The 1,153,433-nt window shown below is 38.0% G+C and overlaps 24 protein-coding genes, 1 long non-coding RNA gene and 2 pseudogenes across 48 annotated transcripts; 13 read left to right on the forward strand and 14 right to left on the reverse strand.

Annotated features, from left to right (window-relative positions):
• Positions 1 to 1,903: 1,903 nt before the first annotated feature.
• Positions 1,904 to 72,270, forward strand: LOC306864519 (trinucleotide repeat-containing gene 18 protein-like). 3 transcript variants are annotated; one of them, XM_079408577.1, is made up of 30 exons: positions 1,904 to 2,090; positions 3,354 to 3,674; positions 17,548 to 17,694; positions 28,008 to 28,112; positions 29,454 to 31,205; positions 34,869 to 34,971; positions 39,511 to 39,716; positions 40,299 to 40,445; positions 40,618 to 40,802; positions 42,696 to 43,122; positions 43,816 to 44,787; positions 45,216 to 45,367; positions 46,030 to 46,163; positions 46,283 to 46,447; positions 46,532 to 46,709; positions 46,832 to 47,201; positions 48,145 to 48,396; positions 51,938 to 52,183; positions 52,910 to 53,310; positions 53,708 to 53,836; positions 55,486 to 55,630; positions 56,448 to 56,565; positions 63,557 to 63,632; positions 64,090 to 64,198; positions 64,724 to 64,840; positions 65,285 to 65,443; positions 65,747 to 67,050; positions 67,713 to 67,949; positions 68,088 to 68,162; positions 68,248 to 72,270. In XM_079408577.1, exons 2-30 carry the CDS (start codon positions 3,479 to 3,481, stop codon positions 68,452 to 68,454), a joined length of 8,814 nt encoding a protein of 2,937 aa, XP_079264703.1. In that variant the 5' UTR covers positions 1,904 to 2,090; positions 3,354 to 3,478; the 3' UTR covers positions 68,455 to 72,270. The 3 variants fall into 3 exon arrangements, with proteins under 3 accessions (XP_079264703.1, XP_079264704.1, XP_079264705.1); XM_079408578.1 differs by having other exon boundaries at positions 55,489 to 55,630; XM_079408579.1 differs by having other exon boundaries at positions 53,711 to 53,836.
• A 16,474-nt stretch (positions 72,271 to 88,744) lies between these two features.
• Positions 88,745 to 92,453, reverse strand: LOC306868807 (actin, cytoplasmic 1). The gene is made up of 6 exons (XM_079415186.1): positions 92,325 to 92,453; positions 90,910 to 91,039; positions 90,572 to 90,811; positions 89,814 to 90,252; positions 89,529 to 89,710; positions 88,745 to 89,435 (listed from the first exon to the last, which is right to left on the reverse strand). The coding sequence occupies exons 2-6, from the start codon at positions 91,030 to 91,032 to the stop codon at positions 89,292 to 89,294; spliced, it is 1,128 nt and encodes a 375-aa protein (XP_079271312.1). The 5' UTR covers positions 91,033 to 91,039; positions 92,325 to 92,453; the 3' UTR covers positions 88,745 to 89,291.
• Positions 92,454 to 123,934: 31,481 nt separating this feature from the next.
• LOC306862620 (fascin-like) lies at positions 123,935 to 131,307 on the forward strand. 3 transcript variants are annotated; one of them, XR_013783588.1, is made up of 6 exons: positions 123,935 to 124,877; positions 127,634 to 127,790; positions 128,652 to 128,773; positions 128,946 to 129,113; positions 129,202 to 129,608; positions 131,061 to 131,307. XR_013783588.1 is itself a non-coding variant. In XM_079405518.1 (5 exons), the coding sequence occupies exons 1-5, from the start codon at positions 124,055 to 124,057 to the stop codon at positions 129,405 to 129,407; spliced, it is 1,476 nt and encodes a 491-aa protein (XP_079261644.1). In that variant the 5' UTR covers positions 123,935 to 124,054; the 3' UTR covers positions 129,408 to 131,307. The 3 variants fall into 3 exon arrangements, 1 of the variants encoding a protein (XP_079261644.1); XR_013783589.1 differs by having other exon boundaries at positions 129,202 to 129,579; XM_079405518.1 differs by having other exon boundaries at positions 129,202 to 131,307.
• A 4,043-nt stretch (positions 131,308 to 135,350) lies between these two features.
• LOC306868714 (E3 ubiquitin-protein ligase RNF216-like) lies at positions 135,351 to 169,632 on the reverse strand. Its single transcript, XM_079415012.1, has 17 exons — positions 169,525 to 169,632; positions 168,627 to 168,767; positions 168,384 to 168,523; positions 162,973 to 163,563; positions 162,050 to 162,126; positions 161,847 to 161,949; positions 161,566 to 161,727; positions 155,787 to 155,901; positions 155,551 to 155,687; positions 155,361 to 155,411; positions 154,988 to 155,125; positions 153,890 to 154,038; positions 153,506 to 153,584; positions 141,055 to 141,152; positions 139,390 to 139,612; positions 136,384 to 136,459; positions 135,351 to 136,300 (listed from the first exon to the last, which is right to left on the reverse strand). The coding sequence occupies exons 2-17, from the start codon at positions 168,691 to 168,693 to the stop codon at positions 136,011 to 136,013; spliced, it is 2,496 nt and encodes an 831-aa protein (XP_079271138.1). The 5' UTR covers positions 168,694 to 168,767; positions 169,525 to 169,632; the 3' UTR covers positions 135,351 to 136,010.
• A 5,960-nt stretch (positions 169,633 to 175,592) lies between these two features.
• Positions 175,593 to 176,808, reverse strand: LOC306868195 (urotensin-2 receptor-like; annotated as a pseudogene). Its single transcript has one exon. The product of its transcript is annotated as a urotensin-2 receptor-like (transcript).
• A 6,397-nt stretch (positions 176,809 to 183,205) lies between these two features.
• Positions 183,206 to 233,156, reverse strand: LOC306868964 (E3 ubiquitin-protein ligase SMURF1). 3 transcript variants are annotated; one of them, XM_079415461.1, is made up of 18 exons: positions 232,819 to 233,156; positions 202,225 to 202,263; positions 199,124 to 199,232; positions 198,824 to 198,957; positions 198,596 to 198,661; positions 198,127 to 198,202; positions 197,677 to 197,915; positions 196,881 to 196,965; positions 195,613 to 195,759; positions 195,088 to 195,289; positions 193,011 to 193,114; positions 192,633 to 192,747; positions 192,260 to 192,438; positions 190,284 to 190,421; positions 188,243 to 188,363; positions 187,583 to 187,784; positions 187,023 to 187,107; positions 183,206 to 185,482 (listed from the first exon to the last, which is right to left on the reverse strand). In XM_079415461.1, exons 1-18 carry the CDS (start codon positions 232,871 to 232,873, stop codon positions 185,383 to 185,385), a joined length of 2,196 nt encoding a protein of 731 aa, XP_079271587.1. In that variant the 5' UTR covers positions 232,874 to 233,156; the 3' UTR covers positions 183,206 to 185,382. The 3 variants fall into 3 exon arrangements, with proteins under 3 accessions (XP_079271587.1, XP_079271589.1, XP_079271588.1); XM_079415462.1 differs by having other exon boundaries at positions 183,211 to 185,482; positions 187,023 to 187,098; XM_079415463.1 differs by lacking the exon at positions 195,613 to 195,759 and having other exon boundaries at positions 232,819 to 233,088.
• Positions 233,157 to 242,220: 9,064 nt separating this feature from the next.
• On the forward strand, positions 242,221 to 246,148 carry LOC306868719 (actin-related protein 2/3 complex subunit 1A-like). The gene is made up of 10 exons (XM_079415019.1): positions 242,221 to 242,445; positions 243,360 to 243,449; positions 243,550 to 243,654; positions 243,763 to 243,985; positions 244,077 to 244,184; positions 244,283 to 244,495; positions 244,610 to 244,685; positions 244,796 to 244,989; positions 245,503 to 245,593; positions 245,742 to 246,148. The coding sequence occupies exons 2-10, from the start codon at positions 243,386 to 243,388 to the stop codon at positions 245,778 to 245,780; spliced, it is 1,113 nt and encodes a 370-aa protein (XP_079271145.1). The 5' UTR covers positions 242,221 to 242,445; positions 243,360 to 243,385; the 3' UTR covers positions 245,781 to 246,148.
• Positions 246,149 to 246,289: 141 nt separating this feature from the next.
• On the forward strand, positions 246,290 to 252,760 carry LOC306868720 (actin-related protein 2/3 complex subunit 1B-B-like). The gene is made up of 10 exons (XM_079415020.1): positions 246,290 to 246,623; positions 247,183 to 247,257; positions 249,035 to 249,139; positions 249,218 to 249,440; positions 251,075 to 251,182; positions 251,270 to 251,476; positions 251,572 to 251,647; positions 251,732 to 251,928; positions 252,242 to 252,332; positions 252,426 to 252,760. The coding sequence occupies exons 2-10, from the start codon at positions 247,194 to 247,196 to the stop codon at positions 252,462 to 252,464; spliced, it is 1,110 nt and encodes a 369-aa protein (XP_079271146.1). The 5' UTR covers positions 246,290 to 246,623; positions 247,183 to 247,193; the 3' UTR covers positions 252,465 to 252,760.
• A 149-nt stretch (positions 252,761 to 252,909) lies between these two features.
• Positions 252,910 to 260,360, reverse strand: LOC306868717 (WD repeat domain phosphoinositide-interacting protein 2-like). 2 transcript variants are annotated; one of them, XM_079415017.1, is made up of 12 exons: positions 260,143 to 260,360; positions 259,000 to 259,082; positions 257,969 to 258,138; positions 257,765 to 257,861; positions 257,430 to 257,527; positions 257,235 to 257,327; positions 256,406 to 256,476; positions 256,200 to 256,307; positions 255,854 to 256,018; positions 255,661 to 255,768; positions 254,754 to 254,851; positions 252,910 to 254,674 (listed from the first exon to the last, which is right to left on the reverse strand). In XM_079415017.1, the coding sequence occupies exons 1-12, from the start codon at positions 260,214 to 260,216 to the stop codon at positions 254,562 to 254,564; spliced, it is 1,278 nt and encodes a 425-aa protein (XP_079271143.1). In that variant the 5' UTR covers positions 260,217 to 260,360; the 3' UTR covers positions 252,910 to 254,561. The 2 variants fall into 2 exon arrangements, with proteins under 2 accessions (XP_079271143.1, XP_079271142.1); XM_079415016.1 differs by having other exon boundaries at positions 256,194 to 256,307.
• An 8,566-nt stretch (positions 260,361 to 268,926) lies between these two features.
• On the forward strand, positions 268,927 to 286,545 carry LOC306868721 (monocyte to macrophage differentiation factor 2-like). The gene is made up of 7 exons (XM_079415021.1): positions 268,927 to 269,193; positions 273,451 to 273,532; positions 282,542 to 282,702; positions 284,008 to 284,082; positions 284,194 to 284,295; positions 284,496 to 284,565; positions 285,725 to 286,545. The coding sequence occupies exons 1-7, from the start codon at positions 269,000 to 269,002 to the stop codon at positions 285,926 to 285,928; spliced, it is 888 nt and encodes a 295-aa protein (XP_079271147.1). The 5' UTR covers positions 268,927 to 268,999; the 3' UTR covers positions 285,929 to 286,545.
• Positions 280,058 to 282,305, forward strand: LOC306868722. Of its 3 annotated transcripts, none has more exons than XR_013784122.1 (4): positions 280,058 to 280,125; positions 280,543 to 280,651; positions 280,742 to 281,374; positions 281,649 to 282,305. It is a non-coding gene; the product is annotated as an uncharacterized lncRNA (long non-coding RNA). The 3 variants fall into 3 exon arrangements; XR_013784123.1 differs by having other exon boundaries at positions 280,061 to 280,125; positions 280,854 to 281,374; XR_013784124.1 differs by having other exon boundaries at positions 280,085 to 280,125; positions 280,577 to 280,651.
• Positions 286,546 to 287,172: 627 nt separating the features above from the next.
• LOC306868716 (AP-5 complex subunit zeta-1-like) lies at positions 287,173 to 299,005 on the reverse strand. 2 transcript variants are annotated; one of them, XM_079415014.1, is made up of 18 exons: positions 298,874 to 299,005; positions 298,601 to 298,738; positions 298,289 to 298,475; positions 298,070 to 298,214; positions 296,795 to 296,907; positions 296,514 to 296,682; positions 296,166 to 296,207; positions 295,418 to 295,558; positions 295,289 to 295,326; positions 294,168 to 294,330; positions 293,888 to 294,066; positions 292,901 to 293,043; positions 292,667 to 292,819; positions 291,891 to 292,002; positions 291,658 to 291,755; positions 291,307 to 291,439; positions 291,005 to 291,219; positions 287,173 to 287,837 (listed from the first exon to the last, which is right to left on the reverse strand). In XM_079415014.1, the coding sequence occupies exons 1-18, from the start codon at positions 298,912 to 298,914 to the stop codon at positions 287,567 to 287,569; spliced, it is 2,481 nt and encodes an 826-aa protein (XP_079271140.1). In that variant the 5' UTR covers positions 298,915 to 299,005; the 3' UTR covers positions 287,173 to 287,566. The 2 variants fall into 2 exon arrangements, with proteins under 2 accessions (XP_079271140.1, XP_079271141.1); XM_079415015.1 differs by lacking the exon at positions 296,166 to 296,207.
• Positions 299,006 to 299,543: 538 nt separating this feature from the next.
• On the reverse strand, positions 299,544 to 320,694 carry LOC306868879 (forkhead box protein K1-like). Of its 2 annotated transcripts, none has more exons than XM_079415327.1 (9): positions 319,579 to 320,694; positions 315,799 to 315,996; positions 311,701 to 311,857; positions 311,470 to 311,616; positions 311,190 to 311,383; positions 307,620 to 307,786; positions 305,853 to 306,110; positions 305,538 to 305,732; positions 299,544 to 303,186 (listed from the first exon to the last, which is right to left on the reverse strand). In XM_079415327.1, the coding sequence occupies exons 1-9, from the start codon at positions 319,983 to 319,985 to the stop codon at positions 302,987 to 302,989; spliced, it is 1,923 nt and encodes a 640-aa protein (XP_079271453.1). In that variant the 5' UTR covers positions 319,986 to 320,694; the 3' UTR covers positions 299,544 to 302,986. The 2 variants fall into 2 exon arrangements, with proteins under 2 accessions (XP_079271453.1, XP_079271452.1); XM_079415326.1 differs by having other exon boundaries at positions 299,550 to 303,186; positions 305,538 to 305,756.
• Positions 320,695 to 323,971: 3,277 nt separating this feature from the next.
• On the reverse strand, positions 323,972 to 328,364 carry LOC306862596 (cytochrome P450 3A40-like; annotated as a pseudogene). Its single transcript, XR_013785806.1, has 13 exons — positions 328,255 to 328,364; positions 327,929 to 328,119; positions 327,607 to 327,700; positions 327,435 to 327,487; positions 326,692 to 326,791; positions 326,472 to 326,591; positions 325,911 to 325,998; positions 325,509 to 325,655; positions 325,254 to 325,379; positions 325,067 to 325,151; positions 324,815 to 324,975; positions 324,310 to 324,639; positions 323,972 to 324,192 (listed from the first exon to the last, which is right to left on the reverse strand). The product of XR_013785806.1 is annotated as a cytochrome P450 3A40-like (transcript).
• A 1,776-nt stretch (positions 328,365 to 330,140) lies between these two features.
• LOC306868710 (protein sidekick-1-like) lies at positions 330,141 to 707,804 on the reverse strand. 2 transcript variants are annotated; one of them, XM_079415005.1, is made up of 45 exons: positions 707,359 to 707,804; positions 546,150 to 546,309; positions 542,465 to 542,571; positions 539,099 to 539,246; positions 496,116 to 496,249; positions 460,386 to 460,497; positions 457,910 to 458,100; positions 452,243 to 452,326; positions 444,686 to 444,880; positions 442,166 to 442,282; positions 440,363 to 440,530; positions 438,767 to 438,869; positions 438,299 to 438,472; positions 429,673 to 429,809; positions 426,482 to 426,629; positions 422,442 to 422,582; positions 419,178 to 419,359; positions 413,742 to 413,857; positions 413,459 to 413,654; positions 412,142 to 412,240; positions 406,511 to 406,702; positions 405,710 to 405,831; positions 400,282 to 400,391; positions 393,955 to 394,105; positions 391,818 to 392,055; positions 389,992 to 390,107; positions 387,315 to 387,504; positions 381,313 to 381,411; positions 374,722 to 374,916; positions 370,256 to 370,457; positions 368,391 to 368,494; positions 366,808 to 366,878; positions 365,985 to 366,117; positions 362,039 to 362,095; positions 361,463 to 361,564; positions 349,003 to 349,118; positions 344,713 to 344,899; positions 343,134 to 343,271; positions 342,627 to 342,788; positions 342,264 to 342,389; positions 339,708 to 339,872; positions 334,263 to 334,400; positions 333,936 to 334,050; positions 333,340 to 333,469; positions 330,141 to 331,905 (listed from the first exon to the last, which is right to left on the reverse strand). In XM_079415005.1, the coding sequence occupies exons 1-45, from the start codon at positions 707,681 to 707,683 to the stop codon at positions 331,633 to 331,635; spliced, it is 6,669 nt and encodes a 2,222-aa protein (XP_079271131.1). In that variant the 5' UTR covers positions 707,684 to 707,804; the 3' UTR covers positions 330,141 to 331,632. The 2 variants fall into 2 exon arrangements, with proteins under 2 accessions (XP_079271131.1, XP_079271130.1); XM_079415004.1 differs by having other exon boundaries at positions 333,936 to 334,056.
• An 18,120-nt stretch (positions 707,805 to 725,924) lies between these two features.
• On the forward strand, positions 725,925 to 761,601 carry LOC306868712 (caspase recruitment domain-containing protein 11-like). Of its 2 annotated transcripts, none has more exons than XM_079415007.1 (24): positions 725,925 to 726,068; positions 743,243 to 743,458; positions 745,514 to 745,651; positions 745,978 to 746,303; positions 746,447 to 746,626; positions 746,736 to 746,882; positions 749,797 to 749,922; positions 750,019 to 750,213; positions 750,351 to 750,500; positions 750,599 to 750,698; positions 750,785 to 750,891; positions 750,983 to 751,086; positions 751,762 to 751,814; positions 751,912 to 752,047; positions 752,220 to 752,418; positions 752,523 to 752,649; positions 752,963 to 753,203; positions 753,383 to 753,464; positions 755,679 to 755,774; positions 755,882 to 756,002; positions 756,368 to 756,550; positions 757,692 to 757,816; positions 759,214 to 759,329; positions 759,466 to 761,601. In XM_079415007.1, exons 2-24 carry the CDS (start codon positions 743,257 to 743,259, stop codon positions 759,668 to 759,670), a joined length of 3,459 nt encoding a protein of 1,152 aa, XP_079271133.1. In that variant the 5' UTR covers positions 725,925 to 726,068; positions 743,243 to 743,256; the 3' UTR covers positions 759,671 to 761,601. The 2 variants fall into 2 exon arrangements, with proteins under 2 accessions (XP_079271133.1, XP_079271134.1); XM_079415008.1 differs by having other exon boundaries at positions 750,599 to 750,650.
• Positions 761,602 to 771,627: 10,026 nt separating this feature from the next.
• Positions 771,628 to 804,289, forward strand: LOC306868718 (guanine nucleotide-binding protein subunit alpha-12). The gene is made up of 4 exons (XM_079415018.1): positions 771,628 to 772,384; positions 782,293 to 782,508; positions 800,877 to 800,927; positions 801,656 to 804,289. The coding sequence occupies exons 1-4, from the start codon at positions 772,082 to 772,084 to the stop codon at positions 802,223 to 802,225; spliced, it is 1,140 nt and encodes a 379-aa protein (XP_079271144.1). The 5' UTR covers positions 771,628 to 772,081; the 3' UTR covers positions 802,226 to 804,289.
• A 5,871-nt stretch (positions 804,290 to 810,160) lies between these two features.
• Positions 810,161 to 819,002, forward strand: LOC306867694 (eukaryotic translation initiation factor 3 subunit B). 2 transcript variants are annotated; one of them, XM_079413522.1, is made up of 19 exons: positions 810,161 to 810,393; positions 810,771 to 810,963; positions 811,458 to 811,577; positions 811,788 to 811,845; positions 811,962 to 812,090; positions 812,179 to 812,336; positions 813,603 to 813,734; positions 813,841 to 813,907; positions 813,992 to 814,038; positions 814,596 to 814,806; positions 814,893 to 814,965; positions 815,055 to 815,177; positions 815,276 to 815,354; positions 815,438 to 815,576; positions 817,149 to 817,274; positions 817,362 to 817,439; positions 817,547 to 817,655; positions 818,002 to 818,114; positions 818,200 to 819,002. In XM_079413522.1, exons 1-18 carry the CDS (start codon positions 810,291 to 810,293, stop codon positions 818,100 to 818,102), a joined length of 2,046 nt encoding a protein of 681 aa, XP_079269648.1. In that variant the 5' UTR covers positions 810,161 to 810,290; the 3' UTR covers positions 818,103 to 818,114; positions 818,200 to 819,002. The 2 variants fall into 2 exon arrangements, with proteins under 2 accessions (XP_079269648.1, XP_079269647.1); XM_079413521.1 differs by having other exon boundaries at positions 818,214 to 818,665.
• Positions 819,003 to 820,474: 1,472 nt separating this feature from the next.
• LOC306862899 (carbohydrate sulfotransferase 12-like) lies at positions 820,475 to 828,853 on the forward strand. The gene is made up of 2 exons (XM_079405975.1): positions 820,475 to 820,576; positions 824,458 to 828,853. The coding sequence occupies exon 2, from the start codon at positions 824,511 to 824,513 to the stop codon at positions 825,819 to 825,821; it is 1,311 nt and encodes a 436-aa protein (XP_079262101.1). The 5' UTR covers positions 820,475 to 820,576; positions 824,458 to 824,510; the 3' UTR covers positions 825,822 to 828,853.
• Positions 828,854 to 841,595: 12,742 nt separating this feature from the next.
• On the reverse strand, positions 841,596 to 842,885 carry LOC306868824 (QRFP-like peptide receptor; the record flags this gene model as incomplete). Its single annotated transcript, XM_079415206.1, has 1 exon — positions 841,596 to 842,885. One exon carries the CDS (start codon positions 842,883 to 842,885, stop codon positions 841,596 to 841,598), a length of 1,290 nt encoding a protein of 429 aa, XP_079271332.1.
• Positions 842,886 to 850,382: 7,497 nt separating this feature from the next.
• grifin (galectin-related inter-fiber protein) lies at positions 850,383 to 853,558 on the reverse strand (the record flags this gene model as incomplete). Its single annotated transcript, XM_079414282.1, has 4 exons — positions 850,383 to 850,547; positions 850,662 to 850,824; positions 851,782 to 851,861; positions 853,547 to 853,558. The coding sequence occupies 4 exons, from the start codon at positions 853,556 to 853,558 to the stop codon at positions 850,383 to 850,385; spliced, it is 420 nt and encodes a 139-aa protein (XP_079270408.1).
• Positions 853,559 to 919,784: 66,226 nt separating this feature from the next.
• lfng (LFNG O-fucosylpeptide 3-beta-N-acetylglucosaminyltransferase) lies at positions 919,785 to 927,734 on the forward strand. Of its 2 annotated transcripts, XM_079415208.1 has the most exons (8): positions 919,785 to 920,329; positions 924,681 to 924,729; positions 924,972 to 925,074; positions 925,171 to 925,324; positions 925,480 to 925,565; positions 925,653 to 925,818; positions 925,904 to 925,989; positions 926,093 to 927,734. In XM_079415208.1, the coding sequence occupies exons 1-8, from the start codon at positions 919,910 to 919,912 to the stop codon at positions 926,157 to 926,159; spliced, it is 1,131 nt and encodes a 376-aa protein (XP_079271334.1). In that variant the 5' UTR covers positions 919,785 to 919,909; the 3' UTR covers positions 926,160 to 927,734. The 2 variants fall into 2 exon arrangements, with proteins under 2 accessions (XP_079271334.1, XP_079271333.1); XM_079415207.1 differs by having other exon boundaries at positions 919,841 to 920,329; positions 925,480 to 925,818; positions 926,093 to 926,272.
• Positions 927,735 to 936,469: 8,735 nt separating this feature from the next.
• Positions 936,470 to 1,001,875, reverse strand: ttyh3a (tweety family member 3a). 2 transcript variants are annotated; one of them, XM_079415202.1, is made up of 14 exons: positions 1,001,107 to 1,001,875; positions 983,529 to 983,698; positions 970,904 to 971,015; positions 970,525 to 970,745; positions 968,513 to 968,608; positions 961,628 to 961,700; positions 960,399 to 960,474; positions 955,043 to 955,098; positions 952,445 to 952,537; positions 950,943 to 951,035; positions 948,185 to 948,321; positions 944,842 to 945,015; positions 944,023 to 944,098; positions 936,470 to 939,870 (listed from the first exon to the last, which is right to left on the reverse strand). In XM_079415202.1, the coding sequence occupies exons 1-14, from the start codon at positions 1,001,230 to 1,001,232 to the stop codon at positions 939,796 to 939,798; spliced, it is 1,578 nt and encodes a 525-aa protein (XP_079271328.1). In that variant the 5' UTR covers positions 1,001,233 to 1,001,875; the 3' UTR covers positions 936,470 to 939,795. The 2 variants fall into 2 exon arrangements, with proteins under 2 accessions (XP_079271328.1, XP_079271329.1); XM_079415203.1 differs by lacking the exons at positions 983,529 to 983,698; positions 1,001,107 to 1,001,875 and adding an exon at positions 972,036 to 972,097.
• A 5,692-nt stretch (positions 1,001,876 to 1,007,567) lies between these two features.
• Positions 1,007,568 to 1,021,173, forward strand: LOC306868822 (sorting nexin-8-like). 3 transcript variants are annotated; one of them, XR_013784130.1, is made up of 14 exons: positions 1,007,568 to 1,007,699; positions 1,008,316 to 1,008,443; positions 1,008,622 to 1,008,751; positions 1,012,584 to 1,012,774; positions 1,014,044 to 1,014,164; positions 1,014,492 to 1,014,628; positions 1,014,837 to 1,014,917; positions 1,015,048 to 1,015,208; positions 1,016,002 to 1,016,131; positions 1,016,210 to 1,016,278; positions 1,016,991 to 1,017,140; positions 1,018,921 to 1,019,070; positions 1,019,197 to 1,019,982; positions 1,020,320 to 1,021,173. XR_013784130.1 is itself a non-coding variant. In XM_079415204.1 (13 exons), exons 1-13 carry the CDS (start codon positions 1,007,678 to 1,007,680, stop codon positions 1,019,284 to 1,019,286), a joined length of 1,560 nt encoding a protein of 519 aa, XP_079271330.1. In that variant the 5' UTR covers positions 1,007,614 to 1,007,677; the 3' UTR covers positions 1,019,287 to 1,020,206. The 3 variants fall into 3 exon arrangements, 1 of the variants encoding a protein (XP_079271330.1); XR_013784131.1 differs by having other exon boundaries at positions 1,007,614 to 1,007,699; positions 1,019,197 to 1,019,862; positions 1,020,465 to 1,021,170; XM_079415204.1 differs by lacking the exon at positions 1,020,320 to 1,021,173 and having other exon boundaries at positions 1,007,614 to 1,007,699; positions 1,019,197 to 1,020,206.
• nudt1 (nudix (nucleoside diphosphate linked moiety X)-type motif 1) lies at positions 1,020,884 to 1,025,022 on the reverse strand. 4 transcript variants are annotated; one of them, XM_079415212.1, is made up of 4 exons: positions 1,024,100 to 1,024,353; positions 1,023,408 to 1,023,563; positions 1,021,925 to 1,022,070; positions 1,020,884 to 1,021,822 (listed from the first exon to the last, which is right to left on the reverse strand). In XM_079415212.1, exons 2-4 carry the CDS (start codon positions 1,023,557 to 1,023,559, stop codon positions 1,021,650 to 1,021,652), a joined length of 471 nt encoding a protein of 156 aa, XP_079271338.1. In that variant the 5' UTR covers positions 1,023,560 to 1,023,563; positions 1,024,100 to 1,024,353; the 3' UTR covers positions 1,020,884 to 1,021,649. The 4 variants fall into 4 exon arrangements, with proteins under 4 accessions (XP_079271338.1, XP_079271336.1, XP_079271337.1 ...); XM_079415210.1 differs by having other exon boundaries at positions 1,023,858 to 1,024,353; XM_079415211.1 differs by lacking the exon at positions 1,024,100 to 1,024,353 and adding an exon at positions 1,024,884 to 1,025,022 and having other exon boundaries at positions 1,020,885 to 1,021,822.
• On the forward strand, positions 1,024,670 to 1,026,642 carry mrm2 (mitochondrial rRNA methyltransferase 2; the record flags this gene model as incomplete). Its single annotated transcript, XM_079415209.1, has 2 exons — positions 1,024,670 to 1,024,967; positions 1,026,218 to 1,026,642. 2 exons carry the CDS (start codon positions 1,024,670 to 1,024,672, stop codon positions 1,026,640 to 1,026,642), a joined length of 723 nt encoding a protein of 240 aa, XP_079271335.1.
• A 25,620-nt stretch (positions 1,026,643 to 1,052,262) lies between these two features.
• On the reverse strand, positions 1,052,263 to 1,061,969 carry LOC306866279 (uncharacterized protein). The gene is made up of 2 exons (XM_079411372.1): positions 1,061,648 to 1,061,969; positions 1,052,263 to 1,053,215 (listed from the first exon to the last, which is right to left on the reverse strand). The coding sequence occupies exons 1-2, from the start codon at positions 1,061,679 to 1,061,681 to the stop codon at positions 1,052,731 to 1,052,733; spliced, it is 519 nt and encodes a 172-aa protein (XP_079267498.1). The 5' UTR covers positions 1,061,682 to 1,061,969; the 3' UTR covers positions 1,052,263 to 1,052,730.
• Between the last annotated feature and the right edge of the window lie 91,464 nt (positions 1,061,970 to 1,153,433).

The following is a 1,153,433-nucleotide window of genomic DNA, read 5'->3' on the forward strand; positions in this document are numbered from 1 at the left end:
TTATATTTCCATAAAAACCATTTTATATTGTTTGTGTAAAAACATAGTAATGCTGTTATAAGACAACGTTCTGTTTCATAAATATAATAATTTACTTTTATATTTTCACTGAACAAAAGCCAATTAAAGCAAAGTAATAAAATATTATCTGCAAAATATATAGTTTGACCGGTATTTTTTTAAATATAGGCTAAAAATATTGTCTTGCACCCTGGGTGTGCCATCTGAAGACAACAGTAGCAAGGAGAAACTATAGAAAGATAGGCCTACAATACAAGTCAAGTCAAGTCTGCTTTATTGTCAATTCTTCCACATGTATGGCACATACATACAGAGAATTGAAATTGCGTTACTCTCAGACCCTTGGTGCATACAGTTAACATTTAACACACTGACAGTATACGTTCAAATACAGATAAATACAGTTTAAACATATGTACATACAACTATACAGCTATACAAATGAGGAGATTTGTAGAAAAATAAAGAAAGAGATAGATAAAGTGGCATAAGGCACATGGCAGATAGAGTGCAAACCAGTTAAATAAAACAAAACTGTGCAGATATATATGTGTATGTATAGAGTGTATATATATAGTGCAAGAGGAGCTTATCAGTCTGAGGACATTGTAGAAAAATTAAAAAGGAGATAAATAAAGTGGCCTTATTTAAGTGATAAATAAACTTCTTATTTAAGTGAGATAAATAAGACCTTGTTTATTTAAGTGATAAATAAAATTCTATTTAAGTGAGATAAATAAGACCTTGTTCCACTGCCCTACGTTACAATCTATTCTTGAATATATGCGTCGCTAAATAGTCTTAACTTTGTTTTATTCCATTAAAAGCTACGACTGTCAGTAAAATACAATTTTTGCTTATCTCAATATTTACGAAAACAGAATGAGAGTGTAATAATATCAGATAATAAAAGAGCAAGCATTACACATACTGGGGGAACAGGATTTAAGACTAGTCCTAGATTAAAATAAATTGTTAGAGCGGTCTAAACTGAAAAAAGCTTGCGCTGACATATCTTAAAATACATCAGTGCCATCATTAGGTCTTAAATGGGGAAGTCGTGGCCTAATGGTTAGAGAGTCGGACTCGTAATCCAAAGGTTGTGGGTTCGAGTCTCAGGCCGGCAGGGATTGTGGGTGGGGGGAGTGAATGTCCAGCGCTCTCTCCACTCTCAATACCACGACTGAGGTGCCCTTGAGCAAGGCCCCCAACTGGTCCCCGGGCGCCGCAGCATAAATGGCTGCCCACTGCTCCGGGGGTGTGTGTATTCACTGCTGTGTGTGTGCACTATGGATGGGTTAAATGCAGAGCACGAATTCACTTCACTTCACTAAAATGCACACAAGTAATGCTTTTTTGTAAGGCATGTTTGTAAAAACTACTTAAATATCCTAATTTAACAAAAGGCCTAGTCCTGGTTTAATCTAATCCCTATCCGTTAAACCGTCCCAATAAATCGTAACTTTAATGGCCCCCAAATTTTTCGCCGACCGCCCCCTTGCGGTCCCCGGACTCAACTTCGAAATTCCCTGGTCTGATCTACAAAGCAGGCCTACAACTCATACCATGGATGCTTTCGAGAGTGGACTTGTGTAGTGTGTGTTCATTGAGTTATAACCAGGTCCGCATCCGTCTTTTTAATGAGTCGAGTTTGAGCGGCCTTGAAACTGCCCTCCAAAAATTCTTCGCTTGTTTTGATCATTCAAGTCTAGAAGGAAGGGGAGCTTGAAACAGTTCAACCTCCTTGTTCCATAATTGGCTTTATAGAGCTGGCGAGGAGCCGACGTGTTTACATGGAGTTGATGGACACTTCTGTAGACCAATCAAATGCTTCGTTGTAGACCGTGTCGGGTGAGATTGACGGAGGAGGAGCTTGTTAAACAATGCGTGTTTCATTGCAGAAGAGTTTAGCGAGAGCTACAGTGGTGTGAGCACAGGGCCTCCCCCCGTATGTGCTTTGCTCTGCGTAACTACGGATGGTTTGTAAATGGAGTCTAAGACATTTTCCACCACACGTCTCACGGATTTTGCGAAGAAACTGGATTTTGTAAACTGAGTCGCCATTTCAAGTAAGACGTCGCCAGCTATTATTCCGCACATGATCCGGTACACAGTAACATGATGATTACGAAGCAAAATCTGAGACACTTTAAACAAAAACAAGACGAATGTTCTGTTTACGCGGAGAAAAGGCGGGGGATAGTCACGCTACTTCTTTATCTGCAACTCACCGAGCACTGTTTTCGAAAGATTAACGTTTGGGCGGAAAAGTTTTGTTGCTGGAAATAGAAACGGGAAAGTTTGAAACGTGGCTGTCGATCGGCTTGGTGTTGCCATCATGAAGCATGGCCGTATAACAAGCGCGCATCTAAACTTTGACTCGTCGTTATTTGCAGTCGTGTTTTGATGCGTATATTACTGAATCTTGACATCTGCAGCAACATTCAAGCTACTAAAAGTTGCCATGTCAAAAGGTCAGGCGTTTGGATACGGCATTGTGTATTTTTTTGTAATAAAATAATAACTAAAGCAAACGTATAATCATATTTGGAAAGGAAAAGTGGAACCACCTCATCAAATCATAATCCTGTTAACATTAACCATTTATTTTAAGTTAATATCGCCTAATATAAGGATAAGGCTGCAGTGACAAACTGTTCAGCAAGGTATTAGCCTAACTTACATGATTGAAACTGCTTCTGTATGCATGTAAATCTAGTTATTAGTTTAACGGGATAATGTACTTCTCTGGATATTAAAACAGACTTATATGCTGTATAGCCCATTTGGAGGAGATAAACCTGGTTTATTTGCACTAAATCGTCTCGGCAGAGGTCAATAACACACTCCGTTAAATGGTAGCCTACAAGAAGCAAAGAAAATAACATTATTTTTACCATCATTAAGAGGTTTGAATCACCAAAATCAGCCTGACTCGTTCTCCAGTGGTGGTTCTTACATTCATCCGTTTAATAGTTATTTTGATTTAAACACACTGCACTTGACCGTTTACGTAGAATATTATATATATATATATATATATTTATGTATACGAACAATAATAAATATGTTTGTAATCCGTTTGAATGAACCTATAGGTCGCTTTGCGTGAATGATCAGTCAAGTCTCCACCAAAAGGCTGGACGTTTTGATGTCGGCTTGCATCCTCGCTCGCATTGAGAAGATTACTCTCTTTTTCATGTGATCTAGTTGAGATTAAAACTGCGTCATTATATGCCAGCACTGCTCGTGTTCATCTCCATATAATTTTGGATTAATTTCAGTAGTGATCCGCATCTATCGAGACTATTTCTTCTGTTTTGTTTTTGTAGGTCGGCAGAATGCCGGATAAAGACACTGATTTGCCTGGGAATCTAGGGACATTATAGCCATTAAGACTGGCTTATTCGGATTTACCCGATCGGACTGTTTCTTTGGTCAAGTTGGGTCATTGTGGATGATGGATGGCCGAGACTTCGGACCCCCCAGATCTGTTCATCTCTCGGGGCTGCCCATGGAGTCACACCGGCTCGGCGCGGCGGCTGCGGCCGGCAGAATGCCACCGTCTCCCGGTCATCTGGGCGCGGGGCACCCGGCGGCTCTACACACTGGAAAATTTCTTTCATCGGCCATGAACCTACATTCTCACCACAGTAAGTGCAGTTTAGTTTTATTTTTCCTCATTTCAGCAAAAGCATTTTTTAAAATATGAAAACATAAACACTTTTTAACTTTTTGGCATTTTTGTAAACGATCTGCAGTGCTGTTCAGATCTTCACGTGTTATGTCGCATGGTACGACTTTACGGAAACATGGAGAGGAATGAATGATGTTTAATAGTGTTAATAATGATTTAATACTTCTGTTTAAGTATGTGCTCGAATACTCCTATTAAACAAGTGTTATGATTCGTCTTAATATAGGATATAAACTATTTACAAAACAGGACTCGCGTCCGGTTACAGATAAACACAAACATATTCACATTGGCTTTCAGATGTAGGCGACTCGTAAACATTTATGGGAACAGTTGTTTTTAAAAGCAGTGCAGTATCAGAGCTCAAATCACGCGTCTCCTCGCTCGCAAACAACACTAAAGAAAAATGCTAAAAACGTGGAAAGTAATGCGTGTTTGTTGGCGCAAGTTGAATTATTCATCTGTTTGAGTTAAACACGAGGTGTCTTTTGGGCAGAAGACCTAATGTTTTAACTAGCATTCAATGAAAATCTACAATATAGATTCATGACTGAAATTGCCCCATTTGTTTTGCATCACTCCCCCTCTCAGGCTGGGGCAAACACTATTATTGCTCTTCTCGAGTGAACTATTGCCTTCCCTGTCATTCAGTTAAGTCACAGTGTCTGACCCTTGTGTTTAGAAATACTCTTTAACAGTCTACACTGCATATTAAAGGAAAATGATGTTTGCTGAGATACTACATTTCATCCTGTAAATGTTATGATGTTATTTAGATGCATATAGCTGGATTCATTAGTAACATGCTGTATGGTCGTGTGATTTAGTTATAATATATTTTTTTTAGTAGGCCTAGTTGTTGTTTTTATTAAGAAACATAGATCTGTATGTTGTGGTTATTGAGATGACTGTTGCACAAAATATTTTTAAGTTGAAAATATAATGAAAATGTCACACTTAATGACCCTTCTCGGGAAAAATCCTAATTTGTGTTTCTTATAGGCATTGGGTCATTTTTCTTTACTGTGTTTAATTGGATGCTGATAAGAACATTGTTTTGTGATGTCTTAAAGACTGCAAAAAAAAGCGTTATTGTGAGTATATTGAGTTCAGAGAAAGAATTGTTGCTGATTTGAGGCTCTGTCACTGTCTCAGTCAATTATTGTGAATGGTGGTTTCTGTCATGTGCAGTAATTGAAATGAATGTTGGAGCTTATGTTGCTAAAATAATGCAGTAGTTGTTGTTTATTGTAATAGTTGTTGGAAATTCTAAAACGTAAGTCTTCATTAAACAAATGACTGCCAAACGGTGTTAATGATGCTGTATAGCATAGCTGTCTTGTGTCCTGGGGCTGGACCCAATGCAAATTATTTGTAACAAATGTAGAACAAACCACCATCTACATCAAAGTTTATCATGGATGACAACATCCAATGCTTGGATTGTTTGTGGGGGGAAAAACAGTGATTTGTCCAGTGTAGCAACCTATATTAAAAAGTGATTCTGCGTTATATCACTGGTATATTGTTAATGTTTTTATATAGTTAATAATGAAGTTCTTGACTTCCCTTTTCAGATAGATGTCACATTATGCAGATGTCAAAGAGAGCCTTTAGATCTCAAAAGAAAGGATATTTTACTTTGTTTAGGTGTGTGTAGATCTCAGCAGTTTACTATGCATACTTCCAATCTACCTGAGAGAGCATTGCATTAGTTCTAGTCACCCTCACCCTGACCTTCAACTACCATGGCATTTTTACACTGTTATTTGATGATTTATATTGATAAGATTGGGGTAGTGTAATAAATTGTCACTGCATTTCATAGCACCTTACACATGTTGGATAATTACCTTTCAGTGATGGATTTTTTATTATTATTATTGCTTAGAGCTTTGAGTCATCCAGTTCTTTAAAGAATTAAAAAATGCATTTTGTGTTGCGTGTGTGTGTGCGCGCACATACGTCTATCTTTATCTAGCAATTTCTTGGGTACAGGAATCAATAGAAACAAGACCTTCAAAGGGCATGTGGTGCTCTTTGCTCATGAGTCCATGTGCTTTTATTATTTTGATCTGCCAATATGTTTGCTAAAACATTTTTGTATAACTAACCTACCACACAGTGTCCATGTAATTCTGTAAGAAATGTTATTTTGACAACATTACATAAATGCATTTATTTTCAAATGTGACGTCTCATTGAAGTTTTCATTTGTATTTAATGACTTTTTTCATATATGGTCTTCATGCTTAGTTGTAATGAGTGGCGGATAGATCATATGTTTGTGGAATGACTCAGTTTCCTGGGAACTGCCTGAACATTCCATTCTTTCCAATAATAACTGTTCAATAGCCAAATTTCCTCTCTTTGAAAGAGAAAACAGATTTCTGTCTCTTGTTTTGCCGGTTCACCAGATTCTATGGAATATGTTGTTTTTGTGACTGGATACATTAGTTACTGAATGGGATGGATGTAGTTTTTTTGGAAGAGTTAAGAGCAGCATGTAAGTGCACTGTAACTTGAATTTGATCACCGTTTAGTATGGGGCACAATGTTGGGAAGTGAGCTTTTTAAAGTATATTTTCAAGTACTTTGTACACGGACATGTTGAAGTTTTAAAGGAAGGCTGCTTTTGAACCCCTGTCTCAGCACCAGATAACAAGGGAGGGTGGCTTCTGGTTTGTTGGATTTAAACCAAGTCACATGGTGGGAGACTTGAGGGGCATGTGAGCAAAACTTCATGCCTGGAATTTCATGTGGAGTATATGAAAATATGTAATTTGAGTCTTGAATGTACATGGCCTTTTACATGTGGGGTGGAAAGAAAGCAATCTCAGTTTGTGCCGTATGTGTACTTCTCAACAGATTCAGAACTGTTCTGGTTTTCCCCCAGCTGTTCGTTATGCTACATTACTTACCTCTGTTTGATACTGTAAGGCTTTGTAGAATTGTCCAGAAAAAAGAATAACAGCAGTAGTTGTGGAGAGGATACAACCGTGAATAAATGAGTGATTTAGTTTGTAATATTGTTTGCCTCTTAAACTGAAGGAGAGTAGATGTTTGAGCAAGCTAAATGAAGTGTGGCTCTGTTTTGGGAAAGGGGTGGGTGTGCCTTTTGGAGTTTTTGCACCAGCTTGTGAAGCAAACATGTACAACATTGAACACTCGTTCCAAAAATTTCACGCATGAATCCAACTCACCAGATGGCTGTTATTCTTGGATTTCAAAGTGACAACATTCTGTCCCTTAACTTTAATGCTTTGTTGTTATGGAAAGCCTTTTACTGAAATGTGGTTGCAGAGCATTTCTATAGGAAGTGCTTTTTTTTCCACAGGACTTATCTATAATTCGCCTTAATAGCAACCATTTTTTCTGAAATCTGACAAGGGCCCTATATTGCACACATTGTTTATGAACTGTAAATCGTCATTATGTTAGTAGAACCACAGTGGTTTGGAGTTTTGTTTTAACTTCCAAGATATGGTTAAGGTTTCTTTCTGTCTGGTGTTAGTTTTTGTATTTACCGAAATGCAGAATGTTGTATTTAATGCTCATTTTTGTTTTTAAGCAGATGCATGTTTTCCATTGGGTAATGGCTTTCTCATTTGAACTGTTTAGATTCTTAGAACTTCTTACATTTACCTCCTCATTTGATTCGCTTCTAAAGATCAACTGTTTCGAACACCTCTTGATATTTACAGCGCAACACTTTAAAACAGACCTGTAAACATGGCAGATATTATATGAATCATCACCCAAAGGGCTGAGTTTTTGAGCATCTGGTAGGAAATGGCAGCGGATGTTGAGAGCTTAAAGAGATGGTTTGAGAAACATGAATCCAGGAGAGTTTTATAGGGATATAGCCTGCCCATATGCTGGTCTTCACATTTAACACTGAACATCCCACTGAAAGGGAATATGCTGTTATGCATAATATAGTCTCTACAACTTTATTTTATATAATACAATTTATATGTCAGTGTAATTAAAGCGATGAATCTAGATGGATATACTCACCTTCCGTGATACTGTAGTTTAGGGGCAGTAGAATTAACATGGTTTTTCTGTTGCTGGGAAGGAGGATGAAGGAGAACAAGCTTAAATTGTGTAATGCTCACTGTCTGTGTAATGGCTGACATGTTTGGAGATTTTTAAAGGATATTAATCTGAAGATTATATTGCTTTCTGAACCTCAGAGAATGATTCACCAAATTCATTTTGACCTGCATTTACTGGTTGATGGCTTTCCTTTCTCATTGTCTATTGTTCAGACTGAACAAGCATCCATTATTTTTTTTACTTCCTTGTCTTGTATCAGTCATGTTAGCCTTAGTAATTGTAAAAGCCTTACTAATAGGGGGACGTTAATGTTTGTGGAACATGCTAAAATTTAATGCACGAAACGTGCCTTTCTACTCCATAGCCAACTCGTTTAAAAAGGTTCCCGTGCATCATGGGAAAATGCAAATATTAGCTTGATATGCCTTTGAAGTGCGCTGCCTTTTGGAATGTACGATTGATCAATTTTCATATGGTGCATCAGAGGATCCTGGGGTTGCAGCCCTGCTGGTGGTTTATGGGCTGTTTTTAATATATGACCCTGGTGTTTGGCCTCAAGATAGGATGACTGCCTCCACATGGTTCACTCCCCTCTCGATTTTGGGGTTTGTTTTATTGATTCCATTTGAGCACCCTCTTTTTGCCAAAACCCCAAATGGCAGCTCGGTTTTATGTGAATTCTTCTATTTTTGAAGAACTGTCATTCCTGTTGTTACAGCAGCTTGCGGGTATACAAAGCCGTTTTTGTTGTGTTGCGTTTGTTATTTCAGCCTTTTCCATTTAATAAGCTGTGCATTATACTATGGTTTTGATGGCTTCTCCAGAAATGGCCTCGCGGCCTTAATCAGGAAGGGAACAAGCCCTCATTTATAACCTGAAGGGTGTTTTTAGGGGGGAAAACCACTTGTAAAAATGGCCTTTACCATCCAGGTGTTATCCTTTCCCCCTCTATACGCTGAGGTTTCAAGGTTTCAGGAACCTTCCTGTAAAGTGCAGAGAGAGGAGGAAAGAGCTAAGCCAGTAATTGCTGCCATTTATTTAGCAAGGGGATGCAACTAGAGCCAAATTAATGTGTGACAGTCCTCAGTGCTGTCTGGTTGTATCACGGCAGTGGAACTTACTCTGTGGTCCGCCTGCAGCGTAGGCCAGGAGCGGCCCGTAGTAGACAGTATGAGACCTGTCCCTCATTGTGATCTATTGTGACAGGCGCGGTGCTCAGCTGAAAGGGTGAATGGTAAAATGCGTGAGTCCAACCCCCTCTCATCCTGAGTGGTATGGCAGGAGCGCAGGGACTGATGGAAAGAGAGCAGGAGGGGGGAGGATGTGTGTAAACGTCCTGCAGCCTTGACTTTCCTCTGAATTAAACATAAAGTGTTTAGTGTCCTGGCGCGTAGACCCCATTTGCTTCATCCTACATGGGTTATGCGCTGCACACATTTGAAATAAACTGTCCCGGCTGTTAGACATGCACATGTGAATGTATTTTACGAGGAGTGCTGGGGTCTCACTGGAGGGTGTTTGCAGTTTATTTTTTCCTGTTTTAAGTGTCCCGATGATTGAGTTTTTTTTTTTTTTTGGATTATTTGAAGCCTTTCTTTCTGAACCTTTTATCCTTAGTCTTCCTTCATAATGCTGCTCAAAAAAACAAGAACCTGGGAATGCCAGGAACTAATACAAAATTCCCTTTAGAATGATCCCATTGTACAGCAAGAGTGGGAAATGGAGCATCCTCCATTTAACATCTGCAATAATTTTTTTTATTAAAATGTAATTTGACCGTAAGTGATTGGAAGGCTGATAAGATCAAGTTTCTGTTGCTGAACCTCATGGCCTAGAAAAACTACAGTGTGTCTGTGCGGTTTAATTTGGCTCACTTTTCCTTATTTATTTTTATTTTTTTTGCATCACTATACTAAGTGTCTATATTATATTATTGTATATTATGTTATTTTATATTATGGTTCAGATGTGTTCACCTATGTTGTGTTGGCTCATATATTCTTATTATTCTTATTATTATTTTAGTTTAGTTTTTCTTCAGGTTTGATTTTCAAACCTTTGCCCCAGTGATTGCTTTGCTGATGTCTTTTTATAATTTGGTATCTAAAAATGATTTTATAAGCTGATAATGGCATTTTACAGTACATTGAGTCACTAGCAGTAATAATTAGTGCTCTCAACTGAAGTTGCTGAGACTGCATGTGCACACGGGTCTGAAGGATGGGCCAAAGGGCAGTGAGGGTGGTGTCGAGGCTGGCCTGCATGAGGATGGGGTAGTTTGTGTTGGGGGAAGGGCCACACAAGATAGCAGTGACCTGACCTGGGATTAGGCCGTGCCTCTGAAAAGCTAACAAAGGATGTGAAATGAAAGCCAGCACTGCAGCCCTGCTCTCTCATATCACTGACTCCAGTTACAGTGCCTGCAACAAAGTGCTGAAGAAGCTTTTACTATTTTAGCTTGCCCAGCCGTGGCAAACATTTACCAAATGCACACAGTTGTATTCATTTAGTTCCTAAATGAATACATGGATTATTAGAGGTAATTTTTGGTTCTTTAAATGTGCAGTTTTAGGTTAAGTAACTACTTTGAGTAATCTTGGCTTGAATTGGATTTTATTACACTAGAATTTATAGTGCAGCTGCAGTTTAAAGAAATTTCCAGTGGTCTACATTTGTTTTCCATTTACTTACATGGTAAATTCTACTAGTTATATTGTTAATATTTAGATATTTATTATAGAAATTCGATCAGCTGATGGAAATGTGGTCTTTTCGCGTTTGTATTTATTTTATTACATATTTCATTGGGGGTGGTGATGGCGCAGTGGGTAAGACACATGCCGTTGGTGTGAGAGACCCGGGTTCGAATCCACTGTGAGACACCAATGTGTCCCTGAGCAAGACACTTAACCCCTAGTTGCTCCAGAGGCGTGCGACCTCTGACATATATAGCAATTGTAAGTCGCTTTGGATAAAAGCATCAGATAAATGTAAATGTCATGTTTATTTCATAATAATTCACAGGAACCTTTTATTTATTTTTTCTCCTGAGGCGTTTGTCATCATGTGCTAATTAGTCTGAGGAAAGATGACAGGATCAGGTGAAATCACAGCTCCCTGTGTAATATCTGAAATGGTGGGATCTTGAATTTGGACAAAGCCTTATTTTCCATGTCACTGATGTACAGTGTTCTTGTGTAATGAAAAGGTGATGAGCAGCTTTTCTTCAGTGCAGATATTAATGTTATTAGGGCAGTACGTCACATCACACAGCTGTTTGAAGTAGATATAATGAAAAAAGCTGCTGCATAATACAGAGCTGCTTTGTGTTTTTACTCCATACAGCACTTTTTTTTTCATGTTTCATTGTGGGCAAGAAATTGCAAAATTTCATCACACGCTCACGTCATTCCTTCGCCGCAAGGTCACGACTCTGGCTGCAGGCAGCACCTTAAAGAGACACGATGTGAACAACTGCTACTTTTGTACGTTTAACAGCGTTCTGTCTTGAAAGGAAGGATTGAATGTTGATGGTCACAAATGTGCTTGACCTTTCTATTGCTGGCTCATGTTTCTGCCTCTCCTGGTAACCAATCAGGCATTGGGTGGAGCGCGAAGGAAAATCCTCTGACAGCAATAGAACACATACTTTATTTAGATTATAGATTTAGTTGAGTCTGAGTATATCAAGTCTGTTTAAATAAGGAAAACTACCTTTTGTCCTGAATCATATTTACTTCCCATGTGCTTTGAGTACATATTATTCTGCTCAAACTCTGTATGCAAAACTAAACATTCACTATTGTATACAACAAAGGACCATGTATAATCCTTGCCATTTTCTCGGATGAATTGCTGCCCAGACACATTGTTTAACACAGTTGTAGGCTCGGTAGTTGAATTGGCAGTGACGCCTAAACTTGACGCTTAGAAGCATGTTTATTAGACAATGATTACCTCAGTACGTTGAATTTACCACTATTGGCTGCAATTATTTTGTCACTTTTTTTTCTTGTCAAAACATCTGAACAAAAGTTTCAGTTTGAGCTCTGCAGTGCGAGTGAGGTGCAGGAATTCAGTGCATTGTATAAGATCCAGGTTGACTTGTTAGAACTGGTACGTTTTGACATGTTTTTGTTTCTTTGCAAGGTGACGCATTAAGTTGAGAGAGAATCCCAAATTACTCGTTTTCCATCCATTAAAATGTGCCAAGCTTAATGGATAGGAATGCTTGCAAAAATAACTACAAAAATTAAAAGATAAACAAAATAAATTCATGCTTTCTCCACGTGAGTGTTGCTTTTCTCAACGAGGATGGTGTTTAAATCTTATTGGTAGGCTAGTAGTAAAAGTTGAACAGCTGTTTTCCACCATAATCATTGGGCTACCAGTAGGGTAAGTTAAAAAGTAATTGGCATGTAAACTTTTTTTTTTTTTTTTTTTTTTCTCAAAACTAGCAAGGACTTAGATCTCCGTTTTGGTTTTGTGCAAAGATTTTGCCCTTCTGTTATGTATTTGGGTATCCAAACAATAAGACTAAAATAAGTAATTCCCAGTGTAGGTTTTAAAAAGCTGCATCCTTAACTGGAAGATGTCATTATGAGATATTAGTGTTTAGTGTGGATATGATAAAAATATAATTTACTGTCTGCTATTGGTCGACAAACTGATGTTTCCATTGAAACAATATTGCTAGGTTAGACTGTTGCCTGTTGCTCTACTTAGTTTTAGTATTGTTTTTAAATATAGTAGTGTCTGCACATTAAAAGTCAACATGACAGCGACCAACTTCCATATTTTAACAGATTTCCAAGTGGAACTGCTTATGCTAGAAAAAAATGTATGAGGGGGCCTTATATAATTGTGATTTTAGGTTGGAAAGAAAGTACTTGAACTTTTGTGCATTTCACCATTAAATAGTTTTTTTGGATCTTCACCACAGTGTTTTGCATTCTTGTGTAATTCTGTCATGGTCTTTGCTTTAAGTGACATTAAATCTGGTTTCCCCTTGATGTGTGAATTGGTCTGCTGAGCATGCTTTATGTCTACAGCATTGTAATGTCTATCATAATGTCTTCTATTGTCGTGTAGGAGAGCTCTTTGTTTTTCAGAGCAGGTGGTGGGCTTTGAAGGACCAGTTAAGAGTGGCTCTGAGTATTTTAATGGTCCCGTTTTCTTTGCCTCAGTTTAAGACCTTATTCTAATTAGTGTCTCTCTTTTCTCTAATTTACAACAGTTCTATCTGAATTGTTTTTAAGGGTCTGGCTTTAATTATAAGGGGTGTTGGTAGGGGAATTGCGAAAGCTCACCGCAAGGCCTGTTGGGTTGCAGACGAGTTGAGCAACATAAGCAATTAGGAAATTCCTGTGTTCTATTCAGCTGGTCTCTGACAGTGGCCATTTCTTTTGGAGGAGGAAAATAGTCGAATCCTTGTGAAAAACGCACGTTAAGGATTGAACTATTTCTGACCTACTGAACTTCTTGTTTTTCTTCATGCATCTGAGATGACTGTGAGCGCTATATAGCTGAATGATTGGAAACAATTAACATGCCCTGCAAACTCTGGGTTCAGAGGGATTATATGGCACTGGGAAATGTTTGCCGATGGGATATGAATATTTCAGAGATAATGTGAAACAACTGACTCTGTAAATTCCCACCGAGACCTTCTTGGACATACTTCTAGGCGAATGATCAGGGCAACAGTTTTTAGTTGTGTTGTGGTTCTCACACTGCACTCGGAAACTGCACACAGACACGATGCTGGCTTTGAGGTTTAGGTTTATTTATTTGACAGGAGCTGCTGCTTATGTTACAGGCCGTGGCGCTGACATCACTGTGATTCCTTTTCGAGTGGAGTGTTCACCCTACAGAAACGCCAAAAGAAACCTTCTCAGCCAAAACCCGATAATATTCAAGGATGTTTACTGTGCGTGGCCAAATGTCTGGACAAACTTGTGATTCAGTCATTCCGGTCGCACCCAAAAGTGGAGTACACCGCTATAGACAAACAATGAGAGTAAAACTGACCATATTCAGAAGCTTTAGGATGTGATGTGGAGCCATCACAGGATGACACCCCTTTAAAGTCTTCACATTTCAGTTTTGTCCTCACGCTCTCGAATATGGAAAGGAAACACAAAGATGTTTCAGACTTTTTGAAAGAGTTTAGGCATGGCCCTTTCCTGTTTTTAATACATCTATACACACATGCACAAAAATGGCCAGTGCAGAAATGAGATGGGAATTGTATAACTTGATTGACCTGCACAGAGCATTTACAGTGGGGCAAATAAGTATTTGATGCACTTCCGATTTTTCAGGTTTTCCCACTTACAAAGAATGGAGAGATCTGTAATTTTCATCGTAGGTACACCTCAACTGTGAGAGACAGAATATTTTTTAAAAATCCAGAAAATCACATTGTATGATTTTTTTTATTTTTTATAACTAATTTCCATTTTATTGCATGAAATAAGTATTTGATACAATAGAAAAATAGAACTTAATATTTGGTACAGAAACCTTTGTTTACAATTACAGAGGTCAGATGTTTCCTGTAGTTCTTGAGCAGGGGGACCTTGCACGCGCTGCAGGATGTTAATCCATGACGGTGTAGTGTGTTACTAATGGTAACCATTGAGACTGTGGTCCGAGCTCTCTTCAGGTCATTGACCAGGTCCTCCTGTGTAGTTCTAGTCTGATCCCTCACCTTTCTCAGGATCATTGATACTCCACGGGGCGAGATCTTGCATGGAGCCCCAGTCCGAGGGAGATTGACAATCATCTTGAATTTCTACCATTTTCTAATAATTGTGCCAATAGTTGTTGCCTTCTCACCAAGCTGTTTGCCTATTGTCCTGTAACCCATCCCAGCCTTGTGCAGGTCTACAGTTTTGTCCCTAGTGTCCTTAGACAGCTCTTTGGTCTTGCCCATAGTGGAGAGGTTGGAGTCTGGTTGATTGAGTGTGTGAACCGGTGTCTTTTATACAGGTAACGACTTCAAACAGGTGCAGTTAATACAGGTAATGAGTGGAGGATAGGAGGGCTTCTTAAAGACAAACTAACAGGTCTGTGAGAGCCAGAATTCTTGCTGATTGGTAGGTGATCAAATGCTTATTTCATGCAATAAAATGGAAATTAATTATTCAAAAATCATACAATGTGATTTTTCTGGATTTTTTTTATTTTTTATATTCTCTCTCACAGTTGAGGAAAATACTTATTTGCCCCACTGTAAATCAACCTGAAGTATCACCTTTGGGATTAAGCTGAATGCCAGCTAGTCTGACTGCCTGATATCAATGCCTGACATTAATGTTCTTGGGCTGAATGGAGCCAAATCCCATTGCATCAAATAGGGACTAGGCATGCAAAAATGCATTCCTATGCATCGATCTGATAATTAAAGAGTTTTTTAGTTTTTTTTCCCAAATGCGTATTGTGGTGAATAAACTTAGAAGCGTTCCCTAATGCATGTCTTGATGATTATTTGTTCATCATATGTTCCATTCCATTAAAGGGTAGTTGTTATTCTTTTAGCCTCCTTGATTTAAAAGATGGACATTTTTGGTTTAATAAATTTCACATGGTATACAAATGTTATGCATATTTAATAGACAGTCTATCAAACATCTGTTTGTTTGTGTTACTTTGCATAGTTCATATTAGCCATTTTCTATTGGATCCATGATAAATGAAGACCTCCAAGTACATCTGAGATTTTTCTTTTACTTAAGTATTTTTATCAGGCTCATATGAAAATAACATTGGACATTTTTTTTTTTCAAAACAAGGCATTCAGTAACTCACTTATAACCATTTTTGCTGTTAAAGTGAAATTACTGAACCTAAATATAGGAGCCTAAAAAAATTCTCATTTAAAGACTTTTTTTCCAGTAGAAAATTGAATTTCTTCAACACTTTCACTTCTTGAGACTTCTCAAGAAACTCTCCAGTTGCAGTCTTCAGCATATTTTGGGAAATAATTATGAATAATTTCAAAATCATTTCTGACTGAATTGTGACCCAGTTTCATATTTGCCAGCTCAATATAAACACTTGTTATTTTGAAACAAGAAACTTGATGAACAAGTATACTTTCCACAAAGTTGTGTTGGCGTAGTGGTTAAAGAGTAAACCCTAAAGGTTCTACATTCAAACCGCATGTGAGTGAACCGTAAACTGGAGAGTTGATGAGTTACCCAGTAACCATTGCACTCTTGAGGAGAGATGACCCTGTAGTATAAATGTACAATTCTTTGCTTTGGATTAGATGTCTCCTAAATGTCTCATTCTTTGCGTTATAGGACTGGACTCAAATGGCAAAAGAAAAAAAACAAAACATCATCTTGTCATGTGACCCTTACAATTGTCCAGATCTTGTGTTCAAATGAATGAGCCAGTGCCCGTGCTGTGTGTTTGAAGAAAAGGCTTACAAGTGTGAAATATACCCCTGGCCATGTCAATAGATCTAGAATTACGAGCACGGTGATTTTGCAATCCTTAATTTAGAAGAATCTTTTGTAATAATATATTCATTCTTCTCAAGGAAATAAATGTCTGTTATTGCAAAAACTATAGATTCTGGTGTTTGTCTCGCATATTGCAGAATAACCTTTCAAGTTTCCCAAGTATGGATCACCTCATGCTCTATCTCCTCTCCTTCGTTTGCACCCCATCCAGAGGTCTAATCTGTCCTGTGGTTAATGTTTAGATGTAGTCCAAAGGGTTCACATCTGCCGTTAGCGATGTGCAATACAATGGCCCAACGGTTCATCAGTAGAGCAAGACTGCTTCCCTCCTAGGTTAATCGCATGCTAACCTCTACTACAAAAGGCTCATGTTGCCGTTGATGCCTTGTTGTTCCTCCTCCTCTTGTCATGCTAATGCACTATTTACACATGCAAAAGATGGACTCATTGTGCCAAGGTGTCTGCGGCACAGTAGGAAGTGCTGTGTGTGTGTGTATCTGTGAAAGTGTGTCCGAAGCATCTCTGGTTTGAGTAATAAGTGCAAAGTGTTCCTTCCACGCTGGATTGAGGAAAGGCATGTGGGAAGGAAGGGCAGTCGTATTGGGGGAAGGGCTCATTAATTTGCACAGTTGTCCCTGTTTATACGTCATGCTTGAATAGGTAATGTGGCGTATGGATGGACCTTTTGTTGATTTCAATGCAAGCAATATCCTGCACTACGTATCCGTTCCCATGGATTTTCAGTGACCCGTCCACAATCGTTACAGACCCGGCCAACGTCTGTAAACGTTTCTGCAGATCCTAGCTGTTGTTTTATCAGTTTGAGTTTAAAAGCTCTGAGGAGGCAGCGGACCGAATACCATATGTGTCTCTCACTCCGATGTCAAAGCTGGCAAAATGAAAACATGCTTTTATTTAGACATTCCCCCTTTTGAAGCTGCACATCTGGTGGCTATTGTAATGACAGTTAACATAACATTTAGGATGAGTAATAATTACTCATGACATTTGTTTACAAGCTAAAGCAATTCGTGTTTGTGGTCTTTCTGTGCCTCTCGGTAAACATTCTTCTTTTGAAGCGAATTAAAAGTGCGTCCGGCAATAGAAACAGGTTTGTGGTTCCTGCATTTCAAAAGAAAACCGCAGAGCTTCACAGACTAATCATTCCACTTTTGCCAAGACTATTCTCCTGAGTGGAATGTCATCATATCAAATGACAGCGCTTATGGACTTTTTACAGCCTCATTTTATTCTGTCACTTCATAAGCAAACGTTTGATCCTCTCTTTCGCAGGTGATGCCTTCCCAGGTGCCTCTAGCCCATTCCTCAGCGGATACGTCAGCGCCTCCAGTGCTCACGGGTCGTCGGATCCGGCCTTCCGAGCCCCAAACCCAGCCAGCCTGCAAATGGCCCAGCTCTGGGCCTCTCACCCTCATGAAGGTAAGAATCGCAACCTTTCTATGTGTCCTTCGAGAAATGGGGAGAAATGTTGCAGCATGTCAGAGCTTAAAACTAAGCGAGACCTGCATTTGCACGAGGCAGCCTGAACGTATTGGGTTTAACGATTAGGTTTGTTGGCAGATCAGTGAACTCAGACAAAGGCTGTAGTCAGAGGTCTGGGTGACAGGCAGGACCGGGTGGAGGGGCTAATGGAAAAAACACACCCTCTACTATACGACCCACAGGGACTTTTAGGCGGCTTTATATTTGAAGTTAATGGAAATCGACTTGGTATTGGAAGTACGAGCATGTGCTGTGGACTGTGCTTGAGCAGATAAAGGTGCTGTATTGTTTTTGATAAGCGAGTGTGTGGCTGGTTAAGGCTGTCGGCCGGTGATGTGTAATATGCAGTCATGTCTGATGTCTACGATGGATTACCCTCTCTCTCTCTTTCTCTCTCTCTCTCTCTCTTTTGAAGTCAATAAACTAGATTTGTGTGAATGGTGTGCAAAGACTGTAGAAAAGACAATAAAAAATCAATTTCGTCCCTGCAATCCTAATGTAGAATAGGCCACATCTGACAGCTGCTCTGCTGCAACGTAATTGTAACCAATTCGATACCTAAGAGATTTGACAGAGCTTAAGACAGATATTAGTACTGCAGTTCTTTGTATAACAGTGCTATGTATATTATATTGTATTGCTGTGTTTAGATACAGAGCCTTAGCTTGAAGTAGCTTATAAGGGCTCAAATTTTTTTTTTTTTTGTCTGTACTAGTTAGTACCGTAGGACAAGTAGTTCAAATCACACAAGATTTTGAGATGAGTCTTTTATTCTCACCAAGGCTGCATTTATTTGATCAAAATACGGTAGAAATAGTATACTACCTTTTTAAAATAACTTTTTTTTTTTTTTATTTGAATATATTTTGGCATGTAATTTATTCCTGTAATATTTTCAGCATCATTTCTTCAGTGTCACATGGTCCTTTAGAAATTAATCTAATATGCTGATTTGCCGCTCAAAAACATTTCTTACTTTCAATGTTAATAAGAACTAGAGAGACAATAGAGAAACTGATTAGGCTAATATTTTTGTGGAAACTGTGATACATTTTCTTCAGGATTCTTTGATAAATAGAAAGTTCAAAAGAACAGCATTTATTTGAAATAGAAATCTTTTGTAACATAATAAATATCTTTACTGTCCTTTTTGAACAATTTATTGTGTTCCTGATAAGAATTAATTTCTTTAAAAAAATCTTTATTTCAAAAATGTTATTAAATCTTTATTAAAAAATTCTGAACTTTTGAACAGTAGTGTACCTGTTGTAAACCATTCAATTTAAGTGTATTAATGGCAATAAAATCTGGATCTGGAATTATACAAGTATAATGTAACAATGTGGCAGGAATGGTATATGATGAGTAATGATTAATTTTTTTTAATCCATTTTAACCAGTGCTTCCAAGGCAACTATCACAAACCATTCTTGCAGGTTTTTTTTTTAATCTATTTATGTATTCATTTTTAAAGCTCATCTATATCTGTAGTTTCCACTCAGATTAAAAAATCTGAATGTCATAAAAACATAAATAATAAAGCACCATAGTTTATGTGCATGCCATCTTATAGAGTGAATAAATAAATAAATTTATATTACATTTTACAAGCAAAGCTTTATGCACATGAGAGAATTTATTTGTATCTTGGTGTTTCCGTCCAGCATTTTCTGAAACTCTCATAAAATGAAATGCAGAAAAAACTTTGCTTATATTAGCTGAATAACATTACCTTATAGATAATGTTATGAGCAGTTATTTCAGTTTGCGCAATACGTGTATATGATCAACCAATGTAAGCTTTAGTGTCAGTGCGGTGCTACATCAGCTGGCCCAAAACTCAGCGCTCCACCTAACCACTCTTCTTGTTAAGCCCTGTAGAGTTTTGAGATCTTTATTTTGCCCTGCAGTTGCATCACACATTTCCTTCATATTTTCTTCTCCTCACCTCATCCAGTGAGTAAAGTCAAGCCCTTATCTGTGCTCTAACTTCAAACTTGCACGCTCAAGCAAGATGATTCATTCGGCACTAAAGCCGTTCCAGCCCCTGCCATTTTGAGAAGACAGAGATTTCAGCTCTCAAAATGGTTCACATGTATACCAAACAATCAAAAGAAAAGCAATGCTAGCTCTGTAAAAGGGCGTGGGCGGATTATTAACAAGGTTTGGTGAAGGGCCTTGTACCCATAGGCCTTTGTTTCAAGTCCCCACAGAGAAAGTACAGATGAATTGTCTAAAACCTTGGCACAGATCATAGCAAGCCTGCCTCGCTCTGCCTGCGTAAAAATGCGATGAATAGCTGACATTATAGTGTACTCTGTCTCCGCAGCCTGTGAAAATATTTGAACATGCCTGTTTATTCTGAAGGGTGCACCTGGCTCTTATTAACTGAAGGAAGTCGAAGTAGTAGCTGTGGAATTTGGCTATTTTTACACGAAACATGCGAAACAATCAGGCACGCCGCACTCCCTCCATTGCAAATAATAAGGGAAAACCGCTGCCGTGCTGTCAGATTTTTCTTTGAAGTTCAATTAATAAACATGAATTGCAGCGAACTGTGAAATGTACAGTTTGTTTGGACGCGGGGCTCGTGTATGTAGCAAGTATTTGCTCCTCACGTGGCGGTTAACTTTAAAATACGCAATTTATGCGAATGAGATTTTTGCGAGGACAAGGTGTTCCATAACATTGGAGCCTTGTGTGACAGTTTGAACCTGGTCTCTGTTTGTTTTAGACCAGAATCAGAGCATCCCTGGAATGTGTCCTCCCTGGTTTTAATTCACGGGCCGATGTGGCTTCGCAGCTGCACCGCTCCTTTTTGTCCGAGCATGTGTCTGTGGCCGTTATCTGCAGCGGCCTGTGGTTTGTAATCAGATGCGTGGCCGTTGAGATCCGCTCACCTTTGGACTGTACAGGAGATGCTGGTGGCTGCAGGGCGCGCTGTGTGATTGATCAAGCGTCCATGCCGGTTGCTTGCGTCGCACGCTGGACTCTGCTCAGAAAGGAATGCCCCTCTTTGACTATGATGATGGATTTGCTGGCGCAGGTAGAGCTTTGATGTTCTGCTGCGCTTCCTGTGGCGTCCCTGGGGTCCAGATGACGGCTTTGAATACTGATGTGTTTGTGAAATTGGAGATGTATAATAAAGATAATGAAAATAGAGAGTGTAGAGGCGTATGCACGTTGGCAGAAATTCTGGAAGGTGCCTCTTTCTGGTGCACACGAATGGGTTTGTTGAAATACGTGCAGCTTCTTCTGACCTTTGCAGCCCCTCTGCGCCTAAATACAGGTCTTGAACCACCTCCTCTCCTTCAAAGCCTTTTTCTATGACTTTTATATAGTCCGAACCTCAGGGAACAGTTTTTCTCTTTTATGTCAGCAAGGGTATGTCGTAGCATCTTTGCTTTTGAATGTTAATGGCCTCCTTTTTTGACTGTTCCTTTTTGAGCTAAATTCCCCTCTCCACATGTAGCCCATTTACACGTAACCTTCCGTTGTCCTTAGTAATAGATCCCTAAAGAATGAGCTAGGTTAAATGGTTCTGTGCTCCAGAAAACACGCATATCTTTCCTCTTTACAGTCACTCTGACTAAACCAGTTATGGTAAAACACCTCTTTTTCTTTTTAAATATTATTATTATTTCAGGAGGTATTCTTATCTACACTGTTCTCACAGCCAATAAAATCCTGGGAATATCAGGTAATTTTAAAAATGATTGGAAACATCATAAACATTAATAACCTTAATTTCCTCCATGGAAAAAATCTAGGCTTTATGAATAACAAATTTTAAATTCCCTCATATTTCCTATTGTTATTATTTTTTTATGTTTTTCATGCTTGAATACATTTTATTTTACTTTTATTTACAGGCAATGAGAATAATCGTAGTGTTTTTAAACATGTTTGTAGATTTATTTATAGTTTTCATAACTTTTCTAGTATTTTTAAAAATTCCCTCATTTCCAGGTATTATCATCATCATCATCATCATCATCATCATCATCATTGGTTTTCATGCTTGAATAAATTAGTAGTAGTAAATAATAAACAAGAGTATGATAGAATGTAAAAATGAAATGATAATAATAATGTTGTTATTTTAATTATAAACTCCAAAAATAAATGTCCTCTCACATTCAACAACTTTTGTTTCCAGCAAATGTCTTAAGGTGTAAATATTTGTATTAAAATAAAAAAAAATTAACAACTGAGATGTAAACTGAACAAGTTTCTCAGACATTTGAACGAAAATTTAATAATGTCTTCCTAAATGTATTATATTAGTTTAAAATCTTATTAGAAACATTTGTAGACTGAAAGTTTAAATGGTTCATATCCGTTAATTAAAATGTAGACTAATGGATAATCTGCCCAGCAATATAAAAAATAGATTTCTTTCCAGTAATCATGAGGGCACTGAGAAGTCATGTACATTCATTGGTCAAAATGTGTGCGAAACCTGTATCTAGCTTCCTGGCTTGTCAGGAAGTTTTTCTGCCTTAGGCACATTGTGGTGCAGAACTGTAGGAAATGGCAGTGGCAATCAAAACTAATTAGTCTGCAGATATTGTGTAGGCTGAGACTTTCTCTCTATTTCACTTTAGAGAAAGCGAGATTAACTGATATTAGATGAGCCGTACATTGAGAGCACACCTGCCTCCACCACACCCCTCACGAGGCATGCAGAAGGACACAGAAATAAATGCGGCGGGCTGCAGTTCTAGCCCTGTTGCTAAGAGTAGAACTCCTTCAATCATCTCTCAGTATGGTGTGGGAATGCAATCAGCGGCGTAGCAGTACCCGGTACCCAGTCACCTGAGATGTACTAAATAAAGTCACAGCCTTTGAACCACCGCTCTTCTTACATGTAGTGCCATAAAGACACTCACTGTGCAATGTGCACTTTAAAACAAGGTTGTATTTTTAGACCGTCAATAACACTTAATGTTCTCACGTTACTTTTATCACTAATTACGAAGACTTTGCTTTGACTGCGAGGCTGTGATTGTAGATTAGTGTTGAGTAACCCTGGTGTTTTATTTGCAATGATTCGTCTCCGACTCTCAATTAAAATGAAAAAACAAACGCAGTCTTTCCATGTAAATGTAGCTTATTTAGACAGATCGACCGATGAATGTCTCTGCCACCCGTACAATGCATAAATAAACAGCTCAACCACTGGCATTTTGGCAATGGCGTGACTAAATAATATTACCACACTAGCTTTGTGGGCTGACTCAGTCCTTTATTTAGCCTGTTGTTGACATTGTGTTTTAAGCAGCCCTGCCTGCTCTGTCCGAGGAATTTAATCTATGGCATATGTAGGGTTGGGTATTGTTTACATTTTATTGATTCCGATTATGCTTATCGATTACGATTCCCAGTTTCGATTCCAATGTGATTAAAGGGGTGGTTTACTGCCTTTTTTCTTTGCTTGATTGTGTTTATGGGGTGCAACATAACATGTCTTCGTGTTTCGTTTGTTAAACGCCTTTTCATAAATTTCACCTTTATTGTAAGCCGCTTTCTCCTGTCATTTGAGCGACCGGTTGACTTCCTGATTCTATGAAACCACTCCCTCAGAAACAGGCAATGGGCTCAGATTGGTTAGTTGGGGTGGTGTGTTGTGATTGGCTAAACTGCGTACTGCACATTGTCCGGAAACTTCACGCCCATTACCTTTACGGGCGACAGTTGCATGTGCTCCGGTCAAATGTAAATAATGGTGTCAATATTGCCATATCAGTTTGAGCCAGAATCAGACCCAGAAAGCGGTAATGAAGAGAGTCAAGCAGAACCTCCGCAAACACGGCTCTTACAAAACGTTTCTGAATGGTCTTTTTTTTTTTTTTTTTTTCTCAAAGAATTTCGATACGCTGTTACTTGAAAATCCTACTGCTGTTTGTTAGCTTTTGAGATACAGTTTTCTCCTGATTAAACATTTAATATAACTGAATACATGACTGAGTAATTACATGAAAAATTACGTCATAAAGTATACATGGAAAATACATTTACAAAATTAGTACATAATTACAAATTCGGGTCCAAAATGTTTGTACGCGTTTGTCATAGACACACGAAATAGCATAACTAAGCTACTAAAGCCAGTGTTGGCATTTGTTTACGTCCTTGATAAAACTAAAACATTACGTCTGAAATTATACATGCAAATACATTTAAAATGATTAAATCTTACTTACAGGTTGTGGCCCAACAACTGCTGCCTCTGGTTTTAAAGTTGGAACTGCTCCATGTTTTAGTAATAGTTTCTGGTTGAATCCGGCATTGAACTCGTGTAGATTCTGGAAGCTGTCTTCCGTAAAATGCGCAGCACAGAGAGCTAAGTTACGATTGTAATTTTCAGGAACATAATCAAACATACATTTTAACCATTGCTGACGAACTACAGCGTCCGTAGGAAGCCCGAACACAGAAGACCTGACAGCTGGGTGAAAATAACACTCTTTCGACGGCATGGCTACAGCTCTCCACTATAACTCTTCCTCTAAGACAAAGCTGCAGAACATGGCCTTGCCCCTTTTTTTGCATGTTCCGGAGGGAGGGTTGATGTAAATTTATGGGTTTGTTACGTATAAAAACTTTCAGCGCAGCAACTTTGCAGATACTGTTCATGCACCAACAGCAACATTACACACTATTTAAAATGAAAAAAGGGAAATCGCAATCAACCACCCCTTTAAATAATGATATCAAACATTTATCCTGTGTCTCTTTTGCAAACCATTTATTGGAGCTGAATACCGTGAACAAAAATCAACAGGCTACATAACTTAACTCTTTAAGAGCTGTTTGTGTGCAAAATAGAACTGCATGATTCTGGATAAATTTAGTTTTTTTTTTTCTCTTTTTTCCCAATGGAAGTTGTGGTTTTCTCATGATTCGGAAGAAAAAAATATTAGACAACTAAACAAAATCACATGTAATTTATGTATGACTCAGGATGTACTTGCTTCATTACTGGATGAATCCGCGTCCTTGAAAGAATCTCTTGTATGTTTCAAAGACACATATATTTTAACAGACCCTTTTCGCCACCTACTGGCGTAACAGTGTAATCGATAAATCTTCATTTGAAGTGTCAAATTACTTTCAAAAGGAGATTTACTCCATTTTAATCGCTACCGTACATATCAGAGTTTATATCTGAACTATAAACTTTTATAACAGTGCTTCTGTGATTTGAATGTTTGTAACACAGAAATAATGATACTGTGTTTGGTTGAAAAGACTGTGAAGCGGTTTCATTCATATACATGACCGCTGCTCTCTTTAGGTCAGCAGCAGCGCGAATGCAGATTTAAATGTTATAATCACACTGGGGTAATCGTACGCTGCACGGACGAACCAAGTGATCACAACGTTGTGATCGCACACGACAAAGGTTGAGGAATGAAACTGATGAATTCTTTAACGATCTTTAACGATCTATTAAATTAATGTCATGTTGGTGGTGATGACACCTCTCTTACAACATGTTTAGCTATTACAGATATTATATTTAGCTTTTTTGGCTTTTGTTCGCAAATGCAGCGCAACTTTGGAGAGCTTAGATTAGCGAGCAAGGTCCTGGCAGATCGCTAGGTCACACCGGTCCTCACAGATGAAGAAGAAAAAAAAACTCGTAGGAATCGATAAGCGGAATCGAAATTTTAATTTGACAACAAGTATCCGATTCCTGACCTTAAGTATAAGATTCTGCAATCGATTTTTGATTCCCAACCCTAGGCATATGAGATTCACAGAGGGAGATTGAAGACACTGTTTTGGTTTCTGAGGCTTTAAGGCCATTTCCATGTGCCCCCAATAAAACTTGCTTCAGAGCTCTGGTAACGCTCATTGAAATGTGCCGACCTTTGACCCTGCCCCTCCAGGACCCTATATATATCTATCGCTCTCTCTAAACACTACGTCGAAGAACTGACCGCTCCGGGCGCACACAAGTCAATCCATAATGGTTGATGTGACCTGATTTGAATTGCATTGATGGCAAGAACTAATCCATTACACCGAAGACACTCCTGCTGTTGTTCATAAACTGAACTTGTCAATATCTGCGCACAGAGGAGACTGGTCTGTTCACACTGCAAATTTGATTGCCAAGAATGAAGAGTTTTCTATACACTTCTTGTAATCTTAGTTTATTTGGAAATTAGTTCTAACCCTCTGCTTTGTTCGTCTTCAGTTGCAGTAATTTGTTGTGAAATCTTAAAAGGTGCTTCAGCAGCCATGTGCCCCCGTTGCTTGGCCGAAAATCCAATATAATGGCTGCTTGACCTTTCTCCAGCAAAGCTTCTGTGAACATGTTATTTAGCCAGAGGGATGGGAAAAGCGCACATTCCAGCCTCATTTCACTCCATTAATTTGCAGCAGAAGCCGCTCTCGCTTCTCGTTTCAGCAGTTAGCATTTAGCGCGAACACATCGTTTACGCCGCGCTCTTTGATTTAGTGGTTACTCATCTCTTCAGGGTGTTCTTATGAGTCATTCCAGCACCACCTGACCTCTCACCAAAGTGCCAAGCCTGCATGACGCAGCTTCTGGTGTTCTGAGTAATTGCATGCTTTAAGATGCGGCTGTCCGAAAACAAACCGGGGGCCAGGGCGGTACGGGCCTGCCAGTTCACTACATAAAAGCAGCAACAGGCCTCTTATGCGCCTCGGGTCATGCTGGTTTTAAATGCGAGCGTGCTCCACCCACAATGCATTGCAAGTCTCACAATGGAGGTTCTGAGTGAAGGATGTGATCCAACCCATTTGAATGCATCTTCTACAAGCAGGAATGATGAATGCACTTACATGACCCTATATATCTTCCAGAGGATTATGCTCTAAACATTTCATCCTCCCCTTTGAATGTCGAGCATTTCTATCTTTAGAGGGCCGTTTGTTCTTAGCCCTGACAACCCTTTTGTCTTTCATTAAAGCTTATTTTTTTAAAGGAGGGATAATGTTATGTGTCAGCACTATTTGTTCATGCCTTTGTGCTTTTGTGTATGGCTGTTTGTAGTGTTTGAGGTTATGAATGTGCATTTGTGCGTCTTTGCCCTTGGTGGAATCTTAGATGAAATTCATGACTTTGCATGTGTGAATGGCCACTCCCCGGTTACCAGATGTCAGGTTTGAGAAATATTTCTCTCCCTTTGCTTTGGGTGGTAATAAGTCAATTTTATGATTTGGCTGAGGTGAGCTGCTGCTCCGGCTATGAAGCAGATTCATGAACTGATAAAGATAATAAATAGTAAAATCGGTGTATTTGTAAGTGTGCATAATTTGGCATTGAATAATGACACCGAAAGATTTTTGCTCGGCTGGAAAAAGGTTTTGTGGACCGATGAACAGTCAATGACTCAAGTGTTGCTGTCATAAACAATTTTCAAAGGTTATTGTACTAATGTCCCTTCTGCCTGATGATAGCCAGATACAGATGCTGCATTAAATACTGGAGGTAGTACTGACAGTTTGGGCCACTCCCTTAGGGTGCTTTCACATCTGTAGTTCGGTTCATTTGGTGCGGACCAAAGGCAAAAAATTATACATTGTAGCTATTTTTAGCCGTTTTGGTTCCTTTTTCACACCACACAGTTTGCTCTGGTCCGAACCAGCTGAAACGAACCAAAATGCAGTCACGTGACAACATCCGCTTCACTTGTTGGCTAGATGTGTCTTTGAAGGCATTCCCTAAACTGCTTTTCGATTGGTCAGAAAGAGTGTGCGGGAAAATTCCAACGGTGCTCCCGGAAGTAAACAAAGACAGAGTAAAATGCAGCAGACAGCACACTGCTATTTTGAGGCTCCGCACCTCCTCACAACCCCAAGTTTGTCTGCGACCTGCCATGCTAAACTGCAAACTGTCAACAAACACTTCCTCATCCTATAAGCTGCTGACTACGGCAGCTGGTTTAGTCCAAAAATGTGCAGTTCTTTTTGCGGTTGGGTCTGTTTAAGGTCGGATCGCTTTCTCACCACAAACGAACCGCTCCAGTGTTCGTTTGAAAGCGTACCGTCCGAGACCACCTCTTCAAGGAGGTCTCGGTACGCTTGTTTGGTCTGCTTTTGGTGCGCACCCGAGTGCGATTTGCTGCTTTCTCACCTGCCCAAACGAACCGCACCAAGAGGGAAAACGAACTCTAGTGCGATTCAACCGAACTAAATGAGGCAGGTGAGAAAGCACCCTTAGTCTCTCGAATAACAGGACTTAACATGTCTGTACTCTCTCTCTTTTCCAGGTTTTCCTCATTTGCCAAGCAGTTTGTACCCCAGCCCTTACATTCCCTTGGGCCACATTGAGCATCCACAGCTCAGCCAACATGCACTCTTTGACTCACAAAAAGGTCTGTATATGTCTATGAAATAACATGTTTAACCATGATCACTGTGATTTATGCGTGTATATGACTATCATAACATTTAGGCTTGTATGTGTATATAAAGTTATCTATCAAGGTGAATCTCTCTAAACTGAAGAATTATCCAGGTCATGGTTCACCCTAAATTCAAAAGGTAAAAAAAAGAAAATGAAGCCTGTTTTAGGGCTATAAATTATCTACAGTAATGCAAAATAATAAAAGGAGTAATACTTGTTTAATATCAAAATTGCTTAGTGTTAAATATTTTTGGTAGTTTTTCTTGTACTAAATTTATGTAGGAATTTAATGTTCTTATTTTATCATTTATCTTTTTTTGTTTTTGTCAACACTTTTTTTTTTTTTTTTTTAAATTTATTTTCATATTTTGATTTGGAGATGAAAAAGAAAAGTGCCCTGGCATTTCTTTATGAAAGTACCAGTTATGTGTATGTATATATATATATATATATATGTATATATGTATATATGTATATGTGTATATATATATATATGTATATGTATGTTCTCTTTCATACTATTATTATTTTGTGTAAAATGTTGTCAGATGGAAATTAGGCTTTAGAACTAAAGTGTGCATGGATGAGTGGTTTGATAGATTGCTAGCTATTATGAAGTGAAGTGACATACTGCCAAGTGTGGTGACCCATACTCTGAATTCGTGCTCTGCATTTAACCCATCCAACGTGCACACACACAGCAGTGAACACACACCGTGAACACACACCCGGAGCAGTGGGCAGCCATTTATGCTGCGGCGCCTGGGGAGCAGTTAGAGATTCGGTGCCTTGCTCAAGGGCACCTCAGTCGTTGTATTGAGGGTGGAGAGAGCGCTGGACATTCACCTACAATCCCTGCCGGCCCGAGACTCGGACCCGCAACCTTTGGATTACAAGTCTGACTCTCTAACCATTAGGCCACGACTTCCCCACGATTATTATGCTAGATGGACTACTTTAGAGCTATGAACCATGCCATTTTTGCAATGGCTTTATGTTCGTAACCCTGTGTACTTTACCTGTGCCACAGTAAAATGTTACCCTGCAAAACTTTAGACTTAATTCTGTCTCAACAGATAGCACTTTTTTTGTTAGCATTCACTAACTATCGCTTGAACTTTTACATGTCCTTTGCTTTCTACTCTGCTGTACTTGCAGATGGTGTCTCATTTTTAACAATTTAATAGTATATGGTCTATCTTTTTATATACTTTCTGCACTTTAGGGCCTTTGAGCAGTCTTATCTTTTACACCAGATGTCTTAAGGTTTGTCAAGCTCACTCTTTCTATTTTGTTCTCATTTTCTCAGAGGGGTTTTACCTGCCAGGTTCAGTGCACTCCCAGTCCGCACTGGCCAGGAGCCCGGTGGCTCACATGCCCGGCTCATTCTCCAGGGAAAAGGAGGCCCTGCCTCCTCACAAAAGCTCTAAAGACTCAAGTAGGGATCTGGGAAAAGAGAAGCCCTGTAAGAGTGACCTTGGCCACTCCCTCCCAAGGAAGGAACGAGAGAGGCCAAAAGAGGAGTCACGGCCCCACAGTGTGGTGGACCTTACCTTGGATGTCAAGGCTGAAGACGAGCGTAGAGTGAGCAACTCTGAGAGATCTGCAAAAACTGCGGCGCATGCTCGGCCTTTCTCTCACCAGCACTCGCCTGCTCTGAGCCTCACAGACACTAAACCCAAACAGTCTCACCAGAGTTTACTTGGCAATTGCGGGACAAGCAGCAGTACGCCAACCCGACACCCGAGTATGGAACAGGACAGGAGGGACAGGGACCGGGATGACGAAAACAGCCGATCGGAGGGCCACCTTTCCTCCGACAAGCAGAAAAGAAGCGATTCGGTTGCTACGTCAGCTGGCACTCTGCATGTGTCATATGCCAGTCCCTCTTCCCTGCAGCCCAACCCATCCCATCTCCCGCCCAGGCTGGTGTCCTCTGGCACCTTCCCTCCCCCTCACCACATGCCACCCAGCATGTACCCGCTCTACTCTACAGCAAAAGAGCCAGGCAAAGAACACAGAGTGATAGCTCCTACTTATGTGCCTTCTGTCGAGGTTTACGACGAGCGAAAAGGGCCAATTCAAATTGCCTCCCAAGCTCGAGATAATAAAAATGACAAGAGCAGGGAGAGGGACTCGCACAGATCAGCCCTGCAGGTGGGGAATGAGAGAACGCATATGGACCACAGTCGGTCCTCCGTTAGGAGCGAGTCTCCCCCTCATGGAGACGGTAAGAAAGACATTTTACGAGAGGAAGGCTCGATAATTAGGTCAAATGGTTTGGCCATGAAAAAGCCCTTGCATTTGGAAATGTGCACAAATAAATCTGGACACAGCCCAGATGCCAGGGACTTACCCAACACTACATCAAAACTCACGATCAAAACGGGACTTGAGACTGAATTCCGCAGCCAAGAGCGGGATAGGGTTCAAAGGTCAGCCCGTCCGTTTTCTGGAATGGATCCAGCTACACTCCATTCAGAACAGCATCCATTGAAGGCCTTGGGTTCCGCCGAACCCAAATGGAAACCTTTCGAGATGGGCAATTATGCTACCAGTCACATCGCTGCATTGGCGGCCCAACACACCCATGGCACTCGAGGTGAAGAAGAGGGCAAGCGACTATACTTGGACACTACTGGCTTACATAGACCGGTAGGCAGTGGCGGAAGTCCCAAGGGTCACGGGGAGGTTTCGGCCATGCAGAGCCTCATCAAGTACAGTGGCAACTTCTCCAGCGAGTCTGGCTCCAGGCACGGATCTGATAGCCGTAGTTCGTTTGGAGGACTGGGCAGCATGAAACTGGAGGCTGGTTATCCCGGAGTGTCCAGAGCTCAGCATCTTCCGCCTCAGCAGTCTGGAAAGCAGTTGAAGAAGGAACCCGAGAGACCTGAGAGCGCTAAATCCTTTGGCAGAGAAGGAAGCTCTTCTCAGGGGGAAGCAGAGGTTCGTCATCCACCGGTAGGCATTGCGGTGGCTGTTGCCCGCCAGAGGAACCACAGCAGCAAGCCCAGCTCGGTATCGGACAGGAACAGGTCAATTCTTGGAGGAGCCATCAAAGGTGTGTTGCTTCTTATCTTTAAATGCATCATTCTTAAAAGAGAGAGTTCACCCAAAAATGAACATTCTGTAACCTGTTACTCATCCTCATCTTGTTCCAAAGCTATTTTCTTCTGTGGAACACAAAAGGATATATGTGACCCGTGCTGGCTAAATAAGTCGGAATGGGCTAAATTTGAGCTAAAGCCCGTGCTGGCAAAAGTCGGAATGGGCTAAATTTGAGCTAAAGGCAAAAAAAAAAGTAAAAAATGTTGATTTTCATCTAATTTGAGGTGTTCAACAAAATGAGTTCATTAAGCCCTCATCTAGTAATCCCAATGCTCCAAATAATAATTAAACATCTAAAAGTTGTATTTTCTGAGAGAAGTACCTCTTCTCCACTCGCTTCTTGCACTGACTGTCATCCAAAGAGCACAATCCCGATAAATACACACAATTACAGTATTCACAAAAACATAAATTTATGTCTTAAGTGATCTGGGGAACTTTCGGGGAAAAACATCTGATGTGTAACATTATATTAGATCTGTACTGTACAGTAGGTCTTAATATATAGGCCGTCTGTCTCATTAATGTTAATCTAACAATAAAAGAAAAAGGGGAATCTCTGGCTGCTTTTGATTGAACTGCTTTTGTAGTTTTATAGTTTTAATCAATTTAATTGTTATGAATACACTAAAGGGATTTTTACAGTTGATTTATTTGTTTTTCTTCCTTCAATGCTTTTGCTTAAATGAAAAAGGTAATGCATTTATAATAATGCTTTTTATTTATAATAAAGTAAAAAAAAAATTGCTATTGTGATTTATTAATACAGCAATTATTAATAAGAAAAGAACTGGAGGAAAAGATGCAATGTTGCTAGGTGAATTTGCTTTGGACCCCGTTGACTTTTATTGTATGTAGTGTTTTTTTTTGTGGTCCGCCGAAAAAAGCAGCACAACCTAACCCTTTGAGGTGGCAAAAAGTGTACATTTCTGGTCTCTGTTGTTACATGCTTTCACGCCTTTAACAAAACTGAAGAACAACACACTGACCCAGTCTTATTTTCTGTGGTTACAGCCCATTTACGTGGGCATGCTCGAGAGCAAGGTCACTCCCTCTTTCGTTTAATTTCTTAAACCGCATGAGCTTTACTATTCCTTTGGCCCACAGCGTTTCCTTTTAGCATAGGGAGTGTGTTCAAGTCAAGTCAAGTCACCTTTATTTATATAGCGCTTTTAACAATGTAAATTGTGTCAAAGCAACTGCACAATATCAAAATCAAAATCCTCTGGCCAACAAACCAGCAGTTCAATTTAACTGCAGCAAAGTCAGATTGTAAGGTCTCAACTAGTTCCAGTGGTCATTTGGTAATTCTGTATGTTGTCTGAGCGTTGGCATCCTCTTAGGTCCTCTGAGGGGTTGGCATTATCTTTTCTCAGGTGTTCGGTCATCTCAGATCATTTAGGGGTTGGATCCAGACTGAAGCTTCTGTCATTCCTAATTACCACGGGATGTTAATCCCGTGGCAGAAACAGAGACAAATAGAAACATAATTAGCGTAGCTGCTGTTTTGGCTAAAGAGATGTGTCTTTAATCTAGATTTAAACATAGAGAGTGTGTCTGAACCCTGAACGTTATCAGGAAGGCTATTCCAAAGTTTAGGAGCCAAATGTGAAAAAGCTCTACCTCCTTTAGTGGACTTTGCTATCCTAGGCACTACCAAAAGTCCAGAGTTTTGCGACCTTAAGGAGCGGGTTGGATTGTAGCGTGGTAGAAGACAAGTTAGGTACGCAGGAGCTAAACCATTTAGGGCCTTATAGGCAAGTAATAATATTTTGTAAATGATACGGAACTGAATAGGTAGCCAGTGCAGAGACTGTAAAATTGGGGTAATATGATCATATTTTCTTGATCTGGTAAGAACTCTAGCCGCTGCATTTTGGACTATCTGTAGCTTGTTTATTGAAGATGCAGGACAACCAGCTAGCAGTGCATTACAATAGTCCAGTCTAGAGGTCATGAATGCATGGACTAGCTTTTCTGCATCAGAAACAGGTAGCATGTTTCGAAGCTTGGCAATGTTTCTAAGATGGAAGAATGCTGTTTTTGTAACATGGGAAATATGATTTTTAAAGGACAAGTTGCTGTCTAATATAACACCCAGATTTTTGACTTTAGAGGATGTGACAGTGCATCCGTCTAGTTGTAAATTGTAATCCAAGAGATTCTGTTAATTCTGATTCTGAGTGTTAAACCATTCACTAAGACACTGCATGCCCGCTTGCTTATAAACATAATTTACCGAGCTCTACTAAAGGTGGCAAACAAGCAGTGCATTCTAATATGACTTTAGGTTTGTTGCTTGGCAATCGAATCTGCTTCGGAAAGGGACCGAAAAGGGTGGGGAGAAAGGCATTAATTTATGTCCTCTTGTGTGCAAGGAAATTGCAGTAATAACATTAGTCCCCACACACTGAGAGAAGGTTTGAATTTACATTTAAAACAAGTGTTGGGGACAGAGCTTTGCTTGACTAATTTGCCCTCTTTTTGATGCAAACTGATAGCATGTCGGACAGGCTTTGGGTAACCTTGGAAACAGACTGAAACCTTTTCCCTGGAGCATGACAGAGATCTGTGTGCACTTTCGTCCCCCTCCTCGGTTTAGAAGAACACAATCTCTTCTCAGCTGCTGTCTGTCAGTACTGAAAGGTTCAATACACTCCTAACTAAATCCTGCTCAGATACTTTCTGCGCATTTATCTTTTCCTATACAGGGCTGTGGTATTTTGAACAGACTTCAAAGGCTCTTTTAGTTTAGTTTGAATTCTGAAACACTGCTTGTTTTGTCTAGTGATTCTCCAAATGGCTGTCTCTATGAAGAGCAATTTGAACCGTGTATGACACCACAGTGGTGTTGAAACATTGATAAGTGATTGATGGGCTTCAATGGGTTCTTGTAAATGTGATATGCTACTCTGCATAGGTTCTCCATGGGTTTTTTCCTCTGCGCGGTCTGTATGTAATCTCATAGATGTGTAAGACACTACTTATGACTGGTGCTGAGTGTCAGGACTGATAAACACCCTTGGGCTATTTCTGGAGTGGTGTATTTATAAAGAGAAAATGTAATATTTATGTCTTGCCAGACTGGCAGACACTAGTTTCAATGTTTGTAAGATAAGAATCGTAAGAGATGTGTGTATTGGTATCAAACATATCTTAAATGATGAAAAATGAAATATCATTAGCAAACACTACGAAGTTAGAGGTCCCACTTTATATTAAGGGGCCTTAACTACGATGTACTTGCATCAAAAAATAAGTACAATACTGTGTTCATATTGTATTGCAAAACACTCTTGCTGCTATTTAGGTGGGAGAGGGGTAAGGTTAGGGACAGGTTTGGTGGTATGGGTAGGTTTAAGGGTGGGTTAAAGTGTAAGGGATGGGTCAATATTGTAATTATAAGTGTAATTAAAGATGTAATTACATGCTGGTAATTTAAGTATTTTAAGAAATGTAAAAACGTGTGTACACAAGTGCATTGTCTCAAATGATTAATTTAAATGTAAGTACATAGTAGTTAAGGCCACTTAATATAAATTGGGATTAAGTTAGCAAATTTGGTTAATTTTTTGGATCGGATGTCAGTGTCTTCAACTGGTGTAATGTCTTGTAGGTCCAATCCACACAGAGGAAGAGCGAGGAGACGAGAGGACACGTCATGGGGACGAGCGCCTGCTGTCGAGACGTGTGGATCGTGAGCAGGAGAAAGCGTTAAGGTAAGATGAGAGTTTATAAGCACTGGCGAAAAGCGTCTTGAGCACTTTGAGTGCATGTTGAAGCAAGCTCTCAGAAATGTACTGGGCATTTGTCTAGCTGCTAATTCAATCCTGTGTTTGGAGTTTTAGTTGCATTAGTTCAGCAGATCTGGGAAGACGCTGGAACCTTAGTTCACAAGTCATTTCTTAGAATAACTTTTCAAACTCTTACATTTGAGATTTATAAAGGTTTATGTTTCACTGGCTGTAAATTTTAACTGTGTGGTGACAGCTGTTGATGTTGCTTTAAACAAGACTGATGGCTCAAATCACATTGACGTTGGTCATTTTTGTGGTAAGCCATACGGAATAATGTCTGTGTGTGTGTTTTGTATTCAAAATAGTTTTATAAAGAAATGAATAGTAGACCTACCGTGAAAATCCGATATGTACTCTGTAGCCTAATAAAAGCGTTTTTATTTTACATAGTGCATCACTTAAAGCTTATCACATGATTGGCCATTTCCTAAGTAAATGCATCATGGCAAATGCAGTTCTTTAGAGGCATTGGTGGTGTCCACATTGTTAACTGTCAAGACCACTGCCATATTGTCCAGCACAAGATAAACAAAAATGAGTGAGGGCACCTTTTAGAGTCCCGGCATTAAAACATGAGTATTTTCTACAACTTTCACTTTCTAATGCCAAATGGTATATTACCCTGTCTTATTTTTTTTTGTCATACAAAGTCAAACGTGTCAACTGTTTTGGTTCAGAGGTTTGATTGAAAATGGAACAGGACATTTTTACGGTTTTCTCCAAAAAGCAAAGAGAGTTAGTGATTGATTATTATTATTTTTTTTTATAGCCCTGATGTTGTGTGGAAGCTGGTGATATGGGCAGCTAATGCATAGATGCCCTGTGAAGGTGTCTCAAAGTCATTTCAGTTCAAATCATTACAGTGACAGCTTGAATGTGTGAAAGATACTCTCTCTGCTGCCTTGGTCGAAGCTAGTTTATAATCTCAGCAGACATTTAGCAGCAGTGCTGATATGTGCCAAATAGATGTTAAAAAAAAAAAAAAAGGTTTTAGAAGCCTGGATGAAAGTCTGTTAATTAAAAGCACACTTTTATTAAAATAATTCACCTTGTAGTAAGCATTATCCAGCCAGTGTGAATGGATTCTTGTTTCTTTGATTCCACACACTGGCTAAACGGTGCAACATTTTACTTTCATTGGTCACACTCTGTGTGGTGTTCTTTAGAGTGGATGGATTTATGGCAACAGTTCTCAGCAAATATGAGCCTATTTTCAAAGTGTGGCTCTCATTTCGAGGAGCAGGAAAAAAGTCAGTCTTCCCCACTGGGGAAATTGGTGCTTATAAAAGCAACTGGCTCTCTCAGCAGGATTCCACCCTCAGTGTCTGTCTTTTAAGTTTAAGACAGAATAGAAGTCATGGACTGGGGAATTTGTGTCTCAGTCAGGGCTAAATGGCCACCAGTCTTCCTGTTGGGCTTGAATAAGCATAAATTTTGCAATGTAAAAGCATCCATGACATTTTACTGGTTGTCAAATGTGGATGCCTGGATATTGGGCACTTAAAGGAATAGTTCAGCCAAAAATAGTAATGATTTACTTGCCCTCATATTGTTCCAATCCTGTGCGATGTATTTCTTCCATCAAACGCACATGGTGAATTTTTGAGGAGTTTTCTTGGCCCGCTATAGTGAAAGTGGCTGTTGAGATTCAAATGATAAGAAAAACACCTTAAAAGCACCTTTTTAGTTTTGTTTCACTTTCAGTCAAAGAAAAAGTCATGAAGATTTTGAAAGAATACGAAAATAATTACATAATTATTGAAGTGGTAATGAACTGTGCTTTAAGGAATTAAGTTTTTTTTATTTTATTTTATTTTTTTATAGAAGAATTCAGCAAATATAGCTTTAAAATTAGTTGAAAATATGTAGTGAAGCACCAAACGGAACATTCTTGACCAAAAACAGAAAATTTGGACACTTGGCCAAAAGCTTAGTTATTTTATTATACTATTTGTAGTCTTGGTTGGGAATAATAAACAAATTCTTTAAAAAAAAAAAAAAAAAAAATTTAAAACTAACTAAAAGTGATTTTAAATTAAATTTGTTGGGAATAATACATTCTAAAATAAAATTAAAAATCATTAATTGATTACTCTTTTCTTTATTCAGATAGCATTACTACCATGACATCAGGGCTCTAACATCTTTTTGATTTAATATCAGTCAATATGCTCTTTATTAACCTAATTATTAATATCAGTCAATATGTGCTCTTTATTCATAAGTATGTGGGTCATTTGTGATTTTTAAAAAAAAAAATTTATTCATATTATTTGATGTCAATGCTTAAGGGTTATTAAAGTTTCTAATGCTTAGTATTGACAAAGCAATAAGATTTATCATTTAACTATCTCTGCTTTGTTCAGGTGTGGTTTAGTAATTTACAGTTAATATGTATTCAGTATTAAAAAAGGAAAGTTCAGTAATCATTTGGTTATGTTAAAGATTGAAGTTCAAAAAAGTTGGTATCGGGTTGACCTCTGTGAGATCATGCGAGAAGAGAGAGGCGGGAAAGGAAGGAGAAAGGAGAAGATGGCTTAGAGCGGAGAAAGAAAACACGATTGCCAGACGATACAGACTAGAGTGGTTATTGTGTGCTTAACGTTTGTTAGATTTTAATTTGTTTATGAGACCACACGCTCTCCATGTAGGAGTATGGGTCCATGGGACTGCGAACTGCTGACGGAGGTGTGTGGTTTTGTACGGTAAAGCGAGCTCAGCCAAGTTAGCTTGCTCTGGCTAAGTTAGCTCAGCACATCGTTAAGGGGACTTGAGACGCATCCTTTGCTTGCCGAACAAAAGGAGACTGCGTCGGGAGGAGATCGTCACCTGCCACAGGTGGTTTCCCATCGCTGTGGACTGTTTGCCGTCGGAGGAGGGCGCACGAAGCGGCTCATGCCTGCAAAGGGGTTATATGCAGACGCGGTAGGAGTTGTGTGTTCCCACTCTACACAAGGAGGTACTGATGTTTTCTCTCTGAACTCCAACATTAAGTTCGTCAACAAACTTAAATGCAAGCTTGCTAAAAAAAACAGTAACGGTGCCCTCAGGTTAACACACACAAGGCTATACCCGAGCTTTTTCTGTTTGTTTACCTTTTTTTCCATATTGTTTAATGCATTGTGATATTTTTTTTTCCCCATAATACAAAGTCGAAGTTGAGCTGCTGTGTTGTTGTTTATTTCATTTCATACTCCATAAGTGTATAAGTCAGTAGTCCAGTGGTAACACATTGTTTAAAGGGGTCATATGATGCCCATTTTCCACAAGTTGATATTATTCTTTAGGGTCTTAATAGTCTGTAACATAGTTTGGTTAAAATTTCTCATTGGTAGTTTAAAAAACAAATTTTTTACCCTGTCAAAAACAGCTCTTTTCAGAGCAAGCCGTATTGTCATTCTCCTTTAAATGTTAATGAGCTCTGCTGACTCCGCCCCTCTCTTCCGAGCCGCTCTGAGGGATTGTTTAATTTAGCCTCATTCATCGTGAAACTTGCCAATTAGCACATTATTAGGAAAGGTGATTTGCAAAAATTTATTTAAAAAACCTTGTACTCCCTTCTTCTGGAGGTGAAGCTGGATCACGAATGATCCACCCGAACATAGACGCATTTAGGTAGATCGAGGGCGCATTCCCTTCAAAAACAAACGTAATCCTCTTCAGCTGCTCAGATGACGGGAGTAACGTTAATTGCTCAGGCAGTGAAACAACTGATGACAGCTCACTCAGGGCGGATCTGAGGTAAGACACCAGTGCAGTCTGTGCTAAAACTACTGTCAATCAAACCATCACAGACAGGCATCTGAGATCGGCTCGATTTGAGAAAGGGGTAAATATTGTAGTAGATAAAAAAATAAAATAAAAAAAAAACACTGGGTGGGTTTTTATCATTATAGGGTGGTTGTGTACACACACTGCTAACACGCGTTTCAGTTCAAACTATTGGTAAAAGTGCATGTAGCATTATATGACCCCTTTAAAACCAGATATTCCCCTTACCCTTCATTAAGGTGATAAAGTGAGAATCATATTACTACCCTAGACTGGTTATTCCACAATGAGATGTCTCTTTCACCATTTTACCAATCAATAGAGTCTAAATGGGTTTAATACTTCACCCAATACTGTATGAAGTATTTGCCTTATCATGAGCCTGTGGTGAAAAGGGTTCCATAAGTAAATTAGAAAACTGCCTTTTGGCTAATATAAGCATATTTTGTTTACCCTAAAAGTAGGATATATTTGAATATATTAAAGGATATTTTTGCACACCATGTGCATGTTTTTGCTGCCATGTTTCTTTTAAAGGAAATGTGGCAGTTTTTTTTTTTGTTTTTTTTTAACTACAGCAGCTTTTATTGGAATGTAGACTTTACAAACACAAATGTGCAAACGCTAATGCTAACTGACTTTGCTATAGATTGGTCAACCGCTAATAAGTAAATCTCTTGTCATTCACAGAGAGAATAAAGAGTTTTCAGACTACACCCAGTTGCATCCTCCTATGGTGCCTACTAGCGGACTAAACCCCAACCTGATGGTGACTGGTGGACCGACTCTGGCTGGTGCGGGCCGCTGGCCTGCTGACCCTGCCTCCCACCTGGCCTCCCACACGTGGCTGCCCCGGCCAGGAGCCCCCTCCATGTGGCTGTCTGGTTCTCCATATGGTACCCACCTTTTCTTCACTTATGCCTGTTGTATAAGAATTGTCATGTTACAACAAGCAATTGCCTTGCATTTATTCCAGTTTTAATGAGTAATAAATGATTATGGGTCTATGGAATTATGGACTTTGGAATGCTGCAGAACTGTGTTGTGAATGGGATTTGGACGCTGAATTATTTCCTCAAGGCAGTTTGTTGCCTTGCCAGACGGCCCGAGCGTTTTGTCTAGGCTGAGTGTTTTAGACATTCTTAGAAACAATCAGTCTCACTCCACAACTTCCATCCAAGAATAACAGCGAACAGCACGGTCAGTTCACAGTTGTCTGACGTTCGAGTTTCTGTCTAGACTTTACTTTAAAAACAAAAATATCCCCTAAGTAAATTGCTGTAGTTAAAGTGCTGTGCCTCTTGGCAGGATTTCAAGGAGGTCTGTGCTCCACACACAAGGTTGAGATTATGGTGGGACTGGTGTTTCTCTTGGGAATTAACTCTTGAGTGTTCACGAAGCTGCCAGAAAGCAAGTGCAAATGGACCATCAACTACAAGTACGGTGAACCCAACCATTTTCCCCTTTGTTGTGTACAGGTCTGGGTCCTCCTTCCCTTCATCAGGCGCTGCCTCCAGGATATCCTCCTGCCTTGACGGGCTCCATCCCCCCACCTTACCAGTTTGCCCGAGATCCACAAACCGGTCAGGTGATTGTTATTCCGACAGAGCATCTGCCACACTATGGTAGGTCCCATGTATTCGCCGCAGTTTCTGTGTTCATATTTTCCCGTGTTTCCATTCTCACACACACACAAAATATGCATTTCTAAAAGTGAGTGGGAGTGATATCCCTGTCATAGCAGAATAAATCTACTTGATGCAGGATGCTCAAGTATTCCTCCTGTTCTTTTAAAAGCTGAGATGTTAGAGCGAGGTCCCCCGCTGTGGTCAGCCATGTACCCGCCGGCAGGAAGCACTCTGCAGCATGCCCATCAGCTCCAGCTCCTCTCCCACCAGCAGCTCCTGCGCCAACAGGAACTCTACATGATCCAGCACCAGACCGCACAGGTCATGGAGCTGCAGAGGAACGCACAGTTAGTGGTATGAGGCTCTTTGTCCGTCAATGTCATTATAATCGTTGGGAGGCATTCCTGTATTTCCCATTTTGTAGTCCTTAAAGGATGAGTCCACTTCCAGAGTAAAAAATTCCTTATAATTTACTCACCCCCATGTCATCCAGGATGTTCATGTCTTTCTTTCTTCAGTCACAAAGAAATTCAGTTTGAGGAAAACATTCCAGGATTTTTTTTCCATGTAGTGGACTTCAATGGTGGCCAAAGATTTCAAGGTCAAAAATGCAGTTTCAATGCAGCTTCAGAGGACTCTACACAAACCCAGCCAAGGAGTAAGGGTCTTGTCTAGTGAAACAATCGATCATTTTCTGAGAGAGAGAGAAAAAAGAAGTATATTTATACACTTGAATACAAATGATCGGCTTTCTCTAGCTCCCCGATGCGCATGCGTGTTTTCACACGTTACGTAATCATGTTGGAAAGGTTGCACGCAGTTAATTCTTCGTCTTTGGACTTCGTTTAAAAACTCCATCTCATTTTCTCCTCCAACTTTTATAATCATCCAACATTGACCTTTCCAATATCACCTAATAAAGACGCGCATCGCAGAGCTAATGCCAGCCGAGCATTTGTGGTTAAAATGTGTATAGATATAATTTTTTTTTTCGAATGACAGATCGTTTCACTAGATAAGGCCCTTATTCCTCGGCTGGGATCGTGTAGAGCCCTTTGAAGCTGCATTAAAACTGCATTTTTGACCTTGAAATCTTCGGCCACCATTGAAGTCCACTACCTGGAAAAAAAAATCCTGAATTGTTTTCCTCAAAAACTTAATTTCTTTGCAACTGAAGAAAGAAAAGACATGAACGTCTTGGATGACATGGGGGTGAGTAAATTATCAGGAAATTTTTATTCTGGAAGTGGACTTCTCCTTTAAGGCAGTGGTCGGCAACAGGCTGCCCGTGGGCCAAAACTGGCCCGCCAGCAATTATAACTGACCTGCGCCCAAAGCCAGATTATTTTGATAGCGGCTGGTTCTGAAATAAATCTGTCATGACAGCAACAGTTACTCACAATCAGAGTATGTGAACATTTTGAATGGACCGAGGAGCGGATTTTTTAAAAGTCAGAACGTCGTGGTTTTCACTCGCTCCAAGAGCTCCACCACCATCACAAGTACAATTCATGCCAACGACCCATAATATAACTGCATATTTAGCAAGAATTCACATGTTAATATTTAGCTAGCTTGATAGAGAAGGATCACTCAAATCAGAAAGAATGTGACTATATGATGACAGCAGTGGACATGAGCGGTAAGTTATAGTTCTCAAGGAATTAGTTTGTTCCTTCTAGTCTAGATACTGAATATTTTAAGAAATACTTTAGACGCGGAGCGGTGTTTCTGATATCAGTGAGTGGGAAATGCTGAACCCGGAGCAGAGTGATTATTAAATGCTCGGAGTGCGTAGGGGAAATTGTTGACGGTCCACTCCGCTCATATACTCTGCCGGACACCGCCACACAAATGTGGCTTTTTGTTAATGACTGTCCTCCTACAGGATTTAACACCGAGTAACAGCTCACTACCACTTACAAAAGACACTGTAACAGTCTCTCACAGGAAATTCTAGTTGCATTTTTCATTAATTAATTTCTTAAATTATCCTTTGACTGGCCTGATGCCAAACTTACTTGCTAACCCCTGCTTTAAGGTCTTTTTGAATCAACTCAGGATGTTCAACATGAAAAACAGGCATAAAAACCAAATGCATATATCAACTTTTTGTATCAAGTCCAAAATATTGTAAATTTGCATGTATTTTATACTTTTTGAATATATATTTTATAAAAATATATTTTAGGCATATTTTTGAATAGGCTTGTAATTAAGTATTGATTTGTTTTTACGGTGGTGCAGGAGAGATTAAATGCAAGTCAAACGAGGACCGATTTGGAGGAAAAGCCAGACAAGAGAGGAGCCGAAGGGGCCAAATCCAGTCTCTCGAGCATCCCCACTACAGCCCTGCACTCACGCAAGCCTCCCCCACGCTCCCCGACCCCCTCCACTTCGTACAGCAAAGCCCTGACGCCGCTGCCTGTCCCACTGCTGCCTTCACCTGTCACTGTACTGAAGTCTGAGGACAGACCCAAAGTGGAGAAGTCCCTCCCTCAACAGCCCTACTCCCATCCGTCGTCTCCTGTCCCTCACTCAGTCAGCCCCGCTTCAGCATCGCTCTCTCCTACCTCCCCCATCCAGACCAAAGAGGAGTCTGTGGAAGTGCCTGAGAAAGAACCACTCAGTCTACAGAAGCAACCCTCTGCTCCCTTCCCATCCATGTACCATGGTAAGTGGGAAGATCATCTTTCCCAAAATTAAATGTCCAGGATTGAGTCTGCTTAATTTGTCACAGTCGCCTCAACTGTAGATTTGCATGGTTTTATGAAAGAATTGTTTATTTGCATATTGCACAGTAAATGAGTGGGACACTAATCAAAAACCGAAAGGAAAGCCGTTTAATAATGCACGGTCATTAATCACCATAGTGCTGTTTTTAAGGAAATCTGTTTGGGAGGGGACCGAGAATCCACACAGGACTGCAATCAAACGCAGTGTGTTATTCTTCATGTCAGAATGTGCAGGGTAGTGCAGTCTTAATGAGTAGCCTGCAAATATCCCCACATATGGGATTACCAGCTGCCACTTCACTGGAATAGACTTCTTATGACAGCAGCCCTTTTTACCCATATCCCCTGGCGGTTTCCCTTTAAAAATGTTCAATGCTCAGAATAAATTGATTTTCTGCTCACGGTGCATTCTGAATGTATGAGTATGCACGAATGTGTTGGCCTATGTGTATATAAGGGCTTTTGGAATGCTTGTGCTGAAGCCATTTGGTTCATGAAAGTTTCATAAAGCCCTAGTGCCGAAGAACATGTGGGGTTATTAATCACTTTGTCACTCTGTCGCAGGAAACTAAAGCCCCTCTACTCTTTGCATAAGCACCTCAAAAAACCTGTCTCTTCTGTTTCTTTGGCAGAAATTCCTCCCGGCTACCCGTACCAATCGATAACGGCACCTTTTGGCAGCCATTACCCCTACCTCCTCCAGCCGGCTGCTGCCGCAGATGCTGACGGCCTGGCGCCAGATGTGCCGTTGCCGGCTGAGACCTCCGAGCACTTGGCGACCGTCGCAGATGTCAAACCCCAGCACTTGTGTTCTCCAGTGGTTGTGGAGCCACTTCATGCATCCAGAGAGCCAGAGTCCATGGAAGAGGGCGGCACGGTGTTCAAAAAAGAGCCAAACCTGGAAGACAACAAAGACATCCTGAGCCAGGACAGCTTGAGGCTTGCACCCATCACCACTCAAGACTCTAGCACCCCCACAGAGGCTGAAGCCCACCCTAGAGGCAAAGCCACACCATCGCCAGAGGAGGAATCAGATGAGGAAGATGGGGAGGCTGTCAAAATCGAAGTTGCCTCCTCAAGCCATCCAGGGCTATACAAAACATCTAGGCTGGACCCTGAGAGAACCACCAGAGTAGAAACTGCAGAGGCCTCGATTGATCTGGTAGACCAAGTCTACAAATCCTCATCTAGTTACATGGATGCACACCATGTGGTTTGTGACATCCAACCAGCAAAAGCACCCTTAGATCTTTCTGATAGCCTGAACCCAGTAGACCTCAGAGATCCTGTCCCGGACGCTCCACACCTGGAGTCCAAACTTGACAATCCTTTCCTGCCTAACAGCAGCCCTTCTCACCTTCAGCCCTCTTCCGCACCGGTGGCCATCCTGCCTGAAGACCCCATGGCAGGCATGTTTGCTCTGGTCACAGCCAGTGAGCTTCCGCAGGCCGGAGCGGTGTCCATCCTGGCAGATGGATATAGCTCTAGATCTGAGCTCTGTGCGGGTGTCAGTCCCCTAGAGTCCACTGCTCTGGAAGGCATGGCCCTGCTCAGCCAGCTGGCAGAGCTGGAGATGCAGAGGCAACCCAGAGATGACACGCAGGGTGAGTCTTGTTTCAGAGAGAGGAAGGGAAATCTGAAGGATGTGGGACTTGATCTAGCATGCTCCAACAGTTCTCAGGGAAGCGGGGTGATTGGGGAGAGAGAGAGATTTGCTCGCTGTAGTGTGCTGTAAAGCAAAATGTGCTGAAACAAGCTCAGGAATTGTTTCAGCTCTAGTGAATATATTCAGAATGTTGAATGGTGTGCCAATGCTGCTTGTTCTTCAAGCAGCTTTTAGAGTAAAAATGTTCATTTAAAGAATAAGTAAATGCAACTGTCTGGTCTTTTGGACGTATCTGGATGGCAATTCCATTAATGCAGTCTGACACAAGAAACACCCATATATACTAATGTATTGGAGAATGCAGGGCTGCCCCACGCTCCCTAGAGGTAATTAATGTTGCGATCGATCGCGTGTTTGTGTGTGCAGCTGTAATGCTCTGTGGACTGGAGAGTCTGCTGGAAGCTGGCAGGCAGGTCCTCCTGGAGGCCATCGAGTGTCAACATCAGGTTATCATCCGCCTCCCCCGAGAGCTCAACCCTAATAAGAAATACAGCTGGAGACAGAAGAAAGATGAACCCGTATGCTTGCCTATTTATTACCCTTTTTATTTTCTTCTCCCTCTTATAAACCTGTGCTTGAGTTTTTTTTTTTTTTTTTTCCCCTGCTCTCAGAACGGTGACTCTATCATTTTTGTAAATTTAAATACAATGTTAATATTTTTAAATTTGTCATGTTTACAAATTCCAGTAGCATTTGAATTGCTCACATTTTTAACTATTTACAAATAGTGACATTTGAATTTTTGTACATTTTGAGCAGTGTTTACAAATTCCAGTGGGATTTAAATTTTTACGTTTTAACTGTTTACAGCTAGTGACATTTGATGTTTTAACATTTAAGCAGTGTTTATAAATTGCAGTGGGATTTAAATATTTTTCACTGTTTACAGCTAGTGACATTTGATGTTTTAACATTTAAGCAGTGTTTATAAATTGCAGTGGCATTTGATTTGTTTTTTTTTATTTTAACTGCGTTTTCAGTTAGAGACCTTTGAAGTTTTCACATTTAAATGCAGTTAAAGGCATTTACATTTTTTACATTTAGCAGTGTTTACTTCCGACATTTTGCATAGGGACATAACCCCATAGCTCGCTTTTAGCTAATAATACTTTTGTTGCTGCTTGGAGTACTGGTTATAGGAAGTCCAACCACAGATGGTAATCTTGTTTTCCTCTCTTAGATGTTCTCCAAATCTTCTTTGGAGAGAATGGACACTGTAGAAGTGGACTACCGTGTGAGACTCGCTGAGCTTCAGCAACGTTACAAAGAAAAGCAACGAGAGCTGGTCAAGCTGCAGAGGCGGAGAGACAAAGAGTGAGTCTCCCAATTAACATTACCTCCCTTAACGCCACTTCATTAAGACCAGTAATGCAAATCTATCTAATTTAATCCCTCTAAAAACAAATTTGCTATTTGTGATCTCTGATTCACAGAGATAAACTTCAGCAGCAACAACAGCAGCAGCAACAACAACAGATCCAGCAGCAGGAGAGGAACATAAGTTTAGCCCGGAGGGGCCCGGGACGTCCCCGAAAGAGGAAACATGGCCTATGCGCACTGTCTCCACCTTCCAGCAAGCTGGATTCAAAGTCTGCAAAGTAAGTGTGTTGCTCAGGCACCGATAAGGCCCAGCTGTGCTCCACACGGCCTGCCCTCCAGCTGAACACTCTGTTGTTTTGCAGGTTGGGCAGAAGCGTGCTTTACTCCGAGGACTCTGAGAGCGGGGAGATGCTGAGGAAGCGCTTTCGGGCTTCTAACCGAGATGAGGAGGAGGAGGAGGAAGAGAGTGCGTTGAGATTGAAGAAGAAGAAAAAAAAGAGCTGGAGCGAGCAGGAGGCATCTTCAAGCTTCTCTCATGAGGTTGGTCTCTGTTATACTGGAGTGGATTTCTAGCTCCTAAATATCTGAACATTTTTGCTTTTGTTGAACAAACATGTTGTATCAAATAAAAATCCATTCATTGCTTTTATCTCTTTTAACAGGCGCCTAAAATGGCTGTGAAGAAGAGCCAACTGAGCGAGCAGGAGCAGTTGGCATCCAAACTTGACAAGGCCTTGTCCCTCACTAAGCTCAGTAAACTAAGCAAGCCCTCTTGTAAATTCATAGCCGGTTCCTCGGGGAAGTCCAGGGTTAGTTCTGGAAGCAGAGTCCCCATGCTGACCGATATAGACATAGTCAATATGGGAAAATCCAGCCTGTCAAAAGATCTCAGCATCTTTTACAAGTCTTCCAAAGGAGGTAAAAGCAAAATGCCATTCAAAACGAAGCCTTCAGATCTATGCCTTGAGGGAAAAGGCCAGCGGAAAACACCTTATTCTCCAATGAGGTCAGAAATCAGCAGCTATTCTAACAGTAAGTCAGACTTTTTGTAAGTGTAATTTTTTTGTTGTTGTTGTTGCCAGTGTTTTGTTTCCAATGTAAACGGGTTACAAAAACCCCAGGGGCTTTTTCCTGCTATATATGTATTTTTCGTCTTAGATAATGGAGAGGTTTTTTTTGATAACTATCTACCATTATGTGTTTATGGTAATATCTGTAATCAATTACTGTGGGCTGCATTTAGACGTTACTATTTCGGAGTGAGGCAGTACGAGTAATTTTAAATCACAGTAATGGTATTAATCAAGAATTTTAAAATAAAATTAACAAAATGCTGTCCTAATATAGAAATATATTCATAACCATTCAAAAGTTTGGGATTAAGATTTTTACTAATGTTTTGAAAAGTCTCTTATACTCACCAAGGCTGCATTTTGTATCATAAATACAGTAAAAACAGTACTATTGGGAAATATTTTAGTTTAAAAGGACGGTTTTCTATTTTAATATATTTTCAATTTATTTCAAAGCTGAATTTTCAGCTGCCATTGCTCCAGTCTTCACTGTCACACGATCCTTCAGAAATCATTCTAATATGCTGATTAGCTGCTCGAGAAACATTTCTTATGTTGAAAAATTTAGTGTACTGTACTTAATACTTTTGTGGAAACTGTGATACATTTTTCCAGGATTCTTTGATCAATAGAAAGTTCAAAAGAATGGCATTTACTTGAAATAGACATTTATAGAATAATATATAACATTATAAATAACTGTACTGTCACTTTTGATCATTTTAAGCATCCTTGATTAATACAAGTATTATGCATTAGTCAAAAAATATCTTACTGACCCCAATTTTTTGGATGGCAGTGTGTGTATAATAATGGTGTCGTATAATTGTTTTGAAACAGTTTTTAGTTTATCGTGCTTTTGGACCTCCATCCTGAGTGAAATCTGTTATGATTTGTATCAGACACAGATTCAGAAGAGGATTCCCTGAAGGATCTCTGGCCACCCAGCTCCATGTTGGGAAGAACAGGGTCACGTCCACAGCTCCCCGGCCTGTGCAGCACTCCATCCAAGAAAAAGCGCTCATCGTCCAAGAGAGCCTCTTCGTCTTCATCACTGAAGTCCAAGCAGGCGGCCAAAGAGAGAAAACATAAGCACTTTGCTTTATTGCTACAGGAGGCGGGAGTCAGCTCCTCTGAGGACTCATTTGACCAAGGTTAATAAAGCATACCTCACTATGCACAGAATCGAGAAGGCAGCCTCTCGGTTTTAGCTTTTTTTTATTTTTGGTCTGTCTTGTATTTTTAACCATGACCATTGGTCATGATGACATTTTTCCTGAGAAGCCATTTTAAGATGCTTGCGTCAGAATTTGCTACCTCACATCGGCTCTTGTTAGAGTCACTTCTTAATGGTTTTACTTTTTATATGGGAATGTCTTGCCATTTTGCATTAAAATGTATGTGGCTGTGGAAAGTGTTCTTTATTGTATTGCAGTTTGGTACCCAAGCTTTATTAAACGTGCTGATTTCATTTTTACTGAAAGTAAAGAAATGCAGTGTTCTCTGTCTCTTTCGCTACATCTCCTGCTGTAGAGTGTTAGGTTGCAACGCTCCACACTCCTGGTTTCCTGTTGTTCAAATATCCCTTTCATCAGTGAAGAGCTGTCACAAGGAGATCTTCGCATAAGTTCAGCGCTCATGAGCAGTGCTGATGAGATTCATTAGCCCAAATTACTTTGAGAAGCATAACTAACTTCTTGTTAGGTTCTTCAAAGTGATCAGATATTTAACAAAAAGAGAAACTGTTGAATTCACACAAGATGAATGTTGGCTAATGTTTTTTACATTTACAATAGTGTATACATTTATCATTTAATGAGTCCTATAAACTAATGTGAAAGCACTGGTAGTAGAGCATACTACCATTATAACTACACTTAAGTCACTAAATCAACATGCACACAACCAGAATTTGTCGAACTTTTCAAGCTTGACCTGTAATCATAAATCTCGAACTCTTCCAAGAAGTGTTTTCCACTATGGTAAATGTGTGAACAGGCAAAGCATTGTGGGATATTTGGAAAATAGGGCGCTCCCTGATTTACTAAAAAAATGAATAACCTAGCATCTCTAGACTGCTCGCTCTCTCCCTGCAGCTGCTTGGCCACCCCTCCACCTCTGACCCCTTCTCCTACCCATGATGCTTTTGAATGTCTATCGGTCTGTGCGTTTGCTTGTCCTGCTGCAACAAAATAAGAAGCAAAGCGCTTGGCTGGGAGTAGGACAGCCAGCTGTTCAGCGTGAGGTCACTATCCATGTCACCTGAGCCTTGAGCATTGTTCTGTAAGTAGGCCACCACCCTCTTTTGCTGTGACTTCTCAATTTCTACTAATTTGTGCTTATACTGTTACAGAACCAAAACACAAACAAACAAAAAAAAGACTGGATAACAGATGAGGTGTTAAATACCTTTGTAACATGCTCACCTCCTATTACATGCCCTCAAGCCATGGTTATGTTTGTTTTTGTTTTTTTTAGTCTTTTGCAATTTAGGAGATCTCCATCTTCATCATCATCATCATCTTTTCCTCCTCCATCTCCTCCTTCACAACCTTGTTCTTCATCTTGACCACCTTCTCCTCCTCCTTCACATTCTTCTTTACCTTCACCTTTTTCTTCTTCACTGCCTTATTTTTGGTCATTAATAATTTAATGTTTCAGAAGTTTTCTACATCTGCGAGATTTTATTTAATATATTTTGACATTGTTCCACGGTATATAACTAAATAGTGTTGGTTAGAATTTAATGCATGATTAAGATTGCTATGTATAAGATTTAATTATTATTTTCCCTTAAATTTTTGTTTTATAATTTACCGCAAAGGAAGCAAGAGGTTTAAATTGAAAAGAACATAACCATGGTTGAAGTGGTTAATGGTCTGAGTTGAGTCTCAGGAGCCATGGAGGACTGTCCTCACAGAGCCTGCTTTGTGTTCCTCAGCTTTCCTCTTCCTGTACACATCCTCTGCTTGCTGTCAGTTCATGTAATACATGCTTCAGGTTTTAACGCTTTGGCATCTATAAAATTGTTCACAACATAACCAATCGAAGTCCTTGTTTGCTACAAAGTCTCTGTCTTTAACAAACTCACCTCTGGCTTCAGCTACTCACAACCGTGCTGAAACATCCTGTGTGTCTGTTTCCATCACCAAGTGTGTTCCTCACCCTCCAAAGAATGAGAGAAAAGGGGGTGTTGCTTAAAGTGGGTACCTACTGTCTTACAGTTAGTCCTTGAGTCTTTTTTTGTCCTTTATCAGTTTAGACCAGCTCCGAGCTGAAGAGACTGTTAATAATTGATGACTTTCTTAGTCAGGGATTCTGCCAGCAACCGTAGCTTTCTGCAGCGCTTGTGGCTTATTTCTATTCCCATTTTTCCCTCAGTGATTCAGCTCATTCAGCACATTGGGCAAGGCCACTTTACTGGCTTCTCTTATTTGGTTTGGGCTTTTGCATTCCCAGCCCCTCGCGATTTGGAACGAGCCAGCAGCCATGCTGATTTTAAATCCTGCCCTAAAGCTCTGAAGGTTTGAAAGCTGTGCTTGCTAGATCCTGCCTACCCAGCTTAGTATATGCTGCCCACATTCAACCAGACTTTGTCCCCCACCAATAATCTTGTGTAGTGGTGGGTGGGCTGCAGTGTTTGAGCAAGAACACATTAATCTAGAGAAAGTCGGCTTCTGCGGTGCTAGATTACATTGGATACGTGAAAGTGAGAAGAACAGTACTGCTGGCAGAATGATGCATTAGTGATAGTAATCTAGTATTCATAGCTATGCAGATTGAATTCGATGGTTTTATTGTTCTACAAAGAGAACTAGCAGGGGAAATGGTCTTTATATGTTGGATATTTCTTATTTATTTGCATGGGATTGAGGTTTTGATTTAACAGAGGATGATTGAACTGGATCCTTCACACAAAAATTTAAATTTTGTCATTTACTCCATGTTATTCCAAACCTGTTATTTTTTTTTTATCTTTTCCTAATTCAGAACACAAAGATATTTTAAAGAATTTTTATCCATTCAATGAAACCCAATAGGGTCTGAAACGACATTGATTAAACCCAATTAACTTCCATTGTATGGGCAAAAATAACATTCTTAAAAATTATCTTTGTTCAGTGAAAGAAAGAAACTCATACAGGTTTGGAACGACATGGTGCGCAAATAATGACAGAATTTTCATATTTGGGTAAACTATCACTTTAAACCTGGGCACTTCAACTCCAAAGCTGGAGGGCCAGTGCCCTGCAAACTTTAATCTCTAACCCACTTGTCTGCACACTCTTAAAAATAAAGGTTCTTTATTGGCACCTACAATTCCATGAAGAATTTTTCCACTGCACAAAAGATTCTAGTGAAAAAGTGATTATTAAAATGTTCTTTACACCAAGAAAAAAGTGGTTCTTTTAAGAACTGTTTGCTTAAAGGTTCTTTGAGCACCCCAAAATGGTTCTTAAAAAAAAACTTACGGAACCTTTGTGTTTAAAAGTGTCATTTACAAATAATTCTTAACGCCATTTTTATTAGCTTGTTTGGTTGGGGTTATATAGTTAAACTCAGCAAGACACTGGTCCTCCAGGTCTAGAGTTGAAAGCTCTGCACTATATGATGGGATGTCACAGGCTTCATCAATTTCTGAACCTTTCATGTTTTGTTAAAAATCCTAAATGATTTTCTTCCCACTTTTAACAGAGTATTTTACCAAACGGGATGATTATGAGGATGATGATGACGATGAGGATGAAGATCGGTATGATTACGAGCTTGATGAAAGCGATGGCCTGTGTTCGTCATCCATAGAAGAAAGCGGGCTGGGTCTTCTGGCCCGCTTCGCCGCCAGCGCTATCCCGAGTCCCGTTGTCACCAATCCGCTCTCCATTGTCCAACTGGAGGCTAAAAAGAAAGCCAAGAAAAAAGAGGAACGGCAGAGTCTTCTGGGTAAGGAAGTTTATTTTTTATTTTTTTTCCTCCCTACGCTCTTAGGTTCATCTGTAATCTCTAAAATGTGACATCAGCTGCTTTTCCAAGCCCATGGGACTTGAATTCCCAGGTGAAAAGGTGATGCATTGTTATTGGCTGTCTTTTGTTGCGCTGTCGTGCATGTGCGCCGGCGAATGAGAGAATTGAAAGGTGCTGGCAGATGAAAACACATTGTGCTAGGAACAGTCACTCAGTAGGGGTGTTATTCAATATAGACACCCATCAGTTGGGCCCAACTTGAGAATGGAGTGTCATTATCCCCCCGCCGCATTGGTGTGTGTGTGTTTGCTGCACCGCTTGCGCATGCTGAGAATGTGATGCTGACAGGCCTTCCTTTGATGAGGTTGTGCTGTGATCCTGAGCGGGTACCCAGCAGTGCACACGACAGGCCTGCCAGCGGAGACCAACAGCCCCCTTCATTAACTATTCCAAGACCCTGCAACAACGCTCGGACTTAATTCTGCTCCCACATCTGGCCCTGTTTATATCTCACATGTGCACATTATATTGTCGTTCTTCGTTTGCAAATGAGTTGACCACATGTAGATGGTTTAAATTATAGCAGATGGCCTAGTATTTACATTACTGGTGTGTTTTTCATAAAAGGCACTTTGCGTTTATGTGCGAGTGCATTTAGTTTGCATGCTTTAGTAATAACCGAAGGTTATGTCTTCTGGATTGTAGGTACAGAGTTCGAGTTTACAGATTCTGAGAGCGATGTTAAGACGAGAGAGAAGTTTCCGTCGCTGTTGCACGGCAAACGGTCAGCTCCTGAGCTCCCGCTCTTGCCACCCGCGTGCGTCATGCGTGACGACTCCAGCCCCAGCAAGCGTGGACGCAAACCCAAGAAACCCAAGTCTCCCCAGGAGTTCAGTTTCGACCTTACCGCTGATGGAAGCGAAGACGAACAATGGACGCGGCGGAGGAGCGAACGCATCTTCCTCCACGATGCAGCCCAAGCCAACCCCATCTCCCCGTCCAGCAAAACTCCTCTTCCACTTACTCCCAAACCCTCCCGTGGCCCCAAAGCATCCCCGCAGAGCCCTAAGGAGCTGGCCAAAGGCAAGGAAGCGAAAGACCCTAAGGTAAGCCCTTGTTTTATCGATGTAGATCAAGTCCTATGTGCCAGACCCAACGAAACAGTGAGCGCGCTTGATACCAGCAGGTGTCCTGCTACATTTGTCGGACAAGAAAGCCTCCCGCTGTGAGTGTCATGTTGTTGGACACAAAAGGATGACTACTTCTTGCCAGGCTACAATTACCAGCCATCACCGTTCCACCCTCGAATCCTCCCTGGTTTTTTAATTAATTCATTTATTTTTTATAGTGTTCAGCGCATGACTGCCTATTAATGTTTGCTTGTCTATCCAGTGTTGTTGAATGGCTGTAATGTGTGGGAGAACTGAGCCCAATTGTGTCATGCATTTGTATGAGGCTTTTCATGCTGATGGTTTGGCTTTGTATCCGGTGTGAATGTTCCAGAAGAAGAGGGTTAAGGAGACCCCCCTGTGTCTGCCCCCACCCCAGCTCTCCAGCACTCCCTCGGACGGCACCGGAGCTCTCCCTGTCGGCCCAGGGCGCAAGAGCAAGCTGAAGCCCAAATCCAGAGAGGTAACTTGGCTAACACTGCAATGCTAATAAGTCATAAACTGGCTGATATTTTGCAATATTTTGACTGATGAACCGAAATGGTTGTTTCCTCTCGAGTCAATTTCAAGATCTACCAGAAACCATCAACTGGAAAATAAATATTGTTTTATTGTTTATTAAATACAGTAGTCAACATTTGAAGTGGGTCAAAAAATTCATCAAAGTTTTCCGGTTTTGTTTTTTTTTTTTTTTAGGCTTTAGGACAACTTTGATAAAGTTTTGATCCACTTCGAATGTTGACTAGTGTATTATAAAGGTATTACAAGCTAGCCTTATCTATACATTTTATTTAGGCTCATGCAATTGTATTAAATATTATTTTACATTTATATTTCCATTCAGAAGTTTGGGGTCAGTAAGATTTCTTTTTTATCTTAAATTAAGAGTTTTATTCTCCAAGGGGGCATTAAATAATCAAAAGTGGCAGTAAAGACATTTATAATGTTACAAATGATTTCAAATAAATGCAGTTTTTTTTGTTTTTTTTTACTTTCTATTCATTAAAAAATCCTGAAAAAAATGTATCATGGGTTCCACAAACATATTAAGCAATACGACTGTTTTCTACTTTAATAATAAGAAATGTTTTTAAACAAATCAGCATGTTAGAATGATTTCTGAAGTATCATGAGACACGGAAAACCAGAGCAATAACTGCTGAAAATTCAGCTTTACCATCATTAGAATAAATTAGATTTTAAAATATAATGAAATAGAAAGTAGTTCTTTTCATTTTTAATAATACTTAACATGCAGCCTTGGGGAGCATTACAGACGACTAACCCAAAAAAATCTTACCAAACTTTTGAACTTTAATGATTATATTATATTTTGACCACTCTTACGATTGATGACAAAAATACCATACTTTTACATTTGTTTGGCCTGCCTTAACACTCTTAGCACATAAAATACATGATGCACTGTGTATTACCTCACATTTTTACATGCCACATAATATTCGAAACGGACTTAGTGTTGAGCAGCCATTTTGTGTGACGCCGAGGGGAAACAGCGAAAGGGATTAGAATAATTTTACCTGGCAGGCTCAAGGCCTATTGGGAGAAGCCTTGCATTTAAATGAGACGCCCTTTCCTGCTCCCCTGTCCCAGTCTGCATGGGCCTGCTCTCAGTACCCACCCAGGGAGGAGAGATGGAGAAGGAGAGAGAAAGGGGGGAAGTGCAATAGAGCAGCAAGCCTAATTAGACTGCACACTCAGCGGGAAAGCAGTGAAATTAACCAAATGATATCTCGCTCCATCCATTTCTCCGCCCCTTCCGCAAAATTTACTTATTTCTTCTCGAGATAAATGTCCACTGCATTTTAAAACTCTCCACTGCTGCTGTTTTTTTATCTTATGTATAAATCACGTGTTATAATGCACAGTGCAGAAGCTCGGGAACTCCTCTGGGTATTTGCCGCATTCGAAATCAAGAAATCCTACATCTCGTGAGCCGAGCTTGTCACTCATCTAAATGGGTTTTACTGAATCAATTCTCCTCTAGTAAGCACATGGGTTTCATCTTTTGAACTGAACCAACAATGGCTCAGTGTTCAATATTTCATATTGTCACAGGAATTGGGGCAAAATGTGCTTGAATTCCCCCAGCAGGTTCGAGGGAAGGGCGGTGCTGTCAGCAAACTGATGGAAAGTATGGCTGCTGATGAGGACTTTGAGCCCAACCAGGACAGCAGCTTCTCCGAGGATGAGAATCCCCCTGTGAGCGCTCAGCCCGAAAGACCCTGCACCCCCGGTGAGACGCTTTCGCATTCCCTCTAGTCAGCAAGGCCGCAGAGCTATTTCCCTTCATTGCTCCCCCATTTTTAATTGCGGTTTTATGACTAAATCAGACTTAATTTTCTTGTCCGTGCATGCAATTAAAAGTGAATGTCTTTTGAATGACGTGAGGAAGAGATAATTTCACAGCCTATCTTATCTTAATCCAGCATTAAAAATCTGAAAATTGATTCAGCCTGATTGCATTCATACGTTAATGGGGCGAGCTGAGTTTTAATGCATGCATTAGCTTGTGAGCTGCTTGCTACCTACGTTGACAGGATCATAACTGCCATGAAACCACACAAGTGACCGATTTGGAACATTGTGCATACACCGCAAACAGCCCTTCTCATCAGAGAGAGGCACAATTGTTCACAATTGATTTCAGTAGACTTTGATGTGAGGATGTTGCACAACAATTTTGGGAATATCGTTACCTTTTTTATTATTTTAACATTAAACAATTTTATTTATTGATTTGATATTTTAATTGAATTCATTTCAATTCATAATTTTTTTGTCACAATGCACTCTGCGATTAATACATGTGATGCTGTTTTAGAATTTGGCTAAAATTAGGTATCTTGGAGAGCTGCATAATTAAGTTGCCTTTGGGAACAGTTTTCACATTAAGATGCTGCATCCATAAGCAGCTTCATGGGTTTTAGAAGATAGCTGTTTTCTCTAACATTTGCAGTTTTAAGGTGGTGATGAGATGTCTCAGGTTTTATTTAGTAGCACGAGTTTCGGCATGTCTCTCTTCTCATCTCCCTCTGTTCCGTTTCCCCCAGCCCCTCGGAACTGTGTCATTAACAAAGATGAACTGCAGGATGGATTACGGGTCCTCATCCCTATGGATGACAAACTCCTGTATGCCGGCCACGTCAGCACGGTTCACTCTCCTGACATGTAAGAGACCCCCCGCCCGAGCTGTTTTCATTCTCTTTATACCCTCTGCTGTGTCTTGCTTCTTGTCTATGTATGAATCTCTTGTAGGCTGCAATAACTGTCATTAGAAAAATGTGTAATATTGTGTAAAATGCTTGCTAGACCCACTCCTATCTGCTTGAATGGGGAAACACCGAAATCTGAAAAACTGCTTGCCATACATTTAAAGTAGCATTTCAAATCAGCAACAAAATCGTGCACAAAAATGTCGCATGAATGGTCAAATACTGTTAAAAAAGCATACATTTTAGGACATAGATTTTTTTTTTCTATGGTAACCTGCGTTTTTTAATTGTAAGATTTATTTTTGGCAGTTTTGCCTTTTATTATGATAGGACAGATCAGAACTGACAGGAAGCGAAGTGTGAGGGGTGGGGGTTGGGATTGGGAAAGAAACCCGAGTCTAGATTCAAACTCGGGACGCCTGTTGCGCAATCCCGCGCTTTTAACAGAAAACCTGCACTTTTAACAGAAGCTGCAGTAACACAATAATGTTGCCAACTGGCAATTAGCCGTTTTTAGTAGAAGGTGGGATTTATTATGCCATATAATATTGTGTGTTGTAGATTCTTACATTCTTAGTAATGTGTGAACTTGTCTTGATATATAAACATATACAGTGGGGGAAATAAGTATTCAACACTTCAACAAATTTTTTATTAAACACATTTCCAGTGCAGCAATTCACATGAAATTTTGACCAGATGTTGGTATTAACTCAAGAAATCTACACAGATAAAGAAATCATAAAATTACAATCCATAAAAAAGTTATATTTAATGAAGTGAAATAGAAGAAAAAAGTATTGAACGCACAAAGAAAAAGCAGTACACCAAGGCAAGACACAGCAAGACAACAGCTGACTTCACTAATTAGTTCAACCTCCTATTTGTGCAAATTAGAATCAGCCAGGTTATTGCAGGTTAATCGGTTGGAAAACGCCTTACCCACCTCTGAATGTAACTATACAAACATCTCGTGATGGGTAGAGGCAAAGAGCTGTCCCAAGACCTTCGCAACAAGATTGTTGTGCTGCATAAAGATGGTAGTGGTTACAGACGGATTTCACAACTCCTAAATGTTCCTGTAAGCACCATTGGGTCCATTATACGCAAGTGGAAAGAAAAAAACTCCACCATCAACCTGCCACGCAAAGGAGCTCCTCGAAAGATTTCTGATCAGGGAGTCAGAAGGTTAATCAGAAGAGTAATTCAAGAGCCAAGGACCACTCGGAAAGAGTTACAGAGAGACTTGGAAGCAGCAGGTACAGTTGTCACAGAGAAAACTATAGGCAATGCACTCCACCGCCGCGGCCTCCATGCACGCTCACCTTTATATTTTTGAAGAAAAGGCATGTTGAAGCTCGTTTGATGTTTGCTACAAAACATTTGAACAACCATGTGAATTACTGGGAGAATGTAGTCTGGTCAGACAAGACAAAAATTGAACTTTTTGGCAATAATACCACACGCCATGTTTGGAGGAGAAATGGCTCTGCGTATGACCCTAAAAATAAACAGTGAAGTTTGGAGGTGGAAGCATCATGGTATGGGGCTGTTTTTCTTCTCATGGTACTGGCAGAATCCATGTTATTGAAGGGAAGATGAATGGAGACATGTACCGGGAAATTCTTGAGGTGAATCTGTTACCGTCCGCCAGGATGATGAGGATGAGACATGGATGGACATTCCAGCAGGACAATGATCCAAAACATACTGCAAAGGAGACTCGGAATTGGTTCCAGAAGAAGAAAATAAAGTTGTTGGAAGGAAGCGTCTTGAAGCTGTTACTGCAAACAAAGGCTTTTCCACCAAGGATTAAGTATAATCTCAGTTAGTGTGTTCAATACTTTTTTCATTTCACTTTATTACACAACTTTTTTTATGGATTGTAATATTCAATATTTTTTCTGTGTAGATTTCTTGAGTTAATACCAACATCTGGTCAAAATTTCATGTGAATTGCTGCACTGGAAATGTGTTTAATAAAAAAATTGTTCAAGTGTTGAATACTTATTTCCCCCCACTGTATGCCTTAGTCTTTGGCAAGGGTACATTCTTCTGTAGAGCCAGTAAGTTAGTGTTTGTTATTATTTTTAAATCATGTTTAATTGACAAAGTAATCATGTACATTATTGTCAATCCTGAAGCGAGATCCAGTGATTAGAGAAGTATATTTGTAACAGAAATCACAGCAAAGATGGCTAGGTAAAATGACCTAACTGAAACTTGTGGTGTTTGATACATTTACAAATCAAAAGAGATGTTTTATTGTAAGCAAATGCATTGCAGTGATGATGAATTCACTTATTTGATTACATAATTCTCAGTACTTTACTCAAGGAGAATGTTTTGTCTAGTTTTCCTCTGAATGAAGTGTTGGATTGTTTAGATTGATCTCACAGGCAGTTGGTTTAGTTCAAGGCTTCGAACCAAGGCCACTTAAAGTTGGCATTCATTGCTTTACACTTTTTAGCTGTAGCTCCCTGGCCATTTACAGATTCTTTTTACCGAACCGCTTACTTGAGCCACTTAGTGTTACAGGCAGTGAAATATTGCCAAGTTTTTCCTATTGTAAGGTCCAGTTCGGGGATCTCCATGGAAAAAATTTGGAAGTACAACGTTTTGTTTGGTCAGGAAACAGAAGGGGTGTGAAGTGTCTTGTGGGAGGCTATGACAGAATGGGCAGTTTTGTTTTGTTTGGACTTTGTATGCTTTCTGTAGTCTCCCATGGCCTATTATGAATGTTTTCAACTCACTTGAATGAACAAGTTTTAGTCCATTGAGGGGTGAGAGAGTTCTTCTAAAAGTCATCTCTATAAAAGATAATCTCATTTGGTGAAAATGTCAAACTGGTGCAGCATCTGGTCCGGGGATCGCTTCTGCCCTCTGTGAAATGCGTTGTCCTCCATTTTAGTTTCATTAGAGCGGTGGCCCACGGTTGCTCAATGACTGTGTTTAGCATGCAGCACAGAAACACGTCTTCCTCTTATCAGTCTGAAAGCGAGGAGCAGCCATCACGATCACTTCTCCCAAACTCCGGTGGTCTGCGAGCCAGAGGTCAGGCGACGTGTTGAAAATCTGGATGCTAGTTCACAAAAGTGAATCCCTAAATTAAGGGAGCAGAAAGGTGGTGCTTTATCTGTTCATTTGCAGCACATTTGTGTGGCATAATGAGATGTTTGTCATTTTGGCAGTGAAATATCTCTTCCCTCTATCGCTCGCTCTGCATGTGTCTCTTGTACTAAAAATAGCAGTTCCAGCCAAGCAAGGGAAAGGTGCCTTTGTGCAGGACTGTGTTACCGCGGCTCTTCAAAGCGGGTAGTTCAGTGTGACGGTGAGAACTGCTTGCGACAGGATTTAATATGACGAGACCGACTGCAACATCGCTTGTTGTTCACCCTGCCCTTTGGAAATTTAGTTCTGTGACGGCTTGTGCTACACAACACCTTAAACGCATCCAGAGATTGAAAATCCGTGCGGTGTCCACTCGGATGTTTATATGCCTCGCATGTCTTCATTAACAGAGCCTGGAGAGCCTGGGATTCTGTAGGCATGAACATACTTGCAGTACATGAGAGCAGACTGGTTAATTGTGCAGTCAGTAACTCACACAGCCGGTGTCGAATTGGAACTGAAATCTTGGGTAAGGAAAAGTGTCTGTTCTCAGCCTGAGCCTCAGCTTTCTCAGAACAAAGTCCTTTGGCAAAGCCATTGTCACACTTTCCAACGTGAAGACCATGCTAATGGCACAGGCCCATTATTTATGGGTAATGGCAAACTAATTGAAGCTTTCACTCCGTCCTTCACTGGCTCACCATTTTTTCACTCTGTTGAATCTTTAATTATGTTTTAGAGATGTGGCTCTATATAAAGAGAGAGAAAAATTAGATTTTTCACAGCTAAAATTCCCCATCTCTCACTGTTCCGACAATAATCAAAGATTTCTGAATGTCATCATGTCATCTCAGAGAGAAATATAAGGCAAATTGTATTTTATGCCTCTACACATAACTACTTTCTTTTGAGCCGTTTTCTCCATTGACATGTAAATAGTCATTTTTTTTAAACCTGCTTTTTATGCTGAAATGCTGAAGGATTTATTTATGTTAAGTGATGTAGTGTGTGTGTGTGTGTGTGTGTGTGTGTGAATCAAGTACATTTTCAAGATATTCAACACTAAAATTAAACCCACACAGAGCAACCAGTATAAGGCTACTTTCCAAATATATAAAACAATGGGTATGAAAAATTGATCCGAGCTGAAATTGTTTATTATTTGAGAACAAAGCGACTCTGGAATAACAGTAGTCACTTGCTATTTAGGAAAACCAGTTTCTTGGGAATATTATACATTTTTGCGGTCATTATACAAAAGTGTTTGACTGCAGAATGCCGCGAGTGACCAATCAGAATAAGTTATTTCCCAAAGGAAAATTTATTACAAAGTCTTCTGTAAAGACTTTTAGTACCAATGCCCTCCTTTTAAGAAACACAAATTTACAATGACCCATTCCATGTCCCAAGCCCACATTAGGTGAGCCATCCACAGACACGACAGATATTTAACCCCGCTTGTCCGGTCAGTCTTCCTCCCCCCTGATGCAGCTGGTGTGAATTTATCCCCGGCTTTGCAGACAGAACCAATCAGGTTTGGCCAGGAGAGTCCTCCCCCTCAGGCCAGATCCAGGAGGAAGTGATCTGGGGACGCTGTCCCCCATCACCTCCCAGGTCCATGTCACAATAATAAGACTGCCACTCGGTGATGGACACCTCTAAAGCCTGGCTCTGGGTCCATGCTTGAACTGCAGGCACCCTCATGAATCCAAATGAAAAAAGGCCAAACATCCAACTGTCACTGTCTTATTTTTTTTATATTTTTTTTTAAATCCACAAGCACCATCTTGGACGTCACACTTGCAGCTGCATGTATGCGCCCATTCAGATTTATAAGGCTCATGTGCTTGCATCCAATAATAGAGTGACCTGCACTTTAAAGGACCGGTCATTGTCGTTTCTCTTTTCCTCAGACAACCAATAAAAGTCCAAAAGTTTCCTTTTTATTTAACAGTATTGATGCTTTTGCGTGTTGGTTCGCCTTGGCAGTGGAAACTAGTTTAGCTGGAAGTGAATGTTACAGATTTTTCAAAGGTAAAATCTGCCAACTTCCAGAAATAATATTCCAATAATATTCCACATCTAGTGAGAACCCTATGTTTGGATTGTGGTCCACCTACACACTGACTTAGCCTGATCTGCCGTTTTTTTTTTTTTATTCCTTTTTTCCATTTTCGTCAGAGCCCATTTTGGATCTCACATGTGATGTCAAGAAACTGACTTATCTTACATATCCCCACTGCTCTGACTCCTTGACAGTAAAGACAATAAAAACGCCACAAAAGGATCAATTTATCGGGCAAGGAATACAAAAAAGGGGGCAAGCCCCTCCAAATTGTATCCCTAGGTTGAGCTTGAATAAGGAAGGGAGGGTGGTTAGAGAGAAAGCCAAGCTCCTTTGGGCATTGTGAATAAAGGCCGGTTCAAAGCTCAGTGTGTTTCTCAAAAGAGCCCTGTCTTCAAGCTCTTGGGCTGCTGAGTCTTTTGGTTTAGCCCCTCTACATCTCTCCTCAACAGCCTACTACATTATATTTTTAGACAAAACCATTATGAACTGGGTATAGACAGCTTCCTTCGACAGTTTCATGTGTGTTCTCACCTATCTGACATGGAAAAAAGTGACCCCCTACACATCTGTGCATGTTACTCCCAAAGAATTAAAAACAACGTCGTCTTAATCTTTCATCACATTGTAATAACTTGCTCAACTTTCACTTCTTGCTGACATCAGCTAGGATATGCAGGCTATTAGTTACTGTTAACCAATAGCCATATAGCTCTACAGCCATAGTTTTTGTTAATTGTTGTGGTTATTGCAGCCTTTGTATTTAAAGTCTGCATTAATTGAATATTCACCCATCACCTTTATCTATTTTAAAATCTTTATTAAAGTAATGTAACATTACATTTGATTGATTTTTGATTAAATTTCTAATGAAGGTTTTCAACTCTGTATCATTTTAAAACATTTAAACCCGGCAGGGTTAACCGTAGTATTCAACACTGATTACTGTCAGACTTTCAAAATCCTTCATCACGTATCAATTAAGGTTATAATCATTTAATTTTAAAACAGCCACCACAAAATCAGACTTTAGCACCTCTTTTTACTTTGATATCATTCTGAGGTTAAATAGAGATTTAAAATAATAAGAAATATTATATATTAATACAAGTATTCAAATGTAACCCCTTTTGTAATCGTTAACATTTTCATAAGTAACTTTAATTACACATATTTTTTTCTAACTGTAACCGATTACAGTTGCATTTATTTTGTAATTAAATTATGTAACGCCGTTTCATGTAACTCGTTACTCCCCAACACTGCATACTTCTCTCTGTTGACGTATGCAGGACTCCTAACATTCAGTCTGTTAAAACCTGACCTGACTTTCTTACAATTTACTGCAAACTCGCATTCAGATCAAACAATGCATAGAATCCAATAGAATAGAAGTCCCTACCCTACGCTTTATTTATTTAGAGGATTTGTTGGACTCAGATATACTTCACAATACAAAAGAAAAGCTCTGTCACGGTTTGTTGTAACTTGCAGTAATTTCATGCCAAATAATATTTTATTTAAAAATGATAGCACCTGTATTTCAGAAAGGGAGTAGTTCTTTTCCAATCACTTTTCACTATCAAATCAGTTCCTGATGATAAAATAAAGTCCTGGCCTACATTTTTTTTTTTTTTTTTTTTGTTGTTCCCATTGAATATCCTGATGCATTCTGAAATAGGTCACAAGGAAATAATTTAACGTTAATATTTTCATGACAACAGGATGTGCTAGATTTTTGTTTTGGGCTCATGACTGTCCTGTCTTACAGATACAGCGTGGTGGTGGAGGGCGAGAGGGGGAACAGGCCACACATCTACTGCCTGGAGCAGCTGCTACAGGAGGCGGTCAGTACGCCACACTGCCCTACACCATTCGCTGATCCACATACACGTTACAGCTCACCACAACAGGCCTGTGTGTTTTACTCCAGGCACACTCCTGTTTCCTCTCTCTGCTAACAGGCCCGAGGCACTGTGTAATATAGAAGCTGTTTAGCACCTTCCCCTGCTATTAAGCTAAGGGCATGTTTTGCTCCAGTACCTCTGTGTTGGTTTAGGCACACTCGCTTTCGCGGCTACCGCCTTTACTTCCTAATGTACTGTTGGAAGCGGACCACTGCCAAGAGCAACCTTAGCCTTTACCGCCTCTCTAAGATGGATTATATACACAAAATGTACATTTCCTCGCCAGAAATGATTCATCAGTTATTCGGCTTAGAAGATAGACGACCGCAAAGTGTCTGAATGCACACAGGTGTTGATTTAATAATCCTCTCTGATCCACACTGCCTTTGTCCTACAGATTATTGATGTGAAACCCCCCTCCGTTAGATACCTTCCCCAGGGGACCCGGATTGCAGCCTACTGGAGCCAGCAGTACCGTTGCCTCTACCCTGGCATGGTCGTCAGAGGTACAGCTTTCCTTTTCCGCTTAATTGAGCACCTTTCACTGGCTATTACAGACTATTAACCAATGTGTTTTACTGCATCTACGTTTCTCAAATGGAAAAATATGCACAAATGTCCACTGTCCTCCGCATAGAGGCGTAGTAAGAGAACCTTTCAGGGTTGTTTCATTTCCTTTAATCTAAATCTTTTAGCCAAGCCCATGAGCGCTGCCAGATAAACCGAACCGGGGAATGAAGGATGGTGTGGTTAGCTACATGCAGAGCTCTGCTGTATTATTATTTATTTTCCCTCCCACTGAGAAAGGAGGGAGCTGGAGACTTGTCAAGAAACTCTTAAAGGGAGGTCGCTGCTACTGCCGCTGTCAGCCAATGAGAATAAAAAGGCCCTGTATGAATCCCAGCAGCCGCTGAGAAATATGCGGTTGCTCTTTTCGTGCAGCAGTGTTTGCTGTTTCACTCAGTGGAAACGTAAATTGAGGTGATGCGTGTTCTTTTGCGTCAATCGTCAACCCTGTTACTTGTCCACAGGGAGCCCGGACATGGAAGACGTGGATGATTTGATTACAGTGGAGTTTGACGATGGAGACACTGGCCGGATCCCGCTCTCTCATATTAGGCTGCTGCCGGCGGACTACAAGATTCAGTGTGAGTATTCAGCGAAGCAGGGAGTAAAAGGAGAAGTGCATGAAACATTACCTTAATGTCGAAGTTAGGTAAACAGCCCATATGCAGTCCATATGTTTGATTTGGAGTCCATGCAGCCACTGATTTGTGTTTGCTTTTGCTCTTGAATTTGATGATGGATTCAGTAAAAGATGTTTTTCCACTAGTTGCCAGGGAGCTGCATATGATTGAGAGTGAGACTGAGAGATTTGAAGGCTTGTGTGTAATATTTAAGAGCACTGGGTAAATATTAATGCGTTTATGTGTTTGACTGTGAAAATATCTGTGGATGATCATTTTCAAAATTTATCAAATGGAGAAGCACGTGGAAATGTGCCAGTATTTTTGTGTGTCAATTTTGTCAATCACAAATGTCCTTATTGGGTCTATTAATAATGTTTTCTAAACTGAATTTATCTAAAACAGGTGCAGAACCATCCCCTGCGCTCCTCGTGGCTAGCACCAAAAGGCGAGGAAGGAAGTGCAGTAAGGATGTACCTGATGGCAAAGAGACACCACCCAAAAACACAGAGGAGCCTGCTCCGAAAAGCAGGGGCCGAGGAAGAAAACCCAAAACCAAGCCAGGTAATTTCCACTCAAACATTTACCCTCATTGACAGTTTGGCTGTTATTTTTGTAAAAGTGGTTATTGCTTTGGTTCAAATTAAACATTAAGACGTCAGAACTGGTGTTACTGAAATGAGAAATGCAGTGATCTTACAAAAGTGGATTGGATTGGTGGTTTCATAGGTAGTAAATCACTTACTTTTGCTTGGAAAGAGCTTACTGTCAGAACAGGAACTGCTTTTAGCCTCCCAGCATTTTTATGGAGGTAAGTGTGTTTTTGGTCTGGCATATTAAAACCTTCCCCCCTGTGCTGCTTTCCAGAGCCTGAAGTCACTCCAAAGGAGCATGAAAAGCCTGACACACCAACCCCAACACAGGTCCCCGAGAGGCCCCTGTCCAGCCAGAAAAGCGGCCCACGGCCAGGTAGAAAAATGAAGCAAGTCGGCACAGCCAGCCCCTACATCCCCGTATCTAATGAAAGCCAGAAGAAAACCACAGGAATCAAGCCCCCAGCCAAAGTGCGTTCCCAGCCCCAGTCTGTCTATTCGCCGCAGCTCTATGGAAAAGTTCTGTCTGTGGATCTCTATAATGAGCCCTCCACTTCTCTGGCCTCCTTTATATCCAACAATGAGACTGCGAGTCCCGTGGGGAAAGGAAAGCCGGTCAAACGCTTGCGAAAGCCTGAGGAGGCGGCATCTGGGTTTGGTGTGAAAACGCAACGCAAGCAACCACAGACTGAGATCCTTATCAAGCTGGACCATGAGGGAGTCATGTCACCCAAAACCAAGAAGACCAAAGCCCTCATGATGATGGAGGGCCAAAACCTCTCCAAAAGAGAGAACAAGTCTGTCATGGGTGTCAGCTACACTACAATATCCACTGCCGACAAAACACTGAAAGATAAAAACAAGCCGAGTGAGGCAGACCCGCCTACTACAGAGAGCGTGTCCACCTACAGTGTTCGTAAGCTTGGCAGTGAAAGCGAGGGTCTGATGAAGGTGAGCAAATCAGGGGAGAAGGACAAGAAGGAACTGGAGTGTCCCAACTGCAGTAGCAGCAGCAGCAGCTCGGAGTCTGAGGGAGAAGAGGAGCGAGGGGCCTCGCAGGAAAAGAAACCCAAACAAGACTCGACCAGCTCCAACAGCTCGCGGGCATCAAGTCCCACCACTTCCAGCTCATCCACAAGCAGTTCCTCATCCTCAGCTGGTTCTCACTCCTCCTCCTCCTCCTCCTCCTCCTCATCCTCCACCACCAGTGATGAAGAATCCTCCTGTAGCTCAGATGAAGAAGCGGTTGCTGTTTCTCAACCATCTCCAGCTGCAGAGCATGTACCACCTCAAGAGGAGGAAGATGAGAAGGCCAAGTTAAAAACGGGGCCTGCTGCAAACATCCATAAATTCCAGAAGCAGGCACAGCAGCAACAGCGGCACCAGCAGCAGAAGCCCCAGAAAGAGCAGAACGTGAAGCAGGGAGTCGGTCGCCCCAAAAGACGAGAGGGAATCCACCTCCCAACTACTAAGGAGCTGGCAAAAAGACAGAGGCTACCCTCCGTCGAGAACAGGCCCAAGATCTCCGCTTTCCTTCCTGCTAGACAGCTGTGGAAGTGGTTTGGAAAGCCTACTCAGGTAAGCCCATGGATTTTAGGATTGCATCTTTATTGAAGCCCCACCTATGCTATATCTACAACATCTCAAATTATGTATTGCATTGTGTAAAGTCCAAAGCCCCTTAGTCTTGCTAAGACCAAGCTTTCAAAAGTAGCATTTTATGTATACTAAATACATGTTATTGAATAATATTTTACACAATTGGACGAAATTACAGCTTGATTGGAAATGATACACAATGAAAATATTCTTTTTTTTTTCACATCACATGTCATTTTATCTCAAACATGCTCCTCATTGACATCTTTGTCTTACTGGTAAACAAGTAGACAATTTTTTGACATTTTTAGTGGCATAAATGTTTAGTGTTATGCAAAATTGTCATAACTGTGAGAAAATAAAAACACTAAACGATTTTTTTTCCAAAATATTAAAATGGTTAATGTTTCACTCGTTTTCACTTTTTTTTTTTTTTTTTTTAAGTGCCATAGTTAAAAATTCTAATTTTTTATTTTATTTTGAAAAGTTGCAAATACAAATTAAGGCCTTGTAAAAAGTTTCCAAGACAGTTTTAATGTGACCTTCATATAACAAATTGAAAGAAATATGTTAGTTTTTAATAAACGGACATAAAAGTGCCCGAAGAAATATTCTTTTGCTTTTCCTTCAACTTCTGACAGAGGCGGGGAATGAAAGGGAAGGCGAAGAAGCTTTTCTACAAAGCCATAATGCGTGGGAAGGAAATGATTGGTATTGGAGATTGTGCTGTGTTCCTGTCTGCTGGACGACCAAACCTCCCCTTCATTGGACACATCCAGAGCATGTGGGAGTCCTGGGGAAACAACATGGTGGTCCGTGTCAAATGGTTCTATCATCCAGAAGAAACCAACCCTGGAAAGAAACTTCATGACAAAAAGGTTACTTTCATCTCCCTTTGCTAAACAAGAATAATGGTTTGCGGGCACAGCATTATGATGTTAGTACTGGAATGGTACTTCATCTGTCCCAGTCTTGCCTTTATCTGGGTTTGTAACTAATCAAATTTTGTTTGGCAGAACTGGGATCAAATGTCTGGCCAAAGTCTTCCTGCTGTTCTGCAGGCTTCCAACCAGAGAAAAGACTTCATGGAGGTAAGAGAACCAATCCAGTAAATGGTTTGATCCTCTTCGTCCGGGTGAAAACAGACCAATAGCTCTCTCTGCTTTCTCTTTTCAGCGGGCCCTCTACCAGTCCTCTCACATTGATGAGAATGACGTCCAGACCATTTCTCATAAATGTCTGGTGGTCAGCCTTGAGCAATATGAACAGATGATTAAAACTAAGAAGTACCAAGACAGCGAAGACCTCTACTACCTGGCTGGCACTTATGAACCCACCACTGGAATGATATTCAACACGGATGGGGTTCCTGTAATCTGCTGAGGATCAACAAATGAGACTTGTGGAACCTAACGAATGAGATACAAGGGCTTGACAGATATGTTGGCTTCATCCAAAGCCCGACTAATCAGAGGAGTACAGAAAACGTCCTGACAAAGACACAAGCATCCGTTGAGATCAGAGACCACTTCATCAGATGTCCTTCATTACAAACACGATGGTGACGGTATTATCAAATTGCGCTAAATTCGCAGTTCAATGCAAGTGTTCGGTCTGTTAATGGAGTACTCTGCTTCATGATTGTGGTGGACAAATTATGTTATCGGGAATCTCCAGTTGAAGAGTAAAACGTGGCAAAGAAAGTGAAAGCGCGTCAAAAATGTCTCGAAGGTCAACTGCATCTGCCTCAGCCATCACCGGTGCAGCTGGAATGGAGGTGACACCACTTTTGCAGGACTCATTCTCCGGGTGAGAAGGCCTGCTTGGAACCAGCTTCTTTGGCCGTGGGACCAACAACGGAAAGAGTAATTAAAGCTGACAGGCCTTGTCACACTTCTGCCCAGAGAGTCGTCTCCACCACATGCTCCGCTGTCCAGTTACTACTGGTAGATCCCTGGCAGAGCTTCAAGGGCTGGCTAATGAACTCAGACGGGTAAAATGATAGCAGACGTAAAGCTGCGGCCCATGTGAGAAGCACTTAAAAGAAAGGACTGAACTGTGGTCTGCGAGCCTGCAAGGACTGTTTATTAATAGGAAAGTGTGAGTCACTTTTCCACCGAGCGGCCCAGAAGATCTATCCAGAATATTTATATACGATCCTCGGCCCTCAGCAGTGGCTGCAGAAAGGTTTCTTTTTACGAGTCAAGGGCTCTACTGGGACGGAAACAGATGCAGATGACGCCCGTTTGTAAATGCATGCATACAAGCTATATACGATATGAACAAATATATTTTATTTTCTGTACAATAGATTTATGTGACAGTAATTTTTTTTAAAGCAGCAAAAGATAAAAAAAAGCTTTAATAAACTGTGAATAATGTTTAAAATGATAACAAATATCAGGAACTAGTTTTAGAGTACAGATCTTGTAAGTCGTTACTGGAATCTCAGATGCCCACTACATTGACGACGCAATGTAATGTAATCTTGATAACAAAACTGCTATTACAGGACAAATGGTTCGTGGGATTTTACAGTGTCCAAAGCCAGTTGTCCCATAATGCAGTTTTGCAACAGAAAGCACTTAAATTCTGCCCTTGGTCTTACACAGGACAGACTTCCCTTGACAATCCCCTGTTCAGGTGGACGTGAAGCGCTTTGCGGGAAAACCATTTTAGTTCTCTCATTGCTTCTCAGGGTCAGTGAGAGATGGAGAATGAGTTTAAAAGCACCATATTAATCAGGCCATTGCTTATCATGTCTGTTTTACTCGGCTTTCTCTTTTTTTCTGGAATTATCCCCACAGAAAGCAATTACATCTCATGCATGAAAGCACTTTCTTCGAATAAACAAATAGCAGCAGTGTAGGTGACGTTATCTGTTAGCGCTGAAAGTCAAAAGCGGAGTTGTTTTTTGTCATTCTCACGTTTTTCTCATCTCGACTTTTATTCCAAGCCGTTTTCTGGTTCGTTCTTAATAGCCTTAACCTTGGTCCCTAAAAGCTGCCGTGTACCAGCAGAATCAAAGTCTGAATGTTGTGTTTGAAAATAGGTCCTTCTGATTGATATTGTGCTCCAGAGAAAGTGCCATCAGTCATCAGAGGCAGTTAGGACCGTGCTATGTATTCGCTGCTTCTCTAATCAAGACCAGTCAAATGTATTTGATTCATGGCATCCTTACATGGATGAAGAGACTAGCAAACACATTATTTGCTTAATTGCAATTATGGTTCTTATTTGTGCCTCATTTTTATGGTTCAGAGGAGGTATGAATGTCTTTTTCATTTTAAAGGTTGGGCACGTGTTGGTCAAGTACACGTGTTCTTTGATGCTGGAAGGAAAGTGTTCTTAAAAGTTTGTCATTTCTGTGTTTTTTTTAAATAATGAAACAAAAACCATTAGATGATCTGTAATCTTGTTTAAACAATTATGGTTACCAAGATGAATAGAAAAGATGAGTTTAGAGGCTACTTTTGTTGTTGATGTCTGCAGTTGCCCAGCCAAATTTTTTTAAACTCTGTAATTATTTCTACCTCCCACCTTGGTTCAACGTTTCATGTTTTTGTTTGATATTTTCTCTTGGTGGTATTTTTACACTTGTGAAAGAAATGTCACTGCATGCGGGCTTTTAAACCATTGCCTGTTTTTAATTCTTTCGCCATGAAGAATACCCTGGTGTCTCTGTGAATGATGTTCATTGTATACATATTGGTTCTTTCTGTTTGGTTTTATTTTTTCCCCCGTTTTTAGAGGGAGAATAGTGAGATCAAGAAGGGTATGGACACTAGAGACTTCCAGTCTTTGCGATTGGAAAATATTTGACCTACTCAGTATTTTGGAAATGTCTTTATATTATAGAAATGTTGACACTATTACGTATAGTAGAACCGTCTGAAATGTCTGAAATATATATTTTTTTCATGTACGTTTCATATTACATTGCCCAGTCTCTCTTAAAGAGATCTTATCTTGTTGATATTCAATAGGTTGTATTTCTTAACATGTTTTATCATTGTATGTGTGGTCTCGAGGCTTAAAACGATATTCAGCCTATTCCGGTTCGGACTGTTTTTCTAAGTCATCTAATTTGGTTGAGGATTTTACACACACCCAAAGCTAATTCAAATGCCAAATGATCTTCGAATGCACAGTGAATCTGAAGCAACATTAAGCAAGCTCTTTTTGATTTGACACGATCTTTTAAATACAGATCTGTGTTGAACATTTTTGCCTGTTTAGCGAGTTGTACAATTTAAGTGCCCCTCAAAACAAACGTTTACTCGGAGCTTGAGTCCAGCTGAAAGCACTTTTTAAAGTATTTTTGTCTGCATGTTTTAGAAATTGCATATATGCTTCTAGGAATAATATTAGAGCAATCAACAAAAAGTATATTTTGCTTATTGTGACGTAGTGTAACGTGAATGGAGGCCGGAGTCCATCCCTTCCGCTTGGGTCACTGAACGAGACAGTGGCCTCTGCTGGTAGCAGTCGAGTGGGATGAATCGCTAAAGTCCTCTGCTATTCATCCAATGTCCGTTTGAGTGTCTCTTATGATGTATAAGGTTTAACTGGCTTATTAGAAAACAGTGTATAGCCGAGTAGACGCATTATAGAGTTCACTGTTTGCATGATTCTGTTCAACCTTTTTCTTTTGGTTTCTTTATGACATTCCCCCTCTCGGAACAATCGTCCTCCATGATTAATGTGCAATACTGCTGAATTTGGATTCTGTGAGGTAGCTGCTAGTGAGGGAAGGAACGTGTTCATGAATGTGGGAGATGAGAGAGAGAGTTAGTGTGGACTGGAGGCTGGTCCTTCACTGGTCTTCATCTGCTGTTCCTTCAGCATTGATATGGTCCTGTTACAAAATAAAATAATAAAAATTAAAAAAAGCTATAGTTTTGAAATTATTTGAAATTTTAAAGCATCAAGGTTTTGTAAATGATCCTTTATGAGAGGGGGAGATGAGTATGGATATACTTTGTACACACATTTAATCTTGTAAAAAGCAAAATTACAAAATAAATTTTTTAAACATTGAAATTGATATTAAAGATTGCTGTTGACTTGTGTGTGAACTTATGGAATTGGAACTTATGGATTTTTTTTTTTTTACAGACGCAACCAGCATTATCAGTGTTTTCAATTCTTTTAGTATCTCAGTATTTTTTAGTTCATCAATAAACGTCATGAAATGGTATTGAGTTGGTCTATTTTTTGGTGCATTTGTCGCTGCTTTCTTTTTTTCCACAATAATCGAGTGTGTAAAACCCTCTGGCTCTGAATTGCCTCAATCCACATTGTATTTGGATCCAAAACCTTTTGGGAGAAGTGTTATTACGACCTGATGAGCTTTTTAGAGCTCCTGTCATTTGCTGTATAAGTGCATCTTTAAAGATGCCTGTGAGAGCCGAGCAATAAGACTTGTAGTGTAACACTCAGTCTTCCTTATGACCACCATCATACTGAAATTTTGGCCATGTGACCACAGGAATGCTGTAAAAAGGTTTCATCTTACAACATGCTGAATTTCATATTGATGTCCACATTGAGGAAAATTAATGTTGTCCTCTGAAAATATTGTGGTGCTCTATTGAATGGATGTTATTTGTGTTATGGTAGTCCTTGAGCCTTGGCCCTCCTTTAAAAATCCCATTTCTGAAAGTGTTTTTCAGCATCCGCGCTATGGTGCAATAGATTCAAAAGGTCACCAGGGTGTTTTGTTAGGCAAGAGGTGGTTTCTGAGTCTCCCTTGTGAGCAATCACATCCATCAGGATGCCATTTTAGAGCTTCCTGGAACAATTTACAATTTATCGCAGCTGTTGTTGCATTTTGCTAATGCTAGTGCAACCTCTTTAGTGAGTTCAACAGAACGAAGCTTGCTTTGAGGGGAAAAAAAATAAGTTTCCTGAGCAATTAATGTTACCAAGGGAGTCATGTTTGCTGTGTTGACCATTCATAAATTATTTCTTCAAGTGGACACCTCCCTGCCAAAATGGCAAAACATCTCAAGTCTACTATGATGACATGGAACTAAAGTGCTCTCTTTGGATGGGCCTCCTATTATTAGTGGGCTGGCATGACTGTTTGAAACCGTTCACTCTTCCAGAAGTCTAAATAAGGAAGAGATTGCATTTTAAGTGCTTGTGAAATCGGAAAGAATGCTTGCTTTGTGCTGCCACAAATCATGTTGAATTTAAAGCCCTTGGCTTATTTTTCCTCCATCAAAAGCACAACTTCTCAATTTCCATTAGCACTGTAAATGAGATTTGAAAATGCATGTCTTTGATTTTGCTTGTAGTGGCATAAAATTAGCATAATGCAATCTAACAGAAGTGCGCCTTAAGTTTTATTACTGACCAAATGCATCTTGCATATAGAGGCACGCATCATGCACGCTTTCTTAATCTAAATCAGGAAAAAGAGTGTTTATGATTAAAACAAATGTGAAGTAGGTTTAGCTGAAATATTTTACTCTTAAAGGGACAGATAAGACAAAAATGACAGATTTGCAAAGACAAAATGAGTAAATGATGAATTTTTGTTTTGCACTGAACTATTCCTTTAACTGCTACATTTGGGTTCGCTGTATTTCCACAGGGTTTCACGATCCTTGGATCACGTTCATAAAACAAAGGAGGAACAAATCCCTCCACATCTCCAGTGTAAAAACATTCACAACCGCAGCGTTTGAGGTGCTGCGATCATTCAAGCTAAAGACATGTTTGAAGCTGCTGCTTTGATGTCAAGTCAACACATCAGAACGCAGGCAGTTTTCATGTCAATCACTTAAGCAGTGGCATCGACAAAAAACGGCACTTTTACTTCGTTACTGTGGGCGACGCTCCTCTCGTTACCTTATCTTAATAGGCCTACAATACAAGTTAAAAATGCTTCAATTTATTCCAAACGCGCCGTATACTTTTCTCTGGGCAATGAGCGATACCCATTCGCGAATGATTCATTCTTTTGAGTTAATTCTGTTCAAAGGCTTGATCAAACCAGTGAATCGGTTCTCGAATCAGTTTGAATGATTCGTTCAGTTCCCTGCCGCACGCGCAGAGTCATCTGAAGCGGTTCTCACTTCAGAGTTGTATCAAGAGCGGCGCGCGACCCGGGGCCTGTACCATGAAGCCGGATTAGCTGGCTAGCCAGGTAAGTTTCAGTTTAGTTTGCACCAATCCTGGGTTTTAGATACCATGAAAGTGGCTTGGCTTTTAGCTGAGTTCATTGCCATAGTAACTTACACTCCACAGCAGGTTATGTTCTGAGTTAGAGATTGCAAACTGAAATTGGACCAATCAGATGTGAGCAAAGTGACACATGTATGACACAAAAAAAGTCACTCCCCCAGTTTCTCTTTCTACAAATTAAAGGTCACTATGAAGTACCGTAAAAAAGATACAACAAAATTGTCTGGCTTCACTGATAATTACAATTTACGTATGATTTATATAATTATTATAAGATTTATATTATTATTACTCCATTACACACAAGCACCTTTAGTTTAACAATTATTATAAAGCATTCATTTTAAATAAATATTAATATATACAGATCATATGTAATAAAAATAAGTGGTAGAATCAATAGATAATGCTTTAAAATGTGACCTTACATGTTTGAGTCTCTATCATATATTATGAACTATATAAACTAACTTCACAAGTTTAACTTGTGACTGCACTTATAGAGCAAGATAATTTCCTTTATTTGTCCTCTTTCATGGACAAGTACTTCAGTGGAAATGCGTTTAAATTCCTCATATTCTTTAATCTCTTAACCTTTAACAAAATAGTTCTGAATCTCGCTGGCTCTCGCGAGAAGTAAATTACACTTGCGCTGTGGTGTGATTGGCTGTTCGCCGCTGATGTCACACATTCATGTGCACGCGCTCCATTAACTCAGGATTAAGCCTGAGTTGACAGAGAAAGTTGATGATCAGCTTCATGGTACCGACAAAGCCAGATTGGAGTGGTTTGGATTTGTCAACTCAAAACTTATCCTATAACTCTGAATTTGTTCATCTACCATCATGGTACAGGCCCCCGTTCCAGGAGGAATGGACACAATTAATGTTGATATTTTCACAATATTTACGCTTGCAGAAATATAGGCTACATTTGTTTACGTTTTGCAGAACAGACGGAAGAAGATCCGGCATCGTTTCGTTACGTTCAGATGTTCGGTAGCGGTCGTGTGAGGAGTTTTTACTCTTTTCCGTGTCAGCTTTTATATATATATATATATATATATATATATATATATATATATATATATATATATATATATATATATATATACTTTGAAATAGCCTATAATTTAAGTGTGATGCAAATCAGAATTTTCATCAGCTGTTACTCCAGTTTTCAGAGTCATGTGATCCTTCAGAAATCATTCTAATATATTGATTTATTACCAGCTTTGGAAACAGTTTTGCTGCTTGATATTTTTTGGAACCTGTGACATTTTGTTCAGGATTCTTTGATGAATAGAAAGCTCAAAAGAACAGCATTGATAATAAATCAACACATAGGAATGATTTCTGAAGGATTATGTGACACTGAAGACTGGCGTAAAGGCTGATGAAAATTCTGATTTGCATCACTGAAATAAGTTACATTAAAAATCTCATGAACGGCACACACATACATTACCTAAATTTTATATCTAAATAAATATAGACTATAGATATACAGTATATGATCCAAAGTAGGCCTAACTAATAACTAACTACTTGTAGTTTTTTTTATCCGATACTTTTTTAATCGTACTCAAGTAAATATTCAGACCATTACTTTTACTTGAGTAAATATTTCTATAAGTTCTTTTACTTTTACTTGAGTACAGTTTTTGGGTACTCTACCCACCTCTGAGCACATACACCCTGTGCTGTGTAGTAACAGTGTAGTAAGTATGAGAAATTACAGGCCAATGACTCTCCCAATGCTCTTCTGCTTGTGCATTCATCACGAGAGAATTCACATGTGACTTAAAAATATTCAAAGGTGTACCACCTCAGAATTATCATGGAATTTCATTTAAATAAATGAGAGAACAGGTGCTCTGGGGCAAAGGCAGATACGGCTCAATAATGTGCCCTGAGTAATCGGCGACTCCTGCTGTGTGTGAAAATGACAACAGTCAAAGAGATGCGGTTGCTCAAAGGGAGCATATATACTCCATGGCTACATGCATTATGACGCCCCCCCCCCCCCCAAAAAAAGTGAGTATTTTTAAGAGCAGAGCTGCAGCCTTGCGGGAGTCAACCGCTGCTGTCAAAGCTCATAGAAGCAATTAAACCCACCAAAGGCCACCTTCTCTGTCGACTAGCTATGATCCTCTGTCAGAAGGGGCCACAGCACAACGCAAAGAATCATTATGCTAATAAGACCCAAAAAAGCAGAAAGAAGGCATGCAATATTCATACCATCCATCATGATAAACTATTCAGGAGTCATTTAGCTGGAATGCTCATTTAACGAACTGAGGCGTGGAACAATTAACACGCGCCGAGCGATGAAAGCGTACTGTGATGGAGGGGACGTCGGCAGCTCAATCTCTCACCAGGGATGCCATTTGAATTTCTACACACTAATGGTTGACTTTTCCTCTACACTTCCACTCAATATCCAGAGTCCATTTTGTGTCTTCCATCACCAAGGCCAGCATAAAATGGCCTCCGAAAGCGTGGCTGATTTTCACTGTTACCGATCACAAGCTGCGTTTGAATGGAGATATGATTGAGTGTTTGTTTTAGGACTGCATTAAACATTAAGGTCCTCGGAGCAAGGGTCGTCCATATTGCGGTAGCATTTTACCATTTATGACCCATTAAAATGATTGCAGTATAAAAACAAACATTTACTGGCAATCTCAGTCCATCAGTATAAAAGGGAAAGTGGAATAATTCAGAAGTGATTGCTAGGTAGAAAATGTAGGTTCTTTGACCCTCTGGGATCTGTGGTTTGGAAGGAGTCTCAGTCCAGAGCCTCTGCCTTCCTTCATTACTGCATGTGCTGACAGCAAACAAGCCGACTGGCATTGCTCGGGGCCACGAGGCCTATGTCGTGGCTCCGAGGCCCAAGACCCGGTCCTGTCATGGCCCATATCACTCTGTCCACCGAATTGTTTCCCCCTCAACAGGAACAGGATTTATGGCAGTATGAAGTGCAGAGATGCATGTCTGACCACGCTCTCGGCTGTACAAACCGCTTCAGGGAGGGCCCCGTTCATATTATGATTTCCGGGGCATAGCAATCACCGCCTCAGAATTGAGACAAAATGAGAGAACACCTCACAGCGCCGAAGCGTGTATGCGTGCGCACCTGTTAGGAAAAAACCAAGAAAATGTGTGCAATGGACCTCGGCTCCTCACAGGAGAGCCATTTGCCTTGTTGTTCCAATATCCTGCTGTGTGGATACATTAGTGGCCGACTCCCCCATTCCGACTGTCACCGAATCTCCAGGCTCCCATTGTGGCAAGAGAGAGACGCCCAGAGCCTTGGTAATATCACACTGTCATTTTGCCTGAAATGGTAATCTTTTACAAGAAAAAAGATGAGATTTTTTGTAACGGAAAGCAATAAATGACCAGTTGCATTGTGTTTTTGTACATTATAAGCTGTCTTGGAAGGGGCCGGCTGAGATTGCACATGGTTTTTATAGTAAAATTACACAGGGAAATTGCATGATGGAAGTGAATCATAGTATCTGTGGGTTATTCAGTCCTCGGAGTACTGAACTTATTACCAGACTTCATAATGAAATCTGCAGTCAAGCGCTTCCAATTTGTTTCGCAGTGCTTCATCGGAGAGGGGCGTTTGTTTAGCTGCGCTGACGTGTCGTGATGTATTTACTCTGACAGTGCCTTTTGAGCACTCGTTGGCTATCTAGTGGTGACATATGCTCCTTGGCAATTTAAGGCCGAATGTAAAATGCTGGTCACAAGCATTCCCACTTGGCTTTCTATTGGCCAATCTGTTGCCGAGTCGCATATTGTATGATGAAAGTTGCATGCGACTCACGTCAATGATTTCCCAGCATTCAACCTAGTTGCACATGCTTTGCTATTGATTGCAACAACATCGTCATCAACAACAACATCAGCCTTGCTGGTAATAAACTGTGTGCCAAAGTTGACTTATAGAGGTGAAAAGCCAAGCTCCAGCTCAGCGTTCTCTTTCAGGCAGAGTGTGTGCGAGTGAGAACCAGACAACCGGAAATCAAACTGAGCAAAAGGCAGTTTAGAGGAGGGGAGGGGGTGATTGCAGTGGTTGGATCAAGAGCCATTATGTTCGACAAAATGGGACCTTCAAACCCTGCAGAGCCCTTTTCCCAAAGTATGCCGTCTGAGGGGAGGCTGGGTGGGAAAAAACCTAGATCTATCACTGGGAGGATTGCTTTTCCTGCTGCCTTCCTATCAAGTCACCGTTAACGAATTACCGTCGATCTATACGGGAATTAGCAGTTGGGTCCCTAGAAGTGAAGGGCTGATAGATGGAGGTGTTAATAAAGGTTGCTCACCTCCTCTAGCTGTGACGATTGTCAAAGAGGGAGGTGGGCAATAATCAGCAATAGGCCATTTACACCGTTCTTCTGCCAGCAGAGCGAATTCAGCGGCCACAAGATTCGCAAACACGCCACACACACCTGGGACGCCTGTCTTTTGAGGAGAGCCATTTAACAGTAATTCTGGCTCTGTGTTGCAGAGAATGATTTGACATTGTTGGGGGTGAATCCTGCAACGCCCCTTCAGTTTGCCGTTGAGGAGGAGGAAATCGACTGAAGGAGAATTGTCACCCTCAATAGAGTCCACAAACCATGCAGTCAAGGGCTGGTTTCATCCGTCAAAGCTTGGCCCGGAATTAAGTGTTTTTAGACAGGGAATCACTTCAAATGAAGTTATATCCAATCAGCCCGATGAACTTTTTGGAGTTTTGACTGTCACAGTTTTAAATGGTGGGACATAATGAAGCTCAGCTCAACTGCCAGTATAAATTGGCTGTTGTCCTGAAGAACATCTCACAAAAGCTAGGCTAGGGTGTTATTACTTTCTGTCTTAATGCAGTGCCAGGTTTCATTTAGCATCTAAAAAATGGTCAGTTCAATATGGTGATGATTAGTTGATAAACCTTGTTCTACACAAATATCATTCAAATTAAATTCATATTTAGATCGACTGCAAACAAGATTAGGATTAATATGTGACCCACTCCATCATTGGAAATCGTCTTGATCCAGAAAGTCATTTGGTGTTTTATGCATTGAATAAAAGTAATTTAAATAGTGATAAAAATCTTCACAGATTTTTTTTTTTTTACATGTATGCTCAATTTATTCAAGCATACATTTCTGCAATTAAGAAATTAATAAATGATGACAACAATAATCAATGCATTTATAGTGCGCATATTCATAGTTATATTTACAGTTTTAGCTGTAAATATAACTATGCAGGGGGGTGGTGATGGCGCAGTGGATAAGACACATGCCTTTGGTGTGAGAGACCCGGGTTCGAATCCACTGTGAGACACCAATTTGTCCCTGAGCAAGACACTTAACCCCTAGTTGCTCCAGAGGCGTGCGACCTCTGACATATATATAGCAATTGTAAGTCGCTTTGGATAAAAGCGTCAGATAAATGTAAATGTAGCTATATGCTCTTGTAAATTTTATTTCTTGAATTTCATAATGAAACTGATACAATTTGAAAGCTGAGACTTTGTTTCATCAAAAAGAACATAAGATGCAAAAGAATCAAAATTCAATGTTTTTGCTGAACTTTTTTCCAGAAATGTCCCACTGTGACTTCCGACTCATTTCGATGGAGCATGACATACAGTATGTCCGCCAAGTGTCTGGCTAATTTTCCGTCTGCTAAACACCTCTTGTCGCAGTAGCTTCATGTAAGGATATTTGTTTTGCTTGTAGCTTTATTGTGCTTGTTTAGGATCAAAAAATTAGCATATTGTTATAGCACCATTAGCCCCTGCTGGTCGATGCTTGAACTACACACTCTCTGGGCAAGTATCTTTTCTTCAATGACAGCCATTAAAAAATAGCTGGGTATTCTGACTAAATACATTTTTATATTTTATATTTTATATTATAGTTAGTATATGTTTCACTTTTTTGTTTTGTTCCGAGGGCTCTTAAAACCATTAAATAGACTTTGTGAAATAGAATATTACAATAATTACATATTTTGCAGTGTCGTCACAATGTTTTTTTTCACGATGGATTGATGGATTTTTCTTTGTTTAGCTTTACCATATGCATGTATGTTTAGTTCATGACAAAATTAAATTCTTTTCACTCCACAGCTTAACAGACTGAATGAGAAATGATGAAAATTGTTTCCACCCTTTTCCATCTAAAGTCTTTTCTTCTTTTCCTCATTTCCATTATGTGCCTTTTCAAATGTTTTGATTGTGTGAGACATTTTCTTTTTACTACTTCATAATAAAGAAGCGGATAGAAAATTGCTGTGTTCTCAAATGGCTCGCTATCTGGTTATTAATCTGACAAAAGCATCTCCACCAAGATCATCTGAAAGTACTCGCAGTGCAGCTCCTTTGCCAGTAATAACAAAGCGTGCTTTTTTAATATGCAGACCGAGAGTGCGAGTGCATAAGCAGTTCGCACTCAGAAAAGTGCCAAGGCGGTTTTGAATTTTAATCAAATCTCAACTAATGCTTCTTTACGTAAAAGAGTGCATGTGAAGTGAATGCTCTCACACTGAGATTCTGAGCGCTCTCGCTGCATGCCAACATACGATGCATTCATCTGCTCAAAAAGAGGCAGAGGAGACCATTGATCCGTGTTGCCTGGAGGGGTAAAGGTCTCCTTTCCTGCGGGATCCGGTAGGTCTGCCTCAAATATTCTGACAGGAGTCCCAGATGGAGGCCCCACCACTGAGCTCTCCCATCCCACCGCCGCCGGCCCCTCTGAAAGGAACAAACAGTGAAGAAGGAGCTGTCAACACCCAAACTGCCTGGAGGTTCTTCACCTTCTTGCAATAGATGGTCCGGTCCACTGTAAACACACCTGAAGCGCTGAGCTTTATCCTGTAAACTGTGTGTTGAAAGGAGAGTTCACTCAGCGACGACTGACGCCAGGATGTGAAAAAGTAAACCTCGATCCTTTTTTCCTTTCAGCTGCCCTGCCAGGCCTGCCAAGAGAGTTGGGCGGAAACTGTCTTTCTGCTCCCTGAAGGCAGGTAGACGGCCACTGTGATGTTCAATCAAGCCTTGCACAGCTTTGCACTTTCCAACTTGAAAAGAATCTAATCCATCATAGTCACCATAGCGTTTTTTGTTTCGCACAGCATTCGCAGGCAATGCACTGAATGTATAACACATCTACCTGTGGTACTAGCAAAGTGCTTTTTCCATACATGCGGTGAACTCCACAATACACAATAACTTCGTCCCTGATTCAACCCTGAGTGAACAGAGACTGGCAGAGAGGCCACGAGGTTCAGTGTTCCCTCTGAGCTCATTAGTTTCATTCTACACCCGATGTCCTTACAGATTGATTGATGACCTTCATCTGTAGATCACAGCATCTGGAGAGCAGCAGGGTAGCTGAGATTGTGCTGCAGCAGAGGGTCCATTAAGTGTGGAGACCAGCTGCTCTCTGTCCCAGGGTTTAGAGTGTGTGACCATGGGCGATTGGCGATTTCACCTAGTGCCTGGAACATTTCTGACAGCTTTCAACAGTTTGATGGGATGAGTCACATAAACAGTGGCACTTGATGTCGAAGCGTCCATTAGCTCAAAAACCTGTTTAAAAGCTTTAAGAGCTTGTCCAAAAATGAAAGTTCTGTCATCATTTACTCACCCTCAAGTCGCTCTAAAACCGCATGACTCTCTTTCTTATTTCTGTGCAGACATTTTGAAGTCTGCATCAACCTAAAGCTACTGAATCTTTAGAGCCACGGTAAAATGTTATACAATTTTACCTCAGTTTTACTAAGAGTACGTGGTCTACATTGAAAGTAACTTAGTTTAATAAATGGCAAAAAAAAAAAAAAAGTCTTTGTATTGAGGACTTTGTTATGGACTATAGGCAAATTTCTTTAGCATACACTTTAGAATAGGGAACACTTATTAACTATGACTTTTCCCTCAATAAACTAATTTGCTGCTTATTAATATTTAGTAAGGTAGTTGTTAAATTTAGTTATTGGGTAGGATTAGAAGGTGTAGAATAAGGTCTTAATATGTGCTTAATTACTACTAATAAACGGCTAATATTCTAGTAATATGCATGCTAATAAGCAACTAGTTAAGAGACCCTAAAATAAAGTGTTACCGAAATAAGTTTTAGTTTTTCATCTTAACATTTTATTTTTTATTTTTGCTTTATTTTAATTAATAAAAAATATGTTTTACATTTACGTTTATTCATTTAACAGATGCTTTTCCAAATTGACTTACAAATTAGTAATACAAGCAATTCATGATAAAGAGGAGAAGTGTTTGTAAGACAACATTTCAGATGTAGTTTAGAATAGTACAAGCTAGAACAGGGAAGGATTAAGAAAAAGGGAAAGCATAGAGGAATTTATTTATTCATTTATTTCTTTTTCAGAAGGATGCAGTTCAGTGCTCACAGAAGAGATGAGATGAATGTCCCTTGAATGTTGTCAGGGATTCTGTGTTCTGGATGATGTTGGTAAGATCATTCCACTGGCAAGAAACAGTTAATGAAATTGTTATGGGCAGTGATTTTGTGCCCTTGCTGTGTGACATTTATGGAGTTATGGAGCTGTGTGACATTTTAGTTAACAATAATAACCCTGTTTCTCTATTTATCATATATGGCTTCATCATAATATAAAATATGGTGCACAAGCCATATATGTCGCTCTTCACATGCATTTACATTACTGCTCTTGTGCCTTTATAGAAGCTTGAAAGCTTTAGTCCTCATTCATTATAACTGTATGGAGAAGAGTGAAGGAGTTAGAGCATTGCAGTTCTACAGGTGCCACCGTTCGAATGCTACGTTGTGATGCATGTGCCGAGGTCCATCTTGTGTCCCAGCTTTGATGCTGCCCGCCTCAAAACAAGACACCATTATTTGTCTGATAGCTTCTGTTCTGTCACTTTGTCTGTAAATGTCACGCAGCAAGGGAGTGATGAAAAGGCTGACCGCTAAGCAAAAAAATAATTCTGATTTCAGCCTTCCCATCTCGTGACTGCACTGTAAATGTCTTGGATGCTGCAGGGATGTCTCCTCCAGCTGTGTAGGCTAAAGCACTGGGGGAGATGTATAGATTCAAGGATGAAGTGAGTTTTTTGACAGGTACCTTCTAACCATGTGCCCAGAGCGGGACTCTGCACCTGCTGTGCCATCTGGGCACAATCTCATGAACCCTTATAACAGTGATGCTCCCGTGGCTGTTCTCTATGACTGACATATTCATACACCATGAATATATATGTAAATGTCCAAGGCACATGGCACTTTTTGGTAAAGCTGAGCACTGTGTTTATTTGGACGTATATCCATTCAGAGCTGGAGCATGACGTAAAGCTCCCCTGACAACATGCAAACAGAGCACAGGAGAGCTGCTGGTACTCACTTGTGTGCACATTACAACTAATGCAATGCTGTGTTTAAATGAAGACAGCAGGGTCAATGGGCTGTGAAGAGATGAGTCAGAGGATTACGGCCTGCAGAGATTCTTCCCACAAGAATATTCAGGTGTCATAATACCACAAATGTTATAATAAGATAGTTATTAGTGGAAAATAACTACTCATTTTATCTCAGGACATAATGATTAGATGCCTTTGTGCACCAGATAAGAAGTGTCTCAGTAATGCATTAAAGGGATAGTTGCCCCAAAAATGACAATTTCGTCATCACAACTCACCCATATGTCATTCCAAACCTGTTTGACATTCTATCTTGTGGAAAAAAGAAGAAGAAAGCTGATGCTCTCCATACAATGAAAGTGAGTGGTGATCAAGCACTGTCAAGCTTCAAAAACATCACATTTCAGAGTATGACTCCGGTGCTATATCCCATGTCTTTAAATGCCATATTATAGCTTAGTGTGATATTTGGAACGACATGAGGGTAAGGAATTACAAAAATTGTTATTGTTAGGTTAATTATCCCTTTACAGCCGTGCATTATGGGGATTTAGGTTATGATGTTTACATTCATGATGGTATTCAGCCGAAAAAAAACAACAACCCTGATTTCTTTATTTTTTGAATATTCAATTTAATTGAATTCCCTTATTTTTTTGTATAGGCACATAGTTGCAAAGCAGCTTTACAAATGCATGTTTCTACATTACAATGAAGAGTAATCTGTTATCAGAGGTGAGTGTGTCAAAGTAATGATAGAAATATACTAGGTTCTAAATGTACTAGTTCTAGGATAATACAAATCATGTAGTTAGATAATGACAGTATTTAAGCAGAAATGATGAACACAAATTAAAGCAATGATTACATGCTGTGATCATGATGATTATAATATAGCAGTTTCAGCTGTTGATTGAGAGTTTGTGCTATCTGAAATGCTCACAGGGGTTGGCGTCATCTAAAAGCTTTTTAAAAATCTATAACATTAACAATAATCAAAATAAACAGTTGTTCCATTATAGTTTTAATGATTTGCAGCAATTCAGTTGTTGTGTTTTTAGTAATATAATTGTAAAAAGCATTTAAAATGAACAAAATACAAAGTTTACCAGGACATGTAATGCTACTGTAAATAGTTGTAAACAGTTTTGGTTATGTTACATTGTGTGTTGTTCAGTCAGTGTTTACAGCTGTGTGTTACAATGATGGCATTTTGTCTTTGTAAGGGTAACATTGCAACAAAGCATTAGCAATTGTTTATGGAAAGGGAAATTATGATGATCTTTAATTCATTGTGTGGCTTTCTGTTTTACTCCATGTCATTATGGTGGTTATTAGTATTTATGGTACAAAGCAGATTTTAGTAGTTTAAGTAGACTGGTATATGAATATTATTGGTTAATGAAAAACAGGCCTACAGTTATGAAATGCAGAACAGGCACCAAAATGCTTCCTGTAATGCTTGAAGCGCTGGTACTGTATTTTTTACGGTGAATATTTGTTATTCTTTAATGCAGGTATACATAAAGAATCCTTGGTTTGATTCTTATTAAAATGGAATGACAGTGTTTGTTGTTCAAGATCACAACACCTTGACTTTGTGCAATGACAGCGTAAAGCAACTTCCTGCACATCATTCAGTGGTATACCGAGCCTGTGCAGAGCTGTAATGAAAGCCATGATGAATGTGACATCCAGTGAATAGAGACATTGTATAGAATCCCTCTGACGGCTCAGAAAGCCTCTAATCCACAAGCAAATTGAACTTGGAATTAAGCATCTATTTATTTGCATGATTTGATTTATTATTCTAAGACTAGAAGATGAAAGATGAGATATTATTTATTAGAATAGCTGAAGATTTGACATCCAGATGGCTTGTCTCACTTTGTCAATATTTTTCATTTGAGGCCGGAGTTAAACTGCTCAAAGGACAGACTGGCTTGCGTTTGGTTCCCCTGTGGATTATCCATTACCTCAGACAACATCTTTCTCCATTTCCTTGAGTGTGGCACATTCCCCATGCTTTTAATAAAATGGTTTAATTTATATTGGAGTTAGGTGACGTATCAGATTTGATTTGTAAAATTACATATAATTCTAGAAAGAGTATAGAAAAAGAGCAGTTCATTGTGCATTCACAATACAAATTCTTTTTGTGTAAAACAGTCATTTAAAAGCTGTATTTCATTTGAACTGAAATAAAAATATGAAGAGCAAAAGGAAGCATCTAAGCAGCTTCTCATAAGTATTGTAACGTATTGCAGAACTGTCTCCTAATGATGAGTTACCTGCCATTATAACTGTCCCTTGGGCTCTGCAGGAAATGGGACTCTGTACTAAAAGTGGAAGATGCTCTTTTCGAATGAAATTTTACAAGGACACTGTAACCAATCAATTATACTTCCCCATATGATGAAAAAATGTCATCACCTAGATCATCACTGATACTGAACATCTGGCAGCACAGATATTTATGTAGTCGAAAATCAGATCATTTTTCCTCTCCCAAGGTTTCAGCTGCAGAATCAAGGTTCTTATAGTTAACTAAAACTAAAGCCATAAAAAAACCTGTCACTTGAAAATAATAATAATAATAATAATAATCTGACTGACTTTTAATGAAATAGTTTAGTTTATATTGGAATTGGGTGACAGCAGGTTTCATTTGTTAAAAACAAATCCATAAATGAAAATAGTATTTCATTGAAAAAAACAAAAAAAACATACAATTGACATTTTTTGTCCTGAAATAAAACAGCATTTTAACTGAAATAAACTAAAAACAAAAAAAACTTTATCTTAATTTATTTCAATTAGTTGTCAAGACAATTTCTCATTTTAATTTATTTTAAGTTGTTGAACTAAAAAGAAAAAGAAAAACTAAAATTATAATGAATAAAACCTGTATAGGACATATATTTTAATGAAATATTTCCGTTTATTTTGGGGTTAGGTGCCAACAGATTTGATTCATTTAAAAAAAAAAAATAATTCTAATAATAAAATAAGTTCATTGGTGGTTCATAAAAACAAAAAAATTTGTAATATTATTTTATCTTATATTGTTTTAGCTAATTGCAAAGGCAATTTTAAGTTGATGTACTAAAATAACAAACTTAGACAATAATAAAATAATATAAAAATAATAATTAAAATATATATATAGATAATTAAAAATAAGAATGATACAAAAACTTTAAACTTAAAAGTTAAAATAAAAACAGAAAATACAAAAAATAAAACATTCAAAATATTAATAACTATAAAAATCTATAACAGTATCTCAATGAGACTAAAATAACACTGGTTAGCAGAAAACCTCCTGCAGGCTCAGTCGGACACTGTGAGGCACCACAAAATTGTTCTGAGACCTCGAGTGCTCATTTGACCACAGCTCTGCAGGGGTCCCGAGAACAGTGGATCTAATGACACTGAGGGGCACAACACCTCCGCAGCACCCCTCGCTTCTGTTGGTTTTTCGTTATAAAAACACAACAAAATTAAAACATCCTTCAGTCTAGTTTGCATTAAGCAATCAATCACAAATGCTCATGTCTGTGGGACAGGACTGAATGAGTCTCTCGAATAATTGCGCAATCAATGAGAAATAGCGCGGTGAATGCTGATGCCCCTGTAGCCTAAACACTCGCTTATTAGCGGCTTGCTCCTGTGTAATTGTTTCATCATGAATGAGGGGGGCATTCGCGCGTGGCCTGTGTCCCTGCGTGGGCAGTTGAAGGGAAGAATGACATTGTGTGCTTGTGTTGGGGGTAGAGAGAGAATTCAGATGAACTCAGCTGATTATGAGATTCACAAGATTCATCTGTAGCCTAAATCATTTGTTTACTGTGAATAAAAGATTTAAGGACAGCTTTACAAAAATAATTCAATGGTAAGTGGTAATAAAAGATACAGATAAAATAAATCTAAATAGTGAACATGGTGGGTAGATAAATAATGAATATTGTTTTTGTTATTCAATACACCGAAAGTTATCTTAGCTATTAATAAAGCACAGTCTGTATTATGCTGTACACTCGCACAGATGTACACAGCAGGAAAATCTCTTGATCATTTTTCATCAAGAGCTGTCAAGACGAGGAGCAGCTTGCAGTAAAATATATGCAACTAGGCCACTCATATTTATAAGTATATACTACATCAATAACCAAAGTTCAAGCACACCAGGATCTACCTAAAAACAGCAGCCGCTTATTAGAGTATATTGTTTGCGCAAATTGGATATGTGCCACGTTTTGTTTTTCTATTTCATATCACTTCTATTTTTTTTTTATTCTTCCCAGGAGAAAAGTTTCTTGCACCTTGATTGAGTCACCATTGGTATGTTTAGTGGCTGTTTTCTTAAAGCAAAGCAACAAGAACTTATGAGCTGTGAGTGTAGCGCCATCTACTGTATACTTACGTGAAGCACAAATTAATATGCAGCACCATCTGACCATAAAGTGGCATAATGCTCTCTCAAAGATGTAGACTTCAGTCACAACTGCTCCCTAGTAGCGTAAGAAGCGGATTAATCTTAAATTCTCACTTTCAACTAGTTGAGATCAGAATGAAGTTACAAGTAATTTGTTAGCACCTTGGATCAGCTACTTAACTTAAAACCTCGATTATTCTTCCATACTTTCATAGCGTTTGTGCATGAGCAGTTATGTCAGCCATGGTGGCAGATATTTTTGACCTCTAGGACTTAAAAAAAAAGGTCCACCCAAAGGCTTAGTATAACTTTATCTCATGGAAACTTGAGCTAAATTAAAAGGCAGTTTCAAACTAAATTGAAGAACGTCAGTTTTAAAAACTCATTTAGATATAAAATAAAGTATCAGTGGGATTGTAAAAAAAAAAAAAAAAACAGCTAAATCTACATTTAAGAGGCCAAGATAAGCTATATTTCCACTTTACTGAAGTGCTCTAATCGAAGAAATTTAACTGAGAAATGTGAAAGCTCACAACACAAGGAAAGACTACTTTTATTAAAGAGGAAATCAACTGAAAGACATAAGTTCACTTGGCACAAACACAGGAAGTCACACAGGAGTAGGATTCTTACACATGTGCACTTTTATTGGAATTGAATTAGTCAGTGTACAGGTTGGCCCCACCAAGTGTCTGGCACCGCCACGTTCCACACAGCTTTTACAATATGCCCAGGGGGAATGGAAACCTTTACATCTTGAATGGTAAAGCTTCGTTTTTGGAAAAAAAAAAAAAAAAAAAAAAACCCAAGATTAAGGCTGAAAGTACAAAAACCCAGACATTGTTTTGTTACATAATTTACATACAATACTACAATGTTAAGTATGCTCCCAATTACTGGGCAGCCTTCATAGAGGCAAATAAGTTTCGGAACAATGCATTTAACAAACATTTGGAATGACTAAAGAAAAAAAAAAAAAAAATTGAGTCCTCAGATGCATTGTAGAACTTCGGGGATGCTTATTTGCCAAAAACATTGCCGTCACCTTCACCGTTCCAGTTTTTAGATCCTGAGTCAAGCGCCAAAAAATAACAAAAGCCATGCCAATGTTGTCGTTTGAAGTTTTTCTCTGCGCAGTTCGAGTCGGCGTGAAGTGGTAACAGTCCGTTTAGAAGCATTTGCGGTGGACGATGGATGGTCCAGACTCATCGTACTCCTGCTTGCTAATCCACATCTGCTGGAAGGTGGACAGGGAGGCCAGGATGGAACCTCCGATCCAGACAGAGTATTTACGCTCAGGTGGGGCAATGATCTGCGGAGAGATGAACAATTAGCAAGATGCAGAGGTGCCACACGTGCAGACAGAGACTGATGAGGTAACAGCAAAGTTCAGAGCACAGCTCACCTTGATTTTCATTGTGCTGGGGGCCAGAGATGTGATCTCCTTCTGCATCCTATCAGCAATGCCAGGGTACATGGTGGTACCACCAGACAACACAGTGTTGGCATACAGGTCCTTACGGATGTCAACGTCACACTTCATGATGGAGTTGAAGGTGGTCTCATGGATACCGCAAGACTCCATACCTGCAAAAGGAAGATGAATGGTTAACCCAAGTTCTTCAGATCTCCTGCAACTCAAATCTAGAAGTACTCAAACATAGCAGGTAATGTTTGTTAGGACACCTACCCAAGAAGGATGGCTGGAACAGGGCCTCTGGGCACCTGAACCTCTCATTGCCAATGGTGATGACCTGTCCGTCAGGCAGCTCATAGCTCTTCTCCAGGGAGGAGGAGGAAGCAGCGGTGCCCATCTCCTGCTCGAAGTCAAGAGCCACATAGCAGAGCTTCTCCTTGATGTCACGGACAATTTCCCTCTCGGCTGTGGTGGTGAAGCTGTAGCCTCTCTCGGTCAGGATCTTCATGAGGTAGTCAGTCAGGTCACGGCCAGCCAAGTCCAGACGGAGGATGGCATGGGGCAGGGCGTAACCCTCGTAGATGGGCACAGTGTGGGTGACACCATCACCAGAGTCCATCACGATACCAGTGGTACGACCAGAGGCATACAGGGACAGCACAGCCTGGATGGCAACGTACATGGCGGGGGTGTTGAAGGTCTCAAACATGATCTGGAAAGAGAGGGTTTGAGAGGTTAACTTCACGATCAAAACAGTTACAGCACACCATCCACACAACCATGCAGAGGTTAGTTGAAAATTCAAAGTAAAGAAACAAAAAGTGCAGAAAGAATAAGAGTGGCAGAAAACAGCAAAACAGGCAGGCAAAGTATAGATAACCTGCTGCTTCCAGCAAAAGAGGAGAAACTCAGGAGCTCAGAGGACACAAAGCCTGGAGGAAGTGAACGAATTAAATGAATCGGAGAACCTAAAATGAGGTACCAGGACAGACAAGAGACTTCAAAGCACTGCTTGATAGCCAAAAACCAACCTGTGTCATCTTTTCCCTGTTGGCCTTGGGGTTCAGGGGGGCCTCTGTGAGCAGGACGGGGTGCTCCTCTGGGGCAACACGCAACTCGTTGTAGAAGGTGTGATGCCAGATCTTCTCCATATCATCCCAGTTGGTGACAATACCGTGCTCGATGGGGTACTTCAGGGTCAGGATACCTCTCTTGCTCTGAGCCTCATCACCAACGTAGCTGTCCTTCTGTCCCATACCAACCATGACACCCTATAAGACAAAAGCATATTAGAATTAGATAAACATTAAGGAACTGGAGTAAAAATAATTCTCATTAAGCATCCTGAAACTAATCCTCAATTTCTCACCTGATGTCTGGGGCGACCCACGATGGATGGGAAGACAGCACGGGGAGCATCATCTCCAGCGAATCCAGCTTTGCACATACCAGATCCGTTGTCAACAACCAGTGCGGCAATTTCATCATCCATGGCTGAACTGCAAAAGAATGAGAAGCCCGGTTTAGAAGAGCACATGCCATGCAAGAGACTTTCAGTGAGCATGTGACCACGTGGAGTCAACTTCCTGTTTCGTGCTGCATTCTACAGTCTGACCGCCAGTAGGTGCTAGAGCGACAGTGCGCGCCTCAGATATGCCAGACAAAGGAAGTCCCTCTGCATTCTCTCATTATTACCATAAAAGGCAATGGTTTGAGCCGCTTTGCGGCGGCGTGGCACTCAGCCAGAGTCGTAGGATTCAGTAAAAAGGAACAGATTTCGACATTCATCACGCCAGGGCCACTCCCTAAATTCTACACAAATGAAGTTTTACATCCTCTTCAATCCTCGCCTGGTGTCAGTTGCACAACCGAATTTCGACGGGTGTCTGCCCAAAATTACTGCGTCACAGACACGCAGTCACTTCAGTGACTCCTCAGGAGCAGACTTCACACTGAAGCACGATCTTCCTCAGCCCATTCAGTTTATATTATAAAGCCTCCATCAATGAGAGAAATTGCTTCCTCCGACACGATAACCACCATTTAAAACTTGACCAGAACACTTCACTTATTAAAACTGACTAAGTTAGCTTACCTTACACTTAAAGCTTAAATAGCGAGTATACTTGAATCTTACTAAAAGGCTGCACACTACACTGTAAAACATCATTTTCACTAAACGTGTCAGACGCGCTGAAAGTGAGCTAGCAGACGTGTCTGTGATCACTGAACGGTAGATGTAAAAGAGGTTATATTTTTTCTTCAGGTTAAGGGCGTCAGATGAGTGCTCGTTAGCCGGCTAACAGCTAAAGTAACGTTAGGTCACACCCTGCTGCAGCACCGCCTGCATGAAGAGCTATCCATCAAGTGTACAACATGCCTCTCTAACAGCTTTAAAACTCTACAATCATATTCACAGCCGTTAAATCATCGTTGATCAGGGCACAACTTAAGGTTAAAAGGGTTGAAGACTTGTTTCACACCGGCCCATTCAACGTCGTGCCTACAACGGGCGCAGTCACTTCCACCTGACATACCCACTAACTTACAGAGTTAAGATAACACAGCACACATTTATAACACTTACCGCATGTTAATACAGAATAACTAGCGTTTAAGCAAAGCTTGTGCTTAACATTAACTGCAAAGAGACCGGTACGTTAAGTCAACCGAGCCTAATAACTCAATCTAGCTTCATTTGCGCATTATAGCTAAACATTTGAATTAATATCAACGAACTAATAGCGTAATAAAACGCTTCAAAAGCTTATAAAACCAACTCACCTTAGGTTTGAGGGGGTTGTCGATTTAAGAGAATGTGTTACAAGCAGATGATATTCCGCACTAGCTGCGTGTGGAGGAGCTCAGAGTGAGGCGGAGGAGCTGGGCGCGCTCTTTTATATGACGGCATGTGCCCGGCTCGAGCCATAAAAGGTAAACTTTCGCAGCTCTGCGCTCTGATTGGTCTAGCGTCACACACCCGGCTGTCGCGTGCACATTGCTACACTTGCTTCTTGCAACTTGAGAGTGAAAGAAGGAGAAGCTAGATTATATGAGGAGTCAGGCCTAGGCGATTTTGATCAAAATGGCCCTTTTTGTTTGCGAATTTTAATACGTTGCTTTCCGTATTCTCGTATTTTGTTGTGATCACGCCAGTTAGGCGTCTTTCAAAAAGTCTGTGCAAAGGTTACAAGTGCTAGTATTGGTCAACATAGTGATGGACACCTCCTTGATCCTGTGTTGTGTTTACAATCTAACACAGCAGCTGCTCTGTAGGTGTTTTATTATATTCACAATAATACCATAATACTTCTGTGTGGTTATCTGCCAAGTACTTCTCTATGCTAAATAGGGGTATTTTTCATTGAAATGAGGATGGCTAAGTGACATGACTGTAGAGAAGCAACTAACTTAGCTGGTCTTGAGTTCATTAGGTAATGTTTTCAGTGAAACCTGGAATGAATCAGGCTTGCATTCCTGTAATTGGGAGTTGCCTACGCAAAATTCACAAGAGTAATATTTTTACGTGCTTCGGTGTGTGCATGTTATGTGATAAAGGGAGAGATAGTGGTTGTTGATGGCTGTAAGTGGGCCTAACCCAGGTTTATATGAGACATGACATTAACTGTTAATATTCACGTCTTGGTCTTGACCATCGAAATTATGTAGCTGTTTCAAGGCAAGGCTGGTTTCTCATTCAAAAATATATTACACATTATTGATATCTGTACAGACAAATTAACTTAGACTTATTTGCTGGAGAGATTTATAATAATAAAAAAACTTTGTTTACTTTGGATAAGAAAACGGCGTCGGCGTTTATGGGCAAATTCATTAAATAAAATATTTCTTGCATATTTCGAATGTTGCCACAGTCTGAATAATAGATAAGGCTGTGCTTGAACAGCAATGATGTTGGGAAGCTACATGAGACTTATTAATGTGTAACTTGGGAATAATGCACATGGCCTTCAATGGCAGTTATAAACAAAAACAGCTGATTATGTCAAAATCTCTTGCTGATATCAAGGGTAGTGTGGTTTTGTGGCTTATATCAATGTTTTTTTCGTCTTCTGTACATTTACAACATATTTAACAGGACCCTTTTAAAGTTTTGAGCACTTTTCCTGTAAAATACATGAAATGAGTTTCTCTGAATTGAATCCTTAGATATCAAAAGTTGAGTATAAGTTATGGCTCAAACAATGCACAACAAACATAACTTATTTGTATTAAGCATCAGCAATTAAACCATGCATTACATTGAAATATTTATTGAGATAGTCAGTATAGTTACTGTATATAAGCCCAAAAGTAAGAAGGTCTAAAAGTATTTTATCTACAAGCAGGACATATACTCATCAATATGGTCTATTCCTCCCATTCCCCAGCATTTTTTTTTCTTTTCAAAGAATGCCAAACGTCCACCCCCCTCATAAACACACAAGTTGCTGTAAGATAAGCAAATAGTAACTAGGCACCAAACTGTGATTAATGTGATGTGACATGCATCTTCCAATGCTGTCTGTATTTTTACTTTGAACAGCCATGCTTCTCTTTTGTAGATTGGACTGGGGTCTTGCTACAGCAGATGTGCTTTTTTGAGTCCATAGTTCTCCTGAGGACCACCACCCTTCCCTGATAGCAGCCTGCCTTCCCCCACTTCAGCGTTCCCATTCATCTCTAAATAAGGTACTATCTTAATGATGTTCAGCTTTGCCCCATGACATAAGGCATCCAGAGCAATAAAAATTATGTTGTGGGCTATCACCATGAAAATGTCATTGTACTTGCAAGTGCTAAAGTTACATTTACATTTATTCATTTATCTGACGCTTTTATCCAAAGCGACTTACAATTGCTATATATGTCAGAGGTCGCACGCCTCTGGAGCAACTAGGGGTTAAGTGTCTTGCTCAGGGACACATTGGTGTCTCACAGTGGATTCGAACCCGGGTCTCTCACACCAAAGGCATGTGTCTTATCCACTGCGCCATCTCCACCCCCAGTGAAGTTCTTATCTTGTTTCTGATACCAAAGCAACACTTGCAACAAGATAAGAAACATAATTATGAAGTTCTTCTCAAAGGACCACTTTCTGGGTGTGTTGTTTTTGTGAAATCTGTTGCATTTCCTCACTCCCTCCAGAGTGAGGAAAAGGGCTAAGAAAGTCACTCTGGACCCCTCACACCCAGCTCACTCTCTCTTTGTACTGTTGCCCTCTGGCCGGCGCTACAGATCACTGAGCACCAGAACAGCCAGAAACAAGAACAGTTTTTTCCCCCAGGCCGTATCCCACCCGAACAACACATAACACACCCCGGTACTGTGCATCTGTAAATAACCCATCAAACCTTCATCTGTACATAGGACACATGCACGTTCACAGTTCTGTCTATGGTCATGTCTCTTTTCTGTATATTTTTATTTTTATTACTATTTTTATTCTTAATTATTGTATATTCTCTTCATTAGTGTTCTTTATCACCTTAATTATATGTTGTCTGCACTATGTTTGTACTTTCTGTACTGGAAGCTCATAACACCAAGACAAATTCCTTGTGTGTGCAAACACACTTGGCAATAAAGCTCTTTCTGATTCTGATTCTGATTCTGATTTAGAAGTTTGTTGACTGACTGATCATTTCCCTCAGCAGTATACTATCCCAATCACTAAACTAACCTTTTATTTTGTTCTTCCACCCTTTTAAGTGTTGAACAGAAACACTCTTCATCTTGAAACAGCAGAAGGCCAAAATGTGCCCCCCGCAAATAGCAGAAGGACCACCGATTGATTTTAGATTCACTTCTACTTTGTTGCTTGGTGTGTAAAGCCAGCTACTCAAGCTAAAAAGGAAGTCACATGCTGCCAGCTGGCCTCTTAGTCTAGAGATTGGATTATCCCCCCTCTTTATGACCCAAATGGATCCATATGTACTCGTCCATCGCCTTATATGCATGAAACAAATTAGACACTTTTCTGACTCAAGTATTATGCGGTAATGGTTGGGTTGAGATGCAATCATGGGGGTTTTACATTCAACCAAATAATCTTCCGAAGTGATTCTGAGCTGAACTTTTGCAGACAGAGAAATCTTTTGTATCTTCATTTATGCTGTCAAACCATATGCAACAGGATTTGATACTGACAGAGAAAAAACACACCGTTCCTCATTTGTGTTCCTCAGTATAACAGTTGTGACTGTGTCCTGTCTTACCATACTAAAGCTTCACTTCCTCTTTGCTGTAATAATGGGTAGAGGACCACAGGTCCCATTTATGGCTGTCTGCATGTATACGGTTGACAAACATATAGCTCTGCATACCTGTTGAGGCTGGGTTTGTTGCCATTCATCATTTAGAGCAGGGATAGGTCATGCAAAAATGAAATTTCTGGTACTTTTAATTCTCATGTCGACCCAACCCTGTATAACTTTATTTCTTTTCTGGAGGATATTTTGAAGAACTGTTTTTGTCCATAAAATGAAAGTCATTAGGGTTCAAAACAGTTATTCTGTGGTCAAAAACAGTTCTTCAAAACTGTCAGACAAGTTGTTTTTTTTCCACAGAACAAATGAAGTCATACGGGATTTTAAATTATTGGGTGAACTATCCATTTGATGGTGCATATGATTTGTCACCTTCTTGTAATGTTTACACTGTAAAAAAAATTCCATAGTTTTTATTAAATAATTTTGGCTGCTGTATGTGCCGGAATAATTTTGTAAAAAAATACATCTAAACACATTTAGGGAAGGGGAGGAAAGTGGTGTGTGGCCAAGTATGGTGACCCATACTCAGAATTTGTGCTCTGCATTTAACCCATCCAAGTGTACACACAGTAGTGAACACACACCCGGAGCAGTGGGCAGCTAATGCTGCGGTGCCCGGGGAGCAGTTTGGGGTTCGGTGCCTTGCTCAAGGGTCTCACCACAGTTGTGGTATTGAGGGTGGAGAGAGTGTTGGTTATTCACTCCCCCCACCTACAATCCCTGCCGGACCTGAGACTCGAACCCACGACCTTCAGGTTACAAGTCCAACTCTCTATCCATTAGGCCACGACTGCCAGTCCCATTTTACAGAAATGGGACCGGTATAAAACTGTAATTTACAAACAAGAAATGTTGAAAGTAAATTCAACAACGTTTCTCCTGCTACTAGAATCTGTTTTGTACCCTTAACATATACTGACAACCACCATAATAATGCAGGTGGTAAAAGAGAAAGCCATGTGAAAAATCAAAGTTCATCACAAGTAGCTTTTCCACAAACTGAAGTATATATAATGTAAAGAAGGTAGACCAAGTTATTCACACAAATACAAAACACTGTCATGGTAACACACATGACACTTAAATAATACAATAAACATTAAGCAAACAACAGAAGATATAACTTAAAACCCAAATGTACATACAGTCATGGCCAAAAATATCGGCACCCTTGGTAAATATGATCAAAGAAGGCTATGAAAATGAATCTGCATTGTTAATCCTTTTCATCTTTTATTAAAACAATTCACAAAAATCTAACCTTTCATCGGAGAATAAGAATTTAAAATGGGAGAAAATATCTTTATGAAATTAATGTTTTTCTCTAATACACATTGGCCACAATTAACGGCACCCTTTTATTCAATACTTTTTGAAACCTCAATTTGCCAGTTTAACAGCTCTAAATTTTTTCCTATAATGCCCGATGATGTTCGAGAACACCTGACAAGATCAGAGACCATTCCTTCATCCAGAATCACTCCAGACCCTTTAGATTCCCAGCTCGGTGCTTCTTCTCTTCAGTTCACTTCACTCATTGTCTACAGGGTTCAGGTCAGAGGACAGGAATGGCCATAGCAGAAGCTTGGTTTTATGCTCAGTGACCCATTTCTGTGTTGTTTTTGAGGTTTGTGTTTGGATTATTGTACGGTTGGAAGATCCAAATATGGCCATTATAAGATTTCTAACAGAGTCGGTCACTTATTGATTTTTTTATCTGTTGGTATTTGATAGAATCCATGATGCCATGTGTCTAAACAAGATGTTCAGGACCTCCAGCAGAAATATAGGCACACAACATCAAAAATACAGCAGTATATTTCATTGTACACATGGGGTACTTTTTTTTATCCCTGTGATCACCAAAAAAGTGTTTGCTGCTAAAAAGCTCATTTTTTAGTTTCATCTGACCATAGAAGCCAGTCCCATTTGAAGTTTCAGTCGTGTCTGATAACTGAATATGCTGGAGTTTGTTTTTGGATGAGCTAGGAGAATTTTTCTTGAAACCCTCCCAAACAACATGTGGTGATGTAGGTGCTGTTTGACAATTTATTTATTTTTTTTATGTGTTCTGGCCCCGAAAATCAACCTTTCTCTACAATTCTCCAGCTGTGGTCCTTGGAGAGTCTTTAGCCACTCAAACTCTCCTCCTCACCGTGCATTAGGACGATATAGACACACGTCCTCTTCCAGGCAGTTTCGTAACATTTTATGTTCATTGGAAATTCTTAATTATTGCCCTGATGGTGGAAATGGGAATTTTCACTGCTCTAGCTCTTTTCTTAAAGCCACTTCACTAATTTGTGAAGCTCAATTATCTTTTGCTGCACATCAGAAATATATTCTTTGGTTTTTCTCATTGTGATGGATGATTAAGGGAATTTGGGCTTTGTTTTCCCTCCTATTTATATTTCTGTGAAACATGAAGCCATGACTGGATATATTCATGTTCATAATCCCCCTGGAGTGCTCAAAATTGTGAATATGAATGGGAATATACTTCAGAGATATTTTACTCATAAGTATTTCTAGGGGTACCAATAATTGTGTCCAACGTGTATTTGAGAAAAACAATTGTTTTAGTTCAATGAAAGGTTAGATTTGTTTGGTGATTTTTTTAAATAAAAGATCAAAAGGATTAATAATGCAGGTTTATTTTCAGAGCCTTCTTTGATCATATCTACCAAGAGTGCCAATAATTCTGACCATGACTGTAACTGATAACAATAACTATTGAGAAACATGATTATTTAAACAAAATACTCTCAAAGTCACGCAGGGAATTCTGGGAATATCAGTTTACAGTTTTTGACTGTAAATTATAAATTGATTTTTTTCTTTTTTTTTTTCTTTTTTTTTTTTTACTTCTAAAAATGGTATAATTAACAGTATTGCACTGTAAAATTACACTCATTTTTTACAGTGTACATGATGCACTCTCTTTTTAAAAAAAGTTCTACTCACTGTAGTGATTTAAACATCTGATCATTTTAATGTATTGGATCTTTGAATCTCATTCAGGAAAATAAGCAAAACTTTATTCAAGTCATTTTGTTTATTTGAGCTATTTGATTTATTATTTTTCCAATATCCAAATTACCTGATGTCTATGTCAATATGTCTATTTGTGCAAACTTTCATCATATTCCGGGTTAGAAAATCATGATAATGAAGCCAAAGACAAATCATGAGAAATGACTGATGACTACTTGACCCACTCAACTGGGTCTTCGTTCTTTTATCTCTTGACAGCCACAATCACTGTGTGCAGTAAACAGAATTAATTAGTTCACCTGAGGCATTTTGTTCATGAACGAAAGGATGTTAAGCATGGTGATCACAAAAAAATGAACAAATCACTCTTGAGTCATATAAAAATCCATGATTGACACACCGCCCCACTTTGACTACTGCTAACAGGGGCTATTAATGAGATTAAAAGTGTTACTGATTCCCTGTTATTGAGATATACATAACTTATATTGATAGAATTTCTTCAGAGATTGCATAAAATGCCTATTTACCATTGTATGCCCATGCATTATCAATGCATGCTTATGATTAGTTGACATACTGGAATGTAGGATTAATGCAGTTGGTTCGTTCCACTACTGTGTGGCCTGCAATTTTCCTCTCCAAATGCATTGGGATTTACCCAGAGCCGAAGGGGCATGTGAGATGGTACTACCATTTCGGTCAGTTTCTAGCAATATCTGCTTTTCGACCAGGACCCTAGGCCTGCTAATCTACCCTCCACAATCTGTCTGCTCGTGAGAGGAGGGCTGAGCAGGGATTGGCCCTGGAATGAGTCAGACATGCACGTCCACACACCAGACTCAGTCAGCCTTTAAACCAGCATGGGAGAGATTACTGTGCCAAGCAGCATTGCCAAGTCTGCTTCAGGAAGTTGAGTAATGCTAGCAGGAAAGAGATCCTGCACCATAGTAGAATTTTACATATCAGAGAGTGGTTTCAACATTCATGAAACTTGGTCAAGCATACACTTAATGCAAGATTGAAATGATCCCTGAAGAATATTTCAGCAAGAAAGCTCTGGTTTTCTTTGAAGAAATTGCCATAGTGTCTGCAAATCATGCCAGTCATGTTGACTACACTGGAACCTTTATCTAAATATTGTAATGAAAGCTTGTTGTCATTACCCTATTCACCAGACCTTTTATTCTCAAGAGTTTCGTATTATTGTCTCTTGTGCATAAAATATCTGTCATTCCTGAGTGATGTCTGTGACAGGAAGTGGCTCTCTGTGTTGTTCAGCCATTCAGCAGATGACTGACAGATGATGTTTTGCGTCAGCTGAGACACGTCCTTATCGGCTATAGTCACGAACTCCTCCAGAGATGTGGTACTGCACAGGTCTCTGAGATGAACGCCAAAGCCTTTAATAAGCACCTCTGGATCACAAATAGCAGTTGAAACCAACTAAACAAACTCTCTGCAATCATATTTTCAAATACGCAACCTGGAAGCTGCAATCTTTGTTTCATGGGCACTTTTTAAGCCAATCATCTGAGCTATAAATGTCAAGTGACTAATACATACAAGTCAATCACATTTATGAGACTCTCAATGGCGATCATATGTGAAACTGATTAGGTGTGGCACTCTCAACATCTTTGGCTAGACTGAGTGAGTTGTACCAAGCCCCAGCTCCAACATTAATATTGACAGAGACCTATGTTTGGGTCATCAGTGCACAAAACATACATTTAACCTTCCAGTCTAAACAATAGCTGAGCACTGACCTAATTAACTACTAAACAATTGTCATTTACACAGATTTGATTAACGTTTGAGTTTCAACAGATTCAGATCTGACCCAGTCAAGTCATTGAAATGTAGCTCCTTCCTTAAAAGATTCAAATTCCACAGCATGAAAACCAAAGGCCATTGTTAGTTGCCAAATAAGGGAATGACCTACGCATGTCTTACAGGAAGTGAATTTTTAAGGGATGTCATTTCTTCTGCAAGTTTGCACAGGAAATCACATTCAAATATTCTGGTTTGGGGAGAGCGTAGCCAACTCAGGAATGTACAGCTGAGTAGTACTTACTGTTCAGTGTGCAATGCACGCCTCACTCTCACCAATGTGTAAAAGACAACATTAGAGCGCACAAACAGGTTTTTTAAAATTACTTTGTAAACAGCTGCCCACCTTATATGGGTGCTTTTATTACTTTTAGTAGAATTAGTCAAGAACTTATGAAGACCATGTTTATTGTCTTGTATTGTCTGATTTTTTAAATTAACATAATTCCCTCTACCAGAAGGCATTTGTTTAGTTGTTTTGTATGTGCATCTCATTTCATCACTCATTAATGTAATGCTGAAAAAAGAAAGACAATTATTTTGGGACTTAGCATAACATTGTGTTTAAAATATGAGCAATCGAAAGGAAACTCATACTAAGGTTTTCTGATGACTGCTCTGTTTGTAACCTTTTGCCACAATCCTTGCAAGTCTTTTGCTTATTTTCAGTGACTTGAAATGCACTGACTGTGCAACGTGAAAGAAATAGACAAGTCCATTCTTGCAGAGCAATTTGGGAGATCTTTTGGCTCAGGTGTGGCACAAAGCTCAGAATAATAGCCAACGGAAAGAGTGACTTTTGTAAATGTACAATATTCTACAATTAATGTACATTTAACACAGTGTATTATAATATAATTTACAATTACATTTTGGTAAAAGTAAAGTGGTTTCATACACAGGCCTGTAAAACTATGTTTGACATTTGAGTATGATAAGAACCCTTGACATCTCCAGATATGTGAAGAATTTTCATGCAGAGACATAAGATACAATATAACAAGAAATTCAGCTTGGCTTGTGCTGCATTTTTCCTCTAACTTTGTCCGCAAAAGGATTCTTCGTATTTATTTCCTCAAGGGATTTTACTGTAGATGGTTTGTGCACTTTGGCTGTGTTAGGCCTCGCCCTCTGGTCGATGTAACAGCAACCGCCATAAAAGGAAATCTTTAAGTGTGTCACATGGTAACAATGTCAAGAATTCAAGGCCCTTGTCACATGGGACTTTCTCATGGAAATCAGATTGAAACTTCTAGGCCTAATGAATGAAGCAGCACTTGGTCAGAGATGCTGGGGAAGTTTTAATTAAGCAAAGAAGTTTTTACTTTTGGTTTGCTGCAGTTTCAGACTGCACAATGTGAGTCTCTTTCCTTCACACATGCTTGCATATTTGAGTATTTTATGTAAATTCAACCTTCACAATATAAATAATTTTTTTTCTGACATTTGTTTGTAGTATTTCCTTTAGGTTACAGTTGGATTTCTGTTTTGTTTATTTGAGTTACAGCAACAGTGTTCCTCATTCATTTCTTTAGTGAAAAGCTGAAGGTTTGCCTCTAAATCTATCTCACTATGAGTAAGAAGGAAGTGGTTTTAAATAATGACAGCGAGGTCATATCCATATATAGTCAGCCTTTGCAGGGCAACGATGACTGATGATGTCTCAACTTTAGATAGCTGATTTCATCTCTCTGTGTTTTGCCATGTTCTCTCAACATCATTCGCTCACATTGCACTTTCACACACTAACGCTTGACACAATCCATTAAGCCAGATATACTATCAACAGTCTTTTTTCAAAATCTCTCTCACTTTTACTCTTAATCTACCACTCACAAACACGCACACGTTCTCATGCTCGGCCCCTCCTAACACTGTTTAGACAGCAAACAATTACGAGTAGAGAGCTGGTGGGCAGGGCTTAGCTCTATCTTCAACTTCTCAGCCTCCATATTTGGAGAGGACTAGCAGGTAGTGATTGCCAAAATTAGTCATCAAAGCATGCGTCTCATTCATTGCACACTCAGCTTGTGTTTTGCTTGGGCTCTGAAGACGCTAGACTCTTGCCTTGTAAGCTCTGACTTCTTTCTGATTTCCCTTTTCTCCACAAAATTCCATGACATAATATGCTAATTGATTTTCAGTGGCTGAGATCTTTAAAGGAGTTCGGGGTCACTTCCTCCAGCTGGATTTGCGAGAGAAAATGGCATTGTGCTGTAGCAGAACCATATATCTTCAGAAATTACTTGTGGATGTGGCCACAGCAGCTTTTCCTTTGGTTTACTTGGTGGTAAATTCCTCTCAGCAGATTGTTATTTGTTGATTATTGACTGAACCAGTGTCATGTTTAAGACTGAGGGACTCAAAAGATTTCCCCTCGCCCTTTGGCTGAGAAAACAAAAGCGAGTGACAACATTTGTCAATAAAGATCCACAACTGTTCTTTAGAGAGGAAAATTATAGACTGTGCCCATGACTCTTGACTCAAAAGTTTTGTGGGTATGGTTGAGCCCATAGGCATGGTAATTATCAACTTGACATTGTGGGATGAAACAGTGGTTTTTGGGTGAATGCTTGCCCATGTCAAAGTCTACTTTCATGGAGGCACAGCAAGACGTTCCCTGAGCGCCACTAGAATTACCTGCAGCTCTTATGTAACTAAATCTTATTGGCTCATGGAAAGCTGACCCTGATGACCCTGTAATTAAGAGTTAAGCCCTTGTATCAGTCAACAGCCACTCAAATATGCATTAACCATTCAACGTATGTGAGCAAAGTGTATATTATAATATGTATATCTTAACTAGTGCTGTCAAATGATTAATAGCGATTAATCACATCCAAAATAAAAGTTTTTATTTACATAATATATCTGTGTACTGTGTATATTTATTATGTAAATACAAATACACATACATACAGTATGTATTTTGAAACTATTTGCATGCATTTACATGTATAAATTATATTCATATCATTTATGTTATGTATAAATATATTTAATATTTAAACTTAACATATTTTTCTTAAATGTGTACATGCACGGGTGTGTATTATACATAATAAATATACACAGTACACACACATATATTATGTAAACAAAAACTTTTATTTTGGATGCGATTAATCGCGATTAATCATTTGACAGCACTAATTTTAACCTTATTAGTGTTTTTATTAAAAATGTAGAACATAAGAAAAATACCTTCATGGATCCAAAAATAAGATCGCTCAGTGCAGGTGTTCCCAACATACTGAATGTAGGTCAGGAATAACATCCCCCTTTCCTCATGTTACATAATACATGTTTTGCACAGCTGGAAGACTTGGGCCTGTTAACCATGTAATGAGGCAGCAAAGTGAGCATAAAGGCTGCTGATATTTAGAAAGCTGTAAAAATCACTGACTTGCAATTTAGGAATCACACATTGAAGTGGGGAATTAGCATTTTAAGCCAAACAATTTGATTTACGCCATTCTGGATTTAATGCCGTTAATTATTCACTTTCAGACTTTATTAAAGCTGAATCTTCAATATTGTGATCTACTTTTTGACTGTAATGCAACCAGCTTTTCACACGCCTTCTCTGGGAAGCATAGGATCTTTCCTCTTTCCAGTGCATGAACAATTCAAAAAGAGGGAGGCATGCCTGTTTTTCGGGGCTCTGCTTTTTTATGGGGTATTGAAATTGAGATGCTTAGTATTCTGGCTGGCCCTATGCCTGGCCTCTCTCTCTTTTAGCTCCACCTCTGAACTGGGAAGCCTCTCCACCCTGATCCCCTTTCTTTCAGCAGCATTTAATTCTCTCCCACCCTCCCTAAAAACACAGCCAAGCCAAATGCCGCAGGCAACAGATGGTCAGTCAGAGGCCTTTAAGGGTACCGTGACTGCAGCAATAATCTTGCTAAGCCATGGAAAAAGCATTTTTTCCCCTACAGGCCGAGTCTGGGAGGGCAGAGTCTGTGTTCATACAGTGTGCCCATCCTATCGCTACTCTTTATGTGTGACTGACTGGCTGATGCTCTGTTTACTGGATGAGAGCTGACGTCACTTCACCTGCTTTTGAGCCTGAATATTGCTGCATGTTAGAAAGGAAAAAGAGCACTCTGGAAAACCATTGTCATGTAAAGTCTGGACGGAGGTGATGAATGTTTAAATAGAATATTCATTTGCAAGGTAAAGTACAGTCAAAGATTTTAATCACTTAAAAAATCATAATCAAATCATGTTTTCTCTGAATGTCTGTGATATTTTCAGAATCATCAAAATAATTACATGTTAGATTAAATGACTTCTAAATCTTTTGTTATTGCACACACTGGCCTCGTGAATCAGGACTATTGGTGTATTCAAGTCCTCCTGGGAAGTTTGTATTTTATAAGTTGGGAAATTATATGCAATTATAATGTCAGGTGCAAATCACTTTGGTCAGAGGCTCAGAGCAAGATGGCAATGTACATTTTCTACAAAAATGCAGCAAGGTCTTTAAACTCTACTTTTACAAAATTATGAATAAATTTATGCATCAGGTGTGTTTTTGCTTTCTATGTTTTTATTAAATTTTCTAAAGATGTAAGCTGTAAACTGAATTTTTATATATGATATTGCAATTGTATGTTATTCAATAAATTTTGTACATGCAACTAGTTTTATTGTAAAAAAAAAAGAAAAAAAGTGATTTCATACATTTTAACAAATTAACTACAGATGCGGCATCCTTTGTGTCCACCATCAATGACACACTCTCATCTCGGAAACTCGTAATTGTGACATTGTGGTGGCGTTCATGTGTGTTCCACTCATAAATACAATCTTTTCTGACATGATTGAACACACCATTATTTTGCAGTTCATAGGTGTTTTTTCATATCTGGGGTTTTTTTTGTTGTTGCTGTTTATTGTTTTGGAAGAAAAAATGGTCTTCTGATGATTAAAGCAGTTTACTATGCCAGTGTAGCTTCTTGAATTGAAAGTAAATGAGAGAAGTCTTTCAGTCTAAATAAAATTCTAAAAATGGCATCAAATATCATGAATTGTTACTGTGTTATATAATGTGTTTGGTAGCATGCTTGTTGATAAACAAAACAAATTCTGAATTCAAAACACATTCTGACAGAAAGGGAGGGATGAAGAAGGAAACAGAGTGAACTGAATAAGAAAGGAAGCAAGGGGAATCCAGAGCCTGCTCCAGGTCTGTGACAGCTATGTCCTAAAAAGGAAATCCAGTCTGTAGGCATGATGGGAGGGGCACCCAAGTAAAGAGAGAGGCAGAAGCACAGGCCAGGTAACGACAGACAGGTCTCCCTCTTGGAGCTGGCAGTCCCAACTAATTAGCTGCCGCCTTGTTTTACTTTATAACTGTGTGAATGAAGCTGGGGGAAGCCACAAGAAGAATCCCCTGATCTAATTAGCTGTCCCATTGTTGACCATTGTGTTTACAACAGGTAAGCACTACCCTTGCCCCACCTAGGCCTTTAATGCATGCTGGAATGCCTAAAAAGGCAATTGAAGGTTGGGAGCGTGGATTTGCAAAACACGTCTGGAAATTTTGATCCTGTCTTTCCCTCTGTCTCTCTCTCTATTTTCTCTTTTCACTTCTCTGTCTCTGCTCCTCATTTCTTCTCTCTCAATCTTTGTTCCAGGAGGCCAGAATGAGGAATCATTCTACAGATATGATGAAAAATTAGTTTGACCAGCTATAGCCACAGAACCAGTACTGTGAACATTAAGGCTTCCAAAAAGAGATGATATTTCCATAACGGATGGAATATTTGGGTCAGGTGTTCTGCTCAAGGGAAGAGCGTGTTGAAATAACACATTTACCATATTCAAATATCTGTTTGTGTTTCCAGTGATTAATATCTGTGAGGAACATGGAAGCTATCTTCAGCAAAATCGTTAAAAGGGGAGCATTTCTTGTCAAGATAACAAGCAGATTTGCAACAGCAAATCACAAATGGAGTCAAGTGTAATCTCAGAAAACATTGAACTAATTTATCAACTCCGTGTTGAAGTTTCATTTTAGTAGCAACAGATCTTTTCTTTCATATTGTGTCATATGTGGTGGTTTGTTGAAAAAGAAAAAATGTAAGCCAAGACTTGGTTCTGTCCATTGGTTCTGTTGATTTGAAGGAGGCAGATCTGAATGTGAGTTCAGAGTCAATTGTTAGAACGGGTTTAAGCTGACTAAATTATTGATCAAGTTTGGAATACGTCACCAGAGAGAAGTCTCATGTTTAACTGGATGGTTATGAAATTATGATTAAATATTATAAGCTTTAAAAAATTAAATGTGCATGAAGAAATTGTTCACAGCAAGGTCAATTACAGCAAGGTTAATTTAGAAAACAGGGTGAAATTCATAGCATCTTTAATTACTTTACCAATTAGTTCAATTCATTTTAGAGTAGTAACTATTAGTCACAAATATTAGTCTTTCACCTAAGCAAATAATTTTACTTTTAACCATGTCTGAGGATGAGCAAACCTAAGACAACAGTCGCATTTAAAAATGTCTGCTGCTGAATTTATACTTTTTGTAGGCATGTTTCAGATTAACTTAATTTGGCGTTTTAGAGCCTTAAAGGACACTGAGAAAATAGTTATATTTTTGTGCAGCTTGAGAAAATCATCTTTCTTTCATCAGTCTAATCTGAAACTAAGAAAAAGGTTTACTTCTTAAATTTGAATGCTCGTAAATTGCACTGTTAAAAGTATGAAAAGGTTTTACTTTCAAGTATGTTTTAGCAAAATACTTTGATTTGACACAGTTTATTCAATTGAGTATCTCAGCACTTTGTATTCCTGACAAGATATTATAACAGGTGAAATCCAAGTAATAATTGTCCATGTCCCTAGTAAAGCACCTCTCTGTGGTGCTTTACCACCACGACTTCCCACCTTCTGTGGTGGGAAGTCGTGGCCTAATGGTTAGAGAGTCGGACTTGTAATCCGAAGGTTGCGGGTTCGAGTCTCGGGCCGGCAGGGATTGTAGGTGGGGGGAGTGAATGTCCAGCGCTCTCTCCACCCTCAATACCACGACTGAGGTGCCCTTGAGCAAGGCACCGAACCCCCAACTGCTCCGGGTGTATGTTCACGGTGTGTGTGTTCACTGCTGTGTGTGTGCACGTTGGATGGGTTAAATGCAGAGCACGAATTCCGAGTATGGGTCACCATACTTGGCTGAATGTCACTTCACTTCACTTCTTCTGTGGCTGTGCTACTCTCTAAACCTGCACTCTGGCACCAGCACTTCTCCACAGATAGGTGGCAGACTTTTTTACTTCAAAGCATTTACTCCATGATTCATCCTAAAATGCCTGTTGCTCCAATCACACACACTCACATTTGACCTATATTTAGTAAACCATCAGATTGTATAGAAGGAGACTGGCTGTGCTCATGTTTTTTTAGTGCTCAGGTCTTCCCTTCAACCAAATATTGTTTCTCTGATGGGATGTGATGAGAACACAAATGGGCTGGAGCCAGGTAGATGTGTGCCATGGCAAACAGATTGCTGTTTGTCTAATGAATGAGAGAATGTGTGTTGTTGGGAGCAGGACAGGTGGGCAGTGGTGAGGCAGGGTCTCAGATCACAAAGACTTGGCTCAGCATGAGATGAATGGGTGGTGCCTGTAGGCCCCTTTCCTCCACCAGCTTCAACCTACAGGCCTACAGCTGGTCTCTGGCCACCCCCACTGCTTTCTGATACATGTGGAAAGCAGGAGTGTGCTGCACAAAGACATTATGGGCTGGTTAATAGTTTTGGGACATCGTATAGGCTAAAATCATAAATATTTTGACATTTTATTCATATTTTCATACACATTTTACCTTAGAATTTAACAAAAAAAGTCATTTTTGGATACTTTAAAAAAATGCCATGCCATAGAAGATACATTTTGGCAATGGAAATGTAAAGGTTAAGTTAAAGGCTCTTTATGGAGCCATCAATGCCAATAAAGAACCTTTATTTTGAAGAGTGTCTTTTTGCAGTGTGAATTTTGGAACAGTTTCACAGTAAACAATTAGCTTTCCGTAGAGTGTTTGCTAAAATGAGACAATGGACATGAACCTTGCAGACTGTACTCTGATATCAGTAGTGTATGTGTGTGTTGGGCCATCTGTGCCAGATGTTAATGAAACATCACTCTGAACAGATGGTATTATATGTCCCCACATATAAAGAGTATGACACTTGGTAAGAGTCTCTGACTGGCATCAGTGTCATTGATAATATAATTTAATTCATGACAGTGATAAAACAACACAATGTTGAAAAGACACCTTCAATAAATGAGACATGGTTTTTTAAATACCATCTCCATGGAATCTCCTCTAGAGGTGCTATAATCTGGATCTTTAGTTTAATTTAATTTCTCACAACTGGGCAAATATGTGTCGAGAAAGAGAGCAAACAGCTGGTTGTGAATGGTCAAAAGGGTCAGCCCCACATGAGAGCAGAAGCTCTTTGTTGGACCAGAGCATATCATTAGCATATAAAATACCTTATTTACCCTGTGGAGACAGAGAGCTGAGTGAAGACGGAGGGGGAGGGAAGCCAGCGGAAAGCTTACAGTTACACCTCAAATAGTAGTTGTTTTCACACTCCTAATTCACAGCATGAATTACAGACGATGCTATAGAGGGCTTGATATTACAGAATTAACATGCAGTAACAACTTACTGTATATATATATATATATATGTATATATATGTATATGTATGTATATATAAATTACAGTATGCAAAACAATATTTTAGTATGATTATCCAACAGTAGTTTTATATATGTAGTTACAGCTTTTCCAGGAAGTGTCGAATGACTTTACACTAGATTACATAGATCACATCAAATGGCATCTGAAATTAATTATTCTAGACCTTTACTCAGAACTGAATTCATTTTTTGTTTCACAAAATGACTTTTTGTTATTAGATATGATGCAGATGCACTAAAGGGTCAGTAGATGGCGCAGCAGAGCCCCAAACAGCCACAAAATCCACGTAATGCTGCACCCAAAAAGAAATCATGTCAGTAAGACAACTAGTTTAGTCAGACATTGTGATTGCTCTGTAATTTATTGTCAGTTATGGAGCTTAGCCTAATGTTTTTTTACTTTGTTCTTCTTAGTGATGACATCATGCATAAACTAACAGTTAAAGGTTTTTGTTTGTGTTTCACTGATGGCCTGACCTTGGGCTCTATCATATCAGCAGCTCCAAGGACATGCATTCCAGCTCCTCAGATCCTGTTCCCTATCCATCTGACACACTTTGCACATGAAGATCAATGGAGCCAAGGGCAGTGTGTAAGGGGATCCAGGGCCAAGGAGGAGAGCAGATTTGTGTTTTATTTGTTCTGTGGTGCAGACCCGTTTGATGTGACCCGCTCCCGTTTTATTCATCCAGAAAATCTGCTGTGTGTGAGTGAAAACTGTGGGAGTGGGTCTCACTTGATACTCAGACGTAATTAGGAACTGCCAATCATGTAAAAGGGTTCACCCAAAAAAATGTAAATTCTCTCATCATTTACTCACCCTAATGTTATTCCATACTTTCTTTCTTCTGTGGAACATAAAAAAAAGATATTTGGAGAAATGTCTGCATGTTATTTTTTTGTCCATGACAACCAAAATGTTTTTATTTTTTGGGGTGAACAATGCCTTAGCAGTAGGGTATAACATTGAATGTATAAAAATAGGAAAAGATATGGAAATGTTGGTATAAGAGCGCTGTTTCCTGTCAGGGTCATATTACAGTACCAAATTTTGAATATTTCTATCTTGGTGATGATGTGTGTAATTTTCCTGAGCTTAATTTCATATGCATAGACTTTATTAGTAATTTTCTCCTACTAAACACCGCACTTTAATTTAGTTTTAGTGTTTTTTTATCAGCCCCCGATACAGCAACATTGACTCAATGCAAAGTGTGACTCTGTTTTGCAGACCAATGGCTAACGAACATTTCCACATTGTGATGTTTCGCATAAATCGCGCCCTTTTTTTAGCATAGACATCTCACACTTTCACAGTTCTCACATTAAGTTTCTATAGAAATAGCAAAACACAAAACTGAGGATGCATCAAGAAAATTTGTTTGGGGTCTCCAAAAGCATCGTAGTGCATTGCTTGTTTAGACATGACAGAGATATGACTGTAATCTAGTCTTTTGTAATTAACCTCCGGGCTTTCCTGTGTGCTCCTAATTACTCCGCATAAACAATGTGGGATCAGTGCTAATCTGAAAGAGCCCATTCAGAGGCTTTCATGTGGGGCTTCTAATGAACTCTGCAAGCAGGGGAGTGCAGGCTGATCCGGAGGAGGTGGTGGGGGGAGTTCACAGGAGGGAACTGTTGACATATCACCCACACCACTGGATTCAGAAACCAGGGTTGAAGGCATAAACTCAGCATCAGAATAAACAGCCTGGTTCCACTCAGAAGCCATAACCACAAAGCCCACACCATAAACACTGCAAGTCTTAGTGCACATATGGTGATGCAGACAATGCTCTCAGACTTTGCCATCTTTATTAGATTATATTAGATTACAAGTACAGACAATTAAATGCACGTCACATCCAACTAGAAGTGCAAATAGTAGCATATTAAAGATGCTGGACAAATGTCATTATAGTGCAAGTGGTCAGTGCAGAAGGTATGGTAGTACAGAATGTGTAACTGAATGCCTCTGCATTTTGAAAGCTTATGGGTTAGGTTGGAAACAAAGAAACATCATGATGTAAATGTAAACTCTTTCAGATTCTAGCAAGTAAATTAGTGACATAGATCACGTGACTGTAAGGAAGGTCAGATGTTCTTCCATTGAAGCTCAAGATGCTCTTTGGATCTCAAATCATGCAGCGCATGGTCATCGGGTTTCAGACAATCTTGCTTGGGCTCTGCTATCGTGAAAACAAAAAGGAACAAATTAGTGCAAAATAGAAGTATTTTCACCAGAGGGCCCAGATGTTTGGATCTCACAATATCTTGAAAAGAAATATGTGGTGAAAAGAAATACTGTAGACATGCCATTGTTTTCCTCTTCTCCTTTCTATGGTAATGTTTTCACTGCCAACAGTTGTCTCAGTATGTTTATTTGCACACAGGATGATCACCTTATCTCTCACACCATGAGATCTATTTGATCTATTCTATTAGGAGTACGCAATCAGCAGCAAGCCTGAAAGACAGCTGATAGGTGATAGGACGATCATTCATTAAATTGTAAATGGATATATTTGTTTACTTTTTCACATAGTCACAACACCCTTGACTACTAATATAATGTCAAACGATATAATTCCAGATTGAATAAATTAAACATTTCCCAACCTTCAAGCCATTTAAGATTTAGATGAGTTTGTTTTTTTAGATTTGGAGAAATTTAGCAAACAAATTTAAATTTTTCATACAAGAGCACAGAAAGAAAAAAAAAGCATTTCAGTGCATGTCCCATCTGCTGCATCACGCACCACGCTATGATGTCAGCGCTGTAATCCAGCGCCCCTTGTGTCATGAAATTTAATTTACTGAATTGAAGCAGGGTCAGTAAAGGCGATTATGATGCTCGGCATCATAATGAAATATCTGCATGCTGAGTCTTGACATTTAGGAAGATTTGCGTCTGCAGGTATATAGATGGCACCTTCTGACTGACTCTGGTTCATGCAGTCACTGGCGCACACTGCAGTCACCCCTCCCCAAATGTCTCTGCAGCACGACTGCCCCCTCCTGCCTCGCCGCCCTGTCTCAGGGTCTGACTGACCTATATCTGCCTGCTCTGAGCGTAATCTCTAGCACTCTCATGGTGCTCTCTGCTGCCTGCTGTCTCAGTGCTGACGGGCTTAGACTCACTCTGCCATGCTCTGAGCCCAGGAGCCCCTGCTGGAGATGTAGGGCAGCCCCGTCAGTTATTCAGCACTTCGACTGCTGCTGCAGTCCGGGTGGAGGGGCTAACCCACCACTGCCAGAGTGATGAATTTAATAGGACACTCATTCCCCGCCTCTCTCTTTGAAGAAGCTGAGTTTTTTCTGCTGACTTTGGTGCTTTTGGCTCAGGCTGAGCAACTGTTTTCCTGTCGGCATGATAATGGCTGGAGGGAAAGAGGAGGCAAGCGCTCTAGCAGACTTGGGCCTCCTGTGACCTTTCACCCCAGCTGGTGGAGGGGTGGAGAGCTCCCCAGTGGTCTTTTGTTGAGCAGAGGAGGTTGTGATGAAAGAGCTGCAGTTGGAAAGCAGTACATCCAGTGGTGCTACTCCTCAGAAATAAACAAGCCATTCTTCACTTTTGAATTCTATTCAGATTAGGTGGCAGTGTTTTTGACTGGTATCATATTGTGGATTGTTTAAAACTGGGTGCATGTAATTAAATAAAGCTAATACATATAATCTGGGATGCAGGTGTTTTGTGAGGAATCCAGTTTAATCTGATTTTGGCAAGACAGGCAAGGCAAAATAGGGCATGATCAAAGCAATCATGAGTGTAAGATGTGTTCATTTAGTCATACTGCTGTCATTCAGCACAGAGATCCCAACCCAAATATGTACACTGCTGTTCAAACGTTTCTCACAAAATAAGTCTCTTATGCTCACCATGCTGAGTTTATTTAAAAATGTAATTTATTCTTGTGATGACATGAATTTTCAGCATAATTTCTCCAGTCTTCAGTGTCACATGATCCTTCAGAAATCATTCAGATATGTTGATTTGCTGCTCAAGAAACATTCCTCATTGTTAATGTTGAAAACAGTTGTGCTGCCTCATATGTTTGTGGAACATTTTATTATTTAATGAATAGAAATTTTAAAAGAGCAGCATTTATGTAAAATAGAAACCTTTTGTAACTTTATATGTCTTTACTGTGACTTTTGATCAGTATCCTTGCAGAATACAAGTATTAATGTCATGAAAAAAAATAGTCACTCCAAACTGTTGAATGGTATTGTAATTAAAAAAAAAATACACAAAACAAAGTTGCATCTGAACTTGACTGCCTGTGATCACAGTGCATTTTCATTGTTTTACAAAGAGCAACTTGGTCATTTTAAAAACTTGTTTTGTGTTGCAAGATGAAAAAAATGCATATAATGAAATAAAGTAGATTTGGGAGGGGGCAGTGAAGGTTACCCTTGTTCTCTCTCTGTTCCCCTCACCCCATTCCTGGACTCCCTCTGCTTTTTCCTGTGCCCAAAATAATGACATTCCACAGTCTCCAGCATGTGGAATAGTCATCAGAAAATGATACTGCAGATGAGATTTACTGCTGAATTTAAAACTGCCACTTTTTCATAAATTAAATGAATATTAAACATTTAAGCTTAATTAGCATAGAAACATGTTACTGCACACATGTGTACTCTGTTCATTTTATAGACTTTTTGTATAAAGGCCCCTAACTGCTGTTCAAAGCTAATGATTTCCTACATAGCTGTACTAGTTTCATATATCATATCGCTTTGCTGTCTCTGTTTTCTCACATAAAAAAAAAATATGTCCAACTCAAATTAATATTTCATGTCCATTTATTTATTTATTTGGGAATGGCTATAAAACAAGCAGGATAATATATGGCCCCGGTTGATATGTCAGGTCTCTTAAGAATGAAGGAACAATATTAATTTAATTTCCTGTTTCAGTTCTGTAAGAACATAATTTCCTTTGGGGTGAAGTCTGCCTCATTATTAATTTGTGCATAGCACAAATCTGGCCCTCTAATAAACCCCTTTGCTCTTAATGGGGAATAGAAATGTAAAAACATCTAAGCATCTAAGTTTTGTACAAATTATAAAACCACGATTAGCACTAGCTTAAAATGTTAAATCATCTAAACCAACAACCTGTATTTTAGACCCTGTTCCATCTATGCTCCTAAAATAGGTACTTCCAGAATTAATACATCCTCTTCTGAGTATTATTAACTCATCATTGTCATTAGGATATGTCCCATAAACCTTCACACTGGCTGTTATTAAGCCTCTCATTAAAAAAACACAACTTGACCCCAAAGAATTAATTAATTACAGACCGATCTCAAATCTCAAGATTCAAGAGTTTTATTTGTCACATACTCAATTATACAGAGTATAACCAGCAGTGAAATGTAGGTCAGGTCCGCTCCAAGGACAGTGCAATTATAAAGTATACAAATATTAAGAAGAAGAAAAGTAGAAAAAATAAAATAAAAGAATAAATAAAATAAAAGATAAGATAAGATAAAAAATATAAATATAAATGTGCAGGTCAGTATGTTGTTGACTTAAATAGTAATAAGAGGAATGTGCAAAAATAATGTGCAAAAAAGTTGTACAGGGTATTTAAATAGCAGCAATATGAGGTAGAGAAAAATTATGAATAGCTTATTGATATATGATATTTACATGGAGAAAAATTATGAATAGCTTATTGATATGGTGATATTTACATGAGTCAAGTGATGTTATGACACAGAGTTAGAGTTTAGGAGCCTGATGGCCTGGGGGAAGAAGCTCCTCCTAAGTCTCTCAGTTTTTGCCATCAGGCTACGGAAGCGCTTACCAGATGGAAGCAAAGTGAATAGACGGTTAGCAGGGTGATTTGAGTCCTTGATGATTTTAACAGCTCTATTTTTGCAGTGTTTGAGGTAGATGTCCTGCAGAGAGGGGAGAGCAGACCCTGAGATGCGCTCAGCTAAGCGCACAACTCTCTGTAGTGCTTTGCAGTCCTGATTGGAGCTGTTTCCATACCACACTGAGATGCACTGAGTCAATACACTTTCTATGGTCCCTGAATAGAAAGTTTTCAGGATTGCTGGTGAGACCCTGAATTTCCTCAGCTGACGCAGATGGTACAGTCTTTGCCTGGCTTTCTTAACCTGTGTTTGGATGTGTGTAGTCCAAGTCAGGTTCTCGGAGATGTTTACACCGAGGTACTTGAAGCTACTCACCCTCTCCACAGGGGTCCCACTGATCATAAGAGGAGTGTAGGGCTGCTGCTGTCTCTTCCTAAAGTCCATGATCAGCTCTTTAGTTTTGCTCACATTCAGAGAGAGACAGTTGTCCTGGCACCATGATGTGAGTCTCTCTACCTCATCCAAGTATGCGGTCTCCCTTTTCTGTCAAGGATATTAGAAAAGGTAGTATCATCACAACTATGTTCCTTAGAGAAAAATTATATATGTGAGGATTTCCAGTCAGGTTTTAGACCATATCATAGTACTGAGACTGCTCTCATTAGAGTTACAAACGACCTGCTTTTATCATCTGATCGTGGTTGTATCTCTCTATTAGTGCTACTGGATCTTAGCGCTGCGTTTGACTCTAACGACCACAACATTCTTTTAAATAGACTAGAAAATTATGTTGGCATTAGAGAAAGTGGACTGGCATGGTTCAAATCGTACTTATCTGACCGCCATCAATTTGTGGCAGTAAATGAAGAGGTATCATACCAATCACAAGTGCAGTATGGAGTACCTCAAGGCTCAGTACTTGGCCCCTTACTTTTCATGCTTTACATGTTACCCTTGGGAGGTATCATTAGGAAACATGGTGTTAGTTTTCACTGTTATGCTGATGATACCCAGCTCTATATTTCTTCGTGACCTGATGAAACTTAACCAATTTGAAAAACTAACGAAATGTATAGTTGATATCAAAAACTGGATGACTAGCAATTTCTTACTGCTAAATTCTGAAAAAACAGAGGTTTTAATTATTGGACCAAAAACTTTTGCAAGTAATAACCTAGATCACTGTCTAATACTTGATGGCTGCTCTGTAAATTCTTCGTCATCAGTTAGGAACCTAGGCATACTTTTTGATAGCAATCTTTCCTTCGAAAAACATGTTTCTAGCATTTGTAAAACTGCATTTTTCCATCTTAAAAATATTTCTAAATTACGACCTATGCTTTCAATGTCAAATGCATTAAATGCGTTAAAAAACATTAATTCATGCATTCATGACCTCGAGGCTAGATTATTGTTATGCTTTATTGGGTGGTTGCTCTGCACATTTAATAAACAAACTCCAGCTGGTTCAAAATGCAGCAGCTAGAGTTCTTACTAGAACCAGGAAGTATGACCACATTAGCCCGGTTCTGTCAACCTCAGTATTTGAGTGAGCTCTTATCGCATTATAGTCCTTCACGTCCGCTGTGATCTCAAAACTCTGGCCATTGATAATACCTAGAATATCAAAATCAACTGCGGGCGGGAGATCGTTTTCCTATTTAGCGCCCAAACTCTGGAACAATCTACCTAACACTGTTCGAGAAGCAGACACACTCTGTCAGTTTAAATCTAGATTAAAGACCCATCTCTTTAACCTGGCCTACACATAATACACTATCGTATTTCTATAATTCAAATCCGTTAAAGGATTGTTAGGCTGCATTAATTAGGTCCACCGGAACCGGGAACACTATAAAGCTGATATAAAGCCACCAAGCTTTATATCAAGCCAATGTAAAGCTGCTTTGACACAATTTGCATTGTTAAAAGCGCTATACAAATAATATTGACTTGACTAGCTTGATGTATCCAATGTGTCTGTGCCAGATCATCATGTTGTATAGATGTGAGCCAATTGCATTCAATGCCTAACCCACTATGAGCATCTCACTGTACTGTATGTAGATCAGTGAGTCAGTGCAAACTTTCCACAGAGAAGTGACTGCTATCAGTTCAGATCTGTGGGAAACAGGACAGTCATTGCTCAGTCAGCTGAGAGGAGGAGACCAAGAGGTGTGAGAGCTGAGAGGAAAAAGTGCTCTTACGCACCACATTTGGGTCAGTGACCTTCTGATGTGTTTCTGTCTGATTTGCCTTGCTATATCACCTCAACAGAGTTAAGAGGAAGTGTGGCAGAAACAAACGCCCATACAGGAAATATCCCTTAACATCCTCTTGGATTCTTCCACTGCGGTTAGGTGTCCAAAAATAAGAGCTATTGAGCCAGAGGCTGACGTGTAACAAAGATCCACAGTACACGTCATGTTTCAGGACAATGTCGCTTTTAACCCATGTGGTTGTCGTAAAGAGATATCACAGACATATTTGGGCATTTTTAGGCACAAATAAAAAATGTATGAAAGGATTCCAAAATATCAAACCAAGTGCCATTTATTTTAAGTAAACCCATGTTTAAACACAGTTTAAGAAAACAGTTACGGAAATAATATACCTTAAAGGAATATACCCAAATTAAATGTAATGTTTTCGGACACTTAATTGTGTGTTACGTGCAATTAAATGTAAATGTTGTCAGGGAACTGTCATGTGTGTCATGTGTTCCTGCCTCTTGTGCCCATATTTGGTTTGTTTCCTGTCATGTCATTTAGTAGTTCATTCTGTTCAGCTGTGTTTGTCTCGTTAGCTATGTTTTACCTGTGTATATTAGTCCTGTCTGTAGATTTCGTCTGGTCTACTCGTTATCCCCGGTGTTGGATGTCTGTGTCTTACCCTACCCTGCCCTGCCCTGCCCTGCCCTGCCCTGCCCTGCCCTGCCCTGCCCTGCCTTGCCTTGCATTGCCTTGTCTTGCCCTGCTTTGATGTTTGAAGTAAAGACTTATTTGAGTTTACATCCTCGTCTGCGTGTTCCTGGTTCCTCCCTCGTGTGTGCACCGTGACAAATGTATTATAGTTTAAATTTATATTCCATATAAATAGCTTAAGTTCAGGGTGCTTTTTGTCTGAATTAAGTAGGACTTGTGTACATTATATGTCATTTCATAATTACTTCTATTGTCTTTGAAGTATGGTTAAAGTGTACTGCTGAATATACAAGCATTTTTGGTAAACTAAAAGATACTTTAATGTAATTTCTATTCAAACTTGTATGTCATATTTAACCCTAAAACAGGCAACGTGCACCACGAGATACATACTCTTTAGTTGGCGTTCCCCATTGGTGGTTATAGGGGATGGGAGGGGTGTAGAAAATACACAGAAAATACATAGAAGTCACAGAAAATACAAGGGAGAGCCCCTTGATAAAAAAATATCTCAGAGAAGTGGGGTGGGGGGTGGATGGGGGATATAAATCGCATCAAGGAGAGCATATCTCGTTCATTAGAAATCGCATTCCAGGGCCAGGGGCCCTTAGGGAAAAGCCTTATAGGCCTCGCTAAAAGAATTTAAAATACCATTTTCATGGTAACACAATTTATTTTCAAAATTGTTTTCACAGGCTGAATCTTGAGTTCGTAAGCTTTTGAATGATATATAGTTTGTCAACATTAGATCAGGATAAGTATGGGATATAATTGTTTCAAACATGCAGTGGCAAGTACAGGTTTATGACTTGGTCTTTTTTTTATACCCAAAGAAGGTAACGTGTACTGGGAGATACAACTCATAAAATCCAAAATATATAAGATATTTAAAAAATTATTTTGGATATGTTTTACTAAAGTCCAGATGATGTAAAAAATTACATGAAATGATTTTTTGCTTATTTTCCACTCTTGCCTATTTAAGAGTTAAATATATTTGTAATATTTGTACTTAATTGTGTTAAGAAACATTTAAGTACACTTAAGTTGCCTTTTGTTTCATTAATATTATATTATCTGCAAAATATACTTTTAAGAGTTGAAGTACACTACAAGTGCACATTCAGTGCAATTAAGTCCGCATCTTTTTCATAATGGAAGAGAGCACAAACACACTTTTCAAGCAAAACAAGTCTTTTAGTTTTCAAATGATAAAATATTTGATATATTTTAGATGCATGTATTTTAGCTGTTCAAAATTAGGACAAACTTTCTGGTTAATGTTGAACTAGACCTTAATGTTCAGATGTGTGAACAGCAGGTTTGACTAATGTTTCATGTTGTCCAACATAGAAGTCCTTCAAAGCCCTTGTATGGTGTGTTTATTGTAACATAATCACCATTGTTATGGATGTCTAGGACCACATGCAAAGTACAAAACTGGCAGCAGCATTTGCACAGTAACAACTGTTTTGCTTATTTTGTCGACTAGTGCAGTCTCTAGTGCCCAGGAGGTAAATGTGCTGCTGAAATTAGAAATTACTCATCATGGTGAACACAAAGAAGCTCTGTAATGCAGACTCTGATGGTTTCACTTCGAGGGAGGGGCTACACGAGGCTGTGTCTGTCAGCAGCTCTGTCCGATTGGCTGGGCTCCAGAGGGGTGTGCGTGTCAAGGATGTGGGCGCTGGAGGAGTCTGCATCTGCCCAGAGTGCTGCCTTCTCGCATACTGACGCAGTACTGCAGCATGGCATTAAAACACTGGGCACTGCACCTTTTCCTCATATTCTTCAAATGAAAGAGAGGCGATACAAAATGTTTCTAAAGTTTTCCATGTGCACATCTGCTGTTTGGAGAGAGAGAGTGACCGAGCGTTCAGCCACACAAGGGTTTGTGTGCTGTTGCCATGCTGCGTGGCTTCAGGCATCTGTAAAGTCAGCCTCACATCACCAGCCGCCGCCAGCTCATGCCCACCCCACTATCCTCTCTCAGCAACACAATCTCAGCACACAAAAGGCTCTGTTTGGATCAGACAGAACATTACACACAGCAGGGCCACAGTCATTGCTTTGAGTTGTGGTGCTTAATATATTTGTCTTTCTGAGTGTGCTTATTGAGGCTTTTATCAAAAATGAAAATTTGCTGAAAATTTCCAAGGTGTAGTGGGGTTTGTTTCTTCATCAGAACAGATTTGGAGAAATGTTAGCATTATATCACTTGCTCTTCAATGGATTATCTGCAGTGAATGGGTGCCGTCAGAATGAGAGTCCAAACAGCTGATAAAAACATCATAATAATACAAACAACTCCAGTCAATCAGTTAATTTCTTGTGAAGCAAAAAGCTGCATTTGTGTTAGAATTAAATTCTAACTTAAAACTGCCATTTCTGGCCAAAATATAAATCCATTATCCATAAAAACCGGCATACTTATTTAGAACTGTTTTTCACTTGTAAATAGTGCTTGATTTATGCATATTTCTCTCCTGATTTGGCACCCATTCACTGCAGAGGATCCATTGATGAGCAAGTGATGTAATGCTAAATTTCTCCAAATCTGTTCTGATGAAGAAACAAACTCATCTACATCTGGGATAGCCAGAGGGTGAGTAAATTTTAAGCAAATTTTAGTTTTGGGTGAATTGTCCATTTAATAAAAGCTTTAATAAGCACACTGAGAAAAACATTTTATTTTCTCAGTGTGCTTATTGAGGTTTTATTAAGATTTCTAATTTCCTCCTTGTCTTCTAGAACATGGTGATGTGAACCCCCATTTAAAACACATGTTGGTGCAAGAACCATTTCTGATAAGATGTTTTGACCAATATCCATTTGGCATTGCTTTCTACAGATTCTGTGTCTGAAAGTCCTCTTGTGTATGTTTTGCTGTCATCAGCTTTCATTGTGCTAACGCTGCAGATATTGGTTTATTTTAGCACAGCAGATTGGAGTATCGTCTCCATGGCAACTGCTCTGGCTTCACACTATTAACAAAGATAGCTTTCACTTAGAAATGCAGATAGATTCCCACCCATTCAGAATCCAGCATTATGGGTGTAGCTATAACCTCAGTATTTTTGAAAGATTAAGGTGAAATTTTGTGTGTGGTAGACATTCAGTGATTTGCACTTAATCTCTTTAGGCAAACATCAGCCTAGACAAATGCCACAACTGTCTGCCATTATGCATGAGGATCATAAAGGGAGATGGCTTTGCTAAATGGCTGTTTCCTTTTACATTTGTGTAAAGTACATGGCAATTCTCAGCTCGTTAATCATCCCAGATAAGTAATGGGGCTAAGTTGTAGTTGACTGGAACTGGAAGCGAAGGATTTCATCTCTCTTTCTTTCTTTCCCTCTCTCTAGTTGTATCCCAAATGACGTACTAGGCCTATATAATGTGCACTTTTGCTATGCACTGTGTTCTAATCTCTCTAGTGTATATGTTTCATAAGATTATTTAGTCATCCAGCATGGAAACCTGATACCCTTCTGATACTCAATAAAGCTGCTGCAGTTGAATGCATGAGTTCAACATTACGCAATTTTATTTAGTTAGTTAGTTAATTAGTTAGTTAGTCAGTTAAGCGGATTATCCAGGCATTTGAAGTGCATTTTTTCTTTTTGGAATTTTCAGTGTGAACATAATATTTTTTTATAGGAATATTTGTTTTCACCCATAATATACCAAACCACTAATATGTTTAAGTAATATTAATACAAATAACAAAAAGCATTATGCAGTAAAACATAAATATTCAACATGACATTAATGATCTTTAATATTTTATTGTATGTACATATGTTTACAACAGGGTGTGCAATTCATTACGTAATAAAGCTGTACTGTACATACTCTCCAACAATTTTATTTTTCAGCTAAAATATGTTTATTTTTCTCACTGACACATTCACTCTTTTTCTGCAAAACGTTCTCATAATTATACACAAGAATCCACTACTTTACTTTTTAGACATGTACTGACATTATTTTTTTACCTGTTTATACTTTGAACTGCTCCAAAGATGAATCAGCATAACTTTATATATTGTATGTTGTTTTGGAAATTTCCCTTCAAACAACCTTATATTCACCTCCTAACAGTATGCCTGATAAATATCTAATCTGACATGCAAATAAAACTGGTTGCTCATAGTCTGATCCAGTAACTCTACACAAAATGCATTTGTTTCATTAAATAATCTAATATTAGCATTTGCCCTTTTATGAAATTTGTTTTTATTGAAATACCTATAGATGATTTTTCCAAAAAGCTCTAAAGTGCTTGTGTATTTACACAAAGGCGTTTATACGCCAATGAAGACATTTCAAGCATTTTTAAGAAATATGTGATTGATAAGTCATATGAAAGAATAGTAACTACAAAGACAGACACACTGTGGTATGTTTGTGCTGCATAATTTTCTCATGCCTTTGTGCTGCTGTTGAAACAGTGCCAGCGGTATTTGGATGAAGCTGCTGTTTATTTGACTAGACCTTCCTGAACCCACTGACCAACATGTGCAGCCTGTGAATATATCTTTGTGCAGAATAAACACTGCATTGTGTTTCCTCATCCTCTCTCTGGCCGGCCAAGTGGCATTTGTCCTGAAGTAAAACAACTGCTGAGAGACTCATTATACAGCATAAACATGATATGTAAATTTATGTAACCCATATACCAAGTTCTGTTATGATATTTGCCATCTATTTTTTTTTTACTTAAAATTTAGCAATTTTAAAATAGGTCCACTTTTCTTTACACCATACTTACTGCTCTGTCATCATTTACTCACCCTTTTTTCCTTCTTCTGTCTGTGGAACACAAAAGATGATATGTGACCCTGGAGCACAAAACCAGTCATGAGTAGCACGGGTATATTTGTAGCAGTAGCCAACATTGCATGGGTCAAAATTATCTATTTTTTTATGCCAAAAATCATTAGAGTATTAAGTAAAGATCACGTTCCATTAAGATATTTTGTAATTTTCCTACCGTAAATATATAAAAACTTCATTTCTGATCAGCAATATGCAGTGGCGGCGCCAATGAGGAGTAAGCTATAGCCTATTTTATTATCCTCACAGCGCATCATGCGGTGATGACCCAAATTTTTGATGCTTATCTCTGGCTATCATCGACACATGATATCATGATATTATCGATATTGCATGATATCGCAATATGTGCCCGTGTGGAAATAGTTTTATGAACTGTAAAAAAGTAAAATAAAATATTTTTTATTGAATTGAAAAAAAGAATCAACTTTCTCTCTTTTCTATATTAGTTCATAAATTATATTACTTTGTAAGTGTCATATTTGGCAGTTGGCATTAGTATATTACTCATAACAGTGGCAAATGAGAAGTTTAATACCACAGGAAAAAAGTTAAATATGCCTTTTTAGAAGCTGCTGTAGCTATATAAAAAACTGATAGCTAAAGTTTAGGCGTTCACTACCTTCGTAAAAAAAATGTCCCTCTTTTTTGTCCATACAGTTTAAATACAATCCAATGTGGTTTGGACAGGTTTGCAACGTAACGGGTGCAACGCAATTTTTTTAGGATGTTCATTTTTGAATGAACTATTATTTCAAGTGCACGCGAGAGTTCGACACGCGCGTCTATTTTACGCAATAGTTTCCGCGCATTTGGAAATGTAGTTTGTTAAACTCTTTCACTAGTGAGAATGTTATCCAATTCTGTGTTTCCCAAGTCCCAACTCATTTTGGGCTGTGAGAGAGTGATGAAGGAAGGCGGGACGGCGCGCGTGACATCACTCATCTGTATAAATGCCACAGCTGTGTCTGTGCGCTCGCGCTGTGAGGCTGCAGAGAGAGAGAGGCGCGCGCACGCTCGCTCCTTCAAACAAAGAGACCCGTCAATATCATCCACGGTGCACCAGCAGAACCCAATCCAGCAAGGCCGAGAAGAAACATGACTGCAAACGGAACCAGCGACATGCTCAAAATCCAATTCGGACTGATCAACTGTGGGAACAAGTACCTCACGGCTGAAACGTTCGGCTTCAAGATCAATGCATCAGCCACCAGCATGAAGAAGAAACAGATCTGGACCTTGGAGCAGAACGGTGACGACTCGAGCACGTTCTACCTGAAGAGCCATCTGGGGAGATACATCGCAGCTGACAAAGACGGCAACGTGACGGCTGACAGCGAGACCCCGAGCGAGGATTGTCGGTTCGTGATCACTGCACATGATGATGGGCGCTGGTCACTGCAGTCTGAGCCTCACAAGCGGTACCTGGGCGGCACCGAAGACAGAATCACCTGCTTCGCCCAGACCATCTCCATCGCAGAGAAATGGAGCGTGCACATTGCCATGCACCCCCAGGTCAACATCTTCAGCGTCACCAGGAAAAGATACGCGCACCTGAGCACCGAGCAGAGCGAGATCGCCATTGACCGAGACGTTCCCTGGGGCGTCGATTCCCTCATCACCTTGGTCTTCCAGGACCAGAGATACCACTTACAGACATCCGACAACCGGTTCCTGAAGAACGACGGAAGCCTGTCCCCAAACCCTGACAAAAACACGGGGTACACGCTGGAGTTCAGGTCCGGGAAGATTGCCTTCGGAGACTGCACTGGGAAGTACCTGGCTCCCTCTGGTCCCAGTGGAACCATGAAGTCCGGCAAGAGCACGAAGGTTGGCAAAGACGAGCTTTTTGTTCTGGAGCAGAGCCACCCTCAAGTGGTCCTCACCGCTGGCAACGACAGGAATGTGTCCACCAGGCAAGGTAAACGATGCTGCTTTATTGTCAGTTACTTATGTGTTTCTTTATGCAAGGGTACATCAGTCAGGGTTGGGTTTCTGTAAATCCTCCGTAATTATCTACCGCTCGTTCTTAATTATAGGTATTCCACCATTTTCTTTTTCTTGTGGTTGTGTGGAAATGGGCTGAGCCCAGGGGTGGATCAGTGCAAATGCGGGAAAAGGGGGAAAAAGTCCATATGCTTTACTTTGAAGATTCTGAAATTTGGTCTTCTCTTAAATGTTTCCTGGAGATATCTTTTTTTTATTATTTTTTTTATTAATCTGGTTATGAATCCAAGTGAGGCTCCATTTTGCTTCCATTTTTCTGTTTTATGACTCTGTGGATTACAGTACTCTGGTTATTGTCACAATATAAATTTGTTAGCTGAGAATGAACTCAATAGTCAAGCCCTTGTCTGCAGCTTTGCACATTCATTCTTCAGTTAATTCCATAATGGCTGTAGTTTGGAGAGGCCAGTGTGCTGTAATTAAGTTGAGAGTGAAGGCAATCATTACTGTAAACACCCAGAAGAATTGACCTGAGACTGCCAGACTGAAATAATTGATCAAATTATACAGTGCTATATGCTGCACTGGTGAGAATCACGTTTTTCAGAGTTGTCATTACAGCTTTGCTACCCTATTACTGTTGAAAATGAAATGAGATGATCTGCTATGTTTTAATAACTGCTAAACTGAAAAAAATTAAATTGAAAGACATAAATGGCATCATTACGTGAGGATGTCTGGGATTTGCTTGGCAATCCCAGCTCTGGTTTACCAGTTTTGCTAGATAAGGCAGGACAGTGCCAGTGTGTTGGGCCTATGCCAAGAGGCACATGGTCTCTGCAGGTCATGATTGGCTCTTCTATATGGCCTTTGTTTCTTAGACTTTGCTTCTTTTATGGATATTTTTTTATTTAGCCTTGTGGTAGTGCAAGATTTCATCTATCCTTAAAAAGCAGTTCATTACATTTGCTTACAGCAATCTGGACTTAATTGTGATGCACAACATCTTACTACATCGAGACCCCACCAATGCTCATGCTTGCCTAGATCAAATATTTGCCTTCAGTGATACAATCCTTAGAGGAATAAGGCGCAATGTTTATGTCATGTTCCTTTGATAGAATTTGTGAGGGGGCTGAGATTTCAGGCGTGTGCTGAGGGTAGAAGGAGAACAAAGACAACATGCTCTGGGCCCCAGCTCACCATGCAGCCCAGCTGCTGAGAGTCTTTAGGCAGCCTAGCACGCAGAACAATGGAGCCTCGCTATGCACAAGTTTAGCCATTTAAGCACGCACAAAAAACACTGATGTACTCTCGCTTAAATGCATCTGTCTTAAAAGATTAGGAGTCTCCCTGCTCGCTTGCCTGCTCTTCCTTCCTTTGTGGCAAGGACATCGGATCTGTCATTCCATAAATGCTTAAATGGTTTCCCAACAGTGTCTTGCGTTATATTTTGTATTCATTTGAAAATTGTGTGTCTATGCTGCTAGCAGCTGCTTGGCCCAGTTGACCGACAAGCTGTGTTGAGTGTTTGGCAATTCACTATAATTGTGAAATTGACTTAAAATATCCAAAGTGTATGTCCCTACAATATTTTACTGCCAAGATTAAAGGCTTTTCACTGGGGAGTAGAAGCCCTGCAGTTGTTGTGTGGATGGATCGACCATTTGCAGTCAGGCGTCGCGCAATGGGGGTTGGGTTGGGTGGGGGTGGGCGCTTCTGCTGGTGGTTTAAAAGATCCTCCCAAACCATTTAAATGCCGGGTGAGGATGCATACCTCCTTAGAATGATTGAGGGGATTTTTTTCCCCCTCTTGTCCTGCCTGAGACTGATTTAGAGCAAATCTCCGGGCGTCTTAGTCATTCTCCTTTGCAGATCTTCCATTTGCAGCCATGTGTTTCTCATCTTGGCCATTTATTTTCCTTGCTCATTCAGGCACGCATTTTTTTGGGGGGGAAACTCAATCTGCCTTCCAGAGGCCAGGCCGCGGCAGTGCTAATACGCAATTTTGTGTAGCTGTATTACGAGCTTGGTGGAACTGGAACATGAAAGCAATCATGGTGAATCCCAGATTAAAAATATAGATGACGTGCTTGACCATGCATGTTTGAAAAACAAACCATGGCAATCCAAAAGATTTTTGATTTCTTCAACCAAACTTTGTAGGATTCATTCTCAGAGTAAATGTTAATAAAATTCTAGCAGTAACTTCATCTTGTAGATGTTTGTCTTTATGTAGCTTTAATATTTCTGTTCAGAAACCTGTCTTCTGTTTTCCTCTCCAAAGAGGTTTTTGACCATAAATGCTAAATTTATCTGATGACTGTGTCTAAATGCACACAATGGAGTTTAATTAGATTTCCTGCAGTACAGGACTGGTGGTCTGGTCTTTCACTGAGCTCCATGAATCTAAACTACCAACCGGATGCATCAACTATTGTTGTCCTGAAGCCTCCCACTAAGCATCCTGGCATATATGACAGTCCAAAATTCTTAAGGGGATTAACTCAGTGTGTGTGTGTGTGTGGAGGCCAAAGCAATTGCCAGAGTGATAGTCCATGGCATTCAACACTCTTTAGTCAAGTAATCTCAAAGATCCCTAACTGTCAAGCTCACTCAGCATGGCTGATCCAGATCTAAGATGTGCTGTGAGCTCACACTGCTGAAAGCCAGGGGTTTGGTGGTTGTTATAATGTGGTTTACAGTATGCTGTGTTTTTGTGTTTGACAGGTATGGACCTCTCAGCCAACCAGGATGAAGAAGGTGACCAGGAGACTTTCCAGATGGAAATCAGTGAGGACACGAAGAAGTGTGCCTTCAGGACCTGCACTGGCAAATACTGGACCCTCACAGCTAATGGTGGCCTTCAATGCACTGCTTCTACTAAGTGAGTGTGAATCACAGGAACATGCCATAATGAAGAGAGTATTGCCAGTATTTTCATACTAATATTCTTTAGATGAAAGAATGTATGCTTGTTCGTGGGCCTATTTTTTTTAATATCTTAACTATACAACATTAATTTAGTTAGATTGTAAAGGGCATCTTGCAAACTGCTTATAGATTTGAGATTTATTTTAACTGAATTTTAATCAGAATGAATACATTTCAATTTATAACTAATTAAAATGAAAGACCCTTTTGAAAAAATTAAAGTCAGACCACATTCAGTTTTAAACTTTTTAATCAAAACGTATACACTGGTGTCAATTTTTTTTATGCATTTGAAAAACAAAATCTCTTCTTCTCCAGTCTTCAGTGTCACACGATCCCGCAGAAATCATTCTAATATGCTGATTTGTTGCTCAAGAAACCTTTCTTATGATCAATGTTTAAAACAGTTGTGCAGATTTTTGTGGAAACTGCCTTTTTTCAGAATTTATTTATTTAGCATTTATTTAAAATTTATAATCGAAATCTTTTGGAAAATTATGAATGTCTTTTGTTACTTTTGAAATCTAACTGACCCTAAACTTTTGAACCGTAGTGTAGGTTTTAATTATTGTATTATTTTTACACTGATTCCCATGTTTCTTTAAACACAAAGAAAGAATTAATAAATTATACAAATCTGTAAATGTAACAAAATACAAGCATGCTAGAATATTATTCCTTCACAAACAGATTCTATGGTGTGGTAAGACTTCATGCAGCATTTTCAAGTTTTTGATAATCATTTTGCTGATTGGAGCATCTTTTTGGAGTATCTTTTATATTTCATAGTTTAATGTATAATCTCTTCAACCAGGTCTGCTAACTGCTACTTTGACATTGAGTGGCGTGGGAAGAAGATAACCCTGCGTGCCAACAATGGAAAATATGTGGCTGCCAAAAAGAACGGACAGCTGGCTGCCACTATTGACACAGCAGGTGGGGTGTGGTGTTGTACACTATTTCCACTGTTTCAGTCTTTTGTTTGGAAACACTACAGTGATTTTAGTAAACTTGTTGATAGATAGATGTTAAGTGGAGCACTTAAATAGCGCAATCATATTCCCGCTTGGCTATTGTGAGTCTTAATTTTGAAAAATTGTTTTTTCAGGTGAGACTGAGGAGTTCCTGATGAAGCTCATCAATAGGCCCCTCATCGTGCTGAGAGGCGAGCATGGCTTCATTGGCTGCAGGAAGGTGACCGGCACCCTTGACTCCAACCGCTCATCATATGATGTCTTTGGGTTGGAGTTCAGAGATGGAGCCTATAGCTTGCGAGGTTTGTTTGCACTTTAATGTTTTTAATCTTTTTGAAAAGGAAAAGCCAGGTTTTAAGACATTTCATGATGCCTTGAATCTCCTCTCAGACTCCACAGGGAAATACTGGATGGTGGGCAGTGAGTCGAACGTGCTCAGTAGTAGCGACACCCCGGTGGACTTCTTCCTCGAGTTTTGTGACTACAACAAAGTGGCCATAAAGTCAACCGAGGGGAAATATCTCAAGGGCGATCACGCAGGTGTTCTGAAGGCCAATGCCGACGATCTGGACACCTCCACTATGTGGGAATACTAAAAGCACTTAAGTAACCACTGTGGCTTTTTCTTTCCAGTTTTTCCCTTTCTGTTATGCATTTTGAATATGGTTTTTGAATACGAGTGAGCACACAGGCCAATAGCAGAGAGAAACCCAAAGGTGAAGGGTCTTACTTCTAGTCACGTATACTCGATTCAGTCTAAATACTTCAGTGTTTGTGTGCCACAGCATTACCGCAGTGTGGTGCGTTTTTCATTGACGATGAGTGGCCTAAACTGGGACTTCTGGGACTTAACTGGCATCCAAATTTGTGTTGTGTGGTTAAGCACATCTAGTGTCATCTCTTAATCTGTCATACTAATCGACAAGTCGGTTTGCTCTCTGGAAGATCGACTATGCGGGCGGCACATGTTGAGCCACAGGATTTTGATGTACCAGATTGTAGCGTGATCCCTCTTCCTAGTCTTTGCACAGTCCTATATGAGCCTCGCACTCTTAATATTAACACATAGCGAGATATGTTAAAGAAAACCTTGTGACTGTGCGCTATTGATGATGTAATGCCTCCCACTGTATTGCCAGTCATAAGTACCTACCCTCATGACCCGAGGACAAAGGCAATATTTACAGGTAAATGTATGAATGTTTAGTTTTTTTTCTTTCTATGCTCTCAGGCCACTGAAAAGGCGATGAGCTAAATGGGTTTTGTGTTTGAAGTACGGCAGTGCTTTGTCCGCTGCCTCATCATCTGTGCCATTAGAATTCATTTTAATGTTTAAAAAAAGGAAAAACCAAGAGAACTGGATTGGTACCGTACAGTCCCTCATCTCAAAATTAGGGTTACGCGTGGAATTGCAAATGGGTGGGAAAAGAGAAGTATAGATATTAAAGTGGAAATTGTTTTCTGCAACTTGAAAGGGATGTCATCGTTACATTGTGTGTGAAGATACTGACGTGAGGCATGTTGTTGCAGGTTCAACATAGTATTTATGCTAAATTAAACCACTTTTCCCCTCTTAAACCTGACAAATCTTAAAGGAATGGCGGGTCTGGGTTCACTGGACTCGTGCAGTTGGCTATTCTGGAAATGTCACCTAACACTTTTTTTTTTTTCTTTTTTTTTTTTTTTGAGTAGGCACAGACATTATCATAAACCTTATTCCTTTATACACATTACACCTCAGAGAAAAAGCCAAAATGAAGACTTTAGCGCTTCACACAAGATTGCTTAAAGATTTAAACCTTAGTTTAAACTGGTGCTTGATTAGTTTTCAGGTTTGCATCAAACTAACTGAGCCACTCTGAGCTTAAAGGAACACTCCACTTTTTTTTGGGGGGGGGGGGGCTCATTTTACAACTCCCCAAGAGTTAAACAGTTGAGTTTTTACCGTTCAGCCGCTCTCCGAGTCTGGCGGTAGCACTTTTAGCGTAGCTTAGCATAGATCATCGAATCGGATTAGACCATTAGCATTTGGTCATCAAAAATGACCAAATAGTTTCGAGAATTTTCCTATTTAAAATGGGAAAATTATCTAAACTCTCTGGTCATTTTTGAGCGAGATGCTAATGGCTAAAAGCTGAAAGTGCTACCGCCAGACCCGGAGATCGGCTGAATGGATTCAAAAATGGTAAAACTCAACTGTTTAACTCCTGGGGAGTTGTCAAATGAGCCCATTTCCAAAAAAAGTGGAGTGTTCCTTTAACTGCTCATTATTTAAGAATAGAGCTATCGTTTCACATAATGATCTCCCATTGCTAAGGGAATGATAATGACTGTGCCTTAAAAGGCCATTATGGGGGGGGGGGGGGGAAGACATTCCACGTTATACTTTGTAAAGACTTTACAAATGTCCTTTTATATTGTTTTGATATTATGGTTATGTTTCCTCGTGTGCCATGGGTACAAATGAAATCCGGAAATAAATACGGTTTGAATATGAAACTCTTGTGAGTGAATTATTTTTAATTCTAGAAAATAAACATTCTCTTTAAGTGGCAAAGCAATGATTAACTTTTCTTCTTAAGTGATGTGACTTTATCTAGGAAATTGACATTAAGCTTGAGCAGGATTTGAAGTATGACTGCAGCTCCCAGAGTTTTTGAAAGCTAACCCCGCTGCAGCAGAATGAGAGAAGTTAATTTTCTCCCGAGACCTCAACCTCAACTTTTTTTTATTTATTTTTTTTAGTTGGTGGCTGCTCCATCAATGAGGCTTTTGTTCGGTGTTATTGCTGGAGCAGCAGTTTGCAAAATGTTGATCCCATCTGCTGAGTTATTGAAACAAGTCATTTATTGAAGCTCAAGGAGCCTAAAATTGTAACTGAAAGGACACCACACTGTACAATGAAGGAGCTTCAGTATCTAAAATGCAGATAGAAATACAAATTGAAAGCATGTGATCTTTGCTGCAAGCTATAAAAAGATTTAAAATCCACAATATTTCAGTAAGACCCTCTGAGAAGCCACTCAATAAGAAAAAGAACGGAGACATATTTAAATGGAAATACCCAGATCACATACTTATTGCAACTGGGAAATTAGGTTTATTGAACAGGAAGCCGCTCAGACATTTGTGAGTTCCATAAATATGCATGCACCAGATTGATTGGTAGACTAATTGGTACCTCATGAGTGTTATATATATTAGTTTACAAATACAGCCTAAATGTTACCATGGAAGATGACACCATGAGCATTTCCATTCAGGAATTAAGACAAGAGGCTGAAAGGGTTAAATGATCTAGTCTGGTTGACACAGAGACTAATGTTTCCATGGTTACTCAGAGCATGTCATTTGAAGGGGCTCTATTGTGGGGGTTGATGGTGGGGCTGGAAATGCAGCTTTTCAGGTGGGCAGGCAGGGATTTCTTCATTTAGTCTTCACTTTCATGCGACACGTGGGTCGAGATCACAGAGGCTGAATTCAGATTCACATGATGGACTGGTGTACAGCATTTGAACAAACACAGAGCGGAGCAACAGCTTTGCACAGATGTGACTGTAACGCTCAGTGGGAAAAGAACAATGTTTGCACTGTGACAAATGTCAGAACATTTCTATAATTATGAATGTGGTTTCTAAGTTTTCCATGCATTTGCATTTTTGTGATATGTGTGGAATGGAGCACGACATACAAGGTACGCTGCCTAATATTTTTTCAAAATAGTAACAAACAGTAGACTTCTATCCATGACTGACATTTCAAACAGTAGTAGGCCCTTGACCTTGTCTTACAACAGTTTACCTTGAAAGATGCTTATTTTGCCTGTTCAATTTTCACTTATTTTCACAGAAAACTCTTCTTTCTTTTCACAGAAAATAAGTAAAACAGTAAAACTATGATATATTACATTTTTTAAATAACTGGTTCCCAATTTTAATTTAAAAGCATAATTTATTCCTGTGATTGTAAAGCTGAATTTTCTGCATCATTACTCCAGCCTTCAGCGTCACATATTTCAGAAATCATTCTAATATTCTGATTTGCTGCTCAAGAAACATTTTCTTATTAGCAATGTTGAAAACTCTTTTGCTGCTTAATATTTTTGTGAAAACCAGTATTAGTTTTTTTCAGCATTCTTTGATAAATAGATTAAAAATAAACTTATTTGAAATATAAATATTTTGTATCATTATAAATATCTTTGTCACTTCTAAGCAATTTAATGTGTCCTTGCTGAATAAAAGTATTAAATTCTTTAAAAAAAAAAAAAAAAAGGTACTGACTCCAACCTTGTATAAGAGTGTATATACTGCAGAGGTTTGTATGCCAAAATGATGTTTCCATTACAGAAGGAAAAGACTGACATATGCAAATTATAGCCAAAATAAGTCATAGATGTACTACTGATCAGGTAAAACTGTCCAGTTAAATGCAAATGAAACACACACACACACTCAACAGATGAAAAACACACACAGAAAACGATCATGGACACGCTCCAGAACTGGTTTAATACTGAATTCCATTGATGATTCAGTGTGAAGAACAGCTGAAAAAAACACCAGAGAAACACTAGTTTCCCAAATGTCAGACGTGTTATACCTTAGTTATTCTATATGATTATGAGAGCAACAAAAGCCATTCAAAACATCTGGAACTGAGTTTTATTCAGAGCTCAGAAGAAAGAAAACAAAACAATGTACTTGTATACCTATGCAGATACTATGCAGTTTTCAATTAAGCCTGAAGGACTTGATTAGTTGGATCAGGTGTGTTTAATTAGGGTTGCACCCTTGCCATAGAAGAACCATTTTGGGTTCCTCAAAGAACCTTAAAAGAACCACTTTTTCTTAATGTGAAGAACATTTTAATGATCTAAAGAACCTATATAAAGAATGCTTTTCTGAATGAAAAGGTTCCATGGTTGTTAAACGTTCTTCATGGAACCATCAATGCAAAAAAGCAGCTTTATTTTTAAGAATGAGAGACTTGAGGAAACATGAGGCAGAAGATTCAGGGGCACAGATCCAGTTTCAGGAAGCTCTTAAGCTGTGAGCGCAAGCTGCCAGGGTCGACCCTTCACACCTGCAGTTCCTAAAGACTACCCATCTGCTGACCCATTAGGAGGTTACAATGTCAAACTAAGACACTTCATTTGCCTGCAACGCGTCAGGTGTGGTATACACCGGTGCTCAGATACACCACCAACAACAGATGGAAGAAAATGACCAGATTATCCTGATCTTCTCAGGATTGTGTTACACCTCAGCACTGATTTAAGGAGCTGCTGGTTTGATTGACACGCAATGGTCTGCACACCACCATCCCTTTGATTTCACCAAAGAAAGGGCTTCTGTAAGAGCCTCGTGCTCTGTGAGGATGAGTAATGTGCTTTAAGAGGCGTGAGGGGTCTGAATAAAGCCAGAGGCAAAGGGGATGCTGCCAACAGTGAGGAGAGCTGGAGGTGAGGATCCTGTGGGCTCCATTAGTGCACAAGATGGACAAGTCATGCAATACAACACAATAATCAACCTATTTCACAGGCATTATGGGCCGACGTGAGGAATAACAGCTTAATGTTTGACAATGCATTGATCTTTGGTACTGACAGCCTACATTACAAATCAAAAGCAAGAGTTTCTGAATCATTTTGTCAGATGTTGTTGTGTGTCAGATTAGCAGGTCCACATGTATTACGAACCTGAAGAACTCAAGAGAAAACTCTGCAGAAGTGGAACGGTTGTCATCCACAAATTTTGCAGTCACCTTTGCATGTTCATTTATTAAAAATATTGATTCATTTGATAACACTTTTAGCTACAAGTAAGACTGTAACACTCTCTGCGTAAGGGTGTGAACACATTTACCTTTGCTAGGCAAAATTCTGCCGGCGCATTAGGAATCTAATGGGTTTGGCCATTTTTAGTGACGGACATGTTCCCCACTCATTTGGTTAACTTCGGACACAAATTGACAAAAAAATACTTACTTTGGAAATGACCTCCGAGTAAGCAGTGCTTCATGCATCACTACGCTGACAATTGACCATCTTTGCCCATGATAGTTTGCCAAAGTTTTGCTAATTGCTCACAGTTCCTCCTCCATTTCCCTTTGTGATGCAAACCAGACAAGCTCTCATGTTACATCCCAGCTAGGGCTGGGCACCAAATTGAATATTCAAAATTTACGCCAATATAAAATTGTGAATATTGTAATGATTTTAAGGTTCAAGACTCACGAGTATGAGGTGGTTAAAACTAATCATGTCTGATCTACACTGACAGTCAAAGGATTGGAGTCAGTAAAAACAGTAAATACGGTGAAACATTTATAACTGCTTTCCATTGTAATATTTTCAATGCAATTCATTCCTCTTATGGCAAAGCTGAATTTTCAGCATCATTTCTCCAGTGTCACATGATCCTTCAGAAATCATTCTAATATGCTGATTTGCAGCTCAAATTCTTATCAATATTGAAAACAGTCGTAGTGTTTAATACGTTTGTAAAAATTGTGATACACTTTTCCAGGATTTGTTTGATGAATATAAAGTTCAAAAGACCAGCATTTATTTGAAATAAAAATCTTTTGTAACATTGTCTTTACTGTGACTTTCAATCAATTTAACGCATCCTTGCTGAATAAAAGTATTAATTTCTTAATACACAATGTCGTTCAGATTCCAAAGTTTTGAACAGTGTAAACATCAGTAGCAAAAACTGGTCCTACAATTTGATTTACAAATCTGATATGGCATCAATATCCATCTAAACTAATAATCTAGGCATTTGCATGAGGAGGAAGATGTATAAGAAAAACCCTGGATAAAAAAACCCAAGTGGTTTGTTGACTGCAGTGGACTCTTTTGATGACCTCATGGGGAACATCATTGGAAATCCAAACCAAAGCAACATATATTTTGACTGAGTTCACAAACAATGTTTAATTTTCCATCAAGTTCTTTGTTTTATTGAACTGAAAACTAACAGGTGTTCATATTATTCAATCTGTATCCTGCTCAAAAAAATGCCTTTCAACAAAGAAGCAAATCCAACAGGCATCCTGAAAACTCGGCAGAAAATCAGATTAGGTCCGGTTACAAAATACGTAGAAAAAAACAGCGAGGGCTAACAGTTAAGACACAGAAGCCTGGATTATTTTTTAGTAGTTCGAATGTGGCGCTTTGTACCATGGTGTCCTCAAAGAGGCCTGAAGAAGCGATGCGGTGGTCCATAGTGCATAGGCATATTGAAGTCAAAGTTCAGGTTATGTGGGTTGTAGTTTACTGGGGGGAGGTTGGGCAATGGGGGCACGTAGGGGGCTGGAATGGGCTGAAGGAAAACACGCTGCGGCCCAGGCAGCATGACCTGGGGGATGAGCAGTGGGGCACGCACGGCCTGAGGTGCTGCGTTAGGGGCCTGCGATGTAACCCGAGGACGCTTCGCTGGGATGGGCTCAGGGGGAGGTCCCACTCTCTTCCCTGTGCTTTCTGAGGGAGACATTACAAAATATCATTAGGAACCACTGGGGTTTAGATGGCAAACTCAAATTATCCAGCTGAGGATCACTGACCTGACTGATTGGTCTTCTTATTTAACTCCGCTTCACCTTCTTTTTGAATCTCCTGAATGATTCGCTCATCGTCTTGCTGTGGATTGAAAAAGACACAGAAAGTGAAAGGGGGAGAAGTAGAGAAACCAAAAAAGCCTTTCAAAAAGGCACGGCAATTAGGCTCTCCGGTTGCTGTTCAATCATGTGAAAAGCCCAGTGAACCCCGCCAGAAATAATCTGATGCCAATGTCCGCGTCAGACCACAGGACGAAAATGGGACATAAGATGAATTTGGGAGGAGTCCACTTCATCGGTCAAACACAAAACAGCTCAAGTTCACCAGTCAGCTTGGTGCACGGTGCCAGGTGATTAGGCACGGCTCTGTATGGAGGGGTAATTGCAGCCCCCGGGCTGCCAGCGGGACGGCACCCTGACTGCGCTCTTCACACAGAAACACCATTCAAATGCCTTAATCGGATAATTAGTGGAACTCCTGGATCAACCGGAAAGGGATTTCTCACTCATGCTCACTGCTTAGGGATAGTTTCCCCCAAAATGACAATTCCATCATCATGTACTCATCCTCAAGCTGTACAAAACCCAAAATGTATAGTTGCCACAGAAGAACAAAAGGAAGAGAGCGAGCAGAATGTCCATTCTTTTTGATGGTGAAAATCAGGGACAAACACTAGCTCTTCAGTCGCATTCATGTTACTCATCGTTCATGGTACATGTGACGTTTGAACCGACGACGTTTCATTTCTCATTCTTCTTATATGGTGTGAACTGGAGTAGAGCTGGGAAATTATTTTTTCAATTATGACTTTGGTCTCTAACAAGTGTGAAAACAAGATAATTGAGATTGATATTGGGCCGCATTCCATTTCACAATGATGCTTGTGTGTTATAAATCCAGTATAGCCCTTTCCTTTACAGTGGGCTGCTTTCACGTCTCCCTAAAAGCCCAAATATATTATTTATATAATAATAGAATACAAAAAAAAAAATCATATATACACACCAAGAAGGTATCTATAACAACCTTTTATGATTAATAAATGAAAAAAATTAACAGCATGTTGTGAATAATGAATGAGCACTTTGTGCTTTAGTCATAGACTGCTGAGTGATACAACTTTAGCACTCAGTTTGCTATTATATAATGTGTGGCTAATGCATGACGGCGGACTGTGGTAGCTGCAGTAGAGACCTCTCAGCCTTCCTAATCCATCAACACGCATGAGACGCAGCATGCTCCACTCAAGTACCTCTCGTATGTTATATTCTCAAAGAGTCCTGTATACAAAACCAACACAAAGCCATTCCATCATATATCACCTGGGGGCTGTTCCATACACCAAGATTAGAGTATAAGCCAGGCTTATTTCGGTTAGTCAGGCTTATTTTTGGTAGATTCGGTTTCATAAATCAAACTTAAAGTTCAAACTCAGTTACCCCGGCAACTTATGCTGGCAAACTAACCTGGTCCGGAGCAGGATAACTGTCAGGCTAAGCTGAGCTCCTCTAACTCTGACCAATAGGAACGCATCCATATTACCACTGACTCTCTCACATACAGTCAGTTTCATTTATTATCGGTCCAAAAATAAAAGTATACAGAAAATACACCTTAAATAATCAAATACAAAATAGGCTACAACCAACTGTATTTAATGTATTGTGCCCAAAATGTAGGCGAATGACATTTTAACATAGATGCTACTTGAGCATGCAGTTGATCAGAAGTTTCTAGCCATGCAGCCTTTCTCTCTGAATATGACAGCTGTACCTTTTATGGTTATTAGAACATTAAAACACTGCAATCTAAAATGGCTCTTTAAAGCATAAAAACACAATCAAAAGTTAAAATCACTGAATTAAAAATATAAATTTATAATAGAAATCAGAGTATATTTTAACTGATAAGAGGAACACACATTTAACTCATTTGAGCTAGTGATTAACAGTTGCTGCTATCATAAAAATACTCTTATATGTAGTAAAATTCTGTGTCACATTTAATGTCCAACAACAAATATTTTAGCAGAATGTATATTTTATTCAGAATTCTTGCGCTAGTATTCTATTCTGCTCCGTCTGTGTAGCGCGCATGCGCGCCGCAGCGCTCGTTCTCTCGCATAAGCCCCGCCCACTCCTGACAGCTAAATGGATATATTTGCATGGCTTTCTGACATTTACAGATGTAAAAAATATACCTGTGACGTATCAGTTATGCACTGAGGAAAACACAATGTTTCAAATGCGTTAAACAGCACAAATATTCGCTGTTTGCTATGGAGGATCGATTTGATCCATGATCGACATTAAGGGCTGCTTCAGAATAAGCGCGTACGTCACATTATCCTGACTCACTGAACCTGGATAGCATTAGTCAGATTGCGTGAACTTGAATTGTCGTTTATGGAACCGCTTTAGTCCCGATTGATTTGTTAGGTTATTTCAAGTCAGGTTTTGGACTTTAATCCCCGCTTTTCTTAGCGTCTTTTATGGAACAGGCCCCTGGTGTTTATCCTAAGACTGAATCACTCTCATTACAAATAATCGATCAATGCAACAGGTTGGGGCTGTCCATTTAACTGGTTAATGTATTGCGATTTATTCTCAAAAAATAATGCAATTAAAATGTAAATGTAATGTTTTTAATGCTTTTGTCTGTTAATTATTAAAACAAATGAAGTAAAACAAATAAAAAAAGGAAAAAATTCATATTTAAAATAAAAGCGAGAATGCAAATGCAAATCATGTCATTTAAATTAATTAACAGCTCCAAACATATTCCAAAATGAGGGTCAAAAAGTAGCAGAAGCAAGTACGTCATGTAACAGGAGTGTTCAACTGAGCACAAATACCCTCAGGTTAGTGAACAAAAGGCTTGAGCATGCTTTACACCAAACCTGGAGGACTAAACCTGCTGTAAGCCTGCTTTTCAAGGATGATCGCACGCTAACGTTGAGCATGAAAGCAGCCTCTCTCAAAACAAAAGAAGTGTTGTGTGGCATCATTTACCGTGGGGTCTGTCCACAGCGAGCACCTCTTGCAGTGTCGGCAGGGGGCACCGGGCGAGCGAGCGTGCTGGCAGAAGTGGTTGTAGCCGTTAATAGGCTCCCGGCAGAGGTAGCACATGAAGGCGCCGCAGCGACACGACATCCGGTTGCAGCCCTCCGACTTCACCAGACCTGTGGCACACTTGTGGCACTTCCTGACACGGGCAGCGGTCATCTTTTCCTCACTGGCCATGAAACAAATGACAGTTGAGTTGAGTTTACAGACATTTGTGCATTTTTATAAAAGGATACAATGCAAACCTCACTGTTGCACTGTTTGTGGAATTAAGTCTTTTACATAAACGACAAATATTTTCTGAATGCTGACAGTACATTAAAAACCGCATTATAGCCCTTCTAGTAATAGATATTTGCCTTAATAGACAGAACTGCTAAACAAGAACGTAAACTAATGAAGATGGAGAGAGCTTTAAAAATGAAAGCCTTGCTTACAACAATTAATGCCCAAACAGAAGTACTTACAATTAAAAAATAGTCTTCAAAATTAGCAGAAAAAAAAGCAATGAAATTTTAAATCTGCCAAAAAAGTTATATCCAATACAGTAGTTAGTTTTGAGTGGCAATGAGCAATACAGTTACAGTATAACATCAGTTTGATAAAGTTAGTTAATAAAAACTGCTCAGTTAATTCATGTTAGCTCAGTTCCATTAAATAATATTAACAGAACTTTTGATTTAATGATGTATTAGCAAATTCTGAAATAAACAAACCAAGATTGAAAAATGCTTTAGAATTTTTCATTTTTAGCTCATGTTCATGTAGTTACTGAGAAATGTGCCAAACACAGTTGCATTTCATTCTAAATATAAAAAACACAGAAAATGGACTATTATACAAAATATAAAAAATGGACTATTTTACCTAATATTTGTGCGATGTATTTTTTATGTTTTTAAAGAGTACCACATCATTAGCTTAGCAACATGCTAACATCAAACCAAATGAGTTTTAATGGGTTTCATTTCAATTAGGATGCTATCTTAGTAGGTAGCTGCAGTTCACTGGCTTTTGGAACAAAGCCAATGTGTTCACTTTAGCATCAGTTATTTTGGGCTATTTAACATATAGAAAGCACACTAGTATTGAGACATATTATCTTGCTGTATCACATCAATGTGAAAACACAATCTGTATTTGTGACACCATATTTAACTCAATCTTCTAGTCAGGGTTACTTTCCTGTATAAATGTAGGCAACAGGAAAGGTTTGGGGTAAACAGGATACACAGTCTTTCATACATGTGTATGACAGGAAGGAAGTCCGGCGATCACATCCTGTCCAGTCCAGAGACTGAGCAGCAGTGATAGGCTGCTTTCACACCGCATCAGTTTACACAGACACCCACGCTCCAGTAACACTTCCTCATGAACGCCTGCTGCACACAGGGGTAGCTCTGGATGATGTGTATTTGCAAACATAACACTCAAGGGAATCCATCAAATACAGTGAGTGTTTTAGCGTGCCATGAGAAAGGCCTGGGGAAACAGCTGACTCAGCATCAGGGATGCTAATGATCTCCCAGGTGATTCGCTACACTATCGAGTACCCTCAATAGTGCACGGATGAATTATTAACAAGCTAAGAGTTTTCAGTCGGGCACTTACAAGGCCACCCGTAGCCGGATCTCGTCCCTCTCAAGCACCTGCTCGCAGGTCTTTCCTGCGTGCTCCTTCCACACCACATGGCACTTCCTGCAACTCTCCTGAGAAAGGGGACACAAATAAGCATCTGTGTTATTGATCACAATTGAAGTGCACAGGGGAGAGAGAAACGCCTAGACTACATTTCATTCATCCAGTGGGAAAAAAGGTCAAGTTTCTGTTGCTCAGTCACCTCTGTTTATTCAGTCAGTGTTCCCAGCATTGTTTCAGAGGGGCATATTGTTAATATGACCCTTCTGGAATTAATCACAATGTAAAATACCCCATATTGGCAACCAGTATTATTGTACAAAACATAACCGCACATACATCAACCAGAAAATATAAATATGCAAATGCAGCATTGCTAGCATGTCAGCTGGTAGAATGATGTGAATGCGATTTTCTCTGTTGTATGATGCTATATTGTATGTGTTAGAGAGTACTAGGTGGTTTGCAGCATTGCTACGTGGTTGCTAAGGTGTTTTTAGTGTTGCTATTCTTAATTCTTAAATGCACCAAAAGCTACTTGTTTGAAGCGTGCTGCACGGACCGTTATTAGCTCGGCACAAAAGACAGCTCTGCATGAGCTCAGAACAAATGTGTTTACTCGCTGATTGGTCTCGATCACTTGACAACTAAACATTGCTGCAAGATCCAGTAACACACACACACCACAAATGTTGCCCTGATTTTAACTAGTTTAAAGCCAGACGAAACAGCGCTGACATTCTCTACAACATTGACACTGAAATAACTAAATGCCATAGTGCCATTTTAGACCGCATAGAAACCATATTTGTTATTTTTTTTAAATGGTAGTGCCTTGTATAGTTTTACCTGTAGTTATAATGATCTAAATATGACATTACGGAATACCAAAGGTGAATTTTAATAAGATTAAAGCTCTACCTCAATAAGAATATTCAAATTTTACCCTTTAAAAACGACGTAATTTTTTTTTTACAGATGTTACTGTTTGTGTTAATGAAAATAAATGTGCATTTGCATCCCAGCTCAAGCTACTGCTGGTGCCACTGGTCTCAAATATTAGTGTGTGTGTGTTATATCATAACACCGGTAGAGAAGAGAAGATGTGTGCAAACTGCAAAAATTTTAAATTGATTTAAATAAATGAATAATTATAGTACAGTACTACAGTGATTTGAATTTTTTTTTATAGTGTAACGATAAAAACTATTTTTAAAATAAAATCTACATATTTATAATAATTTTCAACTGTATAAAGTTGGTGTTTATAAATGAAACTATATAGCGGTTTTTTAATTTTTGGATAGAGTTCTTCACAATAGGATGACAATATCTGGTGCATCTAGAAGTTAAACAAGGCCACTTCCCATTTGATATTTGGTTCTCTTGATATGAGGCCCTTACCTCTTTTAATTCAATTCTATGCAATTTTTTTTTGTGCTCATTTTACTGTCCAAGAAGTAAAAGTAGTAAGTCTGTTTCCTTTACAAACAGCACGATTCGAGCCTAAAAATAAACAAGTGTTACATGCCTGTTAGTCTAATAGAGTATAATAAGTTAGAGGTTTAATAAGTAATATGCTAGAGATTTATTCGCATCCCTAAATGCAAGTATGACCAATAGCTTGCCTTTGTAAACAACACTAATAAAGGAACGACCAGGGCCCAAAATATGACTGTCTACAGCAAAAGGCTATAGAATTGTTCATTGGAATTATAAATATTGATAATAAACTAACCTATGCTGTCTGACATAGCGTTTTTTTTATAAAATACCAGAAAGCAGCTAACGCAGACTGAGTGTGAACTGCTCCCTGCCCTCCACTCTGGATGTGATTCGTCATCTGTCTGGTTGCCTAGGAACAACATTTTCATCTGTTCCATTTCAGCCATGCCTGCCCACAATGCTTTGCCTTTCAGCTGACTGGAAAGGACATCTGAGTGCAACATGCAGCTAAACCACTACATTCGACGCATGGAGACTATGTAAACGCCTACGTATTTCACAGCCACACAACTGGCTATTAAATTAGGATGTACTTAACACTTCTACATTTGTTATGGTGCTTCATCACATTTGACAGTCCATTAAAGACTGCAGCCAAGTAGAATATTTCCAAAATAGCCAAGCTGCATGTAGTTTTAAAATAAGTATTAGCCGTTTCTTGCAGTGATGGAGAAGCAGCAGATGTGGCTACTATCCACAGAGAGCTCTCTAATCCCGTAACCCATTGTTGCCTGCTGAAAGTCCCCTTGGTAAATACCATTAGCATAAATAATTAAAGATAAAGCTGAATATTAATGACAGTGACGGATGATAAGTGACAGCTTAGTGTGATGCAGAAGCCCTCAGAACAATTGCTCCTGCCCCCGGGTGTGATCTTAAGTGGGAAACGTACCTACATGATGAACTACAAAAGCAAAGTTGCTTCCTCAGAAATATAATTATGAAATCCAGCCTCAGGCTGCATGTTGTAAAAACATAAATCATCATTCATCAGTATTTTAGTGAAAAAGCTGTACCAGGAACTATAGTGGAAATGGTGAATGATGCAAAGATCAGGCCAGACAATAGCCATGAGGTGTGAAGCATGGAGACACGAGGAGCTGTGACTTATAGTACCGAAGTAATGTACTGCCCCCTAGTGGAGCACAATAGCATAGCATGGGAGGGCAAACACCACTTAACTGAGAAATATTTCATTATAGAGATTTCATTCTCCTATTTGAAATAGATCATGGTCAGACTAGACCACAACAAAACCAATTTCTTATGTTTGGTCATAAAAATATTTCGTTAAGTTATTTTCTAGAACCAAAACTAGAGTTTATTTAATTATCAATTATTTAAATCACATTTAATAATCATTAAAATTATTTACAGAAAACACATTTAAGCCATAATACATAGAAATGTACCAAAAAACCTAAAATTTTTAATTTTATTTAGCTGAAAAAAAGTTTGATCAATTAGTTAAATCTTGTTTTATTTAATAATTAACACTCAAAAACAAGTTGCATATAAACATATAAACTGAACAATGTAGGTTATATCAACTTTTTAATAATAAATGTTTCTACTCTAATTCATTGTTAAAATATAAACGTGGCTGTAATAAAAAATTAATTTCATGTCAAATTTATTCAAATATTTATTTTAAAAAAATTAGAAATCTAAGGATAAAAATAAAAACATGTAATATAGTGCCTATATTTAAAGTGCTTATATCTAGTTATAGAGTAATATATGCATACACATACATACATACATACACACACACATTACTTATATATTTAAGGTATATTTTACACATCAAAAAGTAGCAATTTGCAGATTATGAATTACTAACTGCTTATATCATTATTTCATAAAAAAAAATGTAAAAGTGATTCTGAAAGTTTAAAACAAATTAAAGAAGCTAAATGATCATTTCTTGATATCTATTCAAGAGTTTATTTCACTGAATGGCGTGTCTGTATGTGCAAGTGACTGCGGCTCTCAGTTTAGGTGACTCTCACAGTCAGGAGTGTGAACACACACTGGTGCCTCTGTTTATATACACGACTAAAAATACAGCGGTGACATCACACTGACATCATCACTTTAAACATCACTTCCTGGTACAAAGTATACCCTGCAAGGCCAGGCTGACACTTCCTGATCAGCAGGGTGCACACTCTGGAAACGGGGCGGAGTCAGTGTCAGGTCGCCCCTGTTATGCAACAGTTCTTATCTGTATCGGCAAACACTACAGATTCCTTCAAAGCAAGTGTATGATTTATAGAGCTTATGAGCAACCAAAAAAATTTACAGCCCCGTTAACATTACTCTTTCATGATCTCCAAGCTGTCATCTCACCCTTTTAGCAAAAAGTACTACAGAACTGACAAAAAAAAATAGTTCTCTTGTCGAGAAAGACATCAGACAGGCTTACAGTGCCATGAATCACAGTACTAAGCGTACAGTATGGGGTGAAGAAAAGTGACTTTGCAGATGTCATTTATCACTAAAATACTGTTTCACATGAGCCACAGGAACCTTCTAACCACACAGGATGCATGTAGCGTTCGTCTGCACCTGCATAAGGGTCTGTTTTGTGTAATAAAGATAGAAAATGGTTGACGTCTAGCATAGCGATCAAAGTACTACAACAAACTGGAAAAACAGCTTATGTGACAAGAGGAAAACGGCTTTAACGGCAAGTCTTTATCTCAACAAAACAAGCCCAAGGTGACAACTGTGGTCACGCCACATTCTTGTAACATAAATCTGATTCACCAAAACTAAAAACCCTTTCTTTTCCTGTTAATCGCTGTGTGCATACTTCTCATTTAAGCTGAAACCTTATAACCTGAAACCACAACTCTAGGTAGTCACGCTAGTTTTATCTTGACTGAACATATTTTTGTCTAAATTTAGTCCATTCATCTGTTGAACTCAGCTTTCATATCTCCGTCAGATGGAAAAGCAACCAGCATTCATTGTTTTTTTGTTTGTTTTACAGTGGTTGAGAATTGTATGCCATCATAAACATGCCATGCATGTGAATATAATGACAAATCAGAACCATCTAAAATAGTCAATAGGCCTGTTCTAATGAGCGAGTGAGAGATGTCACAAAACTAAAATGCTTCCATTATAATCAATAAGACATAAACATGGATTTATTCTCCGGTCTAGACAGTTTCATTGATTACACGAGAGCATACGCAAACAAATCCCTCACTTGCTCTCATCTGTGAAACAAAAAAAGATATTTTGAAGAATTTTGGTAACCAAACACTTTTGGTGACTATTGACTTTTAAAGACTGAACTCTTAAAACATTTTCTTTTATGTTCCACAGACGAAAGAAATTCATACAGGTTTAGAATGACATGAGGGTGAGTAAATGACGACAATATCCTTTTAAATGGCTTGACTAAACTTGGTCAGGACAATCTGTTAGTTTGCATTAAAATCTGGTACTCAAATTGTCACATGAACCTGTGTGCTCAATGATTATAATAAAAAAGGAGCATGAAAATAAGCATTTTATTGTAAATTCTAATAAATTGCAAAAGGTAATAATCTATGGAAATAAACAATATTATGATTTCTGTTATAATCATACAGCTACTATGACACATTCCACTGCATATGTGGCTAGTTCTCCAAAAATAAAGCAGCATACACTAGCACAAAGTGTGAACTGTTGCAACATCTGTTGAGGCACTCTGTGAATAAGCTCACTGCTTCTCTCCTGAACAGCCGTGCGGCAGCAGCAGGCCTTATAAGGCAGAAGAGGAGATTTGCTGAGCATCTGATTGGGGGGCTGCTTGTTCTGGAGAAGCACAGGCCTGAATGAGCCTCAGGGAGAGAGTGACACACCCACAGCGTGTGCTAGCACACACAAACATCCCTAAGTCAAGGCTACATATCATAAAGCTAGAACACAAAAGCGGTTTTGATGAAACACTCAAGATTTTAGGGTTTGGCTCATGATAAGTGCTGTGAGGCAGGGCTGAACAAACACAGCTCCCTAGAAAACTCATCGACAGTTGAATATGCAGCATGTCTGAACCAGATCAGTTCGACCGAATGCGTTCCAATGTAATATATACTACTGTAAAAGAAAGGAATAGCAGCAAGCAATGATGCATTGAATCAAAACTGACATTTATAATGTTGCAATGTTTAAAATGAATCACAGTTACTAGGGATGTGCATCTCCATAACTGAGGCCGATACGATACGCTTCTAGATACATAGCCAACGATACGATACACTGAAGATACATATGAAGCAGCTAGCGATGCGATACAATTCAACCCTATTACGATGCGGTGCAATTCGATTTCTATTCGATTAGATACAATGCGATTCGATGCAATGGAAAAAAATATGATCGCTTTTATTTCTTTTGTTCAGACAGACAGCAAATCATAAATTAACTTGCGTGTCTTCTGACTTCTAACGCCTCGAGGCCTGTTTCATAAAACAAGTTTACCAAATAGGCCAGGCTTATTTCAGTTAGTCTGACTCACTGTCAAATGATTTGGTTCCATAAAGCAAATTTAACAAAGATCAACCTCAGTCACTGTGGCTACTTATGCTGGAAAGCTAACCTGGTCCGGAGCAGGCTAACTGTCAGGCTTAGCTGAGCTCCTCTAACACTGACCAATAGGAATGCAATATTACCACTGACTCTCTCACATACTCTCATAGCCATGCAGCCTTTCTTTCTGGTTTTATAACAGCTGTACCTTTTATAGTTAGAACAGATAGTATTAGAACATTACAATCTAACATTGCTCTTTAAAGTATTAATCACTAAACAAAGCTAAAATCACTAAATTAAAACTACATTTTAATTGCTATAAGAAACACACATCAACTCATCTGAGCTCAGTAATTAGGACTGTATTAGCTTGCATTTTATTTACCCATTACAATAGTCCCTTTACAGTTACTGCTATCATAAAATTCATATTTGACTCAGAATTATTGTGCTCCGTCTGTTTAGCGCCCACTCCTGACAGCAAAATGGATATATTTGCATGACTTTCTAACATTTACAGATGAAAAATATACTCGTGACATGTCAGTTATGCACTGAGGAAAACACAACGTCTCAAATGCATTAAACAGCACAGATATATTCGCTGCTTGCCATGGTGGACCGATTTCATCCATGATCGACATTAAGGGCTGCTTAAGAATAAGCGTGCACAAATTAGTGAGCCAACTGCTTTCAATTGAAAGTAGCTAAAACTGGTAGCTTAATGTCACTAAATGACATCATAATGGCAAATTCACTGATCTATATAAACATGAACAAAGATCAGTGGGCAAGATGAGAACTTAGATAAGGTTTGTCCAAGAAGTTGCTAAATTTGTCCCTAAACTTTTGAAAAAAAAGTCTCAAAAAGGGTGGGGAAGTCGCTAAAAATCAATCTACATATAAAATATTGGTCACAGATTACTGGCCACTTTCTAAACAATAAAAGTGTAGCGCATACACTAGTAATTATATTTAAATAAATAGTTTTTTTACAGATGCAAATATGTTAGAAACAATGCATTGCGATACAAATGCCAACTTGTATCCGATGCACACTTTTTCAACCGATGCATCGCAGAATCTTCCCATCCTTAACAGTTACCATAAACATACTAGGCAGCATAACTGTTTTCAACTCTGATAATGATAAAGAAATGTTTCTTGAGCAGCAAGTCAGCATATTAGAATGATTTCTGAATGATCATGTGACACTAAAGCCTGGAGTAATATATAATTTGAAAATATTAAAATGGAAAAGTTATTTAAAATTATAATTCAATTTTTTTTTTACATTAACGTTTTACTGTATTTTCGATAAAATACAAAATTTCGATTAGTTACTTTTTCTTATTTGTAAGTCGCTTTGGACAAAAGCGTCTGCTAAATGACAAAAGTAAAAAGTAAAGAGTGTAAAGACCATCGACTCCACCGGGCAGGGACACCGGCAAGGGATAGTAGTATCGCTTTTTATTTAATTTTTTCATTTATATGTTTATTATTGAAATGTTGTTATATGCATGTGTCAATTTTATTTAATTTCTTTATTTTCTTAAATATGTGGGTAGATAGTATTTATAGAGTTGTAACTTTTTAGTTTTAGTTACTTTTTCTTATTTGTAAGTCGCTTTGGACAAAAGCGTCTGCTAAATGACAAAAGTAAGTAAGTAAAATAAATGCAGCCTTGGTGAGCAGAAGAAACTTCGCAACAAATTTTTACCAAGCCCCAACTTTTGAATGGTAGAGGATGTTGGACTAAATGAAAGTTACAATATACATATATTTAAATACTTGGACTTGCAGCTGCTGCTGTTTATCAAGGCGAATCTCAGAAACATCATGGATACATGGAAAATAAACAGTGCAAACCCAATTGAGCCAAAGAGTAGGGAATGCTGGCAGATCTTCATGTGAAAACCACAGCTAACACATCCGATCTCTGTGAGAACAACAGCATTTTTTGAAATGTACAAACCTAAGAAAAAATCTGGGTCAAATATGAACTGTACCACATTTCAAATTTGAAGGATCTGGGTCCAGCCAATGAAAGTCCTTGATCCACAACAAGGGGTGGGGACACAAGAGGCAGTGGAGAGGGGAAAGTGTGTCAGTTATACAACTTTATCCTCACCGAGGGAAAAGAGTAAAGAGAAGGGCACAAGAGAGGACGTCTCACCACTAAAAGACAGGAACTTGAGGGCACACATCACTACAGACAAATGGGACGTCAGACAAGAAAAAGAAAAACTTTTTCTGAAACATGAGCACTGAGGTCATTAATGGGGCACTGGGATTCCAGAGTTTTCCACAGACGAATGTTCTTACCATGGACAAATGTGGGCTACACAGCTGCAAAAATCTCCATACACAATAATCAGAAATGGGAAGCCTCAATATTTAGAATAGAGGTCCATCAATATGTTTGTTTGTTTTTTCTTTTTGAAATGGTAGCATTTGGGGCCAGTAACATTATATGGAACTGTAACATAAGTCGTCCAGTCATTTTAATAAGTATGCATGTAATTGGGATATTTGCACAAAGGTTTTTGGAAATATTTCCCCATGAAGATTTCACAAGGTTTTTATCTTTATTACGACAGGATAGTCTGGAGCTCACAGGAAGTGAAGTGGAAGGGGGGGGGGATCCTCGAACTTGGGACACCTTTAGCACAACAGCTCTGTACGTTGGCACGCTTCCCACACGTGCTTTTATCGGCACCGAATTTCACAATGGGTTTAAGTCCATCACACAAATGTGCTACCTTTTCAAAAAGTACTAATATATTCCCCTTAGTTATTAATATGTACACTTTAGTTATAATACCTAATAATATGTACCTTTAGGGGTAAGACAGACACAAAGGTGTACTTTTTAAAAAGGTACTGCCCCAGTGACAGCTTTTGTACCTTTTTTTCTGAGTGAACCAACAAAAAGCTGCTTGGTTTGAAAGTGACTTCTGCCTCAGCTGTGTTTCATGTGTGCCACTATTGACAAATTTGGCCCAAATTTTCGCTGTAATTTTGCTAATGTTAGCAAACCTTAACGATAACATGACTCTCAATGATGAAAGTGATATGAAACCGTCTACTAAGAACAACAACAATGACTTTTACTTAAGTGTCTATTTCTACAGAACCGTAATGTACCGCCAAATGGACTTGCAAAACAAACAAAAGTAAAATGTAAAACAAGAGATACTTAAAATCATTCATCAAGATCACAAATTTTGGACACCGATCATGCCTAAAACTTTGCACATTTATAAATATTTTACCTAGTGGTCAAGGACATTAAAGTTTTTGTGACCGGTGTTTTATTGACATATCACAGCTTTGGAAAAGTCCTCATAATGCCGGCCAAGTCAAGCACTGCTGTGCACGAGAACCCAGTTCTCCATCTCGATAGGAATGCCATGCTGAGAGCCAGAAAGAGGAAATGAAAGTGGGTCACATTATGAAATCAAACCACACAACCGTTCTCAATTTCCCCCCGTCCAGTCTTGTGACTCCACCAGGAGGAAGATGGATAGGTGGACAAAATGGAGGTCCTGCCTAATGGCACACTTAATCTATCGGCTGTGCCGAGAGGAAGGCCAAAGACCGGGCCGTTTGAGCGGTTTCCTGCCCTGCTGTGAGCTGCTGCAGAAGTGTGAGGCGGGGTTTAGCCATGTAATCAGCGGCAGATGTGTGGCTGAATAAAACTTCTCTAGCATCATAGAACAAGAGCGCCACCCAGCGGACAACAGGTATATGACCGAAAACACCAAAAAGTACTGTTACATTCCTGATGGTAGGATATTAAAAGGGAAACGCCTACCATCATCTGCCCCTTCACATCAGTAAGACTAGCCCAGACAATAATCAACAAAGATATATAGAGAATAATTGTCAATAGACCACTGAACGATTAATAATAAATGAACTAATGTACCATGACATCTCTGGTATGCACTAATTTTCAAAAATTCAATGGTCTATGTTCCATTATTCCACTTACATACACACAAAAAATGACAAACACAAACACAAAGTTCGACCACACACAACCAGGGAGCCAGAGACCACTATCTTAATTGAAATGCTAGAAATACACAAAAGCAACTGTTTCCCTAAGTAATAAGAAAATACAGAATATTGTGGAAAAAATATAAATTTATCAACACTCAAGTTTCTGCTAATAAAAAAAGTCTGAAAACAAGCAGTATTCTCATAATTACAGCAGAAATATTTTAGCCATTATGGGGGTCTTTGAATATTGTATATGACAGTAAGGGGCCTTTAGGTCAACTCCTAACCACTAAACAAAAAAAACATACTAAATACTCCACTGTTTGCCAATATCTAGCAAATTTACAAGAAACCTTTTCTCCTGACACTATAAGACTCAGTGATGTGGGATATGGTCTGCTTCAAAATGACAGGAACTCTTTTCATACTTTACATTAAATTACAATCTAGGTGTACGTACTCTCTCAGCTTTAATGATGTTTGAAAGGCACTCACGATCACAGCCCTCCCACATGCGTTTATTACTTTAAAAGTGACAGAGGGACAAACAGAGATAGAGAAAGAGAAATGGAGGTTGACAGATGAATGGAAAGATAGTCCTGACAAACTGCAGGCGACTCTAGCATTCCTCTCAGGCCTGTTGAGAAAGTAGCTGTGAGTTCAGAGTCCTTGACATGTTCCGCCTGCCAGCTGAAATCCACTAACACACAGACGGACTGACAGTTCTCTGTGTCCTGGCACGGCCTGATACATTCCTCACAGCCCAACACCGATAAGACTCAAGACAAAACATCAAATGTACTTGTAACCAGTGTTGGAAAAGCTAACATGAAACTTGTCAAGCTACAAACTACTCTTTGAAATACTATAAGCTACTAACAAAATGTAAGTGACAATATTAAACCTACCTAAGGGGACATCCCCGTCTCAAATATGCATTTTTTTTTTTTATTAATGGCAACTTTTGACCAATATTTTTCATGACTTCTAATAATCATCTTATATCAACAAAATGTTATTTTTCCTGTGATGGCAAAGCTTATTTTGTATGTTCAGCATAATTACCCCAGTCTTCAGTATCACACGATCCTTCAGAAATCATTCTAATATGCTAGTTTGCTGCTCAAAAAACATGATCAATGCTGAAAACTACTTAATATTTTTGTGGAATCCATGATACAATTTTTTTCTCGCCATTCTTTGATTAAAAAGTTCAAAAGAAAAGCATTTACTTTTTTTGTTTTTGTTTTAAATCTTTTGTAATATTACTGATGTCTTTTCTGCTACTTTTGTAAAATTTTATGCATAAGTATTATATCTTTGCTAGTTTTAAAGCATCACTTTGGTCGTTATACATACACAAATGCGAAAGCCTCACGCTATAGCAGTGGTTTTCAACAAGGGATCTGGGGTCCATTTACATGACTTTACTATGATTTTTAGTAAGTTTAATGACTTTTCCAGAACACTAACAAATCCCTAATATTCCCAGGTTTTCGATGACAAAGGAAACCCTGGAACAATGCTGACCATTCTTCTTTTTATGTTCCACGAAACTTGAATATAAATACAACTAGAAAAACTAGAACACACCCTAATTTATTTTACAAGTCAAAAACTTAGTGATAAACAGCAACATTTAGCATATTAATTTACTATTACACACTATTTACTAAACACAGACCAGTGAGTCATTTTTCAGTTGTTGGAAAAAGAAGGTTATTACTGGAAAAGTTTATCATTTTAAAAACAGCTAAGCTACTATGACTACTGAAAAATATAGTTAAGTTGGTATCTCCTTTCAGCAGCCGCTTGCAACAAACAATTGATACAATTCAGTCTGTTTTCCGAAAACGTACTTCTCAAAAGCACAACAGGTTGTGATTTGTGATTCATATCCCAAAGGTATAAGCCACATTTTCCCTCTTATCATTTCCAAAACATCATGAGGCAGTGATATCCCGGAATACTGATTCATCTGGTTCTGCTGAACTTCCCTGACCCTGGTTAAGCTCTGTTTAGGGTTCGGAGAGCTGAATATTTATAGCTGACAAGATGAATGGCTGTCTGTGTTTTTGCCCTGACCTGACTGATTGCAGCAGAGTAAACCCTACAAATAAAAAAATGCCATTAGTTTCACATACTCTAGCATGATTCATTATGGGGCCTCAGACTGCAAACCACAGACTCTGCTGACCTTTTCCACGGGCCTATGGCGCCACCAAGTGACCACTGTGGGGCTCAGAGATAGAAATGGACAGAGGAAGAGAGAACTGATCCAGAACATGATAGAACTTTCATAAAGAGATCACTGCAACGAGAGAGGCAACAATTGAATTACACATGCACACTAGTGTATCCAGGCACACGGACTAACCTTTCTGCAGCGTGGGTTTGGGCAACTGAACAGAGAAATGTCTTTATCCAACAGTGCTGGGAAGTTACAAAATGGACACCTTGAAAAGAAAGTGAGGAAAAATAGTGTTGTTACGTTTGTAATGACGAATCATTTCAATCTCAAGTTTGTACAATTTAAAAAAAATTGAATTCTGTTTCTCTATTGCATGGCTTTCAAAAAGTTGAAATATGAAGCACTTTATGTACTACTTGATGTGAATGACTTTTTTGCCTTTTAGAGCTTGACAGCTCTAGCAACAATTAACTTTCCTTGTATGGAAATGAACAGTCTGGAAAGGAGTCAAAACTTTGTTCCACAGATAAAGAAAAGTCATATAGCTGCCTATCAACACGTTTAACTCACCTGACCAGTTCATCAGCACAGGTGGCTGCTACTGCCTCCTCTGCCTGTCTCTCGTAATATTTGCACAGAATGTTTTCAGGTAAAACCTTCTCCAGCTCACTGGTAGGGAATGAACAGGTGCAGCTCCCATCCATACAACTCAACTCCGACTGCAAGCAAACACAAAGAACCATTTTTAATTCATCTGAAACAAAAATACCAAAATACACCGTAACGGTAAAATTCAATGAGTGCTTGCGTAGAGAACCTACACTACTGTTAAAAGGTTTGGGGTCAGTAAGATTCCTTTTTTTTTATTATTATTCAAAAGTGACACTAAAGACATTTAGAATTCTACAAAAAATTATATTTTAAATAAATGCTGTACTTTTCTATTCATTAAAAAATCCGAAAAAAAAAAGTATCATTGTTTCCCTCAAAATATTTAGTGCTTTCAACATTGATAATTAACAAGAAATGTTTCTTGAGCAGCACATCATCATATTAGAATGATTTCTGAAGGATCGTGTGACACTGGAGGCTGGAGTAATGATGCTGAACATTCAGCTTTGCTAAATTAAATAAATACAATTTTAAATAACATTACAATAGAAAACTTATTTTCAAATGTAATAGTTCTTACAGTAAAACTTTTTCACAGTTTTTACTGTATTAATGATCAAATAAATGCAATCTTGGTGAGCATTTCTTTCGAAAACACTTACTGACCACACACTTTTGAATGGTAGAGGATGTGTTTCAACACACTGTATGAACTTCAATCCATTAGACATAAAATATTAAACACCTGCAAACCAATGATGCCAGAGCTTTTCTGAGAACTTGTCATAACCCATTGTTTTGTGCAATAATCAAAGTGACTATAAACTGTATATCTTTTGTTTACGATTATTAGAATGAAAATTAAACTCAGATGGGAGATAAATTGGGAAGCACCTAAAAAGCACAGGGCAAAACTAAACCAAGATAAACAGGAATTTTAAAAACATGAGAATGCCTGAAAACATTGCGACATCATAATGGTCATGACTGTACACAGTTTCCAGTAATAGAACTCAAAAGATAAAGGTAACCTCAGAGACTGAACAGATGACTTACCCGCCCTGAGCCGAACACTGCCTCCTGGGCATATTTCACCAGACACTCCTTGCAGAACAAATGGCCATCTGTACACTGGGTCATCTCCTCAAAGGCAAACTCCCCACAGCAGCAGCCACACTCAATCAACTGCCCGTCCTGAGAGCACAGGTCAAAAATGTCACATGCTTTCAACACAAAGTTCAGTATTATAATCTATCACACATCACAAGGCTGAGCGAGCTCCCTCTAATCTGATTTTAGAGCTGGAACTGTCTGTTTTATACAATAATTTACAACTGTCAAAAGGGACAAAACTTTCACACTCATGATGTGGATTGACGTGTCATTTACAAGAGCATTTAAAGTACATAAACTGACTCTTCACACCCACCTTTTGATACTGCTCCTCATTCACTTGCAAAGCCAACAGGAAATCTTCATGCTGAAAGTGGGAGAAAAACCCTCATAATTATTTCAACAATTAACACCCCGTCAGCTCATTTCACCACAACCCTATTTCTTTGGGTTAATTCAGGAGGAACCATTATATATAAATTGAAGAAGTGAGCTATGTAAAGTACCTCAGCCATTTCCTTGGCTTTTTGCTCGTAGAACTGCAGCTCTTTCACGAGCGACGGCTCCAGTGTAGTCTCGTTACCGCGGCTCCATCTGCGATTCTTCTCCAGAAAGTACATTTTTCTCTCCAGTTTAAAAGAACCTGAGATGAACGAGATGCAATGAGCATTTCACCATTTACCTGGTTTTATTTTGCGTTCAAAAAGCATACAAAAAAACCCCCCAAAAAACGTGTACTCACCCTGCTCAAACTTGAAGTCTATGAATGCGCGCTCATTTGGCTCTCTCCTTCTCTTCTTCTTCCCTGAGGGGTCAGTGGAGTTCTCTTGCCACTTTTTGAGGGCTTCGAATAAGGCCTTGAAAGGTTACCAGAAAGATTAATGCCACACAAATGACTAGTGGTCATACAATATGAGATTGTCAATAGCTGATTCCAATATCTGGAGAGGGACTTTTGAAGTTTCTCTGGGAAATTTATCAGGTAAAAAAAAAGTCGGACTGAATGCGACAAAATATTAATGATACTAAAGTAATGACAATGAAATACATGTCCAAAGCTATTCTGCTAACTAGCAAACTAACCAACCCTAAAGAACTGCTTTTCAAACAGCCTCTATTATGGTGACACGTACACGCACAGTAGCTTGGCATTTTCCAAGTAGCAGCAATCCATAGTTTTTTTATTTATTATGTCTACTCATGTTGTCGTATGTGGAACCCTATTGTCATTTTTTCATTGAAAATTTGTTGTTTTAATGTTTGTTGGAATTGCTGTTTTTATATGCTGCACACTGGACTGTTTCATAGAGAATTTCACTGCACATTCGCTCACAAAATTTTGCAGAGCAACAGTAAACGTGGCTGCAACTTTACACTAAATAGTTGAAAAACAGCCAGTTTATTGTGAATTTATTGTTTCTGTTATTTACAAAATGTAATACATTACTTCAATATTAAGTGTATTCATCTTTCACTGCAGAAGACAACCAAAGGATTTAGTTAATCAGTCATTTGTAACATTTAAATGTAGCACACAAAAATGTATGACAATTATTCATCATAATCGTCAAAGCCCTAAAACAGACAATTAATCGTCATAACTGCAATTACTTCTTAAACACACCAGCCAAAATTTCTATAACATCTATTAATATGTTGTTTACTGAGTGGAGACGTGCTGATATCGCGTTTGGTCTCGTTCTGTCTCGCGTATCTTGTCAGTGTCTGCACTTGCTTGGTCATTTGTTGTGAATAAATAAGGAAAGTGTGTTCAAGAGCCAGCAGAAAACAGTGTAAAGAAATACTCTTTGAGAGAACCAGTCTTTATCAGCAGAAGTTAAAAGCAGTAATGAACTTACTGATAAACTATACTGTCGTGATTTGTATTTGTTATCTACTTTAATATTAGTTAAAAGTCTGAATTTATTATGTCTGTATAGGTTTTAGTTGTATTTAATTTGAGTTATTTTAATACTTCAACAAACTAAATGGAAATTATATATATATATATATAAAATTTCCATTTAGTTTGTTGAAGTATTAAAATAACTCAAATTAAATACAACTAAAACCTATACAGACATAATAAATTCAGACTTTTAACTAATATTAAAGTAGATAAATACAAATCACGACAGTATAGTTTATCAGTAAGTTCATTACTGCTTTTATATATATTATATATATACAGTGGTGTGAAAAAGTGTTGGCCCCCTTCCTGATTTTTTTTTTTTTTTTTTGCATGTTTGTCACACTTTAATGTTTCAGATCATCAAACAAATTTAAATATTAAATCAAAGATAACACAAGTAAACACAACATGCAGTTTTTAAATGTGGGGTTTTTTTTATGAAGGGAAAACAAAATCAAAACCCACATGGCCCTGTGTGAAAAAGTGCTCCAGCGAACCACAGTGAGAGCCATTATCCACAAAGGGCGAAAACATGGAACAGTGGTGAACCTTCCCAGGAGTGGCTGGCCAACCAAAATTACCCCAAGAGCGCAGCGACGACTCATCCAAGAGGTCACAAAAGACCCCACAACAACATCTAAAGAACTGCAGGCCTCACTTGTCTCAGTTAAGGTCAGTGTTCATGACTCCACCATAAGAAAGAGACTGGGCAAAAATGGCCAGAAAAGAGTTCCAAGACGAAAACCGCTGCTGAGCAAAAAGAACATAAAGGCTTGTCTCAGTTTTGCCAGAAAACATCTTGATGATCCCCAAGACTTTTGGGAAAATACTCTGTGGACTGACGAGACAAAAGTTGAACTTTTTGGAAGGTGTGTGCCCCATTACATCTGGCGTAAAAGTAACACAGCATTTCAGAAAAAGAACATCATACCAACAGTAAAATATGGTGGTGGTAGTGTGATGGTCTGGGGCTGTTTTGCTGCTTCAGGACCTGGAAGACTTGCTGTGATAAATGGAACCATGAATTCAGCTGTCTACCAAAAAATCCTGAAGGACAATGTCCGGCCATCTGTTCGTGACCTCAAGCTGAAGCGAACTTGGGTTCTGCAGCAGGACAATGATCCAAAACACACCAGCAAATCCACCTCTGAATGGCTGAAGAAAAACAAAATGAAGACTTTGGAGTGGCCTAGTCAAAGTCCTGACCTGAATCCTATTGAGATGCTGTGGCATGACCTTAAAAAGACGATTCATGCTCGAAAACCCTCCAATGTGGCTGAATTACAACAATTCTGCCAAGACGAGTGGGACAAAATTCCTCCACAGCGCTGTAACAGACTAATTGCAAGTTATCACAAACGCTTGATTGCAGTTGTTGTTGCTAAGGGTGGCCCAACCAGTTATTAGGTTTAGGGGGCAAGCACTTTTTCACACAGGGCCATGTAGGTTTGGATTTAGTTTTCTCTTCATAATAAAAAACTTCATTCAAAAACTGCATGCTGTGTTTACTTGTGTTATATTTGATTAATATTTAAATTTGTTTGATGATCTGAAACAAAGTGTGACAAACATGCAAAAAAAAAAAAAAAAAAAAAAATCAGGAAGGGGGCCTACACTATTTCACACCACTGTGTGTGTGTGTATATATGTATGTATGTATGTATGTGTGTATGCATGTATGTATGTGTGTATGCATGTATGTATGTATGTATGTATGTATGTATGTATATATATATATATATATATATATATATATAGATATACACATATACAGTGCCCTCCAAAAGCATTGGAACAGTAAGGCCAATTCCTTTATTTTTGCTGTAGACTGTAAGCATTTGGGTTTGACATCAAACGATGAATATGAGATGAGAGATTAACATTTCAGCTTTTATTTACAGGTATTTTCATCTGGATCTGATACAAAACTTAGAAGATAGCACCTTTTGTTTGAACCCATCCATTTTTCATGTTACCAAAAGTACTGGAACATGTGACTGCCAGGTGTGTTTTGTTGCCCTGGTGTATCCTATTAATTGATTATTCAAACAATAAATGGCACTGAATGTCTGCGCTCAGTTTCAGATCCGTGCAGACTGCATTTATAGTTAGTTAGACGTGTAACCAACATGAAAACCAGAGAGGTGTCTATGGGTGAAAAACGAGCAATTGTGAAGCTGAGAGAAGATGAAAAATCAATCAAACCATTGCACAAACACTGGCAATAGCAAGTACAACCATTTGGAATCACCTGAGGAAGAAAGAAACCACTGGTGTACTAAGTAACACACCTCAAACGGGTAGATCAAGGAAAACATCTGCAGTTGATGACAGAAACATTGTGACAGCTGTAAAGAAAGACCCTAAAACAACTGTTAGTGACATCAGCAACAACCTCCAGAGGGCAGGAGTGAAGGTATCACAATCTACTGTTCGCAGAAGACTTCTTGAACAAAAGTACAGAGGCTACACCAGAAGATGCAAACCACTCATTAGCAAGAAGAATAGGAGACGAGCCTCAAAAATTCTGAAAAAAAGGTTTTATGGACTGATTTTATGGACCAAAGTGATGGAAAGGCTAAAGTTTGGAGAACGAAAGGGTCTGCTCATGATCCCAAACATACAAGCTCATCTGAAACACAGGTGTACATTATAGTGCACATTACACAAGTAATGTAATGGCTTGGGCTTTCATCGCTTCTTCTACGACAGGCTCATTAATCTTCATTAATGATGTAACATGATGGCAGCAGCAAAATTAACTCAGAAGTCTACAGAAATATTTTGTCTGACAATTTACAGAAAGATGCAACCAAACTGATTGGGAGATCCTTCATCATGCAGCAAGATAATGACCCAAAACATAGTGCCAAAACAACAAAGGAGTTCATTAGGGGCAAGAAGTGGAAGGTTTTAGACTGGCCAAGTCAATCTCCAGACTTAAACCCTGTAGAGTATGCATTTTACCTGCTAAAGAAGAGATTGAAGGGAGTAACCCCCCAAAACGGAAAGAGGCTGCGGTGAAAGCCTGGAAAAGCATCACAAAAGAAGAATGCAAAAGTTTGGTGATGTCAATGGGTCACAGGCTTGATGCAGTTATTGAAAGCAAAGGTTTTGCAACTAAATATTAAGTCTTTTTCACTTTAATCTGTTAATTCTATCTGTTCCAATACTTTTGGTAACATGAAAAATGGGTGGGTTCAAACAAAAGGTGCTATCTTCTAAGTTGTGTATCAGATCCAGATGAAAATATCTGTAAATAAAAGCTGAAATGTTAATTTCTCATCTCATATTCATCTTTTGATGTCAAACCCAAATGTTTTCAGTCTACAGCAAAAAAAAAAGGAATTGGCCTTACTGTTCCAATAGTTTTGGAGGGCACTGTGTATATATACAGTATATATTGAATTTATAAACGTGTATGTAAGTAAGTATGTGTGTGTGGTTGTACACACACACATCTTGTTCATGCCTTTATCACCAGCAGGGTGGATTACTGTAATGGTCTCCTCACCGGCCTTCCCAAGAAGACCATTAGACAGCTGCAGCTCATCCAGAACGCTGCTGCCAGGATTCTGACTAGAACCAGAAAATCTGAGCATATCACACCAGTCCTCAGGTCCTTACACTGGCTTCCAGTTACATTTAGGATTGATTTTAAAGTACTTTTACTCGTTTATAAGTCACTCAATGGCCTAGGACCTAAATATATTTCTGATATGCTCACTGAATATAAACCGAACAGACCACTCAGATCATTAGGATCGAGTCAGTTAGAAATACCAAGGGTTCACACTAAACAAGGGGAGTCTGCGTTTAGCTATTATGCGGCCCGCAGTTGGAACCAGCTTCCAGAAGAGATCAGATGTGCTAAAACATTAGCCACATTTAAATCAAGACTCAAATCTCATCTGTTTAACTGTGCATTTGTTGAATGAGCACTGTGCTATATGTCCGAACTGACTGCAATACATTTTAGGTATAATAATTTTCTTTAAATTTATTTTAAATCATTTTCTATATCATTTTAAAATTCCTTGTTTTTATAATTTTTATTTCCATGTTTTTATTGATTTTAATGTCTATTTCACTTTCTTTTATGTAAAAGCACTTTGAATTACCACTGTGTATGAAATGTGCTATATAAATAAACTTGCCTTGCACATATACATATATATAGTTTTTTTTTTTTTGGTGTTTGGCTTAGTGTTATGTTATAATCATTATTATACTCATACCTTTTGTTCTGTAATATTTTGAATTGTTTTTAGTTTTATTTTATGTTTTTCATTTAAATGTTAAGTTTTGAAATTTTGTTGTACACATTTGTCATTTTTATTTAATTTCTTTATTTTTAAAATGTGTATAGGTAGTATTTATAAAGTTTTAGCTTTTAGTTTTGGATCTGTTTTTAGTTGTTTTAAAACTACAATTGATTGCTTCTGTTGTCCTCATTTGTAAGTCGCTTTGGATAAAAGCGTCTGCTAAATGACTAAATAATAAATAATAATAACAACAAGTATTGCAGCCCTAGTTAAAATTAAATCAATATTTAGATCATTCACAATTTTCCTTAAAATACACAATGAAATCAGAAAATATTTTTCACCTTTCGGGTGATTGCATAGTGTCCTTTGAAGCAATTCAGGGACCATTTAATATCCTGACAGCTCAACATTCTGAAGTCACCCATCAGCATATCTGCAGCTTGAATGACAACCTCTGGGCCAACAGGCTTTAATTTGAAATAATCAAAATAATTTTCACTTTCCTGCGTAAAAGAGAAAAAGCAAGTAAATTATACCACATTAGATAGATGTTTATATTTAATACATTCATAGTAGCAACACCACATATAAACTACGGATCTGATGAAAATGTTGTGCAAACCTGCGTCTCAGAATCATTCGTCTCAAGGAGAACACTGCTTTGTGTCAAAACTGAGTTTGCTTTTTTCGGATAATCAGGGTTTTCCAACAATATATTGCATATTCTGTGATAAAGAACCCAAACAATGTTTCACAAAAAAAAATAATCACATGTAAACAAAATACATCTGATCAAGAAATGAGCATAATAAGGTTTGTGCTTACACATTTAAATCTTTCAGGTCACCTCTCTCTATCAATTCTGCTACATATGCGTCCTGCACATCGGGGAAAAGGTCCATCTGAAATTTTCAAAACAAATCAAAATAAATCCCACCATTAAAATACAAAATGCACACTCGGATCCTTTAAAGGGTTAGTTCACCTGAAAATGAAAATTCTGTCAATATTTACTCACCCTCATGTCGTTCCAAACCCGTAAGACCTTCGTTCATCTTCAGAACACAAATTAAGATATTTTTGATGAAATCCGAGAGCTTTCTGACCCTCTGTAGACAGAAAACCAATTGTAATGTTCCTAGGTCCAGAAACGTAGCAAGGACATCAATAAAACAGTCCATGTGACATCAGGGGTTCAACTACAATATATATACTTTCTGTGCACAAAGAAAAAAAAAAATATATATTTAACAATTCTTCTCCCCCGAGTTACCATCTTCTGCCATTTTGGAGATTAACCCAGAACGTAATCAACTTAATCAGCACTGTTTACGTTCGGGGGTAAAGAGCGCGCATAGGGGAAAGCATGCGTGTGCATTGTGATACTCTCTAAAAATGGCGGAAGATGGCAACTCAGGGGAGAAGAATTGCTGAAGAAAGTTGTTATTTTTGTTTTCTTTGCGCACAAAAAAAGTGAAGCTTCGCAAAAGTGAAGTTGAGCCACTGATGTCACATGGACTGCTTCATCTATGTCCTTACTACATTTCTGGGTCTGGGAACAGTTGCGTTGCTGTCGATAGGAGGGTCAAAGAGCTCTCAGATTTGATCAAAAATATCTTAATTTGTGTTCCGAAGATGAACGAAGGTCTTACGGGTTCGGGACAACATGAGGGCGAGTAAATAATAACAGAATTTTCATTTTGGGGTGAACTAACCTTTTAACATGAGGAACTAATCAGAAGACTCACCACTCCCTTCACCAGCATATCAAGCGACGTCCGGTCAGGGGTCTGCTGCATGACGGGTTCTCTGGGCGCTGACGGTCCAGGCCTCTCATTGTCAGCCGGTGCAGGGAAACGTGCAGGAGAGAGAGGGGCCGCCGGCTGCTCGTCTTGTCTGACCTCTACTAGCACAGTCTCCTGTGGCGTCTGAGGCATTTTTGTGGTCCTTTCAGTTCTCGGCCAGACTACCACTTTAATTTTGTTGCCCGAGTCTGACTGACCTGATTCAGTGGTGGGTGGAGCAGAGAAAACAGAATAGGCCTGATTCACTGAGTGTGCACTGGCTGAAGGGTCCTTAGGAAGGGGCAGTGAGTCCTTAACAGGTATTGGAGGTCTGTGCAAGGCATTTTCTCTAGATGTAGAGGGTACAGCATTCTGGTCCGTGGTTAAGACACCTATGGCTTGGTTTCCTAATGTAGGATGTGCAGTGACTACAGAAGGATGATGAGCGTGTGCGCTGGTAGGATGTCTGTTGGATCCGGAAGCCTGGCTTGGGAAGGTGCTCACACCCCACTTGGCAGCAGGTCGGATCAGCTCACGATGAGGTGAGGGCTGTGGCTGCCAGATGGAAAGAGAGTATATGATTAATATTTGAACAGGAACTGCTCATCACATTTTAGTGCAGTAATTACACATCAATTTTCCAGAAATTTAAGCACTGAGAAAATGATAATTTCTCTCAACTCAATTTCTCTGTAGTTCTCACTTTTCTTGAGAAAAAAACAATTATGGCCAAAACAAAAACAGCGCTGCTAAAAAGTATTTAGACATTTAAGGAACAATTAAAAATGATTAGACAGACTTCACGAGATAATAAATGGTTACATGTGCAATTGCCTACCACACCAGTGTTATTTAAGTATCATTGAGTTTTTATTAGTAACAGTAAAAAACTGTTTATTAATATATACCTTTACGTTTTTAACACATTAAATGTAACTAAATTAAAAAGAAAAATGTTGACTTGGCAACTACTTGAAATTAAAAGTTTTTTACATTTAATTTATATTTTTAATCAAGTAATTTAGCTTTAGTTAACTATAATAACCCTGTTGCCTAGAAAATAAGGCAGTTTGATGCTAAATTGAAACTCTCGTGAACGTGTGCCAATGACTGACACGGAAGAGAAGAAATTGTAGAATAAAGTTGTTATTTTTGCTTTCTTTGCACACAAAGTATTCTCGTAGCTTCATAAAATTACGGTCAAACAACTGATGTCATATGGACTATTTTAATGATGTCCTTATTACCTTTCTGGGCCTTGAACGTGGTAGTTTCGTTGCTGTCTGCATGGTCAGAAAGCTCTCGGATTTCATCAAAATTATATCAATTTGTGTTCTGAAGTTGAACAAAGGTCTTACAGGTTTGGAACAACATGAGGGTGAGTAATTAATGACAGAATTTTCATTTTTGGGTGAACTATCCATTTAAGACGAGTAGCGGGGCACCAGAGTGCCTGTGTGGAAAGATCATAGAACTGCGAAAGTGTCCTCAACTTAGGTCCTTCACAGAAATGAGAGGGAATATGCATGATCTTAAGCATGTAGAAAAATATAATATGCACTGTTGTTGTTTTATTTTCATTACTATAGTATTTAGTGATATCTTCAGGACATTTTCTCTGACAAGCAGGCATCATATTGTTTGTTACCACAGCAACTGCTTGCATGCCCACATTGAACAATTCTTTTGTGTAAAACATACAAAAAAGCTCAAAATATACCATGTAAGATTCTCTTTAGGCAACTACATATTATTTAAGCCCATGCCATTTATTGACATTCATTATTAAGCAAGATTCATTTAAAGCTGCAGTCCATAAGTTTTGCCTCTTTGTCGCCATCTCTGTTTGAAAACCTAGAATTGCAGTTACTTAAATCTTAATTGTGTGGGTTCTACTCTGGCAAGGCTCCAGCTTGGATGAATCTAATGTTTTGAGGAGTATGTGTAGCTGTCAGTCACCACACCGGTGTGAGTCCTGTACTTAGTAATCACAGATTCTAGCCTTCATCTTGGAATATATGACCCAAATCAGAATTTTCACCGTATATTGTCATCTGAACAAGTAACAAGTCTGCCATGTTTGTTCTGACCAACTGAGGAAAAAAGCATTACAATAAATTGCGCTACCAATAGTGATTAAGTGTAATGATCGGTTAGCTCATATCACATCTAACCGTGCAAATTATTATTATACTTTATTCTCAAATTATTAACTTTAACAACATCAGCATTGTGTGACAATGAGCAGGGGCGGCGTTAGGGGTGGGCTAAGGGGGCTGGAGCCCCGAATGTTTTCAGTAAAGCCCCGAATGTTTTTATTACTATGCCATCAATGAGTTTCCATGCGCAATAAAGTAATTTATATTAGAATTTAAATAAATAAATAAACAAATAAATAAATATCTCTCGACTCTCACGTCTACAGTGTCTGTCAATTTACGCGTTGTCATTCACACCCGACAAAACCCGCCCACTGAGTCTAGTGCTTCTGACTGACATGTAAACTGGCCAACCATCGATGAGCGTCTGTACGATCCAGCCAATCAAATTAGATCTTTTGGAGCCAGGCGGTTTGTTGGCGTGTAGTATTTTACTAGATCAATTTATTTGAAAAATAAAATGGATATTTCAAAATTCTTCAAAAAAAAGGAAGTAAAACACCCCCAGCCAACACTTGAACGCCAAGATACAACAGCTTCAGGTATCTGTAACTTTTAATCATAGTATTATATTTCTTATTCGGTTTTAAATTGTGTCTGATTTAACGTTGCATTTTGAACATCAAACAGTTAACGGTTGAGCAGCACAGTCTTTAGGACACACACACACACACACACACACACACACACAGACAGAGCGGTTATAATGTTGGGTTAGCATGGTCTGTGGCAGACTTTTCGTGTCAGGGCAACAATTCAATAAACAAGATAATAAAAAAATACATATTTCGCTAAGGAAATGGTTCCAAACAACGCATGTTGTTGTGCTCTGCAGCAACACACAGCGGTGTTTACTGAATAAATTTGCTTGAGTAAATGATTCACTGACCCATTCATAAAAACAGTTGCTTACTTTTTTTCTGAATGAATCATCTGTTTCGAACAAATCGATTGATTAAATGACTGACTGACTCACTCATTAAGGCAGTGTCTTGCCGCCACCTAGTGGCAAAGTACCATTCTAATTTTTTTCATCATTTCATATTTCTGTATTCCAAATTTTATATTTGATACATTAGCCTCATAAGATTATTTATGCAATTTGTAAGTGCTGTGTAAGTGCTCCTTCAAAAATATAAGTGTATAGAGCCCTGCGTTTATAATTATAATTGGATGAAAATGAGTCATCCTTAACATTTTTGGTGTTTTGGATTCACTACAGCTGGAGAACAATTAAATACAAAATAGGTTATAGGCTCTACTGGGTGATTTTTTTTTATTTTACTGAGTAACATTCATAATTTTCCCATATAGTGTATAGATTTTTAGGCATTCTATTATCTCAAACAGCCTGAAAAATAGTGCATTTAGCTGACGTAAATGGGAAAAAAATCTCCCCGGGGGAGCATGCCCCCGGACCCCGCTAGGTTTGGGCTAAGCTCCGAATGTTTACATCGTCTGGCTCCGCCCCTGACAATGAGTATAGTGTGTATTGATTTAAATTTCTGTACAGTCTAATCTCTTATTGTCAAACCATTCGAATTTCATATTAATCAATTATTAATCAAACTATGCTCCCTTCAAACTGGTTTTCTTTAAAATACAAATCTTGTGTAATCCCAGGCTATCTGTAATCAGAAGCACATTTAAAACTAGATTATAATTTAGTTTCATAAACACATAATCCTTTCTGGATTACAATCCGCCATCAAAATGATACATTTAATTATTCTAGCTGCTGTGAGAAAAGGCTATAAACGATCCACCACCTGCAGGATCCTCACATGCGATAGCCTACTAGCCGGGACAGCTTCTTTGTTTACAGACGTGACAGATGCAGTGTCATGCTTGAATCTCCCGCGAAAACCTACCCGTACCACTCAAATTAGAAAACATTATTATAAACTAACCGTTGTGAATCGGGCTAAAGTAAGGCGATAGTTTTGAACACTGGCTGGTTATGTACTTGCTCAAATATAGGGGTCATGAACTGAGAAATCAAAATTCCCTTGATCTTCTGACAAATAAGAGGTCATTGTGCTATAAAAACATTCTGTAAGTTTCAGAACTAAAAACTTTCTTGTTAGTCCAACACCTTATATTGAAGCTAATCCGCCAAAACGCCAGCTTGTGGAATGTTCTACTATGATGTAATAGTGTGGATAAACAACGCCTACGCAGAAGAAGATCGATGCCTGCTTCTACATCACTGCCTGTTTAGCCCCGCTCACCGATTTGCACATATGGTAGGTAAATTCCAAGAGGGGCAACTGCAAGTTTACACAGAAACCAAACAATAAACTTTATTTGATTAACTTTTTATTTAAGTGCCAGACAGCGTCAGTACAAACTTGGTCCTTTGTTCACTTCATTTTACTGCGGATTTGTTTACAAAGCAAAAACGTGGGATTTTCAGAAAGATTTAAAGTAAAAGACGATGCCAAGTGTGAGTAACTGGTTTTATTATGGAGATCACTGTTGCTTTGATTGTTATTACAGATTGTTTGATATGTACTCAGTATTTATGTGTTTTTAATCTAAATCACCTCAGGGTCCATCTATGAAGGATGTAGCCTGTCAAACATACACAACTATTAACCAATCATAGCAGTAGGCGTTTACTCTCTATTATAGATCAGTGCGTTTACTTAAGTAATAAAAAAGGCAGTTCATGACCCCTTTAATATTTTGTGTCACGATATCATATAGCTTTTTCTCCTCTTATTTTGTAATTGAATTGTAATATGTCAAATAGCCAGCAATATACAATGCCAGGTTTATTGGCCTCTTAAATTAGAGAGCGAGCCAGAGAAGAGGTGAAATACAGAGGGTGTGTGTGTGTCTAAGTGCACTGGTTTATGGGTGTGGGGAGGTTAAGGTCTTGCAGAAGAGGTGTGCCTTCAGTTGTTTTCTTAAAGATGTGTTCTCTCACAAAATTCAAACCAAATAGGAAAAACAACTTTGCAAAGCCAAATGCAGATACATGTTTTTGAACAACTATCATGCAATATTATTATACTTTTACTTATATATGGTTATAAAACCATATCACCAGGACCTTGCTGACTCCCCCCCCCCCCCCCCCCCCCCACCCACCCACCCACTAGGAGGCTATATTATCATATTCATGAATTATACAGATATGCATTGCTAAGCATGTAGAGAGCAGTGAATACTACACAGGGACCCTGTGAATTGAAACGCAGCTCCAGTTACCTCTAAGATGCGCACGTCCTCCTCTTCTTCATCGTCCTTGACCACAACAGGGACATTTGGTACGAATCTGACAGGTTCGTCATCAGATTCCGACGATGAAGATATGGTTATGTAGGACGTCCTCGCCCTAACTCTTTTAGCTAACAAAATAGCACAACAAAAGTGTCATGACACCCAGAATACTACTATAACTTCTAATAAAGATGATAGTAGCGCCAAAATAAAGCCTAAAGGTGTTAGTACTTCGACTGCGATGGGTGTTGAAACTAGCCAGGTGAATGACATCATCGTCACTGGACCCGTCAGCCATGATAAGACACACAGACTCCCTGAGCCGTCCTCCTTCTCTCTCTCACACAAACACCCATGCACACACACAGGAACCTGAAATGAGACAAGCACAACCGCACATTCATGACATAGTCATAGTTTCTCAATGATGCACTTAGATTGGATACATCTGTGTGTGTGCTCGTAAGATTTCATTTCCCATTTCCCACGAAATGATGTAGTTTCCAAACATGACTGAAATTTTTAAAGCAGGCAAGTGTGACAGAATCAAAACCTTATATTCATGGCCATTATTCAGCTTGAGTTCATATATAACACACACAAAAAAAGAGTTAAGAAAGTTAATGCATTGAGTGCATTTATATTTAAATGAGTGTTGTCAATTTGTATCTCTGTGTGCAGAGACTTAAGAGTGTTTTGTTTATCTATGATGATTCAAATCAACGCGCCTATGACACCCAAACATGCTGTCTAAAGAGTCTGCTCACTAGGTTTTGAAACACAGCCTGTTAATTCCAGCAGATTGGCAGAACAGACTAGCTGACCTCGCATAGCAGTGCTGAGAAACCCTGTTGATGTTATGATCCTTCGTTTTCCTTTGTCTCTTATAACATGTGGACAGTGTCAGAGAAGTAAAATATACAGTAGGGTAAAAGAAACAAACAAATCTGTACTCGCTAAAGTCCCTAGCCAGGTTTAGCTAGCTGTTTGGCGTTAACCCTCCGCGCCACCTGATTTCACTTAAACGAGACAGATTTTAATTCTCAGCCGGGTTTTTCATCCCAACTTAATGGCGAGGAAAAACGAACTCTAATAAGACTACGAAGACTGCTTAATAAACTGCACGTACCTCTCAGTCACAATATCCAGCACATCGAAAGCGTTTAATCGCCGGATATCGAAACAAACGGCCAAAACAAGTCAGAGTGTGACGTCAGACGCACATGCGTCTTGTTGTAGGCGGAGCCGCGGAGGATCACGGGAGTTGCAGTTCTTCTCGGTTGTTAGTTTCCGGATGTCCTCTAGGTGTCACTGTTTTCCTTCTTACAGTTTTACAATCACTTTGATATTTTTTTTACTTTTATTTTTATTTATTTTTATATACAAGATTAACAATGCACATAAAACAAAGTAGTATTAACAACAACAACAACAAAAAAGGGGGGGGGGGATATTAAACATATACATATCAGATGTATGCTATACAGCATATACAGCTAATAGTCCTATACATACATGCATCACAGTGCATTGAATAAAAAAAAATAAAAAACATATATATTTATATACATACATATGTATATGAACCAACTCCCCAACTGAGGAGAGAAAGGGAGAGAAAACAAAAAACATAACAACAAAGCCAAACAGATGAGGTTACCATTTCTATTCTGAAAGCACTTTTTTTCATCTTAAGCGTATACATAAGTTCTTCCATCACCAGGATTTCTTCAATGATCTCAAACCACTATTTATACAATTCAAAGCGCTGTCTTTAAGCCAATTCCTAGTTATAGTCTTTTTACATGCCACAAGAAGAATCGTACATGAATATTGGTCGCTTTTAGGTACTATGCCTGTAATATTTCCCATAAGCAAAAATAAATGGGTTCTGGGTATTATATATCCAAGCACTTCAGACATAACTACTTGCACATCATCCCAGAAAGATTGGATTTTCTCCCAACTCCAAAAGATATGTGCGTGATCTGCTTCTAACCGTCCACACTGGAGACTTGTTTGCTTTTGATCTTAGGTGCTATAAAGAATCGAATAAGGCACTTCCAGGAAAACTCCCTCCATATTAGTGAGCTAGTGGTACTTTGGTGTATTATCCACATATCGTACCAATCCGTTTCTGGTATTTCAGTCTTTAATTCTTTATCCCATTTCAATTTTATATATAGTGTGGAGGAAGGGCTGCAACACATTAACACCTCATATATGGAAGAAATTATTCTTGGTAGTATGATTATAGGCATCCATCATCATTTTAGTAAGGGAATCGATATCATTTGCTCTAATTTTCCTTCTTTTTTTTTTACTGTAGTAATCCCTTAATTGGAAATATCTAAATAAGTCCTGATTTCTAAGTCCAAAATCATCCTTTAAGTCTTGGAAACTTTTAATTTCACCCTTTGTAAGTACACTACACAATGTTGTTATTCCCCTCTCCTTCCATTGTTGAAATATTGGATCTTCCCTTCCTGTCTTAAATTCCTCATCATTTAATATATTCCAATCTCTTTCTCCAATTTGAAGTGTTTGACAATAGAATGCCAGATCTTTAATGAAAATGTCACAATTGGGCCCAGTACTTTGATGTTATTTTTTAAAAACTTTAGATTTGAATCTCTTAACCGATTGTCATGCCAGACTTTTTTCCCAATTGCTTGGATACGGATAAACCTAAAATCAGTTCATTGAAAGTTATTAGCTACAACTTAACAAAGTATTTCCGTTTCAAAATGCATGACTGTCTGTTCATTTCATTACAATGAAATAACTATTAGATGAAGTAGGCTAACTGTAGACTTTTAAATTATTCTTAATTCATTATTTTATGGAAACTGACGGACAATAGGCTGTTCCATGTTTAGATAAGCCTAATGATTTCCAGGATAATATGATCCATTGACATCAGTTACTGTGCACAATTTTGACTACATTATCTATGGATGTAATATTTCATCATCATTATTTCCATACACCGTTTCTATGGTCCCATGTCCCAATTTTCCATGTTTTCTGTTTTGACACGGTTGCATGTAGGCCTTTGTAAACCTGTATCCAAATCCACAAGACAGGGTTGGTGAAAATATAGAAATACAGTTATCAGCCTTTCATTTGTTTTGTTTTTGTTTGTTTTTTAAGGAAAGGCAAGAAACACCACATTTCAAGTTTTACTTACTGTACTGTGCTCTACAGTACTGTATGTATTTATTTATTTTTATATATTTGTCAGAGAGTCACCACAGTCTCCACCAACGACACTCACCAGATCCCAATCCCCTGATTTCTGATCACCGCCACCAGTCAGCACTAATCAGCAGCACTATATCCCTGCAGACCTCCCGTTCACTCACTGTCTGGTCTCAAACTTTCCATGTTGATTAAACTGACCCACTTACCTTTTGTCTACTTACCAGTTGCTCCAGTGTTCCTATCCCTGTTCTCCACCGCTCCAGTTCTCCACCGTCTCCACGCTCCACTGTTACCTCCAGATCCCCTGGAAAAGGAAAAAGGACATTCACACTCAGATAAGCCCCTAGAGACATTCCTATTCCCCGTCTGCTTACCTGGACATTCTGCTCATCTAATTCCCCTCTTCTATTACTCAATAAACTTGTTGTTTGTATTGCACTTACCTCTGTGTCCTGTGTCTATCTGCTGACAATATTTTACTTTGAATATTGGGGGACATGTCTTCCCTGTAATGTTTATGGTGATTTGCAGACAAATCCTTATCACTATCTTTGTCTCTAAATATATAGATAGACAGACAGACAAATAGAAAGATAGATAAATCACCCTTTTCAAGACAATCAAATATGAGTGAAAGCTTAAAAAAAACACGAAGGCGCATCACTAACATTTTTAAAGCATGGAATAAAATTTAAAAATATCTTAACTTAAGGACAATGGAACTGGAAAATGCTAACTTGTTTCATTGCCTATAAAAATATCATCCCTGCAGCATGTTCCTAAAAAAATATATACATATAAATAATAGAAAAAAAGAATAATTGCCAATTTTAAATTGATGGTGACTTTAAAGAGGCACAGTTATGCACTTGGTCTCATATCTTAAACTGACCAAAAATTTAGGATAAACTGTGTCTAATGACTAAGAAAGAAATGACCTATCAGCCTCTCCAACAAAGTAGTCTTTATTCTGAATGGTACAGATCCGTCCTCAGCTTCATTTCATGGAAAAGGTAAATACGCTAGCCCTGGGAGAGATGAACAGTGGGCAATTATGCTCAGACTCCCTTAGGATGCAACAGGCTCTCCTGCAAAAGGTGATGACTAAAATCATGAAGACATTTCAAAGTAGGTCAGTGTAAGTTGAAAACCATGCATCGGATGGTCATGACTGGCGCCATATGGAAGAATGAACTTGAAATCTAATCTTACCAATGTAAACTGCAACCACAGCCATTACTTCTCTAACTCAAAGCAAGGAATGTAGCACATGTGGGCTTCAGCTCATTAGCCATATGCTAAAAGCTGTTGTATCCTCATTAAAAAAACATTTTCTGTTCCAGGATGAATGCTTCATGTGCAAATGACGATACAAACATATCAGGTATTCATAAAAATTCTCACAAATGCTGGTTTCACCCTGTCAGTCGTCAGTCAAGTTCAGACATTACCAGCATCATAGCAAAAGAATCTATTGAAATGTCAGTCATTAAAATCATTCACCTGCAATTATGACTGCCAAGCCAATAAAATGGTAGCCAACAGATGTATTAGCTAACAGATGGGATCTCCTAAATCAGTCTTTCATCAAAATAAGAAATAATATAGATTTTCTTTAGTGCACTAGAGTTGTTCTGTCCATTAGATAGGAATAGCTTTAATCATCATATAATGTTTAAAAGAGTTTGTGAATGTTCACTTGAAATACTAAGTCATAATAAATCAAATTGTTACAGAAAATTGCTGTTGTGCAATGATTCAAAAGTGTTAACAGAGAACCTTTTTAGGTCTGGCTCACTGTAGTGATATATTGGATTGCAAAACCTTATTTGAAATCCCCCCAAAAATAACAGAATATACCATTTTCTGTATCTGTCATGTATTTATTATTTTTAAATTATTAAAACAAATAAAAACTAATAAATGTAAAAAGACCTCTTCATGAAATATTGTAGGATTTATTTTTTTATTATTACATGTACAGATGTCTCTCTTTCATAAATGGGTCATCTTTTCATGAAAATGTTTCATTCAATGCATAAAAAACTTTGACATTTCTGCTGTCAGTTACTCTTTTTCCTTCTGCTCCAAATGTAACCAAAAGTATATTTCTGTGGGAAATATATTGCTTGGTATGACATATAAATTGTTTACAAGAAAGCACAGCCTCCCTGAACAGTAGCCATGACATTTATTACTCCATTGCACAACTGAAGGCGAGTCAAGAAGAAGTACAAAAAGCATTGACCAGGCTAACAGTAGCCAGACAGATGGTTTCAATCCTTCAAAATAAAATAGAACAGCCAGTACAGCATGTGCATGTGAACAATATCTAGACAGAGTAAGTGTTTGGCTTTAGTACCACTGGACCATTTAAAATTAAAAAAGGATTTGGAAGAACAGCTTAGTAAAGTCCAATGAGTGTCCAAGACACTACTGGATGCTTAACAATGTACTGACGTGTTTATGGAAAACTTAAGTGACACTGCATTTGTTTGGTGGTGTTGTGAACGTGCATTAGCTGCTGAAAGTGATTTCACGGCTCACTGCTCAGCACTTAAGCAAAGTTAACTCTGCAGTCAGGCCATGAATACAATACCACATTCACTGCTATGGAAATTCTGGACCATGTCGCCAAGTTTATTTTCACAAACAAGGAGAAGAATAAGCAATATATTTTAAAATAAAATCAAGCTAAAACAAATGCCTTTTTTGCTTTATTTTTGACAGTTTATTAAAACAAAACACTACGTATATACGGATGTGATGCATTGACAATACTCCAGGCATCAGTGCTAGGAAATTGAGACATCTTCACTATGGGAACATTTTACCAGGTTTGGTTGCATACATGATGTCAACCACATCTGCTTTCTGTTATCTGAATAGTATGCAAATGAAAAATCAAAACTGACAATAGCTTTTTGAATAGCTTTTAAGCAATACAAAGTACTTGAGTACAACATATTTAATGTGTAAACTAGACCTTATATATATATATATATATATATATATATATATATATATATATATATATACGTATATATATATATATATATATATATATATATATATATATATGACAAAGCATATTGTTAAATAACTTATATAACAAAGCACATATAAATATAATACCAAAAATATTGAAGGTCATGTGTGATTTAAAAAAAAAACAGAAATTCAAAATCAATCCTAACACATTATTTTCTTAGATATTGCACATCCATCTCTTTATTTATGATTGTGCAATGAAACAACCTGCATGTATTTAATATAGTCCTTAGATTCAGAACCACGTTAGCATTGTAACTTTGAAATTGAGATTTATACACTCTGAAAGCTGGATCAACATGCTTTCCATTGATGTATGTTATGTTAAAAAAGGACAATATTTTTTGCCGAGATACAACTATTTGAAAATCTGGAATCTGAGGGTGCAAAAAAATCTAAATATTGAGAAAATCACCTTTAAAGTTGTCCAAAATAAGTTCTTAGCAATGCATATTACTAATCAAAAATTACGTTTTGAATTACAGTAGGACATTTACAAAAAAATGCTCATGGAAAATGATTTTTACTTAATATCCTAATGATTTTTGGAATAAAAGAAAAATGGATTATGTTGACCCATACAATGTATTGCTGGCTATTGCTACAAATATACCCGTGCTACTTATGACTGCTTTTGTGCTCCAGGGTCACATATTTGGCCAGTGATGTAGAACATCTCTCTAAATGCACAACATGAACAAAAAAGTGCAAAATTTGATCATTCATATTTGTTTATGACAAAAATGATCATATAATCGGTCTAGCAAATCTCTAATGCAGATTTTATGAACCACCCCAACCAACACAAAACATTAAAGTTAGTATTTGTTCTCATTTAGTTCTTTTTTTGGTTTTATTTTTTACAACCATAAAATAATTTTCCAAGAAAGTTGCAGTTTTTTTTTCTTGTGATAACCATTTCTGCTAAGACAGCTTTCCTGGTTAACCAAAATATAAAAATGTATGTTTCGGAATGTTCTGAGAACGATTAGGAACTATCTTTCCTATACAACACTGAGGAAATAAGTTCCACGAAACAGCCTGTTGAAGCAACAATATCAAAGTTTGCTGTAAGCATCCAGAGTCCGTGTTAGTCAAAGTATTACATCCCAGAAGACACAGACCTTTGAGACGACAGTCTGAACCTCTTCTTAAACTCTGTGCTGGATTTTTGCCTGTCCCTCACATATTCCTGATAATTCCTCGTTAATAAAGTGTACAAAAAAGGGTTGATACAACTGTTACTATATGCCAAACAAGTTACAACGAAGTTAATGTAGACCACCGTACTGCTCGAGAGCCCTCCGTGCGCGTAATAATAGATACTGAGCAACTGCCACAACCAGAAAGGTAAGAAACACGCCCAATAAGTCAGAACTATACTGAAGATCATATATAACACCTTCTGTTTAGGACACTTCTTCATTTCTCTGGATGGGAATATAGAAGTTTGCGATAGCCAGTAGGTCCGGGCTAATTTCAGGTAGAGATATAGAATGATTAATCCAGGAGCCAAGATGCAGGTGTTGAACAGGATGGTCAGATACACTCTGTACGCGGTCATCTGCCAGGTCGGATGGCACAAGCGCTTCTCTACTCCATTGTGCACGTCTTTCTTGAGGTCAATCATGATCATGGTCGGCAGAGCCAGTATGAAGGAGAAGAGCCACACGAGGCAGGAGACAGCGCGCCTGTAGCGCCGGGACCGGCCGAAGGTGTCCAGCGGGTTCACCACAGCCAGATAGCGCTCCGTGCTCATGATGGTCAGGATGAAGATGCTGGCGTGCATGGTGACCAAATCCAGGCTGAACAAAACGCGGCATCCGATGTCGCCAAAGTACCAGTCCTTCGCAAAGTACGTCCAAACCACGAAAGGGATGGTGGAGAGGTACAGCAGATCCGCCAGAGCCAAGTTCACAATGTATACATACATCGATCCAGTTACGCGCACGGAGGTGTTCATGATGATCAGGGTGTAAACGTTTCCAATTACTCCTACCAAACACATGATGGTCAAAATTGTGCCGAGTATGGATGTTATTAGTATATCGTATGAAGGCGCGTGCTCTTCAGGTCCTGGTATTGTCGGTGAGATGTTAGTAAAAACAGCCGAGAGATTCACCTGATTTCTCACTACAAGTGGATCATCTGATTCCATTTTTAAAAAGCTTCACTTAATCCCTTGGTGAATTTAGTTCATTTTAACATCTGTTAGCAAAAATATAGCTCTTAACTCACCAATATATACATTGGCCTACTTCTAATGTATTTCCAGATGACGCTATAAACATGTACATGCATTGTAAATCGGTGTAAATAAATAAAAACAAATGTGCGCAAAATGTGCCGCGTTCTCACCATCGGCGCGTAAAACTTCCCAGACTGCAGGTCCAGTTATTGTCGTGGGTGGGATTTATGAGAATCACTCGGATGTAGTACGTACTGCATCACAAGTATAGAACAATAAAGGATTTTAGACTCTGTGCACTGCGCGCGTTTCATCGAATTCTTTCATTCCTTCTGTGTCTGTTGGGAAGTTTCAGCAAGGAATTGGCAAAGGAACCTTGCACGTATGAATTAAAGAAACAAATAAACCTATGACAGCGTTTGTAAAATTAAAACTAAATATTTAAATTTATTAAAATTACTACACTTAATTTATAAAAGTAAAAATTTATCAAAATATTTTATGGAATTTAAAACTATACTTTTACGCTATAGAAAACGCTATAAGGGTCAATTTTTCGAAATTGAGATTTATACAATCTGAAAGCAGAATAAATAAGCTTTCCATTGACGTATGGTTTGATATGATCGGACAATATTTGGCTGAGAGACAACTATTTGAACATCTGGAATCTGAGGTTGCAAATAAGTCAAAATACTGAGAAAATTGCCTTTAAAGTTGTCCAAATGAAGTTCTTAGCAATGCATATTACTATCAAAAATTAAGTTTTAATATATTTACGGTAGGAAATGTACAAAATATCTTCATGGAACAAGATCTTTACTTAATGATTTTTGGCATAAAAGAAAAATTGATCATTTTGACCCATACAATGTATTTTTGGCTATTGCTACAAATATACTCAATACCACGACTGAGGTAGCCTTGAGCAAGGCACCGAACCCCCAACTGCTCCCCGGGCACCGCAGCATAAATAGTAGTATGGGTTCAGAGTATGGGTTACCATACTTGGCCACATGTCACTTCACTAAATACCCCAGCGATTTAAGACTGGTTTTGTGGTCCAGGGTCCCATTTGTTTCCATCTACTTATATACAGCTTACAATACAATAATTTCTGTTGTTCGTACTCAGAGTTTTTCATTTTCAGTAATTTATTTTCAAATAAACTTTGAGTACCACTTTGATTTTATGACAGCAGTGAAACTTAAGTTTTCAATCATAATTGTCATATTTGTCTGAAATATGTGAGTGCAAGAGACCATCATAAGGATTCTAAAAGTAAAGCATTAAATATCGAGGTTGAATGTACATTATTAATTTCAGTAACATTGCACAGACTGCCTTTATGAGTTTTTGCAATATAATATAATATAATACAATAAAATATAATATAATATAATTTAATATAAGCAAAAGTTTGCCTTGTTACTCTCAATTTCAATCATTTGACAAGCAATTTTAATTAAATATCATACAAAATAATATAAAGTATGAGATAAAAACATTTCCAAGGGTACAAACCAAGTACATAAATAAATAATTTTTGTAGTCAAGTTATGCAGAAAGAGAGGGAGTTCAGATTTGATAACAAGAGCCAGGAGAATTTCTTCTGTCTATTGTGGCAGCTTTTGATCTGTTTGTGCAAAAAGGAATCTGAGACTGCACAACCACTCTGTGATGCCCTCAGCCAAAACACTGGGGCAAATTTACTGCAACCTTTTCACTGAGAGTAAAGAGCAACCGTAACAGATCATGAAGCCCTGGTCTTTGACATTATCCAGACCTGTAGCAGCGGCTCATAGTTTATCTACTATAAGACAGCAGCTAAAGCGACTGACTCCAGGTGCACAAAGCAGACAAATATCCAGACGTACATCAGTGACAGTTCAGTGTCTGAGCAGGAACGCATCCCTGCCAGGTTACACACTGTCTCATTCACTTCCCTTACAGTCTGAGGACTTCATCAGGGTCAATCTTTCATTTTAGCTTAAAATTATTAATATAGGCCTATGATATAATATAATATAATATAATATACAATATAATATAATATTAGAAGATTGCCTTGTTACTTATTATTTCAATCTTTGCATAAGCAATTTTATTTAAACAGCATGAGAAAAAAAAATAATTACAAGGGTATAAATCAAAGGGAAAATAAATCATTTATGTAGAAAGTTCTTCATATGGTTGATTGCAGTAACAGCATAACTGTAAAATATTATTTACAACCTGGGGCCGGTGGCGCTTACACTAGTCTTAAAAAGTTAGTCATCATTTTTTTTCCCTTCAAGGTCAACGTCTTAAAGTCAGTTTCAAAAAGGTAGCTTGGTCTAATTTGAATCTGAAAAGTAAGACTGATTACCCCTTGGATAACTGGCTAGTTGGTCAAAATATAATTCTTAAGACAAAGTCTGAACATGGTGGCTATGTTTGTGCAACTGGCCACTGGTTAAGTGAACAGAAGCACATTTTGAAACAGATATGTGAAATGAAACCAAATGAATAAGTCACAAGGACACAAAATCTGTGGAAAATGGACAGCATTTTATTATAAAGAGCTCCTGATCATGATTAATTTTTCCATTTAACACTCTATTAAAAGTTCACACCACCGACTCCTAACTGAACTATCAGCATAAAAAAAAAAAGATGTGGAAAAAGACATTATTAGATTTGTAGATCATCAGGTTTCAAAAAACATTTCTAGCTTAAAAAAAAGAAAATTTGCTGTTAGAATCCACGTTTTTCATTAAGCATTCAGAAATGAAAGATGCTGAACTTAAGAAATGAATATAATACTCTTCTGCACTGTGTATTTATAGAAAAAAATGCATTTGTTCAAACAACACATTTAAGGGTTGAGTTAATAATGAATGAGGTATTTTATATTTATTTATATTAGCTGTTCTCATGACTTCTGCATTTTCCAGTATTCTTGGTTCATTAACAGGTATTTTCTCCATAAACCGAGTGAAGCTGAGAAGCAGGTGTAGTGCACAGTAAAATATACAGTGTATTTTTTTTTCTAATGAAGCATGTTTAGTGATTATTTTTTGCTGTTAGTCTGAGGAGGGTGTTCTTAATATTTCCAAATAAAAAAGCAGCCAAGGTATCTTTATTGTCCTGTAACAAACCTTTCTCAATAGGAACATCTGGCTTTCTTTAATTTACGTTTTTTTTTTATTGCAGATGCATGTTGTGGGTGCCAACTTGGAAAAAAAACTTGGCTGATAGTTTGTTGTAATTTTAGATTACAGAACACACGTTTATTGAGCAGCAGATATGATCCTGTAGATCGTTCTACCGCGCTCTCTCTCTCTCTCTCTCTGGGAGTGTATATATCACATTCCACAAAAGGCAAATAAATGCACTTCTATGGGTCTGTGATGTACGAACGAATATGAAAATAAGTCTCCATTTTCAGATGTTGGCGGTTGTCAGAGTCCCACTCCTGCTGTGAACACATCCTACATGAGCAGTAAAAACAAAGAGTGATAAATGTCTCTTAACAAAATCAGCCCTAAATGGAAACAAGGCTACATTTCATCTTTTTATGTTTGACGTTTTTAAAAACAAACAGGACGGATGAATTAGAAGCTCTAAGCTCTTTACAAAATACTTTACAGAATGTTTCCCTTGAAATTTACCCAGAGGAAATCTCATTAAATAGCACACCATTATAGCACACACATTCTTGTTTTTTTTTTTAAATCCAGCCTGTGTAGGCAGTAAACGTGTCCACATAGTTCTCATTTGGCCAGCACATCTCAACTTGAATAATAAAATATTGGAGATTCAAATTAAGACATGTAACAGGATATTGCAATTATCAGACTAGTCTTGAAAAAACAAAAAGTTACAAAAAGTCACAACAAAACAAAAAAACTGAATACAGTCTTTTTGGTGGTTTAAGATCTTGTGTAAATTATTATTTAAATATTTAAGGACCAAATAAATAAAAATGTGTGGCTTAGTGGCTCTCAAGCTCCAAAAAAGACACACCCGCACACACACACACACACACAAAATAAAAGAATACAAATAAATGAATGAATAAAAAAACATAAAAAAAGTTCACTTGTATCCAAACCATACAAAATATTTGTGCTAAAAGCCAGTTCACTAATAATCTTGAGTTGAAAACTCAGGTCACCTTTCAGTTCATTGTATGGAGAAGAGCTGCTTGGTTAAATATGTTATTTTTGTCACGGAACACTGAGAGAGCGTCATGGAAAGACGAAGTCTGGGTCCAAGTGCAGGTAAGACGGCTTTAATAAGAAACAAAAAGGCCAACAAGGCAAAACAAAACAGATTAGAAACAGAATACATTAACGGCAACACAGTGCATGTATCCCCAGAGTTTCCACAGAGACAAAGACTAGTACAATAGTTACAATTAATTGAACCAGACAGTGTAGCGGGAGTGTGGTGCATAAATAGTCCATGCCAACGGGGAACAGCTGGGAGTGTGATATATTGCCAGGTGTGTGTAATGTGACAGGTGTGTGGAGTTTAGGGGGATGGAGTCCAGGAGGAAGGGAGATGTTGACCTCTGGTGGAGAAAGGAAGAACTGCAGCCCGGACTCGTGACACTTTTGTGTTCCAGAAAAGAAAAGAAAGAAAGTTATTCTGGGTTGGAACGACATGATGGTGAGTAAACGATAATAGGATTTTCAAAAATTCCTCAAGACGTCTGCTACTAGCATTCAGAATGCTTTTGTGACCCACAACCCTGCTAAAAAAAAACCAATAGAAGCCCAATTGAAACCATCACAGAAATTCCAATGGTTTCCATTAAAATACCATTAGCTTTTTCCAGTAAAACATTACAAAATTCCTTTTTGTAGTGTGTTTTGGGCATTTTTCCAATCGGATTTAACATCCCACCAACAGAATCCATCACATACCAGTAGACACCATTATAGTTTCCATTAAAACCAATACAATTCCCATTATAACCATTAAATCCATTACATTTTCTATTGCATTTTGGGAAGGGTTCTATTGTTTTTTTCAGCAGGGAAGGAATGGTTTACAGGAAAGTATGACTCACAGCACTGTATTTGATCTTATCTTACCTATCAAAACTCATTTGAGTTCTTAAAAAATGAAAAGGTGAGACTGTATTGACGATTTCTCGTCTTCTTATGTTGTCTGAACCTCTGAGGACAGACTACAGTTCCTCCGCCAAACCAAAGATCTGGTCTTCATCATCCTGACAGCTCCAGCACCGATCTTCATTGATCTCATTATAGATAGAGAAGCAATTCATTTTCCTAAAACTGCAGGAAATAATTGGCATGAACTACTTCTAGGAGTATCACAGTTTTCTGGCTTGAGATTTAACTCCCAGGTTAAGGCCACTGGACTTTATAATGTCTCTTCATAGTCTTATTACTGTTGCAGGATTGTGGCACCACTGTCAGCTTGGCACCGCTCTCCCGTCTGGTAACTTTTCTCCATGGATATCATTTTCAAAATGCTTTCAGGAAACCAGGCAGGGAAGACCTCCAAGGACATTGCAGGTGTTTTTTGTTTAGTTTTTTTTGGTTGGATTCACAGCTTAAGTCATCAACTCTCTCCAATTTTCCAGACACTTTTACTACGTGTTGTTGGACAATTAAGAAAACATATCTGAAAGTAATTATTATGATTATTACAAGGCAATTATATCTTCCTTGACGTAATGACAACAGTTTTCCAATATATATTTAGTTTTCCTTCCTGAAAAAATATTGCTCCATTTTTTTCATGTAATGTCTACACATTTAGTATTTTGACACTGCTGGACACAGTAAAACTATATACAAGGCCGTAAACTGAAAATGCCCACATCGGGCCAATTGCTTCTATTCTGTTTGTAAAGACAACAATCTGAATGCAATTATAAGCCAGTCCCGCAAACGGCTTCGACACAGCTCCTTCATTCTTTTTGTAGGCATATAAAACAAAACCGTGCATAATTATGAGGGGCAGCTGGCTTATTTTACTTAAAGGTGCAATAGGTGATTGCCTTCAGAAACATTTTTTGTTATGCTGGTTGAAAGTCTCTTCACATCCCGATAGCAATCATTAAATGTATGTATACATATGCATTGTGTAAATGTATGCATCTGTATTTATATATTCTGTGGATGGTGTAGGGCCAAGAAATGTTCGTCCAATCAAAACGTCGTCCCCATATTTTGCATGTCTCGCTTAGTTAACACACCTGATTCAGATAACCAGCTCGTTAGAAGAGAGCTACGTGCATGAACAGTGTTCAGGAAGTACATTTTCATTTTTGGGTGATCTATTCCTTTAACATTCATTACCAAATGAAAATGGACAATATATAGGCAAACAAAGACCAAGGAGAAATAAATTGCAATTTAGTTTCTTTAATATAATCTTATTTACACTGAATTTTTTCAGAAATTTTTAGTACATAGTAAGTTACATTACTCTTGCATCGAATAAACAATGACACTCAGGACCCAATAATTGTACAATGTGATGATACTGGTCACATTACTTGGAAAAAGGTTTTTCTTTAGAGAACTCATCTTCAAGCTCACTAGCCATTCCCACAATTACACAACATTAAACGTCATCTCTTTTGTCTTTTATGCAAGTTTAAAAATTATTCACCACTCTATAGGCATTCACGGTCTTTTGGAAAAACAGAAAACTTCATTTTTGCACACTTGTCAAAGACACAAATTCTGATCAATCCGATACACGTTAAGTGAGGAAAGAGACATTTTAAGACAGAACCAAGAATATAAAGGTGATGGTTTTTATTGCATATATCACAAATATGAACATGACCGCCGGGGCCCAGCCTACATCACTTGCTAACTCCATCCAGGTCAAAGGTCGGGGGAACCCATCCTCTTAACGTCCTGTAGAATCAGCAGCAGGTTTAAATACTTTGATTCATACATAAAATAAGAGATTAGTGTATAGCTTTCAAAAGAACTCAGCTTCTCTGAAAAGTATGGAATAATGGTAATAGCAGCAATACTTAAAAGGACATTACATGGTAATAAATAATTGGTTTAAAAAAAAAAAAGAAAGAAAGAAAGAGAAATAGACAAAAGTGGTTGATGAAACACTGAGGTTGGCTCATCCTTTACATTTACAAAGAATAATCTGGTTCCATGCACGTCAAGCACTACATAATGAAATCCAAGACACTCCCCTGCTCTTTCACCACACCAAAACCTGGACCAAACCCCACTCCATCAGAGTCTGCAGATGTACCGCCACAGCCAAACGCTCATCTACAGGGGAATGAACACTCCATGACGGGTGATTGTACACGTGCCAGCGAAAGTGCTGAATGTTACTTGAAGCAGTGGTTTGAATGAAGGAGACACGTGAATAACAGTCTAGAGCTGAATTTCATGGTACATTACGTTAAAACAGTTAATGCTAAGTTACCATATGATAATGGCTGGATTCATTAAGTAGATTAATGGGGTCCATCAAAATTAAGGACAAAAAGAGCTTCTTCAAAATACTCAACATCCGTTTTCTTTGCAAAATTACGTTTAAGAGTCCAGTTTAGGCGTGTCAACGGACACAATGGATCAGAATGTTTTTTTAAGAAGGTGATTTGCTTCAAAATCTGCATATTAAAACACCATTCATTAAACATTAACTTTAAAAATAGGTCTTTTGTTGACAACGGAGGAATGCTCACTGGATAAAAATGCCATAAAAAAAAGATTTTGTGTGACAAAAATACTGACTCGCTCATGAAACCGCTGACTTTGCAAGGGCTTTGGGTCCTTCTCTAGACTGCACGTGATCGTTGTGCTTCAGTTGAGGAACATTAACACATGGGTGCTGTGAGATTCACAGTTCCCACGAGAGGACTAAGACTCGCCGTTAAGCACGTTCTTGATCTTAGACAAAAAAAAGATTTCAATAATACATTTCAAACAATTAAGTTAATTTCTACAATGAGAACGCTGATGTGTACAGGAAATGGATACCACTGAAATGCCATCCTATGGTACTGAACAGGACACAAGGAAATAAAAGTCAAATAAGAGACGATATCGAGCTTGACAACGCAGACCACCCTTGTCCTTCAAGATGCATTTGCTGTAGGTAAACTGGTTTAATGGTCACAGGCTCTGTGTATGTTAAAATACTCCACCTAGACTAAAACGTCAGCTCTATTCATGTAGACCACAGGCTCAGCGAGGTTCTACTGCAGCACAAACATACTCAACCCACCGCTTCAGTGACAAAGACAATACGAACTGGACTTTTGAGGAACAAAAGAAACGTTGATCAGATTTCTCTGTAACGTATTGTGGTAATGTGAAACAATTCCCGAATCATGTTGTGAGGAATCATTAGTCTGAGAGTTTTGCCCTTGGGTGGTCACTCCCCTCCGCTGCAGTTTCCGGCTGGCGGGTGATGCTGAAGTCTGTCAGGAGACACCAGTCTGTCTGTCCTGGAGAAGTGGAGGGGGTGAAAAGGATGGCTGGGGCTGTTTAGTGGGTTTGCTGCCATTGCTGGCTGGCTGGACAGGGCAATTGTTCACTCCACTGCAAAGCCACATGTCTCCTCCACGGCTGTCAGGAGCTTCTCATAGAGCTTCTCGTATGACTCGTAAGGCGGGATGTCGATCCGGTTGAAGCTGAAGGAATATGAGAGAATATTTTTTTTTTTTTACAACTGTGCTTTTAAGAAACACTCGTTTCCATGTGAAAAGATAGTAATGGATGTGAGATTTCCGTAGGGTGAGTGCAATATAATTAGCACTTTCTTGATCCTTCAATAACAGTGTCGTTGCATATTTTCATCTGTGTGAAGTTCAGAATTTCTTTGCAGCTTAGTTTCAATAAATGCTTGTTCTAGACTAGAAAGGAACGTTTTGCGTGATGAAGGTTACATTATGGAAGTACATACATTAGAGGGTCACAGTTAGGGGTCTGTTTTTTAAATCTCTTAAGTTCACCAAGGCTGCATGTATTTGATCAAAGATACTGTAAAGTAGTAATACTGTGAAATATTATTACAATTTATAACAACTTAACTTCCATTTTAGTAAATCTAAAAATGTGATTTATTCCTGTGGTGGTAAAGCTGAATTTTCAGCATCATTACTCCAGTCTTCAGTGTCACATGATACTTCAAAAATCATTCTAATATGCTGACTTGCTCCTCAAGAAACATTTCTTATCATCAATGTTGAAAACAGTCTTTTATTTCAAAAGATCAAGGAAAGTTTGATTCCTCAAAACAAGACAACAGTAGAGAGTAGGGATGTGACGAGATCTCGTGGCATTCACTGATATGAGTGGCGACAAAACACGTGCTGCTTACGATGTGAAACAGGTGTTAAAGACAAGATTCAAATCTGCATTCATGCTGCTGCTGATCCAGAAAGAGCAACACAAACAGTCTTTTCAACCACACATCATTATTTCTGTGTTCCAGACATCTAAATAACAGAAGTACTGGGATAAAAGTTAATAGTTTGGGTATAAACACTTATTGTCTACAGTAGTGATCGAAACGAAAGTATCTTAACACTTGTATGTATTGTAACGCTAATCCTCTTCCGCCAGGAGGTGGCGACAACCAGTTTAAAAAAGTATCCGTCATTGAATCATTCATTCAAAGAAGTTCCAATAGTGAAACAAGTCTTTATGAAGTGAGACACTGACTCCTTCATTGATTTAAAAAATTGTTTTTTTGTTCAAATGAATATATATATATTTTTCAAAGACTTCAGCAGTGAACATTTTGTCAGACCCACTAGTAAATTACGTTATTTTTAGTTTTCTAATCTTTTTTTTGTTTTCAGAATCGTGATCGCCAATTTATATAAAAAAAAGTGATTCTCAATTTATCCAGAATCGTGCAGTAATGTTTATTACTGCATATAATTAATTAAAATAGAAGTTTAATTTCATAAAGTACAAGTTGATTTCAAAATGCACCTACATTTTTTGCATTTTGTGTTTTTCAATTGAATAAAAAACTATTTCCCCCTATCTATTTCATCATTGAGGATTTATTTATTTTATTTTTAAGTCTAAAAATCTCATCTCATCTCGTGAACCCAGTCTCGTCCTGTCTTGTGGGATAAGTGTCTCGTCACACCCCTAGTAGAGTGTATTACATTACTTGAAAAACATAGTAGGCTTTCAGTATCTAAGACTAAATCTTACCATGTGTGGGCTTTGGGCAGGTTGTCTGTGTTGGCATCAATTAAATGAATAGTGAAGAGTCTTGGTCCTGCAGAACCTGTAGAACCTTACAAAGATACATTCTAGTTATCACTGTTCACCAGATCATCACACTCAATAGAAGTGAGCATGAACACAAACTACTTTAAAAAGACAACATGAAATCACATTCACAACTCATTATGCTTTCATACGGTTAATAGTAAATCAGAATATTCAGCAAGATATAATAATGCAGGGTTGAACTTGATATCTTTGTTCGTACAGGGAACATGTTAAACATGTTAGGCTACTGCTTTATCAATTAAAACGGTTAAAGAAAAATTCAGATAATGAAAACAATTTCATAATGCACATTGTGCATGACTTTAGGGGCAATTGATACATTCTGGTTATATGTTGCTGTTAGTCAGGAATTAAGGCCACTAGGATTAAGGCCAATACAAACTAAAAAGTGTCAGACTAGGAAGCTTAACATTGACAGGCGCAATCTGTCATCTATCAGGTGTATTGAAAGTGCACATGGCTTATCCATTAGCCACCTTGCAGTGCTTTGAAGCCTTGTAGAGGGACGCGTGTGGAGCCTGTGACGAACTGTAGCAATCTGCCTCTCCTCTCCTCGTCAAACGATTCAACCGCCTGCCAGAACCACTTCACTATGTTACTGTCAGCCACACAATGCTTCAGCCGTGTGTTGGCCTTCCAGTCGTTCAGATCAATCTTGCCCAAACCTCCGATGATCAGCTACAATACAGAGAGAAACAAAAAAATTTTTGACCTCTTCACCACATTTATCAGTAGTAAGGTGAATAAAAAATGATGAAGAGGGGGCAGGTAACTGTCTTTAATTGATTAAGTTTGATAGAGATACACTCCGCCTCCGGTTTAGGGGTCAGTAAAAAAATGACTGCTTTAATTTAATTCTTTTTTAATCAAATAAATTAAAGTACAGTAAAAAGACATTTATAATGTTCATGAAATAATTTCACCATAATAGCTTCTACAAGAGCAATAAGAGTATAATGTATCTGATTTCAGCTGAAAAAACAAAAAACAAATATTTGGTTTTAATGTCATATTTAGTGTTATGACTCTCCTATTCATCATATAACACAAATGTTCCATCTCCACACTTTTGACATCAGTCAGATCAGTCTCTTCATCAGCCTATCCATTCAGCATGCCTGAAATATCTGAATTACCTCAAGTTCCTTGTTGTCAAAAGGCTTGAGCAGATGCTGTGGTATGAGTTCGTTGAAGCCCTTCTGCAGGGCGAGGAATTGGGCTTCAATGCCTCGCATGAATCTCCAGTTGACATACAGCCTAACAGAGACACAATCAGTCATTAGAGAGCTGCAGTGGAACACGGAGAACACTAAGAGGCATCTGCACCACACAGTCCTCCATTAACAACCTCTGATTCATTTCTATTTGGCAATGACTCGAACACAATAAAGACTCACATAAAAATTTACATTCCTCTAACATTCTTGAGCGGCAGCTTATATATCCAGGGTTCACTCAATCAAATTGACAGTGGAAAAAGCAGTGAGGCTCCTAAAAACATGTGACTGCTGCCCTCTGCTGGATGACTTTCCCTGAGAGCGTGATCATGAATTGAGAAGGGTCTGGCTGCAGACTTGCACTCTCAGTACTTGCACGCTCAGACTTGCACTCTCAGACACTTGCGCTTCTGCGAGTGACGTCACTTGCAGTCTTTTTTATTTTGTTCTATTTTTGTTTGAATCGCTCAACATTTTACAACAGTAACCAGGTGGTGAAGACAAGAAAAAAGAAACAAAATTACAATGTCACTTGCAATCGCTGCTTGAACTTTCCGCTACTTGCGACGTCACTTGCATTCGACACAAATCATGTGCGTTGCCAATGGAGACAAGACGCTGTGGTGGTTAAACGATTAAAACTTATTTAGTACAATAACGAACAGGGTCCTGCAAGTCATCTGTAGGAAAAAAGACAAGACCTGCAAATCCGTGGCAGAACAGCAGAATATGAACGCAATGCGTAAAGATTCTCGTTAAGCGTTTTCCTCCTGCAGAAAACCATAAACACTTAATATGGCTTAATTATAATTTACATTTAATGTGAAATTATAGTTTCACGTTAAATATTTTTCCAGATAAAATAAACGGTCTACAGCTCTTTTATATCATTGTCTTTGTCCATTAAGCTATATTACGTGTTTTATTTAAAATGATTTTCTATGGGAGGAAAACGTTTAATGTGCAATTTAACGTATTGAGTCCTTTTAATATCATAATGCACGTTCATATCTGCTGGGGCCTATTTCATAAAACTAGTTTACCAAACAAACCAGGCTTATTTCAGTAATTCTGACTTATTTTAACTTGATTTGGTTTCCGAAAGCAAACTTACTTATGCTGAGAAACTAACCTGGTCCAGAGCAGGATAACTGTCAGGCTAAGCTGAGCTCCTCTAACTCTGACCAATAGGAACGCATCCATATTACCACTGACTCTCTCACATACAATCAGTTGATTTTATTATCAGTCCAAAAATAAAAGTATACAGAAAATACACCTTAAATAATCAAATAAATAAAAAACAGGCTACAACCAACTGTATTTAATGTATTGTGCCCAAAATGTAGGTAATGACCTTTAGGACCTTGTTTATGAAACCGCTTTAGTCCTGATTGATTTGCTAGGTTATTTCAAGTCAGGTTTTGGACTTTAATTCCCGCTTTTCTTAGCGTCTTTTATGAAACAGCCCCCGGGTCTGTATCTTTGTGTCAACAAGACTTATAGGTTAATGAACTGTCTTATTATATTATTATTAAATTTAGTCCATTATGCCACAATAAGCGTTTTGCTGTATGGGAGGTCAAGTGAAAGTTTGCGTATTGTGTTCGTGTCTATCTGCTTGCCTTGTAGTACATTTAATAATAACTATACATCAAATTTAATCTTTTAATGGCACTTAATGTATCTTAATACATTAGAGTGCAAGTGACATTGTAATTTAGTTTCTTTTTTCTTGTCTTCACCACCTGGTTACTGTTGTAAAATGTTGAGCGATTCAAACAAAAAATAATCAATAAATAGAACAAAATAAATAAAAAAAGACTGCAAGTGACGTCACTCGCGGAAGCGCAAGTGTCTGAGAGTGCAAGTCTGAGCGTGCAAGTGCAATTCTGCAGCCAGACCCTATTGGATGGATTTGCTGTGTCTGGTCAGCCCACGTGTGTGCATCGCTTCATACCTCACATATTCTTTCTTGTTCTCCTCTGTGACCGGGATGTTCTTGCCGTTTGGTTTCAGCTCATGTTGGAGGAATTTGCCAAAAGCATTATGCTCTACGCAGAAGGTGTGGTCCAAAACAGATGTGATGTCATTCTCTCTAAAAAGACAAAAGACAAATATAGCAAAGTTATTTATCCTGTTGCTTACATTCAAAAGGCTACCCATTACCAACAAATAAATATGAAGCTGTTTGCTTACCAATACTGAACCCAAAATACACCTGGGGTGTATTCCAGAAAGCAGGTTATGTGATATACCCGGGTATGTTTGAGGATAAGCAAGCGGATAACCTCAGCTTTCGGTTCCAAAATCGGAGGTTACTTTCAGGGTATGTAAGTAACCTGCTCTCTGAAGATAACCTGCTCCGGAGCAGGTTATGTTCCAGGGTTAGTTCACTTCAGAGCATCAGCGCACGCGTGAAATACTGACCAGCCTTCAGTGGGCGTGACAGATAGTGCAAAACATTATATATTATTACAATATAGTTATGTAATATAGCCTTATATATATATATATATATATATATATATATAGTTGTATGATATGTTAATTATAAACTAATATAAGTAATAAATAAGGTAATATTATTCTAATATGGTTATATTTATTTTATTGGCATATATAAGTTATCTGTATAAATTATAAAACACTATTATGACAATGTTTAATTTATTATACTATATGAAGAGTTTATTTGCAAAAACATAACTAATTTTCAAAAATCATATTTTTATTATGTTATCATGTTTTTATTGTGTTTTATTGTGTTCGTTAGCGGTTTTGTTTAAAGTTATTTTTTAACCTAGTCAATATAACCCAACTGCAGTTTGATTGACATTCATTGGAATGCACAATGAAAAAACATGATTTCTGAGAATTGTTAAAAACTAAGTTATCTGTTTTTGCAAATTAACTCTTCATATATATTTATTACATTTTATATTATCATCTCACACATGGATCGGCATTTTCTATAATGTATTTCTATAATAAAAATACATATCTGATATGACTTAATATATAATTATCAAACAAACAAACAATATAATTCATATTCTCAAGGATTAAAGAGTAAACGATTAAAAATGATTGCACAACCATCTATTAGGTGGCGATATGCACTAAGGATGTAAACGACCATTGAACAAGAGGAGGAGGAAACAGCATGGCGCACTTTTTCTTAGCGTCCGTTTCCATAGTGACTCGTCGATTCATCGCTCTGATGAGAATGTCTTGAGTCTTAACCAGGAACATACTCTGAGTTGAATGAACTTACTCCCGGACGCGTTTTTGGAACCACATACCTCGAGTAAGCAACGTTTGGGGTTAATCAACCCGACGTTCAGGGTTTAGCTGAAGGCAAGTTAACCGTGCTTTCTGGAATACACCCCTGGACATTTCACTTAGTTTTTTTTGTTTTGTGTGTGTGTGAATTTTTGGTTGTAATTCCCAATATTTGCAATGGTGATTTTAATTAAAAAATAAAAATAAATACAAAAATTGTACTCAAGTATGAATTTCCATAAAAAAAACATTAATAAAATAAATCCTATATATTTTAAACTTGTGTCATTACATAATTTGGATGGGTTTATAATTCTATTTTATTATTATTGTAAAATCAGAAAAATCATAATAAACTGGTGTAATCTTTAACTGGTGCTGTAATTTTAATTGTTGTTGTTTTTTTTGTTTTGTTTTTAAATTGGGAAGGGGTTACTTATTTTTGAAATCCAATTTTAGCTAGATGATAGATGTCACATTCAGGCTTGTGTAATTCCAAAGTCTTTACTTTAAATGTGGGACAAGCACAACAGTGGTATAAAAAAGTCTATGAGAAATATAAGTGCTCTCTCTTGATTCTGATTTTCTATAAGCAAAAGAAATTCAATTCAATAGAAATTGATCTGGAGATTTCTTATAAAATTCACTCACAGTATCCAGACGAGGCTCTTGTGCAGCTCTGGGTCCACAGTCTCAAGGTCACAAAGCTGGATGGGCTTCCCAAGGAGCTGCTTGTAGAAGGGCAAGGTGAAGCCTCCATTGATGTAGTGCCCGTGGAAAACAGCTAGACCCATAATCCGCCCAACAAAGTGGAAGTAAGACAAGTGGTCCTGAAAAAAACAGCAGAGGGCTTGAGAGGAAGTTTAATGAGACACTGTAGCAACAGAGAACCGCTTGGTGACCCTTTTAAAGCACACATGACAACCATATGTTGTGAGGTCCAAGAAGCACAGCCTATGCTAAATTTCTTTACTGTGTCTTGTTTAGAAGAGAAATCCCAAGCACAGGTCGCCGCATGACTTACAGGGTTGATGGATGAGTCTGGGTTGATCTGTAGTGTGTAGATGTTATCAGTCGAGTACTGAAACAGGCCGTAGTATGGATTCAGCATCTCATGGCAGAGGAGATACAACCATTCCCTGGAACAGGACAGGAATTCAGATAGAACTCATATCTGAGTCTTGCTGGCTGTAGTTCAGTCTAAACTCTGTGCTCAACAGGGGAACTCCTGCAATATCATGAATATCATACCCTGCATGCTGATAAGCCTGGCTGAGATTCAGTCTAAACTGTACAAATTATAAAAGTCAAGTCTGGCGTATGAAAAGAGATGGGGGAATAATGAGGCACAGGGGAAATTAATTAATGAGAACCTTTCGCATGGAACAGATTCATATGCTACCTAGCAACTCCACCGTAATCCAGCCCCTCCTCTCCTCTGAACTTCACCATCAGCCGCTTCTTCAGGTCTTTGGGTCTCATCTTCATGATCTGTCTGTAAGACTCCTATTGCACAGATAGAACAGAAATGAGACATATTTCTGAGTGATACATTAATTTACATAAATTATACATTAAAGTTATAAAAAACATTTTTTTAACTAGCTTAAATGTATTTATGTTTTAATGCCATTTCAGTAACAATGGCTATATTCATGACAATATTAACATGTCTCATTTCAATAATTTAACATTTCCTTAAGCAATCACTATACAAAAACAAGTAACAACAGTGCTCAAAAATCATAGAATCTTTCAATTTAATCTATGATAAAAATGATAAAGAAAATTTTAAAAAGAGACCTTTTTAAAAATGTCTTTTAATGTATATTTTCAGAGTAAAAACGTCTTAAACTAGCTTAAAATATGTAAATTTAGGCTATAACTGATCCTGATCAATGATCCTGTTTAGATATCTGCAAATACATTGCAGATATGCTCACTGAATATAAACCTAACAGACCACTCAGATCATTAGGATCATGTCATTTAGAACAAAACAAGGGGAGTCCGCTTTTAGCTATTACGCTGCCCGCAGTTGGAATCAGCTACCAGAAGAGATCAGATGTGCTCAAACATTAGCCGCATTTAAATGCAGACTCAAAACTCATCTGTTTAGCTGTGCATTTATTGAATGAGCACTGTGCTACGTCCGAACTGATTTTACTGTATTTTATGTATAATCATTTTCTATTTTTAACTGTTTTAAATTCATTTTAAATCAATTTCTAAATAATTTTAAAAGCTTTAAATTCACTATTTTACTGTTGTGATTCCTTTTTTATGATTATTTTACTTCCTTTTATGTAAAGCACTTTGAATTACCGTTGTGTATGAAATGTGCTATATAAATAAACTTGCCTTGCCTTGCCTATAATGGTTATTATCATTAAAAAAAAAATGTAAATAGCAAGTTATTGCACTACCATTCAAAAGTTTGGGGTCAATACGATATTATAAAGAAATTCATATTTTTTTCAAAAAAATTGATCAAAAGTGGCAGTAAAGACATTTATAATGTTATAAAAAATTTATATATTTCAAATGAATGTTGTTCTTTTGATCTTTCTATTAATTAAAAAGGATAAAATTGTACCAGTTTCTACAAGAACTTTAGGAAGCAGAAGAGTTTTCAACATTAATGAGAAATGTATTAATAAAACAGCAAATCAGAATAATATAAATAAGAATCATGTGACACTACAGACAGAAAATTCAGCTTTGCCATCACAGGAATAAACTGCATTTTTAAACACTCAAATAGAAAAGAGGGTAACACTTTAGTATTTAGAGACTAATTCTCACTAAATAGCTGCATATTAGCATGCCTATTAATAACATATTGGCAGTTTATTAGTAATTATAAAGCACATATTCTGCATGAGCATATTTTACATCCCTAATCCTACCCAATATCAAAACTTAACAACTAACTTACTAACTATTAATAAGCAGCAAATTAGAGGTTTGAGACAAAAGTTGTAGTTAATGGTTTATTAATGGTGAGAATTGGACCTTGAAGTGTGACCAAAAGTGTGAAGTGTGTTTTATTGCTCATAATATTTCACAATTTTACTATATTTTTGATCAAATACATGTAGCCTGGGTGAAAACAAGAGACTAGAATCTGGGATAAAAGATTACAAACCATTTTCTTTTCTTTGGAACAATGTGCACTGATGAGTCATCCACAGGAATACCAGTGACGTGTATTAAAGTATGAAATAAAAAATAATAGACTTGCTCTCCTAAAAATGATCTGTCTCATATTGCTATATACTGTGACCAAAAACTGCAGCATTATTTAAGATACTGATAATGGCATGCTACTGTTGGAAACCAAAAAGCAAGCATCCAGTGTGCACAACTAATCGTGATGCATCCCTAGTCACTTCCAATGACAAAAACAGTTCCACAGTGCTGTTAGAACTAAATTATGCATGCACTACAGGACTGGCATTATTCAGCTGTGCGACTACCTCAAAGATCTCCTCGCGGGACACTTCTATGCGGCAGTGGCCGGCTTGAGGCTGCTGCAGGGAGAGCTCATGGCGGAGAACTTTGAGTTTCTGGACCAAATCTCTCTCGTAGCGCACCGGTAACTCGCCATCACCTTCCTCCATACCAACTTCCATCTGTACAGGCAGAGCCTGGCTCGACTCCTTCACCTGAGAGTGTTGGCTGCTCATCACATGCAAAACAAACACAAATGTCACGTGTACCAATACATCCAAACACTGATAGCAGTTTATCAAGCCACTGGACCATGAAATTTTCATGCATCATTTGGGTTACACTCCCACTAGGGACGATTAGGAATTAAATAAATGTTGAGAATTAATTTAATAAACCCTTAATACGAGCAAGCAAGCAATTATCATTACTAGCAACTTTAATTACACAAGGATGATTTATTCATTGAGGTGAATAATTAACAGGATAATTTAAGAGCTGGGATGAGTAATCAGATGTTATGAGCAGAGCCGATGTGAAAGATGTTTTACCTCATGATGTGGTGTAACCTGGGGTCGGTGAATTGCGTGGTTCTATTATTGTGGTCGACAAAATAAATTCGTCCTGACACAGTGCTCCTGATCTCCCAGCCGGGTGGCAGAGGGCCCAGCTCCTCACAACTCACGCTGTTCAAATCCCTGAAGGAGCAAGTGCACCCATCACACCTGGCGCTCAACACATATAATGGTGCCCCAAAACTCTTTCTATCCTCTTGCAGGGTGGGAAATTAACTTTTTTTTTTAAAGCCAGCCACAATGGCAGGTGAATCCCCTATTTGAATAGACATTCAGATTTTACCATTTAAATTTTTGTTAATTTCAAAAGAGTGGGTAAGATTTTTTAATGTGCGAAACGAAATCTCTAATACTTAATATTATGAAATATTACTACAATTTAAAATTAATGTTTCTATATTAATATATTTTCAAATATAATTTATTCATGTGGTGGCAAAGCTGAATTTTCAGCAGCCATTACTCCAGTCTACAGTGCCACATAATCCTTCAGAAACATCTCTTACTATTTAAATATTTAAAAGTTGTGCTGATTAATATTTTTGTGGAAACCATGATACTTTTTTCCAGGATTCTTTGAAAGGTCTAAAGAACAGCATTTATTTGAAATCTTTTGTAGCATAAATGACTTTACTGTCACTTTTGATCAAATTAATTCTGAATAAAAGTATTAATAATTTTTTTTTAAAAAGTCAATTTTCTCCATGTAAGTAGAGCTAGCATTTATTACCCAATTAAAAAAAGCTGCCCAGGAGCATTACAAAGTCAGCCACCAAGTAGATGACTTTCCTTAAAGAGATGTTGGCAAAACTGAAGATGAAAACAAATAGTGAACTTCAAAACATACTCAAATGAGTGTGTGTTGAATATACAAGCATGTTATTTGACCAATTTAAGAGGTCACATGCAATAGTGACTGTTAAGGCAAAACAACCTGCCACTGCACAAAAAGTGTCTACATTTAGCTGGTGGCATGTGCTGATTTCCCACCCTGCTCTCCTCACTAACAGGCTTCTTCTCGCATTCCTTTCCTCATGCTTTTGAGGTCATTACTATGAAGATGAGGAAATTATTAAGCTTCACAATGTCAACAGTAGCAGCTATTAAGTGAGATTGCTGATTATCAAGTTAGCTGATTGTGGACATTAAAGAGCTACGATTAGAGTGATATCAAAAAAGCAGCGAGGAGCAATCAAACTGGGGCAATCGTTATTTCAGCAAAGGCGGGTGGTGATTAAACCTACCGGGGTATTCTGGGATCATGCCAGGTGCTCACGCCAGTCTGTGTGTGCAGAAAATAGACTTGGCCCTGCACGGTGGTCCTTTGCTCTGCATTAGAAAAGAGAACAGGCACATCAAGAGTGAATGAGCCACAGCTAACTCAGACGCCAGTTTACACGTAACCTGAACGAGCGGCAGGGCTACTGAGCTTCCAGTTCTCGCACGGCACACAGCTAGTGTGGCATGTCTAGTCGGAGATTTAATTACACTGGCGCCGTCCACTGGTCACGGCAGAGGACTCGACCACAACACCAACAGGGTCAACCATGGTTACACTCCAATGAGGGGCTTTACCACAGCCGATCCACCTGTGTAATGCGGGCCGCAGAGCCAGAGTGAATAGACTCCTTTCAGAGCTCAGTCTCTCCAGTTCAATGCACTTCAGTAGCCTCTACCCTGATCGCTAAGCTGTATTAGTCTCTATGGACTCCAGCATTACTGTGGGTAAGAGATCAGGTATACGCACTAGGGATGTGAAAAATGACAGTTTTATAGTTAAATATTTATATAAACCTGTTATTGCACAAAACTGACAAGCCCTTAAAAAAAAACAGTGACCTGCAGATTATACATAATGATAGGAAAATTGCTCGCACCAGGCAATTTGAAGTGTACTGAAAAATGTGAACGTGTTATAAAAGCAGTGCTCTGATGGCAGGCACCAGTGGTGTTTTTAAAGCACCGATTGCTAAAACAATCAGATTGGGTAAATTTCGCTAATCGACCATCCTGACCCATTTCTAACATGCTCAATCTTACCGTAGCCCTCAGGGAGGTCGGGGGACTGGTGTCCGTGTGGTCTGTTTTGGGGGGTGTGTGCATGCCCTCGGGAATCTTGGTTTCTGATGCGTTGTGCTTGGAGCCGTTGCTCCTGATTAGGCGACTCAAGTGCACGGCAGTTGCCCCCGCCAGCGGCTCCTGTTGGATCTGTGTATGGCATGGGCTCCTCCATGAAGCAGCTGAGAGGCCGCCCGGGCCCCGAGTCTTCAAAGACAGGCCTGAAACATACACATATATACAGAGCAGGTGTTAAAACACATACAGCCATACCAGCATTTCACTGCGTCTTGGTATTGATGATCAAAACAGTGATGAACTGTGAAACTAACAGATCTTTAGGAAGCTCCAATAAAGTGCTTTATCTGGGCAGGTAGCCAGTCCGTGCTAAAAAACAAAAAGTGCATCCTCTAAGACAAAAAGTTGACTCACCCTTCATTCTCTACCAGTCCTCTACAGTCGACCACAGGCCCTCCACTGCCAATTCTGTCTCTGGTCTGCAGACTCACTACAAAAATAAAGAAAATGGTTAAAGAAAAGTAATTTAGTTCAAAGACTCTTAATTTAGTCAAATACTGATTCAGCAATTTAAATTTTCACTAGTTTGATAGTAGACATTTGAATTTAGACACTTCAATGACAAGAAAATTACAAAATAAAACAAACGAATAATGCTTTTCTCAGAGCTAACTTTACTTTAATGAGCCAAATTTCATCTTAAATGTTCTGAATGAAAAAACTCCACTTGTGTTATCTTTTTTTTTAATAGTCACTAAATTTTTGTTATCTAGTGCAAATACATAGTTATTTCAAAAGTGTCGCTGAAGTAGCTATATATATATTGGGCCTACCGTATCTGACAAATTCTGTACAAGATCTACCTGCAGTGTTTAATACTTACCAACGATTTGTCCACGGACAGCATCACTGTCAGATGGGTTCAACTTGCATAAGTCTAAACGCTGGTCTGATGGTGAGATAGATAAATGACAAGATGTAATCAAACTTGGCCATCAAACTTTTATAGACTACAGAGACACAGCTTAACACAAATTTAGTGAAGACATGTAACGACTGTGATACAGCACAATGAAGAGATTACGGCAGGCTATAAAAGTACCACACTCACAGCCTGTGTCTTTTAGTCTGCTGATGGCATTGGACAGGAGCCGCACACAGCCTAAGAAACCCGCACCCTGCTTCTTATGGATCTTCTTGTGGTTCCATACGCTAATGGTGATGGAATCGGTCTTCCCAATATACCTGTGGAAAGACTCTCTTTAGCAATTTCCTCCTTTTAAAATCACTAGCTAATAATCTTTCCATTATTTTAAAAATTAACTACATGGCCGAAACTGCACAACATCATGAACACCACTGAGTACATAACAACAATTAGCCGTGAGTAACTTTAGAGGAATTTGCTCACAGGTCGTAATGCTGATTCCACTTGGGGTCCAATGTGCTTTTGACCGTGTCTGTAGAGTGGCATTGACCCGAGCCATCAACCACCACTTTGGCGAAAGGATCAGGCAGCCCTGCAGCAGAACGACAGTGTGGCAGGAAGATAAAATAAACAACAGAAGACAAACTCGGCCGTCACACACTGTCCTCACACTGCCCTTTGAAAAAAAAAATGGTTACAATCTGGACAGCTAAGCAGCTTCCACAATGACAGCTGCTAAAATTTTGATAGACTGCAAATGTTTGGATGGCTTTACAGATCCCCAGACCAAAAATAATGACCATGGAGCTACTGACTTTCAATTGCCAAATTACAGAATCGCTTACACAAAGTCATTTTACATGCACTTTTATTTTTAGTTATATACATTAGGATGTGTTACTAGTTTTTTAGTATAAATTTGTGTTCCACCTTGATCCTGTCAATCTATTGATCCTGACTGTATTTGTATACACTGGAATACACTATATGACTCCTGAACAGATTTTAAAACACTAGACATCATACAAAACATACTTGCATAGAAACATGCCTCATGACAAACAAAAATAATGCATTCTAAAATATTAAGCATATTGACATCATCTGACTGGATGAAAAAAAAGTGCCCCTTATAAATAACGTGATTTATCTGTAAAATCTGTCAGCTACAAATGGCCAATATCTGTAGTCTGGCTCTGACTTTTGGCAACTTGTATCAAATCCTCAAGACAGCAAATCTGGGCAAAAGTGTGTAGCATATTCCAATTTTACAAGTTTCAACATGTCACTGACCTTACACATTCACACCCAGGCAAAGTTCACTCTTAAAAATGATTCCACCTTACAATTGGTTGGCATAGTGTACTGTTAATGTATATGCTTAAAAATAACCAACAGTATCTTTAAAACATTTGTTTCTGAATATTTAACTCATAAAAATGAGATTGATTTGTTAAGATGTTTGATTCATTACAAAAACCAGCAATTTGCTCGAGAATCAGACAATATGGGTTAGATGAAATCAAATAAAAGCGCATATCAAAGTTTTCCAGTCTGTCACCAACAGTAATGAGATTTTAAATTACTGTCATAAATGTTTATTTTTGTGTCAAATTTGCAATCATTTTAGGTGCAGTCTGGAGTCCTGTATTATGTTGTATAGTCAGACTTGGCAATGCTTTTTGCTCACTGAAAGGACAGTCTCATGCTCTGTGGACCATTCATTCAGAGGCACGAAGCTATGAAGAGCAATTCCACTGAAAGCATTTCAGTGAGTGGGAAAAAATTACTACTTAAAAATTCATGCTGCATCTGTTGTGGAGCATTAATGCTAATAATTTAATGTATAATTATCAGGGACAACTGGTCTTGTTTTGCCTGTCTTCGTCATACATTCTCGTGTGGCCTTTTGTTATACGAGAAGCATAATGGACATGGCACAGAAACAAGATCTATGCACGCACACCAGGCATTTGAATAATATGTGGGACACACACTGATGAGGCCAGTGGGGCAAACAAGCCTGTCAGTCAGAGCAGCTGGGATGGAGAGCCTAGACTGCAGAACAGTGAAGTGTGCTCAATGCTATAGTGGGTGGAATCTGATGAGGAGCCACTGAATGAGGATGTGAATTCCCCCAGTGATAAAAGCAGCCAGTGGGCGGCTCTGAACAACTCAGAGGAGAGAGGCACTAATGTGCCAGAATCACAAATGGTTCATACAGCCATTTCTGAGGGGTATTCAAAGTCGATTAATAGTTTACCCAAAAGTGATATTTCAAAGTCTTTTAACTTTTTTGTGAAACACGAAAGGTGAACTTGAAGAATATCCTTGAAACTCTTTTCAACATAAATGTGAATTTACATTCAAACTGACAGTTAATGAGTGTTGTCAAACTCCAAAATAAAAGAAACCGTATCACTTAAATGTTTCATACAACACATGCTCTAAAAATTCATGGTTTCCGAAATCATTTGATAGCTTTGTGTCATCCTTCCACCCAAACTCGCCTTGGCGCATTAATGAAAGTTCAAGAGAGAAGTAATGACATCCAATTTGTGAACTGAATTGTTCTTTTCAATTTAATGGTTGATCTAATTCACAAAATTGGTCTGAATGATTTTAAAGCAGTTTAAAGCAGTGCACTGCTGTATCAAGAATTAATGACTTCAATTTTAGTCTTTTACTTTGAAAAAGTTATCAGAATGACTTCAGAAGACTTTGAAAATAGTCCACAATTAACATGGACTATTGCTATAATGCATTTATGGCATTTTTTTGTCTGTTTTTGAAGCTTTATTGCCCAATTTATTGTAATTACATGGAAAAGAGCAACAAGCACATTATTAAAATATTATTGTTTGGAGTGACATGAAGGCCAGTAAATTGCAAAATGTCAAGGAACACTCTTTTTTTTACAACTCCCCTAGGAGTTAAACAGTTGAGTTTTACCATTTTCGAATCCATTCAGCCGATCTCCGGGTCTGGCGGTAGCACTTTTGGCTTAGCTTAGCATAGATCATTGAATCGGATTAGACCATTAGCATCTCGCTCAAAAATGACCAAAGAGTTTTGATATTTTTCCTATTTAAAATTTGATTCTTCTGTAGTTACATTGTTTACTAAGACCGACGAAAAATGAAAAGTTGCGATTTTCTAGGCCAATATCGCTAGGAACTATTCTCTCATTCCGGCGTAAAAATCAAGGAAGGAACAGTTCCTAGCGATATTGGCCTAGAAAATCGCAACTTTTCATTTTTCGTCGGTCTACACGATGTAACTACAGAAGAGTCAAGCTTTAAATAGGAAAATTATCGAAACTTATTGGTCATTTTTGAGCGAGATGCTAATGGTCTAATCCGATTCAATGATCTATGCTAAGCTAAGCCAAAAGTGCTACCGCCAGACCCGGAGATCGGCTGAATGGATTCGAAAATGGTAAAACTCAACTGTTTAACTCTTGGGGAGTTGTAAAATGACACTATTTTTTTTTTTTTAAAGTGGAGTGTTCCTTTAAATTTTTGGGGTGAACTTCAATGTACACAAAGGATTGTGAAAAAGGAGGTGAAATGAGGTATACTTACGAAAGAAGTCTTTCTTTGCCAGATTCTTGGCACATAATACTGAAAGAGAAAAAAAAAAATTCATTATCAGCCCAAATCATTCAATAAATCAACAGATGCGCCACTTACAAACATGGAAAAAAAAAATTAAAGTCTGATGCATTTAGAAGCTTTGCTGCTGATGTGAGCATGACTGAAAACAGTATTTATCTGCAGAGATGGCTTTAAAGACAGAGCTGGGCCTCATTCCATTAACTAACTGACATGATCAGGATCCCTTTCCTCTAGTCCCCCAAAAGGGGCCACTGGGGCCGTCCAAGCACAACCTGCACAGAATAAATCAGACAGACTTCCTCTCAACGCTGTTAGTCAGCACCCCAAATCCACAGCTTTCCCTTGGATATGTAAAGCTTAAGCCATCTGTCTGAGAGGTTTTTTTTATTTTGTCTTGGCTAGCCTTCTCTTAGTGTGAAAATATCAAAGGTCATTCTGTGTTAGGATGCAATGTGATTTCATGCTTTTCAATGGGATTTGGCGCACTTAAGAGAAGCAGCATTTGTGAATAAGGTTGGTGTCAGCTCATGTTTGACATGCTGTGGTGTGAAACGGAGCAGGTGTGGTCAGCAATATTCATCTTCTCAAAAATGCACTGTGTACATAGGGGACAAGGCAATAGCAAACCAATGACCTGCATCATTTTGGACAAGAAAAATGTACACAACAGTGCAAAAGCCTAAACTGCACTGCAGTCACAGCACAACAGGAAGCAGTGGAGCATCATATGCAGTGCAGCTTGACAATGGTTGATTTGTAATTGTCTGGTTTGAGTGAGTGTTGCTGGACAAACAGAGGAAGGCTGTGTCCTACCTCTAAAGAGAGTTTTTCATTTCTCCCATGAGGTCACAGGACTAATTCATGCATGCTGCTGTCAGAACAGGCACAGTACAAATGAAAGCCGCATAACACATGACATGGTAAACACAACTTTGCCTGGCAACCATCCAATTTATGAACATACTAATAAACATTAAAATGGTTGCAATCTGTCCCTTTCACCACTTTACATGGTTACCCAAAAACATTCATCTGACAGCTGAGTAATGTTGCAGAAATATCTTTTAGGTCCAATCGCTCAGATCACCTTGTTCAGTGGGGTTGTGGTAATTACATTGGGGAACTGTTAAAGGGTCAGTGTGGCCAAAAATGAAAATTCTGTTATCCTTTCATGATTCTAAATATGTAGAAAATTTTTATGCGCAAAACAAAAAACACATTTTGAAAAATGCAACACAATGAAAGTCAGTGGAGTTCAATATTGTTTTGGACCCCAATGACTTTTATTATATGGACAATGCAGCTAAAAATATTCTTAATAACATCTCCTTTTGAGTTCTGGAGGAATGTTATACTAGGGTTGGACGTTATGACCTAAAATCAAAATCTCAAACTGAACATTTTACCTTAAAAACAATTATTCCATGGTCTGTCTGAATACTGGATTCTGATTGGCTGGCAGGTTTGCAGTAAAGCAGTTTAATGCACAGGTAGTTCCAAGTCAGTTTAATCACCGTTCCATATTAATGCCTTGCTTTAATTGATGCACACTAACCAGCACGCATCACTTGCGCGCACACACACACAGAGAGAGAGAGAGAGAGAGAGAGAGAGGTCGGAGATCACTGATTGCGCTGCACACAACCACAAACTTGTCGTCAACGCTTCCCCGTAGGGATGGGTACTGAGAACCGGTATTTTTTTGGACCGTACGTAATTGGGTCAATACCGGACTACCGGTAAGCTTCAGGACAAACAATACTGTTATCGATACTTGCGTTGTTTTATCTCCGCTCCGTATACTTCAATGTTAATGATGAATTAGAAGCTGCTGCTTGACATTTTTCTTCACTGAATTATGTGGCCGTCGTTTGCTCGATGTACCTGTGATATCCGTGTGCATGTGCGGTGTGTGTTTGCGATCAATCAGTGGCGACAAGAGTGAAACGTTCGAAAGTGTGGACTCACGTTACAAAACTAAGCGACACCAGTGTCAGATGCAATATATGCAGTAGTGTAATAGTGAACAAAGGAGGCAACACCATTAATATAATGAAACATTTACTAACAAAACACAACATCCACCTCAAGCAATGCACTGTAGCCTATTTACTATGTCTCCCGGATCCAGCTCCAACTGCAACTCGCGAGACACATTCACATCAAACGTTGATTCAGCGGTAGAGTTACACTCACGAGAAGAGACACTGCACTTATTCGCAATCACATAAGTACATTATTTGCATGTGCTTTAGTTTAAAGCCTTGCCAGTTAAACATTTCATTCATGTGCTGCTCTGACGTGCGCTTACTCAGAGTGTGTACACTGAAGCCCGGTCAAACAGCACATGATTACTTCGTTATCTTAGTTAGCGACTGATTGTGCTAATACTCTCAAAAACACACAAGGTTTACATATCAACGCAGTTAGTTATGTCTAAAGTGAAAGTAAACCGAGAGAAACAGATGCGTGCAGCGCTTAAAGGGACAGATGCTGGCGATTTTCATTAGTTCACCCAAAAATTAAAATTCTGTCATTATTTACTCACTGTCATGACTCATGTTGTACCAAACCTGTATTAATTTTTATTCTTGTCCTGAACACAAAAGAAGATATTTCGAAGAATGTTGGTAACCAAACAGTTGCTGGTCCCCACTGACTTTGATAGAAAAAAAATATATAAGTCACAGGGGACCAGCAACTGTTTGATTACCAACATTCTTCGAAATATCTTCTTTTGTGTTCAGGACAACAATAAAAATGAATACATTCTTCAAAATAATTTTTATGTTTAACAAAAGAAAGAAACACATTAAGGTTTAAAACAACTTGAGAGTGAGTAAATGATGACACCATTTTAATTTACGGGTGAACTATTCCTTTAAATGTAAATAAAATAAAACACAAAGAGAAAAATAACTCCCTGCCCCTGACTGAAGAACTTTAATACAGTGGCTAATATTTAGCAGTAATAAAATAGCTTGAAATTTTCAACAACTTTTTATTCATAACATCTTTTTGCACCAAATAGTATAGATAACAGTATCGATAAGTACCGGTATCGATAAGCAGTATCGGTATCGATAAAATGTAAACGATATCCATCCCTACTTCCCTGTGATTTTTATTAATAAAATAGCCTAGACACTAGATCACTACATTATATTCCTCAGCAACGAGGTGGTAAAATCGCTGTTTTTGAAGTTTGTACTGTAAATATGCTCAACTATTAAAGGTGGGGTATTGTTTTCTAATGAAAGAGTGCATTTCTTTATTTTGTGAGTTTAGAATAATTGAAGGATTTCTAAGTAATTATTTATGATTATTTATTGAATATTTCGGACAACTGCAATCAAAGCACACATTTCTTGAAATGAAAGCGTTTTATGAAAAAAGTGACATTTCAGTTTTAATGTAAAATGGATATTTTCATTTAGTAGTAAATCTCCATCACCTGCTTTCAGATGGAGCAGCATTTACTACACAGAGCCGTAGTTCTCTGACAAACTATGCAAAAAAAAAACATATATATATAATCATTATAAAATCAAAGAAATTGTTTCGCGATAATGACAGTTGTTTGCATAGCTTCTAAGTAAACTATGGCTCTGTGTAGTAAATTAGGGCTGCACGATAAATCGAAGTGAAATGGAAATTGCGATTAGACAGAAGCTGCAATTGTCATAAGTATCCTTTCAGTGAAGCAAGGTTCTGTGATCGGTAGTAAATCTCCATCCGAAGGCCAGAGGGTGCTCTCGCGCAGAAACTCGAAATACGCCCCACAGAAGAAACCCAGGAAATGCCTATAGCGGTTGCTGAATACTACAACTACTATGGCCTCGAGTACCTTATTGCTTTTATAAAACAGTTACCACACAATAAAAAAATATTTGTATTGAAATGTTACTTTTTTTGAAGCAAGTTAGTTAGGGTAAATGTACCTATTAAGCTCACGTACCCATTAAAGGTGCCATAGAATGAAAAACTGTCTTTACCCTGGCATATTTAAATAATAACAGTTCTGTACATGGAAATGACATACAGTGAGCCTCAAACACCATAGTTTTCTCCTTCATATGTAAATCTCGTGATTAAAAAAGACCACTGAAAAACAGGCGAATCAGAACATAACACCGACTGTGACGCAACAGTCGGGATCACTACGCCCCCAACATTTGCATAAACCCGCCCTTGTTCTAAGCCGGCCGAACCATCAGAAGCTCTGCAGGTATTGTAAATAAACAAGCGCGGACAACAGCGAAAATAACAAAATAAATGTTATGTTCCAGGCCGTGCAGGGGGTGTGAAGTGCAGGGATGGGTTGGTGTCTGTATTCAGAAAGGCACAGAAAGCAAATAACGCGAGCCACTAAAGGGACATGGTTAGCTCCTTGCTAGCGGTAGCCTGTTACAGTACATACGATTTCACTCTCAGTAAGGAGAGATGAGGATGATGGCGAATGACTTACAGATCCTGAGCACCACTGACAAGCATCTGATCTTGTGAAATGTGTGGTAAGTACTGTTGCTCCATAATGTAAACATAGTTTGTGTGATCGCGTCTCTTGAAAGTGAAACTATAACGCGATCGATGGATCTTTCAAAGGAGTTTCAATGCCTCGCATATTAATAACGGCTCCCTGATGCCCGCGTTTTATATACAGTATAATTACCCGACGATATAACTGCCAGAGAAAGTATTTAAATATATATTTTCCTCCCTGTGCTTCCTTCTTGCTGATGAGCCGTACTGTGAAACAGCCAATCACAGCAGAGCTCATTATTATTCATGACCCTGCCAAATAAGCCAATAACAGACCGTTTCATTCTAGGGGGAAATCCTAGGGTTGTAAATGGACATGTAAAATTGTTTCTGGAGATTTTATGCCCTTACCTAAGCCACATACCTTCTGTGTAGATATCAGAGAACAATTTAAAATACTGTATTAATGCATTCTATGGCACCTTTAAGCACACTTCCATTTTTGAAATCAGCATATAAAAAGAAAAAATAATTTATTATCCTACTTAACCAATTGATATGTTTGTTATATATACCTCCTGTAATTTGAAGTCAATCAGATCATTGCACACTGAGATATGAGTCTCCATATGTTCACACTGCCTGGCGGCCATCTAGAAAGCGGTCTAAAAACTTTCACCAAAAGAGGAGCCCCGTAAATGTGCTTTTTTTTTTTTTTTTTTTTTAGATGTTTAAGCCTTTATTTTGGGCAATTTTCACTATTTATTGTAAAATTAAGAAATTACTGTTCAGACTTTTGTATATTATATCCTGGAACTTGGATGTGGGAAATAATTACATTAGATCCAAAAGATAGTTTTAGCAACACCGCACAGATGCTACAGAACACAGTTAGCTGACTAGCTGTATAAGATTGTGTGCTACGCTAACATTACTTCACAGGCTTGTACTTTTACATTCATAATATTATAAATTGACAGTTTATTGCTGGTCTGTCGTTTTACAGTGCTGTAATTTTTAAAGATTTCATATTATTTTAAGGTGAGCTTAAAGGGTGCACTATGAAAATCACACAGCTTCAGTGTGACATCAATAAGAAAAAGTGTAATTTTATAGATATTGTTAATAATAGTTGTTCATATTAAAATATGTATGAACTTAATACATGACCTAGAATATTTATTTAGCAAAAATCCTGTCATTTTCATAAATATTACATGAAATTTATGAAAAATTGTTGCTGCTCCCGTTAAGCTCAGTGTGCTCTCTATAAGTTCTTCCACATTGAACATTATGTAAATACTTCAGAAACAGATTTACATATAAACTGATGGTTGTCACTTTAAGTTGAGTTAATCGATTTTCTATGGATTCTGTCGACTCAAATCTGCAGACTGGCTCTGATCTTTGGCGACTAGCATCAAATTCTCCAGACTGTAAATCTGTGGAAAATCAGGGCAGAAATCACGTGTATTCCAGCCACGAGAGACTATAGATAAGTTTACATCCATTTAATAAGAGGCTTCATAATGAGGCTAGTTTCGGTGTTCATCCCCATGAATTAAATGTTTTATTTGATTTTTGAATGTGTTACTTAGCTGAACGTGGACTAGTCTAGATGCTGCAATGTGCTTAGATGACACTTCACTATGAATATATAACTGATCAACTTGAATGCCTTGTTGCTTGATTTTATTGTTCTGCTTTTTTTGTGATTGATTTGTACCTTCAAAAATATATATATTTAAAATCTTTCTTTAAAAATTTTCCTTAAAATTAACAAGAATTTTTAATAAAACGATGTGAGCTTAGAGGTGTGCTTAAAGGGTACAAAAATTTACCCATTAAACACATTCAAAACATTTTAATGTTTATCTTAATTGAAATGCTTTTGTCATTTAAAATAAAATTAAATATTTTTGTGTGAGAGATTCATATTTTATTTTAACTAGGGATGCTCCGATCAGGATTTTTGCAGCCGATACCGAGTACCGATTTCTTGTCATGGTGATCGGCCGATACCGATGCCGATTCTAATGCTTCAAGCTTTATATAACATATGTAATAATATTATATAAATAATCATAAAAATGATTCCTTATACAGTGAACATTTTAATATTCCTTTAAAATGGTGTTTATGCATAACATTATATATATCAGGGATACTTAATATAAGACAAAAATAAATGCAAACAAAATGTCTGATGCAAAAAAAAAAAAAAAGAGATGGGCTAGGTCTCCAGTCGCATTTTTATAGCCTTCAGACTTGACTTGACCTGAAATGACTCCAGACTTTATTTGATTCGAGGAAAAGGACTTGTGAATATTTTAAAAGCAACTCGAGTCTTTTATCCTTAAATACTTCTATAAGTGCATCCGCACCCCGGCATCCATCCGGACTCCGAGCCATAACAGCAGCACCATTTTAAGTGAGCGGCGCATCAAAACAGCGGAGCGGATCACATTACAAGCGCTCCGGGTTGTTTATGGTAAATATTTTTCAGTGCTATATCCTCGTATATTTATCTAAAGCTAAACACGCTTTATTCAAGCCCTTTCAGCTCTGTGCGCTTTCTCTCTCTGGATGCGCGCCGGTGCCAAGTTCAAGAGCTGCCGTGGTTATTTTAACAACAACAGAAACACGGTGAGAGGCAAAATTATAGATTACTTTCACTAAAATACAGCAGAAAAAACAATGCTGCAAATAGTTATTTTTCTTACTATTTATCTATCTATAACTTATGACTCAAACCAGATGTAACAAGACGTATATGACGTATAGCAAGACGTATATATATATATAATTGTTAGATGGCTAGGTTGGAATTTAAACTTTGAAACTGTTATTCTTTTCTGCTCAAGATGAGAACGTTTTGATTATCCAATGTTAGAGAGAGGACAAAACAAATAGAAACATTTAAACTTCAATATGGCGAAGTCTGATGTAACTCATAAGGTTTAATGCTGTCCAATATAAGACTGAAGAGGAAAAATTTAAACATTTAAACTACTGAAAGAACAAAACGGAGTAGTTTCACGGTTATCCATGGGTGCTGCGGATAATCCGCGGGTCGGGTAATAAAAAAATGCATTCTGATTATTTGCGGGTGGGTCGCCGGTGGATAAAATAAATCATAAATTATGCAATATTAACTACATTAAAATTTCATTTGTGTGTGTGTGTTCGCCTGATCGGGACGTTGCATTGACAGAAACGGTGACATTCCAGATAAAGTTTAAAAGGAGTAAAGCCTCTGTTAATGCTGTTGAGTAGGCTAATATTGCCAAAGAAAATATTTTGTTTTATTAATAAAGGTTCATAGAGCGGCCGCGATCAGCTCCGGTGCCAAAGCCTGCGCTCCGCAGACGTGTGCAGTGATCTCTAACATCACTGAATCTGCTGTTAAAAATTAACCATACATTCATAGTATCATAATGCAAAACATACAGGACATATAGCAAATTTTTCATTGTTTCTTGAAATGTCATAGGATTTTCACACTGGTGATGACTGCATCATATACGCCGCCACGCGTTGACGTCATCAAATTGTGATCGGTACATGAGATCGGCCAAATGTATGAGTACCGATCGAGTCATAAAATGTGAATATCGGCCGATACCGATCTCTGGCCGATCGATCGGAGCATCTCTAATTTTAACATAACTTTTTGTACTGAAACCAATATCCTGTGCACTAAAAATGTCTCACTGTAGATTTTGGAGAGCTTAATAGGTACGTTCACCCTAAATGCTGTCCTTCCGCTAAAAAATAGTTCCTGACAGCAACTGTAAACGGCAAGAGAATGTTCCAAACATGCCTCATCTAATGGAGCTTAAATAAAAACAGAATAGGAACTCTTCTTATCCACGGTGTCATTTATTTTTTTTAAACCATATATGATATTTTCTCACACACATACATCTGCTTATCTCTCAGCATGAGAAAACGTCTGTTTTCCGTCTTTAATTTTAAAATGGACCGATTCACGGCACAGCGCAAGTTTGCAAGCGTCATTACAGTGTAAACTGATGGACATACAGAATCATACCTGAAACAGAAAACTAATAAATTCAATAATATTCCCTCCTCACTTCGGAAACTGTAGACTTCCACACAGACGCTCACACACACCAACACATGTCTGCATGAGAAGCGTTTATTAGATGGGGAAGGGCGGGGTCTCAAAATTAAATATGAAGGATGCAACATAACGCAAGCAGGGGTCACTCATACTTCATTAAATAAATAACAAACAGTTAATTCTGCAGAAATACATAATACATGAAACTGTTTTGATGCTATATTATTGATTGTTTATGTTGCTAAGGGTGCTGCTCAGTGATTCACAGAACCGTTGGGTGAAGCGGTCATAGCCATGCTATATTGTGAATAAAGCACAGCTGCTAACCAATCAGAATCGTGGACTGGAACTAACCGTATAATATATTTAATATATAAACATTACATTTTTCTTATATACATACACATGCATGTATTTGTATTTTTTATACATAATAAATATACACAGTATACACATATAATGTAAACATTTTTTTTTAATTTTGGATGCGATTAATCGTTTGACAGCACTATTAAATAGGCCTACTACTGAAAAGAACATTAAAAGACCTTTTTGACTGGTTCCTGTTGATGATAACAGAGGCATCTTTCCTTGATCCCAGCGTGCACATCAAAGAAAAACATGCTAGTGTTTCTGCTGTTAAAATCAGGATCCTAGACAAAAGCAGCAAAGACTGCAAAAAGCACTTGTATACTTTTCTTTTATGTATTCTCAGTGTCCCTGCAGAAAGCTTTTTATTTATTAAAATCCACCTGACAATACAGTGAAGGGAAACTGGCTGAAGTTGAGAAAAGGTAGCCAGGAATCATGCAAGCTCAGCCACTAATTGGTCTATGCTGAGGTTTTGTGCTGCCCTAATGCGTGGTATAGTTTATGCCCTAATAACGAGCCGAGAAGACAGGATCTTCAAAAGAGAGCTGGAAATTCATGGCTGTGGACAGAAGAGCCAAACGGCATACCTCTGTTAGCACCCACACACAGCTCCATGACTTGGGGACGGCACTGCCTCATTAACTGCGAAATTCATCTCAGCATTCACAGGGAGAGATGAGAGTGGGGGGGGGGGGGGTGCCTCCATCATGTGTTTTAGCCTCCATCACCTCCCAATAACTGGTTATACTGTAGCAACCCATAACCCAAGTGGAGGTGACGCGATGCATAAGAGGCTCAGATCAAAGTCGGCAGGTATGACGGAGCTGAGGCAGATCCCTCAGGAGCGACAGAGGTGTACATACAGCAGTCACATAGTAATCAAATATACATGTGGCAGATATTTCAAAGCTTTACCACCCTAGCTTCCCTTTAGGAGCTTTCCACAGCTGTAGTCATGGAAACAAAGGAGGAAGGGAGACAGAAACTTTGCTGGCAGACACAACTTTCATCATAGGCAGTCAGGGCTGTAACATCCCCTCCATTTAAACCAATTAGTTCACATGAGAGGATCTTTTTGGCTCAGAACAGTTGATTTTTTTTGTTCTGTTAATTAATGTACAAAAATGTCAAAATGTAACCAATGGAGTTTTGCCAGTTTTTCTAGCAAAAAAAAATTAGACAAGAAAGTCCAAATCAACAGGTCTCTTATTTACACGACTGTTTTACACGAAAATCTTTAATGCTCACCAAAGCTGCATTATTTGATCAAAAATACAGCTTAATTTTCAGCATCATTACTCCAGTTTTCAGTGTCACATGATCCTTCAGAATATGCTGATTTACTGCTCAAGAAACATTTTTATTATCAATGTTGAAAACAGTTGTGCTGCCTAAACTTTGTGTGGAAATCATGATAAAGTTTAAAAGAACAGCTTTTATTTGAAAGAGAAATCTTTTGTAAGCCTTTACGGTCACTTTTGAACAATTTAATGCATCCTTGCTGAACAAAACTATTACTTTTTTCATATTAAAAAACTTATCTTGCAGATCCCAAACTTTTGAACCGGTGAAACCAGCTGGTTGCTGTAAAAATACATAGTTTTATACATTTCTCGCTGATCCAGGTTGATAAGATATTCCTGTACATGATGGATCTAGAAGTTTAGTCAGCACAGCAATGATTTTAAAAAATAAAAAATAAAAAAATAAAACAGAAGAAAACCAGACAATACTTGGTGCCAAAACCCTTGAAATTAAGCTGTATGACAGATCACATGACAATAACTAACACAGGAAAACACATGAGTGCCATTCTCAAAGCTGGCCGAGCTCCTCTAAATGAAGTTCAAGCACGGTACACACTGGTGTAGGGCTTTTAAAGAGGGCTTTTCCTGTTGCTTTAACCATTGCCTAATCATAGTGGGTGATGGGCAGAACAAACATGCACAACACTTCAGAGTTCCTGCCGCACAGCTGCACAAACTGACAAACAACCCCGCCGCACACATAAAAAAGCAGCAAGTTTGGCGGGTGTTTTTTGCCCGGTGCTATGTGTGGAGATCTGCCTGGGGCTGTACAAACAGCATTGCCCGTGCACTTTCATTAAGCCCTTTGATAGAAGGCCAAACAGTCTGGTATGGTGTTATCAGACGTGGGAGATCATCCATCATCTTAACCATTTCATTACAGAGGATTAGCAGCTCAAAAATATTAACTCTACAAGCTGGGAATCAGAACTGTTTGTGGTGGCTGTAAACTCCTGCAAGCCAATACGATATTCATAAACGCAACTGATTTTTCTCTAGTTTTATTCGGTTTTGCATCTGCAGAAGGTATTATCTGATACATTGTGATAAATCACAACGCATCATAATATCATAATTGGATAGTGACTGACACTGTGCCAACACTATGACATAGACCCAGCATGCCTGTGAAAGAGAGTGAATCAGCAGCTTTCAGTCTCACGTTTGCTTTACTTTTACCCAATTCAACGCAAGAAGCCAATTTGACTGCAAACTTATTTAGTTGACCAGCCCTCATCAGATATTGGAAAAATGTTTGAAATCCTATAAATGCACAGAAATAAATATTAATAGGCCCTGAATTTCAGTGCAGGATTGCACACAATTTTATTGATTTCTGCATGTTATGCAATTTTAACATGGGAGATTCCTGCAAACACTTGTTCACTATAGCATCCTAAACTGGTTTTTTTTTTTAATGAGACTGTGACCAAACTCCAAAATTGACAAAACTCTGTAAGATGGTAGAAAAACTAGGCATTCAAATTAGGCTGTGTCATGCATCCTCAAAAAAACTAACAAAAAAAAGTACACAAGGAAAAAGAAAATATGAGCCAGACTACAATAAAAACAGTTGCTTGCAACAAGAACATGGTTTCAGCCGACCGGCAAGTTTATGAAATGAATTATTGCCTAGCAAGAGCATGAAACCATCGAAATTCAATTGTGCATGATAAACAAATCTGGTACTCAGTTGCCAATTTAAAACCCTCAAGCAACACCATTTGAGAATCACGACTCCAAACCAGACAGTAGATCATCTCTGCTAGTCAGCAGAGTGTGTTCAATATCTTGCATTAGGACAGCTGGTGTAGTGACTGATGAGGGTGGGTGCAAGGGAGACAGAAGAGGCTCTATTCTTAGTTTCCCACCCACTTATTCCCTAACTTTAATAAAAAGCACTGCTTTACCTGACGTAACGGCAGAGAGCTGGTTCACAAGCCACAAGACCGTTCACATAGTTAATTAGCAAAAGAACACGTGTGTAACCTCAGTAAGGAACATTACTCAGTAGATGGGAATGAGTCTCTGGCGGGTTCTGCAGCTGTTTGCAAGGCAAGTAGTTTGCTGATATATGAGGTTAAAGTATGGAGGGGGCACTGTAAAGCTGACATGCAATGGTGTAAGTCACCAGAATATGAGCCAATGGTCATTTATCTCTACACTTCTTCAGTATGAGTAGAGCATCCAATGAGCAGGGGTGGAGAATCTAAGGAAGGGGCACAGTGAGAAGAGCGGGAGTGTGATCTCGGTCTATTTAATGTGGGTTTCTGTGCAGAAGCTCACTCGCTATTGATGCATTCAAATCTGATGACGGATTTTCAGCATTCTCTGAAATTGGTTTGGATAAATGAAGATTCAGCTCAGTCTCTGAACAAAATAATAAAATTTCAAACTAGACTGTAAATAAAACAAATGACAGATTATTGAAGCACGATCCTATATGGACTTAGAAGTAATGAGACAAAAAAGATGGTATTGTTTAATTTGTAAGTTTAAGAGCTGAAAAACTGAGAAAAAATATGATTGCAATGTAAAATGTGTGTTTTTTTAATTCTTCAGGTTTGCTGTGCTAGTTTGTAGGCCTACACAAATGAGTAGTTTTATAATCAATATTACTAAATTAATAATCGCCATCATTAATTTTGTAAATAAAGTAATGGAAATATTACCAATATACTATATTACTATTACTAATTTCACAGTAAAAAAAACGAATTGAGTATTTAATGAAACCGCAATCATAATTTTGTTTTAGTAACTGTAGCTGGGCGATATGGCCAAAAAAATTATCACAATTTGTTCATATCAGTTGATATTGATAATTATCACAAATTTCCTTCAAGTTTAAAGACAGATTTTTGCTCCAAAGTAAAAGTTGTAGAAACCAGACCATTAATTTTTTTCAACAAAATAAATATCTTAATTTCTGCATGTTCTAATGAGTGATATTGTTTCAAATCAAGAAACAGGTTTGTGTTGCCTGATAATAATAATAATATTACTTTTTTGTCTCTAAGGAATGCAAATTTGATAGTAGTAGTAGTATTGATTTAGGATGCAGATGTAAATTTGTTTATCATCAAAATCAAAGCGGATAAATGGTCCGTGTGTCGTGGTTCAAATGCGTAGTGCTCTTTCATTCCGCTGTTGGCGCAAACATTATCGAAAATTTATCAAACTCTTATCGTTTTAATCGAGAAATTATGTCATGATAATTATAATTTTTGAATTATCGCCCAGCCCTAAACTGTACTAATGTAACACTAATATTTAAGCCTCAATTTCTTCATTTTCAAACATTAAACCATCTAACTTTCATTTTGGTGGGAAACCAAAGGAAAACAGGTTGGAAACGGGTTACAACTTTGTTGGGTTTCTAAACTTTTTTTTGATTACAAATGCTTCATTACAAATTACATTATATTCCCAAATGCATATTTAATAAAAGAGAAAAAACATAATTTAAAGTGAACTGAGCCACTTTGAGAAACCAAAAACATTGTTATGCGCAGCACGTCTGTAAATGAAGACAGTGCCAGGCTTCACTTTGCAATGCACACTGGATGTATTTAATTAAATAATATGAACACCTTGCGATTTGTTTACCGATCTAAGCCATGTTGCGATTATGATTTTATTAAGTTTAATTTCTCAGCCCTTGTACAGTCAATTCAGACTTTGCATACACAAGCCATCACTCTAATTGAGTTATGAACTAGACTGATTAGGGGCTGAAGAATGTGGCCTACTCTACTCATTTCCTGCCAGATTCAGAGATGACACACAGCACTCCTCCCATTCACAGCTTAGGTTTGAGTCACAGCGATGTGAGGACTGGAGGGATATGAGAAAGGCCTTATTGCACACACTCATGTAAAGCCCCGCCATATGCAATGCTGAAACACAAGATGTCGGGCCCCCAGTGCGAATTAAATATCCATGAGCTTTTCCGGAGTTATCCTCCACCCTCTTTCCTGGCTCTTTGTTTCTCTTTCTCCCACTTTCCACGGCCAAATCCTTGCTCTGTGCTGAAGATTAAACTGCGGGAACCGCCATTTGGTAAGGTCGATGGGAACGCCAGAGGCCTTTAAAAATATATCCCCATCCAAACTCGAACAAATGAGTTGTCAGCCAAGAGGGTAAACTGGAATGCTAAACCTCCTCATGTGCATGAATAGACAAGACATTTCCTCAGGCAAAGATACAGTAGGTCAGCCGCTCCGACTTCCATGGTGGATCCGCCAAACTCCCCTAGGAAGAAGCACGATGATGGGGACAGGCGGGCAGACTTCCCCATCACTGAGTCACCAGGTGTGAAAAGGAAGGGAAACCTAGGGGTGGGCGATATGGGAAAAATATCATATCACGATTTTTTATAGAAATATCACGATTCACGATTTTTATCCCGATTCTTTGTTAGTTTTACTATTTTGGTTTTACAAGTTGTCTGAGCATTACAGCCAAACTAGAAAGACAAAGATGCATGGCAGATATTTAGGCCAAAGTGGGTGAAGATAAAAAATCTTTGTCATTATTTTATTTTTCTTATTAAAAAATAAGAACAAAGATACACATTACAAATACACATAATATACAAATAAAACAAACAGTGCTTTATTTCCAGGTACAATAGGTGTATTTAGCAGAGCATTCAATGAAATTGAATGAACAAATATAAAAATAAAACACTAGATAGACTGATTCCTAAAGCAACTGTATTAAAGTTTTTCAGTCAAGAATAGTGAGGGATTTTTCTCTGTGTTTTGTTGTTTTGTTAACGTTAAATGAATAGTTCCCCCACAAATTAATATTCTGTCATCTGTCTGTCAATTCTGTCATAATGTTGTATTTTTATATCATCATTTACTCAAAAGTTGTTTTAAACAGAAATGAGTTTCTTTCTTGTGCTGAACATTTATAAATGATATTTTGAAGAAGGTGGAAAACCAAACAGTTGCTGGTCCTCAGTGACTTCCATAGGATTTTTCTTTCCTACTATCAAAGTCAATGTAGACCAGCAACTGTTTGGTTTTCCACTGAGTAAATAATGACAGAAATTAAATTTTAGGGTGAACTATCCCTTTAATGACAGTCGACAGCATGTTTAGTGTCCTGTCCCTTTAAGAGCTGCACGCATCTAATATACAGTACAGGCACGCATCCGTTTCTCTCTTAACTATTTACTTTCATTTTAGAGATAACCAACTCAGTCTGTATGTAAACCTTGTGTGTTTTGACAGTATTAGCGCAAAATATAACTTAGTTGAGTAATCAGGCGCTGTTAGACAGGCGTTTTAGTGCGCGTGCTTCAGGTGTATGCGCTAAGAACAAGCGCACGTCAGACCAGCGCGCGAATTAAACATTTAACCAGCAAGGCTTGTATGCAAATAATGTACTTTTGCGATCGCGAATAAGTGCAGTGTCCTGTCTGAGTAACTCTACTGCTGTATGTCGTGTTGTACAGTACATAGAGACGGCGGCGCCAGAACTGTATTTGACAATGTGCGCGGTAGCGCGATACTACGATATTTCTTCAAAAGCAGATCGTGGAGACATTTTTATCGTCCACGATCAAAAATCGTCATATCGCACACCCCTAGGGAAACCTGAGCCATACCTTGGGGGAACGAGTGGTTAAAAGCACAATACATAGGAATGAGAGAAATGCATTCAGTCGGCAGTGACTGGAGGAGAAGGACATCCTAAATCTGATGTGTGGCGCATTAATCACAGCTCTGAGCAAACACCATAGAGACTGCAACCTTATGGCGACAATGCCGACAGATGTCTGCCTGTCTGTGCTTTTCACAGCTTGTCTGACACCATCAGACGTACTCAGATACAACACGCAATGATGATTATTGTGCTATCAAACAAACTTAAAACAGGGTCTGGTCTGCACTTCGAGAAAGCTAATTGGTTCCAGAGTGCACTCAATGAACACAGAGAGGAAAGGCAGGAAAACAAGCTTGTAAAGAAACAGGCTATTTATGTTGTTCAGTTTAGAGAATTGCCTACGGTCAATTGTCATCCCTGTAGAGATAGGAGCGATGCTTATAGCGACCCCGATGAGCATCTGCCCCACACAGAGACAAGAGCTGAGAGGATTGCTCCCACTGAAGAAAAAAAAAAAGCCTAAAATCGCAATGGCCTACTTATGCGCTGTGTCAGGAGCGAGAAACATTATCCTGAAAAGTACCGTCTTCAAGTCTGACGGGCTGAAAAAAAATCCCTGCATTTAGCGTTTCTTGTTTACAATAGCAGAAAGAATGCATCCTGGAGCATTGTGCGTGTCCGGTAGTGACCTAGGGGAGGTGGCTGTGTGACCCCTGGGTGCTGTTCAGTAACCTAAATCCAGACGAGGCGCGTGGGAGCCGGCAAGGCTGCTGAGAGAGGCGAAAATCACCATATGAGCTCTTCATCCTGTCTGGAGGCCCCACAGACTTACGGCACTGTACAACACCACAGTGCAGTCTCACACACATGGACACTAGGGTTGTAACGATATACCGGTATATATTGAACGTACACTGATATCATATTGTAAACATTTGCATATCTACGGTTAAAAAAAATAAAAATAAAATAAATAAATTATATATATATATATATATATATATATATAAAATGTCACCCGCGCATATGCAATTTATTTCGGCTGCTTCACTCTGCTGAAATGACAGAGACTGTATCTAATTTCCATCCCCCGCCGAAAAAAAGTTTAAATTTGCAGTATGGGAATACTTTGGATATTTAAAAAAAAACACGAACGTGGGGTTGTCCTTGAGGATGAGTCCAGTTTGCAAAAAATGTGGATGCAAAGTGGCTGCAAAAGCAGGCAATACATCCAACATGTTCGCTCATATTTGCGGACATCATCCCTCCGTGCAGATAAAGGTATGTCGTATTTATTTCAAGTTATAAGGCCGTATAATTTCCGTGATGCAGAGAGAATCCCGGTGCAGTCGTGAACATGGGATTTACAGTATAACGTTAACGAGGTTGTCACTTAAAACGCACCTGATGGATGGATCAATCAAAAGCAGATATGAGTGGCGTCGTTTTATCTACTACATACTGAAGTATGCGTGCATGACACTAATGGTGTTTTCAGCATCTACATAAACATGAACATCAGCAGAGCTGCTCTGAGAGAAAACCAGTTTTATTTGAGAAAATCCATTGTCAAATACACTAAACTCAAAGGTCTGCTACAACCCGTCAAAATAAAAGTTCAATTTAACTTGAAGTCCTGACAGAAATAAATTAGCTTTGTACAATGTACTTAAAAGTCATGACAACAATAATAATATTCTTTATAATAATTAATTAATTTAAACATTATTTTTAAGGAATATCATGTTTGTCCATGTTTTAACTTAGAATACCTCTGTTGTGCATTTTAAAACATTATAGATATACATAAGGCTTATGGCTTTATTTTGTAATTTTTTTTGTTTTTGTTTTTTTTTCCTCAGAAGGGAGGCTTACTTTCATTAAAATGATTTCAAGTTTTTTGCAATAAAGGATTTGTTCACTCAAATAATTTGTTTTTATTCTTTTAAGAGTCATTGTTACTTATAAGAATTATTGTTTAATATATACCGTGAAACCGTGATATTTTCTGAGACGATTATCATACCGTGAAAATCTCATACCGTTACAACCCTAACGGACACAAAGGCCTACCACGTCACACACTTTTATCAGGGCAACAGGCTGCATAAAAAAGCATTTTCCAAATATTTGTAGGGATAAAATAAGAAAATTAAATAAAAGAATCTGTAAGCTCCTGTGTTTGCATCTGTCACAAAACTTCTTTCAATTAAAAAATGCATTATTAAAATAATTGGGGATTGGTAAGACTTTTTTGTTTTTATTAACTAAGGCTGCATTTATTTGATCAAAACCAGTCAAAACCGTAATACTGAGAACATTTCTATTTTAATGTAATTTATTCCTGTGGACAAACTGAATTTACCCCCATTATTACCTCAGTCTTCAGTGTCACATGATCGTTCAGAAATCATTCATATGCTGATTTGCTGATTTTGATGAATTAAAAATTCATCAAAAAGAGAACAGCTTTATTAGAATCAGTGTTCTTTTCTATTTCTTTGCTGTCACATTTGATCAATTTAATGCATCCTAGCAAGAATGCACTGGAGACTTATTTTAAAATAGTAATAATAATAAAATAAAATCTTACTGACCCCAAACTTTTGAGTTAAAACATGTCTAGGAATGGGACAGGATAAGTTTGTGAGGATGAATGAGTTTATTTTTAGAGGCAGGGATTTAAATGGGATGAATTTAGAATTAAAGGTCTCTCAGAAACATCTTATCAGGGGTCTCGTAGATATCACCATAAACCAATTAGTCATTTTGGCAACCCACTGACTAGTCCATGATAAAAATGTGGCATTGCTTATCTTATATTGCTTATCTGAACTCTCACTTGTTTTGAAAGTGGTGAGACACATATAAACTTAATGTCCTGCGTTCTGAAATACTGAAGTGACTGCTTTAGTTAATGAACCCAGCAATAAAAAAAACACAAACAATAAAATCACATAATAGAGGTCAAACGATTTGGTTGCCACTGACACTGAGTGACCACAATACAAAGCCTCATACAAATCATTCTCACCTATGACTCTTCAGTTCAAGGTGTAGAGTCTTATATAAGGGATGAGTCTACCGTAACACACAAGGTTAAATGGTGTGGCTTCAAGTGCATGAACATCATAATTACATAACAAAAACCTTGAGTTCAAAAAAAATGATTCAAAATAAGACTAAGGTTTAATACAAAACAACAGATATGCTATAGTGGTCTGAGTCATATGTGGTGAGGACAGAATGTCTATGAAACAGCACTTTAACACTGCAACATGGCTTAAACTTAAACATTTTTTGTTTTTCACCCTTTTTGAAACACCTTTTTGCTTTATTGTAGCTAATAATTTAAACAGTTTAAATTGTGTAATTACACGAGAACTAGAAAATTTTTTAAAATTATATCATTATTATGTTTCTTAAAGGGGTCATCGGATGCCCATTTTACACAAGTTGATATGATTCTTTAGGGTCTTAATGAAAAATGGTAGTGTAAAAAACACCTTTACCCTGTAAAAATCAGCTCTGTTTTCAGCACACTGTTAAGGCCCCGATATACTTCAAACGAAGTTCGTTTTCATTCTTCGTTTTTGGGGGCAAAAATAACTTTGAAAAGACTGAGCGACGGTATAATGTTTTCGAACATTCCAACAACACCCCCACGCTGCTGGAGGCGAGGTGTAGATTAATGTAAACACGCGACGCTCGCGCGCATGCCCTAAACACAACAACGATGGTGTATCTAGGTCTTTTATTAAACTGGATAAATTATTACACGTTTTTATATTTTATGTGTTGTCATAATTTGAAAAAAACAAAGGTTTATTTGCATTACATTTATTTTATACCTTTTAAATTCGCTTATTGAAAGAACAACAGCAGCAGTATGGTGTAACATTTATTAAGTTCGGTTTAACTTAGCTTATTAAAGACCGTGTGCCAGAAATAGGCTATATTACTATTATTTAGTAGAATGTACCTAATACTACTACTTACTACTACTGTTAATTTTTTTAAAAGAAATAATCACAAAATATTTTAATTTTAATAGTAAATCCCCTTCATTTGCCAAAAATGTAAATGTTTAATTTTCATTCATTCAAATATAAATTAATTAAAATTGTTTCATGCCTTCATCTGATATCCAGTAAAATTTAAATACACAACACAGAATTTCTGAGGGGGAAAACACATTTCATAAGGCTACTGTAAGAATAAATAAAAATTGTTTGTATGCATTCAAATAATAGACATGCTAAAACACAGAATTTGGTAACAATAAAACATAAGGTGAGAAAAAAATAAAACATTTCATACGGCCCTAAACGTGTCATTTTTGTTACACTTTTAATAAATTAAAATGTTAAATTGTATAATTTTCATGATTTTAATGAATTAGACATGCTTTTAGATTAATAGCATTTAATTTGACCATTAAAAAAAAAAAAAAAGAGTCCAGAAAAATTCAAACGAAAAAAAAAAAACAGAATCCAGAAAAATTAAAATGGAAAAAATTGAATGTAGAAAAAAATTTAACGGAATTTGGGGAAAAGTAAAACGGATTTCATAGGGCCCTATATATGGAAATATTTTGGTTATGAAGCAAATGAGAATATCAACAAATAGACCTTTGGATTTTAATTAGTGCATGTATTAGTAAACGTTAGTTTCAATTAACATTTAACTAAGATGAATAAATAAATCAACAAATGCAGTACCTCAAGACATTTTTTTGTTCATGTAAAATATACCGCATGTCCTCGACTTGTTACATTTATCTTTAAATTAAAAAAATTACCCCCTTAATATTGTGGCAGTTTTTTTCTCCATGGTATCAAAAATGGTATCGAATATCGATATTTTTCAAGGTATCGTATCGAAGTTAGAAACTCCAGTATCGTGACAACACTATTACATGGAGCGAAGATGAAAACAAAATGCCATCGAATCGTTTCTGAAGACATTCAGAACCTTCAGAGGTACATTCATATAATTAATTCATTCATAAATTCATTTGCATAATTCCCTCAGCAGTCTTTTAAAACCTCCCAGCTTTTCCGCTGTATTTTCACTCAAAACGAAACTACTCTGCTGCTGTGCGCAAGTGAGACTGTTACTGAAAACTGTTCTTTATGCTGGACAGTATTTATTTATCGTGAGTTGTTCAAATCGCGGTAATCAAATACAGTTTTAATGATAATTAAAATATGAAACTGTAATACTAACCGTGGGGAATTTTATCATGATTTATCGTCAAACCGGTAATCGTTACATCCCTAGTGGGTCTAAGGCAGTGGTAAGCAACAGACGGCCAGCGGGCCAATAGCAGCTGGTTCTGAAATAGATCTGTCATGACAGCAACAGTTACTCACAATCAGAGCATGTGAGTGGAGAGGTGTTTTTTTTGAATGGAGCGAGGAGCGGATTTTTTTTAAAGTCAGAACATCATGGTTTTCACTCGCTCCAAGAGTGCTCCATCACCGCTCCACTCACGGATGTGAGGACGGATGTGTACACACACTTCCAACACACATTTATGTTCAAACAACTTGAAAAGTGAATTTTGCAACCCCTTTAAGCACCAGTTATCTCTCACAGGTGAGGAATACTAGCATCGAAGCTCCAAAAGCAAGCAAACACACAAACTCAGTCACATTTCCTCTGTATAACAACTATCTGTTGCTTTCATTCCCAGAGCTTTCCATCAAGGCATTTATTTCCAAAGGACGGGTGACGGCCTAGCTCTGATGCTGGCTCAGTGCTGCAGATTGTCCGAACAAACAGTATCCGCTACAGGGCTCCAGACTGCGACTAAAACGGTCGCATTTGTGACCAAAAATATTCATTTGCGAGTTAAGTTTTTGCTGAGGTCGCCACTGGCGACTATATATATTTTTATGTTATGTTTTGACTTAAAAATTGCATGCAATGCCTTTTTTCCTGATAGTTTTGCAATCACATCTTTTGTTAGTGGGAAAAAAAAAAGAGCTTCAAACAGTCCTCTTCTCTGCCGCACAGCAAAACACAGCTTCGTTGTGCAGAGTGAGAGAGATCAAAATGACGGAGACATGCAAGTAAAGGTGCACAAAAGCAGTGTCTATTTCGTGCACAACTTGAACAAACTACAACAGGTAAAGCTGTCAGATGTGGAAAATTGGCAATATAGTTAACAATTCTCGTTTATAATCATTACTAATATGGCTTCTTCTTATCAAGATCTTAGTCCAGTGGTTCCCAACCTGGGGGTAGCGACCCCCACTAGTGGTCGATAAAGATTTACAAGGGGTTGCCAAGCTCACTCTTGTTTGACCACAAGATGAAATTCCCGACAGCTTTGTGTTACAAAAACTATTGTTATTAATATGCTTCCATAGGATGTGACTGGAAGCTAGACCGATAGAATTTACAAATGGCCGCGCCCATTTTTACGGCAAGAGAAAGGTGGATAAAGAGGAGCATTTTGCTATATTTATGCGCTATTGCATATTAATATTTTTACTTAACCGTTGTCTACATGATTCAACTCCTTCTATAAAATTGCAATTTACTAATGAAAAGAAAAGAAAAAAACAGACTGAATGTGTGAAAGACATACAGTATGACAACATTTATAAGATGCATTGAAGAGGAGCCCAAACTACTCCAAGTGATGTTGACATAGTTATGGCCCATGATATGGTATAGATTCTGTGTAATGAACAGTTCTTTGTGACGCATTTCAAGTTGGAAAATACATTTTGTTCCCACTTTTAGTGGACCTTAGTTCCCAGGTCATCTACAAGATGGATTAAAATGATGATAAATTCAAGAAAAGATGAGACAAAACAGTATGATTGAAATGAAAAAGTAAAAATAAAATAACACACGTTTATTCTGTGGCACCTAAAAAAAATTGTTTTCCTTATAGGAGCCTATGGCTCCTTACTCTATTTTTTTGTCTGGAGCCCTGTCCTACAAACCCGCAGCTGGACTTCACATCAATATCAGGCCCAGGAATGTCTGAGAGGCCACATGCTCTACATACCTACACAACCATGAACATGAAATGATCACGTGCAAGAGGACAAGGAAGAGAGAAAAAAAAAAGATAAGGAACGGGGGAGAGGAAAGAGAGGAAACAGACAAGTAGGCAGCACGTGACAGAAATGATAACAGCAGAGTGCTGCTAGTGCTCCTTAATGAATAAGCAGGATTCCCCAGAGTCCAGCTCTCTGCTTCTAGCACAGGCTCACATACACAGGGGGCAGTAAGCCTCTTTTCATGCAGCTTCTTGCACCTGATGCCTGCCACAATAGCTGGCCATGCCATGCAACAGCCTAGTACACAGAGCATAATCCAGGCTTCAGATGCTGTACATTACAAAAAAATACGCTACTGGGCAAACGATTATGGAGAGGTTGAGTTTGCAAGGGGACATGGGATGTTCAATAAATCATTTATAGCGTCTACTCTAAAGTCAGCACATCAAGTCAATATAACAGGCAAACATGGCTGCATTTGCATTACAGGGCTTAATGCACAGATGCCATTTTTACGCCAACTGTTTACATGCACTTAAAACTGAGTTTACATGAGTGACCGCCAAGAGGCATTGTTAGAACAACATGTCCTTGCTAGAAATATGTTAGGGAATTGACAAAAACATCACAATAATGCAATTAGACAATGATCATATGGCTATTCCCAATAAACTAAGATAGACTTGTTCTTTTCTTGCTATTCACACTGGAGATGCTCACTCATACCAGTTATTATGATAGAAATGCAATTTGGTCATTTTGCATACTCCAAAAAAGAAATAAAAACTCTTATTCATGTCAAATTCGTGCACACAAACTTAGACGACAAGAGTGTATGTACTTGGTGTTTCCGTTTGTATTTATGCTCTTTTTCTTTTAAAGTTACCTTAATGCAAAAACCATTTCTGACATGTCGTAAAGTGCTTGACATCTTGTCCAAACAAAGTTCTGCAGCTACATGTACAGATATGAAAAGAAAGCTGTTATAGTGGATAATTAATGTTAAAAACTTGTGAAATAATCTCATGAACTTAAATGTTCAGATGGGTATCAGATTTAGAACCACATAAAAGTAGCCCAATTTACACACACACACAAAAATCAGATCTGTTCGCAAACATTGGTGGTTTCAGTAAAGCACATGGTTTGGCACCCACTGTTTAATGCACATTTGCACTGCGGTGCATAACAGCATTTCTAAAAAAAAAAAAACATTCTTCTTGCAAATGTTTAATAATTATTAAGAGTTTCATTATGTAGCCTAAACAAAATGTAGAAGAGTGTAAACAAGTATTTGAGAACATCTCAAATTTCCTTATTGCTGCAATGCTAATTGTGAAGTGCTAAGTAATTAGAAAACAAAAACAGTGAGCATCAAACTAGCATGTAAAACAAGTCATTGGAATTCTGAACTGTTAGACCACTAATATTTTGAAAACAAAGCAAATATGCTACCAAAACATGATACTAGTGCAAGTAGACATCCTGGGCTAGCGTTATACAGCTAATAATATCAGAAAATGCTATCTATATCTACAAAACATCAAGCACAATGACAATTCCTGAGCTAGATACAAACCTTCGTCCTGATCAAGTTAAATGCATAGTATAATCCGTTTAAAACAGGACTCACAAAGATCTAGCATTTGATAATGAGTAATTATTCAACACTATGTATTTTGATTGGATTGAATAGCACACCTGGAGTCTAGTTAAAGAAATGCTAATTGTGAAAGCATCAACACATCATTTAGTCTATAGAGGCTTTAAGAAACAGCTTTGCCAAAACACCTTGTAGCTTTACAGGTTTTGGAGGTATACAACAGAGTCTCACTAACACCACAAGTTAAACACAGCTGTTTCACAGAAACAAGCAAACATCTTGAAACCTGAAAGCTCATGGCCTTAAAGTTTATCATCCCCATGTGTGTGAGCATGTTTAAATGTAACAGCAACAGTGAAAAAGAGAACTTAGAAGTAGAATACAAATGAAGGACTCGGTAATGTTTTGCATTCTTATACGGTTGCATCCAGACTGCCTTATTCATTAACACAACAATAAAGCCCAAACAGCCCAACTAATCCACAAAATATACCTTCAGGGTGAAACCCAGTTGAAAACATGTGAAGTCAAGTGCTTTCTCGGGGGCATTATCAGCACAGACCTTTCCAAGTAATGAGGAAACAAAAATAAGAAACTTGCATTTCTCCCTGATTACTCTGTAACCATGATGAGGGCAATAACTTCTGAGCAAGCTTTTAAAAAAATAAATAAATTAAAAAAAAACGCCAGGAGGTGCATGCTCCAATGACGACAAATATTTACAGAATTCTTCCCCTATAATGAAATTACAAAAGGGTATAATCAGGTCATAAATGTCATTCATCTCAATAATCTAACATCAGGGGCCCGTTTCAATAAGGAGGTTCAACCAACTCGGAGTTTAAACTTGAACTCTGAGTTGACTTACTCTGAGATGGGAAACTTTTTGGTTACAGAACAGCTGAACTGAGTTAGTTTACTCAACTGTAGGTTGACTCGGAGTTAAGTGCGTGCACCACGACTATGAAAAGTCATGATCAGCGGAGTGCCGAAATTACGATTCACCATGGCAACAGCTCCCGCCAAAAAGACGTCAACTTCCGTCAATGCGTAACATTAATTCTTAATAATTGTCTATAACTTAATAACTGTTATAATATCAGAGGTGAAAACAGTAAATTATTGGAACTAATATTCATTTTAATGGTATCTCATGGCCACAAAAAATAATAATAATAAAAAAAGGGAAAAAGACAGAAAAAAACCCAAGAACGTGTCAGCAGCTAAAAATTAAGTATAAAAACCCAATTCAATCAAGGTAAAGTTTTAAACATGAAAGGTTCATGGGTGTGGGCTAAATGACTTTACAGACATTTGACATTAAATATCATTCAATGTCTATTTCAATGCACTGTAGCTTGTACCCACATAGTCTAACACTCTTTTCACGCAATTAAATATTCTATAATCCAACCGGTTACATTTCTTAATTAGAGTAATAAAACTAACTACTGACTTGTCGACGGCAAGAAGGCAGAGAAAGAACCTGCACCAGAACCACTGACAGATGAAGAGGAGATGGTCAAGTATGGAAAGATTTCTAAAATCCAAAAGTAAAAAGAATAACTTTTGCTTTTGCATTAGGAAATAAAGATGACCAAACAATTGTGAATAATTTGTTTATTTAACAGCTGTGGTGGTGGTTACGGCTCGTACTACCCCACCATCTGGCATCCTTTCATTTCATACAGTAATCAGTTTCATAAGGTGCGATGGTGGGGATATGCTTGTCATCAGTGCATTCAACCACACTGGAAATCCTGAAGGAAATTCTGATTATTTCGGGTTACTTCCACAGGTCACAGAAAGATGTTATCAAGTGAACATCATTTCTCAGATTAGCCTCATTTAAACCCATTGCTACACCACTGACCTACAGTCCTGTGAAAACTCCTCTTTGTTTGTGAATTTGTGCCCAGGAAAAAATTATCAGAAAGAGCGTGAGAGCGATGCACACGTTCCTTAAAATCTGCATACAGGACTTATAATGTGCTCTGCATCTCAGATGTTTTAAAGAAAACTACCATTTAAAATGGTACCGCTCAAATAATTATGCACATGAATACGGTAAATAATAAAATAAAAAAATAAAATAAATTATAATAACATAAATAATAGGCTATAAGGTATTTAGTCTTGTTTCCATGAAGGGAAAAAATATTTAAAATATTATTTTATTTTCCAAATTATCTGGCAATGGGGTAAGAAATTAAAAATAGACTATTCTTGTTTCTGTTTGCATTAAGATTATTTTTCTTACCCTATGGAGAACAATTTTATATTTTAACAAGACTAAATATCTAGATAATCTTTCATCTATAGAAAATGCATCTTGACTTAAGAATTTTTAAACGTTTGTACTTGAAATAAGACAAAAATACTCAATAAGAAAAGCAATTTTGCAGCGTGAATGAATGAGGTATTAAAACATCGCTAACACTTTAAAAATGGGGAGGAGACGGAAAGAAACTCTGGGTTTACCAAAGAAAACCTGCTCCCGACCAGGTTAGGTTCACAGAGTAAGTTACCACGGTAACTGACTCTGAGTATAAATTACCTCTCTTTCAGAAACGGGCTTGACTTACCCTGCTTTCCCGGGTTTGACAAACCTCCCATTTTGAAACGGAAAACCCAGAGTTTCCCTGATTTCAGGTTTAACATACTCAGAGTTTTCACTTAACCTCCTTTCTGAAACGGGCCCCAGGTTCTACAATTCAGTTGGATGTGATCAATTTAGAAATATTCAAACAGTTCAAAATCTTATAGGTGAAAACACACATCTTAATAGGCATGTTTTTATTGTTGCAGTCTACTAATCATTGTGTCAAAAGAGGAAATTGATAATTAAATTTGGTTCTATCAACTACTGAACACAACACCACAACATAAACTATTACTACTGTGCACAAAACCCACAATATCGCTCAATCATGAAAAGAAATGATTGCAGAAGCCACATCCTACTTCCTGTTGTGTGAAACAAGAACCCAAATTAAAACGGACAAGCAGCAGCAACAAAGCAGGGAAAAGCATTGCAAGTGACACCATTAACAGATACAAACACACAATTAAAAACAATTAAAAACTTCAACATCATGTCAAATGAATTTGGGAAAATATTCCAGGCCATCAAACATAACACTGTACTCCCAAATTATTTAATGTACTTGTTTCAGTGAGGAGAAATTTAGAAAGAAATTATAATTCAACATTCAATCTTGCCTTTATCTGGTAACTCTATTGTTATCCTCAAGCAAAATAACATCAGAAAAAGCATACTGCCGTCAAAGCCTCCTAGACACTGTAGTGTGAAGGTGTTGATTATCAACACTTTAAATCTTCTAGGAATCTGTGTGCAAAAAAAGGTGATGCAAGTTGACTACAAACAATTTTTGATCATTATTGTCAAAAGATCACGTTTTTAGGCTAACACGTGGGGTTAGGTACAAGAACCGGTTCTTTTGCCGATACTTAAATTATCTGACTCGTGTACCGTGTTGAACTGAGTGTACTGAACCTCTTGAACCAAAAACAGTTATTGTTATGTTGCACTAAAGGCTCGTGAGACTTGACTAGTTATTGACTGGATGTGCATATGCCGTTATGAAGTTAAACATACATGAATTTGTGTTAATATATGTTACCACATTATAGTTTTGGGGTTTTTTAGCATTCCAAAATAGTATAAAGCCTATTTTGAATGACTGTACCTATGCCAGTAAAGTCATAAAAATGTGTGTAAATATCCTTGGTGAGAACAGCATGTATTCATCAGTGTATATCTGTTCTGAAATCATCTCTTTCAGCAACACTACTGAAGGCAGCAAGTACAATAAGAACTGCATTTTATTTTTCCAAAAATGTATTTCTTAAACAAAATTCTAAAACGATCATTAAAAGGATCGCCTGCCCAAAAATTAGGGTGAGTAAATGATGACAATTAATGTTGTTTCACACCTGTATGTCTACAGAAATACACACATAAAGATATTTTAAAGAACTTTGGGAACCAAACAACATTGGAGGCCACTGGCATTGAGTTCTCAAAATATCTTCTTTTATGTTCCACAGAAGAAATAAAGGGTTTAAACAACATGAGGGTGAGTAAATGAACTATCCGAAGGAATTGTTGAAGTACCTGAATCATTAAGAGGAATCAGAAGCAAAAATCATTCAATTCCTTATGATTCCCACACCCGCTAATATGTTTAGGTAGCTGTCCATCACACTCAATGCAGTGGTTTCCAAACACTGCCGTTCTCTCTAATTTACACCATGTAAATTATATCAATTGGAAAACCATTAAGTGAAAAAATTCTAAACATACTGGCAAACAAGAAGCTGAGAATAACACTGAAAAATAATATCCTCTCACCCAAACCCCTAAATGCAGCACTGCTGCATCTACTGATGACTGTCATACAGATAAAAATCTTGCAAGCTTTGGTAACCCAAACCTCTGTACTTAAATGCCCTGTGAGACTAAACAGTGAAGCAGCCACTGAAGAGATTCAACACTCATTGTTTCATGAGACAGACGTTCCTTGTCCAATTAGAATTCTTTTCATGGGCCCGGGGGGGAGCAGCACAGCTGGAGGCGCTGGGTTTGTCTGCGGCCCGACAGCTCTCCACCTCTGCTGTGGACATCTCTTCCACAAACAAACTCAAGTGGCCACAGAGGAGATGTTGTAAGACAAACACATCTGTGTAAAATAAAGACCGCCTCATTCAAAGCTCTCGTTTGTGTGGGAACACAATGTCTTTATATGGTGTCGTCACTGCATTCATCAAAGCAGTGCATAGTACAGTGTTGAGTTTGACATCAAAATAGTTCTGCCAGACAAAAATGGACATTCTCAAACATTCTCACATTAAAATGACAAAATGTCCATGTAGTCCACTTGTTCTAGTGGCATACATCAACTGGAAACGGAGGAAAAGCAGTAACACTACAATATGGTTAACATGAACCAGAGTTACCATTAACTAAGCAAGTAAAATACTTTTAATGCATCTATTAATCTTAGTTCACAATAATTTCAACATTTACCAATTCCTTATTAAAATCAAAACTATCTGTTAATATTATTTAACGGACCTGAGCTAACACTGAACATCGTTTTTACTGACAAACGTTAACAAAGATGAATAAATACTATAACAAATGTATCACTCCATGTTAGGCAATGTCAATTAATGCATTAACTAATGGGACCTTGTTTTAACAAAAACAGAAAAATGCTTTTAACCTTGTCCCCATTGAATCTATAATGCCATAAAATGCATATAACTTTGTAATTTTGCATTTATTAATCTTTCTATTCCATAAACACAGATATGTCAACAGCAGATTTGGTTTAAAGAGAGCAATGCTCCAGGGCACTGTCACTATCTCTGTGATGATATCAATGAGATCAGTACGCATCAATCATATCCTGTGCATTTCCAAGAAGCGATTTCAAAAGAGAAGGGAAAAATATCCTCCCTGTGAAACCCCCAACAGCGGATTGTGAAAGAGTAGCCTGTGTTAGCATGTAAAGACCAAGCATTGTAACCCTTTCTTAACTTGCTTAAGTGAGCAAATATAATAAGTAACACACAACACAAATATTAATGAATAGTTTTCCACACGTGGCAGTCTTAATATCTTAATATCTCGGAGACACATCCATCCAGATGAGAGGAACCGAGAAAACAGCTGCCTCTCCTCTTCATCCGGTTAATACTCAGCTGATTTATGACTAATCCAACCTAACAAACCGTGCAGGGGGAGCTGCTTTCGGCCGATAACCTTCACATAAGTGAAAATAAAGCAAGATCACGGACTATTGCGCTGTTTATAGAGATATGAAGAAATGAAAGACTGCTTGTCGCGTTAGCATGCGTTTAGCATGAAGAGGCAGGCTGCTGCAACTCACCCCAGCAGCAGAAGCAGAAGCTAGCAGGAGTCGCTTAGCCTTCCATACACACATTAGCGACAACAGCGGCGATAACGTAACCAGAAGTATAAAATGATCATTAACCCAGCAACGACACAATTAAGACGATAGAGAAGCTCTTATGTTTTACCTGTCAGTCGGATTTTTATGCTTGACCCGTTCCTTCGAGTCCCAGGATTCGACATCACTCCCACAAAATAACCGACCAACTTTCTCTCAGGATAAACCCAAGACGCTCGCTGCAAGCGGATAGAAAAACGTATAAAAACGCGCTACGCTAATATGTGGGCTGTACATGTGTTTCTAGGCGGTAAAACGGTTTTATTTCCGTCTGGCAAATCCCCTGTAGCTTTCAGACTTAACAACACAGGCTAACATTTTTTGAGCTCAACAGCGTTCTGACATCACGTTAGTACAGCTGTACGTGCACGTACTCGCGGCTGGGCGTGCGCGCGCTCTCTTCCGCCTGCCGCTGCCCTCCAGTGCATCTGTGACCCTGGAGCACAAAACACAAAAAATAAGGGGGCAGTTTTTTTTATTGATATTTATACATCATCTGAAAGCTGAATAAATAAGCTTTCCATTGATTGTTTTGTTAGGATAGGACAATATTTGGCCGAGATACAACTATTTGTAATCTAGAATCTTGTAAAGATTTTTGAGAAAATCGCCTTTAAAATTGTTCAAATTAAGTTCTTAGCAGTGCATTTTACTAATCAAAAATTAAGATTTGATATATTTACGGTAAGAATTTACAAAATATCTTCATGGAACACTTTGGATCTTTACTTAATTATTTTTAGCATTAAAGAAAAATTTATAATTTTGACCCATACAATGTATTGTTGGCTATTTCTACAAATATCTCCATGCTACTTATGACTGGTTTTGTGCTCCAGGGTCACATTTGTGGTACCTAATGAAGAAGGAGTTGAGATGTTGTCCAAAGCTAAATTACTTTATGAAAAATTGTACTATGTTGGCTGTTTTGCAGCGATGTCATCTAGAGTATTTTAATTAACAGTTTAATTGCAAATAATTTTAATAAATATTTTCTAAAAGACAGACAGATTGAAATTGAATAGAATATTAAAATTAAGGACATTATGCATACATTTGAACTGATTTAAAGTGATGTCTAGGAATTCTGGTAAAGTCATGTTGTTATTTTGCAGCTTCCTGTAACATTTTAGTTTTGGTAGAGGTTGTTGTTTTGGGTTGTAATAAATTACCAGATGATGAATGTAGATGATTTACGTTAAATTTGCATTATTCTGATTGCATTAATTGTGGCTCGATAATTGTTGTGTGGTAGAAAGCGAACAAGGTTAGTCTGAGCAATAGGAGAAGGGATTGGATTTGAGGAGTTTAGCAACTGGAAACAATAGAGCCATTTAATAGTGTTGTGCAGAAGAAAAGCCAATCCACATAAACAGCAGGCTAATGAGGGAGGCAGGCCACACACTGGCCTTTTTCAGTCCATCACCACTTTAATGAGCAGAGAGGCATTGCGCTTTTGGCATTATAATGAAATGTATTTGATCTGAAGACTCATTAAAAATGAAACAAATACATATTAATGCATTTAATTTAATCAGTTCATTGTGTGGGATGCAATGTGGTTTAATGATGTACAACCCAAAAATGAAAATGATAAATGGTTGAATAAATGGTAACACTCTAATGATTGTTATCGAGGACATCATGTAATTATGTCATGTCTTAAGACCACAGATGACAAACACATTTATTAATCATAAGATAATGTTAATTTTACTGCTGGCAAATTAAAACTAATATATTGAAACAAAGGGTTAATAATACATTGCATCAATGGGGTTCAGTTATAATGTTATGAAGTAACAAAAAAATATATATTTTAGTTAAATTATGAGCTTTAGCTGTGGTAGTGGTTTTGTGCTTTGGATTTTAGAAAGTGATTGCAACACTAGAGCTTAATTGAATACCAGACATGAGTTGAGTACAGAGACAGTCATTGAGGATATCTAACTACATTCAATGATATATGTTTTAGAATGTGATACATATTATGTAAACTACTCCAATTATGAAAGAGTGCAAACAGATTATGGACAGAAACCTTATTGACACAATTTACTCATTCAGTTGAGATGATGTAGTTCACTTCTGCCACCTCTTGGTCATAATATGTTTATGATAAGTGCAGGATTTGATTGTTTGCCAACTCAAAGTCTCCAAAAAATCTCTTAACTGAATTGATAAAGTAGGAAAGGACTTGAAAGAAACTGTGTGTGAATGAATGAATGAATTTAATTAGATTTAAATCATTTAAAATACATTAGTAATTTTCTAAAATAAAATAAAAACATAAAGGATTAAAATTCAATTTTAAACATTCTATAAAAGAGACAAAGAATGCCTTAAAGTGCTATTAATATATGCTGATAAAAATCCATATTTTGAGGTAGGCCTGTTAATATACATAAACACGAGTCAAGAATAAATGTGACGGAGTGGAACATTATAAAAGCAAATTGGCTGCTTCTTTCCCTGTTCTCTTGGTTGCCATCAATAAATTGATAGTAAATAGTAGAAAACATTAAATAAACAGTGTCTGTTTTATATGTCAGTGATAACTCAGACTTTTATCCAAATTATAGTTAATGTGACTCTACAGATGGGAAAACCACTTCTATAATCGAAAAGTTTTGGTATTAATATTTGTATTTATTTTTAAATAATTTAAATGGAATGTGTATGACTGGCTAATAGTTATATGGACATGTTAAAATGTACCATTGTTAGATGAAGATTGGTAGATTGGTACTGCTTTTTGCCTTTATAGCTACATTTTATAATGGTGAATTTTACGTATCTCAATATTAAGAAGGTAAATTTAGCCATCTAATTAATGTACGCAGTTGTCAGGAATATCCTCTGAGTATCCAGGGAGCAGCATGTGTGTTCACAGCTTTGAATTAGCAGCCTTAATGATCCCCTAATGCTTGAAGTGGAATATTGCTCCACCACTCTCACTGTGTGTGAGATAATAACACAACATGGCCACATTACAATCAGTAGACAAATCACAGACAGACGTTTTTCACTTGTTCATTCTTCCAGAAGCTGCTAAAGTGTCACTAGCTGATGACGAGAACAAATAAGGATTTCTGGTTCACAAAGATGATTTTACGTTTTACTTTTCACACACACACACACACACACACACACACACACACACACACACGTAAAGGATAAGAAACAATAAATGCAATCTTATGCGATTTATTTATTAAGTCAATTGAATGTGCCATATAAATAAACAAAAAATAATAATAATTAAAAAAAGAAAGAAATAATAATATATTCCAATTATGAAACCAGCTCTAAAACATCCATTCATCCATTGTGTGTTATAAATAATACCACTGCTCTGTGTTGAGAACAGAGATGAGCTTTAAAATATCACATATTCCTAGTGGAGAAACTGGTGCCAGCAAGACCATCCGGTATTTTGCCAATGTGGGAGCCACTGGAGGGAAGCAGCTTCAGATTTCAAGGTAAGCAAATGGTTTGGATACCCTCTCTGTGGAACATCATGCCCTGTTCTACAAGCCAAGGGTTTACACCGAATCATTTACTCTATTTTCCCCTGTCCTAAAGCCAGGCCATGGCAATGCTGAAACCACCAAGAACAACAAGTCTATCTCATCTTGTATATTCTCCTACCACAAAGGAAACAATGTACAAAACTTACATTAGAGCAGCATACTCAATTCTTCTGAATCACCTTGTCCTTTTTATTCTAGGGGAAATTTATCTGACTTCACTTCTAAGATGGTTGATGAAGATATTTGAGAGTCGACTGACTATTAATGCACTACTTTATCACCTTTAAAGCAGCTCTGTATGACACTCATCTGAACTTTGATGATTTACTCTGATGATATAGTAACTTCCTAAACAAAAAAGCATGGTAAAAAAGATCCAGAGGCCCATTTTGAGCTAATGCATTATGCTGGAACTATAAGTCTACATTTGAGAAAGAAAGATTTCCATGTTGCTATAGATTCTCAGCCAAAGAACATCCCATGTTGATTACATCAACACATCCCAGGTGGTATACAACAAGCAGGATGGCTATGCACAAACAAAGATCCACTGAGCGAAACAGTGGTGGGCCTGTTGCAGCCCTCCATGGCTTTCTTGGCTCAGCTCTTCAAAGCAGAGGACGCTCCACTAGGCGCAAAAAAAAAAAAGAAAGGGGCTCTTCCAGACCATCTCAGCTTTCTATAGGGTACTAGTCACCTATAAATATAACAAAATGCCTGAACTTCCTCACAAAATATACTCTTTTTTTTTTTTAAGTTGATATTTCCTTTGGACCCAACAGGAACAGCTATAAACTGATGACCACTCTGTCCACTGTATACTGTGCCAAATGAGTTTAAACGATCAGGTCATTTATATCGGTTTTGTATTTCGTTCTTTTTATTAAAGGAGCAGTTCACCCAAAAATGAAAATGTGCTTAAAATTTACTCAACTTCAGGTCAAGATGTAGATTAGTTTTGGAACAGATTTTGAGATATTTATTATTTATCATTACATCACTTGCTCACCAATGGATCCTCTGCAGTGAATGGGTGCCGTCAGAATAAGAGTCCAAATAGGATAGGATAGAGGACTTAATGGTTTAGAAGCGATGGTTTGTAGCTCCTAATGATTAATTAAAGGACAGGAGCAGTGTGGATTATTTTTGAATTATTGTGATGTTTTTATCAACTGATTGGACTCTCTTTCTGACGGCACCCAGTCACTGCAGATGATCCTTTGGTGAGCAAATTATGTAACGCTAAATTTCTCCAAATCTGTTCAGGTGAACAAACTCATGTGCATCTTGGATGGCCTGAGGCCAGGGTAAGTACATTTTCAGCAAATTTTAATTTTGGGGTAAATTATTCTTTTAAAATCCGTCATTATTGCATTTCCTTTTTTATTCTACATTTCTAGTGTTCCCTTATTTTATATTTAATTTTTGTATGTCCTATGTAAAGCGTTTTTGTAAAGAAACCATTTTAAAATGTGCTATATAAATCAGGTTTTAATTATTTACATATAAGTTATAGTCCTTAAATTCCCTGAATATAACACATACATACTAATATGTTAACCAATGCACTTCCATCAAGCAGCATTGTTATTATTTCAATATACACTCTTATGTTTATCAGGTGTTTGTGACTCATTCCTAATCCTGCACCTAGCAACTGGTATGTAAGAACATCCTAGAGGGAACCTGCATTTGCCGGAAGGCTTTTCTAGTTTAAGCATAAGCTGTTCCTGTAAAGCATAGCTCTTTTTCAAAAGACATGCAAAAATGACAGGACAGAAAAAGCACATAAAATCCATACAGTTAAAAGGTTTGATCTAAACCCTTGTCTCTCACTATTTTAGAAATGGCTTCACTGCCATTCAGCTAAATGTGAGAAGATTCCTGAAGCTCAAATAATGTGGAAAAACATACTTCTGAAGTCATTCATTTTTATCCTTTTTTATACATTTTTATCTTTTCTAGTCCTTTCTATCTTGCAGTGTTTTATTTTCAGGTTAACATTTTGCTCCACATGGCTCACCAACAGAGCAAGATGAAGGCCAAAAAAGAGGTAAGCTGTTCTGAAGAAATCAAGAAAAATGTTAGAGAAGATTAAAGAACTTGAAGAACTGATTACTGTTTCAAAAGAAAAGGGTGATTCAGTCCTGGCCTCAGCCACTGTGTCTGGATGTGGTTTTCATTTTTAATGAAAATGAACTGCATTTTTACACTAAATACGGTTGCAGATGCTGAGACTGTAACCAGTTGATCAAGTAGAAAAACAGCATGAAAGAACAGATATCCAGGATATGAAAGAGATGTTAAAGAAGGACAAGAATGTTGCAAATGATTGAAGTGCTCAAAACTAATGGACCTGAGCAGAGACTTGGAAGGATGGGAGTCGATTTTGGCAAAGTCAGAAAAGGAAAAACAGGTGAAAGCAATCACATATTTTACTAAAATATGGTTGTAAATTCCCCACACATCTGCTATCATGTGTGAAATCATGCAAGCACATGCTATTGATTGACAAATTAAAAAAAAGTAACATAATGATCTGAAATTATTCAGTTTATTGGCTCTAAAATAGCTGCTGTGAGTCTTTAGGGCCTGGATGACAAAGTACAGAGCAGACCTTTGCCAATGGGATGAAAGTATTGCTAAGACCCAGAAAGAAAAGAAAGATCTAGAGAAGCTTCAGCGGGTAAAGAAGCCATCACTGGTTTAGAATTAAAGCTGTTATTTCAAGAAAAGATAATACAGATACATGCAGCCACTCTGGAGAAGGTCATGCAGCACAGATTAGGAAGATCTCTCCATTAAATTGAAGAAGATAGCTGCTCATTTTGGGGGGTACCAGTAGAATATATTCTTTATGAATGTGATTAAAATACTTAGATTTCAGTTCCACGCAGAGCGACTATTAAAAATAGAGTCTGAAATGTGAGGAGCTGCTGACAGACCTTGAAAGCTGTCAGAAGGAATACCATTTCTAGATATACAAGCTTAGGATTGCTTATGAGGAGTAACTTGATCATCTGGAATCTGTTAGAAAAGATAAAAAGTAATTTCTGATATTGCAGGCTTTCAGAGAATTTTTGAAAAATCCCTTATACAAACATCAAATAGTCTCAGTGACAACTGAACTAAATGTTCAATCTAATGCTGTCAAACGATTAATTGCATCCAAAATCAAAGTTTTTGTGTACATAATATATGTGTGTGTGCTGTGTATATTTATTATGTATATACAGATACACACACATACAGTATATATTTGGAAAATACTGACATGTATTTACATGTATATATTTATATTCAATTTATTTTATATATAAATATATTTAAATTATAAAAATAGCATATTTTACTGAAACATATACATGCATGTGTGTGTATTTATATATAGATAATAAATATACACATATGCAAACAAAAGCTTTAATTTTGGATGCGATTAATCGTTTGACAGCACCAGTTAAAACACATGGATAATTCAAATCTGTTAAAGGATTGTTAGGCTGCATTAATTAGGTCAACCGGAACCAGAAACACTTCCTAAAACACCCGATGTACTTGTTACATTGTTAGAAGAATGGCATCTACGCTAATATTAGTCTGTTTTTTTCTTATTCTGAGGTCACCGTAGCCACCCAGATCCAGACTGTATCCAGATCAGATGGTGGATCAGCACCTAGAGATGACCTCTACAGCCAGGACACCTAGATGAGCCCCAGAGACTGATCCCCAGTGAAGACCCTGTCTCCAAGACGGCCATCGGGACAAGACCACAGGAACCAGATGAGTCCTTTGCACAATCTGATTCTGCTTTAGTCTAGATTTAAACGGCTGATTTTGTCTGGCCAGAGGAGAATGACACTATTTCGACAAACTGTTTTAAATACTGTAAAGCTGATATAAAGCCACTCAGCTTTATATCAAGCCGATGTAAAGCTGCTTTGACACAATTTGTATTGTTAAAAGCGCTATACAAATAATAGTGACTTTGACATGGAAATGAGTTTCTTATCACATTTTTATCTTCTTTTTCAACATCAGTGAAACCTTTTTTCCCCCAAAGCTGAAGGAAGAAACATCAGAGTACAATAGAGTTCCTCTAAGCTACCCTACAGGAAGAGGTCAGAGGTCATGCTGAAGCTCTGAGGAAGAAAATGGAGTCAGACTTGAATAAAATGGAGATGCAGCAGGACAATGGCACCAAAAACAATTGTGACTTTCAAGAGACAAGCAGATCTAAGCTCATCAGAATTATTATTATTTTTAATCAACTTTGGCCCCACTTGAGTATGAAATTGAGTTTTGTATGAACAGGGAGCTATTTAACCTCGAACCAGATGGTGACTGAAATCAAGGATGTGTGCAGTGGGTTGGAAGCCTCTAAACCTGTTAGGAAACTTGTTGAGCAAGAGCTGGTGGACAATACTGAGTGTCATAATAAACTCAGTGTGTAGGTATATGCCAGCCTCAGTTGTGGATAAATGTTTAATAAAGTGAAAAGTACATCCTCTGTTTTTCTTGTTTTTGACCTGTGGGAAAGAGGAAATGGGAAATGGACAGCTCATTGAGGTAGCAAACAGGATCCAGAATCTTAATTTAACATTTGAATTTAACAAAGTAGTATTAAATGGAAATGGAATGCAATTTAATTTTATGTTTTAAATGCCAGCTGTAGAAATCCGTATTGTAGAGGTTTTGAAGTTTTGGGTTCGGTAAGGTTTTTTAAAAATGCATTTGAAGTCTCTGATGCTCATCAAAACTGCATTTATTTGATAAAGAATGTGATATCAAAGCTGAATTTTCAGCATCATTACTCCTATCTTCATTGTCGCATGATCCTTCAGAAACCATTCTAACATGGTGATTTGCTGCTCAAGAAATGTTTCTTATTATTAGTTATGCTGCCTCATATTTTTGCGGAAATGTCAAGTTCAAAAGAACAACATTTATTTGAAATATAAATCGTTTGTAACAATGTAAATGTCTTTACTTTCCCTTTTTATCAATTTGATGCAGAATAAAAGTAATTTATTTTTAAAAATTACTGACCACAAGCTTTTGAATGGTAGTGTAGCCTATATGCATATATGTAATGTTTAAAATGTTGCCCAGCATCCGCTGACAACTAATTTAGCCTTGGTTATACTGTAGAATTATCAAAGTGGCAGAATTCATCCCACATGAATCAAAGTCAAGGAGAGCAATGTACAAAAAAAAGGACTATTAAGAGGGAGAAGTGATCTTTCAAACAAAAAATGTCAAGAAAACCACACTATGATATTTCTGTCATTAATTACTCACCCTCATGTTGATCCAAACCCATAAGACCTTCGCTCATCTTCAGACACAAATTAAGATATTTTTTATGAAATCCGAGAGCTTTCTGGCTCTCCATAGACAGCAACACAACTGAAATCTTCCCAGACCCAGAAACATAGCAAGGACATTGGTAAAATAGTCCACGTGTCATCAGTGGTTCAACCGTAACTTTATGAAACTACGAGAATATTTTTTGTGCGCAAAGAAAACAAAAATGACTTTATTCAACAATTCTTCTCCTCATCCCATCTGCAGTGGCGAGCCGCCATTGTGGAGAGAGTATCACGCATGCGCTTGCTTCCGCTTCATGTCATCAATGCAGTTGTGTCTATGGAGGGTCTGAAAGCTCTCGGATTTCATCAAAAATATTTAAATTTGTGTTCCAAAGATGAATGACGGTCTTACGGGTTTGGATCATAGACTGTAGGTTTGGATCAACAGAAGGGTGAGTAATTAATGACAGGATTGTCTTGTGAACTATCCCTTTAAGGGCTATAATATAATAAAATTATCAATCTTATCCTGCCTAAGATCAAAAGCTGCACACTAGTCCTTTGAACCGTGGCTTGCTCAAACAGTGCCAGCCCTCACTTTTGTCTCCTGAATGACTTGCGCTGAGTGCACACGGACACGCCCACCGCTTGCCGTGCGTACGCATGCGCGCTGAACTGCGTGCCATTTCCTGGATTCCTTGACAGGCCCAAATCAGGGAGCGAGAAGAGAGCAATCGGAGTGAATTCGTGTTGACTGTCCAGAGTCCGCGAATTCAAGTCCGTCCACCAGCTGAACACCCGAGAGCCAACATCCTCGCTAACATTTCCTCAAGAAGCGGAGCATCGGTTCAGGTAAACGAGGCCCGTGTCATGCCTTTTCCCGACAGCAGGGAGCGGACTGAGCCGGCATCTTGAGCAAGGCCTTCCTTATCCTCAAATCTAACACACCACGAACATTTCTGTAACTTCACTCGCGTTATAACAGTGTTCACGGTTTACATAAGGTACTACAGACCTTTATCTTTAAACCCGGACTCTCTTTTCCGGCTTTCCGCGTAATTTTACTGGCATATAATCAGTTTTTCGCGTTAGCTGTCGGCTAATGTAGCAGGCAGGCAGCTCGCGAACAGAAGCCTATGGCATCAGATATTGATGATCTGCCTCACCCACGCCCTAAAACCGGGAACTGACAGCCGTCATCTGGTTTTGCGGGTTGAACTGGGAATTTTTGCTTTAGTATATGTTTATGGACGAAAACAGTGCCGATTTAGTTGGGCATATAACACTGAGGGCTGTGATTTGGACCCGGCTTGCCAGTTTGTCTTATCTCGCTAATTAAGATATTTATCAACTAAATCCAGAGTGCATTATTATCCACAATTGCGAGTTTGATTTTTTTTTTTTTTTTAAATTAAGCTCAAAATAAGCATGTAACTAATGTAAATTAACATGCATTTCAGACTAAATTTGTTCAGTTAGTTCGTATATGAGATCAGCCTGTACTAGTGGATCGGTCCTCCTAGTGTTTGAAATCACTCCTGCACAGTCACACTAGTGAGAGAAACCCTGCTTATATTTGTCTTGGCAACTGGGGAAATTCTAGTGTTGTTGTACTAAATTCTTCATTTTTAAGTTGCTTTGGATAAACCATCTGCTAATAAATAAATGTACATATCAAAACTGTTGAACACCGCTCGACCAATCGGTATAATCAAGGTTCTGACATTACTGGCATATCAATCAAACGTAATTGTGTTTCTTTTCAGGCAGAGGTGCACATTATTTGAAGACAATGTCACTCCACCAGTTTTTGTTGGAACCCATCACATGCCATGCGTGGAACCGGGACAGGACTCGTAAGAAAGATTTTCATTGCCATTTATTCATCGATGTTATCTGTGTCCATGCTTTTATCATTTCTGACTTAACCTCATTTGCATTGTTTTTCAATTACAGAAGTTGCTATCAGTCCAAACAACCACGAAGTCCATATATACAAGAAAAGTGGAAATCAGTGGGTGAAAGCTCACGAATTAAAAGAACACAATGGGCACATCACAGGTAAAAAGTCCCTGTAAACTGAATTTCTAAGATGAATATTACATTTTTAAATTCCTCACAAACATTGTTGAAATGTCCTGTTGACAATTGTTTGTTGTTGTTTTCTAGGCATTGATTGGGCTCCTAAAAGTGATCGTATTGTGACCTGTGGAGCTGACCGTAATGCTTATGTATGGAGTCAAAAGGACGGCATGTGGAAACCCACCCTTGTTATTCTCAGGATCAACCGCGCTGCCACGTTTGTCAAATGGTCTCCGCTGGAGAACAAGTTTGCAGTGGGGAGTGGAGCGCGACTCATATCCGTTTGCTACTTTGAGTCTGAAAATGATTGGTAGGTCACAGCTGATATGTTGGGCTACACTGATTGATTTATTTTTCAGGTCTTGTGACTGTATATATAATTATTATTACTTTTTTTTTAGGTGGGTTAGTAAACACATCAAGAAGCCTATCCGTTCAACTGTCCTCAGTTTAGACTGGCATCCAAATAATGTGCTTCTGGCAGCTGGGTCATGTGACTTCAAATGCAGGTGAGACTGCATATTGAAGCTTGTTAACTCTCAATGTAAATGTCAAAAATAAGCTTTTTGTTAGCGCTCTGAATCATATTTGCATGTTTATTTCTTAGGGTATTCTCTGCGTACATCAAGGAGGTGGATGAGAAACCAGCTCCAACCCCATGGGGGTCCAAAATGCCCTTTGGGCAGGTGATGGCAGAGTTTGGCGGGGCAGGAAGTGGAGGATGGGTTCACAGCGTCTGTTTCTCAGCCAGTGGGAACAGACTGGCTTGGGTCAGCCATGACAGCACTGTCACTATAGTGGACCCCACAATAAGCTCAACGTGAGTATTGGAAATGGTTGGTGTGTTTAGAAAAAAACTGCTTATGATTTGCCGATAGACTTTTTGTAATACATCATGCTTGTTAATGACTTGTAGCACACTTTGGTTTTGCAGGCCAAGCCAGTTGAAGACAGAATTCCTTGCCCTTCTGAGTGTGACTTTTGTTTCTGAGAACAACATTGTGGCAGCAGTAAGAGCCTTTACTTTTTTTATTGGTTGAAACGTATTTGTTGTGCTGTACTTTAGAGGCGATTTGCCTTTTTTTTCAGGACCTAATGCAGAGGGTTTTTTTTCCATCAGGGTCACGATTGCTGCCCTATGCTGTTCAGTTTTGATGATGGTGGAAACTTGACCTTCATATCCAAGTTGGACATTCCAAAGCAGAGCATCCAGCGCAACATTTCTGCCATGGAGCGCTTTCGCAACATGGACAAGAGGGCCACCACCGAGGACCGCAATAGCACCCTAGAAACCCTGCATCAGAACAGCATCACGTAGGGCAAAAATTATTTGGAAATTATATATACACTACCAAATTGTACATTTTGTGGTCAGTAAGACATTTTTTTTCCAAAGGAAATTAATCAAATATGACAGTAAAGACATTTACAATGTTGCGAAAGATTTCTACTTCAAATAAATGCTGTTCTTTTGAACTTTCTATTCATCAAAAAATCCTGGTTTCCACAAATATATTAAGCAGCACAAAATAAGAAATGTTAATTACATATTAGAATGATTTCTGAAGGATCATGTGGCACTGAAGACTGGAGTAATGATCCTGAAAATTCAGCTTTGCCATCAGAAGAATAAATTATTTTAAAAGATTAGTAGTTTCACAGTATTACTGTGTTTTTACTGTATTGATCAAATAAACGCAGCCTCTGTGAGCATAAGAGACTTTCAAAAATATTTAAAGACTTACTGACCCCTAACTTTGCATACAAACTATCATCATTATTATTAAAATTGTACGCAACATTTATAATTTCTTATTAACTTTGTAGCCAAGTGTCTATATATGAAGGAGACAAAAGAGATTGTCGCAAATTCTGCACTACAGGAATTGACGGAGCAATGACCATATGGGATTTCAAGGTTTGTATTTAATATTTTCGAAATTATGCCAAACTTTTCATGCCAGTAACTTGCTTCTGTTTTATCCCACGGTTAACTAGAATTGACCATTTATTATTTGTATTATTTATTACCATTATGACCAATTATTACTTAATTCTTTCCACAGACCTTAGAGTCTTCAATCCAAGGCCTGCGGATCATGTAAAACTTACACGAACTAGTATGACACAGCACAAGCAATGCAGCTTGAAGACTAACAAGGAGATTTCCGATAACACTTCTGAAAGTTTTTAAATAAAAAAAAAAAAAAAGCACTGAGCAGTGGTGTGAACTGATGTATGACACTCTTAAAAACGGAAAAACACTAATGGAAAAAGGGGTTAGGATCTTTGTTTTCTTTGTTTGTTTTTTAAGGAAAAAAAAAAAAATCTATGCCAAAGCTGGCACCCCAGCAGTGTGTGATGGTTGATCAAAATGTTCTGGGTCTCCAGGGGAACCGGAAAGGAGTTAAATTAAAAGGAGAATTTTATGTAAATGGTCTGCTAGAAATAAATGACGTATACTACACAACATTTGCAAATGTCATCTTTTTCTGTTTGACTCAATGCCTGTCACTGAGAATGACTGCTTTTCATGCTAACAGGAAACATCTAGGCTTTCAAATGCTACTAGATATACACAGCTCTCAGATTGCAACCCAAGTTTGGGTTATACAGGTACATAAAGCACATAAAGATTCCAAGTGACTATAAATCATCTTTGAAGACGGAGGGTTTAAAAAACATGCAAGCGAAGAGAATGTGAAGGGGAGTTGAACTGCAAACCCTCCTCACCAGCAGACAGCCGCCCACACAAGGAAGTGGTTATATGTTTCTAACAGGGAAGGGGAAGTAGTGCATATTTGGAGAGAAAAACGACTAAGGAAATACTTTAGTTCATTCAGAGCAAAGCCAGCGTTTGTGTTGACTGCTCAGAGTCCACGAACTCGGGCTTCTGTTGCAGACTTTGTCAATCCCCCCACATCTCTCAGTTTTTTACGGTTTCCTGGGTAAGTAGAAAAACATATGGTTTTGTTTATCTGAATTTGGGAGAGGTTTTTTTTCTTCAGATGTGAAGCAGTCTGTAGTTTCAGAATGCTGGTGTTTGTGCCTCACTAACATGCAGAATGCCAACTAGAAAGCATGTTTCAGTATTTCAATGACTTTTTAGCTGCAGTGAGAGATTTTACATGGTCTGCCTCACATTTGCAAACTCCCTCAGCAGAGAGAACCGTTATGTTTTAAACGGAAACGATGATAGATGGTAGAGGTGTTTTGTGTTTTTCTTGTAAACTGAGCATCTGGCTTTGTCACATTCCTTTCTGGTCTGGTTTTAATTTACTACAAACATTGTGGAAAAAATACTTCTGGTTACAAATGCAAAACCATTTTTGTTTAATGTATAACTGAAATAAGTCAAAAACCCGGAAAGAATTTTAATAGGAAGTTAGAAACTTCTCCATTTTAGTAGCATGTCTACGGAAGTGAACAAGCAGTCATGTTGCAGTAGTTTGATAAAACATAATTTTTACCATTTCATCTCAAAATGACTTCAAATTTAATTTTCAGGAAAAGCAGCCATGTCTTATCACAGTTTTCTTCTTGAACCTATCAGCTGCCATGCCTGGAACAAGGACCGAACTCGTAAGTTCTCACACTTGCAGAATCTCTTACGTCTTTGGAGCAGTTCCCAGTGTCTAGGGCTAAAGATATTCTTCAGAATCTGAACTGTGTAATCATGTGGGAGCATCACTCCTGAATACACAAATGATTCTGTCTTTAAAGCTCATCTGATCATAAATCAAATATGTCTTTTGAGGATTCTTCTGAAGAGAGTCTGATGAGACTTAAACTGTGCACTGATTTTCATGAACTAATGTTTAACATTTCCTTACAGAGATGGTCTTGTTACCCATATTATGCGACTTTTAACATTTATTAGAGTTTTAAATTGTCCTGTGGACCCCCATTTGGCCTTGGAGAGCCCATCAGGCTCCTTACTGAATATTGTTTTGCTGAAACCTCATGAAAAGCTGCATATCCTTATGGAAATGTACAAATACATACACGAACATGCATGCCACATGCGCACTTGTTTTTATGTGGTTTATGATGGCCGTTAGGATCTTTCAGCATCAAAGTGAAGTGCTTTCAAAAATGCAAATCATTCAGGACTATGTTTTAAGAGTTTAAAAAATATAAAGTTGTGTCTTTTCACTGCTGCCGCCCTGCTTTTCTTTCCATGCTGATGAGAGAAGCAGTAATGATTAATTCCCCCCAGACTTCCTGTTTTACTATGAATGGTGCTTTGTTGCTGATGCCGTACGTCTTCAGCAGACTGCAGAAAATGCAGGGAAACTAGACGGCTGAGAATGACTAGGTTTAACTGCTGCTGTTAAAAACATGAAAGTTTTCTTGCTCACCTATGAAAAATGTGGGAGCACATCTGCTGTAGCGGGAAATAGAGGCTCTGTCAGAATCCAGAATTGGCCTGTTCCCAATACCCACACTTGTGGCCTTTAAACTTGACCACTTGCTGCTGATGTGACATGCTTGCAACATAGGCCCAAGTGTTCATGTTAGTGTGTAGACTGCAAGTTTATATGTAGAACTTTTGATTACCTAATGGGATACACTTATGACACAGTGTTGTAAAATGCAAGTAAACTTTTTACAGATCTTAAATGATACTTTTAGATTTTTGGATAGATTGCACTTTAAAATACATTTATTAATGTGTGTTCAGTAGTGCCTACTACTGCACAGTTTAATTCTGGAGCTTCTAATTTAGTTGCAAAATGCAGTTGAAAACATCTAACAAATTACACATCTCCGCACCAATAAAATAAACACTTTACATTCTCTACCAAATTATATGCATTCTCTAATTAATTTAATTTACACTGGAACATTTTTCTCTACATCTCGCAAATTATGTGATACACATTTGATAGCCTCAAATACTGCCCCAAAGCAGTGCGGGTATTGGGAAAGGCCCATTTTCTTTAACACTATTCTGCAGAAACACTATGTTTGCAGGCTTAAACTCACTTTCTTAGCATGTCATAATATTAGGGTGTTGCAGCTGGTTTTCAGGGTGTTTTGGGTAATTCTTCATTGCTCCAAAAAGAGCAAAGTGGGGTCCATTTCAATGATAGTCTATGGGAATTTTTCACCTACGTTTTTGTACGCTAGACTAAATATATCCCACCATCATGAATCCAACCTCTCCTCAGCAATACACACAGTTATAGGGATATTATTTATCATTTGAGATATGTTAGCCATAGATAGTGGCAGTAATAAACCTTGAATAAACAAGTACTTACTAATAAAATATTTAGGCTGTTATCCAATCCGTCAAGCCAAAGTATTTTTGTCATATAGAATATTTTATATACTGAATTCCTCTTTTCTTTAGAAATTGCACTGTGTCCTAATAACCATGAAGTCCATATCTACAAGAAGGATGGAAGCAACTGGAACAAAATCCATGTGCTGAAGGAGCACAATGGCCAGGTTACTGGTAAGTCTAGAAGGCTCATCTGACAGAGCATTAATGTGACCAACGCCATATCATCCAGGCCGTTTCCTTGTTACCCAGGCATTGACTGGGCCCCAGAGAGCAATCGCATTGTGACCTGCGGCACTGACCGTAATGCATACGTCTGGACCCTAAAGGGAGATGCATGGAAGCCCACCCTGGTCATTCTCAGGATCAACCGTGCCGCCCGCTGTGTGAAATGGTCACCTAAAGAAAACAAGTTTGCAGTTGGCAGTGGCTCACGTCTGATCTCAGTCTGCTATTTTGAGCAGGATAATGACTGGTGAGTATCATCAGACAGGAGAAATGGATGGATAGAGAGCCTTTTCTGGCAGAAATGTTAATCTGCTTATGTTATGAGGCAGATGGACTCTCTCTTATTTTGAAATGACCCGGTTTAAAGCAATGCTTGGGATGATAGGACTAGAAATGCACAGCAGAGGATGCTGGTACTCACCAACCGCGTTGAATCTTTAGTCGTCAGTCACCTGACTGGTCACATTCAGTCATTTCCAAGTAGGTTACACGCTACATTAACTCATGTGATGTTATAGGCTCTCACTGAGCTGCAGCTGACCATTTAACTCGAGATATTTAAGTTGGTGTGAATTCCAGTCGTAGGCATTCATAATCTTGCTGATAGACTAACAGAGCGAATGTGATATTGCTTTAATACAGTAAAGTTGATTAATAAACACTAAGTTAATAATGAATAGCTTGTTAGACACAAGTCACAAGAACTAGGCTATTTCATTGGCGGAGGGAGACAAAGGCAGAGGTATAGATAAATTCTTTGGTGGCGTTGCTGAATGAAGCTTTGAATGAATCGGTTTAATGAATGATTCTATGACTCATTTGTTTCACTCCTGAATCAGTCAGTGCTTTTGAATGATTCAGTTGAATTAAGGATTTAATGACTTACTCATACACACAGCAACTTGTTTAGTTCCTAAATTATTATTATTACTAATAATATTACTTTTATTATTATTATTTATTTTGAAATATAATCAAGTTAATGGTTAATATGACTCAATATGTGCTCTATTCAGAACCCTATACTAGCATACTACTATTGTTTCTACCATGCAGAGATATGGTAAAAGAATTAAGATGGTTGTATGCTGTTCAGAATTCAGCAGCCATCACTTGTTTAGTTACAGGAATAATCTTTTTATTTTTTTTTATAATCAGTTGAGTGAATTATTTAATGAATCACTCATAAGTGCTGAATTCGGAACAAAGGCTACAGAAATGTAAATATACTCCTTGAAAGGGACTTTGATTCAGCACACTACTCTTATTATTTCTGCTGTGGAAAGATATGATAAAAGTAGTAAATATGATAGTAAGCTGTTCTGAACTCAGCAAAAGTTACTTATTTAGTTCCTGAATGAATCAGCCCTCAAAGATGCAACCTTCTTATTGAGAAGCATCCAGTCATTTTGAGCAAATGATATGAACGAATGATTCAGTTACTCACTTATAAAGATACTTGTCACTTGTCACCACCTACTGGTGAAACTATGTAACCTGCAGAAATTACAGAGAAATACTAGTGAAAAATCCGAGGTAGGTATAAACGGAATGGGTGGGACTTGTTAATATGCCCTACATCAACCCCAACCCTAAACCTACCCTCCCTCTTGGAGGTCTCCCAACTTACTTGCAGCGTAAGTCCCTCCCACTTGGAGGTCTCCAGGCTGCAGCAATACATACTTGAAATATCCCAGTGCTGCTGACTGTTATACCAACACTCTTGCTCAATTTGAGGACCAGAACTAGGCCTACCAAACTGTATTATGAACTACATTTTATCATTTCAGCAGGCATTATTTACTGTCAAATAACACAGACTAATCAATTGTTTTTATTGGGTGTATCTAAGATGCTTAAAGTTATGTCTTATTATGCTAGGTGGGTGTGCAAGCACATTAAGAAGCCCATCCGCTCCACCATCCTTTGTTTGGACTGGCACCCCAATAACGTCCTTTTGGCAGCTGGATCATGTGACTTTAAATGCAGGTGGGGTTAAATCTTATCTGCATTATTATGTCTCTTTTATGAATATGGCTGCTATATGAGCTTCCCATTTGTTAATTCCCCATCCAGGATCTTTTCTGCTTACATAAAGGAAGTAGAAGAGAAGCCTGCTCCAACAGCGTGGGGCTCTAAAATGCCCTTCGGAGAGGTCATGTTCGAATCTACTGGATCTTCAGGTTGGGTACACGGTGTTTGTTTCTCGGACAGTGGGAATCGTATGGCCTGGGCCAGCCATGACAGCACCGTGGCAGTGGCTGAGGGAGGAAAGACTGCTGTGTGAGTATTGCCTTTCAAATCTGGCCCTGCACAAACTTGCCTTTAAAAACCATTAAAAATTATATTTACCAAATCATTTCCTTTCATCTCGCCAGCTGCGCCAGTCTGACTTCAGACACCTTGCCTCTTCTGTGTGTGACTTTTATTACTGAGAACAGCCTAGTGGCAGCTGTAAGTAGGCCTATCTTCAGATATCAGGCCTTGATGCCAAAGTGATCTGTTTAGACTGTCCCCTCATTTTCATATCTTTTTCAGGGCCATGACTGCTACCCTGTGTTGTTTGTCTATGATTCGAACAAAGCAGCCTTGTCTTTTGGAGGGAAACTCGACGTGCCCAAACAGAGTGCTCAGAAGGGCATGACAGCCAGAGAACGCTTCCAGAACCTGGATAAGAAAGCCACCACTGACAGCAAAGAAGCCGTCCTGGAGTCTGTGCACAAGAACAGCATCAGGTACGGCCTATCCTATAAGTCTTTCAGCTTCGTTCCTTTAAGTGGAAAGTTAGTCATTTCTGATCCACTGTGACATTAAAAACAAGTTTCAAACACTCTCTGCCTTTTATTGTTAAAAGAAATAGCTCCACCCCCAAAATCACATTATGGACTGTTAAATATTAAAATGATACAATAACAGATAAAATTCTGTTTGCTACTAGTTGCTGAAAATACTTTTTCAGCTACTGCTGAAAATACTTAAATTCGAAACATTAATGTACAACAATAGATATTGTGATCTGTTAATGCAATTTTTCTGATCACTTCTTAGCCAAATCTCAATTCTTAATGGAGGAAAAGCACATTGTGCCAAATTCTGCACCACTGGCATGGATGGAGGCATGGCTATTTGGGATGTAAAGGTACATGTTGAACTTTTGTGCATTTCATAATTATTAAGCAGTAGTCAAAAATGCAAAAAGATGATTATAATTATGTTGTTAATTCTGTTTCAGACCCTTGAATCCGCAATGAAGGACCTAAAGATTGTCTAGACAGCAGACATCAGAACAAAATGTCTGCCATTCATATTGCTTGCCTTTTCATAATCTTTTTTTAATGCAGTTGTCTATACTTTTTTCCAAGATTATGTTTTGATTAACAGTTTTAGTGGTTTAAGGATTTTATACTGATGAAATTTAGCAAACTGGTTCTGGATGAACCAAAAACTGAATTTTGTCTGAATTTATATGCTGGTCATAGATTGCTTTTCTTTAATTAGTGCAGGTACCTTGAATTGCTTTTTTAATGAACTGCAGTTGAAACTAATAAAATAAAGACATTTACCATGCTGAATGCTTCCTGTGTTAACTCAATTTCAATGCAATTCTATGTAATATATTTATGAGATATATAATGAACATAAAAGATCAATGCACCACTCTCTAAACTGAATTTAAAAAGGAATGGAATGGGGAAAACAATCTAAAAAGACGCTAAAACATTTTCAACAGAGGATTTATTTAATCTTTATATGGAACAATTTACATTTTATACAAAAATCATTAGAAAACAGATTAAAGTGGCCGTGGGGGATTAGGTCTCATTGGCTGATGAGAACATAAATCAATTTATTACTGACGTTGACATTTGTTGATATGCAACATCAAAACATGCACAAGAGACAATCATGCATAATGATCTCAGGATCCTTTAGAGCTCCAACAATTCAGGCAGTATCTCTGAATGCCTACATTGTTTGTTTGCCCTGTGTGCTTGTTTGGACACACTAGCTAACATTGTGTTTTGCGAATATTTGGTTATCACATTCATAAACCCCGGTCCTCTTTGGTCAAAAGAACCCTGGATATCACGTTAAACATTTTGACCTGTTCTGGTTAAACTGCCAGACCATGTGACCTGTTTGTTCAGACAGCAGTCTACAGGGACGTCTGAGAGAACATACCCCATTTGTAAGCTAAATGCTGCAACCTTTTACCAAAGATTGATGTTTTAGTGAAATATATTCTGCTTTTCCTCTTCGCAAAGGACAAGGCCTCCAAAATAGGGACCTACCTAAAATGAGGCTCATGAGCAATCATCAGCTGCTGGTATTAAGAATAAATCAAAGAGACAGGGCATTACTTCAACTTACTTCATTCATTCATTCTTTCATTACAAATAAAACAAAATGTCCAAGAAACAAGTTGATGACTAACTGCCTCTTGAAACCACGTTCAAAGGCTAGTTCCCTCTCAAATCAACACATGAAATGCCTTCATCAGTTCTACTACTGGGGTTACTTAAGTGTTTGTAACTTAAAATAATAAAAATTCTTCAAAGAAATCAGGCCATATGAAGACACTAGGGGTAATTCAAAGCCAAAACTAAAGTTTTGATCTCCACATTGCCCATAATGTGGCATGGGATTAATTAGAAGAGAGTATTGTAAAGCATGTGTGCGTACAGATTTTAAAAACAACCCTCTCAGCCTGTTGAAAATACTGTTCAAACAGTAATTGCAAACAGGCCGTCATGTTATCATGTTATTACAGGACAATATTCACATCTTGGTGTCATTGCACAGCCACAGATGTTGATGATTGGTAAGGGACTTCAACAACGCGGACACTGCACAGTTGTGTGGTGACGTAGCAGGCGGCACAAGCCAGTTCGCTTTCAATCACAATTAAAAAAGACACAAATGCACAAACACACAAGTGTTTGTCAAAGTTCAAGAGAAGAAATGGCCAGCTAACACATCAGAACCATCCACATGAAAGCAAAGGTTTTCTAGAATTTCTAATCTTGGCACATGTACATGCAAAGCTAAGAAATGTGACACCTGCAGCTTGGATTTCATATTTTGGTCTGATTAAGGACATAACTGGGCATTAAAAAAAAAAGAGTGGAAAAAAGCAAAGAAAAATTCACCAGGTTTTATAAAGCCACAGGGGTGGGGGATGGGAAACATCTATACGCAACAACAGACAGAATAAGGCTACAGCTAGGCTTGCTTTAAAACGATCTCTCTTTTAATCCCTTTCTCTATCAGGTCACACATGTCCATAGCAGCACCAGAGGAGGAAACCCCCCTCTACAACGTCACTCAGTCGGTTCCATCTTCCGCCCAGAGCACGACTGGCAGCAGCTCAGTCTGTTTCCAGGATTAACGGAGGCTGCTCGTTCTCTTCGTCCAGGTGCAGGGTGTTCATGTCATCCTCCACTCCAGCACCCCCTACCGCCCCCTGATCCTCAGTGTAACCTGAGCCAATGAAAACCATACAAGGCCATTTTAACATTTTAATTCGTTCATTCTTTGAGTGAAAATGAAAGCTTCATACCTTTGGCAACAGCAGCACTGTAGGTCTGTGCCACAAGTGGCCGCTCGTGAGCTGTTTGCTCTAGAATTTCATTCGCTGGCTCTGCACTTCCATCTAACCTAAGGTACGAAAAACATTTAAATGAGGAATTAAATCAGTGTCAATCTAAAACAATTTTTTTAGATAGAAACAATATGATACAATACAAACGGTTTAATGAAATCCTTAAATTAAAAATGTAGGTTTTAAGACATTGTTTAAATGAGACTACCAGTAAATTAGGAAATGTATCTTTATGAATTCATTCGTCTCAACCTGTTTTAGGTTCACAGTAAATTGTACGGTATACTCAATAACCAACAAAAATATTTTATGAATATACACATTAATGTTTAGAATTTTGGGGCACTAATATTTTTTCTGAAAGAAATGAATGCTTTTATTCAGCAAGGATGCATTAAATTGATCAGAAGTGACAGTCAAGAGTCGAGACATTTATGTTACAAAAGATTTCTATTCCAAATTAATGCTATTTATCAAAGAATCCTGACAAAATGTATCACCGTTTCCACAAAATGAAGTTGCACAACTGTTCTCAACATTGATGAGAAATGTTTCGAACCAAATCAGCATATTAGACCAACTTCTGAAGCATCACACTTTGATATTTCACAGGAATAAATTACTTCGCCATCTAAGGAATGAATTATGTTTTAAAATATATTCAAATATAAAACAGTTATTTTAAGTTGTAATTATATTTCACAATAATACTGTTTTTATGTATATCTGATCAAATAAACAGCCTATATGAGCATAAGAGATATTTAACAAACCTATTAAAATCTTAACAACCCCAAACTTTTACGACAAGTGTATAGACTAGTAGTCTGATAGATTGTTTCAGCTTGGAAACATTGGATCTCACTTATGCTGTTTCATTAGTGTGCACTCTCCCCCCTCCTGTGGGTCCAGATTGTATAGGTAAAGATAGCCATCTGCTGCAGCCACCAGCAGGCGTGGGATCTTCTGGATTCTAAAAAACAAATCACAAGCAAGATAATCAGGGACACGTCTATCCTGATAGCAGCTACAGTCTCTAGATTGAATGGTTTTCTCACATGGCCAGAGCGCAGATGTTCTTATGACCTGAAAAGGGCAGTCTGACTGTGGCAAATGCCCTTCCTTGAGTGAACATCTCTGTTACGTGTGCAGGCAGATATGTTGTGGAGGCCATCAGTACTTTCCCAAAGTATCCAGTCCAAGTAGTGGGCTCCTCTTGAGGCCTAAGATGGAAAAACACGACTTGATCGCAAAATCAAAAATGAAAAAGAAAGCTATGCCTTTGTTCTGTTTTTAGTGCAGCTTGCAGATCTGTTATCAGAAGAAGGCTTTATCTTGTTCAAACTAAATTTTAAGGATTTTATATTTGAGATGTGAGAAGAAGGTGGGCATCATTACACTGACTTCTCTCTCTGGGTCTCCAGCTTAAAAATATGAACCGTCTCCGTGTTGCTTGAGGCAGACAGATAGAGCCCCTCCATACTGAAGGCGAGGGAACAGATGCTCACACATCTGTCGAGGGATAATTAAAGAAAATGCATTGTTTTCACTCGGTGCACTTATTATAATTTCTTGGTGTTTTGTATCAATACAGCAATATAGTTTACTACCTCTTTACTCCCCTCCGGAACTCAAAGAGCTTTTGGCCCTCTGGAATGGAGAACACTCGGATTACAGTGCCCTAAATAATACCAAGAAAAGAGGGTTTAAACATTTTACTTTTTAGGAAGGATACAAGAAACTAAAACTCTTGATTCAGCACTTTAAATCTTGAAGGACAATATGCAAACACTACCAATCAAAACAATATAATACTTTTATCAATCAAGGATACATTAAATTGCTCAAAAGTGACAGTCAAGATATTTATAATGTTGCAGATTATTTCAAAATAACTGCTATTCTTTTGAACTTTCTATTCATCAAAGAAACAAAAAACCCTTAAAAAATGTATCAGTTTCCAAACAAATATTCAGCAGCACAACTGTTTTTAACATTGACCACAACAAGAAATGTTTCTTGAGTAGCAAATCAGTATATTAGAATGATTTCTGAAGGTCATGTGACACTAAAAACTGGAGTAATGATGCTGAAAATTCAGGTTTGCGTCACAGGAATAAATTACATTTTAAAATGAAAAAAGGTAAAACACAGTATTTTAAATTCTAATAATTTTGCACAATGTTACTGCTTTTACTTTATTTTTAAATTAAATAAATGCAGCCTTGGTGAGCATAAGAAACTCCTTTCATAGACATAAAAATAATAATAATAAAAAAAAAAACATTTGAATGGTAGTGCAATATAGTTAGGAAATGTCAAAAAAAAAAAAAAAGAGAAAGCTACAATTAATTTTCATTTTCAACCAAACAACTGTAGCCACTGTATTATAGTCTGAATGAGTGTCACACATACACACACACACACACAGCGCTCTACCTTCTCAGATGCTGTGGCCAATTTAGTGCCGCTTGCATCAAACGCCAGTGCTGCTAGCGGACTATCATGGGCAGGTATCATGTTAGCTGCCCTCTGAGGAGGAATATCACACATACAGACATATTGACCAACCCTGTTTAACACAATCCCTTAAAACCCTAATTATGGCAAACATCGAAACTGAACAGTACTTACCAGATTGACCGTGTCAAAAACTTGTACCTCTCCAATTGTTGCACTTCCCGGATAGGCCAAGTAACAGTTGTCATTACTGATTGACAGGGCACATAGTCCTATAAATGTTTAGTGACATATTAATATTCACAAATAAAAGATCTGTCTGGCTAATACTAATAACAGCAAGGCCATTAGTAACGAGTCGCCACATCATTTGCAAAGCTATGCTTTCCATTCCTCAAACATAAATAGAGCACTAGATCTTTCTGAAAGAAGAAGCTGCTACATGCACTTCCTCAAAGTCAGTGCATCACACAGACAATGATGCACTGATGGCAAGCAGTGGTACCTACCGGAAGGATTTGGAGGGGTCTCTCGAATGGTATGTAGTACTTTCATATCCCTAATGTTGTGGATATAGAGTGACTCCTCTAAACACACTATCAATCTCTGTGGAAATAAAGAAGGATTGCAGCATTCTCATACGGTCTCATCACTTGTAATAAAACACAATATTGTAAACATGCGTCACAGGAAATGGATGCTTGCTGAATCACCTGTCTGTTTAGTTTTACAGCCAGTATAGTGTTTGAGTAGCTGTAGTTGCATATCTCAGTCCCTTTCTTGAAGTGACAGACTTTCAGCTTCCTAGGTGCCTTAAGGCTGACAATAGCAACAAGGCTGCTGGAGAACAATCTCTCCACGATGCACACATCTTCTGTGTCAACTGAGCACAAACACATAATATAAAACATGTCTTAAGCACTACACTCATGCAAACATTTATAATGGATTACAGCAGTGGTTCTCAACCTTTTTTAGAATTTTAACTTATATTAGAGTTAGATTATTTTAAAATATATTTAATAATTTATTAATTTAGGTACTTGTAAGGTATCCTACATGCTCCTTGGAGGTTTTCTGAGGCTCTCATTTGAGAACCAGTGGACTAAAGGGACATAGCAAAAATAACAAATCCCTGGACATTTTGAAATGTCTACATCTGGCCTCCTTAATATTTGAAGATTAAACAATAACAGACAGGAAAACAGGCTTTATTCTGAACTTAGTCACAGATAGGACCGTTGAGAGGCACAAAGTGTGCATGCAAGCCCTTCAGCTGTGACTTACAGCATGTACTTGAATGCTGACTCCATTTATAAAACCATTATTACGATAATGGAAATATAATAAGGATACTTTTTTATTTAAAATGTTATTTTATTAAGTAAATTGTAGAGCCATCCTTACACTATAAGATATAATTGTTTACTGACATCTAAATTGAGGTTACTAGCTGGCCTCAAAAGATACTATTGTAGTGCAGCTGGAATGTTCCATTGGAATGTTGCCAATCAGCATCCAGGACCATAACTATTTATTTGAATCATTTTCAAGGTCTCTCACATTTTTCAAACTGTTTGTGCACCCTGATTATCTCTGACCTCCAGAGAGAGCATAAAGACATTATCAGCCCCTTCAATCAACTCATATCATGCCAGAGGTATAAGCAGACACACTAGATATGATTTGCATAACTACACAAGCTTATGAGAGGCTGAAATTAATTACTACAAAATGTACTTACTACATTCATAGATTTGTTCCAATTTGTCCACTGATGACAAGGAGAAAAACTTGTACCCGGACTTGGTACCAACAGCTAGGGATCTGGAGAGCAAAGAGGTAACAATAATGAAACGCTCCAGTAAGTGATTAAAACACAAATCCACTTCTTTATGGTCTACTGGTTTGCTTAATGACTAAAACCGGTTGTTGACCTGAAATATGTTAAAGGGCTATTTTCCAATCCTCGAGGTATAATGTGACATGCTTTAACTTCCAAGATTCAAAAGACAGCCACGAGCCAGTAAACTATTTTAAAGTAGTTTACTTTCTATAGTGGTGAAATGTAGCAGCTGTTATTACTTGTAAAAACACTGGGGTGAACCAGCGGTTACAGTGGCACAAACACCAGTGGAGTCTAAATAACAAGCTTTGGATAACAGCTGGTCCGTTGCTTACTGGATTCGTTAAGACAAACAAACGGCTTTTTTATTTATTTTTTATATAAAAAAAGTACAGAAACTATCTTTCAGGCAGCTAACTTTAAATCAGACAGCCAAAAAACACAAAATCAGAGCTCAATTTTAAGTCACAGGTTACTCTGGTGTTGCTAACATTTCAGCTACTATTGTAGTTACTTCGTTAAACACACAGATAACAACCTTATTCAACACTTGCTAAATTATATATACACAATCAGATGTTAATTTACATCCCGTATTTAGGATTTCACACAATTAGGCTGACATAAAGCTTCGCAGAAGAGCAAATTTGTCATTTTCTCGTTAGCATGGGTGCTAGTGCTACACGTCTCGTGAGTGAATTTGTCTGACGATACTTTACAGGACAAAATTGGGTGATGCTGATTTATTAAAACAAAACTGCATTGACACATCGTGGGTAACTGTCTTAAGAAAGACCAAATTAGAAGCCAGAAAGCATAACAACAGTGCCAGTTTTAGCTGGTTAGCACGCTTTATCATCATATCACCTTATTTGCACAGCACTCGAGAAATGAGACACGACACAACGAAAGCGCTCCCTTTATAACCACCGAAGCTTCGCACGACTTCAGTGCAAATTATTCGCTGATTATACTGACAGCATTGCGCTGTTGTCGTGTAGATGGGCTGCTAGGCCAGCAGTAGCGTGGTTCTTTTCTTACGTGTTATCCTGATTAAAGTTGGCGAAGAGCAGCTGGCTGCAGCCGGCCTCTCCGCTCTGACTGGCCAGGTTCATGGGCTCGACACCATTTACAGATTAAGCCGAAGTGAAAAGGGCTCAGATGTGGGTTAGTTCAGTGAAATCTGGTGTGGTCTTGCACTGCCATAAATTCCACCCTTGTTCCAATGAATGTTGTTGTTTTTCTCCAGCCACTGTTGTACCTTTTCGTGCGCATGCGCACTGGCTGCCGCACGCATTCTAATTAAAGGGAAAGGTGCTCTATTTCTCACTGGAGTCCGAGTGGAAATGCTTTTAAATTATTTGCTAAACGTTTACACAATTAATAACAATTAATTTTAGAGGCTTCCCAGAGAGGCTCCTGCCTTAATTGAGAATATATTCGAGATTAGCCTTCATAGTGGTTCTCTGGCTGTACACATGATTAAAACATTGCTGGAAAAACCTGTTGCGCACAATTTTCTTCGTATATTCTGTCCTCTGATTGATAGATCACTTTTTGTTTAAAAAAATAAATAAAATGAAAATAAAAGGCCTATTAGTATAATTCTAAAAATGCCAACTTTAAGGTTGTGTTATGCGACGCTGTGATGAAATCTTTAAGTAGCCTAAATCAAAGAATAATTCTATAAATTGTCATTAATATTATTTATTAATCCATTACTGGGTAACACTTTACAATAAGGTTCACTAGTTAACATTAGTTAGCAACATTAGCCAACATGAACTAAGACTGAACAACTGTATTTTCATTAACTAACATTAACAAAGACTGTGTAACTAGATAAAAAAGTTTGTCAAGACAAACTTTAGGTTGGCTTGAGAAAGCCTAGCCTGAAAGATAAAAGCAGTTGTAAAAGCCTGAAGTTTGAACATTAAGATTAGATAGATGTTGATAACATGGTTCTAACATGACTAGCAAGTGACTAGCATGTCGCTAGCATGTTACTAGCATGATTATCAAGTGACTAGCATGTTGCCAGCATGACTAGCAAGTGACTAGCATGTCACTAACATGTTACTAGCATGATTAGCATGTTACTAACATGTTGTCAGCATAACTAGCAAATGACTAACATGTCGCTAGCATGTTACTAGCATGATTAGCATGCTAGTAACATGCTAGCGACATGCTAGTAACATGTCGCTAGCATGTTACTAGCATGATTAGCATGTTACTAGCATGTTGTCGGCATGACTAGCAAATGACTAGCATGTCGCTAGCATGATTATCAAGTGACTAGCATGTTGCCAGCATGTTACTAGCATTATTAGCATGTTACTAACATGGCTAACAAATGACTAGCATGTCGCTAGCATGTTTCTAGAATGACTAGCAAGTAACTAGCATGTTGCCAGCATGTCTAGCAAGTGACTAGCATGTCGCTAGCATGTTACTAGCATGATTCGCATGTTACTAGCATGTTGCCAGCATGTCGAGCAAGTGACTAGCATGTCACTAGCATGTTTCTAGCATGACTAGCAAGTAACTAGCATGTTGCCAGCATGTCTAGCATGTTACTAGCATGATTAGCATGTTACTAGCATGTTGCCAGCATAATTAGCAAGTGACTAGCATGTCACTAGGATGTTACTAGCATGATTAGCATGTTACTAACATGACTAACAAATGACTAGCATGTCGCTAACATGTTTCTAGCATGATTAGTAAATGAATAGCATGTTGCTAGCATGATTAACATGTTACTAGCATGATTTGCAAGTTATTAGCATGACTAACAAATGACTAGCATGTCGCTAGCATGTTTCTAGCATGATTAGTAAATGAATAGCATGTTGCTAGCATGATTAGCATGCAGTGTTGGGTGTAACGCGTTACTAAGTAACGCGTTACTGTAATTAAATTACTTATCCACTGAAAAAGTAAAGTAAGGGATTACTGTTCATTTTTAGGTAATTTAATTACAGTTACTTATAAAGTACTTGCGTTACATACAGTAAATAATTTCAACAGTTCTAAAAGCAATATTGAATTTGAAATCTAAATTTACCGTCTAAAGATATTGAATGCAGCGGCTTTAACCCTCCGCGTGCGGGTGCGTTCACTTTCAGATTTTCCTGATTCACAGAGAAACCTTAAATACTCAAATCAGGGCCGGCACCAAGAGGGGGCATTCGCGGGCAGAGTTACGGTGCCCCCCACTTTCCATCCTCTCCCCTTCTTGCTGAACGTGATCGTTTCGAAAGCGAAAGTGAAACCGGTAAAACAGCGCACATAAGAAAGCGATTGCACGCTTTAGCGAGCGTCAGAAACTGCACGCAATCACAGATTGCACGCTTCCCATCCCACCCCGACCCCCCCACCACACACACACACCACCACCCACCACACAAACACACACAAAACGTGATTTGTGCTCCCCCCCCAGAAATTCAAATGCCCCTCTGATGGAGGTGCCCTGGCGCCGGCTCTGACTCAGATACATATAAGACTAAAATCTAAATCTTGAAGTGTCTACTTGACACTTGAACGAATTCAAATTAAAAACTAATGTTTCTGATTATGCAATCCGTATGAAACTAAAGCAAGGTACAGTCTTTCCCGTGTCTGAGCTCATTATATGCAGTCACCTGCGCGCATATGCCCTCACCTAGATACAAAAAAAAAAAAAGTAAAATATTAAGAAAAAAAAAAATCATCTAATATTCATCATTTTTGAAAGAAGACCTGCTATGAGAAATTTACCTCATAAGAACAGCGCGATCTGACATTATTCAGCAGAGAAGATCATTTCTGTAATTTATTCTTTCCTACATTAGTTAACGTGTTATTTTGACATAAACCTGTACAGATTTTACTAGTTGGGCTTTTCCTGAACATCTTGCCAAACTGAAATGTATTGTTTAACTTTTAAGCCTTTTTGTTATTCAGATATTTTGCAGAGTATTTCTATTTGTTAACCAAAGGTGGTTACATTTTTTTCATAAAAATGTTTAAGTATTACAGTTGTTTTAAAGCTAAAAGGCTAAACTATTCTATGTTTGACTCGAATTGAAAGAATATAGAGTTTAATTTCTATTAAGGTTTATAGGGATTTTAAGATGTAGCCTAATTAGCGATTTGAATAATTAAGTTACTTGAGTAACTAAGTTACTTTTCAGATAGAGTAATTAGTAAAGTAATTTAAATACAATATTGATGAAGTAATTAGTAACTGTAATTAATTACTTTTTGAAAGTAACTTACCCAACACTGTTAGCATGTTACTAGCATGATTTGCAAGTTATTAGCATGACTAACAAATGACTAGCATGTCGCTAGCATGTTTCTAACATGATTAGTAAATGAATAGCATGTTGCTAGCATGATTAGCATGTTACTAGCATGATTTGCAAGTTATTAGCATGACTAACAAATGACTAGCATGTCGCTAGCATGTTTCTAGCATGATTAGTAAATTAATAGCATGTTGGTAGCATGATTAGCATGTTACTAGCATGATTTGCAAGTTATTAGCATAACTAACAAATGACTAGCATGTCGCTAGCATGTTTCTAACATGATTAACATGTGACTAGCAGGATATCTTGTATGTATTTCTCCTTTCAAACGCGGAGGGCAGCTGCCACGATTGCGACGTGCATGTCAGTAAAACATTAAAAAACAGCTCACATGCACTCAATTTAGCTTTGCACTATGTTCTTCTACATGTTTTATGATCAGTCGCTGGTGTGCTTTAACTTAAAAGGCTGAAACAAGTGCAAATAGACCAGTTTAAGAGGACACTGCAGTGAGCTCGTTATATCCGCGCTCCGGGAGCGATCGACACAGACTGACTTCAGTTTCACACAAATCAGCTCACAAACACCTGGATTTAGCTCGTTTTGTTCTAATTAGCCTATTTCATGCAATCGCTGGAATATTGTATTTTAAAAGGCTCTAAAACACGTATAAATGCTGTTGTTGTGAGCAGGTTCGGACTGCACTCGTTGATCGGTGCGGTGAGAGTTCAGTTCTCTTGTGTTTCTCACTGTTCTCTGGCCAGAGGGTCATTATTAATGAGCCCTGACCCGGCTATAATCAGATATGTTGGTTTAACTTGTCAGTGTGAATGAAACGCTCTCGGTTACTTACGTAATCTCAGTTCTGATTACAAATGAAATCAGTGCTCCTAATGACGAAATGGATATTGAGAGCAGCAGCCGAACTAACAATGAAAATGAATACAATGATTCAAGCGATGACCCTGAGAGTACTGAAGAACAGCCCCCTGGTCTTGCCTTGGATACATGTCTTTAGCCCCCCGATCTTGGCCAGCACTTGTTGTCCTATGAAGATGGAATATTTTGTATTGCTCCAGCAGAGAGAAATACACCTATAAGTATGTTTAAGGTTCCTAAATTAGAATCGATGGCTTTGCCAATGCAGTTTTCCGATGGTATGAACACCATTGATGAGCCTGCCAAAGCAAAACGTGTCTCCCCTAGCAGATACTTTAACACAAGACTGTTCTCTGTTTACAATCGTTGTGCAAGAGATACAAACTATATCTTCTTTGCCCAGTTTGTCACTGAAATGCCCATGGCCACATCTAGTATGTCTGTTCAGCTGAGAAAAGCAAAACCCATGACCTGTGATGGACGCAGAATAAACTGTTCACTGCTGTAAGACAAACAGGAGTTAGAAAAGCATGTGAATAATGAGGCAACACGTTTCATGCAACCATTAGGAGGGACTCCAGCATACTGGGAGAAAACTCTGCGTGACTTGTTTGCTATGTTGAGACAACTGGGCACTCCTACATTTTTCTGTACGTTTAGTGCTGCTGAAATGAGATGGCCTGAACTGAAGTCATAACTGCTATTAAAGCACAACAAGGTTGAACTTCTCTGAATTAGACTGGTCTGAAAAATGTGAAATCATGAGAAGCAACCCTGTAGTAATGCGAATGTTTGAGAAACGAGTTGAAGCCTTAATGAGAGATCTAATCATGTCACCTGCTCAACCTATTGGTGAGGTTATTGACTTTTTTATATAGTGGAATTCCAACAACGTGGCTCTTCGCACATTCACTGCTTATTTTGGGTGAAAGAAGCTCCAGAATTTGAAAAAGATCAGGATGTGTGTGATTTCATTGACAAATACATCTCATGTAAATTACCAGACCCAAACAAAGACCCCGAGCTGCATAGAATTGTATGCGAAGTACAGGTGCACAGTCGTAACCACTCCAAGTCCTGTAGAAAATACAAGAAACACTGCAGGTTTGGATTTCCTAAACCACCCATTAACAGAACCATGACACTGTAACCCGCTCCAGACCTTCTCCTGTAGATGAATCTGAAGATCTAGATGAATCAATAGAAGACAGAGATCATGGTAATGTCAAAAAAGCCACAACTTCAAAAAGTGTGGGATCTACTGAATGACTCCACTCAAAATTTTGAAACCACTGCACAACTGCTTCATAAAGTCAACATGGCTTATGAAGAGTATGAAATTATATTGAAGTTCTGTCTAGATCAAATGTAACAGTTATGGAGAGATGACCACAGGACTGCTGGGTTAACGGCTATAATCCTTTGCTGTTAAGAGCTTGGAATGCAAATATGGACATACAATTTATTCTGAATCCGTACAGCTGTATCATGTACATTCTTTCATACATTTCAAAAGCTGAACATAGGATGAGCAATTACCTAAACCGAGTGATAAAAGACTCAAGCCATGATAACTTGTCTGATCGTGAGTACATGAAGCAAGTCAAAGAACAGAGAAGTCAGCGCTCAAGAGGCTGTTGCTCGCACATGCAGTCTGAAATTGAAATCATCATCACGCACTGTCATTTTCATACCTACCGATGACAATGCTGTGAAGATGAGTTTACCCATGAAATTGTTGCAGACCATGGACCCTGATTTGGAAAATGTGTGGATGACAGGATTACCAGACAATACAAGGCCAGACCAGACAGACCTGAATTTGAGAACATGTGCATGGCTGAATTTGCAAGTGAATACCGCATAGTTTATGCAGGACAAACAAGAGGTAAAAATGTTTTGCCACTTCAAAAAATATGGGTCACATACAGAAAAGAACAAGGGGAAAACCTGCTGTTTTCAGATTTGCTCGTTTTTCACAGCAGAAAAACCCAGAAAAGTTATATGGATCACTTCTAAAACTTTATTTACCATATCGCACAGATAACCGATTGATCCTAATGAAGTAAACGAGCAGGAAGAAATTCCTGAATACACATCATCAACCTCTCTAAGTAACACAGCTATGGCCACTTGAGCTAACCACTCAAAAGAAAGGGTACAGTTCGAAGACATTTCCCCATGAAGCTTGCTTTTGCATGTACTGTTCATAAAGTGCAGGGCACGACAACTGATTCTGCAGTTGTATGTCTGAAACGTATATTCGAACCAGGCATGGCATGCGTTGCACTCAGCAGAACAACATCACTCAGCGGACTGCACATTACTGACTTTGATGAAAATAAAATTTTCTGTGATCCTGAAATAAGTTCATCCTTGAAAAACATGCCAAAAGCTGACTTTCGTAATGTCCAGCCCATCCTACACATACCGCAAGACTCAAGTCTTAATTCATCTTTCAAAATCATTCATCATAACACAGAAGGACTGCAGTGTCATGGATGATTTAAAATGCCACCATGAGCTACTATTGCTGATGATTTGTTTCACTGAAACACATTTGTCTGGCTCAGCTGTTCCTGAGGATCTCCAGCTGGATGGTTACACTGTACAAACGAAACAGAAATGTATCTTACACAAACTATTCATATTTGGCAAACAGAAAAGGTGGTGGTGTCGCAATGTATGTAAAAAACAACTAAGTTCGTCCTCTGATGTATATACAGAATGTTACAGACTTGGAATGCTTGGTTTTAAAGGTAGAAGGTCCTGGACAAGCACTTATTGTAGTAATCTACAGACCACCAAATTACAACCTAACAGAGTTTTTAATCAATCTGAATGCCCTTTTGTCATCTCTGGAGATTTTTGATTTCAAGTCTATTATAGTATGTGGAGACTTGAATGAAGATCAGCTGTCACGTGGCAACAAACCTATTCTAAGTTTATTTAAAGAAAAAGGTTATACCCAACTTATTAACTCTGGGACAACAGAAAACAACACTCTTCTGGATCCTGTGTTCATAAGCGGTGCACACTCGCATGTCAGGGCAGGTGTACTACAAACATATTACAGCTATCATGATCCTGTGTATTGTATTTTAGCAACACTAGGGGGCCCCCGAGACAATTCTCTTTTGCGTCAGGGTTGCCAACCGTTCGGTATAATATGGAATCGTCCCGTATTTAAGGCATCAGAGAAGTATTCCGCATGAAAGATATACGGAACGCAGTTTATCACGTATTTGCAGGCATACGCCGTATGACCACTTAGACCAGGGTTCCTCAAATCTTACCCTGGAGGTTCAATCTGCTGCAGAGTTTAGCTCCAACCCTGATCAAACTCGCCTACCTGTGATTTTCTAATGATCTTGAAGACTCTGATTAGCATGCTCAGGTGTGTTTGATTAGGGTTAGAGCTAAACTCTGCAGGAATGGTCCAGATTTGAGGACCCCTGACCAAGACCATACAAATTAATTATTATTTTTACAAATCATTGTTTGAATTGCGCTCGTAGCCGCTCCATGAAGCCACGCGGGTCTTAAAAGCCTCTGCCACCAGTCGCTCCCGTTTCACAGCGACTGTGATTTCTCCAAATCAGTTTGAGCGAATGAAGAGATGTGTGATTATTGATCTTGAGCACAACAACATCCAACTGCAAAACACACAAACTACCTGGGGGAAGACGTCTTTCACTATTGTAAGTGAATGTTGTTTAATAGAGAAACAAAATTATAAATTTTTAACTTCTAGTGAATTAGCTCTGTTAAACTTGGACCTCATTATTGAAAAACAAATTCAAGAACCAAAAGCAGCCCACACTCTATATGTTCTCGTTCATTACAGTTTTTTCCATTTTCATGCATTCATACGCTACGTTGCAATAAATTTTTCGTTCACATTTTTAAGTGCCATTGTTTAAAATTTGCTTTATCGATTGACGTTTCATAGACGTTCAGTTGTGCTTTCAAATGTTATGCCATATTGTATTTATGTAATTTCACAGTATATCCACCTCCTAAATCATTACACCTATACAGTCACAATTCCACGCAGCACTGGCTATACCAGATAAAGTATGCAAGCCATCTCTGCAATCGCGCTGGATGAGACGCAGATTGAAATGTGAACTTATTTATTAACCAGCAGAGGGCTTCGTGCACTTTGTCTCTGAGGAGTCACAATTCTAGTGTTCACTGTCAGTACAAACCCCCTTCGGGTCACATAGAAAATGTGCTATGAGTCATGACTATGTCAGAAATGTTGAGATACCTGACCAGTTTAACGATCAGTTTTATAACAGAGCAAAAAAAAAAAAAAAATATATATATATATATATATATATATATATATATATATATTATTATTATTATTTTTTAAATTATCTAATTTAACATCCTCAGATGTGTCTTCTATAGGGCTACATATTGGGGTTTTTGTGTAGGAAGAATATGAGGGCTTCACAAAATAGCGTGCATGCAACAGATCTCAGAGGTTAGTTTGTTTACGTCTTTCTAAACAAACAATTCTAAAGCAAATATCCGCTCCATCACGCGCAATGGATTCGCCGCGAGTCTTTTCCAAGTTCACTTGGAAGGAAGCAAAGGGGCGGAGAGGGGATTGAGCGCAGCTGCATTCCTGACAGAGAGAGGGGTCGCGAGTCGCTTTATGATTATTACAGAAATCCGCTGTCACTCTCTCGTGCGCAGCTCTGCTCATGTGCGCAGCGCAAGTCTTCACGTGCTTGTTGAGGCAGTGCTGCTTCCTTCCATGTCTTGGACTCACTGAAACATCCGGAGTTTGCTCGTCTCTTTTGCTGGGAGTAGTCAATCTGTTTACCCAGGAGCAAGTTCCGCAGCGAACATGTACAAATATGTACAGTATGGATTTTAGGGGGACGAAACTCGGCAGGTAAATTATCCAAATACAACGTTTATAGCATTGTTTGCTTCGTATTATAAAAGTGGTTGACTTTTACACTTTTTTTTTTTTTTTTTTAAACAAAAAAGTTTTTTTTTCACAAAAACATAATCGAAAGGAGAATGAGGGTTGTTAATAAGAATACAACACTATTAAACCAAATAAAACAGCGCGAGCCGGAGGTACACAAGCATTAGTTCAAACATGTTTGAAAAAGCCATTGTGATTGTGAAAAATCTTGAGGTTCTGTCAACTTCTACTTTCATTTTATTTCTGCACTGCTTCAACTTGCTTTTGGTGAGGATTTCCTGCAGACACACATGCACAATGAATAGAAATGGATGGCAATATTTGTTTTAAACAACAAGTCTGACATTAAACATATTACTTGTGTTTGTGCTAAAACATTTCTTTAATTTTAGATAGTGTATAGGCTACATGTATTATAATGCCTATAGCTGTATATTTCAATGATGTAAACTGGTCATATACATTTATTCCCAAAAGAAAATGATTATTCACTTAACTCATATTGTCTTGGTGAAATTACTTAACTTCTTAGAATTAAACTCTCATCATTCCCATAAATTGTCATACAGCGTGGTTTCCCAAGAATAGTGTTTTAGATAACATGAACTTTATTAATATTAAAAACACATACTTTTTTTCTATAGGACATACATATATTGTAAATGTGTTGATAGTTTTGTGCAATGAAAAATTTAGTCAATGTCAGGTCACCTACCTGGCAAACATATGAGCAGGCTTTGTGTTTGCCTTTTGAGATCTTTGCCCCAGAGGATGTTGACTAGGTGGGATCACGTGCAAATGCTGTTTTTGTGAGCATTTTATAGAGCATCTCAATGCTTAATATATACATAAAACACTCAATGACTAACCATTTTATTTTATTTGTGCTCCCACAACTTAAACACTTGCTTTGCAGAATAAAACAGTTAAATTTGCAGGGAAATAACTCACATTAGGCCATCCAAGATGTAAGTGAGCTTGTTTCTTCATTTGGAGAAATTTACATTGACATTACATAATTTACTCACCAATGGATCCTCTGCAGTGAATGGGTGCCACAGCTGATAAAAAACACAACAATAATCCACAAGTAATCCACACGACTCCAGTCCACCACTTCACATCTTTGTGAAAATCTGCATGTTTGTAAAAAACAAATCCACAAAGAAGTTTTAACTTTATACTGTAGCTTGCTACTAAAATACTCCTCTGAAAAGGTGAAAAAAAAGTTTCATCTATATCAGGAGAGAAATATGCTCAGCTCAAGAACAGTTTACAAATGAAAACAGTCCAAAACTGTTCTAAACAAATATGTTGATGGATTTTGATGTGAGGACAACATGATGTAGACTTTTTCACTGGAGGAAGATTTCCAGAATCTTCCCAGAAAGGTCAGACACAGGGTGCCCCTCAGTCTCCTCTCATAAAGGATAGTACAATGAGCCGGACTATGTGTATTTTTGTCCCTATTGACTCTTTGGTTTGGATCCTCTTTGAGACTTGCATTGTGGCCATCTGAGTGCATATTTGGGTTTTGGACAGGATATTATGGCCTCTGTCATATGCAATTAGCACACTCACCAATAAATCACTCAGTTTGTGCTCTTCTGTACTCAGAAGAACTGGCCTTCATGAAGGTTTTACCAAAAGATGGCATAGCCTAATCAACTTTATCATGACTTCCATTTGATTACTTGCATGTAAATGTTGTAAACATCTATTTTTTAACATTGGTTTTCAGCTATTTGATATTGCGATATGAAAGGTCATTATGCAACAAAATGCACTTGCTGTGTGGTTTGGAAAAAGAAGAACCTGAGTTGGGCCTTAAAATGTTGGAATGCAATGTTTGAAGTCATGACCAGTATGTAGGGCCGCATTATGCATGAGTAGACATCTTAGCCGAATCATTTTTTGGCTGAAACCCAAGACCAGCACTGTGTATCATGTTGGCTCTGTGAAGTGTAAACATCCAAATCTCTGAATGTTTTCTCTAGCGAATGGCCACTGAGGAGTCTCACAGTCCCTTATCCTCACGAGTGTGGCATTATCATATTCTCACAGACACATCCGCACAGATGTGTTGGATCACAAAAGTCTGAGAATTTGAAATGCTGCTTATTAATTTCACACCCAGTTTTTTTCACATTTCTTTTTATTTTCAGTTATGAACCTTTCAAAAGTATTCTTTTTACATTTAGAAGTGTTGCTAAAACATTTCCCTATATCTTAAAGTGTCAAACTGACATTGATTTTCCCAGTTTAACCCCAGATGGCATCATATAAAAGCAATTCCTTTTATACAGGCCAAGCAGAGACACACCGTACACCACTGTAGCAATGCCACACCGCTGTAGCAATGCCAAACATTAATAACGAGCAGGGTGCCCTGTAGTGCTCAGAGTAAATATTTCCCTGAATATAGTAAAAAATATTGTGATATGACAAGTGACACAAAATATACCCAATAACTATGTTGCTTAAAGGCACATTCTGCATGAACTAGCAGCTCTGGTGCATTCGGGCATTATAATTGAATGTGTGACTGTGAATGCAGTTCCTATCACACCTGGATCACACTTCTTCTTCTTTTTTTTTTTTTTTTTTTAAGAATATGAATTGCTTAGTAAAGAAACACCTATATTTAAATATATAACACACACACACACACACACACACACACACACACACACATATATATATATATATATATATTTACATTAAAATATGAGGAAAAAATAAAAAATGTTATATGAAAGCATGTTTCATAACAAAAAGGACATGTCAGCCTGTATGTTTCAGTGGCAGAATTATCTTTGACAAGACTGCAAATGAAGACAATTAATCTGTTTACTGTTAGAAATATGCTATAATCAAGATATATAATGGAGAAGCAAAGTAAGATGGTTTCCAGAGCTCGCTTGTTTATTCTGGTTAGCAGTCTAGCCCACTTCCCTGTGTCCTCATGCACATTAATTAAATCACACAGATAAAGAGTGTTTGGGGGGGAATAAAAAAGAAAATCCCAAGCCTCAGGTTGGCATGCTATGACATCATCGCTCAATCCATCAGCGGCTCAATGTAAGTGGCATAAAAGACCTCATTCCGAACAGGATTAGCTTCGTCGTTAGGTAGTTACAGATGCTAGGCAACCGTGCAATACAAGAAAATTCTAAAAATGTGATCCGAATGCATATTAAATCCTTGAGGAGCCACAAAGAGGGTTACCTAATGCTCTTGAACCTGAACATTATGTGCTCTTGATTCTTAATGTGTTTCAGTCTGAATTAACCTCTGAAATGAAATGGACTTTAACCCGTAACACTGTCCCTATTGTTTCTGTGCCGTCAAATGAGATGTGTGAAAAATGAAGTTTGGGGTCAATAAGGTTTTTTAGTATTTTTGAAGGTAAATGATACCTCTGCTCACCAAAGACGCATTAAATTGGCGCGTTAAAGTGACAGCAAAGACATTTATAATGTTATAAAAGATTTCTATGTAAGATAAATGCTGTTCTTTTGAACTTTCTATTTATCAAAGAATCTTGAAAATATTTATCACTGTTTTCACAAAAAATACTACGCAGCACAACTGTTTTTAATGTTGATAATTATAAGAAATGTTTCTTGAGCAGCAAATCATCATATGAAGTGTTATGTGACACTGAAGACTGGAGTAATGATGCTGAAAATAAATTTAACTTTGCATCACAGGAATAAATTACATTTTAAAATATATTCAAATAGAAAAGTTATTTAATACTTATTACTGATTTTTCTGTATTTTTAAATAAATGCAGTGTGCATAAGAGACTTCTTTCAAAAACATTAAAAAATATTACCAACCCCAAGCTTTTGAATGCTAATGTACATGAGCATAGATTTTTTTTTTCTCCATACACTCTAAAATATGCTGGGCTAAATATAACCCAGCGCTGGGTAAAATATGGATGAACCCAGCGGTTGGGTTACTGCCCAGAACGTTGGGTTAAACATTTAACCCAGCTGTTGGTTCAAAACAACCCAGCATGTTTTCTGTCTGGATGTATAAATCCAGTCTATATAACTTTAAAAAGTTCATATCATTTTAATAGGATGACAGCCCATATACACTGCTTCAAATTAATGTATATTAAATGAAGGGAAAAATTTGACTGAGGCTCTACCTTCAGTCAAAATTCAAGCATTTCAAATTCACCAAAATATATATATTTTTTAGGTTTATGAACATCCGAGTCCCATCTAGCAAGAGATACCAGCCAACTGAGTATGAGCATGCAGCCAACTGTGCCACTCATGGAGTAAGTAGAAAAATCTACTTCTAATCTCACACTGAGCTCAGAGCAGGTCAAAACAATATGTTGGAGAAACCTCACTGAAAATAAAGTGCTTCATAACAGTGCATGAGATCACAAACTGGACGGGTTGATCAACATTTAGCAAACAGACCTCTAGTTTTGTGAAGGAGTGGGTGTTGTCAATAGGCGAGGCTTTGATGCCATTGTCCTGACACAGAAGGATCACCAAAATCACAAAAAGACTACAGAGATTGTGTGATGTAATACTGCTCAAGAAACAAAAATATTTCATGGATATTACAGGGACAAATCATTCAATAATACCATTAGGTCACAGTCATCAAGTTTTTTTCATACTGTCATTTGCTTGACTCAGTTCTCTTTTCACCCTTGCTTCTGATCTTGGTTTATGTTCATGTGTTTTTTCTGAGCATGTTGGATATGGCCTTGCTCTGTGATGTTGTTTGGATAACATCCTGCTCTCTAATCCCCGCCTCTCAGAGCCGCACATCTGGCATGGCCAGTTCACGAGCTTCAGCATGAGACATTGACCAAACACACCAAATCCTCTTTGCACCAGTGCAATGTCGTTTGGCTGTGGAGTAAATGCTCAAGAATATTGTGCATCTACTTTTCTGATATCTACAAATTAAAGTCTTGAAAATAGTTTTTTTATAATATTTTATTGTGTTCTTGATAATAATTGCTGGTTTTGGTTACTACCTTCTTTAAAAAAATAAAAATAGGCTTCTGCAGAAAATCAGTAGGGCTTGTGGGATATGTTAAGTCAAGTCAAGTCAAGTCACCTTTATTTATATAGAGCTTTTAACAATTTAAATTGTATCAAAGCAACTGCACAATATCAAAAAAGGAAAATAGTGTGTCAATAATGTAAAATTAAAAGATTCAAAAAAGATTTTCAGTTAAAGGCATTTCATTATTGAATTCAGTGATGTCATCATCTAGCTCAGATTAGTTAAAATAGTGTATTTGCAATCAGGTCAACGATATCGCTGGAAATGAAGTGTCACCAACTAAGCAAGCCAGAGGCGACAGCGGCAAGGAACCAAAACTCCATTGGTGACAGAATGGAGAAAAAAACCTTGGGAGAAACCAGGCTCAGTCGGGGGGCCAGTTCTCCTTTGGCCAAACAAACCAGCAGTTCAATTCCAACTGCAGCAAAGTCAGATTGTAAGGGCTCAACTGGTTCCAGTGGTCTTTCCCCGATGGCTGTCTAAATGGCGGGGTCCTCACTGGTGTCCTGGTCTCCGCTGACGTTCAGAGCTGTAGAGGTCGTCTCTGGGTGCTGATCCACCATCTGATCTGGATACGGACTGAATCTGGTGACTGCAGTGACCATCTGGGTTGGATACGGACCGGATCGGGTGGCTACGGTGACTGGGGATATGTCCCCGGGGCTCATCCAGGTGTCCGGCCTCCGCCGACGATCAGGGCCACATACATCATCTCCCGGCGCCGATTCACCATCTGATCCGGACAGAAACAGAATAGAAACAGACAAATATTAGCGTAGACGCCATTCTTCTTATGATGTAATGAGTACATCATGTGTTATGGGTAGTGTTCCCAGTTCCGGTTGATCTAATTAATGCAGCCTAACGATCCTTTAACGGATTTGAATAATAGAAGTGTATTAGTGTGTTATGTGTAAGCCAGGTTAAAGAAATGTGTCTTTAATCTAGATTTAAACTGACAGAGTGTGTCTGCTTCCCGAACAGTATTAGGTAGATTGTTCCAGAGTTTGGGTGCTAAATAGGAAAAGGATCTGCCGCCCGTAGTCGATTTTGATATTCTAGGTATTATCATATGGCCAGAGTTTTGAGAACTCGGCAGACGTGGAGGACTATAATGTGATAAGAGCTTGCTTAAGTACTGAGGAGCTAAGCCATTCAGGGCTTTATAAGTAATTAACAAGATTTTAAAATCTATACGATGTTTGATGGGGAGCCAATGCAGTGTTGACAGAACCGGGCTAATATGGTCGTACTTCCTGGTTCTAGTAAGGACTCTAGCTGCTGCATTTTGGACCAACTGTAATTTGTTGATCAAGTGTGCAGAACAACCACCCAATAAAGCATTACAATAGTCTAACCTTGACATTGAGAGCATAGGTCGCAATTTAGATATGTTTTTGAGATGGAAAAACGCAGTTTTACAGATGCTAGAAACATGCTTTCAAATGAAAAATTGCTATCAAACAACACACCTAGGTTCCTAACTGATGAAGAAGAATGGACAGAGCAGCCCTCAAGTGTTAGTGTTCTAGGTTATTACATGTGGGGTTTTTAGGTCTGATAATTAACACCTCTGTTTTATCAGAATTTAGCAGTAAGAAGTTACTCGTAATCCAGTTTTTTTATATCGATTATGCATTCCGTTAGTTTCTCAATTTGGTGTGTTTCACTGGGCCGCAAAGAAATATAGAGCTGAGTATCATCAGCATAACAGTGAAAGCTAACACCATGTCTCCTGATAATATCTCCCAAGGGTAACATGTAAAGCATGAAAAGTAACGGCCCTATTACTGAGCCTTGAGGTACTCCGTACTGCAATTGTGATCGATATGATACCTCTTCATTCAGTGCTACGAACTGATGGCGTTCAGATAAGTACGATTTGAACCATGCTAATGCACTTCCACTAATGCCAACAAAGTGTTCTAGTCTATTTAAAAGAATTTTGTGGTCGATAGTGTCGAACGCAGCGCTAAGATCCAGTAGAACTAATAAAGAGATACAACCACGATCAGATGATAGATGCAGGTCATTTGTAACTCTAATGAGAGCAGTCTCAGTACTATGATACGGTCTAAATCCTGACTGGAATTCCTTAGATCTTTGGGGTCAAGTTGTGTTTTTTAATGAGAGGCTTAATAACAGCCAATTTGAAGGTTTTGGGGACATATCCTAATGACAGTGATGAATTAATAATAGCCAAAAGATGATCTATGACTTCTGGAAGCAGCTCTTTTAGTAGTTTAGATGGAATAGGGTCTAACATGTTGTTGGTTTAGATGATTTAACAAATTTATACAATTCTTCCTCTCCTATAGTAGAGAATGAATGGAATTGTTCCTCAGGGGATCTATAGTGCATTATCTGATGCGATATTGTAGCTGACGGCTGCATGGTTACAATTTTATCTCGATCTTGGAAGTAAAGTAGTTCATAAAGTCATTACTGCTGTGCTTTTGGGAAATGCCAACACCTGTTGATGCTATATTTTTCGTAAATTTAGTGACTGTATTGAATAAATACCGGGGGTTGTGTTTGTTTTCTTCTAGAAGAGACAAAAAGTAATCAGATCTAGCAGTTTTTAATGCTTTTCTGTAGGATAGGGTATTTTCCCGCCAGGCTATACGAAATACCTCTAGTTTTGCTTTCTCCATTTTCCAGGCTGCTCTCTTTAAGGTGCGAGTGTGCTCATTATACCGTGGAGTCAGACTGTTTTCTTTGATCTTCCTTAAGCGTAAAGGAGCAACTGTAAGTTTTTCTGCGCTGTTGGATATGCTGAGGAATTGAGATAAATCAGGAAGATTACTTGCAGTTAAGAAGATTTGATCAGACACAAATAGTGACAGATGGAAGGTCAGTCAGGCTACAAATATTACAATTTTGTACAATACAGTTTGTTCTAAACGTGACAAACTTTATATGAAGGGCTTTAAAAAACTTACGATATAGAAGCCTATAGTTTAGTTTCAGTTTAATGCGGCTCGCGCTCGCCCGGTCAGATGCTCTGACAGAGACTCGCGGCATGAAATCAAAATGGAAAATTCTTATTTTTAATGGAATACTGTAGTGTTTATTATAAATAATTTATCCGTGCTCTTCATTATTATTATTTTTTTTTTAATTCATGCAATAAATAAAAAAATTCTTCATGCTAGGTGTTGGTGGTGAATCCAGTGGAAAGAAATTAGATCTGCCTCCATTTAGTTAGCAACGCCCTAACTTCCAATGATCCAATCAATTGTCGAAGTCCCGCCTCTCATTTCAGATGCCGTTTCACTCGGATAGGATTCACATTAGAGAAAAAAGACAATCGCTACTTCCGTTTCATGTCGACTTTAATGTGCATGAGCTTTTGCTTTGCGATTCTCGTTAAACTTCAGACTTCATTCAGAACGAGCGCCGCCAAACAGACAGAGCGCAATGAAATAGCTCAATAACTCTGATTAAAATATACATTCTGCTGAAATATTTGTAGTTAATAAACATTAAATGTGACATATGTATAATTTTAAACCTACAAGTAAGTGTATTTGTATGATAGCACTAACTGTAAAGTGACTGTAATGGGGTAATTAAAACAGCCTTTTTTACTCAGTCTGTGTTTTTTTTTTTTTTATATTTTCATTTATTTTTATAGTTTAGTAAATTTAACTTCAGCTTTAAAAGCTTTATTTTTGTTTTTAGATTGCAATGTTACAATGCAATGTAATGTGATTTTTTTTTTAACATAATATATGCCAATGGTTGCATTCACTTTATTTGTTTAATCCAAATACAAAAGCGTATAAATACAGAGATATATACCATATACCGCAAATAAGAAGCAGGTGGACTTGTTTTTGATTTGAACCCAACCGTCTTCTGGTGTCATTGTTGACTCAAACACTCTCACACACACACACACACACACACACACTCTCACACACACACGTTGGTTTTTGTGGTTTATGGGGACTCTCCATAGGCGTAATGGTTTTACGCAGCGGCGTAATTTTGCTTTGAAAAGTGGTGGGGACACCGCACAACTCGTTTAGCTATTTGTTTATTTAATAACCGAATTTACTTGGGGACTGAGTTCAGAGTTGGAAATGCACTTAATTTTCACTTTGTTGTACACATGCATCACATTCACAAATATGTCTATAAACGTCCGAATAAGCAAAACGTAACATTCACGTGAATGTTACGTTTCGCTTATCACAACACATCCAGGGTAGCTAATATCAATCAAAATACGCAAGATAAATATGGTGAACTTACCATTTCATGGTCAGCTCAGCTGCAGCATATTCATTAATTGCACAATTGTGTGTGTGTGTGTGTGTGTGTGTGTGTGTGTGTATTACGATTCATTCTACTTTGAATTACTTGCATATTTTCTAATCAACATTACGTCAAGAGTCAAGACAAGCCCACAAAATGTTTCCTCATCCAATCAAATAATTTAACCAATCCTGAACTACGCAAAACCTTGTGTAAAACATGAATGAGAGTTAATTTGTGTTTAAAATGGTTAAACTACCTTTATTAATTAAATAATTATATAAATGAAATTGTTTTAACGAATCTTTTTTTATGACGTTTTTATAAAAGCTCAATTTTTTCCTCCCCCACCCCACATGTAAAGGCTAGTTAACGGTAAATGTTGCTACCTATAGCATAAATGTTAAAACATCAACAAAATGTCCAAAAGAAAGTGTGGAAGTGATATAAGAAGCTTTTTAGTGAAGCAGCCACGCACAGTAAGTTACTTTGCTTAACACGAAAACATATTATATTTAACTTACGTGAATATAGACATACTGTCGCTAATCATGTTTTCTGGCGGCCACTGGAGCGCGCTGTGATTTAATACAAAACTGAATTAAAGGACTATGAACTAAAGACTTGTATACTTTTTGTTTTAATTGTGAAAATCCCAGTCATAACATAGAATCTTCTCAAAACTCTCAAATAAAATATTTAAACCTTGAAACAGTATCCAAACAATACGAACATCGTAAAAAGAAAGGTACAGGATCTGCAGACTAATTATAGGGAAAGGAAACTACATATCCCATGACGCATATCGCGTATCTCGCGATAGTTTCACAACGAGACTTAATATTCATCTTTGAGGACGTTGAAAAGCTTCTGATCGGTGGAAAAATGTGTTAAATGAATGAATTAGATTATGAAGAGTGTCGATTTGTAGATGGTGCTTTTCCTTTAATATATACCTTACGCAATCTATTTTTCAGTTACTTTTTAAAAGTGGTGGGGACAATATCGAGCCTGGTAAAAAGTGGTGGGGACATGTCCCACCCGTCCCACCCGTAAATTACGCCTATGGTTTTACGGTGTGTGCTATTGCCCTACACCAACCCTACACCTAAACTTAGCCCTCACAGGAGACTTTGTGCATTTTTAGATTTTCAAAAAAACACCATTTAGTATGCTTTTTAAGCCTTTTGAATTACGGGGACATAGGCAGTGTCCTCATAAACCACCTTCATATTGTAATACCTCTGTCATACCCATGTCATTATACAAATTTGTGTCCCTGTAAACACACACACACAGTAATTAATAACTTGAGAAGATACAAAAAGATACACTCTAAAAAACGCTGGGTTGTTTTTTCAACCCAAACGCTGGGTTGAGGCCGCTGGGTAGGACGTTGGGTTGTTTTAACCCAGTTTTGGGTTGAAAATTGGTCTTGATCATAACCCAGCGGCGCTGGGTTGGGAACGCGGACGTGAAAGAGAGCACGCACGTCACGTTAACGTCGGACGACACCAGCGCGAGAAGCCGCCATTTTCTCCGCCTGAAAGAAGCGAGAAGCGAGTGAAAGACGTTATGGTAAGTAAAGATTAAAACTGTAAAGTCATAATTCATAGTTTGTGTCCGGGAGTATTTTGAGGTTTCATGGAAGGCGGAAATAGTCCGAAAAGAGCTTATATTGAAAAGTACGCGGACGCGGTTTTCGCCTCAGAAACGGTCTTAACGGCCTTTTTTTTTACTGAACGGAAGAGATACTTTTAATTTAACGTCCGTGATGTCATATTTACATACGATTTTACATTATCTGCACCTTTTGAGGTGTTAATAGACTGTTATTAACACATTTACATGTTAATTCGTTATCTTATTTTTCGCGGTTAAACTGAATGTAGTTTCCTAAAGGAAACGCCGTTATGTAATAAAGACTATCTTAATTATTTTGAGGCTGATGAAGTGATAATTGTTATAAGTAATGTTTTTCATGTAATATTTCAGACTTGTTGAGCTTGTGTCTTAATGCCCGCTCCAGGAGTTAAGGACACCGAGGCCTGCTGGTGTGAGGACGCGATATTCTCAACTTCTTCAGAAGAGAGGGGAAGATAAGGCAAGTAAACTTCATAATCCTATGTTATCAACATTTTTCTTGTTTGTTTTTTTAAACTAAGTAAAATAATGTTTGTTTGTTTTTTTGTAGATGTTGAAAGCCAGAGGCATCATTCTTTTGAGATTGATGCAAGTTATTTTTTAGAAAATAAATGTTTTTGTTGTCTCCTGCCTGTTTATTTCACATTTGGATGCAACAACAGTGTGTTGGATGCAACAACATCACCAACTTTGGAGATGTCTGATTTGGAGAGTCATCATTCTTGGTCTTCCTTTCTTAAAGGAATAGTTCACACAAAAAAATAATTTACTTGCCCTCATGTCATTCCAAACCTATAAGACTTTTGTCTGTCTTCGCAACACAAATGAATATATTTTTAATTTTCTCATAATTTTTTGTTAATCCATTGAGAGTCTAGATAATCTGTATTTTCAAGATTCATAAATAGTTATTGTTGAAATAATCCATTCCAATATTTATATATAAATAAACCTTAAATTATATGATAGCGAATGTCTGTTCAGAAGAAAATATTGGTCTCCCAGACTTGCAATGGAGGACAAAATTTAAGAGAATATTAAATATATTTATTTGTGTTCCAAAACTTAGCAGAGTTTGTATGGGTCTGGAACAACATGGGGGAGAGGAAATTATGACCATTTTCATTTTTTGGTGAACTAACCCTTTAAATAGCAGCCCTCCACGTACATGGAAGATTGTGAGGTATGTGAATGTCATGTCTGTTTTAATGTTTCAGTAAAGAAGTAGCTTTCTGAAAGCAATATATTTATTTAAACAATATTACATGCCCTCACACTAGTGCTGCCACTATAGCATTCTAGAGCGCTGCGGGAGACAGACATTAAACAGCCACACAAAGCAGATGAAATGATAAAACAGACTATTTACCTGTCCTTACTGATGTGGATGCACTTCTATCTGAAAATGGATAGTTTAATTAAGTGTTTTATTTTTTCAAATGTTTTTCTCTTTTTAGGCCACTGTTGGAGAACTGGCGGTGACTGGGATGAATGCTGGTCAGAGAGGAGAATGACATTTCCCCCAAACTGATGCAACAGTGGTATTAAAGGAGGACGCTGCCCTGGATGTTGTAAAAGATGTCACATGCTGTGCTGATGGGGCTTCTTCATGACTACATCAATTATGCTAAAGAGATCATGAAAATTGACAGTGATGCATGATCTGTATTCATGGACTATGAAACAAACTGTAAGTGTATAATTTGTAAAAACAAAATGTTAAATGTGTTGTTTAGTAGAAGTGGAGTTTACACGCTGTCATTCATACACATGCTCACATTCTTTCACACACACATGCATCTGTTGAATGTTATAATATCAGTGTTAATGTTGTGGTTTATTTGTGTAATGTTGTACCAGAATAGTTTGTAAAGGACTTAACTATTAACTAATTGTACAATTATTGTATAATAGTGTTTTTGTATATTTTTATGTAATATATAAAATTTACCAAAAAAGTCCAATTTGATCAGAAGTTATATTCAATAAATGTTAAATGCTTAATTTATAATCTCTGTAGCTGTTAATGCCATACTTTTCTGCATTTCTTCTTGCATGCATGTTACTTTTTGACTTTTCTCTTGTTTTTAATAAATATTTACCTTTTGAAAGTCATTCTTTGTGTGATTTTAAAATGAACAAAATTTGTAGGTTTAATTTGGGATCATTTTAGCCTAGCAATGTAGTAATTTTAAGCCATAAAAAAGCAACCCAGCATGCTGGGTTAAACATAATAACCCAACTTGCTGGGTTAAAATAACCCAGCGCTGGGTTGCCAAATAACCCAAATTGGGTTGTTTTTAACCCAGCAGTTTTTAGAGTGTACATATTGATATTGTCTTCTGTTCAGTTCTGGATCATTCCCAGTATCCTGGGCAGCTCAGTGTTGTACTTCCTCTCTGATGACCAGTGGGAGACCATCTCTGCATGGATGTATGGGACAGGTCTGTCTGGGCTGTTCATCATGTCCACCATGTTCCATACGGTGTCCTGGAAGAAAAGTCATCTCAGGTGAGAATTAAAAAAAAAGTTTAGTTTTCTTTAAATAAAGTTCTATTCTTATTTTAAAACAAAAAGGAAAGATCCTCAGCAGCGCCTAAGATATTCACCTTACCATACATTCATATACATTTTAACCTAAAAAAAAAAAAAGCATGCTTTCTGTCGACTAAAGAGGTTTCTGTTTAAAAAGAGCATATTATGTAGTATGTTTAACACGTTTCTGCCTTAGGGGATTCAAGAATGACTAAGCACACACTCATTATGAAGTGCTTTAAGATGTGAAACAAACAGATTTCCTCACTTAATTGGGTATGTTTCCTGTCTTCCATAATATTTAAAAATAATTTAGCTGCAAAAAGAATATTGCATTTATGCAATTGCTTTGCATTTCTTCTCATCTTAAAACCAATGCATGACAACAGACGCCATCTGAAATTAAATAGTTTCACCCAACATGTTGACTGTCAAGCCCTGAATTTACAGAAAACAGAGTAGTTTTATTTCATCTGCAGGCATAGAGATGTCTGATTATTTAATGTCATAGCTTTTGATGACTCTTCCCAGATAAAGAGCGGTTTCATGCTACATTAGCAGCACCATTGCAGATTTACTGGAATATTGTATAAACGTCTCATATGTCTATGGCGCAATATAATGTAAAATGTTGTTTTAGGCTTTAGTATTTGCATATTCTGTGAAAGGAGGAAGTGTCAGCTGCAAATGCAGATTTAGTGGAAACATTATAAATGAACTTTAGATCTTCATCAGAGCAGGACATCTAAGCAGTTACACATGAATTCATATTTACAGATGGTATCACATGGGCCTGTCAGTTCATGTTCACAGATGTCAGTTTCATCAGTCTATGATTCAGTCATGACCCTGCCCATTCCAAATCACGCATATGGGAACAGAACAAAAAGAGTTTCATTAAGCAAAAACACCTCAAATCTGTAAAAAAGGGCTGCAACATGCTTGTCACCTGAATATATTTTACCTTATTCATTTATAAGATCAAATCAGCATATTAGAATGATTTCTGAAGGATCATCTCAGGAATAACATCACTGGAATAAATTACATTTTAATGATATTAAAAAAATAAGTTATTTTAAACTAAAGTATACTCCGTATTACCGTTTATACTGTATTTTTGATTAAATAAATTCTGCCCGATTCTTTCAAAAACAAAGCTCAAACTTGTAAACAGTAGTGTAGCTCAAAAAGATACCAGTGCAAAGATTTGAGCACAAACAGTAGAAAATAAGAAAAAGAGACTGATTTTTATTTTGAAACATTCTCTTGCTGTAACAGGAAGGTGGAGCAGCGATTCCACATGTGCGACAGGATGGTGATATATTTCTTTATAGCTGCATCTTATGCACCCTGGTGAGCATGTGATGTGTGTGTCCTCTACTAACATCACCATCAGCGTTTTACAGCTTCACAGGGCTGAGTGTGTTACTGACACAGGTGTCTTTGTGTTTGTGTTGTGTGCAGGCTGAACCTGAGGGAACTAGGACCCTGGGCTGTGCACATGCGCTGGTTGGTGTGGATCATGGCTTGTGCTGGCTCTGCCTATGTCTTCTTCTTTCATGAGAAGTAGGTGCCCACTTTGTTGAGTATGTAGAGGATAATTATCACTCTCAGATGCTGATGTGGTTCTTAATGTCCAAAATTGTGTAAAAATATTTGTGTTTGTTCTTTTGCCACGCAATTGCATTATGAATGCTTCAAATAATGCAAGTGAATATTACCAAGCAGCATCAGAATATGTTTAAAACGGCTGTGTTATGTTTCAGGAACAAGATACTAGACTTACTGTGCTACACTGCCATGGGAGCTGTTCCTGCAGTTGTTCTTCTGTCAATGGTATGTGTGACTGACACCTATACATGTGTTCATAAATACAGTAATGAAGGCTTTTGAGATGGCTTAAGCAGCTTATTTATATTTTACAACATTTCCGTTAGTGCTGTCAACATGAAGTATACTTTGCAATTAAAGTAGGTCTTTATTTCATTAATGTCTTTGTGAGACCAAGTCATTGAGTAATCGAGTCGTTCCATCTATCAGGTGCCTTTCCCAATGAATTTTAGGGAGATTTAAAACATCCTATCATACAAATGATGTGCTAAAACATTAATGAATTACATGACGGTGTCATCTTATGCTAAATTAATGCATTTTAATAAATAGGTTGGGATATATTTATGCTGTCAGAAAAGAAACAGTTGACATTGTTATTTTTGAACAAGTCTTGTGCTTCTACAGCGTGCTTCTTAGACAATTTAACACTTTTTAGTTACGAAATCATGGTAACAGTGTTGACATTTTGAATATCATCCCCTACTGACAAACATAAAACATGATGAAGTGATAAAAAGATGAGACATTTGCTAGACCATGAAGAGTTTACTACTTGAAAGCATAATTAAATAATTTTTACAGTTTTGTGGTTAATGGAATAGTTACTTTAAAATGGAAAAATGGTTATTATATACATGTATTGGAATATATAACAGTAGGAATAATGGGGGATATTAAAATGTCAACCCCGTTACCATGGTTATATATACAATATTAAACAAATGTAGAAGCACAAGGCTTGTGACAAATAATGTACCGTCAACCCTGATATATACCCGTTTATGTTTATATATATATATATATATGACAGGTATATAACAGGGTTGACGGTACATTATTTGTAAAAATATATTTATATATTTTATTTACAAGCAAATATATACTATCGATCTATATCATAAACTTGGATCAGAATATGTGCATTTTATTAAAATGAAATGAAGTTGGTAATGGATGGAGACATCCCCATGATTAAAGGAAAAAAATTAATGTAACTGGATTTTAATCTTTAAAAGAATGTCTGTATTAGCATAGCAAAAGTTGGCATTAGCCATTCATTGTTCAAGTTATTTTTTACACATGCATACAAGAGAAACAAATGGCACGCTGTGTATTTCATCTGTGGGAGAGCGGCCTGTTTAAACTGAACGTATTATTTCAGCCTAACAGAGAGGGCATATTAGAGCTGTCAGTGGGTGGAGTCTTCTACTGCCTGGGAATTGTCTTCTTCAAGAGTGATGGCCTCATCCCATTCGCTCATGCCATCTGGCACGTGTTTGTGGCAGTGGGGGCAGGCATACACTATTACGCCATCTGGAGGTACTTGTATGCAACGGGGACCAGCCAAATCAAAATATCCAGGTGACAGATGAAGAAGATCTCAAGTTTGTTCACACATACAGGGTTTGTTGAGCTATAAAAGACAATGTATTTGATCACGAGCTGCCTTTGCATCCCTCTATATTAATCATAGATGGGCATGTTTTAGTACTGTTGGTCTAAAATGTATTTTTATATATAAGGATTTCTGTCCTGATAACTCAGCACCTTCTGGCCAGTCTATTTTTGCAGATGTAGTCTTAACCTGTTTACATAATGTACTGTTTCAACTGTCAGTGTTTACAGGCAAAATGTATATAATACAGAAGCCTTAATAACATTCCACATCTTTTAACTGAGATATTTACTGGCTTGATATGAACTCACTTATGAAAGCAATTTATTGGCATTGAGCAGAATAATTATTTCCAGGTACAGTATTTCTACTACTGTGATCTCGTAGTAATGTATATGTATAAAAATGTTAGAAATGACTTTTTAATTGTTGCACAATGGATCATGAGGGATCATTTCTATGGCATTGTGATACTGTTTGTGTAAAGCTAGAGGGGATGAGATGATTTACACTACCGGTCAAACATTCGGAATATTTACTTTGTTTTCAAAAGAAGTCTCTTATGCAGTAAAAATTATATTATCGTGAAGTATTATTACAGTTTTATTCCTGTGATGGCACATTTAAATTTTCAGCATCATTACTTCATATGATCCTTCAGAAATCATTCTAATATGCTGATTTGCTGCTCAATTAAAATTGGTGCTTTAATAATATTGGTTATTATTATCAATGCAATTTATTTTCTTTCTTTCCCTTTTTTTGATTTTTATTTATTTATATAATATATATATATATTTGTTATCTTACCCCAAACGTTCGATGGACAGTATCAGTTTTCACAAAAATATTAAACAGAACTGTCATATTGATCATAATGTTTCTTGAGCACCAATTCAAGTCAGCTGAGCTCCCACAGAGCCATTTTATTTGTTACTGGGAACGAGCCATGCACATGGAAGCTAGCCTTGCTGAATTATGTGCATCTTTGTAGAAAAACCCAATGAGACTTATCTCAAGGCCTAATGAAAATATAAACCTTGATGAAATTCTTGCAACTTAAACGTCTGTGTTACCTATTGACACATTTAGCCAGGAAGCTCAGCTATGAAAGAGTATGTTTTTAAGCACTGTGACTTTGAATGTATAACAGCTTTTTACTAATTTTGTCATAATGTTGCATTTATATGACAGTAAGCACCTGAGACATTTGTATTGTGTCAAATTTCATTTTAATTTTGTACCATTAGTTTCATAGACTTTTAATCAGAAGAACAAAAACTCAAGCTAAACTGTGTTTTGACTAATCATAAGTGGCAGTAATAAATGCAACTTGACAATAAACACATAGAATGTTTAATAAACAGAAATGTGTCTCTAACAAACATTTCAATAAATCAAGGAATAAATCATAATCCCCTTGTGCCTTTTTTTTTATATAATATGTGACTGACAAGCAGAAGTGAAAACCATGATGAAGTGCAGTGCTTGCCTGTTTTGCTCCAGTGCCTCTCACTTTCCCTTTCACTCCCTCTCCCTTTGTGTCCTTCAGAAACTCTCTCTTGGTATTCTGCACAGATATTTCGAAAACAGTTTCCTAGAACTGGCTTACGTGGGCAGAAAGCTGGAATGTCTATGGAGGAGCCCGCTGACTGCTCTCATGCCCTGAGGAAGTGAGGCGTTGGTGTCTCGGTGCCAGCGGGGGCCGTCGCCTCCGGCTGAAGGGGCCAGAACAAATTGAGCCACATTTGGTAACTTGAGCAAGTTAATAAGTTCATGAGCTCGTGTGATGATCTCCTCAGTGTCCTCCTCGCTGTAGCACGCCATTACAGGAGCACTATGGGCAAACGTCCGCATCTTAGACAGGCAAAGCGACACTCTGAGAGAAATAGAACGAACTATTAGTTGATACAGGATCTACTCTTATGTTATGGCGGATAATCATTTATTAGTTAAAAAAAAAAGTTTGAATTGGGAAAAATAAATCCTGAGTCCACATTGACCATGTACATAGACTTTAATTGAAATGGCAAAAATTAAACAATAATAACAGTGTTGTGAAGGTTACTTTGGAAATGTAATAGGTTACAGATTACATGTTACCTTATTTAAAATGTAATACGTAGTGTATTTATTTCAATCACTTCATTGAAGTAATATAACTGATTACATTTTTGATTACTTTTCTAAATTTCTAATGAATATTTTCAACTGTTAATCATTTTAAAACATTTAAACCCGGCAGGATAATCCTTACAGTAGTACTCAACACTGATTACTGTCAGACTTTCAGAATCCTTCATCACTTGAATTAAAATCATAACAAGATATAGTTTAATAGCTATGATACTGTTTTTGAAATCAAATCTCTTCATAGCTATGACAGGAAACACTGTCATCTAACAATGCCTCGAAAATAGGAAAATATTACCTAAATAGGAAATAAAACAGTTATTAAATAAGCATGTCTACAGGTCCTTCTCAAAAAATTAGCATATTGTGATAAAGTTCATTATTTTCTGTAATGTACTGATAAACATTAGACTTTCATATATTTTAGATTCATTACACACAACTGAAGTAGCTCAAGCCTTTTATTGTTTAATATTGACGATTTTGGCATACAGCTCATGAAAACCCTCTCAAAAAATTAGCATATCATGAAAAGGTTCTCTAAACGAGCTATTAACCTAATCATCTGAATCAACTAAACACCTGCAAAAGATTCCTGAGGCTTTTAAAAACTCCCAGCCTGGTTCATTACTCAAAACCGCAATCATGGGTAAGACTGCCGACCTGACTGCTGTCCAGAAGGCCATCATTGACACCCTCACGCAAGAGGGTAAGACACAGAAAGACATTTCTGAACGAATAGGCTGATCCCAGAGTGCTGTATCAAGGCACCTCAGTGGGAAGTCTGTGGGAAGGAAAAAGTGTGGCAGAAAACGCAGCACAACGAGAAGAGGTGACCGGACCCTGAGGAAGATTGTGGAGAAGGACCGATTCCAGACCTTGGGGGACCTGCGGAAGCAGTGGACTGAGTCTGGAGTAGAAACATCCAGAGCCACCGTGTACAGGCGTGTGTAGGAAATGGGCTACAGGTGCCGCATTCCCCAGGTCAAGCCACTTTTGAACCAGAAACAGCGGCAGAAGCGCCTGACCTGGGCTACAGAGAAGCAGCACTGGACTGTTGCTCAGTGGTCCAAAGTACTTTTTTCGGATGAAAGCAAATTTTGCATGTCATTCGGAAATCAAGGTGCCAGAGTCTGGAGGAAGACTGGGGAGAGGGAAATGCCAAAATGCCTGAAGTCCAGTGTCAAGTACCCACAGTCAGTGATGCTGGTGTTGGTCCACTGTGTTTTATCAAGGGCAGGGTCAATGCAGCTAGCTATCAGGAGATTTTGGAGCACTTCATGCTTCCATCTGCTGAAAAGCTTTATGGAGATGAAGATTTCATTTTTCAGCACGATCTGGCACCTGCTCACAGTGCCAAAACCACTGGTAAATGTTTTTTTTTTTTTTTTTTTCGTGACATATTGTCAAGTATGGTGACCCATACTCGAAATTGGTGCTCTGCGTTTAACCCATCCAAGTGCACACACACAGCAGTGAGTAGTGAACAAATGCACACACACACACACACACACACACACACACCGTGAACACACAGCGGCCATGCTGCCCGGGGAGCAGATGGGGGTTCGGTGCCTTGCTCAAGGGCACCTCAGTCGTGGTATTGAGGGTGGAGAGAGCGCTGGACATTCACTCCCCCCACCTACAATTCCTGCCGGCCGGGGACTCGAACTCGCAACCTTTCGATTACGAGTCCGATTCTCTAACCATTAGGCCACGACTTCCCACCAGTAATACCATGGTTTACTGACCATGGTATTACTGTGCTCAATTGGCCTGCCAACTCTCCTGACCTGAACCCCATAGAGAATCTGTGGGATATTGTGAAGAGAAAGTTGAGAGACGCAAGACCCAACACTCTGGATGAGCTTAAGGCCGCTATCGAAGCATCCTGGGCCTCCATAACACCTCCGCAGTGCCACAGGCTGATTGCCTCCATGCCACGCCGCATTGAAGCAGTCATTTCTGCAAAAGGATTCCCGACCAAGTATTGAGTGCATAACTGAACATAATTATTTGAAGGTTGACTTTTTTTGTATTAAAAACACTTTTTTATTGGTCGGATGAAATATGCTAATTTTTTGAGATAGGAATTTTGGGTTTTCATGAGCTGTATGCCAAAATCATCAATATTAAAACAATAAAAGGCTTGAACTACTTCAGTTGTGTTGTAATGAATCTAAAATATATGAAAGTCTAATGTTTATCAGTACATTACAGAAAATAATGAACTTTATCACAATATGCTAATTTTTTGAGAAGGACCTGTATTCTGTGTACTACACTCCTGAAACATCAGGGTCTCATATTTTAGAGCAGTCAATGCAATTTGGGAAAGAAATAAATCAAATCTAGGCTATATGTTCGTGAAAATATTCAAATGTAACCCCCTTTATCATTTTCAACATTTTCATAAGTATCTGTAATTTAATTTTTGTTTCTCAGTAACTGTAACAGATTACGGTTACAGTTATTTAGTAATTAAATGATATAATTCTGTTACATGTACAGTAATTAGTTACTCCCCTACACTGAATAATAATAAAACCTCTGTAAGTACAATGTATGTTTTCAACCATAATTGAGTGTTGACTATTATATCTAAAAATGAATGGAAGTGCGTGGTAATGTGAAAGTAATAGAGCTCCCTTTATAATTGAAGTTATTTAAAGACAGAGCCACAATTAGCCACAAACTGTCCAATCACTGTGTAATTAAAAAAAGCAGCAAGTTTCTCTCCCCTGCTGTAATGAACAGTGATATCTGTGATGAGAAACTTCTTATTCAAGACAGTGCTAAAGAAATAATTAAACATTACATTTTAACATCATGCATATTCTGCAAGGGTTATGTAAAGAATATATAATATCATTTGTTATGAAGGAACTATAGAGTTGGAAGAGGCTGGTCTACCTGGGAATTAGATCCTGACTGCGTGTGGCCAGTTTGGCCAGGGTGGTCATGAGCACAGTGATGAGGCGGGGGGAGAAGCTCGGAGGACCGGCTGACTGTCGCACCTGCGTGATCTCAAACAGCACCGCCTCCAAACTCTCGAAAAAAGATGTGATCAGTTCCACCGTGCAGCGAGGGTCATACGACACTGAAAGATACTCGCCAATGACCCACACCTGCATGTAAACGTTCAATACAGTCACCCTACACAATACAGTACAACATGATGATGCTTACAATCACAGTTCACTTCCGCTGCTCACCACATGTGTGTAGAAGTCTTCTTTACTGTAAATGTTGGCAGGGGAGCTTGCAAATTCCAGGATCTCCCTGGACTGATCCACAATCAGTGGTGGGTGGAGTTTGCACAGGGCCTGCAGGTAGGTGCTGAACACCCTACAATCATAAATAATCACAGTAAAAATCATTTACACATGCAGAATTTAAAAGATGTCTGAAATGTACATCTAATTCATGAAATTAGGGAATAATAACCCCATGAATTACAATAAGAATTCAATTAAAAAAGTAAATTGCATATTTCTGTAGCAAATCTTTTGCACAAATGAGCGAGTTTTTGTCAATAAAGAGTATTTAAATGAAGAGTGCCTCACTTTTGGACTTCAACATTAAATGTCTTGATGTTGTAGAGCAGACTACTTCTCTCCAGCAGCACTAGCAACAGCTGGTTCAACATTTTCTCATCAGCTTTCTATAAAACACAATAAAAACACTGGAAGAGATGACAATTCAGACCTTGTGAAATGTGGCAAATGTGAGTCTACACTAATTATTTTGTATTGGTGTGAGCTATTAAATGGCCTGACCTTTCATTTGTGACTCTCACCTGAGTGACTGTGTTGAAGTACACATGCAGAAGCACAGGAACAACCTGCGCACACCGAACAACTCGTGGACTTTCCGCCATGTCAGCAAAAATCTCATGAAGCATTTTTAGCCTATGAGGCAATCACACTCAGAGGTTTAGGGTAAGCAGGCATTTAACACTCACACACACACTTCATTTTTATAAAACATTTAGGTGGTTTGAATAGTGGCAAGCCAGTTTTGTGCTGTAGGGGTGGTAATTACACGGTTGCAGGTCCATAAGTTACTGTATAACTATCACAGCACACTTCATTAAATATACACTACCGTTTAAAGGTTTGGGGTCAGAATTGTCTCAGCAATGACTAATTAAATTGATCAAAAGTGACAAATGACATTTACATAGAAATTTTTATGAACAATCTCTAATAACTGCTATTCTTTTTAGCTTTCTATTCATCAAAGAATCTTTAAAAAATAGCACGATTTTTTTCAACACTGATAAAAATAAAATGTTTCTTGAGCAGCAAATCAGCATATTAGAATAATTCCCGAAGGATCATGTGACACTGAAGACTGGAGTAATGATGCTGAAAACATCGTAGGAATTAAGTACATTTTTACATATTAAAATAGAAAAAGGTCTACTGACTCCAAACTTGTAATTATGTATATGTGATTTTAATTATACCTCCTAAAAGTCTGCATCTTGCTACCTAATTTTAAATTTAGGAACTGAATTCCTAAATTCTTCCTAGATTATATTCTAGAAGTAATATGCCAGCCAGGTATTACCTGTCTATTGTGTCTCCAGTCCCCGCCTCAGGTCTGAGGATGTAGAGGAAGAGTCCCCTATAGGACGGCTGGCGGAAGGCATCCAGACAAGCGGCCACTTTCGCCCCCTGCTGGTCCCATGCTGTACGGTCTGAAGCCTGATAGCATGCTGATCTGCAACAGCATTGCATCTCTAATTCACATCACATTCAACTCCAGTTGAAGCGCTGATCTGTAGTTGGTGAAGTCACATACCTCTGCTGGAGGTCCAGGGCTGCTGCTAAGCAGGGCAGATCAAGGATAGTATGCAGTAACTCAATGGCTGTATCTGGAGCTATCAGTGATGGGAGCAGCTCCACAAACTCTGCAATCAATCCTGAACTGTTCCATGCCAAGAACTGGTGGGAAAATCGCACAAAAACATCACTTATTTGTATTCAATTTAAGGAACAGTTCAGCCAAAATTAAAATTAGCTGAGAATTTTACCCTTAAGCCATCCAAGCTGTAGATGAATTTGTTTCTTCATGGGAACAGATTGGAAAAAATGTAGCATTACATGACTTGCTCACCAATAGATACTCTGCAGTGAATGGGTGCCATCAGGAAGAGTCCAAACAGCTGATAAAAACATCACAGTAATCCACACGACACCAGTCCATCAATTACCATCTTGTGAAGTGGAAAGGTGCATGTTTATAAGAAACTAACCCATAATTAAGACATTTTCCTCTATGGAGTCCTCTATCCATAAAATTGCTTTCTCCAGTGAAAAACTCATCTTGTCTGAATTAGGAGAGAAATATGCACATATCAGGCACTATTTACAAGTGAAAACAGTCCTAGAGTCCTGTGTATTTTGATGCGTATTTGAGAGGACAACAGAGGATGGACTTTTTCACTGGAGGAAGCGTTATTATGGATTATTGTACTTGTATTTTGGCCAGAAGCAAAGAAAAAAATCAATGATTTCTTTTCTGTTTGTTTCTTACAAACACACAGCTTTTCACTTCACAAGATGTCATCTGATGGGCTGAAGTCATGTGGATTACTTGTGGATTATTGTGATGTTTTAATCAGATGTTTGGACTCTTATTCTAATGGCACCCATTCACTGCAGAGGATCCATTGCTGAGCAAGTGATGTAATACTGAATTTCTCCAAATCTGTTTTGATAAAGAAACAAAAACTCATAAATCTTGAATTTTGCTAAATTTCTTTAGAAATATGATTAGCCAACCCACCTTCAGGAGGTTTGGGAAGCTCTGCCTGTAGTTGGCCACTCTGTCCTGCAGCACGCTAGTGTTGAGAAGACAGAACTGGACAAACTCGAATGCGAGCATGGGCTCGTTGAACTGCTCGGCGGGACAGTGACTGAAGAGTTGGCAGAACACAGCCTCAGAGTCCACCGCGGCAATCTCACCTGATATTAGAGCATGTGGACACTGAGATGCATTCATACGTCACACTATATCAGAGCCATACACTCCTATAAGCGATAGGGACATGGGCCATGTCACTCACTGTGGTTGAGGTAGAACTGGGCGATAGGCAGCAGGGCTCGAGCATAGGCGAGATCTCCATTCAGTCTGCCATACAGGGCTTTGATGCAGGGGAAGGCACGGTACACGTAGGAGGGGTCCTCACCGCAGATGATGTCCATTATTGACACTGACTCAACAATACACTGTACAACAGATATACAGTCATCATCCATATACCGTTTAACTTACTGCAAGTCTTAATCATGACATGATTCATCAATAATACGGTGTAAAATCCTATTCTATTTTGCATTAGTTTCTGATTTAATACTGAATTTATCATTACAAATTATATTATCAGCTTAATTTAAGTGAAGGGCTGAAAAATAAACATTTTTATTATTTGTTTACATGACTTGAAACATTTTTAAAAAGTTCTAATAATTTTTTGGGAATAAAACCTTTTTGATAAGACACAAAATACTGTGTGTTCCTTTAAATTTAATTACATCCCTATTTTATTTTATTTTTTACATTTCTTTTCATTTTTAAATCATGTCAAGGTGAAAATGAAAAATGAAAAATATATATAGAGTATGTTGGAATTATGCTTGAATTATCACACTACCATTCAAACGTTTGGGGTCAGTACTTTTTCTTTCTTTTTTTTTTTTAAAGAATACTTTTCTTCATTGAGGTTGCACTGAATGGATCAAAACCGACAGTAAAGACATTTATAATGTTATAAAAGATTTCTATTTCAAATAAATGCTATTTCTTTTGAATTTTCTATTCATCAAGGAATCCTGAAAAAAAGTTTCCACAAAAACATTACGATGCACTGTTGAACAATGATAATAAGAAATTTTCTTTGAGCAGCAAATCAGCATATTAGAATGATTTCTGAAGGATCATGTGACACTAAAGACTGGAGTAATGATGCTGAAAATTCAGCTTTACTATCACAGAAATGAACTACATTTTAAAATATATTTCAATAGCTACTCAATTAACTTGTAAAAATATTTCACATTGTTACTGTTTTTACTGTATTTTTGATCAAATAATTAGAACCTTAGTGAGCAGAAGAGACTTCTTTCAAAAACACTATACAATTATACAGACCTGAAACTTCTGAAAAATAATGTATGTGGTACTTACTGCTTTCTGTAGATCTGTATCTGTCTTCTTCAGGGCTTCTACATAATGAAAAAAAGGAGAAATAAATCAATACATTCTCCAGCAGAGTGTAATAAACATTCTCTAATAGTTGACCAATGATCTACTCACTCCTGTCACTCTGTTCAATGAGACGCTGGCAGTACTCAAAAGCCTTCTCTCGGAGTCTCTCTTTGGGAGGAAGCAGTCTGCTTGAAGAGGATGTGGCCGACACCATGGATGTCACTGAACTGTCCACCTCTGAGCGATCATCTGCAGCAACAGCACAGCACATTACACTAGAGCACAACTCCTTTTCCAGCAGGATTTAAACAAGCACATTTTCTGTCAGGATCTAATGCCATTGCAAAGCTGAGCAAATGATGGGACATAAAGGCTATGTGTGGAACGGCATACTACAATCGCACAATTGTTACAGTATGCAGTATGTATAATGTGCACACTATGCACATTTTGTGAATACCCACATGACTTACTACATTTGCCAAAATGTGCAGTATACAAACAAATGCACACAGCATGAAATGCAATTTCAAAGCAGTCTTTTTATTCTTCAGAGATTAACTGGATGTCACACAAAAGTAAACATGGTAAGGCCATGTGACAACAGTGCTGTGTCTCATGCACTATTCTAAAAATAGTAGGCTGTATAGAGTTTATTTTCCACAGTATAGAGTAAGTAGCATGCTAGTAATTCATTCCAAACATAGCCATAGACTCAAAATCAATTTGATACACACAGCAGTTAATTATAAATCACGGATCAATGTCATTGAGTAAAGAGAGTTTCTGATTGCGCAGAAAGGAAAAGCACACTGGCCGTAGATTGATCATATCAGACTTTTCACTTGCATCTTACCTTGGTGTTGTGAATGAATGCCCTGTGACTTTATTAGTAGAGCTAGCAAAGATGAAAATCCCATGTTATTGGTTTTAACTAAATTAAGTATATATATCTTACATGGGACATTTTGTACACAGTGTTGTTATTGTTACAAATGTTTTCTAGTAATTGAAAAAGCTGAAATAAAACAGAAATTATTTAAGTTAAATGGAAATACTAAAAAAAAATTATAATGATGATAAAAGCACCTAACAAAATTACTGAAATTAAAATGAAAACTGAAAATAAATAATCCAAAATATTAGCAAATAATGTAAGTAATACTAAAATAACCCTGATTATAAAGCAAACCAACTGGACTACCTGATTCTGTGTTTGTAGTCCCGTCTGTGTCATAAGTGAGCAGCCAACTCTTGATCATAGAGAAAGTGTACATATTCATCCACTGGTCCTCAGTGTAGCTCTGACCCAAACACAGCACAGTGAAGAAGTCACCTGTTACCACCCCATCCACCTCCGTCAGTGGAGCTGGCTGATGAAGAGATGTTGACAAGTGATGAGCAGTTCACTAAGATAAGAAACTTGCGCCCGAGCTTGATTGATGGTGAAGGTACTGATGAATAAAGAAAAGCAACATGCCCCACCTGACGTGTTCTTGGTCCACTGAAAAATCCCCCAGAGGACATGGAGGCTCCCTGCTGCATACTGGCATAACGCAACCAATCTACCAGTTTACGACTGACCAGATTCACCTGTTCTGGGTTTAGAGAGCACATGATTCATGTTAACGTCTTCGCATTTTACAGATTATAGTATTTCAATTATGCCTTTTCAATGTGTATGAAGTTAACTAGAGAGTGGGGTTGAAAAGTCCATTTTGAAAATATGTGATTGAAATGATTTTGTTTTTTTGTGAGAACAGATTTAGAGAAATTTAGCATTACATCACTTGCCTAACAATGGATCCTCTGCAGTGAATGGGTGCCGTCAGAATGAGAGTCCAAACATCTGATAAACACATAATAATCCACAAGTAATCCACACCACTCCAGGGGCCAGGTTCAGAAATCCCATGTTTTGCTATCCAGAATCAGGTAACCCATCTTACTTTTGTGCCGGTTTTTCAAAGCAAAACTGGATTGGATCACCCTGATCCAGATACAGACTTTTTCAGATTTCCAAATCTGGATTACTAGTGCTCTACGGAGCCCCTAAAGGGGACATGGTGATGGAAAAAAGTGTTTTGCGTTCTAGTTTTTCATTGTATTCACATAACTACTTCTGACTGGTCCATCGCTGATGAATGTGCCAATGTAGTTTACAATCAGCAATTTAACAAAAATAAATAAATATTAATATATATTAAAAAAAAAAGTCAAAAGTATCCCAATATGTTTTGAACAACACAAACTGAGGATTTAATCTAGATCAAAACCAAGTGATATAATCAGAGTTCAGAATGCAGAGTTCAACTCCTCGATCCATAATATTACTTTCTCCAGTAAAAATGTTGTCTTGTCTGAATCAGGAGAGAGATATGCACAGATAAAGCACAGTTTAAAAGTGAAAACAGTCCTACAAAGTTCTAAACAAATATCTTGGTGGATTTTGATGTGAGAGGACAAAAGGGTAGGTACTTTTTTAACTGGCGGTAGCGTTATTATGGATTTGTATATTGCCCAGATGCAATGATTTAAAGTTAAAAAACCTTAATGATGGATTTGTTTCTTACACAAACACAGCTTTTCACTTCACAAGATTAACATCTTGATCACCATTGATGGACAGGAGTCGTGTGGATTACTGTGATGTTTGGACTCTCATTCCGATTTTCATTACTTCTGACATTTGGACCCCACTGTAATTCCCAGCGACACTTCCAATATAGTATTGTGCTCCTCAAATGTGATCAACTTTACCATCTGTGAGAATCTCTGGATAAACAGTACTCATTTTAGAGAGAATGGGAAGCGCATGTCTGGATATCTGCCCGTCAGACAGCCGAGACTCAAGACTTTTCAGCAAATGGTGGCAAAGAGGCATCACATCTTCTTTATTTCCAGCCTGAGAATAATTTGATGATTAGTTAAGTGTTTATGAGCAGAACAGAAGCTGAACATTAACAGCATGTGACTCACCTGAGCCAGAACAACACTGGCCACATAGCTGAAGGTTCTGGTGTCGTGACCGAGATCGGAGCAGAGGCTGTGTACGCTGGGGGGAAAGCTCTCCCGGATGATGGAGGAGGACAGAACCTGAAGCTGCTCTGGACACGATGAAGACCGAAGAACCGCCTGCAGCTTCATCACCAGATCTGATGGAAGCCTGAAGGTAGTGGAGGTGTTCAATTTTAGACTTAAAATGCTCCTTAATACACTTTTCTGAAGGGTCAGACAAAGGGTTTCATGCCTATGTGCTGTTCAGATGTATTTCACATGAATATTACTCACTCTCTTGCATATTTAGTGGCAGAAACTATCAGATTGAGCCTCTGGAGGGAGTCCACTGTGTCTCCACTAACATCTTTAGTGTGGAGCAGTTTAAATATGCGCCCACAAAACCTCTGCAGCTCATCCTCCTTTATTTCTCTGAAAGGCAAATTCAAATTAGTTAAAAGATTTGTCATTGGGAAGAGCTTGTCTAACTAATAGGCTATAACAGAACAGTCATGTGACCAATGCAGCTTTTGACAGTAAACCTTTTAGGTAAAGCTATAGACTTACCTTGCCTGCTTTATTAAACTCTCCGTCGCGGCAGCATACATTTGGAAAATAATGCAATAAACACAAAACAAGCATCAAAACATTTGCGCCGTCGGCTATGATGTCCTGACAACAAATCACATGACAATAATTGGTTCCGCTTTTCCGCGTCAGTCGGGCACAAAATAGTGTAACAAAACACGAGGGTAGATTTTGCATATAGTATTCATACCATGGTCGAATATCATATTTATAACCAAGCAGAATATTCTGTGTACAAAATCATATGGGTAGAGTATTCCTATCTTTCGGTAGATTTATGATTTATTAATGGTTCCCGTTTTGCCAGTCGGCGACAACATATTGGAAAAATCTTCAAGCAACAAACAGGCATATGAAAAATGCATATAACTTAGTAAAATATTACGAGTAGAATGCTAGTTATTCCGAACTGAGCCACAGAATATGAGCAAAAGAATGTTCATTCATTTATGGACATACATCTATAGCTAAACTAAGACTAAAAGGGGTTTGGTCCCCTTCAAAACAAAAAATGTCATTAGCTTGTAACATCCAAATTCACCTTACATACTAAATAATATCCACATATCACATGACGAGCAATAATCAACCAGTAAATCACTTCAAAATAAACTTTAAAGCAAAAACATGTGTATTTTAATGTTTTTTTAATAGAATCAACGTAAATGTACTTTAATTCCCCAATAATTGTACAGTGTAATAATATAAGAAATAACATTTAAAAACAAACCTAGTTTTATATTTGACTTTCTCTACAACAATATATGGAACTACACTAAACATAAAACTTCTAACATCTATCAAAATTACTGAAGGACTAACTACAATAAAAATAAACTTAGAGAAAGCATTTCAGTTTTAATGCATACTACTTTCTTAACAGTAAAACATATATCAGAATTAAATTTCAATAAATTGTTTTATGTGCCATTAATTTAATTATTAATTTTATAAAGACGTCATGGATGCAGTAAAATTCAAAGCTGTATTCGTCTAATAGCAGACTATAAATTCATACCAACTGTTCTTAAATAAACCAGTGTCAGATATCTTCATTACATGTTCAAGCAGACTGCAGTTGAAACTTTATAGTTCAAACTTTTTAATAGTTTGCTGTTAACATTTCAGCATATTCAAGAGTTCTGCTCAGGCAAAGACAGGCCAGACTTGCACAGTTTTGGTGCACAGGGTTATAATACAACTTGGAAGCAAATTGTGACAAATTGTGAAACAGAATCAAGCTAGGTACCCTGCATACAATAAAGACAGTATAATGTTTGAAAATAAATTACATGAACGATAAAAGAAAGAATGTGATGGTGGAGGGGCAGACAGACAAAGCAATGCTTAAACCTACATCCACGTGGAATCAAAAACAGAAGATGCCATTATCTCGATTCATTTAAAAGATTAAAGACAATGAAGTATTTTTATTCGTTACAGATACACCATTGCATAAAATGCATGGACAGAAGAAAAGCCCTCATACACTTTGTTTAGTTGAATACACATTAAAAACAGGCAAACCTGCAGACATTTACAGGCACATGGCATGATCTCACAAAGCAGACTGATTTGGGAGGGGGGGGGGGGGGGTGTTTTGTGTACAATGCAAACAGATTATATCTTTCAACTAGAGTCAAATGAGAAAGAAACACCTACAATCTGTTTAAATTAGAATGTTTAGTGTGTATATATATATATAAATCTTTGAATCTGTGATAAAATACTCCATGGTTATATATGCGTACAGACACTGTGACAGATTGTGAAAAAAAAAAAAAGATGAACATTTAGGCAGTGACAGCTAATTCTAATTCTGATAAGTGTGTTAACAATGATAATGTTTGTTTCACCATTCTACCGGTTATTCCAAAATTATCTAAAAGAAGAGAAAAAAACATGTACATATGGATTTCTTTCAATTGTCAGGCAAATATTTTTTCTTTTTAAATAAAATCATACTTCAAATGGAACAGTGGTTCTCTCATTTATGGTGTTTGTTGAAGCCAGTGTGAATACATGAAACAAAGACCCAAATCAATCAGACCAATTAGGATCAAACTATGTTTTTGCATTTATATCTGCATCGTTTGAATCCAATTGTTCCTTCAAAGCTTTTAAAGGAACAGTTGAATCAAAAATTAAAATTGCCTGAAAATGCTGTTTAGATGAAGAAACAAACTCATCTACATCTTGGATAACCTGAGTGTCAGTAAATTTACGTTTTTGGGTGAACTATTCCTTTAAATCCACCAAAAGGCTTTTCTGTTTACTGACAGATTCCTCTTGATTTATACATTAGTCCACTTCGAAGTTTCAAAGAATAAAGAACCAGCAAGATTTCATTTCCTGTCTTCTTTTATCATATTACTCAGTCATTTCCAGTCACAACTTGATTCATCATCTCTAGACATTGTTACACAAGCAGAATGCTGTTGTTAATTCCTTCTTACAAGAGGTGTCCATTCAAACCCGCAAATTAACTTCTTGGTAGGTGAGTTTGATGTTGTTGTCTTTAAAGTAGTACATCACAATTATTATTATTTTTTTATTTAGTCCTGAAAGAAGTGGAGCACTAAGGCACTAATGTTGAGGATATGCATTTGGTCTGTTAAAGTTTCCACGTCTAACACAAAATCAACACTGTACGGCTGTCACTGTACGACTACACTAGCATACAAAGAAGCTATCGGTAGCTCACGTAAAGCTACTTTACTCCACATCTGTGGTGTGTATAATTTGCAACATACAAAGCGGTTACTGAATCCTGTTAGTGATTGTCTTGAAAACACATTTGAATAATTCTAACAATATATATTTACTCTTCTCTTAGTAAAAACTAGAAAGTCTCATTAAAGGCTGACTTTTTGTATATTACTAAAAAATAAGTTTCTTGAACTCTCAGAAAAAATACTGAACATTCATTTAGTGGCTTCTGTGATTATTAAATGATCACAGAAAGTCAGTGAAGAAACAGCCCCTGGAACAATCAATATGAACAGTTACATTCCTAGGTCTGGAAAAGCATTTGGTTGACATCAGATACATCAGCAACGCATCGTGTGCTTGCATACATCCACTGATGAAATCGGGATTATGCTGCTTAAGGTATTTAGGGAGCAGAATTTTGGCCAAGTGCTTTTTAAGGGTGATGGACAGACACTTGGACTGAGCTACTTTAAATACAGTGAATTTACAGTTATTCCATTTTTAAAAGCACAAAAAATAAAAAATTTATCTACAAACACATTCTAATGGTTTGATATATTGTTTAGATCAAAAGTGGGTGCCATGAGTCATAACAAATAAACAAACGGTAATTACATTCATCGAGTTCTTTTTCATTTTTGCGCTAAACATAGACCAATTAAGAAATTAGCATATTTCTAGACATTTCTCTTTGTAGTAAGCAAGCAAGGTAAGAATCCTCCACAGAAAAATATATTGTACACTATAATAATGTAGGTTAAAGGACTCCAGCTAGAAAAGGCCTCTATTATATCTATTCATTTCTGCTTTGAGTTGTAACAATCTTGTTTCATTAAAGATAGCCTTTTTTCTTTTAAACAGAAAGATAAATAAATCCTCACAAAGGCCGCACAGGTAACCGCAGTGACGCACAGCTTCCTGTGACCCTTTTTATATACTGCTTCAATTCAGAGACACTCTTGGTCTCAGACTGTAATAGCTGCATAGGTATTGGTCCCACCCCATCCCGAAAAGAAGAACTCTCTCAGCTGTACCTTGTGAGGAACTACCTGGGCGCACATGCCTAGCTGGTTTCTTTAAGCACATGTACCTCTCTTCATACTTCTTTCAAACATTCTTACGAGATTAAAAACCCCTACAAAATTAAAACTGTGTGAGCATTGAATTTTAATGCTGCCAGATGTAGCTCAATGAATTTACCCCCAAGAAACAACAACCTCTTCTTACAAAGACATTCCATCAGTCACCCATGTCGGGCGTTTACAAAACGTTTAAGTTCTTGTTTTAAAGAAAACCAAACACGTTTCCCTCAATATGTTTAACGATATTGAAAGATGTGCTTTAAAGATCGGTCGTCGGCTCACTTGCTCACTCACTCGTTCATTCGCTGGCCTCTTGATTCATTGCAACAATTACAGGCTGAGGGACTGGAGCAACACTGTCCTCCTCCATTTTGGACCGTTTGGGTTCGGGCTCGTCGATGCTAGACTGGTCAGTTTGCATGCTGGAGGGCCTGTTGACCAGCACAGGTGGGGATGTTGAAGCCTGCGCAGCCAAGATCTGCAGAGGATTGGTAAAAGCTGGGGGAAAAGAGATGACAAAATTCGTTACAGGTCAATGACCAGCAATAGAAAAATTGATAGAAAAGTCTAGTTTAAAACTACTCTGTACTCTTTGTATTCATGCTGGTTTTGCATTCAAAATTTTGAAAAAATAATTTGCAAAAAAAAAAAAAAAAGTTTTACAACCAAGAAGTTAAAAGTAGTAATCACTCATCAATTGTTTTTACATTAAATCTAAATTTTATATTTAAAATTTAATCTTTATTATTGTTTTTACATTAAAAAACATACAGTCCACATGAATATGTTAAAGTCAGATGAGTTTCATAAATATCTGTAAGTTACATGATCTGATATTTTAAAAGACTTAATGCCATTGACACAGTCATGAAGGTCCCTATAAATTTTTTCCCCCTGCATGTTGGTCACATCACATGACTTGTTATTTTAGTATCACTGATAAACTGTTAGTTTTTTTTTTCTTCATATTTTGAACTTAATTATTTAAAAAAATGTTTTCATTTATATTTTATTTACTTTTATAGTAATTTAGTTGTGTGGTTTAGTTTTAGTTTATTTAGTTTTAATTATTTCAGTACACAAACTAAAATTAAATGAAAAATGCTGCCTTGGAAAATAACTAAAATAAAATAAGTTCAACTTTTTATTTGATTTCAGTTAATGTTTATTTTATTTGAAAGAAACTATGGTTTTAAGTTTAGTTTTAGTGGAAGATTTAATATAAACCATTTTGTTTTATTTGATTTCAGTTAATGTTTATTTTATTTGAAAGAAACTATGGTTTTAAGTTTAGTTTTAGTGGAAGATTTAATATAAACCATTTTGTTCGCAACTACTTTAATAAAAAAATGTAAACAAAAATTCTGAAATATTTTTTCACAAAATGAATCACAAACAAGCCCATGATAAATAATAATTGAATGTATGAATTGCACTACTATGTATTTTTAAAATAATTCATAGATATGGACAAAAGCGTGTCACAATCCTTGCATTTTAAAGTAAGAAAATTAGGTTAACACTTTAGAATATGGACCAATTCTCACTATTAACTAGTTGCTTATTAGCATGCCTATTATTAATTAATATTGGCTGTTTATTACTAATTATAAAGCACATATTCTTTCACGACCATATTATACATCCCTAATCCGACGCAATACCTAAACTTAACTACCTTACTAACTATTACTAAGCAGCAAATTAGGGGTTTATTGAGGCAAAAATCATAGTTAAAGCTGCAGTTCGTAACTTTTTTGTTTTGGTTAAAAATGACCCGAAATCAATATTTGAGCAAGTACATAACCAGCCAGTGTTCAAAACTATCGCCTTACTTTAGCCCGATTCACAACGGTTTGCTTATAATAATGTTTTCTAACTTGAGTGGTACGGGTAGGTTTCCATGGGAAATTCGAGCGTCATTACGTCACATCTGTAAACAAAGAAGCTGTCCCGGCTAGTAGGCTATCGCATGTGAGGATCCTGCAGGTGGTGGATCGTTTATAGCCTTTTCTCACAGCAGCTAGAATAATTAAATGTATCATTTTGATGGCGGATTGTAATCCAGAAAGGATTATGTGTTTATGAAACACGTGAATGAAATTAAATTATATTCCAGTTTTAAATGTGCTTCTGATTACAGATAGCCTGGGATCACACAAGATTTGTATTTTAAAGAAAACCAGTTCGAAGGGAGCATAGCTTGCTTTTTGGGTTAAAAGAATTTATTAATATGAAATTCGAATGATATGACAATTAGATTAGACTGTACGGAAACTGAAATCTACATGTTAATACACACTATACTCATTGTCACACAATGCTTATGTTGTTAACATTAATAATTTGAGAATAAAGTATAACAATAATAATACTTTGCACAGTTTGATGTGATATGAGCTCACCGATCGTTAGATTTAATCACCATTGGTAGCGCGATTTATGGCAATGCTTTTTTCCTCAGTTGGGCAGAACAAACGTGGCAGGCTGACTTACTTGTTCAGATGACAATATACAGTGAAAATTCTTATTTGGGTCATATATTCCAAGACAGTCTAGAATCTGTGATTCTGAAATACAGTGAATATTCACACCGGAGTGGTGACTGACAGCCACACATTCACCTCAAACCATTAGATTCATCCGCGCAGGAGCCGTGCCAACTCACAACCGAACAAGATAATTCCGCAAGTAACTGCAATTCCAGGTTTTCAAACAGAGATGGCGACAAAGAGGCAAAACTTACGGTTTAAAAAAGCTTTAAGGTTTTGTTGATGGTGAGAATTGGACTTTAAAATAAAGTGTGACCGAAAATTTCCATGCACTGTAAATTTACCAAGCACACATACCGTAAGTACTGGATGGTACACTGGTAACAGGAAGAGCATGTTTGCCATTCTGAGCAATGGTCTGCACAGGAAGCTGGTGTATGGCACTCTGCTGGACAATAGTGTAGCTCTGCTGCCCCCTATTGGCCGAGCTAATGTGACTCCCTACAGCCTGAATAACTCTACTGCCAACCACAGGCATCTCCTCCACTGCACCTACACAGACCATAGACGGAAAGACTGTTCACAGAGAGTGCAAATTTTAAAGATTGGATATCCATGTAGATTTTTAAAAAATATTTCTGTAATAAAACAAGAGGAAATGGGCTGTTGTACCTCTTTGATCTCCAGGTCCCTCTCCAGAGCTTGATGAGGTGGTGCTAGCCAGGATATAGCCATTGGGGGAGCTGGTCGAGGTGGTCAGTACACGAACCATGGTGACAGCTGGCGCCTGCTGCACCACATGGATGGCCTGACCAGAGGCCTGGGAGGAGCTAATGATGGAGGCCGGCATGTAAGCCACAGGCTTGGGTATCGCGGCTGAGGACTGAGGTGGCACGGCCATGATTACAGGCTGAGCGCTCACTGGAGAGCCTGAGAGACAAGAGGAATCATATAGAATCTGAGAAAATATATTTAGGGCTTGAGAAGTGAATTTGAATTAGTAGCTTGCCAAGATTGCATAGATAGAAAAAGTAGCTAGCTACACAATACGTTATATAACACACACACACACACACACACACACAAAAGAACAAACAAAAAAAAACTAATAAAAATAAAATAAAATAAAACCAAAACAAAATGCATAAAATTACAGTGATAACATGAATTATGAATATTATATAACATGAATATTATTCAAATTCAACAAACAAGCAAACAAACAAAAATCACCCGTGTATGACAGTAAAAACATTAACTCAAAACAGTTCATAATTAATAGAAGATTATACAACTACTATAAGTATATCCAATCTTAAACGGATTCTAACAGTACATACACGTTAAGCGCTATATACTATACATCTCATCTGCTTAAATGTCAACTGCTAAATTATTGCCCAGTGATACATTAATATTGGATTTTATTACCTGCATACAGTATACTCATGTAAAGCAATACATAGTGTACAACAAATCTTAGCCCTGGAACTGTAGCTATTTAAAATTCAATTCAATTCAAGTTTATTTGTATAGTGCTTTTCACGATACAAATCGTTGCAATGCAGCTTTACAGAAAATTTTAACTTTCTACATTATATTTAGGTTATTAGTGGTGACTATGGCAGAAATGTACAGTAAAAATCATGCAGTTGGTTACAAATTACATGTAATCAAACAGATGGTGAACACTAACTGCAATGATCATATGTGGATATATATTCAACTTTCTCAACATACAGTACACTCACGTAAAGCGATATACAGTAGTCAACATTTGAAGTGGATCAAAAAAGTTCAAAGTTGTCCTGAAACAAGAACACATTTTGGTTTTAGGATGACTTTGATGAAAGGTTTTGATCCACTTCTAATGTTGACTAGTGTATACTATGTCACAAATCCTAACTGCCTGTTTTTTATTTTTTGTTTCATTGCAAAATGCAACTATATTATGACCCAGCTCTTTATATAAAGTTGGATATATAAGTATGTCCAACTTTATGCCCATACATTTAGTATATTCGTGTAGGGCGAAATATACTAATACTACTATACAAATCAGAAATGCTTGATTGTTTATAAAATCACCACAAAATGTCAAATCTGTTCTAATTTGCTAAATGTGCATGAAACCATTAAGACAATCATATAAACACGTACAAACATTAACATCATGATTTTGTGTAAAGCGTTTTTTAAACAAATTTGATTTAATTGTCAAAAAAACAAAAACCAACAACTACAAAAACACTTAAAACACTTTTAAATAGGAAAAGCGTCACTATTTTGACAACAGCTGGGCTACTATCACACTACTGGAAAAATGTAGGCAAGTTAGTATTGTTTCTATTTGGAGACTTTACATCCAAACACTGCTAGTCATGCACACTGCCGTGCAGTAAGTCAGTACTGCAGTGCTATGAAAAGAAACACGCTCACCTGGTGCACTCTGGGAGTATCGGTACTCGGGCACAGAAGCAAGCTTAGAACCAAAGTCATGCTCATGAGACACTGGTGATCCTTCCCGTGACAGACACTCAGGGGTCTGGAGGCCGCTCGAGTGTGGAGAGAGGAGGCCGGAGTGGGTGGGAGATGCTGGAGCACTCCTGAAACCAACACAATGATGTGTCAGTCATACAGAAACTCTCATACACACTGTGAATGCTACACATACATGTTCAGATGTTACTCGCCAAGCAGGGTCCAAAAATAACTTATTGCTTCACCTGCCTAAGTTGAACAATTTGATCGGGAACATTTTCCAACATAAAAATTGTTTATTAAATGTGCAGTGACAACTTTCATAAATGAGTGTAAAGTTTTTAAGGATGAAGCTTTCAAAACACTGCTCTTTTCGTTTGAGCCTAACAAATAATGGTTTGGGAATCCTGTTTGGAGACAACCATTTTTGACACAACTTTGTGTGGTGCATAAATTGGACACTTTTTTTAATGTAAACTTACAGCCTCTAAATAGGAGGCAGCTCACCAGCCAACTCGATTTTGGATGGAGGTGTCTTATATCATGTATGTTAAACTTAGTTATGTTAATGTATAATGTTAATATATATGCAACATCACACTTATAGCAGTGCGATATGACTGTTTATTGGCACAGCTGTGATTCAGCCGTAGGTAATCACAGTGTGCCGATATACAGCCATATCACACTGCTACTCGTGTGATATTGAATTTATACAACAGTTCAACAGCAAGAGTGTGTAAATACATAGTGTCTTTAAAAAGCCTCTTTTGTGCAGAACTACTTCCTTCCTACTGGATTCAAATCTCAAGTTGACAGTTTAACAGCTGAGCCCAAGCCTCCGTTACTAGAAAATGTCACTTTAGAACTAGTAACCAAAGACTGCCCTTTAGATTTACCCAAAACAAATCATCTCATATTTAATCACTATAGAGACATCAGAGCCAGCAGCAAATTACAGAAGATCTGGCCGAGGTAAGGCTGCTCTCGGTGGGTTTATGAGCGCTGAACACCCGCTGACGACCAAGAGCTCATGTCTCTGAAAACGTAGAAGCAAATTTTCAAACAGACATTATCTACTAAAGTTCATTCTCGCATAAAAACCCTTAAAACTACATTCCATGACACAAAACAGTATTATTTATAAAATTATATTGGATTTGTGGGCATCCGCCATGACTCTCACTGTGAGAAACACCGTAAACGGAATGATACAAACGGTGAAACGGTTCTGTTATCACTAAAATATCACACTCCTATCAGCCAATCAGACTCGAGGACCAGAAAGAACTGCTGTATAAATATATATACACGTGTACTGTATATATAAACACACACCGCTGTCCTGTTTAATATTTTTGTATTATTTTACATTATTATGAAGATTGTTGGGAACAGAAATCTTTTCTAACATTAATAATGTCTTAACTGTTACTTTTGACCAATTTAATGTGTCTTTGTTGAACAAAAGTATCAATCGCTTGCCACTAATATACAGGTGCTGGTCATAAAATTAGAATATCATGAAAAAGTTGATTTATTTCAGTAATACCATTCAAAAAGTGAAACTTGTATATTAGATTCATTCACTACACACAGACTGATATATTTCAAATGTTTATTTCCTTTAATTTTGATTATTATAACTGACAACTAATGAAAGTCCCAAATTCAGTATCTCAGAAAATTAGAATATTGTGAAAATGTTCAATATTGAAGATGCCTGGTGCCACACTCCAATCAGCTAATTAACTCAAAACACCTGCAAAAGCCTTTAAATGGTCTCTCAGTCTAGTTCTGTAGGCTACACAATCATGGGGAAGACTGCTGACTTGACAGTTGTCCAAAAGACGACCATTGACACCTTGCACAAGGAGGGCAAGACACAAAAGGTCATTGCTAAAGAGGCTGGCTGTTCACAGAGCTCTGTGTCCAAGCGCATTAATAGAGAGGCGAAGGGAAGGACAAGATGTGGTAGAAAAAAAGTGTACAAGCAATAGGGATAACTGCACCCTGGAGAGGATTGTGAAACAAAACCCATTAAAAAATGTGGGGGAGATTCACAAAGAGTGGACTGCAGCTGGAGTCAGTGCTTCAAGAACCACCACGCACAGACGTATGCAAGACATGGGTTTCAGCTGTCGCATTCCTTGTGTCAAGCCACTCTTGAACAAGAGACAGCGTCAGAAGCGTCTTGCCTGGACTGCTGCTGAGTGGTCCAAAGTTATGTTCTCTGATGAAAGTAAATTTTGCATTTCCTTTGGAAATCAAGGTCCCAGAGTCTGGAGGAAGACAGGAGAGGCACAAAATCCACGTTGCTTGAGGTCCAGTGTAAAGTTTCCACAGTCATTGATGGTTTGGGGTGACGTCATCTGCTGGTGTTGGTCCATTGTGTTTTCTGAGGTCCAAGGTCAATGCAGCCGTCTACCAGGAAGTTTTAGAGCACTTCATGCTTCCTGCTGCTGACCAACTTTATGGAGATGCAGATTTAATTTTCCAACAGGACTTGGCACCTGCACACACTGCCAAAGCTACCAGTACCTGGTTTAAGGACCATGGTATCCCTGTTCTTGATTGGCCAGCAAACTCGCCTGACCTTAATCCCATAGAAAACCTATGGGGCACTGTGAAGAGGAAGATGCAATACGCCAGACCCAACAATTCAGAAGAGCTGAAGACCACTATCAGAGCAACATGGGCTCTCATAACACCTGAGCAGTGCCACAGACTGATCGTCTCCATGCCATGCCGCATTGCTGCAGTAATCCAGATCAAAGGAGCCCCAACTAAATATTGAGTGCTGTACATGCTCATACTTTTCATGTTCATACTTTTCAGTTGGCCAACATTTATAAAAATAATTTTTTTGCATTGGTCTTAATTGATATTCTAATTTTCTGAGATACTGAATTTGGGACTTTCATTAGTTGTCAGTTATAATCATCAAAATTAAAGGAAATAAACATTTGAAATATACCAGTCTGTGTGTAATGAATGAATCTAATATACAAGTTTTACTTTTTGAATGGTATTACTGAAATAAATCAACTTTTTCATGATATTCTAATTTTATGACCAGCACCTGTAGTTTTCTTGACAATGATAGAGTTAGTTGATCCTAAGATAAGTTAATTATTAATCTGTGAATCTCTTGGAGGATCCCATCAGCCAGTCTCTTGGTAAAGTGGTGGCTCTTACTAAAATATTGCAATTTTCAATGTTTAAATTATGCATTACAGACAGTTAATTTTGGACACAAATTTATTGCAAGATTATACATGGTGTTAAAAGCAGAGAGCATAAGGATGGGTGTGACTGATGCTGCTTTACCAAATGACTCCTTAACAAACAAATGAAACGGATCAAATACAAAGACTTACTTTGTTCTGCCCAGTGAAGAAACAGACAGAAGGGGAATAAAAAGGGAAACAGAATAGGCTAAGCAGGCTTCCATTACATCAGAAAGTGTGAGTGTTACAAGGGGACAGCGGGTGCGTGCAGTATTAGCAGGGGTCTGAGACATCTCACCTTGAGGACAGCGGGCCGAACGGTGTGCGGAAACAGGACACTCCTCTCTGTCGGCGCTTTCTGAAGGCCTGCTCCACCAACTTGGACTCTGATGAGGGGTCCACACGCCAGAACGAACCTTTGCCTGGCTCTTCTTGTGAACGTGGCACCTTAATAAAGTAGCGGTTCAGAGATAGGTTGTGTCTAATGGAGTTCTGGGGCGAAATGAGATTAAGAGAATGCAAATTAGGACACAAACATGACAGACCAACTAACAACAATTTTAAGCAAATAAACTGACCTGCCAGCCCTTGTCGGCCGTCCTGTAGTAGGGATAATGCTTGGTGATGTGAGCGTAGATGCCACTTAGTGTTAGCTGTCTGTCCGGTGCAGACGAGATGGCCTGGACTATCAGCTGAGCGTACGAGTATGGAGGTTTGGACTCATCCTGAAGGAATAGCGGACAGTGAATCTTGGGAACAAACGCACTGATATTGATACTGACATGCATTAGGATGCTGGAGGCTCTTACCTTAGGACTATCGCCTCCTGTGGCTTCAGTGCGCTGTTCTGACACAGCTTTGGCTGCGTACTCTGCTGCCAGCTGGAGATCTGAGGTGATGTTGCGCCCGTAGCGGTATCCCGAGGAACCTGCACCCCGAGGGCTCACTGGGCAGGAATTGGGAACACTGGGTGGAGAAAATATGGACATAAAGGTGTGAAAACATCATCTATAACAATCCAAGAAGACTGCATCAGAGGATTAATGAATATGCCGGTTTATTATTAAATGACAATTAAATGACAATTAAAGTCTTAAAAGCAATCTTTAGTGCTCACCAAGGTAGCATTTATTTGATAAAAAAAACAGCAAAAACTGTAATATTATTGCAATTTAAATAACTATCTTCTATTTTAATATATTTTTAAAGTGTAATTTATTCCTATGATGCAAAGTTGAAATTTCAGCATCACTACTCCAGTGTGACACGTTCCTTCAGTTATCATTCTCATATGCTGATTTGCTGCTAAAGAAACATTTCTTATAATTATTCATTTTGAAAACAGTTGTGTTGCTTAATATTTTTGCGAAAACCGTGATCCTTTTTTCCCCCCGGATCCTTTGATGAATAGAAAGTTCAAAATAAATAGCATTTATTTGACTTAGAAGTCTTTTGTAACATTATAAATGCCTTCAATGTCACTTTTGGTCAATTTAATGCATTCTTGCTACATGAAGCTATTAATTTATTTCAAAAGATAAACAAAAACCTTTGAACGATAGTGTACAACCAAGATAAAAAATTAAAAAGTACTCATGTGAACATGTCAGAACCAGCGGAGAAAGTAAACCTAGTTACTTTCACCACATCAAATTTTCATGTTGTGGCCGTTATTGCAAGTCTTTACAATTTTTTTTTTTTTTGAGTAAGAAAAAAAGACAACTAAACATCCAATATCAACCAATAAATAGTCAATAAATATCAACCAGAAAAATCTTACCGGTCCCAGTATACTGCAAATCTCTAGATATGATCATCCATAAAGCACTGTTTGCATAAAATATTAACACAACACCAGAACAACCTTGCATGAATGTGCAAAAATCCAAGCTTCAAGTTTCTGCTTTTTAACCCTCCGACTTTTGCTTGCCATCTAGCCCCTATTTTAAGTGTATCAGTTTAAACATGTTTCCTGTTTGTTTTTACAAACTAAGGGATATGTTGAATTGACTGCCTATGGTAACTGACAGCAGATTACACACACACATTGAAATTAACCCACAACATCATAACCCATTTTATAACCCTTGTTATGCACCGGTAGGTGGCCCTGTGCCCTATAAACCCAACCATTCAGATAAACAAACAAAATAATTACTGAGCCATTAGCTGCAGGGTTTCTGAAATGTAATAATAATAACTATTATTTAGACTGATAGTGACAGAAAGACATCCTGAGCAATGCTATTTTAAGGCTGTCGTTCATTGTCAACAGCTCGTTAAGTCTCCCATAACACAGACACACCCCACCATTCCTTCACTCGCTGTGTTATTTTTTAACGCTGGCTTTCTGACAGCAGGGCACAACAGAGCGCTCAGATAAGGCTGTTGTGCTGCAGGCTCCATTGTGTTTCGCGGCCAGAGACAAACAGCCCTCTCTGAGCAGCCGGCCAGGGGAAGGCAATTGTGTGCATGAGGGCACAGTGGGCAGGGTGCTTTGGGTTGAAGTCCAGTCCTGAGGCAGCATTTTCACAACAGCTGGACCGTATTAAAAAAACAACTTAAGTACAAGCAAACAATACAGCCTGAAGCTGCTGTACTAAACCTGAAACTTCTATACAAAAAAAGTGTCAATTAAATGTAATAATAAATAAATGAATAAAATTATTCAAACGCAAAATACATGTCCTAGTTAAAAATAAAAGCCTAAGGAATTTCTATTGGAATTTATGTAATTTATATCATAATATGGATCCCAAATTATATAAAAAATAATACAATAAAATAATAATATGACTCTACCAATAATTCATTATCGGTATTAAGTCAAGAAATATTTCATGCATTTTGGGTTATATTTATATTTACTGTATTTACTGCCTTTCAGAACTGACCCAGTTTACTAGGTTTGATGTGATGAACTCAGAAACATGTTTTGGTTCAACAAATATGCATTATGTAATGCATTTCTATTAAAAGCAATATGAAGCCACCACTTCTAGTGCTGCTCAAGTTCAAAACATACTGTAGTATAAACAGTGAAGGTTGTTGAAGCACAGCCATGTGATTCCAAAGGGTCATGTACAGTAATGATTTACAGAAGACAACTATTTAACCAATTGATCATTAACCCCACTTAACTAACAGAAATCTTTTCTGAATAAAAAAAATAACTCAACCCAGCATTTAGTTTTATTTGACATTATCCAATCATACATTATGTAAATACGAACTGAGAATGAATGAAAAATACTTTTTCAACATTAATGCAAATTTTTATAGTATAAACTACCATTTAAAAGTTTGAGATTGGCAAGATGTTTTACATTATTAACACTTTTATTCAACAAGTTTGCAATTAATTGGGTGACAGTAAGGATATTTACATGGTTACAAAATATTTAAATATTTAAAATAAATGTTGTTCTAATGAACTTCACATTCATGTAAGATGCCTGAAAACATGGATAATAATCAGAAATGTTTCTTGAGCAGCAAATCAGCATATTAGCATGATTTCTGAAGGATCAGTGACACTGAAGACTGGAGTAATGATGCTGAAAATTCAGTTTTGCCATCAGAAGAATTAAAATATACTAACAAATACAAACACAAAAATTAACAAGTATTTTTGATAAAATAAATGCAGCCTTAATGAGCATAAGATAAGTCTTTACTAAACTTTTTTTTTTTTTAATGGACCCCAAACCTTTGGAAGATAGTGAATAATATAAATACATTTATAAAAATGTACAATACTTAATGTATTATAAACAAACTCCAATTAACAATGAACAGCAATATTTTTATAACATTAATCCAGACTAATAAAAGCTGTGTAAAAAATGTGGTTCAAATGTTAGTTTATGAAACTTGTGCATAATAAACTAAGCTCATTGCAAAGTGTTATCACTTTATCAAAATTATTCTGACTTCTACATTAAAAAAATGAAAGCAGCAGGAAAATAGTGAAGTCAAATATGTTCAAAGGAGAAGCTGATATTGCTGGTTTTACTGTACATGGCAGTTGTTCAAGTAGCTCCATGTGTGTGGAATTCAAAGTTTTACACACATCTGCTGTTTGTGCAGCAGGCTGACAATCTGGGAAATGTCCCTAATCTATCACTTCACACAGATTGAATCCTACGAGAGAAAACTACAGTAGAAACTGCAGCTCAGTCGTGGATAACCAGTTCCAATGCTTGTAGAGCTGAATAGAAGGAAATATTCTCCCAGTAAGGAACAGGAATCAGGAAGGACAGAAAGCATGTGTCTGTTTGTGTTAGGTGTAAGAGCAGTCCAAGAAGTGGGATGAGGGGGGTGTTTGGAGGCCTCGGAAAAAGGAAACTATCTGTGGCTCAAAACGCCAAACCACAACACTTTTTGACCGACCAATCAGAGCGCTCCAAGTTCAGCACATGCCATATATGGTATGTGCACACAGCATGCTAGCTTTGAGGGCCACACGTGGTGCAGAAGAGCAGAGAGGCCGCCAGGGGCAGGCTTTTCCCAACACTATTGCATCTGACTACACATACAATAAAGCCTGACAGCTTCAAACACCCATCAAAATCAAGCGTCTCCTACTGCATGCAAATTCTGATGCTTCAGTATAAATGCAGGATTGTACTTTAGAAACGTATTCAAATTTAACTTTTGCTTAAATAGGCATAATAATACGAATAGGTCCAATTATTGACAAACCTTTCAATACTGCATGTGTTTCGGAAGTTTTGCACAGAAAATACATTGCTGTGTTGCAAGTTTCATTGCTTTTGTTTATTTTTAATTTGTTTGCGTTTCAGCAACAATATGAGAACAAACTCTACTTTCAAAAAGATCTGGAAAAGAACTGGTTCTCTAATGAAACAGTTTTTCTGTGCGTGGTCGTTCGGATGAAGTCGTACCTAATAGTTCCTGTCGGTGAAGGCAGGGGACTCATCATACTTCTGAAGTCATTTTCAGGAATGCTGATTTTCAGGGGAGAGAATTGAGGGTAAAGGGGTCTCACAGGGGATACAGGAGCCTCCTCCTTCTGTGTCTCCTTGTGGTACAGCGCTGTAAACTCAATCTTTATCACCGTACTGGGAAAACGAAATGTGCACCTGCAAAGAAGAATACAGACACATTAAGGCATAAAAGTTGATTTTATGAGATCAGTGCTAATATGTGGAAAGCGCTTTTTGTCTCTTAAACCTTGCAAACCAATAAACACTAACTTTTGATATACCGTTTAAAAGTTGGTCAAATTTTTTAAATGGTTTTGAAAGAAGTCTCTTATGCTCATATACATCGATTAACAATACCGTACAGCAATATTTCTTTATATTTCAAAATGTAATTCCAGTGATGGTAAAGCTGAATTTTCAGCATCATTACTCCCATCTTCTGTGTCAAATAATCCTTCAGAAATCATTCTGATATGCTGATTTGCTGCTTAGAAACATTTCTTATTTTCAGTGTTGAAAACAGTTGTGCTGCTTAATATTTTGCTTATGTGATTTTTTTTTCCAAGATTCTTTGATGAACTGAAAGTTAAAAAAAACTGCATTTATTTGAAAGAGAAATCTTTTGTATCATTATAAATGTTTTGTCAAATCTGTCACTGCATCCTTACAGAATGAAAGTATTAATTTCTTAGAAAACAAACAAACAAAAGACTTGAATGGTAGTCTATACTTGATTTCTGACCATAGAACAATGACAATGATTTGAGTTTCGTGGAAAACTGCAGAGATTTTTCCTTGGATTTCCCTCACAGACTTCATTTAACATTAACAACAGCCACACCGCTCAGAGATGATCTCTATACTGCTACACTGAATCCATGTCCTTGAGCCTGTAGAAGGGTTTGTATGGCATTTTAGATGGATACTCAAATCTTTACTTTGCCATTAAAGATGATACATGGACAGTGAACACAAGACAAATAATCTGTGTGAAAACTCTAATTACGTAACTGTTCTATGCTATGCTATGGTTCTGTTTGGGACCAACAAAATGTGAACTTTCGAGTAAAAATGAACCCTCCCCTTCACCCCTTTTCTCAGTTTTTGAACTGTCGGCAGTGGAGCCAGAGAGAATGATGAATTGGTGCACCGCCTCCCCGGGATGTATTTACACAAGTGCTGCACCAGGAAGCCACATTTAATGCTACAGCATACACACTGCAGTTGTTGTGAATGGATGGCTTGGCATGCACCCATTATGGGTTCAGTCTGTCCATGTTTTCACAGCAGTCTGCAGGAATAGGCGCTCTGACCTCCATGACAACAAGCTCCACAGATCTACCCTGCATTGATAAGACATATGGCACACACCTAGTCACAGTACCAGCAATTCTGATAAGAACGAGGAAGCCAAATAGTGATTTTAATCAAATCTAAGAGTCCCAAAGTGCTGAACTCTAGTCACAACTATACTGTTCAGCACAACTACGCAGAGACCTTCAGTCTGATCTAGTTAACTAGTTTATCCACTTCTCAATCATTAGTGTTTACATTTGAGGCTAAAACTGTCAATGGCATGAGAACTGCTTTCATACTGATTATTAACTCTAGATATTACTGATAATGAAACGGCTTTACTTGTGCTATACTTTATCAAAAACATCTAATTCGGTAAGATCATCAAATACTCACGGATTGGTTTTCTAAAGGTGATTGTTACTAAGATAATCATAACTATTTATACTGCTAAACTTATAACTTAGTGTAAGCAGAACATCAACTAAACATGGGAAGAGTAATGTTAAAAAAAGAACATTGTCTTTAAATATAAATTTTTATTTTAAAGGCAAGATTTCAAAACTTCACTACTTTTTTTTTACTATTTGTATCAATAAATTCAAATTTGAAATCAATTCTAAATATGTTTTAAATACAACTTCAAATCATTTCAAAGGAAAATAAGATACTTTGAAAACTCAAATAATTTGAAAATAAATTGTTAAAAACCAGTTTCAAATTCCAAAAACAGAAATGAACTGAAATGAACAAAATGACACTTTATACTGACAACTGTAATGATTGTTTACAGTTCAGAACAAACTAAACAAAAATAAGACTGCATGAAGACTGTGTAAATTTTTTTTTAAAAAGCCATATTACTACTCATAGTTGTTCGAAGTGCTTCATTACTAGGTTTCCCCTCTGTTCTTTGTCTGCAGAAGATCATAAAGTGGTTACTACGGATATGTGTCATAAATGCGGCCTGTATCTTACATCTGCCCACAAAATCATGTGGTGGATCCAGTCTCTGTTGTGCACACAGTTCCTGTGGTCGTAATGTGAAACGTTTAACTTTTCATGTTTGTATTTTAACCCATCTTGAGTGCCAACCTCACCAAAACAAACACTCAGAGGTCAGTAAATTTATAATACATAGAAAATCCAGATCCATTGACTGATCCAGATACGGGGCCTAAAGGGATACTTGAGCCAAAAATTAAAAATGTGTTATTGTTTACACCGCCTCATGTTATTCCAAACTTGCATTTCTTCAATGGAACACAACAGGATTTAAATAACATGTACGGTACTATTATTATTATATATTATAGAAAATAAATATTTTGTAAAATATGTTTTAATCCAAATGTTCCATAAAATTAAAGCCATGTGTCTAAATAAGTTGTGTTCCAAATTTGAAGTTGATAAAAAAAAAATTGAGGTTACTAAGCAATTTTGTTTAGGCGTCATACCACAAACAGCCACCGGGTGCCATTCAAACCCCATTTAATTTTTTTATGCACTTTTCTGTCACAAATGTATCAATTTCTCTCTCATTATTACTCCTATCACAAAATATGGAATCTTGAGACTCAGACCTTTCCGATGATATGTATTTTGTCAAGATTATAAAAAGTTTTGATTCTAAAAGACCGTAATATATTTGGAATATGACACCTCCCACTAAGGGGGAGGAGCCCACTAAAAGATTTTAAAGTACCATTTCTATGGTGACGCAATATCCGATTTCAAAACGGTTTTCACAGGATTTTAAGAGATTTTAAGCTTTCAAATGATATATAATATGATGATGATTACTAAAACGTGATAGGAAAAAAGGAAACAAATAGAATTTGTGTGTCAAAGGTCAGAGCTCCTGTTATGGTGTATATCTTTTGAGGTGCTCTCTTGTCATAAATTAATCTATTACTGCTCTTACATAATTTTTAACAACAAACAGTGGTAAAATATCTATTTAGGAGTCTTGGACCTTTCCAACGATATATAGTGTGTCATGATTAGATTAGGATTTAATGATAATATATTGAAGTAAATTGTTCTAGATTTGAAAGGTTCCATGGATATTTAATGTTCTTCACTTCCATTGATGGCCATTTAAAACCTTTATTTTTAAGAGCATACTGCACTCACACTAGCAGATTAATGCACATACTGTCAGATTATCCTGAGCCAAAACAAGTTTTTTTTTATAGCAGTTGCATCTTTTCTCTAAATAAATGCATAAAATAATTAGTACGTTACATCATAAACTGTAAATTACCCTGACAGTTATCGTGTTCTCCAGCATGTAGTTTAGTCGGATTATGCAGGCGCTGCATTAAGCAGGTTAATTTAATCTCTTGTATGTGTAGTGCATTTGCTCTCCAAGTGAATAGATGCTTGCCATCTGGCCACAGAAGCTAATGTAAGGAAACAGATCTCATTTTAGTAACTTACTCCCTCGGCAGGAGAAGTGGAGGTGCGCCTCTCCTCTGGAAAACGCCATCGACAAACACACCGTTCTTGCCGAGACAGCGCAGGTAGAAATGCGGCTCCTCGAAGGTGATCTGCAGATGTCTCCTGGATATGAAGCTCGAGTGGCCCATGTTGACATCCACGGAGCCGTGCGACGAATTCCGCCCCACGGTGACCGTCCTCTGGCGCATGGCGAACTCGAAGTCCCTGCCTTCCAGGCGAGCGAGGGCCTGCGACGGAGAGGAGAGGGACATGGATGATGTGATTCCGGGCGAAGTCGAGGAGGAAAGCGTGTACATCGGCGGGACAGAAACAGCCACCGGGCTACAAGGCGCAGATTTGAGCGCCAGTAGGGCTCGCGCTCCGGTATCGTCCCCTAAATCAGCCATTTTGTTGAAAAACACAGAGGGGATTGCAAGCGCAACGGCTATGTGTTGGCAGGGTTCACCGTGTTGCTGTTGGTGGTGGTAGTCAAAACATGGAGATGGCGCGTGGAAAACACGTCATGGATTAACGGACCGGAGCGGGGCGTGATTTGAATCCTTGTTTACTTTTCATCAGTTCTGAAACAGTTAGCGGGGAATAGTGCGATATCGCTTAGATAGAGTTCGTCAGAGATGTTTGTTTCATCCCCGACTATTTTCGTTTGGCATCCTCTAAACTCTCCGGCAAATTAACGGTTAATATTGTTTCAGTTCCTGGAACCGGACGACACGTGCGTTGCATGTGGCAATAAAAAAAGAAGTGTATTTGATGTGGACTGCGCGCTTGCTTGCTCTGATTGTAACTAAATACAGGTGAACTTTGATGGGTTGTGTTTCTCGGTCGGTATCGAACACATTTTGGAAGTAAAAATAAAGCGACGTGGTTGTAGGGGTGACGTCACAGCGCAGCGACCATTCTGCGCTCTTTCTGTTTATAAACAGAGTCACTACTCCATCAGTACGCCACCCGTACTCTACAAACTTGAATGCCATAAGAACATTGACTTTGTGGAAGGACTTGACACTTCCTTTGGACTGAAGGACTGGGTGTCCCCGAACAGTTGTTGTTTTGGCGATGACAATTGTTGTTGTTTTTTTTTGTTTTGTTTTTTTCAGGCTTAATAATAATAAAAAAAAAACAAAAAAAAAAAACGACTCGATCTTGCTCAAGGGCACCTCAGTCACTTAGGAGAGAGTGCTGGACATTCACTCCCCCCACCTACAATCCCTGCCGGCCCGAGACTCAAACCCGCAACCTTTGGATTACGAGTCCGACTCTCTAACCATTAGGCCACGACTTCCCTCTTTTTATTAACCATGCTGCCATACTTAATGTATTTTATAGGAAATTAACAGTGACATAAGTGCTGTAACAGACCCAAATCATCACTGCTGCATAGTTGCATTTTTCCAGTTGCCAAATATGTTAATGTAGTGATTACATCCATTTCCGACGCTATGACATTTCTGCGCTGTGTCTGAGATGTTAGCGTGTCTTTAATAAGATCGGTCATAAACATGATCCCTGCACGATCTAATGTGTAGCGTCTTATTAACGCACTGTCATGCATTGTGTGCAACACATTTCTTCTCCCTCTTCATGTTTTGTCCATTTTCTCCATGCTAAAGAAACTCTTAACACCCTTAAAAGTCCTCGTCCGTACTTCTAAATATTTTGGACCTTAAGACCTCTTTTAAGGGTTAAGATGCTTTCTGAATTACTTTTCTTTAATCTTAAGAGGAAACACCCACATTTCTAAGAATTTTCTTATAATTTTGTTACTAGGTGCAACTCTTAGCACTAAGATTTTTCATGAATACGGGCCCTGGTCTTTAGCGACCTGGGACATCATTCACTACCCTCTCCCTCCTTCATTTTTTAGAGTTAGACATCAAACTCCTCAATCTATTCATTTTAAACAATATAACAAGAAAAAAAATGTATATACAAGAATGCCTGTTTTTTGATTAATTTTTTGTAAAAAGCGTATAAGGTCGCTAGAGACCCGAGGTATGTAAATGTGTAAGTATATATTTCCTGCCCAGCTATATTTACATATCCGATGACTCAATATGTGCAATGCATGTTTATTCCTCGAGGTGGCACTGTTTGATACACAATGAGGACGTGATGTTTCACTCATAATTACGGCAAGCATAAAACAAAAGAATATCATTAGCAAAAAATGAACTGGTTTTTAATGGCTTTACTGCAGAGAAATTACTGTACACAATGAAATATGTCACTGTCATTTGATGGTGGATGTGGTGAATAAGCTGCCAGTGATCAAAATATTGATTTTTAAATCATTGAAAACGATAGTTTTGAGAATATGGCTGAGATCGTGAATATGAGTCAGATGCTGAATATACTGTGAAGTGCGCTCTGACGATGACAGCGATGGTAAAATCATCTGCTCAAATCGAACCGTTCTACATTTCAAAAGGTAACGAAATATGCTTTATTTTATTCTTCTGTAATTGTTCTTAAAATATCAAGAGAGTCAGAGATCCATCCGTGCTAGATATATAGGTCCGGGTCACTAAAGACCCCGAATATGTAATAACGGTTGGCAAAACATTCATGCATTTAAGGGTTAAACTATTTATCCAGCTTGCATGCAACTCCTTGATATATGACCACTAAAATCATTTACCTTATCAGTGTCCTCTTCAACCACAGCTCTTCTGCTGGGTGACTGTTTGGTGGTGGTGGATTTTGACACCCTAAAGACAGGCTCAAGGGTTCCCTGAAGGAGTTGGGATGCTTCTTCTGTCGAGTGTGCAAATCTCTGTCCATGCCTTTGCAAAATATGTAAATGTATATGCACTCTATATGTATAACACCTTTCCAGTATCATTTTGCCAACAGTGACTTAATACAGCCAGGATACTGAAATTTTAACTGTAGAGTCTGTCATACCCTTCAAAACAAAACCTCTCCATCAACTGAATGCACCACCACTGGCGAATCAACGGCACCTCCTCCTAAAAGAGTGCAAAACACACAAAAATAAAAACAAACAAACAAAAGCACCACATAAAAGTAGTTTAAAAGTAGAATGGGATAAAATTCCAACACCAAAACTTCAGAAACTCATAACCTCGATGCCCAGACGTCTTCAAACAGTTTTGAAAAGAAGAGGACATGCTACTCCATGGTAAACATGCCCCCGCCCCAACTATTTTGAGACCTGTAGCAGGCATCAAATTTGAAATGAGCTCATTTTGCAGTAGCCCCTCACTGCAGAACAAAGATCCAGGGGGCGGGGTTGGATCTACATCTAGGGGGTGGAGATGGGTAGGTTTAGGGATCAGGGGGTGGAGACGGGTAAGTTTAGGTATATGTAAGGTGGGAGGAGTTGGATCTAGGTCCAACCACACCCCCTGGATCTTGTGTTCTGCAGTGAGGACCATCTCTCATTTTGTGCATAAAATTGTAAAATTTCTCAGTTTCAACATTTATGTTATCTATGTTCTATTGTGAATAAAATATTGTCTCATGTGATTTGAAATTCGTTTAGTTTTCATTTTATACAAATTTAAAAAACATCCCAACATTTCCAGAATTCGGGTTGTATACATATACTTAACTCTTCTAACTACTCATTTAATAATATAGTAATTCATTCATTTGATAAAGTGAGTATACAAACAATACCCCTTGAGGAGAATCTCAGGTCTAATCAAATCAATTTCATTATAACACAATACATTTAAATAGTGAGTTAGTCTTCATGTAAATCTTAAAAGGACCTAGAAAAAAAACATTATACAATACCTCACATAATATGAATCAATTATACATGGGTTTATGATTAGTGTGATTAAATGTATGCCCCATTTTGGCAAATTAACTGGCAATGCTGAAAAAGCCTTTCCTTTTCTAACATCTGTTTTATACTGGTGGTTTTCCAGCATGGCAGTGCAATTAAGGCTGTAAGTGGCATGAAAACAAACAATCTCTTCCTGTTTAGTCTTCAGTGCCAACTGAAATGCTGGACACTGGATTCAGTTTTATGGGCTTTCTGGGTGCAATGAATAACAAAATGACAGCTTGTTCCCACAGAAAGTATTTCTCACATGGGCACATTTTATGTGGTAAAATAATTCTGATGATATGATAGAAAAGAACTTCACATCTGCTTTACTGCTACATGAATATACATTGCTTTGATTATATACACTGTACAATGTTCATATTCAGTAAATTATTTAATTGTGTTTATTTTATAAAACATAAGTATAATTAAACTTGCACAATGCTGTGTCTTTTAAAACATATTTATTACATTTCAATGTGCATTAAATAAATGACACAAAATTAATGAACCAGGAAGAGCTCAAGGTCCATCAATCTTGAGCTCCATAAATCACAAAGTGAGCTTCAATGAAATATAAAAGGTGAACATAAAATGACGGACAATATAATGAAATAATAAAAAAAATATAACGTGTTTCAGTCTTCATGATTAAAAAATTCTTATTCATAATTATATAATGTATATAATTGTTATGCTTAACATTATTGTTTTGTCTTGTGAGATCTTGGTATAAACTTCAGTGTAATGGGAACCTTCGGCTGAAAAGCGGCATTCATCTCTAGAGGGATCTGAAGAAAACAAAGAGAGAAAATAAACAATAATTAATTAATTCAAGACGCAATGCACAGTCTGTCTCACATAACTCATGTATATCAATTCTAATTAATGACAGTCAATGTACCAACCTGTGTCTCTTTACATGTCTCCATACTGAAGTTCTGAAGCAGCTTCACAACAAGAAGTTTCATGATCATGAGTTTCAAAAAAAGATAGATGTAATGATAGACATCACCTCTCTGGTCTGAACTCATCAGGAGACTCCCAGAGCTGTGGATCACAATGCAAAACATATACAGGAATTCCAACCAGAGTGTCCTTTGGTATGGCCACCCCATTGAGCTCCAGTTTTTTTAGAGGACCTTTCTAAGCGTGGTGCAGTGGGAAGGAGACAGATTGATTCGTTGATGGCCATTTCCAAGTAATCCATTTTCATCAATGCATCATATTCATCGAGTCTAAATAAAAAACAAAAACAAAAAAAAACAAGACATACCCAATGCATATTTCATCTTTGTTCTAAACCTAATTCTTGTTTCTTAAATAAAACAACTGAACCCTAAAATCTAAAACTGCCTTAAGCTTGATTCTCTAGACAAAAACTATAAACAAAGCAGAAGCCAGTGTGCTCACATCAGGAGGGAAGTTTGTGTCAATCTCCTCAACCAGCTTTTCCAGGCAGTCTGGATTAGTAGCAAGATTATAGAGGAGGTAAGTGAGAGTGGTGCTTGTTGTCTCATAACCTCCGAGAATGAAGACAAAGGATTGGGAGAGAATCTCGTGGTCTGTTAGTCCTATCAAATTCACAAAACAGCATATTCAAAAACAAGTCACATTTGAAATGAAAGAGTCTAAAATGTGTAAATTCTGTACTGTCTCTGAAACCTTTGGCTGGTTGTTCATCTGTGTCCTCAAAATGATCACCAGGTATTTGATTCTGGAGCATGAGCTGGAGAAAGTCTACCCGACCCTGATGAAAAACACAAAGTCATTTCTGGTTCTTTGAAAGAGTGGCCCTAACAAATTTTTGGACAATTAAGCCACGAATAAGCTTAAGAGTGAAATAACATACATTTGATTCCTTGTTGTGCTCGTCCTTAATCTTTTTCAGGGCAGTATAGAAAAATTCCATAGACGACCTTGAAAAAAGACTTATGCCCATTTTTTCCCAAAAGATTTGCAACGGAGGGAAACAAGGCTGAAAAAAAAGAAAGAAATCAGATCTCAAAACAGTATTCATACATTCATGTAAATTAAGAGCTGTAAAACTAATTTATAATACAAATCAAAAAACAAATCCATTTTTTAAATGATAAAAATGACATACCTAAAATCAGAATGAGAGGGTTGAACAGACTGAACTTTAAAAACTTCTTGATGTTGGTAACGAAAGGATCATCTGCGTTGTTTATGGAGTCGATGTCAACGCTAAAGGAGGAGCTGGTGACCACATCCAAACTGTACGGACCCGCAACTCTGGAATAAAAATAGTGTTTGTTTCTTATTAGATGTATTATTTAGTGATAATTTTCACATCATTAAACATTTATGTGAAATTAGCTTTCTAACAAAGCTAATGTCGTCTAATATAATCATAATTAATATTATTAGCTTTATATAATAAATTAATTTTATGTGGTTTTATACATAGGAATTAACTGCAGTAAATACTTAAAGTTCATGATTGACTATGAATGCTTTTTATGTTTTGTTTAAAGACAGGTGTCACATACTTTTACTTTAACTGGCTGCTCGTGATCTTTCTTTTGCATGTTTTTAATAAAACGATCTGCATGTGTCACAGCTATGGGAAATATCTGAAACATATTTAGAAATAAGTGTTAGTTACATATGTGTCAGAGAGAACAACAAGTAGAGCATTAAATAATATAAATGTAAATATTATATAAAAGTTTATAATAAAAAAGTTTTTGGCGACAAAAACTTCTAAATAGAAGTGGAGAATACTGAGATTCTCAGTTTCTTCAGTCTGAGAGACTAGATGCCAATGTCTGAAACTAATGTCAAAGGAACAGTTCACTCTAAATTTGTTTCATATCTTATTTTGTCATACAAAGAATAAGTGAAGTGAAGTGAAGACCCATACTCGGAATTCGTGCTCTGCATTTAACCCATCCATCGTGCACACACACAGCAGTGAACACACACACACCGTGAACACACACCCGGAGCAGTGGGCAGCCTAAAGAAAATCATTCATATTTTAAACATGAGAGATGACAGATTTTTATGTTTGGGTGAACTATGGCTTTAAGGGCCTGCACTGTACCTCTTTCAGTCGACCACTTGTGAAATATGGAGAGAGTGAACTGCGGATTCTCTTCCATCTCTCATCTTTAACTACGGTTATTCCATCAGCAAAAGGGCCAGCAAGGTCTGCATTTGTTTCCTGTACAAATTCCAAAATTATGATGTTTACTGGGGCGTAAAGAAATCCTCAGCTTCCTGCCATTATCACACTTTCTGTACAACTTTGAAGGTGAGCTTACCCTTCTGTTAGTGAAGGTAGAATAACATTCTTTCACCATAATCGCTTTGATCATTTCCAGGTCAGTGACCATTAATATTGGGAGCCTTCCATCATAGATCCTGAGCAATGAAAGGAATATTGATCAGTTTACAGTCACAGAGATTCAGGCAAATACCTACACTACCATTCAGAAGTTTGGGGACAGTATATATATTTTTTAAATGGATACTTCTATTTAACAAGTATGCATTAAACAGATCAAAATTAACATTAAATACAAGTATAATGTTACAAAAGATTTCGGTTTCAAATAAATGCTATCATTTCGAGCTTTCTATTCAAAGAATCCTGACAAAAAGTATAACAAATATTCAGCAGAACAACTGTTTTCAAAATTGTCACATGATATGCTGATTTGCTGCTCAAGAAACATTAGCACATCAGCATATTAGGATGATTTCTGAAGTATCATGTGACACTGAAGACTTGAGTAATGATGCTGAAAATTCAGCTTTACATCACGGCAATTAATTACATTATACATGTATAGATGTATATTACATTATAATATTTCACAATCTTACTGTTTTTGTTGTAAAATAAATGCATTCTCGGTGAGCATAAAAGACTTAATTTAAACAAATCAATAAACCTCAGACTTTTGAATGATCTGTTGTGATCCATTAATAAAGCACCCAATTAGGAAATACATTTGAACTGACAATAAACCGGACTTAATGTAAATGTATGACTCCGACTCACCCCCAAACTTTTCCATACTTCTTAGCACACTCCATATCGAAATTGAAAAAACCCTAAAATACATTTGCATACAGACATAGAAGAAAGAGAGAAAAAGAGTCTTATTGCTCCAACATCATTGGAATGCTCTGTCCTATATTTTTCTACAGGAGTTACATAATTAATTACTCACTTTAGTGTATGAGAGAAATGTGCCAAAGAAAGGCCAAGGCCTTGGTCCCGGGATTCCCAGTTTCTTAAAAAATCCATGTGGCCAAACACCATAACTTCAGTGGGATCAATAACACAGATATCAGATAGCAAATAACCAACATGAGAATCCATTAGAAGTTATGAACTGTACAGTGTGATGAAGAACACAAATACAAGAAGACATAACACTGCTTAAATATAGATACTGAACTAAAAGCTGTAACACTATAACTCTATAACGACAGAATACTGTAGAGCCTAATAATAGTTTCTTCGACCTTTTATTGTTGTTTAATACTCACATATACAGGAGTGTTAGGACCAGAAGCACCAGGGTCCAGGTGACAGACAGAGATGGGAGATCAATCATTGTAAGACAGCTATCTGCCGAGCTCTGTATTCTTCAGTTGAAGTCCTACTGCACACCGATGCTGTTGGATTGTATTTATTTTCATCAGACTGGGAGTGATCCGGAAATGGGCGTGGCTTAAAGCTGAACATGACAACCAAATAAGGCAATACACGACAGGTTATTATAGTTAACACTTGACATTTTCACGTGTCGAGTTTCAACCGAAACCAAGTTTGTCTTAAGTGTCAAATAAAGAAGCACACCGATTTTACTCACCTTAGAAGACAGTAAAGCCCTACGACTTTTTAAAACACACTTCCTCTGTGTTCTGTTGCACAATAACAAAAGGTACGCCCTTTCATTGCATTTTAACAGTTCATAGTGACACCCATTGGACAAAAAGTGTAACTGAGTTCAGTCTTATATATTTTCTTTAAATAGCTTTTTGGGTGAACACAAAACCACATTAGTTTACATTCAGACCATAGAAAATTATGTAACCCTCTGGTGCTCTTCGGTCACTTTTGACCAAAAATTTTTTCTGTTTTAAATTTTTAAAAATCACAGCTTCACTGGAATGGTACGAAACTTGGTGACTTTTATGTCATTTGGAATGTGAACACACACACACACACACACACACACACACACACACACACACCTTTACAAAAAGTTGTCTTTGAGAATGTCTAAATATATATCCAAACCCACAACTTAATAAAAATAAGTATTTATGTCTAAAAACAATTAGAGACTTTATAGGCCTTTTATATAGAGCTATATATAGGAATCTATGGGCTAAACCATGGAATTGCAGATGCTTTTCTTATTTTACTCCCACCAGATGGCACTAATCTGGTTTCAAAACATGACAACATGAACTGTTGTGTCTGAAATCGTACCTTTATATTGTGCATCTTTAAGGCGATATTTGTAGTGGTGTCTGAAACCATAGTGGATATTATCGAGTGCACTCATTCAATCCCATAATGCACCTCAATAACAAGCGATGTACACTTACCTGCTAGGCTATATAAGTGACATGCTAAATGAACATCTGTGCTTTCTGTCTGTATGTATCAGCACTTTTGAAGGAACAAAAGTAACGGTTGTAGGATATTTTTTAAATAATTTTCAATGGGCACAAATTGATCAATTATTGCATAAATATTAATTAGTGCCATGAAATTATCGCAAAATAAAAAATATTATTGAACAAAAATATATTACATTGATTTTACTAGGGCGAAAAAAAGTCAAATTTTAGGTGTCCGATCACTTTTGACCGTGAAGAGCACACGTGTGTCTCCCAAATAAGGAGCACCAGAGGGTTAAAGAATGCAGATTTAAACTGAAAGGATGAACAGTGATTTTAGTATAATGATGTTGCTCATATACACTGATGCTCAAAAGTTTGGGATCAGTAAGATTTTTAATGTTTTTTAAGGGAGTCTCTTCTGCTCATCAAGGTTGTATTTATTCAATCAAAAATACAGAAACAAATGTAATATTGTGAAATCTTACTGGAAGTTCTAATGTTGGTTTCCTATTTTAAAATAGAATTTATTTCTGTGAGGCAGTGCTGAATTTTCAGCATCATTACGCCAGTCTTCAGTGTCACATGATCCTTCAGAAATCATTCTGATATGCTGCTTTATTATGAGTGTTGAAACTGTTGTGCTGCTTAATATTGTTTTTTGGAACATGTGATACTTTTTTCTTTGATTCTTTGATGAATACAAAGTTAAAAAGAGCAGCATTTGTTCAAAATAGAAATCTTTTCTAACAATATGTCTTTACTATGACTTTTTATTCATATAACACATCTCTCCTGAATTAAAGTATTAATTTCTTTCAAAAAAAAGAAAGAAAAAAATGTACTTATTTTAAACTGCAATAATATTTCACAAAATAACAGTTTTTTTTCTGTATTTTTGATCAAATAGATACAGCCTTGATAAGCAGAAGATATTTCTTTAAAAAACTTAAAAAATCTTACTGATCCCAAACCTTTGAGCATTTACATTTTTTACACTGATGATTATTATTATTTTGCACAACATTTATTGTTGTTAAGCTTTGTTACTTTTATATTTATCTGTTTCATGAATTGTTACAGTTTATTTTAAATTGTGCTGAAAAAAGGAAATTTTATGTATATTATACTTCACACCTTTCTCCTTCATTCAAATTATTGCAACAAAAAACTGTCTATAGATTCCTCAACATTCAGCCAACAGGCAGGACAGAGATACAAAATACAGCTAGTCTATTCTGTGATAAAAGTGATGAATTGATTAAATTCCCAAATCTGTGTAAAACTTTTTTTCTGTTATGATTTAATGTGCATGTTGACTTATTATCAATATGACATTGTATTTGGAGGCATTTAAGCGAACAACAAACATTTAATTTATCATAAAAAAATCTTTACTTCATGAACGTCCATGACATACACTTGTGCTAAAACAGTTGGTGGGATTGAAACAAACATTTCCATAACAGTACACTCTTGTTTGATTACTGTACTTCTTGTGTTGGCATTTTCAAGAACTGCAAAAATTCATACTTGTGAAAGAACAACGGAACTACTGTACGTCACTTCTGAAGAACACTACAGTGAACAACAAAATTCATACAAATTAATTCTAAAATCGCACTGTAAAATTACACTTTTTACAAGCCTGTAAAAAAGCAAATATTCAATCAAAAGAAGGAAATTGAAATATTTATGGCTCAAAAGTGCAGAACATATGTGCAAAGCAACCGCATACTGATTTCCTCACATACAATTCATACAATCGTTCATTAAATAATTTCAAGTGAGTGTTTGCAGTTCCTAAGCGAGGCCAAACAGACAGGAACAAAATAAGAAGAGTAAAAGCCAAAAAAAAAAAAAAAAGCTATGAACTTGTCGATATGTGTGAGAATGAGCACAAATCACAACACATCTGGCACAGTCTCACCGTCTGATTACACAGAGGCAGGGAACCAGAGCTGTCTGGCTTCTTCTAACAGCCTCTGTAGGTTTTCTTGCTGGTGAGTCTATAGAGAATATACTGAAAACAACCGTGCTTCATTATCCAGGCCGCGTGAACGCGAATCAAATCCATTAGAGAAGATTTACATTTCATGACCTTTACGATCTCGAGTGCAACATGTATATATAGCGATACTGACAGTGAGATGAGATTATTCAGACAAGAGTATACAGTAATTACAGTGTGTTTTTCACTTAGCTTTTTCCTTAAGTTGTTCAATGTGGTAAGGGCAGGATTGTTAAGTGTGAATATATGCCACTCTTTAGAGGAATGTCTCGTCACATGTACAGGCGTTTTCTGCTGCGTCCTGCTCATTAAAACCACAGACATTTATGCATCTCTCACAACCAAGGCTGTAAACAGGAGGGACACGTACATTAACAGTAACTCTGATTAGTCTTCGGTATTGGCGTAAAAAAATCATTTTTTCTCCCCTTCTCTTAATAATGATCTCGATCACTAATCGAGTACATTCAGGATCCAGCAACTCGATGAGCGGTCACATGTGATGTCTCTTGTAGTGCTTGTGGTGATAGTACTGTGCGAAACCAGAGAATTTCTTCTGCAACTATGTTGTCCAAGTCGCAAAGAGGGGTCCAGGTCCTCTTGTATGTCACACGAACGAGGAGAAGCCTGTGACGGGAGTCCGTGAGCCTGGTGCGGGCTGGCCGGCGGGGGTGTAGACCCCGCCAACGCTGTGCTGTGTGACCACTGTCTGATAGTAGGACTCGGTGTCCCCGCTGGCACATTCATCATAGGAACAGGCCAGCGTCTGCTTCAGCCCCTTCTGCTGCCGCTTCCACGAGTTGAAGTATGACGGGTCGCTCATGTAGTGATTCACGAATGAGTGTTTGATCGGCTCCTCTTCGCACTCGCTATCTGTGGCCTGATCATGGAAATATGAGAGGGGAAATCACACGCTTGGAAGATTTATGTTGTGGTAAGAGATAATGTACAGTCAGCTGGTCAAAGTAAACCCCAATTGACCCTTCACAAATACCCGCCCTCAGTCATTACTGTTGCTATGTCTGACAAGCCATGCTGCTCTCACGCCACACATCACATTCTCACGCAGTGAAAAATACATCACAGAGCAAACAGGAAACTGACAACATGCAGAGAGACAAGACAGAGCAGTAGGGATGGGCGATATGGTCTTAAAAATATATCACGATAATTTCTGGTATTTATTGCAATAACAATATCAATGATGATAATTCAGGGAAGCTTATGCATCCAGTAAGAGACAAAGGCTCCCTTGCGCAGAAACTCCACATATCTACACTACAGGAAATACCTAATATGGACAAAGGTATCCAGTTATCCTGTAGCTGAATAAAAGGCAGATAGAGAAATTTTAACTGAGGAAACTTGAATACAATAAACATACAATTGCGACAATATATGGTTTATCTGTGCTCTTCAAGCAATCTTGTTTTTTATTTTTTATAAGGATAAAGTATATTTATATCGCAATGCTAATTGATATAATGCTATAAAATAGTGTGATTTCTGCCTCATTCTGTGATATGAAACCACGTCTGATCACAAAGTTATTTCAAAGACTCGACTGATGTTATGAAGTTAATTTGGAGAAAAAGCATGTCAAGAAATTATGTCTTTGTTGGACAACAGGTTCGTAAACAGGCTCATACACATGTAAAACTGTACTGCACACGTGCTACAGTGGAACATTTATTCAAGGCTCAGACTGATTTTTTGTTGCATGTACTGCCCTGACCAAACCAGTTTCAGATTGTAGAAGGAGCTCCTCGTTTAGCGATATACTCCTCAATTTCACGTTCGCCTTCCGCAATGTAGCTCCGCACAGTCGCACACAGAAATATATCAACTATTGAAGACTAATTCTTATCGTGGGGAGAATATTTACCTGTATATCGCAAATGATAAGATATCGCCCATCCCTACAGAGCAGGTTACTTCTGGTCTGAAACAAAGTCTAAGCTTTCAAATTTTATTTTTAAGAAATTCAAACAATAAATACAGTTTTGTGGTTCTTTAATGAGCCGTGTCATATCACTGTAGCAGCTCAGTTCAAGCAGCACATGAACCGATCATCTCTTCCTCTTTACTAGCTATAGCGTGAAATAAACATGAATGAACATCAGAAGGTATCTTGTTTCAACCGCGAAAAGACGTCAATTCACACCACTTTTCAAGTTCAAATCCACCAATGTCAATCTACTCTTCGGTCTGGTTTGTTAGACAAAAATTGCAAATTCGGCGATATGATTGGTCAGATCGCCTGTCAATCAAACTCCTTGCGAAGGGTTAATAGGGTAAATATGCATCACTCCACCTCAGACTCGGATATCTCTGCAGGCCTCTCTGTCAGCGCGGTGCTCTCTGTGGAAACCACGCCATTGTAGTTGCTACAGATGTCTTCGTCGGAATAGCGCAGTCCGGCTGGATTGGGTCGGGGAGGGGACCTGCTTGAAGAAAAAAAGAAGTGGTAAGGGCGTATATGATATCAGTGAATTAAAAACTTGCTGTTTGTGCGTCTTGAGGAACATAATCTCTTTGTTTGCCTATCTCCCTCTATCCTAACCCTAAGTGATACTATAGCAACTTAAAGTGCATAGGTTTGGTAAAATTTTGTGGACAAAAATGATTGTCAATAGTGTTTCAATAGATAAAGCACAGCTCACTCTTAAGTCACTTTCAAACCAAGCAGCTTTCTGTTGGCCAGTCTGGCAAATTCGTTGAACCTGTTGCGAAATCTGTGTGGGGAACATGAAATTCCCAATCATGTGGATTCCTATCGAAATTACTACTTCAACACATTTACTGACTGGTTAAACTGGTAAGATAGCTTTTATGAAATATCACAAAAATGTCAAAACCGTATTGTGAATTCATCAGATGACTCATGCATAATCTGCGTTGTTACAGTACCTGGTGCCATTCTTCCTCAAGAAGACACTCTTGACATGAACAGGCCTGCTGTTGAGCTCTAAAGCCGTGAAGCCTCCATTGTCCAGCGTGACCGTCTCCTCCACCGTGGACACAGCTTTACCTACAGCAGTCAGCATATCATCATCACAGCAAAAACATCACCTGGGTCAAACTTTAATCGCTGTTTGCTGGACGGTGTGGGAGTCTGAGTGGGCGGACATGTTTATTTGGATGAACATGTATGCGAATTTACAGCACATAATGATTATGTGAGGGAGGATGGATGGATGTGTCACGAGAAGGCTGAAGAGGTTTAGTGCAAGTCACCTGTTCCACAGCTCTTGAACTTCCTGTTCTGTCCGTGCAAAACGAGACCAAAAACCACCAGCAACAGCAGAATCAGACTGCACAATGCCAACACGATGAGAAACCACCATTCCTCATAAAACGGGGTGTCCTGTTGGGCTGTTTATGACAAAAGAGAAATGGAATATAAAGAAATACAGAATTGTACATTGTTTACAATTTTTGCAGATTTTGGGCAGTCAGACTTGAAAGATTCCAATGAAATCATGTAGTGTATGGTGGGCACAGAAGCTTGATGATTCCATCCAATCTGAGGATATCAAATCTGATATTTTGAGCAAATTATGGAACACGTTGTTTTCATTTAAATGAACAGCCTTAAATAAGGGTCTAAAAGGTTTTAAGCTTATCCACTTTTGACCATTTCCTGAAGTAGATCAAAACGCTGTATTATTCGGCTGTATTGCTTTTGTTGTGCAGACATTCATGTGGTTGAATGAGTTTTTACAGCCACAAAAGACTGCCTACTCACTGTACACTGACCTAACCTGTGGCTGTAATGGGACATGTTTTGCAGGCACACATCAAAACCAAGATATCAACTTTGCTATTTTGGGCCAAAAGCACACCGACTGAAATTGTGGTTACCATTTGTATCCTTTCCATTCCCTTCCTTTCCCACTCGCTTGTAAGCAGCGTAATGGCTTAATTTATTCAATTGTACTTGTGTGCCACACTTGGTGCTCCAGTGAAAGTGATGTAGAGCTTGATGAAATAAGAGGGGACAAAATCCAAACACAAGTCACAGGGGATGCTTTTAAAACAGTGGTTTTCAAGCTTTTTTCTTTTTAAATTGAAGCGACCCATATATATATATATATATATATATATATATATATATATATATATATATATATATTAGTGCTGTCAAACAATTAATCGCATGCAAAATAAAAGTTTTTGTGGTGTGTGCTCTGTATATATATATATATATATATATATATACTCACCTAAAGGATATATATAAATACACACACATGCATGTATATTTTTAAGAAAAATATGTTGTTTATATATTAAATATATTTATACATAATATAAATATGAATATAAATGTATACATGTAAATATGTTCAAAATATATACTGTATGTGTGTGTATTTATATATACATAATAAATATACACAGTAAACACACATATATTATGTTAACAAAAACTTTTATTTTGGATGCAGCAAAAAAAAAGGTTTGACAGTACTAATAATACATACGTACAGTATATATACATATATATATATATATATCGTGAAAAGGTTCATTATTTTTTGTAACATTTCAAAAAGTGAAACTTTCATATATTGTAGATTCATTACATGTAAATAGGGCTGCAACAAACGATTATTTTGATAATCGATTAATCTAACGATTATTAGAACGATTAATCGACTAATCATCAATTATTTCACTGATTAAGCAGTAAACTTTGATTATTCAGCTTTTGCAATTAGTTAAAATATTAAGTTATACATATTCTAACATAAATAAAGGTTACTTCAGCTTTAGAAAAGCATATTATGTAATTAGAATTATTATACAATTCATTGGTAACACTTTACAATAAGGTTCATTAATTAACATGAACTAAGAATGAACAATACTTCTACAGCATTTATTAATCTTAGATAATGTTAATTTCAGCATTTACTAATGCATTTATAAAAATCACAAGTTGTGTTTTTTAGCATTGTTAAATGCACTGTGAACTAACACGAACAAACAATGAACAACTGTATTTTATTAACCAACATTAACAAATTAATACATAAATATAATAAATGCATTGTTCATTATTCATTCATGTTAATTAATACATTAACTAATGTTAACAAATGATACCTTATTGTAAAGTGTTACCAATTCATTATACAAATAGATGTATTTGGCACACAAAATGAGATGACAGACAGAGACATTCACCATTTAATTAGCTACATGAAAAAGTAACTAAATGACATCATTCTACCTAACATCTCCTTTTGTAAGTCACATAGATAAGAAACTAAATAAAGGTAAGTGATAAGATGCTTTGGATAAACTATCTTATTCACAACATAATGTCTTCAGATACCTTATAGGGTTATGATAACCAAAACAGTCCTTTGTAAGTCAAACTGTTACTTTAATGAAAATATTTTTTTCCCACTAATAAAAATATTTTATCATTAACTAGCTCCACACTGGAGAGCTGCTTTATAACAGAAAATCAAGTTGTAATTCTAACTGAAAGCAACACTGACTCTGGTGTTTCATATTTAATACCGTAAAGCTGCTTGAATTAAGGCTATTGCATAAAGTACTATAAAAATAAACATGATGTGACCGGACTTTCCTGGAGTAACGTTACTGAACTGCAGAGCTCATGCAAACATCCGCATCGCTGTAATCAGAAGCATCTTTTACTGCTGCTTTCACACTGCTGTCAGTTTTTGTTGTGCTTATTTCGTTACTGAGAGGAAAGCGCACAATATATATTTACATATTCATCCAAACGCGCTCAGGTTCGGATATATTTGCTCTGAAGCGCTGCGTGTGTCTTCTCTTGAATTGCATCCAGGAGGGCTGAATTACACTTGCACTACAGCGCCACACTGGACAAACCACAGTATTGCAGGCTCTAACATTAGGTCATATGAGATCAAACGACTACTCGACAACAAAAATATTTGTTGACAATTTTTATTTTCGACGTTATCGATAATGTTGACTAATCGTTGCAGCCCTACATGTAAAGTAAAACATTTAAAAAGTTTTTTTTGTGTTAGTTTTGATGATTAGAGCTTACAGCTCATGAAAATAAAAAATCCAGTATCTCAAAATATTAGAATATTTCCTAAGGTCAATCAAAAAAAAAAAGGATTTGCAAAACAGAAAAGTTCAAGTTCTTTCAAATATGTTCATTTATGCGCTCAATACTTGGTCGGGGCTCCTTTAGAACAAACTCCAGCATCAGTGAGGTGTGGCATGGAAGCGATCAGCCTGTGGCACTGCTGAGGCACTATTGAGCCTTCAGCTCGTCTGGATTGTTGGATTGACTGTTTCTCATCTTTCTCTTGAAAATATCCCATAGATGGACCAACACCAGCAGACGTCACGGCACCTCAAATCATCACTGACTGTGGAAACTTCACACTGGACTTCAAGCATCTTGGATTCTGTTCCTCTCCACTCTGCCTCCAGACTCCAGAACTTGATTTCCAAATGAAATGCAAAATTTACTTTCATCTGAAAAGAGGACTTTGGACCACTGAGCAACAGTCCAGTTCTTTTTCTCCACAGCCCAGGTAAGACGCTTCTGACGTTGTCTCTGGTTCAGAAGTGGCTTGGTAGCCCTTTTTCTGAAGACGTCTGAGCGTGGTGACTCTTGATGCACTGACTCCAGCTTCAGTCCACTCCTTGAGAAGCTCTCCCAAGTGTTTGAATCAGCTTTGCTTGACAGTATTCTCAAGCTTGCGGTCATCCCTGTTGCTTGTGCATCTTTTCCTATCCAAATTCTTCCTTCCAGTCAACTTTGCATTTAATATGCTTTGATACAGCACTCTGTAAACAGCCACACCTTTCAGTAATGACCCTCTGTGACTTACCCTCTTTGTGGAGGGTGTCAATGTTCGTCTTCTGGATCATTGCCAAGTCAGCAGTCTTCCCCATTATTGTGATTTCAAAGAACAAGAGATACCCGGAATTTATACTGTAGGGATGGTCATTAATTGAAACTCAAATGTAAATATTCAAATATTTTGAGAAACTGATTTTTGATTTTCATGAGCTGTAAGCTCTAATCATCAAAATTAAAACAAAAAAAACTTTTGAAATATTTTACTTTACATGTAATGAATCTAAAATATATGGAAGTTTCACTTTTTGAAATACGTTACAAGAAAAAAAATGAACTTTTTCACAATATTCTAATTTTTTGAGATGTACCTGTAGAGAAATTTAGTGTTGAGCAAATTTAGCAGCTAAATTTCCCTAAATTTGTTCTGCTGAACATTTTGGATGACCTGAGGGTGAATACATTTTCTGCAAATTTTCATTTTTGGGTGAACTATTCCTTTAACGTTCATTTAACTTATCCAATTGGTAGATTTCTTTTCTTGTTTTAAGCATAAACTTACCGTATTGACCAGAATATAAGACAATGTTTTTTTCTTCGAAATACATCTGAAAAAACGCGGTCGCGGTTATATTCAGGGTCTAGACCTGGTCTAGACTTTGACATGTCAATAATACACTCACAACAATAGATGGCGCCAAACGCATAAAACGAGTGTGCCATGAAATATGTAATTTAATTTGTGTTTTAAAGATCGCGAGTGAAAAAAAGAAAAAGAAAAGCTTACAGCGGCATGAGTCGTGACTGTCATGTTAGCCTGATGGGAACAAACTGCCTCTGTAAGTGATTTTAAAACATAAGACAGTACCCAGATTTGAAGACTTCAATAAGATTTCACTTAATAAAATTTTGGTAGGCTACTATGAGATTGATTGCCTAAATGTTATATAATTCAGATGGGCCACCTGTTATTTTTATGGTAGCTACATCAAAAAGTGTATATTTTTAAATGTCATTGTTGGTACAAGTATTTATCATACTTTCAAAACAAAAAATAAAATAGGAAAAATACGCAATATGAAAATAATTTAAGAAAAAAAAGTGTTTTACAGAAAAAAACAAACAAGATTTGGTTTTCAAAAAGCCTTTTTCCAAAAAAAGGGGGGGTCATCTTATAATCAGGGTCATCTTATATTTGGGTCAATATGGTACTTTTAGATTTTTTTTCTTTCAGAAAACAAGACTTAATATCATATGTCATTTTGCTTATCAAATAAATGTATCTTGATTTAAGATTGATTTAATAGTTAAACACAATGAAAAACAAGACTTTTGTTCACAGTGTGATAGCTTTCTCAACAGATTCTCATAGGCAGCAATGAGCTTAAATGGAGAACACTGGGAGAAGTCACATTATTCTCCTGTAATCTCATGTCTTCTTTCAAAAAGATTAAGATTTCCAAGATTTATCAAACTGTGCCAAGATTAAGTGTGAAATCAAATCAGAGAACTCAATATGAACTCAATCACTCCTCATCTGAGCAATACATTCATTTTATATTCATATACTCTTAACTAAATGTCTACAATTAGTTAACTTGTGTATTTTTATTTATCCTACCGAATTTTAGTAGAAACATGTGAGTTGAAGTTTACGAAACATGTCTGAAAGCTTCATTAAGACTTGCCAGCCAAGAAAGTGGAGCTTTTCCAGAAGGACATGGTACAAACAGTTCATGTGGGTGTAAAAGTCACATTAGAGCTAAATAATACCAACAGTAATTGATGCAACACCCTGTCAAAATCTCTTTGATGACTCATCTCAGTACAGAAGGCCTTGAGGAGAGTGTAATTACCTGACATGGCAGCAGAGGGTGCACTCGGCTCACCGTAGCCGAACTCATTGACCGCCAGAACTCTGAACTGGTAGCTGATACCCTGCCGTAGGCGGTCTAGACTCACCGAGTGAGAGGCACTGGTGGGAGGCAAGTGGCGCACAAACGTATCCCACATCCCTTCATCTGCAGAGAGCAAGGTCACTTCCAGTGAAAATGTCATTGTGCACTTGGTAGCACTAAGTTCATTACTGTGTCCCATTTCACTTAGCAGATGCTGACATCAAGAGAGCAGCTAGCAGCTGTTTCATTGCCAGACAAGCAATGATGTTCAATGTGAATGAAACCATATTGACATGGAAAGGGCAGTTATACCAATGTATCCAAGTAGCAATGGCAAGTAAATGTTCAGTAGATTATTTCAGACCAACATTCAGACTCCTAAATTAACACTCGTCAAGTGCCAAATGTGAGTAGAAATTAGTTTTGGCTGATAACTTTTCTAGGAGCAGCAACATTACATGGTTTGAACGGAAAAAACAAACAAAAAAAAACTTAGTGATCTTCTAGCAATTTTTAGCTCAGTGAAAAAAAATCTGAGGCTCATCTAAGATTCCTAAATTTTTTTCTCTATAACATGTGGCGACACATAAACCACCAAAATAGAAATACATGGAACTGTAAATGATGCACTGAATGATACAATGACCTTCATTGTACAAATAAGCAAAAAAAAAAAAAAGAGAGAAAATAAATAAATAAATACATAATGAAATACAGTTGGCTGGTAAATAATTAGATTAGCAGATTTGTGGCAAAAAGAAATTGACTGCAATAAAGCAGCATTTTGATTCTTGGTGAAACCAAAGATTTAATGATGCTACATGAAAATAATCACTATATACAGTATATTATAAAACTATTAAAAGCAATATTAAAAAAACACACACACACAATATTTTAGAAGTACTTAACCAATGTAATAGTTTTTTTATTTTTTATTTTGAATTACCTTTCCATATTTTCAGTTTTTAGTTTAAATATATATATGTATTTCCATAAATTTTATCCCTATTTGCACGGGATTAGTATTACCTGGTGACCTCCAGTCATTTGTAATAATTGCGGAGGTCGTCTGTGATCTTAATCCCGTGCGAATCGGCCATGTCTGTAATTTGTAAAGTAAAAATTCCCCCGCAAATGACCTACCATATTTCGCCGAACACGAGGTCCTGTGATAATTTTAGTCCCGTGCGAATCGGTATCTCTGTGATTTGGCCAGAATTTGGCGGGTCGTATATAATTTTTCAAGGTTTTTGTTTCCTGTGCGCCTTTTTATCCATCTTTCGCAAACAATGGAGCTGCGATGGAGTGTTTGATAGTATTTTGGGTGCTGTCATATCGCTACACTACACAATTTGCAGAAAGAGAAAGCTGTAAAGGTTTTGAGGTTAATGTGTTACAAATAAATCTAGCATAAAGCTTGAGATATTATTTTAACCTGGTGAAATGTAAATAACATGACACAGGGCACGAAACTATATTACCGTATTGACCCGAATATAAGACGACCCCCCCTTTTTCCAGATGTACCTTTTGGAAAAAGGCTTTTTGAAAACCAAATCCTGTTTGTTTGTTTCTCTCTCTCTCTGTAAAACACATTTTTTTCTTAAATTGTTTTCATATTGCATATTTTTCTTATTGTAATTTTTGTTTTGAAAGTATGGTAAACACATTTTAAAATATACACTTTTTGATTTAATATAAAAATAACAGGCAGCCCATTTGAATTATTTAGGCTATCCATCTCATAGTAGCCTACCTAATAGTTTCTTTTATAAAATCCATCTAATTGGACCATAGAACGGGACTCTCAAAGCCTTGACATCCGGGTATCCGGGAGAAAAATCTGTAAATTCGAGTAAAATCACAGGCTTCGCTTATCCCATGCGAATGTACCACATGAAATTCAGATGTGTGTATGTGTGTGTGTGTGGGGGGGGCGGCTCAGTCCAACAGACATGGTTCCCAGATAATACCAATCCCGTGCGAATATGGCTTTTGACTTATTTTTATTCACCATAACCTTACTTATTTCAGTTAGTTGCAATGGCGACTTTTTTTTTAAGTTTAAATTTCTCATTTAACATTTATATTTTATTTTGGTAACACTTTAAGGTGTCCTTGTTACACATGTCACATATACTTACTGTTATAATAGCAATTATAAATGCATAATTATATGCAAGTAACCGTAAACCAAACCCTAATCCTATCCCTAACATATAGTAAGTACATGTAGTTCATTCATATTACTCAGTACTTAAATGTATAATTACACTGTAACAAGAACACCTTAAAATAAAGTAACCTTTATTTTATTTCAGATTACTGAGATTTCAGAGGTTTTCAGAGGTTTCAACTTGGTTGGTGGTTGAAAAAGTGCAAAAAACTTTGGCACTACTTTGATTTTCCTTAAATGTTTAATTGCTGCTCTAAATTGACGTTTTTGAAATATTTATAGTGAATATTCAATAAAAAAGTGAATATATTAATAGCATGTTTTGATTGATGTACCTGATGGGCGTGCTTCAATCACATAGCCAGTCACATGTCCTGCTCCTGTATCTCCTGGTGTCCAATGGATGTTGAGCATGGATCCTGTCTTTGTGATTGACATTTCTACAGGAGATCCAGGAGACCCTAAACAGAGAGGAGAGTGTGCAGTGAACTGAGAAGAACAGGCGAGCGATCCGACCCTTGTGAGTGAAGGTCTAAAGCTAAACCAAACGCCTACACCACTGTGAGATATTGATCCAAGCAGGTGTTTTTTCACAGCCTGGATTTTTGACACCTCTCGCTGAGGAGTGGGGAATGTAAGCTGTGCTCAGCGACCCTGAGAGGTTTGCTGATCTGTTTTTGTTTGGTTGTGTAGCTCACCTTTGACAGGACCTGCTGTGATGTTGGCCTCTGCCTCAGGCCCGTAAGCAATAGTCCTGGCCTGCACGCGGAAGCAATAGGTCACACCCTTGGTCAGGTCACGCACCTTCAGCCAGCGCTGCCAGCTGCCACGGATATCCACCGTTACCACTTTAGTCACACCTAATGTGCACATACACACACAAGACAGCACAATTACACACTACCGCATGAACAAACATTACAATGCAACAGCATCTTCTTACCTTGGAACAGCGAGTCAAAATCAATTATGTACGATAAACTATGTTGACATTAAGAAATATTATTAAAGTCAGCCATTTTCTGCTTCTGGCTTTGAGAAAATTCAACACAGAGCCATGGAAGCAATAAGAAGAAAATGAGTTTTATATAAACAACTCATCACATCATCATCAAACATCAAAACACTACTAGCGATGTTAAAAAAAAGCCACAGTTCGAACCAGAACATTATGAGAGAGTCTGATGCAGTAGAAACATGCAAACCTTGAATAGGAGCGCTGGGCTCATATACCACTCTGTAGCCTTCCACCACACCGTTGGGGGACAGCGGGAAACCCCAAGACACATTCAGAGTGCTGCTGGTCACCTCGGAGAAACTGATGAAGCTGGGAGCGCTGGGGGCTGTGAGACCCGTGTAGTTTGATCAATGCAACAAATACAAATTACGTTAAAGCAATAAGCCATTAACCAGGGTTTTTACCATGATTATACAGTGTTCTTATGCATAACGTAACCACAAGAAGATCTTGACCACATTACAGTTTCGTATTATAAATCAAATTATTTAATTTGTTTCAAAGAGCCATATTGTATGCACAAGATCCGGAAAAAACCAAGCAATTGGCTAAGCAAATACATATGAAAAAACAATACGATAAAATAAACAAACTAAAATGACTTTTAATATCTATGGAAAGCACACTTTCTCTCTTGATGGATCACTGAAATATTAAAAATATTTAAAGGAAAGAGGCTTATTGCTTGTACAAAACAGCAATATGACAAATGACTCCAATAATATTGTTGTTTTGTTCATAACTTAAAACATGCTTCCTTTCATTTAACTTATCACAATAATTGCTGCTCAATTTCAGATCATTTCATGAATATTCAGAGTTTAAATAATGAGAGCTTTATTAATTTGTCAAATAATGAGAGCTTTATTAATTTGTCAAATAAGTGTACTTTTTGTTAACATTTTGCAGAAAATAATCTTTAAAAATTCACTAGTTTTTATTTTTATAAGTTAGAATTTTTTCTGTGAATGTTTAATAAATAATATTAATTTTAGTATTAATACATTTTTAGTATTAAGGTTTTATTTAATTATTTTTTTTTTTACAGTTGCTAAGCATCACAGCAACTTACTAAAAGCATATTAATATAAAATTTAATTGGTATGTGTCACAGGTGTGAGTACATTGCCTATTTCGCAACTGCTTTAAATGTGGCACATCCAATCCAATTTTAGAGTCTGATGTAATATGTTAAATAAAAACAAACCTATAAAAGTGACTATATCCCACTCTCTCAGTTATTTTACAGTGCTAGCTATGCAAATCTGTTCTCTTACACAAATGCAGCTCGTTGCTTTAGGAAATGTCAAAGAGAGGTAGAGTTGGTGAGTTTCCACTATTTGAACAAATGAGGTCACATCAAGACCATTTGAATAATTTTCAAATAGTTTTTTTAGGTGACTTGTGGGTAACAAGCCCCTCCCTGTCATTTCAGGTCAAATCATTCCCTGCTTGTGCGTAATTCATTCCGACAACATTTATAGAGTGAATGATTTAATGCAGAACACATGAATTGCTAATGTGAATGATGCAACGGTGATATAACGCAGTATGCTCCAAAATATGATCAGGTGTCGACCTGGTTTTCATGCATGGAGAAGAACAATATGGAAGTGGACGTGTTGCCCTTGGCGCACTGTCTGCGTTCAGATTGATAGTTTAGCCTTAAAAGGTGTAACGGTTTGTGCTCAGGTCAGAGGGGGCCTCTGTGATTAGTTGTGAATGGAAGTTTAATGGCCGTTAAGATGATTTGTGCAGATGCTCACCTGCCTGAAGAGTGCGCCCCCTCCTGGGCTCACTGAAGGGACCGTCTCCAGCAGCATTGAAGGCGGACAGCTTGACCATATGGTATGTGTAGCTGGTCAGGTTCTTCAGTCTCATGCTGGTTTCAGGCCGGAAGAGAATCTTAACTCTCTCGGTTTCATTCTGATTGTCCATCTCCCAGTAAAGAATCTACAGGCAACAAAATGAATGAATAAGACAAAAAGACTTGCTTCTGCTAAATGCTTGGATCATAAAATTAAAAGGAAACACCCTGTTGCTGCTAGAGAGAGAAAGATTTCCTGGAGCAGATCTAGAGAGGTGGTGCTGGGGAGTTGGTGGGATAAGATGAGAACACGTATAGCACACAGATGCATTCACTGAATACATGATGCTTTATTAACAAAGTTCGGGAGGAGTGCGTCAGATACTTAGCCTAATTAACACAGGAGGTTCGCACTCAAGTTAATCAATGCACGGATATAAATACAACTGACATACCTCTATTCACTTGACGGATAATCAGCATTCGGTTTGCACCTTTTACCATTACATCTCAGACTCAACGCGTCGCGTCCAAACAACGAGACCTATACTGAGGATTTTTCGGATCCTCCGGCCAATCTGCTGGCCCCATGATCGGTCTTTCTCCTCCAGACATGGCCGCCGAGGTCCAGTGCTTTGTCGCGGCCGTTACTCTTTGCTCGACGCTGAGGCTACCACTGGCATCGCTTCCATCATCTTATCATTCGGAAGCAAATATCCGTGCCAACAATCCCTCCGATCGGAAAGTGGTTCGTATTTAAGCCTGAGGCAAACACTGATTAATTCCGACGCAACGTCCTCGCGGAGAGTAAACAAAGCAGATTTACATGATCTATTCTTCACTGCGCAAACCACCTTCCCTCCTAAATCCACTCCAGCCGCCAAGGCGGCCAATAGATCGAGAAAGGCACCGAACTCGCCTCGCTCGACACCACCATCGTCTCTACGAGCGTCGGGTCGCAGCAGCAGGCCTTCAACGAGCCTGGGCCGCGCCCCAGTTCTCACCACAGCAAAGCCTCACTCGCTTCCCGCTTCGGCTCAGCCTTCACCGTGGCTCTCCCAGCTGCAGCGCCGTATGCAGCCGGGCCTCTAGCTTCTGTTTCCAGATGCTAGCGCGAGGCGGCCTCCGCTAGCGGCGCAACCACAAGTCTTTCCAAATAATTCTCAGGTAAAATCGCTAAAGGCAGGTAATTTGTTGATCAAAGTTGTTAAAGGACGTCACGACATCATTGGACGTTAATGTCACTATGTAACCATGACACAAGTGCTTAGGATACACACTGGAATTACTCAAACTTTCCTTATTTTTCACCAGCATTTTTACCTATAATTAATTTACACATTGCATTTCAATAAATGGACATAAGATGGATAAGATTAATTTAATTTTATGGTTAAAACCAACAGTGGAATAGGAAAATTTCACAGTTGATCACAGTGGACCAACAGTAAATGATTAACAATCATAGGTACAAACAAAACAACAACAAAAAAAGCATTTTATTACTTTACCATTTTTTAAAGGTTGCCAAATAATTTTTTAAATCACCACATTTGTTGCTAGTTGCTTGAAAAACAAGTTACTAGGTTAGTGCAACAGCCTCTCAGTCAAGCAACCTTGGCCCTTTAGTCTGTCTGCCGGCGAGGCTCAACCATCCGACGCAGTGAGTATTGATCTCCCGTCGGATGCCGCAAGAACCTCCCGGCCAGACAACCCCTTCCTTTTCCATCCCACGGTCGGCGAGGCTTACCCGCCCGACGCCGTGTGTATTGACCTCCAGTCGGACATCGGCGAGAGCCTCCCCGATTTCAGTTTTCCCTTTCCCTTCAGTTTTGTCTTCAGCAAGTGAAATGCATGCTCAATCGGATTCAGGTCAGGTGATTGACTTGGCCATTGCATAACAGTCCACTTCTTTCCCTTCAAAAACTCTTTGGTTGCTTTTGCAGTATGCTTTGGGTCATTGTCCATCTGCACTGTGAAGCGCTGTCCAGTGAGTTCTGAAGCATTTGGCTGAATATGAGCAGATAATATTGCCCGAAACACTTCAGAATTCATCCTGCTGCTTTTGTCAGCAGTCACATCATCAATAAATACAAGAGAACCAGTTCCACTGGCAGCCATACATGCCCACGCCATGACACTACCACCACCATGCTTCACTGATGAGGTGGTATGCTTAGGATCATGAGCAGTTCCTTTCCTTCTCCATACTCTTCTCTTCCCATCACTCTGGTACAAGTTGATCTTGGTCTCATCTGTCCATAGGATGTTGTTCCAGAACTGTGAAGGCTTTTTTAGATGTCGTTTGGCAAACTCTAATCTAGCCTTCCTGTTTTTGAGGCTCACCAATGGTTTACATCTTGTGGTGAACCCTCTGTATTCACTCTGGTGAAGTCTTCTCTTGATTGTTGACTCACATACACCTACCTCCTGGAGAGTGTTCTTGATCTGGCCAACTGTTGTGAAACTGGTGTTTTCTTCACCAGGGAAAGAATTCTTCGGTCATCCACCACAGTTGTTTTCCGTGGTCTTCCGGGTCTTTTGGTGTTGCTGAGCTCACCGGTGCGTTCCTTCTTTTTAAGAATGTTCCAAACAGTTGTTTTGGCCACGCCTAATGTTTTTGCTATCTCTCTGATGGGTTTGTTTTGTTTTTTCAGCCTAATGATGGCTTGCTTCACTGATAGTGACAGCTCTTTGGATCTCATCTTGACAGTTGACAGCAACAGATTCCAAATGCAAATAGCACACTTGAAATGAACTCTGGACCTTTTATCTGCTCATTGTAATTGGGATAATTAGGGAATAACACACACCTGGCCATGGAACAGCTGAGAAGCCAATTGTCCCATTACTTTTGGTCCCTTAACAAGTGGGAGGCACATATGCAAACTGTTGTAATTCCTACACCGTTCACCTGATTTGGATGTAAATACCCTCAAATTAAAGCTGACAGTCTGCAGTTAAAGCACATCTTGTTCGTTTCATTTGAAATCCATTGTGGTGGTGTATAGAGCCAAAAATGTTAGAATTGTGTCGATGTCCCAATATTTATGGACCTGACTGTATATATATATATATATATAACAGTTACTGCTGATCCTCTAATCTGACTGGACAAGAGACTTTTTCTGTTGATATTTCACCTGCGTGTTCTAGACGGGCTGTCATTCAGTGCAGTTTCATTGTTACGCCACAAGGTGGCGGCAAGGGACTGTCTTTGAGTGAGTCTTTAAACCGTTCATTCAACTACACGTTCAAAAATGCTGATTCATTCAAAGAGAGATGTAATGAAACACTTTTGAAATCATTTTAACTTTGAGTGCCACTTTTAAAGGTTCTGCTGACCAGCAGATCGTCGATGCTCAGACAGAGATTTCACTTTCCTTGGACGTGACTCGGCCTGAAGGACAGACGCAGGTAATCGCATGCGCTCAGTCAATCTCTCTCTCATTCTACTGAGCCTCTGTACAAATCAGCATGGTACACATTATATTATCATTACTAACTTATTTAATATTCAGTACACATGCATGAAGTGTAAAATTAGAAGGGCATAACCTTACGAAAAAAGAAAACGCACAAATATTGCGGTTATTGCATTTCTCTGCGGTTATGCTCGTCAATATGCGGTTATCACGACAGCCCTACGTGAGCTGCAAACTAATACAGAGAAGTTTTTTTTGTCATAGCTGTTACTATGGATGGGTGGATTCATGTTACTATATTGCATATCTTGGCACATCTGGAATGCTGTATTGGCCAATCAGCATTGAGCACAATAATCTAACTTGTTCAATCCACTTTAGTTATATTACACAAATGGTCATACAAACTCTTTAAAGAACAACTTAAATGTACAGAGGGCTTATAGTCTCTTTTACTGAACATGCAGAATGGAAGCATTCAATGAAACAAGGATCTCTGCATTAACATGAATCTGCCATATTAGTGCCAGGACATTTTTATATCAATTTCATGCATATTTCAGCAGATTTTCACTTAACCCTCACCCATGATCATTATTTCATGACCCAAATGGGCAGTTCTTTAAAACATACTGTCTGGCACCATTATCTAACGCAGTAAAATCTGTGGAGAATATAAGAAAAAAAAAGACGAAACAGATTGTAGATATTCTTCCACCCTAGAGAGCTTGAAATGACAGTAGAGTTAGAGGGGAGGAGAAAAAGAGGACGGATAATAAGAGTATGAGAGAGACTGGACGAGGTGGGTGGTTTGGGGGTGTCACCTTATATCCCTGAATAATGCCATTTTGGGTCTCGGCAGGGGGTGGCTCCCACTGCACCTCCAGCTGTGTGGATGACAAAGTGTTGATCTGGATGTTCTGAGGAGCCACGGAGGGAGCTACGAAAGAGCAGAGGAGATACTGTAAATACATCACACTCAATCCCTCCAGCTAACCACTACAAACTGTGCCCTGAAAAATGAGATGCACTCATTCTGCTTTGGTGCCGGTGCCCAATCTGGAACCATTCCACGTTTCCACTTGTTCTAAACCTGTATGACATTCTTACTTCTGATGAACACAAAAGAAGATATTTTGAATAATTTGGCAAACCAAACAGTTGACTGTTTGGTTACCAACATTATTCAAAATATCTTCAGAGTTTCACTTTTGGAAGAACTATCCAGAAAAAGTGGAAACATCAGTTTCTGAACAAGAGCTGGTACTAGTGGAAAAGTAATATCAGATGAACACTGACTCCAGTGTGCCTGCCGCCCTCTGTTTTGTCTCTGTTAAATGTCATTCATTAAAGGGGCAAGGAATACATAATCCCCATCCGTCATAAATCAGCAACAGATGCAGCTACCCCAGACAGCAATCATCAAAAAAAAAGAACGAATTTAATAAGACCAAACCTGAAGGCAGAGCTAACTCCGGGAGCATGACAGCTCATCTATTTTAGGGGCTTGAAAGTTGAGTTTACGTGTAGTAAAGCGGGCTGACTCATTTATGAGCGAGAATAAATTACAGCTTTGGACAGTGGGGTTCAAGAGAGGCTGGCACGAGAGGCTCGACTGAATGAGCTGTTAAAATAAAGCACAGACAAGCTCAGTTCCAACATCTTAGGGAGCTGTCTTGCTCTCTACACAGGATGCATCCAAACCGAAACCTTTTCAAGTGAGATCTACATATAGATGACAACTCCATATGCCACACAACACTTCTCACATCAGGTGCACTGGAGACACAACAGTTGTGTCCCAAATGATGTACTATACACTATGCTCCTATTCACTGTTTTCTCAAACATCTAGTGAATGAGGTCTAAAAGGTTATTTTCATCCAGCATTGAAGCCTGATAGCCCTCCCTCTTTGGCTATGCAAAAAAAGCCGCTACAGTGGAGTGCTCAACATTCCACATCATATTTTCAGCTAAATAACTACTTTTTCTTGCTGGATTTTTCCAGTGTGAACTCACTACTCTAAAATTTTGGGTAAATCCTGCCTCTTGTGTTCGTGCGTGTTCTGCATTCGTGAATCAGTCTGAACGAACAATATGATGGCATTAATGGGAAGACCAATTTACTATACTTATATATCACCACTTTGTCAAGTCAAAATCTTTGATGACTGATGATCTGAAAACAAGTTTATAATGAAAAAGAACAACTGAACACCAGTTCATAAATAAAATATACAATTGTTAAAATATAATATATTTTTAAATTATTATTAAATTGTTATTTTTGAATAAATGTAAAAAGCTTATACTTGGTTTTAATAAATGGAATATCCTATTAATTACATTGTTAGTGTAAAAATACAATATAGATTTTTATTCTGGTAGTGTAAGTTACAAGAAAATGTGACTGGGACAGTATAAATAGAAATAAAAAAAATAATAAAAAATTCAGAACACCACTGCATATATATCAGCTACAAAAGCTTTGACACCAGTGTAAACCATCTAAGACCTTTAAAGAGGAAATATGTCAAAATAAGCAATTTATGCAACATATCAAAGTTTTAACCAGCAGTACAAAAAAAAAAAAAACAAACAAAAAAAACAAACTGTGGCAACAGTTTAAAAGTAACCCAGTTCTGTGGAAAAAACACAGACTTGGCAACCCTGAGTAAGGCCGTTGGGATGGCAGAAGCTTTAAGGGCAAAACACCCTTCACGCTTGCTCTCCGCCTCTTTCCCAGCCTACATCTCTCTGATCCCTCTCAGAGTATTCTTCAGATGTAGCCAACCTGACGTTAATCAGAGGGAAATTCATTTGTTTGTTGGGCTGTCCCCCCTCCTGCTGCTGGGAGTAATCTCCACGCCTGGCCCCTTCTAATGATGCTGTTAATAACCTGATGTTGATAACCCTGCCTGCTCCACCAGCTGCTTGAGTTCTTTATGACAGATTCATATTTACTGCTTCATTAAACCCCTTATGAGAGGAGGCCAAAAATGCTGCAAAGAGGTGAAGGAGGTAAAAAAAAACATGCACGCACACACACCCTATCCTGCCAAAACTCTCACCACGACTGCTTTTATTAATACTGTGAAGCTACTACAGAAATGCTACTTAGAATTCCATAAATAATCTTGGCAAACATTGGGCGAAATACAAAACTGTGCGGCGAGTAAGAGGCTTGACAACATCCTGTCTGCAGTGTCAGCCTGTTAGCACTGCTGGAGTGGAATTAAACAGCAAAAACGACAGTTTGCATTTGTAGCAATTTGCCTGCGTTCGATACTTTTAAGCATATGTTGGAAATGCGGACGTAATGCATCTATTTGCTAGCAGTGGGAGGATTGTTTTTCCACTAAAGGTCCTTTCATTGATCATATGAGATGCCCCGCGTGAATATAGATTTGTTTCGGGCTGTGTAGGTCATAAAAATCCTTTCTTTTGTGGTGTACCCAATAAAACAGCACAACAATTATCAGTTTTCCGTGGAATAGCTGGAATGTCATATCCGGGCTTCCTCTTTTGGCAGCTCATTAGACGAAGCGCTCAGCTCTTCAGCCAGGCAGCTGGATATTATTCAAATATACCAAAACAATACGACTGTTTTTAGTAACAAAACAACTTGAACTCAAATTGAAAAGCACTTTACAATTCAGCAGTACAAGCTAGCTGGCAGAAGCCTGATTGTAATGTAGGGAAGAACAGAGAGTTAAACCAGCCTTCAGTACAGCTTGAAACAGCAAACTCATCTATGAGCACACGCTTTATTCAGCCATCTTTTCATATCTCCAAGCACTCCAGATCCATGTGGTCCTCTTAGCACATCATCCTCAAGTCCTCTTTAAAAGAACCAAACTCACATCGGACTGAAAAGTGAAGAGACTGAAAAATATATATTTTTAATGCATTCACAGCAAGTAGTCCCAAATCTCTTTTTAGTCTACTAGAGTTTAATTTCACTTTCCATTCACACTGCTTTTTTAAATTTTTTAAAATTTGTACTGTATCATAACTGTATAATAATCATATCACACATCTATATATTTGTAGTTGTTGCAAAGACTGTAGAATACCCAAGACATGTCACTCGTATAGTTTTGAATGGGGAAAAATGCAACGCTCAATATGGCCGCTCAATCGCAGGAAGCCCCGCCTTCTGAATGAAAGAGCCAATTGCTAATCAGTAAAGTCAGCGCATCACTGCAGCTGCAGTTAGAAGTCCAGGTTGCTATAGAAACAGTCAACGCTCTGAGACGCGCACTCAGGACTGCGCATGATCTAGCCTGAGAAATAAGCTTTTTATAATGCTATTTGAGCAAAAGAAACAACATTTATGATACAGTTGTTGTCCGATTTCATTGGTGATTTCAAATATGAAATTTAATCGTAAGCTCAGTGAACAGTTTTGGAGAATTTGATGTTTCCTCATACAAAGTGATAGGAGCTGCACTTGAGCCCGAGAGGCGTTTCAAAGATGGCCGCCGAGTGACAGACTTTGGTTGTAGTTATTAATAACAACAACAATAATGAATTAGAAAAATACTTAATATTATTATACATTTCATATTATGGGGTGAATAATAATAATAATTATGAAAATAATAACAATAATAAACTTTTTAATTATTGAAAATTATTAATAATTTGTATGCATGTTTTTTCAAACTGATGTGTTCTACAGTATATGTAATATCTCATTCTGTCATTTGCAAAAACAAAAAACAGAATAAGCAGCACTTTGTAAGGTAATCTGTAATAGCCATATTTTTAGTTCATATTTAGATTCACACAAAAGTGAAAACAAGTTAAATGAAGCACTTTGTGTCCCCAATTCACTTTCAATTTTAGTTTGGTTTATTTTAAAGTGGTTGTTTTGAAGCCAATTTTTTTTACAAACCACTCTCAGATACCTGAAACTACATTTCAGTACTAATCAAGATTGCATCAGACAGTTATAACAAAGCTAATTGATCCAAAAATAGATCCAAGTCTAAAAATGGATTCAAACCCAGTCCTTTAGGTGGGTTTGTGTTTCTGTCACATTAGGCAGAAGCCCACCATAGCTCTGGCCGCTGTCCTTATGTACCATCTTCATGCCACTCCACTAAGGGAACACAATTCATATCTGTCAACTCATGTCATGCCTTATTCCCTGAAGGACTGGAGACAGAGCACATGCTGTCCTGTTCCTGGAGAGCATTACGGCACAGGCATCCATATCAAAAGAAACATCCATCGACAGTGGTCATCACCACATCTGTCAGGGTGGACCTGCAGAGATGTTTTACTGCAAATTTGCTCTCATTAAACTGGTTCTCCGGTGGGATGATGCCAGAAAAGCACGCTGGTCTGGGTTTGCCTCTATATTAGAGAAACAAACACAGTCCTCGACATAACCAATGGCCTGGATGAAGTGTGGGACCTGTTGGAACTGGATATTACCATTTTTCATCAAAAGTGTCTTTGCCACGTACACACTGCAAGTTTCAGGAGTGACAACCGCATTTAAATGCGGGAGTGAGTCCCGTAAATTATCGTTCCATGTGTGTACGGAACAGCAGTCACTTTCGCATTTGTAACTATAGCTACATTTTGGCATCTTGCGGGAGTGAATAAGAATTTAGCAATTTGGTATCTGCCATTTCTTTTGGCTAAAGACTCTTTTTGTCCGTCGATTTTAACTAAACTACCGCTGATAGACGGGCTGGGCTTTGTTTATGCTCTGGAGGCTGCTTTAGAGAGTACTGTCTTGCAGTGTTGCCATGTCCTCATATTTACAAGCGCTTTTAGGCATATTGTTTGGTCTTGGCTCATAAAGATAGGCACTTTATGGAGTTAATAAAGTGGTCTGGTGCGGACATAAGATATATAATGTTTTTGTGTGTGTTGTAAAACAAAGCATTTGGGTGTTTTAGTGTTTTTTGTGCTTGTCCTTGTTTGTTGTTTTTTTTCTATGAAGATTTGGCACCACTGACACTAACGGATGGCTCGTGAGCGCAACTAGTTCCGTGTCAAAATGTGCTAAGGTTAAGACTTCTTTCACTGTCACTATCTGTATTTTTCGGGAGTTAATGTGGTTGTCGAATGCGGTTGTCACTCCCGTATTTTAGTGAATTATGTGTGTACAGAATGCGATTAAGGAGTAAAAGGTGAACTGCAGTGTGTAAGTGGCCTTTATGAATTTATAGCAGTTATCACATAGCCTTATAGTTTATAGATAATATAAACTATAAGGTAGAGAGACTAATAGGTAGAGAGACTCACATCATGGTGCCAGGACAACTGTCTCTCTCTGAATGTGAGCAAAACTAAAGAGCTGATCATGGACTTCAGGAAGAGACAGCAGCAGCCCTACACTCCTCTTATGATCAGTGGGACCCCTGTGGAGAGGGTGAGTAGCTTCAAGTACCTCGGTGTAAACATCTCCGAGAACCTGACTTGGACTACACACATCCAAACACAGGTTAAGAAAGCCAGGCAAAGACTGTACCATCTGCGACAGCTGAGGAAATTCAGGGTCTCACCAGCAATCCTGAAAACTTTCTATTCAGGGACCATAGAAAGTGTATTGACTCAGTGCATCTCAGTGTGGTATGGAAACAGCTCCAATCAGGACTGCAAAGCACTACAGAGAGTTGTGCGCTTAGCTGAGCGCATCTCAGGGTCTGCTCTCCCCTCTCTGCAGGACATCTACCTCAAACGCTGCAAAAATAGAGCTGTCAAAAAAACTCAAATCACCCTGCTAACCGTCTATTCACTTTGCTTCCATCTGGTAAGCGCTTCCGTAGCCTGATGGCAAAGACTGAGAGACTTAGGAGGAGCTTCTTCCCCCAGGTCATCAGGCTCCTAAACTCTAACTCTGTGTCATAACATCACTTGACTCATGTAAATATCACCATATCAATAAGCTATTCATAATTTTTCTCTACCTCATATTGCTGCTATTATATACCCTGTACAACTTTTTTGCACATTATTTTGCACATTCCTCTTAGTACTATTTAAGTCAACAACATACTGACCTGCACATTTATATTTATATTTTTATCTATCTTTTTATTTTATTCTTTTTATTTTATTTTATTTTTTTTATTTTTGTTTTTCTACTTTTCTTCTCTTAATATTTGTATACTTTATAATTGCACTGTCCTTGGAGCGGACCTGACCTACATTTCACTGCTGGTTATACTCTGTATAATTGTGTATGTGACGAATAAAACTCTTGAATTACTTGAATTACTTGAATTATATTAACTGAAATAACTAAAATAAAACAAAATAGCAACTGTTGGATTATATACAGTACACCGTATAGTTTCAAGGTAATATTGCAAAACAAAACAAAACAACCCCCCCCCCCCCAAATAAATAAATAAATAAAATAGCAACAGCTTGTGATAAAATGGATATTATTATGATTACCAATATTATTCAAACATGTTTTGCTTCAAATATTTTGATAAAGAAACAGCTGGGTATTTCTTAACAACAAATAGCCACTTTTTCATGCCAGAAGTGCATAGCAATCGCAACATCAAATATACATTGATATTTTTCAAGTGTCTTTATGAATTCATAGTAGTGCTGTCAAACGATTAAGCACATCCAAATACACACACAAACGTATATATTTCAGAAAAATATGTTGTTTATATATTAAATATATTTATTAATAATATAAATTATATGAATATAAATATATACAGTGCCCTCCATAAGTATTGGAACAGTAAAGACAAAATTGCTCTGTTGGCTGTGGAGTCAAGACATTTGCAAATATGATTAAAAGATGAATATGAGACAAAACTACAGAATGTCACATTTTATTATTAGCCGTTTCAACACATACATGTTTTACCAAATAAAAAGAACAGCACTTTTAGAGTTCATCCCTCTATCTGATGGGAGCATAAGTATTGGGACAGTTGAACATAAGGCAGATATAAAACATTAAAAGCTATAATTTAGTTGCAGATCCCTTGCGCACAATCACAGCAGTGAGTCTGTGACCCATAGACATCACCAGACTCTTGGTCTCATCCTTTGAAATGCTTTTCCCAGCCTTTAATGCAGCCAATTCCAGTTGTTGCTTGTTTTGGGGAGTTTCTGTCTTTCCTCTCCTCTCCAGCTGGTGAAATTCATGTTCAATCAGATTTAAATCTGGAGATTGACTTGGGCAATCTAACACTTTCCATTTCTTTTTCCTTATAAATTCCTTGACTGAACTGGCAGGGTGTTTTGGGTCATTTTCCTGATGCAATATGAAGCACTTCCCAATGAATCTGGTGGCATTTTCTTGAATATTGGTAGGCAAGATGGTTTTGTACCCTTCCAAATTCATTCTGCTACTGTCATCATACATTAAGTCATCAGTAAAGTTGAGAGGGCCTGTTCCAGAGACAGCCATGCATGCCCATGCCACGACAACACCTCCACCATGCTTTACAGATGAGGCTGTATGCTTGGGATCATTTGCAGTTCCCCTTTTTCTCCACATTTTTGCTTTTTAATCATTTAGATAAAGGTTCATCTTCGTCTCATCGGTCCATAAACACAGTTCCAAAACTCTTCTGGCTCACCTTTGTGCTTTTTTGCAAACTCTACTCTTGCCTTTCTATTTTTGGTGCTGGTCAGAGGTTTGCATCTTGCTGTGTAGCATCTGTAATTCTGTGTCAAAGTCTCCTGAGGACAGTAGATTGTCAGAGCATCACCCCAGCTTTCTGGAAGTTGTTGGTGATTTTACAGACACGTCTTTTAGGATTCATTTTCACAACTTTTATGATTTGTCTGTCATCAACTACTGTAGTTTTCTCAGCCGATCAGGTCATTGTTGGTTGCTGGTGGTTTCCAAACTCTTGATTTCTCCATGCCCTTTGTTTTTGCTAGAGCTCTAACTGACTTCCTCTTTTCTTTTAGCATCTAAATTGCTTGCTTTTCTCTCAAAGTAAGCTCCCTTGTCTTCATCCTGGTTTGTGTGTGTCATCATCGAATGCAAGATTCAGAATGCAGAAGTAATGGATTTAACTGATACAACACATTCCCTGCTTTTAATATCTGAAGAATTAATGCAACAGGACACAGCCAGTCGCTTAGAAAGACCTGTGAGGCAACTGTTCCAATACTTATGCTCCCATCAGATAGAGGGATGAAACTCTACAAGTGCTGAACTTCTTAGCTGGTAAAACATCTATGTGTTGAATCCCCCAATAATAAAACGTGACATTCTGTAGATTTGTCTCATATTCATCTTTTATTCATATTTGTATATGTCTTGACTCCACAGCCAACAGAGCAATTTTGTCTTTACTGTTCCAATATTTTGGAGGGCACTGTACATGTAAATACATGTAAATATTTTCAAAATATACACTGTATGTGTGTGAATTTATCAGGGCTTGAAAACGAAAAAAAAATGTCAATCGGTTCACTCCGAGCAGAATCGATATTTTAACGTTTCCGTTCCTGCGTTCCTCTGTATTATTACCGTTCCGAAACCGGTTTGAGTAGAACAAAATAACGGTTAATACCGTTATTTTTTAAATGGTCTTTGCCTATAATAATAATAATAATAATAATAAAGTACTGTGTTTTCTTTACACAAAAAGAAAAATAAATAAATAAAAAAAATACAGAAAGAGATGGTATCTTAACCCGCTGCGCTAATAGGCTATACAGCATCATCTTTTCTAGATTTTTACATTTATAAATGTAGGCTACTAAACAAAATAAAAAAATCTATTAATGCTTTAAAGACATTAAAGAATTTTTTAAAGATGTTTGCTGCAAATTGTAAAAAAAAAAAAAAAAAAACGTTACTTGTATAAAATGTTTTGAGGGGAAAAAAAACAAAGGCTAAGCCTGCATTTTATTAGCCTATTATTCAGAAATGATGTAGGCTAAAATGCCGGTAAATCAAAAATGTTTACAAACATTATAAACACTAGGGATGTGCGCTACGACTAATTTGACTGTCGTTTAAACGGAAGTTTTGTATCCGACTAGTCGACTAGTCTAAAAGCTAGAAAGCCCCCAAAAAATGGCAAAAAAAGTGCGTGTGTCTATATAACAGCCTACACTTGAAATACTTAAATCTTTGACTCACACTGTCAAATCCCTCAATTAATTCTGCTAAAAATAGGTCATGATTATGCTTGCCTCGCGTTATCATCATTTAATATTAGGCGGTCGTTAAACAGAAAAAAATAAAGAGCATACACTCAACAGAGCCCTGCACGGCCCTCAAATTTAGGCCCTGGCCCGAGACGCTCAGGCTAGGCCCGGCCCACGTCGACAGCTTATCAGAATTTCCGACCCGAGCCCTTTTTTCCCCCCTTCTCCTAAAACAGTTTAAACTACTGTTTCGGCTATTAAAATAGTTCCGTTTTGTGTGTAATGGCAAAATTATTATATTTAGTTTAGTTTTTTTATTAAGTTAATTTAGAAAAACGTTGGGAGCATTTTTGTTCATTAAATAGCCTATACGTTTTTTTTTTTTTAAAGTAACGACCAAGCGGCCAGCGGCATGAGCTGATCATAGCCTATGTTTGATAAATTTAGCCTTCTCATATCATCACGACTTGCCTAAAATAAAATCTATAGATATACTAGAACAGTTCAAGTATATAACAATGTTTAAACATTAAACCTGCTATAATAATAATGTGCGCTAGCCTATATGTAAGTTTGTGCGGAGAGTGGAAGCTAAAGCGCGCTCTGCAGGACATGGAGACACCAGCAAACACTTGCATTGCTTTCAGTGGAAACAAATTAAAATAGCCTACGCCGTCATTTTTTGTTTGTTTGTTTGTTTGTTTGATAAAGGTAGGAATAATACATCATTCCGACCTGTAAAGGGTCTACTTGTATTTGTGCGCACTCACAATACCAACAAAAGGTAGTTCTTTTATAAAACAAAGAAAACAAACATGATGTGCTTTCTGCCGTCTTGAACAGGAGCGCTTCACAAAAATGAACCGAAGCTGAGCGAATACATGCCTCACAGACATGATAAATATATCTATAGAAAGCTTTAAATTATCACTTAACGAAATAAAAAATAGAAAACAAAAACTCTTTTATTATAATCTTAATCATAATCAATAAAGATGCATTTCTCTCTAAAGGCGCGTCTAATGAGGAGACGGTGAGTCAGGATCAGCAACGTCATCCTTGCGACACAGACTCAGAAAACATTAGTTTATTAGTAAATAATTCAAATATCTCCTTACTATTTCCCGCAGACACATTCATGGTTATGTTTGCTGGGGTTTTGCAGCAAGCTTTAGCCTATTGCGTGCATTTGAACGTAGAACTATTCAGCTGCGCTGAAGTCACCTGCTGCTGCTGCGGGACACTAAACACCATCGAGCTGCTCTCAGTCGTGTGGTCTCCTGTTGTTTCCACCAGCGCGGTGATTTTTTTTTTCATCACTAATCGATAGATGTCTACAATATAAAAATAATTTTGCAGGACACTCAACATAAACCGGTGCATAGCTTATTTATTCAGATCGGCTGGAGCAATGCAGAAATGGAAAATCAATCAATAGACTGACAGAATTCTTCATTTTCATATAAAGTTAGCCTACATATAAAAACAAAAGTAAAAAAAAATAGGAACGTTTATCAAGGAATAGCATTAAAATGGCTTTAAAAATTTACTTCATGTTGGCTATATTGTCTAAAAACAAAAGAATGCTAGTTTTACTTACTCCATGCACATTTGTTAACGTGGTCTGGCGAAAGACTGGACTAGATGATTCTGCACTTGAAAAAAAAAACAAAACAAAAAACTCGCTCGGCAGGAACTGAAGTCACAGGCACGCAGAGAGTTTCGAAAAGAGCCTGGAAATCCCGCAGCACCACCGAAGTGGGTCTTTGTTCAGAAGAATAGATCGCGTGCATGGGATCACGGACCGCAGCGACGTATGAAAGATTGACATTGCTGGCTTTGGCTAGCCTCCAAGCTAACGCATAGGTCTTTCTGTGGTCATTCTAAGCTCGCCGCAACTGACGTGAAGACAAGGCATGAGAGGTCTGAGGTAAAAATGTAGTTTCTGCCCAGATATGCTTTTAAAAATATTTAAATATTTTGATATGTATTCTTTTTCAAAAGTTTTATTTTAACTTATTTAAAATGTTTTAAAATGTAACGTTAAAATGATGGTAATTTGAATGATAAAATGTTTTTTGGGTTTTTTTTTTTTTTTCTCTCGTGTAATCGACTATTGTTTTCAGTGTCGACTAGTAGGAGATGTACCGTTTAGTCGACTAGTCGTCTAGACCCGCACATCCCTAATAAACACAGTAATTAGTTTCTCTCCACAACAAATCCTCTAAACTTAAGGATAGCCTATAGTCTATAAAAACGTCATTCCAAAAACAAATTAAAGGTGAAACTGATGCCTACCTCTCTCACTCGGCACGAATCCAAATGTTTCCATATTCTCGACGTATAGCCTACTAAAATATTATTTATTGGCTTTTACTTTCATCGAAGCACCGCTGGTGTGTAAGATCTGTTGAATCCATCTTACACTGACATCGGATAAACGCTAACGCCGGTGTTCTGACGATTTGTGCTACCCTGTCAGATTTTCCATTAAAACAGATGGTAGCAGAATTCATTGCCATTGCGACTAGGGTTCACAGCTGAGCACGGGCGGGCATTTCACTCGCTGGATGCGTCACCATCACATTTGTATAGTCTGTACTACTTGAATTCGTGATTGGTTGACAGCAAATTTAAAATATTAAATGGAACGATAAAATAACGTTATTAACCGGTTAATGGCCATTTCAAATTTTCGATTCTGTTCGGAACTATAAAATTTGATTTAGTTTCCGTTTCCGGTTCTGTTCCAGTCAAAATTTCGTTCGTTTCCGGTTTTCGTTTTCGTTCCTTGAACCGGTTCAGAGCCCTGGTATTTATATATACATAATGCATGTGTGTGTACTGTTTATATTTATTATGTAAACAAAAACTTTTATTTTGGATGCGATTAATCGCTAATAAACACCAATTTATAGCAATTATGGAATCACATGGCCTTATAGTTTACAGATAATTTTAACTAAAAAAACTTTAACTTTGATAAAATAAAATAGCAACTATTGGACTATATACACTATATAGTTTCAAGGTAATCTTGCAAAAAAACAACAGCATAGCAACAGCTATTGTGGGACTATATATTTGCAAACAAAATATTTATTTTGATAAATTAAGAATTAAAACAATTAATTTTAATAAATTAATATTTATTTTGACACAATCGCTTACCTGCTTCCCCAACAAACACCTCTACCGGAGCGCTTGGAGGGCTTTCGCCAATGACGTTGTAGGCAGTCATCACAATTTCATAGCGTCTGTATTTCTGCAACTCTAATGAGAATTCAAAATTACAAACAGAAGATCCATAAGGGTGCTTGAAAGGCGCATCTTGGCTTTGAGACAGCAGATAAGAAGAATGGGAATACATCTGGGTAGAAACAAAAGCATCTCTGAGATAACCACCTACTGTTCCATATCAGTGTGGATACAGAACAGTTTGGGTGTGATCTTGGAAAGGAATGGCATTACTCTTTCCAAACTCTTTGAAAAATATTGAAGAGATGGTAAGATGGGAGACTGAGAGCACATGCAAGTCTCAGGTCTGAGGCGGTGCGCAATGGGATTCACTTTGAGAATATCTCGGGGCCAAAATGTTCCTGGTCAGAGTAGATGGATTAGAGGAAGAACCTTGTTCTCTGAACAGGAAGAGTATTAGGGATTACACACTTTGCCAAAGGGAGTTTGAATATTTTGGACTTCAAAGCAGACTGACGTAAATGAGAAAGATGGCTATATGAAACTTACGCGTTAGCTCGAATTCGGTTAATGAAGGATTGCTGACAGTCTTCACAGTGCTTTTGGCTGAGGGAGAAAGAGAAAACGATGAGGAATACATTACTGGAGAAGCAACAGAGATGAAAAGCACAAATCAAAGGGATATTTCATCATGGCAGTAAATCTTTGCTTTTCAAAGTTGCTCATCACACACTTCTCCAAGAGATTGATGAAATTCCACAATGCTCATCTAGCGCTCCAATCAAAACCCGCAAGAAACCAAAGCCAGTCAGTGATTAATGATTCAACAGTCAATATACAGTACTAAATCACAAGATGGGGTGCATTAGGGACCTAATAAGATTTTTTGAACATATACTGATCCAACATCACTTGGGTAAAATTAAAGAAAAATCTGAACGTACGCATGACTGGTCATTCCTTTTATACAGTTTCTTTTGAGTGCTGTAACTTAAACAAATATGCCTTTGTAGCTTTACAAAAGAGCTTCTGTTTGAGGTTATCTTCTGGTCAAACTCAGACACTTTATTTTTATTATTTAAAACATTATTTACAATAAATAAATAAAAGAAAAACAGGTTCCTAAATGGATAAAAATAAAGAGCTCACTTACAGACTGAGAATTAGCTTACATGCAGTAAACTTTAAATACAATTTTATAATTTTTTTTTTTTGCATTTCATGTCGTTTAAACACGGAATATTGTAAAGTAAACAAGTAATATCACACAATATTACATCAATCATCAAATACTTGCTCATGCTTATGCTATTGTTTTTCCCACCAAATATGTTATTATCAATCTAGCTTTTCATAGATAAAAGGGATATTATTATGATTACCAATCAAGTTTTGCTTCAAATATTTTGAAGCAAAGAAACAACTGGGGTGTCCCATACTTGGAATTTGTGCTCTGCATTTAACCCATCCAAGTGCACACACACAGGGTCTCACCTCAGTCGTGGTATTGAAGGTGGAGAGAGCTGGTTATTCACTCCCCCCACCGACAATTCCCACCGGACCTGAGACTCAAACCTGCGAACTTTGGGTTACAAGTCTGACTCTCCATCCATTTGGCCCTATAAATTAACATAAGCCGACTGGGCTTTAGCAGAATGCTCCAGAAAGTGACAGAGACCTTGTTAGCTTTTGGAGTACCTGCTAACTTTTCAATGTAAGCTGTTAAGCCTGAACAAATAGAGCATAGCTCCGGTAATTTCCTCTTGGCATTTAGGGTGATTTCAGCAGGGAGGCACATTCGGCACTTAACAGACCTCAGATTTTAACATGTAAGACGAGTGGAGAGCACAGAGCAGAGGAGAGATATTGCACTCCTGCCCTGATCGGTGCAGAACATAGGGAAAGGAATTAAATATGCCTCCATGCATGGCTGCTCCGGGCTTGTGCATTTAAATGCTGACAACACTGCTGAGTCCAATTTGTCAAAGGAGATTTAGCAGCCGGATCTGGGCTGCAGAAAAAGAGCCCATTGGTGCGCTCAGTGCCGAACACTTGAGCTCAAACTCATGATTCCGCACCTCACACAGCCTGAGAGCGTAATGAGTTCACCTACACTCAGCCATAGGGATGGGTAGCGAGAACCGTTTTTTTTTGGACCGGTACGTAATTTGGTCAATACCGGACTACCGGTAAGCTTCAGGACAAACGATACTGTTATCGATACTTGCGTTGTTTTATCTCCGTATACTTCGATGTTAATGATGAATTAGAAGCTGCTGCTTGACATTTTTCTTCACTGAACTATGTGGCCGTCGTTTGCTCGATGTACCTGTGATATCCGTGTGCATGTGCGGTGTGTGTTTGCGATCAATCAGTGGCGCCAAGAGTGAAATTTTCGAAAGTGTGGACTCACGTTACAAAACTAAGTGACACCAGTGTCAGATGCAATATATGCAAAACATTTACTAACAAAACACAACATCCACCTCAAGCAATGCACTGTAGCCTATTTACTATGTCTCCCGGATCCAGCTCCAACTGCAACTCGCAAGACACATTCACATCAAATGTTGATTCAGCGGTAGAGTTACACTCACGAGAAGAGACACTGCACTTATTCGCAATCACAAAAGTACATTATTTGCGTGTGCTTTAGTTTAAAGCCTTGCCGGTTAAACATTTAATTCATGTGCTGCTCTGACGAGCGCTTCCTCAGAGTGTGTACACTGAAGCGTGCGTACACTAAAGCCCGGTCAAACAGCACATGATTACTTAGTTATCTTAGTTATCGTCTGATTGCGCAAATACTGTCAAATACACACAAGATTTATATATAAACGCAGTTAGTTATGTCTAAAGTTAAAGTAAACCGAGAGAAACAGATGCGTGCAGCTCTTTAAATGGACACAATGCTGCCGATTTTCATTAAAGGGATAGTTCACCCAAAAATGTAAATTCTGTCATTATTTACTCACTGTCATGTTTTAACAAACCTGTATTATTTTTTTATTCTTGTCCTGAACACAAAAGAAGATATTTTGAAGAATGTGGGTAACCAAACAGTTCCTGGTCCCCACTGACTTTGATAGAAAAAAAGGAAGTCAGTGGGGACCAGCAACTGTTTGGTTACCCACATTCTTCAAAATATCTTCTTTTGTGTTCAGCACAAGAATAAAAATGTATACATTCTTCAAAATAATTTTTATGTTTAACAGAAGAAAAGTATTCAGGTTTAAAAACTTGAGTGTGAGTAAATGACGACAAGTTAAATTTATAGGTGAACTATTCCTTTAAATGTAAATAAAATAAAACACAAAGAGAAAAATAACTCCCTGCCCCTGACTGAAGAACTTTAATACAGTTGCTAAAGTTCAGTAGTAATAAAATAGCTTAAAATTTTCAACAACTTTTCACATCATATTTTTTTGCACCAAATAGTATCTATAACAGTATCGATAAGTACCGGTATCGATAAGCAGTATCGATAAAATGTTAACGATACCCATCCCTACTCAGCCATCCGTCTGAAAATTATTTGATAGCGCTCAAATTCGACTGATTTGCGCAATGTTCAGCATATTAATGTAAATTAAATAAAAGTTGGGTAACACTTTTTAATAACCGCACGCTACGAATCATTAGGTAAGCATTAGTAAATTGTCAGTTCATCCTTTATAAAGCATTATTCCAACATTAATAGTCATTAGTAAGCAGTTTATAAATACAGCTATAAATGCGTTGTTCTTGATTTATAAGCATAAATTTAAACTATTACAAAGGAGATGTAAAGGCTCAGTTATTTTCCTAACAGAAAAGTTAAACAAACACAACACAGAGGGATACAGAACTTGTGTTTGTTTAACTTTTCTATTTGGAAGATAAATGAGCCTTTAAATCTCCTTTGTAAATGTTTTATTAGGTATAAATAGTAGGGATACACGATATTATCGGACTGATATCGGAATCGGCCGATAATGGCTTTAAATGTAAATATCGGCATCGGCCTGATATGAAAAATTATGCCGACATGTCTTGCCAATAAGAGGAATGGGTTAACTCACATGTTGAGCATGTGTGCTAGTGATTAGATCACGTCAGCAATGTGGCTCGTTCTTGAAGCAAATTTTTTGTCTGAATGATGATTAGATTCACTGATTTAAATCCGCTGCACTTAATCTGTAAAAGCACGTACCGAATGACGCACTTTGTGTATAAACAGGAATAGCACGTGCAGTGGCAGAAGCGTAATTTGCTATCACTGATTGTGTCCCAGTTTAATTTCCAAACTCGACTTATTTTCTGAGAGTGTAGCAGCGAAATACAATATTCATCTTTGCACAAAAGCATACGTCAAAAACGCTGAGGTAAAAATTAAGGAATTCCTTTTTTTCAATAACTGGATGGGCTAAAGTGTTCAAAGAAGCACTCAAGCTATAAATCAAGTCTGCTTGCAGACGTTTCTGGTTCAAGAGGAGAGCCTCCTCCCACTAGTTACCTGTCAGTTCGGTGCGCTGCAAGGAGCTGTTGACGGACCTCTTTGACTCCTGCAGTGCGCTGTCATACTGCAGCTCACGGTAGTAGAGCCGATATCCCACCAGAACCCCATTCACACTCTCCTCCTTAGGCGTCTGCAAAGGCACAGATTAAATTAAAGGTCACATTCCGCTAGCTGTTCTCACGGTCCTTATTAAAGCACACCCTGATAAAAAGCCGTCCCGGCCATAACTGACAGACAGCGCTGACTGATCTCCCATCGCGCGTCCGTGCGCGACGCTCACCGCCAAACGGATAAGATAAATAAAAGATGAGGATTTAATTTCTGAGCCATTCAGTCAGTGGGTAATTAACAAAGCTCAGAGCAGAGCGTAATCAACTCGGCCTACGGTTCTGCTGATAAAACAGACAGTAGTGAGCAGATCTGGGACTCATAGGTCATTGAATAAAGGTTTCAGCTACTAATTAATATCCCTTCAGATTGCAGGATCGCTGTCGTGCGTGGGTATTAATTATCCCGGGCTTGGCGGAGCCCTTTGCGAGCTCTGTAAATGTGCGGGTATCAATACCGCATGCCATTAATTTATGAAAACCTGCACGAAGAATACTAAGCGATGCACGCCAGGCTGCTCAAAGTGAGGCGAGGCTACCTATTGACAAAAGTCAGATCATTAAACAGAACAGGGCTGTAATTTCACTGGTGATAGCCTGTAACATGCCGCTACTCTTCTCACAGGCTGGAGCCGGTTTGTTTTCTGGCTATCAGATAAATGTAATGGGGGTCAGGAGTTCACTCGACCCGGGGTGGGCAGGCATTAGCGTACCTGCCACTGCACCAGCACAGATGTTGTCGTGGAAGGTTTCACGGCTTGAATTGTGGGCGCTTCATCAGGAACTGCAGATGCACAGAAAACAACATTTGATATTAAGTTCACATATCCAATGAGAAATCCCATTAGGCAAGCTCTTAGTTCAGTATATACAGTCATTTTTTACTTGCTATTGTGTTGTTCTAAACCTGTATGACTGTATTTCTTCTATGGAACACAAAAGAAGGATTTTTGAAGGCCGGCCTTTACAATTTATATATGAAGAGTTCAGATGCAAAAGCCTCTAAGTGCCGTCTGAAATTTTCATCTGAAATGAGCATTTTTTTCAGGCTCCTATGTTTAGGTAATTAAATTTTACTTTAATGGCAATGTACAGGCCCTTTTATATGCAATTAAAGTTAAATATCTGAACATAAATATAGGAGTCTGATAAAAATGCTCAATTTAGAAGAAAATAAAGTACCTTAAAAATACTTGGACCATATTTCTTTCTGTGAGAAACAAACAAACATAAAAGCTTTTCACACATCACTTAACCCCCGGTTATCGCTGTACTTAACTTAACTCTGGCTAAAGATGCGTTTTACAGCGTTAGCATCACTTTTGCTCTGGTTACCCTGCATTGCGGTGCCAAACTTTTACAGTCTGAAAAGAGGCAGTGTTTGAATGTTACGGCTAGATGCTTAGCAAAAGACACCCAATCGCGTGCCTCACATTCATGTGCTTTGGACAGTCACAGAAACACTGCATGTTGCATAAACAATCATTTCAGCATTTGAGGGGACATATGTCAAATGGTGGTAGAAAATGTTTCAACTGGAGTGAAGAAGATACTGATTCATTTTCAATATTATAGTCCAAAAAGTCAACTCAGGAAAAAGGCAGTCGGCAATATATATGTGACACCGCAAATAATAGTTTTAATCCAGGGTCTAGAAGCATGTCAGCATATGAATACCCAGGTTTTACTGTTAACCCCGGGTAAATATTGAGCAGTGTGAAACGTGATGCAAGATAATCCACGATTCTGTTTAGAATCGGATTAAAATGATTTAGGGTTAACTTTTGCAAGTGTGAAAATCCCTATTGTTGTTATTTACAAATATCTTCTCTTCTAGCGAGTTTTGAGTCATTTGACCAGGGGTTTACAAACTTGCCTTTGATCCCCATTTATGATGGTCCCCTTTCAAGAGACCAAAGGCATTTATATATTCCTTATTTGATGACTATCATTTTCTAAGGTACTTTTAGATATAACTGAAGAGAAACAAAATGTTGACTGCCTAAAATAATTCTTAGGATTTCTGACCATTAGAAAGAATAAACTGAAATAATGGTTTCCCACAGACCTAGCACTCCCTTGTGGCCCACTAGAGGTCCACTGAACCCAAGAAAGAAAGTCACACAAGTTTAGAATAGCATAAGGATGAGTAAATAATGACAGAATTAAATCAGTTCCAAGACTTCAGCTTGCAAGTAAATGGTGCAGATCAGTCTGTAGCTCCTCTATGACTTTTATTTGAATCAATAGCGCATCAAACAAAGCCAGTAGATACAACACGCTCATTATTACTCACCATCTTGTAAAGTGGTAATTGCATCCGTCTCTTGGCTGTACTTGCTGTCTCCGACGTCATTAGTCGCCATCATTCTGAGCTTGTATGAAGTGAAGGGTTTCAGCCTAAGGGATTGCACAGCTCATGAGCGTTCTCATATTGGACAAAGACCTTTCCCATCACAAATGATGTGGCTCAGCAGTGCATGTATGAGCTAGTATCTATAAATGTCAGGGACACAATCCATTGAAGCCCAAGGGCACGCGTTGGCAATTACAGAGTTTTATCTTAAAGCACTTGAGGCAGAGAGATGAGGACGGAAATAAGATACGAAACACTTCATACCGGAGAGCTCATATAAAGACATGAGAGCAGCATATGCCACTTCATAAAAACAGAAATATGTTATGAACAACTGAAGTGGTGGTAAATTATGTCAGGGAATGCAGTCTAATCGGGCTGCACAGTTAATTGGAAAAATAAGTATTTTTAATAAGATTTAATTATATTATTTAAATGATAAAATATATTAATATTATTATTTAAATTTTTAATGATAATCAACAATTACTATTTTTTGTCATAATTGCACAGCCATTCTTCCTAGACTTCTTCAGCTAATTTGAATTAAAATTTACATTTACATTTATTTATTTAGCAGACACTTATCCAAAGCAACTTACAGTTTGGGAATAGATAAAGCAATTAATTATACCAAGTTTCATAATACCAAGTTTCAAGCATCGTTCAAATAAGTAAAAGCAGACACTGAAGAACAGAGAACATTTTTTTTTATATTTTTAAAAAAATACAATTAATTAAATAAAATATAATTAAAATATATCAACATTATTATTATTTGTTATATAATATATAAAATATGAATTATACATTTACAATAGAATTTTAAAAGATTAACAATAATCAACAATTACTATTGTCATAATAACTGTCTAACTGCTAACTGTCTAGCATTCTTCAAATAACGCTAAGTATAATTAAATATAATAAAAATTTAAAAAATAACATTAATAATTAATATTATTATAATAACACTTCATAAATAATCACATCAGCCCTATTGCTTAGTCTTCAACCACTGTTGAAAATCACAGGCACAAAACTTCTTGATTTTGACAGTAAAGGGAATATGTAGAAAAAATTTCAGTTCAATTTCTAATTTGTTCATTTCCTATTTACCCAAGACACACTGCACAAGCCAATTGGGCTCATTAACGAAATAAACATGTCGTTTAGGTTTCATAACCGATCTCTGTCGATTGAGATGAGTTGCACGGCACTTTCCAAAACGAGGGGGCTTTCCACTATTCGTATTTGCTTGGTTAAAGGGAATATTTTTCCCATGATGCCCCACTCCTAAAAGCCTCCAGCTGGTAAAGACACAAATCAGTCCTGAATAATCCATTTAGCAACAATCTGGCTGTTTAAAAAAGCACTCAAAAGCTGATGGCTGAGAGAGTTTTCAACTGAGAAAGGGGACTCATCATAATCAAGATGAGATGGCCCTCTGAATGCATATAAAATACTATTCGACTGCCCATATAATCATAGCTGCGGATCCGACATAACTCATATGCAAAAAGCTGGAGCGCCCGTAGCCCCAACGTACTGATTGTTTCTCACTCTCTCAAATTGGATTGAGTATCATAAATTTCTGCAGAGGAAAAAAAGGCTCCTACGCATTTAATAACACTCCCTCCATACTGCCGTTTTTGTACGGCCCTCATGAGCCTGCAGGGAACACATGTGACTTCAAAGCAGTGGAGAGTGAAATCAACTCTGTGAGGGTTATTGGAGGCCAGTCTCTGGGTAAAGCCCCTGATACTGTGGTATTGTGGGGATTGAGAAATGGCAAAGGAGCTCACCTGTTCACTTCCCAGGAGGTATAATTGTGGCTTATAGCAGAAGAATGGGTGAGCCAGTCTCCGTTGGGTAGCTCCCGTGTCTGTAGGGTGAAGTAACGGACAGGAGAGGAGCCGTCCCCTCCGGGGAGCCAGTTGAGCTGTAGTTTACGGGACTGCACGTTGTCCTGAGGCACTCGCAGCTGCCGTGGAGGCTGCGGTCGCTCTGATGGAGCAGAGATAGATGTGAAGTGTAAGTTTAGGGGTCAGGCTGGTCTTGCTGACTGTTCTTAATCACAGGACAGGACTCTTCTACTCATGTGTGCATCAGTCAGCGGGTCTCGCCCTGGCCTCTCCACCCCTCCCCACCTGTGTGACATGCAACTGCATAACCTCATCGATTTTAATGGGAGAAATCAATGCGGAGAGGCATAATTGTTTATTTAAAAGGCGCGCGGTATCGACCACCATTAAAGATGCAGATCATGCGCGACGAAAGCCATGATTGCAATGGCCTTGCCCATGCAGCTTTTAAAAGCACCAATCGAGCAGATTCAGGAGGTCAAAGGATGATATGTAATCACACTCCATCCTTAACCCAAACTATCTGTCTTGAAATTGATTTGTTTATTACCAGTGTAGCAGTTGGGCTGCATATCATGACTCTTTAATAGTCTAAAATATAGCAACGGATGATTTGGATCATGCATGCATTTTTAAACTTATATAAATGCCTAAAATCAACAGAAAACAATAGCAATCCATTTTACTTCTGTCATGTGACTTGGTTTCTGAGGAAAATAGGATCTGTTTTTATCTAAGGTGAACAGTTTGGACCATGAAAAGTAGCTGTTTCAAAATGCCACCAGACTTGAATGTGAGTTTTCACTACTTTCCTTCTGAAACACCACCGGCATCCATATGTGAAGTCGATTTCACCCTTCAGAGCAATTCGGTGTATCCCAATAGTAATGCTTCTGTTACAGATCTATTTTTGCTATAATGATGTTAACATTAATCAGCACTAACTTACTGTGTAAACCATTGAGAAAATCTAACATTATTTTCTGTTCTAGATGATGTGTTGAAAAGTAATTTCAAATGAAGACAATATAAATTTTTTTAAATATAATATTAATATTAAAATATATGCATGATTTTTTAAAAGCAGGACTTGCTTCACTGCCTATAATTTTATAGTTGTGGTTAGGATTTGGACTATGATTGTATGATATGAATACTGATCCAGGATCATGTCTCACAAATTCAAATCAAATGGTGTTTAAAGTCACGATGTTAGCAACAGATCTTATCTTCTGAACTGTGACATAAAAACAAAAATAAATGTTGGACTTGGTTCAATCCATTAGTTGTTGATGAAGGCAGATCTGAATGTGAACTTACAGTAAATTGTTAAAAAGGGACCAGATTAAAGCAGACAAAATTGGCTTTCCTGTAGCTCAAATAGTAGAGCATGGCACTAGCAACGCCAAGGTCATGGGTTTGATTCCCAGGGAAAGCAAGAGCTGATAAAATGTAAAAACTGTAACTTGAATTCAATGTAAGTCGCTTTGGATAAAAGCATCTGCTAAATGCATAAATGTAAATGTAAAATGATTGGAGAAGTCCAGCAAGTATCACCAGAGAAATGTCTGGTGTTTTAAAGGGATAGTTCACCCAAAAATTTTAATTCTGTCATTAATTACTCACCCTCATGTCGTTCCAAACCCGCAAGAACTCCGTTCATCTTCGGAACACAAATTAAGATATTTTTTTAAATCTGAGAGCTCTCAGACCCTGCATAGACATCAAATGTCCTTACATGATCAAGGTCCAGAACCGTAGCAAGGAGATCAGTAAAATAGTCCATGTGACATCAGGGGATAACCGTAATTTTACGAAGCTACGAGAATACATTTTGTATGCAAAGAAAACTAAAATAATGACTTTATTCAACAGTTCGTCATCAAAATGGCGCTACGCTGACATAGAGGAGACAAACTGTTGAAAAAATGTGTTCTTTTTGTTTTCTTTGCATTCAAAAAGTATTCTTGTAGCTTCGTAAAATTACGGTTGAACCCCTGATATCACATGGTCTAATTTACCGAAAAGGACCCTTGCTGTCTATGCAGGGTCTGAGAGCTCTCAGACTGCATCAAAAATATCTTAATTTGTGTTCGGAAGATGAACGGAAGTCTGAAACGACGGGGTTGAAACGACAAGAGGGTAAGTAATTAATGACAGAATTTTCATTTTTGGGTGAACTAATCCTTTAACAGAAGATCTAGTTATGAAATTTTAATTACATCATGCAAGGATGAATCTTTCATAATGAAGTCAATAATATACATTCAGAAAATAAACAAGGTGAATTTTCATTTCATTCTGACTTTAAAGGCAGGGTAGGCAATTTCAGAGTGGCTAGTAATAGCAAGCTAGCTTTGAAAGCACAAGATACCACCCTCCTTGCAAAATCACTCTCCAAAGCCACGCCTCCAAAACACATGAACGCGTTCAGGCAGACAGGAGGCTAACCAGCGACACAACGATAGATGGTGTCAATGCTGTCAGATTACCTCGTGTCTCATTCACCGGTGAGAAAACATTACAGGACAAAGCGAATAATTTTACAATAATAACACTTTTCATTCTCGCTCATTTTCATTCTTTTAATTTAGCTTCATTTAAGGCATCTTTACACAGGAAAGGCGGCACAGAAACCAAATCTGAAGTGGAATAAAACCACGAAAATGTGCATTTACACAGACCGTTTAATGCTGTTCTGAAGCGGCATAAATGCATTTACACAGGAATTCAAATTGTGGGAAACATACCTTTTAAAATAACAGCAATTTTAAAATTAGTTTTAACAAAAACAAATGCTATAAAATTAAATAACAAATATAAAAAAGAACAAATAATGTAAAACATGAAATAAATAAAAACACAACATTTTAAAATGTAACAACGTTTTATATTTATAACGTTTTAATTAAATTTATATTTCCTGCATGTGCTACAGTGTATCATGCGCTGGATGGTTTGTCACAATGTTAGCTTCTGTGGTAGCTATTGACAGTATTTTCTTTTTCTTAACAAAATTGTTCCAATAGGAAAAAACACTTAAAATAAATTATGAATTACTGCATCAGGAACATTGCCGCACGATTAAAAGAGACCGAAATTTGTTTCAAAGAGCCAGGAAGTCACTCAGGCCACCACAAACGAAAATTGATACTAGCGTTAGCTTTCCAGGGGAGACAGCAGATGTCGCCAGACCGTCGTGAAATGTCGTCCGCAAGGAGATGTTTTTTGGAATGTAATGGTACAAAATTACAGTGATACTAACTGGGTTAAACATTTTAGGATGAGTCGAGATACTTTTATGTCCTTGGATAATGAACTTATACCACCTCTACAAAAGGAGGTTACAAACTGGCGAAAGCCAATTGATTACAGACGACGACTTGCCGCTGTGATTTGTGCTCTTTCTTCTGTCTGTGTCAAGCATCTAACAGCCTTTACCGGCAAAGCATAGTAAGGGACGATGTCCCCAGATATTAGCATTCATATCATAAAAAGAATGACTTGGCAAAATGTTAAACGAATTTAGTAGCCTATTTTGACGAGACAAATAAAATAGCTAATAGGCTATTTTTGTACAACCTACATTTTTTTTTTCCTCTGCGACACAATCGAATTGTATGTATCCTGACAAGACGAATAAAAATAAGAAATGTAATTTTTGTACAACATTTTTATTTTCTCTGACACTTTTTTTCCTACCGTGTTGGCAGCAAGACACAAAATTCGTTTGACATTTTTCTGTCAATAAATACAAGATTCTTGACAAGACGAATAAAATAACAAATAGCCTACATTGTTTTTGCAGACCACACTTTTATTTGTTAGCCTTGCTCTCTTTCTTTTAGTAACGGAAATTCGATTCTGGAAATGAAATCTAAATTTGGCGGGAACGGTTGGGTCAGGAAGAAAATTATTCTAAGCGGACAGTGGGTGAACAAAGAGTGAATATATCGTGGGAGCAGAATATAACCTCGCGGGAGCGGGACTGAAAAAAAACCCAGTCTTGCACAGACCTCTAGCTCGAACTGACAGGCGTCCTTTGGGTTGTCATGACAACGACGCTGCTTAGAGCGGCACTGTTTCGCATTTCATTTACACTGAATCAAAACAGCAGTGCGTCGCCTTCGATCCTACGGACTGAGGTGGGTCAGATCCGGCGTATTTTAGGCCTGCTTTTAAGCGGCATTGCGTCTTTACACTGAATTCTGAGCAGACACAGACCCGCTTTAGAGCAGCCTTAAATCGGCTGTGTAAAGATGCCTTTAGACCACTATTTTGCTATCGGGATGTGAAGAGACTTTCAACCAGCATAACAAAAAATGTTTTTGAACCAAATCACCTATACCCTGCCTTTAAAGCTACAGTATATGGGTGTTGTGTATTTATGTATGTGTTTGCGTCACCTCTAATCTCAGTAGTTATGACCACAGCATGTGCAGGTGCTCCCCAGCCCTGCTCCGTCTTGGCAGAGATGCGAAAGATGTAGGCAGACTGCGGGGTCAAGTTGGAGGCGGTGAACTGACGAGTATCAGGGCCCACCTCTACTGTGATGAACTGGTTGGGATCCCCAGAATCCAGACGGTAAGCTACCTGGTATCCTACAAAACAGTCATTAGATCATCTGAGGTGAGATCCTCCGTCCTTCTCATGTCTACGGTGAGACAGCTTAAGCTGACATCAAAAGTCTGAATAACATTTCCACAAACTCTGAGAGTCGTTTTCAGTCAGGCATGCTTTTGAGAACTCAAAGTACAAAAGGACAGGAGGAAAATATCTCCTCAAAAAGCCATTTGTAGTTGGGAAACCATCTTTAGAAAAACAACAGCAGGTTTATAAGACGAACGGCTTTCAAAAAGGCTTCAGTGCACTGGAAAATTTGGTCTATCAGCGTCTACTTTAAATTCAGCTCTGGTTAACGTCTGCAGTCATTGCTTTCCTTTACTGCAGAAAGACTTTATTCAAATACGTCTTTCATCGGGGAAGTCCTCTGCCTTGCCTTCACTCCTTATATCAAATTTAACCCAAATGTCAAATTCAATACAAAGGGAAAAGAACCACAAACAAAATGCTGATGTGCAACAAACCTGCATAAAATTAAATTTGCTTGTCTTTTACCACAGCACAATAGGTACAGCTCAGGTAGCCCTTTATCGACACCAAACAAGAATTATGTTCTTTTTAACTCATTTTATCCACCTTATTTTTCACGCAAGAGTGGGTGTGGCCATTTGTAAATTTTATTTCCAAGGTCCAATGCATGTTGAGTTATTTACACTGTTAAAGAGTTGGATTCTCATGCTAAACATGGCCAAAGTTTCAAAAAATCGATTTGGACATATAACTGAGTATTTCTATGCCAAATACACACTTCCGGGTTTCTTACAAGTTTCTGAAAGTTTTTTTCAATCATGGCACTTCATGACGTCATGAAGGGTGGAACTCCTTGTATAGGCACTTATCCCGGAAGATAGGCGATCGGTGCTCAAGTGCTCCTGAATCTTTAGGCTCCACCCATGACGCGCCTCCAGGAGCTTGGCTGTTTTCGAAGAGAATCGTAAAGCTCGGATCGGAATTTTCGAATCTTGCCGATAGTCGACTGATAGTCGAATCATATGTTTGGAGGCGGGGCAAATTACCAAGAGTCAAATCAGACATTGGACAGTTAGAATTACTGACGTTAACACAAATGGAAAATGTGTAACGGACGCCTCACAGATACAAAAATAATGTTTAATGTTTTGATTAAAAGATAGTTAACATTAAACGTCAGCAACACCATAAGAATGAACTTTTTTTCCCAACAGTGCTCTCATTATAACGTTATGTATATGACAGTGTTCTGCATTTGAGCTGCGTGCGTTGAAGATGACCAGTAGAGTGAAGCATTTGATAGCAGGTTTTTAATCAATGGGATTTAAATAATAATTTAATAAATAATCTCATATAGAATTCGCTTCGTTATTTATACAACATAACGTTAATATTACGACTTTCTAGGCTATCTGCACAAAATGCCCCGAATGCATGAACGTGTCTGCGCGGCTCTGAATGAACTCCTTTTGTGGATGCGTTCTTCATGCAACGTACAGAAACACGGCAACACACAGCGTTTTATTACAATAGGGTTCTCTTTATAATGTTATGTACTGTCTATGACAGTCCCAGTCATAGTTATTAATATTCTGCATTGTTGCTTGTCCTGCTCGTGCTGCGCGCTGAAGATAATTACCATATAGTACTACAATGAAGCGCTTTACTGCAGCGTAACTCAACCAAATGCATCTTATATTACGAGGTAAATAATATATACACGATATATAAACCGGCTGAAATATTTTGCGATCACTTATACCCTCCCTACCTGATCGAAAAATCCAGTCTTTCACTCTGCCTTGTTAAAGATTTAAATCCTTGCTCCCAAGATGCTCCTCTGTCGGTCATGGATTATGGAAAGTGAAACTTAAATCTATAGAGGTGGTTGGATTTATTCACGCACGTTAAAAATATTAATTAAAAGCTTCTTTCTTTTCAGATTCTTATTTACAATATTATCTTAATAGGATGTATATTAACTTATTTGGAGAAAACAGGTAGTTCTATGTGAAATCAGACATTTGAGCACCCCCGCATAGCCAAATTGGCATGATCATAACACCCCGCGAATATTTGATTATGAGATTGGGAGTCGAATCAGCCTCCTCCTATCGAAGCACTGAATCTTTGACTATTCAGGGTCACCCCTACTATAGGTACTCAAGATTAACATGACATTGGGTGAAACTGTGTGTGTTCTGCTCCCTTTAATTGCCATTATTAGAATTATTCAGTTTTAAACTAAAGACCAATTCTGTAGGTGAAAAACACAGAAGTGCTGTGGTCTGCTGAGTGTCCATCTGCATCGTGTCCGAGGGAATGACACGTGTTGCAAACCGCCAGCAAAACAAATGATAACATTATCGGGAAACATGTTGAAAATGGAATGTGTGGGCAGAGCTTGGCCGTGGGAGAGACGGAACATTATTCAACCGTCTATTTATCTTTCGGGATGCTTGCACTGCATGCTGGCCCCCTTGGGCTGTGCAAAACGAAATTAGGCCATCCCACATTGTGAATCTGCAGCACTTGGGGGCTGCCATTTCATCCTAATGTCCACTTCAGCCATGAGGGGCAGTGGAAAATCACATACATTCATCCCCAAACACACACACACACACCCACACACCCTCTCTTCCCAGTTACTTCCATGTCAGTGTCTATATTTCTAGAGATACAGAGAGTACTGTGGGCAAAAGCAGCCCGTTTGTGTGGCTCCGACGAGCTTTGACCCGTGCATTGTTTATTAGGGCTTTGCTTTTGGGAAAGGGTTTCCACTGTGAGGGCATCGGCCCATGTGATTGGTTAGGTCACAACCCCACAAACTCCTGCAGCTCTATTTTCCTCATTTCCTCATCCAGTGATTACTGGTCCTGCAGTGGCTAGCAAAAACACTCACAAGGGCAGTGCCTCGGCAGAAAGGGCAGGAAAGCCCAGCGCTCCGCCACTGAATCTCAGCAAGCGGCGTTCTCATCAACACTGACTTTTAACGCATCTCCTTTCTTTGAGATGCCTCTTTTTATTTTGGATATTATAAAAGCCATTTGTCCAGTTAAAATGTTCTGTATTTATTTCCATTTTTTCAGTATTAAAAAAAACTTAATGACAAGATAATGTGTGCAATTTTTGTGTCATTAACATCACAAAAAAAAAGAAGAAAAAAAAACATTGAATCTTGGCTTTCTCACTAAAAGTGGCATTCAATGCATTTCCTTTTTTCAAGATGTTTATTTTTATTTTGGACATTATGAAAGCCATTTGTTTAATTAAAATGTTCTGTATTTTTGCAAAATAGACGAAGTAGACAGAAAATAATGTATATTGATAATAAAATAAATATTAAAAATATTTTTCAAAAAAGTTTAACATAACTACAGTTTTTTTTTGATAATGACACAAAAATTACACACACACACGAATTTAAACAACAACAAAAACAGTCACTGAATCTCAGTAAGCGGCATTCTCATCAACATCTGCTTTCAATGCATTTCCTTTCTTCAAGATGCAACAAATTAGAGGCATGTCGAGAAATCTCGTTTCTCTCTTTGAAAGAGCTCTCTCTGTGACTTCAATCTAAATAACCAGCATCTCTTGATCTGTCAAAGTATGACATGGAAACAGAGTGCGAAATAGCACAATGTATGCGGCATGTTCGTCTGAGAGCGCTGCGGTGTTGAAGTAATTAACCAGGTTACACACATCTGAGCTCCGGTTTGATTTGCATGTCATTTTCCGCACAGTTCCTCTGTCAGACCCTTCTGTTTTTTGTGTTTGAGTGAGGCGGTTGGAGTCAGATTAAGCGCAACTATTCGATCTGCTGCAAAATCCAAAGCAAACTCCCATTCCCAGCCACGGACTTTAACGGTCAGGTTTGCTGACGCTTCTGGGAACACACAACACAGTTTTCAGCGGCTTTGAAAACGGGATTACATTTAGGCTTTGCTGTAAACAAAAGTCTCTGCTGAAAATCCAGCATAAGCTGGTAGCTGTTTTTTTTTGGAACATGGTAGCTGGTTTCTAAATGGTCTAAACTTGCATTAGCTGGTGCAAGATGGAAGACGAAAGGTTCTCAAAGTGAGTGGCACATTGTGGAGAGAGACTTCCATAATTAACTTAAACTGCACGCCTCCACACACACAGAAAAAGGTTGTCTGCTTTACCATTTCTTGGCTGATATGAGGTCAATGCATCCTCTTAAGAGCACATTCAAGGACTGTTTCCGTATATTTAAAGTTAATTAGTAACCCCAGCGGCGTATATAAAGTAGACTCTGGAGCATAGCTCAAACAGTATTCATTATACATACAAATAACAGATTGGTCATTTGATTTATTTTTCCAATGGTGCATTAAGACATGAGATATTTACTCTAAAGCTCACTCAATATGAAAGAAATAAAGGAATAGTTCACCCAGACTCAGGCCATCCATGTAGATGACTATACAGTATAATAAATATACTGCGCTGACAAGAGATGTGAGAACATGCGAGATGCATTATTTTGATTGAATATGACTCAAATTCTGGACTTATTTGCAGACAAAGCAAGCATATAAATTTAGAAGACTTTGTAGAAAACTACACACAAAAACTACACACAGTTCTTGCAATCACCATGTTGTGTTCCATTTTCTTTCTTTTTTTCCAGCAAAATACACAAACTATGTAAGACTATTTTTTCCCCAAAAGCTTTCAAGATAACTGATATTTTAACTTAACTATGACGAACTAAAGTTTTGCCATTAACATCACCAAATAATGATCTTTTGTTGGCCAGATATGATGGACGATATTTTCCAACAAACAAAGCAATGTTTTGATAGCACCACAGAGACACAGTTAACACTTTTTGGGGGGACAACAGCTAATGACCAGCTAATCACTGGCTTAGAGCAGCTACAAACCAGCTCCCATGTTCCAGAAAACACAGCTAGCATCTTAAACTGCATTTTCCAACAGGGATTTACAAGACTTCTGGGTAAACCGTCATGCTGTGCCACATTCCAGACTAAAATGAAGCGTGCATATGCTTTCAATCTCATTTTTTTACAATATACATACAGTAACAAAGTCCCAATTTTCATCATCAAAATGGTTAAACTGGCCTCGTTTTATTCAAAATTAATGCTTTGTGAATAGGATTCTATCAACAAATGTGTTTGGATCTAATCTTTGCATCGCTGAGATTGTGTGTATTTTTCTCCGGTGTGATTTGCAAAGGCAGCATGATTTGGCAGGCGGCTATTCTGAGCTTCATTCACTTGAGGTGATAGTCAGACTAATCTCATTAAAACGCAGGGATTTTCTCCTCTTCGGCTCCTTCTTCCCGTATGAGGAATTAGTCTCAGGTACACGGTGACATGGTTTCTTTCACAGAGCGGAGGAAAGAAACAGGCTCTGATCTGAGCCAGATACTGGCAGTCCAATGCATTTCACGCTCTCATGTAGGCCAGATCAAGTACTGAGGATGTGAGGTGAAGTAAATAAAAGCAGCTTTGCACTTGCATCCAGGCTACATGGGTCAGCCGAGACCATTCTCATGAGAAGAATGGCATTATATTTTAAAAAATGCACAAAAACAGCACAAGAATTATTCAACTGAATCAGTCAAACGGACTTAGCAAATCAGACTGAATACATACATAGGATTAGTCTGAATCATGGACTAAATTAGTCTGACAAATCACTTCCTAGGTGAATGTTCTTGGATTATTTGCTCACAGAATCGTCGAAAAAAGGGGTTTAAAATTGTATCTTTTGTCGCTGAAGAAGTACCCTTAAAAAGACATTTGTACCTTTTTTACCCCTTTTAGGTACATATTAGTAACTTATGGGTATTACTACTCTAAGGTACTAATATGTACCTATTAGAGGTAACAAAGGTACAAATATGTCCTTTTAAGGGTACTGCTCCAGCGACAAGCTGTCGTACCCCAAAAGGTACAATTTTAAACCCCTTTTTTTCTGTTTTTGGAATTATTTGATTAACAGAATTTTCAAGAAAACAACATCAATTCTTACTGACACCAGAACAGTAGTGGGTAACACTTTAGAATATGGAACACATATTCACTATTCTTGAACAAACTCCTAATTTGCTGCTTATTAATAGTAAGTTAAATTTCGGTATGGGGTGGATTAAGGGATCTAAAATATGGTCATGCAGAACAAGGCATTAATATGTGCTTTATTAGTACTAATAAACAGCTAATATGCTAGGCATATACATGCTAATAAGCAACTAGTTAATAGTGAGAATTGGTTCTTAAAATAAAGTGTTACTCAGTAGTGTAATAACACGATAACAATATGTTGTGAAAAAAGGCAAAATCTCAGTTTGTTCTACATTTAATTTCTTCAGTGTATCATGGAAGGAATTGACCTATTATTTCTCTTACCCATAATTATGCCATTGGGGTCCACAGGGGGCTGCCAGACCACCCTCACTTCTGTCAGACGCACCTCTGGGAACACAAGTCTCATAGGTGGTCCGGGAACTATTGAAGGGGAAAAGGAGAGGTGAAAGATGAGATTTTATCATTACATGACTCCTGCAGCAATTACAACACCTATATACCTTATAGAACTCTAAAGCTTTCTCTTGAATTACAGCCGAATCACAAGACCAAATCAGAGAGCATTACTAGAGGTTATTTAGCTTTCAAAGCAGCAGCAGCCCTCCAAGACAGCCTCTGAAATGGTATTTACGTCAGGATAAGGTCATTATAAAAAAAATCTGGTTTGAAAAGGACAACAACAACAAAAAATGTAACATTCATAAGAAGACAAAAACATAAGGGATGAGGAGAAAAAGAGACCGTTATGACAGCACTCAAACTGTGGCAGTTTTAATGAACATATTACAGATTACATCTCGTCAGATAAAGTCAGCTGTTTTTAGCGGTTGACTTTTTTTCAGGTGTAAGAGTGAATGCTCACGTTCCATCCATCTGTGCACAGAAATACTGTTCTTTGATCCACTTTACTATAAGAATCAGAATCAGGGTCTTTTGACAATATACAAAAAGTACAACGAAATTATGTGCAATCCTATTTCAGTGCAATGATTATATATATTGTGACGAGTCGGCTGCCTCCCCCCTGTTCATCATCACCACCCCGTGACGTATTCGCCGCCCTTCACCAGGCTCCCGACGGGAGTGGGCGTGTGAGAGAGGAGGGGCGCTGAACACGCAGGGCTGGCGGCGTGTGATGAGGCGCACATGACGTGAATAGAGCCTCATCACCGCCGCTGTTTAAACGCCGAGCGCGCCTCTCCTCGAGAGACCAGTCTCTTCCCCCGTGCATGCACGCTGGTGTCCTCGTGGGTCCAGGAAGGGAGCGTTGAGGGATTTCCTGCCGCCGCCAGAGACGCGAGCCGCCGGACCCGCAGTCCAGATGACGCCGCACTCGTGAGTCCCCCAGAAGTGCCGCGGCCAGCAGAGGACGAAGCCGCGAGCTGAAGCCGCCGCCCCTCGCGCCCCGGACCAGGAGGGGAGCGCGTGCGGCCACCGGACTCCGCCCCTTACCTGGACCCTTCCCTCCTGAACACTGCCCTCCTTCACAAGCCCCGCAGCACAACGAGGACACCAGATCCCTGTTTATTTTGGACACTTTTCCCCCTTTGGACACTTTATTTTTAATATTTTGTTTAATAAAAACCTCTCCGAGGCCTGACGCCACACCCACTGTGTCTGTCGTTTGCTCCTCCCGCCACAGTGGTGGAGAATGCGGGCAGGCGGCGCTAGACAGCGCAGTTGGGCAACATCTGATGACGTCATCCCCTCTCGCTCGCAAAAAGCCGTGGAACCCGCACGGGGACAGAGGAACGACGGGGACAGCCTCCCAGCCACCAAAGGGGTAAGTGACGTTCTTTCTATTGGTTATTTACCCTGTGGCTGGTTGAGGCTGACAACTAATACCCGGTTTCTCTGTCCCGGTTCTGGCGCGGTGCGAGAGGGAGAGTTGCCCGGAGAGGAATCCCTGCCCCGCCCACTCCGACCGCTGGAGCCTGGTTGAGGAAGGTAGCACTCCCGCGTGGGCGGCGACCCTAGGACGGGGATGTCGCTTGGGGGGGGGGATGTGACGAGTCCGCTGCCTCCCCCCTGTCCATCATCACCACCCCGTCCCGTATTCGCCGCCCTTCACCAGGCTCCCGACGGGAGTGGGTGTGTGAGAGAGGAGGGGCGCTGAACACCCAGGGCTGGCGGCGTGTGATGAGGCGCACCTGATGTGAATAGAGCCTCATCACCGCCGCTGTTTAAACGCCGAGCGCGCCTCTCCTCGAGAGAGACCGGTCTCTTCCCCCGTGCATGCACGCTGGTGTCCTCGTGGGTCCAGGAAGGGAGCGTTGAGGGATCTCCTGCCGCCGCCAGAGACGCGAGCCGCCGGACCCGCAGTCCAGATGACGCCGCACTCTTGATACGGCCGACGGGCCAGGATGCCGGGCCGTAGAGTCCCCCAGAAGTGCCGCGGCCAGCAGAGGACGAAGCCGCGAGCTGAAGCCGCCGCCCCTCGCGCCCCGGACCAGGAGGGGAGCGCGTGCGGCCACCGGACTCCGCCCCTTACCTGGACCCTTCCCTCCTGAACACTGCCCTCCTTCACAAGCCCCGCAGCACAACGAGGACACCAGATCCCTGTTTATTTTGGACACTTTTCCCCCTTTGGACACTTTATTTTAATATTTTGTCTCCGAGGCTTGACGCCACACCCACTGTGTCTGTCGTTTGCTCCTCCCGCCACAATATATATATATATATATATATAAAAGAGTAAATGCAGAGTTTCAGAATAATAATTAATACCAAAAATAATGTGAAGTCTGAATGAATAATTAGAGTGTTGCGTTAGTGGTTAGTTGCATGTTGCCACTGTATTCTGAGAGGTTACCAGGGTGTTTTAGGTGCTTGTCACGGTGTTGCTATGTGGCTGCAAAGAAGTTCTGAGTAGTTGTCAGCATATTACTACAGTGTGTAGTTGCTAGGATATTGCGGGTGTTTGCCAGGGATTTGTTAGAACGTTGTAAGTGGTTGTCAAGGTGTTGCTATGCTATTGCAAAAGTGTTCTGAGAGGTTAACACAATGTTACAGTGTTATGCGTGGTTGCCAGATTTTTGCTATTGTATGTCATTTCTTAAGATGTTCTAAGTGGTTGTTAGCACATTACTGCAGAATGCAATTGCTAGAGTTTTGTGGGTGGTTTCCAGGGTGTTGTCATGTGGTTGCTAAGGTGCTCTGAGTAGTTCTGGAAATTACTCTACAAGCCATGCAATTTGAAGTTACATGCCAAAGTCTACTTAGTGTGTGTGGTTTGTTAATTCAAATCTGCTCTAGCAAACAGTATTAATGATTAGCTGTCTACCAGCGAGCTGCAAAATCTGGTCGTTCTCCCCTTAGACTTTGTCTTCTTGTCCTTGACCAGAGTATTTAGAGCCATGCTGGTCCATGAGTGCTGCCACATGGCACACTTTCTCACTCTACCCCTCCTAATGCGGGCCATCACTGAGTCACATGCTCCTCTAGATGAGCAGAGCTCTATCATTGTACGTTAAGACTGAAGGGAAACATTGCCAAGGGGCGATCTGCTGCCTACAGAAGGAGACCAATGATGACTGGAGGATGTAATGACTGTTGCGCCCTACTCTGAAGGACATAGTGTGCCACCGGTGCTAAAAGAGGGCTCTGCTAAAGGCCTTGATTAAGGGGGATGTTTCCTTTCCCTGCTGGTGCGTCTCACCGCTAAACATACACACTTTCCCCTCTCTCCAAGGCATCTGTGACAGGCCTATACATCCACTAACAGGACACCTGTGGAGCGACAGATAACATGGAGGGAATCCAATAACGGTGGTGAGCCAGTGCTGTGCCTGAGATAAACACACACACATAAGCAGGAAACGATACTGCTGCTGTGATGTACGTGAATCGCTGTGCTGTACAAATGCGGAACAAACACAATCAACGTTGTGCCGTCTCTCGACCGCGTTCTTATTTCTCTCTGGATTCCCCCAGTCGATGCGGTCGGTTAGGCGGATTCTATGTTTCATTTCCTGGACATTAAGGAACTTATAAATCGAACACATCTGACAGCGATTTGATTTGTATTGCTTTTTGCAGTTATAGTGTGTGGGACTGTAGGGACACATGTCCACAAAAAGAAGCTCTTACAGTAGAGCGTGCTTTTCCCAAGATGCCTCTTTCTCTTACCAATGTATTGCTAACATTCATCATCCTGCTAGCAGCCCTCCAGCCAGGCTTATATGGAGATTACATGCACATGAGGAGTCTTTTAACTACTTATGATGCGCGGCTCATGACTCGAGTGCATTTACTCGGCATGAACCTACAATTAGAAAATCCGTTTATTAATTACTTCTTTAAGCGAGTCACTAATAAACGCACTTTCCTGCCAATCTTTTCAGAGACGTGCAAACGCTAACGACTTTAAAGCATGCTAATCTAATCGCAGTGGAAAAAAGAAACGTCCAATTTGCTGCTTGCTTTGCTGATATGGCTCTGATTAAATCCAATTACAGGATGTTTAGGTTTGCAGACAAAAGCCAGAATGATCACTCGCGTCCGAGGGAAACAGGATGGACGGCCCGTAGCATCTCCAACCCCCTGCGTACGGCGTCCGGGGCCTGGATAAAATGCTGCTGTACCATCAGTCCTTAATGAGGTCTGTTCTGGAGGGGAATTTAAAAGGCAAACACACAGATAATTGCTGCCAAGGTCGAGTGAGCACAGACGGGGGGGGGGGGGGGGGGGGGGACATGCTGCCTGGGCTCTGCACTTCCATCATAAAAGTGCGGCGGTGAAATGGCCCGAGCTCTCCGCGTCTGTCAAGGGGGAGCTTCATTCACAGCCACGTTTAAAAGAGTCCTGTTATCTCTTATTCAGAGAGCAGCACAGAGCTGACCGCGGGCGTGCAGACTCCATTAATGTGACTCTGTAACCGACTGGATTAAGGGCTGACCCCTGTATTTCACATAGTGGGCTTCTTTAAATGGCTCTCATAAGCCGGGGGAAAAGGCTTCTATCGCTATCCCCCATGATGTCCTCTCTTGTGATAAGATTGAGTTTGTGTAACAATATAAACTGCACAATGTGACATATATTCAGTAATAGTGTTGTTTTAGCTTATGACTTAATATTTACATTAACAGTACCATATAAACAAATGACATAATCCAGACATGCGAACATATCCAGACTAATATATTTACAGCATTTGCACCTTGAGATGATAGATTGATAGAACTAAACCAAACTTAACCAAAGAATAAAATAAAAACTAAACTAAAATAATAGTAGAAATGGTAAAGGCCGCTGGGACAGTGTTCTAAAGATTCAAAGTCTTAAAAAAGACAGTGAGCAAATCAACTAATAGAACACAAAGGCACAGAATGTACACTAAAAACAAATGAAGCATCAAAGGCTATAGAGGACTTTCAAAAAAGTGTCTGAAAGAGCTTAAGACTAAATGCCATTTCATCGTTTTTATTCTATAAAATCCAAGGCCACATCAATCTGTGCACTCTTCGTGCGCAGAGAAAATGCCCATTACTCATGACAGCCCATAAACTTACACTGCTTGGTCAAGGAGTGTGCACATAAAACAGTTACAGCATTAAAGGGATACTTCATCCAAAAATGAAAATTTGGTAATTATTCATCCTTATGGGTTTCAAACCCGTAACACAAATTAAATACTGTATTTGGAATATTCTTAAGGTGGGCTTTTTTAAAACAATGAGAGTTCAGTGATGTTTTAGCTACATGAATTATACACAGACAAAAAACACCTTAAGTACTACCACCATAAAAGTCTTCTGAGGCCACGCAATTTTTATGAGGAACAAACCAACATTAAGTCATTAATAAACTTCCCCAGCTATTTCCTGAGAACTCTTGACAGTTGAACCTATATTTGTGAAAGAATCAGTCCAATTTGTGAACCAACTGGTTTATTGAAAAGAACAGGGTCAAAAATGAATTCATTGATTTTGATTCTCAAGTTCAACTCACTGACTCAAGTATTTTTGCTGAGGAAAGATTATCAGACATTAATGATTTATATTTCAATCTGTTCCTCACACAAAGCTTTTGTGTGGCATCAGAAGACTTTAAATACTGCGCAAAAATTGATTACTTTTAAGATGCTCTTTGGTGTTTTTTTGTTGTTGTTTTTGCAGCCTGATGAACAGACGAGGTGACTATGAACTGTTGTTGATGAGCTGCATAAAAATTATTTTGTTCCAAAAAAAAAAAAAAAAAAGCGTACAGTTTTGGAATGACATGAAAGTGTGTAAATAATGACAGAATTTTTGGAGAACTATTCCTTTAAACTCTGTGTGGTCATTAAATGAAATCTTAGTGGTGAAACATGAAAGTTTGCTCACCATCATCCTTGGTCCTCTCCAAGACTAGGGGGCTGCTGAGCTGCCCATCTCCAATTCGTGTGAAAGCCAAAACTTGGATTTCATACTGAACGTATTTACGCAGGTTCCTTAGTAAGACAGATTGTGTCAGGTTACCTTTAACCATGTTCACCTGTCCCTCCGAATCGGAGTCTTTCTCTTTGTACATAACCTGAAAGAAAAAGTATATTAAGCACAATTACAGTTCACATCACTGTTGTGTGATTTTGCTGATTGTGACTGACTTTAATTCAAGATCAAATTAAATACAAACACACACACACACACACACACACACACACACAGGGATAGCTGTTAGTAAGGCTGAATGGCATGAGGTTTGTTCCTCTGGGTCCATTGTTCAGCAGGCTGCTGTTTATTTTTCTTTCTTGTCATAAAGCCTCCTGCCTAAATTACTGCTGACTTTAAACCAGAGAGGCTTTTCTGAACATATGGGTGCACATCTGGATCTAACTGCAAATATTTGTCTTTCCGCATGGGTCAGACTTTCAATTAATTCATTAATAAACCTTTTCATTACTTAAAATAAAAATGAAACGTTTCTGGAACAAACATGAACTGCTTTATAGGGCTTCTAAGAGAAAAAGAAAAGTGCATAAAATGTTCAAAGGATAATATCAAACTTAAATAAAAATCCTTGATTTTCCGCTTGATTTTTCATCATATGGCCCCATATTTCAACACTGAAAAATATTTTTCACATCTTTTCACATTAAGTGAAAAACTTAACTGAGAAACTAATATGTAACTATTACAAAATGTTCAAACACTCACTGATGTTCCAGAAGGAAACATGATGCATTAAGAGCCACGGGTTTAAACTTTTGAACAGAATGAAGATAAGTATTTTTATTTTTATTTTGCCTTAATATCATATTTGTTCATTTAGTACTGCCCTTCAGAAGCTACAGAAGACACATGTTTCCCAGAAGACAAAACAAGTTCAATTTACCCTCATCTACAAATTCAAAAAGTTTTCACCTTAATGCATTGTTTTTCCTTCTGGAGCATCAGTGAAAGTTGAAACTTTTTGTAATAGTTGTAAGTCTTTCAGCTGTCCTCAGTGTGAAAATATGGATCTCAAAATCATAGTCATTTTTGGAAAGGATTCAAATTAGGGATGTACATTTTTGATCATTCCCATAATCTATCGTTGTTCAAATTAAAGATCAATTTATCGATTAATTGTTAACCTTAATGCTGCAAAATGCATCTATTGCAGTGGCATATAGTCACTGGCATGACAGGATGTGCAAATCAGAGATGTTCTCAAGTCTTTAACTTGGGAGTCTGAGTCAAGTCTGAAATCTTTTACCTGGAGTCCGAGTCAAATTTGACATCTTTATCGCTGTGAGTCAAGTCTCGAGTCTTTGGTCACGAGACCGAGTCGTGTCTCAAGTCATTAAATAATGGCTCGCTAAAAAAAATCCCATTCAGAATCCTCATTGAAATCCTCCTTTTTACAAAGCTGTTTTATATTGTATAGACAAAATATATGATCTATGATCTGCTTTGTAAAAAAAGAGGTATTAAAATGTAAGGTTATTTTACATCCAGCCTGTTACTTATGTTTTAATCCATTACCATGTTCAAAGCAGTTTTTTCTGTAATCAAATTCTATAATAAGAGTCTGATCTATGACACATAAGGAAAGATGTGACGCATATATTACAAAACCATACAAATAAAGTATTTCTTTATGATATAAGTCAGGGGTATTCAATTAAAGTTCCAAGAGGTGTGGCCTCTATATTTTCTTCCAGGCAGAGGTCCGGACAAAAAAACAAAACAAAACACATTTTTACATGTAGCCTATAGTATTTTTACATTTAGATAAATGCGAGGCCATGTGACAGAAAAATAACTATATTGTTTTCTGATGAGTTTTTGTAAAAGTAACCTATAAGTAGTTAAAATAACCATGTCATCCACGCTGGCACGCGTCCTGAGAGAGAGAGATAGAGCTGATAGGGCTTAAATAAAGCACATTTGGCTTCAGATAAAAATACTAGACGATATAGCGCTGAAAAATATTTACAGTAAACGTCTCTGAGCACTTGTTATATGATCCGCTCCGCTTTTTGGACACGCTGCTCACTTAAAATGGTGCTGCTGTTATGGCTTGCGGTCCGGATGGATGCCGGGGTGTGGATGCACTTATCCAGGTTAATACTAAATAAAATATAACATGCATTTTGTATGATCCCTCTTATTTTGGTAAAATAATTTAATAAATTAATAAATAATGTATGTGTGTGTGTGTGTATATATATATATATATATATTGCATTGATTCATTTTAAGAAAAGTATAGTACAGCTGCAAAGTGTAGTTATTATAGGAAATGTTTGGTTTCAATGAAGAATAAAAACAATGTCTCCCCTCCTCAAGAGAAAAAAACATCAAATCTTTCATGTCATTTCATCATACAGAACTGTGTAAGGGGTTGATCTTACATGAGAAAACCCTTTATTCACTTCTGAGACACTTTTTATATTGAGCCAAGGGCTCCTTCAGCAAACATTGTTTCAGAGTACCTCAGGACATCAGTCTGAGGTCATTTTCATTTGTGTGAAATCACAACGAATAAAAAAAAAGACAAATCAACAATGCAGAAGCTATTCTCACGAGTAACCACCTTGTATCCGAGGATGTTGCCGTTCTGCTCGTGCTCAGGAACCGGGCCCCAGGTTACTAGGATGCGACTGGAGCTCATGGCCTCCGCCGTCACATTTTCCGGAGCCTCTGATGGCACTACGCAAACAGAGAAAGACAAATCACACTCCCTTATCGCACTGTGCCTTAACACACGGCCCCGAGTACTGAGCAAACTCACAAGGATTAGTCACCTCTCCAATGTCATAAAGGAAAAAAGAAAGCAAACAGCATAACCGTGTGAGCAGCAAACTAGAGTATGAGCATGAGGAGACAGTGAACAGACCACTAAAAGACATCAAACCTTTAACACCAGGCCTCATATCACACAGCACAGCCAGCCCAGAACGTCTCTACGTGTGGGCTATTAGTCACACAATTATATAATGACTACCTCCACAGACAATCTTCATTTTCTGATTACGGTCATCCAAGTGCAGCCTTCCAAAGAAATTTTTATATTGATGTGTGCAATTTCTGATCCACTAGTCTAGTGGCACCAAATGGAATTGCAATCTGTTTGAGTGGGACAACTAGGTTAGGCATAACAACATTGACTCATTTATTAACTGGATAGGTTTGTGGTGAGATAACCTGATCATCCAAACCCTGGAAGATAGTGTTTAAAACTTGTTTTTACTTGTCATACTAAGGGTTATGAATTTAAGCTCCTCAAATATTGTGGCTTGTTTAGAGGAGGCTGACTATTACTTTAAGTAAGTAAGTAAGTTAAGTAAGCCTTAAGTGGCCTTAAGTAAGTTTCCTAGTGGAAATATAATTAAATTGGGGAAGAAAAAAACTGATTTAGTAGTTTCACTAATTTTCAAAAGTTGGGGGTTGTTGAGATTTTTTATGTTTTTAACAGGTCTCTTATGCTCACCAAGATGCTCACTAATCAAAAATGCAGTAAAACAATAAAAATATGACATTTTTAAATGGACTTTATTCCTGTGATGCTGAATTGTCAGCATCATTACTCCAGTCTTAAGTATCACATGATGCTTTAAAAAATCATTCTAATATGCTGATTTGCTCCATTTCTTATCATCAATGTTGAAAACTGTTGTGTTGTTTAATATTTGTGTGGAAACTGTGATATATTTATTTTCAGGATTCTCTGATGAATAGAAAGTTCGAAAGAACAGCATTTATTTGAAATAGTAATCTTTTGTAACATTATAAATGTCTTTACTGTCACTTTTGATCAATTGAATGTTGCCTCATTTAATAAAATTATTAATTTCTTTGGGCTCTTTAGACCTGGGCTAGCAACCGCCCAAGAGCTACTGCATAGCACTGCCCTACAAAGAAACCACAAAACCCAAGCAGTGTGGTGCTGTCTTTTGCATGCGTAAACATCATTCTCATTGTTTACAAAAATGTAAAAATTACAATTACAATTCAGTCTGATATCACCAGTGACACAGAAATAACACACTTCACCTTTAAATAGCATAATTTTGAAGTTTACGCTGTAGCCATTTGGGGCCATAAATCTTTCTTTCTTGAGTGTATCTTGCAGGGAGCAACGGTAAAGATAAGTAGCAACACCAGGCAGCCAATCACCTGGCTTCTTATCTGCAGTGTAGGCATGCATTCAGAGCAGCTCTCGAGTCAGACAAAGTAAGTGTGCTGTGAGGGGCTGTTATGGTGATCACATAAAGGAAATAAAATTTCAATCTGTGAACTACCCATTTACATTTGAGAACATGATTATCCTGAGAATGGAAATTTCAAGATGCTCCCTCTGCATCACTACGTTCCATGGGGCTCATCAACCCATATTAGTATCCGACTGGGTGTCCTCACCTGACTCGCGTGTGCGTCCCTTCACAGGCTCACTCCAGGGTCCGGGGCCTATGAAATTAAAGGCCTGGATCTGCAGCTGATATTCGGTCCATTCCTCCAGACCCTCCAGGGTGATCTCTCTCTCCAGCCTGTCGTTCACCAATCGTGTGCTGGCCTCACCCCGCAGGTCTGCTCGCAACACTCTGACCCTGTAGCCCACGCTCTCCGGGTTTCCATTGTACTCGGTCTCTGGCAGTGGCTGCGGGGAAACATCACTCTTGTTATGAGTCAACAGAATTACTGACAGAGATGTTCCTTCAAATAGAGTGTTTTCATTTCATCAGCGGTAATGAAGATGAGGAAAAAAATATACATTTTAATGAACACATGCAGTAGGCAGTAAATGACAAAAAAAGAAAAAAACAGACTGCAAGACATTAATAATGAACTAACAATGTCTTTTGCAGTGGAAAAATCTGGAAAAATTGAAATAATTCAATACTGAACCACTTATATAAGATTATCTGTATTCATGAAGGTAATGATACACCTTCTGACACATGGTGGCGCGAATGAAGAGTTTTCACAAGATTTTTGGTTTTAGCAACAAATCTTTTATATATTCATACATATTTCAATTAATGAATGTTTATGTTGTTATGGTAATTTTATATTACACTGCCAGTCAAAAGTTTGGGGTCTGAAATTTTTGTTTAATTAATCATTTTATTCAATGAGAACACATTAATTTGTAAAGAGACAGTGAAGACATTTATTAAGATTTCTATTTCAAACAAATGCTGTTTCTTGAACATTTTAGTCATTAAAGAATCCTGAAAAAAAAAAAAAAATTAAAATAAAAAAACAGCACACCTTTTTTCAACATTGATAATAATCATAAATGTTTCAAATCAGCATATTAGAATGATTTCTGAACGATCATGTGACACTGAAGACTGGAGTAATGCTGCTGAATAGAAAACTGTTATTTTAATTAAAAATAATAAGAAACCCTTCACAAAATTACTGTTTTACTGTATTTTTGATAAACTATATGCAGCCTCCAATACAGACCCCAAACTTGTTGTATGTTGTATACTGTTGTACAGTATGTTTTATAACATACAACAGTAGTGTATGCTATACAATTTTGAACACTGACACTTTATCATTATGAGCAGAATCGTCAACCTTTAAAATATTATTTTCCTTGACTAAAATTATATGCCCTTCAGGGTAAAATGGACTAAAGATAAAGAACATGACGAAACACAGACTAAATTTATAAAACTTTCATTAGACAAAACCAAAGAAAAGTGTAAAAAGAAACAGTGCGGCCTCTATAACACGTCTCAGCAGAGTCCTGAACATTGCTAAAGCAAGCATGCTGAGCTCAGACAAATCTAATTAAATATACATGCTACTATAAATCTCATATTTATAGTTAATACGCATATTTAATAATGCTACATCATTGACACGCCCCCCCCCCAAAAAATCAACTGACTGATTTTGATTGGGTGCCAAAAGGTAAGTGAGATGTCACAAACTGGCAAAACATCAGCTCTCATGTGCTTTTAATTTGACAGGTAAAGAGCTTCAATTTGAGAAACTCAATTTAGGTAGTAGCTCTTACATGTCAGCAGTCTTTATATCAGGTGAAAATCAATAGATATCTAAAAACACCCTGCTTTCAACATCCTAGCTTGTATTCATGTGTGATACAAGATAATGACAGCCTGTCAGTCAGAACGCTAGGACTGAAAGTTACAATGCAATAGCTTCCTTGAATCATTTTTTTATTATAACCTCTGTGAAAGAAACAAAAAATGAATTATTGAATGAACTCAACTGAATCTAATACACTTGGCTTACTTCATATTTCTCACAGATAATACGAATCTGCTGAATTATATCAATTAATCTTTGAAATGTCTTATATAATAGCAACAATTTGATTGATAAAAATCACAGACATGTTAATGAAACACTTCACTTGATGAGTATAGTTTTACTCTACAGCCCTCTGGAGCAAACAGAGGTTAAATTGATTACTGAGGGACACGATGATACTGCAACAATGAATAGTGATAAATTCCCTTATGGAGGTTTGAACTTACAATCTACACCATAGATTTTTAATAACAATGGCACTTACCACCCAGCGTAGCCAGAGGCTGGTCTCACTGGCTGTGCGCACTGTCACACTGCTGGGTGCCTTGTCTGGAGGAGCCTGCAGGGTTTGAATCATACGGGACGGCACGCTCACCGGACTCGGGCCCACGATATTCACCTGACGCATTCGGAACCTGTAACCACCAAGTTAATCAGTCACTTCGTTAAAACTTAACACTGGTCAGACTTCCCAGTGGGAAAGTATATGGCAGTAGAGTTTGTGAGGAACCCTGTGTGGGGCATGTTCTTGCTGCAGTTCACTTTATAATTGCACCAATTACCATGAAATCAAAGTTTATCAGCGAGTAGAACAAATGGAGAGGCTGCGACAACATCCATAAGATCTGACATAAATTGCAGGGTAGAGAAAAACACGGAGGCAAGCAGTTCATCATGAAGCTCATAGATGATTCGAGCTGTCTGAAACTAACGGATGAAGTCAGACATTAAACCTGTTTAGATAACAGCAATATCTTCATATTCACCAAATGAAATTGACGATTATTGACGTGCCATAAATAAGACAATATTAAAATTAAGCAGTTTAAATGTGACAAATGTATTGTACGGTACATAGGTACAACTTTACAAAATATAACTTTTATATGGTGAATAGTATATATCAGGGGTGGCGAATGTCGGTCCTGGAGAGCCGCAGCCCTGCAGAGTGTTGTTTCAACCCTAATCAAACACACCTGAACAAGCTAACCAAGGTCTGAACGGTTACTAGGAAGCTACAGGCAGGTGAGTTTTAATTAGGGTTGGAGTTGAACTCTGCAGGGCTGCGGTTCTCCAGGACTGGAGTTCATTATTTTTCTAATAATTCAATGGACCGGAGTCAATTATTCCGCTTATACTACGGTTACCACACCTCAAGACATTGATCAGATGATATATTTCAAGGCATTCGTCCGGTTTATCTACTTAAATCGCTATTGTGAGTAGGATTATTTCTTCTGCATCTCATCTCAAAGCGTTATTTTAAACTTAGTAAGAGAGGTTTGAAACATTGATAGCAGACTAATGCAGTTAATACAGTTAATAACTAAGTTATGAGAGAGAGAGAGATTAACGTTACTTCTGTGAGTCTGTGCGTCTCTCAGTAACTTTAGTGTTCGGCAGCAATGTCTCTATAGTGAAACTTTAAGTTCATTTTCTTCACGAACAGCGCCGTTGTTGTTACATCGCTTGTGAGAAGTCATGTAGTTTTTAAGTTGTTAAATTGTGTTACTGATAAAATTGTCAAGAGTAGCGCTAACAACATTAGCACTTACGTTAACGTGTGTGCAAACTGTCTGTGAGGGAGAGAGAGCGGGAGACATAAGAGTAATTTTTTATCCTTTTGTTTACTATATTTATTTGTTTGGCCAGTGTAGTTGTGGGTTTTAGGTTCTTTTGCTGTAAGGACCTCAAAAAAACTCAAATAATTTGGCGAAGTGATATGGTCATGTAACACGGTCAAGACCTGCCTGGAACTACGTTCGTCATGCGTTTCCCTGAAAATAACTGCACACCTTAGAACGTTCTTCAGCCAATCAGATTCAAGCATTCAACGGCCCCGTAGTATAACCAAAGACTATTTGGTATAGCTAAATAAATATATATAGACTGTTTCAACGGCAACAACACAGGGCTGGGCGATAAATCGATTTTATCGATTAACTCGAATGTGTAGTTTATGTCGACTTGTTTGAATGAAAATCGTTTTTTCTAAAAAAGAAAAGAAAAAAAAAAGACGTGTACTACAAAACTCCAATAAATACGAGATAGGAGATAAATATCAATACTTTCTCTGCAGTTATATCATTAGGTACTCATAATTGCAGGCATCAGGGAGCCGCTATTATGCATGGCATTGAAAGTGCTTTTGAATGCAAGATGGCTTTTTAGTTTCACTTTCAAGATTGGCGATCGCACGTACTCTGTTTTTACTATGGAGCGGCAGCGGCCTACTTGCCACACATTTTACAAGATCAGATGTTCGTCATGGTGCTCAGGATCTGCAAATCATTCGTCATCGTCCTCGGTCATCTCTCCTTACTCTATGTCAGGGGTTCTCAAAGTCTACATTCAAAGGTCCAAATCTGAATTTTCATCAGTGTCAAAGGTCCGGAACAATTGGTTATTACAAAACGTGTTTTTAATAAACATACATAACATATAACAAATAAACACTCATTTAAAAAAAAAGGTTCCCTTTGCATTCAAAATACTTTAATAACAAGTGCAAAAGTGGCAAAACAATTAATTTAAGTGTCAGCAGTAGAAGTCGACCTATAATGTTTTTTTCTCTGGCCAATGCCAATATTTAGAAATCAGGGCAGCCTATGGGCGATACATGATGCTGATTTTTTGGGCCGATTTTCTCTTTTTTTCCCTTTATATCAAAAGAGAGTTTGCGTAAATGGTTATTGCAGGGCACAAGATAGTAATAGTAGTAGTAGTAGCCTAATTCGTAGTAATAATACATGGCTCAAAACTTAAGCACCTTCTCAAAACAGTTCTGAAGCATGCTTTTTTGTTTATGTTTGCTGACAGACACCAGTGTTTCCCGCAGACTAACAAATGCAAGTTGATTCTCTGCCAGCAGGAGGCGCTGTTGGAGCGTGATGTATAGCTGTTTCCCCGGTAACGACTGTAATCAAATAAGCGCTACTTTATCAGCCATTACAGGAAAGACCAAATGAAAATTGGCATCAAAGCTTTTCTGAAGAAAACGGACGGTTCTTTTAAAAGATACATTCATATAAAAACACCCGCGCAGCATTTTATTTTTGAAACGCGCAGTGCTCAGTTTATTCAACGAAGTATAAGCCTTTTGTAAAATCTATTTGTAGCGGTCAGTTTTGATATTGTGACAAGCCGCCACAAATAAATGTATACACTGGACACTGCTATAAGACAAATTGCCATAATATAAGTGATAGCAAAACAAAACAAAAAAAATATAAATATTAGCGGTGAAATGTCGCCCGATTACGTCAAACGTCATACGCTCACTGGATGTCATGATGACAACAAATGTCATGAAGAAAAAGTTTCAATATCTCGCCTGCAATTTCGGACCTTCTCCAAAAAGACATAAAAAAATAAGAATAAATAAACAAAAGATTTACATAACGTGCGTTTATCAAAGTAGGAAATATAATTAGTGTTCTTGAAATATGAAATAGAAGCGGGTCCGGATTGAATTCCCTCCGGGTCCGGATCCGGACCGGAGTCCGAACTTTGAGAAGCACTGCTCTATGTCGTAGGCGAAGTGAAATGTTATGTTCTGTAATGCAGTGTTTCCCATACATTGATTTATTTGTGGCGGCCTGCCACAATATCAAAACTGACCGCCACAAATAGATTTTATTTTATTTTTTTCAAAAAGCTTTGACTTCGTTGAATAAGCAAGCGCTGCACGTTTCAGAATCGAATCACAGTGCGGGTGTCTTTATATCACTGCATTTCACTGAAGGAAACAGACTGTCTTCAGAAAATTACTAACGGATTACTATTACAGGCGGGCTATTTGCACTTAATGTAAATAGACACTCCGTAAAGTTAGAACTTGTTTTGAACAATTTCTCTGTCATCTGCAGATTGATTTTAAGTAGGGGGGAAAAAAAACGATTTAAATCGTAAATCGGATTTTTTTTTTTTCAGGCAATATCGCCCAGCCCTACAACAACATAAACAAATGTTGGACGGGGAAGTCGTGGCCTAATGGTTAGAGAGTCGGACTCGTAATCCAAAGGTTGCGGGTTCGAGTCTCGGGCCGGCAGGGATTGTAGGTGGGGGAGTGAATGTACAGCGCTCTCTCCACCCTCAATACCACGACTGAGGTGCCCTTGAGCACCCCCAACTGCTCCCCGGGCGTCGCAGCATAAATGGCTGCCCACTGCTCCGGGTGTATGTTCACGGTGTGTGTGTGTTCACTGCTGTGTGTGTGCACGTTGGATGGGTTAAATGCAGAGCACGAATTCCGAGTATGGGTCACCATACTTGGCAGTATGTATGTCACTTCACTTCAAATGTTACTGCGCATGCTTTTGTGGCCCTAACTTAACTTCCGGTAGAAATCCAAATAGAATCAGTAACAACAGCTAAGTCCCTCTAGAGGTGATTATTTTTTGATAACAAGCAAAATATGTTTGCTGCATAAATCAGACGGACTTATTAAAAATGCAAATTCATTCTCTGCCAGCAGGAGGCGCTTTAAAGGTCCCTTGAAATGCTTTGAAACACGCAGCGTTATTCTGTGTTGATGTCATTTTAACTGAAACAGGAAGACAGGGCGGGACATATCAAGCAGCCCCGTCCCCTTTTATAATAGCCAATAGCGTTCGTTTATATCACAGCTTGGGCTAAAACCGTTCAGAGCCATTGAGCTCCGTAAAGCCGCATTTGACAGGGTATAACAGCCACAATCTCATCCATATTGCTATAAAATATAGCATTCTGTGTAGAATTCAAATAGGTCCGATTCGTTTTGTGGTCTGCGCCGACTCGCGCATGTGATCCGCTCTGTACTATCGTGTCTCTGGACCGGAGCAGAGTGTGTGTGCAGTGCGGTGGTTAGTGTGACAATTCGAAACCAGACTTTAGTTTTTCCTCAATAGAAAGCATATTTTCGCTGTCTGAATTGTTCCCTGTCCCCTATAGTGCACTACATGCCATTCTCCGTACAGAAAATACTAATTCTGTGAACAAGTGACCTATTTCAGCCAGGCCTTCAGCGTCTATTTATAGTGTAGCGGATGGGTGCTTCGAATTCTAGAGAGCATTTGATTGGACAGAAAGTTTGATGAGAAGTTGATGTACGATGTGACGTCAAAAAAATCGTTGAGCCGTTTTGGTGGAAGTGACGAACTGCAAGCTTTGAATGCTTTTATCTTCTAAATGCGAATTTTGTCACTGTTTTGGCGCACACTGGCATACAGATCAACTGAAGACTAACATATTATACTTAACAGCCAAAAAACTAAAATTTTGATTTCATGAAACCTTTAAAGCTGGAGAACTAGAGGTTTCCTCGGTAACGGCTGTTGGGCTGTACACAAAGCAGCGCTGAGCTTACAAACACTGCTTTATCAGGCATATAACATGCAAGATGAAATGAAAATGACATCGAACATTTTCTAAAGACAATAAACACCCACGCCCCGTTTTGATTTTTTAAACGTGCATTACATGCTCATGTTTATTCAGCGAAGCCTTTAGGAAAATCAGTCAGTTTTGATATCGTGGCGGGTCGCCACAAATAAATAAATACATAAATGTATGGGAAACACATCCCACAGCACAACATCCTGAGCCCAACCTCATTACTCATCACTTTAACTGCATTTGTAGCCGGCGCCACGAGTGAGACCGATAAACAAACACAGACCGGAAGTTAACTTCGGGCCAGGTGCGTGCGCCCGATGAGACCATCTATATATTCATTGAGAAATGTGCAAAAAATTTTGGGTATTTATGAATTGTGCTTTGCATTTGTGAATCTTGTGCATACGTAGTTTGCATATTTTTGTGAATATGGATTAGTTTACAGTGAACTGATGTTTTCAAATATATAAAGTTTTTTAGTGAAAGTGAATTGGCATATTTGTAAATTACATTTTGCAAATATATACATTTTGATACTATTTTAGCTCTAGTTTCTATTATTTCTTTTGGCAGAAACAACACCAAACAGGTTGGCATCTATGTTTACATCCACAAGATGCCATATATGGTTATCACTATGTCAACCATCGCAAGTTCTAGAGTGATTTTTCACTGTGTTGTATTCTGTACACACACAGAGCGATCATTCAGATGCGACCGTCACTCGCAGAACTTGCAGGGTAGTGAATTCTGAAGTCCATGCATAAAATAAAGTGTTTTCTGTGTGTAAATAGATTTCATGCACACACTATATCTCAGCAATTCTGTAGCAAATCTAGGTTCAGTTGTCTTTTTTTTTTAGCATAAGACAAAGATGTCAAGATCAGAAAGAACAAGAAAGAAGAAAGGAATGAATTAACGGCATCCTCAGGGAAAGAAGCAGAAAATAACAAGATCAGAGGCATAAAAAAAGAAGCGAAAACATTGCCATAGTGTGCTGACTTGAACTGTGAACCGTTCGATTTGTTTATGCAGGCACACAATCATAATCTGATTAAGGTTTATACGCGTATTCAGTAATGCAACTGTAATTGGAGTAATCTACATGTCTTAATTGAACTAGGATCACTTAAAATGTGTATTTATTCAGATTAAAGTAAATGAAAATTTCTGTGTTAATGCAGTTGATGTGTGTTTGTAGTGAAACAGCGCTGACCTGTAGTGTGTGAACGGTGTGAGATTGGGCACCTCCAGCACCTGAGCTTCAGGGTCATTCTCTTTCTCGTACAACACCTTCCACTCTTCCTCTTCACCGATACTTCCCACCTAAAGACAGAGAGCCCTGCTGTTACAGTCTGTGTACAATACAAACAACCCCTACATATGATGATCCCCTCGTGAGCAATGTGTTAAAGGGGTCATGAACTGCCTTTTTTATTATTTTGTACTGTTCTCTGATGTCCACTTATAATGTTATGAAGATTTTTACATCAAAAAACATAATTCAGAAGTAACTAATTTCTGTCCTGTTTTTAACCCCCCTCATCAGAACGCTCTGTTTGAATAAGCATGGCGGATTGTATATTCTGAAGTAAACAGCCACTGCTGTGATTGGCTAATAGTTGTGTATGTTTGACAGTAGGGGTGGAATGGTTTGTGGAAAAAAATCGAACCGTACGGTTCTCCACACACGGTTCAGCACACGCTAGGGCCGCGGTTCAACTTAAATCTGACAACGCATCTACAATATGGTTTGTTATACATAACAAGTAAAAAAAAAACAGGGTTCGGCTAATGTATGCTTCTGTTGATGGATGCGCACTCTGGCTTCCCAGTACATTACAACAACAGTGATGAAAAATAAAAAAAAGTGGACAAACCATTCACTCTTTCACTCTCCACCGCAACCTGGTAGAGAAGCAGGCCCAGCTGAGAGAGCAGAGAGCCGCGCTGGAAACATCCTGGGCTGACGCTCACAAGTCCGGGGTAAGTATATAGCACACTGCTAACACTCCCACTACCTCTACTCCGTGTGTTTCTCTGCACAGACCCTGTGTACCCAGCATGCGATCTTCCCAGATGACCTTCACTCCGGCGACCCTGTGTGCACTAGCAGCGGAAGACGCGAGCCAGAACCAGGGCAATGACCTCTCCCCCTCCACCGACTCCGGTCTTTGAGATCTCCACCCGGAACCGCTTCGCTCCCCTCCGCGAGGCGGAACGCGACGCTGTGATCGTCGGAGACTCCATCGTCCAGGCACATCCGTGCTACGTTAGCTGAAGGTAAAGCACACTCACTGTTTTCCTGGTGCTCGTGTTCTCAATGTTTCTGCGCAGATACCCGCGATCCTGAAGGGCGATGAGAGCATCGGCGCTGTCGTGCTGCACGCGGGGGTTAATGACACCAAGCTGCGGCAGACGGAAACCCTGAAGAGGGACTTCAGGAGCCTGATCGAGACGGTACGCAGCACATCACCCACGACGACGATCATCGTGTCAGGACCGCATCCTAACCGTATCGACGAAGACACGAAAGGTTCAGTAGACTTTTTGCTTTAAACGAATGGTTACTGTCATGGTGTAAAGAACAGAAACTGCTCTTTGTTAATAATTGGAATCTTTTCTGGGAGCGTCCTAGGCTTTTCTGTGCTGATGGCCTGCACCCCAGCAGAGTCGGAGCGGAACTCCTGTCAGATAACATCTCCAGGACACTACGCTCCATATGACTAGTAAGCCAATTCTCAAATAACTGCTATGATGGCTTTTGTTCTACCCACTTAAAAGATAGAAGTACTTGCGTTGTCCAATCTATACAGACTGTGTTTGTTCCCCGAATAGCGAGATCAAAATATAAATTTAATGCAGGATCTAGAAAAAATCTGATCGTGATTAAACCAGAAAAACGCTAAATAAATGAACAAAAACTATTTTTAAAGCTTGGGCTCCTAAACATTAGGTCACTGTCAGATATGCAAAAGAAATCTCTCCTGTCTCTTGCTCTGGCTACTGTGTATAGACCGCCAGGGCCATATACAGATTTCCTAAAAGAATTTGCAGATTTCCTCTCAGATCTATTGGTCAAGGTTGATAAAGTGGTAATTGTCGGAGATTTTAACATTCACGTTGATAATACAAATGATGCGTTAGGACTTGCTTTTACTGACCTAATAAACTCTTTTGGAGTCAAGCAAAACATCACTGGGCCCACTCATCGTTTTAATCATGCGCTAGATTTAATTATATCGCATGGAATTGATCTTACTGATATAGATATCGTATCTCAAAGTGATGATGTTACTGATCATTTCCTTGTATCGTGCATGCTGCGTATTACTGATATTAATTATATGGCTCCGCGTTATCGTCCGGGCAGAACTATTGTTCCAGCCACCAAAGACAGATTCACAAATAACCTGCCTGATTTATCTCAACTGCTCTGTGTACCCATAAATACACATGAACTAGACGAAATGAATAGCAACATGGGCACTATCTTCTCTAATACATTAGAAGCTGTTGCCCCCCTCAAATTGAAAAAGGTTAGAGAAAAACGTACTGCGCCACGGTACAACAGTTATACCCATTCTCTCAAGAAAGAAACTCATAATCTTGAGCACAAATGGAGAAAAACTAACTTGGAAGTTTTTAGAATTGCATGGAAAAACAGTATGTCCAGCTATAGACAGGCTCTAAAAGCTGCCAGGGCAGAGCATATCCGCAAACTCATAGATAATAACCAAAACAATCCAAGGTTCTTATTTAGCACAGTGGCTAGATTAACAAATAAACAGACGCCACCCGATCTAAATATTCCCTCTCAGTTTAATAGTAATGACTTTATGAATTTCTTTACTGATAAAATAGATAACATCAGAAATACAATAAATATAGATTCTACTGCGTCTAGTATTTCAGCTTCATTCATCGCACCCAAAGAAAAACTGCAGTGCTTTACAACTATAGGACAGGAAGAGCTAAATAAACGTATCAGTGCATCTAAACCAACAACAGGTTTATTAGATCCTGTACCCACTAAACTACTGAAAGAGTTGTTACCTGTAGCAGAAGAACCGCTTCTCAATATTATTAACCCATCATTATATTTAGGTCACGTCCCAAAACCATTCAAGCTGGCGGTTATTAAGCCTCTTATTAAGAAACCAGAACTAGATCCTAGTGAACTGGCAAATTACAGAAATCTTCCGTTTATGTCTAAAATTTTAGAAAAAGTTGTGTCTGCTCAATTGTGCTCCTTGTGACCATGACATACTCAATGAAGGCATATATATTATTTTCTCTAAAACAGACCCATTCACATAAATGTTAAGGCTGAAAGTTAATGTACTAAATTAAAATACGTATTAAATATGTTTAATGCAGTAATTTTTTTAAACTAAATTTATTGTGAAAAGCAAACACATCTGAAATAAATTAAAAAATATTACTCATCACATTTATTGCCATTACAGTCATACGGTTAAAAAAACAACAACAATATAAAAGCCAATTATTTTGGTATTATTTAGATATTATTATAAAGATAACATGTTTTGTTTGCAAAATTAAATAATTGGCTGTCACTGTACTAAACCCAAAAAAATTATTAAAACATTATCTGGAAGACATTCACTTTGTATAATTTTTTTTCTACCCACTAATAGAGTAATAACAAGGAAATAAATCTGAAGAGAAAGATTTTCAATTTATTTCAAATGTTTACTTTTCACAATCAATATCAGTGAAGCATGTAAAAAAATACTTGATTAAACATATTTAATAAATATTTTAATTTTATACATTAACTTTGACCGTCCTATAAATAGATTTTGAGAAATCCTACAGACTATCTGATGAAAACTGCAAATCAATATTCACTCATTTATCACCAGAACGCAAAATCATGTTTATACGTTCAAGGGCTGCTACAAAAACACTACAAAATCTATAAGACTTAGTCTGTAAATGGGATGTACACCCTAAAAATGTCACAAAGTCAAAGCGGTTTGTCATTTTATGTATCAGTCAGATGAGTGATTCTTCACCAGAATAAGCAGTGGACTTTATGGCAGTAGTCTGGCTACATGAGACTACCAGGACAATAAACTGCCACAGCATTTCCAAACATCTTAAAAGAGCCAGTTCTCAGACCCTTTTGAGAACGGTATCTCTCAGTATTTGTCGAGTGCAGAGTCCAAGCAGCAAAGTAAATGAAAGAAGGAGAAGAAAAATCCCCACACTGCACTTCATTATACCCGGTATGTCACAGGCCAAAGGCTCTTAGAGTGTTTTGTAGGGAATGGGCCTTCAGCGGGAATGCAGAGCGGAGCAGGTTAAAGCTTTTTCAATTGAGTCCAGGACAGTGCCAGCCACTGCCCCATTTCAAACACATTGTGCAAGCCAAGTCTAAACCAATCAAAGCTCATAGCACTCAGGAAGATTTACTATGACCAGTGGAGTGTACAGTATGCGGTAAGCATTTATGCCAACGTGATAGATGTTGGACGTGTGGCACCTTATGCTGGAGCTGCCGTTGTATTTCATAGCTGGTGCGTATGCAGGGGCTCTCTGTTGCTTGGTGACAGATTTCTGCAGCGGCAGATAGCCCGGCCTCAATCAACTCTGGAATTCAAGTGCCGCCATATGAAAAGCAGAAGCTTCCTTTTGCAACCTCCGGCCTGGCGCCGTCAGGTTCGGAAAGTTGACGTCGACTTTTGCAAGAGTCGCAGGCGATGTGGAAAGGGCGAGGATGTGCTCTCAATACATCTCTGAGCCGTGGAGAGCAATCACAACTGGAACTTGCTGTTATTCAGGTTGAAATAGAAGTGTAGGTTTGAGTGCTTAAACACTACTAAATGAGCACGGTGTAACCTAAAGTATACAAAACTGATGAGCAGACTGGCTGAATCAAACTGAGATTGAGTTAACATTTTCCATTTTCATTCATTCATTCATTTCTTATTTATTATAAGACACAAACTAACAACCAAAAATGTCAATATACATTGACTGACAAATAAAAATTGCAAAAAGATTAAAAAGATTTTCTTGCACCACAGTCCCACCTTAAATCCTCAAGAGCTTGATTATTTAAAATTTTTTTAGTGAGACATGATACAACAGTCAAAAATTTAGTTCAGTGACCTACTGTAAAAATAAAAAATTGCACATATTTTTTGCTCCACTGTCAGCTGTATTTGATTCAATTTGATTTGATTTTAGATGCGTTATAACAGCCAAAAATCTTGTTAATTGACAAATCAAGATTGAAGAATTCTAGTTTGTTTTATGTTTAATTCTTTCATTCATTTAATTTTTTTGTGAGATACAATCCTACAGCCATTTTTGAAAATATATCAGCCATTTTTTGCTGCACTGTTCCACCTTAAATCCTCCAGAACTCAACTGATTTATCCATCAAGCTGTCAAAATAACTGGAATGCACATTCCTAGGATTAGGAGACAAAGCCTACACAAATCATCATAAGTACTTCGCTCAACACTGCAGGGACATTTCATTATCATGTAAAATGTTTTTATTTGCTTGTGAATACTCATCAGGGAGCACTGTGAGGATGTACAGCTTCAGGCCAGCGTGTTGGTAGGCGGATAATGATCGGATAAAGAAGAACTGAAATATGACTCACCTGCCCCTCAACGATCCACTTGGAGATGGTTGTCTTCCCATCATCCCCTGCACGGAACTTCAGCGTAGCAGATCGTGAACTGATCTTGGAAATAACCAAATTTGATGGCGGCCCGGGAAGTTCTGTGTGAAACCGAAACGAAGCAAAAGTTAAAAGTCACCTCTAAACAACATCCACACATCACAACAATCAATAACCACAAAACATCCACAAGCATGCCTTCTAAAGTCAATAACACTCAACATTTCGAAATCATGACCGGAATATTTTTAATAACACTGTGCAGATCCACGTTGCACTGAGTCAAAAAAAATAAAATAAAATAAAAAGATATTTGCGAATCTTTTGAAGTGCAGAGATAAAAAGTCTCATTTGGTTCGAGAAACCTTTGATGAAATTACACTGGAATTAAATCAAATAACAGACGATAGTCTTGCATCTGCCTGAAATCCCCACTGAGATGTGTAGATGTCTGTTTCCCTAATGTCTCACAATATGCAATTTATCAGCAGGCATTATGGTTCTGGCTTGGAGTCCAGCCAGTTCAGCATTTGCCTTCTTTCAGCGAGCGAAAGCCTGCTTTAAAGCTGGTGCAAATGAATATTTCTCCTTCAGTGCCACATTTGATTTATGGCAGCGCACGGGCACCAACTTCGCAATTTCTGAGCAAAAAAGACCAGCATAAAAGATCATCACTCATTCATATTGCTTGTATACAATATTCATGCAGAAATAAGGAAGGGTAGCTCCTGTAATGCAGGTTTTATTTTTAATTGTGTATGTTTAAAAGCTACGACAGACCTGGTGGCACTCCAGATGAAATGGTGGAGGAAGTTACAGTTCCTACACCCGCCTCCGTCATAGCTCCCACTTCTAGTGTGTACGTAGTGAGGGTCGTCAGACCGGTGACTTTGTAGTCCAATGTGGAGTTGGTCAAAGTACGTGCCACTCGTGATTGGTTCTTCTCCTGAACTTCCCAGGACACCAGGTAACCTGCAAAACACCATCACATTCATTAAAACTTGAAAAGTCATTTTTTTACACACTTTGCAGCTCAAAAACCATGGGAATGGGTCAATTTGGGGCGTCTCGTCCAAGTTCAACCTGGGATGACAACTCGCCAGAGCACGAGGAATTTTTCTGAGGTCTTGAACTTGAAATAAACAATCTCTCTTTAACAAACAAGGTGGGTGAAATGGGGAACTGCTGTAGTGAGTTGTCTAGACCCAGGGCTCTGCCCCCTAACCCAAATCTAACTGAGACTAATAGCCAGCAGAGATCCTATGTAATTTGCTGTTTATTGGGAGTATTTTCTCCCAGAGTCAGCACTGTTTCCAATCGCTGAATGTCCTTTTCCATTGAGGCGCTCATAAATCAAGCTTTGCGCTGGGAGAGCTCGCTGGAGAACAGGCATAGGCAACATTCAAAGAGCAACAATGCTGTGTACATTGATATAGACAGGAGCTATTTAGTCTAATGTATGTCTGATCTCATTCGTCTCCAAACTCTCAATCTACATTCAGCGCCGTTCCGCAACTCACTCGGCTTAATCTATGTCCAGTATCAATCTACTGCTGCCTCGTTAGTCCACATCTAATTCTTTCTCTGCATTATTCAGACGTCACGAGTGACTCTCATGAAAATGGGTTGTTCTGGCCATATTTCAAGCCAAAACAAAGAAATAAAAAAAAATTATTATATTTTGCATACATAAAATAAACCCATGTATTTTTAAGACTTAGTTTTGACATTATTTATATGACAATTAATGGTTCAGCCATTTTTGGACATTGAAGAAATATTCTACTCACTGTTTATTTACAGTAATGTCTTCTCATTGCCATCCTTTTTTATCTAATTTTCATAATTCTCAAAGATCAATTTTACTAGATCAACTAGATTCTAATTTTTACAGTATCAAAAAAACACACAAAAAAAACAAGTTTCACATTGATACAGGTTTTTTTTATGTTTTTGAAACAGTTGCAAAATATTATAAATACATTTATTTATGCTATTTATTCCTGTGATGGCAAAGCTGTATTTTCAGCAGTCATTACTCCAATCTTCAGTGTCACATCATCCTTGTGCTGCTTAATATTTTTGTGGAAACAGTGATTCCACTGAACATTTTTTTTCAGAATCAGAATCAGCTTTATTCACCAAGTGTGCACAAACACACAAGGAATTTGTTGTGGTTTTTAATAAGCTCTGGTACATACATGCATACATACATACATACATACATATCTGACATGAGAACAGAAACATTTAAGTAAGACTTAATAATTGTCACGAATCCTGGCCATGCTCTTCCGTTAACTCGCCACCAGATGTCACTCACTCACCACATGGACTCGTACACCACACAGCACACTGGACTACAGTTCCCACAATACATTGCACTGACGATACACACAGCTGTCACTGATTACACAGCTGATTTCACTGATCACCCTATCACACACACTATTTAAGCCATGGACTTCCTCAGCATCAGGACCGAGTATTGATCTGTGTTTAGTGCTCACCTAGCGCTAGCTGCTTTACCATGCCATTCCGTGTTTGTTTTGTTCCTGTAATTGTTAGCATTTATCACTCACCAAGCGATAGCTACTTTACAGAGCCATAGTCCTAGTCCTAGTCTTAGTCTTGCCTTGTTTTCCTGCCGTGTCTGACCCTGCCCGTGTTTACTGGATTTACCCCTTTGCCTTGCCGTTTGGACTGTGTTCGCTCCCCGTTTGGATTATTGCTTTCGTTTCTGGATTATCTCTCTGCCTTGCCCCTTTGGATACTGTTCGCCGTTCGTCGACCCACGCTTGCTCCACGGATTGCTCTGTCTTGCCCTTGCCATACCTGTTTGCCGATCTCTGACCCTGCCTGTTTTCTGACCATGTTTCAAAATAAAGCTTTGCATATGGATCCGCACGTCTCACGTCTCGTCAGCCCCGTAACAGAATACTCGGCCATAAAAGGATCCAGCGGCTTTTCTAGTGGACATTGGCCAGGTATGGACACTGCATGACTGTTGTTAACCCCCGAGCAGGGTTTGAGACCGCTCGAGGAATACATACAGGAGTTTTTAGATCTTGTTTACTTTTCTGACCTGCCGGACTATGCTCTAATAGATTTGTTTTGCGAGGGCATTAATCAGCCGCTCCGGTCAAAGTTAATCCGCGAGGGTCCCCGTTCATCTCTCAGTCAATTTATGGACTATGCTTTGCTGTGTGTGGGCTCTTTTACTGTGGGTGTCGCGGAGGAACGCGGCACCGCACTCACTCACAAAATGGCGGCAACAACAACAACACCCCCTCACGTCGTCGCTGTCAAGCCAGAGTCTGCTCACGTCGTCGCGTTCAAGCCAGAGTCTGCTCACGTCGTCGCTGTCAAGCCAGAGTCTGCCCACGTCTCAGCGCTCCAGCCAGAGTCACTTCACGCCTCAGCTCCTCAGCCAGAGTCTCTTCACGCCTCTGCCGAACTGCCAGAGGCTGTTACCACAGATTCAAGGTCAGTCCTTCGAGTTCTGATATCCAGTATGATGGACCCACCACTGATGTCGGTGCGAGTAGCTGGCATTCCCAGGGCCTCAACCCTGGCTGTTACAGAGACTGTTCCCCTGACCTCAGTGCTTCCCGTTATGGCGGTCGCCATTTTGAGTGTGTGGGCTGCACACTGTGCTCCTGAGGCCTCTCCTGTCCACGAGTCTGTTTCTGAGGTCTCTCCTGTTCACGAGTCTGCTCCAATGCCTCCAGAGGTGGCGGCTTCCGCTGCAGAACATCCCGAAGTGGTGGCACCTACTCCCGAATCCAGTTCTCAAGTCACGGCCAGGAGTGCCGATCCCAAATCCCGAGAATCCAGTTCTCAAGTCAGGAGTGCCGTTCCTGATCCTCAAGTGTCTGCGCGCCCTCAAGCGGCCGCTCCTCCAGAGCGTCCCCTAGAGCCCGCTCCTCCTGAGCGCCCCACAGAGGCCACTCCAGAACTTCCTGTAGCTCAAATCACTAAAGTGGCTAAAGAGGCCATCTGTGAACTCACTGTCTGCCCTGTCACGGCCATGGAGGCCGTTCCTGAGCTCTCGCCCTGTCCTGTCACGGCTAAAAACGCCGTCTATGAATCCTCGTCCTGCCCTGCCACGCCCTCTGTGATCATGAATGCTCTCCCTGTATTGTCTGTCTCTGCTCTCCCTGTATTGTCTGTCTCTGTTTCCCCCAGATCTCAGACTCTGCCATGGTTTCCTGCCCAGTCTGCTTCCTGGCTAGGGTTTTCTGCTCAGGTCTGGTGGTCCTCTGCCCCGCCGTGGTGGTCTTCTGCCTGAGTCTGTTGGTCGTCTGCCTCGCCGTGGTGGTCTTCTACTCGGGTCTGGTGGTCGTCTGCTCCGCCATGGGGGTCTTCTGCCCGGGTCTGGTGGTCGTCTACTCCGCCGTGGTGGTCTGGTGGTCGTCTGCTCTGCCGTGGTGGTCTTCTGCTCGGGCCTGGTGGTCATCTGCTCCGCCCTGGTGGGTTCCAACTCCGTCTGCTCCGCCCTGGTGGGCTCTTGCTCTGTCCTGGTCTCCGGTTCCGGCTGGATGTCCTGCTCTGCCCCGATCCCCGGTCCTCCCACTTCCTCAAGGACCTGGCCCTCCGTCCCGCCCTCTGGTCCGCCTCCGCTCCACCGCCCTCCTGGATTATTTAGGGGCGTCTGGAAGCCGCTCCTTGGGCCGGGGGGGGTGGCTATGTCACGAATCCTGGCCATGCTCTTCCGTTAACTCGCCACCAGATGTCACTCACTCACCACATGGACTCGTACACCACACAGCACACTGGACTACAGTTCCCACAATACATTGCACTGACGATACACACAGCTGTCACTGATTACACAGCTGATTTCACTGATCACCCTATCACACACCCTATTTAAGCCATGGACTTCCTCAGCATCAGGGCCGAGTATTGATCTGCGTTTAGTGCTCACCTAGCGCTAGCTGCTTTACCATGCCATTCCGTGTTTGTTTTGTTCCTGTAATTGTTAGCATTTATCACTCACCAAGCGATAGCTACTTTACAGAGCCATAGTCCTAGTCTTAGTCTTGCCTTGTTTTCCTGCCGTGTCTGACCCTGCCCGTGTTTACTGGATTTACCCCTTTGCCTTGCCGTTTGGACTGTGTTCGCTCCCCGTTTGGATTATTGCTTTCGTTTCTGGATTATCTCTCTGCCTTGCCCCTTTGGATACTGTTCGCCGTTCGTCGACCCACGCTTGCTCCACGGATTGCTCTGTCTTGCCCTTGCCATACCTGTTTGCCGATCTCTGACCCTGCCTGTTTTCTGACCATGTTTCAAAAAAGCTTTGCATATGGATCCTCACGTCTCGTCAGCCCCGTAACAATAATAATAATAATAATGTGTAAAGAATCTGGAACATAAGATTTATGTACAGATTTGTGCCTCATTTACTCTATAAGGATTATTTGATAAAGTTCAAAAGAACAACATTTATTTAAAATAAAAATCGTTTGTAACAAATATCTTTACTGTCACTTTTGATCAATTTAATGCATGCTTGCTGAATAAAAGTATTACTCTCATAAATAGTAGTAAATAATATACAATTAAAGTAATGTTTTTGGATTAATGAGTGATTTATTTGCTTATTTATTACAGTAATAACTTGAAAATGTGCTTAATTCTCTTTAAAATAGTTTCACAGTGCAAAAATACTCATGGTTCTATAAAGTCTTTCTCTTCTTGATTTTGGGGAGAAATATGACCTGGAAGTGTTCTTAACAGGTTTCGTGAGATTCACGCTCATGTTCTTGCCTTATGCTGGAATGTCAACTCATGCTCACAGATCTTTTGATCACGGTTAACATTTTTATTTTGATCTGTTTGATTTTCCATTTGTGGTCGTAATGATTCCAGCACAATATGGGTAAATAGCACTCCTGGAATACTAAAACACATGCATATGTGCCCACACACAGAGTCACACGGAAAGACTCACAATCACAAAAGCATCCTTTACAGCTGTGCAACAGGGAGTGAAAATTGTTTCTGCCAACTGAAAGCAAACAACGCTGCCATAATTGCCTTTGTGCAAAAACTCAATGAAGTGTTAAATAGAAGTGTATCCATTAATAAAGCTATACGAACACCCAAGAGTTGCCAAATGAAAATGGAGCTCCTTTCCGGGCTCACCTGCTCAGCCTAATGCAATGTTCAGCTACATTTAAACAGAGGGGGGCAGATTAGATTTCATTTAACAGCAAAGACAAATCTAATGAACAATTCATCATTCCAAAAAGAGTTTTGCAAATGCTGGTGCAAATAAACTCATTCAGATTTATTGCTGCAAAATATAAGTGTTTTCCTTTATTATTGTGACACGTCTGCTTATAATTTCTAGTTTTTCTACAGAATCATATCAATGAAAGCAGCATAAAGGTAAAAAACACTCACCAGTAATGATGCCGTTCTTGTCCACGGGTTCCTCCCAGCTCACTCTTAGAGACGTGTCCAAAATCTCTGTAAAGCTCAAGCGACCAACAGGGCCTGGAACTGAACACAAAGTCATTTCCTGGTTGCATACTTCCTTGTGTTTCTAAACAAGCTCTTTCTATTGTACCTAATTGGGCTGATTACAGACTAATCCAAACTCTAATTATGAAACATATGAAATAAAGCATTATTTAGTCCCTTTATAATGAACCGCAACAAAGATCCCAACGATATCAAAACCTGACACACACACAAACATTGTTGCTTTTTCTGTTCATTTTTTTCTCACTAACATTCCTCCTAAAGTACACCCAACTAATTTCTCACTTGTAGTATCACAGATGCCTAAAGACACTGATATAATTACATCGGCTTGACCCACAGAGCAGTATTTGTACTTAAGTCTGAACAGTACTTTAATTAATGTGACTTTTACAAGACATTTTGTAATTTGGTATTTTATCACCCCTAAACTACCCCACAGAGCAAGAACACTGTGTCATTATGCTGATGTAAAGGCCAAAAGTTGGCAGTAAGCTACATATATTAAAATATTTCCTGCCAACTTTTTTTTTTTTGGTTTGGCATTCTCAGTAATTAAAATAAACATTTTGTTTTGAACTATTCTGTTTAACTTCATTATCTCTGAAGCCTCAATTAAAACGGGGATTAAAAAGTTCATGCAACAGGTGTTTCATTGGTTTTGCAATAACAGTAAATATTCATGACTGTGGTAAATTCAATTTTCATAGGCTGGTGTGTTGTTTAAAATCACACACACACACACACACACACACACACACTTGCTTAGAAGTAATGTTTTTGTTTTTACAGTGCAAAAATGTATTTTCTATCCCCTTACCCTAACCCTACGCCTAAACCTACCCCTTACATCAAACAACCAAAAAAAAAAAAAAACACAGTTTAGTATGTTTTTAACACACTGGGTTTACAGGGACACAGGAAGTGTCCTTATAAACCATGTTTACGTTGTAGTTCCCATAGCATTATAAAAATTTGTGTCCTATATATACTATATATATTATAGCAATGTTTTTGCTATAATACATTTATAACAAATAAATGAATGGTTATTTGGTCATTTCTCTGTAAAACAGCATCTGCCATAAAGGCACAACCGGAATTACTCATGAAGAACAAGAATAATTTTGGGTAAATAATTTGATTTGCACATTTGTTCTGCGTTTTTTTCATAAATAAAGATCATTGTGATTTTTGTGGCCATCGGGACAGACAGACTAACAGTCTATTACTTACTGTCCTCGTGAGTCTGCACCAGTTTGGGGACACTGCGGGGTCCATTCCCTGGTGTGGTGAAACACAGCACTGATGTCAAGTACCAGGTGAACTTTTTTAGACCGCTGATGTAACCAAGGTGGCGTGTCCCATGATAATCAGGGGTGATGGTCACGACGATAACATCCTCTGGAGATCGTTCAGGCCACGCCATCAGCTGAGGCACAGACCAACAAAAAACATATCATATTTTCTTGATAGGACAGGGACTCAATAGTAACCAGTAGACGAAAATTGAGTTTACCTTGTAACCTTGATTAATACCATTGATGAACTGTTGAGGTGGTGGATTCCAGGTAAATTCAATTGTGGTTGAGTTCACTGCCTTGACCTCCACACCCTGAGGGGGAGCTGTAGGAACTAGAGGCAAGCACATACTGTATGTTAGACTCCTATAACAACCTAATGCAGGGGTGCCCAAACCTGATTCTGGAGGGCTACTATCCTGCAGAGTTTAGCTCCAACCCTGATCAAACACATTTGAAACCAGCTAATAAGGTCTTCAGGATCGCTAGAAGCCTCCAGGCAGGTGTGTTAGGGCTAAACTTTTCAAGAAAGTGGCCTTTCAGGAGCAGGACTGACAGAGAAGAAATTGTTGAATAAAGTTTTTTTCTTTGCGTACAAGAAGTATTCCCGTAGCTTCCTAACATTATGGTTGAAGCACTGATGTCACAAAAACTATTTTAACGATGTCCTTACTACGTGGTAGTTGTGTTGCTGTCTATGCAGGGTCAGAAAGCTCTCAGATTTCATCAAAAATATCTTAAATTGTGTTTTGCGAAGGTGAACGAAGGTCTTACTGGTTTGGAGTGATATGAGGATAAGTAACTAATGACAGATTTTTCTTTTTTGGGTAAACTATCCCTTTAATTTGCTATTGATTAGTAAGAATAAATAAATCAACATGTTAATGAACCAGAATGGCTTAATCCATTTTCTTGTTCTTGGTCTTGGTGAAAGTCTTCAAATGAAGCTTCTGAAAAAGGGCTGAGGAAAGAAAAAAATCCAGTTTTCTGTAAGTCCAGCTCTGCCTTCAACAAATGATAAAGCTGGCAATGTCTCAGTTCAAGTGACTCATTTCTACTGACTACACTGTAAAAAATCCAATTAACCAAATGTTGGAAGGGCAAAAATATTTAAGTTGAACTAATTTTATTGCTTGGGCTTAGTTGAGAAGACATATTATATTAAGTCTGCACAAATATAATTTAAAAACATTAAATGAATGGTTATTTTCAATCGAATGCTAAATGTTGACTAAACTAATAAAAATAAATCCAGCCAACACTGGGATCATTCTGCACATGCACGCGCCTGAGTGAGTCTTCGCGTGAGAAACAGCGCCGCCATCTTGTCAAGCTCATGCCTCAGGTGAGTTGCACTAAATAAATGTAATTTTTTTAGACTAAATTTAACGAGAAAATCATGCAACATATTAGATTTTTTTTGAGTGGACATTTAGAAAGTGTTTTATGAGTTGTATATCCGAAGAAAAGTGCATATAAGACAGTGTATGTCAAATTCAGGCGTCAAGTCAAGTGGAACTGAATAAATATTTATAACTTTACTTAAAGTTAGACTGAATTTTCAAAACGTATATTTAACACACTTTTTTGTGTGTATTGTATCATCACAAATTTAATTAACTGATATTGATACATTGTAAATGATTTAAAAGGCATAATTTCATTTTTTTTTTTTTACTTAAAATGTACTTTTCTTTCTCCATCAGAGTGTGGCCAAAGGTTTAATTGGTGCTTTGTCAACGTTGCAAGATTTCAGATGCAACCCAGTCAGTTCTTCCAAGGCACCAAACACTAGCACGTGACCAGACCGCTCCACTGCAAATACACACTGTGCGTACTTTCAAGACTAGGAGTTTATTGTTTTCATTCCAGGTAATATGTGTAAATGTTTAGAGTTTTCACTACAAGTATAATGTGCTTTACTGTTCTCAATGGCATCTACGCTAATATTAGTCTGTTTCATTCTTATTCTGAGGTCACCATAACCACCCAGATCCAGTCCGTATCCAGATCAGATGGTGGATCAGCACCTAGAGATGACTTCTACAGTCCTGAATGTCAGCTAGATGAGCTCACGAGACATATCCCCTCCGAAGACCTCGTTGGCCATCGGGACAAGACCACGAGAACCAGACGAGTCCTCTGCTCAATCTGACCTGTGTTGCAGCCTAGAATTAAACAATGCCATGCTGGTTTCGTCTGGCCAGAGGAGAACTGCCCCCCGACTGTCTCCAGTTGCTTCCAAGGTTTTCTACTCCATTTCTGTCACCAATGGAGTTTTGGGTCCTTGCCGCTGTCGCATTTGGCTTGCTTATTTGGGGAAGCTTGGCTCATTGCAAAGACATTACTGGAAGAGAGCTGAACTGGATGATGTCAACACTGAATCACCATTGAACTGACTTTAACTGGAAAAATGACTTGTTATTGTCCTCTTACATTATTGACAAACTATTTTCCTGTTTGACTCTGTAAAGCTGCTTTGACACAATCAGTATTGTATAAAGCGCTATATAAATAAAGGTGACTTGATTTGATTTTATATACTGTAACACCTGGTTCATTTTTTTTTCTTCTGCCTCATTCTAAAGATGTAATTGTGAACAGTAGTAATTTTCGTAAATATTTGTTTGCTAACATTTTGTTTAGTTTTTTCTTAGTTCATTAAACAAAGTTTAAACTTAATTTTGCAGTTGCATTACAGATGTAATGTTTGTCAACTGGAGCTTTAAAGGGATAGTTCACCCACAAATGAAAATTTGCTGTTAATTTACTTACCCTCTGGCCATCCAAGATGTAGGTGAATGTTTTCTTCATTCCTGTATACCACTTAATATTTTTTTATAATTTTGTTAAACTATAAAAATATGTTTATGTAGTTCCCCAGCATTTTCTTATGATGCCCAAATAATAAATCTTAGTTGAGGTAACATATAAAACAGTAACAGAGTAAATGGTTAAATTTTAATTGACATAACTTGCTGTAGTCTTCTAAATGTTTGATCAATTAAAACATTTTAGTTGCATGGACTATAAAACTAGTCCACTAAAGGTTGAGCCAACTAAAAAATAACAATTCAGATAACACTTTGAAGCCAGAAATTGACTGAATGTAAAATTTCTGTGGAACTAGGTACTAAATAATAATTAGCTGAAACCGCTTGAAATTTTTTACAGTGCAATGGAAAGCTTTCAGCAAACAAAGCCGTAAAATTGACAGGCTGTGGGACACAGCTGATCGCCATGCTGGACTGAATGTACGTGGCTTCCACCTACATACTGAGCGATCATCTCTGAGTTAAACAGCACTCACGAAAATTGAGCACTGCTGAATGCACAAGACATACAGGCACGGCCACCACCTGAGCGCATCTGACAAGCTACATTCACACTGCAGCTGAATGCATCCCAAATCTGATTCTCCCTCCAAATCTATTTTCGGATGACAGTGTGAACTGCAAAAATCACAATGAAGCTGACATTTTCAAATCTACACTTTCAAAGGGACACTTTATCTGTTAAGATCTTATTAATTGCAGAAAACACAAGTTGTCAATAATTTTTTCGCCAAAAACATAAAATATGCATTGATGAACATGAGATGATAGTGAAAAATGACAACAGATGTTAAAAAGTTAATTGCTAATGCATAAACATAAGCCTGAAGTCCAAAAAAAAAAATCTGTTGATGGAATGATTAGATTAGAAAACTGAAAATGGCCACTTTGGACTGAGCTGTGGTCATAGTCCCATTGTCAACTTTAATAAAATAGTCCAAGGTTACAGAGTTTGCTCTTGTTTTTTATAATGCAAAGGACAGCAACTATATCCACAGCCACTAAAATGACTGACGTTAGAATTGCAACAGTATTAAAATTCATCAGGTAAATTAAGTGGCCCAGTGTTACAATGTTCACAGTGCACCTGAGATGTGCCTGAGACATTTCTGACCTTTTCTGAAAGTAGCACGCTGTAGCATGGACACAGTAAATTAAAGGAAAAAGATATTCACATTCTATTTTACACCCAGTACCCTTCTAAAAGGCAGAAGAGAGAGAGGAGGCAGTCGAATGAAAGGACAGGTCTTATATAAGCCAAAACACAATAAAACAATATCAGAGTCCTGATTGTTGAATTGAAATTGAATTGAAAAGCACGCATTTGTATGACACACACAAAACAAAATTTCTGACTTTCTGAGGAACTGGTTGTGTACATTCATAAAACCCCTGGTAGAAAAATTCATACAAAAAGCATATTCATGAAAGCCTGGTGAGAGAGTTGTGCATTTATTTAAAAATTTTTCTGTGGCTGATCTCTTCAGGTTGCCTGTCAAGCTTTGACTTATTTTGAATCAAAAGACTATCTTTCAAAAGTCTGCCAATTATAGCCCTCTCTTAAAGCGGTGTAAACACATTCATTATGCAGTGGCATCTCTGCTCTTCAGAGGCACTATTCCCTACCTCAAGTTCCTCACTGGATAAAACATATGTAGCCGAGCTGTTGTTTATAAATCTGTCAATCAATTTTAGTAATTAATTAAGTTTTTTTAAACAAATGAAGGTAATTTAGTAGTAAATAACTTTATTGTTGCAGACATAATTTATTATACACTACCATTCAAACGTTTAGTGTTGGTAAACTATTTGAATGTTTTTGAAAGAAGTCTTAATGCTCCCCATAGCTGCTTATTTAATCAAAATACAGCAATATTTTGAAATATTACAGAATATATTAGAATATATTGTAAAATGTAATTTATTCCTGTGCTGGTAAAGCTGAATTTTCAGCATCATTACTCCAGTCTTCAGTGTCACATGATCCTTCAGAAATCATTCTGATTTGCTGCTTAAGAAACATTTCTTATTATCATCAATGTTGAATCAAGTTTGGTTTTGTTCAAATCATTTTTGATTAATAGAAAGTCCAAAAGAACTGCACAAAGAACCACTTTTGATCAATTTAATGTGTCCTTGCTGAATAAAAGTATTAATTTCTTTAAAAAAATTTAAATAAAATAAAATCTTACCGACTTTAAATGCTGTGGTAGCATACGAGTGAGGAGACATGAATAAATATGATACATTTATAAATGACTATGTTTAAACTGACAGCCCCAATTTGCATTCATTCAAACAACTGCAAGAAGTTAAAATAACATTGTCTCTCTCTCTTAGGATCTGTGATGCTAATTGCGAGTGTGTTCAGCGGAGATGCATCAATACCATTCAACTGCTTGACAGACTCTGTTTATATTATGTCTATTTAAAATAATTAGAAAGATGAAGCCTCTCAAAGCAGAGTCGATACGTTTGCCGCTCCCCAGATAATCATCCAAAATGTCCAAATGAGAAGACTCTGAATTTCCCGAGAAAAGTGGCCTCGTACATAATTGACATAATTGTTTTGAAGAGGATTAGCATGGAAGTTAGCTGTCTGAGAAGAGGGCTCTAAAACAAATGTGGCGTCTACGTGGAGGCTCAGTGTTGACCTCAGCGTGGCATGTAAACAAGTACTGCATCAACCGGTTCAAACCAGCATGCTTCCTGCCTCCGCTGATGAAAAGGAATAGATGAAAACACAGAGGCCGATAGAAGTGGCAACTGTTAGGTAAAAAAAAAAAACCCTGAGAGTGTGACAAAGAAACAAGGTCTCACCTCCCTGCAGCGTGTACTCAGTGACAGGCTGACTGAAGATGCCCAGGCCTGCCCCGGTGTACGCGGCCACCTGAATCTCATATTGGGTCCAGATGATGAGCTCTGTGATCAGGCAGTAGTTGATCTCAGGGCTGGTGATGTTCTTCTGCTGATACTCTCCAGGGAGCCCGGCGAGCCGGTACCTGCATCAGGGCAATCGATGGCCAAACAGTGAGCGACAACGATTTTCTTCCAGGTCACCTTACCGTTAGAAGTCATCCCACTGGCTGTATAATTATTAGGCACACGCTGGCTCTCTTCCAGGGAAGAAATTGTGTTAAATACACCACTGATGGGGAATGCTATAAAAAACAGCATAAATATTCACTACGCATCCGCTGAGGAGGATAAGAGTGGTCAAACACTGCTAATGAAATGCATCCAAGTTCTTGCTATGTAAGAGAAATGGGTGTCATTTTAATTGGTTGATTTTCTCTGTTGGGAGTAAAATAACTATAATAAATCAAAATAAGATCTTGAATGGATACCCTGAATGATCCTTCAGAAATCATTCTAATATTCTGATTTGAATACTTTTATTCAGCAAGGACACAGAAGTTGTAAAATGTTACAAAGGATTTATATTTCAAATAAAAATTCTGTTCTTTTGGACTTTCTATTCATCATAGAATATAAAAAATATTAAACTTATTTCAACATTGATAATAATATGAGAAATGTTTCTTGAGCAGCAAATCAACATATTAAAATGATTTCTGAAGGACCATGTGACTCTGAAGACTTAAATCAGTATCTTTTGATAATAATTTTGATAAGTTGTTCATATAAAGGCCCAGACAAACAGAATCGACAAAACTAGCGAGGATGAAAGCCGACTGTGGTGTCACCTCACGTCGCCTTTGTCTGGACCAAAGAGTTGCGCTTGAGCACAGCTCAATGACTACAGTCAATGCTAAATGCACCTGTGTGAGAAGAAATATCTAGCAGCAACAACCAGCAGGTAACGGTAATCTATATTTGTCATTCAGAAAGGCAAACTGAAAGAGTTAGGACTGCAGAAATACTGCTAACAGCCTCTTAAGCTTCGTCATGTACTTGCTGATGGGCGATTTAACATGCTCAATCAGACAAAACATCTGTGGAATAAACTGCAAAAACTAGGCTGACATTAACCAGTGGTCAGCTTGATGTGTCATGGCTCATGGCAGAATTGCTTTTTTAATAAGTAAATTATATTTAAATAAATGTTATTATGTATGATTTTTTAAATTTTACCAAAACAGCATTGTTCTGACCACTAGTGTGGAGCATGTCATGTTGGCCAAAACCTTTAATACAGTCTGACTAGATTCACTATTACACAGACATGTCAAACACTCCTTTTAAATCAGTTTGCTTATAAATGTGCTTGGCTACAACTGTATTAAAACAGCAGTGAAAGTGACAGCACTAAGGTCAACTCCATTATCTAGATGGGATGACAAACGCAATCAAAACTGACACTGCTGGCCCCAAAATAAGCTTCACTTTTTAATCAAAAGTGACTGCCAAATGAATAAACACGTATTTAAAATGCATATTTTTGTGCCATTAGTGGTACAAAATGGAATTTAAAAAATTATGGTAACACTTTACACTAAGGCTCCATTTGTTATCTACAATAATTAAAATGAACTAACAATTAAAAATGATTCTAAAGCATTTATTAATCTTGGTTAATGTTTATCGCAACACTAACAAATACATTATTAAAATAAAAAGTTTTATCTGTAAATATTATTTAATGCACCTGAGCTAACAAGAACCAACAATGAACATTTGTATATTTTATTAACTAACATTAACGAAGATTAATAAATAATGTATTGCTCCTTGATAGTTAATGTATTAAAGTAATAGTTCACCCAAAAATGAAAATTTTGTCATCATTTACTCACCCTCATGTCGTTCCAAACCGGTTCGGGTTTCTATCTTGTGTTGAACATAAAAGAAGTTTTTTGAAGAATGCTTGTAATCAAACAGTTGATGGTCCGCATTGAATTCCATAGTATTTCTTTCCCTATGGGGACTAACAACTGTTTGGTTCTTCAAAATATCTTCTTTTGTGTTCAACATAAGAAAGAATCTTATACAGGTTTGGAACGACATGAGGGTGAGTAAATGATAGGGCCTTTCGCACCGCTGGAACCTTTTCATAGTACCCAAACTAATTGTGGAACTACCCACTTTTTGGCGTGTTCGCACCGTGGGAACTAGGAATGGTTTTAGTTCCAGGAACTCCGTTTGGAGGAACTAAATTAGCTCCTACTTCAGAGTAGGGTCTAAAACAGTTCTAGAGAACTATCTGTGACATAAGTGTACGCTGATTGGCTAAACGCATACGAAAATGCCCTCACCCGCCATGATTTAAAACACTGTGTAAACATATACTGTGTAAACATTGTATCATACTGAAAGCATTTATAAACGGCATTTACCTGAAGACTTTGTCTACGGCGTTTTGTGCATCTATCAGCCTCAATGAAATGTAACAAAATTGTCATTGGAAATTCTTAGTCCTCCATTCCGTTCTTTCAATCGCTTGACGTATACGTCGAAATTCCATGTCCATTATTGTGAAACACAACAAAAACACAGCTTCGATCACAGCATCCTCAATCCTCCTGTTGTTAACGTTGTTCTTCTTTGTTTACATTGTTGAACGCCACGTACAAATGATGTCGCTGTCGACCTGCTTACGTCACTTCTTAGTACCCACTGTCGGTGCGAATGCAACCTTTTAAATGGTACTGGGAAATAGTTAGCGCAAAGTCGTCCCAGTACTTTAGTACTGTACTTTTAGTTCTGGAACTAAAGCGGTGCGAAAGGCCCTATTGACAACATTTCCATTTTTGGGTGAAGTATTCCCTGAATTAACTTTAAGCAACCTTACTGTAAAGTATAACCAAATAATATTTTCATCCAATTCCTAAATACTTTAATTGGTCACAGAAACAGATGGTCCCACCTCAAACGCATGTTATTGGTTGAGCCAGTGCTGCTTTATTGGATAGCTCAAACAATTTACATTTTTCAGGGAAATAAACATACTACCTGTAAAAATAGCAGAAAAACATAAAAACAGTCTACAATGACCATTCAGTGGAAAAAAATGACTCGATAGAGAATCTTGGACTGAATCCACAGTATTGTGGAAGTACCAGGAGTCATATTTCGGCACATTTCATCAAGTTCTGTCTGTGAAATGGTTCATGCACACCTCACCTGAGGACGTAGCCTCTCAAGACTCCATTGAGCTGAGGCTCCGGAGGTGGCTGCCACTGCACCATAATGGACTGGTTGGTTCTGCCGCTGGCTACGATGTTCTTGGGCGGAGCGCTGGGCGGTTCCTCTCGCAGCATCAATCTGAGGAGAAAGTGTAAGAGCATTACAAGCACAGGTCAACGGAGCTTCAAAGTGTTCTTACATAACTGAGTCATTGCTCCATTTTCTCTCGTGTGAAACGGGTTAGACGTCTCGCTCTAGGGCGCAACAGTGTGAGCCACATAAGTGTAGCCCTCTGATCACAAGTCCATTTCCCAAGCTGATGCACTGTGTCATATCCGCCTACTCCATCAAAAGCTCTCATGCGCTTTCTTGGAAAAGTCTCTCTGTGCTTTAAGCACCGCGATGCTTTGATTTTGGAGGTCGCTGCTTACGTGGCAACTGTACAACATTGCGTTCGTTGGCTCAGCGCTTTCAAGCTAAGCGCTTCACTGAAATTTCAAGCTTTCGAATTACAAATAGACCAAGCATTTAAAAGATAAGAGCATCTCATGGTTTGTTGTACGGTAGGCCACAGTAATGCTGTGCATGTCTGCTGAAGGATTTGTCCCCAATGTCAGTGCTTTTTAACTTGGTGGTAAATACCTGTACCCTTTTCAAAGAAGGAACACACTAAACAGCGCTATTTCTGTTCAATCCTCTTTTTTTTTTCCATTTTTTGGAGCTTATATTTTAGTTTATTAAAGGGTCTCAATTCTCATTTGTTGACTGATACTTCGTGAGATTTTAAAAATGCAGACGCTCTGGGCAAACATCAAAGTGCAAACAGACCTCAATGCATTTCTCTTCGAAAAACTCTGAGACAGGAAGAAAGACATTGCAATCCTTCTTGTTGTCAATCAAACACATGCATTCATATCGACACTATGCATTACTTTATTTAGGCGAGTCCTTTATTTTGGCTGGGACTGCCATTTGCAAAATGGGGAAATGTTTTACAACATTTGTTTACAAAAGAACCTGTTGGTCCCTACTTTTTGAGGGAAATGCTAATGATTTTGTGGGCTCTGTGAACATTGGTAATGTCCAATATGTCATAATGGCCAGTCTCTAAAGGCTAGTTTGCTAGCATACATAAATGATAATCTGTGAGCAATGCTCGGTTCATTCCACCTACAGAAAGTGCATGTTCTTAATTAACAAAGTTTAAAAATGAATCAGTGTTGAATGCTTAATAATGCCCATAGATTCATCCTGCCCTTTGCGTTTCATGCTAATGGACAGTTAAATCTGCTTTAAAGTTTAATAGGATCATTGGGTCCTTTTAGATTTATTGTCAGAGTCTTCTTAAACCTCTGACCACACTTTGTTATTTCTTCCCAGAAGTCTATTTCATAATTAATGCCCTCTATAACCAATATCATGGAGCTTTTCTCAGACAGTGCTCTGTAAATCTGCCTAATGATGGCCGTAAGGAAAGTCTGCTCGCTACTAGCTGAAACAGAGCTTTTTTTTTGCCATAGCCATGCGGTATTTACACATTTGTTTTACACACTTGCACTGTGCCACCAGCTATTAAACATCTGCTTCTGAACATAAACAACACAAGGAAAGTGCCTAATTTCACAAATGCAGTACACTTTGGTGTCCTATGACCTTTTTTTTAAGCATTAGAGGCATTATTTAGTTTTTCTGAGAACTAGTAGATAAAACATTTTCTAACATAAAATTAACCCAGCATGAAATAAGAATTCTTCATTGGCATTGATGGTTCCATGAAGAACCTTTAATATGCATGAAAAATTTTCATTGCACAAAAGGTTTTTTATACTGGAAAAAGATTCTTTAAATGCATTGCGTTTTGCCAAGCCAAAAAATTTTTATAAATAAAAGGCAGATAAATAGGATTTGGTGTGGGAAGGTGATGGCTCATTATGAGAGAGCTGCACTTCTCTGTTTCTATGGGCTTGTCAGCTCTAGTCCTTCTGCTTAATAAGCCCAAAATGGACAGATGTCTGTCACAGCAAGGAGACATGCGTGCTAGAGAAGATTGATGGGGCCCTTCAAGCACCACTTTCTGTTTGAACTCTTTACCTCAGGAAGTAGCTTTGCATCTTTGAACTGTCAATATACATTTATATAAGGCTCATGATTTTGTGACTTTGCTTCCTGTTTTCTTAACGCATACTGTTTCTGAAAGTGTTTTTTTGGTTTATGAGTTAATCAGCAAGAGACTTCATGGAACTTCTCCGTTCTGCCTGACATCAACATGCAAACGACATGGATGTGAAGCACAAACAACCAAAGCTCAGTTAATACAGGTACTTAACTGAAACATCTGTGAGCAATGAGCATTCTCTTCGAAACATCACGTTTGCAGTGAGTTTCAATTTGAAAGTATAATTGGAAGCAACAGTATGCAGACTTTTTTTTGTTCGTTTTTACATAGTGAGTAATGTATGCAGTTATGAAATCACATTCTCTCCTTCAAAAAATAGAGATTCTAAAATATTTACAATAAAATGATAAAGACTGTAAAACTGCCAAATGAACTTCCTATTTACAGTGAAAACATACATTAAAAATAATTTTCTGTAATAATAAACATGCAAAATATGACTAAGTAAACATTTAGAAATACCAACTATATAATATATACAGTATATAAACACAGTATGTGTAATTTTCACCAATTTAAACAAGTTAAATATTATTTAAAAAAAAAATTGTTATTGAAAGTGGATTTTTTTGCATCTGGCTGCAATTTTTTTCTAAAAAATCAAACAGGACTTTTTTTTTTTTAATTAACCAGGCATTCATGCAAAATCTAAAAAAAAGAGCAGCAACAACGAGCAGTCGTGATCACTACTCATGATGATATGATAACAAAATGGCAGGTTATGAATTGCTTTTAGCTTCCTGCACTTGAATATAATTTACCAAATAAAGCCCTTAAATGTGTAATGTGAACACGTCTGAAACAGTTAAGCATTAATTGAGGTTAAACAAGAGTTAAGAACCTACAGCAGGTCTTTAAAGTTTAATGTGTTTTCTCATCAGATTGTGCTCCACATTAACCTTGATGACATGAATATTTTTCAAAGACAAACTAACAAATATTACATTTATAGAGTGGGCTCAAAAGTCAAAAAGTTCAATTTCAATATTCACTTTGCCTGGAGAGGCATACAACACGATAGCACTATTTTGGAAGAGCAGGTGCTGAAAAGCCAGATATCAGCGGTGGGAAAGAATAGATGTGAAGTCTGCAGAGAGATGATATTACCGCTCTACGTACCCGACTGACTCACACTGATTGCACAGTTTCCTTTAAATCGGTTGCTCATTAACAGCTCTTTACATTTACTAGAACACTTTCATTATTCACACAAGCATAAAAGGAACGTCTTTTTCCGCTGCAAAATTACCTTCATCGTTGCATTGAAACTGAAAAGTCTTTTCAACTTTTTGTTGCTCTCATCCACCTGTTTACTGTAGCTTTCAGCTAATTCAGCATTGAGGAAGAGGTCTAAGCAGCTGTATATCTCTGAAAAACCATCCTCAACACTCAGCTAAATAAAAGTGATTAATTTTAAAGTGAGACATTGCTGTTGCGGGTGAGAGACGACACCACCTTCTTTTCACCTGGAACAGAAATGGCATGTTTTGCCACATCAGGAGCAGAAAAACCTCTGAGGAGCTGCTGGGAAAGAGGCGTCTGCCGCCCACAGCTGCAAGCCTGCGAAAGCGAGCTGCTTGGGGGTCTGATTAGAGAGGTGAGAGAAGAGGCCTGCCATTCATGACCTGAGAAAGAAAACCTACGGTGTTGTGATTGCAGCCGCAGCAGGACATACTGAGAACTGTGGGTGGAGGATCAGTGACAGAACACACACTTAATCAATGATGGGCGGCAGCAGACCGTAGTGTGATGGGACATAATAAGCCTGTTGCTGACCAAGCTTGAGTGTAAAAAACTGAATCTTGCAATGATGGGCAAACAATATGAGAATAAGCAGCTGCTGACAACCATGGCCTCCTACCTGCTGGTTTCGGTGCTGTACTGTCCCTTGCCCACCTGATTGACCGCGCAGACCCTGAACTGGTACGAGCGGGCCGGAGTCAGGCTCTTCACCATGGCTCCAGTCACGGTGGGGTCCACATCAGGCAAATACACTCTCCAGGGAGAATCTGGTATACAAAGAGGAGCAGAACATTTCCAATTATTTAAAAATTACAAGGGACATAATTTATTTATGTATTTATTATAATGTTATAATATTAATATACACTACTGTTCAAATGTTTGGGTTCGGTAGGATTTTCAAATGTTTCTGAAGTCTCCCATGCTGAATAAAGCTGCATTTATTTGATCAAAAATACAGTACAAACAATATTGTGAAATATTATTAAAATTGAAAATAAATGTTTTTGAATGTATTTTAAAATGTAATGCGTTTCTGTGATGGCAAAGCTGAATTTTCAGCGTCATTACTCTGGTCTTCAGTGTCACATGATCCTTCAGACATTATAAATGTCTTTACGAGAACTTTTCATCAGTTTAATGTATCCTTGCTGATAAAAAATAAAAAATAAAAATTTACTGACCTCGATTATGAGTGGTAATGTATCTCGTATTATATATTTTTATTTATACAAAAGTTCTTTCTAGTTCTCGAATCTGATTGGCTGAGAGGAGTATGATATTCAAGTGATAAGAGTATCACTCTGCTTGCAGCAATTCTGATCGCAAGTGTCATGGCAGACACCCAAATCCACTATAATTTTAAAATTAATAATGTTTTGTGTCATGGAATGTAGTTTTAAGGGTTTTTTTTAGATGAGAATGTACTTGTTTAGACTTCAAATATGCTTCAAATTGTTAATAAAGATAACGTCTATTTGAGCTAAAGAATGAATTCTGTATCAGATGCAGGTAATCACACTCACTCAGGCCATCTCTCTCTCATAATACTCTACATAATACAGTAATATAAGCTTTCAATGAAGCAACTCAATGTTCCTTAATTGAGGCCTGTGGCGTTGTGCCTATGGCCGAATCACAGTCATGCCGATATATAGCCATATCGCTGCTATTAGTACTGTCAAACGATTAATCGCGATTAATCACATCCAAAATAAAAGTTCTTATTTACATAATATATATGTGTGTAAACAAAAACTTTTATTTTGGATGCGATTAATCGCGATTAATCGTTTGACGGTACTACAATATTTATAAACCCCAAAAAACAGTCCCTTCACTGACCCTTAGAATTAAACAGGCCTTTACTGCTATTGTACCAAAGACTTCTATATGTAAATGAGTCTTTTCCATGATAAAGGCCCCTTTAACTAAAGATCTGTTGAGTGTAATCATTTCTGGAAATGTTATTAATGAAAGTAATTATACAGTGTTCTCAAACCTTGTATTCTGTCTAATAAAGACACATGGTGGCATATATACAATTACACAATTTGCATAATCAAGCATAATCACATGATACTTGTCAAGATATTTTTTTACACAAATTATTCATCCACTCATAATTACATAACATGCTTGAGTCTGGACTCCTCACAGCATTCAGGCTGGCCATTAATACTTAATGGCACTTAATGACCAGCCCATGTAGCTTCAGAAATTATACAACTGACTCAAAACAACATTTGCAATGAGAAGAAGTTTAGATCAAAAGAAATTAAAACGATCCTTTCATGAATAAACATCTCCTGATTCAAAACATAAGTACTACTCATTGCTTTATGTGTCAGATCTTCTTAATGAGGAAGAGCATCACAGATTGCACCTGAAATCTGTGTTTTTGAGGGCAAAAAAATTTTAGTCAGTGAGAGCAGGTTTTTCTCACTTTCTCTGATAGGTGTTTCTAATGGGACTTCCCGGCCATATTACACCCTGCACCAGTAATCTTCACCTCCACTCCAACACATTCCTCTCTGTCCTCTTCCAGCCCTGCAAGATCAATCTACTTGGGTGGGTTTTTTTCTTGGTTCTGTAATACCACAGGCTTTTACACCACTGGGCAACACTAGCTGAGATCAACTCACATATGTAGCATGCATTGTAGATACAGAGAGCAGCTGTACGCTTGCTCTGGACTGCCTGAACATTCAGATGCATTATGGGTAGATGTGAATGAGGCACGGAGATCAGTATATTCTTTAGCACTGCCAGTTCGGCTCAACTTAAAAATTGTGTCACTGAGCAAATGGCTATACAGTGATCCCAAGAAGTATTTGGGCATCTTATTCACTCTTAAAATAATTTCATTTCAGAGCTATATCACTTTTTCTGAGTCACTTTTGACTCAAAATGTCTTTTAATCAAGTGGTGTCAAGGTGATTTTTATTGGATGTAAGGAGCTGAATTCAGAATAGCACATTTGCATACTCCTCATACTATTTCTGCCACGTAAGAGTGCATAAGTGGGGCTCTGGAAATAAAAATCCTATTAATTTTCTCCATAGGAGAACTTATTTTCAACAACAATTTAAAATAAACCTATTGCGAGCAATGAGGCTGTTAATTGATGGTAAATGCTTTTTAGATTTTTTAAACAATAGTGTTTAACAACAGAATTCTGGTTGAAAAAAATTACCCATGATTTTGCAGAGAAATTGCCACCAAACAGAGAATCGAGAGAAGCAAATCATGGCAAGAGAACTCTTTAGGGTCCACCCACTTCTATGAAGCACTGTGAATGACGTAATCGAGTTAGTCTCCCTATGCTCGCAAAAAATTTAAATATTTGTGTGTAATATATGCAGATTTTGTGGTAAATGGGTACAAATTGACACTTGTATTCATATATACAGTATATATACATAGATAGATAGATAGATAGATAGATAGATAGATAGATAGATAGATAGATAGATTATACAGTATCTTTGTATTTTGGTCCAAAGTTTGTATATGATTCACATCACAGCTGGTTGGTTTGGTTCATGGCTTATAACTCTTTAAACTTTTGATTTTTTCCCTAAATTACTAGAAAAAAATACCTCTGGAACCAGGGCTGCTGAAAATGTGGGTGGGCACTACTAAGGTTCTGTTCCCAATTCAACCTTAGTTCCTCTCAAATTCACACCGGTGTCCTAGCAAAGTGTAGATCATCACCTTAACCACTGTTTGACAACCAGGATGTGTTCAAAAATGTAAAACCTAACAAACCTCATTCCTTTACAATAAATACTGCTTGGTTTATCTTACTGTTCTCTGAAAGCTCCACCACATAATGCAGCAGGGGGCTGTTTCCATCGAAGGGTCTCATCCAGGACAGATCCACGCTGCGGCTGTCGTTGGCGTTCAGGCTGGCCTGTAGGTTTCGAGGTGAGTGTGGCAGCTCTCTGAGGACAGAAAACAGCAAATACTCAAAATAAGGGCTGTTTCACACTTCTCACATAAGCACTGCATAGACAAAGCTAGCATATAGGCTCTTTACAGAAAATGATGTGATTTTGTGGTTACTAAACGTACTAGTTACTAGATTTCTTGCCAGATGGAAATCAGACACAGAGTATTACAGAAGCGCTACAAGGCATTCATTGTGGTTTGGGTCTATTGATGATCATCTGTGGGACTGTCTCTCCCAGTAGGCCACCATGGCCCATTTTCAGATCTTCTCACATATTCACTACTACTGCCGGCTCCTCCATGTTCAAAATGACTCCAAATTCAGCCGGAATCTCACAGCCAGTCGAAGGCAGGCATCCGTTTACGTTTTTCTTGATTTTCTTCTTCACACTCGCTTTTTTATTTTATTGATTACTTTATTAATCATTTCTGGGGAGGATAGGCTTCCTGCTGAGACCAGGCACCGAGGACCAACAGTTGCACTTGGACAGTTTGTTTTCTCCTCTAAATTAAACCCATGGAGAGAACCGGCAACGCTTAAGATTTCTTTGTGTTCTTTCTGCCTAAGAATGAAGATTATGCCGTTTCTAAAGGTGTAAAAAATGTATACTTTAAAAGCAGTGATTTCACTATAATGAATAAAACATCTCTAGGAAATAGCTCTAATAAAAAATAATAATAAAGTTAAGAATCAAAACAAGCCTTTTTTGGTGAAGTATTCTAATTCTTGCTTTTCATGTAAATGTATATTGTAATAAGGATGTTTGTCCATCAAGATATTGTCCTTCACAGGTATTATTAAAAAACAAGAAAAATATAATAAGATAAAATTTTTGCATTTTTAACATAGAAATAAGATTACACTCGCAAAAAAATAAAAAAAGACCTCAGAACTAATAATTTGTTCAGATCATCAGTGTTTAGTTAAAATGGCGTGGGCTGTGATCGCTGAAGGTGGAAAAAGACAACTTCACATGGGTGACTTCAGCCACTGGGGAAAGTCCTCCTGACAACATGCCCGATTCCACACAACCATCTGATACCACAACGGCATCTTCTCCAGTTTAATGAGGAGCCAGAAAACCCACAAACAGATAATGAGTCTTAGTTCCACACAACATTAGCCTCATGAAATCTGCATAAAGTACACACACCCGCTGGTTACTGCCGTCTTCCAGTGGTTTATTTCAGGAGAGCTTCTGAGGGGATTTTATTCCCTCATCATATTGTGATACAGAGTCATAAGCAAAGGCTTTAGGTGTTAAAATGTTTACGCTGCCAAGATTTGACTTTTATTTCGGGTTTAAGGATTCGACTGGCAGACACGGATCAGAAATAGTTTCAAATAGCCGGGATGAAGAAATCTACCCACTCAGAGACAAGTCGAAAGGTCAAAAGATTTTTAGGAGACGGTCATTTTTTCTGTATGGAGAGTTAAAAAAGCACTCATAAATACTTTAAAAACTAGGATTTGAAAGACAGGGTTTAAAGGCAAAGAACAGAGAAAAAACTTATTTTGATGATTAAATAAATGCTTTTAAAAGTTACAATTAGTGGGCCATTGATGAATATGAAAATTGCGTATAAGCAGTTGGAATCCAGATGGAAAGGTTACACTGAAAAAGGTTACTGAGGAAAGGTCAATCTACACGCTCCTGCTGAGAGCAGCAATCCACACAGATAGTGTATGCAGATGCTGCAGTGGGTGAGCAAACATAACGAAGAAGAAAGCTAAAGAAAGAAAGCATACAGTGTGATGAAAGTACAATGTAAAAGGGAGCTTTTTGTACTGACAAATCATATAGCAGGACACTAAACTACATGTACACAAAATGCAAAGCTCCATTCAGTGTGTTCTGTGCACACAGCGTGCACATAGAGCCATGTCTCAGGCAACGCGCAAGCACTGAATTGAGTTTCTTTACGCTTCTCTTCGCGATTGAATGGACAAATACATCCAAAAGTACACACGTGGTCAGAATTGTTGGTACCCTTGGTAAATATGATCAAAGAAGGCTATGAAAATAAATGTGCATTGTTAATCCTTTTGATCTTTTATTTCAAAACAAATCACAAAAATCTAACCTTTCATTGGAGAATAAGAATTTTAAATGGGGGAAAATATTATTATGAAATAAATGTTTTTCTCAAATACACTTTGGACACAATTATTGGCCACACTAGAAATTCTTATGAGTAATATATCTCTGAAGTATATTCCAATTCATATTCACAATTTTGAGCACTCCAGGGTGATTATGAACATGAATATATCCAGCCATGGCTTCCTGTTTCACAGAAATATAAATAGGAGGGAAAACAAAGCCCAAATTCCCTTAATCATCCATCACAATGATAAAAACCAAAGAATATATTTCTGATGTGCAGCGAAAGATAATTGAGCTTCACAAATTAGTGAAGTGGCTTTAAGTAAAGAGCTAGAGCATTGAAAATTCCCATTTCCACCATCAGGGTAATAATTAAGAATTTCCAATCAACAGAAAATATTACAAAACTCTCTGGAAGAGGACATGTGTCTATATTGTCCTAATGCACGGTGAGGAGGAGAGTTTGAGTGGTTAAAGACTCTTCAAGGACCACAGCTGGAGAATTACAGAAAAAGTTTGAGTTTCGGTACAGAAACCTTAAAAAAAATTATCAAACAGCACCTACATCACCACATGTTGTTTGGGAGGGTTTCAAGAAAAAAAGAAAAAAAAGAAAATGCTTTCAGCAAAAAAAACTATCTCCAGCATATTCATTTATCAGACACGACTGGCTTCTATGGTCAGATGTAACTAAAAATGGTGACACTTTACAATAAGGTTCATTAGTTAATGAACTAAGATTGAACAATACTTCTACAGCATTTATTAAGCTTAGTTAATGTTAATTTCAGCATTTACTAATGCACTATTACAATCACAAGTTGTGCTTGTGCTTGTTAACATTAATTAATGCACTGTGAAATAACATGAACTAACAATGAATGACTGTATTAGCATAGTAACTAACATTAACAAAGATGAATAAATACTGTAATAATGTGGTGATCATTGTTCGTTCATGATAGTTAATCATTTGTCATTTGTTAACTAATGTTAAAAAATGACACCTTATTGTAAAGTGTTACCCCAAAAATTTAGCTTTTTAGCAGCAAACACTCAAGATGGGTTTGGTGAACACAGGGATAAAAAGTACCCCATGTGTACAATGAAATATACTGCTGTATTTTTGATGTTGTGGGCCTATATTTCTGCTGGAGGTCCTGGACATCTTGTTTAGACACATGGCATCATGGATTCTATCAAATACCAACAGATAAAAAAATCGATAAGTGACTGACTCTGTTAGAAATCTTATAATGGGCCATGTTTGGATCTTCCAACCATACAATAATCCAAACACAAACCTCAACACAAAAATGGGTCACTGAGCCCAAAACCAAGCTTCTGCTATAGCCATTCCAGACCTCTGACCTGAACCCTGTAGAAAATGAGTGAGGTGAATCTGAAGGATCTGGTGTGATTCTGGATGAAGGAATGGTCTCTGATCTCTTGTCAGGTGTTCTCTAACCTCATCAGGCATTATAGGAGAAAACTCCTATACTATTTTGGCAAATGGAGGTTTCAAAAAGTATTTAATAAAAGGGTACCGTTAATTGTGTCCAATGTGTATTAGAGAAAAACATTTATTTCATAATGATATTTCCACCCATTTCAAATTCTAATTCTCCAATGAAAGGTTAGATTTTTGTGATTTTTAAAAAATAATAGATCAAAAGGATTAACAATGCAGATTTATTTCCACAGCCTTCTTTGATCATATTTACCAAGGGTATCAACAATTCTGTGTGTATGTGTAAATATCATCTTGTTGGTGAGAATCTTCAAAAAAAGTTTGTTATGCCTTAAGTAAATGTAAAAAGTTCAGAAAGTAACCGTATGTGCATCAGTACATTGGATCCCTGCATGTGTCTTAAAGTGACTGCACCTAATATACCTAACTGCTGTCTTAATGTTAATTTAAAAAAGAGAAAAAAAGAAAATCACTCACCGCTCTTGACTGTACAAACAACTTTTGTAGCTTTAACAATGATTAATCTATATTTAATTTATACAGTGAAGAAAATGCAAATGTTATTTTACTTTTGATTATTTAATTTCTGTACTTGAACACCTAGATGTCACGACACACTCAGGAACAGGGAAACGCGGAGGCGAGGAACTTCGTTCAAACATAAACTTTTAATGAACAAACTCAGGAATCGCTGGAGACATAGAATGCACACTGAATGACGATACCACATAAAGACGATCAGACCTGACACAGACACAGGGAAACGCAGGGCTTATAAAGGGAAGACTAAACTAGATAATTAATAACAAGGGGCTGGGGACTAATAAACGAATTGATGACAAACGTGGACAGGAACAGGAAAACCAAATAAGGGCATAAGGAAACACAGGGAGCACGTGGAAACACAAGACACAGGGAAACAAAGTCTGACATCACTCCCCCCTCCGGAAGGCGCGTCCTCGCGCCATATACCATCTAACGTGGAGGGGGGGTGGGCACTCTGAAGGCCTCCAGGGATCAGGGGGTAGGGCTACCGGCCTCCAGAGCGGCGCCCGTTCCGGGAGTCATGCTGGGACCGTGGTCTCGGAGGCGGATCTGGGAGCTTGGGCGGCCATGGCGGGTCCGCCTCCGAGACCACGGTCCCAGCCCCTGCCTCGGCCTCTTCGGCAGGAGCCCTACTACCCCCCCCCCCCCCCCCAAAAAAAAAAATCCTTGGGGGAAGTAGGGGCTCGGGCAATGCGGGGCTCTTAGGGGCGCTCGGGAAGCGCGGGCTATAGGGGGTGCTCGAGAAGCGCAAACTCTTGGGTGGCACTCGGGTAGCGCGAACTCTTGGGTGGCGCTCGGGTAGCACGAACTCTTGGGGGTGCTCGGGTAGCACGAACTCTTGGGGGTGCTCGGGTAGCGCAAACTCTTGGGGATGCTCGGAAAGCGCGAACTCTTGGGGACGCTCGGAAAGCGCAAACTCTTGGGGACGCTCGGGAAGCGCAAACTCTTGGGGGCACTCGGGAAGCGTGGATCTGGACGGGACCAGCGGAGACGTAGCAGAGTTGGCGGGACCAGCGGAGACATAGGAGGGTGCTTGCGAGGAGTGGGTACTGGAGGATACTTGTGAGGAGCAGGTACTGGGCTTGGGAAAGCAACGACCATATTGCCATGGCTTGCCATATTATCTGCAGGCGTGCTTGCCCTTCTTTCTGGAGGCGGGCTTGCCATACTTTGTGCCGGCGGGCTTACCACACTCTCTGTCGGAGTTAACTTCTCCATGGACGGCGGGCTTGGGAAAGCCGCGGACGGCGGCTTGAGTTTCCCTGCGGACAGTGGCTCGGGAGAGCGGCGGACGGCGGCATGAATTTCCCCGCGGATGGCGGGTTTGCGTGGGACGGGAACGGCAGCTGGTGAGGGAGAGCCGTGGACGGCGGCGTGATTTTCCCCGCAAATGGCAGGCTTGCGTTGGCTGCGAATGGCGGCTAGCACGGGAAAGCCGCGGATGGCGGCGTGCTTGGGAGAGCCACGGAAGACGGTGGGCTGGTTCTGGCTCGGGCCCGGACGCCTCCCAGACACCGGTAGATCCCTTCTTTCCAACTCAGTCCGGTTGTGTCTGGGAGGTCCACGGGACGGTGGTAGTTGGCCCCGAGCCAGAACAGCTTTATAAGCATGGCATTATCCCACGCCGTCGCCACTGCGATCTTGCAGAACTCCTCTGCATACACATAAAAGGGGCGATCCTGACGGACTAGGGCGGTGAAGCGGAAGGCGGCGTCCATGCCGCAGGAAAAAACAGCCGCTTACTTTGTCTGGTCCGGTCTTCTGTCACGACACACTCAGGAACAGAGAAACGCGGAGTCGAGGAACTTCGTTCAAACATAAACTTTTAATGCACAAACTCAGAATTCACTGGAGACATAGAACGCACACTGAATGACGATACCACATAAAAACGATCAGACCGGACACAGACACAGGGAAATGCAGGGCTTATAAAGGGCAGACTAAACTAAATAATTAATAACACGGGGCTGAGGACTAATAAACTAATTGATGACAAACAAGGACAAGAACAGGAAAACCAAATAAGGGCATAAGGAAACACAGGGAGCACGTGGAAACACAAGACACAGGGAAACAAAGTCTGACACTAGAACACCTACAAACCTCAAGCATTGTTTAATTAGTATCTTTGTTCATTTGTTCTTATTTAATGACTTTTTACTTGTCTTTAACCTGTTAGCCTGCACCAGAGCGACCTCGCACTGAACGCTCTTTGTTTGCATGTGTCATTGTTTTCTAATAGAATAAATGAAACGGGACAAAGTTAATCTTGTCAAACTCTATATCATTCTGAGGGTCTAAGCCTCAAGCATCGACGACAGATCGCTGTTTTTCGATGGAAAGCTTATAAGGAATGAGTGGCACAAATTTGCTACATTTGTGTAAGCAGTACACATCCAAACACGCAGAGTAAAAAAGCCGTACGTACCTTTATCATTGTAATAACGAGCCACAAACGCGTCCACTGCTGAAATCCCAGTTTAGTTAGAGAGGTAAGGGTCCACAGAAAAACATCCCAGCGAGCACTTTTAGTCCAGCGAAACAATAACGTTGTAATAAGGATGAATATTCCTTTGTTTACGTTTCATTTCTTCAGAGAGTTATTGTTCGCGTCCGTTATGGAATAAATTACGCTCAAAAACAGCGTCTTGGTGGTAAAAAAACAAAACGATTTTGTAGAATACGGTCTTACAAACATAATGAGACCGTCTACGGAAAAAAAAGTCTCAGAAAAGCGGAATATAGATTATTTGAATTTGGCGCTCCCTCCTGCCGGCAGTGACGCTTCTGTGACGCACGCTGTCATCTGAGCGGGGCGTAACTTAGCGATCTGCTTTATCCATAAAAAACTGTTTTTTTTTTCTTCTACATTTTTTATATGTGTGTGTGTGTATTGTGTGGGGAATGTGGCCGTGTCTGCATGATTATAATCTGTATGGACGCACATCAGCGTGTTTATTAGCGACTCTATGACGGCTATCATTGTGATTCATTGATCAGCTATTATTGATTATATGGCCCATCTGTTTGATTATAATCTGAATGGAAGCACATCAGCGTGTGTTTACTGACTCTATGACCATGTCTGGCAATATCACTTCACGTCTGGCAGTGATATTTATCATTGTAATAACGAATAACGAAGAATACTTCAGTATACATACTATATACAAAGCATTTTTTTCTATTTTTTTTCCTTTTTTATTACTCAAATAATTATTTTTGTATTTTTTAGTGCTCAAATAAATCTGTCTATTATTTTATAATTGAAAAACTATGCAGGAACATGTATAATGACTAAAATAGCTTGTATAATTCTGCAATCCATTTGGTGGTTATTTTTCCTCAAACAGGGGGGTGGGGGGACTATAAATAGTTTCAGAAAAAATATTGCAGGAATCTCATTTTTCATGGTATCTTCTTCAAATTTGAAATATGAACTGATGAGACACATGGCTTTCGATCCATTACTTTTCTGGATTGCTCCAGGACTTATTTCATGTATTTGTATATGAAATAAAAAAACATTCAGTGTGGAAAAATATTTTTCAAGGCACGTCAGTGTCTATAACTTTTTATCTTTTTGAGCATTATCAACTCTGGATGATAGATAGTAAAGCCCAGAGTCTCTTCTTTCCAAAGATACCTAATTTGTTTGTGTAAGCACACTTTGTCACAAACTGTTACCATTTTAATTCAGGTAGGTTATTTTCACCTGCGAGGCCCTAAATGGGGTTGAAGGTTAACAGGTTAATACTATTTGAGCTTTATATTTGTAAGTAGTTTTTGCTGTGGTATCAAAATAGGAATCATGAATTGTAAATATTAACAGGTATCTTAAATGCTGGTGTCATATAAGCTTATTTATTAGAACACAAGAAAACATGGGTCAAAAACATAGCAACAGCTATTTAATTTTTTGTGGCAGGGCCAGGGAAAATGTCGGCAGGGCAAGTAAAAAATTTTGCAATCTCAAAAGATCCTTGGAAAAGATTGAGAATTTTCATATTTGGGTGGAGTATCCACCCGAGTATGTAGGTTTTTTTGTCTGTTCTATTGTCCATCAGGTGGAAATCATATTACACCTCTCCTCAACAAGCCTCACGATTTGAGGTATCATTCATGTCTACGTATAGCAGAAACGGTGTGGGATGAGCTACATGACAAAGTTGAATACTTAGGATTAGAGGTTTTTGAGAGACAGCATATTTTTCGCTCTTCAATTCCGTCCTCACACTTCAAAGCCGGCTTGTGAAAAATGACGCGCAATATGCATCCGGAAGGTGACACATCCATCAGCACAGCGCATTAGTCAGCCTAATGCTCAGAGATGAAGGGAAGCTAAGTCACTCACATGACCTCCAGACGGGCCGCCTTGGAGTCGTTGCCGGCCTGAGAGATGATGTCACATGTATAGTCCCCGATGTCCCCGGACCAGGTTTGACTGATGTGCAAGGAGCCCTCCTGCAGGCTGATACGCCCTCCTCTGGTCTGGCTCACTAACTCCTCATCCTTTTTCCACACGTACCTGCCAAGTGAAGGAGACGAGGAGCAGAAGAGAACTCTATCACAGTCGAGCTGACACAGGGGGAGCGCAGGAAACAGCGCTGGCTCATTACGCTGATATCCAGCATATTAGCGCCGAATTAACTGTACAGCACTACGGATCGCGCTTTGAATCAACTTCAAGGCCTGTGGGCTGACATTCTGAATTAACATTACAATCAAACCGAGTGTGGAGCCCTGGGCTCTGATGTTGAGAAGAGAGAAGGAAGCGGCGCGGCGCGGCGCGGCGCGGCACGGCTCGTTAGTCATCACCCACCTCACTGCCACTCGTGGGTCGTGGGTGGCACCGCACTCCAAAATGGCCGTGGTCCCCTTAATGACACGTCTGTCCATGGGAGGGCTGGATATGGACGTGCGACCTTGGAGCAAACACAAACACAGTTAATTCTGCACTAGTTTTCCACACATTTCCAGAACCAAACGGCTACGCTTCACTGTTTAACAGCCTCTTCGCACGTCAACAGCCGAGTGCGTTTCCCTCTCGCTGAGACAATGCCAGGACTTTACATGCTCTGATCAGTGTGTAATAACAAGTCTGGATGCTGTAGATATCACCTTGCAAAGCTGTGCTAAGAAGCTGCTTTTCATGGAACAGCTTATCAGGTTCTGCTCTGACCTTATTTATTTATTTAGGAAAATACTTTTTTTGTGAGTTTTACCTTTGTCCAGTCCAGAACCACACATTTCCACTGAATTAATGGTGGTCAGTTAGTCAAATAATTTTTCCTGTTCATTTTAAATAAAATTATTGATTTTTGATAAACTTTATTTATCAAACTGATTGTCAGATGTTTTAAAGACAATCAGTATCTTTAAATGCGTAGTTAAGGCCTGTTCTCACAAACACAAACAATAAAGATTTTAATATGAACCAATGATTGTTAATGCATCTATTCAAACCAACACAAGCATTTGTTAGCCATCAATGTGAAAGATTTTGTTTTGGAGAGATGTTCTATTCTCTTTTTCATCAAAACAAAAACAGCATTTCATTAGGCTTGTTTGTGGACTTATGGAAGTTACATAGCTACATATGGAGTCTTGTTTGTGCCACGAAAAAAATTAAATAAAAATACAAAATGTAATTGCAACTTTTTATCTCACTATTCTGACTGTATTTATTTATTTTTTATTATTATTGCAATTCCAAGTTTATGTCTTGCAATTGTGAGTTAAAATTTTGCAATCTTGACTTTTTCTCAAAACTGTGACTTTATATATTTTTTTAAAAAGATCTGTCTGTATCACAAAATGCATATTTCGTTCAAAAATATTTTGGGACATTACATTTTGTATTCAAATTAATGCATGGAATCAAATATGTGACCCTGGACCAATAAACCAGCCATAAGGGTCAATTTTTGGAAATTGAGATTTATACATCAACTGAAAGCTGAATAAATAAGCTTTTCATTTATTAGTTTCCATTTATTATTTGTTAGGATAGGACAATATTTGGCAGAGATACAACTATTTGAAAAACTGGAATCTGAGGGTGCAAAAAATCTAAATATTGAAAAAAATCGCCTTTAAATTTGTCCAAATGAAGTCCTTAAACATTCATTTTCATTCAGTCATTCCTTCCTTCATTTATAACTAAATTCCAAATTACAAGATACAAACTCGTAATTGTGAGAAATAAAGTCAGAACTGTGAGATAAAAAGAATATGTAGGGACAGAAAGCTCTCAGATTTCATTTGTGTTCCGAAGGTGAACGAAGGTCTTACAAGTTTGGACCAACATGAGGGTGAGCGATTAATGACAGAATTTAAATTTTTGGGTGAACTATCCCTTTGATTTCTTTTATTCTGTGGCGGAAAGATGGGTTTAGATTAAGTATGTTTCTCTTACTCCATACGGTGAGGGAGGCACTGGCGTTGATCGCTCCCTCTGAGTTAGCCACATAGCAGGTATACATCCCCGTATCTTGCTGAACCACTGGTTGAATCTGCAGACCGCCGGACTCCAGCAGGGTGAAACGCGGAATTTGCACCGAACCGCTGGCGAGGATCTGAGTATCTGATGTGCATACATAAGCAAACAAACACACACACACACACACCAGTTAGCTCAACATCTCGCATCTGCTTCCATATAGGGAATTAATAGAACATCACTATGCATGGTGTCGGAGTCCGGGATGATTTTATTGCAAGCTTAAAGTTTTCCCAGAGGAAAATCCTCCTGAAACTGCCTGCAGAGCTCTCTACCTTGTTAGGGGCCGCTATTAAATATGCTGCTTCATAATTGGGAATGCTATGGAAACGACTTCTTGAATTTCGCCAAAACAGTTGTAGAATATAATGGAAGTTTTTTTTTGTTACTCTTGCATGAAATTATCTTTTGTGTTGCCAATCGGCTGCAACAAAGATATCTTAATGGCTTAAATGCACAAAATACACAACCTCATACATTAATTTATGCCTCTGCTGCATTAACAAAGCGGCGAGGATGCCTGCGATCTGGCTGTAATCAGTAAAATATAGCACTAGAACACATAACAAAACAGCAGGTCCGAGATGGACTCATGTTAATACGGACATTACTTCTGCACATTGATGCTCCGTTCCAAAACCTAGCTAACTGCCTGCATAGACAACATTTTAGTGAAGCATAGATGCAAAAATTTAAAGACTGTTCCAAAAAGTAGTCACCTTAATTATGCTGCCTCCTAATAAATCTTATTTTAACCAAATTCTAAAATAGGATTGAAAGTATCCTTAATGCACAATGCATTGTGACAACAGGGGGGAAAAAGTCCAAAACATCATACAAGGTGAATGAAATTATTGTTACAGATAAACTTAAAATTCATCATGTATTGTAAAGACTTTTACATCGCTAAAAAGATTTCTATTTCAAACAAATGCTGTTCTATTTATTAAAAAATCCTGAAAATTGTATCAAAGTTTCCACAAAAATATTAATCAGAACTGTTTTCAACTGATTTTTAAGAAATGTTTCTTGAGCAGCAAATCAGCATATTAGAATGATTTCTGAAGGATCATGTGACTCTGAAGACTGAATAGAAAAGTTATTTTAAACTGTACTAATATTTCACAATATTAGTGTTTTTGCTGTATTTAGATATTATGATTGCTGAGCATAAGAGACTTCTTTCAAAAACATTTTAAAAAACCATTTAATTTTTTTTTACTGAACGCAAACCTTTAAACATTAGTGTATTTTATGCAAAGAAGGCAAAGATTCTGATGAACTCAGTATAAAATGAATTAATTCAAGATTATAAATAATGAAAATGTTAATGATAAATTAACATATTTTATTTAGTGCAGAAAAACATTGACACAAACCGTTCAGTGGAATTGAATATTTATGATTTAGCTAATATTCAGGTATGCAGTGTACTTTCATGCAATTCACTTGCCAAAATTAAACTCAAGTGAACTCAATTGTGAGTCAAGTGTCCCCTACATAGGCAGTGTGTGAAGTTTCTGCCTATGTAGATGGCTGCAAATGGTTTAGACCCAAGATATAGTAGATAATGGACAAGACGCTCCAATGTAGGCAGCAGGCAAGAAGGCAACTCTATAGGTTTTGGAACAAAGCTCAGATGTGATTTATGCCTTGTTCATTAGTGAATTACAAATGCTAAAACTGCTCAAATCAAACATCACTTTGCACTAGCTTTACCTCTCTTCCAGATGACGGCAGGTTTAGGGGCCCCAGATACCTGACAGGTGAACGTGGCCACCGCTCCATGTGTGACAGTGATGTCGACCGGCGCCACGGTGAAGGCCGGAGTCATACCTGCAAAACACACAGTCACAGTTTTTGATCAGGAAGAGAAAACGCCACATTCGTTCAGTGGCCCCTCATTCAATCCCCTCATCCCTCATTTTTAATGCAGTCCACCCACACACCCCCACAGGAACATGCAAATTATTACAAGAGTCCAAACACCAGCCAGTAAATTGTATTAAAACAATGTTATGTCCATCAAAACATTACTGATGCTTTTATTGCAATGCGGGACATGTCTGCAAATTTGTGTTTCAAATCGGAGACGGTAAACAACTAGCATGAATCTAATTATACTGTTCTGATTGGGTGCCCAATGTGGCATTGTGGAGTTGCTAGGTCATTTTTAATAGGCAGAGATGTGTAAATGAACAGGTATTTCCATTTGGAAAAGTAAAACATACTGCTGTTTGAGAGCAAAAGATCTCTGTTTGGATGCATTGTTGAATATGTGCCAATTCATTTGGAACAGTAGAGACAGAAATATAAAACCCATTACAGCTTGCTTTCCAATTGCTTTACTTCATTTTTATCACATGAGTACTGATGCCACGGTAAGGCTGGGCAGTATAACCAAAATTTTATATTATGCTATGAGTAATTTTTTATTATAGTCACAGTCTAGTAATTTTTTTCCAGACTGACCAATATTTCTATGACTAATACAGATACAGATTATTGCAACCAAGGCTCATTGGTTCTACCTACCAAAACTTGCTTCTACCTACAGTGCAAAATGTCTGCAAAACTTCAAAAACCTATCTACAATTTACAGCAGTTTCCAGCTAAAATGAAAACTACAGATCATTGATTAATAAAGACTTAATTTTGTAGTTCCTAGCACAATATTAAGTCATAACCTGACAAAGCATAGTGCATTAATAGTAAACTAATAAATTATCGCCTTTGCATCACATAACCAGCTCCATATGTGTGGCTTTTCTGACTTGTTCAGTTGGTCTCTTGGTACATAATTGCACTTGAAATGCAGAGTGCTATAAAAGACATGAGTCACGACAAAAAGAGCTCAAAGACTTGTAGAAGCAATCTAAAATGATCTGGTTGCTTCAGCAACTGCATTTTTACCTCATGTTTGCATTTTTTAAAAACTTTTTTTTAAACTTTTTATTTTTTAGACTGCCAGATTCACATATATCTGTTTTGGATAAAACTGAGCATGCTTTTATTATCGGACATTTAATTTGAAATATTCTGCAAAATGTGCAAGAAGCAACTCAATTCCATTTCGCCAAAAAATAGTTAAATGAACCTCTATATCTCTTACTTGATTGTATTATGACGGTATATCAGCGCTATCTTTGTTAGAGCACCTGAACTGTACATCTTGACAGAATGTTTGACACTGAAAAATCAGAGGTTGTATGACACCGAAAATCAACACTTCAGAAAAACTGCAATGTTTTTTACTTACGGCGACCCCATTCACAGGCTCTCTGGGGAGATAAAGGCCTGGTGAGTGATTACATATAGCATTCATCCACTGTACTTTTCCTTGATCACTTTAGCATGAAACAGATCTATACAGGAATAATAAAGCCAGCAGAAGAACTAACACAGCTTTGATTGAACCGCCGCTCAACGAGCGAGTCTAGATATGCACAATCAATATGCAAGACAGAAGAAGCCGCATTCCATGCAAGATCTTCAGCCATTCAGAGCTGAAGTGAGCGAGTGCTTTTTTAATAACTTAAAACTTTCTTTTAGGCCTGAAATGAATTGCTTATCTTTATTAAAGGGTCCTTATTCTATGTTTTATTATTTTTTTTTACTTTAAAGCTCAGCTTATTAGTGAGGGTTTTGTGCTCTAAAACAGTACAAGTTTTATTTTTATGTTTTGAACATACCCTGAAGACTGTAAAACATTTCCTTTTAAACAAAATATTGCTCTTTTTAATGACCAAGCTTCATTCCCAAAAATGGCCTGTAAAAGCACAGACAATCAGATGATTCAAAGGTCAATACAGCTAGAAGTTAAAATCATTACGACAATCTACATGCAGTAAATATGTGCAATCAGGGCTGTGGTAATTATCTGTGCGATGAGAGTGCTCCTCTAAGGGGATCTTAAGGTCCTCATGTACAGATCAGGGCAGTGCCCTGATAAACACTACGATGTAATCGACTCCAGACAGGCCTCTCCACAGGGAGCCATTGTATCTCTTATGGAAAGGAGTGAGAATCACACAACCGTAGATTAGGAACAACACATCTGTCACGCCGGATAACTGCTGTGCAACGGCTGAGAGAAGGTGCACTTTGCAGCTGGCCATATCTAATACCCTTGACAATGTCTCGATTGTTTGTGTGTCAATAATTAGTAGCATCGAGTCTGGAAGGTGTACGATAAAGAATGCATGACGCCCCGCAGGCTGGCCTCGGGGTCAGACTCACTCGTGACGTCCAGGTAAGTGTGGACCTGAGCCTCTCCGGCTGAGTTCCTGGCGAAGCACTGGAAGATTCCGGCATCGCTGGGCTGTAGCTTCCTGACCTGAAGCCCCATGCTGGAGATAACCTTGTAGCGAGGGTTGTTGAGTTTACTGAGGGGCACGGCATCCTTATACCACTCCAGCTTCGGCATGGGAACCCCTGTGAATTAAAAACACAACATGATAGGTCATTATGATGGATGAAGGAAGATGAAGGAAGGAATTGAACAGCTGAGTCCAGAATTTTTAAATAAAATTTTAAATGAAATCTGGAAATTAATATTTTTTTTAAAGAAAAGTGTTTAAAGTTTTTCTCATTCGCTTTGGAGCATTTCTCGAATCGTCCTTAATATTTGCAAAGAAGTATGTGTATTTCTACAAAAAAATTGTACAAACAGCACCACACAATAGATTACCTGCAAAAGCCTGTAACGTCCTCAAAACCTTTAGTTCATCTCTCAAAGGTAAGTATTTATGTACAGTCATGGCCATAAATATCGGCACCCTTGGTAAATATGATCAAAGAAGGCTGTGAAAATTAATCTGCATTGTTAATCCTTTTGATCTTTCATTTTTTTTTTAAATTACAAAAATATAACCTTTCATTGGATAATAAGAATTTTAAATGGGGGAAAATATTATTATGAAATAAATGTTTTTCTCAAATACACTTTGGACACAATTATTGCCCCCCCCCCCCCCCCCCCCTAGAAATTCTTATAAGTAAAATATCTCTGAAGTATATTCCCATTCATATTCACAATTTTGAGCACTCCAGGGTGATTATGAACATGAATATATCCAGCCATGGCTTCCTGTTTCACAGAAATATAAATAGGAGGGAAACAAAGCCCAAATTCCCTTAATCATCCATCACAATGAGAAAAACCAAAGAATATATTTCTGATGTGCAGCGAAAGATAATTGAGCTTCACAAATTAGTGAAGTGGCTTTAAGAAAAGAGCTACAGCAGTGAAAATTCCCATTTCCACCATCAGGGCAATAATTAAGAATTTCTAATCAACATAAAATGTTACGAAACTGCCTGGAAGAGGACGTGTGTCTATATCGTCCTAATGCACGGTGAGGAGGAGAGTTTGAGTGGCTAAAGACTCTCCAAGGATCCCAACTGGAGAATTGCAGAATATAGTCAGGGCTCCAGACAAAAAAATCGAGTAAGGAGCCATTGGCTCCTATAAAAGAAAAACTTAGGCGCCAAATTATTTTTTTAGGTGCCACAGAATAAAAGTGGTTTATTTTATTATTATCATTTTATTTTTCCCCCCTATTTTAACATTTCAATCATTTTGTCATGTGTTTATGTCTTATCTTTTCTAGGTTTTATCAGCATTTTAATCCATCTTGTAGATGATCAGGTCGACCGGGGGACTAAGGTTCACTTAAAGTGTGAATTAAATGTCTTTTACAACTTGAAATATACAGTCACAAAGAATTGTTCGTTACACAGAATCTGTACCAATATCATGGACCATAAGCATCACTTGGCAACTGAGTGCAGTGCATCCTATAAATGTTGTCACGTCTTTCACACATTCAGTCTGTTTTTCTTCATTAGTAAAATGCAATTTTATAGGAGGAGTTGAATCATGTACAACACAATAAGTAAAAATATCAATATGCAACAGCGCATAAATATAGCAAAACGCTCCTCTTTATAATTATTTTTCTAGCTGACTGATGAGTTTATGGACACTGAGTGGTTATTCTGAGGTAAATGTATTACAATGCAATGTTTACAAGCTTTATACATTTCCTCAGTTTGAAACACTGAATGAGCTTTTACATAAAACATTTCAGTAAGTTGTACTATAGGCTTTCTTATTGCCTACCTTTTGATCATGTTCATTTCATACTATAGTAGTAAATGGAAATATATAATGGGTTCACTTGCTGCTTTAACTGAGGTGCTAAAGAGATCGCGCCTGAGCATTAAGTGCGATACTCTCCTGTCGCGCGATCCGGACGCATACACGGACCGTGTGGACGCGGGGTACTGGTGTTTATATTACTGAAAGTGTGCGCTTGTGGTCCGCATTAAAGAGCACCCAAACCGCATCATTTGAATTTCGTAGCATTTTAAAGCTGATACTTTGTTTATTAAAAAGTAAGACAGCACAAAGCTTTTTGCGATTACTGGATGGCAAGTGCGCTTCAAATAACAGGAAGTCCATGCATTAACAGAACACAGCATATAGACTAAGATCTCGATAAGAAGATCGACCGGACAAGTGTAAATGCATCTGGTTGTTGAAACCACATATGGTAATTTTACTCCTCCCATAATATTAAAATAATAGACGTGTGAGAGCGTTTTATAGGCTATATGGCATGTTATAGTCAGATATGACAGCGCAATGCAACAAGCATCACCGCGGATGAGTAGCGGAGTATTTCTTCAGCAAGCGACGCGCAAACTGAATGAACCTGAAAGTAAGCCGCAGACGCTCAACACACAATCTTCTTCATTAAAAGTAGCGAGACTAGCCTATCTTTCCAGTGCTGATGCCGCGCGCTCTCTTGATATTGAAATTAGACAGGCTTTCATTGACGTGAACTCCGTTATATTTGCATATGAAGCGGGAATTGAAGAACGGATTTATATCCGTTTTGCGAAGACACATTTATGTGGCCAAGTGTAAATGGGGAAACGTTTTAACAAATCATATAGATATCCGATCAGAGAAAATGCATGAAGTGACCAGGTGTAAACAGGCCCTTTCAGGTCTCTCTCACTGCGTTCAGCAGACTGTGTGCGGCAGAGACGAGGACTGTTTGAAACTCTTTTCCAGTAAAACTTTGATGCGCATCGTCTTATGTTTAATACGTGAACATAACAAAAGATGTGAGCGCAAAACAATCGGGAAAAAAGTCCTTTCATGCAAATTATATATAGTCGCCAGTGGCGACCTCAGCAAAAACTTCACTCGCAAATTAATATTTTTGTCGCAGTTTGGAGCCCTGATAGTTGAGTCTTGGGGTCAGAAAACCTTAAAAAAAATTGTCAAACAGCACATACATCACCACATGTTGTTTGGGAGGGTTTCAAGAAAAAATCTCCTAGCTCATCCAAAAACAATCTCCAGCATATTCAATTATCAGACACGCCTGGAACTTCAAATGGGACTGGCTTCTATGGTCAGATGAAACTAAAAAATATTTTTTTTAGCAGCAAACACTCAAGATGGGTTTGGTGAACACAGGGATAAAAAGTACCCCATGTGTACAATGAAATATACTGCTGTATTTTTGATGTTATGGGCCTATATTTTCCAACAGATAAAAAATCAATAAGTGACTGACTCTGTTAGAAATCTTATAATGGGACATGTTTGGATCTTCCAACCCGTACAATAATCCAAACACAAACCTCAAAAACAATACAAAAATGGGTCACTGAGCATAAAACCAAGCTTCTGCTATGGCCATTCCAGTCCTCTGACCTGAACCCTGTAGAAAATGAGTGAGGTGAACTGAAGAGAAGAAGCACCGAGCTGTGAATCTGAAAGATCTGGAGTGATTCTAGATGAAGGAATGGTCTCTGATCTCTTGTCAGGTGTTCTCTAACCTCATCAGGCATCATAGGAGAAAATTTAGAGCTGTTAAACTGACAAATTGAGGTTTCAAAAAGTATTGAATAAAAGGGTGCCATTAATTGTGGCCAATGTGTATTAAAGTAAAAAAATATTTCATAATGATATTTCCCCCCATTTTTAAATTCTTATTTTCCAATGAAAGGTTAGATTCTTGTGATTTAAAAAAAATAAAAGATCAAAAGGATTACATTTTTTCTCAGTTGCTTTGGTGCATTTCTCAGAACAGAAATGAAATTTTCAAAACTACTTGTTCAACCTCCACATCATCTAGTAACTTGTGCACATCATAAAAGCAGTTTCTCATTCTTTTGAACAAGTTGGGATTGCTTTGGTACATTCATGCAACTGATTATGTACATTTGTCTTCTGTTTCCTACATTATCAGTTGCTATTGTCAGGTTGCTCAAAATGTATTATATAGTTCTCTGTGCTATTGTCTTACCCCTCAAAACATCTAGTCATTAGTTCATCGTTTAAGTCATTAAATGCAAAATGGTTGATCTAGTTGTCATAAACTGTCAAGCATATTTTCTACACATCTCTATTAGACTTTTTGTAAATTTGCCACAAATTGTGCAGGTGAATCTTGACTCTCACTAATGAAGAGAATATAGATCAACCAATTATAAACCGATTCTCTGAAATAGCTCAAAGGTGCATTCCATGACCCTTCAATTGGAAAGCATATATAGACAGAGGACAACACAAAAGTTACAAATTCTGATGAACATCCAGAAAACGATCAGGGACAACAGCCGAGAGGAAGAAGAGGAGTAAGAATGCATGGAAGTGTACAGAGTCAAAACAGAGGAAGAGGAAGAAGAGGCCAAGGACAAAGGTGCATATCAGATGAAATAATGTTGTCAATCATGGCTTTACAATGGCTGAAGGGCGCAGCTAAAAATTGGGAGATCGACCATATCCTCAATAATTCAAACATTTTGAAACAGTCTCTTTCAATCAATATCCCACATACTGTAATGTCTAAATTTGTTCTTTTGAAGGGAAATATGGCATACATAAGAAGTGCAGCCTTCTGCATTTCAGTACAGTAACTGTCATCCAAACTGTTGCCATATAGTGTACATCAGGTAATACTACTGTAACAGAGTGCACTGTTACACTTCACACTACTTTACATGTAATACATTCGTACAAAAATAAATGTACTGTATAAATACAAATGTTCATATACTTTTTTTTCTATGTACTATTGACTCTTCTCAACAAATATCAGATAACAAATATTGGCCATGACTGTATATGAACATATCAGTGCCATCAGAATGAAAAGTCCTTATGTCATTGTTCACAAACAAGATAGTCAAAATGCTTAGTAATGTTGTCAATACTGTATAACAGTGCACTCTGTTAGTATTACCTCAGGTAAACTATGGCAATAGTTTAGATGACAGTTACTGTATTGAAATGCCAAAGGCTACAATTCTAATGTATGCCATATATCAATTTCAAAAGTACAAATTTACACATCACTGTGTGTGGGATGATGATTGAAAGAGACAGTTTCGAAATGTTTGAGTTATTGAGGATGTGGTCAGTCTCCCAATATTTGGCTGCACCCTTCAGCCAAGGCTTCAGCCATTGTAAGGCCATGATTGACAACATGGTCCACAATAGTGGCCCTTATTTCATCTGATATTCGCCTCTGTCCATGGCCTCTTCTGCCTCTTCCTTTGTTTTGCCTCTGTACCTTTCCACCATGCATCCTTACTCCTCTTCTTCCTCTCGACTGTTGACCCTGATCGTTTTCTGAACTATCATCCATTGTCAGAATTTGTAACTTTTGTGTTGTCCTCTGTTGTTGTTGTGGAGGTTGAACAAGTAGTTTTGAGAATTTCATTTCTGATCTGAGAAATGCACCAAAGAGACAGAAAAACTATAATAATTTGAGATGCTTTTATTTTTTTTATTTTTTTTAAAGGACAGAAAGTTATAGAAAGTGAAAAGCCAATAAATATTTTCACATTATGGCTGATCACGGACAGAAGGCAGACATTAAAGTAGCATATTATTTGTATAAATAAATTCACAATGATAATTAAAAATAAATCTGTTTACATGTGAATTTAGAAATCACAAAATTATAACATACAATATAAAAAACGGATATCCATTTTGAGATTTACTAAAGATATTTAACAGGATCTGTGTGAAAATAGAGGAATTTAGTATTAAATATAAAATATTCAATACCTACTGAAACCGACAGACAGACAAAACAGACAGATAGATTGTTAGAAAAACAGACAGAAAGATAGACAGACAGACCGACCAACCGACAGACAGACAGACAGATATAGATAGATAGATAGATAGATAGATAGATAGATAGATAGATAGATAGATAGATAGATAGATAGATAGATAGATAGATAGATAGATAGATAGATAGACAGACAGAGACAGACAGACAGACAGACAAATAGACAGACCGACAGATAGACAGACAGATAGACAGACAGATAGACAGACCAACAGATAGACAGATGGCACTGAGGCAGCACTACATTAAGCTTCCCAGGTTCAGTGAATCCATATTGCCAAAGTGAAATTACACTACGTTTATCCCCATTCTTGTTTTTGGAAGCTCAGGCCTGTGCGGTATGAAGCCACATGCACCGCATTGGTCTAAACACTCTTTATTATACACACTCATAGGTCTAATTTTGAAAATGCTGGCTGCACCCGTTGTAGGATATAAAAAAGATGAAGTGTCAAGTGGAAATGAGATGATCTGAGGCCTTAAGCCTCCAAACAGATTCGGCTAGCATGCTTCTAAGAATATTCCAGCAGCTTGGAAAAGCGCACTCTCGGGGGGGATGATTTAAGTAACAGCTGAAAGAGCTAACAGAGAAAATTATCACTCGCTGTGGCTCTCGTCTGCATCAAGAGGAGGCCACCAGATTGTATTATTCAAACTCATTTAGCGCTCTTCGCCTGTGGTTAACGGCTGTATCAAGCTCCACTCGGCAGCAAACAGCCGCAGACTTTGCCGTGCAAATTTTCCAAGACGTATCAATAGAGCGAGGGGCTCTGGGCATGTGTTATAGTCTTTTCCTTGATCCTTGAGAGCTGAAGACTTCTGATTCTGCTCTGGAGAGATATAACTTCTCAAAACAAAAGGATTCCTTTCAATCCAGCCACATAAAAAAGTGAGAACGGTCCCAGAAGCAGCACATAAGAGAGGTAATGGATTGATTCCACTTTCCACTCTTGAGGATTCGGCGGGGTGACTCGCTTGTTTTTATTTCTCGCAGCCCATCTGATGCTGAGGGATCATTTTTACCCCTCGCTGAAATTGCAGCTGTGCCGAGCCTGAACCTCAACGGACAAATATCATAAGTACGGTTATAACAGTTGGGCCGACTTTCCATTCCAGCACTATTAGAAAGCTAGATAATATTTCTGGCAGAAAACCAATACCATTTCATCGCCCATTTTTCCATTCTATAATGATAATGGATTAAGCCCCTTCCCATCAACACCTCATATCTCACAGCTAATCGTAAACTCTTCACCACTCGTCCGAAAGGCCACCATCTGTCTTCCACGAAGGGACGCTGACATCCTCTAAATGCACAGATTTTATAAATCACCCCCAAACAGAGCAGGGCACAGCCCTCGGGGTTGGTTAATAGACACGCACGGCGCTCCTGGAACTTCATTTACGACAGTAGGCGGCAGCGCAAAGAGTGCAACGTGAAAATTGCTATAAATACCTTTACGTAACTAAGCTTACCGACTACAAAAGCTCTGAGCGCTTAGGGTTAGAAGGGGGTTGAAGTGTATTGTATGTCTATTGTGTGTAAAGCATATTGCAGAGTATACTTATAAATCTCGAATCAATCCAGCCCCCTCGGTTTAAGTCCCGCACGTAAAACACTCACCTCGAGCTTGGCACTGGATATCCATGCTTTTCTCCACCTCTCCCATCATCTTTCTCCTGGGCTCAGCGGTGAAATAGGGCGCCTCTGCAAAAAGCAAATAAGCTAATAAGCTTATTTGAGAACACAGTGGCATTTCTCAACTGAATACGAATGACGTTTTTCGAGGTATTGAAATTCATAAAGAAGCTTCAGAAATAATCAAATGATTCCGTCAGACAAATTCAATGTATTTTCTTAAAAACTGTATTTTCATTGAGCGCAGATGGGTGTGGAACAAATTTATTCCCTTTTCAGTAGCAACTGAACGTTTACTGGAGCAAAAGTAATGAATTCATAAACACTGTCAAAATTGAAATGCTCGGCTTGTGGGCTTAATGTGGTCACGTGCCTTCGGCAGTCAGACATGTGGAAGCATCCCATTAAGACTGAGAGCACTGGTGGGCATGTTTCGTTTGCTCACCTAATGCACAACGTCCTCTACTGTAATGTTTGGACTTCCTGCAGAGGCACAGATGGCCACTGAGACTTCACTTTCTCACAATACTGCAGTCTTACATTATAGATTTCATGCTTATAAAACATCTGTTATGAGTATGTAATGAAGAAAATCTGCCATTGATTATGTTCACATTATACTGTAAACAGATCTGTATGAATGCTGTTTTAAAGGAACGGTTCTTCCCAAAAATACAATTCTGACAATGATTTATTTATCTCCATACTGTTACAAGTCTTTGTAGAAAACTGAATGAAATATTAGTCAAAATATTCACACTGCACTTTTACACATGTAGTGCATATGACTTCCAAGTCATGTAAATTCATATCACTCCCAAACAAATTGTACCTTTAGGGGTACTACAGCTTATCACTGGGGGAGTATCCCTTAAAGGGTCGTTTTTGTACCTTATTTCCCTAGGTTCATAGAAGTAGCTTTAGGATACATTTTACTACTCTATGGTACTAATACACACCTTTGAGGATTAAATACGGTACAAAGTTGTCCCTTCTAGGGTTCTATCTCAATGAAAAGCTGTTAAAGACACCTTTTTTTCTGGCAGGGTATATTTTTGTGAGACGGAAGACAGAAATTTAAATGTGATGATTCATTTGTTAATGTTAAAGTACATATTAATGTAAGTCACTAGATTTTTTTTTGGCACTGGTCAATTTTTAGATTTTGAACTATTGCTTTCACAACTTGTAGCCTTTCAGGAAAGAAAACATTCAAACTACGCATAAGTCTTTATTTTTATCATAATTTATCTATTTGCATCTTTACATTTCAATTACAAGTCTTGAAAAAGTTTTCTCAAAAAATTTTTTTTTCTTCTGATCCCAAAATATCCACTTGACTATAGCAATTACAGTTTTATTCCTATTTATATTCTGAAGGATTTTATAGAAGGGTTTGTTCACATAACAATCACATGGTTTATATAGCATTGTATTTCCTAAAAACATGGTGGAAATGTATTTGTTTTCTGGCTGTAGACAGTATTTCCTGATTTATGAGTGATCTAAAAGAAATATCCAAAGCCCCCTCTGTAAAAACTGTAAATATGTCAACAAAATGAAACAAGAATTTTGAAATGGGCTTTATCCAATGTCTAGATTTCTATTCTGGAAATGTATGCAAATTAGTGCATATTTAACTGGATAATTTCTAATTTTCTTATTTAAGCAAAAACGTTTCAGAAAACTTGCAATGCAAACAATTGTCTTAATGTCCTGTGAAGCAAATTAGTTTTTACCCTAATCACCTGTAGTGTCTTACCTTGTAAGTAAACCAATGATAGTTTGATTTTCCCTAAAAGTATGAAAACTATCACGTTAAAAACATTGTTTTGTTTGCTTGCGCATTCTAATGTGCCTGACGACAGCAACACTCATTCAACCAATGGCATGAGTTTGGGGCGGGGCTATATGTTTTTTGCGTCCAATGGCAGATGAAGAGAGTTGTACAGATATTACACACTATATCATTTAATATTCACTGAAAATTAAATGATATAACATTGATTTGAACTGACATGAGGGTTAATAAAATGTTCATTTTTGGGTAAATGATTCCTTTAATCAGTTATTTAGGAGCTTTAATCATGAAAATCGGGGCGAGAAAGCACATTCATAGATTTATTTTCTATGAGCTATTTCATAGATCTCTTTAATAGTTTTACAAGAAATTAATCTCGTATGATGTACAGCTCAAAAGAGACATTATTGTAGAGATTTATGCTTGAGAGACAGAACTGTGATGTGTGTTTTCTGAGAAAAACTCACAAACCATCAAAAATCTGAAGTGCATCTTTTACCCAAATAAGCAGATGAATAAATGCATACTTAGATCTCGAATATAATTCAGACACCCAAACAGTCACTAAGCTTCTGACTTATGTGCAGCAGCACACTGACAGCCCACATTCATCAATTCACATGCACTCTTGCCCAGTGCAATATATTCCTCCTGTTACGGATCTGTCTGTCTATACATATGTATTGGACTTCACATGGAGCTCAGAACACCTGCCAGCTGGGCTCTCAAATGGACGCCGATGTGAAGTGAAGAGAAGGCATACATATTTAATATGCTGTTTAGCTCAATGGGTTTCCATATATAACTGTACAGAAAAGAGGTGGACAAACTGCATGTACTCAGTATGTGTTAAATATATGCAAAGAGAGGAAAACTGTTGAATGTAGCCTGACACTTAAATAAATCAGAGAAAAACATTAAAGATAAATCATTTAAGAACAGATAACTGAGAAATTGAGAATCTTGTTTTATGTTGCTGTCTCTCGCTAAGAGATGAAGACAAATTTGGGCAATGAATTCAATTTTGGTATACATGGTGCTACAGTAAAAACAAAAAACACACACACACGTTTGTTTTTGTGAAAAGTGGGGACATCCCATAGGCGTAATGGTTTTTATACTGTACAAACTGTGTGTGCTATTGCCCTACACCTAAACTTAGCCCTCACAGGAAACTGTGCATTTCTAATTTCCCCCCCAAAAAAACTCACTCTGTATTGATTTATAAGCATTTTGAAAAGTGTGGACATGGGGCAATGTCCTCATAAGGCACCTTCACCTTGTAATACCTATGTCATGCCTGTGTCATTATACAAATTTATGTCCTCGTTTGTCACAAAAATGCGCGCACACACACACACAACATTTTTAGGTCTTACACTTGCAGTTAAATTACATTATTAAGAACTATTTGTCAGTTAACCTAAATAATGAGCTCTGTGTGCTAATATCAAAATTTGTTCAAAAAATATAACAATTATATGATAAAAAAAAATCGATGTATTATTAAATTATATAATATTATATTTAATATTAATAATTTCTATAAATATTATTATGGTTGTTATTATTACTAATATTATAATCAAAGACATTTGTTTATTTTTTATTTATAATGTAATTGATTAATTATATTCTTATAAAAATCATTATTATAATCGTTTTATAATTATAAATTATAGTAACTTTAAAATATTATGAAAAATATATGTGCACATCATTATTATTATTACTATTATTGTTATTATTATAACATTATATTATTATTATTATTATTATTATTAACACATAAGAGATTATTATTAATGGTATTAAATAATGATTTTCTGTTCTTATAATCTGTTCTTTAATGTTTTGTACAAATTGTTCCTGTACAATATAATATTTTTAAGGAAAAGATAATACTAATACTAATAATACTAATAATAATTATTATTATTTATTTATTTGAAATAAACAATTAAATATGACCACATTAGGTAAAGTAATTTTTGTTGAGGTTGAAATGGCTCCTTAAGGCACCGATCCATTCTCTTAATTTAACAATGGGTTCATGTAACAGAAAATATGTTTGCAGATCCTTCCTTTTTTACTATGCTTGTAACGGGGCGAACGAGACGTGAGGATCCAAGTGCAAGCTTTTATTTATAAACATAGTCAATAGACAGGCAGGGTCAAACAACGACAAACAGATATGGTACGGGCAAGACAAAGAGCAATCCTAGAGCTAGCGAGAGTCGACGATCAGCGAAAAATATCCAACAGGGCAAGGCAGAGAGATAATCCAGGTATATGAGCAGTAGTCTAAGAGAGGTGCAAACAGAGTCCAAATGGCAAGGCAAAGGGGTAAATCCAGGAAACACGGGCAAGAATCAAAACACTAGAAAAGCACAGACTAAAGGCAAGACTATGACAACAAAGTGGGTTCCGTATCGCAGCTAAAACTAGGAGAGTTATAAATGCAGAACAATACTGGAACTAAACAGAAAAACACAGAATGGCTCGGTAAGGCAGCTAACACTAGGGGAGTGATAAACGCAATACAATACTCGGCAGAGAGGAAGAGGAAGTCCATGGTTTATGTAGGGTGTGGGATCAGTGCAATCAGCTGTGTGTCGTCAGTGCAATGGATGATGGGAATGCAATAGTTAGTGTGGTGCAAGAGTCCATGTGGTGAGCGAGTGACCTCTGGTGGTGAGTTAACACAGGGGTTTTCAACCTGTGGGGCGCGCCCCCCCAGGGGGGCGCCAGCACCTGTCAAGGGGGGCGCGAGCATCAATTAATTCAGAGACATTGCCTTGAAGATTTACGAATACGAGCTTTCAAATCTTCAGCCATCCGCTAGGGGGCAATCAGACTCCAGCTGTTAGGCGACAGTGAGAATGGTGTAAAATAATTTACGGTTAGTCATGTCAGAAATCCAACCATTGGCATGTTGTTATCTCAGAAACGGGCTCACCCATCACACTGAATCAGGTAAGCTGGTTATATGTGTATGTTTCTTAATGCTACGCACTGGAAATGCAGCAAACAATATGTGAATGATGTTCGCGCACTTTGGGCTTGCGCGGGGGGGGGGGGGTTCACGAGTGAAATTAGACAAACTTGGGGGGGCGCATGTCCTAAAAGGTTGAAAACCCCTGAGTTAACGGACGTTCATAGACCAGATTCATGACAATGCTGTCCTAAAGAAATGGGTAACACTTTAGAATAGGGAACACTATTAACTATGACTTTTCCCTCAATAAATTCCTAATTTGCTGCTTATTAATAGTTAGTAAAGTAGTTGTTAAGTTTAGGTATTGGGTAGGATTAGGGGTGTAGAATATGGTCATGTAGAATAAGGTATTAATATGTGCTTAAGTAATACTAATAAATGGCTAATATTCTAGTAATATGCATGCTAATAAGCAACTAGTTAAGAGACCCTAAAATAAAGTGTTACCAAGAAATGATAACACCATCATTTATCTCCTTACACGCAAATTATGTGCACTTTCTGTTATTAAGTAAATCAAATGACTTGGAAATAGGTCTGATGGCACTTCAGCGGTATGTATTCAGGATGATCCTAATGTGTGGAATTACAAGGTGATATTCTCATATTGCGCTGTGACCGATAGCTGTAATGCCTGAGGCTCTCCTAAAAGCTCTTAGCTCAGCTAATACAGCGTGTAATTTCAGGTTTTATGCGCAGTAATGTAGTGCTATATCTATCAGAGGGCTATGTTGTTCATCACTCCCCGCTGAGTGGAACCATTAAGACGGTGGATTTTCTCTGCAGACGTGCGGCTGTGAAAGCATTGTGTCGGAGAGAAGAAATTGAGCTTTTATTGGACAAGGTGTTTCACCTGTGATGGAAAGGAAGGCTCTGGCCTCCGCCGGCTTCACGCTGCTGTCCAAAAGTGAGGCTTCGCACACGTACATGCCCACATCGGTACTCGTTGGGTTGATGATGGTCAAGCGCCGGCCAAAGGAGCCCACGCCGCTGGCCACTTCCACGCCATTTCTCCGCCATACCAAACCAAGCTTCTCAACCGGACTGTGGAAAACAACAGGGCAGAAATACAGTGTCTATTGAACTTTGTTGCTGCTAATTTTGCTGATTTAAACATCCCACCAAGGTGACATTATCTAAGGGTTAGGTAACATATGTAAGGTTTTGTCGAAACTGACCCTTCGCAAAGACCCTGTTACTGTTGCTATGTCTAACAAGCCATGCCACTCTAACACTACACACCATGTTGTCACATAGTGAAAAATACATCGCAGAGCAAAGAGGAAATTGAAAACACGCTGACATACAAGACAGAGCAGGTTACTTCTTGTATGACCCTGTTGAAAAACCAGCATAAAGGTATGTTTTGAAGCATGGCAGCTGGATTGAGCTGATTTAAACTGGTCCTTAGTTGGTCCATCTTAAACCAGCTCAAACCAGCTGCCATGGTTCAAAACATACCTAACCAGCATACGCTGGATACTTTCAACAGGGGAAACAAAGTCTCAGCTTTCAAATTTTGTCTTTTCATAACAAATTCAAACAATAAATACTGTTTTGTGGCTCTTTAATGTGTCATGACAGATCGCTGCATTGCCTCAGTTCACGAAATGCACAAAATTCAAAAGATACCTTGTTTCAACTGAAGAAAGACATCAATACACACAATCTTTCAAGTTCAAGTCCAGCGACATTAATCTACTCTCCTGTCTGATTTGTTTGTCAGACAAAATGGCGGATTCAGCGTTATGACTGGTCAAATTGCCTGTCAATCAAACTCCCGGCAAAGAGTCAATTAACCTATCGGTAAGCCCCGCCCCCCTTAGTTACTGTTGCTCCCTCGGACAAACAAACGAAGTTGCTCACTGTCTTACAATGACAGCTGCAGTGTGAAAACCTTGTCCCACAATGTTTTTACACAATTGTGGGCACAGAAGGCCACCAAATGGGAATTAAATATTCCATGGAGGGATTTATAAAATATTTAAAAATAAATATGGTGGGTAACAGGAAGCGAGGGTTTACAGATCTCAATGCAAGCAGGAGAAGTCTCATATTACGGTCGGTCATCACGATCGCGGATGACAACATGCAGGATCAATACTGTTCATGTATCGCAGGGTACGGTTAAATTAATGTACATTTAACCAGTTTAATATGGAGAGGCACTGAAATCTAGACCTTTGTTTATGTGTTTTTGCCCTACACTGTACAAGTCCGCTATTTAGGTTTGTACATTATCATGGACTCACTAACTTTAACTTAGCTAGTTTTAGCCAGAGATACCTTGCTAAAGCACAAGATAACATTAACGTTCTGCTTGAGCAGATGAAAACTGTAACTTAATGAGTGTATGACAACCAGAAAATGAATGGTTTTGTCTTCATTTGTATTGGGGTTGAATATTTAGGGTTTTGTTTGGATTCAGGAAATGTAATAAATTATATTGCCCATCCTCTCAGGATACCTGGAATCAGTGTTACAAGTACCACAGGTACATCGTTTTCCATTTTCGAAGCATAAACCCCATAAAACTGATGCGAGCTTCGGATCTTCCAATGTTTCTCTATGGCGCTGAAACCTAAAGATGTCCAAGTTCTGCTCCCCGTGCAACTGATACTCAACTGCCATTGACTAGTCTGCGTTCGAGGGGAGGGGCTTACCGATAGGTCAATTGTGACAATAATTTAGAAGCGATAGTAGAAGAATTGTCTCTGGCATTCATACACTATTGTTCAAAATCTTGGATCAGTAACATTTAAAAATAAAAATCCTTTTATTCAGCAAGGATGCATTAAATTGATCAAAAGTTTCAACAAAACATTTATAATATTACAAAAGATTTCCATTTCAAATAAATGGTGTTCTTTTTGAGCACCTGATTTCCACAGAAATATTAAGCACAACACTGTTTTCAAGTTTTCAACACTGATAATAACTGAGCAGCAAATCAGCATATTAGACAGATTTTTAAAATATATTAAAATAGAAAACATACATTTTAAATTGTAATAATATTTCTAAATGTTACTGTTTTTACTGTATTTTTGATAAATGCAGCCTTGGTGATCATAAGAGACTTCTTTCAATAACATAGACATCTTGCAAACTGTTATTTATCCATGTTTTTTTTTTCTGGGAAAACATGATCAATGCACTGTAAGTATTACTTTAGCAACTATTATAATCATGGCTTTGAAATGAAGGTTAAATGGAGTAAGACAGTGTGAATATTGATGGCTGTGAACCTGTCAGAGGTAAATGAATATCAAATGAACTGTACTCCTGCTGGGAACAGTGTGTGTCCATATATCCATATCCATACTCACCGCGCATTAGCAACACACTCCAGTGTGGCCTCACTGACCCCGGCCACCACTGTAGTGTTTTGGGGTGGGATTACAATCACTGGAGCTACAGGGTCTGCGGAGGCCTCTGAATCTAAACAGGAGAAAAGGTGATGGGAGAAAAGAGACCTTTAGATCTACAGAACACCTGACTCCAAAATGCTGGTCTTTCAGCCTGGTCAAGTCGATTAAGCTGGTTTTGGTAGTCCCAAAAGTACCTCAAATCCCCACAAACCTATCAAAACAAACCAGCCTAACAGTTTCACCAGCTAGGCAGCTTTAAACAGCTTTCACATAGGAAACATTAAGCGGGCTCTACACTAAATCAGCCAACACGTGTTATGGTATTACAACTCTGAATAAGACAAAAGCCAGAGAGTTGGGCTCTTTATGTTCTATGCTTGCCTGACACAGAATGTTTTAAATAATTAATCTTTTGGCAGTGGTCCTGTAACATGCTCCAAACGGTGGGATCCCTCCCCATCCCCTCGTTCGGCTGTTATGCAAAATCATTCTTGCATGAAAATATGCTTTTTACATTTTTAAAATGACTCAAGCACATCTTTCGTCTAGAACTGAAAAATTAAATACTGCCTATTAAATCAGCTTCATTCTTTCCAGAGGAAAATTTGAGAATATATAAAATATTGAAATCTTATGATAATGAGGATTTAAATAACTAAGTCGAATGCTAGAATCAAGCCTTTGATGTCGAATTTGACGAAATGCATGAAGGAGCTGCTGAACTCTGTCAAAAATGGGAACCTCATGCGCTACTGTAGATGTCCTAAAAGGGACGGGCTGCTCCAATTACAGATAGCATCTGATTTGACTTATTAAATATGTCAAGGACCGTACAGAGGCCATAACGATATATTCATGACGGAGAGAACCAAATGTAACAGTTTAATTGAAAAATTGGCTGAGCTTTAATCTGAATATTGTCAGTGACCTTTAATATTCACAAAAAGAATATTAAAGGTCACTGCTAAAGATTGCAATTCGCTTTATGATTTATGTTTGTACTTTGGGCTACAATTCCAGCAAATATTACAATATTGCAGGCTTGTAGTATTTCTTGACAGAAAAGACAAACTTCTCCATGCCATATAAATAACATGTGGACGTATCCAAATGTTTCAGTGAAACAAAACACTGAAAACATCAATAAATGGCATAAAGTTCGAATTCTTACAAATTGCAAATGTGATGCAGATTTAAGCCAAATCTTGCATCCGGTGAGTGTGTTTCTAATAAGTAAATCTCCAATGGTCTTTTGTGTTGATAACAGCCGAGACCAAAACAGATTGCATGGGGCGGATGGGCCTCCTCCACTCCCTCTGTATTTGCAGATGGGGCAACCCTTAGCAATACATTAAGATATTATTGGAAGACTCATATTTGTTTTTGGAGCAGCGAGAGTGAAAACCCTGTGGTGTGATCATATGTGAGGCACGAAGCATGTTTCAAGGGATCCTCCGGTTGCTTACTTCTGCTTCAATGGATAAGTTGCCTCATCTGTGGCCATGGGAGGCAATAATCTGACTAAATTCATCAGGGATGCGGTAAACAGCACAACTCCCTCTTTTTACCTCATGATGTCCATTGGGCAAGTGAGCCAGACATCAGTTTCTATATTCAAGGGCTTTGGGTTCCTCAACTTCGTCCTTTATCTATGTAAATTATATTAGTTTATGAATATTAGGTTACGTTATCTCCTTTTCTGTGTGTGCTTGTTATCTCTGCTGAGGCTCAAACTCAATTAATTGTATTTGGTCTGTTCCTGGGCTTCTGAATATTTTCTTTGAATAGCTAGCTAAGGGTTTGAATCAAAGTAATTCTCTGCATTACTACAATAGCAATTCACGAGTTCACCCTTACATCTAATCTGATAGCAAATAGTAAGCAAATTTTGGCGTGCTGTCCTGGGGGAGGGCTCTGAGCCCGGAATATGGCCCGAACCCAGAGAACTCCCCCTATCCCTAATATGGGATCCACAAAGGCACACTAAAGGGATAGCTCACCCAAAAATGAAAATTCTGTCATCATTTAAATGATAAATGATGATATAATTTTCCATTGTTGAGCAAACTTTCCCTTTAAGGGGTGTTGAATATATGAAATGTGTATAGTAGGAAAATCTACCACGATCTGCCTCAAGTCTCAACATTCATTATGAATTCATTAAACTGCTTGTAAATCAATTATTTCCCATGAATACCAAAATTCTGATGGTGTCCACAGAGCAGAAACACCATTTAATTGAATTCTAGCTGTAAACTCCAAGACACCTCATACAGAGAACCATGTGTTAAGGACTAAATAAATCAAAGATTGGAGTATGTTTTACAAGAAAAACAATGCAGCCTGCTTAAAAACGCCATGCTTAGTTTGTTGCTGTGAAATTTACTAGCAATTTCTGAGTGTAAATTGTTTCTATTTTTTTTAAATGTACGCAAAGATAAAAGAAGACAAAAACAAATGTTCTCCACTTATGTGGGGTTTGCAACTTTCTAATATAGCTTACCATGTGATCCACGGTACTTCTTGTTCACTGTCCGGCAGCAAAGGCAAAAAGAGAGGACAAATACCAGCCAAAACAGTGAATTTACAGTATGCATGTACTGTATATGCAAAGTGTGATTTACACAAGTGTATGTTATGGCATCAAGCTTTAACCCTAACTTTAAAATGTGAGATCCATGATTGAGCAGTGTTGTTCCAGGACCAATAAAAAAATGAAGCAGCATTTCCCACTTGTGTAAATCATATTAAGGAGTGTTTCTTCAACTATGGGCCATTTTGTCCCTATGGCACACACATTATTTTATTTAATTTGTCCACTAACAGTGTCAAAGTGTACATACGTTTTTTTCCTTCATAAAAGTCCCACCACGTGGTCATTCCCACTGCATCTCACGTGATATAGTGTATTTTATTCTATTCTATGATGGAAATGATGGTGAGGAAGTTAATTATTATTTTTTTTAATAAAATTCTCAACTTCTAAGTCTTTCTAAGAATAATCTTTATTCTTTTAAAATAGAAAAAGTTTTTATGTGATTTTAACAAAAAGAAAAAATTGAAAGAATCTGTCAGTTTTAATTAAATACTCCTGGAACATGGATAAGTGAACAAAGTAAAAAAAAACCACCCATAATCAGCATGGACAAACTATATCATTACTGAAATGTGAAAATAAGATCATAATATAAAACAAGATTTAAAAATGTTCACAGTGACACAATGACAATATTCTATTCTATATTTGGGCCAGTTTTTACAGCAACACATCAACCCTGAGACTCAAATAGTGATAATGTACAAGTACATGACCTACAGTTAATTGCAGCTGAGATGTGGAGGAACACACAGAACAGCCTTTTCAAGGCTGGAGAGAATTGGGCTGAGATGATAAATAGCAGCAGAAGGGTGAAGACGTCCTTGTTTTCCTCCCCTAAATCTGTCGTCGCCTTAATTTACACAACGCCTAATGAATTCCTATGAAGCATGAAAAGGTGATCTGATACCACACTACACACAGACAGAAAAAAAAAATCAAAAGAAAGAAAAACAGCTGGCAGATTGACAGGCAAAAAAGACACTAAAGCTATAAAATATTCAGTGATTCAGGGACTGAGGAATCTTCAAGGCACAAGTAGGAGTTTCTTCAGAAATTATTGTCACACAAACAGGGCCAGATGAGCAAGCCGGGCGTCCGCAGAACACAGCTGAGAAAATATGAGGAAATATGTGCATTTGTAGATAATGCCCGGGAGACAAATATTTGCTTTGTTGTTGCCCGGAAGGTTTAGTATGGATGGCGGATGTCGTGTGTCCCTGTTAACAGAGAGGCAGTACCCCCGCACGCTTAGGACACACATGTAATTTCTAGTAGCGCTCGGGCCTGTGAACGACTGACACCTGGGAAGGAGGTTGGATTGACATAAGGACCCCGAGGGTCTATTAAATGAATCAGCTCTGCATCAAATGGAAGCTTATTCGCATTCTTGTTCCATAATTTATGGTCTACAGAGGTATTTTTCAGTATAAATATTACAAATAACAGAAGACAACATTTCAAATTCGGTTGTGCCATGTGACAGATGCAGCCCCCCCAAAAAAAATCAACATTCCCAAACAAGTGAATAGCAATGGAGTCTGATTCCGTCGCTCTGACCTCATCCTCACCTCGTGCTGACAGCTGATGTGTTACTTCTGATTTTAAGTGCTGTCTCCAGCTTTCTAGTTCTGTGTTAAGGTGAACCGCTGGCAGGTCTTAGCTGGTGAATAAAAACAGAGCTGCGGCTATTCCAGTGCTTGTCAATGGCACACGAGTGGTTCGGTTCCTCGCGGGCTTGTTCTGCTTGTGTTCTGTCACTTGTTTTGCCACATAAGGAGTGGGTGATGGGGTCCGGGTTGCCCCTGAGGCCCTGCAGGCAGAAGCTGGCTCTCAGGTCCTATTTAGACAGACTCCACATAAATGGATTTGAACAGGATCGGTGTCCCAGATTGCTTTGCGTGTGTGAGGGCTTGATTCATATTCATTGTTAATATGTTTGGCATCTCTGCACGGGTAGACCCTGCTGTGGCCTTCACTTTTCCTTTCGCACATCTAACCCTGCAGGCAACGTGCTAACTCATTCAATGTGGCATGTCAAAACGAGTTCCTGAGGGTTGGGACAATCCAGCAAAAAAATGAAAAAAGTTATAAACATTTTTTTTCTATACAAAAACAGTTGACCACCTCTCTCAAGCTCCAGAAACTTCACAAAAATAGCTTGTGTGCTATTTTCTAAGAATAAAATTGAAGTAGTTATAATCGTTAACAAAAACGAAAATGAAAAATAAATGAAAACATTTTCGTTACCTGAAAGAAAAAATCTAGAGTAACTGAGAAAAACTCAAATTAATTGCCATGATTAAAAAACTAAACTAACTAAAAATTTAAATGGCCACAAATTAATTTAACTGAAGCCTTTACATCCTGACTTGATTAAACATGAAAATGCCACTAGAGAGCAAAAACAATAAAATGTGCTTAGAAATTTTAAACCATCAAGTATGGACACAAATAAATTTTAAGTTTTATGTACATGGTATATTATAAAACTTGAAACATCTATTCATTTTCTAATTAAAATTCCATTACACTAGACAGCAAAAACAATAGACTGTGCTTAGATACTTATCACAATCAAATATATATACAGTATATACATATATATAATATAAAATATAATATATAATATATATCATATCAGGAAGCCCTAAAATATAACTAATAAAATAAATACTAAATAAATTCTGAACTCACTCTGAAACCATTACAGGCCTGAAAAGAATGATTTGTTCAGGACTTGCTTGACTCAACCATCTACAACCCGAATTCCGAAAATGTTGGGACATTTTTTAAATTTGAATACAATGAAAACTAAAAGAATGTCAAATCACAAAAGCCAGTTCAAAAGTCATATTTTATTCACAATAGAAAATTTATAGAAATAGAAATTTTACAATTTTATGCATAAAATGAGCTCATTTCAAATAGTGCCTTCCAAAACATGCATTCCAAAACTGCCCATACTGTATGAACTTATGCATCCCCATACCATCAGAGATGCTGGCTTTTGAACTGAACGCTGATAACACGCTGGAAGGTCTCCCTCCTCTTTAGCCCGGAGGACACAGCGTCGTCTGATCATAGAACACTTTTCCTCTTTGAAACAGTCGATTTTAAATTAGCCTTGGCCCACAGGACACGACAGTGCTTCTGGACCATGTTCACATATGGCTTCCTTTTGGCATGATAGAGCTTTAGTTGGCATCTGCAGATGGCACAGCAGATTGTGTTTACCGACAGTGGTTTCTGGAAGTATTCCTGGGCCCATTTAGTAATGTCAATGACAGAATCATGCTGACGAGTGATGCAGTGTCATCTGAAGGCCTAAGTATACTTCGTTTTCGTATGCGTACAGTCGAATGCGTAGCCTTTCAAAGTATACTCCATTTGAATTTGTACGCGAACGCAGGCGTCGACACAAGCGCACTAGAAAGCTTCATCCATGTTCAGTGTGTGCTATATTTATCCCCGTTAAGTCATGACTGATAACAAATATTTTTTAACTCTTTTAAACCAAAGCTGAGCTGTTTTATACCCTCTCGCTCACAAGCGTTCGTCAATGTGAGCGTCTGTTGTTGCAGTCTCCGCTGTTTTGTTGTCGTTGTCCGTCTCTTTAGTTTCATTTCCTACTGTGAAACAATGGCCCGGAACAGTGTTGCCACCATGTGGGAAAACCTGACTACTGCAAAATAACTTCAGTGTGCATGTACGACCTGAGCGTACAAAATACGCGCGGTTACAAAAATCGAGTGGTGTGCGTACAGTACAGTACGCACATACTGTTTTGATGATGCAATTCACATCACGCCCACTGTACGCTGTCCCTCGCTTACACGTAAAAAGTGAAGTATACTTTAGCTTTTAGGGCCCAAAGACCACGGCCATCCAACAAAGGTCTTCGGCCTTGTCCCTTACGCACAGAGATTTCTTCAGTTTCTCTGAATCTTTTGATGATGTTATGCACTGTAGATAATGAGATTTGAAAAGCCTTTGCAATCTGACATTGAGGAACGTTGTTTTTACTGTAAAGTATTCCACAATCTTTTTATGCATTCTTTTCACACTCTGCCTCTCTAAAGCCCGATTCGGACGGTAATTGTTTCTCAGGGGGATGTAACTGTTGGTGACTTTAATGCCATCCGAATCCAGGACGTATGTGTTGTTCTCTCACCACCCCCATAAAAATCCCCGGCCGAATTACCTACTGTTTTTTGACAAACACCAAGGTCGTGTGGTAATTTAATTGCCGTCCGAATCCACATCTCTGAGTTTACGAGAAAAAATCAATTCAAAATTCAGCATTTAAACCCTTTTTGAACACTCCCGAACACCATACGGTAACTGTTGTACTTCGGTGTAATTTGCATATATATTTATTTCTGAAATGCTGTAAAGTATTTAAAATAACAACACTTCATAACTGTTCCACCACAGCGAGTGAGAGCTGAAAGAGAAGAAAAGCACGTAAACATTTGAAATGGGTCTTTATTATGCGATACAAATTTAAAATGTGTATTATAAACGGATATATATTGCGTATAATTATATACAACTAGCACGTATTTTCCTATTTTTAAACAGGAAATGTAAATAATCAAATAATAAATAGGATTATGGGCGACATTTGACTTGAGTCAGGGGGGGCAAGAAAAAAAATCCCAAAAAAGAAAGAAATCTTTTTTGGATGTATATTGCAACGCATTGTGTCAATACAGCACAGTAAAGAATAACTTAAAGAGGTTGCCTGCATTTACTAAGCTTTGAATGGCGATGCTTCCCGTTTTAAGTGTCTGTTGATGGCCTTTCATTTTTAACCAGAAATATGCTCGCTGCTTTTTTCATGTTCATTTAAGTTTTCCGTGTCTTTTTCCCATGTCACTTGAAATGTGTCCGTTTTGAATCATTGTGGTGAGACACGTGAGGAAAAAATAAACGATCAGTTGTGGGACTATTCTGTCATAAATCGTATATTAAAATAAATAAAATTTAAATTTAAATAAGTAAATTCATTTCTGAACTTTCTACCGTCCGTTACTGCAAATGAAATTACTGGTTGATATGTCCCGATCTCAGTAAAGTTTACACACGCTTTTAGTCCAAAAACTGGCTCTCACTCAGGACGCGCGCTGTCTGTGTAAATTTGGCCAGGACCGCTTCCAGAATAAATCACTGAGGCATTTTTGTCCCGTTCATTGCTTATCACTGATATTTCGAGAATAAATCCAGCATCATTCCTGAAACTTTGCAGCATGTATGTGTCCGAAAAACGAAAGTTTAATTCGAATTCTGAATGGACTATAGTCTGGAAAACACACAAACACACTCCCTTTGTCACTAAAAGAATCACTTATCAAAGTTCTTTGCGATCTCACAAAGTTACGTTATAATCAAGCTCTCTAAACTAGATAATAAATCTCTTATTTGCATCACGTCTGCACTTATGAGATGATTCACAAGCGTGCAAAACTCAGCAGTGAGTGAATTGATTTATTTATTATATTCTGATCGGTTGAAGAAATGAACAGATATGTCTTTGATTGGCTACATTGCGCAACGCTGAAAAAACACGTTAGATAGTTTTCCAGATATTTATTGCTTGTGCTTTCGTTTGAGGGTATTTAGCACCGTCTAGTACCACCGTACAACTGGGCCTGCGCTGACATCGGGACGCCATGACTCACGATATGGGGGGCAACTGCGAATAAATAAATCACTATCCGAATCCATGAGTTTTATCACTGCGGTGATATGTAAATTCATTTTTCAGACGTCCATATGAGAAACAATTACCATCCGAATCAGGCTTAAGACATCCCTTTTATAGCTAATCATGTTACAGACCTGATGTCAATTAACTTAATTAGTTGCTAGATGTTCTCCCAGCTGAATCTTTTCAAAATGTCTTGCTTTTTCAGCCCTTTGTGATTTTAAAGTCTTTTAGTTTTCATTTTATTCAAATTTTAAAAAACATTCCAACATTTCCGGAATTGGGGTTGTATTTTGGAAATATAGGAAAGTGAGTAAATTACAAAACATTCATTTTTGGATGAACTATCCTTTCGAGAACCTGAGATCTGTGTTTCCTCATTGCTGGCACTACAAATGCAGTAAGCTCATCTTTGATAACACTACAATATTAATGCTAGCCTCTGTGTTGGTCACACCTGTAAACAGCCATGGAAATCCTGAGTTAGATGTTCTTAATGTGACGGATTTGCCAAATGTCTGTTCTGCCAAACCACTGACCTGCCTGTTAGGTTACACAGGATGAGAGTGGACTGGGATATATCTCCCAAGCTCACCATGGTTTACGCTGTTTTAAAGTGACGGCCCCTTAAATCTAAGAGCTGGTGTGGAGGCAGAGGTTTTTTTAAGAGACTTCGTTACCAACTTTCTGAAATTGTGTTCAGGTAGCACATGGTAGGTGTAGGATAATTAGCCTGAGCGAGCCCCTGCTCTATTTGAGTCTCACATTTCAGACATGCACTTTTATTGTTTCCCCACACACGGCAGGCAGAACTTCAAAGTAATGGACCTGAAAGTCTGTACTGAGAAACACCATTGACTACAGCACACCTCAGACTGTTTCTGAGTCTAGCATGGAGAAAGAATATTTGATCATTATTCGGAGAAATGCATAAAACTGTCATGACAATATCTGCTTACACTACCTCATTACAGCAACAAACATTTTACTTCGCCATCAGGATATCATGTAAAATAAAATAAAATAAATAAATTAATAAAAACAATCCCATGCAATTTATGTTGTATTATCCTCTGCTGTTGTGCTCTAATTTTAATAATCAGTTCTGTTCCAGTGTGGAAATTTTGCACATGCCAAAAATGTGATGTGAATTAGCCTTTTGGTCCATCTCTTCAATGCTGAGAACTTTGCAATAAAGAAGTTTAAATAAGAGAAAGTTTATTTCTCTGGGGTCAAGTGAAACACTTTCATCTTATAAAAGCACACGCTGTTCACTAAGCTATCAAAGGAGCTGTCAATCAACAGGTTTCCCCTGGGTATTCAACATGAATTGGACAAAGCTGCAAATGTGCAATATGCCTTATGTCTGGTGTGACCTACACAAAAGCCTTTAATTAAATAAATCATAGGGATGTCCTGTTTTTGTGTTCCTTTCTTTCACTTTAATGGATCTCCATTTCCAAGCAGACCCCACTCAACTCGCTTTTGAAATTCTACTGCAACGGACAAAAAAATCAAAATGCATTGTTAAAGCTTTTGTCGGCCAGGTAAGAAACTGCATTAGCTGTGGCCAGAAAACAATAGATGGGGAACGGACAACTCTTTAAAAATGGAAAGCCTCAAATAGCTTTCCTCCAGTCACAGAGCTACAGGGTCTCTGCCATCTCATATAGCACTCGGGCTGCTTAGGATTCTCTCCCCGCGAACTCATCTTCTCGATTGACACTTGCATTTCTTTGTAATGCAAACGGCTGAACAATAAACACAGCCATACACAATCCAGGCTGTTTGGGTCTTATTCTAAGTCCCATATATTCCCATCAAAACAACCGATCCCACCCTGTGTGGCCCACAGTTCAGACAGGTGAGTGATTTCCCACCACACAGTGAAAGAGTGATGGAAAAAACAAAAAGAGGACGTTGGAAGCAGGAAACTCAGCTCTGACGTTGACATAAGGTGACCTTTCCGGTGCTCTGTGTCAATCAAGTTGAAAAACAACCACAGATCTGGCCCTAAACTTTAAAGAAGCTTGGTATTTCACCTGGACGAAGGGCATGACCAGGTGTCTAGAGACAGTGCGGATCTAGCAGACAAGCATGACATGCTGGAGGATCAAGGAGGTCTTTAATATCTGGAGAAAGCTATCTGTTTGCATACAGTAGAACTGGCCCAGACTGCACAGATAGATATAAAGATAAAGCGATAGGCAGAACAATAGACAGACAGACAGACAGACAGACAGACAGACAGACAGATAGATAGATAGATAGATAGATAGATAGATAGATAGATAGATAGATAGATAGATAGATAGATAGATAGACAGACAGACAGACAGGCAGGCAGGCACACACACAGAGACAGACAGACAGACATAGATAGATAGACAGATATAGAAAGATAAACAGATAGATAGACAGACAGACAGACAGACAGACAGGCAGGCAGGCACACACACAGAGACAGACAGACAGACAGACAGACAGACAGACAGACAGACAGACAGACAGATAGATAGATAGATAGATAGATAGATAGATAGATAGATAGATAGATAGATAGATAGATAGATAGATAAATAGGCAGACATAGATAGATAGATAGATAGATAGATAGATAGATAGATAGATAGATAGATAGACAGACAGACAGACAGACAGACAGACAGACAGACAGACAGACAGACAGACAGGCAGGCACACACACAGAGACAGACAGACATAGATAGATAGACAGATATAGAAAGATAAACAGATAGATAGACAGAGAGACAGACAGACAGACATACATAGACAGACAGACAGACAGAGATTGTGATGAGGAGGGCAGCAGGCAGAGAGAAATAAGAATTTAGGTCCTCCAATTAAGAAAAGTTCTTAGTCAATGGAGAAAGATGCCCTACTTTGGCCATCTACCAGCAGGGGCTAACAAGGACAGGCTAAGCAGCCAAACCGTGACCCCTTGGGTCTGAGCGAGCGGCTCGAGGCAGTGCAGCAGATACCAGTCATAAGCAGCAGGACTATGCTTTCTGGTGTGTCTCAGCAGTAATTCACTTCATTACAGCACTCCATCCGAGAGAGAGTGAACTCGCCAGGTGTAAATAAGCATCTAATTGGATAGTAAAATAATTCCCAGTCACTGAGCGTGTTAATAAAAGCAGGTGAGGACACTTTTTTTCCAATTAATGATTTAATTATGCTGCTGCAGTTGGAACGTACGCCACCGTTGGGGTCAGGAGACTAGTTTAAAGCCCTGCGCAGATAAAGCGTATCCCCTCTCTGCTCTGATCAAAGGTTAGTTAAAGTAAAACTGCCTTCTTGCCTTCTTTTCAGACTTTTGCTGAGTGCAAGATACAGGTTAGAAAAATAGCCTGAATTGTTTCGAATAAATGCTTGTCCAGTAATCATCCAGAGAATAGACTTCTCCTTCAATGATTCAGATGGGCCGGCAGTGTGCACAGCTGTAGCTCAAAAGCGTTTTCCCCATTTCTTTTCTCTCATCTCATTAATATCTCATTCCTCTTATGCTCAGACTGGGTATTCAAACATCTGTGGCTCAAATAAGCATAAATAAATTACACATCTTTCAAGGTGCAAAAGCAAAAAAACAGTCATTCTATTAAACATACAGTGGAGTCCAAAAGGCTGAGGCCACTACTGAAAATGCTTCTTTGTAAAATTTATAATTCAGATACAATGGCATCATAAATTAGATTATCAGAATAACAATTTAAAAAATTTCCTCTTTTGCTTTGATGACAACGAGCCTCTTGAGCTTCAATGAAAATGCATCAGATTTTTATTCCAAGGAATGAATGAATGAATGAACGAACAAACAAACAAACAATATTAATATAAGGACCTGCAATATTTTGGAAAAAATATGGTTATACAATTGTATTTGCACATTCTTATCTTTATTAACTAAGCTAAAAAAAAATCTTACAGATCTGTTTGGTTAATGAGAAAGTTGCTCCATTTCTTCTATAATATAAATAATATAAGGCGGATCTAGACAAATAACAGTGAGTTTTATAACCAATTACAGCTAAAAACATATTCCGAACCAAAGCTCAGAATCGACTTCATCCCAATTACACTGGTTTCACAAAAGCAGGTTTTGAAATCATTATTTTACAGTGTCTTGCCCTTGTGCTTCCAGACACTACAAGGCAAATGAAGACTCACTAAGACCGACTGAGGCATCATTGATAAGGAGAGACATGCACTACAAAAACCAGAATGAATAAGAGTGGTAAACGTCTGGAATCTGAACCCACACTGCCAGAAGGGGAGAGCTCTGGATCTGTCGGCTGCCTGATCTGAGTGCTGCAGGCAATCTCACAGGCTTAAATGTTACACTCCCTTAACACCAATCTTCAGTGTCAGAGTTTCCTCACATATTCACCTCACCAGGGAGATCATTACGGAGTTCCTTCTCCCAGCAAAATTACATGGCCGGCACCTGAGTCGACTGGCTTGGAAATTAAGTTGCACAAGTACTGTGGAGTGAGGTGCGGTGGGATGGGGGAATAATACAATATGGATCTTCCCTGGTTCCTGACCTCTGGCTCTTCGCCTATGGAAATGTCTTATCTCTGTCTGGAGAAATCACAAAGTTGTCTAAAAATCCAAAGCACATTACTATCTTAATAGAATTCTAAAGCAAAGCACTGACTAACGTTATCTAGACTGTAAAGGACAGAGTGCATTCTCTTTAAATAAGATACTCATTAAATCATCTGTGTGTAATTTTCTTATTACAAATAATATAATATAATTAAAAAAAATAATGTGTTTATTTCTGTGATTTTCTGTTTTACATGTTAAAAACAATTATCACAATTAAAACTAAAAATCTAAAAAAATTAAAATTTGTTTTGTTTTCAGATTGTGAAACAGACAGAAACATCGCTATATTACAATATACACTATATACAACACACTACATTATTATAATGGTTTTATGTTCAATTAAACGAAAAGTTATCATTTTTATTTTTTATAGCAGTTTTTATGCTATAGTTTAGGCACAAATTTTACTGTAATGTTGAATGGCTATATTTACTCATTTTATAACAAATAAATAAAGAATAGTCAGTATTCTTTATTTTTTTATTTTTTTTATTTATTTATTTTTTTGCGAAGATGGCGCCGGTGAGATCGGCTGCCGTCACGACTGCTCCGACCAAACCTTGTCTTATTTTGTTATTTTTTCGTATTGTAATGCCATCTCACACCTCCTCCACACCACAACAAGTCACCTGGACTGCAGAAAAGGGAATTATGTAAAAATGCTGTTTGTGGACTACAATTCAGCGTTTAACACCATAATTCCCTCCACACTCACCTCCAAGTTGGAGGTCCTTGGTCTCAGCACATACTTGTGCCAATGGATCTCCAGCTTCCTGAAGGACAGACAGCAAGCCGTACGGATGGGTAAACACACCTCATCCTCCATCACCCTAAGTACTGGAGCCCCTCAAGGTTGTGTTCTGAGCCCCCTGCTGTACTCACTGTACACTTATGATTGTGTGGCCACTTCCAACTCCACCACCATCATCAAGTTTGCTGATGACACGGTTGTGTTGGGCCTGATCTCAGACAACGACGAGATGGCCTACATACAGGAGATTAAGAACCTGGAGAGTTGGTGCCAGGTGAATAGTCTACACCTGAACATCAGCAAAACTAAGGAGCTGATAGTGGACTTCAGTACGAAGCAGGAGCGGTCATACCAGCCGATCACGATCAGCGGGACTCCAGTGGAGAGAGTGGACAGCTTCAGATACCTGGGTGTTCACATCACGCAGGACTTGACTTGGTCCTGTCATACCAGCACCCTGGTGAAGAAGGCCAGGCAGCGTCTGTACCATCTGAGACGCTTAAGGGACTTTAGACTTCCCTCTCGGGTGCTTAAGACTTTTTACACCTGCACCATCGAGAGCGTCCTGACGGGCAGCATCACTTCCTGGTTCGGGAACTGCACTATGCAGGACAGACGAGCCCTCCAGAGGGTGGTGCGTTCAGCGGAACGTACCATCCACACCGAGCTCCCTGACCTGCAGGACATCTACAGCAAGCGGTGCCTGACCAGGGCCAGGAAGATAGTGAAGGACCTCAGCCATCCCAACAATGGACTCTTTTCTCTGCTGCATTCAGGGAGGCGCTTCCGCTCCATGAAGGCAAACACAGAGAGAATGAGCAGGAGCTTCTTCCCGCAGGCCATTCGGAGTCTTAACCTCTCTCCACTCTAAGCACATCACCCCACACTTCCACTTTGCACATTTTCAATTACAATCTGCACTAATTTGTAGAAGGTTACGTAAGGATAAATGAGTGGGACTTACATACCATTTGTCTTTAGTATTCCTTTTACTCACTTATACACTTTACTGCACAGCACACGGACACTTTATCACTGACATACACTTTACTTTTTATAGAATCATATTCTATTTTTATTCTTCATATCTATTTTTATTCTCATATCTATTTTTTATTTTATTGTATTGCTAGTTTATTTCTGTTATATATGTTTACTGTACTTTTGCTATTTGTATTTTTGTAAACTTGAGGTTTTTCTTAATTTTGTTGGACAATTTGTTGGACAGTCGTACAATACATTTCACTACATGTCGTACTATGTATGTATATGTATGTGACAAATAAAATTTGAATTTTAATTTGTATCAGCATTGGCTTTGGTGATACTTGCCTTCATTCATAGTACTTACTACAAAATGCCATTAAACTACATTAATTTGAAGATTTAAATGAAATTTTATTGTTAAGTTTGATAAATCACGTTTAATTACAGAAAAAAAATTGTGATTAATTAGTTCTTTTTAATTGATTGACAGCACTAAACATACAGCTAAAAAGTTTGGGTCTGTATTTTTAATGTTTTTGAAAGAAGTTCTCAAAAAGCTGAATTTATTTGATCAAAAATACAGCAAAAACAGCAAAAAGTTAAATACTATTACAATTTAAAATATCTGTTTTCCATTTGAATGTATTTTAAAATATAATTTATTCCTATGATGCAAAGCTGAATTTTCAGTATCATTACAGTCTTTAGTGTCACATGGTCCTTCAGAAATCATTCTAATATGATAATTTACTGCTCAAGAAACATTTCTTATTATAATCAATATAAAAACAGCTGTACTGCTAAAAAAAAAGATGAAAACAAAGTTCAAAAGACCAGAATTTGAAAATCTGGTATTAACAATGTAAATGTCTCTGTGACATTTGATCAAGTGTACCTGCTGAATAAAAGTAATTTCTTTCAAACAATTATACCGACCCCAAACTTTTGAACAGTAGTGTAATATAATATAATATGGCACTGTTCCTACGTGAGAGTAGCTGTAGGCATGAGAGACGGATGCAGTCCGGACTCCCGCTCTTTCCTGAGCTGCTGATGTGAGGGGGAATTTCTTCCCAGCCAGGACGTGAGCACGCTTGCTCTATGAGAGAGGTTAATGATCCGGCAGTCAAGGGGCTCTTCGCTTGACACAGAGGGAGATTAGCACTCTGCAGTTGGGCTCAGGAAGAGTGTGGTCTGAGATTTAGCGATGATGAAGGCTGCCCGTTACATTCACAGCCCACTTGTGCATAAACACACACAATTGTGGGACATCGGCAGACTTCCTGCCTAACTGCTGACTGCACGGCTGCCGTCCCTGAGGGGCCCGTTGGTGGCAAATCACACACTGGTGTCGCTGTCCAGTTGTATAGTGCATGAGAAAGGATAGATAGAGAGGAAAAAGAAAGACAGTCATTTCTCGTCCCATTTTATGACGGCACAGGAAAATGAGTTTCTCTTTGCTTTCTCTTCAAAGCGATCACCAGTTCCCTGCAGGTAAATTAAAAAAGAGGGACTGCTATTTGTCAGGAAAATACTTCTACTTTTAAAACTATTTAAATGTAAAAATGGATTTTAAAAGCTAGATATAGCTCCTCTGCAGAGGATGCTTTTAAAAGTGGCACTAACAAAAAGCATCACTGCATTCACTTTTTTTTGGGACTTTAGAATGGTAATATCCTGGTACACTTTGAAGTAACTTGGAGTACTATTTGAATACCACTGCAGTGATAAAAAAGTAACTAGCATTATACAGGTTCAGTTTTCAAGACATTGCAACTTTCCAACAAACAAGCAACTTTTTCATATGCAAAGTGTACTGTAGGTATCTTTAAAGTGAAAGGATAAGTAACGCGACACTGCCAGTTTCTTATATTACATAATACATGGTTTTACAGCCAAGGAAACTGTACTAATAAATCAAATTCATTCTCAAACTATTCTCCCTCTCATAAGTAGTCCTGAGAGGAAAGATTTTTTTTAATGTATCAGAAAAAACACTAGTTAAAAAACACCCATTCATTCATAACTGTATTACATATACAGTATTTTATACTATTAACAAGCTTCAATGTATTGTAGAAACTTGAACAGTAGTTTTACTATTTAAAGGTAGTGTGTTGTTTCTGTACCACAAGCGGCATCAAACAGAGCTGCATAAATAATGATTGATTTTAATTAAAGGTGACATATCATGAAAATCTGACTTTTTCCGTGTTTACTGTAAGTGCAATAATCAGGTTCCCGGTACAACTACCAACCCAGAAAACATGAAAAAGAACAACCCAGTAAATTTCATTTCAATCTTGTGTAAAACGAGCTGCTCAGTTTTCGCTCCCCCCGTGACATAGAAAGGGGATATTATTATAATATTTCCACCCCTTAATCTGCATGTTCCACCCACGGTGCCGCATTCCGTTTTCGCAAGTGACAATGGTGTAGCAGTTCTAATGCCATGGCGAAGGTTCAAGCAAAGTATAATAACTGTCTTTGGCTGCACAGACGAGCACAGAACAGTATTTAGAGTCCCAGCCTCAGAGGAGACCAGTGGATTTATTGATTTATTTACTGTGTATTACGCTGCCGCCACACAGATCTAAATATGCTATTTCTTTCTCAGCTGTTTCCCTTTGAAGACATAACCGACTGTTTTGAAACTTGTGTGTTTTTAACAAACTTGTGTGTATTTGACAGTTTAAGCACAATAAAACATGAAAGAGAACTTAGTTTAGTACTCACATGCTGTGTGACAGCCGCTTTCTATGCATGTGCTTCAGATGTGTGCGCTCAGAAAACTGTCTATCAGAAGTTTAAAAGGCATGATTTCAGTGCGATAGAAATGATAATCAAAACCAAACAGATGTTTTTAGCAGAGTATCTGAGGAATGAGCTGTAAAGGCACAGCCCTATTATGGAAAAGGGGGCGGAGAGCAGCAGCTCATTTGCATTTAAAGAGAAATGCATGAAAACAGCGTGTTTCTGCTTCCACTCAAAATAGGCATTTTCAAAATGAAATAACAAATTATCTGTGGGGTACTTTGAGCTGACACTTCACAGACACATTCTGGGGACACCTGAGACTTATAATACATCTTGTAAAAAGGGGCATAATAGGTCTCCTTTAAATTAATATATTTTTCAATGAAATATGAGTGAGTTCTGTCCCTCCATTCCACCACAACTTCGAAGCTCAAAAAAATTCCTCAATCCTCAAACATGCTTACTTAGTGCACAAGAACCAATGAGGTTTGTTCTCATGTGTCAAGCAAGTACAGTTGTGCATGTGTTTTCTATATAAGATGAGCTCGATATATGTGCTTTGATCAATGTTTATATGTGAATAAAACCTAAATTAAATATGTTAATCATATAAAGTGTTTCTTCAGAAGACTTGGCTTAGACCGCTTAATTCATATGGATTTCTTTTATGTTCTCTTTATGAACCTTTTGCATCAAGTTTTGGTGTAATAGACTTTCAACGGAGGGACAAAAAAGTTTTCATTTAAAATATCTTCAGTTTTTTTGAAGAAGAAGAAGATGAATGAACCTTATGTGGTTTGGAACAATATGAGTGTGAGTAATCGATGACACAATTTTCATTTGTGGCTGAACTATCCCTTTAAACTTTCAAAGTAGCTTCCCTGGCACTATGTAGATTAGCATGGTCATCAAACAGCACCATGTTATACAAATTTCAAAGTAAAATTTCCTCTAAATGACTCCAAGACTGGTTTTAATTATCTCTGCAATTCCCCCATAACCCTCTTTTCATATAAGAATGAGTTTTCCTCAAGCATAAATCATTCTTAGCATGAAGGCCACGACAGGGTTGTTGTAATCTGCCCAAACGCCCTCTATGTCTTTTAAATGAGCAAGCGAACACCATCATTCTCATGCTAAAGCTAATTATGCTTTAATTGCACCGATGGCGCTGTGCAGCCTCATTCTGCACTAATATTACAACAGTCTAAACACTCCATGTTCAACAAATGTTAGTAAAATGACCCACCTCCATTAGTATATTTGAGCCGTTACAAAATCCCAGTCCAATCCGGCAGTCATTCCAGGAACTCAAGAGTCATCAGCTGTTGTATATTCCCTCTGTATATATTTTTATGATTCCTTTGGCCTTGGGTTGAAATCCAATGGCAAATGCCAACAGCATTTCGGTAAGTGCCCCTTTATAGTCACAGCATTAACATACATTGTTCAGACAGCATTGTAAAATGTCTTTCGGCAATTTGTTTCAGAGGTAATTCATATAGACGGACAGAATGAGGAATGATAAGCATCATCTTAAGAATACACAATGGAAACATAAAGGAGAGAAGGTGCTGACTGATTCTCTGACCGCCCATGATGCCTCTGTTTGCCAAGGAGTTTTGGCCATACTGGCCAGTCAATAAGTGTGTGTGTGGTTATTGCACTGAAGATAAGAACCGTTTTTTCCACTTGACAGCAAACTTTATTAAAGGGTCAGGTCACTGAAAATTACAATTCTGTCATCATTTACCCACCCTCATGATGTTCCAAACCTGCTTGAATTACAGTACTTCCTTCTGTGGAACACAGGGAGAGATGTTTAGTAGAATGTCCAAGCTGCTTGTTTCAATTCCAAGCTTTAAATATGACAAAAAAACAGCATAAGAGTTGTCCATGAGACTATGATGATAGCTTTGAGCAAAGAAAAATAAACACATTTTCACTCAAAAATGAAATTTCTGTCACTTACTCACTCTCGTTTCTCTCTATATAGTCAGCCTATATAACTTTATTTGTCTGTGGAACACAACAGAACATTTTTTGAGAAAAGACTATACAATGGAAGTCAATAGTAACCCAATGTTAAAACTCTCTGGTTACCAGCATTCTTCAAAATATCTTCTTTGTGACCCACAGAAGAAAGAAACTCTACTGAGGGTGAGTAAATGATGAGAGAATTGTCATTTTTCAGTAAATCATCCTTTTAAGGCACTATTCAATCAAAATATCCTTTTTGCTGCAGCTCTTAAAACTCATACACATTTGTTATAAATATATGTATGTAAGTATGGATGTATGTATGGATGTTTCTTCACTAAACATCTTTGGAAAACTACTGAACTACTGTTATGGGATTATTATGTATTTAATTAATTAATTAATAATTAATAATAATAATTATTATTATTATTATTAACACTTATTTATTTATTATTTTTGGAACTAGACACTTTGGATTCATTCACTTTTAATTATATGGAAAAGAACAGCAGGACCATTCTGCTAATTATGCTTTTGTTTTCTACAGAAGACTGTCTGTCGTTAACAATAGAGCTCAGTGGAATTAATGACCACAGTTAGCTAACGATGCTTTTGGGAAATGCACCCCAGGTCTGGAATGACATTAAGGTGTTAATAATTACAAAAGTCCCATTTTGGGGTTGAACTATCCATTTAAAACGCTGGCCAGTCTTCTAGGATTTGATATTACAATCACAAAGCAAATAATATATCCACAATGAAATGAGATTGTGCTCATCTGGGATTGTCTCCTCTGCATGGCCAAGGCAGACTTCTTGCAAACGCTGGCATAAAGAGGTTAGACGGCACTAAAAATGTTATTAACGGGGAACCGCATTACTGAATTTTTTGAGAATGAAAAGTTTGTTATCATCGCTCCCAGGCGCGTCTTTTAGACAGAATAAGCCATCTAAATGCCGCCTGACTTCAACAGTCAACACAACACACACTCATATATATATGGAGGGGAGGCATATCCAGATATATATTCCTCACTGTTCCATTCTGCTGTTGGAATGATGCTCTTTGCATATGCAAACACTTCACTTCAATGCCTCTGCCATCTGTTTGCAATCCATGAAATAGAATGCTACTGTGGATATACAAAAATGATTGCAGCGACACTTTGAGGCTCTGCACTGCTACAATGAAAGCTGGGAGAGGCCCCTGAACGCAGTGATTCGCGCAAAAAGAGATGGCTGTTTATTTTTACATCACAATCGCGCCACGCTGGAGTTTCATAAAGGAGTGTCTGTTGCGGTGCAGGAAACAAAACACGCAGACTTTCCTGTAAACAGACTTAACCACTGTACTTCCATGACCTACTTCCAACGCCAGTGATACTTTTGTGACTGACAAGCTAACAAGAGAGTGACTAGACTAACTCATGCGGACCATAAAGCTGTGGTAACATGAACACTAGCCAAAACGCATGCTGTCATGTTGATGCCCGAGGACAGACCTGCTAGCTAAAAACGGCAAGAGTGTTGCATATTTAGAAATGATGTCTCCTTTGCTTATTTTCCCAAAATACACCTAATATTTCCAATGTCCTATTTCCAGACAAAAAATTGCTCAGTATCTGAATTTTCGGCCGTGGCCTGTCAAAATATATGCAGCTATTGATATAAACATGTTTACTCTCATTCCTATTTGTATGCAGAAAGAGAAAGGGTCAGCGAATGAGGATTTTATTAGTATTATTCTTGCCAGTGACACATAGGGTGCATTGGTTTGGACTGTATTCATATGCACACACTCAAATGGATACTCTGCTGTGCATATCAGCTTGTGAGTTTAAGTCACATTTAAAAACACAATTATATTTGAGCATTGCATGTCTATGACTACGTCTTGCTGTTAAACAAAACTTCAGTCTGTTTCCTAGGGCCGAAAACTAAGAGACGCAACACCGTGGTTGCTAATAATGGTGCAATTACAAAACAATGGAATGGTTTTCCAACTGGTAATTACTGAAACCACGTGGTTGGCAAGCTATTCATTATTACTGCAACTACAAAAGTTAGTTATTAATTAAAAGAAATTAAAAAAAAGAATAAAAAGATCTTTATGCAAATGAAAAGAGCACATGCCTGCATGAAAATGTGAAATAACTGTTTTAATCAGAAATAAAGTATTGCAAATATTTTTATAAATTCAATACAATGAAGTATTCACAAAAAGTGTTAAACCTCCATAGTTCACCTTTTAATACCCACTTTTTTATACCCATGCAGTCTTTGTATAACCGATGTAAACTCAACACCGCTGCCCCTAATACAATGCAAAGAGGACTTGAACTAAAATAAAAAATAAAAAAACTATATTAAAAAATGAAATAAATAAATACAGAAATTAATAAATAATAAAAATAAAATAAAATCAGCTAAATAAATTAAAGCTTTGTTTCTTTTTTAAATTAACAATTAATTATATATATATATATATATATATATATATATATATATATATATATATATATATATATATATATTTATTTTAAATGAGTTATTAAAATAATGAGCCCTGGCACTGTAACCCAGAAGGATACAACAATATACTTGTAGATTTAAATGAAAAAAATTATATGCTTTAGAAACACATGAGGGTGTGTAAATGATGATAGAATTGTAGTTTTGGGGTGATCTATCCCTTTAGTTCCTACATCATCATTAAAAGCACTCTAATGTCCATCCCATAAAGATACATCTGGCTTGCTGAAAATGCTATTAGCAAAGGCTATGTTTAGGAAGCTGATAATGTTGTCCTCTCTCCAACTTTGAAGTCGTGAGCCTATTCATTCTTTGGTAGCACATTAAGTCCAGACGATGCTGTAATCGAAGAGGAAATTGAGGCTGGGCCCCGTGGGACATTTCTAATGCATTCTTCTCTACTTTTGATTTTTCATCCTCCATTACTTCAGGCAAACTATCAAAAATAACAATGACATTGGGTAAATCTCGTCAAGAACACAAAGAGGGGCCAACGTTTGACAGATAAGACGCTTGTGATTTGCCTCCCATAATCGAGCGTGTTATCATCTTAAAAGGTTAAGTGTCACCACACCTATAAACATCTACTATCAGAAAAGATGACAGGCATATTATTATTCCTCCGTCAAGAGTTGTTGCGAGCACCAAACCCCGGTGCGTTTTTCACACGCTAATGAGGAGAAACGGCAGATTTCTCCAGCAGACGGTCCATCAGAGCACCTCAAATCGCCCGCTGTCGCCTTCTATCAATCTCGGCTCAAATTACAGGTGACAAGTTATCAAATCTAAGATATTACAAACTAAACACGATCTCTCGGGGGACCTATTTGTTTAAGATATAGCCAATTAAACAAGGTGCTGAGTGTCAGGAATGAAACCCTCATCGGAGCGGCAGAGCTAATTTGAAACTCCTCAAGGAAATCAGATGGTGGAAGTGGGGCGGGAGGGGTGCGGAGAGGATATTCTGGTGGGAAGAAGGCGATAATAACAATAAGTACGAAAATAAATAAATAAATAAAAGGTAGATAACATGGGGAGGGAGGCTCAGCTTTAATCATATTTAGTCTCTTGGGTCAGCTTACGGCACAGGAAAGCGCCTTTTGTTTGAATGTAATCTGCCAGCAGGAAGGTTATGATAAAAATTTATGGAGGTGTTCATTAAATCTTAACGACGCTGTTCTCTGAATATTCCGCATGCTAGGGTTCAATCCCACGCCCTCCCCTGATGGTCCTGCTGTTTCTGTCGAACTCTGAGTCGTGTCTATATGCGTCGATTCTTCAGTTAGCGTTCACCCGAAGCCTCGGCTCGCTCGCAGGGTGAGAACCGCACAGGAACCTGACTTGCAAATGATGGCTGCAGGTGGATGTGTTTATCACATAGCTCTGACTGAGCTTGGCATAAATTTATCCCTGCAGCAACGGTAGCTGCTCATTCAAAACATCGTAGAAATGTTATTATATTCTGCTGGCCTGAAGGTAGAGACAGAGCTGCTCTTTCAGGCTCACAGGTGACCTGTTATTTTAGATCAGGGGCAACTGAAAAGAAAAGAAAAGAAAAGAAAAGAAAAGAAAAGAAAAGAAATGTTTAATTAAATCCATAATGAAACAAGTTATGACAGCTAAGGTGTAAATGAATATATCTCAACAACATATAGAAATTTTGTGATTTAGAAGTCAATTTTTAAAACTGCATTATGTGCAATTTATGTTTGCATACAATTTTTTTTAAAGTTGAGTGTTGATTATTATATTGAAAAATAAACAGTAATAGAACGTATGTTTGGGCTCTGTTGTTAATTGTAATCTTATAGTAACATACAGTAAAAGGGCTCCCTATTGTTTAGTGCATAAACTGAGGTAGATTTGTATCCCTAAGAAAATTGTAATTATAATTGAATTTATTTAAAGAAAGAACAATTTGTTCAGTAAACCACTGTTTAATGATAAAAAAGCTATTTTATGTTTAGTTTTTCCCCCAGCTGTGCCGAAACCATACCGAACCGTGACGTCAAAACCGAAAGAAAGTACCGAACCGTCATGTTTGTGTACCATTACACCTCTGATAGATTGTAGTATGTTTTCAGAGCACTGTAAACCGAGTCAAAAACAGGGGGTTCATTTAAAAGGCAGATGAAAGCATATTAAAACCTCATGTGGTCTGTTAGGGGCGCATAATACAACACACGCACGAACCGTCCATATGAATTTTTAATGTCCACGTCTGTTACCAACCAAACATCCTTGTTCTGCAATTTCAAGCTTCTATTTCTATAATCGGTCATCTACTGCATATTATATAGCATATCTCGATGGAGACTGATTTGATGATGCAAAAGACAGCTAAACTACAGCTTTGATTATGTTTGTGCACAAACAAGCATTTTGAGAATGAAACCATGATTGATTTCCCTCCTAAAGCCTTGGCTTTCCCTTATTGTCACAAATCCAAAAGTGATGAAAGGCAGCTGGGCTTAGAAACACAGTTAGATTTCCTTGAAAGGTTTTTTCAGGTACCCATGGGATACCTGAGCAGACATCCAGATTCCCTGTGTCCACTATGAATTCAATAGCCGCTCATATAACGGGGCAGGGCTGTTGAAGTCAGAAAGCAAAGCATCTCCACTCTCAAAAAGAAATCCATAGGAAGAGAGAAGAAAATATATAATTTAGAAAATACAAACCCACACCAGCTTCCTGTGTTGGTGTTAATCTCCAGACTATATGAGCTCGCCTGCTGCTCACTGTCTACATAAACAGCTGCCTTCAACAGCAGCATCCTAAACATCATGAACCTTCAAAAGTGACTGATGTGAGATGTTCTATGTAGGCAGAGTGCGGACTTAAGCAGAGTGATGTGCAGCACACAAACACAGCACATCAAGAGGTTGATGTTAGCGTGTTGCTAAACTAACAAAAGACTCTAATTAGCACAAAAACACATCACACACAAATTACAGGAAAAAACTTTTCATGAGCTAAGTATTGAATGAAACAAGTATTTTCCTCATTTCAGTTTGTTTTGATTTTGGAAGAAACTGGCATCATTTTCTTACTTGATATCTTTGTCTTGTTTTCTAGTACAAATACCTAAACATCTTCAATAAAATGTACATTAAATTGAGAATCTAAATGACAAAAGAATGTTTTCAAAGAGACCTGAAAACAAAGTCTATTTAGTTTAGCTTAAAACAAGGAAAACTAAATAATACATTTACAATACAATAGATTTTAATAATACATTTAATGCAAAACAAAAACAAGAACAAGATAATTTTTCTCACACCACTGGCAAATACTTTCATCTTATTTCAAGCCTCTTCTGCTCACTGTTTATCGGATCAAATATATATTAAAAACAGTAATACTGAAAAAATACTACAATTTAAAATTAAATTTAAGTAAAATACTAATAAAAGCTACAGTGTGTATTTTTCTCATTATAATATAATAATATAATTATACAGAAAAAAAACAACAACTTTTGAACAACCATGTATATTGTCACTTATAAGTACATTTATCTTGTTTTAAGGATGCTACAATATTTTTACTGGAAAACAAAACCAAATTACTTAAGTTTTTTTTTTCAGCATTCATATGATGATGCCTCAGCATAATGTTGCTGTCAACTGCTTATTGTGTCATGTTTTTTTCTATGAAAGCAAGCCTGGAAAGCCACCTGTAAATGCATCTCAATTGTGAGACTCAATGTCATTTAACCATCAAACAATGGACGCATCTCTGCAGAAGTGCCAGCTCTGTTTTAAAATGGTGGATTATTATTTTATCCAGGAGAAATGAAACAGAACCAAGCACACGGTTGCCTCCAAATGAGATCATTAGTAACGGCAAATAATGACTGAGCTGGTTAGTCGAAGCCTATTTCCTTTCGAATAAATCAAGCTGCTGTGAGAGTTAAAATGCGGCCTTTGCCAGGCAGAATGACAGACAGATCGCATTCAGATAAATAATCTGTATCAGAGGAACCACGTCCACACATTTATAAGACAATATGGTCCAATAAATTTAGTCGCTACTAAAGGGCATGTTTAAGAATCGTTAGGCCCCTCAAGATTTGATTTGTTTTAGGGAGTCACAATGCAAAGATTCTGAATACAAATATATCTGAAATATATCTGATCTGAGTAGCAGAAGAATCTTTATGGATTGATCCAGAATCATTTGAGAAAGAATCAATGCATCAGTGAATCAACTTTCAAGGTGATCCTTTACATCGGCCAATTGAAATCACGTCCCACTCTTAATACTGAATTGTAACAACATGCTCTCTTGAGTGATATCAATTAATCAGCCTTGCTCACATGCTCCAAGGTGGCTTATTCAACCAGGCTGACCTTTCTAAAGCCAGGTGTGAGGAATACTGAAAGTGCGACAGCATGGAGCCTGAGGGAGATGCCGCCGAATGGAATCCATGTCGCATCTGACAAAAGCTTTTCAGTGTGATGCACAATAATTCATTTACGATTGGATGGATGATCACCTTTAAGCAAGAAAAAGAAAAGAGGCAAGAAAAATGCCTCTGAATAGAATATGAATCAATAAAGTAAGGAACAAACTCTCAAATTAGCCACCCAGATGCTAGAATGTTGTGTGGGTTGCCAGTGTGTGTAAGTGATTGCTAGGGGTGTTTGCTAATTGTCTTAAAGGCCCATTCACACCAGGGATGATAACTATAATAATAACAATAACTATAAAGTATTAATGATGTTTCTAATTTTAAGATAAAAGAAACACCCACACTACAGCTATAACAATAATGACATAGAGGAATGAGCAACGTTGGAATTACTTTTAGACTGGAAAAAACTAACTTAACTCAACTAGGGGTGGAACAGTTCGCGGAAAAAAATCGAACCGTATGGTTCTCCACACACGGTTCAGCACGTGCTAGGACTGCGGTTCGACTTAAATCAAGTGTTCGAATTGAGGAATTGTCCCGGACCTCCCATAAGCATTGAGACTAGGGCTGGGCGATATATCGAATGCGATTGTCATGCGTATCTCGTCAGTAAAGCCGGTTCCGTGATTAGTGGTAAATCTCCATCACCTGCTTTCAAATGAAGTGGCATTTAATACACAGAACCGTAGTTCACTGACAAGCTACGCAATATCGAGTTCATTATCGAAGGCGATTCATCTGCGATAATGAACTCGATATTTTGCTAGCTTGTCAGTGAACTACGGCTCTGTGTATTAAATGCCACTTCATTTGAAAGCAGGTGATGGAGATTTATCGCTAATCACGGAACCGGCTTTACTGACGAGTTGCGCATGATCATTGTGTTCGATATATCGCCCAGCCCTAATTGAGACCCCTCATAACACCCAAAAAAATATACTTGGGGGGGATCCCTTGGTTTTTCAATAAAACTATAATACTTGAAGCATGAAACTAGTGTAAATGAAATTAAAGGATTTGATTGCTGTATTAAATTTAGACTAAAAATAGCTCATGTTACACTGTACATACGTGTTTTTACAGCGTTGCTCATTATAACCAATCACACACGATTCTGTTGAGCTTAGGAATGCAGTGGCCAATCAGAGGCATTCAGATTAGTCATCGCTGAATTTTGTTTAGACTGAAACTCGCAAATTCCTTCATCATAAGCAACAAAAGTTCAGATGTATACGATAAAAGATATTCATTTATCATACAGATTATACGAGGAGTTATGAGTGCTTAAACACTAACTAGACTAACTGTGCTCATTTACAGTGCATTCTTTCACTGCATGATTCAGTCTAATAAAATGCATTTAGAATGCTGCCAAAATTCAAGATGTGGGGGCAGAATTGTTTTTATACTTATATAATTTCATATAGTTAATCAATATCACACTGTCACGGTGCACACAGCAGGGAGGACACAGGAAACACGGAAACGAGGATGTAACTCAAATAACATACTTTACTAGGACATCAGGCAGGGCAAGACAAGGCAGACACTGATAGGAACACCGGGGAGTAACGAGTAGACCAGACAAAATGGCACAACACAGACAGGACTATAAATACACAGGTAAATTAACAGACACGGCTGGATTCGAATAAACTAATGATTACATCAGACAAGGACAGGAAACATACCAAATAAGGGCACAAGAGGCAGGAACACATGACACACACAACAGTTCCCTGACACACACGAAGAGTGAAATTATTTCGCAAAAACCACAAATGTGATATTGATTTTAGTCTATACAACAGTTAAATAAGCAAAAAGTTAATTTTAATAGACTTACGTTTTAGACACCATATTGCCTATTTTTTGCTGTATTTCGTCAACAAAAATTGTTCCAAACACAGCCACAGCACTGTTTTGCGTCTCTGAGAAACATGATGGTGTTTCATTTCCTGAATGAATCAACCATTTAAATGATTCAGTTCAATCGCAATGACTCACTAATTAACAGTGACTTGCTGCCACCTACTGGTGGCCTTAATTTCACATTTAAAGTACCTTTTAATTTTTTTTTAATAATTTTAAATATCAGTATTCAACGTTTTAAGATTAAAATATCAAAACATTATTTATGCATTTGTAACTGCAGGTTAAATGCATTCATGTCTTGTATTAAACGGTGTGTAAATAAATACATCTAAACGCCTCTTCAGATGCAGCTTCTGTGTTTCCTCTGCATTGCAAAGATTAATTTTGTTGATAATGATTTTATTTATTTGTTAACATCGCTTTTGTACCATTAATAAAGATTTATCTTTAATTACAGTCAAATATGCAATGCTGTTTTACATTTGATTACTTTATTCAATTTCTGTACCTAAAAACTAATTAAGGTTATAGACCTACCTAAAAAAAAAAAAAGAAAATCACTGTTTATTTGATTTGTATCTTTACTCTATTGTATTTATTTGTGCTGTTGCCTGTAGTTAGATAGATTATTCTTATTTTCTTTATTTTTATTTGACAGTATAGTTTTTCCCTAAACATACTGAATCGTACCGAAACCGTGACCCTAAAACCGCGATACCAACCGAACCGTGAAAAAGTTGAACTGTTCCACCCCTAAACTCAACACAACACCACAACTAGAACAATAACACAACATTTTCAGAACACTTTTTTCCAGCTGATGAAGGATAAAATCACTGACAACCAATCAGAATCCACAGATTGAGCAGGGGTAAAACTGACAAAACTGCAGTGTGTGCTTATAATAAACAGAACAATATCATGCAATATTGGCGTGGATGCAAATATAGTTATTGTTCTGGGTGTGAAAGAGCCTTTAGTTTCAAAAAAGAAGAAAAATTCACCCCTGGCCCCTATATTTATGGCCTAGGTCTGCCTTTCAATCAGGAAAGTAGCCATCATTTCAGAAAAGAGGGGGACAGAAGTGACAAATAATTATTTGTTAAATCTAACTGACCAAAAGGAAAGAAAGAGAGAAAGAAAATTCTCATCTCTTTTAGTTGACTAAGATATCAAATATGTTTATTATTATTCTCTAATATGTTTGCCTATTTCCTAATGACAATATTATGAAATTATGGTTTATCTACAACACACACTTTTTCCATTTTATCACAAAATAAGGCAGAAAACATATTAATGTAATAATTGATATGAATTAGCACTGCATAATTCATATACTTTATTTATTACCTGGAGATGGCTTGAAAATGGATTTTGTCGTAATCGTGTATTTATTGTCTTCATGTTTCATCAGTCAAAACGTTGCTTTTTATTCAGATTACCTACAGCGATAGCCGGATGCCTTTGTCCATATTAGGGATTTCCTAGCATGTCATAAATTATTATTACGTCTACGAGTCATTTTGGACTTTCTGCACAAGAGTGCCTTCCGGGTTCGAGTATTGAAACAAACACTGTATGAGAGTGTTTCGCGCACCATAATGTTCACATTGTTTTGAATATGAATAAAATGTATACAAAAAGATGTGACTATCTTGTCTCTTTGAACTTAAATATATATTTCATCACAGTTGCCCTTAAAAATGTCTACATGAACACATCTGCCCGAAAGCGGAAGAAAATATTGGTTCAATTCGGGGGAAGAATTTACGTTTTACTAAAAGTGGGGTGACACGTCACCCGCATTTTATATGCCTGTGATTTCAATGCAAATCTATGGCTACAAGGCAAAAATCACAAGTACAATGTAGGATATCAGAGACCGAATCAGACAAATTTAAGATTCGATCAGAACATAGAAACATGAGGAGCTGAAATTCCACAGAGAGGCCCCAAGAAAACAGGACAACATCGTAAATCAGATTCCTAGCTCCAACTAGTCTGAAGCAAGTGAACTAACCAGCTCTTTCACAGCTTGCAACATTGAGACAAAAGAACACTTATTGATAATTCCAATTCAGGAAGGAGACCCTCAAATTTGGGGGCAAGTAATCAAGACTGATGGTCAAAGAGATGGCCATCACATGGGTTCCACGCTGGAAGTCACGAGCTTCCTTAGACTGACCTTTCCCCCACATAGAAGACAGACCAAACCGAAATTCCTTTGTCTAAAGAACATGTCTTCATTCTCCATAGAACTACACAGAGACTTTCGTTTTCATATGCACCTAAAATCATCCTAAAATTACATTACAACCCCATATTATGTTTGTAACCCACACATAGACTATCATTTTAATCAAATATTATGTATGTCTTTTTAATCATTATTGAATAGCTGGTGTCAGTCTGTGTCTTGTGTTTCCCCGCCTCTCGTGTCCATATTTGGCCTTCCCGTTCCTGTCCTCGTTCCATGTTCATTAGTTGATTGTTTGGAAATTCAATAAAACTCCTTTGGATATTGGATATCTCCGTGACAGCTGGAGGACTCATATGCGTGTTTGGTATGTATGAGTTTGAAAAATCATGCTTTAAATGTTTCTTCCAATTAATTCTGTGTCAAATGTATCATATTCTGGTTATAGAAATCACATTCAAAAGTATACTTTGCAAGAGCCTGTAAAGTTCGGACACGTGACTGATCAGATAACATGTTGATTTATTGATTGGGTGGAGGAACAGAGCAACACCCCTAGGTAAGATCATTTCTAATTGGTTAAGACAAGCATTGGGATCTGTCCAGAAGCCGAGTTTAAAAACTCAGGACGCCATCAAACTCTCTCTTTTCTCTCTCCTTTTGTTTTTCTTCAACTTTTGCCACCGCGTTTTTGACGCTGTTCTTTGAGTGTGCTCTGGCCTAAGTGCCAGCTGCTACCACAATGAGAAGAAACCCAACCTAGTCTCTTTACATCCCTTCATTCTTTTACTTTAATTTCTTTTCTTTTCTGTTGCGAGTTTCAGGTACTCAGTTAAGTTTTGCCGCCATGCCTCGGCTCTGAGTTCAACTCGAGTCTGTGACCGCCTCAAAACTCTACCAGCCACAACTCCGCATCCTCAGCCAACGCCCAACCATTGGCTTCCCAAGACGTCACTTCAACGACTACTGAACTCTCAGCCAATCAGCAACTTCGGGGAAAGCCTTTATGCAAAGACAATGACAAAAGGGAATTCCTTAGCAAAGCAAGCAAGTAACCACCAGATTCAAATTGAATTGGTGCAGTTAATACAAATTTTAGCCTCATTGAGAAACTCAAAGCGAGGGTTAAATAAGTGATTGATGGTTGTTCAGGTCTATGCAATAGCACATATTGCTGTAAACTTGGGATGTCACATTTTCATTCTCTTAAGCTCATCCTTTCCTCACTTTCTCTCTTTCTGCAACGTGTGAATGTGTGAATGCTTGTGTCCATGTGTTAGATTAGTTTATGTCTTAGGTTTATATAAATAAAATTTAATTATATTGAAAAGATAAGTATCTTGTATTTTGTGCTCTCAAGTTAATGTCTTAATCAGCCGATCTTGTTACTGTGCTATTTAATAGTAATTTCACTATATTTTGGATTTTAATATCCAGTGCAGAGCTGATGTTATATGGCTTGGTCAATGAATCGCTGCCCCCTAATTGATCAGCCGTGAAACAGCGAGTCTGTTCAAATTTCCTATAAAATCATAAAAGAGTCCCTTTGAGCTAAATTAAACTATTTCCCTTTAAATTAAATAGTACGTTTTTACGTTACAACAATCACTTAAAAAAGTAATAGCAAATCTCTCCCTCAACAAGCAGCATGGTTTGAGGTAATGAATGTGGTGTAAATGGTACAGGACATATTACATTTAATACTTGGGGTTAGGGGTGTGTTCAAATCTCAAACCTTCTGTATGCTCACATGGATAGAGATTTGACACTGGCCTTGGCAAGCTAGCACAGCTAATTACAATAAGACCAAGGCCATGGTTCTTCAGAGGTCATTATTCTTTGCTTCGTTCATAGCACTTGCCTTGCAGCCCTGAGGTGAATGCTGGCTAATTTTTGAAAAGGGCAGTCTTGACATTTGAATTGTACTTAACGCACATTAAGGGCAGTAGAAGCTTTCATCTGCCTTCAGTAAGTGTAACTAAAAAGGGTTTCAGGGGGGCTGCTTCCCACCGGATACTCTTTATTTTGCTGTCTCTTTCATTCCGTGCTTACTTCCTGAGAACGTGAAGAGTAGAATGAGATGTTGGGCATAAATGCCACAGTGCAGTCGCATGATGATAGACCCCTTCATCTGGGCTCGGCACTATTGTTTCTCAAATATCAGGGGAATTAGCACTTCAATGGGGAAATTAACTGCTTAATTTCAACAGCGTCCAAAAAAAGTATCATCGCAACCTAACAAATCCCTGGTTCTGACAGAGCTATACACTCTAATACACGCTCATTACGATGAACACAATTGTACTTTATCTGTACCGCATTCACTGATTTGACGCTAATCATCTCATGTGATAATCTGAAAACCGGAGCTGTTGAAAAGCAAATGAAGAGAGAACAGCCTTAAAGTCTTTTACTGAAAACTAGTTTAAATGCACTTCATTCATCAGGATATTAAAACTCATAATTCAATTGAATTATTAACTCTGCAGTTGGCGTAGCAGCTCAGCGCTGGTCTCTTTTTTTATTAGTGGCCTCCAGCCTCCTGCTCATTTATACTCTTCAAATCATCAAGTTGGTTTCATCTGGCATTGGAAAAAATAATGCTAGTTCCATGTTCCTTCATCTAACATCAAATTCTAGCTCACTGCCATTTCCCAGAGGTCAATGATGTAACCCACAGCTTGTGAGGGAATCACTGCCATTGCCAAGACTGTTTTACAGTTAGGGATGAACCTACATTCTGGATGTTACCAAAAAACTAATTATTTTTGTTATGGTCAATAACTAATAAATGATCGATATTAAAATTCCAAACTATTTTGCCTAAAAGTATTTGTGACCCTGGACCACAAAACCAGTTATAAGTGTCATTTTTTTCTAAATTGAGTTTTATACATAATCTGAAAGCTGAGTAAATAAGCTTTCCATTGATGTATGGTTTGTTAGGATCGGACAATATTTGGCTGAGATACAACTATTTGAAAATCTGGAATCTGAGGGTGCTTAAAATTAAATTAAGTTTTAAGTTTAATATTTAAAAATTTACAAAATATCTTCACGGAACATGATCTTTGCTTAATATCCTAATGATTTTTGGCATTAAAGAAAGCAGGGTCACATTTTATAAATTGACACTAAAATGTATCATTTTAAATGATACACGTGTTTATGCATCACAAAATTATAATGTTCAGTATGAATGAAGTTTGAGATTTGCTAAAAAATTACATTTAACAGCATTACTGAATTATTAATGTTTGTAAAGAATAATTTAATATGAGCGTTAGATTAAATTAGTACAAAAAAATATCACACTTTCCACAAAAATATTAAAGGGGTCCTATTATGCTTTTTCACTTTTTGAATTTTAGTCAGTGTGTAGTGTGTATATTTGGGCATAAAATGATCTACAAAGTTACAAATCTCAAAGTCCACTCCAAAGGGAGATATTTCGTTTTTAAAAAATCCCTTTTCAAGAACTACAGCGAACGGCTCGTTTGGACTACAAAGTTGTTTTCCTGTATTTGTGACATCACAAATTGTAAATCCCGCCTACAGAAATTTGAATGGTTGGGGGCCATTCAGGAGCACTACGTTTCAAAATCGAAACCCAGTGCAGGTGTTTTATATCACTGTATTTCTGATGGAAACCAACTGTTTTCAGAAAATTTTAGATGTCATTTTCATTTCATCTTGCATGCAATGTCTGATAAAGCAGCGTTTGTGAGCGGAGCTCTGTTTTGTGAAACCTCGAGCTTTGCCACTCCAACAGCGCCTCCTGCTGGCAGAGAATTAATTTGCATATATATGCTGCCACAAATAGTCTGTGGAACTATGGTATAAATAAATTCAACTGTATAGCAGTTTCAGTGAAATTCATGCTATTCATTCTAATAAATATAATACATATTACCGTTGCACTTATCTGTACATAGTCAATGCAGTTATTTTTAAGCTGTTGTTGACATCCTATCTAAAACGTGATTTAGCCAACAAAAAAAAACTAAACAACAATAACATTACCAGTTTAATATGTCTTGCAATTTTCGTGCGTGCAAAGGTTCTGCACGATCCTCTTGTTCAGTATTCTCGAGGTCTGATGATATGGCAATATTTAACATTTTATGGCAATAACTTGTTGCTTTGGCAAGGGGCGGGGCAATACTGAAACGCTGTCTAAGCGGTTCGCCAATCACAACGCACTGGGACAGCTAACCAATCACAACACATTTTGTTTTTCAGAAGGCGGGCCTTCGTCAAACCCGGAACTAATCGAGTCGTTTGTTTCAGGCTGGGGAGAAAGGTATTGTAATAATGTAAATTATGTGAAAAATAATGCGATTTTCGAACCACTAAGCATGAGAGAGCTGTTCTAGTACACCCCCAAAACAAAATCAAGACTTTGTAAAAGAGCATAATATGAACCCTTTAAGCAGAAAAACTGTTTTCGCATTGATAATAATGAGAAATGTTTCTTGAGCAGCAAATCAGCATATTAGAATAATTTATGAAGGATCATACGACACTGAAGACTGGAGTAATGATACAGAAAACTCAGCTTTGCCACAGGAATAAATTACATTTTAAAATATATTTAAATGAAAAAGTTATTTTACATTGTTATAATAATGTTTTACCTTTTTACTGTATTTCTGATCAAATAAATGCAGCTTTGGGAAGTGTAATTTTTTTAAACTATTTTATTGACCTTAAACTTTTGATAATATAAAAATAATTTGAATAATAATATCTGATAACATTAAAATTTGTAAATGAATGGACTCTGCTCCCTTATTATGGAACATTTATATCTGGCCTTGTCTTTTAGTCATTTGGTTAAGATCCTTTAATAATTTCCTTTTCATCTCCACTTTTGTCTAAAACTGGAAGTCTCTCTTCACCTGTTGCATTAACCACAAGCAGGCTTGATGATGCACTAAAGCAATAGCGAAAAGCTAATTGGCTTGAAAGGGTACTCTAATGACTACTTATTTCTGCTGCAGGCTAATTTAATTTCTACTCCTATTCGCCTCTTTGGCCATATTTTGGATAGAAGCAAATGAAACAGTGGAACAATACAACACGTGGGCAAAAACAAAAGATGGAGCGGACAAACTGAAGGCCATAACTCCCACGTCTGGTCGATAGTTCTGTCTGGGCTGCATCAGTGGCTGGCCATGTGACATTAGCTGCAGGGTAATAGAAATGATCTAGTGAGATTCACCCCCCCCCCCCCAACTTACCTGCCACATTCAGGTAAATGGATGGACTTGTCTTGTTTTCTCCATTCTTCTCATTAACAGCCTGTACGTAGTACCTCCCGGCATCCGCGGCGGCCGTGGCAAGCACCACTAGCTGGTTCTCCAATGTTATGGCTCTGTGGAGAGTAACAAAGCGAATGAAATACAGCTATGTTAAACCATTATTGACAATTAGTCTGGTACCCTAACAAATTCCACTATCGCAATAGAGTGACAGCATTTTAATTAGTGCTTAACTGATATATATTGGGTTCCATAAAACTAGCTTTGCCGTGAACTCATTGCGCCCTGGGTTTGACTGGGATGCATCTGGCGTGGAGGAATTTCATGGGGCCCTGAGCGTTTTCAATGTACCTGATCCCTCATTCTGACACCAGCTGAGAATCAATGAGCGGTAAGGGTCATTATGGACAGAAATACCGCTGTTGGTGGGAATAAACCTACAGGCGAGTATTGTTGAGACCCAGACTTGGGAAAAAGTGAACAGTTCACTGAAAAGTCCATAGAAGTCTCATAAAGATATTATAAAACAGTTCATTTGACATGAATCACAAACAAATGTTTTCAACTGTGATAATAATGAGAAATGTTTCAACAAATGCACCAAATCAAAGAATCATGTGATACTGAAGACTGGAGTAATGGCTCAGAAAAATCAGCTTTGCCATCACTGAAGTGAATTACATTTTAAAATACATCAAAATAGAAAACAGTTGTTTAAATTGTAATAATAGTTCACAATATTACTGAATTTTTGATTTTCAAATTTTGAATAGTAGCACACACACACTGTATGTATACTAATTTAAAAGATTCTTTCGAGTTGCCTTTTTTCAAAGAACAAATCATTTGAACCATTTCACAAAAAACAAAAAAAAAACTCACTAGTAAAAAAAGATTTTAGAGTATTAAAACATCAAATTTGGACTTTTACAATACTTTTATAGAGATTTTGTGACCTTATGGATCCCTGAAAGCTCTTTGCCCCAGTAATTGTATAGAAAAACAACAACCAATATTTTCTTAACATTTTCTTTTGTGTTCCACAGAAAAAAAGAAAGTCATACAGGCTTTGAACAACATGAGGGTGAGTAAGTGATAGCAAAATTTTAATTTCTGAGTGAACTATACCTTTAATAAGGGTTTATATCAGTCAGAAGTCAGAGCTTCTGCTATCGTGCTAACGATTAATCAGAACACATCGTACTTCATCCATCGATCCAAAGTTTTTAGGAAAGACACTTAGTGGCAGATATGTATCACCGTCAGTTTATTCAGGTGTCAGGTTCCCTGTGCCTCTTTAAGGCAAAATTACCATCTCAAACCAGCGGAGAACATGGTGCTTTGATAACCCACGACTCCACGTAGGCTGGATGGAATTGTTTTCTTTTTATTTCCGTAGATGAAAGCAGGCACGGATTGCATATCTCCAGCCCTGACTCCTACTCCTCATGCATAGTCTTTCTCCTCCCTCGTTTTTTGATTAATTGATGACATCCTCAATTACACATCACTGCTGTCTAAGAGATTTTCTGCTCAGGCATGGCCACCGCGAAGAAGCCCTTGAGAGGCAGAGCATGGCTCGGGGATGCTTTGAAACTTATGATTAGTTTTTCGGCTCTGAGGGACCTGTGGCGTCTTCCTACATGCCGCGAGTACAAGCGCCGCAGTCATTACTTATTTCCAAGACAGATCCCTACAAAAGATTGTCAAGTCGCAGAGACGTTTGCAAATAGACAAATACAAAAAATAAATGCAGCAGAAGTAGGAACAAGAGGGCTGTCTGCGCTTCTGCGGCAAGCAATATTGACGTGTAATTAGAGCGAGCTTCGGTTCTGCTTAGTTCTTTTGCCGTTTCATGATTAAGAGCAGATTAACATAAAGAGATCCATCAAAAGTTGGTGCTTGGGTGGGGAGGGGGTTCTGTGAGGGATGGAGATTGGCGGCTGCTGATGAGGATGCATTACATTGCTGTCTGCACCCTGACACCTGGCTGCGGATCCAGGCTGGGCTGCATCTGGGAAATAAAGGCACCCTTCGCAGATGTCAGAGGCAGCTTTGAAAGGTCAGAGCGGCCCGCCTTGATGGACTTTTAATTATTAAATATGCATCGGCTGAAATGGCTTGGCAAGTATCAGAGGCTCCGAACTGATGTGTACATAAACAGCTCACCTTCATGATGATTTAAGGGCCTAATAGCAGCATGTATGATCTTGTGTAACGCTGCCAGCCGAGGGAGCGGGGGCCCGAGCGTTTACCTGGTTTACCCCACGAGCTGAATTCGATGCGACCTGTGTATAAAGTGATTTTACGATTAGTCCAGCTAGTTTGGATTCCATTACAATTGTCTAGATGAATGGCCCCTGCTCGCGGTTTGGTAAACAAAGCACAGTGGGAAAGATAATGGGAATGCTTGTTTCTGATCCCTGAGGACTCTTTGATATCAGCCCACAACGTATTAAAAATGCAGGTTGGGAGCCACGTGAAATGTTAATCCACTTAGGAAAGGTGCCGGGAAGCCCAGGTAATCTAAATATTCAAAGAGGACGACCGTTTCGATTTGTTGAAAAGGCTGTGCACCGACCAGGCTAAAAAGCACCAATTTAACCGGCCAACCATTTCCAATAAAGGAGAATCAAATCTAAAGATCAATTTGATGAGATACGCTCTGACAATCATGCCTTAATACTTTTTATCATCTCTATTTTGAAAACTAAAAGAAAAATGACTTTTTTTGAGGGGAAAAAAGTCATAGGCATAATGGAAGATGAATTACTTTCTGAGAGTTTTTGTATATTGTTTACCTGCCATTTCAATGTGTTCGCATCCAAAAGCCTCTGAAATGTAACAAAATGTGCGAACGTCGGAAAGGGGCCAGAACTTAATTCTCTTGGGCACTGGACAGACCGCTAGAGAGATATTACATTAATCAACATGGCAAGAACCGGCTTTCAGAAAGATGGTTTAGAGAATATTTGTTTTCATTTACTGCCATAAATTACACTCTCAAAATAGGCTTACCAGTGTGAGATGTATGACAAAGTAATTAAAATGTCAGCAACTCATATCGTGCTCCTAGTTCCTGGGAGCCCAGCTGCGTGGATCTGAAGTTGCGTTTTGATTTATGATGCTCTCGGGCCTTGGAAAACTTTCTCCCACCCACATCTAAGCTTACCACACTGACGCCCAGGCAGCAGGCAGAGAGACACAAGCATCGCTGCCTTGAGGCGTCGTGACCCGGAATTATGTCGGAATCATGGAATACGTCGTCTGCGCGGTGTGTGCCTCTAAGTGATGCCGCAAAAGAATAGATCAAAGTCTATCTGAAAGTAAGAATATAGGCAAGCTATCATGTCAGAAAATATGCTGTGGGTCTGAGCAAAAAAGACAAGTGCAAATGTCTGTTTATGTGAGACTATAAAGCAGTAAAAGAACTTGGGAAAGTAGCTTCAGGGCCATACAGGAGGCCATAGAGTGACACTATGTCTGCTTTTCCCATTTAGCCTCAGGATCAAACAAATAAATGCTCAAAGTGAATGAAATCAGGTCATGGCAATTTTCTTGTTCTGGGCTCAGATGCCTAAGGTGGTCTGTGGGCATGAGTCAAGCCTTTTCCCCTGCCGTGCTCTGAGCGGAGACGCGCGTGTCTCAGAAACACGAATAAAGTACAGATGAAGCACAGCTTCTCTGAAAGCTGCTGAACCAGAAGCCCAGACCTCCCTGTGTGTTCTCTATGGAATTTAACCCAAACTAAAAGAGAGAACATCCCCAAATCTGCCTGTCCCTTCAACCTGTCCCCTCACAACTCAACAGAACAGACTGTCTGCTTCCAAATTCTGCTGCATACCAACTTTTATACTGCAGAAAGTGTTCAGTGTGAAGTTATAAAATGAGAAATTAACAAAATGAGAATATAGGAGACATGAGGAGACGACGAGAGGTTAGTAGAAACAACAGATGTAAAAGAACACGATGAGACATGAAGAGATGTGAAAAAACAACATGAGGAGAAAAGATTAGAAAATATGAGATAAGACAAAATAGTGGGGAGGGGACAAAATGAGAATTGTTTTTAAAGAAGATGGGGTGGTGAGGTGATGAGCTGAGACAAGACATGAAAAAATGAGAAGAGAAAACAGCAGATGAAGATGAGACATGATGGAGGAAAGGAGACGAGATGAGGGATGGACACAAAATGAGATGACAAAGGAGGGTGGAGATGACACAAAAACACCAGATCAGAAAAAAGGAAAAAAAAAAACTTTTTTAATTTGACTATATGAAAGAAAATGAGTAGAAGTATTAAGAGACAAGGTGAGAAGAGAATAGATGAAACAAGACAAGACAGAGACAAGAAGTGCACTGATGTCTGTTCTCCTCTCTCTCTCTCCTGCATTGCTATGTATGACAGCACACTGAGACACTTTCACACAAATACGATGGAGCTGAGCCAGAGCCCAGATGATCAATGGTGTGAATGCAATGACAGCAGAAAATCTCTCTGCCAGACCATATCCAGGCCACAGTTCTAGCGGTTCTAGCGTCTGCTTCCTTAATATCCATTAAAACCAACAGTCCGCTGCAGTCTCCTCTCTGTGATGAATGTGCTGGCCATTTGTAGGCTGAGATGTACAAGTGAAGATAAGCCCGCTGCCTCATCCTTCCCTAAGCCCAACTCAACCATATGACCACGGGAATCATGACTAATGGCCTATCAGAACCCAAACTCAACCGTCCCCGCTGGTCTGTGCTATGTTTGCCAGAACAACAGAACGCTTGCATGGGGCTCCTGGAGACACAATATGATGTTTTAACAAAGTTCAAAACAAAGTTCAGAAGGCGCACATCAGATACTTAGCCTAATTAAACACAAGTGGCATGCAATGAAGTCGATCAACACACGGATTCAACGGTCTATCAGCATTCGGTCCGCACCTCTTGCCATTACATCACAGACTCAACTTCTCCTGTCCAAACAGCGAGACCTATGCTGGGGATCTTTTCGGATCCTCCGGCCAATCTGCCGGCCCCAGGATCGGTCTTTCTCCGCCAGACACGGCCGCCGAGCTCCAGGCTTCGTCGCGGCCGCTGCTCTCTGCTTAACCAGCCACACGCTCTCCTCCACCGGCGTCTTATCATTCGGATGCACGGATTTCATCCGTGCCAACAATTCCTCCGATCGGAAAGTAGATCGTATTTAAGCCTGAGGCAAACTCGGATTAATTCCGACGCACCGTCCTCGCAGAGGGTAAACAAAGCAGATTTACACGATCTTCCGTCACCCCGCAAACCAATCAACCTCACTCCTAAATCCACTCCAGCCGCCAAGGCGGCCAATAGATTGAGGAAAGCCCCGAAATCGCCTCGCTCGACACCACCATTGTCCCGCTAAAGACCCGACTCTCTGCGAGCATCGGGTCTCTGCAGCAGGCCTTCAAAGAGCCTGAGCCCCGCTCCAGTTCTCACCGCAGCAAAGCCTCACTCGCTTCCCACTTCGGCTCAGCCTTCACCGCAGCTCTGCCAGCCGCAGCGCCGTATGCAGCCGGGCCTCTAGCTTCTGTTTCCAGATGCTCGCGCGAGGCGGCCTCCACTAGCGGCGCAACCACCAGTGTTGCCAAATAATCCTCAGGTAAAATCGCTAAAGGCAGGTAATTTGTTGATAAAAGTTGTTAAAGGACGTCGAGACATCATTGGATGTTAATGCCACTATGTAACCATGACACAAGTGCTTAGGATACACACTGGAATTACTCAAACTTTCCTTATTTTTCACCAGCATTTTTACCTGTAATTAATTTACACATTGCATTTCAATAAATGGATAGAAAAGATGGATAAGATTAATTTTAGTTTTGTGGATAAAACCAACAGTGGAAGAGGAAAGTTTTAAGGCAACAAGTGCAAACTGCAACTTAATTCATATGTGAAGTGCGTACTGCTAGGCACCTCTCCCAAAGTATCTAACGTTACCAGCCGATGTGCCACTTGGCTGGCTAGCTCTTTCAATATCTTTCTTCCTTGCACGATTTAAAAAAAAAAAAAACATTACCAATAATTTAATTTAATTTTTAAATCACCACATTTGCTGCTAGTAGCTTGAAAAACAAGTTACTAGGGTAGTGCAATAAAATGGCTAAATCGGCAATGCTGCAGGCTAACTGGACATTCCAGCATGTCCAGCTAAAAGTCTCAAATCACTTTTCCGTGGCCTACAGCAGCAGAAGCAAGCACGAGGCTGCCTCCGCTTGCAACACAAGCCCACACATCTCAGTCGCCTACCAGCAAAGCTTATCTGTCCGATGCTATGAGTATTGATTTCCCGTGACACCGTGAATCTTCACATCTTGTGGAACACTGGCCAGAGCCTCCCAGCCATACAACTTACCTTTTCCACCCTGCGGCCGGACAGTCTTACCCATCCAGGCTGCGAGCTTCCATCTCCAGTCAGATGACGGCAAGTGCCTCCCGGCCACGCAACTTTACCTTTCTGTCTTTACCTGTCTGTCTCAGTGAGTCTTGATCTCCCGACGGACACCGGCGAGACAAACTTACCTTTTTAAGTCTCACGCTTGGCGATGCTTACCCGTCCGACACAGTGAGTATTGCGCTCCCGTCGGGCGTCGGCGAGAGCCTCCCAGCCAGACAACTTACCGCTTCATCCTACGGTCGGCAAGGTCTTGGCCACCCAACTAATTTTCCATCCGACGAGGCCTAGTCTTCAGTTGCTACGGGTCTCGTCCGCCCTCCGAAGACCGTCCAACTGTCTTTTCTAGCCTCACACCTTTTCCCCCCGCCTGGCGAGGCTTACCCATTCGATGCTCTGTGAGTCTACTCGCTAAATATATGTAAGTGTGAACTCGTGAAATACATAATCAATAGCAGTTCAATATAATCAATAGCAGTTTGTGGGGGCAGTCATGGCCTAGTGGATAGAGAGTTTGACTTCTAACCCGAAGGTCGTGGGTTTGAGTCTCAGGTCCGGCAGGTGGGGGAGTGAATAACCAACACTCTCTCCACCCTCAATACCATGACTGAGGTGAGACCCTTGAGCAAGGCACCGAACCCCAAACTGCTCCCCGGGCGCCACAACAATGGCTGCCCACTGCTCCGGGTGTATGTTCACTACTGTGTGTACACTTGGATGGGTTAAATGCAGAGCACGAATTCCGAGTATGGGTCACCATACTTGGCCACACACCACTTCCCTTTTTCCTTTCCCTTTCAATTCCAACTATACTAAAATTAACTACAGATAATAGTGCAGTTCAATTCTAAATTTGCAATTCTAAATCTATCGTTCTGACTGTCTACCAACCTATTGCTCTCTAAGAACTATAAACATTCAAACTTTCAGGCTTTTTAAACTTTAAGCCAACTTTCTAAGTTCATCTTAAACTGTACATAAGATAATGAATTTCAATTTATTTGAATTCTACGTTTTTATTCAAATTTGAAATACTATTCCGAATACTGCTTGATACCTCCATACAAATTCAATTCAAATTAAACTGTAATTTAATCTCAGTTTATTTCTAAATTACATAAAACACTGACATTGGCTTTCACAACAATTAAACTTTGGACTTTAAGACTTTTTTTATCATTTATAAGTCTGCTTCAAACCTCTTCTGTTAAAGCAACATAAGTGTGGGTGATATTTAGATATCAGTAGTATTTCTATGCGTGTAAAAAATCTCGGCAGAGACTGTTTAAAATGCAAAGCTTGTATGTTTTTGGCAGGAGCACATTAATGATTACAAAATATGTCTTTAAGCAATGTTTTACATGAATATGCTTTTGTTTCATGGTGAATAATTACCTTGTTTGGTTCTCCACACATCCCTGCTTGCCAATCCATAGCCAATTTTCTAACTTCTAGTACTGTTCATAATGTCTAAGTAAAAGCTGCCATTCCCACGGCTGCTATAATAAAAAACAGTTAATTTTGCATTAAAATCTAACATGTTTGTGTTAGAGGATGGCAGATAAATCGAAACATCTGAGGCGAGCCAAGCTGAGCCGCAGAGCTGAGCCGAAGGATCTTCCTTGGTTTCCTTCAATGAAATATTCAGGTTCACATCAATACAGACAATCAAATATAAACAAGTCTGAAAGGATATTTCCGTCAGGTTCAGAGAATGGTGAAAAGAGGTCCAAACAAGATTTTTCTCACTTTAAATATTGAAGACTGTAGTAATGTTACAGGGTAAAGCTTTTAAAAAGTTCTGCTTAAAATACCCGTTCGACAAAGCAACCGAACGCATCGCATCCGTACACAACTTTAAAGTCACATCAAATGTTTTTTTTTGTTCCTCTCGCAGCCCCAAACACAGTAGACCACATAACTCCAGGGTTTGAACTATCTCCAGAAAACTAACTTTTAATGCATATGCTTTTTATTCCAGCCCCATAAAAATGAAATAAATAGCCTTCTTTACTGGATCAAAAACCGCCAAGTCTTTTTCATTAGCTGCATTGCATACCTTCAGGGTAAGGGTTACCGAACACCTCAGCAGAGCAGCAGAACTATGAGAGATAAATAAACACTGCTGCACCCATGTGGGCCTTCACTTCCTCTCATTCTCTTTGTTCCACGCTATTCTACTAAATAATAGAGCCCTGGCATGTACCGGGGGCTCGACAGTACCAAACACAAGATTAAACCAATTGTTACTTTTGTGCCGAGATATAGAGAGAGAATAAATAAATGAACCAATACAGTTGGAGAGAACTCAAGCCAGGGCACAACAGGTGATGTTTTGTTGGATCATTCAAGAGAACTTGAGGAAATGAATGGTTCCTGTAGCCCAAAGGTGTCTAATCCTGTTCCTGGAGGGCCACGTTCCTGCACAGCTTAGCTCTTAGCACACCTGAACCAGCTAATTAAGTTCTTGAGGCTTAGGACAAGATGGGCTGCATACTTGCCCACCATAGAGTAGGCGATAAACAGTATGTGACTATTGTTAACATATTGCTGTTAGTACTTATAAATCACATATTCTGCATGACCATATTCTACATCCCTAATCGTTCCCAATACCTAAACTTAACTACCTTACTAACTATTAATAAGCAGCACATTAGGAGTTTTTTTAGGTAAAAGTCAAACTTAATGGTTTGTTAATAGCGAGAAATGGATCTTAAAATAAAGTCTGACCGAACATACTATTTAAACGCTCGCAAGTACTTTAAAAAGAAAGACCTAATACATTTTTATGAGATTTATGCAATCTGAACAGATTTGAGGTTAAATGATCCTTTTTTTTTGCCATTGGATATCAGAGATTTATTTATTTATTTTTTATCTCTTTGTCAGTGGAGGATTTGAGGACACAACAATTCATTTAGATTTTTAGTGATTTTTTTTAAAGGGGTCACATTATGCGATTTCAAGTTTTCCTTTCTCTTTGGAGTGTTACAAGCTGTTTGTGCATAGATAAGATCCCTGAAGTTGCAAAGACTAGAATCAGTTGCAAGTCTCAAAACCAAAGAGATATTCTTTATAAAAGTTAAGACTTGTCCACGCCCTCCTAAAACAGCTCATTTAAACACGCCCCCACATGTCTACGTCACTGTGTGGGAAGATTTGCATAACACCGCCCAATTGTTTACGCAAAGAAAGAGGGCGTGATTTTTATTCTCGCTGTAGTATTGTTGCTGCCATCGGCGCCATGCCCTGGAGCCGCTGTGTTTCGTTTTGAAAGTCAGCTTCCAAAAGTGGACACAACTAGAAATCAGTGGTAAAGTTGTATTCATCAGTAATTCATAATCAGTAATTATGTCCCCACTGGATGCAACAAATGCCTCGTTTATAATGGGTTTTATTTTTTTGGTCTCGTCGCGCCGAGACACGGCATCACAATACGGTGAGGGGCATAACATTTCCGTTACACGCTTCAAGTATTCGGCCAATCACAACGCACTGGATAGCTGGCCAATCAGAGCACGCCTCGCTTCTCAGAACGATGAGCTTTGTAAAAATCGACGCGGTTCAGAAAGGCGGGGCATAGAGGAGCAACAATAATGTACAGTATGTGGAAAATAATGTGTTTTTTTAACCTTAAACCACATAAACACGTTGCATTACACCAAATACACAAAATAATGTTCTTTTTAGCAAAGTCATATGACCCCTTTAATCTAAGGTAAATGTTAGTTTAAGTTAGACCCTTGACTTGTTTAATTTTTTAATTTAATAATTATTTATAATTCACGGGGCATGGAGTTATTTAATTCCATGAAATACATTATTCATTATAGCCCATAGGTGAATTCAACAGAAACGTTCCATCAAAATTCATAGTTTGTTATTATTAACTCTTCTATTAATAAACATAGGATACAAAATATACAATTATCATCATTATTATAACTATAGTCAAGATTCATGCATTCACGCAGAACATTATTATTCGACATAAATATTTAAAAATAAATAAATAAATGGAGGATGGCTTGCTTTGATGATTTTCCATTTTGTGCATTAAAACTAAATTAGCAAATGCATCCATGTATTTCCCTTAATAGTAGTATATTGGGTGATGCATCCTTATCATGTACATGCTAAACTCATTTTTAAATGTGGTTTAGCAGTAAAAAATATGGTCATAACTTAGCAGTAATGCACACTGTTCTTCCGTAGGGCATCTGCTTTCATCTTAATTTACTAGAAGCTTCCAGTCAGGTGCTTTGGACCAGGTAACTCTGCAGGAAGGTGGCCTTCCTCAAAAATCAAGAGCAGAATCAGACATCCTTACTGAAGCTCAACTGGCAGAGCATGGGATGACAAGGTCATGGGTTCAATTCCCAGAGAAAGCATGTACTGAAAATGAATGCAATTTTGGTAAATGTGGACTAGAACAAAACCTTCCATCCATACAAAAACACTGGGTAAGACCTGTATCCTGCAGCTTCTAAAGCCGGGCACACTGTGCGATTTTTAATAATCTTTTGCGATTGCTGCTTGTCACACTGTACGAACATGATCCCCATGTCAGACTGTAGGATCTCAGTTGTCTTAATGTCAGACTGTACGACAGTCAGTCAAGACGCGATAAAAACGGACGTACTCAAGAAGACTTGTCCGGAGTTTTACGTCATCAATACGTGACCCGCGTTCTCTCGCTATAATGGTAGCTAGCAAACAACAGCAACGTGTAGCGTTAGTTTTATTGCATGTCTTGATGTTAAAAAAAAAAAAAAAAAAACGAAAAAGACGACGTGTGTGGAGCAAGTCATGGCTGGGCAAAAGAGGACTTTATGGACTTCCAGTTCTACAGAGCGAACTTGAGGTAATTTTGTTATTCGAGTTTAAACATCCTGCCCCTTAATAAATAAACTTTAAGTAAACTTTACCTTGTACATGTATTGTTTTTACAAATAATGAATGGTTTGAAGTTGTCGCGCTAATTGCGTCATCAAGTTCAGTGCTCCTATTGGTTCTTGGTTTGATGGTCGTCGTAGGAGATGTCACACTGCAGGAAACTTGAGGAAAGTGTCTGAAATCTTCTGACACTGCCAGAATTTAATCGGAGGAAAAAATTTATCGCAACGGCCATTAATCGGCTGTCGGTGAACATGTCAAACCAGCGATCTAGACAACCAATTTTAGCCTAGGATTATAGGAATCTTTTAGGATGTTAGGATTTTCAAAATTTGTCTCAGATGAACAAATCGTGGCCAAAATCGCACAGTGTGAGCCGGGCTTTAAGCAACAAAGCCCATGTAAATGCCTCCTGTACAGTCACTTATGCATCTTTCTTTCCATTTTGTAGGGCCTGTAGAAGCTGCACAGCACCATTACAACTACAATCACTGAAAAATAAGCTTAAATAGCGCTGGAGGAAAAAACTATCGGGAAAAGTTTACAAGTTTACTGGGAAGGCAGCTATAAAAGCTTCTTTATAGCTGTAAGGAAAGGGACGGGCCCGTCTTCTACCTTAGACAGTAGACACAGAGTATTACTGTCAATCAAACTAAATGAACCAAAAAAAGTCCTAGTGAATGCGAAAAGTATACATCTGATTATGCTTTCTTTCCTCAGCCACATTTTAGGGCATCTTTGCGACACGGTGGACAGACTGTGATCCGGACAGCCGTGACTTTGGGTCCTGAGACTGTCAGCTAGCTTTGGGATGCAGACAGAGTGACAGTAGTACAAAGGCAGGGAGGCATCTTTGTTGTGTCAGAGTTCGCAACAACACTGTGACTAAATAATGAGACGAGACGTGCTTCATCAGAAATGTGAAGGCTGTGTTGTTGTGAGACTTTGCACCAGAAGAAAAGATAGTATGCACTATTCTCTTTGATGAACAAGGTTTTGGAGTGCTTGCCCTCTGGACTCCTGATGTCACTTTTGCTTTCTGTGGGTGATATATGTGGATCCCAGCAGCCTGAATGTCAACCAGATCTCTCGCAATGTTTTTTAAAGTCTTCTACAAGTTCTGAAGCAGGAGGCTAGAAAGAAACCAGTACAATGACAATTTTAATGCTGTAATACACTGTAAGATGAAGCACACTTCACCACTGTGAGTATACTACAACAAGATGAGTAGTCTTCCAGCCTGACACATCAGAGAAATGGAGAAATTTAAATATTCATTTGAAAATTTTGTTTATATATTAATAATTGCACTGGACAATTTTTTTTTTTTACAGTGTATAGATGTAAAAGAGTTCATAGATAAATATTAATAAATAAAAAATGAATGAAATATAATTGTCTGACTTTTTACTTTAGTGGAAGTGTTTAGCCTAATAAATGCAAGTTTCTTTGTTTTAATTTAATTAATTGAATAATTGCTCTAAATACTTGAAGCACTAACTTATTTACTTAATTGAGAAATACACAAAGACTACATGACATTGATTGATTTAACTCATTTTATTGATTTATAATATATTAACTTAAAATTATAAATACAGTATATAATATGCAAGATATAATAATATTTTATTATTTAAAAGCTACTTACCCCCTCAAAAATACTAATTAAGGACAGATTAATCAAGAAATTTTAGTTACATTTTAAATAAATATTTAAGAATTTCTACATCAATATTGATTGATTTTGATCTACAAAACAAGAAAACAGGTGATTTGCTATATGTATAATTTTAAAGCCTAATTTCCTTGGAGTCACCCGATGCAAATTGTCCTCATTAAGGAAATTAATGAGGTTGCTAGGCAACCAGATTTGCTGGCAGGTCTCAAGCATCTCCTTAAGTAACCCAGCAGCCTCTGTAGGTTGCAAAGCAGCGCACCCGTCTGCTCTGGGGCTTCAAGTGCTAGCTGACATTTCAAAGACTTTCAGCGTAATTCATTATGGACGACTTCCAAGCCCTGATTAAAATGATTTGCTCGATAATAATTTAACCTACTGATTTTCCATCTGTGAGACCTGACAAGGCTTTGGAAAAGAATTTATATGGAAAAATAATAATAAACAGAACAGGAACTCTGAAACCCAAAATGTAAAAAAAAAAATATATATTTTTTTTACACACACATACATATACACATATATATATATATATATATATAGATAGATAAATATAAAACTCAGTCTTGAAGTATTCCCCTTTTCCCTCTTAAATTAAATTGGAAAATAATTTCTTTAAACAACCTGACTTTGCAGAATGGAGTTACACAGACCATGGCACTTAATTAGGTTCTTGGTATCATGAGTAATGATAGATAATATAAATGGTCTGCTCTTGGGGAGAAGAGAATTCATTTTTATGAATGTTAATGAACTTGTGAAATGTGTTTTCAACACTTCAACATTGTACTGTGCTGGTGATTCTGGATGTTATTCGACTGTGATTCGACTGATGATTAAAAAAATACAGCTCTGTCAGATAAATGTGCTCTTAAAAGGATGTTCATATGGGAAAATAATAATAATAAAACACCACACTATACTCCATCTGAAAAAACTTCAGTTCAGAATTTGGCTGTTGAAGCAACAAACTGTAAAATATGAAACCTGATCTTGTTTACACTAAAACAAACCCAGCCTAGTGCAATGACCTGAAATAACTTGATACTCTGTCACTCTGAGCAAAGTCACTTCATGAAGGCTTCCCATCATTGGTAGAATCTGTCTGGAAATCACTTGAATATGTCCTTATTTCTTAACTGTATTCCCCTTGTTTCAAAAAGAGGAATAATCCACTCCAAATAAGAGAATCAGAGCAGCTCTTTCGCTCAAAGAATAGAGTAGATCTCTCCAAAGCCACACAGTCACGCTCATCAGCACAAACACCCTCTTTACTTTGAGTAATTACCATTTCTCTGCAATAATTATAGCACCTCAACTCAACCACCCCTCAAAGACTTTCCTTAATGTACGGGAAGCCAAAAGGCCATTCTTCTAAAGAGCCTCTCTGGCTACTCTAGTCTTTTTCTACGCAGCCCATTAGTCTCTATTAATATACGACAGTCAAATAGTTTTTGTGGAAAGCTGGAAAACTTCAAACCTCTGACGGCCAACGAAACATGATAAATTTGTATTGGAAGCAGATGTGCTGGTGTGGTTGATCTATATGGGTTTTTTAATGATGCCAATACCAATATCTAGAGAACAGGGTGGGCCTTGGGTGGTACAGTGCAGATGTATAAGATGTATACAACTTGCTGCAATGCATTGAACTGTTATTTTAGACAATATGTACTCAGAATTCACAGGAAAAAAAAGCAAGAGCATATACAGTATATTAGGTGGATATACAGATTCTTCAGAGTTGAACAGTATAATTGGAAAAATACTATGTTATTTTAAGTCTAGCTAATGTTTATAAATGGCAGGTCAGAAGTTATTAGCTATTGCCATCTGATTGTCTATAGTTAGTGCAACACATTGTCACTGCCACCCTTCTTTCATAAGACAAAAAAATTATTTTGTGTTACAGATTTCATTTTCATCATTGCAAGCAGCCTAGTAAAACGTGTGTGACACTATGACTTATCTTGAACTGAGAAGGAATGAAAACAATACAGTTTTGTCAGAATAGATAGCTGAAATGTGCTCAAAATGTTCGACAGCTTAATCACTCATAGGGCCTGTACATTTTATAAATAAATGTATAGTCAAGTCAGTTGCTAAAAATGCATTTAACAGTATTTTTGGTTTAAAAATGGCTTTTTTGTACTTTTACTGTTCATTAATTAAATCCCATTCCTGCACCGTTTAAATTTCTGTATGTCAATAATAACATTTTCAAACATATGATCATTTTAAGCACCGTACTGGCACAAATTCACAGCCAATTTTGTAAAATAAAAAATAAAAAAAATAATAAAAAAAGATAAACTGAATAAGCTATGTTAACTATTGTAAAATAAACATCAAATTAATTATTTGATATTTTATGTGAAACTTACACACTGCAATTTTATGCTTAACCTACACACTGCACCCCCCCCCCCCCCCCCCAATGTATTTGGAAGTATTTTAAAGATAAATGTAAATGTAAGTAAATAAGTAAAAATATTGCCTTAAATAACATTGTCTTCGTTATTGCCAAATGTTAAAGTATAGAACATTTACACTTTCAGAGTAAAAAATGCATTTCACAAAAATAAGTGTCTATAAGTATAATAAAAATTATGTAAAATAAAACAAATTGCATTAGCATTGACCACTGAAAACACCACACCAGTTGTCTGGTGTACTGTCTGGCATACACCACCCTACCCAGCTCAGGAATTCAAAGCTAAGGGGTTTTTATTTGTTTGTTTTTTGCTGCATGGGGTGAACTGGCCTGGTTTTAGGGCCATGCTGGGATCAGGTCACAGACAAGCCTGGGATTACTTTTACGTGGCGGTACCCTGCAAATTCACTATAACAACCTGGTGCAGGTCCCATTGAAACCCATTAAAATTGCAATAGGATGGCCTGCGGTATAAGTGGCCAAGCTCAACTGCTTTTCTGTTGCTGATGAGAGAGCATGTTTCTGGACAGGAGTGTTAATGCAAAACATTTTTAAAACAGCTGCAAAGAGAAAACAACAACTATTTTTATATTATTTATTTATGTATTAGAAAAATGGACCACTACACACTAACAAATCCATTTTTAAAGTTACAATCCTGCTGATGAGTCACATCCACATCCATAAAAACCACACGAGTAACAAAGGGGTAGGGATCCACAACGGTCTCATCGAAAACATGCCAACAGTTTCTAACAGCAAATCACCTCTTCTTTGACATGAAAAGTGAAACATAAGACACCCTGGTCAAATTTTGACAAGATTGTTTCTGTAAAACATTCCCACCAAAGAAAAGAAAATTCCATTGGAAATTCAATCCTTTTATAGAAGCAAAGTCTTGAAAAAAAACAAACAAACAGGTTTTATTTGATGGTGTATGTTGCTTTTCTTAAATAAATAAGACAGAGAAAACTAGGATATATAGGGTGGTTGACAGTTTATTGAAAGATCTAAAGTTTATTGACAGTTTATTGAAAGATCTTTTTTCATTTGTGATTCAATTTGCATTATAGAAAGCACATTATAAAAGGTGCCACATGTCTTACATTTCAAAAGTTCATTCTTGATTTTTACGACTCTGGGACCAAACAGTAGAGTGACATGTAAAATATGCTTCTGATGTCATGCTTGTAATCATATTTTTGAAGCAATATCATCATTTAAAAGTGCTTGTTTAGCCAACAGCAAATGATGAATGACTTTCACAAATAGACATGTAAAATTCAATTTGCAGTTGTCAAAAAATCTGATGTGGAATTTTTCAAAAGACACAATCTCATTACAGAAGAGACAAAGTGTCTTTGCTTGGGGATTTGACGCGGCACAATGCAGAAAAAAGTTTACGGAGGCTGCGCTGTTCATGCGTGTCCAGTCTGAATATCTTTACATGACAACTAAAATGTAACTATCAACCACGTTCACGGCGAAGCCGCTGGGAATGACGCAGAAGGCTTCTCTCACACAGTTATAGACGGTTGAATTGTTGTATTCGAGGTGGGGTTTCCACGCAACACAGGTCTGCCTGTCTAGAGACGCCAAGCAATTCATGGAAGAGGCTTGAAAAAAAAGGCACTCCCCTGTCAATGCAGTGCTTCAGCAAGGCTGAAATTGTATAAGAAGGGCTCCCGTGCTTGGCATGCAGTGTGTTATATCGTGTAAACGCGAGCGTGCATACAAAAACATGAGAAACACAACCCAATCAGCTCTGTCTAATAACCACTGAGAGCTGAGGCACTGTTGATTAATAGCATTAGTCAAGGCAAAAGCATGTAGAGTATTAACTGTAAATTGGCCTTTGGAGGCAAGGAGGCCTTGGAGGAAACCATTCATTCATTTACATATTAATTCATTTTACATGAATTTATTTACTTTATTTTAATATGAAGACTCAAGGCCATCTAAAGCAGGCATGGGTAACTCTGGTCCTGGAAGGCCACTGTCTTGCAGAGTTTGTCCATTCTTAATGAAACACGGCTGAAAAATATAATAAAATAACCTATAATCTTCCAGATTGCTTGAAAATTACAGGCAGCAACCCTCTACCCACAAACTGGCAATAGAATTGCCTTTGGCTAGTAAATATTTTAGATTACTTGCCAGACTATATGTAAACTAAAATGGCACAGATTTTTCAAAGGTACATTTATATGTGATATGATTTCAAACAGCAAACAGCATAACAGCAAAACTTTTAATAAAATATCAGTATTTTTTTATGACAGAATTTTAGTAAGTAGAACTTGTAACAACCATGTAGAAATCAAAATGAATGCATATGTGTCATATTAAATAGAACTAGAATTATGGACTAGTAGTGAATGAGACATTTGTCATTCAGTGTTTCTGTAAATAAATAAACATTAATACTGATAAAATAACACTACAACTAATACTGCTATTGTACTGAAAAAAATGTTTAGGTTTAAAAAAAATTCACACAAAAATGTCTTGTAAATTTGTACAATTAATTACAAGAAAAACACTGAATTAAAAATTTAATTTTAGAGTTGAAAGACTGAAATAATATTTTGTCAATCATGCATCCTTGGCTTCAACGTCAAAATAAATAAAAATAAAAATTTACAGTGTAAACACCCACTGTTCCAGGAGTGGCTTTTGCCACTCAATAATTACAAACCTTTTTTTTGAAGTTTTTTTGAAGAAAACCAAAAAGAAAGAATACCATTTGCATGTAACATCAATGTCAATTCTGCATGGTAACACAGAAAGTGGAACTTTTAAACGGTCAATCAAAGTGTTCAAGTGTAGGTGAGTGAAAATATATCAGTGTTAAACTTATTTTAGTCTGTAACTCAGAACACTGGCAAGGGAAATCTAACAATGTATTGGCCAATGGCTAAAGATAGACATTATTTAATTGCCTAGCATGAAATTTAGTCACATATCTGAGTGATTTACTCAAGTGTTGAGAATTGAGCAGGTGTATCTGATTAGACACAATCCCACTTCTAACCTAAGCTTGTTAGGTTTCAAAAGATAAACATACTGTATATATTGTTAGATATATTGTTCCAAATTAAATCAAAAGTAAACGTTAATGGATCAGATTCATAGGCAGTATAAAGAACTACACATGTAGATACTTTGCAAAACCTGTTTGAACTTGAGGTGAACTGAATTATAAAATAATATAATATAGCATATATGATTTAAAATATTGCATTTTTCTTATGCAATTTTTTTTGAACCAGTCTTTCATAGTGTTTTGAATATCATATGCGAAAAAGAAAATGCATTATTATTTAAGCTTCCCATAAAGCATGCAGGCCAATAAATGTTTGCTTACAAATAAATTAAAATAAAACAAATAAAATAAAATAAAATAAAAATGATTTCCCTTGACTTTTCCAGGTAATTTCATTTTTAAGATTCCAAGTATTTCTTGACCATCAAAACCCAGTAAATCATACCACTTTCACAATCTGATAAAAATGCAAGACACTATTGGCTTTTCCACTGCGTGGTACAGAACGGCACGACACGGCTTAGTTCGGCTCGTTTTGTGTTTCCACAGCAGTTTAGTACCGCTTTAGAGTGGGCAGGATTATTCACGTGTCGTTGTAGTTGCGCCGCCTCTACTGCCATGACTCCTGAAAAGCTTTTTAATTCTGCTCGCTCCACCATGCTCTTGCTGGATCCGCTCCTTGGCTATCAATGAGAGGAACATTTGTTCTTCCTCAACAGACAACGAAACAGCCATTTTTTGGTTGTTTAAAAAAGGTGCGCTCATTCAAAACAGTTGCGTTCGATCCTTCGCTGGCTGTGCTGATTTAAATCTAGCGAGTCTGTTGTGTCTCGTGCGGAAAGTTCAATGACGCAGGCAGTGACGATTTTCTCCGGCCAATCAGTGATCAGCAGAGTTTAAACGTCATGTTTTGGTAACGGTACAGCTCGCTTGGAACCTCGGCCGAGGTGGTACTAAAAAAAGTACCAGGTAGTACTGTTCCCAGTGGAAAACCCACCGAAAGTGAGCCGAACTGAACCGTGCCGTACTATGCAGTGGAAAAGCGCCATATTCCAGCTGACTATGAAGCTTTTGCCACGAGGAACATAAGAGGAAGAGACATGGACATTTGCCTGCTCTCTCTGCCACCAGCACTATTAAGAAGTTTATGCTTCAGTAAGCCAAGCTGTGTGCTCCAATAAGGCTAGCATTCGCTGCAGCTGAGATGCTGATGGTATCTATTTGAAGCCTCACCAGTGACTAGAACTCACAACAAGCTTATAGGGAGAAACGAACTGTGTGGGACTTTAAAAGAGAGATAAGGATTTCACTTTGCAATCTAGCTATGGGCAAAAAGCCCAGAAAACAGCACGGTTTGATTGCAAAGAAATATGCCAGACCCCTGGACTCTAATGTTATCAACCCCATCTGTCAATATCAGCCAGAGGAAGAAAGAAAAAAAAAAAAAAAAGCATGGACAAGACTTCTATTGACTGGTTAAGAATGTGGATTAAACAGATCATAGAGGCTGGATTATGAGCTCTGTCCAGGGATCTGATGGCAGCAGGTTTTCAAGCGGTGCTGCTGGAAAATGGACTGACGTAAGGGAAATGGTGACCTTTGTGTGGGGCCCGGCCAAGTCACGGCACTGCAGCCCATATCAGCGTGGTCAATGGGGCAGCCGTCCAGCATCTGATGTCGAGCGCATTACCAGCCAAAATATGCATGGAGCATTCAGGGGGCATTAACAGCTGACACCGGAGCCGGACAGTGAACAGCGTGGTCTCCAAACATAAGGCCCATACTGTGGCTGATCTGAATCAGAAAGCCTGTGCTTCTAGTCTTGCTGAAAACACAGCGTTTAAAGTGTATTGGATGCTGGTGCCCCCGCTATATGTCAAAAAGCATGTGGACTCCTGAAAACACAACCACTTGGTCATGATTATATGTGATTACATGTTATATGCTGATACATGTTTAAATTAATGTATAGAAATTTTGCATTCTCATCAGCTAAAATTAGAGATGCACAATTAATCAAAATCAAATCGAAATTAAGAATAAATCGGTTGGTTTAGTGCGATTATGAAATTGCGAAAGGAGTTATGCGCAGTTCGTCAGTGAAGTACAGCTCTGTGATCAGTAGTAAATGCTTAAGTAGTAAATGATTGAGTTGCTTATAACATGCATTTGAAAAAGCAACATGCGTCAAACATCTTTCCATACATGCGAAGCATTTATGAACCTCTTGTACAAAAGACACCACTTAGTAACATGTTTTTACCCCAAACTCACCGCATAACATCAGTCGAGTGTTTGAAATAAAATCCTTCTGTGAGATGTTGTGGCTTCTTACACAGAATAAGGTACACAACATATTATTTCATAGTATTCTACGCAGTGATAAAGGCTATGCCAATTAACATTGCATTATGAATATACTTTATTAAAAAGATAATACATGAGAAGGCTTGAAGAACTCAGATAAACCATATATTTGCATTGAATATGATTGTTTGTTCGTTTGTGTTTAACACCATTCCAACTTTTGTGGCTATTTTCATATTTTCATCAATGAAAGCAGTTCAATCTTCTGTTTATTCAGCTACCACAGCCTTTGCTGTATTGCGATTCCAGTTTAATTTCAATTAAATGTGCAGCTCTGCAAGACCACATTCAGTAAACCGCTTCTTTATGGACCTCTCCTTTATATTTTATACTCACATGGTCAACAAGCTTCACTGGAAAGATCATTTTCACAAGCATATACCAACTTGGAAATGGTCAAAGATGGTCTTTTCAGCAATCTCTTCGACATTATAGGCATGATAGGCATCTCACTTGGATGCTTACCAAGCTACTAGGCCAGTTGTTATTTTCTTAAACAATCACAGTCTTCGCTATTTGTCTGACACCCTGGAATAAACACCGACTATTCAAGGAAAGCAATTACCATCGGGTCATTATCTATTGAAGCATTGCCTCTTCAATGCCCATGTCTGCTCGCTCCACTTTAAACATTCATGTTGTTTCCCACAACTCCTCTCGAAGACAAAAACAAGAGAACTTCAGCGGCCGACAATCGCTCTTTAGAAGACGAACGGTAATTATAAGTAATTATCGGTGTCTTCAATTAAGTGAATAAAGTATGGAATTTAATCTGGCTGTTTAATTGGTATAATTTACTCAAGAGGTGCCAGTGATTCCTCTTGAGCATTTCTGACTGATCCGAGGAGGAAGAAGAAACGGAAAAACTGTCGTAAAAACAGACCTCGCAACTTCCAAGCCTCACATATGAAACAAACGTGCCTTTGCCAAAACATGCCACCCATCAGCCATTATTGAGAGGAGAAAGGCTGGATGGGTGATGGAGGTGAAAGCTCGCTGAGGAGCGTCTCCGATGCTGCTTTAATGTGATCCCCGTTGCATCTCCTCCCCATCTGTAATTAATTCTCAATTAAAGTCAGCAGCCCGCAGCCCTGATACAGAGAACGGGAAGGAGGGAGGCCTTTGGAGTCTCATTAGTAGATTTACATCGATCAGATACATCTGTTCAATAACAAAGAAGGAAGACGTTCTCAAGTCTATTTTTCACCTTGCAGAGGAGGCGAGATAAACGCTCGCTAGCCAATGTCGAAAAAGACGTTGGGATGGGAAAGAAAGAACCGGAGCAGATGGGCAGAAGTGCCATATAATGCAGATGAATGAATGCGTTTGGAAGCTGGTAGGATGATTAAAAGAGGTTTAGAATGTCACCTTAAGGTGAAAAGCTGTACACGTGCGTTTCTCCTGAATTACAACGAGCCTGTCTGTTTATGATTGGTGTTCTTCTTGGTCTTGTTTTGTTCACCGTGGCACAGACTCTCTCTCTCTCTGGCATAGTTGCAGATAACCTTTTGTTTCTACGACATAATTTGTCATAAAAAAAACTTATTTTGAACCAGGAAGGTTATAACTCACTGGTCTATGATGCAAAGACACAGAAAAATGGAACATTAATATATCTGGGCAAAAGCTGCTTGAGTAACAAAAGAAAGCACTGTGGCAATAGAAAACTAAATGAAAATGCAGGTGAAATAAACCTAAGGCTTTTTCTTAACAGCATAATATGTGGGTAAATCATAATTTATTGTCCCTAAGTAGCCTCTAAAGCTGACATTACAGCATACACAATAGGAAAAGACAAATATTATGTTTTAGATGATTAATAATTTGATTTATGTTTTCATATTAACTAAAATTAAGAGTTGTTTTATTTATTTTAATATTAAGTCAATTAAATTATGATTTATTGTAATATATTTCCAATAACAATGTTCATTGTCTTTTTGCAGTGAAACCCTGAAGGCAAACTTCATACAGAAGATCAGTATTTAAAGTGTCTGTCTCTCAGTTTTTGAGGCACACATTCAAGACCCAATCAGATCAAATAAATCATTCTAGACAACAAAATCTAGTCAAAGCAGAAAATGCATACATCATGAGCTTCAAGCGTATTAGATGATTCAAGTCTGTATATTTTTCAGCTTCTGTATTCTTCAGTCCCATATTTCAAAAGTACCATATCACCAAAAATTGCAATACCTCTGCAAATTTCCTCACCCTAATTTAATTTAATCCTCCATACAGGCAAGTGCTCAGCAAACATGACCTAGTTTCACTCACCAGAGAGAAACTTCCCTTCAGCCTTCTCAAAAAGACTTTATTTACAATTTCTAAATGTCCCCCCACACAAAAAAAGAAGTAAACGTAGAATTGAGTTCAGAAGAGACGCTCGTCTAAACTGAAAAATACATTGCTTTGTCTTGCCAAGTGCATTATTGGACAACACCTTCTTTTGTGGAACTTGGGCAACATGAGTGTTAATTAGATCTGTCCCAAAAAAAAGCTATTTAGCCTGCACCAACATGAAAAACAGTGTTTACTGAAATCATTGTAATCTTTGCACATTACCATCACCAAACATGTAATTAAAGGTTTGGAGTGTGAACTGTTTTTTCCCTTGCGACTCACAGAAGTGAGCGCTTATCACACCAATGGCACATTTAGAAAAGCTGCAGACAGTATTCCCTGACCGCATCACCGCTAAGATGCTAACTTCACTGTGCTAGTACACTTAAAGTAGCAAGAGCAGAGAAACTGATAATGGGTGTACTCTGCCAGGCTTGTCTTGCCAACAAAAACCGTTGCGGTGCTACTTAATTTTATACCAAGTCGTTTGATGCACAAAGTCAACAGGAGGTGGGAATGTGGTTTTCTTCCGAAGCATTGCACAACAACCAGTCAATGACACCGACAGATGCTTGTTCCCTGTTAGCGGCACAAAACGCACAGCGAGAGAGTGGCAACCTTGAGCAAATGTACAGGATTAAAAAGAATTACACCGCTCTTAGTAAAAGCAACTCGCTAATTGCGACGCGCATGTAACATATTGCTATGTTTGTAGTGCACGCTTAACTCAAATGAACCCGAGTGCAATAGTCGCTTAACCGCTTATAAAGTAGATTAAAGTCCCTGACTTATGAGGTCATTAAGTCAGAACACTGAACATTTAAATGAAATGTAGCAAAATGTTTGTACTGCTAAAACGTACGTGTTTAACTCACTTCTTTTATCGCAGTTAGTGTCAAGGTGCATTAGCCAAGCCCATGCTAACTAATCGATAGATAGATAGATAGATAGATAGATAGATAGATAGATAGATAGATAGATAGATAGATAGATAGATAGATAGACAGATAGATAGATAGATAGATAGATAGATAGATAGATAGATAGATAGATAGATAGATAGATAGATAGATAGATAGATAGATAGATAGATAGATAGACAAGTAATCCACACGACTCCAGTATATCAATTAACGTCTTGTGAAGCGAAAAGCTGCATGTTTGTGAGAAACAAATTCATCATGAAGAATTGCTTCCAGCTAAAATGCAAATCCTCTAAGCATAATATTTATTTCTCTAGTGCAAATCTCATCTGAATCTGGAGAAAAATATGCACTGATCAAGCACCGTTTACAAGCGAAAATGGTCCAAAACAGTTCTACAAGTGATGTAATGCTAAATTTCTCCAAATCTGTTCAGATGAAGAAACAACCTCATCTACATCTTGGATGGCCGAAGGGTGAGACAATTTTTTAGCAAATTTTCATTTTGGAGTGAACTAAAAAGGGGAAAAAAGGTAAAATTTCATTTAATTACAATAATAATAACAATGATATTTAATAATGATAATTTAAATAATTCAGTCATCCAGTCATCAGTCCCCCCCCCCATTTTTATCATAATCTCGATATGATATATTATCGTCCGGCGCTAATTCAGGCTATTTATAGAACGTGCTTGGCAGGCGACTCAGAGACTCCATGCGGGCTACCAGGTGCCCGCGGGCACCACGTTGCTGACCCCTGGCGTAGAGCGTTTCACTCTGAAATATACAGGGAAGACTAATTAAAAGCTCAAAGCTCAGAGCTCAAGACAGCACGGCTTGCCTGTAGCCATCGAGCGGCAGTATTCAGGTGCACGAGCCGCGAGTCTTGATCTATCTAGCAGCTTTGGACACCGCAGGATACGGCTTCTTTTCCTGCTCCGGCAGAACCGCCGCGGTGCGACAGATGGACAGACACAACAACCCTGTGTGTCAAAACCCGCTGTAACATTCACTCTAATTCAATTATAAAATTGATTGCCGGGAAGTCGGCTTCCAGCTAATAAACGCCTTGGTAAGCATGTTAAGACTTAAAAGCCTTCCAATGCAAAGCTAAACAAGTATTTCCAGCGGTCTGGAGTGAAAAACTGGAACCAATTATCAGCAATTAAAAGTTTTTTTTTTGTACTTTGCTTCTCATCCGATCTAGCAAACAGGCCCAGATTTGCCATTTAAACGTGTTAAAAGTTCACTGTGTTTATGTAATCGCTATTGACCTTTAATTATATTTACCTTAAAAAGCGCTTTGCAATTGCATAAATTAGATATTTATGAGTCGAAACGTATGCATTATTCACTGGTCTATTTGCATGACAAATGGATCTGGGAATTAATTGCAATACTTAATAGTTAATGCAGAATCAGGTACGGCCGGGCCATTGGTTTCCCAAAATATCCCATTCTTCAAAATTAAAGATGGTGTTTTTTTTCTCCTATAAATTTAGAGAGGTGAATAGGTTGTTTTTAATGTTGTGAATGGTAATGGACTCCTTGTTAAAAGGCTGAAAGGCCATCACAAAGCACATACACCAAATGGCTGCACTGTCAAGATACATGGACGCTCTCTATTTTCCAGAAGTGAATTATGCTTTCAACAGGTAACTAATTTCAGTTGGTGAAAAGTCAGCTCTTCATAATACATTGACATTTCCACACTCGTCTTTAGGACTAAATTAATCCGCCTCAACACAATGAACTCGGGGCCACTGTCTGCGGCTGCACACCGCCGAACACACCGTCCCTGCGACACATTGGAGTGTTTCAATATGTCACACATGAAATCTTGAGCTTGATCTTCCTTTTCAGAACAGATTGCTTTCTGTTTACCCACACACTTCTGTCTCTGCGATGACGGGCGCGTGCGTCTTCTGACATGAAATGTGGGCTGAGCGAGAGTGCGCCACATAAAAGGATTGACTGACAGAGCTGGTCGCTCGGTGAAAAGCAGGATAAGGGATAAACATGCTGAAGATAGATATCTTCCTTTTCATTTTTTCCAGCAAACACAGAACGTCTCTTTCGTTCACACGTCTAGCCAGTCTAGTCCAGTTTTTCCTCTGCTGAATGCGGGTAGTGAACTAGGCATAATCTGTAGTGATTTATGAGATGCTTTTTGAAGCATTTCAACTACTGCTAAAAGCACTAGTCGGACTGATTTTTATTATGAGGAACATTATACTTTTTTCTTTTTGCTATATATAAATGTGCATCAAAAATGTATTTATAATTTATATATGTAAATATAATTTTATGAGGATAAACAAAGATAACACTTCATTTAAATTGTAATAATATTTCACAATATTACTTTACAATGTATATATGGCAAATTAAACAATTATCCTGTGAAGCCTATAAAATCTAAAGTGTGTTTTTATATACAATGTTTTTAGAGAGTATAATTTCCAAATGTCCAGAGGGCAAAAATATGACAATTTACTAGGCTCCTCCATAATAAAACATAGCCTATGCATTTGGATTGACTTTTGGGCCAATTACTCTATGCAAACTCAGAGATGACAAATCGATCAGGAATAAAATTACCACATGACCACAGTGTTTGTCAAAAAGCATTTAGGTAATTCATCCAGGAATTTCTCCTGGGTGGTAAGAGAAAAAAAATGCAATAAAATTACCTATTAATGCTGAAATTGCATCATGTCAACATGTAAAACAATTACAGTCCAAATTGGGCTATAGAGAGTCATTCCTGTTACAATGGCAAGCTCCAGCCTTCGCTATATAAATGTGTCATGGGATCATGAGACAATTCTTTCCATATTTCAGTCCAATCAATCATGAAAATTTAATTTCTCTGCATTCTCAGGATTCCGGTCAATTTAGCAATTGCTCAATAACGCACCTTAGTGGTGGCATTTCTTCTTTATTTTAATGTGTAATCCGACAACTTCTCTGGAATAGCCTGCGAAAAGGCAATTTATCTATCATCCGTGTTTCAGTTCGATATCGGTCCTGATTAATGTGTAATTGGAGTCAATGATAATGCTTTAGCAACATTTAATCACACTTCAGGTCCAACAGAGCTGCCAGTAAGCAGACAAACACAAATTGCTCTCAAATACGCAAACCCTTTCTGCTGTGAGCAGTCCAAACTTTCCTTTATTGGTGGCTAACAAGCTTCCTATCGGGCGTGAGGGAGGCCGTACACGAGATCAGGACAGGCCCTTCATTCACATTTTCATTACTCTTTTTCTTATCTGCTGCTTGCATCTCTAATAATAATAATAATAATAATAATAATAATAGCTTTTATTTATAGGCACCTTTCAACACACTCAAGGACACCGTACAGTAAAATACAAAACATAAAACACAAGCATTATAACATTTAACACATTAAACAAGCAAATCATTAAAAGCTATAACAAATATGTTTTTATCTGAACTTTAAAATGGGAAATTGAGTCCAGCTGGCGAATGTGCAAAGGTGAAGAGTTCCATGACTTCGGCGCTGCACAACTAAAAGCCCTACCACCAAAGGAACTGATGGTTCCTCTTGTTTACTAAAAATAGCACAGCAGCATCTCTCCAGTCTGCAGGAACGAGTGCTATATGTCCTGACTTCTGATTTGATGTTGTATGCAGTGTCCTCTTCCTCCGGCTGCATTATTTCACCGTCAGAGGTGTGAAAGCAGAGGGCAGGCTCCCCGACTTTTTTACGTCATAGTTCAGAGGCGGGCCGGGCATCGGGCCTGTTTTGGGTTTCTCCTTATTTTATATTGTAGACATCTATCGATTAGTGATGAAAAACATTGCCGCGCTGGTGGAAACAACACGAGACCGTGCCGCGACTGAGAGCAGCTCGATGGTGTTTAGTGTCCCGCAGCAGCAGCGAGTGCAAGTGACTTCAGCGCAGCTGAATAGTTCTGCGTTCAAATGCATGCAATAGGCTAAAGCTTGCTGAAAAACCCCAGCAAACATAACCATGAATGTGTCTGCGGGAAATAGTAAGGAGATATTAGAATTATTGGTCACACTTTATATTAGGTGGCCTTAACTACTATGTACTTAAATAAAAAAATAAGTACAATGTACTTATTGTGTTCATATTGTATTGCAACACACTATTGCTGCTATTGAGGTGGGATACGGGTAAGGTTAGGGACAGGTTTGGTGGTATGGGTAGGTTTAAGGGTGGGTTAAGGTGTAAGGGATGGGTTAAAAGTGTAATTATAAATGTAATTACAGAAATTAGTTACAGATGTAACTACATATAGGCATTTTTAAAAATATAAGTACAATGTAAGAACATGTATGCACACAATAAGTGCATTGTACCAAATTATTAATTTAAATGTAAGTACATAGTAGTTAAGGCCACCTAATATAAAGTGGGACCGAATTATTTACTAATAAACTAATGTTTTCTGAGTCTGTGTCGCAAGGATGACGTTACTGATCCTGACCCGCCGTCTCCTCATTAGACGCGCCTTTAGAGAGTGCATCTTTATTGATTATGATTAAGATTATAATAAATGAGTTTTTGTTTTAATTTTTTAAATTTCTTTAAGTGATAATTTAAAGCTTTCTATAGATATATTTATCATGTCTGTGAGGCATGTATTCGCTCAGCTTCGGTTCATTTTTGTGAAGCGCTCCTGTTCAAGACGGCAGAAAGCGCATCATGTTTGTTTTCTTTGTTTTATAAAAGAACTACCTTTTGTTGGTATTGTGAGTGCACACAAATACAAGTAGACCCTTTACAGGTCCGAATGATGTATTACTCTTACCTTTATCAAAAAATAAAAAAATGACGGCGTAGGCTATTTTAAGTTGTTTCCACTGAAAAAAATTCAAAGCTGGTGCCTCCATGTCCAGCAGAGCGCGCTTTAGCTTCCACTCTCCGCACAAACTTAGATATAGGCTAGCGCACATTATTATTATTTAGCGTTTAAACATTGTTATATGCTTGAACTGTTTTAGTATAGCTATAGATTTTATTTTAGGCAAGTCGTGATGATATGAGAAGGCTAAATTGATCAAACATAGGCTATGATCAGCTCATGCCGCTGGCCGCTTGGTCGTTACTTTAAAATAAACAAAACCTTATAGGCTATTTAACGAACAAAAATGCTCCAAACGTTTTTCTAAAGTAACTTAATAAAAAAACAAAACGAAATATAATCATTTTGCCATTACACAAAACTGAACTATTTTAATAGCTGAACAGTAGTATAAACTGTTTTAGGAGAAGGGGGAAAAAAAGACTCGGGTCGGACTCGGGCCGGTAATTCTGATAACCTGTCAGACGTAGGCCGGGCTAGGGCCTGAGCGTCTCGGGCCAGGGCCGGGCTAGGGCTTAAATTTGAGGCCTGTGCAGGGCTCTACTCCTTTCATGGTTGATTGCCGCCATTGTAACTGCCACCGTGCCATACAGGAGGCAACAATCTGCTTTGGAACCTCAAAAAACGTATTTTCTTCTTTCAAAATGGTCAGTGAAAGAAAAGGCTTATTCCATGAAGTGAGGGAGGTGTGTAACCTCAGAAAAGGTTGTTGTTAACCTCGAACTACTGAATACATTATTCATTTCTATCCTAAATTAAACTGTTAAAGGTAGGACATATTGCACATATGAAGTAGTTATTAATTAAAAGCATATTTATGACATTATGACATTTTCACCTGTTGGATATAGTAAAGAAAGTATCTGAGATATGAAAGGGCAAAAATCATAAAAATGCAAACATTTGCTGTTTCATTCCAGAATATAATTGTATAATAGCTGTATAATATTTTATACAAATACAAAATAAATAACAAAAAATAAAATGACAAAAAATGAAAGAAAGAAGTTTAAGATAATTTACTTTAATTTGAAGCCCAAATTTAGTCTAAAATAAACTGTTTCATTTAAAAAGTGGAACAGTTAAATATGATGTAAAATGAAAACCGATTTAGGATATTTTCATTGTTGAATACAGTAAAGAAGATCTCTAAGATGGGGCAGTCCAAAATCAAAAATGCATTTAGTTTTTAAAACCTACTACTTTTCACACAGGGTTACTTTTATAATAATTTAAACAAACATACCTAATAGCTGTTACAAGATTTGTGCATGTAATGCTTACAAACAAAAGTTCTGGGACACCAAAGTGTAGCCTATACTCGTGGAAAGTGCCTTAACTGGATTCTCTGGGTCTCTGCTTTAGCAGTGACAACAGACTCATTTATTTAAGAGTGAAGGAGGGAGTGGATGAAGACAAATGTGGGCAGAAGCCTTGGGCTAGAACAGGCTCACCCTAGAGATGCCCCAATTGACTGATGATGGCTCTCAATAATTAACTTCATAAAGGGGCCCTACCAGCCAGCAGGTGTATTAAAACCAGGCCACATAAACGGCCTCTATTGAATTAGCCAAGCCTATGTCATTTTTCATTTGACTCCTCAGAGCCAAATCACATTGATTGAAAATGGACGTGTCCATTCAGCGAGAATATGAGCAAAGGGCAACGGCTCGAACCCTCCTGTGAGTGACAGGACAGAGATGTATTTCTCAATCGTGTCATCTCCTCCTGATTACATTTGTCTAACACATCATTTACTACCTGTGGAGAGGAGTGCAAGGAATGATGACAAACAGCTGAGAAAAGGAGAAGGAAAAAAGCTCGCTAACGCAATTCGAAATAATAACAGCAAATCACAAACACATTAATTCAGCTCAGAACAAATCTGATATCTCATTCTTTTCAGGAGAGCATATTCCTGGAATTCAGACTCCAAAAAGCTCGAAAATGGCTTCCTTGACAGTTTCTGATTTTGCTAAAGCCCTTTTTAAGTAAATCAGTCCACTCAGCAGTTCTTTATAATGCTATTTTCTAGTCGTGTTGTAATGCTATTTTCTAATCAGCTCCTACTTGAGTGCAATGAATGAAAAAAAGCCAGAAATAGCCTAAAATTCTTTGTCAAGATTACATTTCAATAGCATGTCAAATAAACTAGATGATTTGACAGTTGTATCAAATATCTTATATCCGGCTAAAATTTAAATAAATATTTGAAACTATTATTAATTAAATAAATACAAAAAATGCATTATAGTATAATATGATTGCATTTAATCTAATAAATAATAATAATAATAATACAATTTGCTCTTGCTATAATTCCTATCATAATAACCTTTGCCAAGCTCATTTTTCAATGTCAAATCACCTATAATATATGACAAAAATGTTTAATTAATTAGCTAATATCAGGATAAAAATTTAAATAAATAATTGAAAAAAATTTAACAAATGCAATAATAATAATAATAATAATACATTATTCTTGTCATAATTCTTTACCAAACTCATGCATAATTGAAACAATGAAATAAATACAAAAAATCATTACAGCATAAGATTATATTTCATTCAATAATAATAAGATTAATATTAATAACAACAACAACAACATTAAAAATTTGTTATTGCTATAATTCCTATCATAATAAGCTTTGCCAAGCTCATGCTTCAATGTCACATCACCTATAATGTACAACAAAAAATGTTTCATTAATTAGTTAATATCAGGATAAAAATTTAAATAAACAATTGAAACAATTAAATAAATACAAAAATGTATTATAGCATAAGATTATATTTAATAATAATAATAATAATAATAATAAAATAATACAATTTGCTCTTGCTATAAAAAATTCATAATAACCTTTGCCAAGCTTATATTTCATTGTTAAATCACCTATAAGTAGGGCTGGGTATCGAGTTCGATACTTTTTAGGCACCGACCGAATTGCCTCGATACCACCGAGTATCGAAAAACGTCTTGTCGATCGGTACCAAATTTCGATACCTAAGGGATTAATCTCATCACCGTCAGTGAGCCAATAATCCTGCAGCACCAGGTGTGTTTGACTAGAAATGGCGATGCGCAGATTGATCAGTGTTTGACAGCCGCGAGAGCGTTTCGAAAGCGCATGGAGCAGTCTGCTCTTTAAATCGCGCGGTTTGTTTACTAAACACAGACTGAAGCTCGCGTGACGCTCGCGGTGATTTCAGCGTCTGCCGCCTAACTAAATGAGGACATAAACACATGAACAACATCTCCAGACCTGCTGTGAGAGTCAATTAATGAACATTTTACCGTTTGATTCGAGTAAAACTAGCGTCATATCATATACACACAGAACTGTAAAGGTATTCCAGGCAACCCGTCAAAATAAATTTTCGGTTTTACTTGGAAGACACTACGGCAGAAATATATTAATATTGTTCAGCAGACAGTACATACTGCTACTACTAGGTTACTATTAAAATTATTAAAACTTTTTTTTTTTAGTAATGATCACACACCAGTTATTCCATGTTTTAATTTTAATAGTAACCCCCCTTTGTTTGCCAAAATAAATAAACTTTGATTTTCAATAATTTAAAGATAAATTAAATTAATGTTTTATGTCTTCATTTGAAAACCAGATACAGAACACAGAATTTCTGAGGAAAAATAAAACATTTCATAAGGCTATTTTAAGAATAAATTTAAATAAACTAAGTTGTTTTTATGCATTCAAATAATTAGACATACTACACCAGAATTTAATAACAATAAAACATGTGGTGAAAGAAAATAAAACACCCACTTATGAAAGTGGATGAAGATTTTACATTTCTTGAAGTCTTTAACAACCTAGAAATGATGATGTGTTTTAAAATGAACACGCACTAATGTAAACGTAGCCTAACAGATGTGTAAACTGAAAACTATTTGAACTTTATTAAAATTATTTATTTATTTATTGTGTTGCATATATTTTGTTCCTTTGTGCAGTGGCTCAGGAGATGAGGCTTTGAGTCTGTATAAATATCAACAAGCTAAAAAAAATTGTTTTTTGAGATAATGTAATCTTATTAAAACTGATTTCATAAAACTGGTATCGAAAAAAGTATTGTTCAGGAACCGGTATCGAACTCAAGGTATCGGTATCGATATCGAAATCGAAAATTTTTGAACGATACCCAGCCCTACCTATAAGATACAGCAGAAATGTTTAATTAATTAGCTAATATCAGGATAAAAATGAAAATAAATAATTGAAACAATTAAATAAATGCAAAAATGTAAATAATAATAACAACAACAGTAATAAATTATTTGCCAAGCTTGTTTCAATGTTTCAAATTTAAATCAAGTACCAAAATGTCAAAATAGAAAATGTATTATAAATTACTATAGTATAATAAGATTGCTGTCACGGTTGCTTGAAAGCAAGTAATAAATTCCAACATCCAACATTTATTGAACAATCCAAAAAGACAGGCCGACAGAAGATGCAAACACAGCCTAGTATAACGGGGACTAGACAATGACTGAACGTGAGGGAAGGGTATATAAAGGCAACACAAACAAGATGATAAATCAAACACAGCTGGACACTATGATACAAACGACGAGCTGGAATTGAAGGAAACAGAAACTAATGACCAACATATGCTAAAAGTCTGTGAATGTCAAAACTAAAGTCCATGAACCAAACTGACGAACATAACTGTGACAGTTGCAATCGAAATAATAATAATAATAATTCTATCCCTATTTGCTCGAACTCTAATGAACTAAAACAGTATTTTTCAAATGTTTTGGGACTCTTTCAGACAAGAAAATAGTAATCAGTTTTACGAGTTCAAAATACAAGTACCTCGAAAAGCTTGTGGCAAGTGTTATTTGGTGCACATAAGTGCCAAAACATGAAGGAGTCTGGGGGCTGTCAAGTTCCTTGAGGAAAAGAGATCCACGTGGCTGAGCAGAAACACCGCACATGGCTGCTATCGCTGTCACCACACAAACACCACAGCCCCGTTGCTTGTACAGAGGAAAATAATCGGCTTCCTGTGAGCACTTCCTCTATTGTCTGGTTTCTTGCTGGTGGTACTCGGGACAGGATGAGTCTAGTGTGGAAGCTGTTTTATATGCTGAGCGCAATGGGAGCCTGAATAGCTCGTAATGGGTGGAAACATCAAAGATCTCAAATAATGAATGATGAAAAATTCAGCAAGGTAGAGGAGGCTGCAAGGACAAAGCGATGAGAGGTAGACACAATATCTTATTTCCAACCTTCTACTTTCATCTGCAGTGGCAACAGAAAGCACTTCTCACCAATGGGGTAATTATCGCCATCATGAAAGTTTCATGCTGTCTAGAGGGGAAGCCAGTGTGGAACAATAAGAGTGACTTTCAAAGGCCTGTGCTTCGCTGTCCTCCCCTGCGTTGGCATTCACCTCTGGACCTCTCTGCTTTAACAACTTTCTCCCTTTGTGTGGCTCAAAGAGAAGAAAAGACAACCAAAAAAACTAGAGGAGATGGAGAAGCCGTAACCACACAGAAGAGGAGTAAAAAAAATAACTGTGCACCATTTGGATTGCGGCACAGTTATCCCTCAGCACGCGGATGCGATAGGAAACACACAGAGCAGCATCGCTTATTTCATGCTACATTAACAGACCAAAGGGACGTTTCTGAGGCCACGGAAAAACTGAAACCAGAAAACACAGAGCTCAAGAAATAATAACGCTGAAATACTGCAAAGCGGCATGTGATGAAGTTACTAAAAATCTCTTTTCTTTAGGGATTGATCACCGCGCTATCAAACAGAGTTGGATTAATATATTGACTACATAGCTCAACAATTCATAATGCTGATTGCGAGAAAACAAAGATCTGCAGGGCAAAGGAAACGAGCATTTGCAATGAAGCCGTACTGGAATAAATATGACCGCCTCAAGCTGCTTTCAGTGGAGCCTCTGCTTTCCACATTTCAATCAGATGCATTTTCACACTGGAATTTCAAATGGACAGCTTGAGAATGAATGAAAAGTTGCTGTGGCCACAAAGCCATTCACGTAAATATGCATGTGTGATTGCACTCGATACAACATATCAAATCAGACAGCCATTTATTTTAAAGAGGGATGGCACAATATCATTTTCCAAGCAAAATGTTTCACAAAAAAGACATTTGTTAGGTTTCAAATGATAAACAACAGAAATCTTGTTCAGAATTGTATGCTTGTGTGCTCATGCTAGGCTTTGAGCATTAAAATTACTTCAGTCCCTGCAACAGATATGAGTAGCAGGATATTATGTCATGGTCTGGGACTTATGTTTTTAACAACTAATAAAAATAATATATAGATAATAACAAATATAGCATGTTAGAATACACTACTGTTCAAAAGTAATATATATATATATATATATATATATATATATATATATATATATATATATATATATATATATATATATATATATATATTATAATGTAATTTATACTAGTGTTTTATTTGGTTACGTGTTTATGTGTATTGTTTTATCTTGTGCACTTTCTGTACTATGAATACCATCTTAAGCTGGAGTGAGCTTCTAAGAATTGGAAGTTGTTCCGGAGGCAGTGTTACAGTCGAGTTTATCCGCTCGCATAATATCCCGGTGGATATAGCAAGAACCCCCAGCTCACCATGGATTACCATCCCAGGGGTGCGGCGGCGCAGAGACAGGAAGCAGAAGCGGTGCGGCAGAGCCGGCGCGCTGGCTAGGCTAAGAAGGCAGCCATTTAAACCACCACTTCCCAGCCTATTTCTCGCGAACGCCAGATCCCTCGCAAACAAGATGGATGAACTAAGGCTACAGATTGCTGCCAAAAATGCGGTAAGAGACAGTTGTGTACTGTTAATCACGGAGTCTTGGCTTCAACCATCTATTTCGGACTCGGCTATTGGGCTAGTAGGCTACACTGTACAGCGTCAGGACAGGACAGCGGACTCTGGTAAGAGCAGAGGAGGGGGGCTCTGTGTGTACATTAATAACAGCTGGTGTACAAACACAGTGACTGTAGACAGATACTGCTCCACGGACTTGGAGTATATTACTGTTAAATGCAGGCCCATCTATCTTCCGAGGGAGTTTACAGCAGTCATAATAACCGCTGTTTATGTTCCACCGGACGCTAATGCTTTCTCGGCTGTTGGACTTTTACATGGGAGTATTAGTAGACAGCAGAGCATGCATCCTGACGCTGTGCTTATAGTAGCAGGGGATTTTAATCATGCGGACCTGAAAGCAGCACTCCCTAGATTCCACCAGCATGTTAAATGTGCTACTAGAGGAGTTAACACTCTGGACAAGGTCTACTCTAACATCAAGTTGGGCTATAGGGCGAGACCACTTCCACACCTGGCCCAGTCTGACCATGTGTCCCTGCTTCTGATCCCCGCATGTGCCCCCCTCTGTAAAACTGCTTCTATCAGCACAAAAGTCATCAAAACTTGGCCTGATGGTGCCTCTCAGCAGCTGCAGGACTGCTTTGACAGGACCAATTGGGAGGTGTTTGAACATAAGGACCTGGGAGTGTTCACAGACAGTGTGCTGTGCTATATAAAGACCTGTACAGACACTGTCACAGTGGACAAACGCATCCGGGTTTTTTCCAACCAGAAGCCCTGGATGACCCGGGAGGTCAAGCAGCTGCTCAGAGAGAGAAACATCGCTTTCAGGTCTGGAAATCGGGAGAAATACAGTGCTGCCCGAGCAAACCTGAAGAGAGGCATCAGAGAGGCCAAGCTGGATTATAGGAGGAGGATTGAGGACCATTTGGACAGCAACAACAGCAGGCAGGTGTGGCAGGGAGTCCAGCATCTCATTAATTTCAGGACTAATCCTGGAGCTGATGAGGGTGATGCCACACTGGCAGAGGAGCTAAACCTCTTCTTTGCACGCTTTGAGGTGGAGCCGCCAGAGACAGCCACGCCACACCTCAAGGCCTTGAGCAACTTAACTCTCACAGTTAACGAGAGGGAAGTTAGGCATACGCTGAGGTCCGTGAACCCAAGGAAGGCTGCTGGACCGGATGGCGTCCCTGGCTGGGTACTGAAAGACTGTGCGGATCAGCTGGCTGGAATTTTTACTAAGATCTTCAACCAGTCACTGGAGCCTGAGTGACTACCGGCCAGTTGCACTCACACCAGTGGTAATGAAGTGCTTCGAAAAACTGGTGCGGAGTCACATTACATCATTCCTGCCTGCAAGCTTTGACACTTACCAGTTTGCCTACAGGGGAAACAGATCCACAGAGGACGCCGTGGCCACAGCCCTCCATGCTGCACTTTCCCATCTGGAGAAGCAAGGGAGCTACGTCCGGATGCTCTTTGTGGATTATAGCTCGGCGTTTAACACCATTCTTCCCGTCAAACTTGTGGACAAGCTTCAGGACTTAGGGCTTCCACACTCCACTTGCATGTGGATTAATAGCTTTCTGTCTGATCGCAGTCAAAGGGTCAGAGTGGGCCGATACACCTCTACAGCCCTCAGCCTTAGCACCGGCTCTCCACAGGGCTGTGTTCTGAGCCCTTTGCTCTACACTCTTTACACCTATGACTGTACCCCCGCTCACTATAGTAACACCATTGTGAAGTTTGCAGACGACACTACGGTGGTGGGACTCATATCAGGAGGGGATGAATCAGCTTATAGGGAAGAGGTGGAGCGGCTCTCATGGTGGTGTAAGGAGAATAATCTGCTCCTCAACACCATAAAGACCAAGGAGCTGATCATTGACTACAGGAGGAAGAAAACGGACATTACTCCACTTTTCATCAGTGGGGACTGTGTAGAGAGGGTAGCTGACTTCCGGTTTCTGGGAGTCCAGTTAGAGGAGGGCCTTACTTGGAGCACAAACACCTCTGAGCTGCTGAAAAAGGCCCAGCAGAGACTGTACTTCCTTAGGGTGCTGAGGAAGAACAACATTACTCAGAGACTACTGGTGTCCTTCTATCGGTGCTCTATAGAGAGCATCCTAACCTACTGCATTGGCGTATGGTTCACCAGCTGTACAGTGGCTCAGAGGAAAGCGCTCCAGAGGGTCATAAACATGGCACAGAAGATCGTAGGCTGCCCTCTCCCAACACTGGAAGATCTACACACTTCACACTGTATTAAGAAAACCCAAAGTATCCTCAAAGACACATCACACCCTGGACATGATCTGTTTGAACTGTTACCATCAGGGAGACGATACAGGACAATTAGAGCCAGGACAAACAGACTAAAAAACAGTTTTTATCCAACAGCTATAACCACTCTCAATAATCAAAAACATGATACTTTTTTGCATTTGCTTCCACTCTGCTTCCATATTTGCATGCATATAAATCAAGGTGAATAAAAAGCAAAGTCTAGTGTGATCACACCTTGAACGATCCATGTCCATTGGTAATATGAAGGACTTCACACATTTACTAAATATCACCTGTAAACCGCCGGTGAATGCGGTTTATAGGTTTCATAGAAAGAGAACGATGCACCAAATGAGTCGCTGTAGAAACTGAATACTTCAATAGTTGCGGTGCACTCAACACGAGAGACGACACAAACGCAATGACATGTGAAATAAAACGTCCTCATGTATTATAGAAGAGTGGCTTGATTAAATGCTGGAAATAACGGAGGATGGGCAAAGAACGTAACAAAACTCTGAAACATGTACAGTCACACACAAGAGTATTGGACAAACTGTACTTCATAATGATGTTTAGACAGCTATAGAAGAATTCATATGTTCACGTTTTTTTTATATTTAACTTACAGATCTCAGCTTAAGTTTTGCTTCAGTTTCTATTCTATTCTATTCTATACTATTCTATCAGTTTAAATAGTTTGTTTTGATCATATATTATGTTAGGGCTATATTATAAACCTGATAAATAATTGACCTTGTTTTTTTGACTTTGAGTCTCTTGCTCATCAAGGCTGCATTCATTTCAAAAATACAGAAAAAACAGTGATATAGTGAAATATTATTGCAATTTCTAATATTGGTTTCCTATTTTAATACCTATACTTTAAAATAGCATTTATTCCTGTGATCAAAGCTGAATTTTCAGCATCATTACTCCAGTCTTCAGTGTCCCATGATCCTTCAGAAATCATTCTAATATGCTGATTTATTATCAGTGTTGAAACTGTTGTGCTGCTTAATATTTTTTTGGAACCTGTGTTACTTTTTTCTTTGATTCTTTGATTAATAAAAAGTTTAAAAGAACAGCATTATTCAAAATAGAAATATTTTCTAACAATAGAAGCCTTTACTATCTATTTTATCTATTTAACACATCCTTGCTGATTAAAGTTTATTTAACTTTCTTTAAACTTTTTTAAAAAGCATCTTTAAAAAAGAAAGAAAACAATTTCTGACCCCAAACGTTTGAATAGTTTATATTGTAACACAAAATCTCTATTTTGACTAAACACTGTTCTTTTTAACTTTTTTTTTTTTTTTAAATATCACAGGTCCCAAAAAATACAGTATAAAAAATAAAATAAAATAAAAAAGCAGTACAACTGTTTCCAACATTGATTAAAAATCAGCATATTAGAATGATTTCTAAAGGACCGTGTGACACTGAAAATACTGCTTTGCTTCACAGGAATTAATACAATTTTAAAGTCTATTAAAATAGAAAACATTTATTTTAAATTGCAATAATATTTCACAATATTATTTTGTGAAATAATATTCAGTATTTTTTATCAAATAGATACAGCCTTGATGAGCATAAGAAACTTCTTTAAAAAAATGTAATGAACAAAACTTTTGAACTGCAGTGTATTGAACAGTAAAAATGTTTTCTCAGGTAACCTAAAATGTACATCATTTAGTTACATCAAATATAAATAGCACATTAAAGTTAAAAGTTACACACTTTATTTGTGTGCATGATGTACAGGTCTGGTATAAAGAATGCTTTTGCTCAGGTGCCCGAAATGTCCGCCCAATAGAGAAAAGTTTTGCTCAGCAAGAAAAAAAAACATTGAACATTGCTCCCATGGGTCCTTAAATTTGATACAACTAAACTGAAGAGTTTTTAAGGCCTTATACCATTTCACGTATTTAAAAAGAAATAATCTAAGAAATAATTTTTCAAATTGCCTTAAATAGATTTTTAAGAATTCTACAGATACCTTGTAAATAGTAAAATAAAACTCTTTCCTTGATATTCGTTGATATTTGTATATTGAAAATGTTTTTGATTGACATTTATAGTCTTTATTTTATTTGGACTAGTTAAATTAATTTTCGGGCTACCAAAATCTGAAGAGTACCTGCCCGAAGGGTTACCAGGGATTTTGAAATTTTGCGAGCCCTGGGTATCATTATTAAGATGATCAATTTAACAATATTGTTATTTTGGGTACCTCAACAAAGAACCATTGATTTCCTCCACTTCTCTCTTTGTAGAGGACATTAGTGTGAAGGAAAAATCATACGAGATGTATGCTGCGACATGTTTATCCATGTTAATATTGAATCAGGGCCGTAGATCCTAGCACATAGATAAACTTTGATCCTACAAGGGCAGTTAATGTAATGACCATGCCAGTCAAGTGCTTATGAAGTACAGCCCAATTTCCCAAAGTCCATCCTGGGGATTTTGCCCAGTAACACATAGTGCCAGTTTAAATGGCTAAGCTGATTGCATTGCTTCAGCCGCTACCACAGAACAATTAAGGATGTGACATCACATCCAATAGTGCGCTAATGGGCTTGGCTGGATGTATGATTGCTTGATATTAGTCTGCCATCGTCTGGGCTGGGTGAGCTTCTGGCTTCGAGTCTGGATGCCACAGACACCAGCTGGGCTGAGTATAGGGTCAAAGCAGTAGCGCTGTCTGGGAAGACCGCCAGGCTCCCAAAAGGTACAGATTCCCTCGGTTGCATATATGCGGCAGTGAACATTGTCAGCAGTGGCATATTGATTTTATGTACGTGCCCCTGCTTTCTGTCATAACGCAATATTCTGTCAAAGCACTGGCAGGAGAGCACCTGTCCAATTATTGAGCTGGCGTATAGCCAACCGCCTTAACTACATCTACGAAGAGCACATATATATCCAACATGTCTTTCAATCCAACGCACAATTTTACTTCAGAAGAACACAATTTATATGCGTAAAACTACATATGTTCAAAATGTGACCGTCGTTGGCGTTTATTCACTTTCCAGAAAGTTCCTCTAAAGCAAGTCATTTTTGTAATAGCCCTGCAGCAATTTCCAGACATGCAATTACAGTTCATTGGGAAAGTATTGCAATCTATGTAACTGCTTCTTGAAATTAGATTTAAATAAAATATTTCAAATCAGGAACAAAATCCAGTAACAATGGTATCATAAATTGTGCTTCTTAAGCCCAGCTCACTCAAATAAATAAATAAATAAATAAAATTCAGTCTCACCCAGCTAATACAAATCAATAACCAAATGACTGACTCTTGATCCTTTCATTCCTGTACCATATTGGGTTTATATTTTCTCATATTTTAAATATATACAGACACACACACACATACATGAGTCAACCGGTGTCGTGAACCATTAGTCTGCCCTTTAAATTATGTTACATATGAGAGTATATATCAAAAGCTTTTAGATGTTTTTGAAAGAAGTTTGTTATGCTCACCAAGCCTGCATTTATTTAATCAAAAATACATTAAAACAGTACTATTGTGAAATATTACTACAATTTGAAGTAACTGTTTTCTATTTTAATATATTTTAAAATGCATCTTATCCCGGTAATGACAGCGCTGAATTTTCAGCATTCTTTATTTTAGTCTTCAGTGTCACATGATCCTTCAGAAATCATTCTATGCTGATTTGCTGCTCAAGAAACATTTATTATCAATGTGCAAACAGTATGCTGTTTAATATTTTTGTGGAATAGAACAGAATACTTTTGATGACTAGTTCAAAAGAACAGCATGTTCTGTAAAACAGATTTTTAGCAACATTATAAATATCTTTAATGTCAGTTTTGATAAATTCAATGCTTGCTTGCTAAATAAAAGTATTAATTTCTTTCAAAAAAAAAAGAAAAAAAAATTACTGACCTCAATGGGCAGGACAAGCTGTTCATGATAGATTAGCATTTAAACAACAAATGTGATTTGGTCCTGACTACATATGAGGAATGACTGATTGGATCACACAGTGATTGGTTGTCCACATGTGATCGGATCAAGACATATAATAATTCCAGGTGTAAATGGAATCACAGAACCACGACCACAGTTCTGCAGCTCACTGTGAGTGTTTTATTGAAAAAATATATATATATATGCCTGAATGCCGACCAACATAATCAATCCAAGCCCGAAGCCAAACAGAACAAATGCAAATAATTACTACCCAGAGTCTATTTCTAAATTTACCTGCGTTAGCCTGCTTTCTTTTCAATTATACCTTCTGCCAAAATCAAATGCAATTCTCAAATGGGCCCACCGCTATATGCATGGAGTGAAAGGTGAGTCATTAGATGTTTCTCAGTGGTGGAGTTTTATTTGGTCTCGTCGGAATGAAAGACACTTGACTGATAACAGCGGATCGGATCAGCCTCGTCGATCTCAGCCTTGGTGAGCTGCTAATTAGAAAAAGGCAATGAAGAACTACCGTAGCAAGATTAAAGAAGGGAGCAGGCATTAATTGCACTTCTGTGACAAGGCAGTGGGAGAAAAACACTCATGCACACACTCAAAGAAAGCCGTGCACAGTATCCATGTCTTCTGCATCACTGGCTGAAGTGTCTCTGTTCTTCCCAGAATTTTCCGGTGTGGGCCACCATAAATGGATGCCCGGAGGGATTAAGCATGAACACTGAAGGTAATTACATCTCTTACGTAAACTCAAAGCCATAGGGACCTTTGCTGGGTCACCCAGAACTTTCCTAATGAGCAGGTGTTCAGGTTTAAAGATTAGACAAGCAATTAAGCTCTACTTACACTCTGTTGCTGGGAATGATCTTGTAACCGTCCCTGAACCATGTCACCTGTGGCTGCGGGAAGCAACTGACCGCTGGAGAGTTTAGGATGGCAGCCCGGCCCCGTGTCACTGTCTTTCTTTGGTCATTGTCAAGAAAGTCACCCATATCTGTGAGAAGAAAGTCAGGGATCCTATTACAAACAGGAGAACTTCTTTTCACGAAACAAAGCAACCAAGATGATACATTCAGGAGGCTTTTGGATACAAACTGCAGAGGTATTCAATCAGAAACATGTATTCATGGCGCACAGCACCATGCAGAACAAAAGAACGTCTAGCACATTGAATTTGGTGACATAACTCCAATGGTGCAGTTTTCACATCGATTTAAAGTGTTTAAAAGTTCTTATTTCTGGTTTTAAAAAGCCAAAAACAACTGCAGCCAGTACACAATATCCCTAATTTGGGTAAACTTGCACTGACCTGCCAGATTTTCAGAAAAAAAAAAACTGTTAGAACTGTGTGAAAGTTGTCGTTTTTATCTTGTTGTTTACTATATATTTGCTTGGTCAGTGTTGTTGTGGGTTTTGGTTCTTTTGCTGTATTAAAATAACTGAAAGTATTTGCTGAAGTGGACATGTAATGTGGTCAAGAGCTAGTTGGAACTACTTTAGCCCTGCTTTTTCCTAAAAAAAAAAATGCACACCTTAGAATGTTAGTCAACCAATCAGATTCAATCATTCAACAGCCCCATGATATAAATGTTTATAATGGGTCTCCGTCCACTCCCCGGTTTGCTCCTACCAATCTGCTGGGAATGTTTTTTTTTTTAACATACAACAAACAATATAAGTGTTCAGCGCTACATCATGGCATAAACTAATGTAAACATAAACTGTGCTATAAACTAATGAATCAAACAAGATTGCCACCAAGCAAACTGATTTGCCTTAAAAGGAATATGTTGCTGAAATTACAAACTTCACCTAACAAGCATTCTTGTCTGCTGCTTTGTTTTGGGTAAATGAGAAAAGATATAATTTATGATGATCTTAAAATAATTATTTCTCATATTATCACTAGCATGAACATATTAGTGAAAACTCTGAGCTGAAATGCTGAAGTGTCTGGAACAGTCAGTCTGGGTCAGTGTGAACCTTTAGAGCATGTTTTAATCACTAGAGTAAAGGTCCAAGCATAAAAAGTCATAAAAAGCATAAAAAGCTTTCCTACCACAACCATCTTCTTCATCCAGTGTAAATCCACTCAGGTTTTCGCATTTAAGTATAAGGAAGAGAATCTACATTTTTTCTTTTCCCCATGCATTTACTAAATATGAGGAGTTTTAAGCTTCAGAAAGGATGCAAGAGCACCATAAAAGAATATATATATGTATATATATATATATATATATATAGATATATATATATATATATATACAGTATCTCACAGAAGTGAGTACACCCCTCACATTTTTGTAAATATTTTATTATATCTTTTCATGTGACAACACTGAAGAGATGGCACTTTGCTACAATGTAAAGTAGTGAGTGTACAGCTTGTATAACAGTGGAAATTTGCTAAATAATTCAACACACAGCCATTAATGTCTAAACTGCTGGCCACAAAAGTGAGTACACCCCTAAGTGAAAATGTCCAAATTGGGCCCAATTAGCCATTTTCTCTCCCCGGTGTCATGTGACTCGTTAGTGTTACAAGGTCTCAGGTGTGAATGGGGAGCAGGTGTGTTAAATTTGGTGTTATCGCTCTCACTCTCACTCTCTCATACTGGTCACTGGAAGTTCAACATGGCACCTCATGGCAAAGAACTCTCTGAGGATCTAAAAAAAAGAATTGTTGCTCTACATAAAGATGGCGTAGGCTATAAGAAGATTGCCAAGACCCTGAAACTGAGCTGCAGTACGGTGGCCAAGACCATACACTGGTTTAACAGGACAGGTTCCACTCAGCACAGGCCTCGCCATGGTCGACCGTAGAAGTTGAGTGCACGTGCTCAGCGTCATATCCAGAGATTGTGTTTGGGAAATAGACGTATGAGTGCTGCCAGCATTGCTGCAGAGGTTGAAGCGGTGGGAGGTCAGCCTGTCAGTGCTCAGACCATACGCCGCACACTGCATCAAATTGGTCTGCATGGCTGTCGTCCCAGAAGGAAGCCTCTTCTAAAGATGATGCACAAGAAAACCCGCAAACAGTTTGCTGCAGACAAGCAGACTAAGGACATGGTTTATTGGAACCATGTCCTGTGGTCTGATGAGACCAAGATAAACTTATTTGGTTCAGATGGTGTCAAGCGTGTATAGCGGCAACCAGGTGAAGAGTACAAAGACAAGTGTGTCTTGCCTACAGTCAAGCATGGTGGTGGGAGTGTCATGGTCTGGGGCTGCATGAGTGCTGCCGGCACTGGGGAGCTACAGTTCATTGAGGGAACCATGAATGTCAACATGTACTGTGACATACTGAAGCAGAGACTGGGCCGCAAAATTTAACTTTTATAGCTTTAAGGATTCATTTGGAATTCAGTGTTTGATAACTTCAATTTCTGTATATTTCTGCTGAAGGGCACAGGTAAATATGACATTTATTATAAAGGGTTTATGTGAAGAGTGTTTTAACTTCACTTAAATTAGAATTTATTTTAAGTCTAATAAATTAAAAAATTGATAGCTATCAATTATACTGTAATGTTGAATGACTATAGTCAATGGTTAAATATTGAGGGGGGGGGTATTGGTATCAGTGATACCGTTTATCTTCGGTCATAAAAAAAGATGTCATTAAACAAATATTAAAAAATATACTGTCTTTTTGTTGTTTGTACATTAATTTGAAGACTGAATGTGAAATTATTGCAATATAAAAGTATATTTAAAGACTTTAATGTTAGGTGGGATTAATCGCCCTAAAAATGCGATTAATTAGTTAAATTTTTAATTTAGCTATTGACAGCACTAGTAACAATATTACTTTTGAAAGGAGAGTATCGAGTAATATATGACATTCTTTGAGTAACTAGCCCAACACTGCTGATGAACAACTATCACAAAAAGAAAAACAGCTGTGGATCATCCAGGTAACAACACAGTATTAAGAATCATGCGCATGTAAACTTTTGAACAATCATTTGTTCAAATTCATTTTTATAAATTCAACTAATTTTCTCGTGTTTACTACATAAACATCTTTTATGGAAATATCTTATTCAGGGCAGTACTAAATAAAAAATAACATGTATTTTGTATGATCCCTCTTATTTTGGTAAAATAATTAACATTCTGCAGATATTGCAAAGTGTATTTAAAATTTTGACCACAACTGTATAAGTCATACTATAATGCAAAGCTCTGATCTGATCTACATCAACTCACATGCCACTTGTATCTCGGCTCTTCTCTGAAGCAGAGCGCCCATCCTGTTTCTCACCACACACTGATAAATGCCCATATTGGAGCGCTGGATAGAGGAGATGGTGTACCTAAGAGAGAGAAACAGAATCAACAACTTTAATTCACATCCCAGGATGATAAAAAAAAGCAGGAAAAACAACAGTTCCCTGCTATTTGCCAACAAATTCAAGGATTTTCGACTCAAATGTGTTCCCATTTAGAGAGGTCAGGTTTAAAAGGTTCACCCTCACAGTCACGACTATTATTTTTTTCTCCAGCTCGCACATTAGCATGAACTGAGCACATCAAAACGCCACACAGGAACTCCTCTCCATGCCCGGCTATGATGACGAATATCAGATTTCAGCCAAAAGGCCACTTTGACCAAAAGCAGAAGTGGCGAACGCCTGGGCATTAAAATCTGTTGGCATTTCCGAATATGCTGAATACATGACTAATGCGCTGTTGCTCACTACTTAGCTGAATCTGTTTACGTCCCTGAAAATGCCATCCGTTGGGTTTGTGCATCTCAGTGGTTTCCTTCCATTGCAGGAACTCAATAGCAATATGGCGGCTGCTCTGAGCGCACTGTTTAGGTGATGAAAGATAATGAGAAAAGCAATACCAATTAGAGCAAACCAGTTCTACAAATGGACAAAACATAGAAACGCTTGACACGGGAAGGCGCAAAGATTCAAAACACCTATTTTAGCATGTATACGGCTCCTAAATGGAAGATAAACCAAAACATCTAATGTAAAATTTGACATTAACTGTGAATCAGGTGTCGGCAGTGCACTTCAGGTAATGAATGAAAGCATTACTCGTCTCTGAAGAGAGCCGGGCAGCGCTGCAGACTCTTCTATTAAGACAGAAGGAACCCGTAGGGCCAATTCTTCAGCAGCTTTAACACTCCACACGTCTGAGGAAATGCTGAGTGCTACAGAGGCTGTACGCTGATTAAAAAAGGTCAAGCTAAGAGGCTATCATTACTGAGAAATTAAACATAAGGCATGGAGAGACCTCAACTAGGAAATTATATCGTTGATTAAATGTACTACTGCATAAACTAGAGGAATCTCTCTCTATCTCTAGAAAAAAAAAAAAAACTTAATTAAAAATTATTTGAATGCACTTCTAGTAATTTCATTTTTGATTAAAGGCACGTTCCAGGTTCAATACAAGTTAAGCTCCGTCGACAGCATCTGTTACAGAAAATAATGTTGACTCGTCTCTCAGTTTGTAAAAGCAAACAAAAACTGCATCAACGGTAATCCGATAACAATGGAAGTCTATGGGGGAAGGCATTGCATTAAAATAAACATTAAAATACCGCTTCAACAGACTTAGCATGAAAATGTATTTAAAGGACACCTATTATGCAAAATTCACCTTTACATGTTGTTTTAACATAAATGTGTGTTGGCAGTGTGTACACAACCACCCTACAATGATAAATAATCCAACCACTCCTTTTTTTAATCCCCATAAATCATAAGCAGTGTCTCAGAACAAGCCGTTCGTAGAATCTGTACAATGTGAATTCACATTTTACAAGCCACGCCCACGACTGTTAACGATTGACACTGCCGTATTAGCAGAGATCCCGTCCTGAGTGAGCCGCACACACAATCCATCATGTTTATCTTCACGCTAGAGCATCTAAAAGAACCATTCAAGTACGAAATGTCTCCTTATTACAGCAATAGAAGTTATTCAGTCCAGAGCAGTGAGTGATTTTATGTTTTTATTTTATTGTTTAGGTCATATTAAAGGAATAGTTCACCCAAAAATGAAAATTCTGTCATTAATTACTCACCCTCATGTCGTTCCAAACCCATAAGACCTCCATTCATCTTCGGAACACAAATTAAGATATTTTTGATGAAATCCTAGAGATCTCTGACCCTCAATAGGCAGCAAGGGTACTAACACGATCAAGGTACAGAAACATAGTAAGAACATTGTTAAAATAGTCCATGTGACATCAGTGCTTCAGCCGTAATTTAATGAAGCTACAAGACTATGGAATGCCAATCCTGCCATAATTAGAAATAAATAAAGAAATGTACAAAAAAATGTAAAAAAACATTACTACAACATTATTGTTTATAATTTTATTTCCTTATTTACGTATTTTTAATTTTTTTCCCCACATTTCTTTATTTCCACTTTTATTTATTTTCAAATTTATGTATTTATTTACGTATATTTATTTCCACATTTAGTTATTTCCGGATTTATTTATTTTCACATTTACTTATTTCTACATTTCTTTGTCCGTAGGGTAATGAGGAGGGCGTGTTTTTTTTTTTGTATCTGAGGTAACTTAATTATTTTATTTACTTGGTGTTTTTTTTCTTCTCTCATTCAAATTTGGCTGGGTGGCTCATACATTTTTCTGTGGTGTGACAAACTCAGAGCACATATTTAATATTGCTTCACATAGACTTTAAGCAAAAAGTGCAACAAATGTTGTAGTTGTAAAGGCACAGCCCTATTCTGGAAAAGGGGGCAGGGAGCAGGGAGCAGAAGTTTCTGTTTCTGCTTCCAATCAAAATAGGCATTCAAAATGTTGCAATAAATGATCTGTGGGATATTTTGAGCTGAAACTTCACAGACACATTCTGGGGACACCTGAGACTTATATTACATCTTGTAAAAAGGTGCAGAATAGGTGTTCTTTAAACATTCATACAGCCAGAACAATAGTCCCACTGATAGTTGGACAATTTAGACAACGTTTCACATTTTTTGGGGGTATTTTATCAGTTATATATTTGTTTTCACGACATCACATTAAACAATGAGAGCAATTAGCAAACATTAACACCGTCTACAATCCAGTCAATACCTGATGGATTTTTTGTTTGATAAGACATTTCACTCAGATATACCTCACAACAGGGAATTGTGAGGTATATCGCAATTTAAATTTCGTCACAATATAAAATATTCCATTGTCAAGTTATATTTACCTTGACTTTTTCACATTGACTTTCATGATTTCACTCTTTTGTTTACAGTAATCTTCACATTTAAAATTTTTATTTTCATATTTTATATTGTAATACAATAAAATCTATAACAGGCATTTAACAATGCAGCGTTATCAAAAATAAATGAAGGCCTGATTAAAGTTTCCAAGCCAGTTTTAATGTGACCTTCATTTGACAGAAGTCTGCTAGTTTTGAGAAAAATAGGAGTTGCATAATAACCTTTGTACAGATGAAAGAAAGTAAGTGCTTTAACAAAAACACAAGCTTCATATTTTTAGGTTAAATGTTTAACACTTTTTTTTTATATATAAAAAAAAAATGTGCAGTATTTCTTTTTTAATATGTTCTTTAAATTCCAAACTGCTTTCATTAAAATCTACACATTAAGTAATGAGAAAGATTCCTTAAATGGATTCATAAACCACAACAGCAGCATAAGTATATTGTTCTAAGGGTTAATGGTCATGTTTTGAACACATTTAATATACCTGCCACAGACAGTGAATAAATGTGCGGGTTGTACAGAAGAAAAGCTGCAGGCGGGATTAATATTAGACTTTTTGTTTTTCATATTAACCGTGAGCCTCTGCTGTTCTCTCTCATTGTAACCTTGAGACAGTTCTGAGCAGGACTGAGCAGAAAGCCTTAAGATGAAAGCTGGCACTCACTTGTACTCGGGGGAGAAGGCTGTGATATCTGTGTTGTTGAGCATCCATTTGAACTCCAGAGGCCAGCTGCCCTCCACCAGGCAGGTCATGACCAGACGGTTCCCTTCTAGGTGGATCTCTGGAGGTCCCGGCTCCGTTTTGAAGTAGGGGGCCACATCACCTGCAGGCAGACATGAAAGAGGCATGGTTAGAAAAGGTGCCAGTTCGCTGTAACGCTACCCGGCGCAGGCACAAAGTCATGTACCATCAAAGATGAAGTAAATACGCAGGACCATCACCGGTTCCTCAATTTACATCAACCAGTGGCGTCAACATCACGGAAATCCACAATGATAGAGATGCCTATTTATGCTTATTCCTCAGTGTGAGCAAACAAACAGAAGCAATCACGCAAAGGTTATCGCAACATGTTTCTACAAAGGCAGAGAAATCTTTCATGACACCTCACAGCGCCGGAGAACCAAAGTCAGCGGCAAACCTTTTAAATCCTCCATCTGCTGATTTCTCCACACTTCACAAGAGCAAGGCTCCGAGCTTTGATTTGAAAAAAAGTACGACTTAGAGCCAGGACACCTGGGTGCAGTGAATCTGACTTCTGTCAGCGGCATCGCCGTGTTTCTCCTAAAGCGCAGACAAATCAATTGTGCCGTGCAATGGCTCTTTTAAACAGTGTATAAACCATCTGAAATATGTAAGTGAGAGAAGTGCTATCTCAGCTGATATGCACTCATTTTCTGTATACCTCTTTTACTCAAGAAGCGTAATATAATGCTTGTTTTATTGGATGCATTTTGATGTACAGTAAGTGCATTTTTCTTACGCTGTTGGCAAAAAGCTTTCTAATTTTAGGCAAAAACCTCACTAAATATACAGTAGTTAGATTTAAGCACACAACAAATAAACACAATTTGTCAATGTACTAAGAAATATAAACTTAATATAGGAGATGTTATTATGTCTTGGCAGTAAAAGTATCCAGTTTTAGAGATGTTTTTATTGGTAAACAAGATACAGATACTGATTAAGAAAGCCGTTTTGCATGTGCTGAGAGATATAATGAGGCTTTTTTTTAACCTCTACAGATTCCTGTACTGGATGTAGCAATTAATGCGATTGAATTTGTTAAAGAAAAAAAGATCCAATTTCAAGTTCTTTAAATTGACTCGTTTGCATTTATATATCCACATCCAGACACTTTAAGCTCATGTACAGGCTCCTGAATTGCTGTGTTTCAGTTAAATGGGCAAAATGTCAAGGGGTCACAAACCTGCTGTAGAGCACATGGTGGAGAATGTAGACAGATGCAGCCGAGCTGCTGTGGGGCATATCAATGAGGCCTGTAAAAATGGAATGAAAGGAGGAGATGGAGTCCGAGGGCCAGTGAGACTCCAGGTGACAGCTGAGAGAGACATAGTGTCCTTGAGGTCAGAGCGATTGAGAAATATATGAGAGTGACCGGTGTGGGCGAGGAAAGATGGGCATTGCTTTATGGCTGTTTTACGGGTTTACTATAGTCATCTCTCCAGAATGGAGGACACAAAACGCAAGGACCATACATTGAAGTAGATTTCCTCTGTTTTTGGGTGCTATGATAAAAATATATGGGTGGACCTTATGGGTGGACAATCAGGTTCCCTCCTGGAGCTCCTTATCTGGGAAGTTGAGAACCTTTTATCTAATGGGTATTCAATTCAACTTCCATGATGTCCATCCTCTGAATTTCTCTACTTTCAGGAGCCCATATGTTGCTCAACGATTAAATTAAAAAAGCAATAAGCATTTCAGGAATTGCAAAAGAAATTCTAGGATTTTCATTCTTTGGGCTTTGGTTGTTAAATTTGCAGACACACACACACAATATATATATATATGATTCAAGGTCCAGATCTACCCAAACCAAGGTCTGGATGACATTTACAGTACGCTAATGGACCCTTATCACAGAGAGTGAGAATGCATTTCCACAGAAAACATTGTAAATCTAGCAGTTTTTTTTTTTTTTTTTTTTCATTTTTAAAAACATTAATGTACATTTATACTTAGTGTTTTATTACTTTGTCATTAAATTACAGAAAATTAGCTACTAATACATTGCCTGGGAGAGTGATGGCATTTGACATCTTTTGTAATCAATCTCTGGATATATTTTTTCCCTATTTTTCAAAGTAATAGAAATGCTATTGTGCATATTTTTTTCTTTTCATATTGGGGAAAATGGGACCACAAAATCCAGAAACTACAACAAGCCACTCCTTATGGATGCTTTTCACTTAAAGTCTGTGTAAAGGCCATTCAAATAATTGTTTATAAACACATAGAACTGTATTGCTGAAAACACATTACAAAGACTGTGAACTATGTAGTACTGAATTGTGGAGTTAGACCGTTAAACAGTTTTTTTTTTTTTTTTTTACCATTTTTGTGTTCAGGATTTTTTGGGCCGGTCTCAATGACGCATATCTGCTTATTTTTTCAGATTTTGATACTTTATTTTATTTACTTGGTGTTTTTTTTCTTCTCTCATTCAAATTTGGCTGGGTGGCTCATACATTTTTCTGTGGTGTGACAAACTCAGAGCACATATTTAATATTGCTTCACATAGACTTTAAGCAAAAAGTGCAACAAATGTTGTAGTTGTAATTTGTTATAGTTTCTGTTCAACACTTTACTCAACTATGTGCTCAATATTACTGCATGCCTTAATAAAAGAGGCAGACACATAACTGGCCTCCTCACAAAACATTTAAATTCAACTCAATAATACATCACAAAAATGTTTTCTTAAGCTTGAGGGTTTGCAGCAATCAAGAGCTGTAGTAATTAAAGCAAACACTCAATGCTAATCATGGATAATCATTCTAAGATTAATCTCTGACTGCGCTAGCACTGAAATGTTCAGTCAGACTGACGTTCATCCTCCTCTTCCCCCTTCTCTGTCTCTCCAGTTGTTCATCTCAGAGGGAAGTCATGTCTACAAGCAGACACCTGCTCACCTCTAAGGCAAATAAATCTCCTAAATCTAAAGAGTGCAAAGCATCCCCACATGGCATTCAACCAAGCTTTAGGAAATACTGAACCCCACGGACATAGTTGCTTCAGTATTTTCCATAAAGACATGAGGAGCTCTGATTCTCACACGCATGGACTGCCTTCAAGAGCTCAAAAACAATCCCCTGCTTGTGTTATTCTATCCTTTCAATCGCTGCAAACATTGAAGGACGTGCCAGACTTGACACACCTCTTATTTCATTCCTCCACCACCGACATAAAACCTGTAAAATGTTAGTAGCCTTATGGTTGGCTGTAAATATAAAAAAAAACAATAAGGGTGGCGAAGAAACCGCGCACCCATGTTTAATCGTCCTCATCGGGGTGAGGAGCACCTTGTTAGAAAGTTTTCAGCCGTTAGTGTCAATCCATTTTTCATCGGACGCATTTCACCAACTTAGCTAGAAGCTCTTCTCTGACCACTTGATTCGGCTCTCACTCATTGTGTGTCTTATTCAATGCTGTGAAGATGAAAGGGGAAATGCATTTTTAATTTTTGATCAGTCTACTTCAGACTCTAAGAGGGACATTTTTCAGAAAGCAGGATTTTCCTTGCTCTTTTGAAAGAGAAGAGCTTGATGTTGTATGCAGGCATACTCTAATATTTACAATTTTCAAAGCTCCTTGCACACTGCAACCAAACAAATGATGGAAATTGTACTGCAAAAAAAGGTTTAAATAACATCACAATTCTGACTCTGACAAGTATGTAACTACGTTGTAGCATTAGTGGCCTTTCGTGACTCTACAACACTATTCTGCTACTTTTCCTTTATTTAAAAACCTGTCAAGTATTTCTCAGACATTTAAACGTTGCTTTAACTTTTTACAAGACAATTCAAGAGTTAGTAATAAACTAAACAAAACAGTGATATTGTGAAATATTACTACAGTTTCAAAGAACTATTTTATATTGTTGATACATTTAAAAATGTAATGTATTCCTGTGATAGTAAAGCTGAATTTTCAGCATCGTTACTGGAGTCTTCAGTGTCACATGATCCTCAGAAATCATTCTAATATGCTGATTTGCTGCTCAAGAAGCATTTCTTCTTATTAAAAAAGTTGAAAACAGTTGTTCTGCTTAATATTTTTGTGTAAATTAGATACTTTTTTCAGGATTCTTTGTTGAATAGAAAGTTCAAAAGAACAGCATTTATTTGAAATAGAAATCTTTTGTAACATGATGCAATCAAACTCAAAAACCTTGGTACTAAAACAGCCCGTTTACTTCTAAGGGCCTGAGAAAGGATAACTAAATTACAACCTATGAATCCTTCTCTAACCTAAATGGACTTTAGGGGACAAATAAAAAGCTATTCACTTCTAGAATTTGACCCCTTTAAATCAATGCTTTGCGCGATTATGCCTCAGGATCAAAACGGTTATGGTGTAAACATACAAGTTGCACTCACATTTCTTCAGCGAGCATGTGAGGGGAATATCAGCAGTGTACACAAGGAAAATCTGTAACTGACAAAAGTACACACTGATCATGATGGGCTATCTTATGTTTGCAACTAACATTGTCCATCTTGATGAAAAAGGCCAAAAAGGACCTTGATTGTGTTAGCATAAGTGCCGTAGGTATTCCCAGCAAAACACCCGGAGAAGAATTCACAATGACTGTACGTCGCTCTTGAGATGCGCTCTGTTTGATTTGCTGTGGGAACGGCTGTCCTTGTGAATACCAACGAGTCCTCTACAAATTCTTATTCAGATAGGATCAAATCAAGCAGACAAAAAATAGGAAGGGGAGGAAAAGAAACAAGTAAAACTGCACCAAATCAGCTCTTCACCTCCCGGTAAGGAAATGAAAACATCCTCTTCTGCTTATCAATGTCATAACGATGCACCATTCACAAACAACCCTCCATCAAATTCAAAATGAACATTATTAATGAGTATAATAATGGTAAATCAGATAAAGGCAGGATTTTGATGTAGTTTCAGGCAAGCCTCTTTAAGCATGCTACATCTCGAGAAAGACCCTTCCCATCTGCTGCGGGTCCCTGGGCAGCTCAGGCAGATGCCTGTTAGACAGGTAGAGTGCGGGCGTCTTTTCCCATCTACTCCACCTTTCCTATTTTGCCAGGTGTGCTCAATGGAGCCTTCACTTTCCATTTGTCTGTGCATGAAGCTGGAGTGGCAGTGTGGGGCTCATCAGCATTCTATGCTCTCCAGTGGACCGTACCACTGCAAGATGACTTCAGGAATGCATAAGCAGAGACCAAGAAGGAAATTCAATTTGTTGGGATTATTATCAAAGATGAAATGTTCCGACAGCAGACAGCTTGGCTAAAAGTGGATGTAACAGGCCTCTTCCAGCAGCTAACAGTAAAGATCTTTGTTGGACGGACAAGGTGAAGTCCCAAAAGTCATTCATGAAAAAAATGGCGCGGAGTCAAACATATCTCAGTACCCAACAAATATGATAGGTTCGGTGAGAGAGAGTGGCACTCCCAAAAAAAAAAAGCAAAAACGTGCCTACAACTCCTTGGGAACAGAGATTACACTTAGGAGAAGACGACAGATTCATATAAAAATGTTTCATTGGAGTCAAGTAAACCCTATGCAGCAATTTCCAATGAATCATTTGGTGATTAGGGTTTTTAGAAGACAATTTAAACATACCCATACCTGATCAGAAAATAAAACATGCACATCCTCATTAAGATCCTTAGCCCAAACAGTAGTAATAGATAAAGGTTTGTATGAATGCTCAAGAAGAAAGAGATAGATGACTGAAGCAGAGGAGAGAGATTCCTCAGAAGGAAGGATTAGTTTGTGCAAAGGGTGAACAGGCAGTTGAGAGTTTCAAGGCACCCCATATGCCCGTAGGGCCGATCTAATTTGCAAATACATAAAAAAGGAGGTGCCTGGCCGATTATATTGAGTTTTAAGATTCTGAAAGGATTTTAAACCACTATCATCATAGATATCTCCCAGAGTGTATACTTTATTATGAGTCCATTGCAGACAATGAAATGGACTACTGCCTAACAAAAGGTTATTATTGTGGAAAATAGGCGAATGCCTATGCCATTTTGTAGCTAGTTGTGAAAGTCTTTCAACATCTCTCCACGTGGCAAGGAGATTGGTTACAATGGGACCAAACCGAGATTTACACTGCCTAAGCGTAACTCCCGAAAAAACAAGATGCTTCAATTTATACGGATAAACAATAGATTCCTCAATTGCTCTCCAAGACACAGAAGCGTCAGGATCAAACCAAGCTGCTAAAGGGCAGAGGGAAAAGGCTGGAGCATACAGTCTAAAATTAGGGAAAGAAAGACCTCCATGTAATCTACATCGTTGTAAAGTGGTCAGTTTTTTATACGAGGACGTTTCCCGTCCCAAATATACCGTGAAACACATGCATCTAGTTCTGGAGTACATCCGGCCCATCTGCATTAATTTTGTGGCCCGCGTCACGCTGAAGATTAATGTATTTTTATTACAGCTCAAAATATTAGGCAGTTTTTTTTTATTTTTGTAATTAAATGTAACCTATACAATCGCAGTAGTAAAAGCTGCTCGATCTCTGCAAGTGCTGTAACTAACCACAACTTAAAAGAGAAGCGCTGTCCAACAAAATAGAACAACATGATTTTACTCCACAACATCAGTCGAGTGTTTGAAATAACTTCATTCTGTGAGCTGATGTGCGGTTTTCGCCACAGAACGAGGCAAATAATATATTCTATACGGTAAAGGCAATGTCGATTATCATTGGATTATATATACTTTATTATTATGAAAATACCAGAGGCTTGAAGAACACAGTTAAACCATGTATTGTCGCGCCGTAGGTTTATTGTCGTATACTGTTGGATATTTAAATAAATAGCCAGATCGCAAAAAGATTCAATCACCCACGCAATCTTGTTCATAAATGACAGGATTCATGTGTCTATTAAAGCCTTAAATCACAATGTAACGTTCAAATGTGCGCTCGCGCTGCCGTTAATCCAGAGAGAGCAGTTTACTTATATGAAACATCTTTACAAAGTCTTTTGTATCGCTATTTCTGTGTTACAAACATTCAAATAATCATAGAAGTACTGCAATAAATGTTTATAGTTCGGATATAAACACTGCTGTCTACAGAAGCGATCAAAATAGAATAAATCACCTTTTTGAAAGTGACGATGCTTCAAACAAAGATTGTATCAATTACAATGTAATGCCAGCAGGTGCAGACAAGTGACTTAAAATGAGATTCATTCAGAAAACATTGATTCATTCAGGAATGAAACAAGTGAAGTCTTTATGAGCAAGTCATGAAGTTATGAGTTATGAATCATTTGTTTTACTTTTTATCAATTAATTGAATAGTCTACTCTAAAATAGACAGCAGCAATTTTTTCTAGAAACTCTATTTTTTGTTATTTTGTTTAGTTGTCTGTTTTTTTTTTTCAGAATCATGGTGGGAGAATAGTGATATCTATTTTAAAAATAAAATATTGATACAATATAGTTATGAAAATAAATATGAAAAATAATACTTCTTTCTGAAGTACTTTGTGAACTATGTTTGCTCAAGAATGTTTTTAGTTTTAGCATTTTGAATTTGTTCAATACTCTGTTCAATATAGCAAAACAAACTTTTAATCCAATTTTTTGTTCCAGATTTGTATTCTTTAAAAAAAAAATATATATGTATATATATATATATATATATATATATATATATATTCTCATGCTCAGTCTTATATTAAATAGGACAAGGACTTAGATAAGTAATAAACTGTATTTCTAAATCAGTATATTGTCTTAAATAAAGTCTGATGATGCAAATTGTAATTTGTGGCCCTTCGCATCATATGTTGTTTAAATGCGGCCCGCTTGGCCTCTGAACTTGAGTACCCCTGATCTAGTTTATTCCAGTAGCCAACTGGTGGAGCGAGAGGAATCACGGAAGAAAAGAAATGAATACGTGGGAGAACATTCATTTTAATCACCGATATACAGGCCTGAAAAGAAGTAGGAAGACGAGACCAATTTTCCAAATCTGAGGATACTTTGGCTAGAATACCATTATAGTTTTTTGAGACGATTTCCTGCAGGAATGGAAAAACATCTATCCCCAAGTTCTTAAAGTTTTGAACCAATGGAATAGACATAGAAAGGGACATGGAATCAATTTTAAAATTGAGGGGAAGTAAACATGACTTACTCCAATTAATTTTAAACCCAGAGAGAGATCCAAAATGGTCAAATAAATTCAACACATGAGGAATAGAATGTGACGGCTATTCATAAATTTCTCTAGACGATGAGATAGTACTTTAGAATATAATTTAACATCAGTCCCTATCAAAGAAAGTGGCCGGTAACTAGAACAGGAAGTCGGATCTTTATCTTTTTTTAACAAGAGAGAAATAACAGCTATATTTATAGATGGGCTAAATGAGCCTTGAGTAACTGAAAAATGTATCATATCTAACATGAGGGGGCCTAAACCGACCAAAAAGTAGCATACAATTAGACTGGAATGCCATCTATGCCTGGGGATTTCTCCTTGTTCATAGATCGATTTGCTGACTCCAGCTCCTGAAGAGTGATCGGTTCAGCCATGTATTCCGAATTTGAATCTGACAGCCTAGGTAAATCAAGGTTGGACAGAAAATCAGCAGAAGAAGTATAGAGGTTAGAGTAAAAAGAGTGAAAGGCGACATTAATGACTTTTGGGTCTGTCATAATGAGCCCAGATTGGGATTTCACTACTGAAATATTAGCAAAGTTTTCATTGTTGTGTAATCTTAGGGCTAAAAGGTGGCTTGGTCTACTCCCTTGAAAATAATACTTCTGCCTGGATCTTTGGATCAGGAATTCTGCCCTGGATCTAATGAATTGAGTTTAGAGCTAACCGCCATGATTTTACTGAGTGTATTGTCTGAGAAACAACGCTGATTATCTCTAGTCAGATTCTGGAGCTGTGATTCCAGTTCAGTTATCTTTTTGTGTCGGTTTTTCTGAAGGAAAGAGGCATATGAAATGGAATTATTCCTTATAAATCATTTAACTGCATTCCAAAGTGTTCGAGGATCATCCACTGAACCTTGGTTAATTTCACAAACTCAGCAAATTTATTCCTGAATTGACTGCAAAAATGTTCATCCTATAACAATTTAGGGTTAAATCGCCATCTGCACAAATTTCCATCATGATCCGACAAAGATAAGGAACAAATATCGGCATCACGAACAGCTGAAGATAAAGAAGTAGAAATTAAAATATAGTCAATTCGCGAATAGGATTTATGAGTAGCAGAAAAGAAAGTGAAAGACTTAGCAGAAGGGTTTAATAAATGCCAACTATCCACCAACGAGGATGAGGTTATACATTGCCGAAGTTTGTCAGAACACAAAGCTCGAGAGTGTGATTCCTTTGGTCCAGATCTATCTAGGATATGCAACATTACAGAATTCGTACCTGCACCCAATACAATTTCAAAATCTGAAAACTTCAAGAGATAGGTTGACAAAACAGAGAAAAAAGTAGAGTCATGAGTACAAGGGGCATAAACTGAGAGAAATGCAATATTCCTATTCTTCACTATTGTTTTTATATGTGTTATTCTAACATCTGTATCACAACCTTTATCTAAAATAGTAATATTTAAAGTCCTCTGGACCAATATTAGGACACCCTTGGTTTTAGTATCCGAAGAGGAGTGAGATACCACTTCATAAAACGTATTATTACACCTGTGTATATCCTCCTCTTTCAAATGGGATTCTTGAACTAACACTATATCAATCTTTCTTCTTCGCAAAAAATCCAGAAAACACGTACATTTGTGAGGGCCATTTAGGCCATTAATATTACAACTCAGAATATTAAGGTCAGCCATAGGTATCAAACAGAATTACTTCATAATAAGACAAAATACAAATTTGAAAATAAAACCAGTTGAGTCTACCATTAAACCACTCCCCACCCTCCCCGTTACCCTTCAAAAAAACAAACACATTCCCATGAACTATGGCAGATCAAACCAAGAACAAACCTTGATCTGCCAGCACCTCTTAATATGGTCCGTGGCGTCAACAAAAACCTGAATATTACTGTAGCACCAACATTTGGCCCCAGTCAAATATTGACTAGATAGTATTTCTATTAACAAAAAAAAAGAGAGAGAGAGAAAGAAAAGACATAAAGAATACAACTAAAACAAATAAAATCAAATAAAAAATACTCAGTAAGCAATACTGTATGCACAATGAACCATGAATTAAGAAGTGAGCATTAAAGTGAACAGTGAAAGACAGTCACCTAACCATTTAGAGTAACTAGTAACTAAGAATGTGAAAAGTAGAAAACTTACTAAGTCGATCTATTATTTTTTTTTCTGTTCTTATTTAGAATACAGCCTAATAGAGCTGCTGCTGTCTATTATGTTGTTAATAGGGGTTGACCGACATGTGTTTTTCAGGGCAGATGCCGATACTGATTATTACAGACCAAGTAGACCGATAACCGATATTTTGAACCGATATATATATATGTCTGGTGTAAAAATGACAATTAATGTCAAAATTAAGAATAACAAGGGCTCTGACAAAAACTGCCTTCCCTGGTGTTGGTTGCACTTCTTACTCTTGTCTTCCTCCGTGCATCCATCAACAATAAGGGTAATATAAAGAGAGAGTTAAAAGTGGGGCCACTGTATGCTTCATGATTAAGCCTATGAATACTGTACTACAGCTAAACAGCTTGGGGAAATGTAAGTATTTGGCTTCAATAATTTACATGTTAGAAATGTATGTGTAATAGCTTAACCTCGCATAATTCTTCATTAATTATTTTCTGATTACTAAATCAAAAACCTACAAGAACTGACTATTCAATTAATCTAATGCACATCAATTGATTAACTTAAAAAAGCACAATGTATAGGCTATAATAAGTGCAAATAATTTAATTATCTTCATAGCTCCACAACTATTTTAATGAAACTATAACACTAATAGCCTATTATAGGCACATTTGGTTCAATAGCCTATTGAAATGTCTCAATTTTTGTCATCCTAATCTTGGCCTATGTGACAGTAATTTCCATTAGTTTTACAGTGCAGTCTAATTTACAGTGCAGTGGAAATGAGGCATAAAACATTAATTTAATTTAATATTTTAAACAAATGAGAGTTAAACTCTATTATTTTGGAAAACAAAGGGGTTTACTATTAAAATTAAAAAATAGAAGAAATAGCTTATTGTGTGATAATTCTTTTAAACACAAGTTGTAATAATTGTAGTAGTACTACTAGTAGTAGTAACTAAACAGAACTTTTATTTTGACGGGTTGCCATGAGGTTATTTTAAGTTTTTGTAGCCTATGTACTGTATATGATATGACGATAGTTTTACTTAAATGAAACGGCCACGAGCGTCGCGCACTTCAATATGTGTGTAATAAACAAAACTGCGCGTCTGTGCCATTCACGTATACAAAGACGTGCAGAACATGCAGGATTCATATTTAAATTCTTTTTGCGGCTTAGTATTTTAAGATACTAGTACATAGTGCGAGTCGATTTAAGTGTAATGCCCTTCTTTTGATTAATTCATCCAAACTTTTACAAATGTCGTGACATTCCGCGTTATACAGTAAATTCCATTTATATGACCGGATTCCGCGATTCCGTCCACGTTTTCCCCATTGCGGAAACCATAAATAGTTAATATTGAGGTGTTTTGCAACTTCAGTGTAGTGGATTGATTTACTACAACTTCAGCAATGTCTGCTGCTGCCTTTGAGAGACAACTGATCCGTGATCACTGAAGCAGCTCCAGTTAGCAAGCGCATTCGGTGTGAGAGTGCAAAGCTTTCAGTGCCTTTAGCCTTCCACGTTCATTGGTCGGACTCGTGACTCCCAACAAATCAGATGCGTGGTGGGCGGAGACTGCTCTAGGCTACAGAGTGGTGAGTTCCAACAGGCTGCATCAGAGCCAAATAGTTTCAAATTTAAATTATTTTATCGGCAAATCGTTTTTTGAAAATGACTGATACCGATAATCATAAAAATGCTTAATATCGGCACCGTTAATCGGCCAGGCCGATAATCAGTCGACACCTAGTTGTTAACATTTTAAATAGAAAAACACTCATCGCTTTTAGGCCACTTACACACTATAAAGTTTCATGAAGTGATAGTTGCATGGTATAATGTAAATTATCGTATTGTGTGTGTACGAAACAGAACTAGGGCCCTATGATTTCCGCAATGAGGAAAAAGCAGACGGAATTGCAGAATTCAGTCATAGAAATGGAATTTACTGTATAACGCGGAGTGTCACAGATTTAGCGAAATTTTGTATGGATAAATCAAAAGTAGGTCAGTGCACTTAAATCAAAACACAATATGGACTAGTGTCTGTGAATATTAAGCCACAAAAATACTATTTAAATATGATTCCTGCATGTTCTGCATGTCTCTATTGTGAATGAATGGGGCAGACGTACAGTTTTGTTTACTAAACGCATACTGAAGCATGTGGTATTTTTATCCACTGCTGCTTCAATAAATGAGTACATGCACACATGAACACAATCTCCAGAGTTGTTCTGAGAGTCACTTCATGAGCATTTTATTGTTTAATTTGAAAAGAACTATCGTCATATCATACACAAAAAGAAAATTATAGGTTATCACAGCAACCCATCAAAATAAAAGTTTGGTTTAACTTTAAGAAACTATGACAGGAATATATTACTGTAATAATAGTATTAGTACTAATAAAAATTTATTATTACAACTGTCATGAATCTGGCCTACGAACTTCCGTTAACACACCACCAGATGTCACTCGCTCACCACATGGACTTGCACTACACTAACTGTTGCATGCCACCTCAGACTACAATTCCCATCATACATTGCACTGACGACACACACAGCTGATTGCACTGATCACACACCCTACATAAACCATGGACTTCCTCTTCCTCTCTGCCGAGTATTGTTTAGCGTATATCCTAGCGATAGCTACACTATGGAGCCCACTCAGGTGTTAGTCTTTCCTTGTAAATTTTCTCATGTTTGATATCTGCCTGTGTTCCCTGGATTAACCCTTTGCCTTGCCCCTGTTGGATATAAGACCCACACTTGCCCTAGGACTACTCTTTGTCTTGCCAAATATATTACTGTTTGCCAATGTTTGACCCATGCTTGTTTCCAACCACTCCTTTTAATAAAGCCTTGCAAATGGATCCCCATGACTCTCGTGTTGTTACAGAAACATTATTTTAAGGAATATGTATCAGAAAAATTATTTACCAGAATTGATTTAGCACAAAAATGCAAATACACAACACAGTATTTCTTAGTATTAAGTATAAATAAATGTTTTTTTTATAAAAATTAATTAATCAGAGATGCGTTTGGTTATTAAAATTGAATGAAATTAAATTAGAATTGAGAAAAAAATTAAAAATTGAATTTAGAAAAATTAAAAATGGAAATTAAAAACGGAAATTAGATAGGATTTGATTTCTTGTTTGTCACTCCTGTAAATTACTGAACAGTGTGTGAACAGATCAATAATTATGACAAAAATTCTAGCCAATAATTATTTTAATTTTATGGCCAGTAACCAATAACTGGCCACTATTTTGTCTAAAATAAACAATTTGGCAAAAGTTTGCCATTTTGTCTAAAATAAACAAAATAATAGCACTAAAAACTAAAATCAATAGATTTTGTCAATGTAAAGTCAATAGTTATTGATGTAATACCTAAGTTCACTTAAGCATCGCAATTGTACTATGTGTTATGAAATATGGAAAACTATTCAATTTGAGATGAAGAACTCTTCAAGAAATATTGCTCTTAAGGAGTTATCCTTGCACTGTAATCTAACTCTAGCCCTTCAGGTTAGTGCTAGATGATGACAAAACCATTTTAAAATCTAAAAATAGGCAGAAAACAAACATCCAGTAAATATAAAATATGAAATTTAACTGATAATGGTATTGCCTTTTGACATTTAATTATTGTCACAGCACTACAACTACCTAAAATATCCCACGAAAACCAGGATCACTTTGCATTCCTTGTAAAATCAAGGACCCTCTGCAATCATTTGTAACGTCAGATAAGGAGCTAACAGCCTCCCGATGCTGGTTACTTCTGCACTCCATGGGAAATACGGCCCTGCCTTCTGACTCTTAACTCAATTACCTTTAAAAGGGCTCCTGGGAGCACTAGCCTGCTTTTTATCTGTCAGTCTGTCTGGGGGAGTAAAGCCCACACACTGACAATCAGAGTAGGCAAAACTAGCTCATTACCATCCATTTGATGAGCTGACTGTGAATCAAAGCACTAGCCACACAGAGAGCACAGCGCTTGACAAGATATGATACATCAACACAGGACGAAACACGCATGTGAAGTTAGTTAACAGCAGGGCTCCAAACTGCGACTAAAATGGTCGCATTTGCGACCAAAAATATTAATTTGCGAGTTAAGTTTTTGCTGAGGTCGCCACTGGCGACTATATATAATTTGCATGAAAGGACTTTTTTCCCGATTGTTTTGCGCTCACATCTTTTGTTATGTTCACGTATTAAACTTACATAAGACGATGCGCATCAAAGTTTTACTGGAAAAGAGTTTCAAACAGTCCACGTTTCTGCCGCACACAGTCTGCTGAACGCAGTGAGAGAGACCTGAAAGGGCCTGTTTACACCTGGTCACTTCATGCATTTTCTCTGATCGGATATCTATATGATTTGTTAAACCGTTTCCCCATTTACACTTGGCCACATAAATGTGTCTTCGCAAAACGGATATAAATCCGTTCTTCAATTCCCGCTTCATATGCAAATATAACGGAGTTCACGTCAATGAAAGCAATGGATAATTTTATTAATTATCAGCTAATTTCAATATCACAGACCGCAACAAGAGAGCGCGCGGCATCAGCACTGGAAAGATAGTCTCGCTACTTTTAATGAAGAAGATTGTGTGTTGAGCGTCTGCAACTTACTTTCAGGTTCATTCAGTTTGCGCGTCGCTTGCTGAAGAAATACTCCGCTACTCATCCGCGGTGATGCGTGTTGCATTGCGCTGTCATATCTGACTATAACATGCCATATAGCCTATAAAACGCTCTCACACGTCTATTATTTTAATATTATGGGAGGAGTAAAATTACCATATGTGGTTTCAACAACCAGATGCATTTACACTTGTCCGGTTTCGCCCAGACCACCTCCTGAAGTGGTTCGAGCGATTGGATTTATATCCGTCTCGAATGCGTTTCGGACGGCATTTACACCTGGTCTTTTCAGGATCAGATAGATATCCGATCAGGAAAAAATGCATGAAGTGACCAGGTGTAAACAGCCCCAAAGTGCAAGTGCAGAAAAGCCGTGTCTATTTCGTGCACAACTTGAACAAACTTCAACAGGTAAAGCTGTCAGCTCTGTGGATACTGGCAATATCGTCAACAATTCTCATTTATAATCATTATTAATATGGCTTCTTATTATCGAGATCTTAGTCTATATGCTGTGTTCTGTTAATGCATGGACTTCCTGTTATTTGAAGCGCACTTGCCATCCAGTAATCGCAAAAAGCTTTGTGCTGTCTTTTTAATAAACAAAGTATCAGCTTTAAAATGCTACGAAATTCAAATTATGCGGTTTGGGTGCTCTTTAATGCGGACCACAAGCGCACACTTTCGGTAATATAAACACCAGTACCCCACGTTCCACACGGTCCGTGTATGCGTCCGGATCGCGCGAGCGGAGAGTATCGCACTTAATGCTCAGGCGCGATCTCTTTAGCACCTCAGTTAAAGCAGCAAGTGAACCCATTATATATTTCGATTTACTACTAGTCGACCCCGGTCGACCTGATCATCTAAGATGGATTAAAATGCTGATAAAGCCTAGAAAAGATAAGACATAAACACATGACAAAATGATTGAAATGTTAAAATAGGGGGGAAAAATAAAATGATAATAATAAAATAAACCACTTTTATTCTGTGGCACCTAAAAAAATAATTTGGCGCCTAAGTTTTTCTTTTATAGGAGCCAATGGCTCCTTACTCGATTTTTTTGTCTGGAGCCCTGAACAGCCAACCGCATACTGATGCACAAGGCATCAAACTTTGCAAATTATAACGATAATGACAGGGAATGTAAAAAAAAAGGGTTAAATGATTTTAATTAGTAGTGTTTGCTAGGGAAAGTGTCATTATTACTATTGCTCAAACTTGAAAATAACATACAACCATACAGCAATGTGCTAAAATGAATCAAATCAGTTTAGCAACAGTATATCAACCACCAAAACACCCTAGCGACCATAAAGCAACTTGCAAAAACCTACTAAAAATAGTGACCATCTAGCAACACTTTAGCAACCAGACAAGACCCTAACAACAAGAGTTGGGTATAATGCGTTGCACAGTAACTTATTACACAGTAATTTGATTACAGTTATTTAGGTCAATAAAATTACATAAGTTACAAGTGCAGCGTTAAGAAAAAAATATGAAGTAAAATGCATTTTAAAATGATGTTTTACACGTCACTATGCCCGTTAAATGCAAGCTAATACTTAATTTAAAAATAGACACTTCAAGCTTTCTTTAAAATATTTCTCATGTCTGTGGGTCAAGTATTCGCTGAGTTTTTGTTCATTTTCAGAAAAAAGTTCACGGAGACCAAGACGGCAGAAAGCGCACCATGTTTGTTTTCTTTATTTTACAAAAGCACAGTGTTTTGTTGATATTGCGAGTGTATACAAATATTACTTAAAAAAGTAAACTTGATTACTTTTTAAATGCAGTAATCAGTAATGTAACCAAATTGCAATTTTAAAAAAGCAATTAGTCATTTGTAGTTGATTACTTTTTTTGAGAAACTTACCCAACACTGCTAACAATTATTAAAATCGCTGACAACACTTTAGGGTACATTTACACAATAATGATTATACTAAAAAAATAAAAGTTTTTCCTTTGCATTTCTGAAAAGGTTTGCGTACAGACGACAATGTTGTCAGAATGATCCACACAGATCTGCAAAAATGACTAAAAACGGTGTATTATGCCTCTCAGGCCAATAGTCACTGTAAAAAACGTGGCAGTGTCACTTTGTGGAAAAACGCTAAGTGCCTACACGCCTATAGACTGAACACGTAACACAGACATACATCACCGTTTTCACAAATTTGTGTTTATGTAGTCTACATGTAGCCTAGATGATAATAGTACTTGGCTAATGCTTGGCTAAGATGGCACCAGCGCATGGCAGCTATTGTGCTTGGCTCTCCAGTTGTTTGTGTTTTTGTTAGTTTTTCCTGTTTTTTGTTTGTCAAACACGATCAGTTTCACCAGGGAAGAACTGCTGAACATTCAGCAGAACACACCACAAAATGTCCAAACGTTTTTCGATTATTCGGATGTTTTGCTGAACATAGTAGTTGGCGGAGCTGCGGTGTTGTTTAGACGCTTCAGGGCGCACAGACGGGGGAAACGAGCCGGCGCGATCGTGAAGCTCAGACAGCACGGATTTCGAATGCCGTTGCATTATCACTCTGTCCCACGGGCAGCTTTAGGACTCTCTGATTACTGTATGGTTCATCTTATTCCGACCTACAGGCAGAAACTGAAATCAGCTAAACCTGTATTAAGGACTGTAAAGAAATGGACTAATGAGACAGAACGGGTTTTACAAGCCTGTCACGACCTTACTGATTGGAGTGTTTTTGAAGCTGCTGCAAACGATCTGGATGAGCTCACAGAGACTGTAACATCTTTTATCAGTTTCTGTGAGGATATGTGCACTACCAGGACTCATCTAACTTAAAACAACGACAAACCATGGTTAACTGCACAACTCAGATATCTCTGTCAGGCCAAAGAAGATGCTTACAGGAATGGGGACAGAGTCTTGTATAAACAGGCCAAATACACACTGGAAAAGGAGATTAGAGTGGCAAAGAGGAATTATTCCGATAAGCTAAGGATCCAATTCTCTTCCAGTGACACGGCTTCACTGTGCAAAGGTCTGAAAGACATCACCAATTACAAGACACCATCCCCCAGCACTGTGGAGAATCATCACCAATTACAAGACACCATCCCCCAGCACTGTGGAGAATCAACAACTGACAGACAATCTGAATGAGTTCTACTGCAGGTTTGAAAAACACCATTCACACCTCCTGCAACCCCCTCTCCCCACACCTACACTGCAGATAAGAGAATATGACGTGCGCCAGGTCTTCAAAAAGAACAGGAGAAGGAAGGCACCAGGCCCAGATGGTGTGACACCAGCCTGTCTGAAATCCTGTGCTGACCAGCTGGCCCCCATCTTCACATAGATCTTCAACAGATCACTGGAGCTGTGTGAAGTCCCCTCATGCTTCAAACGCTCCACCATCATCCCCGTCCCAAATAAATCCAAGATAACAGGACTTAACGACTACAGACCTGTGGCTCTAACATCTCTGGTCATGAAGTCATTTGAAAAACTGGTTTTGGCTTATCTGAAGGACATCACTGGACCCTTACTGGACCCCCTGCAGTTTGCCTACAGAGCAAACAGGTCTGTGGATGATGCAGTCAACATGGGACTGCACTACATGCTGCAGCATCTGGACAGACCAGGGACTTATGTGAGGATCCTATTTGTGGACTTCAGCTCAGCCTTTAACACTATCATTCCAAACCTCCTGCCCAAACTAACTCAGCTCTCCGTTCCCACCTCTGTCTGTCAGTGGATCAACAGCTTCCTGACAGGCAGGCAGCAGCTAGTGAGGCTGGGAAAATGCAAATCCAACACCCGTACGATCAGCACTGAGCATCAGTTTGCTAAAAAACACTAAAGATTATAAACACCCTGGCAACCATACACAAATGTACTAAAAACATTTAAAACAACTTGCATTGTCAAGCATCATATTTCCTTAAGAATTTTGTCAGCAACAAAATGTATTTTTTAATTATTAGAAAATGTAGTTTTAATTATTTCTAATAGAATAATGGTTGGACTACAGTATCTGACGTTCAGTTCCATCTTGATGCGAGATCTCTGTTAAATTAACCATACTTGCTCTTGAAATAATAAATGATAAATGAAAGGATGATTCTCTTTAAGAATACCAATTAAAGCCTTATCTTTAACGGTAGAAACTTTTAATCTAAAAATCAGCGCAGTAAGCTTTGCTCTGCATGTAGAGTGAAAGTTAAAGTCTTTTCCTGGCCGGATGGCACAGGATGATCATTCCTCTGCCTGACACTGTTTGACAGGCCAGACAGGGAGCAATCAACCCTGTCTACACATCACTGTGGAGACTAACACTCAGAGTCCAACACAGATGGACAGAGAGAAACACTGAGATTCACCCTCAATACTCACTCTTGGATGTCAAGCATCTCGATCAAAAGAGGATCCAAGTTCATCTACTCTGATTTAGTAAGCTGAGTGAGCTTGATCAGATAGACACTAAAATATTTGACAAATAGCTCCTCAACTAGTAACGGATTAAAAAAGAAAACAGTAGGATGGTGTGCAGAAAGTCATTGTTAAATAATTGCTTGTTTATACCTGCACTCTCATGTTGTTCCAAACCCATTAAGACTTTTGTTTATACACATATGAATATATTTTTAATGAAGATTTCTGTTCCTCCACTGGAAGTCCATTCCACCAAACTGACACTTTAAAACGTTCATAAGACTAAATTGAATCCAAGTCTTCTGAAAAGACAAATCAAAAGATGCTTTACATGAGCAGATTGGGCAGATTTACTTTAAGCTTTTATTCACATATATAAACTGATCAACACACACACATATAGTGCATCAAATATGGTAAAGAGAAGCTCCGATGTGCTTGCGTGACATGCAAGAATAAACCTCTTAGATTCATATGGATTTCTTTTATGAAGTCTTTATGAACTTTTTGAAGTGTCAAAGTTTTGGTGGAATGAATTTTCAGTGGATGGACAGAAATCTTTCAGGTTCTATTAAAACTTTTATCTGTGCTTTGAACATGAATTAAAGACATAAAAGTTTGGACTAACTGATGACAAAATTATATTATTTTGGGTAATGAGTTGGATTTCTTAATAGTGTCTCAATGGTGCATAAAATGTACTTCCCCTGCTTTTTCTTAGAAATGAAATAAAAAAAAATAATAATAATAAAGATATGCAACAATTGTTGACATAGTTTAAGAATAGTAATAAAATGAATCAATCCAGATAATTTGGTCTGGGAAGAATATGAGAAACAATGCTTTCAGCAATTTGCTGAAAAATTAATTCACACTGAACTTTCAAACTTTTGACTGCAGATGCTGCAAATATTAGCACATTTTGAGAAATTGTTGTGATGTCTTTGAACCTCCAGAAGAGAAAAACATGACATTACTAGTTTTTTTTACCCCCCAAAAGAAAAATCTGAGAACCAGGAGACTTGCACAAACATATGCTCTCCATTCACACTGTCTATGAGAAACTATTCTTTGCTATGAGTGAAAGATTAATAAAGAATAAAACACAGGCTGCAGTTCAACAGTATCTTTCACAAGTTCATGGACCTCAAAATAAGCCTCTTGGTGCAGTGACAAGCAAGAAGAATAATTTTGCTAATATGAACTTCAAGTGCAAGCCTAGCTGTTGCTAATGCGGTTTACTGTTAATATTATTATTTCCACTTGGCCACTGAATGTAGGATTTAAACGTACGTCGCCACAACCGTCTCACTCTCGAGACATCAACAAACTCATAAAGGAACCGGCAGAAGAGGCTTCAAATGGAGGGTAATCACTCACAACAACAATCGCTCAAATGCGTGAAGCTGCCGTGATAATCAAAACAGCCATCTCCCTCAGTGTCTATCATCCACATAAACAACTCAAAAATCATCAGTGTTTGAAACTTCAGACATTAATAATCCAGAAAACCTTCCCTCGTCACATAGCAGGATCTCAAGGCCTATAATCATAAGCCCACTCACACACTCTCAATCCTCCACAATACTGAGGTCAGCTTGGACTCAGCAATCTCTAAGACGCTCTGGCTCTCTCACACAACTCTTAAAAACCAACTAGTCGGTCCTGCAGCTTATGGAATCAGGTTATCTGCTGAATAACAAACAAACCTCGTACATTTCCATTCCCAACACTTAAAAGTACTGCAACTGTTCCATTAAATCTTGAGGTATTTATCACACAGTATGTTTAACCACAGTGAACAAAAAACAAGTTTTAAGATGCTCAATCAGTATAATAAACATTTGAAACACAAATATCCTCCATGAGACAAGGTAAATATGCCTTTACGCAGCTATTGTGCCACTAAACATGACATGAAACCCAATGTAAGTCTGTCACATCATTATAAAGGAATTTAAGGCCGTCCACCTCACTGGACTATTAAAAACCCAGAAATATTGGTATGGGAACTTGTTTTGGTGGCTTTTTTGTTCTTTGCAATGTTTATTTTGAAGGTTGGTTTCTTTGTTCACATCATGTGTTTGTTCAGCGTTCCCTCACTGATTGTTTCCAGGTGTGTGTCATTAATTATTCTCATTAAGTCATTAGGCCTTGTGTATATATTCCCACATGTTTGACTTGCTCTGTTTGTTGAGTCCTTGGTTTCGCAGGCTTTAGGGCTCACGTTGATGTATTTGTTTTTCCCATGCTAAACCTGTATTGCATTCTCTACTGCTGTAGCTGAGTGTTACATTACAGAGGGATGATGACAGTGCCAAGTCCATCTGCTGGATGAATGTAAACCACTGACTTACCCGGCATGGAGGAACTCGCATGGAAGGAAAGCACGGGCCAAAGAAACCAATCTTAACATTAAAATATATGGCAAACAAAAAACACATTAACAAATAATACGATCATGTAAATTACTGTTTGAAATTTAGGGGTCCGAAAGGAAGGGTTTTTTTTTAAAGAAATTAATACTTTTATTCAGGAAGGATGCATGAAACTGACCAAAAGTAACAGTAAAGACATTAATAATGTTACACGTGTATTTCAAATAAGTGCTGCTCTTTTGAACTTTCTATTCATCAAAAATGATGAAAAAATATAAAAAAAAACAAAACAATAAATGCAGCTCAACTGTTTTCAACATTGATGATAATTGTTTCTTGAGCAGCAAATCATGTTAGAATCATTTCTGAAAGATCATGACACTGCAGACTGGGGTAATAATGCTGAAAAAAATCAGTTTTACTATCAAATAGTTACATTTTCAAATATATTAAAATGGTTATATTTATATTTCACTATTTACTGTAAATCGTCCTGATCCCAAACTTTAGAGTTGTTTAATCATTTACATTAAGCCACCAAAATAAAAATGAGGAACGAAATCACGCTGCAGTTTGACTGAGAAATAGAAGTTATTTCATGCAAATGGCATCAAGTTTCTCTTTTTGTTTCTTTCTTTCTTTCAAGCAAGGAAAATGGTGCTAAATTATATATTTATATATATTTTTCTGTAAAAATAATGCAAAATATCCATAACTGTCACATAATATTCATTTTAATTGTCTCCATTCACTCACTATTGGCAAGTTTGGCAAAAAGTTAATTTTGGACCTTGGGCAGTGTGCACCTGTTAACGTTCACCAGAGCGACCTCGCACTGAACGCCCTTTGTTTGCATGTGTCATTGTTTTCTAATAGAATAAATGAAACGGTACAAAGTTAATCTTGTCAAACTATATATCATTCTGAGGGTCTAAGCCTCAAGCATCGACGACAGATCGCTGTTTTTCGATGGAAAGCTTATAAGGAATGAGTGGCACAAATTTGCTACATTTGTGTAAGCAGTACACATCCAAACACGCAGAATAAAAAAGCAGTACGTACCTTTATCATTGTAATAACGAGCCACAAACGCGTCCACTGCTGAAATCCCAGTTTAGTTAGAGAGGTAAGGGTCCACAGAACAACATCCCAGCGAGCACTTTTAGTCCAGCGAAACAATAACGTTGTAATAAGGATGAATATCCCTTTGTTTACGTTTCATTTCTTCAGAGAGTTATTGTTCGCGTCCGTTATGGAATAAATTACGCTCAAAAACAGCGTCTTGGTGGTAAAAAAACAAAACGATGTTGCAGCATACGGTTTTACAAAAATAATGAGACCGTCTACGGAAAAAAAAGTCTCAGAAAAGCGGAATATAGATTATTTGAATTTGGCGCTCCCTCCTGCCAGCTCTGACGCGGGCTATGACGCTTCTGTCATCTGAGCGGGGCGTAACTTAGCGATCTCCTTTATCCATAAAAAAATGTTTTTTTTTTCTTCTACATTTTTTATATGTGTGTGTGTGTATTGTGTGGGGAATGTGGCCGTGTCTGCATGATTATAATATGTATGGACGGACATCAGCGTGTTTATTAGCGACTCTATGACGGCTATCATTGTGATTCATTGATCAGCTATTATTGATTATATGGCCCATCTGTTTGATTATAATCTGAATGGAAGCACATCAGCGTGTGTTTACTGACTCTATGACCATGTCTGGCAATATCACTTCACGTCTGGCAGTGATATTTATCATTGTAATAACGAATAACGAAGAATACTTCAGTATACATACTATATACAAAGCATTTTTTTTCTATTTTTTTTCCTTTTTTATTACTCAAATAATTATTTTTGTATTTTTTAGTGCTCAAATAAATCTGTCTATTATTTTATAATTGAAAAACTATGCAGGAACATGTATAATGACTAAAATAGCTTGTATAATTCTGCAATCCATTTGGTGGTTATTTTTCCTCAAACAGGGGGGTGGGGGGGGGCTATAAATAGTTTCAGAAAAAATATTGCAGGAATCTCATTTTTCATGGTATCTTCTTCAAATTTGAAATATGAACTTATGAGACACATGGCTTTCGATCCATTACTTTTCTGGATTGCTCCAGGACTTATTTCATGTATTTGTATATGAAATAAAAAAACATTCAGTGTGGAAAAATATTTTTCAAGGCACGTCAGTGCCTATAACTTTTTATCTTTTTGAGCATTATCAACTCTGGATGATAGATAGTAAAGCCCAGAGTCTCTTCTTTCCAAAGATACCTAATTTGTTTGTGTAAGCACACTTTGTCACAAACTGTTACCATTTTAATTTAGGTAGGTTATTTTCACCTGCGAGGCCACAAATGGGGGTGAAGGTTAACAGGTTAAAACCCGGCCACTGTGTTGCCACATAACAGCACTATGTTGCTGTAGAAACACAGCATGAATACCAGTTGGGTAACCTCTCATCAGATGCTGCCGTGAGCCTCCCACATGTTTCGAACTCACAGAAGCCTTCTGGATCCACGCCAAATATCCATAACTAAATAACCTTCAACTTCAGTGTCTGTAAGCGGAGTGGCACTCCGTGGGATCGGGAATGTAATGGCTTCAATGAAGCATCCGAGTGCAGAGGCGTCCTCATACGCGGTGATTGATAGGAGCTTAATTCAGTTTTACTGGCCTCTAATGATTCTTTTAAAGAATGAGATGGGCTAGGACAGCCCTGAAAAGTGATGGAGGCTCTTGTGAGGCGTTCCCGAGTAATGAATGCGCCCATTACGCAGTGTAACCAATGGCCATGGAGTGTTTGGATGATCCACAAGGCATAAAACATTGAGCTCAACACATTTTCTGTAATCACTGGTCATTTGCAGCCGCCGAGTGCTGGACTGCACTGCGGTTGCTTTTCATTCAGCATTACAGGGTTTGATTAGCTGCCTACTATTATTATTTCACTATCTCCAGTGTGTTTGCTCTTCTGCAACCTTAAAGGGACAGTTCACACAAAAATGAATGCACACGCATCATGGTACTGTTGTGAATGCGTATCAAAGTCTGAATAAATTGTTGAATAAAGTCATTATTTATGTTTTCTTTGCACATAAAAATTATTCTCATAGGTTCATAAAATTGAGGCTGAACCAGGGCGTTCACAGATGCTGAGCGCGCCACGAATATTGAAAACATTTAAAGAGAGCGAGGTACGATGGAAGCTGCAAATTCATTAATGTTTAGTCAACTGTTTTATGAAAGAAATGTTAAATGACCGACAGTTATATTCAGTAAAGCAAACTACTCGACTTTTCTCAAATATGCCCATGTTGAGAGAGAGCGAGAGAGAGAGAGAGAGAGAGAGAGATGAAACGTGCGTGTGTTAATTATCTGCATCTGTTTGTCTGACCCTACAAACAATGAAACAGAATTTAGTCCTACTTCACAAACACGTCGTTGCTGAGAAATATAATGTATAATGTAGCGATTCAGTAAGGAAACTATTTTATTACAATAAATGTCGCTGGATAGTGTTGGTAATAATGTGTGTGCATGCGTCAATTAAAGCATATATATATATATATATATATATATATATACAGTATATATACAGTTGAAGTCAAAACTTTACATACACCTTGCAGAATCTGCAAAATGTTAATTATTTTACCAAAATAAGAGGGATCATACAAAATGCATGTTATTGTTTATTTAGTACTGACCTGAATAAGATATTTCACATAAAAGATGTGTACATGTAGTCCACAAGAGAAAATAATAGTTGAATTTATGAAAAATGACCCCGTTCAAAAGTTTACATACACTTGACTTGTGTTGTTACCTGAACGATCCAAAGCTGTGTTTTTTTGTGTTTAGTGATAGTTGTTCATGAGTCCCTTGTTTGTCCTGAACAGTTACACTGCCTGCTGTTCTTCAGAAAAATCCTTCAGGTCCCACAAATTATTTGGTTTTCCAGCATTTTTGTGTATTTGAACCCTTTCCAACAATGACTGTATGATTTTGAGATTCATCTTTCCACACTGAGGACAACTGAGGGACTCATACGCAACTATTACAGAAGGTTCAAACGCTCACTGATGCTCCAGAATGAAAAGCCTTGCATTAAGAGCCGTGAAAACTTTTGAACAGAATGAAGATGAGTACATTTTTCTTGTTTTGCCTAAATATCATATTTTTTCATTTAGTACTGCCCTTCAGAAGCTACAGAAGATACTTACATGTTTTCCAGAAGACAAATTAAGTTAAATTTACCTTGATCTTCAAATTCAAAAAGTTTTCACACCCCGGCTCTAAACAAAGGCAGTTATCACTAAACAAAAAAAAAACACAGCTTTGGATCGTTCAGGTAACAATATTAACAATCAAGTGTATGTAAACTTTTGAACGGGGTAAAAGGGGGTATTTTTCATAAATTCAACTATTATTTTCTCTTGTGGACTACATGTACACATCTTTTACGTGAAATATCTTATTCAGGTCAGTACTAAATAAACAATAACATGCATTTTGTATGATCCCTCTTATTTTGGTAAAATAATTAACATTTTGCAGATTCTGAAAGGTGTATGTAAAGGTTTGACTTCAACTGTATACAGTATATCAGTGCTTCTCAAAGTCCGGACTCCGGTCCAGATCCGGACCTACCTCAATTTCGTATTTCAAGAGCACTAATTATATTTCCTAATTTGATAAACGCATGCTAAACTTGTAAATCTAAAATTTGTTTAGTTGTTATTGTCTTTTTGGAGATGATCCGAAATGAAAGCAAAGGCGAGTGAGCCTTTACATAACATCCAGTGAGCGTGTAACGTTTGACATAATCGAGCGACATTTCACCGCTAATATGAGTAATTTTTTTATTTTTGTTATCACTTAGATTATGGCCGTTTGACAGTGTCCAGTGTTTCCCATACACTGAGTTATTTGTTGCGGCCCGTCACAATATCAAAACTGACCGCAACAAATAGATTTTCCAAAAGGCTTGTACTTGGTTGAATAAACTGAGCACTGCACGTTTCAAAATTGAAATGCAGCGCGGGTGTTTTATATGAATGTATCTTTGAAAAGAACCGACCGTCTTCAGAAAAGCTTTGATGTAATTTTGTGTTTCCTGTAATGCCTGATAAAGTAGAGCTTGTGAGCGCCGTGCTTATTTGATTACAGCCGTTACCGGGGAAAGCGCTATATCTCCTGCTCCAGCAGCACCTCCCGCTGGCAGAGAATGAATTTGCATTTGCAAGTCTGTGGGAAACACTGGTGTCAGCAAATATAAACAAAAAGCATGCTTCAGGGGGCTTGTTCATTAAACATGTTAAACAAGCGAGGCTTATTTCAGTTAATCTGACTTATTTTGAACCTAACTGAAAATAAATCAGACTAACTGAAATAAACCTGGCTTATTTGGTAAATCTGTTTAATGAAACAGGGCCCAGAACTGTTTTGAGAAGATGCTTAAGTTTTGAGCCATGTATTATTACTATAATAATAATAATTAATTACATTTATATAGCGCTTTTCTGCTTTTCTAAGCACTCAAAGCGCTCTACATTGTGAGGGGTGGTGTCTCCTCGTCCACCACCAGTGTGCAGCATCCACCTGGATGATGCGACGGCAGCCATAGTGCGCCAGAACGCCCACCACACACCAGCTTACTGGTGGAGAGGAGACAGAGTGATGAAGCCAATCAGTGTAAGGGGATGATTAGGAGGCCATGATGGTCAGAGGCCAATGGGAAATTTGGGCCAATGGGATTTTTAATGTCCACAGAGAGTCAGGACCTCGGTTTAACGTCTCATCCGAAAGACGGTGCTTTTTTTGACAGTATAGTGTCCCCGTCACTATACTGGGGCGTTCGGACCCACACAGACCGCAGCGTGAGCACCCCCTGCTGGCCTCACTAACACCTCTTCCAACAGCAACCTAGTTTTCCCAGGAAGTCTCCCATCCAGGTACTGACCAGGCTCAACCCTGCTTAGCTTCAGTGGGCAACCAGTCTTGGGCTACAGGGTGATATGGCTTATTACTATGAATTAGGCTGCTACTACTACAACTATTACCATCTTGTGCCCTGCAATAAACAATTACTCTACTCTCTTTTATGAGATAAAGGGGGGAAAAAAAGAAAACTGCAATTTTAAACAAACATATCGACCAAAAAATCAGCATCATATATCGGCTATCGGCTGCCCTGATGTCTAAATATCGGCATCGGCCAGAGAAAGAAAAACCCTTATCGGTCGACCTCTGTTGCAGACACTTAAATTAATTGTTTTGCCACTTTTGCACTTGTTATTAATGTATTTTGAATGCAAAGGGCATTCTATTTTTTTAAAAAAGTGTCTTTATTTATTTGCTTATGTATTTTTATTAAAAACAAGTTTTGTAATAACCAATTGTCCGGACCTTTGACATCGATGAATATTCAGATTTGGACCTTTGAATGTAGACTTTGATAACCCCTTGTGTATATATATATATATATATATATATATATATATATATATATAATAAAAAATATCCCCCCCCCCCCCCCCCCAATGTTCAATGTAAGGCCTTGGACTGAACAACTGATGTCACATGGACTATTTTAATTATGTCCTCACTACCTTTCTGGGCCTTGAATGTGGTAGTTTCCATTTGCTACTTTCAATCCCAGGAAAGCTGTTTGATATAACAGTAACAGTATTTACTATATAATGGCAAAAATGTTTTGCTTCCTTCATTGTTTTCTCTGTTAATGAGACTTTGACATTGAATGTTTTAAGGTGATAACAAAGCTCATTCTTCTTTTACAATTTAATTAAATTAAAGTAAACTGCATGCCTGGCACAGTTACAAAAGAGAAAATGTTCCTTAGCGAAATACACCCAATTAAAAGAATAATTAGAACCAGCTGACTGAACATAACCAGGCTTGATTACAACAGCCCTGCTCAGTATTAACCTTCACCATTTGAGTTCCTCTAGCACATTCCGGTATGTTATGATCCGAACAAGATCCTGAAGACATCAAGATAAAGCTTCTTTATATCTATATTGCAATCTGCAAAGTGTAATAAAAGACACTACAGATTCACTGAGTGGGCTGTATTCAAAGGAAGATAACTTGCTAACAAACTTTAATAATATGTTCCAGGGAGTCACAAAAGATCCTTAATCAGAGCCATGGTGCGAGAGTCAGTGAACATTTTGAACAATAGTGTGTGTGACGCAACATTTGCAGATTAAAAAACCTGACACGTTTGCATATGCATAAGCACATTTCACATGTGAATGAGAAAATGTGTTGAGTGATTGAAAACATTCATCTTTTTTGGGTTAAAGGTTAAAAAATTTATATATAACAAAATGTTTTCTTTGGTAGACAGTTTGATTTCAATCACTCATTAAATCAGTGAGGATCAGATGATACAAACCCTGCATTATATTGCAATGTCTTATTCAGTTACTGGCCAAATGGGGAGTTTTATTTATGCGCCAAACCCAATTTTATCGCATTTGGTGCTTGGTGTCTCACTTCTGGTCATTAACTTCCTATTTGTACCTTGAAGGTGAAGCAAAACGCTGCTATCATGACCAGTGTAAACTCATCCAGAATGCTTCTGACAATAGCATCATCCACAGTGACTTGTTACGGCAAGAAAGAATATATTAAATGCATGATGAGCATCAAATATGATCAGGAAGTCCAGGGATGGGCACGGCGCGCTTGGAGCGGCGGGTTTGACCCGTAATAGAGTAATAAGACATGGCTGCTGTACCCTAGAGATGCATGCTTGCGCAGTCTGGCTTCAGTTAATATCCTGCTGAGTAGATGGGTAATGGATGCTCTATAAAGTGCCCAAGGTAAAGTCGTCTTCTCTGACTGCGGATTGCACAGGGAAGATTCGGTGCAGAATTTTAAGCATTTGAAGCCTCTATCCTGCTAAGCTGCCGTCATACCCTAGGTACCACAAGTAGCAGCTCTGAGATTTTCCTGCTCTCTCTGGGGGGATGAGATATTTCACTGGGCTCTTTCAGACTACTGACAGTAAAAACTGTGTTTGTGCTATGGAAAGAAGAAGAAAAAAAAGGGAAAAAGAAGACGAGGTAAAAAGAGAGGAAAGAAACTGGACTCGCACCTCTGACAGTAGGGAACCCGGAGTGGTGACAGCGATGACGACAGTTTGTGAGTAAGTGTTCTCAGTGCATCTTGGTAAAGCGAGGGCAGGACTGCAGGCAGGTCACAGGGGGTTTGAAGTGACTTGTGTGGGAGTTCGGATGCCTGTGTGGGAGCCCTCACAGCGATGGATGCTCCAGAGATCCAGAGCCAGATGTAAAGTGTGCTAAGAGCCTTATAGCAATGAAGGAGCAAAAGCTATCAATAAACAAGAGCAGCACACTACACATCCCTCTGGATATTGTTATGTATCTAGTATGAACTCCTACAGAACTGAACTAGCCTATCCTGACCATTACTTTTCAGCCATTATGCTAAGTCTATGTTTACTTGGAAAAATCAACAACTTAACATGGCAGCACACAGAAACATAATCATTAACCTTTAAGCTTGTCAAATACACCTACAAGTCAAAGTCAAGTTTAATGCATTAAATTAAAAAAGCAAACATTTATACATAGAGGTGTGGGAAACAGTCAATGATCATCTTTCTCGGTAATCATGCACCTGTTTAGCAAATGCTAACATTGCATAGCATCGTTATCATTAAGCTAATGGTGGTGTCACTATTTTTCCCTCCTTTCATCAAGCAATTTGTGTTTGGAAGTCAGAGATCAAGTCGAAATAACTTACATTTGACTTTGAATAGAACGTAGCATTAGCATAGCTCTGATATAATTTCCTCTTAAAACAGAAGAAGCATTTATATGCTGCACACACTAACTGAATTTGACAGAACCCTGAAATGTATTCCACTTCCTGGCATATTTCACCTTAATATCACAACACTGCATCCTAATCAAATGCGACGCAACAAGTTTTCCATGCCCTGACTGAAAGTGAAATACTGCACGAAGCAACAAAATCTGTTAATCAGACACTCCATTTTTACACTATAAAAAACCAATAGTGATATTTACTAAATGAAACAAGTTTATTTCAATATTGCATATTCAAATATGACTGAAAATTCTTTGCTGTTAACAGAAAAAAATGGAATTTAATGAATTGTGAATTTAATTACTGATTATATTAAGCAGAACACAAACTGAATGATTTCTAGTTTCAGCATAGTTTGCATCAAACTGATTTGCCTTAAAGGGATAGTTCACCCAAAAATGAAAATTCTGTCAATAATTACTCGTGTTGTTTACCCTCATGTTGTTCCAAACCCGTAAGACTTTCGTTCATCTTCGGAACACAAATTAAGATATTTTTGATGAAATCCATGACATTCCTGACCCTGCATAGACAGCAACAAAACTACCACGTTCAAGGCCCAGAAAAGTAGTAAGAACATCGTTGAAATAGTCCATGTGACATCAGTGGTTCAACCATAATTTTAAGAATGTACGAAAATATTTTTGTGTTTAAATAACGCCAATTTTGTGCGCCAATTAGCAAACAACAATCCAATCCAACAAGCCAATCAATTTCCGACAGACAAAACCAAGTCCCACTCCAAATGTTTCTAATTCGAGAAGCTGTTTTGCTGGCGTATACAATACGCAATTTCCATTTCATTAGACTGAAATTAAGACTTTAGACTTAGACATTACACTTTAATTAAGTGGAGTGTGATTTTGGCCCAATTACATTTCTGTGGGTGAAGTGACTAAGTGCATCTCAACAAAATCAGACACTAAACGATTCACAAAATGTTTTGCCACTTGTGAATTTTTATGGACACCAAATGTTTAGAACAAAAATCTTCAGATTAGCATTGAAGATTGTTGTGATTGGTATCGCGTCAACTCATTTCAAGAGCGGAGTTCTTCAGACAACTGAATGGGACTTGACTTGCTAGTATGCAAAGCAGCACGGTCAACAGTGTCTCCTCGTGTCTCCTCAGATTTGAGAAAGAATATACACAGAGATTGTTTCTGTCTCTCTAAGGGATGTTAAGCAAATTAAAAGCACAGTACAAAGAGAGAAAAACACAGCATCTATTAAAGCCGACTTATAATCACTGCAAAGTACAGTGCGTGCGTGTCTGCATTACTAATGCTAGCCCTTTTCACGTGTCATCTTTCTTCACAGACAAGCCTGATGTGTCACACGGAAAAAAATCTGTACAATGAACAAAGCAAAACATCTTGAGAGACAGAAATTTAGAAAATAACTGTTATTGTGAATCATTAATGGACCGCAATCCGATCTTTCATCAGTCTGTCTAACTTGAATGAGTACTGTAGTTGTGATTTCCCACAAGGCAACACTTCAACATTTCCTCCTCTTTTAAAGGGTGCAGCTGATTGCATCTCGCTGCATAGTTATTTGACAGAGTTGATAAATTCACCTGCTTTAATTCATTATTTAGATCTGACCCATCAAAAAACTGCGTTCAAGCTGACCCTCGAGTTCAAACTAGTCTTTCGAGCGGTGTGAAGGAAAAGGTTGTCTGTCTTTCCCAGTCTGTGATGCAGCAGAGGTAGGTGTTTTTCTGACCTCCTGGCCAGCACTGTCACTCATCGCCAGCTTCCTTACTAGCTCGCAGCCCACAAAGCAATTATTTCAAAGTCAGGAAAAACCGCACAAGTGTGACAGAACCTACATGAAAGGATTTATATTGCCGTTTAATTTGCCCCAAAAAATACTGATACAAATCTGAGGCTGAACAGAGACTCTCTTTTTGTTTCCAGTACTGTGTGGTTTCAGAGCATGTACTCAATTCAATAAAGGACTTCTTTCACACCCATTGATGAAGTATTCAATATAATATGGTATGCACTTTAGTATAAAAAACACATAACTGGACATCCATCACTGTGGCACAATCATTTGACCTGGACTCTCTGTGACATACAACATACAAAAAAAAATAAAACTGCAACAAAAATGTATTTAGTTAAAAATGTATTTTACAATGAAATAGCTTTTTATTAATTTAATTTAAATTAATTTAATGTCCCATTATTTAACATTATGTAATGCATTAACGACTGACAAATGGATCCTGATTGTAAAGTGTCTGCACTGTCAGTGGATGCAGTAGTTCATCTGGGATTGTTCATCTACAGTACTGTTTCATGAATACTACTTGGACATGCTGCTCTTTTAAATGTACTGCTTTTTGCATACTTCATAGGAAAGCATCCATATGGGGCATATTGCACATATGCACATGCAGAATCAGTATCAGCAGTGAATATATTATGGGGCCTGAGGTGGGAATCATCTTAAGGGCTAAAGGAATTGTAGATGTGTAGTTCTGAGGATGGACACAGCCAAGAGACTTATATCAAGGCTATGCAAATATCTGGAGAAATTATTAGCATTTTATAACATGTCTTAAGCAGGCACAACGGGTTGCATTTGGGATTTACATTTTTGTACATTTGACAGATGCTTTCATCCAAAGTAACTTACAGTGCATCTGAGCTATACATTTCATCAGTCTGTGCAATCACTGGGAATTAAACCTGTGACCTTGGTGTTGCTAGCACCAACTGAGCTACAGAAAAGAAAGAATCAAAGTGTATTTTATAAATTAATCTAAGTTCTTGCCCTATCTAGCAAAAGCACATGTCAAATAGGCTTGGGGGGGAAATAATTCACTTATGTGTTGTGATTCTTTTTCAAATGATTTTGGATTGGAATTCAAAATTAATGAATAATTCTGTTTAATGGAACAGCTGATAAATGTATTTCCATTCATAATCAGACATTCAAAAGTAAATTATTCTCATGATCAGTCTCATCAAAGAAAACTGATTTGACAAACACAAAATATGTAGTCGGCATGAAATGAAAAATCCCCCTATTTTCTAAATGCATGTTACTGTGAAATTTTTTATGTTGTATTTTATTTTTAAATCAAAATGTCAAGCTTCCAGTGAAATTATTACAGACTTCTCTCTGGTGAATTATGCTAGACATTTTTTTGCTAAAACTGCAAAATTTTAACAGTTAACTTCAAGCTGACATTCAGACCTGTCTTCTTCCATTCATTGCGAGTTATTTAAGCATTTAATTAAAACAGAACAAAAGCAATATATCTTATTATGACCTGCTTATTCTGCTACTTTTTTTGTTTGTGTGCCACACTGTTGCTATAAAAATAAAAAAGAAAGTTCTATCATGACAATTCATTTTTTTTGCATGGTAATGAATATGACAATGTTAATGTATTTGGTCTTGGTGGAATAGATCTGCTACCCTGCTGAATTGCTGCTGCTGTTGTAAATTATTGCTGCTTCTGCTAAGCAAGTACAGGAACTTGCTCCTGCCAATACATACGCAGATACGCTGCTGTGAGTATTTAAGACATACTGCTGCTGCACGAATAACATATATAATAACTCGTAGCAGATCTATACAGGTGGAGCTGGGGAAGGTGGAGGGTTTCAGAGGAACTCTGAAAGCGCGCTGCAAACCGCTCTAGTGGATGCTAACTAGCCATTAAATGTAAAGCAGAAAGCTCATTGGCTGCATATGCAGCATGAACATTCAGCTTGTGCCAAGTAGTTTAATGCTGTGAATATAATTTGTTTGCATTAATGACCCATCAGCCTGCGCCATCTAGAGTTTCATGACAGAACTTGGCATTTTTTAAATCAGATAATGACTAATTGAATCAAATTCTAACTGAATTCATATTCAAAGGTTCCCACCACTAATTTTAAAATACTTTGACAATAGCTCACTTTCCATAGTTGACATGCTGCATCAAAGGGAAATCTAATTGGTCCAAAATGTTGCTCCATATAATTATCTTTGTGTCTATTTTTGATTCATACAGATTACTTTTGTGATTTCTTTTTTTTACTTTTTATTGTGTAAAAGTTGGTTGCATGGACTTTCAGTAGATGGACAAAAAGGATGAGAGAATATCAAAATATATTAATTTGCATTCCAAAGATGTAAATAATGAAAGAATTAATGAAAAAATAATCATTTTGGGGTTAATTATACCTTAAGATGAGGTGCAATGGTAGCTGTAAATGACTGTGGACATGCTTTTCTAAAACAAGAACTCTACTGTACATTTCTGGAAAAGAAAGAGCCACTCAAACACAAAGGATCATACAGATGTGAAAATGCACATTTCTGTGACTGGACCTTTAACAAGTGCCACGGTGATTCTTGCTATAAAGTTAATAGCAGGCCAGTTCCTAACAGTGGCCTTATAAAAGAAGACGGACTCATTACCTGCTTCAGGCCAATGATGCTGACGGTACCTGTGTTACGAAGAACAGAGGGATCTTGAGTTAATCTGGTATAGAGTATTGCTGCAAACCATAAACTACACCAGACACCAGTCTTTGTCCAGGCAGGACAGTAAATCTGTGGCAAACAGCAGTGCACAGATTGTCCTCATGCCGAGGAAGAAGTGCTGCACCTGTCTGGGCGCTGAGGAACAGCAGTAAGGTCAGCCTCTAAATCATTCAAGAACACGGGGAGCATTTCGCTGTCTTCCTCCACAGGACAGCATTAACCGAACCTTTACCGGCACGTCTGACAGGTGTGTTGAGTCTCCCTGACGACAATTAACTCGATCGCTTGGTTTTCACATGTTGAATATTTCATGTGTACAGTGAATAATCCCAATCGTGCCCACGCATATCGATTCACACAGGTATTTTATGTAGATGGAGTGAAAGCATAGACTGCTGCTAAAGAGAATAGCCTAATTATCGAGAGAAAAAAGAGAGACTGATAGAGTGAAAATAAAAGGTCGTCCTTGTATAATTGATCAACATTGTTTACCCTTGCTTGGTAGGTTTTACAAAAAAAAGTGCCAAAAGCAAGCTGTCTAAGACAAGCAGTTAGCATCGCCCCTGAGTCGACTTGCGCTCAGCGTGAAGAAACCTGCCAACAGCTTAGCAGGTTACAGATGCTATTTCAGCACTCAACTAACTGTACTTTCTCTTCTCACCATAGGTGTTCGTCCAATCAGAAGTGCATGAAAACAACTTTAATGATAGTCTTTAAAGCACTAAACTAACTGTGTAGAGCCAGCAAGAGACAGCGTCGTGTTCATTTACACCATGCTAATTAATTAGCGTGGCTCTCTGCAATACGGCAGAAAACTCGCCTCCTAATTGTCCTTTGCGGATGTTGGGGGGCAAACTGTCTACGGGGAAAAATATCACAATTAGAGGCAAACGATTTGCAACTGCACATTCTCTGTGCAAAGCAAAGAGGACAATTTCCCCACTTAGCAACGGAAGTAGATAGCAATAACTGTAGCATAATTATTGACACAAAAGCAGCAAACTCAAATAGGCAGCAGTGAATCATGAGTTGGAACAAGAAACGGAAGAGGAGGATTTGTTCTAATGGTCTTTGAAAGGATTACCAATAATAAAGCAGTCACGCTCGCACCAATGCTCTTCCATTAGCGCTCACAGACCCAAAGCTTCTTAAACCGAGACTTTGTCAATAAAACCGAACCTAAACATGATCATTCACTAAATACAACCAGGGAGGATATATACAGGAAACTGAGCACTAGAGGTCAAAGGTTTTATTTATATATTGACATCTAGTGCAGTGCTAAGTTCCTTGTATATGACAGACCACAAGTTTCTCTTTTAACTTTACATTTTAGCTACATAATAAAACTGCAAAACTAAAATGTTATAGTTTTATTCCTAACTTCAGATTAAAAGTTAAAGCAAATAAACAATTTTGTCTTGCTATTGCTCGTATTTTCCAATAAAACATTCTAAATAGCCTTTAAAAACTAAATAAAATTAAAGTTTAAAACATGATAAAGTTGTAGAATGTATGTTAAATTAATTATTATAATTTTTTATCCCTAATTAAATTAATTCAGTCTGAAGCTGGCATGCACTGTATAGGAAAAACATGTAGAATTATCTCATTATCCATCAAAATAAGAGTAAAAAAAATTTTGAAAAATAAATACGGAAAATTCTTTTAAATACAGAAAATATGGAAACATAGTACATTGTGCCTTATTTTTTACAAACTTATGAAATGAAAATGAATTTCCTAATTCTAAATCATTTTCTTCTACATGCATGTTATTCATCTTATTGTCAACAATGCCTTGCATGTATTCTTCTTTTTTTTTTCAGGTGGCATAGAATGGAAAACTGTATTTACCTTGGCATAGTTGAATAATAACAGTTCTGTGCATGGAAATGACATACCGTGAGCCTCAAACACCATTGTTTCCTCCTTCTTATGTAAATCTCGTGAATGCAAAAGACCACTGAAAAATAGGCGAATCAGAACATAACACCGACTGTGACGTTAGAGTCGGGATCACTAATAGTTACGCCCCCAACATTTGCATATACCCGCAAATGTTGGGGGCCGCCAGCCGAACCATCAGAAGTTCTGAAGGTATTGTGAAGAAACAAGCGAGGACAACAGCGAAATGGCAGATCATGGAAATAAATGTTATGTTCCAGGCTGTGCAGGGGATGTGAAGTGCAGGGATGGGTTGGTGTCTGTATTCAGAAAGGCACAGAAAGCAAATAACGTGTTCTAATAAAATAACGGGTGCCACTAAAGGGACATGATTAGCTTCTTGCTAGGGGTAGCCTGTTACATTACAGTACATGAGATTTCCCTTACCACATACACAGAGTAAGGAGATTTACAGATCCTGAGCACCACTGACAAGCATCTGATCTTGTAAAATGTGTGGTAAGAACTGCAGCTTCATAGTATAAACAGAGTTTGTGCGATCGCGAATCTCGAAAGTGAAAGTAAAAAGTGATCGTGCATTCGAAAGCATATTTCAAACTGTGAATATTTCATTGCACTGTGAAACAGCCAATCAGAGCAGAGCTCAACATTATTGTTTATGACCCTTCCAAATAAGGTTAATAGCAGACCATTTAATTCTAGGGACAAATCCTAGGGTTTTAAATGGACATGAAAAAACTTTCTGGAGATTTTTTTGCCCTTACCTAAGCCACATACCTTCTATGTAGATAGCAGGGAACAATTTAAAATATTGTATCAATACATTCTATGGCACCTTTTAACTAATTTTTTTTTTTAAATCAAAATCTGATCTTCCAATGAAACGACAGACTTCTCTTTGGTGATGTTTGTTGAACTTCTTCAAACATTTAGTTGGCTGAAACCCTGCCTCTTTCTTACAATTGGATGGATAGAACCAAGTCCTCACCCTACATGTTTCTCTTTTTTGATAATCTAATTCATTAAAATGTACGTCACAATATGGAGGAAAAGATCTGTTGCTACTTCTGTTTCCTTGTTTTCTCAGTTTTTCAAAGCTACTAATAAAGAAAAGAGAGGACTATGAGATTCAGCGCAGAGACGTGTGCCCTTTACATCTGTGACATGAATGTCCGGGCATGGTAACAAGGGAACCATGACAAGGTTCTAAAACAATTTAGTTTTTGACTTTCAAATGAACTATTGATTTGTATAAGAGGCAGGAGGGTTAGGCCAACAATACCTGAAAAGCTAAACGTGGAAGTCTTTCATTCAGTCTCACGCTGTGTCTTTTCAAAGCAGTGAAATGACACCTGAAAAGAAGCCCGGCGGTCATTAACTGTTCATCTTGTTAATGAGGTGTCTTATCTCACAGGATCTTTTATTAAACTGGCTCATGGTCCATTTGGATACCTGGCCTGTAACCTGTGGCACTAAAACATTGTACCTCACTCTGGCTCTCTGAGGGAGTCTGGAAGAAAATCATTGAGGCTAGTCTGACAGAATTACTGATTTAATTCAATCAATGGTGGCCAGCCTCACCTTCAGACGAGAGTTATTACCACGTCTGAGGGATCAGAGATGCGTTTGTCACATTTTCTCAGTTGACATCTGTGTGTTATGCGAGCGTGCGGCCGAGAAATGTGCTTAAACTATTTTTCCTGTTTCAACTCGTCCCTTGAAGCATTTTGAACTAGCCACAAAACCTTTATTATCTTATAGCTGTATACTGCATTTTTTCTGAAGCTGCTTTGAAACAGTATGTATTGTGAAAAGTGCAATACAAATAAATTTGAATTGAATTGAATTTTCTGATGGCTTGAGAAACGCAACAGATTTTCATTCATTCATTCATTCATCAAATCAAATCAATTCCTTTGATTAAAACACATAGGTACTGGGTTTTGAATTTGAATTGATATGCTAAAAATTTTACTACAATTTGTTTCTGGTAATGACATCTAATAAAAGTTCAGATTCTCAGAAAGTGTTCAGATCTTTAATTCAGTTTCTGATATTTAAACTGTAACTCTAAAATGTTTGGTGCGATAATGACAGTGGTGTATTGGGACAGTGATTTTTTTAATAAATTAATATTTTTATTCAACAAGGAAGCATTAAATTAATCCAAAGTGACAGTAAACACTTTTATATGATTTAAAATGACTGCTGAAAATTAGGTTTGGCTATCATTTTTCCACTTCATGTTAAATTATATTAAAATTAAAAAGCTGTTTTTTAAAAGTGTAATAGTATTTTACAAATGTTCTGTTTTGCTGGGGGGTTTTTTAACAAATAACAAATGTTGGTGAACATAAGAGACTTCTTAAAACAATTTATAAAATAACTCAAAAAAATCTTACAAACCCCAAACTTTTGAACAGGGTTAATACACATATCGTATATAAAAGCAAAAGCAACAAACAACCAGACATTTCAGGGCTATGATCTGCCATCTCTCTGTTTTTCCTGAGCTTTCCGGGTTCTTCATGTCTCGCTCAAATTGTTATGAAAAATACATTCAAATAACCAATCTTGCAAACGTATTGGGTCATGATTTTTGCATTTCATCAGCACAGATGGAATAAATGGAAAGTATCAATGCATTTCTAATTAGCGAGCATAGTACCCATTAATTTGTCTGTGTAAGGCTCCACGGCCCCAGGGGGATCTCCTCGCATTTTACAGCTTATTGAAATGAACCTTCTGAAATGGCGGCACACCGTCACTGGCAGTCAAGTCAATTGACGATGACGCTTCCCCGAACCCACACACATGTTTGTTCTGGTATTGTTTTGTGTCCTTCAAAACAAGTCTGATCAAAGTCACGCTGTCGAATATTTCCAACACTGAATTACCAGTGTCATTTTGCATCTTTCTTGAATTGACCCATAAACACATATGCATAAATGACCCGGCGTGACACGTCGCCTCTGCTGAGAAGCACGAACCCCGTGGCCGTCGCGGGTCGACAGTCAGGGGGCATTTTCACGCTCGGCTGGGTCAGCGCTTTGATTTGATTGGGTCCAGGGCCACGTGACTCGTGTGGCGCATTTGCCTGATTTGCATGCTGACCTGGCGTGGCTGTGGGCTCCTGTCTGAACTCTCACAGCATCTGTGCTGATGTATGGAACTGCAGGCTGCCCAGGGGCGATGACTTATTCTGTGCATTTATATTTGCTTCCTGCAAAGCACCGACAAACTATTGCAGAGTACATGAGCCGTAGACACCAGCAGGAGAAAAGACCTGGAATATTATTGCATGAAAACTTAAACTCTGAGTTGAGGAAGTCAGTGTCAGTTTGACCATTAAGTTTAAGAGTCTGCCATCAGACTAGTTTCACAAATCTTCTTGTCTCTGTCTATGTGGTTTTAACAGTTGCCCTGAATTAAACTTCAGTAACAAAAATCCCATTTGAATTGGAGAAGTCAGTTAGTTTCCACGCATGTAAAAGACTGACATGTAAGAGAAGAAATTACTGAATAAAGTCTTATTTTTGTTTTCTTTCCACACAAAAAGTATTCTCGTAGCTTTATAAAATTGCGTTTGAACCACTGATGTCACATGGACTATTTTAATGATGTCCTTACTACCTTTCTGGGCCTTGAACGTGTCAGTTGTGTTGCTGTTTATGGAGGGTCAGAAAGCTCTCGAATTTCATCAAAAATATCTTAAATTATTTTCAGAAGATGAACAAAGGTCTTACGGGTTTAGAACGACATTAAGGTGAGTAATTAATGGCAGAACTTTCATTTTTGGGAGAACTATCCCTTTAATAAAATAAAATCATTCACTTGATACCGATTGAATATCTTTCTTTATAACTTTAATGAGGATTAATCTAGATTTTATTTATGACAAGAAAACTATGCAGTGTTTTTAAGCTTTTGATTTCAATTTCTGTACCTGAAATTTGCTCATTTGTATTTATTTAAGCTATTACTGATTGATTTGTATGTTCCTATTTTATTACTCACGTTTACTTGTCTTTAATAATTTAATGTTTCAAATTTATATTAGTCTAGTTGTTTTTGGTGTAGCATTTTTGTTAAGACCATAGGCAAAAGTTCCTCTTGTAGGCCTAAGTGTTCTGTAGGCTGCAACATAATGCTTTTTTAAAAGACAGAATAAATATGTTTGATATCTAAATGTTTGACTTTTATTTATTTATTTATTTTACCTTATTGGAATCGAAAATAGGAATCGATAAGAATCAGAATTGTAAAGCAGAATCAGAATTGGAATCTGAATCTATACATTTGAAATACCCTACCCTATTGTTCTTAATTAGATTGAACTAACAAATGAACGGCAAACCAAACCAAATAAATAAATAAAATCCATTTATTTTTCATCTCGTCTCGTGCTTACCTCTTATTGTACATCACTTTGGATAAAGGCATCTTCTAAATGCATAAAAGGAACATAAATGTAGTGATGTTAAACCTGTCTGCGTTTTTACTTCATAGACCCTCCATCCAGTCCTTGACCCATGGCAGTCACAGTGGTCTTGGAGCAGGGCACAGGTGTGAGGGAGCTAAACTGTCTCAATGCATTGGCTGTCATTCCTCCTCCTGGTCATCTGTAATTGTGTAAAGGTCCAACCTAATGTTCCAGCACAGCAGATCACTGTGGAAAAGCTGTTAGCAGCTAATCACACACTCTTGAGTTCAGCACTTTGTGCTTTACACACTCATTTCCTTCAGAGTTAGATTTTTGACCTGTCTGTTCTCCATTGTGAACAGCAACAAAGTTATACTTTAAATGAGAATATGAAACAGATCAATCTGAATGTACATTCACGTTCAAAATGTACACATGACATGCACATTTGATATTTGTTATTAATAAATAAATGTTGATTCATATTCAATTTATGTTGATTCATATTATTTGTACATAAATAATTGTATAAAAATAACGTAATATAGGTAATGTTTATAAACACACACATGATATAAATACGTAGTTACTATTTTTTATTTTCATTTTATATGAAAAATAAATAAAATAACAATAATTAAGATATTATTTTAGCATTGTTACATTGTTGTTATGTAATTAGTTGATAAATAGCCTACTAATATATGAAGTGTTCATACATTTTTATAGCATATTGCATAAATAATTATATAGAAACAATACAACATCATAAAACACTGCTATATTATTTTTTATATAAGAACGAAAGGAATAATGAAATGTATTAATAAAAAAATAAAAAAATGACACACAAAAATATATTGCTTAAAAGTCACTCAAGGCCACGTGTCAGTGATTTTAACATGGTCTCTCATGAATATAGATTTACTATACTTTCCATTATTAACAAACAAACTACATATTTAATACAATGCATAAATATCTCTTATAGAATTCCTTTGATCAAAAATTGCAAAGCACAGCTCAGACATCATTTAGCAAGATGAGATGAAAGCCATTAAACTGGTACCAATCCTTCACTTCTGAGAGTCTGACACCAAATGCCACAAAACAGAGATCAACTAGGGGACTGATGCAATATGAAAACATTCCTCTATCACCAGACCTAAATGGCCTTACTCACCCGAGACAACTGTGTTTCTGTGAGAGCAGTCTCTAAAAGTCAGTAACAAATTTAATGTAATAATTATTGAAAAGCCTGTCAGCATGTGGCACATTCTTTCACTGAAAGATCTTCTATTCTTCTAACAAATGAGTACCTGCACAAAATCTCTTTTTAAAGTCATTAAAGCCATTAGTTACAATTTGATTAAACTGTTCAGATACAGTTAACAGCAATAATCAGGACGTACTGTACACAGCAAACTGTGAAAGATTTTTTTCAAGAGTAAAACCTTCAGTTTCCTATATTAAAACTGGATATCTTTGATTCACTTCAAATTAGAGAACTATATGTTTCTCCGACTTGACAAATGGAAGCAGGGACACAAGACTAAAGGCTTCAACCTGTGAGACAGAAGCAGCCCAGCACCAGTACATACATTTAACCTCCAGCACCAATATTATACCCAGAGCATCGCTTTGACCTTGTGTTGATGAAGGAAATCCTCTCTGCCGCCTGTGCTCAGAATTGTCCACAATGCTACGGTAATTGACCAACCGACTGGATCAATGTTTGTACCTGGTCAAGGTTTTTTATTTGTTGGTGTGCTTTCAAACTTCAAGCTGCAGGGAGATTTGTCTGCTGTTGACTTAGATGCAATATGTATAGAAGTGTGTCGTTCAATAAAGATGGGAAAAACTCCAGAAAGGCTTTTCGTTGCTCACATTTCAAAATGTTGAATATTTCATCCACAACTTGAATGATTAATTCACCTGAAAATAAAAAATAATTTACTCGTGTCCTTCCAAAGTTACATAACTTTGAAGCTTTCAAGCTGAGAAACAAACAAAAAGTATCATAAAAATGATCCATATGAACATATCCATGTAAGAAACAGGCCTAATCTAAACTACTAAAATATTCCTTTTGTATGACAATGTATGACAGAGAAATGTATGCCACAATTCTCTGAAAAGGTTAGCAAAATATTTGGGCTTTTAAATTAAAATAGTACACATACTGTTAAAAAAAGGACATAACCTTTCATGTTGTGGTTGTAGCAATGCAGTATTCCTAAGAAACAGCAACAAACTGTTGTCTCTCATAAAAATGAATGCAAATGTTGACAGGACTTTCCAGAAATGAGCAGCTGGCCATTCAAATTAGTATCAGAAATGAATTTACCAATTTTCATGGCCATTTTTACTTTTATGAGTGCATATTTTTTTTTCCAACGAAAGCACATAAACACTGTTTGGAAGTTAAATTTCAAACATTTTAAATGTCAACATATAAATTCTTAACATGCATGTTTGATTAAACAAATATTTTTAATTGCGCTGGCTCTGCATTCATCAGCGATGAATTTGAAATCTAATCTAATATAAAATGAAAGATGCTTGGTATCAGCAGAGACACTCAACTGGACTTCATGCAGAAAACAATAACAAAATGCAAATAAAAAGAGGAGTTAACCAGAATGAGCATCAATTTGGCTACAATCTGGGGAAATAGCTGTGAAAAAAAGCTTCAGTATCATTTGTTTCCTTAGTAAAATATTTTGTATTTAATGTAATAACACCCATTTTTAAGTATCTAAATACTTTTTCTTCTAAATACGTTTCTTATGCTCACCATGGCTGCATTAATTTACAATACAAAAAAAGAAAGAAATATTGTAAAATATTGCTATTTAAAATAACAGTTTTCTATTTAAATATCTTAAAATGTCATTTATTTCTTTGATGCAAAGCTGAATTTTCAGCAGCCATTATTCCACACTTCAGTGTCACATGATCCTTCAGAAATAATTCTAATATGCTGATTTAGTGCTCAAAAAACATTTATTATTATCATCAATATTGATAACAGTTGCACTTAATATTTTTGTGGAAACAGTGATGTTTTTTTTCAGGATTTTTTTATAAATCGAAAGTTCAAAACCACAGTATTTATTTGAAACAGAAATCTTTTGTAAAATTATAAATGTAATTTTAAATATAGCATTTTAATTTTATAATTTTGTAAAATTATAAATTATAATGTCACTATCAATCATTTAAAAAAGAATTACTTTCTTATTTAAAAAAACTTACAGACCCCAAACCTTCTGAACGGTGTTATTTCGTTTGAAATTCTACTGTGCTTCACGAGTAATGCTGTTTTCTCTTATTCTTCATTTTAAACACAACCCCTGGCATTTATAGCTTGTATTTCCCATATATGTCTCCCCACTGGAACACAGATTGCCTCAGTATTAAATCAATAGCACCAGAGAGACAGTGTGTTACATGTGGCCTACAGGATAAAGCGACCAGTTCTGCATGAGGCGGCACCTTGCCTTCAGTCTCTGCTTAGCTCAAACACAAATCTTCTCTGATTTACACACCCGTGCAGACTCCCAAAATGACAGCTGCAGACTCTGGGAGCGAGCCTACTGACGGCCCGCATTTGCCCGCAATCCAGCGTCTGACGAATGAGCCACGACTGCAGCCTCACCTTTCATTTCACAGCTATTACATTTCACCAGGCTCACTTGCAAACTCTGAGAATGACATACGGAGGGGTTGGACAAGCGCGTTGACCTCCCTGCACGTACGGCATTTGCTTTTGCATTCTTTGAACCCTTTCCTCTCCATCAAATCTGATCAGGCGCTCTCCAAACCGGAGCAGTGTTCATTGCAACTCTGGGGGCGGTGTGCTTGAGCGAAGTAGAATGCAGGCACCGGAGGCTTCATCGCTAATGGGACGAGATAAACACAACTGTGGTGAAAAACATACAAGCCTGGTGGGTCTTAATACGAGATCGCAGTGAGAAAGCGGTATTTAAACGGTATTTCAAAGGCACATCAAAGTCTTCTCCCAGGCACCACAGCCGCAAATACCCTGAAGTCAAACTCAGACACACGCACAATATCGGCAGGCCCTGAAAGAAGTCACATAACAGCAAGAAACGCAACAGGATCTGACATTATAATGGTCTGATCGCACATTTAATATAATGTAGGATCCACATGCTTCGCTGTGAGATGCAAAAAGTTTTAAGTGCTACAGTCGTTCAAGTGCTACAGTTTTGTTTTGTCAAATGAAGTAGTGGAAAATTACGTTTTTTGCACAGTTACTATATTCAGAAAGTGCTTAGCCTAAAGCTAAACATTAACATGTCAGTTGTCATTAACAAATTTCAATTAAATTCACTAAAAAGTTAATGAATTAAGATTTTTAGCTTCATAACAGCCAGACTGTATAATTGTGTATAAATTGTATTTATGTATATATAATTGAATATTATTCAATATATATATTCACATATATATATGTGAAAATTATTGCACTCTATTTTTTATAAAAATACATGTAAAATAACTGTACTTTTACAGTTTATTCTGTTAGTCAATAAAATACGCAATTTTGACCACTAGACACATCCTCAGTTCATGAAACACAGGTTTATTCACGACATCAGACTATACTGATACCCCCCCTTAAAAACTGTGACCAGCACCTGTCACTTGTGCAGCATTGGACTGATCACTACCTCATCCAGCATTGACTGCAAACTACCTCTTCGGATAGTCTGATAAAAAGACTGTTCTTTTGTCACTTTAACAGACTGATAAGCTCTTCTTGCACTACACATATCTGCACAGTTTTGTTTTATTTAACTGGTTTGCACTCTGTCTATTCTGCCATGTGCCTTATGCCACTTTATTTATCTCCTTTTTTATTTTTCTAAAATGTCCTCAGACTGATAAGCTCCTCTTGCACTATATATATTCACTCTATACATATACACATATATCTGCCCAGTTTTGTTTTATTTAACTGGTTTGCACTCTATCTGTCATGTGCCTTATGCCTATTTCTTTCTTTATTTTTCTACAAATCTCCTCATTTGTATATCTATATAGTTGTATGTACATATGTTTAAACTGTATTATCTGTATTTGAACGTGTTTAATGTTAACTGTATGCACCATGGGTCTGAGAGTAACGCAATTTCAATTCTCTGTATGTATGTGCCGTACATGTGGAAGAATTGACAATAAAGCAGACTTGACTTGACTTGATATGTAAACACAAAGCAAGCAAGAAAAACAAGTTGAGACCTGTGTGTAGGATGCCAACGTAATGTATTGTGGTCTCCGTCTGGCTGCCTATTTGATCCCAACAGTAATATGAGCTTGTCTCAAAGATTAAGACACACCAGTCAAGTGCAGACAGTCAGTACAGTAAAAATACAAATGCTTCATTATGGTTCCTTTAATCAAATAAGATAAGATAAGATAAGATAAGAAAATAAAACATTTAGTTAGTTAGTTAGTTTGTTAGTTAGTTAGTTAGAGTGGGGCCAACCTGTTTTCAGGACAAATAAAATATTAACTACAGGCTCAACAAGGCCAGCAAAAGAAAAAAAACATCTTTATTTCTGAGCGCTGCATGTCCTTTGTGCAAATGAATAGAGAAAGGCTGGCTTATTTTTCCAGGATGGTCTTATGTGTTCATGGTGTGGGATGCTCGTACAATGCTAAACACAACTGACACATCCTGAAAGAATCTGAACTAAACCTCTCATCACAGCGGACACAGAGAAAGCAAACAGCTGTGCATGTTCGATTTTAAACACACACACACCCTCACACAGGTGCACACACACACACACACACACACAAACGTACACAGAAACACCTGTTTAAGGGCACAGTCTGCTTTTTAATGCTCAATGTGAATATTAAAATACCATCTCTGATCTCTCGTCTAAACAAACCATTCATTTCAATAATGTTCGCCTGAGGGTTTATTTTTGAAAAATATCTCCGCTTTGCCCTTTGACTCCCAAATGCCTTAAAAAGTGCACAGGTTAATATGAGGCCCTGTGTATATTTTCTTTTAATCAGGACTTGAAATGTTGTACCACGTACAATAAACAATTTCAGTTACCCACAACACTGAGCCCATTCAGAAGATTAGATTATGATTGGTTGGTCCCTGAGCGGGTCTTGTTGACAGAAATGTGGTCCCTTGCAATAACTCACAGTCATGGGGGAAACAATCTGTCTAAGGAGGGGTCTGAGTTACACCTGCAATATGCTCCCGCTCTCAGTCGGCCATGACAAATATGAAACGCAGCTACACCCTCGCCACAGAGCCTGAGCCCAAGAGTAAATATGAGACAAACAAACCAAATCCACTTGTTTTATCTGCTGAAGAAATACAAGGGTACTGGAGCCACGTGCAGTAGATCAGCAGAGCAAGTCAATACATGTTACGTGGTGGCAGGACATGATTGAAAATGCCTAGGTTACGCCCTAACTATTTTGACAGCTGAAAAGAAACAATGCTATGGAAAAGCATTGTACTCAGGGCTTATTTTAGCCTAACAATTAACTGTATTCATTTTAGTCAAAAAGTCAAACGCACCAAGGTATTTTGGACATGTTCATATAACAATACATAAAACATGGATGGACGGATGGATGGATGGTTGGATAATTGGTTGGATGTATGGATGGATGGGTCTTCACGGGTCCAAAAATTCATACCCGAACCCGAAGAGACCCGTAAATGTGCTACACAGAACCGACCCGAAAGTGCGACCCAAACCCGTGCAGACCCGAGAAATGCCTTAAATGTACTACCCGGACCCGACGTGGGCCCGGCCATTATTCGAAAGTTGGACCTGAACTCGGCTGGGAAGACACAGACCCAACTGCAACCGATATTGCACAGCAAACTGCTATTAACTTTAAGTTGGGGAAAAGAAAAATCCCTTACTACTGTTAGTAGCCTTCTCCCTGACTGTGATGCATACAGTCCTCCTAGCCAATAAATTTCCATCCATGTTAGGCTGTTCCTCTCTCTTGCCGACTGAAAGAGACTTCTTAATCCTCTCATTATTCCAACTTTAAAATTCTACATGCTGTCACGGTTGGAGATGGATGACTAATGCAACTTCGCAGTTTTTTTTTTTTTTTTCTCCATCTCGAGTCAGCTTCGACTGTTGCATTTACCCTACAATAACGATACTATTTGTTGGTTGTAATAAAGACTCGGAGCAATTATTTTTTAGCAATAAAACGCACGGAACAAGAAATGTGTTACACTTTACTGCGTGCGTGTTAAATAATAGGTACGTCTCTTCAGTTTTGTTTCAGCTTTTTTTTCCACATCACTCATGAAGGAATCCATGATCACCATCCGCTTGCAGTACTACATTACGTTTTTTTTTTTACCTTATTTCCCACTCACACTTTTCTCATCCTAATTTTACAAACTGCAAGTTACAAAACACACGCATGCTGACTGATACTGATCTCTGGCGGGTTCTGTGTTCTCCTGACTTGGGTATTACACACAATGTTAAATAGACCCGGGACCCGAAGTAATAGATTGGGACCCGACCCAGACCTGGCTGACCATTTAAAATATAGACCTTGGGTCCTCCGTGAAGACCTCTAGTCTATAGATGATGGTTGGATGAATGAATGAATGAATGAATGAATGAATGAATGAATGAATGAATGAATGGAATGATAGATGGATGGGTCGGTGGGTTGATGGTGTCACAGTCACCTTTGAAACTGCACTGCATTTCCCAGCATCCCTCTGGCCACTCACCTGCGCTCCATCATTATCACTCACACCTGACCTCTATCAGGGAATCCTCCACACCCGGTACTACTCATCATGCTTCCTATAAAACATCACTCATTCCAGACACTCGGCTTCTGGTCTTGAAGTTACAAGCTCGAGGTTACAAGCTCTTCATCTGTCTTACCACTTACCTGCTGGATCGTTGAGGCCCAGTGGATGTCTTCCTCCAGTTGATGCTACCGAAGGGAAAGATAAGGACGATTATTTCCTCAGTTTATTAAGCTTCTTTTAAATCTAAGTTATTGCACTTACCTGTTAAGGTCGTCTTCAGTTTGTTTAATAAAGAAGCCTTTACTTTACTCACCCTCGTATGCCTCTCCATCCAATGTGTGACAGAAGACCAGATCACATACAGAATGGATAACCCAACCCTATTTATTTCCCTGGCTCATTCAAATCCTGACCGGCTGAATTTTGCAAGGGCATTCGTGCCGCTCGCCCTCTCCAGTGCCCTAGCAGACCAAGAACTCAAGACCCTGTTTCGACTCGGGATTACGTACCATCAACCTACGAAGCTCCCAGACACCTCCAACCTGAATTGGAAGGAAACTGTCATCCTGTGCCTGGAGAGTCTTCGATCCCGAGTCGGAGTTCCCCCGAACCCGCCGTCTGAGAATATGGCAAGCCTGCCGTCCAAAAATAAGGAGTGCCCTCCACCTTCCGTGATTCCCTCAAGCCAACAGCCGCCCACAACGATGATGATTCCGCCCGCGGCGATGAAATTTCCACCGTCAGTGGCGAAGGAGCCTGCTCTTCGACAGCGCCCTCCTGTGCCTGCTCCACGCCAGCGCTTCCCTGTGCCCGCTCTTAGTAAGCATTCCCCAGTGCTCGCTTCTCCAGAGCCAGTCCCTCTAGTGCCCGTTTCTCCAGGGCCAGTCTCTCCAGTGCCCGATTCTCCAGGGCCAGTCCCTCCTGTGCTTATGCTAACAGAGCGCCCCCGGGAAATAGCGCTTCCCGAGTGCCCCCAGGATTTAGCGCTGCCTGAGCGCCCTCCAGTGCCTGCTCCTCGCAAGTGCCCTCCAGTGCCTGCACCCCGCCAATGCCCTTCAGTGCCTGCTCCTCACAAGTGCTCTCCTGCGTCTCCGCTGGTCCCGTCCAGCTCTCCTGCGTCCCCACTGGTCCCGTCCAGCTCTCCTGCGTCTCCGCTGGTCCCGTCCAGCTCTCCTGCGTCCCCGCTGGTTCCGTCCAGCTCCGCTCCTCCAGAGCGCCCTCTAGTGCCCGCTCCTCCAGAGAGCCCTCAAGTGCCCTCTCCTCCAGAGCACCCCACAGAGCCTGCTCCTCCTCAATGGCTCCCAGAGGGGAACTTCCCCAAGAATTTTTTTTTGGGAGGGCCATATAGTCTCGGCCTGTGTGGCCAGGCCAAGGGCCAAGGCCACGGAACTCCCTGATCCGCCATGGCCGTCCAAACTCCCGAGTCTCCAGTCCCGGCATGGCCTCCCGAGTCTCCAGTCCCGGCATGGCCTCCCGAGTCTCCAGTCCCGGCATGGCCTCCCGAGTCTCCAGTCCCGGCATGGCCTCCCGAGTCTCCAGATCCGCCATGGCCTCCCGAGTCTCCTGATCTGCCCTGGAGGCTTCCCTTGTCTCCTCCCTGTCCGGGCCCTGCTCCAGCCTCCAGGACGCCCGCCCCCCCCCTCCCCGATGTTACGGTGCAGGACGCACCTTCCGGGAGGGGGGTGATATCTGTTACAGCCACCTTTGGAACTGCACTGCATTTCCCACTCACCTGCACTCCGTCATTATCACTCACACCTGACATCTATCAGGGAATCCTCCACACCTGGTACTACTCATCATGCTCCCTATAAAACATCACTCATTCCAGACACTCGGCGTCTGGTCTTGAAGTTACAAGCTCTTCATCTGTCTTACCACTTACCTTCTGGATCGTTGAGGCCCAGTGGATGTCTTCCTCCAGTTGATGCTAATGAAGGGAAAGATAAGGATGATTATTTCCTCAGTTTATTAAGCTTCATTGAAATCTAAGTTATTGCACTGACCTGTTAAGGTCGTCTTCAGTTTGTTTAATAAAGAAGCCTTTACTTTACTCACCCTCGTATGCCTCTCCATCCAATGTGTGACAGGTGGGTGTTTGGATGAATGGATGGATGGTTGGGTAGGTGTTTGGATGGATGGATGGAACTTTATTCCTTATTTCACTTTAAATCAAACAAAGTGACTAACAGTATGTCTTAAAATGTTACTTTCTTCTTTTAAACTAATCTCACAATCACTGTTTTTATTTTTTATTCTGAGGAGACTGGCTTCCATAGAATTGTAAGTTATTTTATTGCAGTACTTGTACTGCCAAAGTTTAAACCACTTTCTGGAGTGAAATGTTTGATTGACAGGTGAATGGGCAGTCCTTCACTGCTGGCTGAGACATTTATATTACAAATATGAAGTGGTAAAATGCATTTCAACTATCTCTAATTGTTTGAGTTACAGGATTATAGAACATTTAGTAGCTGTGATCAGAATCCATGCTGGTTCCAGAAACGAGGTCAAAGTACCATGGTATTAATATGCCATTCAATATCATTGTATGACCATGTTACAGTGTCTTAAGGGTGAACTGCTTTGTGCAAATAATATGAGCTTTTTGTATTGGCCAGACTGTCAATTATGAAAAAAAGGTCCTTTGAGCTTCATTCAGTGTGCTAAAAGGCATTCAAGATTCAAGATTTTTATTTGTCACATACACAATTATACAGGGTATAACCAGCAGTGAAATGTAGGTAATTGGCATACAATAGCCAATACGCACATAAAACTATAGCGAGAGAAAGGAGAGTGCAAAATATTATGTTGAGAGAGTAAAGAAATGTCATAAATTACTAGACGTCTGCTATCTGACCCAAATTTGATGTGTCCTAAAAACACACAGTTTTTAGTTTTGGATTGGGTCATTGTTTTAATAAATAGCTTCTGGTTGGGTTCTGTGTTAAGAAAAAAAATTGGCATTTAAAATAGTTTTATCATTTTAACGCAACTTGCTTGCAAAGCAACAGATGGCATGAACACCTCTTAGTGAACTTAGCAAGTTTTGCGTAATGAGTAATAAAACTAAAAATTAGCAAGGGAGAACTCATGTTGACAAAGCATGTCATGGAGGATGAGAGGGATCTGTTGGGTTGATGAAATAATAACAGCAGTGTTTTCCCATTACACTCAAGGCTGGGCAACCCTGCAAGCTGCAGCAGTAGCAAGAGAAACTATAGAGCAAGAATGCAGTTGGACTTTATAAGACAAGGACAGTCACGGAACTGAAATCATTTTACATTCAATGCAGTTCTCCATTTAAATATTCAAAAAGTTCCAAGAGGAATTTATGAGAGCGTTTATGTAATTTACATCTGTTGGTCACCCAATATTTTTTTTTTTTTTAAACTGGTAGCTATGTGCTATTCTCTCATTTTCTCTTGTGTGCTAAGGGAGTCAATGTGTGATGAAACGATTTGATGTACGAAAATGTGCAAATAAGACCAAAGAGATTCATCTGAATTTGTAAAAATGAAAATTATCACTTGCCATGAGAGTGTGTTGGTTTGTTACAATGTTACTACATTGGCAGTTGTATGCAATCCTGATTGGGTCAAATGGTGTTGGGTGCAGACCCGGTTCAAGCGTCAATCTGAAGCCCGCTGCACATTCACATTTGGTTAAATAACAGAACTAATAGTTGTCTAATAGACTGATCCGATAATAAACAGCCTGTATAAATTCCAGAATGGACAGAATCATTTTCTTGAAAATGACGTGGAATATTTTGTCTTATTATTCTGCTCAGCCAAAAAAAAAAGAAAAGAAATTGGGACCGGCAAACTGCCAGGTATTAAACATGACCTGTAATTTTTGCTGTTCGTGATGTGAAACCTGGCAAAATAATAGCATGAACACTGAGACTCTTTCTTCGGCGACAGTCCAAATAAGCTGTTATGAATACGTTGAAAAAGCAATTTGCCTTGATCACAGACATCCTCTGCCATAATCTTCCTTTAGACGGGAAGAGAAAAGAAGAACTGGATTAATCATACTCTAGTCAGTTAAAAACTGATTACTTGATTGATTCGCGCTACGGACCCCAGTCACGTATTTCGTTCTATGACAGAGGTGAGAAATGACAAAAGTACTCTATAATTATCCCAAGCTGTTGCCATGCCAGCAAGATATTTAAACGCCTTCCATCCCAACCCAACATGCACAGTGCACATACATCTATTAAAGTACATGTAATAACTCCTATCATCTCTACCTTTGTTGTATTCTCATATTGTGTGGCAGCTATTGAAAATCGACGGAAATCATCCTTGGCTGTCACTCAAATTCTTTATAATCTTTAAAGACCGTTGTAATACAATGGAGGAAATAATGATGTGAATAACCCGAAAGACATTTTCTTCAGGTTCAGTGAGGTCTTAAGCTTTTACTGATACAGATGAAATATTGTCTTCCATATTCATGTCCTTGCCTAAATGTTTTTCAAATGGACGTCCAAAAGAGTGCTGTATTACAAATTAAATTAATAAAAATGAATAATTAATAAAAGCATTCATTATTAATGCAACAAAATACTTCAAAAGAACGGATTCTCTTTACGCACTTTAGTGAAGATATCCGTTCCCTCAGACAAAACTGTATTTACACATACTGATATTTTACTCTCTTTTTTGAGCTTTCAAAAAAAAAAAAAAGCAATTAATTTCCCTTCAGAATGGCATAGTGTTTGCATGGCACTGATTCAGTTGATGTGCCAACAAACTTCTCTGATTAATATATTCTAGATTAGTAGTACGTGGTTATTAACTATTTATAAAGAATTAAGACCTATGGAAATGGCAAAAAATAAAATAAAATAAATTATTATGGAAGAGAAACAGATTATTTGTTAAGCAAACTAAAAAAAATTCTAATAAAAATAATTAAAATGTCTAAATGAATTCAATACTGTTAGGCCCAAACAATGACATGCGCTTTTCTTATTTCCTTAAAAGCAGCCCAGTCATCCTGCCTCTGACAGGTCGCCATTGCCAAGGCACTTCAAAAAAACTTTGAAAGGGTCGTAACTCTTGACTCATCTTAGTGAAGGTGTCTGTTTGAATATGATCAGAGGGATGTTTTAATCTTCTGCTGAAAATGAGTGCTCCTCCATGTCAGACGGACTCAGGAAGCCACCTGCATGACGTATGATCTGAGCTGTCACCTCCCTGCGGATGATATTAAGGGACAGCAGCCTGCCAAACACACAGCTGCTGCTTCTCCTCTACATAGACCCGTCTACTTGAAACAGCACTCTCTACGGGACCCATAGCATAGAGGAATGCAAGTACTATGTTTAGGTGCATGGCAATTTGGACTGGTGCTGAGAAATGAGCAGATGAATAAACTGCAGAGGGCCTCGTACCTCATCAGCAGCCTTGGGAAAATTATCATATTGCAATGCTGCTTGCATTTCCGGAGAGAAAGAGGCAAGCGACAGTGAGGTGATGATAATGAGAGATTCACAAATCACAAGCGAACATTATGTCCTTAAACCTGTGTCATGATGAAATACTCAGCAGACTAAGCCTGTTTGATCATAAACTACATTCTTATTGTGAATCCAGTTTTCATAATTATGTTGACATGTCACAATCTACAGTGACAGAGGCTTCAAATAACAGCTCAGATTATTATTATAATTTATTAAAATGTATTTACTTATTCTACCTTTCTTACATGACTGTTCAAAATTTGGGGTCAGTATTTTATTTTATTTTTTATGAAATTAATACTTTTATTCAACAAGGATGCATTCATTTGATCAAAGGTGACAGAAGACATTTTTATTTGACAGAAATTAACAAATTTATAATGTTATAACAGATTTCTATTTCAAATACATGCTGTTCTTTTGAACTTTCTATTTATCAAAAATCCTGAGAAAAGTAACAGCTTCCTCAAAAACAGTTTTAAGCAGTAAAATATTTTTTTTAATTGAAAAAATAATGTTTCTTGAGCAGAAAATCAGCATATCAGAATGATTTCTGAAGGATCATGTGACACTGAAGACTGGAGTAATGATGCTGAAAATTCAGCTTTGTATCACAGGAAAATATTACATTTTTAAAATAATTATTATTATAATATAATATATTATAAAATTATATAATATAATATAAAATATTATTTATTGAAATATTAATTATAAAATAAAATACTTTGTTTACTTTATTTTTGATCAATTAAATGCAACTTTGGTGAAAACAACAACAACAAAGGTCTTTCAAAAACATAAAAAAAATCCTACATCATACTTTTAACAGGAGTGTATGTGTGTGAAATAATCTGTAACTACTTTAAATAAATCTGAAAATGAATCGTTAAAAAAAAATACAGAACCCCAAACAAATATTTAAACTGTCGTTTTCTTTGACTCAGTCAAAGCTGTCTCTTCCTGTTGAAATGGGTGGTTCATTTATAGAATAAGCAGCAAAGTGGACCAGACTTTACGTTGGCAGTCAAAAGTCTAAACAAGACAGCAAAAGGGCAAGCTTTCAGAGAGGAATTGGAAGTGTTAAATGAATCCAAACCTTTGAATACAATCTAAACATTAACTATATTCGATTTTCTGGCGGCAGTCTGAGGTGAAATTAGAATTAGCCTCAGGTCACTTACATATTCCTCCGGTCAATTCATTCATCAGCGGCTTATCCTTGCTCCCTATTTTTTTGCACATAATTCCAAGGCATGTAAGTGTCTGGTTAGTGCTATGTCAGCCCCCTGCTGGGATCCTGTCAGAGCACACAGAAGCTCTTAATTGAATACTGTATTAACACTGTTTTCGCCGTAGGGTGCCCCACGACACCCGAGCTAGACAAAGGCAGCCGGCACGACCCCTCTCTCCAGCCTCATTAATTACTACATCACATCCCTGCCTTCCACTCCTGTGCCGAAGGGCCCCTACCGGCAGCTCATGTAAAAGCCAGAGCAATGGAAACATCAAAGAAAACTCCCTCGAATACCCACGAGGCTCTTTCACGACGGCCAAAGTACAGGCAAAGCAATGATAAGACCATCCCGGAAGAGGACAGGGAATACTGTTGACTTAAGCTTTTTCCTGACAGATTTTTTTCACACCGATCTGCCACTGGGATCGAAAACAGAAGAGCCATCAGGAAGTGGCTCTGGGAACTGACCAATCGCTGCCCTCACAGGGTCAAAGAGCAGGGATTCGGGTGCGATGTTCCTGTTTGGGGACAAATGATATAATCATATCTGAACACACATCCTGCCTTTGGCTCTCACGGCCATGTATTGATCAACAGCCAGCAGATGAAGAGTACGTTGGAGCTTGAGAGAAAGAAAAAACAATCAAGTAAGAGGCGAAAAACTAGGATTACTAGGATTACTCTCAGCACCTCAGGCGCTAAAACAGGACTTCTACTATGGATAGCAAACAAAACAAAAACTAGATATTATTTAGTAGTAGTAGCATATTATATTTTTAGTCTTGTAATTAACTTGTAAGTTATTATATTACTTTCTTAGTTGAGACACGTGCTTTGTTTACACTTTAGAACTGGCTGCAATGAAATCTGATTAATTTGCTTAAACAGTGTCTTCTATATCCAATGTATGTATTTGTACATCAGTTGCTATAGTAACAATGTAAGAGTTAGCACAATGGCAACACACTTCCTCATATAACAGCTCAAAGTAGCTGTTAAAGTGAAAAGAGAGACAAATAACTGGAAACGCTTCTCTACTCGTGTCTATCATGACATCTCACTGAACTCACAAGGCCCAACAGAGGGCCCAAGCAGCTGAGGGATTTTACACATTCATGTATACAGTACACTGTGTTGAGAAATGCTGAGTCATTCACTCATTCAATATTCACTACAGAGGAAATGTTGCATAGTTATACGAGGATAGAGCAAATGAATAAGAGCACACGTACAGATTTTCAGACAGTATTGTACAATTTGTATTACATTATATATTAAGATGTTTAAGTGTTGCGTCTCGAAACAAAGAAGCAACGGATCTTATCTGACCGTTCAGACAGAGACTACACTTCCATACAGAGACGAAAGATTACTAGTAAAAAAGCAATATATTTAAGTACAGTTCAAATATTAACATATTTACTGATGTATCGCTCGATCCATACTGATATAAAATGTATTAAACTTTATTTGGAGTACTACTTGTGCACATTGCACATTTCTTAATATTAAGCCTAAATGTGTTTCAATGTCACTACTGATGAGGATTGTATGATCTCTGTATAATATCAGTCTTTGAAAGCAAGATATTTAAAGTGTACCTAAAGTAACTTGCAATAGTTCCACTTTAGCACAATCAAATTTACTTCAGTATATCTTTATATGGACTTCACCACTACTTCCACACAATTAAAGTGCATAGAAAATTAGTTGTTCCAATTTAAAAGACTTTAAGTATAACAGTTTAGTATACTATTGCAGGGTATTTTTTTTCATTACATAAATATGTAAATGTATTTGTAGTATACTTATCATTAAATAAATATATATACAGTAACTACACATTTTGTCAAAAATTTCTGACTGAAATCAGGTCTTTAAAGACATGTTCACATTAATAAATTTTGCTGGCAAAAAATGTCCACTGTCAATAGCATATTGATGCATGAATTTGATGCAGAGAATTTGTGCGAATTCTGCATGGCAAAATGTGACATGAAATTCAGATTATGTGGAAGACTGGATTTCGCCCACGAAACTTCACCGAGCGACAGTAAACTGTGACTATGTGATCTTTCCTTTGACACACATTTGGCTCAACTGTGCTCATTATTAGACCAAACACGTGTAAAAATAGATATTTGTTCCATCCAAAAACGTTGAATACATTTCTCTTACTTTCAGTATTGGTACAGTTACTGAATTTTGCATGTTTGGCGAACTGAGACAAATCAGATTTTAATGTCTGTGTGAGCAAAGCCATATTCTTCTTTAAAGCCCGAAAGCATGTCCCATCTCATTCTAAAATTATAAGCACTGATTCGCTCATTTTTTCTTGATTCAAGTCTGTTATTCGCACAGTTTGCACAGACATCTTTTAATTCAATTAGCTTTGACTCAGCTGAGACACATATGTTCATCTATTGGAGTGTGGCAGGGCTTCAGATATATGTGCCAGGGGAACAGACTGCACATTTGAATAGTTGCGGCCACTATTCCTCCATGTTGAGCGAGGTTTCAGGAGAGTGCCGAGGTGAGAGAGAAACAACAGTATCAGTCGGTTCAGCACTATAGGGGCCTCTAATGAGCACTGTAGCGCTCGGAATGAAAAAAAAAAAGAAAATAAACAATTTCTCATAATCCACTTTGGTGTACAAGGAAGCATCTTTGTTTTCAGAAGTACTGGGAACAAAAACAAGTGGTATAAACAACTTCAGAGGCGTTATTTGTGAAAGTCCTCCATTTGAACATGCCAAATTCTCAGTGAGACCGAGAGAGGGAAGAAGTGGAAGATCCAGATGCTACAGCAAGTCTTCCATTTCTCCATGTCAGCTGCAGCCACTAGATATGAGGTCTCGGCGCACTTCTTCAAGCCTTCAGAGCTCCTGAATCTGACAAGTCCAAGCAAGGCTGACAAAAGTTGTGTGACTGTTTCCTCGACATCAAACGTGCAGCATTGTGCCAGTGGTAGTGCTGGAAGGCTGTGAGAGACCGCCCAGTGAAACAAACAGCAGACAGTGCTCTTATCCCAGAAATAGACCTGCCTCTGACTGACACCTCAGATATGTCTAATGAGTGTTAGCCTATGAATATTTAATACCTTTTCTTCTTTTTTTGTCAATTTGAGCTCAAAGGGCTCTCGCTGAGACAATGGGGAAAGAAGATGTTTTAATGGGACCCTTGAATCTAGAAGCCGCTCTTTTGACTTTTAAAAAGTGACTCGTTCACCAGGCAACTGCCAAATTATCTGGCCACATATGTGTGGTATTTCCTAAAAAAGAAGCAATTTTCAAAGGAAATGCGCTTTAATCAAGGAAAATGTGCCATCCAAATTATGCAGCCATCACAAGCTGACCTTTGACGGCTCTTTTTTTAACATTAAAATAAAACCAACTTGCCTCAGAGCATTCCCTTATTCAAAGCCTGCCTTTCATCACATTCGGTCTGATTAACTAAAAATACTGTACCTACTGTATGTGTGCATAAAGATTTTCAAGAAAAAATAAAAAAAATCTCTTACTGACCCCAAATTTTGAGCGGCAGTGTTTGCGATTTTACATTTAAAGTATGTAAGTGATCTCTTCGTGAAAACGTTCACACACAAGTTTTACACACAAATAAGATTTATTTCCTCTGTCAACAAGACAAATGGGTTGTAAATACTCTTCGGTCTCTCTTTGAATAGTCTTTGTGGTTCTGTTCAGTCTTGAAGCTTGAAAATGAAATTGCTTCTATAAAATATACAAAAGTGTAATGAAACTATATTACAAAAATGAATGAACCATTATGTTTATTAAATGAACAAATGCTTACTAATATATTTGCTGAATTTGTGTGAAGGGTTTTAAAATATGGTTTTAATATAAAAATATATTTAATTTTTTTTTAGAAAATATAAAAATATATTATATATTTGTGAATAACATGTTGTTTGTCCATTGTTAATCCATATCAAATTTACCAAGCATTCCTCCAGGGAGTTTGTGAACTACTCAAAGTACTATAAAACTACCATTTATTAAAGAAATTTAAAAATTAAATGTCCAGTGATTCAAGGTAATGAAATATTTCTTGCTTTTCATGCACAATATATATGCTAGTAGTATGTGAGCTAGCACTCATTCCTTTGATATTCACTCAAATAAGAGATCTTTATGCCTAAAGTCTTCGAATGCAGTAATCGTCTGTACTCATCATGTAATCATCTGTTATGCTGACAAGCTAATTACTCAGTAAATGTCAATCAAAATCACAACAGACAGTAACAGATTAAACAGCCATGATGTTAACGTTAACAGTCAGTAATATCTTAGGATCCTTTGTTAATTTGTGTTGTGCTGAAACCGAGTTAGCACAGCAGGAGAATATCAAGCATGATTTTTCCCCAAGTGCTCTGAGAGCAAACACCGTGCGAAACGCTGCTGTTATGCAACACAGCTGAAGTGTTCTTAAAGCTCAACTTGAATTACTTTGATAAAACGGGGGATATTCAAAAAAAAGTTTTGCCAGCAAGCCATTTTCTGACTTTGCTCACCTGCCCTGCGATCAGACGCTGATACGTCCTCAATCTGCGTGTCTGCTGAGGTAAAGAGACTGCGGGATGAAGCACGGGATTGATGTTGGGCCCGTGCTATAGCAAAAGTCATTTCTGTTGCTGCGTAGATGATGAAAAGTGCAAGAAAGAGTTTATAACAGGAAGTTTGCGTGTGACACATCATCGATTCCATGATTCAGTGTACTGAATTACCTTCATGCCAGCTCGGTGGGCTTTACGAATGACATGGACTCGGGGGATACATATAGATCCAAGGCCAAGACTAAAGGAAGAACCAAATGGACCTGGCTGCAGAGGAAGGAATGGATCATTTTGTCATCTTGTTTCTCTGTAATCCATAGCCATGCTCGGTAATGAAAGAGTTGACCATTGCTCTCACCTATACAGTCTCAACACTCTTTCTTATTGCACTCAGGGGAGCGGAAAAGCAGAAAACTGTTGAACTAGGTATGAGTCTGGGAATCTTGGGAAACATTCATATTTATGAGTGGCTCAGCAAGGAAACAAAAACTCTGTTAACTTCGGTCACCACCCCTCGGCATAAGTTTTTTTTTCTAAACCCATGCTGTCGTATATATACTGTACATGGGCAAGAATTCATTACACAGTGAAAGACTCAACTGATTTCAATAAATGCAACATGAGAGGAACAATTCTCTTCATTCAAATAATTTTTGAGCATCTGGCAGATGCTTATATAATCATATACACTGTATTCAATACATTAAGGTGCGTCACATTTACTGTTGTTCAGTGATTTATTTATTTTTATTTTTTGTTGCAGTCATTTTAGTAATCTGAGTTCATGCGAGGGTGAACTATTTTCCTATGTAGATTTCACAATAGGTTCATATGATACATTGCTACAACAACAGGCAATAGTATTTTTTGGCCAAAAATTTGCTAATGTGGCCACACCAAAGGATACAGTAATATTACAATTCTGGCCAATATCTAAGCTGATAATTATTTTCATGTAATGGCAAATAATTGATGAATGATTGATATTAAAATTCTAAAATTAAAGGATTAGTTCACTCCAGAATGCGATGTGCGTCCACAACTTACGTAGTCACGTTGGAATGGTCACGTTGTCAGTCCTCTGTCGTGTGTGTCATGTGTTTCCACCTCTTTTGTCCTTATTTGGTTTGTTTCCTGTCCTCGTTGAATGTAATTATTAGCTCATTCTTGTTCAGCTGTGTTTGTCTTATTATCTATGATTACCCTGTGTATTTAAGTTCCTGTCTGTTTAGTTAGTGTGGTCTGGTCTACTCGTTACTCCCCGGTGTTCCTGTCTGTGTCTACCTTGCCTTGCCTTGTCTTGCCCTGCCTTGTATGGAGTCATTAAAGACTGTTATTTGAGTTTATCCTTGTCTCAGTGTTCCTCGTTCATCCTTGCTGTGTGCACCGTGACACACGTGTGATGTAGGCAGAAGTACCAACCCAGTTTGCAAATGTAGAGAAAGAGGACCATTTAAAAGTTGTTGTTGTATGTTAAATAACACATTTATGTCTTTGTATCAGTTTATTCTTTAAAATGGTCTGTTTGTGTGTGTATGCTGGATGTTTAAATCTTTTGAAACCTAAAAGATTTCTTCTGCTAGGAAAAAAAAAAACGTGACCTTTCCAATGTGATTACATAAGTTGTGGACGAGCATCGCGGAGCTAGTGCAAGACGATCATTTGTGGTTAAAAAGTATATACATTTATTTATTTTAGATAAGACCCTTACTCACTAACGCATTACTGTAATCTAATTACTTTTCCTGGTAACGCAGTAAAGTACTTCATTTAATAATAAACACTTCAAGCCTTCTTTGCATATACTGTATTTCTCATTTCGTTTTTGTTCATTTTAGTGACTTGTTTCAGGAAGATATTCATGGAGACTGCATGAGAATGCAGAAAGCGCACCCTATTTGTTTCTTTATTTTACAAAACCAAAAAAAAAGAAAAGTTTTGTTGATATTGGGAGTGAATCAGGGTATACCAATAATAGGACTACTTGTGTACTTTTTTTCAGTCAATATTAAATTAATGAAAGAACTATGAGTTTCTCTTTGTAGTGTATTTTTTAGGTTTGAAACTTGAAAAGTAATGTAAACAAATTACAAATTTAAAGAAGTAATCAGTAATTTGTAGTAGATTACTTTTTCAGTAACTTACCCAACACTGCTCCTCAGCTGGGATCGTATAGAGCCCTTTAAAGCTGCACTGAAACAGCAGTTTGGACCTTCAACCCATTGGTTCCCATTGACATCCACTATATGAAGCAAAATTCTGTAATGTTGTCTTCCTTTATTTATTTGGCATTAGACTTTAAAAACACTAATAATTTAGCCATTTTAAACATAACTCAAAATTATATTCACTGTACATTATAATGCCTGAAATTGCTTATAGAATTTAAAAGTTTTTTTTTTTTTTTATTTACACAAAAGTTGTACAGAATTTCAGTATCTGCCATTTATTAGATGCTGGCCATAATACGAAAATAATTAATGCTTTTCTTCCTGATACAGATTGATAATATCAGTGTATCCTTATGTTAATAATTTAACTTGCCCAGGGATGGCAGATGGATAATAGCCTTTGGCGCATTTACAGTAATGTTTATTAATGTCCACTGTCCCTGTTCAATAAATTAATACATTTTTTTTTTTTAAATTTCACAAATATGCTATATGAAGGAGCTTTTACTACATCTCCGCCAAGCCCCTTTGCAATGGCGTGAATGTGCAGCGCTTCTACGCAGCAACAGAGCACACAACCCCAGTCCTCCCCGAAGTTACCTTTCTGCCTCCGTCTGACAGCATGTAGCAGTGCTGGGAGGTCACAGATTAAGAAAAGCCAAACAGAATTTGGTGTGATGCTGGCAATAAACTGTGCGCTCTCCCTATAGGCCAAGAAAATGGGCAGCTCATGAATATGCATGGTGCTTGAGGAAAATCCCTCACAGAGTGAAAGGGGACCTCTCTGGAACAAGGCAGAAAAAGACAGATGGAGAAATACAGCACGATTTGAGCAACCATACATTACAGAGGAAAGAGTCTCTACTTCTCGCACCACATCATAACAAACCGAAGGGGCTGGAGACCATTACTATTATCATTTGAATGTGGACGATAACTTTCATGAGATGTTGTGGTGTGCCTTTGAAGGGTAAAGAAAAGTTAACCGGTAGTCAAGAACTAAATATATGGACCCATCATAGGAAAGAGCGCAGCCCGTTCGCCATAAACACAGACAATTGCCCTCAGCCTCAAGCTCCTCATGAATAAATGCAAAAGTTTCTATATTGCGCTATGGTATGACTTTGAGTGGCTCAATGGTATTCCGGCTCAGGTAGACATCACTCGAGCCAATTTCCCGACATCAGTTCTAGCACAGTGTCACATCTTGTTACTCTCTCATGACACTAGAAAGCTGTTGGGATATGGCAGAAATATAACACATCTTTCAGCAGACCAGAGCTTTTTTTCGAGGGTGCTTTACTTTCGTCTACCAAGTGGATGAAGAAACACAAGCAAGGTAAATTTGTTTGATAGAATTGGTAATTGTGTGGTGCGCCCAGCAGTGCTGCTAAAAGCCGAAATGGATGGGCACCGTCAGCTCCTCTCTGTCATGCTGTCAGTTGTCCAAAGCCCCGGGGACCAAGGCCTCCTACTGACTCATTTCCATAGCCACGCTCGTGGAGGTAGGGCTGGAAGGGGGAGGTAGGATAACAGCCAGTGCTCCCAGGTGGAATTAAGCAAGCCAGGCAGGTCCGCCCAAGGTAAGTGAAAAACCTGTTAGGAATCTGCATGACCAAGGCCAGCTATGGATTTGTAAATCATCCCTGCCCTTGCTGATCAACCGCACCGAGTAAATGACACACGGCAGCTTGCTCTTTCATTCTCCTTGCCTCCAGAAATGAAACAAAAGTGTTGTGCAAAAAGTGTGCTCGCATATATACACGCCAGCAGATGCCTGTACAAACTGCGTTCGGAAAAACTGAAACGTAACTGAAGCGGTGTGAGGATTGCAGGAAAAGATTCTGTGAGAGAAAATGACTGAAGTACTGATGCTTGAGGCAACTCTTTAAAAACATGGGAGAAAGAATGTGTTTTTCACCGTACACAATTTTTATACCTCCTGATGTGAATCTCATGGAATTATGTCCAGATCACATTTGACCAAAAGAACAATTTTGCATAAAGAGAAACTGAATGAAATTAAGTCAATTTTCAGGATCATTAAGATAGTTTGCCTTGTGACATAAATTTTATGACAACTAAGCACCAAATTTTCCATTATTGCAATGAGACTGATTTTTATTTTTTACTGAATTCTCAATTATTAGGAAAATATTCTGGATATGTTATAATATACTATTTTGTACTACTTAAATTATTTAAATACTTCATAAATAGTATTTGTTTATGAAATTAAAAATAATATGCACTATTAAATGAAGTATTTCTGAAATATTAAAATTTGGGATATTATAAAATATTTATACATTTAGGATAACTGTAACAAGAATTGGGTGTAAGATTGTAAAATTTCACCTTTTTTTATAAAACATTTTAAATATATATATGGTAACACTTTATTTTAGGGTCTCTTAACTAGTTGCTTATTAGCATGCATATTACTAGAATATTAAGTAAAGATCATGTTCCATGAAGACATTTTGTAAATTTCCTACTATAAATATATCAAAACTTAATTTTTGATTAGTAATATGCATTCCAGATTTTCAAATAGTTGTATCTTGTGATATAGTTGAATAAAGTGAAAAATATTTTGAATCACTTTTTTCATTTAAATTCATTGGTTCATGAGACTCACCCATCCATACTTGCATTCAAATAACAAAAGATTATCATATGTTGGGTATACACAAACACACACACACAACACAGCTTTTACTGAAGCAGTCATTATCTCTGCTGGATAAGACAGGTGTGATTAAGAACACTGCTCTAACAACAGATTGCAGGTAATTCATAACTGTGGCGCTCTTACCTAAAAGCATGATGCATCAGCAGACAGCAGGGAGGCATGAAAGGAAAAAAAGAAAAGAGAAATACAGATTAGAGGTCACGGATGTCATTACAGGGCATATGAAGACTTTCACAGCACAAAGCCAGAGTGATTTTCACAGTTATATATGAAACCTGCCATATGTCAGAAATATTCAGTGTTCAGAGATTCCTTATGTATTCCAATGTTTACCTAGCTGACTCAGATAAAGTGTTCTCATAATGCTCTGAAAACAAAAGCATGATACACACACAGCAAAAACAAATAACAGTGAGATGAAGAGTTGCCCGCTCACATCTGTGTGACCTCCGCTAAAAATGAATGGCCACACAATGACAGCTAAAAAAATAACCTCTGTCCGAGTGTAATGAACTTAGTGTGAACTCCCTACTTAGACCAGACCTTCTGAACCTCCACCCACTCCCTCTGAACACACACATACTGCGGTCCAAAGCCACACACACACGCTGAGTCTCTCCTCTAAAAGGAGGGGCGAGAGAGTTCCCTTCTATATGCAAAGCTGTCTGCCTGAATGTTCCTCCCTAGTCGAACCGCAGGAATGAAAAGCCCTTTCGTTCCATTGAACACCAAGCCCTATAAAGGAGAGAATATTAGATTTGTGGGCCTGCTGTCCTGACAGCCCTCCACGGCTCAACCTGGAGCTCCCTTGATACGTCGCCATCAACGATAAAGCTGAGATGGTCAATAACATTTTTATGCTACATCTATATATAGTGATGTAAGCCTTAGCTAATATATTACTACTGCTCATACTTAGTTAGAGATTTCAATGAACCCTTAAACCTAGTGTGACGAGCGTCCCGAGCTCTCATCAGCGTTGCCCTGGAAACGCACCAAGAAAAAGAGGCACTGGCTATCAAGTGGGCAGTCCTGGAGCTGCGCTATTACCTGTTGGGAACGGAGATTCACGCTCTACACGGACCACGCGCCACTCCAGTGGATGGCGAAAGCCAAGGATACCAACGCCCGAGTGACGCGGTGGTTCCTCGCGCTCCAGGACTTCTGCTTTGAAGTCCGCCACCGAGCCGGTGCCTCCAACGCCAATGTGGATGGACTATCACGGATCTGGTCGGCTTATGCAGGTCTGTCAGGGGTCATTTCCCCCCCACCCCCAGTGTCCCCCTTACTAACACCATTTGTCTCCGCCAGTACCAGGACAACGCTTAAGGGGGGAAAGTGTGACGAGCGTCCCGAGCTCTCATCAGCGTTGCCCTGGAAACGCACCAGGAACACCTGCACCCGCTCATCAAGGCTGAAGCGGCCACACCTGTTCCCCATTAGCCCGCGGCCAGATAAACCGCGTGAGGCCAGGAGACAGGGAGAAACCTCTCCAGGGACAAGAAGCATTAATGAACACTCTCTCGACTCTCTCTTACAGAAACGAGCGTTTGAGCGACCCAGCCTGCACCCTGCACAGCGCCGGTCCACCACGCCACAGAAGAGCACTAAGAGCACCAAGAGCACCTCAGCACAGACCTTCACCATCCACCGACTCGTCTATTAATAAAATCCACCCTCCGGGGTATTTATTTGAGCTCTCCTTGTCGTGTGATTCTTCCACCCCGCGCCACACTGGTGGAGAATGCGGGCATAAAAGTGGAAGTTTCGCACCGGCAAGTGATCTCAGCACTCATCCTTTTCTTTTTTCTGTTTCTGTTTGCTAGGCAGCCACTCCTCCCCAGAGCATGGAGGAGCTACTCCGGCAGCTCACCGAGGTCAGCCTGCGCCAACAGCAAATCGTGGAACATCTTGCCGGCCGGCAGGGCCAGGTTGACCAGGAGCTCGCCAATCTTCGCTCGGCCGCCCGCCAGCGCATCCCGCTGCCTGAGCCACGGAGACAAGCCACGCAACTCATTCCCAAAATGACAGCGCAGGATGACGTGGAGGCCTTCCTCCATTTATTTGAAACCACGGCCAGGTCTGAACGGTGGGATCCTGAGGAGTGGGCGAGCGCGTTGGCACCTCTTCTCACTGGAGAAGCCCAGTGCGCGTTCTTCAGTCTCCCCGTCGAGCGTGCTGCCGACTACGAGGAAGTCAAGCGGGAGATCCTGGCTCGCGTGGGATTATCCCCGGTGTGCGCCGCGCAGCAATTTCATGATTGGGTCTACCAGCCCAGACGATCGGCTCGGACCCAAGCGGCCGAACTCACGCGTCTCGCCCACCACTGGCTCATGGAGGGAGCCCCAACGGCGGCTCAGGTAGCGGAGCGCGTCATCATCGATCGCCTCCTGCGCGCCTTACCCCGAGCGTTCCGTCAGGCTGTAGGAATGCGGAACCCCACCACCACGTCGGAGCTTGTGGAGGCGATCGAGCTGGCAGAGGCGGCCCAACGCCGCGACGGCGGGGAGCGAGTGCTGCCTTTTTCCCGGTGGGTGGTCCAGGAGCAGCGCGCGCCGGAGGGCACCTCGCGACCAATGGGCAGAGCGGCGGCCCCAGAACCACCCGACGAATCCATGCCCACGGCACCTTCTTCTCCTAAGGCTCAACCGTGGTTGGCAGGCTGTGCAATGCACCAGGAACTTCCATGCGGGGCTCCAGAAGCACAAATTAAGATAAATGGCCGGCCGCACAAAGCACTGTTTGACTCTGGCAGCGCGGTCGGTCTCGTCCACGCCAAAATATTGCCCCCCCGCAACGAGACTAAAACCTGGCTCCCGATCGCGTGTGTTCATGGGGACACACGGGAAGTGCCCACTCGCCGTGTAACCATCTCTGCCAGCCCAGGTTCCTGGCCCGTCGAAGTGGGCATAGTGCGGCGGCTGCCCGTTGACGTGCTCTTGGGACGAGACTGGCCGGGGCTTGACGCCCTCTTGGCAGCCACTGCACGGCCTGTCAGCCAAAAAGGGGGTCGCCGTGGACGGCGATCTGGACCTCATCGCCGCCCCGTTCTCCTCGCAACCGACAGTGGGAGAGAAGGTGAGTCCCCCTCCCAAAATCCTAACCTGTTTTTTGATGTGTACCAGCAGGTCGTGGGAGGGGGCTCGTTTGGACAGGCCCAACGGGAGGACGAGCGGCTTAAACATTGTTGGGATCAGGTCCGCGTGCTGGAGGGGAAAGACCGCCAGCCAAAGCCGCATCCTCTCCCCCACTTTATTGTGGAGAACGGGCTGCTCTATTGTGTCGCCGAACGGAGGGGGGAGAAGAAACTTCTCGTGGTGCCACACTCCAAGACGGAAGCTGTCCTCCAGCTAGCCCATGCCCACCCCACAGCGGGCCATGTGGGGGCACAGAACACCGCGCAACAGATACGGGACCGCTTCAACTGGCCTGGCCTGGAGGCCGAAGTCAAACGCTTCTGCCAAGCGTGTGCCGTCTGTCAGAAGACGTCCCCCACAAAGCCTCCCCCCTCACCGCTCATACCTCTACCCATCATAGAGGTTCCCTTCGAGCGCTTCGGGATGGATCTGGTGGGGCCGTTACCCAAGTCGGCCCGGGGCCATGAGCACATACTGGTGATCGTTGATTATGCCACCCGCTACCCGGAAGCTGTTCCCCTGAGGAAGGCCACGGCGAAGAACATCGCGCAGGAACTCTTCCTCTTCTTCAGCCGGGTTGGCCTGCCAGCCGAAATCCTGACCGACCAGGGAACCCCGTTCATGTCCCGGCTAATGGCTGACCTATGCCGTCTGCTCCGGGTAAAGCAGCTGCGGACTTCCGTATACCACCCCCAGACGGATGGTCTCGTCGAGCGATTTAATCAAACCCTCAAACAGATGCTGAGGAGAGTGGCCGCCGAGGACCGACGAGATTGGGATTTGATGTTGCCCTATGTCCTCTTCGGGATACGTGAAGTTCCGCAGCCATCCACCGGCTTTACACCGTTTGAGCTCCTTTTCGGCAGACAGCCCCGAGGATTGTTGGACGTCGCCAAGGAGGCATGGGAACACCAGCAACCCACTCCCCACCGATCCCTCGTTGAGCACGTCACCGAAATGCGGCAACGCGTCGACCGGGTCATGCCATTAGTCCGGGAACATATGGCCAGAGCCCAGCAGGCCCAACGGCGGCATTACGACCGGCCCACTCAGCCTCGAGAGTTCCAGACAGGCGACCGGGTTATGGTGCTGGTGCCTACGTCTGCCTGCAAGTTTTTGGCTACCTGGCAAGGGCCCTACGCGGTGATCGAGCGAGTGGGGCCCGTCACGTATAAGGTGCGTCAGCCGGGGAGGCGCAGCCCCGAGCAGCTATACCATGTCAACCTCCTCAAGAAGTGGGTCGGCACCCCAGCACAAACCGCAGCCCTCGCCGCCGTGGAACCAGCACCAGTGGACGTCAACCCAGAACTCTCAGCCACTCAGAAGGCTGAGCTTGGGCACCTGGTCGGTCAGTTCCCAGATGTGTTCTCCCCGGCGCCAGGACACACCCACCTCTTACAACACGACATCCGGACGTCCCCAGGAGTCGTGATTAAGCAACGGCCCTACCGCATCCCTGAAGCTCGTCGGCGGGCTATTGAGGAAGAGGTCCAGCACATGCTGAAGTTAGGGGTGATTGAGCCATCACACAGCCCGTGGTCCAGCCCCATTGTATTGGTACCAAAACCTGACGGCACCCTCCGCTTCTGCAACGACTTCCGTCGCCTCAACGAAGCCTCAGAATTCGACGGCTACCCAATGCCCCGGGTGGATGAGTTACTGGACCGTCTCGGGAGGGCCCGATATATCTCCACATTAGATCTCACCAAGGGCTACTGGCAGGTGCCCTTGACGGAAGCCGCCAGACCAAAAACCGCCTTTTCCACCCCTAGCGGACACTGGCAATATCGGGTCCTTCCCTTCGGCCTGCACGGGGCTCCAGCCACATTCCAGAGATTAATGGATATCCTCCTGCGGCCGCACCAACAGTACGCCGCAGCCTACATCGACGATGTGGTCATCCACTCGGAGCGTTGGGAAGACCATCTAGACCGTCTGCGGAGGGTGCTGACGGATCTTCGACGGGCTGGGCTCACCGCCAACCCCGCTAAGTGGCACCTAGCGCTCTACGAGGCCAAGTACCTGGGATTTCAAGTGGGACGGGGCCTCATACGACCCCAGGAGAAGAAGGTGGAAGCTGTCCGTGCCGCTCCAAGGCCCAAAACCAAGTCCCAGGTACGAGCGTTTTTGGGGTTGGCGGGTTATTACAGATGTTTCATCCCTAACTTCTCCTCTCTAGCCGCCCCCTTGAGAGACCTGACCAGAAAGGGGCAGCCTGAGCGCGTCAAGTGGGGACCTGAGGAGGAAAAGGCGTTCCGGGGGATTCAACAGGCCTTGACGGAGGAACCGGTCTTGCGCGCCCCGGACTTAGGCTGCCCCTTTCTGCTGCAGATGGACGCGTCCGAGACAGGGTTGGGAGCTGTCCTGTCGCAAGTCCAGGATGGTGAGGAACACCCTGTCTTGTATATTAGCAGGAAGCTGACCTCAGCCGAAAGAAACTACGCGACGGTAGAAAAAGAGGCACTGGCTATCAAGTGGGCAGTCCTGGAGCTGCGCTATTACCTGTTGGGAACGGAGATTCACGCTCTACACGGACCACGCGCCACTCCAGTGGATGGCGAAAGCCAAGGATACCAACGGCCGAGTGACGCAGTGGTTCCTCGCGCTCCAGGACTTCTGCTTTGAAGTCCGCCACCGAGCCGGTGCCTCCAACGCCAATGTGGATGGACTATCACGGATTTGGTTGGCTTATGCAGGTCTGTCAGGGGTCATTTCCCCCCCACCCCCAGTGTCCCCCTTACTAACACCATTTGTCTCCGCCAGTACCAGGACAACGCTTAGGGGGGGGAAGTGTGACGAGCGTCCCGAGCTCTCATCAGCGTTGCCCTGGAAACGCACCAGGAACACCTGCACCCGCTCATCAAGGCTGAAGCGGCCGCACCTGTTCCCCATTAGCCCGCGGCCAGATAAGCCGCGTGAGGCCAGGAGACAGGGAGAAACCTCTCCAGGGACAAGAAGCATTAATGAACACTCTCTCGACTCTCTCTTACAGAAACGAGCGTTTGAGCGACCCAGCCTGCACCCTGCACAGCGCCAGTCCACCACGCCACAGAAGAGCACTAAGAGCACCGAGAGCACCTCAGCACAGACCTTCACCATCCACCGACTCGTCTATTAATAAAATCCACCCTCCGGGGTATTTATTTGAGCTCTCCTTGTCGTGTGATTCTTCCACACCGCGCCACACTAGTTTTTATGTGTAACTTGTCAGGCTCAATTTGTGTTACAGACTTGAATGATACCTCAAATTGTACGGCTTGCTGAGGACTTTTCTAAGCTGTCACACTTACTTCAAGGCAGATAAAGCAGGCTGAAGCAAAATCCCACAGAACTACATTTAGCTAGGTAGTAGTATTGTTAGCTAAAGAAACATGTAGGCTATTAGTTCAAACTGCTGTTGACTATTTGTAATATATTGTTTATTAAAATGTGAAGTAGCATAAAGCTATTTTTCCCATGTTGTTTCTCTGAAAGGCAGCTCAGTTAATATTTTGGTAGTTAGTAGCATAGCTAGCTGCACTTTTTGAGCACACTGAAGTTATTGGATGGACTACTAAGTTACACTCAACCCAATGAACCATACTCCCATCCAGGTCACGGCACCAATTTAATAGGTCCTATTTGCACAGCTCCCAGCGAGAGTTGAACCAGCGTTGACTGATATGGAAGGAGTGTGCTAACAAGTATGTTAAAGACTGCAGCCAATAGTATCAGTCGCTATTGCGCCTCTTGAGGCCTGGGCAATTAGGTTTACTTACACAGTTTTTACCAGCTGGCTTTCATTACATTTGCCCCCTAAACCTCATTCTCATCTAGGTCATGGCACCAATTTAACTGGTCTTACACGCTCCGAGTGGGAATCGAATCACACTGTTAGACATTTCAAAGGGTTTTTACAGTAATTAAGATTTACAGTAACAAACTGTATTTGATTTACAGTTGCAAATTGTACTGTTTTACAGTAAATTACTGTAAATAAAATCAAATTCCTCAGTATACTACTGTAATTCATTCAAGTTAATATAGATTTCATTAGATTTTATAATTTTTATATTCATTTTATTTTTACTCTACAGAGGTACTACTGGCATTCAATTAAAACAGACGCAAACATTTCAAAATATCAAATCCTTTATTTATAACATTGCATGTATAACACTTAAAAATACAGTCTTCCAATGCTGGAACCGTGTATCTTCACCATTTCCCCTGTCTTAGGACGTTTTGCAGTGCATTATGTTGTATTCTTTGGATTTATCCTCACAAAGAATATTTAGGCAACAGAAACATAATGGGGAAAAAAAGACAAGCAGCCAAAGAATACATAGCCATCTGCAAAACCCAGGTGCTGCTCCAAAACATGGCCACCACCTTTGCTCACCATCCACTTTGTTAGTGACAGAAATGTCTTCTCTGAAAAACAAGAAGTAGCACACTTGGCACAAATGGCACACTTTTAAAAGGCAAACCTCATATAGAATACACAAATCTCTCAAAACCATAGTTGTTCTCTTACCATGAATTATCAGTCTCAGGGTGGCTGGCATGCTTGTGTCTTTCTTGATGCTTCATTGCAGTTGCCTTTAAAACACAAATACAAAAAATGCAGTAAATCTTACATTCCATTAAAAAATTATAAACTAATTCTAAAAGTAGAAAGGCAGCTAGCCATAAACTTGTTTAACCAGTTAACCAGCTAACATAAGATTTTATTTTCTCAATAGGCTACTGGCCAACATTAACTACTAACACCTGAACTCAATTTCACATTAGTTAATCTAATGTTAATGCTATAAGATAAGCGTTGCTCATTAAAAATCATTTTAATTTGGTAACTTAATTCAATAAGCTGAAACGACAGAGCAGTTTTCCGTGGTAAAGTTCTGTAACTGCCATGTTGACTGTAAATACTAGGTTAAACTGAGGTCCGTTCTTCGTACATTGCTAACTCAGTTAGCTGGATTTGATTGTTGACGATTTTGATTGATCTTGGATCATTTGGTTCTTTTAAGCTCATGCTGTCATAGCAACAGGTTTGTAAGCTTAAACCGGCTCGGGAGCAGGCTTACTTCATGTAAACAGGATTAGATTGCATCTTTTATATAATATATAAAATTGATACTTAAAATATATCCCAGCCACCGCTACTTTATTACAAGTGTACCCTACTGATCAAGGGACAATAATTTAAAATTATTATAATTAAAAAATTAATTTGAAAATAATATAATTGGCTGTGTCTATAGTATTATAGACCACACAGTTTTACTCATTGAAAGATTTATTAGTGATTAAATAATTACGAATCATGTTAAAAAAAAAATTAATAAAATAAAAACTATTATCTATTATACCGTTTATGTAGTTGTTCGCTTGGCTGTTTCCTTATAAAAGTCCAGAAATTTGTAAACTTTTTTGTCAGGTGTGTTAATCATATGATGTCATTACGTTGCTGTATTGCCGCCAGCCAATCGCTGAAATTGCTGATCATGGTTTCGAGTATCAATAAATCTGCCCTTTTCGGGGAACTCAAGAACGCGCAGTAATCTTAGACAACTTAATGCAGATATTTTAATCAAATCCGCAAATTCGTTTTTGAAGAACCAAATTAGCCAGAGATCAGTTATCAGGATTAGAAGATCTGGAATCTTTCAAATCATCTCAGATGTAATAAGCGACATACAAAGAACGGGCCCCAAGTGTGCAAAAATCTAACACAAACACACAGACAAATGTAAATATATTTTTTACCTTGCTTGCTGGTCTTATTCTCCAGTGTAGTCAGAAGAATGGGCCAGTCAAACGTACATATATTTTTACACCTTATTCTCTCGTAAAGTGCATCGACACACAGCGTAGATGTTCTCCGGAACTCTTCCACTCTCGCGGGTTCATCCACGGGCATAAACCGCGGCGCTGCCCCGCTGCTTCCGTGTCTTCCTCGGACGCAATTGGAGTTGCGCAGCGCGACTCGACAACAGAAAATATAGAATCCATTATATATATTATCTACAGTGGATGCGGACAGTAAAGTGATGCCCCGGTATATTTCTGACGTACAGATGTACTCCAAGCGCTCGCACTGTTTCTGGCATGAAGGACAAAGGGAATTTCCAATCATTACAAGCGATGTAACACGTCCAGTGTAGTCAGTCCCAAGCTGTTACTGCGTTGTAGACACGGTGTAGGGCAAATCCTGTCAATCCAAATGTAAGAAATGAGGAAAATGAAACAACCTCAATGGAATGGTGCCAAAGAGGCCGTTACAGCAAATACAGTAGTATACATCAATTTAAAAAAAAATACAGTAAGTCGCTGTATGTGGGGTCTGACATCACAGAAAATTTCCATGATGCAAAGGGTATTACAGTTATTTACTGTAAAGGGAATTTGCAGTTATACTGGGTAATATACAGTTAATAACTGTGGAAATTACAGAAATGTCTAACAGTGCAGTGTCGACAGGCAAGGGAGGCGGGCACATTAACAAATGACAATGAAACCTGCAGCCATTCATCCAACATATAAAACTGAAAATGCTACAGTAAAAACATGTTAAATGGTTAATGGTAAGTTCCTGTAAAATGTACAGGGAAAAACCGTAAACTGACGTTCCCAGAATTCCCTGCGTTGCATTTCAAATTTTGTTTGAATTTGATGTTTTTTCTTTGAAATAACTGTTTCTTCTTAGTTTTTTCTTCTCGGTTATGTTTATTAGGGTTGTATATTACATCTAATGTTGATAAATGAATGTTTGTTGCATATTTCATTTTTTTATTATAGTAAAAACATAGTAAACATGTTTTTTTGGCGAACTGATTACCACATATAGCCACAGTTTTACCACGGTTAAACAATGGTTAGTGTAGCAAAACATGGTAAATTTGTTACCATGGTTCAACTACAATAACCATGATTTTATTTTAGTAGTTTTACTATTACTATTGTTAATTCAATAGTTTTATTTGTAGTAAAACAACGGGTAATTTTCGTAAGGATACTTTTCATAAAGATGTGTCCAAGATGCTAAAGCTGCTTGCTAATGCTAATCCTTCGAGGAAAACAAGCACTTACAAAGTACAAGTTCTTTATCTTAAAACTCCTGATTTCTAGCTTGTCCATGTTGGTTATTAACTGTTAGCATTAGCTGTTTGAATAGCCATTTTGTTTAAGCTGGATTTTCCGGCTGTGGAGTTGATTTGATATTATTGGTGATGTGTGGGATATTGGAAAGGTAATCTGAGGGGACATCAGTAAGAGATTGCTTTCCTTGAGTGTGCTGAAAGTCGGTGTGATTGACGCACGGCAGGTGGTGGGGGCGTCATCTTATCAGGTGGCCTCAGGGACAGGGTTAGAGGCACGGTGCTAGTTCGATTAAGAGATTGTGTCATAACTACATGCCCAACTGTGTACTGTAGATGAATTGGGGGGATCTTCAGGGAGCCCCATGTCTCAAAGTCTCATCGAACGAGGAGCTCCTCCATCTGTCGTTTGCCTACTAAGGCATGTTGTCAACTCACTGAGCAACATTCAGTCTCCTGTCTGTTTGAAGTAAAGCCTCTAACTGTAGCTCCATCAAAGTATTTCAGTATGTTTGAAATATCACAGTTCTGTTCATAACGTATATTAAAAACTAAAATAAATAAAATAACAGGAGTTTCAAAGTGGCTTATTGGAACACTAGTGTGCAAACTTTTTTCCCTACCACATGACAAGCTAATAACATGGTATAACTGCTGCTTTTTACAGTGCAAATTTTGTTTGTGATGAAAATAGTAAGTTTCATCAGTTATTTTACCTACGGATCGATGCATTTCTTACAGATTTCTGCTCATTCGAAATCAGATACAGATGAAGTAGCACTGAAAGGTTATAATTGTATTGAGAGAGTGATTGCGTGTGAATAAGTATTGTAGTAGCTACTTGTTTAAATCATGCTTTCAACTGAAAATATTCAGTATCTAAAAGGAACAAACAAATTCCTTGAGAACTATCAGCCTTCACATTCTTTCTGATTTGAGTGATCCTTCTCTATCAAGCTAGCTAAATATGTTTAACATATGAATTTTTGCTGAATATGCAGTTATATTACAGGCCGTTGGCATGAATTGTACTCGTGATGGAGCGGCAGTGGAGTGGTCTCGGAGCGAGTGAAAACCAGTTTTGGCCCGCGGGCGACCTGTTGCCAACCACTGTTCTACAGGTTGGAAGGCTGAAATGTATCTAATATAGTTTTTTTTAACGCTACCATCTTTTAAAATACAAAAATAGGGGTGGTGATGGCGCAGTGGATAAGACACATGCCTTTGGTGTGAGAGACCCGGGTTCGAATCCACTGTGAGACACCAATGTGTCCCTGAGCAAGACACTTAACCCCTAGTTGCTCCAGAGGCGTGCGACCTCTGACATATATAGCAATTGTAAGTCGCTTTGGATAAAAGCGTCAGCTAAATGAATAAATGTAAATGTAAATGTAAAAATACAGAATTTCAAACATTAATATAGTAAAACAGTAATAGCCAATAAGCTTGCGTTATGTCACACAACTTCTAATAGGTGGCAGGAGGGATTAATTAAGGGAGAGCATTTGATTGGACAAAACGCGTTTGGCCTTTTCAAGCTGAGGTATAATTTAATTAAATTTTGGCAGAAAACTATTTATGAAAAGAACTAGGCCTACATGTCCCATCATTCTCTATGACAGCACGAGAATGATAAATTGCATTCATAGCATTGAATGCACACTTTGCTCTATTTTGTCACATAAGTGCTAAAATGCTTTCTGATTTTGTCAGGAAAATGAAAACGAAAGCACACCGAGTATATTATTTAGACTAAAATCACATCACAACACAATTACAATTTTCCAATTTGTAAGAAAGAACTTTTCAAGACTACCTGAATGCACAATTAGTCAGCGTGACTGTAATTTAATTTGATCCGAAAAAAGGCTCTGAGGATTAGAAATACACTCTGTTGAATCCAGCGTACTGAGGATTAGAAATACACTCTGTTGAATCCAGCGTACAGGATGCAATTTTCACAATTAAAGGTATTTAAAATTAATAATTTCAATTTAAAAAAGGAATTTTTCAATGTTTCATCAGCTACTGTAAATGATAGGCATCCGAGTGTACAATAACATATGATATTGAATGGACTTTGCCATAATTCACACTACCATTCAAAAGCTTGGAGTCAGTAAGATATTAATTTTTACTCAGCAAGAATGCACTGTGACAGTAAAGATGCGTGATTACTAATAATTTGTATTTCAAGTAAATGCTGTTCTTTTGAGCTTTCTATTGATCAGAACATCCTGAAAAAAAGTATCATGTTTCCACAAAAATATTAAGAAGCGGAACTGTTTTCAACATTGATAAAAACAAGAAATGTTTCTTGAGCAGCAAATCACCATATTAGACTGATTTCTGAAGGATCATGTGACACTGAACCGAAAATTCAGCTTTGCATCACAGGAATAACACAAATTTTAATATATACTTAAATAAAAAAGCAGTTATTTTAAACTGCAATAACATTTAAAAACATGTAATGTTTTTATTGTTTTGCTTCGGTGAGCATAAAATAATTCTTACCAACTCCAAAACTTTGAACGATAGTGTAAATAAAATGTTCCAACATGCTTCTGATGTATTCATGTCTTATAAAAACATTTAAAGTGTTAAAACAAACTTACAAAATGCTTCTGAGATCGGAGGTGATTTTCTCTGGCTTTCTTCAAGCTTTAAAGTGCTAAATCAGAGTTAACTCATAAAAAGATCAAACTGTTCAACTCTCTATATATGTGTCTGATATTTGTTCAATGTCCAACTTCAAACAACTTTAACAACCTTTTCATGTTAACGTACACTTTCATAGAAAAAAACCTAAACTAAAAGCACATCTTTTATGAACAAACTGCAATGTAAGATGTTTTTGGACTTTAAAGAAAGTGTTAGAAGAAATCTTTGTGCATATGAGGTTCTGGTGCTGGTAATCTAACAATGCTGCTCCTTTCAAAAAGCTTCTGTGAAGAAAGCTGCTTGACATATGGACCTGTATCAGGCGCTTCAATGTATCCAGCTCAGAGGACTATAGTGTATCTCATCTCTTTTATTAATAATAGACTTTGTTCACACACCATTCAAAGCTTTACAAGAGATATGGGACTTTGCTGAAGAGAATCTAAACCGCTATTGACTGTTTTTCAATATATTACACAGCAATGTGGGCTGTGAAAAAGAGATGTAACTCTAAATTATTTCATAATCTCACTCAAGACCACATGGACAGACAAATAAAAAAAATTGCAAGAATGTGTATATTGACGCGATCTGTGGTAGAGGCTGAAACACTGCAGTGGCACACATTGGATTCATTAACAGCGTTTTCTTTTTCCATCTTATACTCATTTTCTCAAAGATTTCATTTTACTGTTCTTCAGACTACACAGGCAGTTCAAAGAAGTCTCTCTCAATTCCTCAAATGCCCTAAATTATGAGCAGCCTCTTCGATAACCACTAAACAGACACCAGTCAGGCCTTCCCCTTTCATTTCAATCTAATAATAATTTCAGAGACGTTTCAAAACTGCTCAGTGTTTAAAAAGAGAGAGAGCAGGTTTCCAAAACAGTGACCCATCATTTAGCTACCAGTGAAATGTAAGGGTAGTGCACAACATTTGCTGATGATATCAGCTTCTCTGACTCAATTGAGCAGCCGCAGTGAGATGCTTGATAACATCATGTTCTTAGCCCAAACTGTGAAACTGCAATAAGTGAAACACCAAGAATGAAATTACAAGATGATTGTGAGAACAGATCTCAGTCTTTAATTTTACACAAAGGAGCTAAGATAAAGAGAAAGGAATCTACACAGGCAGATCAGCATACATGTTGTATAAAACCCAGTGCTACTTTGCCGTATCAGACAAATTTCAGGATTTCTTTCACTTTAGGGCAAAATCTGCAGTCTTTCATCACTTAGAGTGACTGTTTCTGTGATGGTCAATAAGATTTCTTTTGGGGGGGGGGGGGGGGTACTTTTATTCAGCAAGTATGAAAAGTGACAGTAAAGACTTTTATAATGTTAAATATATATTTCTTTATACTTCTATATATAAATATCATAGCATATCAGAATGATTTCTGAAAGATCATGTGACACTAAAAGACTGGAGTAATGATGCTGAAAATTCAGCTTTTGCCATCAAAGGAATAAATTATGCTTTTAAATTATATAAAAATAGAAAAAAGTTATTTTACACAATTACTGTTTTACTGTATTTTTTATCAAATAAATACAACCTTAGTGAACATAAAAGACTTCTATGAAAAACCTTTAAAAAAATCATAACCGTAAAATACATCATAATTTAATGCGTCCTTTATGTTATGATTGTACATTATAACTGATCTACATTTACCTTTAAGATTTTCAAATCGTTTTACTATCATTTTGTATAATACGTGACCCTGGACAAAAGCAGTCATAAGTAGCACGGGTATATTTGTAGCAATAGCCAACAATACATTGTATGGGTCAAAATTATCGAAAATCATTTGGATATTAAGTAAAGATTGTGTTCCAACTTAGTTTTTGATTAGTAATAAGAACTTAATTTGGACAACTTTAAAGGCGATTTGCTCAATATTTAGATTTTTTTTGGCACCCTCAGATTCCAGATTTTCAAATAGTTGTATCTCGGCCAAATCTTAACAAACCATACATCAATGGAAAGCTTATTTATTCATATGATGTATAAATCTCAATTTAAAAAAACTGACCCTTATGACTGGTTTTGTGGTCCTGGGTCACATAATTATTTAGCATTTTTTTATTGCTATTATAATTTTTTTGTTTTTCAAAATTTGAGTACATTTTTACTTGGATTTTAGAGATATAATTTCAATTTCGCATGTAAATGAGGATGTCTGTACGCGGGCTGGTGACTTGCAATTCCCAGTCAACACTTTCAATCGTGATCAAATTCTTCACTAGAATGATTATCATATGTCCGACATAAAAGATGATTTGATTTCACATCTGCCTCTGTTTCACTAGTGACATTGTACAATCTGACTAGCAACAACCACGAAGAACAGAAAAAAAAGGCACAGTGTGAGCCTTGCAAGGTACACATTTTAAATCAAAACACTAAAACCATTAAATCATGATTTGTTGCTCCCTATCATTTGTGCCCAGTCCGTTGATCACCTCTAATTGGCTGGAAAAAGTAGTTCCTGTTGGGCAGAGAGTGAAAGCCAGGGGCTTTCAGCACAGTCAGCAGGTCACGAAGAGAAAAGAACTTGCACAACACGCACAAAAGTTGCTTGTTCCAGCTGAGAATAAAACAAACTCCTACATCCAACAATGGAAAGATAAAAATCAACAAACAGCTGCACTCTGGGATTTAAATTCGCCTTTTGACGTCTATGGAGCCTTGTTTATTCACCTTTCACTTAACTATTACAGAGCTACCGCAGTGATGTATTGCAATGACAAGAATTTGCAAATCAAACCATAAGTATTTCACAAACATGAAGCGTTACAGTGGCTTACAGCAGGATCAACAGAAATACAACACCGGGGAGTCGTAAAGTACTCCAGCAGGAGCGTGTGCGTCACAGGAAGGCCGAATCTAGCCCTAATCCTCTGTGAATCACAGATAATGACACGTCTTTAAAGCCGCAGTGTTTGAAGCAATCATAATCGCTATAGAAAACAGCCCATTTTTTGAGATGAGTAATTAACCCGGCTCCTGTGAGGCACATCAAGCTTCCTATAAAAGCTTTCTGATCTCTTTCAAAGTTGTCCATCACCTGTCAGTCAGCGCACGTACACCGACAGCACCGTCAAGCAGGAATTAGCGCACCCTTGTCTGCTTAACTACCTGTGCGAGACGTGAAGGTCGGGACAGGAATTTCTGATTCGCTGCTCAGTTCCTGACAACTTTCTCACATCTCTTTCAAGGGCCTCGGAGGTGAGATTGAATCTTTGCGTGAAGGTCTATGGTTGGACAATAGCCAGGAATGCCATCCTCATTTTCTCGGAATGAAGAATGGGGCTGACAAAGCGTGCGAAGAAATCCCGCAAGCGCGGATCAGAGGTGCAAGTGCATGAGAGCGTGTGATCGCAGACCAGATGGAGCTATAAAAGAACGTAAATGAAACGGTAACTTTAGTTTGTACACTGTGTGACTGACAGCTGCATGTAACAAATTCGTAATCGCATGTCGCCATCTGCTTTAAACATAATGAGTAAAAATAAGCCCTTTAAATTGATCTTCAGCAGCGAACAATGGTTCACAGCTACAGTTGTGCCGCTAGTTCTGCCGTCCTGGTGAAAATGAGAGAAAGATCAATAGCTTCTGGAGGGGTAAAACCAGATATATGGACACATACAGAATATTGTTGTTAGCTGGGAGTTTTCTGTTTCAACCCAGAGGTTAAATGAGGTGCAGAGATGAATGCTGGACAATGTAATCGTGTCTGTGCTGTTTCACTTTCACTTGAAATTCAATACTTGGATGATTCTAAACACTTTTAGCAAGCAAACTGGGTTGTTTTAAAGCAAAACAGAAACAAAACCTGCCACTATTAGGCTAAGGTATTAGGCTTACTTTTACATTAGTCTTCGGTGTCACATGATCCCTCAAAAATCGAATATGCTGATTTGCTGATCAAGAAACATTTCATCTTATTATTATTAATTATTAAACCAATTGTGCTATTTAATATGTTTGATTAAACCATGATATTTATTTTTCATCATCCATTGATGAATAAAAAGTCCAAAACAACTGTATTTATTTGAAATAGGCTTTCGTGACATGTTAAATGCATCATTGATTAATAAGACGTATTATTAATAACATACAACTTCCTGTGCATCAGTTTGCAAACCCCTGACTTACACAAAGTAAAGATGTACATTTGAGTATTCATGAAGGTAAATACAACAGCATTTAAAGTTGTCTTCATTTGCCATTCAAATATGTGCCTCACTGAACGCAACATCAGCATCTTAAGTTACAATGACAATTCTACTGGGACCGCTCCAGGATCGCCTCTTGCTGGGTTTGAATCAATAAGCTTTTAGTTGTCGGTTCAGATCTTTAACCACTAGTTTACAGTTTCCACCAAAAAAAAGATTAGCAGATTCCAAAAAGACTCGATGAGACCGCTCAACATACTAGCAGCCTTTAAAAGGCTTTTCTGACCACGAGAATCTTGAGCAATACTCTCTTCTGCAACACCAACATCTGTTTAGCAGCTTGAGGAGATAGCCATGTCTAAATGGCTCCTTCCTGCGGGACAGCATCTACACAGTAATGGGCACAATGTTCTGTGTGAACTGCTGCCGGCTCATTTTGAATCACTGAGACTGCACCACTCCTCATCTGGCACGTCCCTGATGCATGAGAGCCCAGGAGAGATGCCAACTTCATCCTGCCCATGGCACTCATATCCAAAAACACACCATTCTCTGAGCTACACTTTTCCATGCAGTCACCACTGGGACTGAGATGGTTGTTCCATATCAATGCCAGCCTGAAAGTGAACCCCAAACAGTGGTTTATAGCTGGCTGATTATTTTATCAAGGAACAAATAAAGAAAACGAAAGAAGAAATGTAACAGATACTTTATAGACCCTCAACACACAGTTCTTAGAAGGGATTTGCAAAACTGCCTGATTTCAAAATTGACTAATCGGTGGTTTGCATGAACGACAAAAGTTTACAGCAAGAATAAGTCTTAAAACCATGAAAATTGACCAAAAAACAGTAAATGCAACTGCATCTTATTTTGCAGGGAACAAGTTCCTGTCCATAGTCAGTAGTGTAGTAATGTATGGAGATGTCACTTTAAAATCAAGCAGCTTTCTATTGCTCAAAGTGGGAAATTTGCATGATCAACTTGAATCCACTGCAAAATCTGCACATGGAAATCTTTTCCCAATAGGGGATGCTAAAGATTTAAAAGGGGTCACTGAGCTCACTGCAGTTTGAGGGTTATAAATAGTGATGAATCAGTGACAGTTTGATGACCAACCATGATAAAATTCCAGATGGTTAGTATTAGCATTTCATATTTTAATTATCAATAAACTGAATATGATTACCGTGATTTAAAAAAAAACTCACAGTAAATGCTGTCCAACATTAAACAAAGTTAGTAACAGTGTAGATTTCATTTTGTGTGAAAACATGGCGGAAAGCTGTGAAAGGTTTTACAGAGGGATATTTTATGAATCAAAATATGAATTAATTATATGAATGTATCTCTGAAGGAAACTGACTGTCTTGAGGAAAGTTTCGAGGCTCTATTTCTGCTGCTGTCAGTGAGTGAATTTATATTTTCTTTCAGCCTTTCTGCCTTTTTTGTTCAAACCAATTAAAAAATCAGACCAAATTTATATGCACTGTTGTAAATTTTCAACAAAAGAAACAGTAAAAAATAAATAAAATAAATAAATAAAAATGTAAATAAGCTAATGTGTGTTTTAAAAATATAAAAAACTAAAATAATAAAGCATCTGAACTATTAACAGACCAGATAAAATACCTTCAAGCATTAATCACTTAAGACTCATATCCTTTAAAAAAAATGGTTTAAAGTCTGAAATGTGAGGTTTATCATTCTATTAAGATGATTTTTTTTTCATGTAATACTTTTTATTAGATAACATGTTATGTTGTAGCCACCCAACCAACATTTTATTATTTGTTAATAATTGTTAATGTCATTATTTCAGTGTTTCTGCTGTTGTTGCATTTATTAGAAACATAACCATTGATTTAGAATTTTTTTTATGGGAGTTAAAATAGAGCACTGCACTAGACAGTGTATGTGCGCCAAACACATTTGAAAATTCAAAACATTATACTTTCGAAAGGTCTGCATGCTCAGCTCTGCACAAGACAAAGGGGAATGTGGAAAATTAAATATATCTGAGCTTTTAACAATCCTATTCCTGTCTTCAAAGGTGACTTCGGACTTGTAACAATATGTTGCATTGTAAGTGTACCTGAGGAATGTAGGAACATGGCACACGCCGTGAGGAGTCGCAGGTGTTGAGAACGGCCCCATTCTACCCACCAGTTCTTTCAGGAAGAAAACTACTCTCCCTTTGAAGAAATTGATGAAAAGCAGATGAGAGAGTTAACCTCCAGCCACACTCGCCTGAGTCTTTTGATGTCTATCAAGGCATGTTTATTCACCTTGCATTCATGCTACGAAAATCTCATTTTAAGGAACAGAGGGCAGACCTGCCAGGCATTGCAGGGAACAGATAAAAGCAGATAGGAGGTGTCCAAAAGAAATGGCTTCCTGTGTTATCTTATTCCAGGACAAATTAGCTCCAGTCAGGGGAGGTTGTACGGGCATGGAGACATCATGCTCTCAGACGAGGCGGCATTGTTCACGTCGTATTGTATCGCCATACATCTCTGGCACAATACGAAATTGCTATTGACATAAACAGCTTGACGTTATCTACCCCGGCTAAATCTTCTGCATTGGGGGAAACATATCTAAATACTAATGCGCCACTTGAAAGCATCTAATTGAGAGTATCAATTGAGTACCTTTCCACTGGGATAGAGATTTTGAGTCATTTCATGCCTATGAATAAAAAGAAATACAAACAGAAATACAAGCAAAAAAACACATTTTATTTAATGGGCAGTGGTGGTAAAAGAAGCCACTGATGTCATATGTGAAGGCAGTGTTTCATCTGCTGCCTGTGCTCATCTCTTTATCTGAAGGACGAAGGGTGATCATCGAGAGGGAAGTCAAGAAGTATTCACAGAAAGGAGCATAAAGAAAATATGGTATGCCAACTGGGGCCAACTAGGCCAAATATGACTTGCAAATTGACCGATATAATGTCAAGATTGTAGGCCTACGCATTTAAAATAATAAATAATAGAGATTGCAATTACAGTAACATAAGCAAGCCTCCAGAGAAAAAAAAATACTAGGGAGCTGTTGGCTCTTAAAATTAAACATTTAGGAGCCAAATAACTTTTTTAGTTGACAGAACTGCTTGATGAAAGTCAAAGTGGGTTAGTTGCCATTTGATGATCCAGTCCAGATTGTATTTGTGCCATATAAAATGTAAAACAAAAAAAGGAAGAATATTTCTGTCTATTTTAAAGAAGCCAAATGTTGTGTTGACTATGGCAGGGGTTTTTAAATTAGCCAAAAAGGAGAGCTAAGGAGTCCTTGGAAAATTTTAGAGACAGAGTATATAAACTGTAAAAATTAATAAATGATGAAGAAAATATTATTTTACCTAGCTAACTATATAAATAAATGACCTTGCAGTTTTACTCCAAAATAAAGTTTCCCTTACAAATGATTCAACATGATCTCATTTTGCTAAACAATGACTAATAAATTATATTTTTAATATATTTTATAAACATTTTTTAAAACAAAACTATGTTGTGTATATATATATATATATATATATATATATATATATATCTTTAATTTGAAGTGATTCAAGTTCATTTCAAATAGGACACATCTTAAAAATGATTCGTTAACCAAGTGAGAGAGTCCGTTCAGTTTCTGAACTGTATGAACAATTCGCTGCCTAATTATTTGAATCTTTATGACTGAATGGGTTCATAAGAGTCATCTGTTTGCAAATTTCATTGATCAATGCAGGAAACACTAATGTAAATCCCGGACTGTCATCAATGACGACTAGATTTTAAATAATTCTCACAAGTTTATTTTAGTTGAATCCCTGCAACACACGGACTGTACAGTGTCGACGGCTACTTTATTACAGGAGTGTTTGTGAGAACTGTGCTGTGCATTAATGGACCTCAGAACTGAGGTCTATTAATCGAAATTAATAATCACCATTACAGTATCAAGGGAAATAACGGACAATTTTGATTTTTTTTTTTGCCATCACATGCAGCCCTACACAAGCGCTCTGTGCCACAGAGATTTCTTCAATGTACCTCCAATAAAGAGGAAGTGAGAGTGGCCGATCTGACAGCTCGAGAAGCAACTTCTCTAATTTGCAGACAAATTCGCAAGTCTTCACTAGTCAGTCATGGGTGTTAATTGCTAAAGACAGGAAGATTCCTGAGTGAAAGGACAGTGTTATTGTGTATTCCAGCAAACGGTACATGATAAATTAAAGAAAAAAAAAAAAAAAGAAAAAAAAAAATTATATATATATATATATATATGCAACAAATTCATGCACTTAACACTATGCTCGATGCAATGTGATGATATTTTTGACATGGTGCTTCTTTAATTTAGCAGCAGCACTCCATGACAATATGTCTAATCGAATGCGTTCAACTGCACACATTATCTGCTCACTTGGTTAGACACCAAGTCATTCATCAATTCTGCCAATGGTGAAAAGCCTCAAACATCATTATGGGTTCAAATAAGCAAACAACAGGAGCTCTTGCACTGTGAAAAATATCTGACCGAACTCCAACAGCTAATTGCACATCTGAAGCAAAACAAAACGCCTAATGCCCACATTCAATGCGCATCAATACTTGTCCAAATAACTCATTTGACATTAATAAATGTAAATTTCTTCTGACATTTAGAAATGATACCAAATTCATTTCCAATGCATCTGAATAGGACTTTACATTTGAAAATCACTCACAATTAAAGTGCCAATATGTGTTTTCGGGCTGCCATTCATTCAGCAATGAATCAAATTAAAATGCCAATACGAGTACAAATTAAGTCCTTATAGAAAGAAATCTTATAGAAGAATCTGTCATCCACAGCTACTGTACACCCGTACCGAATACAAATAAAGGTGGAGATTCTTAAAGAATCTCTCTGTAGAAAATTTAGATTGTTGGCAAAAGATGACAGTTTTTCCTAAAGAAGTGACTACTTGATATTAACCTGATATTGATTATTACAAGAAATGTGTGTAAATGCTAATAATAAACAACCATAAGTAAATTCGTAAGTTAAAAATTTAAATTGTCAATTTATTTACCATCATTTCCAATGCTTCTTCTGTGGAACATAAAAGAATGTGTTTTGAACAATTTTGACAACTAAACGGTTACGGACATTTCTCAAAATATCTTCTTCGTGTTCTTTCATTTCCACCTCAAAATATAAACACTGGCTTAACCAATGGCATAAATCTGAGGTGGGACTATCCATCTGTCCAACCAATAGAAAGACATGTGGACAAAAAGCATGTTATTGCATTGTTTTTTGTGTTCTCAGACTAAATACTTCTTTGCAAGCAACATATTTATTGTTAATATTTCATTATAATATAAAAAAAAATGTTTCACCACTGCCACACCAGTCATTATTTTTGCAATTGTATTTGGAGATACAGAAATAAACACACCACCTTTCCTTTAATATTGCTTTTAACAGAATTACATTATATATAATATTATATTACATATAATCTGAACTACAGCACATGTATGTTATTTCTGAAGAAAAACTAAGACTGCATCAGGGACAGTGACCAACGCTTCACCAATAAACAAAGCCCAAAAAATGTCATTTGTATCTGTGCTCAGATTGACTGCTTGAAAATGAGAACTGCTGAGGCTCTCAGTGCCAAGTAGCTTGAAATTGACAGCGCAAATTGAACTGAAAACTTCAGGCATTTCCTCACGGGAGAGCATATTCCGAAGAGAAACCTCTGATGGTTTTCTGATGGTGTTAATTTATGCATTTCTGCACTTAATGCTGATCATCTGTATTTGTGTCATTCTGTTAGTTTTGTTTTTAGGTCTAACATCAACATAAACATCAGCATGCATCTTTCATAGGAAGTTCTGGGAATCCAACCACAAGGTCGCCATATAAAGGCACCAGCACGTTCTTCATCTCTGTGAATCCTAATGAAATCCTCAGCAGTTGGGTTGCCTAAGAGAGAGAAGAAGTGCTAATGAATGAATAGGAAAGAGGACTGCTTGGAATTCTGCTCCGAGATTAAGCCGGGCCAGGCCGAAGGGTCACCAAGGCTGAGGGAGATGGGAGGATTCGCCATCCCGCCTTTCAGCTCTGCTGGGTCAGAAATTGAAATCCAACGGTACAGATGGATCTGAAATTGGAAGTAACTTTACAGATGGAAAAGATGAAAACCTAGTTTGGGGAGTCCTGTAAGCTCTTGACAAGTGAAAGAATCAAATTAACCTCTGCGGCGGTTCTAGTGGGATCGGCTTTACCTGCTCATTGAGACGCCCCCCGCCCTCAACCTCCCGTGATGAGCTGAAGTCCTGTGAAGTTGTGTAATGAGAAATTAACCTGAGTTTAATGGGCCTGGATATCTGAGGCACGGCCTGACAGAACAGACGTGTGGATGGCAGTAACTAGATGAACTCTGATATATTCGCCTATCAGAGTGCATCTAGTTGAGTCAGGGTGATCTAATACTTTTTGGACTCTTATAATGACTTTAAGTGAATGGAATACAAAACGATATGCTAGAAGAAAGTGTTTTGGTAATGTCAATGGTAGTTAATGCATTACGTATCACTAACTTATTTTTTTTTTTACAATATTTCTGTTAATGTGTTTGGTCTTGGCGGAATAGATCTGCTACGCTGCGGCAGAGTAAGTACCGAGACTTGCCACTGCCAATACATCCACAACATGCTGCTGTGAGCATGTAAGAAATACTGCTGCTGCAAATATAGCATATATGATTCACCCTGTAGCAGATCTATACAGGTGGAGCTGGGGAAGGTGAAGGGTTTCTGAAATGCACTGCAACTGCAACACGCACTAGTATTTAACTCATTGGCTGCTGATACAAGAAAAAAATAAAAATCAGCTGCGCCATGTCATAATGATGCCATTATGTCAGATTGAGTTGACGTATCAGACTGTGCCATCTAAAGCTTCATGCCAGAACTTTGGATTTATAAATCTAGGTTAACATTCCTTTATAAATGGATTAAACATTAATACCTTAAATACATTAATTTATACAGTCTAAATATATTAAAACATTTGAAAAGTTTATTTGCAAAAACAGATAACTGTTTTTTAAATTTTCAAAAATCATGTTTTTTATTATTTTATCATTTTTATTGTGCTAGTTAGTTAGATGTATTTTTAGTGATTGTTAACCTAATCAAAATAGCCCAGCTGCAGTTTGACTGAGATTAATTGGAATGCACAATGAAAAAACATGATTTACGAGAATTGTTAAAAACTGAGTTATCTGTTTTTGTATATGAACTCTTCATTTATATAATTAATTTTAATATGCAAAAAAACAATAAACAAATTTATGCAAAAATTAACCTAGGTTAATAAATGCTGTAAAAGTATTTTAAACTGCACAACAATGTTAGTTCATGATACTAACGTTAACACATTCTTACCATAGCTTCTTTTCACAATCAATGCTGTACTACTAGATAGTAGGGATGTCAAAAGTAGGTCTGATTTGCTACCAAGTCAGTCAGGGTGTGAATAACACAGTGACCTTTAGAGGGGTCTGTAATATATTACCTATCTGCACATGAAACGTATTATAATTTGAATTAATGAATATCTTTTTCACACATTTCTCTATCTTGGTTAATGTTAATGTACAGTATAAACAATACTCAAAATAAAAAAAAAGTAATGAAGTTACTAATTTGTAATTGAATATAATAAAATGCAGAATGGTGAGATGGAGCCCTTGATAGCTCAAAATAACAGTACCAGATGTATGTAAAAATGACAGATATTAGCACCTGAGAGTCACAGAGCTTGTGATTTCAGAATTAGAGGATTATAATAACTCTTTGCAATGGCTTAGCCTAATGCATCCTGCCTCTCATTGATAACTGCAAACCTGTGCCTTGACTGCAGCACCCTAACAGCCTGCTAAGCCACATCATTAGGTTTTCATGGTCTCTTAAATTATCACAGTGTAATTTTCTCTATTTCTATAAACTGTAAAAACCCACAATGGACTCCAGCATCAGTCAGAGAAAATAGCAGTGACGCCTTTATAATCATACTTGCTGCCGTAGATTCAGTTCACAGTATAGTATGTACAAAACTACGCATTTTAAAAATCGACTGGTCGTGTTATCATCTCAACTGCCAGGCGGGCTTTATGATCCGTTTCTACTCAGATTAGTGAGATGACAAAAGCTCCTAGAAGTCCTCAACAATACCCATGAAACAAGGCTTAAATTGTGAATGTAAGAAGGAACAAAAGGCAAATATGTAACATTCGTAAAACAAAGTCGTTAATGTTCTGGAGTCACATTCTCTCCTCACGGAGTGAATCATCAAGGGAGTGGGAGCACCTGCTGCGGGAACCACATTAAGCTAATTTTAGTTAAAATGTTTTAAAACATGCTGGTTTATCAGGCAGACAAATGTCATTTCTGCGGAGAAGCTCATCACTCATCCCAGCATGCTCTCTGTTTGAGATTACTCTCCGGCTGTCGGCGGCCTCGCTCAGCCATTCTGCCTTAACGCAATTAGCACGGCTCAATGCTGTCATGACTTATTCTCATGACTTCAGATAATAACAGTTTATGAAAGGGGTCTTGTGACTATAAGTTTGTGTGCTGTGCTATTTTTGATTTGGTTTGTTTCAGGGATAGTTCACATAAAAATGACGGGAGTTTGACAAGAGATCTGACCAATCATAACGCAGAATCTGCCATTTGGTCCAACAAACAAACCAGACAGTGTCGGTGGACTTGAACTTGAAAAATGGTGTGTATTGACATTTTTCTGTGGTTGAAACAAGATACCTTCTGATGTTCATTCGTGTTTATTTCGCACTATAGCTTGTAAAGAGGAAGAGATGATCGGTTCACGTGCTGCTTAAAATGAAGCACTACAGCAAACTGAGCTACAAAACGCTATTAATTGTTTGAATATCTTAAAAAATAAAAAAAATTGGAAAGCTGAGACTTTGTTTCATACAAAAAGTAACATGCTCGGTCTTGTCTGTCAGCACGTTGTCAGTTTCCACTTTGCTTTGCAATGTGTTTTTCACTGTGTGGCGTGAGAGAGCCATAGATTGTTGGACATAGCAACAGTAACTAAGGCAAAGGGTCAGTTCTGTCATCATTTACTCACCCTCATGCCATTCCAGGCCTTATGACTTTCTTTCCTCTGTGGAACAGAATATTGTGAAGAATGTTGATTTGGTGACCACTGACTTCCATTGTGTGGACAAAAAAAAAACCACACACACAGACATTTCTCAAAACATCTTTTTTATTCCACACAAGAAAGTAAGGTTTGAAATGACATGGGATGAGTAAATATGACAGAATTTTTATTTTTAGGTGAACTATCCTTTTTAAAGGGAAATGGACGTTCTAAGGTAGTTGAAGGGTAAAAGTTATAGTTCACCCCAAAATTTAAATTTTGTCATTATTTTGTTTCGTGTCATTCCTAACCTCCATGAATTTGTTTCTTTTGGAGAAATTTTGTAAATCGCTAATTCTTTACCATAAAATTACAATAAATGGAGCTTTTAGGTCTCGAAAAAGCCATTCTACTGAAGCCATTCGATAGCTTTGTTTGATGAACAACCCGAAATATAAGTCCTTATTCACTGCTAATTGCTGATAACCACTGAGAGCAGATCAAATACAGATGAACTGTAGAACCAAATCTGTCAAATTCATAAATTAATAACTCAGATTCGGTTTTTGTGATCCACATAAAAAAAATCTTACTCAAAAGATGAATAAACTGAGAGATTAGATTCTCCTGAATGCAAAATATTCAGTGAATAATGACTTAAATGTTGGTATTTTTCTCACACAAAGCGATCATATGACTTCAGAAGGTAAAAACGTCTCGGTTACATACGTAACCCTCGTTCCCTGAAGGAGAGAACGGAGACGTAACGTCAGAGTGACTGACGTAATGGGATTTCGCCCGAGACCCCAATCACCTTTGAGTGTTAACAAAACAAGCTAATGACAGTTGGCGTGCATGTTTCGCCACGTGCGCCCCGCACACCAGTTGGGACGGAAGATAGGACAGGCCTTAGGCAGAGATGACAGCCACTGCTGCTCCGTACAGTCGGTATGGATAACACCGGGAAAGCGTACTCCAAGTAGGGGAACGCTACGGAAGCCACATCCTGTGTAAAGGAGGTACCATGTGGAGATTACACATATGGACTGGCCGGGGGCAGTACTACATATGGAAGTCTCTGAGGTAGACTCAGCCAGCCTGGGGTGAGATAACTACACAGCAGAGACGGCAGAAGGTCTCTGCCAGGGAAAGACGCGGGCTCACCGTGAGGGGAGCCATACCGTGGAAGAATACACATGTAGGATCACCCGAAAGGAAATCACTACACACGGGCACCTAACCCAGCGGGCTCTACACGGAGATTATAAAATCTCGCAAACGTGTTAGGTGTCACCCAGCCGACAGCTCTACAAATGTCTGCTATCGAGGCGCCCCGCGCCAATGCCTAAGAGGAAGCAATGAGGGGGCCGAGGAAAGATCCGAAGAGGGTACCAGATGAGGGCGCGGAGGATTTAACCTCCTCGCCCCTCTGAGGAACCTGATGACCAAGTCGTGCTTCCCCACAGACTTACCGTCTACTGCATCGTGATGTGCGGCAATAGCGGCAACATACACTTTGAGGGTGGAGGGAGACAGCCTTCGCTCCAACCCATCTTGCAGGAAAGAGAGCACGACCATGATCGGGCATCTCCGGGGGTCTTCCCAGCAGGAAGAACACCAGTCGACGAACAGGTTCCACTTCAGCCTGTAAGCATGTCTTGTAGACGGGGCTCTAGCTGAAGCAATGGTGTTTACTACCGCTGGGGGTAGCCCACCTAGAACCTCTGCGTCCCGTCCAGGGACCACATGTGGAGGTTCCACAAGTCTGGACGCGGGTGCCAGAGGGTGCCCCCTCTCTGAGACAGGAGATCCCTCCTCAGAGGAATTTGCCAAGAAGGGGCTGTCGCGTGAAGCATCAATTCTGGGAACCAAGTCCGATTGGGTCAGTATGGCGCCACCAAAAGGACTTGCTCCTCGTCCTCCCTGACCTTGCACAGGGTCTGTGCGAGAAGGCTCAATGGGGGAAACGCATATTTACGTAGGCCCCGAGGCCAGCTGTGTGCCAGCGCATCCGTGCCGAGGGTCCCCTCGGACAAGGAGTAAAACAGCTGGCAGTGGGACGTGTCCGGGGAGGCAAACAGGTCTACCTGAGCGGGCCTGGCAGGGGCAGAGATGGGCTGCACCACCTTCCTGCTGCCAGCTCCACGCTGCGGCCGGAGTGAAGGCAGCTGCTGGGGCCACGCTGGAGCAAAGGTGGGGGCAGCAGGAGGGAAAGCTGCACCGCAATAGCGCACTCAACTGGGGGGGGATCTCCAAATACTCCTTAGCCGCCCTGCCATCGAGGGCAGTGAGGAATGAAGAAGCACTAGGTCTGTTTCGGGCAGAAAAAGGTGCCCTCCAAGAGATAGTCACTTCCTCATGCACTTCCGGGAAGAATGGAACCTGAGGTGACTGCCGATGATCGGCCTGCACCCCCAGGAACCAGTCGTCCAGCCTTGAGCATTCGGGAGAAGGAGGAGGCCTCCAGTGCAGCCCGACGCTCTCAGCGGCCCGGGAAAGCATAGCAGTCAGCCCTGGATCTGACTCGGGCAACGCCACTCTTCCTGACGAAGACAGCACACCAGATGGTGTGATGTGCTGGAGGAATGAGAGGCCCGCGGAGACTCACTCGACGGGGAAGCTCTCACCGTGATCCTCAGATCACCCTGACCATGAGCCGAAGTAGGCCCCGCTGCTGAGAGACGGAGGAACTAGAACAGGGCATGGCGAGGGGGATACCCCCTCGTTTGACGAGGAGGTATCTGGACCGCAACATTGCGATGGTCATGTTCCCGCAATGAGAACATGACTCATCCACAAGCGCTGCTTCAGCATGATGATAGCCCAAGCATGAGACACAGCGTTCGTGACCATCAGATGAAGCCAGGGAACGACCACATCCAGAAACACACGAGCGGGAATCCATCTTTAAAAAGACGCCCATCGCTCGTGGAGCTCTTTTAGATATTGCTCTTTTAGAAAAAGTGTTGAAGCGCCCAGGAGAGGTCGCAGTGTGACCGCAGAATGAGAGCTGCAGCACGCTCAGATGAAGCAGCAGCACTAGACAGCAACCTCCGCTGACGCACCATCACACCAACACTCATCAAAATGCTGTCTTGCAGACACTCTCAGAGATTTGCAGAAAGCTCGGCACCGAAGCGAAAAGCTGATGTGCGTTTGCATGCACTCTCCTTTTATACCCGCGCTGCGGGGCGGGGTGCGGGTGGCGAAACACGCATGCCAACTGTCATTAGCTTGTTTTGTTAACACTCGAAGGTGATTGGGCTCTCAGGCGAGATCCCATTACGTCAGTCACTCTTGACGTTACGTCGAATGTGACTGACTGAAAGGGAACCAATTTTACGATACTTTTATGGTGTTTAAAACCTCTTTCTGTGCTGCATTGAAGAAATAGTCATACATATTTGAAATAGCACCAGGGGGAGTAAGCCTATTATTTTCTTTTACCATAGAATGAAAGTCAAGTTGTTCTTTGCAATGAAACTCACCACCTTGAGCTTAACTCAACAATAATTACAATTCAAAGTTTCTGAGCTCTAATTTATACATATTTAATAACTTCTGTTTGCAGATTTTACTTGGGTGAAAAGCTCAAATAAAAAAAAAATCAATCAGTGCCTCAGACTTTAATATCATGCTATTTAAAACAAACCATACTGATTTTGCCTACTAAAATCCAACTGAATCAAAACCAAACCCTGGAATTGAAACCAATATCTGACCCTTCCTATCGAAGAATGCTCTGAAATGCTGTTGTTTTCTTTTAAAAGAAAGTACGTTGGTTTTTACCTTCTCAGGTGATGGCGTCTCACAGTACCTGCTAGCCTCAGCAGGTCGCCGCATTCAGAAAGGCAATAAACTCCCACAGTGCAATCCTGAGCAGGGCTTCATTTGATTCCAAATCTGATTTGAATACACTGGCGTATGACTTGTTTGTGGGGCAGAATAAAGACATTCTATCCATCAAAATATCCACGGTGTCTTTCCTGAAACTGGGAAGCCATCCCACGAGACAATTAATCTGATTTGAAATGTATGGCACCATCCCAGACGCTTATGTGAATGCTTATTGATTTACTGTACACCACACATCCATATTCTTTCGGTCGACGCTGAATATGCATGTCATCTAATACCTTTCGATATGTGTGTTTACCAAATTCTACGTGTATGAGGGTTTGTGTTGTGAGAGAGAGAGTGAATGAGTAAAGGAAGAGCAAATGGCTTTGTGTCAGTGAGAGAGAGACAGGTCGAGTTTTCTTTCAGTGGTCTGAGCTGTGGTCCGCATTAGGGCATTTGCTCAGTACAGAGCCGCATTTAAAATGACTCCATTTGTTTGTTGTAACAGAATGCAAATATGAAATGATGGCATATGAAATATTAGACAGAGGGATATGGCAATAACAAAGGGAAAGAAAGATTTTAACTGAGTGCAATGGAGCCTAATCTGAAGCAATACCATTTATTTGTTGGCTAATGGGCTATTTGCTATTCTATTGGTCTGATATTGCACTATGATACAGTCATGAGCAAAGGTTTGTGAACTCTTGAAAATGAACTAGAGTTTTGCATCAGTAGATTCTTATTGTGGGCTGATTATCAAAATCATAACATTAAAACAAAGTTTAAGAATGTAGTGAATCTAAAAAATGAGAAGTACACAAAATTCATGTAATATTCAACTATTCATATAAAATGTGTTTAATTGTCGATACTGTTCAAAAGTGCGGGTCAGTAAGATGTTTTTATTATTTTAAATGTATTTTATAAATTAATTTTTTGAAAAATTGTATATATTCTTAAAATTCTTATATTATTAGTAAACCTTTTACTAATGATTTAACAATAATTAATAGAAAGTTATTTTGAACTTTTAACCTTTTTGAACTTTCCTTTTGAACATGAATCCTGAAAAAATTCTAAATAGTACCTGGGTTTTTGTTTTCAGTTTCTGTGCAAGTCATGTGTTTTGTAACTGATTATCAAAATGTAATGTAAAAAACTATTAAAATGATTACATTATTTAATAATTATGTACCTGCATTATGTATTTTTAAAATATATTCAAAGTTATAGATTATATTTTAATGGAATTAAGACATTTATGCATCAAAATATGAATATTAGAATATGAATATGATTCCATTGTATATATAGGTCTACTATTGTTCGAAGGTTTGAGTCTGTTAGTTTTTTATGTTTGGAAAGAAGTCTCTTTTGCTCATATAGGCTGCATTTATTTAATCAAAAATGGAGTAAAAATAATATTGTGAAATATATTACAATTTAAAATAACTTTTTTATATTTTAATATAATTTAAGAAGTATTTTTACATTATCCTTCAGAATCGAATCTATGCTGATTTGGTGCTCAATAGTTGTGCTGCTTAATGTGTTTGTGGAAATAGGCATACATTTTGTTTTAAACATTGAAAAAAAAAATTTTCCCTCTCTCTTTTTTTCTCTTTTGTTTCTATTTAATAGTCACCATCGATTCAGTAAACCACACTGTCACCTCAATGTCACACTGTTTACTTTCTTACAGAGTAAGCAATAAATGTGTCTGTCATCACTGACAGGAAGCCTCCTGGTTACCTCTTCTTGCCTTTAACCCTGACAGACATAACAGTGATATAAAACAAATCATGACAGGTTGCTGCTTTGCTGTTCACAAATATTAACCATGACAGAGCCCTTTACATTCACATTCACGCACGAGATAATTAACGGCTGAACCTGATGATGATATTGATGATGATGGCAACAGATTCCCTCGAACTTGTGGAGTACATTGGACATGCAAAGAGCAGCCTGTTAAAGATATGGACTCCCTGAACTGTTAGAGCTCAGACACTGTTTGACTTTAAAAAGCAGAATATCTTCCCTACAGGGATAACTGGTTCGTCAGCTCTACCTCCAGCAAAGCAAAGCCCCGAGCTGCCAGCGGGAGTCCAGACGGTTCCAGCATGCAGAACTTCACGAGATGTCAGCAGGAGTGGACAGCAGTGAGGAAGTTACTACCCATTACATTTTGCTCATGGGTGGTTGGAGAATCCCGAAAACGGTATAAAATGGTAAATAGTCTCTTTGCTAAATGCAAAAACCCATGAATTATTAGTTAATCAGATTTATATATATATAAAAATATATGAAAATATCATCTGCCATAGGAATATGTCATGCAAGAGGTTGTGAACTAAACCAAGCTGGACCAAGGCGAGCATTTGTAGCTAAAAAATATATAATTTTTTATTTCTTTCTGAAAATGATTGATCAGATCACAAGAGAAGACCCTTTATTGGCTGTGGTCATGTGGATTACTTTAAAGCTGCCAAAATATGGATTTTGCATGGTCTACATTGAGCACCGTTCACTTGCATTAGATGGAGACTAGGGCTGCTTGATTATGGCAAAAATCACAATCATAAATATTTTGGTCAATACTGTAATCATAATTATTTAATATGATTATGAGTGGGTCATATGGCCAAAACATTATATGAGTGATTAAAGATAGCAATATTAGGGATGTAACGATTAACCGCGAGCTGGTTGAAAATCAATTCAAATATGTGACAATTCTTGACAATTCAATTATCACTGTGTTGAGACTTGCTGAAATCGCGTTTGGTCTCATACTGTATCGCGTATCTTGTCAGTGGCTGCACTTGCTTGGCCATTTTTAGTTGATAAACAGGAAAGTGGGTTCAAGCGCCAGCAGAAGGCAGTGTAATGAAATAGTCTTTAAGAGAAGCAGTCTATCAGCGGAAGTTTAAAATCAGCTCGTAAGTGTATTTACTTGTCTCAGTGTTTAACGCAGTTGCCGTTGCTAGGAAACACTCATTTTGTTTACTGTGTTGAGAGTTGCTGAAACCGCGTTTGGTCTCATACTGTATCGTGTATCTTGTCAGTGTCTGCACTTGCTTGGCCATTTTTTGTGATAAACAGGAAAGTGGGTCCAGAAGAATTCAAATAGTGGTTCGTTAGAAAGGTATAAAATAGGTTATTATACCATGGCAGTCGTCGTGTAAAGCCCTCCTCGTGTGAAGACCTAAGAGTGTAAAGACCATCGACTCTACCGATGCGACTCCACCGGGCTGGGACACCGGCAAAAGATATAAGTATCACTTTTTATTTCTCCTCTTTTCTACTACTTGTTTCACTTCTGTTTCAGTTTTTATAACCATTTCTTACTATGTGTAAGTAAGTTGTTGTTGTTTTAAAACGTGTGCTTGATGTCTGTATAGGTTCATACTATATGGATATGAAATAATATATATATTCAATTTATTTTTATATGTATGTATATGTGTGTGGCTGTACATACACATGTAGTTGTGTTTTTGGTATTTGGCTTAGTGTTATGTTAGAAGCATTATTATACTCATACCTTTTGTTGTTTTAATATTTTGAATTGTTTTTAGCTTTTTTTCATTTAAATGCTTAGTATTGAAGTGTTGTATGCATTTGTCAATTGTATTTAATTTCTTTATTTTCTTAAATGTGTGTATAGTATTTACAGAGTTTTGACTTAGTTTTAGTTACTTTTTCTTATTTGTAAGTCGCTTTGGATAAAAGTGTCTGCTAAATGACTAAAAGTAAAGTAAATGTAAAATCAAATCGGTTGAGATGCTAAACAAATCATGATTCAATTAGGGTTAGGAGTTTATATGAATGTATGTCTGAGGGGAACTGACTGTTTTTAGAAAAGTTTAGATGGTATTTTTTATTTTCATCTTGCCTCTGTATAAAGCATAATAAAGTTCATAAGTGCAGCACTGCTTTGTTTACTAGTGATGGGTCGTTCTTGAACGATTCGTTCATTTTTCATGCGCAACATCCTATAGGTTCTGCACTGAATTAGTTCACCTGTTTCGAGTCTTCGGGTTTGAGTCGTTCGTTCATCACGTGACAGCCTCATAAGCTAAACAGTGGCAGTCTGAGGGAAAAAGACTTAATAATAATAATAATAACCAACTCTTTAGTTTATTACCTTTGTTACCACATTCAGTGTTGTGGAAAAGAACCATCATGATAGAAATTCACACATTTATAAACTGTAAGAAATAAAAAGCTACAATTTGAGACCAGAAACGCATCACGTAACTGTAAGAGTAAATAATAATAATAATAATAATAATAATAATAATAATAACTATGCAGCCGTTTGTAAGGAAGGTTGTAAATGAACTAATTTCTCTATCCAATGCTGTCACGTCACGTGACAAAAGAACGAACGACTCGAAAAACTCGAGAGCTAATCAATTCTCTTTCCGGCTCTGACTGCATTGGTTAAGTTTATGGGGTTGTAACGTGATGAACGAACGACTCAAACCCGAAGGCTTGGGAAGATAAGAGGTGAGGTGAGCTAATCATAGACTAAAGATAAACAATGAAATACCATTATAGTTTTGTATTGTTTGTAGTGTGATCAACGTTTGCATAAGTAGTAGATGTGTTAGGGAAGTAGCACGTAATATTTTAATTATATTTTGCTAAAATTAACGAAATGACCCGAAAAAATATTCATTCATTTTGCTGAACGAGTCTCAAAGGTCCGAGTCGGTAAAATGATCTGAACTTCCCATCAATATTGTTTACAGCGGAAACCATGGAAACGCTTTAAGCGCCACCTGCTGGCAGAGAGTGAATCTGCATCTCATTCAGCTTGTTTGCTGTTTCTGCTTCATGCAGATATTGTTTATGTATAATTTCACAAAACTGAAGTCAGAACATTCTGTTTTTGCTTCACATTTCGAAATTATACAATCTAATTTAGATAAAAAAAAAAAACTGTATGCAGCATCTTTGTTTGGATCATGATTAAAATGCAGTGGCTGCCTCTAATTTTAAATGGAAAGAGCACAGACAAAGCCTTATTTAGTTTATATGAAGAGATTTATTTTATTTGTTACTTATTTGATTTGGGGTTTGTTTTAAAATTTCGATTTTGTTTTATTATTTACAGTACATTTACATTTTGTTATTTAGCAGACGCTTCTATCCAAAGCGACTTACAGATGCGGACAATAGAAGCAATTAAAACCAACAAAAGAGCAATAATAATGCAAGTGTTATATTTCAATTTCACAAAGAAACGTGCAGCATTTTGTCCAAGCAATAATAAAAGGACACATTTAATTTATAATTTGTCTTGAATCTCATTTTGCTAAAAAAAAAATTGTCAACTGAATCGAAACGTGAGTTGAGTGAATCGTTACATCCCGAAGCAATATATATTAATAAATATAGATTTATTAATATTGAGTTGACATCTACATAGAGACCGGGAAAATTTCACAATTCTCAATAGTATTCACAGCAGAATACTAGGGTAACTTATTTAAGAAAAAAAGTCCTCAAGAATTTATGAAAAATAAATCAACAGTCAGTAATAAAAGCAAAGGTAAAATACAACAGAAAAAAATACAAATGAAACAAACAGTGCTTTTTATGCAAGTCTAAAGTACTCAGCTAATAGTAGGGCTGGGTATCGTTCAAAAATTTTCGATATCGATACCGATACGATACCTTGAGTTCGATACCGGTTCCTGAACGATACTTTTTTCGATACCAGTTTTATGAAATCAGTTTTAATAAGATTACATTATCTCAAAAAACTATTTTTTTAGCTTGTTGATATTTATACAGACTCAAAGCCTCATCTCCTGAGCCACTGCACAAAGGAACAAAATATATCCAACACAATAAATTAATTATTTTAATAAAGTTCAAATAGTTTTCAGTTTACACATCTGTTAGGCTACGTTTACATTAGTGCGTGTTCATTTTAAAACACATCATCACTTCTAGGTTGTTAAAGACTTCAAGAAATGTTAAATCTTCATCCACTTTCATAAGTGGGTGTTTTATTTTCTTTCACAATATGTTTTATTGTTATTAAATTCTGGTGTAGTATGTCTAATTATTTGAATGCATAAAAACAACTTAGTTTATTTAAATTTATTCTTAAAATAGCCTTATGAAATGTTTTATTTTTCCTCAGAAATTCTGTGTTCTGTATCTGGTTTTCAAATGAAGACATAAAACATTAATTTAATTTATCTTTAAATTATTGAAAATCAAAGTTTATTTTGGCAAACAAAGGGGGGTTACTATTAACATTAAAACATGGAATAACTGTTGTGTGATCATTACTAAAAAAAAAAAAAAGTTTTAATAATTTTAATAGTAGCCTAGTAGTAGCAGTATGTACTGTCTGCTGAACAATATTAATATATTTCTGCCGCAGTGTCTTCCAAGTTAAACCGAACTTTTATTTTGACGGGTTGCCTGGAATACCTTTACAGTTCTGTGTATATGATATGACGCTAGTTTTACTCGAATCAAACGGTAAAATGCTCATTAAGTGACTCTCAGAGCAGGTCTGGAGATGTTGTTCATGTGTTTATGTCCTCATTTAGTGAGGCTGCAGACGCTGAAATGACCGCGAGCGTCACGCGCGCTTCAGTCTGTGTATAATAAACAAACCGCGCGATTTAAAGAGCAGACTGCTCCATGCGCTTTCGAAACGCTCTCGCGGCTGTCAAACACTGATCAATCTGCGCATCGCCGTTTCTAGTCAAACACACCTGGTGCTACAGGATTATTGGCTCACTGACGGTGATGAGATTAACCCCTTAGGTATCGAAATTTGGTACCGAACGACAAGACGTTTTTCGATACTCGGTGGTATCGAGGCAATTCGGTCGGTGCCTAAAAAGTATCGAACTCGATACCCAGCCCTAGCTAACAGCCTACTCCAGAAATTGAATAATCTAATGTAAAATAAAACAGCATAGTCTTTACTATAAGAATTAAACTTGATTTGTTTGCTATTAAAGGGGTCATATAATGCGATTTCACCATTTTAACTTTTGTTAGTGTGTAATAGCTGTGTGAGCATAAACAACATCTGCAAAGTTACGAAGCTCAAAGTTCGTAGGGTAATAATAATCATTTGATCTCTATTTTATTTTAGCTCTAATGGAGACAAATCCTTGCATGTTTTCCTCCAAAACATTCATTTCTCTTCGACTGAAGAAAGAAAGTCATACACATCTTGGATGGCATGGGGGTGAGTAGGCTACATAATCAGGAAATACACATTTTTGGATGAACTATTCCTTTAAATCTCAGTTGCACTTGCATTTGAATAAAATATTCAAGCACGTCTCATTGCAATCAGTTATAAAGATTGTAAGGACCAGTAACAGACATTGTGCTGCATCTGGAGGTTTGAATGGGCACAAGCCTGAAGATTTTCTGCAAATGACTAAAAACATCATCTGATCGTCACCGACACAGCATTTAAATAAAAAAGGCATCTTGCAAAAAGAAACAGAATTTTGAAAAAGCTATTCCTACTGCAAACATATTGGCTTCTTATACCAAAAGATCTGCACAACACAGTTTGTGCACGCACACACATGCGCTCCCATATAAAAGCATCAAAGAATATTCAGTGGAGAATGAATTGATTAGTTAAGCCATCTCGTATCATATTGTGTCCCTGCATACTCAAGGTGCAATAAAAGAAAACCTGCACAGCTTGTGATTTGTCAGAGGTACGGTACTGTACGCGGCAGTGAAAAGGGCAGAGCAGATACAGTAGCAGCCAATAAAGACAGTAAGTGGTGTGAAATCCAGATCAAAAGGCCTTCAAAATCCTCCCGGTGGAAGTGTAGGACAGCCCTGATTAGAGCACTGAGCCTCTCATGTGGGGATTTTGGGTAAAGATGCAGATTAGTGTGATTATGACACATGAACGACTCCCTTGATTTCGGATTAATCACTTAGAAATGGAAATTACCTCTGCTATTTAGACCGAAATGATTAACATTTCATAAATCAAGGGTATTTTGTATAAGGGTTGTTATGAAAGAAAACAAGAGAACGTCTTCATCATCAGTTATTGAGATGTTATTGTTGTATTCAAAGCATAAACTGCCAATGGCAATAACTCTAACAAACACACCCACGCTTTATTAGTCGCAATATCTATCATATTTAATGATACCAGCATAATATTTACATAAATTCAGATAATAATTAGAAAATTACATGAGGAAATGCAAAATCCAAGACACCCCATGGGCAACATTTCTTCGGGGACTTCCAAGTTCAGTCTCCATCTGTTAGCCGTAAACACAGTGAGAATACCGAGGCGCGTTATTTTACATCACTACAGTTATATTTTGCATGCTAACATGGATGCCTAAGTCTGTTTTAATTGCGCTAATTAACGCCAGAACAATGATGTTATTAAAAGCTGTTGGCAGAGCTAAACATTGTAACAACTTTTGTCCTCTTATCAGAGTAATTGCTTTTGCAACTCAATGTAAATTGGCTTTTAATTAAAGATAGCCATCTCTTAACAGTCACATGTGGTTAGGTTAAACAACAACTCACAGAAATCCACTGAAGCAACTTTTGCTGCTGAAACCTAGCTCACTCACTATAGTCATGAAACAAGGAAGGGCAGTGAAACTGGTGGAAACCTAAAGGGATAAAAAAAAATCACTACACTATTCACATAAATGCTTAATCTTACACTGCTAGCAAAAAACAACAGTAATGTATTATATATATTTAATATATTGCCCAGTTTATCTATACCGTGGTTTAAATCAGCCTTCATCATGTCCTAATATCATTCCTGATCTTCCTTCCCATAGTTTCCAGTTTCAAAATGAGGTCCTTTTTAAGTTCTTTTTGACTCAAAGTCCACTAATTGAACACACATCTGAAAGCCCCCCCCCCCCCCCATTATTGGATAAGAAGAAATATTTATTCCGTAATTATAACAATGCTGCTGTCAGTCCTCTGTCGTGTGTGCCATGTGTTCCCGTCTCATGTTTCCATATTTGGTTTGTTTCCTGTCCTTGTTTTATGTGATTATCAGTTTATTCTTGTTCAGCTGTGTTTCTGTCATTAACCTGTGTATTCAGGTTCCTGCCTGTTCAGTTTTGTGTTGTCTGGTCTACTCGTTACACCCCGGTGTTCCTGTCTGTGTCAGCCCTGCCTTGTTTGGATTTGATTAAAGACTGTTATTTTGAGTTTACATCCTTGTCTGCGAGTTCCTTCAACTTTTTTAAATGATCAGAGTAATATTTAAAAATTAATTAAACATGATTAATTTTGTAATTTCATAAGATCTGAGAATCGTATTACTTATTTATTCAATCAAAATGGTTATAAAAAAGAAATATTAGAAACATTAAAGAAACTTTTTTTTTACTCCCACAACCCTTTTGTATTTAATTAATTTTTTTTTTTTTAATTAAGGTTTTTTTATATACTAAATACATCTAAGGGAGGGAAAAAAACTAGCATGTTAACCTAAGACAGGAATTAAATAATATTTAAAATTTGGTACATGTTAAAATGTTTTATTGGTTTTAAAATTATTAGCTTTTCATTCTAGTCTAAATCCTGACATCGTGAGTGTTTAACATATTTTCCTAGTGTATATATATATATATATATATATATATATATATATATATATATATATATATATATATATATATATATATATATATATATATTGTGTGTGTATATGAGCAAGGAGCGCAATCGTGTCTAATGCAAGTCCGTCAATGTGTTAATTGTGTAGTGTGTGGACATCTATTTAAATTGTAGGTGGACAGAAAGCCATCGGGTGTTCGGTGCCTTACAGCCCTTAATTACTTTCGATGTAAACTAATAATCTCAATCAGAGAGGTTTCATTTCCATTATCATTAATGTATTCGCCATCTGGCTGCACGACTCAAGACTCAAACATGCCTATTGTGTAAAACACACAGGCCAAAGACATGAGGCAGCTGGGCCCTGCCAACAACACAAGTGTGAAAAAAGCCGAAGCTACAAGCTGGTTTAACTGGTCCACTAAGAGTTTTACCTGGTTTAGCTTGTGAGGCAGCTGAACGGTGCCTAACACCCCTCAAAAACTAAAAACTCTGGTCTGGTTCAGTTTTAGAGAGGTTTTGGGCACTAAGACTCTAAAACCAGCTTTTTTGCTTTTGTTTGTTTGCTTCAGCACAGATGGAGTCAGCAGATATCAAGTTCCGGCTCTTTCCAAACACACTGACCTGATCTACACTTTAAAATGCATCTGCAACATTTATCACCCTTCAAAAATCTGTAAGTTCCTCTCATGGATTCTGATATCAAACTACCTCATGACATCAGCAGAAGGATGACACACAAATATGTGTCAGAAAAAACGATCCTGGAAGATATTATTGCACTTGTGATGTATTGGAGGAGAAAGACAGGCCAGGGATGAGACAGTTACATTTTTCTTGACGAATATCATAACGGTAAATCATCTAGCGTGGTATGGACAGAGCTTTCTGCCAAAAAGAGAGAGATTGGCTGGGTGACCTTATCTTTGATTAGCCAAAACACTAACAGCAATGCAATGCAGATGTTGTTCGCTTTTATGGTTGAAGAATTAAAAACAAAGATCCAGCTCTGAGTTTCAATAATCGTAATGTGAATTTACTAGCTAGCAAAAATATTCTACTATATAATATACAATGAGGCTGTGTTTATGAGCCTTTATCTTGCTGTTAACGGCATATGCGTTCATTGCACTGACATTTAAAACAGCAATGGAGAGTGGTGAAGGAAACTTTCTGAAGATCTGAGGAGCAGACATTAGCATTCACAGGGCAAAGGAGGCATAAGCCAAGCATTATGAGACTTTCATGGCCCAGAAAATTTGTGCAGATTTGATACCTCAGATTAAAAAGCCAAAAGCCCCTTCCCGAACAGCTGAATCTAAGTGTGAACTGACTGGCATGTTAAACGTCTCAGAGGTAGGGGTGGGTGGAATGACTGGAATCATATATGACAGTATGAGCAATTTAATATCAGGCTAAAGGAAACCTAGTAAAAAAGTAATATACAGTATTTAAAATACATTTATTTCATTCTAAGTATAGTTAAAATCTATTAACATATTTACTGACAGACAACTTGAGACTTACGATATAAAAATTAAAATTAAACTTTATTTAGCTTACTACTTGTGCACAATTCACATTTCATAAAATTAAGTCTAAAATGTGTTTTAATGTCACTTTTGATGAGAATTGTATGATCTTTAAATAATATCAGTCTTTAAATGCAGAATATTTAAAGTGAATCTGAAGTGTACTTGCAACAGTTTCACTTTAGCACAATCATATATAATAAGTATATCTTTAACTGTACTTCAGCACTACTTCCATACAATTAAAGTGCATCAAGTAAAAAATTAGTTGCTCCAATTTAGCAGACTTTCAGTATACCAGTTTAGTATACTAAAAGTACAATTGCAGGGCATTTTATTAAGTACATAAATATGAAAAAGTAGTTTTAGTATACTTAGCATGAAATAAATGTATTTCAAATACATTTAAGTATATTTATTTTTCACAAGGGTATATACCACATATGAAGTTATTTTTGCTGGAAAAATCAACCCCCAAATGTTTTACATATTGCACAGCGATAAAGTAATGTCTATTTTTAAATATTTTAGTGTCTATAATACATAAAAACACATTTCATGCCGTGACAGAAGCTTTAAGTCGTGCCATATGCATACTTCGGTATAAATAGTAGAGCAGAATTTTTACCTGTAAACACCCACCCACTTCATATCATCCAGCATAAGAGTTCAGGCTGATTTGAAAGAAGACACTTCTGCTCACTGAGGCTGTGTTTATTTGCTCAAAAATACAATACAATCTGTAATATTGTGAAATATTATTGCAATTTACAATATATGGTTTCTGTTTTAATAAAATTTAATTTATTCCTATGATGGCCAAGCTGATTTTCAGCATCATTACGTCAGTCTTCAGTGTCACGTAATCCTTCAGAAATCATTCTAATATGCTGATTTGCTGCTCAAGAAACATTTCGTGGAAACTGCAATAGCCTACATTTTTTAGGATTCATTGGTGAATAGAAAGTTCATAGTATTTATTTGAAATCGAAATCTTTTCTAACACTATAAATGTCTTTAAATGTCACTTTTGATCAATGTAATACAATTAAAAGCATTGATTCTTATTTCTTTTTCTTAAGCTTACTGACCGCAAACCTTTGAAAAGCAGTGTTCATTAAAGAATGGATATCCTGGGGCAACTGTGTAAATAATCGTAATGCACCACTAAGATAAAATTTAGACCACTATGTAATGCAATTCAATGTTTGTACATCTTGTTTTAGAATTTTCACTTTCAGCAATGAGAATATTTAGTAATCAATATTTAGCACATGCCAGATGTATAATTATCAACTGTGTACTAAAGATAAAGTACATAGGGCTGTCATAGTTCACAAGTTAACTTATGAGATGTTTAAATTATCTCTAATAGAGTTACATTAATTTAACATATTTACCGAATTTGACAACATCTGTCAAACTCTTTCTGCCTATACTTTTTTTTTAGGAAGGAGTCCCAACCTTTGCAAGAGCACATGAATTTTGAACAAGAGTAAAACCATTTTACTTTTGCAACGTGACTTATTTAATACAAGGTATACAAACAACGTTGGGTGAAATAGATTTTTTTGTGAGAACTTGTTATAACTGTAACACAACCATTTTAAAAAGGGATGTAAATCAGACACCTCAAAATTTGATTCCCGATCCAATTCCAGCATGACTGTCAATGCCTAAAACTTTAGAGATCCAATGTCCAAAATGTAAATTTGATAGTTATTGGAATTTACAACATAAATTAGATTGATCAGGGTTATTATTTTAATTTACTGACAAGCCTAAAACAAAACAATTACTTCAGCCCACACTATTTTAATGTGTATGTTTGACACATTCTGTCCAGATGAAATATCAGCCTCTCTGAGAGTTCTTATGCAAGCGGCTACTGTACTCGTCCCTGGGGAAATCAAGGCTATTGAATCAGTCTCAGACAGCTGAAGTCATCCATGTCTGCAGCAGTGGGACTGAGAGTTAAAGCTTATCCATGGTTCAAACCGCCTCGTGCCAATCAGGATAAATACAGTGCTGAGAAAGAGCAAGACAACTTCACAACAACTTCAGTGCAATCCATGTTCTGATCATTTTTACCGATTAGAATGAGATAATGTTATAAAACACCAGAGCAATGCCTAACAATCTTCAAATCAAGATAAAAACATTATATATGCATTATATTGTCATTAGATGTTATATTGAACAAAATGCACTTTAACAATACTTAAATACATACATTTAAAAACAATAATTCATCTGAAAAAGAAATTATGTAATAATTTACTCATCCTATGTTGTTCTGAATGCATATGATAATATTTATTCTGGATAAAAGTGACTGATGTAAAGCTTTTTATGAGTTTTTTTAAAGCCAAGAAATCAAAATTGATAATGCAAACACAAAACTGAATCGCAGCAGTTAGCAAACAACAGCGATCCAACAATTCAATCAATTATCGAAGAACAAAATCAAGTCCCACTCTATTTTTAATTTTATTGTTAAATAAGTAATATCAATCAGTTAAAAGTCACAGTATAGTGAAGAAAAGGACGTTATTTCCATTTTATACTGACGTTGAGTCAATGTTCACAAAATGGTGATTGCTTGATGAACAGAAATTATGTAAATAAAAGACATTTCTAAATTTCTCTAAAAAAAAAAAAACAGGCTTGAAACAATATGAAGGTAAGTGAATAACTGAATTTTCATTTGTGGATGAACTATCGCTTCAAAAGTACATGTAAATCTTCAGGCAAACAATTGAAGAAGACCTTCCAGCAACAGCTGCACAATAGAGCAGAATGCCGCTTTCCAGCTGATGATTATTAACAGTAGATAAGAAATTGTGTAAACTTGTTTTAATCTACTCATATCTATGCCATTACAAACAAAGGAATTGCAGTCTTGAAATATTCATCCAATCTAGTGATCAGCACAGACTGGGATATTATCCCTACGACAGCATGTTTTAGATGTTGTTCCAGCATTCTTTAAGCACTCTTTATTAGACTTTCCCTTCAGTTCAAGCCATACTAAACTGCCATCAAATGCTCCAATCTAGCCCGTTGTCAGTTCATAACAGTAGGCATCAATGGCGTCCTAAAATGATATGCAAAATGTCACAGTGAAATTAATAATGACATTCATGTTTCTGCAAATGCTGCTATTACACAGCTGGAAACTGCGAGATGCAGAAAATCTCCTCGCCACTTACGGTTAACGACAGTTTCCGACTGACATTATTACAGCCTTTTCAAACGTACTCTTCAAGACCAACTGCAGAAAGTCTTCACACGTTCTGACATTTCAGATTTGTAGACATTTGAGGTGTCAAAAAAACCATTGAGTTCTGGCGAACTACTTAAAAGTCATTACCTGCTAAACTTGGGGTCCTACAGCAAATACCAAGGTCACGGATTTAATTCGCCTTCTACAAGGATTCGCCTGTCAGTCTGAAATGAGAAGTTTGCTCCACGCGAGAAAAGATAACTTCGCATTTTCTCTAAACTGAGCACAGATCCAATCAAAGCAAAGTCGTTTGAACTCCTCAAAGGTCTACGATAAGAGCAATGGATTATTGTATTTCCAAAAGCGAATAATTTTTCTATTTAAATAATGATAAGTACATCAGTGACCTTTAGAAGTCATTAAAACTGGAATTTACCACCTCATTTAATCTATCATTAGGCGAATGGAGTTTTCAAATAAGTGGCTCACGCAATACGACATCGATACAGACATCACTCTTTGTTTTTCATTCGTCGTGTTGAAAATATCACGAGGGCAAAGCGGAGTAGGGGTCAATGAGAATCACTCCCAACAGTTTAATAATAACCGTTCAATACAGCATTAGCCGTTATGAACTCTTTTATGATAGCTGTGGTGCCACTGAATGCACGTCATTGTTGTTCAGGCCACTCTTTTTTTTGTCTTCGTCCACTCCTGCCTCCTAGCAACCCATGTAACGCTACACCGTGTCGGTTTGTTGCGAGGTGCACACCCCACCTTTAGACGCTGGCGCTTGAATGGTGACCCAGTCTCTGTTTGAATACCAATGTTAGCACACATAAAAGAGCTATTCAACAAGTATCAGCACATCCCCCATCATTTAAAAAGCTTTGATCTGTGCCACATCACCACGTGGCTAATCTTCAATGTCACTGCTGTGTCACCACATCATACAGCAGACTAAATAGTGTGTAGCTGAGACCGGTTAAAAATTCAAAGAGTGGCAGGAAATAAGACACCATTGTCTGACAGGTGTGTCTGTGGTAGGGGCACGGACATGTATGTGCATGTTTATGCACATTTAGCACTTCCCATGGCACTGGTTTTCCCTGACCAAGGTACATTTGTGTTTCACTGGCATCTAATTAGCACAAAAAGAAAATTAAATCAATAAGGAAAGCTCAATCAAATACTGCTCAGAACGGCCACTGTAGCTGATGTTCAAATACGATCTACACCTAAACAGAGTAAAACTGTACCCACATCGTTTTTAAACCATCTTGGTTGTGGAATTACTCTTCCTATTCATTTTCTCCACAGAAAAAAAAAAAAAAAAAAAACATTATAGAGATCTATGCCACGAATTAAACCAACCAACTCACAATCACAACTACAGATGCACGATACTGGGAAAAAAACGACATTGCAATTTTTAGTTTTTATGTATTGCAAAAAGTGAAAAACTACATGTTGTTTAATACTTTTAAAAAAAAAGTTTTTTCTTTTTTTACTAGATGACTTTTATTTGGGTTGATTGTACATAGATGAAAAATATAATTGTGTTGTATTTTTTTTTATTAAAAAGTGCAAACCATCCTTTTAGGGCTGAACAATTTGGGATAAACTTGAAAAATGTAGGTGTTCACACTTGGGAACTCTCTTTATAAGAACTGATAAAACACTTTTCAGTAACAGTAATGTGAACAGATTTTTTAAATAAAAATAATAAATAAATCATTTTAAAAAGGCTTTTCAATTGAGTTTTCATAGGCACATTCACACGGTAATTATTCATTAAAACACTTAAATACAAATATATTGTAATAATATGTACTGCAAAAAAATTGCATTTCATAATTCAATTCATTTATAGAAATGTACGGCAGCAATACTAATATTTAAGCTTTTTTATTTTTAAACATTATCAAGCTTATATTTTAGAGGATTTAAAGCAAATGTGTCGACACTGTTCATTTATCATTTTAAAGCTGCAGTCCGTAAGTTTTGCCTCTTTGTCGCCATCTCTATTTGAAAACCTGGAATTGCAGCTGTGTGCAGAATTATCTTCCTTGCGTGGAATGTGCTCTGTCACGGCTCCAGCGCGAATGTGTAGCTGTCAGTCACCGCACCGGTGTGGATGTTTACTGTACTTCGCAATCACATATTCTAGACTATGTCTTGGAATATATGACCCAAATAAGAATTTTCACCTTATATTGCCATCTGAACAAGTAACAAGTCTGCCACGTTTGTTGAAAAAAAAGCATTACCATAAATCGCGCTACCAATGGTGATTTAATCTAAAGATAGGTTAGCTCATATCACATCAAACCGTGCAAATTATGAATAGTTATACTTTATTCTCAAATTATTAACGTTAACAACATCAGCATTGCATGACTATGAGTATAGTGTGTATTAACGTGTAGATTTCAATTTCTATACAATCTAATCTAATTGTCATACCATTCAAATTTCATATTGAGAAATTCATTTAACCTAAAAAGCAAACTGCTCCCTTTGAACTGGTTTTCTTTAAAATACAAATCTTGTGTGATCCCAGGCTATCTGTAATCAGAAGCACATTTAAAACTGGAATATAATCTAATTTCATTCACATGTGTTTCATAAACACATAATCCTTTCTGGATTACAATCCGCCATCAAAATGATACATTTAATTATTCTAGCTGCTGTGAGAAAAGGCTATAAACGATCCACCACCTGCAGGATCCTCACATGCGATAGCCTACTAGCCGGGACAACTTCTTTGTTTACAGATGTGACGTAATGACGCTCGAATTTCCCATGGAAACCTACCCGTACCACTCAAGTTAGAAAACATTATTATAAGCAAACCGTTGTGAATCGGGCTAAAGTAAGGCGATAGTTTTGAACACTGGCTGGTTATGTACTTGCTCAAATATTGATTTGGGGATCATTTTTTTACCAAAAAAAAGTTACGGACTGCAGTAAATGAACACAGTTTCACTTGGAAACTTGCTGCACATATTTATTTAGTTATATCACAGTTTTTGATAATCGCACTAAGCCAGTTTTATTTTATGCCATGCTGGCCTAATCGCAACATTACAAACTTTTATTTCAATTAAAGTCGTCGGACAAAAAGACAAATATGCAATAGTTTGCACAAAAAATTGTTTGGTCAGTTAACTTAATTACAACTTACAATTAGTTTAGGTCTGTTTCAACAAGACTAAAAGAGGTTAATTTGAACAAATGTTTTGAACCAACTTAAAAGATTTATTATAAAATAGTAAGTTATTAAGTATTTAAATGGCTTTCATGATGCATGTGACCTCAGGTAAACAAAACAGCCCAATCCAATTCAAATCAGTACATAAAATCACAGATGTTCTATGTTATTAATTGTAACAGAAAGGCTGTTTAGAAACCTAATCCCATCCGAATAGTGCTTTTGGTGAATCTGCGTTTGGAGGGAAGGTCAGCACCTGCTGCTTTGAGGTTTAAGGTTTGGAGAGAGGTCAGGCTGATAGAGGGGGGCTTTGCTGGAGAGCGCCTGAGGTAATCTCGAGCACACAGACGAGCGGCCCTTCAGCAGACGGACTCAATTTTATCAGTCATGACCAAACCATGTGTTGCGAGTTATACTGCGAGGACCATCAGAACACATCACTTCCTTCTATGAAGCCTCAATCAAAGCAGTCGGTCTCTCAGGTGCCCTGTTTCTGATGCGATATGAAGTCGAACACTGCGCACCAAAGCTGCATGAAATGTTGTTGATGTAGCACTGACAGAGACTGATAGTTTCTTTTGAGGTGCAGTCATTAGAATTTAATAAGAACAGCTCAGGTGAAGCAGGGCTTTTCATGGTGTGTACGCCGTTCGGATCTCAGGTTCCAATCTCAGTGATATGCCTGGCTCAGGTCAGACTTCTAAAGAAAAACGGATGTATTTCAGGATGAGTGAGCCAATCGTGAGTAACCTGCCTTACCAGCGCCTAAGCGGTTCCCACAGCGATGGGAGGCATTTGGGTACAGTATCAAAAAGCTACAACTAGTTATTTCATATTATTTCGGTGACACTTTATTTTAAATTCCAATTCTCGCTATATTAACAAACTATTAACTATAACTTTTGCCTCAAACTCCTAATTTGCTGTTTATTAATAGTTAGTAAGGGAGTTGTTAAATTTAAGGATGTAGAATATGGTCGTGCAGAATATGTGCTTTATAACTACTAATAAACAGTGTTTATGTTAATATAGGCATGCTAAAAAGCAACTAGTTAATAGTGAGAATTGGTCCCTCCCTATACTAAAGTGTTACCATTATTTCCTAATTCTATATGTTACTTATTTTAGAGTAAAGATCAAAACAAAGCAAATGGAAGAAAAACTGGCACAGGATTTTCTTTGATACAGAAACAAGTAACACGCTGAATTAAACATGACATTTTAAAAGTATAAACAAAACAAATTATTATTTACAACTTAAATATTATATTTTTTTAGTTTACATCTTAAATAAGTGTATAGAGATTATATATTGACCAAAACAAATTTTATGTTGGCAAATTTAATTTCTATAAATTTAATATTAAATATTCAATCACATTTATATCAAAAGATTATTAGAAACATATTGAGTAAAGTATTTACTCAACTTTACACTAGTAAGCAAAAAATTATTTTTGCTGCTTATGAGCTAATGAAACAATTCTTAAGTATTTTGTCACAATTTTGTGTCACGCAATCACTCTGAATTTGTAAAATAGAAGTTTACTTAATTATTTTACACTGGGATTGTGTACATACATAATTTTATTGGCCATAACAGGATACATGTAAATCAAGATCTAACCAGACATATTGGTAAATTACTGAAGCTTTATTTTTTGTTAATCTATCATCATCTGTCCATGAAGCCTATTTAATTCAGTTCTCCAATAAATTTAAATATGGTTACTTCTTTATTTTATACTGTATGCCAGAAAACCTTAGCCAATGTTTGATAAAAAGCCAAGTGGTCTGATACATTACACTACATTTCACTACATTATACAATGGTATGATTCATTACATGACCAGTGTTCACATCCAAATTTGAAACAGTAAACTGAATTTCTATTATAAAAATCATGTCTATGTGCTTTGTGGGCAGCACTTCGACATAAAGTGCTTAAAGGCATAAAAATGGTATAGGAGTATATTTTAAGGTACACAGTAACTTTCAGTAGTTACAGAAAATGAAATTGAGGCTAGAATGTTATAAATATGTGAGCTTTGTGCTGTGCTACATCCAAAGAGATTTTCTAATGATAACCAGGATCGTTTACAACAACTGTGAAAGGTCAAGGACTTGTTCTCCTCCTAATTAAACTGTAGTCTGACAAACTTTTGTATGCAATAAGTATTATACTAACCTGACCTTAAAACCATTCATGCACGACAAAGAAAACTGATTGCTAAAAATGTAACTTTAACATCTAAAATTGAGCAATAGAGTACAACCTTTTGCTCGGTAACAGGACGAGGAGATTGACAATATGCACTTTATTACAGTTTAAATCACAGGCTTTCAGAAATAAGACATTAAGTGCTGCTATTAGTAATCACTGCCTTTGGTGGAATATTCAATGTTGACTAAAGAAAGAAAATTATGGCAAAATAGATACTTTCTTATAATCCCTGAACAGACTGAGCTAAGGCTTTAAGATCATGCCATATGAGCAGATTTTGCATGTCTCTGTCACATATAGAAGATTAACTATCAACCAGTCTCTAAAAGAAGATGCCGCTTTAGCTTTAGTATACCAATCAAGCCGTCTTGAGAGTATACCAAACCAACATTGCCAATACATTTCCACAGGGCCTGTTTAATAAACCGGTATAATCTATAGAGTGCATGCAGTTAAATGGCATAATTAAATTAGCTTGAGGTTATTTCCCTCCTGTGAAGCTGTAAATTAGTCACCTTTCCCTAAGGTTACGAGCAAAAGGGAGGCAGGAACATGGGGCTGAGATGTTTTCATGTATGTGCAAATCACTTACATGTTAAGTGATTGCCCTGCTCGCGAAGGCATATCTGAAATGCCACAGCACTGATTGAAATAGAGTCAAGCGATGACTCGAGATAGTCAGGACACGTTAATGAGAATTAAGATCCAAGCGAGAGAGAACAATGGGGAGGCTTATCTTAATCCTGATGCTCTCTAGAGCGGGTCACGGAGGTCCGCGAGTGGAGAAGAATTAAAAACAGATGCCCTGCTGCACTGAGCTGTGCCAGTCCTCGCAATGTGTGGAGCGCATTCAAAAGAAAACAAGCAACAAATAACTGCACTGCATGAAATTGATGGTGGAAACACACAACTGACTTATAAATCCAGGACCTATCAGAGTCAGACCTGTGCTGGTCCTTTGCAACTCCTAACAGAAGACAATGGAGAAGATATTAGTTAAGCTGCATTTATTTGATAAAAAATACAGTAAAATATTGTGAAATATTATCATCATTTAAAATAACTTCTATTTTATTCCCAAATTTTAAGCAGCCATTACTGCAGTCTGACCCTTCATTATCCTTCAGAAATCATTCTAATATGCTGATTTGCTGCTCAAGAATCATGCCTTATTATTGTCAGTGTTAAACAATCTTGTGCTGCTTTATGATTTTTGTAGAAACCTTGATATATTCTTTGATGAGCAAAGTTCAAAAGAACAGCATTTATTTGAAATAGAAGACTTCGTAAATGTCTTTACTGTCAATTTTGGTCAATTTAAAACATCCTTGCTGAATAAAAGTAATAAATTAATAGATTTTTTTTTAATTATTGATCCCAAATGGTAGTTTATATTTGAAGATATATACACACACACACACACACACACACACACACAGGTACATCTAAAAAAATTAGAATATCGTGAAAAGGTCAATATTTTTTGTCACTCATTTCAGAAAGTGAAACTCATATATTATATAGATTCACAGAGTGAAATATTTCAAGCCTTTATTTTTTTAAATTTTGATGATTATGGCTTACAGATAATGAAAACCCAAAATTCAGTGTCTCAGAAAATTTAAATATTACATAAGAACAATAAAAAAAAAGGATATTTTAAACAGAAATTTCAGGCTTCTGAAACGTATGTTCCTTTCTATGCACTCAATACTTGGTTGGGCCTCCTTTTGCATGAATTACTGCATCAATGTGGCGTGGCATGGAGGCAATCAGCCTGTGGCACTGCTCAGGTGTAATGATAGCGGCCTTCAGGTCATCTGCATTGTTGGGTCTGGTGTCTCTCATATTCCTCTTGACAATACACCATAGATTCTCTATGGGGTTCAGGTCAGGCGAGTCAAGCACAGTAACACCATGGTCATTGAACCAGCTTTTGGTACCTTCGCAGTGTGAGCAGGTGCCAAGTCCTGCTGGAAAAGGAAATCAGCATCTCCATAAAGCTTGTCAGCAGAAGGAAGCATGAAGTGCTCTAAAATTTCCTGGTAGATGGCTGCGTTGACTGTGAACTTCAGAAAACACAGTGGACCAACACCAGCAGATGACATGGCACCCCAAATCATCACTGACTGTGGAAACTTCAGACTGGACTTCAAACAACATGGATTCTGTGCCTCTCCACTCTTCCTCCGGACTCTGGGACCTTGATTTCCAAATGAAATGCAAAATTTACTTTCATCTGAAATGAGGACTTTGGACCACTGAGCAACAGTCCAGTTCTTTTTCTCCACAGCCCAGGTAAGATGCTTCTGAGGTTGTCTCTGGTTCAGAAGTGGTTTGGTAGCCCTTTTCCTGAAGTCTGAGCGTGGTGACTCTTGATGCACTGACTCCAGCTTCAGTCCACTCCCTGTGAAGCGCTCCCAAGTGTTTGAATCAGCTTTGCTTGACAGTATTCTCAAGCTTGCGATCATCCCTGTTGCTTGTGCACCTTTTCCTACCCAAATTCTTCCTTCCAGGCAACTTTGCATTTAATATGCTTTGATACAGCACTCTGTAAACAGCCATACCGTTCAGTAATGACCCTCCGTGACTTACCCTCTTTGTGGAGGGCGTCAATGTTCGTCTTCTGGATCATTGCCAAGTCAGCAGTCTTCCCCATTATTGCGGTTTCAAAGAACAAGAGATACCCGGAATTTATACTGTAGGAATGGTCATTAATTGAAACTCAAATGTAAATATTCTAATATTTTCAGATACTGATTTTTGATTTTCATGAGCTGTAAGCTCTAATCATCAAAATTAAAACAAAAAAAACTTTAAATGTTTTACTTTACATGTAATGAATCTAAAATATGATAGTTTCACTTTTTGAAATAAGTTACAAGAAAAAAAATGAACTTTTTCCACGATATTCAAATTTTTTTTAGATGTACCTGTATGTGTATATATACTGTGTGTGTGTATATGTATATATATATATATATATATATATATATATATATATATATATATATATATATATATATATATATATATATATATATATACACATACACACACACACACAGTAGTGTGAAAAAGTGTTGGCCTCCTTCCTGATTTTTTATTTTATTGCATGTTTGTCACACTTTAATGTTTCAGATCATCAAACAAATTTAAATATTAATCAAAGATAACAAGTAAACACAACATGCAGTTTTTAAATGAAGGGGTTTTTTATGAAGGGAAAACAAAATCCAAACCCACATGACCCTGTGTGAAAAAGTTGGAGGTGTGTTTGGGGTCGTTATGTTGGAATACTGCCCTGCGGTCCAGTCTCTGCTTCAGTATGTCACAATACATGTTGGCATTCATGATTCCCTCAATGAACTGTAGCTCCCCAGTGCCGGCAACACTCATGCAGCCCCAGACCTTGACACTCCCACCACCATGCTTGACTGTTGGCAAGACACACTTGTCTTTGTACTCCTCACCTGGTTGCCGCCACACACGCTTGACACCATCTGAACCAAATAAGTTTATCTTGGTCTCAGACCACAGGACATGGTTCCAGTAATCCATGTCCTTAGTCTGCTTGTCTTCAGCAAACGGTTTGCGGGCTTTCTTGTGCATCATCTTTAGAAGAGGCTTTCTTCTGGGACAACAGCCATGCAGACCAATTTGATGCAGTGTGCGGCGTATGGTCTGAGCACTGACAGGCTGACCTCCCACCGCTTCAACCTCTGCAGCAATGCTGGCAGCACTCATACGTCTATTTCCCAAACACAACCTCTGGATATGACTCGGAGCATGACGCTGAGCACTCAACTTCTTTGGTCGACCATAGCGAGGCCTGTTCTGAGTGGAACCTGTCCTGTTAAACCAGTGTATGGTCTTGGCCACCGTACTGCAGCTCAGTTTCAGGGTCTTGGCAATCTTCTTATAGCCTACGCCATCTTTATGTAGAGCAACAATTCTTTTTTTCAGAGCCTCAGAGAGTTCTTTGCCATGAGGTGCAATGTTGAACTTCCAGTGACCAGTATGAGAGAGTGAGAGCGATAACACCAAATTTAACACACCTGCTCCCCATTCACACCTGAAACCTTGTAACACTAACGAGTCACATGACACCGGGAAGACAAAATGGCTAATTGGGCCCAATTTGGATATTTTCAATTAGGGGTGTACTCACTTTTGTGGCCAGCGGTTTAGACATTAATGGCTGTGTGTTGAGTTATTTTGAGGGGACAGCAAATTTCCACTGTTATACAAGCTGTACACTTACTACTTTACATTGTAGCTAAGTGTCATTTCTTCAGTGTTGTCACAAGAAAAGATATAATAAAATATTTACAAAAATGTGAGGGGTGTACTCACTTCTGTGAGATACTGTATATACTGTATATTAGGGGTCGACCAATATGTGTTTTTCAGGGCCGGTGCCGATACTGATTATTACAGACCAAGTAGACCGATAACCGATATTTTGAACCGATATATATGTCTGGTGTAAAAATTAAAATTAATGTCAAAAATTAAGAATAACAAGGGCTCTGACAAAAACTGCCTTCCCTGGTGTTGGTTGCACTTCTTACTCTTGTCTTCCTCCGTGCATCCATCAACAATAAGGGTAATATAAAGAGAGAGTTAAAAGTGGGGCCACTGTATGCTTCATGATTAAGCCTATGAATACTGTACTACAGCTAAACAGCTTGGGGAAAAGTATTTGGCTTCAATAATTTACATGTTAGAAATGTATGTGTAATAGCATAACCTCTCATAATTCTTCATTAATTATTTTCTGATGACTAAATCATAACCTACAAGAGGTGACTATTCAATTCATCATCTAATGCACATCAATTGATTAATTTAAAAAGCGCAATGTATATAATAAGTGTAAATAATTTAATTGTCTTCATAGCTCCATTGTAGAAGTTGCGAAGAAGACCGCAACTATTTTAATGAAACTATAACACTAATAGCCTGTTATAGGCTCACTTGGTTCAATAGCCTATTGAAATGTCACAATTTCTGTCATCCTAATCTTGGCCTATGTGACAGTATCTTAATCTTGGCCTATGTGACAGTAATTTCCATTAGTTTTAATTTACAGTGCAGTGCAAATGAAGGCATAAAACATTAATTTAATTTATCTTTTAATCAAATGAGAGTTAAACATTTGGCAAAACTATTTTTTGGCAAACAAATGGGTTTACTATTAAAATTAAAACATGGAAGAAATAGTGTATTGTTGTAATAATTGTAGTAGTATTAGTAGATAAACCAAACTTTTATTTTGACGGGTTGCCATGAGGACCTTTTAAGTTTCTGTAGCCTATTTATGATATGACGATCGTTTTACGCAAACAAAACAGTCAAATGCTTATGAAGTAACTCTCGGAGCAGTTCTGGGGCTGTTCATGTATGTCATGCATGTCCTCATTTAGTGAGACGGCAGATGCGGAAAACACCGCGAGCGTCGCGCACTTCGGTGTGGTGTGTGTGTGCGTCAAACATGCAGAATTCATATTTAAATAGTCTTTTTGTGGCTTAATGTTTACAGACAGTCCATATCGCGAGTCGATTTAAGTGTACTGACCTACTTTTGATTAATTCATCCAAACTTCGTGACTCCGAGTTATACAGTAAATTCTATTGATATGACTGGATTCCGCGATTCCCCCCGTGTTTCCCCTATCGCGGAAACCATAAATAGATAATATTGAGGTGTTTTGCAACTTCAGTGTAGTGGACTGTGATTTATTTCAACTTGAGCAACGTCTGCTGCTGCCTTTGAGAGACAACTGATGCGTGATGAAGCAGCACCAGTTAGCAAGCGCTTTCGGTGTGAGAGTGCCTTTAGTCTTCCACGTTGATTGGTCGGACTCCTGACTCTCAACAAATCAGATGCGCGGTGGGCAGAGACTGCTCTAGGCCACAGAGTGGTGAGTTCCGACTGGCTGCATCAGAGCCAAATAGCACGTTTCAAAATTTTATTATTTTATCGGCACATCGGTTTTGAAAATGGCCGCTACCGATAAATCATAAAAATGCTTAATATCGGCACCGATAATCGGTCAACCCCTAATAAATATAAATATATATATATATATATATATATATATATATATATATATATATATATATATATATATATATATATATATATATATATATATATATATATATATATATATATATATATATATATATATATATATATATATATATATATATATATATATATATATATATATATATATTAGTGTTCTACAAGAAAAAAAGAAAAAAAAAGTCATACAGGTTTGGAATGTCATAAAGGGTGAGTAAATGCCTGAATCTTTGTTTTTGCCTGAACTATCCCTTTAAAATCCTGTCTAGGTAGGCAGCAAGGTTTAAGAAGAGAGCAATTACCTAAAGCTGTTCTACAAAAGAAACTTTCCCAGGAAAAAGGAGGATAGCGCACTTAAGACAGAGCCTGAGACCGTCTGCTTCACAGATGCTTTCTTTCATTTATTACCCCTGACCTTCTGACACCCTAGACCGGAATTCATAGATACTTGCAAGTTTTCAGAACATTAGAGGATTTTGAGAGTCACTGATATCACAATAGAAATGGAAAATTAATTGTGTTGGCTATGCTCTTTGCCATCCAGACACATACAAATTTAGGTTTGAAGCTTCTAATCAATGTATTAAACAGCTGGATGGAGCCTTTTTTCATTCCAATAGTAAAGTCTCTATTGTCTTCATTGTCTGGTCTGAATTGTGTGAAACATTCTTCTGTAAGATTTATGTTATTTTCAGCTACTTTTTTTTTTTTAAATTATTGTTTATGCCCTTTTAAATGGAAAGCTAGGAGAAAACCATTGATCTTTCAATAGGACTCTGTAAATATAAAGCCACATCTTCATGGATTGATTGGTTCACTGTCATTGGTTCATCTGTTGATTCATACACTATATGCCAAAACGCCTGTGAGAAAGAAACTGGCTTAGAGGGGGCGGCAACGCGGTGCACATTTTCCAGTAAAACACCTTCAATGAGGAAAAATGGCTAGAAAAAGAGAGGTCTGAAGAGCTTATATACTGAGGTGCCTGTGACAAGCAGAACGTTGACAAAGGAACGATATGACGTTTTTACTGCCATCTGGGTTCGTGCTGATTGGCACAAGGTGCTGGTGAGACTCTCCAGCATAATAAGGCAGAAACTCTAGGCCGTATTTTTAACTGACAGCAGAGAAATATTTACATACTCTAAATGTGCAGGCTAACAGAAAAGTGGCCCAAGAAGCTGTGACTAAAAATAAAATGACTTTTTAACCCCATAAACGTCAATATATGAAACAGACTGAGCCTAATGGGGCAGAACAGTTCACAAGTGTTTTAAATGTAACTTTTTACATTTTTAATTGGCAGTTGTATTTACAGTATAGGGGTGGGCGATATGACCAAAATATCAATTTGAGTAATTTAATTTCACAGTAGTGATACTAGCCTAAATTTAAACATTTAAAAAACTCAAGTTCACTGAAGACAAGTCAGTGATTAAATAAGAATAAGAAATTAATTGCAAGCAATGGGACAAGAAAACTGCAGTAGAATAAATGAGTAAGAACTGCTACATGTACTGTATGAAGTATTCAAATGTATAAAAATACTGCATATTCTTCACTGTCTAAATTAAATATATATTTCTTCTTATTAAAGTTATAAAAGTGATTAAGTCAAGAGAAGTGAGAGATTTTCTCTTTTGTTGTTTGATTAACATGAATGACAGACAGCAGGAATATTAGACTGCTATCACTTTAAGAGCTGCCCGGATCAAATATACTGTTACATATGTGTCTTCTTTCTCAGCTGTTTGCTTTCAGTTAAGACTTAAATTATTGTGTTTACGAGGTTACTTGCAAAGATGGACATTTTGACACATGCTTGTGTGCTTAACCGTTGTAGTCCTATAAAGCGGCAAAAATAAATTCAATACTGCTCTGAGAACCATCCTCTTGTGCGCATGCATCTGTGAAAGGGCTTAGGAACAGTCTCTCTGACAGCATGTGCATATATCGAATTGAATTTTCTTTTGCTGCAGATTTCGTTTCAACGGTTTAAAATCACTTGTTTTTAAACTGCAATGCTTAAAAACACGTGCAAACTATAAGTTTTCGTGACCACGTAGCACAGCAATGTCATATTGAGCGTTGTACTTGCAATAGAGATAATAGTCTCTAGGAATCTCTACCAGTTGGCAAATTTCTACCAGTTAATCGCCCACCCTATTACAGTAGCTTTAAAGTTGGCATGAAATGACAATTCACTATTTGCTAAATGCATGTCATTGTGAACAATTCATCCATGTATGCTTCTTTTCTCTTTTTTTGACCTCGTAATGTAAATAAAATTCCATTATTCTCAAATTATTTAGTCAGCTTAAACCCCATCCCTTTATTGCAATTGGCTGCAAACCTAAATTCTGCTCTCCTGCTATCCATTCAATTTAATAGACATAAACAAACAGAACACCACACATATACCGCATACACACACCATGAAAAAGACAACATTACTTTAACAAGACAACACAAAGTCTATGAGTCACTCTCTATAAACAGTTATACACCATCCCTCTAACAAAGAGATGTTCAATTTCTGCATTGCTTCAAAAATACCAAGCATTCAAAACTTTGTTGATGAGTCAGAAAGAATCAGTCATAAAGGCTACTTTGTTGCTACAAGAAAGAAACACTGCAATTCAGTGACTATCTTCTCCCAATGTCCCGTCAATAAGAAATTATGTAAACTCTATTGTCTCTTATTGATTAAACGTGGCAGCCAGATCTGTAATATTGGAACTGAAGCAGCACAGACAGCCAGAGCCACTGTATGCCATTCATTACAGGCCCAAAATGTACAATTAGCCAGCAGACTGAAACCAATAGGCTTTTTCGTTCAGGATAACCATGTAAAATACATGCTGTAAATGGATGAGTTGTGTGCATGCCTGGTGACATGGGATCTTAGAGCTCAACTCAAAGGCCGTAACTGGAGATATCTGAGGCCATCAACTGCAAACTCATCTGTGTAAATGCCTGCACTCTCAAAACACTTGGCTTTGAATCCTAATAAACTTGTAATTATGGAGACAGCTACAAAATGTGCGCTACATTTGCATTCTTCCTCCATCGTTTACGGTTCTTACTCTATCACACAAAGTGTCAAAAAGGCCACAATTTAAAAAAAAAAAAAATTAAATACTTAAGGCGAGACACGGCAGGCAAAAACATCGTTTTTTTTTTTTATTGGTCAATTTTGAGATTTTTGGATATTTGTCTTCAATAACATGTCTTCTTTTAGACTTGTGGTGAAAAAAAGTCCGAAATACACATTTAGGTCTTTATTTTACTGCACTTTGTCTGTTTGCGTCTGTAGATTTCTCATAAATTCAACAAAAGTTGGCGTTCTAAATCAACATGCTGCTCCGCGATCTCTGCCTGTACCCAGTCATCACGTACACTGCTGGAAAGCTCTCTCTCTTCTCTACAATGCTGTCGGATCCAAATATGGTCATTTTCTTTTTATCAGCAACCAATCGTGAAAGTAAAAGAGGGGATTTAACTCTAAATGCGCAATCTCATTGGCTGAAGACAATTTCTGACAACGTGATTCGTTCAGAATCGTCACATGGTATGCTTTGACGCTTCCTTGTGTGGTTAAGCTTTCCGCGGGATCTTTTGAGTGAATGAATGAAAATGACTTCGCGTCAATCATCGAAAAGAGTACAGCAGTTGTCACTTGCAAGGGGGAAAAGGAAAATCAGTGATGGATTACCCAGTGAAATGCCCGCCTCGGGAAGCGCATCTGAACGTAAGCTGTCGATGGGAGGTTTAGAATTTCTAATGTCAGAAATAGCCCAATACGTGTGGCTGTTACCACCTTGTAACATATTATAACATTACTGTAACAATATTTGTTTTGTATGGATGAAATATTTATTTATAAGAATAGAATAAAGTGCCATCTCATTCATTATGTTGTGTTGCGGTGGTCAGTTTTACTTTTACAGTACAGATTTCTGTGTGCTGTATCTATAAAAACAAAACAAATGAACAGTTATTGATACAATACACATTTCATTTTAGCGGCAGAAATTGAGAGAGGTCTTGAGTCACTTCACAGGACCAGGGAGCAGGTCAGGCAGACCTATGCAGATATTGATGCAGATGTGGCAGAGTTGCTGAGAGAGGATGCAGATGCAGTGATAAATATCAGTGTGTCTTTTGATGGCACTTGGCAGAAAAGAGGGTTCACATCACACTATGGGATCGGGGTGTGCATCGATATTTTTACAGGACTGGTGATCGACTTTGAGGTTCTATCCTCCTATTGCCATGCTTGTGCCCTTAAAGAAGCTGCCAGACATGAGGGAAAGATTACAGATGAGGAAATTGACAGCTGGAGAGAAACGCATGACTGTGCACAAAATTTTAGGGGCTCAAGCAAGGCTATGGAGCAGGAGGCAGCGAAGAGGATGTGGGCCAGGTCTGTGAGTCGCCACCAGCTGAGATACATTCAGATGCTGTCAGATGGGACAGTGCTGCATTCAGGGAGGTGGTATCCCTCAACCCATACCCTGGGCATGAGGTAGTAAAATTAGAATGCATCAACCATGCCCATAAGCGTATGGGCACAGCACTACGAAAATTAAGTGTTGAACGCAAATTGGGGGGGAAGGGTCTGGGAAAATTAACGGCCAAAAAATGTAAAACATTACAAAATTATTACAGGGGGGTAATTTTAAATAACCAGGGTTCCATAGAGAAAATGAAAAATGAGATCTGGGCTGGTCTCCTCCATAGCATGTCCTGTGACGAAGTCCCCTTGCACACCAGGTGCTACCTGTCCTGGTGTTGGTATAGGAGAGCGGAGGAAAATGGAGAAACTCATGCAGGAAACTTTTTGTCTCGGGAGGTGGGCCAGAAGCTGATACCTGTATACCACCGCATGTCAAGTGACAGCCTGCTGCAGCGCATGCAGCATGGTGGCACTCAAAATGCGAATGAGTGCCTCAACTCCGTCATTTGGGCCCGCTGTCCAAAAACAGTGTTTGTAGGTAAGAGTAGAGTTGAGGCAGCTGCAAGTATGGCCATTTCAACTTTTAATGAGGGGGCCTCTGCCATGCTTGCAATTATGGATAAGCTTTGGCTGGAAAGCACTGTCGTTAACGTCACCACCGTCAGGGAAACCGACATGCTGAGGATCACAAAAGCCGAATCCATCCGGTCTAAGAGTGTAAAACGTTGCAGAAAGACTCTGAGCACAGCTAAAAAGCTGAAAAGGCATCAGCAAGAGAGGGGTGAGGGGCCTACATATGGTGCAGGCATGGAGAGCTAGGCTTTCAACCCTCATGGGTGAACTTTGTGTTCCGATGGACATAGATGACTAGAGTTGCAGTTCTGATGATAAGTTTGTGTCTGTATTTGTGGTTCTCTGTGGTTAGTTGAAGGTCTTATTTGGCAATGTTGTTTTATTCAGTTGTCATTGTTCATGGTCTACATTGTTATAAACAATTACTTGGCCAGTTGTTTTGCTTGTTAGCAATGTTTTCATATAAAAATGTGTGGATTTTTACAATATAAATCTTTAAAGCCCGTTTTCTCAAAATGACTTTTCTCTCATACTCCAAGTCCGAAATCTCCACTTCAGTAGCACCTATATACACCAAACTTTCCAGTCTTGTACCTAGTTATATTATGAAGACAATTACAGAGGGATTTGTAAATATATTATTCCTATCCTGATTTATATAACATTTTATTCCAAAAAACATGGCGAAAATACATTTAAGGCTATTGACAGTATATTCTGATTTACAGGATAACAAAAGTAGATATCCATAAATCCCTCTGTAATTTTTTTCCCATCTAATATGTGAACACAATGAAAAAAGAATTTTGAACCTGGCTTTATCCAATTCTGAGATCATTTTTTTAAATATATGCAAATTAGCGCATATTTAATTAGATAATGCCTAATTTGCATATTTAAACATAAAATTACAGAAACTTTGTAATACATTTTTTTCTCATCTTAATGTAGGTAATCAACTGGGAAAGTTTCATGGTGATATCTGCTAGTTAAAAATTTTACCCTATTCACCTGTAGTGTCTCGCCTTAAATGAACAGTTTTAGCACCTGAGAGATTATTCCAAAATACTAAATGCAAGCATGGTAGCGTGCAAGATTTCAATCATTGCAGTGTCAAAAAGCCCAGTATTAAAAAAGGAAAATGCTTAAACCGAGACCTCCAACACTGAGATTATTTGAAAATATGAAATATATGAAAGCCCAAACACAAACAGCAGGGAAACCAAAAAGGGCTAAGCACTAAATGTTCTCATACAGACAATTCAACCTCTTTTCCACAGCCTCAGACTTTGTGAGGTTTCCAAAAAAGCTTTTATCAGTTGAAGTGCATTAAGATAAGGATGCTCTAACAATAATAAGTTGTCATTCTTAAGTGGAGACCATAGGTCACACCTCGGAGTCATCAACAAGGAGACCCTTCTCTCCGATGCGAAACACGCATCGATCAGAAGTGCATGACTGAGTGCCAATGAGCGAGTGACTTAACAGAGCAATTATGAGGGAAGTAGTGTCTTCACAGCGCCGACGTGAGCGATGATACTTAACGTGTCTGAACCTGTAGCCTCACTAGACCATTATCTGCTTGTCCTGACTCTTATTTCCTGATTTGACCTAATTCATTTATCTAATTATAAAGTCATTTAGCTGGTATCCAGAGGGTCTTTGCTTTTCAAACTGGCCTGATGCAGATTGGTATCATTAGAGATAATATACACCACAAGCAACACGAGTAATGAACCGTGTGATTGAACTTGCTCCTCGCCGCTAAATATGAACAACACACTGGAGCCTTTGATTTTGAAGATCTGAGGTCATAAACGCCCATCTGATTTCATAGCATGATACGGTTCTCAGAGAGATGGGTATGCAACATTCTCGAACTATGGCATCAAAGTACAATTTTGTGACGTTGTAGTATGTCCCAATATTATTGCACTTACTTCAATTTTGCCAGTGTAGTACACACTTTTTGGACTGAAAAAATGCTAATGGCTATGTGTATGTGAACTGAGTGGTGTAGGGTTTAAATCTACAATAGTACAATGAAGGCCATTTGAGTTTAACAGCTGAGTTACACCGGCAACACCAAGTACACTGGTTCACTTCCCAAAGTAATGCAGAATTTAAATAACTTTTTAATTAAAAGCATCTTACTTAATCTTAATAAAAGCAAATTTATAAATGTAAATTATTCACTTAGAATGATGCCTTTATGACATTAAGCATAACTGTTAACCAAAAATAAACAAAATAAATAATTAGACAGGTGTTTTTTAGTTTTTCTTTTGGCCATTTTAAGATTATTACCATCATTCGATACCCATTAACCAAGAGGTTTGGCAGTTAATGATACTTTTTCAGTTGTTTTTGTGAATTCTGAGTAAATATTGTGCAAAAATATGAAAAAGAATCTCTGCCAGTATCGATATTTGTGTTGCCATTGGTCGTTGAAAAATCAGACCTACATGAAATCAGACATTAACATAAATCACAAAATCAGATGTAAACAAAACAACCAGTGATTAATCAGTTGCTTTTAGTAATTAAATTCTTACGTGAACTTGTTTAAATGTTGTTTAAAAGTGTTAATTTCAGATTTTTTGTGCATTTAATCTTAAATTGTATATTGAAAATATAAACCCATACATATTGACATCAGCCATTGAAAAATATTTATCAGTTGACAACTAAAAAAAAAAAATCTAAATACAAATACTTAAATTTTGATGGGCATCTTAAAAAATGCACCACACACACAAGCTTCATACAATATGCTTAAGGCTTGGATGGATTCAGCATCCAAATAAAAGAATTGACTATTTTAATAGATTATCACAGCTGTTCAGCATCTGCAGTCAGTCCACTGGGCGTCTTCCTTCATAAATCAAAGACATGTCAGAACATAATTTGATGCTGCACTCGAAACGATTATAAAGTGCCTCACAATCACTCATTTTAATTGAAAAAAAGTGAAAAAAAAAAAAAGGGAGTGAAGTGACATTCAGCCAAGTATGGTGACCCATACTCGGAATTCGTGCTCTGCATTTAACCCATCCAACGTGCACACACACAGCAGTGAACACACACACACACCGTGAACACACACCCGGAGCAGTGGGCAGCCATTTTATGCTGCAGCGCCCGGGGAGCAGTTGGGAGTTCGGTGCCTTGCTCAAGGGCACCTCAGTCGTGGTATTGAGGGTGGAGAGAGCGCTGGACATTCACTTCCCCCACCTACAATTCCTGCCGGCCGGGGACTCGAACCCGCAACCTTTGGATTACAAGTCCGACTCTCTAACCATTAGGCCACGACTGGTTGCATCAACCACAAATTATATTTATTGAATTGCAGATTTGGAGAGGGCATGCAATTGGAAACAAAGAAAAAAAGACATCTGTAAGGTCAAAGGCACCACAGAGACTGCATGCAATTTCTTTGCAGTGGGTAATCGGAGTTATGCATAAGCGCATTCTAATAAGTTTCGCTCCCAGGATCTGCACATTATAATGAGGGATCAACAAAACAAGCCCAGTGTTGCCACCTTTGGTGCCAATGAATGGATGTGTAGCAGACACGAGTAATGAGGAGCCAGCACACCGTGCAAGTGAACAGTGAGCACAAAGCCATGTCTGGAAAAGCAAACAGCTGCAGCAGCCTCCTCATCAGGATGCTCAATGCTCTAGAGAACCTTTGGCTGACATCTGATTGAGTATAGATGGATGGAAGAATGGATGGATGAATGAATGGACTGATATGCCAAGGAAAGAATGAACAGGGGAAACGCTGTGAACTCTCCCTACTGTCTGATAGTAAAAAAGTATGTATAGAATATCTGACTGGTGCACTCATTAGAAAACTTTTGTACATAAAGAAATAAGTAATACACTGTACAAAATTCTATGATCAATAGAATCATATAATTTCAGTTTCATATAATGACTTGTACAGCCAATTTGATTATACTGAAAATTTTAAGGCGGCAACTAAACTTAGGTTTTCTAATTGAAGTGGACTTTTTTTTACAGTGTACTTTAAAAAGTTTTAAATTATACTGTATTTATTTACAGGACATGTATCCTTATATCAGTGGCCTAATAAAAGCAGTTTTATTTTAGATGAAGCAGGTCAGCGGCAGACATGTTGAGAGCATTTCCATGACTATCCAAAAGAGGAGGGAAAAGAGAGAGATGCATTATTGCAGTCAGAAAAGTGAAAAATGTCAGCCACTGGAAGTGGTCACTATTTTATGTCAGAGTATTAAAATGCAAAATGTTATAATTTATGATAATTACTGCAGAAATGCATCAGTGTGTGAAAAAGGTCCAAAAATTGGCAAATAAACTACCTCCGCACCACTAAGTGTCACTAGGTGCAACAAATGAAAAGTTAATTATAGTTTTGAAATTGTGTTTTATTTCTATAAATTGATTAAGAAAGCCTCTATGAAACAGCAGGCCCATTGTATAGCTCGTTCATCATATTCATCTACAAGTATTTCAAATCCAATTCCATACCAACTAAGAACAAGCATCTGCTATTGTTTGCACGGATTTCTATTCCACTACAAGAAGTGAAAACCGTCTGAGTTGACAGCTCATATTTGACTCCTCCCTGACTGCAACCACCTACTGTGGAGTACATTCAAGGTGAGGTGTTACGCATCGCAAACAAACCTATTGTTACAGAAGAATTTGTTGCTACACACAACTGCACAAGGCCATAAACACAATGTGAGAAGACTTCCACGAAGACTCCCTACTGTTGCTGCTGACCAGCAAAAACCTTCCCGATACAATAGCATTGTGTTCACAACATGTAGAGATGATAACAGCACAAACAATGAATGATTTTCACCACCTTGCATTTATGCTCCCATCTTCTCTTTCAGTGAGATGCTTGCAATCTACAGTGCCTCCTCCCATTCAAAATGTCTGTATCCGTGTCCTCAGCCTATTCCCTTCTCATTTCTCCTGAAGCCATGATTTCAGTTGCCGTGCTGTGAATTCATTGCTCAGCAAGTTTGGATTCATTCCACTTGAATGATAAATAGAAAATTGAAAAATGTAAAAACAAACAATCTAGTCGCCTTCAGGTAAGTCTTTAGTCATGGTATATATCTATTCACCAAGAGCATATGTGATTCAGAGCGTACAAAAGGATTTGCACACCATACAGTATGTCTATACAGAACAGAAGAATCGTTTGCTAATGCTGTGGTATAGCCTACACGTTCACAATCCAGGCTCAACAGAAAACACATCTGTTGTGACATTTCAGCAAAATTATATTACGTTGCTGCTTGCACGTTTGTGGTGCTTGAAAGTGTGATCATTTATATCCAAACCAGATGAACATTAATCTGGCAATATTTTATATGTTGGTTGTTGTGTGTATTATAGCAGAAATTAAATGTCTGTTGAGTGGAGATAAAAGGTTAATACTCTCAGTGTTTGCCACAGCACTCCATTTGTGGCATGTATATGCAAACTCATTCTCTGCCAGCAGGAGGCGCTTAGAGCAGGAGAAATTTTTACAGTTTCCCCAGTAACAGCTGTACACAAAGCAGCACTCGGCTCACAAACCCTGCTTTATCATGCATTACATGCAAGATGAAATGAAAATGACAAGCAAAATTCTGAAGACAGCCAGTTTCCTTCAGAAATACAGTGACTTAAAAACACCCGCACTGGGTTTCGATTTTGAAACGTGTAGTGCTCATGTTTATTCAACGAAGTCAAAGCCTTATGGAGAATCTATTTGTGGCAGTCAGTTTTGATATTGCGGCGGGCCGCCACAAATAAATAAATGTATGGGAAACACTGTACTCTATCACGTTTGCAAATAACATACCACCTACACTAGTTGATTTTGTTAACAAAAGTAACAAAGATAAAAACAGAAGATAAAAATCTGCAGAAGCAACCATGCCCTTTTAGCTTGTTTAGAAGTCTTTGAGGTCTTTTTTTGTGGCTTGTATTTTACGGGACTCTACCTAAATGCAAGTGCTATACCAGGGGAGCTACCGAGCAAGTTTACTATGTCAGAAAAGCAATACATATGGAGCTGGTTATATAATTTAAACTTTAAAAAGGTATTTGTTTACAACCCGAATTCCGGAAATGTTGGGACATTTTTTAAATTTGAATAAAATGAAAACAAAGACTTTTAAATAACATGAGCCAATATTTTATTCACAATAGAATCTCCTCTTCTTTTCAAAACAGTTTGAAGACGTCTGGGCATCGAGGTTATGAGTTTCGGTGTTGGAATTTAGTCCCTTTCTTGCCTGATATAGGTTTCCAGGTGCTAAAGAGTTTGTGGTCGTCTTTGACATTTTTCGTTTAATGATGCGCCAAATGTTCTCTATAGGTGAAAGATCTGCACTGTTCTTCCTCCTCTTTAGCCCGGAGGACACAGCGTCCGTGATATCCAACAAGAATGTCAAATTTGGACTCGTCTGACCATAGAACACTTTTCCACTTTGAAACAGTCCGTTTTCAATGAGCCTTGGCCCACAGGACACGACGGCGCTTCTGAAACATGTTCAGATATGGCTTCATTTTTGCACGATAGAGCTTTAGTTGGCATCTGCAGATGGCACGGCGGATTGTGTTTACCGACAGTGGTTTCGGGAAGTATTCCTGGGCCCATTTAGTAATGTCAATGACAGAATCATGCCAATGAGTAATATATAATAAATATATGGACTATAAAAAAAAAATTGATGTCATATTATAGAATATTGTGCAAGAAACAAAGCATTAAAGCATTTTTGAAGACTAAATACAATTGCTAGGCTATATGTAAATGCATAGTTAATACAGATAATTCATGAGGAAATTCACTAAATGTGAAATGTTTCTCTCATTTGAAAGTGGCAGAACAGGCTCAGGAAAGATAGTTTGACTGCATTCGCAACAGTAATGGGGAAGTGGACCTTAACAGAGGGTCAGTTCCAGACCACAAACCATTTTATAACAAGCTCTTGCTCATTTTCTCTCTGAACGCAAAGTGACAGCCATTCCCTATGCTATAGCTGTATTTTGAATAACTGCAACAGAAAATGTCTTCAGTTAAATTATTTCAACTGGTAAATCGCTCACTTCTAATTGATGGACTAAAGGATTAATCTATAATAAAAGTTGAATAAGCCATTCTGAACTCATTAAGATTTTATTGATGACCCAATTCCCTAGTTAGCAGCAATGTAGAGGTGTAAAACATGTGAGAAATTAGGCAACGTCCCTGAAAGGCCTCAATACCTTTTCTCCCTTTATAAAAATTTGAAGACAAGGGGAGTGTAAAAACAAGCTTCAATAGCAGTAGATTAATTACCTCATTCCAAATGTTTGCAGGCTTCCACATAGTGCACTTGAGCCAGCCAAAGGCAAGGTTGCAGACAACCCTGTCAATTAGCTTCTACTTTTAGACCAGGTGCCTTCGGGACAAACAAGTAATGTCACTGCAGTACACTCCCAAGAGTTGTAGTCTGACTGCAGGCCATGCACTCTACTGCGGGTCTACGAAGTATTGGAGCTTCACAAGCATTTGATTTAATCACAGGGAACATTTAACATTGCGATTACAAGAGTGAACTCAAAGTCTTTCAAGTAATTCATTTCTGCCAGTGGGAAAAAGCTTGCACAGACTTTGAGTAATCTGGGGAGTCTTGCCTCAGATGTCTTAGATCTAGATCAGACTTTAATAATTACAAATAGTGGTTTATCCTAATTAAACACTAAATTGCACCCAAAACATGTTGGGAATTCAGCTTTCCAGTTGCATATTTATTTTTTATTTGTTTTGAAATGCAAGGGGCTTATATAGACATGTAGTTGGCATCTGGGACACATCACTGATGTCTATCTTTTCTAGGTAAAGGGTAGCAGTATCTGTAACAGCTATGGGCTGGCTATTATTTCAAAAGAAAAGACAATACTCAAAAGCAAACATTTCTGTGGATTCTGGCCTTTTCTTGTAGCTTTTCAGCTCTCAGTTGAATGTATAAAGTTGCCCGCAGAGTTCACACGGGACTCGATTGACCTTTTCATTATGGCTTTTGGGAAAGAGCGAATGAGTTGTTTTATGTAATCAAGTGAGGATTACATAAAACAACTTTAAGACACGTGATATTGTCTCGTAGTATGCAGGGCTAAACAATTTAAACATTTTCACTGGCCTCACCACAAGTATCTATATATTTGTGTTTTAAATACTGCTGTCAAACGATTAAGCGAATCCAAAATAAAAGTTTGTTTACATAATACAGGTGCTGGTCATAAAATTAGAATATCATGAAAAAGTTGATTTATTTCAGTAATACCAGTCAAAAAGTGAAACTTGTATATTAGATTCATTCATTACACACAGACTGATATATTTCAATGATATATATTTCATATAATTAAAATAATATGAAATCTTTAAAAATTACAGCACTGTAAAACGACAGACCAGCAATAAACTGTCAATTTATATTATGGATGTAAAAGTACAAGCCAGTAAAGCAATATGTTAGCGTAGCACACAATCTTATACAGCTAGTCAGCTAACTGTGTTCTGTAGCATCTGTGCGGTGTTGCTAAAACTATCTTTTGGATCTAATGTAATTATTTCCCACATCCAAGTTCCAGGATATAATATACAAAAGTCTGAACAGTAAATCACTTAATTTTACAATAAATAGTGTAACTTACCCAAAATAAAGGCTTAAACATCTAAAAAAAAAAAAAAAAAAAAAAAAAAAAAGCACATTTACGGGGCTCTTCTTTTGGTGAAAGTTTTTAGACCGCTTTCTAGATGGCCGCCAGGCAGTGTGAACATATGGAGACTCATATCTCAGTGTGCAATGATCTGATTGACTTCAAATTACAGGAGGTATATATAACAAACATATCAATTGGTTAAGTAGGATAATAAATATTCCATTGATCTCAAAAATGGAAGTGTGCTTAATGGGTACATTTACCCTACAGTATTTAGAAAATATTTACATACACGTCTATATTTAAATTCATATAACTTATATTATAAATAAATATATAAACATAACATTTAAATATATACATGCATGTGTGTATTATATACATAACAGCACACACATTATGTAAACAAAAACGTTTATTTTGGATGCGATTAATCACAATTAATCGTTTGACACCACTAGTTTTAAATAAGTTTTTTTTTTTTTCTTCATTAAATGAAAAAAAATACATTTACAAAAATAATTTAATACAAAAAGTTCTTCGATCTAAAGCAAACTAATTATATAGCTTTAATTAAATGCATAATAAAACTGAACAAAAATTTAAATAAAATGAACTACAAACAACCGCATAACAAATTGCATACAATGCAAAAAATTAATAAATAAAATTCTTACAGCTGCCTTTGTGATTTTCAACAAGTAATTGTAATAAATTTGACAAAACCTAAAGTCTGTTAGCCAGATAGATGGCTGTTAAATAAAGCACTGACCTACAAGATCAATTTCCATCAACTGGCCCCAAGCCAGGAGGCCATCCTTATTGTTGAGCCCTGGAGTATCAGTACAGAGTGGTAAGTTATAGTCAAACTGTATGTTGACCTGTATTTCCAGAGGAAAGCTAAGGGAGTATTTGAAAGACCTGTGATAAAATATGGTAAGCCTCTTAGAATTGGGACGGTCAAGTTCCTGTACTATGCTCTTGTGTCACTTTTCCTTTTATTCTCCACCTGGGCAGAATAACCAGAATCCATCTAACGGAGACGAGGTCAAGGGTTCAAACTCTTTTCTCATTTCAAAAGTGAGGCTTACTCGTGCAGCCTTAAGCCACACTAAAGTGAGGTTAGTGTGGCTTGGGGCTGCACGATTCTTGCTAAAATGTGAATCACGATTTCTCTTACACGATTCTCATTTTTTCAACCGAAAATGTAAAAAAAGACATTCAGTATAATAAAGTGCTGGAGTAACAAAATTGTTTCTTTTCTTTATTTTAGACCCCTTAAAGTGAATCATTTTAAAGCTTTAAGTTGTTGAACATAAGAAAACATTAACAAAAATAAAAATTCACATTCACACGGGGCGTCGGCGCCTCTCGTTTACTTTGAATGGAGTGACGTCAAGAGTTGCCAAACTGAATTGTGGGTCCCTCACGTCGCTTCACTGGCGTTGCACGCAGAAGTTGACAACTTTAAGCGCCAATGCAGGCGTCAGCCAATTAGATTTCCTTATGCAAATACCCTAGCGCAGACGCTAGCCAATCCAGTTCATGCAGCACCAGAAAAGTATGTGATTGGCTGTTAGCACTATGACGGCGCGTCAGCACCATGGTCAACACCATGCTTCAGACACGCCCTCCGTCAAGCGTTGATGCTGACGCCCCGTTGAAGCAGCACTGCGCAGAATGATCACCGTATGACATCAAAGTACCGCAAGAGCGATTTGAATGCATAGGATGCGACTGCTTTCTTATCGCTCTCGTGGTACTTTGTCATACGGTGATCATTCTGCGAACACGCCCAGTGTTTCCCACACATAGCCACAGATTAAATTCCGACCGCCACAGATTCAACACCGAATCTGTGTTGAATCTGTGGTCAGATTCAACACCGACCAAAAAAAAAAAAAAAATCAATACCGACCGTCACATATTGCGTTTCGTTATTCTTTTGTACGCCATTTAAAACACGCAGCAAATTCGTTCAACTGCATTTCCTTTCCCTGCTCTCTCTTCATCTCTCTGTCACTCACGCGTCTCTCCCTCACACACACACACACAGCCCCTCCCCTCCGTGCACACCACATCTGTCTGGATCATCTGTGGAGAGAAGACGGCTGGCGAAAGGTTGGTATCTCGTGAACACTTAACACACAATAAAAAATATTTTATATTCTGAATACAATAGTTTGAGTGTTGATGTTACTGTAAGTCCCGACCCTTAGCAAACGCGATTGCGCCTTCTTTAGAAAGTTAAGTAGTCGCAAGTTTGCGGTAAAATGTAGGCTAGCCTAGTTGGGTTGTCGAGGTCAAAACACTATGTAGCAGCTGTGAATCAAATAAACGTAGTATAAATTATGTCGTTTCTTTACTCTTACACCGAATGTTGTCCTTTAGGGGATCCAATCGTTCTTTTCATCTGCACCCCCCCTCCCCCCGGGCTGTCCACCACACATTGCCTTCAAACCTGTGGGAAACACTGACGCCTATTGACTCCGTTTAGGTCTGCCGCCTTGTTACACGTCACGTGAGTTACAGTGGAACGTGGCCAATGAGGGAGAGGAGAAAAGTGATCGAGATTTATGATTGGTGAATTAATAGTGTTCTGTTATTGTGTGAGTGTGACCAATAGCGCGTGAATGCAGCATGATCTGAATGCAGGAAATACACGGAATTAATCGCCGTCATTTAGAAATGAGATCGCATTTATGTATGAATCGAGATTGTGATTTTTTTTCCAATTAATCATGCAGCCCTAGTGTGGCTATTTGAATCAATTAAGTACAGTTGGGCAAAAAAGTATTTAGTCAGCCACCAATTGTGCAAGTTCTCCCACTTAAAAAGATGAGGCTTGTAATTTTCATCATAGGTACACTTCAACTATGAGACAGAATGGGGGGGAAAGAATACAGGAAATCACATTGTAGGATTTTTAATTAATAAATTCCTCGGTAAAATAAGTATTTGGTCACCTACAAACGAGCAAGATTTCTGGCTCTCACAGACCTGTAACTTCTTTAAGAGGCTCCTCTGTCCTCCACTCGTTACCTGTATTAATGGCACCTGTTTGAACTCGTTATCAGTATAAAAGACACCGGTCCACAACCTCAAACACTCACACTCCAAACTCCACTATGGCCAAGACCAAAGAGCTGTCGAAGGACACCAGAAACAAAATTGTAGACCTGCACCAGGCTGGGAAGACTGAATCTGCAATAGGCAAGCAGCTTGGTGTGAAGAAATCAACTGACAGAGCAATTATTAGAAAATGGAAGACATACAAGACCACTGATAATCTCCCTCGATCTGAGGCTCCACGTACTCAGACATGTCCCCCTGCTTAAGCCAGTACATGTCCGGGCCCGTCTGAAGTTTGCTAGAGAGCATTTGGATGATCCAGAAGAGGATTGGGAGAATGTCATATGGTCAGATGAAACCAAAATAGAACTTTTTGGTAAAAACTCAACTCGTCGTGTTTGGGAGAAGAAAGAATGCGGAGTTGCATCCAAAGAGCACCATACCTACTGTGAAGCATGGGAGTGGAAACATCATGCTTTGGGGCTGTTTTTCTGCAAAGGGACCAGGACAACTGATCCATGTAAAGGAAAGAATGGGGCCATGTATCGTGAGATTGAGTGAAAACCTCCTTCCATCAGCAAGGGCATTGAAGATGAAACGTGGCTGGGTCTTTCAGCATGGCAATGATCCCAAACACACCACCCGGGCAACGAAGGAGTGGCTTCGTAAGAAGCATTTCAAGGTCCTGGAGTGGCCTAGCCAGTCTCCAGATCTCAACCCCATAGAAAATCTTTGGAGGGAGTTGAAAGTCTGTGTTGCCCAGCGACAGCCCCAAAACATCACTGCTCTAGAGGAGATCTGCATGGAGGAATGGGCCAAAATACCAGCAACAGTGTGTGAAAACCTTGTGAAGACTTACAGAAAACGTTTGACCTCTGTCATTGCCAACAAAGGGTATATAACAAAGTATTGAGATTAACTTTTGTTATTGACCAAATACTTATTTTCCACCATAATTTGCAAATAAATTATTTAAAATGATTTATCAGACTCAAATTTATCAGACAATGTGATTTCCTGTATTCTTTTCCCCCATTCTGTCTCTCATAGTTGAAGTGTACCTATGATGAAAATTACAGGCCTCTCTCATCTTTTTAAGTGGGAGAACTTGCACAATTGGTGGCTGACTAAATACTTTTTTGCCCAACTGTATATCTGACCAATGAAAAACGCTCTTCACTACCAAAAGTGTCTGAGATCCTCAATGGCACCGCCAATCTCCCATTGGCGACAATGGATGTAGGAACTGGCCTTTTCTCTGCTCTGGTACACTTTTTACTACCATCTTTTCTTTAATTTCGCTTCAACTTCACAAAGGACCGTTCTTCGCTCCCACCGAAACAGCAGCTATTTATCAAGACCACAATGCGAAACCATAATAACCCTCCTCTTCTCAGCTACACAAGCTTCTGGCTGTGATTACTTTGAGAAAGACTGACAATCCAAAGCCACAATATCTGGCTTCTGGCACTGCGACAGCTCGGTTTCTCCGGATTATGTCGGGCTCACCACAGCCGGATAAAATACGGCTGTCTAAATGGCAATAACATTATGTGTCTCTATAATTTTGTATGAAGGCCATCTTGTGACAGCTGGATGGTGAGGTCCATAAAATCATCACAATGTGGTAAAGAAACATCTCCAACCTCCTTTGCAAAACACATTTACTGTAACCAACAAGATCTTGACTCGCTTGGTGGTTCGGTCTCTCATGAGACCAACTGGTCTACTGGAGAGTGACTGTTGATTGAGACAAATGTGACCAGGGTGTCCCAAAGGATATCAACACGAGAAGCCCCATCCTACTGTTTGTTTCTCTCGCTCTTTCGAAACGCTCTCACCTCAGCATGTGCCCGGTAGCTTAAGCTCTCAGACGCCCTATTTATAGGTTATCAGATGTGTCACCTCTCACATTCTACACGTCCTCTCCTTTTCATCACTCACTTCTCACAGAGCAAGATCACGCTGCCTGCTTTACCAATGTCCACGGGAGAAAAGTGGAAGGAAGATACCAAAGCTAACAGACAGCTGCAACCTCTGCTCAAGAGCTGTTGATTTTGAAGCACGAGGGGTTGCAGCCATATCCTTGTCTTTTATCAGGAGATGAATTTAATCTTGGATGAAAGGAAAAGCGCTAGAGTAAAAAAAAAACATTTGACTGAGGTCACTGGATGCGTCTGAAAAGAACAATTTACCAACAAGCTAAAAGACAACCAAGACATTACTTGACTCCTTAATCAAATAAAGACGATGGTCCATTTAACGCGGCCTCCGTTGGGCCCTTGAGCTGCAGATATTCGTTTCACTGAACATACTGAGATGTAAGAGAGACACAATCTGCCTATTGTTCCCTCTACTACTCATCTGAGAACCTGACAAAACCAAGTTGCAAAATCAGTACTGCTCCTAATTTAAGAATTAATGAAAGGTCTGGCTTTTGTCCGTGATGCCTTGTGTGTTCAATCACTATGGAAAATGATCTTGGTTGTGATGTACAATAGAGACTAAGTTAGAGAGACTAAAATAAGTTGGAGAACAGCATAATTCAATCCAGTGCAAAGAAACGTTCTTCGCTTCACACAGGTCTATTCTTAACTGGTAGTAATTATGAGTTCTGAGCACATGAATGAACAAGAATTTACAATTTGGAAACTCAGAATTCCAGATGATACACGAATGGCGAGTTGGAAGGAGAATGTCGATTTGAAAAGATAAACACTGAACTATGATATAATCAGTGTTGAGTGTAACGCGTTTTCTGTAATTAAATTACTTATCCACTGAAAAAGGGATTACTGTTCATTGTGAGGTAACTTACAGTTACTTATAAAGTACTTGCGTTACATACAGTAAATAACTTCAACAGTTCTAAAATCAATATTGAATTTGAAATCTAAATTTACAGACTAAAGATAAAATTGAATGCAGCAGCTTTAACCATCTGAGCACCAGCGCATTCACTTTCAGATTTTCCTGATTCACAGAGAAACCTTAAATACTCAGATACATATAAGACTAAAATCAACAAGGTCTAAAAAGCTTGAAGTGTCTACTTTTAAATGAACAAATTCAAACCAAAAACGAATATTCTCCGATTACGTAATCCATATGAAACTAAAGCGAGGTACAGTCTTTCCCATATCTGAGCTCATTATGTGCAGTCACCTGCGCGCAAACGCCCTCACCTAGACAAACAATTTAATTTAAAATTCATTTTTGAAAGGCCTACTATTAGGGCTGCACGATTATGACAAATCATAATTGTCGATTATTCCCTTGAGATTGTAATAGCGATTATTAATAACAATTATTTTTGAACAGATTTATGCCATTGTTTGAAGCTGCATGCCATATTTATAAATAAGGCTGAAAACACTCTTCCTGAACTTTTATTGCTTTTCTTTAGCATTTAGCCTCAAATGTCAACTATACATTGGTTTGGTTTCTTCTTTACACAAAAAAAAAAAAAAAAAATTATATTATATATATAAAAATTATGCATGGTACAATGTTATACTAAAACTAAAATAAAAAAAAGGTTTACTAAAGCTATATTTCATTTACAATTAAACAGACAAATTAACAATTTCATTTACAGTTAAACTACAAATTAACCCCTTAACTGTCACTCACAGTTTTGAACAGAGATTATAGAGCACTATTCAAACTTAAATGTTTATAATTCATGAACGAAAACATTTTGTAACATGATTTGTATGTACCATTTCCATGGTAATGCAATGTCTGATTTTAAAATGGGTTTCAAAGGATGAATTTTGAGATTTTAAGTTTTCAACTATATAATTTCTTATGATTTCTAAAGCGTGATAGGGAAAAAGGCAACTACAGGGCTCCAAACTGCGACTAAAATGGTCGCATTTGCGACCAAAAATATTAATTTGCGAGTGAAGTTTTTGCTGAGGTCGCCACTGGCGACTATATATAATTTGCATGAAAGGACTTTTTTCCCGATTGCTTTGCGCTCACATCTTTTGTTATGTTCACGTATTAAACTTACATAAGACGATGCGCATCAAAGTTTTACTGGAAAAGAGTTTCAAACAGTCCTCGTCTCTGCCGCACACAGTCTGCTGAACGCAGTGAGAGAGACCTGAAAGGGCCTGTTTACACCTGGTCACTTCATGCATTTTCTCTGATCGGATATCTATATGATTTGTTAAAACGTTTCCCCATTTACACTTGGCCACATAAATGTGTCTTCGCAAAACGGATATAAATCCGTTCTTCAATTCCCGCTTCATATGCAAATATAACGGAGTTCACGTCAATGATAGCAATGGATAATTTTATTAATTATCAGCTAATTTCAATATCAGAGACCGCGATAAGAGAGCGCGCGGCATCAGCACTGGAAAGATAGGCTAGTCTATCGCACACTTTCGTTAATATAAACACCAGTACCCCGCGTCCATACGGTCCGTGTATGCGTCCGGATCGCGCGAGCGGAGAGTATCGCACTTAATGCTCAGGCGCGATCTCTTTAGCACCTCAGTTAAAGCAGCAAGTGAACCCATTATATATTTCGATTTACTACTATAGTATGAAATGAACATGATCAAAAGGTAGGCAATAAGAAAGCCTATAGTACAACTTACTGAAATCTTTTATGTAAAAGCTCATTCAGTGTTTCAAACTGAGGAAATGTATAAAGCTTGTAAACATTGCATTGTAATAATACATTTACCTCAGAATAACCACTCAGTGTCCATAAACTCATCAGTCAGCTAGAAAAATAACTAAAGAGGAGCGTTTTGCAATATTTATGCGCTGTTGCATATTAATATTTTTACTTATTCTGTTGTACATGATTCAACTCCTCCTATAAAATTGCATTTTACTAATGAAGAAAAACAGACTGAATGTGTGAAAGACGTGACAACATTTATAGGATGCACTGCACTCAGTTGCCAAGTGATGCTTATGGTCCATGATATTGGTACAGATTCTGTGTAACGAACAATTCTTTGTGACTGTATATTTCAAGTTGTAAAAGACATTTAATTCACACTTTAAGTGAACCTTAGTCCCCCGGTCGACCTGATCATCTACAAGATGGATTAAAATGCTGATAAAACCTAGAAAAGATAAGACATAAACGCATGACAAAATGATTGAAATGTTAAAATAGGGGGGAAAAATAAAATAATAATAAAATAAGCCACTTTTATTCTGTGGCACCTAAAAAAATAATAAGTTTTAATAACTTTTTAATAAGTTTTTCTTTTATAGGAGCCAATGGCTCCTTACTCGATTTTTTTTGTCTGGAGCCCTGAAGTAGGAAAAATGTCAGAACTCCTGTTATGATGTAGATTTTTCAGGTGCACTCTTGTCATAAATTAATCCATTAGTTTCCTACATAATTTAACAAAAAAGGTGGAACAATATCTATTTAGGAGTCTTAGACCTTTCCAATGATATATCGTTTGTATAGTTTGATTAGATTAGGATTTAATTGTAAAATAGTGAAGTAAATTTAGGTGTCCCGGTGAGGGGACGGGTGACAGTTAACAGGTTAAACAAATTTCAAATTACAGTAACATTTTACAGTACAATTTATATTATAAGGGCTCCAGACTAACATTCGAGAGCAGTGGCACCAGCACCTGATCTGGTAGCACTGAACATATAATATTACAAGTTTTGTCTTTTAGAAATGCACATTAGAACAGGAGCTTGAGTTGGGATGCAGATGTACAAAATAATGTAATAAGATTACATTACTCCTTTAACATATTAATAATATAATACTAAATCTGAATATCTTACTTTTCTGACACCGTACCATTGTCAGCGTTAGTGTTACTACAGTAAAACTATGGTAAATGTGGGCGATTTGTGGATTGAAACGTTTTCTAACTGGATCGTTGTTGCACTGTTTCTGCATCAGTGTTGATGAGAATAACAGCTCCGATTTATTTGGATTTAAACTAGTTTAAATTAAAGAGACGTGATTTGTACTGAAGAACTCTGCGCTGAACTCGAGTGCTTCTTACTGGGTTTCACAGCGTTGTTTAGCGCGTGATCGCGACTGGTCACTTTAATAAACGCATACGCTCTAAGCTCGCGCTGCGCTGTTTTCTTTTGAGGCGAGTGGATAAAAGTTCAGTGTGGCGCACAGTTCAAACGAGTATCGCTATTTTGTTCCGCTTTTGACACGTTTGGCGTTTAACATATCGATCATGCACAACAGAGTGACAACGCCTATCAGTTAGACAATGTCTTTTATCCAGTGTGTCTGAGTTTGTTAAACCCCACGCTGCAAACATCTCTTAGGCACACAGAATAATGCAAGTGGGCATTTTTAATTATTTATTTTTGTAATCGCGACTTTGAACGATTATGTAATCGTGGCATCCATAATCGTAATCGCGATTAGAAATTCAATTAATTGTGCAGCCCTACCTACTATGAGAAATTTACCTTAGAAGAACAGCGCAACCTGACATGGCTTTATTCAGCAGAGAAGATCATTTCTGTAATTTATTCTTACCTACATTAGTTAACGTGTTATTTTTACATAAACCTGTACGGATATTCCTAGTTGGGCTTTTCCTGAACATCATGCCAAACTGAAATGTATTGTTTAACTTAAGCTTTTTTGTTATTCAGATATTTTGCAGAGTATTTCTATTTGTTAACCAAAGGTGGTTATATTTTTTATTATTTTGCTAACCAAAGGTGGTTATATTTTTTATAAAGATTAAAAATTAGTTGTTTTAATGCTAAAAGGCTAAACTATTCTATGTTTGACTCAAATTGAAAGAATAAAGAGTTTAATTTCTATTAAGGTTTATAGGGATTTTAAGATGTAGCCTAATTCGCAATTTGAATAATTAAGTTACTTATTGAGTAACTAAGTTATTTTCAGACAGAATAATTAGTAAAGTAATTTAAATACAATATTGATGCAATTAGTAATAGTAATTAATTACACCATGCGCGTGATAAAAAATGTAATCATTTTCATGTTTTGAATTCAATGTAGTGATTTGGGTTTCCTGCTCAAAATCTTTTTTTTGTTTTGTTTAGGCTACTTTTTTGTTATGTCTCCAACTTGAATGTTTCCAACCTGGCCCGGGCTGTTGTTTCACAGTATAAAATTAAACTAAAGAGACGGAAAAACAGCAACAACAAAATAACAGATTTTGCAACAACAAACAGCCACATTGACAAGTGCTATCAAATGGAATTATACTTTGAATGCAAATGCTAGCATACTGTATGTGTAAAAACTGAAAAAAAAAAAGAAAAAAAAAAAAAAAAAAAATTCTGTATTCATTTACTCACCCTCAAGTTGTTCCAAACCTGTGGACATTTATTTTTTCTGTACAACACAAAAGATGATTTTTAAATGCATTTGTAATCAGATAGTTGACGGCAGCCATTGATTTCCATAGTATGGAAAAAAATACTACGGAATTCAACGGCTACCATCGACTGTTTGGTTTGCAACATTTTGCAAAATATCTTTTGTGTTCAACAGAAGAAAGAAACTCTTACAGATTAATCCCATGTTAAATCTGCATTCTAAAAGGAAAACCAGTTGAGAACCACTGTACCACCTGCAGTCACTAGATTCACAGAATCTAAATAGGAGTCAGAATCTAAACCTACAAATGGTGACCACCAGCTCCATTATTAGAAACTACGGCTTAACCCTCCCACTGTCACATCTCGTGGAGAAAGGGAGAAAGCAGGAGCAGTAACTTAAAGGTAGAATATGACTTAATATAAGCAAAACGTAGGGTACACACAGACCAGCAACAAAATAGAACAGACAAACACTGAGGGTATTTGTAAAGGAGAAAACAAAAGGAACTAACGAGATGATTAAGGAACTCAGGTGCATGGAATAATGAATTAACTTAACAAGAACAGGAACATAACCATATAAGGAAACTCAGGAACAAGGACAGGGGTAAAGCACAGAAAAACAAGTCCAGAATCCTGACACCCACACATACATCTGATAAAGACAGTAGAAGCCAGAGAACCTGAAGAAGCATGCAAACACAATCTCATCACCCAAGACAACAACAACATCATTAAGACAGCATAATGGGCATTTTTCTGGTTAAATCACCATTTCACACAAGCATGTTAGTGATATCTAAATGACAGCGGAGAAGTGCGACTTGGGAAGTTGGCTGTGAAGGTCTTAGCACATGCACAGGTTCTCCCACAATGCACCTGAATCCTACATGGCCCACACTGCTTCCCACAGATTACAATTAATTAATTACCCAGAAATAATCATTTGGGCTTAACTTGACCAAGTAATTTTACGTGAGCATGGGCAGCAAACTGTTTACCTTGATATAAATGTGTGGAAAGCACAATAGCAGCTGCACTGTATCTCTGTAGCAATGTCTAAGGGCATTAGAGGGGATTTCATTTTACTGACACACAATCATTGGCAGCACACAGGCTCATTTCTTGGCTGAGAACTGCAGAAACTAATTCAAATGCTTGAAGCAATACTTTGTAGGTTTATATGATGCAAATGTCAGCTATATTGCTCTTTTGTCCACGATTGGCAGTAAAATGCCCCTTGAGTGCTTTAAGGAATGTGTGTCTATCATATATATTGTTTTTTTTTTTTTTTGTCAAGGTTCTGTCATCGCTGCTTTCATTGTGCTGATGTTTGTGAAAAAACTTGGCTTGCTCTGGGAAAGTGATGCGTGTTTATGTCAAGAGTAAATAATGGCCCAGTGAGAGTGCAGATTTGCATTTCATTTGTCTGATAATGCATCTTAACAAGCACTTCATCATGCATCATACACAATCAAAGACAATGGCTTTGTTGGATTTCATTAAACCCGCAGTAATCTGTCCAATCACAATTTGTCCTGCTGCCTATGGGGTAAAAGCATGTGATGACTGCATCTGAACAACAATCATTGTTGAACAACCATGTGCATTCATACAGCCACGATCATTGTCATTCATATGCATTTGTCGCATGGGATGATAAGAGTAAACAGTCTGGAAACTATATGTGCCATAAAAGAGCAGCGAAGCACAGTAATTCAGATGAATGTTGCTCATTTGCACCCACAATTGCTGAAGATCAATTAGGCTGCAGAAATGTTTGGTAATATTTAAGGGACATGGATGTTAACATTTAAATGGTGTGGATCCTACAGCCTCCGTTATTATTGAGGAGCAGATTACCCAACGAGGCAGACATGAGAGCGAACAGCCACTAGCTATTTCTCCACATTACAAGAACAATTACATCTTCCACAGCCATGATTAACCTGATTATCATGGCTTTGCCAATAAGTGTGCACTTATAGTGGGAACTTCAAATTAGAAATGGTTTATCAACTGACATCTCACTAACCTCTGACATTTCGGTCAACAATCTCATACTGGCATATCACTCCAAATCAAGGATCCATCAGGATGAGTTGTAGAGACATAAAGATGATTATAATGACCTCACAGGATACGCCTACTGAAGTATTAGGAGTTAAATCATGTGCTCTGCTTCAAAACCAAGTGAGATGTCTACAGAGGCAGTATTTTGAAGCAATGAGACGACTGCTTCAGTGAAAAATGCTTCAGAAAAAAACACCTTTAACATAATTTACAGTAAAATACTGTGTAAATTACAGTTTTTGGAAGTGAAAAGAAACAAGTCATTGTATAATTTACAGCGGGAAAAAAAATTATAAATTGACACTCCCAGAATTCCCTGCACAATTCACAATTTATGTTTTTTCATTGAAATACCGGTTTCTTCTTAGTTTTATTCTGTCAGTTACCTACATTAGGGCTTTATTTTACATCTGATGTTGTTAAATGAATGTTTATTGCATTATTTATTATTTATTAGTGTTTGTGTATTTTCCTCCTCAGCTTGTGTAAAAGCTGCTTGTGGAGTATTACAATGCAGATATTAGCACTTCAGTATTAACATTATACCAGTTAAAGAAACACATTTTTATTATAGTTAAATTAAGTCTGTAAAACCTAAAATGTATTTTACTGTACTGTAATGTCAGTGTGTACTTATTTGTTTACTAGTTTAAACGAGTTACAATATTAAATAAAACAAATGATTAAAAAATATCGATTCTGATATCTACACTACCTTTAAAAAATCTGGGATTGGTAGGACCTTTAAAGTTTCTAAAATTAATTTTATGCTCAATAAGGCTGCATTTATTTGATTTAAAATGCAGCTAAAACAGTAATATTGTACAATTTTAAAAACAACTTATTGTTCTATTTTAACATATTTTAAAATGTTATTTATTCCTGCGAAGGTGAAGCTAAATTTCCATCAGTCATTACTCCAGTCTTCAGTGTCACATGATCCTTTAGAAAATATTTTAATATGCTGATTGGAAAACTCAAGAAATATTGAAAAGTTGAGCCAGTTAAAATTTTTGTGGAAACTGTGATAGATTTCTTTAGGAATCTTTTATAAACTGAAAGTTCAAAAGAACAACATTTAAAGTAAAAATCTTTTGAAACATAATTTACTGTCACTTTTGATAAATTTAATGCACCCTTGCTGAATAAAGTATTAATTTCTATTTTTAAAAATAGCAGTAGTGTATTTTTTTCTTATTGCAGTATTTGTTCCATATTACCTTATTTGATTGATATTCAAATCAATTTCAAGCCGAATCTCCTAGCACTATACACAACCACTCCAACTCACTCACTTACATGGGTCAATTTCAGTTGAGACGCTCTCTTAGAAGGCAGTGGGTGGAGCACTGGCAAAAAGTTCATTTAAATCAACATAATTAAATGTGAGTGCAGTACTGCGCAGTCATCAATAGGGAGCATGATGTCATGGGGTTGGGGTCAAGCTGTTAGAAACTGGTGCACTCGGTGCAAATCAACCACCTGCCACCATGTGCCCCAGTGGTCACAGCTGGCAGAGTCACACACCCTCCTCACCCCCCCACGACCTGCCGCGCTCATTTTCCTACTGCCCTGCAACAGCAGAGCACACAGGCTGCCTCTTACATCCTACAGCATTCAACATCAGTCGCCGCATACGCACATACATGATGGAAAAGTCAAGGAATTTCATGGATTACATGCTTGCAAAAATGTTTGTTTCCTCTCAAAACTATTACACAAGATGAGGCATGTTGAAATCAAACTAAATTTATGGTATCGGGGCACAGGCAGAAAATATTCAGCTTTGAGTGCATGTAAATGCTTACCAATAAACCCACCAGCATCCTCTGAGGGGTTAATTTCAGAAACTTAGTCTGAAAGGACAACTGGGTTTATCAGCCTTGATCTTTTTTTATATGAGGACTACAATTCAGCCAGGCAAAATAAAATTATAAACTTCTTTTGGAGAGAAAAGCACATGGGAAAAGTACATCAGCATTTGTTTGTGCAAGTCCTGAATTTAACTAATGAAGCATAAAAAGACCATAATGGAGTCGACTTCATCTACATCTCCAATGCATCTGAGAGATGCCAATCCCATTGCATATGCATACTGAAAACATGGGCTAAATGTTCAATCAATATGCCCACATTGTTGTGCAGCCTGTGCATAAGATGGCAAAACAAATGCAGCACAACTATAGAAATCACTCATTAACATACAACTGGCATACATAAATTATTATGTAAAATCATGTTCACTTTTATGATTATGAATATTGTACTGTATCCAAATATTCTCACATTATGTACAAGAATCAATGATTGTTATGAGTGCTATGCGGTAAAGGCACACGACACGGGAGTTTTCCAAATAATAGTCTTTTAATAACAATCTACAGAAGAAACAGATGAAATCCAGGAGTACGGGCTAGCATAACACATAACTCAAACGATAGCAGACAAAGGAACATAGGAGAACACAGGCTTTAAATACTGAACGTAATCAGGGAGGAACAGAAAACAGGTGTGTAACTAATTATCAAAAACCATGGAAACAAACGAGGCAGGAAGACGGAGACATAGAAACTAAACTAAAACAGATCATACATGTAACAATGACATGATTCTCTCCCTTTTTTTTAGTTTTGTTTTGAAAATGGTATCAAAGTGTTTCAAACCATACATCATTTTTCACTGACGCACAAGTTAAGTTGAGAAGCTCAAGCGGTTTCGGTTTCAATAATGGCAGCATCATATGTGCAAATCATAAGCAAATCCGCTTCCACTCATGATGACATTCAAGGCACGGCACGTGTTTGCATAGAAGCAGTAAAGAAATGTAAATGACCTCATCCTTTCACTCTATTCTGATGACAGATTGCCTATGGAGTCCTGCGGTCATATATTAAAAAAGTAAAGACTACGTGACACCGATCCAGCAGTGAGAGGAAATGCTGAGTGTGTGAAAAAATTATTCCACACTATATGAAGCCATTTGGTAGGAGATTGTGCCCATATTCACAGCCTTTCTTTTCAAATAAGAGTTTGGGAGCTCGGGCTAATAGGTGGTCCTGCACTCTTACGATTTCAGCGATTAAAGTGGCTTTCTGCGCAAATTCGCTTTCGAAAGTCATCGTGCCAATCTCTGCATAGTGGTGGTGCGGCTCATTTCAACAGGTGTTTCCTGCCTCGGCTTGACCGAACTTTTGCTCTTGTGGCCCACTGAGAAACTTCAACTGACAACAACTGTGTTATTGAGAAACCAAAATCTGGTTCCCATGCTGCTTTTTACATGTGTCTAGTGTCTAATCAGATTTCAGGTGATCAGTGATACTGCACAAAATGATTTCTTTCATGAAGGAAAACTGTTCCAATTCAGTATCAGAAAAAAAACACAGAAGGGTCAGAAATATTTGCTCGTGTTAATATTCAACAATGTTCTGCAGGCGAGGAAGCGATTCGAGATAAAACTGTGGACATCAGAACGAGAGGGATTTGTTGTGTGATCAATAATTGTGTGGGTGAGCATGCTTTATGAAGAAGCAAAACAGAATACACAATTCAGTTCTCTGTTCTCTATGTTGTAAGACATGCATCTATCCAACCAGAATGAAAGATTATGCCATAGCTCAAATATTCTGCCAAAACATCTATTCATCCAGGAATTTTCATTATGTTCCTTTTCTCAACTGGTAGACCACAGTACTATAGCACCACCAAGATCAACGATTCCCAGAAAACACAAAGGCTGATAAAATACTTAGATATTCTTTAATAAATAAAAGCACTTACGACCTGCATATCTTTTTTTAAATGTACCATTCAATATCATCTTGTTCTGCTTCACATTGTGCCTAAAAGAAATGTCATAAAATAACTGGAACTCGTATCCTCTCATGGCTTCTTGTGTCTTCACAGCTTTTATAAAATGGCAGTAAACGCAACATTATAAAACAGAACAAAGAATTTTAATTTTTAAGTACTAGTTCATTAAAATAACTGCAGGTTGTTTACATTAGCCAAGCAATGTAGCAACTTAGCACCTTAGCATTAATAACCTAATCTAAAATAGATTCTTCGAAGTTGTAAATAAAAACAAAGCAGTAATTAGAGGAGTTTGTTGAGGCGAAAGTCATAGTTAATTGTTAGTTAATAGTGAGAACTGGACCTAAAAATAAAGTGTGACCACAATAAATTTTAAAATCACATATATAAAGATGTAAGAGGTCAAAAAGCACTGTAAAGTTCAGCTAATTGCATTTAATATAAATTGAAACTATTTTAATTAAACTGAAATCAACATTCAATTAAGTGTCAGAAAAAATTCACTTGACACTATATATTCTCTTAGAGTATATTTAAACTGTTTAAAATTATACTTAAGTTTACTTTTTCACAAGGGGTAAAATATAATATTAAAAAAATATAGCCTACATGTATATACAATGAAGTTTGAGGCAACAGGTCAAATCAAAATGTATTTTAAACACTGCTATTCTGAAATGCTAGAAGTGTCGGTGTGATTTGACTTTCTAAGCAAAAATGACATTGAATTTTGGTTCTCACACAAAAATGTCTAGGGCTGCTGAAAGGTCACCGCTGGCCATGTTTTAGACTGCTGAGTTAGCCAAGCCCATTATTTAGCATGAGTCAAGCCCATCTTGTGTCTATAATGCACAATAGCTGAAAGCATGCCAGCTGAACCTCAGGAATTAGCTTATTAGCTTACATATGGGAGTAATTATAAACAGGAGTACTTTTATTGTTCAAAGACTTTTATCGTTGCGGTAGATTGCAAGCCTTCCAGGCTGCCAAGTATCGCAACGGGTGACCGCACTCTTTATAATGGGCTCTAATGTCAGCTAAAACAACTAGAAATCAAAAAAGTGCTGCCTAAACCTGTTAGTGATCGACAGTCAGACAGGCTGAGCAACTGTTATCATCTGATAAATTATTCACCACAAACATGTCTGTTGTACCTGATGAACATGAGTTGCTCAACAGCCTGGATCCCTTTGAATGTTAAAGACATGACACAACTGACACGTTATATGTGTAAATTGCCCAGTCTTATCATAGCAACAGAGTTTTATTCAGTGGGCTCTTTCGGGAATTCTTTAAAAATATATGAATCTCTGAAATACATGCTTTTCTCTCAGATATGTTTTGTCAGTTAGATCGATCTGCTTAACTTATTGATGTAGCAGCAATTAAGCACTGTTTTTTGTGACAAAAATGTGCTAGCATTCATTTTAAACTCATTCATCAAAGAGCAACCTCTTAAATGCAACCTAGTGTTACAATATTGAACACATTTTGTTATGTGATGTCTAGTTTGCTTGGCAATATCATCTATTTATTAATTTTTTATAAAATAGTTCCATGCTTGCTAGTTTCTAGATAGACCGTAAACCAAGGACGATAGCTATAAAGATAAATATAAACATAACGATATTAGCGTCCACACCAGTGAACGATATCATCTGTTTATTCTAAGCGCACACGTGTCTGACGCTTTAAATTCTCAAGCTCCTAATAGCAGGATGGATTCTGATTGGATGTTGATGTTTGTATCGTTCATCAGCTGGATAAAATCGTTCTGAAAGTGATTCCAACGATATGTGACCCTCGACCACAAAACCAGTCTTAAGTCTCTGGGGTATATTTGTAGCAATGCCCAAAAATATGGGTCAAAATTTTTTATTTTTATTTTATGCCAAAATTCATTAGGACATTAAGTAAAAATAATGTTCCATGAAGATATTTAGTAAATTTCCTACTGTAAATATATCAAAACTTCATTTTTGATTAGCAATATGCATTGCTAAGAACTTCAAGAGCTAATAAAAATGTAAAAACTAACCGGAATGCAATGAAAGTCGCTTTGGATAAAAACGTCTGCTAAATGCATAAATGTAAATGTTAATTTGAACAACTTTAAAGGCGATTTTCTCAATATTTAGATTTTTTTGTACCCTCAGATTCCAGATTTTCAAATAGTTGTATCTTGACCAAATATTGTCCTATCCTAACAAACCATACATCAATAGAAAGCTTATTTATTCAGCTTTCAGATGTGGAAAAATTCTAAATTTCAAAAAATTGTCCCTTATGACTGGTGTTGTGGTTCAGGGTCACATATTGTTTCTCTGTGCCTTTATCGTAATGGAATCTGCTATTCTTTAATATGGAAAACGATTTTTAGAACAATATCTTTTACATTGTTACATTGCTATGCTAATAGATAGCGGCAAGTGACTGTGATTTAATTATGAGTGAGTCATTTAAATCATTCATTCAAACAATTAGTTCAAAAAGACAGATTCATTCAGGAACAAAATCTCCCTTTCTTTATCATTGAGTCATTGAATCATTTCCTCAAAAACACAGAATCGTTTGCAACGAATATGCTGTTTCAAAAATATTAACATCATATAAACTAATTAGATCTATTATGTTGTTAATGACATGACAAACATATTGTTTTCAGAGCTCTTTCAGTGTTAGGAGTCAATGCTCTCGTTGAGTTTGATTGTGAATAATATTATTCAAAGTAATCAAGCAGTGACTGTCATGTAATCAATACTGCCAAAGAATTTCATGAAGTTACACAAAGAGATTTAAAATGAAACACGAAACATGATGGTATCATGCATTGATTCCACAAATTGGTAGAAAATTTTCTTTTTTGTAACATGTATCCTCAGGGAATGAACTTTAAAATTTTGAGACATGAATCTTAGTAACGTTTAGTATAATAAATCAATCTCACTCAAGCAAGAATGTGTTATGGTCATATATCTGCACAAGTCTACAACAGATATGCAAAAAAACAAGATGTTTCAAAGAACTTCTTAATTAAAGAAGTAAAATTATTTATTTTTTTAACATTTCCAGAATCATTCAGTACTTTTAACCTTATTTTGTGGCAGTCTGTCATCTGTTTTAATTCCCAGTGTTGTCCCAATGTCTTAGCTTTAGGTCAGCAGCTTTACATTCTTGCGGATTTCATCAGGAATATATTTCTTCAATTTTATTCATTCTTCAAATGTATAAATTCCTATTAATTTTCTATTCCATTACATCTGAACCCTGGCAATAATAAGAAGCAATCCATTTTACTCTTGATGAGATTTGAAGTGCATCTCAATCTTGGGCAGATCCCAAATGAACTCATATTTAAAATTATGAACATGAAAAATGAACATTTTGTAGTTCTGTCCAAGTAAGCCTTGATTTTCTGCTTAAATTATGATTCTATGTAAAAAGACTTTGTGAATTATAGAGATGTACGAAATGACAAATTTCCTAGACTAGTCAGGGGGTTGCCTGAAGAACTAGTTAGCTAATTAGTCTTAAGGAAAACGCTATATAATTAAGCTGGTTTTGGGCTTGAGACATTGGGCTTTGGGCTTGAGAAAGGAACAGAATGCAAGAGGTCTGGAGATGCATTTTTAAAAACACAACACAGCTAAATGTATTATATACTGGCCAAGGACCACAAAAATAAAAAAGGAACAAACAAACAAAAAACTAAATCAAACTTACAAATTGCAACCCAAGCTCATCAGAAATATGTGACTCTGACTAAATCCTAAAAATGTTGCTCAGGATACATTTCAAAGCACTTTTGAGATGACACATCCACAAAAAGTGCTATCGTTTTTTCTCCATCCTTTTTCTCTGGTGGATACAAACCTGTGGATACAAAATGGCACTAAAAGGTTAATTCTCTATTAAAGTTGAAAATAACCTACCACATGCACTACACTCTACGCTAAACCTAACCGATGATGTTAACAAAAGCAAACTTGAGATGAAAATGCATTTGCCATTTTATTGCCACATGTTCATTTCTCTTGGAAACTGCTGTGAAATGTTCAGGTGCAATATTTCCAATGAGCCTCGGTTGTCAAATCGACTAGATTGTTGTTGAATGTATTTGGCCACTGTGACCAATCCCTAATGATTGTTATGACAGAACACTTAAAAAACAATGGAAATTAAATAAGGTATTGATGCATTTTGTATATTTAAAACCCTGCTGATTACAGATAGCTCATGATTGCTTTGACAAACACTGACAGCCTGTTCTGATAACATAATGACTCACACATCTTGTTAATTGTGATGAGATGCGTTCTTGTCAAGTACCAATAGATGTTCAGTGAGGCTTTTTCAGTATGACTTTGAGTTTATAATAAAACAAGCTTTCCTTTCAAAAGAAGTTCACATTTAACTACCAAATCCATAGATATTTAGCCTGTATAGTATTAATTAAATGCATTTATTCATTGTTTGCTGAATCCTTTTTTCGTGAAGAGTTTGTAGTAAATCTTTTTTGAGATATGGTTTGAACTGTCAAATCTGGTCATAAAAATTAATTTGCTTTGCAATTAGCTGGAAACGCAATCAAAGTTTGAGCAATACAATCAAGGAAATAACATAAAGACTAATTTACCCAATGTTACTCATTTCATTAACCTTTATGAAAACAGAAAACTTGATGTTTAAAGCAGTACATGAAAGGAAACAAAAAAAATTGAATTTATGTTAAGCAGAACTGACACAATTTGTCATGCCGGGAGTTGTACTCATCATTTTAATTTAGAAGATAGGAGGCAGTTCCTCAACTTTGACATGAAATACTATGCGGTATCCTTCACCTGGACGAGCTGGCAGCGCTGCACAGCTGTGAAATGAATGTCCGCTCTTGCATTACATGCATTCCCAATGATTTATGCACAAATCAATAATCAAAATGATGGCAGCAGGTCTCAACCCCCAGTTGCCCCCCTGTAGCTCATATTTCTATTTGTCCTACCAATATTTTTCACTTGCTGCCCCTCCACAAAAAATATAATCTTTCATTTGTCTTTACAATATATATTTGTTTTTCTGTACTATAATATACAGTATATGTGTGTGTGTGTGTGTGTGTGTGTGTGTGTGTGTGTGTGTGTGCATGTTTATGTGGTTTATGAGGACACAAATGTGTATAATGACATGGGTATGACAGAGGTATTACAATATGAAGGTGGTTTATGAGGACACTGCCTATGTCCCCGTAATTCAAAAGGCTTAAAAAACATACTAAATGGTGTTTTTTTGAAAATCTAAAAATGCACAAAGTCTCCTGTGAGGGCTAAGTTTAGGTGTAGGGCTGGTGTAGGGCAATAGCACACACAGTTTGTTCAGTATAAAAACCATTACGCCTATGGAGAGTCCCCATAAACCACAAAAACCAACGTGTGTGTGTGTGTGTGTGTGTGTGTGTGTGTGTGTGTGCGTGATAACAAATCTTCTATAATTTACAACAAATACCTTAAATCTAATGCCATGACAGTGACGATTCTGAATTAAAAATTTTGTTGCCATATGGTGCAAAACTTTACTGATTTGTATAACTCTGACACTGAAATATTTACAATGTTCAATTATCAACACAAAACCAAATGTTTAAGTTTGCAAGTCATTAAAAACACATGTACAGTATATGAAACTTTACTTTTTTTTCTAAAGTGAAGCATATTCTTCAGATGCAGGGGGACACTGCAGAAAATAAAAAATTTACCAGGAGCTGATTGCACAGATGGCGAGGCAATGAAATTTAAAAGTTTACAGCCATAAGTGAGTTGGGTGGATGTGTCTGCTTGCACATCTAGCAGATGATATATAGGGGCACCAGCACTTTCTTGTGGACAAAACTACATTTACCTGCACTATGTTCTGGCACAAACATCATTAGCCCAGAGACCTTTCTAGAAGCACGGCAGGGGATTGTGCACCTGCTACTACTTGGCAAACTCCCTCTCTGCCCGGGTGTTTGGTTTTAAGGGCACTGTGGTCCTCTGCCAGATCAAGCAGCCAGAAAAATCAACTCCAAGCAGAAGTTTATGATTTCAGACAAATATAAACACCTGCCAATAGCCAGGTTTGCCCAGATTTTTCCGCATCAATATGAGAGCCAAGAGCATTTTTAGAGTATAAATGGCAACTTTGTCTTTCGCACACAATCCATGACCAATTTCTTAATGTTCCCACCTTTGACTTATCTAAAAATAAAAATAACAGTGGCTTTGAGAGCTTAAAAACCTTATCTTAACACTCATATTTATACTGCCATGCTGAATAAAGCAAAAAGGTTAACATGTCAACTTCATTCCAATATGCTAGCTCTGATAAAGCTGTTGGCTCCTCGATTCAGATCAATAATATCTAGCCCATTCCCAGAACAGTGCTGGGAGCTCTCCAAACATCAGCAGACCTTGACACAGGACTTGGGAACTGGCTGACATTGCATGCACCTCAACAACTTCGTTGAACCTTTAGAAATTAAATAAAGTTGGAAGCATGCAATAAAAAACTGCAACTGTGAGTTACGGTAACTGCACGCCTCCACACACACAGAAAAAGGTTGTCTGCTTTACCATTTCTTGGCTGATATGAGGTCAATGCATCCTCTTAAGAGCACATTCAAGGACTGTTCCCGTATATATTTAAAGTTAATTAGTAACCCCAGCGGCGTATATAAAGTAGACTTTGGAGCATAGCTCAAACAGTATTCATTATACATACAAATAACAGATTGGTCATTTGATTTATTTTTCCAATGGTGCATTAAGACATGAGATATTTACTCTAAAGCTCACTCAATATGAAAGAAATAAAGGAATAGTTCACCCAGACTCAGGCCATCCATGTAGATGAGTTTGTTTGTTCACCAGAACAGATTTTAAGAAATTTAGCATTTCATGACTTTCTCACCAATGGAGCCTCTGCAGTGAATGGGTGCCGTCAGAATGAGAGTCCAAACAGCTGATAAAAACACTACAATAATTCACACATCTCCATCAATTAATGTCTTGTGAAACAAAAAGCTGTGTGTTTGTAATACAGAAAGCCATCAAGACGTTTTTAACTTCAAACTGTTGCTTCCAGGTAAAACCCTCTATTCATTCTCCAGTGAAAGATTGCATGACTGAAAAGTAAACGTTGTCTTGTCTGAAAGGTAAACCGCCTTAATGGTTTGTGTGGATTACTGTGATGTTTTTATCAGCTGTTTGGACTCTCATTCTGACGGCACCCATTCACTGCAAAGGATCCATTGATGAGCAAGTGATGTAATGCTAAATTTCTCCAAATCTGTTCAAATGAACAAAGTTGTGGGCAGTTGTGGCCTAATGGACAGAGCGTCGGACTTGTAACCTGAGGTTGCGGGTTTGAGTCTCGGGTCTGGCAGGAATTGCCGGTGGGGGGAGTGAATAACAAGCGCTCTCTCCACCTTCAATACCACGACTGAGGTGAGACCCTTGAGCAAGGCACCGAACCCCCAACTGCTCCCTGGGTGCCGCAGCATTGGCTGCCCCACTGCTCCAGGTGTGTGTTCACTACTGTGTGTGTGCACTTGGATGGGTTAAGTGCAGAGCACAAATTCTGAGTATGGGTCACCATACTTGGCCACACGTCACTTCAAAAAAATCAAACAAACTCTTCTACATCTTGGACAGCCTGAGAGGGGAGTACATTTTCAGCATATTGTCATTTTTGTGTGAACTATGCCTTTAAGTGGACAGTTTTACTCTTACTATAGTGATAGGGTTTTATCTTTAGTGAGTGTTTATCAAGATAGACTCCCATATAAATCAGGATCTTACACTTGAATATATCATATTGGCAAATAGTAGCTAATTCTGCTTCTTCTTGTAGAGAGAAGTCACGGTTTTTAAAAACAAAACACTGTTTGTACCTAAAAGCAGGTTTTAGGCTTCACATATTTCTGTCATTCATTTTTATATTTATAGATACACCTTTAAACCCCTTACTGAACATCAGTTGTTGTTGTTTTTCCCCACAAAGAAAATTGCTGCCACTAATTTTACGGTGCCTTCAGGAATGCAAATAGCACAAGTGACAAAAATACATGTATTATGGGTGGAAGGAGCTTAATTTTTTTTAGATCATTTATCCTTTTGATTACGGAGAGAAAATGACTCTAATCTGTGGCGTATTAAGGAATTAAAATTTTTTTTTTTAATGAGGCATGCTTTTTTGGTTATTTTTTAATAAAAATTATTTGACAGAAGAATAAAAGAGCCTGTCATTAATAGTCACACATGGCTGATCCTTTCTATTATACCCCCCAATGTCTAAAATAACTAATTTCATAAAAATAAAATGCACCAGTTCTGTCAAAGCCAGCTGCATTATCACGTTCATAACAACTCAATACATAAAGCAAACATACATCAAGAGTTCTTCTAACAGCAATAACCAGTCATTTTCTTTTCTCAGCATGCCAACTGTTACTCTCATCCCCAAGTGGCCCACTATGCATATGCAGGCATCATATTTTCCCTGTATGAGAAACATTACAGAGGAAATCACAGTCAAAGGATGCATATGCCATCTGTGACCATGCATGCAGTCTGACCTAATGACTCCTCTATTGTTCAGGTCCTGCGATCTCAGCTCAACTGTCTGTTGCACAGGCAGACAGATATTTGACATTCCATTATCATTGAAATCAAGTTCGGCAGTCTTATGACATCAGTGTCAAACACATTGATCATGCACTATTCATAATCTCCGGTATGAAACCATTAGGTTGAGCTATAGAATTTAAGTGATTCTTCAAGTAGGGGAACACTTTTGTCCACTTGGATGATTTGAAAGGTTTTTGTTTTTCACCCAATTTTTCTTTTCTTCTCTCATTTTAAAAAACAGATTAAAAGAGATTTAAACTTTTGTACATTGCCAATGCTAATTTCTGAGATAGATAAGCCAAAATTTTCTCCACTCTTTTAAACGTCCCTCCTTGTAACATTTTAAAATAAGACATATTCTTCCATGCAAATAAACTTTTTAAATACATATAACACTTTCAGTTAATTTGATATTAGTGTATATGATTAGTATTTTCAAACCTCCTGCTGCTGCTACTAAAGCAAAACATTTTGAAGAACAATGCATTTTTTCCATAAAGATTCATATTTGGTTATGATGGTGTTAATGCAAATTGACAGGGAAGGTGTTTCTGCCAGTCCAGCCAGCAATGAATGAATGAATGAATGGTCCTTACCAACCTGGTTAATATTTAATTTCGGAAACAATTCATTTTTAACAGTACACATTCAAAATGAACTGCTAGCTAGATCACTTGTATTAGCATGTTCAAGGCGTATTCAACTTTCTCTCAAACAAAAATAATACAATCACACATAACATCAAAATACAATACATCACAACAAAATTCACTTGAAATCTGATCAAGGCCATGATCAAATAACCTTATTCCAGGGAAGCAGCCTAACGTTACACGTTTAGACAGTTTCATTTCAAGTAGTGAAAAAGTGCCTCTAATTGAAGAATCACTCATATATCAGAAGAACATTTAAGTGTTTTATATGAAGCTGCTGTGTCACATTCAAAGCCCCTCAGGTGGAAAATACGTGTTTCTTACCTTGTGTGACTGCTCTCAACACGTGGACGTGCATGCAGAAAAACGCCCACCAACTCCAAGTGCACAACGCGAACTTTCTCTTTCCATTCCCGCCGACATTCCTCCCGGAGAAACGTGTAAAAATCTTGGAGGAAGCGCTCTTAGGATCACACATGATGGCATTCTCGTCCACACATGGGAGAAGTGCTGTTGAGCAAGTACGGGAAGCGTCGCCTCCTGAGTAAACACTGTCCTCCTCCGCTGCCGTGTTGTGTCTCCCAGGTCTGTGTGCTTTAGGCAGACCTGTGAATTGTTTCTCTGTGGGATTAGATCCACCGGCGTCCATTCCGGTAACGCGCGCGCTCCGTCCCGCAAGTTTAACTCTTATGAACGAGAACTGACATCCAGTCGAAAGTTCCCGGTGAAGTCGGCAAATAATGTGCTTTTCCTTAACAATTAAATGCAGCTACTGCGCGCGATGCGAGTGAAAGCGCGCGCTCACTGCACACGCGTCCTTATGGGAATATAATTAATTACATTTATGCATTACACTGATGACACCCCACTGATTCACTTTACAGGATCCAGTCAGCCTTTTTTATTTCCTCTCAAAAATAATATTTAGCCCACTTTAAAAGCACACTCACTTAGCCTCATATATCCCCACAAAGTCGCAAGATCCGCTCGTACTTTGCAGATGCAGTGCTGCTCCTGCTGTTATTTCAACAAGGTTGCAAACCATAACCAACCAAACTGGCAGTCGACTGGTGTGCACAAACTAAAGATAAGGATCCAGACGATTGCATGCATGCAGCCACGTAAATCAACCTACAAACTGTATGCGTACTAAATAAGACCTGTCTTGAATTCACCGGCAGTGCCTGATGAAACGTCGCAGCGAATGTGTTTATAAAAGCGAATCGGTAAATATATATCCCAGCGTACTTCTGAGCAGCTAAAGCAACAAGCGGCTGTTCGTTGCTCCGGCTCGCAGCGAACTGAAGCGAGTGCAATAATAATGTAGTGTACAGGTTACAGCAACTTCTATTGAGAGCTGCAGTCTCTCTCTCACTCACCTCCGCCCCACTAAAGACTCATTGGCTGCCGCTGCTGGAGGCTATACTTTATACAGTCCTTCAGAGAGAGATTCAAGTATTGCAGCAGTGCAGTGTGTTTGTTTATATATGACGGGTCTGAATTATACGGAGGTCGAATCGGCAATATGCCATCCATCCATCCATTCTGAGGATATTAAAACTAATTGTTGTGAGTGGGGGTCGTTACGAGCATACATTTAATTATAAATATTACGAAAGGAACATTTCTGTAGCGTTTTAAACGACTTTTCAGTACTAAACTAATAACAGTGTTTCCAGTCAGACTTTTGCAAAAACAGTCGCGTTCGCGTGAAGTAACCACAGAAATGGTCGCTTGAGCACCGAGCCAGAAGACCAGTGAAAGTCATGTCAAAATATAGTTATTGTCGGTATTTATTACAGATTCTTCACACTTATTTATGAAGAAATGGAAACTAAAAATAACTTGTAAAAAGTCATAGCCTAGACGTGGCCACGTTATGGCTGGCAAGAGACAAACTTCAACAGATTGAACCTCAAAAATTATCTTTAGAAAGCGTTGACCTCATGTTTGGCATTGCATATCAAAATGTATAGGCCCTACTCTTATTAAAACAAATCAAACAGCAAAACAAACTATAACTACAAATACAGTAAGCATATAAATAGATAATAAAATAATTAATGAGGTTACACAAAATCATTTTTAAATATGACTTCAGGGGCAGGTTGCATAAACAGTTTAGTCTTAAAAATTTAGTAATCTATTTTTTTTTTATTCAAGACTGCTGGTCAACTTTTTTAATTCAGTCGTTAAAAGGTAGATTGGTCTTATTTGTATCGGAAAAGTAAGACTGATTAGGCCTATAGCAACTTAAGACACGGCTTAGTTTATGCAACTGGACCCAGGTCTAGAAATGACTCTGGAAGCTAATAGGTAACTGAGTTTTATAACATGTAGTAGGCCTAATCATTTTGCCTTCACAAAATGTTAGTAGCTTCTTATTTCAGCAGACACAATGAATATATATATATATTTTATTATTGTAAAGAGTCACTTAAACTTGATATTGCTCATTAAGTTACAGTATATGCAACACAGTAAAATGAAAGATCATACATGAAATACTGACAATTTTTGGCCTTCACAGAGTTTTTGTTTTTCTGTGCTCTATCATCAGATCAAGTCTCACCCACTTCCCGATTGTTTATGTTAATTAACACAACCTAGGCTATGTAAATATGTGTGAATCAGCTTTCTGTTCTACAGAGATAAATAGCTTGGTTTAGCCTTGATGTCAGAAACAAGAAAATTGACCCCGAAAGGGCACAAAGTTGCTTCTCTTTCCAAGTGAATGATTCCATTAAATAGTTTGAGCTCTTATATGTTCCACTTTATGAACAGTAGAAAATTGTAGGGATTTGATCAAACTTCTAACCCTATAAGTATTCAACTTTGGCATATAACTCATCCCACGCTTTTGTTCTCTTAAAAATAAAGGCTCTTTATTAACTTTTAAGATGGGTCCTTTTCCACTGGACAAAATGTTCTATATATGTTCTATATATTTATCTTTAGATTATTAAAATGTTGTTCATACTAAGAAAATGGTTCTTTGGAGAGCCCAGAATGGTTCTTCTATGGCAAAAAACAAAACAAAAGCACCTGGAACTTTTATTTTTAAGAGTACACACAACTGATTAAAAAAGGGAGGTGTTTGGACTACCTGGACATATCAAAAACTCTTTAGAGAACATGTTGTACAGTGCAGTGTTCAGTTTGGTGCTTAATATCATAATACTTACATTGTCACAAAACCCTTCAGCTTTAGAAACCCAAACCTTTAGCTTGAAGCTTTGTAATTAAGACTTTAAATACCACATATAATCCACCTGAATGTCTCATTGAGTCTAGATGCTACCTGCGGTCTTTAATTGCTCAGGCCAGTCTAATAATACATTCTGCAACTGATATTTATGAGAGAAAGAAAGAAAAGGAGAACCAAATAGCTAATACCTTTGTCATCACAGCAGGAAACAGTCGGTTTCATGAATGCAGATTATGTTTTTATGAATGCAATCCAAATAATCAGCGCCGGCTCCGTCATACCAAACAAGCAATCCTTTCATCTCTTCAATGTTAACAAATTTGAGCAAGATCGTTTATGTCAGTGCATTCTTGTAAATTAAGCTCTCAGTGTTTACCTGAGTTGTAACTGTCAAAGCCGAGCGGATATGTTTGATTAGTCACATGATGTCTGGCTTATTTATCACCTCATCGCCGTGATCCATGTGATTCATCAGCTTGAAAGATTTTTCATAATCAAAGAGGCCCGTGATGGTTTTTAGACAGCTGACACGATTATTGTGTGTTAGTCGCTGCGCCTGACTGAAGGTGCGCGTTGGTTTCGTGCTCAGCTTTTCGTGTTTCTGATAAGAGATGATGCATATGGCGAGCAGCTCGGCATAAATGCCTCTGCATCTGTTTATTTCAGAGCGACAGGGTGAACAGCGTTGAGACAAAGCCAGCAAGAGCAGGGCCTGTTTATTTCATGCCTTTCAGATCCAGGTCCTATTTCCTGTCAATAAATAGTTAGTGTAAACTATATGTCTGAGAACGGCCCGTCTCATATCCTGAAAATGGGTTACTTCTATGCTTGTGTGGCCTCGAGATCACTCGAATCCCATGTTTCCTCAAGCCTGTCACAGCCCATCCCCTGCTGGCCATGTTCATATCTCAATGAGCAGGGCTTTGACTCGGAGCAAACTGGGCTACCTTTCTGCACTGGCGTCCAATAAAATATTTCTTTCTCTTATCTAAGGCAGAACCACAAGGAGCATGCAATCAGATGAAAAGGAGACGTCAACCCTGTAGTGCAAGTGTGGCCATGGGGCTTGTTGTCGCCATGCTCGGCGGTCGAGGTGCTGGATATCAGAGAGATGAGATAATACATGGCCCTGCTTAAGAAGTCATGATCCTCAAGTAAAGTACCTCAGCCCCCTGTCAGATACAGATCAATGCCCTACCGAATAACTGTACAAATGTATCTTATTCTGTTTTTTTTCAGTATGATAAATGACTTATCGTCATGGCAATAAATGTTCTACTCTGCTGGAAGAAAGATAGGCTCTCTGGATAGATTCTACAGCATATTTATCTATTTCTGCTTAATATGTGCAAGTCACATTTCTGATTGGTTCTTCAAGTGCCTCAGGGTTCAATGGAGAGTTCACCAAAAATGAAAATTCAGTCTTCATTTACTCATCCTCATGTCGTTCCAAACCCATATGACTGACTTTCTTCTGTGGAACATCAAAGGCAATGGTTTGAAAAAAGTTCATGCTGCCTTTTTCCATACAATGACAGTGAATGGTGACCGTAAAATATCATTTAATTTGTCAATATGATTAATGAGATATATTCTATATAGTCTTTTAAAGCATCTTATATCAGATTAGTCATACTGACAAACTAAATTATGTTTTTTGGTAATTTTTTATTTATGTTTTTGTCACCATTCATTGTCATTGTATAAAAAAGGCAGCAAAACTTTTTTTTAGATAAGGTCTTGATAAATAAATATATAAGGTGACATTCTGCTAAACTTCACTGCAAAAAAATGCTTTTCTTTCTTGTTTCCAGACAAAATATCTAAAAATTCTTAAATCAATAAGTATTTTCTAGACAAGTAAAAATGATTGTCTTGTTTTCAGCAAAAACAAGTCAAAATTAAGCGAGTTTTTGCTCGAAACAAGCAAACAAATCTGCCAATGGGGTAAGCAAAATAATCTTGTTTTCTGTTTGAAATAAGATTATTTTGCTTGTTTTGAGCAAAAACTCACTTAATTTTGACTTGTTTTTGCTGAAAACAAGACAATAATGTCTTTGTTTTACTTGATTTAAGAATTTTTAGATATTTTGGCTGGAAACAAGACAAGAAATCGAAGTAAGAAAAGCATTTTTTGCTGTGTTCTCTTTTCATATAGGACATAAGAGATAAAATTCATACAGGTTTGGAATGATTTGGGTGAATAAATCATGACAGAATAATTTTATGGAAATGACAGATGCTGATTTTTCCATTCGTGTGAAAGTTGTCGATACAACTGGTGTGATATATTTGTTTTGAATTCTTGACTTGTAGAAAATCACATTAGTCATATTGTATATTGTCATATCGCCACAAATTTTTTTTTTTTTTACAGTGCATTCACTAAGGTAATTCATTAGGATTTGGAAAAGCACGTATATGTTGTTCCAAATCCATATGACTGGATATTCTGCAACATTGTCTTGACATAAGAAATAAAATCATACAGGTTTGGAACGACATGAGTTGGAATAAATGATGACAGATTTGTCATTTTTAGTGAGCTATCCCTTTAAGAGGAAAAGTATCACTTTTTTGAGTAAATGATGTTCCTTGCTCTGCCTTAAGCTGAAAAGGTTTGCGCATATTTTCTTATTTTGTCACACAATCATTGTGGAAGAATGATGTCCTATGGGAGCTTTCAGGCAACCAAAAATTGCAATGCTTTGTTGTATCTGTTTTGTTTGAAGCACACTAGGAACTCTAAACAAGTCTTGCATTCGTCTGTTTCTTTGATAACCAGCCTCTATTACTTATTATGAGGCCTGACTGACTGTCTCCTTGCCAACACTCAGTGTGGCTCATAACAGACCAAGCAGATGCAGAAAATCCTTCATCCTGGAAGAGAGGAAGACACTGCTGCGAGCTACAGCACCAGCACTAGCATCTGGATGGTAGTACAAACTTCTGCAAAGCGTGGCTAACACATATTGGTTATTGAATAATTACTTTATGCAAATGTGAGTGGGTGCATTTGACACCTTATATGAATGACCCTGAAAAACTGAGGCAATTATTACCGTCTGACTGAACCTAGATGGCACCGAACATTTAGTACGGTTTAAATGTGTGGGTGCTGTTTGGTGTGTTATCATCAAGTCGGAGTGTACAGCATGCATTGTATGTGTGGGAGTGAGAACAGCAGAGTGTCGTGCCATAAAATGCTATATCAATAAAAGAGTCTTTAAGCATCTTTAAGCATGTTTTAAAAAAATTAAGCATATCCTAGTAGTATAGGTAGACACAAAAAGTGAAAAACACTGTCTATCAGATGCAATACTCTGCATTTAAACAACAAAGTAGCATGGGAACACTTTATATGCAACGTCTGCTATCAAATGTGATCTTCACATAAATCTTGGCACCCTTTATCTAACAGTGTGATAGTGCCCTAACGAGCCACTGCGGTGTAGAGCGGACTGAAGCACAGCACCACACTGCCCCCTTTGGCACTGTGAAGGAATTGCCTGTACAATCACGTGTCTGGAGAGCCATGCGGAGAATAACTTTATAACACAATGAAAATAATACATGAAATATGGATTTTTTTTTGTCTTTGTCATCTCATGCACTGACAAAATATAGATTTACATTTATATATAAAACAGTGATTTTGTGAAATTCTATCATTTCATTATCTTTATCTACACTGTAATTCTATGTAGGCTAAATAAAACTGATTGTTTGAAGATGAATAAAAAAATGATTTAATTTTTCTTCAAAAAGTCTTGTTTAATTCACTGTGTTACTTGCTGTTTATTTGTACATTTCTGAGTAACTTGTTTCTATGCAATTTTTTGGATTATTTTTACAGTAGGATACATGAAATGCTAGCTATGAAATTACCTGTAGCAAGAAAAAGGTGTCTGACCTTTTATTCCAAACATCTAGTTTCTACCTTAAAATGTTATTACACTCATAGAGTGATGGAAATGACACTTTGGTAGTGATGTTCATAACATTTTAGGGGGAAAATGGATGCATGTGTGTCCACTGCTGGACGTTGACAGTGAACTAATAAACTCATAAGAATGTAAAATTGTAATTCTCCCGCAGGGCAAAAAAAGTGTCCATCAAGAAATACTCAAATATAGTGTTATGCTCTAGTCTGATTTGTAGGAGTAGTGGTAGCGAGCTAGTCAGTTCTGATGCGTTTCTTCATTTCTTTGTATATTTATTAGCTCTCTTCTCTGATAAAGTTGCAGTCTATTAGTGTTTACTGATTGCTTGGCTTTTCCTTTTATCTGCTGGTCTCTTATGAATACATTCTGAAAAAGTGCACATTTAAATTCAACTTCAACTTCACTCCTGGGGACCCCTCTGAACTCATTTTCAGTAACGAAAAGTGAGCAAGCATTGGAGAAAAAAGGATCTTGTTGGTTTACTCAAGCTGTTGGCTTGTTTAGTGCTACTGCAGTGCCTTAAGCATAACTGGACCTCTTGTATATTGTGGATACTCGTTTGTACATATTATTTGTTGTCAACAGCTGTCCCTGTCTGTTGTGCTGCTGAGAGGTTTGCGTTTGTATAGCTCCGCTTTTTTTATTGAATCTTTACCTTACTTTCACTCTCTTTTGTTTAAAGTGATAATATATAACTTAATTCCCACCATATTTCTGGTATTATCTATTAAACTAATCTAACTAATTTGATCGTTCGCTTTTTAAAACCGCGAGTGCAGCGCATCAGTTTCTATTCGCGTCTATTGTTTTCTTTTTTCTCGCTCCGTTTTTCACGAGTTCATCAAACAACAGTGGTAAGTGGTAAGTTAAGTTGGTATCATTCATCGATCACGGAGAGTAATGGCTTCTTCTCCTGCTATTGCTGTTTGCACTTCATGTCACATGTATAGTTTATCTCTCTCTGTCGGCGATGAGGGATTCACATGTGATAAATGCAGGGAAATAGTTAGGCTGATAGAGAAGGTTTCAGAATTAGAGACACGCATCCAAACTTTAGTTGAGGATAGTAAGAATGTGATGGCTGTAGATACTGTAGACAATGCGACTAGCTCAGGGAGTCCTGGTTCCGGTTGAGCCCATGCAGCAGGGCAACTGGGTGACTGTATCAGAATATGACATATTCATATGATGATGTAACAGAAACTATGGACTCTCTCTTTTCTAGCACTTTAGATACAGTTGCTCCTTTACGCTTAAGGAAGATCAAAGAAAACAGTCCGACTCCGTGGTATAATGAGCACACTCGCACCTTAAAGAGAGCAGCCCGGAAAATGGAGCTCAGATGGAGGAAAACAAAACTAGAGGTATTTTGTATAGCCTGGCGGGAAAATACCCTATCCTATAGAAAAGCATTAAAAACTGCTAGATCTGATTACTTTTCATCTCTTCTAGAAGAAAACAAACATAACCCCCGGTATTTATTCAATACAGTCACTAAATTAACGAAAAATAAAGCATCAACAGGTGTTGGCATTTCCCAAAAGCACAGCAGTAATGACTTTATGAACTACTTTACTTCCAAGATCGATTCTATCAGAGATAAAATTGTAACCATGCAGCCGTCAGCTACAATATCGCATCAGATAGTGCACTATAGATCCCCTGAGGAACAATTTCACTCATTGTCTACTATAGGAGAGGAAGAATTGTATAAATTTGTTAAATTAAAATAATTAGACATGAACTGCTGCTTCAACAAAGACCATGAACCAATCACAGGGGGCAACAGGCTGGCAGCCCACTTCGAAGGCTCTTTGGAAGCATGTACGCGTTTGATGAGCGCGAGTCTGAGTGACCTGAATGTTGCCGCCGGGACACACAGAAGTCACCCTGATAGTTTCATTTACCTCTGATAAAATTTATCAGCTGCACATTTCAGTATGCTGTCCTGGGGTTTAGGAGTTATCAGGGAAGGCACTTGAAAATGTAATTAATTCAGCAAAGCATGCCCCCAAATAACATTTGACCTGAAATTGCAGCAGGAAATATGTGTCCCCTGCTGTCACTTCACTGTGCCGGTCTTTATTGTGTTATTGTGTACAAGTTCAGTCCTTCAAACATGAAATACATGAACAACTCTAACACCCTGTCCGGTTTCTTCCACCACTACTGTAAAACAGATGGCAGACTAGTTCAAATATGAAAATATGTTCTTTATGATCAAAATTCATGTGTAGTAATCACAGGTTAAACCAGTTTAATCCTAGGTTATTAGCAATATTTCAAACGTTTCTGTTTTTGTATTTCAAAAGCACTACTATTAGCCCTGGGTTACGAAATTGCTCCAAAATAGCGATGACCCTATACTGAGGGGCCAAAGATACACTAGGGCACCGCACTGGAATGTTACTGCTGGTTGTTTAGCATCAGACAATCAATCATGAACTAAAAAATGCTGGCTTCATTAAATATTCATACACTTTGTACAGGCACAGATATTTTCACAGGCTGTTTTTAGTTTCAGTGGCTTAGAGAAACAGTTAAAAATGTCAGAAGACATGGCAATTACGTTAACTTGAGTGATGAGGAATATTACTTTATAAGATAATCAGTGCAGATTTACATTCCACAGATGAACAGGTAAAAGACTATGCTTATGATGCATGCTGTTTCTGTCCAGGGAGATCTAGAAAAAGCTACCATTGTGAAAAAGAAGTACACAGCATATACTTTTAAAAAGAGTTGGCTACTTATTACGGAAATAATATATACTTAAGTCTGAAATGAATGTGATGTTTTCTTAATAAATGAATTGTTCACCCCAAAATAATTTTTTTCTGAAAATGTACTCAGGCAATCCAAGATGTAGATAAATTTGTTTCTTCATCATAGCAGATTAATTTAGAGCAATTTAGCATTACATCACTTGCTCACCAATGGATCCTCTGCAGTGAATGTCGTCAGAGTCAAAACCTCTGATAAAAAACATCACCGTAATCCACAAGTAATCCAAACGTCTCCAGTCCATCAATTAAAGTCTTGTGAAGCAAAAAGCTGCATGTTTGTAACAAATCAGTCATTAAGACATTTTTCACTTCAAACTGTTGTTCTGTGCATAATATTGCTTTCTTCGGTGAAAAAGAAGTCTCATGAATTATGAATCAGGAGGGAAATATGTTTATAAGTGAAAATAGTTCAAAACAGTTCTGAAGAAATATGTCGGTGGATTTTGGTGTGAGAGGACTTTTTCTCTGGAGGAAGCATTATTATGGGTTATGAGAGGTGATTTAAAGTTAAAACGCCATAATGATGAATTTGTTTCATACAGATATGCCTTTTAAAATGTAATTCATACTACATTATTATCAAGTACAGCTTTAAAAGTAAAAAAACGAAACATAAATATTTCACATTAACGTTAAACATTTTTAAAACATATATTTAACATCTGAATTACATTTACATACAAGTGCACATTCAATATAAGTAAGCACACTTCTTTTTCACAAGGGCATGCATTTGTATTGCCATTCATATAAATGGCAGGAATATATGCTATTTGAAATCTCTTTGAAAGCATTTTACTCATAGATACTCATTTCTGGATGGATAATTGTTATTTTTGATCCAATTACCTAGGCTGTAAATAACTTTATGGCTAGAAGCACATGATCACACACTCAAAGAATTAATAGAAGTAGTGTGCTATAATAAAGGTAAAGTTAACAGCCTTTTTTACCAGCAATTTGCACACATTACATTATTACAACCATTTCAGTATAGGCATGGGGCAAGATGGTTAGTATTTGGCAGTAATGATCTGGTCCTTTTTTTGTGACTGGGCTCTGTACCAAAAGTATCATCATGCTGGAGTCTATTTCAACACTGTTGTAGTCGTTCTCCACATTAATTAATTATCGCTGGAAATACAGGTCTTAAGGGGATGATCGTTTGCTCAGTATTGATCATTAGGAATCATGTGTGAATTCATATCATATAAATGTAAGAGGCAAAGACACCCAAGAAGCAGAAACCATTTTTAGGTCATCCTACCCATAATCAGAAATCAAATCAGTTTGCAAAATATTAAGTTGAAAAGACCATCAAAGTTATAAATTATTGAATAAACATTGCATAAATATTCCTGATGACAGATTATGTTCCTTGGCGTCTGAGAAACACAACAAGTATAAAATTAGATCATAACATATTCATTTTGATTCAAATTAAATATGTTTATATGGGGAAAACACGCTTGATTTCAATCCAAATTGGAAACCGATGCTCTGTTTGGCTGCACAAATAATTTCTCATGCCAGGAAAAATTTCCTTTGTGGGAGCTGCTTTCCCTGCTGAAATTATAGTACACACTTCAGTTGTGAGCACTAAAAAAAGTGATATGATAGACCATAAGTGCAGTCTTTCTGATGCACGGTGAAGATATCTTTTAAAATGAGTGAAATGAACGCAGAGAAGCCCTGTAGAGTTCAGCGCGTGTGGCTGATGGCCTTGTTACGGCGCAGATTCCTTTTCCTGGGGTGAAATTAAAGGTTGAGTCGGAGTGTCGTGGATCAGTGTGTATTGTGGCAACCACAGAATTTGTCGTAAAGTTGGAAGCATATCCTGCCTTCTTCACTGACAATTGTTTATTTGAAACATGCCACTTCATTCACAAGTGTTTGTTTTGCAGAGTGAAAAATATAGTTCACCGAAAATGTTGTCATCATATACTCACCCTTGTGTCATTACAAACCTCTTTGACTTACTTTCTTTCATGGAGAACAAGGTCTTTTCTATATAATGAAAGCATACAGTCACCAGGGCTTGTCCAAAGGGACCATAAAATGGACAATACTAAGTTTTCTGAGGTCAGACCCTGAATAAAATTTAATTCCCTATTCACTTAGAACTTTTGCCTTCATCCTAGCTCTCAAGCTTCTTCATATTCAGCACCAAGTTAAATACACACTTTTGGATTTTATATGCACAAATGAGATTTATGGTACTTCTATGGAATTATGGAGCATATGAAACATGGCCTATATAGACAGTTAATTTTGCAGTGCTTGATAAACTTGCATTAATACATAGCTTTGACTAATCATTTTAAGCCTTTGTATAGCACTATTATTAACTTGACGACTTGGAAACTCCTCGCTTCAGTTCATGAAAACAATATGCCCTCATCTGCTGCGGCTGAATGCAAATATTCCCTATTCATAGACGCTCTCATTGTTATACATTTCAGCATGAGAATAATAAACGTGAACTTCTGCTCTTGTCCAAGTTTTAGTGCAGTTGTAAAATTATCTGTTCCTTTTCACTAGGCGATAAAGTTCTTGACAATGCCATCTGATCTTGTTACAGGTATGGGTGTTTTATGGCATCCAAAGAGTGCTCAATTTTCACCGGCCTGCTTCTGAGCGATGAATTTCTTGACCCTTGTTGCACGGTGTAGTGGTTCCACCGCATTCATCAGCATGGGGTCTATTAAAGCAGAGCTCCTTCTTACTCAAGGGACATGCTTTGAGCTACATTTGATCACAGAAACACAACACTGAGCTTTGATAGCAGTCCAGTATGCTTCGGTTTAGTTTCTCTAATTTTTCTGCTTAGTTCTACATTTTATTACAATTAAATGGAAACCAATTGTATGCATAATATGTTAAATACTGCACATATATCATTTATATAATATACTGTATGCTATTATATATAATGACAAGATCATCACAAAGACACCTTAATTCACCTTAATCACCCCTTAATTGTTAGTAAAAGATGATCATTTCTGTATATTGTAATTATTATTAAAATTAGGAGTCAATCAACAAAGCCAAGCTTACTTTCTCCATGTAATACAATGAAAACAATTACAATTCTCTGTCACTACGCCAACTTGTAATGTGAAAATGGGGTTTTGATCAACCAATCAATCACAAGACAGCCAATCAGAACAGCTCCCTGTTTCGAACGCTCTTTCACGCTTGCAAGATATACTTTATCTGAATAATGTGAAATTCCAGGAAGAACACATACCTTATTTGCATGACCGCTGTTATTTTTTCTGTTTTATCCATGCAACGCGTTTAATTTTGCATTAAGCATTTCACCCATAAAAAATTGTAAAGGAAAATGCTTAACTTGGCTTAACTTTACTTCATTTCACTGCTGGTTATACTCTGTATAATTGTGGATGTGACGAATAAAAATCTTGAATCTTGAATCTTAATGCATTAAGACCAAACTCAGTAAACGCATAATTAATAAAGCATACTATGCTCAGACAAGTAGATGAGCCCAGAATACGAACGCAACATGTTTAATTACACGTTACGCATTTTACATAGAAAAACGTAATAAGGAAAAAGCTTTAATGTGGCTTAATGTGTTAAGACAGTATTTTGAAAGACCAAACTCAGTAAACACATTACTAATAAAACATACTATGTACAGACAAGAAGAGTTCATTTAATGCATCCAAGTTGGTGTTTTCCTAATAATGGTTTTCTATGGGAGGAAAAAGTTTAACATGTATTAAATGCATTGTGTTCATATTCTGGGCTCATCTGCTTGTCTGAACATAGTGTGATTTATTAATAACGTGTTTACAGAGTTTGGCCTTTTAAAAACACTGCCTTAACGCATTAAGTCACGTTAAACATTTTTCACGTTAAGCATTTTAGAATGTCCCCAAAAACAGAATATTCATATTCACTGGTGATTTATTTTTATCATTACAGAAAAGAACCTGTAAAATCAGAAATCCTGAGTATTTTTACACTGAAGTTCAAAAATGGTTCAAATGATGAAAAACTAGGTCTATTTAGGTATAGCATTCCATCATGTCCGCCATATGGAGCGTAAAATGCACAATGACAGTGTGTCACTTGGTTTAGAGCCTTTAGAGACTGTATGCATCTGTACCCTCATCTTAAATTGATGTATTAATATTAATTTCACTGATAATCAGCCATGTCTTTGATTCAAATAATAGTGGGCCGGCTTGTATGGATACAAATGAGCAGCTTAAACATGAGTGAATGCCTTCAAAAGCGAAGATGATGATTCATCTTTCCTCTGTTCTTCAGAATAACATCCTGCTTAGGTTTCATATCCCTTCGTTAGATAAATCAATTGTATTTAAGTAATGTGATAATAGAGAACAGGCTGCTTTTACCCACACACTGTGTGAGTAGATTATAACAATGAATGGGATGAGGACATGTCTGCCTTTTGTGAGACTAAAATCACATTAGAAGTGAAGGACATGACCTTCTCAAAGCTCTCTCAATCTGGTCTAGTGCACTAAATACCAGTAGATGAGGGCCCACTTTAAATAAAATGCACTCAAATTTATGATTATTCTTAATGAAATATATTTCTGCTAATAACCTCACATTTCTGAATTTTGTACATTGTTTGCATTTAACTGTGATGGTATTTTACAGTTTAAGTGGTCATTTAGTCATTAAAGGGTGCGTTCCTGGGTCTATAATCTATATGCTTTTTTATTTGATTGTTTTGTAATGCCAGCTAGCACTAAATGGATGTCTTTGACTATATATATATATATATATATATACATATATTGTACATATATAATTAAGAAATATTGTTATTATTTTAAGTATTATTTTAATTTGAAATAACTGTTTTCTAATCTAAATATATATATATATATATATATATATATATATATATATATAAAATTTAACTTATACCTGTGGTGGCAAAGCTGAATTTTCAGGATCATTACTTCAGTCTTCAGTGTCACGTGATCCTTCAAAAATTATTTTAATATGCTGATTTGATACTCAAAAATTATTTCTCATAATCCGTGCTGAAGACAGTTGTTGCTGCTTGGTATTTCTCTGAAAACCTTAAATTGATTAAAAAAGACAGTAAAGGCATTTATAATGTTGCAAAATATTTGTATTTCAAATAAATTCTGTTCTTTTGAACTTTATATTATCAAAACATTCTGAAAAAAAAAATCTATCAATGTGTCCTTGAAGAATAAATTATTTTCCTAATTACTGTATGTGAGTTATGTTGCCTTGACAAAACTTTGGTCGTCAGGCCATGGCTTCAATACAATAGCATTGTCATATCCACTACAACTTTACAGCAATGGTAGAAGCAAGTCTTCAATTACATATTTGCCAATGCCAATCTCTTCCTTCAGGTCACGTTTCTGTGAATCTTTCATGACTCTAACGAGCACACAGCTCATCCCTGCTTCTCACTCAAGCAATTTCATTTTTGCACAAGAAGGCGAACATAATGCTTTCCACTACCATCAATAACTAGACCATTTGTTACCATTTTCATCATTGTTGCTTTTGCTCAGCAGTTGTGCACGGAAATGGATTCTTGGTCAAACTGCTGTTATTAATGGACTTGAATGAGCAGCGCTGGCAGATGAAAATGAAAATGTCCCGACCGCTAGTCTTCATCTCTGAATTTAAACAGGGACAGGAAATACTAGCATCAGGGCACTCCACTAATGTTAGCGTTAATATAGTTCGCTGCCAGTAATGGAGGATGAAAGAATTAAAGATCCCAGTGTGTTCTGCAGTGTGTTCTGGTTAAACTATTTTTATTTATTTATTTTTTGCTATAAGGTTTGCATATGGTGGTGTGTTCTTAATGACAGCTTTCCTAAAAAATATATATCCTATTCCTAAAATAAGAAATATCCCAATATATCGCTTTGCTTACAGTATCGCAATGTATCACAATATATCGTATCGCAACCCCTGTAGCGTGATACATATCGTATCGCCACATTCTTGCCAATACACAGCCCTAGCATCAAGGCTGATGTTCATTGATTTACCCACTTCTAAGGAAATTGATGGACTCATTTAGAGCCTGGATCCATTAGGCTCTCAGTAATGGAGAATTTTTTTGACAACAATTTATTCTTTTTAAGTTACGATCAGAACAAATATGATTACCTTATAATAATCCCTTCATATTTGGAAAGCTGTAATGGTTTTGCCTCGTGAATGTGTTTTCAGCATTCACAAAAGACAGCCTTGTCGTTTAAGGAGAAATAAAAAAATATCACATTTTGTGATGCTTTAATGGCAGAGCTCTATTTTTAGCTATATGAAAATATTAACATTGACCCGCTGATACACGTTTCAACCACTTTTAACCATTCAGTGTGATTTTCCTTGAGCATTGCAAGGAATCTTTACTGTGACTATTTAAAAAAAATAGTTTAAAATATAATAATGATGCAGCTTTCACAAGAATATTTTAATTTAACGGTGCATAATTATAAGATTTCATGCAAATTTCAATGGCTACATTTTGTATCCATGAACAGTGTACATCAGTGGTTCTCAGCATTTTTGACTCCTTAAGGCCCCATTTTTTTCTCAACAAAAACCAAAAGCGTCATTACTTTTCAAGCTGTTTGTGATTTACTGGATAAGGCTAATGAATATTTAAAAAATAATTTCTACCCAGTATCTTTTAGAGCTTGGCATAACTATATAAAAATGTTTGTTCGTTACAAAAATGCCCTTGGAGATATAGCCTATAATTAATTTACATGACATTTCAAGGTCAAGAAATAGCACTTTTAAATTAGTCTTCCACAAATATCCAGGTTTTCTGTGAATGGTTCTTCAAAGACAAAATATGAATAAAAATAAGAAATATTTCATTTTCATTTCATTGTTTATTTACAAAGCACATTTAAAAACAACCCAAGGTTGACCAAAGTGCTGTACAGATCAGTAAGCTCAAATAAAATATAATAAAATAATTATTTAATGCCATCTTGGGGCCCGCTTGGAAGTTTGGTGAGTTTGTGAGAACCATGGTTAAATGAAAAGATAACTCGGTTGTTTAAAAAATGGCACTTCAATGCTAAGAATCACAGAGAGGTTTGTAAATGGTAATGGAAAATAAAATTATGATGCCAAAAAAACAAAAAACAAACAAAAACAAAAACTTTTAGTAAATAATTAAAATATGTGATATGATTTGCTTGTGATATGTCTGTGGTAAGCTGGTAGATCACTCAAAGCTGACGAGCTGAGTGCTAAAGACACTCATCTGCTTCTTTCACTCAGTGTTTTGTACAGTATTGTATTCAGTCTGTGTGGAACGCCCATGTCTTGTGAACATCTAAACTGAATAAAACATTTCATTTCACCTGACATAGAGCAGATTAATAGGTAACAGCAGAATACTAAGAATGTGCCGTCTTCGAAATATCCAGTCAGCAATGACAGCGGGAGAGTCAAGAAACTTGGAGAAGCCATTGCATTTTCAGTGAAACGCACTATGAATTAATATTAATTTAATGTACGTAGGCTATATATTGTAGCTAAACCTTTAATTTAGCAGTTGCTTTGTATTTTGCCACTAGATGGCACACTCTTTAAGTAATTAACTGACTTTATTTTTTTGGCAGGCTACCTTACGTGACTGTCTGTGAAGTGTCTTAAATGCGAGGTCTGAATAAAATCTTTCATTTAAAGTGTTGTCTTTATTGCAAAGTTTGTTGTACATAATCCTAATATAAATCATTTAGCCTACTATGCTTATTATATATGATTAGCAAAATCTACACAAATGTGCCAGGCTATTTTAAGCCTCGTCTCATTAGCATTTCCAAGCTATTATTAATTAATTTAGGTAAAATTTCTCCCTACATCATGACTCTAACATAACTCTATTTTTAGGAAGTTAAGAACCACAATATGTTTACACAACAGCTAAAGTAAAACGTTTCTCTTATATCATGCAAATACTGAGAAGTTAAATTTGAGTTAAATCAAGTTTATTTTTCTTCTTATTTCAGTCTAATGTTAAAAAAAAGAATGCAACAGTCCCTCTGGAAGCACGGTGTGACATTTGAGTAACTGTTGCCATAAACAAATGTTTTGGGGATGCATTTGCATGTTCAGAGTTCATGATGGAACTGTTTGTCAAGAGGCTGGAGAGAGGAACAATTCCCCTCTAAGCCAACAAATGAGCACATAAAAAAAAAAAAGAGACTTCACACAGTATGTTCCAAAATCTGTCCGACAGCTGTATCGCAATAATATTTTCAAGGTACTCCAACTTTGTTCATCATTCATGTCTGATCGTTTAAAAACATCTAGATGAGAGATCATTTTACACTTTATTAGTGATTTAAGATGAACCACGATATGAGGCTTTCAGAATCGTGTCAATGACTCATTAAGATAATTGTTAGAATAATTAAGATTCACATTTGCAACCTTTTGGATTTTAACGATAGACAAGCAAATTAGGCTATTCATCCAGTACAAAACAATAACACACCAATGAATGACTAGACGATGATGAAACATGAATATTGAATTAAAAATACCGAATTGCAAATTTAAAAAAAGGACAACTGATAAAAATTATTATGTTCAATAGATGGAAACAAATATGAGATGAGAAAATGACCAATAAAAACATAATTTTAACAAGTGGCCTCTGAAAACTCTTCTTAAATGGTTGCTTCATTTCAGCAGTATTACGCACATTGGGCAATCCTAAATTTTATATTTGACTCGCTTAATATATATATATATATATATATATATATATATATATATATATATATATATATATATATATATATATATATATATATATATATAAAGTGTATTGTTGTGGCACTTCGAACAAATAGAACTTTAACTGCAGCTGCAAGTTTATATAGTGATGAGCTCTCTTAGCTCCGCCCACTCGGCACAGCAGCGAGTGATATTAACTATGAGGCTGCAGGTGGAATGATCTCGTCTTGTGAGTTGTTGCGACAGAGTTTGAAACACTGGCGTCTTCAAGTAACTAGAATGGAACGGTCGAATTAGACTCCAGGAAGTGATCTTCAACAGGTAAACTACTTTACTGACTATTTAAAAGGGAAGACGATGCATGTAACTTACTGTTTAGTAAGTAAACACTTTAGAGCCATACTTCTCTACGAAACTCGGCGTCCGATGGACCGTGATACGTTGGAAACTAAACCTTATCAGGGTTGTTATTATATATATATATATATATATATATATATATATATATATATATATATATATATATAAGTTGTGTTGTTTTTGCACTTTGTGACAGTCTTACACTACTAGTCGTACACTACTTGACTTTTAATCAGTGTAGAAGTAGGTTAGTTCTTTCCAATGCGTACTTGCACGCATAAATGAAGTATGCGAGCAACAGATGAGTTATTGTGATTAGATTATCTTTTTGGCAGAAAGACAAAAACTATATTTTGACTGTCATTTTACTCATAAAATCCGTCGTTCTCTCCATTTATTAGTCACCCATCCTCCTTTACATCCTATTAGCTGGTTATTAGAACTGGAATGAGTTTAATCTTGCAGCTCCAACATGGGCTATAAACTGAATGTCTGATGCCACAGCAAAATGACTGATAGAAACTAACAATTGTGCGTGCTTTGTGCACTCATTTAGGATCTTGCACTACCACATTAATATGACACCATTAATCCAATGACGATTTGTGTTGTAGTGGATTTTTCAGGTTTTTAATTAGTGTCATTGTACTGTCAACCCTGATCTGTCTCGCTCCTCTGCATGCTCCAGCCATCAACTTGTGTTACTAAGATTCTGTTCATGAGATGTGGTGCACTGTTGCTTTCTGTCATCACTTTGATTGTGCATTATTTAACACAAAATCCTTCATTTCACAATCACGTATGCAATTAAATGTTGTCAGATGTACCCTTCCGTCCTGCTTGTGAGATGTGCATAGTGTGATGTCATGTGACCGTTAAATAGGATAGACAAGGTTCCACTATGTATGTTCAACAGCTCTTCTGACCTCCTATTTGCTTAACAAATTGAACCACATGTCATGGCATGCTTACTTTGATGATGACTAGGACTTAGGAGAGTCCTCATAAAACTTGTAAAGTTTCTCCTCTGAAGAGAGCTTGCTCTACAGGAATAATGGTTGTCGTAGGATTCCTCAATAGGCTGGGCATGTCCACCCTGCCTTGGGCCTTGCAAGTTTCATGATGTTCGGCATAAACATCCATGACAAGCTTCTCATCCACTCCTAGTTGATTAAGCAGTGACAAAAGAATAAACTCAGTTTGGAATTTGCATTGTTTCACATCAGCAAAACAGTAATGCCTTATTAATGCAATCATTAACATATCATTTGACACATTTATGAGTGAATGCATTTGTATAAATAATTTTTGAATGACAAAATTATGAGAGAGTGATTAATAATTCAGAGTGATTTATATTTCATGCCATATTTATTTCATAACATGTATTAATTATAGACATAATGTCCAATCATGAATGTGCATAATGATATGGTATACTCGGGTTGATTATTCACACAATTGAAAGTGCTATAATTGGTTTGGGACGAGAAAAATCTTAGAGAAAAAGATAGCATTTTATTGGTTACTACTAAGTATTTTAATTAATAGAAAATTGTTGGCAACACACCAGTAGTATTAGGTTACTCCGTAATATTATATATCATATAATTATAAATAAAATGCATTTGTCTGAAGATTGTCAAGTTTGAAACAAAACCAGACAATTTATTTTTAAAATAGAATGTAACATTGTTGGAATTTATAGTACTTGCAGAGAAAAAAAAATCACTGAAAGTGATAACATTCAAAATATGGGTGTAAAAAGGGCTATACAGGTACATCTAAAAAAAATTGAATATCGTGAAAAAGGTAAAATTTTTTTGTCACTCATTTCAGAAAGTAAAACCCATATATTACATAGATTCATTACACATAGAGTGAAATATTTTGATCCTTTATTTCTTGAAATTTTGATGATTATGGCTTACAGATAATGAAAACCCAAAATTAAGTGTCTCAGAAAATTAGAATATTACATAAGATTTTAAACCGAAATGTCAGGCTTCTGAAAAGTATGTTTATTTCTATGCACTCAATACTTGTTTGGGCCTCTTTTTGCATGAATTGACTGTTTGCAAAGAGCTTGATTGACAGGCGATCTGACCAATAAGAACGCAGAGATTATGCGCCACCGCTGCTATCCGCCATCTTGCCCGGCAGCTGCGGCCTGTCTCTATAGAAATACATGTTAAAACGGGTTAAAAAAGATAGACTGAATTGAAACTTTTTCAGTATAACTAAATATAAAAATGTGCATTAAGCTCTGCTGTTGTTGGCTGCCACGGTAACGGCAATGAGCTAAGGTATTTCTTTTAAGTGCTTGTTTTGGTACAAGAAAACCTGTAATGTCCAGCGCTGTATGCATTGCCTGCAGCGCTTAAGTTAAATAATAACATATGTTAAAACGTGTGCTCTTATCACTCTGTGGACACAATCCCGTGAACTTCGCCCCGATTGGGAGCTGTATACACACGTGCGCTCATCTGTTTTCAATGCAGGTTAACCTCGCGTAGCTTCATGTCATCTTTCCACTCATTAAACTATGACAGGTCCTTTACATAAAAAAGACCGTCACTGCGACACTCTGAAGTGATGAAACTATGGCGCTATGTACTTTTTTAAACCATTTTCATAGGTTTCACGTTATATTGTTGGCTCGGAAAATATGCATGTCCAGTAGCTGCAGCTGTATCCCTTCCAGCCCTAACCACAAATCAAACTGATTAACTTCAGTGGACATAAACTTGAAAAATGGTGTGTTCCGAAGTGAATATGAAAAGACGATCGGTTCACATGTTTGAACTGAGGCAATACAGTAATCTGTCACGACACATTAAAGAGCCACAAAACTGTATTTATTGTTTGAATTTCTTAAAATTACTCAATTTAAAAACTGAGGGTCCTGAGACCTTGTTTCATATCAGAAGTAACCTGCTTAGTCTTCTCTTACCCCTTTTCCACCAAAGCAGTTCCAGGTGCTAGTTCAGAGCCAGTGCTATAGCCGGTTCTTAGTTGGTTCGACTGGCGAGCCCTTTAAGAACCGGTTGCTTTTCCACAGGCTAGAGAGCCAATACAGAGCCAGGGCTTACGTCACTGAATATGTTTCGATTCGGTAACGCGGCACAACAGGCTTGTTCAAGGTGCATCAGCGCCACGCAGATCGATCGATCGGCACACAACACACTAAAGCACCGCGAGAGCGATCCAAAAGCATAAAGAGCAGTCTGCTTTCCAGTCGCTCCCACAGCACCCCGATATGCCTCGCACCGAACGGTCCGCGCAGCGCCGATCTATCCCGGACAAGCCTAAACAAACAATCAGCAATGGCGGACGTTGCGTTGCAATTGATGTTCATGGCTTTGCGAACCTACATCGGCATTCAAACATGGCGAATCAAATGTGTTAGCGTTTAGCTGTTATTTCAAATATGGCGGTCCAAGTTTCTGTTCGTCTTGTTGGTCACGGTAACCCCGCCCCCAGCCCCTGACGCAAGCGGTTCTTCCTTCTAGCCCAGCAATGTTTTGGTGCTACTTACGAACCGCTTTTTCTGGTTCGGAGCTGGTGCTTTGTGTGTCGAAAAACAAAGAACCGGTTTGAAACTAGGCTCTGGCTCCGAACCAGCACTGGAACTGCCTTGGTGGAAAAGGGGTATCTGTCAGAGTGTTGTCAGTTTCCTCTTTGCTCTGCAATGTATTTTTCACTGCGTGAGAACATGTGTGTAGTGTGAGAGCTGCATTGTTTGTCGGTCATGGCAACAGTAACTAAGGGTGGCCTGGTTTTTGCGAATGGTCAATTACTGCATCAATGCGGCGTGGCATGGAGGCAATCAGCCTGTGGCACCGCTCCGGTGTAATGGAAGCCCAGGTTGCTTTGATAGTGGTCTTCGAGTCATCTGCATTGTTGGGTCTGGTGTCTCTCATCTTCCTCTTGACAATACCCCATAGATTCTCTATGGAGTTCAGGTCAGGCGAGTTTGCTGGCCAATCAAGCATAGTAACACCATGGTCATTGAACCAGCTTTTGGTACCTTTGGCAGTGTGGGCAGGTGCCAAGTCCTGCTGGAAAAGGAAATCAGCATCTCCATAAAGCTTGTCAGCAGAAGGAAGCATGAAGTGCTCTAAAATTTCCTGGTAGATGGCTGCGTTGACTGTGGACTTCAGAAAACACCGTCGACCAACACCAGCAGATGACATGGCAGCCCAAATCATCACTGACTGTGGAAACTTTACACTGGACCTCAAGCAACATGGATTCTCTGCCTCTCCACTCTTCCTCCAGACTCTGGGACCTTGATTTCCAAATGAAATGCAAAATTTACTTTTATCTGAAAAGAAGACTTTGGACCACTGAGCAACAGTTCAGTTCTTTTTCTCCACAGCCCAGGTAAGACGCTTCTGACGTTATCTCTGGTTCAGAAGTGGCTTGGTAGCCCTTTTCCTGAAGACGTCTGAGCGTGGTGACTCTTGATGCAGTGACTCCAGCTTCAGTCCACTCCTTGAGACGCTTTCCCAAGTGTTTGAATCAGCTTTGCTTGACAGTATTCTCAAGCTTGCGGTCATCCCTGTTGCTTGTGCACCTTTTCCTACCCAAATTCTTCCTTCCAGTCAACTGCATTTAATATGCTTTGATACAGCACTCTGTAAACAGCCACACCTTTCAGTAATGACCCTCTGTGACTTACCCTCTTTGTGGAGGGTGTCAATGTTCGTCTTCTGGATCATTGCCAAGTCAGCAGTCTTCCCCATTATTGTGGTTTCAAAGAACAAGAGATACCCAGAATTTATACTGTAGGAATGGTCATTAATTGAATCTCAAATGTCAATATTCTAATATTTTGAGAAACTGATTTTTGACTTTCATGAGCTGTAAGCTCTAATCATCAAAATTAAAACAAAACAACTTTTGAAATGTTTTATTTTACATGTAATGAATCTAAAATATATGAAAGTTTGACTTTTTGAAATAAGTTACAAGAAATTTTTTTTAGATGTACCTGTATATCTCAAATATGTCAAATCACTATCTTAGAGGTTAGTGTTGTTGATTGTATAGCTAACATAAAGAAACGCTTATAAATTCAGGTTATGTCGGGTTGCTGAACTGCCGCGCTTTTCAACGCTCTCTGTTAATTATCATAATTGCCAAGCCCCGATAACCAAAATCTTTGTTTTCTTGTTTGATATTTGCTCTGCAAAACATTAAGCATGTCTTCGCGACCGCAAAGGAAAACAGAGAAAAAAAGATAATACGGATTTGGCTGTGGATGACCTAGGATCCATGACTGAAGCAGATACTGCACAAGTTGGCGCCTTTGCTAATTCCGAAGCTGAAACTCAACCCGATAACAGCGTAATTCTCTCGGCTATAAACAGTCTGAAGAGTGAATTTTTGTCTCAATATAAGGAGGTTCTGGCAGCAGTGAAAGAAGTTGGAGAGGATTTCTCTTCCTTTGCTGAAAGACTTACCGAAGCTGAGAACCGAGTCGGCCAGGCCGAAGACCTGGCCAATTCGGCCAGGCCGAAGACGACATTAGCGGCCTTCAAGGAAGGGTTTCCAAACTTGAAAAAAACGCATCTGACCTTGCCTCTGCTCTTGACTTGGCTGAATGTAGAAGCCGATGCTCTAATATTCGCATTCTGGGTCTTCCAAACGGAGTTGAGGGAAATAATCCTGTTTCGTTTTTGGAAAACTGGCTCACTCAGGTTCTGGGTGCGGACTCTTTCCCGGCGCTGGTGATCATTGAACGGGCACACAGGTTACCCAGTGGCATTCAAGCTGGCAACACATCGTCAATGCCAAAGACAATGATACTGAAATTTCTTAACTATGCCGATAAAGTCAGAGTGCTGAGAGCAGCTCGGGAAAGAGGTACAGTGATGTTCCAGAACAATTTCCGGATCTATCGCCTGAGATGTTGAAACAACGAAGGCGATTTGACGACGTGAAACGAGAACTCCGGAGGAGGAAGATTAAGTACGGGATGATTGTCCCCGCCAAACTTCTGGTCATCAACGGAGACCGCAGTCATTTCCTCAAATCCCCGAAGAGGCCAACAAATTAATCTCAGGCTTGCAAAAGGATGCTGTGGAAGCAGAGCTCCACGTCACGGAGTAGTCTGGGGACGCTAAAGTTATTAGTAGCTTTTAGGTTTTCAAAGTACTCTTTAAACTTACAACTATCATGTAAGCCGTTAAGGTTGGTAATTTTGGATTTCATAGTCCACGAAGGGCTGTTATCGTTTAGATAAAGAATGTTAAAATGGAGCTGTTAGACTTTTATGTAAACTTATTTTCATATGGTTAAACGGGCATAAAATTTCAGATATATGAGAGCATGTTCTTGTTTTGAAAGGATTTTTATGTTTTGGATACATTTTTTTTTTTTTTTTTTTTGTCTCGTAATTCAGCAACCTCATAGCGTTCCTTTTAAAGGAACGTTAGAGTACTTAACTAGGGTTCTAGTCATCGAAGGGATGTTCGCCATGCACTTTTTCAGTGTTAGTGCGTGTGCTTGGGGGCTTGCGTGTATTTTGTGTTATAATGGTTCTCATGTTGGTTTGTTTTTTATTTATTTTTCTCTTTCTTCCTCCTCCTCACCCTACCATATTACGTATACTTGCACATTTCAATTTATTGATACCTTTTTGCTCGACCCAAACTTGGTACAGGGTTTTCAGTGGATCAGGTCAATAATATTGTAACTAGTAAAATGTAGATTACTTAAATTTTGTTGTAAATGAGGAGTGGGGTTATCTTTTTGATATCCTTTTCCACATTGGTTTCGGTCCTTGTTTTAGAAAATGGATCAATTTTATATTCAAATCCCATGGCAGAAATATTGACTAATAATATAATCTCTAAATCATTTCAGCTTTCACAAGGCACGTGCCAAGGATGCCCCCTGTCACCGCTCCTTTTTACATTAGTTATTGAACCTTTGCAATTGCCTAATCTTAAATGGTACTACTGGGCAGCTCAACTAAGAGCAGCAATGTTTTGGTTCACGAATGAAAATTTTATTCCTTGGGTACGGATTGAGGCCTGTACATCCGGGCAATTGCCCTTGAATCTGTATTTGTACTCAGCACCCCTGCCCAAATTGAAAAAAGACACTTCCAATCCCTTTGTTAAAAATACTATTGTGGTATGGTATGAAGTCTTGAAACATCTTGGAGAGGTTCCACAGTTATCACAATTTACACCTATTTGGGGTAACGCTAACTTTACACCTGGGACACATGATGCTGGATTTAAAATTTGGGCATCAAAAGGTTTGAGTAAGGTGAGAGATTTATTTAATAATGAAACTATGCTCAGTTTTCAGGAAAAGTTTGATTTACCTTAAACATTTTTTAAAATATCTTCAAATTAGGAATTTTATTAAGACACAGCGTCATTCTCCTCTCTTGCCAGATCTGTCCCCTTTAGAAAAAATTACTTTAAACCACTTCAATGAGGGTAGGCAAATTTCTTTATTTTATAGACTAGTCTCTATTAATTGAAAGGAAAATACAGAAAATAAACGTTTGGCATGGTGTTGAGATATAAGTGAGAATATAACAGAAGATGAATGGCAGAGTGTCTGTCTAAAGACCCAAACCCAGACAATTAATACGAGGTTCAAACTTCTGCAATATAAATGGATTATGAGAGTATACATAACTCTGGAATTACTACATAAATTTAATCCCAACATTCCAGATCAATGTGTAAAATGCAATCAAGTGATAGGAACTTTATATCATTGTTTATGGAAGTGTCCCCAAGTTGAATGCTTTTGGGGAAAAGTTAAACTTTTTATCCATGGTATTGAAACAAAATATTCCCAAATGTCCTAAACTATGTATACTAAATATTTTTTCCTGTAACGTGCACTTTTACTAGCTCTGATAAGAAATTGTTGATATTCTGTTTATTACAAGTAAAACTTATAGTAGCTCGTCATTGGAAAAACACAGAAAGCCCTCATTTTAAACATTTTAAAGAATTATCTCATTGCTTGGCTTTGGAAAAACTCACATATATAGTTAAGGGAAAACCTGAAGTTTTTCAAAGTATGGAACCCCTTTATAGGATTCTTGAAGGAAGCTGATCCTAATCTATTTTCTGTGTAATTTGGCATATCATGCATCACCTGATATCAATGTACCATTGTTTTGACACCTTTATATTGTAAGTGTATGTGCATGTATTTATATTAATTTGTCATTTTTATTCCCCTCCCCCCTCCCCCTTTCTCCCTTTTTGTTGTTAATTTTTGTTTTTCTAATTATTTTTCTTACTACATGTTAAAGTTTCTAAAATCAATAAAGACAGTGTTGAAAAAAAAAAGAAAAAAGAAACTAATAAACTTGAAACAACAAATATTAGTGTTCTAGCAGTGCGTCTAAAGTATGTTTTATTTGCATTTTTACATGCATAATTTACAGCTACATTTATATGTGCGCAATTTGTTTTTTTTTAGGTAACAGCCATAATTGTTCATATTGAGATTTCACTTCAAATACTTTGAAGTATTTCCAGTGTGATCCACAGTATGTATTTTATATTGTTTGAAAGTAATATGCCCTCCATTCCAAAATGCATTTTTGGGGGCAAATATTGCCCAGTAATTAAAAAGTAAATTTCTGACACGGCAGTGTCTCACTGTAAAAAAATAACTTATTATTGAACATATACACACAATAACACTTTTATTAATTAATAAAACATTTTAATACTTATATTTATTCATTCCACTTCAATTTAGTCATTTAAAGTGTTGCTGTTTTCGTGTTCCGTGGGAGCTTTCTGAAGAACCTTCAGGCAATTTAAAAAAAAAATATTATTAATGGCAGTTCTTTAAGGAACTTTAAGGAACTCATCACAAGAACACCACAGTTTATCAATAACCTTATCATAAGAGACAGGCTTCAAATAAAAAAAACGTAAACAATAGGACATTTAAGGGACCTTCAAAAGTGTCTACTGTTTATACATACATAATCTACATAATCATGCCTTTTAATCACAAATCAGAATCAGAAAGTGCTTTTATTGCAAAGTATGCTTGCGCATACAAGGAATTTGTTTTAGTGTCATAAGCTTCCAGTTCACAGAGACAACAACGACACACAGACAGTAAAAATAAGATGAGAATAAGAAATACACATGTAAATATAAATAAACAAAAAAATTTAAAATAATAAAAAATAATTTGAAACAAATAATTGTATGTACAGTTGTGCTATAGATGATAGAATGGAATAGAATAGAAGGAGATGCAGGGATGTACTAGGATGGAGGTGGTAGCAAATAAACATAAGGTTATAGCACAATGTTATTGCATAACAGAAATACATCAATGCTTTACAATATAAAGTCTAATCTGACCCCAAAATCAATCTGTGGCATAATGATAACAATGCTTTTAATGTACCACTGATAAAAATGTAAAATGATACGCCATATGCAATATGATGAATGTGAGACTTTGAAAAAGTGCTGTTTTATGAAAAAATGGCAAGGCAAAATTTATAGACATCCATCTGAAGAATTTAGGAGATCTGTTTTTCCTGGTTAAACAAGAAGTGTTTCACTATAAAGGGATTCAAACTATTTACATATCTTAAAATATGGTGTCACACTTGAAGTCATTTCCTGGACGAAATATGTTTAAACTTTAACACAAATGTGCCCTGTATGGACTTTTATTAAAAAAATTTGTAATGTCATAAAACAAGCTTAAGCTTAATTTTTATTCAAGCGCAAACATAGATTAACATTCTGAACAATATGAGAATTTTGACATTTCGCTTAGAAATCTAGAGAGAACTGTGCAATCACAGATTTTTTTTTATAGTCCAGAAATACACATGAAAAGCATGCCATGTCAACCACACGCTACACCTCACTGGGGGAGAGTAGAAAGCTCCGGTTTCTGAATTGTGAATGTCATCAGATTGGTTCTTAGGTTCATGTGCAAGGTATCGTCCCTCACAAAGGTTGAATTGTTGGTGTTTGCTGGGTCTTGTATCCGATTCCAAGCAGATGTATTACAGCTGGAATGTGCAGACTCACTCTTCAACCCAAAACAACTTATGCTTCATTTGAAACAAATGCATATTTCATTTGATCTTGAAATATGATCATTGATCTTGGCAAGTAGCATTCTTCGGAAATCTTGGTTCCATCTGTACATTCTGTCATCAAGTTTAAATTGAAATGCAGTTTGTTATCTAAGGCTTCTATTCGGTTGGCTGTCAATGGCACACTGTCAACAAGATTTCAGGAAGCATGCTTTGATGACTTTTGTTATTCCTCATTCCTTTTTTTTTTTTTTTTTAAATTAAGTCAGTTTTGATATGAAAGGAGCTGGAATAGCACACTGTCTTATTTGTCTCCCTAATTGGAGATATTTAGGAAACTTGTTTTTATCCAAGTGTTTATCCATATATATTTATACATATGGATAAACACTACTGTTCAAAAGTTAGAAGTTGGTAAGGTTTTGTAATGTTTTTAAAAGAAGTCTTGTATCCTTTCCAAGGCTGCATTTATTTGAAGAAAAAACCTTACAGTTGCTGTTCATTTGTGTTGCTTATTTTTTAAAGGAAACCGTTATACATATCTTTGTCAGCATTCTTTCGTGTTTCTTTTCTTGTTTAACATTATAAATGCCTATACTTTTACTTTTTATTATTTGAATGCCGCCTTCTTGAATAAAACTATTAATTTCTTGAAACTTTATTTTTCAAATTTGAGTATAAAATTAATGTAGAATGCTGTTTTTATGATCATATGAGAAACAAATTGTTCAGACCTATGCTAGGTCTCCAGGTTTAAGATAGGCTAGTTAAACTAAAATTGCGAAAATTGTCATCTTTGTTCAATTCTCTGTTGAAATCAAAATGCCAGTGTTGTTTTAAATCTCTATAACTTTCCTTTGTGAAGCACCACACAAATGCCAAAACTTCAAAAATTAAAAATTCTGTCATTAATTACTCACCCTCATGTCATTCCAAACCTGTAAGTCCTCCGTTCGTGTGTGGAACACAAAATAAGATATTTTTGATGGAATCTGAGAGCTGTCTGACCCTCCCATAGACAGCAAGGATCCTTACACGGTCAAGGTCCAGAAATGTAGCAAGAACATCAGTAAAATAATCAATATATCAGGGGTTCAACCATAATTTTATGAAGCTACAAGAATACTTTTTGTGTGCAAAAGAAAAAAAAGAACGACTTTATTCAACAATTCGTCTCCTCCGCGTCACCCTCTAATGCCAATATGGAGAGTATCCACTGAACATAAACCGTGTATGCTGTTCTGTGTCAGCTGCGTCACGCGGATACGTTGTTTTCGTTCAGATCTGAACGAAAACAACGTCTACTTGGGTCAGAGAGCTCTCAGATTTCATCCAAAAATATCTTAATTTGTGTTCTGAAGACGAACGGTGGTCTTACGGATTTGGAACGACATGAGGGTGAGTAATTAATGACAGAATTTTCATTTTTGGGTGAACTATCCCTTTAAGAACTTCAAAAGAGAGGAACATTTCCCCTAATAAATTTTGGCCTGTTTCTCATAAAAAGCTATTTTTTGCCTTCAGAAGGCTTGGAATATTGCCCATGTGTTCCATAGACCACTTTCAAGGTGCATTCGTCCCTTTTCTCTAGGGGCATTTTGAAGTCCTTTGGTGTTCCAACAGAACCAAATTCATGCAGGTTTGGAGCAACATGAGAGTTTTTAAATGATTTTCATTTTTGCGTGAACTGTTCCTTTAAGGAAGTAGCTCTCTGTTATATTCATGCAACAAGACATGACGTATATATGTTTTTATCTTACTTAAGTGCTATATTTAGTTTTTTCATCAGCAAGAGTCTTAGTTAAATCAGAATACCCTTGACCCTAATATTTAGATAGTAAAATTTCAGTCAAGGCCCCACATTACAGAACTGCTGTAGCATGTTTCACTTTCACACAAAACAGCTTGGTGCAGTTCCCCCGAACTAGTAGCATGGAGGAGCAGGGTTGCAGCCCATTGGCTGATGAGGCGCTTTTGGTTTGTGTTTTTTCTAAAATCGGATGAAGCCACAGGAGCACGTGGTAAGGGCTTCCGCTAGCTCGGTTTTGCGCTATTTTTTAACATGACTGAAAATCAATCAAGCAAGGTCCCACAGGGATAGACGGCAGCATGGTGCAGAGCTAAACAACCTGTAGATGTAACATACAATTTCACTGTTCTTAGATGCTCAGTGAACTTTAATTTTTTTTACTATTCTTCTGTTAAACAAGCACAAAACTGTAGGTCCTTGACTTTCTTCAACCAGGCAGCAAATATCTGACTTTTTAGTATTTAGTATTTTTTTCTTTTGAAATAAATTCATTCTTTCTTTTGAAAGAAATTTGAAAGAAATTGAAATTTGTTCAGCAAGGATGCATTCAATTAATCAAAAGTTACAGTAAAGATATTTATAATGTTACAAAAGATTTGTATAAGATTTCTAACTGTTTTTTAACTTTAGATTCTTAAAATTCTGAAAAAGTATTAGTTTCCACAAAAATATTAAGCAGCACAGCTGTTATCAACATTAATAATAAAAATGTTTCTTGAGCAGCAAATCAGCATATTAGAATGATTTCTGAAGGATCATTTGACACTGGAAACTGTCACAGGAGTAAATAAAATTTCAAAAATACTTGCAAATTGATATACATTTCATCAAATAAATGCGGCTTTAGTGAGTATTAAAAAATCTATCCAAAACCATATGTGGTTTGAAATCCACGTCAAATCAGAATATTATTCAGTGCATCTCAGTGGTCAGATCACATTCCAGGTAGTTTTTCCATTGTTCCAGAATAAAATAATGTAACAAAATACAAAGCAAATGTAACAAAATACAAAATGCATTATATATATTTAGGAGCTGTATCCAAATTCATGCAATTTCAATCACTTCTCCTGGGATATACAGGGATAATTTATATAGTGAATAAATTGACTTTAGCCAAAAAACAAAAATAATTTCCATGTATCCATCTCTTTCCACGCCAACAGTGACTTTCAGATGTTCAGACACACCTAGACACCGATGTAGATGCACTATATGTATATTGACTTACTCTGGTAAGTGGAAGTTGATCTCCTGATAATTTGAATTTTAAATATACTTCAAAATGTGTATCACTTCTGCTGTGCAAATTTAAATGTGCTCCCAACATTTCTCCTTTTATGAGGCCGAGTTAAACACCTGCTAATGAAATGAGGAAGTGAAGAGCTCTCTCTTACTCACTAACTCCAAAATAAGTGAAGAGGAAATCTGGTCAAGGTATAAGACTGAGGTGGGGGTGGACTGCGTGTTTGTGTGTCTGTCAGGGTGAACCGCTGTATGTGATGCTTTAATTTTTGACTCGGCTGAGTCACGTCCTGACACGAACACAAAGCCAAAATGATATATGACAGTATATTGCTGTTAATCATTGTGCCAAAATGTGAGGGGAGAAACCCGTAGTTTCCCAAACAAGAGTGATGTTGATCTCGTAAAAGGGGGCGTTTTCGTCGTGGGAGAATGCTCTCGCCCTCAATTGCTTTCAAAACTCTCCCACGCGTTTCTGATTTCCAAAAATGAGAAGCTGTCTTTGCTTTTTTTTTTTTTTAAACAACAATGGATGGTGATGGCTAATATTAGATGTATGACTTCTGATGTGGTGTATGCGACATGTCTTCATGCCTCCCACATTAGATACTGCATGTAAAAATGTCAACGCTGGCTAAAAACTGCAGTTCTTCCTTCCTCCAATGAGGTCTGATCAAATGTCTCCTGTCTGGTAGCGATTGGGAAGTGAGGCCATTACAGTCGGTTTGCGCTTGCATAAGTAACTGTTCTAGAGCCTGGGGGGCAAAAGCGAAAGGGCAGATATAGGAATGAAGTTTGGGATGATAGATACACAGGAATATCCAAAAGCGTGTGTGGGCATATCAGTAATAATGGTTTGATGTTGTTTGCAAAGGAGAACAATGACTGGTATAATGCAGCTGAAGGGAGTCGACTGAACCTTCAATGTGTCTGTTAACCGCAAAAATGTATGCCGAGAAATCTGTCATGCAGAGCCTTGTTAATATGTTCCTGCACATTAATTTACATTTATGTCTCATAGAAAAGCAGGGAAAATATAAGACGTCATAAGCATGCTGGAACTTTTTTTTTTTTTTTTTTTTGTGATGAATAAATTGACTCAAAGGCCAGAAAAAGACACATTGCATTGTCTCTACAAAGTAGGTGAGACAGACATTGAAGTGTTCTCCCCAGAGAAAGTCTCATCATTTATCAGTTTCATTGCGATTTAGTTTCTTCCAAAGAATGGAACTGTGATATGGTGACTGTCAGGAATGCTTTTTCACCATTAGATAATGAACCGTGTAATAAGGATGAGGTGTAGGCTTGTTAAAACCTTAAAAGATTCAGTTTACAACCAAAGGTTCAGATTTTTCTTTTTAAATGAACTTTTATTCAGAAAAGATGCATTAAATTGATTTTCTTTTTTATAAATGCTTTAAATAAATGCTGTTCTTTTGAATGTTCGATTCATCAGATCCTGAAAAAATGTCTGTTTCCACAAATATTAAGCAACAAAACTGTTTTCAACATTGATGATAACAAGAAATGTTTGAGCATCAAATCTGCACATTAGAATGATTTCTGAAGCATCATTTGACATTAACATTTTTAAAATCTTAACCCTCTGGCCCTCTTCGTTTAGGAGTCACACTTGCCTTTAGATATATTGCCTTTTTGCATTTAGATATATATCTAGACATTCTAAAAGATTAGATGAGGTGAGGCACGAGCCGCACAGGGACCAGCTCTGCAGTCACCAACCCTAAATTGTCTTACCAGCTAATTTCTCTGTGTGTGTGTGTGCGCGCATGTGTGGGTGTCTATTTTGCACTCCTGATATTCCAGACAGTCACCCCTTGATTGCTGCACACTTTTTTTCTGACCAGTGACTGATTTGTAGTTTGTACCACCAAAAGATTCACTGACTTTTCAAATTTTTTCGTATTTCCCATTCATTTCCTATGTCTGTCATTTTTGACCACGAAGAAGTCGTGTGACTATTTTTTTTTTTTGACCCTTTAACATATCCGAGTCATGATTTTTGTGTGTGTTCATATTGCTAATGTGACAGAAGTCACCAAGTGTCATCTCATTCTGATGAAGCTACGATTTTTAAAATTTCAAAATAACATTTAAAGAAGAGGGCCAGAGGGTTTTAAAAAAAGAAAAAAAAAAGAACAGTTCAGTTCAATTGTAATTTTCAAAATACTAGTACTAATATAGATTCAACAACACTGAAATGGGGGAATTTCTTTATTTGCTACTGTATTTGGATGGTTGCTTTGCGCTTTCTATGTTGATTGTTTTTTTTGCAATCGAGTGTCAATCTGTCCAAGAGCTGATGACCCAGGTTACGTTCCTCTGTTGTTTTCTCTCTCTGTGTGTTTTTTATTGTTGGTCTATATAGTTCACACCAAAATGTAATTCAGTCAAAATTTATGCACCCTCATGTCATTACAAACTTGAATGACTTTCCTCTGTGGAACACAAAATAAGATATTTTGAATAACTTGCACCAAACAGTTTTGGTGGCCATTGACCTCCATTGTATGGAGGAAAAAAAACAAAACACACACAGACATAGTCATCTTTTTAAGATGCATACAGAGCAATGTTCTCAAAGATGTTAATTACATTAATAAACCCATGAACATATGAATCTAGTAAAAAAACTAGCAGTGACCATTCATAAGTGCTTGCACATTTAAGTGTTCACTTGATTTCAGGATATTTGTGCCTTCAAACTGTCTTATGTATAGCCTATATCAGCGTTTTATCTTCCATCTGCAGCTCTGCTCTCGCTATTCATAATATTCGACCATTAATCACTGTGCTGCCTGCAATCTGTGATCCAGGTGCACAGTTGATTCACATGCTTGTGTGCTCCAGGCATCAGATATTCAGAAGACTATCAGCTCAGTTCAGCACTAGTGGAGACGAACTGTCCTCTGCGCTTTTGCTTCAGTCATGTGCTGTGGCATCCTCACAGCCACTATCCACACGGTTCAAAAAAAGATATGGTTTATTTCGCCTCTCTGAAACTAGGCAGTGTGCGACTGCACACAGAAACATGATGCTTGCCACAGGAAACAAATGTGTCGTTATGGTGGCGCACAGCTGCAAGTCAATCTTGCATGAATTGTTTTATTGTTGACATTGTAGAGAAGATATTTAAAGATAATACATGCGTTGGTAAGTAATTCCACAATTGTGGAAACAATCATTGTAATTAAAAAAAAATATACATTTTTAAGTGTCAGTGGCAGTTTAATAACATGTTTTTTGTACATTGTATGAATCTGTTGTAGCAAGAAGTTCATTTTGCATTTAAATAAACTATAATCAACATTTGAGCAAACAAGTCAGCATGAAAACCGTAGAAAACATGTAGGGTGGTATGGCATAGAATTACACTTTAAATTAATTGTATTGTTCTTTAATATACCAGTTTAGTTGACAAAACATCTGACAAAAATGCCAAAAAAGCTATTTTGAAACTTGTAAGTTAAAGTTTTTATGATTGTCTTAATTTCTTCATTTTCAATGGTTAAACCATCAGACTTTAATTTTGCCGCAAGGAGCCACTAAAACTTCTCTTTATTGACAGCAGTTGGTTTACAAGCACTTCTCATTATAAGTTTGGTTGCATAGCTGCATTGCCAAATGCAACCGAGTCCCACTGAGACACAAAATAGATTTCATCACAGCCTTGATTTTATTTGTATCATCACAACATTTATTTTGATTAATCGTGCAGTCCTAATTATTTGACTTATAGTGTTCAGTGTTATATTTTATTTGTGTAAAAAAAAAAAAAATCACTCACTTTAGACCATAAACCTGCATGAAGGAAGTAAATCAGATCATGACGATCCATTTTCCATGGATGAATGGACACATTTATCTTTGAGCATGCGATAAGTTTTTTTTTTTTTTTTTTTTTATCTGATGTGCTGTCAATGCTATGGGTGTGAAAGGAATGTCGAAACCGCATCTAAAATGTTATTCTCTCGTATTCTCGTCTCATAGAGGCCTCTGCAGGAATGGAGAACGGAGGCTCAATGAACTTGCAAGACTACGGGGATGCGTTGTGGGAAAATGCCGAGAAGAACCGGTACATCTTGTGCCGTTTCGTCAACCCCAACAAGCTGACCTCATATCTGCGCCAATGCAAGGTCATCGACGAACAAGACGAAGATGAGGTGCTCAACTCTCGCCTGCTGGAGTCCAAAGTCAACCGAGCAGGTATTATTCAGTGTTTTCCTGTCCGCTTAAGCGTATACCGTAGCATTGTTTATGATATGATACGCATCCGCCCAAGGTTGGTTTTGCTCTCCAAATCGTATTGCTGGGACATCAACATTCATAGATGCCGGTGACAGAAAATACTAAACACCGTGGAATATGGAAATGCAAATTCAGTGCTGAAAACATTTACATGCAAATCACATCATCAATCAGTTACTCGGTCACCCCATCATTCACTGTGTTTTTCCAGTGGTGTAATGTGATGATGAATGGACGCTTTTAATCCTGTGAACTGCCACTGTAGTTTTTCTTTCCCAAAGACTCCTTCCTGAACCACTGTGTCATTTTTCAACTTCCGAATGGCCACAGGCAAAAAGGATTTCGCCCGAGCAGCTTGCTAAAGTCTGCACTGTTTGTTTGTCACAAAGCAGCAAATAAAAATGCTTGTTTACCACGGCTGGGATTTTCACAGCCCCCTAATGATTCTCTTTTCCCTCTGGGACTGGCAGTTTGGCACGTAATAAAGAAGATCTTTCAAGTACTTTTTTGTGCCACGGCTTTCGCTAGTGACTTAAAATACAATGCACTGCTTTCATCAAAGACAAATCTGGACATTCCTGCTAAAGCAGCACTACAGAGTTAAATCAAACGCAATGCGATGAGCAATTTGTCTGTCCACACCAGACACAACACTTCCATGAGATGCTACAAAATCAATCACAAATCACAGCCAATTGGAAGATCGTGTGGGCGGAGCTCTCTCTGCAAGCCTGCTGCAGTTTTACGCTTGCAGCAAAGTAGATAAATACATAAATAAATAAAAAATTATTAACATTATTCAAAGTACATACTCAGTGACTGGTACAGTGTTTGTCATGGAATACGCTTGTTTTCAGTTTAAATGTTCTTCTTTCCTTTGTTTTCAAGATCTGAGGATAATTTTCAATTGTTTCTTTCATGATGGATGTTAAATTCAAAGTGATCTTAAAATTATAATAATATTATACCTAACACAGTCAGTACTTGAGCTGTCAGCTATGTACAGGATGGTCGACCTGTGCAACTTCACCCCCTAAGCAATAAGACTGATTGAATAATATCATTTGGATAAGCATGTTTGCAGGACCCTGACAGTCTGAGAACCTTATTTTATCTAGCCTAGAAATGATTTGATATTACAGTTAATTTCATGAACAAAATTTCATAGTTTTATTTATTTCATCAACAATAATGGAAAAAATAATATAATATATTTTTTAGATTGCCTGTTCTTTTCATTTTATCCATTTATTTTTCATGCATGTTTAAAAAGATAGTTCACCCAAAAGTGAAAATGCTGTTAATGCTGTTAATTTGTCTTACCATCTAAGATGTAGGTGACTTATTTTCTTCAGCAGAACGGATGAATCGTTTACAATAAGATCACTATAACATGCATCAAGAAAATAAATTCCCAAAGTAAATTTCCATTTCATTCCAACTTTAATATTTCAAATATATTAAGAAATATATATGTGATCTTGGACCACAAAACCAGTCTTAAGTCGCTGGGGTATATTTGTAGCAATAGCCAAAAATACATTGTATGGGTCAAAATGATTGATTTTTCTTTTATGGAAAAAAAAATAATTTTGTAAATTTCCTACTGTAAATATATCAAAACTTAATTTTTGATTATTATTATGGATTGCTAAGAACTTAATTTGGACAACTTTAAAGGTGTTTTTCTCAATATTTAGATTTTATTGCACCCTCAGATTCCAGATATTCAAATAGTTGTATCTTGGGCAAATATTGTCCTATCCTAGCTTTCAGATGATGTATAAGCCTCAATTTCGAAAAATTGACCCTTGTGACTGGTTTTGTGGTCTACGATATGGGTGATTCTATAATTACAGGTACATTTGGTGTCCAAAGTCATTATTTGTTTCTGCTATTTTCATTTCAAATAGTTGGCAATACTGGCAATAACAGTATAATATTTTCTGTAAAAAGTGTCATATAGCTAAAAATCATGATTTCAAGAGTCATGATGCAGTGGTTATGTTTCAGGTCGGTTGTTGGATATCCTGCACACAAAGGGAGAGCGAGGTTATGTGGTTTTTCTAGAGAGTCTAGAGTTGTACTACCCTGGCCTCTACAAACTCGTCACGGGGAAGGAGCCTACACGCAGATGTTCCACTATAGTCGGTGAGCCAATTTAAATTAAAATGCTACCCATATAAATGACCTACGACCATGCCTTAAAAATATTTGTTGCCTTCCACCTGCTTCCCCTCTGGGATGAGCATCTGCCATAAATCCCCTTTCAGATTTGCGCAGTAGCCTTATAAACAATTACTGTGGTGCTACTATGGTACACTAATGGTATCAGGTGGTAATAAATAATTACTATAAATATATATCATGATATTTGCATGACACTTCGAGAATACCATGGTACTTTTTTGTGCAGTAGTGTGATAACTACATGCATAAATACAGTTTAATTGACTGTAGTTAGTTTTTTCCTGTAGTGGAAGAGGGCCAGGAAGGGCTAATCCAGTTTTTAATGAATGAAGTCATAAAGCTTCAGCAGCAGTCCAAGGCTAAAGACGTGCAGCGGGTGGACATCATCACCAAATGCCGCACATTAGAAGATGAGCACAAGAAGCTACGACTGGCCAACAAGGAGCTGCAGACTTTCCAGGAACGCTACAATAAGATGAAAGAAGAGCGTAATAACTATAATGATGAACTTATGAAGGTTAAGGATGACAACTATCAGCTGGCTATGCGATATGCCCAGCTCAGCGAGGAGAAGAATATGGCCGTGATGAGGAGCCGAGACCTTCAGCTAGAGGTCAGAGGGCTTCAGCAAGCATTGCAGGATGAATCGAGTTGATTTTTGTCTTTAGAAATCTTGGAGTGATTTGACTATGAATCAAAGAATGATTTGACTATGTTGGATACAAATGCTGACTGTTGTCTCTCCATGTCCTCTAGATTGACCAACTAAAGCACAAGTTGAACAAGGTGGAGGAAGAGTGCAAAATGGAAAGGAGGCAATCCCTGAAATTGAAGAATGACATTGAGAACCGACCTCGGAAAGAGCAGATATTTGAGTTGGAGCGAGAGAATGAGGTCTTGAAGATCAAACTCCAGGAGTTGCAGTCCATCATACAGGTGAAGACGCTTTTGGGATCACAGTAAATAGAAAACAGTTGGGAAAGGTTGCTCAAAGTCAGAGATTTCAAAGTTTTTGTATGCTTGTTTTGTTTCTTTGTATGCACAGCCCGGGCCTCTACCTGATTCAGACAAGGCCATCTTGGATATCCTGGAGCATGACCGACAGGAGGCTCTAGAGGATCGTCAGGAGCTAGTCAACAGACTCTATAACCTACACGAAGAGGTCCGACAGGCCGAGGAGTTCCGTGACAAGGTTAGGATCAGCCTTATACTGAAATAATCATTTCAGCTTCAAGCTCCTTTTCAAACAATGCATAGCACATACAAGTGTTGGGTAAATACACTATTCTTCATTATTAATGAAAACTCACAAAGAAAACTTGTAGAAATTGTCAAATATGTAAATGAAATACATCACCACTCATATGTTTGGGGGTCAGTAAGTCTTTTTTATTTGTTTGCTTGTTTTACTTTACAATACATACATTTTTAGATACTTGTATTCAGCAAGGACGTATTAAATTGATCAAAAGTGACAGTAAAATATTGTTTCAAATACACACTTTTCTTTTTAAACTGTATATTCATCAAAAGAAATGTATCACGGTTTCCACTAAACTACACACACCTGTTTTCAACATTGATATTAATAAGAAATGTATGTTGAGCAGCAAATCAGTATATTAGAATGGTTTCTGAAGGATCATATGACACTGAAGTAATGATGCTGAAAATTCAGCCTTTTCTTTCACAAGAATGAACTACATTTGACCATATATTCAAATAAAAACCAGTTATTTTAAATTGATTAATAATATTGTAAATAATATTGACTATTGCTATTTTTACTGTACTTTTAATTAAATGCATGCAGACTTGTTGAGCAATAGACAATTGTATCAACAATATATAAAAAAAAATCTTACTGACCCAAACTTTTGAACTGTAGTGTGTTTTATAGTGATGTATCTTTTTTTAACTATGCTTTCCTATTCTTGCTATGAAAATAGCCTTTGACATGGCGTTAAAAAAGAGGAACGACTTTGTATCTGTATTCAATGAAATAATATAAGTAGGCTTTATTCTTATGCGAGCTAGATGCATTGCAACCTTATCTGCAATCAATGCAATGGATTTTTGCTAAAAAATGAGTCATCTTATAAGGCAGCATAACTTTGCTGCTTGCTATTTGAAACACTGTAAGTCCACCGACTGTATAGTGCCTGAAATGGCTGTCTAGGTAGACAGCTCACTTTTGGCAGATGACCTTAAGCGTCAGGTCGTGTTGGTCAATTTGGTCTTATCCCGAATTATCAAATGCCCTCATAATGAACATGCCAAATGTGATATTACATTGGCCTCACGGGGGATTAAGCGTATTTAAAATGGTCTCAGCATGAGAGTTTTTAGTTGACGGCTAGAAATAATGAAGTGTAAGCAAAGGTTTTTTCTCTGGTCACACATGAACGAGAAGTGACAGAGGCTGATGAGGACTGGCTGCTCTAAGGGGCTCCTTCTGCAATGTGCTGCAGATCTAATTAGAAGCGCATCTGAAGTGATGTGTGAAAAGTGTCAGAATTCGGGCTAAGACAGGAAGGGAGGGGGAGGGTTGGTGGCAGTGACTTCTTATCGCACTCAGCCCTCTTTTGGAGCTTTTCAAATGTTCTTCTACTTGCATAAAATGTGCATTTTAGAGTGTTGGAGGCCTACTTCAGCCACAAAAGAAAAAAAGAACATTTGAGTTAGTCTTGTATAGCTTACCAGCGTCTCTCTTAACACTACAACCAAGTTTAATGTGTGCTGAGTGCTTGTTAAAGCCAGACATCCCACTTTCCCAAATATATGTTAGTGTTTGTTTATTTATTGACATGGAAAGTAATCCTTGTTTGAAAGTGTTGGTGGGCTATGGAAATTTCTGTCACAACAAAATGGAAATTTATGCTGTAGCAGAGCATTTTTCTCTGTAAATGATCAAGCTTTGTCTCTTCGACATGCAGTCAGCAATGTTTGAGTTGCATGAAACTGTTTAGTGTGCAATGATGGTCTGAGGGGTAAGTATTAATAATCTGCTAAAAAGAAATCCTACGAACTGTTGCTTTTGAATTTTCTAACATTAAGGTTTCCTCTCAGGGTCATGTGATTCAATTTTGAATGATGCCATTTTGCTCTTTATTCTATTGATGGGTTTATATGAGAAATGTTTAATATTTTTTAATTTTTTTTATTTTTATTATTATGTTTATTGGGTTTTTCAAGTTAAACACAACATACAAGATACAGAATAATCCAAATATATAATTCCCATATAGACTACCCTATAACATACCCCAGACCTCCATCCCATAGTGCCACAAATAAACCATAAATAAAATCAAACAAGAAAACAGAGATAATTAGATGGTATCTAGTCATTCTGTCCTGTTATGCCCAAATAAGAAAGGAAACTACCCCAGAATTTGACAAACAAATCTTGCCTTTTTTTCAAACGAAATGAAATTTTTTCCAAAGGTATATAAGATGATACTTCTTTGATCCACATAGAAGTAGAAGGTGGTTTGGAATCTTTCCATCTCAAAGTTATACATTTTATGGCCGCTAAGAGGGCAAGCCTAACAAATCTCAAATTAAGCCCTTGTTGATCGAGTAATGTGATGTCCCCTAAAAGAGTAAGTCTAGGCTCTCTAGGCACATTAGTGCCAACAACTGTGGCAATTATATCTAAGACCTCTTTCCAATATACTTCCAAGTCAGGACAAGACCACAGCATATGTAGGAGAGTCCCTCTATCTGCTTTACATCTAGGACAAAGCTCTGAATAGGAGCTTTTAAAGGAGTGCAGTCTAACTGGGGTATAATAAACTCTATGTATCACATTAAGTTGAATCAGTTTATGACGAGTATTGATAGAGTGTCTGAGCATCCTTACATATTGTTTCCCATTCATCATCAGTGAATGAGCACTCCAAGTCTTTTTCCCACTTAGATTTGACATCACAGATATTACCAGCCAACTGCAACAATTTGCCATAGAAAAATGAAATAAGACACTTAGGACCTTTTTTCTCAGACAAGATAGCCTCAAGAGGTGAAAAAGGGAGCTTGGATAAACGGCCACCTTGCTGGGTCTGAATGTAATGTCTAGAAATGTTTAATCTAATAATGCACAGTACCTGGAAGAGAAGGAGGACCTTGAATTGAAGTGCTCCACTTTGGTGAAGGACTGCGAAATGTACAAGAACCGCATGAATACGGTCATGGTGCAGCTGGAAGAGGTTGAACGTGAGCGGGACCAGGTTGAGTACTAATGTTCCTACTGATGGCTTTGGATTTGTTCATTTCCTGTTACTTAAAAGGGCTATCGATATAGTATAGTTTTCTCTGTCCCACAGGCTTTCAAGTCAAGAGATGATGCTCAACACCTCGTGTCTCAATCTCTGATTGACAAAGACAAGTACCGCAAGCAAATAAGGGAGTTGGAAGAGAGGAGCGATGAACTTCAAATTGAAATCGTACGCAAAGAAGCCAAGATAGTCAACCTAGAGTGCAAACTGAGACGGATGGCCAAAGAAAATGGTTTGGATCAGGTGAGAAATGATTTAGTGTTTTTTTTTTTTTTTCTTGAAACTAGAAGGACTTTGTTTATACTATTTTATCAGCATATCAGTTATTGGCTAATTGGCTGTTATTTTTTTCTTATTTTATCATGATATTTCCCCCTCAGAGTCTGCCACGAGACATTACTCCACTAATTATAGCTCGTCACTTTGGGCAACCTGATGGAAATACAGGAGGTCCTTCGGAGGACTCTGGAGAAGACACTGTTGATGATCAAGAGCCTAAGCTCCAACGCAGATGTAACCTTAAGGGCAGAGTGAGTACAAACTTGAAGCTATGTCTTTAAATCTCTCATTGTACATATTTGTTCAATAATATTTCTGCATCCTAATGCCTGTCATTCTCATTTATTAGATTAACAGACCAAAATCTCCAGCCACTGGCCCCAAAAGTCCTCAGTTCCAAGGTAAAATGTTTTTAAAGAGCTTTGACGGTGCTGCGTGTGAACTTGCAGGTAATATGTAGTTATCATATGGTATTGTTCACCGAATATTTTCAAAGGAATTTCCTGTAATCTTGGTTTCCTTTTACACTATATAGTCATGCCTTTCACAAATGGAGATCTGTCAGAACCTGCAGCCACTGACAACACAAGTCTTAACAGTACCAGTGCAGTGATTTCTCCTGCAGAGATCTGCTATAAAAATGTAGGCTTTAATGCATTTTCATCTAATATGTATATCTCTCCAAGTAGCTTTAATTTGAAGGCAAATGGTGTGTATGTGCTTGTCTCTTCAGCTGCGATGCCGTAATGACAGTATCTTGTCCACCGTGCCTGAGCCTCCAGACCAGAACTCCATTGTCAGGAGAAGCAAGGAGAACCCAAACTCTCAATACAAATGGTAATTAAAATCAGAGCTCTATGTAACATACACACTGATCAAAAGAAAAGAATAGACTTTCTATTATTAATGATATGTTTACCATATTCCGTAGTAACCCTTGTTTAACAGCAGTATTTAGAGTAAGACCATGTTAAAACATAAATTATTGCTAAACATTTAAAATATATTTATTTAGTTCTTGCCTTAAATAGTTTAAAACTATTGCTTTAAATAGTCTTAGATGCTGACTTGAATAAATCAATAAAAGAAACAATGTAAACTACATAAATATACGTAAATATAATAAATATATGTAAATTATTATTATTTTACCTTACATACTATACACATTCAATTAAAAATGTTCATACCTAATAATTTATATATTATTTTCAGTGTAAACCAACAGTACCTGTTAAGGATGAGTTTTTGTAAAACCATGGATAGTTCCTAATTATCATGGTTAGTTCAATGTGTCTGATTTGTATAACTCAAACTATGAAATTTGTTTTTAAAACTAGTTGTCTAACAGTATTTTGAACTGGTGTAGTTGTAACAAAAAGTGAAATGGATATTGTTAGTTATTTATGGATGCATTTCCAGAAAAATACCAGTTAGTAGCTTTAGTAAAGTGAATAGTGAATTGTTGCTGGCATTGTAGAGTGAAGTTCATATGCTGTATCTTTCTTTCAGTGTTCCCATTTCAGACACTGCAGATACTGACAGTGGAGACAATGCCGACATGGGTATGAGCATGCATAAATCATTTATTCCACCCACTCACCGCTGAATGATACTCTTAAGTGGCTCACCTTTGTAAAAATGTCTCTTTCTTTACTGTAGATGACCATGACTTAGACTTTTCCTCCTACGGGCCTTCATCCATCCATTCATCTTCATCTTCCCACCAGTCTGAGACAATGGACTCGTATGATCTGGAACAAGTCAATAACATCTTCAGGAAATTCTCTTTGGAGAGGTATTTTGATGTCTACTTATAATCATAGTGTTATTTATAATCATTCTAGGTGGTGAATCAACTTTCCATTTTGGCGACCTTGAGAAATAAATCTTGTCTCTGTCAACTCAATTTGTACATCTATATTATCACTCCGCTTTGATCTGTGCATGTGCGCTTTTTCTTTCTCCAGACCGTTTCGTCCTTCATTGACATCGGTCCCTCCGCAAAACACATTGCGGCCAGTGCAGAGCCTTTTTCTCTCTGGAGAAAACCTTCTATCGGACATCACTCTGATTGGTGGAAATGATAGCGGCATCTTTGTGTCCTCTGTCCAGTCTGGTTCTGAAACAGACCAGGCCGGAGTTAAAGTCGGACATCATCTTTTAATGGTGGGATTGAACTCCTGCATATTCCCCACAATCAAAATAAAAAAAATTGAAAAACTTTTGTAGTAGTAGTAATATTTTCCCATTTGGTTTAATTTATCCCCTAGTTGGAAGGCTATGTTCGTGGAGAAGCTCAGAGTGTGACTTTGGACACCTGCACCAAAGAGGAAGCTCACTGGACCCTGCAGAGATGCACCGGACAAGTGCATCTCCATTACAAGTCTAACTATGATGGTGAGCTCAGACCTCTCTTAAAAAGAGGATGCTTTTTTTTGAAGAGTTCAATGTGCACAGTGGAGGTTAAAAGGTCCAATAGGGAGGAACCTAATAACATATTCATACTCTAAACAAAAGACAAGATTTTGGTCTTTTAGCCCACAGCTGTGTCTGAATCAAATGTGCTCCTGTTTCCATCACACACCATCTTATTCAGTGTTGTGTTAAGTTGCATCCACATCAAACTGTTCTCAGGGTCACTTCTCAGCACCTCAGTTGCTCTTGTGCTCTTTATTGGGTCCCTGTTTTGACCCTGCTTTCTTGTTTCCAGGCTACAGGCGGCTGCTGAAGGACATTGAAGATGGCACAGTGGTATCCGGAGATTCTTTCTACATCCGTCTCAATCTGAACATCTCCAGCCAGTCAGACAACTGCTCACTAAATGTACGATGTGACGAGGTGCTCCATGTTCTGGACACCATGCACCAGGGCAAATGTGAGTGGCTGTGCGCCCACGTTGACCCTTTCACCAACAAAGACACAGAGAGAGGCACCATACCGAGCTACTCCAGGTGAGGACACTGAAAACTGAATGACCATAATAGGGTCTGTTTCATAACGAGTGTGAACATTGTCTATTGCCTGCTGCAGATTGTCTGTCAGTGCGTAGGTGAGTGTGTGGGCGTGCATTTTTATGTCTGTTGACTGACGAGATGCTGTAAAGTGAACTTAGCTGTCATCTCCTCCCCAGAGCCCAGCAGCTCCTCTTGGTGAAGATTCAGAAGCTGATGTGTCGAGGTCGAGAGGAAGTTGAAACTCTGCGAGGACTCCGGGTCAGTTCCTTCTGGATTATTGGAGAAATGTGCCCACTTTTTTCTTTTATGTTTGTTGATGAGTCAGAACCGACGAGACATAATTTGAATGCCAATTAATGTGACCGTATTCAACACTTTTTGTCACTTCAAAGGAATAGTTCAGCCAAATATGAAGATTTTCTCATCATTTACTCACCCTCATGTCGTTCCAAACCTGTATGACTGATTTTCTTCTGTGCATCATAACTGTTTTTGTCCATCTAATGAAAAGTCCATCTTTTATGTACTGGGCAGCTGTGGATCAGCTGTGTGCATTTAAAATGTCAGTCAACACCTATTGAAGCAAAACTTCTGCGCATTTAAGACTTATTAAAGGGGACCTATTCTGTCCCTTTTTACAAGATGTGTTATAAGTCTCAGGTGTCTCCAGAATGTGTCTGTGAAGTGTCAGTTCAAAGTACCCCACAGATAATTTATTATATCATTTTAAAAATGCCTATTTTGAGTGGAAGTAGAAACACGCTCTTTAAATGCAAATGACCTGCTGCTTCCTGCCCCCTTTTCCAGAATAGGGCTGTGCCTTTACAGCTGTATCTCAGATGTCTGCTAAAAACATCTGTTTGGTTTTGATTATCATGTCTATCACACTGAAATCATGCATTTTAAACCATATTAGTTTAAACTTCTGATAGATGTTTTTTTTTTTTTTGGAGCGCACACTAGGGGTGTGCAAGATATATTGTCTGCGATTAATATCGTAATTTTTGTTTTAACGATGTGTGATTTTCACATTATCGAGTATTTTGCGAAAAAAACATTCAAAACACCCCTACAGAGTTCTCATTATTTATGCATTTGTAATTGCAGGTTAAATGCATTCATGTCCTGCATTAAACAGTGTGTAAATACATCTAAATGCCACTTCAGATGCAGCTTCTGTGTTTCCTCTGCATTACAAAGATGAATTTAGTTGATACTGATTTAATTTGCTTGGTAACAGCCCAAATGTCTTTTTATTCTAATTCACTGATTAAATGTAATTATTTGACTCAAAAGATAATGCACACTTTTAGAAAAATGGCTTTATAAAGGTAAAAATGCCCATAAGAGGTAAAAATCAATTTAAACTTATTGGAAAAGATTAATTTCTATCAGTGTGATCTGACCACACCACACAAAATATACCAGCACAATAACACGCTCAGAAAAATATCGTCTAATTATCGTTATCGATAAAATCCAAGAAAATATTGAGAGAATTTTTTGTCAATATCGCACACCCCTTGCACATACAAGTTTTCTTTCATGTCTTATTGCGCTTAAACTGTCAAATACACACAAGTTTATGTTCAAAACACACAAGTTATAAAAACAGTCAGCTATGTCTGTGAAGGTAAACAGCTAGGAAAGAAATCACATGTTTATATTAGATCTGTGACAGCAGCGTAATATACAGTACTTATACTGCAGTCTATGCTGTTAATATAATCCAAACAATAAAATAAAAATAGAAAATCATTCACTGCTCTGGAAATAATAACTTCTATAGCTGTAATGAGACATTTCTTACCCGAATGCTTCTTTTAAATGCTCTAGCATGAAGATAAATATGATGGATTGTGTGTGCGGCTCACTCAGGGCAGGATCTCTGCTAATACGACAGTGTCCGTCAACAGTCGTGGCTTGTAAAATGTGACGTCACACTGTACAGATTCTGCGAACGACTTATTCTGAGACGCTGCTTATGACTTATGGGGATTAAAAAAAAAAAGGAGCGGGTGAATTTTTAATCATTATAGGGTGGTTGTGTACACACACTGCCAACACACATTTATGTTAAAACAACATGTAAAAGTTTGCATAATAGGTGCCCTTTAATGCAAATTACCTCTGTTTTGATTGGTTACTCTCCACATTAAAGTAGTTCACACTGTTGTTCATCAGGGTTGCTGAATACAGTGTAGGTGTCGTGTGTATAGTCATATGTAAGTTAATTCATAGTCATGATGTCATTCCCTTAATGATTTTTGAATAACACATTTCTCATAAATTGCCCAGGGCTGCGTTTCCCAAAAGCATTGTAAGCTTAAATTGATAATTTAGCTCTATTGGTTTCAATGGGTCTACGATGTAATTAAGCTTACAATGCTTTTGGGAAATGCAGCCCTGGTAGATATCACTTTCCATGAGTTCTTTTCTAATAAATTCTCTCACTTCCATTTGTGCTCACAGAACACTCTACAACCTGAGGAGCCCACACCATCTCAAGACCCCAAGTCTAGTCCACGTCTGTCCAGAGCCAGTGTCTTCATCTTTCAGTTAATACAGGTAACAGGTCCTCTTGAGTTTGCTCTCCCTGCCATAGTGCTGAAGTCTTACTGCAGATAGAAAAAGAGCAGAGTCTTGCTGAGATTAAAAGAGATCTCTGGTGTCAGTTTGTCAGCAGGGTGGATAACAAGTACAAGAGGATGAACAGCAGTGAGCGTGTCCGCATTGTCAATGGAGGAAATCCATCATCAGTTTCCAGACCAGGTTTTGAGACGCTGAGGCCTGAGGGTAAGACTGCCCACCCTCATCTTTACTTGTTTATTTTGAAGGAATCTTTGCAGCGGATGCCTTGTAGACAGGCTTTGTACTGTCATGAAAATGAAACCTGAAAATGTCAGGGAATTTGTAGTTTGTTTTCCAGAACCGAATAAATTAATACTTTATTAGCTCTTTTTAGTTATGCTCTAAATAGTTTTATCAGCCTCTTAGTGCACAATCCCCAGAAAACGATTGGTTAAAAGGAATGAGAAACCACTGCTTTCATATTCACAGTGCCGCTCGTGTCCATTTCTAGTGTTTATGCTGAATTATATTTGACATTTAGCAGAAAACTGCTTTCAGAACTGACCCGTGAACTGTTTCTGTTCTTTCAGACACATCTGACTCAGAGAGCGACTTAAACAAGAGCTTGAATCTGATCCCGTACAGTCTAGTGACTCCACATCAATGCCAGCGCAAAAGACCCGTCCTCTTCACCCCTAATGTCCTAGCCAAGACCATCGTCCAGAAGTTCCTTAATCTTGGAGGTGCTATGGAGTTCAATATATGCAAACCAGGTAAAAGTGGGTGGAGGAAGGTTGTAGCACACTGTGGTGATGATGATAGAGATATTGTTCTGAAAAAAAATCAGTAGCCACCATTATTAACTATAGGTCACATATATGATAAACTTATCTTGATAACAAGGTCTTTATTTTAATTTGTTCCATGACTTCAACTCTTACATCACTAGCAACAACCTACTCAGTCTATGTTTAGCTCAAGCTTTTGAATGCATGTAATAAACCTCAGATAAATCCAGTCATTATCAGTTATTAATGTCGAGTAGGTTAGGGATAGAGATTGATTGATTGATTGATTGATTTATGTGTTCTTTTACTTATATTTATCATTCTTTTTCTGTTTTTTATTTTTATTTTTTACACAATAACTGAATATTTTATCACTAACTTCTGAAGTTGATCAGCCTGCTTTACAAGACTAAAATTGCATTAAATAATAAAAATCAAATAATTTATGCAAACAAGACATTAAAATAACAAGCTTCCTGTGAACAATGTAGTTTTCTGTAGAATGCAGTGGTGTAATGGAGTTTTATTTTAAAAACTCATCAGATGGCATAATTTAAACCCAACATTTAAGAACTGACAACTGATCAAGTAAAAAATTATGATTATTGGTTTAACCCATTATCGGGCTACCTATAACTGTCTTTAAAAAATAATCAAGTAACCAGGGTAATTTGATGACATTTGGTTTCAATAATGGTTCAAGAAGATCTGCACTTTTTTTTGCTATACTGCTGCTGATTCTGCAGAAGAAATGGTTTCAGCAAGGCACTATAGTTAGATTCATGAATGAAAGGATCCTTTTAGAAGATTCTTTAAATCATAAATCAGTCTGGATGAGTTAAAGTGCACTTAATTAGAATGTGAGACATAAGTGTAATGACTCGTTGTTCATATGCCACAGTGTGTATCTTTGACTACACACCCTTAGCAGAGTTTAATTTTTGCTTTAAATTGGGAGCTCTTTTTTCAGAATAATCATAAATGGAATCTTTAAGATACTGGAATTAATAATAGTAACTGAATCAGAACCACAATTTATAAAACCCTTACGATGCCCTCCCTAGATACAAGCAATGTTTTCCTTGACATGCCTACTTACAAGAATTATTAATTCATCTTTTTGCAGACATTGTGACAAAAGATGAATTCCTCATGAAACAGAAGATAGAGCCCATCATTTATTTCAAAGAAAAGCAGGCATGCACATATGAATGCATCACCCCAGAAAACATCGAAGCGGTTTCCTTCAAGGTACAGTAATAAATGTTATTTTCAGAAGAATTTAATAATAGCCAAATTATGTTTTTGCTTGTATGTGCTGTCATTTCCCTTTCCTAAAGACACCAATGGGATTGTCACACTACACCTTACACAGCCACGATACGCATTAACTGCTTTTCACCTGCCTAAAGGTCTCTCGCTGCTACTGGACACTCCAATTGATGCACATTTTAAAATTGACAATGCAGCCACCCTCTCCTTCTACACCTTTAAGCGTACCATTTGTCACTTTACCTTGAATATTTTTTCCTCTCTTTTATTCCATAATGGAGCGTGTGTCTTAAGCGTCGCACATGCCTTAACTTCACTCCGATTGATGCACGTGAGGAAACAGTGCAATTCTACATTTATTTACCTATTTCCCAACTTGCCTTATATTTTATTCCCCTATTTTAATCTGTAAAGGAGTGCACGTCCCATAGCACCTAAGCGTCGCCTCCCTCCAATCATTGTGCACTTTTTTTGCTATATTTTGCCCGTGAGACACATGCTCAGTTGAATGCTATTGAAGAGTACAATATAATAAAATTTACGGTACATTTTAGTATTTTGTTAACATACCCGCTCCGTCACTTTTACGCGTACGTGTTGGGAACAAGTGGCTTTGACTGAACATTGATACTGTTTTGTCTGTACCTTGATACAGTGGCCATTTATATGCATGCTTTTTTAGGGGAGTCACCCCTTAAAACGGATCATTTCAGATAGAGGGTCAGAATGTTCTTTTTTTCCTTCTTTTTTCCTTTTTTGTTTTTTAAGAAACTTCAGGGTTAATTGAACCTCAAGAGACATATTGCAATAAAAAAACATCTTTCTTGGGACCCTTTTAAAGTTGGATTAAGCAATGTTTCACACTTGTCATTTTGAAACCACCTGTCTTCTCCTCCTCAGAGTGGATCCTACTCTTTATTCAAAAAGACTTTTATACAAACAAAGTGCTCTGTAAGTCTGTTTAATGTGACTGAAAGGGGAATGAGCAGTGGTATGTAGGAGACAGACCTGATGCTCCTGATGGCTGCAGATGCAATCTGCTTGTTGGGGGTTTATCAGGTGGTTAGATGAGAGGCAGCATATTGTTTTTCACTTGCTAATGTGTCTGGAGATGAGTCTAATTTTCCACTGCAAATCTCACTTGTTCAAGAGGTGTGCCAAAAACAGGACAAAAATGAGAACCGACACCTCACTGGACGAGTTCTCAATTCTCTCTGCACTTCTCAATTCTCTTTTCTGCTTTATATTGTAATATTTACAATATTTTTTTAGATTCCTCAATAGCTGTTGCTTTTTGATAATATTAAATGCAAGAAAGTTTAAAAAGTGTATTTTTAGGAAAATAAATTATATTAAATTAGTCTTTTGTTTCTTAGAATAAGCACTGTCTCCTGGAAGCTGATCTGAGCTGTGTGAAAGACTTGTTGAGGAGAGAGATCTACCCCATCGTGATCTTCATCAAAATCTGTGAAAGGAACATCAAAAAATTAAGGCAAGAACTCTTCCAAGGTCTTAAATGAGTGTCATATTCATTGTTTAGTTTCAGTTTGAAGAGGTTTAATTTATTATTCAAGGTCAAATGATCCTCAGATCATTTAGTGATCGTTTCTGGTGTTTTCCTCGAGCAGGAAGCTCCCTCTGAAGGTGGACTCTGAGGAGGAGTTCTTGAAGATGTGTCGCTCCAAGGAGAAGGAGCTGGAGATGCTGCCGTGCTTGTATGCGGGTGTGGAGCCTGACTCTTGGGGTGGGGTGGAGGATCTCGTCAGGATCATCAAGGAAAAGATTTTTGAGGAGCAGAAGAAGACAGTCTGGGTGGAGCAGGACCTGCTGTGACCTGATCACATGAACGAATAACGACTTACGGCGCACCAAAACTCTGTTTTCAGCTCGCGTGGAATGTGTGCAAGCAGCACAGGCGTGTGAACAGGAAGTGACAAATGCGTCAAAGGTGAGGTGTGTTTCTCTCTGCTGTCACAAAAAAAAAAAAAAAAACCAAACACGTGGAGGTACCATGTGATGCTCCTGAGGTTCACATTGTAAGCAGTGGAAATGTTCTCTTCCCAGAGCTTCTTATCTATTAATTCTCCTGAAGCGGAGCTGTTGTCAATAAAGCATTATCCTTCCCAGCATCCACCTGTAATGCTCAATATAGGGCTGCCAATTTAATTTCACTTCAGCAGTATTCTGGCTGGTTTGTGTATAACTGTAATTTGGATCTGATGCCACCATTGTTGCAATATACAGTATGTACTTTTGTTTTTATTGGCACATTACATAAATTAATATTAGTGATCGTCTGTATATATTTTAATGCAAACCTACATTTGTAATGTGTTTCTAATCTCTGTGCCGATAACACACGTGGCTTATTTCTGTGCTCATTTCAGCTGCTACCTTAATACTTGCCAAGGTTTTACTGTATCGGTAGGTCATACTGTATTTCAATGGCATTATACTGTACATTACTGTACATGACATGTCAAGCTCATTACTGTAATTTGCAACTTTGTGGGGTTTTGTATTTTTATGTTGGCATTATTTTGGAGTCTGTTTAAGCTGTCATTGATTGACGTCCTAAAGTGGGCTCTTATCTTCGATGTTATCATAGTGAGAGCTATTTCTGATGTTTACTTAATGTTCCAAAACCGCTTGCCATTTTGAAATACCATGATTTATGGGTAACTAACAAGTTAGTTAGTTACCCATAATTTACAGAAGACGCCCACTAAAATGTCACTCAGAGTATCGGTAGTTGTATGCCAAAAGATCTTGTCGGGCGTGTTTAAAACAAGAATTGTTAGATGACATAATGGCATGAATGACTAATTCATTGTAATTATAAATCTTTACCATTCTCTGCCACTATCCTTCAAACCAAATTTGTCAAGAAACGGGTACAAATACCCATTTGATTAAATTGTAATAAAATTTAGCAAGATCAATTTTTCTTTTATACATTTTAATAAGTACAGGTCAGATTAAGTATGTTTTAATTTTACATAGATATAGCTTTTACGCTGAATGAATATGGAACATTATTTCTCCCATATTTTGACATTTTTTCAGAAAAGTTATTTAAAACAGTTGACACTTTTCTTGCATTTAATATGCTTTCTTTGTATATGAAATCACTTCTGTAAATTTAATTTGGTGCAGACACCAAAATGGGACGTCCTGTCTTTGACCCATACAGTTGGATTATTTGTTTTTTAAAGCTTTATAATTAAATGTATTTCATATATTTGATTATTTGTATTTATTACAGTACAAATATTCCAGTTAATCAGTCATATACTACAAAGTCATGAAAAGTGCAAATGTAATAATTATAAAAATTGTGAAACAATATTGAATGACTGATGTCAACTACACTTATGTTGACCCCTGTGATTTTAAACATACAGCATATTGGTATGTGTATATATTAATTGTTGGGATTGATGCAATTGAAGGGGAAATTGAATGTACCACCCTTAGCACTTGTTTAATAAAATTAAATAGAAATGTCTGTTGTCTAGAAGACAGGCTGGAGTTAATGTTTGTATAATATCTAATGCCATCTTATTCAGGGGTGTTGAGGCATCACATTTTGTAAAAAAAAAAAAAAAGTGGGTTAAGAAACTGTCTTTTTTGTGTAATATTCAACTCCCAAGCTTTGGTTTTTCTCTGTTTTTGTAAATATAATTTTTTTATAAACAGACACAGGAATGTACTGCTGACACAACGTTGGTGTGTTTTATGTAATAAATGGTTTTGAGAAGTAGAGTTTCTGTTTTCTGGGTTAAAACTCACTAGATCTGATGCAGATTTTCCCGTGCATTGTGCTTCAGAAAGAAACTGACATGTTTTTGCTGTTGAAATGAGAACTGAAATTGAGTAAAAGGGCTTAAAAAGAGGAGAAATCCTGGAGAGTGTGTGTCACGAGCAGCACAGTGGAAATTTCAGTTGGTCCCTGACAAGCAGACATCTTGTTGCTTCATGTGGTGTTGGTGGTGGTTCCTTTCAGAGTAGCGTCACTTGCAGACAACAACTCTGACGGTAAACCAACTTTCCACTGTGATTGTAAACACCATTGAAGAGGCTCTCGGATCTGTCGCCGCTCACTAAAACAAGGAGAAATCGGTTTCATGTAACAGAACGCGTCACATTAGCTTGTTTACAACCCTAAAAGACTAACTTTCTCTAGTTAAGCCCATTTTGTTTGTTTTTTTTTAGAGTGAAATGCCATGTTTGCTTGCTTTTAAATATGTCAGGTTATTGTTTATACCTGTTAATATTAATGCATAAAAGGCCAAGAGGAAGTAGAGATATGAAAATATAATTTGCACATCAATGCAAACACATTATGTTTTGAAAGTCCCAGACAAACAATGCTGGTTTCTGCGCATTGTAGTCCATGTACTTAGAGATCACGCACAAGCTAATTTGTATCCTTTATCATAATATATTCAAAACCCACAACATGAAAATCCGGTCTCTACAACCCTGATTGAGTTTTTCATTGCCGTACCTTCCAGCGGTTTTTCTTTGTGCCTTTCTCACACAGCTGATTGCTACAGGAAGTGTTGCGTACGTCGCGAGCGTGTCACTTCGCTATGGCAGATGGCTTGGCAATCTGTTAAATGCGGTGGTCCCTGCATCCATCAGTCAAACGTGTGAGGAGCGCCGGAGCTGAAATGTCATAATAGACTCTCCGTGAAGGAGTGTCTGTCACAGACATCAGAACTTTTGTGTCTAGGCCATCTGTATCTCCCTATTTCACCCACAGCTTCAGAAGCCATCAGATCCCACTCATCCTTTGTTCTGAGAAGCACAAGGCATTTAGCTCCCAAGTTATTCCCAGGGAAAGCAAGAGCTGATAAAATGTAAAAACTGTAACTTGAATGCAATGTAAGTCGCTTTGGATAAAAGCGTCTGCTAAATGCATAAATGTAAATGTAGCTCCTCTTCTAGCTGCTCACCAAAGCACAGATAAATGTTTTCTGCATGGTTAAATGCGCTTTCGAATGTGCAGAGAACTTTGTGCCTTTGATACAGTTGTTAATAAAAACACATTTTCAAGATCATTGGTTTGATTAGGAGAGGAAATTATTGGCTCATCATCTGCAACCTTGAAATGTTTAATCATCTCTTAAATCTTAAAATTGTCTCTTTAAAATATATTATTTCTTTTTTTTTATTATTATATTATTTTCTTATTTTCATTTTCTTTTTTTTTCTTCCCCCCTCCTCTTGCTAAACGTGGGCATGTTTTTTCCCAGCAAGCCTTCTTCAGGCTAATAACAGCCATTTTTCATTGTGGCCATCAAGTACAGACCTCCATTAATGACACATACACTTGTCCATGTATGAGAGTCATTATGCTGGAATCAAAGAGTGGCCTAAATGTAATTATTTGCTGTTTTATTTATTTAATTAGACATTTTCCTCTATGGTCCTCTGAGACAACATGCCCGGCCGCTGGGTTTGGTTTATTCTTATCTCACTTAATTAGGCTGGACAAAGCTTTAAATCTGTTTTACTTTTGGATTCCCCTGTTAAATACATTTGGCAAGCATTTGTACTGGAAAACATTATTTTATGGACTATTTGTTCTGTATGTTCTTAAGGAGTAGTTTTAAATAACCTTTTGAAAACAAGGTTAAAGGAATAGTTCACCCATCACTTAACATTCTGACATTGTTTATTTATTTATTTTTGAAAGATTCATTACGAAGCTCGTACCCTATAACAACAGTTAGTGGTGAACGGCTATTGAGCTAACAAAACAAAGCACAAATAACAAAACACAAATCACAAAACAAATGAAATAAAACATAGCACAAAACAAAACTAAATAAAACTAAATGAAAAAACAACAGAAAGAACTAATAAAAGTAGCACTTTTGCCTCACTATGAACATCCATGCTTGAGAAAAAAAGAGTTATATAAAGTCTCCTTCAAAAACAAGCAGGTGAATAAAAAAGTAAAAATAAAACTTGCTTATTAAAGGGATAGTTCACCCAAATTTCGTTTTTTGCTGACATATTGCACAGACTGTGCTCAGTATGTTTAATATGCAAAAGACTTTCCATAAGACAATACTGTTACACCAAAAAGGAGAAATGAAATTTACATTTGTTATTCAGAGTGACTTACCAAAAGTCTAATGCCATCTAATGTCTCATTTGAGTATTATTATTTAATGATTTTTAAATTAATTTAATAATTAATAATAACCATATATATATATATATATATATATATATGTGTGTGTGTGTATGTGTATGTATATATATATATATATATATATATATTAGTGCTGTCAAACGATTAATCACGATTAATCGCATCCAAAATAAAAGTTTTTGTTTACATAATATATATGTGTGTACTGTGTGTATTATGTATATATTTCAGAAAAATATGCTATGTTTATATATTAAATATATTTATATATAAATTAAAAGAATATAATATATACATGTAAAGACATGTATGTGCATGTATTTATATACATAATATACACAGTACACACACATATATTATGTAAACAAAAACTTTTATTTTGAATGCGATTAATCAAAACTAATAATTTGACAGCACTAATATATATATATATATATATATATATATGTGTGTGTGTGTGTTAGAAAAGCTAATGCATCTTACTAAATTAAATACAAATCATCATAACAAATGAACAGTCCTGATTTCCCAAACTTATAGCACTTGGTGCTGCATTGCTACCTTTGCTTCAAAGCATAGTGAGAAACATGGACGACAGTGCTGGTTATTTCAGCATTAGCTTGCTTCAACACTCTCCAAGAATGCTATCAAGAGCAATTTGCCCAATGAGAAAAATGGATACTTGTATGTTTTTGTGTTTCTTTCTGATTTGGGGGTCAAAATGTGTCATCATGACCGTGTTGCTCTTAACCTCCTGCTGGAAAATAAACTTGAAAGCTTTTCCATTAAACATTTTCCTTGTGCATACCAACTCAACAAATAGGTTTAAGAACTCTGAATCGCGACCAATCAGAGACTGTTTTCCTATGCTGTGAATGACATTGAATAATCTGCTTCATATTATACCTTTATTTATTTATATAACACTTTTAACAATGTAAATTGTGTCAAAGCAACTACACAATATCAAAAAAGGAAAATAGTGTGTCAATAATGTAAAATGAAAAGATAAAAAAAAAGATTTTCAGTTAAAGGCATTTCATTATTGAATTCAGTGATGATCATCCACCATTTGAAGGTTTTGGGGACATATCCTAATGACAGTGATGAATTAATGGATGATACGGTGCAGAAAACCATCATCAGGACGTTTCCCAACCAGAAGCCGTGGGTGGATAAAACCATCCGCGACGCCCTGAGATCCCACTCCGCTGCCTACAACACAGGGCTCATCACCGGGAACATGGATGATTACAAGGCTGCATCTTACAGCGTACGCAGATCGGTGAAGGAGGCGAAGCAGCGCTACGGGAGGAAACTAGAGTCGCAATTCCAACATGGCGGCTCTAGGAGCCTGTGGCAGGGACTTAGAACCATCACGGACTATAAAACACCACCATCCAGATCGGGGAATGCGGACGCTTCTCTGGCTGACGAGCTGAACACTTTTTATGCTCGTTTCGAGGCTGCAGCTAATCACGCTAGCGGCGCTAGCAGTGCTAACTGCATGCACGCTGAGGAAGCCGGTGAGGACAACGTGTTCACCATCACGGAGCATGACGTGAGGAGGGCATTCAGGAGAGTGAACATCAGGAAGGCAGCAGGACCAGATGGCATCACAGGTCGGGTTCTGAAGGCCTGCACTGACCAGCTAGCACCGGTGTTCACCGAGATCTTCAACCTCTCCCTGGAACAGTCCATAGTCCCCTCATGCTTTAAGCAGTCCACCATTGTTCCTGTCCCCAAGAAACCCCAGCCCACCTGCCTAAACGACTATCGCCCTGTTGCCCTCACATCAGTGGTGATGAATTGCTTTGAGAGACTGGTCAGAGACTTCATCATTGCATCACTACCAGACACACTGGATCCACTACAGTTTGCATACAGACATAACCGCTCCACGGAGGATGCCATCTCACACCTCCTCCACACCACAACAAGTCACCTGGACTGCAGAAAAGGGAATTATGTAAAAATGCTGTTTGTGGACTACAGTTCAGCGTTTAACACCATAATTCCCTCCACACTCACCTCCAAGTTGGAGGTCCTTGGTCTCAGCACATACTTGTGCCAATGGATATCCAGCTTCCTGAAGGACAGACAGCAAGCCGTACGGATGGGTAAACACACCTCATCCTCCATCACCCTAAGCACTGGAGCCCCTCAAGGTTGTGTTCTGAGCCCCCTGCTGTACTCACTGTACACTTATGACTGTGTGGCCACTTCCAACTCCACCACCATCATCAAGTTTGCTGATGACACTGTTGTGTTGGGCCTGATCTCAGACAACGACGAGACGGCCTACATACAGGAGATTAAGAACCTGGAGAGTTGGTGCCAGGTGAATAGTCTACACCTGAACATCAGCAAAACTAAGGAGCTGATAGTGGACTTCAGTACGAAGCAGGAGCGGTCATACCAGCCGATCACGATCAGCGGGACTCCAGTGGAGAGAGTGGACTGCTTCAGATACCTGGGTGTTCACATCACGCAGGACTTGACTTGATCCTGTCATACCAGCACCCTGGTGAAGAAGGCCAGGCAGCGTCTGTACCATCTGAGACGCTTAAGGGACTTTAGACTTCCCTCTCGGGTGCTTAAGACTTTTTACACCTGCACCATCGAGAGCGTCCTGATGGGCAGCATCACTTCCTGGTTCGGGAACTGCACTAGGACAGACGAGCCCTCCAGAGGGTGGTGCGTTCAGCGGAACGTACCATTCACACCGAGCTGCCTGACCTGCAGGAGATCTACAGCAAGCGGTGCCTGACCAGGGCCAGGAAGATAGTGAAGGACCTCAGCCATCCCAACAATGGACTCTTTTCTCTGCTGCGTTCAGGGAGGCGCTTCCGCTCCATGAAGGCGAACACAGAGAGAATGAGGAGGAGCTTCTTCCCGCAGGCCATTCGGAGTCTTAACCTCTCTCCACTCTAAGCACATCACCCCACACTTCCACTTTGCACATTTTCATTACATTTTTGTAAACTTGAGGTTTTTTCTTAATTTTGTTGGACAGTCGTACAATACATTTCACTACATGTCGTACTATGTATGTATATGTATGTGACAAATAAAATTTGAATTTGAATTTGAATTTTTAATAATAGCCAAAAGAGGATCTATGACATCTGGAAGCAGCTCTTTTAATAGTTTAGATGGAATAGGGTCTAACATGTTGTTGGTTTAGATGATTTAACAAATTTATACAATTCTTCCTCTCCTATAGTAGAGAATGAGTGAAATTGTTTCTCAGGGGATCTATAGTGCATTATCTGATGCGATATTGTAGCTGACGGCTGCATGGTTACAATTTTATCTCTGATAGAATCGATCTTGGAAGTAAAGTAGTTCATTTACATTTATTCATTTAGCTGACGCTTTTATCCAAAGCGACTTACAATTGCTATATATGTCAGAGGTTGCACGCCTCTGGAGCAACTAGGGGTTAAGTGTCTTGCTCAGGGACACATTGGTGTCTCACAGTGGATTCGAACCCGGGTCTCTCACACCAAAGGCATGTGTCTTATCCACTGCGCCATCACCACCCCTTCATAAAGTCATTACTGCTGTGCTTTTGGGAAATGCCAACACCTGTTGATGCTTTATTTTTCGTTAATTTAGTGACTGTATTGAATAAATACTGGGGGTTATGTTTGTTTTCTTCTAGAAGAGATGAAAAGTGATCAGATCTAGCAGTTTTTAATGCTTTTCTATAGGATAGGGTATTTTCCCGCCAGGCTATACGAAATACCTCTAGTTTTGTTTTCCTCCATCTGAGCTCCATTTTCCGGGCTGCTCTCTTTAAGGTGCGAGTGTGCTCATTATACCACGGAGTCGGACTGTTTTCTTTGATCTTCCTTAAGCGTAAAGGAGCAACTGTATCTAAAGTGCTAGAAAAGAGAGAGTCCATAGTTTCTGTTACATCATCAAGTTTTTCTGCGCTGTTGGATATGCTGAGGAATTGAGATAAATCAGGAAGATTACTTACAAAGCAGTCTTTTGTGGTAGAGGTGATGGTTCTACCATACTTGTAACAAGGTGTAGAATTTACAGTTACTGAGAATATTGCTATAAATTGTAGCAACACCTCCCCCTTTACCTTTCGGACGTGGCTCATTTTTATAGCAGTAATCTTGGGGGGTGGACTCATTTAAAGTAATGTATTCATCTGGTTTTAGCCATGTTTCTGTCAAACAGAGCAAATCTAGGTTATGATCATTGATCAAATCATTTACAAAAAGTGCTTTTGTAGAAAGGGACCTGATATTCAGTAAGCCAAGCTTTATCAATTGTTTCTCTGTATTGTAAACATTTTGTATTTGTTGAACATCAATTAAATTGTTACTCTTAATTTGGTTTGGATGTTTTCTGTATTTTCTAGTTTGGGAAACAGAAACAGTGAACAGTGATATCTAGGCGAAGGAGTCTCTATGTGCTGAGAATTAACTAACTTCTATAAATATTTATGAATAATTCATAAATATCATATTATATTGTTGATAGTTTGTGTAATAATGTATTAGCACACAAGGAGAGTGTCTCATTAGTGTAGAAAATGTCTTTGATGTTTGAAATGATGTTTTGATTAGGAATACACTCTTTATATGGTTTCTTTACCTGTGGGTTTTCATTTCTTTTCTTTTTTTCCTTTTTTTTGTTTTTGTTGGACACTTAGGTATCTAACAGAGCTCATTTTTGCAATAAACAAATGATGTATGTGGATGAGAAACTATGATTCAAATGAAATGTATGAATGTAAGAGCAGGTTAACACTGCCCTCTGCTGAATACAGTTGTTTTTTATTATTATGCAAGCAGGATGAAATAAAACCCTTGATGAAAGAAACCCTCACTGCTAATGCTGTAAATATACAGAGTAGTGTTTCAGGCTCATTCAAAGCAGGTCTTTTTAAACCATTCATTAAATAGATCAGCTCTTAGGATTCATTTGTTTCAAGAATCGGCTACATCTGCTGCGTCATTTGATTAGAGCCACTAAAATGAGCTGGCTCATAAGAGTTATTTGTGCATGAATCAGACTACACGGGTAGGGTTTTTTCCTTTTTTTTCTGTGCAGCCCACAAGAGTAATGCAACAAAAAGACAATTCTTTACATCATTCACAATAGACTCTTTTGAATCTATTGGGTCACATTCAGTACAGACTGTAAGCACAAGTTCACGGCTCAGATATGATTTATGTCACCTCAGCGCAAAATAAAGGAGGTGAGTGTCACAGAAGTAAAGCGGTGCAGAAAACACTGATACGCCAAACTTCTGACTTAGTATAATATGAATATATTAATTAAAATAATTAAGTATTTTCTAGTATTTTCACCAAAAAATATTTTGCTATAGTGTGTCAGTAGGAAATATCAGTTTACATTTCCAAACATTAATTTTGCCATTAATTGTAATAATCCAGTGAGATATATGTTTGCACAAGGAGTCTGACAACAGCCAGTGCTCCACACATCATCATCCAGTCTGTCTGAAATATCATGAAGAAACAGAACAAACTGAGACAGACTAAATCCAGAAGAACTGTGGCAACGTCTCCAAGATGCTTCAAGAGACCTACCTGCAAAACTATGCACAAGTGCACCGAGGGCAAAAGCTACTTTAAACGCAAAGGATGATCACACCAAATGTTGATTTGATTTAGTTAATAGAAGTTAATTGATAAATAAAAGCTATTTATGCTGTTTATAAAAGCTGCTGGCCTCTGTGAGCTACCAAACAAATTTTGTTGTATAACTACAATGACAATAAAGTCTCTTTACTCTTTACTTTACTCTTTATGACATTATTTTTGAAAGCATACTCACTTTACATTTTTACACAAGTGCTAAATCTTTTAACAGTACTGTAGCTTTTCAGATAGGTTTCTTGAAGTGTCTTGGAATTTTTTTTTTTAAATTGAGATATATAAAGCTGAAAAAAATAAACTTTCCATTGATGTAAGGTTTGTTAGGATAGGACAATATTTGCCCGACATACAACTATTTGAAAATCTGGAATCTGAGGGTGCAAAAAAATCTAAATATTGAGAAAATCACCTTTAAAGTTGTCCAAATGAAGTTTTTAGAAATGCATATTATTATTCAAAAAATTAAGTTTTGATATATTTACGGTAGGAAATTTTCAAAATTTTCATGGAACATGCATCTTTACTTAATATCCTAATGATTTTTGGCATAAAAGAAAAATTGATTTTGACCCATACAATGTATTGTTGGCTGTTGCTGGTCCAGGGTCACACACACACATATATATATATATATACGGTACATGAAGAGTTTATTTGCAAAAACAGATAACTCCGTTTTTGGGGGGGGTTTTTTCCAAATTTTTTTTGGTTTTTTTATGTTATCATGTTTGATTGTGTCAGTTAGCTGTATTTTTTTTTTGTTATTTCTTCTTAATCAAAATAACCCCACTGAGGTTTGATTGAGATTAATCGGAATGCACAGTGAAAAAACATTATTTTTGAAATAGTTAAAAATGGAGTTATCTGTTTTTGCAAACTAACTCTTCATATATAAATAAACCTGTATATAAATTAATGGCAAAAGTGATTTCCTTTTACCATCTCAGGCATCCTTATTTGTCACTGATCCAAGTGTTTCGTGCCAGTTGTTTGCATCATACCTTTTCCTCATGCCTTTTGCCAGATTTCATGTAAAGTTTTAACCCATTTAATCCCACCGGTCACAGTAGTGACCGTAAAAAAGGTTTTCATTTATAAAGCTCTAAAAACCTTACTGACTGATGTTTTAGTGCACTTCCTGCAAATATGGAAAAAATAAAGGGTCTCAATTAAATATGTGCAGTTTCACATGATTAGTGCAAATTGTCACATGACCAGAGCAGTTTATTTCCTGTTTGCACCTTGAGATGATGATGGCTGCATCAAAACTCCAAAACAAAAGCATAGTAAAGTATGTTAACATAAAGATATGACAAAGATTTTTGGTACACATGATCTTTATGGTGTCTAGTATTAATATATGAATTCACATATATTCAGTTTTGTTGAGTGTGGTCATAGAATGAGTAAACATGTTGATGGTCACAATAGTGACCGGTGGGATAACAGTGAACGACAATATAAATCCAATTGCAGTTGCTAGTGAAAATGACAATAAAATGACAAAATACTGCACTAAATTAAAAATTAAAATGTTACAAATGTACAATAATGATGTTGTAATACTCATAGCATTAATATAAAAAGAAGATGTTATATTTTACAAAAATTAACAATTTTGAAATGCGGTGATGGCTGAATTTTTTTTTTAATCTCAGTGTTCCTATCAGTGTTGCATAAGGTGTCACGTGTTGCAAAATGTCACACCTTTTTCCCAAAAAACTAAATAAATAAAAAATTATTGATTATTTCAAAGGGTTATTTATGACACATCATTTTGATATTTTCATGTCTGGTAAAAATTTGGGATTACTGCCACACAGACGGCAGTGCATGAAAGACAGCAAGACACCACTGTGAAACTATGACATTTCTGACACTGGCTGGAATCCCCCTCATGTCAATACAAACACCCATCTCACTCGGCCCCCTACCGGCCACGGGCCCAACAGCAGGAGGGGCGTCAGTCCAGCAAACAAACTTCCCAGAGAGCTGCGAGGAAACATCAGAAAGTCGCTCGCGCTCCTCCAGAATTAACTTTTGGAACTTACGTCGCAACCAGTTTATAAATGAATACGGTTTCCAGCTAAATAACATCTCCTGAGCACATTTAGCGCTTGGTGTGCTTTCATTACCACGAACAGCGGATTTACTTGCCTTTATTCATAGTTTAAACGGACAGCAGCGGTCGCTTTGGGACCTCTTCAGTGTGAACGCCTTTACAGATGTCTTTATAATGGAGGAAAATGTTTATTGTGTTTCAGCTTTTTCCTTTTAGTGTTTGTTTTAACCGCCTTGAATATTCACAGCAGATGTCTGCCGGCGCCAGCTGAGTCTATTCCATGTACATTTTGTATAAAACATAAAGTTCTTTGGCACTTTAATGCATACACCAGGTGGTAACTAACCGCGTTTAAGTTGCAAAGGATGGCCGGCGTGTTGCGCACCCTGAGCCGGTGTCTGCTGCCCGCTGAGGCCTCTCACGATGACCGGAGTAACGGGAAAGCACAAGACCGCGAGCGCGAGGCGAAGCGGCGCAGTCGCGAGATCGACTCCATGCTCGCGCGCGAGAGACGCTCTGTGCGGCGTCTGGTGAAGATCCTGCTGCTGGGCGCAGGAGAGAGCGGCAAATCCACCTTCCTCAAACAAATGAGGATCATCCACGGGAAAGAGTTTGACCAGAAAGCACTGCTCGACTTCAGGGATACCATCTTTGAGAATGTCATCAAGGTAACGGTCTCACGCGCGTGACAAGTTTGCTTGATGACAAGATTTGCTTTAAGTTTGCAGTGTTAAACAAGTTTTGTTGTTTCTGGCGTAATAATAGTCTGTTTTGTTTGTCAACAGTTTTGTGAATTTTCTGCGTTTCATAAAATTCAACTTGCATTTATGAATTATTAAAGCGATATAGGCTAGATAGGTAGGTAAATTGTTCTAAAATGCCACCCTTAGAAATTTGTATTTGGTTTATATATTTAAAAAATAAATTAAAAACAGACAGAATGACAGATTTGAAATTAAATCTATAAAAAAAAATCATCATATATTTCATTATATTTAAGAAATGAATTAAAAAGGCAGGCAGGCAAATGGATAGATAGATAGATAGATAGATAGATAGATAGATAGATAGATAGATAGATAGATAGATAGTTTTGAAATGCCACCTATAAATTTGTATGCAGTTTATATATTTCATCATAAGAAATTCAATTGAAAACATAGATGGGTAACTGTAAGTATGTACAGATAGAAAAGTAATTAATAATCTTAAAATAATTCTGTGTTGCATCAAAACATCTTAAAATGATGTTGTGTCAGGTTGTTTAGTTATTCTAAGGTCACCAAGGCCATGTTTCCTTGCCCAAACTTGCCTGTTTCCCGCTGTGACATGCACTTTTGTTGCAATAAGTAAAACAAACATTCTCTACAGAAATGAGAAACGCAAACAAATGCATTTTTTTGCATTCAGCATAATTAATACTTCCCCAAAGTCTGTGCTTCAGTCATCAGAAAGTGCTCATATGAACTCTCATCACATGTACGTGAACCAGCTGCTAATCATGCAGACTCACACGAGTTACTATCAATCCTTTCTTTAGCTACATATTAGATTGAGTGCAATATCCATGTTAGTTGATTATACAAAGGTTTTGGATACCCAATCCATGTGAAAATGTTCTTTTTTTGAGCATCTGATTAATTCATTTTGCTGATAGTCATGTGAAGGTTGCTTTAGGCATCTGCTCTACTGCAAATCAGAATCCCATGGGATTATTGTTGGGTCATTTCCCAAGCACGTCTATTTAAGATGTCTGCGTTTAATAGCAGTGGCTTGACTCACAGCTTGGAGTTAACGGGAAAGGAGTGAAAATGCATCCCAGAATGTGTGTGCGAGATGAGATATAAGGCCTGGGGCTGTTGGAGTTACAGAGGAACATGAGGAACAATGTTTGGCCTTTCTGGTAGAAGCAACTTTTTTTTATAAACCAGTAATCACGAATCAGCATCTTAACATTTGCAGGCTGGCAGATGTTCTCTCGTAATTACCACAAGACTAAGCTTAGCTGTCCTTACAGTTAGCAGTACATTGAGTCACTTTGTTTGGCTTAGGTTCATCCCTGGCTCTGTTATGAACGGAGAGATTGTGTCTGACTTATCATTGTGATCAGCTCATGTGCTTTCTGAGCTCACGTGTCTTTGGATGTCTTAATATCTCCTGATTTTTCCAGTATCTATGTACTTTCTGCACTTGTGTCTTCCTCTCTTTATCTCTTATTTGGTTTTACATTTGGTTTGGGAAGTTTACTGATGGCATCTGATGTGATCATAGTGAAGCCTTTGAGATTAGCTGCTGATGGCAGAAGACTATTACAGCCTGAATCTATGTTACAATGGGGATAGAGAAGATCTAACATTCTTTTCATGTTGTTCAATACGTCTATGTGCTTAACAAGCACTAGTTGACTGAGTCAGAGCTTTTTTTGTGGTGTTTATTTATAAAAGAGCTTTGTTCATCGTCTTGTCCTTGTCATCTTTATGGTACTTTGATTTTATGTTAGATGAGATGTAATTATATGGATCAATGATATAATGCTAATTTTGTCTTATTAAATAATTTATTAAAATATATATAAAATGAGTACAACAGGCAGAAACATGCAGAAAAAGACATAAAACTGAAAATTATATAACTGTGTATCAGGCAAATAATCTTTTAAAATATCAGATAATTTGACCTTGTTTGGCAAGACATATAAAATATGAATGATTTATGATATTTGTAAATAATAATAATAATAAATACAAAATAAATAAAACACTTTTTACTTAAAGTATTATTTCATTAAACCCAACTACATTAATCATTAAATAAATCTTAAAATGCTGTTGTGTTGTATCAAATCTTCTTAAAAATAGGTTGAGTCAAAAAGTGTCATTGCAAACTTGCCTGTTTTCTGCTGCCACATGCACTTTTGTCACAAGAAGTAAAATAAACATGCTCCATACACACACACACAAAACATAAGTAGGCCTAAATGCATTTTTGATGACAATCATTCAGATTTGTACACTTAAATGTATTGACATTTTTATCTTTCATTAAATTAAAACTTTTGGTAACACTTTAGATTAGGGAACATTATTCACTATTAACTAGTTGCTTATTAATATGCACTAGCATATTTGCTGTTTTTAGTACTTATAAAGCACATAATAATGCATGACCATATTCTAGACCCTACCCAATAACTACAACAACTTCCTTACTATTAATAAGCAGCAAATTAGAAGTTTATTGAGGGACAGCTCTTAGTTAATAGTGAATGTGTGTTCCATATTCTAAAGTGTTAAAAAAGTGTTATAGCATTTTTTTTTAAAATGCTATACAGTTTTGCAAACCCACTTGAATACAAAGATTATTCAAGTCAAGTCTGCTTTATTGTCAATTCTTCCACATGTACGTGCCGTACAATACATACAGAGAATTGAAATTGCGTTACTCTCAGACCCATGGTGCATACAGTTAACATTAAACACGTTCAAATACAGATAATACAGTTTAAACATATGTACATACAACTATACAGATATACAAATGAGGACATTGTAGAAAAATAAAGAAATAGATGAAGTGGCATAAGGCGCATGGCAGATAGATAGAGTGCAAACCAGTTAAATAAAACAAAACTGTGCAGATATATGTGTAGTGCAAGAAGAGCTTATCAGTAGGGAGAACAGTCCTTATATCAGACTATCCGAAGAGGTAGTTTGCAGTCAATGCTGGTTGAGGTAGTGATCAGTCCATCAGTCACTGACGTATGAAGCTGGTCCTCGCCTGGAGACTCCGCAGTCTCCTCCCTGATGGCAGCAGACTGAAGAAGCTGTGTGCCTGTTCTAGGAACCTGGTGCATGTGTTTTCAACTAGATTTTCGTCATTGTTCCATATATAATAAATGCTTTTTTTCTCTATTGGACATAAATATGTCTGTATTCTGGCAAACTATGATGTTCATTTATTCAGTGGGAAACTGAAATGATAAATATTCCTATCCTTGGTCTTGTTATCTTACTCACAGTTTGGTCAAAAGCAGTGCTGCCAGATCAGAGGTTTGGCTCAGTGGAAGAGTTTAGTTTTATATAGAAAAGGTTATGTTTCTCAGGATGTTAGCGCAGAGGTCCACATGTTCCATCTCCATGGTTCTTGTCCACCAAACATTTAGCCGAACTGCCAGACATCACATCATGGGTCTTTCCCACAGCCAGAGAAATGTGTAAGCTTTTGTCCATAATTTTCAGGATAAGAGTGACTCCAGGAGCCCATGTCGTAGAGAGACAAGACTGAGGCAGAGCTAAAAGATTCACTTTGTTTCGACTGGGACTGATTGCGATCAGATCCTCTTCTAACCCACCCGGGGAGCAAAGCAGCAGAACTGAGCTTTCTTTGTGTTGATGATGTCATCTCAGTTTATTTTCAATAAGACCCCTTCACCACAAAGTGACTATAGTGAGCTGAGGAAAACATTATAATGTAGTTCTGATCTCTTTCATTAGCTGCAGAGGCAAATGCTGAGGTCTTTGTTTTGGAGCATCTATGTGTACACGAGAACTTGAAGTCAGTTTTATGACTAACCGCACTAAACTCCCTAAATGTATGTGTTGGCGCTGATTACACTGTCCACTCGCTGCCTTGCCAGTCAAGTGAAGAGAGCAAATGGCCGTGAAGAATGTGCCTAAAGTTTTGTGTTTATGTGTGGTTTACCATGGCTTCTAGTCACAAGTCACCACACTTGGTTTTATTAACTCTAGTTGTTAAAAACATCTCAAGGTTATGAAAAGGTTATGAAACACCTTTATTTAGATTTGAGAAACTTTTTGGGGGTTTAGGGAGCAAAAAGTAACATAAATAAAGGCCAAATCACACAAAAATATAATTTATAGTACACTAAACTACTATAATTATATTAGCTCTTTAAATTCGAGGTGGAGTCTGATTGGCTGCCAAGGTTTTAAAAGTCTAAAAGTCATTCATACTCTGTGTTGTTAAAACTTTACACTTATAATTAATAAAAAGTGTTTCATGTGGTACAGTAACATCTAAATTAACTGCTTTATTCAAGTCAAAATATTATTTAACATGGCTAATCAACTTACATTAGGTTACAACAAGAAGTCAGGTCAGGATCAGGTCAGTTAGAAATAACTATCCAGATTTAACAACTGCAGAGTTTCAGTTTTTACAGTGCTTTTATTGAACTATAGCTTTAAATGCCCTTGTGGGACTTTTTTGTCCATTTAGCTAGAATGCACATTTTGATGACATTTAATTGCTTTGTGGCATTTTTACAAGCATATAGATGACAAATTTCAACTAAAAGCAACAAAGCTTTGTTTTATAATGTTGAGTCTGAAGTATGATACTTTTTTATGTAGGTTTTAATGCAGGTTTGCTAGCTTTCTTTTGTTTTTTATTTTTTAGGAAGTATAAAAGTTCCACATTGGTGTTAATAGTTTTGTAAAATTGTTTGTAATTCATGTAATTCAGTTCAGGTCTAAAACAGTTGCCTAAAACATTAGTGGGATTTTTTTTAGGACAGTGGCCAGTAAAAGGAAAGCATGTGATAATACTTTCACAGTATTCACAGTCAAGATGTGTGAAGTGGCTTGAGAACTGGACTGGAGACCTTGTTTGTCAGCAGTGAAGTCAAGGTCAGATTGGAATAGCTTCACAATGGTGGTCTCTGTGGGCTTGCAGTATCGCACAGTCTACAGAACCAGAGGAAATGCCTAGCCTCGGTGCACAGACAGCGAATGCTGCAAACAATGGCGATTCAGTCATGCCATCATCTCCCCTCTGGCCGTTTGTCATCACCCTGCTGTTCAGCCCATCCCTCTGAAGGCTCAAGGATGATGACAGTGTTGGTGATGTTTGTTTCACTGATACCAATTTGGAGCAACCCCAGTCCAGACTTTTCCTCAGGGTGGAAAAAAACTAGAACAAACAAACAGTCGCGTGAGTGAATCTCAGCCTACGTGCTGATCAAATTATTGGCTATTTTAAAGATAACGTTATCTTCATTTCAGCCACTCTACAGTGGCAAAGGTCCAGGAGATAGTCCTCTCAACTTCTTCCAGATCCTTCCAGTAATGCCTTTTTTGAATATTGCCCAGAGGTGGTCTGTTTGGAAAGGGTGTAAAATGTTTTTACAACCAATGTTTTTTTAAAGACAACCTTGTTAGATAAAATCTAAATTGAATTAAATTCTATTTCACTTGTTTGATGGTTTGATGATCCAATCAAAACCAGATGGATAAAATCAAGTCCCACCCAATGCCATTTGATATACTAAAAGGATGTATTAAAAAAGCTAAATGTGTTGTGTGTACAGTCTTCAATGTCCAAATAAATGATTTGATACACCACACAATCAGTCTTTCCTGCCTTGTTGTTGTAAACCCACATTGAGTAGGCTGAGTAATTTATGTCTGGGAATGTATTACTTCCTAGATCAGTAGCTAGCTATCTAGTCATTTCTGTTAACTCTTTAATGGTCCTATCTTTGATTGGAGAGTGATCTAAAGACTGACCTGATACTGACACTGCGTGTCGGGACACGATAAGATCTCACCTCCGCTTGGCCTCTGTTTTACCCCTCACTCAGCACTCTGACCCTTCAAGAGTCAGTTTCCCTATTGCAAAGCTCTTGATCTCTTGTGCAACAGGACACCACTGGCAGTGGATCATTTGTACGGAGGAGCAAGTTACCAAAAAGTTGTACCACACCGAAAGGTTTAAATGCATGCATCCTGCTCAAAAGATCCTTGCGGGGGAGGATACAGGAAGTGGATGAAGGGTGACACAGGGAGCAAGCATATATCAAGCCCATCTTCCTGTGTGATAAATCTGAGAGTTCCTCTGTGACCGGAGTCTTGGGAGGCTCCTTCACAGGCAGCTTGTTTATGGCTAAGGAGTTGTTGCTGATTTAGCTGTGGTTGTTCAGCGGTGGGGAAGCCGTGAGTGGCTGCCTGGTTCGTTCCCCACTTCTGCTTACGCTGCGAAATCACAGCTCTGCCATTACCACATTTGGAGTAATTACTGAGCTTGACACGCAGGGCCCGTCTAATGCATGTCAGATGAGGGGCAACAGATTGGATTCGTTGTCAGTTGCGTCTCTTAGCAGAAACCAAGATCACTGAATAATATCATTCTTGCTCTTTGTTGCCTGAACACTCAGGAAATCCCCCCTTTTTCAACAAACAACAAGGGAAATATCAAGAATTGTCTGTTGTAGACTTAAAAATGATATGGAAAACTCTGTGGTTTTTCCCGAGGACTTAAAAAACAAGTCTCTTTGGAAGATGCCATTTAAAACAAACACTTAAGGCTTGTTTTTCAGGAGGCTTTTCAGAAACGATAGGAGCCTTGCTCACGGCGAGTTGAGGTTTTGGAGATATTTTTGGGACATTGCCATGACTCAGAATGAGATTGGAAGCCTTGCAACTGACCTCTCCTCTGTGATGAAGCTGCCTAGCCGCACTCTCTTTTCTCTCGCCCTGACGGTGTCAGTGGATCCAGCCAAGGAGGACAGGAGGATACGTCTACGCTTCCCTGATAGTGTTGGCCAGAAGTGGGTGAAAGGTCAGAGATGGATGGGTGGGTTTTGGGGGCTGCCTCTCGGACACAATAGAAGTGTGACTGAGTTTGGCCCCTAGGAAAGTACCCTGACAACCCTGGACTAAGGCACACTATTAAGAGTATTAAGAAGAAACAGCAGGGAGGCCTTAAGCATGAACAACTGTTTACATTTGTGAACTGTTTGATGGCTCAGGGAATCTTGGGATTTGGGAGGTGGGGGAATCTCAGGATTTGATGGAGACAGCCAGGCTAACAGGACTGTACTACTTTCATTTCCTGTCGCTGCCCTGCTGTTTTATTGGGTTTGCAATGCAACCGTCTCGTGTTGATGTACAAATCCCTCACACATGCGGACAGACTAGGAGTTTTCATTGCCTTTACACTCAACCTATTGACCTGGTGTGCTGGAATGGCATTAAACGGACTCATCCGGGTCACTGGGTCAAATCCCACGAAGCACCTGTGCCTGTGGGACCCTTTATCTTCTTCAGAGACAAAGGCATGCTGGCTGCTCTAATTACTCTAGTATACTTTGCTCTTGGCATTTTTAAGTGCTAGTGTCGATGATTCATACTGAAGAGTAGAAGAAGAGGACCAGGACCCCCTTCTGGGACCCTAAATATCAGGATGTGTTTCCACTGCAACAAAAGGAAGGTGAAATGTGCTGCAAAGGAGGATTTTTACTATTACTCGGTTGATACTACTGCAGTTATTATCGAGAAAAGTCAATGGCCTTATGTTGTATTTACAAAGCGTCTCATGATATTTCTGCTCTTCCACAGAGCACAGCCCTCCTGGTAACTGCCAGAGGCTCAGTTCAGGGTTTTGTGTATTCGATGTTATGCTTGGAAGCGAGGAGGCTCATCGCGGAAGTTTCGTTTCAGTGCGATTGCTGTTCTCAACAGAGCTTTCTGGAGATGTTTTCATTTTTGGCTTCAGAGTTTTTCAGTTCTGGGATCAGATCTTCCTTCCGGGTATACATGTCATGACTGAGTGGCAGCAATCTGAGCTTCTTCTAAATGCAGTACAAGCACACTTTAGATTCGTCTTTAAGTTGTGTCAGCTGACAGTGGTATATTTAAAGCGACCATAGTTTTGACACATCTTATATCTTTTTAGATTTTTTTGTATGCAAATTTTACCCTGAGGTACAATTGTAACGCTAGGAAAGGGGTTTTTTTTGCACCAAAAGAGTAGTAGTTTTACAAAATTTTCTTCTTCATTCTGACATTTTTGTTTAGAATATAGACCTATTCACACCAACTCTAAAAATTTGATCAGACTTTTGCATTCATTTTTTCCCTTTCAGACCAATCCGTAAAAAACGGCTGAATAAAAATGCAAATTCATTCTCTGACAGTAGGTGGCGCTTAGATGCATTAACAGACATTCATTCAAATTAAAATGTTTATCACAATAGTTTTTGCACCGAACTTATGTCTTGGTTTAAACACAGGCCTACACACTCAATGAAACATGTACAAAAGGTATAGTTAAAAACATAATTAATTCTGGTCAGTTCTGACTTCATGTTGATTTTAGGCTAACCTCCTATTGCTGTGGTTCACACTCTTGTACAGCATTATTTCAAGTATTTGTCCCTTTTAGCATAAACAGAGTGGGAGATTTACAGAGACAGAACTTTAGCAGGTTTAGAGTGTGCTGTAGGTGTTAAATGAAGACATTGCTACTATCTTTATTTTGTCTCCAGAAGAATTGCTTCATCTTCCTGTTATAGAAGCTCAGTTCTAGAGACACACCCTGCTGTAGTTATACTGCCCTACAAAGGCAAAAGACCTTAACTCGCTAGAGAGTGAAACTGAGAAAAATTACTTTAAAGTTTTTTACTTGTCCAGCCAAATTAATTATAGGTAGGACACTGGAAATTTGGCAATTAGATGTTTTAGTAATGAAAATTATCTACATTAAAAAATTGTGAGCTCAAACTTGATTTTTACCCCTATTTTGAAGTTACTGTACTCTGCATTTGCATTATCTGCAAAAAGTGAGAAGTCACATCAAGGCAAAAGGCAGTAACTTCCACATTATCAATATTTGATTGCTGATCACCATTTACAAAATCGTTATAGTAACACCTGTATAAAATCTACTGATCATGGACTATCTCATATTGGCTATTGCATATAGTAATGTGACTGTATACATTTTATTTTGACCGTAACAAGCAGACTAAAAGTTAAACATGTGAGTGGATACCGTTTTGCAACCAATTTATTTGCTATGCTCAGTAACAAAGGAATTCTAGACATAGCATAATTGCTTATATTTACTTAAATGAAATAATAGCCTAACCTAAAATAATGACTTGTGGATTGATGTGAACGCCAGCAAACAGGCATGCTCAGAAATGCGTGTGGATTAAACATGTCCGATGATGTTCAGCACTATGGACTGATTTTATCGGGTTACAAGAAAAGGTAGGATATGGATTTAATTGCGAACTGTTAGGCTTCTGATTTTATGACTGATCATGCTACGGAATTCAAGTACACACGCATCCAACTAGAAGTGACAGCCTGGTGAATAATCTGCATTACAAAAAGGGGGAAAAATCTTTAAAGGTTATTCACGATTATGTATTGCTGCCAAGGTGTCTAGTCTTTACAGTACTTTGTTAGTTACCGTAACTTCATTTTGACGCGCGGCTAAACAAAGGCAGAACGCCGTAGCTCAATTTGAGCGTTCCAAACAAAGCGAAAGAGCCGTTACTGGTGTTATACGATGTTCTGCCTTGGTTTCTCCAGGGCTTTTTGAAGTTACGGTTAAGTTGACCCATTATTTTCTCAGAAAAACAACAAAATTGACTCAAGGTACTTATGTGCATGAAAAAGGATGTCTTGAATGTCCCAAAAATATCAATAACTAATTTTCGACAAAAATCGAAGTTAATCAGTCTTTTGCCTTTGCACGGCAGTATACACCCTAGACAAACAAACATGTCATTAATCTCTCTCTCCTTCTCTGTCTTTTTTTCTCAAAGGGGATGCGGGTGCTAGTGGATGCCCGAGACAAACTTGGCGTTCCCTGGCAGAACTCTGAGAACGAGAAGCATGGCATGTTTGTTATGTCCTTCGAAAACAAAGCTGGCATGCCCGTCGAACCCTGCACCTTTCAGCTGTACGTCCCAGCCCTGCAGGCACTCTGGAATGATAGTGGCATCCAGGAAGCCTATGGCCGACGGAGTGAGTTTCAGCTGGTGAGTGTGATCACTATACATTTCCTGACAACCTGTGCCATCTGGATACTCCTCACAGGAAGAGCCACATGGGTCTTTGGGTAGTTGGCAACGTGTGCTCTCATAAAACAAATAATCTATTATTTACCTGGGGTAAGTGCACTGCTCAAGGGCACAGTGGTGATCGTTCATAGATAGCCTCCTAAGGTGGAGCTTCAATGGGCAGCACATTCAGACAACAATCCAACTAACCTTTGGACTATATAGTGATATTATTTAGTGAGATTATTTGGGGAAAATGGTTTACGTTAATAATTATTTTAATTTCAATTTATAAGTACACTACTGTTCAAATGTTCAGTAAGTTTTAAAAAAATAATACACTTCCTTCAAGGTATACGTTTTATATGTGTGTTCCCTGGGAATCAAACCCATGATCTCTACCAGTTGATAGCCAAGGGGTACGGGAAATATGGTAATATTTCTGTGTCAGTTAGATGGAAATCTTTGGCCTAGCTATTAAAGCTAGACACAGGGAGACCTTAATTAAACGTGCTGAATGCAGAAAAGCAGAGGAAGCTTGACTTATTTATGTGCATCTCATCTCAGCGTGCACGTTGCCACAGGACTTTAATGAGTTAAGAAGCTGTGCACAGGAGTCTCTCAAAGTTTAATCGGTCTGACTGCGCACTGGAGCGATGTGATTCACATACACATCTCTGTCACAGTACCTCTCGATCTTTATGAATTTTTTAAGTGCTGTCGAGAGTCCTGAAGATCTAGGTCAATGGAGCAGAATGGAGGACAGCATAGACAGTGAGGAAATCTGTGAGGAAATGGCACAAATTTCCCTTTACGCATGTGATGATTTGACTTCTTAGTGCTCACGTTCTTTTGTCTATAAAGAGAAAAAACCTTCATAAAATCTGTTTTTTCATAGAAATTGAGAGCATAAAGTGTCTGAAGCATCTCATTGATGCTTCTTATTTTGATGAAGTAGCTCCTGACCTTTTGCTGTGGTCATACTAATTTCGAAGGCTAAGAACAGACGGCTGTAATCTGATAAATCAGAGATCTGTCTTTGGCTCTTATGTGATGAGTTCATCTGTGGACAGAGTTCCGCCCCAAAACCCCCTGCATTTTTGTTTCTTTTTCACAAGTGGGTTTACATCGTCGGCTCTTGCTACTGTGATTAAACACAGATGGTCTTGTTTAAGGATAAAAAAAAAGACATTACTTTTCATTTATTTTATTTACTACCTCTGTGGATAAAACTATATTTCGGATTGGCATACATTATCATAATGAAGCCAGTTTATGATATCTAAGATATTACTCAGTTAAGCATTTTTTTGTGCATTAAAATTTGAAATACTACCCCCTAAATCACAATGATTTTGGCAAACTTGAATTGTGACTTGAAAAATGCTAAAACTTAAAAAAATATAAAAATAATATAATTGTGAAATAAAATGTTTTTATAAAATATGTTTTTAATGACTGAAGTTCAGTTGTGATATCTGTAGAGCATGATGGCTAAATGTCTACGTATATTTAATGCTGAATTTAATAATAATGAGATTTAATAATAAAGATTTACACAAAATGCTGAAATTATTTCAATATTAACTCAAAATTCACTTAGAATATGAAAAATATATATATATGCAGAGAGCTAGAAGGATCTTTGTAGATTTTGGATCTAACAATGGCCAGAAGGACGATATATGCTACAGTATGCTAATATGGATTAGAAGTGAAGAAAAAGGATGGAAAATAATGTTTTAAAGCACCCTGGCAAAAATAGACCAGCAAATAGATGTGAGGATTTAAAGAGAAAATGAGAGATTCCAGTGTAGTACAGTTAAATAATTCAATGAAATATTGAATCAAATGAACAGACTGCAATGTCTGTTGTTTCTTCCCATTGCAAAAGAAGATTAAAAGAAAAACCCACAACACAGCACTTTAACTGTAGATAAAATTAGAGAGTGACTGAGAATTTAAAACCTAGTCTATCAAATGATGGAAAGTAATTATAAATGCAGGACATTTAAAGAGAGGAACTAAGAATCTTGTAACATCCAACATCTAGGCGAATAAGCTTTTTAAGTACTTCTACCATTTGAAAGCCATTATTTGCATGTTTTGCTTTAATGAAACGTGTGACGTCTGTGGAGTTTGACCCAGCTGTTTTTCCTTTCGGTCTGTGACATGAGTCTTTTGACCCTATATGGGTCATTACGTTGAACTGGCTGTTTGGGCCAAAGGGCTGGTGCCCCAGCCTCCTTCAGCCTCTTCTGTTCTCTCTCCTCTGTGAAGGCCTGTTTGTTTGTGAGTCCATTCAGAAGTCAGTGAGTGGGAGGACATTACAGGGCTCAGCCTGTCCGACTGAGTGACTCCTGTTCCCTATTGACCAGAGGCCCAGAATTAACCCTGTCCTACAAGTCTTCGTTTCTACCCCAAAGAAAAGTCCGCCTATGGAAATGCTGCTCTTTTTTTCCTTAACAGAAAGTCTCTATTCTACCAGGACGGCAAGTTGTACATGCTAATGAGACCAGAAACTCTCTTTAGATCCCACAAACAGTTCAAATATCAGAAATTGCATAGAATCAATTCAGAATTTAAAATACACTTTGAGGTTTCCGGATTTGAAAATTGAAAAAAACTAAAACAAAGGAACATTATGATACAAAGAGATATTTTAGTAAATTTGTGGTATTAACTCTTTGTACAGACGGTCAGATGTTCTTCCATTGAAGCTCAAGATGCTCTTGGGATCATCTTAACATGAACATCAGCTTTTTCATTAACTTGCAGAGTTAATGCATCTCTTTGTGAGGAACTTGGCTCAGTTTCCACCAGTGTCTGCTCCGTTCCTCCAGCTCTTGGGAGGATTGTGGCGGTGCAAGGGCGGGCCTTCAGTACACGGGTGTAGTCTATTAGAGGATCTCTTTAGGGAAAAGCATTGGCATTGACCATGAGAAACAAGCGTAACACTTTTTGTCAGTGTGCAACCCTAAATTAATGTCAGAAATCCGTGACCATTGACCGTTATAAATGTTAAGGGATTGTATTGAGTTGGCTGCATGGATCTTGATAAATCTCTGTGATTCGAGTTTAATGATTGAGTGACATGATTTTTGCTGAGATGTAATTTTCCTTCACCAGTATTTATGAGGAACACTGCTTTAATGTGTGTAAGGCTAGCACATTAACACAAAAAACAAAGAAAATGGACTGGATCCATTGTCAGAAGGCTGCCAAAATCACAAGACCCGCTCTTAGCGGGAATGCGGCTCTGGTCATATTGTGATTGGACACAAACCTTGCTTTGCTTGAAGGCTGCAGAGAGTTCATTGACAGGAAGTCTGTATTGCTGTTTTGTTGAAGGCTGACGCTGCTGCTATCTTGTGTACACACAGAGCAGAAATGAAGACATTTTTCAGGTTTCGCACTCCCGCCCCGCATAAGAACATTTCAGTTTGTGACCCAAGAAAGATACCCCCGCCGCTGGCCAAAAGCTGGGCGGCATTCAACATTCCTCAGGGAGATTTATGTTGCTTGGATATGTCTTAAATTCCTCAGGGCTGAAAATAAGATGGGTGCTGGTAAGCTTCCTGTTACCCCACTTTTTCTGTACAAGATGTTTTAACGAGATTACTGGCAGCAGAACGAGCGACCGTGCTGTGCGTAGTTACCCAGAAACAACAATTTTAAGGATGATCTTTAATAGTTTACGATGCCTCCTGGAGGTCTCACTGGGCCCGAGCCTGCATTGCTCTAATTTTCTGTTTCCACTCTGTAAATGTGGGGCCCATTTGAATTGTTTGATGGTCTTAGAGGGTCAATCCAAAATATATAAAGTGAATCCATACAGAGGAAGATTTGTTTACTGAGCAGACTAGGAGCGATGGCTTATAACAGAACATAAGCCTTCCTCAGAAGAGCTGGAGATAAGCAGAACAGCTCACATTCCTGAGCAGCTGCAGCGTAGATCTCCAGAGACCAGTCCACCTCCCCAATAACACAGCCAGCCTAGACATCATGCAGCACAACACAAACACAACCAGAAGCTAATGTGTGTCTACTGCTGTCAAAAGCTAGTACATCATCTAGCAGAGAAATTGTTTCCTCAAAATGAAAAGTAATTTACTCGTGCATTAATATTAATATTGTTACAGTGCAATTATTTTGTGGAAAAAACACTTTTAAGTGTTTTGTTGTAAGTTCTAATTAGTGCTGTATTACCTATAAAACTACTTTGACTCTATATTTACTATTTGAGCATAAAACACATGAAAATGGATTGAAAATCTTTATTTATTTTCAGGTCTTTACAGTAAGCTGTAGGCTTACTTTAAAGGCCTGTTTACACAAATTTTCAGCATGAAAATTCAGTCAGCAAATTCAGCAAAATAATGTCCGTGAGTGCCATCAAGTTGTAGTTTTATGTAACAGTGACCATGTGACCAAAATCAGAAATCTTATTGGTTAGCCAGTTTTCTTTGCAGTGCAGTGAAAAGAAATTTGAACACCTGTCCGCAGAAAGGTTCATTGGTCTCATTGGTTCATTGGTCTGTTCATGTCAGTCTGAACTTTCAAATTAAAATGTGGATCACACCAGAATAGTTTTTACACCAAACATTTGTCTTGATGTGAACAGTCCTTAATAGCGTGTAGAAAAAAGTCAGCTTTTTAATGAAGTAAATACTTTCCAGATGATATTTTAATCATTTTTCTCACACATTATAAAAAGGATTTTATACATAAAAAGTTGGTGTTATAATTTGGTTAAGGGGTCCCTTGCATACTTCAAGACATACTTGGCATCAGTTATTTCAAAATCTATTTGGAAAAACCTTACGACTGAATAAATGATGAAAGAACTTTCATTTCCCCTTTAAATCCCTTTGGATCATGAATGTTGCATATACATCTCATTAGTTATCTTGCATTTTTGTCTTGCGATATCTTCATTTGTATCGGCCTAGAGTTTGCGCTTTTGTCAATCTTACTCCAGCGGATGTGGCTGCGATTACTGCTGAGCGTTTGTGGCCACTGGAGCGAAGTATGCTAAGTCAATAGTCGCCTGGTTTTTACACACTCTGTAATTAAAGTAAACCGCCTAAGAGTGTGTGCAGGACGCGGGCGAAGAGGAGTGCTGAGCTGTGGGAGAACTTTTCTCGCTGAGTCCTGCCACTCCTTTGGCTGTGGCCAGGGTTAATAATGCCCTATTGTTGCTCAGTTGACTCCTGCTCAACGGGTAACACGCTCCACCCCGGAACAGAGACAGACTTATTCAGACAGCTGGGACATAGACACTGGACTGGGATATTCATAGCTAGAGCCTGGTTTGAAATGTATGAGAAGGGAATAAATGGAGGAAACCCATGTCATTCATGGTTCAGAGAGAGTTACGGTTAATTACTGCAGTTAATCTGTAGTGGCAAGATTGATGAAGGCATACTGACCAGATGTTTTGTGAGTTTTGGCCGAGATGTTTGCTGAGATCACTTTCAGAAAACATTTCAGTAATTTCTCAGTTGTTTTTTTTTTTTATTTACAAAGAGCAAGAAAAAGCATGTAATGAGGCAGATGTAGACATTAGATAAATAGCTTTGCTACTAAATGGCTTCATGACATTATTGCTGCTTTCAGAATTGTTCATGTTCTTCCACTGAATTGTTTCACATAACTAATCTATAATAATAGCTTAAAAGCAATTTTAATACTTCCTCTGTTTAGGGTATCCGGAAATGAGATGAAAAATGGATATTTATATTTCACTATTTTTGGATAATCTTTCCCATCTTTTCCAAATAAACACAGACTGTACTTTTGGTGGCAGTCTTTGATGCACCTTGCTTCTGTTCTTCTGAGACAAACAGACTGGTGTTTCTTACAGATTGCAGTTTTACTTAAAGAAGAGCAACCTAAAATGTGTGGGTGACATTTCACTCTCAAATCAAAGAAAAAAGTCATTTATTATTTATTGCATAAAGGGAATGAATTCTCCTATTTTTTATTTTATTTGATCTGTTTTGCATTTGTGACATTAATGCTAAAAATGTTCATTGTAATTACTGCACTACAGTTTATATTATTAAAGACAGTTATTTTATTTATTAATACAATTTATTATTGTTGTTGTTGTTATTATATGAGCATTAAATTTAGCAAATACGACCATAATGTATAAATACAATTATGCTTTGGCTGTACTTTACATTTTAAATAATATTATATTACAGCAATGATAATGTAATGAGAGGTGCTTAATTGTCATGAAAATGTCACAAAAATGTATTTATTTATTCATTTATTTTATGTTTATTACTTTTTTTCAATGTGAAATGTTTTGTTAGATTCATCTGTGCATCTGAGAATTAAAGGCTTGAAGAAAGTGAGCTGTGCAGATTGTTCTCCATGATGTGTCTTGATCACTAATATGCTTTTAGATTCCCTGCTATCTAAAATGACTTAAAAATAAGAAACACTGAAACACAAACTGTACATATTTTGTCAAGAACATATCATTTATAGACCTGTATTTACGGACCTGACCTGTAATCCAACTTCTTAAAAAGCAACTTAATGTTCCTAGATTCCTATAATTCCTACATTCCTAATTCCTTCCGCTTTTTCTGGGCGTCATGTTTAACTTCACTATAACCCCTCATTTCTTAGGAGGCAGAATGGAAGTGACAGGGCAGAATGGCTTTTGACTCTGAGAGTTGTCACTAGTGCATTCAGCCATATTTCTCCGACTACCCTGTCGTCTGTCATGTGCTATCTGCAGACAGACTGTCAGGAGCGATAAATGTACGCTCATTTTGGCCTGCTCCTCCAGTGTCCTATCTGTCTGTTTGCCCTATCTAGGCCATTATAGTACAACTCAGTCAAAGTACTCTACAGGCATTGCTGAGGTTTGATATGACCATTACAAACACTTCCATTGCCTTGACATTCCTAGGCTGGAGATTATACGCCCAAGTGGCTTATCAAGGTTATATTTTACTCCTTATAATGGAAATGAAAGGTTTGTGCATGAGTATGCAGTGCTTTCCTTTTTTTTTTTTTTTTTTTTTACTTTTATTCAGAGACTAAAGAATCATGCTTTTCCATGGAATTACAACAATGCAATGTTTAATTTTTTCCCTAAAATTGTTTGGGCACCAAAAAAATCTGGATAATAACAAAAATTTGCATATAATTTTTGTTTAGTTATGCAAAACTGTGCTTGCACGTTATTTCAAGTAATGGAGACTTGAGATTTCATGTGGTAAAAGAAAAAGAAAAAAAAGTTTTTGGAGTCAAATCTTTTCCGTGAATCAACCAAATCAACGTCTCACAAAATCAGTCTAAATGGTTAGTTCACAAATTGGTTAACCATTTGCTCACAATGGTAACCAGCTTATAAAGTTATAAGTGAATAACAATTAAAATTTGGAATCGATTTCTCACACAATGCTATTGCATGACTTCAGAAATTTTGAAAAATAGTGCATAAGTCAAGTGGGTCACTTTTTTGATATTTTTAGTGCTTTTAAGTCCTTATTGCAATCTGAAAGCTCTGCATTCATTGTAATGGCATTGGAAGTGTGATTCTTTAAAATGTATCTTCATGTGTTTCACAGAAAAAAAGAAAGCCATATGGGTTTGGAATAACATGAGAAACAAATTAACCATATTTACACTACCTTTCAAAAATTAGGGGTCAATAAGGTTTTTTTGGGGGGGGTGGGGGGTTATACTTTAGTTCAACAAGGACACATTATTGTAAGTAAAGACATTATAATGTTGTAACAAAACAAAACATTTCTATTTTATTTCTTATGAACTTTCTATTCATCAAAGAATCGTCAGAAAAAAAAGTGCTTTTCACAAAAATATGAATCAGCACATGTTTTCATCATTGATAATAATAAGAAATGCTTTTTAAGCAGCAAATCAGTATGAATGATTTTGGAAGGATCATGTGACACTGAAGACTGGAGTAATGATTGGCAGCACAGGAATAAATATTTTTTTTTACAATATATTAAAATAGAACATTAGTGTAATAATATTCAACAATATTATTGTTTTACTGTATTTTTGAGCAGACATTAAAAATGATAGAAACCCCAATTTATGTTGTTTTTGGTTGTGTATTTATATGTGTGTGTGTGTGTGTATTTTATACAAAGTGCATTAAATTTAGGTTCCAAGATCATAATTGTTCTCTGGGTATGATGGCTTAGAGAGACATTGAACAAATTGAGTTTCCTCCAGTAAAGTTGTTCAGTAAAGCTCAGTACACAATTCAATACCGCTTTCATGTCAATGAGAAAAGTGTGAGGATTAGCAGTAGATATTACGTTTTGAGCCCCTGTGAAACAGATGGTGAGTGGGTTGTTCTTATTGAAAACAGACCCAAGGGGAGCACTGTACTGGAAGAGGAAAAACTGACTTTACAGGCAGCCATGTCCTTGGATGTTTGGCTGTTGTGGAAAACGTCATACACCCGCACTGTTTTTCTTGACACTTTTTTTATCTCCCACTCTGTTTTTATTCCACCCGTCAGTGGTTTGTTTCCAGGCCTGTCTAGGGTCAGTCTCCCTGAGGGGCTGCCATTAGGCGAATGGATAAGATAGAAGCAGAACTGATTGAGGTGAGACACAGGAGAGAAAAGAGGGAAATACCCGCAGAGCCATAGAGTAGCGAAGGAGGAGCGAACACAGCGGCTCAGCTCTTAGTCTCACACTTTTTGCACATTCTCACATTACAGAGGACTTGACAGACTGTGTTTGCTGCTGAGGACACGCTGCTGAGGTCACACTTAAACTGAGTTAAGGAAATGACGCTAGGGCTGCAGCAACTAACTGATAAAATCCATATAAATCCATAAGAAACTGATCAACATTTCAGCAATAAAAAGATGTCTTTATCAATTAGTGATTACTTTATTGATGTCTTTGATTAATGACCCAAACTGGCCGTTAGAGAATTTTAAATGAATGCTTCAAAGAAGGTCATAGGCATATCGTTAGCTTTGTGGCCATAACTTATTCTATTTTCTAAATGTTATAAATTCAAAGTCAGGAGAGTATTGCACTGTTTAGAGCACAGTAGAGAAGTGCAGTGCATTCATAGTCATTTTCATGAAATATTGGACATTACATTTGTTTAAAATAAATCTAATTAAAATTATAAAAAAAAAAAACATGTAATGCCAGAAATTATATTTTATAAATAATTCCTGACATTTATAAGCACAAACATTTTTAGTTAAAAAGTATTTTTTTTTTACTTTGTTTGGTTTTGATTATGTGAACAACTTTGACTTATATAGTGGTATTTATGCATATTATTGTATTTAGATATTACATTACATTTAAAGGACAGTAACAGTATATTGCATACCTGGTAGTTTGCACATTGTTAGGAAGACAACTGTAATGGAACTGCAGGACACAGAGGTAAGTGGTTTCAGTGAAGTGGTTTATTTACAGATCGTGAGTGAACACAGCACAAGGTGAAGGACGTGGAGTCAGGCGAGTAATTCTTCTTCGTACGAGACGGTGATCTTTGAGGCTTGATCTTACAGTCCTTTTCCCTTTATAGGTCCGTATGAGATGGGAATCTCAGAGCGTACGGGAATGGTAGCGGGAACCAGGAATTGGAGACTGCGGTCAGAGGATGAAGAGGAACAGAGAAACAGGTAAGTATAAGTGAGTGATAATGTCAGGAGGTATACTCAGCTAGACGCTTCGTATGGAGTCGGTCCTTGTAGAAACAACAACTTGCAGCTTGTTACGTCAAGATCGGACGATGAAGTGAGCTGAGGGAAGTGCTTTTATGAGTGTGGTGATTGGAGATTGATGAGGTGCAGGTGCGGGTGATGATTGAAGATAAACAGGTGACAGTGATGAGTGACGGGGAAGACGGGCCATTCTGTGACATTACCTCCCCCTCCCGGACGGCGCGTCCCACGACGTAACAACAATAATACCGGGGAGGGGGGGGTGGGCGCCCTGGAGGCTGGAGCAGAACCTGGACAGAACAGGGAAGCCTCCAGGGCTGGTCAGGAGCCTTAGGAGGCCAGGGCAGGACTGGAGGCTCGGGAGACCATGGCGGATCCGGAGATTCGGGAGGCCGTGGCAGATCAGGAGACTCGGGGAGCCATGGCGGATCAGGGAGCTTGGGCAGCCATGGCCATATTTTTTGGGGAGCCCAAAGGGATTCATGAGGCCTTGAGAAATGAGCCATAGTGGCCCTGACCAATGTCCCTAGCAAGGCCACTATGGCTACCAGGATTACAGGAATATAGCCCCCCCCCCAAAATTTATTTTGGAATGTTCTTCACAAGGGGTCTCACTGGAGGAGCGGGCTCTGTGGGGCGCTCCGGAGGAGCGGATTCTTGGAGGCGCACAGGAGGCGCGGAGCTGGACGGGACCAGCGGGAACTCAGGTGGGCTGGACGGGACCAGCGGGAACTCAGGTGGGCTGGACGGGACCAGCGGGAACTCAGGTGGGCTGGACGGGACCAGCGGGAACTCAGGTGGGCTGGACGGGACCAGCGGGAACTCAGGTGGGCTGGACGGGACCAGCGGGAACTCAGGTGGGCTGGACGGGACCAGCGGGAACTCAGGTGGGCTGGACGGGACCAGCGGGAACTCAGGTGAGCAGTTGCGAGGTGCAGGAATTGGTGGGCGCAGACGAGGAGCAGGCAATGGAAGGCACTGAGGAGAAGACATTGGAGAAAGAACGGGAGCCGAGAACTCCGGGGGAAGAGCCTCATCCATTAGCCCCTCGTTCTGCGTTGGCGGAGCCTGATTGTTAGTGGGCTGTTGAATCCTCGTCGCTGACTAGGGAGGTGGAGGAGCAAACATAGCAACCGGAGGCCGTTTGCCTGTAACAAGGGAAAAGGACTTCAGCGCTGACCTAACAGATATACCTGATGGATCCAATACACTCGCCCTCAGATCAGCACTATTGGAAACCCTCTTCCGGGTTCGTGGGTAAACGGGCCTCGTTGCGGGTGATGGACTTGAAAAGGCGGCAGCTACGGGACTGGGATCAGTAGGTGGCACATCCTCCATTTCGCCGACACCAAAAGATCCCGCAATCCATAAAGCGAAGTTTACGTACTGCTCTAAAGACCAGTAGGGATCACTGTGTGGCATTAGACTCCAGATTTCCTCCTCCAGTCCAACTCTAAATCCCTCCATCAAAGTGACATCGCTGCACAGGGCCCGGTAACTGGAGGCGAGGAACTCCTCCGAATACTCCTCCACACTTCTGCCATTTTGGAAGAGGAAGATGATACATCCTCCAGTGAGGTTATCCTCTTCCCTGGGCCGCACGTTAATGGAGGCAATCTCCAACCTCATCTTCGGTCTGGGGTCCGATCTTCTGTAATGGAACTGCAGGACACAGAGGTAAGTGGTTTCAGTGAAGTGGTTTATTTACAGATCGTGAGTGAACACAGCACAAGGTGAAGGACGTGGAGTCAGGGGAGTAATTCTTCTTCGTACGAGACGGTGATCTTTGAGGCTTGATCTTACAGTCCTTTTCCCTTTATAGGTCCGTATGAGATGGGAATCTCAGAGCGTACGGGAATGGTAGCGGGAACCAGGAATTGGAGACTGCGGTCGGAGGATGAAGAGGAACAGAGAAACAGGTAAGTATAAGTGAGTGATAATGTCAGGAGGTATACTCAGCTAGACGCTTCGTATGGAGTCGGTCCTTGTAGAAACAACAACTTACAGCTTGTTACATCAAGATCGGACGATGAAGTGAGCTGAGGGAAGTGCTTTTATGAGTGTGGTGATTGGAGATTGATGAGGTGCAGGTGCGGGTGATGATTGAAGATAAACAGGTGACAGTGATGAGTGACGGGGAAGACGGGCCATTCTGTGACAACAACAGTGCTTTTTCAGTATTATGGTGGAACTAAAATCTTCAGTCTTTTTTTATTGGATCAAAGAAATAATTGATAAATTGAAACTTTAATAACTAGTTACTGGTTGTGGCACTAGCTTACTATATTTTGGTTATCTTGTGGGTCAACAGAGCAGATGGTTTTTGTTCTTCTGACTGACTATCAGTGTCTGAAACCAAGCAATGCATTCGATTGACAGAGTACACAGATCTTCATGCTCAGAAGTGACATTTCTGTCAGGATATTGTTCAACAGTAGTCGCTATCCACTGGCACTAATGTGAGATGTCAGAGACCTGTGGACAGATTTCTTAACCAGTCTGTTCATGTGTTTGACATTTTGGCTGTTTTCTATATTGAGAGCAGCTATGTGTCACTGTACTATAAAGATTCTTACTGACCCCAAAATTTTAAATGGTATTCATGTATATAATTTTAATCAGCAGAAGGGTTCACAACATTAGTTTTTTGTTTTTAGGAACACAGCTCATGTTATTGTTAACATACCTCTGGCATAATGTAAGTCTCCAAATTGTTTTCTGAGTTCCCTGACACTCATCCATTTTCCTTCTACTGGTCTCCTCCAATTCAGAAATCATAATACGAGTCTATCCACAAAGATAAAAGGCGAGGTGTATGGTTTCAGCTAGATCAACAGTGTGGGAGCAGCCCAAAGTTCTGTGAAGTTCTGGAGGTGAAGGAGCTCCATGTGGGGGATTAATATGAGTTCTCTTCTCGCATCCAAACCAAACAGGCAATCCCACTCCAAGAACCGGGAAATCGAGCTCTGTTTATTTTGCGTGAGGATTATTTACACGATCTGATATTTACGGAGGCGAGGGCAGACATCGTCAATGCAGAAGAGCGTTGATATTCTCTCTGAAATGAACAAAAATTTATTTAAAACTTTTGCTTTTGGCTTAATATTTTCAAGGAGACTTTAAGGAGAATTTTTGGCATTTTTTTACCTGCTCTTTTATGGAGGAGATATTTTGAAAAATGTCTCAGCTCCTTTTTTCCAAATAGTGGAAAATAGTTTTCAAACTCCAACAAATGATTAGATTTTATATTGCAAGTCCTTTCAAAGCTATTGTATTGCTTCAAAGTAAAGCTTAAGTCATTGGGCCAGATTTACTAAACAGGGAAAATTAGCGTTAGAGCACGATTCCATAAAAGCGCTGATGGGAAGGAAAATTCTGCGGGTGCACATTAAAGAACACAGACGCAATATCTCATTTCCATAATGACCAGTGCAATCTACCAAGAGAAGCTTAAATTAACACCTGCTTTAAGACAAGCTTTTTGGGCATTAAATAATGCCGCAAATACCAGTAAACTGACGAGCGCAAATCTTAGTAAATCCCATTGCATGATTCATTTAAATATTCTCCTCCCATAAATTTACAGATCAAAAGGGAAACTCCAACAAATGCATATTCAATAAGGTGAGTCGCAAAAATAACTGTCCACACCTTTTCAGTGCTAATTTCCCACTGTGTGTCTTTAGTAAATCCTGACAGTAGTTTTTTAACACCAAATGAGGGTTTGCGCTGACACAAGCTGATAGTAAATATGGCCCTAAGTCTGCCTGCAAAAAATCTTCTTGCAATTTTTGGATTTTTACAGGCTTTTTTTTTTTGCATATTAAGGTCAATTCATTTTGTCATTCGGTTATATTTCTTTCTTTGTGTCCAATTAAAAAAAAAACAGGTTTGGAATGACATGAGGATTAGTGAAAATAAGTATTTTTGGGTGAACTATTCCTTTTAGCCAGCCAAAAGATGTTTCTTGGAAAAAAGTAGGAACATACAGCTGTATTTCTTTCTTTTCTAGATCGGCACAATACATTTCCTACAGAGAGAGAGAAATGAAAACATTCAGTGATATGTCTGTTCTCAGTCACCGTGGAACAGTTATCCACCAACAAAGCACAGCTGCTGGATCTGGCAGTTAAACATCACTAAGTAAGATCTCCACTCAATGCCGAGGAAGGTTTTACTGTCAGATATAACAAAGTGTGCGGTGAAACGAATCCCTGATGGACCCGCTGAAACTTTAGAAAAGCATTCATCCCTTCCACTCAGCTTTGTTTAAATGAGCTCTTTCCCAAGACGACGCCAATGCTGTTTGATCGAAACAGAAAATACTGCAAGATTTATGCTTTGTGCTTCTCAAGATCTTTTTTTTTTTAACCTGAAAATGTTTTCCTTCAGGTATTTCCCTTAGTTTCTAGGATCTATATTTAGGTCAAGGGTCATGAGGAATGCTTTTAATTGCATCTCATTTCTGGAGATCTGTTTATTTGAAGGGGACTGGCGCAGAATTGTAGCGATTGAGATCACCACTGGGAAGGGAAGGGGTTAAGGCCTCTGTACATGGCCGTGCTCAATCATGCTTCCCCTTACTCACTGCACAAATACCCATGAGCACACTTTCTTACATTGTGGTAAAGTTGTGGCGTTGGCCTGCAAGGCCTCAGCGTAGATCTTTCCCACACTCTCAGCAGGCTGTCATGTGCATGTTGAGCTCAGATGGAGGGAGGAGGGAGACCTCCAACTTTATTGGCCAATGACCTGCAGCATATACTTTTGTACAGAGCATGGACCAATCAGAGAGCCCAGATAAGGGTCAGTTGGCAATAATGTGCTTTAGCTCTGTTCTAGTCAAGTCAAGTCACCTTTATTTATATAGTGCTTTTAACAATGTAAATTGTGTCAAAGCAACTGCACAGTATCAAAAAAAGAAAATAGTGTGTCAATAATGTAAAATGAAAAGATTAAAAAAAAGATTTACTGCAGCTTCTGACTATACTGCATAGGGATGAATTTATTATGCCAATATTTCTATATATTTATATATAATGTTACTTTCAGTGTTTATGTCCATAACATTACATCACCCATAAAGTGATTAAAAAATCTAATAAAAATAAAATTCTGATAAAGGATCACTTGGTTCAGGATTACTATAGATCTAATTATCAATCTACATTGTTAATCCTTTTGATCTTTCATTTACAAAATTCACAAAAATCTAACCTTTCATTGGATAATAAGAATTTAAAATGCGGGAGAAATATCATTATGAAATAAATGTTTTTCTCTAGTACACATTGGCCACAATTAACGGTACCCTTTTATTCAATACTTTTTGAAAACTCAATTTGCCAGTTTAACAGCTCTAAATTTTCTCCTATGATGCCTGATGAGGTTAGAGAACACCTGACAAGATCAGAGACCATTCCTTCATCTAGAATCACTCCAGATCTTTCAGATTCACAGCTCGGTGCTTCTCTTCAGTTCACCTCACTCATTTTCTACAGGGTTCAGGTCAGAGGACTGGAATGGCCATAGCAGAAGCTTGGTTTTATGCTCAGTGACCCATTTTTGCATTGCTTTTGAGGTTTGTGTTTGGATTATTGTATGGTTGGAAGATCCAAACATGGCCCATTATAAGATTTCTAACAGAGTCAGTCACTTATTGATTTTTTATCTGTTGGTATTTGATAGAATCCATGATGCCATGTGTCTAAACAAGATGTTCAGGACCTCCAGCAGAAATATAGGCCCACAGCATCAAAAATACAGCAGTATATTTCATTATACACATGGGGTACTTTTTATCCCTGTGTTCACCAAACCCATCTTGAGTGTTTGCTGCTAAAAAGCTCATTTTTTAGTTTCATCTGACCATAGAAGCCAGTCCCATTTGAAGTTCCAATCGTGTCTGATAAATGAATATGCTGGAGTTTGTTTTTGGATGAGCTAGGAGAATTTTTCTTGTGGTGATATAGGTGCTGTTTGACAATTTTTTTTTTTAATGTGTTCTGGCCCCGAAAATCAACCTTTCTCTACAATTCTCCAGCTGTGGTCCTTGGAGAGTCTTTAGCCACTCAAACTCTCCTCCTCACCCTGCATTAGGACGATATAGACACACGTCCTCTTCCAGGCTGTTTCGTAACATTTTATGTTGATTGGAAATTCTTAATTATTGCCCTGATGGTGGAAATGGGAATTTTTACTGCTGTAGCTCTTTACTTAAAGCCACTTCACTAATTTGTGAAGCTCAATTATCTTTCGCTGCATATCAGAAATATATTCTTTGGTTTTTCTCATTGTGATGGATGATTAAGGGAATTTGGGCTTTGTTTTCCCTCCTATTTATATTTCTGTGAAACAGGAAGCCATGGCTGGATATATTCATGTTCATAATCACCCTGGAGTGCTCAAAATTGTGAATATGAACGGGAATATGCTTCTGAGATATTTTACTCATAAGAATTTCTAGGGGTGCCAATAATTGTGTCCAAAGTGTATTTGAGAAAAACATTTATTTCATAATGATATTTCCCCCCATTTTAAATTCTTATTATCTAATGAAAGCTTAGATTTTTGTGATTTTTTTAATTAAAGATCAAAAGGATTAATAATGCAGATTAATTTTCACAGCCTTCTTTGGTCATATTTACCAAGGGTGCCGATATTTTTGGCCATGACTGTGTGTGTGTGTATATATATATATCTATCTATATGTATATATATATATATATATATATATATATATATATATATATATATATATATATATATATATAAAATAGGTAAGAGGAATGGAAAAAGACTAATGGTTTGTTGTGTGTCTGTAAGGAGAGACTGATAAATGCCACAGGCGCTGCTATCAGATATTTATGTGATTTCCTTCCTGCGTTACATTAAGCTCTGATGATGTGCGGTGTATATATGTTGTGTGTAGTGTTGGGGTGTTGGGCTTCAATCTGTTATAGAGGGCCAGCGCTGTTCGACTAATCCCCTGTTTTCACACACAGCTGTTTCCTGTTGGGAACATGGGCCAGGCCAGGGGCCTTTGTGAGACACACACAAACTAGAGGACACAATTTGCTTTTTCAGACAATGTTCACTGAAACGCCAAGGCCGCAGTGTCTGCCATCCAAAAGCCTGCGTGAAAACAACTTTGTCAGGAAATAATGCTCAACACAGCAGTTTAGTTCATCTCTCTATTGCTTCATTCTAGGGAGTCCATTCTATTACGACAGAACATGTTTTTTTTGCTTGGAAAATTCTCCAGATATTGGGCAATAAATGCAGTTATCAGTAGATTGGGGCTTATGAAGGCAGCAGACATAATTGATTCTTGGACGAGACCAGTATGAACATGCTGTACTGACTCCGATCACCCTGAGCTTCAGACGTCTCATCAGTCAGCTTTATTTATGGATTGGGCTTCGACCTCTGAACTGAATCTCCTGTAGTTATAGGAGTGAAAGTCTGAGCTGAGTTCAACACATAGAGCCCGCAGGCATTCATGTGCCTGTTCATTTGAAATGTTTGGAGATTATAGGATTCATTTATTACAGCCAACATTCTGTAATGTAAACAGACCTTAATGCAATGTAGTCACGACTGTAAAATGTGTTAATGTGCACTTCCAAATGTTGGTCCAAGGGAGCAATACTTGAGAATGATTTTTCATCTAACTCCCTACACAGCACTTTATGAAGTAACAGGAGATTATGAGCATCATGTATAAAGGCCACATTATAGAGTTAACTGGAGTTCTGCTGACGGGCACTATGTGGTATTAGTGTCCCGTATAGTTCTCAGACAAAGATAGGAACATCCTGTTACTTTTAGACTTTCCATTCCTGAATTAGAACAGCTTTTTGGATTGTGTTGCCCCATTTGTTTTAATAAAAATGTTAAAAGAGAGTTTGGCAAATAAATCACTATGTGAGAATAAGAACTGAGAATGTGTTTTCTATAGATTTTAATTGACCTGCCTGAGTAGAAGAGCTACATATGTTTGGGGTCTGTAATATTTCTAAATGAAGTCTCTTATGCTCACCAAGGCTGTATTTATTTGGTCCAAAATACAGTAAAACAGTGACATTGTGCAACATTAACACAATATAACAATATAACAATTTTCTATGTTAATATATTTTAAATTGTAATTTATTCCTGTGATTGTAAATCAGAATTTTTAAAATCATTACTCCAGCCTTTAGTGTCACATGATCCTTCAGAAATCATCTTAATATGCTGATTTGCTATTCGAGAAACCTTTGTATATTTTTTTATTGTATTAATATTACATTTAATATTTCTATGTAAATGGTGATACTTTTTGTCAGGATTTTAGATGAATGGAAAAATCAGAAGAACAGCATTTATTTGAAATAGAGCTCTTTTGTAACATTACGAATGTCTTTACTGTCACTTTTGATCAATTTCATGCATCCTTGCTGAATAAAGGTCCTAATTTCTTTCCAAAAATGAATTTTATGGACCCCAAACTTCACCCCAGAAATACACGTATTTATCATACTTAGCTTGTTTAGTTTGTTCTGCTTCATTTAAATGAAATCATAAATGTGAATAAGTTGAAATGTTCGTTATTGCACACAGAGTAAAACCCTGTCTTTTTTGTGGCCTTTTTTTACAGAGTGAATCAGTGAAATATTTCCTGGACAACTTGGATCGGATTGGACAACTGGTGAGTCATGATAACGAAGCATTATTTATTGGTGCCAGATCTTCATGGTATATTATAGTTCACTGTTCTAATAACGATACACTGATTAAATAAATAAAGATGGTTATCTGGAAAGATAGTTAGTCAGAATAGTGTTTTTATACAGTGTTTCCCATGCAAGACTGGATACACTGAAAATGAAAGTAAAATGGTCTCTTTGAGACTGATATTGGCCAAGGTTGCCAAGAACACATAGTGTGTCTCATATGAGTGATAAAAAAGGCCTGGAAGTGTTTTGTGTGAGCATGGAAACCAAGGCCAGTGACAAAACAAAAACATGTTAGTTTGGGTGGGATGTTGAAAGCTGCTTCGAAGATCATTTTGTCTGCCCTTGTGGCAATTTTCATTAAGAGGTTGTATATGTACAAAAGATTGCCTAGGAACTACTCTTATTATACTTTTGACCACATAGATTTAAAAAATATCAGAATGTTTAAGTGTAGTATGTATGTTTTAGGTTGCACAAATGGAAAAAGACCCTAGTAGAATGTGAACCATAAAAAAACTCTGAAGGACCTGCGCAAATAATAAGATTCTTAATACATTTTTCTTTGCTAAAAACTGCAATTTAAAGTAAGTAAACTGCTAAAAATCTGTTTTACTTGTGCTGAAAACATCTAAAGAAAAAATCTAAAGTCAAACGGAATGTATTTGCTACTGACTCAATTTTACTCTACCTTTTCTTACAGAATTATGTGCCGAGCCGACAGGACATCCTATTGGCCAGGAAGGCCACCAAGGGAATTGTGGAGCATGATTTTGTCATTAAGAAGATACCTTTTAAGATGGTAGATGTAGGTGGCCAGCGCTCTCAGAGGCAAAAGTGGTTTCAGTGCTTTGATGGCATCACCTCCATCCTCTTCATGGTGTCCTCCAGCGAGTACGACCAGGTGCTGATGGAAGACCGCTGCACCAACCGTCTGGTGGAGTCCATGAATATCTTTGAGACCATAGTCAACAACAAGCTCTTTTCCAATGTGTCCATAATCCTCTTCCTCAACAAGATGGACCTTCTGGTGCAGAAGGTACGCAAAGTCAGCATTAGCAAACACTTCTCCGACTTCCGAGGAGACCCTCACCGACTGGTGGACGTGCAGGCCTATCTTGTGCAATGCTTCAACCGCAAACGTCGCAACCGCAGCAAGCCACTTTTCCACCACTTCACCACTGCCATTGACACTGAGAACATCCGCTTCGTCTTTCATGCTGTCAAAGACACAATTCTTCAGGAGAATCTTAAAGACATAATGTTGCAGTGACTTTCACTGTAATTTTTTATCAGTTTTGCCATTGTTTGAGTCTGTTTCCCATCCTATTGCATGCAGGAAAAATGCCTTCTGGATTTCATTTTAACCCATTTTGCCTTGCCAACTGTCCAGGGGAAACATCATGTGTTAGCTAATCAAGTACTCCAATATCCAGTCCTTTATATTTGAGACATGGCATATAAAAATGACATGAATTTCTCTTTGTCACTCTTTTTAATGTGTTCCTGTGAAACAGGAAGTTTGAAGACACCTTGGATGGTAGAAAAGCCAAGAACATTTGAGGGTATTACAGTTTGTCACTGCAAAGAAAATGAAGCAGACTGATAATTGATCATTATAGAGAATTTTCACCTCTTTTGTCAAAGATAATCTCAATGCACAATAACTTTACACTGGCTCATCTCCCAAATAACATCCTAAAAATAAATCGCAAACCTGCACTGAACATCTTGCTTGAACAAGTAGTTCATTTCATGTCACTTGACAGGTTTATTTTTTATTTAATCTAACATTTATACCACATTTTGCTTTATCTATACTTGTGAGTTTATAGATGACATGCAAAATTCTCATTAACAACTAAGCAGGGTTTTTGTACATAGAGTGAATAGCAGCTTTTATACATGTTAACTGTCTCCTCTGCTTTTATATGTCTCTTCACATTAAGCTACAAGCTTTGAAGTATAAAGTAGGGTCAAATCACTGGTTATGCCTAACACCACTAACTTAAATAATGCATTAATGGCATTCTTTAAATGTCATTATTGCACAGCATATGTACTTTATGAGTATTCATATGACGCTAATCCTCTCGAAATGCATGTAGCCTGTGTAGTTTATGACTTTACAAGGAGATTACAGAGGGAGTCAACCCAATGCTGTTCGGGGACTGAGTTTTATTATCTGGATCTTGATGAATGTCAGCTGTGAACAGCTGTGGGCTTTTAGTTTTAGCTGGAGTTGCGATCCCGGACGAGCCCCCAATTTGTTGCGCCCATGTTGTGTTTTATTCTTTTGAACTACTTCATGAACGGTGTGTGAAGTGACTTCCTGGTGATGTCTGCCAATGCTAAGAAGTATTTGTTGTGGGTGGTGGCACAGTTTGATCCATTTTCCAGAGATCTTGTTTTGTCGTCAGAAGTAGTCGCTAACTCACAGTCTCCTGTGGACCAGCAGTTTTAATTTAAGTGCAGGTGTCCACTTGTCAGAATTTTGTTTTTGCCATTGTTTTGTGTTAAGGGAAAGCTTGAGATAAGCTATCAAATAGTTTTCAAGTTTTAACAAGAGCATCAAGCCCTTTTCTTGCATTCTTTCTTGTTTGTGGACTACAATGGAAACTGTGACTCATTTCTTGCAAAACCGCATTGACCATGTCTCTCTGTGCCCTAAAGGTATTTAAATTCTGTCCTTCCTCATAATCACCGCAGTGCCATGTTGGCTTACTGAAAGTTGGAAGGAAGGGATTTGATTTGAGATACACCCTAAACCTTTGTCCCTGACAGCTCTTCCCAGTAGGAGCAAAACACATTAATTTACTGGAAGATCTCTGGCTCCTCTTGTGCACATGAAGAAGCCGATTGGATTCTTTAATTTAAGGCTGTGTTCGTCCTTGTTTCCTCTTTTAAGACCATAAATCCATTGGGAGAGTTTGAAAGTTAAATAGCGGAAAAGAAACACAGTATGAAGGCTGTTAAAACCCACAATCAAGATAAGCATATGGTGCGTAATTAATTTGATATAAATTATTTTTGGAGAATAATAATCAAAGAAACTATTTCCAGTTGTGATTTCAATCTACTGAAGGTGATTTAACTACAGTATTTACGTTACATTTGCTGCTCTGGTGTTTTGTCCCTTTTAGAGTGTCACCATTAACAGGATGTCTACTTCAACACTCTTTCAATGTTTTACTGTAGCTTTTTCAGCTTTCAAATTTTTTTTTCTAAAGTTTAATGTATCCAGTGATTGTAAAAAGTGTGAAATTCCAGATTTTAACTTCATTATGTGTGTTTTGTATATAAGATCTGTATAAATACAATAAAATGTTGAGTTATATTTTTGGGCTTGTTTTTATACAACTGCATATTGCAACTGAATATGCACTGTAAAAATATGCTGTTTAATTTACAGTAAAAAAAAAAAATACAGGCAGCTGTGGTTGCCAGATATTAACAGTAAAAAAAGGAAAAGATATACCATTCAAAATCACCATGATAATGCTGACTGTACAATAGGAATCCACATGATGAATCAGAGTTAATTGTAAGTGACCAATGCTGACACAAAGGCCAAAGACCAACACAGATGATGTAAAAAAAATAATACAATAAACGTTCACTAAATAACAGAAAAGTGTAACACAGATGTACATTATTGATTACAAAAACAGGAAGATGAATGTCTGGGAATGTCCTTTTACATCAACCCCAAAATAATTTATCAAACAAAACCAAATCAAAACCTTTTTAAAACCAATATAGGCAATGTGACAGATAAATTTACCTCAGTTTGATTGGACAGTCAACCTTTGACATATATGACCAGAGCTGCATATCATTATTTACTCATCATCTCTGTGGTGAGAAAGGATATGACTCATTTTTGGGCCAATCTAATCTCAACTAGGGCCAATAGCCTTTGTACATTAGAGGATAGATCATCTGGCATGAATTAATGTTGTCTCTGTATCTTATTACTATTAGCTTTCTGGTGTCTTATTTGAGTGTAAAGTTTAAATCTGCTGTTCTCCCATATATGAAAACCGAACTGTCTCCACACTATGCATTTCCTGCACATGGCGTTGGGAGCAAGTTCAAACAAAGACAAATAAACCGAGGTTATGCAAGAGTTAAGTGGCAGAGGAAGTGTTACCCCCAACTGGGGCCTGTGCTCAGTAAGTACCATTTTAACTTCAAGCTTAGATGCATCTTTTTCAAAACGCCTCCCATCTTTGTATCCAGCTATTTTAGGCTTTATTGTCATATAAGAGTTTATTTCCTGTGAGGGAGCTAATGTTTGACTATGAACAAAGAGGTTCTATTATGGTAAGACACATCTAAACAAATATTCCCCATGTAAACCTTGACAAAACCTCTGCTCAAGGAAGAAGATAATGTCTAAGCACACAAAGTGCCTTTTCTGGGCCGACCATGGCTTATTTGCGTAAGGTAAAACTCATGACTTGTGTTATACTTATATTTCCTGCAGGCTGCCTTTCATTGCACTTCAAAATTGAATGCTGATATTTAGTAATAAATAAGGCCAGCAGTCATTGCCAGACTGTTTAGCAATGTTTCAGTCTGCCCTTTATTTTAATCTGCCTGCTAGGCCTGTGTCGGGCTTTCAAATACACATCCAACAGTGATTTTTCCAGTATTAAGGAGTGAAAGAAAATGTCAGCTCTGACATTAACTGGAAAAGATGTGCCTACAGGAACTTTGGTGTTAGTAATCTAATCGCAGCCGCAAAAACATAGCTAGAAGTACACCAATCATTGTGCAGATGGCCAGAGTTTGTCCAGACAGAACATATCATCTGACTCTTGTATGACTGGGAAATTTCTCACTATCGGAAGACAAACTAATATGAACTTCAAACTCTTTGCAACAAGAGCGCCCCCTACTGGTTACGCGTAAAGAAGCGTTTGTCTACTTAAAAGACCCCATTTTGAAAATCTCCTTTAGAACATGGACTTAAATAATGCTAGAGGAAAAAGAAACAAAAAATAAATGTAAAGAATACAACGATTCTTATACTTTATTCATTTTCATTTTTGATCTATAAAGATACAAAAAAAAAAAAAAAAAAAAAAATAGTTCCAATATCAAGTTCATTGTTTTTGCTTGCAGGAGGAAAAGTATCACAGTTTCCACAAAAAATATTAAGCAGCACTCCTGTTTTCAGCATTGATAGTGTATATATATATATATATATATATAATTATTAATATTATTAATGCCTTTTGAGGAGGTTATACAAGTGTAACTTTACATTCAAAAATATATTTGAAACAGCAGTTTGTTTCACACAGATGTGAGTATATCATTAATTTAGGTTTAGGTCCACAGTTAATTTACTGGATGAAAAGGGTATTTCCATTATACACCACTGTGCTTATTCAATGCATAACAGTCTCCTATTGTGTTTAATAGTTTCCTTGTGTTTCTGTAGTACTGCCACAGGTCATTGTCAATCAGTGTAATCAGCCGGAAAACATCCAAACAAAATAGCTTCTTATAGGTTTTAGTAATGAACTAAATCATTTACTAGACATAAACTGTGTATTGCAGTCATGCCCTGAGGATGTATTTGAACAATTACTCTCCTGTAATGTTCCCAGCCGCCCCGAAGATTAAAGGGTCTCATTTCCAGATCATTACCAGGCTTCACCCTTTCGGTGAATTTGAATGTTATGTCACTGGAAAAAACTTACAACGTGTACCACACACATCTGTATATTAACTCATTTACCACCAAAGATCAGTGGGGTATAGGTATTGTACAGTTACTCAAAATGGGGTACAATGGTGTAAAAGGAGACGATTGGGCCAAACAAGCCTCTGAGATTTTGCAAAATGAATAAATTCATCCCACTCTAAAATAACATTCAAACCAATTTGATGTATTTGTCACAGGCAAAAATGTGACACTGGACCACAAAACCAGTCTTAAGTCGCTGGGGTATATTTGTAGCAATAGCAAAAAATACATTGTATGGGTCAAATTATAGATTTTTCTTTTATGCCAAAAATCATTAAGTTATTAAGTAAAGATAATGTTCCATGAAGATATTTAGTAAATTTCCTACTGTAAATATATCAAAACTTAATTAATGCTTAGTAATATGCATTGCTAACAACTTAATTTAGACAGCTTTAAAGGCGATTTTCTCAATATTTTGATTTTTTATTTCCACCCATACATTCCAGATTGTCAAATAGTATCTTGGCCAAATATTGTCCTATCCTAACAAACCATACACCGATGGAAAGCTTATTTATTCAGCTTTCAGATGATATATAAATCTCAATTTAAAAAAATGTACCCTTTGGTTGTGAGGCCCAGGATCACAAATAAATTTGTGCACCCTCTAATATAAACATCTACAACCCGAATTCCGGAAATGTTGGGACATTTTTTAAATTTGAATAAAATGAAAACTAATAGAATTTCAAATCACATTTGCCAATATTTTATTCACAATAGAACATAGATAACATAACAAATGTTTAAACTGAGAAATTTGACAGTTTTATGCACAAAATGAGCTCATTTCAAATTTGATGCCTGCTACAGGTCTGAAAATAGTTGGAACGGGGGCATGTTTACCACGGTGTAGCATCTCCTCTTCTTTTGCATTGATAGAGCTTAAGTTGGCATATGCAGATAGCACGCCAGATTGTGTTTACCGACAGATATTTCAGGAAGTATTCCTGAGCCCATTTATTAATGTTAATGACAGAATCATGCTGATGAGTGATGCAGTGTCATCTGAGGGCCTGAAGACCACAGGCATCCAACAAAGGTTTTCGGCCTTATCCCTTACGCACAGAGATTTCTCCAGTTTCTCTGAATCTTTTGATGATGTTATGCTCTGTAGATGATGAGATTTGCAAAGCCTTTGCAATTTGACGTATGGATGTAATTTATTAAACAATACTAATAAACGTCTTATTTCACTGTATATTTATTAAAAAATATTAAAAGCTTGACCGTCTACATATGAAACCCACCAGACCAGACCACCTGTGGTTGCTGGATTTATCGATCGGAAACTTCTGAACCGTGTTTGAAACATCATATTATAGGTACAGTGTTTGATCCGCTAAAAAGATGCGTCCTTTGTGGAAAGAAACACATAAACGTCGTGCTAGGTCCTGGTCGCCGCAACAAACTGCATAATTTGAAGCTGAGCACATTTCTGCGGTCCTGATGTGCATGAACTGACAGAGACATTTGACTATGAAATCATCTGCGAAGCCCCGTTGTTTCACACTGAAGTAATGCTTTTTAATAAACTTCCTTTAGTTAACGTTAGTTATACCAAAACATTAGAAATAAATTTGTTAATTTGTTAACCAGCTCATAACAAATTACGAATGTTAATGCATGCTATAGAAGTACTGTGTGTAAAAAACCTTGGTGCTGTATTTTTTGTTGGCAATTTGACATGCAGTTTTCATATGCTACACACTTGGCCCACCCGGTTTTATGTAGGCCCACCCACTTAAACATTTCTGGGGCACGTTTAGGCTCACACCGGTGCACAACGTTTTAAACAGTTTCCGGGTTGAATGGCATGTTTCCTGGAAACAACGGGGTTTGAGAAACGTTTTCTCTTGTTTGGTGGGTTTATAAAAGATGTCAGCCCAATCAGCAGCAACATCGATATAAACCACGCGGTATTAAAGAGACAGCTCTCACAATGGGTCCAAGTGAAGTCATTTACAAATGTGTCCACTGCAGCTCGGTATACGTAACAATTGAAGATATTAGAAGACATGCTTGTGATAAGAGTTTTATAGTAACATAGCATATCAATATGATGATGATGAATTTGTAAGTAAATGTAATTAACATCTAAATAAATTCACAAGAGCAAGTATATTGTTTGCACATGTTTATTTACATTAAAGGCAAACTGAAATAATAAGAGCACAAGTATAGATCTGGAACTTCTTTAAGTCTGTCTAAATATCATGTAGTAATTGCAATGTCTTCTGGTCCATATCCTTTCCTTAGGAAGGTGTTCTTCTAGACACTGATTAATGTAACATAAAAATACTGTACGTATTTATATATTTTGCTATTGTATTGTGGAGTGACACTTTCATGAACTTTTCTATGCTCCTCTGATTATATAATGGTAAATATTAAAATATCATAGCACAACAACAGTGATCAGCAATAATGATAAGCCTAATACTCACAATAAAAATAATAAGGTCATATAGATCATAAAACAGTCTCTGAGGTAAGAAGTGGATTATCCTTCACCTGAAATGTTTGTCTTTTCATCCTGAAATGCGAGGCAAATGTTGGATCACAATAATTAGGAACCACAGTTTCCACAAATCCCTTCACTCGATTGGGATGTTCTCTTTTATTCTGGACGGCAGTGACTGTTACATCGAGTGTATTTTGCAGCATTAAACACGTATTTATATTGATTTAATTAGGCTCTGAAAATGCTTCAAAAAGAACACAAAGAATGGCCTTCTCAGCTGCCATAGTTGCAACACTTGCGCCATCAGAACAGGGTGTTCAACACACCACCGTTTCCGTTTAATAAATGTTTTGTACCATTTTTTTCATGGCAGAACGCAGCCCTGGCTACGCTAATGACCTAGAGGTAGATCTATCTATCTATCTATTGCTTTTGCATACTGTAGTAGTTAATGGGCTGGTTTCATAGACAGGGTTCAGCCTAAACCAGGATTAGGCCATAGTTCAATTAGAATATTTAAATAATTTTATTAAACATGCCTTTAATAAACATTACTGTTGTGCATCTTAAGACAAAACAAAGGCACTGACATGTTTTAAGATCAGTCAGTGCAAGTTTCTTTCAGTTGAAACAGCTCAGATTTACATTTTAGTCTAGGACTAGGTTTAAGCCTGGTCTGTGAAACCGGTGGAATAAATGCGCATATTCGGACGGGGGGGGGGGGGTAGTCTTGTCACATGACAGGAAATACAGGGAGATAAGCAAAGGGAAAGACCATGTTGATGATAAAAGGGGTCAAGCATTCCATATTTTACAGTAAAACGACACATTCAGCGCATTCGAACCACATAAATACCATTATAAAGATATATACTGTTATTTTAAATGAAAACCCCATCTTGCTCTTAAGTCTGTGTTGTACATTAATACTAAAACGCTCTGTTAGAGCCCCCACCCGCTCTGCGCACACATGGTACGGTCCTTCTCTCGCTCGCAGTGGTTGGCGCCGGCTGCTTTGCACATGGCCGAGTGAGTAAAATCTCTGGATTAATGCAGTGAAATTCACCACCGCCTTTTCACAAGCCCAGACAGACAGGAATCGATCTCTAAATGCGAGATACGGAAAATATGGAGGCAGAAATGGAGTATGAAGATGGAGAAGAGCCTTCGTTCAGTGATCCGGAGGATTTCGTGGATGACATCAGTGATGAGGGTAAGAGAGGCCTGCGCTTTAGCCCGCCTGCTAACGGGCTACGAGTCACACACTTGACCCTAAAACTCAACATGTCAGCCCGAGACTAACACCAACACCCTTCGGATTTATTGTTTAGTAACGTATTATGCCGCTTAACTGCTTTGTCTTCGACTAAACGCATTTTATTCCAGTTAACGCGACCGTGTTTCAGTTGAGCATGTGCGCTAGCGGACAAAAGCAGCTTTAGGGAACTAGACTACGCGCGTCACGCCTGCGCTCGTGTATTGTGTCAGCAGCTGCTTAGCTCTTGAATGCACAGTTAAGTGTAGTGCTGTAACATCTGGATAAGCATAACATGTTTAAGATGCTGATGTGGCTGGTTTCTCTGCACGCAGAGCTGCTGGGGGATGTTCTCCGGGACAAACCTCAGGAGACTGACGGCATCGACTCAGTCGTTGTGGTGGATAATGTCCCTCAGGTCGGACCAGATCGTCTGGAGAAACTGAAGAACGTCATCCAGAAGATTTTCTCAAAGTTTGGCAAAATCACCAATGAATTCTATCCGGACGCAGATGGAAAGACCAAGGGGTACGTTTTGGTTTGCTTGGTATGAAGTAGGGATGCACCATCGGTGACAATTTAACTATATATATATATATATATATATATATATATATATATATATATATATATATATATATATATATATATATTTTATAACTGATATGTGACCCTGGTCCACAAAACCAGTCGAAATTGAGATTTATACATCATCTGAATAAATGAGTTTTCCATTGATGTATGGTTTGTTACGAAATAACAATATTTGGCCGAGATGCAACTATTTGAAAATCTGGAATCTGAGGGTGCGAAAATGAGAAAATCGACTTTAAAGTTGTCCAAATTAATTCCTTAGCAATGCATATTACTAATCAGAAATTAAGTTTTGATATATTTACAGTAGGAAATTTACAAAATATCTTCATGGAACATTATCTTTACGTAATATCCTAATGCTTTTTGGCATAAAAGAAAAATCGGTAATCGATTTGAGATATAATTAATGTGCTTAATCTTCACAGGTACATTTTCCTAGAGTATTCTGCACCAAGTCATGCTCTTGAAGCTGTGAAGAATGCTGATGGCTACAAGCTGGACAAGCAGCACACTTTCCGTGTCAATCTGTTCACAGACTTTGACAAGTATGTTGTCCTTAATTGTGCTGTTATTGTGACAGCATTTGCAAATGATTGATTACATCTAAAATAGTGGTCGGCAGATATGCATTTGTTGATTGCTGTTGCTGATTCCAGTATTTTAGAAAGCAAGGTTGCTGCGATAATTAACAAAATGCTAAATATCGACTAATATATTATTCTTTGGCTCTAATAAAAAATGTCTAATCTCTATAGGTACATGTCAATCTGTGATGAGTGGGAAACACCTGAGAAGCAGCCCTTTAAAGATTTTGTGAGTAGTTATTCTTCAGAACTGTTCTGATTGTGTGTAATCCAACCCTGCAATACAGTAACATACTTACAGTAACTTCAACTTGTTTATTTTGATATTTGGTCTTTTCATTTCAGGGGAATCTGCGTCACTGGATGGAGGATGCTGACTGTCGTGATCAGTACAGCGTAATCTATGACTCTGGTGAAAGAACAGGCATATTTGCGAGTGATGTCAAGGAGCCTATTGAAGTAGAAGAGAGAGCGGTCAGTTCACCTGTTCATCTTTAGAATATAATAACCATGGGGCCATGCATACTGTATTCATTATCTTTTTGTTACGTTTTGCTTGTAGCGCTGGACCGAAACATACGTGCGTTGGTCTCCAAAAGGCACCTATCTGGCCACATTCCATCAGAGAGGCATCGCTCTCTGGGGTGGTGAGAAGTTCAAGCAGATCCAGAGGTTCAGTCATCAGGGGGTTCAGCTCATTGATTTCTCACCCTGTGAGAGGTATGTCATGGGCTGTAGAAATGGGCTCATATTTGTGTGTACTGCCCTACAAAGGCAAAAGACCTTAACTCGCTAGAGAGTGAAACTGAGAAAAATGACTTTAAAGTTTTTTATTTTTCCAGCCAAATTAATTATTGGTAGGACACTGAAAATTTGGCAATTAGATGTTTTAGTAATGAAAATGATCTACATTAAAAAATTGTGAGCTCAAACTTTTACCCCTATTTTGAAGTTACTGTACTCTGCCTTTGCATTATCAGCAGTCACACCAAGGCAAAAGAAAGTAACTTCCACATTATCAATATTTGGTTGCTGATCACCATTTACAAAATCGTTACAGTAACACTTGTATAAAATCTAGTGATCGTGGGCAATCTCATATTGGCTATTGCATATAGAAATGTGACTGCATTCATTGTTTTTGACCGTAACAAGCAGACTAAAAGTTAAACATGTGAGTGGATACCGTTTTGCTACCAATTTATTTGCTATGCTCATTAACGTAAAAGAATGCTGGGCATAGCCTAATGCTTTTATCTTGACTTGAATGAAAATAGCCTATCCTGAAAGAATGACTTGTGGATTGATGTGAACGCCAGCAAGCAGGAATGCTCAAAATGCTTAAAAGTCCGCAAGCATATATATATATATATATATATAAGAGTGAGAATGAGAATGCTGGTATCAAAACCTAAAAAAGGTACATTTTCACCATGTGGTGGGTTTTCCTAGATCGCATCACGTATGCATGTAGGTTAGCGAGTTGTACACAGTGTCTACTCAATTCACTAAAAAACAAAAACCTTTGCTTATATGTATCATGTAGGGACATTTTTTTTATTTTAATTTCAAAGTTTTAGTAATTTGTGGGTTTTTGTAAAAATGTAAAGTTTTAAGTGCAAATTTTTACTTAATTTTAGTTGTTTTAGTACCTCAACGTAAACTAAATGAAAATGAGATGTTGCCTTGGCAGTGAGCTGAAAGTGTTTTTTTAAAAATAGATTTTATTTGTTAATGCTTATTTCAAATTATTTTGTTATGGTTTTAGTTAATAATCCTAATAAATGTAGTTGTTAGTTGATGGTGACAATATCAAAATAACCAAACAATAGCAGATGAATCAGTCATTCACTACTTCATATGTTTCAAAGAGATCTTTATACTAGGACAATATTTTTCAGTATATCATTGTGTATTTCATGGTACAGTTTATTTTTCTTTTTTTCTTATGCTGTTACAAATTTTTTTTGTATTTGGTTTTTGCAGATATGTTGTCACATTCAGCCCTCTTATGGACACTAAAGACGACCCACAAGCAATCATCATCTGGGATGTTCTCACAGGACACAAGAAAAGAGGCTTCCACTGTGAAAGCTCTGCCCACTGGCCAATTTTCAAGTAAGTGTGGAGCTGATTTTCATGGCATGTTTTATCATTTCGTTATAGTCAAACTATAATTTATAATATAATATTTAATATAACAATGTAAACTTGTTCTGTTCAGGTGGAGTCCAGATGGGAAGTTCTTCGCCCGAATGACACAGGACACGCTGAGCATCTATGAGACACCGGTAAGTGTCCTGTGTTTGAGATAAAAGATTTGAGAATCCATAGAGTTCAGTTGTTTAACAAATAAAATGTCATTCTTTTTCTAGTCAATGGGTCTTTTGGACAAGAAGAGTTTGAAGATTAATGGAATTAAGTGAGTAAAATAAAATGATTGAAAACGTAAATACACTACTGTTCAAAATCGTGGGATGTTTTATAAGTCTCTTATGCTTGCCAAGGCTGCATTAATTTGGTCATAAACTTATAAAAACAGGAATATCGTGAAACTATTACAATTTTAATGAACTGTTTTCTATTCTAATGTATTTTGAAATGTGATTTATTCCTGTGACGCAGTGCTGAATTTTCAGCATCATTACTCCAGTCTTCAGTGTCACATGATTCTTCAGAAATCATTCTAATATACTGACTTGCTGCTAAAGAAACATGCTACTATCAATGTTAATATTTTTGTGGTAACCATGATACATTTGTTTCGGGATTCTTTGATGAACAGAAAGTTCAAAAGAACAGCATTTCTTTAAAATAGAAATATTTTGTAACATCATAAAAGTCATTACTGTCACTTTTGATTAATTTAATGCAACCTTGCTGAATAAATTTATTAACTTCTTTTTTTAAGTATTAATTCCAATTAATCTTATTTTTTAAAGAGATGTTTTAATGATGTTTTTAATTTTATGTCCACAGGGATTTCTCCTGGTCACCTGGGGATAATATTATTGCATTCTGGGTTCCTGAGGATAAGGACATCCCAGCAAGAGTAACACTCATGCAGCTTCCATCCAGGAATGAGATTAGAGTCCGCAACCTGTTTAATGTTGTGGACTGCAAACTTCACTGGCAGAAAAACGGAGACTATCTCTGTGTGAAGGTGGACAGGACACCCAAAGGAACGCAGGTATAACAGCTGCTTTGAAATTGTTCCTTGACGCTAAATGTAAATGTTTCCTTTTAATGGATTTGCTCAATTTCTTTTTACCTTAGGGCGTTGTCACCAACTTTGAGATCTTCCGAATGAGAGAGAAGCAGGTACCTGTGGATGTGGTGGAGATGAAAGGTAAAAAGAGAAGGATCTTGAGACCTTATATTGCTATTTCGTGTTTCTTACTATCTTTAATATCTTCTGATTCTCTGCCTGTCTTACAGAGAGCATCATTGCCTTTGCTTGGGAACCAAATGGCAGCAAATTTGCTGTGCTACATGGTGAAGCTCCCAGAATCAGTGTATCATTCTATCATGTGAAAAACAATGGCAAAATTGACTTAATAAGTGAGTGCTCTCATTGAATGTATTACTCTTTAAAAAAAAAATACTTTTTTTATACATGTACATGATCTAAAAATTAACTAAAAAATGTGTTGTTTCAGAAATGTTTGACAAGCAACAGGCAAACAGCATCTTCTGGAGTCCACAGGGACAGTTTTTGGTCTTGGCTGGGTTGAGGAGGTCTGTACTCATTAAATGGGATGTTATGTTTGTACTTTCTTTTAGAGTGGTTCATTTGTATAATTTTCTGTTTCATCCTGTAGTATGAATGGAGCTCTTGCTTTTGTGGACACGTCAGACTGCACCATGATGAACATCGCAGAGCATTACATGGCCTCAGATGTAGAATGGGACCCCACCGGACGATATGTTGTGACATCTGTCTCCTGGTGGAGCCACAAGGTGATTTATCTGATTCAATTGCAAATATTACTTGTATTATATTTATTATTTTATTATACTATCATTCAAAAGTTTGAGGTCAGTAAGAATTTTTTCTAAAAAAAAAAGTATACTTTTGATGCTGAGTTTTGATGTCAATAAACACATTATAGGTGGGGTAAGTGATTTCTGGTAGCCAATGTTGATATTTGAAATCACCAAAACAAACACACCCCTACCCCAAAAGGGTCTTGCCCCTATTTTGATAGCTCCGCCCCACGCATACGCAACCTGGGCAATGATTAATTCTGTGAAACAAAACAAAACCAATGTTACTCACCTATCGAGAAGAACAAAGCAACCTCGGCGTCCGATCGCAGGCCTTCCTGCTCCTTGAATTCTCTCTAGTGCTGGAAAACTGATCCGATATTTACATGGGTCCTACTTCTTGCTTTATCGTAAAACCGTGTCTACACCTGATGCGCGCGGCGCGACAAAATAAAGAACTCATCATAATCAGTGATGCTGTCTACACTTGATGGGACACGACAAATCCCCAACAGTAAACTGCTGCCGCATTCTATTTGACGTATTGACACACATTTCAAATGATTTTCAATGGTGGCTCTGTCGCGTCCAGTGTAGACCGACTTTAGCTGTTGTGGCGTGGCGTCCGTTGTAGACAGTGTAAGGCGCCTTTTGTTCTGCAGATGTTTTCCTCTTTTGTTTTTTATCCGCCATCTCTGTCTTTCCGTCGTCGCTCGACTTGGCTAATGTCCATCATGTCCACCGATGAGCGCGCTCTCTTCTGCATCATGAGTAGACACGCCCCTTACTGCTGATTGGCTACAAGTTTGTGTTGGTACTGGGCCCGACTCAGTTTTCTAAAGCGTTTTTGAAAAAATGCATACCCCACCTTTAATCAATAAATACTTTTTTTCTCACAAAATAAGAATTAAGAATTTCAAACATTTTTGTGGACAAAAATAAGTATTCAGAATGAATCATTAATGAAACTTACTGTAAGGTGTAAGGTGTACATCTGTAAGGTGTAATGTTAAAACGCTTCTTTACATAAACCAGTTTAATTAATAAATCAGCATTTTTCTGTCCCAATGTGGTAAAATGGTAAAACACCCACAGATGTAGCAGAAAACATCTGGGTCATGTTTGCTTTTTCTTCTGTCAAATTCTGTTTAACCTACAATTTGTTAGGCATAAAATAAGGTCTTCAGAATTATTCATGAGAAAATCAGCTCAGAATTGAACGGGTAGTTGTAAGCTGGCTCAAGAGGAAGATGGGAATCATGTTTTGCGGTGATTTAAGGGATAATACATGAAGGTTACACCTTACAAATTATAATAAAAAGCAAAAATGCTACGAAACGCATCACGTTTTATGAGAAAGTGTGACGTGCTGTAGCAAAATAGACACTCTTTTGGGAATTAGCACCCCAAAATAAGTAAGAAACGAGTATTGGATTTCAGTTAGAAATTATGGTACAGGGAGTTGTTTATTATTATTCTTTATGTGGATTGAAAATGCATATCAGACGCCTTTTGTATAAATAGATTTTTTTCTTCTTAATTTAGGTGGACAACGCCTTTTGGCTGTGGACATTCCAGGGCCGTCTTCTGCAGAAGAACAACAAAGAGCGTTTCTGCCAGCTGCTGTGGAGGCCCCGTCCTCCCTCTCTCCTGACTCAAGAGCAAATAAAGGTGAGAAGGGGTCAGATGGAGGGTCACTCTCATTTCCCTGTCAAGCAGAGTCAACTCTAATCCCGCTTTACATTTTGAAATCCACAGCTCATTAAGAAGGACTTGAAGAAGTACTCCAAGATCTTTGAGCAGAAAGATCGTCTCAGTCAGTCCAAGGCATCAAAGGTATGAAATTGATATGTTCTTTTTTTTCCCCTCAAGGATGCACACAGTATTCATATGTGGATCAAAGGTCAGTACTCAAATTCAAATGAGTGCCTTGTGCTTCACAGGAACTGGTGGACAAGAGACGTTCCATGATGGAGGATTATCGCAAGTACCGTGAGAGAGCCATAGCCATGTACAATGAGCAGAGACCTCTCCGCCTTGAACTCCGAGGAGGTAACTAATGCAGAGAGAGGGCAGCTCTGTTTAACATGGAGTTTTATTGACCATCGGTGACATCTCTTAGGCTGCTTAGCAAGCAGAGTTTCAGTACTTTTCTCTAGAATAGACCTGTTGCATTTATTGATCCAGCCACAATTTTTTGAAACAACTGCAAACTGTAATCTTTAAGTTATGCAATCACATTGCCAGTCAAATAAAGAACATTTATACTCCAATTACTAAATACTATAAATAACCAGAGGGCTTTAGCAAAACTTCTAAGTGGGCCTCGGGATGGTTTCTATATCTGTAAATTAAAAGTCTTATGCTAAGATTAAAATAATTTTCTGATCTTTTGTAGGTGTGAACACTGATGAGCTGGACAGCAATGTCGATGACTGGGAGGAAGAGACCATTGAGTTTTTCATCAATGAAGAAATTATTCCCATCGGAGATCTGTAATTCCAACAGCAGGTACTGTGTGTGCAGCAATATGACTCTCATATGCTATTTGAAATTCCTTGGCACAGTCATAATTATTTTCTTTAATTATTCTCAGTATCCGTTTTTTAGAGGAGGAGTGTGGACTAGCATTGGAGAAAAATTGAGTGATCCCCTATCAGAGTTTTCCTTGTTATCAGTCCAAGTGCCTTTTAATACTGGTCGCTGTGGAAGGAGAATTTTGTGCCACTGTTGACTGCTGCTTTTGAACAAAATCATCCAGCTCTTGGAGAAGCCGCCCTGCCAACGTCATTCAGGCCTGCTCTTGGTGGATCTGATCGTAACGCTTTCTTGTTCTTGCCTTTGGTTGATGTTCCTCATCATGGGTGTTACCATGGCACAATATGCCAAAAACTGTTTTTACATCATCTCACAGAAGGAAACCATTTTTTTTCCTAAGATTTTCCAAAAGGCGAACTTGTACCCTAGTGTGCGAAAATGGCACTACAGTGGTCTGTATCCTCCTCCATTCAGATTACCTGATATTAAATGCACAACAAGGGAATAAAGTTTAACTGAAGTTCAAGTGTTTGTTGGGTTTCTCTCTTGTTGAACTTGAAGGCAAAAAAAAAGATGCATATGGTTGCAAAACTTTTGTGATGTTATTTCCAAGCTCTGTCTAGTGCTAACTGTGGCTGATAAAGATCAGTGTATTTTGGACTGCAATAATATTAAGTTTTGTACAGTAAAATATCAGGGATTTTGGGAAATGCTAAAGAAAATATGGATTGATGATAAATTTAGTATTATGTGATATTCAGGTAGTCTTTAAACGTTTGTACTTTACCTTTTTATTGGATTCCTTGTTAATGACAAAAACGTGTCAATTACATTTAAATACAGAGTTCTGGCATGAAACTCAGTCCGATAGGTGTAACTCAATCTGAACTAATGACATCATTATCACATGGCGCGGCTGATTGGGTTTCTCCTGTATCGGTAGCCAATGAGCACACTGCTCAATATTCACACACACACACACACACACACACATATATATATATATGCTTGCTGTAGCAGTTTGCAGCATGCTTCAGAAACCAGGGTGATTCATGTATGCTATATGGGGGTTATTTCATGTATGCTATATTTGCAGCAGCAGTATTTCTTACATGCTCACAGCAGCATGTTGTGGATGTATTGGCAGTGGCAAGTCTCGGTACTTACTCTGCCGCAGCGTAGCAGATCTATTCCGCCAAGACCAAATACATTACCATTATCATATATAAGTAATATAAGTACATTTAATCCCCAACTAATTGAAGACCATGATAGAACAATTTTATGAGTGAAGAAATCTGATTGCAATGTTTTCATATATTCATATTTGTGTGTAAAGATACGTGTCTACCCTACTTTTATATGGAAGCATATGGGTAGCAATATTCATTTTGAAATGTATGTAAAATGGCAATGTATTTCTCTATTTAAATTTATATAATGGAAAATGTAAATAATATAATTTATTTTTTACTTGTTTTGCACTAATCATTGCAAATATATATGGGAAAATATACATTGCTATTTTGCATGTTACATTTCAAAATGAATATTGCTACCCATATGCTTCTATACTTTTAGCCCCACCCTCCATAAATGTATATTTTTACCTCATAAAATATTATAGAGCTAGGCATAACTGTAGAAAATGTTCATTATGAAAAAGACTATTACTTTTTTTAAAGACTATTAATTTCCATGAGTTTTCCATATCTCAAAATCACACTTTTAAAATACCCTCATATATCCAGGTTTTTTTTTATGCGTACAATTGTTAGTTGTTGAGGGAATTAATATGACAGCTTGCATCTTGGTTTTTGTATTCGTATCTTTTTCTTTTTTCTCAAGTCATCTTTTGCCCTCCTTGGAAGATTTATGAAGCCCCCCAATGGGTCTGGTCCCATGTTTTAGAACCACTCGTCTAGACAGTCTAATAGAGAATTAAAATTCCTTGACTTTTGATTTAAATGGTCCCATTAGCTCTATTTGGTATGTTCTAATTAACATATTGTTGCATATGTCAATAATAACAGAACATATCATTTGAATTTCCTTTTGATTCTGGAAGTTTTATTGTGGTATCGATTCCATCTGTTGCATTTTGACAAACTATTATGGCATTCTTCAAAAGTGATTCTCGTTATTTTGTGACACCTTTCAGTATGGTCTTTTTCCTATTTAAAATGTACATTTTAGTAAGCTTATTGGAGGTCTGGTAGAGCCTGTACTCTATAAAGGTTTACAAAAATAAAGCGCGAGATTCTGTGCTGCTGATCACCGTAAGGTTCAGCAGCAGAGTCTTGCGCAACGCTTGGAAATCTCGCGACATCTGCGCGCGCGGAGCGCTGCTGTGTCAACACCCCGCGCACACATCCCTCCTCAGCTCCTCCAGACGGCGTGTCTGGCCGCCGAGAAATGCACTCTCCTGCGATGAGGTGAGGCCGTGCTCGTTACAGCCATGTTTAGACACGCTACACATTCATTTCGATCATATCACACTAAACATAGCATTGTTTTAATTCCGTGTGCGCGAATCACAGACGCAATCCCAGGCACGAGTAGCTTCGTGACTTCCCACGGAACAAAAAGTGCTTAGGCACGTCTTTGCACTTGCTCTAGATTTGACTTCATATCTTAATTTTATCAATGAAAAAACAATCGACACAATTTAATCGAAATTTGCAGTATAGTGGAAAGTATGTCTAGGTGAATGGTTTAGGAGGAGTTTTCGTTTGCAGCTTCCTCCCACAGTCAGAGATGGTGTCAAAGAGCTGCATTGTGTCCAGCTCAATGTGAGGGTCGCTTTTGACTTTGAAATGAGCACGAGAGCTTGGCAAATGTGTAGCTGTTGAGTGCATTTAGAGTTTTAGGAATAATAACTAACCCGAATTTAAATATATAAAGATCATAAGTGGAAAAATCCGCACGTGTTGTCAGCTCGTAAACGCTCGTGTCAGTTTTTGAGTCGTTATTACGCTACGCTACTACGCACGCATATTGTTTGTTTGTAGCCAACATCTGTGACTAATAATACATTAAGGTTATCAGCCGCTTGGTTTGAAATACGACAGATTTTCCAGACGAATATAACGTTTCTGTTACAACAATACACGGATATATGTGGAACATTACTGTGTTTACTCATTCTGTCTCTGCGCTTTCTGCAAGTAGGCTATAATATTAATAATCATGTCTGTGGCAAAATAACCCTGGTCAGGGGTTACATTGCATTACTTACTAAATAAATCTGTTTGAACTAAAACACCCTTTAAGGGATAATGTACAGTCAGCTGGTTATTATGGTCAAACAAACCCTGAAGGGATTTATTTTGTGATAATAGCCAGCTGACGGATATATTTGCCAAAAAATAGACATGAAATTAAGCTTAAAGCTTCCAAGAACAAAAGATCTGACATGTGAAGCAATCACTGCATATTACACTGTAACGCAATGTTAATTAGGCCTATATTATTTATTGGTAAATGTTACTTTTTCTGTGTTCAAGGCTGGAATACAGTACACACAGAGCTGGGCAGATTACTGACAAAATGTAGTCTGTTATTGATTACAAATTACATGACAAAAATGTAATAATTTACATTACTTTTAGATTTGACCTGGTTTATTTATTACATTGATTTAAATAGGATAATCTTGTTCCACTGATATAAAAATACAAAGAGAAAGAAAACATTCCCTTCGTTGCTATTAACAACTGCATTAAACATTACATTATGTCAAGTAGGGCTGTATACCTTGGAGAACCTGGCGATACGATACATACCTCGATACACAGGTCACGATTCGATACGTACCTCGATACAGAGCTGTCTCGATACGATTTGATACAATGTGACACGATTCGATACGATTCAATAAAAATACATGGGCCAGAGCCAATTAGTTAATGCTGAACACATTTACTCAACAAACAGAACTCTGCATTTTTCTTCAATTTAATGAAGACAAAAGTGCATTATAACAAAGTGCATTTTGCTTAAATATTTGCAACTTTAAGTGCTCTGATTAATTGTACACAAATTGTATTAATCTGGAAATTACCACAAGTCAACATTTAACTTTCCAAGGGTACAGTCTGAGCTCACACAAGCACAAAATCTTCTTCTTATTATTCTTAACTTCTTATTAAATCTTCTTATAATTCTTTTTTGTGACACCATGTACTGCCATAACATATTTCACTATGAAATCACTTAAAGGTGCCATAGAATGCATTGATACAGTATTTTAAATTGTTCTCTGATATCTACACAGAAGGTATGTGGCTTAGGTAAGGGCATAAAATCTCCAGAAACGATTTTACATGTCCATTTACAACCCTAGGATTTCTCCCTAGAATGAAACGGTCTGTTATTGGCTTATTTGGCAGGGTCATGAATAATAATGAGCTCTGCTCTGATTGGCTGTTTCACAGTGCTGCTCATCAGCAAGAAGGAAGCACAGGGAGGAAAATATATATTTAAGTACTTTCTCTCGCAGTTATATCGTCGGGTAATTATACTGTATATAAAACGCGGGCATCAGGGAGCCGTTGTTAATATGCGAGGCATTGAAACTGCTTTTGAACGATCCATCGATCGCGTTATAGTTCACTTTCAAGAGACGCGATCACACAAACTATGTTTACATTATGGAGCAACAGTACTTACCACACATTTCACAAGATCAGATGCTTGTCAGTGGTGCTCAGGATCTGTAAGTCATTCGCCATCATCCTCATCTCTCCTTACTGAGAGTGAAATCTTATGTACTGTCACAGGCTACCGCTAGCAAGGAGCTAACCATGTCCCTTTAGTGGCTCGCGTTATTTGCTTTCTGTGCCTTTCTGAATACAGACACCAACCCATCCCTGCACTTCACACCCCCTGCACGGCCTGGAACATAACATTTATTTTGTTATTTTCGCTGTTGTCCGCGCTTGTTTATTTACAATACCTGCAGAGCTTCTGATGGTTCGGCCGGCTTAGAACAAGGGCGGGTTTATGCAAATGTTGGGGGCGTAGTGATCCTGACTGTTGCGTCACAGTCGGTGTTATGTTCTGATTCGCCTGTTTTTCAGTGGTCTTTTTTAATCACGAGATTTACATATGAAGGAGAAAACTATGGTGTTTGAGGCTCACTGTATGTCATTTCCATGTACAGAACTGTTATTATTTAAATATGCCAGGGTAAAGACAGTTTTTCATTCTATGGCACCTTTAAATGCTACATCTTGCTTTAACATTTTCCATGAGTTTTTTTGAAACTCGCGGGCGCCGCTGCGCCCCCTAATGGCTGGGCGGAGTATCGATACTAAGGGCTAGAATATCGATACTGTATCTTTTTTTATTATATCGGTATGTATCTAAGAATCAATATTTTGAGCACACCCCTAATGTCAAGGTTTCCCAAGCGAACGGTGAAAAAACGATGAACGATGAAAAAAGAATTATTCGATTTATGACTCATTTATTGCTATTGTTTGAATAATATATGATCATGTAATCAATCAAAAGTAACTGTAGTCTGATTATGAGCAATTTAAAATGTAATCTAGTCTAATTACAGGTACTTAATTTTTGTAATCGGATGTAATCAGTTACTTACTACCCAGCTCTGAGTACACATTTTTTAAAATCTGAACAGATTTTAAAATACTTGGCATCATACATTTACCAAGGCTATAAATTGTTAAAGAGGAAAACTTGGCTTTACTTAACAACTGAGAATCACACACCAGACTTTCAAATTGGTATGAACACAACCAACTCACACAGAAACATGCACCTCATTGTTAGAAAATGCACAGCAAATGAAAACAATACGTGCTCAAATATATCAGGCATGTTAGATCTCCAACGACTGGAGAGAATCAAAGGCTGAATCTAACAAATTTGAGTCTGTGCCCATCATAGGCTAAGCAGCTTTCTGTAAAGCCTGTGAACTCTTGACTGCCCAAAATCTGCTGACTGACTCCGACTTGAAGCAACTAGAGTTGACTTCAGACTGTAAATGAGGGCAAAAGTTGCGTAGTGTATTCCAGCTGTTAGCAAGCTAACACGTCTCTACAGTGTATCATGACATTAAAATAGCACCGTTGTCATAGTGAGCCATGAAATATATAGATTTGCTCTCATTATACAACAACATTTGACTGCTCAATCACGATTAACCAATTGTAAAGAAACATAGATGCTGTGTCATATAAAGAGAATAGGAAATGTTACTTTTTATTGTATAAAGAGAAACCACAATATTACAAAACACTGACATACTCTTGACTTCCCCTTTCTGATTTGTTTTCCTCTACTTCAGACTATGATGGATGCAGTCTGGGCTGTCGATTGTGTAATGGAGTTGAGGTGATAATGGCACTTTCTCAGTCAAAATCAACCAAAATGGGAAAGTCGAGACTGTTCCGCATTTTTATGATTGTGGGCGCCGTCTTCATGATCCTTCTTATAATCATATACTGGGATGATGTGGGGGCCTCTAATTTTTACCTGCACACAACTATCTCTGGACCCCATCCGTCGCGTCTCTCTCCGCAGAGCCGTTCTGACCCTGAAAAGAAGGCACAGGAAGACAAAGAGGGCTCGTTTTTGACGGACATTGATGCTTTTGTCAACCAGTTTTTAGAGGGAACCGCAGACCCCACGGAACAGGTGAGAGGAGAACCGCCCCCTGGAGACCCTCACAATCAATCCTCTGAGAAATCAGAGGAGAAATTTGTCCCAAGACGAGAGTGGAAGATCCATCTGACGCCAATTAACCCTGATAAAAAACAAAGGCAGGAGAGTAGAAAGCAGCTGATCCAAGATGTGTGCAGTAGCAAAAGTTACTTTGACTTCCCTGGAAAGAACAGGACTTTTGACGACATACCCAATAAAGAGTTGGATCACCTCATCGTGGACGACAGGCATGGGATTATTTACTGCTACGTTCCCAAAGTGGCCTGCACAAACTGGAAGCGCATCATGATCGTGCTGAGCGAGAGCCTGTTATTGGACGGCGTGCCCTACCAAGACCCTCTAGATGTTCCTCAGGAGCTCATCCATAACAGTAGCCTGCACTTCACCTTCAACAAGTTCTGGAAGCGCTATGGAAAGTTCTCACGGCACCTCATGAAAATCAAGCTTAAGAAATACACCAAGTTTTTGTTCGTCAGGGATCCTTTCGTGCGACTGATCTCTGCCTATCGCAACAAATTCGAACAAGAGAACGAGGACTTCTACAAAAGATTCGCGGTCACCATGTTGAGAAAATACAGCAATTACACGGATCCACCGGCATCGGTCGTGGATGCTTTCGCTGCTGGGATTCGACCATCTTTCTCGAATTTCGTTCAGTATTTAATGGATCCTAACACTGAGAAAGAGATGCCTTTCAACGAGCACTGGAGACAAATGCACCGTCTGTGCCATCCCTGCCAGATAAATTATGATTTTGTGGGGAAGCTGGAGACCTTGGATGAGGACGCTGAGCATTTGTTGCGTATTCTCCGTGTTGACAATGTCGTTGAGTTCCCGAAAAGTAATCGCAACCGAACGGTCAGCAGTTGGGAGCAGGACTGGTTCGCCAACATACCGTTGGAGTCCAGAAAAGAGCTGTACAGGCTGTATGAAGCCGACTTTAAACTGTTTGGATATTCCAAACCAGAGATGCTGTTACACGATTGATACGCTGAACGTACCAACTTTACTGAGGTGCTGACAAGATTTTCACAGCACAGCGCTCCGCATAAACAGGGCAATAGGAGTTCCTGCTGCTTGATTCTTAATGTGCGGCTCTTTCACATGATGCTGTTTATAAAGGCCCTTTCACATGACTGGCTTCCAGAGGATCAATGTTTGGCTAGTTGGTCCAGTAGGTAGATACCGTGATTGAATCATCTGCTTCCAAAAAGCATCTTTCTCCATTGACAGCTAAAAGTACGGGGCCCACACATGACATCAGTAGAAAAAAATTAAGAATTTGTCTCCACAAATTAATTAGTTCCCTCATTTTAGTTAAATTGTGGCCATGTTGTACTAATTTGTTCCCTTGTTGAAATTGTGGCCACGATTGAACTAAATTAAAATAGAGGGAACGAATTAGTTAGCCACAATTGAATTAAAACAAGTGAACGAATTAATAAATGACCATGATTTAGCTAAATTAAAATGAGCGAATAATTTAATACAAAGTAGCCACAATTAATCAATAAAACAAGTGAATGAATTTGTACACCATGGCCACAAATGAATTTTTTACGATTTTGTTTTTACTTTGTGGCCATAATATCTATTTTTCTTCCACGTCACGTACATAAAGTATTTGTGAATCGCAAATATTATAGTGGATGTTTTAGCAGTGCCTGTTTTTATTTATTAGATTTTTTTCCTTCTAAATTTAGATTTTGAGTGCTCTTAAAAGCATAATATGGACATGGCTATTTGGATTTTTTTCCTGGGCTGCTGCCTTTTTCCTCACAGCTCGTGATAGTCACTAGAGAAGGGTTTGATGCACTCAGCCAATCGGCATTGCCATGATCTTACAGCTCAGGTAATTGGCTAAAATCATGCTGTAAGTAAAGATTACCAATAAGTAATGGAAAAAGCATGAAATGTATTGCTGACTGTGTCACTGGCACATTGAATAGATCAGTGATAAATGGTGCACCAAACTTAATTTTGGTGTTGCGTTAATGTTTACTCTGTCCTGAGAGTAATGTTGAGTCATGTGAGTCATGTGAAAGAGCCTTTAGGCCTTTGTGGAGCTTGTGGGCATTGAAAGTAATACTGTAGTGAATTCCTTGCACACAGGTTACATTTCCTTAGTCCATTTCCCAGTATCCCATTAAATGTGTTACTGTTATTTGTATGGACCTCATGGACAATGTGACAGACATTTTGATGGTTACCTACTCAAAGAAGCCTGCACAATTTTTTTTTTTTTTTATATTCTCAACAGTGTTTTAAAAACAAACTCATCACCTCATTAGTATTATTCTTATAATGTGGATGGATGTGATAATCCCAGCAATCCCTCAGTTTTAAATTGTATAGTTGTATGTTTTAGCTAAAGAACCACCAAACTAAAATATCACAAGACATTTTAAAAAAGTATTGTACATTTAGCAAGTGCACATTTTAGAGTATTTTAGAATATTTTTGTAACCTTTTACAGTTAAATGTGAAAAGTGAAGGCACTTTTGTCCTGGGAAAAAAGCTACATAATATTTTGAAATGCAAGCAAAAGTTTTACAGTTTTTTTTTTTTTTAAATCATAAAGGGATCACTGCTCTTACAGCAGTTTATTTTCTTTTCTTTAAGATGGCGCGTTTTTTAAACACAGAAACCTCAGGTTTTATGTTTCCATGGATTTTTAAAAATTGTTTTTTACTTTCAACCTTTTAAAGTAGTTCATGGTCCTTTATTGCACAAAATTGCCAGTGTTCTGCAGTGAAGCAAGTAAATGGAGTAAATGACATCAAAAAGATATGTCTTTGTTATAGAGGCTGGAGTATTCATATCATGGCCTGTTCTTGTCAAGCAAATCTTGCCTTTCATCATTTTGGTCCTTTTATTCTGTTAGTGTGTAGCAGGGCCTGGATGAGCCCTCTGATCTGTAGCATGCTATAGATGTTAGCATGTGTGCCTTGCAGTCCTTCATAAATATGCATCACTCATGAATATTGTAGCAAACTTACTGATTTTTTGCTCTTTTAGGCTTCGAGGGTAAAATAATGGCCTTGTTTAGATATTGTTAAGAATATAATTGCAGGCACAGGGTATTTATTTCTTACTTAACTATAGTTATTTGGTGTAATTGCTTTAGACCGGTGAACACAAATGTCAGTATTGTTTATTGTTCCTCATCTAGGCGTGAGTTGAACATGGGCATGTGCAAAACAAATATATAAGTGTTTATTAGGGTTATTTTTTTAAAAGGATTTTCTTTACCAAGAAAGTGTTTCTTTTACTTTCCACCATGTTTTTGTGCTGCATTTTGCATGTTTGATCACATGTATAAAATCATGCGAGTCCCATTTCAGGGGAAGCCACGATTCTGAATTACCGCACTGTTGGGCTCATTAGGTAGCAGTGCCTTTGGAGAAAAGTTTACATTAAAAAAAAGTATTTTTGTAAGCGAGTCTCTGACTTGCAGTTAAAAAAATCAAAGCTCCTGCTTAAAAAAAAAAAAAAGTGTAGTCGTGCTTATGTGTTGCATCATGGAAAAGATCAGATTTGAAGCCACAATTCTGGCTGTGCTGTTGAGATTTGTCAGATCAGTTCCAACTTTTCCTATTTCATAAACCACAAGTTCTGTTTTGTGTGCAGTTGCCTATGCTGTTGATTTCTGTTTCAAGATGAGGACGCGTTTTGTATACATTTGGTGCCACGTTGTACAAAGAAAGGTGTTATATTGTTTAGTGATTGTTTTGATGCCAATATATAATTGTTTTATTTTTTAACCTGGCATACTTTTCAGTCATAGGAATTTCTTAGTTGCATGAAATATTTTCAGGAGATCATGCTGAGAACAAAAAGGGAAATATTTGTTACATTAAATCAGGTCTTAGCAAGTGTGTTCTTGACATTTGGTTTGTTCTGCTTTTTTCCCTTTGGGCAATGTACATAGCTCTTCTTTTATTTATTATGATATTATTTAATGCTTCAATTTCAAAAGAAAAAGTTCAATAAAGTTCAATGCATGGTGCAAACACTGTAACATTGGCATCTGCTCTTTATTTGCTTTACTGAAATGCCGTTCATTTCTAAGAACCATGTTTATTCAGTAAAAGAGCTCTACTTCACCCTCAAGTAAGTTCATCCTCACTCTAAACACATTTATATAAGTGTGCATTTTTATGTCATTGTATATTGTGGATTAGGGATGCATGCTAAAATTCAATTCAGATCAGGATAATAAAAAATATTTTTTTTTTGAGGTTTGGGAGTACAAGAAAATACTGAAATAGAAAATACTATTTCAGTGTTTCTGTCAATTTCATGTTTAATTAAATGTTACTTGCTGTTTCTTTATAATTGTGAAATTTCTAGCAATTCTATTTCTAGCGGTTTCTGAGTGAAATTATTTTTTTAGTGTAAAAGTGAATTTCACAGTATCATAACATTGATAATTAATTTTTATATTTGCTAAAGATTAATTATTTTTTGTCTTGTATAAGGAAATATAGGAAATGAGCACAATTAAATATCCAATCAGCCCAATACAGGTAAATTAACAACAACAACAAAAAACATCTGTAATATAGACTGTTAGGTATTGTTCATCCCAAAGGAAAATATAGAAAAAATGTTCCTTATATTGGAGTGCTGGCAGGTCCTAACCACTAGATGGCACAGAAGTACACAAGTCCAATGCATGTTGAGAATGTACATATGCATGAAAAGTGTGGTCATGTGATCATGCAGTGTCCAGGCATTCTGATTCTGAACCTACATTATCTTTATGAAATGTTCCCCACTACCTTAAACTGGCTATTAAGAAAACAGGAGTGTTTCACAGCTGTTAGGAATCACTTACTGGTATTTTTAGTGTTCCTTTGTGTGTTGTAGGTATTACCAATGTTCTGAAGCAGACAGGAAACTTCTTCCTTTGGCTGTAAGGAAATATCAGTGTGTGGAAGAGTGGTCACGAGGGCCACACAGAGCAGTGGTCACACATGGCCTGAGCTTTTTCCTTTACATAACCCTCCATGGCTACATGAACCACTCAGACAAGGCATGTTTTTGTCTGTCTTGATTCCTACATAGATTTGTTCGATATTTATAAAAGTGCACAAAACTAACTATGGAAATCGGAAGGGATGTTATGAATGATTTTGCTGATGTTGTTCTAGCTCTAGTCTCTTAGCAAAATTAGAAATTCTCACTCAGGAACATGCAGGGGTGTAAGCAGCATATTTGCTGCATTTTGCAATTGTAGTGTTAGGAGATTGACACAATATTATTCTCAGCAATCAGAATTTCTAATCATAGGTGTAATATGCAAAGCCGTATGGGTAGTTTGCAATTCTGTCTTAGGCTATAGACCCTAAAGATATTTGGAATACAAGATAAATGCAATATGCAGCATGACTCATTTAATAGTTTTCATCCACAGGCTATACCAAAAAGATGAATTAAAAACGTCTGCTACCTGCTTAAAAAAAAGCATTATTTTATAGTCTAAAAAACAATATTTACCCTATTAATTAGGCCTCCAGAGCTGTTTCTGTTTCTGAATTTATGAATCAGCTTTGGTCTGTGGGAATCTGACTAATTATTCACTACAGACGCACAAAATTAAATAGGAAATAATTAAATGATTTGGTATTTAAACTGTAAAAATGTAAACGTATACTATGATCCTGAGACCAAAAGAACTGTTTCACTTCCTCCAATATCAAATAGACCTCTCGGGTTAAATAAAACATGAGATGCCTGACAAGAGTTTTGCAAATTGATTGCCATTTTAATTTGTTAAACATCAAAATGATATGGCGGTATTTTGTGTTTTATTAATTTAATCAGAACATTTGATTTTCTGCCTCTCCCTCTTTCTCTGAAGTACAGGGATTGATTTTTTTTTTTAAACTAATAAATATAGACACTCTGTTTCGTCAGTGTTTCAGTGGTGTCTGTGCATGTCACAGTGATCATTTTCAACAGAACTCTAATGAGAAATGCTAATGAAAACGGTCTGCCGATAGGTCACATGGACTGAGGGCATAAAGTCTTGTCAGTCACGGTTTTTCCCTTCACAATGAAATCAGTGGTGTCAGCCGATGTACTCCCCTCTGATTGAATTAGATCATCTGAAAGGGCCCAGCAAATGTTAATGTCACAACAGGTTTAATTTTAGCTGGTGTTATTCGGAAGGAAAAGTTCAAAAGTTTTTAAAATGTTTTTCTCAGAGCTATAGAAGTATTGATATGTCCTAATACACAAGTATTAGAACACATCTCTTAATTATTAAATTCAGATCTTTCATTCAGACCCATTATTACCACATGTGTCAAATCAGGCACCTAGCCATGCAGTCTGCATTTACAAACTTTTTGAAAAAAATAAAAACTGGTCGTTCTGAAGAGCTCAGTGAATTCAAGCATGACATTGTGATAGGATGCCACCTTAGCAGTAAGCCACTTTGTGAAATTTGATCCCTTCTGGATATTTCATGGTCAACTGTAAAAGGTATTATTAGAAAGTAGAAGCATTTAGGAACAGCAGCAACTCAGCCATGAAGCAGAAGGCCATGTAAAGTCACAGAACTGAGGCGCATGGCGCGTAAAAGTAACCAACATTGCTGATTTCATAGCTCAATAGTTACACAAGTTTGGCCACTGGCCTTAATATCAGCATGAAAACTTTGTGTCTGGAGCTTCATGAAATGGGTTTCCATGGCCGAGCAGCTGCATGTAAGCATCGCATAACCAAGTACAATGCCAAGTGTCAGAAGGACTTGTGTAAAGCACACCACTGGACGAACCACGCTTCTCTGTTTGGCAGTCTTATGGGCAAGTTTGCCTTTGGTGGATGCCATGAAAATGTTACCTGATTGCATTGTGTCAGCTCTAAAGATGGATAATGGTATGGGCTGGGTTAAGCCCCTTACCTTCAGTGAAATTTTTAAGCTACAGCAAACCAAGACATCTTGGATTTGGCACAATCATGTGCTTCCAATTTTGTGGGAACAGATTTGTGCACTAAAAATTTTTGTTTTTATTTTGAAATGCATAAAATTAGGCCCTGAATGGCATCCTATTAATAATGCTATTATTTTTATATGTATTACTTATCGTAATAAAACATTTAAATGTATTATTTTTATTATTCACTATTTCCATGAATTAGATATACATTTCAGACATCTTCGCTTTTCTTTAAAACCTGTAGGCTAATTGAGTGGAATCATTTAATTTTTATTCATAGTGTTACTATTGCGACATATCTTCAATTAAAATATGCGCAATTAAATTTGTAAATATTCATAAGCCTGTAGAATAAATTTGCTTGGGATTCTGTTGTCATCAGTTATTCATATATATATATATACATATATATATATATATATATATATATATATATATATGCATATACAGTGCAGATTTTTGCCCCCTTCCTGTTTTTGTTTTTTGCATATTTGTCACACTTAAAAGATTCAGATCATCAAACTAATTTTAATATTACACAAAGGGGAAGTCGTGGCCTAATGGTCAGAGAGTCGGACTCGTTAGCCAAAGGTTGCGCGAGTCTCGGGCCGGCAGGGATTGTAGGTGGGGGAAGTGAATGTCCAGCGCTCTCTCTCCACCCTCAATACCACGACTGAGGTGCCCTTGAGCAAAGCACCGAACCCCCAACTGCTCCCCGGGCGCCGCAGCATAAATGGCTGCCCACTGCTCCGGGTGTATGTTCACGGTGTGTGTGTGTTCACTGCTGTGTGTGTGTGCATGTTGGATGGGTTAAATGCAGAGCACGAATTCCGAGTATGGGTCGCCATACTTGGCAGTATGTCACTTCATAATGCAAGTAAATACAAAATGCAGTTTATAAATTATGATTTCATTTATTAAGGGAAAAAAGCAAGAGCAAAACAAAAAACAAAAGCCACTGCTGACCAAAAAGAACACAAAGGCTCGTCTCACATTTGACAAAACAATATCTTGATTATCCCCAAGACTTTTGGGAAAATACTCTGGTCTGATGAACAAAAGACAAAAGTGATGACAAAAGTTGAACTTTTTGGAAGGTGTGTGTCCCGTTACATCTGGCATGAAACCAACACAAGATTTCATAAAAATAGCATCATACCAACAGTCAAACATGGTGGTGATAGTGTGATGGTCTGGGGCTGCTTTGCAGCTTCAGGACCTGGATGACTTGCCATAATTGATGGAACCATGAATTCTGCACTCTATCAGAAAATCCTGAAGGAGAATGTTCGGCAGTCAGTTTGTGACCTCAAGCGCACTTGGGTTATGCAGCAGGACAATGATCCCAAACACACCAGCAAGTCCACCTCTGAATGGCTCAAGAAAAACAAAATTAATGTTTTGGAGTGGCCAAGTCACAGTCTGGACTTAAATCCAATTGAGATGCTGTGGCAGGGCCTTAAACAGTCCATTCATGCTCGAAAACCCTCCAATGTGGCTAAATTAAAACAATTCTGCAAAGAAGAGTGGGCCAAAATTCCTCCACAGCGATGTGAAAGACTCATTGCCAGTTATCGCAAACACTTGATAGGGTGGCGCAACCAGTTTTTAGATTTAGGGGACAATTACTTTTTCACGTAGGGCCAGGCAGATTTGGACAGCTTTTTTCCCTTAATAAATTATTTCAAAACTGTATTTTTTATTTATTCTGATTATCTTTGTGTAATATTAAAATTTGTTTGATGATCTGAATCTTTTAAGTGTGACAAATATGCAAAAAATTAAATAAAAAAAAACAGGAAGGGGGCAAAAACCTTTTATATATGAAAGACTGTGGCTCTGACTAAAGCTTTCCATACAACCTTCTCTCTGCTCATATTATTTTTCAAAAGATTTTGCACACATTTCCACAAGTTAACGGCAAAAGAGAACCTACAAGGAATATTTCCATCAATGTGGATGTCGCTTACTTCAAGGTTGGACATTTAATAGTGGTGTTGACCTTGTTGTCAGTTTTTTTTTTTTTGAAAGGCCAGATGGCATGTCTCCAGGACATAACCCAGGGAGATGATTGCAGATGTTTACATGCAGCACTCATTCCCTCTCTCTTCTTGATGGAATGCTATCACAGCTGAGGGTAGAGCAAGCCATCACACATCTGCCATGTCACTAAAGTCAGAACTTCTGCCCCTCTGCAGAGGAGGTGATAGCATCACAGAGATGGAGTTGTTGTCACTTTGCTGTCTCCACAGGACATAAGTGTCTTGTAAACATGTTTTTGAAAAGATGTCAGGCTGGGCATATGGTCTGCGGTGCAATGGTTTTCTAAAAAAATGCTGAAACTATGTCTGCAGAAAAGGGGTCAATGACGTTACCCAGATTTAATTTATTGTCCAGATCTGTAGTTTATTCAAAAATACATTAAAATGCATTTTGTAAATGCAATGAATACACCTCTACTATTTTGTATATTTTTTATATGTGAAATTATTTGTTTTTTGGAGCAGTAAAAAAGTTAAAAAAGATGATATCATAATGAAGAAAAAAAACTTCCTACAAGAATAACATTCTTGAAAAGAAAACCTTAATTTGGCATTATTGATTGCCTAAAATTGTGTCGGTCCCCCCTTTTGCTGGAAAAACAGCTTGGATGCATCGAGATATGGACTCCACAAGACCTCTTAACATGTCCTGTGACACCAAGACATTAGCAGCAGATCCTTTAAGTCCTGCAAGTTGCAAGGTGGGACCTCCATGGATTTGTTGGTCCAGCACATGCCACAGATGCTCAACAGGATTGAGATCTGGGGAGTTTGGAGGTCAACGTAACATCTTGTCCTTTTCCCCAAACCATTCCTGAACAGTTTTTGCTGTGTGACAGGTGCATTATCCTGCTGAAAGATGCCATTGCCATCAGAAAACACCATTGCCATGACATGGTCTGAACAATCTTTGAATAGGTGGTACGTGTCAAAGTAACATCCACATGAATGCCAGGACCCAAGGTTTAGAACATTGCCCAGAGCATAACACGGCTTCCGCCTGCCTGTTTTCCTCACTTTTTTCTGTCTTCAGTGCATCCTGCAGCCATCTCTTCCCCAGGTAAATGACGCACATGCACCCATTCACCAGATCTAAAATCAAATGTGATTCATCAGGCCAGGCATTGCTCCATAGTCCAGGTCTGACTCTCACGTGGCCATTGTAGGTGCTTTTGGCAGTAGAAAGCTGGTTCACCGGTTGTCCTTCTTTGCACTACTTTTTGTAGGCACTAACCACTGCATACTAGGAAAACCCACAAAACTCTCTGTTTTGGAGATGCTCTGACCCAACTATTTTGCCCTTGTCAAAGTCACAAGTTTCAAAAATTTACTGTTGGTTTTAATGGCTGATCAGTGTATAAGGACAAAGGATTTTGCTTTTTTTTTTTCATTAATGACCCTGTCATTTATCTTACCTAAAGGTCTTACACTACCTCTAAATGGATTCTACACATGGACCATTTGTGACACATGACATCCTTCTTGGAAACTGTGCAAAGGTTTAATTGGTCGGTTATCATAAAAAACTCATCTAAACATCTAAAAATTTGCACTTAAACTGTATTACGTGATGATTTATCACTCTAGATGTGATTCAGGCTGGAGATTCAAGTCAACTCGGCATCCTTATTGATGATGAAGTCATCTGTCTCCTGACTGCATTCTAATGGGGCGAAAGCCAATCTTAACTATATCCTGCAGCAACCATCCTTGGTATATTTATATTCCCTCTGGTCTTCCCTTTGACATCTTGAGAGAATTTGTGGGCACAAGTTGATGCGGCACAGCTAATGGATCAAAGCAAAGGAGCTCAAGGGATCCACTTCTTGAGTGTTTGTATTAGCCGTGTATAATCCGTGTCCTCTGATGTCACTGATGGATTTGATACGAAATCACTTGCATATAGAGTATCGTGTCCTGTAATTGCATTGGAACACAACATGGGTACTAATGGCCTGTGTGTTGGATATTTTTGAGCTATGCCGTGGTATGGCATTGTTTATGTTGGGAGGAAAAGGTTTTCGGGGGAGGAGGGTGGTCAGAACATCATGAGTGTATTAAAACCATACTCATAGGACATGCTCTCACTCTGCTGAATGGTATCTAGGATTTAAAGATGCTGAAAATTCTGCTTTGCCATCACAGCAATAAATTACATTTTCCAATTATATATTAAGATTAAGTTATTTTAAATTGTACACTGAAAAAATGATGTTACTTTGAAACAATTTTCCACTCAGGAATATCTCAATTTCATAAATAATTACAAAGAACACACTGAATTAAACACAAAATTCTTAAGTAAAATTCTTTAAAAACCTTTAAAAACAAACCAATAATCTGTTTTATTTACAAATGTGAAAAATCTAACTTACAGTATAATAATGTTTAACAATATCACTATTTTTACTGAATTTTAATCAAATAAATTCAGCTTCATTAAGCATAAGAGACTTCCCAAAAACATTAAAGGATCTTACTGACCTTAAACTTTTGAATGGTAGTGTATATAAATTTTTCTGCAGTATTTATCTTTAGTTTTCATATACTATACCCATATTTTTTTTTGTTACAGATTGAAGTTCGTTATTCCTGAATTACATACTAAAGCAATAGTAAGGAGTGGGTTATAACACTATAAACATATTGCACAATAATTTAACTTATCTTGGAGGAACTTTTATTGGTCTTTACAAAGCCCAGTCCTTTGGAATGAATTATTGTAACAACAGCAGGCCAGACTCCATCAGCTAACATCAGTGCACTGATGAGAGCAAATCCCTGCAGCCATGCTCCGACATCTAGTGGAAAACATCCAAGTAGAAGCAGTTGGGAGAATCAACTTCTTAATACACAGTCCTTATTAATACACAAGAGTTTGAAATGATCTGTTCAGTGACAGACCAGAGCCCACTGACATGACAGGAGTTGACCTCCTCAAAGTTGTTTTCACATGCTTTCAAAACTCACACACATTTAGTGTGTTGTATGTGTATATAGTGTGTGTATGGGTGGAGTGGGTTTTAACACTTTTATTTTTAAGTAGATATGTTTATACTTTAAGCAGATTTGACATATAATGTTCTTTGATATAAAGGTTGCAGTGAATGAATTTGAAACGCCTGATTGATTTTTATTTGAGCCAAGACTGGGTGAATGGAATTAGTTGACTGCATAATTGAAAAGAGATAAACAAATTCATGACAGGCTGGGTTGGACAGCATTAGAGACTGGAGGATTTGCTATGTAATTGGCCATTGCACTCTCATAAGACACAACAAACACAGAACAGACCCATCTGATATTTGATATTTATAGCACGGCTCTCTTGATTAATTACTTGATGATCAAACCTGAAGAGGATGTTCTCCAGCATGATTTGAGATGATCCACAGAGCACTGTGAGGTTCAGTGGAAGACCGTCTGAACAAAGAGTAACAATCAGTGTCACATATGCTTCTTTCATGAGTGATCTGGAATATGAAATTCTGAATTAGTTTTATGCCCTAACTATTTCTTCATTTTAAACTTTATTTTTCAATGAAAAAAAAAAAAACACCGGTAAGACTTTCAATAAACCTTTGGCATATTAGTTAAGATTAAAACATAAACATGTACTTTTTGTTTTGTAACTTCATTAAATCCATGACCATTGATTTCAGACTACAAATTTAATTAGTTTGTTTTTGAATTATACTAAAATAAAGCAATTAATTTGTCATATTTAGTTAAGTCTGATGAAAGCAACAATTTTATTCTGAATATTCTTTATGGTAAATATAAAATATCACTTCATACTGAAAGTCTTAGATTGTAAGCTTATAATGCCAGTGCATCTGAGGGATGATAACATCTGCTATCTCTCCAAGACATTTACTGATTCTGTTCTTTTCACTTTTATTCAAGAAGTACTCCTTGTATTTTCTATAACGCCCCGTTCCTGTGAAAGGCATACTACTGAGCTCAGGCTAATAACTACTGCAGTCTGTATCTCTCCTGAACAGAATTATTATTCATCAGCTTCCAATATCTGCTCTCAGTCGCTCATTCTTAAGTGAAATACTTACAGGCTAATCAAGCCCCATTCTGCATATTGAGTGATGTGACAGTTGCTAATCAGAATTAGCATGAATATGAAAGGCAGTGCTAGTGTTGGTGATCACATGTCTGTGGAAGACAAAGATGGAGCTCTTGCTGAGATAAGGATTCATGACTATGAATATTTTAATTAGAATATAATGTCTATATGGCTTCATGTAAACTCTTTTGTTACTGTTATTATAGCGTTCCCACTATGCCATTCAGATTTCCTCGTAGTGATTAATATATATATGTACAACCCGAATTCCGGAAATGCTGGGACGTTTTTTTAAATTTGAAAAAACAAAAAATGAAACTAAAAGGCAAATCACATGAGCCAACATTTTATTCACAATAGAACATAGAGAACATAACAAATGTTTAAACTGAGAAATTTTACACTTTTATTCACTAAATGAGCTCATTTCAAATTTGATGCCTGCCACAGGTCTCAAAAAAGTTGGCACGGGGGCAACAAAGAGCTGAAAAAGCAAGAAATTTTGTAAAGTTTCAGCTGGGAGGACATCTAGCAACTAATTAAGTTAATTGACATCAGGTCTGTAACATGATTAGCTATAAAAGGGATGTCTTAGAGAGGCAGAGTCTCTCAGAAGAAATCTTATCATCTACTGTGCATAACATCATCAAAAGATTCAGAGAAACTGGAGAAATCTCTGTGCGTAAGGGACAAGGTCGAAGACCTTTGTTGGATGCCTGTGGTCTTCAGGCCCTCATACGACACTGCATCACTCATCAGCATGATTCTGTCATTAACATTAATAAATGGGCTCAGGAATACTTCCAGAAATTACTGTCGGTAAACACAATCTGGCGTGCCATCTGCATATGCCAACTTAAGCTCTATAATGCAAAAAGGAAGCCATATGTGAACATGGTCCAGAAGTGCGTCGTGTCCTGTGGGCCAAGGCTCATTTAAAATGGACTGTTTCAAAGTGGAAAAGTGTTCTATGGTCAGACGAGTCCAAATTTGACATTCTTGTTGGAAATTTACTAGGCTAAAGAGGAGGGAGACCTTCTAGCGTGTTATCAGCGTTCAGTTCAAAAGCCAGCATCTCTGATGATATGGGGGTGCATAAGTGCATACAGTAAGGGCAGCTTGCATGTTTTGGAAGGCACTATGAATGCTGAAAGGTATATAAAGGTTTTACAGCAACATATACTCCCTTCCAGACATGTATTTCAGCAGGACAATGCAAAACCACATCCTGCAGCTATTACAACAGCATGGCTTCGTAGTAGAAGAGTCCGGTGCTGAATTGGTCTGCCTGCAGTCCAGATATTTCAGCTATAGAGAACATTTGGTGCATCATTAAACAAAAAATGCATCAAAGACGACCGCAAACTCTTCAGCAGCTGGAAACCTGTATCAGGCAAGAATGGGACCAAATTCCAACACTAAAACTCCAGAAACGCATAACCTCGATGCCCAGATGTCTTCAAACTGTTTTGAAAAGAAGAGGAGCTGCTACACCATGGTAAACATGCCCCCGTCCCAAGTATTTTGAGACCTGTAGCAGGCATCAGGTATATATATATATATATATATATATATTAGAGCTGTCAAATGATTAAATGTGATTAATCGCATCCACCATAAAAGTTTTTTTTTTTTTTTACATAATATGTAATATAGACTTTCTGAGATGACAAACATTTTGATTAAAAAAATTACAAAACAGAATTAATGAATATATATATATCTCTGATTTTATTCACGTTGATTTTTATTGAAGAAGGCATGTAATGATTATTCACAATCAAGCACAGTACATTTAATGACATCGAATTGCAATGAATCTTCACAAGGCATTTAGAACCTTTACATTCTGTCTGACCTTCATTTTTTTCATGCACTCTTGAAACTCTTGAACAAGTAGGAATTTTTTGTGAATGCAAATGCACGTGTATATGATTATAGAGATAGTATGGAAAATTTATTTAAAACACTTTACAATTACTAAAGATTAGTTTTTTAAATTAATTATTATTATTATTATTTTTTGTATCCACAATTTATAACAGGGGTTTTCAAACCTTTTAAGTCAAGGACACCGATATGATAATTGTGAGGGACCCCTTTCCTAAAACATAATGGCATATATTTTATACATATTTACACTGTATGAGAAAAATATAAAATGTGTGAAATAACAGATAATAGAATAATGAATAGAATATGAAATAACTGATTTTTATATTGTTAATGCACTAGAGCCAAAGCAAATGATTAAATATCTAGAAGAAATTTTATTTTCTAACCAATATTAAAATACAATTAGCATTTTTATTTTCTTTTACAGTAGTGCTTTTCACAATAATAATAATAGTAACCATTTTTCTTAGCAGCTTTATACATTAGCTAATTTTGCATTAATAGCTTCAAGTTAAAGGCAATGGTGGCAAAAACCTCTTTAAAAAGATACAAATATAAAGTAGTATATGTAAATTATAAGGAAAGAGAGATGTCCACTTAGTAATAAATACATATTTTTACAAAACTTGCAAATTTGTTTTCACTTAAACTTGGCTGTCAATAGAAAAAAAAATTTGAAAGCAGAATGAAACTAAGAAAATTTGCAATTCAGTAAATGTGTTTAAGATTATTGTCTTAAACATGTTTAATTAATATTATAAATTAAATTATTATAATTAAATTATATCTTTTGTAAAATCTTTTTTTCTGTGGAGCCTTTGTGGGCCCCCCAGTTTGAAAACCCCAGATTTAAAATAAACCACTCTTGCTTTCTGGTGGCAAGCAAAGACCTGTCCATAACAACACAACTGTTCTATAAGAAAATTTGGTCCTATTTTTACATGCGATTTGTCTGTTCAGACCAATGAGTAAAAAAAAAAAAAGAACAGCAGACAGACAAATTCACTAACAGTAGATGGTGCTTATAGAAAAACAGAAATACCTTGGTTTCTTCAGTAAACAAAACAGTGCTGCTCAACTTTCCATTTCTGACACATGAAGAAGAATCAACGTCAAAAATACATATTTTCAAAATGTTCAGATTTTTGTATTCACTATGGTGTTTATCAAACAACACCAAATACAAGAGTACAGAGACAAAAGTAGTAGTTTCAAATAACAGCAGTGGCTTTGGGCATGTGACCAAAAGTGTGAATCTCATTGGTTGGCCAGTTTTCTTCGCTGTCCAACTGAAAAGAGATTAGAACATCTCCCCATAAAAGATTATATCGCATTAACGGCATACAAATGTTAATTTTGGTCTGAACAGCTGTTCATTCAAATTCAAATATTTATCGCACTGAATTTTCGCATGCAAACATTGGTCTTGGTGTGAACAGGCCTTAATTGGGCATTTATGTACAATCGGTGTCAGTGATGTCTATACAGAACTGTCCTTTATTTACAGGAAGTCCCATTTTACATCAAGCAACTTTTATTCATGTACAATATATGCAACGATGAATTTTAACTGGAAAGTTAGTTATGAATACAAACTATGCTGATGTTGCATCCAGTCATCAGAATCACATGTGTTTTGACAATACTACAAAGCAAATGATCAGAGATCGTTCACCCAAAAGTGAACATTCATAAAACCTCTATGACTCTCTTTCTTCTGTAGAACACAAAAGCTGTTTTTGGGTGAACTATCCCTATAAGTGCACTGCATCTTTTTAGGTACTATGCACCCTGACTACAAGTTTGATAACTCAGGATTGGTTGTAGACACCATCTTCTCTGAGAGGCTTTGGAGAGACACCATTTGGCTGTTGTTGGAACACCGATCAGAAAGAGTTTCCACCGACACCTGGCTCACGGCACCCTGTCGCCGGCCAGATTTTTGCTTTTTGAGAGAAATTAAACTGGACAGTTTAAAAGAACTGGAGGATCGAAGGACGGAAAGCATTCTCTGATGATACCTGGACCTGACTGCTCTGGCAGAGCGGTACAAATCACCCAAGAAACAATAGCAGATGGGATTGAGGCTGGAGTTAGTGAGGCCCAGCCACTGCGTGAAAGGACGACTCTGCAGAACCCAGTGAGGTGGATGAATCTCGCAGTCAATCAGGATGTCTGCAACGTAAAGCGGGAGCCAGGAGATGGCGAATAAGAGGACCAAAGTGACCACCACCTTGGCGATCTTCTTGCGCATCTTCAGATGTGAAGCGTGCATGACCTGGCTGTGTGGATCAAAATCATCGAAATGATGAGAAGCCCTCCAGAGCTTCCTTCCCGTCAAAAAGCTGATGATAAGGTTGAAGGTCACGGGGATGCAGTAGAGAGCTACAAAGAGGAGCACGTTGTAGACCTGCTTGAGTCTCGCCTGCGGCCAAAGCTCTCTGCAGATTGGCACGGCGATGTCGATTAAGTGGATCTCATCCAGCTTGATCATAAAGAGTAAAGGTGCGCAAATAGCCGAGGACAGGATCCAAACGCACACGATGGTGATGTAGATCTTCTTCTGGGTGAAGTACGAGAGGGAATTGAGCGGACTGTGAACGCTGTAGTATCGGTTGATGCTGATGACGGTCAGGCTGAGGACACTTGCTGACACGGAGACGGCCTGGATGAAGGGGACGGCCCGACACAGGACGTCTCCGTACACCCATACGGTGTAAATGGTGTGGCCGAGCGTGATGGGCATGCAGATGCAAACCACCATCAGATCACACACTGCCAAGTTGATGAGTAAACTCTGGGTGGCACTGATGCTCTGCATTCTCTTATTCTTCTGGCAGGTGAGCATTCGAATGGCCATGAGATTTCCAATGAAGCCCACCACAAATGATAATGAATACATCACAGTGAGAGCGATAGTGGTGGGCTCTTTGATTGTCAGCAGCAGCAGTCTCTCCAGCTCTCCACTCTGGTGGAGGAAAACATCATTTGCGAAGTCCTCGGCACCGTGGAAAGAGGCGTTCAAGGAGAGCAAGGCATTTGAGAGCAAAAGCTCTTTTTTCAGCAAGCCTGCGGTGAAATTCATATTCCTTTTGTTTCTCGTAAAGGTTCGGGGGATATTTGTGATGTTTTGATATGTGGTAGTTAGAATCCAAAGGCTGCTTCAGACATCCCAGAGTCGATTACTAAAGCTCAAGGCATCTTCATCTTCAGCCAAAACGAGTAAGGTAATGAAATCCATCATTTAGCCAACCGCCCTCTACGGAAACATGACACACATTAGGAGGGAAATTAAATGACAAGATCACAAGAAATCCAATCAATTGCACTGACTAAACTGTAAGCCTTAAAATACAGTGCCTGATTAATGATATCACAAATAACTTTGTCTTTTACATTATATTACATTTTCATTTTTCTCTACAATCTTCTTATTTGTCATCCTAGATTACATTGTGAATTATGCAAACCACAATAGCCTAAGTCAGCTGCTTAGCAGGATAAATTGTGTGTGATATATGATGGTTCTTAAGGGCACCATTTTGCAAAATTACTCTAATTTCAGACAGTTTTGAGCTACATTTGTAACCAACAAACAAAACCACTAGAGAAAACAGGCATTTGTGTTATTGTACTTCAGAAATAATTCAAATAAACTCTCAGCACAGGCTAGAACTGATTAACAATAATAAATATGACATATCTCTGTCTTTTAATGTTGCATGCTTATTTTTCTTCAAAATCCAGCAAGATTAAACTGAGCCTATACGCAAACTATTAGGAACGAATGATCTGGAGCCGCAATAAATCTCTAAATCTAGCTGCTTAAACAGAATAAATTGCGTGTATTACATACTGTGTCGAAAATCCAGCAGTTTTTAAGCAAATTTTCCCCTGTTTGTCTTCGTAAGTTAAGTCACTTTCTCTTTATTTACTTCTGTCATGCATTAGAGTAATTATTGAATGCACAATATAGCATAAACTGCATCAAAATGAATGAATTTGAGAAATATTAATACACACCGGCGATATGTGCGCAGTAGCAGGTGCGAGCGCGTGATGAGTAGTCAGAGGAAGGACTGGGTTCAACGTGGATTCAGCTCCAGTTGATGGGAAGAAATGAGCGTCTGTGGATGCGGCACACACGACTCTCTGCAGGCGGAGCTGCTGCGTGTCTCTGATGTGATAGGAGCAGTTTTCTCATTCACCTCATCGCTCCGCACACACCGAGGTCTATTGGCTGTGTAATTAAAGCGGCACTCACCATGTTTTGCTAATTTAAAAAGTTGTACACATAACCAAAGGAACAGCACTTTTAATAGGTTTTTGCATATTCGCATGAGATGAAGACTACAAAAACATTTTTGTTAAAGAAAAATCGTTGTTGTTTTTTTTGTTGTTGTTTTTTTTTACATGGAGCGGATCGCAACATCATGGGTGCCTCCGTGAGATCACATGACCAGCTGCTTCATTCAATTATATAATAATAATAATTAGTATATATTAGTATATATACACACAAACATACAGTATATATTTAGAAAATATTTACATGTACATTTATATTCTTATATTTTATATTATATATAAATATATTTAATATATAAACATAACATAGTTTTCTTAAATATATACATGCATGTGTTTGTATTTATATAGGCTATACATAATAAATATACACAGTACACACATATATTGTGTAAACAAAAACTTTTATTTTGGAAGTGATTAATCGTTTGACAGCACTAATAATAATACAGAGTGTCTATTTACACTAAGTGCAAATAGCCTGCCTTGTTGGCAAAAGCTATTAACACTAACTCCGCCTACTAACGTGTGATTGCATTAATAAAAGACACACATTTAACATCACTTTCAGTGGTATAGGTGGTAAAACACATGCTTTTTGATGTGATCGACCCGAGTTCGAATCTGTCTTTTGCCGAACTTTTTTCTCCCTTTTCAAATCTCATATCACATCAGAAAGGCATTTATTTTCAATAAAAATGAAGGAAATAATCAAAAAGTTGTAAATTAAAGTATCCGGTAGGGTTAGGGTAGGTGTAGGGAGGGCTTTATCCCTTGTCAAAAAATCCTAAAGGATTCCAATAGGAAAATTGTACAGGATTCTAATTGGAATTTCTATCGTATTTTGGAACCATTCCTATAGGATTCCGATAGGAATAGTCCTATAGGACAAGACATAAAAATCCTGTAGGATCATTCCTATAGGATTTTATAAAATTATTATTCTAAAGGCGCACTTTTCCACTGCATTTGTTTTACTAACAAATAGTACTTGCAGTTTGCTTAAATTCACCCTGATGTAGACATTGTTCATTGTATGTTGCAAAACCTGCAGTAACATTGTAAACAACATGGGAGGTGATTTGTGCAGCACAGCATTAGTGCCAAAACATTTCTAAGGCACTGATAATTGATTGATGACACACACACACACACACACACACACACATACAGCACTTGCATCCTCCAATGCAAATATCCACTAGACCAGTTCTAGACTCGGGGAAAGAATTGGGGAGGAAGATATAAAGCTTATACCAGGAGACCAGAGGTTGAATATAAAAAATAACACTTTACTGTACCAACAACAATAATAATAACTAGATAAAAAAGTTCGTCAAGACAAACTTTAGGTTGGCTTGAGAAAGCCTAGCCTTAAAGTTTAAAAGTTTAAAAGCAGTTGTAAAAGCTTGAAGTTTGAAAATGTAGATGGATGGATTACATAGATATTGTTGCTAGCATGTTTTTAGCATGATTAGCAAGTCACTAGCAAGATACTAGCATGTCACTAGCATGATTAGCATGTTGCTAGCATGATAAACAAGTGACTAACATGTTGTTAGCATGACTAGCAAGTGACTAGCATGTTGCTAGCATGTTTCTAGCATGATTAGCAAGTGACTAGCAGGTTGCTAGCATGATTAGCATGTTGCTAGCATGATTTGCAAGCTTCTAGCATATTGTTAGTATGTTTCTAGCATGATTAGCATGTCGCTAGGATAGATAGATAGATTTATTAGAAATAAGCATGTTATATGCATATGCAGGTTGGTAGCATGATTAGCAAGTGACTAGCATGTTGCTAGCATGTTTCTAGCATGATTAACAAGTGACTAGCATGTTGTTAGCATGACTAGCAAGTGACTAGCATGATTTGCAAGCTTCTAGCATATTGTTAGTATGTTTCTAGCATGATTAGCATGTCACTAGGATAGATAGATAGATAGATTAATTAGAAATAAGCATGTTATATGCATATGCAGGTGAGTAGCATGTTGTTAGCATGACTAGCAAGTGACTAGCATGTCGCTGGCATGTTTCTAACATGATTAGCAAGTCACTAGCATGTTTCTAGCATGATTAGCAAGTCACTAGCATGTTGCTAGCATGTTTCTACCATGATTAGCAAGTCACTAACATGTTTCTAGCATGATTAGCAAGTCACTAGCATGTTGCTAGTATGTTTCTAGCATGATTAACAAGTTACTAGCATGTCGCTAGCATGTTTCTAGCATGATTAGCAAGTTACTAGCATGTTTCTAGCATGATTAGCAAGTGACTAGCAGGTTGCTAGCATGATTAGCATGTTGCTAGCATGATTTGCAAGCTTCTAGCATATTGTTAGTATGTTTCTAGCATGATTAGCATGTCGCTAGGATAGATAGATAGATTAATTAGAAATAAGCATGTTATATGCATATGCAGGTTGGTAGCATGATTAGCAAGTGACTAGCATGTTGCTAGCATGTTTCTAGCATTGATTAACAAGTGACTAGCATGTCGCTGGCATGTTTCTAGCGTGATTAGCAAGTCACTAGCATGTTTCTAGCATGATTAGCAAGTCACTAGCATGTCACTAGCATGTTTCTAGCATGATTAGCAAGTTACTGGCATGTCACTAGCATGTTTCTAGCATGATTAGCAAATGACTAGCAGGTTGCTAGCATGATTAGCATGTTGCTAGCATGATTTGCAAGCTTCTAGCATATTGTTAGTATGTTTCTAGCATGATTAGCATGTCGCTAGGATAGATAGATTAATTAGAAATATTAGATAGATGAGTTTGAATGAGTTTGAATGGATTAGAAATAGTACATAGAAGGGAAGTCTGATTGAGTCTAATGGGCTTCAGTTTGAATTTTGACAGTTGGAGTTTGAATAGTCTTGGCTCATCTGAACATTCCATGAATGTAAGTCTATGGGATTTTTATGATTTTTATGAAAACTATAAGTCGGATCAGTTAGAAAAGATATAGCACACTAAGTGAGACCAGTCTGAAGAGCTGGGCTGAGTTTGGTGGTTCTAGCTTGAAAGCTCTAGGAGGAGATGCGTTCAAAAATTTGGCTAAGAAGAATAATAATAAGCTTAAGTAGAAGATCAGTTTTCTTTCTCAAGCCAACCTAATAATAGCAAATACAATCACATCACAAAACAGAGCAATAAAACATCAAACAGTCAATATAATTTGATATCGTAAATCAGTTTGATTTCCCTTTGAGGTGTATAATACTGTTCATTCCAGATTGGTGGAGTGTTGCAGATGTTGGTCCTTCTGTAGATTTCTCCTATATCTCCACATATGATCATGGAGCTCAACTAGAATGAGCATCAGGTTTTTCGTCACCACTCTAACCAAAGCCCTTCTCCGTCAATTGTTCAGTTTGGCAAGGAGGCCATCTCTAAGAAGAATCCTGGTTGTTCCAAACATCTTCCATTAAGGTTAACAGAGACTACATGTTTCTGTGACCCTTCAATGAAGCTTTTTTCTGAACTCTTCCCCAGATGTGTGGCTTGACGCAAACCTGTTTCTGAGCTCTACAGACTGTTCTTTTGACACCAGGGCTTGGTTTTTGCTCTGATATGCATTATCAGCTGTTGGACCTTTTATTACGACGTATGTGCCTTTCCAAATCATACCCATTCAATTGAATTTGCCTCAGGTTACCTTCACTCAAAGGCTAGTAACACCTACAAGCAATATGAATGCTCCTGAGCTAAATTCCAGCTGTCCCAGATAAGGGTATGAGTACTTATGCAATGGAATCATTTAAGTTTTTTATTTTAAATAAATTTGCAAAGATGTTAAAAACCTTTTTTTTTTTTTTTTGCTTTACCATTATAGTGTATGGAGTGTAGATTGATGTGGAAAAAAGTAATTTAAAGCAGTTTAACATAAGGCCGCACCATAAAACTTGAAAAAAATGAAGGGGTATGAATACTTTCGCAAGGCACTGTAAGATCTTACAGGACAAATTGAATTTCCATTTAAAAATCACAATGTCCAATTATGATACAAATCAATAAAAGATCCTATAGGAAAAATTTTAATCCCATTAAATAAAACACAATGTCCAATAAGATTCTAAGCATCAAATAAAATCCTACAGGACATAGTAAAATGCCATGAAAATCAATTAGAATGTCAGGACAAAGTGAAATTCCATTAAAATGAATCAGAATGTTGAATAGGATTCTAAGAAGCCAGTAAGATCCTAAAGGATAAACTGAAATTCCAATAGGATTTTTTGACAAGGGATTGTCCCAATAAGGTGGCATCCATTTAATAATCTGAATTAAAACTATAATTTACACTCAATACGTTATTATTGCGTACTGTTTTATAATGTACTACAATACTGAGGTGCAGATAATTGCCACTATTTGCAATAAGTATTATAAATAGTCGAAAATCTTGCTATTTTAACAGTGTAAATAGAATATATAGCTATTTGCACTTAGTGTAAATAGCATCTATTGCTAAAAAATATGGTATTTGCACTTAGTGCAAATAGCCGCTGCCATAATAATGTGATAGAACAAAAAGCACATGCGCACAAATGTCTAAAAACAAAACAAACAAGCCCACCAAACAGTTTGATCAATGGAGCTCGAGTCAATAGCGTAGTCCAGAGTGATGGTATTGATCAGCACGTGTGTGATCCACCGGTCCAAACTTAATGAGTATGAGTGGAAAAAAAATGTCCACACAAGCAAACCCTGCTTTGAAGACATTAAACAAACTGTGACAACACTCTGCTTGTAAGCCACAAAATGCTGCACCACCAAGCAAATGCAGTCACAGCCTCAGATCGAGACACTTATTTTTACTTGATATTGCGCTGGTAAGGCTTATTTTTTAAAGTTCATTATAGGCACAGCTTAAAGTCCCTAACCCTAACTGCATAAATGCTATCGAAGAAAGTTTACTTTACATAGACATTTACTTTCTCACATTGTGTGGGGTAAGTTGCCACAATGGGAGCCTGCAATTAAACATTCTATTATCAGCTGTTTTTAGGCTGTAATATTATATGATGTGATGCCCTTATGATGTCATGCACTTTGTTTGAGCTATATTTAGCCTGCCTGTCGCTGTAAGGCTACACATCAGCACTCTCACCAGTCTTTGACCTCATCAAAAATGAGAACACACTGCATTATCATTGATTAAAGAAAGATTTGTGACCACTTATCACTGTATACTACTGCTCAAAGTTTGGGGTCAATAAGATTTATTTCCCTTTTCTTTTATTTAGCAAGGATGCATTAAACTAATCAAAACTGGAAGTACAAAAGATCTCTTTTTTAACTTTTTATTCATTAGTTAAAATCAACATATATTTCAACATATTTCAATGTTAATAATAATAAGAAATGTTTTGTGAGCAGCAAATCAGCATATATGAATGATTTCTGATGAGTCATGTGGCACTGAAGACTGGTGTATGCTGAAAGTCAGCTTTGTCGTCATATGAATAAATAGCATTTCAAAATACATTCAAATAAAAAGTTATTTTAAATTAATAATACTTCACAATTTTACTGTCTTTTTGATCAAATAGACCCTCAATCCATATATTTTGAACAGTAAAGTATAAAGTATGTATAAAAAGGAATATATTTATTGACTTATATAGAGAGAAAGTTTAGAATGTATTTATTTTTATTCATTATAAGCATGTTTTATATTGGAAAACTGGTTTAATATTAAGAGTTTTATGTCAGTTTCTCTAATTATCATGTGTACTTTGTATCATTTTAAACTTTATTGCTACAGTAAAATGCTTATGTACAAAGACAAAGTAAAACATATTTTGAGTTCTTTGAGAATACATGATGTCACAGTAGAACAAGGCTATTGGTGTTTTGTTGTTTGTCAATGAAATGTAAATTCATATCATATGTATTAATAAAGTATATTTATTTGTGTAAGCATATTTTAGTATTGATTTCTTCAGATGTTTCATCATAAGCAGACCCAGATGGATCTGAGAATCTATTTTTGACATTGATTTTGTGGAAAAACACATTCTGAGTCACCCAGATGAGTCCGTGAGGAATCTTTTCAAACTTTCCATGTATTCACAAATTCATATGAACATGGAGTTCAGGTAAGGCATGCCAATGCCAATAATCACACCTTTACAGAGGATAATTAACCCAAGATGATGATTATGAGTATTGTGTAAACAGAAATGCAAAAAACAATAATCCACCATAAACAAACACAAGGCTCGCTCCAAATGAATCATCTGTTTGGATTATGCCCACCATTTAGTAAAAATGTTTTTTGGTGATCTCTAAAGAGGAGACATTGACATCATTCACCACTTGAACTTTTGTGATGGTCTTCAGGTCTTCCACACGGTGTTTATACTGCATCACCTTGGTTTCGTCAATGTAAACATGGAAGTTTTCATCGTCAGAGTAAATTTCAATCTGTTGAGAGACAAGAAGTCAATGCTGATTAAATCATCCTCACTCATAATCAAACATAATTCCTGCTGCTCATGATACTTTGTCAATAAAAATGTGCTCGTTATGCTTGATCACCTGGAAAGGCTCTTCTATCCCGAGGGGAAAGCTACTGCACCTCTCCTCCTGCCCCCAGTGGTTGGCCATATAGGAGTTGCAGATGATATCCGACTCACTGAAGCGTGGGTTGAAATGGAAGGCTATTCTGTCATCGCGGTCACACAGGAAATTGATCTCAAACCTTGAGGACAGAGAAAGACACACACTTTAATAAACAAATCATTTTGGCCAATTCTGAACCTGAGACTGCTGCTTGAAGGGCTATCATTGCGCTAAGATGAGGCACTTGCGTTTGAGCGTTTCTCCATCACACTCCTACAAGTGAATGCTAAACGAGAAATGATGGGCGAAAATCATGTTTGACCCAGATTATATTTTAGCTTGTATGTTTCTATATAGGAATAATAATTGAACTACATCTGATTGGATCCCAGGAGAAATCTCTTCCATTTGGTGTTATGAATAAAATAGCATATACATTAATTGCTGCATGTGCTTGTCTCATATGATTGTCACATTATGATTGTCATGTATACTTCTCTTTAATTACAGCTGTGGAGTTGGTTTCATTGCAGTTATTCTTTATTAAGAACCTGATGAATGAGTAATTAATCAGTATGAGTTATTCATACTCAGAGTTTCTGTGTTCAATTTGATTATTTTGCAGACATTTTGGGAAAGTTTCTGAATGTTCTCTAAACAAGTGGTCTTCAACTGGAGACCCACTGTCCTGCAGAGTTTAGCTCCAACCCTAATCAAACACACATGAACCAGCTAATTAAGGTCTTCAGGATTGTTGGAAAATCAAAGATAAGTTTGATGAAGCAAGCTGGAAATAAACTTTGGAGGACAGTGGGTTTCCAGGTGCAGAGTTGAAGACCTAGGCTCCAAACCACCCAAAACTATTTAGTAGTAATGTCTAGACAAACATTAAACTAAAATATTTCCACAAAACTTTCTATAAATAATGTACAATTTTTTTTGTGCTAAATTTTCATAATGTTATCAAAAACCAGATAGCTTTGAACAAATATTCTATTTACATTGCTGGGAAAGTGTTTGTTCAACTTTGAGAGAAGCTTGCCAGAACGTTAGTTGAGAATGTTCCCTGTTAGCTGGAGAGGGATTGAAGACTTACTTGCTGGCTTTTGCTGGGGTCTCTCCTTTCAGGATGACACTCCATCCTGGACATAGACCATCAGGACAGGATGCCTCAAACTGATTCAAAACATTAAAAAATAACAAGCATCATCACTTTCACGGAATAGAAGAGAGTACTTTTAGAGACAATACTGATAACTAGAGGCTAATATAATTAATGTCAGCATATAATTTATACATACACAAATACAAATTACAATATATATATATATATATATACACAAACATTGACTTGGCTGTTGGTAGATTCTGGAACTGACACAAGTGGAAGCCAATGCTGATAATGTCCAGATGACCAAATATCAGCAGATATACAGTATAAGTCTAGCATTGATCTATCACTAATGTAGAGTATTTACGGTTCAGGGTGCTTAGGAGCTATAATTATCCAATTACCAAAGGCTTCCTTTCAGGAATCTCATCTCCAACTTCATCATGAATTAATAGACCTTTGTTTTACTGCATCGCTATCACCGTTTAAGAAAGAAATGAAGACGTTAAAGTAATATTCTGTAGCCTGAAGCTATCTATGACATTAATAATCAAGCAAGCAGTAGTTTTTCATGCAGATAGCTTGCAAGGATTGTAAGTAACTGATCCCGTCCTTCACTGTTGAATGAAATCCCATCATTTTTTTTGCCGTGCTAGGCATAAAAAATAATTGCAAAATCCCAGTTTGAAAATGCAAAATATATGAAGCACAAACAATAAAAAAATCAATACAAATTGTTGTTTTAAAGACTATCTGAAATCTATAACCCTCCTTCGTTAGAACAATGTGCTATTAGTATTTGCTTCTCTAATGTTTTTCTAATGAAAGCAGTTTAGATATCGAATAAACGTATGAAAATACTTTGCTAGCTGGCAAAATTTAGGCAGACATAGAAAATTGAACTCAGCAATGACTGGAAGTACATTAGAGGATGACGTTCGTTTGAGCAGAGGTGAGACGTTGCCTACATCCGCATTATCAGTTCAGCTCCATTGGCCAGCACCTGTTTTATCTGAGACATTCATGTGCTTCTATGCTGTGCCGCATGCTCTGTTATCTGGATTATGAGCCACTTTCATAGAGCTTGGAGCCACAGGGCGAGGACTGTTTGAGTAACCGAGGGGAATTGCAAAACTCGTCACGCTTCCTGTGCTCATCACTGCTAGGCGTCAGACTCCGGTTACTGCTTGCACAGATATGCGTGAGATTTCATGCAGCGTATATGAACATATATGGCAAGCAGCAACCAGTATCTGTGAACTAGAAAAGTGCAGATGTGGAACCTTACCAAAAATCACTGGTTGTTTATAAAAGCCTCTCAATGACACTGGAAAGGAAAGCAAGTTAATTTCTGTATAGTTTTACAGGTAGTGTTCTTTGGATCAAAACTGAGCCTGTTTTAATGCCCCCATTACTTTAAGTGCAGCCACATTGAAAATAATTAAAGCATCATTAGTTTAGCTTGCAGAGAGAGAACGAGAGAGAGAGTGATGAGCTATGCAGAAGAGTTGAGAGTCACACTACCATCTTAGAGGAGAAGAAGGTATGCATTTTAAATCAAATATTGAATTCTTAAAATTAAGGACCTATGCCAGACCACAATCTGCTTTAATCAAATCAGCAACTTTCCATTTATGTGCTCAAGCTCATTTTAGCATCACTAAATCTGGAAATACTTAGCTGTTACTCAACACAATAAGCAAATTTGACCTCATTCTGTTCGCAGGCTAGCAGACGGTTTGTTCCTTACCTGTAATGCCATCTTGTCCGCAGGGCCGTCTATTGATCAGCTTCCAGCTGGATGTGTTTTGGCAGTGAGGGGTCATTTAAAGAGAGGGCAACACCACGTGAGGGTAAGCTTAGCAGGATCAAGGCTGCAAAATGGGCTTTTGTGTGTGGCAGGTTCATGCATAGAAAAAAATGTAGTGTAGAAATACAATGCAATACAATAGCTTTGCCTTAGGCCACATGGGAGGCTTGTGACAGGCAACCACAAATAACATTAGGTCAGAATCACCGGCTAAACATTTCAGGTGCTTCACCAGTTGCATAACCACAATTGCAGATATAATGGAAACCGTATATGGAAATAATGATGTGGTTAATGATCCATCGCTCATTATGCAACACAAAACATCACTATTGAAATGAATCACGGGATTTGTTTTTCAGCCAATGGAGTGTATACATTATCTGGGGGAAGATAATGTGATTTTGATGGCCGTATTTCAGCCGCCCGGGACTCCTGTAGGAGCTGGCGGAGAGGAATTGTTGACATCAGCAATGAGCGAGAGGTGCCATGTGACGTTTTGCAATGTTTTTTCTGTAGCGGTGAATGACTGGCTGTTGATACTGGGGATTAAACAACTATCCATGTGGGTGTCTGTTTGGGCTGCCAGCAAATCTGCCAGCCCTCAGGAATTTCCTGTCTGCATTTAGTCACAATGGCTCGCTAAAGCTCATCAGGGCCGAATGTATGTCCCTGCTTACAGCTGCAGAATACTCTGAATTTCTATACCACCTAGGCCTTAACAATACTTGAAGTTCATGAATAAAATATCATGGTCTTGTGCACAATATCACTCAAACTTTGCACCAAAGCAAGTAACAAAATCAAACAGTTCTTCTATTATCCACTCTACACTCTGCCAGTGATCGTTTATAGTTTGTATAGTTCAGTGTGTGTGTGTCTTTACACACATGGCCCCTGGCTCTGGATTCTCATCAGTTGACCAGGCGGTTACATGGCCGGGGGTCCCACCCTAAACGCCCTCCTCCACCACTGAGATAGTAGGGAAGGACACAGCGGCATTCTGATCACAGCGCGCTGTCATCTTCATGCATGCCAGGGGCTCCATCCTGCTAGATTACATCTCATATGAGGCTGTGAGGTGCCTCTTGGGTACCACAAGCCCAGACACACAGTGACAACAAATGGCTTGGAACTGGGTGGGGGTCTAAACAGAATGCTAATATGAACTATCAACCACATCACACAAACAAAGTGTTGTGACACATCGTGTTGCTTCTAATGTCGATGCTGTAGTGATATCAGCCACTCTCTGGTGAAGCCTGCTTCAGGCTTGTAGGAATCTTGAAATTAAGTATGTGAGTCTTTTTGATATATATTCACATTTACATAGAACGATAGAACACTAGATAGATAGACAGACAGACAGACAGACAGACAGACAGACAGACAGAGATGGACGGACGGACGGACAGACATATAGGTAGATAGGTAGGTAGGTAGGTAGAAAAGGCCCAGATGTCAGGAACACAGATACCAGTTCAGTCTAGGCAGCACCACCCTAGAACACACGATGCAGTACACTTACCTCGGCCTGATCATCACTGCATCGGGAAGTTTCAGTATGGCAGTGAATGCTCTCAAAGATAAAGCTCAAAGAGCTCTATACGCAATTAAGAAAAAATTCCAAAATATTGAAATACCACTTCCACTTTGGTGTAAAATTTTTGATAGTGTAATTCAGCCCATAGTGCTGTATGGAAGTGAGGTTTGGGGTATCACTCAGTGATCAGAGCTACACTAGATGGAACAGACATCCGTCGGAAGCCCTACACACAGAATTCTGCAAAATGATTATAAAATTACAAAGGAGAACACCCAATAATGCAGGGCAGAATTAGACCTTTTCCCATTGATTATAAATATACAAAAAAGATCGCTCAAATTCTGGATGCATCTAAAATCAAGTCCCATAGAATCGCTACATTTTAAAGCACTACAAACCCAAGAACTGAACCCTGAAAAGAGTCCACTCAGTCAGCTGGTTCTGAGACTTACTAACCTGACTAACTCTACTAATACTAACCAGTCTCAGACCAGCACTGCTTCTCACCAAAACACAAAGTAAATTACAACTCTATCAAACTATAAAATTAAAATATGAATTAGAAAAATATCTCCAGAGTGTCAAAGACACAAAGCAGAGACAGATCCTGACCAAGTACAGGCTCAGTGAGCACAGACTAGCCATTGAGACTGGCAGACACAAAAAGAGCTGGTTACCCAAAGCGTGTGTATTATGTCTGACCTCAGTGTGTTTCCCTACTGTCTCCCACAGTTACCCTCAGTCTGTGTGCGTTTATATGTTAAACACTGTGGTATGAAATGTTCACACAAGTTCTTACTTGTTACACTGTTTATTTAAGTTTATATTGTTATAATGTTTTTATTCTATTATTTTGATATTTTCATTGTTATTGAAAATTAGAGGAAAATTTCATTATATTTCTCTATATATATTTCAAGCTTTGGCAATATTGTATTTTTTACAGTCATGCCAAAAAAGAAATATTGAATTGATAGATAGATAGATAGATAGATAGATAGATAGATAGATAGATAGATAGATAGATAGATAGATAGATAGATAGTGTATTTCTAAAACACAGTTGAAGGTGTTACAAAGTGCATATTTGAATTCACACATGCATGAATGCACTGGGTCAAGGAGTGTGAAATGAATTGTTCAGTGGGGTAATATGGTGGAGGTTAGGGGTAAGGTTGTACTGTCTGATGCAGTGAGAACGAAAAAATCCACTATATCGCTTTTTAAAACAGCATTATTTATAAAACATATGGTTTAATTTGGTAAATGTAGCATGTTTCATGACCTCTGTATGTTCTCATCAAAGTCTGTGTCAAGTATTTGTGTTGGCTGCATGTGCTCATACTGTAAACTTTCTCATCAGAGAAAATCACTTGTGGACACATCAGCATGGGCTGAAATTTCATTCTCCATTTATTACCATACATACATTTTTTATTGAGAATCTATGCCTCAGGGGGAAATCTGTTGAGGAGATGAACGTCACCAACATCTGAGTCACCAACATCACACATATGCTGTATTTCTCTCCTGGCAACCTTCATATGTTCAGATGTTGTCTGGCATCATTATACGGTGTGATCACAATATTACAGATTTCATCAGTGCAGCGCTTTTCACAGTGAAACCATTACTGACCTTCATGTTCTGCATCGTTATTACTTGTCCCAATCTTATGAAAACCGATTACAAACTTGATAACATGCTGTATCTGTTCGGGTCTCCGAGACCTTTAATATAAACCATGAATAAATGCAGTTAATTGTTATGTGGTAAGACTCTCTGACTGGTGTACAAACCTTAGATGCTGTATTCATTCATGCTTTTTTTTCTGGGGTCAAATTGAATTATAAAAAAAATTATAGAAAAAAAAAATCCCCCCAGTCACATGCAATATTATTATATTCCTGACACTCACATTTTTAAGCACTATATATTTATGAATTTTGCAACCTGAAATTTAGCCACCTGCTTTCATGACACAAATTGATAGAAAAATTCACAAGAAATTCAAATATGTGAGGAAATTTTCACTAACACCAAATATAAGTAAATAAATACCCCAAAATAAATATATAACATTATGTACATATTTTTACATTATTTATAACATTATGTAACAAAATATTTTTGGTTTATATATATATATATATATATATATATATATATAAAATATATATATATATATTGATATATATAAAATATATAAAATATAATAATATAAAATATATAAAAATATATATTTTATATATATATATATAGGAATATATTAAAAGAATTTAAAGCGAGTACCTTATAGCGATATATATATATATATATATATATATATATATATATAGTCAATTCTAACAGAAAATGAGGGTCAGGCAGGTATACAGTTGGCCAGGAGAGGGCGACAAACATTTACTTATATTCATAACGAATACATGAAAGGCCTAATCTGTGAAAGGAAAAACCCTGTTGCTAATGGCGTCAAACCAAAATAGGTACCACAAAATTGAAGCACAAGGACAACACTTGGTGTTGATGACACACACCCATACACATGAATACTTTTATTTGGATCTAAAAGGGAAGAGTTTTTGAAAAGGTGACAGATCTACAATTCATGGCTCACATACTTGTACAAGTCCTTCCATTTATGATACTCAACACATTAAGGATAAACAAAACATCTCCGTCTCCATATTTGCATGCTCCCTATGGTGGCTGAAATAGAGCAGAAACACACACACACACACACACACATACACACTCACACACAAAAGTTTCTACTGGCCTTTTTTATCATTATCAACTCAACTGTCTCCATTGACCTTTAAACGATGCTCTTAATCTCCATAACCTAATGTTTTGCTTTAGCTAGACAGCCAAATACGTTCTAATTTTCAAATTTAATAGAATCTTCAGATGGAGTTTAACATGACACATTTGACACTCCCACTGTACACAAAGCAAGCTACCCTGGTCTTCGCTGAAGCGATATTATGTTCCATAAATAAAAGTAAAATCTAAAAGGGGCCCAACTGAATTCGTCTTCCTCTTATAAACAATCAGGCTATACGTTATACCAGTATATGTCACAGATCAGTGTGACCCCTTCACAAAACACCCCATAAAATGCTTCTTTGAGAAACACAACCAGACATATGAGACGTTTTGATAGTTTGTTTTTCAATTGGAAATGAAATGGGCAGAAACGAGAAAACAGTCGTTTTTTTTTAACAAATTAAAAAACTACTGTTTTCTCGTTTCTGCCTATTTAAAACGAGATTTTGGCTCGATTTTCTTTTTTTTTTTGTTTCACGGGTAGAAAATGGATAAATTACTTCAAAATTCGTTTTCCTCTTGTGGGGGCGGTCATGACACGCCCCTTTCCGCCGATTGGCCAACCAAATCTGAGCCCGTGACGTCATTAGTGCATATTATTTTGGTTCGTTCAGCAAAATAATAGTCCTCTGCTGCTGTATGGGACAGGTCCTAGATCGGGCACAGAAAGATTCATTTCAGAAATGTTAATCAGCACCCAGCCTGTTTTATTTAGCTGTGCGCGTAGTTCAATCTGTATGGTGAAGCAGCGCTACGCATAAACAGCGCAGAATGGATGAGAAGATTAAAAAAAAAAAAAAAAAAAAAGATTTAGGGGGGTCCCCCAGATATTTTTTTTTGTAAAAAAATAACTATGACAAATCCGATTAAGTTCGGGCAGTTAGGATACGATACATTTCGTTAATTAATTATTTACTGTCATTCATGTGAATGAAATGTTTTTAGGCTGTCAAAATGTAAATACCTCTACTACTACATCTCTATAGACCGCATGACATCATTTAGGGGCCACTTGTTTTGTGCCGCTCCGGTGAAGCTAAGCGAAAAAAAAACTAAAATGAGTGGGCAAAATAAATCTTTTTTTGACGGGTAATTTTCTCTTTTTCTGTCGTTCTACTATATTTATCCTCGCCATGTCGGAGCTTTTGTATCTTACCTACAAACATTTGAAAAGTGCGCTCATTTTTCATTATTAATTTTTTAAAACATTTTATACATTTACATTTAATCATTTAGCAGATGCTTTTATCCAAAGTGGTTTACGAGTCCTGTGACAAGTCTGTAATTATACCTGATCATTAATTATTAGTTTATATTTAGGATTATTGCAAAGTCATCAAAACTGGCTCATAGCATCAGAACTACCCAAAATGTCGAAAATGAATCAAAATGATTATTTAATTTCAAATTGAAAAACAAACTATCAAAAACTATCAAAACGTACACGGACCTGAGCTACACAGGACACTAAACAACTCAAGTGTGTTCCCAGATGATTCCTAAGGCCTGATTTCTTCAAACCCTAGTTTGTTGTTTACATCTCAGTCCTCTCTCAGGGTTAAAAGCTCTCATTCTCAAGAGAGTCTAGACAAAAAAGCCAAACATGCACCGATCATGTCTCCATTTTTAAAAGGCTTCCATTCTCCACTGCGTCATTATGCTGTGTCTTTGTTTGCTCTGTCCTGTGTGCATAATAATGAGCGGAGGCTGAAGTTTCGGCCTTGTATGCAAGGCCCCCACCGATCTCAGCATCTCCATTTACATAATGATGAAGTGAGACTCCACTCTCTCAGAGGCTTGTGAATATGTGCCATATGGTGCAGATGGGACCAGACTACAGCATGACAGGGAGGGCAGCCTGATGGAGCTCTGACAGGCTTTTTCCCACCCTGTGCCTGACAGAGGTCACACAACAGGCTGCTCTTGTGTGCACTTCTTTGTGACAGTCAAAGCATCATGAATCACCCCACCTGTGTTGGAATGAGCCGTATGAATGATAAAATCCAATGATTTTTCATGTGTAGAAAGACGCGGAAATAGTTCCTGGCTCTGGCTCATCTTGCACGTCTTGCATTTTGCAACCTGAAATTTAGCTACCTGCTTTCTTGACTTGATCTTATAGAAGAAAAAAAATAATAAAAATATATATATATTAATAAAAAAAAATATGTATATATATTTTCTAAAATATATTTAAGTATATATATTTTCTAAAATATATTTAAGTATATATATTTCCTTCCAATAGATTTTTTGTATTTTTTTATATATATTTAAAAAAAGTAAATATATAAAATAGGAATAATATATGCTTTTGTTATGTGTAGCTAAAAAAAATATTTTGCCTTCCATATTTCAATCCAAGAAAATACACTCACATATCACATCTAAAGAAAAAACGTATAAATAATATAATAATATACATTTTAAAATATATTTTGATATGTATGGCGAAAATGAAATATATTGAAAATAAAATATATATTTAAAAATATATTCCATTGAGCTTCACTGTTTACACCATGCATTTATATTTAAAATATATTTTTGCCAGATTTTTATATTTTTTTGCCTTATGGGACATTTCAGCAGAACTTTTTTTTTCTTCTCCCAAGCCATAATCAACAGCATATGAAGCAGTTTATAAGTATAATCTTCCCCAAAGCAACATTATGACTCAAGTTCTGATTTAAAATACATCTTCATGTGGATGTGTTTTTCACAAAAACACAGATTCACACAAGTATGCGTTCACACGGATATACATGTACAACAGATGGACATATGCTTCACTACAATAGGGTAACTAAGTCCAGATGGGAGCTATATTAGCTTTACGAGCCCCAGCTGCTGTCTGAACATGACTATGCAAAATCCATCAGCTGCCCTACCCTAACAGACAGCGGCCTGGTCATAGCCATGGCAACAGCTTGCCTGCCTCTGTCGGTACCCTCAAAAGCAGGATCACATGTGCCTACAGAGCAAAGGGGCAAAAGACATGTTTCGAACGTTCTGATTGGCCGATTGACAGACTGGCCTCCTGCTCCTCAGCTCTGTTTGAAGATGACAGTCCTCTAACCTCTCATGAAATGCAGAGAGAAAGGGCACCCAGAGGTTAATTTTATTGCTTAGAGGTTGCTCTTTTATAGCTCATGAGACTTAACTGAGTTCTCAGATATGCTTAATTTAAGTGTCAACTTTGTCTCGTATTTTCTCTTAAAAATCAGCAGGAGAAATAAAAACCATGTTGTGTGAAGTGAGACCATGTTGACATAAAGTAAAATTACAGACCTATAAAATGAATGCAGATAGCATAGCTCAAATTATTTGGTTTTAGAAAAAATAAATAATAAATAAATTGAGTGAGTTCATACTGAAATATCAGATTTTTAAGTAGCTACTCTAAAGAATCTTTGTTTTAGATGACTTTTTTTTCTCTCTCTCAGGAGAATAAATGGCTGTATCCAAAAATGGCCCTTATAGCCTCATTCATTATAACATTAGTTTACTAATATATTCGCTTGGAGTTAATGAAATAGAATTAGAATTTGGTGCAAATTCAGACACTGTGTGTGGAAGAAATGCCACAGATGCCATCTTTAGGCAAGATTTTGGTGGGAATTCAATCAGTGCTATGCTCAAAGTGCACTTGTATTTTTCAGTGGCTAGTCATTGAGTGTACATTAATTGTACACTGGTTATTGTGGTGCATTACGAGGATGACTGAGTGCACTCGAAAATGTCCACTATTGGCTCCGACATCACTACAAATGGCTTTGCCCTCAAATAGTGCATTACAATGGTATAGAAAAAGCAATTTTGGATACAGCTAATATCATTTTAAGTTGGATTGTCAACTGCCATCAAACAATAAAAAAAAAAAAAACAGGTGAACACTTCTGCCACCTACTGGACTGGAGTATGAAGCACTGTATGGTGCATAGGAGAGAACACAGTGCAATTCTACTGTTAAAATATTTTGCACATTGGGCCATTTTCACAAAAATTTATCAGAGCACAAAAATGATCAGTAAGCCGCATATACTTTGTTGTAATGATGGGAGAAACAAAGCTTTTTGAAACTTTGAATGAGCTGAAACAAGTGCTTCACTAAATGATTCGGATCTAATCAGAAGGGCGCAATATTTTTGTTTTTACCGTTTTTCTCAATTGCTAACACACAATTCATGAAACAATTCACCATTTTCTCACAACTATAAACACACTAGTGAGATCAATTCAAAACACTGTTACAAACACCTCCTTTTGGGTAATAGGAATCATTTTTCTAGTCAATGACTGTTACAGTATACGGCATTAATAAAGGTATGAAGATACAGTAAAATTCAGCAATAAACTTTAAGAAAAGTTTAATTTCATTACACGACTGCAAAGATATCTTACAGTAGATGAAAAGCACTAGAAGAGAAAAGTTCAAAGACCAAACAACTGAATATACAGTAAACACACACTGGAATATACTGTCAGGTACTGTAAGTAAATAAATAAATTAATTCATTAATTCATTCAGCATCCTCAGCCAAATTTCATTATAGTATTGGTAGTGTCCTTATTTGTTATTGCAGTTTCTTAGTCTTCTGAAAAAAGACTTCTCTGCCTCCCCTGCACAGTCGTCTCTCAGTTCTGCACATGTAGAGTACATGTAAGGAGTAAGTTCAACAGTAATGAGTTTGAGGGTGTACAACATGTGCTACAGTTTTTACAGTACATAGAATAATGATCTGAAGTACTGCTGCTGTGTACTGTAATTATATCATATGTGTAAGTAGTATTGAAACCTTGTAGATGAGCCTGTAGGCCATTTTCCCTCATGGTCAGTCCATGCACAAGAACATGGTCAACTATAACACTTTATATTTCATCAGGACCAAATGACCTTTGACCTCATGCCCTTCATTTTTCTTTTCTTCTCCTATTCCTCTTTATCTCCCACCACCAGGATTCATTTTCCAAAACACATAATCACTTGTGCTCCTGTTCATATCATCCTGAGATTCTGAACTGTGTGTCATCAGTTTTGCTAATTAATGTTCACACATGGATAAATGTGTTCTGTTTGAGTTCATTTTGTGATTCTTGAGGTAGTTATATTGTGTGTTTGTGTTTTCTGAATGAGAACATGGTTAAACCTGTGCAAAATGATGCCGTTCTTGTGTAGAGTTTTGCAGAAACCACTGAGCAAATTGGAACGTGTGTGAAAACAGGTGAAATGTGTTGAAAGTTTTAAGAAACGTGTCTTTGTTTCGAGAACTGTATGAATGGTTTGGAAAATTGGGTCAAATGAATCAGTTATAGCGTGTTAGCAATCGAGAAAAACTGTAATATTATATATATATTTTATTTTATTAAATGTGCAGTCTATTAAATGCAATTAACAAATCATCCAATAGCCTGCCATTAAATGTGTGTATAATAGGAGTTATTTTATTGGATTGTAGGGCTTTTTTTTTTTTTTTTTGAACAGCTTGGCTAAACATGTCAATAACAGACTAAAACTACAACTCTTAATTTATATTATACAAATTTGTTGTTAAAAATGTCTACAAATTTCTAAAACTGATCTGAGATCAGGTAAAACTATATAGACATTGGATCACGGGTTCACAGAGATCATCACACCCTAGCGAAGAAACCACTGAAATTAAAGACGCTTCGAAACAGTTATGCTGTAACAAAGCACTGACTTTGGGAGTTTTATACACGTTTTGATTCACTGCTTCAAAACAAATGATTCACAAATGTCTTTTGATTCACATATTTGTGTGCTTTATTTAGCAGTAGTCACTGTCAGTGTACTGAATTCACACAATCACATATTCAATAAATAAGGAAAAAAACGTCATACAGGTTTGGAACAACTTAAGAGTGAATTGATGTCAGATTTGTAATTTTTTTAAGCAAAAGCCTCCATTTAATCTCAGCGCTGTTTTGGGGAAATCATTAAGATATTGAAGAGATGTGTCCTTCCTATTGACTAAGTCATCAGGAGAGCCCAGTAAAAGGGCAGCATGCCGCTCAGCTACTGTTTATGTGGAAAGCGCCCCTGACCCTCACCAGGTCACACACTCTTGACTCCTCACAAATCACAGGGCAGAAGAGAGAAGGGCTCATGTGTGTTTGTTTGTCCGTGAACAGCACATATGGAATGCCTGCCCCTCACAGATGATAGGCATCCCAGGGGAGACCCCCCTGCAGAAATGCATTCCTTCAGCTGCAGACGCTGTGGTGAGTCTTATGACCACAGCTCTGATCAAATACTGACGCTTTGATGAGGATCCAAGCCCTCAGGAACCGTCTCACAAGCATAAAGAAGTAACTGTTCACATGTTCAGACCACTGAAGAGCTGTCAGGACTTCTGTTTAAACTGTTTATGATATGTCTTACAATATTTAAAAGGCATAATTCAACCAAAATAAAAATTCTGACATCATTTAGATTGTTTCAAACATCACTCTCAGAAACAAAAGCATCATTGGGGAAGTACCTATTAAAAAGGTGTTGATATGTACCATTTAGGTAATAATATGTACCTTTAAGGTACTAAAACACACTCTTTACAGGTAAATAAGGTACAACCGTGTATCTTTGAAAGATTATGGTCCCAGTGACATCTTCTGTGCCTTTTTTTCTCAGAGTATTGTCTGGCTTTATTAACTTGCATCACTTTATTATTGTGGGTTTAACCCTTATGCCGTCTTCATTTTGGGTTGTGCACTCATGGTCTTCGGGGTCTCTAGAGACCCCAGGCAACAAAATGTAATTTTGTAACAAAATAATAGTTTTTTTAAACACATGTAATTTTACTCTGTATAATAATGCTTTTACTCCACATTTGTGTAGTTTTTGGAGGATGTATGATATTTTTTAAATTTATATAAATAAATAAAAAAATTGGTTTTATATAGGTTTTTATACAAAAAATGTAAAAATTTAAAATTCACTTTATAAAAGACCCACATTTCTAACTTTCATTCATGGGGATAACATGGATCATTTGACATGGTTTAGTGTAAAATTTTTGCCCATCTTTTGGAAATTGCAAAATTGGAAATTATATTTTTTTTACCAGTACATGGCTCTACTATTTGCTATTTGACCAACTGAAAGATATTTTTTCACAAGTTTTTTTCAGTTGGATTCATATCTACATACTATGAAATCACAATTATAACAATAAAAATTACTTTTTGTCAAAGTTTTGCATTTTTAGAAATGAAAAAAAAGAAATCAGTTTTTCAATAATGTTACTTTATGATTAGAATAAAACCTGAACATGTTACAAAGAGAAAAGTTGGAGTCTTTAGAGTTTATCATTTATTTCAATCATCTGTTTTTCATATAATTTTAAGTGTGTGTGTGTGTGCATTGTCGATGTGTCAGTGTCACCCATTTATTTTTGTGGTGGTTCTGCATTTTGGATTATTTTATTTGACAAATTATGAGAGAGCAGTTGTTATTGTCTCACAAATATATTCCTGTGTGTGTGTGTGTGTGTGTGTGTGTGTGTGTGTGTGCGTGTGTGTACACTGTCGATGTGTCAGTGTCACCAACTTATTTTTGTGGTGGCTCTACATTTTGGATTATTTTATTTGACAAATTATAAGAGAGCATTTTTTTTTTGTCTCATAAATTTATTCCCCTGTGTGTGTGTGTGTGTGTGTGTGTGCATGATCATTTTGCATTGTTGGAAGTGTGCCACTTCATTTCTGTGCATGTGTGTTCTGCGTTGTTTCTGATTTTGAGGATGAATTTTGTCCATTTTCTATGCGAGCTCTCCAGAGATGCCGAAGACCATAATTGTAACTTTTTTTCACACTAACATAAAATCAAGATATCATTCCAATTTTTTTATTTATTTTGTGACGAGCGTCCCGATTGCTCATCAGCGTTGCCCTGGAGACGAAGATGAAACACCTGCACCTCCTCATCACGGCGGATCGGCCACACCTGGGGCTCGTTTGCCCACGGCCAGATAAGCCGTGCGAGGCTGCACAACAGGGAGAGACATCTCCGAAGAGGCTGAGAACTAATGCACCCTACTCTTCTTGATTTCAGAGCCCAGCGAGTGACCGATCCTGCCCTGCCCCGAGCACCGCACCGACGCACTGCACTAGGGAGGAAATCACGCCACGAAGAGCACCGCCACACCTCAGCCACCCCTTTACAACCGACACCCTCACCTTGTTAAATAAATCCACCCTCCGGGGTATTTATTTTGAGCTCTCCTTGTTGCGTGATTCTTCCCCCCCTGCCACAATTTGTAGATCTAGAAAGTTTTGACCACTGTACAAAGTATCATGCCATTTGGACAAAGAGAACATTTTTTAAAAATTCAGCAAACATCATTTGCGGGCCAAAAAGAAAGAAAAGAAGATTGCTGGAGAAACCTCATGTAGAGATGGATGTGTCAATCAAACTGCCCAGATTTGCCAAAATGTTCAACATTTTTCACAGAGATCAATCATTATTTAATTTAATTTAATTTTTTTTATTTTTAAGAAGAAGAATGTCAAGAGAAATGACTGAGACAAAGTCAATACAACTGTAACACCTGAGCAACCTCTGAACAAAAAAAAATCCTCTGGGAATATATGGTGAAGACATAAAAATCTATATTGGTCTGTTAAAAGATAAACTACATTCACTGAAACGGTATAAAACAGCAGGAGATACACACAGAGTGAAACCTATCACATATCCTCTTTAATTTCCATTCTTTAATGAGGAGCCATAAACAGCCCTGGCTCCACTAATAAAGACCTAACATGGCCTGCTCAGGACCTATGAAAGGAAATGAATGCCTTTGTTCTCAAGGAGGTGAGATGGTGTGGCACAGCTAACATTTCTTTATCATAAACCGCTTTATTGCACAGGTGTCTGATCGTTTAGGTACTGAAGTGTGCACAGTGCACATATATGACTATAAATGATAAAGTTGTAAGCGTTCATGTTCAGTTGCTATCTTTCTTATCTGTTTGGACCAAAGTCCTGGATTCGTTAAGCATGTCAGACAATACTGCTGTGGTTTTTCACAGTCAGACTCAGTTAGGCTGTCTGCTTTGAGGTCAGCTTCTAGAAATGAACAATGACGCCATTGTGCAAGACAATGATAAGGACACTTTGACAGATAAAGCAACACTTGAACTGCAAGCCAAGAACACTAATATCACCCTGTAGTTTGGCAGGAACAGTTAAACATTTGGAGATGGTTACTTAGTGTTGTGTAATAATAATCACATTTGTAGGTTCAGATATGTTTTGTGATATTTTTCTTATTGGGAGCAGCTATAAATCCAACACGTTTTTGCACTCAAGGAATAATGCACAAGGTTGGCAAATGTTTCCTTGTCGTGATGTAATGCTCCTCGATGCTTCCTTCTGTTTCAAGGGAATACTGTGAGGGGGAGACAGAGACCCAGGAGACCTTTCTAGCTCATTCATTTGTTGACTCACAGGATTTGAGCCTCTAAATCTCAGCTAAACAAACTCCTTCATGGTCTGGTAAGACTTACAGACCCTTTCAGTAGGAAACATGCTGTCTTACTACTGAACCAGCAAATCCCCAAGACAGAGAAAAAAGAGAAGAGACCAGAATAGTTGAGACAAAACAGGACAAAATAATGTGAAGAGATGGGATGAGATGAGAAAAGAAGATAAGTAGAAATGTGAAGGGATGAGATATGATTAAATGATGCAAATAAATAAATGAAATAAAATTATGAAAGAAGAGAAGCAAACAGGAAAGACCAGTGATGTGATGAAACAAGACTAGCAAAGAACATAACATTTCAGTGATGAGATAAAACAGGACATGAAAGAAGAGTCGAGATTAAATGATAAGAGAAGAGAAAAATAAAAGAGGGCATGAAAGAAGGGTCGAGATTAAATGATAAGAGAAGAGAAAAATAAAAGAGGACATGAAAGAAGGGTCGAGATTAAATGATAAGAGAAGAGAAAAATAAAAGAGGACATGAAAGAAGGGTCGAGATTAAATGATAAGAGAAGAGAAAAATAAAAGAGGACATGAAAGAAGGGTCGAGATTAAATGATAAGAGAAGAGAAAAATAAAAGAGGACATGAAAGAAGGGTCGAGATTAAATGATAAGAGAAGAGAAAAATAGATGAGATGAGAAACAAACTAATGAAACATTAATAAGAAACAATAATAAATAAGAGGCAAGACAGAACTCATCTAAACAGAATTATAAAAGAAGAGATGAGACATGAAGAGATTACAAAACAAAATATGAAGAGAAGAGAACAGAAAAGAAGAAGAAATGAGATGAGACAAGAAGAGAAGAAGAATGAGGCATGGCTAGAGATGAGAAAATGGAAGAGAAGAGATGATAAACTAGAGATGGAAAATTGAAGACAAGATGAGATGAAACAATGCATTGATAGAAGTAAAGAAATGGAAACAAAAAGAGAAATGAAACATGAAAATGATAAAAGAAGAGAAACAAGACAACAGTAGAGAAAATATACTAGTCAACATTAGAATTGGATCAAAACCTTTCATCAAAGTTGTCCTAAAACCTAAAACCAAAATGCGTTCTTGTCTTAGGACAACTTTGATGAACTTTTTTGATCCACTTCAAATGTTGAGTACTGAAAGCGAAACGTGATTTTAAGTGATGATGAAACGAGACAAAAGAAGAGTGGAGCTGAGACAAGACTAAATTAGAGAAAAGAAGAGAAAATTAGAGAAAAGATGGGATGAAATTTTGAAACAATTATGAAACGAGACAAGACAAGACAAAACTAATCAAAGTAATAAAAGAAGTGATTAGACATGAAAAGAGATGACAAGAAACAATAAGAAAACAGAAGAAATGAGAACTGATGAGAACAGACGAGGTAAGAAGAGTAGAGAAGAGAAAACAAAAAAGATGAGGCAAGAAATGAAGAGAAGAATTGAAAAGAGAAAAGATAAGAAACTGTGTCACACTCTTTTAGTGCTGCATGGGAATGTTTGCAAATGCCTTTTGTACAATAGGAAAAAAAACCCCATTTGTGTCAGTTCCTAAAAGGTAAAACAGTACATGAGAGTCCTGAACTGAACGGCCCATCAACAAGAGGCATGTCACCTGCTCCCCGACAGGCCTAAATTAGACTGCATTGGGATCATTAGGAATGAGTTCTTTTCTTCAGAAAGCTTTCTGCTGTCCTCACAAAAACCCAGACCCACCACACTCTGTCATAACACTGACAATGAGCACTAATGCAGCACTTACCATAATTGTCATGATTTAGCAGTCCAGCTCTGCACTGAAGCATTGAGCCGGTATCCTGCTCATAATTCTGCCCATTTGACGATCTGTGTATTGGGTGAGTGAGTTGTTAGTACATGGGGGCTGCTCTCTGTTTTCTCAGCTTTTAATGGCCTCATCTCAGAGAATGAAATGGCAGCAAGCAAAACAGAGACCTTATGGTGCCTAGCAGGGCTCCTGCAGGAACAGGGACCAGGGGCTTATGGCCCCCCGGATCTGTTTTGTTCTGTCTTTCCTTCAAACTATTTATTTTCAATGGCCTCAGAAGCATGCAAACAGTTTTCCAGCAGCACTGCTGTATGAATGACATTTACAGGTGGCAGATCACCTGGACAGTAAACAGCAGGCATTGTGGAAAAGGATGAGACGCTTTCACCAAAATAAGAGAAAAGATGATGACAAGGACATAAAGAACGACACAATGTCATTATTTACAGTTTTTCTCGATTGCTAACACGCTATAACTGATTCATTTGACCCAATTTTCCAAACCATTCATACAGTTCTCGAAACAAAGACACGTTTCTTAAAACTTTCAACACATTTCACCTGTTTTCACACACGTTCCAATTTGCTCAGTGTTTTCTGCAAAACTCTACACAAGAACGGCATCATTTTGCACAGGCTTAACCATGTTCTCATTCAGAAAACACAAACACACAATATAACTACCTCAAGAATCACAAAATGAACTCAAACAGAACACATTTATCCATGTGTGAACATTAATTAGCAAAACTGATGACACACAGTTCAGAATCTCAGGATGATATGAACAGGAGCACAAGTGATTATGTGTTTTGGAAAATGAATCCTGGTGGTGGGAGATAAAGAGGAATAGGAGAAGAAAAGAAAAATGAAGGGCATGAGGTCAAAGGTCATTTGTTCCTGATGAAATATAAAGTGTTATAGTTGACCATGTTCTTGTGCATGGACTGACCATGAGGAAAAATGGCCTACAGGCTCATCTACAAGGTTTCAATACTACTTACACATATGATATAATTACAGTACACAGCAGCAGTACTTCAGATCATCATTCTATGTACTGTAAAAACTGTAGCACATGTTGTACACCCTCAAACTCATTACTGTTGAACTTACTCCTTACATGTACTCTACATGTGCAGAACTGAGAGACGACTGTGCAGGGGAGGCAGAGAAGTCTTTTTTCAGAAGACTAAGAAACTGCAATAACAAATAAGGACACTACCAATACTATAATGAAATTTGGCTGAGGATGCTGAATGAATTAATGAATTAATTTATTTATTTACTTACAGTAACTGACAGTATATTCCAGTGTGTGTTTACTGTATATTCAGTTGTTTGGTCTTTGAACTTTTCTCTTCTAGTGCTTTTCATCTACTGTAAGATATCTTTGCAGTCGTGTAATGAAATTAAACTTTTCTTAAAGTTTATTGCTGAATTTTACTGTATCTGCACCCCTTTATTTATGCCGTATACTGTAACAACCATTGAATAGCAAGATGTTTCCTGTTACCCAAAAGGAGGTGTTTGTAACAGTGTTTTGAATTGATCTCACTAGTGTTCTCTAGACAGGAAAGTAGTCTGAGTATTTGACAGGTTTGTGTATCATCTGAGGCCAAAGATTAGATTCTGTCAAAAGAGAATATGTTTTTGACTAAAATGTTTGACTTTGACCTGGAAGTTTGAAGTTTGCACAAGTTGGTGTGTAGTTTTGAGATTGTGTTTATGGTTGTGAGAAAATGGTGAATTGTTTCATGAATTGTGTGTTTGTAATCGAGAAAAACTCTAACATAGATTTCATTGTATTAAATAAATTCAGATAGATTGTTTTTAATTAAAAAATATTTATTTTAAATGGTTTAAATTAGTAAAGAAAATCTGAATTAAACCCTCATTCAGTAATTAAATGTCTACTTGATGAATTATTTGTTTCAGTTGTTGCATTATGCAGGAAAATGTAGTGCAGAGTCTAGCAATACTTTAACTTTAACATAAATCTTGAAAATTTGCATAGTTTTGCCATACTCAAAGTACTCTCAGCCACAATGTGTGGCACGTAACGCCATGTTTGTGACATTTCACACCCTTTGAGACAGTTGTAGTGTCGCCCGGCCCTTTATTTCAAGCGCTTTGATAAGATTAGTCCTCTTAAAACTGACAGCTAGACTTGTTCTGTTTCTGAAAACAATGCATGTCTGTCACCGGTGTCTGAAGACATTGCTTCTTCTCTCAATTCCCACAACCAGTCCTATAGTACAAAAATCATCTGATCTTTAAATTTACATTAACTCAGCATAGATATATGAATAAGAGAAGATCATGGTATTTTCCTTTAAAAAACATAATAGGCATGTTAAATAATGTACAATCAATTATTTGACAATGAAGCAAGAAGCTACGACAGGCTGTGAGTTAATAATAATGATTTTACCACTGGTAAAGCGGCCAATAATCATAGTCATCAATAATAGTGTTGCTGGTGTGAATGGACAAAAGACACAATGTTAAATAAAGTTCTGCTTATAAGTTTATATACCTCTTGCGGAATAGGCACGATGCTAATAATTTTACCAAAATAAGGGTAAAATAATTTTATTTTTTAGTATCATCTTGACTAAGCTGTTTTACACAACAGATGTTTATATATAATTCACAAGAAAAAATAAGAAAATTTACACAAATGCACTAGTTCAAAAATTCTAATTTGTGCAAATTCAGTTATTATTTATTCTTATGATCCCTCTTATTTTAGTAAAATTATTAACAACTTGGATTATTTGCTTGCTGTAAGTAAAATTATGAGTAGAACTGCAAATGAACTCACTGATGTCTTCACAGACATCTTCAACTTCTCGCTAAATCAGGCCGTTGTCCCCACATGCTTAAAAGCTACCACCATCATTCCAGTCCCAAAGAAGAGATCTCCATCCTGCTGCAATGACTACCGTCCAATAGCACTCACTCCTATTCTCACGAAGTGCTTCGAACGGCTAGTCATGCACCACATCAAGTCTGCCCCCCCCACCCCCGGACCCCTTCCAGTTTGCATATAGGTCCAACCGCTCGACCGATGATGCCATCGCCACTGCCCTTCACCCAACCCTCACACATCTGGACAAAAAAGACACATATGTCAGGATGCTGTTCATAGACTTCAGTTCAGCATTCAAAACAATCATCCCTCAACAGCTCACTCACAAACTGGTCCAGCTTGGGCTCAACACCTCTCTGTGCAACTGGCTGTTGGACTTCCTGACCAGGAGACCTCAGGCAGTACGGGTCGGCAGTAACACTTCCAGCACCATCACACTGAACACTGGGGCCCCCCAAGGATGTGTGCTGAGCCCCCTCCTCTTCACTCTGCTGACCTACTGCACACCGTCACACAACTCCAACCTCTTCATTAAGTTTGCGGATGACACGACTGTGGTGGGTCTCATTAGCAACAGAGATGAGACAAACTACAGGAGCGAGGTGAGCCGCCTGGCCGGGTGGTGCAGTCACAACAATCTCTCTCTGAATGTGGAGAAGACGAAGGAGATTGTTGTTGACTTCAGGAGAGTACACACTCAGCATGCCCCTCTGACCATCAACGGTGCGACTGTGGAGAGAGTGAGCAGCACCAAGTTCCTGGGTGTGCACATCACAGAGGACCTCTCCTGGACTAAAAACACTGTAGCACTGGCCAAGAAAGCACAGCAGCGTCTCTACTTCCTCCGCAAATTGAGAAGAGCCAGAGCCCCGGCCCCCATCATGTGCACCTTCTACAGAGGCACCATCAAGAGCATCCTGACTAGCTGCATCACTGTGTGGTATGGCGCTTACAACGCATCCTGCCACAAGTCACTACAACGCATAGTGAGAGCAGCTGAGAAGATCATTGGTGTCTCTCTCCCCTCCCTCCAGGACATTTACAGCACCCGTCTCACCCGCAAAGCCCTCCGCATTGCAGGCGATCCCACCCACCCGACACACAGCTTCTTCAGTCTGCTGCCATCAGGGAGGAGACTGCGGAGTCTCCAAGCGAGGACCAGCAGACTGAAGGACGGCTTCATACATCAGGCTGTCAGGAAGCTGAACTCCCTCCCGTCCTTGCCCCCCCTCCCCTCTTTTACCCCATGCAACACTGAACACTGATACTGCGATACCCCCCCCCCCCCCCACCCCCACCCACTTAAAAACTGTGACCAGCACCTGTCACTTGTGCAGCATTGGACTGATCACTACCTCATCCAGCATTGACTGCAAACTACCTCTTCGGATAGTCTGATAAAAAGACTGTTCTTTTGTCACTTTAACAGACTGATAAGCTCTTCTTGCACTACACATATCTGCACAGTTTTGTTTTATTTAACTGGTTTGCACTCTATGTATTCTGCCATGTGCCTTATGCCACTTTATTTATCTCCTTTTTTTATTTTTCTACAATGTCCTCAGACTGATAAGCTCCTCTTGCACTATATATATTCACTCTATACATATACACATATATCTGCACAGTTTTGTTTTATTTAACTGGTTTGCACTCTATCTGCCATGTGCCTTATGCCACTTTATCCATCTCTTTCTTTATTTTTCTACAAATGTCCTCATTTGTATATCTATATAGTTGTATGTACATATGTTTAAACTGTATTTATCCGTATTTGAACGTCTACTGTCAGTGTCTTAAATGTATGCACCAAGGGTCTGAGAGTAACGCAATTTCAATTCTCTGTATGTATGTGCCATACACGTGGAAGAATTGACAATAAAGCAAACTTGACTTGACTTGAAATACTTAAAATCAGAATGAACAATTATTCTAATAAATAATACAGTTTGGCCTTTTTATGGCTGCCAAGCAGCATGAATGTGCTATATAAAATTATCTATTATTAATTATAAGATAATATTAATAACATGGAGTCATAGGTGTGTTTTGTCACTATTTTACAGGAGGGCCAAATATGGCTAATTCAATCAAAATGTATATAAAAAAAAAACTGCATATTACAATTTGTTCTTTTTGGTCACACTTTATTTTAAGGTCCAATTCTCGCCATTAACAAATCAATAGTTAGTAAGGTAGATGTTAAGTTTAGGTATTGGATAGGATTAGGGATGTAGAATATAGTCATGCAGAATATGTGCTTTATAAGTACTAACAAACAGCCAAAATGTTAATAATAGGCATGACAATAAGCAACAACTTAATAGTGAGTACTGGTCCCTACACTAAAGTGTTACCCTTTTGTCTATCTGTGACCCTGGACCACAAAACCAGTCTTAAGTCGCTGGGGTATATTTGTAGCAATAGCCAAAAATATACTGCATGGGTCAAAATTATCGATTTTTCTTTTATGCCAAAAATCATTAGGACATTAAGTAAAGATCATGTTCCATGAAGATATTTAGTAAATTTCTTACCGTAAATATATCAAAACTTAATATTTGATTAGTAATATGCATTGCTAAGAACTTCATTTGGATAAATTTAAAGTTGATTTTCTCAGTATTTAGATTTTTTTGCACTCTCAGATTCCAGATTTTCAAATAGTTGTATCTCGGCCAAATATTGTCCTATCATAACAAACCATACATCAATGGAAAGCTTATTTATTTATTGATGTATAATATCAAAATGTTTTGAAAAATTTACACTTAAGACTGGTTTTGTGGTCCAGGGTCACATATTATTATTAGATTATGAAAAGATCAATGTATTAAAAGTTCTTTATATAATTCACAACTGGTCTATGTTATAATGTAGTCTATGCTGTGTCAGACTAGCATTCCTGTGCTAATGTGCTGTGCTGTTTTAGCCAGAGTTGGGCCGTTTTGTTTACCAGACGAGTGTAAATCGTGACATTGGAGGTCTTCTGGGGCATAGGGCTGTGTTTAGGGTTAGAGTGGGGTCATCTGCTAAAATCATTAGCCTCTCAGACGTGCACAGGCACATCTACTGCATCCACCATCCTGCAACAAATCTGGCCTAGACGCTTATCCATTTTATTCATTCAAAACAAGACAGCAGAAATGCTAAAGACAACCAGGCACTCCAAACGCCCCACCATTAGACATGTTTGCAAGATTAATGAATGGAAAGAAGCCGAGAACACTCTCAGGATATATGGCGACATGGTTCAAATACGGGATATGTTGATAATTAGCATTTCTAAGCATGTTAGCCAGGGTTCAGAGGTCACAGATCAGGTTTGAGGGGTCTGTTACTGACGAATATACCATGTGTGGGAGCATGAGGTGAGTTGCTTTAATAATTTTTGAGTATTTTTCCATATGCATCCCAAATCCTACTACCAGTTTGTTGCACAATTTTCGGTCTTGTAGACAGCAAGTCTGCAATTCCTGGATGCTTATAAAACACAGAAAATTGACTGAGAACGAGAAAAATGTGCTTGGCATGTTGAAAATCAAAACAGGTAGGAGCACTTACAGCTGTTGTGAGATGTGAGATCTTCAAAGGGTACCAACATTACGACATTTAAGAAGACTGTGTTTTGCCTGTTTTAAAGTACAGTCACCACGTGACCAAGAAGCTGTGAAGGTCCCACGGTGGTTTTTGGCTTTCTTTTGAGCTGTTATGTCGTGATTATCGACATGGAGATAATGGCCATCGTGCTCTGAAGCTTGCAGGCCAGACAGCAAGCCTTAATTCAATATCCCTGAAGTTGCTGCTTGTGTGTGTCAAGTCTGGAGTGATGGTCCACACGTGTTAGAGGAATCATCTCTGATTTGACACCTTGGCCTCAGATCAAAGGATGGCCAGGACAGGAGGTCTGGGCACAATGTGTACAAAGCAGTCTGCTGACAGATTCACGCTCTGTCCAGCCGTTCTACCTGAAGAAACAGCTTGTGCTGAGTGACATCCAGGATAATTTGATCCATACACCAAACCTGGAGATGAAAACCACCACCACCATTCTTCATCTCAAGCATAGCAAGAGCTTACCTAATCTTGTTGAAGCCAAGGAACCCCAAATACGATGACGCCCTTTGCGAGGGACCACCTTCTAAAAATTCAAGGGAAGCTATGTATGTATGCTATGTACAAATATACAATAAATTCATTTACTTTCATTCAGGATGCATTAAACTGATGAAAAGTGGCAGTAAAGACATGCATATGTCACAAAAGATTTATATTACAAATAAATGCTTTTAAACCTTCTATTCATCAAAGAATTCTGAAAAAAAGTATTGCTGTTTTTACAAAAAATATTAATTTTCAACATTGATAATAATAAGAAATGTTTCTTGAGCAACAAATCTTCATATTAGAATGATTTCTGAAGGATCATGTGACACTGAAGACTGGAGTAATGATGCTGAAAATTCAGCTTTGCACCACATGGCAATAAATTATAAATGATATTTTGAAATATATTACAATAAAAAACAGTTCTTTTTAATTGTAATAATATTTCACAATAGCAATAGTTTTTACTTCAGTATTCATCAAATAAATGCAGCCTTAGTTTTCTTTCAAAAACATTTAAAAATTGTACAGACCTCAAATTTTTGAACAGTGGTGAATGTTTACACTTACTGGAAAAAAACCCCAGAAAGTGTGATATTATAAAGATAATATGTTTGCCTTTGTCTTTGTACTAAAATACAAAATAAATCATTGAAACAATATCTGGAAAACATGATTTTATTAATTTTGTTTTATAAAACAATTCTTCTTCTTTTTATTATTATTATTATTATTATTATTATAAATATATTATAACTGACAGAGATGCCATGTTGCAATGATGTTTGCATGTGCTCTCTTGTCTTCATGCTGTTAGCCATTTGAATGCAATTTTTGTTCCTGAAAGCTTCTTCCTCCACACTTCCTCACATACTTTTGTTTGCATTCTTCTATAACGTTCTCTCACTTACAAGAGAACTTCCTTTTCCCTTAAATACTAATTGATTTCCAAACAGACCATTATTCCACCGTTCAAGAGCTCAATGCTTGTTTACTGAACTTTGCAATTAAAATAAAGAGATAGATGCGTGGTGAAGACATTTTCTTTTGTTTTAACAACATGGTGCTATTGGGGTGAAGGTTTTGTACGTTTCTATCGATCTCTTTCAAGTTCCAGGGTATCTAAAAAGCATTCAGTAGACCCAACAACGAGAACAAATGAAGAAACAGGTCAAACTGCAATGAGAGGCTTTATGTAGCGATATCACTTACAGCTTCCTTTGTCATCTACTGTTCTGATGCTGTTGCTGTTCCTTTATTATTTCACAGACAGCATTTTTTTAAAGAACAAAAATCAAAAGAGACTAGGGAGAGACTTTGGAGAACCAAAAGTTCTTGGATACAGGACATGAACAGTCTTATTAAACTTTTTGTGTGTACAGCTTAATGACAGAAGAAGCAAGTGCAAATGTATCCTATGTTTCCCTCAAAGGGACCAGAGGAACATTGATTGCAGATGTGAATCATGCTGTAAAGAGCATTTGCATGAGCATGTCTGAGGAGCGAGGGAGGAAAGAGAGAGAGTGTGTGATGGCAGATGGTGGGGCAGAGCCCCTGAGGCTAAGAGCAATGCTATACCCTGAGACCAGGATACCAAATAATGCCCCGTTGAGCTTCCCACCTGCGACTCCCTAGCAGACAATGTTATCTCATCTCCCTGACCTATTGTGCATCTCATTGGCTGTAATGATGGTGGAGAGATCCACACTACAATCCAGATCTCTCCCTGGAGAGACGGACCCTGGGAACGGCTTTACAATCAATGCAGTCTCCCCATTACACCCGGCCATTAAAATCACCAGCAATGCACAGAGATGTGATAGAGATCTTTGAGGGTCAGTCATCTACACAGAGACATGCAAACTGCACATTCAGATGTGAGAGTTAGATCCTGAACAGTGCTTTATAGCTGGTGAGTTGTGGACTCAAAAATGGCTGTTTTATTTTTTATTTTAACAACTATCACTAAACAAACAAAAAAAAAAACAGCATTGGATCGTTCAGGTAACAACACAGTATTAAGAATCAAGTGTATGTAAACTTTTGAATGGGGTCATTTTTATAAATTCAACTATTATTTTCTCTTGTGGACTAATATGTGAACATATTTTATGTGAAATATCTTATTCAGGTCAGTATTAAATAAATAATAACATGCATTTTGTATGATCCCTCTTATTTTGCAGATTCTGAAAAGTGTATGTAAAGTTTTGACTTCAACTGTATATATATATATATATATATTCCTTGCACATTTGATATAACAGTTCATCCAAATATGAAAATTTCAGCATCATTTACTCACACTAATTTTGTTTCAAACCTGTATGAGTTTTTTTTTTTCTTCTGTTGAACGGAAAATAATATTATTTTGAAGAATGTGGGTAACCAAACATTTGCTGGATGCCATTGATTTTTTTAATCAATACAATTTAATACATTTAATACGTTTAATACATTTTCATGCTTGATTTTAAAGATGTTTTTGTTTACTTCTGTTTTTTGGTGCTGTCCAGGGTCACCACTAAAATCCAAAGAAAAATCTAACTATATACACAGCCTGGATTTGCATTGTTTGTCTTGCATTTGAATGTGTAGATACAGATATGAAACCATATGTTCTGTTGTCCATATGTATCTAGCAATTAGTTGTCTCAACATGACAACCAGCTTATTTATTTTTTTTAATTTTGGGGACTTTGCCTTTTTGATTGGACGGTTACAGGAAATGATGGGGAGAAGGAAGGGGTGAGATCATGGAATGACCCAAACCGGGTTCAAACTCAGGTCACCCAAACACAAGCTACAATGTCAGAGCATACGAAGGTCTACGACTGCGGACTTTATAATATTTATTTATAATAAAGATTTTTAATACATACTATAAAGTCTGTACAATAATGTCATTTTTTATAGTTTTCCAAAAGCACATTCTAGAAAATACATGCCATATAGTAACTAAGCTTGAGAAAAAGTAGAAAAAGCAATTGAAAAAAACAACAACTGCCAATTAAAAATAAACGTTGATTGTTTTCAACATTGCAGTGGAGTATTTTTTGGAGTACTTTAGAAGAGATATGACACAGAGACACATTACGCCTTAACACCCCCCTTATCAGTCCAAACACAGGCACTGTCCCAAATCCCTGCACTCTCCCAAATCCACACATGGAATTTGACTGACCCAGCCTGGAATGTGCCGAAACAAGGGTCCCCTCGGATATTAAATAGCAATCAAGTGAACTTTCACATAAACATCCAACATACAGAATATCTGTGACCCTCTGTTTTATTGGGTGTATCTATCTTGAATGATTTACAGTGTTATTCTTCTGTAACACAGCACCAGTACAGTGCTGGGATAATTATTTCCAGTAGCTTCAGAGGGAGGTTTTATCCGCGTCTCCTCCCGATAGCAGTGCTAATCACTGTGTTTTAGTCTTTAATCTGCAATGTAGGTTTGCCGAACAATAAAGCTCCACTGTTCTTTGACAACAAAAAAGAAGTGACTTTGAAGAAACAAAGTGGTTCAAATGCTTTCAATGTGCTGCACGTGCTCCTGCGAGGCATGACATTTCGTTCCACTGTATGTCCCCACATGTAGCGGAATGACAATAAAGCTCAACTTGACTTGACTTGACATGAGGGGTTCCACGAGAGCACCTGGGGCACAAAACCGTCACTGAGAACAAATGAATCATGTGACAGGTGGAGCGGAGTACCTTTTAGAGGTACTGTCAGTTAGATATCAATTGTATGACTTTAAAAAAGAAAAATCCATATTACTCACCAACCTAGTTGGATTTGTAACATTTTTGTTTTAATCTTTCAATAATCTTGCGAATTACACTATTTAAAATAAAGTGGGTTTTCACAGAGATGTCACAGAAGAACCATTTTGAGTTCCCCAAAGAACCTTTAAGTGAACATTATGGTAACACTTTAGTATAAGGACCAGTTCTCACTATTAAGTAGTTGCTTATTATCATGCCTATTATTAACATATTGGCTGTTTATTAGTACTTATAAAGCACATATTCTGCATGACTATATTCTATCCCTAACCCGACCCAATAACTAAACTTAAAAAGATACCGTATTAAATATTAACAAGCAGCAAATTAGAAGTTCATTGAGGTAAAAATCATAGTTAATGGTTTGTTAATAACAACAATTGGAATTTAAAATAAAGCATGATCAAAATTTCTTAACGTGAAGAATACTTTATCCCCTTTTCCACCTTTATGGAATGGAAAGATTCCATGGATGTGAAAGGTTCCAAAAGGAGGATTTTAAAAGTTCTTAAAATAATATGTTTCTTAGTGTGAAGAAGAATCCTTAATCCTTCCATCTCAAATAATTACAAATATAGTGCATATTTTTATGATAGGCTACACTCCATGGAAAGTTAATTAAATACTGTTTTTGTAGAACAGTACAGACTGGCCTCATAAAATCAAACATCTAAGCACACAAAGAGGGATGGTTCTCAGGAAACTGGAACCCAGAGCTTTGTCCTACCTCTTATCTAAACGTCTCTAGAGATGACCGTTTCCTGCAACCCTCTTTCCCTGCCTTAATTTATACCACCCTTCACATCTTAGAAAGCTAAGAAATCTGAGTTCAGCGATCACATCTCAGATACTTTCAGATCTAATCATATGCTCATCCTTATACAGTATATTGATTTGTAAATGTGCTTTTACCATGCCATTGCATCTCATTTACATTACAATGGGTTTGCAGAACAGCAACAGGTTTACTGGTTTAGATACTCTCATTCACATTCAGTAGGATCATTATTTGGTGAATAAAATAAACAGATGCTAATGTGTAACTACTTCTGTCAGCTCTTAATATGCTTGGCTAAATAAAGGCCTACTCAGCGAATATTCAGCGCCAACAAGACTTTGAATCAAAACAATGCATCCCTATGGATCTATTCAAACAGAGTATGAAAATTCATCTGACAGTACAATGAGGACTGTGATATTGTGGTTTTTAAACTGGCTTATTCTCTGAGTTTTGATGATATTTCTCAAACGTGTCATGGCAGCGGATGATGGTCTGTAATGAGAGCTCGGTACCATTCTCTGACCCCTGACATCAGCCCGTTTCTCCTGCTACCAGAAAGGCCTCGACGCTGAGGTGAGATCGCTTGTGCCTCTGTGCCAAACCATGCTGCTGCTGACAGCGGTACATTTCTCTGCCGCCCTCCGCACACTGTGTGGACAAAAAACAAACTCATGGCAAACTTGCTGGAGAGAGCAAACAAAGCCTTGCTCTCTCCTGATGTCAAAACAAACATCTCTCCTTGTTATTTTTAGACGATAACATCTACAAGCACACTAACTCAAACTGTAGGATAAAATGGTTCCTGTCATTTTAATGCAGTGTTCAAGGGCTGCTAGGCAATTAGAAATGGTATCAGTACTTATGTGTCCACCTTAGACTGAAACTTAAAACACTCAAAACACACATATCATTTTTACAAACATAGCCAAATGAATAAATTCATGTCAAATGTCCAATTACACCTTTCAAATGAAATTTTATTGCCACTGACATCTGTTTAAGTAAAAATTGCATTGGACACAACTATACTCTCAGAAAAAAAGTTAAGCTGTCACTAGGGTCTTAACCTAATGTAAAAAAGTGAAATGGTCCAGTTTTGTTCCTTTTTTAACCCTTAAATGGTACATATAGTAGTACTTCAAACAGACATTTAAGTACTTAAAAAACATATTCTTACTTTTGAAAGTGTATCACCATAGTTTCAGTTTTGTACCTTTTTTTTCTGAGAGTGTATAGACATTTCATTAATCCCCAAAACACAGTCTTTGACCAAAAGCAACCTTGTGTTAATTACAGATATTGCTTAAAATTTAAAATAATTGTGACTAAAGCGTGATCATGGTTGATCATCAGTCTGAAAATGATTCAAATGATGAACAACAATAAAATCGGATGCTGATAAACATTTTGGTCACACTTTATTTTAACAAACCATTAACTATGACTTTCCCATCAGTAAACTTCTAATGTGCTGCTTATTAATAGTTAGTAAGGTAGTTGTTAAGTATAGGTATTGGGTAGAATAAGGGATGCATGATTATGGTCATGCAGAATATGTGCTTTAGAAGTACTAATAAATAGTCAATATTTAAAAAATAGGCATGCTATCAAGCAACTAGTTCATTGTGAGAATTGGTCTCTATACTAAAGTGTTATCAACATTTTCAGGTAACAAATTGAGGATATTGCTATTAGTTTATCATCTGGTGTGTCCTGTAGAGTGTTTGAGAGAACATTTAAGACAATTCTGATTAAACAAAGCTGCACAATCTATCAGTTAAAATAAATAAATCAATAAGACAAATCTTTACTTTTAAGCACGATTATTGTGATTAATTTAATCAATACTATTAACCAATACTATTTTTATACTATACTCTCAATATAGTATGTTTTAAGCTAGACTGAGTAAAATTTTGACAGAATTGATGCAATCGGTGCAATTTGGCAGCATATTTGTAATCAAAATGCAATCTTAATGAAAACTCAACCATGCACAAGCAGACAGGAAAGGGAAAGAAGAAAGGATAGTTGATTGGTTCTCAGACTGACAATAAAACTGTTGAGTTAGAGCTTTAGGACAGGAAGTGAGTCTTAGTTAGAGTCTCTCTGCTCTTATCTTACTCAGGCCAGGAGCTCTCATCCGCCCGGAGCAGTCAGACGGGGTCACACATGCCTTCAGTCCATGAGCCAGAGCAGTTCTGTTTACACACTCTCCCTAAAGCTGTCACACTGACAATTAGTGAAGATTTACACCACTTTCTAAAGAGAGCTATAATCTTAGGACCTTTAAACAGCAACCATCTGAGACTAATCAGTACAGATAAAGACAGCAGGAACATTCTCCTAATGAGTATTTCTAGTAAGCAGCCATTTAAAAGATGCTTTTAACCTAAGTAACTATTAGGGTGAATTCACTAAATAGCTTGTGGCATTTTAGTGCCACAAAAACCAACATCTTATTCACTAACCATCTGAGGTGAAGCTTGACCAGGTGCTATCTGTTCTGGTTTAAGCTTTGGCATAAATATTTAAATTGAGTTCAAAATGAATTTTTCAGGTGTACACTACCATTTAAAAGTTTGGGGTCCGTAAGATTATTATTATTATTTTTTTAAAGGTTTTTTGAAAGAAGTCTCTTATGCTCACCAAGGCTGCATTTATTTGATCAAATATACAGTAAAACAGTTAATTTTGTTATTGTTTTTTATATTCATATATTATAAAATGTATTTAAATCCCGTGATGTCAAAGCTGAATTTTTCAGCATCATTACACCAGTCTTCAGTGTTACATGATCCTTCAGAAATCATTCTAATACACAGTTTTTTTGATAAACATTTATTTGATAAACAGCATTTATCAAATGAAAAAGGGGGAAGTCGTGGCCTGGTTAGAGAGTCAGACTCGTAATCCAAAGGTTGCGGGTTTGAGTCTCGGGCCGGCAGGGATTGTAGGTGGGGGGAGTGAATGTCCAGCGCTCTCTCCACCCTCAATACCACGACTGAGGTGCCCTTGAGCAAGGCACCGAACCCCCAACTGCTCCCCGGGCGCCGCAGCATAAATAGCTGCCCACTGCTCCAGGTGTGTGTTCACGGTGTGTGTGTGTTCACTGCTGTGTGTGTGCACGTTGGATGGGTTAAATGCAGAGCACGAATTCCGAGTCGTCACCATACTTGGCAGTATGTCACTTCACTTTATTTGATAGATTTTATAAAAATAAAAAAAATACACATTTCTTTACTGCCGGTTTTGAATTTGTCAATTTATTTAAAAAACACAAACAACTGCAAAAGAAAAAAAAAAACCTTACTGCCACTTAAAGCAACATCTCATCACCACATCAGTTCCACCTCTATTATGTATGACTATTTCAAATACTTCTTTAAATAAGTAGTCCAGTGTGTATTTACAATTTCAGTCAATTTGACGAGCCTTCTAGCACTCACAAGTCATATCTAAATAATTATGTGAAAATAAGACCTCATTGAAAGTCATTGTCCTTCTTTTTCAAAGTAGACAATTTCTTTCAATTTCAATAGTTCACTCATCAAAGTTCTGTCTTATGTCATTTAAAACCTGTATTTAGACTTGTATATAGACTTTCTTTATTGACCCAACACATATTTGTATAGACGAGTGCTATTTTGGCATTCACGTCAGCCGATTTAGCTGAGCTGATCACAGCAGTGAAATAATGCTTTATGCCAGATCATAGCATCTGCTGCATCCTCCAAACTGACCACTCAGAAGTGACTCGCAAGATGAGGATCTGTAACATGCAAACTGTCAGCTGAACATAGAAAATTTTCGGTTTAATGCAGATCATTTACCAACAAATCTGCCCAAGCTTTAAGTCATCATTCAGACTTGCGTGATTAGCCCCAAACACAGTGAGACTTTAATGAGGCATACCAATGGAAACACAAAAATCCCCTGGATGTTCCACAACAGCACTTCCTGTGCTCTCTACATATCTGTGTCCAGCAGCGCTGATCTGTTTGCTTAGTGGCTATCGAGTGGAAAAACTGATTCATGGTGTGGCTCGGGAAGCCCACCGACGCTATTGGCCTCGCTGCTGAGCAGGCCACAACATAAATACAGATCCCTTCAGCAGCCCCGTGTCTATTTCCCACTATGTGCATTGATGCAAACACATTTCCTGCTGAGGGAACATTACATTCCTAGCATTGATTCTCAGTCCGTATGACTGAACTGGTGCTTATTCAGACAAATACGTCTGATGGGAAGTCATAATTACAAGGATGAATGGAGGTTATATGCGCCATTATGAGCTTTTCAGCTACACTTAGCAGACTAACTAAACACTTGCCTTAGCATGGGTGTTTCAGGAAAGTGCACTTAAAATTACATCAATCCACTAACAGGAATTATGATCCACTTATCTTCAAATGCTGTGCTTTATTTAGATTTCTGAATATGTTGGAGCTCAAACACGCTCTTTTCAACTGAGGTCGCTCTCAATGGCAATTTTCACTTTATTAATCAGTGCTTTTAAATATTTTCCAGAGTTATTTTTCATTTCCTGTCCAAAGAGGCAGATTCATATCTGATATGGCATAAGCCCAACTGAAACAAACTGACAAGTTTTCCCTCAGTATTCACGGCACGGCGGCCGATACAATCTTCAGCCCCAATTCCACGCGACTCGCCGTGTGGGCCCTACCCAAAAAAGTCCACGGTTCGTGTGATTAGAGGAACAATGATAATGTTCAGTGTGAGAGATGGTGTGTTTGGTTCTGCGGCCCTGAGGGAGTCCCACCCATGGAGAGGGAAGAGGAAGAGCGGAGGAGGGTGGTCAGCCGCGCCGGGCCCTTGCTCACAGTGCTCGCTCTGTTTGTTCATTCCTTTGCGAGAGACATACAGAAAGACTTTATCGGATCAAAGCGCGCACTAATAAACTTACGCCATGTTCCCACACATAATATCAGCTAGCAAAACAAGTCACATAATAAGGGGAACAACTGAGTTCAGTATTATTTTCAATTATAAATGCCTTCCACAGTTTTCTCTGATGAGGAACAATTGCTAAAAATTGCAGTTATACATTAAACTACATTTAAAAACCATTTTACTTTCATATGTGATGTATTCCCAAGTGAAACAGGATATTCAGTGAGAAACATATGTAGGGCAAGACTTGATTTTATCTAAAGGGAATTAATTGGATCATGAAAAGTGGGCATTCACCAAAATCGCACCAAGATTGCAAAGACAAACAATTTCTTTCCTTTAGAATAACATGCACTGATGAAACGTGCACAATAAAGATCAATAATGTACTATCAATAATGTAATGTAAAGTGAATTTTGATTTCTTGTTGACTTTTGGATTGCTGAGCAGTTGAGGTTTTACTGCTATGTTTGCATAGTGTACAAAACAATGTACAAAAAATGAAGTAACCCACTTTACAATTGACTAACAAAAAAGGCTGACTATATTAAAGATATGCAAAAAGGCATATCTTTAATTGTAGTTTACTATCGGATTATATACTTTGCGATAATAGAACAGTATTTATCTGGCACAAAACAATGAGGACCTCAAACAGGGTGAGACGTGAGAGGATAAAACCTTGAAGGCATGGTAGGTGATCTGCTTCAACAACATTTCTGGTTAAAAGTCTCTTCACATACTCATAGCAATCACTAAGTTAAGTGGGCTAAATGTATTTATATGTTCGATGGATACGATAGGCTGACCTACCTGCCTGTCAACATGTGTTTGTATCCCTTCGCACACCCTGTTAATCAGTGCGGTCCATTATGCTATTGCAGACTGAGCGAGAATGAAAGGTGCTATTATTGTGATATTATTCACTTTGTACTGTAATGTTTTCTCACCGGTTAATGAGACATGAGATAATCTGACAGCGTTGCATTAAACCCTCCATCAACGCCGTCTCTCGTCATGTCTCTGATTAGCCTCTTGTCTATGTGCGTTCATGTGTTTTGGAGGAGGTGTGGCTTTGGAGAGTGATTAATCACCTGTGTATTAATTCAAGCCACCTGCACCTCATCAGCACCTAATCAGTCCATCACTACTTAAGCACACACCCCACTCCAGTCAGTTGTTGGATCTCACTTACACAAAGTGGACTCTCATAGTTCTTCGCTGCAACTTACCAAAGACTTACCTGTAAGACTACTTACCTCTTACTCCTCTCCATCGTTGGTTTCCTGTGTCTCCATCGTTTGTCTTCCTCCATCCGTCATTGTCCTTTGTCTCCTCCGTCATCCTGGGGTGTGTGCTGCTTCCACGAGTTCCTGGCAAGATATTACATCTCTCAGTATATCCTTTCTGCATCTGATTCAAGTATCAAGTCTCAACTCACCTTCATCTGCCTTATTACCTCTGTTTATCAATAAACATCCTGCATTGTGCACTAAACCTCTGTGTTCAGTCTAGTACCGTAACAGAAGATCCGACCTTAACCGAACAGTAGAGTGTGGTCTCCATCTCCTCGCACCCAGAAAAGGCACTCCTCACGATCATGCAGGAAGACCGCCTATGTTGAGGAATTCCTCCAGTTTGCCCACAAGGTGAAGTGGAATGATGAGACATTGAAAATAACCTTCTGGAGTGGCCTAAATTTTTTTTTATCTCCACGCACCAGCGGCTATAACCCCTGGCTCTCTGGCTCAATATATCAACCTTGTGCTTATATTAGCGGGTTTGTCCTTCACGGTGGAGGAAGTGTTCAATGGTCCCGTGAATATCCTCGTCAGCCAGCCACTGCCTGCGGTGAAGTCAATTCCACTGCCGTCTGCGGCTCCGAACGCAAACTCGCTGACCGCAGCTTGCTCCAGCCCGCCGTCCGCGGCTCTCCCTTGTCCGCCACCGTCCGCGGCTTTCCCTTGTCCGTTGCCGTCCGCGGCTCCGAAACCAAGCCCGCCGCCAGAGAGTATGGCAAGCCCGCCGTCAATGGATATGGCAAGGCCGCAAACGGATGCTTCTGTGCCTTAGGGGGTACTAGATTCAAGATTCAAGATTCAAGATTTTTATTTGTCACATACTCAATTATACAGAGTATAACCAGCAGTGAAATGTAGGTCAGGTCCGCTCCAAGGACAGTGCAATTATAAAGTATACAAATATTAAGAAAAAGAAAAGTAGAAAAAATAAAATAATAAAATAAAATAAAAGATAAAAAATATAAATCTAAATGTGCAGGTCAGTATGTTGTTGACTTGGATAGTAATAAAGATTGTTATTTTTGTGATTTGAGTCGTTGATGATTTTAACAGCTCTACTTTTGCAGCGTTTGAGGTAGATGTCCTGCATAGAGGGGAGAGCAGACCCTGAGATGCGCTCAGCTAAGCGCACAACTCTCTGTAGTACTTTGCAGTCCTGATTGGAGCAGTTTCCATACCACACCGAGATGCACTGGGTCAATACACTTTCTATGGTCCCTGAATAGAAAGTTTTCAGGATTGCTGGTGAGACCCTGAATTTCCTCAGCTGTCGCAGATGGTACAGTCTTTGCCTGGCTTTCTTAACCTGTGTTTGGATGTGTGTAGTCCAAGTCACGTTCTCGGAGATGTTTACACCAAGGTACTTGAAGATACTCACCCTCTCCACAGGGGTCCCACTGATCATAAGAGGAGTGTAGGGCTGCTGCTGTCTCTTCCTAAAGTCCATGATCAGCTCTTTAGTTTTGCTCACATTCAGAGAGAGACAGTTGTCCTGGCACCATGATGTGAGTCTCTGTACCTCATCCAAGTATGCGGTCTCATCGTTGTTGGAGATGAGGCCCAGAACCACAGTATCATCAGCGAATTTGACAATAGATGTGGAGCTGTGAGAGGACACGCAGTCATGCGTGTAGAGAGAGTAAAGCAGGGGACTCAGGACACAGCCCTGTGGGGCTCCTACGTTCAGAGTGATGGAGTTTGAGGTGAACTGGCCAACTTTCACCACTTGAGTCTTGAATCCAGTCACGGAGTGAGGAGTTTAGGCCGAGGTCCGAGCTTGATGGGGACTATAGTGTTGAAAGCTGAGCTATAGTCAATGAATAGCAGCCTTACATAATTCCCATTGTTGCTGTCCAAGTGTGTGAGGGAAGAGTGGAGGATGTGAGAGATGGCATCGTCCGTAGATCTGTTTGGGCGAAGAGGGTCCAAAGTATCAGGTATGGAGGAGCAGATGTGGCTCTTTACAAGTCTCTCAAAAACCTTCATGATTATAGATGTGAGGGCAACTGGGCGATAGTCATTCAGGCAAGAGGGTTTATTGTTCTTAGGCACAGGGATAATGACAGATTTTTTGAATGAGGTGGGAACCACGGAGGTAGCAAGGGACTCATTAAAGATAGACGTGAACAAACCAGCAAGCTGATCGGCGCAGGACCTCAGAACACGGCCGGTTATCCCATCAGGTCCGGCTGCTTTCCTGACGTTCACTTTCTTTAGCGCCCTCCGAACCTCATCCTCCGACATGGTGATTACAGGATCATCGCTGCTCTGCCTGCTGCTTCCTGACGCGCTGGTCGGCAGAGACGCGCCGACGCTATTGCAATCGAAGCGGCCATAGAAGATGTTTAACTCGTCGGCCAGCAACGGATCTGCTCTCACCTCCGCGGAGGATTTGTTTCCAAAGGCACAGATGGTCCTCAGTCCCTGCCACATGTGTCGAGAGTCACTGGAAAGGAGACTCAATTCTCTCTTTGTATCGGTGTTTGGTGGCTCTTACTGCGCGTCGGAGAGCATAGCACGATGCTTTGTACTCGCTCATATTCCCGGTCAGAAGAGCCTCATTGTAAGCGGCAGTGCGTGTGTTAACCGCAGCACGGATTGTTCTGTCCACCCACGGTTTCTGATTGGAGAATGTCCTTATAGTTATTGTTTCTGTAGCTTGCTCGGTTAGCGTGTTTACAAAGCTCAATGCTACATCCGTGAACTCGCTGACGTCAGAAGAACTCGCCCAGAACATGTCCCAGTCGACGTCATCAAGAGCCGCCTGCAGCATAGCCTCTGAGTGGGAGGACCAGCGCGTCACTACTCTCTGCACCGGAGGTTCCTGAACGAGCCTTTGTTTGTATTCCGGTGTTAGGAAAATGGCGGCATGGTCCGATTTGCCAAAAGCCGGTAGTGAGCGGGCTTTGTAGGCATTCTTTAACTGAGTGTAGCAATGATCCAGTGTGTTTGGTCCTCTAGTTGGACAGGATACATGTTGGTGAAAGTTCGGCATGACATGCCTGAGGTTAGCTTTGTTAAAGTCCCCCGAGATGATAAATGCAGCGTCAGGATGTTTGTTAATGTAGCCGCTGAGCACATCGTGAAGCTTAGACAAGCCAAGCCGGTGTCCGCCTGTGGTGGAATGTAAACAGCAGTAACAATGATCGATGAAAACTCCCAGGGCAGATAAAATGGGCGGCAAGTAATGGAAAGATGTTCCAGATGAGGCGAGCAGGAACGCGACAGAATGGAGATATTCCTGGGATCACACCATTTCTTGTTAATCATGAAACACACTCCTCCACCCCTGGATTTACCGGCCTCTGCTGTTCTGTCTGTCCGAAAAACAGAGAAGTTATCACTCGGCATTACAGCAGTGTCCGGGATCAAGGACGAAAGCCACGTTTCTGACAAACAAAGGATGTTGCAGTCCCTTATGTCCCGTTGGAAACTAATCCTGGCTCTAAGATCGTCCATCTTATTATCCAAGGATTGGACATTTGCGAGCAGAATGCTCGGAAGAGGAGGACTGTGAGCCCTTTTCCGGAGTCTATCTCGAATCCCAGTGCGTTTACCGCGGTGTTTCTTGATCCGTCGCCTCGGGGGGTTATTGTTCATCTCCGCGTTCCGAAGAATCTCCAGTAGCCATGAAGGATTCCTGGATAAAGTGTCCTGGAACAGGTTAGTGTAGCGGTTTCCAATGTCCAAAAGTGTTTCTATGTTGTAGGTGATCAGTGCCGACGTGGAATGTGTAAAAAGAGAAAGTAAAAGTAAGTGAAAAAGTAAGTTAAAGCAAAATCTCAGCGGAGCGGCCTGAACGGCATCCGAACACAGCGGCGCCATTTTGACACTAGTAATACTAGACATACTAGTAATGTATGAGGGGATGTCTTGGACTCCTGTGCCCGCTCTTCGACAGCACCCTCCTGTGCCCGCTCCTCGTCAGCATTCCCCAGTGCCCGCTTCTCCAGGCCCAGTCTCTCCAGTGCCCGCTTCTCCAGGGCCAGTCCCTCCAGTGCCCGCTTCTCCAGGGCCAGTCCCTCCTGTGTAAGTGCTGACAGAACGCCCCCAGGAATCCGCGCTGCCAGAGCAGCCCCAAGAGCCTGCTTCTCGCAAGTGCCCTCCAGTGCCTGCTCCTCACAAGTGTCCTCCAGTGCCTGCTCTTTGCAAGTGCTCTCCTTCGCCTCCTACGTCTCTGCTGGTCCTGTCCAGCCCTCCTGTGTCTCCGACTGGTCCCGTCCAGCCCTTCTGCGTCTCCTACGTCTCTGCTGGTCCCGTCCAGCTCCGCGCTTCCAGAGCGCCCCCAAGTGTTCACACTGGTCCCATCCAACCCTCCTGCATCTCCGCTGGTCCCGTCCAGCCCTCCTGCGTCTCCAGTGGTCCCATCCAGCCCTCTTGCGTCTCCTACGTCTCCGCTGGTCCCGTCCAGCTCCGTGCCTCCAGAGCGTCCTCAAATGTCCGCACCTCCAGAGCGCCCCCAAGTGTTCACACTGGTCCCGTCCAGCTCCGCGCTTCCAGAGCGCCCCCAAATGTCCGCGCTTCCAGAGCGCCCCCAAGTGTTCACGCTGGTCCTGTCCAGCTCCGCGCTGCCCGAGCTCCCCCAAGAGTTTGCGCTTCCAGAGCGCCCCCTAGTGCCCGCTCCTCCAGAGCGCCCTCAAGTGTACGCTCCTCCAGAGGGGAGCATCCCCAAAACCTTTTTTGGGGGGGCCATATACCTGCGGGTTGGACAACCATAGTGGCCGAGGGGAAGGCCACTATGGTTCCCTGGCCCAGCATGCCAGAAGAAATATGGCCACCGGAGCCCCCTGATCTGCCATAACCTCCAGAGTCTCCAGTCCCGCCATGGCTCCTGGAATTCCCAGACCCGCCCTGGAGGCTTCCTCAGTGTCCCTGCCCTGCACCAGCCTCCAGGGTGCCCCCCCTCCCCGGTGTTATTATTACGGCGCGGGACGCACCTTCCGGGAGGGGGAGGTAATGTTACGAGTCTGTCCTTCTCCCTCTCTAATCACAGCGCACGTCCTCCCCTGGAATCACCTGTGTATTAATTCAAGCCACCTGCACCTAATCAGCCCAGAACTACACACCCCACTCCAGTCAGTTGTCGGATCTCACTTACACAAAGTGGACTCTCATAGCTCTTCGCTGCAACTTAAAGACTTACCTGTAAGACTACTTGCCTCTTGCTCCTCTCCATTGTTGGTTCCCTGTGTCTCCATCGTCTGTCTTCCTCCATCCGTCATCGTCCTTCGTCTCCTGGGGTGTGTGCTGCTTCCACGAGTTCCTGGCAAAATATTACATCTCTCAGTATATCCTTTCTGCATCTGATTCGAGTATCAAGTTTCAACTCACCTTCATCTGCCTTATTACCTCTGTTTATCAATAAACATCCTGCATTGTGCACTAAACCTCTGTGTTCAGTCTACTACCGTAACAATCACCCAATATGCTGCAATTAATGTCATTTGTTTGTATCGAATACAGTTAACAGTGTCATGCTGCTGTTTTATCATGTTGCACCACCGAATGTTAGCAAAAACAACTAGTTTCTAGAAAAACTGTATTGTTTTGAAAACATTTAAATCTGTTATGCTGTAGTTAGTAGTATTACTACTTTTATCACTACTTTCGGTTATAATACTGAAATAAGATGAAATCCTTTATAACTCTACAATAGAACATGTTAAGTGTTATTTTATCCTCGCTAGTAAGTTGGTGTATTGAATATGTTGTGATGATAACAGCAGCCAACACATTGGCTCCTTCAAGGCCTTTAATACATTGCCAAACAGGATTTATGGTTCAAGCAGATATGTTTGAGCCTCCATGTAAGCAGTCCAAAAGACAGTAGGGAAGTGATAAATAACTCCCAAAACAGCCTATGATAAACTGTGGACAATGGTGGGAATCTCCACCGTAGATGATGAAGCGCTTATGTGTACAAAAACAACTGCCCACACTATAAAGCATGACTACCATCTCAGCTCTCTGTGAGCTTCTGTCTCTGCAAAGGATGACTGATATTATGAATGTTGCGCGGTAGGAAGCGCATGAGGAATGTTTCTCTGACATCTGAAACCTCTCAGTGTCCTGGTCCACGTCCCAGCTGAAAGGGAAACGAGGGTGGAATCCAGTTAAATGGCTGGGTGTTTTTGTGATCAGGGGTCTTCCTGGAAATTTAAACACATTTATATTACGTGGGTGAGAGGAGCAGTGGCTTGTCAGGTTGATATGAAAACACAGAGCTTCCTGTGGACACCCTAACCTGAACGGAAATGGATGTTTTTTCCATTTTAAGTCAAAGAAGAATATGACAAAATGTCAGAGGAGGATGACTTTGCCCTAATAATCAGTCTCTGGCTGGCTGGAAGGAAAAACCTCCTCCCAAAGCACGGACCCTCACCCTATGATAAGGTCTCTGTGTTTATCTTGGCTTACCATGAAAAACACAGTGAAGAGGATTGATCGCCCATCCTGACTGCTTATGTAGATAGTTTATGAATAACTGAACTGTGATCCCTCTCCATCTCTTTAAAATCTATCAAATATTATGTGAACTGGGATAATAGTTAAAAGTATGTTAGACTAATAGAGGGGATACAAGACAAATACATCAAAAACAAAATTTTTACATCCCAGAATCGAATGCAAATTTATAATGTTAAAATACTTTCTTTGTCTAGCCCTTGTGAAAAAAGTGGACGCAATTGTATTGAATAGGCACTTGTAGTGTACTTCAAATATTTAAAGTTTTTATTTAAAAAACTGTACTTGCAGATAATATAATAATAATGAAATAAAAGGGTTACTTGAGTGCACTTAAATGGAGTACACTTTCATGACTGTTTCTGAACAAAATGAATGAATGAATGAACGAATGAATCAATCAATCGATCGATCCATCAATCAATCAATACAGAAATCACTCTCAGGTTAAGCTAATTGCATTTAATTTAAATTTAAACTATAATTTAATTGGAGTTATTTGTAATTAATATGCTATTAAGTGTCTGAAAACATTACTTTCATTTTGCATTTAAGTATTTTCCTTTAAAGTATATTATTTCCATTATAAGTACCCTTTAAAAAAAAATGTTTTAAAAATGGCTTTTAAAAAAAAGTTTACTTATTTTTCAGAGGGCAGTGTAAACCATTTTCCACTTTCAAAACAAATCTGCATGAGCAGTCGGATATAGCAACATGTGGCCTTTATTTAGGATGGGACTATCTGTTTATCCAAACAATGGAAGATGGAAAGAGTGTTTGGCATTGGCAATACTGGCACAAACCAATTTTATGCATATTAATAGGATTCTTAGTCCTCTTGTCAAGATATTTCAGAATGCACTGTAAATTCCTCACTGCAAAAATGAGACATTATTTTACTGCACATTATCACATTTAGGCCCCGTTTACACTAGTGCATAACTTTTACAAAATAACAAAAGTTATTGTTTTAAAACGCATAACTTTTGCCAAGGTTACGCCAATAATGTAAACGGAGATCGTTTCTGAAACGCAGCGGAAATGCCAGTGTAGACGAGGATCATTTTCATTCTAAAATGCCATTTTGAAACGAAAATGCATTAGTGGAAACGGGGCCTTATACTTGTCCTCCACAGTCAGTTTGGGTGATTTAGATGTGAAAAACAGCATATGTGAACACACTCCCCAATAAAGAAGGGTGAAGTTCATAAAAGAGGCCTGAAGCGTGTCAGATAACAGACCCACTGGCTACTGCTGCCACTTGCAGCATATAAAAGAGGCCCATATGACCTCTGATTGACTCACATTTTCAAGTCCATCAACGTCCATAGGATAACATTTGAAAAATGCTGCAGCTAAGCTCCCTTTGACCGACCTCTCACAGAAGTTGACCTTCAGAATCCTGACACTCCAATTCAATTTTATTCAATCACACTGTGATTTCAAAATTGATTTTTTTTTATCCACCAGTCTTGATTGAGGTCTGTCTTGCTTTATAATATAAAACAGTCAATTTTATACAATACTGATTATTCATTTTTGTAACATCCTACTTTGTGAATAAAATTGTGAGCATTTATTGTCTTTTTCTCTTGAAGGCCACGGTTTGCCCTGGGCAAGCAGCTTATTTGCTCCAGAAGAGAACAAAGAGAGAATTTATCTTTTGAACCACTTAATCCACACAGATCTCTCAGACCACCATGAAAACCAGTAAGCAGTGCCTCAATCTAAGACTTTGCATATTAAACAATCAATGAAATATCATTTCTTTATCTAACCTGACTGTGCAAGCAATCCCACAAATTACAGTAAATAACAAAAGTAAACACTTCAAAAGCTTGTTCACAAGTCTAGGATGTACTGAAAACAATCCAGATGAACATATGACTAAAGTTGGATGGTTCATTCAGGGCTAAAACTTTTTGACTTGACCTGGGCTTTTCACTCAACGGCTAAAGTTCAAGCCTCTGCCCCATTCTATTCAGCAGCCAGACCAATGCTTTCCTAAACTCTCTGCACTTTCTAACCCAAGGCTCGTGAACTATCCCTTTAAAGTACATGGATATCAGTGCATTTGCATCAATGCAAAGGTGTTAGAAGTAATTGACAAAATAAGACAGAAAAAAGAAAGTAAAATGTATATTTCTTAAATATTCTCTCTCTCTCTCTCTTTCTATATATATATGGAGAAATATATATATATATATATGGAAATATTTATTATTTAAAGGCAATCTTGGCACTATCTGGCTTAGAAATAATAAGTATTCACCAGCCAAGTACTTAAAACACCGAACACATAATAGATTTTTAGTTTTGACAGCCTGAAGGCTTTTAGTTTTGACTATATGAAAGTATATGAAAGTATATGAAAGTATGCAGAGTTGGAAGGACCAATAGCATTCAGCTCCAAGAGCATTCACTGTCGCTGTCATGGCAACCGGTCTCCATGGAGACAGGCCTGTTTGTGAGAGTCTTTCTCTATTGTACGATTGTCTCTCTATAGCGCCACACTTTCCCCTGGGGCATTCCCCATACAACATCTGTCCCTCTCAAGTCCTCACCCCACATGCTCCGCGCGCCTCTCCCATGAAAGCTCGGTCACTCACACCTGCTGAGAGGGTCAGAGGTCGTCCTCCAAGCACGAACACATTACTACCTCTTTGCTTGACTGCAGGCCGCCGCAGTCCAATCATGACCCCGCAGCTTGGCTTTGTCCCTCCATCTGAGGAGAACTTTCGACTGCGCATGACAAATTCACCAACTAATAATTCAAAACTAGTTTTCAGTGGCTCGTTCAGATGGTTTCTCACTTGTTTGAATATCAAAGGCACTGCCGGTTATGGACAACAGCCCAGTCGACCGCATTACGCAGCATGCAGTTTGTGCTTTCGTTTTCAGGACATTCAAACTAAACACCAAAGTACTGAAAAGAGCACAAATCGTTCAAACGAAAAGTCTCTGAAATGAATGATGACTGTAGAGGATTACATTTTAAGCTGCTTTGATCTACGACATTGGTGGCCTATTTCAAAACTAGACTACGAAACACTCCTGACGTTAATGGTTGATCTTACACACCATGTGTGTGATGCTCTAATAAATATCACAAAATGGGCTACACTCTTAACTATAAAGGTTCCCAAAGAGGGTTTTCACAGTGATGTCATAGAAGAACCATTTTTGGTTCCATTTTGGTTGAAACATTCTTTTTTCTTAGTGTGAAGAATATTTATATAATATGAAGAACATTTCTCCACAATAAAGAACCTTTTATGGAATGGAAAGCTTCCAAGGATGTTAAAGGTTCTTCATGGAACCAAAGATGCCAACAAAGAATGTTTATTTTTCAAGACGATTTTAGAAGATCCATTTTTGGTTCTCCAAAGACCCACTTTAGTATAAAGAACATTTTTAAAATCTAAAGAAACTTTTTTCCACTGTAAACATCTTTTTGTCCAGTGGAAAGCTTCTTCATGCCACCAAAGAGCATTTATTTTTAAGTTTTCCTAGGCTTTGGGGCTCATCAAAGCATACATGTTCTTGGTACGAGCTGCTTAAAACACAGGCCGCATCTGCTGCGTGGAAAGAGTTTGACCCCTGTTGCTCATGCTGACGTCCCTGCAGGAATGACCCATGCAAACCCTCTTCAATCTGTCTGAACATTCCTCTAGCATGGACAATAGCAGCTCTCACTGACTCTGGCAGATGGCTCGCCTCGGGCTCTCCAAGCCAAGCCTCTTTTGTTTACCCCTGGGCTTGATGCACACACTATCAGTCATCCTTTTCACTCTTTTTCTGTCACTCCGATCACCATACTGGGAGATGACCAATAGATCTTATCCTGGGAGACAGCATCATATAAAAAGCAGAGGCTCTTCCGAATTTGTAGGTGCTGCCTACAGTGGTCGGCAAATGGAGACTGATTGGTAGAGAGCAGAGATGGCAGTGAGCCACTGGTTCCTTCCATTCATGCACTGAGAATAAAATGCTTGTTCACAGTTGGCTAAAAACTTGTATGCCCTCAGGGATGAGTAATATTCAAGTCCTTTTACTGACACTTAACTGTGGAACGGTAACATTAAAGGGAGATCTTCCCATTCTGAACTCATCTACAGTCACTTATTGCCTTTGTCATGCACCTGTTTTGTTGAAGGGGCATCAGTGGCTTAGATTCCAGTAGGAACTTCTAACTGGAACACCCTCCCAAGTCAGAGTTCAAAGTCAGAATCTTGGAGGAATCGTAACAACTCCAGCTTCAGAATCCAATATGGCTGCTTAGTGCATCAGCAGAAGAGAAGCAGTAGTAATATGTTGTTTATAAGCACTTGTGTTTTTCTGTGTCTCAGTGATGTCCACAAAGAGGGGTTGGACAGTACTGTGTGCATGATACGATGGCGTTATCTGTGCAAAATATCGCTTTTTATGTATTTCAAATCAACTGGTATTGCTAACAGTGGACATGTCCATTATGGTCCATGGGTGTGATGTCATTCCCAGCTCCAACATCCAATTTCGGAGGTAAATGGAATGCAGTATTAGTTCTTATACTACGGGGCCATTGAATGCTTGAATCTGATTGGCTGACGAACATTCTATGCTGTGCAATTATTTTCAGGGAAACAACGTAGTAGTGATGGGAAGTTCAGATCATTTTACTGACTCGGACCTTTAAGTCTCGTTCAGCAAAATGAACGAATCTTTTTTCGAGTCATTTCGTTCATTTTAGCAAAATATAATTAAAATGTTAAATGTATGTGCTACTTCCCTAACACATCTACTACTTATGCAAACATTTATCACACTACAAACAATACAAAACTATAATGCTATAAGAAACAGAAAAAAATTAATTCATTGTTTACCTGGGTCTTTAGTCTATGATTAGTTCACCTCACCTTATCTTCAGAGTCTTCGGGTTTGAGTCGTTCGTTCATCACGTTACAGCCCCATAAACTTAACCAATGCAGTCAGAGCCGGAAAGAGAATTGATTAGTTCATCTCTCGAGTTTTTCGAGTCGTTCGTTCTTTTGTCACGTGACGTGACAGCATTGGATAGAGAAATTAGTTAATTTACAACCTTCCTTACAAACGGCTGCATAGTTATTATTATTATTTATAAACGTGATGCGTTTCTGGTCTCAAATTGTAGCTTTTTATTTCTTACAGTTTATAAATGTGTGAATTTCTATCATGATGGTTCTTTTCCACAACACTGAATGTGGTAACAAAGGTAATAAACTAAAGAGTTGGTTATTATTATTATTAAGTCTTTTTCCCTCAGACTGCATAGGTTTAGCTTATGAGGCTGTCACGTGATGAACGAACGACTCAAACCCGAAGACTCGAAACAGGTGAACTAATTCAGTGCAGAACCTATGGGATGTTACACATGCACGACTTAACAAATCACTCCCCGAGACGACTCGTTCTTCCCGAGTCACATTAAAGATTGAAAAATGAACGAATCGTTCAAGAACGACCCATTACTACAACGTAGTTCCAGGCACCGCATTACATGTCCATATCACTTCGCCAAATGATTTACGTTATTTTAAATGTCCTTACAGCCTAAAACAGCAAAAGAACCAAAACCCACAACTACACTGGCCAAACAAATAAATATAGTAAACATAAGGATACAAATGACAGATTATATTCATGATTTTGCCACAAAATTACGTTTTATTATGTACAGACAGCACACTCTCTCTCCCTCACAGACAGTTTGCACACACGTTAACAGATGCGCTAATGTTGTTAGCGCTACTCTGAGGGTTTTATCAGTAACATAGTTTAACAACTTAAAAACTACATGACTTCTCACAAGCGAGGTAACAACAACGGCGCTGTTCGTGAAGAAAGTTAACTTCAAGTTTCACTATAACTTACGTTAGAGACATAACTGCCAAACACTACTGAGAGATGCACAGACTCACAGAGGTAATCTCTCTCTCTCATAACTCAGTTATTAACTGTATTAACTGCATTAGTCTGCTATCAACGGTTTAAAATTACGTTTTGTAATTAGCAAGGGAGGCGTTGGATGAGATGCGGAACAAATAATCCTACTCACAATAGCGATTTAAGTAGACGAATCCCTTGAAATATATCATCTGATCAATGTCTTGAGGTGTGGTAACCGTAGTATAAGCAGAATAATTGACTCCGGACCATTGAATTATTAGAAAAATAATGCACACCCGAGGTGTAATTGCATTATTTTTCTAATAATTCAATGGCCCGGAGTCAATTATTCCTTACTTATTCCACATCATAATAGTCAAATTACTAACATTTTATGTGTTTTTGATTCCAGTTGTTTTACTTGCTATGCCTTTATCAGTTTTAATGAACATGATGCATCTGCTTACGTTATATTGCATTACTTCAGCTGAGGGTATGGTAAAACCACAGATTGAAGAGGCAGCATTGAGGAGCTGTGGAGATGTGAGGCCTTTATTCCCCTTCAGACTTTATTGGCACATCAAGCTTTTGGTGCCAGTTTGCTATAAAAGCAACAAGGGAAAAGTTAGTCACCGTAGTTAAATTGTGTCATGACTGCGCTCACCACAGGCCCAAAAGCCAGGAGAATCCAAGTTCTCTAACCGTCTGCTTGGAAATTAGCATAAAGCTGTTCTGAAGAAAAGCAACAGAGTTAGAGAGTTTGTAGCAACAGGCTGCACTTTCTTTAACACATCTGCTGCGTGCATGTCCGTACAGCTCGCAAACAGGTCTGTTGACAGCATCTCCTTTCTTCAGACCTGAAAGACCCTTCCCACCCTCTGATAGATAGCCTTCATTTAAATCAAAATAGCCTCCCCGTCAAAAGAGAGAAAGGAGAAGCACCACTCCAGCGCACCCCTGCATAAAGCCCCTAAAAACCGCCTTCTCCCCAAGAAGAAAGAGTTCTCTTAAACAGCCTGATATTGAGCCTAATCACATACAGAGAGAAAGAAAAGCGCTTGTGTCCTGGCCCGAGGCTTTGTACGCCTTCTTAAAGCACAGATCCTCTGCTTTAACATGTCTGCCATGACACACTGTAAACAGTCACAATAAAAGCGGCGAAACCCAGGCCATGTTATAAACACCTTTATTTTGTCCACATGCAATGAATCTGAAATGCATTTAGGCAGTTTTGGCTCACAGAGAGAGCTTATTTAAACATAACACAAGATAACAAGGCCTGGCAGGACAGTAGTTTGCTTAAACTCAATGCATAAATAGGAACGATGATGTAATACAGCTGGGAATCAGAGGCTGCATTTTTGAAAGTGCCAGCTTGAATCACGGATACAGGATCAAGACCATACCTAATGTCATGAAGTTATTCCAACGGGAGAACGACCAAGGAAAACAAAAAACTGGATAGACTGTAATTATGAAAGTCTTCAAATAGTCCTTATCATACATCTGATTTATAGCAGACACATGCTGTGCATGCTTCCAAGGTCTAACATACTGTTTATTTCAAAGTCAAAATGTAACTATATTTTTCTTCAGTCTTGTTTGTAGTTGCATCTTCACAATCTCACTTGCTGTGGGAGAATGTGATTAGGCTGCATAAAGAGAGAATCTTATCTGTGGTTGTGGGTGGGTCAAGATGTTTTGGTAACTTTATTTTAAGGACCAGTTTTTATTTTATTTATTTTATTTATTTTTGGAAACATTAAAATAACACAACATCTCTGTCAGTCTTAAAATATCATTGAGATGATCCAAAAGATTGAAGAAATAAATTAAAATCCAAGTAGTCAAAGTTCAGTGATCAGGGGTTTTCAAACTGGGGCCAAAGAACATTTGAGAGAATGTATGAAGTTTGGAGATGGAAATATATATATATTTTTTAGTAAATTGAGTAATATTGTGAAATGTTATTACAATTTAAAATAACTGTTTTCTTTTTTAATACACTTTAAAATTTAATTTACATCTGTGATGACAAAGCTAAATTTTCAGCAGCCATTACATATATTATATACTCAGCAGCCATTATATATATAGTATACAAAATGCAGTTTTGAAATAATGATTTTATTTATTAAGGTAAAAAGCTGTCCAAATCTGCCTGGCCCTACGAGAAAAAGTAATTGGCCCCAAATCTAAAAATTGGTTGCATCACCCTTTGCAGCAACAACTGCTATCAAGTGTTTGCGATAACTGTCAATGAGTCTTTCACATCGCTGTGGAGGAACTTTGGCCCACTCTTCTTTGCAGAATTGTTTTAATTTAGCCACATTGGAGGGTTTTCGAGCATGAATGGACTGTTTAAGGCCCTGCCACAGCATCTCAATTGGATTTAAGTCCAGACTGTGACTTGGCCACTCCAAAACATTAATTTTGAGCCATTCAGAGGTGGACTTGCTGGTTTGTTTGGGATCATTGTCCTGCTGCATAACCCAAGTGCGGTTGAGGTCACAAACATTCTCCTTCAGAATTTTCTGATAGAGTGCAGAATTCATGGTTCCATCAATTATGGCAAGTCATCCAGGTCCTGAAGCTGCAAAGCAGCCCCAGACCATCACACTATCACCACCATGTTTGACTGTTGGTATGATGCTATTTTTATGAAATCTTGTGTTGGTTTCATGCCAGATGTAACGGGACACACACCTTCCAAAAAGTTCAACTTTTGTCTCATCAGTCCACAGAGTATTTTCCCAAAAGTCTTGGGGATAATCAAGATATTTTTTTGGCAAATGTGAGACGAGCCTTTGTGTTCTTTTTGGTCAGCAGTGGCTTTTGTCTTGGAACTCTCCCATGGATGCCGTTTTTGCCCAGTCTCTTTCTTATTGTTGAATCATGAACACTGGCCTTAATTGAGGCAAGTGGGGCCTGCAGTTCTTTAGATGTTGTTCTGGGTTCTTTTATGACATGCTGGATGAGTCAACGTTGCACTCTTGGAGTAATTTTGGTTGGCCAGCCACTCCTGGGAAGGTTCACCACTGTTCCAAGTTTTCTCCCTTTGTGGATAATGGCTCTGACCGTTGATCGCTGGAGTCCCAAAGCCTTATAAATGGCTTTATAACCCTTTCCAGACTGATACATGTAAACTATTTTGTTTCTCATCCGTTCTTGAATATCTTTAGATCGCGGCATGATGTGTTGCTCTTTAAGCATGCTTCACTTTGTCAGACAGGTTCTATTTAAGTGATTTCTTGATTCAACAGGTCTGGCAGTAATCAGGCTTGGGTTTGGCTAGTGAAATTTAACTCAGCTTTCTAAAATAATGTTGTTAATCACAGTTCTTTCATGATTTAACAGGGGGGGGGCAATTAATTTTTCACGTAGGGCCAGGTAGGTTTGGACAGCTTTTTTTCCCTTAATAAATGAGATCATCGTTTAAAAACTGCATTTTGTATTTACTTGCATTATCTTTGTGCAATATTAAAATTTGTTTGATGATCTGAATCTTTTAAGTGTGACAAATATGCAAAAAACAAAAACAAAAAAAACAGGAAGGGGGCAAAGACCTTTCCACGGCACTGTATACACACACACACGCATACATATATATATATATATATATATATATACATACACACATACATACTCATATTATGTACAGCCTACTTAAATATTCATTGGCAACAACTCACACTCAAATTAATTATTTAAGCAAACTTGAATCTGTCTTGGATGTTTTGGGTCTGTAAATAGCAGCGGTATCCAAATTTGTCATTTTTCATATGTCGACATCCATACATTTGGTAATCTGCTAATCTAAACAGTACATGCGGCATGTTTTTGCTTCCTGATTCAGCAATTAAGATGAATTGAAATGTGAGGTCAGTGAGCGGTTAGCATTTATCAGACCACAGATCCGAGCAAATACGACTGGGCTCTGACTGTCAAAATAACATGATTATACTAACCACTTTTTGACAGCATGAGGAAAACAGAGTAGGATTACAAATGGTGATAAGTGAATCACGCTTTCTCAAAGTCAATAAAATCAGCTAATGCCATACTGGAGTCTTAGCATAAAGAAAAGCACTCTACATGGAAAGTTTTTGCTGTGAGAGATGTGTTTTTCATTGGTGAACCGAGTTCCAACATGCCTCATTTGTCATATCTCATATGCAGCACATGACCTGAGCCAGAGCATAAACTGTATATGACTTTCAGGGAGGTCTGCTCTGTAAAAAAAAAGAAGTAATTTTTATTGGAAATTTTCTAGGCACGATCTGTTGAGGTTCATCTCACGCTATCCAAAAGTTTTCTTCTGGCGCCCCTAGTAGTTACCGACGTCTATTTATCTTAAAACAGTAGAGTAGTATGTTATGTATTTGTTTATGTATTGTTTATGTATATGTTTTCTAAATGGTTAATCAGATAATAAAAACACACTCTTGTAATTAACTTTTGCGATTACTAAAACATTTGAAAACACTGTTGATATAAAGTTTTATAGCCCTCTTGTCTCAACCTTTATTTTGACTTCCTTTTGGGTTCATGCCTTGAAGGGAATCAGACCTCCTCAGATGACCCCTTCATTTGAAACCTGGAAATCATATTTTCATATATTTAGCACTAGAGAGAGAGGAAGTGGAAAACATACAGTTCAAAAGAACAAAGGACTGGTGGAACTTAATAACAATCCTTAATAGCATTGCATAACTAACACTGCATGTCAGAAGTGATAAAAAAGTAAATTTCTCATTCAAAATAGCCACATTTTATTGGCTAACATTGGCCACACTTGTCAACACATTCGGCAGCAGATAAAATAAACAGTTTTATAGTAATTATATTGTAATAAAATAAAGTAATTTGAACAGTACATCATTGCACCAGCAACCCCAAGGTTATGGGTTCGATTCCCATTGAAACTGCTCAGACCTGTACAGCACCCATATAATGGAAGTATATTACTGTTTACATGTCAGGGAATATACAGTACTGTTAAAAAGTTAGGGTTGGTAAGACTTTTGTGTGTGTGTGTGTGTGTGTGATAAAAGTCTCTTATGCTCACCAAGGCTGCATGTGTTTGATCAAATATACAGTAAAATGGTAATATTGTTACTGTAAACTATTGTTAATGTTAATAAAGCAGAATTTTCAGCTTCATTACTCCAGTCTTCAGTGTCATATAATCCCTAATATGCTGATTTGCTGCTCAAGAAACATTTCTTACAATTATCAACATTGAAAACAGTTGTGCTGCTTAATATTTTTGTGAAAACTGTGATGTATTTTTTCAGGATTCTTTTATTAAAAGAAAGCTCAAAAGAAATTTGATTTGAAATAGAAATCTTTTGTAACATTATAAATGTCTTCACTGTCACTTTGGATCAATTTAATGTGTCTTTACTAAATAAAGTATTAATTTATTTAAAAATGAATACTACTGAACCCAAACTTCTGAACAGTACTATATGTCAATACAGTCAGGGTATTCATGTTTAAAATGCCTATAACCATGACTATATTTACAACATAGCATGGCCATTTGTACCATATTGCTTAAATGTGACACAAACACATCCACACGACTGTCCTCTCTTCCCGTTTGCTCATTAGGACATCTTGTGTCTTCAGCGCCCATGCCATCTCCCCTGTATTGTTTCTGTTGGAGCTCCATCCTAAATCAGAACGGACAGATCTGGAGCAACACAATGGGCCTCGTTGTTGTGCCCTGAAAGGCGAGCATGTGCTTCGCTAATGCTGCAATCACCACAGCCAACCTCCAGGACAACTTCTACATTCAGCCTTTGATTAAGGAGGCACATTTAGGCATGGATGACTTCCTCAGAGGTGCCTGGGGGTTGTGGGAAAGAGACGTGGAGCAAGTGTGGCCTTGTCTATGGCTGCTGCCGACTGGACTGAACACAATCAGAGGTTATTAATAGTGGGCCTAATACGCTAGTTAGTTCCATGATGACCGGGGCATGAGGTTACCCCAGTTAATTTGGATGGGACAGGAGGTGTTTGAGGGATTTCCTCAGAGTTGAGAGATCTTACATAAGTCTCATACCTCAGATCAAGTGGTTTCAAGATCCCAAAGACTGTGTGGAATGAGGGTGTATGTTGAGGATCACAGGTGGTACTTGTACAAGCTTCAAACTTGTTCTTGTGGCTAAAAAGACATGTGTTTGGCCTCATTCCATAACTTCTGTCAGCCTAACCACACTCTTCAGGAGTCCCTTGTATTTTTTATCAGCATGCAGACCAGAGGCAGTTTTTTAGGCATTCCTGGTTCATTGGTGCGCTAGACAAGCTAGAAAAAAAGAATAAAGAAAAGAAAAAGGCTAACTTATTTGTATCTATCTATCTGTCTGTCTGTCTATCTGTCTCTCTGTCTGTCTGTCTATCATTAAACTTGAGACATATTTTAATGTGTTATTTTACAATGGTTATATTAAATAAACATTAACATAACATTGCATAATTATATAATGTATAAAAATGGCAAAACAATTGTATAAGTACACATTTTTAAGTTTTAGATTTTAATTTTTTACAGCATTTATTAATGTACTATTTAAAAAGAATGTTAAAAATAAACTAGAATTTCAGGAATAACATATAGCCTATAGCGTAGTAAAAGTATTGATCATTGGTGTTATCGTCATGATAGAATAGAATAATAGAATCTCACTGTAAAGTGAATATTATTTTATTTTTTATAAATTGTTGTTTACCTTAACTAGTAATGTAACTTCATTTTCAAATATAAAAATATGTTTTACTACTACTACTACCACTACTGTAAAGTGAACCTTTTTAATAAATGATTGTTACCTAAAAATAATCAAGCAACTTCATTTTCATTGAAGAAAAATGTGATTGTCATTATTATTGTTGTTGTTGTTGTTTTTGTTGTATTTAAAATGCTGTTTACCCATTTTAAATGTAGACGAGCACTGTTTACTCAGGCAAAGAGTGCCTTTCTGGAAGCCTCATGTGATTGAGGAATGTTTACTCTGCCACAAGCATTCTGAAAAATGAAAGTGACCACCAAATGAAACATGGACAGATCAGATGACACAGTTATCAGTTATGGATGTTAATAGTGTACAATCCCTCTATTCATAGATGCAAATTAGACTAACTGGAGCCTTAACAGGTTTGCTCTTATCCTTACCATAGAGTTTTATTTTGAGCTTGAGTTTCTGCTCAGTGAGTTTACCCTGATGAAACCAGTATTATGAAAAACGCCTGGTTTATACTGATCTAGTGATGGTGGAACAGCACAGAGAAGCTTAACTGGTGAATAGTCAACCAGCTTTCTGAAGAATTAGCTGGATGATTAGGGTAACCTCTTTAGATGTCTAATACTGGAGATTGGCATCTAAAACACAACATATGCTGGTGCCCAACTATGTTGGTCTTTACAGGACAGCCAAGATCCCCTGCTGTTTCCTCCCCCCAATAAGATGCTCCAGATGTGGCCAAAATTACACTCCTGATGTATTACCACAAAAAAAAAAATATTTGTGGTAAAATAATAAAAGAGGTTTTTATGGCTGAACAAAACATTAAAAAGCACACCAGCTGACCTACAGATGCATATTTAGCAAGCTAAAACAGAGAGAAAACAAGAAAAGCACTGTGAGTGAAACATTATGAGAAGTACACATCTGCCATGAGGGGGAAAATAAATGAAAGGATCTATTTTGCCTAAATGAGCAAAGACTTAATGGTCAGACTCAAAGGAGTTTGTCTATGTCATATCACAACACTTTTTACAGCTCATTTGAGCTGCTCGGTTCCTTCATTTAATAGCCCCATATGCTTACAGCAGTCGCTTAAATGAGTCCAAATGTGGTGAGTTAACCTGCTTCTCTCGTGGGAAATCAGGATCCTTGTAACCTGTGGAAATGCAGTCTGTTCCCACGCTCACTGTATGAGTTTGGCAAACTCATATCACACTAAGAGCTGACCAGCCTCTTCTGGCTGAGAAAGACTTCCACCTAAATCTAATCATAGGATGAGTCCGTGCCCATACTGTTCAAAAGTTTGGGATCAGGTTATTTTTGATTAATGTTTTTTATATATTTAGCAAGGATGCATTAAATTGATCAAAACCGGCAGTAAATACATTTATAATATTTTGAAAAGATTTATATTTCAAATAAATGCTGTATTTTTGAACTTTCTCTTCATCAAAGAATCCTGAAAAAAATTATGTATCACAGTTTCCACACAAATACTGTTTTTACATTGATAATAATAGGAAATAAGCAGCAAATTGCATATCAGAATGATTTCTGAAGGATCGTGTGACTGAAGACTGGAGAAATGATGCTGAAAATTCAGCTTTGCCAGCACAGAAATGTATTTCATTTTTCAATATATTGCAATATATCACAGTTTAACGTGGTAGTTATTACTGTTTTTACTGTATTTTTGTTCAGATAAATACAGCCTTGGTGACTTCTTTTTAAAACGTTTGAATGGTATTATACATAAATGAATATTCTAGGTTCAGTACAAATGGCATAATGTTGATTACCACAAAAAATATGGTTAGAGAGCAGCATGAACAGTGAAAGGAAATGGGGCTTATTTGTGGAGAATTGAAAAGCAGAGATGTGGCGCTTATTTTATAAAAAAATATATAACATTCAATTATGGCTGATGTATAGGTTTTAGGCCTTATATTGTCATGCCAACAAAGCTGTAAAACTGGATGTTATGGAGGACCAAACCTGCAAAAACAATAAATAACTAAATACCCAAATAAATAAATAAATACATAAATAAATCCACAAAATAATACATAAATAGATAAATAAATGTGCAAATAAATACATAAATAAATATATAAATCCACATATTACTGTATAAAGAAATATATAAATAATTAAATGTGCGAGAAAATAAATAATTAAATAAATTAAACGAATGTTGGGGGAAATAATTTGTTTTTCCCCCCCATCAAATGTTTATTCATTTTTGAATGTAGTTCCGTATTTTTTTTTTCCTCAGCTCAACATGCTAATGAGAGGGTGTCTATCAAGCATCAGAGAAGGCAGTCTTTATGCCACCATTGGTTGATTGTTATAAAAGTTCTAGAGAGGACAATTCGTTATAGAATGGCACAAACCTTAAACCATTTTGTGCCATTCTATAACGAATTGTCCTCTCTCAAACTCCAAATAGCTCTGCAATTTCACATGCTCTTAAGCCTGATAATAAATAAGACTCAATTGCACTTGCTGGAATAGGGAGTAAAGGACGTCCAGTTACATTTCTGTTGACACCCGTATGTCTTAAAATGAGAGTAAACTGTTCCAGCTTTTCGAGGACAAAAGGATCTACAGCCACATCAAATGTAGCTGCTAACTGACCTAAAGAGTGTATAGATGAATCTACTCTGAAGAGAATATAATCAGCAGATAGCGTACTACTAATTTCAACAGTGTCAGCTGTTGCAAGTCTCTGGCAACTGTTAGCATGATGACTTCAACCATCTCTCTAAACACAATGCTGAATCGATGCTTGTCAGTTGCCTTTACATTAACGGGCATTGCGCAGGCAAACAATCCAACGCAGAACTTTTATAACAATCAACCAATGGTGGCATAAAGACCGCCTTCTCTGATGCTTGATAGACACCCTCTCATTAGCATGTTGAGCTGAGGAAAAATAAATACAGCGGGAACTACATTCAAAAGTGAATAAACATTTGATGGGGGGGAGAAAAAAACTAATTTCCCCCAACATTCGTTTAATTTATTTAATTATTTATTTTCTCGCACATTTAATTATTTATATATTTATTTATACAGGAATATGTGGATTTATATATTTATTTATGTATTTATTTGCACATTTATTTATTTATCTATGTATTATTTTGTGGATTTATTTATGTATTTATTTATTTATTTGCGTATTTATTTATTTATTGTTTTTGCAGGTTTGGTCCTCCATAGGATGTGCCTTTACACAGAAAAGCAATTTTTACACTAAAATTGTTCATGTTGTTCATGTTTTGTGGCTGTACTATTTTATTTCATTGTTTAAGGATTGGCCTTTGAAAGTGCCTCACTAACCCAAATCTTTTTATTGAAAAGGAAAGACAAGTGGAAATACGTTTGAATTGACATCATACCAAAACATTTAGCTTAACTTGTACTGAACCCCTGAAATCTTCCTGTTATGTTTTTAAGAAAAGAGTGAGAACATTCACTGAGACTCTGGGTAGTTTTTCATCCGATACTGTCCTGGAGAGATGGGGTGTGATAAGTGGACAAAACCTAAACAAGAGGGGTCCTGTTTAGCTAAAGGGTCAGGTCGTGCCTGCTCTGCGTTTAAAAGCCTTTTGAAGGCCCTACTGAAGGCTGTCAGGTCGTATTGAGCAGACTGAATGCTGGGACGGTCGCCGGTGTCCACCCACTAGAAGAGAGCAGGTCTGTGACCCCGGTAGGTGGACACATGGGCTGGCATGTTTACTACTGACCCTGGGAATGAGCCAGTCTTAGAGAGACAAGTAGAGCAGAAGCTGACCAGGGCAGCACGTCTAGAGAGAGCAGGGGGGACCGGGTCTGTGCATGTGTGTTTGTGTATGTAATGAGAGGGGGGCAGCTGATAGCAGACAGACTAAATCTGTGTTTAACAGGTGGTGGTCTGGGTATCGTGTGTCATTTTTGACCCTACCCATGCACACAGAGCTACTGCTGGCAGTATAATTAATTCAGGAAAAATTATATCCAACTCTATATCTATCTCTTTAGTATATCTATTGTTTCCTCTTGACGGGCACAATATAATTTAGAAACTAAATGGAAATGCTTTGAGAGAAAAAAAAAAAGACCCCCAGTAATCTGAAATTAAACACTGAAATTTAGACAAAATCTTGATACTCTCATACTCTGCTCAGATTATATATCCTTATATCCTAGCTCATATATATAATACACAGGCTACACTAATGTTCCAAAGCTTGGGCACAGTAAGATTATTTCTTCTGAAAGAACTTAATACTTTTATTAAACAAGATTATTTAAAATTTAACAAAAGTGACATTAAAGACTTTTAAAGTAAATTATTATTATTATTTTTTTTGGAACAATGTCAAATAAATGCTGTTCTGTTGAGCTTACTATTCATTAAAGAATAAAAAAAAAAAGAAAAATACTTTTTAAGCAGTACAACTGTTTTCAACATTGATAATAGTAATAAATGTTTCTTGAGCAGCAAATCAGCATATTAAAATGATTTCTGAAGGATCAGGTGACACTGAAAACTGGAGTAATGATGCTGACAGTTCAGCTTCGCGTCACATTGGATTCTAGGAAGAAAAATTATTCAACTGTGCAGCATTGAATGAATCTGGATCAAGATGAACGAAATTAAATAAGCCTGAACTGAATTATAATAAGATTTATGGCTAATGACTGCAAGAGTGCTGACAGTATAAATTTACAGCCTCACAATGCAAATTACCCAAAAATGCCTCAAAATATGAGTCATCACATTACGTTCCCGTGACGTAAGAATTCAGGCAGACGAATGAAGGAATTATAACCCATGTTAAGGCAGTTTGTCTTTGGTGATTATTGTGGCCTGGTTCCCTTTGTGTTGTGCACCCAGCATATGTCTCACATGGCTGTAAAGTCATTTAACAACTTCACAGTCACATCTGCTTCACATTCAAAGGACGCAATTCCTCCAACCCCCCATGGACCACCACATAAAAGCCATCCTACTCTATTGCATCTGTACATGGGCCATATGAATGCTTTTCTTTGCGCTGACACAGACTAAGGTTTATCTGCTGGAACCATGTGTCTTGTTTCATTAATGTGTTTTTCTTTATTCTTTTCTTCAGTGAATTGAACCCATAACAGTCAAACTTCAGTAAATCAGTCACTAAAATTTGGACAAAGACACCACAAGGGACTGAAACCTGAGCTGCTGGCTGCGAAGTGGGAAATAAAAGCAGCCAAAACTGTGAAATCCAAAATGGATTATACGAGAAGTGTATTATTACACATTGGCTAGATTACTGACCTTGAATGGCTGTCCCATCTGTCATGGTTTCTCTTCCTCTGTGCACAGTGATGGAACAGCAGCAGGGTTGAGGGTCCAGGCATTACACTCAAATGTTTGGGCCTTTCTTGATGGGGAAAATTAGTCAAACAGGGCTTCAAAAGCTCTAGCGGTTACTGTACCAGAGACAGATTGACTCCATGGGGCCACTGGTCCATTCTGAACCCTTGAGGGAAGGGAAGTCAGGGGGTCGTAAAGGGAAGCAGATCAGGTATCGGGCTAGTGTGAAGCCCAGGACCTTTATGAGCTCTTGGGGACTCGGGCAGCTCATAATAATGACATTGAGGTGCCTGAGACCAGCTCTACCTGCAGAGAGCTCTACCAAATCAGGACTGAGACACAAACCAAAGCACGGAAGAGACAGAGCTCACAATAAATGCGATGTATCTCAAAGTGAGAGCTTGGATAAAAACAAAACATGACTATGAAAAAGGATCCTGCCCCTCTTAATGCGTGTAATATTTTCTATGAGGTGACTTTGTAATAATATTTAAAACACTAATATGAAGAATGGCCCCATTTTTCTCATAGGCTTTGGGTCTTATGCATTTGCTATAATAACAAAGATTGCCTTATTACATATAGCATTTCTTTTTTATAGTTTTTTATATTTTTTTATTTTATATAAGCAATAGCAGATACTTCAAATGTGCTACAGCAGCTCGAAACCAACAATACAAACATTGGAGAGATTAGAACTGTGTAATGAGTCTCTCTTCTGAGAAAAATATCGTCAAGGAGGTCCACCAAACATCCGACATCAGCTTACCGTCTTTATCCGAAAGTAAAAAGGCAGCCGTCTGAGAAGGCCACTGACCTTGAGGTAACTGTTCCCACAGCTTGCATGTTATTTTGAGGAAAAACATGTAATTTCCAGTCTTACTGTGTGAAAAAGAGCAGTAAATACATTTCTGAGGTATTTTAATGTTCCCACTCTTACAGTGGATTTGAGAAAAAAAAAAAAAAAAAGGCTTGGTAATGTGGCATGTCACACGCAACCCAAAACACATATTCAAAACACAATTAATTTAGCAATGAGCTCCTGTTATTTGGTCTGCTACAACTAGTAAGTACAACTGAAATTGTATTTTTATATTTTTAAAATACACACTACCATTCAAAAATGTCAGTAAGTTTTTTTATGTTTTTGAAAGAAGCCTCTTATGCTCACCAGGGCTGCATTTGCTTGATGAAAAATACAGTCAAACGATAACAATGTGAAATATTTGTACAACTTTAAATAACCGTTTTCAGTTTCAATAAGCTTCAGAATCATTACTCCAGTCTTCAGTGCCACATGATCCTTCAGAATTCGGTCTAATAAGTTGATTTGGTGAATGTTGAAACCATTTATGCTGCTTAATATATATATATTTTTTTTTCAGGATTCATTGACAATAGAAAGTTATACATATAAAGTTCAAAAGAATATAATTTATTTAAAATATAAATATTTTTAACATTTTAAATGTCTTCACTGTCAACTTTTGATTATTTTAATGTCTGTAATGAATAAAAATTAAAATAAACTAAATAAATAATAATTCAAAAAAATTAAATTTAAAAAATAAATAAAATAAATACTGACCCCTAACTGTTAAATGATAAATGTGTAATGTATATATTTTGGTAAACTTCTTCCAGCATGGAGAAGTAAAAGATTAATAAATGAAATAAAATGGTGTATGCTTATCATGTAAATTTAACAGGTAACCAGTTACTTCACTCTTTACACAAAAAATGCAATGTTATTATATTACATAATGCATTGCCCCTAAAACTGATGAGTCATTGATTAATTCCTCTGATGTCTGTAAAAGAATTTTTGCAAAGCACCGGTGAAGCAGGGATTACTGCGGAAGCTAGCAAACCACACGCTATCTAACGTTGAAAACATCCACTGCCTTGCTAAGTCTGATGAGACTGAAAAATTTAGGACAAATGAGCTCATCAGCCAGTCCTATAAGCCAGTGCTATTTTTCCCACATCTCACGCCTCTCCCTCGGTGGGTAAACTGCGATTAGCATCACACACACATACAAAGAGAGTCTCAGCGTTTTCCCAGCACACTCTCTCTCTCCTGCTCAGCACTTTGTGAGAGGTCCCAGTGAGATTCTCACACAGCAGCGCTCTCTGTCATCCTAACCCTCCACAGTCTCTCTCTCTCTCTCTCTCTCTCTCTCTCTCTTATGTTTGCTTACAGTATCGCTTCCCAATTGCTTCATTCTTCCCCATGTGCCACATTGGTGGATGGCGTCCCCTGTGACCACACAGATACTTCACATCCCAAAGCCCGTCCGAAACTCAAAGTAGCTGTCATGAGAGAAAAACGAGAAGACATGAGCCAAAAAGAACACAACAAACAAACAAAATCAAGCAGTCTTGACTCTGTTAATTTGTACAGTCCCGGGACGCTGTTCTCACTGCTGTTGCAGATCCACCCCCATGTCCTCACAGAAACTACAGCCCCAATTAATATACGGTGGATCTTCTCAGTCTCACAGGGCTGTAAGACAGTCACTCATTAGTAGGTACTCAGGATAATAGGCCTGGGTCAAAGGGGAAGTAATGGGAAGGGAGTCGAATTGGAGGAGGGGTGGAAGTACAACAGGTCTGGGGGTTCAACAGTTATGCAAATGAGCCAGTCCAGATAACAGGACAGTACAGACACCAATTAGCACAATAGGCTAGTCTCAGTTATTCTGGGCTGTTATAGATGTCATACTGTTTCTAAGCAATAAAACAGCCACCCAAAAAAACAGAGACTGTGTTTCCCTCTTGGGATCTGCAGTTTTAGAAACTATAGCATGACTGGGCAACATGTGGTTCTTGTTAGGGGGACAAATAGACATGAAAACAAACAGATCAAGAATTCATTTTGGAGCTTGTTGCAGTTAATGAGAGTCTACAAGGGTTTTGTGTTTGAAGTTGTCGCTCACTTACCAGCGCTGAGGCTTTTGACACGTTGGACAATTACTTTTGCACTTGTAGGTATGACTCGTGTGGCCTTCATCATCAACCTGAAATGGTGTTTTATGGTGTTTAACTTCCACACATCCATGCCACACCAGTTTAGTGCGACGTCTTCCCATCCCAAACCCTGTGCTGAGCTTTCACACCAAACTGTAGGATTGACACCACGTTCAACGCTCATAATCGAGCTACAGAAGGGTTTAAGTCGAGCTACACATTGACATTTCAAAGTGCATGTAAACACACTTAATGAGGCTAACTATTTTAAACAACACACATACAACAGTTCCTCTGAGCACTATTCATCCAGGTCAAAATTTAAATATCAACAGTATCTTATCTCTCCATTAATTACCATTGAAAGCACCAGGAGATCCACATAATGAGATCTCTTGATATTCTCCCAGAGGAGACATCTCAGCATTCCCAAATTCCATTTAGCATTCAAATACCAGGCAGGATAAAAGGTCATTTACCTCAACAGCGGTCACCCCACCCAAAACCCATAGCTGCAATATCCCATTGTTTTCAATGAAAACAAAGGAAACTGTTCAGCATTTCAGTACCCGATACCCCAGGCCATTTTAAGCTACTTGCTACATTGCAACTGTACAGGATACCAAGCATTTAAGGAATAATCTATATATATATATCTCACAGAGATGCAAATGGTGTCACAACAGCATCATTGCATAGACCAGATCGCAAGAGTCATGGGAGAGGAATGAGATCAATGAACCCAATTACAATAAGACATGTGGTTACATCATAACAACTGGCAGCGTTCTCAAAACCCAAAGGTGGGGAAACCCAACAACTTTAAACCCACTCGTATTTGTGGCTGGAATGCAATGGGAGCTTCTAGCAACAGGCCGATTGGCATGCATCGAGCCATTAGAATGAGAATAGAGGCCTGATGAGAGAGACCTACAGTAGTGCTTTAGAGCTTAATGGGCTCCGGGCAGCACAGAAACATGTCTCAGTTTTCAGTGGTTGGCTCATTGTCCCGCTCAGCAAGGTAGTGGCAGGCCACAAAAGGGAAGGGTATAGGTTGAAGAGAACTCTTTCAAAGAGGCTGAGTGATCTAGAGCCTGATACACCCACAGACAGCAGCGTCCTTGTCCCAGCTCCACTGTTCAAGCACTATACAAAGAGAGCCAAGCGGCTCCTTTCCCATCGTTACACCTCCCACTTCTTCCTCAAACTGTAATCAGCTACAAAATGTTACTGCTGACAGGTTGGGGAGATGATTTGCTTCTGCTTCTTGTATGTAAATTTCACACATGGTTCCAATCCTGCTCCCCGCAGTTCTAATGCAGTAAATTATGTAGATGAATGAGCAGTTAATTAAACTTTTCCTTGTGACTACATGGTGTTTTGTGTCTTGTGTTTGGTGTTTTTGTGTATTTAACATCACTTCTCACTACATTACATACATTGAGCATTTGTGGTTGAGGACAAGCCTGGACTAGCCAGGGGTGCAATCTGACCCCCCACTACTACAGAAAGGCCATTTAATCCATTGCTAAATTTCCCATAATCCATTTGACATGGTGGAAACAAAGCACAAGTTACAGCAACAACAGCTGGCACTGTGACACAGACCCTGGCGTCCAACATCTGCAAAGTACGACAGTCCAACTATCCGCAATTCTCAGAATAACAAAATTAAGTCTCTTCTGAAGAATTGTAGGATCTGGAGAGAATGACGAGCAAATCAAAAGCTTGGATGAGCCTTGAGAAAACAGACAATGTTTATTTGTTAAGGTTGCAAAAAGAAAAACTGAGGCGCAAACCCAAGTCATCCAAGTGCATTTTCTTGTTCACGAATATTTATTCCAAAGCTGAAATGCTCTGTGTGAGAGAAGGACATAGTGTATAAAAAGGGTAGTGGCAGAAGCCAATAGCTCTGTTTATTCTCCCAGCATGGCTGTGCTAGCATTGATAGGATTACAGGTCACACCAGAAGTGAGAGCCAGGGGACTCTGCGGCCCCTCAGAAGCTGCATTATGTTTCCCTGCTTGGGATGCAACCGTAGAGGATATGCGCTGCAGGATTTATAGCTCAAAAAAGACAAATAAATAAAAAATGTTTTCCCTTCATCTGGCTATAGCACATAGATACTTTTTCCATCAACTGAAATGTTACCCAGATGGGACGAATATAGTTTCATTACCACTGTGCACTTACACCATAGGAATATCAGCCAGGGCCATCACTGTTTGGAATCCCATTTCATCCAAGAGCTTTGGAGAAGGGAAAAACAGAGACCTGGAAAACAAGAAAGAATGAAACAAGACAGTAAGACATTAAAGGACAGATTCGAATCCATGGACAGATTCGAACTTGGCAGGACTTGGTGCTTGCATAATTCAATCGAACATTTCACAGATCCCCATTAAATATGTCAAACAACCATGACTGCTTCTCAAAGAGCCATTTTTCCCCGTTTAGTTGAGGAAAGAGATGACTATATGTCATGTATTGTATTCGATATTTGAAAGTTCTGTTTCGTAGCTGGCCAAAAGGAAGAAATGATCCCCCAAAAATCAAATAGACCACCAAAAGATGTACTACAGGACACATACTGTAACTCCAGATGATTGTAATACAGTTAAATGCTCCATTATGTGGATCAGAATAATAAACAGGAGACTGTAGGCTGACAGACAACCACTAACCATCCCACTATATCCTTGTATATGCCCATTTTACAAGGATACAGTGGGACGCCACATAGCAGTCATCCTCTCATGCAGCTGTTGTGAATTTAACCTCCATCTTCAAAGAATCTGTCCAATGGTTAGAGGGTAAGGAAAAGACAGAGATGAATAAAAATAAATATGGAACGGATGAAGGAAGGACGTGCCTTTATCAACATGATGGCGTTCTACCACTCCGAACAGACCGCTCTCATTACCCAGAGTATCTGTGTTTGTAGTTGTGGTGCATCGATGGTATTAAGATCAAAGCGAGTCCGTTTGCATCAAGGGAACTGTTTAAACTGAACAGTCAGATAAGACAACTCTGTCCTCAAATACAGCTAACATGCTGAAATTGCTTTGTTTACCCAACGCAAACATTCAAATCCCAAAACAAACAGTTGCGCCAAGCCTTGAACTTGAGTTTTGGCAGGCAGGAAAAGGGGATGTTCAGACAGGGCACGTCCAGTCTCATTTAGCAAGGATGCCAGCCACACAAATTGAAATGTTGTACCTCACCTTTGTGCTACACACATTAAAGTGACTCTATAAATAGCATAGCAGTAATAATATCCATTCCTCTGAGATTCTTCATCATCTTGCTCCAGATGCCATGGCGGGACAACGGGAATGGGGTTGCGTTTATTAGCAGGATTCCTTTGCATTCTTGTGGGGAAGTGGGTTGTGCTTGGATGGGAGATTTCATTTAATTGGAATTCGGCGGTAACGTCTTCAGATGGGGAAGGATCCGGGATGTGGTATGGAGGGCAGACGGGGGAGCCTTTTTTTTTTTGAGAATGAAAGAGAGGTTGGAAGAAAAGACACTTTTTTTCTCCCTGTTTTTTTATCCGTCAGAGGTGGAGGAGGGGGAATGGGGTGACTGGCATGAATCTGGGATATAAGCGGAACTTTTGCATTGTGTGTGGCTTAGTCCTGCTTTTTATTGCACAGATTGTCTGAGGAGTCTGACAAGGGGCCTGCCAAAGTGTTCCTCCATTCCAGAGTAAAAAAGGGTGCTGATCCTAAAAAAGAACACAGGCCAGGAGAGGTTGACCCCTCTGCCTGGTTTCTTATACACGTTTTAACACATTTTTTTGTTGGCTGCTTCAAAAGATTAACAAAAGATGCTGTATGTCTGTTAGCAGCAATGAAAAGTTTGAAGATTTGCGCTTTGTCTTGGACCTCTAGAATTTCTGAAGGAGCACAACTTTTTGTTCGATTCTAAATTATATGTATATGTACCATTTCTTGAGTGTTAATTATCTCTGTTATCCAAAAACCAAGAACATCTCAGCTACTCAGCCAGACTTGGAAGTGAGGACTTAAATGTAGTGTCTGACTGCTGCTTGTTTTGAAAGCAAGCTGTTGAGAGGGCTAGAAGTAGGATGTGAAGCATTTAAGTCTGTCACCAGCAGTTAGCGAGCTGTCAGCTGGAAGTCATGGCCAGGGTCCTGCTCCCAGATCTACAGGCTCTTCACCGCAGAAGAGGCGCCATTTTAAAGCAAGCATAAGGAACATGCGGTTGCTTGAAGGCTTCACGAGGTCAGCTGCAGTGGATTGACTGGAGCGCACCATCATTGTGAGCTTGATTTGAATGTTGACATTGAGAAATGGCTGGTGCTTGATGTGATCCAGGTTGTCTATAGAAGATGTCCTATGTCAGTAGTCTTATTTTCAGAGGTAAATCTAAGGCAATAATAATAAAACAACAACAACAACAAAAATACATTAACAAACCGATTTCTGTTTGTGGAACAATTCTTGTGACAGTCAGGTTCTTGTAAAAAGTTTTCAAATCATTATGTTTAAAAATACATATTTCATCTATAGTTATTGCCATGTTTACTGTTTTAGTCATAATACAATTTAAAGTGGTTCAAAAAGTGCAATAAACTCATCTTAAGCTGCAATTGACAATAAGACAGCAATAAACTTACTTTTCAGTTCTTTAGTGCATTTAATCATTTACACCTTCATTTTCTTCATGCAAAAAAGGCCAGAGACATGTTAAAATCTGTGCAACACTTTCTCTCTCTCTCTCTCTCTCTCACTCACACACACACACAGATTTTTAGTGGGAAATATGACCCCATTAATGTATTCTGGATAGACCTATATGCTTAAAGAGACATGTTAAAATGAATTAAATCTGTGCTACATTTTTTTTTTTTACAAAAAATAATAATAAAAACAAACTACTAAAAAATAAACAAAAAGGTTGCAACAATAATTACCTTAAACATAAGACTTTAAATAAATAAATGAATGTTGTTTCCACCTAAAACTGATACACACATTTAGGCCAATAAATTTGTACAATCATTTTCAGCCCTGCTCCTGATAATGAAAAACATGCAATTAAGAGTGATTATAGCGCATGCATTCATAGTTTGTTTTATAAGAGCATGTACTTTGAAAATGTTTACGCCTGTTTGTGCTCTTCACCCTCCCCCCTCTTTGTCCCTCGCCTGCTGTCCTTTAACGCGTCCTCCCATTGACAGTCTCTCTCTGCGGTTCCCACAGCACAATAGCCATCAATGCCCCGCCCACTGGGCGTGACCAATGCTGTGGGCAGTTTATAAAAGCCCCTCCGAGTTACAATGAAGAGACTCTCTCAGCGCTGTTGTGTTGCAGTCGGATGACACGCTTGTTTTTTAGAGTAGGCTATTATTTAGGAGGTTTAGGTTAATGCTGTATATATTACAAAGAGAGCGTCCTTCTCTTAGAGTTTAATGAACATGTCGAAAGCGTACAGCAGGAAAGCTGTGCTCTCCCTCGCGGGGGCGTCCGTCACCTGTCTGGGGCTGCTGTTATTTCTGTCCCAGCATCAGCGGACTCAGATGGACGGGATGCAGAACGAGAGTGAGGTCGGCTTGCGCTCGCTCCAGAGTCTGGGGGAATCAGAAGCTGATGATGGAGGCCAGCCTGAGCAGAATGGAAAGAAAGGATTCTCTGCCTATTTTTCCAAGCTGAGCCGTAGTAGGAGGGAAGCGGATAAGCCCACCGAAGCGTCCGGAGCGACGACAGACGCGCCGCCGGCTGAGGACATCAGCGCGGTTGACATCTTCATCGCAGTGAAGACCACTAAGAAGTTTCACCGGTCCAGACTGGATCTACTGCTGGACACCTGGATATACAGAAACATGCAGCAGGTATGTCCGTTTATGCGTTTACAAACTGTCTGCATAACTTGTTGCACTCTTTGGTTACATATTTTACCAGCTGGAAACTTTGAAACAAAGGGGATGTTTTTTCGTGATATTAATGATAAATGGTGGATTACAATGGTCTATTTGTGGATTATAAACAAATAGATTTACATTTAAATGTAGCTTAAATATTTTATTATTCATTAATACAATTTCACATATGCATTTTTTTTTGTCTAAATGGTTGCAAGTTTTTTGTCCTCTTACATTGTCACTTTACCTGTGAACATTGTTGTTTCCTGTTGAACACAGTGGTGTATTGGTGTTCCTCTTTAGAGACCCTTTGAATGATTGCATTTATTAGTATACATGTTAATAAAGAACTGATTAAGTAAACAAATGTGTGAATAACAGTAAAAATAAAAATAAATGTTGGTCAAACCTATCATCAGACAATCTATAGTATTATTATCTACAAGCAGGACCACAAAACAAACTCAGATGTTGTACATTGTTATTAAGGGACCAAAAATCCATTTATATATGCCTGGCATATTAAAAAAGACATTATTAAATTCAGATTCACAGTGCTGTCTGTAGCAAACGCTGTGTTGCTCACAGTACGATGGGTGGCTGTAAGTTCCCCCCCTTTCTCCCCTCCTGCTCCATTGTTTGGGGTGTCCCCGCAAATATGCCAGGGCTAAGGATGCATCACAGCAGCGGCTTCAGAGCTGTCCCCTTCTCAGCACTAACAAAGCGTCTTTCTGAAGGGGGAAAGAAAAGCTTTGCCAGCCCCTTGTCTCCCACTCTCCATGGGAACAGGGGATCTGGAGCAGAGGCTGGGTCAAGCTACCCAAGCGGTGGGAAAAGAGAGTCTTCGTTATGGAGATGCTGGGGGGCACAAAGGGACAGCATCTATAGGCAAGGGAAGGCTTTTCAGCAGCATGCCGAGTGGCTCACAGTATGAAAATACAGCTCTGAGAAACAGGCCTCTTTTGCAGCCAGCACAAAAGCACTCTCGGCACTTCGACAGCAGCGAGTGCAGAGCAGTCAAAGTGATTTTATCCACCACCCAGAGTAGTTGCTCATACATTTTGCAAAAGTCAGTTTAATTTGCCTCGGGGCTCTGTCACAATCCGTTTCCCTCACACCTTAGACAAGAGGGGTTTTTATTATTGTCATTTGAATATGACACAGCCATAGCAACACTTTTAGATGCCCGCAGCGTCTCAGTACAAAGAACATTATGTTTGTGACGTTTCTGTGAATATCAAAGCGTGTGGAAAGTGGAAATTTAAATCAGACCACTTTAGCCTCTGTACTCATTCAGTCAGCTCGGATTTGTCTTTCACTATCCAGCTAAACTGATATGACCACTACAGGCTATAGGCGAGACTGAAAACTAAGGCTAAGTTTGCTCAGTACAGGAGTTGATGGAAGTTAAACCACAGCAGAGAGAGTTAACAGCAGGGATTAATAGCAGCAGCTGGTGGGGAGCAGCGCACACATAAAAGACCAGCACAGCCCAGAATACAAGGGGGAGTTCCTGGAGAATGAGCGCCAGGTGGCTGGGTTTCAAAGAACAAAAGATGGCTCTAATGCCAGCTATATGAATCCTCACATTCTCAACATGTGCACATGGAGAGCCGCTCTCAAATTATTTCTATATTCATCCATGCAACACCTGAGTACATTAATTCCCAATTATTGTCATCTGAACAGCCGGGGTTTATCCCAAGGACTCCGGTGTTCCGTTTGGCCGCTTGCCACAATGGCTGGCACCAGACAAGTGTTTCAGCGGGCCAGACATTGTTAGACCCACAGCATGGGAACTTTGTCACGTATGTTAAGTGAGATGATGCATGACCGACACTGTGAATGTGTTCATAGGGGTTAGAAACTTGTGTAGGAAGGATTTCCAACCCGCTTACCTACTTCAGGTGCTGCCTTGACGGATGATGAACAGTTCGCTGTCTTGGGCTGTTTACATGTAAACATTGAGAGTAGATCCAATCTGTGCCTGCTGTTGACACTCATGGCAGCCTGTGGCTCTTCTTGGTGGGAAACTGTCTTGTCTTTGTTTAGAGTTAGTCACAGTCATCTAGAAGCTCCCTTAGCTTAGTTATTACACTGGAATTATCAGTATTTTTCTAAGAGAATGAAACCTAATGCTCTGTTGCTTTCTGAGCACTTGTTTCTGATTATTAAAAGCATGCTTTGTAATTGTCTTGACTTGATGAGTCAGTACTCTTGAATAGTGTTATTCTTTTCAGTCAGATCTGCTCCATTTTGAATTGTTCACGCTGCAGCTTCTGGCTTCCGCTGTTTCTCTAAATTTCCCCCCTGGAACAATGCAGCTTCCCCAGCGAGAGAAATTCACAACAATGAGAGAACAGCCTGTGCCGTGGCTGCGGTATCCGTTGTCCAGTTACACAGAATGCCATTCAGATCAAATGCACACTTGTTAGACACAAATGAAGTGCCATGACCAACCTCATTATCTCTATCTGAAATACTTAACTGCATTACTACTCACTGTTTGTAGCAGTAGCTTCTCTGGGTTGAAGACTAGACAGTGAAAGCAGTGCAGATCTGTTGTTGCACGAGTCTGTGCAAGTTTCTGGTCTCTGATTGGCACAGGTAGAGGGAGCAGGGCTGTTCGGTGTTTAATAGAGGGAGTTACATCTCTCTACTTCCTTCCCGGGTAGAAGGAGACAGACAGCCAGGCTCCACGCTCAGCCTACCCTCTGCCAGACCTTCCTTTGGCGGGGTGGGAAGCCCTACCAATCTCTGCCTGCTCAAACAACCAAACCCTCATCCTTTCTTGTGTGCCGAGAACGCTGGGAAAACTGTATATTGAAGAAAAGACTTGACATTTATGAAAGAAACCACAAAAGGGTCATTTTGGCTCACAATATCTTCAATAAAAGGGAAACTGAGAAACAAAGCCATGTGCCACGAGAGGCCTCTCTTTAGTTAACCACTGCAGCTGTATGCAAATCCAGGCATATTTGAGATTTACCCAGTGACAGCTTTACCCACTCCTCATTGTCTCTGTGCATAGGGACAGTGGGAGCAGGGATGGGGGTGAGTGGCCACACACACACACATTGTAATGCACTAATCAGCTCTGAGGTTTCTCTCTCTGTCAGTGCCCAGTCTGCCTTGGCAGCTGCCTGTGTGATTAGTCTGTCCTTTCAGCGGAACTCTGCGCAAACAGCGCCAGCCTCTGATCCTTTACCCGGTCCAACCGCCCGCCCTCCCTGAACAAACATCGGCCTTGGGCCTTGGCCCCAGAGTGCCGCACTAAACATCTGCTCAGAGTTTGTTCTGCAAACCAATCAAACATTATCTGGCAATGTTTGAACGTTCAAGAAAATGCAACAGTGAAAAGGGGGAATGAGTCCACGTGCATGCATGCTGGCATTTGAAAGGCAACAAAAAAATGAATTCACTGTTGAGATAAAGATCACAAAACAGCTGAAGCTCATAAGAGAAGAATTTTGTAGTGTAGGTGCACATGTTCAAGGCCAGTTGGGCGTGGGCAGGTTGACCTGTTCAGACACGTGGCTGTGATAAGACGGCGGGTGGCAGGTGTTGTTTCACCTGAGGTGGAAAGCAAACAGGTTAACGGCAGTGCATGGCCAGGGGCACGCCGCCTTTTCATCAGTCTGTCTGAAGCGTGTGGCGGCGTCTTCTCAATGCCTCCTTTGAGCCGGGGCTGCCGCCTTGCACCTGCTCTGTCTTATCTTCCACAATGAGCTCCTAATCCCACCCCTTCTATTTTAACGTTAACAAAACCCTGAGGGGTCAGACGTCAGTGAATGCACACTGGTGTGAATGTATATTCATCAATTGGAGTATGTCTGGGAGAATGGGACCTGGTGCTTCTTTCTTTTCTTCCAGATGACTTAGCCATTCCTTTTTGGGACATGTCTGAAGAGGATAGAGGGATGAGGAATAGAAAGACTTGGGAGGTGGTCAGGGGCAATGGAATGGGGGTGGAGTGTTAGGGCGGTGGGGGTAAGTAGGGTGGTCTGCTCCCAGCTTTGTTCTGGGCCTGGGATGCTTTGGGGTGCGGAGCAGTTGCCATGGAGAGATTGACAACAAGAACAAGGGGCCTTTATTTTGGGGGGCAGAGTTTGGCTTGTTTAACTTGCTGAGTTTTCCATGGCGTAAAACCCAGACAACAGTTCCTAATCAGTCCGCTTGGAATAAATAGCTCTCCAAGACACATGATTCCAGTTTGGAACGCGCCAATTCCTGTTTCGTCTTTGCTCTAGTGCAGTGATTCATTGATGAACTTGTGTGACTCCATTGATAGAGCTAACCGGGCTTTGTCTTGTTTTCGCAGACATACATCTTCACGGATGGCGAAGATGAAGAACTGAAGAAGAAAATAGGTGAGTGCAGCTTCCTCAAGCGGAAGTCACAAGACATTCCCACTTTGATATGCACATAGTTTGGACTCAGCCTTCTAATCCTCTTAAAAACTTGTGGTTAGCTAAAGGCTTTTGGGGGAAGATGGTATTAGGGCGCGTGCAGAGTCACCTGACCTCTTAGATAATGGGCATTTCTCAATTGATAGACATAAGTGGAGTATTACGTGAGCATTGACAAAGTATCTGTCCTCTTGTCCACACAGGAAGCCATGCTATCAACACCAACTGCTCGGCTGCCCACAGCCGCCAGGCTCTGTCCTGCAAGATGGCTGTTGAGTATGACAAGTTCATTGAGTCTGGAAAAAAGTAAGCATTGCATGATTACGGTCACATTTTAAATACTTGTTTTAGTGTCAAACAAAACCATATTGGATGTTATAATGATATCTCTGTCTGGTTTAGGTGGTTCTGTCATGTGGATGATGACAACTATGTGAACGTGAAGACACTGGTGAAGTTGCTGTCCAACTACCCTCACACTCAGGACATGTACATTGGGAAACCCAGCTTGGACAGGCCGATTGAGGCCACAGAAAGACTTGGGGACAACAAGATGGTAGGTCATCCAAAAATATCCTAATTTCTTATATATATATATATATATATATATATATATATATATATATATGTATATATATATAGATACACTGGTTGTAAAGATTAAAAGGAGCGTTAGGAATATATACTGATGCTTTTGTTTCTTCATTGCAGAGACCTGTCAATTTCTGGTTTGCTACGGGAGGTGCAGGCTTCTGTATCAGCCGAGGGTTAGCTTTGAAGATGAGCCCCTGGGCAAGGTGCAAAAACCTCTCAACTATCCTAATGCAGTATCTAAGAGCATATTCAATGTTTTATGTTGACTTAATTTACTCTTTTTATGACAGTGGTGGCCATTTCATGAACACTGCCGAGAAGATCCGTCTTCCTGATGACTGCACCATTGGCTACATCATCGAGTCAGTTCTTGGGGTCCCTTTGACCCGAAGCAGCTTGTTCCACTCACACTTGGAGAACCTGCAACAGGTGTCCAAATCAGAAGTACACAAACAGGTGAGGAACTTGATACAGGTACTTTTTAGTTCTGTATAATGCAGTATAGTTGTATTAATGCAGTGTTTCATATCATTTCATTTAGATTACTTTGAGTTATGGAATGTTTGAAAACAAGAGGAATATCATCAACATGAAAGGGGCTTTCTCTGTTGAGGAGGACCCATCCAGGTAAGACAAGTTCTTAACTCTCTAGATCACATTTGGATTTTGCTCTTATCTATATTTTGCGTGCACGTACAAATCTAACCTCTGTTTTTCAATCCTCTCTTAGGTTTAAGTCAGTGCACTGTCTGCTGTACCCAGACACTCCGTGGTGCCCTCCTCAGGTTGCCTATTAAAGTGACCGGCTCCTCTGTTGTATCCTCGTCCCTCACTGCCTCGGTATCTGAAAGGCATGAGGGACCAGTGTGGTATTGGGCCGTGTGGCCGCTGCGTTTACTCTGCAGTGGCGCATGGCCTTCCGTGGTTATACTGGGCTGCTGTGCGGCCCGCCTTTAAACAGTTCCTTCCTGCCTGGTGCCTGAGCTTCCTGTCCAACTCAGACATTACGAAGGGCCTGGCTTTCAGAAGGACGCTTTCAGCGCCAAGCTTTGCAGGCAATCAACTGTGCTTTATGTGATTTACTGTTGCTTGTATCCCATTTGCAATTCTCATAGAATGTAACTTTCTAGTATACCCAAGCCTTTTGCCAGCTTTATATGCTTAGTTTTAAATTCTAATTAGCAAATTAGCGCATACTTTATATTTTATTCTCTCCAAATGCGTTCAGGATGTTCTTTCCCTCAGGTTTGATTTAATGATTGAGTTCTTTAAAATATTCGGAGGAAATCAGTAACATATGGGTGCTTTATTATCTAGTTCTAAAGGACTCCGGAAAAAATTAATGAGATGAAGGTCCACTTTTTTTGCGAATTGATTTCTTTGATTGTCAGTGTTATTCTAATTATTATTGCTATTAGTTTTTTATGACATTTTGTGCTGGCAATAGGCAAATTTCCCAAATATGCTGTCAGGTTATTTTAATCTGTGGTGTATGAGGACTGAGCACTTTTCTCCCTGAATCCTCTGGGCATTTTAAGGTGATTGAACTGTTATATCTTAAAGGTGTGTGAAAATGTATCAAGTGCCCAATTTTTTAGATCTTTGTATTATTTAATGCCAATGCATTCACACTTTTGGCATGATTTATTATTATATATATATATATTTTTTAGCTTTGCTCAAAGATGTACTGAAGTGGGAGTTACACAGCTTGGTGTAAAATACCTGTTGGTTGCTCAAGTAAAGTATCTCCTAGCCATCGCTTAAGGCCGTTTACTCTTTTGAATTGGAACCAGGGCCACCGTCAACACAATGTACTTTGTTAAAACAGATGGCAGCTAAAGTTTAAGATGTGTTTATTACACAGATCTGAGTTCTCTGATCCCTTTTGAACAGCCTGGTCTGGCTTAGAGCCACAGTTTTCTCCATTCCTTCACGGCTGACAGTTGGACATCACTATGCCAACTATACAAAACATGTTAAGTGAGAGCTTTACATGAGCAACAACAGAGATCCTAACAGAGTTGCAGTTTCTCTATGGGAGTGACCCATATTGGGTGAGCCTGTATATTTTATTTTAAAGCAGTATTTATGTACTGTGCCATTTCAAAACAATTGTATTTGTACATAATTGTTTAGATATTATATGCATTTTGGTCACCTATGGATCAGACCTAGTTCTGATGATTCCTCTAAAATGTTTTTTAATGCTCTGAATTTTGCTAATGGCTGTAATTTATATTCCAGTATCTGGATTCTTTGTTCAAATGTTGTCCTCTCAGGGATCACAATCCTGATATTGTTACCATGCGCCGCCTTGGTAATTCACCATTCAGCTTTTGAATAAAGCAGCATATTCGCTAAGAAACTTTACTGCACTGTTGTTTTTCTTTCAACTGACACACTACATACATATTTCAGGTTTCAGGGTGTAGTTCACCTACGGTTAAAACCTACAACACATACAAAACTTAATTTTTTGTCTGTTTCTAACACAAATTTATCATATGAATAATATAGACCACAAGCCACAATGAACGTATGGTGATCGGGCACTGATGTACTTTTTGAAAACATTTCCTTCCATTGAGTAATCAATAACATAATTTTCATTTTTTTTGTTGAACTATCCCTTTCAACAACATCTAAGGCAAACCGTGAAAAGGACACACTCACTATTATAGTGCAACACAGGCAACTTGCATCAATCATTTGGAGTAAAATCAGTGCCAGACCGCAGAGGTTCAGAGGCCAGTGTCTCTTACTCTGTCAAAACTGTTGTGAACTGTTACTAAAGCATGCAAGCAAAACAAACTCGGCCTCTCGTGGGTTTCGAGTGCTGGCACTGACCCGTTCTGTGTTGCTTGTATTAATGAAACGCACTTGAAAGTTTAGTCTCACTCACACATAATTTATTATTCTACAAGAATTGCCATGGGAAAGAACATTTCCTCACTACCCGACCTTTCAACACACTATACAGTCATGCCATTTGAGGCCTGGAAAATATAGGGGAGAGCAATAAATTGTCAATTGTCAATCATAACTGTAGTACACGTTTTGTACGTCACATTTGGAGATATAGAGTGGCAAGTGCTATTTATATGGAAATAGTTTGCCATACTTATTTTTTGGCCTGGTCTGGTCTAGATAGAGTGTAATGTGCATGCTCTTTATAGTCAGAATCAGTAATATGTGCAGCAAAAATGGGAAAAGCCTAGAAATGAAGCTTGATTTCTTTCTTTGGATGACTTAATACATTATGAAGACTTGCATTGCTTCAAATAAAAGCATTCCTTCACATAAACAGGAGGTCAACAACAGAGATGTTGTAAATGTTATTGCAAGATGATACAAATCCTTTTATTCCTTCAACATTAATAACAGGCTGAGGTCATATTTTGAAAACTCAACCACAAACACTAATTCCACACCCCAATGACACCATTCAATATATTTTTAAAACCACAGTTTTTTACATTCCAGTCAGATCACAAAGATCTTATAACAAACATAATCATGTTTTTATTAAGTCACATCTGTGCCTGTTTTAATGGTGTGAGAGTTTATATTCTTAAGCCACGACTGCCTGTTTTCCCATGAGTCTGAGGGCAGAGAGGGGATTTCTGCATTCTTCAGGGTAAGTCTGAGACACAGATCACCCCAAAATCAACCACCGCAGCAAAAAGACTTCCTTCAGTGATCCTGAATCATATTTCTTCCCACAAAAACCCTCTTCACAGACTTCACACAGTTTATATGTCATATGTGGCTGCAGATGTCAGAAACCATGTCTGCAAGAGCCGGAGCATCCGACACATATGGGTATGTGTTTGCTCCCACTGTACTGTAATAAACCAAACCTATGATTATGGGTATTCATCTTGAAGTCTGCGTTCCAGGAAGCCCAACATCTTTTTTGTTTAGGTTACATTCAAGGTGGAGAGCGAAAATGAATTATGCAAAAGCACTCATGCAGGGCAATGAGCCAGAGAAAGTAATCTGCCTGGAGGAAAGATAACTGCCTAAGTATTACTCAGATAGTTATCAGTTAAAATAAAACCGGTGCCTTGAACCCATCCGTACACAAAACATTGAATCTTCAGTGTGGCATATAAACAAAGCTGTCTGTACCATAACCGAAACTTCTTGCTCACGACCATAGTGAGGTATATATATGTGTAAGCAACACCGAAACATCCATGCCATTCATCAACTTGAAGGGCTTATTAATGACTTCTGCTAACCACATAGCTGGTTGGTAAGACAAACATTGCAGAACCAACTTTTAGAAACAGAATCCATTTCCGTTCTCATCCTCGTGCCAAAATCTCATTTGTAATTAAAGCCTTGAGGTCTGTTTTGACTGCTTCTGCACTGATGCGTGAAATACAGTTGGACCACACAATGTCTAGGTCCGAAAGAGACTGGAAAATGACGCTGAAGTCTAAAGCAAAAATCACTCTGATGATCTATAATGAAGTCTTGGATTAAAACGCAACCGATCCCTTCCTTTGACACTTGACCTTGATGAGCTTGCGATGCCAGTTTCACCTCAGAGATTCCAACAAAAACACTGAATGTGAAAACATCAGGCCACAAACCACTTAGTGGTTTGCCAGATAAATAAATATCTGCTTGAACAAAGCAACCGTTACACGGTTTCTTGGAAGGAAGATGACAGCATTTTTATTATGAGTCAGAGAGCCCTGTGGTCCACATATCTTCACACTTCAAACATTTTAAACTCTCGAAACTGATCACAGCAATAAACAGCGATGCCCCTTTCTGTTCAAACCACATTTATATTGAACTTTACTGATATTGTCTGTCTTTGACTAGAAATGCCCCCCCCCCCATGCACATCCGGATGCATGTTCTATATTCGATTACAAAAATGTGTTCAATGAAGTGAAAATGCTTGCATATTCATAGTGAAAACGTCTGCTAGATATTGATCAGACAGCCTTCCTGCTAATTCTACAAAAATATTTCCTCTCATAAAGACGTTACTTTCACTTCAGCATTATTTAAATCTGATTTGGATATTTTCTGAATAAAAAGTGGTGTTTGCCTGTGCGAAATTCATGACCACAATGCAAAGGGATTGCTATGCAGTTATTAAAGTGTTCTGAGCATTTCTAGCACATTGTTATGCTGCCATTTGTGTGCTAAACATCGCTTAGAAGCATTTTATGCTACATTTTATTAATCCGATAAAAGGCGGAGTATTCAATCAATCGGAAGCAACAGCAAAATTGCTTTTGTTAAATTTGAAAGTTAAGATTTGAGACTAGTGTGACAGCAGTGGCTAACACTCTTGTATTCTCTCAGCTCTTTTAAGAGGCTGTATTTATAGCAGCCAGCAAGCAAGTGCCAGCTCCACAAGTTCTCCAGGCCTCCCAGCCACTGGCCAGAGCTGAAATCCCTATGAACATGTGCTCAAAGGAACTGAGCAACTATCTCCTAATCCAGCTATCAGATATCCTCCGCCAAAGAGGCTTTACCTCACAGAGCAAAAATGTCTGTTTCATGGATTCTCATGGAGAGTTATCAAGCATGCTGAGAGACGTCTCCTGGATGTCCCATGTGCTCAACACTCATTCATTCAGCAGTTCATTAGACTATAACTTGGACTTCCTTGGCAAAGCTGCCTTGATGAACTCTCACCTGGATGACAAGAAACAGACAAGTAATTTCAAAAGTTTTGTTCCTCATTTCATCAACCAGCACACATTTAAAATAAAACTCCAGGAGATGATGTTCTGCCAGTGGTGAGGGTAAGTGTTATGTGTGATCTCATTCTGGAAAATGTGATCTTTCTTTGGGCCTTTTTAGCCGCCTTTCATCAGTGTCTGGCACACATCTGCATAAATTAACACCTGACTATTTCCACTTGAAACAGAAAGTTTCATATACGTCATGTACTAAGAACATTTCCACTGATGCTTAAGCTACTTTTACTGTGTTTATTTAAAATTGCAAGTACTTCAGCAACAATCAAAGAGCTTGAAAAAGTAATAAGCGACACAAATAATAACTAAAACATGGATGCTATAAAACTTTTTAAAAGTTACTCCCAGCATAGTTACAGTGTTGATGGTGAGCCTAAACAGGAAGTTTACCTGAAAAGAAAATTAAATAATATTTTTATAAGTGTTAGTTCATGATTTTTGTCCTAGTGTTGTTATTGTTAACTAAAAAATAAATAAATAAATAAAATAAAATAAAAATGTTAAGGAAACCTATTATGTCCCTTTTTTACAAGATATAATATAAGTCTCAGGTGTCTCCAAAATGTTTCCGTAAAGGTTCAGCTCAAAATACCCCACAGATCATTTATTATATCATTTTGAAAATGCCTATTTTGAGTGGAAGTTGAAACACGCTGTTTTCATGCATGTCTCTTTAAATGTTAATGACTTGCTGCTCCCCGCCCCCTTTTCCAGAACAGGTCTGTGCCTTTACAGCTCATTCCTCAGATACTCTGAATGCACACATCTGAAGCACACGCACAGAAAGCGGCTGTCACGCGGCATGTGAGTCCGAAACTAAGGACCTAAACTTCTTTCATGTCTTATTGCGCTTAAACTGTCAAATACACACAAGTTTGTTAAAAACACACGAGTTATAAAAACAGTCGGTTATGTCTGTGAAGGTAAACAGAAAGAAATCACGTGTTTATATTAGATCTGCATGGCAACAACTTAATATACAGTAAATAAATCAATAAATCCACTGAAAAAGGAGGAGAAAAGGAAAAAGGAGGAATTAGGAGGAGGAAAGAAGGAGGGCAGAGGGAAAGGGAAGGAAAGAATCCTGAATCCTAAGGCAGGTGTGCTTGGTTTGTGTGTTGGACGTTGTCTTTTGTACTTCGCTTGTTTTATGTTGTGTGTTGTTTTATGTTAGTCTGTATCTATATTTTGTATACTCTTTGTATGTATATTAATAAAATAATAATAATAATAAATTATAATAAATAAATCCATTGCTCTCTTGTCTCCTCTGAGGCTGGGACTCTAAATACTGTTCTGTGCTCGTCAGTGCAGCCAAAGACAGTTAGTATGCTTTGCTCGAACTTTACTCGAACACCATGGCTTTAGAACTACTACACCATTGTCACTTGCAAAAACACAATGGAGGCACCGTGGGTGGAGACTTGCAGATTAAGGGGTGGTAATATTATAATAAGATCCCCTTTCTACATCATGGGGGGAGCGAAATCTGAGAGGCTCATTTTTCACAAGCTTGCAGAGAAAGGCTTACAAATTTTTTTTACTGTGTTTTCAGTAATTGTTTTTCATGTTTTCTGGGTTGGTAGATGGAGCCGATTATAGCACTTAAACATGGAAAAAGTCCGATCTTCATATGTCACCTGAAATAATGCTTAAATACTATTATTATTACTATGACTACTACTACTACTACTACTACTAAAAAAAATTTTTTTATAAAAACAAATATTATAATAATATATAAATAATATAAAATGTAACACTGTTTAGAGCTTTGAGTGCAAAGGGAATCAAAATGAGAAACTCTGATATATTATATTATTATTTTTAATCATACACCGATATACAGTAGAAATATCTTGCTAAAATCATATGAGGTACTGAGGTTCATCCAGTGTCATAAAAATGTAGTCCTCCTCAGGCTGGAATGAGTGCATGAACTAGCTTTAGGTGAAAGTAATCTGTAGGTGATTTTTGATGCAAAGCAGGATGCAAATAAGCAGAAAATCAGTTAAACTTGCAGATTTCTCTCAGGCCAGGACAGGATGGTGCTATTAACTGATAAACACGTCTAACATCTTCAGTTTGTTTAACATCCTGCAAAAAGTTTGTGACAGGACAGTAATCAATAATAACAACCAACTGTTATGAGTAAAAACTCAACTGCTGCTCTCCTTGAGGTTTCAGTTTTCGCATTTCATAACGGACGCAACTAAACCTCTTTTAAAAGAAATTACTCATGTTATCTTTGACTACAGACCTCAACTCTCTTGGCCTTTAGCACAATGCTGTTTTGGTGTAGAGCCGGTGTTCCTGCAGTTGTTCATTCTTGAGGTATTTTGGGGAATTCAGGGGCAGCGTGGTGCACTAATGTGGACTATACCTTGTTAACTTTCTCTTGTCCCTGTGCTGTGGTGGGAAAGAACACTGAGGTATATAAATCGCAACAGTGAGGGGGAATAAAGCTGACAAAATGGGTATGAAAAGGGTGCATGGCTCAGAATAAATGGTCTTAAGACGTTTCTGAATGGTGTGGGTATTAGAGAAGAGCAATGGGTGGAGTTTGAAGTTAACTGACAATCAAAGCCAGCACTGGAGGAATGACTGCTTCTCCACACGGCTCTTAAATAAAGGACAGGGAACAACAGAACTGCGCTATTCAGAGCGGCCTGCTCCTTCCTGCTGGTGGAGGATGATGGTAAAAAGAAGCAGTGGGGTGTGAGGAATGGGTATGCAGACCCCCTGAATACAGCTGTCCCTCTGTATGGCTCTGAGGAACCTGTCCTGTCACTGTGACTCAAAATCTTGTCCATCAAGATGGAATACAAAGGGAATTTACAAACTAGAGACAGCTCTGACAGAGCATTTGACACGTATGATGTGTTTTGATGGTGTGGAAAGAACCTAACTGACCTTCCACCCTCATTGGTTACTATTGCTAGCTCAAGCTAAAAAAAGTGCTAAAAATTGTATTCTATATTCTTGAATGAGCTGAATTTTATGCATAATTTTCATGTAGAACATACTCCAATAATACTTGTTTTACTTACAACTTTAAAAAACAAATGTAATGTGACTACTGTTTCTGTCCTTACTTTTGAGTACGAGTGGAATCTGCCTGTTGAATTTCCCATATTGACAGCTCGACAGAGTTAACATCTGCTTAGAAAGCCCCCAAAAGTTTCCTGAATAACAGAAATCATTTTCAAGCAGATGGTTGCTAAAAAGCATCAAGAAATCTCACCTATAATCAGAAACACTGATATATCCATGTCAACAGAAAAAACCCAACTGAGAAGAAAGAGGAAGCTACTCTAAAAGAGCTGGCATATAGAGCCCTGTCTAATAAAAGCAAATCTGTTGGGGGGTTGGATGGGGTGGGGGTTTCACAGGAGCCTGGCATCACCCCATTTCCATTCACTTAACCACTCCACTGCATTCGCAATGCATTCCTGTGGCCCAACAATAGGAGCCTAACTCAATTTCCAACGTAATTAGGCTGTGCGGAATTCCATTTGCGATCCCTGTTACGGAATAAACCTGTGCCATTTTCTATTAGAGAGAAAACGGTTCCCGTAACAAGTACACAGGCTTTTCATTTGTGGATCACTAAGCTAATTTGTTTCTTTGATGCCGGTCTACATTTTGAGTCTGTGACATTGTTTGGCTCTCAAAAAATAAACGCTTTACATTTCACTGACAATGGAAGGAGACAAGCTCAATGTAAAGATCCCTCTATTTTGCGCTTTGTTTTCCCAGAAGTCCACCCTCTTCCCCTCCACACACGCACACAGGCCCACTGAAGCGGCAGCTGCCTGGCGGATGACAGGAAAGCTACTATGGCGGGTGTCTGTCCTGTTTGTGACACTTAACTCCATGACTGACGTCACAGCAGAGGTCATAAGCACAACACTGCGATTTCTATTTTCCTGTCAGGCCCCAGACAGCGTTCAATGCCTTTGCATTTAGTATCTTTTGGTAACATAAAACAATCTTCAAACTTCAACCAATCCTACAATCAGGGAAGTAAACATCAGTGAATTTCTAGGAATTTTTTAGTTAAATGTCAAACCATCCCATTTAAAGCAAGTCTTAACAGATCAATACAACAAAGGCAAATCAAATTCAATGTGATTCACAACCATGTAACTAGCAGCCTAGATTACCAAATGCCAATACTCATCTTCAAACTGCAATGTATGAACACCATATTGCTTGTAGTTAGTAGTAGTAGTAGGCTTTTAGAATACTTTGACCTAACCCGTAAGAAAATATTTTCCACTCTTTGTTGTGAGCATCATGAATTGCAGTAAACATCACATTACGCCAAGGTTTCCTGAGCTGGGGTTCTTGAAAGAACAGCATGAGGTTTGTGAGGTGATGAAAAGCTAATAATTAACTAAATCATAAAAACTGCAAGTTAATTAATTGAGTGATATCTCCATGTTCTGTGTTATTATAGTGACCTGACTAGTGGCTGGTGTGTGCAGTTCCATAAAACTGGAAGGCTTTCTGAGTGTATATAAACAGTAAGATTTTTTAGAAAGGAAATTTGAATAAAAAAAATAAATCAGGGCGAATCAAATACATAATCATTTATTGCCATTAATTACATATTAAATAACGTAATAATGTTACATATATATGTAGTCTATTATTTTTATTTTATACAACTAAAATACATTAATATATAGTAATTCTTTAATTATTATTAATATAACAAAATTCAGAACAGAATACAAATTCAGCAGTAATTAGTATACACTTATTTATTTTTACATTTTAATAGAGGTACGTCTTATCTAGAGAACTGCATCCCACATTGCAATGCAATGGATTTTTTTGGATCATTTCCCAAAATTATTTTTATTATTTTAAACAAAATTTGATTCAAATGAAAACCCTGTGTTTTACTTACTAATGCCCACAGTTTTGTTTTGAGTAGTAGGGAGTAGGTCTAAGTAAGCTTGTATAACAATCTGTCCATGTACCTTCTGTTGAATGACAATACTGCCTTCTTGTGTTTAAATCCTAGAACTGAGTCGGTATTACCCATGAGCCACAGGGGTGTCAGTTAGTACAAATAATAAATGTGCAATCTTAACGAAATACATTCAGAATTTATATAAAATGTCAGCTTTTTATAAACACAAAATCCTTGAATAAGCGATATAACTATAAATACTATGATAGTATTAAAACTTATTAATGACAAGAAAGCTAAAGATGAAGAATAAAGTGATCTTACTTCCTAATTAAATGCAATAAACCTTCTTATGATCTTGGATTAGTCTGAAAGGTTACCATTAAAATAATGTAATCTGTAGACATGAATTAAAATAAAACATGCAGTTGAACATAAAAGACACATCATCAGTTAATGTTAGGTTTAATCTGAAAACACAGAGTTCAAGCTCAATAAAACCACAGGTTTTACGTTTACAATATTTTAGTAACTGAAACAAGTTCATCCTACAGTGAAGTCATATAAAAACATCTTTAATTCGCATGAAAGAGACAAAATATTTTGTGCTTCCTAATATGTCTAAAATATGCCACGAGGACTATGAAATTCAAATAAAAAGTAATTAAAAACAAATCCTGTTTGTACTATGATATCACATTTTCATGTCCAATTTCATCAAACATTTGATCAGTATATTGTATATACATTATTTTTGCAGTATGACATTACCAAGGAGTAAATGGTGACAAAAACAGAGAATGCATCATCACTAACAGAAAAATAAAAATACTCCCACAACGTCAGGCTCATGTTCACAGGTGTCTCATCTGGTTGCTCAGGCCACACAGAGCTCCCGAGAGTGCACTTCAAAGATGCGAAACATTTAGATATAGGAAAGCTGTCGGTTATTGGCACAGTCGAGGACGTATGGACCTCATCATTGATCACAAAAGCATAAATCGAGAAAGCAATGCAAGCGTCAGTAGCACACAACATGGTTCCACTCCATGTTTATAGGATGACCATGCCTTTGAGAAAGCAGCAAAAGAACTCACATGGTCCAATAATTGCTGAAGAACACAATACAAGGCTCTGTTCTTCTCCATGAAGTTCTTGCTTGTTTTCATAAAAGTCTGGGACCTCAGGAGCAATGCTGTCACATTGGCATTTGTTATTAGTCCGCATTTAAACAGCATGCATGCAGAGCAAACGCAGATCTCTATGAGATGGAAATCTGGAATCAACAATAAGAATGAATCACCAAACCAATGCTTTATCTATATTTCATGAATTACGAACCTTTATCATTATGAATTTGGAGCATGTGGATAATAAAAATGCAGCATTTTTGACTGCTTTTTGTTGAAATGGTAAGGATATGACCTGAACTAGGTGTCCTGAAATTGAGATGTTGGCAGTATGAGGAAGGAGGCAGTCAGTCCTGAGGTGTGGGTGAAGGTGGGACCAAAGGTGCCCACGATATGAGAACATTGGCACGACTTTATGAGGTCCAGAGGGGAGACATGTTCATACTAGACTCGGTCTACAACATCAGAGAGAGGTCTTTTGAGGAGAAAGGGAGTTCACCCTGATCACATGCCAGCCTCCTGTATGTCTGTGCTCTCATCAAGGAGAAAATATTCTGGCTGACAGCACATCACTTTTATATCTTCTTCTGGGATGGCAAGTTTCCTCTCAACTCTGGGAATGAAAGCAATTTGTGGTACAGAAGCAAAAAGCCCAGGAAATTGCGGGCTTTGAAAGTCACACTGAATTACAGCACAAGTTACTGAGGCTTGCAGCTCTCTTCCATTTCGTTGAACGAAAAAAAAAAAAACAATAGACAGGACACTGATGACTTTACTTCCTGCCATACTGGTGTCCCCTTTCCTCAGGACTAAACTGATCAGCAAAATTAAGGTCCAAATGTTAAGTTTACATTGTGTACACTACAATGAAGTTCTCCCAGCTTCTTTCCTAGAACACATAAGCGATGTCAAATTGTCCAAGCTGGTCCCAGTGTCTATGTTTGTACAGTATTAGGACAAATGTAATGTTCAGATGCGATCCCAGCATCAGACTAAGCAATTCTAGAGTTCTGTTGTATTCAGACTGAAAGTACTTGGATATAAAAGCAGTTTGAGGTTGTCCAGATCATCAGCGTTTGGTCAAAATCCAGGTCATCAAGGTTTGGTCAACTATCTGATGAGGTTTCCTCAACTTTCTCTTTGTTAGGCTGTTTTTTTCCAGCTCTGGTTGTCCAGGTTTTCCAGTAATGGCAGTGGATACAGCCCAGTTAAATGAGTAGTTGGATTAATTCAGTCCATGTGTATTGAGAAGAAGCCAACAAGAATTTCAATAGGTAAACATCTACAAACCATAATTTCTCACTGAAAACTCAAGCCTGTAAATGAGATGAAAACTCAAAAAATATCTTCTCCTCACAACCAGCGTATGCTACAGATTTAGGCCAGAAACATACTTTACACAAGTACAAAAATACAAAAGCTAACCATGCTAACTCAAGCTTGATTTCATACATTACACTGGAATCCGTATCGCAACAAGTCTGCTAAAGCAAGCATTTCCATGAATTTCCAGTCAAATTTTTATCTTTAAGGTCCATTTGAGTTGTGAAAAAGCAACTTTTTGAAGAGAAACTTGGGCTGTGCCTGAAATATAGTGCACTATTTGGTGTCTGCAACTACAGTGAACATAATCAAGTACACTCACTTCCATAATTCACTGCAACTGATGTACACTCAATGGCTAGCTGCTACTGAATACAAATGCACTGCGAGAGTCATGCTGAATATATTCTGCAACTTGCCAGTAGATGGCGTTCACCGCTCCAGCAAATTATCCAACACTCACTCCTTTTCTTTCACTTATTTAAGTGGACTATATTAGTAATGCAGTGAATAAAACATAATAGGTGTAGCACCCCCTTGAGTATGGAGGTTAGTGCCAAAGCAAGTACAATGAGTCAACGCATTCTTGGCGTTTGCATTTGTTTACTAGAGTAGAGTATGTTTTTGGACTTCTTTCTCGCACCATTTCATTAGAACAGCTACTGTTTATTTAAAAACCGCTATCTAAGCCAAAAGAAGTGGAACCCAATTATTGAATTCTGGGAAAATTCTCACTGCTCTCACACTGTTCAGATTAGATCGGTTCAGTGATATTACAGTAGATGCCACTGATGTAAACGGTAGAGTTGGGATGTGGCAGTAGGTCCTGCCAATGGAGAAGGTCACATTACTTCAAATGACCAGAGGACAGAGGCTACGCAGGAATGTAGGGTTATGGGCGTTAAACCCAGTCCAGTGCTTCAGTTTTGGACCTTTCTGAACCTCTGGCAAGAGCACCACAAATGAGCAAGGGCAGCATGGATCAACACACACACACGTCACTCAATGTATCTGTAGGTAATGAAGTTCATACTCATTACAGACGCTCACACACAAGCACTCAGGGCTGAGAGTAACCCTACTAGCTGCCTGAACTGAACCGGCCATCTGGAAACAGCGCAAGAGGCCTCTGGAACATTCTTCTGACAGCAGTATTTACATGATGCAAGGACGTCCTTTATCAGCTGGGTTGGAGAGCACGCATCAAAGATCAGCATGGCTGGATGGATGGGTGGGCCTGGGGTGAAACCGGTCTGGGCTGTGGGAACAACATGTGGGTGAGTGGGAGCTTTAGAATGAAGGGAAAGAAGAGAGTGTTCCTCTAGTTTGCGGAGGTGCTGCTGTTGGGGTCGGGCCGGGCGTTGGCCAGGTACTTGGCCCGCATGCTGGATGTGTACTGGAGAGAGACAAACATCGAGAAATAAAAAAACAAAATCATTAAGATTTTAGACTTCGTTTTCACACAAAAGAACATGCTATAGATAGTGCAAATAAGTGTGAACATGCCTGGCTGTCACAGTGGCACTGTTAATACCTGGTATTAAAAACAGATGCTTCATGTTTGCATGGATGTATATTAGGGATGAACTGTAAATGACTTTGATTTCATAATTAAATTATTATAAATGAAAAAAACATACTTTATCATGTTAATGTTAAAATTTGCGGAAAATTCATTCAAAAGTGTTATTAGATTAATTTAAAGATTAGGTAGTAATCTATATGTAAAAACAGACATTTAGCATGCACAACTACGTAAACCAATTATGATGCCAAAAATTATAAAAATATCAGCTAATAAGAAAAATGCTATGGATATTGTATGTTGTGCATCCCTAATGCACAATACACGCTTTAAAAATGTTTTGATTGGAAGCTGTACATTGAAAGACTTTGTTTTGGCATAATGAGTGTGTTAGTTAAGTTAAAATATCAAAATAACAACAACAACAAAAAATGAAAATAAATAAATAAAATAATAAAAAGTAAAACGGGGATAAAATTGAATAAAAACTATGTAGACATATTTGGGGAACTGTAATAAAAATGACAAAAACACAAAAAACCAAGGAAATTATCTATAAATGATGAATTGATGTATCTCAAATGATACTAAAACGACACTTATCCGCCCATGGTGGATTTTAATAACAGGTGTAATGTAGTAACAGAAAAAAACTATCATAAAAATAAATGTATCATAATAAAATGAACAAAATAATAATAATAAAGTCTGTCACAGCACACCCAGAATCATTTAGACAGCCTTGTAGATGCAATATTAATGTGCCTGCAGAGACTGAACTAGTGCAATTAGTATTTATTAATTTATTGGTGATTAAATGGCAAATAAATGCACATTTCAACTTTGACTGCTTGCTGTTTTGATAGAGTGAACAGATAAACACAAGTACAAATACTACTTTTCTATTTTTTTTTCTTTTCTTACATGTAACCTAACCACTAACATGATTTGATAAACAAAAATGAGGAGACACATCTTCATGTTTCTAGACCTAAAATTACCCTAATACTAACGTAAATCCTCTTTTGATTCCCTTAAACTTATTTTATTCTTACTGAGGTGTTTAAGTGTGGCATGAATCTAACTGGCTGATTGCTCTATCTGCCGATTACATTTGCAAAATGTTAGTTCAAACAGCTGCAAATAGTCTTAATACTAAGATAATGAGTCATTCCCTCAGACAGGTATGAACAACTTGTTTCTAAATGAAAGACAAGTCTAATCTGTACATTCAAATCCAGTGTACACTAATCATCATCAGTTTACAGATGAATATGTAGCGACTAGAGCTGACAGATCTTAGTCAAAACTCAAATTTCAACACATCATGCCGATACTGATACCAGTAATAATGCATCCCTAATAGGACTACCTAATAATATTTACTTTTTCAAGATAAAAAGTACTAATCACTTGTGAAAGAAGCAACTAATATTACACAAAACACGACTACAGGACAATACAGTACTTTTGTTTACACTGACAGAGATTGCTTATTAATATTACTCAGTGCTTATTAGTGTAACTGCACTGTAACAAGGAAACATTCAAATAAAACTTGACCGAGAATTGCTGATTTTCACTGAAATGAGTAACAGTGAATTACAAATTAATAGCACAGTGGCTCAGTGACCTCCATCAATTTAATGACTGTCAGTGTGAATGCACCTTTAGGATGCTAATCATTAGCCAAACTAAATTAAAAAGCAGTTCTCTCCCTTAATGTCTGCCTTAATGCATTTATTCCTCTGTGTTCTTGGAAATGGGATTCTCTGTCAGATACGTGAAGAGTTAATGCAGGTGGAGGGAGAACCACATGACAAAAACACCAGGGGCGAGGGCAGCTTGCTTGGGTCAGAGTGAGGGTGGCTTGGGAAGGAATCACGCTGTTGTGTTTTTTGTTTTTATAGGGAGGAAGGTGGGCCAATAAGTGGGAGTGGGGCATATGAGTACCTGTTGGAATAGCCGAGGCTGTTACCAAAACGAGCGGGAACTCTCCGATGGCTTTAACTGCCAGCTGTGACGGCTGTTACTGTCCATGGATGTCAAATACAACTGTGTGGGTTTGCAGAAAAGAAAATGACAAGAAGCTGTAGAGCAGATAGACACCACTGACTGCTTCTCCAGCGCACAAGAAACACGTACACATGCACTCCCAAACACACACACACACACACACACACACACAAAAACACGTGCAGCGTCTAGACTAGAAGACACAAGACCAGACACGAGGGTGTGAGGGGACACAAGTACACGTGTGAGTGGGGTTAACTTACATCAGCAAGTCCTGACAATCTATATCTCATCTAAATTACCAGCCAACTCATTTTAACACAGATTTTTAGCTTCATTTAAAGTTTGTCCAGTGATAATGTTTCTTAAAAACAGAGTAAATTTGTGGTCATATAACTGATTTGTCAAAAATGAAAATGCAATTGTCAGCGCCAATAGTCTTGTGAGCAGCGCACCAATATACAGTGCCACTGCGCTTCGGGTGTCCAGAGTTTGAGTCCCGGCTTTTTGACCTTTCCCAATCCCATCCCCCTTTCTCTCTCACAGTTCGCTTTCTGTCTAGCTACTATCCTATCATAGTAAAGGCATAAAATCCCAAAAATAAATCTTTAAAAAAAAGTAAAACAAGATGAGTATATGTATGTGAAATTAGACATAAAAATAATGTAATGCATAATTCCAAATACACCAAATAAGGAAATGTAACATTAGCAAAATGTCGCCAAAAAAAATAGTGCCATTGTCTTAACGTCAATAATGTAGCGATGTACGAAGCACAGCTCAGACAGAAGTCACTTTCAAACCAAGCAGTTTTCTGTTGAACTTGAACCCGTTGTGAAATCTGCATAAGGACATCATTCACCTTCACACTAAATGACTGGATTTCGCCCAGGAAAATTCGTCAAACAACGGTAAATGTTAAGAAAACCTTGAAAACCAAAATAATGTGTGTCTGAAAGCACACGTCATTATCTCCTCAACATTATGTATTCACAGCGCCACCTAATGTTCACAGTTGTGATGCCAAGATTTAAGTGAACTTATTTTGGTGCTTATGGCAGGCAGTTGCTCAAAAGAAAACCTATTTTAGTTTTTACTAGTCGACTAGGTGGTGCAGAACAAGTACTCAAATAATTAGTCACCTGCTGACATTATTAGTGTCTGTTAATGAGTGAATGCTAACAGACCCACCAACTATTAACAACTATAGTTTCTGGGTTGGCGGATTCCTGCAGACAAGAATGAAACTGAAAATCCATACTGTCTGAACTCTTGGCCACACCACTCTTTTAAATGTTTTTTCCTCAGAAATGTTAATTGCAAAGAGTACAGCAAGACTGCTGTCCATGGTGCTAATGTTTGCATTGAGCTCTAGTTCTTATTTTGCGAACTTCATATTGATTGGCTCCCAAAAAGAGGTGTTGAAACACATTAAACGTCTATGTGAAATGTCAGAGGCACTCATGTAATCAATCACCCCTCTTCCATGTCGGAGTTTAACAACCCAATTTCAGCAATTACAGGTGACCGTGTTGATATCTCGCTTCAGTTATCAAGGTGTTTTGAGTCGGTAAGTGGGCAGCTGGCTCAAAATCTTTGTTCTCCTTTTCCTCACACACAAAAAAATAAATGCGACATTGATTTATAGCTATACATCACCACTTTACATAAACTGTTCTGTAAGATTGGGCAAGCATGAAGTTCCCAACAGCAGTTGTTGTCCAACAGCAGTTGGCTTGAAAGGTCTGCTTACTCAACTTAATCATTTAATTAGACATTTACTTGAACAGAGTTCAGGGCTCTTTGTAATGACTTGCTGTGTACAGTGAAACTACAGTGGGGGAGATCACTGATTTAAACAAGCAAACTACAAGAACGTGCTATTTGAGGTGAGTATTTAAGGATTCAGGCTGTCAAAATGACTCTGTGGTTTGTGCGTTAGTGTGTTTGTGATTATTGTATGTTTGTGTGTGCCGTCATTCACTGAGGAGGAGTGCAGATACTTACAGATGGAGGAGGAGATTCTCTCCCGATCAGAGGAGTGTTCTCACAGCGAGGGTTCTGGAAGTTTGCATTCTGGGTCCTGGAAATGAGACACACACTTTTTACAAAGATCCAAAATCCTCTTGCATTAATGTTATTAATCTATTTCAAATTTATTGTACTTGTTCATTTACACTACCATTTTGGGATCGGGAAGTATTAATATTATTATAATTTAAAAGAACTGTTTGTTATTTGAATATATATTAAAATGTAATTTATTCCCGTGATGTCAAAGCTAAATTTTCAGCGTCATTACTTTAGTCTTCAGTATCACATGATCCTCCAGAAATCATTCTGATATGCTCATTTGCTGCTCAAGAAACATCTATTATTATCATCATCAATGTTGAAACAGTGCTGCTTAGCACTTGCTGCCTTCAGGATATTTTGATGAATAGAATTGTTTTACAATTCAGTAAAAGTAGTAGTATTAGAAAAAAATATGAGCTTATTATTATTAAGCGCAATCATTATACAAAGCAGTTTTGTGATCTATATAGTGGTGTATTTATTTCCATAATCGTTTTAGGTGACAAATAAAAGTTTCACTTAAATGACTACGAGTTTATCATTTATAAATGAATGGTGGCACATGGAAGAACCAAAAAGAGATGTAATAGAAAATGTGTGAGCATCAGTAAGAAGTATTGGTCAACTTGAATATCAGGCTATTTCTTCAAAAACTTCATGGATCCCTCACAGAACGGAAAAGGTGACCTGTATGTGTTCATAGGTATTGGTTGTTGACATCATACAGGTGTGTGTGTGTGTTTAACTCACATGTACTCAGTAACAGGAGCGTTGCTGACAGCGTGTGCTCCTGCAGGGATGCTGGTCTCGCTGCCGTAGCTGCTGCCGCAGCTGTAGAGACTGGGCATGTGCACCTGGTACAGGTTATCATGATTCTGTCTGCCTCCAGGAGCCATGGACTCCTCCTCACTGTCCTCATCAGGCCTGTATGCACAAACACAAACACAAACAACAGACACATTACTTTTAGCTGGAATCAAATAACCGCTTTTATTCAAAGCAATTTATTACAGGGATCCATCAGCTCAACCTGACTTGAGCTCAGTGGTGATACTTCATTGATTTCATAGGACATAAGCTGTAGGTTGATATTGTTTAATCTGTCAACACAGCCCAATGTCACGCAACTAGTGAAAGCACAAGCCGTGATCGCTGTGGGAGTGTGAATTGGAGTAAAACTGCCAGTTAGCAGTGTTAGAGACTGCATATAGCTGACAAGCAGCGTCAAAGCGCAGACAGGACCCCTCAAGAGATCAGAGAGTTCTTATCTGTACCCAAGACTCGGTAGAAGTAAAACCCCTGCTGTTGATTAGCACCACCTCCAGAACAAAAAGGAAATACTGTCAGGTAAAAATCATGTCATTTTATTGAAAGTTTTCTTGATGCTAAAAATGAGCAATGCAGTAAATCACAGCAATGCATAATGAATCAATGAATGAGTAAATGGACAAAATATAAATAAATGAACAAATAAATTTTCTGTTAAAAATGTTGGGGTCGGTAAGGTTTTTTTTTTATATATCAGGGACACATTCAATTGTGAATATTAAAAATGCATCACAGTTTCTAGAAAATTATTGAGCAGCACAACTATTTTCAACATTGAGCAGCAAATCAGCATATTAAAATGATTTCTGAAGGATCATGTGGTACATTACAGCCTGGATTACAACATTACAACTTCTTTTAGAAGCATTATAAAAAGTCTTACAACCCCAAACTTTGGAACTACAGTGTTAACATGTCACTAAACATATGTGACCCTGGAGCACAAAAGCAGTCATAAGTAGCACAGGTAGGCCTATATTGGTAGCAATAGCCAAAATTATGGGTCAATACTATAAAAAAAAATTATGCCAAAAATTATTAGGATATTAAGAAAAGCTCATGTTCCATGAAGATATTTATTTACTATAAATATATAAAAACTTATTTTTTTATTGGTAATATGCATCGCTAAGATCTTCATTTGGCCAACTTTAAAGGCTATTTTCTCAATATTTAGATTTTTTTTGCACCCTCAGATTTCAAATGTTCAAATAGTTATATCTCGAGCAAATATATGACACAGATATATTTGTAGCAATAGCCAAAAATACACTGTATGGGTCAAAATAATTGATTTTTCTTTTATGCCTAAAATCATTAGGATATTAAGTAAAGATCATGTTCAATTAATATATTTTGTAAATTTCCAACTGTAAATATATCAAAACTTATTTTTTGATTAGTAATTTGCATTGATAATGAATCATACCACTATAATATGACCAACTGTACATTAATAAATTCCATCTGATCTTCACTATCAATGCGTCACACTGTGGTGTGAACAAAAGAGGGCGCTCTCTGCTGTGTTACTAATGACAAACAGGAAGAGCACATCAAGTCCACATAAAGGCATGTGCTGCTCTGCTTGCTTTCAGCCACAGGGAACAAAGAGAGCAGCATGTATTTGGCCAAGAGGGAGGACATATTGTTTGAGGGAAAGCCTGGAACCACACAAAAACCTGCATCAGTGACTCTTTTTAGGATTACATGCTACCAGGAACAGTATGAGATGTATCTGCACTGTGTTAGCTTAATGAACATAAATGAAAAAGCTGATGGTGACCAGAGAGAGAAAAATTAACACTATCAGAAAGGCTGTGAAACAGAGTGTGGTGCTTTAAATATACAGATCTGGGCCGCCCCCTGCTGGACATGGTAGCTTGATGAACTATTCTACTATACTTGAACTATTCAGTATACAGTAGTTCAGCTTCAGTACAACTCCAGCCAACACGTGAAAATTATACCTGGCATAAAGTGTGGTTGCATTATTGTCCACAAAAGTAAACTCAGAAGTGATCCAGTAAACAATTTGTTCACACCAAGGCAGAATTTTCAGTACTAGGTTTCATGACAAAAATAATTATACTTTTATGGCATTTAGTTGGAGCACATTTCGCACTTTAAATGTTGTGCTGGTCTAGGGCGCCTGACTTAATGTGACATCAAGCTTTTTCATTGTATAAAAAAAGGACTATTACATTTTAAAAGATTATAAAAAAGCCTGTGTGCACCTTAAACACCAACAAAAAAATATTTGCACATAAAAATGCATGCACTAACGTCAAATTTTACAAAATGTTTCTCAACTTCACACAGTTGATATAATCAGTGTCTACCTCCATACTGCATGGCCTGCCACAGCCTGCCTAAACTCATATTCAGAAACTGCTAATTATCTATAATGAAGAGGTAGTGTGAATAGCTGTGTACTATGAGACACACACTTATGAGTGTGATAATTACATAATATGCTTAAGCTGGCGTCTTTTGTCCTTTCTATCTCTTCCAGTGTAATCCTGTTTGCCTGATGCAGGCCTGTCCTGGGAGATCAGCCACATGGGCCTGGACCGGGAAATTATTGCAGTTTATATAATTATGGGAGGAAGATGTGAGCGATTCCCACACAGAGCGCTTGGAAGGAAGAACAGGAAGAGATGGAGCAAGGCAGCTGTTTCCGTTTAGATTTTGACCAAAGAGCGTGACGGGAGCACGAGGTGTCCAATCTTAGTCTTCGTAACAATGCCCATGGACACACAAACACACCACTAACTACTTCCACTGTCGTTTAATCTTTGGCTTAATCCTCCCAAGTGTATGAGGATGTTCCACTGAATGGCTGCGTCATACTGCTAACACTAACTTGTGTGGGAAAAGAACAATGTATTTTATGACAATAACAAAACTGCTGCTTTCTCTGTAATGCACTATAAGCCTGATAATACATATTTCATGTCATATAGTGTTGGGAATATATAGTATAAGGTCACTATCAGATGCTTACTTTTAGTAATAGTATAGTTGTCATAAAATTGTAGGTAGGTATAACGTATACATACAACACACACATATACATATATACACACACACACACACGGTTTTAATATTATTAAACTAATGTATACTAATGACTTAACTAATGACTTTTTTTTTTACTTAACTATAATAACCCCTCTATAATTAATAATTTTCACAACTATTATTATATAAAACCATAATAATATTTGTAACATTTATGAATTTTTTTCTCTTCAGATCTCACCTTTTGCTGTGCCATGTGTGTGGCACACTGCAGACGACGGAGGTGAACATGAGAGCTGTGATGAACGAGAACAGCACCAGGTAGATCAGGCCCTCCAGTCCATCATAACACACTCCAGTCAATGCCTGCACATAATCCTGCACACAAACAGAAAGACAATTACAGCACTGCACACAAACACTGAAAATTCTGTCATCATTCACTCATTGCCATCATTGACTTTGTTTCATCAGCGGAAGCACAAAAGTAGGATACAGGTTTTGAGCATCACGAGGATGAGAAAATAATGACAGAATAATGTTCATTTTTGGGTCAACTATCATTTTAAATGCCTTGGATGCAACAGCGCACATACACAGAAACCAGTCTCTGCTGGGTATGTGGATAATAGATACAGAAGAAATTAAAACAGTATGATAATATCTAATGCTAGACTCTCTAACTGAGAACTTCCTGCATTAGACGGCACCATATGCTGCAGAGAGAAACAGGTCTTTTAATAATACATGTTGAAGAATGGGGGAAGTCGTGGCCTAATGGTTAGAGAGTCAGACTCGTAATCCAAAGGTTGTGGGTTCGCGTCTCGGGCCGGCAGGGATTGTAGGTGGGGGGAGTGAATGTCCAGCGCTCTCTCCACCCTCAATACCACGACTGAGGTGCCCTTGAGCAAGGCACCAAAACCCCAACTGCTCCCCGGGCGCCGCAGCATAAATGGCTGCCCACTGCTCCGGGTGTGTGTTCACTGCGGTGTGTGTGCACTTTGGATGGGTTAAATGCAGAGCACGAATTCCGAGTATGGGTCACCATACTTGGCAGTATGTCACTTCACTTTTGACCGAACCGCGACCAGCCCTACACATGCTGCTATCATAGAAACATTGCAGAGTCTTCCTTCCTCCAAATTACTGTCATTATTAACTGCAAAACTGCTCCATTTGTATTTCCTGCCGGCGCTCTTCTGCATCTCCAGCACAAACTCGCCCACATACGGCCCAGATGTACGGTTTGGACTGTAAAGTGTTATTGCTTTTGCAGAATGAAAACACCATTAATAATGTATAATGGATTTCCAAAAGTCCATATTTTATCCGTTACTTTCTCTTCTCGTGGGAAGGAGATGCACTTCTAGGACCTCCCACACAGCAGGCCCCTGTCTCTCAGCCTTGAGGAGGAACTCTAGTCATACTGAATCCCGAAATATCGGACATCTCCATCATCTCAGAGAAGGGGACAGGCTCCAGACTGCAGCAGTAAGTGCTGGTAAGGTTTAGAGCAGATAGAAGATAGAAACTTATACAGTATACAGTTGTGAGAAAAAGTGTTGGCCCCCTTCCTGATTTTTTTTTTATTTTTGCATATTTGTCTTACTTTAATGTTTCAGATCATCAAACAAATTTAAATATTAATCAAAGATAACACAAGTAAACACATGCAGTTTTTGAATGAAGTTTTATTATGAAGGGAAAACAAAATCCAAACCCACATAGCCCTGTGTGAAAAAGTGCTTGCCCCCTAAACCTAATAACTGGTTGGGCCACCCTTAGCAGCAACAACTGCAATCAAGCGTTTATGATAACTTGCAATGAGTCTGTTACACCGCTGTGGAGGAATTTTGGCCCACTCATCTTGGCAGAATTGTTGTAATTCAGCCACATTGGAGGGTTTTCGAGCACGAACCGCCTTTTTAAGGTCATGCCACAGCATCTCAATAGGATTCAGGTCAGGACTTTGACTAGGCCACTCCAAAGTCTTCATTTTGTTTTTCTTCACCCAGTCAGAGGTGGATTTGCTGGTGTGTTTTGGATCATTGTCCTGCTGCAGAACCCAAGTTCGCTTCAGCTTGAGGTCACGAACAGATGGCCGGACATTGTCCTTCAGGATTTTTTGGTAGACAGCTGAATTCATGGTTCCATTTATCACAGCAAGTCTTCCAGGTCCTGACGCAGCAAAACAGCCCCAGACCATCACACTACCACCACCATATTTTACTGCTGGTATGATGTTCTTTTTCTGAAATGCTGTGTTACTTTTACGCCAGATGTAATGGGACACACACCTTCCAAAAAGTTCAACTTTTGTCTCGTCAGTCCACAGAGTATTTTCCCAAAAGTCTTGGGGATCATCAAGATGTTTTCTGACAAAACTGAGACGAGCCTTTATGTTCTTTTCGCTCAGCAGCGGTTTTAGTCTTGGAACTCTGCCATGCAGGCCATTTTTGCCCAGTCTCTTTCTTATGGTGGAGTCATGAACACTGACCTTAACTGAGGCAAGTGAGGCCTGCAGTTCTTTAGATGTTGTTGTGGGGTCTTTTGTGACCTCTTGGATAAGTCGTCGCTGTGCACTTGGGGTAATTTTAATCAGCCGGCCAGTCCTGGGAAGGTTCAACACTGTTCCATGTTTTCGCCATTTGTGGATAATGGCCCTCACTGTGGTTCGCTGTAGTCCCAAAGCTTTAGAATGGCTTTATAACCTTTTCCAGACTGATAGATCTCAATTACTTTCTTTCTCATTTGTTCCTGAATTTCTTTGGATCTCAACATGATGTGTAGCTTTTGAGGATCTTTTGATCTACTTCACTTTGTCAGGCAGGTCCTATTTATGTGTTTTCTTGTTTGCGAACAGGTGTGGCAGTAATCAGGCCTGGGTGTGGCTAGAGAAACTGAACTCAGGTGTGATAAACCATAGTTATGTTTATGGTTATTTTAGAGTCAGAGAGGAACCGTATGTGCAAAGTGGTCATATACTCTAAAACACTTACCATGTGCAAACTGCGGCAGTCCACAAGAGCAGTGAGCTGGTGCAGTCCAACTTCAGTGGTGTTCAAACCCCCCTGAATTTGCTCAAGGTTTCCCTAAAAAACAAGCACACATAGTTTGAAATAAAATGGTTACTCTAAATGCAATGTCTAAATTTACATAGACGTTTAAACGTTATTTGATCAAAAATACATTAAAACACCAATATTGTCAACTATTACTACAATTTAAAATAAGCATTTTCTATTTTAATACATTTTAAAATGTAATTAATTCCTGTGATACAAAGCTGAATTTTCAGCACATGCTGATTTGCTGCTCAATAAACATTTCTTGTTATTATTTTCAATGATAAAAACAGTTGTGATACTTAATATTTTGTTGAAACCAGTTTGTTTCAGGATTCTCTGATGAAATCAAATTTCAAAAGTACATTTATTTGAAATATAATTTTTTGTAACATAACCGTCTTTACTGTCACTTTTGATCAATTTAATGCGTCCTTGCTAAATAGAAGTATTTTCTTACTGAACCCAAAATTTTGAACAGAACTAATTTTATTCTATTTGTTCTATACTATCTTTTTTATTTGTTTAATTAAAAAAACACTCTCTATTCTATTTCCAATAGCTCCAACACTCTCTATTCTATTTCTATTATACTACTGGTTTTCTTTTTATTTAAAAAAGAACCTTCTAACACCAGCGTTCTCTATTCTTTCTATTCAATCTACTTATTTTCTTTTTATTTATTACAAAAAATTATCCTCTAACACTAGCGTTCTCTATTCTTTCAACTTTTCTTTATATTTAATTTAAAAATTACCCTCTAACACTAGCATTCTCTATTCTTTTTTTATTCTATCTACTTGTTTTATTTTTATTTAATATTTAAAAAAAAACTGTGTAAGACTAAGCGAGACTCGTCACAGTGCTTACATATTATTGCTCTTTTGTTGGTTTTGATTGCTTCTATTGTCCTCATTTATAAGTTGCTTTGGATAAAAGCGTCTGCTAAATGTAAATGCAGTGCATACATTAGGAAGTATATCCAGCACACAATGGCACACACATGACAAAGCAAAACACTCACACAGGAGGATGTCAAAGAAGAGAGGCTTGTTTTCTATCTTTTAAAGGCTCGGTTTTGTGTGAGGTCTAAGTTGTATGAAGTTGCAGTGGTAATCAGATTTTGACTGGTTCTAAGGGTGAAATATTTCCATTGATTCAGCGGTTTCTCTCAACGCTTGTGTTTTAGCGAGAGGATGGCTTTCTTTCTCACATGTACAGAATGTCAGCCATCACTTTGTCCCTAAACACACACAGATGCTGCACAATGACAGAGGCCCAGGAGTAGTGAACACACACATAAACATTTTCACACAGACACTACGAAAGGACCTGTAAGCTTTTGTGCATCACGGACTGTGAGAAATGGGCCATACATACTACATGCATGCTCTCAATAAACACACACACACAGAGATATCTACATACAAGTGCACCTTTGTTTGGGGGTATTCCCGGACTGCAGAGCGCAGTAGTTCTGAAACATCGTCCTGCATTTCCACCAGTGCTTTGTGACTTCCTGACAGCTTCTACAACAAGAAAAAACTAAATCCACTCACATTCTGTGTGCAAAAATCATCTCATTTATAGGAATCTGGTTAGTATACTAAAACTAGCACAAAAACCTATAGATCTAAACACATTTTTGTAAATCTTAAAGTGACCCAAATAAAAATGAAAAATAAAATGTAACTAAAAGACAGCAGTTGAAAAGCTAATTATAAAAAAAAGAAAATAAAGAAGTCACCAAGGCTACATTTATTAGATAAAAAATAAATCGATTACATCTTCATTTTTTAGCCCTATTTTTTAAAATAGAAATCTTTTACAATATTATAAATGTCTGTCACTTTTGATCATTTGAATGCATCTTAGCTAAATAAAGTTTCTTAGTATAATGCATAAAACTATATCATTATTAATAAGGCGTGTAATTATTCGATTCTGGTTATTTTCTGAAAGACACAAAAATGCAATATTAAGAGCTCGACAGGTAATACAAACTGGGTTGCGCAACTTCCACTTCCTGCCCAGTGCAGAAGTATTTCCTCAATGTTCATTCACTAGCACACACCCACGCTCACTCCACTGTTAATACTGCAGCAGCAGAGAGAGGCGCTTGCATAATGCAATAGTACATTTACACCCAGCAGCAAAAGTCAGTACAGGCTCTTCCATCTGGCCATTTAGGTGTGTCGCGGACACAGGTCTTGAAAACATGAATATTTGAGATGCCAAATGGCCACCGTGTCAGCTTTGTCTGCCAACAGTTACACAATGATATTTTGCTGACATTCACTGAAAAAGAAGCAGTGAAAGTACAACATGTCCTTCTTTACAGAGCTCACAGAAGACTTCTGAATTGTGAAAAACACAAACACAACTCCAACGTTGTTCCTAAATTATGCTGCCTTGGAAAATACATTATATTGGTCAAATTCTAAAGCAGCATTATATACACTACCATTCAAAAGTTATATATATTTCTTGAGCATCAAATTGGCATATTAGATCGATTTCTGGAGGACCATTTGACAATGAAGACTGGAGTAACGATAATGAAAACTAAAATTACATTTGACAATATATTCAAACTTAAAAGTTCTTTTAAAATGTAATATTTCACAAAACTACCAGCTTTGGTGAGCATTAAAGACTTCTTTCAAAAACATTTAAAAAATCTAACCAATACCAAACTTTTGGCATCCTTCACAGATAAAATACCTCTAGTTGTTTTGAATGCAAGAACGTGTCTTGTGTGAAGGTAACTGCTTATGTGCATTGTAGACAGCAAAGCAACTCTGATTTTTAAAGCATAAAGCATTAAACTTATTGCAGAATCTTCAACATTTGTCTTTAAATGTTCTTAAAATATTCCTTGGTAACTGAAATCTGAAATCAATATCCATTTCAATACACTGCAGTCTCAGATGTGAATCAGGCTCAGTTCATCTGTATGCTGCATGAGAACTGGAGGAACTCCATTCAGAGACATCAGCTGACAAAGTAGAGCATTCAATCTCCATATGGGCATTGCCCTTCATTTAAATTAAATGACATCAAGACAATGGAGCGGTCACTGACATAATCCATCAAGCATGATCAGTTAAGAGCTGTGATTTGTCTGAAACATGCACATATATTATTCAAATAAAGACGTGGAGTCTGACTCCATTAACTAACGGGAGGCAGGAAGCCAAAGGAACACACATTTCCACTGAGCAGCTCGCAATGAGAATGCTAATGTACAGTGGCAAACTAAACGGGGGGCGGCACTTCCCCTGTAATGAGTGTGAAGAGGAGAGAGGAGATTGGCTGTCTTCCAAACTTCAGTGAGATACCTTGCTGTCTATTAACTATCTACAGAAGGAACAACATTAATGGTCCTTCACACCCAAGTACACAGGATTAAACTAACTCTCCCAGAGTCTGATGTTAGAGTCAGTAACTAAAATTAACTATTAAAAATATTTTTGTAAGCTGAAATTAAATAAAATAAATATTAGAACTTTACTAATTTATTCAAATTTCAAAAATTGTATAAATAACATAATATAAAATAACTAAATTATTTTTTTTATTTTAAAAATGACAAAAGCACATAGAATGCCAAAATTCAAACTAGAATTTAAACTGGAACAAAATATTAATAAATACTATAATAAAATATAAATAATACTAAAATAACACCTGTTAGCATGTTGCTAACTTTTTAAATTACCTCACAGCAATGAATTCTGGGATTACCATTTCCATGATGCACACATGTAATGCTGTATTATTATTATCTTTTTGTTTTGTTTTTTGCCAAATTAGGTACCTATAACGGTGCATAATTTTGCTATCTGCAAAATCCTTTTTGTTGGGAATGTCTCTATGATGCCGGACTTCTCCAGTTAGGAAGCTCGCTAGTGTATGGAACAAAGCCAATATACTTTTTCTGAAGACATCTCTCGGAGATTTGAAAGTGAGGGATTTAGTTAACAGATAAAATCTGAATCAATGCATTCAAGAGAGGTAGAAGCTATGATTACCTGTTGGAAGGGGTTGACCTGACCCACATTACAGGTGAGGTAATATTGTAGGATATCTGTAAAGAGAGACAGGCAGTAGGTCAAGAGCAATGACATGAAGGAAATCAGCATTTATCATCTAGATGAAGACCCACTCAAGTATGACAGTTTGTGCATTTGCTTGTATCTACAAGTATATAATACAATTTTATTCACTGTGTAAGTCATTATAAACATGCAACTTTCTACAAATAGTTTCTCTCTTCTTTCCGTTTCACATCTGCCCAAAGCAGATGAACCCACACACTGACACACTGTCATTTACTGAGCTCAGAGAACCCACAGTAGCCATGTCAGGTATCTGAACAGCTATATTTCCAACCACATGCAACTAGATTCTGTACACAAATGCCTCGCTCTCGCAAGCTATGCCGAGCATCTAATTTCTCTCCTGCAGAGGAGAATTTCCCAGTCAATGCACAAGAGTCAATAACTAATCCCAGACCAAATTCTGCAGATTTTTTTCCATCAATATTGAAGGAAAATCTGCAGGAGGAATTTAAACATGCTAAAATGTGTTTAGTTAAAGGGATAATTAAGATATTTTTGATGAAATCCAAGGGTTTTGACCCTGCATAGACAGGAATGCAACTGAAACGTTCAAGGCCCAGAAAGGTAGTAAAGACATCAATAAAATAGTCTTAACCTTAATCTTATGAAGCCACGAGTATACATTTTGTACGCAAAAAAATGTGTCGTGGTACTCTCATGAACGCACATTGAAAACTGACACGGAAGAGAAGAAATTGTTGAATGAAGTCATTGTCGCGTTAACCCGGTGGAGGTGTGGCTGTCTTCCGTGTACTCGTCATTTCTTTCTCCTGCATGCCGCCTCCCCTGCGCACGCTCTGCATTGCTAGCCCGCACGTGACTGTGCGCGCACTTTGGTGCGGGCTCAACCAGGTGAACTGAGTTGGGGAAATTAGGAAATTAGAAATTAGTGATTTAGTCATTTGACTGGTGTGCGACGGACAGAGGTCGGCAGAGGCACAAACTCATTCACTGTGAGGAACTGGGACTTTTTGATTATGACGGGCTATCGGTAAGCTCACGTGGACTCTTGTTTAATAGACTCTTGTTTGGATACTTTGTTTGTTTGGTATTTAATGTGGGGAATGTGTAAATGTTACAGATAACGTTTGAAAGTAATTATTACTGCATGGTTTAAAGAGATACTGATAACTGATAAGACCAAATGCTTAGAATTGGTATAGTGTTGCTTGTAACATGCAGAGTAAAAGACCAAGCTGTGTTGCCTGTAAAAATGCATTTGACCTTTTCTGTGTTGGGAAAATACCTGTTTATTTAAAATGTTTGTTTTATTTATTTAAAGGTTTTTCACCTGTTACATCTGATCCTACTACATTGCCACATGAAGTGATCAAAATAAATATTGCTCTGAGTGAAATCCCAAGTCTGGTCCTTTTCAAGTGTGGGCACCTCACAGTAAAATACACTTGACAGTCATTATTTTTGTTTTCTTTGCAAACAAAAAGTATTCTTGTAGCTTCATAACATTAAAGTTGAACCACTGGTCATGGGTTTGATTCCCGTTAAATTACAAGTACAAAATGTACAAAACACACACACAAAAGTTTGGAGTGCCACACTTTTTAAATTGTGAAGTTGATTAAAATTACCATGCGATGAATCTGATCTGTGAATGGAAAGATGAATGGAAATGAAGATCTAGACTGCAGTGCTAAAAAAATATTTTCTATTTCTGCACAGGAAATGGTATTAATTCACACGGTCCTCTCACAAACCTCCACACGCCAACGCAGATGGAGTCTTGGGCCATCTTCATGCGCAGCTTGCATGGACGTGAATCAAAAACAGACACATGCGTCAGAGTGGTGGGTTTGTTGAGGAGGAGTGTGATGCTTTCATCACTATCATTACACACATGGACACACACATGGCAGTGGTCAGTAAAACCTGTTTATGAACAAGCCAATTCCCCCATCCCATACAACCGGCCTCCCTGATTGTACTATAAATGGCACAATAATGGCAATGATGAGGGGAATAAACTGGCCTCTCAATTGTATCATGGATGGCTATATACAAAAGACTAAACTGAGCATCATTCATTTATAGTGTGGTAGTGGAGTTCAGTGCTGGATTTATAGGTTGTAATAGTATTCAGTGAGAGGGCCAGAGCCCCATAGGCTCATATGTCATGTGTAATTAATGACCTCCATTAATTGGATGTAATATTGGGTGACTGGTGACGCACATATGAAACTGAACAAAGACAATGGAGTGGCTTCCAAAAACGATCTGAGAGGAGGCAGAGCTTTAAATCCCACTCACGCCGATGACTGCAGGCTGTAAAAGATCCTGATTCACGCAGGGAAGGCAGGGAACACATCAGCGCACTGACAGATCTAATTTATGAAGTGTTTCACAGCTTTTCTTCAATGATGATTGTAAAATTTAACATCCTTCTGAGAAGTTATCAGAGGAGTAAACTGCATACATAACGGAGGACAATAGCATACATTACTGTTGATTTTTTAAAGAGGAAAGTGTTTAATTTAGATACATGTTTGGACTACTGTCATCTTCTGGGTTTGAAATTAATATTGAGTGAACTTCAAGTAGACTTGATATAGATAAACTTTGTGATGTCATTTAAAAAAAAAAACATACATATAAACTAGTAGGTTAGCCCATCATTACCGAGCTTATTTACATGTAGAAGCAGCCAAAGCATTCGGCCTAATTCTAAAAGTTGCTTTTGTTTTTGGTATAAAAATTTGTAAAATAAATATATAATATAATATATATTATATCATATTTATTTATTTATGTAAAGCCAGGCTAATATTAAACAAAAGTTTGTTACAAATGAAATTATTATTATTTTTTTTCTATATGATTTTAATAATTCATAAAATGCACCACAGTCTATAAAAAGGGTCCATACGGCCTCTTTAAACAACTAAATTCAACAGCTCAGCACAGAAGACATGCTGGAATATATACTGAGGCTTTCCTCACAGAAGAGACACGATGGATGGCACAGACATGTGTGCTATTTGTATGTACAGAAATGTCTTGGTTCTATTCTAGGGAAACGCAGTAGGATGAGTCAGTCTAGGACAGTGATAGCCAGAAGGAGCACACTCAGAGCTTTCTTTGTGGTCTCCATCTACAGCCATTAATGCTTCCGGCTGAATTACTGCTCCAAATATAATTCTGGACTAAAGAGATGTAATTAGTGGAAAGATGTGTAAGCTAAGATCTGATGTGCATATTATGATGATGTTCCAAAGACATTCTAGAATGGTGGTAACAAGAGAAACAAGAATTACCATAAAAGTAGTGTAATGACTTGTGTGCTATATTCCAATTCTTCGGAAGTCATGTTATAGTTTTGTGTGAGGAACAGACTAAATTTTGTCGTGATTTTATTTTATTTTTTTCAGTGAAAATCCTCCTCTGCAGTGAGCTGTTAAATCAAATAATGAATCACTGAGGAGTATATATATATATATATATATATATATATATATATATATATATATATATATATATATATTTTATTTATTTTATTTTTTTTTTTTGGAGCCAATTTTTTATGAACTACTTCATTCTGGTGATGTGGTTATAATTAAGCTTTGCTTTTCTCTTTAACTTCAGAACAGTGCTATTTTAATATTATTTACATACTATTTTAGTAAATTTTATTCTATTTTCAGTAATTTCATGTGCTATTGTGCTTAATTTTATTTCAATTAATACAAAAAAATAATTTTAATGGTTTTAGTTAATAATCATTTATATAACACCACTGCTTCAGAAGACTTAATGTACAAGTCATATGGAGCACTTACTTATGGTCACTACAAAATTGTTAAGCCCTTTTCAGACGGAACTAATTTTCTAAACTACGTTTGAGTTTCGATTCACCTGACGTCTGTGATTTTCATAACAAATTCGGACGGGACAAACATCTCCGTGTTTGTTACAGAGGTGGAAGGGTCTGTTTTGGACATCGCAGAGATCACACACTCATGTGTACATTGCACTCTGGAATTATTACAGAGGTCGTGTGAGATAAATTAAAATAAAAACAAATAAATAATAAAAAAAAAAAAAAAAAAAAATATATATATATATATATATAATCGCAAAGTGAAACAAATTTCTCTAACGACACCCTGTGAAACTAGTTCTGTCCGAATAGGGCTTTAGACTGAAAAAGCCTGGGTGAAATCTCATAATTCTCCTTCTGAGTTACAAGTCTGGAAAAACAGCACGATGAATACATATTGGCAGAATGTTACATTTTGGGTGAACTATCCCTTTAAGGACTTATTTAGAGCAACTGAGAGGAAGAGTGAAGATAGGAAGAACGAAGATAAGAATAGAGCCCAGAAGACACACAATTACATGGGTGTGTGAAGCTGATAGTCACATGGCTTATCATCCACATCCTTCAGCGGTTTTCTCTTCCTTTCCTGTTATCTCTCTCCTCGGTTTTCTAGAAGTTCTTGCTGTAGCTCTTCTCTTCTCTTCTCAGCTGACCAACAAAGTGATTAATCATAACAGACGCCAAAGACATATCAAACCTGCTTCTACTACATGAAAGCATACAGAGATCCACATTCATACAAACACACTTCTGCTTCCTGCATAGCACCAGTTCTAGCGGTCATTCATATAACCCAATATAACCTCTGTATCTCCATGTCTAACCACAGGCCCAACACAATGAAACCATTTAAACACATTTAACAGGATTCACACATGTTCAGCCCAGTGCAATTGCTTCCTTTCCAAGGATTAAGTCATAGTAAGACCAATTTCCAATGAGTCCACCTAGATTAGCCTTAACCAGAATGTGTGAGCATCAGCTTTCCATCATCAACATCTTGCTCTGGCCACCCAAAGAGGAACGCTCGGACACGCAAAACAAACACAGACGGAGATAAAAACACCCACACGGTTGTCTCTTCCCCCTGATATACTGAGAGCATCCAGCCTCCTGTGGATAATAAGGTCACTTTGAAGAGGAACTGCTGTGTTGATTAACGCTGATATAGTGAGGAAGAGAAAGTCCGATGGAACGCTTCCTCTCTGAGCCAACAGGAAATGAATGCCTGCGTGACTGCTCATCCCTCAGAGAACACACTCCTCCATCAGGAGATGTAGGACAGACTAAATTCAGACAGACTCGCAAGTGATTCACAATAACACCTGCTAGATTAAGCATCTTACTTAAATCAGCAGGAGGTGAAAAAAAAAAGAAAAGATATGTAATGTCCGTGAGATTTGAAAGAAAACTATGGAGTGAAATGAAACAAACCTTTCTTGATAAGCATATACTGCTCTGACACCCTGGTCATGTACATGTCAGGTGCTGCACAGAAGTCACTGAAGCCCTAAAATGAGAAAGAAAAGCAAACGATGAATATTAAAAGAGGATATTCTACACTTTATGGCATGCTGTTTTCCCCTGAAGGTAAAAATGTGTTATTCAACTTTTCTACAGACAGCTTATCCATTAAAATGATCAAAAGTGACAGTGAAGAGATATAAAATGTTACAAAAGATCCTATTCATTTCAGCTTTCTCTTCTATTCAACTTTCTATAAGAATTCAGAAAAAAGATTATGGCTTTCACTAAAATATTAAGCAACATAACAGTTTTCAACATGGATAATATAAAAATCAACACTTATTATGATTTCTGAAGGATCATGAGACACTGAAGACTGGAGTAATGATGCTGAAAATTCATCTTTAACGTCACAGAATACACTATATTTGAACATATTTAAATATTTCACAATATTACTCACTTTATTTTTGATCAAATAAATGCCGTCTTGGTGACTGGCAAGAGGCTTCTTTCAAAAACATCTTACCAACTCCAAACTTTTGAAGGGTAGTGTTTATATTTTAAGCTGTGATTTTTAGTGACAGTGTTTAATTAGCATCCTGGCAGCTTGCTGTGCTTTAACTGGTTGACAAGTGTTGTGTATTTAAGATGGCATGTCAAGCTAAAAATAGTCTAACTTTAAAAAAATGCACCTTGAAATCCCTCAGTTCCGTTTAACTGTATTTTGCAGTAGCAAAACACCTAATCTAAATTTCCCCTAAGACATGCAATCAAGCCCTGATGAATCTGAAACTAATCTAGTCATATAAGGACTTTCATACAACTGATTTGCCAACTAGTAACAGGCAATCCACTGACTAGTCCATCTTGACTTGCTTTGTCTCTGATCTGTAGGTTGGTACATTCCTAATATGAAAATGACCTTGATTATGTTTGACTAACTGCTGTTAGTGTATAGATACTGAGCGTTAGAGTATGTATACAAAAATGTCATGACATCCCCACTTTAAAGCAGTTGTATAATATAACTATGCTAAAGAGGCTGCCAGTCACAGATATGAACTATTACTGGCTGCTTTATGTAATTCCACAGTTATAATTTGGGCATATGCCGTGAGATCTCAAGACGAAGCAGTATCACTGCAATACTGTCCTGCCTCTGTGTGGAGAAGCGTTGCCATGGAGACACTCACCGAGGTGACAGCCAGTTCCAGACCCAGTGAGCCCCAGCTGATTACCAGCGCCAACACACCCAGAAAACACACCCTGAGAGAACACAAATAATCAGCATTTCTGCCATCATTATATACAATGTACACATATTATCATCTTCAAAAAGGTTGGAATCCCCTCACTGGGCTTTTCTGCTTAGAAAAACCCTTCATCCCACTACAATTTTCATCTATAATATGAATTTAATGGTGGTAAAATTATAGAAGTGACAGTGGGATTCACAACCATTAAGTAATAAGCACGCATGGATTGCTATCATCCATACAGCACCTTGTTATATTTCTAGCCTCACATTTGTGTAAAACAAAATATCTGCTCACCTTCACATCTAACATCTGATGCCCATGTTTGATCATAACATATTTAACATATTGCACATTAGCAGTCTGTAAATTAAGTAAATATGAAATAAAGTACAATAAATATTTATTTATATTGTTTATTTTTAATTAGCATATATACACAACTAAAAATAAATACATTTTATTTATTTATTTTACAGTCTGTTAATCTGCTATTTTAAATTTAAGAGTTTTTTCTTTACATTTTAAAATAAATAATTTCTTTATCTCTCAGTGTGAATATATAAAATCAAATACAATATTTATTTATTATTTTGATTAGCATATATACACAAATCATTTTTATTTATTTTATTCCAGTCTGCAATGTTAACTTAAATAAAATAGTTATTCATTTATACTTTTTAAATATAATTTCTTTATAAACATTTATTTAAGGATGCTTATATATTTTATTTTACTGGGAAAAAAATCCAAATAAAAAACAAACTAAACAAACATAATAAAACAACTCTAAAATCAACATGTTCCAGATAAAACAGTCAGACACTGAAAGGAGTTTTTTGGTGATGTGTACACTTAAAAAAATATATGCTTCCATCTGTACCTTTAAATAAATGCCAAGTCAAGTAGTATGATGGTATCAGAGTATCATGAAATGCCTTGAGTCAGGATTGAACTATAGCAACCTAAAGATTTCAAGCTTTTAGTGAGTAGCAACTTTTTTTGCAGAGCAAATCAATATCCTGACATTTACCTTCTGACATGGCCTAAAGTCAAACCGTCTTTTTCGCTATATCACGTGAATGCGAAATGTTAAATGTCTTAACGTATAGTGAATAAGATAAGCTAGAGGAAATCGGTAAGCCAGCTTCAGGATAGAGATGGCAGGCTTTAATGTTAGCTCTAGCCCAGGGGGAAAACAATGCACTGCTTCCTCCTATAAGACACAGCAGGTTAACAATGGCCTTAGACGGCAGGTCTGGTGGAATCTACTAAATGACTGAACATGATCGGCCCCACACCATGTCCCTGAGGTACTGCAGCACACATAGGAAACCAAAATACAACCGAAGAGACCTTCCAGAGAATATCTTGCTTACTTAGCACAATAGCTACAATAGCCCTGTTCCAAAATCTAGTATGCTGCCTACCTACCCAGACAGCATTTTAAGCTACACACTTCCAACACAAAGGCTGTTTCAAAGGATAGGCGCGCCACACAAGACAGCTAAGGCAACACAGCATGTATGCTTCAATGAGAAGGCAACCTATAACGAATTTGGAAGAAAAAGTTGGTGGACATCAGTCCAGTGAAATCTCACTACAAATACTTATAAATCTGTATACAGTATATCTCTCAATAAAAACATTCCATCTGATAAAAATATACATTTTACCCAATGTTTGTGTGCTTTGCTTTATTTTTATTCTTAGGCTGATGATACACGGGGCAACTTTTTGAGAAATTTTGCCGGGCACCTTTTTTTGAGCAATATTTCTTGGGCACTTTTCCATTGAGAATGGGTAACAAATTTCTATCTGTATATTTTAGATCGGACGTGGGCCCTGTGTCTTACCTGGTTGCCCACTGACAACAGAATTGCCCAAAGTTGCCCGGCAACATTGCTCAAAATGTTGCCCCGTGTAACATGAGCCTTAGAATACAGAATGCAACAGTGGGGTTCCAGAAGTAAAAATCCATTCATTTTCTCCATAGGGGAATTGATTTTTAACAATAACTTCTAGACCTTTAAAGACAGAAGTACTTAGCTATGAAGTTGTTAATCAATGGTAAATGCTTTTGTTGAAGCCATCAGCATCATTTTAACTTATTTTTTTTAAATAATCATGTTCAAGAGTGGAATTCCTGGTGAAAACGAAATCTTCACCAATCAGCAAACTGACAAGCAAATCGCACCAAAACACGGTACACAGTTTTGTACCTTTGATTTGAAGCAGAAAAGTATTTGAAAATCAGACAAAACAATAATAGCAGTGTTGGATTTTCAGGCCATGTCAGCAACTGAGGCTAAATTGCAAAAATTCTATGATGTCTATGAGTCTGTGACCCATAGACATGACCAGACTCTTGGTCTCATCCTTTGAAATACTTTTCCCAGCCTTTAATGCAGCCAATTCCAGTTGTTGCTTGTTTTGGGGAGTTTCTGTCTTTACTCTCCTCTCCAGCTGGTGAAATTCATGTTCAATTGGATTTAAATCTGGAGATTGACTTGGGCAATCTAAGACTTTCCATTTCTTTGCCCTTATAAATTCCTTGACTGAACTGGTAGGGTGTTTTGGGTCATTGTCTTGATGCAATATGAAGCACTTCCCAATGAATCTGGTGGCATTTTCTTGAATATTGGTAGGCAAGATGGTTTTGTACCCTTCCAAATTCATTCTGCTACTGTCGTCATACATTAAGTCATCAGTAAAGATGAGAGAGCCTGTTCCAGAGGCAGCCATGCATGCCCATGCCACGACACCACCTCCACCATGCTTTACAGATGAGGCTGTATGCTTGGGATCATTTGCAGTTCCCTTTTTTTCTCCACACCGTCATCAACTACTGTTGTTTTCCCAGCTGATCAGGTCGTTATTGGTTGCTGGTGCCGCTGGTGGTTTCCAAACTCTTGATTTCTCCATGCCCTTTGTTTTTGCTAGAGCTCTAACTGACTTTCTCTTTTCTTTTAGCATCCAAATTGCTTGCTTTTCTCTCAAAGTCAGCTCCCTCAACTTCATCCTGGTTTGTGTGTGTCATCATCGAATGCAAGATTCAGAATGCAGAAGTAATGGATTTAACTGATACAACACATTCCCTGCTTTTAATATCTGAAGAATTAATGCAACAGAACACAGCCAGTCGCTTAGAAAGACCTGTGAGGCAACTGTTCCAATACTTATACTCACATCAGATAGAGGGATGAAACTTTGAAGCACCCAATAATAAAATGTGACATTCTGTAGATTTGTCTCATATTCATCTTTTAATCATATTTGTAAATGTCATGACTCCACAGCGAACAGAGCAATTTTGTCTTTACTGTTCCAATACTTTTGGAGGGCACTGTACATACATACAAGGAATAAATTCTTGAAATATATTTGATTTAGTTTACAGATAAACAAGGGAAAAAACAGTTTCACTCAATGTTTGTGCTGGTATACGGAAACAGTTGAAGTGATCGCGCTGGAGCGCGCGCACACACACACACACACACACACACACACAACACACATCAGTTCCAGCACTGCTAACTTGACAGCGCAGTTGGTACTTTATCAAAATAAAATACAGTGAACCAAACATCAGCGCGCCCACCTCTGTGTCATTTTTGGAATGCGATTTAAGTACAAAGCCTATAATTTACATAATAAATAATAGTTTAGCATTCAGATACGTTACATCGCAAATACGGAAATATTATGGAATATTTGGATTTGTGCCGAATGAGAGAGGTAGGATACATGAGCACAAAGCTTCATTTTGCAAACAGTTGAGTGCGCAAGCCTTTAAAGTATACTCTGTCAGTCTATGTGAGAGACGCATTCAGAATTAGCACATGGTCACTGTCTAGTGGGCTTTGTTTTCAAGTGCGCAACTCATTGCATTTGCTGTTCTTCTGCTGGCGGTTATCAAACAGCGTTGCATTACTGCAGGCACCCCTTCTGGATTGGGGGTGAATTGCCTGTATTCGTTGTAAAGCCTTATGCACCGAACCGAGATGTCCGTACCGTGGCGGTTCGGTACAAATACATGTATCGTTCCACCCCTAGTGGACACGGTTGCATTGTTAGCTTTAGGCAGTCGTGGCATAATGCAGGGGTTTTCAAACTTTTTTGTCAGCCGAACCCCTTAGACCTAAATTATTTACTTGAAGTACCCCCTGAGATTTTAAGTATTTCAATAATTTAATGGCACATTTGCATGTTTAACTCACTTGTATAAACCTTTTAACATTTCTTTGCAAAAATGTTTTAATTTAATTATTATTTTTTTATTAATTCACTAATGGTATAAACTCGTAGGCATACCATGTATAGGGTGACCACCTGGCAATAGATCTGTTGTGGGACAGTAGATGTGATTTTGCGGGACACGTGTGAGACAGATACATTTACTACTGTTATGCTATGTAAATACTGATTTACATCCATTGTCATATGCGCTTATTTATGTTTCTGAGCGCACGCAAGTAAGCGAGAGAAAGTGCGTCCGTTTTGTGTGAGAGTGAAGAGAATCCACCTGCGAGAGAAGAGATGTGTGCTCGCGCATTTTGATGCGCCCTCGCATAACAATAATGCTCTCTGGACATTTGTCATTAAAATAACGCCATAGAAACCGCCTCAAACAAACTATTAAAATAAGAAGAAAGTTGTATTGATTTTTTAATAGGTTAAAATGAATGGAGAATATCGTGTTTTCCCGTGTGCGCTCGACCATTTCCGTCAGTGGTGCGAGATCATTTGATGAGGTGTGTAAAAACATATGTATTTCTCAATATGCAACGTGAGGGACAAGGGGTGAAAATGCCGTGCGGTAGGCTTACAATGCAAAGTGGGATGGGTGGTGGTCACCCTAACCATGTACCAACTCACGAACCCCCTGCAATTCCCTCACGAACCCCACTTTGGGAAACCCTGGCCTAATGGACAGAGTCGGACTTGTAGCCCGAAGGTCACGGGCTCGAGTCTCAGGTCCGGCAGGAATTGTCGGTGGGGGACTGAATAACCAGCACTCTCTTCACCCTCAATACCATGACTGATGTGAGACCCTTGAGCAAGGCACCGAACCCCCAACTGCTCCCCAGGCGCCACAGCATTGGCTGCCCACTTCTACAGTGTATATGTGCACTTGGATGGGTTAAATGCAGTGCACAAATTCAGAGTACGAGTCACCATTCTTGGCCACACGTCACTTCACTTTCACTTGTGACATCTCTAGTTGCACCCCAAATTGAATAGTATCCAGTTTGCACTATTGATAGTTTTCACGTGACGTCACACCCTTGTAGGAATGCCCATCTGGAGGGCAAAATGAAGCTTTGCTCCATTGACCGGCAGTTATTTTTACGCGGTTTTCATTAAGTATTAATGTAGTTGTAACACTTTATTGATTATGTGTATTTTGTACAGGCAAGCAGATGAACCCAGAATAAACAAAATGTGCAAAGTTTCACATTAAATGGTTTCCCATAGAAAACCGTTATATGGAAAACACTGAACCACTAAGCGGATTGCATTCCGGCCTCAACTACTTGCCTATGTAAACTATGCATCAATAATATGGTGATTACTGAATTTGATCTTTTAATATTACTGTTTTAAATATATTAAGGCACTTTAAGTGTTTCTACAATGTTTTGTTGCACTGTTTAATGATTGAAATTTTGCCGCGGGTGCTTAATATGGATTTCAAATGGCCAAAACTTGCATTTTGTTCAGTAATACCTTTGTTTTATTCTTTTGAGAGGTGAGCTAAATATTTGCAGCTGTGAAACAGATGTAAATTGAGAGGCTTGTGCTGCAGTTCTGTGGATGTTTTGCCCTTCAAGTCGTCGAGCCGGTCATGTGACTGAAAGCTATGAATACTGTCTCTTGTATGAATGTTATAAAGTTATTTTGTCATTCAGCACAATGTGCATTTTTTCTGTTTGGAATTTTCAGTGTCGTCACACTACAAAAGAGCATAGAAGAGTTCATAAGTACACCGATTTGGATACTCTTATTGGTGAGTCTTTTAGCACTTAATATGAGGTAGTGTGGCAGGAAGTTACTTTCTTTGTAGAGCGGTTTTGGAACAGTGCTAATGTGTCTGTTTTTCAAGCTATGTTGTTCAGGCACTATGAAGAGCTTGTCACGCTGTTGTTCCTCTGTTTTTCTGTGCCATCTCTGATTTAAAAATTCCCAGGGTGGGGGGGATCAGAGAGAAAGAAAACTTATAATTTCTCTGTTGGAGCTAAAACAGAAGAGCATAACTAACATGTCATAAATCAATCTGGTGTAACTACTTTGACAGAGTCAGAAATCATTCATCACAGCCTCATGGAATGGCATCGAGTGGATGGCTCCCTGAAAACTGAAAGAGCTTTGTGGGTCAGTGACGAGAGCAGATCAAATATTGAAGTGAAGTGACATTCAGCCAAGTATGGTGACCCATACTCGGAATTCGTGCTCTGCATTTAACCCATCCAACGTGCACACACACAGCAGTGAACACACACACACCGTGAACATACACCCGGAGCAGTGGGCAGCCATTTATGCTGCGGCGCCCGGGGAGCAGTTGGGGGTTCGGTGCCTTGCTCAAGGGCACCTCAGTCGTGGTATTGAGGGTGGAGAGAGCGCTGGACATTCACTCCCCCCACCTACAATTCCTGCCGGCCGGAGACTCGAACCCGCAACCTTTGGTCTGAGTTACGGGTCTGACTCTCTAACCATTAGGCCACGACTTGCTGGTCATTTGCTAGTTTCTGTAAGCTCTATTTTCCCTGGTGTACCACACATGACCCAAACACACATCCATATGTCGAGCCTTACCCAATCAGAGTTCCTTTGGAGTTGCGGATAAGGCCGAAGAGCACCAGCAGGCAAATGAGCACATCAAACAGCAACAGACCCAGGTAGCCCAGCCACCTAAAGACAACAACACATTAACATTACAAACAAAGCAAAACCAACAGTCAGTGTAACGAACCCTGCATGACAATGTATTGCAAATTAAAAAAATGGTAACACTAAGAAACATTAACAAGTCATTAACAAATAGTACAAGATGCTTCACAGATCAGTTGTCTCTTGTATATTTAAATAATGAAATATAAATATATGAAAAAGGGGTCAGTATGCTGTTTTTCTTTTAAGAAATGTATGTTTTTACTAACCAAGGATGCACAAAATTGATAATTCATAAGGTTACAAAAAAAAAAAAAAATATATATATATATATATATATATATATATATATATATATATATATATATATATTTTTTTTTTTTTTTTTTTGTAACCTTATGAATTATCAATTTTGTGCATCCTTGGTTAGGATTTAAATCGGATTAAAACAGCAATACTGTGAAATACTATTACGAGATATATATACCTTGTGTGTATGTATATATATATATATATATTATGCGTTTTTAAGCATTTAGATTTAAAAAACAAATGATTTTGAGCTATGGAAACTCAATCAGCAGCAAAAGAAAACTCATTTCACCATATGCACGCTGTCTGAGAGACAGAGAGGCGTGCGCACGTAAAGATGGTGCTAATAAAGTGTGGAAGAGTTATTTTTGCTTAATAGACATTGAACTTAATAGACATTGAACAGTCAAATACACACACTTGTATGTGTCAAAATGTTCATCTTTGCCAGTATCCTCGAAAACACAGTAATTTAGGTCTTAAGTGAAAGCAAACAGCTGAGAAAGAAGAAACATATGTAACAGTATATTTGATCCGGGCAGCTCTTAAAGTGATAGCAGTCTAATATTCCTGCTGTCTGTCATTCATGTTAATCAAACAACAAAAGAGAGGAAATCTCTCACTTCTCTTGACTTAATCACTTTTATAACTTAAAAAAATAAATACATATTTAATTTAGACAGTGAATAATATGCAGGGGTGACTACTTTATACAATGTAAGCAGCATTTTTTGTGTGTTCTACAGTAGTGTTTTTTTTTGTCCATTTGCTTGAAATTAGTTTCTTATTGTTATTTAATCGCTGACTTGTCTTCAGCGACCCATGATCATTTACGTTTTCAGATAATGTAATTTTTTTTAAATCAAAGCCAAAATTATTTGGTTTTCTGGCTTTATCCTGTTTTGGAAGCCTGAAATGAAAGTTATTTGGCTTTTTAGGCAAACAAACTTAACCCAAAGCAATTTCTTTCAGTGAGAAATGTAAATGGCTGAAGAGAGGTGGAAAGAGGCAGCGAGTGAACAGAATGCTAATTTCTATTCTCTCTAAGAGAGCACTGTTCACAACTTATGTGATTCAGAGAAATCCTTTGAGCGCTTTTTCTTTTTTGCCAGAGACTTTTTTTTTTGGATGTTAGAAAGGTTTTACACCTTCAAACAAATTGAAGTACATTTCAAAATGTGAGTCAGAAATATTTCTAGGGTTGTCACACCACTAAAATTTCAGTTACAAGTATAAGGGATTCCTTTTTTTTTTTTTTTTTTTTCAGCCGAACTTCTTTTACCAAATATGTTTACTTATTGAAGCAACCCTTACATTTTAAGTTAATATTTCAATAACACTCGCACAAGTTCACAGTTCTCTGATGTCAGTTAATGATCACATGACACGCAGGTAAATCAATATTTCTGTTTTTTTTCCTGCAAATATTTTTATAATTTAAAAAAATATATATACATTTTCCTTTATTAAAAATAAATAATGTTCATATGCTTAAACTTGAATACTGAAATTGTATTCTCTTTTAAATTTTAGAATTGATTTGGTACTGAAGTTGAATGTTTGACATCCCTACATATTTGTTTCAGTGATATTGCCATTCCTGTGAAAGACATCAAAGTACATACCTGTACCAGTCATATAGTTCAATCTGCGTTGCCAGATCCTCCAGGGAGATGCTGAGATCGCTCCAAAAGGGAATATCAGCCATCTGACGAACCAGCTCACTCCGCTGATCCTGGAGTTTCTGTACAATGGACAGGTAGTCTGTGTGTTTTGCATACTGGTCCTTTAGCAGCCGAAGGTTCTCGTCCACAGTCTGGCTCTGAGCTGATGTACTTTCTGACACCTACAGACACACACATTTGCTTTGTAAGCTCTTTTCTCATGAGCTACAGATCATAGAGAATAACATCTGAGTATGTCTCAGAGATTGTCAAGCTCTGGTGTGTTTTTGGGGAGATGAAGCACTATGTGAACATAACCCAGTGTGCATCAGAGTCTCACCAGTCTGTCCACTCCTGACACTGTGCGATTGGCATGGCGGAGGGAGTAGGTGAGTCGATTCACGCCATCACAGGTTTCACCATTCCCGTAGAAACCAACAGCAATGCCAGCGCTGTAAGGAGACAAAGAGAGAGGCATGAAGAGGAATGGAGGCCTTCAGCAGATCCATGGTAACCCTGACGAATAGGTCAGTAATGTCCCAAAACCCCTGCACACAGCCGGCAGAAGACACAGACAAGCATCTAATTCAGACTCTATTGTCCTCATAACACAACTGAACACACACGAATGACTTATTAAATAAGAGTGAATCCTCACAGATCATTCAGGGCACTGATTTACAGCAGTCATTTCTAAACAGGAGTACTTAGGAATGTTTCAGGGGTACATGTAAAGATTTGAAACTAATTATAATAAAATACTAAAATTAAACTATCTATCGTGTTTATTTTTTGTAATAACCATAAATACACTATATACACTACTGTTAAAATGATTTTGGTTAAGATTTGTTTTAAAGTTGTTATTTTTTTCTTTTTTTACTTTTACTAAGACATACAATTTATCAAATTACAGACAAATATAAAATATATGCTGTTCTTTTGAACTTTCTATTCATCAAAGAATCCAGAAAAAAATGCATCCTGGTTTAAACAAAAATATTACTTAGCACAACTGCTTTTAACATTTATAAAAATGCTTCTTAAGCATCAAAAGGATCAAGTGACACTGAAGAATGGAGTAATGACTAATATATAAAAAAATAATAATAATTGTAATAATTTTTCAAAAAATGACAGATTTTACTGTATTTTTGATCAAATAAAATGCAGCCTTGGTGAGCATAAAAGACTTTCAAAAACAAAACAAGAATCTTATAGATGCCAAACATTTAACGGTATGTACTGTATGTAACCAAATAAAGCATTAAAAGGCTCACAGCTTTAAAATATTTAATATCAGCTTTATATGGACATATGATGGATTGTAAATAGAAAAGAATGTAGTATTGTCTGAGAGAAATGAATACTAAGCATTTTAGCATTACATATGACTCATAACCAGAAGGTTGCTGGTTCAAGCCATGCAATATGCAATACGAGCCCTAAATGTTAATGTAGTGAATACTCACTTCATTTATTTGTACAGTTTGCAACTAACAAAATGCTTTTAGTCCATTTAGTCCAAGTGTCTGTGCACATGTGAGAGCACAAGAGAACTAGTGGTTAAATGATTGATAGCACTCTGTGAAACTCAACACAACATTGACCCAGACTGTTGGGCTACAACAACAGCGCTGGGAGAAGACAGATGAAAACGAATCGATTGCGCTAACAGCTTTGACCAACCAGAGAATCAGGTCACAGACACACGGCTGCCTCACAAACCCACCATTCACAGGCCATTCACAGCAATGTACAGACCACCTGCACCAGAGATATGACCACCAACACGTCAGACTTGAACTTGTTGCCTCAACACCAGGTGGCAGAACAGCACTGTCGACGGGGCTTTCAATCCCACTCATTCCCATTCCCCACCCTTTCTTGCTCAAGTATGTCACCCAACTCCATTGTAAAGCATTCAATGGCAGCTACAATCAGCAGCCACCCCGCTTAAGGGGGTTCTGCGGGTAAACAAAGAGCTATTCACCGCAGGACAAGCCCCACAGCTCTCAGCCAGAGTACATTTAAGATGTATTCCATGCGTTTGCCAGTCTTACCATTTGCTTCATGGATGGGCCAAAGTCTAAGTATTAAGATTTTTGTGAAAGACCCATTGTCGCTGAAGCACTAGGCAGTAAGTCATTTGAGTGAGAGTCTCTCAAACTATAGCTCTATATATTGTAAACATTCAGTTAGTTGTGCTAAGCCGACATGGTGTGTTGGTTTTATTCTCCATGCACTGTGCTGTTCAGACGGGGCATGTTGCGGCACGAATGTGCAGATCAGGAAGCAGATGTCACCTCGCCGTCCCCCTGAAGCCATGGTCATGTGATCCATTAGAGAGGTCTCAGTGGAGTTCCCAGCATTCCTGCTGCACTGTAAATCTGGTGGATAATCTGCATGAGCAAAGTTAACTAAATACACAAAAACACAGTCTAATCTCTCATAGAACAACATGAATGGTTAGAGAGTGATATGAGGGCCATTTCTTTTCTCATGTTGTTTGTATTAAAACAAATTATAATGCTACTTGTGTTTACACTTTTACAGAACTATGCAATGACTTCACTGATAAATGATCTGTTTGTAAGAACCAGAGGTTCAAACTGTATGTCCCAAGAAGGCAGAAATAAATGAATACTTCAAGGATTATTTGTGCTAGGTGGTGTTCTGAGTTTTTAAATGGAAGATCTTTTTTTTTTTAATCGAATAAAAAAAAAAAAAAATCAATAAAAATAATAATATATATATTAATTCTATTTAAAATTCTGTTTTAAAAAAGAAGGAATTTTAGATGCTGTATGTTGATTTAAAACAACAACAAAAACGTACTTTTGTTAAATGTTCAGTGTGACTACGGTATTACTATTGTAATCATATCAAACAAGGTATGGATAGACCAAACAAGCCTGTCAACAATAAAACTATCAGCTTAAAAAAAAAAAGGGCAGCAGCGAGGTTTTATTGTTTTCTCTAAACCTTCTTGTACATTAAGACATGAATCTGCAATTCTGCCCAAATTAAAGATACGTTGTGTTTGAATTTGTACATCTTATAATATAATTATTATTAATGACGTCTTGTGATTAATAAAAAAAAAACATTGATTAGTGAAACGAACGAATGATTTAATAAAATATTAGAATGATTGTCTCTCATTGGCCTGATTAGCTAAGCCCTCAAAACACGTCTTATTTAGCGGTACAGTATTGCATGATTTGTAGATTATATTTAATAGTTTACACTTTGCAAAAACGTTTTCAATTAGTTTTAAAAGGTAACATTACATTCTTAAGGACTCTACACTTACGTTTCTTTTCAGGAGCACTAGTGCTTCTACTTAAAAAAAATAAACAAATTAGGAACACCTTCTGATCAATGACAGAAATTAAACTTACTATTAGGTGATTTTTGACTCCTTAAAGTATTTTTTAACCTTTGTAATGCCAGTTTTAACTTTATTAAATGTATGTCCTATGCTGTGCCAAAAATAGATTTATTAACTTTGTAAAAAAAAAAGAAAATAATTAAACAATAAATTCATTTAAAATAATAAGATACAATCGGGAAGACCTGAAATCAGCATCAACAATTAATCTTTGCACGGAACAGAAGAGCACAAATGTGGAATATTTACAGACTTTTTAACAAGACTCAGAGGTGGCGTTAATACATTTAATAAAAATAATGTTATGAGATTGAATATAGAAACATTAAACAATTAAAATGTATACTTTAAAAATGAAACTCCCAGTAGGTAGCAGCAAGTCACTGTCTGTCACTGAATCATTCATCTAATTGATTCGTTCAAACGGCTGATTCATTAAGGAATGAAGCAAGTGACTATATTTATGAATGGGTCATTGAATAATTGACTCACTAGATTTGTTCAAAAACAAAGATTCATTCATAATCGAAATAATCGCTGTTTGCTTGGAGATGCGCAGCGGCTCAGCTGTGACTTTATTTCATCAAAAGAAATTGTTCTGAACAGATCAGACAAGTGTTGCTAAAATGTAAGTCGCTTTATATTAACTTTTATATAAAATCAATAATGTATAAATCTATTGAATAAATTCAATTTCACATTTGCAAACTCTTTATAATCATTAAATTCATCGCGATCTCACAAACTTCTATTTTAGTGAATGAAGCTCTCTAAACTGCACACTGAATCTATTATTTACATCGTCTCTACACTTTGTTTGTTACAATGAATGACAAACTACAGTCTGCTTTCAGGATCTGTGCTGTGAGGAGCAGCATGCGCAGCAATAGAGAAGCATTTCCATAAGACGGCATTGCCCAGCAAACCATAGACACAATTATCCCGCTACATTTTGTTTAGTCTGCACTGCACTACAGTTTATGCAGAACTGGGTTTGCTTTTGTAGTCTTTTGAATGGATAAAATATAGAAATCACTTTAATTTTCAAATAAATCTAACCAGTTGGAAATGAAACGCCGTCCCCCCTCGAAATTCACTCCCCGGACTCCATCCCCCCCGCGCGCGCCCCCCCCCATTTCCAGCCCTGGTTATACCAAGAGAAGGGAAGTGATTGTGGGCTCTGAGGCAATAGATGACCCGAGGACAGATCAATCAATGTTCCCGCAGCTGTGGCCTTTGGTGGTCCCATATCACTGCTGTCCTGTATTAAAGAAAGCTCAGTCTGTCAGACTGTCTCTATTCTGGGCCACAGCTCTCATGGGTCCATACAGACATTCTGCAAACAAATAAATAACAAAAACAAGCCACATGACTCATCGGAATCTATCCCAGTGCTCCCTAATGCTAAGAAGCAGACTTGAGTTTCATAACAATAACAAGTAATGACCTGTGATTGTTGACCAATGTGAATGGGGTTAAATGCTCCATAGAGCATAAAACTACACTGACTGGACAGATCACACTGGGCAATCTCATGCTCGTCCTGGTGTGCCCTTCCCCCTAAAGCACAGCGTCCTGAATCAGTGGGGATTTGGTTAAGTGGAGTGTCACACAGCTAAGACGAGACTTCTTTGGTCACTGTACCCAAAGAGCAGCCTTTGGTGTTGTATATCTGTATGCAACAGCTATAGTTACCAATTTAAAAAAATTACACACATATACATTTAAATTCATAGAAAGAGAGAGATACAAAAAGTGCAATCTTCTTACAAAAATATACAATATATACATACATATATATATATACATATATATATCTATATACACATATACATATACATTATATATATAAAAAAAACACATCACACATGACAGAACAAATGGCAGGTCTATTAGTTTGCAAAACTCCATCGTCACTGTCATTTAAAGCATTTTCAAATTCAATTCCACATTTAAATATGGTTCTCAATCTAAAAATGTAACTGTGTGTAGCTTAATTAAAGGAACACTCCACTTGTTTTGGAAATAGGCTCACTTTACAACTCCCCTAGAGTTAAACAGTTGAGTGTTACCGTTTTCAAATCCATTCAGTCAGTCTCCGGGTCTGGCGGTAGCACTTTTAGCTTAGCTTAGCATAGATCATTGAATCGAATTAGACCGTTAGCATCTCGCTCAAATGACCAAAGTGTTTCGCTAATTTTCCTATTTAAAACTTGACTCTTCTGTAGTTACATCGTGTACTAAGGCTGACGAAAATTAAAAGTTGCGATTTTCTGGGCCGATATGGCTAGGAACTATACTCTCATTCTGGCGTAAAACTCTCTATCCATTAGGCCACGACTGCACAATAGCGTTTGTGTACAGCGTTACCGGGGAAACCTCTACCGCTCCAACAGCGCCTCCCACTGGCAGAGAATTCATTTGCATATAGGCTATATGCCGCCACAAATGGTGTGGGACTATGGTATGAATAAATTCAACTTTATAAGAGTTTCACTGCAATTCATGTTATAATGTTAGAATTAAAGAACAATAAATAATACATATTAGTGTTGCACTAATCTGTTCATAGTAAATGCAGTTATTTTTAAGCTGTTGTTGACATCCTATCTAAAACATGATTTAGCCAAAAAAAAACAACAATAACGTTACCACTTTAATATGTCTTGCAATATCCGTGCGTGCAAAGGTTCTGCGCGATCCTCAATATTCTCAAGGTTTGAATTGATATAGCAATATTGACAGACTTGTTGCTTTGGCAAGGGGCGGGGCAGTACTGAAACACCGTCTAAGCTGATCGCCAATCACAACGCACTGAGACAGCTAACCAATCGGAACTAATCGAGCCGTTTGTGCCAGGCTGAGGAGGGAGGTATTGTAATCATGTAAATTATGTGTTTTTTGAACCACCAAGCATGAGAGCATGTTCTAGTACACCCCCAAAACAAAATCAAGAGTTTGTAAAAGAGCATAATAGGACCCCTTTAATGTCAGTTATTGGTTACAATGCTCAATGCTAAAAAACTTGTAAATATAAACCTTTGACACTTTCAGAGTGATTACACATACACACAGGAGTGTTTAAAAAGAGCTTATTCTAGTGAGACAAAAAAATAAATAAAAAAAGAGTAGTGAATTTTTTTATGTTAATAGTTTTATCTATATAGAAGACTATTGACATTATCGCAATGTTCCCCTAGTAAAAAAGTAATATATTTAAAATACATTCATTTCATACTAAGTATAGTTAATGACACATTTACTGACATATCGATCAAGCCTAACTGATATACAAATTTTAATTAAACTTTATTTGGAGTAGGCTACTATTGTGCAAAATGCACATTTGCCCCCATCCAACCTGAGAGCTTGAGAGGTGAAGAGGCGAGGAGAAGAATGACAGACAATTGCCAAATGCTGATGAGCAAAGCTTGTTGCATCAAACAAAAAAAGACTTGAGGTTGTAAAAGTACTTCAGCTAAATATTTAGTTACGGGTATGGTTACTTATGCAATGTAATATTTCAGTTTTTTTTTTATATTTTATTTGATAAATTTACGAAGTTGTGACAATTCTGTTTTTGCTTTGTCAATATGATGTATGGAGTGTAGATTGATGTGGAAAAAAAGTAATTTAAAGCAGTTTAACATAAGCCAGCAACATAAAACATGAAACAAATAAGGGGGTATGAATACTTTTGCAAGGCACTGTAAATATATTTGTAGTATACTTAGCATGAAAGAAATGTAATTCAAATACATCTTAGTACATTTATTTTTTCACGGGGTCACATTACCCAATGATATATTGTCAGCAAAGATACTGCGACAATTAAACTATCTGACAGAGGTGAGGATCAAACTTTAATCACTGAAAACAGAGCAAATTCATGTGTCTTGACTTGCATGCCTCCAACTATATCAAATCTGACTGAACAGTGTGCATTTGATGGGATTTCATCTGGACTAAATAATGAATGTGGTGCAACAGAACTCAAAAGAACTTACTCCTATGTAGGAGCAAATAACAACACAAACCCTAAATGTTACTCAGAATAAACAGGAAACACTTGATTGGACCGTGAAGGAATCTACAGTAACACGACTTAGATTCTGTTGTTTACGATCACTCCTCTGCGTCCTCATGAATCATTGATTCAGGACAGGGGATTGCATGTCTCAACTGCATTTTGTAAAACATTCTTGTACTTTCTGGTTTCTATTTGAGCGCTCATGTGTTCCTTCAAATGTGTCCACTGAGATTTCTTGTACAGCTCTCAAAATACGTGCCTTCATCAGCAATTCTCAGGTTTCGTCATACAATTTGCTTCCAAGAAAGACCAAAAACTGCACAACTGTAGATTTCTATTTCAATAGAAACAGAATTATCTGACATATTTAATACCAAATCCGATGGAATTAGACAACCTTCAGATGGTACACATTACAAGGGCTTCTTACTAAACAGTCTATTCCTATAGGGTGTCTAGATCCACAGAGTCTACAGGAAGACTGTCCACTGTACCGATGGCATGAGCTCGTTTCCTCCTGCATAAGTGATGAGTAGTCCATGCAGTATCTGCACATTTTCTGTGCTGATTGGGATGGAATATCTGCAGAATTTTGTAGAATAAACTCAAATATGGTACATTTCGCTTGAAACTAAAACACAAGAGATGGGTGAGGAGATTTGTATGAATGACGTACAAAAGAATTACGTGGAAATCCACAGAACTTTCAGTGGAATTCTGCTGGTGCAGTTACCATGCGGGGTACTGATGTGAAATAAGATAATGTTAAAGTTTGCTGCATTTATAATGTCAGTGAACACAGAAGCTGAACAATGGGCAAATCTGCTAAATGATCAATCATGTATCAACTTGTCCTTATTTTATTACTCAGGACCATGATTAGTCTTACTGTACAGCAACTCTATTTCAGATCATAATTATTAGGGATGTGTAAAACTACATATTTAAAACCAACTAGATGGTGGTTGATGGTTTCAGGTTCACCTGAAACCAAATTAGACACATTTCTTAGAGTACATTTACATATTACGGGATGTTTATCAATCTATAAATGAGTAGAATGGAACAGCACAGGGTCGAGACACATTAAAAAAAAATTATAATAATTTTGTTCTTGTTCTTTTGTTCTTTAAAAAGCAAACATTGTGGTGATACACAATGTTTGGGGGAAGTCGTGGCCTAATGGTTAGAGAGTCGGCCTAATGGTTACTGAGGTGCCCTTGAGCAAGGCACCGAACTCCCAACTGCTCCCCGGGCGCCGCAGCATAAATGGCTGCCCACTGCTCCGGGTGTATGTTCACGGTGTGTGTGTGTTCACTGCTGTGTGTGTGCACGATGGATGGGTTAAATGCAGAGCACGAATTCCGAGTATGGGTCACCATACTTGGCTGAATGTCACTTCACTTTCACTCACCAAAATAACAGCTTAAAGCATAACATAATGGCCAAAGACATCTATTTGAATGTGTATGGCTTTTAGGGCTGCACGATATTTGAAAAAACTCACATTGCAATATTTTATATTTCTGCGATATATATTGCGATATGAAAAAAAACAACAAAAAAAAACAACACCAGATGACTTAAAAAGCTCTATTTGGGAAAAAAAAAAAAAATGATTGGGGTAATTTTGTATGTGAGTAAATCAGCATAGAAAAATAAACAAATTACAAACATAGATAAATATAATAGAACAAAGATATAAAATAGATAAACAACGCTTTATATTTTTCTAACAGTATTCTGTCTAACAGTATTCCGGTATACTGGTTGAATAAGCAACTGGGTTTACAAAGATGCTTGCAGAAACATGCATTTTGACAGTTTTGCGCGTATGTATCATTTCAGGCACAAATAGATGCGGAAGTGAACGGAATTGAGTGTTCACGTGCATCTGCGTGGCTCTCACTGTGTCTACACCGGACGCAAGCAGCGCGACAAAATACAATAGAACCCATAATCAGTGATTCTGTCTACACTGGATGCGGCGTGACAACGCAAATCCCTGCGAGTAAATCCCTCATTCTTTTTATGACGTAATGACACAAAGTTCAAAGGATTTGCAACGGTCGATTTGTCCAGTGTAGACAGCGCGGGGCGGAGTGACGCTACAGCTGTCGCGAAAACGATCAGTATAAATAACGAGATCAGTATACTAAAAAACGCACATCCTGCGATGTGACTATCGCAGATGTGCACATCGCGATATCGATGCTGAAACTATATATCGTGCAGCCCTAATGGCTTTAGAAGTGGGGGATGAATTTAATGAAGCAACTTTTCTGAGATGTTTTACTATGCAAACTAGCATGCAAATCAAAACACGACCTCTAAAAAAAACATCAAAACAAAAAACAAAAATCCAGATTAACTCATCAGCTGAACAACAAGATGACCATCATAATCATTCGTAATAATTATCACTTTAAAAGTAAAATTTCATCTTAGACTTAAAGTGTACCACTTAAAAGTGAGAATGAAGCATTACTGGCTGCAGGCATACATTATGAAAATATTAATATCACATTATTAGAAATCCTGAGTCATGTCCCTTGCAGGTGTGATGATTATTAATGGTGTTTGTGTTAAAAATGGGCTCATCTTCCTCCCCATAGGGAGCAATCAGCAGGGAGCCTGTGAACACGACAGAGAAAGTGTTCTCCATATTTTCACTTCCACACAGGACCAGATGTGCACTGATAAACTTTCACAGAAGGGAAGATGCTTGCTAAATGTGCAAACTCACAGCAGAAAGCATGAGACAGAGAAAAACTGATAGAGAAGAGTTTTAGTAACTGATTTAACAAAAGAGTGCGAGACTGACAGAGAGAGTGAGGACGTGTGAAATCTCTTCATGGATTAAACAAGTAGGTCCACATGGAATCATTTTTCCCCACAAAAAAACTAAAAAACTAAAATCAAACAAAACTAAAGAAACTAAAAACACCCCAAAAAACAAAGCAAACCAAACCAAAACAAAAACTAAAATCAAAACAAACAAACAAACATCATCATAATCTATGTTGCTCTAAAACAGATGCAATTTACTTTCTGTAAACTCAAATTTTTATTGATTCACATTTTGTTTTATATTATATATTTTTTAAATATGCACTGATATATAATCTAAATAAGACCAGGATATGTATTAAGTAAATATTAGGGTCAAGTTTGCTTCCATGGTGGCTTTAAAGAAGATAAGAAGAGACAGAAAAACTCAGAGTATTTTTGCCTCGTCTTTGAGCTCTTTACAACTTCCGAGCTGGGAAAAAAAACTGGATTTATTGCTTGGTGTGTACCATAAAGTTCATCAACATACACTGAAGAACAGAGACTCATAAAACCACACAGCAGGCCCTCCCTCATGCTGACACTATCACAGGCGGACCCCTGAAGAGCGAGTGCACGTTAACATGGGAAAAACACGAGGATCGTTATGAGATGCGGGGGTGTTGGTGGTCTTTTTTTTGTGAGTCCTTGATGATGGCTGTTATGGGAAAAAAAAATTTGGGAAAAATTTTGAAAAAAAAAAAAAAAGTTAGGAATTGCCGGGAAAGGCGCTGCCATAGCAACAGGGTTTATTTGAGACAGGATGTCAGACCGGACAATAGCTGAGCCTCAACTTTCCCACCAAATTCTTTTCATTCACATTGTGCGTCAAACATCATCATAACAAAAGCCAGCATTACATATTCAATCTGCTTGTTTATGAATCCTTCCACTGGTTTGCATTCACTCAGAGAAACATCTTGACATCTTGAATTTGAATGGATTATAATGCACTTGAAAAAAAACAAAACACTACGGTCGATTCTGAAGACAATGATGGAAAACTAGAGTGAAGGACAGCAGAAACACTCTTTGTGGCTTCATGCATTATAGCAACAGCACCAGACAGAACATAGTGTCTGAAGTAATGACTTTCTCATGCACAAGCACACTTTATTCTGCAGCTCAGCACTTTATCATTATCGACATTATAACACACCAGGAATGAAACGGTCAATGTTTCACCTCAGCAAGTTTCACAAACCAATTAATAGACATTCTGTGATTAATTCAAGCAATCCTGCACTTGTGTATTGAAGGACCAAGAGTTGATTCTCAAGAAGAATGTTCAGTTCTTTTCAACTAACTGCTACACATTTCACTACGAGATCCAAATAACCTTGACATGATCATGAAGAGTACAAATAATCAAAATCTAAATATTGGTGTTGCACCAAAGAATTCACCCAAAAATTAAAATTGTCCCATGATTTACTCACCTTTATGCCACCCTTGGTGTATATGGCTTTCTTCTTTCAGGCGAATACAATTGGAGGGATATTAAAAAAAATGTCCTGGCTCTTACAAGCTTTATAATGGCAGTGAATGGTGATAGATTTTGAAGTCCAATAAAGCGCATCCATCCATCATAAAAAGTGCTCCACACGGCTCTGTTCGGGTTATTAAAGGCCTTCTGAGGCCAATTAAAGTGTTTGAGTAAGAAAAATATCCATATTTCAAACTTTAGAAAATGCAATCTCTAGCTTCCGCTAACTGTTGTTCGTGCGTATCGAAATCCTGACATTTTTCTTTACAAAACCTAGTTTTGTATTTCTAATTCATGACTGGCGTTTTGTTTTGCTCTCTCCTCTGCATTTCCACGTTCATCCACCGCAGCACCGCTAAGCAATTTGCTTCAAGTTCAGCTGACTGAATAAGAAACTGAATGTCTCATGGATATCTAGTTCACTTCTTACTCAAACTCTGATGCCATTAACCCGGCAAACTCCGGCAATTCCAGTGATTAGTTCTTCAACAAAAGCACTCATCTTATCAACCTTCTTACCACTTACTAACTTCTTTACAAGATGGAATGATCAACAAAATCTGTGCACTGACACTACCTTAAAAGCGTAGTTCATGTAAAAATTTTAAAATGAAAACTCGGTCATCATTTATTCATAATCATGTCATTCCAAACCTGTATAACTTCCTTGCTTGTGCGAAAAATAAAAGTAGATATTTTGAGAAATGTTTCAGTGTCTATTGCAACCAAAACTGTTTGGCTACCAGCATTTCTCAAAATATCTTCTCCTGAAGCCAGTGAGTGAAAAGGTTGAAACTACCACCAAAATAACACACTAAAAACAAGACAGCTCTGGCTAAGCATTTCAGTACTGCCATAAAATTAGTTTCCGGCCTGATGAACTTTCATATTCTTACAGTGGACATTTTCTCTTGGATAATCCTTACATTATCCCTTGCCACTAAGGAGTTTTGAGTCTACAGGTAGAATAACCCCACACCTGCAGCTAGAGGAGTCAGAGGTGTTAATACAGCCACACCGAACCCCAAAGAGAACGCCAAATGAACCACAGAGATTAGCACAGAAATGAGTTCCCTTCCATGAATGAAACCCTGCAGCCCTTCAGATAATACACACCTTCTTTCACACTAACAGACAGAATAAAATTTTTCCAGCTGGGAATCATACACGTGTCATCTTCTGCCTGAATGAGCTGCTGATATAAGGAAGAATGCATTCAGACTCACCTGCAGATGAGGGTGGCAATGATGACGCACCAGGCAGTGCAGCAGCAGTCTGCGTTTGGCTGCTCATCGCTCTTCTTACGACGGAAGCACAGCCAGCAGGAGTAGATGAGGAGGAAGAGGAGGTCCAAGGCCAAGCATGCCAGAGCTACACTGCCCAGCAGCAGGATAGACTGCGCAAGAGATGAGAAGAAAACATGAGCCATTGATTAGATTCACATGCACCCAAATAATCAGTTACTGAAGTGACATTATCTTTATGGCTTTCTCTGGTTCTGAAAATGAAGAGATACCCGCAACTCCAGTTTAAATGAGAATCAAGACATTTTTCGGTTATAACTTCTGGAGAGAAACAGCCTAGACACTGGACAAAGATGAAACTTTCTAATGCTCATGTGTCGCAGACCTGTGTTTATTAAGGTTCTGCAATATATAAATATATTGTGGAAACTTAAATTCCTGTAGAGCTGCTTTGCAACGATTTGTATCGTAAAAAGCGCTATACAAATAAAGTTGAATTGAATTGAAATTGAATTGCTAACAAATGGAGTATACTTTAAAAAGCTTTACCCTCTAAAGCCCGAGACACACTGCACAATTTTCGGCTGTCCCAGATGAAAGACTGGCATCGTGAAACAATCGCAGCGATTTCTGATCTGGGACAGCCGAAAATCATGCATTGTGTCTCAGGTTTAAAAAATTAATATAGATATTTATTAAACGGTTACCAGAATTTTAACACATTTACAGTTTGTTTCATTTTGAGACTACAATTCTATTCTACTGACAAAAATAACTTCCAAATTATAACCAAATATTGGATTTAATATTTTTTATCAACTTGTTTTCTTTCAGTTAGCACAGAGTTTGTATTTCTTTTGATCTGAACTTATGTATTGAATAAATATTGCCAAAATCATCCACAAATGTCTTTTTTTTGTTTGTTTGTTTTCATCCAAAAACTGAGGTGCATAAGCTCAGATCAATGAGGCCTATTATCAATCAGTCCCAAAAAGAAATGCCAAACCTGTGCTGATTGAAAGAAAACCAGTTGATAAAAGATTAAATCCACTGTTTGGTGATAATATAGCATAATGAAAGATTTACAAACAATTTTAAAAAGGTCGGCCATTTTTGACCAGGAAAACCAAATTAGGTAAAGGATTTTTAGCACAACACAAGGATTCAACTAAAAGAAATAAATCTACATATAATTTTCTTATAAAAAAATAAATATGTTCTAACTTGATATTACTGGTCATAATGAAACAAAAATGAAAAATAAACATACTGCTACATATAAATGACCTGATTTGCTGTTCATTTCAGTTTCATTTTCCCGACAATGACTCTTTTTAGTTCACAATATGACTAAGACAAAGCAAAAGCACCTCATAAAACGTCACCTTTTATTAAAATTGAAAATGGTGCGTGGGTCGCTCTAAACCAAGTCTCCCGCTGCAACTCACGTGACAAGTAACCTGCAGGGTAAGTTTTATGTATAATGAGGTCAGAGCTATTCTCGGTTAAGACACAGACTTCGCTCTGACAATCTTGTTGTGACAACCACACAAGGATTAAGCACTTTAAGATCGTCTGCACTCACATTCCTCAAAACCCGACCCAATTCTGGTCCCGCCCAATTAGCGGGGGAATCGGTCAAATGGAGACCCATGATGGGTTTGGCCTGGTATCCAATCAGTTAATCTGCATGGACTCACTGAACCCCTCTTTGCATGTAGCATTTCAACTCTCCCAAATCACATAGTTTCCATACGGCTTTCAACCTGTGCCAAGCTGTCCGTCAAGCTCACAGTGTGTGATCACAGGAGAGCTGGGAAACCATTGTACTGGTTCAAAAGGGCCCAGCGAGTCAGACTGGAAAAGCGAGCAGGTCTTAAAAGCACAGACTGTAATGCTAAAAGGGCATCATTGCTCAGTGTATTTACTTTAAAACACAAAGCCTGATTGTTTGACCCAAGGTAATTCTTTGGGCTTATTAGGCTCAGAAGATTCCAGCGAATGTTCAGGTGAGAGGTTTATCAGACCACATGGAAACAAAGTTTTGTTTATACTAATAACACCACTTGTGATCTATTGACACTGTCTTCTAGAAGTTGTGGACTGACAACTGTGACAGTGAGTTTAAAAGTTTGTTTGATGCAGCGGTTAACAAATAAACAACATATCAATCAATACTGCTATATATTAAAATTTGTTTCATGTTTGTAAAGTAGTCGATTTCTGAAGGATCATGTGACTCTGAAGATTGAAGTAATGTCAGCTAAATATTCAGCTTTGCCATCACAGGAATAAATTATATTTAACATATTCAGATAGAAAACGTATTGGAAATTGTAATATTTCACATTATTACGGTTTTAAATTGTAATATTTCACAATATTACTGTTTTTGCTGTATTTTGATCAAATAAATTCTGCCTGGCTGGTCATTTATGTCAGTCACTCTGCCATTTCCAATCTAAATGGTCTGTTTACAGTCAGTAAATGGTAATTAAAAAGTGTCTCATCATTTCCTAAATTATACCAATTTATCATTACATCAATTATAACAATTCACCAGGTCAAATCTAGGTTAGGGTAATAGTGCAAGGCTATATGGTAATAACAGTGTAATCATGCAATACAACAAAAAGTATGCTTCACAGCTCGTTTACTAGACATAAGCCATGGTAATTAGATCACCTTAGTTAACACACCCTTCAGAGCAGTCAACCTGCCCTCAAAACCAAGGATTGTTCATGATAGTTGACCAGCTGATGGATCTTTGGCCATTGCATAGCAAGATGAAAATATCAAGCACATCTCTACTTGAAATGGTTTAAAAATGCTTGCTTTCAAGACCTCTGCGTTTAATCTGGATAGCATGTCCAATACTTCACTGCTGCTTAACATTTCTGTGTGATGGAGAAACATGGGAATCCATTTCCAAAAATCAAGACAACACAGTCCCTGCAGGAAAATGCTAAACCGATCTAATTTTAGAAGCACGATTAGGCCTCGTGCTGTATAGACTGTGAAAACCACTTGTCCACAAACCACAATGTCCACTATTCACAGTGGCACTTCAAGAAAAATGAATCTTTTGTGAGGTCTTCTGAATCTTTCACTATGTGACAGTTCAGAAACAGACATTGAGGGTTGTGACAACTTGTGAATAATCCAAGTGAATAATCAAACAGACACATATTGAGGATAGATGAATAAACCAAGACAACTTCACTGATGACCATTTACTTTAAGTAGCAGATGATGAACCATGAACCTCCTTCCAAGTCAACGTCACTAACAGACTAAGCAGTTGTCAGATGATTAGACAGCCATCGTGACCCATTGCTAATATGTAACCCTGGACCACAAAACCAGTCATAAGGGTCAGTTTTTCGAAATTGAGATTTATACATCATCTGAAAGCTGAATAAGCTTTCCATTGATGTATGGTTTTGGATAGGACAATATTTGGCTGAGATACAACTACTTGAAAATCAAAATATTGAGAAAATCACCTTTAAAGCTGTTCAAATTAAGTTCTTAGCAATGCATATTACTAATCAAAAATTAAGTTTTGATATATTTACGGTAGGAAATTTACAAAATATCTTCATAGAACATGATCTTTACTTAATATCCTAATGATTTTTGGCATAAAAGGAAAATTTATCATTTTGACCCATATAATGTATTGTTGGCTATTGCTTCATATACCTGTGCTACTTAGTCATGGCCAAAAATATTGGCACCCTTGGTAAATACGATCAAAGGCGGCTGTGAAAATTAGTCTGCATTGTTAATCCTTTTGATCTTTTATAAAGAAAAATTAACAAAAATCTAACCTTTCATTGGATAATAAGAATTTAAAATGGGGGGAAATATCATTATGAAATAAATGTTTTTCTCTAATACACATTGGCCACAATTAACAGCACCCTTTTATTCAATACTTTTTGAAACTTCCATTTGCCAGTTTAACAGCTCTAAATTTTCTCCTATAATGCCTGACAAGAGATCAGAGACCATTCATTCATCCAGAATCACTCCAGACCCTTTAGATTCACAGCTCCATGTTGGTGCTTCTTCTCTTCAGTTCACCTCACTCATTTTCTACAGGGTTCAGGTCAGAGGACTGGAATGGCCATAGCAGAAGCTTGGTTTTATGCTCAGTGTCCCATTTTTGTATTGTTTTTGAGGTTTGTGTTTGGATTATTGTCCGGTTGGAAGATCCAAACATGGCCCATTATAAGATTTCTAACAGAGTCAGTCACTTATTGATTTTTTACCTGTTGGTATTTGATAGAATCCATGATGCCATGTGTCCAAAGATGTTCAGGACCTCCAGCAGAAATATAGGCCCACAACATCAAAAATATAGCAGTATATATTTCATTGTACACATGGGGTACTTTTTATCCCTGTGTTTGCTGCTAAAAAAGCAATTGTTTTGTTTCATCTGACCATAGAAGCCAGTCCCATTTGAAGTTCCAGTCATGTCTGATAACTGAATATGCTGGAGATTGTTTTTGGATGAGCAAGGAGAATATTTCTTGAAACCCTCCCAAACAACATGTGGTGATGTAGGTGCTGTTCGACAAATTTTAAGGTTTTCTGACCCTGAGACTCAACTATTTTCTGCAATTCTCCAACTGTGGTCCTTGGAGAGTCTTTAGCCACTCAAACTCTCCTCCTCACCGTGCATTAGGACGATATAGACACACGTCCTCTTCCGGGCAGTTTCATAACATTTTATGTTGATTGAAAATTCTTAATTCACTGCTGTAGCTCTTTTCTTAAAGCACTTCACTAATTTGTGAAGCTCAATTATCTTTTGCTGCACATCAGAAATATATTCTTTGGTTTTTCTCATTGTGATGGATGATTAAAGTGCCCCATTATGCCTTTTCGAATTTGAACTTTCATGCAGTGTGTCATGTAGCAGTATACGAATAACCTTTCTGCAAAGTTGTGAAGCCAAAAGTGCACGATAGATAAAGTTATTGTCTATCAAAAAAAAGAGTCGGCTCGCAATCGGCTAAATGAGTCGTTAGGAATTCAAATCTTATTCTGTTACAGCTGTACGTCACGAAGTAAGACATTTGCATAATGTCCACCCATGGGCTGTCGCACTTTACGCAGTAGGCCAATCACAAAAGGACTGCACCATCTGACCAATCACAGCAGTGAGGGCTCACGGAAAGGAGGAGTTTAGAGAGACTGATTCATTGAACTGCTTCGCACGAGTCGTTTAGGAATCATTTAGAAATGAGGTCAAATTAAAGCTATTTTTTGAGAAAACTAAAGTGTTTTTTGACCTTTTTGACCTGTTTTAGGAGACTCACAAAACAATATTAGCAACCTCAAAAATGGCATAATAGGGGCACTTTAAGGGATTATGGGCTTTGTTTTCCCTCCTATTTATATTTCTGTGAAACAGGATGTCATGGCTGGATAATTTCATGTTCATAATTAGGGCTGTGACAGTGGCAGAATTTTACCACCGCGGTGGTAATGGACCAACTACCGCCAGTGGCACGGTGTTATGTATATTTATATAATTCTGAAACGCAAAAATAAATAAATGAGGCTCAATCATCTGTTAACAAACGTGCGTGTTTATTTTAGCACTTCCGTCAGTGAACACAAAATAAATTTGCTGAATGCAGTATAAACTGTATTTTCCTGCGCTCAAACCTCCCAATCGAAAGGAAACGCTGTGTATGGCGTTTGAGGTAATTTGTGAATTAGCATAGATTTATAGTCTAAATAAAACAATCTGCAACTCTTACAATTATTACACTTGTATACAAAACTTTGTATTATGCTTGTTATAAAGTGTGTGACGTCACGTGCACTACCGCCGGTGGCAACAGACTGGTGGCGACCGTCACAGCCTTATTCATAATCACGCTGAAATGCTCAAAATTGTGAATATGAATGGAAATATACTTCAGAGATATTTTACTCATAAGAATTTCTAGGGGTGCCAATAGTTGTGTCCAACATGTATTTGAGAAAAACATTTATTTCATAATGATACCCCCCCCCCCCCCCCCATTTAGATTTTTGTGAATTTTTAAAATAAAAGATCGAAAGGATTAACAATGCAGATTCATTTTCACAGCCTTCTTTGATCATATTTACCAAGGGTGCCAATATTTTTGGCCATGACTGCTTTTGTAGTCCAGGGTCACACATGTAAACAATCTATGCAAATTGGGATCTTAACACTTACACACAATCATTACCTTAAATGAATCAGTCATAACTAGAGGATGGGCAACATGAGGCAGGATCTCATCCGAGACAAATGAGGTGTGAATGATGATGATGACGGGTGGTATGACGTCTCAGGATGAGGAAATTTGTGACTTGATGCCAGCACCATCTGGGAGAATGGCCAGTAAGCACTCTTGATATGATTAGTCAGTGCTTAAATAGCCTCATTTACAAAGAATGGCAGATCTTGGCAGAACTGCATAGCAGACAACCTCTGATAATGTGTTTGGAGAACGTGATTAACAGCCTTTGCGCCCATGAGATCATCTCAGCATACTGGCAGAAAGCTGTACCTTTATATAAATACACAACGCAACTGAATAGTCAGCCCTAGTAGAAAATGGCAGAAGAAACAAGAGGTTTGCATGTCTACTAAATCCATCTAATTAATTGGTTTCAAGAAAACAATAAAACCAAGTTACAAATAAGAAGAAACATCACATTAGCCAGCATTACTGCCAAAAACAGTTTTACACGTTGCATTTATTTATTTACCTCCTGTATCTCAAAATGCTTGCAACACCAAGGTCATAGTTTCGACTCTCAGGGAATGCATGAATTGAAAAAAATGTGTACTTTAAATACAATGCAAGTCGCTTTGGATAAAAGCACTTGATAATGCTTTTAACGTAAATGTAAATCGAACAGAATCTACATGTTTTCAACAGACTTCGCCACCAGTTAAAGATATGAAACACAGTTGGCATTTGCCAACTCAGAGTGCTTGTGTTTTCCTGTGAGAACTTGTGCCAAGGAGGTCACCTCAATTACCGAGATTTCAATCCTGCCACGTTTCTCCTTTTGCCGCTAACAGGAAAAGACCCAGACTCAGCTTTTTTAAACAGACGGTAATCTTCTGCAGATTATCATAATGGATCTACTCTTTCCATATGCTGATTCAGGACGCGGTGTAGTGAGAGACCGCTCTGAGCGATAGCACTGCCCAAGAACAACAGCAGCATTTCAAACACAAGGTCACTGTGCTGAAGTGCTCCTGGCTGTAGGCCATCCAAATGATATTTGCTAAATATGCACCACCCTTTATCCTGTCACATTTCAGAGAAAGGAAGTTTTCGCCATTCATGGAATCTCACTGTGCTCAACTAAGCAAGGACAAAAAAAAGCTATGTCATATTAAGGGACAGATTTTTAAAATGTACTATTTAATTTATTTAAATTCCATTATCTACATGATACTACACTAGAAAAGAAATAGTGTATTTACTTTTCAGAGTGAAAATTGTTTCAACTAAATGTTATTTACAACAACTTTGAAAAATCTGTACAAAAACAATCAATCATTGAGATATAATTCAACTTTATCAAGTGACTGAATCCTTTGTCGGCCTAATTTTCAACTCAGAGCCATCTATGAAAGGGCTTGATTCTCTGATAGAAGCCTGTGGCTGTGGTTCTTTGAATGAATGTGGCACAGCAGTCAAACACGCAGGTGGTTTCATTGAGTCTGGCAGAGACTGAGGCACAAGACCATCTAAACAACCTACGATAGGGGTCTAGAATAGATGGCACCGGAAAATGTCACACCTGTCACAGGAAATAACACATTTTTGCATCTGAAATAGAAAAACAAGCTACAGGACTGAAATCTAGACCGTTTAGTTTCCAAAAAAAGCATCATGTAGGTGGGGTGGTATAGTGGTGGGTAACAGAAACCATGAAAGGTGCATGTTTTCATTCCTAATTCAGTTCATGCAGCCATATGTGAACATGACAATCTCTCAGATTATTTTGCAAGAGAATGTGACTAAAAGACTCAACTAATGACACCACTTGTGATCTATTGACAACCCTAGTTTTAAACAGTAAGAGAAAATATATTTTAAAAGTGTATCCAACTAGGCTAAATTTCATAGTGGGTAGAAAAAAAGATGCAAAGCTTAACACTTCAAAACAATATATATTTTATAGATATTTTAATTAATTTTGACCTGGTGGAGCAAAAGTATAAAAAAAACAATCTCTCTCTCTCTTTTTTTTCCAATATCACAATCAGACAATATAAATAAGTCTTTACACAAAATTATATAGCTGCTTTTTTAGGAAATAATTAAAAAACAAAAACGACAAACAAGCATCTCAAAAGAAATATATAGTTTAAAGCCTGAAATTTACATGTTGATATTCCAAAACATAATTTTTCCAGTTTTAATTTTCCTCAGGAAGCCATATAGCCTCCACATTGTCATGGAAAAGAGCTGAGGCTCTTTTCATTTGCAGTTGGAGCAGCAAGGGGCCAAATCTGGGTCAGAGATTTCTTTGAGAAACCAACAGTAATCTGGGGAGGAGTTAGCAACACTTTCAGAGAGGATGTCAAAAGCATTTCAGCCTTTGAAGGCAGACTGGATGGCAATAAACCTTCCCACACACATCGACAGGAAGTCAGTAGTTAACACCTAACTGCAAATGTAAACTGCAAAAGAAACAGCCACGCAGATCAGATTCGGAGTCAAATGAAAGCAGAGACATTAATATTTCAAACCGGGTTGTGTTTACACCGCTTCATGAATGGCTCTTTCACAAATCCTTCATAAACGGCCGACTATGTGATGAATTTATTGGCAATGTGCCACTATGAGAGACAGCTTGTGTTTCCTGCCTGGCCTGATGACATAACGGTCTCGTCAGTCTGTGTCGCACCATGCAAACACGCTGACAAAACAGATTATCAGCATCCCTGCTCTCACTTCCTGCGTGCCCAACGACATCCCTGAGAATGACACGCTAAAATGACTCAAACACCGGCGCTACAATTGGCAAAAATGGAAATGTTCTAGCACTACCTCCACAACACGAAGAGGCCAGTCACGAATTTCTCCAACCTCACCCACAGCCAGCCTGGGGAGTGGGCATGGGAAAGCATGTAGGGGTTTTGTTTTTCAAATTTGCACTTCAAACCGTGCTTAAGCCCACATGCCCACAACAAGACGACAGGAACTTGAACTAGTAAGCCAAATGAACACTACACTGAAGTTTTTAATAAAACAGTGGTTAAAGACCCCATGAAATTAAACTGTAATGCTTTTAGTCTATGTCTGTTAGCTTGGAAGTTAAAATCTAGTTTATCACTAGTTCATCACTAAAATTATTTTACAGATTTACAATTTTTCTCTTCCAGCAAAACAGTCAAAAGAGAAATGGTACAAAAAGAGTCACTTTAGGGGTAAATATGGTTCAAAAGAAGTACCTTTTGAAAGGGGACAACCCCAGTGACTGCTTTTGAACCATTTTTCAGAGAGAAATCCAACTAAATGTTTTCTAGAACGAGAAATGTGCCATCTCTTTAATTATAAATATAACCTCCCTCTGATTAGCATTTGCAAGTGCCAAATTATGCTTTGCTAGTGTCTTCAGCTGTGCTAACACTTGTACTTTATCTCAATTCCCATCCAACAACTGGCTGTGAAGTCAAACTATTTAGACATGGAAAGTGACTGGAATTTAAAGTTGACAGATTTTCTCTTCAATATTGCGATGTATATCAGAGTGTAACAAATTATTGAAAAAAACACTGAGTTCTATCTAGTGGTTGTTGATTGGATGGAGGCCAATCTGAATGTGAGCTTGCAGATGATTGTAAGAAAAGGGTGCGGTTTAACTGGAAATAATTATTGGAAAACTTTGGTATACGTTACCAGAGAGAAAGTGGTTTCACTAAGTTTCACCAATTTTGTTAAAAAAATTATGAGGTCAAAAATAAATTAAAAGGTGAAACATAGACAAATAGTTCACAAGATGATCAAAATCATGTACTTAAAAAAACTGAATTTTCATTCCATGTTTTAATCATTTACTTCAAGTCCAGTGTTCCTTTTTCCCAGTTGTTACGTCAACACACAAGGTCTTTAAGAACATGAATGAAGTACGAAGGTTTGGATTTGGCAAATCTTGTATTTGTTATCTGGTACCTCTAGGTCATTGGGATAAAAGCCAAATTGTTTATGCCTCTCAGTGAAATCTGGATGGTTGATACTGGATCAAATTCCCAAATTTTATGTATTTAAAGGGTTACTTTCAATACTCCATTATTGTCATTGTACAGTTCAATTCAAATACACTTAAGACTTCAGCAAAATCTGCTTAGAAAGTATCAGCTCAAAGTAAACATGGTTTAGCATGGTTTGATAAAGTATGAAAATACCACCTCTTTTCAGAAGTCAATTTCAAATAATGTTTGCGAACGTCATATCCATTCCTAGCTCCGGCAAAAAACAACAACAAAAAAATATATTTTATTGAACTACAAGAGATTTCCCAAACAACATCATTCAGGTTAATCAACTCATTGTAGACAACCCAGTGGTGACACTCTCAAGTCAGCCTTGTGTGCCTTCCTCATCCGCTGGCAGGTCTGTCCTCACCCAAACAAACCCAGAGCTCCAGTCTCATTCATCATCCAGCTGACTGGACCTCCCCTTCACAGCTTGGCTTTCATCCACGGCAATTCGTGAGAAGCACTGCCCAAACTCCCACAGTCCTGGCCTTTGTAAACATGAGACATTCTTTTCTCAATGCAATACCCATTGATAGTCAATGAGAAGTGTTTAGGGATGGGAAAGGGTGAAGTTCAACAAGAATATGACACATTGATACAATCCACTTGTTCACAGATGGAATGTTGGCCCCAAATATTTCAGAGTTATTGGCAAATATGAAAGATATTTTTAATTTATCATTATTAGTCAATATACTGGATATCTAATTGTGCCTATAATGCCTATTCATTTTATTAATGTTATTAGTTTTTCTTTAATAGTAATCATTTAACACTGTCAAATGCAATTTTTAGCAAATCTCAGAATATACATTTTTCATACTGTACACATTATAATGTTGTGATGTCTAAAGATTTTTTTTTAAAAGACTAAATATTATAGAATTTTAAAATGATTTGATGCCCATTTCCATTCAAAATTTAGAGTCATTAAACATAAAAAAAAAAAAAGAAATTTTTGCTGTAGCTAGTTTTATTCAAACAAATGCTGCATTGGTGTCCTTCAGAGACTACTTTCACATTTAAAAAAAATAAATAAATTCTAATAGACCCTAAACTTTTGAATGGTATCATTCCTTATCTGTAGGATAAAATAAATACATCTGGTTAAAATATTATAAAAAAGAAATTTCACAGACACACACCACTTTAAGGGCAATAACTCCTGTGCTAAAGGTAAACTCATTATCCAAACTTTCTTTAGTACATGCATTAGCTGGGCAACTTCACATTTCTTGACACAGTCTGCCGAGCAACATTAATAACCTGTCATCTCACTCCACGCTACAAGAAGTCCCCAACAACTGAATATTTAGGCAGTGGCATCAATAAGTAATGATTTTGTGCTAAAAGCGAGGCTGCCTTTGTTCTTCTAAATGGAAACAGACCATCAAAATATTGAGCTGAAATTAAAAGTAGAACAAAGTTCACAGATAAGCGCATCAAAGAAACCCCAACTGGGAAATCAGGAGTGAGCTTAACCCCTAACTAGCCAAATGAGATGACATCCCTAGTTAATTCCAATCCTGTGAACAAGTGCCATTCAATGGACAGCAGGTGTCTCCTCTCTCTCTCTCGCTCACCCATCCTCAGCTGTGCTGTCTGTTATCATTCACTATGTGCACTTTGACTCCAAGACAAATGCTACATAGAACAGGCTGCTAATACAAGCCGTTTGAGCATCCTGTGTATTTTATTTTATTTTGTACGATATATGCAGAAAATCAAAATGATTTTTTTCTTCAGCTAAAAACTAATATAATCAGTGTCAGTACCATATCTGAGAAGTTCTTTAATCATTTTGATTTTCCACTTTGTTAATAATACAAATGTCACATTTTAATTATTTACTTTCTAACAAAAAGAAAATAAAGAATGCATGACTAATTGATGCTGCAAATGGTACTCTTTACTTTAAAAATGATATAGTAAAAACTATTGTTTAGGACTTAGGCCCTTCTCCAACCACGCAGAAGCGCTTCTAGAGATTTCAAGTACAGTTGTCTGTAATTCTAGATGCACCTGATGTCAACGGCATCTGACGAGAGGAGGCTAGATCCCTTAACACATCTGTAAAAGCAGAAAATTGCTTCATGTGCTTTAGCTTGTTTCTGCCACGCTGTTTTAAGACATTCTTCCAGTGCTGATGCGTCGAAAAATCCCCGGTAAAACATTTTCAAACAGCTGACAGTCTATCCTGGGCTTTATGACCCAGAAGCACTGAATTCTCTGCCTTCACCTCTCCTCTCTCCATCTCAGCTGCTTTCTCGAGCAACTTTTGCATCTTTGTGCCTGCATGATTTCCAGGAACTATAAGCTAGAAGACCAGCAGGGACTGAGCATTAAGCTTGCAACTGCTGTTTCTTAATTAATCCACTCATTCTTGCCTTGATCTAGTTCCTCTACACTTCTAGCTGAAAGAGAAGTGATTTTCACTATCATGTGAACATATACAGCATCTAAAAAAAGTGTTTAGACAAGTCAAACTTACATTTTGCTGCAATTCATTAAATAGTGTTGAGGTGATATTTAGTGGATGCACAAAAGGTAAAACTGTCTACCCAGGTGAAAAAAAAGTGCACTTCCATAATATACTTAAATTGCTCTATTTTTGCACACTAATTTTGTACTTAATATACTAACAATTAATATTTAGTACTTCTTAAGATAAACAAGATCATCTAAGTGTCCTCAACTGTGCTATTTTGGGATACCATGAATATGAACTAAAATGCACTTTTAACATACTATCTCTATTTAAAAATTGTATTTAGTTACCACTTGGAGTTCACTTGAACCATCTTTCATACACTAGTACACTCAAGTGTACAACAAGTGGTGAATAAATACATTTTAAATACAAAGAATATGTTAAAAGCACATTTTAGTTTACATTCATGGTGTCCCCAAATAACACAGTTGAGTACACTTAGATGATCTTAAGTTTATCTTAAGAAGTACTTTTAGTATATTAAGTACAAAATTAGTGCGCGGAAATAGAGCACTTTAAGTACATTATGGAAATAATGTACTTAAAGCACCTTGATCCAATACACTGACCATCTACAAGACAATCAAATCATCATATGTGCACAACCTTGAATAACCCCATAATAGCTGCAACAAATTATTAGGATTATGTTCCTACAGTTCTGGAACTATATTGTACCACCTGACTTCTCAATTTTTATTCAAATGGCTAAATTTGTCATTTAAAACTTGCCGTTTGCTCAGGTTGATGGTGATGGTCAAGCACAATTATGACTTCTTTACATCTGTATTTCAAGTTATCAATTGGTTTCACCCAACACTCCATAAAGCGGACAACAGTGAAGGCTTAACTTGATTTAAGGAGCTTTGATTAGAGGTATTGTCACCAGGCTTATTGCACTCTTGGCTTGTCTTCAGGCCATCTGTTGTCTCTATGATGAAAGACTACAGCCAAATAGTTGAAAGGGTGCTCAGAAGCCTACTTTCTACCTTTACCAACCACGCCTGGGTGTGCTCAGCATTAGAGAGATACAATAACAATAAAGCTTGTATTATAGTTACTGCCATGTTATGGCACAAAGAAACGTGCACATGAAAAAAGATCTGCATAATCTCTTTAAGAGATAAGCTCTTGCTATCTATTGAACTAAAATGAACAGTTTGTTCTAGTGCTCTAACTCAATAGACAAAGAGGTATATATGGGTTTGTTAGTGTGTTTCAGTCCTCCTGGGCAGTTCGTATTTACAAAAGTATGTTTGTACATTTTACGGAGTATGCTTTATTACTAATGTGTATACAGAGTTTGTTCTTTTAATATCAATTGCTAAGATCATTAAGCCATTAAGTATTTTCTTTATGATGGTTTTCTAAGGGGAAAACATTTATGTAAAAATCTTGTCTTGCTACTTGGATTAGAGTGCCATTATCTTAATAGTGGATAGTGTTTATGGCAAGAATTATATGAGAAAAATGTTTTCTCCTGGTCGTTGTTTTAGAGCATAAAAGGGTTAGTTCACCCAAAAATGAAAATTCTGTCATTACTTACTCACCATCATGTTGTTCCAAACCTGTAAGACCTTCGTTCATCTTCAGAAAGGTAGTAAGGACATTGTTAAAATTTTTTGGCACAGAAAGGTAGTAAGGACATTGTTAAAATAGCCCATGTGACATCAGTTGTTCAACATAGGATGACCATGTGGGCCATTTTTACAGGACGCGTCCCAGGTCGATCGTTGTGTGACATTCATGAGAGCTATAGAGAAAAATAGTATTTGTGAGGAATTCTAGTCAGGATTTAGACTGTATCATAGTACTGAGACTGCTCTCATTACAATTACAAATTACCTGCTTCTGTCATCTGATCGTGGTTGTATCTCTTTATTAGTTCTACTGGATCTTAGCGCTGCATTCGACACTATCGACCACAACATTCTTTTAAATAGACTAGAACACTTTGTTGGCATTAATGGAAGTGCATTAGCATGGTTCAAATCATACTTATCTGAACGCCATCAGTTCGTAGCAGTGAATGAAGAGGTATCATGTTGATCACAAGTGCAATACGGAGTACCTCAAGGCTCAGTACTAGGGCCGTTACATTTCACGCTTTACATGTTACCCTTGGGAGATATTATCAGGAGACATGGTGTTAGCTTTCACTGTTATGCTGATGATACTCAGCTCTATATTTCTTCGCGGCCCCAGTGAAACACACCAAATTGAAAAAGAAACGGAATGCATAGTCGATATAAAAAACTGGATGACGAGTAACTTCTCACTGCTAAATTCGGAAAAAACAGAGGTGTTAATTATCAGACCTATAAACCCCACACGTAATAACCTAGAACACTAACACTTGAGGGCTGCTCTGTCCATTCTTCTTCATCAGTTAGGAACCTAGGTGTGCTGTTTGATAGCAATCTTTCATTTAAAACCCATGTTTCTAGCATCTGTAAAACTGCGTTTTTCCATCTCAAAAACATATCTAAATTGCGACCTATGCTCTCAACGTCAAATGCAGAAATACTAATTCATGCGTTTATGACCTCAAGGTTAGACTATTGTAATGCTTTATTGGGTGGTTGTTCTGCACGCTTGATCAACAAATTACAGTTGGTCCAAAATGCAGCAGCTAGAGTCCTTACTAGAACTAGGAAGTACGACCATATTAGCCCGGTTCTGTCAACACTGCATTGGCTCCCCATCAAACATCGTATAGATTTTAAAATCTTGTTAATTACTTATAAAGCCCTGAATGGCTTAGCTCCTCAGTACTTGAGCGAGCTCTTATCACATTATAGTCCTCCACGTCCGCTGCGTTCTCAAAACTCTGGCCATATGATAATACCTAGAATATCAAAATCGACTACGGGCGGCAGATCCTTTTCCTATTTAGCACCCAAACTCTGGAACAATCTACCTAATACTGTTCAGGAGACAGACACACTCTGTCAGTTTAAATCTAGATTAAAGACACATTTCTTTAGCCTGGCTTACACATAACACACTAATACACTTCTATTATTCAAATCCGTTAAAGGATTGTTAGGCTGCATTAATTAGATCAACCGGAACCGGGAACACACCCCATAACTTATGTACTCGTTACATCACAAGAAGAATCGCATCTACGCTAATATTTGTCTGTTTCTCTTCTGTTTCTCAGTCTGTGTCCAAATCAGATGGTGGATCGGCGCCGGGAGATGATGTATGTGACCCTGATCGTCAGCGGAGGCCGGACACCTGGATGAGCCCCGGGGACATATCCCCAGTCACCGTAGCCACCCGATCCGGTCCATATCCAGCCCAGATGATCACTCCAGTCACCAGATCCAGTCTGCCATTTAGACAGCCATCGGGAAAAGACCACTGGAACCAGTTGAGCCCTTACAATCTGAATTTGCTGTAGTTGGAATTTAACTGCTGGTTCGTTTAGCCAGAGGAGAACTGACCCCCCGACTGAGCCTGGTTTCTCCCAAGGTTTTTTCTCCATTCTGTCACTGATGGAGTTTTGGTTCCTTACCGCTGTCGCCTCTGGCTTGCTTAGTTGGGGACACTTCATTTCCAGCGATATCATCGACCTGATTGCAAAGACACCATTTAAACTGAACTGAGCTGGATGATGACATCACTGAATTCAATAATGAAATGCCTTTAACTGAAAATCTTTTTTTAATCTTTTAATTTTACATTATTGACACACTATTTTCCTTTTTTGATATTGTGCAGTTGCTTTGATACAATTTACATTGTTCAAAGCGCTATATAAATAAAGGTGACTTGACTATAGAGAGCAGAGCAGATGGCTCCTTACGCTTTCGAATCGCTCTCGCGCCTACTTTGGTGTCTTTTTTTAAATCAGTGCGCAGCGACGCTTCAAGTCAAATGAATGAACAAACAAGTGCGCATATTTGCATTGCTTTGATCGTTCTCTCTATATCTCGCCTTCTCACGCGCAGCGCCATGACTGGTCGATTATGTACAATACCTGCATGTTATTGGTCAAACTACTTTGGATGTTTTAGGCAGTATTAAAATCCTGGCCAGGATGTGTCCCGCATGAACGGCACAAATGGCCAGCCTAGTTCAACTGAAATTTTATGAAGCTATGAGAATAGTTTTTGCACGTTGTGGTACTGTTGTGAACGTGCATCGAAAACTGACATGGAAGAGAAGAAACTGTTGTATAAAGTCACTATTTTTGTTTTCTTTGCGCACAAAAAGTATTCTCGTAGCTTGATGTCTTTACTACCTTTCTGGGCCTTGACTGTGGTAGTTCCGTTGCTGTTGCATAAACCTTTTCGCAACATTCACTTCTGTTCTGGAAAGCCACAGATGTTAAATCTGGAATGATGACAGAACTCTTTGACCAAAAGGAGGAAAATATGTCGCTTTGCTCTAGTCATATACACTACTCCAGGCCAGCTTTGCAAGGTGACAAACAAACCTTGATGCTTTGGCTACTTTTATAAGTAATTTAGTTGGCTGAGAAGAAATACATGAACTAACTGGGTCAATACATGTCTCAAACAAAGGTTAAATAAAATAAATAACTTAATTCAAGCACACTTAGTCATGTTATACTGAATATCAGCATGGCTGCTACTTCCAGCCTACAGCTGTGCCTATGTTCAGAATAACAGCACTCTTGTGTGATATTGCTTAGAATTGCTTTCAATCGGTATCATCAACTTTTCAACACAAACCATTTCATACAAGCACACAGCATTTCATCTACACGTGTTGCTGTATCAAACAGTAGCAGTTACTGTAATGCATGGACTTACCTGCTGGTATGAGGAGTCCTCCGGTCGAAAATCACTGCTGGTTTGTTCAAATTGCAGATTAAAGTGAGGCAGTCTGTGGAGAAGGTTAACCCACCACGGAGAAGAGTAATTCACAACGGCTGCCATAATCTTTATGACAATAACACTCCGAACCGAGAGAAGCTAAAGCAGGAAGTTTAAAACTTCTGTCAGTGCTTACAATTTCATTAGATTATAAAGTCACACATAAAGCTGCTCTTCCCTGGAAAATGCACATCCAGCTGTGTAAAACAGGACTTCAGCTTTCCTATGCCTAATGTTACCGGCTGCCTGGAAAACACAAGGGAAGCGTGTACTACAAGCTCCTACTTCCTCTCTCCAAACTGCCTATTGTTTGGATCCATTAAAACTACACGCATGCACACAATAAACCCTGAGATATGCGAGCATTCAGAGCCGAATCCTTTCGAGACCCAAGCCTCAGTCCTCGGGCTGCTCTCAACACCAGCCAGTTATAAGATGTATCTCCCTTGCTTGATGTCAGTCATTGGCCGAGATTTGTGTCAAGCATTTGTCTGCGGCTCCGAACTCCTCCGTCCTTTTGTCCTTATTAGTCCGGGGAAGGTGTTTGTGAAGTCGAGATGTGCGTCTGTGTGTGTGTTAGTGGACGCCACGCGACTCCTCCCCGCCGACTAAACTCGGTGAGATGATCTCTAATCCAGTGCGAGCGAGTGAAGAACAATCAAGCAACGAGCCCCATACCACCGCAACAAACTCACGTTGAAACAGTGGAGACAGGGTACGAGTCCGAGACAACTGTTGAGAATGCCGACATCTAGTGCTCAGACACTATACTACACAGACTACACATGAAGTATTTTTTCATTAATATTTTTTAAAAAATCATCAGAGGCTGATAATACTTTTATATTGCTACCAGCTGGTTGCTTTTTACACATATTCATTTACGTTATATTAAAGGTAACATGATAAAAAATATAAAAATGAATGATAATAATAACTGAAAAATGTATTATTTAATAAAATGTAAATTGAATATATAATTAATTTTTTTATCAAATTAAATACAAATGAAATCAAATAAGTTGTAATAATTTTATTTGAAAAAAAGTGATGATATTTCACAGTAGACACAATGTTTTGGGGAAACATAAAAATTGAAAGCATCCCATATTTGTTAATAAAAATATAAAATATAAAATTATTTATTAAATTAAATAAAAAAATCAAATGAAATCAAGTGCCATGTATTGATGTTTTAGGTTAAAATTAGATTTTTTTTTTTCACAGGAAAAACAAAACAAAAAAACTACACTGTAACTGCACTTTTATTTTTTTTATTAATTTTTAATTGTAAATAAAACAAATATTATTGGAGTATGTTTCAAAGAAAATACTGCTTTAGTTCTACTTTACTGTTTTCTTTATGAAATGTGTACTAGCAATTTCATTTTTTTTCAGTGTAAGATTAAATGCTGCATTAGGCTAACGCAAGTCACAACCAATGGAGTTAAACCCACATGAAAACTATAGTAATTTTTAGTAAATACTATAGTGTTTTTGAACCATAGCCTACTATAGTAAAGTGTTTTATACTGTATATTCTATAGTATTTACAACACTTTGCTAGGGCCTCAAATTTAGGCCCTGGTACAAGACGCTCAGGCCCTAGCCCGGCCCGTGTCCGTGTCCGAGCGCTTGACAGAATTACCAGCCCGAGCCCGTCTTTTTCCCCTTCTCCCAAATCAGATTATATTACTGTTTCAGCTATTAAAATAGTTCAATTTTGTATGTAATGGAAAAGTGATTATATTTTGTTTCGTTTTCATTAAGTTATTTTAGAAAACGTTTGGAGCATTTCTTTGTTCGTTATAAGTTTTTTTCTTTCTTAAAGTAACGACCAAGCGGCCAGCGGCAGACCGGCAGGCTGATCATTGCCTATGTTTGATCAATTTAGCCTTCTCAAATCATCATGCCTTTCCTAAAATAAAATCTATAGATATACTAGAACAGTTCAAGCATATAACAATGTTTAAACGTTAAACCTATAAATGTGTGCTGCATCAGTAGTTTGTGCGGAGAGTGGAAGCTAAAGCGCAGGACATGGAGGCACCAGCGCAATCACTTGCATTTTTTTCAATGGAAACAACTTACGCCGCACTTTCTGCTCATAAAAGTAAGAGTAATACATCATTCGCAACTGTAAAGGGTCTACTTTTATTTGTGTGCACTCACAATATCAACAAAACTTTTTATAAAATAATTTTATAAAATAAAGAAAACAATGATGCGCCGTCTAGTCTTGAACAGGAGGCTTCACAAAAATGAACCGAAAGTCAGCGAATACATGCCTCACAGACATGATAAATATATATATAGAAAGCTTTAAATGACTACTTAAGGAAATAAATCTAATCGAAAACAAAAACTCTTTCATCATAATCCGTGAAGAGGCACGTCTAATGAGGAGATGGCGAATCAGGATCATCATCTTCATCTTTGCTACACTGACACAGAAAACACTCGTTTATTAGTAAATAATTAAAATATCTCCTTACTACCCCCCCCCTTACGGCGACCCTGCTTAGTACAGTATTGGGTAAAGTAATTTGCTTATATTACTATAGTTGTTATATTACCACAGCAACTATAGAATTACCACAACAAATTAATTCAAGTATTTTACTATAGTATGGTTCAAAAACACTATAGTATTTACTATAAAGTACTGTGCTTTTTAACCACATTGAATTTAACTTCTGATGAAGAAGACTGAATTGAGACTTTAAAAACACAATTTACTACAACAAATTAAGTAGAAAGAAAATATTATGCTGATAGAGCATTACAGTGGGGCAAATAAGTACTTGATACACTACCGATTTTTCAAGTTTTCCCACTTACAAAGAATGGAGAGATCTGTAATTTTCATCGTAGGTACACCTCAACTGTGAGAGACAGAATATTAAAAAAATCCAGAAAATCGCATTGTATGATTTTTAAATAATTAACTTCCATTTTATTGCATGAAATAAGTATTTGATCACCTACCAACCAGCAAGAATTCTGGCTCTCACAGACCTGTTAGTTTGTCTTTAAGAAGCCCTCCTATCCTCCACTCGTTACCTGTATTAATTGCACCTGTTTGAAGTCGTTACCTGTATAAAAGACACCTGTTCACACACTCAATCTATCAGACTCCAACCTCTCCACTATGGGCAAGACCAAAGAGCTGTCTAAGGACACTAGGGACAAAATTGTAGACCTGCACAAGGCTGGGATGGGCTACAGGGCAATAGGCAAACAGCTTGGTGAGAAGGCAACAACTGTTGGCGCAATTATTAGAAAATGGAAGAAACTCAAGATGACTGTCAATCTCCCTCGGACTGGGGCTCCATGCAAGATCTCGCCTCGTGGAGTATCAATGATCCTGAGAAAGATGAGGGATCAGCCTAGAACTACACGGGAGGACCTGGTCAATGACCTGAAGAGAGCTGGGACCACAGTCTCAACGGTTACCATTAGTAACACACTACACCGTCATGGATTAAAATCCTGCAGCGCGCACAAGGTCCCCCTGCTCAAGCCAGCACATGTCCAGGCCCGTCTAAAGTTTGCCAAAGACCATCTGGATCATCCAGAGGAGGCATGGGAGAAGGTCATGTGGTCAGATGAGACCAAAATAGAACTTTTTGGTATAAACTCCACTCGCCGTGTTTGGAGGAAGTAGGATGAGTACAATCCCATGAACACCATCCCAACCGTGAAGCATGGGTGTGGAAACGTCATGCTTTGGGGTTGGTTTTCTGCAAAGGGGACAGGACGACTGCACCGTATTGAGGGGAGGATGGATGGGGCCATGTATCGTGAGATTTTGGGCAACAACCTCCTTCCCTCAGTAAGAGCATTGAAGATGGGTCGTGGCTGGGTCTTCCAGGATGACAATGACCCCAAACACCCAGCAAGGGCAACTAAGGAGTGGCTCCGTAAGAAGCATTTCAAGGTCCTGGAGTGGCCTAGCCAGTCTCCAGACCTGAACCCAATAGAAACTCTATGGAGGGAGCTGAAACTCCGTGTTGCCCAGCAACGGCCCCAAAACCTGAAAGATCTGGAGAAGACCTGTATGGAGGAGTGGGCCAAAATCCCTGCTGCAGTGTGTGCAAACCTGGTCAAGAACTACAGGAAACGTCTGACCTCTGTAATTGTAAACAAAGGTTTCTGTACCAAATATTAAGTTCTATTTTTCTATTGTATCAAATACTTATTTCATGCAATAAAATGGAAATTATTAAAAAAATCATACAATGTGATTTTCTGGATTTTTTTTTATGTATCGTCTCTCACAGTTGAGGTGTACCTACGATGAAAATTACAGATCTCTCCATTCTTTGTAAGTGGGAAAACTTGAAAAATCGTCAGTGTATCAAATACTTATTTGCCCCACTGTATGTTGAAAGCATTTATGGAATCAGTGCACAAAATAAAGGCACACTTTTCAGCCAAGCCAAAAAATTTCACAATACTACAACTAGTTTTTGGTTTGAAAAAGACTTGATATAGTGTACTTTTATCACATGGAACCTGACCCCCGTAATGCATTTGGTCATAGGAAGAAAAAAAATGAACTTTGACCAAACGCTTAAGGAATTCAAACCTAAGCAAGTTTAGGTTTGCTGGTATGTTACCCATTCATGGCACGATAAATGAATATCTGAATTCTGTCTTTATGCATGCAAGATAGTCAACACACTTTCTCAAAACAAGTCTAAATGAAACCTAAAACTGTGTGATGGTTTCTGCTATTATGCTGAATAAAGCATACAATTCACCAAAGAATGAAAACGCATAAAGATTTTGTTTCTCCAACCTGGCAATTCACCAAAAAATGAAAATAAATTAGATTATCTTTATGTATTTTTATTCTTTGGTGAATTGCCAGGATGGAGAAACAAAAGTGTAATAATGGGTTTAATTTAAGATGGCTAATGGCAATGCACATCAAAGTAATAATGTTTAGCCCTTCAGATATACTCTGAAATACACACACACACACATGTTGGTTTTTGTGGTTTATGGGGGACTCTCCATGGGCGTAATGGTTTTTATACTGAACAAACTGTGTGTGCTATTGCCCTACACCTAAACTTAGCCCTCATAGGAGACTTTGTGCATTTTTAGATTTTCAAAAAAACATCATTTAGTATGTTTTTTTAAGCCTTTTGAATTACGGGGACATAGGCAGTGTCCTCATAAACCACCTTCATATTGTAATACCTCTGTCATACCCATGTAATTATACAAATTTGTGTCCTCATAAACCACATAAACATGCACACACACACACACACACATACACAAATTGCATCTTTCATACAAAAATGAAATTGATTATTTAATATCAAACTTAGAATGTACAGACTGAGAATATCTAAACTCTTTTATATAGGCTACATCTCTTAAATCTGGAAAAATAAATAGACTGTCTCACAAAGCTGCTTAACCTACTTTATGAACAAACTTACACAATTGCATCATTTTAGTGCCATAAGCAAAAACTGGTACCTGTCTAAATTAGTAGATTTGGTAATAAACAACATGCATTTACAGTTTCATTCCACTGTAGTTGCACTGGCATTAATAGATTTGCATGAGCTAAGGTGTGCAAGTAATTTTGATCTTTGGCATTTAAGCTTCCCAGAACTAATATGGTAATTAGTCAACAATATGCTGAGCAGTTCACACCTTAGTGGAAATGTTAATGCAATGTGAACAGAAATAAAAACATATTTAGGTGTTATGAGGGAATGATTCATCAAGGTTTCTTATGACTCATAATCGGTACACAAATTAACTTTTAATGTGATCTCAGCTTTATCAAAAATATTTGTATCATGTATTCACTGATGCATTCAAATATCTTGAATCTTTTCTGGGTCAGAAAAAAAGTAAATTTAATCTCAATACTTTATAAATAATAAACTCTTCATGACTATTATTTTCAGTTCCCTAAACTTAAATTGGATTTAGTCCAGGATGTGTTGTTTTGACTTCAACAGAAAATTATTTTGACTAAAAGAGGAACATTGGAAGGTGATCAGAGGTTTCATAGACCTTCACATTGCAATGGAGTAGCCTAACATATATTGTTCTTCCCCTCACGCATAGTCATTATTCTCTGGATTAGTTACGATAGTAGGCAAAAAAAAAAAAAAATATCATAAGCAATAAACTACACACGTGTCAAAAGGTAATGGCAATGTAATGTATATTTACTTATTTTGTTTCTGTTTTATTTATTGGAGTTTAGTGTGGTTGTTTTGTTTTGCCATGTCTTGTAAGCTTTGTAACAGATCACATCTCTGAGTGAATTACCTTCTAAAAACATATGAAACCAGTGTATAAAGTCATATAAAGATGTGTTTGTCCTCAAAGAGACTTGAACCTGAGGCTCCACCCACTGCACTGTACCATGTGTTTCCACATCACTACAGTTTTAAGGAGAGGGACATTCCTGCTCTTTTCTTCAGGAAATCACATGGAGGTGCCATCACACTCACATGACATCTAAACTATGGCAGCGGACATCAATGAAGGTAAGGAAGAGAAATTACTGGCATTTAAGCAAAATATCGCACAGTTTCAGATAATGTTTTGCCGTGCGTTTTTATTTATGTAACTTTTGTTCTGGCGGTTGTCTGCGAATTTGTTTTCATGCCTTCTAAAATTTCTCTGATGGTTTTTTAAAGTATCGAGAGTGACAACACGAGTCACTTTAACGCGAGTTATGCGCTTTACGTTCTTGCGTAAATGTTTCTTTGTTTTTGTTGTTTCACCTGTTTAGTGACTATAAAATACATTTCAACTGTGTTTCTATTAAATTAATTGACTATGTGCTTGCGATGGCATTCGTATTTAATGTTATTTTTTATGAAGTTCTGTTGTGTTTCTAGGCCTTTACACACTGAGCGCGAGGCGAATTGCTTTCACACCATTATTTGTGTCCTGAGAACTTACTGAGCTCTTCAGTAAAAAATACAAATGAATTGCGCAACTACAATATTCTGTCAGTGTTGGAGCAATCAGCTAGTTTGAAAAAATGATTATTTCAGTGTGTTCACAAGTAACACAATTGAAATGTTCCCAGTCACCCATTCCAAGTCAGTTCATTTGTTATAACAACACTAAGCTCTTATGGTCTTTTGAATGTAGGAACTGTCCCTTCATACTATCGTGAAGTACATCAAGCCATCTGCTCCAGAACTGATGAACGAGTGTCTATCAGTGTATTCCAGAGAGTTCTCAGCAAAACATCTCTCTCCATCACCATTCAAAACCAGGTGAGACTTGCACTAGGATTATGTGTCATTATTGGCTAGAAAGACTGTAGCTGATAGTTAGCTGAATTGCATCCCACAAGCTTTGTTTAATTACATTATGTATGGCTGGAAATGGAAATATGTTTTTCTTGTGGAACTTATTCTGCACAGGCTGAAAGGTAACTCATATGCATTTTAGATAGCCGAACATGTAAACGGTGGTGATGGATTCCTAAGTAAAGTCTCGCTGTATAAAGGCTTGGCTCTTATTGCCCTTGCTCAACAAGGAAAACCACCTAGTCCCAAACTGCTGGAGAATTTCATACAAGGTAAGCATAAGCATATCTATTCCTCAGCTGACTGTGGTAAATGTGTAGCTTGATCAAATGCCATTTTAAAGTCAGTAACCCCAGTTAAGTCCCCATAAAAACAGTCTTTTGTTCTCGTCATGTGATATTAAATTGCCTCTTACATGCTGTCCCAACTGAATTACATTCAAGCTGCATTTCAGTGTCACCATCTGTTTGCAGTGATTTGCGCAAGAGCAGAGCTTAATATGTGAAGATTTTATTACTTTTTTCAACATTTCTAAGAGAAAATTTAGCACGTTTGAATCCTAAAGTGTTCTCACCCTGTTTTATACAGTATGCATGTATTATTTACATTCCTCGGGTCTATGATTTTGTTGGACAGGTTGTGCGATGGTGTGTTTGAGTGTTTTCATCACATTTGATTCATATAAGAGCTCTGAAGAGTTACAGTTTTTATTCAGTACAAGCCTCTTGTGTTATTTCAGGAGTTGCCAGTATGACAGTTGACTGCACTTTTTAAAAGTGATGTTTCCTGTTTTTTCCTCTAAGCAAGACCAAGTTTCCCGTCAACTGCATGCCAAATGCATAGCTCTCTTTGGAATGACCAAGAAACTTTTTTTTTTTCACCAAACAAAAGCAATGATCCTGGTTGAATCTGCCGAGGCAACTTTTTTGCTAGGTTAAGTTGTCTACTGACTTTCATTTCTAAACTGGAAACACAAACCACAGAAATTCACAAAAAAAAAACAGCTCAACATTGCCACACAGCTCAACATTGTTTATTGTTTTTTTCTCTCATTATTTGTCTTTCCTTGTGACTTTTCTGTAATGCTGTGTCATTTGTTTGCTGTCACGAGACTCTCATGGAACATAGATAGAAAGCAATCTTCTTTATCTTATTAAAAATTATTAAGTTTGGTACTGTGATCACACACATGTAATGTTTAGTCAATCACATCTGGCTGTCAAACCTCTTTAAATACAGTATTCAAGTCAATTCAAGCTTATTTGTATATCGCTTTTTACGATACAAATCGTTGCAAAGCAGCTCTACAGGAATTTAAGTTTCCACAATATATTTATATATTGCAGATCCTTAATATGTTAACTTGTGGCAAATTTGGTAATTCTGTATGTTGTCTGAGCATTGGCATCCTCCGAAGTCCTCTGAGGGTTTGGCATTATCTTTCCTCAGGTGTTCGGTCATCTCAGATCATTTAAGGGTTGGATCCAGACTGAAGCTTCTGTAATTCTTAGTTACATCCTGTGGCAGAAACGGAGAAACAAATAGAGACATAATTAGTGTAGCTGCTGTTCCATCTAAGCAAAAATGATTTGTTCAACCCAAGCTAAAGAATAATAATAATGTACATTTGATCAGATATAACTGCAGTACAAGATTATAAGATGCATTATGTGAATGCTTGGCTAAAGAGATGTGTCTTTAATCTAGATTTAAACAGAGAGAGTGTGTCTGAACCCTGAACGTTATCAGGAAGGCTATTCCAGAGTTTGGGAGCCAAATGTGAAAAAGCTCTACCTCCTTTAGTGGACTTTGCTATCCTAGGTACTACCAAAAGTCCAGAGTTTTGCGACCTTAGGGAGCGGGTTGGATTGTAGCATGGTAGAAGACGAGTTAGGTACGCAGGAGCTAAACCATTTAGGGCCTTATAGGCAAGTAATAATATTTTGTAAATGAGACGGAACTGAATAGGTAGCCAGTGCAGAGACTGTAAAATTGGGGTAATATGATCATATTTTCTTGACCTGGTAAGAACTCTAGCCGCTGCATTTTGGACTATCTGTAGCTTGTTTATTGAAGATGCAGGACAACCACCTAGCAGTGCATTACAATAGTCCAGTCTTGAGGTCATGAATGCATGAACTAGCTTTTCTCAGAAAGGTAGCATGTTTCGAAGCTTGGCAATTAGAGATGCGCGGATGGGCTATTATTTCATCCGCAACCGCATCACAAAACTCATCATCCGTCCGCCATCCATCCGCACCAACGTTTTTGACCAATTTTTAAAACCGCACCCACACGCCATCTGCTGATTGGGCTCTTTATTTGAATGGCTTATTCTTATTTTTAATTTTTATTATTAAATGAATGTTTCTTTATTGATTATTAGAGAATAGAGAATGACTTTAATGTAGACATGTAGTTAATCCAAACGTGCAAGCCAAATCCAGCATTAATTGACGACGCTTTGAAGTGACGCTAAAGGATACGAAGATGTGTCTTTTCACTTGATTCGATTCCTCGGTCCTAGCGTCTTTTCCTTGCATCCTTCCCTCGCATCCTGGAGGGGTGGAGCTAAGACACGAGGAAAGGAAGCAAGGAAAGGAAATGAGGATGCACAAATAAGAAATGAGAAGCACCCTATAAAGCTCTCAGAATATCAGCAGTGAACTCCGTCTCCGATCAGCGCACAGGGACAAAAATAAATAAATAGCCTAAATTAAACGCACTGTACAGTACAATTTTTTTTTATTGTAGCCTAATAGAAAATGCATTTTGGCACATCATTTCAACATGCTGCTATTTAGCCTACTACTAAATGCCCATTTCGCTTTATTTTTTAGCAAATAGATAGAAAGTTCGAATAAAATAAGTCATTTACATTATAGCCTAATAATGTTCACATTTGTAGTTGTCCATAGCAACCCCAAAAACTTACCTGCTTGCCTTGCACATCTAATTAATGGGCACAGTTTTTCTACTATTTTTTTATTTATTTATTTTTTATTTTTTGCTGTGGATGTTATTGAGCTTGTAGAAATCGGAAACAACACCAATTCTGCGACACAGATGAACCTTTATTGATATCTCTATCAGACAATGCCTATTTTATATGCCAAAAGAAACAACAGGCAGTAAAAAAAATATTAAAATAAATATCTTAATGTAGGCATAGGCTATAGTCGCATGTTTTGACAAACAGTTGAAAAAAATAAAAAACGTCATATCGTAGCTAAGCCTTATAGGCTCAGTCACCCCCACAAACTTAAATTAGAAAATTAAATATGCCATCCCTCTTTGAGCGAACATAAAGTCTGACCAAGCTAAATTGCCTGTATGACAATTTCTATGCCCCAATAACCCATGGACTTAGGATCATCCCCTCAAACTTGAAGCATAATGAAATACTACGCCATCACAGTTGCGACAAAGAAATTCTGGCAAAATATATGAAGGTAAAATGACGTCAATAATATTTGCATGTGCAGGGTAATATTTGTGAATGTGTACGTGACATTGCAAGTCATTACTATTAAACTGTGAGGGAATATTTAGATCGGGTGGCGTCTGTTTATTTGTTAATCTAGCCACTGTGCTAAATAAGAACCTTGGATTGTTTTGGTTATTATCTATGAGTTTGCGGATATGCTCTGCCCTGGCAGCTTTTAGAGCTTGTCTATAGCTGGACATACCGTTTTTCCACGCAATTCTAAAAACTTCTAAGTTAGTTTTTCTCCATTTGTGCTCAAGATTACGAGTTTCTTTCTTGAGAGAATGGGTATAACTGTTGTACCGTGGCGCAGTACGTTTTTCTCTAACCTTTTTCAATTTGAGGGGGGCAACAGCTTCTAATGTATTAGAGAAGATAGTGCCCATGTTGCTATTCATTTCGTCTAGTTCATGTGTATTTATGGGTACACAGAGCAGTTGAGATAAATCAGGCAGGTTATTTGTGAATCTGTCTTTGGTGGCTGGAACAATAGTTCTGCCCGGACGATAACGCGGAGCCATATAATTAATATCAGTAATACGCAGCATGCACGATACAAGGAAATGATCAGTAACATCATCACAGTACAGTCACTGTTATATGTCATGTTTTTTAAGAGTTCCCGAAGCCTCAGCTGGGAGAGCCGAAGGAGCTTCAGAGTCTGAAGATGCAGTTGGTTCAGGAGAGTCCTTTGAACTTGTCGTTGACTCTGGCAGAGCTGTTGAAGAAGGACACCATTAAAGTTGAGCTCATTCCCGAGAAGAAGGGGCTGTTTCTTAAACACGTGGAGTATCAGGTCACCAGCGAGGTGAGTGACTTTAGAGGCGGCATTAAAGTTCATCCCAAAAGTAAAAATTTGCTAATAATTGACCCACCCTCAAGTTATCCAAGATGTAGATGAGTTTGTTTCTTCACAGAACATATTTGGAGAAATTTAGCATTTCATAACTTGCTCACTAATGGATTCTCAACAGTGAATGAGTGCCATCAAAATGAGTCCAAACATCTGATAAAGACATCACAATAATCCACAAGTAGTCCATCATTAAGACGTGTTTAACTTCAAACCATTGCTTCTAGCTGAGATATGAGTCCTATTTCCATAATATTGTTTTTTTCCAGTGAAAAACTCATCTTGTCTGAATCAAGATAGAAATATACACAGATCAAGCACCGTTTTAAAGCAAAAACAGTTCTTAACAAATATGTTGGTGGATTTTGATGTGAGAGGAATACAGGATGGACTTTTTCATTGGAGGAAGCATTATTATAGTTTATGGACTGGTATTTTGGCCAGAAGTGATTTAAAGTTGAAACATCTTAATGATGGATTTGATTCTTACAAACATGCAGCTTTTCACTTGACAAGATATTAAATGATGGACTGGAGTCATTACTTATGGACTATTGTGATTTATCAGCTGTTTAACTTTAACTTTAATTCTGACGGCACCCATTCACTGCAGAGGATCCATTGCTGAGCAAGTGATGTAATGTTAAATTTCTCCAAATCTTTTCCGATGAAGAAACAATCTCAACTACACCTCGGATGGCTTGAGGGTGAGTATATTTTAAGGAAATTTTCAGTTTTGACTGGACTGTTCTTTTAAAAGACCTGGTTTACAAGTTTAGAGTTTTTGTCTTTGATCAGAAAAAAAAATATTCCAATTCTGTACCCTAAACTACTAGTTGAGTCATCGTTGCTGTGTCATGGTGAACAAACAAAAATGACTTCTCTCCATATGTAGCTGAGAAATGGCCCACTTTAGCTTTAGTGTCTGTCTCAAATGATCCAATCACATGTGGACAGCCCAAGATAAATGTGTAAACAAGGACAAACAAAACATGGTCTGGTTCATATTATGAGGAATCGTTTTTCTTGATCAGTTGAGATAAAATGCTTGATTTTGTAAAGGTGGAGAGGGTTAAAAACTAAGATAATTATAAAAAATATATGACCTCTTCAGTGCAAAATTGGACAATAAGACATTGTCAAGTTGCTGCTGAGTCATGCAACATTTACAGTTATAATATTTAAACATATCGCTGATTTTATCTACTATGTGCCCTTTTGCAGCGTTTTACAGTATCAGTCTATCGGCGATACAATGATTTTGATGTTTTCCATGAGCTCCTGCTTCAGAGATATGCTTACAGAGTCGTGCCGGCACTTCCTCCCAAAAGGGCGCTGAAAGGAGGTAAGGCGTTGATTTATTCACTGTAAAATCTCAGCCTGTGAAAGGTTTGTAATCAAACCTGTAGACTATAGTCTTGTGCATTTCCCACTTAGACTGTGCTGTGACATTCAATGCTTTCTTGGAAAGCACCAGACAAACAATCGTAGCTCTGCCAAGGTTTTTAAAAAAAAAGTAAACTTGTTCTGTTTTTCTGCAGACTTCAGCAACTTGTACTTCCATAGTAACTGAGTACCAGAAAGTGCCTTGCTGTGTTTTGTTAATGGAAGGGCTATGTTTTGTTTTTCTGGAAAAGTTTAATCTTTTCTCTGTTCTTTGGCCCCGCTGCAGTCCTGACCTCCATGTCAGAGCGAGAGTTCATTGAAGGGCGGAGACGAGCTCTGGGCAGGTTTCTGAATCTTGTGGCACGACACCCTGTCTTTTCTGAGGATGAACTTGTGAAAACATTCCTCACCTTCAGTGGCTCGGTGTGGATTATTATTTATTTTTTGCTAACCCTAAACTTGATTCAAATTTCTAGATAAATGGGAGTGAATTGTTATGATATTTTATACTGCAAGAAAAATTCATTTTTTAAATACTTTAGATATGCCAGTTCCGGCTTGAGAAAGAAAATGTATACATTGTTTTATATTCTTGATAGACATTCCAGACTTCCATATTTATGTCCCACAGGATGTCCAAACTAAGCTTAGAGATGCTTGCAAAAAATCGGGTGATGAGTTCATGACATGCAAATATGCAACGCAGGCCAAGGTTTGATTCAGTTTTATTTTACTTTACATGTTAAAATGTATGTTTATATTCAGATGTCATAATATTGTCTTTTTATTGCAGTATTTATTAATAAACATTGCTTGTCTGTTTTGTGATTTTTCTCCTGCAGGATTACCTCCCAGGGGATATCCAAAGTCAGTTTTCATCCAGCAGAGAGCTCATCAAAAATATCCATAACAGTTTTCAGAAGTTACGGGACAGGGCAGAGAGGATGGCCGAACGCTCAAAGGGGAATGCCACAGATCTGCTGATGTTTGGGAAGGAGCTCAGGTACCACCTCATCCTGAGGGCTGTTTCTGAATCTATGTGAATTTCATAAACCAGTGAGTGGTTCTCAAGCAGGGCTCTGAGGTCCACCTCCAAGGGCAACTTCCAAGGAAGCCTCAAATGTTTTAAAATAAGTCCAAGCTAGCTTTAAAACAACTAAAACAAGATATTTCTTAATTGAATTCACCCCTAAAGTTATAGAATTTAATTATCGTAATTTTTATTAATTTAGTAGTTACTTAATTTCTGTCATTGAAAAAATGGTTGAGAACCACTGTCATGTAGACATGTAAAAAGACAAAAAAGCTGAATGCAAAATATATAGGCAACTGTACATTTTTATTGATAAAAAATATATTGTATCTATAAAAAACATTTATTGGATGACCATTTCCCCACCCCCACCCAGCAGTACTGTTAGATGTATAAATAAATAATACCACAGCTAAGATGTTTTTGGCCATTTAGAGGAAATAAACTGAATTAGGACTTTAAGGCCAATGTTAATTAAAATAACCACTGTTTTAAACGTAGAAAATGTTTAGAATGTTTAAAATATAAAGGCAGCTGTAGATTTATTATCTATAAATATTTCTACCACCAGCCTGTAAGGGTTTATTTTTTTGATGGTGACTATTTAACTGTACATTAACTCTTACAATGGTACAGTAGAGTACAGTAACATAGGTGAGTAGGTGGAAAACACCAGATTTTTTCTGTGGTTTAAGAGAGCCTGTTTATCAAATGTTTATGACTACCTGCCATAGATTTCAGCTTTGGTCTCTCTCCGCTCCAGTTCTTTGGGTTCAGATGAGTCACCTGTGCCTATTCTGGCGTCCTGCAAGAGTCCTTGGGCTGCTCTCAGACGCTCTGTCAAAGGGCTTTCTGTTGAGTTCTCACTTCTGTCTGAAAAAGCTGCCCAACAGGTACTGTGCCACCCACACATACCACGTGAACTGGCTGCGCGCTGCTACAGAGGAATTTAAATTGTTTATTTAATACAGGGCAGAAGAGAGGAGGATGATGTGGTGGAAAAACTGAATCTGTTCTTGGACTTGCTGCAGTCGTACAGGGTGAGTATGTATGTGCTTTAACATTTAGTCAAAATTTTTTATTTGTATTTTTGCCCATTTAGAGGAAATAAATTGAAATATGACTTCAATTTGGCTGTTAAAAGATTATGCAGGTAAAACAGTACCAGTCAAAGGAATTGTTATTGGTAATAATAAATGGTTGTAAGCAGCAAATCAGCATATTATAATGATTTCTGAAGGATCATGTGATACTGAAGACTGGGGTAATGATGCTGAAAATACAGCTTTACCACCACAGCAATACATTGCATTTGAACAGATATTCATATAGAAAACAGTTATTTTAATTTGCAATAATATTTCATAGTATTAATGTTTTTATTGTACTTTTGATCAAATAAATGCAGCCTTAATAAGAGACTTTGAAAAACTTTATCATGAGATGTTTTTTAAAAACATAAAAAAAATAGTAATTACTACAAACTTTTTGACTGGTATTTTTTTCAGAATTTTGACATTTTCAGAAGTCTTGGAATATAGCAACGAGTTGTAATTTAGTTGTTTTCATCCACTGTTTATCTCGAGAGGACAGGAAATAATGGGGAAAGAGATGAGTTACAGAATTGGCTTGTGTTGCAAGTTGAATTCAAACCTGTGTTACCCACATGAGCACCAAAGTTCAAAGTACATATGTTCCCACTGAGCCATGGCACATAAGATTTTATGAGTGTGTATGTGTGGTGTCATACAGGACTTGTGTGAACGACATGAGAAAGGAGTCTTGCACGAACACCAGCGCACACTGCAGAAGTACGGTGTAATGAAAAGACAAATGCTCAGTACCACGGTGCAGCCTAAAGAACAGGTTTCTGTCGAACAGCTGGAGTCCCGCATCGTCCAGGTCAGCCCTCACACACACACACACACACACACACACGCACACGCGCACACGCACACGCACACACACACACACACACGCACACAAAGAGCTACAGCAGATTGTCAGGCAGAATTACCAGAGGGACCAGTAGCTTGAGGGGCGCTGATACATCCTTTTAATTTAGTAGGTGAAATTGATCTGAAGGGCTTGAAATCAAAGTCCTTGAACAAGATTTGTATCCTCAAAATCCCTCTGGGGATGCCACAGGCCTCTGAACTAAGATCTCTGCCTCTTTGGAGAGGTAGTAGAAGGCCTCTTTTTTTTATCTTGCTTAGGCCAGGGTTTTCAAACTGGGGTCTAGAGAGGCTGCTAAGGATGCGTGGAGGTTTGTGAAAGATTTGATAAAAAAATAAACCTTGTACATAGAACAAAAACGTTTTACTTAAGATATTCAATATTTCTCAGAATTTTATTATATTGGTAATACACTACTATTTGGTCTGAGTAAGATTTGTGTTTATTTATTTCTGAAAGAAATAAACACTTAAAGGCCAGATTTACCATCAGCTTGTGTCAGCACAAACCCTCATTTGGCGTTAAAAATCTACTGTCAGGATTTACTAAAGACACACAGTGGGGAAATTAGCACTGAAAAGGTGTGGACAGTTATTTTGCGACTCACCTTATTGAATATGCATTTGTTGGAGTTTCCCTTTTGATCGTTAAATTTATGGGAGGAGAATATTTAAATGAATCCCGCAACGCAATTTACTAAGATTTGCGCTCGTAAGTTTAGTAGTATTTGCAGCATTATTTAACGCCCAAAAAAGCATGTCTTAAAGCAGGCAGTAATTTGCGCTGGTCATTATGGAAATTAGATTTTGTGTCTGTATTCTTTAATGTGCGCATTTTCAGTAAATCACATGCAGAATTTTCTCCCATCTGCACTTTTATGGAATTGCGCTCTAACGCTACTTTGCCCTGTTTAGTAATTTTGACCCTTATTCAGCAAGGATGCAGTGACCGTAAAAGACATTTATAATGTAAAAAGCTTTCTATTTCAAGTAAATGCTGTTCTTTTAAACTCTCTTTTCATTCAAATGTATCACTGTTTCTCACAAAAAACTGACGACAGGAGTAATAACTGCTGAAAATTTAGCTTTTCCATCACAGGAAGGAAATTACATTTAAAAATATAATGTTATTTTAAATTGTAATAGTATTTCACAATATAATTTTTTTTACTACATTTTGATCCAACCTAGGTGAGAATAAGAGACTTCTGTCAAAAAGATAAAAGATACATTTTACTGAATATTACTGAAATGGTTATTAATGACATTAATGCACATTCATCGCATTACCAGCACTGAGAATATTTTATAAGCCACCAAGTAATTCCTAGCAACCCATTTCATTTTGTCAAGTCTATAAACTTTATACACTGACCAAACTTTCACTGAAGCATTTAATTGATCATTTGTGCAGACGTTTTGCATGTTCATTTTATTTTCTCATTTAACAATTTGATATATAAATTTAATTTTGTTATAAAAAACATAAAGGCCCTGGCCAGCTGGAGGACAAGAGAAACACTCCCTCATTCTTAATTGATACTGATGCAATGCCAAATCATGTGAGGCACATACAATATCTGTCTAACCTTCAAATAGCATGTCATGATCCAGTGCTTTTTAACTGCTGGGTGGCTCATTGTGGTAATGATGATGATGATGATGGAGGTTAGGGTGGGAAGATGTGACCGCACTGTTACCTCACTGTGATCTCTGACTCACTGCAGCAAGAAAACGCCATTCAGGCCATGGAGCTGCGCAACTACTTCTCCCTGTTCTGCCTGCACCAGGAGAGCCAGCTCATATTCACACACCTGCCAATTACGTCTCACATCCTGGGGTCATTTGTAAACTCACAGGTGCAGGGACATAAAGAGGTACTCTTATCTTTCATCTATCTCCTGTGTTATTCATTTTAATGTGCGCCAAAGTTAGTTTTATTACTTTGATCCTAACAAAGCCTTCTAATATTTACTGATGTGCCTTATTTTGCTCTGATCTAGATGGGTGAGGTGTGGCAGGATCTTCATTCCAAGCTTAAAAGTCTTTTTGGGGACGGTAACGGACAGTCTCCGCCTCTCAGCCCAAAATAGCCTCCCTTCTGTGCTTTCAGAATGGAAAGAAAATTAACCTGTTTTGAATAGCAGGATCTGTTCAGGAACTACGGACAGTCAGTATTCTTTCTTGCAAAGAGTTATGGGGAACTGCTTATGTGTGAATGTGTTATGTGGCAGTTCCTAAAATTTGTCTGTCGAAAAGGGCCTTAATTTCCTACAGCTTGAACAAACTGACGCTTAAAACGAACGGCTAATGTTGTTGAGAACAATGCTGTTGAGGGAATGCTACAACACTGTATTAATGTTTAATCTACATGTATGCAAAGCTGATGTTGTTGTTTTAAAACGTAAGCTAAGCTGAAAGAGAAAATTTACATTGTACAAAACAGCGTAACCCATGAAAGATGACCTATATCTACTATTTTGGTGCAATATAGAGAAATGAACTGAGAAGCTAATAGCCAGCGAGCCAGAGCAGTGGTCAGTTGAATATACTTAACAAACACAGGAAATATGCAGAAATTATGTTTTTAGTTGCAAAGGCATCATATTCTTCCTTGTTCGTGGTTTCAACTGACATCATTTTCTGTCTGATTGTCTATTTTTGAATCTGTGCTCAGTTAAACTGAGCACTGTTCTTCAGAAAAATCCTCCAGATCCTGCAGAATCTGCAGAAGTTTTCCAGCATCTTTTGCATATTTGAACCCTTTCCAGCAGTGACGGTGTGAAAAGGTGGATCTCAAAATCATACAGAGGACAATTGAGGGACTCAAACACAAGGTTCAAACGTTCGCTGATGCTCCAGAAGGAAACACGATGCATTAAGAGCTGGGGGGTGAAAACTTTGAATTTGAAGATCAAGGTAAATTGTACTTAATTTGTCTTCTGGGAAACATGCAAATATCTTCTGTTGCTTCCGAAGGGCAGTACTAAATGGAAAAAAAATGTATTTCTACAAAATAAGAAAAATGTGGACATTTTCATCCTGTTCAAAAGTTTTCACCCCCGGATCTTAATGTATGGTGTTTCCTTCTGTAGCATCAGTGAATGTTTGAACCTTTTTGAATAGCTGTGTTTTGAGTCCCTCAATTGTCCTCAGTGTGAAAAGATGGATCTCAAAATCATACAGTCACTGCTGGAAAGGGTTCAAATATGCAAAAGATGCTGGAAAACTGAAGATTCTGCAGGACCTGGAGGATTTTTCTGAAGAACAGTGCTCAGTTTAACTGTTCAGAACAAACAAGGGACTCATGAACAACCATCACAAAACAAAAAAACAGTCGTAGATCATCCAGGTAACCACACACAGTATTAAGAACCAAGGGTTCCCAAACTTTTGAATGGGGTTATTTTAATAATTTCAGCTATTTTTTTTTTTTTTTTGTCTTGTGGACTAAATGTAAACATCTTTTATGTAAAATGTTATTCAGGACAGTACTAAATTAACTAACATGCATTCTGTATGATCTCTTATTTTGTTAAAATTATTCACATTTTCACAGATTCTGCAAGGGGTTCCCAAACTTTCGCAAGCAACTGTACTTGCATTCTTGCTGAGCATTACCATGAGGTCTTCAAAATTTTGAACAGTAGTGTATACAACTAGATGTGACAGTTTTTTTTTTTTTTTTGTAGCTATGCCTGGATTCAGTCTTAAGTAGTAACTACAATGAGCATGAAATACTTGATTATTATTAGCTGCTCTATACGCCAAACACCTCTTTTCATTCAATAAATCATGAAGGTCTGAAATTCTCCCACTGCTAGTGAGCCATCATGTGAACTTCAAAATGTCTCAAAACGTTTTACTTATTGTCTTAATTGTTTAATATTCTATAAAACAATTTAGCAGAGCTTATCAATTGTACATGTTTGGTTTTATTTTTGGACTAGGTAAAGCATTAAAGAAATGGAAACAGTTGTTGTACTCCAATACGTATTCAATCCTGCCACCTGCTGGCAAAGGGTTTGAGACTTAGGTTTCAACTGTATTACACTTGCAGTTGTTTATTTCCACTATAACAGACAGATAGATACTTCATTTTATTCTGCACTTTCCAGCATTGCATTTAGTAGATTAATATAAAAGATATGATTTTTGGTGTACTCTACTGAACAACCGTTGTAGGAATTATGAACAAAGGAGGAGGTAAAAACAAAACTTCAGAATACAGAAGATACATGTGTGAATTTAATCTAAATATAAATGGAATGCCAAACTAACAGATAACGCTATTTTCCCATACGAAAAAGTATGCTTATACAAAATGCTGTACATTTATTACATTAAAATACAGCATTTCATATCTCACAATTTCACAAAGTATCCAAGAAACCATGTAGTTGGATAATTTCCAGTGATACAGTGGCAGTGTTCATCAGTGGTACTCAAATCCCAATCACACATCCTCCACTTCCTCCAGTTTCTGCTCCACTATCACATCGTGACCGTGGAATTTAAAATACCCCAAGAACTTCTTTTTCTGTAGCATCAGTGGGAACCACAGGACATCATCTGCCCACATCTGGATGAAAGGTATTTTATCTGTGTCAAACCATTGTGGCCTCATCTCTGAAAGAGAAAACAAACCGCTTCAGTGGCATGTTATTAGATCTTCTGTCTCAGTATGTTTTCTCACAAACTGGATCATTAAGTGATGTGGCGCTGTATTACCTTCTGATTCGGTTGGCTCTCCTTTATAGGTGTCAGCTCTAAAAATGTGGACATCCAGCAGTTCTGTTTCCCCAATAAACTCAAATTTGATATTTCCAATCTTGTGGAGGCTGTCAACGGTGAGGCCACTTTCCTCTAGCAGCTCCCTGTCAAATAAAATGCCATTTTGTTTTAGCTGGAAAACCAATAAAAGCAGGGAAGATTGAACATGGCCAATCGCTGACACCATTGTTAAGTTCTACAGACAAGTAAATAATATAACACATTCTCAGCATTACAAGGTTCAAACTGTTTAACTTTGATCTGTAGCTTCAAGGAAGTGAAAAATGACACTGGAAGAATATATTAGCTTTTTTAAAGGGAAACAGCACTGTACGTTTGTGTAATAAAAATTCTAAACAATAATAATAAATAAATTATCTATCCATCTATCTATATCTCGGCTCTTGGCACCAGAAAGAAGACCATTCTTAATGCTTTTTATTTATTTTGTTTAGTCATTTAGCAGACGCTTTTATCCAAAGCGACTTACAAATGAGGACAATAGAAGCAATCAAAACCAACAAAAGAGCAACAACATGCAAGTGCTATGACAAGTCTTGGTTAGCCTTTTATTTTTATTTTTTTTAAAGAAAACAAGTAGATAGAATGTAGAAAAAAGAAAGCTAGTGTTAGTTTTTGAAGAAAAGCTAGCAGTTACAGAATAAAAAATATGCAATTGATAGAGGGTCAAGTCACAAGTGTTTTTTTTTTTTTTTTTTTTTACAAAAAGAAGACAGATAGATAAAATTGAATTAGAATAGAGAGTGCCAGAGTTAGAGGGTCAAATAAATTCAGCTTTTATATCTGAAAACAACTGCTATGATTCAGCGTTTGAACTGTAAGACAATTATATTAACTAAAGAGTGACCAAACGTCCAATTTTCTTGTCCCTGGAAATGTTTTACAGCACGCTCAAAGCCCCCCGTAAAAACACTGCAAAAAACATAGCCTCCAAGAGCACAAACATAAAATAACGAAATATGTTAAATACAGTTTTATTTATCATATGTTCTCACATTTTTTTTACTGTTGCAGCATGGTAGTAAAACCAGTAACAGTCATAATAATTATTTATTATAATAAGATTATATGTTCACTATAAAATACATTTATTTTTTGACCACTAAATTAGAAATGTCCCCCTTTCCCATTTCAGAAATGGCCTCCATATATTAACCAGTTATTATTGTTAACTAAAATAAAAAAAAAGAAGAAAAAAATTAAAGCTAGTTCAACAGGTCTCATTTTTGTTTAGTTAAACTGAAGTACTAAAACTAGATAAATTAAAACTTATAGACATGCTTTAACAAAGTGACAAAACACTCAACTAAAATGAAATTAAAATCTAATTCAAAATATTAACAAAACTATAAGTGAAACTAAAATACGTGTGGTATTGTTCCAATAATATTGCATGTGTGTGAATGGCTGTAAGGCTCACCGTCTGGCCGCCTGCTCTATAGTCTCTCCTGGCTGGACTTTCCCTCCAAACCCATTCCATTTGCCAGCTCCAAAGCCTCTTTTCTTCATGCCCAACAACACCCGGCCGGGCTGCACCACCAGCACCAGGGTCAGCAGTTTATTAGTCAACATCACCCTACACATACAATGCAGTGTCTTTAATGGATACTGGACTATTTGTTAGACTTACTTTAAAATGATGCTCATCTCCATTATACATGTACAGTATAATGTTTTGACTTTTATTTACACTATCAGCATTCGAAACATGATTCACATTTCTTTACAGTATGTAAACATCAAGCAACAACTATTAATGGATCAGATAATCAATGAATGTTTCATATACATCAGTACAGTGCGGCTTCCTAAATTCATTTAAATTAAACTGTTGACTTCACAGTTACTTCTATCCAAATCATTTGCTTACTTTGTCCAAAGTAATACGTAGAGACAAAAAATGTAATCACATATACGGTATAAAAATCAGATATATGCGTCTCAGTTGAATAAATCGGTCTTGTTCCCGCGTGTTGCTCGCGGTCAGATGATCACGCGGAGGCTGACAACAGTGAATTTAGTCATAATAGTGATTGACATTTCATTCAATTGTTAATTATCCAAATGCAGCATATGATTTACAGATCTGCGAAAATATGTTACTCCACCTACCTACGTTTTGTAACCGAGAGTGCAACAGTGAAATGTTCTCGATGGGAAAATTTTTCATTTATGTGACTCGGTTCTTTCGAACAGAACTAAACCTACATTTCAAATACATAGATTGGCTAAAAGTGCATGTTTTAGCCAAACCGTAAATATGTTTCAAGTAGCCTACACTGTAACACTTCTGCTATAGCCTACTACTACTAAAGGCAATTATTCCTCATCTCGCCACATGTAAATCATTGAAAAGATCCGACTCCAAAGAACGAGTCTTCGAATCGTAATTCGGAGCGTGCAACAGTCAAACATTCTCGACTGATACTGAACGCAATCATTAGGCACAACAACTCAAAGATGACCGTGTATAACAGGGAAATGATTACTAACTGATATATACATAAATGCATTTCATCTAAATAATTAATAATATATCCTAGACAAATAAAGCGCGATAATGCATAACTCAGTGATTTGAGTCTGCGCAAAGTGCGCGCATCTTTGACAGCATGAGGACACCATAGACGCACACGTGTCTTCCTTGTTTTCTAAATGCATCTCTCCAGATCACTGTAAATGATGTGGAAACGTATCCAAATGTCGTTCATTCACGTGTCAGCAGTCTCTCTAAAGAAGACGCCTCTGCATATGAAGGGGAAGAGTGCTGCCGATCAGAGATGGCTGGTGCGGCAGCTCAATGACCCTTTCGTTAAAGCTGCTCACGCGCAGAATTACCGCTGCAGAAGTGCCTTTAAACTGATCGAGATAGATGACAAATACAGACTTCTCAAACCTGGCTTGAGTGTCATAGACTGCGGCGCTGCGCCTGGTGCATGGAGCCAAGTTGCAGTCCAGAGAGTCAACTCAACAGGAGAAAGTAAGCGAGCTGCTGAATTAGGAATCAGCAGTGTAACATCACACCATATAATATCTATGCATGTCATCTTAGGATACATACACTACAGTTTAAACATTTGTTTGTTTGTTTAGAAAGAAATGAATAGTATTTGTTCTGCAAGGATGACTGACAGTAAAATCACTTATATTTGTGCAAAATAAATGCTGTTCTTTTGGACTTTATATTCATCAGAGAATCCTGAAAATGTTTCCCAGTTTCCACAAAACATATAAAGCAGGACTATTGTTTTGAACATTAATAATAACAGGAAATGTTTCTTGAGCAGCAAAGAATCATATTAGCATGATTTCTGAAGAATCATGTGGCACTGAAGACTGGAGTAATGATGCTGAAACTTCACAGAAATAAACTACATTCAAAAATATGATTTAATTAAAAACAGCTATTTTAAATTGTAATAATGTTTCACAATATTATTATTTTTGATCAAATACATACAGACTTTTTGAACATTATTTTTTATAAAGCACTTACTCTTTCTAAAACATAAAAAAAGAAAACTTACCGACAGTCAAAACTTTTGGATGCACCTACTTTTTCATTATATTCAGTCTGTAATATTTAAAAATGTAGAATAATAGTAAAGTCATTACCATTATGAATTGCCACACATGTAATCATGAGAATTTTGTAGTGAAATAAATAAATGAATTTAAAAAAGAAAAAAAGTTTTGAATAAATTACATGCCACTTGAATGTTTGGTTGTTTTTACTCAACTGTCCAACCCATCCATCATCGTTATTTTGTTTTTAAAAGTAATTCATATATAAGTACAATTTATATATCAGAATCAGAATTAGCTTTATTGCCAGGTTTGCACATACGAGGAATTTGTTTTAGTGACAGTAGCTCCACAGTGCAACAGAATGACAGCAACAGGACAGGACACAGATAATAATAAAATAATAATTAATAATAATGTACAAATATACAAAATGAACAATATGCAAAATAGACAATTCAGTATGTACAGGTATGTTAGGAGCAAATTTGAAATGTAATAAGTATGTGTGTTAAATAAAAAATTATATGTCTACAGAACAAATTTTAAACATATGAGCATCCGAGATTATGATTGATACATAGATACATAGATAGATAAATATAAATGCTTATATTTATAATCTATTAGACTATCATATTTTGGTTTAGGTGTCATTTATTTTAGCCGATGAGGATATAAACACTATACCTTTGTTCATTCCAGGTGTGGATCTTCCTAAAGGAAGCGTAATAGGAATAGATATATTACGCATTTCCCCTTTGGATGGAGCTCAGCTGCTGTCCAATCATGACATCACTGAGCCCTCAACTCACGTGGCGCTGGAGAGGCTCCTCCCTGAAGCTCGAGCAGATGTCATCCTTAGTGACATGGCCCCCAATGCCAGTGGGCTCAGGGAACTGGATCATGAAAGACTGGTCACCATGTGTCTATCAGTGCTGGACTTAGCTGACAAGGTTTTGCGCCCCGGGGGCTCTTTGATTTGTAAATACTGGGATGGAGCTTTGGCCCATAAGCTCCAGCAGAGGCTTGCCTCTATGTTTCAAGATGTAAGAACAGTAAAACCAAGAGCAAGCAGGAAGGAGTCCGCAGAGCTTTTCGTTTTGGCGAGGATGTTCAAAATAAGATAGGATGAAGTCTTTTTCATGCAAATGCATTTTTAATATATAAAATATAAATAAACGTATATTTTGTTTAAAAATAGTTTTGTTCCTATTACTTATATATAAAAACACTTACCTCAGTGCATCAGAAACCAGAAACTCAATACAGATTCTGGATATAAATGCTATAGCAGAAAAATTAGATTTAGGTGTTGAATATAACTTGATTTGTAAATTGATTTTTAGTGAGTGATTCCCTATTTCTAGTGTATTTTTGTTTGCTTAATGAAACAAAAGCACAGAGATAAATATTTGCTCATATATTATTTGATGGATTAAATCAGTGGTTTGTGAAGGATTCCAATAAAGTGTTGTTGTTTTTTTTGTGCCATTCTTAATTAGTTTTTTGACTAATTAAAAATAAGTTAAATCGATAATAAAATAAAATAATTATAATTGACAAAAAAATACCAACTCTTGACAATTAACTTGCAGACTGTAACATTAATAATTTAAGTTTGTGTTCTCTCACTTCAACAGACCAATTGTTGAGTTGATGACATGTCTTGTCAAGAACAAAAAAATAAAAAAGTTTAGTCAACCTGAGATGTAAAGTTGTGTTAAGTGACAACTTGGATATCAACAAGTTAAATCCTGGAAAATTATTCTAACTTTAAAGATATTTGAAATCACCAAAACAAACACGCCCCTACCCCAAAAGAGTCTCGCCCTATTTTGATAGCTCCGCCCCACACATACGTAGCCTACGCAACCCAGGCAATGATTAGTTCTGTGAAACAAAGCAAAACCAATGTTAGACCGTGTCTACACCGGACGCGAGCGTCGTGAAAAAATACTATAGAAGTCATTATAATCAGTGATGCTGTCTACACTGGATGCTGCGCAGCTCGACACGACAAAACCCTGACAGAAAACTGCTGCTGCGTTCTATTCATGACGTGCTGACACAAATTTCAAATGATTTTCAACGGTCGCTTTATCGCGTCCAGTATAGGCAGACTTTAGCTGTTGCGGCGCGTCTGGTGTAGACACGGTGTTACTCACCTATCTAGAAGAAACAAAGCAACCTCGGCGTCCGATCGAAGGCCTTCCGCTCCTTGAGTTCTCTTCAGCGCTGGAAAGCTGATCCGATATTTACACGGGTCCTACTTCTTGCCTTATCGTTCCGCAGATGTTTTCCTATTTGGTTTTTTATCCGCCATCTCTATCTATCTGTCGCTCGGCTGTTCACTGAATGCTCTCTCCTCCACATCATGAGTAGACACGCCCCTTACAGCTGATTGGCTACAAGTTTGTTTTGGTACTCAGCCCAGACTCAGTTTTCTAAAGCGGTTTTGAAAAATTACATACCCCACCTTTAAATTTGTGTAAGTCTGTCCCTCACAATCTCATTTCAGTGACAGTCATGCACTGTGCACAATCCAACTTCTTACCTAACAAAAAGGAGGCTCATTTAGGCTTTACTATTGTTTATTAGCTGAAAGTAGCAATGTTTTTAATTCCAATGAAATGAACATGAAAGATCAAAACAGCAGTCTGGCAAAATTATGGATCAGCAAAAGTTATTTCATGAATTGATCTTTAGCCTACGAATATTGTACACAACTTAAACAACATAAAAGCAATTGTTTTGAGGAAGTCGGTTTTCTCCAAAGACTTTGCGAAGTGTTTCTGTTGTCATAAATAGTAACATTTTATGCGTATAATGTATGCACATTGATAATGTAAGTGTTCGGTCTGACTTCCTAGGAAGAGAAAAGTCAAATTATTTAGGTTCATTAGTAACCGTCTGTTATAGTTGATATAATAAGAACAAAATGGCAGTCTGGCAAAATTATGGAGTGGAGTCCATAATTTAACTTACACAAATTATAAGTGTCCATACAGTAGATGAAAATTGAAATAATTAAACTGTTTGGGGGTGAATTAAATTAAAGGGATAGTTCTGCCATAATTTACTCATCCTCATGTTGTTCCATCCAAACTTGTATGAATTTCTTTCTTCTGTGGAACACAAACGAAGATATTTAGAAGAATGTTGGTAGTTAATTAGTTTTTGGCTCCCATTGACTGAAAAAAATAAAAAAATAAAAATACAATGGAAGTCAGTGGGAACTGATACCATTTGCTTACCAGCATTCTTCAAAATATTGTCTTGTGTAAAGTAGAAAATAGAAGTGCATACAGGTTTGGAATGACATGAGGGTAAATGTTTTTTTCATTTTTGAGTGGACTATTCCTTTAAGAAATAAGATCATTTATTTTAAAGCTTGATTTGTCTTATTTTAAATTATTTTTTAGTCATTAGGCTACCTAATGGGCCTTGCCCCCCCTAGTTCACTATCCTAATGAGATTGGGATATTAGGTAGCCTGCAATTTTGTTTTACTCTTGTTCCAGCACCTAAAAAAAGTGCAAGAAACACTGAACCGGAAGACAATCAGCTTGCCAGAAGATGGTGCTCTTGAGTTGCCAGCGTGAAAGCAGCAGACTAATATTTGTCCCCAGACTCTCTCACACCCCGGCGTGGACTGGGAACACTATTTTTCCTGACCCTTTGAGAGTCGAGTGCTCAAGAGTTAAAAATCCAGCATTGTCATTTGTTTTAGCAAACTCTTGAAGTGTGGCTTATTTGACAACACTTTAATTTTGTGTTTCCCTTACCGGAAAGCTAAATTGTTTGCCGAATACTGAAAATCAGTTTTTCCAGCCATGTAGAAAGATGCAATCATTCTCTCATTACAAGCCGAGGAGCTGCAGAGAGGATGGATAAGTGTCTTATAGGCAGTATGACTAATGAGAATCCTTTGTCCCTGTAGCAATGCAGTCTCGGGGATATTAGCCTGACACATTATTATCTCAGACACACGCTTTCTACAGTCCAGCTGTGAATGACATCCAGCTTGTGCAGCATGGAGAGTTTAGACATAACCTTTGGTAGTATGCAGAACAGAAACATTAGAGATAATAAAATGGGGTTTAATGACTCATAGAGGTTAGATCGGAGTATATTCATCACTAAAGGCTCATGGAGTTTTATGGTTATACACTAGTTACAAGGAGAACTCCTCAAACTTTAAGTAGCTCAAACTGTATGCTGTAGGTTTGATTTGAAAGCACTAGAAAAAGAATGTCAGGTTCGACTCTGGATTGCTCTAATCTCAAGCTCAGGGAATCTTCAGCTGAGAGACTCAAACATACCTAAATGAATTCTGCCGGCAGCTCTGGCGCTTTCATATTCGACTGAGCTGCAGTGTGTTCCATACAGTATGGAAATTCTTGCAACCTCACTCTTTAATCTGAGCGCCTGTGTCAGCAACATGTTTAATGTGCGTGCCGCTTCGGTCAAATTGGAATGCTGTGGTTTTTGATCATCGCTCTGATGTATCAAACGTGTACGTTTGAGGGACAATCCACTCCTGTGTCAGTGACATGTCAAAAGAGCCTGGAGAATTCATTATGGAAGATTAAGGAATTTATTTGAGAGCCTAGTTTTATACGCCTGTTAACGGTTGTAAAAGTGGAGACTAGTGTCTGCAGGGGTTCAGCCACACTGAGTGATATGGAAATACAAGTGGCCGTGCTAAATTTATAATAGCTATTTTGGCCCCTGAAGTTATCGTCTTGATTTTAGAAGTTTTTTTTCTCTCTCTTTTATTCTTTCTATAAGGTTCTTTGCTGTTAACTCACGTCCTTCTGGTTTCCTGGAACATCTCAAATTCTCTTAAAGGTCAGAGTTCAGGCACTCCAGTGCACTATGATAATGTGCCGTCTAACATTTTGAGAGACTTGAATTTGGAGTTGGATAGAAAAAAAACTTTTGGCAAAACTTTTTACTTGCGTTTCTGAGGATGTGCACCATTAAGGATTCATGCCTTCTACATTTGTCAATTTTGAATTGAATGTGTATTTAGGCAGCATTTGTTATTCAAATTTGAATTGAAAGAAGTAGAATTATAGTTCTAAATAAATAAAATTCAAATGAATTCATTTAACTTTTGTTGAATATGAATTGCCTATAAACATGTTATTAAATGCACTGCATAAGTGGTACTTCCAGGAATAGAAATGTCCATGTATATTTAATTATATTTAATCAATGATTTTTATTTTATGGAGCATGGTAGAAGAACACTTCATTTCCCAGAATAAATCATCTCAGCAATGGCCATTTAAGCCTCAGGAGTTAAACAAGTCTGAAGAGTAGGCGTACAGTTACATATTACAGTAAACCTGATCCTTCAGAAATTATTCTAATTATGCTGATTTTGTGCTCAGTTAAGAAACATTTCTTCTTATTATTAATGTGGAAAACAGTTGTTCTGCTTAATACTTTTGTGGAAACCAAATTTTTTAGGGATCCTTAGATGAATCGAAAGTTCAAAAGTACAGCATATATTTATTTAAAAAAAATTTGTAACATTGTAAATGCCGTAATTCTCACCTTTTTTTTATCCATTTAATGCATCCTTTCTCAATGAAAAATATTAATTTCTTACAATACAAAATATGGTTTTCCATGTGTTAATAATTTAGCTTACTCATTTTTGCTCATTTACATTCCAGAGCTGATATTTAGGATTGCTTACCAGTACAAAAAACTTAAAACATTAATTAAAAAATTAATGGACTTTTGATAGAATGCTTATTAGAGGTTTTCCTCAACCGATTTTACATACTTCTCCAAAATAAGATGAATTTCCAATACTCTCAAAACAGTCTTCGGACCGGTTCATAATTATCTTAAACATGCAGTAAATTATAATTCATTTTATACAAAGTACTTTTCTTGGCACACTACATCAATTTCTATCTCAATGCTCATGCTGGCCAAAAGGTAACACAGAAAATTAAAGCAAAGCCATATTCTCAAGTGCACATCATGTTGTCAAATGTCATTGTATTGATTTCTGCTGTAATACACATAGTACAGGAAATGCAATTTACTAAATTGTTCAATCATACCTTTTCGGTCCATAAATGTGAAAACCCAGAGCAAAATAAAACAAGGGAGTACATTGGAGAAACAAGAAGGTGGTTGTGTAACACTGAGAATAGATGGAGGAAAGAGCAAAGTAGAGAGCAGAGAATAGTCTCAATTGAGATGAGAGTCAATTTAAGTTACCATTTTATGAATCATGATTGGACAGAGGGTTCAGCTCAATGTCAACAGATACTGTGACTTCAAAAAAAAAAAAAAGGAGAAGAGAGGGCAATGTCATTGGTCATTCAATGTCAAGAAAGACCAAACATCACTATCTGTGATGTGCAAACCTATTGACAAAGTAATTATTTTTGAAGCAATAGCAGAGCACTGCAGAGATACTGTAGCCTATATGGGTCTCAAGATTCAACATTCACACCGTTTTATCTTCATGCATCTAAAAAACATGTGATGTAGAGATTTCATAAATATATATATTCAGTTACAGAAACATGTTTGTGGGCTTTTTTAAAGGGATAGTTCACCACAAAATGAAAATTATGTAATTAATTACTCACCCTCATGTCGTTCCAAACCTGCAAGACCTTTGTTCATCTTCAGAACACAAATTAAGATATTTTTGATCAAATCTGAGAGCTCTCTGTCCCTCGGACAGCAACGCAACTGCAATGTTCCCATGCAATCAATGTAATCAGCGTTGTTTGCGTTTAGCATGCGCACATTTTCTCCTGAACATAAACAACGCTGATTATGTTCTGGGGAAAGCGCACATATGTGTCATGCTACTCTCCAAAATGGCAAAAGACAGTAACTCAGGGAGAAGAATTGTTGAATAAATTATTTTAGTTTTCTTTGCGCACAAAAAGTATTCTCGTAGCTTTTCAAAATTAAAGTTGAGCCACTGATGTCATATGGACTGTTTTACAGATGTCCTTGGAACATTGCAGTTGTGTTGCTGTCTATGGAGCACTCAGATTTCATCAAAAATATCTTAATTTGTTTTCCAAAATCTTACAGGTTTGGAAGGATATGAGTGTGAGTAATTAATGATAGAATTTTCATTGTTGGGTGAACTAACACTTTAAGTTGATATTTGTTTTTGCAGTCTTCAATATGTAGTCTTCCATGACATCATTTAAGGCCCGTTCACACCAAGAACGTTAACTATAAGGATACCTATAGCCTATTAGCATTCACATTAGCGGACAATATCATCTGTTTATTCTACACGCACACTTGTCTGCCACTTTAAATTCTCAAGCTTGTTATAGCAGAACTGATTGTGTTTGGGTGTTAATGTATTTATCGTTCATCAGCTGTAGAAAAAATCATTCTGAAAGTGATTCCAGCTATATCGTTTCTCTGTGCTTTTATCGTTAGCTGTGGTGTGGAGTCTGCTATTCTTTAATATTGAGAGATTTTTAGAACTATTTATCTTTATCGATTTCTTTATAGTTATATGGTGTAAACAGGCCTTTACTCTTAAAAATAAAGGCTCCTATTGGCATCTATGGTTCCATGAAGAACCATTAACATCCATGTAAACTTTTCATTGGACAAAACATTCTATATAGTTTTTTTTTTGGGGGGGTGGGTGGGTGGGGGTTATTAATATGTTCTTCACACTAAGAAAGAAAAGGTTCTTTTTAAGAACTGTTCACTCTAATGTTCTTTATGGAATTCTATGCCATCACGTCAAAACCCTTTTTCAAATTTTTTCTTTTAAGAGAGTTATATGTAACCAACAGATAACAATCCAATTTTACTGATATCAGTATCTCCTTTAAATAAATGTTTTACCTAAAAATAATTTAGTGCTTAATTAGTGTGACAATGCAGTTAAATGACATTTCTAAGTTAAAGAGTCTGTTAATTGTTTTGAGAACACTGACCTTAAGTTGGAGAAATAAAATCGATTAAAGGGGTCCTATTATGCTCTTTTACAAAGTCTTGATTTTGTTTTGGGGGTGTACAAGAACATGTTCTCATGCTTGGTGGTTCGAAAAACATAATTATTTTCCACATAATTTACATTATTACAATACCCCTTTCCCCAGCCTGGCACAAACGGCTCGATTAGTTCCGGGTTTGATGAAGGCCCGCCTTCCGAAAAACCAAATATGTTGTGATTGGTTAGCTGTCCCAGTGCGTTGTGATTGGTAAACAGCTTAGACGGTGTTTCAGTACTGCCCCGCCCCTTGCCAAAGCAACAAGTTCGTCAATATTGCTGTCATCAGACCTCGAGAATATTGAGGATCGCGCAGAACCTTTGCACGCATGGATATTGCAAGACATATTAAAGTGGTAACGTTATTGTTTTGGCTAAATCACGTTTTAGATAGGATGTCAACAACAGTTTAAAATAACTGCATTTACTATGTACAGATAAGTGCAACGGTAATATTTTTATTGTTCTTTAATTCTAACATTATAACATGAATTGCAGTGAAACTGTTATACAGTTGAATTTATTTATACCATAGTCCCACAGACTTACACTATTTGTAGTTTCAGCCTCAGAACGTTGGCTAAACGTCTGATGCATATGGCACACAAAAGTGGAAACACTTCCAATAGTCATCAGATTGGTTGAATTATACAGGATTTCCGGGAGACGTTCTTTAACGTTCTGCCTGGAAACAAAAATGCCGTGGTGCCAAACCCTCTCACGAAAGAAGAAAGCCGTCGTGTTTTCAACTGTGACGACAAACGCTTATCAAGATCAAATAAACGCTGGATTTTCAAAAGTATTTGAAATATTTAAAGTTTGCGGCATAGAATCTTTAAAATGCGTCCGAGAGTTTTACACACCGGTCTGTTATTGTGGCGATATTTCCACGCCCCGAAATGTGATGCTGAACGAAACGAACTGCGATTGGTTGTTTGACATGTCAGTCAAACGGTCTCATAGGCCAATGAAAGCTACCATAGATTCCAGACCTTCAGCCATCAGTAATTTTCTTCCATCATTTTCTGAAAACAGTCGGTTTCCTTCAGAAATACAGTGATATAAAAACACCCGCACCGGGTTTCGATTTTGAAACATGCAGTGCTCAACCAAGCGTTCTCCCCACTAACCATTCAAATTTCTTTTAATGATTTATTTTAATGATATTCTAATGGACCGCTTTGTGATATCACAAACACCGGAAATCAACGCTGTAGTCCAAATGAGCAGTTCATTGTAATTCTTGAAAAGCGATTTTTAAAAAACGAAATATCTCCCTTTGGAGTGGACTTCGAGATTTGTAACTTTGTAGATCATTTTATGCCCAAATATACACACTACACACTGACTAAAATTCAAAAAGTGAAAAAGCATAATAGGACCCCTTTAAGGAAAAATGATTAAATTTGTGTCTTTAGCTCAATATATCATATAGTCAACAAATTAAAATTTGATATAAGTGTTTATTTTGGTAAAATTGTTTTAAAAAATGTGGTGAACATTTTGGTGGTGCTGTATAACAAAAAATTACAACGTTAATTATTTTGACAATCTTGATTATAATTTAGTGAAATGTATTCTCTAAAGAAGTGGATTCATATGCATAATTATTTAAATTGATTACTGCACAAATGATGTTCCTCTGTTGTGTGATGTAGTGAAATCTCTTTGAATTGCTGTTCTGTAAATTCCTTATCCTGTCATCAGTATCCACAATTCAAATTCACACTCAGAAAATAGAAAGTGAGATTAAAGAGATATTCCACCCCAAAAATGAAAATGCTCTCATCATTTACTCACCTTCATGTTGTTCCAAACCTGTATGACTTTCTGCCATCTGCTGAACAACAAAAAAAGATCATTTGAAGAATGTTGATAACCAAACAGTTACCCACTGACTTCTATTGTAATTTGTTGTACAATGGAAGTCAATGGCATCCAGAACTCATTAAGTACCAGCATTCGTCAAGGGACCTTCTTCTAGCTCATCCTTAATGGTAACCCACATTTCTAATGTGAATATTTTATTCAATTATCACAGTGTCCCGGGTAACACTTTTTGCATGAATAAATGCCCTTTGAATAAACATAGTAAATATCCTTGTTGCAATCAGATTAGACCCCAAAATTGGTCTGATTAAGCTATGCAATGTAATTTGCAAATCTTATAGCAGTATTTGCATGCATTTATGAACTCCGAGAAACAGGCTATTGTTGTTCCAGCTAATTTGAGTGACCCCATAAAACACAGCTTGCCTCTCATGTTGGGATGATTGTAATAACGGTAAGCAGAGTTAAAGGCTGTTTTCCCTTCACTAATTCCCTTCTTTAGTGTTTTGATCACATTTGCTACTACTCCCGTGGCTATAGAAGCTAAAATATATTTGTATTTAATCAAGCAATTCCCTGCCAGTTGATATGCTGTTTCACACAGGTGAGAATTTGCACACTTCGATATTAAATGAATCTGTTCCAAGAGCGTTCCAGGGGGATGATTGACTGTCAGGTTAATTTACTTTTGTTAGGACAGCTGGTGGCTTGTATGTAAATATCAGTCAATTAAGGAAGAGCAATTATATGCAGAGACTATGTATACTTCCTAAAATTTCATTATGAGAATACGAGATCAGCTTTTTAATCTTATGGCTTCTGGCAAAGAAACCCAGTGGAAATAAAGTTAACTTGCTGAAAACTTGATTTGTTTGGTGATATACAAATAAAGATATGCTTAAAATCATTTGATGGAGTGCCATCTTTGATACAGGTCCTTCTCAAAAAATTAGCATATTGTGATAAAGTTCATTATTTTCTGTAATGTACTGATAAACATTAGACTTTCATATATTTTAGATTCATTACAACACAACTGAAGTAGTTCAAGCCTTTTATTGTTTTAATATTGATGATTTTGGCATACAGCTCATGAAAACCCAAAATTCCTATCTCAAAAAATTAGCATATTTCATCCGACCAATAAAAGAAAAGTATTTTTAATACAAAAAAAAAAAAAAAAGTCAACCTTCAAATAATTATGTTCAGTTATGCACTCAATACTTGGTCGGGAATCCTTTTGCAGAAATGACTGCTTCAATGCGGCGTGGCATGGAGGCAATCAGCCTGTGGCACTGCTGAGGTGTTATGGAGGCCCAGGATGCTTCGATAGCGGCCTTAAGCTCATCCAGAGTGTTGGGTCTTGCGTCTCTCAACTTTCCCACAGATTCTCTATGGGGTTCAGGTCAGGAGAGTTGGCAGGCCAATTGAGCACAGTAATACCATGGTCAGTAAACCATTTACCAGTGGTTTTGGCACTGTGAGCAGGTGCCAGGTCGTGCTGAAAAATGAAAACATCTCCATAAAGCTTTTCAGCAGATGGAAGCATGAAGTGCTCCAAAATCTCCTGATAGCTAGCTGCATTGACCCTGCCCTTGATAAAACACAGTGAACCAACACCAGCATCACTGACTGTGGGTACTTGACACTGGACTTCAGGCATTTTGGCATTTCCCTCTCCCCAGTCTTCCTTCAGACTCTGGCACCTTGATTTCCGAATGACATGCAAAATTTGCTTTCATCCGAAAAAAGTACTTTGGACCACTGAGCAACAGTCCAGTGCTGCTTCTCTGTAGCCCAGGTCAGGCGCTTCTGCCGCTGTTTCTGGTTCAAAAGTGGCTTGACCTGGGGAATGCGGCACCTGTAGCCCATTTCCTGCACACGCCTGTACACGGTGGCTCTGGATGTTTCTACTCCAGACTCAGTCCACTGCTTCCGCAGGTCCCCCAAGGTCTGGAATCGGTCCTTCTCCACAATCTTCCTCAGGGTCCGGTCACCTCTTCTCGTTGTGCTGCGTTTTCTGCCACACTTTTTCCTTCCCACAGACTTCCCACTGAGGTGCCTTGATACAGCACTCTGGGAACAGCCTATTCGTTCAGAAATTTCTTTCTGTGTCTTACCCTCTTGCTTGAGGGTGTCAATGATGGCCTTCTGGACAGCAGTCAGGTCGGCAGTCTTACCCATGATTGCGGTTTTGAGTAATGAACCAGGCTGGGAGTTTTTAAAAGCCTCAGGAATCTTTTGCAGGTGTTTAGAGTTAATTAGTTGATTCAGATGATTAGGTTAATAGCTCGTTTAGAGAACCTTTTCATGATATGCTAATTTTTTGAGATAGGAATTTTGGGTTTTCATGAGCTGTATGCCAAAATCATCAATATTAAAACAATAAAAGGCTTGAACTACTTCAGTTGTGTTGTAATGAATCTAAAATATATGAAAGTCTAATGTTTATCAGTACATTACAGAAAATAATGAACTTTATCACAATATGCAAATTGTTTGAGAAGGACCTGTATTTTCAGTGACTGTGCAATGCTCTGTGTGGAGTTTAAAGCTGCAGAGGCTGACAACGAACCCCTCCGATATGAACAGATACTTCCACCTTCCAGTGCTGAATGAACACAAATCTGTTTTCTGTGGGTCTGGAGGAAAGAGATTAGAATGTTTTCTCAGAGTGTTTTCTTCTCAAAGATGAAGGCCTATTGAATGAGAAAATGAATCAAACAGAGATTATTCTGACAGGATTTGGAATGATTGAATGACAAGTTTCAAATGGCTGAGGAAGATTTTGGGACACATTTAAGCAATATCTCACGGGCAAGAGCACCGTTATTCTGAATATCAGCACGGGTTAACTGCAGGTAGTTACAGCTGTGTTGATATTAAGTACAACAGAATGATTTTGCTTTTATACAACAGTACATACACTAGAGTTTGGGGTCAGTATGATTTTTTTTAAATGCTTTTATTCAACAAGACTGCATTAAATTAATCAGAAGTGACAGTAAAGACAAAACATTTAAATTTCAAATAAATGCTGTTCTATTGAACATTTCTAATGATGGTTTCCACAAAATTATTAAGCAGCACAAATGTTTTTTTAAAGCAGCAAATCGGCATATTATAATGATTTAAGAAGGATCGTGTGACACTGAAAAGTGCAGTAATGACTGCTGAAAATCCAGCTTTACCTTCACAGGAATAATGTTTTTTTTTTTAAATATACAGATAAACAACAGCATAATATTTTACAATAATTACATTTTTTACTGTATTTTTCATTAAATAAATCAGCCATTTGGTGAGCAAAAGAGACTTCTTTCAAAACCATTAAGAAAATCTTTTGAATCCTAAAACCCGATCCCAAACTAATGGGTAACAAGTAGCATAACAAGGAGCAATTAGGCTACAGTATGTACAATATGGATATAATTTTTCCATTTATATTTATCTATTTTGGAGTTATATTCCCTCTAATTGCATTAGAAATTATACTAATAGTACTTAAGTGCTAATGATGTTTAAGCCTGGTTAAAATCCTCTATCTGCAGTAAAGGTTGGGTTAAGCACATTTCGACACATAGCATGTAACTGTGAGCTCGCGGTTTACTCAGAAGTGTTTGATTTGATGCTTGAAGCCTGTGATCACTGCATTTATCTATATCTGGATATCCCAACAGGCATTCATAGAACTATGGACAGTCATATTAGACTTTAGATTCACCAAGTGTGATTTCAAGAGGCTGCCACTGTGTGCACCACTTTTGTCTTGATGTTCAAAGATGGTGGCATGCAAGGAGAGATCTTTGTATTTTATCCATTTCTTTTGTGAACAAGAACTAAGCGCTTTCTTCACAGGGGTTCCACTCTGCCACTCTAACCCTTTGCTTTAATACATCCCCCTCTCTCTGTAGATAAGTTTTCAAATTTAAATTGACGTTTTGGATGTATGATAGAGTTCACTGTGACTCAGTCACTTGGGCAAAAATAATAGACAAAGACTGTTATTCTTCAATCAACAGGTGATTCGGCTGACCTTCTCATCATCAGCGTTTACTAAAATCAGACAAGCTTTCTGTGTATTAGTCACTGTTTTTCAGTGACACTTTCTGCAGGTTAAATCCTTACGCTTGTAGGTGGCAACAAACTGTCTTTATTAGTGAGTCATTGAATTATTTCTTCAAAAACAGTAGTTCATTCATGTATTAAACAAGTGACTTTGTCTTTATGAGTCACTGAATCATTCACTCAATATTATTATATTATATTATTATTATTATTTAAATTTTTTTTGTAATCACTTCTGGACAGATCAAAAATTCTATAATATTTATAATCCACAATATATTTCCTGTACAATTTTTGTTTTCTTTATTCCACAATGCTCTGCCAGTATTAATAATATAATATAATATAATAATTTCAGTTAGAGGACAGTTTCTGTCAATCTCATGAGTACCTATAGAGTGGTATTGCATCCTTCATATCTTCAAAGAGTCTTTAGTTTTATTACATTTATAAAAGAAAGATACAGCTTTACGCTTCTCTCCAAAAACAGTCGAGCTCCTGGAGGTGTGTCGTGGGCGGAGCTAAAGAGTCACAAGCACACAAAGCTTTTGCATTGCGATCGTCTGCAATCTGTGACCGACATAAATAAAACAAAAACTTAACTGACTCAAATTAACTATGCTAACAAATTAACGAATGATGCACATTGATGGGTGGGCTCTTGCTCTGGGGTGCATTTCCCAAAAGCATCGTTAGCTAACTATGATTGTTAGTTCAATTGAACTCTATTGGTAATGAAATAGCATTAGACATCCCCTTTCACGCTGCCCCCTAAGCTACAGATAAAATCTAAACAGACTGTTCGATACATAGGCTATGTTGTTTAGATCGTCTCTTCCTGTATAAGTGTGCGGCCATAAGTCTGGCCACACGACACTAGTAATGCATAATGAGTGGCTTTGCAGACTCAAAGCTATAAGGCCTTCTTCTGCCAGAAAAAATGGGAAGTGGAGCATGAGCCTGAATATTCATTGCTTCACAGACATTAGGTTGCTTGGGTTGCGTTCTGATAGGGTTGTGCCCGTGAAGAGCCTCTAAATTGCGAAGAGGTTTTTCTGATGAAGCTCATGGCAAATGTGCAGCAGACATTAATGCTTATTCCTACAGCGGCACATGTTCAAAATAATCAAATATGTCTAGATCTAATCTCCTTCAGAACAGATACCAATGACTCTATCACAATTAAATGGCTTTAACGTGCAAAAACCTCAAATTAATTTCATGTGAAACAATCCATCAATCCTTTTTATGTGAGAAACAGCTGTGGCTTCTAACATTTGAACAGATCAAAACTACTCCAATTTTTATTTGTTTTTTTGTTTTGTTTGCTATACTATTTGTTTTCTTTATTTCACAATGCCTTATTATTATTATTATTTACAATCAATTTCAGTTAATTTCATCGCAGGGACAAAGAAGGAGTAGAAAGCAAAAGTAAATGCAACATACTCAATGGAAAAAAACAACTAATCATTTTTAGAGGTGAAAAAGGGGAGAAGTGAGAATATACAAATAATTGATCCTTTACCAAAACCATTAAAATCAGTGGTAAAGGATTGGTTGGTATGAATGTCTCAAACAAAATCTAAACCTACATGAATAATCTGATCGCTTCACAGGAATGTTGTTCTAAGAGCAACAAGCATGTTGATTCAGTAACATGTCCTACTTGCAGGGCTCGACAATAAGGACTGCCCGATGACCCGGGGCCAGCGTGAAAGATGCTCGGGACAGTAGATGCATGGATTTGTCACTTGCCCGATAGGGCCACTGCAGCGTCGTCGCGAAATTTGATCATTTGCATGTATTAATTAAAGCCTTGTTAATTTAAAAATTCAAGCGATTAAAAAGCATTTTTGCGTAAAAGACAACTCCATTCAGTAGGCTACTCGCTGCAGTGTTCTGTTCTGTGTGAACAGCACGCGCGAGCCGTCTGAACGGGCAATACACACAAAAGTATGTCAAAATACCCATCCTAGTAAGTAACTTTGTAACTTTAACAATGATTAGTCTAATTTATACACTGGAGTACAGATGCACCGACATATTTTGTTTTATTTCAGACTATCTCTGTCCCGTGCTTGCACACAAGTTGCACTGCAATCATTTTCCCAAATGCTATTTGTGTAAATGTTACATTATTATTATAATTAGTCTGTAAACGGCCGTTAACAGAGGCCAGAGACGCTGAAGACGAACGCAAAGAGGAAACAAATACCGTAGCAGTCGGTCCAAGATCATTGTTCACAATGCGCGAAATATAGGAAGAAAATCAAAATATTGAATTTTATATGACTGTTTCTGAGGGGAACTAGCTGTTTTTAGAGATGGCGTTTTCTTTTAATTTTGTGTCAGTATAATGCATTTAAATTAGTGTTAATTAATACGCGCAGCGCTGCTCTGCTTGCATTGGTAACCAAGGAGTTGTTCTATAAGCGCCACCTGCTGGCAGAGAGAGAAATTGCGTCTCATTCAGCCGCCTGCTGTTTCTGTGTCATGCATGCAGATGTTTTATGTGGCATAATTTCACAAAGCTAAAGTCAGTTCTGTTTTTGCTTCAGATTTTGAAATTATACAGTCTAATATAAATCAAACCTTGCACATGTTTTTTTAAATATATGATCAATTCATGATTAAAATGCAGTGGCTGCCTCTAATTTCAAATGGCTAAGAAAAATCAAGGTGCAACAAAGAGTGAATAATATGCAAATGTTATTTAATAAGTGATTTTTCAATTTATATACCCGAACATCTACAAACATAAAAAACCTAAAGCATCATTTAATTTCTATATTTGTGCTATAGGCCTATGTTTATTTGTGCTATTACTTGTGCTATGCACTTTTAATAATGTTTTAATAACTTTATATTTATGTTTATTTTTGGCTAGTGATATTTGCTGAGAATTGTAAAATTAATTTGGTATCTAAAATATTGGTGTCATATAAGCTTATTTATTATAATAGACATCAAAAACAATGATAACAGCAAATTTTGTGTGTGTGTGTGTGTGTGTGTGTGTCAGTGCCAGTGCCAGTGAAAATGTTGGCAGGGCAAGTAAAAAAAAATCCTTAGCGTTGATCCCTGTTGGGTAAATCACATGAACCCTGACATCACTAAAGGACCAGGGGTTAGCTCAGCGGTTCCCAATCCCAGTCCTCACTCAATGAATTATAGATCTCCTTAACTTAAGCACCATTAAATATAAAGCTTAATTATAATTCATTTCATGATCATTGCACTTATCATGCCATATCAACACAATATATTTTTCTCATTCTTGGCCAGTTGTAGCATCAGCCATAATTACTATTGGATATTAGACGAGCTTCAGTTTAAGATGCTCAGTAGATGCTCCCTTTTGATATGTTGGATGTTTGACAGTTCACGAAATTTGGGATCCTCCACAGTGGACCAATTACTCCTATCCTTTAATTAACCTGTGCATGGGATCAGCAAACACGGTCTCTAGGTGGACAACAGCTAAATTAGAAGTTAGAAAGGAGGAGACAATAGCAGGAGACTGACAGATGGTACACAAAGTAATTCTGGGATGTCTTTATTTAAACTATAACCTGTCAAACAAGAGGAAATCATCCAGACTCTTGGTAAAGACAAGAACAAAATGTTTTTAGTAACCAAACAATCAAAAAGTTGCCTACATTTATCTGTTGTTTGCAAAGATTTCACCACAGTGTGAAATTTAATTTAAAGGAGATCATATTTAGTTGAATTGTTTTTGTTTCAATATCTGTAACTGTTTTTTTTGTTATGTTTCTCAAACTTTGATATAATATTCTCATATCTACTGTAAATTTTACAAATCTACAAGTCTAAGAGTTCTGTAAAAAACAAGGATGGTTTACATTTTGAGCCTTTCGTTTGTTCCAAATCATGTTTGCAATATTATTGTATTGTTAATGAAAAATTCTAGTTCTGTTTCTTTGCATGTGTATATATAGTATCTATGTTACCTGATGCACGTATACATTCAAACGTTTGGGTTAGTAAGATTTTCATTATGGCATAAAATAGCATCATGCAATGTCAGAAATGCCACTACAAATAATAAAAATGCTCCCAAAATTCAAAATATGGATTGCCCTTTTATTAATTTATAATTTTGTGTTAAGATAATATAGTTAAGCAAGAATGCTATTTTCCTGAATATTAGCACGACTGCAAATGTGATATTCATTTTATACAACAGTTCAAAACATAATTAAGTGACCATTTTCACACACAACATTCAGTTTGGTCTGTTTTTGCTATTTACGCCAATGAAAATAATTCCAGTCAAAGCAGACACAGTCAACAGCTGCATCTCTCAGCAGCATGGAGTGGTGTGTCATTCTTGGATGTTTCAAAATTTGTTACAGAATCTGGTGAGTAAATTATTGAATTAGCCATTCATAAAGACAGTGGCCACCTTCCTTCAAAGAACTGGTTAAAAGTGCGAGATACAAACTCACAAAAAAGGTTTGTGAATTTTGACTTTTTTTGTGTGTGTGTTTCCAGCACAGAATTAAAAATAAAAAAATAATTGTGAATTTTTATTTCACAGTTCTTCTCAAATATTATGAGGAAAAAATACATTGTGAGATTTTTTTAAAAATCCTGTGGTGGAAACAAGCTTCCATAGCTGTCTTTTGAGCACCTGCCACCCAAAAATGTCTGTCCATGGTCTGTTGCCAGTAGATTGCATGAAAAAGACCTATCAGCCCACACCATCTAGAGTTTCTTGACTAAACTTGACACATATTAATATGTGTGTGTGTGAAGCAAGCATATATAGTCGACATAGTCTGTTCATCCCTGTTGCAGATTCCTAGAGGTTCAGGTGAACAAGTATGATTATATTTTAATGCTTTTCTTTAACATCTCACTAAAGCAGATCAGAGTTCATCACCTTCACGCTGGCTTTTAATTTCAATAAATGATGACTGAATTCAAACCCAACAGAGTCCAGCATATCCACTTTACATTTCTAGTTCTGGCTGAATACCCCTCCGAGTTGCTTAAGGAGCCCAGATGGAGGCTGGGGAGTCTTTTTAGAGCACATGGTCATTAATCTTTCTAAAGATGCTGAAGGCATGGTTTGACACATCGCTGTAGTCAGGTCCTCGGGGGTCCTAGAGAGGGGAGAGCTGGGTTTGTCACACAATACCCCCTGCTTGCCGTTCACAGGGCCTGGCAGCCTATTCAGAAAAGCGGCAGGCCTTCCAACATCTCCAGGAAAGTAATCTCTCAGCAGCTACCATTCTCATGACAAGTGCAGTCTCACCTAAGGAGTGAGTGTTCAGCTGCCAGCAGGAGGCCAAAGACAAGACTTTTGGCAAAGTGTCTAACACATCCTTCATGATGGATAACAGCGGGAAAGACACACAAAAGGAGCATGACTGATCTAGCTACTGAAAAAATTGCTTTTAGATTTAAATTCATGAAAGGTTTCACTTGGATATTTTTCAGATATCTTTCGTGACACAGTGGCTTTTGAAGCATAATCGAGGAATCCCGGGATCCGCTGATCCTGAACGCCAAGACATCTTAATAGGAGTGACTTGGTATGATTCTTGTCATATGTATCATGTTGCTGTTTCACAGTGTATATTTTGACTTGAACAAACCACTAACTGATAATAACTTTCGCCGTGGGAGTATTTGAAGACCAAAGATATTATTCCATGAATTTATATGAGGTTTTACACTATTTCACAGGTGCCTGATTACCATATGCATGCCATATATGCAATATTTAATAGACATTTTGCTACTTCATCTACACTACTGTTCGAAGGTTGGGGTCAAGTAAGATTTTTTTTTTTAAAATAGCAATTAATACTTTTCAGCAAAGATACATTAAATTGATCAAAGGTGACAAAGACATTTATAATATTAAAAAAGATTTATATTTCAAATACAGGTGCATCTTAAAAAAAATTGAATATTGTGAAAAACATTTTTTTTGTAACTTATTTCAAAAAGTGAAACTTTCATATATATATATTACATTCATAACATGTAAAGTAAGACATTTCACAAGTTTTTTGTTTTAATTTTGATGATTAGAGCTTACAGCTCATGAAAGTCAAAATCCAGTTTCTCAATATATTAGAATATTTATATTTGAGTTTCGATTAATGACCATCCCTACAGTATAAATTCAGGGTATCTCTTGTTCTTTTGAAAGCAATCATTTTATTTCAAAAGCTGATGGGAGTCTTAACCAGTGGTTATCTGCTGTTATCAAACATGTTGTATAATAGACAAGGCATTCTATTACTTTGGCTCTGGGTATCTGCCAAAAAAGAAAAAAAAGAAAGAAATCGAATGACTGAAAGATTATTGTTATGCTTTCTAGATGGGCTAACATGAGAAGACTCCTGACATGCTTTTCATCAGATTGCCTGACATTTATCATGTTGAGATATGTTGTCTATAATGGTTAATTTTTCAGTTAGGATTAGGTTGAACTATTGAACATGTCAGTACTGAGAATGTCTGTCTTTGGGAGAACAGACACAGCTTATCTCAGACAGCAAGCATGAGGCTGAGAAATAAACTGACACAGTATAACATCATAGTACACAGTGTGTTATGGTTTTATATTTGTACAAAGCATAGGTTATAGTTCTTGTTTCCAGTATTTGAGTAACAATACTTAATTACTGTACTTAAGTATTTATGGGAGGAATCTGAACTTTTTTTTTTTATTTTAGTTCTGTTGAAATCAAATATTTGTACATTTTACTTTATTTCTATTTTATGATCGCTTAAAAGTACAAACATGCCGTACGTTTCCTTTCCTCAATGATTTGAGAATAAAAATCATACTTTTCTTTACTCTAATGTGACTAACAAACCAATCATTCATGACTCAAAAAAAGCATCATAACAGTAGTCCATACATTCATGAAATACATTCTATGTCTTCCAAGGGCAAATGAGGCTTTATATATTGAACAGAGTGAAATTGATGTTCTTTTCTTATTCACTTGCCTGCATTTGCATACTAAGTAGATGAATGAACCCGAGTTCATGATCAGTCCTGATCATTAGTCTAAAAATCACTGTATTATGAAAATCACTATAATGTCAAAACCCTGTAAAAATCATCTGCTGCTAATTTTAGCTGAAAATATTCAGTTAAATGATTTCAAGATTTGCATGCTATAGAACAATGAGGAAATGGTATTTTTTAATTTTTTAGCAGGATTCTTTAGAATGTTTGCTGGCAACAAAAACAGAACATCTCTAATGTCTCTTCTCTCCAAAAAGCAATAAAAAAAATAGTACTTTTTACAATTAAATGTGGCGGCTCTTTTACTTTGACTCAGTATTTTTATGGCTAGACAGTTGCATTTATTTCAAGTAAACTTTTTGCATAGTATATGTTACAATTTCTCAATACATTTAGCACCTTTGCTAATTTCCATACTTTTATATGGAAGTAGTATTTCCTCCTTTCTTTCTGAATAATATTTCTCATACAGTCATCTATCATACTAAGACTCTAGAAACTAGAACTGAAACACATTTGGTTGCATGTGGACAACGGATTTGGATGAAATCGCCACCCTAAATGTTTCAGAAATCCTCCATGAGTCAGGCTTCATATTCAGCAGTCAAAAAGTATTATCTTGGTTGAATAGAAATGAACGAGTGCTTGGATGGAGTCACAACACTTTAGGATGTGGGGCCTACAGTGTTTCCCCTCAGGCAACCCACTAAAACAGCTGTTAACTCTGATATTGAAAGCCTGTCATCAATGTGCTGCAACAGAGTACAGGGAATTTTGAGTTGAGACGCTTTCTGTAGTTATTGACAAATCGTGCCCAGGTGGTCACATGCTGGCATTTCAGCCAGTTAAGATGGAAAGCTCAAATGTCACGTGCCATCAATATATCAATACAAATGACCTGAAACCTTATAGGAGAACTAAGATTTGTGCTTAAAAACAAATGGTCTCAATTACAATATCTAATAATCTGTGCCCAATGACATAAAGCACTCATTTTAGCCATGCTCCTGTTTTTCTGTGGGAGTGATACTGCGTTTGATGCCTTTCATAATTCAGTGCAGTATGCTATATATAGATCCAGAGTTTCTTAAAGCCCAGGGGGCACAATTACTATCTATATTCTCTTGCCAAGCAGCTTTAGCTTTGTTTTCTACACTGGTAGGGATGTCATTTACGAGATCCTCTGAGTAAGTGAGGGTCTAGCTTGACTGACGCTATTTAGAGACTGTGTTTGGCTCAATATATCTGGATGAGTGATCAAGGCAGGTTTGGGTTTAGTACACCAATTAGACCTTTGAGAAATTGTAGACAGACAGCTGCTTTCTGAACCAACCCTTTTTTTTTTAGTTTGTTGCAGTTGAACCAAGAATTTAAAGTGTAAACTGACAACTCAACTACTTTTATTTTAATTATACATTATTATATTTTATATATCATGAACATTTGACCAAATGTAATTCATTGTAAACATTTGTAATTAATTTCTTTAAAAATCAGAAAGCTATTTGCATCCCAAATTTGTTATAAAGGTATTTTGGACCCTTTGGATACAACCAAAACCACTGATTACTATAGAACAACAAAAAGATGGTAATGTTTGCCTCTAAAGGCGTCTCTGCACAGCCAAGTTAAGGCTGCTCTGTGCCTGCACAAAATTCTGTGTTTAGATGCAATGGCGCATAAAAGCCAGACTAAATTATGCCTGCTCTGTCCCCTTAGACACTAGTATCAGAGTACTGTGTAAATGCATTCATACCAACTCTGAGCAGAATCAAACAGTCTGTGTAAAGACAGCTAAATATCTTCTTCTGTGCCACTTTTGCAGTGTAAAATTGGTGTAGGATAATTTCCTGCAGTGATTTCCTAAAAGAAAAACAATCAGATTATTTGAAAGTTCCATCAGCCGTCTGTTGCATATGTTTTGCCAAGTAAGGTAAATCATAAAACTATATATTTCTGAAAAGGCAGCTCCCTGTGTATATCCGATTGTAACAAGATTGTAACAAACAGTTAACGCCTATAAAACAGTTTAACATCAGATGAATGAAGCTCATGAAATGAACTTCTCCTCTCTAGTGACATTGCAGGAAAGAGGACGAACTCTGATTGCACTGTGATTTGAACCTCTCACCTACGTATGAGGTCAGCCGATGTGTATACTGTGACTATTACCTTTAATAAGAGCGCACAACTTTTTTTTTTTTTTTTTTCAAAATAAAAGACCCCCCTAACAAATAATAATTAAAAATAAAATAAATTAAATGACTAAAAGGTATAATCTGGTGTAACAACATAACCCTGCTACACTTAGTCAGACTAAGAATATATTGTGAGCCAATACGTCTTGTTTTGTACATCCAGTATGTTTATCAGTTTTACATAAGCTAAATAATTAAATCCAATTACCATAGATTTTATATGGTCTGGCAAGCTATTATCTAAGTCAAGTCACCAGTGGCATCATGGCCTTATTTACTCAACAATGCATTGATCCGGGAAAATGTGTTCTTCCCATTGCTGTCCCTTGGTGATTCTGTGTATGTCTTCATGAATATGTAGTTTGGCCTTAATTGAGTGCACGGATAAGAAGATAATACATCCGAAATGCATTATTTCTCATAGGACAGAGCCTCTGGTACAGATGTTACATCAAATCTCAGCAACCCGAGTTATCTTTATTTGGCCTGATTGATTTCAAAATTTTAATTTTCATTCTCTTTGATTTATTTTTTGGATGTCCAGACCCAGGAATATAATAGAAAAACAACACTTTACACAAACAAGGCAGAGGCAGAGCCTGGGAAGATACAAACCCTCTGACTACTGGTCTTTAATTATAACTGTAATGGTACATTGGTAACTTAGTCTGAGTCAAAACAACTTCATTTTCATGAGCCAATATTTACATTTTGTAAGTAGTTGTAATAGGTAAAGCTCGAAATTGCCATGCATCATTGAAAATAGCACAAGACACTAATTTTAAACAAATAAATTAACAAATTGATTAATTAAGCAATATCACAGCCACAAGAGTGTTGTTGTTTCTAAAACTGACATTCAAATCTACAGCATGATTGAGAGTGTGATTGCTTTTATGCAGGAATTCAAAAAACTAGTTATACTGAGTAATTTTATACGTTTTTTTTTGTTTTGTTTGTTTTTTTCCTCCACAAAAATTCATTAAGTTAGTTTCGGTTGCCAAGAGCAGTCCTTGGGAGTGACATTCACAGGTCATGCTGGGATTGTTCTCAGAAAGCTACAATAAAGAATTTGGTTTGATGTCATACAAAATTTACACTGTACTTCTATCTCTCACAGGCTCAAATTCTTTGTGCAAATGTGCAAAATGCTCAAGTTCTTTAAAGTCAGGCTGATTGGCAAACTGGCTGAAAATGTTTTTATCATTCATCTTTCTACTTTGTCGCTATTGTTGTAGTTGTGGTGTGGACTTTGCTATTTTCATAGAATTACAATAAATATAAAAACTTCGTAGTTGTCATCATAGTTATCATTCTTGCTGTTAATGGGCCTTAAAGGAATAGTTCACCCAAAAATGAAAATTTTCATCATTTACTCACCCCACATGTCGTTCCAAACCTGTATGAGTTACTTTTTGAACATAAAACGATATTTTGAAGAATGCTGGTAATCGAACAGTTGATGGTCCCCATTGACTTCTACAGTATTTCTTTCCCTACTATGAAGACCAACAATTGTTTGGTTTTTCAAAATTCTTCAAAATATCTTCTTTTGTGTTCAACATAAGAAAGTAACTCATACGGGTTTGGAAAGACATGAGGGTGAGTAAATGATGAAAAAATGTTTTTTTGGGTGAACTATCCCTTTAATGCAGGGTCATGTTATTGATCCACAGAACTGAATAGAATCTCTGTTTTGTTATAGCATGAATGAGTTCTTAAACATTCTTTTTATGCATTAAAGGACCTGGATTTAATTTACTAATTAATCTGTATCTATTAAAGCAGGAAAGATTATTACTTCCCTTTTGATATAGAAGTTGATGACACTGACAGTGGCGGATAATAATCTGGGTTATGGATTTTCAACTGTGATGTATTTTAGTTCAGTGTTCGAAGCCGCAACACAGTTCTGTCTGTAATTTTTTGCAGTTACTGGGGAACAGTTGATGATGGCTCAATTCATTTGCACAGATTTCCCTGCAATGTCTCTATGTATGCTGTTGCCTCTTGATAGGCCAAGCTAGACAAGAGTTGAGCAAGTAATTCAAAGGCTCTCTCCCTGTTGAAGCATGAAAGTAAAAGATAATTAGTGCCTGTGTCTGGAATAAACGTGATAAAGTTAAACAAGAAGTGGGCAAACACTTAGAGAGAAGTAAGAAAGTATTCTGCATGAAACAATATTGACATGGCTTTCTGCTTTTTCATGCTCAGACTGCAAAATGAACAGCTGTCTGCGGGAAATCAATAAAGTGGGTGCTCATTTGTCTCAGGTAGGCCCATTAACGAGGAGAATGTTTTGAAGTAATTAGCCTATCTTGCGTTAAAAGAACTGACATTTTATCGACAGGGGCAACCCTCTTTGAATACAATGCATCGGTAACTCATTTCGGGGGCCACAAAAGGAAATAGGATTTCTTCATAGAACATTAAAACAAGACGTAAAGCAAACCTAGGCTTTATTTCTTATTTAATTAGATTTTTTCCCTGCTTCCCTTTGATGATAGAAAACGTGTTGTGGTGAATTCAAGTCTTTTTTTTCCCCTCAAATCTCTTCTCAAACAGATTTGGCGAAAATTTATTTTGTTGGGGTAAAATACCTTGTATGTCGATATATGAAAATGGTATAATATATTGGATATAATGAATGCTTTGCTGTTGTTGTTAAAAGACATCATTGCCATTATAATGGCAGTGAAATATTAGTAATCTACTCTGTCAAGATTAACATTTCTACTTTTTTTTCAGGGGAGTAAATCATTCATAATTTAATTATGTACATGCTTGTTTTGCAATCAGTTCTTATCCCTCTGGGGTCTGAGGTGATTTTGGGGCCCTTGAGATGTGTTGACATGCCCTGATATTTGTGCTTATTTCAGCTACTTATAACATACTATTGACCAACATGTATTTTTTTTTGTATTCAGCACAAACTGTGCTACAATAATATGTGACCAAGATGGATGTACATGTTTGCATTTTTTAGAAAAAAAAAAAATTATGCATGGTTAGTAAGTTTTGGGAAAGAAAATGTAGCTGAAATAAGGCCATAAAACCCACACTAAATAGTCCTGAATAAGACTTTTGAGTAATCAGTCTTGTAGGCTAGAATATTTACTTCACAATCACGTGAAAATAATTCTGCTTATTCATTCACAGAAAACAATATATTGATTAAATTTTTTTGTGATTGAAAGTGGCAATGGCCTTGAATATTGTTGTCTGCCCCATGTCCCCTTGTCAGGTTTTGAACGTCAATGTTGTGCTACATGTGTGTTCCTGCCTGCCCTGTGTTACCCCTGTTTGGACTATTAAAGACTGCTGTTCCTATTTATCCTCCATCTCCACGTTCCTTGCTCCTCTCTGTAGGCAATCTTTGACAGTAATTTAATTCTGTGATGGAAAGCTGAATTTTAAGCAGTCGTCACTCAGTGTCACATGATTCAGAAATCATTCAGATATGCTGATTATTATATTATATTATATTTGTGGAAACAGTGATACATTTTCAGGACTCCTTGATGAATAAAAAAGTTCCAAAGCCTGGCTTTAAAGTATTAATTTCTTGAAAATATAAATGAATGAATGAATTAATTAATGAATAATCAACCAATCTTACTGAGCCCAAATTTTTAATGGTAGTGTATTTTCTTCTCTTTTTGCTTTATATAAATGCATGCATTTTGGCATTAACAATTCTTTATATATAGGGTGTTTTAAATGAGGACATTAAATACGTGGCTTAACGAGGGGTAATTGGCAAGACACAGGAGGGGCTGGCTGACAGAGTTCCAGGGGTAGTCGACAGAGGGAGGCGCCATGGTGGAGGAAGGGCTGATGACTCCAGGGGGCCGACCGACGCAGCGGAGGTGACCGAGGTGGAGATCCGATGTGCCAGGGTGACGAGGTGGATCTGGAGGACCACAGCGGAACAGGTTGGATGCGGAGGCGGGGATCTGGAAGGCCGTGGTGGAGCCAGAGCGACAGAGGACGGAGGAGCAGCAGAACCCACCGCAACCGACGAGGCATCGCCGCACAGAGCAACATTGCTGAGGATCGCCGCAGAGCCTGAGCTGCTGATAACGTCAGACCAGGTGCAAGACAACGCCCGCCACGAGGGAGAAAGCCGTGGACCGCGAGAGCGCAGAGAGGAGCTCAGCCTCCTGCACCGTTCCCAAGATCGGCCCAGAGAGGGCTTCCGTTCCTGAGTTTTGCCCAGAGAAGGACTCCTGTTTGCACATCCAGCCCAGAGAGGTCTCCTGTTCCCATGTCCAACCCAGAGGAGACGCTGTTCCCACGTCTGGCCCAGAGATGGCCTCAGATTCCAAGCCCGGAGGCTCAAAAATACCCACCCATCCTCCTGTTCTTGCCTCTTCCACCGCTGTCGTCTGGCAGCCCCTCTGCTTGCCCACAGCCCACCATCTGTACGGTGCGAGTTCCGTGGGTCTGCCAGTCTCCATCGTCAGCGTGGCTAGAGAATCCCTGGCCTCTGCCTCCAGCCTCTGAGTCCCGGACTCCGCCTCGGCCCGTCGACCCAGCGGCTCCATCATGGCTCCTAGCTCCTTCCTCTCTGTCAAGTCAAGTCAAGTCACTTTTATTTATATTGCACTTTTAACAATACAGATTGTGTCAAAGCAACTTTCCAATATCAAATGAGGAAAATAGTATCAATAATGTAAAATGACAAGCTTAAACACTCAATTTTCAGTTAAAAGCATTTCATTATTGAATTCAGTGATGTCATCGTCCAGCTCAGTTCAGTTTAAACAGTATCTGTGCAATCAAGTCGATGATATCACTGGAAATTAAGTGTCCCCAACTAAGCAAGCCAGCGTCAAGGAACCAAAACTCTGAAGGTAAACAGCTGGGAAATAAATCACATGATTATTTTAGATCTGTGTGGCAGCAACAATATACAGTAAATAAATCAATAATTCCACAGCTCTGTTGTCTCCTCTGAGGCTGGGACTCTAAACAGTGTTCTGTGCTCGTCTGTGCAGCCAAAGACACAACAGTTAGCATGTTTTGCTCAAACTTTCGCCATGGCATTAGAACTGCTACACTGTTGTCGCTTGTGAAATCAAAATGACGGCGCAGCGGGTGGAAATTTACAGATTAAGGGGCGGTAATATTATTATGAGATCCCTTTGCTACATCACTAGGGGAGCGAAATCGGACGCACTCATTTTTTCAGACGCTTGCAGAAAAAGGCTTACTAAAACAAAGTTACTGAGTTAATCTTTTTCACGTTTCCTTGGTTGGTAGATGCACTGGGGACCTGATTATGGCACTTAAAACCTGGAAAAGTCAGATTTTCATGATATGTCACCTTTAATATAGGCCCCTTTTATTCCTTGTTGACAGAAAACAAAATATAACCGAGAAGCCATGACTGAGAGGACTTTAAAATAATCCAATTGTATTTATTTTTTCTATCTGTCTGTTTGTTTGTTTTTGCTACTTGTCACCATGCGACGCCATCCGACGTCCCCTCCAGAATTTCACTTATAAACATATAGTTCGTCTTCGTGATGATGCCATATACAGTTTTGAGTGTTTCATTTTTAATTTTATGAAAGCTTCAAGTGCAGTTAATTATTTGTACGCGCAGACAGATGACGGCGGTGTTGAAGCTCTTTTGTTTGCAGTCAAACAGTTGTCCACTGCCGTGTGTGTATCCTGTAGCAAAATGCGGCGAAAAGTCCTACACGACGGTAATGGTTTGATTAAGGTGTTTACATGTCTGTACTGCACTTCAATAATGTGACTAAAATAGGAATACTCCACATTGATTTATTTACTGTATATTGTTGCTGCCACACAGATCTAAAATAATCATGTGATTTATTTCCCAGCTGTTTACCTTCACAGACATAACTGACTGTTTTTGTAACTCGTGTGTGTTTTTAACGTAAACTTGTGTGTGAATGAGAACTTAGTTTAGTACTCAATGGCTGTGATAGCCGCTTTCTGTCCATGTGTTTCGGATGTGTGCGCTCAGAAAACTGTATATCAGAAGTTTAAACTAATATGGTTTAAAACGCATGATTTCAGAGTGATAATCAGAACCAAAACAGATGTTTTTAGCAGGTACAAGCTGAAATGGCAGCTCTATTCTGGAAAGGGGGCGGGGTGTAGCAGCTCATTTGGATTTAAAGAAACAGGCACGAAAATCAGTGTGTCTGCTTCCAATCAAAATAGGCATTTTCAAAATGATATAATAAATGATCTGTGGGGTATTTTGAGTTGAAACTTCACAGACACCTATATTAAATATTGTAAAAAGGGGCATAATATGACTCCTTTAAGAAAGATAAGTCTTATGTTTTAAGAGCCCTTTAAAACAGAATCTGGCACTGGTACAACCTTCACTATAATAGTATAAGCAATTATATGAATGATTTATGCTGATTTTAGAAATGTTTTTGACTTGCTATCAATGTGTCCAGATGGTGTAGCTATGGCATCTACCACCAGGGACTAACAGGGCCATGCTAACCAGCCAAACTGTGACCTCTTGACTGTAACATCTGAGCCTGCGACCCACCCACCGGTCGAACACAAGGAGCTCTCAGTAGAATTAGTCACTGATGAGATTCACTGAACTGTTCATTGCATCCACCTGGTTTCCATTTCCCGTTTTATTGTGTGCTATGGTTTATCCTCACACACTTTCCAGCCCTGTCTGCAATTCTGAGCTTTCATATTCATATCTAACTGAATTGGACTGTGTACCTACTTCTGCCTTCTCATTTCATCCAAATAATCGTCTGCATATAAATCCTGTGTTTGTTACATTGGTTCATACCAGGACATTTGTACAACCATGATGCATCAGGATTGAAATCCAGAAATAGACTGCATTTGGAGTTCAGTTTCTAATGAACGCTCTAGCTCAGGCATCTTCAAATCTGGCCCACTCTTGCAGAGTTTAGCTCTAACCCTAATCAAACACATCTGAACATACTAATCAGAGTCTTCAAGATCATTAGAAAATCACAGGTAGGTGAGTTTGATCATGGTTGGAGCTAAACTCTGCAGCAGACTGCCCTCCAGGGAAAGATTTGAGGAACCCTGCTCTAGCTTCAGTGGGATGTCAGCTCTCTTCTCTCATTTTGTTAGTTACCCACCAGGGTATAGCAGTCTAGAGAACCGCAAAATTATACAATCAACTCTAAACATTTTTTTTAAACAGTTTGGGACTTAAAAGGCTTATCTTGAAGAAGAAAACATATTTCTAATATTTCACAATTGTTATCCTCCAAGGAGCAGTTCCCCAATAAAACCATCAAACAAGAAAAACTAGGCATAAAAATCTTCAGATTGTAATGTCTGGTGATGCCACTGTAAAGCCCCATTTCTATAATAATAAAGACCATGCTGGAGAGCAAACCCATGAAAAATGGAGAGAAATGAACTGAGTTTATCACAGGGCACAGACACATCGTCCATATTATTGATGTGCCATAAATCATAAGCAGAATATTTTTAATTACAGCAAGTCTCTTCACCATTGTGAATACTCTGGCCTTTGTACTTTAAAGAAATAATGAGCTTTACACAACACTATGACAGAATTTTAGTTGGTTTATATTGGCTTTACAGCGTTCAACAGCGTCTTTTTTTGTGAACATTTTTTTTATTTTATTTAAAAGGCAAACTGTACATGAAAAGAAACAAACAAAAAATAACATACATGAATGCAAAAACAACAATGGAATACATGATTGTACGAGGAGAAAAGAGCAAACAACTGAAGCAGAAACAACAGAATTATCAGTTAGGATCAGGGAGAATTACTTTTCATAAAGGGATGTACAGGCAATTCTGTCAGCATTATCACCAGTTCTGTCTAAAATGGAAATATAAACATTTCCTCAAACAGTTATCAAAACACCTTTAGTTTTATTGTCAGCAAAAGAGACCACCTTGTAATATTTATTATTGCATCTATGAACATCATTCATCCAAAAATGAGCTTTCTGGATCAAAGCAATGTCAACCTTTTTTCGTTGCAGTAGTTGTAAAAAAACTTGTATATTGACATTACAACTTATTATATTAATTTCAGTCATTACTATCAAACAAATAAGTGAACTGAACAAATGAGAGAAAGTTATACCACTGCAAATGAATTAACTCAAGTCTGACTTTAAAAAACCATTAACATAAAGAAAACCCACCCCATAAAACTTTTACAGACTGGGGTAAAAACCCTCCCCGGTCTTAATCAGTGACAGTAACATGACATCCAGTACCATTCTTTATAACACTGTCATTAGCTCTATTATAAGAGAGCAGAATAACTTCGAATTCACACGAGTGATAAAGTGGGGTTAAAAAAAAAAGTATGTGTACTTTCCATAACGAGGAAACAAACATAAATAATTATCATGTACATTGAAAACTGTACATTAGTGATGCCAAGTTTCCTTGCTTACACGAAGAACTGCCAGTAGCGATTGTCACATGAAGTTCTAGAATAGTAAATCAGAACTCGGTATTATCAAACCCTTATACCACGTTCATCCCAGGAGAATGAGGAGCGGGAATGGAGCTCCGGAATTGACACGCTTCGTCCGGTGAGTGCATTAGTTTGGTCTCGCCGTGTTTCATGAAGATCTTCAGAGTAGCAGGATACTGAAGAAAGGTCTGCAGACCTGCCTCTTTCAATTCCTTCTGTATTGCACTGAAGGAGCTCCGCTTTGCCGTCGCGGGATAGAAGTCGGGGAAGAAGCTCAACATCGCATCGTCACCCGCTTTCACAGAACCGCAGCGTCTTGCTTCTTTTAGAATCAAATTCCTGTCGTTGTAGCGTAACAGTTTGAAGAGAAACACTCGTGGTTTGGAGTGATCCGTTGAAGTTCTGGAGTAAACTCAATGCACGCGTTCGATCTCGATATCTTTGCCTGCAAGTGATAGGATCCAAATCCAAACCGTTTCAGAAAGCCGATCGGATCATCCTTCTCGGCCCCTTCAGGTAGTCCCAGCAGTCGGAGATTACTGCGTCTGCTGTGGTCTTGTAAATCAGTCACCTGCTGCTCGAGGGCATCCAGATGGCCAATGTGTTTGCCGATCACATTTTTCTGCTCTCTCTGTTCCCCGATTAAAAAGTCAACTTTAGAGCATATATTCTGGATTGTAGTCATGTGAGAGGCGAATTCGGTGTGCATTGCTGCTAATTCAGCCTTCAAAATGTCCTCAAATCGCTTTATAGTGATCGCCATGGTGTCTTCAACATCGGCTCGCTGCAGCTGTTGGTTTTGTTTTCTTCTTAATTGGCGAGGATGATGGTGAGAGATAAGCGAGTTTCCGACTGTGTGACATCTCCAGACCAACGACAAACGAAAAAACTACCCCAAATGTAAAAAAAGAAGACGAACAACAGTAAAAGACGGTAATATATACAGACCTCAGCTAATGTGCGACTTGGCTCATGAAAGCGTCACATGATCATTTCAACATGTCTTTCCATGACTTGACCTTAAAGGAATAGTTCAGCCAAAAATGTTGGAAATTTACTCACTCTGAGGGCATTGAAGATGTATGAGTATGTTTCTTCATTGGAACAGATTTGGAGAAATTTAGCATTACATCACTTGCTCACCAGTCGTTCCCCTGCAGTAAATGGGTGCCGTCAGAATGACGCCGGTTTCACACTGCAAGCGTAAGCAGGGCGTACGCAGCGCGCAAGCAGGGCGTACGCAGCGCGCAAGCAGGACGGAAGCAGAGCAGAAGCAGCGCGTATCCATTTTGCATTCACACCGGCAGCGTTTGCAGCGCGCACCTGAACCACGGATTTTGTACAGATTTCTCAATAATGGGTAATAAGTTAGCTTTGTTTTATTTCTATTTAAAATACATTACAGAGGGAAAACGTGTCAAGAAGCTTATTTTTTTTAAATAAATTACGAAATATAAGTTTGTTTTCAATTTTCTTTTATGCTTTGTTTGCGTGTAGTGAGAGTTGTTGACAGAAGGAAGGCAATCGCGCTATATATGTTGTTAAGAAGACTACGTAAAAGGATGAGACGCAGACTTTGGGTACACTCTATGCAGTTTACACACAATGTAAGATGAAGGAAGAATAGCCTACCTTCCTCCTCAACTTGAAATATTTAATTGTATACGTATCTCATATTTCTTATATATGTGTGATTATTGTGTGAAAAGTATCCATTTTTAAATAAATGTTTTTATTTCATCAGTGTTGTTTCTTTACTGATTGTAATACTTCAAAAATTGTACTGATTGGATTTGCATGGCTGAGGCCAACACAATGCTTTATCCTGAACATTACATTGTAGTATTGACAGTGCTTTTGAGGTTGTCATTAACCTTGCACAGTAATTGCTTTTACATATTTTATATATGTGTAGAATAATTTAAATGCTAATATTTTGATATATGAATTATGGTATAAATTACCTATTTAATTACAAAAAAAACATTACTAAGAAAATCATTTATAGTTTTTAATCTATCTTCTAAACAGAAAATTTACATACATTACCCATCAAAAACATAGAAAATCCAAAAAATGTCTGTAATAAGTAACCTTAAACTTCTTAATAGACACGTTTTTTAAATGATCAATTTATTGAGAATTAAGTCTGAAATAGACATACAGTAGTCTACAGCGTAGATGTATGTAGCATGTGTGACCTTATTCTGTCTATTGTATTTAGTTAATTAACTATTAATTGTTCGTACGTGGGCATGCTAAAAATTGAAAACAAAAAAGTAAGAAAGGTTATTACTTTCTGCACCGAGTGCTGATGCAACATCCTCCCATGCTTTTTCCTTCGCCTGCAAGTCTTTATATAGTAAATTATGAGGATCATAAATAACTGTATGCTTCTCAACCTCCAGGATTAAACGAGTGTCGTCCATGATTGTCTTCTTTGCATTAGCACTAGTACCGTCATCATGATGTCAACATGACACCTGTTCTTACGGCAACTTACTATATAGTTATAAATTTTCTGGGGAAAATTTTCACTTTTTCGTGTGTATTTTGTCCATAATCAATGCTTTGTCACTTTAATTGAGCGTAAGCAGCGCAGCAAAAATAGACTCGGCGCCGAAACGATCGCGGCACTGCCGCTCCTGCTCTGCTCCTGCTACGCGCTGCCGCGCCGCCCCTGCGTGCTGTGTGAACGCTCTCATCCGTTAACATGGGCGCCGAAAAAAATACGCGCTGCTTACGCCCTGCTTACGCTTGCAGTGTGAAACCGGCGTGAGAGTCTGAAAAGCTGATAAAACATCACAATAATCCTCAAGTAATCCACATGACTCCAGTCCATCAATTAAAGCTGCAGTCCGTAAGTTTTGCCTCTTTGTCGCCATCTATGTTTGAAAACCTGGAATTGCAGCCTCTTGCGGAATTATCTTCCGTGCGCGGGGTTGTGATCCGGTGTTCCGGCATGGCTCCAGCGCGGATGAATCTAAAGTTTTGAGGTGAATGTGTGGCAGTCAGTCACCGCACCGGTGTGAATACTGTACTCAGGAATCACAGATTCTAGCCTACGTCTTGGAATATATGACCCAAATAAGAATTTTCACCGTATATTGCCATCTGAACAAGTAAGTAACAAGTCTGAGTAAAAAAGAATTACAATAAATCACGCTACCAATGGTGATTAACTTAAATCTAACGATCGGTTAGCTCATATCACATCAAACCGTGCAAATTATAATTATTGTTATACTTTATTCTCAAATTATTAATGTTAACAACATCAGCATTGTGTGACAATGAGTATAGTGTGTATTAGCGTGTAGATTTCAATTTCTATACAATCTAATCTAATTTCATATTAAGAAATTCTTTTAACCCAAAAAGCAAACTATGCTCCCTTCGAACTGGTTTTCTTTAAAATACAAATCTTGTGTAATCCCAGGCTATCTGTAATCAGAAGCACATTTAAAACTGGAATATAATCTAATTTCATTCACATGTATTTCATAAACACATAATCCTTTCTGGATTACAATCCGCCATCAAAATTATACATTTAATTATTCTAGCTGCTGTGAGAAAAGGCTATAAACGATCCACCACCTGCAGGATCCTCACATGCGATAGCCTAGAAGCCGGGACAACTTCTTTATGTTTACAGACGGGACGTAATGACGCAGTGTCATGCTTGAATTTTCCACGGAAACCTACCCGTACCACTCAAATTAGAAAACATTATTATAAGCAAACCGTTGTGAACCTGGCTAAAGTAAAGTGATAGTTTTGAACACTGGCTGGTTATGTAGGTTAAGGCTGAGCGACGGTATACTGTTTTCGAACATTCCAACATCAGCTGCTGGAGGCGGGCTTTAGATTAATGTAAACATTTGTCACGACGCTCACGCTTATGCCCTAAACACAACAATGATGCAACGACGAAATGTAGCCTATCTAGGTGTGAGACGGGTTCTGACCAATGGTCAGAATATTATAGACAAAAGAATAATGTTTAGCAGCAGTTCAGAGTCAAGTATCAGATTTGCAATACAAAATAACCATCCAATTTCCATAATCAGTCCTTTAAGTGTGAATGGCTCATAGTCTGAAAACTTGATGTGTACAAAAATATTGGAGTCATCTCAATAACACATACCTGTTTGTTACTTTATTTTATTAGTGCTTAATTTTTTTTTTTTATTAAACTGGATAAATTATTACACCTTTTAATATTTTATGTGGTGTCATGATTTGATAAAAACAAAGGTATTATTGTATATTCTTTTGGCATTTCATTTATTGTATACCTTTTAAATTCGCTTATTGAAAGAACAACAGCAGCAGTATGTAACATTTATTGGAAACACATGTATCAGAATCAGAATTAGCTTTATTGCCAGGTATGTGTGGCGATTAAGAAAAAAAAGGAGCTTTACGCCACATCATTGTTTTGTTTACTTTTATTTTTTACTTTCACTTTGCGTGTTGGGGTGGAGCATTTCAATTAACGGCAGAAGGAAGGAGCATATAAAAATGGTTCGTACCTGAGAAAGTGGGCGTCATCAGTAAGGTTTGCATTTACGAGAGCGATTGGATCATCGAAGGAAATGGAAAGACGGTGCTTGTCGAACTGTTGCTTCCTGTGAGCGATGTCTGGTGCGTCGTGGAGTTTCATTCAACTTTTTAAGCGTTGCACTTCAAGATCATCTGTTTTTAATGAAGCTGTTCAGAGGACAAGTGATGGCCGCTTAATCCACCTATCCTGGTGCCTGATGACAACACTCTTTAGTTTCCCTTCATGATTGCAAACTTGGTCAGTACCTGTGCGCTGCCATTACACACACTCATTCATTCACGCACGCACTTGCAAAACATTCACGCACGCACTTTTTGATATGCTTATGGTATTACTGTGGTTGTTTATTGGTTATTGTGCCTTTTTGTTAGTTGATGTTATTAACTTTGAAGTAATTAACCATATTCTTTTTTTTTTCTTTTTCTATGGAAAATTTATGAATGGTCATGGACACGAATCTGCCTATCGGAAACGTGACATAGGTGACGCGATTTCTACAGGGATTTTTCCTTTTCTTTTCAACCTTGACCTTCATTGCTGAACATTTGTTCTTTCTGTGTTTTTGATTTTTGGTCATTGTAAAATAAAACTTCTTTTGTTAATAGTTTTTCTGACATCTATTTTTTTTTTTTTAATATTGTAACAGGTGGTTTTTTGCTATCCTGGGTAAAATAACATTCTTGTCAGGAAATTCCTGGCTGGCGCCCGAACAGACAAATATATTATTTCTTTAAAAGACTTTTGTGCTTAGTATGGCCACCACCGTTACATATGTTTGCACATACGAGGAATTTGTTTTAGTGACAGTAGCTCCACAGTGCAACAGATTGACAGCGACAGGACAGGCCAGGACACAGATAATAAAAAATAATTTACAAATACACGAAATGGACAGTATGCAAAATAGCACAAACACAATATACAAAATAGACAATTCAGTATGTACAGGTATGTTAGGTGCAAATTTGAAATGTAATAAGTATGTGTGTTAAAAAGTATGATAGTGTTGTGTGTTTCATGTTTGTTGTTCAAATGTTCATGAGATGGATTGCCTGAGGGAAGAAACTGTTCCTATGTCTGGCTGTTCTGGCGCTCAGAGCTCTGTAGCGTCGACCAGACGGTAACAGTTCAAAGAGGGAGTGTGCTGAATGTGAGGGGTCCAGAGTGATTTTACCAGCCCTTTTGCTCACTTTGGATGAGTACAGTTCTTGGAGACTGGGAAGGGTTGTACCAATGATTCGCTCAGCAGTCTGGACTACCTTCTGTAGTCTTCTGAGGTCAGATTTGGTAGCTGAGCTGAACCAGACAGTTAATGAAGTGCAGAGGACGGATTCAATGATGGCAGATTAGAACTGTTTCAGCAGCTCCTGTGGCAGGTTGAACTTCCTCAGCTGGCGAAGGAAGTATAACCTCTGCTGGGCCTTTTTGACAATAGAGTCAATGTGATTGTCCCACTGCAGGTCCTGAGAGATAGTGCTGCCCAGCAGAGGCGTCATGCCCATTCAAAGTGAGGGGGCACATGCCCCCTCAGATTTCTGAGCAAAGTGGATTTTGAACGTAGCTTCCAAAAGACAAAAAAAATAGCCAAATAATATTTTCTATATTTGATACAATCACACCAGTGTGATTAAATCGTTCAGCGAGTCATCAGCTGTTAAATTCAAATCTGCGTTTACTGGCTGGCACAGAGCCAGAGACAGATGCCTTTTTACAGCACTGCGCATTATAACCAATCACACACGATGCTGCTGAGCTTATGAATGCATTGACCAATCAGAGGCGTTCAGATGTGTCATCGCTAAAATGCTGGTGTTTTCTTCACTCGCTCGCTGACTGAATACCTCTTTCTGGCGAATTCTCTCGTTAGAAACAGTGTAGATGTGTGTATGAATCTGTAAGTAAGATATTCATTTCATAGTGTAAACAGCTTCAGTGATTTTAATGAGAGTTTTTGAGCGTGCTTGAACTCTAGACTGTCTGTGAAAATATTCTTTGATAATGTAAATGTTCTTTGTTCTCTTTCTGTACAATGAAAGTGTAATGAGAAGTAGCCAAGCTTACAATGTTTTTAACATTCACATTAAATATAAAGTCAGTCGTATTAAAAATATGTTATGGCATGACACCCATATATGTTACTTTTGTTTTTATGCATAGTTAATAGACTACATTAGGCTACTTTGACCATCAAAATCTAGGTGACCATCAAGATATTTCATGATATAGTTAATGCTTTTGGTTTGGGAATGTTTTGAATAAAAAGGAAAAAAATAAAAATAAAACATAAGTGATATTGTCTGCTGTGTGTCACATGACAACCCCCCCTCCCCCTTGTGCCCCCTCAAAAATAATGAGTGCATGCTGCCCAGGAATCTGAATGACTCCACTGTTGTTACAGTGCTGTTCATGATGGTGAGTGGGGGGAGTGCAGGGGGTTTCTCTTGAAGTCCACGATCATCTCCACAGTTTTGAGCGTGTTGAGCTCCAGGTTGTTAACACTGCACCAGACAGCCAGCTCCTTAACCTCCTGTCTTTGGTACTTGCTACCTTTATATCTTTACTCTTTCCTTTTATTCTTTTCATGGCTTTGGAAAACTTGCATCTGATGTTTATCGGGTCATCGACACCAAGTTTTGTTGCAATTTCTTTCTGGTAATTGAATGCTTTCTCTGAATCTTTAAAGTCTCTCTGCGAGCGATCGTGCAGATGCGAATATATTTGTGGCAGCTCAGCTGTTCGACACAGTGTATTTATGTTGCTAGTGACTTGGAGATGTTGTTCTCCCGCCTGACCTCAGATGAATGAGAAACGAACCGGGGAAAAAAATTGCACATCAAAGAAGGTGGAGTACCAGAACACACCCACCGATTGCGTAATCGCCATGGACCATTGGTAGCTCAAAAGGTGTTTAGGAGCCAAAACAAACTTCCCCAGAAATTTCACTTTGGTGAGCTGTTTCGAACTGCAGAAACAAACTCAAAACAAACTTAGTTTTGGCCTGATTTTGTTTGAAATTACGTCATATCAGTTCATTCTTGGATTTCGTTTGAAGAATATCGGGGCCTGAAGAGTCCGGGTGCTGAATTGGCCTGACTACAGTCCAGATCTTTCACCTATAGAGAACATTTGGTGCATCATTAAACAAAAAATACGTCAAAGATGACCACAAACTCTTCAGCAGCTGGAAACCTATATCAGGCAAAAATGGGACCAAATTCCAAAACCAAAACTCCAGAAACTCATAACCTCGATGCCCAGACGTCTTCAAACTGTTTTGAAAAGAAGAGGAGATGCTACACCATGGTAAACATGCCCCCGTCCCAAATATTTTTAGACCTTTAGCAGGCATCAAATTTGAAATGAGCTCATTTTATGCATAAAATTGTAAAACTTCTCAGTTTAAACATTTATGTTATCTATGTTCTATTGTGAATAAAATATTGGCTCATGTGATTTGAAATTCTTTTAGTTTTAATTTTATTCAAATTTGAAAAATGTCCCAACATTTGCGGAATACGGGTTGTAAACTATTTTCAAATCTACATGTTTCTTGTGCTGCAGCACACATCTGGCATTAAAATCTCCCTTCTTTTTTTTTGGTTTGGAGCTGATGAGATTTTCACTGTGTGTTTGTGACAGTCCTAAACAACTGCTGTGGAAAGCTTTAGAGCTAAGATCTGTCTAAAGTGTTATTGCCTGTTTTACAGAGTGTGTGATTTTCAATCATTGATGGAGAGGAAGAACCAGAGGAAGACAAGTTCATTTGCCAGGGCCGAGAAAACTGGGCTGAGTCAAAACCGGCTAACAGCTTTCCTACAATGATAACTATTGAACACTTTATCTCATTGTGGGAAGTCACAGCAAATCCATGTCCGTCTAGATTAGGCCTCACAGTGTACTTACAAATTCATTTTTCACCGCCTGTCAACAAATTAAAGATAAATAACGCTATGACAATATGCTGAAGTTGTCGACTTGCTTAGCATGCCTTATCAGAATTGTACACCTGTTATTGTGTTTTAGAAAACCATAGCTTGTAATTATTTGTCTTCTTTAATACTGCGCAATGTTTGGAATAGGTTTAATTCAAATTTCGAGCAGCATTCGTTAAATGCAAACACAGAATCCATTAGTGTCAGTTCACAAAACATGCTCAGCAGTGCCCTCCTTCCATTCCATTACCGCTCCAGTCTGTGGTGAATGGATTACTGGGTCTAATTCACTCAAACTTGGAGTACTGACAATCCACTCAAACTTTTGCATTTGCTTATGCATTGATAACATCTCTCTGAAAATCTCCTCCATCAAGCACATGCATATCAATATGAAATGCTTGTTGCTGTACGGATAATAGAAGTCACATTCTCTCTGGTAGAGAAACTGTTGAGTAAATATTATCCTAGGACTTAGGCATGTAATGTGGTGGTCATGCCAATTATAGGTGCTCAGTGTTTCTGTACTTTGCAAGGTTGCTTATTTCAGCTGCAACAATGCAAATTGATAGTCATCTAGAAAACGGAATGGAATGCCAACAGTGATCAGCATGATCTTGGATTATGATAGAAATGCATTAATATGGAGAAAGTGCAGAAAGTGGTTTTGCAGCCTGTTGGCCCGCACAGCCACAAGAGCTCCACCACTGTGCCAGTGGTCCCCCACTTCAGATTGTAAAGTGTTTTTGTTTTTAAATGCCTTGTCAAGTACGATATCGTAGGGTGGAGTTTGATGGATGTTTTGTTTGGAATTTTACAGCAGAAAATGAAGCGGCATTATCCGTGACAAAATTGAAATGAGCTCAGCCTACATCACAGCACAGAATGTGCAATCCCACTGCAAAATTGATAAAGAGCACATCATTAGGATGCTGGTGGAAACTAGGCTGCACAAATACGTTCGCTGCGCTACTGCGAAGCTCACAGGTGTTTTTGGAGGCTTATCTCAACCATGATGTGATTGAAAATTTAAAGATGGAGAAGTAATTTAATCCTATCACATGAACTGCATGTCTCTCATTGTGTCTTGGAAAGCACCATCTGTGCATGTTGTTAGCGGAGGACATAAAAACATTATGATGGTGTTTGTAGGCTGCTTGAAATCATTGGGGGTTTGAGATGCATGTGGGGCGTTCTAACTTTTTGAAGGTTTGTAAAAATGAATGCACTATGTACTATTTGTAATGTCCAAATGATAAAAATAAACAAATGTAGCCGTCTCTGTGTTACATTCTTTTAGAAAAAGATACAAAAGCTGTCACTCGGGTTTTAAAAGGTACATCTTTGTACCTTATTTACCCCTAAAGGGTAAATATTAGTAGACAACAAACTCAACCCTTTTTACCCCTAGTTAGTTAGTTCAAACAAAAATGAAAATTCTGTCATTAATTACTGACCCTCGTGTTGTTCCAAATTCGTAAGAACTTCGTTCATCTTCAGAACATAAATTAAGATGAAATCCAAGAGCTTTCTGACCCTGCATAGACTGCAATGCATCTGACATGTTCAAGACCCAGAAAGGTAGTAAAGACATTGTTAAAATAGTCTATGTGGCATCAGTGGTTCAACCGTAATATTATGAAGCTACAAGAATACTTTTTGTACACAAAGAAAACAAAAATAACGACTTCTTCAACAATTTCTTTTCTTCCATGTCAGTCTTCGACACACGTTCACAACAGTACCACAATGCATTTTGGGTGAACTATCTCTTTACACTCTTTAAAAGGATCATTTTAGATAGAGGCTGCATTCCAATCCACTTTTAGACATGCACTCGCCAACTTCCCCAATCACTTCCGCTTGGGGGAATCTCCGTTGCCCTTTTGAAGTGTGTTCCACTTTGTGAAGTGAACGAGGGAAGTTTATATTGACAGACCCTCGACCCCTCGATTTTGACTGAGGGAGCGAGTCTGCTTCATATTGTCACGTATCCTGTGGGTGTGCCCTGGTTGGCCACCAGATGTCACTGTCTTGTCTGAGCACATGGGTTTGTGTTGTGATTGTTCCATGTGTTCCCCCGGTTGATTGTTGACCCCGCCCTCCTTGTTATTCCCTAATTGTCTCAGCGTGTACACCTGGTGCTTCCTCGTTTGTCTCCTTTAAATGATCCTGGTGTTTGCAGTCCTGTTCGGCCACGTTGTCATATGTTCTTGGTGCAGTAAGTCATGTCTGTTTTCTAGTCCTCGTTTTTGCATTGCTCTGTCAGTCTGTTTTTCCCCTCGGGGTAATTTATGTTTCTGTTTTGTTTCTTTTTATTATTAAAACTTCACCATTCCCCTGCACTTGAGTTCTCGCCTCATTCTCTGCACGTATCATGACACATATGCACACTTCAGGTCACTCCATAGACTCACAATGCAACATGATTGTGACGTCATCGCAGATCACATTTAATTTATTCCCAACAACTCTGTAATATATAAATATATTTTTTTTTACATTTATAACAGCCACAGCATACCTATATACATAGAGAATGCTGCACCAAATAAATAAATAAGAGGAAAAATGTAAACAATAAACCAACTCCATAGCAGATTCTAAGTGATCAAGGGCTTAGTTAGGAGGTTCTGATTCAGCCCATTGCAAGTGTTCTGCCAGAAGTGGGCACTCATGCAACATAATCAATGACGTACATCTGAGTAAACAAGACAGAGGGAGATTTGCAAGTAAAGGGCATACAAAAAAAAAAGTGAACTGGAACACAGCCATAATAAGAATAGCCTGCTAGGACAGCCATTAGACTGAGTATGTTAATATTAATATTAAAATATTATTTTGGACTTTTCTATACTATACTTTTCACATTGCCATGGCAATAAAGTATAATGTCTAAAATGAACATGATGCACCTACTGTTGCAGAACCTCACTGCCACACAACAAGCACATCACACTGCTGTTTGCACAGTGCTGCTTCTCAAACGACTTTAGCAAGCTAGCTAGGAGGACAAATTATACACCTACATACTAACTGACAAGAGAGGGGTCAACAGCTTGTTGTAAGTGGGAAGATAAAGTGATGCCACCTGCTTTAAAAACACTAACTTTGAGATGTTATTGCTGAATAGGTGTTACAGTTTTTGCTCCTCATTAGCTGTAGCTAGCTTAAACTGGCTATGGAAAAACCTGTAACAGAACTGGATTACTAAACTCAGCTGGGGACAGTTAAATCAGCTATGATGCATCAATTACACAGCTTACATACATACAGTTTTGCTTTATTGGACCACACATGTAGCTTTCTTTGTTTTGAGGTGTCAGCAAGGGAATGTGTTTATAATAGCAGCTAATTTATTGTTAGACGTCAGCAGACACAGTAGTGATCACTGTGGGCCAGGTACACACAGACATCATTAAAAAAATTAACTGTGCTACTCTAACCGCCTTATTGCTTAATACTATGCATTCTCAGCAGAGTGGAACTCATCAAGAAAGTTTTCCTCATTAAGCAAACTACACAAGAAAAATATATACAAGTTCCTAAAGCCCTGCATGCGTTGCAACTGTCACTGATACCAAAAACTGATTCAAAAAGTCAAAAAAACTAAAATGTTTTCGAACATACTTTTTCAGTTATAACATTAATTTCACTACCATCTAGTTCTGTAGATATGGAGTTCCTTACAAACTTCCTCTTCTGTCGTCTCAATGCTGCAACTCTGGCATTGTGAACACAAGATTCTTGCACATAAGTACAGTAATAGTTGGTTTTGTTCATTCCACTTGAATGTCACAGCTAACCATTCACAGGCACAATGGCTTGACCGTGGAGTTATAGCTTTTTCATTTTTTTTTTTTATGTAAACATGTGCCTGATGGATGTCTTGACTGTTTTGCCTCGTTGCTTTTTTATTAGCATTTCATTCATTAGTCACATTAAAAGAAATACAAACGAATCTAGAGACCCTGCTTTTTCCATTCTGCGGTTTCCTGTTCAAAATGTTCTTTGTAAAGTGCTTAAATAGACTACAGATATTGTAGTATTAAATTACTTTTCCCTCGATAAAGTAAGGGATTATTCTTATTTTTTCTGCAATTTAATTACAGTTACTTCTTTAAACTTAATATCCTATTGTGTATAGACTGTAGAACATTTATACACAATACAATAGGCCTAGATAAAAAATTTAAGTCAAACATTAAAATGGATGCTTTTTATGTTCTTACTTTAAATACTTTGGTGACTTAATAAGAATATTGGTATGACTTTAGTGTCCAATTTCCGCTATTAACTAGTTGGTTAGCATGAATGTTACAGGGATATTGACTCTTTATTATTACTTAAAAAACACATATTAATGTCTTATTCTGCAAGACCTTATTCTAAATCCTTAATCCTACCCAATGCCTACCCAATTTGTAAACTTAACAACTACTTTACTAAATATTAATAAGCAGTATTAGGAGTATATTGAGGCACAAATCATAGTTAATAGTTAGTTAATAGTGAGAATTGGACTCTAATCTAGAGTGTGACCAGAATGATTTATGTAGTTATCTGTTACTTGAAATAATTAAAAGAACTGTTTCATGTCTATCCTTCTATCATTAACTTGTCATAGTTGATATAGGATTTAGAAAGTAATTAGTAATTAAATACATTTTGGAGAGAGTAATTTGTACAGTAATCTAATTACACTGTTGGAGATGTAATTATTAACTAGTAATTAATTACTTCTTAGGGAAACTTACCCACTGATAGCCATAGACCTTACAGGACCTTACAGGAAGCTGTATTTAATTTTTGAAATGAAAAGGAGGCTGTGAGGGATAGAAGTACAGTGTGTTCAATGGATTGTACTGTTGTTTAACAGCATACCGATTGTTCAGCTCATGAAAAGACTTGCCAAAAGTAGATAGAAACTACATAACAGTTTTAAAAGTTGTGAGTTGTGAAAATTACATCATTTAGGTCCTTTTTACAGTGCGTGCCATTGTAAAGACTAAAACGTAGGTACGAATACTACCTTCACATACTATCAGAAATTTCTTACTTCCCACTTTGGAAGTTGTTATTACGAGTTTGTCACATTCAAGTGCTTTGTTATGGGAAAGAACAGGAATATAGTTATTTATATATACGTCATTATACATGACTGTAATGGCAAGACAAAATAATATAAAACTTGTTGGAGAAACTTCACAATACTACAGCTATGTTTCACCTCACCACCATGTTTCAAGTATATGGCCGCCCAACTCAGAAAATCCTTGATCAAAATTATCTCAGTGTTTCCCCGTTGTAAATACGACTTTAGAGGCCATTCATGTCAGACTAGGAAACTAGTCAATAATTATGATAGCATGTGAAGGTATAAGGTCTGTTGAAGCTAATATTGGTTTTCTAGTCTAGTCTTGCTTCTGCCAACTGATGGGGTAGTTGTTCCTCCACAGGGTTAATATCAGCTACCTTTACCCTTACAGCGGTTTATGAGATATAACAACTTGAAAGTATTTTGAACTTAGGCTTTATTGTCTGTCACATACTAGCTACCAACTTCCCTATTTATAGCCATGCCAAGAAGGATGTGTCTGAACATCAAAAAGCTTTATCTGTCTTCAGGTTTGATTTGATCAAATTGAGCATGAGCCATGGTGTTTCATTTTCACTTTCTTAGCTCAATCAAGGTATGTTTGTTCCAAGTCGATATCTATTCAGTCGATTGTGCCCAACACTCATGCCACAAATAAAGTGCTTTTAGTCTGTGTTGTTTATCCTTCTTATCACGGATGCATTCAGGAATTTGGGTCACTGAAGTGTTTTATTCTGAATCTCATTAGATTTAATCGGTTTGATTTTGTGACTTCAGCTGGCTAGTTTGTACAGCCTTTTTGCTTAATGTGATGAGGTTATAAATTTGAAAGTAGCTTGTTTTGCTGGTGATTTTTAAACAGCACATTATGCTGATGATATGAGTCTAGACTAATTTTGCTCACTAAAATAGCCTGCTCTATCGCATGTTTGTCTTGGGAATCAGTTTATGAATTCTCTTAGCAAATTGCACATTGGGAGACCTGAGCAGAGGTCTTGATTGCAACGGCTATATTCTAATTATTGCTCACAGTTAAATAACCCAATGTCAGCAAGGTGCCATGAGTTGTCAAAGGATATAATTAAGAGAAAGACATTTATGAATTTCCTCACCTCTGACTTAAACCTGTGATTATATAAACGCATAGCAAAACCACAGAACCTGGATGTGAAAATGCAGTCAAACCTAACTGTCTGATATCTTTTGGCTCTAAACTGAGTTGTTCATTAGGGAAAAGCTGTATCCCTGTCGCTTTGAAGTCAAGAGCCCAGTTTATGCATGTTCACTTGAAGAACCAGAGGTTCAGAATTTTAAATGAGCTTTTAGAAATCAACAACAGCAAAGATTAAACTTGGGGTCACCTTTAATCGTATAATAGAGTGGAAGAAGAAGAAAAGACTTTAAGCCTAATCATGTGTCGCAAATCTGATCATGTTTTTTTAATTAGTATTTTTGTCTATGCATATCTATGCATTTATTTTTTATTTGTATTTTTTCTTGTTTAAATAATAAAACTCAGTACACTTTGTTATATATATATATATATATATATATATATATATATATATATATATATATACACACACACACACACACATACACACAGTAGGAAAATAAAAAATTGATCCCCTGCTGATTTTGTACATTTGCTCACTGACAGAGAAATGATCAGTCTATAATTTGAATTGTAGGTTTATTTGAACAGAGAGACAGAATAATAACAACAACAACAACAACAACAAAATCCAGAAACAACGCATTTAAAAAAAGTTATAAATTGATTTGCATTTTAATTCATTATTTAATGAATAATTATATAAGTATATGTATAAGTATATGATCCCCTATTAACTCCCAGGGGTCTTTTATACAGGTAAGGAGCTGAGATTAGGAGTACTCTCTTAAAGGGAGTGCTCCTAATCTCAGTTTGTTACCTGTATAAAAGTCACACAGAAGCAATCAATCAATCGGATTCCGAAATCTCCACCATGGCCAAGACCAAAGAGCTTTCCAAGGATGTCAGGGACAAGATTGTAGACCTACACAAGGCCAGAATGGGCTACAAAACCATCGCCAAGCAGCTTGGTGAGAAGGTGACAATAGTTTGTGAGATTATTCGCAAACAGAAGAAACACAAAATAACTGTCAATCTCCCTCGGACTGGGGCTCCATGCAAGATCTCAACTCGTGGAGTTTCAATGATCATGAGAACGGTGAGGAATCAGCCCAGAACTACACGGGAGGATCTTGTCAATGATCTCAAAGCAGCTGGGACCATAGTCACCAAGAAAACAATTGGTAACAAACTACGCCGTGAACGACTGAAATCCTGCAGCGCCCGCAAGGTCCCCCTGCTCCAGAAAGCACATGTACATGCCTGTCTGAAGTTTGCCAGTGATTCAGAGGAGAACTGGGTGAAAGTGTTGTGGTCAGATGAGACCAAAATCCAGCTCTTTGGCATCAACTCAACTCGCCGAGTTTGGAGGAGGAGGAGGAATGCTGCCTGTGACCCCAAGAACACCATCCCCACCGTCAAACATGGAGGTGGAAACATTATGCTTTGGGGGTGTTTTTCTGCTAAGGGGACAGGATGGGGCCATGTACCGTCAGGGCCAGGGCATTGAAAATGGGTCGTGGATGGGTATTCCAGCATGACAATGACCCAAAACACACGGCCAAGGCAACAAAGGAGTGGCTCAAGAAGAAGCACATTAAGGTCTTGGAGTGGTCTAGCCAGTCTCCAGACCTTAATCCCGTAGAAAATCCATGGAGGGAGCTGAAGGTTCGAGTTGCCAAACGTCAGCCTCGAAACCTTAATGACTTGGAGAGGATCTGCAAAGAGGAGTGGGACAAAATCCCTCCTGAGACGTGTACAAACCTGGTGGCCAACTACAAGAAACGTCTGACCTCTGTGATTACCAACAAGGGTTTTGCCACCAAGTACTAGGTCATGTTTTGCGAAGGGGTCATATACTTATTTCAATCATTAATATGCAAATCAATTTATAACTTTTTTTAAATGCGTTTTCCAGATTTTTTTGTTGTTATTCTGTCTCTCACTGTTCAAATAAACCTACCATTAAAATGATAGACTCATCATTTCTTTGTCAGTGGGCAAACGTACAAAATCAGCAGGGCATCAAATTATTTTTTCCCCACTGTAACAAGAAAAATATTTCAGATTTTATTTAATGCAGTAAACACAGTTGATATGTCACTAGTTCCAGCAGCATTCAGAGAATGTTTCATTCACATTCGCAGAGGCAATCTTTGCTTAATGAAAAGAAAGAAAACATATTCATAAAATCTTCACAGAACTTCACGCACATGCCACTTAAAAAATCTTTCTGTTTGAATTAATCTATCACGATGGAAATATGCAGGTATCTTTGAGTTATGAATGAAGCGTCATGTAGCAGACTCTGGGAACAGATTGCCAAGCCGGTCTAAAGCGGATTAGAGTTAATTAAAGGGATGTTCCTACTTGTCATATCCATGGATCCACTTTCTATTTACATACTAATGCAGAGAGCAGGCGGAGGAGGAAAGCGCTCCAACATGACATTGCATAATTTAACAGATGAGGAATGAGTTTTTCTTTCTTTGAAAAAGTATTATTAGTGTAGACACTTAACCTGTGTATACCACCCCTGATTGCCTATACGCTTCTTTTGCCTGTCTATTTTTTCTTTTATTCTTTTTGATGTCTTAACTACCACATAGTAAAAAGAAATGGATACAGTACGTATAATTACTTGCATTGTTAACTGGTTGCCTTTGAGCATGTCATTTTTAATAACTAAACATTTTGCTCATTCTGCACACCAAAAGTAAGCTGCATCAAAAATTGCATCCTCTTTGATTATTTATTTTGAATAAGTTATTGCTTTGTGACTGTGTTCTGTATATCAAAGTGTGTAGTATGAATGTAGTCCGGACTTAGTACATTTGTCATGTTGCCGTTGTCGCATGACTCTTTTGACATACTGTTTTTCACCTACTTTATAGTAGGGAAGTATGCATTTGCAGATTCACCCATAACCTACTCTCCTTATTAGTATTTTAAGAAGTGCAGCCCTTTAGACCAGAGGTCGGCAAGCAAGTTTGGCATCGGGCCAAAAAAAAAATTCACCACTAGATGGCGGGCCAGAATATAGTCAAAGGATATTTTAAGATATTAATTGATAAAGAATTGCCTGTGACTGACTGTTACAGTGTATTTTGTAACTGGTAGTGAGCTGTTACTCTGTGTAAAATCCTGCGACAGTCATTAACAAAAAGCCACATTTGTGTGGTGGTGTCCAATCAGAGTATGTGAGCGGAGTGGAGCGTCAACAATTTCCCCTCCGCGTTCCGAGCATTTAATAATCACTCCGCTCCCGCTCCACTCCGCGCTCACTGATATCAGAAAAAACGCTCCGCGTCTAAAGTATTTCAGTATGTTCGAAATATCACAGTTCTATGGAAGCCTGTTTCCACCACTGAATAAAAAATAATAAAAGATTATTGCGACTTTTTATCTCACAATTCTGACTTTTTTTCCCCCACAGAATTGTGAGACATAAACTCGCAATTGCGAGTTATAAATTCAGAATTGTGACTTTTTAACTCGCAATTGCGAGTTTATATCACGCAATTCTGAGAAAAAAAAAGTCAGCTGTCAGCTGAAAATATTTAGAAGGAACAAATAAATTCCTTGAGAAATATAACTTCCCGCTCATGTCCACTGCAGTCATCATAGCCTTCACATTCTTTCTGATTTGAGTGATCATTTTCTTCTATCGCTAGCTAAATATGTTTAACGTGAATTCTTGCTAAATATGCAGTTATATTACGGGTCGTTGGCATGAATTGTACTCGTGATGGTGGTGGAGCGCTCTTGGAGCGAGTGAAAACCATGATACTCGGACTTTTAAAAAATCCGCTCCTCGCTCCATTCAAAATCACACAGCTCCACTCCGCGCTCCGTTCCGCTCACATACTCTGATTGTGAGTAACTGTTGCTGTCATGGCAGATCTATTTCAGAACCAGCCGCTATCAAAATAATCTGGCTACGGGCGCAGGCCAGATATTATTGTTGGCGGGCCACTTTTGGCCCACGGGCCGCCTGTTGCCGACCACTGCTTTAGACTAAAGATCCAAACTTCTGGCTCCTTGAGCTTTCTAAAGGAAAATGAGGTCCTGTTGAGGAGGTCCTGTCCCGGTAATGACAGAGATGTTTGGTCTCCTTGATGCCTTGCATATTGGCTGCGAAGGTCACATGTGTCAGTTTTCAGACAGAGCTCGTGTTCGTTTATTTCCTTTCACTCTTGTCTGAGACGCTGCTTTGACCAATTAGTGCAGGCTGTCATTTTCATAACAATGCTTTGTTTTCAGGGAAGATTTTGAGATGTTTTGAATATATTTCTATCCCATTAATTGCCCTTTTCACATTAGAGGGCAAAATAAAAAAAAAATGGTGTTATGTTTACTTTAGTAATCAACCAATTTAACTGCTTAAATGTTATCATATTTCAGACTGCAGTCTCCCGACGGCAGCTGATTTAACATTCCTGCCATAAAACTCCATTATTAGGTTCCACTCGGATTGAGATGAAAGCCGAAACTGAATAGAAAAAAGGAAATGTGATGAGACAAACATTCAATGAACTTCTGCCAGTATGCGCTCTGAGTGAGGCCTGTCTGGGTGTTAATTGGATATTGTTGTTCATGTTGGTCGTAAAAGACATAAAATGTTTTTGAGTGACTGCAGAAATCATATGTGCCATCCACTTTCTGTTTAATGTCTCCTAAGGGCATAGCAGATGACACAGTCATTGTTTTTGTCCACTTAAGCACACAATTGTTTTTGTGAATGAAAATAATGAGGTTGACTTACCGCAGCAGCCTCATTTAACTACCATATTACAATGTGACAGACTCTGAGGCAATGATACAGGATAGCTATTTTCCAACACATAAATGCATCCAGAGAGATTTGTTCCTATAACCATCAGCTAATTAATCTGTGGACAGAAACACAATATCCTCGGCTTTGTTTTTGAAATAGACCCACACATCTTTGGCTGTTACTGAAATAAACACTTCTGTGAAATGTGATTTCTCTCACACAGGTCATTTACGGTCAACTTTGTTTTTATATCGGAATACGCCTGTGTGCTCGTCTTTGGCTTCTGTAAGTAGCAGGCAGCAACTGATAAACAATCATTACTGACATCTCAGTATTTCAGATGAAAATCAATTCCATCAGTGTCAGTTGTCTTTTTTTTTTTTGGTCAGGAGCTTATCTAATGTTTTTTATATGGTACATGCTATCTTTGTGTCATTCAGACACAAAAACATGTTGTCAAAACATGTTTTGTTTGGTATCTAATCGATTCAAAGTGAAAAAACATTTTCTCCAAGAACACTTTTTATCAAAGAATTTCTATATGCATTTGTAGCTGTAAAATATACACGTTTACGTAATAATATCTTTTCCATCTTTGTAAAAGATCAGAAATCATAATATAAAGAGATTTGGTTTTGTTAACCAATGCTGAATTTAAAACGCACAAGCTGGTTCTTAATGATCTCTTGTAGATTAGTTTTAATGAATAAGATTAATAGTGTTTTCATGGCTTTGAGTTAATTAGCTTTAATGGTGATTATACAGGAAAGAGCTCATTTATTTGTCAGAAATGTCAGTTTGATGGCATTAACCAAACCTTTAGAATTTTGAATCTAGTTCACCAATTAAAATGTCCCTTTCTTAAGGTTTATTTAATCATTTGAAAAGACAGAAAATACTAAGCCTATAGTTTAAACCTATGCCACCTGCTATATAAGGGATAACCCTTCATAAAACTGTGTTTGTAATAGCAGAGAGGCTTCATTAATGTCCTTCCTGAATAATGCATATTGTGTTTCTGTGCTTTGTTGCTCTATATTAAATCAAGTGGAGTTTGTTATTGTAGTGTATGCAAGATTCAGCAGGCTTGTAACAAGAGAGAGTTTTGGGTAGGAAGGGCACAGTGTCCTAGCATGGCTCTTTAATCTCTCACTTTGAAACTCTGTTCCACCCAAGGGTGGCTAACTGAAAAGGGCTTCCTAGACCCCCAGGAACAATCACTCACTGCGTGGAGGTGATGAAAGAGTATTTTTTTCAATCCAAGGAGAACTGCCTTTGTGCAGTGAGGTGTGATGGAATTAAACATGGGAGTTTTGTGCTTATCTGCACAGTATATTAGGTTTCTCTCCCAGTATTATACTTCCGGAGACCTTGGCACACATTGTTTACAAAGCTTTTTGGTCTAATAAAAAAAACATCCCTTGCTGATGCCATTCTAGTTACAGAAAAATAATGGACTCTGTACAAAGGGGAGACTTTTGTCTTCTGAATATGGTCATGAATTTGAAGCACTCTACGAAGATAGTACACTTTGGTGTTTCATTAGGCTAACTTTTTAAGGTCATATTCAAATTTTCTTTTTTTGTTGTGAGAGCTGGACATTTGCAAATGCGTAAAGCACTTTGAGTGTCAAGAAAATGCTATATAAATGTAATGCTTACTATTATATTGTTACGTGTTGTGCAAAGGAAGGCTCACGACGACGGAGAAAAATCTAAATTCACACATTTCATAATAGTCCAAGGAGAGGACACAAGGAAATCTTAGAAGCAGGCTGCACCAACATATAGACATCAACAATAACCGACAAACTCAAACTCAAAAGACAGGAACTAATATAGTGCAGATAACGAGGACCCGACAGGTGAACTCAATAACTAATTAAACAGAATTGGCAAAACTAGGTCACTTGGGAAAACAGACATGTAACATATACTGTATATGTCTTATGTAACAAAAAAAAAGAGAAAGAAAAGAAAGAAAAAAAGCTAGTTTTAAACACATTAGTAGTCTCTTTTCACTCTTAAATTGATGATTTTGTCCTGTTATACCCCAGACACTTCTTTGACTTTATTTTACAATTACAATTACACAGCGGTGTCATTATTTGAATCTGCTGAATTTATAACAAATTCATATTTTTAAATAACCAGTTTTAAGTATCAAAACATAAAGTTTAGCTCTGTTCAAAATTTTGTTTGCAAAATGTGCATGGCGTGTTTTAGCTTTGCTGGATATTTAGTTGAAAAACCAAACAAAGACCAGAGAAGACTTGTCATTGCACGGAAAGGTGAAATTAATATATTTGATTAAAAATTATGAAGACGCATTAATGAAATGCTCATGGATAAATCAATTTAAAATAAAAGCTGCAACATTCCATTAAAAACAAAAATGTTCAATTTTGATTTCATAGTGAGTTTGAGGGCCTTATTTTGTACCGTATTTGTGGAAAGTGCTGTCTATGTGAAGTAGCAATACCTCAATTAATGTCCATGCATACATTTTACATGAAGGTTAATAGACACATCTTATTTGACTTCTTTCTGCTTTTTGTTTTATTTTTATCCCTATTCCACCTCTTCCTGTTCCTGCTTTGTCCTGGGAAGACCACAGAAAGACTCCTGCAGCTGGCCTTTGCAAATGGCCCTAAAGCTTTACAAAAGCCAAGTAAAAGCTCAACCTGCTGTATTCAATGTGTGCTGAACAGAGACCAAACTATTATTTCATCCATTCCAAGCCTTTGAATTTGGTGACCTATTCCAGTGAAAAGCAATTTCAATAAAGGTCATACACATGACTAGGTAAGGGAGAAATACACATGAGGCAAGGTTTTCAAAGGATGTTTAAGTCCTTTATAGTTTTATTGTTGTGTGTGGCATTGGGTATCATTACAGGATGAATTATAGAATGCAAGCTGGAAACTAAGGCTGTACATTATGACAACATTCAAAGTTGTTGTTCATCAAAACAATTACTTGAGTTTCTTAATAATATGCTTAATTAATGTCTAGCCGTGTTCACTATATAAGATTGTAATTGGGTTTGAGCCCCTCAGGCAACTCATGTCTAAATTTGTGAAGGTTGTGGATGCTTAGGCTTGTGAATAGCCGGTTTAGTTCTAACCCTCAATCAGTTTTCTTTTCTTTTTTTAACACTTTATGTGTCTCATTTGAGAGATTGTAATATAGATGTAACAGCAAACGCTGCAGGTTTAAAAGTTAAATACATTATATTGTTCCTTTTTTCTTTTCTTTTTTTCAATCATAATTTTTTCATACTAAAACTTAGAAAATCTGTTTCCCCAAAAACTTTTCCCCATGCAATTGCCTCATATTACAAAATATGTAATAATGGAAATGCTTTGTTTCCATCTGTTGTGTGAGCTTCCATTTTTGAGTCTTGAAGTCATTACTTTAAATGACCATGTTTTCCTAATTCCTACTCTTTTTAGCTGACATATTGTTTGTAACATGATCTTATTGCAAGAGTTTGCACACCCCTTATTTACAAAGCTCTACACATTGCACACTTCTTGCATGCCTGTTTATGAAAAACTTTCATTATGTGTCATTGAAAATTTGATCATGCTATCTTTAACCTCAAGCTCTGTTTATTGTATCATGTTTAATACCATTGTTCAGTTTATAATCAATTTCCCCATATAAAACCAAAAACGTTCTGGGCCTGGTTATGAAAAAATAAATATGCAAAATATCAATATGTCAATAAGACTTGAAACAAAGCCTTAGATCCCATCCACTCCATTCCAGCCAAGAAAGAACCCCCCCCCCCCCACACACACACACACACACACACACTGTATATATATGGTTCTTTCTTGGTTGGAATGGAATTTAAATATATGCTGTATAAATGAATGGATAGCCACATTGGTTGATACTGATTTTAATAGTCATGAAGATTTGAACTGTACCCACACAGGGAATGGTATTAAGCACAGAAATATCCTGACCAATCATAGTCTATAATGAAGGTTATTAAACATAATCTCTGTTGTAAATATTTGAGGATGTTAACATCTGGTTGAGAGTCCATTTGTGCTTTGGATAATGTGCCCCAAAGCTCTCCACTTCTCTCTCCCTCATGTAAAATGCATTCGGCCGTCTGTTCCTCCCATTGAATTGAAGTCTAGAGTGTGGATTTTTAGTACACCCACCACAAACTTCTTTGTACATGTCAGCTTTCTTCCCCTGGTTTGTTCCATCAACACGTTTTTTATGTTTTGCTTTGCTGCCAGCACAGCACTTTCACCCCTAACTACTCTGGTTTGGGAGTGCAAAACCATTATCGGGGCTTGTTGCCATTGTTGCTGTACTCACTATGTTCCGTTTACAATGCTGATGCAAATTTTCCTGTCCTTGCTCTGTTGCAATAACGATCAACTTTCAGCATGAAATAATATTTGGGAGGCCTTTTCCTGGAGTTGGGACTGTTAAATAGTGTTGCTTGTTCTTGTGTTTTAAAATAGATTTAACTAAAATTAGGCATGCATGGCCATTTACTAAAGCTATTGATTTTCTGGTCCCATAACAGTTTGTTGTGGCCTTTACCAATGTTATAATATTACTTTTTGTGCATTGCTGAGAGGAATCTTACATGTACATTACAAATTTATTGCAACATATTATTGTAATTTGAATCATTTATTAAATAATTGCCTCTAAATCATACTGTGCTTCTTGCTACATCTTGATCTCTTCAAGATGCTGATTGATGACGTTATTAAATTCTTATAAAATCAGCATTAGTCCTCTGGGATTAGATCAGCCCTTCAAGCGTTTACAGATTGCAATTAACTGATTAACCTAAAGGCAGAGATGCTTCTAGTATTTGTCCGCAACTAAAGCCTCATTAGCAAGTTATATGAAATGACTGTGTTTAAGCTGTTCTGCATAATAACTGTCAGGGTTCTGTCACTTTGGTCTAGTTTATTCATGGTTTTGTGACGGAGCCCTGACACTCCTTCTTGTCTTGTTTTATGGTGTGCTCGAGCTGCGCACTCTCTTGTCTGCGTGCTCTGTTTCATGTTGGGGCGTGGTGTTCGGATCTCGGCACTCCTGTCTTGTTCGGGCTCGGTTCTGGTTTCGTGTCGGGGTTCGGACACTCACACTCCATGTTTGTTCTCGCTGTGGGAGCGTAAGATTTCGAGTTCGCTAGGGCCGTGCACTCCTCTGTACTCTGTGTGTGTGTGGGTTAGAGTGCCGGGATCCGAACACCACGCCCCAACATGAAACAGAGCACGCAGACAAGATAGCGCTCACCAGAAAACAAGACAAGAAGGGAGTGTCAGGTCTCCGTCACAAAACCATGAATAAACTAGACCGAAGTGACAGAACCCTGACACTAACAACATTTAGGACAGGTACGTCTATTCCTCCTTAAAGCTGATTAATCGCGCTCCAGTTGCATTGAGCAATGCACAATTTATGAAATATTACAATCAAGTTCAAGTTTATTTGTATAGCGCTTTTTACGATACAAATCGTTGCAAAGCAGCTCTACAGGAAATTAAGTTTCCACAATATATTTATATATTGCAGAACCTTAATATATTTAACTTATGGCAAAATGTGATAATTCTGTATGTTGTCTGAGCATTGGCATCCTCTGAGGTCCTCTGAGGGGTTGGCATTATCTTTTCTCAGGTGTTCGGTCATCTCAGATCATTTAAGGGTTGGATCCAGACTGAAGCTTCTGTAATTCCTAGTTACAGAAACAGAGAAACAAATAGAGACATAATTAGTGTAGCTGCTGTTCCATCTAAGCAAAAATGATTTGTTCAAAAAAACTAAAGAATAATAATAATAATGTACATTTGATCAGATATAACTGCAGTATGAGATTATAAGATGCATTATGTGAATGCTTGGCTAAAGAGATGTCATTAATCTAGATTTAAACAATAAATTACATTTCCTATAAATATTGTAACACGGCAGACAAACAGGGAGCAGCAAGACATCTGTATGATTTGACACAAATGTAATTTGTCAAATGATTTCCAATAGTTTTATCCTCTAGAGATTTGGCAGATATTGCTTTAATTAAGCATATGTTGAGTTGTTCATCAAAATGACCTTATGAGTTATATAATTTAGTTTTTAAAGGCAAGCATATTATTTAGAGGTTTTCCTGAAACTTTCCTCCATCTACCATTGGTCAACAGAACTTATGCCAGAAATGGTGAGGATGCTCAAACTAAGTTGTTTTGATAACACTATTATTACTCCCACCCCCATTTCGTTAACTTGAAGGGCAATACTTATAAAAAAAAAAATGTAATTAGTTTGGCTGTACTGCTCATTAACTTGCAAAATAGTCTTAAAACACAACATAAAAAATAATCGCGACAAGCTTGTGGATTATGACTCAGCATTAAAAAAAGAAATAGTGATATTTTGTTGCTTTATTGCCTACCCCTAGCAACATTTATGCTGCTCCCTGGGCGCCGCAGCATAAATGGCTGCCCTGCTCCGGGTGTGTGTTCACTGCTGTGTGTGTGCACGTTGGATGGGTTAAATGCAGAGCACGAATTCCGAGTATGGGTCACCATACTTGGCAGTATGTCACTTCACTTCACTTGTACACTGTTTGGGAAGAACAAAGTATTTTAACATCAAAAATTACATATTTTAGCTCTACAGGAATACTGCGAGTTCAGTACAATTTAAGGAAAATTGACAGCACCTGTAGCACAATGTTGTATGGCACAAAAATTCATTCATCGACCCAGACCTCAAACATCTAGGTTACAGTGAGGCACATACAATGAAAGTTAATCAGGGCTTGAAAACGAAAAAAAATGTCAATCGGTTCACTCCGAGCAGAATCGATATTTTAATGTTTCCCTTCCTGCTTCCTCTGTATTATTACCGTTCCGAAACCGGTTTGAGTAGAAAAAATAACGGTTAATACCGTTATTTTTAAAATTGTCTTTGCCTATAATAATAATAATAATAAAGTACTGTGTTTTCTTTACACAAAAAGAAAAAAAAAGAAAAAAAAAATACAGAAAGAGATGGTATCTTAACCCGCTGCGCTAATAGGCTATACAGCAGCATCTTTTCTAGATTTTTACATTTCTAAATGTAGGCTACTAAACAAAATAAAAAAATCTATTAATGCTTTAAAGACATTAAATAATTTTTTAAAGATGTTTGCTGCAAATTGTAAAAAAAAAAAAAAACTTGCTACTTGTATAAAATGTTTTGAGGGGAAAAAAAACAAAGGCTAAGCCTGCATTTTATTAGCCTATTATTCAGAAATGATGTAGGCTAAAATGCCGGTAAATCAAAAATGTTTACAAACATTATAAACACTAGGGATGTGCGCTACGACTAATTTGACTGTCGTTTAAATGGACGTTTTGTATCCGACTAGTCGACTAGTCTAAAAGCTAGAAAGCCCCCAAAAATGGCAAAAAAAGTGCGTGTGTCTATATAACAGCCTACACTTGAAATACTTAAATCTTTGACTCACACTGTTAAATCCCTCAATTAATTCTGCTAAAAATAGGTCATGATTATGCTTGCCTCGCGTTATCATCATTTAATATTAGGCGGTAGTTAAACAGAAAAAAATAAAGAGCATACACTCAACAGAGCCCTGCACGGCCCTCAAATTTAGGCCCTGGCCCGAGACGCTCAGGCTAGGCCCGGCCCACGTTCGACAGCTTATCAGAATTTCCGACCCGAGCCCTTTTTTTCCCCCTTCTCCTAAAGCAGTTTCGGCTATTAAAATAGTTCCGTTTTGTGTGTAATGGCAAAATTATTATATTTCGTTTTGTTTTTTTATTAAGTTAATTTAGAAAAACGTTGAGAGCATTTTTGTTCATTAAATAGCCTATACGTTTTTTTTTTTTAAGTAACGACCAAGCGGCCAGCGGCATGAGCTGATCATAGCCTATGTTTGATAAATTTAGCCTTCTCATATCATCACGACTTGCCTAAAATAAAATCTATAGATATACTAAAACAGTTCAAGTATATAACAATGTTTAAACGTTAAACCTGCTATAATAATAACGTGCGCTATATATGTAAGTTTGTGCGGAGAGTGGAAGATAAAGCTGCTCTGCAGGACATGGAGGCACCAGCAAACACTTGCATTGCTTTCAGTGGAAACAAATTAAAATAGCCTACGCCGTCATTTTTTGTTTGTTTGATAAAGGTAAGAATAATACATAATTCCGACCTGTAAAGGGTCTACTTGTATTTGTGCGCACTCACAATACCAACAAAAGGTAGTTCTTTTATAAAACAAAGAAAACAAACATGATGTGCTTTCTGCCGTCTTGAACAGGAGCGTTCATTTTTTTCATAAAAATGAACCGAAGCTGAGCGAATACATGCCTCACAGACATGATAAATATATATATATATATAGAAAGCTTTAAATTATCACTTAACGAAATAAAAAATAGAAAACAAAAACTCTTTTATTATAATCTTAATCATAATCAATAAAGATGCATTTCTCTCTAAAGGCGCGTCTAATGAGGAGACGGTGAGTCAGGATCAGCAACTTCATCCTTGCGACACAGACTCAGAAAACATTAGTTTATTAGTAAATAATTCAAATATCTCCTTACTATTTCCCGCAGACACATTCATGGTTATGTTTGCTGGGGTTTTGCAGCAAGCTTTAGCCTATTGCGTGCATTTGAAGGCAGAACTATTCAGCTGCGCTGAAGTCACCTGCTGCTGCTGCGGGACACTAAACACCATCGAGCTGCTCTCAGTCGTGTGGTCTCCTGTTGTTTCCACCAGCGCGGTGATTTTTTTTTCATCACTAATCGATAGATGTCTACAATATAAAAATAATTTTGCAGGGCTCTAACACTCAACATAAACCGGTGCATAGCTTATTTATTCAGATCGGCTGGAGCAATGCAGAAATGGAAAATCAATCAATAGACTGACAGAATTCTTCATTTTCATATAGAGTTAGCCAACATATAAAAACAAAAGTAAAAAATAAATAGGAACGTTTATCAAGGAATAGCATTAAAATGGCTTTAAAAATTTACTTCATGTTGGCTATATTGTCTAAAAACAAAAGAATGCTAGTTTTACTTACTCCATGCACATTTGTTAACGTGGTCTGGCGAAAGACTGGACTAGATGATTCTGCACTTGAAAAAAAAAACAAAACAAAAAACTCGCTCGGCAGGAACTGAAGTCACAGGCACGCAGAGAGTTTCGAAAAGAGCCTGGAAATCCCGCAGCACCACCGAAGTGGGTCTTCGTTCAGAAGAATAGATCGCGTGCATGAGATCACGGACCGCAGCAACGTATGAAAGATTGACATTGCTGGCTTTGGCTAGCCTCCAAGCTAACGCATAGGTCTTTCTGTGGTCATTCTAAGCTCGCCGCAACTGACGTGAAGACAAGGCATGAGAGGTCTGAGGTAAAAATGTAGTTTCTGCCCAGATATGCTTTTAAAAATATTTAAATATTTTGATATGTATTCTTTTTCAAAAGTTTTATTTTAACTTATTTAAAATGTTTTAAAATGTAACGTTAAAATGATGGTAATTTGAATGATAAAATGTTTTTTGGGTTTTTTTTTTTTTCTCTCGTGTAATCGACTATTGTTTTCAGTGTCGACTAGTAGGAGATGTACCGTTTAGTCGACTAGTCGACTAGACCCGCACATCCCTAATAAACACAGTAATTAGTTTCTCTCCACAACAAATCCTCTAAACTTAAGGATAGCCTATAGGCTATAAAAACGTCATTCCAAAAACAAATTAAAGGTGAAACTGATGCCTACCTCTCTCACTCAGCACGAATCCAAATGTTTCCATATTCTCGACGTATAGCCTACTAAAATATTATTTATTGGCTTTTACTTTCATCGAAGCACCGCTAGTGTGTAAGATCTGTTGAATCCATCTTACACTGACATCGGATAAACGCTAACGCCGGTGTTCTGACGATTTGTGCTACCCTGTCAGATTTTCCATTAAAACAGATGGTAGCAGAATTCATTGCCATTGCGACTAGGGTTCACAGCTGAGCACGGGCGGGCATTTCACTCGCTGGATGTGTCAGCATCACATTTGTATAGTCTGTACTACTTGAATTCGTGATTGGTTGACAGCAAATTTAAAATATTAAATGGAACGATAAAATAACGTTATTAACCAGTTAATGGCCATTTCAAATTTTCGATTCTGTTCGGAACTATAAAATTTTATTTAGTTTCCGTTTCCGGTTCTGTTCCAGTCAAAATTTTGTTCGTTTCCGGTTTTCGTTTTCGTTCCTTGAACCGGTTCAGAGCCCTGAAGTTAATAGGTGTGTTCGACTTGAAGCGGCGCTGCACAGAATGATCAGTGTATTACATCAAAGTACCAAAGCATAAGCATCCATCTGCTCTCTTATCGCTCTCGCGATACTGTGATGTGATACTGTGAAACTGATCATTCTGTGCAGCGCCGCTTCAAGTCGAACACACCTATTAGGCTTGTTCGAGATTAACTAAACTAGCCTCCCACCGGCTGGCAGAGTAGCCGCTTGCAGTCGGGGCGGAATTAAAAGTGGAGACACTTTTCAAGTCGGACACTTTCTGCTCCCGTTAGTGACGCTCTCATGGTGTTTGCATACTCTTATCAAAGATAAAGTGAATTAAGTGCAATATATGTGAAATACAATATATGTGAAATTTTATATACTGCTTAATACTGCGCAATCTGTTCAAGAATAAAGTTCAGCATAAACATAGGCTACTAAATACCAATAAACAAGTGTGGGTATGCGTTTGTCGATGTTTTTGATAAAAATGACTCATGATAACAGTGCGACTACACTAAAAAAGCTTTACTGTTATAAAAACACAGATTTGTGAGCATTATTGGAAATGAATTGTTAGAATAAACACATGCAACACACCTCGTGCTTGTCATCACAGAATCTGACCAATGATAATAAAGTGTCGTCATCAAGGCTCTCGCAGCCAATTTTGAGCAACTGCAGCGCATGACCTCGGTAGCTGCTCTCGCGGTAGTTTGATGGCACATGTGGTCGTAAGGCAGCAGCAGCAGCACCGATCAAAGTCAGACAAATGTCCTAACCAGAATGCATTGCTTTTGTCAGGCGGCAGCCGATCTTTGCGGAGCCGCATGAAGTAAAACACACATATTGAGACCCATACATCAAGCGTAGCGTTAGTTCGGGCAGGCCATGTTAGTCAAGCTTGCATCAGCTGACTCTGCTGGTCATGCTGGTCCTTCAAGAGTCACTCTCAACTTATCTGTTGACTCTGAGCTGATCCCCATCTACCTATAGCAATACGTCACCTATCTAAGCATCTATATATAAGGTCCCCCAGTATTATCAGCAGTTTTCACATTGCTCAATAGCTAATTAAATGGCGAATTCGGCAGGCATACACCATCATCACCAATGTTGCCAATTTAGCAATTTTGTAGCTAGATTTAGCGACCCCCCAATTGAGCCTTTTTTTCAAAAGTTTAGGGACAAATATAGCAACTTGGACAAACCTTATCCAAGTTCTCATCTTGCCCGCTGATCTATATTCATCTTTATATAGATCAGTGAATTTGCCATTATGATTTCATCTAGTGACATTTAGCTACCAGTTTTAGCTACTTTCAATTGAAAGCAGTTGGCAACACTGATCATCACTAGGAATCAGGAATTTAGTGAGTGGAATTCGTTTCCCAATGGACTCACCTCCGATTCATTCAAGTTCGTTAACTTGAACACGTGAATTCACCGCTCTGATCATAAGCTACCTGATTCGGAAGTGACTGAGTTAGCATTACTTCACACATCGCTACATCATTGAAATGGACTCCACGAGTTATGTGACTGACTCAAGAGCAAGTTCAGATGGGAACTTCATCCCCAAGAAGGATATCAAGAGATCAAGCATCCTCGCCACAGCTGCTATGTTCACTCTCTCGAATGTCTTCTCAAGCTAAGTTCCTTTTATGCTCTTATTATTGGCAACATGTGCTGTTATGGCTATACGCGTTGCTTAGGCTCATTTAGTTGTTTTACTTTCTGTGTTACTGGCAACACGCTTGTCGTTGCAATATGCTGCGCTTAAAGGGGGATACAATGCCATTTCATGCATTCTGAGTTGTTTACACTATTAAGAGTTGGATGTGTGCACTCAGCGACCCGAGCAAGAGCAAGAGCGTGTAGCTCATTTTTAATCAATCCTGCAAGACAGACTTTTCAGGATAAGAGATTAACTAAAATGAGTTCCCAAAACTTACTGCCAGATTCTGGAAGATAAATTCTTCAAACAGTGGCGCAAGAAGATGTGATGCTGGTCCTTCAAGAGTCACTCTCAACTTATCTGTCCATAAAGCCTATAAAAAATCAGTCTGCATGTATATCACAACGCTTCAGCATGTTATTCTTATTAAGTGAGGGCCATTTTAAATAATTTTTTACCCAAGCAAAGTCTCTTGAGAACCTGACACATTGCACTTCTCCAGGACTCCAGAAAGGTTGCAGTTCTGGAAAATTATGGCGCTGGAGACTAAATGGTTCCTGATGGTTTCTCACCTAATTCTTCACATTAATTCTTAATTCTTTTGCAGTTAATGGGTCTTTTCTTCTCCACCTGTTTTTTTCTGACCGTGCTGACACAATGAGCATTTCGCTGCCCAATGGTCATGCCTTAACTTTGCTAATTCTATTATTGCATTAGTATTGCATCCTTCTCATGGGCATTTAATATATATATATATATATATTTTATTCTTGAGTTCAATCTCTTTTTTGGCTCATTTTATCTGTAAAATAAAACCTGCCTAATATTTCTGCACACCTCAAATAAAGAGTTTTTGACTTTCAGCCTTCATGGACAATTATATCACTTATAAATGATTAAATACAAAATCTAAATACAAAAGACTAGGACTCCATGTGCAATCTGATTGATTTGCTCAGCATGCGTTTAGCTGCATTCTCTCATGTGTGATGTTCTTTTATAAAATAGCTTCCTGTTTAACCACAGTCTACAAAGATGTGCAAACCTCAAACCACAAACAACATATTTCCTCCACACTGTTCTGTACTTCCCCTCTGCTAAAATCCAACGAACCTGTCAAAACTCCTTCAAAGGCATCTTGTTCTTCGCTCGGTTGTTTACATTGCCACACACTCTCTTTATTAGCAAATAAGGAACATCTGAAAGAGAAACATCTGAGATGATCTCACACTTAGAGAATGTTTACGATTTATTTTCGGAATAGTCATATGGACGATTCTCAGCACGTGCGTCGCCGCATATGTTCCTCTTTGTGTTAAAAGTGAAAAAGTAAGTTAAAGTGCTATTCAAATCTTGCTATTCAGGAAGCATCCATCATTCACTTATTCAGTGCTAAAAGACAGCTTGTCTGCACAGAATGCCTCGGAAATCGGCCTGGGATAGCTTTCGCACCTTACATGTTATTGTTGTTGGCAAGCTAATGCATTAACAAGTATGTAGCGCCAGGTTTGTTAGATGGAGACAGAGCGTTGAGAGGAGGGTGTTTGAACGGCGGGATCTGTATGTACATATCTACTTTTTAACTATTGACCCGGCACGGCTGTTAAACCATCTGCGTGAGGACAAATTGATGAGGCTCTTAGTCTGGGCAGGGATCCGTCGAAGCCCTAAGAGCGTGACATTAAAGGGAAGTGTTTTGTCTGAGATGTCTTTTAATGTTGCCACTCTTTTGTATAGTTAAGGCGGTTTGGCTGTGTTTAAGGAACTTGCCTTTATGAAGACTGCCTTTGTGCAGACAGACAGAAATGCGTGGAGGCTAATAGATTAATTCAGAATAGTATAGTTTACAGCTTTGCCTCAAGTTCCCTAAAACAACCCGGCGATGGTTTTGGAATGCATACATCATGCCGAAGTGCTATTAACGTGTTTCACAGTATAATTCATTCACCCTGGCTGCGAGAGGGGCCTCTGCAGTTTGCAAAAGCAGAGGTTTTTCTGAGTGGCACGTGGTGGTACATGAATGGAGGCTCGTACATCATGGCAGCGGTGCCTGATGGGTTTGGAACAGCACTAAATTATTGACTGCTGTGGAGAGCTCTAGCCCTGCCAGGTTTCCTCATTGTGCTGCACTGCAGACCCATCCCCACCACCCACGTGAAGTAATCGGAAATGCTTGAAATTCTCTGGATGACTTGGGGCTGATAGAAAACCACAGAAATGTCGAACGACATTGATGTCTTTTGATATCAGCATTGAGCCAGGGTATGATGTTTCCCAATGGATTTCCCCCCCGTTCGATATTTGTCAGTGCTTGAGACATACAGCACAAATATGTTTTTGAACAAGCTGACCGATGGGAGAATACGTCACTCTGCCAGTGTTTTGTATTCTGTCTGTGCTCTTGTGCTCTGACCATGGATATCTATAATATCTGCAGCTATCTGAAAGCATTCCCATTCATCTCAATGGCAGTGCACGATCTGAAATCTGCCATGTTAGTTTATGAAACCACAGAACTTTTCGAGTCAATCACCTGAGCTGTTAATGCTGTGTGATTAATCACTCTGGAGTGGAAGGAAAATTACATCATGACAACACTGATTAGCATATTCTCGCTTTTAATAACCATACAAAAGTGAATCTGGCACTGGTAAAACATCCGCTGTGCTATTATTATTTTTATTATTATTTGCTTGCACAGAATGGTTTGTTCCATCAACACTGTTTTTATGTTTTCCTTTGCTGCCACTTTCACCTGTAACTACTCTGGTTTGGAAGTGCAAAACCATTATTGGGGCTTGTTGCTGTACTCACTGTGTTTTCTTTACCACGATGATGCACATTCTCCTGTCAATGAAATACAGATCAAATTTCAATCTTGGGAGCATTTTCCTGCAGTTATCTGGTACCGTTTGGCATTGTTGCTTGTTCTTGTGTTTCATGTAACTAAAAGTTTTACTAAAACAAAAAAAATTCTGTGCTGAAAATCCACAGCTTGGTGACAATAATATTATTTTAGCATTTATTTTGTGTGTAGCAGGTAGCTAATTAGTTAAACAATTACATAATAGGTGTTATTTAAAAACTTCTGAACTTTTATTAATTTAGGTGGTCTGATTAAAGTTGTGGACACTTACTATTGTTTAGCAAAATGTTGGGGCAAAATCCAGTAATTTTAATATGAATGCACATGATCAGGTGTTGCAGATTTCACTGTTGTTAAAGTTAGTTATGTGAAGCTGTTGCATTGACATTGAAAAGCGGCTTGATTTGAAAGTGGCTTCTGTGTACCCTACATAGACAATGGACTTTTTTTTTTGTCCACAAAATTTCACCAAAATTTTGCTAATGTGACCAAACATGACATCCTAGCAAGTTTTTCTTTCTTTTCTTTTTTTACATTTTCTATTAAATTATGAATTCAGTATCAATCAAATATAAACACATCATTATCACAGCAGCTTAGTTGATTGACAAGACCGTCTTACCTTAGACCCGCCGTGAGTGAACTGAGAGCTGTCCGCCTCCGGTGCAGGGGAAGACAAGATGTCTCAGATTAAGCGATTGAGGCGCTTTGTTGTTGGATGTTATAATGAATAAAGCACTTCTGAGCCACTGAAGACGCAGAGGATTAACGTTATAACGTTTCGCTTTTGAAGTGAATGCGCCGATCCCTGATCTGCCTAAATGCGTCTATGTTCGAGCGAATCATTCGTGATCCAGCTTCATCTACAGAATAAGTGAGTATAACGTTTTTTTATGAATCTTTGCAAATCGCCTTTCCTAATATGTGCTAGTTAGCCAGTTTTGTGGCTGAAGTAAACAGTACTGCTCATCACCCCACAGAAGAGAGGGGCGGGGTCAGCAGAGTCATGAGCATTTAAAGGGACATGGACTAAAAAACGGCTTGATGAAAACAGAGCTGATTTTGACAGGGTAAAGAAGGTGTTTTTTACACTACCACTGAGAAATTATAAACAAAGTATGTTATAGACTTTTCATTAAGACCCTAAAGAATCATATCAATTTGTGGAAAATGGGCTTCTGAACATCTAAAATTATCAGGTATTGGTAAAATAGTAATGCTACTATATAATAAGATTTTTTTTTAAATTTCATTTTATATGTTGCTTGTAGAAATATGTATTTTGTCACTAGTGCTTTTTAATAGCCATCATTGAAGTATGATGTTTTTTTGCAGGTAGATGTTGTAGTTACAAAATAAACCAACAGGGGCTAATGGGATCATGCTAACCAGTCCATGCCAACTGTGACTCCCCCTGGTGTATCCAATAGAATATAATAAACATATATCAGTGTTCAATATGGCACTAAGTTTTGTTTCAGATAAAGTTCCCAGAGTCTGCGAGCAATGCTATGTAGAGAGGTTTGTGTGGGTTTGATGTGGTTTAAATGACAACCCTGATGGAGCGTGTCATCCTGGATAGACCTGTTTCCACCCTAAGATGAGGCGCGCTTGGAAAAGCAGTGCAGAGGTTTTCCTAATCAACTAATTTGTGCTGCTTCTTCCTTCCTGCAGGCAGCACAGCGGATTATCAAAGCCCGCAATGCATAAACACAATAGCAATCATGTGCTAGAATGCTTGATAGATTCAGAGCCCTGGGATGTAAATGACTCCACTCATGATTACAGCATTTCTGTTTTTGGACTCCCTGTGTTGTCAGAAGACAGGCTTTCTCTCTTTTTGCCAAACGATACAGAGCCTTAAGATCAATCTATTTGGTTTATTAAAGCAATAGACTACACTGATAGCAGGAAATGGGAAATAATTGTGACATGAAAATATGCAGTTACAAAACACGCAGATCCAAAACAACTTTACAACACAATTCAGTTTTAAATAAGAGTGAGAATTGCTTTCCACATTAAAACTAACTGCTTTAGAATTTCAGGTCAATACCTTTCTTAAAATATTAGAAAATCAGACCTTTTATGACTGGTTAGTATATTTTACCTTGTAAAATGTAATTTAATACAACTTCAAAAAGTAATTTTAATTGTTCTTTTTGTTGATTATTGATTTAATTAATTGTTGAACTGTAAAACATATCTTTAAAACTTTGAAAATATGATTAAGATGTGTACACCCATGTAGCTATTCAAGGTAAATATGTAATTACTTTTTACTTGATTGTTACACCATGACATTTTAGAGTCATTTAATTGAAACTTTTGTTGAAAATGGTAATAAAGTTTTTCCAAAATCATATATAACCAATATGAATACAAATAATGCATTTCTAAGAACTTGGCACCTCTGTTTCCATTTTTTGAAAGGATTTTGCCTTTATTTAAGACCTACATATATTATCCATATATTATCACTTATTTTGTAGTTGCCAGCCCCAAACTTCCAATAACATGGAGACGTAGCAAAGGCATGGTGCACATTCAAACTGAGGGCATGTACCCTCTTAGAAGCAGCTCATTTTGTGAGCAGATGGACACTGATACGATAAATTATACATCTAGAGTGAAGTTAACTAGCAATCATAACACCAGATGATAAGCTGCTCTCAACCTTTGTGCTAAATTAATTTCATATCAAATGAAGCACGGACAATAATGTACACAATTGACAGGGATCGTTGATTGCTAAGCCTTTGGTTAGTTAATCTAATCCTTGGGGGTCGTGATTGTGCATGTAATTATATTGTAATCATGCCAGTATCCAATAACTCAATTCAAACAGAAACACACTAAGAAATGGTTAAGCATCTCCATCATTTCTCATTCATGATGTCAATTCTGATCTTTGTTGATCCTGGAGAAATCTCTAGAGAGGATGATGCAGGCTCTAGTATTAAGGGAATAGTTCAACCACAAAAATAAATTGTGTCATCATTTACTCACGCTCATGTCGTTCCGAACACTTTTGTGGAAGATATTGAAATAAGAAATTGTCCATGCAATGGAAGCTAGTAGGGTCCACAGTAACATTCAACCCTGTTGAATTTTATTGCATGGAAAATAAAACAAAAAAATAAAAATAAAATAAATCTTCTTCTTCCACAGAAGAAAGAAGTCATACAGGTTTGGAACGACACGAGGGCGAGAAAATGAAGACAGAATTTCCATTTTTGGATGAAGTTTACCCTTTCAAAGTGTTTTCCTGTTGTCTTTGTGTCATAAAAACATGGCTAGAGGTTTCAGAGGAAACAGTGAAATCGTGTTTAAATGTTTCAGAACTTCCTGGCTATATTTAGACAGACTTGAGGACAGAAGCGGTTGTGGGTATGGTTGACATTTACCATGAATATTAACAATTGCCCTCTACCATGCACGCACACAAGTGCATTCACTCTCCTGACGGAACACTGCAGTAGACATCAGGATCACCTCAGGCCTCTACTTGTTTTCATGTCTATTTGAGTCCGCCTTTCCAGGTTCAAATCCACTTTGAAAGCCATGTGGAGAGTGAAGACTGGTCTTCCTGTGCTGACCTCTCTCAGGTGAGCTATGCCTGTTGTAAGCTCACCGGGGGCTGGGTTTGCTTGACACCTCCACCTTAGCTACGGGCCAATGTAGATTAATCAGATTAACCCTGAGAGTGAGGTCATTGCATGCAGTGTTTGGAAGCACTTCTGGGTGTGTTTCCCGTACAATGTAACTCGCTACTTTTTTTTTTAGAAATGAACTAGGCATGACTGTTTCCCGAAGCCTTAGTAAGTTTATTACACATTTGAACTGCGGTGAACTCACTTGCATTATTGACATCACGCAGGTGGTGAAGTAGTAATTTATGCTAATTAATCAGTTTGAGAACAAGTGAACATGCCATCAGAGGACTACTTTGCTATATTTGTTTTTCTTTGTTTTGCTTTATTTGCTGCTTTCTGTTGATTCAATCATAGATTCTCTCTTAAATTAAACTCCAGTCCACATGTCTTACAAACAAGAAACTATGCTTCTAGCCACAGGACAAGAGCTGTAGTTCCAACCACACAGCTTTGCTTTTTGCAAATGTTCGTTGGAATTATAGTTTCGGGAAATACTAAATCAATGAACTATATTGGTATTGACAGAACTTGCAACAATGGTTGGCTAAAAAGGCTTTTGGGAAAAACACTCCTGAAAAGAAGTTCTGTCATGACAACTCTCGGAGGGATTGGCATGGTAATGTACATGGCAATCTTAATGTGTTTGATCTTGGCAGAATAGATCTGTTACTCTGCTGCTGCGGCTGAGCAAGTACCCGATACTTGCTACTGCCAATACATCCAAAACATGCTGCTGTGAGAATGGAAGAAATACTGCTGCTGCACATATAACATATATGAAATATATCCCATATAGCATACAACCCGAATTCCAGAAATGTTGGGACGTTTTTTTAAATTTGAATAAAATGAAAACTATAAGAATTTCAAATCACATGAGCCAATGACTCTGCCTCTCTAAGACATGCATGCCTTTTATAGCTAATCATGTTACAGACCTGATGCCAATTAACTTAATTAGTTGCTAGATGTTCTCCCAGCTGAATCTTTTCAAAATGTCTTGCTTTTTCAGCCCTTTGTTGCCCCCGTGCCAACGTTTTTTAGACCTGTAGCAGGCATCAAATTAGAAATGAGCTCATTTAGTGGATAAAAGTGTAAAAATTCTTCGTTTAAACATTTATGTTCTCTGTTCTATTGTGAATAAAGATAAATAGAAAAAGCAGGTATTCTTTAAACTTTTTCTATTTAAAATAATGATGTTATTTTAAAATTAAAACTTTTGAAAACAGAGAGATAAAAAAAATGCAAACTGAAACAAAAACATGTCTGTTTGAACAACCCTTAAACTAGCTGCACATCCTACATTTTTGCCAAGTGGTTTCTGTCCTGAGACAAATATAATTTACTTATGAATTAAATACAGTGGTGTGAAAAAAGTGTTGGCCCCCTTCCTGATTTTTTATTTTTTTGCATGTTTGTCACACTTTAATGTTTCAGATCATCAAACTAATTTAAATATTAATCAAAGATAACACAAGTAAACACATGCAGTTTTTAAATGAAGGTTTTTTTTTATGAAGGGAAAACAAAATCCAAACCCACATGGCCCTGTGTGAAAAAGTGTTTGCAAAAAAACTCATTGCAAGTTATCGCAAACGCTTGATTGCAGTTGTTGCCGTTAAGGGTGGCCCAACCAGTTATTAGGTTTAGGGGGCAAGCACTTTTTCACACAGGGCCATGTTGGATTTTGTTTTCCCTTTATAATAAAAAACTTCATTCAAAAACTGCATGTTGTGTTTACTTGTGTTATCTTTGATTAATATTTAAATTTGTTTGATGATCTGAAACATTAAAGTGTAACAAACATGCAAAAAAATAAAAAATCAGGAAGGGGGCCAACACTTTTTCACACCACTGTAAATATAGTGACCTCAAGTAGTCACTGATTTATTCTTTTACATGATGTTGTCTTCAGAACATCATATAGCCTTTGTTTACCAGTGTAGCTAAGTCCATGGTTTCTTGAGGTTGTCCTTTGACACGGGTTGTTTTTTAAGTCTGCGGATTGACATGAACCCCCCTGCCCCCCAGAATTTGGAACCCCCTAGAAGGACGGTTTGACCCCCCGGAACACGATTTTGTAGAGATTTTACCCTGGAATGGGATTGGGCCAGCTTTGGCTGTGACTGGACTAGTTTTGAGTTCCAGTTGGGCTGGTTTTGTTACGCAGACCTGGCAACCCTGACGTTGACCCCAAAATGGTTGCTGCCTACTTGCCTGCTTTTCATCAGTTTTGTTATGAGTACATCACCTAATTCATTTGTTATTTGTAATGAGTATGTCACCTGATTAATATTCATGAGCACTTTTGATAAGGTTCATAACGTGTCCCCTCACTTTTCGGATGGCTCCTACAGCGCTAGTTGAAAGACAGTGGAGGGCAATGTGTCCTCGTGCCAGCTGCCATGATAGAACTTGGATGTTGACAGCATATGTGCTCACTGCAGAAGCCGGCACCTCATAATTTTTCAATTGACTTCAGTGCCTGCAAATCACTCATGTGTCAAATGCCTCTCTGTTCGGCCTCCTCTGAGATCTCGGGCAGGTGTCGTTCGATCAAACCAGGTAAGCACGTTCCTGCATGTGCACAATGGTGAGACCAACAGCTGAAAATCTGTCATTGTTAAAAGGTGACATCAAGTTAACAGAGAGGTCCGCAGACACTTCAGTAGCGTGTTTGAAAGCGGTGGGCACAGATCCATATTTGTCAGAGCGTGGCTTTAAAGACATGCATGGTCAGGCTAATTCTCGCCCATTGTTTGGGTAATGATGGCGCTATTACTCATATGTTGTAGTTTAGATACGCAGCTGGAGACCAGATGATCGTCATTGTCACCGTAAACAAAGGCAATGAAATATTCCCACATCATTGCCACATTCCAAACAGTTCAGGTTGAAATGCTGTTATACGAGCCAGATAACACACCATGGGTTGTCTCTTGCCCATCTGTTTTATGGGCTCAACTGAGTTTCTATGATAATAAACAGTTTAACATAATTATAAACCATTATATTTTGCATATGAGTGGTGATATCACGTTTGAGCATGTACTGTATACAGTGGCCCCAAAAAGCATTTAGATACTTTTGGACACTTTAAATTGGATTTTGAAGAATGTAGGTAACCAAACACTGGAACATTTCTCAGAATATCTTCTTTTACATTCCACAGAAGAAATCAATTCATACTGATTTTTATGACTTGAGTAAATCATGACAGTATTTTTATTTTTTTTTGGTTTTGGGTGAACTACCCCTTTAACTTACTGTGGAAACAAAGCAATAACGAGGATAAGACCTGCCAACATATAGCATCTGTTACATGTCCAAGAGCTGCTGTCATATGATGTAATGTTTATAGACAAAGTGCTAAGTATGGAAGGCTGTGCTGAAGGAAGTAGAAGCTCAGAGAGCTGTGGATGTTATGTATTTAATTGGGAGGTGTTGAGAGGACCTCTCTGGAGTGGCGCTGTCTGCGAGTTTCAGATGAGTTGAGATTTTGATGAATGTACAAAAATCTCTATAGCTTGCACTTCAATCCCAATGAAGCATTCGCATTTGTTGTCAGGGGCATCATCCAACAGTTTTTTTTTGGTAGTCCAGAGTAAGATCAAACATTGCTATTTTAGTATTATTTATATACTATTGTAGTATTTATTAATATTTTGAATTTGCTTTGTTTTTATAATGTCAGTTTTAATTAGAATTTTAAGTGAAGTAATTTTCATGTTTTGTCATTTTTGTAAGTTTTTTTATATTTTTTATTTCAATTCTTCATTTTTAGTTCAGCTTTTTAGTATTTCATCCTAAACTTATAATTATATAATATACAAACTTATAATATTATATAATATATAAACCTTAAGACATTTATTTAAACCAAGCAAAATCACAACTGACAGGGTTGTATGACATGGAGAAAATTAGAAATATTATTTTTATTTTATTTCCACCAGAGGTGAAATGAAGATGAGTTGATATTAGTGGAAGGTATATTTTATTTTATATTTATTTATTTTTTTATTTTATTAACTTGCTTGCTTACTTAGAATTTTGGATGCACTTGTCTCAAATATCTGAGGGGGCAAGTAAGCCTCATTTTTTAGGAATTTTATTTTTGGATGAACTATCCCTATCTTTCCAGGATGGGACTCTATTTCAGTCCATTAAATGTAGCTTTACAAAATAAAGAAGTTCAATAAGATTAGGTTTAAAACTCCTGCCATGTTTTCCTTCAGGAAGAAACCCATTATTCTGAGCTTAATAATAAGATAAACAGATCACAAATGGGGAGCTTATTTGTTGCTTGAAATCTGTGATCAGACATGTGGCTTAAAAGCTCAACCTAAAAGCCTAACAATAAAGTTGTTATTTTAACCTTTGCATGCTGCTAAAATTACATTTAGAAAACAAGCAGCTCTATTTACTGGTCATATCAAAATTATTCCCTCACATACAAAAAAAAGAAGAAGAAGAAAAAAAACTCTTAGAATATATTAAATGAAATGAATTTGATTTAATAAATAAAAAAATAAAATAAAAAAATCTTAACAGTTGATGCTTGAGTAGCCACGTGTGCATTTGTCGATCTTAATGTCATTCAGTTAATTCATAGAGAAAGTGACTTTGAAAGCCTAATATGATTTTAATTGAATGGTTAATGGCTTGAATCTAATTTAGTGAAAGGGTCACTGAAACAAGCACATGTATGAGTCACAAAGAATTGATCTTCCAACATTTTTATTATTATGTTTCAATCAGAAACAGAGTGATTCCTCTTCTGTGGTATGAGAAGAGAGAGAGAGAGAGAGAGAGAGAGAGAGAGAGAGAAACTGTATAGTGTTGACAATAGGTCTGGGAACAAATTACTTTCTGATAGCTCAGATTGCATCCAGAGTTTCCTTTTGTGTATGTGTTTTGTTAACTGGTTTCTGCAGAAGATAAAGCAGCGAAAGGATTAGCGGTTTTTGCTTTGTTCACTGTGAAATGTGTACTTCACCAAGGAACCTGCACAGACAGTGAGGGATCTGAGCTTTGACCGCAGGAGACATTCAAACAGACAGTTAAAGAAATCATAAACAGAGAAAAACTGACACCCTGGTGATTTGTGTTCTGCATATTTAGTGTCAAATAACAATTTCATACAGTTCATTATTGCTTATAGCTGAGTTTAGGGAATCAATTGTGAAATAATTGAATTTCTTAACTGTTCATTTAAAGATTTAAGCACATGAATTGATTTTCTGTCATGTTCTTAAGCATTTTTGAGTCAATAATCAGAAGTTCACTCCGCAAACATGCGGTTGATGATACATGCATTATGATTTGTGTTTATGTATACCTGCTGCTCATGAGGAATGTTGAATTGAATGAAGCCGTAATGAATGATCAAACAACACGCCTACAGTTACAAATATGTTAGGCAGTAATATAGAACAATAAAATTCATATCACACTTTTATAAACATGATGGACAAGTGGTTGTGAAAGCTAAAGAGAACCAAATAAAGTATTTTAAGGAACAATATGTTGTTGGACTTCTTCTAAAACTGAGCTGAATATATGGATTATTTCTCCTGACCATGACTGCAAGTAATTTTGGTTGAGAACTTAGAACTCTGTACAAATTGTTCCTCAACACAATCCAATTAGTTAAGGTATTGTTAGTGTGATGTATCATTTTAAATATACTTTTTAAATGATGTCAGAGACTGCAATTGAAGGGCAGGAGATTTGGATTTGGAACAGTGCAACCTGTTACTAAACCTCCTTTAATTGGATCCCTGGAGCATAGTCATTTCCATCAGGGTCTCAGTTTCATAAAGTTGTTTAAATTAGTGGCTCACTTGTCATGTTTAATCCTGTTTTACACATCCTGCATCTGTATGTGAAAGTGAAAAAGCAACATAGTTGCAACATCAGGTGCACTTTTTCTCACTAACAGCATTTTTGTCGCTCTATACAGGTTTCATTACACATTACCATTGATTGAAGACAAATAAAAATAAAAACTATATATATATATATATATATATATATATATAGTTACTTGACTAGGAGGACAATATTTACAAACAAATGGTAATTCATTTTGAAATCTAAACCCATGCAGCTTTAAACTGCTGAAATTATCTACATATAATTACCCTTGTGAAAAAGTACACCTCTGCATGTTTTAAAATAAGAGTACTTATTATGGAAATAATATAATTTAAAAGAATATACTTTAATTGTAAACTGTTTTCAGACACTTAGTTTCATGTTAATTGCAATTAAATGAAAATTGCTTATAGTGTATATTAAATGCAGTTAGCTGAAGCAATACTTCTTTTGACCCACTAAAGCAGGACTGAAGTACACCTTAATATGCAATTTCATAATTTCTTCTATTGGTTGGCTTCAAAAAGTTTGAAGTGTACTGCCGAATGTACTGACGATCATTTATGGAAACTAAAGTATACTTTAATGTTTTTATATTTAAATTTGTATGCCTTGTATTTACATTTATTTGTAATTACACATTTATGAAACTGCAGTTTATAACTTTTAATTTGACATTATTATAAATTGCCCTTTGTGAGTGTATGTAATTCTGAAACAGTCCTGAAAGTGAAAGTGTACCGTCTTTAAGCACACTTAAGTATCCTTTTATTTCATTACATTATCTGTAAATATGGTGTTTTAAAAATATACTTAAGATTTGAAGTACACTACAGGTGCACATTCAGTACAGTTAAGTGCACTTGTTTTATCGTTTCACACCCCACATGAAAGCATGTATTTCGGCAAGTTACATCATTCACACAGTGACAGACACACAAATGGTTTCTATTCAGTAAATCTGCCAGAATTTAGGATGATTAAAGGGATATTTCACCCTAGAAAACCATCACCATCATAGAAGATATTTTGAACAATGTTTCAACTGTTTTCATTAACAGGGTCCAAAAGTTTCTAGCTCTAAAAAGACATAAAACATTAGTAAAATAATACATCCATACAACTTTAGTGGTTTAATCGAATAATTCTTAAGTGATACAATCACTTTCAACAGAGCAAAATGTATACAGAACCCAAGTCAATTATAGCGACACATCAATAACATCTTTCTTTTGCCACTCTGCTTACTTGTACATTGTGCACTTGTTAATATGGGTACCCGAAGATTCACGCCGTATATGTGCTGCTGACTCGTGATGTGTGAAACAATAGATTTTTTTAAAGCCTTTGTTTCTAAACATGTTGTAGGCTATAAAGGAGAGCTGTAAATTGCAAACAGTGTTTTGTCTCTGATTTGCTCCAGAGAGATCTGAGAGCCTGTTGACCTGTTGGATTTGGTAGCTTATGCAGCACTTTAATTAGGGAGTCTCACGCATTTAGACTGGACAATGAGCATGAATCATTGCGTGGATCTCATCCAACTCGTAGACTAGACAGCTTTGCTCTCTCTGCCCACTCTCTCTTCCTTTTAAACACAACTCATCACAACAGATAAAAGAGAAAAACGAATCCTATCCATTAAATTCTATCACAACGACCACATGCCTCATTTCTGTTAAACAGTCAGTTAAGATGCCCTTGCTTTCCTGTCTCCCTTGTGAATACAAGGTTATCAACTTAGCTTGCTCTGCAACCTGATGCACAGAGACCCAAACACTCCCAAATGTCTTCAGAGTTTTTATCGTCTATATTGTGCAATATGTTCAGCAAAATGGTTGTACGCTAGTGTTCTTTTTGAGTTGGATGGTGGCCATGTGATAAAACAGCAATGTTTGGGCTCTGGCCCCCCACTGTGACAATGTGCTGTCTCATATCGAGCTATGAGCCGATAAAGCCAAAAATACAGCGGTGAGAGATGTTTAGTTCACCGTAATTCAGGAAATCAAGTTGAGGTGAAGTGAAGTGACATTCAGCCAAGTATGGTGACCCATACTCAGAATTCGTGCTCTGCATTTAACCCATCCAACGTGCACACACACAGCAGTGAACACACACACACCGTGAACACACACCCAGAGCAGTGGGCAGCCATTTTATGCTGCAGCGCCCGGGGAGCAGTTGGGGGTTCGGTGCCTTGCTCAAGGGCACCTCAGTCGTGGTATTGAGGGTGGAGAGAGCGCTGGACATTCACTCCCCCCACCTACAATTCCTGCCGGCCGGAGACTCGAACCCGCAACCTTCGGATTACAAGTCCGACTCTCTAACCATTAGGCCACGACTTCCCCTGACAATTGAGTGCTCAATCACCCTTTTTTAGTAAGAAAGAGAGTAATGGAATTAAATCATTGTGGTATTGGCATACAAAACAATGTGTTATGAAATCATATGTCACTCTTACCATCCAATGGTGGTAATATGAACATAATTTGAATTTTTAGGAGTCCAGATGTTTCTCTCAGTGCTGTGTACACAGTTATGCTCAGATGTCTTGTTTCCTTTCAATCTGAATTGGCCACCATCTTTTTCCCATAAGTACTTTTTCTCTTTCCTTTTCACCACAAGCTTAATCCAAGTTGTATGATTGTTTGAATTGGATTGTCAAGTTGTCAAGAGAGAATGTTGGCTCAAGAAGCTGAAAATATTTGGGGAAGTAGTTGTTCCAATTTATCAGACTAAGTAAGTACAGTTGCAGGGTAATTTTATTAGGTAACACTTTATTTTAGGGTCTCTTAACTAGTTGCATGTCTATTATTAACATATTGACTGTTTATTAGTGTGATGAAGCACTTATTCTCCATGACCATATTCTACATCCCTAATCCCCAATAACTAAACTTAACAACTTTTACTATTATCACTTTTACTACTATTAATAAGCAACAAATTAGGAGTTTGAGGCAACAGTCATAGTCAATTGTTTGTTAATAGTGAGAACTGGACTTTAAAATAAAGTGTGACCAGAATGTTATACAGGTTTGGAATGACACAAAAGAGAGTAAATGATGACTGAATTAATTTTTTTTTGGGTGAGCTATCACTTTAACATTAGTTAACATTATCTAGCCAGTAGAAACCTCTGTTGAAATTACTGCAAGTCCTGTATCTGTCACGTTCCCTCTCGGGACACAAGGAGCGAGGAGACGTAGGAGTTCCAATAAGCACATTTATTGGAGAGACATACACACAGTGAGACGAGGAGCTTGGGGAGAGACGAACATCAATGACGTTTAAGACCGGACACAGGGGCTAGGGAACACAGGGATTATAAACACTGGGAAATTATCAAGGAAGAACAGAAACAGGTGTGGGGCAATCACATGCAGGGCTGGGGACACATTAACTACTAATTAAAGGGACGAGGATGGCCAAATAGGGACACGAGAGGAAGGGAAACACAAGACAAGGACTGACATTACGCCCCCCTCCGGAAGGCGTGTCCTCACGCCTAACACCATCCAATGGGGAGGGGGGGTGGGCGATCTGGAGGCCTCCAGGGCGGTGCCCGTTCCAGGGGCCATGGCGGGTCAGGGGACTCGGGAGGCCATGGCGGGTCAGGAGACTCGGGAGGCCAGGGCGGATCTGGAGACTCGGGAGGCCACGGCCTATTTTTTTTCGGGCCCAAGGGGTTCTGTGGCCTTGGCCCTTGGCCCGGCCACACAGGCTGTGACCCTCTTACCCCCCCCCAAAATTTTCTTGGGGAAGCTCCCCCCTGGGAGCCACAGAGGAGCGGGCTCTGTCGGGCGCTCTTGCAGCGCGGACTCTGTCGGGCGCTCTTGCAGCGCGGACTCTGTCGGGCGCTCTTGCAGCGCGGACTCTGTCGGGCGCTCTTGCAGCGCGGACTCTGTCGGGCGCTCTTGCAGCGCGGACTCTGTCGGGCGCTCTTGCAGCGCGGACTCTGTCGGGCGCTCTTGCAGCGCGGACTCTGTCGGGCGCTCTTGCAGCGCGGACTCTGTCGGGCGCTCTTGCAGCGCGGACTCTGTCGGGCGCTCTTGCAGCGCGGACTCTGTCGGGCGCTCTTGCAGCGCGGACTCTGTCGGGCGCTCTTGACGAGCTGAGCTGGACGGAACCAGCGGGAACTCAGGAGGGCTGGACGGAACCAGCGGGAACTCAGGAGGGCTGGACGGAACCAGCGGGAACTCAGGAGGGCTGGACGGAACCAGCGGGAACTCAGGAGGGCTGGACGGAACCAGCGGGAACTCAGGAGGGCTGGACGGAACCAGCGGGAACTCAGGAGGGCTGGACGGAACCAGCGGGAACTCAGGAGGGCTGGACGGAACCAGCGGGAACTCAGGAGGGCTGGACGGAACCAGCGGGAACTCAGGAGGGCTGGACGGAACCAGCGGGAACTCAGGAGGGCTGGACGGAACCAGCGGGAACTCAGGAGGGCTGGACGGAACCAGCGGGAACTCAGGAGGGCTGGACGGAACCAGCGGGAACTCAGGAGGGCTGGACGGAACCAGCGGGAACTCAGGAGGGCTGGACGGAACCAGCGGGAACTCAGGAGGGCTGGACGGAACCAGCGGGAACTCAGGAGGGCTGGACGGAACCAGCGGGAACTCAGGAGGGCTGGACGGAACCAGCGGGAACTCAGGAGGGCTGGACGGAACCAGCGGGAACTCAGGAGGGCTGGACGGAACCAGCGGGAACTCAGGAGGGCTGGACGGAACCAGCGGGAACTCAGGAGGGCTGGACGGAACCAGCGGGAACTCAGGAGGGCTGGACGGAACCAGCGGGAACTCAGGAGGGCACGAGCGTGGAGCCGGCACTGGAGGGCACGTGCGTGGAGCCGGCACTGGAGGGCACGTGCGTGGAGCCGGCACTGGAGGGCACGTGCGTGGAGCCGGCACTGGAGGGCACGTGCGTGGAGCCGGCACTGGAGGGCACGTGCGTGGAGCCGGCACTGGAGGGCACGTGCGTGGAGCCGGCACTGGAGGGCACGTGCGTGGAGCCGGCACTGGAGGGCACGTGCGTGGAGCCGGCACTGGAGGGCACGTGCGTGGAGCCGGCACTGGAGGGCACGTGCGTGGAGCCGGCACTGGCGGGCACGTGCGTGGAGCCGGCACTGGCGGGCACGTGCGTGGAGCCGGCACTGGAGGGCGCTCTGGAAGCGCGGACACTTGGGGGCGCTCGGGAAGAGCTGAGCTGGACGGGACCAGCGGAGATGCAGGAGAGCTGGGCGGGACCAGCGGAGACGTGGGAGTCCACCTGCGAGGAGCAGGCACTGGAGGGCGCTCTGGAAGCGCGAGTTCGCGGGGGCGCTCTGGAAGCGCGAGCGGCGGCGGGCTCGGGAGAGCCGCGGACGACGGCGGGCTAGCTCCGACTCGGACCCGGAAGTCTCCCAGACACCGGTATATTCCTACCCTCCAGGTCAATCCTGTGGTGTCTGGGAGGTCCATGGGGTAGTTGTAACAGGCTCCGAGCCGGAACAGATGGAGGATGGCCGCGTCGTGCAGATCCGAACTCTGCGCGAGCCCGCAGAACTCCTCTGCGTACTCCACGAAGGGAAGCTCGCGGAGTATCAGGGCGCGGAGGCGGGCGGCGAACTCCATCGCCATGGAGGGAGCGGGAAAAAAGGAGCAAACAAAAAACTTTCAAAAACGGAAAACAAAACGGGGGAAAAGGAGCGCCGCTTACTTTGTAGGTCCGGTCTTCTGTCACGTTCCCTCTCGGGACACAAGGAGCGAGGAGACGTAGGAGTTCCAATAAGCACATTTATTGGAGAGACATACACACAGTGAGACGAGGAGCTTGGGGAGAGACGAACATCAATGACGTTTAAGACCGGACACAGGGGCTAGGGAACACAGGGATTATAAACACTGGGAAATTATCAAGGAAGAACAGAAACAGGTGTGGGGCAATCACATGCAGGGCTGGGGACACATTAACTACTAATTAAAGGGACGAGGATGGCCAAATAGGGACACGAGAGGAAGGGAAACACAAGACAAGGACTGACAGTATCCATGGTAATGTCTATTATTAGTGGATCTCACTTTAGGATTGTGGATATACATGTGTAAAACTCCTTCTGGGATTTGGGAATTAAATACATTTTTAGAAGTTGTAGAAAAAAGTGCGGCTTCTACAGAATACATAATGGTCTGATGTCAGAGCTCAAAAGGTTTTGCTAAAAATAGGCCATATTTCTCAAAAATAAAATTATCAATGCGATTTTATTTCCAGAACCATATTGTTGTGCTTGGCAAACATGTTTAATTTATCTTTCTGGCCTTTTAAAGTATTCTCTACCCAGTAAACTCGATGAATGCTTCTCTTATCTTCGCACCCCATTTCATTTCAGCTTGCAGATGGAGAGTGTCACTGAAAATAAAATGGATTACTGTTCAAGAGCTTGTACTGTCAGTCTTCAGTCAGTCTCTAATACCTGACTTGAAAGATATTTACCACAACAATTTATCTCCATTTTGCTAACAGCAGTGCTTCACTGTTGAAAGTAGGAATTAATTTCAAAGCGAGGGAAGATCATTTTGCATGGAAATCTTTGCATTGTGCATGGGTGATTTGAGAGAGCTCTATTAGTCATGCACCAAATGGAGAAAAAAATAGCTACTAATGAGTCTGGCGCGACTTTCATCACCCTCCCGTGATTCTAGTAACCGTGACACATGAGTCTAGGCTAACCAACTAACTCAAAGAGCTTTACTCTACACTGGCCATTTCCATCCCAAAAATGTTGTCATAGAGTCATGGTGACATTTTTGAAAAATACAAATTCATAATTACTCCTAAAGACCTTCTTGAATGAATTGCTGGTCCCCTTACAACTGCATGTTGCTGTCAAGTTTAATGTGCTCATTCTGACTGATTGATACTGATTAATCAAATGTTATTGTTCAGTAGAGCAGTTTTCTTAGAGACACGAGTGGAGTCATTGTAACATACACTGACAATGCGTATTAAGGCATTCAAATCTTTAGACCTTTAACAGGTTTCTATAGTAAATCAGTTCAGTGCATCTTCCACACAACACAGCTTCCTTAATGTGAATTATAGAATCACTGGAAAAAACAAACAAAAAAACAAATATACAATTTTTGTTTTCTTTTTTTTATATGTTTGTGACTTTTATTTACTTGTTTCACAATTTTCAGAAAAATAGACTTTTTTTCTATGTAACAGTGTTGTTTTCTGGAACACTATTATTGTCATACTAACTGGGAGAAAATTCATAAATGAAATACTGTAAATAAAAATCCTCACAAAACATTGAATGTGCCTCATCAAGCCATTAATATGACTTAATATTAAGCTAACTCTGACTGTATTAAACACCAACAAAATATTTTTAAGGATTTAATCAGGTGCAAATTGCACCTTAAAGTTGGCATAAAACTAAAACGACCTGGATAGTTGGGCCATTGTGGTTTTCTAATTGTGTGTGTGTGTGTGTGTGTGTGTGTGTGTGTGTGTGTGTTTTTTAAATAATTTGTAATGAACAGAGCAATATTCCAAAAAAAGTGTGTATATATATATATAATATATAATAAATTAAATTAAAATAAATAACATTGGTTAATTAAACCACTTTTTGCAATGAAGTTCCCAGCAAGCAACATTTCTTATTTTCATTTAGTAAAAATCTGAATACAGTATTTTATTGTAAGAAATCGCTGTTAAATAGTGTAAAATCCTGGCAATTTTTGTAGTATAACTGGCATATATCTCATTCAAGGTAACAAGCATGAGCAAATGGATTAGTGAAAGGAAGCTACAATTAAACAGCTCTTTTGGAATTCAAGGCCTCTGTGATAAGATAAACAGTGTGTTTAATCCTGCTGTGTGGTCTCTGTAATCTTGCAGAGCCGCTGGTTGGCCGTCCCAGAGGAGCAGGAGAAATGTGCCACGAAGGAGCGGGGAATGAGTGACAGCCCTTTGGGAGCCGCACACTCCACCAGGGCCATTCAGCAACTATCTGACACGGACAGTCTGTCAGAGATGTCCTTCTGCAAAAGCTGTCGGGCCCGGCTCTCCATACCACAGCTGGAACTGCCTCTCTGTCTCTGTCTGTCTGCATAATGTTTGAAAGTTCCCTCTCCACAGAGAGCTTGGCTACCGTGCTGAAATGATCTAGGAAGATGTCCTGTGACATTTTCACTTACCAAACGTGCACGAGGAGGAGAAGTTGGGTTTGACAGCTAAAAGCGCGAGCATGCTGCGGATTTCCATAATGATTTTTCATCTTGCTATTTTATTTGATGAACGCTGAAAGGCAGTTGAGCTAAGACCACTTACACCCCACAAAACCTTCGGAGGCAGGAAAGTTATTTGAAGCAGAGAAACTTTGGAAAGTCATTAATGGACAGACAGGCTTATTGATTAGGAAACCTGGACCCTCATTATAACTCAGATACGTAAGAGAAACTCATCTTTGTTTAGTTTTTTAGACTTTGCTGCATTGATCGTTCTGTTGTTGGTGAAGGACAGGTGGTCAAGGCTGAATGGATAGCTCTTGGTATGGGAGGCCAGCTTTGGCTTCAGGCTCCTGTCAATCAGTTGATCAATAGGATTTGTCAGTAGTGTTTGTTCTCACAACCTAGTGAACTGCCTAGACAGCATTTTTGGGCATCATAGGTACCAGTTCTAAGGTTTAAAAAGTTCAGTTATAGGGTTTGAAACTGTCACGAATCCGGTCCATGAACTTCCGTTCACTCACCACCAGAGATCACCTGCTCACCTCATGGACTCTTGCACTACACCACTGTTGCACTTCACCATTGGACTACAATTCCCATCATCCACTGCACTGATGACACACAGCTGTCACCAATCTCACATTGCTCTGATTACAGAGCTGATCATACAATCACACATGCTTTACAAGCCTTGGACTTCCTCTCCTAGCGATAGCTACTCTACGGAGCCCACTTAGTTGTCATAGTCTTGCCTTGTGTGTTTTCTAGTGTTTTGATTCTTGCCCGTGTTTCCTGGATTTACCCTTTGCCTTGCCATTCAGACTCTGTTTGCACCTGTCTTGGACTATTGCTCGTTTACCTGGATTATCTCTCTGCTTTGCCCTGTTGGATATTGTTCGCCGATCGTCGACCCACGCTTGCCCTAGGATTATTCTTTGTCTTGCCTGTGATGTTCCTGTTTGCCATTGCATGAACCTTGCTTGTTTTGTGACCTCGCCTTTGAATAAAGCCTTGCAAATGAATCCTCACGTCTCACGTCTTGTTCGCCCTGTTACAGAATACTCGGCCACACAAGGAAATTACTGAAATAAATAAACTTTTCCACGACATTCTAATTTATTGAGATGCACCTGTATATACGCACACATACAAAGAAAACAAGTAGACAGAATAGAAAAAGAATATAGAAAACTAATGTTAGAGGGTTTTTTTTAAGAAAAACAAGCAGTTAGAAAATGAATAGAGTGCAAGTGATAGAGGGTCAAGAGTTTTTTTTTTTTAAATAAAAAAGGAGGGAACATTTAATGAAAAAGTCAGTGAAAATGATTTTGTGCCTCTTTGGGATAGCACAATAATACGTTGTTCACTTGCAGAACGCAAGCTTCTAGAGGGCACATAAGTCTGAAGTAGTGGTATTTAAGAATAATTGCCTTTTTTTTGGAAGGTGGGACTTCCTTTATTATACTGCAGCTGTCATTTTGGGCATTCCAGTACCTTTCATTTATTGTAATACAAGTGGCTCTCCTCAGTTCACAGTCTTACAGACCCATGCAGTAGTAACTCAATTCCGACTGCTTAGTTATTGCATTTCGCTTGAATGAATGTTTTAGAAAATGACAGTTTGTGAACCACAATACTTTATAATATAAACTCCATCCTGACAGGACTCAAAGAGAAACGGTTCCAGTTGGTTTCCTAGTGAAACATAAAGGTCTGGGACCTATAATGTGTGTGTATTGGGCAGTACGGCTAAAAGCCTGAACTCTGAGGAAAATGAAAACAACAATAGCCTTGGTCCTGCTGCAAATGCCAGTGGTAGAGCCCTGGGGGCACTTGTTGGCAATTACCCTTATCTAAATTACCATGAAACAAAATAAACAATAAGCGGCACTTTAGAATCACTGTGAGTTTATTCTTCACGCTACCCTTGGTGCTGAATGGAGGTTTGTATTTTATTCATATCGCTGTAATCTTGGGGAAAAGGAGAAAGCGGCATTATTGTTTGCAATCACAGCTGAAATAGAGCAATTATTTGAAGAGGTTATCACCACTGCCCTAGTCTTAAGCACATATGGTGAACAATCCACATATACAGTTGTGTGCTCGGCAACAGCGAAAAGTCCAGCAATAAAATTGTTTTCTCTTTAAGACCTTGTTTATGACCTGTCATCTCTACTGTGCACTGAAGCTTATTTTTCAAGAGCAACACTGCTGGTAAATTTGATGAGCCGGACTAAGTAAAACTAAAATGTAATTTGAAAAGTGTTTTAATTCACTGGAAGATGAAAAACTATTGCTGTAAATTAGGATGTGTACTTCATTCTTTATAAATATCAGATATATTTAATAAATTTCAGACTGCAAGCGTTTTTAATATTGCTGCTAATGAGAAGGAGGTGAGAAAGTCGGAGACTCAAAGAGAAATTCACTACGAATGAATTGAACCTCTTGATGGTGCCGTTTATTTGCATTTAAGGAATTATGGAAATCAGGTTGCAACACTGCAAACATGCCCAAACATCTGTTGTGAGTGCAGTGCGTATGATAAACTCATTCTGTAGGTCAGTTTTGTCAAATGTAGAGGATCTAGACCTGATATGCTTGATATACTGTTTTTTTTCTTTTCTTTTAAAAATATAAATGTATTTTTTATTTATATTCAAATAAATTATGATATAAAAATCTAAATAAAAATATAATAAAAATGATAAACATATTTATTTATTATTATTTATGTGAAAAAGAGTTTCCTTAAAAGTTTAATAATTTTTTTAAATATTAAGAGTATTTATTTATGCATGAGTATGAGAAGAATCTGTGAATTGCTGTATATATCCTCAATTTATTATGTTGTTTTGTTACCTTTCAAACTTAATTATTGGATTACTCCAGTTGAGACAGTTATAAAATGGTGGGTGGGTGTCAATTTGGAGTTGGAATGAAAAATTGAAGTGCAACAAGGGACAATATGTGACATGAGAAGTGAAGCAGACAAAGATAGAAAAAGAGAAAGGCAAGTCCATATGTTAGTAGGTGGTGTCGCCACAAATCGGCATTAGAATTTTGTGATTTTCTTCTACACATTCATACTCTGCCAAACACATTAAAACAACTGCGGGGTTCAGCGGGTATGCAAATCATCTTTACTGACAATAATAAGACACATTTTGGAGAAAGTAGGAACCAAAGCAACTGTTGATATTTTATGCCAACATATTCATTGCTGTTTTGTTATGAATTATGTACTATTTATTCATATTTTGAATTAGATTTTTATATTATCAGTTTTTCATTTAAAATTCTTTATAGGTTTTAGAAATAATATCTTATTTTGTCTTTTTAAAAACTTTATTTATTTTTTATTTATATTTTAATATATTTTAAGTTTTATGTAAGTTTAATTTTTCATCTAATATGCATGTTTTATATCATCTTTATTTAAATTAATGGAAAACCTGTTATTTAATTGGCCAGAAAAGAACAGAAGATTAAACATCTTAGGGCAAAGCACTAAAACGAATATTTATGATTCAGTTTGTAGAGGACGTACAGTATAGCATAGTTTGTGTTTCTTTGCCAGTGTGTAGCTGCATTTAATTTTTTGAAAGCCTTGTTTTGATAAACGCCATGAGTCTCTTGAGGCATATATTACTGGACGCTAGCAAAAATTCCATTTAAATCCATAGATTAAAAAAATAATTATGTTTATGGCAGTGTGTGATTTGTTTTTTTGGTGACATTTGCGATGAATAATGCAGTGACTGAACTACCTGCATTCATAGTTTTACTGATTTAATAATTCATGGTCTTTGGCTTTTGGATGCACTGTGGGGCGACCGCTGTGTGCGCAGCTTTGGGAAGCTGAGTGCCTTATTAATATCACAGGTGATGGACTCCCCGCTTTTAATGAGCCTCACTGTCAGCCTGAACTTTATAGATTAGTTCAAGGAGCGTCTCTATGGACCTAAGGAACATACTCACAAGATTGTTTGCTACTCTTAACGGTGCTCACAACCCCGCTTCATACTGAGACGCAAATGGCTAAGTGCATAAAAGCACTTCTTAAAATATTTTACAATAACACTTACTGTATTTTTCAATCATAATGGAAAAAAAAAATTATTAAATTATTTAACTTAGAATTTCTAACATCAGGTCTCTGCTTGTCACTAGAACATTACTCCTTCATCAGTCATTAAAGTACCCTACATGATACACAAGTCAAAAGAAGATTTTTTGAAGTTGTGAATAAAAGGCTATGATAAAGAAAATACCACTTCAGTCTTTCTACTTTAAAATTTCATGTTTAATTCAATGTGTTACTAGCCATTACTGAATGTTTTTCAATGCAATGTGATGCATATTACAAAACATCCTCTTACTCCATAGTGCAAGAACACTGATGCTACATTAGACTGTGATTATTTAATATTTAATTCAGAATCTTCAGAAATCATGCTAATATGCTGATTTAGTTGAAACTGTTGTGCTGCTTAATTTTGTTTTTTTTGGAACCTGTGATACTTTTTTCTTTGATTCTTTGAATTAAAAGTAAAAAAACCCCAGTATTTATAAAAAATATAAATCTTATAAAAACATTAATAATATCAACATTAATAATAAAGTCTTTACTATTATTTTTTATCCATTTAACATGTCCTTGCTGAATAAAAAAAAAAAAAAAAAAAAAATAGAAAATTTTTTACTGACTTTTTCACGATTTCCCTGTTGATTCCGCGTCACGATCTGCTCTGATCAGCGTGAAATTAGGCCGATGTAACACGCTGTCTGGAATGGTGTCGTTCAGCCAGGTTTCCGTGAAACACAGAGCAGCAGAGTTTGAAAAGTCCTTGTTAAACCAGGAAAGAATAAGGAGTTCGTCCATTTTGTTGGGTAGAGAGCGGAGATTCGCCAGATGGATGCTAGGCAACGGCATTCGAAATCCATGCTGTCTGAGCTTCACGAGCGCGCCGGCTCGCTTCCCCCGTCTGTGCGTCCTGAAGCATCTAAACAGTGCCGCAGCTCCGTCGACTACTATGTTCAGCAAAACATCCAAATAATCGCAAACCGGTTGGAGGTTTTGTGGAGTGTTCTGCCGAATGTTCAGTAGTTCTTCTTTGGTGAAACTGATCGTGTTGGACAAACAAAAAACAGGAAAAACTAACTAAAACACTAAAACAACTGGAGAGCCAAGCACAATGGCAGCCATGTACGGCACCATCTTGATCTATCAAGTCTGTGCGTGGCCTGCTTGGGAGTGACGCACGAACAGTCGGCTCTCGTGGGAGATGCCTACGTGTCTTAGACATGTGGAGGAAACCTTGGTTCTTGTCTCAGGGCCTGGTGCTGGGAGCTCCTTGTCGCCGTGTAATGCTAGCGATGGACGCGTCCCTCACCGGCTGGGGAGCAGTCATGGGTGGCCACCCTGTCCGCGGTCTGTGGAGTGATCGCCATCTCACGTGGCACATCAACTGCCTGGAGATGCTGGCCATGTTTCGAGCACTCAAGCGCTGTCTACCAGACCTGAGGGATCGCCATGTGTTGGTGTGCACTGGCAACACAGCGGTGGTCTTTTATATCAACCACCAGGGAGGTCTGCGTTCGCGCCCCTTATACAAGTTGGCGCACCAGATCCTTGTGTGGTCCCAGGACAAGCTCCTCTCGCTGAGAGCAGTTCACATTCCTGGGCATCTCAATATGGGAGCAGACATCCTGTCGAGGCAGGGGCCGAGGCCCTAGGAATGGATGCTTCACCCCGAGGTAGTGAAGCAGATCTGGAGAATTTTTGACCAGGCTCAGGTGGATCTGTTTGCGACTCGTCAGACATCGCACTGTCCCCTCTGGTTCTCTCTGACTCATCCAGCTCCACTGGGGCTGAATGCTATGGTACAGACTTGGCCAAGGCTTCGTTTGTACGCCTTTCAACCCGATCGCTCTGCTCCCGGGAGTTCTAGAGAGCGTGCGCCAGGACGGGGTCCGTCTATTGCTAGTAGCCCCATTCTGGCCGGGCTGAGTATGGTTCTCGGACCTGATTTCTCTCCTTGAAGGCTCTACATGGAATATTCCCGTCCGGAGGGATCTCCTCTCACAGGCGGAGGGCATGATCGTTCATCCCCGCCCCGGAGTTGTGGAAACTGTGGGTGTGGCCCCTGAGGGGGCGCAAATCATAGCTTCTGGTCTCTCAACCGAGATTGTTGAGACTATCCTCCAATCTAGAGCTCCCTCAACGAGGAAACTGTACGCCCTAAAGTGGAGACTCTTCACTTCATGGTGCAGAGACCGCCAGCTTGAAACAATTAAGGCGAGACACGGCAGGCAAAAACATCGTTTTTTTTTATTGGTCAATTTTGAGATTTTTGGATATTTGTCTTCAATAACATGTCTTCTTTCAGACTTGTGGTGAAAAAAAGTCCGAAATACACATTTAGGTCTTTATTTTACTGCTCTTTGTCTGTTTGCGTCTGTAGATTTCTCATAAATTCAACAAAAGTTGGCGTTCTAAATCAACATGCTGCTCCGCGATCTCTGCCTGTACCCAGTCATCACGTATACTGCTGGAAAGCTCTCTCTCTTCTCTACAATGCTGTCGGATCCAAATATGGTCATTTCCTTTTTATCAGCAACCAATCGTGAAAGTAAAAGAGGGGATTTAACTCTAAATGCGCAATCTCATTGGCTGAAGACAATTTCTGACAACGTGATTCGTTCAGAATCGTCACATGACATGGTATGCTTTGACGCTTCCTTGTTTGGTTAAGCTTTCCGCGGGATCTTTTGAGTGAATTAATGAAAATGACTTCGCGTCAATCATCGAAAAGAGTACAGCAGTTGTCACTTGCAAGGGGGAAAAGGAAAATTAGTGATGGATTACCCAGTGAAATGCCCGCCTCGGGAAGCGCATCTGAACGTAAGCTGTCGATGGGAGGTTTAGAATTTCTAATGTCAGAAATAGCCCAATACGTGTGGCTGTTACCACCTTCTAACATAACATTACTGTAACAACATTTGTTTTTTATGGATGAAATTATTTATTTATTTATAAGATTTATAAGAATAGAATAAAGTGCCATCTCATTCATTATGTTGTGTTGCGGTGGTCAGTTTTACTTTTACAGTACAGATTTCTGTGTGCTGTATCTATAAAAACAAAACAAATGAACAGTTATTGATACAATACACATTTCATTTTAGCGGCAGAAATTGAGAGAGGCTTGAGTCACTTCACAGGACCAGGGAGCAGGTCAGGCAGGCCTATGCAGATATTGATGCAGATGTGGCAGAGTTGCTGAGAGAGGATGCAGATGCGGTGATGGATATCAGTGTGTCTTTTGATGGCACTTGGCAGAAAAGAGGGTTCACATCACACTATGGGATCGGGGTGTGCATCGATATTTTTACGGGACTGGTGATCGACTTTGAGGTTCTATCCTCCTATTGCCATGCTTGTGCCCTTTAAGAAGCTGCCAGGCATGAGGGAAAGATTACAGATGAGGAAATTGACAGCTGGAGAGAAACGCATGACTGTGCACAAAATTTTAGGGGCTCAAGCAAGGCTATGGAGCAGGAGGCAGCGAAGAGGATGTGGGCCAGGTCTGTGAGTCGCCACCGGCTGAGATACATTCAGATGCTGTCAGATGGGGACAGTGCTGCATTCAGGGAGGTGGTATCCCTCAACCCATACCCTGGGCATGAGGTAGTAAAATTAGAATGCATCAACCATGCCCATAAGCGTATGGGCACAGCACTACGAAAATTAAGTGTTGAACGCAAATTGGGGGGGAAGGGTCTGGGAAAATTAACGGCCAAAAAATGTAAAACATTACAAAATTATTGCAGGGGGGCAATTTTAAATAACCAGGATTCCATAGAGAAAATGAGATCTGGGCTGGTCTCCTCCATAGCATGTCCTGTGACGAAGTCCCCTTGCACACCAGGTGCTACCTGTCCTGGTGTTGGTATAGGAGAGCGGAGGAAAATGGAGAAACTCCAGAGAGCCACAGGCTCCATGCAGGAAACTTTTTGTCTCGGGAGGTGGGCCAGAAGCTGATACCTGTATACCAGCGCATGCAGCATGGTGGCACTCAAAATGCGAATGAGTGCCTCAACTCCGTCATTTGGGCCCGCTGTCCAAAAACAGTGTTTGTAGGTAAGAGTAGAGTTGAGGCAGCTGCAAGTATGGCCATTTCAACTTTTAAGACTCTGAGCACAGCTAAAAAGCTGAAAAGGCATCAACAAGAGAGGGGTGAGGGGCCTACATATGGTGCAGGCATGGAGAGCTAGGCTTTCAACCCTCATGGGTGAACTTTGTGTTCCGATGGACATAGATGACTAGAGTTGCAGTTCTGATGATAAGTTTGTGTCTGTATTTGTGGTTCTCTGTGGTTAGTTGAAGGTCATATTTGGCAATGTTGTTTTATTCAGTTGTCATTGTTCATGGTCTACATTGTTATAAACAATTACTTGGCCAGTTGTTTTGCTTGTTAGCAATGTTTTCATATAAAAATGTGTGGATTTTTACAATATAAATCTTTAAAGCCCGTTTTCTCAAAATGACTTTTCTCTCATACTCCAAGTCCGAAATCTCCACTTCAGTAGCACCTATATACACCAAACTTTCCAGTCTTGTACCTAGTTATATTATGAAGACAATTACAGAGGGATTTGTAAATATATTATTCCTAGCCTGATTTATATAACATTTTATTCCAAAAAACATGGCGAAAATACATTTTTTAAGGCTATTGACAGTATATTCTGATTTACAGGATAACAAAAGTAGATATCCATAAATCCCTCTGTATTTTTTTTCCCATCTAATATGTGAACACAATGAAAAAAGAATTTTGAACCTGGCTTTATCCAATTCTGAGATTTCGTTTTTTAAAATATATGCAAATTAGTGCATATTTAATTAGATAATGCCTAATTTGCATATTTAAACATAAAATTACAGAAACTTTGTAATACATTATTTTCTCATCTTAATGTAGGTAATCAACTGGGAAAGTTTCATGGTGATATCTGCTAGTTAAAAATTTTACCCTATTCACCTGTAGTGTCTCGCCTTAACTGCCTGATTGGTACAGTGCTGGAGTTCTTGCAGGCCTGGTTCTCTGCAGGGTTAACCCACTCTACCTCGAAGGTCTACGTTTTGGCCATTGCGGCCTACCACACCCCTCTTGGTGGTCAGTCAGTGGGCAAGGACCCCCTGGTTACACGTGTCCTCCGCAGTGTGATGAGGCTCAGGTACAATCTCGTGTCCCTCCTTGGGACCTCGCTGTTGTGCTAGAAGCTCTCTGTAGGCCTCCCTTTGAGCCTATTGAGGATATATCAAATCGTCTTCTTACTTTAAAGACTGTATTTCTGTTAGCAATATCTTCTCTAAAGAGAGTTGGGGATCTGCAGGCCCTTTCAGTGGCCCCTTCTTATCTCGACTTTGCGCCCGGTCTGGCCAAAGCTTTTCTGCACCCTTGTGCGGGGTATGTCCCTAAGGCCCCCTCCTCTACACCATGGCCTGTCGTATTTCAGGCTTTTTTGTCCTCCACCCTTTAGGGAGCCTGACCAGCAGAGGCTTAATTGTATGTGTCCAGTGCGGGCATACGTCCACAGAGCTGCCCTGTGGAGAAGGGTGGGACAACTACTTGTTTGTTATGGTACCCCTAAGATAGGTCATCCTGCTTCCAAGCAGATCCTCAGCTGGTGGATAGCTGATGCCATTACTGTTGCCTATGAGTCCTCTGATCTCCCGGTTACGTGTGTAACCCTCGTTCCCTGAAGGAGGGAGTGGAGACGTCACGTCGGGTGACGAATTGGGATCTCGCTTAGAGAGACCAATCCACTACGAGTGTATCTAAACAAGCCAATGCACATTGGCATGCGATTATTGCATCCAGCTGCCGCTGATCACATCGTGAGTATAAGTAGGCAGCAGGTGCAGTGCATATTCAGGTTTTCACTGAGGAGCCTAGCCGGAGACCCGGCCGCTCAGTGGTGGTACAGCAGCTGTGGCGACGGGATGTGATGTTTCCATTCCCTCCGTCAGGGAATGAGGGTTACACACGTAACCGAGATGTTCCCTATCAGTCGGTCACTCCGAGTCACGTTGGGTGACCAACGAATTGGGATCCCTACCAAAGGGCCATGGATACTGCCCCTTCCAGTGTCCTGTGGAAGCCTCCTGCGCCCCTACATTTTGGCACAGGTCAGGGCTTACCACAGTAGACCAGTTGCTGTTGCTATGGCACTACCCGCTCAGTAAGACTGTATAACACGGAGAAAAATTACCAGTTCCACTTGGAACCTGGACGCTGCGGAAGCTCACCCTTCCCAAAGGAGGTTCAGAAGCACTTACACATGAACAACCGTTTAGGTGCATATGGAAGATTAGAGGTGATTGTAGCCTTTTGGATAATGGCAGAATGTCTGCCGGGGGAAACACAGGCTCTGAGGCTGTACCGTGGACTTTACACATATGAGATCCACTAAAGTCTCTACATATGGAACACAGCCCTCCACCGGTTCTCACGGATTCATCGAGTGAGGGCCTGGCGCCAGACGCTCCGCCACGTCTGGCTGCCGAGGGGACGGAGGAGCTCGACAGGGTCTACAGTGCGGACTCTCTGGTGCAGTTTTTAGCAAGCCGACCCGAAACCAGAGCCCCTCAGTACTTCTACCCGTTTGAGGTAAGAACACAGGAGGAAACCGGTTCCACATGAAGGCTATAGAATCTAGGGGTCAACCAGCCCGCAGCTCTACAAATATCTGCCAGTGAGGTGCCACGACCCAATGCCCAGGAAGATGCAACACTTCTAGTAGAGTGGGCTCTCAACCTGAACGGGCAGGGCACACCAGAAAAAGAGCTGGTCTGAGGTCCTGAAGCTTCACGTCCTGTCAATGTAGCATCTTAATGCTCGGACGGGACAAAGCAAAGCTAGGGCTGGGTCTGCCTCCTCTGGGGGCAGCGCTTGTAGGCTCACTACCTGGTCCCTGAAGGTAGTAGTGGGAACCTTGGGCACATAGCCAGGCCGGGGCCTCAGGATTACCTGGGAGTCAGCTGGCCCAAAATCTAGGCATGAATCGTCGACCGAAAACACGTGCAGGTCCCCTACCCTCTTGATGGAGGTCAATGCCAGCAGGACCAGAGTCTTCATTGAAAGAAACTTCAGCTTGACTGTTTAAATAGGCTCAAATGGGCCCTGCTGTAGTGCTCTGAGCACTAGAGACAGGTCCCAAGAGGGTATAGAGGGGGGCTGTGGAGGATTTAACCTTCTTGCCCCCCTAAGGAACCTGATGACCAAGTCATGCTTCCCCACCAACTTCCCTTCCACGGGGTCGTGGTTGGCAGCAATCGTAGCCACATAGACTTTAAGGGTGGAGGGAGACAGCCTTCATTCCAACCCTTGCTGCAAGAAGGGCAGCACGACTCTGATCGGGCACTTCCGGGGGTCTTCTTGGTGAGAAGAACACCATTCGACGAACAGGTTCCACTTCAAGGCATAAGCAGGCACTCTCGCCGAAGTGATGGTTTCAACTACCTCTTGGGGTAGGTCACCTAGAACCTCCGCGTCCCATCCAGCGACCAGACATGAAGTTTCCAGAGGTCTGGACGCGGGTGCCATAAGGTGCCCCGTCTCTGAGTCAGTAGATCCTTCCTCAGTTCTGGCAACCAAGTCCGAGTGGGCCAGTACAGCGCCACGAGCAAGACCAGTTCCTCGTCCTCCCTGATCTTGCACACTGTCTTGCACAGTCTCACTGGGGGGAACGCATACTTGCGAAGGCCTCGCGGCCAGCTGTGCGCCAGTGCATCCGTGCCGAGTGTTCCCTCGGTCAGGGAGTAAAATAACTGGCAATGAGAGGTCTCTAGGGACGCAAACAGGTCTACCTGAGCTACATCTCCAAATCAGCTGGTTCGTCTGGGGATGGAGTCTCCATTCTCCGGGGAGCGCAACTTGTGACAGCTCGTCGGCTGCCTGGTTGAGCAAGCCCGGAATGTGAATGGCACGAAGCGACCTCAGATGCTTCTGACTCCAGAGGAGGAGGTGGCGGGTGAGTTGCGTCATGTAACGGGAGCATAGACCACGTTGTCTGTTGATGTATGCAACGGTCGCAGTGTTGTCCGTGTGGACCAGTACGTGCTTGCCTCGTAGGTAGCTCTTGAGACGGATCAAGGCCAGGCGTACTGCCAGCAACTCTAAGCAATTGATGTGCCAGTGCAGTTGGGGGCCTGTCCAAACCCCCGACACTGCAAGCCCGTCGAACGTGGCGCCCCAGCCGGTGGTGGAGGCATCCGTGTAAACCACAGCATGCCTGGCGACCTGTTCCAGGGGCACTCCCGCCCGAAGAAATGAGAGGTCTGACCACGGGGTGAGGGTTCGGTGGCAGGCCGGTGAGACTTGGACCCGGTGAGTGCTGCGTTGCCACGCCCACCTCGGGACTCGGCCATGCATCCAGTGTTGAAGAGGTCTCATATGAAGCAGCCCCAGCGGCGTAACTGCTGCCGCAGCTGCCATATGCCCGGGAACCTCTGAAATAGTTTCAGTGGGACCGCTGTCCTGTTCTTGAACGTATTCAAGCAGTTCAACACGACTGAGCACGTTCCTGCATGAGGCGTGCTGTCTGATTGACCGAATCCAACTCCATACCGAGAAAAGAGATCCTCTGCGTCAGGGAGAGTTTGCTCTTTTCCCAATTGACCCAAAGGCCCAACTGGCTGAGGTGCGAGAGCACCAAGTCCCTGTGTTCGCACAACTGGTCCTGAGACTAAGCCAGTATGAGCCAGTCGTCGAGGTAGTTGAGAATGCGAACACCCTGTTCTCTCAGGGGAACAATGGCTGCCTCCGCAACTTTCGTGAAGACATGGGGCGACAGGAACAGCCCGAAGGGCAGGACCTTGTACTGATATGCCCGTCCTTCAAACGCAAACCGCAGGAATGGCTTGTGGCGTAGAAGGATCGACACATGGAAGTACGCGTCCTTCAGGTCGATCGCTGCAAACCAATCTCGGGGACAGATGCACCCGAAGATGCGCTGCACCTGCTGCCTACTTATACTCACACTGTGATCAGCGGCAGCTGGATGCAATAATCACATGCCAATGTGCATTGGCTCGTTTAGATACACTCGAAGTGGATTTGTCTCTCTAAGCGAGATCCCAATTCGTCGGTCACCCGACGTGACTCAGAGTGACCGACTGATAGGGAACCATGGTTACATACGTAACTTGGGACATTTTTTCCTCTATTTTTTATCAAATAGATACATCCTTGATGAGCGTAAGAAACTTCTTTAAAAAAATCTTTAAAAATCTTACTAATCCCAAACTTAAGGCAGTGTATAAATGGGTTCCACAAAAATATTTAACAGCACAGCTCTTTTGAACATTGTATGTGGGAAATGGTATGTGGTGGGAGAAATGACTCTTTAACTGAATATTACTTATGGTCCTAAACTTTCAGCATTGTTTTCTTTCTTTTTTTGCACAAATACATGTTTAAATATTACAAAGATTAGGTTATTGGATGCTGAAGTTCTACAACAGACAGACAAGAGATGTGTTACAAGAAGACCTGAAAATACGATGACTGCTATTGCTGCTATTGTTCTTAAAAATAACCATCCTGACACAGACAAAATGTGCCAGGAACATCTGCTTGGCTTATTTTGAGGCACCCCACGGACATACTTCAGCACTGTAATCAGTCATCTTGGCAAAACTACTGCAATTTTCCAGATTGTTCAGAGCGGGCATAATTATCTCTGCAAGTCACATAACTTCAGCAGCTCACTGTCCCTCCACTCCTCCAGCAATGCTCAAATCATTGTGATGATACACACACAGGTATGAGACATGTAACGGTATGAAAACACATATCATGTATACCAAAATACAATGGCATTATGAAATAATTTGATGTAAAATATGTAAATATATATATACAAATCTTAGATTTGGGGAATTGTTTTGTAGATGATTCTTTAGTTTTAAAGTTGAGTCTATTTTTGACAACAACCCTAAAATGTCAATCCTCTCATGGGAAAAGGACATTATAGTACAAACTATAAACGGCATTATTTTTCTTCTGTTTTTCATTTCTCTGTTTATAAGAAAGCAATCTATTTCATTTAATTCTAATTTGTTTATTTCAGAGCAACAAAGTTCTGCAGTGATAAATAAATTGAAGCAACTATAATTTTCCCCTGCAGGCATTATGAATGACGTGCCCTTCAAAATGATTTGAAGTTTAGTGCATAGCAGTCATGTCTCTGTACAGATCAATTTCTTTCAGTATGAAATAGTTCTGATCAACAAGAGGTGAAGCTCATAAACCCATCAAGCACCTACATATTAATGCAAAGTGATGCAGAGAGGAACCATATTCCCAATATACTGAAGTCATAACAATAGCTTTGGGGGGAATACATAAGAGTGACTCAGCATGCTGTTCGTCTACATCTTCCATGTATTTGAGTCATTTGGCTCAGTATAGCTTAAGTACTAGCTTTTATGGGGCTTTCATGCTGTAGTTATAAAATGTTTCACAGCAAGGTAGCATGCACACAATAATAATAAAAAAAAAGTTGTTACTTCAAATAATATGTTATCTAACCATCAAAAATGACTAGTTGTTAGTGTAATCTGATATAGTTTGGTTGATTATACTGTTGCTTCTGGCTAAAATACAAATCCTCCATCCATAATATTGCTTTATACAATTAAAAAGCTTTCTCATCTGAATCAGGAGAGAAATATGCACAGACCAATCACAGTTTACAAGAGAAAATAGTCCAAAACAAATATGTCAGTGAATTCTGAAGTGAGAAGACAACAGGAGATGGACTTTTTCACTAGAAGAAGTGTTACTTAGCATTATGGATTTGTTTCTTACACACAGCTTTTCAGTTCACAACACATTAAATTATGGACTGGAGTCGTGTGGAATACCGTGAGGTTTTTATCAGCTGTTTGGACTCTCATTCTGACGGCACCCATTCACAGTGTATCCATTGGTGATCAAGTGATATAATGCTGAATTTCTCAGAATCTGTTCTGATGAAGAAACAAACTCAACTACATCTTGGATGGCCTGAGGGTGAGTCTGTTTTCAGTAAATTACATTTTTGAGTGAACTGTTTTTTTTTTTTAAACACTACTTTATAATTCATATGTTGCATGAGAAAATGTTATTTATTTATTTATTCATTCAGTGTTCTAGGCAATTCACATTACTAGATGTCAATATAAGCGCAATATGACTCTCATATCAGCCAGAGCGACATAAAAAAAACAAAAAACTTTGTGATCCATTGCGGGTTTAGCCTGAATTACCTGCAAGAAATGTGAGTTTAGCAATGTTTATTAAACAATGATTATGAATTTGTTCTCGGTGCTTTGAGAACAAATTGGAGCTAAACATTTCATTCTACTTGGAGCTGATCTCTTGGTTCCCTCTGCTTCTTATATCATAAAACCAAATTGGGGAATAAAGCAGTACAGAAAAAAATACTCTCAACACACTGAACATCATAATGACAAAAGAAAACAAAAAAAATAAGCCAAACAAGAATCAAACAGAGCGAAACTAATTTCATTAGCAGTGTTACAATTAATGCTTCAATAGTTTCATATAGATTGTCAATATTGAGTACTGTATTCATTTTTGTGTTAGCTTCAGGTTTTGCTACCTAAAAGATCTGTCCTAACAAATATTAATGTGGTGTTCTTAGCATGGTAACCAGGTGATTCTCTTTCATCTAAAGTTTTTATGATGACACTAAAAACGAGGTTAATACATGAACAGGCATGGCTCATATCAGTTGTTGTGACATAATTATGCCAAAAAATTGAAAATTAATTGCACAAAAGCATAAGTATCTCAACCAGATAAGATGAAAATGTGATTGCATTCAAATGGCCTTATATGCAGTAAATAGAGCAGTTTTAAGAGCAGTTTTGCAAAAGTAAAACCCTTCCAGGTGGCTTTAATGTTAAATCTACTGTGCAAAAAGCTTCAGTAATCTCTGTAAATGTCGGTTATAATGTTATTTGTGAGCAAAATGCTATTAAAATGGATTATGAAATCTTTATTTTTGAAAAAGTGATTTTCTTTATATGTGTCTTGAACACATATAAACCGTAACTGTTTCAGTCAAGATTCACAGAGTCAGGGCCGTTTAAGACCCTCCTGTCTGAAATTGGTGAACAGAATTGTGAAATCCTCCAAACAGCAGATCTACAAAATAAGTACATCCTTTTCTGTTAAAATGTAAAAATTCAAACTAGCACAATATTGCATTCCACCACAGTTCTCTATTTGACTGTGTGAATAATAAGTACTATGTTGCTTTATTCAAATTTGGCCCTCGGCACATCTTGCCATCATAGACGAAATGCTAATAGATCGCAAAGATTTCTTCTTGCAGAAAATATGTTTCTCTGGAACATGTAGACAGAAATGTTGATTTTTTATTACAAAGCATTTCTAATGCCATTAAATATGACAGTATAAGTACAGTATGTGGATTATGCAAACAAATGTTTGATATGTACTTTTTATTATTATTATTTATTTTTTTTACACTTACCTCTCTGCTGCGGTTCATTAATGTTAAATAACAATATAAGGTGATTTATTTAATAAGGACATTATTTTGTTTGAACCAAACTAAAAAGAAGATTAAAATTAATTGGAAAGCAGTAACACCAGAAATCCTCTGAGTTCACCGCATGCTTTAGAGGTCTAATTAGGAAGCCGACTGCTGACTGGGTTCTGATGTGTTCTTTGAGTTCCAGGAGAAAGCACACCCTGACACTCCCATGATCCCCAAAGGTCCCTGTGTCAGTTTTAGCATTTCACTAAAAGAAAAGTACATGAAAGCCAGCATGAGAAAAGATAGGAAGCATGGCATGGTACAACCCGGTATCACGCCAAAGCATGTAATGGTAAGAAATATTTTTTTTAGGCAAGCAAACCTTCTACAAGGCATGTTAAGAACATTTAAACACATCAAATTCTCCCAGAGCACTTCCTTTGATGTGCATTGTAAAGGTTGTATGCTATACAGTTGGTACTGTCTATATAACATAACCTTCATTCAAATGAGCTGCAGAAAAAGAACTGTTCTGGGCTAAATGAATATACAATTTAAAGCAGTCTAATCTATAATGATTAATCATCTCCTTTACTTTGGTTTATTATGGGTTGGTTGGTCTTAACATAAGTACAGAGTGAAACCTAAGGGGTCAAAGTTTAGCTGGTTAGCAAAGGCCCAATTAGCCCCTGTGGTAACGACATCTGCTTACAAAGAGAATCTCTTTTGACAGCAATTAGCCATGGAATATGATACATAGCCTAATGTGTTATTAATAATTATATTATATTGTATTACATTTTTGCATTTTAATGTTGTAAAAATGATAAATTTACATTTATATAAATATTATATACAATTATATATTGCATGAATTTAATATATAATTGTATTATTTATAACATGCTCTGCTGTTCAAAAGTTTGGGGTTTGTATGATTAGGGGCCAAGCACCGAAGGTGCTTAGGCACCTATTGTTATTGTTAGAATTCCTATTATTATTATTATTCTTCCTCCGCCGCAAAGTCAATGGCAGCCCATAGAACCGATTGCGGGAAAGTTGTAAAATTTGGCACACTGATAGATGATACTGTCAATAGTAATCACACCAAATTTTGAGTCTCTAACTCAAACTCTCTAGCGCCGCCACTTGTCCAAAAATTCAATTTTGAAATGCTAATAAATTTTGAACCATAAGCCACAAAATGACAATTATCCTTTCCTCTGAATCCTTGCCTCAAGCCGAGCCGAATCATGTCCAAAATTCAAAAATCGTAAGGTTTAGTTTTTTCGCTATCTTCAATTGTTCGTAAAACCTACTTTATCGAACTCGTCCTAGACGATTTGTCCGATTCTCACCAAAATTGGCTCAGATCATCTACAGACCATGGAGGCAAAAAGTTATGGAAATCAAATCGATTCGTCCAAGCATTCTCGAATACCACACTAACGAATTTGCCGAAAAGCATGCAAAAATAGATCTGAAGCTATATCTCCGCAAGGGTTTGGCATATTGACACGAAACTTGGTGAGTGTTATAACAAGCATGACCCGAGGCTACGTGCTGTGATTCGGCACTGTGCCACCTAGTGGTCAGGAGATATGAAAAATTCATATTTTTGCTTATAACTTGTGAATGATTTGGCCAAAAATCACAAAACGGTCTCATTGGATTCAAAGCATCATGCCGAGTCCAACCATATCCAATTTTCCCATGGCAGCCATTTTAGTCGTCAGCCATGTTGAATTTTGTAGTAAAATGCTATATTTTACGAACGAATTAACGTATCATTACGAAACTTGGTATGGGTCATTAGCACGATGCCCTGAACGAGCCTGCGAAGTTTTGAAGCAGCGCCACCTAGTGGTGAAATCAAATTTTCACATGCTTATAACTTTGGGTGGGGTTCACATATTTTCACAGCAGTCACCTTTTTAGACTCCTGAATCGTAGCCGAGTCCATTGTTACCAAATTTGTCAGGTTTAGCCTTATGGTTTGCGCTACGTTGCATTTTAGCGTTTATAAAACATCTGGCAATATCTTAGAAACCATTACTCCGATCGACACGAAACCACCGTAGGAAGTTCGTAAACTTAGCATCCAGGTAATTTTATCCATTGACCAATTGCCAAAATTTTGATAGTAAGCGGCATAAAAATGCAAACAAAGTCAACAGTCAGTCATTTTTTATCTACTTACACACAAATATTTCTAGAACTCCAAAACAAAATTAGATATTTTCACCAAATTTGACACGCATATATATGGACACACTCTAAGGACACTTACAAAATTAGGTGGGATTGTGCCTCTTGGTGGCGCTATAATTGAACAAAACATGAAATTGTCATTGACTATAATGGAGGTTTATGATATAAAATGCTATATTTTACGAATGCATTGGTGTACCATTCCGAAACTTTATATGTACCATGGAGACCACGACCTGAAAGTACTCAAAATGTTTTGAGACATTGCCATCTTGTGGTCAAAATTTATAATGAAATGGCAAAAAAGTGCTTATATCTTTCTGTGAATTTTACCTATTGTGACGAGACTGTTATTAATAGATTCCTTGGGTCATGCTAAGAACAGTTATACCAACGTTGCCATAGTCAGTTATCTGGTTTTCACATACCCCAACAACGAATTTGTGGTATGATGCCAAAATGACACTTGAGGCCGTATCTCTACAATGCTTTGGCATATTGATACCAAACTTTGTGTGTGTCATTGTCACTTAGACAGAACACATCACATCGATTTGTTGACGTTGCCACCTGTTGGTCAAAAGTAAAAAGTCAATCAATCCTATTACTGCTAGTTTTAAATGATTTTTCACTCATTTGGACTGCAATAATCTTAAAATGGCTTCAGTTACTAATTTCTGCAGTTGTTCTGATGGTCCGTGCTATGCTTAGCTGATGTGCTTGGCCCCGTCATTGCTGCTTGCAGCTATATTTTTTATATGTTTCTGAAAGAAGTCTCTTATGCTCACAAGGCTTCACTTATTTGTAAAATAGTAATATTGAAAACATTATTACAAATGAAATAGAATAATTTGATTTAAAAAAATTTTAAAATGAGTATATATTTTAAAATGTAATTTATTCCTGCAGTGGAGCTGAATTTTCAGCATCGATTACTCCAGTCTTCAGTGTTTCATGATCCTTCAGAAATCATTCTAACAGGCTGATTTGCGGCTCAAGAAACATTTCTGATTATTACCAATGTTAAAAACAGTTGTGCTGCTTAATGTTTTGTGGGAATCATGTTAAGTTTTTCAGTATTCTACAGCATTTATTTGAATTTGAAATTGTGTTTATAACCAGTGAAGGTAGTAAATAGTGAAGCCCTTGTGGTTCCATCAGTGTTGTCATGATGTCACATGAGTAATTGGTCACTTGGTATTTTCGGCTCAGGTGATTGGCTTATTATGTTCTGTGGTTCCATGAGCAAAGATGCTCCCTGGAGGTCCTGCATCAGCTGAGTAACTGCCAGTGAGATGATTGGATGCTAACAGCTTTCTCCAGGCATTAACCTTGGTAACACCTGAAAATTCATCATGATTTTTTTTAAACCTTATCACCCTACTGTTATTTCCTAAATGAAAATGCTAAATTTCTGTACAGCATAAATTAAGAAACAATTTAAATAAAGTATTTTCAAAGGTAATTTTCAGGAGCTGACTTCCAAATTTTCATAATGTAGATTTTCATCACCAAAACATTCACCTTTTAAATCCACATTTACATAACTAATTGCAATTTCATTGTGTCGCCATTGTTTATATGGTAATCGACATTGTGTTTGGAAGGTATTTGGGCAATAAACTTACAGTGCTGCTTTTCCCCTTTGTATATGAGCCAACCACAATAATGATTTTGGGCTTTACAAGCCGTTATATTTGTCCTGGCTTGTCTCAGCAATGCATTCTGCACTGTGTCTTCAATAACAGAGTCAATCCAACATTTGTTGGAAAGCACCTGTTTGTTTGCACTGAAAACACAGAAATCTATTTTCACAAAAAGTGACAGCTTACTGAAAACTTTGTTTCTTTCTGTATACGTTGCATAACAAAGTCTTCTATGTTGTAAAGTCGGAATCTTCCCAAATCACCACATTTGTGACACTATATTAACCTCCTATTTCCATGCACTTGTTATCTTTCAAGGGTTATCTTCACATAGCATGGATTATGATTAGGCAGTATCACTATCATCCAATGGATCTATGGCTTATCAGCCATATCTTGAGTTCATCCACATATATTCCACCATACCTACTGCACTACAGCTTTTATTGCAATACCAAACAGTAAAATGGATTCTGATACTGCTGAGCCTTTTATATAATCAGTCTCGGTTGTAGAAACTGCATTTGTTGTAAAAGCTGCAGCGATTACAGTGTTTATGTAACTAATAAATAAAGAACACAACATTATGATCCTCAGGAAATGTATGAAGTATCTGTGCGGACTGTGTAAATCTGAGCCAGAGACAGTCCATTTAAACAAAAGCATCTTAATGAAGCAAATAAAATCAGCAGCGGGAATTGCTTATACTTTCACAACTTCATTTTGCAGACATTATTTATTGTTTATGTTTATTAGTATTGATCCCTGCGGTAATTTTAAAAGCCTCAAAGGGATGATGATATGTCTGCAGTTTGTTATTGTAATGTTGATTTGCATGTTCATGTAGAAAGGTAAAAACTCTTAATCCTTTTTGCTTTTTCAATGCCCCATGAGTAATAAAAAAAACAAAAAACATGCAAATTCTGTCAAAGCTTTGAAATGGTTTTGTATATGTGAATAATGTGAACTATGAGTATTTCCTATTGAGTTTGTTGTGTGTTTGCCTTTGATTTCAGCTCTAGTTCTCATAACTGATATAATTTCACTATTACCTCCAAGATCTTCTACACCAAATGAAAAACCATTTAGGGAAAAGGGTTAAGAAGTTCAGGGCATCTGGCATTCTCCAGACTAATGATTTCTGTACTGACATATTAACCAACCTTTGCTGATTGAGAGAGATGACCTTCTCTGACACTTCTTTGGAGTCCACCATTAAATGATGCTCATGGCAACCTAATATTGACATCAAACCATCTCAACATCCCCAATAAACTGAAGTTATACGTTTGCCCTGAAACATTAATTACACCTTGTCTAGGGATTTATTTACTGGTGATTTACTTCCTTAAAAAGCATCTTAAAGTAATTTGATCATGCTTGCTAGTACAGTGAATTGCAATATTCTTAATAACCATACAGTTTTTTTTTCAGCATAACAGTTTAAGTGAACTAAAAATTAATTAGAACTGTCAGAATGACAAACAAATGTTGCATTAATGGCAGCAGCACCTATACAGGAGTTTCATCAAAAATCTTCTAAAGCTTCTTTATTTCCAAGTTTAAACTATATTTTGTGTCCCAGTTCAGTGTGAACCTTTGAACTACATGTGTGCACACACATGCATACAGACACTCATAGCTCTCACCTACACGTGTGTTTTTGGTGTTTCTAGCTCTTAAACATGGTCCCGGCGGAGAAGCGGTGGAGAGATGTGTCACGTTCATGACCTTGAAGGGCTCTCTCTAATCTGGGAAACCTTGGCTAGAGCAGGACAGAGCTCAAGTATTTCATTACAAATAATGATTTCCATTAATTGTGCTCTAAGATGCAAACATTACCTGCTGGAGGAAACACTCTGCAGTCTTGTCTTGCAGGAGCAGATGTTTTGTAGTCTCTTATTCGGTTTTCTTTCCTTTTTTCTTTCTATCTAAAAGGATTTATGTTTCTCAATTGTAGGCCAATCAGGATGTTGTAATTCACATGTCCCCCCTGCTGCCGCTAATAAAGATTGGTTGTGGGGAAGTTGGCAATCACATCATCATCAGTGGTGGACCCTTCAGATTTATTTAAATAGCTTTCAGATTTATTTAATTTATTTCTAGACCTTTCAGATTTATTTAAATAAGTTTATAATCTATAATAATAACACTAAACATATTTAATATTTTCTGTTTTTTTACCTATCAAGATCAAAGGCACCCTGTGTTTATATTAATTATAATAATACTTTCAATAATATTATAGCAAGCATAAGTTGCAATCAAATTAAATCAGCATATCAAATACAACCCGAATTCTGGAAATGTTGGGACGTTTTTTTAAATTTGAATTAAAAAAAAAAAAAAAAAAAACTTTAGTTAAAAAACGCACACTCATTCATAAAGGAAACGCTGTGTTTGATTGGAGATGAGCTGCTCAATGGTGACTTTGTTTGGAACTGTTGGACTAGAGCAAAATGAGACCATTGTTTTCCTAAAATGTAGGTCACTTATTAATTTATTGTTTATTGAACTGTCTTATAAAATCAATATCACATTTGATATTAAAACTCACTTTATAATCATGTAATGCTTACTGTGTTTACGAGAAAGCTTCTATTTTCTCATATTTCTTTATAACTTTAAGGTACATCATAAAATTGATAAAACTGCTACATTTACAACCGACGATGTACACGATACAACAAATTATATCGTTAGTATTAAACATCATTGGATATGAATGTTATCGTTAGAAAGGAGTGAGTCGTGATGCTTATTTTATTTTTTTTGTATTCCATTCTGCGCGAGCTTTTATGACGTCACAATTCGCCCGTTACTCTATTTAAAGGCTTGAAAATCTCCTGCTCATTTTGTGGGTTGAAGTTTTGGGGTATTTGATAGCGACTGTTAGCGAGAGCTTGGCAAATTTTTTTTATCATGGGACTGCTTTCAAGACTAAAAAAAAGCGACTGGTTTGGAGAATGCATGCGAACCACGTCTCAAAGACTCCCCCATCATGACGGAGAACCGTGACCCGGTGCCCGCTGTGCTCTTGAGACCGATGGAGGGAGAGAGAAGGCAGGGAGAGAAGAGAAGAACAGCTTCTGGAAGTGGCCTGCTCTTCACTTTCCTTGCAGCAGAGCTGGAACATATGATCTGGCCAAAGCTGAGGGGAAATATGGGACTGAGGCGGAAACACACTGGAGAGATAGCGATGGTATTCACAATCACAAAAACATGTCATGATGATACAAATATTGATAAATTACTGATTCTTCAACTACAGAAACTTCTGTTATTCTTCCTTTTCATTAAGAAAAAAAAAAACACTGCTAACATTATCACACCAAACATTTTAGAGTAACAGTATAAAGTTTACTTTTTAGCATATCAATTCAAAACTGCTCCTAAATCTCTTAATAGGCCAGAGTGTACATGAACACTGTGTACAACCCAAAGACACTCCCACCAGGTCTGATGAGACGCCTGTTAGTGCTGTTGGGAGAGAGGAAGTCTTCCTCACTTCTGAGGAACAGCTTGTGCAGAACATCCTGGACAAGGGTAAGAATAAGACATCTGTGAGAATTAGAAAATGTTATTTTAAACCATTAAATATATATTATAATATAAAATTGCTTTTCACACTAACCACGATTGTTTGTCTGTTAATAGGCCAAATTCGCAAGCAGTATAAAATCGTCCGCAAGCTGGGTGAAGGAGGATGTGGTAGTGTTTATGAAGGGACGCGCTGCAAGGATGGACTTAAGGTATACATTTTCTTCACTTAAAAATTTAGCATATCTGTTTAGGATATATGACTGGAGTGATATCAACTGTCTGCACGTGCTAATTGTTAATTCTTTGTTTTGTTGATTAGGTGGCTGTGAAATGTTCAAAGAAGATGCCAGACATGCCATCTATCAGAGTGGTGAGTAGACTGCATTCTCTGTTATTGCTTCTTAGTCACTGTTTTCAGTTTATCACATCCTATATTAATGTTAACCACAGACTACAATTGAGCTTTCACTAGACAAACTGTTTTGATTTGTGAATTACTTAGGAAACCACCTCCATCTAAGCATCATGTTTTCTTTCTTTTAGCCTGGTCATCCCAAACGTCTCCCCATGGAGATTGGCCTAATGCTCATGGCCAATAATGGCCCCAGCGTTCCCCAGCTTGACTGGGAGGATGACACCGACCACTATGTGATGGTCATGGAGTGCCCTGTGTCTTGCGTTGACTTGTTTAGTTTTGTGGATCACCATGGAGGAAACCTTGACGAGGGGACGGCACGAAATATTATGCAGCAGGTCATTGATGCCGCTAAAACTTGCTGTGATCGTGGTGTCTTCCATCGTGACATAAAACTGGAGAACCTTCTGGTGAACCAGGACACCATGGAAGTGATATTAATTGACTTTGGGTGCGGTGCGTTCATTAAGAATTCTGCCTTCAAATTCTTCCATGGTATGTGTTATGAACTGCTTTATTAATTATCTCACAGAAACACATCTTATATATACTCAACATGTTGCTATAATATATTAAACATCAGACATCTTTCCTGCAGGCACAAGACTGTACTGTCCACCTGAGTTCATCATGAAGGGCAGGTACCATGCAAAGCCAACAACAGTGTAGACACTAGGGATGAACCTGTATGAAATGCTGTGCGGGGAATGTCCTACATCCTACGACCGACACATGATCACTGTGAACCTCTGGACCAGACCTGGCTTGTCAAAAGGTGAGATCTTCATCAAACAACAAAGAACTCAAGGTCATACAAAAAGGACCAATAGCTTCAGAGAGCAGGTGTAAAGTATTAAGTTTATAATCAAATTACTTTCTTGTCTTTTTGCACAGAATGTTGCCAGATGATTTGTGATTGTCTGCAGTTTGACCCACAGAAGAGACTCAGTCTGGACGAGATGCATCTCCATGACTGGTTTAAGGTACGTAGTCTAAGATTAGCTAAGCGTTTTCTTCATTTAGTTTGAACATCAGTCATCATTAACTTAAAGTTATGTAATGTATTTAGACAAATAATGCTGATTTATCTTTTGTTTCAGGTCACGGAGTGAGACACAAAGGACCTCAGAAAACTACTCCTGTCACGGCCACCCTGTTGTTTTCTGTCTTCAGTCAGCTTTGCGTCTGGCGGACTGACAAGAGTGGCCTTTCCATCAGTCCACTCAGGCCTTAGCATATTGCAGGCCCTGCAAGTCCTGGTAGCATCTGCTGCCTTGACTTGAAGAAGCAATAGTGTCTGGCTGTATTGCTTGCTTGGGGATCTGTTAATAATAGTTAATTGTTTAATTGTATTTATTTATTTATTATAAGGAAGTTTGTAATAAAATTGATATGGAATTTTGAAAGAACATTTGCATAAAAGTTTATAAGGAATTTTGTAAGAAAATTTGTAAGACAAATATAATAAATTATATATTTATATCGTGCTGTTCCGTTGTAGTTTCATAGTACATTCCCCTACAGTCCTTTAGGCTCCTGCAGAAGTAATTTCTGTCATGCCCAAACCTGCATTTACAAGATATATAGGATATATACTACAGTATAGTCAAAATCATTATGAGTCACACTCAAAATATCAGCCTGAATCTAAACAATTAAATGAATCAAAATTATTTTGGGAAGGTAAGAGAAATGACCTAAAAGTTTTGTTAAGATTGTTTTTCTAAAGCTGCTAATATATAACCCGAATTCCGGAGATGTTGGGACATTTTTTAAATTTGAATAAAATGAAAACTAAAAGTCTTTCAAATCACATGAGCCAATATTTTATTCACAAGAACATAGATAACATAACAAATGTTTAAACAGAGAAATCTTACACTTTTATCCACTAAATGAGCTCATTTCAAATTTGATGCCTGCTACAGGTCTCAAAAAAGTTGGCACAGGGCAACCAAGGGCTGAAAAAGCAAGACATTTTGAAAAGATTCAGCTGGGAGAACATCTAGCAACTAATTAAGTTAATTGACATCAGGTCTGTAACACAAAAGGGATGTCTTAGAGAGGCAGAGTCTCTCAGAAGTAAAGAGGCAGAGGCTCTCCAATCTGTGAAAGTGCGTAAAAAAATTGTGGAATACTGTAAAAACAACGTTCCTCAACGTCAAATTGCAAAGGCTTTGCAAATCTCATCATCTACAGTGCATAACATCATCAAAAGATTCAGAGAACTGGAGAAATCCACGGTCGGTTAGCACAATCCACCGTGCCATCTGCAGATGCCAACTAAAGCTCTATCATGCAAAAGCCATATGTGAACATGGTCCAGAAGCGCCGTCGTGCCTGGCTCATTTAAAATGGACTGTTTCAAAGTGGAAAATGTTCTATGCTCAGACGAGTCTAAATGTGACATTCTTGTTGGAAATCACGGACGCCGTGTCCTCCGGGCTTAAGAGGAGGGAGATTTAAAATTTTAATTAAAACAATAAGTAAACAATAAATAAACAATAATATCCTGGCCAGAGGAGAACTGGCCCCCCGACTGAGCCTGGTTTCTCCCAAGTTTTTTTTTTTCTCCATTCTGTCACAGAGGGAGTTTAGGTTTCTTGCCGCTGTCGCCTCTGGCTTGCTTAGTTGGTGACACTTAATTTCTAGCGATTATCGTCAATTTGATTTCACAGATACTATTTAAACTAAACTGAGCTAGACAATGACATCTCTGAATTCAATAATGAAATGCCTTTAACTGAAAATTGAGTGTTTAATCTTATTATTATACATTACTGACATTTTATCCTCCAATTTGATACTGTAAAGTGCTTTGACACAATCTGTATTGTTAAAAGCGCTATATAAATAAAGGTGACTTGACTTTATGTAAAGCACTTTGGTCAACTTTTAGTTGTGTTTAAATGTGCTATATAAATAAATAAACAAACAAAACAAAACAGACTTGACTTGACCTTCCAGCTAGACCGTTCCCGCTAAATTTAGATCTCGTTTCCAGAATCACACATTTAAATTTCCACTAGCCAACTAAACGAACGAGAGATAGGCTAACAAAGAAGAGTGTAGTCTGCACAAAATTGTATTTGTTATTTTATTCATCTTGTCAAGAGTCTTGCATTTATTGACACTAGGATTATAATTATAATAGAATACACTAGGAAAAAAGTTTCACAGAGAAAATAAAAATGTTGGACAAAAATTGTATTTCTTATTTTTATTTGTCTTGTGCAGGATAGGCCTACAATTCGTTTAACATTTACACAATAGGAAAAATGTACAAAAATAGCCTAGTAGCTATTTTATTCGTCTTGGCAAAATACTAAATTCGTTTAACATTTTGCTGTGTCGCAGAAAAAAATAAATAAATAAATACAACATCTGTCATTTAAAATGATAGGCTAAGCAAAATATAAACAAAACCGAGTTGACCGTTCTTCAAGGACAGCGCATATAAAACGTGTGATGCAGAAAGCACTGGTTCATGCGTGCAGCGTGTGCATAACAGTCCTGAGTGTTACAGACCACTACTGCGTTTTATTCGGGAATTTAATCCCATGTCACAAGAAATCTGGTTGGGTCTCGCTGTGCAAATGCAGACCTCTACTTCCAGCGTGTTATCAGCATTCAGTTCAAAAGCCAGCATGTCTGATGGTATGGGGGTGCATAAGTGCATATGGTATGGACAGATTGCATGTTTTGGAAGGCACTATGAATGCTGAAAGGTATATAAAGGTTTTAAAGCAACATATGCTCCCCTCCAGACGACGTGTATTTCAGCAGGACAATGCAAAACGACATACTGCAGCTATTACAACAGCATGGCTTCATAGTAGAAGAGTCCGGGTGCTGAATTGGTCTGCCTGCAGTCCAGATCTTTCACCTATAGAGAACATTTGGCACATCATTAAACAAAAAATATCTTCAAAGACGATATCACAAATATTTTGAGACCTGTAGCAGGCATCAAATTTGAAATGAGCTCATTTTGTGCATAAAATTGTAAAATTTCTCAGTTTAAACATTTGGTAACACTTTATTTTAAGGTGTCCATAATACAGAGTAATTACCTAGTTAAGTGCTTATAGTAGCTGTTGTACTTACATGAAACAAAAGTTACTTACCATGTAACTAAGTTATGGAATAGCCTGTAATTACAGTTTGTAATTATGTACATGTAATAGGCAGCTACTGTTACACATATGTTACACACCGAGTCTGTTACACAGCTGATTATGTAACCAAAAGATTGTTACATATGTGTTTCAGACTTTATACAACGTAAATATAAATGTAAGTACACAGACATAAGCTACTTCAAATAATGTGTATCAAGATTGTACTTAAGAGTACTTCATGTGTATCAATACTGTACACCTTATCCAGCTGCACCTTAGTTTGATTTAACCCACCAGTACACAGCTAAAATACATGTAATGCATTTCTAATTACATTATAATTACATAATATTACACAAACATAAGCTACTTAAAATAAAGTGTATCAAGATTGTACTTAAGAGTACTTCATGTGTATCAATACTGTACATCTTATCCAGCGGCACCTTAGTATGATTTAACCCACCAGTACACAGCTTAAATACATGTAATACCTTTCTAATTACATTATTACACAGGCATAAGCTACTTAAAATAAATTGTATCAAGATTGTACTTAAGTGTACAAGTAGCTGTGTAACAGACTCAACCTGTTACATATGTGTAACAGTAGCTGCCTATTACATCTACATACTAGTTACATTGTAAGTACATTTTGTTTCATGTAAGTACAATGGCTACTACTAAGTACTTAATTAGGTAATTCCTATGCATTATGACACCTTAAAATAAATGTTACTAAACATTTTTTATACTATGTTCTATTGTGAATAAAATATTGTCTCATGTAATTTGAAAGTCTTTTAGTTTTCATTTTATTCAAATTTAAAAAAACGTCCCAACATTTCCTGGAATTCGGGTTGTATTTTTATGTTTCAGTATATGTCCAAACAAACAAGACAATTAATGTCAGGTTGGGTTAAAATCTGTCTAATCAATTGTGTTTTATTATTTAACTTACAAACTCTGTAACCCAATACTAGTGTATTAACCTATAGAGGAGTTACAGAAAGTATAAAGTCCACAATATTGTGGGCCAATAGTTGAAAGACTGGTCTACTCACCTTACTCTCCACTGTATGGTGTCTCTTCACTAAGGTTACAGAGTGTAAATGAGCCTTTCAACAGATGATTAAAATTAGATTCCATCTCAATTTCAACACATAATTGCTACTTGTTTCACTGCTTTTTTGCCCTGCTTCCCAAAACCTTCAGCAAAAGCACAAACCGTGTCGCCCAGCACTTGGATGTGTCTCGATTTTTAACAATTCCTACAAAACCTACAAAAAAGTCACACAAATAAGCCAGAAGCCTTATTTTCTTCCATTGGCAGATGAATCAAAGCCCACTATATTGGATTGGAAGACTGCCTGCTGCTGCTCTCAGGTGTTTGACCTTGAGTGTGATTTTGGCATTAGCACACCACAAAGTAATACTGAAAGGTATAGCGATGAAGCTCAAAGGTTGCAAGCAAAGGTAACAATAAAAGAACCATTCTTTTTTGGAGCACAGAAAAGAAGTGCTGTGGTCTTTTTATGTCCTTTTTCTGGCCTGTGCCTCCTTCTTGTGTCTAATGAGAAAGTGGTCAGTCCTGTCCTGTCCCTGCCAATTAAAGATTGATTTGGCACAACCTGCTCTTGCTCAAGGTCAGTTGCATGCCTGGCATACTGTTTCAAGATCATATACGAGAGCCTTTCTGCCTTTATATTTTTCAATGAATCTTTCTGAAGGTTATATCACTGTGCCAATAGGTGGCGACGTGTGACCTTGTGTACCAGGGTATTTCTGTTTTACATTAAGTGCCATCTAATGTCAGGGAATGAATTTGCATGTTCACTCGGCTCATCGTCAGCGAAAATCGCTTGCGTGTGAACACAAAAAACGCGTTGAAAAACGTTGTCGAATAACGCGCGCCGATATTCGTCCCGGTGTGTACGGGCCTTTACAGTACGTAAGAACAAAGTCTTTAGAAGTAAGTAACTAAACCATTCTTTCAAATGATTCATTTAAATATGCTGATTTATTCAGGAATGAAACATACGAGTCAATGAATCATTCCCTCAACTGATTCTTGCAAAAACGTTGATTGATTCTAGAATGAAACTAGTATGAGTCACAATTAATTTGCTCAAGCAATTTATTCAAAGCCCTGTTTCATTTGTAGTGGAATTTCTTTGAATCATTCACTCAAATGATTTTCTTTGCAAATAATGCATGTGAGCTTTCTAAATCAGTGGATCCATGTCATCTAACAAATTAAACCCGATAAACTGTCTGGGAATTATTGAGGGGGATTTTTAGTCTAGTTCGCAAGAGTCTTTAAAAGTGAGTCACTGAATCATTCTTTTAAATTATCTATTTTGAAAAAGCTCATTCATTCAAAAACACGGATTGATTCAGAATCATGAGTGAGTGACTGATCGAATAATTTACTCAACAGATTTGTTCTGAAACACAGATTAATTTGTAACTAAACATTCACTCAAATTATTCGTTCAAAAACAACGATTCACCATGCATGTGTTGATTCTGCTGTAACTTTGTTTGGAAATATCTTCACTGGAGGGACATGGGGAATGTAAGTTACTCGGTAATAACTTTATTCAGCTGCTGTATCAGCTATATCAAATCGCATTCCTGCTTAACTTTGCTGAATGTGGCAGCACCAGGTATGGACAGCACCCCTGTGCTGCAGCCCCAGCGGATATAATATGATCGACAGGGATTTCTTTCTCATCAACCACTCTGCTTTCAGCGTTAATTTACACCATAGAGATTCTCTGTGCCTCTCTTGAAAGAAATTAATTAATCGCCAGCAGATTGGCTCTTGTAATAAAGCAGCTGTGGTCTGGTTTCCCCCCAACGGACCAAAGGAACCAGTGATATGAAATTCAGCCTCCCCCTTTGGGTCCACTTAGGGCTGCTAATGAAAAGTCTAATAGAAACTAATGATATAGCCTTGGATACGGTCACTGCACGGCTGTACGTGTAGCCATTTTAGTGCTCTCTACATCTCAGCTATTTATATCAGTTTGTAAAGATTGTACCTGGATTTAATTAATGACCTTTGTAGCATTTGTGTACTCAGAACAGTCTGGAGGGCTTGGGTTAATTTGACCCAACTGCTTGCTAAAACAGAACAAGGGAACAGGTCCCACAGGCATTATTAAATACTGTCTATCGCTTTGGTTTGTCAAAACAAATGGCAGTTACGTGGTCAGATGAACAGATCGTTTAAGACTTACATTAGAGGATAGGCAGCTCGTTGTAGCAAATTCCCCTTCACATTCCACAGAAGTGTTTGCATCCGAATGGTGTTCAAACAAGACTAGCATTAGAATTGATCTCCTCTCCAGCCACCCAGCTTCGTATTCGCAATTATTCTGGCTCATTTATGCCGGCATTTCGGTTTAATTAGTCTGTACCAATACACGGGTGAATTTGATCAACGTGTCTTATTGTTACTGGGAACATTAGCGATGCAAAGAGCACAAATTTGGTCATATCTAATGAGGCCACTATCTTTTCATCCGATATTCTGGACTTGTTTGGGCCTCTTGTTTTGTTGACTGAATTGATTACACACTTTGTCTTGTATGCTGCAATTGACCACTGTGCATATTGTAATTGTTTAATCGATTTGGTAAACAACACTTTAGCATAAGAGTGTGTAGTTTTTAAACATTTAAATATTTTCTCCTATCCTAGTTTAATATACATAGACATTTTTAGTGAGCCATTTGTAAGTTTAGGTGCGTACATGTTTTAAATAAATACTGTGGTTCTGTAATGATGTTCATTTTAGCCCTGACCATCCCAACACAGGTACATTGACTCTACCAATGGAGTGCAACAATGGGGTTCATATTCATTTCCTCCATAGAGAAACATATTTTTATTTATTTATTTATTTAGTTCGTTTTTACACACAACAACTGTGAGCTACGTTGCTAATCAGTGGTATATGCTTTGCTGAAGCCATTAGCCCACTTTAATGATTTATGTTTGAATTAAATAGTCATGTGTTAGAGTGGAATTCCTGGTGAATACTACACTAAAACCTAACCTAATGGTAACATCTAAATTAACTGGATTTATTCAAGTAAAAAAACAAACAAAACAAAACAAAAAAATATATAATAATATTGCTGAATCAATGTAAATATATTAATTTATACCACCAAATCTGCTTTATATAGATTAAGATATATATTTTTTACTCATTAAAAAATATATATGGGGGTGGTGATGGCGCAGTGGATAAGACACATGCCTTTGGTGTGAGAGACCAGGGTTCGAATCCACTGTGAGACACCAATGTGTCCCTGAGCAAGACACTTAACCCCTAGTTGCTCCAGAGGCGTGCGACCTCTGACATATATAGCAATTGTAAGTCGCTTTGGATAAAAGCGTCAGCTAAATGAATAAATGTAAAGTGCAGTAGTGCACAGTCTTGTACCTTTGTCTTTTTGTTCAATTTTCAAGTACAGTATGTTTTTGCTTAAAATCAGAGTTTGTAATGTTGTGGTTCACTTTGTAACTTGATGGTTTGGTTCATGGCTTATATCATTTTTAGATAAGCCATGAAAAATACTTCCAGAAAAAAATAAAAAAGTGTCAGTTGTGGCATGGTCTGTAGACTGACCAATTGTAGAAAGGGGAATGTTTGAGAAACCTGTTTGAAAACAGTCATTGGTTGAATTTGAAAAGCATACAAGCATGCTACTCTTACCGTTTCTGCTGTATAAAAATATTAATGCAGAAGTAGTAAGTAGTTCTGATTTAATTATTTTTGCATCTCTGTTTGGTCCAGAAATTACATACTTCAGATAAATGCACTTTAATTGTGTTTTGTCAGATTTGTATAGCCTATTCTTTGTTGAGGACTTTCATTTTATAAAAAAACAAACAAGAAGCGAAAAGCAAATAACTTTTTCGGGTTCAATTTTCCTCTTGGCAAGACAGTTGGTTGTAAAATGCCTCAGTCTGGATTGAATTCTTAAGTGACATCAGGTTTTGATTGGTCTCTCAGCCCGAGTCTGCCTTTGATCTTTGCTTGTCAGATCCAGAGAGTTAAATATGACTGGGAGAGTGCACCTGCGACCTGGCTTGGAAGATTATTCTGTGTCAATATTCATTAAACCTGGGCCATTTCCATCAGTATGCTCACGGCAGTAAGTGTGAGACTTTATCTACAGGCAACAAGGCCACACGGCTCCTCATTTCATTTTCATATGTAAATGCTTGTTTTCTTGAACGTACTCTGTTGGCACTTTTAAATAGCTGTGTCCTACTCTGCTGGTTCTGAATAGAGGAAAAACAAAACAGGAATACATGTGTTTGCTCTCAGATACCAAGTGGACATTCTGACTCAGTTGCCATGTTTGCAACAGGAGTACATTTGGACGGCTCATACTAGGCATTTATTTATGAAATAATTTGAAAGAAACAATTAATCCAATAATGAAAATTCTGTCATTATTCATCCTCATGCCAATCTCTACTGTAAAAAATTATCATAATTTTAAAAGACTGTGATGCAAAAAAAAAAAACTTTATTTGGTTAATGGTAAATTCCATTACTACAGAATACTGTGAAAAACTGTAATAGACCTAACATGACATTTCTTGTAATTTTACAGTAAAATACTCTTAAATTAGTTTTTATCAGTTATGTGTATTAAGGTTTTATGTTTATCTTATGTTGATGAATTAGTGTTTAATGCATTAAGTGTCATGTGTGTTACCATGATGGCATTTTTTATTTGTGTGTATGAAACTGTGCACATTCTATTATTTGATATTTACCTCCTCAGCTTGTGGAAAAGCTACTACTACTACTACTACTACTACATAAACACACACACACACACACACACCGCTTCATGTGATTTTCTCATTTCCACCTGTGTATTTTTTCAAGTGGTTGTGTTATGTTAGTGCATTATAAAGGTACAAAACAGATTTTAGTACTTCTTTGAGTTGGTATGTTAACATTATTGAAATACAATAAAAAAAAATATCATGTAAATTTAAGTTCAATTAGTAAAATCATATCTTTAAAGTTATTTAAATTTCTGGCAATAGTGTAAATGTCACATTTGAAATTTCAGAACAGTGAAGACATTAATAAATTAAACATGTTAAATTTTAACATTAATATATGAGACTATATAAACAAATTACACTATTACGATAATGTAAAATAATACGGTTACACTTTATTTCGATAGTCCACTTTAGACATGCTACTTACTATAAGTAACTTTTTAACTATATGTCAACTACATGTCAACTAATTCTCATTAAATTGCAACTACATGTCTACTAACTCTCAGATTAGACTGTTAGGGTAGGTTTAGGGTTAGTAGAATAAGTTGACATATACTTACAATATACTAACTATCAGAAACTTTGCATGTTGTGGACCCATCAAAATAAAGTGTTAGGAGATAATAAACAGACAGTCTACTAATACTCTAATGACTGCTAGTTGACATTTAGTTGCAAAGTTACTTACTGTTAGTAGAATGTCTAAAGTGGACTATCGAAATAAAGTGTTACCAATAATACACATAAATTATGTTAGCAAAAATTTTAGTTAAAGTTTAATAATGTTATAGAGCTTAAATTGCATAAATAGACATACATTTCTGTTCACACTTTAAATGTCTTAAACACAAATGTTTACAGCAGGTATTTAAGGTATTTTATCATTGTAATGATGTATTATGGTTATCATAATACATAATTTAATCATTGCATTTAAAACAAATATAAATATACTATTAAAAAAAATATAGTAAACGAGCACAAAAGCCTACACACCATGTCCAATGTCCTTTTAGAAAACGCCTTCAGACGTCTTTATTTAGAGACCATAAATTACAAAAGTACAATGTATATTAAAAACATGCAAAGAGCAAGCACAACATTTTTTGAAAACACATAAGTTATTAAGTTTAGTAAATATGTTGAAATGATAATAAAAGTTTCTTTTCTAAATTATTAAAGATTAAATTGAAGATTTCTTAAAGATATCTGAGCAAATTCATTATGTCAAAAAGTCAAAGGCAGACTTGCAATGATGTCACAGTATTCTGAATAACGACTGAAAATGCATAGTCTTAACATTTCAGAATGTTCATTTTTGCTGAGCTGTCCCTTTAAGTTTTTAATATGCATATGCTAGTGACACCACCTGCATGCAGTTGTGAGAGTTTGTGTGTTTTTTTATCTTGCAGATCTAAGAATCAGCCTTTCTGTACGAATTCATACTGCAGCAGAACACCAATTCGTCTTATGGCTGGACCCACTTAACCTCTGGCTCGATAATTAGGCCTATGCACCAATTCAAATGGTGACAGGTGGGGAATTTGAGTCCAAAACCTATGCATCGAGAGAATGGTATTTAGCATTGGACTTTCTTTTACAGTCGGTATTCGCAGGCCTTTGAAAGCATATTAAGGACAGAGCAGGGAAGTGGTTAATCATCTCATCCTCACACCTCCCAGCAGTTGGGCTCTGACATTTCCTCCCTTCAGCCAGACCCCACCATCACCTGCTCGCCTAATAGACACTGACATATAGCCGCTTGAACGTCACAGGAAACTTACAACTGCAAGCCACGGCAGACCTACCTTTCTTTTCTCTTTCTATTTTTAAAACAATACAGGTTCAGTGTGGAAAGTGTTTGTATAAAGTGGAAATAAATCTGCTGGGCCGAAGGCTGCCGGGTGACAAGCCCTAGTTTGACAGTTTACGAGGGCGTATCAGTGTTTGATTGGTCTGCTTTCTGAGGTCACTGATTTTCAGCTCTAAATGAGCCGAGGCACCGCAGTAAACCTATGGCCATGGACCGCTGCTGGCCAGCCTGAGATATTCTTTCTCTGTTTCAAAGTCATAAAGAAAAGAATAACACAACTGTGTGGCTGAGAGAGCTCAGAAAGAGCTGTTTGCAGCATATAAATCTAGAATTTGATATTTGATGTTAGATAGACGCTGTTGTGTTACTATTAATGAAGGATATTGCTTATTCATTTGAAAGCTCTCAATCTCTTTAGAAATCATCTACAAGACAGTATTTATTTGATACTGTATTCGTGCTCTCTCAATTGTTATGCTTTCTGTATTTAGGAGAGGGTTGGATGATATTCAGAAATCGTGAACTGGCTTCTTTACCGTTAATGAGATTTGAGATTTGGAATTGAATTTTTAGACAGATGTCTCTGAATGTTAATTGAACATGACATATTTAATATAATTGGCTTTAGTTTGGTGTGTGTGTGTGTGTATATATATATATATATATATATATATATACACAGGTGCATCTCAAAAAAATTGAATATCGTGAAAAAGTTCCTTTTTTTCTTGTAACTTATTTCAAAAAGTGAAACTTTCATATATTCTAGATTCATTACATGTAAATTAAAACATTTCAAGTTTTTTTTGTTTTAATTTTGATGATTTGAGCTCACAACTCATGAAAGTCCAAAGTCCAGTATCTCAAAATATTAGAATATTTCTTAAGCTCAATCAAAAAAAGGATTTGCAAAAAAGAAAAGTTCAAGTTATGTAAAGGTATGTTTAAAAGTATGTTTATTTATTCACTCAATACTTGGTCGGGGCTCCTTTAGCACAAACTCCAGCATCAGTGAGGAATGTCATGGAAGCGATCAGCCTGTGGCTCTGCTGAGGCGCTATTGAGTCTTCAGCTCGTCTGTATTGTTGGATCGACTGTTTCTCATCTTTCTCTTGAAAATATCCCATAGATTCTCTATGGGGTTCAGGTCAGGCATGTTGGCTGGCTAATCAAGCACAGTAATATCATGGTCAGCAAAGCACTTGAAAGTGGTTTTGGCAGTGTGGGCAGGTGTTAAAGTCCTGCTGGAAAAAGGAAATCAGCTTCTCAATAAAGCTTGTCAGCAGATGGAAGCATAAAGTGCTCCAAAATCTCCTGGTGGACGGCTGCATTGACTTTGGACTTGATAAAACACAATGGACCAACACCAGCAGACGTCACAGCACCCCAAATCATCACTGACTTTGGACACTTCACACTGGACTTCATGCAGCTTGGATTCTGTGCCTCTCCAGTCTTCCTCCAGACTCCAGACCTTGATTTCCAAATTAAATGCAAAATTTACTTGTATCTGAAAAGAGGACTTTGGACCACTGAGCAACAGTCCAGTTCTTTTTCTCCGTAGCCCAGGTAAGATGCTTCTGACATTGTTTCTGTTTCAGAAGTAGCTTGGTAGCCCTTTTCCTGAAGACGTCTGAGCGTGGTGACTCTTGATGCACTGACTCCAGCTTCAGTCCACTCCTAGTGAAGCTCTCCCAAGTGTTTGAATCGGCTTTGCTTGACAGTATTCTCAAGCTTGCGGTCATCCCTGTTGCTTGTGCACCTTTTCCTATCCAATTTCTTCCTTCCATTCAACTCTGCATTTAATATGCTTTGATACAGCACTCTGTAAACAGCCACACCTTTCAGTAATGACCTTCTGTGACTTACCCTCTTTGTGGAGGGTGTCAATGATTGTCTTTCGGACCGTTGCCAAGTCAGCTGTCTTCCCCATTATTGTGGTTTCAAAAAACAAGAGATATCCCAAATTTATATTGTAGGGATGGTCATTTATCGAAACCCAAATGTAAATATTCTAATATTTTTGACTTTCATGAGCTGTAAGCTCTAATCATCAAAATTAAAACAAAAAACTTTTGAAATGTTCTACTTTACATGTAATGAATTTAGAATATATGAAATTTTCACTTTTTGAAAAAAGTTACAAGACAAAATTTACTTTTTCACGATATTCAAATTTTTTGAGATGCACCTGTAAGTGTGTGTGTGTGTGTGTATACAGGTCCTTCTCAAAAAATTTGCATATTGTGATAAAGTTCATTATTTTCTGTAATGTACTGATAAACATTAGACTTTCATATATTTTAGATTCATTACAACACAACTGAAGTAGTTCAAGCCTTTTATTGTTTTAATATTGATGATTTTGGCATACAGCTCATGAAAACCCAAAATTCCTATCTCAAAAAATTAGCATATTTCAGCCGACCAATAAAAGAAAAGTGTTTTTAATACAAAAAAAGTCAACCTTCAAATAATTATGTTAATTTATGCACTCAATACTTGGTCGGGAATCCTTTTGCAGAAATGACTGCTTCAATGCGGCGTGGCATGGAGGCAATCAGCCTGTGGCACTGCTGAGGTGTTATGGAGGCCCAGGATGCTTCGATAGCGGCCTTAAGCTCATCCAGAGTGTTGGGTCTTGCGTCTCTCAACTTTCTCTTCACAATATCCCACAGATTCTCTATGGGGTTCAGGTCAGGAGAGTTGGCAGGCCAATTGAGCACAGTAATACCATGGTCAGTAAACCATTTACCAGTGGTTTTGGCATTGTGAGCAGGTGCCAGGTCGTGCTGAAAAATGAAATCTTCATCTCCATAAAGCTTTTCAGCAGATGGAAGCATGAAGTGCTCCAAAATCTCCTGATAGCTAGCTGCATTGACCCTGCCCTTGATAAAACACAGTGGACCAACACCAGCATCACTGACTGTGGGTACTTGACACTGGACTTCAGGCATTTTGGCATTTCCCTCTCCCCAGTCTTCCTCCAGACTCTGGCACCTTGATTTCCGAATGACATGCAAAATTTGCTTTCATCCGAAAAAAGTACTTTGGACCACTGAGCAACAGTCCAGTGCTGCTTCTCTGTAGCCCAGGTCAGGCGCTTCTGCCGCTGTTTCTGGTTCAAAAGTGGCTTGACCTGGGGAATGCGGCACCTGTAGCCCATTTCCTGCACACGCCTGTACACGGTGGCTCTGGATGTTTCTACTCCAGACTCAGTCCACTGCTTCCGCAGGTCCCCCAAGGTCTGGAATCGGTCCTTCTCCACAATCTTCCTCAGGGTCCGGTCACCTCTTCTCGTTGTGCTGCGTTTTCTGCCACACTTTTTCCTTCCCACAGACTTCCCACTGAGGTGCCTTGATACAGCACTCTGGGAACAGCCTATTCGTTCAGAAATTTCTTTCTGTGTCTTACCCTCTTGCTTGAGGGTGTCAATGATGGCCTTCTGGACAGCAGTCAGGTCGGCAGTCTTACCCATGATTGCGGTTTTGAGTAATGAACCAGGCTGGGAGTTTTTAAAAGCCTCAGGAATCTTTTGCAGGTGTTTAGAGTTAATTAGTTGATTCAGATGATTAGGTTAATAGCTCGTTTAGAGAACCTTTTCATGATATGCTAATTTTTTGAGATAGGAATTTTGGGGTTTCATGAGCTGTATGCCAAAATCATCAATATTAAAACAATAAAAGGCTTGAACTACTTCGGTTGTGTTCTAATGAATCTAAAATATATGAAAGTCTAATGTTTATCAGTACATTACAGAAAATAATGAACTTTATCACAATATGCTAATTTTTTGAGAAGGACCTGTATATATATATACCCAACACCCCCCAACACATTTTACATTTAATTTATATATGGTATTTCTTAATATTTAATAAATGTGTCTTTAATTTTATGGTTCTTTTTAACTCCCAGATTGATTTATAATATAATATAATATAATATAATATAATATAATATAATATAATATAATATAATATAATATAATATAATATAATATGAATCCTAAGGTACATTCATTTATTTCAATTTATTTAAATAAATACTATAACAAATGACACAAATACTAAATACTAAAATATACAATTATTTATTACATTTAATGATTTTTTATTCTTTCTTTCTTTATTTTTTTATTTCAATTCTGCATCCTGTTTGCTACCTCAGCTCAACTCTGTGAATTGATTTGAAATTTAAAAATATTTATAATTTCACTTCTGAATTGCACACGACCCTGAAGCGGGAGATGCCAAACTTCTCCTTCAGATTAAAAGAATAGAGATTCTCTGAAAGAAGTGTTTAGCAAAGCAAATTGATTGTGCTGTGTCATCACCTTATGTGGGCTTGCTAATCAACCTCCTCTTTGATAACTTCAGTGACTTCAGTCAGAAAAGTGAGGCCAATCGATCAGGACAAACAGTCCTTGAATTCACATTTGGGAAGCAACACGAGGCACTCGTTTTGCTAAATCTTCTAAATGTGTGTGGGCCGAGATTTAATGGCTTGAGAGGTTTCGTGAAAGTTTTGTGTTGGTAATCAGGGAGCATTAACCGTAGCCTCTCATCTAGCAAACTTCTATCCTGAGATTTACTGCACTGTCCCTCTTAGAGCTGTCATGCCTGGGCAAACGTGCACTGCATTTTTCCACCACTTTTTCTCTTTCGTCACTCACTGAGGTGAGACCAAAAGAGTTTTTGGATTTAAGTTGTTAATTTTTTTTGTGAATAGTGCCTTCATGTGAAGATATTAAACTACATGAATATTTTTAAAAAAAGTAGCAATAGTTCACCCAAAAAATAAATTCTATCTTGATTTACTTATTTCTTATTCCATGGAACACCAAAGTAGAGGATTTTACTAATAGAAAGTTTAAAAGAACAGCATTTATTTGAAACTGAAATTTTTGTAACATTATAAATGTATTTACTGTCATTTTTGATCAATTAAATGCACTCTAGCTGAGTGAAAGAATTGATTCAATTACTTCACATAGACTTTATTGGTTCTCACGTGTCTCATAACTGATTGCGGTGTACCAAATTCAAATATGCATCTTCATAATTAAAATATGGCATAAGGGAACATTTTATGCAAAACAGAAACTTCCTTACAAATCATATACCTTCAGAAAACTTAGGATATAGCGCATGAGTTATTTTAAAAAAAACTATCATGCTACTATCATGCTAATGTTTTTCCATCATTTGGCAGCCCTTGGTCATCATTCGTTTAAAGGCAGTGTAAACATAATTTTTTTGTTACACAAAATAAAGAAAATTATATTTGTTTGGAACGAAATGAGGTGAGTACCTGATTTTCCCTCTCTCTTTTTTTGTGAGCTATCCCTTTAAATGCAGCTATAGTTCTGTTTAATATAGTTTTGTATTGAATATTTGACCTCTCCTTTCTAAAATTAGTTTTTGGTCCACATTTGTCCTGTTCCCTGCTAAGAATGATATTTTTGTTACAATTCAGAACAGAAAAGCTTTGAATGGAGCATCATCCCGAATCTGCTAAAGGACACCGACATGCACCAACAAATACTGGGACTGAAGTCATCGTGTCATAGCTGGAGATTACTTTAGGGTCAAGGATTTTCTCTGTGATTGTTTGGGAGCGGGCAGAGCTGAATTCAGTCTCCTCCAGCATTACACAGGCTTGTTCCTTTCTAAATGTGCTTCAATTCAAACCGTCAGTGTTGCAGAGGCCCAAGCTGACTTCTTTGTCTTCAAAACATGATTTGACAAGCTGTTACTGTAGATCAGATCAGACATGTTTAAGGTAATAAAGATCATGAGGCATATATTAAATAGATTCCTTTCAGAAGGATTTAGTGGTTACTGAGTGATAGTGAAAACATTTTATAGAGATTATTAGGTTGTTGATCAGAAATCTAATGGAGCAGAAGAGCATATTTTCAGCAGTCTGTCACTAAGCCCTCTTTTGAAAATCCTCTTTGTCTCTGTGTCTGTAATCAATCTTCATTAATGGTTTGGCAAAACTCCACAAAGGCATCTGGAATGAATAGAATGACATTATAACTAATAATACAAGATAGAGATAAATTTCATTGTCATGGACTGAATTTAGCACCATTTGAATGGTTTCTCGGGGTGTAATATGTTAAGGAATATTTAACAGTCTAAAATTCAAAAAGTAAAAGGGGAGGAGATGTAATTTTATTTGCATATAGGCAACAACATATTGCAACTTAATTCAGATGCTATTCTCTATTGTAATGTTCTACAGTAACTTGTTACTGTTCAGATAAGTCAAGTCAAGTCACCTTTATTTATATAGCACTTTTAACAATGTAAATTATGTCAAAGCAACTGCACAATATCAAAAAAGGAAAATAGTGTGTCAATATTGTAAAATGAAAAGATAAAAAAAAAAGATTTTCAGTTAAAGGCATTTCATTATTGAATTCAGTGATGTCATCATCCAGCTCAGTTCAGTTTAAATAATGTCTTTGCAATCAGGTCGATGATATCGCTGGAAATGAAGTGTCTTCAACTAAGCAAGCCAGAGGCGACAGCGGCAAGGAACCAAAACTCCATCGGTGACAGAATGGAGAAAAAAACCTTGGGAGAAACCAGGCTCAGTCGGGGGGTCAGTTCTCCTCTGGCCAAACGAACCAGCAGTTAAATTCCAACTGCAGCAAAGTCAGATTGTAAGGGCTCAACTGATTCCAGTGGTCTTTTCCGATGGCTGTCTAAGTCCTCACTGTGGATCTGTCTCTGGCGCTCATCTCGGTGTCCTGGTCTCCGCTGACGTTCAGGGCTGTAGAGGTCGTCTCTGGGTGCTGATCCACCATCTGATCTGGATACGGACTGGATCTGGTGACTGCAGTGATCATCTGGGCTGGATATGGACCGGATCGGGTGGCTACGGTGACTGGGGATATGTCCCCGGGGCTCATCCAGGAGTCCGGCCTCCACCGACGATCAGGGCCACATACATCATCTCCCGGCAACGATCCACCATCTGATCCGGACACGAACTGAGAAACAGAATAGAAACAGACAAATATTAGCGTAGATGCCATTCTTCTTATGATGTAATGAGTACATCATGTGTTATGGGTAGTGTTCCCGGTTCCGGTTGATCTAATTAATGCAGCCTAACAATCCTTTAACGGATTTGAATAATAGAAGTGTATTAGTGTGTTATGTGTAAGCCAGGCTAAAGAAATGTGTCTTTAATCTAGATTTAAACTGACAGAGTGTGTCTGTCTCCCGAACAGTGTTATGTAGATTGTTCCAGAGTTTGGGTGCTAAATAGGAAAAGGATCTGCTGCCCGCAGTCGATTTTGATATTCTAGGTATTATCAAATGGTTTTGAGTTTTGAGAACGCAGCAGACGTGGATGACTATAATGTGATAAGAGCTACCTCAAGTACTGAAGAGCTAAGCCATTCAGGGCTTTATAAGTAATTAACAAGATTTTAAAATCTATACAGTGTTTGATGGGGAGTCAATGCAGTGTTGACAGAACCGGGCTAATATGGTCGTACTTCCTGGTTCTAGTAAGGACTCTAGCTGCTGCATTTTGGACCAACTGGGTTAATTTGGGTTAATTTGTTGATCAAGCGTGCAGAACAACCACCCAATAAAGCATTACAATAGTCTAACCTTGAGGTCATAAACGCATGAATTAGTATTTCTGCATTTGACGTTGAGAGCATAGGTCGCAATTTAGATATATTTTTGAGATGGAAAAAAACGCAGTTTTACAGATGCTAGAAACATGGGTTTCAAATGAAAGATTGCTATCAAACAGCACACCTAGGTTCCTAACTGATGAAGAAGAATTGACAGAGCAGCCGTCAAGTGTTAGATAGTGTTCTAGGTTATTACATGTGGGGTTTTTAGGTCTGGTAATTAACACCTCTGTTTTTTTCAGAATTTAGCAGTAAGAAGTTACTCCAGTTTTTTATATCGACTATGCATTCCGTTAGTTTCTCAATTTGGTGTGTTTCACTGGGCCGTGAAGAAATATAGAGCTGAGTATCATCAGCATAACAGTGAAAGCTAACACCATGTCTCCT

This window comes from Barbus barbus, assembly GCF_936440315.1.
Source record: "Barbus barbus genome assembly, chromosome: 4".
In the NCBI taxonomy this organism is placed as follows: Eukaryota; Metazoa; Chordata; class Actinopteri; order Cypriniformes; family Cyprinidae; genus Barbus; species Barbus barbus.

Coding starts and splice junctions, on each gene's coding strand:
- LOC306864519 (XM_079408577.1), top strand. CDS start 3,479: ATGATGGATGGCCGAGACTTCGGACCCCCCAGATCTGTTCATCTCTCG. Junction 45,368..46,029: donor GACAGAAGAAAGATGAACCC/GTATGCTTGCCT, acceptor TTCCTCTCTTAG/ATGTTCTCCAAATCTTCTTT. Junction 63,633..64,089: donor AGCAGCTGCTACAGGAGGCG/GTCAGTACGCCA, acceptor TTTGTCCTACAG/ATTATTGATGTGAAACCCCC.
- LOC306868710 (XM_079415004.1), bottom strand. CDS start 707,683: ATGGACGCCGGTGGATCTAATCCCACAGAGAAACAATTCACAGGTCTG. Junction 438,473..438,766: donor GACCCACGAGTGGCAGTGAG/GTGGGTGATGAC, acceptor TTCACTTGGCAG/GTACGTGTGGAAAAAGGATG. Junction 394,106..400,281: donor ACACCGTTCACACACTACAG/GTCAGCGCTGTT, acceptor TGGTGGTTACAG/GTTCCGAATGCGTCAGGTGA.
- LOC306868964 (XM_079415461.1), bottom strand. CDS start 232,873: ATGTCGAATCCTGGGACTCGAAGGAACGGGTCAAGCATAAAAATCCGA. Junction 202,264..232,818: donor CATAAAAATCCGACTGACAG/GTAAAACATAAG, acceptor TTTCTCTTTCAG/TATTATGTGCCAAGAATCTG. Junction 187,785..188,242: donor TTGACAACAAGGAACTTGAG/GTAATTCAGATA, acceptor TCTGTATTGTAG/CTGATCATCGGAGGTTTGGG.
- lfng (XM_079415207.1), top strand. CDS start 919,910: ATGAACATGTCGAAAGCGTACAGCAGGAAAGCTGTGCTCTCCCTCGCG. Junction 925,075..925,170: donor TTCATTGAGTCTGGAAAAAA/GTAAGCATTGCA, acceptor TGTCTGGTTTAG/GTGGTTCTGTCATGTGGATG. Junction 925,819..925,903: donor AATCAGAAGTACACAAACAG/GTGAGGAACTTG, acceptor CATTTCATTTAG/ATTACTTTGAGTTATGGAAT.
- LOC306868721 (XM_079415021.1), top strand. CDS start 269,000: ATGTGCGCAGCGCAAGTCTTCACGTGCTTGTTGAGGCAGTGCTGCTTC. Junction 284,296..284,495: donor GTCTTCTTCTTTCATGAGAA/GTAGGTGCCCAC, acceptor GTTATGTTTCAG/GAACAAGATACTAGACTTAC. Junction 284,566..285,724: donor CAGTTGTTCTTCTGTCAATG/GTATGTGTGACT, acceptor GTATTATTTCAG/CCTAACAGAGAGGGCATATT.
- LOC306868822 (XM_079415204.1), top strand. CDS start 1,007,678: ATGGCAGCGGACATCAATGAAG. Junction 1,014,629..1,014,836: donor TCCTCACCTTCAGTGGCTCG/GTGTGGATTATT, acceptor TATGTCCCACAG/GATGTCCAAACTAAGCTTAG. Junction 1,017,141..1,018,920: donor TGGAGTCCCGCATCGTCCAG/GTCAGCCCTCAC, acceptor GACTCACTGCAG/CAAGAAAACGCCATTCAGGC.
- LOC306862620 (XM_079405518.1), top strand. CDS start 124,055: ATGACTGCAAACGGAACCAGCGACATGCTCAAAATCCAATTCGGACTG. Junction 124,878..127,633: donor GAATGTGTCCACCAGGCAAG/GTAAACGATGCT, acceptor TGTGTTTGACAG/GTATGGACCTCTCAGCCAAC. Junction 128,774..128,945: donor TGCCACTATTGACACAGCAG/GTGGGGTGTGGT, acceptor TTGTTTTTTCAG/GTGAGACTGAGGAGTTCCTG.
- ttyh3a (XM_079415202.1), bottom strand. CDS start 1,001,232: ATGGCAGCCGTTGTGAATTACTCTTCTCCGTGGTGGGTTAACCTTCTC. Junction 960,475..961,627: donor TGGAACTGGCTGTCACCTCG/GTGAGTGTCTCC, acceptor TTCTCATTTTAG/GGCTTCAGTGACTTCTGTGC. Junction 945,016..948,184: donor CACACATGGCACAGCAAAAG/GTGAGATCTGAA, acceptor TTGTGCATACAG/GCCTGATGAGGACAGTGAGG.
- LOC306867694 (XM_079413522.1), top strand. CDS start 810,291: ATGCGAGATACGGAAAATATGGAGGCAGAAATGGAGTATGAAGATGGA. Junction 810,964..811,457: donor GCAGATGGAAAGACCAAGGG/GTACGTTTTGGT, acceptor TAATCTTCACAG/GTACATTTTCCTAGAGTATT. Junction 812,337..813,602: donor GATTTCTCACCCTGTGAGAG/GTATGTCATGGG, acceptor TGGTTTTTGCAG/ATATGTTGTCACATTCAGCC.
- LOC306862899 (XM_079405975.1), top strand. CDS start 824,511: ATGGCACTTTCTCAGTCAAAATCAACCAAAATGGGAAAGTCGAGACTG.
- LOC306868717 (XM_079415016.1), bottom strand. CDS start 260,216: ATGAACCTGGCCAGTCAGAGCGGAGAGGCCGGCTGCAGCCAGCTGCTC. Junction 259,083..260,142: donor AACTTTAATCAGGATAACAC/GTAAGAAAAGAA, acceptor TTTGCTCTCCAG/ATCCCTAGCTGTTGGTACCA. Junction 254,675..254,753: donor CAGTGCTGCTGTTGCCAAAG/GTATGAAGCTTT, acceptor TCATTGGCTCAG/GTTACACTGAGGATCAGGGG.
- LOC306868719 (XM_079415019.1), top strand. CDS start 243,386: ATGTCACTCCACCAGTTTTTGTTGGAACCCATCACATGCCATGCGTGG. Junction 244,185..244,282: donor TCATGTGACTTCAAATGCAG/GTGAGACTGCAT, acceptor TTTATTTCTTAG/GGTATTCTCTGCGTACATCA. Junction 244,496..244,609: donor GACCCCACAATAAGCTCAAC/GTGAGTATTGGA, acceptor TTGGTTTTGCAG/GCCAAGCCAGTTGAAGACAG.
- LOC306868879 (XM_079415326.1), bottom strand. CDS start 319,985: ATGGCTGATTTAGGGGACGATACCGGAGCGCGAGCCCTACTGGCGCTC. Junction 315,997..319,578: donor CCACTTCTCCTGCCGAGGGA/GTAAGTTACTAA, acceptor TCTTCTTTGCAG/GTGCACATTTCGTTTTCCCA. Junction 305,757..305,852: donor GGGACCTGGAGATCAAAGAG/GTACAACAGCCC, acceptor CTCTGTGAACAG/TCTTTCCGTCTATGGTCTGT.
- LOC306868716 (XM_079415014.1), bottom strand. CDS start 298,914: ATGTATGCTGCCGCGACGGAGAGTTTAATAAAGCAGGCAAG. Junction 298,215..298,288: donor CCAGTGTTGTTCTGGCTCAG/GTGAGTCACATG, acceptor AATTATTCTCAG/GCTGGAAATAAAGAAGATGT. Junction 296,208..296,513: donor GACTACAAACACAGAATCAG/GTAGTCCAGTTG, acceptor CATCTTTGCTAG/CTCTACTAATAAAGTCACAG.
- nudt1 (XM_079415212.1), bottom strand. CDS start 1,023,559: ATGTTGACTAATAAACTGCTGACCCTGGTGCTGGTGGTGCAGCCCGGC. Junction 1,022,071..1,023,407: donor ATAGAGCAGGCGGCCAGACG/GTGAGCCTTACA, acceptor TTTATTTGACAG/GGAGCTGCTAGAGGAAAGTG. Junction 1,021,823..1,021,924: donor AGAGCCAACCGAATCAGAAG/GTAATACAGCGC, acceptor TTTCTCTTTCAG/AGATGAGGCCACAATGGTTT.
- LOC306868712 (XM_079415007.1), top strand. CDS start 743,257: ATGGAGAACGGAGGCTCAATGAACTTGCAAGACTACGGGGATGCGTTG. Junction 750,214..750,350: donor AAGAAAATGGTTTGGATCAG/GTGAGAAATGAT, acceptor TTTCCCCCTCAG/AGTCTGCCACGAGACATTAC. Junction 756,551..757,691: donor GTTCAATATATGCAAACCAG/GTAAAAGTGGGT, acceptor ATCTTTTTGCAG/ACATTGTGACAAAAGATGAA.
- LOC306868718 (XM_079415018.1), top strand. CDS start 772,082: ATGGCCGGCGTGTTGCGCACCCTGAGCCGGTGTCTGCTGCCCGCTGAG. Junction 772,385..782,292: donor TCTTTGAGAATGTCATCAAG/GTAACGGTCTCA, acceptor TTTTTCTCAAAG/GGGATGCGGGTGCTAGTGGA. Junction 782,509..800,876: donor GACGGAGTGAGTTTCAGCTG/GTGAGTGTGATC, acceptor CTTTTTTTACAG/AGTGAATCAGTGAAATATTT.
- LOC306866279 (XM_079411372.1), bottom strand. CDS start 1,061,681: ATGCAAACCTTACTGATGACGCCCACTTTCTCAG. Junction 1,053,216..1,061,647: donor GATGACGCCCACTTTCTCAG/GTACGAACCATT, acceptor TTGACTTGACAG/AGAGGAAGGAGCTAGGAGCC.
- LOC306868714 (XM_079415012.1), bottom strand. CDS start 168,693: ATGGCTGACGGGTCCAGTGACGATGATGTCATTCACCTGGCTAGTTTC. Junction 161,950..162,049: donor GACCTGAAAGATTTAAATGT/GTAAGCACAAAC, acceptor TCTTTATCACAG/AATATGCAATATATTGTTGG. Junction 161,728..161,846: donor CGAATGATTCTGAGACGCAG/GTTTGCACAACA, acceptor TCTTTTACGCAG/GAAAGTGAAAATTATTTTGA.
- LOC306868807 (XM_079415186.1), bottom strand. CDS start 91,032: ATGGATGATGAAATTGCCGCACTGGTTGTTGACAACGGATCTGGTATG. Junction 90,812..90,909: donor TGGGTCGCCCCAGACATCAG/GTGAGAAATTGA, acceptor TTTGTCTTATAG/GGTGTCATGGTTGGTATGGG. Junction 90,253..90,571: donor ACAGGGAAAAGATGACACAG/GTTGGTTTTTGG, acceptor CTCTCTTTCCAG/ATCATGTTTGAGACCTTCAA.
- LOC306868720 (XM_079415020.1), top strand. CDS start 247,194: ATGTCTTATCACAGTTTTCTTCTTGAACCTATCAGCTGCCATGCCTGG. Junction 249,441..251,074: donor TTTGAGCAGGATAATGACTG/GTGAGTATCATC, acceptor TTATTATGCTAG/GTGGGTGTGCAAGCACATTA. Junction 251,183..251,269: donor TCATGTGACTTTAAATGCAG/GTGGGGTTAAAT, acceptor TTCCCCATCCAG/GATCTTTTCTGCTTACATAA.